Below are 1061222 nucleotides of genomic sequence, written 5' to 3'. Positions count from 1 at the left end.
TCTCACTGTGTGCAGTGGGTATTTCACTGGGTATCTCCGTGTGCGATGGGTATCTCACTGTGTGGAGTGGAATCCCACTGGGTATCTCACTGTGTGCAGTGGGTACCTCACTGGGTATCTCACTGTGTGCAGTGGGTATCTCACTGGGCATCTCACTCAGTGCAGTGGGTACGTCACGGGGTATCTTACTGTGTGCAGTGTACATCTCACTGGGTATCTCACTGTGTGCAGTGTGTACCTCACTGGGTATTTCACTGAGCGCAGTGTGTATCTCACTGTGTGCATAGAAACATAGAACATAGAAAATACAGCACATAACAGGCCCTTCGGCCCACGATGTTGTGCCGAAACTTTGTCCCAGATTAATCATAGATTATCATTGAATTTACAGTGCAGAAGGAGGCCACCCGGCCCCCCGAGTCCGCACCGGCCCCCGGAAAGAGCACCCTACCCAAACTCAACACCTCCACCCAACACCAAGGGCAATTTGGACATTAAGGGTAATTTATCATTGGCTAATTCACCTAACCTGCACATCTTTGGACTGTGGGAGGAAACCGGAGCACCCGGAGGAAACCCACGCAGACACGGGGAGGACGTGCAGACTCCGCACAGACAATGACCCAAGCCGGAATCGAACCTGGGACCCTGGAGCTGTGAAGCATTTGTGCTATCCACAATGCTACCGTGCTGCCCTTAAGAACAAATAAATCTACACTATATCATTTTACCGTAATCCATGTACCTATCCAATAGCTGCTTGAAGGTCCCTAATGTTTCCGACTCAACGACTTCCACAGGCAGTGCATTCCATGCCCCCACTACTCTCTGGGTAAAGAACCTACCTCTGATATCCCTCCTATATCTTCCACCTATCACCTTAAATTTATGTCCCCTTGTAATGGTTTGTTCCACCCGGGGAAAAAGTCTCTGACTGTCTACTCTATCTATTCCCCTGATCATCTTATAAACCTCTATCAAGTCGCCCCTCATCCTTCTCCGCTCTAATGAGAAAAGGCCTAGCACCCTCAACCTTTCCTCGTAAGACCTACTCTCCATTCCAGGCAACATCCTGGTAAATCTTCTTTGCACCTTTTCCAGAGCTTCCACATCCTTCCTAAAATGAGGCGACCAGAACTGTACACAGTACTCCAAATGTGGCCTTACCAAAGTTTTGTACAGCTGTATCATCACCTCACGGCTCTTAAATTCAATCCCTCTGTTAATTAACGCGAGCACACCATAGGCCTTCTTCACAGCTCTATCCACTTGAGTGGCAACTTTCAAAGATGTATGAACATAGACCCCAAGATCTCTCTGCTCCTCCACATTGCCAAGAACTCTACCGTTAACCCTGTATTCCGCATTCATATTTGTCCTTCCAAAATGGACAACCTCACACTTTTCAGGGTTAAACTCCATCTGCCACTTCTCAGCCCAGCTCTGCATCCTATCTATGTCTCTTTGCAGCCGACAGCAGCCCTCCTTACTATCCACAACTCCACCAATCTTTGTATCGTCTGCAAATTTACTGACCCACCCTTCAACTCGCTCATCCAAGTCATTAATGAAAATCACAAACAGCAGAGGACCCAGAACTGATCCCTGCTGTACGCCACTGGTAACTGGGATCCAGGCTGAATATTTGCCATCCACCACCACTCTCTGACTTCTATCGGTTAGCCAGTTTGTTATCCAACTGGCCAAATTTCCCACTATCCCATGCCTCCTTACTTTCTGCATAAGCCTACCATGGGGAACTTTATCAAATGCCTTACTAAAATCCATGTACACTACATCCACTGCTTTACCTTCATCCACATGCTTGGTCACCTCCTCAAAGAATTCAATAAGATTTGTTAGGCAAGACCTACCCCTCACAAATCCGTGCTGACTATCCCTAATCAAACAGTGTCTTTCCAGATGCTCAGAAATCTTATCCTTCAGTACCCTTTCCATTACTTTGCCTACAACCGAAGTAAGACTAACTGGCCTGTAATTCCCAGGGTTATCCCTAGTTCCTTTTTTGAACAGGCGCACGACATTCGCCGCTCTCCAATCCCCTGGTACCACCCCTGTTGACAGTGAGGATGAAAAGATAATTGCCAACGGCTCTGCAATTTCATCTCTTGCTTCCCATAGAATCCTTGGATATATCCCGTCAGGCCCGGGGGACTTGTCTGTCCTCAAGTTTTCCAAAATGCCCAACACATCTTCCTTCCTAACAAGTATTTCCTCGAGCTTACCAATCTGTTTCACACTGTCCTCTCCAACAATATCGCCCCTCATTTGTAAACACAGAAGAAAAGTACTCATTCAAGACCTCTCCTATCTCTTCAGACTCAATACATAATCTCCCGCTACTGTCCTTGATTGGACCTACTCTCGCTCTAGTCATTCTCATATTTCTCACATATGTGAAAAAGGCCTTGGGGTTTTCCTTGATCCTACCCGCCAAAGATTGTTCATGCCCTCTCTTAGCTCTCCTAATCCCTTTCTTCAGTTCCCTCCTGGCTATCTTGTATCCCTCCAATGCCCTGTCTGAACCTTGTTTCCTCAGCCTTACATAAGTCACCTTTTTCCTCTTAACAAGACATTCAACCTCTCTTGTCAACCATGGTTCCCTCACTCGACCATCTCTTCCCTGCCTGACAGGGACATACATATCAAGGACACGTAGCACCTGTTCCTTGAACAAGTTCCACATTTCACTTGTGTCCTTCCCTGCCAGCCTATGTTCCCAACTTATGCACTTCAATTCTTGTCTGACAACATCGTATTTACCCTTCCCCCAATTGTAAACCTTGCCCTGTTGCACGTACCTATCCCTCTCCATTACTAAAGTGAAAGTCACAGAATTGTGGTCACTATCTCCAAAATGCTCCCTCACTAACAAATCTATCACTTGCCCTGGTTCATTACCAAGTACTAAATCCAATATTGCCCCTCCTCTGGTCGGACAATCTACATACTGTGTTAGAAAAGCTTCCTGGACACACTGCACAAACACCACCCCATCCAAACTATTTGATCTAAAGAGTTTCCACTCAATATTTGGGAAGTTAAAGTCACCCATGACTACTACCCTGTGACTTCTGCACCTTTCCAAAATCTGTTTCCCAATCTGTTCCTCCACATCTCTGCTACTATTGGGGGGCCTATAGAAAACTCCTAACAAGGTGACTGCTCCTTTCCTATTTCTGACTTCAACCCATACTACCTCAATAGGGTGATACTCCTCGAACTGCCTTTCTGCAGCTGTTATACTATCTCTAATTAATAATGCCACCCCCCCCACCTCTTTTACCACCCTCCCTAATCTTATTGAAACATCTATAACCAGGGACCTCCAACAACCATTTCTGCCCCTCTTCTATCCAAGTTTCCGTGATGGCCACCACATCGTAGTCCCAAGTACCGATCCATGCCTTAAGTTCACCCACCTTATTCCTGATGCTTGTTGCGTTGAAGTATACACACTTCAACCCATCTCCGTGCCTGCAAATACTCTCCTTTGTCAGTGTTCCCTTCCCCACTGCCTCATTACACGCTTTGGTGTCCTGAATATCGGCTACCTTAGTTGCTGGGCTCTCACTGTGTATCTCACTGTGTGCAGTGGAATCTCACTGGGTATCTCACTGTGTGCGTCGGTATCTCACTGGGTATCTCACTGTGTGCAGTGGAATCTCACTGGGTATATCACTGTGTGCAGTGGAATCTCACTGGGTATCTCAGTGTGTGCCGTGGATACCTCACTGGGTATCTCAGTGTATGCAGTGGGTATCTCACTTGGTATCTCACTGTGTGCAGTGGAATCTCACTGCGTATCTCACTCTGTGCAGTGGGTACCTCACGGGGTATCTTACTGTGTGCAGTGTGTACCTCACTGGGTATTTCACTGTGTGCAGTGGGTATTTCATTGGGTATCTCAACGTGTGCAGTGGAATCTCACTGGGTATCTCCATGTGTGCAGTGGGTAACTCACTGTGTATCTCCGTGTGTGCAGTGGGTATCTCACTGGGTATTTCACTGTGTGCAGTGGAATCTCACTGGGTATCTCACTGTGTGCAGTGGAATCTCACTGTCTGCAGTGGAATCTCACTGGGTATCTCACTGTGTGCAGTGTATATCTCACTGGGTATCTCACTGTGTGCAGTGTATATCTCACTGGGTATCTCACTGTGTGCAGTGGAATCTCACTGGATATCTCACTGTTTGCAGTGGGTGTCTCACTGGCTATCTCACTGAGCATCTCACTGTGTGCAGTGGGTATCTCACTAGGTATCTCACTGTGTGCAGTGGGTATCACACTGAGTATCTCATTGTCTGCAATGGGTATCTCACTGTGTTCAGTGGAATCTCACTGGGTATCCCATTGTGTGCAGTGGCATCTCACTGGGTATCTCTCTGTCTGCAGTAGGTAACTCACTGGGTATCTCACTGTGTGCAGTGGGTATCTCACTTGGTATCTCACTGTGTGCAGTGGAATCTCACTGGGTATCTCACTGTGTGCAGTGTGTATCTCACTGGGTATCTCACTGTGTGCAGTGTGTATCTCACTGGGTATTCACTGTGTGCAGTGGGTATCTCACTGAGCGCAGTGTGTATCTCACTGGGCATCTCACTGTGTGCAGTGGATATCTCACTGGGTATCTCACTGTGCGCAGTGGAATCTCACTGGGCATCTCACTGGGTATCTCCCTGTGTGCAGTGGCATCTCACTGTGTATCTCCCTGTGTGCAGTTGGTATCTCACTGAGTATCTCACAGTGTACAGTGGAATCTCACTGGGTATCTCACTGTGTGCAGTGGCATCTCACTGGGTATCTCACTGTGTGCAGTGTATATCTCACTGGGTACCTCACTGTATGCAGTGTATATCTCACTGGGTACCTCACTGTGTGCAGTGTATATCTCACTGGGTTTCTCACTGTGTGCGGTGTGTATCTCATTGGGCATCTCACTGTTTGCGGTGGGTGTCTCCCTGTTTATCTCACTCTGTGCAGTGGAATCTCACTGGGTACCTCAGTGTGTGCAGTGGGTACCTCACTGTGTATCTCACGGTGTGCAGTGGGTATTTCACTGGGTATCTCACTTTTTGCAGTGGGTACCTCGCTGGGTATCTTACTGTGTGCAGTGGATATCACACTGGGTATCTCACTGTGTGCAGTGGGTATCACACTGGGTATCTCACTGTGTGAAGTGTGTACCTCACTGGGTATCTCAGTGTGTGCAGTGGGTATTTCACTGGGTATCTCACTTTTTGCAGTGGGTACCTCGCTGGGTATCTTACTGTGTGCAGTGGGTATCACACTGGGTATCTCACTGTGTGCAGTGTGTACCTCACTGGGTATCCCACAGGGGCATTGGGTATCTCATTGGGCATCTCACTGCTTGCAGTTTATATCTCACTGCGTATCTCACGGTGTGCAGTCGGTATCTCACTGTGTGCAGTGTATATTTCACTGGGTATCTCCTAGTGTGCAGTGGGTATTTCACTGGGTATCTCTCTGTGGGCAGTGGGTATCTCACTGGGTATCTCACTGTGTGCTGTGGATATCTCCCTGTGTATCTCACTGTGTGCAGTGGAATCTCACTGGGTATCTCACTGTGTGCAGTGGAATCTCACTGGGTATCTCTTTGGGTATCTCACTGTGTGCAGTTGGTATCTCACTGGGTATCTCACTGTGTGCATTTGGTATATCACTGGGTATCTCACTGTGTGCAGTTGGTATCTCACTGGGTATCTCACTGTGCAGTGGGTATCTCACTGGGTATCTCACTGTGCAGTGGGTATCTCACTGGGTATCTCACTGTGTGCATTTGGTATATCACTGGGTATCTCACTGTGTGCAGTGGGTATTACACTTGGTATCTCACTGTGTGCAGTGGGTATCTCACTGGGTATCTCACTGTGTGCAGTACGTATCTCACTGGGTATCTCATTGTGTGCACTGGGTATCTCACTGGGCATCTCATTGTGTGCAGTGGAATCTCACTGGGTGTCTCACTGTGTGCAGTGGGTATCTTACTGGTTATCTCACTGTGTGGAGTGGGTATCTCACTGGGTATCTCACTGTGTGCAGTGGGTATCTCACTGAGCGCAGTGTGTAACTCACTGAGCATCTCACTGTGTGGAGTGGGTATCTCACTGGGTATCTCACTTGTGTGCAGTGGGCACCTCACGGGGTATCTTACTGTGTGCAGTGGATATCACACTGGATCTCTCACTGTGTGCAGTGTGTATTTCACTGGTATCTCACTCTGCGCAGTGGATTCTCACTGGGTATCTCACTGTCTGCAGTGGAATCTCACTGGGTATCTCACTGTGTGCAGTCGGTATCTCACTGTGTATTCATTGTGTGTAGTGGGTTTCTCACTGGGTATCTCACTGTGCATCTCAATATGTGCAGTGGGTATCTCACTGGGTATATCTCTCTGTGTGCAGTTGGTACCTCACTGTGTATCTCACGGTGTGCAGTGGGTATCTCACTGTGTGCAGTGGAATCTCACTGGGTATCTCACTGTGTGCAGTGGAATCTCACTGGGTTTCTCACTGAGCGCAGTGTGTATCTCACTGTGTATCTCACTGTGAGCAGAGGCATCTCACTGTGTGCAGTGGGTATCTCACTGTGTATCGCACGGTGTGCAGTGGGTATCTCACTGGGTATTTCACTGTGTGCAGTGGAATCTCACTGGGTATCTCTCTGGGTATCTCACTGTGTGCAGTTGGTATCTCACTGGGTATCACACTGTGTGCAGTGGGTATCTCACTGGGTATCTCACTGTGTGCAGTGGGTACCTCACTGTGTATCTCACGGTGTGCAGTGGGTATCTCACTGTGTGCAGTGGAATCTCACTGGGTATCTCACTGTGTGCAGTGGAATCTCACTGGGTTTCTCACTGAGCGCAGTGTGTATCTCACTGTGTATCTCACTGTGAGCAGAGGCATCTCACTGTGTGCAGTGGGTATCTCACTGTGTATCGCACGGTGTGCAGTGGGTATCTCACTGGGTATTTCACTGTGTGCAGTGGAATCTCACTGGGTATCTCTCTGGGTTTCTCACTGTGTGCAGTTGGTATCTCACTGGGTATCACACTGTGTGCAGTGGGTATCTCACTGGGTATCTCACTGTGTGCAGTGGGTATCTCACTGGGTATCTCACTGTGTGCAGTGGGTATCTCACTGGGTATCTCACTGTGTGCAGTAGGTATCTCACTGGGTATCTCACTGTGTGCAGTGGGTATCTCACTGGGTATCTCACTGTGTGCATTTGGTATATCACTGGGTATCTCACTGTGTGCAGTGGGTATCACACTTGGTATCTCACTGTGTGCAGTATGTATCTCACTGGGTATCTCATTGTGTGCACTGGGTATCTCACTGGGCATCTCATTGTGTGCAATGGGTATCTCACTGGATATCTCACTGTGTGCAGTGGAATCTCACTGGGTATTCAGTGTGTGCACTGGGTATCTCACTGGGTATCTCACTGTGTGCAGTGGGTATCTCACTGGGTGTTTCACTGTGCAGTAGGTATCTCACTGGATATCTCACTGTGTGCAGTGGAATCTCACTGGGTATCTCACTGTGTGCAGTGGGTATCTCACTGTGTGGAGTGGGTATCTCACTGGGTATCTCACTGAGCGCAGTGTGTAACTCACTGAGCATCTCACTGTGTGGAGTGGGTATCTCACTGGGTATCTCACTGTGTGCAGTGGGTACCTCACGGGGTATCTTACTGTGTGCAGTGGATATCACACTGGGTATCTCACTGTGTGCAGTGTGTAACTCACTGGGCATCTCACTGTGTGGAGTGGGTATCTCACTGGGTATCTCAGTGTGCAGTGGGTACCTCACGGGGTATCTTACTGTGTGCAGTGTGTATTTCACTGGTATCTCACTCTGCGCAGTGGATTCTCACTGGGTATCTCACTGGGTATCTCACTGTCTGCGGTGGAATCTCACTGGGTATCTCACTGTGTGCAGTCGGTATCTCACTGTGCGGTGGGTATCTTCACTGGGTATCTCACTGTGTGCAGTGGAATCTCACTGGGTATTCATTGTGTGTAGTGGGTTTCTCACTGGGTATCTCACTTTGCATCTCACTATGTGCAGTGGGTATCTCACTGTGTATCTCACGGTGTGCAGTGGGTATCTCACTGTGTGAAGTGGAATCTCACTGGGTATCTCACTGTGTGCAGTGTATATCTCACTGGGTTTCTCACTGTGTGCAGTGTATATCTCACTGGGTTTCTCACTGTGTGCGGTGTGTATCTCACTGGGTATCTCACTGTGTGCAGTGTATATCTCACTGGGTATCTCACTGTGTGCGGTGTGTATCTCATTGGGCATCTCACTGTTTGCGGTGGGTGTCTCCCTGTTTATCTCACTCTGTGCAGTGGAATCTCACTGGGTATCTCAGTGTGTGCAGTGGGAATCTCACTGTGTGCAGTGGTTATTTCACTGGGTATCTCACTGTCTGCGGTGGGTGTCTCACTGGGTATCTCACTGTGTGCAGTGGGTATCTCACTGTGTGCAGTGGGTATCTCACTGTGTGCAGTGGGTATCTCACTGTGTGCAGTGGGTATCTCACTGTGTGCAGTGGGTATCTCACTGGGTATCTCTCTCTGTGCAGTGGGTACCTCACTGGGTATTCCACTGTGTGCAGTGGAATCTCACTGGGTACCTCACTGTGTGCAGTGGGTGTCTCACTGGGTACCTCACTGTGTGCAGTGGGTGTCTCACGGGGTATCTCACTGTGTGCAGTGTGTATTTCACTGGGTATCTCACTGTGTGCAGTGTGTTTTTCACTGGGTATCTCACTGTGTGCAGTGGGTACCTCACGGGGTATCTCACTGTGTGCAGTGTGTATTTCTCTGGGTATCTCACTGTGTGCAGTGGGTGTCTCACGGGGTATCTCACTGTGTGCAGTGGGTGTCTCACTGGGTATCTCACTGTGTGCAGTGGTTGTCTCACTGGGTATCTCACTGTGTGCAGTGTGTATTTCACTGGGTATCTCACTGTGTGCAGTGGGTACCTCACGGGGTATCTCACTGTGTGCAGTGTGTATTTCTCTGGGTATCTCACTGTGTGCAGTGGGTACCTCACGGGGTATCTCACTGTGTGCAGTGGGTGTCTCACTGGGTATCTCACTGTGTGCAGTGGGTGTCTCACGGGGTATCTCACTGTGTGCAGTGGGTGTCTCACTGGGTATCTCACTGTGTACACTGTTAGTTGGACATTGTCTCCCACCCTTCAACTCCAAACAGTTTTCCCTTTAATGTATCCTTGAAATGGGAGCTAATAAATGTGAAACAAGAGCATTTGGGACCTCAGAGACCAATAGTTGCAACAATCTAGCTCCTTAGCCAGTGAGATTCCGAAACTATGTTCCATGGTTCCACAGTCCCTGGCCAGGAAAAGCATCTTGGGCTGGATATTCCGATTCTGGGCCATGTCCCCACGCAGGCGTGGTAACGGCAGCGTTTTATGCCAAATAAACTGCCGCAAATGACCACCGATTCCCCGCGGGTTTTGGTGGGGGCTAGCATGCCGGCAGCGTAGAGCACCCGGCTCTGGGGAGTTGCCGGGTCCATGGCCGCGATGCACACGGCAGCGGCCTGCAGCGGCCAAGCCGTACTAGGAAGGGGGTGGAGTGGGGGGAGGAATGGGGTGGGGGGGGTGAGGGGGTGGAGTGGGGGGAGGAATGGGGTGGGGGGGGTGAGGGGGTGGAGTGGGGGGAGGAATGGGGTGGAGTGGGGGGTTGGGGTGAGTGGGTGGAGTGGGGGGAAGGAATGGGGTGACGGGGTGCAGTGCGGGGGGGGTTGGGGTGAGGGTGTGCAGTGCGGGGAGGGTTGGGGTGAGGGGGTAGAGACAGGCAGGGGAGTCTCACTTGCCATTGCGTCTCCGATCTGGCAAGGGGCAACCTCCCGGTCCTCGGCGCCGCCAACGAGGTCCAGTGCCCTCTGCGCGTGGACAGTGAGGGGTTGCAGTACGGGTGGACCCCCTCTGGTTCTCCCACGCTCTCTATGGTTGTGGGCAGTCTTATCCTCGAGGGGGGGGGGGGGGAAGAGGGGGGGGGGGGAGGGGGGGAGGGAAAGTATCAGAGTTAGGCGGTCCACTGCATGCCGCCCAGCTGTTGGCTAGATGATGGCATGGGAGCACGGGGCACCCGGCCAAAGCAGCTCTCTGGGGTGTGTGCAGCCCATGTGGGTGAGGTGAGGGGTTTGACCTCCTCCTAGGGAGGGGGGGTTACTGTCACGTGTGGGTGGTAGGGGTTGGGTGGTGCCAGGGGCCTGTCTCTGTACTCACCCTGGCTGCCCTCATCAGGTCGTGCATCTTTTTCCAGCACTGTTCGCCGGTCTGTGGGGTGTGCCCCACTGCGCTGACAGCATTGCCCATCTCCCTCCATGTTTGCCGGACTGTGCTGGTCGGGTGGCTGTGGCCACGCCTGGGGCACAGGATCACCAAACTCTCCTTCACCGTGTCCAGCAGCATGTCGAGGTCGTGGTCCCTGAACCTCGGGGCGGCACGGCGGACAGCGGCCATCTCGTGGGGCTCAGGACTGTGCGCCGCTTGCGCGCCTTAAGCGACACAGTGCCGCGTCATCGAGGCGTCGCGCATATCCGACGCCGGTCTGGCGCCACGCCCCCCCCCCCCCATGCTTCTCGCCGCACCCGTGCTGGCCCCATTTGCAGGCCAGAATCCGACCTCTGAGCGGCCCGTTCACGCCGTCGTAAAACACGACGCCGTTTTTGACAGCGTGAACGCTCTGCCGCGGGATTAGAGAATCCCGCCCTACATCTTCGTTTTCACGTCCTGTAAGAATTTTTTATGTCTCAATGAGATCACCTCTTATTCTTCAAAACTCTGGAGAATACAGGTGCAGTTTCCTCAATCACTCCTCATAAGACAATTCTGCCATCCCAAGGATTAGTCTGGTGCACTCCCTCTACGGCAAATGCATCCTTCCTTAGATAGAGACCAAACCTGTACACAATACTCCAGGTGCAACCTCAACAAGGCTCTATACACCTGCAGCAAGACACCTTGACTCCCGCACTCAAATCCCCTTGCGATGAAGGCCATTTGTCTTCCTCATTGTTGTTGCACCTGCAATGCCAGTTTTAGTGGCTCATGAACATAAACATAACTTCCCAATTTCTCAACATTTAAGAAATACTCAAGCTTTTGTTTTTTTCTACCAAAGTGGATAATTTCACACTTATTCACATTACTTTCCATGTCTATTGTCTTAGCCTATCCATGTCAGCTTGCAGCTTCCTTGTATTTTCCTCACAACATACATTCCCACCTAATTTGGTGTCATCAGCAAATTTGGAAATATTACATTTAGTCCCCACATCCAAATTAATTATATAGATTGTGAATTAGCCCCAGCAATGACCCTTGTGGTGCCCCACCAGTATTAGCCTGAATCCTGACAATGACCTGTTTATTCCTCTTGTTTTATGTCTGTTAATCAATTCTGAATCCATACCAGGACATTAGTCCTAATCCCGTGTGTGCTCTAATTTTGTTTACTAACCTCCTGTGTTGTTAGCTGTGGTTGATTCACCTTTTCTGTTGTTTATTTTCATCTTAGAGGAATGTATATCCGTTGGAGATCATGTAATATTTCTTTCAATATTAGCTTGTGCCTGTCCACTGTCAAATCGTTTTGTATATTTTCCCAATCCACCATACCCAACTCACCCCTCATGCCTTCATATTTTCCTTTGTCCAAATTTAAAACAGTTGTTTCAGAATGAATGATATCATTTTTAAACTTAATGTAAAACTCTATCATATTATCGTCACTATAAACAACAGAAAAGGTGAATCAACCACGGCTAACAAAAGAAGTTTCCACTAATGTTTGCTGTCCCTTGCTGTTTCCTCGATCCATCCAACCTCTTTCACTGATTTACAGTTCCTAATTAACACGGCTCACCCATCTCCTTTTCCTTTTCGCTTATCCTTCCTAAATGATGAATATCTTTGATATTCAGTTTTCAGTCCTGGTCACCTTGTAACCACATCTCTGTCATGGCAATTTAATCATCCCCATTTACCTCCATTTGTGCCTTCAAATCCTCTATACCTTCTTGTAAATGCTGTGTGCATTAACTTTGTCTTTTTGACATTAAGATTCTGATTCTATCCGTTGCCTTCACTTTGTCTGCCTTCTAATTGTGCTACTTTTCCACTTCCTGTTATCAGTTTTGCTTCCTGAATCTGAGTTCCCTCTCACGTTCTCATCACCCTGCCAAAAATCCCCTCCTCCCCCACCAACAGCACCAGCAAACCTTCCTGCATCGATAGTGTTAAGGTGCAACCCGTCCATCTTATACAGGTCCCACTTGCCCCAGAACCAGTTCCAATGTCTCCAAATTCTGATTCCTTTCCTCCCACAACAAATTTCCAGCCATGTGTTCAATCTCTCAGTCCTCCTATTCTTATGCTCACTCGCACATGGCACCTGGGAGTAGGCCTGCGATTATTGCTCTTCGGCCCTGCTTTTTAATTTGCTTCCTAACTCACTGAAATCTGCTGTCAGGACCTCATCTCCCTTTCAACCTAAGCCATTGATATCAATGTGTACCACGACCTCTGGCTGTTCACCCTCCCTCAGAAAGATGCCTTGCAACCATTGAGTGACATCCTTGACCCTGGCACACCTATCTGTTCCCCAAACTTCTTCTCCCCTCCTATGCAGCTGAGCTACCATTCCTCTGAGGAAGCATCTGGCTCACTAGTATCTAAAATGGAAAACCCGTTAGCAAACAAGATCGACTCAGGGGTCTCCTGCACGACCTGCCTGGTTCTCTTATACTGCCTGACATATTCCCTCTGTATCAACATACTCTTAACCTCTGATGTAACCACCTCCCTAAATGTACTATCATAGAATCATAGAATTTACAGTGCAGAAGGAGGCCATTTGACCTATCAGGTTTGCACAACCCTTGGAAAGAGCACCCTACCTAAGCCCACACCTCCACCCTATCCCTGTAACCCAGTAACCCACCTAACCTTTTTTGGACACTAAGGGCAATTTAGCATGGTCTCCACATCTTTGGACTGTGGGAGGAAACTGGAGCATCCGGAGGAAACCCACGCAGACACAGGGAGAACGTGCAGACTACGCACAGGCAGTGACCCAAGCGGGAATCAAACCTGGGACCCTGGTGCTGTGAAGCAACAGTACTAACCACTGACTACCGTGCCATGTAGTTTTCTGCCTCACGGATGCCCTGAAATAACCCCAGCAGCCGCTCAAGTTCTACAACCAGAACTAAAGCTTCTGCAACCAATGACACTTCCCACAGATGTGTTCATCTAAGACACATGGTGCATCCACCTTTTCCCATATACCACAGGAGGCACATTCCACTTGCTGTGCTGCCCCGCCACACTTTAACTTTGCAAACTATGTATTATCAGTAGAATAATTTACCAGTCACTCCCCAATCAGCTTCTTCTGATGCTCTGATATAAGAACCAAATACTGGTGAGTGAAAAAAGTTGAAGAAAAAGGAGCACTCCCTCCCCCCTCATCAAACTCCCTCATTCTTTCAAAATGAGCACTTCCTTCCCCCTCATCAAACTCGCTCATTCACTCTAAGGAGCACTCCCTTCCCCCCTCATCAAACTCCCTCATTCACTCAAGTGCCAATCAAGTGGGCTGCTTTGTCCTGGATGGTGTTGAGCTTCTTGAGTGTTGTTGGAGCTGCACTTATCCAGGCTAAGTGGAGAGTATTCCATCACAGTCCTGACTTGTGCCTTGTAGATGGTAGACAGGCTTTGGAGAGTCAGAATGGATGAGCTACTTTTCGAAGAATTCCTAGCCTCTGATCAGTCCTTGTAGCCACATGCTTTATATAGCTATTCCAGTTTAACTTCTGGTCATTGGTAACCCCCAGGATTTTGAAGACTTTCCACCGCTTTGCTGTTGATTGAGAGTAAGTGGAGTGGCAGTAATTAGCCAGGTTGGATTTGTCGTGTTTCTTGTGTACAGGACATACCTTGGCAATTTTCCACATTGCCAGGTAGATGCCAGCGTTGTAGCTGAACTGGAGCAGCTTGGCGAGCTGCGCAGCAAGTTCTGGAGCACAAGCCTTCAGTACTATTGCCGGAATATTGTCAGGACCCAGAGCCTTTGACCTTCTTTCAGCCCTTTCTTGATATCACATGGGGTGATTTGAACTGTGCTGAAGAATGGCATCTATGATGCTAGGGACCTCCAGAGAAGGCCGAGATGGATCATCCACTCGGCATCTCTGGCTAAAGATTGTTGCGAATGCTTCAGATTATCTTTTGCACTGATGTACTGAACTCCTCCATCATTGAGGGTGGGGATATTTGTGGAGCCGCCTCCTCCAGTGAGTTGTTTAATTGCCCACAACCATTGGGGTGACACAGTGGCACAGTGGTTAGCACTGCTGCCTCACAGTTCCAGGGTCCCGGGTTCAATTTCGGCCTTGGGTGACTGTCTGTTTGCACTTTGTCTGCGTGGGTTGCCTCCGGGTGCTCCGGTTTCTCCCAAAGTCCAAAGATGTGAAGGTTAGGTGGATTGGCCACGCTAAATTGCCCCTTAGTGTCCAAAAAGTTGGGAGGGATTGCTGGGTTACAAGGATAGGGTGGAGGCGTGGGCTTAAGTAGGGTGCTCTTTCCAAGGGCCGGTGCAGACTCGATAGGCCGAATAGCCTCCTTCTGCACTGTAAATTCTATGATTGCATGATTCATTCACAACTGGATGTGGCAGGACTGCAGAGCCGTAGGTTGTGGGATCGCTCAGCTCTGTCTATAACTTGCTGCTTATGCTGTTTGGCACACAAGTAGTCTTGTGTTGTAACTTCACCAGGTTGACACTTCATTTTTAGGTATGCTGATGTTGCTCCTGGAGTACCCTCCTGTACACTTCATTGAAGCAGGGTTGATCCCCTGGCTTGATGGTAATGGTAGAGTGGAGGATATGCTGGGCCATGAGGTTACGGATTGTGACCGAGTCCAATTCTGCTGTTGCTGATGGGAACCATGGATGCCCAGTTTTGAGTTGTTAGATCTGTTCAAACTTTATCCCATTTAGCATGAGGGTAGTGCCACACAACATGTTGGAGGGTATCCTCAGTGTGAAGATAGAAATTTGTCTCCAAAGGACTGCGTGATGGTCATTTCTACGAATGCTGTCATGAACATTGAAAATGCAGGATTAACTAAGAAGGTCTGGCAGGGTCTGTTTCCCTCTTGTTGGTTCCCTCACCACCTGCTGCAGTCCAGGTCTAGCAGCTGCGTCCTTCAGGACCCGGCCAGCTCGGTCAGTAGAGGTGCTACTGAGCCACTCTTGGTGATGGACATTGAAGTCCACCACCCAGAGCATATTTTGTGCCCTTGCCACCTTTAGTGCATCCTCGAAGTGGTGTTTAACATGGAGGAGTACTGATCATCAGCTGAGGGTGGATGGTACGTGATAATCATCAGGAGGCTTCCAGGCCCATGTTACGGGGATAAGGTAAGGGAGTGAGACACGGTAGAATGCTTCCAGAGAGCCAATGCTGATTCGATGTGCCAAATAGTCTCCTTCTGGACTGTAAAGATTCCATGATTCTCTGTGATTCTGTGACTTGAAGCCATGAGACTTCATGGGGTCCAGAGGACATGCTGAGGTCCCCCAGGGCAACTCCCTCCCAACTGTAGACCTCTAGTGGGTCTGTCCTGCCGGTGAGACAGGACATACCCAGGATGGTGATAGTGGTGCCTGGGACATTGTCTGTAAGGTATGATTCTGTGAGTACGACTTTGTCAAATGCAGTGTATCTCTCTATCCCATGGCCTCTTTGTACATTGCTGTGCGTTTTTAACACTTTTTATTTTTGCAGCCAGGTCTGCCCCTCATCTTCTTCATAACGAAGAAGTTAATTGTTTTAATTCACACATTTATTGCAATACCTTACTCAGGGTAAATCATCCTCGACTTCGTGGGGCAGCCTAATAAGAAGAAAAAGTTCACAAACACCTGGGGTAGGATTCTCCGATCCTGGGGCTAAGTGTTGACGCCGGAGCGTTTTACGACGGCGTCACCTGGCCCCTAGGATCAGCGATCCTTCACCGCACAGGAGGCCAGCACGGCACTGGAGCACTTCACGCAGCTCCAGCTGCCGATACGGGCGTCAGGACGGGCGCCGCGGGTCCGTGCATACGCACCATAGCCGGTGGGAGTACGCGCATGCACATGGGTTGCCATCTCCACGCCGGCCCCGACGCAACATGGCGTAGAGCTAGAGGGGCCCAGCATGGAGGAACATAGGCCCCCACCGGGATAAGCCTGCCCGCCGATCGGTAGGCCCCAATCGCAGGCCAGGCCACCGTGGAGGCCCCCCCCTGGAGTCGGATCATCCCTCCACCCCACCAGGCCACCCCCCCGCAACATGAACGTCAAGATCCCGCCGGGTAGGACATATGAGAACGGCACTGGCGGGACTCGGCCTAACTTGGCGGGCACTCTGCCCATCGCGTGGGGAGAATCGGCAGGGGGGTGGGGGGGCCGCGTTGAGAATCAGCGGACTGGCGTCGGAGCGGCGTCACGTGATTCGCGACCTCCCCCCCCGCCCCCCGCCGATTCTCTGACCCGGCGCGGGGTCGGAGAATCCCGCCCCTGATTATCTGAGAATTTCAGGTGTTACCCTGATGTGGCACAAATCAAAACAATAAAAAGCACAGAAAAATCCCAAAGGAAAAGATACAATAAAATAACCCTTAATCAGCGCAGGCAAACGGAGTGCCTGCCACTGACAGACCAAACACGAAGATTCATATTTGAGAAGAATACAGATATAGGCTGTCAAATTGCTGGAGCTGGATATTACACTGTGTAAGCTGAGCACTTTCAATTCCACCCCTGAAAATCAGCTGAGTGGAGGAGTTAAACAAAGTGAACTATAATAAGAGAATGCCACTCACCATCCAGTCCCCACTTCATATTCACCCTTCTCTGTCTGAACTTTGAAAACTTCCTGCTGAGGACTGAGCTCGGACTGATCACTACTTGCCACACCTCTCACCACAACACGCTGAAACTCTGGCAGCAGAACCTTTATATATCCGGTGGGTGTTACTGAACAGGCTGGTGTATACTCCCCAACCCAATTATTCAATTTTCAATGAAGGGGCAATTAACGTGGCCAATCCACCTAACCTGCACATCTTTGGGTTGTGGGGGTGAAACCCATGCAGACACGGGGAGAATGTGCAAACTCCACACAGTCAGTGACCCAGGGCCGGGATTCGAACCCAGATCCTCAGCGCTGTAGTCTCAGTGCTAACCTCTGTACTACGTGCAGCCCTACCCTCCGCCAGTTAGTCTAGAAATGTAAAGGCAGAGCAATCATGACAGCCTGGTGTCCTATCTAATACATGAGAGCATGAAACCAAGAGGTAGACAGAGGTTGTGTCCATTGCTGTTCAAATAGAAATCAAGAGGATCACAGAAGAAGGCCATTCAGCCTATCCTGTTTGTTCTGGCTCTTTGAATTTCTTGCTTTTGCCTAATCTTTCCCCATCAAAATATGAATATTATTCATTATTTATCAGGCTCCATTTGAAAAGTTACCACTAAGTTTGCTCCTACTATTCTTTCAGGCAATCCAGTCCAGACAATAAAAACTCACTGGTAAATACATTATGGCTTCTGGTTCTCTGTCAATCCCTATCCTTCTGTCACCGGCCCTTCTGTCACGGGCAACACTTTCTCCTTATTGATTCCGGGATGAAGGGGTTGATGTATGAGGAGAGATTAAACAGTTTGGCTTATACTTGCTGGAGTTTAGAAGGATGAGAGGGGATCTGATTGAGGTATATAAAATATTAAAAGGGATTGATAAAGTAAATGTAGACCAAATGTTCTCTCCTGTGGGGCAATCTAGAACAAGAGGTCACAGGTAGAGGTTGAGAGGCGGTAGATTTAAAACGGAGATGAGGAGGCACTACTTCTCGCAGTGGGTGGTGAATTCGTGTAACTCGCTGCCCCATAGTGTGATGGAGTCTGAATCATTAAATGGTTTCAGGAAAGAGATAGATTTATTTCTGATCAAAATAACGGGTCAAAGGAATATAGGCAACAGGTCAGGAGGTGGCTTTGAGACCAGGAAGAGATCGGCCATGATCTGATTGAATGGCGGAGCAGGCTCGAAGGGCTGAATTACCTACTGCTGCTCCTAATTCCTATGTTTCTATGTTATTTACTCTCTGTTCATCTAAGTACCTTTATTAATTTCCTCCTAACCTTCTCTACTCTCAAGAGAACAAGCTCAGTTTCTCCATGTAACATTTCCAGGCTGTGGGCTTCACCCGCAGCAACAGCATTTACTCCAATCTCTCCTGGCCCTCGAGGAGGTAATGGCGAACCACCATCTTTTTGAATACAACTGGGTGGTTTGCTGGGGCAGTTAAGAGTCAACCACATTGTTGTGGTTCTGGAGTCACATGTAGGCCAGACTAGGTAACGATGGCAGATTTCCTTCCCTCAAGGACATCAGTGAACCAGATGGGTTTTTCAGCAATCTGGTCATTTTGGGATCATCATTACTGAGACTAGGGCCTGAAGAACACACGTGATTGGCTGGTCCGCAAAGGAAAGTTTAAGTATTACTTAGAATGTTGTATTCTTTGGGGGTTGTATCTGAATTGATGGTTGCGAAGATGTTCACTGTATGTTTTAAAAAGGTGAACTGAGTTCATAGAATAGACATTGTTTTGCTTTAAAAAGTACTGTTAGATGTCTGCTGCACCACACCTGTAGAGTGGGCCGTGTGCTCCCCATACCACAATCCAGTAAAAGTCGTGGGTCAGGTGAACTCCATGATACACTTTGGGGTTAGGAGATGGTCACACGCAATACATTACGGACAGAGACTAAAAACAGACTGTTAGATTTGGCAACTACATTGCATTTAACATTATCTGCCAAGGTGCGAAATGATGAGGTAATTATGGTGGTGGCTAAGCATTTAAAGTTGCCTGCGATTACAGTCTGACTCATTGGAAATGGCAAAAATTCAGTTACAAATTAAACAAATGGAACATGAGAAAGAATTGAAGCAGCTTGAATATGAAAAAGAGGGAAAAGAAAGAGGGAGAATGGCAAAAGAAAGAGAGAGAGGAAAAAGAAAAAGAGAGAAGAAAGGAGAAAAGAAAGAATAGACCTCTAGCAGAATAAAAAGAAAGGGAAAGGGAGATACAGATCAGGGAAAAAGATAAAGAGAGAGAGTTTGAACTTCAGAAAATGGCCATGAAACATGACAGTCAGTTAAAATTGGCAGACGTAAAGGGAAACGTACAGTTGGATGATGTGATGAGGATAGTGAGAAAGAGCATCAAAGTCGAAGGCTTGGTGGGGATCTATTTAAATATGTCCAAGCATTGCCAAGGTTTGACGAGAAGGAGGTGGAAGCCTTTTTCATTTCATTTGAGGAGGTAGCTAAACAAATGAAATGGCCACAGGACATGTGGGTATTACTGATTCAAACAAAGCTGATAGGTAGGGCTAGTGAAGTGTTTGCATCACTACTGGAGGAGTATCTGGGACATGTGAGGAGGTGAAAAAATCCATCTTGGGTGCATATGAACTAGTGCCTGAAGCCAACAGACAAAGGTTTAGAAATTTAAGGAACGAATGCGGTCAAACGTACATGGAGTGTGAAAGGCTCAAACAGAGTAATTGTGATTGGTGGATAAGGGCTTTGAAAATAGACCAAACTTAGAGAAATTATACTTTTGGAGGAGTTTACAAATTCAATTCCTGATGTAGTGAGAACCCATGTGGAAGAGCAGAGGGTTAAAACTGCGAGATTAGCAGCAGAAATGGCAGCTGGTTATGAATTAGTTCATAAATCAAAGCTTGGTTTCCGACATCAGTTTCAGCCTGTGAGGGATAGAAACTGGGGACATGAGAAATACTCAAGTGGTAAAAGTAAAGGTGATCTGATGGGAGACAATAAAGAGAGTGTACCTCAGATTAAAAAAGAAATCCAGGAGGGGGAAAAGAAATGAAAAGTTCAAATGTTTTCACTGTAATAAACTAGGCCATGTAAAGTCACTGTGTTGGTGGTTGAAGAAAAGCACTGGAAAGGCTGATGTGGTAAAACAGGATAAGACAGTGGGGTTTGTGAAAGTGGTAAAGGAAAGCCCAAAAGACGCGAAGGAGGTGCAAAAGATTGTACAGCCTGATCAAGAGGTGATTGATAAGAAGGTGCCAGATCTCTTTAAAGAATTTACTTGTGTGGGTAAAGTTTGCTCGTGTATCAGGTGGAGCAGGTAAAGAAGTCACAATTTTAAGAGATACGTGAGCTAGTCAATCTTTAATGGTAAGAGATGAGGAGTTATGTAGTTTGGGAAGAATGTTGCCAGAAAAGGTGGTAATATGTGGAATTCAGGGTGAGAGGAGTAGTGTTCCATTGTATAAGGTAAGTTTGGAAAGACCAGTGAAGAGTGGTGAAGTGGTAGTAGGAGTAATAGAGAAACTATCTTGTCCAGGAATACAGTTTATCTTGGGTAATGATGTAGCTGGATCGCAGGTGGGAGTGGTGGTTGATAAGCCAGTGGAAAATCAGACAACTGAAATATTGAAGGACGAATATCCTGGGATATTTCCGGATTGTGTAGTAACAAGGTTAAGACAAGAGGAGAAATCAAAGAGTGAAGATGAAGTTGATGTGCAATTATCAGAAATGATATTTTATCAGATGGTTGAAAAAGAGCAAGAACAGGTGGAGGATGAGGCGGATATTTTTAGTTCAGGAAAATTGGCGGAGTTACAACAGAAAGATATAGAAATAAAATGGATGTATCAGAAAGCATACACGGAAGAGGAATCTGAGTGTATACCAGAGTGTGTTTACCGTAAAAGTAATGTCTTGATGAGAAAATGGAGACCTTTACATATGCAGGAGGATGAAAAGTGGGCAGAAGTTCATCAAGTAGTATTGCCGGTAGGGTATAGAAAGGAGGTGTTGCGAGTTGCACATGAGGTACCAGTGGGAGGTCATTTGGGAATAAGGAAAACTCAAGCTAAAATCGAGAAACATTTTTATTGGCCTGGACTACATAAAGATGTAGTTAAATTTTGTCAATCATGTCACACATGTCAATTGATAGGGAAACCTCAAGCAGTGATAAAACCAGCATGCTTAATACCCATTCCAGCATTTGGGGAACCTTTTACAAGGGTCCTAATTGATTGCGTAGGACCTCTTCCTAAAATGAAAAGTGGGAATCAATATCTTTTGACTATAATGGATGTGTCTACTAGGTTTCCAGAGGCCATTTCAGTACGTAATATTACAGCTATAAAGATTGTGGAGGAGTTACTTAAATTCTTTACCAGATATGGACTACCCACAGAAATACAATCGTATCAAGGATCAAATTTTACCTTGAGGTTATTTAAAGAAGTTATGGATAGCTTAGGAATAAAACAATTTAAATCAACTGCGTACCATCCAGAATCGCAGGGAGCGTTAGAAAGGTGGCTTCAGACATTAAAGACAATGTTGAGGGCTTATTTTCAAGATTATCAAGAGGATTGGGATAAAGGAATCCCATTCGTATTGTTTGCAATTAGCGATGCACCTAATGAGTCAACCAACTTTAGTCCTTTTGAACTAATTTTTGGTCATGAGGTAATTGATTAAGGAAAAATTGGTGAGTGAGAAATCGGAAATTACATTATTGGATTATGTGTCAAATTTTAGGGAACGATTAAATAGAGCAGGTGAATTGGCTAGACAACATTTAAAAGTTTCACAAAATGTGATGAACCGGGTAACGGACAAGAAATCCAAAGTTCGTAGTTTTGCCAGTGGAGATAAAGTTTTAGTGTTGTTACCAGTGGTAGGTGAATCTACCACTGATAGCATTGTGGCAGCACGGTAGCATTGTCGATAGCATAATTGCTTCACAGCTCCAGGGTCCCAGGTTCGATTCCGGCTTGGGTCACTGTCTGTGCGGAGTCTGCACATCCTCCCAGTGTGTGCGTGGGTTTCCTTCGGGTGCTCCGGTTTCCTCCCACAGCCCAAAGATGTGCAGGTTAGGTGGATTGGCCATGATAAATTGCCTTTAGTGTCCAAAATTGCCCTTAGTGTTGGGTGGGGTTACTGGGTTATGGGGATAGGGTGGAGGTGTTGACCTTGGGTAGGGTGCTCTTTCCAAGAGCCGGTGCAGATTTGATGGGCCGAATGGCCTCCTTCTGCACTGTAAATTCTATGATAATCTATGATAACCTTTAAAAGCAAGGTTTTGTGGGCCTTATCAGACTGAAAGGAAATTAAGTGAGGTGAATTATGTGGTAAAAGCACTGGATAGAAGGAAGAGTGTGTCATGTGAATATGCTTAAAAGGTACTTTGAAAGGGAAGGAGAGAAAAAGGAGAAGGTTTTAATGATTATAACTCAAAGTGACGAACATAATCCAGATGACTGTGAATTTGACATACCTCAAATTAAATTGGAAAACGAGGATGTTCTTAAAAATTGGGATAAATTGTTGAGTTGCCTTCCAGAGGAAAAACAAACTGCCCTGAAAGAGTTATTGATATCACATGGGCAAGTCTGTGGAGATAAATTGGAAAGTACTAAAATGGCTATACATGATGTAGATGTGGGAAATGCTGTTCCAATCAAACAACATCCATTTAGACTTAACCATTTAAAATTGGCACAGGTTAACAAAGAGATTTAGAATATGTTTAAAAATGGCATAATTGAAGTGGGTTGCAGCCAAACGAACTCACCCAGAGTGATGGTACCAAAACCAGACAGTACCCAACGGTTGTGTGTGGACTACAGAAAGGTTAATGCAGTTACAAGAATAGACTCTTATCCTATCCCACGTTTGGGGGATTGCATTGAGAAAGTGGGACAATCAGCTTTTATTTCTAAACTGGATTTACTTATCCGAAAGGGCGAAGGAGATTTCAGCTTATGTTCCTCCAGATGGTATATACCAATTCAAAGTTATGCCATTTGCATGAAAAACGCTCCAGCCACATTTCAATGGTTAACTAACAAAGTTGTTTCAGGATTACCCAATTGTGCGTTGTACATCGACGATCTGGTAATTTTCAGCCAGACATGGACAGAACATTTAAAACATCTGATGAAGTTATTCGATCGACTTCAGGAGGCAGGTTTGGTGATAAACCTATCCAAAAGTGAATTTGGGAAAGCCCAAGTCACTTTTCTTGGCCTTACAACCGGACAGGGTCGAATGGTCACACGGGATGTGAAAACAAAAGTTTTGAGGAGTTTCCGATACCCTCGAGACTAAACGAAATAATGTGATTTCTTGGCATGAGTGGATTTGATCGAACATTTGTGCCAAATCTTTGCAGCGTGGTTGCTCCACTGATGGACTTGCTGAAGAAACGTCGAAAATTTCAGTGGACAGCGGAGTTTCAACAGGCATTTGACTGCCTGAAAACTGTGATAACCAATGCTCATGTGTTGGAGAATTACAAGGGACTTTGTGATCAGATTGAACTAAAGTATCTGACTTTAAAGAGAAATGCTGAGGCGTAGAGAAATGGACGGATCGTGCAGAGACCTTCTTGTTCAATGAAGCCGGTGCAGTGGAGAAAAATAACTAAAATGGACTATTTTATTATACCTGTTTGCGTGTGTTGTTTTTTGAAACAAACAAGTATATTTACTGCCTGCCTTTCTTAAAGGACAGTGAAAAGATGTAAAATGAAACCATCCTGAAGTTGATGGGTTTTTTTTTCTTGGGGGGAGGTTTCACGGGAATGTCACTTTAAGAAATGTTTGTCTGCTCAAGTGGCTGCAGTGATGTCAGAGTGTGGGTGGAGCTGAGGTCTGGCTCTGCGTTTTAGTTTTACTTTGAGGAAAAGCTTGGGTGTGTCTGTTTTTGAGTTTTGTTTTAGTGTTGGAGCTGAAGCCAGCCAAAGAAGGTGTAATTTCGATCTCTCTGCAATCTAAAGACTATCTCTAGATCATTTGGTGAAGTCAGAGTGATAACTGTTCTCAGTAGTGAATTTAAACCTGATGTGTTTCTGTTAAAAGGTTTTTGGTCTTATGGATGTTAAAAGGAAAGTTTAAGGGTTACTTAGAATGTTGTATTCTTTGGGGGTTGTATTTGAATTAATGGTTGCTAAGATGTTCACTGTATGTTTTAAAAAGATGAACTAAGTTCATAGAATAAACATTGTTTTGCTTTAAAAAGTACTGTTCGATGTCTGCTGCACCACACCTGTAGAGTGCTCCCCATACCACAATCTAGTAAAAGTCATGGATCAGGTGAACTCCAAGATACACTTTGGGGTTCTCTAAACCCTGGCCCATAACAGTAGGGCATTAGGGGCCGACGCGGAAGAAAGGAGGCCGAGAGGCTGGCCCGCCGATCGGTGGGCCCCGATTGCGGGCCAGTCCACAGAGGAGACCCCCCCCCCCCACGGTCGAACCCCCCTCCCCTCACAGGCCTCCCCCAGACCCATCAATGCTGCGGTCCCCCTGGGTAAGACCAGGTTAGAACGGCGCCAGCGAGACTCGGGTTTTTTTTGTTATGGCTGCTCGGCCCATCCAGACCGGCGCCGCGGCGACCATGCCGGTGCCAAGGGCGGCGATTCTCCGCAGAGTCCCGGCGTCGGAGCCGTGTGCAGTGATTCGCGATGGTCGCGCCGATTCTCCGTCCCGGCCCCGGGCTGAGAGAATCCCACCCTGAGTGTCCAAAGAGGATGGACGGGATTCTCCATCGGCCGTTGCTGGAATTGGGAAACGCGATTTGGTAGAGAATCGTGCGTTAGCTAAAAATAGAGGCTGGTGCCGTGCCCAATAGAATACCACGCTCCCGTGTCTCGACAGCCGGATGAATGCATTTTACGCCACAGGTACCATAAACGCCTTTGGCATATCATTAACGAGCCCGTCCCAGTATTCTCTAGGGATACCGTGCTGCTCCGCCTCCTCCAGGAGGAATTACTGACGACGAGGTTAACTTGTGTTTTTAAAAATCGGGGGACAGTGGCTGCTGAGGGAGAGAGTGGAGGTAGGCCATGTTCGCAGGGGCGCGAGCGTGGGCTACCATTCCTGCCACTGGCATGGCTGTCTGGGGTGGGGGGGACATCAGCCAGGCCGGTAGGAGCAGTAGGGGGTGATGGGGGATAGGCCTTGGCATCTGGGTGACGCCCAGGACCAGGGTGTTCAGGCATGAACCGCCATTGCCGCAGCCTGCAAGGTAGCCACCTTACTGCACTCCCCATTGACAGGCCAGCATAGCCCATGGTTGCGGAGAGCAACTCCGACCATATTGGTTGCACTAATCCACCCCCCCCACCGTAGCCCCTTCTTCCACACCACTTTCCCTACACCAACCCACCTCCTCAACCCCACCTCCACCCCACCAACCCCTCCCTACAAACCCCAATTCCGCCCTGCACTTCACCAACCCACAATCAGGTGCCATACACCAGCGGGGAATCACGCGGCTCACCCAAGGTCCATGGTAGCCCTGACAGGAGGACGCCGGACGGGGGCCGCAGAGTGTACCTCCGGCATGGGTAGCACCAGCCACCGAAAACCCTGCCGACAGGGATGGGTGCTGGGGCCAGAGGCCAAGGGTGGTTGCGGAGGGCGAACAGCAAGTGGTGGCAGTGGGGAAGGCCGGGGCTATCATGTAGCCCGTTGAACCTGGTTAAGCACGGGGCTGTGCACCATGTTAACATGTATCCCTTTTGCCCCCTGCAGACAATGGATTTCGCAATCCAACCAGGGATGGTGCCTTCATCTTGGCTGCTGCAGCCCTGGCGGATGTACTGAGGCTGTACGAGCAGGAGCTGCTTGGGGAGGGCCCTGCAGCAGCGCAGCCTGCCCCAGAGGAACAGGAGCCAGCCGGTGAGGATGGAGAGCTAGCCACCCAACTGGCTGAGGGGGAGGTGGGAAGGAAACGCCACATTAAGGTCTCATGTGTACCGGCAGTTCCTGTCATTCGAGGACCTGCCGGACCGGGCATGTCGTCAAAAACTCCAGCTGAGCAGGGGGACCGTATGGCATATCTGCTGGATCATGGCGCATCAGGAACCATGGGGGTATGGGGCAGAACACCCGCTCCCAGTGGCCGTCAAGATGACAGTTACCCTGAACTTTTCGCCAGTGGGTCTGTGGTAGTCGGTATTAGGTGTATTACGGTACCCAAGTTGATGCTGTAAGACCATTGGTGTGGGAGGTGCCTGAGACAGCAATGTCATTGGTGAAGCCTGCCTGCTGGTTCCGCCCTGTAAGGCGGAGTATAAGAGCCTGTGTCTCCCTAGCAGCTGCATTCTGTACCTGCGCTGCTGGGGGAAATATTTAGTGCAATAAAGCCTTCAATTGTCTTCCAATCTCGCTTCTGGAGTTATTGATCGAGCATCAATTTATTTTACTAGATTTTAAAGAATGCAGCTCCGAATCAAGCCGGAGTGTCTGCAACTCAGCCCCCACGCGGCAAACTCAGCAGCAACCTTCAAACACTGGCTGGCGTGCTTCAAAGGGTATCTCAGGGTGGCCATGACTGAACCTACGGAGGACCAGAAACTGCAAGTTTTCCACTCGAGGGTGAGCCCAGAGATCTACACCCTCATCGAGGATGCAGACGATTTCAAGGCCGCAATGACCCTGCTGAAAGGACACTATATTCGCCCAGTAAACCAGATCTACGCCTGACATCTGCTAGCGACGAGGTGATAAATCCCCGGGGAATCGCTGGAGGAATTCTACCGTGCGCCCCTGGTGTTAGGCAGGAACTGTAACTGCCCACAAGTTTCAACCACGACCACACAGAACTTTTGATCCAGGCGCATTCGTTGCAAGTATGCTGTCCTCCCAAATCCGCCAGCGGCTGCTAGGAAAAGAGACACTAGGCCTCAAGGAAGCACGGGCCCTTGCTAGCTCCCTGGATGTGGCCACCCGAAACGCCCGCGCTTACGTACCCAACTTACGTACCCAATTTGCTATCCTCCAGTCCTCTGGCACTATTCCTGTAGCCAATGATGACATAAAAATCAAAGCCAAAGGTCCAGCAATCTCTTCCCTGGCTTCCCAGAAAATCCTAGGATAAATCCCATCAGGCCCCGGGGACTTATCTATTTTCAGCCTGTCTAGAATTGCCAACACCTCTTCCCGACGTACCTCGATGCCATCTATTCTAATAGCCTGGGTCTCCGCATTCTCCTCCACAACATCCAGCAAGGCTTTTGACAATATTCCACATGGGAGACTGATCAAGAAGGTAAGAGCCCATGGGGTCCAGGATAATTTGGCAAATTGGATCCAAAATTGGCTCATGGCAGGAGGCAGAGGGTAACGGTCAAAGGTTGTTGTTGTGACTGGAAGCCAGTGTCCAGCAGTGTACCACAGGGATCGGTGTAGGGTCCTTTCTGTTTGCAATATACACTAATGATCTCGACCTTCAGTTGTTCAGCGGTAGCAGCGAGAGCAGTAACCAGGGGGATGTCGGGAAGGTAAGTTTCCAGTTTTAAAAACTTACCTTACAGGAGCGGTGAGAGGGAGGAGCTGAGTGGGAGCGGTCGAATTGCGCTCTGGGAAGGTGAGTGAACTGACATATTTGGGCAGCGGCTGAACCCGAGACAGTGACACGTGTAGTGTCTCCCACCCGCCCTCCTCCTCTAACCAAAACAAAAGACTGTGGTGTGTTGATAAGGTAAGGTTTTTCTATTTCTATTTCTTCTTATCGTGTGATTGGTAACAATTTTTTTTTTTTTTTTTTCAATTTTCATTTATCTATTATTTGATATTATAGTTGGACTAAGTTAAGTTTAAGATAAAAAATGGCAGGAGATCTCAGACCCGTGTGATGCTCCTCTTGCTCAATGTGGGAGCTCAGGGACGTGGCTGATGTCCCTGGCTCCTTCACGTGCGGGAAATTTGTCCAGCTACAGCTATTGTTAGACCGCATGACGGCTCTGGAGCTGCGGATGGACTCACTTTGGAGCATCCGCGATTCTGAGGAGAGCGTGGATAGCACTTTAGCGAATTGGTCACACCACAGATTAGGATTGCTGAGGGAGAAAGGGAATGGGTGACCAAAAGGCAGAGAAAAAGCAGGAAGGCAGTGCAGGTGTCCTCTGCGGTCATCTCCATCCAAAACAGGTATACCGTTTTGGATACTGTTGGGGGAGATGACTCACCAGTGGAAGGCAGCAGTAGCCAGGTTCATGGCACCATGGCTGGCTCTGCTGCACAGAAGGGCGGGTAAAAGAGTGGAAGGGCTATAGCCATAGGGGATTCAATTGTAAGAGAAGTAGATAGGTGGTTCTGTGGTCGAAAACGAGACTCCCGAATGGTATGTTGCCTCCCAGGTGCACGGGTCAGGGATGTCTCAGATCGGCTGCCGAACATTCTGAAGGGGGAGGGTGAACAGCCAGTTGTCGTGGTGCATATAGGCACCAATGATATAGATAAAAAAACGGGATGAGGTCCTACAAGCAGAATTTAGGGAGTTAGGAGCCAAGTTTAAAAAGTCGGACCTCAGAGGTAGTAATCTCAGGATTGCTACCAGTGCCACGTGGTAGTCAGAGTAGAAATGAAAGAATAGGCAGGATGAAAGCGTGGCTTGAGAGATGGTGCAGGAGGGAGGGGTTCAGATTTTTGGGACATTGGGACTGGTTCTGGTGGACGTGGGACTACTACAGATTGGACGGTCTACACCTGGGCAGGATTGGAACCAATGCCCTTGGGGGTGCTTTTGCTAACGCTGTTGGGGAGGGTTTAAACTAAAGTGGCAGGAGGATGGGACCCAAATGAGGAGGTTAATGGACAGTAAGGAGGTAGTAACTAAAGCCTGTAAGGAACTAGATCATGAAGTCAGCGTGACTAAGGGGAAGAGTAGGTAGGGAGCAGATGATGAACGCAAAGGGACTGGTGGTCTGAGGTGCATTTGTTTTCATGCGAGAAGTGTAGTCGGTAAGGCAGAGGGAATTAGGGTTTGGATTAGTACCTGGGAGTATGATGATGTTGGTATTACTGAGACTTGATTGAGGGAAGGGCATGATTGGCAACTAGATATCCCAGGATATCGATGCTTCAGGCGGGATAGAGAGGGAGGTAAAAGGGGTGGAGGAGTTGCATTACTGGTCAGAGAGGATATCACAGCTGTGCTGAAGGAGGGCACTATGGAGGACTCGAGCAGTGGGGCGATATGGGCAGAGCTCAGAAATAGGAAGGGTGCGGTAACAATGTTGGGGCTGTACTACAGACCTCCCAACAGCGAGCGTGAGATAGAGGTACAAATATGTAAACAGATTATGGAAAGATGTAGGAGTGGTGGTGATAGGAGATTTTAATTTTCCCAACATTGACTGGGATACAGTGTCAGAGGTCTATATGGAGCAGAATTTGTAAGGAGCATCCAGGAGGGTTTTCTAGAGCAGTATGTAAATAGTCCAACTCGGGAAGGGGCCATACTGGACCTGGTGATGGGGAATGAGCCCGGCCAGGTGGTTGAAGTTTCAGTCGGGGATTACTTTGGGAATAGTGATCACAATTCCATAAGTTTTAGAATACTCATGGACAAAGACAAGAGTGGTCCTAAAGGAAGAGTGCTAAATTGGGAGAAGGCCAACTATACCAAAATTTGGCAGGAGCTGGGGAATGGGAGATGAGGAAATGGCTGAGGAACTGAACAGGCTTTTTGGGTCGGTCTTCACAGTGGAAGACACAAATAACATGCCAGTGACTGATGGAAATGAGGCTATGACAGGTGAGGACCTTGAGAGGATTGTTATCACCAAGGAGGCAGTGATGGGCAAGCTAATGGGGCTAAAGGTAGACAAGTCTCCTGGACCTGATGGAATGCATCCCAGAGTGCTAAAAGAGATGGCTAGGGAAATTGCAAATGCACTAGTGATAATTTACCAAAATTCACTAGACTCTGGGGTGGTCCCGGTGGATTGCAAATTAGCAAACGTGACACCACTATTTAGAAAAGGAGGTAGGCAGAAAGCGGGTAATTATAGGCCAGTGAGCTTAACTTCGGTAGTAGGGAAGATGCTGGAATCTATCATCAAGGAAGAAATAGCAAGGCATCTGGATGGAAATTGTCCCATTGGACAGACGCAGCATGGGTCCATAAAGGGCAGGTCGTGCCTAACTAATTTAGTGGAATTTTTTGAGGACATTAACAGTGCGGTAGATAACGGGGAGCCAATGGATGTGGTATATCTGGATTTCCAGAAAGCCTTTGACAAGGTGCCACACAAAAGGTTGTTGCATAAGATAAAGATGCATGGCATTAAGGGGAAAGTAGTAGCATGGATAGAGGATTGGTTAATTAATAGAAAGCAAAGAGTGTGGATTAATGGGTGTTTCTCTGGTTGGCAATCAGTAGCTAGTGGTGTCCCTCAGGGATCAGTGTTGGGCCTACAACTGTTCACAATTTACATAGATGATTTGGAGTTGGGGACCAAGGGCAATGTGTCCAAGTTTGCAGACGACACTAAGATAAGTGGTAAAGCAAAAAGTGCAGAGGATACTGGGAGTCTGCAGAGGGAATTGGATAGGCTAAGTGAATGGGCTAGGGTCTGGCAGATGGAATACAATGTTGACAAATGTGAGGTTATCCATTTTGGTAGGAATAACAGCAAAAGGGATTATTATTTAAATGATAAAATATTAAAACATGCTGCTGTGCAGAGAGACCTGGGTGTGCTTGTGCATGAGTCGCAAAAAGTTGTTTTTCAGGTGCAACAGGTGATTAAGAAGGCAAATGGAATTTTGTCCTTCATTGCTAGAGGGATGGAGTTTAAGACTAGGGAGGTTCTGCTGCAATTGTATAAGGTGTTAGTGAGGCCACACCTGGAGTACTGTGTTCAGTTTTGGTCTCCTTACTTGAGAAAGGACGTACCGGCACTGGAGGGTGTGCAGAGGAGATTCACTAGGTTAATCCCAGAGCTGAAGGGGTTGTATTACGAGGAGAGGTTGAGTAGACTGGGACTGTACTCATTGGAATTTAGAAGGATGAGGGGGGATCTTATAGAAACATATAAAATTATGAAGGGAATAGATAGGATAGATGCGGGCAGGTTGTTTCCACTGGCGGGTGAAAGCAGAACTAGGGGGCATAGCCTCAAAATAAGGGGAAGTAGATTTAGGACTGAGTTTAGGGGGAACTTCTTCACGCAAAGGGTTGTGAATCTATGGAATTCCTTGCCCAGTGAAGCAGTAGAGGCTCCTTCATTAAATGTTTTTAAGATAAAGATAGATCGTTTTTTGAAGAATAAAGGGATTAAGGGCTATGGTGTTTGGGCCAAAAAGTGGAGCTGAGTTCACAAAAGATCAGCCATGATCTCATTGAATGGTGGAGCAGGCTCGAGGGGCCAGATGGCCTACTCCTGCTCCTAGTTCTTATGTTCTTATGTGGCTTGGGAACAGCTGTTTGAAGGTAAACCCACATTTGATATGTGAGAGGCTTTTAAAGAGTGGTTGATTAGAGTGCAGGACAGACATGTACCTGTGAAAATGAGGGAAATGGCAAGGTTAGGGAACCATGGATGACAGGTGAAATTGTGAGACTAGCTAAGAGGAAAAAGGAAGCATACATAAGGTCTAGGCGACCGAAGACAAACAAAGAACAAAGAAATGTACAGCTCAGGAACAGGCCCTTCTGCCCTCCAAGCCCGTGCCGACCATGCTGCCCGACTAAACTACAATCTTCTACACTTCCTGGGTCCGTATCCTTCTATTCCCATCCTATTTATATATTTGTCAAGATGCCCCTTAAATGTCCCTATCGTCCCTGCTTCCACTACCTCCTCCGGTAGCGAGTTCCAAGCACCCACTACCCTCTGCGTAAAAAACTTGCCTCGTACATCTACTCTAAACCTTGCCCCTCTCACCTTAAACCTATGCCCCCTAGTAATTGACCCCTCTACCCTGGGGAAAAGCCTCTGACTATCCACTCTGTCTATGCCCCTCATAATTTTGTATACCTCTATCAGGTCTCCCCTCAACCTCCTTCGTTCCAGTGAGAACAAACCGAGTTTATTCAATCGCTCCTCATAGCTAATGCCCTCCATACCAGGCAACATTCTGGTAAATCTCTTCTGCACCCTCTCTAAAGCCTCCACATCCTTCTGGTAGTGTGGCGACCAGAATTGAACACTATACTCCAAGTGTGGCCTAACTAAGGTTCTATACAGCTGCAACATGACTTGCCAATTCTTATACTCAATGCCCGGCCAATGAAGGCAAGCATGCCGTATGCCTTCTTGACTACCTTCTCCACCTGTGTTGCCCCTTTCAATGACCTGTGGACCTGTACTCCTAGATCTCTTTGACTTTCAATACTCTTGAGGGTTCTACCATTCACTGTATATTCCCTACCTGCATTAGACCTTCCAAAATGCATTACCTCACATTTGTCCGGATTAAACTCCATCTGCCATCTCTCCGCCCAAGTCTCCAGACAATCTAAATCCTGCTGTATCCTCCGACAGTCCTCATCGCTATCCGCAATTCCACCAACCTTTGTGTCGTCTGCAAACTTACTAATCAGACCAGTTACATTTTCCTCCAAATCATTTATATATACTACAAAGAGCAAAGGTCCCAGCACTGATCCCTGTGGAACACCACTGGTCACAGCCCTCCAATTAGAAAAGCATCCCTCCATTGCTACTCTCTGCCTTCTATGGCCTAGCCAGTTCTGTATCCACCTTGCCAGCTCACCCCTGATCCCGTGTGACTTCACCTTTTGTACTAGTCTACCATGAGGGACCTTGTCAAAGGCCTTACAGAAGTCCATATAGACAACATCTACTGCCCTACCTGCATCAATCATCTTAGTGACCTCCTCGAAAAACTCTATCAAGTTAGTGAGACACGACCTCCCCTTCACAAAACCGTGCTGCCTCTCACTAATACGTCCATTTGCTTCCAAATGGGAGTAGATCCTGTCTCGAAGAATTCTCTCCAGTAATTTTCCTAACACCTAAGCCGGCCTGTAGTTCCCGGGATTATCCTTGCTACCCTTCTTAAACAGAGGAACAACATTGGCTATTCTCCAGTCCTCCGGGACATCCCCTGAAGACAGCGAGGATCCAAAGATTTCTGTCAAGGCCTCAGCAATTTCCTCTCCAGCCTCCTTCAGTATTCTGGGGTAGATCCCATCAGGCCCTGGGGACATATCAACCTTAATATTTTTTAAGACACCCAACACCTCGTCTTTTTGGATCACAATGTGACCCAGGCTATCTACACCCCTTTCTCCAGACTCAACATCTACCAATTCCTTCTCTTTGGTGAATACTGATGCAAAGTATTCATTTAGTACCTCGCCCATTTCCTCTGGCTCCACACATAGATTCCCTTGCCTATCCTTCAGTGGGCCAACCCTTTCCCTGGCTACCCTCTTGCTTTTTATGTACGTGTAAAAAGCCTTGGGATTTTCCTTAACCCTATTTGCCAATGACTTTTCGTGACCCCTTCTAGCCCTCCTGACTCCTTGCTTAAGTTCCTTCCTACTTTCCTTATATTCCCCGCAGGCTTCGTCTGTTCCCAGCCTTTTAGCCCTGACAAATGCCTCCTTTTTCTTTTTGACGAGGCCTACAATATCACTCGTCATCCAAGGTTCCCGAAAATTGCCGTATTTATCTTTCTTTATCACAGGAACATGCCGGTCCTGTATTCCTTTCAACTGTCATTTGAAAGCCTCCCACATGTCAGATGTTGATTTGCCCTCAAACATCCGCCCCCAATCTATGTTCTTCAGTTCCCGCCTAATATTGTTATAATTAGCCTTCCCCCAATTTAGCACATTCATCCTCGGACCACTCTTATCCTTGTCCACCAGTACTTTAAAACTTACTGAATTGTGGTCACTGTTACCGAAATGCTCCCCGACTGAAACATCTACCACCTGGCCGGGCTCATTCCCCAATACCAGGTCCAGTACCGCCCCTTCCCTAGTTGGACTGTCTACATATTGTTTTAAGAAGCCCTCCTGGATGCTCCTTACAAACTCCGCCCCATCTAAGCCCCTGGCACTAAGTGAGTCCCAGTCAATATTGGGGAAGTTGAAGTCTCCCATCACCACAACCCTGTTGTTTTTACTCTTTTCCAAAATCTGTCTACCTATCTGCTCCTCTATCTCCCGCTGGCTGTTGGGAGGCCTGTAGTATACCCCCAACATTGTGACTGCACCCTTCTTATTCCTGATCTCTACCCATATAGCCTCACTGCCCTCTGAGGTGTCCTCTCGCAGTACAGCTGTGATATTCTCCCGAACAAGTAGCGCAACTCCGCCTCCCCTTTTACATCCCCCTCTATCCCGCCTGAAACATCTAAATCCTGGAACGTTTAGCTGCCAATCCTGCCCTTCCCTCAACCAGGTCTCTGTAATGGCAACAACATCATAGTTCCAAGTACTAATCCAAGCTCTAAGTTCATCTGCCTTACCCGTAATGCTCCTTGCATTAAAACATATGCACTTCAGGCCACCAGACCCGCTGTGTTCAGCAACTTCTCCCCGTCTGCTCTGCCTCAGAGCCACACTGTCCCTATTCCCTAGTTCTCCCTCAATGCTCTCACCTTCTGACCTATTGCTCCCGTGCCCACCCCCCTGCCATACTAGTTTAAACCCTCCCGTGTGACACTAGCAAACCTCACGGCCAGGATATTCATCCAGACAGATGAAGCTTCGGAAGAATAACGGGAATGTAGGATCTGAAACGAAGAATCAAGAGGGCTAAAAGGGGTCATGAAATATCTTTAGCAAACAGGGTTAAGGAAAATCCCAAAGCCTTTTATTCATATATAAGGAGCAAGAGGGTAACTAGAGAAAGGGTTGGCCCACTCAAGGGCAAAGGAGGAAAGTTATGCGTGGAGTCAGAGAAAATGGGTGAGATTCTTAATGAGTACTTTCCATCGGTATTCACCAAGGAGAGGGACATGACGGATGTTGAGGTTAGGGATAGATGTTTGATTACTCTAGGTCAAGTCGGCATAAGGAGGGAGGATATGCTGGGTATTCTAAAAAGCATTAAGGTAGACAAGTCCCCAGGTCCGGATGGGATCTATCCCAGGTTATTGAGGGAAGTGAGATAGGAAATAGCTGGGGCCTTAACAGATATCTTTGCAGCATCCTTGAACACGGGTGAGGTACCGGAGGACTGGAGAATTGCTAATGTTGTCCCCTTGTTTAAGAAGGGTGGCAGGGATAATCCAGGTAATTATAGACCGATGTGCCTGACGTCAGTGGTAGGGAAGCTGCTGGAGAAGATACTGAGGGATAGGATCTGTTCCCATTTGGAAGAAAATGGGCTTATCAGTGATAGGCAACATGGTTTTGTGCAGGGAAGGTCATGTCTTATCAACTTAATAGAATTCTTTGAGGAAGTGACAAAGTTGATTGATGGGGGAAGGGCTGTGGATGTCATATACATGGACTTCAGTAAGGCGTTTGATAAGGTTCCCCATAGTAGGCTGATGGAGAAAGTGAAGTCTCACGGGGTCCAGGGTGTACTAGCTAGATGGATAAAGAACTGGCTGGGCAACAGGAGACAGAGTAGTAGTGGAAGGGAGTTTCTCAAAATGGAGAACTGTGACCGGTGGTGTTCCCCAGGGATCCGTGCTGGGACCACTGTTGTTTGTGATATACATAAATGATCTGGAGGAAAGTATAGGTGGTCTGATTAGCAAGTTTGCAGATGACACTAAGATTGGTGGAGTAGCAGATAGTGAAGGGGACTGTCAGAGAATACAGCAGAATATAGATAGATTGGAGAGTTGGGCGGAGAAATGGCAGATGGAGTTCAATCCGGGCAAATGAGAGGTGATGCATTTTGGAAGATCTAATTCAAGAGCGAACTATACAGTAAATGAAAAAGCCCTGGGGTAAATTGATGTACAGAGAGATCTGGGAGTTCAGGCCCATTGTACCCTGAAGGTGGCTGCGCAGGTCGATAGAGTGGTCAAGAAGGCATACGGCATGCTTTCCTTCATCGGAAACAGGTATTGAGTACAAGAGTTGGCAGCTCATGTTACAGTTGTATAAGACTTTGGTTTGGCCACATTTGGAATACTGCGTCCAGTTCTGGTCGCCACATTACCAAAAGGATGTGGATGCTTTGGAGAAGGTGCAGAGGAGGTTCACCAGGATGTTGCCTGGTATGGAGGGCGCTAGTTATGAAGAGAGGTTGAGTAGATTAGGATTATTTTCATTAGAAAGACGGAGGTTGAGGGGGGACCTCATTGAGGTCTACAAAATCATGAGAGGTATATACAGGGTGGATAGCAAGAAGCTTTTTTCCAGAGTGGGGGACTCAATTACTAGGGGTCACGAGTTCAAGGTGAGAGGACAAAAGTTTCAGGGAGATATACGTGGAAAGTTCTTTACGCAGAGGGTGGTGGGTGCCTGGAACGCATTGCCGGCAAAGGTGGTAGAGGCGGGCACGATAGCGTCATTTAAGATGTATCTAAACAGATACATGAATGGACAGGGAGCAGAGGGATACAGATCCTTAGAAAATAGGCGACAGTTTTAGATAGAGGATCTGGATCGGCGCAGGCTTGGAGGGCCGAAGGGGCTGTTCCTGTGCTGTAATTGTTCTTTGTTCTTTGTTCTCAATGTGGAAGGTAAGATCAGTAAGTTCACAGATGACATGAAAATTAGTCGTGTAGTGAACAGTGAAGGGGAAACCCTTAGATTACAGGATGATAGACTGGTTGGTCAGATGGGCAGCATGATTGCAAATGGAAGTGAACCGTGAAAGTTGCGAGGTGATGCATTTTGGGAGGACTAATAAAACAATGAACCGTAGGTCACTCAGAAGTACAGAGGACCAGAGGGACCTTTTGGGGGGCATGCCCATAGATCCCTGAAGACAGCAGCACAGGTAAATAAAGTGGTTAAGAAGGCATATGAGGACTTCCGGTGGGGGCCATGGAGTGAGTGGTCGCATATTTGGCATCTCCCGCTCATGGTGGCCTTTTTGTGGTCTTTACGCCAGTTTGTCGAAGGAATTTTGTTGGAAAAAGGTGCAGAAGTAAGAGCAGAAAAGGTGACCCCTAGTTTATGGAACTGCGGTCCAGAAGTGCCCAGAAAAAAGCGAACCATTTGGTTGAGGCGAGTGAGGAGTGGACAACCCACATGGAGATGGTGGACAGGCAGGGTCCTGCCCTGCTGGCTCAGTGATCAATGGACCAGTTGGTGAGCTTCCTGAACGAGAAGTTCTCCCAGCAGCGGAAGGAGAGTGCGGAGGACCTGGTCCGGGCGGTGGACTCGGTCAAGGCGGTGGGTGATCGTGTAGAGACGAGACTGGCAGCCCAGGGTCAGGCGATCCAGAGGTTGGAGGAGCTGGCGGGGCAGCATTAGGGACAGTCCACCTCAATGGCAGCAGAGATGGGACTGAGGCGAGACAGCAGATGCGACTGCTGGAGAAAGTGGAGGACTTGGAGAATCGTTCTCGGAGGCAGAACATCTGGATCGTGGGTGTGCCAGAGGGAATCGAAGGAATGTATGTGGGTGCGTATGTTGGGAAGGTGTTGGAGAAGCTGCTTGGGGAAGATGCATTTGACTGGCCGTTGGAGGTGGATCGGGCCCACAGGGCACTGATGCGCAAACCCTAGGGGGGTGAGCCGCCGAGGGCGTTGGTGGTGCGATTGCACCGGTTCCTGGATAAGGAACGCATCATGAGGTGGGGCAGGCACATGAGGCGATGCACTTGGGAAGATGCCGAGATTCGGGTGTACCAAAACCTGGGAGCAGAGATCGCGAAGAGGAGGGCGAGTTTTAATAAGGTCAAGTCGGCCCTGTACAAGACGGGTGTTAAGTCTAGTTTACTGTACCTGTCTCGCCTATGGGTGACCCATGAGGGCCAGGAGATGTACTTTGGCTTGGCGGAGGAGGCAGTGGACTTCATGAAGGAGAATGGACTGGCAGGAGAAGGAGGACCTTGAACTTTGATTGAGGAGAACTGAACTGTGCTGTGAAAAAAGTTGTTTTTTGTTGTTTGGGTTTCTTTCGTTTTTTCCGTTTATTCGGTTCTGTTTGGGGTTAGGTCCGTTCACAGTGTTTTGTTAAGAGATGAGGGGTGGGTCTCTGTGTTCGGATCTTGGGAGGGATTATTTGTTTGTATTTACTCCTTTCCTTTGTTTTGACTGTTTGCACTAAGTGAGGGGGGAGAGGAATCAGTGGGGGGTAGGATTCTAGGTGCCATGGGCGGAGGCTGCCAGGCTAGCTGGGTGGATTAGTTCACGGAAGCAATGTGGGGGTGAGCTGAAGATCGATGTGGGGAGGGAGTGGGGGGGGTGGGAGGGGGAGTGGGAGTGGGGGAGGGGGGGGATTACACTGCTGAAAGGGAGGGGACTTTCAAAGTGGAGGAGGAGGAGGGTTGATGACGGTAATTGCCCGAGGGCGGGCCAGGGGAGGTGCGGGACATGGGCCGCAGACTGGCCTAGGAGAGGTTCTGGTCGATTGGCAGGGGAGGGGGACGGGGTGCCCCCCGACCAGGCTGGTCATGTGGAACGTTCGGGACTGAATGGGCCAGTCAAAAAGGGCCCGTGTATTCGCGCACTTGAGGCAACTGAAGGCGGACGTGGCCATGTTGCAGGAGACACATCTGAAGGTGGGGGATCAGATTAGGTTAAGGTTGGGATGGGTTAGACAGATGTTCCATTCGGGGTTAGACTTTAAACGAGGGGGGTGCCGATCTTGGTTAATAAGCGGGTGGCATTTAAGGTGGGAAATATAGAAGCGGACATGGGGGTAGATATGTTATGGTCAGTGGGAAGCTGGAGGGAATGGCCGTGGTGTTGGTAAATATATATGCCCCGAACTGAGATGACGTTGAGTTTGTTAGACGGGTACTGGGGAAGACCCCAGACCTAGATTCACATCAACTGATTATGGGGGAGATTTCAATACGGTCCTGGATCCAAAGCTGCACCGGTTGAGTTCTAGGTCTGGGAAGGTATCAGCTATGGTGAAGGAGCTCCAGGGGTTCATGGACGCATGGGGGTGGGTCAATTCGTGGAGGTTTGGGAGACCGAGGAGAAAGGAGTTTTCATTCTACTCCCACGTGCATAAGGTGTGTTCCCGGATAGACTTCTTTAGTATGGACGAAACGCTGCTGGCTGAGGAGGTAAATGCTGAATTTTCAGCAATAGTGGTCTCAGACCCACACTGGGCGGACTTGCAAGTCAGCAAAGGGAAGGCTCAGTGTCCACAATGGAGGTTAGATGTGGGGCTATTAGCGGAGGAGGAGATGTGTGAACGGGTGGGGGAGGCCATTCGGGGATATATAAAGATCAATGACACGGGTGAGGTTTCGCCTGGGGTGGTGTGGGAGACACTGAAGGCAGTTATTAGGGGGGAACTCATCTCAATTCGGACCCATAAGGAGAAGGCTAAGCGGACGGACTTGGACTGATTGATAGGTGGAATTTTACAGGTGGATAGGTAGTACGCGGAGTCTCCGGATGACGGGCTTTTGAAGGGGCGTCAGAGACTGCAAATGGAATTTGGGCTCCTGTCCACAGGGTAAGGCGGAGGGACAGCTGAGGAGGGTAAAGGGGGGGGGGTCTATGAATATGGGGAAAAAGCCAGCAGGATGCTGGCATATCAGCTGAGGAAACAGGAGGCAGTGTGAGAGAGATTGGAAAAAAAAGTGAATTTTGGCGGGAGCAGAGTGCAGGGGCCTGTCGGGAGGTGAGTTTTTGATTTAAAAACACTTGCCCAGGAGCAGTCCTCAGAATTTCGGCGGGAGCAGAGTGCAGGGGCCTGTCGGGGGGTAAGTTTTTGATTTAAAAAAAAAAAACACTTACCTGGCCCCGATTCTGTTCTTCTTTTCTGTTTTATTTTTTATTTTTTTAATATAAGGCGGGAACCGGAAGTTCGACCTGCAGACTTCTGGGAAGGTCCACCCCCCCCCCCCCCCCCCCCCCCCAACCAATAAATTCTGGTGGAGAGGAAACCCGAGACACTACACGTGTAGTGTCTCCCACCCGCCCTCCTACTCTAACCTAATAATAAGACCCATTGGTGTGAGGTAAGTGCCATATTATATTATTAGTATTTAAAATGTTTTTATTTATTAACCAGAACTTGGTTGGAAGTTAGAGGGATGGCAGGGAAGGGAGTGCAATGTTCCTCCTGCAGGATGTTTGAGGTGTGGGATGCCGTTAGTGTCCCTGCTGATTTTACCTACAGGAAGTGCTGCCATCTCCAGCTCCTCCAAGACCGAGTTAGGGAACTGGAGCTGGAGTTGGATGAACTTCGGTTCATTCGGGAGGCAGAGAGTGTCATAGATAGCAGCTTCAGGGAATTAGTTACACCAAAGATTGGAGATAGGTGGGTAACTGTAAGAGGGACTGGGAAGAAGCAGTCAGTGCAGGGATACCCTGCGGTCGTTCCCCTGAGTAACAAGTATACCGCTTTGGATACTTGTGGGGGGGGGGGGGGACTTACCAGGGGTAAGCCATGGGATACGGGCCTCCGACACGGAGTCTGTCCCTGTTGCTCAGAAGGGAAGGGGGGAGAGGAGCAGAGCATTAGTAATTGGGGACTCGATAGTCAGGGGCACAGATCGGAGATTTTGTGGGAGCGAGAGAGACTCACGTTTGGTATGTTGCCTCCCAGGTGCAAGGGTACGTGATGTCTCGGATCGTGTTTTCCGGGTCCTTAAGGGGGAGGTGGAGCAGCCCCAAGTCGTGGTCCACATTGGCACTAATGACATAGGTAGGAAAGGGGACAACGATGTCAGGCAGGCTTTCAGGGAGCTAGGATGGAAGCTCAGAACGAGAACAAACAGAGTTGTTATCTCTGGGTTGTTGCCCGTGCCACGTGATAATGAAATGAGGAATAGGGAGAGAGAGCAATTAAACACGTGGCTACAGGGATGGTGCAGGCAGGAGGGATTCAGATTTCTGGATAACTGGGGCTCTTTCTGGGGAAGGTGGGACCTCTACAGACAGGATGGTCTACATCTGAACCTGAGGGGCACAAATATCCTGGGGGGCAGATTTGTTAGTGCTCTTTGGGGGGGTTTAAACTAATGCAGCAGGGGCATGGGAACCTGGATTGTAGTTTTAGGGTATGGGAGATTGAGAGTATAGAGGTCAGGAGCACAGATTTGACTTCGCAGGAGGGGGCCAGTGTTCAGGTAGGTGGTTTGAAGTTTGTTTACTTCAATGCCAGGAGTATACGAAACAAGGTAGGGGAACTGGCAGCATGGGTTGGTACCTGGTACTTCGATGTTGTGGCCATTTCGGAGACATGGATAGAGCAGGGACAGGAATGGTTGTTGCAGGTTCCGGGGTTTAGGTGTTTTAGTAAGCTCAGAGAAGGAGGCAAAAGAGGGGGAGGTGTGGCGCTGCTAGTCAAGAACAGTATTACGGTGGCGGAGAGGATGCTAGATGGGGACTCTTCTTCCGAGGTAGTATGGGCTGAGGTTAGAAACAGGAAAGGAGAGGTCACCCTGTTGGGAGTTTTCTATAGACCTCCAAATAGTTCTAGGGATGTAGAGGAAAGGATGGCGAAGATGATTCTGGATAAGAGCGAAAGTAACAGGGTAGTTATTATGGGAGACTTTAACTTTCCAAATATTGACTGGAAAAGATATAGTTTGAGTACATTAGATGGGTCGTTTTTTGTACAATGTGTGCAGGAGGGTTTCCTGACACAATATGTTGACAGGCCAACAAGAGGCGAGGCCACATTGGATTTGGTTTTGGGTAATGAACCAGGCCAGGTGTTAGATTTGGAGGTAGGTGAGCACCTTGGGGACAGTGACTACAATTCGGTGACGTTTACGTTAGTGATGGAAAGGGATAAGTATACCCCGCAGGGCAAGAGTTATAGCTGGGGGAAGGGCAATTATGATGCCATTAGACATGACTTGGGAGGGGTAGGTTGGAGAAGTAGGCTGCAAGTGTTGGGCACACTGGATATGTGGAGCTTGTTCAAGGAACAGCTACTGCGTGTTCTTGATAAGTACGTGCCGGTCAGGCAGGGAGGAAGGCGCCGAGAGAGGGAACCGTGGTTTACCAAAGAAGTGGAATCTCTTGTTAAGAGGAAGAAGGAGGCCAATGTGAAGATGAGGTGTGATGTTTCAGTTGGGGCGCTTGATAGTTACAAGGTAGCGAGGAAGGATCTAAAGAGAGAGCTAAGACGAGCAAGGAGGGGACATGAGAAGTATTTGGCAGGTAGGATCAAGGAAAACCCAAAAGCTTTCTATAGGTATGTCAGGAATAAAAGAATGACTAGGTTAAGAGTAGGGCCAGTCAAGGACAGTGATGGGAAGTTGTGTGTGGAGTCCGAAGAGATAGGCGAGATACTAAATGAATATTTTTCGTCAGTATTCACTCAGGAAAAAGATAATGTTGTGGAGGAGAATGCTGAGACCCAGGCTATTAGAATAGATGGCATTGAGGTACGTAGGGAAGAGGTGTTGGCAATTCTGGACAGGCTGAAAATAGATAAGTCTCCGGGGCCTAATGGGATTTATCCTAGGATTCTCTGGGAAGCCAGGGAAGAGATTGCTGAGCCTTTGGCTTTGATTTTTATGTCATCATTGGCTACAGGAATAGTGCCAGAGGACTGGAGGATAGCAAATGTGGTCCCTTTGTTCAAGAAGAGGAGTAGAGACAACCCCGGCAAATATAGACCGGTGAGCCTTACGTCTGTAGTGGGTAAAGTCTTGGAGGGGATTATAAGAGACAAGATTTATAATCATCTAGATAGGAATAATATGATTAGGGATAGTCAGCATGGCTTTGTGAAGGGTAGGTCATGCCTCACAAACCTTATCGAGTTCTTTGAGAAGGTGACTGAACAGGTAGACGAGGGTAGAGCAGTTGATGTGGTGTATATGGATTTCAGTAAAGCGTTTGATAAGGTTCCCCACGGTAGGCTTTTGCAGAAAATACGGAGGCTGGGGATTGAGGGTGATTTAGAGATGTGGATCAGAAATTGGCTAGCTGAAAGAAGACAGAGGGTGGTGGTTGATGGGAAATGTTCAGAATGGAGTTCAGTTACAAGTGGCGTACCACAAGGATCTGTTCTGGGGCCGTTGCTGTTTGTCATTTTTATAAATGACCTAGAGGAGGGCGCAAAAGGGTGGGTGAGTAAATTTGCAGACGACACTAAATTCGGTGGTGTTGTCGACAGTGCGGAAGGATGTTGCAGGTTACAGAGGGACATAGATAAGCTGCAGAGCTGGGCTGAGAGGTGGCAAATGGAGTTTAATGTAGAGAAGTGTGAGGTGATTCACTTTGGAAGGAATAACAGGAATGCGGAATATTTGGCTAATGGTAAAGTTCTTGAAAGTGTGGATGAGCAGAGGGATCTAGGTGTCCATGTACATAGATCCCTGAAAGTTGCCACCCAGGTTGATAGGGTTGTGAAGAAGGCCTATGGAGTGTTGGCCTTTATTGGTAGAGGGATTGAGTTCCGGAGTCGGAAGGTCATGTTGCAGCTGTACAAAACTCTGGTACGGCCGCATTTGGAGTATTGCGTACAGTTCTGGTCACCTCATTATAGGAAGGACGTGGAAGCTTTGGAACGGGTGCAGAGGAGATTTACCAGGATGTTGCCTGGTCTGGAGGGAAAATCTTATGAGGAAAGGCTGATGGACTTGAGGTTGTTTTCGTTAGAGAGAAGAAGGTTAAGAGGAGACTTAATAGAGGCATACAAAATGATCAGAGGGTTAGATAGGGTGGACAGTGAGAGCCTTCTTCCGCGGATGGAAATGGCTAGCACGAGGGGACATAGTCTAAAACTGAGGGGTAATAGATATAGGACAGAGGTCAGAGGTAGGTTCTTTACGCAATTCACCTGAGGAAGGAGCAGCGCTCCGAAAGCTAGTGACATCGAAACAAACCTGTTGGACTTTAACCTGGTGTTGTAAGACTTCGTACTGTGCTCACCCCAGTCCAACGCCGGCATCTCCACATCATGGCTTTACGCAATGAGTAGTGAGGCCGTGGAATGCCCTTCCCCCAACAGTAGTGAACTCGCCAACATTGAGGGCATTTAAAAGTTTATTGGATCAGCATAGGGATGATAATGGCATAGTGTAGGTTAGATGGCTTTTGTTTTTTGACTTCCCATGTCGGTGCAACATCGTGGGCCGAAGGGCCTGTACTGCGCTGTATCGTTCTATGTTCTATACAGGGGGGGAAGGTGATTCTGGACCCGGCGGGGGTCATTGATGTGTTTCAGGAGTTTTGTAGTAAATTGTACAAATCGGAACCCCCCAGCCGGGGAGGAGGGTATGAAGCGATTTATGGGGGGGGGGGGCTGGCGTTCCCGAGGATAGATGAGGAGTCTGGGATAGGTGGAGGGTCTGGGAGCCCCAAACGGGCTGGGGGAGGTTATAGACGGGTTGGGGGCGATGCAATTGGGCAAAGGCCCAGGACCAAACGGATAGCCGGTTGAATTTTATAAAAAGTTTTCCGGGCTGTTGGGCCGCTCTTGGTAAAGGCTTTTAACGAGTCAAGGGAGCTGGGATTGCTCCCCCCAACATTATCACAGGCATCGATCTCCCTTATTGTGAAGCGGGATAAGGATCTGGAGCGCTGTGGTTCGTATAGGCCAATCTCCATGTTAAATGTAGATGCGAAATTGCTGGCAAAGATCTTGGCCACACGTATAGAGGATCGTGTGCCAGGGGTAATAGGGGAGGACCAGATGGGATTTGTTAAGGGACGGCACCTGATGTCTAACATTACGCGGCTCCTAAATGTAATAATGATGCCTGCGGAGGGGCGTGAGGTGGTGGTGGCCATGGATGCAGAAAAGACCTTTGATTGGGTGGAATGAAAGTATTTGTGGGAGGTCCTGGGAAGGGTTGGGTTTGGGCAGGGATTTGTGGATTGGGTCCGGTTGCTGTATCAGGCACCGGTGACTGATGTAAGGACAAATCGGGTTCGATCAGAATATTTTAGTCTGTGCAGGGGGATGAGACAGGGGTGTCCACTCTCCCCACTACTGTTTGCCCTGGCCATAGAGCCTTTGGCAATGGTGCTGAGAGCATCGAACATTTGGCAGGGGATAATGAGGGGGGGGGGGAACATAAGGTTTCGCTCTACGCGGATGATTTGCCCCATTATACAACAGACCCGTTCGGGGTAATTGCAGGAATTATGGGGGTACTGGAGGAATTTGGCTAGTTCTCAGGTTACAAACTGAATAGGGTAAGAGTGAGATTTTTGCGATCCAGGCAAGGGGGCAGGAGAGGAGACTGAGGGAGCTGTTGTTTAAAGTGGCGGGAGCGAGATTTAGGTACCTGGAGATTCAGGTGGCAAGGGACTGGGGTCAGCTTCATAAACTAAATTTGGGAGGTTGATTGAGCAAATGAAAGGGGATTTCCGTAGGTGGGACGTGCTCCTGCTGTCATTGGCGGGGAGGGTACAGACTGTGAAAATGACAGTCCTCCCGAGATTGCTGTTCGTGTTTCAGTTTCTTCCAATCTTCATCCCCAAGGCACTTTTTAGAACATAGATCAGTACAGCACAGAACAGGCCCTTCGGCCCTCGATGTGCCGAGCTTTGTCCGAAACCAAGATCAAGCTATCCCACTCCTTGTCATTCTGGTGTGCTCCATGTGCCTATCCAATAACCGCTTGAAAGTTCCTAAAGTGTCCGACTCCACTATCACAGCAGGCAGTCCATTCCGCACCCTAACCACTCTCTGAGTAAAGAACCTACCTCGGACATCCCTCCTATATCGCCCACCCTGAATCTTATAGTTATGCCCCCTTGTAACAGCTACATCCACCCGAGGAAATAGTCTCTGAACGTCCACTCTATCTATCCCCCTCATTATCTTATAAACCTCTATTCAGTCGCCTCTCATCCTCCTCCGCTCCAAAGAGAAAAGCCCTAGCTCCCTCAACCTTTCTTCATAAGACCTCTCCTCCAAACCAGGCAGCACCCTCGTAAATCTCCTTTGTGCCCTTTCCAATGCTTCTACATCCTTCCCAGAGCGAGGTGATCAGAACTGCACACAATATTCCAAATGTGGTCTCACCAGGGTCATGTACAGTTGCAACATAACCCCACGGCTCTTAAACCCAAGCCCCCTGTTAATAAACGCTAACACACTATAAGCCTTCTTCACGGCTCTATCCACTTGAGTGGCAACCTTCAGAGATCTGTGGACATGAACCCCAAGATCTCTCTGTTCCTCCACATTCCTCAGAACCCTGTCGTTGACCCTGTAATCCGCATTCAAATTTGTCCTACCAAAATGAATCACCTCCCACTTATCAGGATTAAACTCCATCTGTCATTTTTCACCCAGCTCTGCATCCTATCAATGTGTCTTTGCAGCCTACAACAGCCCTCCACCTCATCCACTACACCACCAATCTTGGTGTCATCAGCAAATTTACTGCCCCACCCTTCAGCCCCCTCCTCCAAGTCGTTGATAAAAAGCACATCTTTAGGAAGATGAATGTGGCGATCTCGGGTTTTATCTGGGCCGGGAAAGCCCCGAGGGTCAAGAAGGTCCTTCTTGAGCGGGGGCGCAGGGAGGGGGGTTTGGCCCTTGCGAACTTTATTAACTACTACTGGGCGGCTAATATATCAATGATTAGGAAATGGGTAGTGGGGGAGAGGTGGGTGTGTGGGAGCGAGTAGAGGTGGCATCTTGCAAGGGCACGAGTCAGAAGGCTTTGTTAACGGCACCTCTGCTGTTCTCGCCAGCTTGGTACTCCACAAGCCCAGTTGTAGTGGCAGCCCTGAGAGTGTGGGGGCAATGGAGGCAGCACATGAGACTGGAGGGGGCAGCAGTGTGGTCAACGATTTGTGATAATCACCAGTTCGCTCCAGGGGTTCTAGACGGGGCTAGAGAAAATTAAGTTTGGCTTAAGGGGTTCATAGAATCATAGAATTTACAGTGCAGAAGGAGGCCAATCGGCCCATCGAGTCTGCACCGGCCCTTGGAAAGGGCACCCTACTTAAGCCCACACCTCCACCCTATCCCTGTAACCCAGTAACACCACCCCACCTTTTTGGACACTAAGGGCAATTTATCATGGCTAATCCACCTAACCTGCACATCTTTGGACTGTGGGAGGAAACCGGAGCACCCGGAGGAAACCCATGCAGACATGTGGAAAGCACATTCAGTGAGTTGGTCACACCGCAGATTAAAATTACTGAGGCAGATAGGGAAAGGGTGACCAACAGACAGAGGAAGAGTAGGAAGGCAGTGCAGGGATCCCCTGCGGTCATCTCCCTCCAAAACAGATTTACCGTTTTGGAAACTGTTGGGGGAGATGGCTCACCAGGGGAAGGTGGCAGCAGCCAGGTTCATGGCACCGTGGCTGGCTCTGCTGCACAGAAGGGCGGGAAAAAGAGTGGCAGAGCTATAGTGATAGGGGATTCAATCGTAAGGGGAATAGACAGGCGTTTCTGCGGACGCAAACGAGAATCCAGGTTGGTATGTTGCCTCCCTGGTGCAAGGGTCAAGGATGTCTCGGAGCGGCTGCAGGGCATTCTGGAGGGGGAGGGTGAACAGCCAGCTGTCGTGGTGCATATAGGCACCAACGATATAGGTAAAAAACGGGATGAGGTCCTACAAGCTGAATTTAGGGAGTTAGGAGTTAAACTAAAAAGTAGGACCTCAAAGGTAGTAATCTCAGGATTGCTACCAGTGCCACGTGATAGTCAGAGTAGGAATGACAGGATAGCTAGGATGAATACGTGGCTTGAGAGATGGTGCAAGAGGGAGGGTTTCAAATTCCTGGGACATTGGGACCGATTCTGGGGGAGGTGGGACCTGTACAAATCGGACGGTCTGCATCTGGGTGGGACCGGAACCAATGTTCTCGGGGGGGTGTTTGCTAGTGCAGTTGGGGAGGGTTTAAACTAATGTGCCAGGGGGATGGGAACCGATGTAGGAAGTCAGTGGGGACAGAAACAAAAGGCAGGAAGGGAGAGTGTGTAAAGCATGACCAGAGAAAGCAGGGCAGAGAGCAAGGAAGGTCTACATTAAACTGCATTTATTTCAATGCAAGGGGCCTGACGGGCAAAGCAGATGAACTCAGGGCATGGACGGGCACATGGGACTGGGATATTATAGCTATGACTGAAACATGGCTAAGGGAGGGGCAGGACTGGCAGCTCAATGTTCCGGGCTACAGATGCTACAGAAAGGATAGAACAGGAGGTAAGAGAGGAGGGGGAGTGGCGTTTTTGATTAGGGAGAACATCACGGCAGTACTTAGAGGGGATATATCCGAGGGTTCGCCCACTGAGTCTATATGGGTGGAACTGAAAAATAAGAAGGGAGAGATCACCTTGGTAGGACTGTACTACAGGCCCCCAAATAGTCAGCGGGAAATTGAGGAGCAAATATGTAAGGAGATTACAGATAGCTGCAAGAATAATAGGGTGGTAGTAGTAGGGGACTTTAACTTTCCCAACATTGACTGGGACAGCCATAGCATTAGGGGCTTGGATGGAGGGAAATTTGTTGAGTGTATTCAGGAGGAATTTCTCATTCAGTATGTGGATGGACCGACTAGAGAGGGGGCAAAACTTGACCTCGTCTTGGGAAATAAGGAAGGGCAAGTGATAGAAGTGCTAGTGAGGGATCACTTTGGGACAAGTGACCATAATTCCATTAGTTTTAAGATAGCTATGGAGAATGATAGGTCTGGCCCAAGAGTTAAAATTCTTAATTGGGGCAAGGCCAATTTTGATGGTATCAGACAGGAACTTGCAGAGGTAGATTGGGGGAGACTATTGGCAGACAAAGGGACGGCTGGTAAATGGGAGGCTTTTAAAAATGTGTTAACCAGGGTGCAGGGTAAGCACATTCCCTTTAGAGTGAAGGGCAAGGCTGGTAGAAGTAGGGAACCCTGGATGACTCGAGATATTGAGACTCTGGTCAAAAAGAAGAAGGAGGCATATGACGTACATAAGCAACTGGGATCAAGTAGATCCCTTGAAGAGTATAGAGATTGTCGAAATAGAGTTAAGAGGGAAATCAGGAGGGCAAAAAGGGGACATGAAATTGCTTTGGCAAATAATGCAAGGGAGAATCCAAAGAGATTCTACAGATACATAAAGGGGAAAAGAGTAACTAGGGACAGAGTAGGGCCTCTTAAGGATCAACAAGGGCATCTATGTACAGAGCCACAAGAGTTGGGTGAGATCCTGAATGAATATTTATCATCGGTATTCACGGTGGAGAAAGGCATGGATGTTAGGAAACTAAGGGAAATAAATAGTGATGTCTTGAGAAGTGTGCATATTACAGAGGAGGAGGTGCTGGAAGTCTTAAAGCGCATCAAGGTAGATAAATCCCCGGGACCTGATGAAATGTATCCCAGGATGTTGTGGGAGGCTAGGGAGGAAATTGCGGGTCCCCTAACCGAGATATTTGAATCATCGGCAGCCACAGGTGAGGTGCCTGAAGATTGGAGAGTGGCGAATGTTGTACCCTTGTTTAAGAAGGGCAGCAGGGAAAAGCCTGGGAACTACAGACCGGTGAGCCTAACGTCTGTAGTAGGTAAGTTGCTAGAAGGTATTCTGAGAGACAGGATCTACAAGCATTTAGAGAGGCAAGGACTGATTCGGGGCAGTCAGCATGGCTTTGTGCGTGGAAAATCATGTCTCACAAATTTGATTGAGTTTTTTGAGGGAGTGACCAAGAAGGTAGATGAGGGTAGTGCAGTAGACGTTGTCTACATGGACTTTAGCAAAGCCTTTGACAAGGTACCGCATGGTAGGTTGTTGCAGAAGGTTAAAGCTCACGGGATCCAGGGTGAGGTTGCCAATTGGATTCAAAATTGGCTGGACGACAGAAGGCAGAGGGTGGTTGTAGAGGGTTGTTTTTCAAACTGGAGGCCTGTGACCAGTGGTGTGCCTCAGGGATCGGTGCTGGGTCCACTGTTATTTGTGATTTATATTAATGATTTGGATGAGAATTTAGGAGGCATGGTTAGTAAGTTTGCAGATGACACCAAGATTGGTGGCATAGTGGATAGTGAAGAAGGTTATCTAGGATTGCAACGGGATCTTGATCAATTAGGCCAGTGGGCCGACGAATGGCAGATGGAGTTTAATTTAGATAAATGTGAGGTGATGCATTTTGGCAGATCGAATCAGGCCAGGACCTACTCAGTTAATGGTATGGCGTTGGGGAGAGTTATAGAACAAAGAGATCTAGGAGTACAGGTTCATAGCTCCTTGAAGGTGGAGTCGCAGGTGGACAGGGTGGTGAAGAAGGCATTCGGCATGCTTGGTTTCATTGGTCAGAACATTGAATATAGGAGTTGGGACGTCTTGTTGAAGTTGTACAAGACATTGGTACGGCCACACTTGGAATACTGTGTGCAGTTCTGGTCACCCTATTATAGAAAGGATATTATTAAACTAGAAAGAGTGCAGAAAAGATTTACTAGGATGTTGCCGGGACTTGATGGTTTGAGTTATAAGGAGAGGCTGGATAGACTGGGACTTTTTTCCCTGGAGCGTAGGAGGCTTAGGGGTGATCTTATAGAGGTCTATAAAATAATGAGGGGCATAGATAAGGTAGATAGTCAACATCTTTTCCCAAAGGTAGGGGAGTCTAAAACTAGAGGGCATAGGTTTAAGGTGAGAGGGGAGAGATTCAGAAGGGCCCAGAGGGTCAATTTCTTCACTCAGAGGGTAGTGAGTGTCTGGAATGGGCTGCCAGAGGTAGTAGTAGAAGCGAGTACAATTGTGTCTTTCAAAAAGCATTTAGATGGTTACATGGGTAAGATGGGTATGGAGGGTTATGGGCCAAGTGCGGGCAACTGGGACTAGCTTAATGGTAAAAACTGGGCGGCATGGACTGGTTGGGCCGAAGGGCCTGTTTCCATGCTGTAAACTTCTATGATTCTATGATTCTAAGGGGAGAACGTGCAGACTCCGCACAGTCAGTGACCCAAGCCGGGAATCGAACCTGGGACCCTGGAGCTGTGAAGCAACGATGCTAACCACTGTGCTACAGTGCTGCCCTTCATTACAGGGGTTCGTTTAGAGGTGACAGCCGTTCATTGACTTCTTCAAGGAGAATTGACCGTCTGCAGGAGTGAGGGTGGGGGAATGGGGGAGGCATAGAAGTGACGAATAAGGGCAGGGAATCTAATGTATGAGTAGTTAGAGTTTAGGGCTGGGGGGGAGTCTGGTATGTTATTGTTGTTTTTTTGCGTGTGGTGAATCTCTGTTGTTTAAAATGTTAAAATTATAAATGCCTCAATAAAATATTTTCTATAAAAAAAAGGCGAATGGGATACTTGCCTTTATTAGCCGAGGTATATAATATAAGAGCAGGAAGGTTATTGTGGAGCTGTATAAAATGCTCATTGGGCCACAGCTTGAGTACTCTGTGCAGTTCTTGTCTCCACACTACAGTAAGGATGTGATTGTAGTAGAGAGGATGCAGTAGAGAGACCTGCAGAGAGTCGTGAACACAGCCCAGACCACCACACAAACCTGCCTCCCATCCATTGATTCTGTTTACACCTTCCGCTGCCTTGGGAAAGCGGGTAGCATAATCAAAGGCCCCTCCCACCCGGAGTATTCACTCTTCCAACTTCTTCCATTGGGCAGGAGATACAAAAGTCTGTGAACACACACTAACAGAATAGATAGGAGCTTCATGGTTGGTGCAGACACGATGGGCCGAAGGGCATCTTTTTGTGCCGTAAAGCTTTTTGACCAATTGGGTTAGTTTCTGATTCGCCGTAAACAGGAAAGGAAATTCAGCCCAGAAACCACAAACTGGGGAGAGTTTTAACAGGAAGTCAGCACTGACCTGTAAAGAAATGAAACATAAAATAATTTGTTTCAATTCTGACTGAAGCCGTCACATTTACCAGAAACAGCACTGTCCAGATCAAAGGGATGGTGATTCTGAATTGCAGGGCTCGGGGCGATGGGTGCAGTGGGAGGGGGGGGCGATGGGTGCAGTGGGGGGGGGGGGTGAGTGCAGGGGGGTTGGTGTGGGTGCAGGGGGGTGTGGATGCAGTGGGGAGGGGAGTCGGGGGTGGTGTGGGTGCGAGGGGGGGTTGGTAGGAGTGTGGGGGGTGGGGGGTGGCGGGCGAGGCAGGATGTGACAGGGTAAAATGAAGAGAAGGAGATAGAATACCATCTAAAGTTAACTGAAATGGGAATTGGCTTAGGCCAGTGGTGTGTGGAGCAGGGGCTAAACTGGGAATATGAACAGGCATCTCAGAATCAGTGTTGAGAAAAGAGAACTGGAAATAGGATGAGATTTATACTGTTGTAGGGGGGTGCATGGTGGTGGGTATGGATCGAGGGCCAGTGAGAGGTGGAGATTGACAAAGATGCCGTGGACAAAAAAAAACAAAAGGAATATAAATGGTAGTGATCATGGCTGAACCCTTAATGTCCCACTATCAGCACCCTTTTTAGCTTTGACCAGCACCACTTACATTCCCTTTGTCTTTCTGTCAATGACATCTTTGTCAATCTCCACCTAATGCTGGCTCTCTATCCTACTCCACTGCTCCACCCAACACCCCTCCCCCCCACTTCCCCCCCACCCCCCACTACACGATAAATCTGGTCCTATTTCCAGTTCTCTCTAGCTTTGACAAAAAGTCATCCAAGACTAGAAACGTTAGCTCCCTTCTCTCTCCACAGATACTGTCAGACCTGCTGAGATTATCCAGTGTTTTCTGTTTTTCTACCAAAAGTCTTTGTTCAGTTGGCCTAAATGTTCTGGCCAGGCCCCAACAGGAGCACCTGTGTTCAGTTCTTGGCAGGAAGGATATATTTGGAACTCGGAGTAGGTTCAGATGCAGATTCACCAGAATGCTGCTGCAGTTAAAAGAGTTAAAATACAAGGAAAGATTGAATCGATTAGGCTTCAGAACAGATGACTAAGGGGCAATTTAGTTGAGTTGTTTGAATAGATAGAGGGATTCAATAGGATAGATTGAGAGAAACCATTTTCCCTGGTGGCTCACTCCAGAACAAAGGAGCAGAACCTTAAAAAGACTATTCAAGGGTAATACCAGGAAGCCCATGACAGACTAGTGGAAAGCTAGAACCTTCTCCCTAAAATCCCTCAAGCTGGTGGGGTGGTGTGGTTGGGGGTGATGGGGGGTTGGTTCGGGGGGTGACAATTAAACTTTTGAAAACTGAGATTGATAGATTTGTGTTTCTCTCTCTCTCTTCAGGTACCGTGCCCGAAGAGGGTGCTGGTGACCATGAATCTCCATGTTTACCTTCCTCTGGTGATGTGAATATCTTTATTGGTGATATATTCATCCAGTTTGCGAGGCTTTTTAGAAAGATTACTCTTTTTCTATCTCGATCTCTGTTACCATCAATCTTTCCCATCAGAATCAAACTTTCCAAATCATGATTTATTATTACGTGGCCAGGTAATTCAACACCTCTCTGCAGCTGTGCAAATAAGGTCACTCATATAATCCATTTGTGTGCTTGGGCTCTCCCGAGTTAGGTTGTTTGACATCTTTATGTGGTTACTTTTCAGTGATCTCTTTTGTCAATGTCTCAATGTTTGTTTGCTCAAGATTAAGAGGTCTGAAATGCTTAAAACCTGTTATTGATACTTAAATGGTCTGTTTGATTGGCACTTTCAAGTGCACTTATTTATTGTCAAAAACAATTATGAACGGGTGCTTTTTTAAAGCAGTTTCACTCATACCATTGTGGTTATAGAGTTCATTGGTTCTGTACGCTTTGTATACTGGGTTAATGGGCTTGGAAAGGCCATGAGCTGGCATGGAGGGTATGGGGAGCCTTTGTGGGTGAGTGAAGAGGGATAGTTTTGCATGCATTGGTATAAGGGAATGGAGGTGGCAAGGGTGGGGTAGGTGATGGGGTGTGAGAGATGAGGACTAAAATGTCTAAAGTACCAAACATCAGAGAGCTGAGGTGGGGTTCCCTACCTCAGCACTTGTGGCCACATCTGATCTGCTTCCAGACACAATCCTGCACCTGTGCATTGCCTCCCACCTTATCGCACTGGTTGGAGTCATGCCTGGCACAAAGCAAGGTGACAGTCAATCATCTCAGCCCCAGGACATCACTGCAGGAGTTCCTCAGGGTAGGGTCCTAGGTCCGACCATCTTCACTTCATCAATGACCTTCCTTCCATCATGAGGTCAGAAGTGGGGATATTTGCGGATGACTGCGCAATGCTTTACTTTAACTTTACTTTAACATTACAGCGCATTACAGGCCCTTTGGCCCTCGATGTTACGCCTACCTGTGAAACCACTCTAAAGCCCATCTACACTATTCCCTTATCATCCATATGTCTATCCAATGAACATTTGAATACCCTTAGTGTTGGCGAGTCCACTACTGTTGCAGGCAGGGCATTCTATGCCCTTACTACTCTCTGAGTAAAGAACCTACCTCTGACGTCTGTCTTATATCTATCTCCCCTCAATTTAAAGCTATGTCCCCTCGTGCTAGACGTCACCATCCGAGGAAAAAGGCTCTCACTGTCCACCCTATCCAATCCTCTGATCATCTTTTATGCCTCAATTAAGTCACCTCTAACGAAAACAGCCTCAAGTCCCTCAGCCTTTCCTCATAAGATCTTCCCTCCATACCAAGCAACATTCTGGTAAATCTCCTCTGCACCCTTTCCAATGCTTCCACATCCTTCCTATAATGCGGTGACCAGAATTGCACGCAATACTCTAAATGCGGCCGCACCAGAGTTTTGTACAGCTGCAACATGACCTCATGGCTCCGAAACTCAATCCCTCTACCAATAAAAGCTAACACACCGTACGCCTTCTTAGCAACCCTCTCAACCTGAGTGGCAACTTTCAGGGATCTATGTACATGGACACCGAGATCTCTCTGCTCATCCACACTGTCAAGAATCTTACCATTAGCCCAGTACCCTGTTGTCCTGTTATTCCTTCCAAAATGAATCACCTCATACTTTTCTGCATTAAACTCCATTTGCCACCTCTCAGCCCAGCGCTGCAGCTTATCTATGTCCCTCTGTAACTTGTAACATCCTTCCGCACTGTCCACAACTCCACCGAATTTAGTGTCATCTGCAAATTTACTCACCCATCCTTTTACGCCCTCCTCCAGGTCATTTATAAAAATGACAAACAGCTCAGCACCATTCACGACTCATCAGATAATGAAGCAGTCCATGCCCAAATGCAGCACGGTAGCATAGTGGTTAGCACAATTGCTTCACAGCTTCAGGGTCCCAGGTTTGATTCCCGGCTTGGATCACTGTCTGTGCGGAGTCTGCACGTTCTCCCCGTGTGTGCGTGGGTTTCCTCCGGGTGCTCCAGTTTCCTCCCACAGTCCAAAGATGTGCAGGTTTGGTGGATTGGCCATGCTAAATTGCCCTTAGTGTCCAAAATGCCCTTAGTGTTGGGTGGGGTTACTGGGTTATGGGGATAGGGTGGGGTGTGGGCTTGGGTAGGGTGCTCTTTCCAAGTTAATTCAAGGCAAGGAGGTATCAAACTACACCCCCCGACTTCACTATGAAAATTTCAGTGGGTCACAAAGGCTTCAGAACTTCACCCACACCTGCACCGACACCCATGCCCACATCTGCACCCACACCCATGGCCACACCTGCACCCATGCCCACACCTGCAACCTGTAACCACCCCATGGCCACACCCATGTCCACACCCACACCTGCCTCCACACCCACGCCTGCACCACACCCATGCCCACACCTGCACCCACGCCCACATCTGCATCCACACCAATGCCCACACCCACATCCACGTTCCCACACCTGCACCCACACCCACTCCTGCATCCACATCCACCGCCCACACTTGAACCCACACCAATGCCCACACCCATGGCCACACCTGCACCCAATGCCACACCTGTACCCACACCCATGGTCACACCTACACCCACACCAGTGCCCACATCCATGGCCACACTTGCACCCACAGCCATACCTGCACCCACACCCATGCCTACATCTGCAACCTGCAAGCACCCCCATGGCCCCACCAATGCCCACACCCACACCCATGGCCAAACCTGCACCATATCCACCTCCCATACTTGTACCCATACCAATGCCCGATTCTGTACTCATGCCCACACCGGCACCCACACCTGCACCGACACCAATGTCCACAACTGCACTCACACCCATACCTGCACCCACAAATATACCCACACCTGCACCCACACCCATACCCACACCCGCACCCATACCCACACCTGCACCCACACCCATACCCACATCTGCACCCACATCCATACCCACACCTGCACCCACACCCATACCTGCACCCACACCCATACCTGCACGCACACCCATACCCACACCTGCAACCACACTCATATCCACACCCAAACCCATACCCATACCTGCACCCACACCCATACCCACACCTGCACCCACACCCCTACCCACACCTGCACCCACATAATGCCCACACCTGCTCCCACACTAATGCCCACACCCACACCTGCAACCACACCCATGGTCATACCCACTCCCATTCCCACACATGCATCCATTTTTGGGGGTGGGAATTTGGGAGGATTTGGCGGTCGTGGTTTGAGGGCGTTTTGGTGGAGTTGGGATGAGGTTTATGCGGGTGTTCGGATTGGGTTTTGGAGGAGGTGGGCCGGATTTTGTCGTGGGTTTAGAAGGTGGGTTTTGGGGAGATTTTGCGGATGGCTTTAGGGAGGGTTTGGGGGTGCGGTTTTGGGCGTGGATTTTGGGATGGGATTTGGGATGGTTTTTGGATGTGGGTTTTGGGGGGGTCTGGGGTGGGATTTGGAGTAGGTTTTGGGATGGGTTTTGGATGTGGGTTTTGGGGAGGGGTTGGGGTGAGTTTGAGTGGATATTGGGTGTGGGTTTTGGTTGTGGGTTTTGGTTGTGGGTTTTGGGTGGCGGGTTTTGGGGTTGGTTTTGGGATGTGTTTTTTGGGTGTGGGTTTTGGGTGTGGGTTTTGGGGTGGGTTTTTGGGGTGGGTTTTTGGGGTGGGTTTTGGGGTGGGTTTTGGGGTGGGTTTTGGGGTGGGTTTTGGGGTGGGTTTTGGGGTGGGTTTTGGGGTGGGTTTTGGGGTGGGTTTTGGGGTGAGTTTTGGGGTGAGTTTTGGGAGCAGGTTTTGGGTGGGTTTTGGGGTGGGGTTTGGGTGTGAGGATTGGTTGCGGGTTTTGGGTGGTGGGTTTTGGGGTGGGTTTTGGGGTGTGTTTTGGGTGGGTTTTGGGGGGTGTATTGGGTGTGGGGATTGGGTGTGGGTTTTGTGTGGTAGGTTTTGGGTGGGTTTTGGGTGTGTTTTTTGGGGTGGGTGTTGGGGGGGGTTTTGGGGTGGGCTTTGGGTGGTGGGTTTGGGGTGTGAGTTTTGGGTGTGGGTTTTGGGGGTGGGGATTAGGTGTGGGTTTTGGGTGTGGGTTTTGGGTGTGGGTTTTGGGTGTGGGTTTTGGGTGTGGGTTTTGGGTGTGGGTTTTGGGTGTGGGTTTTGGGTGTGGGTTTTGGGGTGTGGGTTTTGGGGTGTGGGTTTTGGGGTGTGGGTTTTGGGGTGTGTTGTGGGTGTGGGTTTTGGGTGTGGGTTTTGGGTGTGGGTTTTGGGTGTGGGTTTTGGGTGTGGGTTTTGGGGTGTGGGTTTTGGGGTGTGGGTTTTGGGGTGTGTTGTGGGTGTGGGGATTGGGTGTGGGTTTTGGGGGTGGGGATTGGGTATGGGTTTTAGGGGTGGGTTTTGGGGTGGGTTTTGGGTGTGGGGATTGGTTGCGGGCTTTGGGGTGGGTTTTGGGTGGTGGGTTTTGGGGTGGGTTTTGGGGTGTGTTTTGGGTGGGTTTTGGGGGGTGTTTTGGGGGTGGGGATTGGGTGTGGGTTTTGTGGTGGGTTTTGTGTGGTAGGTTTTCGGGTGGGTATTGGGTGTGTTTTATGGGGTGGGTGTTGGAGTGGGTTTTGGGGTAGGCTTTGGGTGGTGGGTTTTGGGTGTGAGTTTTGGGTGTGAGTTTTGGGTGTGAGTTTTGGGTGTGAGTCTTGGGTGTGAGTCTTGGGTGTGAGTTTTGGGTGTGAGTTTTGGGTGTGAGTTTTGGGTGTGAGTTTTGGGGGTGGGTTTTGGGGGTGGGTTTTGCGGGTGTGGATTGGGTATGGGTTTTAGGGGTGGGTTTTGGGTGTGGGTTTTGGGTGTGGGTTTTGGGTGTGGGTTTTGGGTGTGGGTTTTGGGGGTGGGGATTGGGTGTGGGTTTTGGGGTGGGTTTTGGGGGTGGGTTTTGGGGGTAGGTTTTGGGGGTAGGTTTTGGGGGTGGGTTTTGGGGGTGGGTTTTGGGGGTGGGTTTTGGGGGTGGGTTTTGGGGGTGGGTTTTGGGGGTGGGTTTTGGGGGTGGGGATTGGGGGTGGGTTTTGGGGTGGGTTTTGGGGTGGGGATTGGGTGTGGGTTTTGGGGTGGGTTTTGGGTGTGGGTTTTGGGTGTGGGTTTTGGGGATGGGGATTGGGGGTGGGGATTGGGGGTGGGTTTTGGGGGTGGGTTTTGGGGGTGGGTTTTGGGGTGGGTTTTGGGGTGGGTTTTATGGTGGGTTTTATGGTGGGTTTTGGGGGATGGTTTTGGGGGATGGTTTTGTGGTGGGTTTTGTGGTGGGTTTTGGGGGTGGGTTTTGGGGTGGTTTTGGGTGTGGGTTTTGGGGGTGGGTTTTGGGGGTGGGTTTTGGGGGTGGGTTTTGGGTGCAGGATTTTGGGTGGGTTTTGGGGTGGGTTTTGGGGTGGGTTTTGGGTCCTTGTATGAAACTGAGCTGCTATAAGGGTGTGGTTAGTGAGAGCTGCCAGCTAATGTCCTGGACAAGCCTGCCGATTGATTAAAGACTGAATAGCATTTTCCTATTTGAGTGCAACTGTAGGGGCAGTGAGTTGGTTCTATCTGTTTATGATCCTGACTATCCACTTAGAAGTTTAAACAACAGCAGACCTTGAGCAATAATGAAGGTGATGAATTAGTGCTGTTTACAACCAGATTAGCAGATCTGTCAGTGTAGACACACTCGGACAGCAAACCAGGTTTACTCCGTCCTCTTTACAAATTGCTCCACATCTCAGTGAGGGCATAAGGGCTGGAGATGTAACTGTCGATTTCTTGGTAGATGTATTGATTTTGATAAGTGAGGGACCGTGAGCATCATACAAGACAAGAAGATGTGAATGTGGAGAAGCAAATGGTGCAGTCTCTCAGTGAACATAACCACAGGTTTTCAATGGAGAAACATCGGGGGAATTCGGGATTCCGGGCACAAATGGTTGGCTCCTGACATTCTTTGTATAGTAAATGAGACGTGTGTTACAGGCATATGGAGAGAGAGGCCATCAGTCCCATTTTTCGGACTCTTTGTCTCAACAGTGGGTTCTCTGAGCACCACAGTCTGAGTCCTTGCCTCCTCCATTAACTAAATCACAAAAGCACAGGCCATAGTGACCCACTGACTCATGTAGAGGGTTCACTTTGAGGCCAAATCCTGACTGGCTCAGGTCCCAGTCTCTATGAGCCAATGACCTGACATGTCACTGAGCCTCTGATTGGTGGAATCATTCATGGTTGTGATTGATGGGGGGCCATCATTACAGCCCCAGGATAAAGCTGCAGAAGTTCTTTCAGAACCATCTGTCCTATTGATGATCGTCAAGGTACACACATCGTAAGGTCAGCAACTCATAATATACATCTCCCCTGACAGCGACTTGACCGTGAAAAGGCACATGGCCAGGAGATAACAATCCTCAGAACTTTGGTGAACATGAGACAGGTACCATTCACATCACACAATTGTGACCATCTCCATCAATGGAAAGACTGAGCTTTGATCTGTGGCATTATCACTGAGCCTCCGAATGGAGACATCAGGGGTCACAAATTGACCTGGACAAGCAAAGAAACATCAGCTAGGACTCCAAGTGATTATCGACTGTTACAATCCTGGACCAGGCCCCAACAGTTGCTTAGATACAGGTCAGAAATCCCAATATTTAATTTAATTTGTAAGACTGAGAGGAAAGGACACTTTGCTCCAGGAATGATTCCACACACAAATAGGGATATGGAATGTTACAACAAATTTTATTATTAACACAGATTAAAATAACTGACATCATACAAGAAAATAACTTACAATTCCCTATTAAAAAATGCTGAGCAATGACAACAAAACACTAATTCCTAACTGCTAGCTTCAGAAAACCCCATCTCAGGACAAAATCCACCTTTAAGTTCAGTTAACCAACCCAGGACTACTTGCTGTGAGAGATGTCTTGGAAAAACCACTTTGAGAGAGCGATCCTTCAGGAACCAGCTGCAAATTCTTATCTGTGTCAAACTGTTATTTAACCTGCCAGCCTTTTCAAAAACTGCTGTTCTATTTTTCATGTGAGAGTACCTTTAAGAAATGGGTGTTTGTAAATGGGTGTGTATATAAATATCTGTAATGCGAGTACCTTTAAGAAATGGGTGTTTATTACTGCAGTTATGTCAGAGAGTGGGTGGAGCTGGACTGTCTGTCAGCTTTTTACTTTCGTTTTAGGCTGTTTGCCGCAGGGTGTGTTTTAGTTTCGTTTTCAGAGCTGGATAGCTGCAGTCACAGCCATAAGGGGTATTAGTCTCTCTCTCTGTAATCTAAAGAATGTAAATCGATCCTTTGGTGATTTAAAACTAATGACTGCTCTCAGTAGTGACTTTAACAGGATGTGCTTTTGTTTGAAGGTTTTTTAAAAGTCTTAAGGGTTACTTAGTGTTTTATACTTTGGGGGTTGTATTTGAGTTAATGGTTGCTCAGATGTTCACTGTATGTTTTTAAAAGATTAACTTGAGTTCATAGAATAAACATTGTTTTGCTTTAAAAAAGTACTTTTCCATTTCTGCTGTACCATACCTGTAGAGTGGGCCGTGTCCTCCCCACATCACAATCTATTAAAAGTTGTGGGTCAGGTGAACTCCATGATGCACTTTGGGGTTCTCTAAACCCTGGCCCATAACATGTTTAAGAGCAAAATCCTTTTAACTAAATTACTTTGAGAGAAGCTGTTGGGCTGTCCACAGACAAATCTTTAACTGTAAAGTGAACCAGAGGGGCACCAATATCCTGGGAGGGAGGTTTTCTAGTACTCTTCGGGAGGGTTTAAACTAATTTGGCAGGGGAATGGGAACCGGATTTGTAGTCCAGCAACTAAGGTAGCCGATATTCAGGACGCCAAAGCATGTAATGAGGCAGTGGGGAAGGGAACACTGACACAGGAGAGTACTTGCAGGCACGGAGATGGGTTGAAGTGTGTATACTTCAACGCAAGAAGCATCAGGAATAAGGTGGGTGAACTTAAGGCATGGACCGGTACTTGGGACTACGATGTGGTGGCCATCACGGAAACTTGGATAGAAGAGGGGCAGAAATAGTTGTTGGAGGTCCCTGGTTATAGATGTTTCAATAAGATTAGGGAGGGTGGTAAAAGAGGTGGGGGGGGGGGGGTGGCATTATTAATTAGAGATAGTATAACAGCTGCAGAAAGGCAGTTCGAGGAGTATCACCCTATTGAGGTAGTATGGGTTGAAGTCAGAAATAGGAAAGGAGCAGTCACCTTGTTAGGAGTTTTCTATAGGCCCCCCAATAGTAGCCGAGATGTGGAGGAACAGATTGGGAAACAGATTTTGGAAAGGTGCAGAGGTCACAGGGTAGTAGTCATGGGCGACTTTAACTTCCCAAATATTGAGTGGAAACTCTTTAGATCAAATAGTTTGGATGGGGTGGTGTTTGTGCAGTGTGACCAGGAAGCTTTTCTAACACAGTATGTAGATTGTCCGACCAGAGGAGGGGCAATATTGGATTTAGTACTGGGTAATGAACCAGGGCATGTGATAGATTTGTTAGTGGGGGAGCATTTTGGAGATAGTGACCACAATTCTGTGACTTTCACTTTAGTAATGGAGAGGGATAGGTACGTGCAACAGGGCAAGGTTTACAATTGGGGGAAGGGTAAATACGATGTTGTCAGACAAGAATTGAAGTGCATAAGTTGGGAACATAGGCTGTCAGGGAAGGACACCAGTGAAATGTGGAACTTGTTCAAGGAAAAGGTGCTACGTGTCCTTGATATGTATGTCCCTGTCAGGCAGGGAAGAGATGGTAGAGTGAGGGAACCATGGTTGACAAGAGAGGTTGAATGTCTTGTTAAGAGGAAAAAGGTGACTTATGTAAGGCTGAGGAAACAAGGTTCAGACAGGGCATTGGAGGGATACAAGATAGCCAGGAGGGAACTGAAGAAAGGGATTAGGAGAGCTAAGAAAGGGCATGAACAATCTTTGGCGGGTAGGATCAAGGAAAACCCCAAGGCCTTTTACACATATGAGAATGACTAGAGCGAGGGTAGGTCCGATCAAGGACAGTAGCGGGAGATTGTGTATTGAGTCTGAAGAGATAGGAGAGGTCTTGAACGAGTACTTTTTTTCTGTATTTACAAATGAGAGGGGCGATATTGTTGGAGAGGACAGTGTGAAACAGATTGGTAAGCTCGAGGAAATACTTGTTAGGAAGGAAGATGTGTTGGGCATTTTGAAAAACTTGAGGATAGACAAGTCCCCCGGGCCTGACGGGATATATTCAAGGATTCTATGGGAAGCAAGAGATGAAATTGCAGAGCCGTTGGCAATTATCTTTTCGTCCTCACTGTCAACAGGGGTGGTACCAGGGGATTGGAGAGTGGCGAATGTCGTGCCCGTGTTCAAAAAAGGGACTAGGGATAACCCTGGGAATTACAGGCCAGTTAGTCTTACTTCGGTGGTAGGCAAAGTAATGGAAAGGGTACTGAAGGATAGGATTTCTGAGCATCTGGAAAGACACTGCTCGATTAGGGATAGTCAGCACGGATTTGTGAGGGGTAGGTCTTGCCTTACAAGTCTTATTGAATTCTTTGAGGAGGTGACCAAGCATGTGGATGAAGGTAAAGCAGTGGATGTAGTGTACATGGATTTTAGTAAGGAATTTGATAAAGTTCCCCATGATAGGCTTATGCAGAAAGTAAGGAGGCATGGGATAGTGGGAAATTTGGCCAGTTGGATAACGAACTGGCTAACCGATAGAAGTCAGAGAGTGGTGGTGGATGGCAAATATTCAGCCTGGATCCCAGTTACCAGTGGCGTACCGCAGGGATCAGTTCTGGGTCCTCTGCTGTTTGTGATTTTCATTAATGACTTGGATGAGGGAGTTGAAGGGTGGGTCAGTAAATTTGCAGACGATACAAAGATTGGTGGAGTTGTGGATAGTAAGGAGGGCTGTTGCCGGCTGCAAAGAGACATAGATAGGATGCAGAGCTGGGCTGAGAAGTGACAGATGGAGTTTAACACTGAAAAGTGTGAGGTTGTCCATTTTGGAAGGACAAATAAGAATGCGGAATACAGGGTTAACGGTAGAGTTCTTGGCAATGTGGAGGAGCAGAGAGATCTTGGGGTCTATGTTCATACATCTTTGAAAGTTGCCACTCAAGTGGATAGAGCTGTGAAGAAGGCCTATGGTGTGCTCGCGTTCATTAACAGAGGGATTGAATTTAAGAGCCGTGAGGTGATGATGCAGCTGTACAAAACTTTGGTAAGGCCACATTTGGAGTACTGTGTACAGTTCTGGTCGCCTCATTTTAGGAAGGATGTGGAAGCTTTGGAAAAGGTGCAAAGAAGATTTACCAGGATGTTGCCTGGAATGGAGAGTAGGTCTTACGAGGAAAGGTTGAGGATGCTCGGCCTTTTCTCATTAGAACGGAGAAGGATGAGGGGCGACTTGATAGAGGTTTATAAGATGATCAGGGGAATAGATAAAGTAGACAGTCAGAGAATTTTTCCCCGGGTGGAACAAACCATTACAAGGGGACATAAATTTAAGGTGAAAGGTGGAAGATATAGGAGTGATATCAGAGGTAGGTTCTTTACCCAGAGAGTAGTGGGGGCATGGAATGCACTGCCTGTGGAAGTAGTTGAGTCGGAAACATTAGGGACCTTCAAGCAGCTATTGGATAGGTACATGGATTACGGTAAAATGATATAGTGTAGATTTATTTGTTCTTAAGGGCAGCACGGTAGCATTGTGGATAGCACAATTGCTTCACAGCTCCAGGGTCCCAGGTTCGATTCCGGCTTGGGTCACTGTCTGTGCGGAGTCTGCACGTCCTCCCCGTGTCTGCGTGGGTTTCATCCGGGTGCTCCGGTTTCCTCCCACAGTCCAAAGATGTGCGGGTTAGGTGAATTGGCCAATGATAAATTGCCCTTAATGTCCAAATTGCCCTTGGTGTTGGGTGGAGGTGTTGAGTTTGGGTAGGGTGCTCTTTCCAAGAGCCGGTGCAGACTCAAAGGGCCGAATGGCCTCTTTCTGCACTGTAAATTCAATGATAATCTATGATTAATCTAGGACAAAGGTTCGGCACAATATCGTGGGCCGAAGGGCCTGTTCTGTGCTGTATTTTTCTATGTTTTCTGTGTACTGAAACTCAACACCTGACTGCTTCAGCCCCTGGCTCCTCCCATTAATTACATCAACTTACTAAAAGTAAACACAATTGATGGGATTCTCCGTTTGAGAGACTAAGTGCTGATGCCGGGACTGAATTGTGGGTTTTCAATGGTCCTCATTGCGGTGCCGGTCCCAGAGCCATTCAGGACATGCTAATGGACCAGCGCCACGTGGAAATAATGCAATTCCAATGCATGCCGGCATGTGATTCGCCGGGGTCAGCATAAGCACTTGAGAGCCTGACAAGATGGGACAGCATAGAGGAACTCCACTACCTACACACTCTCATTCCAGCCAAGAAGATGCCATCCTGGAGAACGGCACCAAGGTTTGCTGATGCAGAGCTGGAGACACTGCTGGATGACCTCCTCAGGGTGACCAGGGTGAGTAACCATCTCCGTGCCCCTGGCACCACCCCCCCCCCCCCCCCCCAACACTCCCCATGCTCATTCCCACCCCATCCCCCCAATGCGGTCCCCACCAGATGGACCAACAGGCAGTGCTGGGTGAGGATGGGCAACCCCCCAGGCAAGCCCCGGTGAGTCCCCACCACCACCGTGCCCCTGGCACCAACCTGATTCCACACACCCATACCCCCCATCCTAGAGGAAAACCAAGCCCCACCCACCATCAGGCCCCTTGCACCCCACCCTGCATCACGTGCCAACACTAATACCACTCGGCATGGCTGGGTGCCCTGCACACACAGGCCACCAGCTTGTGCCACCCATGTCAGAGTGGATAGAAATGGATAGAAAACTGGTTGGCAGACAAGAAACAAAGAGCAGGAATTTTAATTAAAGGGCAATTTAGTGTGGCCAATTCATCTACCTGCACATATTTGGGTTGTGGGGCCATGCAGATACAGGGAGATTGTGCAAACTCCACATGGACAGTGACCCGGGGCCGGGATCGAACCCAGGTTCTCAGCATCATGAGGCTGCAGTGCTAACCACTACGCCACCATGCCGCCCCAAAGAATAGGAATTAATGAGTCTTTTTCAAATTGGCAGGCAGTGACCAATGGGGTACCGCAAGGATCAGTGCTAGTACCCCAGCTATTCACAATATATATTAATGATTTAGGTGAGGGAACAAAATGATATCTCCAGAGCGATCTGGCCCAGTCCCTGAGTGACATGGCACAGTCCCAGATTGGGGGTGAGGGGTGCATGGAGGGTGGACAGGGGAGGGGGTGACTGGCCGGGGCGGGGGGGGGGGGGGGGGGGGGGTGGGGGTAGAACGGGTAGTTAGTTTTCCATCAGCCAGACCCACTAGTTGGTGAAACTGGGGGGTGGTGGGTGCAGGGAGTGTGAACAGGGGAGGAAGTGTTTAGAGGAGGGTGGGGAGGGGAGATGTGGGGGTGTGGCATGGGACGGTAGGGCTGCCGGTGGCCAGGCCCACTAGTTGGTGAACCTGGAGGCGATTGGATTGTCACATGCTCGGCGGCCAGGCGCACACGTTGTCCGGTCTCCTGTGGCTGCCCGGGTCATATGCCCTTCCCATCTTTTCCCTCCTCTGCATCCTCCTCGCATGGCATCCGTCCTCTTCCTCCAAGATTTAAAAAAATAATAATTTTAGAATACCCAATTCATTTTTTCCAAATTAAGGGGCAATTTAGCGCGGCCAATCCACCTAGCCTACACATCTTTTGGGTTGTGGGGGCGAAACCCACTCAGACACAGGGGGAATGTGCAAACTACACACTGACAGTGACCCAGAGCAGGGATCGAACCTGGGACCTCGGCTCCGTGCTAACCACTGCGCCGCCGTGCTGCCCCTCCTCTTCCAACATTTCTCCCCTCTGCGGTGCGATGTTGTGGGGGAAAACAGCAGGCCACCGCAATGCGAGAAACTCTCCTCGGGATATACTGGAGGCCCCTTCCTGAGTGATCCAGGCCCCAGAACTGCATCTTCATGATGCTGATGCACTGCTCGATTACGCTGCTGGTCGCGGTATGGGCATTGGCCAGGCTCCCTCGTTGGAGAACCTGGAGGTGATTAATTGTCACATACTCGGCGGCTCAAGTTTGAGGTCACGTACCAACCAACTCAAGAACAGCTTCTTTCCTGCTGCCATCAGACTTTTGAATGGACCTACCTCGTATTAAGTTGAACTTTTCTCTACACCCTAGCTATGACTGTAACATGACATTCTGTAGCCTCTCCTTTGTTCCCTATGTACGGTATGCGTTGTCTGCAGCCAGGGGTCCAGCGGGTAACCCCTGTCATCCATGAGCCAACCCCGCACCTATGGGTTCACCTTGAAGATTTTGTGAGCCCTCAAGTTCACCAAGTTGAAAGCGTCCTGCACGCTGCCCGCTATCAGTTGCAGATGTGCACGATATGCAGCTGGTGGTCAGACACCCACTGCACATTGAGGGAGTGGAATGCCTTCCGATTGGTGAAGGGCAACCTCTCATGCCGGTGCTTGCAAAGGGACATGTGTTCCATCGATCACACCCTGCACCTGGGGGTATGCCAGCGATTGCAGCGACTTCCACTGCCTGGGAAACCTGGTGGATTCAGTCCATGTTGAAGGTGAATTATTGCACTGCCGGGGCAATAGAGCACAAAGAGGGAATCCGTCATGGTGTGGATTCACCTGTGCGCCGAGGTCTGGGAGATCCCAAACAAGGTCCCCGCTCACCGCTTGGAAGGACCCGGTGACAGAAATGTTCAGTGCGACTGTCACCTTGATAGCCACTGGAAGCAGGTGTCCTCAAAGAAAAAAGATCAAAGAAAAATTACAGCACAGGAACAGGCTATTCGGCCTTCCAAGCCTGCGCCGATCCAGATCCTCTATCTAAAACTGTTGTCTATTTTCTAAGGATCTGCATCCTTCTGCTCCCTGTCAATTCATGTATCTGTCTAGATACATCTTAAATGACGCTATCGTGCCCGCCTCTACCACCTTTGCCGGCAATGCGTTCCAGGCACCCACCACCCTCTGCGTAAAGAACTTTCCACGTATATCTCCCTGAAACTTTTGTCCTCTCACCTTGAACTCGTGACCCCTAGTAATTGAGTCCCCCACTCTGGAAAAAAGCTTCTTGCTATCCACCCTGTATATACCTCATGATTTTGTAGACCTCAATGAGGTCCCCCCTCAACCTCCGTCTTTCTAATGAAAATAATCCTAATCTACTCAACCTCTCTTCATAGCTAACGCTTTTCATACCAGGCAACATCCTGGTGAACCTCCTCTGCACCTTCTCCAAAGCATCCACATCCTTTTGGTAATGTGGCGACCAGAACTGGACGCAGTATTCCAAATTTGGCCGAACCAAAGTCTTATACAACTGTAACATGAGCTGCCAACTCTTGTACTCAATACCTGTTTCCGATGAAGGAAAGCATGCCGTATGCCTTCTTGACCACTCTATCGACCTGCGTAGCCACTTTCAGGGTACAATGGACCAGAACACCCAGATCTCTCTGTACATCAATTTACCCCAGGGCTTTTTCATTTACTGTATAGTTCGCTCTTGAATTAGATCTTCCAAAATGCATCACCTCTCATTTGCCCGGATTGAACTCCATCTGCCATTTCTCCGCCCAACTCTCCAATCTATCTATATTCTGCTGTATTCTCTGACAGTCCCCTTCACTACCTGCTACTCCACCAATCTTAGTGTCAAATGCAAACTTGCTAATCAGACCACCTATACCTTCCTCCAGATCATTTATGTATATCACAAACAACAGTGGTCCCAGCACGGATCCCTGGGGAACACCACTGGTCCCAGTTCTCCATTTTGAGAAACTCCCTTCCACTACTACTCTCTGTCTCCTGTTGCCCAGCCAGTTCTTTATCCATCTAGCTAGTACACCCTGGACCCCGTGAGACTTCACTTTCTCCATCAGCCTACTATGGGGAACCTTATCAAACGCCTTACTGAAGTCCATGTATATGACATCCACAGCCCTTCCCCCATCAATCAACTTTGTCACTTCCTCAAAGAATTCTATTAAGTTGGTAAGACATGACCTTCCCTGCACAAAACCATGTTGCCGATAACTGATGAGCCCATTTTCTTCCAAATGGGAATAGATCCTATCCCTCAGTATCTTCTCCAGCAGCTTCCCTACCACTGACGTCAGGCTCACCGGTCTATAATTACCTGGATTATCCCTGCTACCCTTCTTAAACAAGGGGACAATATTATCAATTCTCCAGTCCTCCGGTACCTTACCCATGTTCAAGGATGCTACAAAGATATCTGTTAAGGCCCCAGCAATTTCCTCTCTCACTTCCCTCAGAAACCTGGGATAGATCCCATCCAGACCTGGGGACTTGTCCACCTTGATGTCTTTTAGAATACCCAACACATCCTCCCTCCTTATGCCGACTTGACCTAGAGTAATCAAACATCTATCCCTAAACTCATGTCCCTCTCCTCGGTGAATATCGATGCAAAGTACTCGTTAAGAATCTCACCCATTTTCTCTGACTCCACGCATAACTTTCCTCCTTTGTCCTTGAGTGGGCCAACCCTTTCTCTAGTTACCCTCTTGCTCCTTAACCCTGTTTGCTAAAGATATTTCATGACCCCTTTTAGCCCTCTTGATTCCTCGTTTCAGATTGGTCCTACATTCCCAATATTCTTCCAAAGCTTCATCTGTCTTCAATCGCCTAGACCTTATGTATGCTTCCCTTTTTCCTCTTAGCTAGTTTCACAATTTCACCTGTCATCCATGGTTCCCTAATCTTGCCATTTCTATCCCTCCATTTCACAGGGACATGTCTGTCCTGTGCTCTAATCAACTTCTCTTTAAAAGCCTCCCACATATCAAATGTGGATTTACCTTCAAACAGCTGCTCCCAATCCACATTCCCCAGCTCCTGCCGAATTTTGGTACAGTTGGCCTTCCCGCAATTTAGCACTCTTCCTTTAGGACCACTCTCGTCTTTGTCCATGAGTATTCTAAAACTTACGGAATTGTGATCACTATTCCCAAAGTAATCCCCGACTGAAACTTCAACCACCTGGCTGGGCTCATTCCCCAACACCAGGTCCACTATAGCCCCTTCCCGAGTTGGACTATTTACATTCTGCTTTAGAAAACCCTCCTGGATGCTCCTTACAAATTTTGTTCCATCTAGACCCCTGACACTGTATCCCAGTCAATGTTGGGAAAATTAAAATCTCCTATCACCACCACCCTGTTGCTCCTATATCTTTCCATAATCTGTTTACATATTTGTACCTCTATCTCACGCTCACTGTTGGGAGGTCTGTAGTACAGCCCCAACATTGTTACTGCACCCTTCCTATTTCTGAGCTCTGCCCATATCGCCTCACTGCCCGAATCCGCCAGAGTGCCCTCCTTCAGCACAGCTGTGATAAGCTCTCTGACCAGTAATGCAACTCCTCCACCTCTTTTACCTCCCTCTCTATCGCGCCTGAAACACCGATATCCTGGGATATTTAGTTGCCAATCATGCCCTTCCCTCAACCAAGTCTCAGTAATAGCAATAACATCATACTCCCAGGTACTAATCCAAGCCCTAAGTTCATCTGCATTACCTACTACACTTCTGTTTAAGAAGGGTAGCAAGGATAATCCAGGGAACTACAGGCCGGTGAGCCTTACTTCAGTGGTAGGGAAATTACTGGAGAGAATTCTTCGAGACAGGATCTACTCCCATTTGGAAGCAAATGGACGTATTAGTGAGAGGCAGCGTGGTTTTGTGAAGGGGAGGTCGTGTCTCACTAACTTGATAGAGTTTTTCGAGGAGGTCACTAAGATGATTGATGCAGGTAGGGCAGTGGATGTTGTCTATATGGACTTCAGTAAGGCCTTTGACAAGGTCCCTCATGGTAGACTAGTACAAAAGGTGAAGTCACACGGGATCAGGGGTGAGCTGGCAAGGTGGATACAGAACCGGCTAGGTCATAGAAGGCAGAGAGTAGCAATGGAAGGATGCTTTTCTAATTGGAGGGCTGTGACCAGTGGTGTTCCACAGGGATCAGTGCTGGGACCTTTGCTCTTTGTAGTATATATAAATGATTTGGAGGAAAATGTAACTGGTCTGATTAGTAAGTTTGCAGACGACACAAAGGTTGGTGGAATTGCGGATAGCGATGAGGACTGTCAGAGGATACAGCAGGATTTAGATTGTTTGGAGACTTGGGCGGAGAGATGGCAGATGGAGTTTAATCCGGACAAATGTGAGGTAATGCATTTTGGAAGGTCTAATGCAGGTAGGGAATATACAGTGAATGGTAGAACCCTCAAGAGTATTGCAAGTCAGAGAGATCTAGGTGTACAGGTCCACAGGTCACTGAAAGGGGCAACACAGATGGAGAAGGTAGTGAATAAGGCATATGGCATGCTTGCCTTCATTGGCTGGGGCATTGAATATAAGAATTGGCAAGTCATGTTGCAGCTGTGTAGAACCTTAGATGGGCCACACTTGGAGTATAGTGCTCAATTCTGGTCGCCACACTACCAGAAGGATGTGGAGGCTTTAGAGAGGGTGCAGAAGAGATTTACCAGAATGTTGCCTGGTATGGAGGGCATTAGCTATGAGGAGCGGTTGAATAAACTTGGTTTGTTCTCACTGGAACGAAGGAGGTTGAGGGGAGACCTGATAGATGTCTACAAAATTATGAGGGGCATAGACAGAGTGGATAGTCAGAGGCTTTTCCCCAGGGTAGAGGGGTCAATTACTAGGGGGCATAGGTTTAAGGTGAGAGGGGCAATGTTTAGAGTAGATGTACGAGGCAAGTTTTTTACGCAGAGGGTAGTTGGTTCCTGGAACTCGCTACCGGAGGAGGTGGTGGAAGCAGGGACGATAGTGACATTTAAGGGGCATCTTGACAAATACATGAATAGGATGGGAATAGAGGGATACGGACCCAGGAAGTGTAGGAGATTGTAGTTTAGTCGGGCAGCATGGTCGGCACGGGCTTGGAGGGCCGAAGGGCCTGTTCCTGTGCTGTACATTTCTTTGTTCTTTGTTCCTGCATTAAAACAAATGCACCTCAGATCACCAGTCCCTTTGCGTTCATCATCTGCTCCCTGCCTACTCTTCTCCTTAGTCACGCTGACTTCATGATCTAGTTCCTTCAGGCTTTAGTTACTACCTCCTTACTGTCCTCTAACCTCCTCATTTGGTTCCCATCCCCCTGCCACATTAGTTTAAAACCTCCCAAACAGCGTTAGCAAAAGCACCCCCAAGGACATTGGTTCCAGTCCGGCCCAGGTGTAGACCATCCAATTTGTAGTAGTCCCACCTCCCCCAGAACCGGTCCCAATGTCCCAAAAATCTGAATCCCTCCCTACTGCACCATATCTCAAGCCACGCATTCATCCTGCCTATTCTTTCATTTCTACTCTGACTACCACGTGGCACTGGTAGCAATCCTGAGATTACTACCTCTGAGGTCCGACTTTTTAACTTGGCTCATAACTCCCTAAATTCTGCTTGTAGGACCTCATCCCATTTTTTAACTATATCATTGTTGCTTATATGCACCACGACAACTGGCAATTCACCCTCCCCCTTCAGAATGTTCTGCAGCCGATCTGAGACATCCCTGACCCGTGCACCTGGGAGGCAACATACCATTCGGGAGTCTCGTTTTCGACCACAGAACCGCCTATCCACTACCCTTACAATTGAATTCCCTATGACTATAGCCCTTCCACTCTTTTTCCCGCCCTTCTGCACAGCAGAGCCAGCCACGGTGCCATGAACCTGGCTAGTGCTGCCTTCCCCTGGTGAGCCATCACCCCTAACAGTATCCAAAACGGTATACCTGTTTTGGAGGGAGATGACCGCAGTGGACACCTGCACTGCGCCTTCCTGCTTTTTCTCTGCCTTTTGGTCACCGATTCCCTTTCTCCCTCAGCAATCTTAATTTGCGGTGTGACCAATTCGCTAAACGTGCTATTCACGACCCCCTCAGCATCACGGATGCTCCAAAGTGAGTCCATCCGCAGCTTCAGAGCTGTCATGCGGTCTAACAATAGCTGTAGCTGGACAAATTTCCCGCAGGTGAAGGAGCCAGGGACATCAGCCACGTACCTGAGCTCCCACATTGAGCAAGAGGAACATAACACGGGTCTGAGATCTCCTGTCTTAAGCTTAACTTAGTCCAACTATGGAGACTTCCGGGTGTGGCGATGACCAGCTAAGTCGCACGTTTCGGCACCTCCCATTTTAACGGACCTTTGGGCTCTTATCGGGAGCCCCAAAGGCAATTTTCAAAGGCTAAACCCACTGTGAGGCGATATAGAAAGGAGTCCCCCCGGATGTGAATGGACAGAAGAGATAATAGTGGCCAGATTGCGGAGGATCCTCTGGAGCAGCGGCAAAGAAGGGAAGTGAGAAGCAAGATGGCGGCGGAGGGAGGCCAGTTGGTATGGGGCCTGGAACAGCAGGAGTTCCTCCGGCGATGTGTGGAGGAGCTCAAGAAGGAGGTGCTGGCGCCGATGCTGCAGGCGATTGAGGGGTTAAAGGAGGCGCAGAAGACCCAAGAGATGGAGCTCCGTGGAGTGAAGGCAAAAGCTGCCGAAAATGAGGACGAGATACAGGGCTTGGTGGTGAAGACGGAGACGCACGAGGCACTGCATAAGAGGTGTATGGAGAGACTGGAAGCCCTGGAAAATAGCTCGAGGAGGAAGAACTTAAGAATCTTGGGTCTTCCCGAAGGGGCAGAGGGAGCGGACGTTGGGGTGTATGTGAGCACGATGCTCCATACCTTAATGGGAGCTGGGGCCCCCTGGAAGTGGAGGGAGCGTATCGAGTCCTCGTGAGAAGACCAAAGGCAGGAGAAATACCTCGAGCAATAGTGGTGAGGTTCCACCGCTACAAGGACAGGGAGATGGTCCCGAGATGGGCGCAAAAGACACGGAGCAGCAGGTGGGAGAACGCGGTGATCCGCGTGTATCAGGATTGGAGTGCGGAGGTGGCGAGAAGGAGGGCGAGAGGAAAGTGAAGTTCGGAATGTTGCAGCCGGCAAGACTGTGGGTTACACACCAGGGTAAACACCACTACTTCGAGACGGCAGAAGAGGCGTGGACATTTATCGAAGAGGAGAAGTTGGACTAGATTGGAGAAAGAGTGTTTGAAATGAAGTAGTGAGGTGGTGGCAAGGGACTGTGAATCAGATGGGATGGGGGGGGGAGAAATTTCTTTCCCCTCGAAGGGGGGACACACACACGAAGAAATGTGGGTGCCGGTGGGGAAGGGGAGGGGGGAGAGGGAGCTGCGCCATCGGGGCGGGGCCGAGAGGGAAGCGCGGGCTTTGTCCCCGCGCTATGGAAATTGTGGCGGGAAAAGGGGGCGCAGGAAGGAGGGGGCCTCACATAATGGGAGGCTAAGGATAAACGGGGGAAGCCGAGGTCAGCCAGAGTTTGCTGACTTCCGGAAGCAATATGGGGGGAGCAACTAAGCTAGAGAGGGATCTAGCGGAGGGGGGGGGGTTAACTGGGTTGCTGCTGCTAAGGGGAAGGGGGAGCTGTTACGGGATGGGATGGTCGGGACGGGAGGGCGCCATCGGGGGGAAAAGCGGGTGCGTGGGAACCGGGTGAGGAGCTGGTCTATAAAAGGGGGTGGCTAGTTGACGAGGGGGGGGGCGGTAAAGAGCCCCCCAACCCAGTTGATCACGTGGAACATGAGAGGGTTGAACGGGCTGATTAAGAGGGCAAGGGTACTTGCGCACCTAAAGAAGCTAAAGGCAGACGTGGTCATGCTTCAGGAGTCGCACCTGAAACTGGCGGATCAGGTCAGATTAAGGAAAGGATGGGTGGGACAGGTATTCCACTCGGGCCTGGATGCGAAAAATAGAGGGGTGGCTATACTGGTGGGGAAACGGGTATTGTTTGAGGCGAAGAACATAGTGGCGGACAGTGGGGGTAGATACGTGATGGTGAGTGGCAGACTGCAAGGTGAGGCGGTGGTGCTGGTGAATGTATATGCCCCGAACTGGGATAACGCGAACTTTATGAAGCGTATGTTGGGGCGCATCCCGGACCTGGAGATGGGAAAGTTGGTAATGGTGGGGGGACTTCAACACGGTGCTGGACCCAGGGCTGGACCGGTCCAGATCTAGGACCGGGAGGAGGCCGGCAGCGGCCAAGGTGTTAAGGACTTTTTGGAGCAGATGGGAGGAGTGGATCCCTGGAGATTTATTAGGCCAAGGAGTAAAGAGTTTTCCTTCTTCTCCCATGTCCACAAAGTGTACTTCCGGATAGACTTCTTTGTCCTGGGAAGGGCGCTGATCCCGAAGGTGGCAGGAACGGAGTATTCGGCTATAGCCATTTCAGATCATGCCCCACATTGGGTAGATCTGGAAGTAGGAGAGGAAAAGGAACAGCGCCCACTCTGGAGATTAGATATGGGACTGTTGGCGGACGAGGGGGTATGTGTAAGGGTGAGGGGATGTATTGAAAGGTACCGAGAGATTAATGATGACGGAGAGGTCCAGGTGGGAGTGGTCTGGGAGGCGCTGAAGGCGGTGGTTAGAGGGGAGCTGATCTCCATAAGGGCTCATAAGGGGAAACAAGAGGGTAAAGAAAGGGAGAGATTGTTGAGGGAGATTTTGAGGGTGGATAGGCAATATGCGGAGGCTCCAGATGAAGAGCTATACAGGGAAAGACGGAGATTGCTCACGGACTTTGACTTGTTGACCACGGGTAAGGTGGAGGCACAATGGAGGAAGGCACAGGGAGTGCAGTATGAATATGGAGAGAAGGCGAGCCGGCTGCTGGCCCAACAACTTAGGAAGAGGGGGGCGGCGAGAGAGGTCGGAGGGGTTAGAGACGAGGAGGGAAAGATGGAACGGGGAGCGGAGAGGGTGAACGGGGTGTTTAAGGTATTTTATGAGAGGCTATATAAGGCTCAACCCCCGGAAGGGAAAGAGGGAATGATGCGTTTCCTAGACCAGCTGGAGTTCCCGAAGGTTGAGGAACAGGAGATGACAGGACTGGGAGCGCAGATTGAGGTGGTAAAAGGAATTGGGAACATGCAGGCAGGGAAGGCCCCGGGTCCGGATGGGTTCCCGGTGGAGTTCTATCGGAAATACGTGGACCTGCTGGCCCCACTTCTGACGAGAACCTTTAATGAGGCTAGGGAAAGGGGGACGCTACCCCCGACGATGTCGGAGGCGACGATAGCGCTGATCCTGAAAGGAGACAAAGACCCGCTGCAGTGCGGGTCATACAGGCCTACTTCCCTCTTGAACGTAGATGCCAAGCTTTTGGCCAAGGTGATGGCGACGAGGATAGAGGACTGTGTCCCTGGGGTGGTGCATGATGATCAAACTGGGTTTGTTAAAGGGAGGCAATTGAATGCTAATATCCGGAGGCTGCTGGGGGTGATGATGATGCCCCCACCGGAGGGGGAGGCGGAGATAGTGGTGGCGATGGATGCAGAGAAAGCATTTGATCGAGTGGAGTGGGACTACCTGTGGGAAGTACTGAGGAGATTTGGATTTGGAGAGGGGTTCATTAGATGGGTTCAGCTCCTGTACAGGGCCCCGGAGGCAAGTGTGATTACAAATAGGCAACGATCCGACCACTTCCGACTATATAGGGGTACAAGACAGGGATGTCCCCTGTCCCCGTTACTGTTTGCGTTGGCAATTGAGTCACTGGCCATAGCGCTGAGGGGCTCCAGGAAGTGAAGGGGGGTACTTAGAGGAGGAGAAGAGCATCGGGTGTCATTATACGCGGATGATTTGTTGTTGTATGTCGCGGACCCAGTGGAGGGGATGCCTGAGATAATGCAGACACTCAGGGAGTTTGGAGAATTTTCAGGATATAAATTGAATATGGGGAAGAGTGAACTGTTATTGATGCATCCCAGGGAACAGGGCAGGGGAATAGACGATTTACCATTGAGGAGGGTAACAAGGGATTTCCGGTATTTGGGGATCCAGGTGGCCAGGAACTGGGGAACCTTGCATAAGCTTAACTTGGCACGACTGGTAGAGCAGATGGAAGAGGACTTTAGGAGGTGGGACATGGTGCCCCTGTCATTGGCGGGCAGGGTGCAGGCGGTTAAAATGGTGGTCCTTCCGAGGTTTCTTTTTGTGTTCCAGTGCCTCCCTGTACTGATTACAAAGGCCTTTTTTAAAAAGGTGGACAAGAGTATTATGAGCTTTGTGTGGGCTGGAAAGACCCCAAGAGTAAAGAGAGGGTTCCTGCAGCGCAGTAGGGACAGAGGGGGACTGGCACTGCCGAGTCTAAGTGATTATTATTGGGCCGCCAATGTGTCAATGATATGTAAGTGGATGAGGGAAGGGGAAGGAGCGGCGTGGAAAAGACTGGAGATGGCGTCCTGTAGGAGAACTAGCCTAAAAGCACTGGCGACGGCGCCGTTGCCGTTCTCCCCGAAAAAATACACCACAAACCCAGTGGTGGTGGCAACTCTGAAAATTTGGGGGCAGTGGAGATGACATAAGGGAGTGACGGGTGCCTCAGTGTGGTCCCCGATAAGGAACAATCATAGGTTCATCCTTGGAAGGATAGATGGGGGATTTAAATCTTGGCAGCGAGCAGGAATTGCGAAATTGAAGGACTTGTTCTTCGACGGGACGTTCGCGAGTCTGGGAGCACTGACAGAAAAATATGGGCTGCTACCTGAGAATGCATTTCGCTCTATGCAAGTGAGGGCATTTGTGAGGCAACAGGTGAGGGAATTTCCGCAGCTCCCGGCGCAAGAGATCCAGGACAGAGTGATTTTGGGGGCATGGGTGGGTGATGGCAGGGTGTCAGATATATGTAGGGAAATGAGAGACGAGGGGGAGACGATGGTGGAGGAGCTGAAGGGAAAATGGGAGGAGGAGCTGGGGGAAGAGATAGAGGAGGGGCTGTGGGCAGATGCCCTAAGTAGGGTAAACTCTTCGTCCTCGTGTGCCAGGCTCAGCCTGATACAATTCAAGGTTCTACACAGGGCGCATATGGCTGGAGCAAGGCTGAGTAGATTTTTTGGAGTGGAGGATAGGTGCGGGAGATGCGCGGGAAGCCCGGCGAACCACACCCACATGTTCTGGTCATGTCCGGTATTGCATGGGTTCTGGGTGGGTGTGGCAAAAGTGATTTCAAAGGTGGTGGGGGTCCGGGTCGAACCAGGCTGGGGGTTGGCTATATTTGGGGTTGCAGATGAGCCGGGAGCGCAGGAGGCGAGAGAGGCTGATGTTTTGGCCTTTGTGTCCCTAGTAGCCCGGCGAAGGATTCTACTTATGTGGAAAGAAGCTAAACCCCCGGGCGTGGAGGCCTGGATAAACGACATGGCAGGGTTCATAAAATTGGAGCGGATAAAGTACGCACTAAGAGGTTCGGCTCAAGGGTTCACCAGGCGGTGGCAATCGTTCCTCGACTACCTCGCAGAGCGATAAGGGAAAATAGGAAAGGTAGCAGCAGCAACCCAGGGGGGGGGGGGGGGGGGGGGAGGACTCATTTGGGTCCTCAGGGGTTTTATGTGTGTGTTTATATATTAGTTATTTATATTAGATTTTACGAAGTTACTATTTTAGTTACTATTTCTGTTGTTTCTTATTTTGTTGTTGGCAGTTGCTGTTAGTTAGCATATTATTTATTTAAAAAACGATCAATGTATATATTATTACAAAGTTGTAAAATGGGAAATTTTTGTTTTAGTTTGATCGAAAAACTTTAATAAAATATATTTTTTTAAAAACTTAGTCCAACTATAATATAAAATAATAGATAAATGAAAAAAAAAATAGAATTAGAAAAACCTTACCTTATCAACACACCTCAGGGAAAAGAAACACTACTTACCAGTCACCAGCCAATCACTTACCTGCTGGCTGTGACGTCACGGTTCAACTTCTTTCTACTTCTACCTGCCATCGAGTCTCCCTCTTTACCTTTACTCGGCTGGGATCCTTACAGTGATTGGTTTTTTTTGGCTAGAGGAGGAGGTAGGGAGGGAAACACTGAAGAAGTGTCTGGGGTTTAACTGTCACTTGACACAGCTCCTCCACAAACCACCTTCTGGATACAGTGACCGCAATGCACTGATGCACATTTTCCCTGCCACAGCCTATCAGTGGCTCCACTCTGCTGCCCTCTGCTGGATGCTTGCCTTCACTTGAACACCGAGGATGTCTTGCTCAGGTACACCTTCTGGATACAGTGACCGCAATGCACTGATGCAAATTTTCCCCACAACAGCCAATCAGCGGCTCCGCTCTGCTGCCCTCTGCTGGATTCCCTTGTGGTACCAGATAAACCTCCCTCATTCCCTTGCGGTACCAGATAAACCATGATCCAGTACAGATGCCACATAGTCTCTCTGCTCATCTGCAATCATCATAGGCACACCCGGTCCTCGAAGGACAGGCTGTGCCGATATATATGAGGTCTGATGCAACGCCTCCCGGCCTGTTGGGTGGGCGGCTCTCCATCGCCACCAGCTGGCTCCTGCTCCTCTGGGGCAGGCTCCTGTTCTGCTGGGTGCTCCCTGAGCAGCTCTTGCATGTGCAGCCCCAGTGCATCTGCCAGGACTGCGGCGGCAAGGCAGATGCCAACCTCACCCAACTGTACTCCAAACTCCATTTTCTGCAGTGGGGCAGCACCATGGGTGGGTGCACTGAGGGTGCCAACACCTGGTGGCTACTGGCTGTGTTGGGCCGCGCACGTCCCGTTAATGGGGCAGCTGTGGTCTAGGGGTTCCTGGGGGGTCGCCTGGGGGCACCCATATGGCCGGTGAAACTCTGCACATTCACGGAACATTGTTGGCAGTCAGTGGGGCGCGCAGCCAGATGACTGCCATGCAGGCCATGGCTATAGCGGTCTGTGCCTGTCCACCCCGGACCCGAGGGGGGGGGACACTGACATCTCAACCCTTCTCCTGTCGCCCCCCCCCTGCTACTCCCTCCAGCCCTGGCTGATGCCCCCCCATCCAGCGGCACAGTCTACCGTTGAGCCTTTGAAGACTTTACCTACCTCCTCTCACTCCCATGTCAGTCAAGGTGCCCAGTCTCCGTTTTTAAATACCACAAGTGAACCTCGCCATTGTCACTTCCGCCCGGTGGAGACCGAGAATCACGGGAGCTGGAGACAACTGGGCCGGGCCCGTTAATGAGATGCTAACGGCCGTTACTGTACAATTTGCATGCGTGGGGCATGTAACGCATTCATGTCACTGTCGAGGAACCAGAGCATGACGTTCCCCTGGTTCCCGGTGCCAACCATAATGTTCAGCTGATGCCGTATTCTCTGCCTGATTATGGTTCGTGATTGTGGCATTGACTGATGGAGAATCCAGTCCTCGGTTCCTTTGCACTCAGTCTCACACACATCCTGACTTAATGAATCAAATCACAAAAGCACAGGTCATAGCAACCCGCTGAGCCATGTAGGGGCTTCACTTTGAGGCCAAATCCTGCCTGGCTCAGGTCCCAGTCTCAATGAGTTGCCGTATCACTGAGCTTCTGATTGGTGATTCACGATGTTCTCGACAGCACTAACAGAAGCATTTATATATGTGATGTGCAGGCACAACATTACCCAGCACGATGGCACTGGGAGATCTTCCTACCGTGATGCCCTTTAGGGAGGGAAATCCAGCACCCTGACTTGATCCTGCCTACATGTGACTCCAGACCCACAGCAATGTGGCTGATTACTTACTGCCCTCTGAATTCGACCAGCAAACCACTTGGTTGTATCAAACTGTGACAGAAAAGGTGAAGCTGTTCGACTTGGTGAATCCGATGGACTACAACTGTTCAAGAAAGCAGCTTGTCACCTTCTCAAGGACGATTATGGATGGGCAGTAAATGACGGCCTAGCCAGAAATGTTCATATTCCATGAAAGAACAAAAAAAAGGTCTCACTATGCCCACCTTCCATGGAGATTTGTGGATTTGTGGTGCTGGCTAAGATGTAATTGAGAGAATCTAAGGTCAGAAGGAGCAAAGAGTCTGTGGACCATTACCAGAGATAGGCCATGTATAATCACAGCCTCATGACCCAGCAACCTCACTCTGCCATCAGTATTTAAACAGCTCACTAATCTTTGCTCAATGCCCCGTTATAGATGGTCATAGGTAATAAGATCACCACAAAGTCACACACCATCCTTGGGCGGGTAATATTACACACCGAAAGAACCATCGCCCTAGATTAATTTTCAATACTAGAAATTTGAGCACGTAATTCAGGTTGATTTTGAAGTTTGCTAGACTGAATTGCCTTGTTCAATAAACCTTCTAAAATTTCCCAACCTTGACGACCCAGGTTCTCATGAAATATAAGCTGGCTGATAAAATTTCACAGACCTGGAATGTTAACCCTGTTTTTCTGTCTACAGATACTTCCAACCTGCTAAGTATTTCTAGAATTTTTGTATTTTCCAAAATTCAGGCCTGAAATCTGCCCCCGTGGGACAGGTGCACCAGGTGGGTGCAAAACGCACATCCTCTGGCAATTGGGCCGGAACGTGATTTCACACTGCTCGGCCGATTAAATTGTGTCTAAATGAACAAAGAGAAGAACAATTTCCTCTGATGGGGTGGGGGGGGGGTTCAGATATAGGTTAGCTGTGATCTAATGATACTTAACTCAAAATGCTGAATAGGGTCCTCTTGTTCCTGTGGTCTGCATCCTGGGGGCGGCACGGTGGGACAGTGGTCGACTGGTTGGCATTGCTGCCTCACAGCGCCAGAGACCCAGGTTCAATTCTGGCCTTGGGTGACTGACTGCACTTTCTCCCCGTGTCTGCGTGGGTTTCCTTTGGGAGTTCCGATTTGTGGATTGGCTATGCTAAAATTTGCCGCTTAGTGTTTCGGGATGTGCAGGTTAGGTGGGGTTACGGAGATAGGGCGGGTGAGTAGGCCTAGGTAGGGTGCTCTTTCAGAGGGTCGATGCAGACTCAATGGGCCAAATGACCTCTTTCTGCACTGTAAGGATTCTATGGCCCTGTAAACGCAGCCCACGTATCATCACCAGGGGCTGCTTTAGCACAGTGGGCTAAACAACTGGCTTGTAATGCAAAACAAGGCCAGAAGCGCAGGTTCAATTCCCATACCGTCCTCCCTGCACAGGCGCCAGAATGTGGCAACTAGGGGCTTTTCACAGTAATTTCATTGAAACCTACTTGTGACAATAAGCTATTATTATCATCACCCAACATCGAGTTTCCTCATTCTCGTCAACACAAAAAATATTATTGCGTAAATCCTTTGGCATTGGACACCAGGAACCTGTGGAATATATGTATGTTGGCAACTGGCTGTTTTTTGCACAATTGATGCTGTCATTATATTAATAGACATGACTGGGAGCTAATACCTGTCACATATAAATGCCAAGCCCTGCACACACCCTCAGTCTGGCTGTGGATGTGCTTCACTCTCTGTGTCTCCAGTCTCGCTCAGTACAGCTCCTTCACTGTCAGACATGGCAACATATTCCCGTTATCTACTCACCCTCACCTGCCTCTTCCTCGATTCAACCTCCGCTTGTAAGTACACAGACATTTCTGTTACTCTTCAAAGTTTTTGAGAAAAAAGTTAACAAAACACTTGTATTGAGAAAAAATCATTTTGGAGTGCTTCTCTCACAGTCAATATGATAAAGATATTGGCCGGGATTCTCAGTCCAGCGAGGTCGGAATTGCGAAACGCGATCGGGCGGAGAATCGGGGGAGAGTGGAAAATGGTGGCCAGAGCTGGGCACCGATGGAATGCTACGCTGCTGTGCCCTGACAGTGCTGTCAATGCATTCTACTTTGCACGTACAGTAAATGCAGTTGACATATTATTAATGGGCCCGACCCCGGCATTCTCCGGGGCTCCCGCAATGCTCCACCTCTCCCAGGAGGAATTACTGACGGTGAGTTTCACTTGTCGTTTTAAAACTTGGGAAACAGGTGCCGTGGCTGCTGAGGGTGAGAGAGTTCCCAGAAGCACGACTGTGAGCTGTTGGTCCTGCCACTTGTGGGGTTGGCTGGGATATGCGTCTTCCAGGGCTGGGGGAAACGGGTGGGGGGGGGGGGGGCGCGGATCAGCAGGAGGTGACCAATGGGTGGGCCATGGTGTTGGGGTGAACCTCCCGGGACCGGTTTAGCATCATAGATATCATAGTATTTACAGTGCAGAAGGAGGTCATTCGGCCCATCGGGTCTGCACCGGCCATTTGAAAGATCACCCTACTTAAGTCCACACCTCCACTCTATCCCCATAGCCCAGTAACCCCACATAACACTTTTGGACACTAAGGGCAATTGAGCATGGCCTATCCACCTAACTTGCACATCTTTGGACTGTGGGTGAAAACCGGAGCACCCGGAGGAAACCCACGCAGACATGGGGAGAACATGCAGACTCCGCACAGACAGTGAACCAAGCCGGGAATCGAACCTGAGACCGTGGAGCTGTGAACCAATAGTGCTAGCCACTGTGCTACAGTGGTGCCCACTTGCAGGGCTGGCTGGGGAGCGTGTCCCAGGGTGTCCAGGCATGGACCCCCATTGCCGGGGCATGCACTGGCCACCACCCCCGCACTCCACACCCACTCTCCACCTTGTAGTGATCTGTACATCTGTACATACATCTGTACATACACCAGGGACTGCAGACAGATGGAACAGCCACAGCATCACTAGAGGGCATCAGAGACGGGTATAAAGGGTCCAGCCCAAGGTAGGATCCGCCTCTTTCAGAAGCACAGGGCTAGGGAGCAGCATCAGCAGACAGAGACAGCTCAGCATAGGCAGCGTAACTTAGCTTCACTGGTCATACCTCTTGACTGTATTAAATCTAGTTAAGCTCTGGAAACAGAACAAACCTACTGAATAAAGTATTTGTGTTAACTGGAAGTCTACAATCTTTATTCAGACTTAGAGAATAATATATGATACCAGGAGTGATTTCAGAAAGTTAGCTAGACACCAGCAAGAGAAGAAAAACTTAAATCGGATATTCGGCTGTGGAAGACTTCACAGCAAATGGACCCTTGACGACTAACTGATTCAATGGAACTTGTTGGAACTCCATGGCACCAGGAAACCACCGGTAATTTAAGTTATAACTGGAAAATGTTTGAACAGATGTTCCAAATATTTATCACAGCGAATGATTTAAGCCATGCCTCTGATGCAACAGAAATAGCCCTATTTCTCTCAACAGGAGGGCATGGAGCTAGAGAAATCGATAATTGCTTTAATTACTTAGAAGATGAAGACAAATCCAAAGTAGAAATCATACTCAAAAAATTTGCTAAATGCTGTAACAGTCAGGCTGGTGAGATGCTGGAAAGATTTAACTCTTGTCAGAGAAACGGAGGGCCCATCTCTGATTTTATTACAAATCTCAAGTTAATACCACAAGGCTGTGATTATGCTGATTTCAGAGACACTGTGATAATGCATCAATTAATTTTTGGACTATCTGATAAAAATTTGAGGGAATTTGAGATGCTTATTACAAAATAAGCATCTAACTCTAGAAATTGCTATACAAAAATGCCTTGCTCATGACCAAAAACAAAATCAATACTGTCAGTCGTTACAAACACAGAATCAGTGTCTAGAAAAGAAAATCGGAAAAAACGGCGCCACAACTTACCACGAGGCAGAGACAGGATTGAAGGAAGTTCTGAGCGGCAGCCATCTTGAGGAAGGAGACGCACATGCGTAGTTGTGCTAAGAGCGCACAGTAAAGGAAACTCGAATTGCACACGTGACGTCACTAGCGTCATGACGTCAGATGACCAGGACCACACCCACTTAAAAGGGAAATGCACGAAAATGAACAAAAATAAATTTAAAGCTGCAACACCCAATTTTCTTGCCTCAAAAGACAGAACAATGCCCGAACTTACGCCAGCAGTTAAAAATAACTTTCACAACACCCTGGAACAAGCAGTTAGCACCGCCCTAGAAGATGATATGGTCCTTGTAGACTATCACTCAGACGAAGATTTCATCTTGGGAGATGGCTACCCCAGTACCAAATCCGAACCGCTACTAGAGGTGTTGGACCGTGAAAACCCCGATGGTGAGTTCTTCGGATTGGAGAATCTTCAGCCCAGCATATATGACATCCCAACTCGTGAGTGCAGGATTATGCTGCGGCCTGATGCCAAGAAACAGAGAGTGGTCCACGCCCCATGAAGGGTCCCAGCCTCCACACAAGAAGATGATTTGTTCATTGAACATGAAGAGAACGATCACAACTCCGAAACAGAAAGCGATGATTTGTCCAACGAAACAATACACACAATACTGCTCAGACATGGCCGGGTTATTCGGAGATCCTGATCACAGCATCAGCAACACAGTTGAAAAGCTCAATACGACTCTTCTCATGTTAGATGAATCCAATACCATGATGCCATGGCAGATCGTCAGTACATTGGATGACAGCAATACCCAAGATGAAGACGACGCCACACTGAGAGCACAGAACGACTCCGTTGAGAGAGCACAGATCGACTCTACAGCGAGAACATTGCACGACTCCACAAAGAGAGCGATGACAGACTCCACAGAGAGAGCGATGACAGACTCCACAGAGAGAGCGATGACAAACTCCATAAACAGAGTGATGACAGACTTCACAGAGAGAGCGATGACAGACTCCACAGAGAGAGCGATGAAGGACTCCACAGAGAGAGCGATGAAGGACTCCACAAAGAGAGCGACAGAAGCCTCCACAAAGAGAGTGACGCAATCCTCCACAGACAGCTCAGTGACAGACTCACAAATGGAAGCAAGCAAACACTCCATTGCGAACGCCATGCATGTACAAGACCATGAAGATCTATCAAGCTTATTTGAGCCACCAGAAGAAGACACTGAATGTCTACCCACTGTATGTGAGACAAGTGTCGAAGAAATCACAATTCCTATTCAGGATGTGCAGGATCACAGCGAGACTACATATCTCAGCTCGTCTATACAGAAGCACTCAATAATCAGAGGACGGCCCCTCATGAGTCCAGAGAGACCACGTCGATAGAAATCTTGAAGATTTTGACTCCAAAAGAGGAGCACCAAGAGTCCAGAGAGACCACGTCGATAGAAATCTTGAAGACCACAACCCACAACAAAATGAAATCGTGAAGATTTTGACTCCAGAAGAGGAGCACAAAGAGATCACAGATGATTCAAATGAATCTGAAATGACAGCAAAAGAGGAGCACCAAGAAATCAATGATGATTCAAGTGAACCAGAAATGACTCTAGAAGAGGAGTACCAAGTAAGCAAAGAAGAGGAATCGAATCCACTACAAATGACTGATGTCACCAACATCAATGCAACATCAGATCATTCTCACAATTATCAAGAAAATATGCTCAATGTAGCAGAGACCACAAAGGACACTGACACCAATAACTGTGACAATGACTCAAATCATCCACATGGCACACTCATTGAGCGCAACAAGAACAACAAAAACCGCAAGAAGCACATCAGAAACAAGAACAACAACAGCAATAACAAAAACAACAGGCAGCGCAACAGGAACAACAAAAGCAACAAGAAGCATCCCAGAAACAACAAGCATGACAAGAAAAAGAGCAAGAATAAAAGCGAAAACAACGAACACAAAATCAACAAGCGTGACAAAAAGAACATCAAGAACGACAACAACAAGAACACCAATGAAAACAACAAAGACAGAAACGACACAAACAACAACAATGAAACAACGACCTGTACAACATGGTACAACTCTGCACATGAAGGACAATGCCACAGCACACTGCGAAACAATGACAAGACTACAAACATGCCATGGCATGATAAAGAATCTCACAAATTCACATCTGCTCCAGAACAAACAAGCAAAACAGCTTTCACGAACGATGACATACAGAATCAATACCACAAACACAGGAAAAAGTCGAGGTCAGACAACGGTGCGACACAGAATCGCTACCCGCAATCAAATGGAACAGGGGGAAAAGGTGTCCACATCATCAAAAGGCTCATCAGCAAAGCAGCCGAGTCATGTTCTGACATCAACCTAGCTCTGTTAGCGTACCGAGCAACCCCATTGAGCTCAGGACTGTCGCCAGCGCAAAGGCTCTTCGGCAGAGACATCCGGACAACCCTACCGGCAAAGCAATTCTGAGACCCCGGCAACGCACCGGTTCTCGATGACATGCGGGCACTATGCTCCAAACAAAAACTATACTATGATCAACATGCAATCCCACTCAAATCACTGACAATAGGTGATACCATCAGAATCAGGGACCCAGAAGGCGGATGGTCTGAGTCAGCCACGGTGATCAGGCAGGAGGCACCGCGGTCCTACATTGTCAAATCATCTGCGGGAGTACTTTATCGCCGTAATCGCCGGGATCTATTAGAGATTCGACCTACAACGCCAGTATTTCCCACACTGGACTTGACCGAGTCCATTTGTCCACAGGACGTTCCTCGCCACACAGCGCCAGTCAGTACTCTTGATGACATGAAAACATCATCCCCAACACCACCGTTACGACGCTCCAGCAGAAGCCGTAAGGCACCCGATCGGCTAGATTTGTGACAACACTTCAACACACGCACAAGACGAATATGGACATTTCTCACGATGGACTCACAACACAGTTAATTGTTTCTGTATTACTTTATCATTTTCACAGTGTGCAGATTTGCATATTCTCACCACTTGTTATGTACAGTTTTCTTGAGGCCAGTCTAGAAAACATGTCAAATAAAAGGGACGATGTAGTGATCTGATCATCTGTACATACATCTGCACATACACCAGGGACTGCAGACAGATGGAACAGCCACAACATCACTAGAGGGCATCAGAGACGGGTATAAAGGGTCCAGCCCAAGGTAGGATCCGCCTCTTTCAGAAGCACAGGGCTAGGGAGCAGCAGACAGAGACAGCTCAGCATAGGCAGCGTAACTTAGCTTCACTGGTCATACCTCTTGACTGTATTACATCTAGTTAAGCTCTGGAAACAGAACAAACACACTGAATAAAGTATTTGTGGCAACTGGAAGTCTACAATCTTTATTCAGACTTAGAGAATAATATACACCTCACCAACCCCACCCCCAAAACCAGTTTCCACCCGCCAGTGGGGCATCACGCAGCCAACCCAAGGGGGGTGCCCACTGTAGCCCCTACAGGAGGGCATCTAACAGCCACAGAGCGTACCAGTGGCATGGGTAGGGTCAGCCACTGGTACCCCTGGCAACAGGGATGGGCACCAGTGCCAGAGGCTCCCATGGTGCCGGGCACCGATGGGGCCAGGGGAGCGGTGTGGAGGACAGTGCCGGGTGAACAGCTGGGTGTGAGGATGGACGAGGGTAGGGGGGGAAGGGCACATGCAGGGACAGGGACTGCAGTGCAGGCCGGGTCCACTGTGTAGCCAATTGGACCTGGTTGGGCATGGGGTTACCATCATGCTAACATGTCTGACTTTCATCCCCTGCAGCCAACGGCTATCGGAATCCAACCAGGCATGGTTGCCATCGACCTGGCTGCAGCAGCTCTGGGGCATGCACTAAGGCTGTACGAGCAGGAGCTGCTCTCAGAGGACCACGCAGCAGCAGAGCTTCCCCAACGGAGCACGAAGCAGCCTGTCAGGATGGCGAGCCAGCCGCCCAACAGGCCAAGGAGGAGGTGGGAAGGAGGCACCGCATCAGGCCTCATGTTTACCACTGTAATGTTCCAGCACCTCCCCTGTGAGAGTCACTGGCACGGGCCCCACCATCTCCTCCACCATCAGGGTGCATGGTGGTCCTGGGCTACTAATGGGATGGAGGTGAGATTGGAGTGAACTACTGGGGCTCCCCCGCCTCCTGGCGCTGCCAGTCCTGTAGGTCCACTCTTGTCTTGACCAGGTCTCGAAGCTCACGGCCATGGAAAACAGTGATTGTGCCTCCTTCCTCTGGGACTGTGTCACATCACTCAGTGACTGTGCCTCCTCCCTGTGGGACTGTGCCACCTCCCTCTGGGACTGTGCTACATCACTCAGTGACTGTGCCACCTCCCTCTGGGACTGTCCCACCTCCCTCTGGGACTGTGCCACATCATTCAGTGACTGTGCCTCCTCCCTCTGGGACTGTGCCACATCACTCAGTGACTGTGCCTCCTCCCTCTGGGACTGTGCCACCTCCCTCTGGGACTGTGCCACATCACTCAGTGACTGTGCCTCCTCCCTCTGGGACTGTGCCACATCACTCAGTGACTGTGCCACCTCCGTCTGGGACTGTGCCACATCACTCAGTGACTGTGCCTCCTCCCTCTGGGACTGTGCCACATCACTCAGTGACTGTGCCTCCTCCCTCTGGGACTGTGCCACCTCCCTCTGGGACTGTGCCACATCACTCAGTGACTGTGCCTCCTCCCTCTGGGACTGTGCCACATCACTCAGTGACTGTGCCTCCTCCCTCTGGGATTGTGCCACATCACTGTGACTGTGCTCCCTCCCTCTGGGACTGTGCCACATCACTCAGTGACTGTGCCACCTCCCTCTGGGACTGTGTCACATCACTCAGTGACTGTGCCTCCTCCCTCTGGGATTGTGCCACATCACCGTGACTGTGCTCCCTTCCTCTGGGACTGTGCCACATCACTCAGCGACTGTGTCACCTCCCTCTGGGACTGTGCCACCTCCCTCTGGGACTGTGTCACATCACTCAGTGACTGTGCCACCTCCCTCTGGGACTGTGTCACATCACTCAGTGACTGTGCCACCTCCCTCTGGGACTGTGCCACCTGCCTCTGGGACTGTGCCACATCACTCAGTGACTGTGCCACCTCCCTCTGGGACTGTGCCTCCTTCCTCTGGGACTGTGTCACATCACTCAGTGACTGTGCCTCCTCCCTCTGGGACTGTGCCTCCTTCCTCTGGGACTGTGTCACATCACTCAGTGACTGTGCCACCTCCCTCTGGGACTGTGCCACATCACTCAGTGACTGTGCCTCCTTCCTCTGGGACTGTGCCTCCTTCCTCTGGGACTGTGCCACATCACTCAGTGACTGTGCCACCTCCCTCTGGGACTGTGCTTCCTCCCTCTGGGACTGTGTCACATCACTCAGTGACTGTGCCTCCTTACTCTGGGACTGTGCCACATCACTCAGTGACTGTGCCACCTCTCTCTGGGACTGTGCCTCCTTCCTCTGGGACTGTGTCACATCACTCAGTGACTGTGCCTCCTCCCTCTGGGACTGTGCCGCATCACTCAGTGACTGTGCCTCCTCCCTCTGGGACTGTCCCACATCACTCAGTGACTGTGCCTCCTCCCTCTGGGACTGTGTCACATCACTCAGTGACTGTGCCTCCTCCCTCTGGGACTGTGCCACTTCACTCAGTGACTGTGCCACCTCCCTCTGGGACTGTGCCTCCTCCCTCTGGGTCTGTGTCACATCACTCAGTGACTGTGCCTCCTTCCTCTGGGACTGTGCCTCCTCCCTCTGGGACTGTGCCACATCACTCAGTGACTGTGCCTCCTCCCTCTGGGACTGTGCCACATCACTCAGTGACTGTGCCTCCTTCCTCAGTGACTGTGCCACCTCCCTCTGGGACTGTGTCACATCACTCAGTGACTGTGCCTCCTCCCTCTGGGACTGTGCCACATCACTCAGTGACTGTGCCTCCTCCCTCTGGGACTGTGCCACATCACTCAGTGACTGTGCCTCCTCCCTCTGGGACTGTGCCACATCACTCAGTGACTGTGCCACCTCCCTCTGGGACTGTGCCACATAACTCTGGGACTGTGCCTCCTCCCTCTGGGACTGTGCCACATCACACAGTGACTGTGCCTCCTTCCTCTGGGACTGTGTCACATCACTCAGTGACTGTGCCGCCTCCCTCTGGGACTGTGCCTCCTCGCTCTGGGACTGTGTCACCTCCCTCTGGGACTGTGCCACCTCCCTCTGGGACTGTGCCACATCACTCAGTGACTGTGCCGCCTCCCTCTGGGACTGTGTCACATCACTCAGTGACTGTGCCGCCTCCCTCTGGGACTGTGCCTCCTCGCTCTGGGACTGTGCCACATCACTCAGTGACTGTGCCACCTCCCTCTGGGACTGTGCCACATCACTCAGTGACTGTGCCTCCTCCCTCTGGGACTGTGCCACATCACTCAGTGACTGTGCCTCCTTCCTCTGGGACTGTGCCTCCTTCCTCTGGGACTGTGTCACATCACTCAGTGACTGTGCCTCCTCCCTCTGGGACTGTGCCACATCACTCAGTGACTGTGCCTCCTCCCTCTGGGACTGTGTCACATCACTGTGACTGTGCTCCCTCCCTCTGGGACTGTGCCACATCACTCTGGGACTGTGCCTCCTCCCTCTGGGACTGTGCCACATCACTCAGTGACTGTGCCTCCTCCCTCTGGGACTGTGCCACATCACTCAGTGACTGTGCCTCCTCCCTCTGGGTCTGTGTCACATCACTCTCGGACTGTGCCTCCTCCCTCTGGGACTGTGCCACATCACTCAGTGACTGTGCCTCCTCCCTCTGGGACTGTGCCACATCACTCTCGGACTGTGCCTCCTCCCTCTGGGACTGTGCCACATCACTCAGTGACTGTGCCTCCTCCCTCTGGGACTGTGCCGCCTCCCTCTGGGACTGTGCCACATCACTCAGTGACTGTGCCTCCTCCCTCTGGGACTGTGTCACATCACTCAGTGACTGTGCCTCCTCCCTCTGGGACTGTGCCACTTCACTCAGTGACTGTGCCACCTCCCTCTGGGACTGTATCACATCACTCAGTGACTGTGCCTCCTCCCTCTGGGACTGTGCCACAGCACTCAGTGACTGTGCCTCCTCCCTCTGGGACTGTGTCACATCATTCAGTGACTGTGCCTCCTTCCTCTGGGACTGTGTCACATCCCTCAGTGACTGTGCCTCCTCCCTCTGGGACTGTGTCACCTCCCTCTGGGACTGTGTCACATCACTCAGTGACTGTGCCTCCTCCCTCTGGGACTGTGTCACCTCCCTCTGGGACTGTGTCACATCACTCAGTGACTGTGCCTCCTTCCTCTGGGACTGTGCCACCTTCCTCTGGGACTGTGTCACATCACTCAGTGACTGTGCCTCCTCCCTCTGGGACTGTGCCACATCACTCAGTGACTGTGCCTCCTTCCTCTGGGACTGTGCCACCTCCCTCTGGGACTGTGTCACATCACTCAGTGACTGTGCCTCCTTCCTCTGGGACTGTGCCACCTCCCTCTAGGACTGTGTCACATCACTCAGTGACTGTGCCACCTCCCTCTGGGACTGTGCCACCTCCCTCTGGGACTGTGCCACATCACTCAGTGACTGTGCCTCCTTCCTCTGGGACTGTGTCACATCACTCAGTGACTGTGGCTCCTCCCTCTGGGACTGTGTCACATCCCTCAGTGACTGTGCCTCCTCCCTCTGGGACTGTGTCACCTCCCTCTGGGACTGTGTCACATCACTCAGTGACTGTGCCTCCTTCCTCTGGGACTGTGCCACCTCCCTCTGGGACTGTGTCACATCACTCAGTGACTGTGCCTCCTCCCTCTGGGACTGTGCCACATCATTCAGTGACTGTGCCTCCTTCCTCTGGGACTGTGCCACCTCCCTCTAGGACTGTGTCACATCACTCAGTGACTGTGCCTCCTCCCTCTGGGACTGTGCCACATCATTCAGTGACTGTGCCTCCTTCCTCTGGGACTGTGCCACCTCCCTCTGGGACTGTGCCACATCACTCAGTGACTGTGCCTCCTCCTTCTGGGACTGTTCCACATCACTCAGTGACTGTGCCTCCTTCCTCTGGGTCTGTGTCACATCCCTCAGTGACTGTGCCTCCTCCCTCTGGGACTGTGCCGCCTCCCTCTGGGACTGTGTCACATCACTCAGTGACTGTGCCTCCTCCCTCTGGGACTGTGCCACATCATTCAGTGACTGTGCCTCCTTCCTCTGGGACTGTGCCACCTCCCTCTAGGACTGTGTCACATCACTCAGTGACTGTGCCTCCTCCCTCTGGGACTGTGCCACATCATTCAGTGACTGTGCCTCCTTCCTCTGGGACTGTGCCACCTCCCTCTGGGACTGTGCCACATCACTCAGTGACTGTGCCTCCTCCTTCTGGGACTGTTCCACATCACTCAGTGACTGTGCCTCCTTCCTCTGGGTCTGTGTCACATCCCTCAGTGACTGTGCCTCCTCCCTCTGGGACTGTGCCGCCTCCCTCTGGGACTGTGCCACATCACTCAGTGACTGTGCCTCCTCCCTCTGGGACTGTGTCACATCACTCAGTGACTGTGCCTCCTCCCTCTGGGACTGTGCCACTTCACTCAGTGACTGTGCCACCTCCCTCTGGGACTGTATCACATCACTCAGTGACTGTGCCTCCTCCCTCTGGGACTGTGCCACAGCACTCAGTGACTGTGCCTCCTCCCTCTGGGACTGTGTCACATCATTCAGTGACTGTGCCTCCTTCCTCTGGGACTGTGTCACATCCCTCAGTGACTGTGCCTCCTCCCTCTGGGACTGTGTCACCTCCCTCTGGGACTGTGTCACATCACTCAGTGACTGTGCCTCCTCCCTCTGGGACTGTGTCACCTCCCTCTGGGACTGTGTCACATCACTCAGTGACTGTGCCTCGTTCCTCTGGGACTGTGCCACCTTCCTCTGGGACTGTGTCACATCACTCAGTGACTGTGCCTCCTCCCTCTGGGACTGTGCCACATCACTCAGTGACTGTGCCTCCTTCCTCTGGGACTGTGCCACCTCCCTCTGGGACTGTGTCACATCACTCAGTGACTGTGCCTCCTTCCTTGGGACTGTGCCACCTCCCTCTAGGACTGTGTCACATCACTCAGTGACTGTGCCACCTCCCTCTGGGACTGTGCCACCTCCCTCTGGGACTGTGCCACATCACTCAGTGACTGTGCCTCCTTCCTCTGGGACTGTGTCACATCACTCAGTGACTGTGGCTCCTCCCTCTGGGACTGTGTCACATCCCTCAGTGACTGTGCCTCCTCCCTCTGGGACTGTGTCACCTCCCTCTGGGACTGTCACATCACTCAGTGACTGTGCCTCCTCCCTCTGGGACTGTGTCACCTCCCTCTGGGACTGTGTCACATCACTCAGTGACTGTGCCTCCTTCCTCTGGGACTGTGCCACCTCCCTCTGGGACTGTGTCACATCACTCAGTGACTGTGCCTCCTCCCTCTGGGACTGTGCCACATCATTCAGTGACTGTGCCTCCTTCCTCTGGGACTGTGCCACCTCCCTCTAGGACTGTGTCACATCACTCAGTGACTGTGCCACCTCCCTCTGGGACTGTGCCACCTCCCTCTGGGACTGTGCCACATCACTCAGTGACTGTGCCTCCTTCCTCTGGGACTGTGCCACATCACTCAGTGACTGTGGCTCCTCCCTCTTGGACTGTGTCACATCATTCAGCGACTGTGCCTCCTCCCTCTGGGACTGTGCCACATCACTCAGTGACTGTGCCTCCTCCTTCTGGGACTGTTCCACATCACTCAGTGACTGTGCCTCCTTCCTCTGGGTCTGTGTCACATCCCTCAGTGACTGTGCCTCCTCCCTCTGGGACTGTGTCACATCACTCAGTGACTGTGCCTCCTCCCTCTGGGACTGTGCCACATCACTCAGTGACTGTGCCTCCTCCCTCTGGGACTGTGCCACATCACTCAGTGACTGTGCCTCCTCCCTCTGGGACTGTGTCACATCACTCAGTGACTGTGCCACCTCCCTCTGGGACTGTGCCACATCACTCAGTGACTGTGCCTCCTTCCTCTGGGTCTGTGTCACATCACTCAGTGACTGTGCCTCCTTCCTCTGGGTCTGTGTCACATCACTCAGTGACTGTGCCTCCTCCCTCTGGGACTGTGCCACATCACCCAGTGACTGTGCCTCCTTCCTCAGTGACTGTGCCACCTCCCTCTGGGACTGTGTCACATCACTCAGTGACTGTGCCTCCTCCCTCTGGGACTGTGCCACATCACTCAGTGACTGTGCCTCCTCCCTCTGGGACTGTGCCACATCACTCAGTGACTGTGCCTCCTCCCTCTGGGACTGTGCCACATCACTCAGTGACTGTGCCACCTCCCTCTGGGACTGTGCCACCTCCCTCTGGGACTGTGCCACATAACTCTGGGACTGTGCCTCCTCCCTCTGGGACTGTGCCAAATCACACAGTGACTGTGCCTCCTTCCTGTGGGACTGTGTCACATCACTCAGTGACTGTGCCGCCTCCCTCTGGGACTGTGCCTCCTCGCTCTGGGACTGTGTCACCTCCCTCTGGGACTGTGCCACCTCCCTCTGGGACAGTGCCACATCATTCAGTGACTGTGCCTCCTTCCTCTGGGACTGTGCCACCTCCCTCTGGGACTGTGCCACATCACTCAGTGACTGTGCCTCCTCCTTCTGGGACTGTGCCACATCACTCAGTGACTGTGCCTCCTTCCTCTGGGTCTGTGTCACATCCCTCAGTGACTGTGCCTCCTCCCTCTGGGACTGTGCCGCCTCCCTCTGGGACTGTGTCACATCACTCAGTGACTGTGCCTCCTCCCTCTGGGACTGTGCCACATCATTCAGTGACTGTGCCTCCTTCCTCTGGGACTGTGCCACCTCCCTCTAGGACTGTGTCACATCACTCAGTGACTGTGCCTCCTCCCTCTGGGACTGTGCCACATCATTCAGTGACTGTGCCTCCTTCCTCTGGGACTGTGCCACCTCCCTCTGGGACTGTGCCACATCACTCAGTGACTGTGCCTCCTCCTTCTGGGACTGTTCCACATCACTCAGTGACTGTGCCTCCTTCCTCTGGGTCTGTGTCACATCCCTCAGTGACTGTGCCTCCTCCCTCTGGGACTGTGCCGCCTCCCTCTGGGACTGTGCCACATCACTCAGTGACTGTGCCTCCTCCCTCTGGGACTGTGTCACATCACTCAGTGACTGTGCCTCCTCCCTCTGGGACTGTGCCACTTCACTCAGTGACTGTGCCACCTCCCTCTGGGACTGTATCACATCACTCAGTGACTGTGCCTCCTCCCTCTGGGACTGTGCCACAGCACTCAGTGACTGTGCCTCCTCCCTCTGGGACTGTGTCACATCATTCAGTGACTGTGCCTCCTTCCTCTGGGACTGTGTCACATCCCTCAGTGACTGTGCCTCCTCCCTCTGGGACTGTGTCACCTCCCTCTGGGACTGTGTCACATCACTCAGTGACTGTGCCTCCTCCCTCTGGGACTGTGTCACCTCCCTCTGGGACTGTGTCACATCACTCAGTGACTGTGCCTCCTTCCTCTGGGACTGTGCCACCTTCCTCTGGGACTGTGTCACATCACTCAGTGACTGTGCCTCCTCCCTCTGGGACTGTGCCACATCACTCAGTGACTGTGCCTCCTTCCTCTGGGACTGTGCCACCTCCCTCTGGGACTGTGTCACATCACTCAGTGACTGTGCCTCCTTCCTTGGGACTGTGCCACCTCCCTCTAGGACTGTGTCACATCACTCAGTGACTGTGCCACCTCCCTCTGGGACTGTGCCACCTCCCTCTGGGACTGTGCCACATCACTCAGTGACTGTGCCTCCTTCCTCTGGGACTGTGTCACATCACTCAGTGACTGTGGCTCCTCCCTCTGGGACTGTGTCACATCCCTCAGTGACTGTGCCTCCTCCCTCTGGGACTGTGTCACCTCCCTCTGGGACTGTCACATCACTCAGTGACTGTGCCTCCTCCCTCTGGGACTGTGTCACCTCCCTCTGGGACTGTGTCACATCACTCAGTGACTGTGCCTCCTTCCTCTGGGACTGTGCCACCTCCCTCTGGGACTGTGTCACATCACTCAGTGACTGTGCCTCCTCCCTCTGGGACTGTGCCACATCATTCAGTGACTGTGCCTCCTCCCTCTGGGACTGTGCCACCTCCCTCTGGGACTGTGCCACATCACTCAGTGACTGTGCCTCCTTCCTCTGGGACTGTGCCACATCACTCAGTGACTGTGGCTCCTCCCTCTTGGACTGTGTCACATCATTCAGCGACTGTGCCTCCTCCCTCTGGGACTGTGCCACATCACTCAGTGACTGTGCCTCCTCCTTCTGGGACTGTTCCACATCACTCAGTGACTGTGCCTCCTTCCTCTGGGTCTGTGTCACATCCCTCAGTGACTGTGCCTCCTCCCTCTGGGACTGTGTCACATCACTCAGTGACTGTGCCTCCTCCCTCTGGGACTGTGCCACATCACTCAGTGACTGTGCCTCCTCCCTCTGGGACTGTGCCACATCACTCAGTGACTGTGCCTCCTCCCTCTGGGACTGTGTCACATCACTCAGTGACTGTGCCACCTCCCTCTGGGACTGTGCCACATCACTCAGTGACTGTGCCTCCTTCCTCTGGGTCTGTGTCACATCACTCAGTGACTGTGCCTCCTTCCTCTGGGTCTGTGTCACATCACTCAGTGACTGTGCCTCCTCCCTCTGGGACTGTGCCACATCACCCAGTGACTGTGCCTCCTTCCTCAGTGACTGTGCCACCTCCCTCTGGGACTGTGTCACATCACTCAGTGACTGTGCCTCCTCCCTCTGGGACTGTGCCACATCACTCAGTGACTGTGCCTCCTCCCTCTGGGACTGTGCCACATCACTCAGTGACTGTGCCTCCTCCCTCTGGGACTGTGCCACATCACTCAGTGACTGTGCCACCTCCCTCTGGGACTGTGCCACCTCCCTCTGGGACTGTGCCACATAACTCTGGGACTGTGCCTCCTCCCTCTGGGACTGTGCCACATCACACAGTGACTGTGCCTCCTTCCTGTGGGACTGTGTCACATCACTCAGTGACTGTGCCGCCTCCCTCTGGGACTGTGCCTCCTCGCTCTGGGACTGTGTCACCTCCCTCTGGGACTGTGCCACCTCCCTCTGGGACTGTGCCACATCACTCAGTGACTGTGCCGCCTCCCTCTGGGACTGTGTCACATCACTCAGTGACTGTGCCGCCTCCCTCTGGGACTGTGCCTCCTCGCTCTGGGACTGTGCCACATCACTCAGTGACTGTGCCACCTCCCTCTGGGACTGTGCCACATCACTCAGTGACTGTGCCTCCTCCCTCTGGGACTGTGCCACATCACTCAGTGACTGTGCCTCCTTCCTCTGGGACTGTGCCTCCTTCCTCTGGGACTGTGTCACATCACTCAGTGACTGTGCATCCTCCCTCTGGGACTGTGCCACATCACTCAGTGACTGTGCCTCCTCCCTCTGGGACTGTGTCACATCACTGTGACTGTGCTCCCTCCCTCTGGGACTGTGCCACATCACTCTGGGACTGTGCCTCCTCCCTCTGGGACTGTGCCACATCACTCAGTGACTGTGCCTCCTCCCTCTGGGACTGTGCCACATCACTCTGGGACTGTGCCTCCTCCCTCTGGGACTGTGCCACATCACTCAGTGACTGTGCCTCCTCCCTCTGGGACTGTGCCGCCTCCCTCTGGGACTGTGCCACATCACTCAGTGACTGTGCCTCCTCCCTCTGGGACTGTGTCACATCACTCAGTGACTGTGCCTCCTCCCTCTGGGACTGTGCCACTTCACTCAGTGACTGTGCCACCTCCCTCTGGGACTGTATCACATCACTCAGTGACTGTGCCTCCTCCCTCTGGGACTGTGCCACAGCACTCAGTGACTGTGCCTCCTCCCTCTGGGACTGTGTCACATCATTCAGTGACTGTGCCTCCTTCCTCTGGGACTGTGTCACATCCCTCAGTGACTGTGCCTCCTCCCTCTGGGACTGTGTCACCTCCCTCTGGGACTGTGTCACATCACTCAGTGACTGTGCCTCCTCCCTCTGGGACTGTGTCACCTTCCTCTGGGACTGTGTCACATCACTCAGTGACTGTGCCTCCTTCCTCTGGGACTGTGCCACCTTCCTCTGGGACTGTGTCACATCACTCAGTGACTGTGCCTCCTCCCTCTGGGACTGTGCCACATCACTCAGTGACTGTGCCTCCTTCCTCTGGGACTGTGCCACCTCCCTCTGGGACTGTGTCACATCACTCAGTGACTGTGCCTCCTTCCTCTGGGACTGTGCCACCTCCCTCTAGGACTGTGTCACATCACTCAGTGACTGTGCCACCTCCCTCTGGGACTGTGCCACCTCCCTCTGGGACTGTGCCACATCACTCAGTGACTGTGCCTCCTTCCTCTGGGACTGTGTCACATCACTCAGTGACTGTGGCTCCTCCCTCTGGGACTGTGTCACATCCCTCAGTGACTGTGCCTCCTCCCTCTGGGACTGTGTCACCTCCCTCTGGGACTGTGTCACATCACTCAGTGACTGTGCCTCCTCCCTCTGGGACTGTGTCACCTCCCTCTGGGACTGTGTCACATCACTCAGTGACTGTGCCTCCTTCCTCTGGGACTGTGCCACCTCCCTCTGGGACTGTGTCACATCACTCAGTGACTGTGCCTCCTCCCTCTGGGACTGTGCCACATCATTCAGTGACTGTGCCTCCTTCCTCTGGGACTGTGCCACCTCCCTCTAGGACTGTGTCACATCACTCAGTGACTGTGCCACCTCCCTCTGGGACTGTGCCACCTCCCTCTGGGACTGTGCCACATCACTCAGTGACTGTGCCTCCTTCCTCTGGGACTGTGCCACATCACTCAGTGACTGTGGCTCCTCCCTCTTGGACTGTGTCACATCATTCAGCGACTGTGACTCCTCCCTCTGGGACTGTGCCACATCACTCAGTGACTGTGCCTCCTCCTTCTGGGACTGTTCCACATCACTCAGTGACTGTGCCTCCTTCCTCTGGGTCTGTGTCACATCCCTCTGTGACTGTGCCTCCTCCCTCTGGGACTGTGTCACATCACTCAGTGACTGTGCCTCCTCCCTCTGGGACTGTGCCACATCACTCAGTGACTGTGCCTCCTCCCTCTGGGACTGTGCCACATCACTCAGTGACTGTGCCTCCTCCCTCTGGGACTGTGTCACATCACTCAGTGACTGTGCCACCTCCCTCTGGGACTGTGCCACATCACTCAGTGACTGTGCCTCCTTCCTCTGGGTCTGTGTCACATCACTCAGTGACTGTGCCTCCTTCCTCTGGGTCTGTGTCACATCACTCAGTGACTGTGCCACCTCCCTCTGTGTCTGTGTCACATCACTCAGTGACTGTGCCACCTCCCTCTGGACTGTGCCACCTCTCTCTGGGACTGTGTCACCTCCCTCTGGGACTGTGCCACATCACTCAGTGACTGTGCCACCTCCCTCTGGGATTGTGCCACCTCCTCTGGGACTGTGTCACATCACTCAGTGACTGTGCCTCCTCCCTTTGGGACTGGCTCAGGTGAGCCAGCGTCCGGGCAATGCCATCGACACCCTCAGCCATAACCTATTGTGACTGAGCTATGGGTCCTGTGAGTTAACACCGCACATTTATATCACCTCCAGTAAAGTCACAAGTGGCCAGCTTTAGAGGCAGAATGGGGTCAAGATTTGGGTTCTGAGTAACTGGGATTAGTATTGAGCTACAAAGAGAGTAAAATAGATTAGTATTCAGGTACACAGACATTAGCGGGGATTAGTATTTAGGTACACAGAGAGTAATAGGCATCAGTATTGATTTTCCCACAGAGTAATTGGGATCAGTGTTGAGGTACACAGGGAGTAACAGTGGTTAGTATTGAGTTACACAGGGTGTAACAGGGATTAGTATTGAGCTACACAGAGAGTAACAGGGATTAGCATTGAGGGTAACAGGAGTTCATATTGAGGTACACAGAGAGTAACAGGTATTAGCATTGAGGTAGACAGGGAGTAAAAGGGTCCTGTGTTGAGGTACACAGAGGGTAACAGGGATTAGCATTGAGGTACAGCCCCAGTGGCCTAATGGATAAAGCACTGACTTCTGGAGCCAGGGATTTTGCGTTCAAGTCCCAAGTGGGGTGAGGTGTTCGTATGCACAGTGCAGTGGCACAGTGGTCAGCACTGCTGCCTCACAGCTCCAGGGACCCGGGTGCAATTCCCACTTCGGGTGATTGCCTGTGTGGAGTTTGCACTTCCTCCCTGTGTGTGTGTGGGTGTCCTCCGGGTGCTCCGGTTTCCTCCCACAGTCCAATGATGTGCAGGTTAGGTGGCTTGGCCACAATCAATTGCCCCCTAATGTCCAAGAGGTTAGGTTAGGTATGGTTACTGGGTTACGGAGATAGAGTGGGGGCTTGACGCTAGGTAGGGTGCTCTTTCAACGGGTCAGTGCAGACTCGATTGGCCAAATGGCCTCCTTCTGCACAGTAGCGATTCTACGATTATCATAGAATTTACAGTGCAGAAGGAGGCCATTCAGCCCATCGAGTCTGCACCAGCTCTTGGAAAGAGCACCCCACCCAAGGTCAACACCTCCACCCTATCCCCATAACCCAGTAACCCCACCCAACACTAAGGGCAATTTTGGACACTAAGGGCAATTTAGCATGGCCAATCCACCTAACCTGCACATCTTTGGGCTGTGGGAGGAAACCGGAGCACCCGGAGGAAACCCACGCAGACACGGGGAGGATGTGCAGACTCCGCACAGACAGTGACCCAAACCGGAATCGAACCTGGGACCCTGGAGCTGTGAAGCAATTGTGCTATCCACAAGGCTACCGTGCTGCTACCGTTCTGATTATATACAGAAAGTAACAGGGATTCACATTGAGGTACACAAAGAACATAAGAACATAAGAACTAGGAGCAGGAGGAGGCCATCTGGCCCCTCGAGCCTGCTCCACCATTCAATGAGATCATGGCTGATCTTTTGTGGACTCAGCTCCACTTTCTGGCCCGAACACCATAACCCTTAATCTGTTTATTCTTCAAAGAATGATCTATCTTTATCTTAAAAACATTTAATGAAGGAGCCTCAACTGCTTCACTGTGCAAGGAATTCCATAGATTCACAACCCTTTGCGTGAAGAAGTTCCTCCTAAACTCAGTCCTAAATCTACTTCCCCTTATTTTGAGCCTATGCCCCCTAGTTCTGCTTTCACCCGCCAGTGGAAACAACACCCCCGCATCTATCCTATCTATTCCCTTCATAATTTTATATGTTTCTATAAGATCCCCCCGCATCCTTCTAAATTTCAACGAGTACAGTCCTAGTCTACTCAACCTCTCCTCGTAATCCAACCCCCTCAACTCTGGGATTAACCTAGTGAATCTCCTCTGCACACCCTCCAGCATCAGTACATCCTTTCTCAGGTAAGGAGACCAAAACTGAACACAATACTCCAGGTGTGGCCTCACTAACACCTTATACAATTGCAGCATAACCTCCCTAGTCTTAAACTCCACTCCTCTAGCAATGAAGGACAAAACTCCATTTGCCTTCTCAATCACCTATTGCACCTGTAAACCAATTCTTTGCGACTCATGCACTAGCACACCCAGGTCTCTCTGCACAGCAGCATGTTTTAATATTTTATCATATAAATAATAATCCCTTTTGCTGTTATTCCTACCAAAATGGATAACCTCACATTTGTCAACATTGTATTCCATCTGCCAGACCCTAGCCCATTCATTTAACCTATCCAAATCCCTCTGCAGACTTCCGGTATCCTCTGCACTTTTTGCTTTACCACTCATCTTAGTGTCGTCTGCAAACTTGGACACATTGCACTTGTTCCCCAACTCCAAATCATCTATGTAAATTGTGAACAATTGTGGGCCCAACACTGATCCCTGAGGGACACCACTAGCTACTGATTGCCAACCAGAGAAACACCCATTAATCCCCACTCTTTGCTTTCTATTAATGTACCAATCCTCTACCCATGCTACTACTTTACCCTTAATGCCATGCATCTTTATCTTATGCAGCAACCTTTTGTGTGGCACCTTGTCAAAAGCTTTCTGGAAATACAGATATACCACATCCATTGGCTCCCCGTTATCTACCGCACTGGTAAAGTACTCAAAACATTCCACTAAATTAGTTAGGCATGACCTGTCCTTTATGAATCCATGCTGTGTCTGCCCAATGGGACAATTTCCATCTAGATGCCTTGCTATTTCATTCCAGCATCTTCCCTACTACCGAAGTTAAGCTAACTGGCCTATAATTATCAGCTTTTTGCCTACCTCCTTTTTTAAACAGTGGTGTCACGTTTGCTAATTTCCAATCCGTCGGGACCATCCCAGAGTCTAGTGAATTTTGGTAAATTATCACTAGTGCATTTGCAATTTCCCTAGCCATCTCTTTTAGCACTCTGGGAAGCATTCCATCAGGGCCAGGACACCTGTCTACCTTCAGCCCCATTAACTTGCCCATCACTACCTCCTTAGTGATAACAATCATCTCAAGGTCCTCACCTGTCATAGCCTCATTTCCATCAGTCACTGGCATGTTATTTGTGTCTTCCACTGTGAAGACCGACCCAAAAAACCTGTTCAGTTCCTCAGCCATTTCCTCATCTCCCATTATTAAATCTCCCTTCTCATCCTCTAAAGGACCAATATTTACCTTAGCCACTCTTTTATGTTTTATATATTTGTAGAAACTTTTACTATCTGTTTTTATATTCTGAGCAAGTTTACTCTCATAATCTATCTTACTCTTCTTTATAGCTTTTTTAGTAGTTTTCTGTTGCCCCCTAAAGATTTCCCAGTCCTCTAGTCTCCCACTAATCTCTGCCACTTTGTATGCTTTTTCCTTCAATTCAATACTCTCCCTTATTTCCTTAGATATTTCAGGCTGTTTCAGGCCGGGTCCTCTCCTCGCTGTTTCAGGCTGGGTTCTCCCCTCGCTGTTTCAGTCCGGGTCCTCTCCTCGCTGTTTCAGGCCGGGTCCTCTCCTCGCTGTTTCAGGCTGGGTTCTCTCCTCGCTGTTTCAGGCTGGGTTCTCTCCTCGCTGTTTCAGGCTGGGTTCTCTCCTCGCTGTTTCAGGCCGGGTCCTCTCCTCGCTGTTTCAGGCCGGGTCCTCTCCTCGCTGTTTCAGGCCGGATCCTCTCCTCGCTGTTTCAGGCCGGGTCCTCTCCTCGCTGTTTCAGGCCGGGTCCTCTCCTCGCTGTTTCAGGCCGGGTCCTCTCCTCGCTGTTTCAGGCCGGGTTCTCTCTTCGCTGTTTCAGGCCCGATCCTCTCCTCGCTGTTTCAGGCCGGGTCCTCTCCTCACTGTTTCAGGCCGGGTCCTCTCTTCGCTGTTTCAGGCTGGGTCCTCTCCTCGCTGTTTCAGGCCAGGTTCTCTCCTCGCTGTTTCAGGCCGGGTCCTCTCCTCGCTGTTTCAGGCCGTGTCCTCTCCTTGCTGTTTCAGGCCAGGTCCTCTCCTCGCTGTTTCAGGCCCGATCCTCTCCTCGCTGTTTCAGGCCAGGTCCTCTCCTCGCTGTTTCAGGCCAGGTCCTCTCCTCGCTGTTTCAGGCCGGATCCTCTCCTCGCTGTTTCAGGCCGGGTCCTCTCCTCACTGTTTCAGGCCAGGTCCTCTCCTCGCTGTTTCAGGCCCGATCCTCTCCTCGCTGTTTCAGGCCGGGTCCTCTCCTCACTGTTTCAGGCCGGGTCCTCTCCTCGCTGTTTCAGGCCGGGTCCTCTCCTCGCTGTTTCAGGCCAGGTCCTCTCCTCGCTGTTTCAGGCCAGGTCCTCTCCTCGCTGTTTCAGGCCAGGTCCTCTCCTCGCTGTTTCAGGCTGGGTCCTCTCCTCGCTGTTTCAGGCCAGGTCCTCTCCTCGCTGTTTCAGTCCGGGTCCTCTCCTCACTGTTTCAGGCCAGGTCCTCTCCTCGCTGTTTCAGGCCCGAACCTCTCCTCGCTGTTTCAGTCCGGGTCCTCTCCTCACTGTTTCAGGCCGGGTTCTCTCCTCGCTGTTTCAGGCTGGGTTCTCTCCTCGCTGTTTCAGGCCGGGTTCTCTCCTCGCTGTTTCAGGCTGGGTTCTCTCCTCGCTGTTTCAGGCCGGGTCCTCTCCTCGCTGTTTCAGGCCAGGTTCTCTCCTCGCTGTTTCAGGCCCGATCCTCTCCTCGCTGTTTCAGGCCGGGTCCTCTCCTCGCTGTTTCAGGCCGGGTCCTCTCCTCGCTGTTTCAGGCCGGGTTCTCTCCTCGCTGTTTCAGGCCGGGTTCTCTCTTCGCTGTTTCAGGCCGGATCCTCTCCTCACTGTTTCAGGCCGGGTCCTCTCCTCGCTGTTTCAGGCCGGGTCCTCTCCTCGCTGTTTCAGGCCCGATCCTCTCCTCGCTGTTTCAGGCCAGGTTCTCTCCTCGCTGTTTCAGGCCGGGTCCCCTCCTCGCTGTTTCAGGCCGGGTCCTCTCCTCGCTGTTTCAGGCCGGGTCCTCTCCTCGCTGTTTCAGGCCCGATCCTCTCCTCGCTGTTTCAGGCCAGGTCCTCTCCTCGCTGTTTCAGGCCCGATCCTCTCCTCGCTGTTTCAGGCCGTGTCCTCTCCTCGCTGTTTCAGGCCGGATCCTCTCCTCGCTGTTTCACGCCGGGTCCTCTCCTCGCTGTTTCAGGCCGGGTCCTCTCCTCGCTGTTTCAGGCCGGGTCCTCTCTTCGCTGTTTCAGGCCGGGTTCTCTCTTCGCTGTTTCAGTCCGGGTCCTCTCCTCGCTGTTTCAGGCCGGGTTCTCTCTTCGCTGTTTCAGGCTGTGTCCTCTCCTCGCTGTTTCAGGCCGGGTCCTCTCCTCGCTGTTTCAGGCCCGATCCTCTCCTCGCTGTTTCAGGCCGGGTTCTCTCTTCGCTGTTTCAGGGTGGGTCCTCTCCTCGCTGTTTCAGGCCGGGTTATCTCCTCGCTGTTTCAGGCCCGATCCTCTCCTCACTGTTTCAGGCTGGGTTCTCTCCTCGCTGTTTCAGGCCGGGTTCTCTCCTCACTGTTTCAGGCCGGGTCCACTCCTCGCTGTTTCAGGCCGGGTCCTCTCCTCGCTGTTTCAGGCCCGATCCTCTCCTCGCTGTTTCAGGCCCGATCCTCTCCTCACTGTTTCAGGCTGGGTTCTCTCCTCGCTGTTTCAGGCCGGGTCCTCTCCTCGCTGTTTCAGGCCCGATCCTCTCCTCGCTGTTTCAGGCCCGATCCTCTCCTCACTGTTTCAGGCTGGGTTCTCTCCTCGCTGTATCAGGCCGGGTCCTCTCCTCGCTGTTTCAGGCCGGGTCCTCTCCTCACTGTTTCAGGCCGGGTCCTCTCCTCGCTGTTTCAGGCCCGATCCTCTCCTCGCTGTTTCAGGCCGGGTCCTCTCTTCGCTGTTTCAGGCCGGGTCCCCTCCTCGCAGTTTCAGGCCGGGTTCTCTCCTCGCTGTTTCAGGCCCGATCCTCTCCTCGCTGTTTCAGGCTGGGTCCTCTCCTCGCTGTTTCAGGCCGGGTTCTCTCCTCGCTGTTTCAGGCCGGGTCCCCTCCTCGCTGTTTCAGGCCCGATCCTCTCCTCGCTGTTTCAGGCCGGGTCCTCTCCTCGCTGTTTCAGGCCCGATCCTCTCCTCGCTGTTTCAGGCTGGGTTCTCTCCTCGCTGTTTCAGGCTGGGTCCTCTCCTCACTGTTTCAGGCTAGGTTCTCTCCTCGCTGTTTCAGGCCGGGTCCTCTCCTCGCTGTTTCAGGCCGGGTCCTCTCCTCGCTGTTTCAGGCCCGATCCTCTCCCCGCTGTTTCGGGCCCAATCCTCTCCTCACTGTTTCAGGCCGGGTCCTCTCCTCGCTGTTTCAGGCCGGGTCCTCTCCTCGCTGTTTCAGGCTGGGTTCTCTCCTCGCTGTTTCAGGCCGGGTTCTCTCCTCACTGTTTCAGGCCGGGTCCTCTCCTCGCTGTTTCAGGCCCGATCCTCTCCCCGCTGTTTCGGGCCCGATCCTCTCCTCACTGTTTCAGGCCGGGTCCTCTCCTCGCTGTTTCAGGCCGGGTCCTCTCCTCACTGTTTCAGGCCCGATCCTCTCCTCACTGTTTCAGGCTGGGTTCTCTCCTCGCTGTTTCAGGCCGGGTTCTCTCCTCACTGTTTCAGTCCGGGTCCTCTCCTCACTGTTTCAGGCTGGGTTCTCTCCTCGCTGTTTCAGGCCGGGTCCTCTCCTCGCTGTTTCAGGCCGGGTCCTCTCCTCGCTGTTTCAGGCCCGATCCTCTCCCCGCTGTTTCGGGCCCGATCCTCTCCTCACTGTTTCAGGCCGGGTCCTCTCCTCGCTGTTTCAGGCCGGGTCCTCTCCTCGCTGTTTCAGGCCCGATCCTCTCCCCGCTGTTTCGGGCCCGATCCTCTCCTCGCTGTTTCAGGCCGGGTTCTCTCCTCACTGTTTCAGGCCGGGTCCTCTCCTCGCTGTTTCAGGCCGGATCCTCTCCTCGCTGTTTCACGCCGGGTCCTCTCCTCGCTGTTTCAGGCCGGGTCCTCTCCTCGCTGTTTCAGGCCGGGTCCTCTCCTCGCTGTTTCAGGCCGGGTTCTCTCTTCGCTGTTTCAGTCCGGGTCCTCTCCTCGCTGTTTCAGGCCGGGTCCTCACCTCGCTGTTACAGGCCGGGTCCTCTCCTCGCTGTTTCACGCCGGGTCCTCTCCTCGCTGTTTCAGGCCCGATCCTCTCCTCGCTGTTTCAGGCCGGGTCCTCTCCTCGCTGTTTCAGGCCGGGTCCTCTCCTCGCTGTTTCAGGCCGGGTCCTCTCCTCGCTGTTTCAGGCCCGATCCTCTCCTCGCTGTTTCAGGCCGGGTTCTCTCTTCGCTGTTTCAGGCTGGGTCCTCTCCTCGCTGTTTCAGGCCGGGTCCTCTCCACGCTGTTTCAGGCCCGATCCTCTCCTCACTGTTTCAGGCTGGGTTCTCTCCTCGCTGTTTCAGGCCGGGTCCTCTCCTCGCTGTTTCACGCCGGGTCCTCTCCTCGCTGTTTCAGGCCCGATCCTCTCCTCGCTGTTTCAGGCCGGGTCCTCTCCTCGCTGTTTCAGGCCCGATCCTCTCTTCGCTGTTTCAGGCCGGGTCCCCTCCTCGCAGTTTCAGGCCGGGTTCTCTCCTCGCTGTTTCAGGCCCGATCCTCTCCTCGCTGTTTCAGGCTGGGTCCTCTCCTCGCTGTTTCAGGCCGGGTTCTCTCCTCGCTGTTTCAGGCCGGGTCCCCTCCTCGCTGTATCAGGCCCGATCCTCTCCTCGCTGTTTCAGGCTGGGTTCTCTCCTCGCTGTTTCAGGCTGGGTTCTCTCCTCGCTGTTTCAGGCCGGGTCCTCTCCTCGCTGTTTCAGACCCGATCCTCTCCTCGCTGTTTCAGGCCGGGTTCTCTCCTCGCTGTTTCAGGCCGGGTTCTCTCCTCGCTGTTTCAGTCCGGGTCCTCTCCTCGCTGTTTCAGGCCGGGTCCTCTCCTCGCTGTTTCAGGCCGTGTCCTCTCCTCGCTGTTTCAGGCCCGATCCCCTCCCCGCTGTTTCGGGCCCGATCCTCTCCTCACTGTTTCAGGCCGGGTCCTCTCCTCGCTGTTTCAGGCCGGGTCCTCTCCTCACTGTTTCAGGCCCGATCCTCTCCTCGCTGTTTCAGCCCCGATCCTCTCCTCACTGTTTCAGGCTGGGTTCTCTCCTCGCTGTTTCAGGCCGGGTTCTCTCCTCACTGTTTCAGGCCGGGTCCTCTCCTCGCTGTTACAGGCCGGGTCCTCTCCTCGCTGTTTCACGCCGGGTCCTCTCCTCGCTGTTTCAGGCCGGGTTCTCTCCTCGCTGTTTCAGGCCGGGTCCTCTCCTCGCTGTTTCAGGCCGGGTTCTCTCTTCGCTGTTTCAGGCTGGGTCCTCTCCTCGCTGTTTCAGGCCGGGTTCTCTCTTCGCTGTTTCAGGCTGGGTCCTCTCCTCGCTGTTTCAGGCCGGGTCCTCTCCTCGCTGTTTCAGGCCCGATCCTCTCCTCGCTGTTTCAGGCCGGGTTCTCTCTTCGCTGTTTCAGGCTGGGTCCTCTCCTCGCTGTTTCAGGCCGGGTCCTCTCCTCGCTGTTTCACGCCGGGTCCTCTCCTTGCTGTTTCAGGCTGGGTCCTCTCCTCGCTGTTTCAGGCCGGGTTCTCTCTTCGCTGTTTCAGGCCCGATTGTCTCCTCGCTGTTTCAGGCCGGGTTCTCTCTTCGCTGTTTCAGGCCGGGTTCTCTCTTCGCTGTTTCAGGCTGGGTCCTCTCCTCGCTGTTTCACGCCGGGTCCTCTCCTCGCTGTTTCAGGCCGGGTCCTCTCCTCGCTGTTTCAGGCCCGATCCTCTCCTCGCTGTTTCAGGCCCGATCCTCTCCTCGCTGTTTCAGGCCGGGTCCTCTCTTCGCTGTTTCAGGCCGGGTCCCCTCCTCGCTGTTTCAGGCTGGGTCCTCTCCTCGCTGTTTCAGGCCGGGTTCTCTCCTCGCTGTTTCAGGCCGGGTCCCCTCCTCGCTGTATCAGGCCCGATCCTCTCCTCGCTGTTTCAGGCTGGGTTCTCTCCTCGCTGTTTCAGGCTGGGTTCTCTCCTCGCTGTTTCAGGCCGGGTCCTCTCCTCGCTGTTTCAGACCCGATCCTCTCCTCGCTGTTTCAGGCCGGGTTCTCTCCTCGCTGTTTCAGGCTGGGTCCTCTCCTCACTGTTTCAGGCTGGGTTCTCTCCTCGCTGTTTCAGGCCGGGTCCTCTCCTCGCTGTTTCAGGCCGGGTCCTCTCCTCGCTGTTTCAGGCCGGGTCCTCTCCTCGCTGTTCAGGCCGGATCCTCTCCTCGCTGTTTCACGCCGGGTCCTCTCCTCGCTGTTTCAGGCCGGGTCCTCTCCTCGCTGTTTCAGGCCGGGTCCTCTCCTCGCTGTTTCAGGCCCGATCCTCTCCTCGCTGTTTCGGGCCCGATCCTCTCCTCGCTGTTTCAGGCTGGGTTCTCTCCTCGCTGTTTCAGGCTGGGTTCTCTCCTCGCTGTTTCAGGCCGGGTCCTCTCCTCGCTGTTTCAGGCCCGATCCTCTCCTCGCTGTTTCAGGCTGGGTTCTTTCCTCGCTGTTTCAGGCCGGGTCCTCTCTTCGCTGTTTCAGGCCGGGTCCTCTCCTCGCTGTTTCAGGCCGGGTCCTCTCCTCGCTGTTTCAGGCCAGGTCCTCTCCTCGCTGTTTCAGGCCGGGTCCTCTCCTCGCTGTTTCAGGCCGGGTCCTCTCCTCGATGTTTCAGGCCGGATCCTCTCCTCGCTGTTTCAGGCCGGGTTCTCTCTTCGCTGTTTCAGTCCGGGTCTTCTCCACGCTGTTTCAGGCCGGGTTCTCTCTTCGCTGTTTCAGGCTGTGTCCTCTCCTCGCTGTTTCAGGCCGGGTCCTCTCCTCGCTGTTTCAGGCCCGATCCTCTCCTCGCTGTTTCAGGCCGGGTTCTCTCTTCGCTGTTTCAGGGTGGGTCCTCTCCTCGCTGTTTCAGGCCGGGTTCTCTCCTCGCTGTTTCAGGCCCGATCCTCTCCTCACTGTTTCAGGCTGGGTTCTCTCCTCGCTGTTTCAGGCCGGGTTCTCTCCTCACTGTTTCAGGCCGGGTCCACTCCTCGCTGTTTCAGGCCGGGTCCTCTCCTCGCTGTTTCAGGCCCGATCCTCTCCTCGCTGTTTCAGGCCCGATCCTCTCCTCACTGTTTCAGGCTGGGTTCTCTCCTCGCTGTTTCAGGCCGGGTCCTCTCCTCGCTGTTTCAGGCCCGATCCTCTCCTCGCTGTTTCAGGCCCGATCCTCTCCTCACTGTTTCAGGCTGGGTTCTCTCCTCGCTGTATCAGGCCGGGTCCTCTCCTCGCTGTTTCAGGCCGGGTCCTCTCCTCACTGTTTCAGGCCGGGTCCTCTCCTCGCTGTTTCAGGCCCGATCCTCTCCTCGCTGTTTCAGGCCGGGTCCTCTCTTCGCTGTTTCAGGCCGGGTCCCCTCCTCGCAGTTTCAGGCCGGGTTCTCTCCTCGCTGTTTCAGGCCCGATCCTCTCCTCGCTGTTTCAGGCTGGGTCCTCTCCTCGCTGTTTCAGGCCGGGTTCTCTCCTCGCTGTTTCAGGCCGGGTCCCCTCCTCGCTGTTTCAGGCCCGATCCTCTCCTCGCTGTTTCAGGCCGGGTCCTCTCCTCGCTGTTTCAGGCCCGATCCTCTCCTCGCTGTTTCAGGCTGGGTTCTCTCCTCGCTGTTTCAGGCTGGGTCCTCTCCTCACTGTTTCAGGCTAGGTTCTCTCCTCGCTGTTTCAGGCCGGGTCCTCTCCTCGCTGTTTCAGGCCGGGTCCTCTCCTCGCTGTTTCAGGCCCGATCCTCTCCCCGCTGTTTCGGGCCCAATCCTCTCCTCACTGTTTCAGGCCGGGTCCTCTCCTCGCTGTTTCAGGCCGGGTCCTCTCCTCGCTGTTTCAGGCTGGGTTCTCTCCTCGCTGTTTCAGGCCGGGTTCTCTCCTCACTGTTTCAGGCCGGGTCCTCTCCTCGCTGTTTCAGGCCCGATCCTCTCCCCGCTGTTTCGGGCCCGATCCTCTCCTCACTGTTTCAGGCCGGGTCCTCTCCTCGCTGTTTCAGGCCGGGTCCTCTCCTCACTGTTTCAGGCCCGATCCTCTCCTCACTGTTTCAGGCTGGGTTCTCTCCTCGCTGTTTCAGGCCGGGTTCTCTCCTCACTGTTTCAGTCCGGGTCCTCTCCTCACTGTTTCAGGCTGGGTTCTCTCCTCGCTGTTTCAGGCCGGGTCCTCTCCTCGCTGTTTCAGGCCGGGTCCTCTCCTCGCTGTTTCAGGCCCGATCCTCTCCCCGCTGTTTCGGGCCCGATCCTCTCCTCACTGTTTCAGGCCGGGTCCTCTCCTCGCTGTTTCAGGCCGGGTCCTCTCCTCGCTGTTTCAGGCCCGATCCTCTCCCCGCTGTTTCGGGCCCGATCCTCTCCTCGCTGTTTCAGGCCGGGTTCTCTCCTCACTGTTTCAGGCCGGGTCCTCTCCTCGCTGTTTCAGGCCGGATCCTCTCCTCGCTGTTTCACGCCGGGTCCTCTCCTCGCTGTTTCAGGCCGGGTCCTCTCCTCGCTGTTTCAGGCCGGGTCCTCTCCTCGCTGTTTCAGGCCGGGTTCTCTCTTCGCTGTTTCAGTCCGGGTCCTCTCCTCGCTGTTTCAGGCCGGGTCCTCACCTCGCTGTTACAGGCCGGGTCCTCTCCTCGCTGTTTCACGCCGGGTCCTCTCCTCGCTGTTTCAGGCCCGATCCTCTCCTCGCTGTTTCAGGCCGGGTCCTCTCCTCGCTGTTTCAGGCCGGGTCCTCTCCTCGCTGTTTCAGGCCGGGTCCTCTCCTCGCTGTTTCAGGCCCGATCCTCTCCTCGCTGTTTCAGGCCGGGTTCTCTCTTCGCTGTTTCAGGCTGGGTCCTCTCCTCGCTGTTTCAGGCCGGGTCCTCTCCACGCTGTTTCAGGCCCGATCCTCTCCTCACTGTTTCAGGCTGGGTTCTCTCCTCGCTGTTTCAGGCCGGGTCCTCTCCTCGCTGTTTCACGCCGGGTCCTCTCCTCGCTGTTTCATGCCCGATCCTCTCCTCGCTGTTTCAGGCCGGGTCCTCTCCTCGCTGTTTCAGGCCCGATCCTCTCTTCGCTGTTTCAGGCCGGGTCCCCTCCTCGCAGTTTCAGGCCGGGTTCTCTCCTCGCTGTTTCAGGCCCGATCCTCTCCTCGCTGTTTCAGGCTGGGTCCTCTCCTCGCTGTTTCAGGCCGGGTTCTCTCCTCGCTGTTTCAGGCCGGGTACCCTCCTCGCTGTATCAGGCCCGATCCTCTCCTCGCTGTTTCAGGCTGGGTTCTCTCCTCGCTGTTTCAGGCTGGGTTCTCTCCTCGCTGTTTCAGGCCGGGTCCTCTCCTCGCTGTTTCAGACCCGATCCTCTCCTCGCTGTTTCAGGCCGGGTTCTCTCCTCGCTGTTTCAGGCCGGGTTCTCTCCTCGCTGTTTCAGTCCGGGTCCTCTCCTCGCTGTTTCAGGCCGGGTCCTCTCCTCGCTGTTTCAGGCCGTGTCCTCTCCTCGCTGTTTCAGGCCCGATCCCCTCCCCGCTGTTTCGGGCCCGATCCTCTCCTCACTGTTTCAGGCCGGGTCCTCTCCTCGCTGTTTCAGGCCGGGTCCTCTCCTCACTGTTTCAGGCCCGATCCTCTCCTCGCTGTTTCAGCCCCGATCCTCTCCTCACTGTTTCAGGCTGGGTTCTCTCCTCGCTGTTTCAGGCCGGGTTCTCTCCTCACTGTTTCAGGCCGGGTCCTCTCCTCGCTGTTACAGGCCGGGTCCTCTCCTCGCTGTTTCACGCCGGGTCCTCTCCTCGCTGTTTCAGGCCGGGTCCTCTCCTCGCTGTTTCAGGCCGGGTTCTCTCCTCGCTGTTTCAGGCCGGGTCCTCTCCTCGCTGTTTCAGGCCGGGTTCTCTCTTCGCTGTTTCAGGCTGGGTCCTCTCCTCGCTGTTTCAGGCCGGGTTCTCTCTTCGCTGTTTCAGGCTGGGTCCTCTCCTCGCTGTTTCAGGCCGGGTCCTCTCCTCGCTGTTTCAGGCCCGATCCTCTCCTCGCTGTTTCAGGCCGGGTTCTCTCTTCGCTGTTTCAGGCTGGGTCCTCTCCTCGCTGTTTCAGGCCGGGTCCTCTCCTCGCTGTTTCACGCCGGGTCCTCTCCTTGCTGTTTCAGGCTGGGTCCTCTCCTCGCTGTTTCAGGCCGGGTTCTCTCTTCGCTGTTTCAGGCCCGATTGTCTCCTCGCTGTTTCAGGCCGGGTTCTCTCTTCGCTGTTTCAGGCCGGGTTCTCTCTTCGCTGTTTCAGGCTGGGTCCTCTCCTCGCTGTTTCACGCCGGGTCCTCTCCTCGCTGTTTCAGGCCGGGTCCTCTCCTCGCTGTTTCAGGCCCGATCCTCTCCTCGCTGTTTCAGGCCCGATCCTCTCCTCGCTGTTTCAGGCCGGGTCCTCTCTTCGCTGTTTCAGGCCGGGTCCCCTCCTCGCTGTTTCAGGCTGGGTCCTCTCCTCGCTGTTTCAGGCCGGGTTCTCTCCTCGCTGTTTCAGGCCGGGTCCCCTCCTCGCTGTATCAGGCCCGATCCTCTCCTCGCTGTTTCAGGCTGGGTTCTCTCCTCGCTGTTTCAGGCTGGGTTCTCTCCTCGCTGTTTCAGGCCGGGTCCTCTCCTCGCTGTTTCAGACCCGATCCTCTCCTCGCTGTTTCAGGCCGGGTTCTCTCCTCGCTGTTTCAGGCTGGGTCCTCTCCTCACTGTTTCAGGCTGGGTTCTCTCCTCGCTGTTTCAGGCCGGGTCCTCTCCTCGCTGTTTCAGGCCGGGTCCTCTCCTCGCTGTTTCAGGCCGGGTCCTCTCCTCGCTGTTCAGGCCGGATCCTCTCCTCGCTGTTTCACGCCGGGTCCTCTCCTCGCTGTTTCAGGCCGGGTCCTCTCCTCGCTGTTTCAGGCCGGGTCCTCTCCTCGCTGTTTCAGGCCCGATCCTCTCCTCGCTGTTTCGGGCCCGATCCTCTCCTCGCTGTTTCAGGCTGGGTTCTCTCCTCGCTGTTTCAGGCTGGGTTCTCTCCTCGCTGTTTCAGGCCGGGTCCTCTCCTCGCTGTTTCAGGCCCGATCCTCTCCTCGCTGTTTCAGGCTGGGTTCTTTCCTCGCTGTTTCAGGCCGGGTCCTCTCTTCGCTGTTTCAGGCCGGGTCCTCTCCTCGCTGTTTCAGGCCGGGTCCTCTCCTCGCTGTTTCAGGCCAGGTCCTCTCCTCGCTGTTTCAGGCCGGGTCCTCTCCTCGCTGTTTCAGGCCGGGTCCTCTCCTCGCTGTTTCAGGCCGGATCCTCTCCTCGCTGTTTCAGGCCGGATCCTCTCCTCGCTGTTTCACGCCGGGTCCTTTGCTCGCTGTTTCACGCCGGGTCCTCTCCTCGCTGTTTCAGTCCGGGTCCTCTCCTCGCTGTTTCACGCCGGGTCCTCTCCTCGCTGTTTCACGCCGGGTGCTCTCCTCACTGTTTCAGGCCGGGTCCTCTCCTCGCTGTTTCACGCCGGGTCCTCTCCTCGCTGTTTCAGGCCCGATCCTCTCCTCGCTGTTTCAGGCCCGATCCTCTCCTCGCTGTTTCAGTCCGGGTCCTCTCCTCGCTGTTTCAGTCCGGGTCCTCTCCTCACTGTTTCAGGCTGGGTTCTCTCCTCGCTGTTTCAGGCCCGATCCTCTCCTCGCTGTTTCAGGCCCGATCCTCTCCTCGCTGTTTCAGGTCAGGTCCTCTCCTCACTGTTTCAGGCCGGGTCCTCTCCTCACTGTTTCAGTCTGGGTTCTCTCCTCGCTGTTTCAGTCCGGGTCCTCTCCTCACTGTTTCAGGCCGGATCCTCTCCTCGCTGTTTCAGGCCGAGGCCTCTCCTCGCTGTTTCAGGTCAGGTCCTCTCCTCACTGTTTCAGGCCGGGTCCTCTCCTCGCTGTTTCAGTCCGAGTCCTCTCCTCACTGTTTCAGGCCCGATCCTCTCCTCGCTGTTTCAGGCCCGATCCTCTCCTCGCTGTTTCAGGCCGGGTCCTCTCCTCGCTGTTTCAGGCCCGATCCTCTGCTCGCTGTTTCAGGCCGGGTCCTCTCCTCGCTGTTTCAGGCCGGGTCCTCTCCTCGCTGTTTCAGGCCGGGTCCTCTCCCCGCTGTTTCAGGCCGGATCCTCTCCTCGCTGTTTCAGGTCAGGTTCTCTCCTCGCTGTTTCAGGCCGGGTCCTCTCCTCGCTGTTTCAGGCCGGGTCCTCTCCCCGCTGTTTCAGGCCGGATCCTCTCCTCGCTGTTTCAGGCCGGGTCCTCTCCTCGCTGTTTCAGGCCGGGTCCTCTCCTCGCTGTTTCAGGTCAGGTTCTCTCCTCGCTGTTTCAGGCCGGGTCCTCTCCTCGCTGTTTCTGGCCGGGTCCTCTCCTCGCTGTTTCAGGCCGGATCCTCTCCTCGCTGTTTCAGGTCAGGTTCTCTCCTCGCTGTTTCAGGCTGGGTTCTCTCCTCGCTGTTTCACGCCCGATCCTCTCCTCGCTGTTTCACGCCGGGTCCTCTCCTCGCTGTTTCAGGCTGGGTTCTCTCCTCGCTGTTTCACGCCCGATCCTCTCCTCGCTGTTTCACGCCCGATCCTCTCCTCGCTGTTTCACGCCAGGTCCTCTCCTCGCTGTTTCAGGCCGAGTCCTCTCCTCGCTGTTTCACGCCGGGTCCTCTCCTCGCTGTTTCACGCCGGGTCCTCTCCTCACTGTTTCAGGCCCGATCCTCTCCTCACTGTTTCACGCCGGGTCCCCTCCACGCTGTTTCAGGCTGGGTCCTCTCCTCGCTGTTTCAGGCCAGGTTCTCTCCTCGCTGTTTCAGGCCGGGTTCTCTCCTCACTGTTTCAGGCCGGGTCCTCTCCTCGCTGTTTCAGGCTGGGTTCTCTCCTTGCTGTTTCAGGCCGGATCCTCTCCTCGCTGTTTCAGGCCAGGTTCTCTCCTCACTGTTTCAGGCCGGGTCCTCTCCTCGCTGTTTCAGGCTGGGTTCTCTCCTCGCTGTTTCAGGCCCGATCCTCTCCTCGCTGTTTCAGGCCGGGTCCTCTCCTCGCTGTTTCAGGCTGGGTCCTCTCCTCACTGTTTCAGGCTGGGTCCTCTCCTCACTGTTTCAGGCCGGATCCTCTCCTCGCTGTTTCAGGCAAGGTCCTCTCCTCGCTGTTTCAGGCTGGGTTCTCTCCTCGCTGTTTCAGGCCGGGTCCTCTCCTCGCTGTTTCAGGCCGGGTCCTCTCCTCGCTGTTTCAGGCCCGATCCTCTCCTCGCTGTTTCAGGCTGGGTTCTCTCCTCGCTGTTTCAGGCTGGGTTCTCTCCTCGCTGTTTCAGGCCGGGTCCTCTCCTCGCTGTTTCAGGCTGGGTCCTCTCCTCGCTGTTTCAGGCTGGGTCCTCTCCTCGCTGTTTCAGGCTGGGTTCTCTCCTCGCTGTTTCAGGCCGGGTTCTCTCCTCACTGTTTCACGCCGGGTCCTCTCCTCGCTGTTTCAGTCCGGGTCCTCTCCTCGCTGTTTCAGGCCCGATCCTCTCCTCGCTGTTTCAGGCTGGGTTCTCTCCTCGCTGTTTCAGGCCGGGTCCTCTCCTCGCTGTTTCAGGCCGGGTCCTCTCCTCGCTGTTTCAGGCCCGATCCTCTCCTCGCTGTTTCAGGCTGGGTCCTCTCCTCGCTGTTTCAGGCCGGGCTCTCTCCTCACTGTTTCACGCCGGGTCCTCTCCTCGCTGTTTCAGGCCGGATCCTCTCCTCGCTGTTTCACGCCGGGTCCTCTCCTCGCTGTTTCAGGCCGGGTCCTCTCCTCGCTGTTTCAGGCCGGGTCCTCTCTTCGCTGTTTCAGGCCGGGTCCTCTCCTCGCTGTTTCAGGCCGGGTTCTCTCTTCGCTGTTTCAGTCCGGGTCCTCTCCTCGCTGTTTCAGGCCGGGTCCTCACCTCGCTGTTACAGGCCGGGTCCTCTCCTCGCTGTTTCACGCCGGGTCCTCTCCTCGCTGTTTCAGGCCCGATCCTCTCCTCGCTGTTTCAGGCCGGGTCCTCTCCTCGCTGTTTCAGGCCGGGTCCTCTCCTCGCTGTTTCAGGCCGGGTCCTCTCCTCGCTGTTTCAGGCCCGATCCTCTCCTCGCTGTTTCAGGCCGGGTTCTCTCTTCGCTGTTTCAGGCTGGGTCCTCTCCTCGCTGTTTCAGGCCGGGTCCTCTCCACGCTGTTTCAGGCCCGATCCTCTCCTCACTGTTTCAGGCTGGGTTCTCTCCTCGCTGTTTCAGGCCGGGTCCTCTCCTCGCTGTTTCACGCCGGGTCCTCTCCTCGCTGTTTCAGGCCCGATCCTCTCCTCGCTGTTTCAGGCCGGGTCCTCTCCTCGCTGTTTCAGGCCCGATCCTCTCTTCGCTGTTTCTGGCCGGGTCCCCTCCTCGCAGTTTCAGGCCGGGTTCTCTCCTCGCTGTTTCAGGCCCGATCCTCTCCTCGCTGTTTCAGGCTGGGTTCTCTCCTCGCTGTTTCAGGCTGGGTTCTCTCCTCGCTGTTTCAGGCCGGGTCCTCTCCTCGCTGTTTCAGACCCGATCCTCTCCTCGCTGTTTCAGGCCGGGTTCTCTCCTCGCTGTTTCAGGCCGGGTTCTCTCCTCGCTGTTTCAGTCCGGGTCCTCTCCTCGCTGTTTCAGGCCGGGTCCTCTCCTCGCTGTTTCAGGCCGTGTCCTCTCCTCGCTGTTTCAGGCCCGATCCCCTCCCCGCTGTTTCGGGCCCGATCCTCTCCTCACTGTTTCAGGCCGGGTCCTCTCCTCGCTGTTTCAGGCCGGGTCCTCTCCTCACTGTTTCAGGCCCGATCCTCTCCTCGCTGTTTCAGCCCCGATCCTCTCCTCACTGTTTCAGGCTGGGTTCTCTCCTCGCTGTTTCAGGCCGGGTTCTCTCCTCACTGTTTCAGGCCGGGTCCTCTCCTCGCTGTTACAGGCCGGGTCCTCTCCTCGCTGTTTCACGCCGGGTCCTCTCCTCGCTGTTTCAGGCCGGGTTCTCTCCTCGCTGTTTCAGGCCGGGTCCTCTCCTCGCTGTTTCAGGCCGGGTTCTCTCTTCGCTGTTTCAGGCTGGGTCCTCTCCTCGCTGTTTCAGGCCGGGTTCTCTCTTCGCTGTTTCAGGCTGGGTCCTCTCCTCGCTGTTTCAGGCCGGGTCCTCTCCTCGCTGTTTCAGGCCCGATCCTCTCCTCGCTGTTTCAGGCCGGGTTCTCTCTTCGCTGTTTCAGGCTGGGTCCTCTCCTCGCTGTTTCAGGCCGGGTCCTCTCCTCGCTGTTTCACGCCGGGTCCTCTCCTTGCTGTTTCAGGCTGGGTCCTCTCCTCGCTGTTTCAGGCCGGGTTCTCTCTTCGCTGTTTCAGGCCCGATTGTCTCCTCGCTGTTTCAGGCCGGGTTCTCTCTTCGCTGTTTCAGGCCGGGTTCTCTCTTCGCTGTTTCAGGCTGGGTCCTCTCCTCGCTGTTTCACGCCGGGTCCTCTCCTCGCTGTTTCAGGCCGGGTCCTCTCCTCGCTGTTTCAGGCCCGATCCTCTCCTCGCTGTTTCAGGCCCGATCCTCTCCTCACTGTTTCAGGCTGGGTTCTCTCCTCGCTGTTTCAGGCCGGGTTCTCTCCTCACTGTTTCAGGCCGGGTCCTCTCCTCGCTGTTTCAGGCCGGGTCCTCTCCTCGCTGTTTCAGGCCCGATCCTCTCCTCGCTGTTTCAGGCCGGGTCCTCTCTTCGCTGTTTCAGGCCGGGTCCCCTCCTCGCTGTTTCAGGCTGGGGCATCTCCTCGCTGTTTCAGGCCGGGTTCTCTCCTCGCTGTTTCAGGCCGGGTCCCCTCCTCGCTGTATCAGGCCCGATCCTCTCCTCGCTGTTTCAGGCTGGGTTCTCTCCTCGCTGTTTCAGGCTGGGTTCTCTCCTCGCTGTTTCAGGCCGGGTCCTCTCCTCGCTGTTTCAGACCCGATCCTCTCCTCGCTGTTTCAGGCCGGGTTCTCTCCTCGCTGTTTCAGGCTGGGTCCTCTCCTCACTGTTTCAGGCTGGGTTCTCTCCTCGCTGTTTCAGGCCGGGTCCTCTCCTCGCTGTTTCAGGCCGGGTCCTCTCCTCGCTGTTTCAGGCCGGGTCCTCTACTCGCTGTTTCAGGCCGGATCCTCTCCTCGCTGTTTCACGCCGGGTCCTCTCCTCGCTGTTTCAGGCCGGGTCCTCTCCTCGCTGTTTCAGGCCGGGTCCTCTCCTCGCTGTTTCAGGCCCGATCCTCTCCTCGCTGTTTCGGGCCCGATCCTCTCCTCGCTGTTTCAGGCTGGGTTCTCTCCTCGCTGTTTCAGGCTGGGTTCTCTCCTCGCTGTTTCAGGCCGGGTCCTCTCCTCGCTGTTTCAGGCCCGATCCTCTCCTCGCTGTTTCAGGCTGGGTTCTTTCCTCGCTGTTTCAGGCCGGGTCCTCTCTTCGCTGTTTCAGGCCGGGTCCTCTCCTCGCTGTTTCAGGCCGGTCCTCTCCTCGCTGTTTCAGGCCAGGTCCTCTCCTCGCTGTTTCAGGCCGGGTCCTCTCCTCGCTGTTTCAGGCCGGGTCCTCTCCTCGCTGTTTCAGGCCGGATCCTCTCCTCGCTGTTTCAGGCCGGATCCTCTCCTCGCTGTTTCACGCCGGGTCCTTTGCTCGCTGTTTCACGCCGGGTCCTCTCCTCGCTGTTTCAGTCCGGGTCCTCTCCTCGCTGTTTCATGCCGGGTCCTCTCCTCGCTGTTTCACGCCGGGTGCTCTCCTCACTGTTTCAGGCCGGGTCCTCTCCTCGCTGTTTCACGCCGGGTCCTCTCCTCGCTGTTTCAGGCCCGATCCTCTCCTCGCTGTTTCAGGCCCGATCCTCTCCTCGCTGTTTCAGTCTGGGTCCTCTCCTCGCTGTTTCAGTCCGGGTCCTCTCCTCACTGTTTCAGGCTGGGTTCTCTCCTCGCTGTTTCAGGCCCGATCCTCTCCTCGCTGTTTCAGGCCCGATCCTCTCCTCGCTGTTTCAGGTCAGGTCCTCTCCTCACTGTTTCAGGCCGGGTCCTCTCCTCACTGTTTCAGTCTGGGTTCTCTCCTCGCTGTTTCAGTCCGGGTCCTCTCCTCACTGTTTCAGGCCGGATCCTCTCCTCGCTGTTTCAGGCCGAGGCCTCTCCTCGCTGTTTCAGGTCAGGTCCTCTCCTCACTGTTTCAGTCCGGGTCCTCTCCTCGCTGTTTCAGTCCGGGTCCTCTCCTCACTGTTTCAGGCCCGATCCTCTCCTCGCTGTTTCAGGCCCGATCCTCTCCTCGCTGTTTCAGGCCGGGTCCTCTCCTCGCTGTTTCAGGCCCGATCCTCTGCTCGCTGTTTCAGGCCGGGTCCTCTCCTCGCTGTTTCAGGCCGGGTCCTCTCCTCGCTGTTTCAGGCCGGGTCCTCTCCCCGCTGTTTCAGGCCGGATCCTCTCCTCGCTGTTTCAGGTCAGGTTCTCTCCTCGCTGTTTCAGGCCGGGTCCTCTCCTCGCTGTTTCAGGCCGGGTCCTCTCCCCGCTGTTTCAGGCCGGATCCTCTCTTCGCTGTTTCAGGCCGGGTCCTCTCCTCGCTGTTTCAGGCCGGGTCCTGTCCTCGCTGTTTCAGGTCAGGTTCTCTCCTCGCTGTTTCAGGCCGGGTCCTCTCCTCGCTGTTTCTGGCCGGGTCCACTCCTCGCTGTTTCAGGCCGGATCCTCTCCTCGCTGTTTCAGGTCAGGTTCTCTCCTCGCTGTTTCAGGCTGGGTTCTCTCCTCGCTGTTTCACGCCCGATCCTCTCCTCGCTGTTTCACGCCGGGTCCTCTCCTCGCTGTTTCAGGCTGGGTTCTCTCCTCGCTGTTTCACGCCCGATCCTCTCCTCGCTGTTTCACGCCCGATCCTCTCCTCGCTGTTTCACGCCAGGTCCTCTCCTCGCTGTTTCAGGCCGAGTCCTCTCCTCGCTGTTTCACGCCGGGTCCTCTCCTCGCTGTTTCACGCCGGGTCCTCTCCTCACTGTTTCAGGCCCGATCCTCTCCTCACTGTTTCACGCCGGGTCCCCTCCTCGCTGTTTCAGGCTGGGTCCTCTCCTCGCTGTTTCAGGCCAGGTTCTCTCCTCGCTGTTTCAGGCCGGGTTCTCTCCTCACTGTTTCAGGCCGGGTCCTCTCCTCGCTGTTTCAGGCTGGGTTCTCTCCTTGCTGTTTCAGGCCGGATCCTCTCCTCGCTGTTTCAGGCCAGGTTCTCTCCTCACTGTTTCAGGCCGGGTCCTCTCCTCGCTGTTTCAGGCTGGGTTCTCTCCTCGCTGTTTCAGGCCCGATCCTCTCCTCGCTGTTTCAGGCCGGGTCCTCTCCTCGCTGTTTCAGGCTGGGTCCTCTCCTCACTGTTTCAGGCTGGGTCCTCTCCTCACTGTTTCAGGCCGGATCCTCTCCTCGCTGTTTCAGGCAAGGTCCTCTCCTCGCTGTTTCAGGCTGGGTTCTCTCCTCGCTGTTTCAGGCCGGGTCCTCTCCTCGCTGTTTCAGGCCGGGTCCTCTCCTCGCTGTTTCAGGCCCGATCCTCTCCTCGCTGTTTCAGGCTGGGTTCTCTCCTCGCTGTTTCAGGCTGGGTTCTCTCCTCGCTGTTTCAGGCCGGGTCCTCTCCTCGCTGTTTCAGGCTGGGTCCTCTCCTCGCTGTTTCAGGCTGGGTCCTCTCCTCGCTGTTTCAGGCTGGGTTCTCTCCTCGCTGTTTCAGGCCGGGTTCTCTCCTCACTGTTTCACGCCGGGTCCTCTCCTCGCTGTTTCAGTCCGGGTCCTCTCCTCGCTGTTTCAGGCCCGATCCTCTCCTCGCTGTTTCAGGCTGGGTTCTCTCCTCGCTGTTTCAGGCCGGGTCCTCTCCTCGCTGTTTCAGGCCGGGTCCTCTCCTCGCTGTTTCAGGCCCGATCCTCTCCTCGCTGTTTCAGGCTGGGTCCTCTCCTCGCTGTTTCAGGCCGGGCTCTCTCCTCACTGTTTCACGCCGGGTCCTCTCCTCGCTGTTTCAGTCCGGGTCCTCTCCTCGCTGTTTCAGGCCCGATCCTCTCCTCGCTGTTTCAGGCTGGGTTCTCTCCTCGCTGTTTCAGGCCGGGTCCTCTCCTCGCTGTTTCAGGCTGGGTCCTCTCCTCGCTGTTTCAGGCTGGGTCCTCTCCTCGCTGTTTCAGGCTGGGTTCTCTCCTCGCTGTTTCAGGCCGGGTTCTCTCCTCACTGTTTCACGCCGGGTCCTCTCCTCGCTGTTTCAGTCTGGGTCCTCTCCTCGCTGTTTCAGGCAAGGTCCTCTCCTCACTGTTTCAGGCTGGGTTCTCTCCTCGCTGTTTCAGGCCGGGTCCTCTCCTCGCTGTTTCAGGCCGGGTCCTCTCCTCGCTGTTTCAGGCCCGATCCTCTCTTCGCTGTTTCGGGCCCGATCCTCTCCTCGCTGTTTCAGGCTGGGTTCTCTCCTCGCTGTTTCAGGCTGGGTTCTCTCCTCGCTGTTTCAGGCTGGGTTCTCTCCTCGCTGTTTCAGTCCGGGTCCTCTCCTCGCTGTTTCACGCCGGGTCCTCTCCTCGCTGTTTCAGTCCGGGTCCTCTCCTCGCTGTTTCAGTCCGTATCCTCTCCTCGCTGTTTCACGCCGGATCCTCTCCTCACTGTTTCAGGCCGGGTCCTCTCCTCGCTGTTTCAGGCCGGGTCCTCTCCTCGCTGTTTCAGGCCGGGTCCTCTCCTCACTGTTTCAGGCCAGGTTCTCTCCTCGCTGTTTCAGGCCGGGTCCTCTCCTCGCTGTTTCAGGCCGGGTCCTCTCCTCGCTGTTTCAGGCCGGATCCTCTCCTCTCTGTTTCAGGCCGGGTCCTCTCCTCGCTGTTTCAGGCCGGGTCCTCTCCTCGCTGTTTCAGGCCGGATCCTCTCCTCGCTGTTTCAGGCCGGATCCTCTCCTCGCTGTTTCAGGCCCGATCCTCTCCCCGCTGTTTCAGTCCGGGTCCTCTCCTCGCTGTTTCACGCCGGATCCTCTCCTCGCTGTTTCAGGCCGGGTCCTCTCCTCGCTGTTTCAGGCTGGGTCCTCTCCTCACTGTTTCAGGCCGGGTCCTCTCCTCGCTGTTTCAGGCCAGGTCCTCTCCTCGCTGTTTCAGGCCGGGTCCTCTCCTCGCTGTTTCAGGCCCGATCCTCTCCTCGCTGTTTCAGGCCGGGTCCTCTCCTCGCTGTTTCAGGCCCGATCCTCTCCTCGCTGTTTCAGGCCGGATCCTCTCCTCGCTGTTTCAGGCCGGGTCCTCTCCTCGCTGTTTCAGGCTGGGTCCTCTCCTCGCTGTTTCAGGCCGGGTCCCCTCCTCGCTGTTTCAGGCCGGGTCCTCTCTTCGCTGTTTCAGGCCGGGTCCTCTCCTCGCTGTTTCAGGCCGGGTCCTCTCCTCACTGTTTCAGGCCGGGATCTCTCCTCGCTGTTTCAGGCCGGGTCCTCTCCTCGCTGTTTCAGGCCGGGTCCTCTCCTCGCTGTTTCAGGCTGGGTCCTCTCCTCGCTGTTTCAGGCCGGGTTCTCTCCTCGCTGTTTCAGGCCGGGATCTCTCCTCGCTGTTTCAGGCCGGGTCCTCTCCTCGCTGTTTCAGGCCGGGTCCTCTCCTCGCTGTTTCAGGCTGGGTCCTCTCCTCGCTGTTTCAGGCCGGGTCCTCTCCTCACTGTTTCAGGCCGGGTCCCCTCCTCGCTGTTTCAGTCCGGGTCCTCTCCTCGCTGTTTCAGTCCGGATCCTCTCCTCGCTGTTTCAGGCCGGGTCCTCTCCTCACTGTTTCAGGCCGGGTCCCCTCCTCGCTGTTTCAGTCCGGGTCCTCTCCTCGCTGTTTCAGTCCGGATCCTCTCCTCGCTGTTTCAGGCCAGGTTCTCTCCTCGCTGTTTCAGTCCGGATCCTCTCCTCGCTGTTTCAGGCCAGGTTCTCTCCTCGCTGTTTCAGTCCAGATCCTCTCCTCGCTGTTTCAGGCCGGGTCCTCTCCTCACTGTTTCAGGCCGGATCCTCTCCTCGCTGTTTCAGGCCGGGTTCTCTCTTCGCTGTTTCAGGCCGGGTTCTCTCTTCGCTGTTTCAGGCCGGGTCCTCTCCTCGCTGTTTCAGGCCGGGTTCTCTCCTCGCTGTTTCATGCCGGATCCTCTCCTCGCTGTTTCAGGCCGGGTTCTCTCCTCGCTGTTTCATGCCGGATCCTCTCCTCGCTGTTTCAGGCCGGGTCCTCTCCTCGCTGTTTCAGGCCGGGTTCTCTCCTCGCTGTTTCATGCCGGATCCTCTCCTCGCTGTTTCAGGCCGGATCCTCTCCTCGCTGTTTCAGGCCGGGTTCTCTCCTCGCTGTTTCATGCCGGATCCTCTCCTCGCTGTTTCAGGCCGGGTTCTCTCCTCGCTGTTTCAGGCCGGGTTCTCTCCTCGCTGTTTCAGGCCGGGTCCTCTCCTCGCTGTTTCACGCCGGGTCCCCTCCTCGCTGTTTCAGGCTGGGTCCTCTCCTCGCTGTTTCAGGCCGGGTCCTCTCCTCGCTGTTTCAGGCCGGGATCTCTCCTCGCTGTTTCAGGCCGCGTCCTCTCCTCGCTGTTTCTCGCCGGGTCCCCTCCTCGCTGTTTAACGCCGGGTCCCCTCCTCGCTGTTTCAGGCCGGGTCCTCTCCTCGCTGTTTCAGGCCGGGTTCTCTCCTCGCTGTTTCACGCCGGGTCCCCTCCTCGCTGTTTCACGCCGGGTTCTCTCCTCGCTGTTTCAGGCTGGGTTCTCTCCTCGCTGTTTCAGGCCGGGTCCTCTCCTCACTGTTTCAGGCCAGGTTCTCTCCTCGCTGTTTCAGGCCGGGTCCGCTCCTCGCTGTTTCAGGCCAGTTTCTCTCCTCGCTGTTTCAGGCCGGGTCCCCTCCTCGCTGTTTCAGGCTGGGTTCTCTCCTCGCTGTTTCAGGCCGGATCCTCTCCTCGCTGTTTCAGGCCAGGTTCTCTCCTCGCTGTTTCAGGCCAGGTTCTCTCCTCGCTGTTTCAGGCCGGATCCTCTCCTCGCTGTTTCAGGCCAGGTTCTCTCCTCGCTGTTTCAGGCCAGGTTCTCTCCTCGCTGTTTCAGGCCGGGTCCCCTCCTCGCTGTTTCAGACTGGGTTCTCTCCTCGCTGTTTCAGTCCGGGTCCTCTCCTCGTTGTTTCAGGCCGGGTTCTCTCCTCGCTGTTTCAGTCCGGGTCCTCTCCTCGCTGTTTCAGGCCGGGTCCTCTCATAGAACATAGAACATAGAACAATACAGCGCAGTACAGGCCCTTCGGCCCACGATGTTGCACCGAAACAAAAGCCATCTAACCTACACTATGCCATTATCATCCATATGTTTATCCAATAAACTTTTAAATGCCCTCAATGTTGGCGAGTTCACTACTGTAGCAGGTAGGGCATTCCACGGCCTCACTACTCTTTGCGTAAAGAACCTACCTCTGACCTCTGTCCTATATCTATTACCCCTCAGTTTAAAGTTATGTCCCCTCGTGCCAGCCATATCCATCCGCGGGAGAAGGCTCTCACTGTCCACCCTATCCAACCCCCTGATCATTTTGTATGCCTCTATTAAGTCTCCTCTTAACCTTCTTCTCTCCAACGAAAACAACCTCAAGTCCGTCAGCCTTTCCTCATAAGATATTCCCTCCATACCAGGCAACATCCTGGTAAATCTCCTCTGCACCCGCTCCAAAGCCTCCACGTCCTTCCTATAATGCGGTGACCAGAACTGTACGCAATACTCCAAATGCGGCCGGACCAGAGTTCTGTACAGCTGCAACATGACCTCCCGACTCCGGAACTCAATCCCTCTACCAATAAAGGCCAACACTCCATAGGCCTTCTTCACAACCCTATCAACCTGGGTGACAACTTTCAGGGATCTATGTACATGGACACCTAGATCCCTCTGCTCAGCCACACTTTCAAGAACTTTACCATTAGCCAAATATTCCGCATTCCTGTTATTCCTTCCAAAGTGAATCACCTCACACTTCTCTACATTAAACTCCATTTGCCACCTCTCAGCCCAGCTCTGCAGCTTATCTATATCCCTCTGTAACCTGCTACATCCTTCCACACTATCGACAACACCACCGACTTTAGTATCATCTGCAAATTTACTCACCCACCCTTCTGTGCCTTCCTCTAGGTCATTGATAAAAATGACAAACAGCAACGGCCCCAGAACAGATCCTTGTGGTACTCCACTTGTGACTGTACTCCATTCTGAACATTTCCCATCAACCACCACCCTCTGTCTTCTTTCAGCTAGCCAATTTCTGATCCACATCTCTAAATCACCCTTAATCCCCAGCCTCCGTATTTTTTGCAATAGCCTACCGTGGGGAACCTTATCAAACGCTTTGCTGAAATCCATATACACCACATCAACTGCTCTACCCTCGTCTACCTGTTCAGTCACCTTCTCAAAGAACTCAATAAGGTTTGTGAGGCATGACCTACCCTTCACAAAGCCATGCTGACTATCCCTGATCATATCATTCCTATCTAGATGATTATAAATCTTGTCCCTTATAATCCCCTCCAAGACTTTACCCACTACAGACGTGAGGCTCAACGGTCTATAGTTGCCGGGGTTGTCTCTGCTCCCCTTTTTGAACAAAGGGACCACATTTGCTGTCCTCCAGTCCTCTGGCACTATTCCTGTAGCCAATGATGACATAAAAATCAAAGCCAAAGGTCCAGCAATCTCTTCCCTGGCCTCCCATAGAATCCTAGGATAAATCCCATCAGGTCCCGGGGACTTATCTATTTTCAGCCTGTCCAGAATTGCCAACACCTCTTCCCTACGTACCTCAATGCCATCTATTCTATTAGCCTGGGACTCAGCATTCTCCTCCACAACATTATCTTTTTCCTGAGTGAATACTGACGAAAAATATTAATTTAGTATCTCGCCTATCTCTTCAGACTCCACACACAATTTCCCATCCCTGTCCTTGACTGGTCCTACTCTTTCCCTAGTCATTCGCTTATTCCTGACATACCTATAGAAAGCTTTTGGGTTTTCCTTGATCCTTCCTGCCAAATACTTCTCATGTCCCCTCCTTGCTCGTCTTAGCTCTCTCTTTAGATCCTTCCTCGCTACCTTGTAACTATCCATCGCCCCAACCGAAACTTCACACTTCATCTTCACATAGGCCTCCTTCTTCCTCTTAACAAGAGATTCCACTTCCCTGGTAAACCACGGTTCCCTCGCTCGACGCCTTCCTCCCTGTCTGACCGGTACATACTTATCAAGAACACGCAGTAGCTGATCCTTGAACAAGCCCCACTTATCCAGTGTGCCCAACACTTGCAGCCTACTTCTCCACCTTATCCCCCCCAAGTCACGTCTAATGGCATCATAATTGCCCTTCCCCCAGCTATAACTCTTGCCCTGCGGTGTATACTTATCCCTTTCCATCATTAACGTAAACGTCACCGAATTGTGGTCACTGTCCCCAAAGTGCTCTCCTACCTCCAAATCCAACACCTGGCCTGGTTCATTACCCAAAACCAAATCCAACGTGGCCTCGCCTCTTGTTGGCCTGTCAACATATTGTTTCAGGAAACCCTCCTGCACACACTGTACAAAAAACAACCCATCTATTGTACTCGAACTATATCTTTTCCAGTCAATATTTGGAAAGTTAAAGTCTCCCATAATAACTACCCTGTTACTTTCGCTCATATCCAGAATCATCTTCGCCATCCTTTCCTCTACATCCCTAGAACTATTAGGAGGCCTATAAAAAACTCCCAACAGGGTGACCTCTCCTTTCCTGTTTCTAAATTCAGCCAATACTACCTCGGAAGAAGAGTCCCCATCTAGCATCCTCTCCGCCACCGTAATACTGCTCTTGACTAGCAGCGCCACACCTCCCCCTCTTTTGCCTCCTTCTCTGAGCTTACTAAAACACCTAAACCCCGGAACCTGCAACATCCATTCCTGTCCCTGCTCTATCCATGTCTCCGAAATGGCCACAACATCGAAGTCCCAGGTACCAACCCACGCTGCCAGTTCCCCTACCTTGTTTCGTATACTCCTGGCATTGAAGTAGACACACTTCAAACCACCTACCTGAACGCTGGCCCCCTCCTGCGACGTCAAATCTGTGCTCCTGACCTCTATACTCTCATTCTCCCTTACCCTAAAACTACAATCCAGCTTCCCATGCCCCTGCTGCATTAGTTTAAACCCCCCAAAGAGCACTAACAAATCTCCCCCCCAGGATATTTGTGCCCCTCAGGTTCAGATGTAGACCATCCTGTCTGTAGAGGTCCCACCTTCCCCAGAAAGAGCCCCAGTTATCTAAAAATCTGAAACCCTCCCGCCTGCACCATCCCTGTAGCCACGTGTTTAAATGCTCTCTCTCCCTATTCCTCATCTCACTATCACGTGGCACGGGCAACAACCCAGAGATAACAACTCTGTTTGTTCTAGTTCTGAGCTTCCATCCTAGCTCCCTGAAAGCCTGCCTGACATCCTTGTCCCCTTTCCTACCTATGTCGTTGGTGCCAATGTGGACCACGACTTGGGGCTGCTCCCCCTCCCCCCTAAGGACCCGGAAAACACGATCCGAGACATCACGTACCCTTGCACCTGGGAGGCAACATACCAAACGTGAGTCTCTCACGCTCCCACAAAATCTCCTATCTGTGCCCCTGACTATAGAGTCCCCAATTACTAATGCTCTGCTCCTCTCCCCCCTTCCCTTCTGAGCAACAGGGACAGACTCCGTGCCAGAGGCCCGTACCCCATGGCTTACCCCTGGTAAGTCGTCCCCCCCACAAGTATCCAAAGCGGTATACTTGTTTCTCAGGGGAACGACCGCAGGGGATCCCTGCACTGACTGTTTTTTCCCAGTCCCTCTTACAGTTACCCACCTATCTCCAATCTTTGGTGTAACTAATTCCCTGAAGCTGCTATCTATGACCCCTTCTGCCTCCCGAATGATCCGAAGTTCTTCCAACTCCAGCTCCAGTTCCCTAACTCGGTCTTGGAGGAGCTGGAGATGGCAGCACTTCCTGCAGGTAAAATCAGCAGGGGCACTAACTGCATCCCTCACCTCAAACATCCTGCAGGAGGAACATTGTACTCCCTTCCCTGCCATTCCTCTAACTTTCTACCAAGATCTAGCTAACAACTAAATTAAATTTTTATATAAAATAATAATAATATAATAAAAATATGGTACTTACCTCAGACCAATGGGTTTTATTATTAGGTTAGAGGAGGAGGGCGGGTGGGAGACACTACACGTGTAGTGTCTCGGGTTTCCTCTCCACCAGAATTTATTGGTGAGGGTCTTCCCAGACGTCCGCGGGTCGACTTCCTGATCCCACCTAAAAAACTAATTTAAAGAAAAGAGAAAAAGTCTCAGCTCCTGCTGAAACTGACTCACCACTCACCAGCTGCTCTCACGCCGCCGAAATCGACTGGCCTGCCCCTGCAAAGAGAAGTGCTTTTAAAGGTTGACTTACCTCCCAGCACCCTCCTTCCGCAATGCTCCCGCTGAAACTGACTAACCAGCTGCTCTCACGCCGCCGAAATCGACTGGCCTGCCCCTGCAAAGAGAAGTGCTTTTAAAGGTTGACTTACCTCCCAGCACCCTCCTTCCGCAATGCTCCCGCTGAAACTGACTAACCAGCTGCTCTCACGCCGCCGAAATCGACTGGCCTGCCCCTGCAAAGAGAAGTGCTTTTAAAGGTTGACTTACCTCCCAGCACCCTCCTTCCGCAATGCTCCCGCTGAAACTGACTAACCAGCTGCTCTCACGCCGCCGAAATCGACTGGCCTGCCCCTGCAAAGAGAAGTGCTTTTAAAGGTTGACTTACCTCCCAGCACCCTCCTTCCGCAATGCTCCCGCTGAAACTGACTAACCAGCTGCTCTCACGCTGCCGAAATCGACTGGCCTGCCCCTGCAAAGAGAAGTGCTTTTAAAGGTTGACTTACCTCCCAGCACCCTCCTTCCGCAATGCTCCCGCTGAAACTGACTAACCAGCTGCTCTCACGCCGCCGAAATCGACTGGCCTGCCCCTGCAAAGAGAGGTGCTTTTAAAGGTTGACTTACCTCCCAGCACCCTCCTTCCGCAATGCTCCCGCTGAAACTGACTAACCAGCTGCTCTCACGCCGCCGAAATCGACTGGCCTGCCCCTGCAAAGAGAAGTGCTTTTAAAGGTTGACTTACCTCCCAGCACCCTCCTTCCGCAATGCTCCCGCTGAAACTGACTAACCAGCTGCTCTCACGCCGCCGAAATCGACTGGCCTGCCCCTGCAAAGAGAAGTGCTTTTAAAGGTTGACTTACCTCCCAGCACCCTCCTTCCGCAATGCTCCCGCTGAAACTGACTAACCAGCTGCTCTCACGCCGCCGAAATCGACTGGCCTGCCCCTGCAAAGAGAAGTGCTTTTAAAGGTTGACTTACCTCCCAGCACCCTCCTTCCGCAATGCTCCCGCTGAAACTGACTAACCAGCTGCTCTCACGCCGCCGAAATCGACTGGCCTGCCCCTGCAAAGAGAGGTGCTTTTAAAGGTTGACTTACCTCCCAGCACCCTCCTTCCGCAATGCTCCCGCTGAAACTGACTAACCAGCTGCTCTCACGCCGCCGAAATCGACTGGCCTGCCCCTGCAAAGAGAAGTGCTTTTAAAGGTTGACTTACCTCCCAGCACCCTCCTTCCGCAATGCTCCCGCTGAAACTGACTATGTTTCAGGCCCGATCCTCTCCTCGCTGTTTCAGGCCGGATCCTCTCCTCGCTGTTTCAGGCCAGGTTCTCTCCTCGCTGTTTCAGGCCGGGTCCTCTCCTCGCTGTTTCAGGCCGGGTCCCCTCCTCGCTGTTTCAGGCCGGGTTCTCTCCTCGCTGTTTCAGCCCAAGTTCTCTCCTCGCTGTTTCAGGCCGGGTTCTCTCCTCGCTGTTTCAGGCCAGGTCCTCTCCTCGCTGTTTCAGGCCGGGTTCTCTCCTCGCTGTTTCAGGCCGGGTCCCCTCCTCGCTGTTTCAGGCCGGATCCTCTCCTCGCTGTTTCAGGCCGGGTCCTCTCCTCGCTGTTTCAGGCCAGGTTCTCTCCTCGCTGTTTCAGGCCAGGTTCTCTCCTCGCTGTTTCAGGCCGGATCCTCTCCTCGCTGTTTCAGGCCGGATCCTCTCCTCGCTGTTTCAGGCTGGGTCCTCTCCTCGCTGTTTCAGGCCGGGTCCTCTCCTCGCTGTTTCAGGCCGGGTCCCCTCCTCGCTGTTTCAGGCCGGGTTCTCTCCTCGCTGTTTCAGGCCAAGTTCTCTCCTCGCTGTTTCAGGCCGGGTTCTCTCCTCGCTGTTTCAGGCCAGGTCCTCTCCTCGCTGTTTCAGGCCGGGTTCTCTCCTCGCTGTTTCAGGCCGGGTCCCCTCCTCGCTGTTTCAGGCCGGATCCTCTCCTCGCTGTTTCAGGCCGGGTCCTCTCCTCGCTGTTTCAGGCCAGGTTCTCTCCTCGCTGTTTCAGGCCAGGTTCTCTCCTCGCTGTTTCAGTCCGGGTTCTCTCCTCGCTGTTTCAGGCCAGGTCCTCTCCTCGCTGTTTCAGGCCGGATCCTCTCCTCGCTGTTTCAGGCCGGATCCTCTCCTCGCTGTTTCAGGCTGGGTCCTCTCCTCGCTGTTTCAGGCCAGGTTCTCTCCTCGCTGTTTCAGTCCGGGTCCTCTCCTCGCTGTTTCAGGCCGGGTCCCCTCCTCGCTGCTTCAGGCCGGGTCCTCTCCTCGCTGTTTCAGGCCGGGTCCTCTCCTCGCTGATTCAGGCCAGGTTCTCTCCTCGCTGTTTCAGGCCAGGTCCTCTCCTCGCTGTTTCATAGTTCTGAAACTTCATAATTCCCGTGAGAAGTTCGGGACATTCCTTTTCGATCTGTGCAGATCTGCACTCTTGCAGTCATAGTCCTGGAAGCCTATGCAACTGGAACCCAATCAGATTGATCATTCTGTTGTAGAAGAACTGCACCAATCCCATCTTGACTGGCGTCAGTGGAGATTTTGGTAGTCCTAGTTGGGTCAAATAAGGTAAGAATTGGTGCTGTCATTAGTTGATGTTTGAGATCCACCCATTCATTATGGTGACGTTGTGTCCATTCAAAATCAGTGGCCTTCCTTATCAAATTACGTAAAGCATACGTCCTTGTAGACAGGTTCGAGACAAACTTGCCCAAGAAGTTCACAAAGCCCACAAATCTTAACACGGCCTTTTTATCCTGTGATGTTTTCATGTTCTGGATCGCAGAAAGTTTCTGGTGTGACACCTTGGTCAGGCACCTTGGGCAGGATTCTCTGAGCCTGCGCCGGATCGGAGAAGCACCAGGGAGCCGCGCGAATCCCGCCACGCCACTCCAACGCCGGGAAGCGATTCTCCGGAGAGTGGAGAATTGGCGCCATTGGTGCTGGCGCGCCCCCCCCCCCCCCCCCCCCCCCCCCGCGAATCTTGGTCTGGGATGGGCCGAGAAGCCGTACAAAAAAAACCCCGAGTCCCGCCAGTGGCATTCTACCTGGACTTACCCGGCGGGACCTTGGCGTGAAAGGATCAGGGGGTGGCTTGGTGGGGGGGGGGGGGTTTGGCTCCGGGGGGGGTTGCTCTGCTGTGGCCTGGCCCGCGATTGGGGCCTACCAATCGGCGGGCCTGCCTCTCGGGCTGGGGGCCTCCTTTGTTCCACGCCGGTTCCTGTAGCCCTACGCCATGTTGCGTCAGAGCCGGCGAAGAGAAGGGAGCCACCGCGCATGCGCGGCAATGGCGTCGGCCCCACTGCGCATGCGCAGACCCGTGGCACCCATCTGATGCCGAGATCAGCAGCTGGAGCGGCGTGGGTCGCTCCAGTGCCGTGCTGGCCCCCTGTAGGGGTCAGAATTGCTGCTCCTGAGGCCACGTTGTCGCCGTCGGGAAACGCAATGGCGTTTATGACGGCGTCAACACATAGCCTCAGGATCAGAGAATCCCATCACTGTCTGACATATTGCATCTCCCAAGAAATTTAAACATGTTTGCGCAAACGTGCACTTTGAGTAGTTTAGTTTCAGTCCATATGGATGGATTCTTTGAAACACCTTTTTCAAACGATGAATGTGGTATTCTTCTGTGTGGCCCATATAATTATGTCATCGACGTAGATTCTTACACCATCGATACCTTCAGTCATCTGCTCCATTATCCAATGGAAAATTTCTGAAGCTAAAATTATCCCAAAAGGCATGCGGTTAAAGCAGAAGCATCCAAATGGAGTATTGAATGTGCACAATAATCTGCTCATGTCATCAAGTTGCATCTGCCAGAAACCCTGAGGCGCGTCGAGTTTAGTGAAGATTCGAGCATTGGCCATTTTGCATGTAATCTCTTCACGCTTAGAGATAGGGTAATGTTCCCTGTGAATATTTTTGTTCAGATCCTATGGATCTATGCAGATTCGAAGGTCTCCAGATGGCTTCCTAACACATACTAGCGCACTGACCCAGTCAGTCGGCTGCGTGACTCGAGAGATGATTCCCTGTGCCTGTAACCTTTGAAGTTCTGTTTTCAACTTCTCGCGCAAGGGAACTGGAACCCTCCCAGGCGGATGAATTACAGGTTTTAAATCTTTTTTCAGCGAAATCTTGTACTGGTAAGGTAACGTGCCCATACCTTTAAAAACGGCAGGGTATATGCTGGATCTCATCTTCCATGTGTCATGTATCCTGAGTATTCATAAAAATTCTTTGAAGAAGCCGCAAGCCGTAGCGCCTAACAGTGATGATTTCTGGTTGTCCACGATCTCAAATCGTAGTGTCTTCTTGACCTTCTTATTTGCGACTTTGAGATGGCACGATCCTTTTGAAGGGATTTGGTTGCCATTGTAGTCTTTCAGCCTACATGCAGCAGGTATCATCTCGTGTTCCCTGGGATCGAGTTGAGATCTTTGCTTGTCAGTCGATTGGCTGAAGCCCCAAAGTCAAGCTTGAACAATACTGGAAAGTTGTGAACTTGCACTGTTGAGGTCCATTCAATATCAGAGTTGATCATGTTGATCTGCTGAGGAGCATTAGTTATTGCTTGAGACACCTGTCTTTTCAATTATCCCTACGAAAAACATATTCTCGAAGGAAGATTGATCCTCTTCGGTTGAAAAATTTTGTTCAGATTTGTTGTGCTCCGATGAACCCACGCTGCACACATTGATGTTCTTTTGTCTTGGTGTCGGAGATTGATATTGCGCTGTCGATCTGAACTGTGAGGCATAGTGATTGAGTTTTCCACACTAAACAACGTTTGCTTTGAGCTGGTGTTATGGGCCAGGGTTCAGAGAACCCCAAAGTGTATCATGGAGATCACCTGACCCACAACTTTTAATAGATTGTGGTATGGGGAGGACACGGGCTTACTCTGCAGGTGTGATGCAAATAGAAATCTACAGTACTTGTAAATTAAAACAATGTTTATTTGTGAAACCAGTTAACACTTTATAAACCCACAGTAAACATCTTAACAACTATCAACACCAATAAATCCCCAAAGAATACAGTGCTCGATAGATAACCCTTAATAAATCCCCAAACAACATCCGGAAGACAAAAGACCCTTTTCAACACAGAGATCAGGGGCGAAATTCTCTGGAAACGGCGCGATATCCGCCGACTGGCGCCCAAAACGGCGCAAATCAGACGGGCATCGCGCCGCACCAAAGTGGCGGAATGCTCCGCATCTTTGGGGGCCGAGCCCCAACCTTAAGGGGCTAGGTCGGCGCCGGACGAATTTCCGCCCCGCCAGCTGGCGGAAAAGGCCTTTGGTGCCCCGCCAGCTGGCGCGGAAATGACATCTCCGGGCGGCGCATGCGCAGGAGCGTCAGCGGCCGCTGACGGCATTCCCGCGCATGCGCAGTGGAGGGAGTCTCTTCCGCCTCTGCCATGGTGGAGACCCGCGCCCCCCCCAGGACCCCGGAGCCCGCCCGCGCCGTCTTGTCCCGCCGGTAAGGTAGGTGGTTTAATTTACGCCGGCGCGACAGGCATTTTAGCGGCGGGACTTCGGCCCATCCGGGCCGGAGAATCGAGCAGGGGGGCCTGCCAACCGGCGCGGCGCGATACCCACCCTCGCCGAATCTCAGGTGCCGGAGACTTCGGCAACCGACGGGGGCGGGATTCCATCCAGCCCCCGGCAATTCTCCGACCCAGCGGGGGGGTCGGAGAATCTCGCCCCAGGTTTAAATTCACTACTAAGAGCAGTCAGTACTTTGAAATCACCCAATTGATTTGGAGACAGTCCTTAGTTTGCAGAGAGAGATCCTTATGCAGCTCCTTGCTTTGCCTGCAGTTATCCAGCTCTCAAAGAGAAACTAACCACACCCTGTAGCCAACAGCCTAAAATGAAACTAAAGCAGGCAGACAGCCCAGCTCCACCCACTCTCTGACATCATTGCAGCTCTCTGATAAACACCCATTTCTTAAAGGTACATCCAATACAGCTATTTTATAAATACCCATTTCTTAAAGGTACTCTCACATGACACCTCCCCCAAGGAAAAAAAACCCATCAACTTCAAGATGGTTTCATTTTTCACCTTTTCACTTTCCTTTAAGAAATATGGACAATGAATATACATTTTTTTGAACAAAATAAAACACGCAAACATTTAATAATAACAGTCCATTTTTGTTCTTATTCCTCCAATTGGAACTGCTTCTGTTCATCACATTCGTGACAAAGCATTGGCTATCACGTTTTCTCGTCCTGCCACATGTACTATTTTTAAATGAAATGGCTGAAACAATAAACTCCATCGAAACAGTCTGGCATTGTTATTCCAGAATCACTCCAAAAATGTCAACGGATTATATATAATAGAGTATATATAATGGTGTCAGACGGATTATACATAAATGTGAAAATGTTGTAAAGCTAGCACCAAACTCAATGTCTCCTTCTCAATAGTTGAATACTTTTTCTGGTGAGAATTCAATTTCTTTGAAAAATAACCAATAGGCCGCTCTAGCCCTTCGTCGTCATCTTGTAGAAGCACCGCACCTACACCCACATCACTCACATCAACAGCCACTTTGAATGGTTTTGTGTATTTGGGATGGTGAACACAGGAGCAGTGGTTAACACAGCCTTCAGGCCCTCAAATGCCTGTTGACACTCCGCTGTCCACTGGAATTTGTTACGCTTCTTGAGCAAATCCGTCAATGGAGAGGCCACACTGCTAAAATTCGGGACAAATCTCCAGTAAAATCCACTCATACCAAGAAATCGCATGATTTCCCATCGTGTTGAGGGTATCGGAAACTCCCCAATAACTTTTGTTTTCACATCCCATGGGACCATTCGACCTTGTCCAATTGAATGGCCAAGGAAAGTGACTTGGGCTTTTCCAAATTCACTTTTGGCTAGGTTTCCCACCAAACCTGCCTCCTGAAGTCGATCGAATAACTCCATCAGATGCTTTAAGTGTTCTTTCCATGTCTGGCTGAAAATTAGAAGATCGGCGATGTATACCGCACAATTGGGTAATCCTGAAACAGCTTTGTTAGTTAACCATTGAAATGTGGCTGGGGCATTTTACATGCCAAATGGCATAACTTTGAATTGGTATATACCATCTGGAGTCTCAAAAGCTGAAATCTCCTTTGCCTTTTCGGATAAAGGTTTACCTTGAAGTAAATCCAGTTTGGAAATAAAAGCTGATTGTCCCACATTCTTAATGCAATCCTTCAAACGTGGAATAGGATAAGAGTCCGTTCTTGTAACTGCATTAACTTTTCTATAGTCCACAAACAACCATTGGGTATCGTTTGGTTTAGGTACCATCACTATTGGTTCCATTGGCTACAACCCACTTCAATTATGCGATTTTTAAGCATACTCTCAATTTCTTTGTCAACCTGTGCCAATTTTAAAGGGTTAAGTCTATATGGATGTTGTTTGATTGGAACAGCATTTCCCACATCTACATCATGAATAGTCATTTTAGTACTCCCCAATTTATCTCCACAAACTTGCCCATATAATATCAATAACTCTTTCAAGTCAGTTTGTTTTTCCTCTGGAAGGTAACTCGACAATTTATCCCAATTTTTAAGAACATCCTCATTTTCCAATTTAATTTGACGTATGTCAAATTCACAGCCTGTGGATTTGGTTCATCACTTTGAGTTAGAATCATTACAACCCTCTCCTTTTGCTCTCCTTCCCTTTCAAAGTACCTTTGTGCGTTTTCCTTCTATCTAGCGTTCTTACCACATAATTCACCTCACTTAATTTCCTTTCACTCTGATAAGGTCCACAAAACCTAGCTTCTAAAGGTTCACCTACCACTGGCAAAACTACGAACTTTGGATTTCTTGTCCGCGACCCGTTTCATCACATTTTGTGCACCTTTTAAGTGCTGTCCATCCAATTCACCTGCTCTATTTAATCATTGCCTAAAATTTGACACATAATCCAATAATGTAAATTCTGATTTCTCACTCACCAATTTTTCCTCAATCAATTTAAGTGGTCCCCATGACCAAAAATTAGTTAAAAAGGACTGAATTTGGTTGACTCATTAGGTGCATCCCTAAGTGCAAACAGTACGAATGGAATTCCTTTATCCCAATCCTCAGGATAATATTAACAATAATCCCTCAACATTGTCTTTCATGTCTGATGCCACCTTTCTAACACTCCCTGCAATGCTGGATGGTACGCAGTTGATTTAAATTGTTTTATTCCTAAGCTATCCATAACTTCTTTGAATAATTTTGAGGTAAAATTTTGATCCTTGATCCGATTGTATTTCTGTGGGTAGTCCATATCTAGTAAAGGATTTAAGTAACTCCACCATCTTTTTAGCTGTAATATTACATACTGGGATGGCCTCTGGAAACCTAATAGACACATCAATTATAGTCAAAAAATATTGATTCCCACTTTTCGTTTGAGGAAGCGGTCCTACACAATCAATTAGGACCCTTGTAAAATGTTCCTCAAATGCTGGAATGGGTATTAAGGGTGTTGGTTTTATCACTGCTTGAGGTTTCCCTATCACTTGACATGTGTGACATGATCAACAAAATGTAACTACATCTTTATGTAGTCCAGGCCAATAAAAATGTTTTTGGATTTTAGGTTGAGTTTTCCTTATTCCCAAATGACCTCCCACTGGTATCTCATGTGCAACTCGCAACACCTCCTTTCGAGACCCTACTGGCAATACTACTTGATGAACATCTGCCCACTTTTCATCCGTCTGCATATGTAAAGGTCTCCATTTTCTCATCAAGACATCATTTTTACGGTAATAACTCTCAGGTTTACACTCAGATTCCTCTTCCGTGTATGCTTTCTGATACATCCGGTTTATTTCTACATCTTTCTGTTGTATCTCCGCCAATTTTCCTGAACTAAAAATATCCGCCTCATCCTCCACCTGTTCTTATTCTTTTCCAACCATCTGATCAAAAATTGTTTCTGATAATTGCACTTCATCTTTATCTTCACTCTCTGATTTCTCCTCTTGTCTTAGCCTGTGACTTTGCGACCTTGTTACTACACAATCCGAAAAAAAAACAGGATATTTGTCCTTCAATACTTCAATTGTCTGATTTTCCACTGGCTTATCAACCACAGTAGGCATCACTCCCACCTGCGATCCAGCTATATCATTACCCAAGATAAACTGTATCCTGGACAAGATAGTTTCTCTATTACTCCTACTACCACTTCACCACTCTTCACTGGACTTTCCAACCTTACCTTATATAATGGAACACTACTCCTCTCACCCTGAATTCTACATATTACCACCTAACGTAACTCCTCATCTCTGACCATTAAAGATTGACTAGCTCCCGTACCGCTTAAAATTGTGACTTCTTTACCTGCTCCTCCTGATACACATGAGTAAACTTTACCCACACAAGTAAATTCTTTAAAGACATCTGGCACCTTCTTATCAATCACCTCTTGATCAGGCTGTACAATCTTTTGCACCTCCTTCGCTTCACTTGGGCTTTCCTTTGCCACTTTAATAAACCCCACTGTCTTATCCTGTTTTACCACATCAGCCTTCCCAGTGCTTTTCTTCAATCACCAACACTGTGAATTTACATGGCCTAGTTTATTCGTGAAAACATTTGAAACTTTTCATGTCTCTTCCACCCTCCTGGATTTTGTTTTTAGTCTGAGGAACACTCCCCTTATTATCTCCCATCAGATCACCTTTACTTTTACCACTTGAGTATTTCTCATGTCCCCAGTTTCTATCCCTCACAGGCTGAAACAGATGTCGGAAACCAAGCTTTGATTTATGAACTAATTCATAATCATCTGCCATTTCTGCTGCTAACCTCGCAATTTTAACCCTCTGCTCTTCCACATGAGTTCTCACTACATCAGGAATTGAATTTTTAAACTCCTCCAAAAATGTAATTTCTCTGAGAGCTTCATACGTTTGGTCTATTTTCAAAGCCCTTATCCACCTATCAAAATTACTCTGCTTGATCCTTTCAAACTCCATGTATGTTTGACCAGGTTCTTTCCTTAAATTTCTAAATGTTTGTCTGTAGGCTTCAGGCACGAGTTCATATGCACCTAAGATGGATTTTTTCACCTCCTCATACCACCCAGATACCTCCTCCGGCAGTGATGCAAACACTTCACTAGCCCTACCTACCAGCTTTGTTTGAATCAGTAATACCCACATGTCCGGTGGCCATTTCATTTGTTTAGCTACCTTCTCAAATGAAATGAAAAAGGCTTCTACCTTCTTTTCATCAAACCTTGGCAATGCTTGGACATATTTAAATAGATCCCCACCAAGCCTTCGACTATGAAGCTGTTTTGCTCTGTCCTGATCACTATCATCCAACTGTGCGTTTCCCTTTACGTCTGCCAATTTTAACTGACTGTCTTGTTTTATGCCCATTTTATGGAGTTGAAACTCTCTCTTTTTTCCCCTTTCCTCTCTCTCTCTTTCCCTTTCCTCTCTCTCTTTTTCTCTTTCCTATCTCTCTTTTTCTTTTTCCTTGATCTGTATCTCCCTTTCTCTTTCTTTTTCTCTCATTGCGTATTCAAGCTGCTTTAATTCTTTTTCATGTTCAAGTTGCTGAATCTGCAACTGGATCTTTGCCATTTCCAATGAGTCAGACTGTATCTCAGGCAATTTTAAATGCTCAGCTACCGCCATAAGTACCTCTATTTTCGTATTTTGTCAGGTCATGTTAACTGTAATGTTTTTGCCAAATCTAAAAGTCTGTTTTTAGTCTCTGTCCGTAAGGACAGATGTGACTATCTCAACCCAAAAAAACTTCAGAGCCTCTGAAAGAGCCATTGTCCACAACACACTCCCTACTTAAACTAGAATACCACACCTGAAAAGCAACCACAATATGCTCACCCCTCACTGTCTTTAAGTTCACTGAGCCAATCCAATAGATAGACTTTTATCCTCCTCGAGCCCCCAATTTGTTATGGGCCAGGGTTTAGAGAACCCCAAAGTGTATCATGGAGTTCACCTGGCCCAAAACGTTTAATAGATTGTGGTTATGGGGAGCACACGGGCGTACTCTGCAGGCGTGATGCAAACAGAAATCTACAGTACTTTTAAATTAAAACAATATTTACTTGTGAAGCCCCTTAACACTTTATAAACCCACAGTAAACATCTGAACAACTATCAACACCAATAAATCCCTAGAGAATACAGTACTCGATAGATAACCCTTAATAAATCCCAAAAAACATCCGGAAGACAAAAGACCCTTTTTAACACAGAGATCAGGTTTAAATTCAGCACTTTGAAATCACCCAATTGATCTGGAGACAGTCCTTAGTTTGCAGAGAAAGATCCTTATGCAGCTCCTTGCTTTGCCTGCAGCTATCCAGCTCTCAAAACTAAACTAACCACACCCTGTAACAAACAGCCTTAAAAGGAAAATAAAGCAGACAGACAGACCAGCTCCACCCACTCTCTGACATCACTGCAGCTCTCTAATAAACAACCATTTCTTAAAGGTACATCAAGTACAGCTATTTTATAAACACCCATTTCTTAAACACCCATTTCTTAAAGGTACTCTCATGGCATTGTGCACTTCCCCTTTAAATGGGCGTTGCCACATTGGTGCCACATCATGATGTTGTCTCTCTTGATGCATGAGAAACATTCGTGCATGCGCAGACTTCTTTTCTTCAGTCCCGCATTTTTGAGCAAAGTGCGCATGTCCCAGGCTGGAATGCGCGCATGCATGATAGCTGCCGTCTGAAATGTGCTTCTTTGCTGCCTGCCACACCATTTTAACACTCTCGATCTTGTTGTTAAGGTTCGCGCCCTTTTCCTGGCGATAAAATTCAAGCTATTGATTTTTACTCTGTTCGTGAGAGAAACATTTTTCAATTGCGATTTTTCGCATTAAATCTTGTTGCCGTAACAGTGCTTCCCTTAAACTCTCATTGCATAGTCCAAATACAATCTGATCCCTGATCAGCGTATCATGCAAATCTGCATAGTTATAAGTTTTTTAAGTAACTTTAAGTCGGTGACAAAGCTGGTGAACCATTCCCCATGTTGTTGCAAACTTTTGTGAAATCTAAATCTTTCAAAGATTTCATTTGTCTGTTTCGTAACGGTCGTCAAATTTTGCAATTTTTAAATTTAATTTGCTTTTGTCCTCCCCTTCGGAGTAAATGAAAGAGTTGTATATTTCAATAGCCTGCTGTCCTGCCATGCATAAAAGCAGTGCTGTTTCTCTAGCTTCAGAAGCGGTGGTCAAATCATGTGCCTCTAGATAAATTTGGAATTGCTGTTTGAAAAGTTCCAATTTGAGTTAAGATTGCCAGTAGTTTTTAGTTGACGAGGCGCTTGAACATGGTCCATTGAGTCGATTGTTCTTCGAGGGATCCGAATGCTGCGAGGCCTTTCAAAGTCAAATAGTCGGTACAAATTTTCTTTTTTTACTTGCTAATTCTTATCTAATCCTTTTAGTAAACTTTCTTGAAGTCAATATCCTGGTACCATGTTATAATAATTTGTATAATATATGTTACTCATTTGCTTCTTACCAAGATGATCTCTTACTTGATGTTGATTGGCACTCGTAGTCTTCCAATTAAAGCAAATAATTTATTGAGCAACTTTAACAAATAAACTGTGAGTTTGTTCTCTCTCCAATACTTATACCAGATATTAAATAAACAAGATTGAATAAGAATTAACTATGATTAACTACACCTTCACTCTGAGCTATCTCTCTCTACCTCTGGTCACTAGTCACTATGTACACGAAGAGGCGGGATCTCGGTTAGAGTCTGTCTTTTATACCCTTTTCTGGTGCTGCCATCTGGTGATCACTTAACTCTTATGTCAATACCCTCTTCAAACCTCACCCTCCCACCCAACTTTGTGTCATCTGCAAAATTGGAGATATTACATTTATGTCGCTAATCTAACTCATTAATTGTGAATAGCTGGGGTCTGTTGAAATCTACCATGCAGTTTAAGTGTAGTCTCGTATACACTTTTAACTCAGTAGAAATTTAAGCTACACGTCTCGGGTGCCAGACATCAAAGATGAGTCATAGCCACAGAAACCCAGGGAAATCGGGTGCCAGACATCGAATTCAACAACTTCAGATGATTAACTCCACCCCACCTCGACACATTTGTTTTCATCCCATTTCATTTTAACTGTCTTTTACCATTTCTTTCTTTCTTGTCTTTCTTAATGTATATTTACCCCCCCCCCCCCCCACCATCTTATCCCCCCCCCACCATCTTATCCACCTTTCCTTACCCTTTCTCCTCTTTGCTTCTCCTTCCCCTCCCCCCAAATCTATATCTGTCGCAGTTCACCCTCCGATGTTAGTTTCTCTGCTGTTTGACCTTTCACATCTTTTGTCCTCTCTGGGGACTGCCATTGGCACTCTTTCCCCTTGGTTTATGTGGCCATTAGCACCCGGTTTCCCTGGGTTTCTGTGGCTATGACTCATCTTTCATTCTCATTCCACAGTATAAATATTTCCCACTTTCACTGTCTGTTAGCTTTGACAAAGAGTCATCGGACTCGAAACGTTAGCTCTTTTCTCTCCCTACAGATGCTGTCAGACCTGCTGAGATTTTCCAGCGTTTTCTCTTCCATTTCTCTACTAATATTGATCTCGTTCAGTTCCTCCATCTCACTAAACCCTGTGATCCCAATATTTCTGATATATTATTTGTGTCCTGCTTTATGAAGACAGAACCAAAGTATGTATTTAGTTGCTCGGCCATTTCTTTGTCTCCTATTATAAATTCCTCTGTTTCTGACTGTAAGGAACCTACATTTGTCTTCATGAAACTTTTTCTCTTCACTCACCAATCAAAACTTTAAAAGTCATTTTTTATGCTCCCCATGATGGAAATTGGAGTAGGAAATGCAAGGATTAATTTTATTTTCACAATCTGATTCCCCATAAGATAAAGTTAGGTAAAGTCGCCATAGTGCCTGATGACCAGAGGCTGCTTTCCCTTTTGAGGGGGAGAGCTGATGGTGGTGGTTTAACCTGAGGATCACCACACCTCAGATAAGGGCCAAGGTTGAGAAGGTGGGGCCTTCATCTGATTCCACCCTCATTGTGATGCATCTTCTTTTCACAGATAAAACGGGATCCTGTCCGAAACCAAATGACATTGGACCTTGTGTCGATTATTGTACAGACGACAGTGCGTGTCCTGGGAGTGAGAAATGCTGCAGTAATGGATGTGGCCATTCTTGTTTCAACCCCTGGAAAGGTAGAACACAAGATCCAGACACACAGAGAATATCACTGCATTGATGTGATTGACACTGAGAGTAACACAGATTGGCCTTGTGATAGAGTGAGAGTAACAGTGAGTGGCAGTGAGTTAGAGTGACAGTAATTGTGTGTGTCACTGAGATAGAGAGAGTATAATGAGTGGCAGTGAGAATGAGAGTAGTAGGGAACTGCAGTGAGTGTAATTTTGATTGGCAGCGAGAGTGAGTGTAACAGTGATTGGCTGTGAGCTAGACTGAGATTAATAGTGAGTTGCAGCGAGATAAAGTGACAGTAATAGTGAGTGGCAGTGAGATATAGTGAAAGTAATAATGAGTGGTACTGAGATAGAGTAAGTGTAATCGTGAGCGGCAGTGTGATAAAGTGAGTGGCTTCATTCTGGATCACGTCTTCACCTTCGACAACAAATTCTTCATCCAGACACACGGAACAGCCATGGGGACCAAATTCGCACCTCAATATGCCAACATCTTCATGCACAAGTTAGAACAAGACCTCCTCATCGCACAGGACCTTCAACCGATGTTATACACTAGATACATCAATGACATTTTTTTCCTTTGGACCCACGGTGAAGAATCACTGAAACAACTACATGATGACATCAATAAGTTCCATCCCACCATCAGACTCACCGTGGACTACTCTCCAGAATCGGTTGCATTCTTGGACACACTCATCTTCATCAAGGACAGTCACCTCAGCATTTTGCTTTAAACTGTCCTGGCTTGAGACAATTCACACCTCTTTAACCTGTGATTGTCCCTCTCTCCAGTTGCTCCGTCTGGACCTGTAGACTTAATTACCTGCAAAGACTCGCATTCAAAGTATCGTATTGCATCTTTGACATTGTCTTTATATATATGTTTCTGGAACCCACCTCTTCATTCACCTGAGGAAGGAGCAGTGCACCGAAAGCTAGTGATTCTAAACAAACCTGTCAGACTTTAACCTGGTGTTGTAAGACTTCTTACTGTAACAATGATTGACAGTGAGATAGAGTGAGAGTAACAATGACTGGCAATGAGTTACAGCAAGAGGAATAGTGATTAGCAGTGGGAAACAGTGAGCGACAGCAAGGTATAATGGGAATAACTGCGAGTGTCAGTGATTTACAGTAACAGTGAGAGACAGTCAGATACAGTGAGAGTAATAGTAAACAGCATGGTTAGAAAGTGAGATAAAGGAAGCCCAAGAAAATGAGACAGTGAAAGCAACAGTGACTGACATGAGTTACTCAAGTGAATTAGCAGCTCATTACAACGACAGTGCTGGGGGGGCCGAGGGTATTAATAATTCAATGAAATGAGACTTCCGGTGGTGGCCATGAAGGAGTAGGTCGCACATTTGGTGGCTCCCGCTTGGGTCGGACCTTTGGACCTTTTCCACGATTTTCTCTTGGATTTTACTCAGAAAATTGATGGTGGACGTAATTGTGAGGAGGAATCCCAAACCAGTGCATGGAGAGGCGGACCAGGAGTGCTCACAAAGGATGAAATAGGTGAACAGAGAAGGCCTGGGTTGAAGCTGCAGTGGGAGAAAGCATGGCGGCTGATCGGAGTCCTTGCTTGAAGACCCAGCGGTCGACATAGCAGTTGATGCAGTTTATACAAGAGGACTTCGCCAAGCAGAAACAGGAATGCCTGGACCCGAATAGGGAATTGATTGCTCGACTGGAACATAGACTGGATGCTCAAGATCGGGCGGTCCAGAAAGCGGCAGAACTTGAGAATTGTTGGTCTCCCGGAGGGGTCCGAAGGAGCAGACGCAGGGGCATACATAGTGGGCATGTTCGAGAAGCTAATGGGGGAGGGGACGTTCACCCGACCCTTGGAGGTGGACAGGGCTCACAGAGCGCTAGCGAGGAAGCCACGTGTAGGTGACCCCACAAGGGTAATGGTGGTGAGATTCCACAGGTACCTGGACAAGGAGCGTATTTTACGGTGGGTCGGGCAGACACGTGCTGCAAGTGGGAGAACAGCATTCTGCGTATCTACCAAGACCTGAGCGCTGACGTAGCCAGGAGAAGAGCAGGGTTCAACCAAGCAAAGTCGACCCTTTTCAAGAAGAAGGTGAAGTTTGGACTGCTGTATCCAGCCCATCTTTGGGTCACTTATGAGGAGCACCATTTCTACTTTGAGTCGCCTGAGGAAGTGATGGACTTCGCTAGAAGGAAAGGGCTGGCAGAGGACTGAGGTGTTTGAACTTTGCTGCAGCGTTCACGTTAAAAAAGTTTTTGTTTTTGGACGATATCTGTAATGCCTTCTGTATTGATCCTGGGGCTGCCGCATATTTGTGTGAGTTAAAGTTTGCATTTGTACTGATGGGGGATGGAGGTGTGAATTTTTGAGGTGTGGTTTTTGGTTTTCTTTGTGTTTCTTTCGGTCAACTGGGCTGGAGTTGTTTTCTTTTGCATACGTGTGGCCGAGTGGGGGAGGGGGGAAAACAATAGGTGGGAAAATGCCTGGCACCATGGGCGGGGGCTACCAAGCTAGCTGGCTCGGCTGGCTCACGGAAGCGCAGTGGGGGGTGAGCAGATGTTATGCTTGTTGAAGGGGGCTGTTTGTACAGTGCTGGTATTGGGGAGGGGAGGGGGGGAACTGCTCTGCTGATAGGGGAGGGACTTTTGCTGGGGGACAAAAGGGAGGTCAGGGATGGAGGCTGCCTGGGGGCGGGCCTGCGGATGCTGCAAGTTGGAGACTGGCCCAAGAAAGGTGATTGCTGATCGGTGGAGGGGGGGGGGGGGCGGGCGAGAAGCCCCCCCACCAGGGCTGATCACATGGAACGTAAGAGGGCTAAATGGGCTGATTAAGAGGGCACGCGTGTTCGCGCATTTGAGGGGATTGAAGGCAGACGTGGCAATGTTAAAGGAGACGCATCTTAGGATAACCAATCAGATTAGATTAAGGAATGGGTGGGTCGGACAGGTATTTCACTCGGGGCTGGACTCGAAGACTAGAGGGGTCGCGATCCTGATTAATAAGCGAGTGTCACGCGGAAAGAATAGTTGCGGATGTGGGAGGCGGTTACATCATGGTTAGTGGGAAGCTGGAAGGGCTGCCGGTGGTACTTGTGAATGTGTACGCGCCAAATTGGGATGATGTGGAGTTCATAAGGAGGATGTTGGGGAAGATCCCGGACCTGGATTTGCATTAGTTGGTCCTGGGGGGGACTTCAACACAGTCATTGACCCAAGGCTAGACCAGTCGAGCTCAAGGTCAGGCAGGGTGCGAGCAATGGCAAAGGAGCTAAAGGGGTTTATGTAGCAGATGGGGGGAGTGGACCCATGGAGGTTTGGGCGGCCGAGAGTGAAGGAGTTCTCCTTTTACTCACACGTGCATAAAGTGTACTCCCGGATCGACTTTTTTTATCTTGAACAGGGCTTTACTGACGGGGGTAGTGGACACGGAGTACTCAGCGATCACGGTCTCGGATCATGCCCCGCACTATGTTGACCTACAGGTGAGAAAAGAGGGTGGCCAACGCCCGCATTGGAGATTGGATGTCGGACTGTTAGCGGATGAGGAGGTGTGCGGGCGGGTGAGGAGATGTATCCAGAACTATCTGGAAGTTAATGATACAGGGGAAGTCTCGGCTGTAATGGTCTGGGAGACGCTGAATGCGGTGGTTAGAGGGGAGCTGATCTCGATACGGGCCCACAGGGAGAAGGTAGACAGAGCAGAGGTGGACTGACTGATAAGAGAAATACTACAGGTCGACATGAGATATGCGGAGACTCCAGAGGTGGGGCTTTTAAGGGAACGACAGAGGCTATAGGCGGAGTTTGGCTTGCTAATGACAGGGAAGGCGGTGGAGCAGCTGAGGAGGGCGATATATGAATATGGAGAAAAGGCCAGCAGAATGCTTGCGCAGCAGCTCAGAAAGACGGAGGCAGCCAGGGAGATCGGGTAAATAAGGGACAGGGATGGGAACCTGGTCGGAGATTCCGCAGGGGTTAATAGGGCGTTTAAGGAGTTTTATAGCAGGCTGTATGAGTCGAAACCCTCAGCTGGGCCGGAGGGGATGAGGCAATTCGTAGGAGTGCTGAGGTTCCCGAAGGTGGACGAACGGTTGATAGAAGGGCTGGGGGCCCCAATCAGGATGGAAAAAATTGCAGAAGGTCTGAAGGTCATGCAGTCGGGTAAAGCCCCGGGACCGGACGGGTACCCAGTGGAGTTCTATAAAAAGTTCTCTGGGATATTGGGGTCGCTGCTGATGAGGACATTTAGTGAGGCAAGGGAGCGAGGGGTGCTTCCCCCCGACGATGTCACAGGCCATGATCTCATTGATCCTGAAGCGGGATAAGGACCCGGAGCTATGAGGGTCCTACAGACTGATCTCCTCATTAAATATGGATGCCAAACTGTTGCCTAAAATCTTGTCCTCTAGGATTGAAGACTGTACTCCAGATGTGATTGGGGAGTACCAGGAGGGATTCGTTAAGGGCAGGCAGTTGGCGGCCAACGTTAGAAGGTTGCTGAATAGGCAGCATGGTTTTGTGCAGGAAAGGTCATGTCTTACAAACCTAATAGAATTCTTTGAGGAAGTGACAAAGTTAATTGATGAGGGAAGGGCTGTAGATGTCATATACATGGACTTCAGTAAGGCGTTTGACAAAGTTTCCCGTGGCAGGTTGATGGAAAAAGTGAAGTTGCATGGGGTTCAGGGTGTACTAGCTAGATGGATAAAGAACTGGCTGGGCAACAGGAGACAGAGAGTCGTGGTGGAAGGGAGTGTCTCAAAATGGAGAAAGGTGACTAGTGGTGTTCCACAGGGATCCATGCTTGGACCACTGTTGTTTGTGATATGCATAAATGATCTGGTGGAAAATGTAACTGGTCTGATTAGAAAGTTTGCAGACGACACAAAGGTTGGTGGAATTGCGGATAGCGATGAGGACTGTCGGAGGATACAGCAGGATTTAGATTGTTTGGAGACTTGGGCGGAGAGATGGCAGATGGAGTTTAATCCGGACAAATATGAGGTAATGCATTTTGGAAGGTCTAATGCATGCAGGGAATATACAGTGAATGGTAGAACCCTCAAGAGTATTGAAAGTCAAAGAGATCTAGGAGTACAGGTCCACAGGTCATTGAAAGGGGCAACACAGGTGGAGAAGGTAGTCAAGAAGGCATACGGCATGCTTGCCTTCATTGGCCGGGGCATTGAGTATAAGAATTGGCAAGTCATGTTGCAGCTGTATAGAACCTTAGTTAGGCCACACTTGGAGTAAAGTGTTCAATTCTGGTCGCCACACTACCAGAAGGATGTGGAGGCTTTAGAGAGGGTGCAGAAGAGATTTACCAGAATGTTGCCTGGTATGGAGGGCATTAGCTATGAGGAACGGTTGAATAAACTCGGTTTGTTCTCACTGGAACGAAGGAGGTTGAGGGGAGACCTGACAGAGGTCTACAAAATTATGAGGGGCATAGACAGAGTGGATAGTCAGAGGCTTTTCCCCAGGGTAGAAGGGTCAATTACGAGGGGGCATAGGTTTAAGGTGAGAGGGGCAAGGTTTAGAGTAGATGTACGAGGCAAGTTTTTTACGCAGAGGGTAGTGGGTGCCTGGAACTCGCTGCCGGAGGAGGTGGTGGAAGCAGGGACGATAGTGACATTTAAGGGGCATCTTGACAAATACATGAATAGGATGGGAATAGAGGGATACGGACCCAGGAAGTGTAGAAGATTGTAGTTTAGTCGGGCAGCATGGTCGGCACGGGCTTGGAGGGCCGAAGGGCCTGTTCCTGTGCTGTACATTTCTTTGTTCTTTGTTCTTTGTTCTTTGATCTGGACGAAGGTATAGGTGGCCTGATTAGCAAGTTTGCAGATGACACTAAGATTGGTGGAGTTGCAGATAGCGAGGAGGACTGTCAGAGAATACAGCAAAATTTAGATAGACTGGAGAGTTGGGCAGAGAAATGGCAGATGGAGTTCAATCCACGCAAATGTGAGGTGATGCATTTTGAAAGATCTAATTCAAGAGCGGACTATACGGTCAATGAAAGAGTCCTGGGGAAAGTTGATGTACAGGGAGATCTGGGAATTCAGGTCCATTGTACCCTGAAGGTGGCAACGCAGGTCGATAGAGTGGTCAAGAAGGCATACAGCATGCTGGCCTTCATCGGACGGGATATTGAGTACAAGAGTCGGCAGGTCATGTTACAGTTGTATAGGACTTTGGTTAGGCCACATTTGGAATACTGCGTGCAGTTCTGGTTGCCACATTAACAGAAGGATGTGGATGCTTTAGAGAGAATGCAGCGGAGGTTCACCAAGATGTTGCCTGGTATGGAGGGTGCTAGCTATGAAGAAAGGTTGAGTAGATTAGGATTGTTTTTGTTGGAAAGACGGAGGTTGAGGGAGGACCTGATTGAGGTCTACAAAATTATGAGAGGTATGGACAGGGTGGATAGCAACAAGCTTTTTCCAAGAGTGGGGGTGCCAATTACAAGGGGTCACGATTTCAAGGTGAGAGGGGGAAAGTTTAAGGGAGATGTGCGTGGAAAGTTTTTTACGCAGAGGGTGGTGGGTGCCTGGAACACTTTGCCAGCGGAGGTAGTAGAGGCGGGCACGACAGGATCATTTAAGATGCATCTAGACAGATAGATGAATGGGTGGGGAACAGAGGGAAGTAGATCCTTGGAAAATAGAAGACAGATTTAGATAAAGGATCTGGATCGGCGCAGGCTGGGAGGGCCGAAGGGCCTGTTCCTGTGCTGTAATTTTCTTTGTTCTTGTTCTTTGAATGTGATTATGATGCCCCCAGAGGGAAGGGACGTAGAGGTAGTGGCCGCAATGGACGCAGAGAAGGCATTTGATCGGGTGAATTGGGCTTATCTGTGGGAGGTAGTGGGGCTGTTTGGATTTGGACGGGGTTTCATCGACCGGGTTAGACTGCTGTATCAGGCTCCTGTGGCAAGTGTACGGACGGACAGGTTGACATCGGGATATTTCAGGCTGCACCGGGGGACAAGGCAGGGATGCCCCCTCTCCCCACTGCTGTTTGCGCTGGCCATTGAGCCGCTGGCAATTGCGCTGAGAGCCTCAAGGGGCTGGAAGTGGCTGGTTCGGGGAGGGGTGGAACACAGAGTCTCGCTATACGCAGATTGAACATAGAACATAGAAAAATACAGCACAGAACAGGCCCTTCGGCCCACGATGTTGTGCCAAACCTTTGTCCCAGATTAATCATAGATTATCATCGAATTTACAGTGCAGAAGGAGGCCACCCGGCCCATCGAGTCTGCACCGGCTCCTGGAAAGAGCACCCTACCCAAGGTCAACACCTCTACCCTATCCCCACAACCCAGCAACCCCACCCAACACTAAGGGCAATTTTGGACACTAAGGGTAATTTATCATGGCCAATCCACCTAACCTGCACATCTTTGGACTGTGGGAGGAAACCGGAGCACCCGGAGGAAACCCACGCACACACGGGGAGGATGTGCAGACTCCGCACAGACAGTGACCCAAGCCGGAATCGAACCTGGGACCCTGGAGCTGTGAAGCAATTGTGCTATCCACAATGCTACCGTGCTGCCCTTAAGAACAAATTAATTTACACTATATTATTCTACCGTAATCCATGTACCTATGCAATAGCTGCTTGAAGGTCCCTAATGTTTCCGACTCAACTACTTCCACAGGCAGTGCATTCCATGCCCCCACTACTCTCTGGGTAAAGAACCTACCTCTGATATCCCTCCTATATCTTCCACCATTCACCTTAAATTTATGTCCCCTTGTAATGGTTTGTTCCACCCGGGGAAAAAGTCTCTGACTGTCTACTCTATCTATTCCCCTGATCATCGTATAAACCTCTATCAAGTCGCCCCTCATCCTTTTCCGTTCTAATGGGAAAAGGCCTAGCACCCTCAACCTTTCCTCGTAAGACCTACTCTCCATTTCAGGCAACATCCCGGTAAATCTCCTTTGCACCTTTTCCAAAGTTTCCACGTCCTTCCTAAAATGAGGCGACCAGAACTGTACACAGTACTCCAAATGTGGCCTTACCAAAGTTTTGTACAGCTGCATCATCACCACACGGCTCTTAAATTCAATCGCTCTGTTAATGAACGCTAGCACACCATAGGCCTTCTTCACAGCTCTATTCACTTGAGTGGCAACTTACAAAGATGTATGAACATAGACCCCAAGATCTCTCTGCACCTCCACATTGCCAAGAACCCTACCGTTAACCCTGTATTCCGCATTCATATTTGTCCTTCCAAAATGGACAACCTCACACTTTTCAGGGTTCAACACCATCTGCCACTTCTCAGCCCAGCTCTGCATCCTATCTCTGTCTCTTTGCAGCCGACAACAGCCCTCCTCACTATCCACAACTCCACCAATCTTCGTACCGTCTGCAAATTTACTGACCCACCCTTCAACTCCCTCATCCAAGTCATTAATGAAAATCACAAACAGCAGAGGATCCAGAACTGATCCCTGCGTACCGCTCCAGCTGAACATTTGCCATCCACCACCACTCTCTGACTTCTATCGGTTAGCCAGTTCGTTATCCAACTGGCCAAATTTCCCACTATCCCATGCCTCCTTACTTTCTGCATAAGCCTACCATGGGGAACCTTATCAAATGCCTTACTAAAATCCATGTACACTACATCCACTGCTTTACCTTCATCCACATGCTTGGTCACCTCCTCAAAGAATTCAATAAGACTTGTAAGGCAAGACCTACCCCTCACAAATCCGCGCTGACTATCCCGAATCAAGCAGTGTCTTTCCAGATGCTCAGAAATCCTATCCTTCAGTACCCTTTCCATTACTTTGCCTACCACCGAAGTAAGACTAACTGGCCTGTAATTCCCAGGGTTATCCCCAGTCCCTTTTTTGAACAGGGGCACGACATTCGCCACTCTCCAATCCCCTGGTACCACCTCTGTTGACAGTGAGGACGAAAAGATCATTGCCAACGGCTCTGCAATTTCATCTCTTGCTTCCCATAGAATCCTTGGATATATCCCGTCAGGATAGACTTGTCTATCCTCAAGTTTTTCAAAATGCCCAACACATCTTCCTTCCTAACAAGTATCTCCTCGAGCTTACCAGTCTGTTTCATACTGCCCTCTCCAACAATATGGCCCCTCTCATTTGTAAATACTGACGAAAAGTACTCATTCAAGACCTCTCCTATCTCTTCAGACTCAATACACAATCTCCCGCTACTGTCCTTGATCGGACCTACCCTCGCTCTAGTCATTCTGATATTTCTCACATCTGTGTAAAAGGCCTTGGGGTTTTCGTAGATCCTACCCGCCAAAGATTGTTCGTGCCCTCTCTTAGCTCTCCTAATTCCTTTCTTCAGTTCCCTCCTGGCTATCTTGTATCCCTCCAGCGCCCTGTCTGAACCTTGTTTCCTCCGGCTTACATAAGTCTCCTTCTTCCTCTTAACAAGACATTCAACCTCTCTTGTCAACCATGGTTCCCTCACTCGACCATCTCTTCCCTGCCTGACAGGGACATACTTATCAAAGATACCTAGTACCTGTTCCTTGAACAAGTTCCACATTTCACTTGTGTCCTTCCCTGACAGCCTATGTTCCCAACTTATGCACTTCAATTTTTATCTGACAACATCGTGTTTACCCTTCTCTCAATTGTAAACCTTGCCCTGTTGCACGCACCTATTCCTCTCCATTACTAAAGTGAAAGCCACAGAATTGTGGTCACTATCTCCAAAATGCTCCCCCACTAACAAATCTATCACTTGCCCTGGTTCATTACCAAGTACCAAATCCAATATGGCCTCCCCTCTGGTCGGACAATCTACATACTGTGTTAGAAAAGCTTCCTGGACACACTGCACAAACACCTCCCCATCCAAACTATTTGATCAAAAGAGTTTCCACTCAATGTTTGGGAAGTTGAAGTCACCCATGACGACTACCCTGTGACTTCTGCACCTTTCCAAAATCTGTTTCCCAATCTGTTCCTCCAGATCTCTTCTACTATTTGGGGGCCTATAGAAAACTCCTAACAAGGTGACTGCTCCTTTCCTATTTCTGACTTCAACCCATACTACCTCAGTAGGCTGATACTTCTCGAACTGCCTTTCTGCAGCTGTTATACTATCTCTAATTAACAATGCCACCCCCCACCTCTTTTACCACCCTCCCTAATCTTATTGAAACATCCATAACCAGGGACCTCCAACAACCATTTCTGCCCCTCTTCTATCCAAGTTTCCCTGATGGCCACCACATCATAGTCCCAAGTACCGATCCATGCCTTAAGTTCACCCACCTTATTCCTGGTGCTTCTTGCGTTGAAGTATACACACTTCAACCCATCTCCGTGCCTGCAAGTACTCTCCTTTGTCAGTGTTTCCTTCCCCACTTCCTCACTACACGCTTTGGCGTCCTGAATATCGGCTACCTTAGTTGCTGGACTACAAATTCGGTTCCCATTCCCCAGCCAAATTAGTTTAAACCCTCCCGAAGAATTCTAGAAAACCTCCCTCCCAGGATATTGGTGCCCCTCTGGTTCAGATGCAACCCGTCCTGCTTGAACAGGTCCCACCTTTCCCAGAATGCGCTCCAATTATCCAAATACCTGAAGCCCTCCCTCCTACACCATTCCTGCAGCCACGTGTTCAACAGCACTCTCTCCCTATTCCTAGCCTCGCTATCACGTGGCACCGGCAACAAACCAGAGATGACAACTCTGTCTGTCCTGGCTTTTAACTTCCAGCCTAACTCCCTAAACTCGTTTATTACCTCCACACCCCTTTTCCTACCTATGTCGTTGGTACCAATGTGCACCACGACTTCTGGCTGCTCCCCCTCCCCCTTAAGGATCCTGAAGACACGATCCGAGACATCCCTGGCCCTGGCACCCGGGAGGCAACATACATTCCGGGAGTCTCGCGACCACAGAATCTCCTATCTATTCCCCTAACCATTGAATCTCCTACTACTATTGCTTTTCTATTCTCCCCCCTTCCCTTCTGAGCCCCAGAGCCAGACTCAGTGCCAGAGACCTTGCCGCTAGGGCCTTCCCCCTCAATAGCATCCAAAACGGTATACTTGTCTTGAAGGGGAACGGCCACGAGGGATCCCTGCACTGTCTGCCTGTTTGTTTTCTTTCCCCTGACTGTAACCAAGCTACTCTTGTCCTGTACCTTGGGTGTGGTTACCTCCCTGTAACTCCTCTCTATCACTCCCTCTGCCTCCCGGATGATCCGAAGTTCATCCAGCTCCAGCTCCAGTTCCCTAACACGGTCTCTGAGGAGCTGGAGTTGGGTGCACTTCCCGCAGGTATAGTCAGCGGGGACACCGGTGGTATCCCTCACCACCCACATCCTCCAGGAGGAGCATGCAACTGGCCTAGCATCCATCCCCTCTTACCTTACAGAATATAACTGCCCTGTGAACCAACTGGACCTCCGCCCTCCGACTCTGCTCCCAGTCAGCTGCACTCTCTGTAAACTCCTGGCTCCCTTCTCGCTCTTTGCGGAAATGTAGGAAACAAAATGAAAGGAGTACCTTACTCCCTCCTCACCTTACTCCCTCAGTCACCAAACTCTCACTACAGCAATCAAATGCACCAAATTCAGCACTCCCTCAGTCACCAAACTCTCACTATCGCACTCAAATGCACCAAATTCAGCACTCAGTGCCAACAAAGTCTGCACTGTAGGGGATCACTTTCTCCTGTGAATCTAGCCTCTGAAAACTGGCCTAATCCAATTAACTAATTAACAAGCTCCAGCTGCAAGTACCTACAAGTAGACCCTTTGTTTGAAGCTCATTGAAAATACACCTTCTTCTAAACCAAACAGCAACTTTTAAGTTAGTTAACAAAATAAAAGACCGGCTCCTATATGTTTCATACCCACTTGAGGGGATTTGAGAAATTATGTGGATTCTGGGGGAATCTGGACGGTTTTCGGGTTATAGATTGAACAGTCGATTTCGGCGTGAGAACAGCTGGTGAGTCAGTTTCAGCGGGAGCATTGCGGAAGTGGTTGCTGGGAGGTAAGTCTGTCCTTTAAAAGCACTTGTCTTTGCAGGGGCAGGCCAGTCGATTTCGGCGTGAGAACAGCTGGTGAGTCAGTTTCAGCGGGAGCATTGCGGAAATGGTTGCTGGGAGGTAAGTCTGTCCTTTAAAAGCAATTGTCTTTGCAGGGGCAGGCCAGTTGATTTCGGCGTGAGAACAGCTGGTGAGTCAGTTTCAGCGGGAGCATTGCGGAATTGGCTGCTGGGAGGTAAGTCTGTCCTTTAAAAGCACTTGTCTTTGCAGGGGCAGGCCAGTCGACTTCGGCGTGAGAACAGCTGGTGAGTCAGTTTCAGCGGGAGCATTGTGGAAGTGGTTGCTGGGAGGTAAGTCTGTCCTTTAAAAGCAATTGTCTTTGCAGGGGCAGGCCAGTTGATTTCGGCGTGAGAACAGCTGGTGAGTCAGTTTCAGCGGGAGCATTGCGGAATTGGCTGCTGGGAGGTAAGTCAACCTTTAAAAGCACTTGTCTTTGCAGGGGCAGGCCAGTCGATTTCGGCGTGAGAACAACTGGTGAGTCAGTTTCAGCGGGAGCATTGCGGAAGTGGTTGCTGGGAGGTAAGTCAACCTTTAAAAGCACTTGTCTTTGCAGGGGCAGGCCAGTCGATTTCGGCGTGAGAATAGCTGGTGAGTCAGTTTCAGCGGGAGCATTGCGGAACTGGTTGCTGGGAGGTAAGTCTGTCCTTTAAAAGCACTTGTCTTTGCAGGGGCAGGCCAGTCGATTTCGGCGTGAGAACAGCTGGTGAGTCAGTTTAAGCGGGAGCATTGCGGAAGTGGTTACTGGTAGGTAAGTCTGTCCTTTAAAAGCACTTGTCTTTGCAGGGGCAGGCCAGTCGATTTCGGCGGGAGTGGAGCTGGCTGGTTAGTCAATTTCAGCAGGAGCTGAGAATTTTTCTTTTTTTTAAATTAGTTTTTTAGGCGAGAACAGGAAGTCGACCGTGGACGTCTGGGAAGACCCTCACCAATAAATTCTGGTGGAGAGGAAACCCGAGACACTCCACGTGTAGTGTCTCCCACCCGCCCTCCTCCTCTAACCTAATAATAAAACCCATTGGTCTGAGGTAAGTACCATATTTTATTATATTATTATTATTTTTTATAAAAATGTAATTTAGTTGTTAGCCAGATCTTGGTAGAAAGTTAGAGGAATGGCAGGGAAGGGAGTGCAATGTTCCTCCTGCAGGATGTTTGAGGTGAGGGATGCAGTTAGTGTCCCTGCTGATTTTACCTGCAGGAAGTGCTGCCATCTCCAGCTCCTCCAAGACCGAGTTAGGGAACTGGAGCTGGAGTTGGAAGAACTTCGGATCATTCGGGAGGCAGAAGGGGTCATAGATAGCAGCTTCAGGGAATTAGTTACACCAAAGATTGGAGATAGGTGGGTAACTGTAAGAGGGACTGGGAAAAAGCAGTCAGTGCAGGGATCCCCTGCGGTCGTTCCCCTGAGAAACAAGTATACCGCTTTGGATACTTGTGGGGGGGACGACTTACCAGGGGTAAGCCATGGGGTACGGGCCTCTGGCACGGAGTCTGTCCCTGTTGCTCAGAAGGGAAGGGGGGAGAGGAGCAGAGCATTAGTAATCTATAGTCAGGGGCACAGATAGGAGATTTTGTGGGAGCGTGAGAGACTCACGTTTGGTATGTTGCCTCCCAGGTGCAAGGGTACGTGATGTCTCGGATCGTGTTTTCCGGGTCCTTAGCGGGGAGGGGGAGCAGCCCCAAGTCGTGGTCCACATTGGCACTAACGACATAGGTAGGAAAGGGGACAAGGATGTCAGGCAGGCTTTCAGGGAGTTAGGATGGAAGCTCAGAACTAGAACAAACAGAGTTGTTATCTCTGGGTTGTTGCCCGTGCCACGTGATAGTGAGATGAGGAATAGGGAGAGAGAGCATTTAAACACGTGGCTACAGGGATGGTGCAGGCGGGAGGGATTCAGATTTCTGGATAACTGGGGCTCTTTCTGGGGAAGGTGGGACCTCTACAGACACGATGGTCTACATCTGAACCTGAGGGGCACAAATATCCTGGGTGGGAGATTTTTTAGTGCTCTTTGGGGGGGTTTAAACTAATGCAGCAGGGGCATGGGAACCTGGATTGTAGTTTTAGGGTAAGGGAGAATGAGAGTACAGAGGTCAGGAGCACAGATTTGACGTCGCAGGAGGGGGCCAGTGTTCAGGTAGGTGGTTTGAAGTGTGTCTACTTCAATGCCAGGAGTATACGAAACAAGGTAGGGGAACTGGCAGCATGGGTTGGTACCTGGGACTTCGATGTTGTGGCCATTTCAGAGACATGGATTGAGCAGGGACAGGAATGGATGTTGCAGGTTCCGGGGTTTAGGTGTTTTAGTAAGCTCAGAGAAGGAGGCAAAAGAGGGGGAGGTGTGGCGCTGCTAGTCAAGAGCAGTATTACGGTGGCGGAGAGGATGCTAGATGAGGACTCTTCTTCCGAGGTAGTATGGGCTGAAGTTAGAAACAGGAAAGGAGAGGTCACCCTGTTGGGAGTTTTTTATAGGCCTCCTAATAGTTCTAGGGATGTAGAGGAAAGGATGGCGAAGATGATTCTGGATATGAGCGAAAGTAACAGGGTAGTTATTATGGGAGACTTTAACTTTCCAAATATTGACTGGAAAAGATATAGTTCGAGTACAATAGATGGGTCGTTTTTTGTACAGTGTGTGCAGGAGGGTTTCCTGAAACAATATGTTGACAGGCCAACAAGAGGCGAGGCCACGTTGGATTTGGTTTTGGGTAATGAACCAGGCCAGGTGTTGGATTTGGAGGTAGGAGAGCACTTTGGGGACAGTGACCACAATTCGGTGACGTTTACGTTAATGATGGAAAGGGATACGTATACACCGCAGGGCAAGAGTTATAGCTGGGGGATGGGCAATTATGATGCCATTAGACGTGACTTGGGGGGGATAAGGTGGAGAAGTAGGCTGCAAGTGTTGGGCACACTGGATAAGTGGGGCTTGTTCAAGGATCAGCTACTGCGTGTTCTTGATAAGTATGTACCGGTCAGACAGGGAGGAAGGCGTCGAGCGAGGGAACCGTGGTTTACCAAGCAAGTGGAATCTCTTGTTAAGAGGAAGAAGGAGGCCTATGTGAAGATGAAGTGTGAAGTTTCGGTTGGGGCGATGGATAGTTACAAGGTAGCGAGGAAGGATCTAAAGAGAGAGCTAAGACGAGCAAGGAGGGGACATGAGAAGTATTTGGCAGGAAGGATCAAGGAAAACCCAAAAGCTTTCTATAGGTATGTCAGGAATAAGCGAATGACTAGGGAAAGAGTAGGACCAGTCAAGGACAGGGATGGGAAATTGTGTGTGGAGTCTGAAGAGATAGGCGAGATACTAAATTAATATTTTTCGTCAGTATTCACTCAGGAAAAAGATAATGTTGTGGAGGAGAATGCTGAGCCCCAGGCTAATAGAATAGATGGCATTGAGGTACGTAGGGAAGAGGTGTTGGCAATTCTGGACAGGCTGAAAATAGATAAGTCCCCGGGACCTGATGGGATTTATCCTAGGATTCTCTGGGAGGCCAGGGAAGAGATTGCTGGACCTTTGGCTTTGATTTTTATGTCATCATTGGCTACAGGAATAGTGCCAGAGGACTGGAGGACAGCAAATGTGGTCCCTTTGTTCAAAAAGGGGAGCAGAGACAACCCCGGAAACTATAGACCGGTGAGCCTCACGTCTGTAGTGGGTAAAGTCTTGGAGGGGATTATAAGAGACAAGATTTATAATCATCTGGATAGGAATGATATGATCAGGGATAGTCAGCATGGCTTTGTGAAGGGTACGTCATGCCTCACAAACCTTATTGAGTTCTTTGAGAAGGTGACTGAACAGGTAGACGAGGGTAGAGCAGTTGATGTGGTGTATATGGATTTCAGCAAAGCGTTTGATAAGGTTCCCCACGGTCGGCTATTGCAAAAAATACGGAGGCTGGGGATTGAGGGTGATTTAGAGATGTGGATCAGAAATTGGCTAGCTGAAAGAAGACAGAGGGTGGTGGTTGATGGGAAATGTTCAGAATGGAGTACAGTCACAAGTGGAGTACCACAAGGATCTGTTCTGGGGCCGTTGCTGTTTGTCATTTTTATCAATGACCTAGAGGAAGGCGCAGAAGGGTGGGTGAGTAAATTTGCAGACGATACTAAAGTCGGTGGTGTTGTCGATAGTGTGGAAGGATGTAGCAGGTTACAGAGGGATATAGATAAGCTGCAGAGCTGGGCTGAGAGGTGGCAAATGGAGTTTAATGTAGAGAAGTGTGAGGTGATTCACTTTGGAAGGAATAACAGGAATGCGGAATATTTGGCTAATGGTAAAGTTCTTGAAAGTGTGGATGAGCAGAGGGATCTAGGTGTCCATGTACATAGATCCCTGAAAGTTGCCACCCAGGTTGATAGGGTTGTGAAGAAGGCCTATGGAGTGTTGGCCTTTATTGGTAGAGGGATTGAGTTCCGGAGTCGGGAGGTCATGTTGCAGCTGTACAGAACTCTGGTACGGCCGCATTTGGAGTATTGCGTACAGTTCTGATCACCGCATTATAGGAAGGTCGTGGAGGCTTTGGAGCGGGTGCAGAGGAGATTTACCAGGATGTTGCCTGGTATGGAGGAAAAATCTTATGAGGAAAGGCTGATGGACTTGAGGTTGTTTTCGTTGGAGAGAAGAAGGTTAAGAGGAGACTTAATAGAGGCATACAAAATGATCAGGGGGTTGGATAGGGTGGACAGTGAGAGCCTTCTCCCGCGGATGGATATGGCTGGCACGAGGGTACATAACTTTAAACTGAGGGGTAATAGATATAGGACAGAGGTCAGAGGTAGGTTCTTTACGCAAAGAGTAGTGAGGCCGTGGAATGCCCTACCTGCTACAGTAGTGAACTCGCCAACATTGAGGGCATTTAAAAGTTTATTGGATAAACATATGGATGATAATGGCATAGTGTAGGTTAGATGGCTTTTGTTTCGGTGCAACATCGTGGGCCGAAGGGCCTGTACTGCGCTGTATTGTTCTATGTTCTATGTTCTATGGGAAAAGTGAGATGTTCGCGATCCAGGCAAGGGGGCAGGAGAGGTGACTGGGGGAGCTGCCGTCTAGAGTGGTAGGGGGAAGCTTTCGGTACCTAGGCATCCAGGTGGCACGGGAATGGGAACGGCTACATAAGTTAAATTTGACCCGACTAGTAGACCAAATGAAGGAAGACTTCCGAAGGTATGACATGCTCCCGTTATCACTGGCTGGGAGGGTACAGACAGTGAAAATGACGGTCTTCCCGAGATTCCTGTTTGTTTTTCAGTGTCTCCCCATCTTTATTCCATGGGCCTTTTTTAAACGGGTAAACAAGGTGATCTCTGGCTTTGTATGGGTGGGTAAGACCCGCGAGGAAAAAAGGGGATGCTGGGGCGTAGCTGGGGGGAGGGCGGGCTGGCGCTGCTGAACATTAGTAATTATTATTGGACAGCAAATATAGCCATGAATAGGAAGTGGGTGGTGGGGGGTGGTCGATGTGGGAGCGAGTAGAGGCGGCTTGATGTAAGTGCACGAGTCTGCCGTTCCCGCCGGCACGGTACTCCACCAGCCCCGTGGTGGTAGCGGCCCAGAGAGTCTGGGGGCAATGGAGGAGACATGTGGGAGCAGAGGGAGCATCGGTCTGGTCTCCAATCTGCAATAATCATCGGTTTGCCCCGGGGAGGCTGGATGGAGGGTTTCGGAGATGGCAAAGTGCAGGGTTCGAGAGGATGGGAGATCTGTTTATAGAGGGGAGCTTTCCCAGCCTGAGGGAGATGGAGGAGAAATTTGAATTGATGGGTGGGAATGAGTTTAGGTACCTACATGCGCAAGATTTCCTATGCAGGCAGGTCTCAACCTTCCCGCTCCTACCACCAAGGGCCATACAGGACAGGGTAGTTTACAGAATATGGGTGGGTGAAGGGAGTTATAAAGAACTCATGGGGTCAGAGGAAATGTAGACCGAGGAGCTGAAACACTAATGGAAACAGGAGTTAGGAGGAGAGATAGAGGATGGTCTCTGATGTGTTGGGAGGCTGGGTCGATGTGGACTGCACTTGATGCAGTGTAGCGCGAGACAGACCTCCAACACTTGATAAGATGCAACACGATTTTATTTAACATCTAAACTATTATACATGTTCAACTGTGGGTTGACACTATGCTGACTTGACTGGAGACCTGATACTAACCTAACCAGACTTACTAGCTACCACATGGTGTTTGCACTGGCCAGCTCACTAACTCTGACTGTCTCAGAGGCTGGATCCCGAGACAGTGGGAAAACTGGTGCCCTCTGACTTTATAGTGGTCGTGTCCTGTCTGGTGATTGGCTGCTCTGTTCTGTGTGCTTACTGGTCATCCTGTGTGTCAATTACTGCCTGTCTGCACTCCATTGTATACATAGATGTATATTATGACAGTCTCTGGGCGGATGCATTGAGTAGAATCAACAAGTCCACAACATGTGCCAGGCTCAGCCTGATACTGTTTAAGGTCGGTAACCGGGCACACATGACAGTGGCCTGGATGAGCAGGTTCTTTGGGGTAGAAGACAGGTGTGCAAGGTGTGCGGGAGGACCAGTGAACCATGTTCATATGTTCTGGGCATGCCCGAAGTTTAGGAGATTCTGGCAGGGGTTTGCGGATGTCATGTCCACGGTGTTAAAAACAAGGGTGGCACCGACTCCAGAGGTGGCGATTTTCAGAGTGTCGGAAGATCTGAGAATCCAGGAGGAGAAAGAGGCAGACGTTCTGGTCTTTGCCTCCCTGGTAGCCCGGAGATGACTACTATTAGCTTGGAGGGACTCAAAGCCCCCAAAGTCAGGGACCTGACTATCTGACATGGCTAGCTTTCTCTATCTGGAGAAAATCAAGTTCACCCTGAGAGGGTCAATGTCAGGGTTCGTCCGGAGGAGGCAGCCGTTCGTCGACTTCTTTGGGGAAAATTAACCGTCAGCAGAGAAGGGCGGGGGAGTAGGGGGGGCGGGGGGTTAGTTTAGTTTAGATTAGTGTGTAAGAAAAGTGGGACCTGTAAGGGAGGAAGACGGCCTTTGCACTACGTTTATATTTACATGTACACTGTTTCTTTGGTCATTGTTATAAAATCATAAATACCTCAATAAAAATGTTTATATATATATATATATTTTTTAATTAAACAAGATGTACCAAGAGAGTAACAGAGTAACAGTAAGAGAGTAACATGTATTGAGGTACATGTTGTATTATCATACATGATAACGGGTAGCACGGTAGCACAGTGTGTGCAGGTTAGGTGGATTGGCCATGCTAAATTGCCCTTCGTGTCCAAAAAGGTTAAGTGGGGTAATTGAGTTACGGAGTTAGGGTGGAAGCATGGGCTTGAGTAGGGTTCTCTTTCCAAGGGCCGGTGCAGACCCGATGAGCCGAATGGCCTCCTTCTGCACTGTAAATTCTATGATGGTAATGGAAGGGCTAATGATGGACTCATGGTAGCACAGTGTCCCAGGTTTGATTCCCGCTTGGGTCACTGTCTGTGCATTCTCCCTGTGTTTGCGTGGGTTTTCTCTGGGTTCTCCGGTTCCCTCCCACAAGTCCCGAAAGATATGCGTGTTAGGGGAATTTCACATTCTGAATTCTCCCTCTGTGTACCCGAACAGGCGCCGGAGTGTGGCGACTAGGGAATTTTCGCAATCACTTCATTGCAGTGGTAATGTAAGCCTACTTGTGACAATAATAGAGATTATTATTATGAAGTGTGTCCAGACAGCCACTAGAGGGAGGAATCCTAGAAGTATATAAGGGATGACGCTGAGCCTTATGGGTCAGAAAGTTGGAAGCGGTGGTAGGTGCAGGAGCTGGCTAGGAGTACTGAATTTAGTGAGAGAACATGAGAGTAGTTGATGAGTTAGTGAGTTTGATGTTAGATGAGTATAGTTTAATATGTGTTTAAACAACTGTTAGTTCTTTGGGATAAGTGTCGAATCCAATTGTAGTGTTAAATAAATAGTTTTGTTAGTTTACAAGACTCGTTGTTCTCTGATCAACTACACACCAAAACCATCTGGTTAGAGCAAGGCAGAGAACAAGACAGTGACACAGAGTGTAACAGTGATTAGTATTGAGGGACACAATCAGTAACAGATTATTATTGAGTGACACAGAGTGCAACAGTGATTAGTATTGAGGGACACAATCTGTAACAGATTATTGTTGAGTGACACCAAGTGTAACAGTGATTAGTATTGAGGGACACAATCAGTAACAGATTATTATTGAGTGACACAGAGTGTAACAGTGATTAGTATTGAGGGACACAATCAGTAACAGATTATTATTGAGTGACACAGAGTGCAACAGTGATTAGTATTGAGGGACACAATCAGTAACAGATTATTATTGAGTGACACAGAGTGTAACAGTGATTAGTATTGAGGGACACAATCAGTAACAGATTATTATTGAGTGACACAGAGTATAACAGTGATTAGTATTGAGGGACACAGAGTAACTGAGATGATTATTGAGGGTCACAGAGAGTAAGAGTGATTTGTATTGAGGGACACAGAATTCAACAGCTTTGACAAAGAGTCATTGGACTCGAAACATTAGCTCTTTTCTCTCCCTACAGATGCTGCCAGACTTGCTGAGATTTTCCAGCATTTTCTCTTTCGTTTCAGAATCCAACAATGATTAGTATTGAGATACAAAGTGAGTAACAGCGAGTAACTGAGATTGGTATTGAGGGATTCAGAGAGTAACAGTGATTAGTATTGAGTTAGTGGAGAGTAACAGGGATTGTTAATGAGTTATGGGGAGAGTAAAAAGGATCAGCCTGGGATAACACATATTTGAGCAAGTAATGTCAGGATGTTTTGAACTTTTTATAATCCGGTCCAGCCCTCATTGGGATGTGTTTTTTTTCCCCAGATAAGACGGGAACATGTCCTCCGAAATCGTCTGGAGGTGGAGTATGCGCAGAATTATGTACAGATGATTTTGACTGTCCTGGGAGTGAGAAATGCTGCAGTAATGGATGTGGCCATTCTTGTATCAGCCCCCGGAAAGGTAGAACACAAGATCCAGACACACAGAGAACATCACTGCATTGATGTGATTGACACAGAGTAACAATGATTGTCCATGAGAGAGTGAGAGTAATAATGAGAGGCAGTGAGATAGAATGGGAATAATAATGAATTACAGTGAGATAGAGTGAAAGTAATAATAAGTGACAGGGAGATAGAGTGGGAGTAACAGTGAGTGACAGTAAGATAGAGAGAGTAACCATGAGTCGCAGTTATTGAGTGTAATAGTGAGTGGCAGTGAGATAGAGTAAGAGTAATAATGAGTGGCAATGACATAGATTGAGAATAATAAAGTGGCATTGAGATAGAGTGAGAGTAACACTGAGTGTCAGTCAGATTGAGTGAGAGTAATAATGAGCAGCAATTAGATATAGTAAGAAAATAGTGAGTGGAAATGAGATAGAGTGAGATTAACAGCGAGATAGAGTAAGAGTAATAGCGATTGGCAGTGAGTTAGAGTGATAGTAATAGTGGGTGGCAGTTAGATAGAGTAAGAGTAATAGTGAGTGAGGACTTCTGCTTGTGACCATGGAGTGATTGGTCACATAAAGGGCTGTTCCTGTTCAAAGTCATAGAAAAGGGCTCTTTTTACCCAGATCCGGGTGGAATTTTGATGAAAGGCATAGGTGAATGTTAGAGGAGTAGTTTACCCCTGGAATGGTATGTCTTCTGATCACCAGACCCGGCAGAAAACAGTGAGAGGTTTGGCTGGAAAGTTGAAACAGTCTTGTGCTTCACAGACTGTCTCTTCCAGCATGCAGGTGGGGGAGGGGCAAGCTGTAAGGCCCAGATACAGGAACTGATGACTTTTATCAAGGAAGAATTCCATAAACAGAGGAAAGAAATGCATGAGGATCATGCAAAGGCCATTGCAGAAGCTGTGGCACCCCTGCAGAGTACTTTGGAGCAGATGGAGAGGTGTTTGAAGGTGCAGGGGTCACAGATTCGGGAGATTGATGGAGTGATCTCGGACCACAGCGATCGTGTGGTGGCTCTGGAGGCAGAGGTGGAGCTCCTAGGAGACCTTTGTAAAACGCTGAGGGCAAAGGTTGAGGAGCAGGAGAATACCTTGAGAAGACAGAACCTATGAATAGTGGGCCTGCCTGAAGGAGTGGAAAGTGTGAGTGCCACGAGGTACGTCTCGAGGATGCTGGCGGGACTGGTGGCAGAAGGGGTGCTAGATAAGGCACCTGAAGTGGACCGAGAGCATAGGTCTCTGAGGCAAAAGCCTAGAGCTGGGGAGCCGCCACGGGCGGTGATCGTGAGACTCCATAAATCTGTGGAGAAAGAGAAAATTCTACGGTGGGCCAGGGAGAAGCGTAGCTGCGACTGGGAGGGAAATAATGTCTGGATTTATCAGGACATCGGAATGAGTTGGCAAAACGGCGGGCAGGTTTCAACAAGGCCAAGGCGGTGCTGTGCCGGCGGCAGATCAGGTTTGGGGTGCTCTACCCGACGTTCGGAGGCCGGGAGCATTATTTTGAGACCCCAGAAGCGGCCGAAGACTTCATTAAGGAGCATAAACTGGGGGAGAACTGAGAGGACAATGCTTGGGAACCGGGGTGCTGGCACGATGTAATGGTCGGGAGCATGTTTGAAGTGGGTGTAGGGATTGGGGGATTTTTGCCTTTTTTGTGGGGGGTGGGTTTCTGTTCAATGTTGAGATTGTAAGGAGTTGTAGGGGTGAAACGTTTATGTGGGGATGGATGATCCCATCCCCACTCCTGTTTTATGGGACTGTTTGTGTTTAACATCTGTTTGTTTGCTTTTGGAGAAGGCTACCTGGAGTTCAGGAGAAGTCCTTGTTTGGGTGGGGGAGGGTAAGGCCAGCAGGAGGCCTTCTTCTTTGAGCTGAGGAGTGGGGGGTGAGAGGGAGAGGGAAGTCATTAGGCTGTGCCTTTGGGCAGGGGCAGCCGCTCTAGCAGGTAATGCTGGTGAATGGAAGTGAGGTGGTGGGGGAGAAGGCCAAGAGGGTGGCGAAGTGGGGGGGGAAGAAAGGGAAGGGGAAAAGTGGGGTGGGGGGGGGGGGGGTTTCTGCGACGTGGCAGGGGGTGAGAGATGATGTGGTCAAGGGCGAAGAAAGGGACCATCTGGGATGGGATAGGTACAGAGTGGAATTAAAGGGGCAGGAGTTAAGTGAGGAAGATGACGGACGGTAGAGGGGATTGGAGGCGAAAGCCTCCGGTAAGGTTGGTAACGTGGAACGTCCGGGGACTGAATGGGCCGGTTAAAAGGTCGCGGGTGTTCACGCACCTCAGGAGCTTGAAAGCAGGGGTTGTCTTTTTGCAGGAGACACACCTCCGTGTGAAGGACCAGGTTAGGTTAAGGGAGGGGTGGGTCAGGCAGGTTTTTCACTCGGGGTTTGATTTGAAATCGAGGGGTGTGGCAATTTTAATGAGCAAAAAATGGGATTCGTGAGTGCGAAGGAGGTGAGGGATCCAGGTGGGAGATATGTGATTGTGACTGGGGTATTGGAAGGGGCACCGGTAGTGTTGGTAAATGTGTATGCTCCAAATTGGGAGGATGTGGGTTTTATGAGGGGGTTGCTGGCAGCAATCCCGGATTTGGCCAAGTACCAGTTAATCATGGAGGAGATTTTAACTGCGTCCTGGAACCGAGGGTGGATAGATCGAGCCCCAGGTCGATGGGTAGGGTACAAATGGCAAGGGAGCTGGGGAAGTTTATGGAGAGGTTGGGTATGGTGGATCCATGGCGCTTTCAGAACCCAGGGGGAAGGGAGTATTCCTTCTTTTCACATGTCTATAAGGTGTATTCGAGGATTGATTACTTTGTAGTGAGTCGGGAGATTTTGGTTGGGGTGGAGGGGTCAGAGTATGTGGGGATAGTTATCTCGGACCATGCACCCCACTGGCTAGATATTCAGTTCAGTACGGGACGAGAGCAGAGGCCGGGGTGGAGGTTTGACTCGGGGCTGTTGGTGGATGGAGGTTTTTGTGATAAGGTGTGGTTGGCGATTAGGGATTATGTGGAGTTCAATCAGAATGGGGAGGTGTCAGCGGGCATTTTTTGGGAAGTACTGAAGGCAGTGGTCCGGGGAGAAATTATCTAATTTGCGGTCCGTGCGAATAAGGAAAGGAGGGCGGAACATGACCGTCTAGTGAGCGAGATAGTGGAGGTCAACAGAGAAAATTTGAGGGTGCCCACCGTGGAGGGCTTGGCGAGGAGGAAAAAGATGCAGGGGCAATTTGACAGGCTGACAACAGGAAGGGCGGTAGGGCAACTGTGTAGGGCAAGAGGGGTGCAGTACGAGTATGGGGAGAAGGCGAGCCGCATGCTGGCGCACCAGCTGCGGAGGCAGGCTGCGTCCTGGGAAATATTGAAGATCCGGACTGGGGCTGGGTTTGTGGTGTCAGAGCCAGGGAAGGTAAATGAGGCATTTACAGAGTATTACCAGGGACTTTATGAGGCAGACCCAGGAGGAGATGAGGGGGACATGGGGTGGTTTCTGGACGAGCTGGAATTTCCCCAGGTGGAGGAAGCAAAGAGGCAGGTGTTGGAGGAGCCCCAGGGGCTCAGGGAGGTGCTGGATAATATCAGGGGTAAGAAATCGGGGAAGGCCCCTGGGCCGGGTGGGTACCCGGCAGAATTTTCTAAGGAATTTGCGGCGGACCTGGCACCACATCTGTTGGGGGTGTTTAATGAAGCACTGGAGAAGGGTGAGTTGCCGGAGACGATGACGCAGGCAGTAATCACACTAATCCCCAAAAAAGGGAAGGATCCAGTGGAATGTGGGTCGTATAGACCCATATCACTATTGAACACGGATGTGAAAATATTGGCTAAGTTGTTGGTGGGGAGGATGGAGGATTGTGTCCCGGGGTGGTTGCAGAAGACCAAACAGGCTTCATGAAGGGTAGGCTGCTCGCGAGTAATATGAGACGGCTGTTGAATGTGGTGATGAATCCGTCGAGGGCTCTGGTACTGGAGATGGTGGTGTCCATGGACGCGGAGAAAGCATTTGATCGGGTGGGGTGGCGGTACTTGTTCGAAGTTTTGGGAAGGTTTGGGTTCGGGCCGAGATTTGTGGCATGGGTGCGGTTGCTGTATGTGGCGCCAAGAGCGAGGGTGAGGACGAATGATATGAGCTCACAAAGCTTTGACTTACACAGGGGTACGAGGCAGGGGTGCCTGCTGTCGCCACTGCTGTTTGCGCTGGCCATAGAGCCATTGGCGATGGCTCTCATGGGGTTGGCAGAGTGGCAGGGGATAATGAAGGGACAGAGGGAGAATTGGGTGTCGCTCTATGCCGATGACCTCTTGCTGTATGTTTCGGATCCGTTGGGGAGTATGGGAAGGATTATGGGCCTGTTGGGAGGTTTGGAGGGGTCTCGGGCTACAAGCTGAATGTAGGGAAAAGCGAGGTATTCCCGGTGAATGAGCTGGCACAGCGGGCTAATTTAGGGGGGATGCCATTTACGGTAGCGAGGGATAGGTTTAGGTACTTGGGGATTCAGGTAGCGAGGGAATGGATGGGACTCCATAAGTGGAACTTAACGAAGCTGGTGGAGGAGGCCAGGGAGGATCTTAAGAGGTGGGATACACTGCACTTAACATTGGTGAAAATGAATATTCTGCCGAGGTTCTTGTTTATCTTTCAGGCTCTCCCGATCTTTATACCAAAGGCCTTTTTTCGGAAAGTGGACACAATCATCTCTGACTTTGTATGGGCGGGGAAGGTGCCGCGGGTGGGGAGGACCCTGCTACAGAGGCAGCAAGGGGGGTTGGTGTTGCCAAACTTGCTTCATTATTATTGGGCGGCGAATGTGGACAAGGTGCGGCGGTGGTGGGAAGAAGGGGTTGTGTGGGTTAGGATGGAGGAGGAATTTTGTAAGGGGTCTAGTTTGAGGGCTATGGGTGATGGCAGCATTGCCAATGGCTCCGAGTAGGTATTCAGGGAGCCCAATGGTGCAGTCCATGGTGAATATATGGAATCAGCTGAGGAGGCATTTTAGGGTGGAAGGGATGTCGGTGCTAACACTGCTTTGCAAGAATCATGGGTTTGAGCCGGGGGGGATGGATAGTGTATACAAGAGGTGGAGGGAAGTGGGGCTGGTCAAGGTGAGGGATTTGTATTTGGAGAAAGGGTTCGTCAGTCTGGAGGAGCTAAGGTAGAGCTGCCAACGGGTGGTGAGTTCAGGTATCTACAGGTTAGGGACTTTGCACGAAAGGTCTGGAAGGGGTTCCCTAGATTGCCGGGATACACCCTGCTGGAGCGACTGCTGCTTCCAGATGTGGAAGGGGAGGGAAGAATTGGGGATATATATAAGTGGCTGTGGGAGCAGTGAGGCGGGAGGGTGGTGAAGATCAAGGAGAAATGGGAAGCAGAGTTGGGAATGGAGATCAATTGGGGAGTATGGAGTGAGGCACTGCGAAGGGTAAACGGGACCTCGTCTTGTGCAAGGATGAACCTGATACAGTTTAAGGTGGTGCACAGGGTGCATATGACTCGGGCGAGAATGAGTGGGTTCTTCCAGGGGGTAGCAGATGAGTGTGAGTGGTGTGGGCGGGGGCCAGCGAATCATGCGCACATGTTTTGGGGTTGTGAAAAATGGGAAGATTCTGGGCGGGTGTGTTCACGGTCTTCGCCAGGATAATGGAGGAGGGAGTGGACCCGGACCCTTTGGTGGCGATATTTGGGGTTTCAGAGAAGCCGGAGCTCATGGAGAGGAAGAAGGCCGGCGTCTTGGCCTTCGCCTCTCTGATTGCACTGTAGCGAATTTTGCTGGAGTGGCGGTCGGCATCGCCACCGGGGGTAGCAGCATGGTTGGGTGACCTTTACGACTTCCTGCGGTTAGAGAAGATAAAGTATGAGCTAAGGTGGGGGATGTTTGTGACCGTGTTTGAGGAGCTGTTCGTCGCGGGGAAGAATGTTTCCCGGGGTGTTTAGTGAGTGAGAGTGAGAGAGAATGAGAGTAACAGTTATTGGCAGAGTGTTAGAGTGAGAGTAACAGTGATTGGCAGTCAGATAGCGTTAGATTAATAGTGATTGGCAGCGAGATAGAGTGAGAGTAATAGTGATTGGCAGTGAGATAGAATGAGAGTAATAGTCATTGGCAGCGAGATAGAGTGAGAGTAATAGTGATTGGCAGTGAGACAGAATGAGAGTGACAGTGAGATAGCGTGAGATAAATAGTGAGTGATAGTGAGATAGAGAACGTATAGACAGATGAGATAGATAGAGTTATAGGGAGTGGCAGTGCGCTAGACTGAGAGTAACAGTGAGTGTAAAGAACAAAGAACAAAGAACAATACAGCACAGGAACAGGCCCTTCGGCCCTCCAAGCCTGTACCGGTCATGATACCACCATAGTGAGTGGCAGTGAGATACAATGAGAGAAGTAGAGATTGCAGTGAGATAGAGTGAGAGAGTAATAGCAAGTGGCAGTGCGATAGAGTGAGAATCATCATGAATGGCAGTGAGCTAGAATGAGAGTAATAATGAGTGGCAATGAGAGTAATAGTGAGCTGTGGTGAAATAGAGTGAGTGTAATAATTAGTGGCATTGACATAGAGTGAGAGCAATAGTCAGTGGCAGTGAGATGAAGTGAGAGAAACAGAGATTGGTAGTGTTCCCGTGAGAGTGACAGTGAGTGGCAGTGAGATAGAGTAATAATGAGTGCCAGTGGAATAGTCTGAGAGTAATAGTGAGTGGCATTGAGATGGACTGATAGTAAGAGTGAATTGCAGTGAGATAGACTGAGAGTAACCATAAGTGGCAGTGAGAGAGAGAGAGTAACCATGAGTGGCAGTGAGTGTGGCTAATAATGAGTGGCATCAGATGGAGTGAGAGTAACAGTGAGTGGTAGTGAGATAGAGTGAGAGTAACAATGAATGGCAGTGAGACTGAGTGGGAGTAATAGTGATAGGCAGTGATATAAAGTGGGAAAAATAATAAGTGCCAGTGAGATTCAGTGAGAGTAATATTGAATGGTAGTGAGGTAGATTGAGAGTATTAGTGAGTGGCAGTGAGACAGAGTGACAGTGGCCCTAGAGTGAAAGTAACAGAGAGTGACAGTGAGATAGTGAGGGTAATAGTGAGTGACAGTGCGATAGAGTGAGAGTTAGAGAATGGCAGTATAATAGAGTGAGAGTAACAGGGATTGTAGTAGTGAGTGGCAGTAAGATACAGTGAGAGAAGCAGAGATTGCCAGTGAGATATAGTGAGAGTACTAGCCAATGGCAGTAAGATAGCATGGAAATCATAGGAGTGACAGTGCGATAGAGTGAGAGTATTAGCGAGTGGCAGTAAGATAGAGAGAGTAACCGTGAGTGGCAGTGAATGGGCAGCATGGTGGCACAGTGGTTAGCACTGCTGCCTCACGGCACCGAGGCCCCATGTTTGATCCTGGCTCTGGGTCACTGTCCATGTGGAGTTTGTACATTCTCGTCGTGTTTGTGTGGGTTGCGCCCCCACAACCCAAAGGTGTCCAGAGTAGGTGGATTGGCCACGCTAAATTGCCCCTTAATTGGAAAAAATGAATTGGGAACTCTAAATATAATTTTAAAAGTGAGTGGCAGTGAGTGAGGGTAACAGTAAGTGGCATGGGATAGAGTGAGAGTATCAGTGAGATAGAGTAAGAGTAATAATGAGGTCCAGTAAGATTGGATGGGAGTAATAGTGAGTGGCAGTGAGATAGTGAGAGTATTAACTAATGGCAGTGAGAAAAAGAGTGAAAGTAATGAGTTGCAGTGAAGTAGAGTGAGAGTTGCAGTGATTGGTAGAGAGTTAGAGTAACAGTGATTGGCAGTGAGATAGAGTGGGAGTATTAGCGAGGGACAGTGAGGTAGAAATTAGAGTATTAGTGAGAGGCCGTGAACTAGAGTGAGTGTAATAGTGAGGAGCAGTGAGAGAAAGTGGGAGAAATAATGTGTCAGTAAGATTCAGTGAGAGTAATTGTGAGTGGCAGTGAGATAGAGTTAGAGTAACACTGATAGGCAGTGAGAGAGAGTAAGAGTAATAGTGATTGGCAGTGAGTCAGCATGAGAGTAATAATGAATGGCAGTGAGAGAGAGTGAGTGCAATAGAGAGTTGCAGTGAGATAGAGTGAGAATAATAGTGAATGGTAGTGAGATAGAGTAAGAGTAACCATTATTGTCAGAGGGTTAGAGTGAGAGTAACAGTGATTTTTTTTTGTTTTGTTTTTTATAAATTTAGAGTAACCAATTATTTTTTTCCAATTGAGGGGCAATTTAGCGTGGCCAATCCACCTAGCCTGCACATCTTTGGGTTGTGGGGGTGAGACCCACACAAACACGGGGAGAATGTGCAATTTCCACATGGAAAGTGATCGGGGCGGGGATCAAACCCGGGTCCTCAGTGCTGTGAGAGCCCAGTGCTAACCATTGCACCATTGTGCTGCCCCAAGTGTAACAGTGATTAGCAGTAATATAGTGTTAGATTAACAGTGATTGGCAGTGAGATAGAATGAGAGGAATAGTCAGTGACAGTGAGATAGAGTGAAAGTTGTAGAGAGTGGATGTGTGAAGGAGTGAGAGTAACAGTGAGTGTAGGAGTGAATGGTAATGAGTACAGTGAGAGAAGCAGAGATTGCAATGAAATACAGTGAGAGTAATAGCAAGTGGCAGTAAGATAAAGGTGAGTGTAATAGTGAAGGGCAGTGAGAGAAAGTTAGAGAAATAATAAGTGCCAGTGAGAGTACTTGTGAGTGGCAGTGAGATAGAGTGAGAGTAACAGTGATAGGTGGTGAGAGAGAGTAATAGTGATTGGCAGTGAGTTAGAGTGAGAGTAATAATGGGTGGCAGTTAGATAGACTGAGAGTAATAGTGAGTGGCAGTGAGAGAGTGAGTGGCAGTGAGAGAGTGAGTGCAATAGAGAGTTGCAGTGATGTAGAGTGAGTGTAATAGTAAGTTGTAGTGATATAGAGTGAGAGGAACAGTGATTGTCAGAGAGTTGGAGTGAGAGTAACAATGATAGGCAGTCATCTAGTGTTAGATTAACAATGATTGGCAGTGAGATAGAATGAGAGTAATAGTCAGTGACAGTGCGAGAGAGTGAGAGTTATCGAGAGTGGCAGTGCGATAGAGTGAGAGTAACAATGGGTGCGTAGTGAGTGGTGGTGAGATACAGTGAGAGAAGCAGAGATTGGCAATGAGATAGAGTGAGAGTAATAGCAAGTGGCAGTGAGATAGAGTGAGAATCATGGTGAGTGGCAGTGAGATGGAGTGAGAGTAATAGTTAGTGGCAGTGAGATAGAGTGAGAATTCTACTGAGTAGAAGTGAGAAAGAGGGACTTCCGGGTGCGGCGATGACCAGCTGAGTCGCACGTTTCGGCAGCTCCCGGTGAAACGGACTTTTGGGCTCTTGATAGGAGCCCCAACGGCAATTTTGACGGCTAAAAACACTGTGCGGTAAACCAGAAGGGAATCCCCCCTGGATACGGATGAAAAAAGGAGAAAGTGGCCGGATTGCAGTGGATCCTTTAGAACAGCGGCAAGGAAGGCAAGCAAAAACCAAGATGGCGTCGGAAGGTGGCAGTTTAACATGGGGCCCTGAACAACAAGAGTTCTTGAAATGCTGTGTGGAAGAGCTCAAAAAGGAAATGAAGAAAGAGCTGTTGGCCCCGATACTACAGGCGATCGAAGGGCTAAAGGAGGAACAAAAGACCCAGGAGCGGGAGCTTCGGGTCGTGAAGGCAAAGGCAGCCGAGAATGAGGACGACATAAAGGGCCTGGTGGTGAAGACGGAGACGCATGAGGCACATCAGAAACGATGTGTGGAAAGGTTGGAGGCACTGGAGAACAACGCAAGGAGGAACAACCTGAGGATTCTTGGTCTTCCTGAAGGTGCGGAGGGAGCGGACGTCGGGGCATATGTGAGCACGATGCTGCACTCGTTAATGGGAGCGGAGGCCCCGGCGGGTCCGTTGGAGGTGGAGGGAGCATACCAAGTGATGGCGCGAGGACCGAGAGCAGGAGAAATTCCCAGAGCCATAGTGGTGAGATTCCTCCGTTTTAAGGATAGAGAAATGGTCCTTAGATGGGCAAAGAAAACTCGGAGCAGTAAATGGGAGAACGCGGTGATCCACGTTTATCAAGACTGGAGTGCAGAGGTGGCGAGAAGGAGGGCGAGCTTTAATCGGGCCAAGGCGGTGCTTCATAAAAAGAAGATAAAATTTGGAATGCTGCAACCGGCAAGACTGTGGGTCACATATCGAGGGAGGCACCACTACTTTGAGACGGCGGATGAAGCGTGGACTTTTATTGTGGGAGAAAAACTGAAATGAGCGGGTTATTAAAAAGAAAGTTTGAACAAAGTGGTGGGGCGAATGTGGGGGGCGAAGAGGGGGGTTAAAAAGGGGGGAAAGAGGAGTTTTATGTACTAATCCTGCGATGTGGTAACTTTTCTCTCTTCCACAGGTGGTGATGGGGGGAGGAGGGGAGGTGGAGGAGATGGGGCGTTGGCCATTGGGGGCGGGGCCAAGGGAGAAGCGCGGGCTTGGTTCCCGCGCTATGATAATCATGGCGGGAATAGAGAAGCAGGAAGGAGGGGGCGTCGCACGGTGCGAGCCGAGGTCACGGGGGGAAGCCGAGGTCGGCCAGAGTTTGCTGACTTCTGGGAGCAACATGGGGGGAGTAATTACGCTAGCGGGGGATCTAGCGGGGGGGGGGGTGGGAGGGGTGAATTACTGGGTTGCTGCTGCTGGGGAGAGGGGGGAGCTGGTATGGGAGGGGATGGGCGGGGGGGCATCGCCTGGGGAGATACAGCTGCGTGGGAACCGGGTGAGTAGCTGGAAAAAGGGGGTGGCTAATCGACAAGGGGGAGGGGTAGGAAGCCCCCCAACCCGGCTGATCACGTGGAACGTGAGAGGGCTGAACGGGCCGATTAAAGAGGGCACGGGTACTCGCACACCTTAAGAAACTTAAGGCAGATGTGGTTATGTTACAGGAAACGCACCTGAAACTGATAGACCAGGTTAGGCTACGCAAAGGATGGGTGGGGCAGGTGTTCCATTCGGGGCTAGATGCGAAAAACAGGGGGGTGGCTATATTAGTGGGGAAGCGGGTAATGTTCGAGGCAAAGACTATAGTGGCGGATAACGGGGGCAGATACGTGATGGTGAGTGGCAAACTACAGGGGGAGACGGTGGTTTTGGTAAACGTATATGCCCCGAACTGGGATGATGCCAATTTTATGAGGCGGATGCTAGGACGCATTCCGGACCTAGAGATGGGAAAGCTGATAATGGGGGGTGATTTTAATACGGTGTTGGAACCAGGGCTGGATAGGTCGAAGTCCAGGACTGGAAGGAGGCCGGCAGCAGCCAAGGTACTTAAAGATTTTATGGAGCAGATGGGAGGTGTAGACCCGTGGAGATTTAGCAGACCGAGGAGTAAGGAGTTCTCGTTTTTCTCCTATGTCCATAAAGTCTACTCGCGAATAGACTTTTTTGTGCTGGGAAGGGCGTTGATCCCGAAGGTGAGGGGAACGGAGTATACGGCTATAGCCATTTCGGATCACGCTCCACACTGGGTAGACTTGGAGATAGGGGAGGAAACAGGAGGGCGCCCACCCTGGAGAATGGACATGGGACTAATGGCAGATGAGGGGGTGTGTCTAAGGGTAAGGGGGTGCATTGAAAAGTACTTGGAACTCAATGATAATGGGGAGGTCCAGGTGGGAGTGGTCTGGGAGGCGTTGAAGGCGGTGGTTAGAGGGGAGCTGATATCAATAAGGGCACATAAAGGGAAGCAGGAGAGTAAGGAACGGGAGCGGTTGCTGCAAGAACTTTTGAGGGTGGACAGACAATATGCGGAAGCACCGGAGGAGGGACTGTACAGGGAAAGGCAAAGGCTACATATAGAATTTGACTTGCTGACTACGGGCACTGCAGAGGTACAATGGAGGAAGGCACAGGGTGTACAGTACGAATATGGGGAGAAGGCGAGCAGGTTGCTGGCACACCAATTGAGGAAAAGGGGAGCAGCGAGGGAAATAGGGGGAGTGAGGGATGAGGAAGGAGAGATGGAGCGGGGAGCGGAGAGAGTGAATGGAGTGTTCAAGACATTTTATAAAAAATTATATGAAGCTCAACCCCCGGATGGGAGGGAGAGAATGATGGGCTTCTTGGATCGGCTGGAATTTCCCAAGGTGGAAGAGCAGGAAAGGGTGGGACTGGGAGCACAGATCGAGGTAGAAGAAGTGGTGAAAGGAATTAGGAGCATGCAGGCGGGAAAGGCCCCGGGACCGGATGGATTCCCAGTCGAATTCTATAGAAAATATGTGGACTTGCTCGCCCCGGTATTGACGAGGACCTTTGAGGCAATGAGGCAAAGGAAAGGGGACAACTGCCCCCGACTATGTCTGAAGCAACGATATCGCTTCCCTTAAAGAAGGAAAAGGACCCGCTACAATGCAGGTCCTATAGACCTATTTCCCTCCTAAATGTAGATGCCAAGATCCTGGCCAAGGTAATGGCAATGAGAATAGAGGAATGTGTCCCGGGGGTGGTCCACGAGGACCAAACTGGGTTTGTGAAGGGGAGACAGCTGAACACGAATATACGGAGGCTGTTAGGGGTAATGATGATGGTCCCACCAGAGGGGGAAACGGAGATAGTAGTGGCGATGGATGCCGAGAAAGCATTTGATAGAGTGGAGTGGGATTATTTGTGGGAGGTGTTGAGGAGATTTGGTTTTGTAGAGGGTATGTTAGATGGGTGCAGCTGTTGTATAGGGCCCCGATGGCGAGCGTGGTCACGAATGGACGGGGATCTGCATATTTTCGGCTCCATAGAGGGACAAGGCAGGGATGCCCTCTGTCCCCGTTATTGTTTGCACTGGCGATTGAGCCCCTGGCGATAGCGTTGAGGGGTTCCAAGAAGTGCAGGGGAGTACTTGGAGGAGGAGAAGAGCACCGGGTGTCTTTGTATGCGGACGATTTGCTACTATACGTGGCAGACCCGGCGGAGGGATGCCAGAAATAATGCGGATACATGGGGAGTTTGGGGATTTTTCAGGGTATAAATTGAACATGGGGAAAAGTGAGTTGTTTGTGGTGCATCCAGGGGAGCAGAGTAGAGAAATAGAGGACCTACCGTTGAGGAAGGTAACAAGGGACTTTCGTTACCTGGGGATCCAGATAGCCAAGAATTGGGGCACATTGCATTGGTTAAATTTAACGCGGTTGGTGGAACAAATGGAGGAGGATTTCAAGAGATGGGATATGGTATCCCTGTCACTGGCAGGGAGGGTGCAGGTGGTTAAGATGGTGGTCCTCCCGAGATTCCTCTTTGTGTTTCAGTGGCTCCCGGTGGTGATCACGAAGGCTTTTTTTAAAAGGATTGAAAAGAGCATCATGGGTTTTGTGTGGGCCGGGAAGACCCCGAGAGTGAGGAAGGGATTCTTACAGCGTAGCAGGGATAGGGGGGGCTGGCACTACCGAGCCTAAGTGAGTATTATTGGGCCGCTAATATTTCAATGGTGAGTAAGTGGATGGGAGAGGAGGAGGGAGCGGCGTGGAAGAGATTAGAGAGGGCGGCCTGTAGGGGGACTAGCCTACAGGCTATGGTGACAGCCCCATTGCCGTTCTCACCGAGGAACTACACCACAAGCCCGGTGGTGGTGGCTACACTGAAGATTTGGGGACAGTGGAGACGGCATAGGGGAAAGACTGGAGCCTGGGGGGGGGGGGTCCCCGATAAGAAACAACCATAGGTTTGCCCCGGGGGGAATGGATGGGGGATATGGAATGTGGCAAAGAGCAGGAATAACGCAACTGAAAGATCTGTTTGAGGATGGGAAGTTCGCGAGTCTGGGAGCTGACCGAGAAATATGGGTTGCCCCAAGGGAATGCATTCAGCTATATGCAACTGAGGGCTTTTGCGAGGCAACAGGTGAGGGAATTCCCGCAGCTCCCGACACAAGAGGTGCAGGACAGAGTGATCTCAAAGACATGGGTGGGGGTTGGTAAGGTGTCAGATATATATAGGGAAATGAGGGACGAAGGGGAGACTATGGTAGATGAACTAAAAGGGAAATGGGAAGAAGAGCTGGGGGAGGAGATCGAGGAGGGGCTGTGGGCAGATGCCCTAAGCAGGGTAAACTCGTCGTCCTCGTGTGCCAGGCTAAGTCTGATTGAGTTTAAGGTATTACACAGGGCGCATATGACTGGAGCACGGCTCAGTAAATTTTTTGGGGTGGAGGATAGGTGTGCGAAGTGCTCGAGAAGCCCAGCGAATCATACCCATATGTTTTGGTCATGCCCGGCACTACAGGGGTTTTGGATGGGGGTGACAAAGGTGCTTTCAAAAGTAGTGGGGGTCCGGGTCGAACCAAGCTGGGGGTTGGCTATATTTGGGGTTGCACAAGAGCCGGGAGTGCAGGAGGCGAGAGAGGCCGATGTTTTGGCCTTTGCGTCCCTAGTAGCCCGGCGCAGGATATTGTTAATGTGGAAAGAAGCCAAGCCCCCGGGGGTGGAGACCTGGATAAATGACATGGCAGGGTTTATAAAGCTAGAGCGGATTAAGTTCGTTCTAAGGGGGTCGGCTCAAGGGTTCACCAGGCGGTGGCAACCGTTCGTCGAATACCTCGCAGAAAGATAGATGGAATGGAAAAAAGAAGGCAGCAGCAGCAGCCCAGGATCGGGGAGGGGGGGGGGGAGGGAGGGCGTGGGGGGGAGGAGGAACCAGAAGGACTCTCAGGTTGTTAATATATACTGTATAATATGTATAGGTCGTTGCGACAGATAATTTTGATTTCGGCGTGAGAACAGCTGGTGAGTCAGTTTCAGCGGGAGCATTGCGGAAGTGGTTGCTGGGAGGTAAGTCTGTTCTTTAAAAGCACTTGTCTTTGCAGGGGCAGGCCAGTCGATTTCGGCAGGAGTGGAGCTGGCTGGTTAGTCAATTTCAGCAGGAGCTGAGAATTTTTCTTTTTTTTAAATTAGTTTTTTAGACGGGAACAGGAAGTCGACCCGCGGACGTCTGGGAAGACCCTCACCAATAAATTCTGGTGGAGAGGAAACCCGAGACACTACACGTGTAGTGTCTCCCACCCGCCCTCCTCCTCTAACCTAATAATAAAACGCATTGGTCTGAGGTAAGTACCATATTTTATTATATTATTATTATTTTTTATAAAAATTTAATTTAGTTGTTAGCCAGATCTTGGTAGAAAGTTAGAGGAATGGCAGGGAAGGGAGTGCAATGTTCCTCCTGCAGGATGTTTGAGGTGAGGGATGCAGTTAGTGTCCCTGCTGATTTTACCTGCAGGAAGTGCTGCCATCTCCAGCTCCTCCAAGACCGAGTTAGGGAACTGGAGCTGGAGTTGGAAGAACTTCGGATCATTCGGGAGGCAGAAGGGGTCATAGATAGCAGCTTCAGGGAATTAGTTACACCAAAGATTGGAGATAGGTGGGTAACTGTAAGAGGGACTGGGAAAAAGCAGTCAGTGCAGGGATCCCCTGCGGTCGTTCCCCTGAGAAACAAGTATACCGCTTTGGATACTTGTGGGGGGGGGGACTTACCAGGGGTAAGCCATGTGGTACGGGCCTCTGGCACAGAGTCTGTCCCTGTTGCTCAGAAGGGAAGGGGGGAGAGGAGCAGAGCATTAGTAATTGGGGACTCTATAGTCAGGGGCACAGATAGGAGATTTTGTGGGAGCGTGAGAGACTCACGTTTGGTATGTTGCCTCCCAGGTGCAAGGGTACGTGATGTCTCGGATCGTGTTTTCCGGGTCCTTAGGGGGGAGGGGGAGCAGCCCCAAGTCGTGGTCCACATTGGCACTAACGACATAGGTAGGAAAGGGGACAAGGATGTCAGGCAGGCTTTCAGGGAGCTAGGATGGAAGCTCAGAACTAGAACAAACAGAGTTGTTATCTCTGGGTTGTTGCCCGTGCCACGTGATAGTGAGATGAGGAATAGGGAGAGAGAGCATTTAAACACGTGGCTACAGGGATGGTGCAGGCGGGAGGGATTCAGATTTCTGGATAACTGGGGCTCTTTCTGGGGAAGGTGGGACCTCTACAGACAGGATGGTCTACATCTGAACCTGAGGGGCACAAATATCCTGGGGGGGAGATTTGTTAGTGCTCTTTGGGGGGGTTTAAACTAATGCAGCAGGGGCATGGGAACCTGGATTGTAGTTTTAGGGTAAGGGAGAATGAGAGTATAGAGGTCAGGAGCACAGATTTGACGTCGCAGGAGGGGGCCAGTGTTCAGGTAGGTGGTTTAAAGTGTGTCTACTTCAATGCCAGGAGTATACGAAACAAGGTAGGGGAACTGGCAGCATGGGTTGGTACCTGGGACTTCGATGTTGTGGCCATTTCGGAGACATGGATAGAGCAGGGACAGGAATGGATGTTGCAGGTTCCGGAGTTTAGGTGTTTTAGTAAGCTCAGAGAAGGAGGCAAAAGATGGGGAGGTGTGGCGCTGCTAGTCAAGAGCAGCATTACGGTGGCGGAGAGGATGCTAGATGGGGACTCTTCTTCCGAGGTAGTATGGGCTGAAGTTAGAAACAGGAAAGGAGAGGTCACCCTGTTGGGAGTTTTTTATAGGCCTCCTAATAGTTCTAGCGATGTAGAGGAAAGGATGGCGAAGATGATTCGGGATATGAGCGAAAGTAACAGGGTAGTTATTATGGGAGACTTTAACTTTCCAAATATTGACTGGAAAAGATATAGTTCGAGTACAATAGATGGGTCGTTTTTTGTACAGTGTGTGCAGGAGGGTTTCCTGAAACAATATGTTGACAGGCCAACAAGAGGCGAGGCCACGTTGGATTTGGTTTTGGGTAATGAACCAGGCCAGGTGTTGGATTTGGAGGTAGGAGAGCACTTTGGGGACAGTGACCACAATTCGGTGACGTTTACGTTAATGATGGAAAGGGATAAGTATACACCGCAGGGCAAGAGTTATAGCTGGGGTAAGGGCAATTATGATGCCATTAGACGTGACTTGGGGGGGATAAGGTGGAGAAGCAGGCTGCAAGTGTTGGGCACATTGGATAAGTGGGGCTTGTTCAATGATCAGCTACTGCGTGTTCTTGATAAGTATGTACCGGTCAGACAGGGAGGAAGGCGTGGAGCGAGGGTACCGTGGTTTACCAAGGAAGTGGAATCTCTTGTTAAGAGGAAGAAGGAGGCCTATGTGAAGATGAAGTGAGACGTTTCGGTTGGGGCGATGGATAGTTACAAGGTAGCGAGGAAGGATCTAAAGCGAGAGCTAAGACGAGCAAGGAGGGGACATGAGAAGTATTTGGCAGGAAGGGTCAAGGAAAACCCAAAAGCTTTCTATAGGTATGTCAGGAATAAGCGAATGACTAGGGAAAGAGTAGGACCAGTCAAGGACAGGGATGGGAAGTTGTGTGTAGAGTCTGTAGAGATAGGCGAGATACTAAATGAATATTTTTCGTCAGTATTCACTCAGGAAAAAGATAATGTTGTGGAGGAGAATGCTGAGCCCCAGGCTAATAGAATAGATGGCATTGAGGTACGTAGGGAAGAGGTGTTGGCAATTCTGGACAGGCTGAAAATCGATGGGTCCCCGGGACCTGATGGGATTTATCCTAGGATTCTCTGGGAGGCCAGGGAAGAGATTGCTGGACCTTTGGCTTTGATTTTTATGTCATCATTGGCTACAGGAATAGTGCCAGAGGACTGGAGGACAGCAAATGTGGTCCCTTTGTTCAAAAAGGGGAGCAGAGACAACCCCGGCAACTAGACCGGTGAGCCTCACGTCTGTAGTGGGTAAAATCTTGGAGGGGATTATAAGAGACAAGATTTATAATCATCCACATAGGAATAATATGATTAGGGATAGTCAGCATGGCTTTGTGAAGGGTAGGTCATGCCTCACAAACCTTATTGAGTTCTTTGAGAAGGTGACTGAACAGGTAGACGAGGGTAGAGCAGTTGATGTGGTGTATATGGATTTCAGCAAAGCGTTTGATAAGGTTCCCCACGGTAGGCTATTGCAAAAAATACGGAGGCTGGGGATTGAGGGTGATTTAGAGATGTGGATCAGAAATTGGCTAGCTGAAAGAAGACAGAGGGTGGTGGTTGATGGGAAATGTTCAGAATGGAGTACAGTCACAAGTGGAGTACCACAAGGATCTGTTCTGGGGCCGTTGCTGTTTGTCATTTTTATCAATGACCTAGAGGAAGGCGCAGAAGGGTGGGTGAGTAAATTTGCAGACGATACTAAAGTTGGTGGTGTTGTCGATAGTGTGGAAGGATGTAGCAGGTTACAGAGGGATATAGATAAGCTGCAGAGCTGGGCTGAGAGGTGGCAAATGGAGTTTAATGTAGAGAAGTGTGAGGTGATTCACTTTGGAAGGAATAACAGGAATGCGGAATATTTGGCTAATGGTAAAGTTCTTGAAAGTGTGGATGAGCAGAGGGATCTAGGTGTCCATGTACATAGATCCCTGAAAGTTGCCACCCAGGTTGATAGGGTTGTGAAGAAGGCCTATGGAGTGTTGGCCTTTATTGGTAGAGGGATTGAGTTCCGGAGTCAGGAGGTCATGTTGCAGCTGTACAGAACTCTGGTACGGCCGCATTTGGAGTATTGCGTACAGTTCTTGTCACCGCATTATAGGAAGGACGTGGAGGCTTTGGAGCGGGTGCAGAGGAGACTTATCAGGATGTTGCCTGGTATGGAGGGAAAATCTTATGAGGAAAGGCTGATGGACTTGAGGTTGTTTTCGTTGGAGAGGAGAAGGTTAAGAGGAGACTTAATAGAGGCATACAAAATGATCAGGGGGTTGGATAGGGTGGACAGTGAGAGCCTTCTCCCGCGGCTGGATATGGCTGGCACGAGGGGACATAACTTTAAACTGAGGGGTAATAGATATAGGACAGAGGTCAGAGGTAGGTTCTTTAGCAAAGAGTAGTGAGGCCGTGGAATGCCCTACCTGCTACAGTAGTGAACTCGCCAACATTGAGGGCATTTAAAAGTTTATTGGATAAACATATGGATGATAATGGCATAGTGTAGGTTAGATGGTTTTTGTTTCGGTGCAACATCGTGGGCCGAAGGGCCTGTACTGCGCTGTATTGTTCTATGTTCTATGTTCTATAATTATATATTGGACTGTTAAATTATATTTTTGGAGAGTGTTACTTGTGACAAGGCAGTTGCCAATTAGGGTTAGTTTTCATTTTTGTTATTTATTATTTATTCAATTTTTGTTTATAAAATAGGTCATTGTTATTTGTGTTGTTATAATATTGTGTAAAGGATGCACAATGTACTGTGTTGGTTGACCAAAAATTTTCAATAAAATATTTATTTAAAAAAAAGAAGTGAGAAAGAGTGAGAGTATTGGTGACATGCAGTCATATTTATAGAACAAGATTTGTAGAGAGTGGCAGTGAGATTGAGTGAGAGTAATAGTAGGCTGCAGTGAGATATAGTGAGAGTAATAATAAATGGCAGGGAGATAGAGTGAGAGTAATGGTGAGGGGCAGCGAGGTAAAGTGGGAGGAATAATAAGTGCCAGTGAGATTCAGTGAGAGTAATAGTTGAATGTCAGTGAGATAGACTGAGAGTAACAGTGACAGGCAGTTTGATAGAGTAAGAGTAATAGTGATTGGCAATGAGTTAGAGTGAGAGTAATAGTGAGTGGTAGTGAGATACAGTAAGAGTAATAGTCAGTGGCAGTGAGATCTAGTGAGAGTATTCGTGAATTAGTGACTGAGTGAGAGTAAAATTGAGTGAGTGAATTAGAGTGAGAGTAACGGTGAGATATAGTGAGGGTAATAGTGAGTAGTGATGAGATTGACTGAGTGTAACAGTGATTGACAGAGGGTTAGAGTGAGAGTAACAGTGAGTGGCAGTGAAATAGCTTGAGAGTAGTACTGAATGGCAGTGACTGAGTGAGAGCAATAATGAGTGACAGTGAGATATAGTGAGAGTAACAGTGATAGGCAGTGAGGTAGAGTGAATGTAATAGTGGGTTGCAGTGAGAGTAATAATGAATGGTAGTGAGATAGAGAGAGAGTAACCATAAATGGCAGTGATATAGAGAAAGAGAGTAATAATGAGTGGAAGTGAGGTAGAGTGAGAGTAACTGGGAGTGGCGTTGAGATAAAACAAGTGTAATAGTGTGTGGCAGTGAGAATGAATGAGAGTAATATTGAATGGCAATTCGTTAGAGTGAGAGTAATATTGAATGGAAGTGAGTTCGAGTGAGGGAAATAGTGAGGGACAGTGAGTAAGATTGAGATTAATAGTGAGTGGCAGTGAGATAAAGTGAGAATAGTAGTGGATGGAACTAAGATAGAGTCAGGGTAACACTACTTGTCAGTGGGATAGAGCGAGAGTAATAGATATTGGCAGTGAAAGAAAGATACAGAGAGATAGTAATAGTGAGCGGCAATAAGATAGAGTCACAGTAATACTGCTAGTTAGTGAGTTAGAGTGAGAGTAATGGTGAGTTTTTGAAAAACTCGTTCATTTTGCCCATCTCTAATTGCCCTTGACGAGGCAGTTAAGAGTCAACCACATTGTTGCGGATCTGGAGTTGTTGCCAGACCAAATAAGGACGGCAGATTTCCTTCCCTAAAAGTACGTCAGTGAACCAGATAGGTATTTATAACAATCGATAATGGTTTCATGGCCATCGGTCATCACTAGATTTTTGAATGCTGGGGCGAAATTCTCCAGAAACGGCGTGATGTCCGCCGACTGGCGCCCAAAACAGCGCAAATCAGTCGGGTATCGCGCCGCCCCGAAGGTGCGGAATGCTCCGCATCTTTGGGGGCCGAGCCCCAACCTTAAGGGGCTAGGCCCGCGCCGGACAAATTTCCGCCCCGCCAGCTGGCGGAAAAGGCCTTTGGTGCCCCGCCACCTGGCGCGGAAATGACATCTCCGGGCGGCGCATGCGTGGGAGCGTCAGAGGCCGCTGACGGCATTCCCGCGCATGCGCAGTGGAGGGAGTCTCTTCCGCCTCCGCCATGGTGGAGACCGTGGTGAAGGCGGAAGGGAAAGAGTGCCCCCACGGCACAGGCCTGCCTGCGGATCGGTGGGCCCCGATCGCGGGCCAGGCCACCGTGGGGGCACCCCCCGGGGCCAAATCGCCCCGCGCCCCCCCCAGGACTCCAGAACCTGCCGGCGCCACCTTGTCCCGCCGGTAAGGTAGGTGGTTTCATCTATGCCGGCGGGACAGGCATTTTAGCGGTGGGACTTCGGCCCATCCGGGCCGGAGAATCGTGGGGGGGCGGGGGGGGGGGGGGGGGCGACAACCGGCGCGGCGCGATTCCCGCCCCCGCCAAATATCCGGTGGTGGAGAATTCGGCAACCGGCGGGGGCGGGATTCACGCCAGCCCCCGGTGATTCTCCGACCCGGCGGGGGGTCGGAGAATCTCACCCCAGATTTTTATCGAATTCAAATTTCACCATCTTCAGTGGCAGAATTTGAACCTGGGCCCCCAGAGCATTACTGTGGGCATCTGGTTTACTAGTCAGACACAATACCACTACACCACCACCACCCCACATGGTACTGAGATAAAATGAGAGTAACAGTTGGTGGCATTGAGATAAGATTGAGAATAAGATTTAGACAGAGGGAGTGAAATAGTGTGTGGCAGTGAGATAGAGTAAGAGTAACTGTGAGTGGCGTTGAGATAAAAGTGTAATAGTGTGTGGCATTGAGTACAAGTGAGAGTAATATTGAATGGCAGTGCGTTAGAGTGAGAGAATTGGTGAGGGACAGAAAGTAAGATTGAGAGTAATAGTGAGTAGTAGTGAGATAAAGTGAGAATAGTAGTGAATGGAAGTGTGATAGAGTCAGAGTAACATTGCCTGTCAGTGGGATAGAGCGAGAGTAACAGATTTTGGCAGTGAGTTAGAGTGTGAGTAATACTGAGTGGAAGAGAGATACAGAGTGAAAGTAATAGTGAGTGGCAGTAAGATAGGGTCAGAGTAATACTGCTTTTCGGTGAGTAAGAGTGGGAGCCATGGTGAGTTTTGTTTTAATTCGTTCATGGAGTGTGGGCGTTGTAGGCTGTGTTAGCATTTTTTGCCCATCCGTAATTGCCCTTGAGGGGGCAGTTAAGAGTAAAGTACATTGCTGTCGATCTGGAGTCACATGTAGGCCGACAAAGTAAAAATGACAGATTTCCTCCCTTAAAGGTACATCAGTGAACCAGGTCTGTTTTTATGACAATCGACATACACAATCTGGTTTACTAATCAGAGACGATGCCACTATGCCACCACCTCCCCATGTGGCAGTGAGATAGAATGAGAGTAACAGTTAGTGGCATTGAGATAACATTGAGAGTAATAGTGAGAGGCAGTGGGATAGAGCAAGTGTAATAGTGAGCAGCAATGAGATAGAGTTAGAGTTATAATTCGTGGCAGTGTGAAAAAGTCAGAGTAACAGTGAGTGGCATTGAGATTGATTGAGAGTAATAATAAATGGCAGTGAGTTACAGTGACAGTAATAGTGAGTGACAGTAAGAGTGAACAAGAATAATAGTGAGTGGCAGTAGGATAGAGTGAGAATAATAGTGAGTGACAGTGAGATGGATTAAGAGTAGCAGTGAGTGCCAGTGAGATAGCATGAGAGTGATAATGAGTGGCAGTGGGATAGTGAAATAGTAATAGTGTGTGGCAGTGAGTTACAATGATAGTAATAATGAGTGGCATTGTGATCGACAGGGTAATATTGAATTATAATCGGATCGAGTGAGACTAACTGCGAACGCCAGTGATTTACAGGAACAGTGAGAGACAGTCCGATACAGTGAGAGTAACAGTAATCAGCATGGTTAGAGCAGGAAAAAAGTACAGCAGAAGCAACAATCCAGGAAAAAGAGACAGTGGACGTAACAGTGACTAACATTAATTATTCAAGTGAATTGGCAACTCGTTACAATGATAGTGCCAGAGTAACCGAGAGTATTAGCGATTCACACAGACATACTCAGAAAGTTATAGCAATTGGTAATGAATTACACAGTGTGCAATGGGGACTAATTTTGAGGGACACAGACAGTAACAGATTATTATTGACGTACACAGAGTGTAACAGGAGTTAATATTGAGGCACAAAGAGTAATAGGGATTAGTATTGAGCTACACAGTGAGTAACAGGGGTTAGTATTAAGGTAAACAGAAAGTAACAGGGGTTAGTATTGGGGTACATAGTGCAAACAGAGATTTGTATTGAGGTACACCGAGGGTAACAGAGATTATTATTGAGGTACACAGAGAGTAACAGGGATTATTATTGAGGTACACAGAGAGTAACAGGGATTATTATTGAGGTACACAGAGAGTAACAGGGATTATTACTGAGGTACACAGAGAGTAACAGGGATTATTATTGAGGTACACAGAGAGTAACAGGGATTATTATTGAGGTACACAGAGGGTAACAGGGATTATTATTAAGGTACACAGAGTGTAACAGGGATTATTATTGAGGTACACAGAGAGTAACAGGGATTATTATTGAGGTACACAGAGAGTAACAGGAATTATTAATGGATTAAGGGGAGAGTAACAAGGATCACATCGGCGATGACAGATATATGAGCAGGCAATGTCAGAGTGTGTGCATTTTCCATCTAATCCAGCCCTCATTGAGTTTTTTATTTGCCTCAGATAAAACTGGAACTTGTCCTCCGAAATCATCTGGAGTTGGACTGTGTGCTGAATTCTGTGCAGATGATTTTGACTGCCCTGGGAGTAAGAAATGCTGCAGTAACGGATGTGGCCATTCTTGTCTCAACCCCCGGAAAGGTAGAACACAAGTTCCAGACACAGAGAATATCACTGCATTGACATTGACAGTAACACAGATTGGTCTTGAGATAGAGTGATAGTAACAGTGAGTGGCAGTATTGAACTACACAGCGAGTAACAAGGATTAGTATTAAGGTAAACAGAAAGTAACAAGGATTAGTATTGGGGTACATAGTGCGTTACAGTGATTTGTATTGAGGTACATAGAGAGTAACAGGCATTAATACTGAGGCACACAGAGAGTAACAGAGATTATTTTTGAGGTACACACTGAGTAACATGATTGATATTGAGGGAAACAGACAGCAGCTGAGATTATTATTAATGGGCATAGAGTGTAAAAGGGATTAGTAGTGAGGTACAGAGAGAGTATTGAGGGACAATAAGTACCAGGAATCAGTATTTAGGGACACAGAGAGAAACAGGGATTAGTATTGAGGTACTCAGAGAGTAACAGGGATTAGTATTGAGGTACACAGATATAACAGTGATTAATATTGAGGTACATCGAGAGGAAAAGTGAATTGTATTGAGGTACGCAGAGAGCAATAGTTATTAGCATTGAGATGCGCAGAGGGTAACAAAGATCTTTGTTGAGGTTCACCGTTAGAACAGGGAATAGTATTGAGGTACACAGAGAATAACAGAGATTAGTATTGAGGTACACGGAGAGTAACAGTGATTAGTCTTGAGGGACACAGAGTAACTGGGATTATTAAGATGGAACACAGAGCAACAGTGATTAGTATTGAGTTACATGGCGAGTAACAGGGAATAATATTGAGGTACACGAGTAACAGGGATTATTATTTAGGTACACAGAGAGTAACAATGATTTGTATTGTGGTACACAGAAAGTAAATGGGATTAGTATTCAGGTACACAGAGGGTAAGAGGGATTAGTATTGAGGTACACAGTGCGTAATAGTGATTTGTACTGAGGTACACAGAGGGTAACAGTGATTAATACTGAGGGACACAGAGAGTGACATATATTATTATTGAAGCACACAGAGAGTAACAGTGATTGGTATTGAGGGAAACAGACAGTAACTGATGTTATCACTGGTAGGCACAGGGTGAAAAACGGATTAGTATTGAGGTACACAGCAAAGTAACAGGGATCAGTATTGAGGGACACAGAGTAACAGATTAGTATTGAGCCACACAGTGAATAACAGGGATTAGTATTAAGGTACACAATGAGTAACAGGGATTAGTATGGAGGTACACATTGAGTAACACAGATTAGTATTAAGGCACACAGTGAGTAACAGGGATTAGTATTGAAGTACACAGAGAGCAACAGGGATTGGTATTGCGGTGCACAGAGATTAACAGTGATTAGCATTGAGGTGTTGAGATGCACAGAGAGCAACATGGATTAGTATTGAGATATACAGAGAGTAATAGGGATTTGTATTGAGCTACACAGTGAGTAACATGGATTAGTATTGTGATACACAGAGAGTGATAGGGATTTGTATTGAGCTACACAGTGAGTAACAGGGGTTAGTATTGTGATATACAGAGAGTAATAGGGATTTGTATTGAGCTACACAGTGAGTAACATGGATTAGCATTGTGATACACAGAGTAATGGCAATTAGAATTGAGCTAGTCAGGGTATAACAGAGATTTTTGTTTAGGTACACAGAGTAACAGGAATTAGTATTGAAGTATAAAGAGAGTAATAGGGATTAGTATTCAGCTACGTAGTGAGTAACAGCGGTTAGTAATGAGATAAGCAGATAGTAACAGCAATTAGAATTGACGTACACAGGGTGTAACAGAGATTTTTGTTGAGGTACACAGTGGGACAGGCATTATATTGAGGTATACAGAGATTAACAGGATTAGTATTGAGCCCCTCAGAGAGTAACAGGGATTAGTATTGGGGTATCAAGCGAGTAATGAGGATTTGTATTGAGGAAGACAGAATAATAGAGATTAATGTTGATGTACACAGAGTGTAACAAGGATTAATCTTGAGGGACACAAGAGAGTAACAGAGATTAGTATTGACGTAAACAAGTAATAGGGGTTATTATTTAGATACACAGAGAGTAACAGTGATTTGTATTGTGATACTCAGAGAGTAACACATTAGTATTAAGGTACACAGTGAGTAACAGGGATTAGTATTGTGATACGCAGAGAGTAATGGCAATTAGAATTGAGCTAGTCAGGGTGTAACAGAGATTTTTGTTCAGGTACACAGAGTAACAGGAATTAGTATTGAAGTATAAAGAGAGTAACAGGGATTAGTATTGAGCTACACAGTGAGTAACAGGCATTAGTATTGAGTTTTATAGAGAGTAACAAGGATTTGTATTTCGGAACACAGAATAACAGATTAATGTTGATGTACACAGAGAGTAACAGGGATCAGTGTGAGGGGCACAAAGACTAACAGGGCTTTGTACTGAGGAACACCGAGAGTAATAGAGATTAGTACTGAGGTACACATAGAGTACCAGGGTTTAGTCTTGGTGGACAGAGAGAGTAACAGTGATTTGTATTGAGGTACATTGAGTGTAACAGGGATTATTGTGTGCGCAGAGAGTAACAGGGATTAGTATTGATGTATATAAAGATTAACTATGATTAGTATTGCGGTACATGGAGAGTAACAGGGATTAGTATTGAAATACGCAGGGAGTAACAGTGATTAGAATTGATGTGCGCAGAGTGTAACAGAGATTTTTGTTGAGGGAAACAGAGAGTAACAGGGATTAGTCTTGAGGGTCACAGTGGGTAACAGGGATTAGTATTGAGGAACACCAACAGTAACAATGATTAGCATTGAGGGAAACAGAGTAACAGGGATTATTATTGAGATACACAGAGAGTAACAGTGATTAGTATTGAGGTACACAGTGAGTAACATGGATCAGTATTGAGGTATACAGAGAGTTACAGGGATTAGTATTGAGGCACACAGAGAGTAACAATGTTGTGGTGGTTGGAGGTCAATCATCTCAGTACCGGGACATCACTGCCAGAGTTCCTCAGGGTAGCATCCTCGCCCCAACCATCTTCTGCTTCTTCATCAATCACCTTCCTTTCACCTTAAGGCCACAAGTGGGGATGTTCGCTGATGATTGCACAATGTTCAGCACCATTCGGGACTCCTCAGATAATGAAGCAGTCCATGTCCAAATGCTGCAGGTCCTGGAAAATATCCATCAGACCATAAGACATAGGAGCAGAATTAGGCCACTCGGCCCATCGAGTCTATTCCGCCATTCAATCATGGCTGATATTTTTCTCATCCCCATTCTCCTGCCTTGTCCCCATAGCATCTCTTAGACATTCCACAAATTCCTTTTCTTGGGATCTACTACCACCCTCATTTTCCCAGTCCACCTGCATATTGAAGTCCCCCATTATCATTGAAATATTGTCATTTTTACATCCCTTTTCTATCTCCTGATTTATTTTCTGCCCCACATCCTGCCTACTGCTAGGGGACCTGTACATAACTCCCATCAGGGTCTTTTTATCTTTGTGATTCCTCAATTCTACCCAGAGATTCTATGCCTCCTGATCCTATATTGGTCCTTGCTATCGATTTAACTTCATTCCTCACTAACAATGCAACATCTGCCTGTCCTTTCAATAGGACATATATCCTTGTATATTTAGATCCCAGCCCTGATCCCCTTGCAGCCACATCTCTGTGATGCCCACAACATCGTACCGGCCAATTTCAATGTGCTCAACAAGCTCATTTACCTTGTTCCGTATACTGCGCGTATTTAGGTACAACATCCTCAGTCCTACATTGACCACCTCCCTTCTCACACTTGTCAACTTTTGTGCTCTGCCTGAGGGTAATGTTCTCTTATTTTTGTTCTCTATTTCGCCTTCAGTTATGACACCTTCTAAGCTAACGCTCTAGTTCCCATCCCCCCTGCCATACTAGTTTAAATCCTCCCATGACCCTACCCAGCCTTGGCCTAACAAGTGGCAAGCAACATTCACGCCTCACAAGTGCCAGGCATTGTACATCTCTAGTAAGAGAGAATCCAACCATCACCCCTTGACATTCAATGGCATTACCATCACAGAATTCCCCACTATCAACATCCTTGGGTTATCACTAACCACAAACCTTTTTAAAAATAAATTTAATGTACCCAATTCATTTTTTCCAACTAAGGATCAATTTAGCATGGCCAATCCATCTACATGTTCTATGTTCTATGTACCCTGCACATCTTTAGGGTTATTGGGGCGAAATCCATGCAAACACAGGGAGAATGTGCAAACTCCACACGGACAGTGACCCAGAGCCGGGATCGAACCTGGGACCTCGGCACCATGAGGAAGCAGTGCTAACCCACTGCACCACCCTGCTGCCTTCACTTCACCAGTTACAAACTTAGAACCTTAGTTAGGCCACACTTGGAGTATAGTGTTCAATTCTGGTCGCCACACTACCAGAAGGATGTGGAGGCTTTAGAGAGGGTGCAGAAGAGATTTACCAGAATGTTGCCTGGTATGGAGGGCATAAGCTATGATGAGCGATTGAATAAACTCGGTTTGTTCTCACTGGAACGAAGGAGGTTGAGGGGCGACCTGATAGAGGTATACAAAATGATGAGGGGCATAGACAGAGTGGATAGTCAGAGGCTTTTCCCCAGGGTAGAGGGGTCAATTACTAGGGGGCATAGGTTTAAGGTGAGAGGGGCAAAGTTTAGAGTAGATGTACGAGGCAAGTTTTTTACGCAGAGGGTAGTGGGTGCCTGGAACTCACTACCGGAGGAGGTAGTGGAAGCAGGGACGATAGGGACATTTAAGGGGCATCTTGACAAATATATGAATAGGATGGGAATAGAGGGATACGGACCCAGGAAGTGTAGAGGATTGTAGTTTAGTCGGGCAGCATGGTCGGCACGGGCTTGGAGGGCCGAAGGGCCTGTTCCTGTGCTGTACATTTCTTTGTTCTTTGTTCTTTGGTCTAGCCATATAAATACCGTGGCTGCAAGAGCAGGTCAGAGGCTAGGAATCCTGCAGCAAGTAACTCACCTCCTCACTCCCCAAACTCTGTCCACAATCTACAAGGCACAATTCAAGAATGTGATGGAATAGTCTTCCTCTGCCTGGATGAGTGCAGCTCCAAGAACACTCAAGAAACTTGACACCATCCAGGACAAAGCAGCCTGCTTGATTAGCTCACTTTCCACAAGCATCCATGACATTCACCACCTAGCACAGTAACAGCAGTGTGTACCATCTACAAGATGCACTGCAGAAACTCATCAAGTGTTCTTAGGCAGCACCTTCCAAACCCACAACCCTATTATCTGGAAGGACAAGTGCAGCAGGTACGTGGAAAGATCGCCCCCTAGTGGTTCCCCTCCAAGCAACTCACGATCCTGATGTCACAGTCGCTGGGCCAAATACTGTAACTCCCTCCCCCATAGCACATTGAGTGTACCTACACCACATGGACTGCAGCGGTTCAAGAAGGCAGCTCAACACCACCTTCTCATGGGAAACCACTGATGGGTAATAAATGCTGGCCTAGCCAGTGATGCCCACATGCCGGAAAAATTAATTAAAAATAACAGGGATTAGTATCGGGATATTTTGAGTAACAGGTATTACGAAGTTACGGGGAGAGTCACAAAGGTCAGCCCGGGGATGACAGATATCAAAGCAAGTAATAGCAGGATGTGTTTTTTTTGCCTCAGGTGAGACTGGAATATGTCCTCCGAAACCGTCTGGAGTTGGTGGGTGTACAGAATTATGTTCAGATGATTTTGCCTGTCCTGGGAGTAGGAAATGCTGCAGTAATGTGGCCATTCTTGTATCAACCCCCAGAAAGGTACAAGACAAGACCCAGGCACACAGAGAGTATTACTACATTGATGTGATTGACACTGAGAGTAACAAAGATCATCCGTGAGATAGAGTGAGAGTTACAGTGAGTGGCAGTGAGATAGAGATGGAGTAAGTTAGAGAAAGAGTGAGAGTAAGAATGAGGGCAGAGTTATAGTGAGTGTAATAGTGAGAGGCAGTGTGAATTAGAGAGTGCAATCGTGAGTGGCAGTTGAAAGTAATAGTGAGAGGCAGTGTGAATGACTGAGTGTCAATGAACTAGAGTGAGTGTATTAGTGAGTGGCAATGAGATAGTGTGGGAGTAATAGTGAGAGGCAGTGTGATAAAGTGAGAGTAATAATGAGTGGACGATGGATAGAGTAAGAGTGATAGTCTGTGTCAGTGAGTTAGAGTGTGAGTAATAATGAGTAGCAGTGAGATGGTGTGAGTTTAATAGTGAGTGGCACTGAGATAGAGTGAGAGTAACAGTGAGATAAAGAGACATTGGAAACAACAGTCACTGACATGAATTTCTCAAGTGAATTGGCAACTTGTTACAACGATACTGCCAGAGTACCAAAAGATTAGTATTGAGGGGCTCTGAAAGTAACAAGGATTACTATTGAGGTATCCAGAGAGTAGCAGTGTTTATTAATGAGTTACGGGGAGAGTAACAAGGATGACCTCGGGGGTGACAAATATCTGAGCATGTGAATTTTTCATAATCTGATCCAGCCCTCATTGAGATTTGTTTTTGTTGCTTCAGATAAAACAGGAACTGGTCCTCCAAAACCTTCTGGAGTTGGAGTGTGTGCAGAATTATGTTCAGATGATTTTGACTGCCCTGGGAGTAAGAAATATTGCAGTAATGGTTGTGGCCATTCTTGTTTCAACCCTCAGAAAGTTATAACACAAGACCCTGACACACAGAGAATATCACTGTATTGATGTAAAACACTGAGAGTAACACAGATTGGCCTGGAGACAGAGTGATGTTACGAAGTTACTATTTTAGTTACTATTTCTGTTGTTTCTTATTTTGTTGTTGGCAGTTGCCGTTAGTTAGCATATTATTTATTTTAATAAACGATCAATGTATATATTATTACAAAGTTGTAAAATGGGAAATTTTTGTTTGATCGAAAAACTTTAATAAAATATATTTATAAAAAAAAGAAATAGCTCCAGGAAAATTCAATTACTTGTTACTGTTTTTAGTTATCTTTCCACGTGGTCATTTTGTTAATAAACTATCTTACTAGTCAAAGAACTAGATGTTCTGTGTGCATATTTACCACGGCCACAACACAGAACGTAAAGGTTCTCAGTGGAACGATGGAGGATGAGAGGCGACCTGGTAGAATTTTACAAAATTATGAGGGGCATGAACAGAATGGATAGTCGGAAGCTTTTTCCCAGGGTGGAAGAGTCAATTACTTGGGGACATAGGTTTAAGGTGCGAGAGGCAAGGTTTAGAGGAGATGAACGGGAACGTTTGTTTACACGGAGGGTAGTGGGTACCTGGAACCTGCTGCCAGAGGAAGTGGTGGAAGCAGGTACGATAGTGACGTTCAAGGGGCGTCTTGACAAATACATGAATAGAAATAGAGGAATATGCACTCCGGAAGTGTAGGAACTTATAGGTTAGATGGGCAGCATGGTCGGCGCAGGCTTAATGTTCCTGTGCTGTACGTTTCTTTGTTCTTTTCAATGTCAGAATGTGTGAATTTTCTCTCATTTAATCCAGCCCTCATTGACATTTGTTTTGTTTTTGCTTCAGATAAAACAGGAACTTGTCCTCCGAAATCATCTGGAGTTGGTGTGTGTGCAGAATTATGTAAAAATGATTTTAACTGTCCCGGGAGTAAAAAATGCTGCAGTAATGGATGTGGACATTCTTGTCTGATCCCCCGGAAAGGTAGAGCACAACACCCAGACACACTGAGAATACCACTGCATTGATGCGATTGACACTGAGAGTAACACAGATTGTCTCTCAGGTAGAGTGAGAGTAACAGTGAGTAGCAGTGAGACAGTGAAACAGAGTGAGTGTAATAGTGAGTGGTAGTGAGGTAGAGTGGGAGTAATACCGATTGGCATGAAATAGAGCGTGAATAATGGTGAATGGAAGTGAGATAGAGTGAGAATAAAAGTGGGTGGCATGTTCCTGTGCTGTAATTTTCTTTGTTCTAATACTGATTGTCATGAGATAGAGTAATATTGTGAGAGTAATAATGAGTGGCCGTCAGATAGAGCGAGAGAAGTAAGAGTGGCAGTGAGAGAGAGAGTAATAATGTGCGTCAGTGAGATAAAGTAAGAGAAACAGGGAGTGGCAATGAGTTAGAGTTTGAATAATAGTGAGTGGCAGTGAGATATAAAGAAAAAATCATATTGACTACCAGTGGGATACAGTGAGCGACAGTGAGGTAGAGTGAGAATAACTGAGCGCTAGTGATTTACAGTGGGAGACAGTCAGATACAGTGAGAGTAACCAGAAAGTTAGATAAAGGAAGTCCAGGAAATGAGACAGTGAAAGCAACAGTGACTGACATGAATTACTGAAGTGAATTGGCAAATCTATACAATGATAATATTAAAAGAAATAAAAATCACTTATTGTCACAAGAGGGCTTCAAATGAAGTTGCTGTGAAAAGCCCCTAGTCGCCACATTCCGGTGCCTGTTCGGGGAGGCTGGTACGGGAATTGAACCGTGCTGCTAGCCTGCCTTGGCCTACTTTAAAAGCCAGCTATTTAGCCCTGTGCTAAACCAGCCCCTGTGCTAATACCTGAATAACCAAGAGTATTAATAATCTACAGAGATGTACTCCGAGAGTTACTGTGATAGGTAATGAATCAAAGGAGTGTAAGGTGGATTGAGGGACACAGACAGTTACTGAGATAATTATTGATGTACAGAGAGTGTAACAGAGATTAGCATCATCAGGCACAGAGAATAACAGAAAATATTATTGAGGTACACAGAAAGTGCTTGGTATTGAGGGAAACAGACAGTAACTAATATTATTGGTGGACACAGAATGTACAAGGGTACTAGTGTTGAGGTACATAGAGAGTAACAGATTCTTATTGGGGTACACAAAGTAACGGATTGGTATTGAGCTAAACAGAGAGTAACAGGAATTAGCATTGAGGTACACAGAGTAACAGTGATTAGTATTCAAGTACAAAGAGAGTAACAGTGATTGATATTGAAGGCAACAGACAGTAACTGAGATTATTATTGGTGGACACATAACGCAAATGGGATTAGTACTGAGGTGGATTGTCAGAGGATACAGCAGGATATAAACTGGTTAGAATCTTGGGCGGAAAAAAGGCAGGTGGAGTTTATTCCGGCCAAGTATGAGGTAATGCACTTTGAAAGGTCCAATGCATGTAGGAATGACACAATAAATGGTAGAACTCTTGTGTGTACTGGCAGGTAGAGAGATCTGCATGTCCACCGATCACTGAAAGTGACAATGCATGTGGATAAGGTGGACAAGAAGGCCTACAGCATGCTGACCTTCATCGGTCGGGGCATTGAATATAAAAATTGGCAACTCATGTTGCAGCTGTACTGAAGCTTAGTTAGGCCTCATTTGGAATATTGTGTACAATTCTGGTCGCCACATTACCAGAAGGAGGTGGATGCTTTGGAGAGGGTACAGAAGGTTTACTCGGATGTTGCCTGGTATGGAGGGCATTAGCTATGAAGAGAGGTTAGATAAACTCGGTCTGTTCTCACTAGAATGATGGAGATTGAGAGGCGACTTGATTACGAGTGGCATGGGCAGAGTGGATAGTCAGATGCGTATTCCTAGGATAGGAGAGTCAAGTACAAGGGGACATTGGTTTAAAGTGCGTGGGGAAAAGTTTCGAACAGATGTGCGAGGCAGGTTTTTTACATGGTGAATATATAGAACACGTTGCCTGGGGAGGTGGTGGAGCAGGTACGATAGCGCCATTTAAGTGGCATCTAGACAAATATATGAATAGGGTGGGAATGGAAGGATATGGACTCCGTATGTGCATATGACTTTTGTTTAGGCCGGTACCATGGAGGGCCGAAGGGCCTGTTCCTGTGCTGTATTGTCCATTGTTCTACACAGGGAGTAACAGGGATTAGTACTGAGGTACACTAAGCGTAACAGTGATCAGTATTGTGAACACAGACAGGAACATAGATTAGTATTTAGGTACACAGCGAGTGCCAGTGATTAGTATCGAATTACACAGCGAATATCAGAGATTAGTATCAGGTTGCCTCTCAGCCTTCGTCTCTCTAGGGAGAACAATCCCAGTTTATTCAATCTCTCCTCATAGCTAATATCCTCCATACCAGGCAACATCCTTTTCTTTTAAAAAAACATATATTTATTCAAATTTTTCAACAAATTTTCAACAAAACCCCCCCCCCCAACAAGAAAAAAGAAACAAAAACGCAACAATCAGAAATTATACATTGGATTTCCCCCATATACAATAACCCCCCATATAACATTTAAAAGCACAAATAGGGAAAACCCCCCACCTTCACCCAAACGCCACCACAAAAGAAACCCCCCCTGACCCCCCCGCCCCTGGGCTGCTGCTGACCTCCTCCTAACGCTCAGCGAGATAGCCTAGGAACGGTTGCCACCACTTAGAGAACCCTTGCACAGACCCTCACAAGGCAAACTTTATCCTCTCCAGCTTGATGAACCCTGCCATGTCATTGATCCAAGCTTCCACACTAGGGGGCTTCGCATCTTTCCATAGTAGCTCGTCCGATACCCCAAATAATGCCAATCCCCAGCTCGGCTTGACCCGGGCGTTCACCACCTTGGACATAGTCCTTGCAAAACCCCTCCAAAACCCATCCAGCGCCGGGCACGACCAGAACATATGGACGTGATTTGCCAGGCTCCCCGAGCACCTCCCACATCTGTCCTCCAACCCAAAGAACCTACTCAACCTCGCCCCTGTCATATGCGCTCTGTGAGTAACCGAGAACTGTATTAGGTTGAGCCTGGCGCAAGAGGAGGAAGAATTAACCCTACTCAGGGCATCAGCCCACAGACCCTCATCTATCTCCTCCCCAAGCTCCTCCGCCCACTTGCCATTTAACTTGCAAAGCTGTTGGCGATGGTCTTTTCGTCCACACTGTCAACAGGGGTGGTACCAGGGGATTGGAGAGTGGCGAATGTCGTGCCCCTGTTCAAAAAAGGGACTAGGGATAACCCTGGGAATTACAGGCCAGTTAGTCTTACTTCGGTGGTAGGCAAAGTAATGGAAAGGGTACTGAAGGATAGGATTTCTAAGCATCTGGAAAGGCACTGCTTGATTAGGAATAGTCAGCACGGATTTGTGAGAGGTAGGTCTTGCCTCACAAGTCTTATTGAATTCTTTGAGGAGGTGACCAAGCATGTGGATGAAGATAAAGCAGTGGATGTAGTGTACATGGATTTTAGTAAGGCATTTGATAAGGTTCCCCATGGTTGGCTTATGCAGAAAGTAAGGAGGCATGGGATGGTGGGAAATTTGGCCAGTTGGATAACGAACTGGCTAACCGATAGAAGTCAGAGAGTGGTGGTGGATGGCAAATATTCAGCCTAGATCCCAGTTACCAGTAGCGTACCGCAGGGATCAGTTCTGGGTCCTCTGCTGTTTGTGATTTTCATTAATTACTTGGATGAGGGAGTTGAAGGGTGGGTTAGTAAATTTGCAGATGATACGAAGATTGGTGGAGTTGTAGATAGTGAGGAGGGCTGTTGTCGGCTGCAAATAGACATAGATAGGATGCAGAGCTGGGCTGAGAAGTGGCAGATGGAGTTTAACCCTGAAAAGTGTGAGGTTGTCCATTTTGGAAGGACAAATATGAATGCGTAATACAGGGTTAACGGTAGAGTTCTTGGCAATGTGGAGGAGCAGAGGGATCTTGGGGTCTATGTTCATACATCTTTGAAAGTTGCCACTCAAGTGGATAGAGCTGTGAAGAAGGCCTATGGTGTGCTAGCGTTCATTAACAGAGCGATTGAATTTAAGAGCCGTGAGGTGATGATGCAGCTGTACAAAACTTTGGTAAGGCCACATTTGGAGTACTGTGTACAGTTCTGGTTGCCTCATTTTAGGAAGGATGTGGAAGCTTTGGAAAAGGTGCAAAGGAGATTTACCAGGATGTTGCCTGGAATGGAGAGTAGGTCTTACGAGGAAAGGTTGAGGGTGCTAGGCCTTTTCTCATTAGAACGGAGAAGGATGAGGGGCGACTTGATAGAGGTTTATAAGATGATCAGGGGAATAGATAGAGTAGACAGTCAGAGACGTTTTCCCTGGGTGGAACAAACCATTATAAGGGGACATAAATTTAAGGTGAATGGTGGAAGATATAGGGGGGATGTCAGAGGGAGGTTCTTTACCCAGAGAGTAGTGGGGGCATGGAATGCACTGCCTGTGGAAGTAGTTGAGTCGGAAACATTAGGGATCTTCAAGCAGCTATTGGATAGGTACATGGATTAAAGTAGAATGATATAGTGTAGATTAATTTGTTCTTAAGGGCAGCACGGTAGCATTGTGGATACCAAAATTGCCTCACAGCTCCAGGGTCCCAGGTTCAATTCCGGCTTGGGTCACTGTCTGTGCGGAGTCTGCACATCCTCCCCGTGTGTGTGTGGGTTTCCTCCGGGTGCTCCGGTTTCCTCCCACAGTCCAAAGATGTGCAGGTTAGGTGGATTGGCCATGATAAATTGCCCTTAGTGTCCAAAATTGCCCTTAGTGTTAGGTGGAGGTGTTGACCTTGGGTAGGGTGCTCTTTCCAAGAGCCGGTGCAGACTCAATGGGCCGAATGACGACCTCCTGCCCTGTAAATTCAATGATAATCTATGATTAATCTAGGACAAGGTTCGATACAACATGGTGGGCCGAAGGGCCTGTTCTGTGCTGTATTTTTCTATGTTCTGTGTTCTATGTTCTCCACCGAGGCCGCCTCCTCTTCCTTCAGCTCCTGGTAAATCGCCAAAACCTTGCCTTCTCCAACCCATACACCCGAAATCACCCTGTCCTGAATCCCACGTGCCGTAAGCAGCGGGAATTCCCTCACCTGCCACCTCACAAACGCCCTCACTTGCATGTACCTGAAAGCGTTTCCCGGGGGTAGCCCAAACTTCACCTCCAGCGCCCCTAGGCTCGCAAACGTCCCATCGATGAACAGGTCCCCCATTCTTCTAATCCCTGCCCGATGCCAGCTCCGAAACCCCCCATACCTCCTTCCCGGGATGACCCGATGATTCTCCCGAATCAGTGACCAAACCGAGGCTCCCACCTCGTCCCTGTGTCGCCTCCACTGCCCCCAGATCTTCAGCGTCTCCGCCACCACCGGACTCGTGGTGTACCTTGTCGGCGAGAGCAGCAACGGTGCCGTCACCAGCGCCCTCAGACTCGTGCCCACACAGGACGCCATCTCTAGCCTCTTCCACGCCGCCCCCTCCCCCTCCATTACCCACTTACGGATCATCGCCACATTGGCTGCCCAATAATAGCCACACAAATTCATCAGCGCAAGCCCCCCCCTGTCCCTGCTACGTTCCAGAAACACTCTCTTTACCTTCGGGGTCTTATTCGCCCACACAAATCCCATGATGTTCCCGCTTACCCGTTTGAAAAAGGCCTTGGGGATCAAAATGAGAAGGCACTGGAACACAAAGAGAAACCTCGGGAGGACCGTCATTTTGACCGACTGCACCCTACCCACTAGTGAGAGTGGCAGCATATCCCATCTTTTAAAATCCTCCTCCATCTGCTCCACCAACCACGTCAAATTGAGCTTGTGCAGGGCCCCCCAACTCCTAGCTACTTGTATCCCTATGTACCGAAAGCTCCTTTCCGCTCTCTTCAGCAGTAGCTTGTCTATCCCCCTTTCCTGGTCCCCTGAATGCACCACAAAGAGCTCACTCTTCCCCACGTTGAGTTTATACCCCGAAAAGTCCCCAAACTCCCTCAGGATCCGCATGACCTCCGCCATCCCCTCCACTGGATCCGCAACATACAACAGGTCATCGGCATACAACGACACCCGGTGTTCGTCTCCCCCCCCGGACCAATCACCTCCATTTCCTGGAATCCCTCAGTGCCATGGCCAGCTGCTCAATTGCCAGTGCAAACAACAAGGGGAATAAAGGGTACCCCTGCTTCGTCCCCCGGTACAGCGGAAAGTAGTCCGACCTCCGCCGGTTCGTAGCCACACTCGCCACCGGGGCTCTATATAGCAGCCTGACCCAACTGATGAACCCCTCCCCGAACCCAAACCTCCTGAACACTTCCCAAAGATACTCCCACTCCACCCGATCAAAGGCCTTCTCCGCGTCCATAGCTGCCACTACCTCCGCTTCCCCCTCCACCGAGGGCATCATAATCACATTGAGGAGCCTCCGCACATTTGTATTTAGCTGCCTACCCTTCACAAATCCCGTCTGGTCCGCATGAATCACCCCCGGGACACAGTCCTCAATTCTCGTAGCCAGCACCTTCGCCAGCAACTTAGCATCAACATTGAGGAGCGAGATCGGTCTATACGACCCGCATTGCAATGGATCCTTATCCCGTTTCAAGATCAAAGAAATCAGCGCCCTGGACATTGTCGGGGGCAAGGTACCCCCCTCCCTCGCCTTATTAAAAGTCCTCACTAGCAACGGTCCCAGCAGGTCCACGTATTTCCTGTAAAACCCATCCGGCCCCAGGGCCTTCCCCGCCTGCATGCTCCCCAATCCTTTAACCAGCTCCTCCAGCCCAATCGGCGCCCCCAAACCAGCCACCTCCTCCTCCTCCATCCTCGGGAACCTGAGCTGATCCAGGAATCGTCGCATCCCCTCCTCCCCCATTGGGGGCTCAAGACCTGTACAGATCCCCATAGAAGTCCCTAAATACCTTGTTTATTCTCACCGCATTCTGCACCTTATTCCCCCCTCTATCCTTGACTCCACCAATCTCCCTCGCTGCCTCCCTCTTACGAAGCTGATGTGCCAGAATCCGACTCGCCTTCTCCCCATACTCATACGCCGCCCCCTGCGCTTTCCTCCACTGTGCCTCTGCTTTCCCTGTGGTCAACAGGTCGAATTCTGTCTGGAGGTTCCGTCGCTCCCTAAGTAGCCCCTCCGCGGGGGCCTCTGCATAACTCCTGTTCACCCTTAAAATCTCCCCCACCAACCTCTCCCTCTCCCTCCCCTCTCTCTTCTCCCTGTGGGCCCTAATGGAGATTAGCTCTCCCCTGACCACCACCTTCAACGCCTCCCAGACTACCCCCACCTGCACCTGCCCGTTGTCGTTGGCCTCCAAGTATCTTTCAATACACCCCCGCACCCGCCCGCACACCCCCTCATCCGCCAACAGTCCCACATTGAGGCGCCACAGCGGGTGCTGGTCCCTCTCCTCCCCCAACTCAAGCTCCACCCTATGCGGGGCGTGGTCCGAGATGGCTATGGCGGAATATTCCGTTCCCTCCACTTTCGGGATTAGCGCCCTACTCAAAATGAAAAAGTCTATCCGGGAGTAGGCTCTATGGACGTGGGAAAAGAAGGAAAATTCCCTGGCCTGCGGCCTGGCAAACCTCCATGGATCCACTCCCCCCATCTGGTCCATAAACCCCCTGAGCACCTTGGCCGCAGCAGCCTCTTACCCGTCCTGGACCTAGAACGGTCCAGTGCTGGGTCCAGCACCGTGTTCAAGTCCCCCTCATTATCAAGCTTCCTACCTCCAGATCCGGAATCCGACCCAGCATGCGTTTCATAAATCCGAGGCATATACGTTCACCAGTACCACCCGCACCCCCTGCAACCTACCACTCACCATCACATATCGACCTCCATTATCCACTACAATATTCAGTGCCTCGAACGACACCCGCTTCCCCACCAGTATTGCAACCCCTCTGTTCTTCGCATCCAGCCCTGAATGAAAGACCTGCCCTACCCATCCCTTTCTCAGCCTAACCTGATCTGCCACCTTCAGATGCGTCTCCTGGAGCATAACCACGTCTGCCTTCAGTCCCTTTAAGTGCGCGAACACCCGGGCCCTCTTGACCGGCCCGTTCAGGCCCCTCACATTCCAAGTTATCAGCCGGATCGGGGGGCTACTCACCCCCCCAGTCGACTAGCCATCTCCTTTTCTAGGCCAGCCACCTGCCCGCGCCTCCCGCACCCTCCAGTACCCCAGGCGGCGGTCTCCCGCCCCGACTACCTCTCCTACTTCCAGCTCCCCTTTGGCCAATGCAGCCGCAACCCAGTTCTCCCCCCCCCACTTCCCCCCCTCCCCCCCGCTAGGTCCTCATCTAGCCATTTTGCTCCCCCCATGACACTCCCGTAAGTCAGCTGACTCCTGCTGACCCTGACCTCTCCCGCCATTCCATCGACCCCCCAGTGTGAGAATCACCCACCCCTTGGCAGTCAGTGTGTGCTCCTCTCCAGCACTGCCCTTCCCCCCAGCCCCACCCCCATCCTTCCCTAATGCAGGAAAATATCCCGCGCTTTCCTGAGCCAGCCCCGCCCCCTCTGGCGCAGCTCCTTTTTGCGGCCTTACCCCAACTCCCCATCCCCGGGCCTCCACCCCCCCCCTTCCTCCGTGGGGCCCTGCCCCTCCAACACCGACGCCCACACTTTCCCACAACCCCCACATAAAATCCATTTACCCACCCCCACCCAGCACCGAAACAAAAAGAACTTTCCCCAAACGCAGTAAACACAGTAAACATCCCCTCACGACAAACCCTCAGTTTGAGTCCAACTTTTCAGTCTGGATAAAGTTCCATGCCTCATCAGGCATTTCAAAATAGTGGTGCCGATTTTGGAACGTGACCCACAATCGCGCTGGCTGCAGCATCCTGAACTTCACCCCCTTCCGATGGAGCACCGCCTTCGCCCGGTTAAAACCAGCCCTCTTCTTAGCCACCTCCGCACTCCAGTCCTGGTAAATTCGGATATCCGAGTTCTCCCACCTGCTGCTCCGCTCTTTTTTGGTCATTCTCAGGACACACTCTCTGTCCATGAAGCGGTGGAACCTCACCACTACAGCCCTTGGCGGCTCGTTGGCTTTGGGTCACTTAGCCAGGACCCGATGAGCCCCATCCAGCTCCAGGGGCCTCGGGAAAGCTCCCGCGCCCATCAGCGAATTGAGCATCGTGCTCATATATGCCCCGGCATCTCCTTCAGGGAGACCCAGAATCCAAAGATTCTTCCTCCTCGACCTATTCTCCAGGTCCTCAAATTTTTCCACCCACCTCTTGTGCAGCGCCTCGTGCGCCTCCACCTTCACCGCCAGGCCCAAGATCTTGTCCTTGTTCTCTGAGGCTTCTTGCCGCACCTCCCGGATCACCGCCCCTTGGGCCTTCTGGGTCTCCACAAGCTTCTCAATCGCCGCCTTCATTGGCGCCAGCATTTCTGTCCTCAGCTCCTCAAAGCAGCGTTTAAGAAACTCCTGCTGCTCCTGCGACCACTGCACCCACGCTGCTTGGTCTCCACCCGCCGCCATCTTGCTTTTCTTCCCTCGCACTTTTCGCTGCACCAGGATCACTTTTTTAACCGCTCCACTCCTGGTCCAATCCATATAATGTCGGGGGGACCTTGCTGTCACCTTCTCACACTGGAAGCCGTCGAACAATTGCCGTTGGGGCCCCACTGAAGAACCCAAAATTCCGTTCCCGGCGGGAGCTGCCGAACGTGTGACCTACCTAGGCATAGCCGTAACCGGAAGTCACTCCTGGTAATCCTTTTCTGTACTCTCTCCAAAGACTCCACATCCTTCTGGTAGTGCGATAATCAGAATTAGATACAATATTCCAAATGTGGCCTAACCAACGTTCTATATAATTGTAATATATCAAGGATGACAGATAGCTGAGCAGGCAATGGTGTGTGACTTTTTCATAATTGAGATGTGATTTTTTTGGGCCACAGGTAAAAAGAGAACTTGTCCTCCGAAATCGTCTGGAGTTGGAGTGTGTGGAGAATTATGTGCAGACGATTTTGACTGTCCTGGGAGTAAAAAATGCTGCAGTAATGGATGTGGCCATTCTTGTATCGCCCCCCGGAAAGGTAGAACACAACACCCAGACACGCAGAGAATATCACTGCATTGATGTGATTGGCACTAAGACTAACACAGATTGGCCTTGAGATAGAGTGAGCGTAACAGTGAGTAACAGTGAGGCAGTGTGAGATTAATTGTGTGTGTCACTGAGATAGGGTGGGAATAATACTAATCGGCATGAGATAGAGTGAGATTATAGTGAGTGGCAGTGAGACAAAATGAGTGTAATAGTGATTGGCGGTGAGCTGGATTGAGAGTAATAGTGATTGGCAGTGAGAGAGTGAGAACAATAGTGAGTGACAGTAAGATACAGTGACAGTAATAGTGTGTGGCAGTGAGATAGTGTGACGGTAAAAATGAGTGGCAGTGAGATAGAGTGAGAGTAATAGTGAGTGTCAGTAAGATATAGTGACAGTAATAGTGTGTGGCAGTGGGATAATGTGAGCGTAATATTGAGCGGCAGTGAGATAGAGTGACAGTAATAGTGTGTGGCAGGGAGATAGTGTGAGGGTAATAATGAGTGGCAGTCAGATGGAACGAGAGTAATAATGATTTGCAGAGAGATAGAATGAGAGTAACAGTGAGTTGCAATGAGTGAGAGTTTGAATATAGTGAGTGGCAGTGAGATAGAATGAGAGTAACATTGAGTTACAATGAGTTAGAGTTTGAATATAGTGAGTGGCAGTGAGATAGAATGAGAGTAACAGTGAGTTACATTAGTTAGTGTTTGCTTATAGTGAGTGGCAGTGAGATAGAATGAGAGTAACAGTGAGTTACAAAGAGTGAGAGTTTGAACATAGTGAGTGGCAGTGAGATAGAATGAGAGTAACAGTGAGTTACAAAGGGTGAGAGTTTGCTTATAGTGAGTGGCAGTGAGATAGAATGAGAGTAACAGTGAGTTACATTAGTTAGTGTTTGCTTATAGTGAGTGGCAGTGAGATAGAATGAGAGTAACAGTGAGTTACAAAGAGTGAGAGTTTGAACATAGTGAGTGGCAGTGAGATAGAATGAGAGTAACAGTGAGTTACAAAGGGTGAGAGTTTGCTTATAGTGAGTGGCTTTGAGATAGAATGAGAGTAACAGTGAGTTACAATGAGTGAGAGTTTGAACATAGTGAGTGGCAGTGAAATAGAATGAGAGTAACAGTGAGTTACATTAGTTAGTGTTTGCTTATAGTGAGTGGCAGTGAGATAGAATGAGAGTAACAGTGAGTTACAAAGAGTGAGAGTTTGAACATAGTGAGTGGCAGTGAGATAGAATGAGAGTAACAGTAAGTTACAAAGAGTGAGAGTTTGAATAATAATGAGTGGCAGTGAGACAAAGAGAAAATAATGTTGACTACGAGAGGGATACAGTGAATGACAGTGAGATATATGAAAATGAAAATCGCTTATTGTCACGAGTAGGCTTCAATGAAGTTACTGTGAAAAGCCCCTAGTCGCCACATTCCAGCGCCTGTTCGGGGAGGCTGGCAGTGGGAATAACTGAGCGGCAGTGATTTACAGTAACAGTGAGAGACAGTCAGATATAGTAAGAGTAACAGTAAACATCATGGTTAGAAGGTGAGATTAAAGGAAGACCATGAAAAAGGGACAGTGGAAGCAATAGTGAGTGACATGAATTACTGAAGAGAATTGGCAACTCATTACAATGATACTGCCGGAGTCACCGAGAGTATTAACAATCCACAGAGATGTACTCAGACAGGTAACGCAATTGGTAATGAATTACACGGATTGTAAGGGGGATTAGTGTTGAAGGACACAGTCAGTACCAGAGGTTAGCATTGAAGGACTCCGGGAGTAACAGGGATTTCTATTGAGGTGCACAGAGATAACAGTGATGATTAATGAGTTACTGGGAGAGTAACAAGGATCACCTTGGGTGAGAGAAATCTGAGTAGGCAATGCTGTTTGAATTTTTCTTAATCTGATCCAGCCCTCATTAAGATTTTTCTTTTTGCTTCAGCTAAAACAGGAACTTGTCCTCCGAAGTCATCAAGAGTTGGAGTGTGTGCAGAATTATGTTCAGATGATTTTGACTGTCCTGGGAGTAAGAAATGCTGCAGTAATGGATGTGGCCATTCTTGTATCGCCCCCCGGAAAGGTAGAACACAACACCCAGACACGCAGAGAATATCACTGCATTGATGTGATTGGCACTAAGACTAACACAGATTGGCCTTGAGATAGAGTGAGCGTAACAGTGAGTAACAGTGAGGCAGTGTGAGATTAATTGTGTGTGTCACTGAGATAGGGTGGGAATAATACTAATCGGCATGAGATAGAGTGAGATTATAGTGAGTGGCAGTGAGACAAAATGAGTGTAATAGTGATTGGCGGTGAGCTGGATTGAGAGTAATAGTGATTGGCAGTGAGAGAGTGAGAACAATAGTGAGTGACAGTAAGATACAGTGACAGTAATAGTGTGTGGCAGTGAGATAGTGTGAGGGTAAAAATGAGTGGCAGTGAGATAGAGTGAGAGTAATAGTGAGTGTCAGTAAGATATAGTGACAGTAATAGTGTGTGGCAGTGGGATAATGTGAGCGTAATATTGAGCGGCAGTGAGATAGAGTGACAGTAATAGTGTGTGGCAGGGAGATAGTGTGAGGGTAATAATGAGTGGCAGTCAGATGGAACGAGAGTAATAATGATTTGCAGAGAGATAGAATGAGAGTAACAGTGAGTTGCAATGAGTGAGAGTTTGAATATAGTGAGTGGCAGTGAGATAGAATGAGAGTAACAGTGAGTTACATTAGTTAGTGTTTGCTTATAGTGAGTGGCAGTGAGATAGAATGAGAGTAACAGTGAGTTACAAAGGGTGAGAGTTTGCTTATAGTGAGTGGCAGTGAGATAGAATGAGAGTAACAGTGAGTTACAATGAGTGAGAGTTTGAACATAGTGAGTGGCAGTGAGATAGAATGAGAGTAACAGTGAGTTACATTAGTTAGTGTTTGCTTATAGTGAGTGGCAGTGAGATAGAATGAGAGTAACAGTGAGTTACAAAGAGTGAGAGTTTGAACATAGTGAGTGGCAGTGAGATAGAATGAGAGTAACAGTGAGTTACATTAGTTAGTGTTTGCTTATAGTGAGTGGCAGTGAGATAGAATGAGAGTAACAGTGAGTTACAAAGAGTGAGAGTTTGAACATAGTGAGTGGCAGTGAGATAGAATGAGAGTAACAGTAAGTTACAAAGAGTGAGAGTTTGAATAATAATGAGTGGCAGTGAGACAAAGAGAAAATAATGTTGACTACGAGAGGGATACAGTGAATGACAGTGAGATATATGAAAATGAAAATCGCTTATTGTCACGAGTAGGCTTCAATGAAGTTACTGTGAAAAGCCCCTAGTCGCCACATTCCAGCGCCTGTTCGGGGAGGCTGGCAGTGGGAATAACTGAGCGGCAGTGATTTACAGTAACAGTGAGAGACAGTCAGATATAGTAAGAGTAACAGTAAACATCATGGTTAGAAGGTGAGATTAAAGGAAGACCATGAAAAAGGGACAGTGGAAGCAATAGTGAGTGACATGAATTACTGAAGAGAATTGGCAACTCATTACAATGATACTGCCGGAGTCACCGAGAGTATTAACAATCCACAGAGATGTACTCAGACAGGTAACGCAATTGGTAATGAATTACACGGATTGTAAGGGGGATTAGTGTTGAAGGACACAGTCAGTACCAGAGGTTAGCATTGAAGGACTCCGGGAGTAACAGGGATTTCTATTGAGGTGCACAGAGATAACAGTGATGATTAATGAGTTACTGGGAGAGTAACAAGGATCACCTTGGGTGAGAGAAATCTGAGTAGGCAATGCTGTGTGAATTTTTCTTAATCTGATCCAGCCCTCATTGAGATTTTTCTTTTTGCTTCAGCTAAAACAGGAACTTGTCCTCCGAAGTCATCAAGAGTTGGAGTGTGTGCAGAATTATGTTCAGATGATTTTGACTGTCCTGGGAGTAAGAAATGCTGCAGTAATGGATGTGGCCATTCTTGTATCACCAACCGGAAAGGTAGAGCACAATATCCAGACACACAGAGAATATCATTGTATTGATGTGATTGACACTGAGAGTAACACAGATTGTCCATGAGATAGATTGAGAGTAACAGTGAGTAGCAGTGAGATAGAGTGAGAGTAATAGGGAGTAACAGTGAGATAAACTATAAGACCATAAGACATAGGAGCAGAATTAGGCCACTTGGCCCATCGAGTCTGAACAACGAAGAACAAAGAACAAAGAAAATTACAGCACAGGAACAGGCCCTTCAGCCTCCCAGCCTGTGCCGATCCAGATCCTTTATCTAAACCTGTCGCCTATTTTCCAAGGATCTACTTCCCTCTGTTCCCAGCCCATTCATATATCTGTCTAAATGCATCTTAAATGATGCTATCGTGCCCGCCTCTACCACCTCCGCTGGCAAAGCGTTCCAGGCACCCACCACCCTCTGCGTAAAAAACTTTCCACGCACATCTCCCTTAAACTTTCCTCCTCTCACCTTGAAATTGTGATACTTTGTAATTGACACCCCCACTCTTGGAAAAAGCTTGTTGCTATCCACCCTGTCCATACATCTCATAATTTTGGAGACCTCAATCAGGTTCCCCCCTCAACCTCCGTCTTTCCAACGAAAACAATCCTAATCTATTGAACCTTTCTTCATAGCTAGCACCCTCCATACCAGGCAACATCCTGGTGAACCTCCTCTGCACCATCTCCAAAGCATCCACATCCTTCTGGTAATGTGGCGACCAGAACTGCACGCAGTATTCCAAATGTGGCCTAACCAAAGTCCTATACAACTGTCACATGACCTGCCGACTATTGTACTCAATACCCCGTCCGATGAAGGCCAGCATGTTGTATGCCTTCTTGACCACTCTATCGACCTGCGTTGCCACCTTCAGGGTACAATGGACCTGAACTCCCAGATCCCTCTGTACATCAATTTTCCCCAGGATTCTCCCATTGACCGTATAGTCCGCTCTTGAATTAGATCTTCCAAAATGCATCACCTCACATTTGCCTGGATTGAACTCCATCTGCCATTTCTCTGCCCAACTCTCCAATCTATCTATATTTTGCTGTATTCTCCGTCAGTCCCCCTCGCTATCTGCAACTCCACCAATCTTAGTATCATCTGCAAACTTGCTAATCAGACCACCTATACCTTCGTCCAGATCATTTATGTATATCACAAACAACATTGGTCCGAGCACGGATCCCTGTGGAACACCACTAGTCACCCTTCTCCATTTTGAGACACTCCCTTCCACCACTACTCTCTGTCTCCTGTTGCCCAGCCAGTTCTTTATCCATTTAGCTAGTACACCCTGAACCCCATGCGACTTCACTTTATCCATCAACCTGCCACAGGAAACGTTATCAAACGCCTTACTGAAGTCCATGTATATGACATCTATGCCCTTCCCTCATCAATTAACTTTGTCACTTCCTCAAAGAATTCTATTAGGTTTGTAAGACTTGACCTTCCCTGCACAAAACCATGCTGCCTATCACTGATAAGTCTATTTTCTTCCAAATATGAATAGATCCTATCCCTCAGTATCTTCTCCAACAGTTTGCCTACCACTGACGTCAAGCTCACAGGTCTATAATTCCCTGAATTATCCCTGCTACGCTTCTAAACAAAGAGCCAACACGAGAAATTCTCCAGTCCTCCGGGACCTCACTCGTGCTCAAGAATGCTGCAAAGATATCTGTTAAGGCCCCAGCTATTTCATCCCTCGCTTCCCTCAGTAACCTGGGATAGATCCCATCCGGACCTGGGGACTTGTCCACCTTAATGCCTTTTAGAATACCCAAAACTTCCCCCTTCCTTATGCCGGCTTGACCTAGAGTATTTAAACATCCATCCCTAATCTCAACATCCGTCATGTCCCTCTCCTTGGTGAATACCGATGCAATGTACTCATTTCCTCTGACTCCACGCATAAATTCCCTCTTTTGTCTTTGAGTGGGCCAATCCTTTCTCTAGTTACCTTCTTGCTCCTTATATACGAATAAAAGGCTTTGGGATTTTCCTTAACCCTGTTAGCCAAAGATATTTCATGACCCCTTTTAGCCCTCTTTATTGCGCGTTTGAGATTTGTCCTACTTTCCCGATATTCCTCCAAAGCTTCATCAGTTTGAAGTCGCCTAGATCTTATGTATGCTTCCTTTTTCATCTTAGCTAGTCTCACAATTCCACCCACCATCCATTGGTCCCTAATCTTGCCATTTCTATCCCTCATTTTCACAGAGACATATCTGTCCTGCACTCTAATCAACCTTTCCTTAAAAGACTCCCACATTTCAAATGTGGATTTACCCTTAAAGAGCTGCTCCCAATCCACATTCCCTAGCTCCTGACGAATTTTGTTAAACTTGACCTTTCCCCAATTTAGCACTCTTCCTTTAGGCCCACTCTTGTCTTTGTCCATGAGTATTCTAAAACTTACGGAATTGTGATCGCTATTCCCAAAGTAATCACTGACTGAAACTTCAACCACCTGGCCGGGATCATTCCCCAATACCAGGTCCAGATTGGCCCCTTCCCGAGTTGGACTATTTACAGACTGCTCTAAAAAACTCTCCTGGATGCTCCTTACAAATTCTGCTCCATCTACGCCTCCAACACTACCTGAGTCCCACTCAATGTTGGGGAAGTTAAAATCTCCCATCACGACCACCCTGTTGATCCTACATTTTTCTATAATCTGTCTACATATTTGTACCTCTACTTCACGCTCGCTTTTGGGAGGCCTGTAGTAAAGTCCCAACAATGTTACTGCACCCTTCCTATTTAGCTCTACCCATATTGCCTCAGTGCTTGAATCCTCCATAGTGCCCTCCTTAATCACAGCTGTGATATCATCTCTGAACAGTACTGCAACTCCTCCACCCCTTTTACCTCCCTCTCTATCCCGCCTGAAGCATCGATATCCTGGGATAGTTAGTTGCCCATCTAGCCCTTCCCTCAACAAAGTCTCAGTGATACCAATAACATCATATTCCCAGGTACTAATCCAAGCCCTAAGTTCATCTGCCTTACCTGCTACACTTCTCACATTAAAACAAATGCACCACAGACCACCTGTCCCTTTGTGTTCATCATCTCTTCCCTGTCTACTCTTCCCCTGAGTGTTGCTAATTGTGTTTCTCTTAATTTGGCTCTGAAGATGGCGGCCAATATGGTCGCCTTCCTTAATTCTAATTACATTTTGCTCTAAAGTCGCCAGGTATCTCTCGATACCGCCACAAGGTTCAAACCGAATACTGATCAAAGACTCGATACACCAGTTAGTAAGTTCAAACTCAATGCTCATTTATTTGCACACACAGTCAAATATACTCATGCATAAAACTCTACAAACTAAACTATCACTACTGCTAAAGCCTATACTTAGCTTTGGCCGCCCACTCAGTCAGAGGAACAATGGCCGTTGTTCGGTTCTGAGGCTGCTGGGGTTGAACTGGTATGGAATAACAGCGAGGAGCGTCTGTCTGGTAGCTTGCATTGACCTTGGACTGACTTGTTCTGATGTTGCTGTTGGGCAGGTCTCTACTTGGTGAGAGCCGGAGCCAAGAGAGCGATTCTCTCTTGGGGGATCCTTCTTATACCCAAAAGGGGCTTCGAGTGCTTTTTGGCGGGCCTTGAACTTTCCCCCAATTAATTGGGGCGATTCCCAATCGTTCCTATCGATTTCCTCCAATAGAGGGGTGGGTGCCCTGATGGATGGGCGTGTCCTAGGTTAGGGTTAGGGTTAGGCTGATGGCCTGCTTTGTTCTGGTCTCCTCTGGTGCCGGGGTGTCTGCCTTGATATCGTTTACTTAAATGTTACTATTTTGTCCCCGGGGATGGCTCATTAGTATGGTAATGGCTTTGCAGTTTTGGTCTTGTCTGGGAGCTGCGGCCCCAATCAACAGACAAACCCTGCACCTGCTTGCTTTCTCAGTATTGTCCATTTTCCCTGCAATCTTTGCAAAGTGTCCATTTTGTAATCGGGAAGTGGCCATCCCAGATCACCCTCCTTGTGATCCTCAACGCGAAGCGTGAAGGATCACATTACTGCGTCGCCTTCGTTCTCTGACCAAGCGGGGCACCCTTAAGCACTTCACGGGCTCTGCACTGCCCTATCCTATGAAACGCAATTTTTACCTAAAATCAGTTTACTTACATTCATCAGTATAAAACTCTACGGGGTGTTATGACATTCACGCATGCATTACAAAATAAAAAACTGGAACCTCTAACTATCCTCAATAAACTCTCCTCACTCAAACAATCAACAATAATTCTACAACATTTTAAATGTACAAATAGCAGCAACACAAGTTTCTCTAGCTTGGCATTCAAGCACAGAGGTTTACATTTCTTTATTGAATAAAACACACACAAAGAAAAATGGATGCACTTTAATTCACTCGAGGGGTTGGGGGGTTTGGTGAAGTCCTAAAATAGGGGACCTAAACGTGTATACCGAGGTGCGAGAGCTGTAGTCTCTCCTTCGCCATTTTCTAATTCTAAGTGGCTGCACGACACTGCAAAGTATCGCCAGTACTAAGAGGGCTTCTACTATGTAGGATAGTGAGTACCAGGTGATAAACCTGTCACACCAGGTCGGGGTGTTGTTAACTATCTTGGGGTTAACTATCTCGGAGTGTAGTGGGTGGGAATCATTCACGGCCTGTGTGGTAGGGGTCAGGGGGGTAGCGTCCGCGCGCAACTGAAGGGATCCCGCTAAGATCCAGGTGAACATGAAGGTTGTCTTCATCTTTCCGTCTTTCTGTCTTCTTCTTTTTCTTCCTCTGGGGTTCCTGAGGTTCTGGAGTTCTATGGACACAAGCATGATATCTGTTATTATCTTGCTTAAGATCTTGTCTGTCCTTTGTTGCCAATTACCCATTATGATTGGTCACCAGCTGTGACTCCCTCATTTTTAAAAATAAAACCAAATATTTGGGACAAGACATCTGGGAAAAATACTGACATAGTGCGAGCTGTCTCGCAGCCTGTGCGATCTACCATCCTAGTGTAGCATACGGAAGCAACCTAAGGGTCGCCAAAAACAAACAAAAGAATTTCGAACTGAAAGTGCCAAAATGGGGTGCGTATGGGCAAGAAATGGGTGGAATCCCCGGGTAGGACGGTGACCAGTGCTGTATGTGCTCTACCCGAGCGTAGCTGACCAGAGGGGTGTCCTCAGACAGAGTGGGGACCAATGCCATTTCTCCACTGCCTGAGCGACCGGCAAGAACGGGTAAGAATGTGGTCGTCGTGAGGGCTACCTCTCGTGATCGAATCAGGAGAGTAGCTATGAGTGGTATCTGTCGACAAACTAGTTACTCTGAATGGTTGTCTGTGGACAAACTTGTTCCATTAACAGTCATTAGGCGTCAAAAGGGTGGTGGCGTGGGGCCATGAAAAACTTTCAAATTCACAAACAACAAACATGTACATTAAACGAACAAACAGACAACAAACATGGTGCAGGTTCCATCAGAAAGGACACCGTATCTCTCCATCGGTCCCTTTTTTCCCATCATCTGCACACCTCATTGTTCAGTAGCAAAGGGTAGACAGGGTCGCAAAGGGATTTATTTGGTGGGAGTAAGACTCCATGTCATCATCTTCTCCCGGCTGCCATACTCTTGACTGGAGTAGTTTGGCTAAAGCTGCTTGGGGCGAATTGGGGTCCATCGCATCATTCCGGACGAGCCTGAACAAATTGTCTCGGTGCCAGAATCGTGTGTCGAGGTTGGAGCTACTAGGTTGTAATCTGTAATCGTCAGGCGGTGGGTCTGGGTCAGGGGATTTGATGTATGTGATTTCGAAGAGGTCACTGGAATCATGCTCGGATTTGCTGGGAGTGGGGTCTGGTGCAGGGGTGTAATCGTAACGTGGTGTGCTGTGGCTGTCGTCATTGCTGTCGCTATCACTGTCACTGTCGCTGCTGGTTGAAGGAAGGGAGAGGCGGAGTCGTGCCTCTGGGGGTGGAGTTGAGTCTGAGGACGGGCTGGAGGGTAGGAATACGTCATCTGTGGGCGGGACGTGCTCATCTGCTGCTGCAAGCAAGATGTGGTGTGAATGGTTGTTCTGCGAGCCATAAGCCTTAAGCTGGTTTATGTGAAACCACGCAGACTTGCCATTGGGATATGTGATCTTGTATTCCGAGGGGCTGACTTTGTCCGAAATGGAGTACGGTCCGAAGAATTTGGGGGAAAGGAATGAACTGGGGTTGTATAGGGAAAGCATCACTTGCTGCCCTACTACAAACTCGGTGGCGTGTACCTTTTTATCGAAACAAGCTTTGCTTTGTTTCCTCCTGGTCCCAAGTCTCACAGCTGCTGCGAGCTGGGCTGCCTTTATATTCTCAATTAGCTGCTGTCCAGCGTTTTCATGCGTGAGGGCGGTGACTGCGGGGCTGGCCAAATCCAGTCCTAATAAATACTCTGTCCCTTTCATGGGGCGTCCAGCCATGAGGGTGTGGGGGGTGTATCCTGTGGACGTGGATACCGTGTTTCTTAGGAACATTAAAGCAAATGGGAGAACTGAATCCCAGGTGCTGTTGTTCTGTTGCACCATTTTCCTGAGAGTGGCTTTTAAAGTCCTATTCATCCTCTCTACAATGCCGCTTGACTGGGGGTGGTAGGCTATGTGAAACTTCTGCCTAATTCTGAAAATTGTGAGGACGTTCTTCATTACTCGTCCTGTAAAATGGGAGCCTTGATCAGACTCTATATTGCGTGGGAGGCCCCATCTTGTCAAGATGTGCTGTGTTAGTATTTTAGCTGTTGTCTTGGCCGTATTCGTTCTCGATGGAAAAGCTTTCATCCATACAAAGGGATGAATCCTTGATCCTTGAAAAATAGAAGACAGGTTTAGATAAAGGATCTGGATCAGCGCAGGCTGGGAGGGCCGAAGGGCTTGTTCCTGAGCTGTAATTTTCTTTGTTCTTTGTTCATTTTGTGAAGGTGTCGATGACCACCAACACATACTTGTAACCATTTCTGCAGGGGGGTAGGGGTCCTATGTAGTCTATCTGCAAATTCATCCAGGGGCCATTAACGGGGTGGGTGTGAATAAGCTGAGCCTTTCTTGCATATCTGTCTGGATTGTTCTGGGCACAGATCAAGCAATTTTCAATGTAGTGAGTAACATCGGCTTTTAAATCAAGCCACCAGCAGAGAGGTCTGAGGTGGGTTAGGGTGGGTTCAATGCCTTGGTGTCCATGATTGTCATGGAACTGACAAATAATCTGGTTCCTGTCCTGGCTGGGAACTACATAAATGCCTTCTTTTAAAATCACACCGTCGTGTGTGGTGATTGTGTTTTTAAACTTGTCGTACGGGGCTGGGGAGGTTCCTTTTAAAACTTCTCTGTGTTTTTCATCTTCCTTCTGTGCCTTTGCTAGATCCTGAATGTTGGTCTGTGAGACCTGAACCGCGTGTACTGGGGTGCTCTCGGGGGAGGGGGGGAGGGGGGGTTCCAAAAGTAACCATGTCTGGAACATGCCTTCGCTAGGGCGTCTGCTTTAACGTTACCGGTGGGGGGGGGGGGGGGGGGGGAAGAACGGTGATGACTGCGAACATTAATTATGCCATATTTCCTATTTTTGGCTGTCTCTAGGATATGTCGGAATAATGGGGCTGAGGATAGGGGCTTTCCGTCTGCGGAAACAAATCCACTAGTTTCCCACAGGGGTAGGAATTCCATTAAACTGTTACAGACATACAAACTGTCCGAATATATGTCTGCTGGGGTCGGAAACGAGTCAGGGTGGTCTACAATGTAAGCTATGGCTGCCAGTTCTGCTGCCTGCGAGCCTAGATGTCCTGGCAACTTTAGTGAAATCTCATCTAGGGCGCGTCCCTGCGCGTCCTCTACATAAATGCCGCAACCGGTAGTTCTCTTTCCATTCAAAACTGTGGAGGAGGCATCCACATAGATTTTCAGGGGTGCGCACGTGTCTGGGGGCTGGGGTTTCTGGGGTGTACTACCTGTTTTCCTGGGAGATAACTTAGGTATAAATGGCCTGTGTTGTGTTTTGTGTTGATGATCTCACACTCATGTGGGGTACCTGCATATTGCAAATTATCGGCAAGGAAGGTGTGGGTCTTGGTTCTTTTGACTGTAATGTCCCGTCCCTGTAAAAGAAGGGTCCAACGGGCTGCGCGGATTTGGCTGACTGCCATCTTTAAGTCGACAGTCTAATAATAACTGTGTTGGGGTATGTTCTGTGAGGATGGTGATGGGGTTGAGTCCTGTAATGTCGGCAAAGTATTGTACTGCCCAAAAAACTGCGAGCAGGTGCCTTTCACAGGGAGAAAATCCTTGCTCTACGGGGTCTAACACGCGTGAGGCGTATGTCACGGGGTGTAATTGGTCATGGCGTTCCTGGAGGAGTACGGCCGAAAGGGTTCGGTCGGTGCTTGCAACTTTGATTGCGTACGGGGAGAGTGGATCTGGGACCTGTAATGCGGGCTGAGGGCTCTCTTTAAAGCATCCACGGCATCCGTGTGCTGTGGGAGCCATTCCCAAGGTGCCTGCTTCTTGAGAAGGTCAGATTGGGGCGCTGCTTTTGTGGCGAAACCGTCAATATGGTTTCTGCAGTAGCCAACCAGTCCTAAGAACGACCGGAGGGCTGTTACGTTATGGGGAAGGAGCAATTTGACGATCAAGTCAATTCTCCTTTGCTCGATCTTGCGTTTGCCATGTGTGATTACTGTACCCAAGTAAATCACTTTTTCCTGCAAAATCTGGGCCTTCTTGGGGGATGACTTTACATCCAATTTCTTTTAGGAGTGCTAGGAATTTGGCGAGAAGCTCTTCCTTTGTGTCTGTCTGTAGTAGCAAGTCATCTACATACTGGACTAGATAATCGGGGCGGGAAAATTTTGCCAGTCCATTTGCCAGCTGTCGGTGGAAAATGGAGGGGGAGTTGTGGAAGGCACGTCCACGTATACTGTTGTCCGTGGAATGTAAAGGCAAATTTGTACTGGCACGCTTTATCCAATGGGATGGACCAAAAGCCGTTGCTAATGTCCAAAACCGAAAAGAACTTTGACTGGAGTCCCTGTTTGAGCATGGTCTCGGGACTTGTGGCTACGGTGGGGGCTGCTGCTGGGGTTACTTTGTTCAGTTCCCGGTAATCAATGGTCAGTCGCCATGATCCATCCAGTTTCCTGACGGGCCAAATTGGTGCGTTGTTTGTGGAGGCTACTGATCTGAGTACGCCTTGATCCAACAAACTCTCTATTACTTTGGAGATTTCTCCCTCTGCCTCTTGGGGAAAACCATACTGCTTTTGGGGTCTGGGGTTGGGACCTGTACTGTTTACCAAGCCAGCTATTTTGCCACAGTTGTGCTTGTGCTGTGCAAATACTGCTTTGTGTTGCTTCAGGACTTCACTAACCTGTTTGTCCTGAATAATGGCTCGAGGGTCGAACCAGAAGTCTCCTACTGAGCTAATCCTGTTTTCATAGTCTACAACTGTGAGCCTGGCGGAGGCTCGTGCTGCCTTTGCCATTCTCCATACACATTTATTAACTGGATCAAAAGAGAGGTTGTGGGAGCTCATAAAACGATTCCTAGGATGTGTTCAACTGTCTGGGGTAGATCAACCAAAACTGCGGGGTGTTTAGTTGTAATGTTCCCTATTTGTATCGCTACAGGGGCTATGATGTGTTCTTGTTGTAAATGACCTGTAAAGCCGCTGAGTGTGATGGTGTCTGTTGTGGGCCACGTGTCTCGCTGAAACATCGTGGAGGAATTGAGTGTGGTGCAGGACCCTCCTGTGTTCCAAAGAAATTCTACGGGGTGTCCCCGGACTTTTCCTGCTACGACCGGTCTACCGGACTTGTCTCAAAGGGTGTCACAGACCCAAGTTGGGGAGCCCGAACACCGCCAGTCGGTGCCGTTCATGTCAATGTTCTCTGAACGGGCGTTAACGCTATGGATTGGCTTTGCCCTATTATTTAGGGTGCCTGTCTGTTGGTTTCTCTGCTGCTTTTGGGGCGTGTTGCACTCTCGTGCAAAGTGTCCTAATTGTCCACAGTTGTAACATTCCTGGGGTTTTGGCTGTGGTGGGCTGTTCCTGCCCTCATTTACCCATGCGGGGTTCTGGTGCGCTTTAACTGGATTCATGTCTGCCTGCTCTTCCTCGGGTTTTGCAAATGTGGTTTTGCCTTGGACTGGTTGCTCCCAAGCGCGGGACAATCTCTTCAAAACCCATTTCTCGTTGTGGGCCTCGTCTGAGGGGTAGTAATTTGCGCAAGCTCTCTGTCCTGCGTCTGTCGCGTGAGAGACTCGGATTCGAGTCCATTTGGCCATGTTATCTGTGGACAAATGGGCACAATATAACTCTCCGAATATTGCTGTAAATTGTATCCACAAGCGTCCAGCAAACGCTGTGGGGTGCTCTGTTTTCTTTTGTCTACACTTGTTTAGGCCTTCTACCAGGTCTCCTCTGTTATATCTGATCGCATCTAGGATCGCTGTGTGCATCTCTTGGAGTGTGCTTCCTCCTACATTCTGTGGGTCGGGAAGGGCTGCCACGACTGAAGGATCGAGGCTTAAAACTGTGAGCTTCACTTGCTCCTTTTCGTCCAGGCCGTACATGGTAGCCTGCTGTTTAACACTAGCGAAAAACTGGTGGGTGTCTGATGTGGGAAGGAACGGTGTAATTTTTCCACACGCATCCCGTAATTGGGTCACGGTTAACGGGGTTGTATACAGGAAATCTGTGTTTCCTTCTGCTGCGGCCCTGCGGTGTGTGGTTACAGGGTTCATGGGGGTGTGTTCTGCCTGTTCAGTCGGGGGTTGGGGTGCTTTTCTCTTTTGGGGTTTTTCTTGCGTACATGTCCCGTGTACGTATGTGTGGGCAGTTTCATTTAACTCCTGCCAATCGGGGCCGTTTTCCTGGTCTAACTGGGGTCCAAACGTACTTTGAAACCCATTCTGGACAGAAAGCAGGGATTGCAATTCTGCAATTTTCTTCCGGCACTTTGCGTGATCTACCGAGCTCTGCCTTTGTTTCATCGTGGAAGTTTGGAGCGCTCGTGGGGCTGCTTTCAAATCATTGCACTGTTTCTGCAATTTCTCTACCTGTTGCTCGGTTTCTTGTCTTACCGAGACCGCATGTTGCGTGTCCTGGTAGGCCTTATCGTATTGGATCTGAAAACAACTCAAATGGGCGAGACAAGACTGGTGTGCCCTCTTGGCATCATCCACCTCTCTGTCCCTCACTGCTAACTGTTCTCTCAAATCTTTATTCTCTTTCTCAAACTCGCTCACATCTCCCTCACTATTTCTGTCTCTCTCCTCTATCTCTCTACGGAGCGTCCTAACGACCTCCTCTGTGCCTCACAATTGTGCCAAGCAGGACACGATTGCCATCGGCTTGCGAGCTTTCCCTAAGCTCTTCTTGTGGATCTCTGACAGTTTCTCCCACCAAGTATGTCCTATACTCTTGGGACCTGTTTCATCATTCGCGCAGAATTCGCTCCAAAGGGGCCATCCTTTCCCTTTGAGGTACTTTCTGATTTCCTCTTCCCATACGGGACACTGTCCTACTCTACTGGTCGCTGCGACCTCGAATTCCTGAGGGTTCATAAGGCGTTCCATTGCCTTCATTGCCATTTTCTCTATCTGGGTTCTCTACTGAATTTGGAACAGGGGGTGATAAAGTGGTGATGTAAACACGGGTACGGCTTACGCTAATTTACGGCCTACAAAACTTCCGACAGTTTTACGCAACAAAATCTCTCAGGTTTACCTTATATCCCTGTTAGTACGCATGCATTAACACACTTCCAAACCTCGGAGGTTTGATCAGTATTGTTCTTACACTTGTGGTTTTTATGTTTCTAATTGGATTCCAATTCAAACCTGGGGTTCTCTTGGAGTGGTTAGGCCACTTCTCAGTCGAACCCGTCAGATGTCACCAGTAAATGTTGCTAATTGTGTTTCTCTTAATTTGGCTCTGAAGATGGCCAATATGGTCGCCTTCCTTAATTCTAATTACATTTTGCTCTAAAGTCGCCAGGTATCTCTCGATACTGCCACAAGGTTCAAAACCGAATACTGATCAAAGACTCGATACACCAGTTAGTAAGTTCAAACTCAATGCTCATTTATTTACACACAGTCAAATATACTCATGCATAAAACTCGACAAACTAAACTATCACTACTGCTAAAGCCTATACTTAGCTTCGGGCGCCCACTCAGTCAGAGGAACAATGGCCGTTGTTCGGTTCCGAGGTTGTTGGGGTCGAAGTGGTACGGAATAACAGCGAGGAGCGTCTGTCTGGTAGCGTGCGTTGACCTTGGACTTACTTGTTCTGATGTTGCTGTTGGGCAGGTCTCTACTTGGTGAGAGCCGGAGCCAAGAGAGCGATTCTCTCTTGGGGGATCCTTCTTATACCCAAAAGGGGCTTCGCTCGCTTTTGGGCGGGCCTTGAACTTGGCCCCAATTAATTGGGCCATTTCCCAATTATTCCTATCTATTCCCTCCAATAAAGGGGTGGGTGCCCTGGTGGCTGGGCGTGTCCTAGGTGGCCGTTGACCTGCTTTGTTCTGGTCTCCTCTGGCGCCGGGGTGTCTGCCTTGATATCATTTACTTAAATGTTACTCTTTTGTCCCCGGGGATGGCTCATTAGTATGGTAAGGGTTCTGCAGTTTCGGTCTTGTCTGGGAGCTGCGGCTCCAATCAACAGACAAACCCTGCACCTGCTTGCTTTCTCAGTATTGTCCATTTTCCCTGCAATCTTTGCAAAGTGGCCATTTTGTAATCGAGAAGTGGCCATCCCAGATGGCTACATTAGTCACAATGAGTTTATTATCTAGTACCTTACTGGCTTTAGTTGCTGCCTCTTTACTGACCTCTAACTTCCTAATCTGGTTCCCATCCCCCTGCCACATTAGTTTAAAACCTCCCCAATAGTGTTAGCAAAAGCACCCCCTAGGACATTGGTTCCAGTCCCGCCCAGGTGTAGACTATCCGATTTGTAATGGTCCCACCGCCCCCAGAACCGGTTCCAATGTCCCAAAAATCTGACCCCCCTCCCTCCTGCACCATCTCTCAAGCCATGTATTCATTTTGACTATTCTTGAATTTCTACTCTGACTGTCTCGTGGCACTTGTAGCAATCCTGAGATTACTACCTTTGAGGTCCTACTTTTTAACTTATCTCCTAACTCCCCAAATTCTGATTGTAGGACCTCATCCCATTTTTTACCTATATCGTTGGTGCCTATATGCACCATGACAACTGGCTGTTCACCCTCCCCCTTCAGTATGTCCTGCAGCCGATCTGAGACATCCCTGACCCGTGCACCCAGGAGGCAACATACCATTTGGGAGTCTCGTTTTCAACCACAGAAAAGCCTGTCTACTCCCCTTACGATTGAATCCCCTATGACTATAGCCCTGCCAGTCTTTTTCCCGCCCTTCTGTGCAGCAGAGCCAGCCTCGGTGCCATGAACCTGGCTACTACTGCCTTCCCCCGGTGAGTCATCTCCCCCAACAGTATCCAGAACGGTATACCTGTTTTGGAGGGAGATGACCGCAGGGGACACCTGCACTGTCTTCCTGCTCTTTCTCTGCCTTTTGGTCACCCATTCCCTTTCTCCCTCACCAATCCTAATCTGTGGTGTGACCAACTCACTGAACGTGCTATCCACGACCTCCTCAGCATCACGGATGATCTAAAGTGAATCCATCCGCAGCTCCAGAGCCGTCATGCAGTCTAACAGCAGCTGCAGCTGGACACACTTCCGGCACATGAAGGAGTCAGGGGCATCGTCCGCGTCCCTGAACTCCCACATTGAGCACGAGGAGCATAACACGGGTCTGGGATCTCCTGCCATTTTTACACTTTACCTTAACTGATTACAAATATAATATCAAATAATGAATAAGTGAAAGAAATAAAGATTTTACTTACCAATCACAATACTTACCAACACACGAAGAGTCAAATTTCTCCCAGCTACTGCTAATTGGAGCGCTTTCCTTACCAGCCAATCAGGTCACTGCTTTGCTGTGATGTCACTCTTCAAATTTATCCCCAAAGACCCTGTGGCCGCTGTTTAAGCAGCGAAGCAGCTAATTTAAATATTCACCGCTCGACTCTGTAGCTCCGCCCACTCCAACAGCTGAATCCGCGAAGCAGCTAGTTTAAATACTCACTGCTCGACTCTGTAGCTCCGCCCACTCCAACAGCTGAATCCGCGAAGCAGATAGTTTAAATATTCACTGCTCGACTCTGTAGCTCCGCCCACTCCAACAGCTGAATCCGCGAAGCAGCTAATTTAAATATTCACTGCTCGACTCTGTAGCTCCGCCCACTCCAACAGCTGAATCCGCGAAGCAGATAGTTTAAATACTCACTGCTCGACTCTGTAGCTCCGCCCACTCCAACAGCTGAATTCCCGCCGAAAAGACTTGAATGTCATGGCTGATATTTTTCTCGTCCCCATTCTCCTGCTGTCTCCCCATAACCCTTGATCTCCTTATTAATCAAGATAGAGTGAGTGTAATAGTCAGTAGCAGTGAGACAGAGTGAGAGTAATGCAAGGTGGCAGTGAGATTTACATAGAATTTACAGTGCAGAAGGAGGCCATTCGGCCCATCGAGTCTGCACCGGCTCTTGGAAAGAGCACCCTACCCAAGGTCAACGCCCTATCCCCATAACACTAAGGGCAATTTTGGACACTAAGGGCAATTTATCATGGTCAATCCACCTAACCTGCACATCTTTGGACTGTGGGAGGAAACCGGAGCACCCGGAGGAAACCCACGCACACACGGGGAGGATGTGCAGACTCCGCACAGACAGTGACCCAAGCCGGAATCGAACCTGGGACCCTGGAGCTGTGAAGCAATTCTGCTATTCACAATGCTACCGTGCTAGAGCGAGAGTAATGCTAAGTGACATAGAATGAGAGTAATACCAAATGGAAGGAGTTAGATTGAGAGTAATAGTGAATGGCAGTAAGATAGAGTGAGAGTAAAAAAGAGTGGTGGTTTTGTTATAGTGATTGTAATAGTGAGTGGCAGTGAGTAGAGTAAGAGTTTAGTGACTGGCAGTGAATTAGAGAGAGAGAGTAATCGTGAGTGGCATAAAGATAGAGTGAGTTTAACAGTGAGTGACAATGAGCGAGAGTGAGTGTATTAGTGAGTGGATATAGAACATAGAACATAGAAAAATACAGCACAGAACAGGCCCTTCGGCCCACGATGTTGTGCCGAACCTTGTCCTAGATTAATCATTGAATTTACAGTGCAGAAGGAGGCCATTCGGCCCATTGAGTCTGCACCAGCTCTTGGAAAGAGCACCCTACCCATAGTCAACACCTCCACCCAATACTAAGGGCAATTTTGGACACTAAGGGCAATTTATCATGGCCAATCCACCTAGCCTGCACATCTTTGGACTGTGGGAGGAAACCGGAGCACCCGGAGGAAACCCACGCAGACACGGGGAGGATGTGCAGACTCCACATGGGATATGTGATAGAGTGAGAGTAATACCGAGTGGGAGCGTGATAAAATGAGTAATACTGAGGGGCGGTAGACAGTGTGAGATTCATACACATCCTGCTGTGATTTCAGCTTCTCCAAAACTAAAACAAAATCAAACCCACCCTGCTGCAAAAAGCCTAAAGCGAAAGTAAAAAGCTGACAGACAGCCCAGCTCCACCCACTCGCTGATGTCACTCTCGAAATAAACACTCATTTCTTAAAGATGCTAACACTGTCGGGGAGGTTTTAAACTATTGTGGCAGGGGGATGGGAACCACATTAGGAAGTTAGAGGTCAGTAAGGAGGCAACAACTAAAGCCAGTAAGGTACTAGATAATAAACTCAATGTGACTAAGGGGAAGAGTAGACAGGGAAGAGGTGATAAACACAAAGGGACAGGTGGTCTGAGTGCATTTGTTTTAATGCGAGAAGTGTAGCAGGTAAGGCAGATGAATTTAGGGCTTGGATGAGTACCTGGGAATATGATGTTATTGGTATTACTGAGACTTGGTTGAGGGAAGGGCAAGACTGGCACCTAAATATCCCAGGGTATAGATGCTTCAGGAGGGATAGAGCAGGAGGTAAAAGGGGTGGAGGAGTTGCATTACTGGTCAGAGATTATATCACAGCTGTGATTAAGGAGGGCACGATGGAGGATTCGAGCACTGAAGCAATATAGAACATAGAACATACAGTGCAGAAGGAGGCCATTCGGCCCATCGAGTCTGCACCGACCCACATTAATCCCTCACTTCCACCTTATCCCCGCAACCCAATAACCCCTCCCAACCCTTATGGACACTACGGGTAATTTAGCATGGCCAATCCACCTAACCTGCACGTCTTTGGGCTGTGGGAGGAAACCGGAGCACCCGGAGGAAACCCACGCGGACACGGGGAGAATGTGCAAACTCCGCACAGACAGTGACCCAGCGGGGAATCGAACCTGGGACCCTGGCGCTGTGAAGCCACAGTGCTAATCACTTGTGCTACCGTGCTGCCCCATATGGTGGAGCTATGGGTGGAGCTAAGAAATAGGAAGGGTGCAGTAACATTGTTGGGACTTTACTACAGGCCTCCCAAAAGCGAGCGTGAAGTAGAGGTACAAATATGTAGACAGATTATAGAAAAATGTAGGAGCAATAGGGTGGTCGTGATGGGAGATTTTAACTTCCCCAACATTGAGTGGGACTCATGTAGTGTTGGAGGCGTGGATGGAGCAGAATTTGTAAGGAGCATCCAGCAGAGTATTTTAGAGCAGTATGTAAATAGTCCAACTCGGGAAGGGGCCATACTGGCCTGGTATTGGGGAATGATCCCGGCCAGGTGGTTGAAGTTTCAGTCGGTGATTACTTTGGGAATAGCGATCACAATTCCGTAAGTTTTAGAATACTCATGGACAAAAATGAGAGTGGTTCTAAAGGAAGAGTGCTAAATTGGGGAAAGGCCAAGTATTTGTTTTTTTTTGTAAAACAAATTCGTCAGGAGCTGGGGAATGTGGATTGAGAGCAGCTGTTTAAGGATAAATCCAGATTTGAAATGTGGGAGTCTTTTAAGGAAAGGTTGATTAGAGTGCAGGACAGACATGTCCCTGTGACAATGAGGGATAGAAATGGCAAGATTAGGGAACCATGGATGACGGGTGGAATTGTGAGACTAGCGAAGATGAAAAAGGAAGCATACATAAGATCTAGGCGACTTAAAACTGATGAAGCTTTGGAGGAATATCGGGAAAGTAAGACAAATCTCAAACGCGCAATAAAGAGGGCTAAAAGGGGTCATGAAATATCTTTGGCTAACAGGGTTAAGGAAAATCCCAAAGCCTTTTATTTGTATATAAGCAGCAAGAGGGTAACTAGAGAAAGAATTGGCCCACTCAAAGACAAAAGAGGGAATTTTGCGTGGAGTCAGAGGAAATGGGTGAGATTCTTAATGAGTACTTTGCATCGGTACTCACCAAGGAGAGGGACATGACGGATGTTGAGGCTGGGGATGGATGTTTAAATACTCTAGGTCACGTCGGCATAAGGAAGGGGGATGTTTTAGGTATTCTAAAAGGCATTAAGGTGGACAAGTCCCCAGGTCCGGATGGGATCTATCCCAGGTTACTGAGGGAAGCGGGGGACGAAATAGCTGGGGCCTTAACAGATATCTTTGCAGCATCGGGTGAGGTCCCGGTGGACTGGAGAATTGCTAATGTTGTCCCTTTGTTTAAGAAGGGTAGCAGGGATAATCCCTGTAAGCTTGACGTCAGTGGTAGGCAAACTGTTGGAGAAGATACTGAGGGATAGGATCTATTCATATTTGGAAGAAAATACACATATCAGTGATAGGCAGCATGGTTTTGTGCAGGGAAGGTCATGTCTTACAAACCTAATAGAATTCTTTGAGGAAGTGACAAAGTTAATTGATGAGGGAAGGGCTGTAGATGTCATATACATGGACTTCAGTAAGGCGTTTGATAAAGTTTCCCATGGTAGGTTGATGGAAAAAGTGACGTTGTATGGTGTTCAGGGTGTACTAGCTAGATGGATAAAGAACTGGCTGGGCAACAGGAGACAGAGTAGTGGAAGGGAGTGTCTTAAAATGGAGAAAGTTGACTAGTGGTGTTCCACAGGGATCCGTACTGGGACCACTGTTGTTTGTGATATACATAAATAATCTGGACGAAGGTATAGGTGGTCTGATTAGCAAGTTTGCAGATGATACTAAGATTGGTGGAGTTGCAGATAGTGAGGAGGACTGTCAGGGAATACAGTAAAATATAGATAGATTGGAGAGTTGGGCAGAGAAATGGCAGATGGAGTTCAATCCAGGCAAATGCGAGGTGATGCATTTTGGAAGATCTAATTGAAGAGCGGACTATACGGTCAATTGAAGAGTCCTGGGAAAATTGATGTACAGAGAGATCTGGGAGTTCAGATCCATTGTACCCTGAAGGTGGCAACGCAGGTCGATAGAGTGGTCAAGAAGGCATACAGCATGTTTGCCTTCATCGGAAGGGGTATTGAGTACAAGAGTCGGCAGGTCATGTGACAGTTGTATAGGACTTTGGTTAGGCCACATTTGGAATACTGCGTGCAGTTCTGGTTGCCACATTACCAGAAGGATGATGCTTTACAGAGGGTGCAGCGGAGGTTCACCAGGATGTTGCCTGGTATGGAGGGTGCTAGCTATGAAGAAAGTTTGAGTAGATTAGGATTGTTTTCGTTGGAAAGACGGAGGTTGAGGGGGGACCTGATTGAGGTCTACAAAATTATGAGAGGTATGGACAGGGTCGACAGCAACAAGTTTTTTCCAAGAGTGGGGGTGTCAATTACAAGGGGTCACGATTTTAAGGTGAGAGGGGGAATGTTTATGGGAGGTGTGCGTGGAAAGTTTTTTACGCAGAGGGTGGTGGGTGCCTGGAACGCTTTGCCAGCGGAGGTGGTAGAGGCGGGCACGATAGCATGATTCAAGATGCATTTAGACAGATATATGAACGGGCGGGGAACAGAGGGAAGTAGTTCTTTGGAAAGTAGGCAACAGGTTTAGACCTGGATCGGCGCAGGCTGGGAGGGCCAAAGGGCCTGTTCCTGTGCTGTAATTTTCTTTGTTCTTTGTTCTTTGTTCTTAAAGGTACTCCCCCCCCAAGAAAAAAAAATAAACCAACAACTTCAAGATGGTTTCATTTTTCACCTTTTCACTTTCCTTTAAGAAATATGGACAATGAAGATTTGTTTTGTTTTAACAAAACGAAACACACAAACATTGAATGTTGTCCATTTTTGTTCTTCTTCCTCCAAACTGGAATCCTTCTCAATTGACAGTCTCTTTGAACAAGAAGGTCTCTGCACGATCCGTCCATTTCTCTACGCCTCAGCATTTCTCTTTAAAGTCAGATACTTTAGTTCAATCTGATCACAGAGTCCCTTGTAATCACATGACAACACACACATACCACATACCACTACACACACAGTACCCCATTACACTAGACACACAGTAACCCATCACACACACACAGTACCACGTCCCACACACACACAGTACCCCATCCCACTACACACACAGTACCCCATCATGCTAGATACACAGTACCCCATCCCCTACACATACAGTACCCCATGACACACACACACACACAGTACCGCATCCCACTGCACACAATACCACATCCCACTACACACACACACAGTACCCCATCGCATACGCGCACACACGCAGTACCCCATCACACACACACATTACCCTATCACACACACACAGTACCCCTTCCCACTACAGACACACAGTAGCCAATCACACACACAGACAGTACCCCAGCCCCCCTCACACATAGTCCCCCATCACACACACAGTACCCCATCCCACTACACACACACAGTCCCCCATCACACACACACACAGTACCCCATCTCACTACACACACAATACCCTATCACACACACACAGTACTCCATCCCACTACACACACACAGTACCCCATCACACACATACAGTACCCCATCCCACCACACACACAATACCCTATCACACACACACAGTATCCCATCCCACTACACACACAGTACCCATCACACACATACGGTACCCCATCCCACCACACACACAGTACCCCATCACACACACACAGTACCCCATCCCACCACACACACAATACCCTATCCCACACACACAGTACCCCATCTCACTACACACACACAGTACCCTATCCCACACACACAGTATCCCATCCCACTACACACACACAGTACCCCATCACACACATACGGTACCCCATCCCACCACACACACACTACCCTATCCCACACACACAGTACCCCATCTCACTACACACACACAGTACCCTATCCCACACACACAGTATCCCATCCCACTACACACACACAGTACCCTATCACACACACAGTACCCCTTCCCACTACACACACACAGTACCCTATCCCCCATACACAGTATCCCATCCCACTACACACACACAGTACCCCATCCCACTACACACACACAATACCCTATCCCACACACACAGTATCCCATCCCACTACACACACATAGTCCCCCATCACACACACACAGTACCCCATCTCACTACACACACACAGTACCCCATCACACACACACAGTATCCCATCTCACTACACACACACAGTACCCCATCACACACACACAGTACCCCATCCCACCACACACACAATACCCTATCACACACACACAGTATCCCATCCCACTACACACACACAGTACCCTATCACACACACAGTACCCCATCCCACTACACACACACAGTACCCTAACCCCCATACACAGTATCCCATCCCACTACACACACACAGTACCCCATCCCACTACACACACACAATACCCTATCCCACACACACAGTATCCCATCCCACTACACACACATAGTCCCCCATCACACACACACAGTACCCCATCTCACTACACACACACAGTACCCCATCACACACACACAGTATCCCATCTCACTACACACACACAGTACCCCATCACACACATACAGTACCCCATCCCACCACACACACAATACCCTATCACACACACAGTATCCCATCCCACTACACATACAGTACTCCATCACACACATACGGTACCCCATCCCACCACACACACAGTACCCCATCACACACACACAGTACCCCATCCCACCACACACACAATACCCTATCCCACACACACAGTACCCCATCTCACTACACACACACAGTACCCTATCCCACACACACAGTATCCCATCCCACTACACACACACAGTACCCCATCACACAAATACGGTACCCCATCCCACCACACACACAATACCCTATCCCACACACACAGTACCCCATCTCACTACACACACACAGTACCCTATCCCACACACACAGTATCCCATCCCACTACACACACACAGTACCCCATCACACACATACAGTACCCCATCCCACCACACACACAATACCCTATCACACACACAGTACCCCATCCCACTACACACACACAGTACCCTATCCCCCACACACAGTATCCCATCCCACTACACACACATAGTCCCCCATCACACACACACAGTACCCCATCTCACTACACACACACAGTACCCTATCCCACACACACAGTACCCCATCCCACTACACACACACAGTACCCCATCACACACACACAGTACCCCATCTCACTACACACACACAGTACCCCATCACACACACACAGTATCCCATCCCACTGCACACACACAGTACCTCATCACACACACACAGTACCCCATCTCACTACACACACACAGTACCCCATCACACACACACAGTATCCCATCCCACTGCACACACACAGTACCTCATCACACACACACAGTACCCCATCTCACTACACACACACAGTACCCCATCACACACACACAGTACCCCATCTCACTACACACACACAGTACCCCATCACACACACACAGTATCCCATCCCACTGCACACACACAGTACCTCATCACACACACACAGTATCCCATCCCACTACACACACACAGTACCCTATCCCACACACACAGTATCCCTTCCCACTACACACACACAGTACCCTATCCCACACACACAGTATCCCATCCCACCACACACACAATACCCTATCACACACACACAGTATCCCATCCCACTACACACACAGTACCCCATCACACACATACGGTACCCCATCCCACCACACACACAGTACCCCATCACACACACACACAGTACCCCATCCCACCACACACACAATACCCTATCCCACACACACAGTACCCCATCTCACTACACACACACAGTACCCTATCCCACACACACAGTATCCCATCCCACTACACACACACAGTACCCCATCACACACATACGGTACCCCATCCCACCACACACACAATACCCTATCTCACACACACAGTACCCCATCTCACTACACACACACAGTACCCTATCCCACACACACAGTATCCCATCCCACTACACACACACAGTACCCCATCACACACATACAGTACCCCATCCCACCACACACACAATACCCTATCACACACACAGTACCCCATCCCACTACACACACACAGTACCCTATCCCCCACACACAGTATCCCATCCCACTACACACACATAGTCCCCCATCACACACACACAGTACCCCATCTCACTACACACACACAGTACCCCATCCCACACACACAGTACCCCATCCCACTACACACACACAGTACCCCATCACACACACACAGTACCCCATCTCACTACACACACACAGTACCCCATCACATACACACAGTACCCCATCACACTACTCACACACAGTACCCTATCCCACACTACACACACAGTACCCCATCACACACACACAGTACCCCATCACACACACAGTACTGTTATGGGTCAGGGTTTAGAGAACCCCAAAGTGTATCATGGAGTTCATCTGACCCACAACTTTTAATAAATTGTGGTATGGGGAGCACACAGCCCACTCTACAGGTGTGGTACAGCAGAAAAGGACAAGTATTTCTTTAAAACAAAACAATGTTTATTCTATGAACTCAAGTTAATCTTTTTTCAAAACAAACAGTGAACATCTAAGCAACCATTAATTCAAATACAACCCCAAAGACTACAACACTAAGTAACCCTGTAAGCTGTCCTTTTAACATCCAACAGACTTACAAACCTTCAAACAGGAGCACATTAGGTTTACATTCAATACTAGACCTTTAACAATTCTGGGCACCAAATAATCCATAGATAGTCTTTGGATGGCAGAGATCAACAGTACAGCTCTACTTCAGATGCAGCTCACTGCAAAACACATACTCACCCAAGCTTTTTCTCAAACTGAAACTAAAATTCAGAAGTAGAGCTCAGCTCCACCCATGCTCTGACATCACTGCAGTAACATGAGCAGCTCCATTTCTTCAAGGTACATTTCTTAAACACCCATTTCTTAAAGGTACTCTCCCATGACACCTCCCTCCAAGAAAAAAAATAAACCATCAACTTCAAGATGGTTTCATTTTTCACCTTTGCACTATCCTTTAAGAAATGCACACAGTAAATTGTTCGTTTCAAAAAACAACACACGCAAACAGGTATAATAATATAGTCCATTTTTCCTGTCCTTATTCCTCCAACTGAAATCCGTCTCGATTGACAGTCTCTTTGAACAAGAAGGTCTCTGCACGATCCGTCCATTTCTCTACGCCTCAGCATTTCTCTTTAAAGTGAGATACTTTAATTCAATCTGAACACAGAGTCCCTTGTAATTCTCCAACAAAGGAGCATTGGTTATCACAGCTTTCAGGCCATCAAATGCCTGTTGAAAGTCCGCTGTCCACTGAACGTTTTGACATTTCTTCAGCAAGTCCATCAGTGGAGAAACCACGCTACAAAATTTTAGCACCAATGTTCGATCAAATCCACTCATGCCAAGAAATCGCATTATTTCCTTTCATCTTGAGGGTATCGGAAACTACTCAAGGAAAGTGACTTGGGCTTTTCCAAATTCACTTTTGGCTAGGTTTATCACCAAACTCGCCTCCTGAAGTCGATCGAATAACTCCAACAGATGTTTTAAATGTTCTTTCCATGTCTGGCTGAAAATGACCAGATTGTCGATGTGTATCGCACCATTGGGTAATCCTGAAACAGCTTTGTTAGTTAACCGTTGAAATGTGGCTGGGGCGTTTTTCATGCGAAATGGCATAACTTTGAATTGATATATACCATCTGGAGTCACAAAAGCCAAAATATCCTTCGCCCTTTCGGATAAAGGTACCTGCCAGGCACCTATAAGTAAATCCAATTTAGAAATAAAAGCTGATTATCCCAATTTCTCAATGCAATCCTTCAAACGTGGGATAGGATAAGAGTCCATTCTTGTAACTGCATTAACCTTTCTATAGTCCACACACAACCGTTGGGTACCGCCTGGTTTAGATACCATCACTATGGGTGAGCTCCATTGGCTGCAACCCACTTCAATTATGCCATTTTTAAGCATACTCTCAATCTCTTTGTTAACCTATGCCAATTTTAAAGGGTTAAGTCTGTATGGATGTTGTTTCAATGGAACAGCATTTCCCACATCTACATCATGTATGGCCATTTTAGTACTTCCCAATTTATCTCCACAAACTTGCCCATGTGATATCAATAACTCTTTCAGGTCAGTTTGTTTTTCCTCTGGAAGGTAAGTCAACAATTTATCCCAATTTTTAAGAACATCCTCATTTTCCAATTTAATTTGAGGTAAGTCAAATTCACAGTCATCTGGATTTGGTTCGTCACTTTGAGTTAGAATCATTAAAATCTCATCCTTTTTCTCTCCTTCACTTTCAAAGTACATTTTAAGCATATTCACATGACACACTCGGTGAGTCTTCCTCCTGTCTGGTGTTTTTACAACATAATTCACCTCACTTAATTTCCTTTCAATTTGATACGATCTACAAAACCTTGCTTTTAAAGGCTCACCTACCACTGGTAACAACACTAAAACTTTATCTCCACAGGCAGAACTATGAACTTTGGTTTTCTTGTCCGCTACCCGTTTCATCACATTTCGTGCAACTTTTAAATGTTGTCCAGCCAATTCACCTGCTCTATTTAATCATTCCCTAAAATTTGACACGTAATCCAATAATGTAATATCCGATTTCTCACTCACCAATTTTCCTTAATCAATTTAAGTGGTCCTCTTACCTCATGATCAAAAATTAGTTCAAAAGGACTAAATTTGGTTGACTCATTAGGTGCATCCCTAATTGCAAACAGTACGAATGGAATTCCTTTATCCCAATCCTCTGGATAATCTTGACAATAAGCCCTCAACATTGTCTTTCCTGTCTGATGCCAACTTTCTAACGCTCCCTGTGATTCTGGATGGTACGCAGTTGATTTAAATTGTTTTATTCCTAATTTATCCATAACTTCTTTGAATAACTTTGAGGAAAATTTGATCCTTGATCCGTTGTTTTTCTGTGGGTAGTCCATATCTAGTAAAGAATTTAAGTAACTCCTCCACAATCTTTTTAGCTGTAATATTACGTACTGGAATGGCCTCTGGAAACCTAGTGGACACATCCATTATAGTCAAAAGATATTGATTCCCACTTTTCATTTTAGCAAGAGGTCCTACGCAATAAATTAGGACCCTTGTAAAATGTTCCTCAAATGCTGGAATGGGTATTAAGGGTGCTGGTATTATCACTGCTTGAGGTTTCCCTATCACTTGACATGTGTGACATGATTGACAAAATTTCACGACATCTTTATGTAGTCCAGGCCAATAAAAATGTTTCTGGATTTTAGCTTGAGTTTTCCTTATTCCCAAATGATCTCCCACTGATACCTCATGTGCAACTCGCAACACCTCCTTTCGAGACCCTACTGGCAATACCACTTGATGAACTTCTGCCCACTTTTCATCCGCTTGCATATGTACAGGTCTCCATTTTCTCATCAAGACATCACTTTTCCGGTAATAACACTCTGGTATACACTCAGATTCCTCTTCCGGAAATGCTTTCTTATACACCCGTTTTATTTCTATATCTTTCTGTTGTAACTCCGCCAATTTTCTTGAACTAAAAATATCCACATAATCCTCCACCTGTTCTTGTTCTTTTTCAACCACCTGATCAAAAGTCGTTTCTGATAATTGCACTTCAACTTCATCATCACTCTTTGATTTCTCCTCTTGTCTTAACCTGTGACTTTGCGACCTTGTTACTACACAATCTGGAAAAATCCCAGGATATTCGTCCTTCAACACTTCAGTTGTCTGATTTTCCACTGGCTTATCAACCACAGTAGGCATCACTCCCACTTGCGATCCAGCTATATCATTACCCAAGATAAACTGTATTCCTGGACAAGATAGTTTCTTCATTACTCCTACTACCACTTCATCACACTTCATTGGACTTTCTAACCTTACCTTATATAATGGAACGCTACTCCTCTCACACTGAATTCCACATATTACCACCTTTTCTGGCAACATTCTTCCCAAACTACATAACTCCTCATCTCTTACCATTAAAGATTGACTAGCTCCCGTATCTCTTAAAATTGTGACTTCTTCACCTACTCCTCCTGATACACATGAGTAAACTTTACCCACACAAGTAAATTCTTTAAAGACATCTGGCACCTTCTTATCAATCACCTCTTTATCAGGCTGTACAATCTTTCGCACCTCCTTTGATTCACTTGGGCTTTCCTTTACCACTTTAACAAACCCCACTGTCTTATCCTGTTTTACCACATCAGCCTTCCCAGTGCATTTCTTCAACCACCAACACTGTGACTTTTCATGGCTTAGTTTATTACAGTGAAAACATTTGAAACTTTTCATTTCTTTTCCATCCTCTTGGATTTCTTTTGTAATCTGAGGTACACTCTCCTATTATCTCCCATCAGATCGCCTTTACCTTTCCGACTTGAATATTTCTCATGTCCCCAGTTTCTATCCCTCACCGGCTGAAACTGATGTCGGAAACCAAGCTTTGATTTATGAATTCATTCATAATCATTTGCCATTTCTGCTGCTAACCTTGCAGTTTTAATCCTCTGCTCTTCCACATGAGTTCTCACTACATCAGGAATTGAATTTTTAAACTCCTCCAAAAGTATAATTTCTCTGAGAGCTTCATACGTTTGGTCTATTTTCAAAGCTCCTAACCACCTATCAAAATTACTCTGTTTGTTCCTTTCAAACTCCATGTATGTTTGACCAAATTCTTTCCTTACATGTCTGGAGGCTTGAGGCACTAGTTCATATGCACCTAAGATGGATTTTTGCATCTCCTCATACGTCTCAGATATCTCCTCCGATTGCGATGCAAACACTTCATTAGCCCTACCTATCAGCTTTGTTTGAATCAGTAATACCCACATGTCCTGTGGCCATTTCATTTGTTTAGCAACTTCGCAAATGAAATGAAAAAGGCTTCTACCTCCTTCTCGTAAAACCTTGGCAAATGCTTGGACATATTTAAATAGATTCCCACCAAGCCTTCGACTTTGACGCTCTTTGTCACGATCCTCATCACTATCATCCAACAGTACGTTTCCCTTTACGTCTGCCAATTTTAACTGACTGTTATATTTCATAGCCATATTCTGAAGTTCAAACTCTCTCTCTTTTTCCCTTTCCTCTCTATCTCTTTCTGTTTGTTCCGCGAGGGCTACTCTTTCTTTGTTTCTTTCTTCTCTCACCTTTTCTTTTTCTCCGATCTGTATCTCCCTCTCTCTTTCTTTTTCTCGCATTGCATATTCAAGCTGCTTTAATTCTTTTTCATGTTCAAGTTGCATAATCTGCAACTGGATCTTTGCCATTCCTAATGAGTCAGACTGTATCTCAGGCAACTTTAAATGCTTAGCCACCACCATAATTACCTCATCTTTTCACATTTTGTCAAGTAATGTTAACTGCAATGTTTTTGCCAAATCTAAAAGTCTGGTTTTAGTCTCTGTCCGTAAGGTACTGCGTATGACCGTCTCCAACCCCAAAAATTTCAGAGCCTCTGAAAGAGCCATTGTCCACAACACACTCCCCACTTAAACTAAAATACCACACCTGAAAAGCAACCACAATATGCTCACCCCTCACTGTCTTGAAGTTCAATAAGCCAATCCAATAGATAGACCTTTATCCCCCTCGAGGCCCCAATTGTTATGGGCCAGGGTTTAGAGACCACCAAAGTGTATCATGGAGTTCACCTGACCCACAATTTTTAATACATTGTTTTGCTTAAAAAAATATTTTTCCATTTCTGCTGTACCACACCTGTAGAGTGGGCCATGTGCTCCCCACACCACAATCTATTAAAAGCTGTATGTCAGGTGAAGTCATGACAAAAGATGAAGTCATTATGGCGGTGGTTATGCAGTTAAAGTTGCCTGAGATATAGTTTGACTCATTGGAAATGGCAAAAATTCAGTTAGAAATTAAACAAATGGAACATGAGAACGAATTAAAGCAGCTTGAGTACGAAAGAGAGAGAGAGGAAAAAGAAAGAAAAAGAGAGAGATGAAAGAGAGAGAAGAAAGGAAATCAGAAAGAATAGCCCTGGCAGAACAAAGAGAACGAGAAAGGAAGATACAGATCAGGGAAAAAGATAAAGAGAGAATAGATAGGATGAATGCGTGGCTCGAGAGATGGTGCAAGAGGGAGGGATTCAAAGTCCTGGGGCATTGGAACCGGTTCTGGGGAGGTGGGACCAGTACACACCGGACGGTCTGCACCTGGGCAGGACTGGAACCTGCTAGAGTTGTTGGGGAGGGTTTAAACTAATGTGGCAGGGGTATGGGAACCAATGCAGGAAGTCGGAAGGTAGTAAAACAGGGACAGAAACAAAAGGCAGTAAGGGGGAAAGTGTAAGGCAGAGAAGCCATAGTCTAAAATCAAAAAGGGTGACAGTACAAGGTACAGTGACTGAGGGGAGCTCAGTAAATAGGCCCAGTAATACTAAAAGGAATAAAATGGGAAGTAAAAGCATAAATGGTAAGCGACGCGGCAGGTTGTTGCATGAAGATATGGGTTCAACGACCAGGAAAATTAGGAGAAAAGTGAAGAGGAAATATAAGTTATGAGAGGTTACTGATCGAGGTGTTAAGATTCAAAACAGAGGTATAAAAGCCAGCATAAGTGTACTTTACCTGAATGCTCATAGTATTCGGAATAAGCTAAATGAGTTGATGGCGTAAATCATCATGAATGACAATGATTTAGTGGCCATTACTGAAACATGGTTAAAGGATGGTCATGACTGGGAGTTAAATATCCGAGGGTATCAAACTATTCGGAAGGACAGAGTGGATGGTAAGGGAGGTGGTGTAGCTCTGTTATTTAAGGATGACATCCGGGCAATAGTAAGGGATGACATTGGTGCTATGGAGGATAAGGTTGAATCCATTTGGGTGGAGATCAGGAATACTAAGGCGAAAAAGTCACTGATAGGAGTAGTCGAGAGGCCACCAAATAGTAACATTATGGTGGGGCAGACAATAAACAAAGAAATAACTGATGCATGTAGAAATGGTACAGCAGATATCATGGGGGATTGTAATCTACATGTCGATTGGTTTAACCAGGTCGGTCAAGGCAGCCTTGAGGAGGAGTTTATAGAATGTATCCGCGATAGTTTCCAAGAACAGTATGTAATGGTACCTATGAGGGAACAAGCGGTCCTAGATCTGGTCCTGTGTAATGAGACAGGATTGATTAATGATCTCATAGTTATGGATCCTCTTGGAACTAGCGATTGCAATATGGTGGAATTTAAAATACAGATGGAGGGTAAGAAGGTAAAATCAAGCACTAGTGTTTTGTGCTTAAACAAAGGAGATTACAATGGGATGAGAGAAGAACTAGCTAAGGTAGACTGGGAGCAAAAACTTGATGGTGAAACAGTTGAGGAACAGTGGAGAACGTTCCAAGCGATTTTTCAGTGCTCAGCAAAGGTTTATACCAGCAAAAAGGAAGGACGGTAGAAAGAGGGAAAATCGACTGTGGATATCTAAGGAAATAAGTGAGAGTATCAAATTGAAGGAAAAAGCATACAAAGTGGCAAAATATTAGTGGGAGACGAGGGGACTGGGAAATCTTTAGGGGGCAACAGAAAGCTACTAAAATAGCTATAAAGAAGAGTAAGATAGATTATGAGAGTAAACTTGCTCAGAATATAAAAACAGACAGTAAAAGTTTCTACAAATATATAAAACAAAAAAGAGTGGCTAAGGTAAATATTGGTCCTTTAGAGGATGAGAAGAGAGATTTAATAATGGGAGATGAGGAAATGGCTGAGGAACTGAACAGGTTTTTTGGATCGGTCTTCACAGTGGAAGACACAAATAACATGCCAGTGACTGATAGAAATGAGGCTATGACAGGTGAGGACCTTGAGAGGATTGTTATCACTAAGGAGGTAGTGATGGGCAAGCTAATGGGGCTAAAGGTAACAAGTCTCCTGGCCCTGATGGAATGCATCCCAGAGTGCTAAAAGAGATGGCTAGGGAAATTGCAAATGCACGAGTGATAATTTACCAAAATTCACTAGGCTCTGGGGTGGTCCCGGCGGATTGCAAATTAGCAAACGTGACACCACTGTTTAGAAAAGGAGGTAGGCAGAAAGCGGGTAATTATAGGCCAGTGAGCTTAACTTCGGTAGTAGGGAAGATGCTGGAATCTATCATCAAGGAAGAAATAGCAAGGCATCTGGATGGAAATTGTCCCATTGGACAGACGCAGCATGGGTCCATAAAGGGCAGGTCGTGTCTAACTAATTTAGTGGAATTTTTTGAGGACATTAACAGTGCGGTAGATAACGGGGAGCCAATGGATGTGGTATATCTGGATTTCCAGAAAGCCTTTGACAAGGTGCCACACAAAAAGATGCTGCATAAAATAATGATGCATGGCATTAAGGGGAAAGTAGTAGCATGGATAGAGGATTGGTTAATTAATAGAAAGCAAAGAGTTGGATTAATGGGTGTTTCTCTGGTTGGCAATCAGTAGCTAGTGGTGTCCCTCAGGAATCAGTGTTGGGCCCACAATTGTTCACAATTTACAGAGCTGATTTGGAGTTGGGGACCAAGGGCAATGTGTCCAAGTTTGCAGACAACACTAAGATGAGTGGTAAAGCAAAAAGTGTAGAGGATACTGGAAGTCTGCAGAGGGATTTGGATAGGTTAAGTGAATGGGCCAGGGTCTGGCAGATGGAATATAATGTTGACAAATGTGAGGTTATCCATTTTGGTAGGAATAACAGCAAAAGGGATTATTATTTAAATGATAAAATATTAAAACATGCTGCTGTGCAGAGAGACCTGGATGTGTTAGTGCATGAGTCGCAAAAAGTTGCTTCACAGGTGCAACAGGTGATTAAGAAGGCAAATGGAATTTTGTCCTTCATTGCTAGAGGGATGGAGTTTAAGACTAGGGACGTTCTGCTGCAATTGTATAAGGTGTTGGTGAGGCCACACCTGGAGTATTGTGTTCAGTTTTGGTCTCCTTACTTGAGAAAGGACGTACTGGCGCTGGAAGGTGTGCAGAGGAGATTCACTAGGTTAATCCCAGAGCTGAAGGGGTTGGATTACGAGGAGAGGTTGTGTAGACTGGGACTGTACTCATTGGAATTTAGAAGGATGAGGGGGGATCTTATAGAAACATATAAAATTATGAAGGGAATAGATAGGATAGATGCGGGCAGGTTGTTTCCACTGGCCGGTGAAAGCAGAACTAGGGGGCATAGCCTCAAAATAAAGGGAAGTAGATTTAGGACTGAATTTAGGAGGAACATCTGCACCCAAAGGGTTGTGAATCTATGGAATTCCTTGCCCAGTGAAGCAGCTGAGACTCCTTCATTAAATGTTTTTAAGATAAAGGTAGATAGTTTTTTGAAGAATAAAGGGATTAAGGGTTATGGTGTTCGGGCGGGAAAGTGGAGCTGAGTCCACAAAAGATCAGCCATGATCTCATTGAATGGCGGAGCAGGCTCGAGGGCCCAGATGGCCTACTCCTGCTCCTAGTTCTTATGTTCTTATGTTCTTAAGTCACAGGCTAAGACAAGAGGAGAAATCAAAGAGTGAAGATGATGTTGAAGTGCAATTATCAGAAATTATTTTTGATCAGATGGTTGAAAAAGAACAAGAACATGTGGAGGATGAGACGGATATTTTTAGTTCAGGAAAATTGGCAGAGTTACAACAAAAAGATGGAGAAATAAAACGGATGTATCAAAAAGCATATACAGAAGAGAAATCTGAGTGAATACCACAGTGTTATTACCGTAAAAGTGATGTCTTGATGAGAAAATGGAGACCTTTACATATGCAGGCGGATGAAAAATGGGCAGAAGTTCATCAAGTGGTATTGCCGGTAGGGTATAGAAAGGAGGTGTTGCGAGTTGCACATGAGGTATCAATGGGAGGTCATTTGGGAATAAGGAAAACTCAAGCTAAAATCCAGAAACATTTTTATTGGCCTGGACTACATAAAGATGTAGTTAAATTTTGTCAGTCATGTCAGACATGTCAAGTGATAGGGAAACCGCAAGCTGTAATAAAACCAGCACCCTTAATACCCATTCCAGCATTTGAGGAACATTTTACAAGGGTCCTAATTGATTGCGTCGGACTGCTTCCTAAAACGAAAAGTGGGAATCGATATCTTTTGACTATAATGGATGTGTCTACTAGGTTTCCAGAGGCCATTCCAGTACATAATATTACAGCTAAAAAGATTGTGGAGGAATTATTTAGATTCTTTACTAGATATGGACTATCCACAGAAATACAATCGGATCAAGGATCAAATTTTACCTCCAGGTTATTCAAAGAAGTTATGGATAGCTTAGGAATAAAACAATTTAAATCAACTGCGTACCATCCAGAATCGCAGGGGGCGTTAGAAAGGTGGCATCAGACATTAAAGACAATGTTGAGGGCTTATTGTCAAGATTATCCAGAGGATTGGGATAAAGGAATTCCATTCGTATTGTTTGTAACTAGGGATGCACCTAATGAATCAACCAAATTTAGTCCTTTTGAACTAATTTTTGGTCATGTGGTAAGAGTACAACTTAAATTGATTAAGGAAAAATTGGTGAGTGAGAAATCGGAAATTACATTATTGGATTACGTGTCAAATTTTAGGGTATGATTAAATAGAGCAGGTGAATTGGCTGGACAACATTTAAAAGTTGCACGAAATGTGATGAAACGGGTAGCGGACAAGAAAACCAAAGTTCATAGTTCTGCCTGTGGAGATAAAGTTTTAGTATCGTTGCCAGTGGTAGGTGAACCTTTAACAGCAAGGTTTTGTTGGCCTTATCAGGTTGAAAGGAAATTAAGTGAGGTGAATTATGCGGTAAAACCTCACCGAGTGTGTCATGTGACTATGCTTAAAAGATACTTTGAAAGGGAAGGAGAGAGAAAGGAAGAGGTTTTAATGGTTCTAACTCGAAGTGATGAACCAAATCCAGATGACTGCATTTGACATACCTCAAATTAAATTGGAAAACGAGGATGTTCTTAAAAATTGGGATAAATTGTTGAGTTACCTTCCAGAGGAAAAACAAACTGACCTGAAAGAGTTATTGATATCACGTGGGCAAGTTTGGAGAGATGAATTGGGAAGTACTAAAATGGCTATACATGATGTAGATGTGGGAAATGCTGTTCCAATCAAACAACATCTATACAGACTTAACCCTTTAAAATTGGCACAGGTTAACAAAGAGATTGAGAGTATGCTTAAAAATGGCATAATTGAAGTGGGTTGCAGCCAAATAGCTCACCCAGAATGATGGCACCTAAACCATAAGACCATAAGACCATAAGACATAGGAGCGGAAGTAAGGCCATTCGGCCCATCGAGTCCACTCCACCATTCAATCATGGCTGATTTCAACTCCATTGACCCGCTCTCTCTCTCCATAGCCCTTAATTCCTCGAGAAATCAAGAATTGATCAACTTCTGTCTTAAAGACACTCAACGTCCCGGCCTCCACCGCCCTCTGTGGCAATGAATTCCACAGACCCACCACTCTCTGGCTGAAGAAATTTCTCCTCATCTCTGTTCTAAAGTGACTCCCTTTTATTCTAAGGCTGTGCCCCCGGGTCCTAGTCTCCCCTGCTAATGGAAACAACTTCCCTACGTCCACCCTATCTAAGCCATTCATTATCTTGTAAGTTTCTATTAGATCTCCCCTCAACCTCCTAAACTCCAATGAATATAATCCCAGGATCCTCAGACGTTCACCGTATGTTAGGCCTACCATTCCTGGGATCATCCGTGTGAATCTCTGCTGGACCTGCTCCAGTGCCAGTATGTCCTTCCTGAGGTGTGGGGCCCAAAATTGCTCACAGTATTCTCAATGGGGCCTAACTAATGCTTTATAAAGCTTCAGAAGTACATCCCTGCTTTTATATTCCAAGCCTCTTGAGATAAATGACAACATTGCATTTGCTTTCTTAATTACGGACTCAACCTGCAAGTTTACCTTTAGAAAATCCTGGACAAGGACTCCCAAGTCCCTTTGCACTTCAGCATTATGAATTTTGTCACCGTTTAGAAAATAGTCCATGCCTCTATTCTTTTTTCCAAAGTGCAAGACCTCGCACTTGCCCACGTTGAATTTCATCAGCCATTTCTTGGACCAGTCTCCTAAACTGTCTAAATCTTTCTGCAGCCTCCCCACCTCCTCCATACTACCTGCCCCTCCACCTATCTTTGTATCATCGGCAAACTTAGCCAGAATGCCCCAAGTCCTGTCATCTAGATCGTTAATATATAAAGAGAACAGCTGTGGCCCCAACACTGAACCCTGCGGGACACCACTCGTCACCGGTTGCCATTCCGAAAAAGAACCTTTTATCCCAACTCTCTGCCTTCTGCCTGACAGCCAATCGTCAATCCATGTTAGTACCTTGCCTCGAATACCATGGGCCCTTATTTTACTCAGCAGTCTCCCGTGAGGCACCTTATCAAAGGCGTTTTGGAAGTCAAGATAGATAACATCCATTGGCTCTCCGTGGTCTAACCTATTTGTTATCTCTTCAAAGAACTCTAACAGGTTTGTCAGGCATGACCTCCCCTTACTAAATCCATGCTGACTTGTCCTAATCCGACCCTGCACTTCCAAGAATTTAGAAATCTCATCCTTAACAATGGATTCTAGAACTTTGCCAACAACCGAGGTTAGGCTAATTGGCCTATAATTTTCCATCTTTTTCCTAGTTCCCTTCTTGAACAGGGGGGTTACAACAGCGATTTTCCAATCCTCTGGGACTTTCCCTGACTCCAGTGACTTTTGAAAGATCATAACTAACGCCTCCACTATTTCTTCAGCTATCTCCTTTAGAACTCTAGGATGTAGCCCATCTGGGCCCGGAGATTTATCAATTTTTAGATCTCTTAGTTTCTCTAGCACTTTCTCCTTTGTGATGGCTACCATATTCAACTCTGCCCCCTGACTCTCCGGAATTGTTGGGATATTACTCATGTCTTCTACTGTGAAGGCTGACGCAAAGTACTTATTTAGTTCCTCAGCTATTTCCTTGTCTCCCATCACTAGATTACCAGCGTCATTTTGGAGCAGCCCAATGTCTACTTTTGCCTCCCGTTTGTTTTTAATGTATTTAAAGAAACTTTTACTATAATTCCTAATGTTACTGGCTAGCCTATAATTCATAATTGATCCTCTCTTTCCTTATTTCTCTCTTTGTTATCCTCTGTTTGTTTTTGTAGCCTTCCCAATCTTCTGACTTCCCACTACTCTTTGCCACATTATAGGCTTTCTCTTTTGCTTTGATGCATTCCCTAACTTCCTTTGTCAGCCATGGCTGCCTAATCCCCCGTCTGATAACCTTTCTTTTCTTTGGGATGAACCTCGGTACTGTGTCCTCAATTACTCCCAGAAACTCCTGCCATTGCTGTTCTACTGTCTTTCCCACTAGGCTCTGCTCCCAGGCGATTTTCGTCAGTTCCTCCCTCATGCCCCTGTAGTTACCTTTATTTAACTGTAACACCTTTACATCTGATTCTACCTTCTTTCTTTCAAATTGGAGGTTGAATTCTACCATATTATGATCACTGCCTCCTAAGTGTTCCCTTACTTTAAGATCTTTAATCAAGTCTGGCTCATTTCATAACACGAAGTCCAGAATGGCCTGTTCCCTCGTGGGCTCCATCACAAGCTGTTCCAAAAAGCCCTCCTGTAAGCATTCAATGAATTCCCTTTCCTTGGGTCCACTGGCAGCATTCTTTACCCAGCCCACCTGCATATTGAAGTCCCCCATGATCACTGTGATCTTGCCTTTCTGACATGCCCTTTCTATTTCGTGGTGCATTTTGTGCCCCCCGTCCTGACCACTGTTAGGAAGCCTGTACATAACTCCCATTATGGTTTTTTTGCCTTTGTGGTTCCTCAACTCTACCCACACAGACTCCACGTCATCTGACCCTATGTCGTTTTAGTGCTATTGATTTAATTTAATTCCTAATTAACAAGGCAACCCCGCCCCCTCTGCCCACCTCTCTGTCTTTTCGATAGGTTGTGAATCCCTGGATGTTTAAATGCCAGTCCTGTACCCCCTGCAACCACGTCTCTGTGATGCCTACCCCATCATACCTGCCAGTCACAATCTGGGCCACAAGCTCATCTACCTTGTTCCGTACACTGCGTGCATTTAAATATAGCACCTTTAATTCTCTATTGACCGTCCCTTTTTGTTTTCTTAGTGTGGTGGACCTTGGTTTACTGAGCCTTTCCATACACTGTGTCATATTTTGTGGGATGGGGACTATCGTAACCTCTCCTGAGTTTTGTCTTTTCGTGCTTTTTTGTATTCTAAGCAGCTACGCTTCCCACTGATTACTTCACCTTTTGGTTCCCTGACTTTCCCTTCCCCCCCAATCTCTAGTTTAAAGTCCTATTGACCACCCTATTTACTCTTTTCGCCAGAACACTGGTCCCAGCTCGGTTCAGGTGGAGACCATCCCAACGGTATAGGTCCCCCCTGTCCCAAAACTGATGCCAGTGTCCCATGAAAAGGAACCCCTCTTTCCCACACCACTCTTTCAGCCACATGTTAACTTCCCTTATTCTTGCCTCCCGATGCCAATTTGCACGTGGCTCGGGCAGTAATCCGGAGATTATGACCCTTGAGGACCTGTTTTTTAATTTGAATCCTAGCTCTTTATAATCTCTAAACAGGTCCTCTTTTCTAGACTTGCTTATGTTGTTGGTACCGACATGGACCACAGCAACTGGATCCTCCCCCTCCCTCTCCAGTATCCTTTCAAGCCGGTCAGAGATGTCCCGCACCCTAGAACCGGGCAGGCAACATACCATGCGGGACTCTTTATCCTGCTCACAAAGGATACTATCTATCCCCCTGATAATAGAATCCCCTACAACTACAACTTGCCTATTTACTTCCTCCCCTTGAATGGCCTGCTGAACCATGGTGCCTTGGTCAGCTGACTCATCCTTCCTGCAGCCCTGTTCGCCATCCACACAGGGAGCAAGTGCCTCATACCTGTTGGACAGAGTCAAGGGCTGAGGCTCCAGAGTTCCTGACTGCTGGTTCCCTTTACCTGCCTGACTTGCAGTCACACCCTGCTGTCCCTGGCCACTGGCAGGATTTAAACTACTTACTCTGACAGGTGTGACTGCCTCCTGAAACACAGTGTCCAGGTAAGTCTCCCCCTCCCGGATGTGCCTCAGTGTTTGAAGCTCAGACTCCAGCTCATCAACTCTGAGCCGGAGCTCTTCGAGCAGCCAACACTTACTGCAGATGTGGTTGCTGCAACTCGCAATGGGATCTGCCAGCTCCCACATCAAGCAGCTCAAGTACATACCTGACCAGCCATCACTAATTAATTAATTAGTTTAATTTAAGATTACGAGTTTAGCTGTGTTTTTTTTAATTTGGGGCAGATTTGCTATCAACCAATCAGATCACAGCTTCCCTCTGACGTCACTTTTGGGAACAAAAAACTGGAAAACGGAGTTACCGTTAGGTTTTTATACTCACAGAGACTGCTCCTCCTCCTCTTGTCCTATTGTCCACACAAAACCAACGCACTCTTATCCTATCCCACGTTTGGAGGATTGCATTGAGAAAGAGGGACAATCAGCTTTTATTTCCAAACTTAAAGGTTACTGACAGGTACCTTTATCCGAAAGGGCGAAGGATATTTTGGCTTTTGTGACTCCAGATGGTATATACCAATTCATAGTTATGCCTTTTGGTATGATAAACGCCACAGCCACGTTTCAACGGTTAAATAACAAAGTTGTTTCAGGAATAACCAATTGTGCGATATACATTGACGATCTGGTAATTTTCAGCCAGACATGGAAAAACATTTAAAACATCAGGGGCGGGATTCTCCGACCCCCCCGCCGGGTCGGAGAATCGCCGGGGGCTGGCGTGAATCCCACCCCGGCCGGTTGCCGAAATCTCAGGCACCGGATATTCGGCGGGGGCGGGAAACGCGTTGCGCCGGTCGGCGGGCCCCCCCAGGCGATCCTCCAGCCCGCGATGGGCCGAAGTCCCACTGCTGTCATGCCAGCCCTGCCAGCGTGAATCAAATCACCTACCTTACTGGCGGGTCTGGTGGGCTCCGGGATCCTGGGGGGGGCGCGGGGCGATCTGGCCCCGGGGGGTGCCCCACAGTGACCTAGCCCACGATCGGAGACCACCGATCCGCTGGCGGGTCTGTGCCGTGGGGGCACTCTTTTCCCTCCGCTTCGGCCACAGCCTCTGCGACGGCCGACGCGTAAGAGACACCCCCCCCCCCCCGCGCATGCACGGATTCTGTCGACTGGCGAAACCTTTCTGCCCCGACTGGCGTGGTGCCAAAGGCCTTTCCCACCGGCTGGCGGTGCGCCAACCACTCCGGCGCGGGGCTAGCCCCTCAAGGTGAGGGCTTGGCCTCTAAAGGTGCGGAGAAATCCGCACCTTTGTGGCGACCCGACGCCGGAGTGGTTCACACCACTCAATCTCGTCGGAACCCCCCGCCTCGCCGAGTAGGGGAGAATCCCACCTCTGGTGGAGTTATTTCATCGACTTCAGGAGGCAGGTTTGGTGATAAACCTTGCCAAACGTGAATTTGGAAAAGCCCAAGTCACTTTCCTGGGCCATACAATCGAACAGGGTGGAATGGTCACACGGGTTGTGAAACCAACAGTTCTTGAGGAGTTTCCGATACCCTCAGGACGAAGGGAAATAATGCAATTTCTTGGCATGAGTGGATTTGATCGTACATTTGTGAAAAGTTTTTGTAGCGTGGTTTCTCCACTGGTGGACTTGCTGAAGACACGTCGAAAATTTCACTGGGCAGCGGACTTTCAACAGGCATTTGACTGCCTGAAAGCTGAGATAACTATGCTCCTGTGTCGGAGAATTATAAGGGACTCTGATCAGATTGAACTAAAGTATCTGACTTTAAAGAGAAATGTCGAGGCGTAGAGAAATGGACGGATCGTGCAGAGATCTTCTTGTTCAAAGAGACTGTCAATCAAGAGTGATTCCAGTTGGAGGAAGAAGAAAAAAAGAAATGGACGATATTATTCAACCCGGTTGGCGTGTGTTGTTTTTTGAAACAATAAGTATATTTACTGTGTGAATTTCTTAAAGAATGGTGAAAAGGTGAAAAATGAAACCATCTTGAAGTTGATGGGTTTTTTTTTTTCCTTGGTGGGAGGTGTCATGTGAGAGTACCTTTAAGAAATGGTTGTTTATAAATGGGTGTGTATATAAATATCTCTAGTGAGAGTACCTTTAAAACACCTTTAATGGGTGTTTATTACTGCAGTGATGTCAGAGAGTGGCTGGAGCTGGGCTGTCTGTCAGCTTTTTTACTTTCATTTTAGGCTGCAGGGTGTGTTTTAGTTTCATTTTCAGAGCTGGATAGCTGCAGTCACAGCCAGAAGGTGTATTAGAGTCTCTCTCTTTAATCTAAAGACTGTAAATCGATCCTGGTGATTTAAAACTAATAACAGTAGTGACTTTAACCTGATGTGCTTCTGGTAAAAGGTGTTTTAAGTCTTCTGGATGTTGTTTGGGAAGTTATTAAGGATTACTTAGTGTTATATTCTTTGGGGGTTGTATTTGAATTGATGGTTGCTAAGATGTTCACTGTATGTTTTAAAAAGGTTAACTTGCGTTCATAGAATAAACATTGTTTTGCTTAAAAAAATACTTTTTCTGCTGTACCACACCTGTAGAGTGGGCCGTGTGCTCCCCACACCACAATCTATTACAAGTTGTGGGTCAGGTGAACTCCATGATACACTTTGTGGTTCTCTAAACCCTGGCCCATAACACTGTACCCCTTGCAGCTCCCCACCCTCACGCACACTGTACCCCATCACACTACATACCCTCACACACACTGTACCCCATCACACTACATACCCTCACACACACTGTACCCCATCACACTACATACCCTCACACACACTGTACCCCATCCAAATCCCCAATCTCACACACAGTGTATCCCTTCCAACTCCCCATCCTCACACACAGTGTATCCCATCCAACTCCCCAATCTCACACACACTGTATCCCATCCAACTCCCCAGCCTCACACACAGTGTATCCCATCCAACTCCCCATCCTCACACACATTGTATCCCATCCAATTCCTCACCGTCACACACACACACTCTACTTTATCGACCTCCCCATCGTCACACCGATTTTACACCATCCAACTACCCACGTTCACACACACTGTACCCCATCCACCTATCCACTCACACACACTGTGCCCCAGTCAACACCCAACCATTACATACACACCCTCTACCACATCCCACTCCCCACCTTCACACACTGCACCCATACAAATAGACACGCGCACACACACACTATACCCCATCCAATTCACCACTCTCACACACACTGTACCCCATCCAACTCCCTACACTCACACAAGCTGTACCCCATCCAACTCCCCACCCTCAGACACATACCGTACCCCATCCAACTCCGCACCCTCACACACACTATACCCCATCCAACTCCCCAGCCTCACACACACTGTACCCCATCCAACTCCGCACCCTCACACACACTATACCCCATCCAACTCCCCAGCCTCACACACACTGTACCCCATCCAACTCCGCACCCTCACACACACTATACCCCATTCAACTCCCCACCCTCACACACACTATACCCCATCCAACTCCGCACCCTCACACACACTATACCCCATCCAACTCCCCAGCCTCACACACACTGTACCCCATCCAACTCCGCACCCTCACACACACTATACCCCATCCAACTCCTCACCCTCACACACACTGTACCCCATCCAACTCCGCACCCTCACACACACTATACCCCATCCAACTCCCCAGCCTCACACACACTGTACCCCATCCAACTCCGCACCCTCACACACACTATACCCCATCCAACTCCCCACCCTCACACACTATACCCCATCCAACTCCGCACCCTCACACACACTATACCCCATCCAACTCCGCACCCTCACACACACTATACCCCATCCAACTCCCCACCCTCACACACACTATACCCCATCCAACTCCGCACCCTCACACACACTATACCCCATCCAACTCCCCATCCTCACACACACTGTACCCCATCCAACTCCCCACCCTCACACACACTTTACACCATCTAACTCCCCACCTTCAAACACACTGTACCCCATTGTTAGATCTACCATCCGGAGGACTTCCGGTTGCGGCAGGGATGAGCTAGCCGCACGTTTCGGCGGCTCCAGCTCCGACGGAACTTCAGGCTCTTTTAAGAGCCCCAACGGGGACTTGGACGGCCGTAAAACCCGATGCAAGGCGCGAGGGAAAGGAGTCCCCCCCGAACGACGGAGGGAAGAACCGGCGGCGGCGGCTGCAGCCCGAAGAATCTGCAGCCAGAAGGTCAGAGGGAGTGGAACAAAATGGCGGCGGAGAAAGCACAGGTGACATGGGGGCCTGAGCAGGACGAGGTGGTGAGACGGTGCGTGGACCTGCTGAAGAAGGAGGTAATGACCCCGTTGTTACAGGCAATTGAGGGGCTTAAGGAGACTTTAAAGACCCAGGAGACTGAACTTCGCGTGGTGGAGCAGAAGGTATAAGGTATTGAGGACGAGGTCCTGGGCCTGGCGGTCAAGACTCAGACGCACGAGGCACTTCATAAAAAGTGTGCTGATAGGATTGAGGCCTTTGAAAATGGAGTGCGAAGGAAGAACCTTAGGACACTAGGTCTCCCGGAGGGTGTGGAAGGAGTGGACTGTGGAGCGTACGCAAGTAAGATGCTGAGCTCACTGATGGGTGCTGAGGCCCCTGCGGGCCCCATGGAGGTGGAGTGGGCAAATCGGATCCCGGCGAGAAGACCAAAAGCGGGAGAACCACCGAGGGCGATAATCGTGCGATTCTACCGCCTTAAGGACAGAGAAGAGGTCCTGAGATGGGCTAAAAAGGTGCGGAGTAGCAGATGGGAGAATGCAGTGGTAAGGATCTACCAGGATTGGAGTGCGGAGGTGGCGAGAAGGAGGGCGAGCTTCAACCGAGCCAAAGAGGTTTTGCACAAAAGGAAGGTGAAGTTTGGGATGCTGCAGCCGGCAAGACTATGGGTCACGCATCAGGAGAGACACTATTATTTCGAGACGGCGGAGGAAGCATGGTCCTTCATCACTGGACCGGAACTGAGGGACTGATGCTGCAGGGGACTGTTATTGTTGTTATTATTGTTTTTGTTAATGGGATGGTGAAAGTTAATCGAGAAGTAAACAGGGAAGGGGGGGGACACTGGGGAAATGTGGGCGCCGGTGAGGGGGGAGAGGCGGGACATAGTCAGAGAATGGGGAAGGAGAGGGGGAGGGGAAAGGGAGCTGCGCCATAAGAGGCGGGACAGGTAAAGGGATGTTCCCGCGCCAGAAAGAATAAGGCGGGAAAACAGGCACAAGGCGGATGGGAGTTCCCTCACACCGGGGGGGCCGAGGAGCGAGCAGGAGTAGCCAGGGTCAGTTGAAGTCAGCTGACTTACGGAAGTGATATGGGGGGAGCAATCAAGCTAGATAGGGATCTAGCGGGGGGGGGGGGGGGGTGACAACTGGGTTGCTGCTGCGGAAATCCAAAAGGAAATGGCTAAAGAGAGGGTGGTCGGGGGCGGAATGCGACGCTGGGGGAGCGAGCGGGAGCGCGGAGGCGGGATATGGGACTGGCCTAGAGAAGGTAATGGCTAGTCGACACGGGAGGGGGGCAGGTAGCCCCCCAGTGAGGCTGATCACGTGGAACGTGAGAGGCCTGAATGGACCAATAAAAAGGGCCCGAGCGCTCGCGCGTTTGAAAGGACTAAGGGCAGACGTGGTTATGCTCCAAGAGACGCACCTAAAGGTGGCGGACCAAGTTAGGCTAAAGAAAGGATGGGTGGGACAGGTGTTCCACTCAGGACTGGACGCAAAGAACAGAGGGGTGGCCATTTTGGTGGGGAAACGGGGAGCATTTGAAGCAAAGAACATCGTAGCAGATAGTGGAGGTAGATATGTAATGGTGAGTGGTAGGCTGGAGGGAATGGAGGTCGTGTTGGTTAATGTGTATGCCCCAAATTGGGACGATGCGGGGTTCATGAGACGGATGCTGGGGCGTATTCCGGACCTGGAGGCAGGAAATTTGATTTTAGGAGGGGACTTCAATACGGTGCTGGACCCGGGGCTAGATAGATCCAGCTCAAGGACTGGAAGAAGGCCGGCAGCGGCCAAGGTACTTAAGGGGTTTATGGACCAAATGGGGGGAGTGGATCCATGGCGATTTCTTAGACCCAGGGCTAGGGAGTATTCCTTCTTCTCCCACGTCCATAAAGTGTACTCCCGGATAGATTTTTTTGTTTTAGGAAGGTCGTTGATCTCTAGGGTGGAAGAAGCTGAATACTCAGCCATAGCGGTTTCGGATCATGCCCCACACTGGGTGGACCTGGAACTAGGAGAGGAAAGGGAGCAGAGAACACTCTGGCGATTAGATGTGGGACTGATGGCGGATGAGGGAGTGTGTGCAAGAGTGAGGGGGTGTATCGAGAGATACCTGGAGGTCAATGACGACGGCGAGGTCCCTGTGGGAGTGGTCTGGGAAGCACTAAAAGCGGTGGTCAGAGGAGAGCTGATTTCTATTGGGGCCCACAAAAGGAAAACAGAGGCCAAGGAAAGGGATAGATTACTGGGGGAGATTTTAAGGGTGGACAGGGAATTTGCAGAGACCCCGGAGGAGGAGCTGTACAGGGAGAGGAGACGACTCCAGACCGAGTTTGACCTTCTGACCACCAGAAAGGCGGAGGTACTGTGGAGGAAGGCACAGGGGAGGAGGTATGAATATGGGGAAAAGGCTAGTCGCCTGTTGGCGCACCAACTGCGAAAGAGGGCAGCAGCGAGGGAGATAGGAGGAATTAGGGATGAAAGGGGAGACACCGTGCGAAGGGCAGGAAAGATAAATGAGGTGTTTAAGACCTTTTATGAAGAACTGTATAGGTCTCAGCCCCCAGAGGGAGAGGAGGGGATGCGGCAGTTCCTGGACCAGTTGAGGTTCCCGAAAGTGGAGGAGCAGGCGGTGGCAGGCCTGGGGGCGCCGATTGAGGTGGACGAGATTATTAAGGAACTGGGAAGCATGCAAGCAGGGAAGGCCCCGGGGCTGGACGGGTTCCTGGTGGAATTCTACAGAAAATATGAGGACTTGTTGGCCCCGTTGTTGGCGAGGACATTCAATGAGGCCAGGGAAGGGGGGACACTACCCCCGACAATGTCGGAGGTGACGATATCGCTAATTTTGAAGAGGGACAAAGAGCCGATGCAGCGTGGGTCATATAGACCTATTTCACTATTGAACGTGGACGCCAAACTGCTAGCAAAGGTGCTGGCATCGAGGATAGAGGACTGTGTCCCGGGGTGGTGCACGAAGACCAGACAGGGTTCGTAAAAGGGAGACAATTGAATGTTAACGTGCGACGGCTATTAGGGGTGATAATGATGCCCTCTGTGGAGGGGGAGGCAGAGATAGTGGCGGCAATGGACGCAGAGAAGGCATTTGATAGGGTGGAGTGGGAGTATTTATGGGAAGTGTTAAGGAGGTTTGGGTTTGGGAACGGATTTATTCGCTGGGTTAGACTACTTTATGGGGCACCGACGGCAAGCGTAGTTACAGGTCGACATAGATCGGAGTATTTCCGATTATATAGGGGAACAAGACAGGGATGCCCGCTGTCTCCATTGTTGTTTGCGCTGGCAATTGAACCTCTGGCCATGGCGCTGAGAGACTCCAGGAAATAGAGAGGGGTGACTAGAGGGGGAGAAGAACGCCGAGTCTCGTTATACGCGGATGACTTATTGCTGTACGTGTCGGACCCAGCGGGGGGGATGATAGAGGTTATGCGAATCTTGAGGAGGTTCGGGGAATTTTCGGGGTATAGGTTAAACATGGGGCAGAGTGAATTATATGTGATACATCCAGGGGACCAGAGTAGAGAGATAGAAGGCTTACCGCTAAGGAAAGTGGAAAGAAACTTCCGATACTTGGGGATTCAGATCGCTAGGAGCTGGGGAACCTTGCACAGACTTAATCTGACACGGCTGGTAGAACAAATGGAGGAGGACTTTAAGAGGTGGGACATGCAGCCTTTATCGCTGTCGGGCAGGGTGCAAACAATTAAGATGATGGTCCTCCCGAGGTTCTTATTTGTATTTCAATGTCTCCCTATTTTAATCACCAGGACCTTTTTTAATAAAATAGATAGGAGCATTACGAGCTTTGTGTGGGCAGGGAAAGTTCCGAGAGTAAGGAGGGGGTTCCTTCAGCGCAGTAGGGACAGAGGAGGACTGGCACTACCGAACTTGGGAGATTATTATTGGGCCGTCAATGTGGCAATGATACGTAGATGGATGATGGAGGGTGAGGGAGCGGCGTGGAAAAGGCTGGAGAGAAGGTCCTGTAAAGGGACGAGTCTAGAGGCGCTGGTGACGGCGCTGCTACCGTTCTCACCGAAAAAGTACACCACGAACCCGGTGGTGGCGGCAACACTGAACATATGGGGACAGTGGAGGCGACAGAGAGGGGTGCGGGGAGCCCTGGCGGGGTCCCCTATCAGGAACAACCATAGGTTCGCCCCAGGAAGAATGGATGGAGGATTTCAAAGCTGGTACCAGTTGGGAATTAGGAAGGTGGGAGATTTATTCATAGATGGGACTTTTGCGAGCTTGGGAGCACTGGAGGAAAAGTATAAGTTACCCCGGGGGAATTTCTTGAGATATATGCAGGTGAGGGCGTTTACTAGACAACAGGTGAGGGAATTTCCGCGGCTCCCGACACAGGGGATACAGGACAGGGTGCTTTCAGGGGTGTGGGTCGGAGAGGGCAAGGTGTCAGAGATTTATAGTGAGATGAGGGAAGAGGGGGAGGAGTCGGTGGGCGAACTAAAAAGAAAGTGGGAAGAAGAATTAGGGGAGGAGATAGAGGAGGGTATGTGGGCTGGTGCCCTAAGCAGGGTAAATTCCTCTTCCTCATGCGCCAGGCTTAGCCTGATTCAATTTAAGGTGCTACATAGAGCACACATAACGGGGGCAAGATTGAGCAGGTTCTTTGGATTGGAGGACAAATGTGGGAGGTGTGGCGGGAGCCCGGCATACCACGCACATATGTTTTGGGCGTGCCCGGCACTGGAAGGGTATTGGAAGGGAGTGACGGGAGTGATTTCGCAGGTGGTGAAGGCCCGGGTCAAACCAGGCTGGGGGTTGGCTCTATTTGGAGTTGCGGAAGAGCCGGGAGTGCAGGAGGCGAAAGAGGCCGATGTCGTGGCCTTTGCGTCCCTCGTAGCCCGGCGCAGGATCCTACTCATGTGGAAGGAGGCGAAACCCCCCGGACTGGAGGCCTGGGTAAATGATATGGCGGGGTTCATTAAACTGGAGCAGATAAAGTTTGCCCTGAGAGGATCGGCTCAAGGGTTCACCAGGCGGTGGCAGCCATTTCTCGACTACCTAGGGGAACGTTAGAGGGAAGACGAATGATCAGCAGCAGCAACCCAGGGGGGAGGGGGGGGGGGAGGGGGGGGGGAGGCTCAGTTGAGTATAGGTCAATAGAGTACGAGGTTTTGTTACTTGTATATTATTATTATTATTATTGTTAAAAAGTTTAAAAATTTCTGTTTTGTTACTGTTATCGTTTCGCTTGTTTTGTAAGCGGGAAAAATGTTGCTCAGGGAAAAAAATTTCAATAAACTATATTTTAAAAAAAAAGATCTACCATCTGGATTCTGTTGCACTTTGTGAATCACTGAATCTCAGTAGAAATTTAAGTTAAAACTTCTCAGGTGCAAATAAGAATTGTTTTATTTGTCTTCTATTGATTACAATTGAGAGTCATTTAAAAGGCAATTTGTAGACAATTGAAACCTTCAAAGAATCACAGAAATGATCTTCTTGCTTAGGCAAACAGCTCGCAATAACTTCAAAAGTCAAGTCAGGAAGTGAAATATGAAAGACAGCGAATAGTTAAGTCAAAGTATAGATTGATTCCGGAAAGAGAGAGAGAGCGAGAGAGTGATCCAGCTAACAATGGCCGAACAAAACTTTCACAGTTATACTGTATCATACTTTAACCATCGAATTACACCCCAATATAATCCGAATTGGTTTGGGTTAGATTCAAATACATTTGATTTGATGTTAAGCAGTCCATCTTTAATATGCAACATGGACCTAAAATGAATTCCTGTATAAGTTATGGAATGCTGTTATCGCTCATAACCTGAACTGGTTTGTTGCCGAGTACAATAGCACTTTTAGGTTCCTGTGGCATTGCCGTGGAGCGTGCCCTGTCCTTGGTCACTTTATCTTGCAAATGTATTTGCTAGCTGAGTAAGAATGCTGTTTTAATCTATCTGCTTCTGTGTTCTGTTGAAGTTATGTTTTGCATGCTGAATGTGTGTTTTGAAATGATCTGAGGTTATGAGTGAGTTTTAAAATGGTATTTAATAGACTAGGGACTTAATGTTAAATAGCTATCTTTTACCTATAGAAAACAGCTGGCTTCCACACCCATCCAACTCCCCACCATCACACACACTTTACACCATCCAACTCCCCACCCTCACACACACTTTACACCATCCAACTCCCCACCCTCACACACACTTTACACCATCCAACTCCCCACCTTCACACACACACAATACTTTCTCGACCTCCCCATCCTCACACAAATTTTACCATCCAACCTCCCACCCTCACACACTGCACCCATCCAAATACACATGTACACACACACACACTGTACCCCATCCCATCCCATTCCCCACCCTCACACACACTGTACCACATCCAACTCCCCACCCTCACACACATTGTATTCCATTAAACTCCCCAGCCTCACACACACTGTACCCCATCCAACTTCTCACCCTGACACACACTGTACCCCATCCATCTCCCCACCCTCACACACACTGTACCCCATCAAACTCCCTACCCGCACACACACTCTACCCCATCCGTCTCCCCACCTCTTGAACACTAAGTTGCGCATTGAACTCCCTGATGTCCAGGTTGGTCATGTGTGTTATGTGTGGGGGCACAGTTCGATGTTCTGTCATAATAGATTGTTAGGTTTGTGGCAGTCCCTAATTATGCAGCCAACTGTAGCTTTCGATCGCGTTTTCATTCCAATTACTCACTCTCTGTTCAAATTGTTTCCACAGGAAAACCCACCAAGTGGATTCTCCCATTCATCTACTAATTTACATCATGTGAATAGTGACCATGTAGTTCTGTTGGTGACCATGTGGTTCTGTTGGAATATCACTCAATCCTCTTAGATCTTTCTCCAATCCAGTGAGATTCCCACTCAGTCTTCTCAACTCTCACCCAATCCATTTAGATCCTTTTCCAATCCAGTTTAATATTCATGCAATCTTAATTCATTCCATTTGGATCCTTATTAAAATCAGTAACATCCTTATTCAATCCAGTTAGATCTCTATTCAGTGTAGTTTGTCCTCATTAAATCTAATTTATCCTTATTAAATCCAATTAGGTTTTCATTAAATCCCACTCGATCTTCGCTCAATCGTGTTAGATCCTCCCTCAATCGTGTTAGATCGCCATTCAATCCAGTTAGATGTTCTTTCATTACAGTTCGATATTCTTTCAATAGTTCCTCAATCAATCCAGTAAGATATTCATAAAATCCAGACAGATCTTCATAAAATCCAGTTAGGTCCTCATTCAATGCTGTGCGACCCACATTCAATCCCATAAAATCTTCATAAAATCCAATTAGATCCTCATTCACTCCCTTAAGATCCTCAAAAAATCCAATTAGATGCTCATTCATTCCCATAAAATTTTCATAAAATCCAGTATGATCCTCATTCAATCGTGTTCGATCCTCATTCAATCCAGTCAGATCTTTTTAAACTCCAGTTAGATCCTTACTGTCAATTTTGTTAGTAAAATTGGTTCCGCTTTTCTGAATGCTGTTGGAACCCTATTTGAGCGCAGTTGGATTCATGTTGAAGGATCTGTTGAAAACTATACTGAAACTCTGTTTAAAACTCTAATGGAAACTTCCTGCATGCCAGTTCAAGATCGCTGGAGCCCTGCTGAAACCTAGTTGGAGCTGGACTGAAGTTTTATCTCACACCCTCTCCAAAAGCAGTGGCTCCTGACGCTGTTGATACAACTTTTCAATCTCCTGCCACCTTGGATCTTCCTGATGGAACATGAATATTTCATAGAAGAGAAAGAGCCGATAATCTTCGGAACTTTATCAACAGCAATAAAAATAGATAATCTCCCTCCATGAATCCCTCTCTTACTGTGTGTACATTTTAAAGGTGTTGCTGCGGTCAGCTAACTACAAGATGCTGATGTCATGATCTGCTTCTGCACAGAAGATCAGGTGAAATATTACAATTTAATAAAAGAGACGAGAATCACAGGAAAAGCATGGAAAAAAATCTCAAAACTTGTGCTATGTGAGGATATGTCCAAAGCCAAAGGACGATTTAGAGAGGCAAGGACTGATTCGGGGCAGTCAGCATGGCTTTGTGCGTGGAAAATCATGTCTCACAAATTTGATTGAGTTTTTTGAGGGGGTGACCAAGAAGGTAGATGAGGGCAGTGCAGTAGACGTTGTCTACATGGACTTTAGCAAAGCCTTTGACAAGGTACCGCATGGTAGGTTGTTGCAGAAGGTTAAAGCTCACGGGATCCAGGGTGAGGTTGCCAATTGGATTCAAAATTGGCTGGACGACAGAAGACAGAGGGTGGTTGTAGAGGGTTGTTTTTCAAACTGGAGGCCTGTGACCAGTGTTGTGCCTCAGGGATCGGTGCTGGGTCCACTGTTATTTGTGATTTATATTAATGATTTGGATGAGAATTTAGGAGGCATGGTTAGTAAGTTTGCAGATGACACCAAGGTTGGTGGCACAGTGGATAGTGAAGAAGGTTATCTAGGATTGCAACGGGATCTTGATCAATTAGGCCAGTGGGCCGACGAATGGCAGATGGAGTTTAATTTAGATAAATGTGAGGTGATGCATTTTGGCAGATCGAATCAGGCCAGGACCTACTCAGTTAATGGTATGGCGTTGGGGAGAGTTATAGAACAAAGAGATCTAGGAGTACAGGTTCATAGCTCCTTGATGGTGGAGTCGCAGGTGGACAGGGTGGTGAAGAAGGCATTCGGCATGCTTGGTTTCATTGGTCAGAACATTGAATACAGGAGTTGGGATGTCTTGTTGAAGTTGTACAGGACATTGGTACGGCCACACTTGGAATACTGTGTGCAGTTCTGGTCACCCTATTATTGAAGGGATATTATTAAACTAGAAAGAGTGCAGAAAAGATTTACTAGGATGTTACCGGGACTTGATGGTTTGAGTTATAAGGAGAGGCTGGATAGACTGGGACTTTTTTCCCTGGAGCGTAGGAGGCTTAGGGGTAATCTTATAGAGGTCTATAAAATAATGAGGGGCATAGATAAGGTAGATAGTCAACATCTTTTCCCAAAGGTAGGGGAGTCTAAAACTAGAGGGCATAGGTTTAAGGTGAGAGGGGAGAGATTCAGAAGGGCCCAGAGGGGCAATTTCTTCACTCAGAGGGTAGTGAGTGTCTGGAATGTGCTGCCAGAGGTAGTAGTAGAGGTGGGTACAATTGTGTCTTTTAAAAAGCATTTAGATAGTTACATGGGTAAGATGGGTATAGAGGGTTATGGGCCAAGTGCGGGCAACTGGGATAGCTTAATGGTAAAAACTGGGCGGCATGGACTGGTTGGGCCGAATGGCCTGTTTCCATGCTGTAAACTTCTATGATTCTATGAGGCAGTCTGCAAATACAGGGTGCTGATGGAGAGATAGAAGGTGTGGAAAGGGAGATTGAGGGTGCAGATGGAGAGATTCAGGATGCTTAAGGGGAGATTAAGGGAGCCAAAGGAGGGATTCAGGGTGCTTAAGGAGAGATTGAGGGAGTTGATGGTGGATACAGGGCATTTATGGAGAGATAAAGGGTGCTGATGAAGACATAAAGACAGCTGATGGAGAGATAAAGAGAGCTGCCGTAGAGATAAAGAGAGCTGATGGAGATATACAGGGTGCGGATGGAGGGATACAGGGTGTGGATGGAGGGATACAGGGTGTGGATGGAAAGATACAGGACGCGGATGGAGAGATACAGAGTGCGGATGGAGAGATACAGGATGCGGATGGAGAGATACAGGTGCGGATGGAGAGATACAGGGTGTGGATGGAGGGATACAGGGTGAGGAAGGAGGGATACAGGGTGCGGATGGAGAGATACAGGGTGCGGATGGAGAGATACAGGGTGTGGATGGAGGGATACAGGGTGCGGATGGAGAGATACAGAGTCTGGATGGGGGATACTGGGTGTGGATGGAGGGATACAGGGTGCAGATGGAGGGATACTGGATGCGGATGGAGGGATAAAGGGTGTGGATGGAGTGATACAGGGTGCGGCTGGAGGGATTCCGGTTGCGGATGGAGAGATACAGGGTGTGGATGGAGAGATACAGGGTGCGGATGGAGGGATACAGGGTGCGGATGGAGGGAATCAAGGTGCGGATGGAGAGTTACAAGGTGTGGATGGAGGGCATCAGGGTGCGGATGGAGAGATACAGAGTGCGGATGGAGAGATACAGGATGCGGATGGAGGGATACAGGTGCGGATGGAGAGATACAGGGTGTGGATGGAGGGATACAGGGTGAGGAAGGAGGGATACAGGGTGCGGATGGATGGATACAGGGTGCGGAAGGAGGGATACAGGGTGGGGATGGAGAGATACAGGGTGCGGATAGAGAGATACAGGGTGCGGATGGAGAGATAAAGGGTGTGGTTGGAGGGATACAGGGTGCGGATGGAGAGATACAGGGTCTGGATGGAGAGATACAGGGTGTGGATGGAGAGATACAGGGTGCGGATGGAGGGATGCAGGTTGCGGATGGGAAGATACAGGGTGCGGATGGGAAGATACAGGGTGCGGATGGAGAGATACAGAGTGCGGATGGAGAGATAAAGGGTGTGGATGGAGGGATACAGGGTGCGTTTGGAGAGATACAGGGTCTGGATGGAGAGATACAGGGTGTGGATGGAGAGATACAGGGTGCGGATGGAGGGATGCAGGTTGCGGATGGGAAGATACAGGGTGCGGATGGAGAGATACAGAGTGCGGATGGAGGGATAAAGGGTGTGGATGGAGGGATACAGGGTGCGGATGGAGAGATACAGGGTCTGGATGGGGGATACTGAGTGTGGATGGAGGGATACAGGGTGCGGATGGAGGGATACTGGATGCGGATGGAGGGATAAAGGGTGTGGATGGAGTGATACAGGGTGCGGCTGGAGGGATTCCGGTTGCGGATGGAGAGATACAGGGGGTGGATGGAGAGATACAGGGTGCGGATGGAGGGATACAGGTTGCGGATGGGAAGATACACGGTGCGGATGGAGAGATACAGAGTGCGGATGGAGAGATAAAGGGTGTGGATGGAGGGACACACGGTGCGGATGGAGTGAATCTGGGTGCGTATGGAGGGATACAGTGTGTGGATGGAGAGATACAGGGTCTGGATGGGGGACACTGGGTGCGGAATGAGGGATGCAGGGTGCGGATGGAGGGATACTGGATGAGGATGGAGGGATAAAGGGTGCGGATGGAGAGATACAGGATGCGGATGGAGGGATAAAGGGTGTGGATGGAGTGATACAGAGTGCGGATGGAGAGATACAATGTTGAATGGAGGGATGCAGGGTGTGGATGGAGGGATAAAAGGTGCGGATGGAGGGATTCCGGTTGCAGATGGAGAGATATAGGGTGTGGATGGAGGGATACAGGGTGCGGATGGAGAGATACAATGTGGAATGGAGGAATGCAGGGTGTGGATGGAGGGATACAAGGTGCGGATGGAGAGATACAGGGTGTGGATGGAGGAAATCTGGGTGCGGATGGAGGGATACAGGGTGCGGATGTAGAGATACAGGGTGTGGATGGAGGGATACAGGGTACGGGTGGAGGGATACAGGGTGCGGGTGGAGGGATACAGGGTGCGGATGGAGAGATACAGGGTGTGGATGGAGAGATACAGGGTGCGGGTAGAGAGATCTAGGGTGTGGATGGAGAGATACAGTGTGTGGATTGAGAGATACAGGGTGTGAATAGAGAGATAGAGGGTGCGGATGGAGAGATACAGGGTGCTGATGAAGAGATACAGGGTGGGGATGGCGGGAATCAGGGTGCGGATGGAGAGATACCGGGTGTGGATGGAGAGATACAGGGTGTGGATGGAGGGATACAGGGTGCGGATGGAGCGATACAAGGTGTGGATGGAGGGATATAGGGTGCGGATGGAGGGACACAGGGTGCGGGCGGAGGTAATCAGGGTGTGGATGGAGGGATACAGGGTGCGGGTGTAGGGATACAGTGTGCGGATGGCGGGAATCACGGTGCGGTTGAATGGATACAGGGTGCGTATGGAGGGAATCAGGGTGGGCATGGAGGTATACAGGGTGCGGATGGAGGGGTACAAGATGCGGGTGGAGGGATACAGTGTGCGGATGGCGGGAATCAGGGTGCGGATGGAGGGATACAGGCTGCGGATGGAGGGATACAGTGTGCGGGTGGAGGGAATAAGGGTGTGGGTGGAGGGAATCAGGGTGTGGATGGAGGGATACAGGGTGTGGAAGGAGGGATAAAGGTTGTGGTTGGAGGGATACAGGGTGCGGATGGAGGGAATAAGGGTGCGAATGGAGGGATACAGGGTGCGGATGGAGGGATACAGGGTGCGGATGGAGGGATACAGGGTGCGGAAGGTGGGATAAAGGTTGTGGTTGGAGGGATACAGGGTGCGGATGGTGGAATACAGGGTACGGATGGAGGGATACAGAGTGCGGATGGAGAGACACAGGGTGTGGATGGAGGGATACAGGGTGCGGATGGGGGGGATACAGGGTGCGGATGGAGGTAATCAGGGTGCGGATGGACGGAATCACGGTGCGGATGAAGAGATACAAGGTGTGGATGGAGGGAATCAGCGTGCGGATGGAGGGATACAGGGTGCGGATGGAGGGAATCAGGGTGCGGATGAAGAGATACAAGGTGTGGATGGAGGGACTCAAGGTGCGGACGGAGAGATACAGGGTGCGAATGGAGGGATACAGGGTGTGGATGGAGGGACTCAGGGTGCGGATGGGGGGATACAGGGTGCGGATGGAGGGATACAGGGTGCGGATGGAGGGAATCAGGGTACGGGTGGAGGGATACAGGGTGCGGATGGAGGTATACAGGGTGCGGATGGGGGGATACAGGGTACGGGTGGAGGGATACAGGGTGCGGATGGAGGTATACAGGGTGCGGATGGAGGGAATCAGGGTGCGGATGAAGAGATACAAGGTGTGGATGGAGGGAATCAGGGTGCGGATGGAGGGATACAGGGTGCGGATGGAGGGATACAGGGTGCGGATGAAGAGATACAAGGTGTGGATGGAGGGACTCAGGGTGCGGATGGGGGGAATAAGGGTGCGGATGGAGGGATACAGGGTGCGGATGGAGGGATACAGGGTGCGGATGGAGGGATACAGGGTGCGGCTGGAGGGATACAGGGTGTGGATGGGGGATACAGGGTGCGGATGGGGGGATACAGGGTGCGGATGGAGACATACAGGGTGTGGGTGGAGGGATACAGGGAGTGGATGGAGGGAATCAGGGTGCGGATGGACGGATACAGCGTGTGGTTGGAGAGATACTGGGTCTGGATGGGGGATACTGGGTGCGGATGGAGGGATACAGGGTGCGGATGGAGGGATACAGGATGCGGATGGAGGGATAAAGGGTGTGGATGGAGTGATACAGGGGGCGGATGGAGGGATTCCGGTTGCGGATGGAGAGATATAGGGTGTGGATGGAGGGATACAGAGTGCTGATGGAGAGATACAATGTGGAATGGAGGAATACAGGGTGTAGATGGAGGGATACAGGGTGCGGATGGAGAGATACAGGGTGTGGATGGAGGGAATCTGGGTTGGGATGGAAGATTACAGGGTGCGGATGGAGAGATACAGGGTGTGGATGGAGGGATACTGGATGCGGATGGAGGGATAAAGGGTGTGGATGGAGTGATACAGGGTGCGGCTGGAGGGATTCCGGTTGCGGATGGAGAGATACAGGGGGTGGATGGAGAGATACAGGGTGCGGATGGAGGGATACAGGTTGCGGATGGGAAGATACACGGTGCGGATGGAGAGATACAGAGTGCGGATGGAGAGATAAAGGGTGTGGATGGAGGGACACACGGTGCGGATGGAGTGAATCTGGGTGCGTATGGAGGGATACAGTGTGTGGATGGAGAGATACAGGGTCTGGATGGGGGACACTGGGTGCGGAATGAGGGATGCAGGGTGCGGATGGAGGGATACTGGATGAGGATGGAGGGATAAAGGGTGCGGATGGAGAGATACAGGATGCGGATGGAGGGATAAAGGGTGTGGATGGAGTGATACAGAGTGCGGATGGAGAGATACAATGTGGAATGGAGGGATGCAGGGTGTGGATGGAGGGATACAAGGTGCGGATGGAGGGGTTCCGGTTGCAGATGGAGAGATATAGGGTGTGGATGGAGGGATACAGGGTGCGGATTGGGAGATACAATGTGGAATGGAGGAATGCAGGGTGTGGATGGAGGGATACAAGGTGCGGATGGAGAGATACAGGGTGTGGATGGAGGAAATCTGGGTGTGGATGGAGGGATACAGGGTGCGGATGTAGAGATACAGGGTGTGGATGGAGGGATACAGGGTACGGGTGGAGGGATACAGGGTGCGGGTGGAGGGATACAGGGTGCGGATGGAGAGATACAGGGTGTGGATGGAGAGATACAGGGTGCGGGTAGAGAGATCTAGGGTGTGGATGGAGAGATACAGTGTGTGGATTGAGAGATACAGGGTGTGAATGGAGAGATAGAGGGTGCGGATGGAGAGATACAGGGTGCTGATGAAGAGATACAGGGTGGGGATGGCGGGAATCAGGGTGCGGATGGAGAGATACCGGGTGTGGATGGAGAGATACAGGGTGTGGATGGAGGGATATAGGGTGCGGATGGAGGGACACAGGTTGCGGGTGGAGGTAATCAGGGTGTGGATGGAGGGATACAGGGTGCGGGTGTAGAGATACAGAGTGCGGATGGAGGGAATCAGGGTGCGGTTGAATGGATACAGGGTGCGTATGGAGGGAATCAGGGTGGGCATGGAGGTATACAGGGTGCGGATGGAGGGGTACAAGATGCGGGTGGAGGGATACAGTGTGCGGATGGCGGGAATCAGGGTGCGGATGGAGGGATACAGGCTGCGGATGGAGGGATACAGTGTGCGGGTGGAGGGAATAAGGGTGTGGGTGGAGGGAATCAGGGTGTGGATGGAGGGATACAGGGTGTGGAAGGAGGGATAAAGGTTGTGGTTGGAGGGATACAGGGTGCGGATGGAGGGAATAAGGGTGCAAATGGAGGGATACAGGGTGCGGATGGAGGGATACAGGGTGCGGATGGAGGGATACAGGGTGCGGAAGGAGGGATAAATGTTGTGGTTGGAGGGATACAGGGTGCGGATGGTGGAATACAGGGTACGGATGGAGGGATTCAGAGTGCGGATGGAGAGACACAGGGTGTGGATGGAGGGATACAGGGTGCGGATGGGTGGGATACAGGGTGCGGATGGAGGTAATCAGGGTGCGGATGGACGGAATCACGGTGCGGATGAAGAGATACAAGGTGTGGATGGTGGGAATCAGCGTGCGGATGGAGGGATACAGGGTGCGGATGGAGGGAATCAGGGTGCGGATGAAGAGATACAAGGTGTGGATGGAGGGACTCAAGGTGCGGACGGAGAGATACAGGGTGCGAATGGAGGGATACAGGGTGTGGATGGAGGGACTCAGGGTGCGGATGGGGGGATACAGGGTGCGGATGGAGGGATACAGGGTGCGGATGGAGGGAATCAGGGTACGGGTGGAGGGATACAGGGTGCGGATGGAGGTATACAGGGTGCGGATGGGGGGATACAGGGTACGGGTGGAGGGATACAGGGTGCGGATGGAGGTATACAGGGTGCGGAGGGAGGGAATCAGGGTGCGGATGAAGAGATACAAGGTGTGGATGGAGGGAATCAGCGTGCGGATGGAGGGATACAGGGTGCGGATGGAGGGATACAGGGTGCGGATGAAGAGATACAAGGTGTGGATGGAGGGACTCAGGGTGCGGATGGGGGGAATAAGGGTGCGGATGGAGGGATACAGGGTGCGGATGGAGGGATACAGGGTGCGGATGGAGGAATACAGGGTGCGGCTGGAGGGATACAGGGTGTGGATGGGGGGATACAGGGTGCGGATGGGGGGATACAGGGTGCGGATGGAGACATACAGGGTGTGGGTGGAGGGATACAGGGAGTGGATGGAGGGAATCAGGGTGCGGATGGACGGATACAGCGTGTGGTTGGAGAGATACTGGGTCTGGATGGGGGATACTGGGTGCGGATGGAGGGATACAGGGTGCGGATGGAGGGATACAGGATGCGGATGGAGGGATAAAGGGTGTGGATGGAGTGATACAGGGGGCGGATGGAGGGATTCCGGTTGCGGATGGAGAGATATAGGGTGTGGATGGAGGGATACAGAGTGCTGATGGAGAGATACAATGTGGAATGGAGGAATACAGGGTGTAGATGGAGGGATACAGGGTGCGGATGGAGAGATACAGGGTGTGGATGGAGGGAATCTGGGTTGGGATGGAAGATTACAGGGTGCGGATGGAGAGATACAGGGTGTGGATGGAGGGATACTGGATGCGGATGGAGGGATAAAGGGTGTGGATGGAGTGATACAGGGTGCGGCTGGAGGAATTCCGGTTGCGGATGGAGAGATACAGGGGGTGGATGGAGAGATACAGGGTGCGGATGGAGGGATACAGGTTGCGGATGGGAAGATACACGGTGCGGATGGAGAGATACAGAGTGCGGATGGAGAGATAAAGCGTGTGGATGGAGGGACACACGGTGCGGATGGAGTGAATCTGGGTGCGTATGGAGGGATACAGTGTGTGGGTGGAGAGATACAGGGTCTGGATGGGGGACACTGGGTGCGGAATGAGGGATGCAGGGTGCGGATGGAGGGATACTGGATGAGGATGGAGGGATAAAGGGTGCGGATGGAGAGATACAGGATGCGGATGGAGGGATAAAGGGTGTGGATGGAGTGATACAGAGTGCGGATGGAGAGATACAATGTGGAATGGAGGGATGCAGGGTGTGGATGGAGGGATACAAGGTGCGGATGGAGGGATTCCGGTTGCAGATGGAGAGATATAGGGTGTGGATGGAGGGATACAGGGTGCGGATGGAGAGATACAATGTGGAATGGAGGAATGCAGGGTGTGGATGGAGGGATACAAGGTGCGGATGGAGAGATACAGGGTGTGGATGGAGGAAATCTGGGTGTGGATGGAGGGATACAGGGTGCGGATGTAGAGATACAGGGAGTGGATGGAGGGATACAGGGTACGGGTGGAGGGATACAGGGTGCGGGTGGAGGGATACAGGGTGCGGATGGAGAGATACAGGGTGTGGATGGAGAGATACAGGGTGCGGGTAGAGAGATCTAGGGTGTGGATGGAGAGATACAGTGTGTGGATTGAGAGATACAGGGTGTGAATGGAGAGATAGAGGGTGCGGATGGAGAGATACAGGGTGCTGATGAAGAGATACAGGGTGGGGATGGCGGGAATCAGGGTGCGGATGGAGAGATACCGGGTGTGGATGGAGAGATACAGGGTGTGGATGGAGGGATACAGGGTGCGGATGGAGCGATACAAGGTGTGGATGGAGGGATATAGGGTGCGGATGGAGGGACACAGGGTGCGGGTGGAGGTAATCAGGGTGTGGATGGAGGGATACAGGGTGCGGGTGTAGAGATACAGAGTGCGGATGGAGGGAATCAGGGTGCGGTTGAATGGATACAGGGTGCGTATGGAGGGAATCAGGGTGGGCATGGAGGTATACAGGGTGCGGATGGAGGGGTACAAGATGCGGGTGGAGGGATACAGTGTGCGGATGACGGGAATCAGGGTGCGGATGGAGGGATACAGGCTACGGATGGAGGGATACAGTGTGCGGGTGGAGGGAATCAGGGTGTGGGTGGAGGGAATCAGGGTGTGGATGGAGGGATACAGGGTGTGGAAGGAGGGATAAAGGTTGTGGTTGGAGGGATACAGGGTGCGGATGGAGGGAATAAGGGTGCGAATGGAGGGATACAGGGTGCGGATGGAGGGATACAGGGTGCGGATGGAGGGATACAGGGTGCGGAAGGAGGGATAAAGGTTGTGGTTGGAGGGATACAGGGTGCGGATGGTGGAATACAGGGTACGGATGGAGGGATACAGAGTGCGGATGGAGAGACACAGGGTGTGGATGGAGGGATACAGGGTGCGGATGGGGGGGATACAGGGTGCGGATGGAGGTAATCAGGGTGCGGATGGACGGAATCACGGTGCGGATGAAGAGATACAAGGTGTGGATGGAGGGAATCAGCGTGCGGATGGAGGGATACAGGGTACGGATGGAGGGATCCAGAGTGCGGATGGAGAGACACAGGGTGTGGATGGAGGGATACAGGGTGCGGATGGGTGGGATACAGGGTGCGGATGGAGGTAATCAGGGTGCGGATGGACGGAATCACGGTGCGGATGAAGAGATACAAGGTGTGGATGGAGGGAATCAGCGTGCGGATGGAGGGATACAGGGTGCGGATGGAGGGAATCAGGGTGCGGATGAAGAGATACAAGGTGTGGATGGAGGGACTCAAGGTGCGGACGGAGAGATACAGGGTGCGAATGGAGGGATACAGGGTGTGGATGGAGGGACTCAGGGTGCGGATGGGGGGATACAGGGTGCGGATGGAGGGATACAGGGTGCGGATGGAGGGAATCAGGGTACGGGTGGAGGGATACAGGGTGCGGATGGAGGTATACAGGGTGCGGATGGGGGGATACAGGGTACGGGTGGAGGGATACAGGGTGCGGATGGAGGTATACAGGGTGCGGAGGGAGGGAATCAGGGTGCGGATGAAGAGATACAAGGTGTGGATGGAGGGAATCAGCGTGCGGATGGAGGGATACAGGGTGCGGATGGAGGGATACAGGGTGCGGATGAAGAGATACAAGGTGTGGATGGAGGGACTCAGGGTGCGGATGGGGGGAATAAGGGTGCGGATGGAGGGATACAGGGTGCGGATGGAGGGATACAGGGTGCGGATGGAGGAATAGAGGGTGCGGCTGGAGGGATACAGGGTGTGGATGGGGGGATACAGGGTGCGGATGGGGGGATACAGGGTGCGGATGGAGACATACAGGGTGTGGGTGGAGGGATACAGGGAGTGGATGGAGGGAATCAGGGTGCGGATGGACGGATACAGCGTGTGGTTGGAGAGATACTGGGTCTGGATGGGGGATACTGGGTGCGGATGGAGGGATACAGGGTGCGGATGGAGGGATACAGGATGCGGATGGAGGGATAAAGGGTGTGGATGGAGTGATACAGGGGGCGGATGGAGGGATTCCGGTTGCGGATGGAGAGATATAGGGTGTGGATGGAGGGATACAGAGTGCTGATGGAGAGATACAATGTGGAATGGAGGAATACAGGGTGTAGATGGAGGGATACAGGGTGCGGATGGAGAGATACAGGGTGTGGATGGAGGGAATCTGGGTTGGGATGGAAGATTACAGGGTGCGGATGGAGAGATACAGGGTGTGGATGGAGGGATACTGGATGCGGATGGAGGGATAAAGGGTGTGGATGGAGTGATACAGGGTGCGGCTGGAGGGATTCCGGTTGCGGATGGAGAGATACAGGGGGTGGATGGAGAGATACAGGGTGCGGATGGAGGGATACAGGTTGCGGATGGGAAGATACACGGTGCGGATGGAGAGATACAGAGTGCGGATGGAGAGATAAAGCGTGTGGATGGAGGGACACACGGTGCGGATGGAGTGAATCTGGGTGCGTATGGAGGGATACAGTGTGTGGGTGGAGAGATACAGGGTCTGGATGGGGGACACTGGGTGCGGAATGAGGGATGCAGGGTGCGGATGGAGGGATACTGGATGAGGATGGAGGGATAAAGGGTGCGGATGGAGAGATACAGGATGCGGATGGAGGGATAAAGGGTGTGGATGGAGTGATACAGAGTGCGGATGGAGAGATACAATGTGGAATGGAGGGATGCAGGGTGTGGATGGAGGGATACAAGGTGCGGATGGAGGGATTCCGGTTGCAGATGGAGAGATATAGGGTGTGGATGGAGGGATACAGGGTGCGGATGGAGAGATACAATGTGGAATGGAGGAATGCAGGGTGTGGATGGAGGGATACAAGGTGCGGATGGAGAGATACAGGGTGTGGATGGAGGAAATCTGGGTGTGGATGGAGGGATACAGGGTGCGGATGTAGAGATACAGGGTGTGGATGGAGGGATACAGGGTACGGGTGGAGGGATACAGGGTGCGGGTGGAGGGATACAGGGTGCGGATGGAGAGATACAGGGTGTGGATGGAGAGATACAGGGTGCGGGTAGAGAGATCTAGGGTGTGGATGGAGAGATACAGTGTGTGGATTGAGAGATACAGGATGTGAATGGAGAGATAGAGGGTGCGGATGGAGAGATACAGGGTGCTGATGAAGAGATACAGGGTGGGGATGGCGGGAATCAGGGTGCGGATGGAGAGATACCGGGTGTGGATGGAGAGATACAGGGTGTGGATGGAGGGATACAGGGTGCGGATGGAGCGATACAAGGTGTGGATGGAGGGATATAGGGTGCGGATGGAGGGACACAGGGTGCGGGTGGAGGTAATCAGGGTGTGGATGGAGGGATACAGGGTGCGGGTGTAGAGATACAGAGTGCGGATGGAGGGAATCAGGGTGCGGTTGAATGGATACAGGGTGCGTATGGAGGGAATCAGGGTGGGCATGGAGGTATACAGGGTGCGGATGGAGGGGTACAAGATGCGGGTGGAGGGATACAGTGTGCGGATGACGGGAATCAGGGTGCGGATGGAGGGATACAGGCTGCGGATGGAGGGATACAGTGTGCGGGTGGAGGGAATCAGGGTGTGGGTGGAGGGAATCAGGGTGTGGATGGAGGGATACAGGGTGTGGAAGGAGGGATAAAGGTTGTGGTTGGAGGGATACAGGGTGCGGATGGAGGGAATAAGGGTGCGAATGGAGGGATACAGGGTGCGGATGGAGGGATACAGGGTGCGGATGGAGGGATACAGGGTGCGGAAGGAGGGATAAAGGTTGTGGTTGGAGGGATACAGGGTGCGGATGGTGGAATACAGGGTACGGATGGAGGGATACAGAGTGCGGATGGAGAGACACAGGGTGTGGATGGAGGGATACAGGGTGCGGATGGGGGGGATACAGGGTGCGGATGGAGGTAATCAGGGTGCGGATGGACGGAATCACGGTGCGGATGAAGAGATACAAGGTGTGGATGGAGGGAATCAGCGTGCGGATGGAGGGATACAGGGTGCGGATGGAGGGAATCAGGGTGCGGATGAAGAGATACAAGGTGTGGATGGAGCGACTCAAGGAGCGGACGGAGAGATACAGGGTGCGAATGGAGGGATACAGGGTGTGGATGGAGGGAATCAGGGTACGGGTGGAGGGATACAGGGTGCGGATGGAGGTATACAGGGTGCGGATGGGGGGATACAGGGTGCGGATGGAGGGAATCAGGGAGTGGAAGGAAGGTTAAAGGGTGCAGATGGAGGGTTACAGGATGTGAATGGAGGGATACAGTGTGCGGATGGAGTGATATAGAGTGCGGATTGAGAGATACAGGGTGTGGGTGGAGGGAAACAGGCTGCGGATGGGTGGATACAGGGTGCGGATAGAGAGATACATGGTGTGGATTCAGTGATACTGGGTGTGGTTGGAGGGATACAGGCTGCGGACGGGTGGATACAGGGTGCTGATAGAGAGATACAGGGTGTGGATGCAGTGATACTGGGTGTGGATGGAGGGATACAGTGTGTGGATTGAGGGATACAGTGTGTGGATGGAGGGATACAGTGTGTGGATGGAGGGATACAGGGTGCGGATGGAGGGATACAGGGTGTGGATGGAGGGATACAGTGTGCGGCTGGAGGGAATTAGAGTGCGGATGGAGAGATACAGGGTGCGGATACCATGATACAATGTGCGGATGGAGTGATACAGGGTGCGGATGGAGAGATACAGTATGCGGATGGAGGGATACCGGGTGCGGATGGAGGGATACAGAGTGCGGATGGAAGGACACAGGGTGGGAATGGAGCGATAGATGTGCAGGTGGAGAGATACAGGGTGCGGATGGAGGGATACAGGGTGCGGATGGAGAGATACAGTGTGCGGATGGGGGATACAGGGTGCGGATGGAGGGATACAGGGTGCGGATGGGGGATACAGTGTGCGGATGGAGGGATACAGGGTGCGGATGGAGGGATACAGGGTGCGGATGGAGGGATAAAGTGTGTGGATGGAGGGGTAAAGGGTGCGGATGGAGAGACACAGTGTGCGGATAGGGGATACAGGGTGCGGATGGAGGGATACAGGGTGTGGATGGAGGGATACAGGGTGCGGATGGAGGGATAAAGGGTGTGGATGGAGAGATACAGGGTGCGGATGGGGGATACAGGGTGCGGTTGGAGGGATACAGGGTGCGGATGGGGGATACAGGGTGCGGATGGAGGGATACAGGGCGCAGATGGAGGGATAAAGGGAGTGGATGGAGGGATACAGGGAGCGGATGGCATGATATCGGTTGCGGATGGAGAGATACAGGGCGTGGATGAAGGGATAGAGGGTGCGGATGGAGAGATACAGGGTGCGGATGGGGGATACAGGGTGCGGATGGAGAGATACAGGGTGCGGATGGAGGGATTCAGGGTGCGGATGGAGGGATAAAGGGTGTGGATGGAGGGATGCAGGGAGCGGATGGCATGATATCGGTTGCGGATGGAGAGATACAGGGTGTGGATGAAGGCATACATGCTGCGGATGGCGAGATACTGGGTGGTATGGAGGGATACAGGGTGCGGTTGGAGGGATACAGTATGTGGATGGAGGGATACAGGGTGTGGATGGAGGGATACATGGTGCGGATGGAGGGATACAGCGTGTGGATGAAGGGAAGCATGGTGTGGATGGAGGGATACAGGGTGAGGATGGAGGGATACAGGGTGCGGATGGGGGGCTACAGGGTGTGGATGGAGGGATACAGAGTGCGGATGGAGGGAAACTGCTTGTGGATGGAGAGATACAGGGTGTGGATGGAGGGTATCAGCGTGTGGATGGAGGGATACAGGGTGCGAATGGAGGGAATCAGGGTGCGGGTGGAGAGATACAGGGTGCGGATGGAGAGATACTGGGTGCGGATCGAGAGATACAGGATGTGGATGGAGAGATACAGGGAGTGGAAGGAGGGTTAAAGGGTGCGGATGGAGGGTTACAGGATGTGAATGGAGGGATACAGTGTGCGGATGGAGTGATATAGGTTGCGGATGGAGGGAATCAGAGTGCGGATGGAGAGATACAGGGTGCGGATAGCATGATACAATGTGCGGATGGAGTGATACAGGGTGCGGATGGAGAGATACAGTGTGTGGATGGAGGGATACAGGGTGCGGATGGAGGGATACAGGGTGCGGATGGAAGGACACAGGGTGGGAATGGAGCGATAGATGTGCAGGTGGAGAGATACAGGGTGCGGATGGAGGGATACAGGGTGTGGATGGAGGGATACAGGGTGCGGATGGAGAGATACAGGGTGCGGATGGGGGATACAGGGTGCGGATGGAGGGATACAGGGTGCGGATGGAGGGATACAGGGTGCGAATGGAAGGACACAGGGTGTGGATGGAGAGAGACAGGGTGCGGATGAGGGATACAGGGTGCGGATGGAGGGATACAGGGAGCGAATGGAGGGATACAGGGTGCGGATGGAGGGATACAGGGTGCAGATGGGGGATACAGGGTGCGGATGGAGGGATTCAGGGTGCGGATGGAGGGATACAGGGTGCGGATCGAGGGATAAAGTGTGTGGATGGAGGGGTAAACGGTGCGGATGGAGAGATACAGTGTGCGGATAGGCGATACAGGGTGCGGATGGAGGGATACAGTGTGCGGATGGAGGGATACAGGCTGCGGATGGAGGGATAAAGGGTGTGGATGGAGAGATACAGGGTGCGGATGGGGGATACAGGGTGCGGATGGAGGGATACAGGGTGTGGATGGGAGATACAGGGTGTGGATGGAGGGATACAGGGTGCGGATGGAGGGATAAAGGGAGTGGATGGAGGGATACAGGGAGCGGATGGCATGATATCGGTTGCGGAAGGAGAGATACAGGGTGTGGATGAAGCGATACAGGGTGCGGATGGAGAGATACAGGGTGCGGATGGGGGATACAGGGTGCGGATGGAGGGAATCAGGGTGTGGATGGAGGGATACAGGGTGAGGATGGAGGGATACAGGGTGCGGATGGGGGGGATACAGGGTGTGGATGGAGGGGTACAGAGTGCGGATGGAGGGAAACTGGTTGTGGATGGAGAGATAAAGGGTGTGGATGGAGGGAATCAGCGTGTGGATGGAGGGATACAGGGTGCGGATGGAGGGAATCAGGGTGCGGGTGGAGAGATACAGGGTGCGGATGGAGAGATACTGCGTGCGGATGGAGAGATACAGGATGTGGATGGAGAGATACAGGGAGTGGAAGGAAGGTTAAAGGGTGCAGATGGAGGGTTACAGGATGTGAATGGAGGGATACAGTGTGCGGATGGAGTGATATATGGTGCCGATTGAGAGATAAAGGGTGTGGGTGGAGGGAAACAGGCTGCGGATGGGTGGATACAGGGTGCGGATAGAGAGATACATGGTGTGGATTCAGTGATACTGGGTGTGGTTGGAGGGATACAGGCTGCGGACGGGTGGATACAGGGTGCTGATAGAGAGATACAGGGTGTGGATGCAGTGATACTGGGTGTGGATGGAGGGATACAGCGTGTGGATTGAGGGATACAGTGTGTGGATGGAGGGATACAGTGTGTGGATGGAGGGATACAGGGTGCGGATGGAGGGATACAGGGTGTGGATGGAGGGATACAGTGTGCGGCTGGAGGGAATCAGAGTGCGGATGGAGAGATACAGGGTGCGGATACCATGATACAATGTGCGGATGGAGTGATACAGGGTGCGGATGGAGAGATACAATGTGCGGATGGAGAGATACAGGGTGTGGATGAAGGGATAGAGGGTGCGGATGGAGAGATACAGGGTGCGGATGGGGAATACAGCGTGCGGATGGAGAGATACAGCGTGGGATGGAGGGATACAGGGTGAGGATGGAGGGATACAGTGTGCGGATGGAAAAAATCAGAGTGCGGATGGAGAGATACAGGGTGCGGATAGCATGATACAATGTGCGGATGGAGTGATACAGCGTGCGGATGGAGAGATACAGTGGGCGGATTGAGGGATACAGGGTGCGGATGGAGGGATACAGGGTGCGGATGGAAGGACACAGGGTGTGAATGGAGCGATAGATGTGCAGGTGGAGGGATACAGGGTGCGGATGGAGGGATACAGGGTGCGGATGGAGGGATACAGGGTGCGGATGGAGAGATACAGTGTGCGGATGGGGGATACAGGGTGCGGATGGAGGGATACAGGGTGCGGATCGAGGGATACAGGGTGCGGATGGAAGGACACAGGCTGTGGATGGAGAGAGACAGGGTGCGGATGGGGGATACAGGGTGCGGATGGAGGGATACAGGGAGCGGATGGAGGGATACAGGGTGCGGATGGAGGGATACAGTGTGCAGATGGGGATACAGGGTGCGGATGGAGGGATTCAGGGTGCGGATGGGGGATACGGGGTGCGGATGGAGGGATACAGGGTGCGGATGGAGGGATACAGGGTGCGGATCGAGGGATAAAGTGTGTGGATGGAGGGGTAAAGGGTGCGGATGGAGAGATACAGTGTGCGGATAGGGGATACAGGGTGCGGATGGAGAGATACAGTGTGCGGATGGAGGGATACAGGGTGCGGATGGAGGGATAAAGTGTGTGAATGGAGAGATACAGGGTGCGGATGGGGGATACAGGGTGCGGATGGAGGGATACAGGGTGTGGATGGGGGATACAGGGTGCGGATGGAGGGATACAGGGTGCGGATGGAGGGATAAAGGGAGTGGATGGAGGGATACAGGGAGCGGATGGCATGATATCGGTTGCGGATGGAGAGATACAGGGCGTGGATGAAGGGATACAGGGTGCGGATGGAGAGATACAGGGTGCGGATGGGGGATACAGGGTGCGGATGGAGGGAAGCAGGGTGTGGATGGAGGGATACAGGGTGAGGATGGAGGGATACAGGGTGCGGATGGAGGGAAGCAGGGTGTGGATGGAGGGATACAGGGTGAGGATGGAGGGATACAGGGTGCGGATGGGGGGGATACAGGGTGTGGATGGAGGGGTACAGAGTGCGGATGGAGGGAAACTGGTTGTGGATGGAGAGATACAGGGTGTGGATGGAGGGAATCAGCGTGTGGATGGAGGGATACATGGTGCGGATGGAGGGAATCAGGGTGCGGGTGGAGAGATACAGGGTGCGGATGGAGAGATACTGCGTGCGGATGGCGAGATACAGGATGTGGATGGAGAGATACAGGGAGTGGAAGGAAGGTTAAAGGGTACGGATGGAGGGTTACAGGATATGAATGGAGGGATACAGTGTGCGGATGGAGTGATATAGGGTGCGGATTGAGAGATACAGGGTGTGGGTGGAGGGAAACAGGCTGCGGATGGGTGGATACAGGGTGCGGATAGAGAGATACATGGTGTGGATTCAGTGATACTGGGTGTGGGTGGAGGGATACAGGCTGCGGATGGGTGGATACAGGGTGCTGATAGAGAGATACAGGGTGTGGATGCAGTGATACTGGGTGTGGATGGAGGGATACAGTGTGTGGTTTGAGGGATAAAGTGTGTGGATGGAGGGATACAGGTTGTGGATGGAGGGATACAGGGTGCGGATGGAGGGATACAGGGTGTGGATGGAGGGATACAGTGTGCGGCTGGAGGGAATCAGAGTGCGGATGGAGAGATACAGGGTGCGGATACCATGATACAATGTGCGGATGGAGTGATACAGGGTGCGGATGGAGAGATACAGTGTGCGGATGGAGGGATACCGGGTGCGGATGGAGGGATACAGAGTGCGGATGGAAGGACACAGGGTGGGAATGGAGCGATAGATGTGCAGGTTGTCCCCCTCTCGAACAGATATACCCCTTTGGATACTGTCGGGGGGGATGGCCTATCAGGGGAAAACAGCAGCAGCCAGAGCAGTGGCACCACGGCTGGCTCTGATGTTCAGAAGGGAGGGTCAAAGCGCAGAAGAGTAATAGTTATAGGGGACTCTATAGTCAGGGGCACAGATAGGCGCTTCTGTGGACGTGAAAGAGACTCCAGGATGGTATGTTGCCTCCCTGGTGCCAGGGTCCAGGATGTCTCCGAACGGGTAGAGGGAATCCTGAAGGGGGAGGGCAAACAGGCAGAGGTCGTTGTACATATTGGTACTAACGACATAGGCAGGAAGGGGCATGAGGTCCTGCAGCAGGAGTTCAGGGAGCTAGGCAGAAAGTTAAAAGACAGGACCTCGAGGGTTGTAATCTCGGGATTACTCCCTGTGCCACGTGCCAGTGAGGCTAGAAATAGGAAGATAGAGCAGACAAACACGTGGCTAAACAGCTGGTGTAGGAGGGAGGGTTTCTGTTATCTGGACCACTGGGAGCTCTTCCGGGGCAGGTGTGACCTGTATAAGATGGACGGGTTGCATCTAAACCGGAGAGGCATAAATATCCTGGCCGCGAGGTTTGCTAGTGTCACACGGGAGGGTTTAAACTAGTATGGCAGGGGGGTGGGCACGGGAGCAATAGGTCAGAAGGTGAGAGCATTGAGGGAGAACTAGGGAATAGGGACAGTGTGGCTCTGAGGCAGCGCAGACGGGGAGAAGTTGCTGAACACAGCGGGTCTGGTGGCCTGAAGTGCATATGTTTTAATGCAAGGAGCATTACGGGTAAGGCAGATGAACTTAGAGCTTGGATTACTACTTGGAACTATGATGTTGTTGCCATTACAGAGACCTGGTTGAGGGAAGGGCAGGATTGGCAGCTAAACGTTCCAGGATTTAGATGTTTCAGGCGGGATAGAGGGGGATGTAAAAGGGGAGGCGGAGTTGCGCTACTTGTTCAGGAGAGTATCACAGCTATACAGCGAGAGGACACCTCAGAGGGCAGTGAGGCTATATGGGTAGAGATCAGGAATAAGAAGGGTGCAGTCACAATGTTGGGGGTATACTACAGGCCTCCCAACAGCCAGCGGGAGATAGAGGAGCAGATAGGTAGACAGATTTTGGAAAAGAGTAAAAACAACAGGGTTGTGGTGATGGGAGACTTCAACTTCCCCAATATTGACTGGGACTCACTTAGTGCCAGGGGCTTAGACGGGGCAGAGTTTGTAAGGAGCATCCAGGAGGGCTTCTTAAAACAATATGTAAACAGTCCAACTAGGGAAGGGGCGGTACTGGACCTGGTATTGGGGAATGAGCCCGGCCAGGTGGTAGATGTTTCAGTAGGGGAGCATTTCGGTAACAGTGACCACAATTCAGTAAGTTTTAAACTACTGGTGGACAAGGATAAGAGTGGTCCGAGGATGAATGTGCTAAATTGGGGGAAGGCTAATTATAACAATATTAGGCGGGAACTGAAGAACATAGATTGGGGGCGGATGTTTGAGGGCAAATCAACATCTGACATGTGGGAGGCTTTCAAGTGTCAGTTGAAAGGAATACAGGACAGGCATGTTCCTGTGAGGAAGAAAGATAAATACGGCAATTTTCGGGAACCTTGGATGACGAGTGATATTGTAGGCCTCGTCAAAAAGAAAAAGGAGGCATTTGTCAGGGCTAAAAGGCTGGGAACAGACGAAGCCTGTGTGGCATATAAGGAAAGTAGGAAGGAACTTAAGCAAGGAGTCAGGAGGGCTAGAAGGGGTCATGAAAAGGCATTGGCAAATAGGGTTAAGGAAAATCCCAAGGCTTTTTACACTTACATAAAAAGTAAGAGGGTAGCCAGGGAAAGGGTTGGCCCACTGAAGGATAGGCAAGGGAATCTATGTGTGGAGCCAGAGGAAATGGGCGAGGTACTAAATGAATACTTTGCATCAGTATTCACCAAAGAGAAGGAATTGGTAGATGTTGAGTCTGGAGAAGGGGGTGTAGATAGCCTGGGTCACATTGTGATCCAAAAAGACGAGGTGTTGGGTGTCTTAAAAAATATTAAGGTAGATAAGTCCCCAGGGCCGGATGGGATCTACCCCAGAATACTGAAGGAGGCTGGAGAGGAAATTGCTGAGGCCTTGACAGAAATCTTTGGATCCTCGCTGTCTTCAGGGGATGTCCCGGAGGACTGGAGAATAGCCAATGTTGTTCCTCTGTTTAAGAAGGGTGGCAGGGATAATCCCGGGAACTACAGGCCGGTGAGCCTTACTTCAGTGGTAGGGAAATTACTGGAGAGAATTCTTCGAGACAGGATCTACTCCCATTTGGAAGCAAATGGACGTATTAGTGAGAGGCAGCACGGTTTTGTGAAGGGGAGGTCGTGTCTCACTAACTTGATAGAGTTTTTCGAGGAGGTCACTAAGATGATTGATGCAGGTAGGGCAGTAGATGTTGTCTATATGGACTTCAGTAAGGCCTTTGACAAGGTCCCTCATGGTAGACTGGTACAAAAGGTGAAGTCACACGGGATCAGGGGTGAACTGGCAAGGTGGATACAGAACTGGCTAGGCCATAGAAGGCAGAGGGTAGCAATGGAGGGATGCTTTTCTAATTGGAGGGCTGTGACCAGTGGTGTTCCACAGGGATCAGTGCTGGGACCTTTGCTCTTTGTAGTATATATAAATGATTTGGAGGAAAATGTAACTGGTCTGATTAGTAAGTTTGCAGACGACACAAAGGTTGGTGGAATTGCGGATAGCGATGAGGACTGTCTGAGGATACAGCAGGATTTAGATTGTCTGGAGACTTGGGCGGAGAGATGGCAGATGGAGTTTAACCTGGACAAATGTGAGGTAATGCATTTTGGAAGGGCTAATGCAGGTAGGGAATATACAGTGAATGGTAGAACCCTCAAGAGTATTGAAAGTCAAAGAGATCTAGGAGTACAGGTCCACAGATCACTGAAAGGGGCTACACAGGTGGAGAAGGTAGTCAAGAAGGCATACGGCATGCTTGCCTTCATTGGCCGGGGCATTGAGTATAAGAATTGGCAAGTCATGTTGCAGCTGTATAGAACCTTAGTTAGGCCACACTTGGAGTATAGTGTTCAATTCTGGTCGCCACACTACCAGAAGGATGTGGAGGCTTTAGAGAGGGTGCAGAAGAGATTTACCAGAATGTTGCCTGGTATGGAGGGCATAAGCTATGAGGAGCGATTGAATAAACTCGGTTTGTTCTCACTGGAACGAAGGAGGTTGAGGGGCGACCTGATAGAGGTATACAAAATTATGAGGGGCATAGACAGAGTGGATAGTCAGAGGCTTTTCCCCAGGGTAGAGGGGTCAATTACTAGGGGGCATAGGTTTAAGGTGAGAGGGGCAAAGTTTAGAGTAGATGTACGAGGCAAGTTTTTTACGCAGAGGGTAGTGGGTGCCTGGAACTCACTACCGGAGGAGGTAGTGGAGGCAGGGACGATAGGGACATTTAAGGGGCATCTTGACAAATATATGAATAGGATGGGAATAGAAGGATACGGACCCAGGAAGTGTAGAAGATTGTAGTTTAGTCGGGCAGTATGGTCGGCACGGGCTTGGAGGGCCGAAGGGCCTGTTCCTGTGCTGTACATTTCTTTGTTCTTTGTTTTGTTCTTAGGTGGAGAGATACAGGGTGCGGATGGAGGGATACAGGGTGCGGATGGAGAGATACAGTGTGCGGATGGGGGATACAGGGTGCGGATGGAGGGATACAGGGTGCGGATGAAGGGATACAGGGTGAGGATGGAAGGACACAGGGTGTGGATGGAGAGAGACCGGGTGCAGATGGGGGATACAGGGTGCGGATGGAGGGATACAGGGTGCGGATGGAGGGATACAGGGAGCGGATGGAGGGATACAGGGTGCGGATGGAGGGATACAGGGTGCGGATGGGGGATACAGGGTACGGATGGAGGGATACAGGGTGCGGATGGAGGGATACAGGGTGCGGATGGAGGGATAAAGTGTGTGGATGCAGGGGTAAAGGGTGCGGATGGAGACATACAGTGTGCGGATCGGGGATACAGGGTGCGGATGGAGGGATACAGGGTGCGGATGGAGGGATACAGGGTGCGGATGGAGGGTTAAAGTGTGTGGATGGAGAGATACAGGGTGCGGATGGGGGATACAGGGTGCGGTTGGAGGGATACAGGGTGCGGATGGGGGATACAGGGTGCGGATGGAGGGATACAGGGTGCGGATGGAGGGATAAAGGGAGTGGATGGAGGGATACAGGGAGCGGATGGCATGATATCGGTTGCGGATGGTGAGATACAGGGTGTGGATGAAGGGATAGAGGGTGCGGATGGAGAGATACAGGGTGCGGATGGGGGATACAGGGTGCGGATGGAGAGATACAGGGTGCGGATGGAGGGATTCAGGGTGCGGATGGAGGGATAAAGGGTGTGGATGGAGGGATGCAGGGAGCGGATGGCATGATATCGGTTGCGGATGGAGAGATACAGGGTGCGGATGAAGGCATACATGCTGCGGATGGCGAGATACTGGGTGGGATGGAGGGATACAGGGTGCGGATACCATGATACAATGTGCGGATGGAGTGATACAGGGTGCGGATGGAGAGATACAATGTGCGGATGGAGGGATACAGGGTGCGGATGGAGGGATACAGAGTGCGGATGGAAGGACACAGGGTGGGAATGGAGCGATAGATGTGCAGGTGGAGAGATACAGGGTGCGGATGGAGGGATACAGGGTGCGGATGGAGAGATACAGTGTGCGGATGGAGGGATACAGGGTGCGGATGGAGGGACACAGGGTGAGGATGGAAGGACACGGTGTGGATGGAGAGAGACCGGGTGCAGATGGGGGATACAGGGTGCGGATGGAGGGATACAGGGTGCGGATGTAGGGATACAGGGAGCGGATGGAGGGATACAGGGTGCAGATGGGGGATACAGGGTGCGGATGGAGGGATACAGGGTGCGGATGGGGGATACAGGGTGCGGATGGAGGGATACAGGGTGCGGATGGAGGGATACAGGGTGCGGATGGAGGGATAAAGTGTGTGGATGGAGGGCTAAAGGGTGCGGATGGAGAGATACAGTGTGCGGATAGGGGATACAGGGTGCGGATGGAGGGATACAGGGTGCGGATGGAGGGATACAGGGTGCGGATGGAGGGATAAAGGGTGTGGATGGAGAGATACAGGGTGCGGATGGGGGATACAGGGTGCTGATGGAGGGATACAGGGTGCGGATGGGGGATACAGGGTGCGGATGGAGGGATACAGGGTGCGGATGGAGGGATAAAGGGAGTGGATGGAGGGATACAGGGAGCGGATGGCATGATATCGGTTGCGGATGGAGAGATACAGCGTGTGGATGAAGGGATAGAGGGTGCGGATGGAGAGATACAGGGTGCGGATGGGGGATACAGGGTGCGGATGGAGAGATACAGCGTGGGATGGAGGGATACAGGGTGAGGATGGAGGGATACAGTGTGCGGATGGAAAAAATCAGAGTGCGGATGGAGAGATACAGGGTGCGGATAGCATGATACAATGTGCGGATGGAGTGATACAGCGTGCGGATGGAGAGATACAGTGTGCGGATTGAGGGATACAGGGTGCGGATGGAGGGATACAGGGTGCGGATGGAAGGACACAGGGTGTGAATGGAGCGATAGATGTGCAGGTGGAGGGATACAGGGTGCGGATGGAGGGATACAGGGTGCGGATGGAGGGATACAGGGTGCGGATGGAGAGATACAGGGTGCGGATGGGGGATACAGGGTGCGGATGGAGGGATACAGGGTGCGGATGGAGGGATACAGGGTACGGATGGAAGGACACAGGCTGTGGATGGAGAGAGACAGGGTGCGGATGGGGGATACAGGGTGCGGATGGAGGGATACAGGGAGCGGATGGAGGGATACAGGGTGCGGATGGAGGGATACAGGATGCAGATGGGGATACAGGGTGCGGATGGAGGGATTCAGGGTGCGGATGGGGGATACGGGGTGCGGATGGAGGGATACAGGGTGCGGATGGAGGGATACAGGGTGCGGATCGAGGGATAAAGTGTGTGGATGGAGGGGTAAAGGGTGCGGATGGAGAGATACAGTGTGCGGATAGGGGATACAGGGTGCGGATGGAGAGATACAGTGTGCGGATGGAGGGATACAGGGTGCGGATGGAGGGATAAAGTGTATGGATGGAGAGATACAGGGTGCGGATGGGGGATACAGGGTGCGGATGGAGGGATACAGGGTGTGGATGGGGGATACAGGGTGCGGATGGAGGGATGCAGGGTGCGGATGGAGGGATAAAGGGAGTGGATGGAGGGATACAGGGAGCGGATGGCATGATATCGGTTGCGGATGGAGAGATACAGGGTGTGGATGAAGGGATACAGGGTGCGGATGGAGAGATACAGGGTGCGGATGGGGGATACAGGGTGCGGATGGAGGGAAGCAGGGTGTGGATGGAGGGATACAGGGTGAGGATGGAGGGATACAGGGTGCGGATGGGGGGGATACAGGGTGTGGATGGAGGGGTACAGAGTGCGGATGGAGGGAAACTGGTTGTGGATGGAGAGATACAGGGTGTGGATGGAGGGAATCAGCGTGTGGATGGAGGGATACATGGTGCGGATGGAGGGAATCAGGGTGCGGGTGGAGAGATACAGGGTGCGGATGGAGAGATACTGCGTGCGGATGGCGAGATACAGGATGTGGATGGAGAGATACAGGGAGTGGAAGGAAGGTTAAAGGGTGCGGATGGAGGGTTACAGGATATGAATGGAGGGATACAGTGTGCGGATGGAGTGATATAGGGTGCGGATTGAGAGATACAGGGTGTGGGTGGAGGGAAACAGGGTGCGGTTGGGTGGATACAGGGTGCGGATAGAGAGATACATGGTGTGGATTCAGTGATACTGGGTGTGGGTGGAGGGATACAGGCTGCGGATGGGTGGATACAGGGTGCTGATAGAGAGATACAGGGTGTGGATGCAGTGATACTGGGTGTGGATGGAGGGATACAGTGTGTGGATTGAGGGATAAAGTGTGTGGATGGAGGGATACAGGTTGTGGATGGAGGGATACAGGGTGCGGATGGAGGGATACAGGGTGTGGATGGAGGGATACAGTGTGCGGCTGGAGGGAATCAGAGTGCGGATGGAGAGATACAGGGTGCGGATACCATGATACAATGTGCGGATGGAGTGATACAGGGTGCGGATGGAGAGATACAGTGTGCGGATGGAGGGATACCGGGTGCGGATGGAGGGATACAGAGTGCGGATGGAAGGACACAGGGTGGGAATGAAGCGATAGATGTGCAGGTGGAGAGATACAGTGTGTGGATGGAGGGATACAGGGTGCGGATGGAGAGATACAGTGTGCGGATGGGGGATACAGGGTGCGGATGGAGGGATACAGGGTGCGGATGAAGGGATACAGGGTGAGGATGGAAGGACACAGGGTGTGGATGGAGAGAGACCGGGTGCAGATGGGGGATACAGGGTGCGGATGGAGGGATACAGGGTGCGGATGGAGGGATACAGGGAGCGGATGGAGGGATACAGGGTGCGGATGGAGGGATACAGGGTGCGGATGGGGGATACAGGGTGCGGATGGAGGGATACAGGGTGCGGATGGAGGGATACAGGGTGCGGATGGAGGGATAAAGTGTGTGGATGCAGGGGTAAAGGGTGCGGATGGAGACATACAGTGTGCGGATCGGGGATACAGGGTGCGGATGGAGGGATACAGGGTGCGGATGGAGGGATACAGGGTGCGGATGGAGGGATAAAGTGTGTGGATGGAGAGATACAGGGTGCGGATGGGGGATACAGGGTGCGGTTGGAGGGATACAGGGTGCGGATGGGGGATACAGGGTGCGGATGGAGGGATACAGGGTGCGGATGGAGGGATAAAGGGAGTGGATGGAGGGATACAGGGAGCGGATGGCATGATATCGGTTGCGGATGGTGAGATACAGGGTGTGGATGAAGGGATAGAGGGTGCGGATGGAGCGATACAGGGTGTGGATGAAGGGAAGCATGGTGTGGATGGAGGGATACAGGGTGAGGATGGAGGGATACAGGGTGCGGATGGGCGGCTACAGGGTGTGGATGGAGGGATACAGAGTGCGGATGGAGGGAAACTGTTTGTGGATGGAGGGATACAGGGTGTGGATGGAGGGATTCAGGGTGCGGATGGAGGGATAAAGGGTGTGGATGGAGGGATGCAGGGAGCGGATGGCATGATATCGGTTGCGGATGGAGAGATACAGGGTGTGGATGAAGGCATACATGCTGCGGATGGCGAGATACTGGGTGGGATGGAGGGATACAGGGTGCGGATGGAGGGATACAGTGTGTGGATGGAGGGATACAGGGTGTGGATGGAGGGATACATGGTGCGGATGGAGCGATACAGGGTGTGGATGGAGGGAATCAGCGTGTGGATGGAGGGATACATGGTGCGGATGGAGGGAATCAGGGTGCGGGTGGAGAGATACAGGGTGCGGAAGGAAGGTTAAAGGGTGCGGATGGAGGGTTACAGGATATGAATGGAGGGATACAATGTGCGGATGGAGTGATATAGGGTGCGGATTGAGAGATACAGGGTGTGGGTGGAGGGAAACAGGGTGCGGTTGGGTCGATACAGGGTGCGGATAGAGAGATACATGGTGTGGATTCAGTGATACTGGGTGTGGGTGGAGGGATACAGGCTGCGGATGGGTGGATACAGGGTGCTGATAGAGAGATACAGGGTGTGGATGCAGTGATACTGGGTGTGGATGGAGGGATACAGTGTGTGGATTGAGGGATAAAGTGTGTGGATGGAGGGATACAGGTTGTGGATGGAGGGATACAGGGTGCGGATGGAGGGATACAGGGTGTGGATGGAGGGATACAGTGTGCGGCTGGAGGGAATCAGAGTGCGGATGGAGAGATACAGGGTGCGGATACCATGATACAATGTGCGGATGGAGTGATACAGGGTGCGGATGGAGAGATACAGTGTGCGGATGGAGGGATACCGGGTGCGGATGGAGGGATACAGAGTGCGGATGGAAGGACACAGGGTGGGAATGGAGCGATAGATGTGCAGGTGGAGAGATACAGGGTGTGGATGGAGGGATACAGGGTGCGGATGGAGAGATACAGTGTGCGGATGGGGGATACAGGGTGCGGATGGAGGGATACAGGGTGCGGATGAAGGGATACAGGGTGAGGATGGAAGGACACAGGGTGTGGATGGGGAGAGACCGGGTGCAGATGGGGGATACAGGGTGCGGATGGAGGGATACAGGGTGCGGATGGAGGGATACAGGGAGCGGATGGAGGGATACAGGGTGCGGATGGAGGGATACAGGGTGCGGATGGGGGATACAGGGTGCGGATGGAGGGATACAGGGTGCGGATGGAGGGATACAGGGTGCGGATGGAGGGATAAAGTGTGTGGATGCAGGGGTAAAGGGTGCGGATGGAGACATACAGTGTGCGGATCGGGGATACAGGGTGCGGATGGGGGATACAGGGTGCGGTTGGAGGGATACAGGGTGCGGATGGGGGATACAGGGTGCGGATGGAGGGATACAGGGTGCGGATGGAGGGATAAAGGGAGTGGATGGAGGGATACAGGGAGCGGATGGCATGATATCGGTTGCGGATGGTGAGATACAGGGTGTGGATGAAGGGATAGAGGGTGCGGATGGAGCGATACAGGGTGTGGATGAAGGGAAGCATGGTGTGGATGGAGGGATACAGGGTGAGGATGGAGGGATACAGGGTGCGGATGGGCGGCTACAGGGTGTGGATGGAGGGATACAGAGTGCGGATGGAGGGAAACTGTTTGTGGATGGAGGGATACAGGGTGTGGATGGAGGGATTCAGGGTGCGGATGGAGGGATAAAGGGTGTGGATGGAGGGATGCAGGGAGCGGATGGCATGATATCGGTTGCGGATGGAGAGATACAGGGTGTGGATGAAGGCATACATGCTGCGGATGGCGAGATACTGGGTGGGATGGAGGGATACAGGGTGTGGATGGAGGATATCAGCGTGTGGATGGAGGGATACAGGGTGCGAATGGAGGGAATCAGGGTGCTGGTGGAGAGATACAGGGTGCGGATGGAGAGATACTGGGTGCGGATGGAGAGATACAGGATGTGGATGGAGAGATACAGGGAGTGGAAGGAGGGTTAAAGGGTGCGGATGGAGGGTTACAGGATGTGAATGGAGGGATACAGTGTGCGGATGGAGTGATATAGGGTGCGGATGGAGGGAATCAGAGTGCGGATGGAGAGATACAGGGTGCGGATAGCATGGTACAAGGTGCGGATGGAGTGATACAGGGTGCGGATGGAGAGATACAGTGTGCGGATGGAGGGATACAGGGTGCGGATGGAGGGATACAGGGTGCGGATGGAAGGACACAGGGTGTGGATGGAGCGATAGATGTGCAGGTGGAGAGATACAGGGTGCGGATGGAGGGATACAGGGTGTGGATGGAGGGATACAGGGTGCGGATGGAGAGATACAGGGTGCGGATGGGGGATACAGGGTGCGGATGGAGGGATACAGGGTGCGGATGGAGGGATACAGGTTGCGGATGGAAGGACACAGGGTGTGGATGGAGAGAGACAGGGTGCGGATGGGGGATACAGGGTGCGGATGGAGGGATACAGGGAGCGGATGGAGGGATACAGGGTGCGGATGGAGGGATACAGGGTGCAGATGGGGGATACAGGGTGCGGATGGAGGGATTCAGGGTGCGGATGGGGGATACAGGGTGCGGATGGAGGGATACAGGGTGCGGATGGAGGGATACAGGGTGCGGATCGAGGGATAAAGTGTGTGGATGGAGGGGTAAAGGGTGCGGATGGAGAGATACAGTGTGCGGATAGGCGATACAGGGTGCGGATGGAGGGATACAGTGTGCGGATGGAGTGATACAGGCTGCGGATGGAGGGATAAAGGGTGTGGATGGAGAGATACAGGGTGCGGATGGGGGATACAGGGTGCGGATGGAGGGATACAGGGTGTGGATGGGGGATACAGGGTGCGGATGGAGGGATACAGGGTGCGGTGGAGGGATAAAGGGAGTGGATGGAGGGATACAGGGAGCGGATGGCATGATATCGGCTGCGGATGGAGAGATACAGGGTGTGGATGAAGGGATACAGGGTGCGGATGGAGAGATACAGGGTGCGGATGGGGGATACAGGGTGCGGATGAGGGAAGCAGGGTGTGGATGTAGGGATACAGGGTGAGGATGGAGGGATACAGGGTGCGGATGGGGGGGATACAGGGTGTGGATGGAGGGGTACAGAGTGCGGATGGAGGGAAACTGGTTGTGGATGGAGAGATACAGGGTGTGGATGGAGGGAATCAGCGTGTGGATGGAGGGATACAGGGTGCGGATGGAGGGAATCAGGGTGCGGGTGGAGAGATACAGGGTGCGGATGGAGAGATACTGCGTGCGGATGGAGAGATACAGGGTGCAGATACCATGATACAATGTGCGGATGGAGTGATACAGGGTGCCAATGGAGAGATACAGTATGTGGATGGAGGGATACCGGGTGCGGATGGAGGGATACAGAGTGCGGATGGAAGGACACAGGGTGGGAATGGAGCGATAGATGTGCAGGTGGAGAGATACAGGGTGCGGATGGAGGGATACAGGGTGCGGATGGAGAGATACAGTGTGCGGATGGGGGATACAGGGTGCGGATGGAGGGATACAGGCTGCGGATGGGGGATACAGGGTGCGGATGGAGGGATACAGGGTGCGGATGGAGGGATACAGGGTGCGGATGGAGGGATAAAGTGTGTGGATGGAGGGGTAAAGGGTGCGGATGGAGAGATACAGTGTGCGGATGGAGGGAATCAGGGTTCGGGTGGAGAGATACAGGGTGCGGATGGAGAGATACTGCGTGCGGATGGAGAGATACAGGATGTGGATGGAGAGATACAGGGAGTGGAAGGAAGGTTAAAGGGTGCAGATGGAGGGTTACAGGATGTGAATGGAGGGATACAGTGTGAGGATGGAGTGATATAGGGTGCGGATTGAGAGATACAGGGTGTGGGTGGAGGGAAACAGGCTGCGGATGGGTGGATACAGGGGCGGATAGAGAGATACATGGTGTGGATTCAGTGATACTGGGTGTGGGTGGAGGGATACAGGCTGCGGATGGGTGGATACAGGGTGCTGATAGAGAGATACAGGGTGTGGATGCAGTGATACTGGGTGTGGATGGAGGGATTCAGTGTGTGGATTGAGGGATACAGTGTGTGGATGGAGGGATACAGTGTGTGGATGGAGGGATACAGGGTGCGGATGGAGGGATACAGGGTGTGGATGGAGGGATACAGTGTGCGGCTGGAGGGAATCAGAGTGCGGATGGAGAGATACAGGGTGCGGATACCATGATACAATGTGCGGATGGAGTGATACAGGGTGCGGATGGAGAGATACAGTGTGCGGATGGAGGGATACAGGGTGCGGATGGAGGGACACAGAGTGTGGATGGAAGGACACAGGGTGGGAATGGAACGATAGATGTGCAGGTGGAGAGATACAGGGTGCGGATGGAGGAATACAGGGCGCGGATGGAGAGATACAGTGTGCGGATGGGGGATACAGGGTGCGGATGGAGGGATACAGGGTGCGGATGGAGGGATACAGGGTGAGGATGGAAGGACACAGGGTGTGGATGGAGAGAGACCGGGTGCAGATGGGGGATACAGGGTGCGGATGGAGGGATACAGGGTGCGGATGGAGGGATACAGGGAGCGGATGGAGGGATACAGGGTGCGGCTGGAGGGAATCCGAGTGCGGATGGAGAGATACAGGGTGCGGATACCATGATACAATGTGCGGATGGAGTGATACAGGGTGCGGATGGAGAGATACAGTATGCGGATGGAGGGATACCGGGTGCGGATGGAGGGATACAGAGTGCGGATGGAAGGACACAGGGTGGGAATGGAGCGATAGATGTGCAGGTGGAGAGATACAGGGTGCGGATGGAGGGATACAGGGTGCGGATGGAGAGATACAGTGTGCGGATGGGGGATCCAGGGTGCGGATGGAGGGATACAGGGTGCGGATGGAGGGATACAGGGTGCGGATGGAGGGATACAGGGTGCGGATGGAGAGATACAGGGTGCGGATGGAGGGATAAAGTGTGTGGATGGAGGGGTAATGGGTGCGGATGGAGAGATACAGTGTGCGGATAGGGGATACAGGGTGCGGATGGAGGGGTACAGGGTGTGGATGGACGGATACAGGGTGCGGATGGAGGGATAAAGGGTGTGGATGGAGAGATACAGGGTGCGGATGGGGGATACAGGGTGCGGTTGGAGGGATACAGGGTGCGGATGGGGGATACAGGGTGCGGATGGAGGGATACAGGGCGCGGATGGAGGGATAAAGGGAGTGGATGGAGGGATACAGGGAGCGGATGGCATGATATTGGTTGCGGATGGAGAGATACAGGGTGTGGATGAAGGGATAGAGGGTGCGGATGGAGAGATACAGGGTGCGGATGGGGGATACAGGGTGCGGATGGAGAGATACAGGGTGCGGATGGAGGGATTCAGGGTGCGGATGGAGGGATAAAGGGTGTGGATGGAGGGATGCAGGGAGCGGATGGCATGATATCGGTTGCGGATGGAGAGATACAGGGTGTGGATGAAGGCATACATGCTGCGGATGGCGAGATACTGGGTGGTATGGAGGGATACAGGGTGCGGATGGAGGGATACAGTGTGTGGATGGAGGGATACAGGGTGTGGATGGAGGGATACATGGTGCGGATGGAGGGATACAGGGTGTGGATGAAGGGAAGCATGGTGTGGATGGAGGGATACAGGGTGAGGATGGAGGGATACAGGGTGCGGATGGGGGGCAACAGGGTGTGGATGGAGGTATACAGAGTGCGGATGGAGGGAAACTGCTTGTGGATGGAGAGATACAGGGTGCGGATGGAAGGACACAGGGTGTGGATGGAGAGAGACAGGGTGCGGATGGGGGATACAGGGTGCGGATGGAGGGATACAGGGAGCGGATGGAGGGATACAGGGTGCGGATGGAGGGATACAGGGTGCAGATGGGGGATACAGGGTGCGGATGGAGGGATTCAGGGTGCGAATGGGGGATACAGGGTGCGGATGGAGGAATACAGGGTGCGGATGGAGGGATACAGGGTGCGGATCGAGGGATAAAGTGTGTGGATGGAGGGGTAAAGGGTGCGGATGGAGAGATACAGTGTGCGGATAGGCGATACAGCGTGCGGATGGAGGGATACAGTGTGCGGATGGAGAGATACAGGGTGCGGATGGAGGGATAAAGGGTGTGGATGGAGAGATACAGGGTGCGGATGGGGGATACAGGGTGCGGATGGAGGGATACAGGGTGTGGATGGGGGATACAGCGTGTGGATGGAGGGATACAGGGTGCAGATGGAGGGATAATGGGAGTGGATGGAGGGATACAGGGAGCGGATGGCATGATATCGGTTGCGGATGGAGAGATACAGGGTGTGGATGAAGGGATACAGGGTGCGGATGGAGAGATACAGGGTGCGGATGGGGGATACAGGGTGCGGATGGAGGGAAGCAGGGTGTGGATGGAGGGATACAGGGTGAGGATGGAGGGATACAGGGTGCGGATGGGGGGGATACAGGGTGCGGATGGAGGGAAACTGGGTGCGGATGGAGAGATACAGTGTGCGGATGGGGGATACAGGGTGCGGATGGAGGGATACAGGTTGCGGATGGAGGGATACAGGGTGAGGATGGAAGGACACAGGGTGTGGATGGAGAGAGACCGGGTGCAGATGGGGGATACAGGGTGCGGATGGAGGGATACAGGGTGCGGATGGAGGGATACAGGGAGCGGATGGAGGGATAAAGTGTGTGGATGCAGGGGTAAAGGGTGCGGATGGAGAGATACAGTGTGCGGATGGAGGGATAAAGTGTGTGGATGCAGGGGTAAAGGGTGCGGATGGAGAGATACAGTGTGCGGATAGGGGATACAGGGTGCGGATGGAGGGATACAGGGTGCGGATGGAGGGATACAGGGTGCGGATGGAGGGATAAAGGGTGTGGATGGAGAGATACAGGGTGCGGATGGGGGATACAGGGTGCGGATGGAGGGATACAGGATGCGGATGGGGGATACAGGGTGCGGATGGAGGGATACAGGGTGCGGATGGAGGGATAAAGGGAGTGGATGGAGGGATAGAGGGAGCGGATGGCATGATATCGGTTGTGGATGGAGAGATACAGGGTGTGGATGAAGGGATAGAGGGTGCGGATGGAGAGATACAGGGTGCGGATGGGGGATACAGGGTGCGGATGGAGAGATACAGGGTGCGGATGGAGGGATTCAGGGTGCGGATGGAGGGATAAAGGGTGTGGATGGAGGGATGCAGGGAGCGGATGGCATGATATCGGTTGTGGATGGAGAGATACAGGGTGTGGATGAAGGGATACATGCTGCGGATGGCGAGATACAGGGTGGGATGGAGGGATACAAGGTGCGGATGGAGGGATACAGTGAGTGGATGCAGGGATACAGGGTGGGGATGGAGGGATACAGGGTGCGGATGGAGGGATACAGGGTGTGGATGGAGGGATACAGGGTGCGGATGGAGGGATACAGTGTGTGGATGGAGGGATACAGGGTGTGGATGGAGGGATACATGGTGCGGATGGAGGGATACAGGGTGTGGATGGAGGGATACAGGGTGTGGATGAAGGGAAGCATGGTGTGGATGGAGTGATACAGGGTGAGGATGGAGGGATACAGGGTGCGGATGGGGGGCTGCAGGGTGTGGATGGAGGGATACAGAGTGCGGATGGAGGGAAACTGTTTGTTCATGGAGAGATACAGGGTGTGGATGGAGGGTATCAGCGTGTGGATGGAGGGATACAGGGTGCGATGGAGGGAATCAGGGTGCGGGTGGAGAGAAACAGGGTGCGGATGGAGAGATACTGGGTGGGATGGAGGGATACAGGGTGCGGATGGAGGGATACAGTGTGTGGATGGAGGGATACAGGGTGTGGATGGAGGGATACATGGTGCGGATGGAGGGATACAGGGTGTGGATGAAGGGAAGCATGGTGTGGATGTAGGTATACAGGGCGAGGATGGAGGGATACAGGGTGCGGATGGGGGGCTACAGGGTGTGGATGGAGGGATACAGAGTGCGGATGGAGTGAAACTGTTTGTGGATGGAGAGATACAGGGTGTGGATGGAGGGTATCAGCGTGTGGATGGAGGGATACAGGGTGCGAATGGAGGGAATCAGGGTGCGGGTGGAGAGATACAGGGTGCGGATGGAGAGATACTGGGTGCGGATGGAGAGATACAGGATGTGGATAGAGAGATACAGGGAGTGGAAGGAGGGTTAAAGGGTACGGATGGAGGGTTACAGGATGTGAATGGAGGGATACAGTGTGCGGATGGAGTGATATAGGGTGCGGATGGAGGGAATCAGAGTGCGGATGGAGAGATACAGGGTGCGGATAGCATGATACAATGTGCGGATGGAGTGATACAGTGTGCGGATGGAGGGATACAGGGTGCGGATGGAGGGATACAGTGTGCGGATGGAGGGATACAGGGTGCGGATGGAAGGACACAGGGTGATGTTGGAGCGATAGATGTGCAGGTGGAGAGATACAGGGTGCGGATGGAGGGATACAGGGTGTGGATGGAGGGATACAGGGTGCGGATGGAGGGATACAGGGTGCGGATGGAAGGACACAGGGTGTGGATGGAGAGAGACAGGGTGCGGATGGGGGATACAGGGTGCAGATGGAGGGATACAGGGAGCGGATGGAGGGATACAGGGTGCGGATGGAGGGATACAGGGTGCAGATGGGGGATACAGGGTGCGGATGGAGGGATTCAGGGTGCGGATGGGGTATACAGGGTGCGGATGGAGGGATACAGGGTGCGGGTGGAGGGATACAGGGTGCGGATCGAGGAATAAAGTGTGTGGATGGAGGGGTAAAGGGTGCGGATGGAGAGATACAGTGTGCGGATAGGCGATACAGGGTGCGGATGGAGGGATACAGTGTGCGGATGGAGGGATACAGGCTGCGGATGGAGGGATAAAGGGTGTGGATGGAGAGATACAGGGTGCGGATGGGGGATACAGGGTGCGGATGGAGGGATACAGGGTGTGGATGGGGGATACAGGGTGCGGATGGAGGGATACAGGGTGCGGATGGAGGGATAAAGGGAGTGGATGGCATGATATCGGTTGCGGATGGAGAGATACAGGGTGTGGATGAAGGGATACAGGGTGCGGATGGAGAGATACAGGGTGCGGATGGGGGATACAGGGTGCGGATGGAGGGAAGCAGGGTGTGGATGGAGGGATACAGGGTGAGGATGGAGGGATACAGGGTGCGGATGGAGGGATACAGGGTGCGGATGGAGGGATACAGGGTGCGGATGGAAGGACACAGGGTGTGGATGGAGAGAGACAGGGTGCGGATGGGGGATACAGGGTGCGGATGGAGGGATACAGGGAGCGGATGGAGGGATACAGGGTGTGGATGGAGCGATAGATGTGCAGGTGGAGAGATACAGGGTGCGGATGGAGGGATACAGGGTGTGGATGGAGGGATACAGGGTGCGGATGGAGAGATACAGGGTGCGGATGGGGGATACAGGGTGCGGATGGAGGGATACAGGGTGCGGATGGAGGGATACAGGGTGCGGATGGAGGGATACAGGGTGCGGATGGAAGGACACAGGGTGTGGATGGAGAGAGACAGGGTGCGGATGGGGGATACAGGGTGGGGATGGAGGGATACAGGGTGCGGATGGAGGGATACAGGGTGTGGATGGAGGGATACAGGGTGCGGATGGAGGGATACAGTGTGTGGATGGAGGGATACAGGGTGTGGATGGAGGGATACATGGTGCGGATGGAGGGATACAGGGTGTGGATGGAGGGATACAGGGTGTGGATGAAGGGAAGCATGGTGTGGATGGAGTGATACAGGGTGAGGATGGAGGGATACAGGGTGCGGATGGGGGGCTGCAGGGTGTGGATGGAGGGATACAGAGTGCGGATGGAGGGAAACTGTTTGTTCATGGAGAGATACAGGGTGTGGATGGAGGGTATCAGAGTGTGGATGGAGGGATACAGGGTGCGATGGAGGGAATCAGGGTGCGGGTGGAGAGAAACAGGGTGCGGATGGAGAGATACTGGGTGGGATGGAGGGATACAGGGTGCGGATGGAGGGATACAGTGTGTGGATGGAGGGATACAGGGTGTGGATGGAGGGATACATGGTGCGGATGGAGGGATACAGGGTGTGGATGAAGGGAAGCATGGTGTGGATGGAGGTATACAGGGCGAGGATAGAGGGATACAGGGTGCGGATGGGGGGCTACAGGGTGTGGATGGAGGGATACAGAGTGCGGATGGAGGGAAACTGTTTGTGGATGGAGAGATACAGGGTGTGGATGGAGGTTATCAGCGTGTGGATGGAGGGATACAGGGTGCGAATGGAGGGAATCAGGGTGCGGGTGGAGAGATACAGGGTGCGGATGGAGAGATACTGGGTGCGGATGGAGAGATACAGGATGTGGATAGAGAGATACAGGGAGTGGAAGGAGGGTTAAAGGGTACGGATGGAGGGTTACAGGATGTGAATGGAGGGATACAGTGTGCGGATGGAGTGATATAGGGTGCGGATGGAGGGAATCAGAGTGCGGATGGAGAGATACAGGGTGCGGATAGCATGATACAATGTGCGGATGGAGTGATACAGTGTGCGGATGGAGGGATACAGGGTGCGGATGGAGGGATACAGGGTGCGGATGGAGGGATACAGGGTGCGGATGGAAGGACACAGGGTGATGTTGGAGCGATAGATGTGCAGGTGGAGAGATACAGGGTGCGGATGGAGGGATACAGGGTGTGGATGGAGGGATACAGGGTGCGGATGGAGGGATACAGGGTGCGGATGGAAGGACACACGGTGTGGATGGAGAGAGACAGGGTGCGGATGGGGGATACAGGGTGCGGATGGAGGGATACAGGGAGCGGATGGAGGGATACAGGGTGCGGATGGAGGGATACAGGGTGCAGATGGGGGATACAGGGTGCGGATGGAGGGATTCAGGGTGCGGATGGGGGATACAGGGTGCGCATGGAGGGATACAGGGTGCGGATGGAGGGATACAGGGTGCGGATCGAGGGATAAAGTGTGTGGATGGAGGGGTAAAGGGTGCGGATGGAGAGATACAGTGTGCGGATAGGCGATACAGGGTGCAGATGGAGGGATACAGTGTGCGGATGGAGGGATACAGGCTGCGGATGGAGGAATAAAGGGTGTGGATGGAGAGATACAGGGTGCGGATGGGGGATACAGGGTGCGGATGGAGGGATACAGGGTGTGGATGGGGGATACAGGGTGCGGATGGAGGGATACAGGGTGCGGATGGAGGGATAAAGGGAGTGGATGGAGGGATACAGGGAGTGGATGGCATGATATCGGTTGCGGATGGAGAGATACATTGTGTGGATGAAGGGATACAGGGTGCGGATGGAGAGATACAGGGTGCGGATGGGGGATATAGGGTGCGGATGGAGGGAAGCAGGGTGTGGATGGAGGGATACAGGGTGAGGATGGAGGGATACAGGTTGCGGATGGGGGGGATACAGGGTGTGGATGGAGGGAATCAGGGAGCGGGTGGAGAGATACAGGGTGCGGATGGAGAGATACTGCGTGCGGATGGAGAGATACAGGATGTGGATGGAGAGATACAGGGAGTGGATGGAAGGTTAAAGGGTGCAGATGGAGGGTTACAGGATGTGAATGGAGGGATACAGTGTGCGGATGGAGTGATATAGGGTGCTGATTGAGAGATACAGGGTGTGGGTGGAGGGAAACAGGCTGCGGATGGGTGGATACAGGGTGCGGATAGAGAGATACATGGTGTGGATTCAGTGATACTGGGTGTGGGTGGAGGGATACAGGCTGCGGATGGGTGGATACAGGGTGCTGATAGAGAGATACAGGGTGTGGATGCAGTGATACTGGGTGTGGATGGAGGGATACAGTGTGTGGATGGAGGGATACAGGTTGCGGATGGAGGGATACAGGGTGTGGATGGAGGGATACAGTGTGCGGCTGGAGGGAATCAGAGTGCGGATGGAGAGATACAGGGTGCGGATACCATGATACAATGTGCGGATGGAGTGATACAGGGTGCGGATGGAGAGATACAGTGTGCGGATGGAGGGATACAGGGTGCGGATGGAGGGATACAGAGTGCGGATGGAAGGACACTGTGTGGGAATGGAGCGATAGATGTGCAGGTGGAGAGATACAGGGTGCGGATGGAGGGATACAGGGTGCGGATGGAGAGATACAGTGTGCGGATGGGGGATACAGGGTGCGGATGGAGGGATACAGGGTGCGGATGGAGGGATACAGGGTGAGGATGGAAGGACACAGGGTGTGGATGGAGAGAGACCGGGTGCAGATGGGGGATACAGGGTGCGGATGGAGGGATACAGGGTGCGGATGGAGGGATACAGGGAGCGGATGGAGGGATACAGGGTGCAGATGGGGGATACAGGGTGCGGATGGAGGGATACAGGGTGCGGATGGGGGATACAGGGTGCGGATGGAGGGATACAGGGTGCGGATGGAGGGATACAGGGTGCGGATGGAGGGATAAAGTGTGTGGATGGAGGGGTAAAGGGTGCGGATGGAGAGATACAGTGTGCGGATAGGGGATACAGGGTGCGGATGGAGGGATACAGGGTGCGGATGGAGGGATACAGGGTGCGGATGGAGGGATAAAGGGTGTGGATGGAGAGATACAGGGTGCGGATGGGGGATACAGGGTGCGGATGGAGGGATACAGGGTGCTGATGGTGTGATACAAAAGTGCTGGTGGTGTGATACAAAGGTGCTGATGGTGTGATTCAGGGTGCTGGTGGTGTGGTTCAGGGTGCTGGTGGTGTGGTTCAGGGTGCTGGTGGTGTGATTCAGGGTGCTGGTGGTGTGATCCAGGGTGCTGGTGGTGTGATTCAGGGTGCTGGTGGTGTGATTCAGGGTGCTGCTGGTGTTGATTCAGGGTGCAAGTGATACAGGGTGAGGATGGAGGGATACAGGGTGCGGGTGGGGGGCTGCAGGGTGTGGATGGAGGGATACAGAGTGCGGATGGAGGGAAACTGTTTGTTCATGGAGAGATACAGGGTGTGGATGGAGGGTATCAGAGTGTGGATGGAGGGATACAGGGTGCGGATGGAGGGATACAGGGTGCTGATGGTGTGATACAAAAGTGCTGGTGGTGTGATACAAAGGTGCTGATGGTGTGATTCAGGGTGCTGGTGGTGTGGTTCAGGGTGCTGGTGGTGTGGTTCAGGGTGCTGGTGGTGTGATTCAGGGTGCTGGTGGTGTGATCCAGGGTGCTGGTGTTGTGGTTCAGGGTGCTGGTGGTGTGATTCAGCGTGCTGGTGGTGTGATTCAGAATGCTGGTGGTGTAATACATGGTGCTGGTGTTGTGATTCAGGGTGCTGGTGGTGTGATTGAGGGTGCGGGTGCTGTGATTCAGGCTGCTGGTGGTGTAATTCAGGGTGCTGGTGCTGTGATTCAGGGTGCTGGTGGTGTGATACAGGGTGCTGGTGGTGTTGTTCAGGGTGCTGGTGGTGTGATTCAGGGTGCTGGTAGTGTGGTCCAGGGTGCTGGTGTTGTGGTTCAGGGTGCTGGTGGTGTGATTCAGCGTGCTGGTGGTGTAATACATGGTGCTGGTGTTGTGATTCAGGGTGCTGGTGGTGTGATTGAGGGTGCGGGTGCTGTGATTCAGGCTGCTGGTGGTGTAATTCAGGGTGCTGGTGCTGTGATTCAGGGTGCTGGTGGTGTAATACATGGTGTTGGTGTTGTGGTTCAGGGTACTGGTGGTGTGATTCAGGGTGCTGGTGGTGTGATTCAGGGTGCTGGTGGTATGATTCAGCTTGCTGGTGGTGTGTATCAGGGTGCTGGTGGTGTGTTTCACGGTGCAGGTGGTGTGGTTCCCGGTGCTGCTGGTGTGATTCAGGGTGCTGGTGGTGTGATTCAGGGTGCTGGTGGTGTGATACAGGGTGCTGGTGGTGTGGTTCAGGGTGCTGGAGGTGTAATTCAGGGTGCTGGTGGTGTGATTCAGGGTGCTGGTGGTGTTGATTCAGGGTGCAGGTGGTGTTGTTCATGGTGTTGGTGTAGTTCAGGGTGCTAGTGTGATACAGGGTGCTGATGGTGTGATACAAAGGTGCTGGTGGTGTGAAACAAAGGTGCTGATTGTGTGATTCAGGGTGCTGGTGGTGTGGTTCAGGGTGCTGGTGGTCTGATTCAGGGTGCTGGTTGTGTGATGCAGGTTGCTAGTGGTGTGGTTCAGGGTGCTGGTGGTGTGGTCCAGGGTGCAGGTGGTGTGATACAGGGTGCTGGCGGTGTTGATTCAGGGTGCAGGTGGTGTTGTTCATGGTGTTGGTGTAGTTCAGGGTGCTAGTGTGATACAGGGTGCTGATGGTGTGATTCAAAGGTGCTGGTGGTGTGAAACAAAGGTGCTGATTGAGTGATTCAGGGTGCTGGTGGTGTGGTTCAGGGTGCTGGTGGTCTGATGCAGGGTGCTGGTGGTGGGATTCAGGGTGCTGGTGTTGTGGTTCAGCGTACTGGTGGTGTGATTCAGGGTGCTGGTGGTGTGATTCAGGGTGCTGGTGGTGTGATTCAGCTTGCTGGTGGTGTGGTTCAGGGTGCTGCAGGTGTGATACATGGTGCTGCTTGTGTGGTACAGGGTGCTGGTGCTGTGATTCAGAGTGCTGGTGGTGTGATTCAGGGTGCTGGTGGTGTTATACAGGGTGCTGGTGGTGTCATACAGGGTGCTGGTGGTGTGATTCAGGGTGCTGGTGGTGTGATACAGGGTGCTGGTGGTGTGATACAGAGTGCTGGTGGTGTGATTCAGGGTGCTGGTGGTGTTATACAGGGTGCTGGTGGTGTCATACAGGGTGCTGGTGGTGTGATTCAGGGTGCTAGTGGTGTGATTCAGGGTGTTGGTGGTGTGATTCAGGATGCTGGTGGTGTGATTCAGCGTGCTGGTTGTGTGATACAGGGTGCTGGTGTTGTGATTCACGGTGCTGGTGTTATGATTCAGGGTGCTGATGGTGTGGTTCAGGGTGCTCGTGTTGTGGTTCAGGATGCTGGTGTTGTGGTTCAGGATGCTGATGGTGTGATACAGGGTGCTGACGTTGTGATTCACGGTGCTGGTGTTGTGATTCAGGGTGCTGGTGGTGTGATACAGGGTGCTGGTGGTGTTGTTCAGGGTGCTGGTGGTGTGATTCAGGGTGCTGGTAGTGTGGTCCAGGGTGCTGGTGTTGTGGTTCAGGGTGCTGGTGGTGTGATTCAGCGTGCTGGTGCTGTGATTCAGAATGCTGGTGGTGTGATTCAGGGTGCTAGTGTTGTGATTCAGGGTGCTGGTGTTGTGATTGAGGGTGCGGGTGCAGTGATTCAGGGTGCTGGTGGTGTAATTCAGGGTGCTGGTGCTGTGATTCAGGGTGCTGGTGGTGTAATACATGGTGTTGGTGTTGTGGTTCAGGGTACTGGTGGTGTGATTCAGGGTGCTGGTGGTGTGATTCAGGGTGCTGGTGGTATGATTCAGCTTGCTGGTGGTGTGTATCAGGGTGCTGGTGGTGTGTTTCACGGTGCAGGTGGTGTGGTTCCCGGTGCTGCTGGTGTGATTCAGGGTGCTGGTGGTGTGATTCAGGGTGCTGGTGGTGTGATTCAGGGTGCTGGTGGTGTGATACAGGGTGCTGGTGGTGTGGTTCAGGGTGCTGGAGGTGTAATTCAGGGTGCTGGTGGTGTGATTCAGGGTGCTGGTGGTGTGTTTCAAGGTGCTGGTTGTGTGATTCAGGGTGCTGGTGGTGTGATTCAGGGTGCTGGTGGTGTGTTTCATGGTGCTGGTGGTGTGATTCAGGGTGCTGGTGGTGTGATTCAGGGTGCTGGTGGTGTGTTTCAAGGTGCTGGTTGTGTGATTCAGGGTGCTGGTGGTGTGATTCAGCGTGCTGGTGGTGTGCTTCACGGTGCTGGTGGTGTGATTCAGCGTGCTGGTGGTGTGATTCAGGGTGCTGGTGGTGTGATTCAGGGTACTGGTGGTGTGATTCAGCGTGCTGTTGGTGTGGTTCACGGTGCTGCTGGTGTGATTCTGGGTGCTGTTGGTGTGATTCAGGGTGCTGGTGGTGTGATACAGGGTGCTGGTGGTGTGGTTCAGGGTGCTGGAGGTGTAATTCAGGGTGCTGGTGGTGTGATTCAGGCTGCTTGTGGTGTGATTCAGGGTGCTGGTGGTGTGATTCAGTGTGCTGGTGTTGTGATTCAGGGTGCTGGTGGTGTGATACGTGCTGCTGGTGGTGAGATACAGGCGACTGGTGGTATGATACGGGGTACTGATGGTGTGGTTCACGGTGCTGGTGAACAAGAACAAAGAACAAAGTAAAATTACATCTCAGGAACAGGCCCTTCGGCCCTCCAAGCCTGCGCCGATCCAGATCTGTATCCCTTTGCTCCCTGCCCATTCATGTAACTGTCTGGTTAAATCTTAAATGACGCTTCGTGCCCGCCTGTACCACCTCCGCCGGCAATGCATTCCAGGCACCTACCACCCTCTCCGTAAAGAACTTTCCACGCATATAGAATTTTCATAGAATTTACAGTGCAGAAGGAGGCCATTTGGCCCATCGAGTCTGCACCGGCTCTTGGAAAGAGCACCCTACCCAAGATCCACACCTCCACCCTATCCCCATAACCCAGTAACCCCACCCTACACAAAGGGCAATTTTGGACACTATGGGCAATTTAGCATGGCCAATCCACCTAACCCGCACATCTTTGAACTGTGGGAGGAAACCGGAGCACCCGGAGGAAACCCACGCACACACGGGGAGGATGTGCAGACTCCGCACAGACAATGACCCAAGCCGGAATCGAACCTGGGACCCTGGAGCTGTGAAGTATTTGTGCTATCCACAATGCTACCGTGCTGCCCCAAACAATTTTTTTTTTTTCATATCTCCCTTAAACTTTTGCCCTCTCACCTTGAACTCATGACCCCTAGTAATTGAGTCCCCCACTCTGGGAAAAAGCTTATTGCTATCCACCCTGTATATACCTCTCATGATTTTGTAGACCTCAATGAGGTCCACCCTCAACCTGCGTCTTTCTAATGAAAATAATCCTAATCTACTCAACCTCTCTTTATAGCTAGCACCCTCCATACCAGGTAACATCCTGGTGAACCTCCTCTGCACCTTCTCAAAAGCATCCACATCCTTTTGGTAATGTGGCGACCAGAACTGCACGCAGTATTCCAAATGTGGCCGAACCAAAGTCTTATACAACTATAACATGACTTGCCAACTCTTGTACTCAATACCCCTTCCGATGAAGGAAAGCATGCCGTATGCCTTCTTGACCACTCTATCGACCTGCGCAGCCACCTTCAGGGTACAATGGACCTGAACACCCAGATCTCTCTGTACATCAATTTTCCGCAGGGCTTTTTCATTGACCGTATAGTTCGCTCTTGAATTGGACCTTCCAAAATGCATCACCTCGCATTTGCCCGGATTGAACTCCATCTGCCATTTATCTGCCCAACTCTCCAATCTATCTATATTCTGCTGTATTCTCTGACAGTCCCCTTCACTATCTGCTACTCCACCAATCTTAGTGTCATCTGCAAACTTGTTAATCAGACCACCTATACCTTCCTCCAGATCATTTATGTATATCACAAACAACAGTGGTCCCAGCACGGATCCCTGGGGAACACCACTGGTCACATTTTGAGAAACTCCCTTCCACTACTACTCTCTGTCTCCTGTTGCCCAGCCAGTTCTTTATCCATCTAGCTAGTACACCCTGGGCCCCATGAGACTTCACTTTCTCCATCAGCCTATCATGGGGAACCTTATCAAATGCCTTACTGAAGTACATGCATATGACATCTACAACCCTTCCCTCATCAATTAACTTTGTCACTTCCTCAAAGAATTCGATTAAGTTGGTAAAACATGACCTTCCCTGCACAAAACCATGTTGCCTATCACTGATAAGACCATTTTCTTCCAAATGGGAATAGATCCTATCCCTCAGTATCTTCTCCAGCAGCTTCCCTACCACTGACGTCAGGCTCACCGGTCTATGATTACCTGGATTATCCCTGCTACCCTTCTTAAACAAGGGGACAACATTAGCAATTCTCCAGTCCTCCAGTACCTCACCCGTGTTCAAGGATGCTGTAAAGATATCTGTTAAGGCCCCAACTATTTCCTCTCTCACTTCCCTCAGTAACCTGGGATAGATCCCATCCGGAACTCGGCACTTGTCCACCTTAATGCGTTTTAGACTACCCAACACTTATGCCAACTTGACCTAGAGTAATCAAACGTCTATCCCTAACCTCAACATCCGTCATGTTCCTCTCCTCGGTGAATACCGATGCAAAGTACTCGTTAAGAATCTCGCCCATTTTCTCTGACTCCACGCATAACTTTCCTCCTTTGTCCTTGAGTGGGCCAACCCTTTCTCTAGTTACCCTCTTGCTCCCTATATATGAATAAAAGGCTTTGGGATTTTCCTTAACCCTGCTTGCTAAAGATATTTCATGACTCCTTTTAGCCCTCTTGATTCCTCGTTTCAGATTGGTCCTACATTCCCGATATTCTTCCAAAGCTTCATCTGTCTTCAGTCACCTAGACCTTATGTATGCTTCCTTTTTCCTCTTAGCTAGTCTCACAATTTCACCTGTCATCCATGGTTCCCTAATCTTGCCATTTCTATCCCTCATTTTCACAGGGGCATGTCTGTCCTGCACTCTAATCAACCTCTCTTTAAAAGCCTCCCACATATCAAATGTGGATTTACCTTCAAACAGGTACTCCCAATCCACATTCCCCAGCTCCTGCTGAATTTTGATATAGTTGGCCTTCCCCCAATTTAGCACTCTTCCTTTAGGACCACTCTCGTCTTTGTCCATGAGTATTCTAAAACTTACGGAATTGTGATCACTACTCCCAAAGTAATCCCTGATTGAAACTTCAACCACCTGGCCGGGCTCATTCCCCAACACCAGGTCCAGTATGGGCCCTTCCCAAGTTGGACTTGACAACAGCTCCTCCACAAACTACCTTCTGGATACAGTGACCGCAATGCACTGATGCAAATTTTACCTGCAACAGCCAATCAGCAGCTCCGCTCTGCTGCCCTCTGCTGGATGGTGGTGTGATACGGGGTGCTGATGGTGTGATACAGGGTGCTGGTGGAGACATAGTGTGCTCATGGAGATATAAAGGTGGCAGATGGAGACATGCATGGTTTGCTGGAGATAAAGCATCGGGATGGAGATATGCAGTATGTGGCTGTAGAGATACAGGGTGCTGATCAAGTGATACAGGGTCCTGACGGAAAGATACAGTTTGCGAATTGAGTGACACAGTGGGTAGTTTTATAGATATAGGGGGCGGGATTCTCCACTCCCGCACCGAAGTGGCCGCGCCGTCGTGAACGCCGTCGATGTTAACGACGGTGCGAAACGGCCCCGATCCCGACCGATTCAGGCCCTGACAATGGGCTAGGATCAGGGCCGCGTCATCTACACGCGCTCGCGTAATGGCGGCCCCACATAGATGACGCGGCCGGCGCCGCATAACTGCCGTCATCCGCGCATGCGTGGTTGCCGTCCTCTCTAAGTCCGCCCCGCAAGAAGATGGCGGACGGATCTTGCGGGGCCGCGGAAGGAAGGAGGTCCTCCTTCAGAGAGGACAGCCCGACGATCAGTGGGCACCGATCGCGGGCCACCCCACATTTGAGGTACCCCCCCGGTGCAGGAAACCCCCTCGCCCCCCCGCAGGCCGCACCCCCAGCGTTCACGCACCGTTCACAACGGCAGCGACCAGGTGTGGACGGCGCTGGGGGGGAACCCGCCATTTTGGCCTGGCCGCTCGGCCCATCTGGGCCTGAGAATAGCGGGGGAATAGCATGGTCCTATCCGGCGGGACCTCTGCGTTCTGGCTGCGGGGACCGTCCTGGTCAGGGGGCGGGGGGAGCCGACTCCGGGGGGGCCTCCACAGTGGCCAGGCCCACGATCGGGGGCAACCCAACGGTGCACGGGCTCATTCCGGGGGGTCTTATGGTCCTTCGCTCCGGGCCCATGTAGGGTTCCACCATGTTGCCCACGGGCCGGTGCGGAGCAGCGCACAGCAGTCCATCGCCGTTCTAGCCCCCTAGGAAAGGGTGAATGCCTGGGTCTGGAGGCCCATTGAGGCCAGAGTCGCTCGCCCCGGTTTTGACGCTGGTTTTGACAGGATTTTAGAGAATCCCGGCGACTGTCTTCCACCTTCTTCCGTGAGGGAAAAGGTACAAAAGTTTGAGGTCACATACCAACCGACTCAAGAACAGCTTCTTCCCTGCTACCATCAGACTTTTGAATGAACCTACCTCGTAATAAGTTGATCTTTTCTCCACACCCTAGCTATGACTGCAACATTACATTCTGAAGTCTCTCATTCCTTCCCTATGTACGGTATGCGTTGTCTGCATAGCCTGCAAGAAACAATACTTTTCACTGTATACTAATACAGAATTGGATAATTGGAGCGCATTCTGGGGCAGGTGGGACCTGTACAAGCAGGACGGGTTGTATCTGAATCAGAGGGGCACCAATATCCTGGGAGGGAGGTTTTCTAGTACTCTTCGGGAGGGTTTCAACGAATTTGGCAGGGGAATGGGAACCGGATTTGTAGTCCAGCAACTAAGGTAGCCGATGTTCAGAGTGCCAAAGCGTGTAGTGAGGCAGTGGGGAAGGTAACACTGACAAAGGAGAGAACTTGCAGGCATGGAGATGGGTTGAAGTGTGTATACTTCAACGCAAGAAGCATCAGGAATAAGGTGGGTGAACTTAAGGCATGGACCGGTACTTGGGACTACAATGTGGTGGCCATCACGGAAACTTGGATAGAAGAGGGGTAGAAATTGTTGTTGGAGGTTCCTGGTTATAGGTGTTTCAATAAGATTAGGGAGGGTGGTAAAAGAGGTGGGGGGGGGGGGGTGGCATTGTCAATTAGAGATAGTATAACAGCTGCAGAAAGGCAGTTCGAGGAGAATCTGCCTACTGAGGTAGTATGGGTTGAAGTCAGAAATAGGAAAGGAGCAGTCAACTTTTTGGGAGTTTTCTATAAGCCCCCCAATAGCAGCAGAGATGTGGAGGAACAGATTGGGAAACAGATTTTTGGAAAGGTGCAGAAGTCACAGGGTAGTAGTCATGGGTGACTTCAACTTCCCAAACATTGAGTGGAAACTCTTTAGATCAAATAGTTTGGATGGGGTGGTGTTTGTGCAGTGTGTCCAGGAAGCTTTTCTAACACAGTATGTAGATTGTCTGACCAGAGGGGAGGCCATATCGGATTTGGTACTTGGTAATGAACCAGGGCAAGTGATAGATTTGTTAGTGGGGGAGGATTTTGAAGATAGTGACCACAATTCTGTGACTTTCACTTTAGTAATGGAGAGAGATAGGTGCGTGCAACAGGGCAAGGTTTACAATTGGGGGAGGGTAAATACGATGCTGTCAGTCAAGAACTGAAGTGCATAAGTTGGGAACATAGGCTGTCAGGGAAGGACACAATTGAAATGTGGAACTTGTTCAATGAACAGATACTACGTGTCCTTGATATATATGTCCCTGTCGGGCAGGGAAGAGATGGTCGAGTGAGGGAAACATGGTTGACAAGAGAGGTTGAATGTCTTGTTAAGAGGAAGAAGGATACTTATGTAAGGCTGAGGAAACAAGGTTCAGGCAGAGCGCTGGAGGGATACAAGATAGCCAGGAGGGAACTGAAGAACGGGATTAGGAAAGCTAAGAGAGGGCATGAACAATCTTTGGCGGGTAGGATCAAGGAAAACCCCAAGGCCTTTTACACAAATGTGAGAAATATGAGAATGACTAGAGCGAGGGTAGGTCCGATCAAGGACAGTAGCGGGAGATTGTGTATTGAGTCTGAAGAGATAGGAGAGGTTTGAACGAGTACTTTTCTTCAGTATTTACGAATGAGAGGGGCCGGAGGGGACAGTGTGAAACAGACTGGTAAGCTCGAGGAGATACTTGTTAGGAAGGAAGATGTGTTGGGCATTTTGAAAAACTTGAGGATAGACAAGTCCCCCGGGCCTGACGGGATATATCCAAGGATTCTATGGGAAGCAAGAGATGAAATTGCAGTACCGTTGGCAATGATATTTTTGTTCTCACTGTCAACAGGGGTGGTACCAGGGGATTGGAGAGTGGCGAACGTCGTGCCCCTGTTCAAAAAAGGGAATAGGGATAACCCTGGGAATTACAGGCTTACTTCGGTGGTAGGCAAAGTAATGGAAAGGGTACTGAGGGATAGGATTTCTGAGCATCTGGAAAGACACTGCTTGATTAGGGATAGTCAGCACGGATTTGTGAGGGGTAGGTCTTGCCTCACAAGTCTTATTGAATTCTTTGAGGAGGTGACCAAGCATGTGGATGAAGGTAAAGCAGTGGATGTAGTGTACATGGATTTGATAAGGTTCCCCATGGTAGGCGTATGCAGAAAGTAAGGAGGCATGGGGATTTGGCCAGTTAGATAACAAACTGGCTAACCGATAGAAGGATGAGGGAGTTGAAGGGTGGGTCAGTACATTTGCAGACGATACAAAGATTGGTGGAGTTGTGGATAGTGAGGAGGGCTGTTATCGGCTGCAAAGAGACATAGATAGGATGCAGAGCTGGGCTGAGAAGTGGCAGATGGAGTTGAACCCTGAAAAGTGTGAGGTTGTCCATTTTGGAAGGGCAAATATGAATGTGGAATACAGGGTGAATGGTAGGGTTCTTGGCAATGTAGAGGAGCAGAGAGATCTTGGGGTCTATGTTCATAAATCTTTGAAAGTTGCCACTCAAGTGGATAGAGCGGTGCAGAAGGCCTATGGTGTGTTAGAGTTCATTAGCAGAAGGATTGAATTTAAGAGCTGTGAGGTGATGATGCAGCTGTACAAAACCTTGGTAAGACCACATTTGGAGTATTGTGTGCAGTTCTGGTCGCCTCATTTTCGGAAGGATGTGGAAGCTTTGGAAAAGGTGCAAAGGAGATTTACCAGGATGTTGCCTGGAATGGAGAGTAGGTCTTACGAGGAATGGTCGAGGGTGCTAGGCCTTTTCTCATTAGAACGGAGAAGGATGAGGGGCGACTTGATAGAGGTTTATAAGATGATCAGGGGAATAGATAGAGTAGACAGTCAGAGACTTTTTCTCCAGGTGGAACAAACCATCACAAGGGGACATAAATTTAAGGTGAATGGTGGAAGATATAGGGGGATGTCAGAGGTAGGTTCTTTACTTAGAGAGTAGTGGGGGTATGGAATGCACTGCCTGTGGAAGTAGTTGAGTCGGAAACATTAGGGACCTTCAAGCAGCTATTGGATAGATACATGGATTACGGTAGAATGCTGGGGTGTTGATTGATTTGTTCTTAATCTAGGACAAAAGTTCGGCACAACATCGTGGGCCGAAGGGCCTGTTCTATGCTGTATTTTCTATGTTCTATGTGACAATAATAAATCAAATCAAATCAAAAGGAAAAATACAGCGGGTTACTGGAGAGATGCAGGCTACTGATGGACAGATACAGAGAGTGGCTGCAGAGATACAGGGTGCTCATGGTGGATACAGGGTGCCGATTGTGAGATACAGCATGCTGTCGCAGAGTCACAGGGTGCTGATAGAGGAAACATGGTGCAGATTCAGGGTGCCGATTGTGAGATACAGCATGCTGTCGCAGAGTCACAGGGTGCTGATAGAGGAAACATGGTGCAGATTCAGGGTGCCGATTGTGAGATACAGCATGCTGTCGCAGAGTCACAGGGTGCTGATAGAGGAAACATGGTGCAGATTCAGGGTGCTGATGAAGGGATACGGGGTGCAGATAGAGATAGAGGGTGCTAATAGAGAGTTAGAGGGTATGGATTGTGAGATAAAGGGTGCTTATGGAGAGACACAGGGTGCTGCTGGAGAAATACAGCATGGTGATGGAGAAATATAGGTTGCAGATGGAGAGATGCTGATGCTGCTGGAGAAATAAAGTATGGGGATGGAGAGATACAGAGAGTGGCTGCAGAGATACAGGGTACTCATGGTGGATACAGGGTACTGATGGTGAGACACAAGGTGCTGATGCAGGGTGTGGATGGAGAGGTACAGTGTGCAGATGAAGAGATGCTATGTGCAGAAGGAGAGAAACAGGGTGCTGGCAAAGAGATATAGAATGTAGTTGGAGAGAAACAGGGTGTTGATGGAAAGATACAGTGTGTGGGTGCAGAGGTACAGGGTGCTAGTGGAGAGATCCAGGCTGATGATAGAGAGATACATGCTGATAATAGAGAGATACAGGGTGATGATAGACAGATACAGGGTGCTGGCAGAGAGATACAGGATGTATTTGGAGAGATACAGTGTGCAAATGGAGAGATACAAGGAGTTAATGAACATGATGCTGATAGTGGACACAGCATGTGGATGGAGAGACACAGGGTGTGGATGGAGAAATATCTTGTGTTAAGCTGCCGATGGAGTGATACAAGGTGCTGCCTATAGATAAAGGCTGCTGATGATGGGTAACAGTGTATCAATGGAAAGATACATGTTGATGGTACATGCAGAACACGGAATTTGGATGCACAGTGCTAATGGTTGATACTTGGCACTGTTGGTAGTTACAGGGTGACGATAGCGACAGATATGGTGCTGGTGGAGAGTTACAGGATGCTTGGCGTCACTGGCTGGACCGGCATTTATTGTCCATCCCTAGTTGCTCTCGAGACATTGGTGGTGAGCTGCGTTCTTGAATCACTGCAGTCACTATCTGGAAGGTGCAGCCACTGTCCTGTAAGGGAGGGAATTACAGAATGTTTCTAGCAACAGTGAAGGAATGACAATATATTTCCAAATCAGGATGGTAAGTGACTTGGAGGGAAACCTCCAGGTGCTGGCGTTTCCAGGTATCTGCTGCTCTTGTCCTTCTATATAGTCGTGGTCGTGGGTTTGCAAGGTGCTGTCTAAGGAGTCTTGGTGAGTTCCCACAGAGCATCTTGTAGATGGTACACACGACTCCCACTCTGCGTCGATGGTGGAGGGATTGAATGTTTGTAGAAGGGGTGCAAATCAAGTTGGCTGCTTTGTCCTGGATGGTGTCAAGCTTCTTGAGTGTTGTTGGAGCTGCATTCATCCAGGCAAGCGGAGAGTATTCCATTGCACTCCTGACTTGTGCCTTGTAGATGTTGGACAAGCTTTGTGGATTCAGGAAGTGAGTTACTCGCCACAGAAGCTTCGACCTGCTCTTGTAGCCACAGTATTTATATGGCTCCAGTTCATATTCTAGGCAATGGTAACCTCCAGGCTGTTGATAGTGGGGGATTCAGCGACAGTAATGCCATGGAATGCCAAGGGACATGATTAGGTCATCTTTTGTTGGAAATGGTCTTTGTCTGACATTTGTGTGGCGTGAATGTAACTTGCCAGTTATCAACACAAGCCTTGATATTAGCGAGGAACTTGCTGCATTTGGACATGGACTGCTTCAATTTCTGAGGAGTCGCGAATGGTACTGAACGGTGTGCAGGTCATCAGCAAACATCCCCACTTCTGACTTTATGTTGGAAGCAACATTGATGAAGCAGTTGAAGATGGTTGGGCCTAGGACACTACCCTGAGAAACTCCTGCAGTGATGTCCTGGAGCTGAGATGATTGGCCTCCAACTACCACAATCATCTTCCTTTGTGCCAGGTATGACTCCAACCAGCGGAGAGTTTTCCCCCTTATTCCCACTGACTCCAGTTTTGTTAGGGCTCCTTGATGTCATACTTGGTCAAATGCTGCCTTGACGTCAAGGACCGTCACTCCCACTCACCTCAAGCATTCAACTCTTTTGTCCATGTTTGGACCAAGAACAAAGAACAAAGAAAAGTACAGCACAGGAACAGGCCCTTCGGCCCTCCAAGCCCGCGCAGACCATGCTGCCCGACTAAACTACAATCTTCTATACTTCCTGGGTCCGTATCCCTCTATTCCCATCCTATTCATGTATTTGTCAAGATGCCCCTTAAATGTCACTATCGTCCCTGCTTCCGCCACCCCCTCCGGTAGCGAGTTCCAGGCACCCACTATCCTCTGTGTAAAAAACTTGCCTCGTACATCTACTCTAAACCTTGCCCCTCTCACCTTAAACCTATGCCCACTAGTAATTGACCCCTCTACCCCGGGGAAAAGCCTCTGACTATCCACTCTGTCTATGCCCCTCATAATTTTGGAGACCTCTATCAGGTCGCCCCTCAACCTCCGTCGTTCCAGTGAGAACAAATCGAGTTTATTCAACCTCTCCTCATAGCTAATGCCCTCCATACCAGGCAACATCCTGGTAAATCTCTTCTGCACCCTCTCTAAAGCTTCTACATGCTTCTGGTAGTGTGGCGACCAGAATTGAACACTATACTCCAAGTGTGGCCTAACTAAGGTTCTATACAGCTGCAACATGACTTGCCAATTCTTATACTCAATGCCCCGACCAATGAAGGCAAGCATGCCGTATGCCTTCTTGACTACCTTCTCCACCTGTGTTGCCCCTTTCAGTGACCTGTGGACCTGTACACCTAGATCTCTCTGACTGTCAATACTCTTTTTTTTAACAAACAATTTAAAGAGGTATTTTTGGCATTACGAACAACAGTATAAAAACAATGTACAAAGAGCAATAAACATAGTGCAAACACCGACTCCCACCCCTCCAAGACCCGCCTCTTTAACTCTCTATTCTACGCTACCCTAGCCCCCACTCCCCCCCTCTCATTGCCACCCTTGTTTTCAATACTCTGGACATGACGTCAGCAAACCCCTGCCAATATCCCCTGAGCTTTGGACACGCCCAGAACATGTGGACATGGTTTGCTGGTTCGCCCGCACATTTTATACACCTGTCCTTCACCACAAAGAATCTGCTCATCCGGGCCACTGTCATATGGGCCTGGTGGACCACCTTGATTTGGATCAAGCTGAGCCTTGCATATGTAGCAGTAGCGTTGACTCTGCTCAACGCGTCTGCCCATAAACCGTCCTCCATCTCTCCCCCAAGCTCCTCCTCCCACTTATGCTTCAGCTCCTCGGTCTGTGTCTCCTCCGCCCCCATTAGTTCTTTGTAGATGTCTGAGCTGCTCCCCTCTCCCACCCATCCCCTAGACACTACCCTATCCTGGATGCCCCTTAGTGGCAGGAGTGGAAAGGATGATGCCTGCCTGCGCAGGAAGTCCCGCACCTGTAAATATCTGAAGTCGTTCCCCCTTGCCAACCCAAATTCCCCTCCAGCGCCCTCAAGCTAGGGAAGCTCCCTTCCAGGAACAGGTCCCCCATCCTCTCAATTCCCGCCCTTCGCCATACTCGAAACCCCCATCCAAGCTCCCTGGGGCAAACCGGTGGTTGTCGCATATTGGGGACCAAACCGATGCTCCCACTGCTCCAACGTACCTCCTCCACTGACCCCAGATCCTCAGGGCCGCCACCACCACGGGACTGGTGGAATATCTCACCGGCGGGAACGGCAGAGGTGCCGTTATCAACGCCCCCAAGTTGGTGCCCCTACATGAAGCTGCCTCCATCTCCTCCCAAACAGCCCACTTCCTTATCATAGCAATGTTGGCCGCCCAGTAATAATTGCTGAAGTTTGGCAGGGCAAACCCCCCCTCGCCCCCGATTCCTCTCGAGCATCGCCTTCTTCACCCGCGGGGACTTACCCGCCCAGACAAAGCCCAACATGATTTTATTAATCCTCTTAAAGAAGGACCGCGGGATGAAAATTGGGAGGTATTGGAATACAAATAAAAATCTCGGCAGGACCGTCATCTTAACCTTCTGCACCCTCCCAGCCAGTGACAGTGGTAGCGCATCCCATCTCCGAAACTCGCCCCTCATCTGCTCAACCAACCGGGACAAGTTCAACTTGAGTAACCGACCCCAGTCGCGCGCTACTTGTATCCCTAGGTACCTAAAACTGTCCCCCATTAACCTAAATGGTAGCTCCCCCAGCCGACCCTCCTGACTTCTTGCCTGGACTACAAACATTTCACTCTTTGTCATATTCAATTTATATCATGAAAACCGGCCAATTTCCCCCAAAGACGCCATGGTTTCACCCATCCCTGTCCCTGGATCTGCTACATATAAGAGCAGGTCGTCCGTGTACAGCGAGACCCTATGTTCCACCCCCCTCCGAACCAGCCCCTTCCAGCCCCTTGAAGGGCACAGAGCAATTGCTAGCGGCTCTATAGCTAACGCAAACAGCAGTGGGGAGAGGGGGCATCCCTGTCTTGTCCCCCAGTGCAGTCTAAAATAGTCCGACGGCGTCCTATTCGTCCTTACACTAGCCTCCGGTACAACAGCATAACCCAGTCGATAAAGCCCCTCCTGAACCCAAATCGTCCCAACACCTCCCATAGATAGTCCCACTCCAGCCGGTCAAACGCCTTCTCCGCATCCATGGCCACCACCACCTCAACCTCCCTACTCTCCGGGGGCATCATGGTCACATTGAGAAGCCTTCTTATATTGGACACCAACTGCCTGCCCTTAACAAACCCAGTTTGATCCTCCATAATCACATCTGGCACACAATCTTCAATCCTGGATGCCAAAGCTTTGGCCTGCAGCTTGGCGTCCACATTAAGCTGTGAAATCGGCCTACAAGACCCACATAGCTCCGGGTTCTTGCCCCGCTTCAATATTAACAAAATAGTGGCCTGTGACATCATCGGGGGCAGCACGCCTCTATCCCTCGCCTCATTGAACACCTTGACCAGCAACGGCCCTAATATCTCCGAGAATTTCTTGTAGAATTCCTCCGGATACCTGTCCGGCCCCGGGGTCTTACTCGACTGCATTGCCTTCAAGCCCTCAGCTATTTCCTCAGCCCTGATCGGGGCCCCCAGCTCATCAACCAGCTCCCTGCCCACCCTTGGGAAGGTCAGTCTGTCCAAAAAGCGTCCCAACCCCTCGGGCCCCGTGGGGGTTTCCGAACGATCGAGTCCGCTGTAAAAGTCCCTGAATGCCCTGTATAGCCCAGCTGAGTCCCCTACCAGCTTCCCATCCCCATCAACCACCCTCTCTATTTCCCTGGCCGCCTCCCTCTTCCAAAGCTGCTGTGCCAGCATTCTGCTGGCCTTCTCCCCATGTTCATAAAATGCACCCCTCGCCTTTCTAAGCTGCTCCACTGCCTTGCCTGTGGACAACACCCCGAACTCAGCCTGCAGCCTCCGACGTTCCCTTAACAGCTCCACCTCCGGGGTCGCCGCATGCCTATCCGTCCTGTCCCTATGAGCCCGGATCGAGATCAGCTCCCCTCTCACCACTGCTTTCAGCGCCTCCCAGACCACCGCTGCTGAGACTTCCCCCGTGCATACACTTCCTCAGCCTCTCGCACACCGCCTCATCCGCCAACAAGCCCACGACCAGTCTCCATTGCGGGCACTGGAAGCTCTCCTCACTGACCTGCAGTTCCACTCAATGTGGAGCATGATCCAAACTAGTGATGGCCGAATACCCTGTCTCCACCACCCCCGCCAGCAAATTCCTGCTCAAATTGAAAAAATCAATCCGGGATTAAACCTTAAAAAGAAAACTCCCTCCCCGTCAGCTGCCTAAACCTCCATGGGCTGACCCCACCCCATCTGCTCCAGGGGGTGTCCAGCCGTGAATGAAAGACCTGACTGACCCAACACTTCCCCAGCCTGACTTGATCCGCTACTTTCAGGTGTCTCTGCTGCAACATCACCACGTCCGCCTTCAGAGCCCTCAGATGCGTGAACACACGTGCCCTCTTGACTGGCCCATTCAACCTTCTAACATTCCAGGTGATCAGCCTGGTTGGGGGCCACCGTGCCCCCCCCCCCCTCCACCCCCGCCGATCAGCTGTCACCTTTCCTGGGTCCGCCTCCAGCCCATGCGCCGCGCCGCCATCGGCCTCCTGGCAGCCCCCACCCCCGACTTCCTCTCTGTCCCAAAACCTAATCCCCTCCCTCGTCGGCCGACGCCAAGAAGTCTCCCACCTATTGTTCCCTACTCCCCTCCTCCCCGCCCATCGAAACCACTTTCCTAATCAAACCAAGACCGACCAATCTCCCAATTACCATAGGAGACAGCCCAAAACTAACAAAAACCCACAAAGAACCCCCCCAATAGTGCAAATCAAAGTAATAAAAAGTAAAAAGCCCCCACCAGCCACCCCCACCAAAACACCGAAAACCCATGGAAACCGAATAACATTTACTTCCCCATCTTCACCCAAACTTAAAGGCAGAAGAAAAACGACAATCAAAACAAATACACATCACTCAGAAAAGTTACAACTTAAAACCAAAAAGTTCTCAGTTCAGCACCAGCCCCTTCTTCTTGGCACAGTCCATCGCGTCTTCGGGCGATTCGAAATAATGGTGCTGGTCCTCATGCGTAGCCCACAGACGCACCGGGTAAAGCAGCCCAAATTTCACCTTCTCCTTAAACAGGATCGCCTTCACTTGTCTGAAGCCTGCCCTCCTACTGGCCACCTCCACACTCAGGTCCTGATAGACACGCAATATGCTATTGTCCCATTTGCAGCTCCTAGTACGCTTGGCCCAATTATCCAAAAATCTGTAGAACCGGACCACCATCGCCCTTGGGGGGTCCCCCGGCCGTGGCTTCCTCGCCATCGCCCTGTACGCCCTGTCCGCCTCCAATGGTCGGGGAAAAGCCCCCTCCCCCAGAAGCTTCTGGAACATACTCCCACAAACGCGCCAGCATCAGCCCCCTCAGCCCCTTCAGGGAGACCGACAATTCTTAAGTTCTGCTGACAAGCTCTGTTCTCCAGATCTTCCACCTTCTCCAGCAGCCTCTTTTGCTGATCCTTCAGCATCCCCACCTCTAGCTCGCCCACCGTTTGGTGCTCCTCCTGGTCTGCCAGCGCTTTCTCCAGCTTCTGAATCGTCCGATCCTGGGCATCCAGCCTGCGCTCCAGCCGATCGATCGACTCCTTTACCGGGTCAAGACAGTCCCATTTCTGTCTGGCAAAGCCCTCTTGGATGACCTGCATCAGCTCCTCCGTCGATGGTTGGGCCGTCGCAGCACGGGTGCGAACATCAGCCATGTTCTCTTCAGCCGCCACCTCCACCTAGCCCTTGCTTATCTTTTTATTTCTTCCTTTTCAGTCCCTTGGGGTTCTCCGTTCCATGCACTAGTGTGCGGATCCAGTGCCAAATTGTCTGCGCCTTCAAAGCCAAAACTCAAAACCACAAAAAAGTCGGGGAAAAAGTTTCAAAAGTCCGGCCAGAGCGGGAGCCACCAAATGTGCGACTTACTCCCTCATATTATCCGGATTAAACTCCACCTGCCATCTCTCCGCCCAAATCCCCAAACGATCTAAATCCTGCTGTATCCTCTGACAGTCCTCATCGCTATCCGCAATTCCACCAACCTTTGTGTCGTCTGCAAACTTACTAGTCAGACCAGTTACATTTTCCTCCAAATCATTTATATATACTACGAACAGCAAAGGTCCCAGCACTGATCCCTGCGGAACACCACGAGTCACAGCCCTCCAATCAGAAAAGCACCCTTCCATTGCTACACTCTGCCTTCCATGACCTAGCCAGTTCTGCATCCATCTACCCAGCTCACCCCTGATCCCGTGTGACATCACCTTTTGTACCAGTCTGCCATGAGGGACCTTGTCAAAGGCCTTACTGAAGTCCATATAGACAACATCCACTGCCCTACCTGCATCAATCATCTTTGTGACCTCTTCGAAAAACTCTATCAAGTTAGTGAGACATGATCTCCCCTTCACAAAACCATGCTGCCTCTCACTAATACGTCCATTTGCTTCCAAATGGGAGTAGATCCTGTCACGAAGAATTCTCTCCAGTAATTTCCCTATCACTAATGTAAGGCTCACCGGCCTGTAGTTCCCTGGATTATCCTTGCTACTCTTCTTAAACAAAGGAACAACATTGGCTATTCTCCAGTCCCCTGGGACATCACCTGAAGACAGTGAGGATCCAAAGATTTCTGTCAAGGCCTCAGCAGTTTCCTTCCTAGCCTCCTTCAGTATTTTGGGGTAGATCCCATCAGGCCCTGGGGTCTTATCTACCTTAATATTTTTCAAGACGCCTAACACCTCGTCTTTTTGGATCTCAATGTGACCCACCCTTCTCCAGACTCAACATCCACCAATTCCTTCTCTTTGGGGAATACTGATGCAAAGTATTCATTTAGTACCTCGCCCATTTCCTCTGGTTCCACACATAGATTCCCTTGCCTATCCTTCAGTGGGCCAACCCTTTCCCTGGCTACCCTCTTGCTTTTTATGTACGTGCAAAAAGCCTTGGGATTTTCCTTAACTCTATTTGCCAATGACTTTTCGTGAACCCTTGTAGCCCTCCTGACTCCTTGCTTAAGTTCCTTCCTACTTTCCTTGTATTCCACACAGGCTTCGTCTGTTCCCAGCCTTCTAGCCCTGACAAATGCCTCCATTTTCTTTTTGACGAGGCCTACAATATATCTCGTTATCCAAGGTTCCCGAAATTTGCCATATTTATCCTTCTTCCGCACAGGAACATGCCGGTCTTGAATTCCTTTCAACTGAGATTTGAAAGCCTCCCACATGTCAGATGCTGATTTACCCTCAAACATCCTCCCCAATCTAGGTTCTTCAGTTCCCGCCTAATATTGTTATAATTAGCCTTCCTCCAATTTAGCACATTCACCCGAGGACCACTCTTATCCTTGTCCACCAGCACTTTAAAACTTACTGAATTGTGGTCACTGTTCCCAAAATGCTCCCCTACTGAAACTTCTACCACCTGACTGGACTCATTCCCCAATACCAGATCCAGTATAGCCCCTTCCCTAGTTGGACAATCTACTTTTTGTTTTAAGAACCCCTCCTTGATGCTCCTTACAAACTCTGCCCCGTCCAAGCCCCTCGCACTAAGTGAGTCCCAGTCAATATTGGGGAAGTTGAAGTCTCCCATCACAACAACCCCGTTGTTTTTACTCCTTTCCAAAATCTGTTTACCTATCTGCTCCTCTGTCTCCCGCTGGCTGTTGGGAGGCCTGTAGTAAACCCCCAACATTGTGACTGCACCCTTCTTATTCCTGATCTCTACCCATATAGCCTCGCTGCCCTCTGAGGTGTCCTCCCGGAGTACAGCTGTGATATTCTCCCTAACCAGTAGCGCAACTCCACCACTCCTTTTACACCCCCCTCTATCCCGCCTGAAACATCTAAATCCTGGAACGTTTAGCTGCCAATCCTGCCCTTCCGTCAACCAAGTCTCTGTAATGGCAACAACATCATAGTTCCAAGTACAAATCCAAGCTCTTGGTTCATCTGCCTTACCCGTTATACTTCCAGCATTAAAACATATGCACTTCAGGCCACCAGTCCCCCTGTTTTCAGCAACATCTCCCTGTCTGCTCTGCCTCAGAGCCACACTGGCCCTATTCCCTAGTTTTCCTTCAATGTTTTCACCTTCTGACCGATTTCTCTGACCCACCCCCTGCCATACTAGTTTAAACCCTCCTTGCTGTTCATGTTGTTTGACCCACAAGTAGTCCTGTGTTGTAGCTTCACCAGGTTGACACCTTGGGCTGGATTGTCCGTTCTGGAAGTCCCCACGCCGGCGTGAAAAGGGTGGTGTTTTACACCAGGGAAACTTGTGCAAAGCGACCACCGATTCCCTGTTCCGGAGGGGGCTAGCAGCCAGGCAGCGTAGAGCTCCCAGCTCTAGCTGCCGATATGGCCTGAAGAGTTGCTGGGTCCGTGGCCATGCATGCGCATGGCGGCGGCATGCAGCGACCGCGCCGTGCTTCATGACGGATGCCGCTCACGGACCCGGCCCACGAATTAGTCCCCTATTCGACAAGCTCGCACGCCCCAACCGGCTCACCAAAGTTCCCCCAGCCCTGAATATGTCCACCCCTGTCCGCAGATCGGCCCTCCCCTGACTCTTGTGGCACTCTTCAGGGGACGGAGAGTCGCAAAAGCGGCTCCGCCCCCGATTTCGGCATCAATCGGGAATTTTCCGCCCCATCGCCGAACGCAATTTTGGTGTCGGGGATCAGAGAATCCAGACCCTTATTTTTAGATATGCCTGCTGTTGCTCCTGGCATGCTCTCCAGGCTCTTCATTGAACCAGGGTTCATCCCCTGGCTTGGTGGTAATGGTAGATTGGGAGATATGCCAGGCCATGAGGTTGCAGATTTGGTTGAGTACAAGTCTGCTGCTGATGGCCCACAGCGCCTCAAGGATGCCCAGTCTTGAGTTGCTAAGATCTGTTCGAAGTCTACCCAGTTTAGCACGGTGGTAGTGCCACACAACACGATGGAGCATATCCTCAATGTGAAGACGAGTCTTTGTCTCCATAAAGACTGTGCAGTGGTCACTTCTACCGATACTGCCATGGACAGATGCATCTGCAGTAGGCAGGCTGGTGAGGTTGAGGTCTAGTATGTTTGTCCCTCTTGTGGGTTCCCTCACCACCTGTTGCAGACCCAGTCTGGCAGATATGTCCTTTCGGACATGACCAGCCAGTCAGTAGTGGTGCTACCGAACCATTCTTGGTGATGGGCATTGAAGCCCCCCACCCAGAGTGCAATCTGTGCCCTTGCCACACTCAGTGCTTCCTCCAAGTGGTGTTCAACATAGAAGAGTACTGATCATCAGCTGAGGGCGGCCGGTGCGTGGTAATCAGCAAGAAGTTTCCTTCCCCATGTTTGACCTGAAGTCATTAAATTTCTTGGGGTCTAGAGTTGATGTTGAGGACTCCCAGGGCAACTCCCTCCCGACTGTATACCACTGTAGGTTTGCCTTGCAGTGAGATATACCCAGGAATGGTGATAGTGGTATGTGGTACATTATCTGTAAGGTATGATTCTGTGAGTATGACTATGTCAGGCTGTTGCTTAACTAGTCTACCAATTTTGGCATTAGCCCCCAGATGTTAGTAAGGAGGAGTTTGCAGGGTTGACAGGGCTGGGTTTGCCATTGTTGTTTCCAGTGCCTAGGTAGATGTAATGTGGCCCGTAAGGTTGAAAAAAAAAAGTTTTGGAAAGAGTTATATTCAATAAGCATGTCTAGCTCCTGGGGTACCCGTCAATTCCTTTACAAATGATGTCTACAGGGTGGCAGAGGGATGTGAAAGGAGAATTAAAGTCTGAGCTCATCAGGGAAATGTCATAATATACACCATATATCATGGTGCAGACACACACACTGATGGACACGCAGCAAGACCAATCAACACACACAAAACCGCAGCCAATCACCAGTTCGAGCACACTCACTATATAGACAGTGGGCATCAGAGTTCCTGCTCATTCGGGATGCAGCCCCTCAGAAGGACAGAACTTCCAGTTTACAGCACAGATCACCATGTGCTGAGTGCATAGACTGGTTAGGACAGGCACAGGTCTTTAGTTTAATCTACCATCGTGTTAACCCACAGTGAAAGTATGTTCAACAGTTTCTAACTTAATAAAATAGTGTTGTGCTATTTTAAGTGTTGGTGGCCTGTATGTGTTCCACGGATCCAGAGCACCCAACACATCAGGACACAATCGTGGTGGCTGTTGCAGATGATTCACTCTTTGACCTCCTACAGGCCTCTCATGACGGCACGGTGGCACAGTGGGTAGCACTGCTGCCTCACAGTGCGAGGGATCCGGGCTCAATACCGGCCTTGGGCGACAGTCTGTGTGGAGTTTACATGTTCTTCCCGTATCTGCGTGGGTTTCCTTCGGGTGCTCTGGTTTCCTCACACAGTCCAAAAATGTGCAGGTTAGGTGGATTAGCCATGCTAAATTGCCCCTTTATGTCCAACAATGTGCAGATTAGGTAGGGATCTATGGATAGGCAGGAGAGTGGGCCGTGGTAGGATACTCTTTCAGAGATGTGGAGATGCCGGCGTTGGACTGGGGTGAGCACAGTACGAAGTCTTACAACACCAGGTTAAAGTCCAACAGGTTTGTTTCAAACACTAGCTTTCGGAGCACTGCTTCTTCCTCAGGTGAAGAAGAAACAGCGCTCCGAAAGCTAGTGTTTGAAACAAACCTGTTGGACTTTAACCTGGTGTTGTAAGACTTCTTACTGTACTCTTCCAGAGGACCGGTGCGGACTTTGGGCTGAATAACCTCCTTTATGCATTGTCAGGATTCTCTGGTTCTAAGCCAAAGATGATCTTCTCCTAGTCGAGGCAATCCAGCTAATTTGACTGTCTGAGCTACATGATCTACACAGGACCATTCTCAGGGGCGAGATTACAACATGGGGCAGGAGCCCATCCTAAATCCAGACTACCAGGTCACAAAGGTGCAGAGACAATCCAAGTCAGGGAAAACAATTTCGGAACCGCCCTGCAGAGCGACCTTGCCAGCAGTTCTTCAACAGACACGTTCCACAACAGACACGTTCCATAACCAACCCATGACAACAAATAGCATCCTGAACTCCTCATGTGAAAATGAAAAGGAGACCCCAAAAGCCAAAACCGTGTCCTCATCAAAAATAAGTTTTCATTATTAAAAAGAGCCCCCAAGAAAATGTATAATAACTTAAAACAGATAGTAAAAGTTTCTACAAATACATAAAACAAAAAAGAGTGGCTAAGGTAAATATTGGTCCTTTAGAGGATGAGAAGGGAGATTTAATAATGGGAGATGAGGAAATGGCTGAGCAACTGAACAGGTTTTTTGGGTCGGTCTTCACAGTGGAAGACACAAATAACATGCCAGTGACTGATGGAAATGAGGCTATGACAGGTGAGGACCTTGAGAGGATTGACATCACCAAGGAGGTAGTGATGGGCAAGCTAATGGGGCTAAAGGTAGACAAGTCTCCTGGCCCTGATGGAATGCATCCCAGAGTGCTAAAAGAGATGGCTAGGGAAATTGCAAATGCACTAGTGATAATTTACCAAAATTCACTAGACTCTGGGGTGGTCCCGGCGGATTGGAAATTAGCAAACGTGACACCACTGTTTAAAAAAGGAGGTAGGCAGAAAGTGGGTAATTATAGGCCAGTGAGCTTAACTTCGGTAGTAGGGAAGATGCCGGAATCTATCATCAAGGAAGAAATAGCGAGGCATCTGGATGGAAATTGTCCCATTGGACAGACGCAGCATGGGTTCATAAAGGGCAGGTCGTGCCTAACTAATTTAGTGGAATTTTTTGAGGACATTAACAGTGCGGTAGATAACGGGGAGCCAATGGATGTGGTATATCTGGATTTCCAGAAAGCCTTTGACAAGGTGCCACACAAAAGGTTGTTGCATAAGATAAAGATGCATGGCATTAAGGGGAAAGTAGGAGCATGGATAGAGGATTGGTTAATTAATAGAAAGCAAAGAGTGGGGATTAATGGGTGTTTCTCTGGTTGGCAATCAGTAGCTAGTGGTGTCCCTCAGGGATCACTGTTGGGCCCACAACTGTTCACAATTTACATAGATGATTTGGAGTTGGGGACCAAGGGCAATATGTCCAAGTTTGCAGACGACACTAAGATAAGTGGTAAAGCAAAAAGTGCAGAGGATACTGGAAGTCTGCAGAGGGATTTGGACAGGCTAAGTGAATGGGCTAGGGTCTGGCAGATGGAATACAATGTTGACAAATGTGAGGTTATCCATTTTGGTAAGAATAACGGCAAAAGGGATTATTATTTAAATGATAAAAAATTAAAACATGCTGCTGTGCAGAGAGATCTGGGTGTGCTAGTGCATGAGTCGCAGAAAGTTGGTTTTCAGGTGCAACAGGTGATTAAGAAGGCAAATGGAATTTTGTCCTTCATTGCTAGAGGGATGGAGTTTAAGACGAGGGAGGTTATGCTGCAATTGTATAAGGTGTTAGTGAGGCCACACCTGGAGTATTGTGTTCAGTTTTGGTCTCCTTACTTGAGAAAGGACGTACTGGCACTGGAGGGTGTGCAGAGGAGATTCACTAGGTTAATCCCAGAGCTGAAGGGGTTGGATTACGAGGAGAGGTTGAGTAGACTGGGACTGTACTCGTTGGAATTTAGAAGGATGAGGGGGGATCTTATTGAACCATATAAGATTATGAAGGGAATAGATAGGATAGATGCGGGCAGGTTGTTTCCACTGGCGGGTGAAAGCAGAACTAGGGGGCATAGCCTCAAAATAAGGGGAAGTAGATTTAGGACTGAGTTTAGGAGGAACTTCTTCACCCAAAGGGTTGTGAATCTATGGAATTCCTTGCCCAGTGAAGCAGTAGAGGCTCCTTCATTAAATGTTTTTAAGATAAAGATAGATAGTTTTTTGAAGAATAAAGGGATTAAGGGTGTAGATGTTCGGGCCGGAAGTGGAGCTGAGTCCACAAAAGATCAGCCATGATCTCATTGAATGGTGGAGCAGGCTCGATGGGCCAGATGGCCTACTCCTGCTCCTAGTTCTTATGTTCTTATGTTCTTAGAATCCACTGATCTTCTGTTTCTTCCCCCATGACCAGATCTGCACAGGCTACTGTAGACAGTCCCTGGCTTCTGACATTGAAATCAATCTGTCTAAATCTAGAATCTTAGTTGTTTCTCCCTTTCAAACGTTTCATTGAACTCGATCACCATTTTTTTTTTTTAAATTATTTTTTTTATTTTTGAAATTTTTTATTTAAAAAAGATTTGTAACATTTACAGAGAAAAAAGGCCACATACAAAAGCCTTAACATATTGAAAATGAACAGTGGGAAAGAATAAACATATTAATAAGGCACGTCCCCTATCAGCTCTGTTTGCCCATGCCCAAAGTGTTCAACTAAACTAATGTGGCTCTAACCGCACCCCCCCCCCGCCCCCCAGGTGCTGCTGCTGTCGGTTTCCTGCACTGTTCCCTGAGAGTCTGCAAGTGACTTTCTACCCCGGGGGATCCCTGGTCACCCCACCTTGCCCACTTAAGTCTTCTCTGCTCTCCTTCCCGGCTGCCCCCCCTCCCGCCCCCCCCCCTTCCCCCACCCCCCGAGGCTTGACCTGCCAGGTCCGCACTGCGCTTGGCCCTAGCCCGCCCCTTCACCTACTCTCCCTGGTGCCCCCTGACCTACGCTAGCTACGCTGACCCCTGCCCTTGGCACCTGACTGTCTCCCGCCCAAGTGCTCGGGCCCTCCCCCCACACACCAAGGACCCATTAACCTGATTGTATCTCCCCATGCCATTTCAAGTCCCTTAACCAGCCCCTAGCCCATCCCCCTATCAGAGGCCCCGATCTCCCGCCAAAAGATACCAAGTGCAGGGCCCCCCTTGCAGGGCCCCTCTCTCCCCCCCTCCCCCCTCGTTGCAATCTCCCCAAATCACCCTAAGCAGTGCGCCCTCCAGCCCCCGCTCTCTGTCCCGGCTGAAAACAATCTTAGATAAAACATTACAGTACAGGATAATTTAACAGACCGCCACCACATAAAAGCTCTGAGAGCCCAGAGTCCTTCAGTTCAAGTCCAGCTTCTTCTTTTAATAAACGTCCATTCCTAGTCAAAGCAAGTTAGGTTAACAGACCGCCCGCCACTGTAGAGCACTGATAAAACTAAGTGCCCGTTAGTTCAAGTCCAGCTTCTTCTCTTTAATGAAGGTCCAAACCTGTTCTGGTGTCTCGAAGTAGTGATGGAGTTCCTCAAACGTAACCCAAAGCTTTGCAGGATACAGCATTCCAAACCTCACCTCCTTTTTGTAGAGGACTGCCTTTACCTTGATGAATCCTGCACGCCTCTTGGCCAGCTCCGCTCCCAAGTCCTGGTAGATGCGCACCTCGCAGTTCTCCCATCTGCTGCTCCTCTCTGCCTTGGCCCATCGCAGCACACAATCCCTGTCAGCAAGCCGGTGAAAGCGAACCACCAAGGCCATCGGTCGGTCGCCCGTCCTGGGCTTCCTTGCGGGGGCTCTATGTGCCCCATCCAACTCCAGGGGTCGAGGGAAGGCCTCTGGTCCCATCAGCGCCCCGAGCATACCCATCACGTATGCACCCGCATCCGATCCCTCACAGCCCTCGGGGAGGCCAACGATGCTCAGGTTCTGCCTCCTGGCTCTATTCCCCAGCTCTTCAAGCTGTTCCTGCATCCTCCTCTGGTGGGAGTTCAGCTCCTCCACCTCGTGCTCCAGCTCCGTTACCGTGTCCGCCTGGCTGGAGAGCTTCACCTCAACCTCCCTGAGCGCCTTCTCTTGGACCGCCTGTGTCTCGACCATTCTGTCCATTACCGCCCTCATCAGGTCCAACGTGTCCCGCCTCAGTTCGGTGAAGCAGCTCCTAAAAAACTCCATCTGTTGCTCTCTTGGCCAGTGAGCCTCCGCTCCCTGGTCCCTGCCGTCCGCCATGCTTCGCCGCCCGGTCTGGGGTCCCCGCTGCTCCCGCTTTGATCTTTGCCGCTCCACTTGACCACTTCTGGTCCAACTGTCCATACCCCGGGGGGAAAACCTCTTCCCTTCATCTCCTCCACTGATTCAGGTCGTCAGGTCCCGAAAAAATCCTGTGAAACAGGTCCGTTTGCCCATCGCGGGCAGGAGCGATCCGACCTGCGACCTACTTCCTCGAGGGCGCCACCAGAAGTCCTCGATCACTATTTAATGAATGTTCATTCACAGTTTGGCTCTGAGCAAATTTGGCCTTTCCACCCGATATTTATTGTCCACAAGAGCCTCCTGCACTCCTACTTCAGCTAAAGTCAGTTCTACCTTACTATCCCTTCCTCCATCATTGATTTAATAACCTGTGAGGCAACTATTCAATCTGTGTCTTCTGCTCGCTGAATTAGATGATTCTCTTGAATTTACAATTGGTTTTATTCGCAACAATCTTATATTGATTACCCCTAGTTTTGAACTGATTAACAGATGGAATTAGTTCCATGTTATATTAATGATCTGGAAGAAGGAACTGAAAGCACTGTTGCTAAGTTTGCCGATGATTCAAAGATCTGTAGAGGGTCAGGTACTATTGAGGAAGCAAGGGGGCTGCAGAAGGATTTGGACAGGCTCGGAGAGTGGGCAAAGAAGTGGCAGATGGAATACAATGTGGAAATGTGTGAGATTATGCACTATGGAAGGAGGAATTTAGGCATAGACTATTTTCGAAATGGGGAAATGCTTAGGAAATCAGAAGCACAAAGGGACTTGGGATTCCTTGGGCAGAATTCTCTGATAATGGGGCTATGTCCCCATGCCCATGTGAAAACGGGCGCGAATCACTGGACTTTCCTAGCGAAAGTCCAGAGTGATTCTCCGTTTTGAAGGGGGCTAGCAGGGTCCCGGAGCGCTCCACGCAGCTCCGGCTGCCGATACAGGGCCCTGCACTTCCGTCCACTGGTCGCTGCTACATGGTGTACCCACACAGCGGGCCGGCCCCGACAATATAGGCCCCCCAAGATCGCACGCGCCCGCCGATCAGTGGCCCCCGGTCGCGAGCCTGGCCGTCCTGGAGGGCCCCCTGGTGACAGATCCCCCCGCTCCCCACCAGGGCAGCCGCGGACTGAGTACGCAGCTGCCACTCCGAACGACCGCCGGGTGGAACCATGTGTGAACCATGCCGCGGAAACGCGGCCAGTTGTAGGCAGAGAACCGCAGCGGCGGCCTCTTCCAATGGCCCCCCAACCGGCACCGCGTCGACCGTGCGCGCATGATTAGTGCTGATTGTCCGGTCCTTGGAGAACGCGGAAAGGCGTTGGGCCCGATTGCGGGTCTGATGCCCCATTCTCCGCCCCCGCACCGAATGCAATTGCGGTGGTGAGGCTCGGAGAATCCGGCCCTTGTTCACGATTCTCTGAAGGTTAACGTGCAGGTTCAATCAGCAGTTAAGAAGGCAAATGCAATGTTAGCATTCATGTCAAGAGGGCTAGAATACAAGACCAGGGATGTATTTCTGAGGCTGAACCTCTGGCCAGACCCCACTTGGAATATTGTGAGCAGTTTTGGGCCTCATATCTAAGGAAGGATGCGCTGGCCTTGGAAAGGGTCCGAAGGAGGTTCACAAGAATGATCCCTGGAATGGAGCGCTTGTCGTATGAGGAACGGTTGAGGACTCTGGGTCTGTGTTCTTTGGAGTTTAGAAGGATGAGAGGAGGATCTTATTAAACCTTACAGGATACTGAGAGGCCTGGGTAGAGTGGACGTGGAGAGGATGTTTCTACTTGTAGGAAAAACTAGAAGCAGAGGACACCATCTCAGACTAAAGGAAAGATCCTTTAAAACAGAGATGAGGAGGAATTTCTTCAGCCAGAGGGTGGTGAATCTGTGGAACTCTTTGCCGCAGAAGGCTGTGGAGGCCAAATCACTGAGTGCTTTTAATACAGAGATAGATAGGTTCTTGATTAATAAGGGGATTAGGGGTTAAGGGGAGAAGGCAGGAGAATGGGGATGAGAAAAATATCAGCCATGATTGAATGGTGGAGCAGACCCGATGGGCCGAGTGGCTAATTCTGCTCCTATGTCTTATAGTCTTATGGTCTATGTCTGTGCTATTAAACGTTTCATCATAGAACCATAGAATTCTTACAATGCAGAAGGAGGCCATTCAGCCCATCAAATATGCACCAACGTCTGAAAGAGCACCCCACCTCGGCCCAATCATATCTTGAAGCTCTTTGTCAACCTTCCCTTTTCCACCAAAAGCAGCCCGAACCTTTTCAATGTGTTTCCTGATAGGTATAACCTATCAGTTCCCAAATGTAAATCAATTTTGCTCCTTCTCCAGTTTCTCTGTGCTGAGAATGGGGGTTGGTAAACTTTCTGTAAAATGTTTAAAGAAAGCTCAACTGTTAAGAGATCCCTCCGAACTCTAAATTGTAGCACTAGGACCTCAGGGAGGCAAATAAATTGGAAACACATTTCTGCCTTAATTGGCATAAAGTTACTGCCGGGATTTTGTGTAATGACACACCCCAGTGTGAATATTTGAAATATTTGAGGTATTGGGACCTGCCCACAGTCTGGCTGTGGATGTGCTTCACTCTCTGTGTCTCCAGTCTCGCTCAGTACAGCTCCTTCACTGTCAGACATGGCAACATATTCCCGATATCTACTCACCCTCACGCTCAGCATCCTCTTCCTGTGGTTCAATGCGACCTCTGCAAGCAGACACAACTCCACCGGTGAGTTTAACCTTCTTTCTCTGAACCTCAAAAGTGAACTTCAGGTTGTTTAGTTAACACAAAGCAAAGAGTAAGGATAAACAGGATGTTTCCTGGCTGGTAAGCTGCAACCAGTGGAGTGCCACAGGGATCAGTGCTAAGGCGTCTACTACTCACAATCTACACTAATGACTTGGATGAAAGTAGTGAATGTATGGTAACTAACTTTACCGGTGACACCAAGTTGGCAGGAAAGAGGAGGTAAAGAGTCTGCAAAGGATTACAGGCCGGTTCGGTGACTGGGCAAAAACTTGGCAGATGGAGTATAATGTGGGTAAATGTGAACTTATCCACTTTGGCTGACAAAGGAGAATACAATGTGAATGGAGAGAGATTGCAGAGCTCTGCGGTAATGAGGGATCTGGGTGTCCTGGTACATGAATCACAAGGAGTTATTCTGCAGGAACAGTCAGTGAATAGGAAGGAAAATGGAATGTTGGTGTTTATTACACAGGGAATGGAAAATAAATCTCGGACGTTCTACTGCAGCTGTACAGGGTCTGGCTGAGACCACATCTGGAATACTGTGCACAGTTTTAGTTTCCTTATTTAAAGAAATATATAATTACATTAGAAGCAGTTCAGAGAAAATTCACTCCACTCATTCCATACAAATCCTACAGTGTGGAAGGAGGCCATTTGGCCCATTGGGTCTGCACGACCCTCCAAAAGAGCACCCTACCTAGGCCCCCTGCCCTGTCCTACTCCTGCAATCCCACCTAAACTGGACATTTTGGACTGTGGGAGTCAACCAGAGCGCCCGGAGGAAACCCATGCAAACACGGTGAGAATGTGCAAACTCCACACAAACAGTCACCCGATGCCGGAAATGTACCCAGGTCCCTGGTGCTGTGAGGCAGCTGTGCTAACCACTGTGATGAAGGGCTTAACCAATGAAGAAAGGTTGAACAGGTTGGGTCTCTACCCATTGGAGTTTAGAAGAATGAGAGGCGATCTTATTGAAACACAAGACCCTGAGGAGACTTAATAGGATGGATAACCGGAGAATGTTTCCTCCTGTGTTGGCAACAAGAAATAGGGCACATAGTTTAAAAATGAGAGGTCTCCCTTTTAAGACAGATTTTCTTCACCATGAGGATGGTTAGCCTCTGGCTTTCTCTTCCGCAAAATAGTAGATACTGTGGCCGGGATTTTCCAAAATCCCGGCTAAGTGTTGACGCCGGCGAAAACACCGGAGTGTTTCATGCTGGCATCAACGGGCCTCTTGGCCCAGCGATTCAGTGGCCCACAGAGGGCAAGCACAGCGCCGGAGTGCTCCACGCAGCTCCAGTGTCGATACGCGGCCCTGCACTGCCTGCACGGGTCTGCGCATGTGTTGAATCCCAAATTTCTTTACCCGTCAGTCTGGCCTCAATAAAAGTCGAGATGGATTTGCAGGTATAACATTAGTTATTTTATTCAGCTTGCAAGCTAAACCTAGTCCACAGTGATACAGATAACATGTTGCTCTCTGCAGCTCCGGGACTAAGTGGTGTGTCCCAGACAAAGAGCTCCGTACTGATACATTCAAATGGCATCAAGTTTCACATACTCGACGCCCATAGGTCATCCTATGTCCCTCCTGACCTGTTTGATCTATTCTGATTGTCTCACTTCCAATCCCTTTCTCCGGCCCCTATCAATTCAGCATCACTCTCATAGACACACCTCTTCCTGCTTTTTCCATGCGGTCTAAAATCCTTTGTCTCTACTTGCCAGAATCAAAGTGGCTTATTTCTACATTACATTAACTAATATCTCTAAAGTAACTATTTTATATCACATTCGTCACATGCACGCGGCGGCCGTTTCCATGCCGCCGCATGCACGTGGTGGCTGTTTCCGCGCCGATGCCGCACAACATGGTGTAGCGACACAGCGGGCTGGCACAGAAGAAGGTAGGCCCCCCCAGATTGCGCTCGCCCGACGATTGGTAGTCCCCGATCGCAGGCCTGGCCGTCGTGGAGCCCCCCCCCCATCCTCCCACCGAGACGGACACCGCGGACGCGGGTCCGAGCTCCCGCCGGGTGGTATCATATGTGAACCACGCCAGCGGAACTTGGTGGGAACTCGGCGGGTCGACCGCGGAGAATCGTCGCGGGGGCCTCTTTCAATGTCCCCCGACCGGCACCGCGTCTACTGCGTGCGCGTGACTGCCGCCGATTCTCCAGTCACCGGAGAATCATGTCCCGGCGTCGGAGCGGTGTGGCGGGAATTTTGGGCGTCAACGGCGATTCTCCGACCCGGCGCTGGCTCGGAGAATCCCGGCCCATTCCTTTGAATGTATTTGAGGCGGATTTCTATTTTTGTTATGCAACGGAGTCGAGGATTATGGGGGTCAGACAGGAAAGTGGAGCTGAGACCACAACCAGTTTCTTCCCCGGAGATAGCGGCGACCCCGCGGGACTTGCACACTGTCGCGTAGTGGCCCTTCTTCCCGCAGCTTTTGCAGGTAGCCGCGCGGGCCGGGCAGCGCTGCCGAGGGTGTTTCGGCTGGCCGCAAAAATAGCAGCGGGGCCCCCCCGGTTGGTCTAGTGTTTTGGCCGCGCAGGTTTGCGGGGGTGGGGGGGATGCGGAGAGTCGACCGCAGCGGGTGTCCACGGAGCCCAAGGGGCTGTAATGCGGTCGGGGGTGTAGGCGCGGGCGTTACGCGAGGCCACATCGAGGGATGCCGCCAGGGCCCGAGCTTCTGTAAGTCCCAGAAATTCTTTCTCCAGAAGCCTCTGGCGGATCTGGGAAGAGGCCAAAACTGACACATACGCATCGCGGACCAGGAGCTCTCTGTGTTCACTCGCTGTTACCGCCGGGCAGTTGCAGTTTCGACCCAGGATCTGCAGGGCGTTATAAAACTCGTCCAGCGATTCCCCCCGAAATTGCCGTTGTGTGGCGAGCTGGTAGCGAGCAAAAACCTGGTTGGCGGGTCGGATGTAGATATCCTTCAGCGCGGCGATGGCACCAGTGAAACCGTCCTCGTCCTCGATAAGGGAGTAGACGTCAGGACTCACCCTGGAATAGAGGACCTGCATCTTTTGTTCGTCTGTCGGTGTGCCGGGGGCCGTTCTAAGGTAGCCCTCAAAGCATGCCATCCAGTGCTTGAAGATAGAGGCCGAGTTAGCTGCTTAGGGTGCGATGCGCAGGCACTCCATGGTGATTCGGAGCTCCATGTTCCCACGTCGTTTTCTTCAATTTAAATTCTGCTTAATAAATTGTAGCACCATCAATATGACGCGAGGCAGGTTGAGGTAATGTCAATTGAAGGCTTTATTAAGCAGAACTTTATCCCCAGCAGCGTGGTTACAGAATGCAGCTGCTGAGGGAAATGGAGGGAAAAGCTGGGTTCTTATACCGGCATTTCTGGGTGGAGTCCAGTAGGTGGCAGATCCTATCAGGACCTGGCATCCCTCCACCAATAGCCTGTCGACACGTGGTGTACCGTATTACCCCTAATACATACCACCACAAAGTGTTACTCCAATGATTCTGCAACATTCACTTTCTCTCTCACTCCTGTCAGCAATACTCTCTCTCTCCCCTCTGCAAATTCTCTCTCACTTTCTCCTGTGTGCAATACTCTCTCTCTCCTGTCTGTGATTCTCTCTTGTCTGCGATTTTCTCCTTTCTGTGGCACTCGTCCTTTCTGCGGCACTCTTTCTCCTGTCTGCTGCACTCTCTCTCTCTCTCCTGCCTGTGACACTCTCTCTCTCTCTCCTGTCTGCTGCACTCTCTCTTGTCTGTGACAGTTTCTCTCTCTCCTGTCTGAGACTCTTCTTGCTCTCTCCTCCCTCCAACTTTCTTTCTCTCTCCTGTCTGTGACATGTTCTCTCTCGCTGGCTCTCTCTCACTCTCCTGTTTGCAACACTCTCTCACTCATGCCTGTGACTGTCTCTTCTACTGTCTGTGAGTCACTCTCTCTCTTGCCTACGACATTCTCTCTCTCCCTCTCCTATCTGCGACCCTCTTTCTCTCGACTATGTTATGACACCCTGAGCGGGTGCACAGTCAATTCCAGCCCACAGACGCTGGGGTCCTAAGGTAAAAAAATTTAATAATTTGTGTATTTTCATGACTGTGGTAAACCACGGAACATACATTACATGTATTATGGTACACTGCCATTGTACTCCAGTTATTACGGTAAATTCCGGCCTGCTGGCTCCACCCAGTAGGCTCTGTATAAAAGTGTGCACTCTCCTGCACTGCCCCCATTCTTGGGTCCAGCTGCAGGAGGCTTTACATCTAGCACAATAAAGCCACAATAGTTCACCATTCACCTCGTCGTCATTGATGGTGCATCAATTTATTGTGCTAGAATTTTGAAGATGAACGTCTTACTCAGGCCGGATCGCCTGGAGCTGAACCCACACGCAGCCGACGCCACAGCGACTTTCGAGCACTGGCTAGCCTGCTTTGAAGGATATCTCGGAGCATCTACCGAAGTCATCTCAGACCCACAGAAGCTTCAACTACTCTACGCATGGGTGAGCCCACAAGACTTCCTCCTCATTCGGGACGCTCCCACCTACACGGAGGCAATAGAACTACTGAAAGGACAGTATATCAGGACTGTACATCAGGTGTTCGCCAGGCACCTCCTGGCCACGAGACGGCAACTCCCGGGTGTAGCCATCTGGGATGGCCACTTCCCGATTACAAAATGGACACTTTGCAAAGATTGCAGGGAGAATGGACAATACTGAGAAAACAAGCAGGTTCAGGGTTTGTCTGTATATTGGAGCCGCAGCTCCCAGACAAGACCAAAACTGTAGGTCCATCTCCGGGAACAAAAGAGTAACATTTGAGTAACCGATACTAAGGCAGACACCCCGGCGCCAGAGGAGACCGAAACAAAGCAGGCCAACGGCCACCTAGGACATGCCCAGCCATCAGGGCACCCACCCCTTTATTGGACGAGATCAATATGAATTATCAAGAAACGGCCCAATTGATTGGGGCCAAGTTCAAGGCCCGCCCAAAAGAGCGTGAAGCCTCTTTGGGTATGAGAAAAAGCCCCCAAGAGAGAATCGTTCTCTTGGACCAGGCCCTCACCAAGGAGAGACCTGTCCACCAGCTACACCAGAAACCAAGTCCAGTCCAAGGTCAACGCACGCTACTAGACAGACGACCTCAGCTGTTCCCCTATACCAGTTCCACCCCAGCAGCCTCAGAACTGAACAACGGCCATTGTTCCTCTGACTGAGTGGGCGCCCGAAGCTAAGTATAGGCTTTAGCAGTAGTGATAGTTTAGTCTGTAGAGTTTCATGCATGAGTATATTTAACTGTGTGTGTAAATAAATAAGCATTGACTTTGAACTAACTAACTGGTGTATCGAGTCTTTGATCAGTATTCGGTTCGAAAGACACCTGGCGACTCTCGAGCAAATGTAATTAGAATTAAGGAAGATGACCATATTGACCGCCGTATTCAGAGCCAACCAAAGAGGGCAACATTCACGGCCTGTGTGGTAGGGGTCAGGGGGGTAGCATCCGCGCGCAACTGAAGAGATCCCGCTATGATCCAGGTGAAAAACATGAAGGTTGTCTTCATCTTTCCTTTTGTCAGTCGTCTTCTTTTTCTTCCTCTGGGGTTCCTGAGGTTCCGGAGTTCTGTGGACACAAGCATAATATCTGATATTATCTTGCTTAAGATCTCGTATGTCTGTCTGTCTGTCCTTTGTTGCCAATTACCCATTATGATTGGTCACCATCTGTGACTCCCTCATTTAAAAAAAAAACCGAATGTTTGGACAAGACGTCCGAGAAAAATACTGACACAGTGCGAGCCGTCTCGCAGCCTGTGCGATCTACCATCCTCGTGTTTGAGGATGTAAATAGCATACGGAAGCAACCTTAGGGTCGCCAGAAACAAACAAAAGAATTTTGAACTGAAAGTGCTAAAATGGGGTGCGCATGGGGTGCGGGTAGGAAATGGGTGGAATCCCCGGGTAGGACGGTGATCAGTGCCATTTGTAGTCTACCCGAGCGTAGCTGACCAGAGGGGGTCCTCAGGCAGGGCGGGGACCAGTGCCGTTTCCCCACTGTCTGTGAAACCGGCAAGAACGGGTAAGAATGTGGTCGTCGTGGGGGCTGCCTCTCGCGATTACCTTCAAATCAGGAGAGTAGTTATGATTGGTTGTTTGCCGACAAACTTGTTCCATTAACTGCCAGTGGGCGTTAAAAGAGTGGTGGCGTGGGGCCATGAAAACTTTTAAATTCACAAACAACATTTAACATGTACATTAAACGAGCAAACATACAACAAACATGGTGCAGGTTCCATCAGAAAGGACACCATAACTCTCCATCAGTTCCTTTTTTACCATCATCTGGACACCTCATTGCTCAGTAGCGAACAGGGTCGCAAAGGGATTCGTTTGGTGGGAGTCAGACTCCATGTCATCATCTTCTCCCGGCTGCCATACTCTTGACTGGAGTAGTTTGGCTAAAGCTGCTTGGGGTGAATTGGGGTCCATCGCATCATTCCGGATGAGCCTGAACAAATTGTCTCGATGCCAGAATCGTGTGTCGAGGTTGGAGCTACAACGTTTTAATCCGTAATCGTCAGGCGGTGGGTCTGGGTCAGGGGCTTTGATGTATGTGATTTTGAAGGGGTCGCTGGAATCATGCTCGGAGTCGCTGGGAGTGGGGCCTGGTGCAGGGGTGTAACGTGGTGTGCTGTGGCTCTCGTCATTGCTATCGCTATCACTGTCGCTGTCGCTGCTGGTTGAAGGAAGGGAGAGGCGGAGTCGTGCCTCTGGGGGTGGAGGTGAAGATGTGTCTGAGGACGGGCTGGACTGGCTGGGGGAGGGTAGGAATGCATCATCTGTGGGCGGGGCGTCCTCATCTGCTGCTGCGAGCGAGATGTGGCGTGCATGGTTGTTCTGCGAGCCATAAGCCTTAAGCTGGTTTATGTGGAACCACGCAGACTTGCCATTGGGATATGTGATCTTGTATACAGAGGGGCTGACTTTGTCCGAAATGGAGTACGGTCTGGAAAATTTGGGGGAGAGGAATGAACTGGGGTTGTATGGGGAAAGCATCACTTGCTGCCCTACTACAAACTCGGTGGCATGTACCGTTTTATCGAAACAAGCTTTGCTTTGTTTCCTCCTGGTCCCAAGTCTCACAGCAGCTGCGAGTTGGGCTGCCTTTATATTCTCAATAAGCTGCTGTACAGCATTTTCATGCGTGAGGGCGGTGACCGCGGGGCCGGCCAAATCCAGTCCTAATAAATACTCTGTCCCTTTCATGGGGCGTCCAGCCATGAGGGTGTGGGGGGTGTATCCTGTGGACGTGGATACCGTGTTTCGTAAGAACATTAAAGCAAATGGGAGAACTGAGTCCCAGGTGCTGTTGTTCTGTTGCACCATTTTCCTGAGAGTGGCTTTCAGAGTTCTGTTCATCCTCTCTACAATGCCGCTTGACTGGGGGTGGTAGGCTATGTGAAACTTCTGCCTAATTCCAAAAATTGTGAGGACGTTCTTCATTACTCGTCCTGTAAAATGGGAGCCTTGATCAGACTCTATACTGCGGATGTAATATTTCCATCTTGTGGAAATGTGCTGTGTTAGGATTTTAGCTGTCGTTTTGGCCGTGTTCATTCTGGATGGAAAAACGTTCACCCATTTTGTGAAGGTGTCGATGACCACCAACACATACTTAAAACCATTTCTGCAGCGGGGGTAAGGGTCCTATGAAATCTATCTGCAAATTCGTCCAGGGGCCATTAATGAGCCGGGTATGACTAAGCTGAGCCTTTCTTGCATATCTGTCCGGGTTGTTCTGGGCACAGATCAAGCAATTTTCAATGTAATGGGTTACATCAGCTTTTAAATCAGGCCACCAGCAGCGAGGTCTGAGGTGGGTTAGGGTGGGTTCAATGCCTTGGTGTCCATGATTGTCATGGAACTGACAAATAATCTGGTTCCTGTCCTGGCTGGGAACTACATGAATCACACCGTCATGTGTAGTTATTGCGTTCTTAAACTTATCGTACGGGGCTGGGAAAGATCCTTTTAAAACTTCCCTGAGATTTTCATCTTCCTTTTGGGCTTTCGCTAGATCCTGAATGTTGGTCTGTGAGACCTGAACCGTGTGTACTGGGGTGCTCTCGGGTCTATGAACTAGAAATTGTCCATGTCTAGAACCTGCCTTCGCTAGGGCGTCTGCTTTAACGTTACCAGTGGGAGGAAGAACAGTAATGACTGCGAACCTTAATGATGCTGTATTTCCTATCTTTAGCTGTCTCTGGGATATGCCGGAGTAATGGGGCTGAGGGTAGGGGCTTTCCGTCTGCGGAAACGAATCCTCTAGTTTCCCACAGGGGTAGGAATTCTGTTAAACTATTGCAGACATATAACCTGTCCGAATATATGTCCGCTGGGGTTGGAAACGAGTCAGGGTGATCAACAATGTAAGCTATGGCTGCCAGTTCTGCTGTCTGCGAGCCTAGATATCGTGGCAACTTTAATGAAATCTCGTCAAGGTCCCTGCGCCTCCTCTACATAAATGCCGCAACTGGTGACTCTCTTTCCATTTAAAACTGTGGAGGAGCCATCCACATACATTTTCAGGGGCGCATACGTGTCTGTGGGCTGGGCTCTCTGGGGTGTATTACCTGCTTTCCTGGGAGCTGACTTAGGTATAAATGGGCCTGTATTATGGTTCGTGGTGATGATCTCACACTCATGTGGGGTACCTGCATATTGCAAATTGTCGGCGAGGAAGGTATGGGTCTTGGTTCTTTTAACTGTAATTTCCCGTCCCTGTAAAAGAAGGGTCCAACGGGCTGCGCGGATTTGACTGACTGCCATCTTTAAGTCGACCGTCTAATAATAGCTGTGTCAGGGTGTGTTCAGTGAGAATGGTGATGGGGTTGAGTCCTGTAATGTAGGCGAAGTACTATATTGCCCAAAAAACTGCGAGCAGGTGCCTTTCGCAGGCAGAAAATCCTTGCTCAACAGGATCTAACACACGTGATGCGTATGCCATGGGCCTAATCGGTCATGGCGTTCCTGGAGGAACACGGCCGAAAGGGTTCGGTCGGTGCTTGCAACTTCGATTGCGTACGGGGAGAGTAGATCTGGGACCTGTAATGCGGGGCTGTGCTGAGGGCTCTCTTTAAACCATCCACGGCATCCGTGTGCTGTGGAAGCCATTCCCAAGGTGCCTGTTTCTCGAGTAGGTCGGATAGGGGCGCTGCTTTTGTGGCGAAACTGTCAATGTGGTTTCGGCAGTAGCCAACCAGTCCTAGAAATGACCGGAGGGCTGAGACATTATGGGGAAGGGGCAATTTGACGATCGAGTCAATTCTCTTTTGTTCGATCTCACGTTTACCATGAGTGATTACTGTACCCAAGTAAATCACTTTTTCCTGCAGAATCTAGGCCTTCTTGGGGTTGACTTTACATCCAACCTGTTTTAGGAGTCCTAGGAGTTCGGCGAGAATCAAAATGTGCTCTCCCTTTGTGTCTGTAGTAGCAAGTCATCTACCCACTGGACAATCGGGTCGAAAATTTTGCTCGTCCATTTGCCAGCTGTCGGTGGAAAATGGAGGGGGAGTTGTGGAAGCCTTGTGGAAGGCACGTCCACATGTATTGTTGTCCCTGGAATATAAAGGTGAATTTGTATTGGCACGCTTTATCCAATGGAATGGACCAAAAGCCGTTGCTAATGTCCAAAACCCAATTTTTTTTTGACTGGAGTCCCTGTTTGAGCATGGTCTCGGGACTCGTGGCTACGGTGGGGGCTGATACTGGGGTTACTTTGTTCAGTTCCCGGTAATCGATGGTCAGTCGCCATGATCCATCGGGTTTCCTGACGGGCCACATTGGTGCATTATTTGTGGAGGCTACTGATCGGAGAACGCCTTGATCAAGCAGACTCTCTATTACTTTGGAGATCTCTCCCTCTGCTTCTTGGGGAAAACCGTACTGCTTTAGGCGTCTGGGGTCGGGACCTGTAATGTTCACTAAGCCGGCGATCTTGCTTGTGCTGTGCAAATGCTGCTTTGTGTTGCTGCAGGACTTCCCTAACTTCTTTATTCTGACTAATGGCTCGGGGGTCGAACCAGAAGTCTCCTACTGGGCTGATTCTGTTTGCATACACTCCAACTGTGAGTGTGGCGGGGGCTCGTGCTGCCTTTGCCATTCTCCATACACATTTATTAACCGGATCAAAAGAGAGGTTGTGGGAGCTCATAAAATCGATTCCTAGAATGTGTTCAGCTGTCTGGGGTAGATCGACAAAAACTACGGGGTGTTTAGTCGTAATGTTCCCGATTTGTATTGCTACAGGGGCTGTGATGTGTCCTTGTTGTAAATGACCTGTACAGCCGCTGAGTGTGATGGTGTCTGTTGTGGACCACGTGTCTCGTTGAAACATCGTGGAGGAATTGAGCATGGTGCGGGACCCTCCTGTGTCCCAAAGAAATTCTATGGGGTGTCCCCGGACTTTGCCTGCTACTACCGGTCTACCGGACTTGTCCCAAAGGGTGTTGCAGACCCAATTTGGGGAGCCCGAACACCGTCTGTTGGTGCCGTTCATGTCTGCGTTATCTGAACGGGCGCTAACGCTATGGATTGGCTTTGCCCTATTCTTATTTAGGGTGCCTGTCTATTGGTTCTTCTGCTGCTTTTGGGACGTGTTGCACTCTCGTGCAGTGTCCTAATTGTCCACAATTGTAGCATTCCTGGGATTTTGGTTGCGATGGATTGTTCCTGCCCACATTTACCCATGCACATTTACCTGGTGCGTCCTAACTGGATTCATGTCAGCCTGCTCTTCCTCTGGTTTTGCAAGTGCGGTTTTGCCTTGGACGTATTGTTCCCAAGTGCGGGACAATCTTTTCAAAACCCATTTCTCGTTGTGGGCCTCGTCTGAGAGGTCGTAATTTGCGCAAGCTCTCTGACCTGCCTCTGTCGCATGAGAGACTCTGATTCGAGTCCATTTGGCCATATTATCCGCGGACAAATGGGCGCGGTCTAACTCTCCAAATACTGCTGTGAAATGTATCCACAAGCGTCCAGCAAATGCTGTGGGGTGCTCTGTTTTCTTTTGCCTACACTTGTTTAGGCCTTCTACAGGGTCTCCTCTGTTCTCGCCGATCGCATCAAGGATCGCTGTGTGCATCTCTTGGAGTGTGCCTCCTCCTACATTCTGTGGGTCAGGAAGGGCTACCACGACTGAAGGGTCGAGGCTTAAAACTGTGAGCTTCACTTGTTCCTTTTCATCCAGGCCGTACATGGTAGCCTGCTGTTTAACTCTAGCGAAAAACTGGTGGGAGTCTGATGTGGCAAAGAACGGTGTAATTTTTCCACACGCGTCCTGTAATTGGGTCACGGTTAACGGGGTTGTCTATAAGAAATCTGCGTTTCTTTCTGCTGTGGCCCTGCGGTGTGTGGTTACAGGGTTCATGGGGGTGTGTTCTGCCTGTTCAGTCGGGGTTGGGGTGCTTTCCTTTTTTGTGGTTTTTCTTGCGTACATGTCCCATGTACGTATCTATGGGCAGTCTCGTTTAATTCCTGCCAGTCGGGGCCGTTTACCTGATCTAACTGGGGTCCAAACGTACTTTGAAACCCATTCTGGACAGAAAGCAGAGATTGCAATTCTGCAATTTGCTTCCGGCACTTTGCATGATCTACGGAGATCTGCCTTTGTTCCGTCGTGGAAGTGTGGCGCACTCGTAGGGCTGCTTTTAAATCATTGCAATTGCTCTACCTGTTGCTTGGTTTCTTGTCTTACCAAGACCGCTCGTTGCATGTCCTGGTAGACCTTATCGTACTGGGTCTGCAAACTACTCAAATGGGCGAGGCAAGACTGGTGTGCCCACTTGGCATCATCCACCTCGTGTCCCTCGCTGCTAACTGTTCTCTTAACTCCTTATTCGCTCACATCTCCCTCACTATTTCGCTCACATCTCCCTCACTATTTCTGTCTCTCTCCGGAGCGTCCTAAAGACCTCCTCTGTGCCTCGCAATTGTGCCAAGCAGGACACGATTGCCATCGGCTTGCGAGCTTTCCCGAAGCTCTTCTTGTGGATCTCAGACAGGTTCTCCCACCAAGTATGTCCTATACTCCCGGGACCTGTTTCGTCATTGGCGCAGAATTCACTCCAAAGGGGCCATCCTTTCCCTTTGAGAAATTTCCTGATCTCTTCTTCCCATACGGGACACTGTCCTACTCTACTGGTCGCTGCAACTTCGAATTCTTGGGGGTTCATAAGGCGTTCCATTGCCTTCAATGCCATTTTCTCTCTATCTCTGGGTTCTCTACTGAATTTGGAACAGGGGATGATAAAGTGGTGATGTAAACACGGGTACGGCTTACGCTAATTTCCGTCCTACAAAACTCCCGACAATTTTACTCAACAAAATCTCTCAGATTTACCTTATATCCCTGTTAGTACGCATGCATTAACACACTTCCGAATCTCGGAGGTTTGATCAGTACCGTTCTCACACTTGTGGTTTTTCTGTTTCCAATTGGATTCCAATTCAAATTTGGGTTCTCTCGGAGTGACTAGGCCAATTCCAGGTCGAGTCCCGTCAGAGGTTGCCAGTAAATGTTGCTCTCTTTGGTTGGCTCTGAATATGGCGGTCAATATGGTCGCCTTCCTTAATTCTAATTATGTTTGCTCTAGAGTCATCAGGTATCTTTCGATACCGCCACAAGGTTCAAAACCGAATACTGATCAAAGACTCGATACACCAGTTAGTTAGTTCAAAGTCAATGCTTATTTATTTACACACACAGTTAAATATACTCATGCATGAAACTCTACAGACTAAACTATCACTACTGCTCAAGCCTATACTTAGCTTCGGGCGCCCACTCAGTCAGAGGAACAATGGCCGTTGTTCGGTTCTGAGGCTGCTGGGGTAGAACTGGTACAGGAGGACAGCTAAGGTCGTCTGTCTGGTAGCGAGCGTTGACCTTGGACTTACTTATTTCTGGTGTAGCTGGTGGACAGGTCTCTCCTCGGTGTGTGCCAGGTCCAAGAGAACGATTCTCTCTTGGGGCCTCCTTCTTATACCCAAAAGCGCTCTTTTGGGCGGGCCTTGAACTTGGCCCCAATCAATTGGGCCATTTCTTGATAATTCATATTGATCTCGTCCAATAAAGGGGTGGGTGCCCTGATGGCTGGGCGTGTCCTAGGTGGCTGTTGGCCTGATTTGTTCTGGTCTCCTCTGGCGCCGGGGTGTCTGCCTTAGTATCGGTTACTCAAATGTTACTCTTTTGTTCCCGGAGATGGGCCATTAGTATGCTAATGGGCCTACAGTTTTGGTCTTGTCTGGGAGCTGCGGCTCCAATATACAGACAAACCCTGAACCTGCTTGTTTTCTCAGTATTGTCCATTTACCCTGCAATCTTTGCAAAGTGTCCATTTTGTAATCGGGAAGTGGCCATCACAGATGGCTACACGGGGGAGTCTCAGGACGATTTCCTGCGTGCCTTGCGGCTACTTGGCAGAAACTGTAGTTGCCAGGCGGTGTCGGCAGTCCAACACATGGAGCTGCGGATCAGGGATGCCTATGTCACGGGCATTAAGTCCGACTACATCCACCAGCGCTTATTAGACACTCGGTACACTCGGCCTCACAGAGACAGTACAGCTCGCGAACTCCTTAGAAGTGGCCTCCCGCAACCTGGAGTCCTGCACCTCCGACAGTGCGGCACCCTCGTGGGCGTCATGGGCCCCGCCATCATCCGACACGGGTGCACGGCACGCCTGTGTCGCGCGGCAGCCAGCTAACTCCAGAAGCCCCAAATGCTACTTTTGTGGCCAGAACAAGCACCCCAGACAACACTGCCCAGCATGGAGAGCGACCTACGATGGGTGTGGCAAAAAGGGCCACTTCGTCTCCGTTTGCCAGGCCCGATCGGTCGCTGCCGCTTCTAGGCTCAACGTCGCTACCGCAACATCCCCCACGTGCGATCCAGGGATGCCGCCATCTTCGCTGCTGCCCGCCACGTGTGGCCCATGGGCGCCGCCATCTTGGATGTCGCCTGGGTCTCGACTTCCTGTGCTATCTCCAGAGCCTCACCCTAAAGTTCTGCGGACCCCTGCCCCCCCTCACCGTCTGTGGCCTCATGACCCTGAAGGTCGATCCACCCTCGCTCTTCGCGAATCTCACCCCGGACTGTAAGCCCATCGCCACGAGGTGCAGGCGGTACAGTGCCCAGGACAGGACCTTTATCAGGTCAGAGGTCCAACGACTTCTGCGGGAGGGGATCATTGAGGCCAATAACAGCCCCTGGAGAGCTCAAGTGGTCATCGACTACAGTCAGATGATCAACCAGTACACGCAGCTCGATGCGTACCCCCTCCCCCGCATATCTGACATGGTCAACCAGATTGCGCAGTATCGAGTCTTCACCGTTGACCTGAAATCCGCGTAGCACCAGATCCGCCCGGAGGACCGCTAATACACAGCATTCGAAGCAGATGACCGCCCCAACCATTTCCTTGGGGTTCCCTTCGGCGTCAGCAATGGGGTCTCGTCTTCCAGCGAGAGATGGACTGAATGGTTGACCAGTACGGGCTGCGGGCCACGTTCCCGTATCTGGATAACGTCACCATCTGCGGCCACGACCAGCAGGACCGCGATGCGAATCTCCAGAAATTCCACCACACCGCTAAACTCCTTAACCTTACCTATAAGGAGAAATGCGTTTTCCGCACAACCCGCCTAGCCATTCTTGGCTGCGTTGTGGAAAATGGAGTCCTAGTGTCTGACCCCGACCGCATGCGCCTCCTCCTGGAACTTCCCCTCCCTCACTGTCCCAAGGCTCTGAAGCGATGCCTGGGATTCTTCTCATATATATTATGCCCAGTGGGTCCCTAATTATGCGGACGAGGCCGGCCATTCATCAAGTCCACCATTTTCCCCCTGACGGCTGAGGCCCGCCGGGCCTTCAACCACATCAAGGCGGACATTGCCAAAGCCACGATGTACACAGTCGACGGGTCCCTCCCATTTCAGGTGGAGAGCGACGCATCGGACGTGGCTCTGGCCGCCACCCTCAACCAGGCGGGCAGACCCATGGCTTTCGTCTCCCGTACCATTCATGCCTCCAAAATTTGGCACTCTACTGTCAAAAAGAAAGCCTAAGCCATTGGAGGCATTACCTGGCCGGCAGGCGATTCACTCTCCTCACTGACCAACGGTCGGTTGCCTTCATGTTTAGTAACACACAACAGGGCAAGATTAAGAACGACACGATCTTGAGGTGGAAGATCGAACTCTCCACCTATAACTACGAGATCTTTTATTGCCCTGCGAAGCTCAATGAGCCCCCAGATGCCATATCCCGCGGTACATGTGCCAGCGCACAAGTAGACCGACTTCGGACTCTCCACAACGACCTCTGTCACCGGGCGTCACCCGGTTCTTCCACTTTATCAAGGCCCGCAACCTGCCTTACTCCATCGAGGAGATCAAGACCAGAACCATGATCACACCACCTCTCCATCACACATCCACCTGCGCCACAACGGGCAGGGCTCGCACACGGAAGGAACCAGCACTGGCGTCCCCACTGGAAGCGGGTCTATTGCATGGCATGGAGGATGATGACAACCCGCTCTGTGATGAGCTCCGGGCTCCACACCGTTAGACAATGTCTGACTCATGGCCACAGTAACACCCTCCACCTGGGTCGTCCCTGCATGCGGCCTGGACACTGCAGTGCACAGACCCGTTGTCTGCCCGGGGGCGGGATGGGGAGGGCGCCCCGGGGGGGGGGGGGGGGGGGGCACACTCACCTGAGCTCGACGTCCTATCACCTCTCACACACACTGGCGCCAACTTCCCACCCCACCCCCGCACCGGATCGGACAGAGCACAGAGGCAGCTTCAGTAGGTGTAAAAGTGTTTTTAATGACAAACAGTTCATACAGGTGCCCTAGCCCATATAACTAGTCTGTGGCCTGCACCCATGCCAACATACTCAGTGTCTAATTTTCTGGCCTTACGGACCCTATGACTACGCCTAGATGCTTCCCAGTCGATACAGCAGAACTGGAGACGGACTCATGTGACTAGGGTCCCCTTTGGCGGCCGTTTCCTGGGGCTGCCCGGCCTGGATGGGCCAGGCTGCGCCTTGGGCGAGTGGGATGGCAAGCAGCCAGCCTGATCTGTCCATTCTCCACCAGAAGGGGAACGGGGGGGTGGGGAAAGTGGGGGGGTGAGGGGGGGGGGAGGGGGGAAGGAGGGGTGGAGGGAGGGGGAGGTGGGGATGGGAGGAGGGCGGAAAGGGGGATGGGAGGCGGGGGAGGTGGGGATGGGAGGAGGGGGGGCAGGAGTGGGGTGGGCAGGCAGGGGGGATCTCACTTGGTGGTGCGCCCTTGATCACTGCATCCGCAACCTCCTGGTTCTCGGGTCCACGTGCGAGGTCCAGGGCCCTCTGTTCATGAACGGTGAAGGGGCGCAATTCAGGTGGACCCGGGGCGGGGGGGGGGTTAGGGTTAGAGAAAAAGATCATTGTTCAGTGGACATATACTTGCAGCCCAGCGGATGTGTGTATGTTGGCATAGGTTCAGAGGCCATCCTGCCAATGCAGCTTGCAAGGGTGGGTGCAGCCATGTGGGTCTCAGCTAGGGCTGTACCGCCCATCATGCGGAGGGGGGGGGGGGTGCCACATGTGTGGGGGGTTGGGGGATTGGTGCCATGGGCACAGTCGGGAGTACTCACCCTACCTGCCCTGACTAGTTCATTTACCTTCTTGTGGCACTGGCTGCCTGTTTTGGGGGTTGTGCCCATGGCGCTGACAACATCTCCCACCTCCCTCCACAGGCGCCAGCTGGTGTTGGCTGCGACCCTACGGCCGTGTCCGTGGTACAGGGCCTCCCTCCTCCACTCCACTGCGTCCAGAAGCACCTCGATATCCTGGTCCTGGAACCTCGGTGCTGCACGGTGGGCGGCCATCTTCCCGCGTTGCACTGTGTCTGTGCTGTTGCCGTCTATTTAACATTGACGCGGCGGGCGTCAGCGCATCTATGACGCCACTCTGGTTCGCGCCATCGCGCTTCCCGTGACGCCAGTGCTGGTCCCTTCCGTGGCGCATAATATGCGCACTTTTGCTGGTCTTGACGCCGGAGTCGCTCGCGCCTCTTTTGACGCCGGCGTCAGCACTTGGCCACGGGATCGGAGAGTCCCAGCAATGGTCTTTGAATATATCTATGGCTGAACTAGATAGATTCTTGATTAACCAGGGAGTGAAAGATTATCAGGGATAGACAGGAATGTGGGATTGAGATTACAATCAGATCAGCCATGATTTATTGAATGGAGGAGCAGGCTCGAAGGGCCACGTGACCTACTCCTGTTCCTAATTCGCATTCATAGGTCCGTCTGTAAACACTTATGCCTCTGTGGTGTAGGTACACCCATAGTGCTGCTAGAGAGGGAGTTCCAAAATTTTGACCCTGGGACAGTGAAGGAATGGCGATATATTTCCAAGTCGGGATGGTGAGTGACTTGGAGGGGAACCTCCAGGTGGTGGTGTTCCCAGGTAGCTGCTGCCTTGTTCTTCTAGATGGTTGTGGTCATCAGTTTGGCAGGTGCTGCTGAAGGAACCTTGGTGAGTTCCTTCAGTGCATCTTGTAGATGGTACACACGGTTACCACTGTTCATCAGCGGTGGAGGGATTTAATGTTTGTGGGAGAGGGAGAAATCATACGGGTTTCTTTATCTTGGTTGATGTCAAGCTTCTTGAGTGTTGGTGAAGCTGCACTTCCCCAGGCAAGTGGAGGGTATTCCATTACACTCCTGACTTGCGCCTTGTAGATGGTGGACAGGCTTTGGGGGATCCGGAGGTGAGTTACTCGCTGCAGCATTCCGAGCCTTTGACCTGCTCTTGTAGCCACAGTATTTATATGGCTAGTCCGCTTCAGTTTCTGGTCAATGGTAAACCCCTGGATGTGGAAAGTGAGGGATTCTGCGATGGTAATGCCATTTGAATGTCAAGGGTGGATGGTTAGATTCTCTCTTGTTGGAGATGGTTATTGCCTGGCACTTATGTGGCATGAATGTTGTTTGCCACTTGTCACCCCCAAGCCTATATATTGTCCAGGTCTTGCTGCATTTGGACATGGGCTGCTTCAGTATCCAAGGAGTTACAAATGGTCCTGAACATTATGCAATCATCAGTAAACATCCCCACCTCTGACCTTTTGTTGGAAGGAAGATCATTGATGAAGATGGTTGGACCTAGGACACACCCTGAGGAACTCCTGCAGTGATGTCCTGGAGCTGAGATGATTGACCTCCAACCACCACAACCATCTTCCTTTGTGTTAGGTATAAATAGGAATGTAACTCTTTCTATAATTCCCTCCCTTACAGCACACTGTTCAACCATTAACATTTTAAATGAAAGGTTCATTTTAATGAATATTTTAAACATTGTCTGATTTCTAGATGGCTATTTAATTACAATCACTGTTTTAATTAAACCTCTCTCGAATATATGTTTACATTCTGTAATTCTTTGTGATCTTTGTATCCTCATTGGCTCCAGGTGAGATCCCAGGGGACTGGAGAATAGCTAATGTGGAACTGCTGTTTAAGAAAGGGAGCGGGGCAGCACGGTGGCGCAGTGGTTAGCATTGCTGCCTCAAGGCACCAAGGTCCCAGGTTCGATCCCGGCTCTGGGTCACTGTCGGTGTGGAGTTTGCACATTCTCTCCGTGTCTGCGTGGGATTCGCCCCCACAACCCAAAGATGTGCAGGGTAGGTGAATTGGCCAGGCTAAATTGCCCCTTAATTGGAAAAAATTAATTGGGTACTCTAAATTTAGAAAAAAAGAGAAAAAAAAAGAAATGTAGCAGGGATAATCCTGGAAACTATAGGCCGGTCAGCCTCACATTGGTAATAGGTAAATTATTGGACAGAATTCTCAGGGACAGGATTTGTACCCATTTGGAAACAAATGGACTCATTAGCGCTAGACAGCATGGTTTTGTGAAGGGGAGGTCATGCCTCACTAACTTGATCGAGTTTTTTGAGGAGGTGACAAAGATGATTGAAGAGGGGAAAGCGGTGGATGTTGTTTAAATGGACTTCAGTAAAGCCTTTGACAAGGTCCCTCATGGCAGACTGGTACAAAAGTTGAAGTCACACGGAATCAGAGGTGAGGTGGTAAGATGCATACAGAACTGGCTAGGCCATAGAAGGCAAAGGGTAGCAGTAGAAGGGTGTTTTTCTGAATGGAAGGTTGTTGACTGGTGGTGTTCCACAGGGATCTGTCCTGGGGCCTCTGTTGTTTGTCGTGTACATAAACGATTTGGCGAAAAATATAGCCGGTCTGATTAGTAAGTTTGCGGATGACACCAAGGTTGGTGGAGTGGCAGATTGTTGAGGATTGTCAGAGGATACAGCAGGACATAGATAGGTTGGAGACTTGGCAAGAGAACTGGCAAATGGAGTATTAATTCGGATAAATGTGAGGTAATGCATTTTGGTAGGTCTAACATAGAGGGGAAATATATCGTAAATGGCAAAACTTAGGAATATCGAATGTCAGAGAGATCTGGACGTGCCGGTCAACAGATCTTTGAAGGTGGCAACACAAGTGGACAAGGTAGCCAAGAAAGCATATGGAATGCTTGCCTTCATTGGACGGGGCATCGAGTACAAAAACTGGCAAGTCATGCTACAGTTGTATAGAACCTTGGTAAGGCCGCACTTGGAATATTGCGCACAATTCTGGTCACCACACTACCAGAAGGATGTGGAGGCTTTGGGAAGAGTGCACAGGAGGTTTACCAGGATGTTGCCTGGTCTGGAGGGTGTTAGCTATGTGGAGAGGCTGAATAGGCTCAGACTGTTTTCATTAGAAAGACGGAGGTTGAGGGTGTCATGATATTCGAACACACACATCATGATAGACACACCAACAGACAAATCAGAACACACAACACCACAACCAATCACAGACAAAGACAGGAACCATATAAAAGGACAAACACGACACCTGGTGGACAGTAGATCTGGGGACAAGGACAAAGACAAGACCTGTTTCAACATCACAAACAGGGAATCCCCACGTGCAGAGTATCAAGACAAAACTGTAGATAGAAAGTTTAAATAAAACAGCGTTGTACCAAATACAACTCTGTTGGCTCATCTGTGTGTCAGAACGCCCAACACCACATGGTACAGGAGTGGACCGATACCTGCCGACTAACCTGCCATTCTGGACATGGACCGCACCGATAAACCGTAGCCGTTGCAAGTTGCGGGGAACCTTGGTACCAATTGGAAGCTCTTCAAGCAGCGATTTGACCTGTACATCCGAGCCAACGAGAAACAGAGTGCCTCGGATGAAACGAAGATTGCACTGCTCCTCTTCCACGCAGGGCAGCACGCCCTCGACGTCTTCAACTCACTGGTGTTCGAAGAAGGGGAAAACCAATCCAAGTATGACACAGTCATCCTCAAGCTAGACCAGCACTTTAATGTTGAAGTGAATGAAAGTTTTGAAAGATATCTCTTTCAGCAACGCCTGCAAGGTAAGGAGGAGCTTTTTCAACCCTTTTTGACGCACCTCCGAATTCTAGCGCAGTCCTGCGGTTACGGCAACACCACAGAGTCCATGATCAGGGACCAGATTGTTTTTGGCGTTGCCTCCAGTGGCCTACGCCAGCAGCTTCTTAAAATCAAAGGCCTCACCTGAGCGTCTGCTGTGGAAGCCTGTGTTCTCCACGAGAATGCAACCAGCCGTTTTGCCCGATTTCAGGCGTCCGAATTGGCACCGAGGGGGTCCCCAGCCGTCGAATCGGCAAGCCAGGCCGCCCACGACGCCGAACGCATCCAGGCCATCGATTATCTCCCGACCCGCGGCCTCGGCGAGAGCGGCTGCTTCCCGCGCTTTTCACGGTCTCCCGCGCTTGTGCGCACCAAAACTAACGGCAACATCGTGGGACGCACTGCGCAGACGTGCCCAATGCAAGATCGCACTGCGCATGCGCAGTGGTGCAACGAACGCCGTGACATCATGACGTGCGGCAACTGTGGAGCTGTACACTTAAAAGGGCAATGTCCTGCTAAAAACCGACAGTGCCTCCGATGTGGCAAGATGGGCCACTATGCTGCCCACTGTCGTGCGGCTCAACCCATGGATCCTACACATCTCCGACAACCTCGCAGACACGTCAGGACCGTCCATCCCACGCATCAAGACTTCCAGCTAAATGATGCAGATGACCAGGATGCCTTCCGGGTTTCCGTCATCGATGTTAACAGGGTCAATGCCATCAATCCAGCCGATGAGTGGAGTGCCGCCCTAACGGTCAACCGATCGCACGTCACCTTCCGTCTGGACACCGGCGCATCCGCCAACCTGATTGCATATTCTGAATTCCAGGCAATGAAGGTCAAACCACCCATCACGCCATCCCGGCTCAAGATGGTTGATTATAACGGGAGCGTCATCCCGTCCATGGGTTCTTGCCAGCTACAGATAACTCACAAAACGCACATGGCCACACTCCCCTTCGAAGTTGTCGGCTCATCAAAAGATTCGTTACTGGGCGCACAGGCGTGTAAGGTCCTTCACCTGGTACAGCGCATTATGTCTCTCTCTCCAGATGAGATATCCGACTTCCCGGATGCTGAGTTCCACGCAAATCTCCATTCCCTCCTTGCTCACAACCAGGAGGTTTTTGAAGGCATGGGGACATTGCCATACACTTACAAGATTCGACTCAAACCGGACGCCATCCCGGTCGTTCACGCACCTCACAGGGTTCCTGCGCCACTCAAAGACCGCCTCAAGTTGCAGCTGCAGGTTCTTCAGGACCAAGGGGTCCTATCCAGTGTCACGGAGCCCACGCCATGGGTCAGCTCCATGGCCTATGTAAAAAAGCCCTCTGGCGAGCTCCGCATATGCATAGATCCTAAAGATCTAAATAACAACATTATGCGGGAACACTATCCCATCCCGAAACGAGAGGAACTCACCAGCGAGATGGCGCAAGCCAAAATATTTACCAAATTGGATGCGTCCAAAGGATTTTGGCAGATCCAATTGGACCCGGCCAGCCGAAGGCTATGCACGTTCAACACCCCTTTCGGCAGATTCTGCTACAACCGGATGCCATTCGGCATCATCTCAGCATCTGAGGTTTTCCACCGAATCATGGAGCAGATGATGGAAGGCATCGAAGGGGTACGTGTATATGTGGACGATATCATCATTTGGTCCACCACTCCGCAGGAACACATGCATCGTCTACGATGCGTCTTTGCCCGCATACGACAAAATGGTCTGCGGCTCAACCGCGCCAAGTGTGCCTTCGGCCAGACTGAGCTGAAGTTCCTCGGGGACCACATCTCACGATCAGGGGTCCGCCCCGATGCAGACAAAGTTAGCGCCATCACAGCCATGCCACGGCCGGCTGACAAGAAGGCTGTCCTAAGATTCTTGGGCATGGTTAACTTCCTTGTTCATTCCCAACCTTGCTTCTCATACAACGAATATGCGCCATCTCGTGAAAAAATCAACAGAATTCCACTGGCAACAATCGCACCAGCTGGAATGGGAGGAGCTCAAGCACAAACTGGTCACGGCACCAGTGTTGGCGTTCTTTGACACGGCTCGCCTTACAAAGATCTCAACGGATGCCAGCCAATCTGGTATTGGAGCAGTACTCTTGCAAAAAGACAGCACGTCGTCATGGGCCCCGGTTGCATATGCCTCACGAGCCATGACCCCTACGGAACAGCGCTACGCGCAAATAGAAAAAGAATGCCTGGGCTTGTTAACTGGATTGGACAAGTTCCACGATTATGTATATGGTCTTCCACGATTCACGGTCGAAACTGACCACCGCCCCCTGGTCAACATAATAAACAAAGACCTGAACGACATGACCCCTCGCCTCCAGCGCATCTTACTTAAACTCAGGAGGTATGATTTCAAACTGATCTACACTCCGGGGAAGGATATCATCGTGGCGGACATGCTCTCCCGAGCAGTGAGCACACCACCAGATGCGGAGGGGTTCGTGCGTCAAATTGAGGCACACGTTACTCTGACAGCAGCAAATCTGCCAGCCGATGACCCAAGTCTGGCCCGCATACGCGCGGAGACGGCGACTGACCCCCTTCTACAGCGAGTGATGCGCCACATGGCGGAAGGGTGGCTCAAAGGGCAGTGCCCCCAGTTTTATAATGTGCGAGATGACCTTACCAACATTGACGGGGTCCTTATGAAGTTAGACAGGATTGTCATTCCGCACAGCATGCGCCAGATGATTCTTAATCAACTACACGAAGGCCACTTGGGAGTCGAGAAATGCAGACGAAGGGCCCGAGAGGCGGTATATTGGCCGGGTATTAATGAAGACATAGCCAACATGGTGCTCAATTGCACAACCTGTCAGAGGTTTCAGCCGGCGCAACCTCCGGAGACGCTTCTACCACACGAGATGGTGACGTCCCCCTGGGCGAAGGTGGGTGTTGACCTATTTCACGCGCTCGGCAGAGATTACATCATTATTATAGATTACTTCTCCAACTACCCGGAAGTCATGCCTCTACATGATCTGACGTCGTCCGCAGTCATTGGGGCCTGCAAGGAAACATTTGCTCGCCATGGCATTCCAATGACTGTCATGTCGGACAATGGACTCTGTTTCGCCAGCCGTGAATGGTCGTCCTTTGCCGCAGCATATGGTTTCACTCATGTGACGTCCAGCCCTCTACATCCACAGTCAAATGGGAAGGCAGAGAAGGGCGTTCACATTGCCAAGTGGCTCCTCTGCAAGGCTGCTGCTGCTGGATCGGACTTTAACCTCGCCTTGCTGGCCTATCGATCGGCCCCGCTAGCCACGGGTCTCTCACCAGCACAGCTCCTAATGGGTTGCTCCCTCAGGACGACGGTACCATCCATCCTGGCACCAACAACGGACCATGAGACGGTTCTTCGTAAGATGCAAATGCAGCATGATCGCCAGAAAAGTCCGTACGACACACGGACGACGGACCTCCCCCCCCCCTATCCTCCAGAGACAAAGTACGCATCCATCTACCGTATGGTGGCTAGTCAGCACCGGCCGAAGTTCTCCGACGTGTGGCTCCCCGCTCGTTCCTGATTCGCATGCCGGATGGTTCAGTGCGTCGCCGCAATCGGTGCGCCCTTGGCCGACTTCCACGCTCGCAGCCACACTGTACACACACGCCGGATTCTCACCAGGCTTCCGAGGATAACTTTGTGGAGCTGCCGCAGATCACGCCCTCTCCATCGCCACCCATGGCCAGGCTTGCACATCAGTCGATGGTTCTTGACCCACCCTTGAGGCGGTCAACCCGAACTCGTCGCACACCCATTAGACTGGACTTATAACACTGTTCATACGTTTAAAAAGTTAAACACTACTGTATTATAACCTGTTGTTGTTTATCGTTCCAGATATCGTCTGACCGGACCACTATTCAAGTTGTTTTTTTTCGCATTCATGTTTTGTTATGGTACAACCTTGTTAGTGTGACGCACCCGACATCGCCCCATGTAAATAGTTACGTCATATGCACATGCTGTACACAACACACACACACACTCTTAGATGCACTCATGACACGATTATATTTATAACCACGTAGGCACATATCTTTGTAAAAAGGGGGGATGTCATGATATTCGAACACACACATCATGATAGACACACCAACAGACAAATTAGAACACACAACACCACAACCAATCACAGACAAAGACAGGAACCATATAAAAGGACAAACACGACACCTGGTGGACAGTAGATCTGGGGACAAGGACAACGACAAGACCTGTTTCAACATCACAAACAGGGAATCCCCACGTGGAGAGTATCAAGACAAAACTGTAGATAGAATGTTTAAATAAAACAGCGTTGTACCAAATACAACTGTGTTGGCTCATCTGTGTGTCAGAACGCCCAACACCACAGAGGGGTGACCTGATAGAGGTCTATAAGATTATGAGGGGCATGGGATAGAGTGGATGGGTAGGCTCTCTTTCCCAGAGGGAGGGGTCAGTCACCAGGGGGCATAGGTTTAGGGTGCGTGGGGCAAAGTGTAGAGGAGATGTGTGAGGCAGGTATTTTACACTGAGGGTGGTGAGTGCCTGGAACGCGTTGCCAGTGGAGGTTGAGGAAGCAGATACATTAACGGTGTTCAAAAGGCATCTTGACAAACACATGGATAGGATGGGTATAGAGGGTTACGGCACTAGGCAGTGTTGAGGGTTTTTGCCAAGGGTGATATCATGACCAGGACAGGCTTGGAGGGCCGAAGGGCCTGTTCCTGTGCTGTACTGTTCTTTGTTCTTTGTGATTGTGCAAAATTACAGAGTATATCTTGTGTTTTGCAGTGGTTAAATTTGGAAAGTGTCCCCGGATATTGGTGGTTGCCGTGACGAAGCGAGGATGTACATGTGACGAGGACTGTCCTGGCTCTGATAAGTGCTGTGTGTTTGATTGTGGTGCTGTGTGTGTGCCCCCAGCATTCAGTAAGTATCATTCACTCTCAATTCTTGTTGCTTATCCAGGTAACTAAAAAATGTACCACAAACCAGTCTTCAACCATCTGAGAAATTACCTGTGATGCACGATCAATTACACAAAGGCGAGAGTAGGATGCAATCAAGACTTTATTACACTGAGATGTGTGGCCTCCTACAGCAGCTGACAAAGTGGTTGCTGTACTGGGAGCACACATATTTATACTCCGCCTACTGTATTTATGCTCCGCCTACTGCCCAGCAGGCAGGGATCTACCCCCGTACCTGTAGTACAGGGGCCTTACCATAAAGCACCTATATCAACATCCTATATATACAATATATACATCAGTGGTGACTACCACATTCACCCCCTGTTAAATAAATGAGTCCGGCGGGGGTGGTGGAGAACTATATACAGAAAGTTGTGTTTTAAAAGTACAGATAAGTTTACAAATTCAGGCGGTCCGGTGCCTTGATCTGTCGGTGAGAGCGCCGCAGTGCTGGTGGCGACTCCAGCGGCGGCTCGGTCTTCGGTGACTCCGGGAGCATGTCGAAATCCTCTTCATCCCCGGGTGTGAGCAAGGGGAGGACGGATTGTCCCGGAGCAAGGGCTGCGGTGGGGTGCGCCGGGGGGTGGGGGGGTTGAGCCAGCTGTTGCCAGGTCCCTGAGGGAGACTGTGTCTTGGCGGCCGTCGGGGAACGCTACGTAGGCGTACTGCGGGTTAGCGTGAAGTAGCTGTACCCTCTCCGCCTTGTGGAGTCGAACATGTCTACGGAGGAGAACGGTCCTGGAGCTGCCAGCCATGTCGGGAGCGACCGCCACCCCACCCCCCCCCCCCCGCCCCCCGGGGGTGGACTTCCTAGGGAAGGCAAAGAGCCGTTCATGGGGGGTTTCATTAGTCGCGGTGCACAGGAGCAACCGAATGGAGTGAGGTGCGTCAGGGAGGACCTCCTGCCAGCGGGTCGCCGGGACCGGGAGATTTCTGGACCGTAGGGCCAGCTGGACGGCCCTCCAGACCATCCCATTCTCCCTCTCCACCTGCCCGTTTCCCCTGGGATTGTAGCTGGTTGTCCTGCTCGATGCAATGCCCCTGTTGCGCAGGTACTGGAGTAGATTATCGCTCATGAATGAGGATCCCCTGTTGCTGTGGACGTAGGCGGGGAAGCCGAACAGAGCGAAGATGGTGTTGAGGGCTGTGTTGACGGTGGCAGACGTCATGTCAGGGCATGGGATGGCGAAGGGGAATCTGGAGCACTCATCGACCACACTGAGAATATACGTGTTGCAGTCGGTGGAGGGGAGAGGCCCTTTGAAGTCCACGCTGAGGCGTTCAAAGGGGCGGGAGGCCTTCACCAGGCATGCACGGTCTGGCTGGTAGAAGTGCGGTTTGCGCTCCGCGCAGACCTGGCAGTCTCTGGTGACAGCCCTGACTTCCTCGATGGAGTAGGGCAGGTTGCGGGCCTTGATGAAATGGTAAAAACGTGTGACCCCTGGGTGACAGAGATCGTCGTGCAGGGTCCGGAGTCGGTCCACTTGTGCGCTGACACATGTACCTCGGGATAGGGCATCGGGGGGCTCGTTGAGCTTACCGGGGCAATACAAAATCTCATAATTGTAGGTGGAGAGCTCAATCCTCCACCTCAAGATTTTATCGTTTTTGATCTTGCCCCGCTGTGTATTATTAAACATGAAGGAAACCGACCGTTGGTCAGTGAGGAGAGTGAATCTCCTGCCAGCCAGGTAATGCCTCCAATGCCGCACAGCTTCAGCGATGGCTTGGGCCTCTTTTTCTACGGAGGAATGCGGAATTTCGGAGGCATGGATGGTGCGGGAAAAGAAAGCCATGGGCCTGCCTGCCTGGTTGAGGGTGGCAGCCAGAGCGACATCTGATGCATCTACTGCGTGCATCCCGGCTTTGGCTATATCAGCTCTGATACAGGCGAAGGCCTGTTGTGCCTCGGCCGTCAGAGGAAAAACAGTGGATTGAATGAGTGGTCGGGCCTTGTCCTCCTAGTTTGGGACCCACTGGGCGTAATACGTAAAGCACCCCAGGAAACGTTTGAGGGCCTTGGGGCAGTGGGGGAGGGGGAGTTCCATGAGGGGGCGCATGCGATCGGGGTCGGTCCCCAGAACTCCATTCTGGACCACATAGCCGAGGATGGCTAAGCGGTTCGTGCTGAACACACACATCTCCTTGTGACACGTGAGGTTGAGGAGAGTGGCGGTGTGGAGAAATTTGGCAAGTTTGGCGTCATGGTGCTGCTGATCGTGGCCGCAGATAGTGACATTGTCCAGGTACGGGAAAGTGGCCCGCAGCCCATACCGGTCAACCATTCGGTCCATTTCCCGTTGGAAGACCGAGACCCTGTTGGTGATGCCGAAGGGAACCCTAAGAAAGTGATAAAGGCGGCCATCTGCCTCGAAGGCAGTGTATGGGCAGTGCGCCTTGCGGATGGGGAGCTGGTGGTAGGCAGATTTCAAGTCTACTGTTGAGAAGACCCGGTACTGTGCAATCTGATTGACCATATCAGATATGCGTGGGATATGCGTGGGAGGGGGTACGCGTCGAGCTGCGTGTACCGATTGATGGTCTGGCTGTAGTCAACGACCTTCCTGTTTTTCTCCCCAGTTTTGACCACTACCACTTGGGCTCTCCAGGGGCTGTTGCTGGCCTCGATGATGCCTTCCCGAAGCAGTCGCTGGACTTCGGACCTGATGAAGGTCCTGTCCTGGGCGCTGTACCGCCTGCTCCTGGTGGCGACGGGTTTGCAATCTGGGGTTAGGTTTGCAAACAGGGAAGGCGGGTCGACCTTAAGGATTGTGAAGCCGCATACAGTAAGGGGTGGTAAGGGCCTGCCGAATTTCAGGATTAGGCTCTGGAGGTTGCACTGGAAGTCCAGGCTGAGACGCAAGGCAACGCAGAGGTTGGGGAGGACGTAGAGGCGGAAGTCGCTGAACTCCATGCCCTGATGTGGAGATGCCGGCGTTGGAAGGAGCAGCGCTCCGAAAGCTAGTGACATCGAAACAAACCTGTTGGACTTTAACCTGGTGTTGTAAGACTTCTTTCCATGCCCTGGACAGTGAGAGTGGCGATGCAATATCCCCGGATCGCCACGGAGTGGGACCCGGAGGCCAGGGAGATTCTCTGGCTAGCGGGGTGTACCGCGAGGGAGCAGCGCCTTACCGTATCGGGGTGAATGAAGCCCTCAGTGCTCCCGGAGTCCAGCAGACAGGAGATCTCGTGCCCGTTGACCTTCACTTTAGTTGAAGCAGTCGCGAGGTTGTGTGGTCGAGTTTGGTCAATCGTGACCGAGGCGGGACGCGGCCGGTCGTTGGCGGTTGCAGGTGATGAGCGGCCGGATGAGGTGCCCGACGGGCACGGGTCCTGAGTCGGGTAAGATGGCGGCGCCCACGGGCCGCACGTGTCGTGGGGAAAGCAAGATGGCGGCACCCGTTGGTCCTGGGAGGAACAAGATGGCGGTGCCCACGGGCCGCCCGTGTTGCGAGTCGAGCAAGAAGGCGGCGTTGTCCACTGGCTGCACGTGGTCCTAGGAGGGGAAGATGGCGGCGCCCACTGGCTGCACGTGGTGGGTGCCGGGACAATAGCGGCGATTGAACGGGCCTGGCACACTGCAGCAAAATGTCCCTTCTTGCCACAGGCCTTGCAGAGGGCGCTCCGCGCCGGGCAGCGCTGTCGGGGGTGTTTTGACTGCCCACAGAAGTAGCATTTGGGCCCCCCCGGGGTTGGTTGGCTGCCGCGCAGCACAGGCGTGGGATTGGCTGAGGGCGGTCGCTGATGGGGTCCACAATGGGGCGGCCGTCTGTGGAGTCCACGATGCACAGTGGGGGGGGGGGGGGCGCGGTCGGGGGCATAGGCCTGAAGGTTGCGTGATGCGACCGTAAGTGAAAGTGCTAGTTTTTTGCTCGCCGCGAGGTCGAGCGTGGCCTCCTCTTTGAGGCGCTGGCGGATGTAGTCAGACCCTATGCCCGCAACAAATGCGTCTCTCATTAGCAAATTCGGGTGTTCCGTGGCCGAATCGGCCTGACAGTCACAGTCTCTAACTAGGGGGAGCAGGGCACGCCAGAAACCTTCCACCGACTCACCGGGAAGTTGACGCCGTTTGGAGAGAAGGTGCCTGGCGTAGAGTGTGTTAGTCCGCTGAGCGTAGTTTTCCTTCAGTAGCGCCATGGCCTCTGCGTAGGGCGGCGCGTCCTGGACAAGTGGAAAGACTTTGGAGCTCAGCCGCGTGTAAAGGATCTGGAGTTTCTGAGCTTCTGGGATTGGGTCTGGCGCAAACCCGATGTACGCTTCAAAACAGGCTGGCCAATGTTCAAAGTCCTTTTTGGCGTTGTCTGCTGGCGGATGCAACTGCAGACTTGATGAGGAGGACCATCTTCTGAAAAACTCAGTGTAATAAATAGATGCACGATCAATTACACAAAGACGAGAGTAGGATGTAATCGAGGCTTTATTACACTGAGATGTGTGGCCTCCTACAGCAGCTGATGAAATGGCTGCTGTACTGGGAGCACACATATTTATACTCTGCCTACTGGGCGGAGCCAGCTGGCCGGGATCTACTCCCTGATGCACGATCAATTGCACAAAGACTAAAGTTGGGTACAACTCACAGAATCATAGAATTTACAGTGCAGAAGGAGGCCATTCGGCCCATCGAGTCTGCACCGGCTCTTGGAAAAAGCACCCTAACCAAGGTCAGCAGCTCCACCCTATCCTCATAACCCAGTAACCCCACCCAACACTAAGGACAATTTTGGACACTAAGGGCAATTTATCATGGCCAATCCACCTAACCTGCACATCTTTTGGACTGTGGGAGGAAACCGGAGCACCCGGAGGAAACCCACGCACACACGGGGAGGATGTGCAGACTCCGCACAGTCAGTGACCCAAGCCGGAATCAAACCTGGGACCCTGGAGCTGTGAAGCAATTGTGCTATCCACAATGCTACCGTGCTGCCCGTGTGGCTATATTACAGTCAGATGCATAGCCTCCTGCTGCAGCTGGCGAAATGGCAGGGCATTGGAGGTCATGCATATTCATACAATTCTTCCTGGACGGAGCCAGCCGGCAGGAGCTACCGGTGAACCTGTAGTGCAGGTCCTACCTTACATCTCCTATTACAGTGGATCACCACATTCACCCCCTGTTAAAAATGAGTCCGAGGGTGACGTGAAACTATATACAATTAGTGTAATTATGTACAGTGGTAGGGAAAGAAAAATCCATGTTGATGGTCCGGAGTCCATCAAAGGTTCAGTCGGTTCGGTGCTTTGGTGCTTCGTTGGGAGCGGCGTAACGGTGGCGGCGAAGTCGGTGCTGGTGGTGGCCAGTCATCGGGGAACTCCGGGAGCGTGCAGAAGACCTCTTTGTCCTCTTGTGCGGAAAAGGGGAGGGGGGGGGGTGGTCTGGTGGGGTCAATATTGGTGGCGCGGTGGGAGGTGGGGGGGGGGGGGGCGCATTGGTGGGGGGGGGGTGTGTTGGGGTGGAACCTGACGGTGCCAGGTCTCTGAGTGAGACCGTATCTTGGCGGCCGTCGGGGAACTCAACGTAGGCATATTGAGGGTTGGCATGGAGCAGGTGAATCCTGTCCACCAAGGGGGCCGCCTTGTGGAATCGGACGTGCCTACGGAGAAGGACCGGTCCTGGAGCAGCGAGCCAAGTCGGGAGCGACACCCCGGATGTGGACTTCCTGGGGAAGGTAAAAACACGTTCATGGGGTGTGTTATTAGTGGCGGTGTGCAATAGTGACCGGATGGAGTATAGAGCGTCAGGGAGGACCTCCTGCCAGCGAGAGGCTGGAAAGCTCCTGGACCGTAGGGCCAGCTGGACAGCCCTCCAAACCATCACATTCTCCCGTTCTACTTGCCCGTTTCCCCGGCGGTTGTAGCTGGTCACCCTGCTGGAGACTATACCCCTGCTGAGCAGGAACTGACGCAGCTCATCGCTCACGAATGAGGATCCCCTGTCACTGTGGATGTAGGCGGGGAAATTGAACAGGGCGAAGATGGTGCTTAGGGCCTTGATGACGGTGGCAGACGGGATGGCGAAGGGGAATCTGGAGTACTCGTCGACCACACTGAGAATGTACGTGTTATGGTCGGTGGAGGGGAGGGGCCCTTTGAAATCCACGCCGAGGCGTTCAAAGGGGCGGGAAGCCTTCACCAGGCGCGCACGGTCCGGCCGGTAGAAGTGCGGCTTGCACTCCGCACAGACCTGGCAGTCCCTGGTGACTATCCTTACTTCCTCGACTGAGTAGGAAGTCGACCAGATGGTACAATCGAGTGACCCCTGGGTGACAAAGGCTGCCGTGTAGAGCCCGGAGTTAGTCCACTTGTGCGCTGGCACATGTACCTCGGTAGGCTCGTTGAGTTTACCGGGGCGATATAAGATCTCGTAATTATAGGTGGAGAGCTCGATTCTCCACCGCAAGATTTTATCATTTTTGATCTTGCCCCGCTGTGTGTTATTGAACATGAAGGCTACCGACCGTTGGCACGTAAGGAGAGTGAATCTCTTACCGGCCAGGTAATGCCTCCAATGCCGCACAGCTTCAACGATAGCTTGGGCCTCCTTTTCGACGGATGAGTGTTGAATTTCAGAGGCATGAAGGGTGCGGGAAAAGAATACCACGGGTCTGCCTGCCTGGTTTAGAGTGGCGGCAAGGGCGACGTCTGAAGCGTCGCTTTCTACTTGGAAAGGCAGTGACTCGTCCACTGCGCGCATCCCGGTCTTGGCGATGTCTGCTCTGATGCGGGCGAAAGCGTGTTGTGCCTCGGCCGCGAGGGGGAATTGGGTGGACTGGATGAGTGGACTGGATGCCTTGTCTGCATAGTTTGGGACCCACTGAGTGTAGTAGGAAAAGAGCCCCAGGCAACGTTTGAGGGCATTGGGGCAGTGGGGGAGGGGAAGTTCCATGAGGGGGCGCATGCGGTCGGGGTCGGGCCTGTTTTGGACTATATAGCCGAGAATGGCTAACCGAGTCGTGCTGAACACACACTTCTCTTTGTTGTAGGTCAGGTTGAGAAGGGTGGCAGTGCGGAGGAATTTATCGAGGTTGGCATCGTGGTCCTGCTGGTCATGGCCACAAATGGTGACATTATCTAAGTACGGAAAGGTTGCCTGCAAACGTGGTCGACCATTCAGTCCATCTCTCTTTGGAAGACCGAGACCCCATTTGTGACACCGAAAGGGACCCTAAGGAAGTGGTAGAGGCGACCGTCCGCCTCAAAGGCAGTGTATGGCCGGTCCGACTTCCGGATGGGGAGCTGGTGATTAAGAAGGCAAATGGAATTACGAGGAGAGGTTGAGTAGACTGGGACTGTACTCGTTGGAATTTAGAAGGATTAGGGGGGATCTTATAGAAACATATAAGATTATGAAGGGAATAGATAGGATAGATGCGGGCAGGTTGTTTCCACTGGGTAAAAGCAGAACTAGGGGGCATAGACTCAAAATAAGGGGAAGTAGATTTAGGACTGAGTTTAAGGAGGAACTTCTTCACCCAAAGGGTTGTGAATCTATGGAATTCCTTGCCCAGTGAAGCAGTAGAGGCTCCTTCATTAAATGTTTTTAAGATAAAGATAGATAGTTTTTTGAAGAATAAAGGGATTAAGGGTTATGGTGTTCGGGCCGGAAAGTGGAGCTGAGTCCACAAAAGATCAGCCATGATCTCATTGAATGGTGGAGCAGGCTCGAGGGGCCAGATGGCCTACTCCTGCTCCTAGTTCTTATGCTCTTATGTTCTTATTACTCCCTACACCGTGAGCTTTTATTTTCTGCAATAATCTTTGATGTGGCAGTTTATCAAATGCCTTCTGGAAATCTAAGTACAGTGCATCCTCCGGTTCCCCTTTATCTACAGCACATGTGACTCCTTCAAAAAACTCCAATGAATTGGTTGAACATGATTTCCCTTTCACAAACCCATGTTGCCACTTCCTTAATAACCTGCATTCTTCCAAGTGCCCTGCTGTAACATCTTTCACAATAGCTTCTAACATTTTCACGCTGACAGATGTTAGGCTAACTGGCCTGTAGTTTCCTGCTTTCTGTTTCCCTCCCTTTTTAAATAACGGAGTTACATTTACTATTTTCCAATCTAATGGAACCTTCCCTAAGTCAAAGGGATTTTGGAAAAATAAAAACAATGCATCAACTATCTCATTTGCCACTTCTTTCAGACCTTCAGGTGAAGTCCATCCGGACTATAGGATTTGTCAGCCCACAGACCCAACAATTCGCGAAGTATCACTTCCCTGGTGATTGTAATTTTCCCTTCCTTCCATTGCTTGATTAAAGAACAAAGAACAAAGAAATGTACAGCACAGGAACAGGCCCTTCGGCCCTCCAAGCCCGTGCCGACCATGCTGCCCGACTAAACTACAATCTTCTACACTTCCTGGGTCCGTATCCTTCTATTCCCATCCTATTCATATATTTGTCAAGATGCCCCTTAAATGTCCCTATCGTCCCTGCTTCCACTACCTCCTCCGGTAGCGAGTTCCAGGCACCCACTACCCTCTGCGTAAAAAACTTGCCTCGTACATCTACTCTAAACTTTGCCCCTCTCACCTTAAACCTATGCCCCCTAGTAATTGACCCCTCTACCCTGGGGAAAAGCCTCTGACTATCCACTCTGTCTATGCCCCTCATAATTTTGTATACCTCTATCAGGTCGCCCCTCAACCTCCTTCGTTCCAGTGAGAACAAACCGAGTTTATTCAATCGCTCCTCATAGCTTATGCCCTCCATACCAGGCAACATTCTGGTAAATCTCTTCTGCACCCTCTCTAAAGCCTCCACATCCTTCTGGTAGTGTGGCGACCAGAATTGAACACTATACTCCAAGTGTGGCCTAACTAAGGTTCTATACAGCTGCAACATGACTTGCCAATTCTTATACTCAATGCCCCGGCCAATGAAGGCAAGCATGCCGTATGCCTTCTTGACTACCTTCTCCACCTGTGTAGCCCCTTTCAGTGATCTGTGGACCTGTACTCCTAGATCTCTTTGACTTTCAATACTCTTGAGGGTTCTACCATTCACTGTATATTCCCTACCTGCATTAGCCCTTCCAAAATGCATTACCTCACATTTGTCCAGGTTAAACTCCATCTGCCATCTCTCCGCCCAAGTCTCCAGACAATCTAAATCCTGCTGTATCCTCAGACAGTCCTCATCGCTATCCGCAATTCCACCAACCTTTGTGTCGTCTGCAAACTTACTAATCAGACCAGTTACATTTTCCTCCAAATCATTTATATATACTACAAAGAGCAAAGGTCCCAGCACTGATCCCTGTGGAACACCACTGGTCACAGCCCTCCAATTAGAAAAGCATCCCTCCATTGCTACCCTCTGCCTTCTATGGCCTAGCCAGTTCTGTATCCACCTTGCCAGTTCACCCCTGATCCCGTGTGACTTCACCTTTTGTACTAGTCTACCATGAGGGACCTTGTCAAAGGCCTTACTGAAGTCCATATAGACAACATCTACTGCCCTACCTGCATCAATCATCTTAGTGACCTCCTCGAAAAACTCTATCAAGTTAGTGAGACACGACCTCCCCTTCACAAAACCGTGCTGCCTCTCACTAATACGTCCATTTGCTTCCAAATGGGAGTAGATCCTGTCTCGAAGAATTCTCTCCAGTAATTTCCCTACCACTGAAGTAAGGCTCACCGGCCTGTAGTTCCCGGGATTATCCCTGCCACCCTTCTTAAACAGAGGAACAACATTGGCTATTCTCCAGTCCTCCGGGACATCCCCTGAAGACAGCGAGGATCCAAAGATTTCTGTCAAGGCCTCAGCAATTTCCTCTCCAGCCTCCTTCAGTATTCTGGGGTAGATCCCATCCGGCCCTGGGGACTTATCTACCTTAATATTTTTTAAGACACCCAACACCTCGTCTTTTTGGATCACAATGTGACCCAGGCTATCTACACCCCCTTCTCCAGACTCAACATCTACCAATTCCTTCTCTTTGGTGAATACTGATGCAAAGTATTCATTTAGTACCTCGCCCATTTCCTCTGGCTCCACACATAGATTCCCTTGCCTATCCTTCAGTGGGCCAACCCTTTCCCTGGCTACCCTCTTGCTTTTTATGTAAGTGTAAAAAGCCTTGGGATTTTCCTTAACCCTATTTGCCAATTCTTATACTCAATGCCCCGGCCAATGAAGGCAAGCTTAACAGCTATCTTTGGGATGTAATTAACAGCTATCTTTGGGATGTAATCCGTGTCCTGTACAGTAAAGACCAATGCAATTCATCCACCCCTACTTCCCATTACCAATTCCCAGAATCACTTTCTATACGACCAATGTTTATATTTTAACTCTTCTTTTTTAAATATCTATAGATATTCTTGCTATCTCTATGTAAATTACCAGCTAGAAATAGCACGGTAGCACAGTGGTTAGTATTGTTGCTTCACAGCGCCAGGGTCCCAGGTTCGATTCCCGGCTTGGGTCACTGACTGTGAGGAGTTTGCATGTTCTCCCCGCCTCTGCGTGGGCTTTCTCCGGGTGCTTCGGTTTCCTCCCACAAGTCCCGAAAGATGTGCTGTTGGGAAAATTGGACATTCTGAATTCTCCCTCGGTGTACCAACTAGGGGATTTTCACAGTAGCTTCATTGCAGTGTTAATGTAAGCCGACCTGTGACAATAATAAGGATTATCATTATTATTATTATAGATCTCCCTCGTACTCTAGTTTTTCCCTCCTTATCAATCTTTTTGTCATTCTTTTGATCTTTTTCAATCATCTGACCTGCCACGCGTCTTTGCACAATAAATGGGGCAGGATTCTCCATCGGCCGATGACGGAATCGGGAAACACGATTGGGCAGAGAATCATTGCTGACGCTGAAATCGCCGTGGGCACCGATTTCAAGCCAAATCCGCCTCCAATGGGCCGAATTCCCAATGGTGAGGTTCACTCGTGCTTTTAAAAAGCGGAAAACCAGTGTCGTGGCTGATAAAGGAGAGAGTGGGAGAGCCGCGACCGTGGGCTGCCGAGCTGGCGGGGAGGGGTTACATTAACACTGCAATGAAGTTACTGTGAAAATCCCCTAGTCGGCACACTCCGGCCCCTATTCAGACACACTGAGGGAGAATTTAGAATGTCCAATTCACCTAACAAGCACTTTCGGAACTTTTGGGAGAAACTGGAGCATTCGGAGGAAACCCCCGCAGATACGAGGAGAACATGTAGCCAGTGACCCAAGACAGGAATTTAGCCTGGGACACTGGTGCTGTGAAGCAACAGTGCTAACCACTGTGCTACCGTGTAGTTTACATTGGTTCCAGCAAAGCCTTTAGCAAGGACCCACATGGGAGCCTTATAAAGAAGGCAGAAGGTGGATTCAAAATTGGCTTAGCTGAAGAAGACAGAGTGATGACAGACGGCTGCTTGAGTGACAGAAAGCCAGTGTCCAGTGGCGTACCTCAGGGATCTGTGCTGGGTCCCCTGTTGTTTGTCATTTATATAAACAACATAAATGATTATGTAGGGGGTAGGATCAGTAAGTTTGTGGATGACACAAATATTTGCCAGGTGGTTAACAGTGAGGTGGAGTATCTTGGGTTACAGGAACACACAGAACACAGAACATACAGTGCAGAAGGAGGCCATTCAGCCCATCGAGTCTGCACCAACCCACTTAAGCCCTCACTTCCACCCTATCCCCGGAACCCAATAACCCCTCCAAACATTTTTGGTCACTAAGGGCAATTTATCATGGCCAATCCACCGAACTTGCACGTCTTTGGACTGTGGGAGGAAACCGGAGCATCGGGAGGAAACCCACGCAGGCACGGGGAGAACATGCTGACTCTGCGCAGATAGTTGTTATGGGCCAGGGTGTAGAGAACCCCAAAGTGTATCATGGAGTTCACCTGACCCACAGCTTTTAATAGATTGTGGTATGGGGAGCACACGGCCCACTCTACAGGTGTGGTACAGCAGAAATTGAAAAATATGTGTTAAAGCAAAACAATGTTTATTCTATGAACTCAAGTTAACCTTTTTAAAACATACAGTGAACATCTCAGGAACCATCAATTCAAACACCCCCCCCAAAGAATAACACTCTAAGTAATCCTTAATCTTTCCTTGCAACATCCATAAGACAAAATGAACCCTTTGTACAGAACAACATCGGGTTTAACTTCAACACTGAGAACAGTTACCATGTTGAAATCAGCAAATGGACACTCATAAGCTTGCAGAGATTCACCCACATGCTGCTGTGATTACAGCTTCTCCAAAACTAAAATGAAACCAAACCCACCCAGCAGCAAAAAGCCTAAAGTAAAAGTAAAAATCTGACAGACAGCCCAGCTCCACCCACTCTCTGACACCACTGCAGTAATAAACAGCGATTTCTTAAGGGTACTCTCACTACAGATATTTATATACACAGCCATTTATAAACACCCAGTTCTTAAAGGTACTTTCACATGACACTTGTAGACCTCTACCAGGTCCTTCTGCACTGTAAATTCTATGATATTCTATGATTCTATGATATCCCTCAACCTCAAATGAAAACAGTCCGGATCTATTCAGCCTCTCCACATAGCTAACACCCTCCAGACCGGGCAACATCCCGGAAAACCGCCTCTGCACCCTCTCCAAAGCCTCCTTGTCCTTCTGCTTGTGCGGTGACCAGAATTGTGTGCAATATTCCAAGTTCAGCCTTACCAAGGTTCTACACAACTGTAGCATGCCAGTTTTTATACTCTATGCCCCGTCCAATGAAGGCAAGCATTCCATATACTTTCTTGACTACCTTGTCCACTTGTGTTGCCATCTTCAAAGATCTGTGGACCTGCATGTCCAGATCTCTCTGACTTTCTATATTCCTAAGAGTTTTGCCATTTACGATATATTCCCCCTCTATGTTAGACCTTCCAAATGCATTACTTCATATTTGTCTGGATTAAACTCCATTTGCCATTTCTCTGCCCAAGTATCTTCTGGCAATCCTCAACACTATCTACCATTCCACCAACCTTGGTGTAATCTGCGAACCTGCTAATCAGACTGGCTACATTTTCCTCCAAATCGTTTATGTATACTACAAACCACAGAGGCCCGAGCACAGATCCCTGTGGAACACTACTCGTCACAATCTTCCATGCAGAAAAACACCCTTCTACTGCTACCCTTTGCCTACTGTGACCGAGCCAGTTCTGTATCCATCTTACCATCTCACCTCTGATCCCGTGTGACTTCACCTTTTGTATAGTCTGCCATGAGGCACCCTGTCAAAGACTTTACTGAAGTCCATGTAAACAACATCCACCGCCTTCCCCTCATCAATCATCTTTGTCACCTCCTCAAAAAACTCGATCAAGTTAGTGAGGCACGACCTCCCCTTCACAAAAACCATGCTGTCTATCACTTATGAGTCCATTTGTTTCCAAATGGTTATAAATCCTGTCTCTGAGAATTCTCTCCAATAATTTACCTACTACTGCCGTGAAGTTCACCGGCCTAGTTCCCAGGATTATCCATGCTACCTTTCTTAAACAGCAGTACCACATTAGCTATTCTCCAGTCATCTAGGATCTCACATGGAGCCCATGAGGATACAAAGATGTCAATCAAGGCCCCAACAATTTCCTCCCTTGCTTCCCTCAGTATTCTGGGGTAAATCCCATCTGACTTATCTAACTTAATATCTTTAGGCAGACCCAATACCCTCTCCTTTTCCATGGTAACCTGATCCAGACTGTCCACACACCCTACCCAAGAAACATCTTCCACAAAGTCCTTTCTTTGGTGAACACTGATGCCAAGTACTTATATGGTACCTCGCCCATTTCCTTTGGCTCAACACATAGATTCACCCCACTGTCCTTAAGTGGTCCAATCCTTTCCCTGGCCACCCTCGTGCTTTCTACATATGAATAAAAAGCTTTGGGTTTCACCTTAATCCTACTTGCCAATAACTTTTCATGACCCCTCCTAGCCCTCTTAATTTCCCGCTTCAGTACCTTCTTACTTTCTTTCTACTCCTCAAGCGTTTCGACTGTCCCCACCCTTTTAGACCATACAAAAGTCTCCTTTTTCTTTATGAAGAGGTTCACAATATCCCTCGTTAAACGTCCGATTCTTTCAGGAACATGTCTTTCCTGAATCCTAATCAACTGTCGCTTGAAAAAACATGTCCGATGTTGATTTACTATCCAACAGCCGCACCCAATCCAAATTCTTCAATTCCTGTTGAATGTTATCATAACTTGCCTTTCCCCAGTTTAGCACCTTAACGCGATGGTTACCCTCATTCCTGTCCGAAAGTACCCTAAAACTTACGGAATTGTGGTCACTACTCCCAAAATGTTCCTTACAGAAACCTCAACCACCTGTCCAGGCTCATTCCCCAATACCAGGTCCGCACTGCCCCTTCCCCAGTTGGACTATCTACATATTACATCAAGAAGGCTACCTGAATACACCTTACAGACTGCCCCATCCAAACCCGAGCACTAATTGAGCCCCAGTCAATATAGGGGAAATTAAAATCCCCTACCACAACAACCCAGTTACTTTTGCACCTCTCCAAAATCTCTCTATCTATCTGCTCTTCTATCTCTCGCTGGCAGTTAGGGGGGCCTGTAATAAACGCCCAACATTGTGATTGCCCCTTCCTGTTCCTGAGCTCTACCCAGATTATCTCAGTGTATGAGCCCTCCAAGGTGTCCTCCCACAGTACGGCTATAACATTCTCCTTCACCAATAATGCTACTCCCCCATCCCTTTTACATCCCCCTCTATCTCTCCTGAAGCATCTATATCCTCCAACATTCAGCTGCCAATCTTGCCCTTCCTTCAACCATGTTTCTGGGATAGCCACAACATCATAATTCCAAGTACTAATAAGTGCTCTAAGTTCATCCTCCTTACCCGCTATACTTCTGGCATTGAAAGAAAGGCTTGGCTTGTTTTCACTGGAGCACAGAAGACTTAAGAGGTGACCTAATCAAAGTGTACAAGGTTATGAGGGGCATGGACAGGGTGGATAGGGAGCAGCTGTTTCCCTTCATTGAAGGATCAGTTATGAGAGGACACAAGTTCAAGGTGAGGTTTAGGGAGGAATTTAAGAAAAACCTTTTTACCCAGAGGGTGGTGACAGTCTGGAATGCACGGCCTGGGTGGGTGGCAGAGGTGGGTTGCCTCACATCCTTTATAAAGTGCCTGGATGAGCACTTGGCACTTCATAACATTCAAGGCTATGGCCAAGTGCTGGCAAATGGGATTAGGTAGTAGGTCAGGTGTCTTTCATCCGTCAGTGCAGACACGATGGGCCGAAGGGACTCTTTTGCACCGTATCATTCTGTGATTCTGAGACATTGTTGAAGAGCTCCAGGGGTAACAATTCCTGCCGTATTAGCCAACCACTCAGTATGATCTTGGCTGATCCTTGACATTAACTTCACTCTCCCGCCCACTCCCCATATCAATGAATTTCAATTAAAGAGATTAAATGCCTTTCAATCCAGCCTTGAACTGGTTCTGGAAAATTATTCTCGTTAACGTTTGCTGTACCAGCTTCAATGTAAGTTCATCCTTCCCTTGATATAGAGACCAAAACCCGACATGGTCTCACCAATGAGTTCTTGCATTCGTGCAACTCTTGTAATAAAGTCCAACATGGCATTTCAGATTGCTTGCTGGACCTGTATGCTAACTTGCTGTGTTCTTCGCACATGTACTCATGCATCTCTGAATATCAACATATTGAAGTTCCGCACCTTTTCTATTCTTACCACCAAAAGTGAACACCATCACACTTCCCCACATGATTCTCCGTCTTTCACCTTGTTTCAGATTCACTTCATATCTCTTTGCATCCTCATTATATCCTGCTCACAGCTTACACTCCCACTTGCTCTTTGTATTCTCCGAAAACATGGACACATTAGCCTCTGTCTCTTTGTCTAAGTCTACAGAGTTTAATTTCCAATGGTTTAAAGAGGGAAAGGATAACACTAAATATTTCTTAACATTTCTGAATGTTTCATGAAGGGCGTAGACTAAATTTAGACTGGTCTCTGAGAATGGCTATTCAGCAATTTGTACCTTCAACATTTATAGCACAAGAAAACAACTTTCTAATGGAAAGGCAACAGGCCTAAAGCCGATTGAATCAGACACAAGACAAAACCTTGTTGCCAAAGCCAGGCCAGTCAGCAAAGAAATTAGAAAATAATTCATCCTGTAAAGGATGGGTGAAGGATGGATCGCTCTCTCACAATAAGTCAATGTTTCTTCAAGCTGAGAAATTTAAATCAGACAGCAATAGGAATTTGCAAGCCGGGGTAGTAAACAATATGGAGCTGTGGATGGAATAAGGGCAGCAAACAGCCATGTTCAAATTTAATGCCTGAACCTGAACGACCCTCTTATGGACTGACTTGATTAATACTACACTCCTGTATGCTTCACCCGATGCCGGTGTCTACGTATTTACATTGTGCACCTTGTGTTGCCCTATTATGTATTTTCTTTTTATTTTATTTCCATGTACTTAATGATCTGTTTGAGCTGCTCGCAGAAAAATACTTTTCACTGTACCTTGGTGGACGTGACAATAAACAAATCCAATCCAATCCAAATAACTCCAGGCGCAGAATGGCTCGATACTGGTCCGAACAGCTGGGCATGAGACACAACAGCCAGGAATGGGAAGGAAAAGTTACGTTTAATAATCTGGTCCAAACTGACAGTGAAGTTTTTGTGTTTCACAGGAAAAGATGGGGTCTGTCCACAGACACACGGTGGAGTTGGAGTGTGTGCAGAATATTGTACAGACGACAGTGACTGTCCATTGGATGAGAAATGCTGCAGCAATGGATGTGGCCATTCATGTATCTCTGCCCATCAAGGTACAATTAAACACTCAGGCACAACTGAGCTGAGACCGAAGTACACACACAACTGAAACAAGGAGCAGATACACACAGATTAATAACACAGGTTAAAAACACCTTGACAGGTACAAGAAACACACTCACACGTCAGGCAGACAGAAAATGCAACCCACAACCCAGACAGGTACAGGATACACACTCACACCTCAGAAAGGTATAAGATACACACTCATGCCACAGAAATGTACAAGATACACACTCACAGATCCAACAGGTACAAGATACACACTCACAACTCAGTCAGGTACAAGATATAGACTCACACCTCAGACAGGTACAAGATGCAGACTCACACCTCAGACAGGTACAAGATATACACTCACACCTCAGACAAGTACAAGATATACACTCACACCTCCTATATACTATACTACAGCTATATCCTGTCCACTTAAAACACGAGCATTTTTATAACACATCCGTCCCCGCACATGCTAGCTTCCAAATCTTGTAGCACCTTGCTCAAACTTGCCCTGTTTCTTTAACCACTATTTCCTTTTTTTTCTCAACACTGCTATATTTTTCAGAAGTTGTTACTCTTCCCAAATTAAAGCTATATCCTGTCTATCTCAAACCCTCATGGCTTTCTTTCTGAACCTCTCTCATGTCTGTTGTTTTTCTCAAGCTTTTGACCTCCGCCATGGTGGAGACCGTGGCGGAGGCGGAAGGGAAAGAGTGCCCCCACGGCACAGGCCCGCCCGCGGATCGGTGGGCCCCGATCGCGGGCCAGGCCACCGTGGGGGCACCCCCGGGGCCAGATCGCCCCGCACCCCCCCCCCCACCCCAGGACCCTGGAGCCCGCCCATGCCGCCTTGTCCCGCCGTTCAAAAGGTGGTTTAATCCATGCCGGCGGGACAGGCAATTTATCGGCGGGACTTCGGCACATCCGGGCTGGAGAATCCAGCGGGGGGGCCCGCCAACCGGCGCTGCCCGATTCCCGCCCCCGCCAAATATCCGGTACCGGAGACTTCGGCAACCGGCGGGGGCGGGATTCACGGCGATTCTCCAACCGGCGGGGGGTCGGAGAATGACGCCCCTGGTTTCCAAGCACAATTCACAGTTCAACCGTTGCAGATACACAAAAGCATGAATTGGTTTGATAGTCTTGATCATCCAGTCATTATGTCATTGCAGTTTGTGGGAGTTTTCTGTGGACAAATTGGGTTTCTTTCATTGCAACATGACATCTCAATGTCCTTTTAAAAAATTCATCTATTGCCCATCCCCAATTTCCCTCCATTTCAGAGGAGCATTGCTGTGGGTCTGGAGTCACATGTAGGCCAGACAGGGTTGGGACGGCACATTTCCTCCCCTAAAGGACACTACTGAACCAGATGGGTTTTTACAACAATCGACAATGGTGTCATGGCCACCCTTTTAAAAAATAAATTTAGAGTACCCAATTTTTTTTTTCCAATTAAGGGGTAATTTTGCATGACCGGTCCACCTACCCTGCACATCTTTGGGTTGTGGGGGTGAAACCCATGCAGAGAATGTGCGAACTCCACACGGACAGTGACCCGGAGCCAGGATCGAACCCATGAGGTAACGGTGCTAACCACTGTGCCGCCATGCTGCCGTGTCATCATTAGACTTTTAATTCCAGATTTTTAAAAATTGAATTTAAATTTCATAATCTTCCGCTGTGGGGTTCAAACCAGGGTTCATCCGGGGCTGGTTTAGCACAGTGCTAAATCGCTGGCTTTGAAAGCAGAGCAAGGCAGGCCAGCAGCACGGTTCAATTCCCGTAACAGCATCCCCGAACAGGCGCTGGAATGTGGCGACTAGGGGCTTTTCACAGTAACTTCATTGAAACCTACTTGTGACAATAAGCGATTTCATTTCATTCATTTCAGCGTCCCCCAGATCTAACTCTGGGTCTCAGGATTACTAGTCCAGAGACAATACCACTATGCCGCCACCTGTATGTCTACTCAATTGCAGCTACACTTACAGCTGTACAAATCTCTGGTGCGGCCGCATTTGGAGTATTGCGTGCAATTCTGGTCGGCGCATTATAGGAAGGATGTGGAAGCATTGGAAAGGGTGCAGAGGAGATTTACCAGAATGTTGCCTGGTATGGAGGGAAGATCTTATGAGGAAAGGCTGAGGGACTTGAGGCTGTTTTCGTTAGAGAGAAGAAGGTTAAGAGGTGACTTAATTGAGGCATACAAGATGATCAGAGGATTGGATAGGGTGGACAGTGAGCGCCTTCTTCCTCGGGTGGTGATGTCTAGCATGAGGGGACATAGCTTTAAATTGAGGGGAGATAGATATAAGACAGATGTCAGAGGTAGGTTCTTTACTCAGAGAGTAGTAAGGGCGTGGAATGCCCTGCCTGCAACAGTAGTGGACTCGCCAACACTAAGGGCATTCAAATGGTCATTGGATAGACATATCGGCGATAAGGGAATAGTGCAGATGGGCTTTAGAGTGGTTTCACAGGTCGGCGCAACATTGAGGGCCGAAGGGCCTGTACTGTGCTGTAATGTTCTATGTTCTATGTTCTATGTTCTTCTGTGCTTGCCAGTTTCAAGCTTTTAAAATGTCTTGACATTCCCGCTTGTATGTTACTTTACCTATTTTCCACATGTTTCCTTTATTCTGTGTATTTTGTTCTAAACTGCATCTTTCCTATTTTCATTTACAACACTCACACCTCAGACAGGTATAAGATACACACTCACACCACAGAGAGGTACAAGTACACACTCACATGACAAGACTGTTACAAGATACAGACTCAACCCACAGGCAGGTCCAAGATGCACATTCAAACCTCAGACAGGTACATGATGCGGACTCACACCTCAGACAGGTACAAGATACACACTCACACCTCAGACAGGTACAAGATACACACTCACACCCCAGTCAGGTACAAGATACACACTCACACCTCAGACAGGTACAAGATACAGACTCACGCCTCAGACAGATACAAGATACACACTCACACCTCAGACAGTTACAATATACAGACTCACGCCGCAGACAGATACAAGATACACACTCACACCTCAGGCAGGTACAAGATACGCACTCACACATCAGACAGGTACAAAGTACACACTTACAGGACAGACTGTTACAAGATACACACTCACACCTGAGACAGATACAAGATACACACTCACACCACCGACAGATACAAGATACACACTCACACCTCAGACAGCTACAAGATGCACACTCACACCTCAGACAGATACAACATACTGACTTACACCTCAGACAGATACAAGATACACACTCACACCTCAGACAGCTACAAGATGCACACTCACACCTCAGACAGATACAACATACTGACTTACACCTCAGACAGGTATAAGATACACATTCACACCTCAGACAGGTACAAGATACACACTCACACCTCAGACAGGTCCAAGATAGAGACTTACACCTCAGACAGATACAAGATACATACTCACACCTCAGACAGGTACAAGATATATTCTCGGTAGCATTGTGATCACACTATTGCTTCACAACTCCAGAGCCCCAGGTTCAATTCCCGGCTTGGGACACTGACTGTGCGGAGTCTGCACGTTCTGCTCCGGTTTCTTCCCACAGTCCAAAGATGTGCAGGTTAGGTGGATTGGCTATGCTAAATTGCCCTTAGTGTGCAAAATTGCCCTGAGTGCTGGTTGGGGTTACTGGGTTCTGGGGATAGGGTGGAGGTGTGGGTTTGGGTAGGGTGCTCTTTCCAAGAGCTGGTGCAGGCTTGATGGGCCGAATGGCCTCCTTCTGCACTGTAAAGTCTATGAAATCTATGAAATATACACTAACAGCTCAGACAGGTAGAAGATACACGCTCACACACTCACACCTCAGACAGATACAAGATACACACTCACATAACAGACCGGTACAAGATACACACTCAAAACCCAGACAGGTACAAGAGACACACCCACGCCTCAGACAAGTATAAGATACACACTCACGCCTCAGTCATGTACAATAGACGAACGCACACCTCAGTCAGGTACAAGATACACACTCAGACCCCAGACATGTACAAGATACACACTCACATGAGAGACTGCTACAAGATACACACTCACACGTCAGACAGATACAAAATACAAATGAAATGAAAATCGCTTATTGTCACGAGTAGGCTTCAATGAAGTTACTGTGAAAAGGCCCTAGTCGCCACATTCCGGCGCCTGTTCAGGGAGGCTGGTACAGGAATTGAACCCGTGCTGCTGGCCTGCCTTGGTCTGCTTTAAAAGCCAGCGATTTAGCCCAGTGAGCTAAACCAGCCACACATTCCACAGCTCCAACAGGTACAAGATATACACTCACCTCAGACAGATACAAGATACACACTCACACCTAATACAGATACAAGATACACACTCACATCTCAGACAGGCACCAGATACACACTCACACCTCTGACAGATACACGATGCACACTCACAGCTCAGACAGATACAAGATACACACTCACACCTCAGACAGGTACAAGATACACACTCACACCTCAGACAGGTACAAGATACAGACTCACGTGACAGACTGTTACAACATTACACGCTCACACTTCAGACAGGTACAAGATACACACTTCCACCTCAGACAGGGACAAGATACACGCTCACACCTCAGACAGGTACAAGATACACACTCACACCTCAGACAGGTACAATATATACTTTCACACCTCAGACAGGTACAAGATACACACTCACACCTCAGACAGGTACAAGATACAGACTCACGCCTCAGACAGATACAAGATACACACTCACACCTCAGACAGTTACAATATACAGACTCACACCTCAGACAGGTACAAGGTACAGACTCACACCTCAGACAGGTACAAGATACAGACTCACACCTCAGACAGGTACAATATACAGACTCACGCCTCAGACAGATACAAGATACACACTCACACCTCAGGCAGGTACAAGATACGCACTCACACATCAGACAGGTACAAAGTACACACTTACAGGACAGACTGTCACAAGAGACACACTCACACCTGAGACAGATACAAGATACACACTCACACCACCGACAGATACAAGATACACACTCACACCTCAGACAGCTACAAGATGCACACTCACACCTCAGACAGATACAACATACTGACTTACACCTCAGACAGGTATAAGATACACATTCACACCTCAGACAGGTACAAGATACACACTCACACCTCAGACAGGTCCAAGATAGAGACTTACACCTCAGACAGATACAAGATACATACTCACACCTCAGACAGGTACAAGATATATTCTCGGTAGCATTGTGATCACACTATTGCTTCACAACTCCAGAGCCCCAGGTTCAATTCCCGGCTTGGGACACTGACTGTGCGGAGTCTGCACGTTCTGCTCCGGTTTCTTCCCACAGTCCAAAGATGTGCAGGTTAGGTGGATTGGCTATGCTAAATTGCCCTTAGTGTGCAAAATTGCCCTGAGTGCTGGTTGGGGTTACTGGGTTCTGGGGATAGGGTGGAGGTGTGGGTTTGGGTAGGGTGCTCTTTCCAAGAGCTGGTGCAGGCTTGATGGGCCGAATGGCCTCCTTCTGCACTGTAAAGTCTATGAAATCTATGAAATATACACTAACAGCTCAGACAGGTAGAAGATACACGCTCACACACTCACACCTCAGACAGATACAAGATACACACTCACATAACAGACCGGTACAAGATACACACTCAAAACCCAGACAGGTACAAGAGACACACCCACGCCTCAGACAAGTATAAGATACACACTCACGCCTCAGTCATGTACAATAGACGAACGCACACCTCAGTCAGGTACAAGATACACACTCAGACCCCAGACATGTACAAGATACACACTCACATGAGAGACTGCTACAAGATTCACACTCACACGTCAGACAGATACAAAATACAAATGAAATGAAAATTGCTTATCGTCACGAGTAGGCTTCAATGAAGTTACTGTGAAAAGGCCCTAGTTCGCCACATTCCGGCGCCTGTTCGGGGAGGCTGGTACGGGAATTGAACCCGCGCTGCTGGCCTGCCTTGGTCTGCTTTAAAAGCCAGCGATTTAGCCCAGTGAGCTAAACCAGCCACACATTCCACAGCTCCAACAGGTACAAGATATACACTCACCTCAGACAGATACAAGATACACACTCACACCTAATACAGATACAAGATACACACTCACATCTCAGACAGGCACCAGATACACACTCACACCTCTGACAGATACACGATGCACACTCACAGCTCAGACAGATACAAGATACACACTCACACCTCAGACAGGTACAAGATACAGACTCACGTGACAGACTGTTACAACATTACACGCTCACACTTCAGACAGGTACAAGATACACACTTCCACCTCAGACAGGGACAAGATACACGCTCACACCTCAGACAGGTACAAGATACACACTCACGTGACAGACTGTTACAACAATACACACTCACACGATAGACTGTTACAAGATACACACTCACACCTCAGACAGATACAAGATACAGACTCACACCTCAGACTGGTACAAGATATACACTCACGTGACAGACTGTTACAAGATGCACACTCACACCTCAGACAGATACAAGATACACACTCACACCTCAGACAGATACAAGATGCACACTCACACCTTAGACAGATACAACATACTGACTTCCACCTCAGACAGGTGCAAGATACACACTCACACCTCAGACAGGTATAAGATACACACTCACACCTCAGACAGATACAAGATACACACTCACACCTCAGACAGATACAAGATACACACTTACACCTCAGACAGGTACAAGATACACACTCACACCTCAGACTGGTACAAGATATACACTCACGTGACAGACTGTTACAAGATGCACACTCACACCTCAGACAGATACAAGATACACACTCACACCTCAGACAGATACAAGATGCACACTCACACCTCAGACAGGTATAAGATACACACTCACACCTCAGACAGATACAAGAAAAACACTCACACCTCAGACAGGTGCAAGATACACACTCACACCTCAGACAGGTATAAGATACACACTCACACCTCAGACAGATACAAGATGCACACTCACACCTCAGACAGATACAAGATACACACTCACACCTCAGACAGATACAAGATGCACACTCACACCTCAGACAGATACAAGATACACACTCACACCTCAGACAGATACAAGATACACACTCACACCTCAGACAGGTACAAGATACACACTCACACCTCAGACTGGTACAAGATACACACTCACGTGACAGACTGTTACAAGATGCACATTCACACCTTAGACAGATACAACATACTGACTCACACCTCAGACAGGTATAAGATACACACTCACACCTCAGGCAGATACAAGATGCACACTCACACCTCAGACAGATACAAGATACACACTCACACCTCAGACAGATACAAGATACACACTCACACCTCAGACAGGTACAAGATACACACTCACACCTCAGACTGGTACAAGATATACACTCACGTGACAGACTGTTACAAGATGCACACTCACACCTCAGACAGATACAAGATACACACTCACACCTCAGACAGATACAAGATACACACTCACACCTCAGACAGGTGCAAGATACACACTTACACCTCAGACAGGTACAAGATACACACTCACACCTCAGACAGGTACAAGATACACACTCACGTGACAGACTGTTACAACAATACACACTCACACGATAGACTGTTACAAGATACACACTCACACCTCAGACAGGTGCAAGATACACACTCACACCTCAGACAGGTACAAGATAGAGACTTACACCTCAGACAGATACAAGATACACACTCACACCTCAGACAGGTACAATATACACACTCACACCTCAGACAGGTACAAGATATATACTCGGTAGCATTGTGATCAGCACTATTGCTTCACAACTCCAGAGCCCCAGGTTCGATTCCCGGCTTGGGTCACTGACTGTGCGGAATCTGCACGTTATCCCCGTGTGTGCGTGTGTTTCCTCCGGGTGCTCAGGTTTCTTCCCACACTCCAAAGATGTGCAGGTTAGGTGGATTGGCTGTGCTAAATTGCCCTCAGTGTTGGTTGGGGTTACTGGGTTCTGGGGATAGGGTGGAGGTGTGGTCTTGGGTAGGGTCTCTTTCCAAGAGCCGGTGCAGGCTCGATGGGCCGAATGGCCTCCTTCTGCACTGTAAAGTCTATGAAATCTATGAAATATACACTAACAGCTCAGACAGATACAAGATACACCCTCAAAGAGGTACAAGATACACACTGACACCTCTGACAGGTACAAGGTACACACTGACTCCTGAGACAGGTACAAGATACACACTCACAACCCAGGCAGGCACAAGATGCAGACTTACACCTCAGACAGGTACAAGATACACACTCACATCTCAGACAGGTACAAGATACACACTCAAAACCCAGACAGATACAAGAGACACACCCACGCCTCAGACAGGTATAAGGTACACACTCACATCTCAGACAGGTACAAGATACACACTCACACCTCAGACAGGTACAAGATACACACTCACATCTCAGACAGGTACAAGATACACACACACAACAGACAGGTACAAGGTACACACTCAAAACCCAGACAGGTACAAGAGACACACCCATGCCTCAGACAGGTATAAGGTACACACTCACGCCTCAGTCAGGTACAATAGACACACGCACACCTCAGACAGGTACAAGATACACACTCAGACCCCAGACATGTACAAGATACACACTCACATGAGTGACTGCTACAAGATACACACTCACACGTCAGACAGATACAAAATACAAATGAAATGAAAATCGCTTATTGTCACGAGTAGGCTTCAAGAAGTTACTGTGAAAAGCCCCTAGTTGCCACATTCCGGCGCCTGTTCGGGGAGGCTGGTACGGGAATTAAATGGTGCTGCTGGCCTGCCTTGGTCTGCTTTAAAAGCCAGCGATTTAGCCCAGTGAGCTAAACCAGCCACACATTCCACAGCTCCAACAGGTACAAGATATACACTCACCTCAGACAGATACAAGATACACACTCATACCTAATACAGATACAAGATACACACTCACATCTCAGACAGGCACCAGATACACACTCACACCTCTGACAGATACACAATGCACACTCACAGCTCAGACAGATACAAGATACACACTCACACCTCAGACAGGTACAAGATACACACTCACACCTCAGACAGGTACAAGATACTCATACACCTCAGACAAGTCCAAGATACACACTCACATCTCAGACAGGTACAAGATACACACTTCCACCTCAGACAGGGACAAGATACACACTCACACCTCAGACAGGTACAAGATACACACACACCTCAGACAAGTCCAAGATAGACACTCACATCTCAGACAGATACAAGATACACACTCACATGACAGACTGTTACAAGATACACACTCACACCTAATACAGATACAAGATACACACTCACATGACAGACTGTTACAAGATACACATTCACACCTCTGACAGATACAAGATGCACACTCACACCTCAGACAGATACAATATACACACTCACACCTCAGACAGGTACAAGATACACACACACTTCAGACAAGTCCAAGATACACACTCACATCTCAGACAGATACAAGATACACACTCACACCTCAGACAGGTACAAGATACACACACACTTCAGACAAGTCCAAGATACACACTCACATCTCAGACAGATACAAGATACACACTCACACCTCAGACAGGTACACGATGCAGACTCACACCCCAGACAAATACAAGGTACAGATTCACACCTCAGACAGGTACAAGATACACACTCACACATCAGACAGGTACAAGATACACACTCACACCTCAGACAGGTACAAGATACACACTCACACCTCAGACAGGTACAAGATACACACACACCTCAGACAGGTACAAGATACACACACACCTCAGACAAGTCCAAGATACACACTCACATCTCAGACAGATACAAGATACACACTCACACCTCAGACAGGTACACGATGCAGACTCACACCCCAGACAGATACAAGGTACAGATTCACACCTCAGGCAGGTACAAGATACACACTCACACCTCAGACAAGTCCAAGATACACACTCACATCTCAGACAGATACAAGATACACACTCACACCCCAGACAGATACAAGATACATACTCAGACCTCAGACAGGTACAAGATACGCACACACACAACAGACAGGTACAAGATACACACTCACACCTCAGACAGGTACAAGATACAGACTTACACCTCAGACAGATACAAGATAGGGACTACGATGTGGTGGCCATCACGGAAACTTGGATAGAAGAGGGGCAGAAATGGTTGTTGGAGGTCCCTGTTTATAGATGTTTCAATAAGATTAGGGAGGGTGGTAAAAGAGCTGGGGGGTGGCATTGTTAATTAGAGATAGTATAACAGCTGCAGAAAGGCAGTTCGAGGAGTATCACCCTAATGAGGTAGTATGGGTTGAAGTCAGAAATAGGAAAGGAGCAGTCACCTTGTTAGGAGTTTTCTATAGGCCCCCCAATAGTAGCAGAGATGTGGAGGAACAGATTGGGAAACAGATTTTGGAAAGGTGCAGAAGTCACACGGTAGTAGTCATGGGTGACTTTAACTTCCCAAATATTGAGTGGAAACTCTTTAGATCAAATAGTTTGGATGGGGTGGTGTTCGTGCAGTGTGTCCAGGAAGCTTTTCTAACACAGTATGTAGATTGTCCGACCAGAGGAGGGGCAATATTGGATTTAGTACTTGGTAATGAACCAGGGCAAGTGATAGATTTGTTAGTGGGGGAGCATTTTGGAGATAGTGACCACAATTCTGTGACTTTCACTTTAATAATGGAGAGGGATAGGTGCGTGCAACAGGGCAAGGTTTACAATTGGGGGAAGGGTAAATACGATGTTGTCAGACAAGAATTGAAGTGCATAAGTTGGGAACATAGGCTGTCAGGAAGGACACAAGTGAAATGTGGAACTTGTTCAAGGAACAGGTACTACGTGTCCTTGATATGTATGTCCCTGTCAGGCAGGGAAGAGATGGTCGAGTGAGGGAACCATGGTTGACAAGAGAGGTTGAATGTCTTGTTAAGAGGAAAAAGGAGACTTATGTAAGGCTGAGGAAACAAGGTTCAGACAGGGCATTGGAGGGATACAAGATAGCCAGGAGGGAACTGAAGAAAGGGATTAGGAGAGCTACGAGAGGGCATGAACAATCTTTGGCGGGTAGGATCAAGGAAAATCCCAAGGCCTTTTACAGATATGTGAGAAATATGAGAATGACTAGAGCGAGGGTAGGTCCGATCAAGGACAGTAGCGGGAGATTGTGTATTGAGTCTGAAGAGATAGGAGAGGTCTTGAACGAGTACTTTTCTTCTGTATTTACAAATGAGAGGGGCAATATTGTTGGAGAGGACAGTGTGAAACAGACTGGTAAGCTCGAGGAAATACTTGTTAGGAAAGAAGATGTGTTGGACATTTTGAAAAACTTGAGGATAGACAAGTCCCCCGGGCCTGACGGGATATATCCAAGGATTCTATGGGAATCAAGAGATGAAATTGCAGAGCCGTTGGCAATGATCGTTTCGTCCTCACTGTCAACAGGGGTGGTACCAGGGGATTGGAGAATGGCGAATGTCGTGCCCCTGTTCAAAAAAGGGACTAGGGATAACCCTGGGAATTACAGGCCAGTTAGTCTTACTTTGGTGGTAGGCAAAGTAATGGAAAGGGTACTGAAGGATAGGATTTCTGAGCATCTGGAAAGACACTGCTTGATTAGGGATAGTCAGCACGGATTTGTGAGGGGTAGTTCTTGATTTACAAATGTTATTGAATTCTTTGAGGAGGTGACCAAGCATGTGGATGAAGGTAAAGCAGTGGATGTAGTGTACATGGATTTTAGTAAGGCATTTGATAAGGTTCCCCATGGTAGGCTTCTGCAGAAAGTAAGAAGGCATGGGACAGTGGGAAATTTGGCCAGTTGGATAACGAACTGGCTAACCGATAGAAGTCAGAGAATGGTGGTGGATGGCAAATATTCAGCCTGGATCCCAGTTACCAGTGGCGTACCGCAGGGATCAGTTCTGGGTCCTCTGCTGTTTGTGATTTTCATTAATGACTTGGATGAGGGAGTTGAAGGGTGGGTCAGTAAATTTGCAGCCGATACGAAGATTGGTGGAGTTGTGGATAGTAAGGAGGGCTGTTGTCGGCTGCAAAGAGACATAGATAGGATGCAGAGCTGGGCTGAGAAGTGGCAGATGGAGTTTAACCCTGAAAAGTGTGAGGTTGTCCATTTTGGAAGGACAAATATGAATGCGGAAAACAGGGTTAACGGTAGAGTTCTTGGCAATGTGGAGGAGCAGAAAGATCTTGGGGTCTATGTTCATACATCTTTGAATGTTGCCACTCAAGTGGATAGAGCTGTGAAGAAGGCCTATGGTGTGCTCGCGTTCATTAACAGAGGGATTGAATTTAAGAGCCGTGAGGTGATGATGCAGCTGTACAAAACTTTGGTAAGGCCACATTTGGAGTACTGTGTACAGTTCTGGTCACCTCATTTTAGGAAGGATGTGGAAGCTTTGGAAAAGGTGCAAAGAAGATTTACCAGGATGTTACCTGGAATGGAGAGTAGGTCTTACGAGGAAAGGTTGAGGGTGCTAGGCCTTTTCTCATTAGAACGGAGAAGGATGAGGGGCGACTTGATAGAGGTTTATAAGATAATCAGGGGAATAGATAGAGTAGACAGTCAGAGACTTTTTCCCCGGGTGGAACAAACCATTACAAGGGGACATAAATTTAAGGTGAAAAGTGGAAGATATAGGAGGGATATCAGAGGTAGGTTCTTTACCCAGAGAGTAGTGGGGGCATGGAATGCACTGCCTGTGGAAGTAGTTGAGTCGGAAACATTAGGGACCTTCAAGCAGCTATTGGATAGGTACATGGAAATGGTACAGCAGTTATCATGGGGGATTTTAATCTACATGTTGATTGGTTTAACCAGGTCGGTCAAGGCAGCCTTGAGGAGGAGTTTATAGAATGTATCCGCGATAGTTTCCTCGAAAGAGTATGTATTGGAACCAACGAGGGAACAAGCGGTCCAAGATCTGATCCTGTGTAATGAGACAGGATTGATTAATGATCTCATAGTTAGAGATCCTCTCGGAAGGAGCGATCACAATATGGTGGAATTTAAAATACAGATGGAGGGTGAGAAGGTAAAATCAAGCAATAGTGTTTTGTGCTTAAACAAAGGAGATTACAATGGGATGAGAGAAGAACTAGCTAAGGTAGACTGGGAGCAAAGACTTTATGGTGAAACAGTTGAGGAACAGTGGATAACCTTCCAAGTGATTTTTCACAGTGCCCAGCAAAGGTTTATACCAACAAAAAGGAAGGACGGTAAAAAGAGGGAAAATCGACCGTGGATATCTAAGGAAATAAGGGAGAGTATCAAATTGAAGGAAAAAACATACACAGTAGCAAAGATCAGTGGGAGACTAGAGGACTGGGAAATCTTTAGGGGGCAACAGAAAGCTACTAAAAAAGCTATAAAGAAGAGTAAGATAGATTATGAGAGTAAACTTGCTCAGAATATAAAAACAGATAGTAAAAGTTTCTACAAATACATAAAACAAAAAAGAGTGGCTAAGGTAAATATTGGTCCTTTAGAGGATGAGAAGGGAGATTTAATAATGGGAGATGAGGAAATGGCTGAGGAACTGAACAGGTTTTTTGGGTCGGTCTTCACAGTGGAAGACACAAATAACATGCCAGTGACTGATGGAAATGAGGCTATGAGAGGTGAGGACCTTGAGAGGATTGATATCATCAAGGAGGTAGTGATGGGCAAGCTAATGGGGCTAAAGGTAGACAAGTCTCCTGGACCTGATGGCATGCATCCCAGAGTGCTAAAAGAGATGGCTCGGGAAATTGCAAATGCACTAGTGATAATTTACAAAAATTCACTAGACTCGGGGGTGGTCCCGGCGGATTGGAAATTAGCAAACGTGACACCACTGTTTAAAAAAGGAGGTAGGCAGAAAGCGGGTAATTATAGGCCAGTGAGCTTAACTTCGGTAGTAGGGAAGATGCTGGAATCTATCATCAAGGAAGAAATAGCGAGGCATCTGGATGGAAATTGTCCCATTGGACAGACGCAGCATGGGTTCATAAAGGGCAGGTCGTGCCTAACTAATTTAGTGGAATTTTTTGAGGACATTAACAGTGCGGTAGATAACGGGGAGCCAATGGATGTGGTATATCTGGATTTCCAGAAAGCCTTTGACAAGGTGCCACACAAAAGGTTGTTGCATAAGATAAAGATGCATGGCATTAAGGGAAAAGTAGTAGCATGGATAGAGGATTGGTTAATTAATAGAAAGCAAAGAGTGGGGATTAATGGGTGTTTCTCTGGTTGGCAATCAGTAGCTAGTGGTGTCCCTCAGGGATCAGTGTTGGGCCCACAACTGTTCACAATTTACATAGATGATTTGGAGTTGGGGACCAAGGGCAATGTGTCCAAGTTTGCAGAGGACACTAAGATAAGTGGTAAAGCAAAAAGTGCAGAGGATACTGGAAGTCTGCAGAGGGATTTGGATAGGCTAAGTGAATGGGCTAGGGTCTGGCAGATGGAATACAATGTTGACAAATGTGAGGTTATCCATCTTGGTAGGAATAACAGAAAAAGGGATTATTATTTAAATGATAAAATATTAAAACATGCTGCTGTGCAGAGAGACCTGGGTGTGCTCGTGCATGAGTCGCAGAAGGTTGGTTTTCAGGTGCAACAGGTGATTAAGAAGGCAAATGGAATTTTGTCCTTCATTGCTAGAGGGATGGAGTTTAAGACTAGGGAGGTTATGCTGCAACTGTATAAGGTGTTAGTGAGGCCACACCTGGAGTATTGTGTTCAGTTTTGGTCTCCTTACTTGAGAAAGGACGTACTGGCACTGGAGGGTGTGCAGAGGAGATTCACTAGGTTAATCCCAGAGCTGAAGGGGTTGGATTACGAGGAGAGGTTGAGTAGACTGGGACTGTACTCGTTGGAATTTAGAAGGATGAGGGGGGATCTTATAGAAACATATAAGATTATGAAGGGAATAGATAGGATAGATGCGGGCAGGTTGTTTCCACTGGCGGGTGAAAGCAGAACTAGGGGGCATAGCCTCAAAATAAGGGGAAGTAGATTTAGGACTGAGTTTAGGAGGAACTTCTTCACCCAAAGGGTTGTGAATCTATGGAATTCCTTGCCCAGTGAAGCAGTTGAGGCTCCTTCATTAAATGTTTCTCAGATAAAGATAGATAGTTTTTTGAAGAATAAAGGGATTAAGGGTTATGGTGTTCGGGCCGGAAAGTGGAGCTGAGTCCACAAAAGATCAGCCATGATCTCATTGAATGGTGGAGCAGGCTCGAGGGGCCAGATGGCCTACTCCTGCTCCTAGTTCTTCTGTTCTTATGTTCTTATTACGGTAAAATGATATAGTGTAGATTTATTTGTTCTTAACGGCAGCACGGTAGCATTGTGGATCGCACAATTGCTTCACAGCTCCAGGGTCCCAGGTTCGATTCCGGCTTGGGTCACTGTCTGTGCGGAGTCTGCACGTCCTCCCCGTGTCTGCGTGGGATTCCTCCGGGTGCTCCGGTTTCCTCCCACAGTCCAAGGATGTGCAGGGTAGGTGGATTGGCCATGATAAATTGCCCTTAGTGTCCAAGATTGCCCTTGGTGTTGGGTGGAGGTGTTGAGTTTGGGTAGGGTGCTCTTTCCAAGAGCCGGTGCAGACTCAGGGGGCCGAATAGCCTCCTTCTGCACTGTAAATTCAATGATAATCTATGATTAATCTAGGACAAAGGTTCGGCACAACATCGTGGGCCGAAGGGCCTGTTCTGTGCTGTATTTTCTATGTTCTATGTTTTTAAGATACAGACTTACACCTCAGACAGGTACAAGATACAGACTTACACCTCAGACAGGTACAAGATACAGACTTACACCTCAGACAGGTACAAGATACACACTCACACCTCAGGCAGATACAAGACGATTATTGCCTGCAGTGAATTCCTCCACGTCTGTCAAGGAGTTGTGTGTATGTTTGCTTTTACTGTTGCTTTAAACAAAGTTCACTGTTCACAATCCCCATGTTAGTTTCTCTTGTGTCCACACAGTGAAACCAGGAAAGTGTCCTCTGCCCGGTGGAACAAAGATGTGTGCTGAATTTTGCCATCATGATGGAGACTGCCCAGAGGAACAGAAATGCTGCAAAACAACCTGTGGGCATGCCTGCTCTGAGCCCTGTTAAATGTCTTTTAGTGCCATGTTAAAGGCCTGTAAGCACCTCTTGAAATATTGCTATTGCTGTCCCATTATCCTGTTAAGTGTCTACTGGAGTCCTGTCAGTTTCTTTCTGGAGCTTTGCTGAAATGTGAGAGGATCTTACGAGAACTATGCTGGATTAGATTCAATGTCCTGCTCAAGCTCTGTAAGAGCCCTACTGGAGCCCTTTGGGAGACCTCCTGGAATCCTGTTTGAGCTCTGCTGGAGCTGGCCAAAGGTGGAATCACAACAAACATAGCAATTTGTGTATTTTGAAAATGTAGTTTGGCCATCACTTGATGAAGAACCTGACTCCACTAATAGCTACACTAACAACCAATTTCAGCTTATCAGTTGAGCTCCTATTATGGTTTATTTACACTTGCTAGAAGCAACATTTATTCATATTCAGAGACCATTCAATGCAAACAAAATGAATACGTTCAAGCCTTGTACCTTCAAAAATTACCCAGGAACCTGGGGAGCTTATTGATCCCCATTGGTTTCTCCTTGGCAATGCCTTTGCCAATCAGAGTTCACTTCCTAACCAATCAGCACCCGGACTGACATTCTCCTGCCACACAAAGCGTTGTGTTCATTTAAAATTTGGTGTTCTTGAATGTAAGATGAAAGTTTGAGCAACAGTTCTCTTTTCATCCTTAGCTTTGTGGATCATCAAACAAAGTTAGACCCATTACTCTCTGTCTCTTTATAGTGATAGCGTCACAGTTTTAGAGCACAGTGTTATGGGCCAGGGTTTAGAGAACCCCAAAGTGTATCATGGAGTTCACCTGACCCACAACTTTTAATAGATTGTGGTTATGGGGAGCACACGAGCTTACCTTACAGGTGTGATGCAACCAGAAATCTACAGTACCTTTAAATTAAAACAATGTTTATTTGTGAAACCAGTTAATACTTTATAAACCCACTGTGTACATCTTAACATCTATTAACACCAATAAATCCCCCAAAGAATGCAGTACTCTCTAAGTAACTCTTAATCATTCCTTGCAACATCCATAAGACAAAAATAACCCTTTGTATAGAAAGACATCAGGTTTAACTTCACTACTGAGAACAGTTACCATGTTGAAATCACCAAATGGGCATTCATAAGCTTGCAGAGATTCATACACATCTTGCTGTGACTACAGCGTCTCCAAAACTAAAACGAAACTAAACACACCCTGTAGCAAACAGCCTAAAGCAAAAGTAAAGCAGACACAGCCTTGCTCCACCCACACTCTGACATCACTGATAAATACCCTTTTCTTAAAGGTACATTCACTACAGATATTTTTATAGACTTCAGGAAGCAAAGTACTGTACACACCCCTGTCAGCATCAACGGGGCCGAGGTGGAGATGGTTAGCAGTTTCAAATTCCGAGGGGAGCACATCTCCAAAAATCTGTCCTGGTCCACCCATGTCAACGCTACCACAAAGAAAGCACAGCAGCGCCTATACTTCCTCAGGAAACTAAGGAAATTCGGCATGTCCACATTGACTCTTACCAACTTTTACAGATGCACCATAGAAAGCTTCCTATCAGGCTGCATCACAGCTGGTATGGCAACTGCTCGGCCCAGGACCGCAAGAAACTTCAGAGAGACGTGAACACCGCCCAGTCCATCACACGAACCTGCCTCCCATCCATTGACTCCATCTAAACCTCCCGCTGCCTTGGGAAAGCGGGCAGTGTAATCAAAGATCCCTCCCACCCGGCTTACTCACTCTTACAACTTCTTCCATCGGGCAGGAGATACAGAAGTCTGAAAACACGCACGAACAGACTCAAAAACAGCTTCTTCCCCACTGTCACCAGACTCCTAAATGATCCTCTTATGGACTGATTTCATTAACACTACACCCTGTATGCTTCATCCAATGCCAGTGCTTATGTAGTTACATTGTATATGTTGTGTTGCCCTATTATGTATTTTCTTTTATTCCCTTTTCTTCTCATGTACTTAATGATCTGTTGAGCTGCTCGCAGAAAAATACGTTTCACTGTACCTCGGTACATGTGACAATAAACAAATCCAATCCAATCCAATCCAATAAACACCCATTTCTTAAACACCCATTTCTTAAACACCCATTTCTTAAACACCCATTTCTTAAAGGTACTCTCACATGACAACAGAAAGAAGCTCTTCAGTCCATTGTGTCTGTTCCAGCCATCAAGCACCTATCTATTCTCATCCCATTTTTCAGTTCTTGGTCCAAAGCCTTGAAAGCAATGACATTTCAAACGCTCATCTAAATGCTTCTTAAATTTTATGAGGTTCTCTGCCTCCACCACCCTTTCATGAACGAGTTCCAGACTCCCACCACCCTCTGGATAAAAAAGTTTTTCCTCACATCTCCCCTAAACCTCTTGCCCCTTACCTTAAACCTATGTCCCCTGGTTATTGACCCCTCTACTAATGGGAAAACCTTCTTCATTGCTACCCTAACCAAGTCCCTCATAATTCTGTACATATTGATGAGGTCTCCACTGAGTCTTTTTTGCTCCAAGGAAAACAACTCCAGTCTAACCAACTTCTCTTCATAGCTGCAATGCTCCAGCCCAGGCAACATCTTGGTGAATCTCCTCTGCACCCTCTCTAGTCAATCACATCCTTCCAATAGTGTTGCGACCAGAACGACACACAGTACTCTATCTTTGGCCTAACGAGCATTTATACAGCTCCATCATAACATTCTTGCTCTTATATTCTATGTCTCAACTCATAAAGGCAAGTATCCCATACGCCTTCTGAAACACCTTATTTCCCTGTCCTGCTGCCCTCAGGGACCTTTGGTCCTCTGTACTTCCTCGGGTGCTATTTCATTGTGTATTTCCTAATCATTAATTCCCCCTAAGTCAGTAATATGGATTGTGAATAGCATTGATCCTTGTACACTCTGCCAGTCAAGCCTGGCAACTTGAGAATTCCCAATATTTGCCTGCTCTTTGTTTCCTGTCCATTAACCAATCCTCTATCTCTGCTAATATATTACCCTCAACTCATAAACTATTATCTTATGGAGAAATGTTTGGTGTGGCACCTTATTGAATGCCCTTTTTAAAAATATGCTTTCATTCGATTTTTTCATTTTTCACAAATATCACAACAAAGAATAAAAAGAAAATAATTAACAATGCAAAACGGGTACAGTACAGAAGAAGAATTATTGGAAATATAGGAACAAACAAGACAGGAACAGTATACTTAAGGAACTAGTGCCTCCAGTTTTGATACCAGATCAATCCAATAACAGGTTAATAATGGATTACAGATTAAGGCGGGGACGGGAATAAGGGCAGCTCTGAAAGAGCAACAGTTCAAAGCACGGCCTTCAGGTATTGCGGGATCAAGGCACAATATACCTTACAATATGGCCCATGGAAAGGCCAACAGGAGCAAGTCAATCAAGTTGGAGCCTAGAAATTTACGATAGGTGTCCCACACATTATGGAATGCACCAGATTTAGATCCGGGTCGAGATTCTCCGACCCCCCGCCGGGTCGGAGAATCGCCAGGGGCTGGTTTGAATCCCGCCCCCGCCGGTTGCCGAATTCTCCAGCACCGGAGATTCGGCGGGGGCGGGAATTGCGCTGCGCCGGTTGGCGGGCCCCCCCCCCCCCGCGATTCTCCAGCCCGGATGGGCCGAAGTCCCGCTGCTAAAATGCCTGTCCCGCCGGCGTAGATTAAACCACCTACCTTACCGGCGGGACAAGGCGGCGCGGGCGGGCTCCGGGGTCCTGGGGGGGGGGGGGCGCGCGGCGATCTGGCCCACCGATCCGCGGGCGGGCCTGTGCCGTGGGGGCACTCTTTCCCTTCCGACTCCGCCACGGTCTCCACCATGGCGGAGGCGGAAGAGACTCCCTCCACTGCGCATGCGCGGGAATGCTATCAGCAGCCGCTAACGCTCCCGCACATGCGCCGCCCGGAGATGTAATTTCCGCGCCAGCTGGCGGGGCAGAAATTCGTCCGGGGCGGGCCTAACCCCTTAGGTTTGGGGCTCGGCCCCCAAAGATGCGTAGCATTCCGCACCTTTGGGGCGGCCCGATGCCCGACTGATTTGCGCCATTTCCGGAGAATTTCGCCCTAGGAGTGATATGTAAGCAGTGTTGTATCTTAGATTGAACCCTCTTCATTTTATTGCAAACAGAACTTTTATTGGCGTAACCTCAGATACTACCCCAGGTTTTCTCATCGATGTTAGTTGACAAGTCTTTTTTCTAAGACTGGAAGGTACCCAATGGACTAATGCAAGATCTAGAACACAGGGTATCATAGAACTTGTTGATTAAGTGTTTAGGCTCCAAAGTGTTTTGGCATCGCGACCCAGGACACCACGATCCAGGACACCACGACCTAGGACACCATGACACAGGCACTGCGACCCAGGCACCGCGACCCAGGACACCACGACCCTGGACACCACGACCCAGGACACCGCGACCCAGGACACCACGATCCAGGACACCACGATCCAGGACACCATGACCCAGGCACCGCGACCCAGGTGACAACAACCCAGGCACCGTGACCCAGGACACCACGATCCAGGACACCATGACCCAAGCACCGCGACCCAGGAGACCACGACCCAGACACCGCGACCCAGGAGACCACGACCCAGGACACCACGACCCAGGACGCCACGACCCAGGAGACCATTACCCAGGCACCACGACCCAGGACACCATGACCCAGGCACCGCGACCCAGGTGACAACAACCCAGGCACCGTGACCCAGGACACCACGACCCAGGACACCGCGACCCAGGACACCGCGACCCAGGACACCACGATCCAGGACACCATGACCCAAGCACCGCGACCCAGGAGACCACGACCCAGACACCGCGACCCAGGAGAACACGACCCAGGACACCACGACCCAGGACGCCACGACCCAGGAGACCATTACCCAGGCACCACGACCCAGGACACCACGACCCAGGTTTTCTCATCGATGTTAGTTGACAAGTCTTTTTTCTAAGACTGGAAGGTACCCAATGGACTAATGCAAGATCTAGAACACAGGGTATCATAGAACTTGTTGATTAAGTGTTTAGGCTCCAAAGTGTTTTGGCATCGCGACCCAGGACACCACGATCCAGGACACCACGATCCAGGACACCATGACCCAGGCACCGCGACCCAGGTGACAACAACCCAGGCACCGTGACCCAGGACACCACGACCCAGGACACCGCGACCCAGGACACCACGATCCAGGACACCACGACCCAGGACACCGCGACCCAGGACACCACGATCCAGGACACCATGACCCAAGCACCGCGACCCAGGAGACCACGACCCAGACACCGCGACCCAGGAGACCACGACCCAGGACACCGCGACCCAGGACACCACGATCCAGGACACCACGACCCAGGACACCGCGACCCAGGACACCACGATCCAGGACACCATGACCCAAGCACCGCGACCCAGGAGACCACGACCCAGACACCGCGACCCAGGAGACCACGACCCAGGACACCACGACCCAGGAGACCATTACCCAGGCACCACGACCCAGGACACCACGACCCAGGTTTTCTCATCGATGTTAGTTGACAAGTCTTTTTTCTAAGACTGGAAGGTACCCAATGGACTAATGCAAGATCTAGAACACAGGGTATCATAGAACTTGTTGATTAAGTGTTTAGGCTCCAAAGTGTTTTGGCATCACGACCCAGGACACCACGACCCAGGACACCACGACCCAGGACACCACGACCCAGGACACCACGACCCAGGACACCACGACCCAGGCACCGCGACCCAGGACACCACGACCCTGGACACCACGACCCAGGACACCGCGACCCAGGACACCACGATCCAGGACACCACGATCCAGGAGACTACGACCCAGACATCGCGACCCAGGACACCATGACCCAGACACCGCGACCCAGGAGACAACAAACCAGGCACCGTGACCCAGGACACCACGACCCAGGACACCGCGACCCAGGACACCACGATCCAGGAGACTACGACCCAGACACCGCGACCCAGGACACCACGACCCAGACACCGCGACCCAGGACACCACGACCCAGGACACCACGACCGAGGACACCGCGACCCAGGACACCACGATGGAGGACACTACAACCCAAGACACCACGACCCAGGCACCGTGACCCAGGAGACCATTACCCAGGCACCACGACCCAGGACACCACGACCCAGGACACCACGATCCAGGACACCATGACCCAAGCACCGCGACCCAGGTGACAACAACCCAGGCACCGTGACCCAGGACACCACGACCCAGGACACCACGACCCAGGACACCGCGACCCAGGACACCACGATCCAGGACACCATGACCCAAGCACCGCGACCCAGGAGACCACGACCCAGACACCGCGACCCAGGAGACCACGACCCAGGACACCACGACCCAGGACGCCACGACCCAGGAGACCATTACCCAGGCACCACGACCCAGGACACCATGACCCAGGCACCGCGACCCAGGTGACAACAACCCAGACACCGCGACCCAGGACACCACGACCCAGGACACCACGACCCAGGACACCACGATCCAGGACACCATGACCCAAGCACCGCGACCCAGGAGACCACGACCCAGACACCGCGACCCAGGAGACCACGACCCAGGACACCACGACCCAGGACGCCACGACCCAGGAGACCATTACCCAGGCACCACGACCCAGGACACCATGACCCAGGCACCGCGACCCAGGTGACAACAACCCAGACACCGCGACCCAGGACACCACGACCCAGGACACCGCGACCCAGGACACCACGACCCAGGACACCACGACCCAGGAGACCATTACCCAGGTTTTCTCATCGATGTTAGTTGACAAGTCTTTTTTCTAAGACTGGAAGGTACCCAATGGACTAATGCAAGATCTAGAACACAGGGTATCATAGAACTTGTTGATTAAGTGTTTAGGCTCCAAAGTGTTTTGGCATCGCGACCCAGGACACCACGACCCAGGACACCACGACCCAGGACACCACGACCCAGGACACCGCGACCCAGGACACCACGATCCAGGAGACTACGACCCAGACACCGCGACCCAGGCCACCACGACCCAGACACCGCGACCCAGGACACCACGACCCAGGACACCACGACCGAGGACACCGCGACCCAGGACACCACGATGGAGGACACTACAACCCAAGACACCACGACCCAGGCACCGTGACCCAGGAGACCACGACCCAGGACACCACGACCCAGGATGCCACGACCCAGGAGACCATTACCCAGGCACCACGACCCAGGACACCACGACCTAGGACAGCATGACACAGGCACTGCGACCCAGGCACCGCGACCCAGGACACCACGACCCTGGACACCACGACCCAGGACACCGCGACCCAGGACACCACGATCCAGGACACCACGATCCAGGACACCATGACCCAGGCACCGCGACCCAGGTGACAACAACCCAGGCACCGTGACCCAGGACACCACGACCCAGGACACCACGACCCAGGACACCGCGACCCAGGACACCACGATCCAGGACACCACGACCCAGACACCGTGACCCAGGAGACCACGACCCAGGAGACCACGACCCAGACACCGCGACCCAGGAGACCACGACCCAGTACACCACAACCCAGGGCACCACGAACCAGGCACCACGACCCAGGTGACCACGACCCAGACACCGCGACCCAGGACACCACGACCGAGGACACCACGACCCAGGACACCACGACTCAGGCATCGCAACACCACGACCCGTGAGACCAGAACCCAGGACACCACGACTCAGGACACCACGACCCAGGTGACCGTGCCCCAGGACACCACGACTCAGGACACCATGACCAAGGCACCTCGACCCAGGCACCGCGAACCAGGAGACCACGACCCAGGACACCACACCCAGGACACCACGTCCCAGGCACCATGACCCAGGCACCGCGATCCAGGCGCCGCGTCCCAGGCACCATGACCCAGGAGACCACGACCCAGGCACCACGACCCAGGAGACCACGACCCAGGACACCGCGACCCAGGCACCACGACCCAGGCACCGCGACCCAGGCACCGCGACCCAGGCACCACGACCCAGGCACCGCGACCCAGGCACCACGACCCAGGACACCATGACCCAGGAACCGCGACCCATGAGACCACGACTCAGGACACCACGACCCAGGACACCGCGACCCAGGACACCACGATCCAGGACACCACGACCCAGACACCGCGACCCAGGTGACCACGACCCAGACACCGCGACCCAGGACACCACGATGGAGGACACTACAACCCAAGACACCATGACCCAGGCACCGTGACCCAGGAGACCACGACCCAGGAGACCACGACCCAGACACCGCGACCCAGGAGACCACGACCCAGGACACCGCGACCCAGGCACCACGACCCAGGCACCGCGACCCAGGCACCACGACCCAGGACACCATGACCCAGGAACCGCGACCCAGGAGACCACGACTCAGGACACCACGACCCAGGACACCGCGACCCAGGACACCACGATCCAGGACACCACGACCCAGACACCGCGACCCAGGTGACCACGACCCAGACACCGCGACCCAGGACACCACGATGGAGGACACTACTACCCAAGACACCATGACCCAGGCACCGTGACCCAGGAGACCACGACCCAGGAGACCACGACCCAGACACCGCGACCCAGGAGACCACGACCCAGGACACCACAACCCAGGGCACCACGAACCAGGCACCACGACCCAGGTGACCACGACCCAGACACCGCGACCCAGGACACCACGACCGAGGACACCACGACCCAGGACACCACGACTCAGGCATCGCAACACCACGACCCGTGAGACCAGAACCCAGGACACCACGACTCAGGTGACAGTGCCCCAGGACACCACGACTCAGGACACCATGACCAAGGCACCTCGACCCAGGCACCGCGAACCAGGAGACCACGACCCAGGACACCACACCCAGGACACCACGTCCCAGGCACCATGACCCAGGCACCGCGATCCAGGCACCACGACCCAGGCACCGCGTCCCAGGCACCATGACCCAGGAGACCACGACCCAGGCACCACGACCCAGGCACCGCGACCCAGGCACCGTGACCCAGGAACCGCGACCCAGGAGACCACGACTCAGGACACCACGACCCAGGACACCACGACCCAGGAGACCACGACCCAGGACACCACGACTCAGGCATCGCAACCCAGGAGACCACGACCCAGGAGACCACGACACAGGACATCACGACACAGGCACCGCGACCCAGGAGACCACGACCCAGGACACCACGACTCAGGCATCGCAACCCAGGACACCACGACCCAGGTGACCATGACCCAGGACACCACGACTCAGGACACCACGACCCAGGAGACCACGACACAGGAGACCGCGACCCAAGCACCACGGCCCAGGCACCGCGACCCAGGAAACCACGACCCAGGACACCGCGACCCAGGAGACCACGACCCAGGCACCGCGACACAGGAGACCACGACCCAGACACCACGACCCAGGACACCACGACCCAGGACACCACGACCCAGGACACCACGACCCAGGCACCGCGACCCAGGATACAATGACCCAGGAGACCACGACCCAGGACATCACGACCCAGGACACCACGACCCAGGACACCACGACCCAGGACACCACGACTCAGGACACCACGACCCAGGCACCGCCACCCAGGACACCACGACCCAGGTGACCACGACCCAGGAAACCACGACCCAGGACACCGCGACCCAGGAGACCACGACCCAGGACACCATGACCCAGGACACCGCGACCCAGGAGACCACGACCCAGGACACCATGACCCAGGCACCGCGACCCAGGTGACCGCGACCCAGGACACCACGACCCAGGACACCGCGACCCAGGAGACCACGACCCAGGACACCATGACCCAGGCACCGCGACCCAGGCACCGCGACCCAGGCACCGCGACCCAGGCACCGCGACCCAGGCACCGCGACCCAGGACACCACGACCCAGGACACCACGACCCAGGAGACCACGACCCAGGAAACCACGACTCAGGACACCATGGCCAAGGTACCGCGACCCAGGCACCGCGACCCAGGACACCACGACCCAGGAGACCATGATCCAAGACACAACGACCCAGGAGACCGGGACCCAGGCACCGCGACCCAGGCACCGCGACCCAGGAGACCACGACCCAGGACACCACGACCCAGGAGACCACGACCCAGGACACCACGACCCAGGAGACCGGGACCCAGGCACCGCGACCCAGGCACCGCGACCCAGGACACCACGGACAGGACACCACGACCCAGGCACCGCGACCCAGGCACCGCGACCCAGGAGACCATGATCCAGGACACCACGACCCAGGAGACCACGACCCAGGAGACCGCGACCCAGGCACCGCGACCCAGGCACCGCGACCCAGGAGACCACGACCCAGGACACCACGACCCGGGACACCACGACCCAGGACACCATGACCCAGGAGACCATGACCCAGGACACCACGACCCAGGACACCACAACCCAGGACACCATGAACCAGGACACCACGACTCCGGACACCACGACTCCGGACACCACGGCCCAGGCACCGCGACCCAGGCACCGCGACCCAGGACACCACGACCCAGGACACCACGACCCAGACACCGCGACCCAGGACACCACGATCCAGGTGACCACGACCCAGACACCGCGACCCAGGACACCACGATCCAGGACACCACAACCCAGGACACCACAACCCAGGGCACCACGAACTAGGCTCCACGACCCAGGTGACCACGACCCAGAAACCGCGACCGAGGACACCGCGACCGAGGACACCACGACCCAGGACACCACGACCCAGGAGACAATGACCCAGGAGACCACGACCCAGGACACCACGACCCAGGACACCACGACCCAGGACACCGCGACCCAGGCACCACGACCCAGGCACCGCGACCCAGGCACCGCGACCCAGGCACCACGACCCAGGAGACCACGACCCAGGACACCATGACCCAGGAACCGCGACCCAGGAGACCACGACTCAGGACACCACGACCCAGGACACCGCGACCCAGGACACCACGATCCAGGACACCACGACCCAGACACCGCGACCCAGGTGACCACGACCCAGACACCGCGACCCAGGACACCACGATGGAGGACACTACAACCCAAGACACCATGACCCAGGCACCGTGACCCAGGAGACCACAACCCAGGAGACCACGACCCAGACACCGCGACCCAGGAGACCACGACCCAGGACACCACAACCCAGGGCACCACGAACCAGGCACCACGACCCAGGTGACCACGACCCAGACACCGCGACCCAGGACACCACGACCGAGGACACCACGACCCAGGACACCACGACTCAGGCATCGCAACACCACGACCCGTGAGACCAGAACCCAGGACACCACGACTCAGGTGACCGTGCCCCAGGACACCACGACTCAGGACACCATGACCAAGGCACCTCGACCCAGGCACCGCGAACCAGGAGACCACGACCCAGGACACCACACCCAGGACACCACGTCCCAGGCACCATGACCCAGGCACCGCGATCCAGGCACCACGACCCAGGCACCGCGTCCCAGGCACCATGACCCAGGAGACCACGACCCAGGCACCACGACCCAGGCACCGCGACCCAGGCACCGTGACCCAGGCACCACGACCCAGGAGACCACGACCCAGGACACCATGACCCAGGAACCGCGACCCAGGAGACCACGACTCAGGACACCACGACCCAGGACACCACAACCCAGGAGACCACGACCCAGGACACCACGACTCAGGCATCGCAACCCAGGAGACCACGACCCAGGAGACCACGACACAGGACATCACGACACAGGCACCGCGACCCAGGAGACCGCGACCCAAGCACCACGGCCCAGGCACCGCGACCCAGGAAACCACGACCCAGGACACCACGACCCAGGACACCACGACCCAGGCACCGCGACCCAGGATACAATGACCCAGGAGACCACGACCCAGGACATCACGACCCAGGACACCACGACCCAGGACACCACGACCCAGGACACCACGACTCAGGACACCACGACCCAGGCACCGCCACCCAGGACACCACGACCCAGGTGACCACGACCCAGGAAACCACGACCCAGGACACCGCGACCCAGGAGACCACGACCCAGGACACCATGACCCAGGACACCGCGACCCAGGAGACCACGACCCAGGACACCATGACCCAGGCACCGCGACCCAGGTGACCGCGACCCAGGACACCACGACCCAGGACACCGCGACCCAGGAGACCACGACCCAGGACACCATGACCCAGGCACCGCGACCCAGGCACCGCGACCCAGGCACCGCGACCCAGGACACCACGACCCAGGACACCACGACCCAGGAGACCACGACCCAGGAAACCACGACTCAGGACACCATGGCCAAGGTACCGCGACCCAGGCACCGCGACCCAGGACACCACGACCCAGGAGACCATGATCCAAGACACAACGACCCAGGAGACCGGGACCCAGGCACCGCGACCCAGGCACCGCGACCCAGGAGACCACGACCCAGGACACCACGACCCAGGAGACCACGACCCAGGACACCACGACCCAGGAGACCGGGACCCAGGCACCGCGACCCAGGCACCGCGACCCAGGACACCACGACCCAGGACACCACGGACAGGACACCACGACCCAGGCACCGCGACCCAGGCACCGCGACCCAGGAGACCATGATCCAGGACACCACGACCCAGGAGACCACGACCCAGGAGACCGCGACCCAGGCACCGCGACCCAGGCACCGCGACCCAGGAGACCACGACCCAGGACACCACGACCCGGGACACCACGACCCAGGACACCATGAACCAGGACACCACGACTCTGGACACCACGACTCCGGACACCACGGCCCAGGCACCGCGACCCAGGCACCGCGACCCAGGACACCACGACCCAGGACACCACGACCCAGACACCGCGACCCAGGACACCACGATCCAGGTGACCACGACCCAGACACCGCGACCCAGGACACCACGATCCAGGACACCACAACCTAGGGCACCACGAACTAGGCTCCACGACCCAGGGGACCACGACCCAGAAACCGCGACCGAGGACACCGCGACCGAGGACACCACGACCCAGGACACCACGACCCAGGAGACAATGACCCAGGAGACCACGACCCAGGACACCACGACCCAGGACACCACGACTGAGGAGACAATGACCCAGGAGACCACGACCCAGGCACCGCGACCCAGGACACCACGACCCAGGACACCACGACCGAGGCCAACGCGACCCAAGCACCGTGACCCAGGCACCACGACCCAGGTGACCACGACCCAGACACCGCGACCCAGGACACCACGATCCAGGACACCACAACCCAGGGCACCACGAACTAGGCTCCACGACCCAGGTGACCACGACCCAGAAACCGCGACCGAGGACACCGCGACCGAGGACACCACGACCCAAGACACAACGACCCAGGAGACAACGACCCAGGCACCGCGACCCAGGAGACCACGACCCAGGAACCGCGACCCAGGACACCACGACCCAGGAGACAATGACCCAGGAGACCACGACCCAGGAGACCACGACCCAGGACATCACGACCCAGGACATCACAACCCAGGACACCACGACCCAGGACACCACGACACAGGCACCGCCACCCAGGACACCACGACCCAGGCACCACGACCCAGGCACCGCGACCCAGGTGACCACGACCCAGGAAACCACGACCCAGGACACCGCGACCCAGGAGACCACGACCCAGGACACCATGACCCAGGCACCGTGACCCAGGCACCGCGACCCAGGAGACCACGACCCAGGACACCATGACCGAGGCCAACGCGACCCAGGTGACCATGAACCAGGACACCACGACCCAGGACACCATGGCCAAGGTACCGCGACCCAGGCACCGCGACCCAGGACACCACGACACAGGACACCATGATCCAGGACACCACGACCCAGGAGACCACGACCCAGGAGACCGCGACCCAGGCACCGCGACCCAGGCACCGCGACCCAGGAGACCACGACCCAGGACACCATGACCCAGGAGACCATGACCCAGGAGACCATGACCCAGGACACCACGAACCAGGACACCATGAACCAGGACACCACGACTCCGGACACCACGGCCCAGGCACCGCGACCCAGGACACCACAACCCAGGACACCACAACCCAGGGCACCACGACCGAGGACACCTCGACCGAGGACACAACGACCCAGGACACCACGACCCAGGACACCACGACCCAGGACACCACAACCCAGGACACCACAACCCAGGGCACCACGAACCAGGCTCCACGTCCCAGGTGACCACGACCCAGACACCGCGACCGAGGACACCGCGACCGAGGACAGCACGACCGAGGACACCACGACCCAAGACACAACGACCCAGGCACCGCGACCCAGGAGACCACGACCCAGGAGACCATGACCAAGGACACCACAACCCAGGACACCACGACCCAGGACACCACGACCCAGGACACCACGACCCAGGACACCACGACCCAGGACACCACGACCCAGGACACTACGACTCAGGCATCGCAATACCACGACCCGTGAGACCAGTACCCAGGACACCACGACTCAGGACACCATGACCAAGGCACCGCGACTCAGGCACCGCGACCCAGGACACCACGACCCAGGACACCACGACCCAGCCACCACAACCCAGAACACCACGAACCAGGACACCACGACCCAGCCACCACGACCCAGGCATCGCGACCCAGGCACCACGACCCAGGACACCATGATGCAGGAACCGCGACCCAGGAGACCACGACTCAGGACACCACGACCCAGGACACCACGACCCAAGAGACCACGACCCAGGACACCACGACTCAGGCATCGCAACCTAGGACACCACGACCCAAGACACCACGACCCAGGCACCGCGACCCAGGAGACCACGACCCAGGACACCGCGACCCAGGAGACCACGACACAGGCACCGCGACCCAGGACACCACGACCCAGGACACCACGACCCAGGACACCACGACACAGGACACCACGACACAGGCACCGCGACCCAGGACACCACGACGCAGGACACCATGACCCAGGCACCGCGACCCAGGCACCGCGACCCAGGCATCGCAACCTAGGACACCACGACCCAGGCACCGCGACCCAGGACACCACGACCCAGGACATCACGACACAGGCACCGCGACCCAGGACACCACGCCCCAGGACACCACGACCCAGGACATCACGACACAGGCACCGCGACCCAGGACACCATGACCCATGACACCACGACCCAGGCACCGCGACCCAGGAGGCCACGACCCATGACACCACGACACAGGACACCACGACGCAGGACACCATGACCCAGGACACCACGACCCAGGAGACCATGACCCAGGAGACCATGACCCAGGACACCACGACTCAGGACACCACAACCCAGGTGACCATGAACCAGGCACCACGACGCAGGACACCATGACCCAGGCACTGCAACCCAGGCACCGCGACCCAGGACACCACGACCCAGGACACCACGATCCAGGACACCTCGACCCAGGAGACTACGACCCAGGACACCACGACCCAGGCATTGCGACCCAGGACACCACGACCCAGGAGACCACGACCAAGGCACCACGACACAGGCACCGCGACCCAGACACCGCAACCCAGGACAGCACGACCCAGGACACCACTACCCAGGACACCACGACCCAGGACACCACGACCCAGGACACCACGCCCCAGGCACCGCGACCCAGGACACCACGACCCAGGCACCGCGAGCCAGGTGACCACGACCCAGACACCGCGACACAGGAGACCACGACCCAGACACCATGACCCAGGACACCACGACCCAGGACACCACGACCCAGGACACCACGACACAGGCACTGCGACCCAGGACACCACGACCCAGGACACAACGACCCAGGATACCACGACCCAGGCACCGCGACCCAGGTGACCACGACCCAGGAAACCACGACCCAGGACACCGCGACCCAGGATACCACGACCCAGGACACCATGACCCAGGCACCGTGACCCAGGCACCGCGACCCAGACACCGCGACCCAGGACACCACGACCCAGGAGACCACGCCCCAAGCACCGCGACCCAGGACACCACGACCCAGGACACCGCGACCCAGGACACCATGCCCCAGGCACCGCGACCCAGGACACCACGACCCAGGCACCACGACCCAGACACCGCGACACAGCTGACCACGACCCAGACACCGCGACCCAGGAGACAACGACCCGGACACCATGACCCAGGACACCACGACCAAGGACACCACGACCCAGGAGACCATGACCCAGGACACCACGACTCAGGACACCATGGCCAAGGCACCGCGACGCAGGCACCGCGACCCAGGACACCACGACCCAGGAGACCACGACCCAGGAGACCACGACCCAGGCACCGCGACCCAGGCACCGTGACTAAGGAGACCACGACCCAGGACACCATGACCCAGGAGACCATGACCCAGGACACCACGACCCAGGACACCACAACCCAGGACACCACGAACCAGGACACCACGAACCAGGACACCACGGCCCAGGCACCGCGACCCAGGCACCGCGACCCAGGACACCACGACCCAGGACACCACGACTCCGGACACCACGGCCCAGGCACCACGACACAGGCACCATGACCCAGGACACCACGACCCAGGACACCACAACCCAGGACACCACGAACCAGGACACCACGGCCCAGGACACGACGACCCAGGCACCGCGACCCAGGTGACCACGAACCAGACACCGCGACCCAGGACACCACGACCCAGGCACCGCGACCAAGGCACTGCGACCCAGGAGACCATGACCCAGGACACCATGACCCAGGAAACAATGACCCAGGACACCACGACCCAGGACACCACGACCCAGGACACCACACACCAGGCACCGCGACCCAGGACACCACGACTCCGGACACCACGGCCCAGGCACCGCGACCCAGGCACCGCGACCCAGGACACCACGACCGAGGCCAACGCGACCCAAGCACCGTGACCCAGGCACCACGACCCAGGACACCACGACCCAGGACACCACGACCCAGGCACGGCGACCCAGGACAACACGACCCAGGACACCACGACCCAGGACACCACGACCCAGGTGACCATGACCCAGACACCACGACCCAGGACACCACGACCCAGGTGACCACGACCCAGACACCACAACCCAGGACACCACGACCCAGGTGACCACGACCCAGACACCGCGACCCAGGCACCACGACCCAGGACACCACGACCGAGGACACCGCGACCCAGGACAGCACGACCGAGGACACCACGACCCAAGACACAACCACCCAGGCACCGCGACCCAGGAGACCATTACCCGGGCACCATGACCCAGGACACCACGGCCCATGAGACCAGGACCCAGGATACCACGACTCAGGACACCACGACCCAGGTGACCATGACCCAGGACACCACGACTCAGGACACCATGACCAAGGCACCGCGACCCAGGCACCGCGAACCAGGACACCACGACCCAGGCACCACGACCCAGGCACCGCGACCCAGGCACCACGACACAGGCACCGCGACCCAGGACACCACGACCCAGGCACCGCGACCCAGGACACCATGAACCAGGACACCACGACCCAGGCACCATGACCCAGGCATCACGACCCAGGCACTGCAACCCGGGCACCGCGACCCAGGACACCACGACCCAGCACCGCGACCCAGGACACCACGTCACAGGCACCATGACCCAGGCACCGCGACCCAGGAGACCACGACCCAGGACACCACGACCCAGGACACCACGACCCAGGCACAGCGACCCAGGAGACCACGACCCAGGAGACCACGACCCAGGAGACCACGACCCAGGACACCGCGACCCAGGAGACCACGACCCAGGAGACCACGACCCAGGAGACCACGACCCAGGACACCACGACTCAGGACACCACGACCCAGAACACCACGACCCAGGAGACCACGACCCAGGACACGACGACTCAGGCATCGCAACCTAGGACACCACGACCCAGGACACCACGACCCAGGACACCACGACCCAGGAGACCACGACCTAGGACACCACGACACAGGCACCGCGACCCAGGACACCACGACCCAGGACACCACGACCCAGGACACCACGACCCAGGACACCACGACACAGGCACCGCGACCCAGGACACCACGACCCAGGCACCGCGACCCAGGACACCACGACCCAGGACACCACGACCCAGGCACCGCGACCCAGGAGACCACGACCCAGGAGACCACGACCCAGGACACCACGACTCAGGACACCACGACCCAGAACACCACGACCCAGGAGACCACGACCCAGGACACCACGACCCAGGACACCACGACCCAGGAGACCACGACCTAGGACACCACGACACAGGCACCGCGACCCAGGACACCACGACCCAGGACACCACGACCCAGGACACCACGACCCAGGACACCACGACACAGGCACCGCGACCCAGGACACCACGACCCAGGCACCGCGACCCAGGACACCACGACCCAGGACACCACGACCCAGGCACCGCGACCCAGGTGACCACGACCGAGACACCGAGACCAAGGAGACCACGACCCAGGACACCATGACCCAGGACACCACGACCCGGGACACCACGACCCAGGACACCACGACCCAGGAGACCATGAACCAGGCACCACGACGCAGGACACCATGACCCAGGCACCGCGACCCAGGCACCGCAACCCAGGACACCACGACCCAGGAGACCACGACCCAGGACACCATGACCCAGGCATTGCGACCAAGGACACCACGACCCAGGAGACCACGACCAAGGCACCACGACACAGGCACCGCGACCCAGACACTGCAACCCAGGACACCACGATCCAGGACACCACGCCCCAGGACACCACGACACAGGGCACCACGACCCAGGCACCACGACCCAGGACATCACGACCCAGGACACCACGACCCAGGACATCATGACCCAGGACACCACGACCCAGGAGACCACGACCCAGGACACCACGACTCAGTACACCACGACCCAGAACACCACGACCCAGGAGACCACGACCCAGGACACGACGACTCAGGCATCGCAACCTAGGACACCACGACCCAGGACACCACGACCCAGGAGACCACGACCTAGGACACCGCGACCCAGGACACCACGACCCAGGCACCGCGACCCAGGACACCACGACCCAGGACACCACGACCCAGGTGACCACGACCGAGACACCGAGACCAAGGAGACCACGACCCAGGACACCATGACCCAGGACACCACGACCCGGGACACCACGACCCAGGACACCACGACCCAGGAGACCATGACCCAGGACACCACGACTCAGGACACGACGACCCAGGTGACCATGAACCAGGCACCACGACGCAGGACACCATGACCCAGGACACCATGACCCAGGCACCGCGACCCAGGCACCGCAACCCAGGACACCACGACCCAGGAGACCATGACCCAGGACACCATGACCCAGGCATTGCGACCAAGGACACCACGACCCAGGAGACCACGACCAAGGCACCACGACCCAGACACTGCAACCCAGGACACCACGATCCAGGACTCCACTACCCAGGACACCACGACACAGGACACCACGCCCCAGGCACCGCGACCCAGGACACCACGACCCAGGCACCACGACCCAGGTGACCACGACCCAGACACCGCGACACAGGAGACCACGACCAAGACACCATGACCCAGTACACCACGACCCAGGACATCACGACCCAGGACACCACGACCCAGGACATCACGACCCAGGACACCACGACCCAGGAGACAATGACCCAGGACACCACGACCCAGGACACCACGACTCAGGCACCGCGACCCAGGTGACCACGACCCAGACACCGCGACACAGGAGACCACGACCCAGACAAAATGACCCAGTACACCACGACCCAGGACACCACGACCCAGAACACCACGAACCAGGACACCACGACCCAGCCACCACGACCCAGGGCACCACGACCCAGGAGACCACACCCAGGACACCACACCCAGGACACCACGTCCCAGGCACCATGACCCAGGCACCGCGACCCAGGCACCGCGTCCCAGGCACCGCGACCCAGGAACCGCGACCCAGGCACCACGACCCAGGACACCACGACTCAGGACATCACGACCCAGGAGACCACGACCCAGGAGACCGCGACTCAGGACACCACGACCCAGGACACCACGACCCAGTACACCACGACCCAGGGTACCACGCCCCAGGCACCACGACCCAGACACCGCGGCCCAGGCACCACGACCCAGGCACCACGACCCAGACACCGTGACCCAGGACACCACGACCCAGGCACCACGACCCAGACACCGCGACCCAGGCACCACGACCCAGGACACCACGACCCAGGCACCGCGACCCAGACACCACGACCCAGGCACCACGACCCAGACACCGCGACGCAGGTGACCACGACCCAGACACCGCGACCCAGGGTACCATGCCCCAGGCACCACGACCCAGACACCGCGACCCAGGAGACCACGACCCGGACACCATGACCCAGGACACCACGACCAAGGACACCATGACCCAGGACACCACGACCCAGACACCGCGACCCAGGAGACCACGACCCGGACACCATGACCCAGGACACCACGACTCAGGACACCACGACCCAGGTGACCATGACCCAGGACATCACGACCCAGGACACCATGACCCAGGTGACCATGAACCAGGACACCACGACTCAGGACACCATGGCCAAGGTACCGCGACCCAGGACACCACGACCCAGGACACCACGACCCAGGACACCACGACCCAGGGTACCACGCCCCAGGCACCACGACCCAGGCACCGCGGCCCAGGCACCACGACCCAGGCCCCACGACCCAGACACCGCGACCCAGGACACCACGACCCAGGCACCACGACCCAGACACCGCGACCCAGGTGACCACGACCCAGACACCGCGACCCAGGAGACCACGACCCGGACACCATGACCCAGGACACCACGACCAAGGACACCACGACCCAGGAGACCATGACCCAGGACACCTCGACTCAGGACACCACGACCCAGGTGACCATGACCCAGGACATCACGACCCAGGACACCATGACCCAGGTGACCATGAACCAGGACACCACGACCAAGGAGACCACGACCCAGGACACCACGACTCAGGCATCGCAACCCAGGACACCACGACCCAGGTGACCATGACCCAGGACACCACGACTCAGGACACCATGGCCAAGGCACCGCGACCCAGGCACCGCGACCCAGGACACCACGACCCAGGACACCACGACCCAGGAGACCACGACCCAGGAGACGGCGACCCAGGCACCACGACCCAGGCACCGCGACCCAGGTGACCACGACCCAGGAAACCACGACCCAGGACACCGCGACCCAGGAGACCACGACCCAGGACACCATGACCCAGGCACCGTGACCCAGGCACCGCGACCCAGGAGACCACGACCCAGGACACCACGACCGAGGCCAACGCGACCCAGGTGACCATGAACCAGGACACCACGACCCAGAACACCATGGCCAAGGTACCGCGACCCAGGCACCGCGACCCAGGACACCACGACCCAGGACACCATGACCCAGGAGACCATGACCCAGGAGACCATGACCCAGGACACCACGAACCAGGACACCACGACCCAGGACACCATGACCCAGGAGACCATGACCCAGGAGACCATGACCCAGGACACCATGATCCAGGACACCACGACCCAGGAGACCACGACCCAGGAGACCGCGACCCAGGCACCGCAACCCAGGCACCGCGACCCAGGAGACCACGACCCAGGACACCATGACCCAGGAGACCATGACCCAGGAGACCATGACCCAGGACACCACGAACCAGGACACCATGAACCAGGACACCACGACTCCGGACACCACGGCCCAGGCACCGCGACCCAGGCACCGCGACCCAGGACACCACGACCCAGGACACCACGACCCGAGGCCAACGCGACCCAAGCACCGTGACCCACGCACCACGACCCAGGACACCACGACCCAGGAGACCACGACACAGGCACCGCGACCCAGGTGACCACGACCCAGACACCGCGACCCAGGACACCACGACCCTGGACACCACGACCCAGGACACCACAACCCAGGACACCACAACCCAGGGCACCACGAACCAGGCTCCACGACCCAGGTGACCACGACCCAGACACCGCGACCGAGGACACCGCGACCGAGGACAGCACGACCGAGGACACCACGACCCAAGACACAACGACCCAGGCACCGCGACCCAGGAGACCACGACCCAGGACACCACAACCCAGGACACCACGACCCAGGACACCACGACCCAGAACACCACGACCCAGGACACCACGACCCAGGACACCACGACCCAGGACACTACGACTTAGGCATCGCAATACCACGACCCGTGAGACCAGTACCCAGGACACCACGACTCAGGACACCATGACCAAGGCACCGCGACCCAGGCACCGCGAACCAGGACACCACGACCCAGGACACCATGACCCAGGACACCACGACCCAGCCACCACGACCCAGGCATCGCGACCCAGGAGACCACGACCCAGGCACCATGACCCAGGCACCGCGTCCCAGGCACCGCGACCCAGGCACCGCGACCCAGGCACCACGACCCAGGAGACCACGAACCAGGACACCATGATGCAGGAACCGCGACCCAGGAGACCACGACTCAGGACACCACGACCCAGGACACCACGACCCAAGAGACCACGACCCAGGACACCACGACTCAGGCATCGCAACCTAGGACACCACGACCCAGGAGACCACGACACAGGACATCACGACACAGGCACCGCGACCCAAGACACCACGACCCAGGCACCGCGACCCAGGAGACCACGACCCAGGACACCACGACACAGGACACCACGACACAGGCACCGCGACCCAGGACACCACGACCCAGGACACCACGACCCAGGACACCACGACACAGGACACCACGACACAGGCACCGCGACCCAGGACACCACGACGCAGGACACCACGACCCAGGACACCACGACACAGGACACCATGACCCAGGCACCGCAACCCAGGCACCGCGACCCAGGACACCACGCCCCAGGACACCACGACCCAGGACATCACGACACAGGCACCGCGACCCAGGACACCATGACCCATGACACCACGACCCAGGCACCGCGACCCAGGAGGCCACGACCCATGACACCACGACACAGGACACCACGACCCAGGACACCATGACCCAGGACACCACGACCCAGGACACCACGACCCAGGAGACCATGACCCAGGACACCACGACTCAGGACACCACAACCCAGGTGACCATGAACCAGGACACCACGACGCAGGACACCATGACCCAGGCACTGCAACCCAGGCACCGCGACCCAGGACACCACGACCCAGGACACCACGATCCAGGAGACTACGACCCAGGACACCACGACCCAGGAATTGCGACCCAGGACACCACGACCCAGGAGACCACGACCAAGGCACCACGACACAGGCACCGCGACCCAGACACCGCAACCCAGGACAGCACGACCCAGGACACCACTACCCAGGACACCACGACCCAGGACACCACGACCCAGGACACCACGCCCCAGGCACCGCGACCCAGGACACCACGACCCAGGCACCGCGTGCCAGGTGACCACGACCCAGACACCGCGACACAGGAGACCACGACCCAGACACCATGACCCAGGACACCACGACCCAGGACATCACGACCCAGGACACCACGACCCAGGACACCACGACACAGGCACTGCGACCCAGGAGACCACGACTCAGGACACCACGACCCAGGACACCACGACCCAGGACACCACGACCCAGACACCACGACTCAGGACACCACGACCCAGGCACCGTGACCCAGGCACCGCGACCCAGGACACCACGACCCAGGAGACCACGCCCCAAGCACCGCGACCCAGGACACCACGACCCAGGCACCACGACCCAGACACCGCGATACAGCTGACCACGACCCAGACACCGCGACCCAGGAGACAACGACCCGGACACCATGACCCAGGACACCACGACACAGGAGACCATGACCCAGGAGACCATGACCCAGGACACCACGACTCAGGACACCACGACCCAGGTGACCATGACCCAGGACACCACGACTCAGGACACCATGGCCAAGGCACCGCGACGCAGGCACCGCGACCCAGGACACCACGACCCAGGACACCATGATCCAGGACACCACGACCCAGGAGACCACGACCCAGGAGACCACGACCCAGGCACCGCGACCCAGGCACCATGACCCAGGAGACCACGACCCAGGACACCATGACCCAGGAGACCATGACCCAGGACACCACGACCCAGGACACCACAACCCAGGACACCACGAACCAGGACACCACGAACCAGGACACCACGGCCCAGGCACCGCGACCCAGGCACCGCGACCCAGGACACCACGACCCAGGACACCACGACTCCGGACACCACGGCCCAGGCACCGCGACCCAGGCACCGCGACCCAGGACACCACGACCGAGGCCAACGCGACCCAAGAACCGTGACCCAGGCACCACGACCCAGGACACCTCGGCCCAGGACACGACGACCCAGGCACCGCGACCCAGGTGACCACGAACCAGACACCGCGACCCAGGACACCACGACCCAGGCACCGCGACCAAGGCACCGCGACCCAGGAGACCACGACACAGGACACCATGACCCAGGAAACCATGACCCAGGACACCACGACCCAGGACACCACAACCCAGGACACCACGAACCAGGCACCGCGACCCAGGACACCACGACTCCGGACACCACGGCCCAGGCACCGCGACCCAGGCACCGCGACCCAGGACACCACGACCGAGGCCAACGCGACCCAAGCACCGTGACCCAGGCACTACGACCCAGGACACCACGACCCAGGACACCACGACCCAGGACACCACGACCCAGGTGACCACGACCCAGACACCACGACCCAGGACACCACGACCCAGGTGACCACGACCCAGACACCACAACCCAGGACACCATGACCCAGGTGACCACGACCCAGACACCGCGACCCAGGCACCACGACCCAGGACACCACGACCGAGGACACCGCGACCCAGGACACCACGACCGAGGACACCACAACCCAAGACACAACCACCCAGGCACCGCGACCCAGGAGACCACGGCCCAGGACACCACGACGCAGACACCGCGACCCAGGAGACCACGACCCAGGACACCATGACCAAGGACACCACAACCCAGGACACCACGATCCAGGAGACCATTACCCGGGCACCATGACCCAGGACACCACGGCCCATGAGACCAGGACCCAGGATACCACGACTCAGGACACCACGACTCAGGTCACCATGACCAAGGCACCGCGACCCAGGACACCATGAACCAGGACACCACGACCCAGGCACCATGACCCAGGCATCGCGAACCAGGCACCGCGACCCAGGACACCACGACCCAGCACCGCGACCCAGGACACCACGACCCAGGCACCACGGCCCAGACACCGCGACCCAGGACACCACGACCCAGGCACCGCGACCCAGGACACCACGACCCAGGACACCACGACCCAGGACACCACGACCCAGGCACAGCGACCCAGGAGACCACGACCCAGGAGACCACGACCCAGGACACCACGACTCAGGACACCACGACCCAGAACACCACGACCCAGGAGACCACGACCCAGGACACCACGACTCAGGCATCGCAACCTAGGACACCACGACCCAGGAGACCACGACCCAGGACATCACGACCCAGGAGACCACGACACAGGACACCACGACACAGGCACCGCGACCCAGGACACCACGACCCAGGACACCACGACCCAGGCACCGCGACCCAGGACACCACGACCCAGGCACCGCGACCCAGGTGACCACGACCGAGACACCGAGACCAAGGAGACCACGACCCAGGACACCACGACTCAGGACACCACAACCCAGGTGACCATGACCCAGGCACCGCGACCCAGGCACCGCAACCCAGGACACCACGACCCAGGACACCACGACACAGGCACCGCAACCAAGGACACCACGACCCAGGACACCACGACAAAGGCACCACGACCCAGACACTGCAACCCAGGACACCACGACCCAGGACTCCACTACCCAGGACACCGCGACCCAGGACACCACGACCCAGGCACCACGACCCAGGCGCCGCGACCCAGGTGACCAGGACCCAGACACCGCGACACAGGAGACCACGACCCAGACACCATGACCCAGTACACCACGACCCAGGACATCACGACCCAGGACACCACGACCCAGGAGACAATGACCCAGGACACCACGACTCAGGCACTGCGACCCAGGCACCACGACCCAGGTGACCATGCCCCAGCACACCACGACTCAGGACACCATGACCAAGGCACCGCGACCCAGGCACCGCGAACCAGGACACCACGACCCAGAACACCACGAACCAGGACACCACGACCCAGCCACCACGACCCAGGCACCACGACCCAGGAGACCACGACCCAGGACACCACACCCAGGACACCACGTCCCAGGCACCACGACCCAGGACACCACGACCCAGGAACCGCGACCCAGGCACCACGACCCAGGACACCACGACCCAGGCACCGCGTTCCAGGCACCGCGTCCCAGGCACCGCGACCCAGGAACCGCGACCCAGGCACCACGACCCAGGAGACCACGACCCAGGAGACCACGACCCAGGACACCACGACCCAGGAGACCACGACCCAGGACACCACGACCCAGGAGACCACGACCCAGGACACCACGACCCAGGCACCGCGACCCAGGAGACCACGACCCAGGACACCACGACCCAGGACACCACGACCCAGGCACAGCGACCCAGGAGACCACGACCCAGGAGACCACGACCCAGGACACCACGACTCAGGACACCACGACCCAGAACACCACGACCCAGGAGACCACGACCCAGGACACCACGACTCAGGCATCGCAACCTAGGACACCACGACCCAGGAGACCATGACCCAGGACATCACGACCCAGGAGACCACGACACAGGACACCACGACACAGGCACCGCGACCCAGGACACCACGACCCAGGACACCACGACCCAGGCACCGCGACCCAGGACACCACGACCCAGGCACCGCGACCCAGGTGACCACGACCGAGACACCGAGACCAAGGAGACCACGACCCAGGACACCACGACCCGGGACACCACGACCCAGGACACCACGACTCAGGACACCACAACCCAGGTGACCATGACCCAGGCACCGCGACCCAGGCACCGCAACCCAGGACACCACGACCCAGGACACCACGACACAGGCACCGCAACCAAGGACACCACGACCCAGGACACCACGACAAAGGCACCACGACCCAGACACTGCAACCCAGGACACCACGACCCAGGACTCCACTACCCAGGACACCGCGACCCAGGACACCACGGCCCAGGCACCACGACCCAGGCGCCGCGACCCAGGTGACCACGACCCAGACACCGCGACACAGGAGACCACGACCCAGACACCATGACCCAGGACACCACGACCCAGGACATCACGACCCAGGACAGCACGACCCAGGAGACCACGACCCAGGACATCACGACCCAGGACACCACGACCCAGGACACCACGACACAGGCACTGCGACCCAGGCACCACGACCCAGGTGACCATGCCCCAGCACACCACGACTCAGGACACCATGACCAAGGCACCGCGACCCAGGCACCGCGAACCAGGACACCACGACCCAGTACACCACGAACCAGGACACCACGACCCAGCCACCACGACCCAGGCACCACGACCCAGGAGACCACGACCCAGGACACCACACCCAGGACACCACGTCCCAGGCACCACGACCCAGGACACCACGACCCAGGAACCGCGACCCAGGCACCACGACCCAGGACACCACGACCCAGGCACCGCGTTCCAGGCACCGCGTCCCAGGCACCGCGACCCAGGAACCGCGACCCAGGCACCACGACCAAGGAGACCACGACCCAGGAGACCACGACCCAGGACACCACGACCCAGGAGACCACGACCCAGGACACCACGACCCAGGAGACCACGACCCAGGACACCACGACCCAGGAGACCACGACTCAGGACACCACGACCCAGGACACCACGACCCAGGACACCACGACCCAGGGTACCACGCCCCAGGCACCACGACCCAGACACCGCGGCCCAGGCACCACGACCCAGGCACCACGACCCAGACACCGCGACCCAGGACACCACGACCCAGACACCGCGACCCAGGTGACCACGACCCAGACACCGCGACCCAGGGTACCACGCCCCAGGCACCACGACCCAGACACCGCGGCCCAGGCACCACGACCCAGACACCGCGACCCAGGATACCACGACCCAGGCACCACGACCCAGACACCGCGACCCAGGTGACCACGACCCAGACACCGCGACCCAGGAGACCACGACCCGGACACCATGACCCAGGACACCACGACCAAGGACACCACGACCCAGGAGACCATGACCCAGGACACCACGACTCAGGACACCACGACCCAGGTGACCATGACCCAGGACATCACGACCCAGGACACCATGACCCAGGTGACCATGAACCAGGACACCACGACTCAGGACACCATGGCCAAGGTACCGCGACCCAGGCACCGCGACCCAGGACACCACGACCCAGGACACCACGATCCAGACACCGCGACCCAGGACACCACGACCCAGGCACCACGACCCAGACACCGCGACCCAGGCACCACGACCCAGACACCGCGACCCAGGACACCACGACCCAGACACCGCGACCCAGGTGACCACGACCCAGACACCGCGACCCAGGACACCACGACCCAGGACACCACGACCCAGGCACCGCGACCCAGGACACCACGACCCAGGCACCGCGACCCAGGTGACCACGACCGAGACACCGAGACCAAGGAGACCACGACCCAGGACACCACGACCCGGGACACCACGACCCAGGACACCACGACTCAGGACACCACAACCCAGGTGACCATGACCCAGGCACCGCGACCCAGGCACCGCAACCCAGGACACCACGACCCAGGACACCACGACACAGGCACCGCAACCAAGGACACCACGACCCAGGACACCACGACAAAGGCACCACGACCCAGACACTGCAACCCAGGACACCACGACCCAGGACTCCACTACCCAGGACACCGCGACCCAGGACACCACGGCCCAGGCACCACGACCCAGGCGCCGCGACCCAGGTGACCACGACCCAGACACCGCGACACAGGAGACCACGACCCAGACACCATGACCCAGGACACCACGACCCAGGACATCACGACCCAGGACAGCACGACCCAGGAGACCACGACCCAGGACATCACGACCCAGGACACCACGACCCAGGACACCACGACACAGGCACTGCGACCCAGGCACCACGACCCAGGTGACCATGCCCCAGCACACCACGACTCAGGACACCATGACCAAGGCACCGCGACCCAGGCACCGCGAACCAGGACACCACGACCCAGTACACCACGAACCAGGACACCACGACCCAGCCACCACGACCCAGGCACCACGACCCAGGAGACCACGACCCAGGACACCACACCCAGGACACCACGTCCCAGGCACCACGACCCAGGACACCACGACCCAGGAACCGCGACCCAGGCACCACGACCCAGGACACCACGACCCAGGCACCGCGTTCCAGGCACCGCGTCCCAGGCACCGCGACCCAGGAACCGCGACCCAGGCACCACGACCAAGGAGACCACGACCCAGGAGACCACGACCCAGGACACCACGACCCAGGAGACCACGACCCAGGACACCACGACCCAGGAGACCACGACCCAGGACACCACGACCCAGGAGACCACGACTCAGGACACCACGACCCAGGACACCACGACCCAGGACACCACGACCCAGGGTACCACGCCCCAGGCACCACGACCCAGACACCGCGGCCCAGGCACCACGACCCAGGCACCACGACCCAGACACCGCGACCCAGGACACCACGACCCAGACACCGCGACCCAGGTGACCACGACCCAGACACCGCGACCCAGGGTACCACGCCCCAGGCACCACGACCCAGACACCGCGGCCCAGGCACCACGACCCAGACACCGCGACCCAGGATACCACGACCCAGGCACCACGACCCAGACACCGCGACCCAGGTGACCACGACCCAGACACCGCGACCCAGGAGACCACGACCCGGACACCATGACCCAGGACACCACGACCAAGGACACCACGACCCAGGAGACCATGACCCAGGACACCACGACTCAGGACACCACGACCCAGGTGACCATGACCCAGGACATCACGACCCAGGACACCATGACCCAGGTGACCATGAACCAGGACACCACGACTCAGGACACCATGGCCAAGGTACCGCGACCCAGGCACCGCGACCCAGGACACCACGACCCAGGACACCACGATCCAGACACCGCGACCCAGGACACCACGACCCAGGCACCACGACCCAGACACCGCGACCCAGGCACCACGACCCAGACACCGCGACCCAGGACACCACGACCCAGACACCGCGACCCAGGTGACCACGACCCAGACACCGCGACCCAGGACACCACGACCCAGGCACCACGACCCAGACACCGCGACCCAGGTGACCACGACCCAGACACCGCGACCCAGGAGACCACGACCCGGACACCATGACCCAGGACACCACGACCAAGGACACCACGACCCAGGAGACCATGCCCCAGGACACCACGACTCAGGACACCACGACCCAGGTGACCATGCCCCAGGACACCACGACTCAGGACACCATGACCAAGGCACCTCGACCCAGGCACCGCGAACCAGGACACCACGACCCAGAACACCACGAACCAGGATACCACGACCCAGCCACCACGACCCAGGCATCGCGACCCAGGAGACCATGACCCAGGCACCGCGACCCAGGAGACCACGACCCAGGACACCACACCCAGGACACCACGTCCCAGGCACCATGACCCAGGCACCGCGTTCCAGGCGCCGCGTCCCAGGCACCGCGACCCAGGCACTACGACCCAGGAGACCACGACCCAGGACACCATGACCCAGGAACCGCGACCCAGGAGACCACGACACAGGACACCACGACCCAGGAGACCACGACTCAGGACACCACGACCCAGGACACCACGACCCAGTAGACCACGACCCAGGACACCACGACACAGGACATCACGACACAGGCACCGCGACCCAGGAGACCACGACCCAGGACACCACGACTCAGGCATCGCAACCCAGGACACCACGACCCAGGTGACCATGACCCAGGACACCACGACTCAGGAGACCACGACCCAGGAGACCACGACCCAGGAGACCACGACCCAGGACACCACGACTCAGGCATCGCAACCCAGGACACCACGACCCAGGTGACCATGACCCAGGACACCACGACTCAGGAGACCACAACCCAGGACACCATGACCCAGGACACCACGACTCAGGACACCATGGCCAAGGCACCGTGACCCAAGCACCGCGACCCAGGACACCACGACCCAGGAGACCACGACCCAGACACCGCGACCCAGGCACCGCGACCCAGGAGACCACGACCCAGGACACCATGACCCAGGAGACCATGACCCAGGACACCATGATCCAGGACACCACGACCCAGGACACCACGAACCAGGACACCACGACCCAGGACACCACGACCCAGGACACCACGAACCAGGACACCACGACACAGGAGACCGCGACCCAGGCACCGCGACCCAGGCACCGCGACCCAGGAGACCACGACCCAGGACACCATGACCCAGGAGACCATGACCCAGGACACCACGACCCAGGACACCACAACCCAGGACACCACGAACCAGGACACCATGAACCAGGACACCACGACTCCGGACACCACGGCCCAGGCACCGCGACCCAGGCACCGCGACCCAGGACACCACGAACCAGGACACCACGACCGAGGCCAACGCGACCCAAGCACCGTGACCCAGGATACCACGACCCAGGAGACCACGACACAGGCACCGTGACCCAGGTGACCACGACCCAGACACCGCGACCCAGGACACCACGACCGAGGACCCCTCGACCGAGGACACCACGACCCAGGACACCACGACCCAGGACACCACAACCCAGGGCACCACGAACCAGGCTCCACGACCCAGGTGACCACGACCCAGGAGACCACGACCCAGGACACCACGACCCAGGACACCACGACCCAGGACACCACGACCCAGGCACCGCGACCCAGGTGACCACGACCCAGGAAACCACGACCCAGGACACCACGACCCAGGCACCGCGACCCAGGAGACAATGACCCAGGACACCACGACCCAGGCACCGCGACCCAGGAGACAATGACCCAGGACACCACGACCCAGGCACCGCGACCCAGGAGACCACGACCCAGGACACCACGACCCAGGACACCACGACCCAGGCACCGCGACCCAGGAGACAATGACCCAGGAGACCACGACCCAGGAGACCACGACCCAGGACATCACGACCCAGGACACCACGACCCAGGACACCACGACCCAGGACACCACGACCCAGGACACCACGACCCAGGCACCGCGACCCAGGTGACCACGACCCAGGAAACCACGACCCAGGACACCGCGACCCAGGAGACCACGACCCAGGACACCACGACCCAGGCACCGCGACCCAGGGACCGCGACCCAGGCACCGCGACCCAGGCACCGCGACCCAGGAGACCACGACCCAGGACACCATGACCCAGGAGACCATGACCCAGGACACCATGACCCAGGAGACCATGACCCAGGACACCACGACCCAGGACACCACAACCCAGGACACCACGAACCAGGACACCATGAACCAGGACACCACGACTCCGGACACCACGGCCCAGGCACCGCGACCCAGGCACCGCGACCCAGGACACCACGACCCAGGACACCACGACCGAGGCCAACGCGACCCAAGCACCGTGACCCAGGACACCACGACCGAGGACACCTCGACCGAGGACACCACGGCCCAGGACACCACGATCCAGGATACCACGACCCAGGACACCACGACCCAGGGCACCACAACCCAGGACACCACGACCCAGGACACCACGACCCAGGACACCACGACCCAGGACACCACGACTCAGAACACGATGACTCAGGCATCGCAATACCACGACCCGTGAGACCAGTACCCAGGACACCACAACTCAGGACACCACGACCCAGGTGACCATGACCCAGGACACCACAACTCAGGACACCACAACCCAGGTGACCATGACCAAGGCACCTCGACCCAGGCACCGCGAACCAGGACACCACGACCCAGAACACCACGAACCAGGACACCACGACCCAGGTGACCATGACCCAGGCACCACGACCCAGGACACCACGACCCAGGTGACCATGACCCAGGACACCACAACTCAGGACACCACAACCCAGGTGACCATGACCAAGGCACCTCGACCCAGGCACCGCTAACCAGGTGACCATGACCCAGGACACCACAACTCAGGACACCACAACCCAGGTGACCATGACCAAGGCACCTCGACCCAGGACACCACGACCCAGGTGACCATGACCCAGGACACCACGACCAAGGACACCACGACCCAGGTGACCATGACCCAGGACACCACAACTCAGGACACCATGACCAAGGCACCTCGACCCAGGCACCGCGAACCAGGACACCACGACCCAGAACACCACGAACCAGGACACCACGACCCAGCCACCACGACCCAGGCATCGCGACCCAGGTGACCATGACCAAGGCACCTCGACCCAGGCACCGCGAACCAGGACACCACGACCCAGAACACCACGAACCAGGACACCACGACCCAGCCACCATGACCCAGGCACCGCGACCCAGGAGACCACGACCCAGGACACCACGACCCAGGACACCACGACCCAGGACACCACGACCCAGGTGACCATGACCCAGGCACCACGACCCAGGACACCACGACCCAGGTGACCATGACCCAGGACACCACGACCCAGGACACCATGACCCAGGCACCACGAACCAGGACACCACGACCCAGGACACCACGACCCAGGTGACCATGACCCAGGCACCACGACCCAGGACACCACGACCCAGGTGACCATGACCCAGGACACCACGACCCAGGTGACCATGACCCAGGACACCACAACTCAGGACACCACGACCCAGGTGACCATGACCCAGGACACCACAACTCAGGACACCACAACTCTGGTGACCATGACCAAGGCACCTCGACCCAGGCACCGCGAACCAGGACACCACGACCCAGAACACCACGAACCAGGACACCACGACCCAGCCACCACGACCCAGGCATCGCGACCCAGGTGACCATGACCCAGGCACCACGACCCAGGACACCACACCCAGGACACCACGACCCAGGCACCGCGACCCAGGAGACCATGCCCCAGGCACCGCGACCCAGGCACCACGACCCAGGACACCACGACCCTGGACACCACGACCCAGGACACCACGACCCAGGACACCACGACCCAGGACACCATGACCCAGGACACCACGACCCAGGACACCACGACCCAGGACACCATGACCCAGGCACCACGACCCAGGACACCATGACCCAGGCACCACGACCCAGGCACCGCGACCCAGGCACCACGACCCAGGAGACCACGACCCAGGACACCACGACCCAGGACACCATGATGCAGGCACCGCGACCCAGGAGACCACGGCTCAGGACACCACGACCCAGGACACCACGACCCAGGAGACCACGACCCAGGACACCACGACTCAGGCATCGCAACCTAGGACACCACGACCCAGGACACCACGACCCAGGACACCACGACCCAGGCACCGCGATCCAGGAGACCACGACCCAGGACACCACGATACAGGCACCGCGACCCAAGACACCATGACCCAGGACACCACGACCCAGGCACCGCGACCCAGGAGACCACGACCCAGGACACCACGACCCAGGCACCGCGACCCAGGAGACCACGACACAGGACATCACGACACAGGCACCGCGACCCAAGACACCATGACCCAGGACACCACGACCCAGGCACCGCGACCCAGGAGACCACGACCCAGGTCACCACGACTCAGGACACCACAACCCAGGTGACCATGAACCAGGACACCACGACGCAGGACACCATGACCCAGGCACTGCAACCCAGGCACCGCGACCCAGGACACCACGACCCAGGACACCACGACCCAGGACACCACGACACAGGTGACCATGAACCAGGACACCACGACGCAGGACACCATGACCCAGGCACCGCAACCCAGGCACCGCGACCCAGGACACCACGACTCAGGCATCACAACCTAGGACACCACGACCCAGGAGACCACGACCCAGGACACCACGACCCAGGACACCACGACACAGGACATCACGACACAGGCACCGCGACCCAGGACACCATGACCCATGACACCACGACCCAGGCACCGCGACCCAGGAGGCCACGACCCATGACACCACGACACAGGACACCACGACCCAGGACACCATGACCCAGGACACCACGACCCAGGACACCACGACCCAGGACACCACGACCCAGGACACCACGACCCAGGCACCGCGACCCAGGACACCACGACCCTGGACACCACGACCCAGGACACCGCGACCCAGGACACCACGATCCAGGACACCACGATCCAGGAGACTACGACCCAGACATCGCGACCCAGGACACCATGACCCAGACACCGCGACCCAGGAGACAACAAACCAGGCACCGTGACCCAGGACACCACGACCCAGGACACCGCGACCCAGGACACCACGATCCAGGAGACTACGACCCAGACACCGCGACACAGGACACCACGACCCAGGACACCATGACCCAGGACACCACGACCCAGGACACCACGACCCAGGAGACCATGACCCAGGACACCACGACTCAGGACACCACAACCCAGGTGACCATGAACCAGGACACCACGACGCAGGACACCATGATTCAGGCACAGCGACCCAGGCACCGCGACCCAGGACACCACGACCCAGGACACCACGACCCAGGAGACTACGACCCAGGACACCACGACCCAGGCATTGCGACCCAGGACACCACGACCCAGGAGACCACGACCAAGGCACCACGACACAGGCACCGCGACCCAGACACCGCAACCCAGGACAGCACGACCCAGGACACCACGACCCAGGACACCACTACCCAGGACACCACGACCCAGGACACCACGACCCAGGACACCACTCCCCAGGCACCGCGACCCAGGACACCACGACCCAGACACCGCGACACAGGAGACCACGACCCAGACACCATGACCCAGGACACCACGACCCAGGACACCACGACCCAGGAGACCACGACACAGGTGACCATGAACCAGGACACCACGACGCAGGACACCATGACCCAGGCACCGCAACCCAGGCACCGCGACCCAGGACACCACGACCCAGGCACCGCGAGCCAGGTGACCACGACCCAGACACCGCGACCCAGGACACCACGACCCAGGACACCACGACCCAGGACACCACGACACAGGCACTGCGACCCAGGACACCACGACCCAGGACACCACGACCCAGGAGACCACGACCAAGGCACCACGACCCAGGCACCGCGACCCAGGCACCGCGACCCAGACACCGCAACCCAGGACACCACGACCCAGGACACCACGACCCAGGGCACCACGACCCAGGACACCACGACCCAGGGCACCACGACCCAGGGCACCACGACCCAGACACCACGACCCAGGCACCGCGACCCAGACACCGCAACCCAGGAAACAACGACCCGGACACCATGACCCAGGACACCACGACCAAGGACACCACGACCCAGGAGACCATGACCCAGGACACCACGACTCAGGACACCACGACCCAGGTGACCATGACCCAGGACACCACGACTCAGGACACCATGGCCAAGGCACCGCGACCCAGGACACCACGACCCAGGACACCACGACCCAGGACACCACGACCCAGGCACCGCGACCCAAGACACCACGACCCAGGACACCACGATCCAGGACACCACGACCCAGGAGACTACGACCCAGGACACCACGACCCAGGCATTGCGACCCAGGACACCACGACCCAGGAGACCACGACCAAGGCACCACGACACAGGCACCGCGACCCAGACACCGCAACCCAGGACAGCACGACCCAGGACACCACTACCCAGGACACCACGACCCAGGACACCACGACCCAGGACACCACTACCCAGGACACCACGACCCAGGACACCACGACCCAGGACACCACTCCCCAGGCACCGCGACCCAGGACACCACGACCCAGACACCGCGACACAGGAGACGACGACCCAGACACCATGACCCAGGACACCACGACCCAGGACACCACGACCCAGGACACCACGACCCAGGACACCACGACCCAGGACACCACGACACAGGTGACCATGACCCAGGCACCGCAACCCAGGCACCGCGACCCAGGACACCACGACCCAGGCACCGCGAGCCAGGTGACCACGACCCAGACACCGCGACCCAGGACACCACGACCCAGGACATCACGACCTAGGACACCACGACCCAGGACACCACGACACAGGACACCACGACCCAGGGCACCACGACCCAGGGCACCACGACCCAGGACACCATGCCCCAGGCACCGCGACCCAGGACACCACGACCCAGACACCACGACCCAGGCACCGCGACCCAGACACCGCAACCCAGGACACCGCGACCCAGGACACCACGACCCAGGACACCACGACCCAGACACCGCGACCCAGGAAACAACGACCCGGACACCATGACCCAGGAGACCATGACCCAGGACACCACGACTCAGGACACCTCGACCCAGGTGACCATGACCCAGGACACCACGACTCAGGACACCATGGCCAAGGCACCGTGACCCAGGACACCACGACCCAGGAGACCACGACCCAGGAGACCACGACCCAGGCACCGCGACCCAGGCACCGTGACCCAGGAGACCATGACCCAGGACACCACGACCCAGGACACGACAACCCAGGACACCACGAACCAGGACACCACGGCCCAGGCACCGCGACCCAGGCACCGCGACCCAGGACACCTTGACCCAGGACACCACGACTCCGGACACCACGGCCCAGGCACCGCGACCCAGGCACCGCGACCCAGGACACCACGACCGAGGCCAACGCGACCCAGGACACCACGACCGAGGCCAACGCGACCCAAGAACCGTGGCCCAGGCACCACGACCCAGGACACCACGACCCAGGACACGACGACCAAGCACCACGACCCAGGTGACCACGAACCAGACACCGCGACCCAGGACACCACGACCCAGGCACCGCGACCAAGGCACCGCGACCCAGGAGACCACGACCCAGGACACCACGACCCAGGACACCACAACCCAGGACACCACGAACCAGGCACCGCGACCCAGGACACCACGACTCCGGACACCACGGCCCAGGCACCGCGACCCAGGCACCGCGACCCAGGACACCACGACCGAGGCCAACGCGACCCAAGCACCGTGACCCAGGCACCATGACCCAGGACACCACGACCCAGGCACGGCGACCCAGGACAACACGACCCAGGACACCACGACCCAGGACACCACGACCCAGGTGACCACGACCCAGACACCACAACCCAGGACACCACGACCCAGGTGACCACGGCCCAGACACCGCGACCCAGGCACCACGACCCAGGACACCACGACCGAGGACACCGCGACCCAGGACAACACGACCGAGGACACCACGACCCAAGACACAACCACCCAGGCACCGCGACCCAGGAGACCACGGCCCAGGACACCACAACGCAGACACCGCGACCCAGGAGACCACGACCCAGGACACCATGACCAAGGACACCACAACCCAGGACACCACGATCCAGGAGACCATTACCCGGGCAGCATGACCCAGGACACCACGGCCCATGAGACCAGGACCCAGGATACCACGACCCAGGCACCATGACCCAGGCACCGCGTCCCAGGCACCGCGACCCAGGCACTGCAACCCAGGCACCGCGACCCAGGACACCACGACCCAGGACACCACGACCCAGGACACTACGTCCCAGGCACCATGACCCAGGCACCGCGACCCAGGACACCACGACCCAGGACACCACGACCCAGGACACCACGACCCAGGAGACCACAACCCAGGACACCACGACCCAGGCACAGCGACCCAGGAGACCACGACCCAGGAGACCACGACTCAGGACACCACGACCCAGGACACCACGACCCAGGAGACCACGACCCAGGACACCACGACCCAGGCACAGCGACCCAGGAGACCACGACCCAGGACACCACGACTCAGGACACCACGACCCAGAACACCACGACCCAGGAGACCACGACCCAGGACACGACGACTCAGGCATCGCAACCTAGGACACCACGACCCAGGAGACCACGACCTAGGACACCACGACACAGGCACCACGACACAGGCACCGCGACCCAGGACACCACGACCCAGGACACCACGACCCAGGACACCACGACCCAGGACACCACGACACAGGCACCGCGACCCAGGACACCACGACCCAGGACACCACGACCCAGGAGACCACGACCTAGGACACCACAACACAGGACACCACGACACAGGCACCGCGACCCAGGACACCACGACCCAGGACACCACGACCCAGGACACCACGACCCAGGACACCACGACCCAGGACACCACGACCCAGGACACCACGACCCAGGACACCACGACCCAGGCACCGCGACCCAGGTGACCACGACCGAGACACCGAGACCAAGGAGACCACGACCCAGGACACCATGACCCAGGACACCACGACCCGGGACACCACGACCCAGGGCACCACGACCCAGGACACCACGACCCAGGACACCATGACCCAGGACACCACGACCCAGGACACCATGACCCAGGACACCACGACTCAGGACACCACGACCCAGGCACCGCGACCCAGGACACCACGACCCAGGTGACCATGAACCAGGACACCATGACCCAGGCACCGCGACCCAGGCACCGCGACCCAGGACACCACGACCCAGGACACCACGACCCAGGAGACCATGACCCAGGACACCACGACCCAGGAGACCATGACCCAGGACACCACGACCCAGGAGACCATGACCCAGGACACCATGACCCAGGACACCACGACCCAGGAGACCATGACCCAGGACACCATGACCCAGGCACCGCGACCCAGGCACCGCGACCCAGGACACCACGACCCAGGACACCACGACCCAGGAGACCATGACCCAGGACACCATGACCCAGGACACCACGACCCAGGTGACCACGACCCAGGCACCACGACCCAGGCACCGCGACCCAGGTGACCACGACCCAGACACCGCGACACAGGACACCGCGGCCCAGGAGACCACGACCCAGGACACCACGACACAGGCACCGCCACCCAGGACACCACGACCCAGGCACCACGACCCAGGTGACCATGCCCCAGGACACCACGACTCAGGACACCATGGCCAAGGTACCGCGACCCAGGCACCGTGAACCAGGACACCATGACCAAGGCACCGCGACCCAGGCACCGCGTCCCAGGCACCGCGACCCAGGAACCGCGACCCAGGCACCACGACCCAGGAGACCACGACCCAGGCACAGCGACCCAGGAGACCACGATCCAGGCACCGCGACCCAGGAGACCGCGACCCAGGCACCGCGACCCAGGAGACCACGACCCAGGCACAGCGACCCAGGAGACCACGATACAGGCACCGCGACCCAGGAGACCGCGACCCAGGCACCGCGACCCAGGAACCGCGACCCAGGCACCGCGACCCAGGAGACCACGACCCAGGAGACCACGATCCAGGAGACCACGACCCAGGACACCATGACCCAGGCACCGCGACCCAGGACACCACGACCCAGGAGACCACGACCCAGGAGACCACGACCCAGGAGACCACGACCCAGGACACCATGACCCAGGACACCATGACCCAGGCACCGCGACCCAGGACACCATGACCCAGGACACCACGACCCAGGACACCATGACTCAGGACACCACGACCCAGGCACCGCGACCCAGGACACCATGACCCAGGCACCGCGACCCAGGACACCATGACCCAGGACACCATGACTCAGGCACCGCGACCCAGGACACCATGACTCAGGCACCGCGACCCAGGACACCATGACCCAGGACACCATGACTCAGGCATCGCAACCCAGGAGACCACGACCCAGGAGACCACGACTCAGGACACCACGACCCAGGAGACCACGACCCAGGACACCACGACCCAGGAGACCACGACCCAGGAGACCACGACTCAGGACACCACGACCCAGGACACCACGACCCAGGAGACCACGACCCAGGACACCACGACTCAGGCATCGCAACCCAGGACACCACGACCCAGGACACCACGACTCAGGACACCACGACCCAGGACACCACAACCCAGGAGACCACGACCCAGGACACCACGACTCAGGCATCGCAACCCAGGACACCACGACCCAGGACACCACGACTCAGGACACCATGGCCAAGGCACCGCGACCCAGGCACCGCGACCCAGGACACCACGACCCAGGAGACCATGATCCAGGACACCACGACCCAGGAGACCACGACCCAGGAGACCGCGACCCAAGCACCGCGACCCAGGCACCACGACCCAGGCACCGCGACCCACGTGACCACGACCCAGACACCGCTGTGGTGTTGGGTGCTCTGGTGCACAGATGAGCCAACACAGTTGTATGTGGTACAACTCTATTTTATTATAACTCTTATAATACAGTTCGTTCTGGATACTCTGCACGTGCTGTCTCCCTGAGTGTGTTTGGTAACAGATGTGTCCTGGTCCTCCTCTGCAGCTAAAACTGACCACCGGGGGTCGTGTCTGTGCTTTTATATCTTTCTGTCATTGGTTGTGGTGTTGTGTGTTCTGATTTGTCTGTTGGTGTGTCTATCATGATGTGTGTGTTTGAATATCATGACATCCCCCCTTTTCACAAAGATATGTGCCTACGTGGTTATAAATATAATTGTGTCGTGAGTGCATCTAAGAGTGTGTGTGTGTGTTGTGTACAGCGTGTGTATATGACGTAACTATTTACATGGGGCGATGTCGGGTGCGTCACACTAACAAGGTTGTACCATAACAAAACTTGGATGCGAGAGAAAAAAAAAACTTGAACATTGGTCCGGTCAGACGATATCTGGAACAATAAACAACAACAGGTTATAATACAGAAGTGTTTGACTTTTTGAACGTATGAACAGCGTTATAAGTCCAGTCTAATGGGTGACCGCCTCAAGAATGGGCTGGTCCTCAAGCCGGTTCAGCTGTGGAGATTTGGGGTCACACTGGTTCACCTTGGACTGTTGGAGGTGATGCTGTTGCCGAAGTCTCTACTTTACCATTTGTTGTACTTCGTGCAGTGCTTGGTTTTTTCATTCGTGCAAATATAACATTCAACATCTTTGTTAGTGGTGCCTTGGCTGTGGTTTGGTTCTGGTGGCGATGGAAGGGGCATGATCCGTGGCATCTCCACGAAGTCATCCTTGGGAACCAGTGGAGGATCCGGCGTGTGCGTACGGTTCAGTTGCGAGCATGGAAGGCGGCGCAAAGCTCGCTGATTGCGCCTACGCACCAATCCATCCGCCCTGCATGCCAGGAACAAGGTGGAGTCTTTTTCTTTTTATGTTTGTGGTGGACGGCATCTTGTAGCCGATGGGTCGTTGCCATCGAAGTAGCACCATCACTAATATCATGCAAGGCGATGACTGTGCCAGATGTGGAAGTTGGCCGAGACCGTGTACGCTGGTTCCGGCCACCTGCTGTGCCGGAAGGGCGACTCCGCAGAGAAACGTCGAAGCATGTCGCCTTGGAGAGAGAATTGTTGCTCGCATCAACGTCTGGCGATGGCGCGAATTGGTGTGTCCATCTTGGACCGCCGGTGCTGGTTGCCACTGCCGACCCAGTGGGACTGCCACGCGATCCATTCCCTGTCGCCGTGGCATCCGCCGTCACCCTGAGCGTGCCATCACCGAGGCCGCGACACCGCCCGTCCGGAGCAAGGTCTGGCGTGCGCGAATCAGAGTCGGCGCTTGGCTGCTCCCCATCTGGAGTCCGGTCTGCCTTCCGTCGATGCCCCCCGTCCGGAGTCCCAACAGGTTCACTGGAGGCAGCCGAGATTCCCTGAAGCTGCACTTCTGGAGTCGGAACATGCAGGAATGCACCAACCAGTGGAGAGGGTCGAGCCATCGAGGGTGGAAGCGGTGCGCCGCCACCGCAGTCGTCAGTGGTCCCACCGTGATCGTCGAGTGCCTCGGTACGCACTAGGCGAGGTCTGTCACCTTGCACCTTTTGCAGGGGAAGTGGGATGCTGTCGTCACTCGTCTCACATCCCGTGGATAGATCCTCATTAGCAGCTTGCTGTTCACTAGGGTTGGGTAATTGTCAGAGTTTCATCTGGTGGTGCACACTATGTCGGTGGACTGTCATTGTCTTGCCGTTGTCCTTCATTTGGGCTTTTCTTCTTTGGAATTTTAAATCTTCCCCCAGACATTGCAGAACCATGTTTATTACCCCCAAATTCTCCCATAGGTATGGTCTCGAATATAGGATCCAATGTTTCTATCGTCCCTGAAAAACTCATACCCAAAACCATCCAGCCCCGCGACATTGCCTAGTTGAAGCTTCCTAATAACTGCAGTCACCTGGGGCGAAATTCTCCGGAAACGGTGCGATGTCCGCCGACTGGCGCCCAAAACGGCGTAAATCAGTTGGGCATCGCGCCGCCCCAAAGGTGCGGAATGCTCCGCATCTTGGGGGGCCGGGCCCCAACCTTAAGGAGCTAGGCCCACGCCGGACGAATTTCTGCCCCGCCATGGTGGAGACCGTGGCGGAGGCGGAAGGGAAAGAGTGCCCCCATGGCACAGGCCAGCCCGCGGATCGGTGGGTCCCGATCGTGGGCCAGGCCACTGTGGGGGCACCCCCGGGGCCAGATCGCCCCGCGCCCCCCCCCAGGACCCCGGAGCCCGCCCGCGCCGCCTTGTCCCGCCGGTAAGGTAGGTGGTTTAATCTACGCCGGCGGGACAGGCATTTTAGCGGCGGGACTTCGGCCCATCAGGGCCGGAGAATCGCGGGGGAAGGCCCGCCAACCGGCGCGGCGCGATTCCCGCCCCCGCCGAATCTCCGGTGCCGGAGAATTCGGCAACCGGCGGGGGCGGGATTCACGCCAGCCCCCGGCGATTCTCCGACCCGGCGGGGGGTCAGAGAATCTCGCCCCTGATCTTCAGACAAGAACGTTAAAGGTCAAGCACTGGTCCTCCAAAGAAACAGGGAGCCGAAGGGAGGAGAAAATCGTTCCATACCTGACATCACGGGCGTCATTCTCCGACCCCCCGCCGGGTCGGAGAATGGCCGTTGGCCGCCGTGAATCCCGCCCCCGCCCCCGCCGAAGTCTCCGAAGGGAGAAAAGTCGGCGGGGCGTTAATGGCGCCGCTGCCGCGGAGAATGTCACGGGTCTGCGCAAGGCAGCCGATTTTCGGCCTGCCGATATTCTCCCTTCCGGATGGGCCGAAGTCCCGTCGATGTGATGACCGTTCACGTCGACGTGAATCAAACCTCCTTTTCATCGGCGTGACCCGGTGCTCCAGGCTCACGCCGACCAGCGAGGAGGTGAGTGACGGCCTGGGGGGTTGGCTCTGGGCAGGAAATGGCGTGGCCGCAGACTGATTGCGTGAGGAGAGGTGTGTCTCGGCTTGTGTGTGTGTGTGTGTGTGTGCGGCGGGGGGTGGTTAGAGTAGGCTGGGCTCCGGGGGAGTGCCGGGAGGGGGTCCGTGCTGGGGTGGAGGTTGGGGGTTGGGGGGGGATCCGTGCCGGGGTGGAGGTTGGGGGTTGGGGGGCGGTCCGTGCTGGGGTGGAGGTTGGGGAGGGGGTCCGTGCTGGGGTGGAGGTTGGGGGGGGTCCGTGCTGGGTTGGAGGTTGGGGGGGGGTCCGTGCCGGGGTGGAGGTTGGGGGTTGGGGGGGGGGTCCGTGCTGGGGTGGAGGTTGGGGAGGGGGTCCGTGCTGGGGTGGAGGTTGGGGGGGGTCCGTGCCGGGGTGGAGGTTGGGGGTTGGGGGGGGTCCGTGCTGGGGTGGAGGTTGGGGAGGGAGTCCGTGCTGGGGTGGAGTTTGGGGGGGGTCCGTGCCGAGGTGGAGGTTGGGGGTTGGTGGGGGGGTCCGTGCTGGGGTGGAGGTTGGGGAGGGGGTCCGTGCTGGGGTGGAGGTTGGGGGGGGTCCGTGCCGGGGTGGAGGTTGGGGGTTGGGGGGGGGTCCGTGCTGGGGTGGAGGTTGGGGGGGGGTCCGTGCCGGGGTAGAGGTTGGGGGTTGGGGGGGGTCCGTGCTGGGGTGGAGGTTGGGGAGGGGGTCCGTGCTGGGGTGGAGGTTGGGGGGGGGTCCGTGCCGGGGTGGAGGTTGGGGGTTGGGGGGGGGTCCGTGCTGGGGTGGACGTTGGGGAGGGTGTGCGTGCCGGGGTGGAGGTTGGGGGGGGGGGGGGTCCGTGCTGGGGTGGAGGTTGGGGAGGGGGTCCGTGTTGGGGTGGAGTTTGGGGGGGTCCGTGCCGGGGTGGAGGTTGGGGGGGGGTCCGTGCCGGGGTGGAGGTTGGGGGTTGGGGGGGGGGGGGGCCCGTGCTGGGGTGGAGGTTGGGGGGGGTCCGTGCTGGGGTGGAGGTTGGGGGTTGGGGGGGGGGTCCGTGCTGGGGTGGAGGTTGGGGAGGGGGTCCGTGCTGGGGTGGAGTTTGGGGGGGTCCGTGCCGGGGTGGAGGCTGGGGTTTGGGGGGGGGGTCCGTGCTCGGGTGGAGGTTGGGGAGGGGGTGCATGCCGGGGTGGAGGTTGGGGGGGGTCCGTGCTGGGGTGGAGGTTGGTGGTTGGGGGGGGTCTGTGCTGGGGTGGAGGTTGGGGGGGGGGTCCGTGCCGGGGTGGAGGTTGGGGGTTGGGGGGGGGGGGTCCGTGCTGGGGTGGAGGTTGGGGAGGGGGTCCGTGCCGGGGTGGAGGCTGGGGGGGGGTCCGTGCCGGGGTGGAGGTTGGGGGTTGGGGGGGGGGTCCGTGCTGGGGTGGAGGTTGGGGAGGGGGTCCGTGCCGGGGTGGAGGTTGGGGGGGGGGTCCGTGCTGGGGTGGAGGTTGGTGGTTGGGGGGGTCCGTGCTGGGGTGAAGGTTGGGGAGGGGGTCCGTGCCGGGGTGGAGGTTGGGGGGGGGGTCCGTGCCGGGGTGGAGGTTGGGGGTTGGGGAGCGGGTCTGTGCCGAGGAGGGTGATGGTAGGGCAAATGAGTTGGTCCACCTGGCCAGGTGCCAGCCTCCAACAGTTGGACCCATGCGGTCCATGCCACCTGGCTGGGGGGAGGAGGGGATATGGGCAATGATGACATGTCGTCGTTCCCCTCCACCCCACCAGGCCGTCATGTTTTCAGACCATCCAGCTATGTTGGCCGCCGTGGTGGCAGCCGCTCATGTCTATGTTGCCCTGGATGAGGAGGAGGAGGAGGACGAGCGTGCCAGAGAGGCGGCGCAGGCTGCCGCAGAGGGGCAGGCGGCAGCCGCCCAGGCTGGAGGGACACCTGACCGACAGGACGAGGAGGGGGAGGAGGACGTCGCGGCCCCACGGTTGCCCCCCCGTGGGCGCCCCGTGTGTACCGGCCCCGGCAGTCATACCAGGACCTCACGGACTGGGAATGCAGGAGGAGACTCCGGATGAGCCGGGAAACCGTGGCACACATCTGCCACCTGCTGGCAGGCCTGTCACCGCGTGGCACTGGCGGGGGACACCCTTTCCCCGTGTCCGTAAAGGTTACGGTGGCCCTGAACTTTTGTGGGGACCTGTCCGGCATATCGCAGACATCGGTGCATCGGTGCATCCGGGCAGTGACAGATGCCCTTTATGCCATGGCGCACCGCTACATCCGCTTCCCCGTGGACCGGGCCAGCCAAGATGCCCGGGCCGTGGGCTTCTCTGCCGTTGCCGGGTTCCCCATGGTCCAGGGCGCGATCGATGGGATGCACGTCACCGTGCGGCCACCTGCAGATAACAGGGCCGTGTTCACTAATAGGAAGGGGACCTATTCGATGAACGTACAGGTGGTCTGCGACCACCGCATGATGATCCTGCACGTCTGCGCCCGTCACCCAGGCAGTGTACACGACTCATTCGTGTTGTCGCGATCATCCATCCCCGGCATGTACGAGGGATGCCATCCCCGGCTGAGGGGCTGGTTGCTGGGCGACAGGGGCTACCCATTGCGATCGTGGCTGATGACGCCTATACGGAGGCCACGCAATGAGGCGGAGAACCGCTACAATGATGCCCATGTAGCGACAAGGGGAGTGATCGAGAGGTGCTTTGGCGTGCTGAAGATGCGTTTCAGGTGCCTGGACCTCTCTGGGGGCGCCCTCCAGTATCGGTCAGATAGGGTCGGCCGCATCATTGTGGTGTGCTGCGTCCTGCACAACATAGCCCAGCAGAGGGGCGATGTGCCGCAGGCAGAGGAGGGCGGAGTGGAGGAGCAGCAGGAAGAGGCGCAGTCCTCCCCAGATGAGGGGGATGGGGGCAATGGTCAGGGCAGACGGGGTAGACACAGGCGGGTGGCTGTCCACCGTTACCGGCTGGCCCAGCGGGCATGGGACAGACTGATAGCCGCCCGCTTCACTGACTAGATGGGCGTGGGAATTGGGTAGTATGGCCACAGACCGCACACCATGGCAACAGCCGACCACCCACACCCCCCACCCATCCACCCACCCAGCACCCTCACCCCCCTCCCCAACCCCACACACCCCACCCGCATGCACACCACCCCCCCCCCCCAATTGCCGATCCACCGGCGGCACAACGGGCCGAGCTCACCCAGTTGCGGGTGGACGCGTGTCTATCGCAGGCCATGGAGGATGATGACAACCCGCCCTGCGATGAGCTCCTGGCTCTACATCGTTGGACTATGTCTGACCCATGGCCACAGTACCACCATCCACCCGGACCATCCCTGCTTGCGGCTGTGACACTGCAGCGCACGGTCCCGTCCTCTGCCCGGGGGATGATGATGGCGGCCCAGGGGGAAGGGGGCAGACTCACCTGGGGCTGAGGTAAGACCACCCGTCACACACACACTTGCGCTCAACGTACATAACACGCCCGCACACTTTGGACAGAGCACAAAGGCAGCTTCGGTAGGTGTAACATTGACTTTAATAACCAAAGTAGTTCATGCACGTGCCCTAGCCCCTAAAACTCATCTGTGCCCTGCACCCATGCCAACTTACTCAGTGTCTAATTGTTTGGCCTTACGGGCCCTTTGACTACATCTACGTGGTTCCCCAGACGGTACAGCAGAACTGGAGGTGGACTCCTGTGATTCCTGCCCTCTGACACTGGATCCCTTTGGCGGGTCCGGGTAGGGGTGTCCTGGATAGTGGTGTCCTGGGTAGTGGTGTCCTGGCTCGGATGTGACGGGGGCCTGTGGCTGCCCCCCTCATCGCTGGGTGGTCGCTCCCGCACGTGACGGGGGTGTCGTCTCCCTGTTGCTCCAGGTCTCTCCGTCTCCCGTGGTGTGCGAGGGGCATCCTGCGGGCGTCGCATGCTGGAGGGTCCGGGTCTCTCCGTCTCCCGTGGTCTCCGAGGGGCATCCTGCGGGCGTCGCATGCTGGAGGGTCCGGGTCTCTCCGTCTCCCGTGGTCTCCGAGGGGCATCCTGCGGGCGTCGCATGCTGGAGGGTCCGGGTCTCTCCGTCTCCCGTGGTCTCCGAGGGGCATCCTGCAGGCGTTGCATGCTGGAGGGTCCGGGTCTCTCCGTCTCCCGTGGTCTCCGAGGGGCATCCTGCGGGCGTCGCATGTGGAGGGTCCGGGTCTCTCCGTCTCCCGTGGTCTCCGAGGGGCATCCTGCGGGCGTCGCATGCTGGAGGGTGCGGGTCTCTCCGTCTCCTGTGGTCTCCGAGGGGCATCCTGCGGGCGGTGTGCATCTGCGGGGATGGGTGCCTGGACGTTTGGTCCTGCGATACACAATGAAGCATGCATGGTTAGACATCAGGCAGTGATCAGGTGATACGGGGGAGGGGGATATAGGGGAGGGGGGATATGGGGACGGGCTGTTGGTGGCTCACTTGCTCGTGGGCCCCCGACCTCTGCATCAGCAACCTCCCGGTCCTCAGGTCCGCCAGCCAGTTCCAGGGCCCTTTCCTCGTGTACGGTCAGTGGCCTCTCATCAGCGGGCCCTCCTCCAGTCCTCACATGCTCCCTATTGTTATGTGCGCGCTTCTCCTGTGGGGGGGGGGGGTGGTGGCAGGGGTAAAAGGCAACAGTGTTAGGCAGGTATATGAATGCACGCCATCGGTTGCGCGTGCATTGCAGAGGTTAAGGTTAGGGCTGGATTCACTTGGGGATATGGGGGATATGGGGGAGGGGGGATATGGGGGAGGGGGGATATGGGGGAGGGGGGATATGGGGGGGGATATGGGGGAGGGGGATATGGGGGAGGGGGGGATATGGGGGAGGGGGGATATGGGGGAGGGGGGGATATGGGGAGGGGGGATATGGGGGAAGGGGGATATGGGGGAGGGGGCATATGGGGGAGGGGGGATATGGGGGAGGGAGGGATATGGGGGAGGGGGATATGGGGGAGGGGAATATGGGGGAGGGGGGATATGGGGGAGGGGGGATATGGGGAGGGGGGATATGGGGGAGGGGGGATATGGGGGAGGGGGGATATGGGGGAGGGGGGATATGGGGAGGGGGGGAGAGGGGATATGGGGGAGGGGGGATATGGGGGAGGGGGGATATGGGGAGGGGGATATGGGGAGGGGAGTATGGGGGAGGGGGGATATGGGGAGGGGGGATATGGGGAGGGGGGGATTTGGGGAGGGGGGATATGGGGGAGGGGGGATATGGGGGAGGGGATATGGGGGAGGGGGGATATGGGGGAGGGGGGATATGGGGGAGGGGGGGATATGGGGGAGGGGGGATATGGGGAGGGGGATATGGGGGAGGGGGGATATGGGGAGGGGGGATATGGGGGAGGGGGGATATGGGGGAGGGGGGATATGGGGGAGGGGGGATATGGGGGAGGGGGATATGGGGGAGGGGGGATATGGGGGAGGGGGGATATGGGGAGGGGGGATATGGGGGAGGGGGATATGGGGGAGGGGGGGATATGGGGAGGGGGGGATATGGGGGAGGGGGGATATGGGGGAGGAGGGATATGGGGGAGGGGGGATATGGGGGAGGGGGGATATGGGGGAGGGGGGAGGGGGGATATGGGGGGAGGGGGATATGGGGGAGGGGGTTATGGGGGAGGGGGGTATGGGGGAGGGGGGATATGGGGGAGGGGGGATATGGGGGAGGGGGGATATGGGGAGGGGGGATATGGGGGAGGGGGGATATGGGGGAGGGGGGGATATGGGGGAGGGGGATATGGGGGAGGGGGGATATGGGGAGGGGGGATATGGGGGAGGGGGGGTATGGGGGAGGGGGGATATGGGGGAGGGGGGATATGGGGGAGGGGGGATATGGGGGAGGGGGATATGGGGGAGGGGGGATATGGTGGAGGGGGCATATGGGGAGGGGGGATAGGGGGGAGGGGGGATATGGGGGAGGGGGATATGGGGGAGGGGGATATGGGGGAGGGGGGATATGGGGAGGGGGGGATATTGGGGGAGGGGGGATATGGGGGAGGGGGGATATGGGGGAGGGGGGATATGGGGGAGGGGGGATATGGGGGAGAAGGGGATATGGGGGAGGGGGGATATGGGGGAGGCTCACCCTGCCTGCTCTGACGAGGTCGTTCACCTTCTTGTGGCACTGGGTGCCTGTCCGTGGTGTCAGGGCCACAGCAGTGACGGCCTCTGCCACTTCCCTCCACAGACGCCGGCTGTGGCGTGGGGCAACTCTGCGGCCGTGCCCGGGATACAGGACGTCCCTCCTCTGCTCCACCGCGTCCAGGAGCGCCTCCACATCGCGTGACTCGAACCTCGGGGCTGAGCGACGGCCAGCCATCCAGTCGGGTGTTGCGGTCGGGTGTTCTGGTCGGGTGGGGGGGAGCTGCGCGGCCTTATGAGCCGTCACGCCGTGCAGCGCGTATGACGCTGCACGGCGTGAACCACTGCGCAAGCGCGGATCCCGTTACGTCGCTGCTAGCCCATTTCGGGCCGGAGACTATCGTCCCATTTTTATGACGTGACGCAAGTGGGATTTGCGCCGTTTTTTGCGCCGATCGGCGGACTTTCCGCCGATAACGGAGAATTTCGCCTCACATCACCAGATGGATCTGATCTGTAGACTCAGGTTTGAAATCTTAAAAAGCACCATTAATCTCCTCCGGCTTCATTAGCCTCCCACCCTCCGAGATCCACACAGAGGGGATAGCCCTGAAGTCTGCCTTCTTCTTAATCAGGCAGGCCAAGTACTTACTTGGCTGATTCCCAAACTCACTGGGCGCAATTCTCCCATCGGGAGTCTAAGTGCCGACGCCGGAGTGGTTGCCGTCCTTCCCGAGGCCGCCCCGCAAGAAGATGTTGGATGGATCTTGCGGGGCGCGGAGGAAAGGAGGTCCTCCTTCAGAGAGGCCGGCCCGCCGATCGGTGGGCACCAATCGCGAGCCAGACCCCATTTGAGGCCCCCCCCGGTGCAAGAACCCCCCCCCCCCCACAGACCGCCCCCCCAGCGTTCCCGCGCTGTTACCGCCGGCAGCGACCAGGTGTGGACGGCGCCAGGGGAACCCGTCGTATTGGGAAGGCCGCTCGGCCCATCCGGGCCGGAGAATCGCTGCTTGCCCATTGAAAACGGCGAGTGGCGATTCTCCCAGCGGCCAGCCGCGATTCGCGCCGCGCCAATTTGGGGGGTGGGAGAATCGCGTGCGGGCGTCGGTGCCCCGGCGATTCTCCCACCCGGCGTGGAGGGGAGAATTCCGCCCATTAGTTTCTGTCTTGCAAATGTTAAGCTTCTCTCATCCTGCAGCGTCAATAGTCAACAAGTCACCCTTACTACATTAACCTCCTTCAACAATTACTTGTTCGGGGGCACTCCTATACTTCTCCTCAGCAGCAGTCAAACAGACCTCCAGTGGATCTCCAGCATTCTACGCCTTTAATTGGCCGTGTACGAAATAACCAGTAAAAGATGCACCCCTAAGTAGAGAGGCTTCAAACTGCACTTCTGATCATGGTTGATGTGGTATTGGAGAGGGGCCCTCAAGGTAGCTAGCGCGGAGTTTGGATGTAAGGTTGCTATCAGACATGGGTTCTGCGTGAAGATGGTAAGTGCGATAGTTAAGTATGTGGAGTTTAATAAAAATGCGGGGGTCCCGCTGTTGGTGCTTTTGGAAGCTTTGATAACGGTGGAGAGAGGTGAGATAATCTTGCATAAGGTACAGGTTGAGAGGGGCGGCGGGGGGGCGGGGGGGGTGGGGGGGGGGTAGGGGAGCTGAAGCAAACCTTCCAGGAAGTGGGGGGGGCTGAAGCAAACATTCCAGAAAAATGGATGCATGATTGGAAATTACAATACTGCCGATAGAACAAGAGGAGACTAAATGTAGGATTGTCCGAGGCACAAAGAGAAGTCAATTTTATTCTGACAGACTTCCGGGTGCGGCGATGACCAGCTGAGTCGCACGTTTCGGCAGCTCCCGGTGGAACGGACTTTTGGGCTCTTAATAAGAGCCCCAACGGCAATTTTAATGGCTAAAAGTAGTGTGCGGTAAACCAGAAGGGAATCCCCCCTGGATACGGATGAAAAAAGGAGAGGAAGGTGGCCGGATTGCGGTGGATCCTTTAGAGCAGCGGCAAGGAAGGCAAGCAAAAACCAAGATGGCGTCGGAAGGTGGCAGTTTAATATGGGGCCCTGAACAACATGAGTTTTTGAAACGCTGCGTGGAAGAACTCAAAAAGGAAATGAAGAAGGAGCTGTTGGCCCCGATATTACAGGCGATCGAAGGGCTAAAGGAGGAGCAAAAGACCCAGGAGCGAGAGCTTCGGGTCGTGAAGGCAAAGGCTGCCGAGAATGAGGACGACATACAGGGCCTGGTGGTGAAGACGGAGATGCACGAGGCACACCATAAACGATGTGTGGAAAGGCTGGAGGCGCTGGAGAACAACGCGAGGAGGAACAACCTAAGGATTCTTGGTCTTCCTGAAGGTGTGGAGGGAGCGGACGTCGGGGCATATGTGAGCACGATGCTGCACTCGTTAATGGCCCCGGCGGGTCCACTGGAGGTGGAGGGAGCATACCGAGTGATGGCGCGAGGACCGAGAGCAGGAGAAATTCCTAGAGCCATAGTGGTGAGATTCCTCCGTTTTAAGGACAAAGAGATGGTCCTTAGATGGGCAAAGAAAACTCGGAGCAGTAAGTGGGAGAACGCGGTGATCCGCGTATACCAAGACTGGAGTGCGGAGGTGGCGAGAAGGAGGGCGAGCTTTAATCGGGCCAAGGCAGTGCTTCACAAAAAGAAGATAAAATTCGGAATGCTGCAACCGGCAAGACTGTGGGTCACATATCGAGGGAGGCACCACTACTTTGAGACGGCGGAGGAAGTGTGGACTTTTATTGTGGAAGAAAAATTGGAATGAGCGGGTTTTTAGAAAAAAAAAGAACGTTTGAAACAAAGTGGTGGGGCGAGTATGGGGGGCGAAGAGGGGGGTAAAAAGGGGGGAAAGAGGAGTTTTATGTTATTAATCCTGCGATGTGGTAACTTTTCTCTCTTCCACAGGAAGTGGTGGGGGGAGGAAAGGAGGTGGAGGAGATGGGGCGTTGACCATTGGGGGCGGGGCCAAGGGGGAGGCGCGGGCTCGGTTCCCGCACTATGATAATCATGGCGGGAATAGGGAAGCAGGAAGGAGGGGGCGTCGCCCGGTGCGAGCCGAGGTCACGGGGGGAAGCCGAGGTCGGCCAGAGTTTGCTGACTTCTGGGAGCAACATGGGGGGTGTAACTACGCTAGTGGGGGATCTAGTGGGGGGGGGTGGGTGGGAGGGGGGGGTGGGAGGGGGGAACTATTGGGCTGCTGCTGCTGGGGAGAGGGGGGAGCTGGTATGGGGTGGGATGGGCGGGGGGGCACCGCCTGTGGGGGACACAGCTGCGTGGGAACCGGGTGAGGAGCTGGAAAAAGGGGATGGCTAATCGACAAGGGGGGGGTAAAAAGCCCCCCAACCCGGCTGATCACGTGGAACGTGTGAGGGCTGAACGGGCCGATAAAGAGGGCACGGGTACTCGCTCACCTTAAGAAACTTAAGGCAGACGTGGTTATGTTACAGGAAACGCACTTGAAACTGATAGACCAGGTGAGACTACGCAAAGGTTGGGTGGGGCAGGTGTTCCATTCGGGGCTAGATGCGAAAAACAGGGGGGTGGCTATATTAGTGGGGAAGCGGGTAATGTTTGAGGCAAAGACTATAGTGGCGGATAGCGGGGGCAGATACGTGATGGTGAGTGGCAAACTACAGGGGGAGACGGTGGTTTTGGTAAACGTATATGCCCCGAACTGGGATGATGCCAATTTTATGAGGCGTATGCTAGGACGCATCCCGGACCTAGAGGTGGGAAAGTTGGTAATGGGGGGAGATTTCAATACGGTGTTGGAACCAGGGCTGGACAGGTCGAGGTCCAGGACTGGAAGGAGGCCGGCAGCAGCCAAGGTGCTTAAAGATTTTATGGAGCAGATGGGAGGAGTAGACCCGTGGAGATTTAGCAGACCTAGGAGTAAGGAGTTTTCGTTTTTCTCCTATGTCCACAAAGTCTATTCGCGAATAGACTTTTTTGTTTTGGGAAGGGCGTTGATCCCGAAGGTGAGGGGAATGGAGTATACGGCTACAGCCATTTCGGATCACGCTCCACATTGGGTGGACTTGTAGATAGGGGAGGAAACAGAAGGGCGCCCACCCTGGAGAATGGACATGGGACTAATGGCAGATGAGGGGGTGTATCTAAGGGTGAGGGGGTGCATTGAAAAGTACTTGGAACTCAATGATAATGGGGAGGTCCAGGTGGGAGTGGTCTGGGAGGCGCTGAAGGCAGTGGTTAGAGGGGAGCTGATATCAATAAGGGCACATAAAGGAAAGCAGGAGAGTAGGGAACGGGAGCGGTTGCTGCAAGAACTTCTGAGGGTGGACAGGCAATATGCGGAGGCACCGGAGGAGGGACTGTACAGGGAAAGGCAAAGGCTACACGTAGAATTTGACCTGCTGACAACGGGTACTGCAGAGGCACAGTGGAGGAAGGCACAGGGTGTACAGTACGAATATGGGGAGAAGGCGAGCAGGTTGCTGGCCCACCAATTGAGGAAAAGGGGAGCAGCAAGGGAAATAGGGGGAGTGAGGGATGAGGAAGGAGAGATGGAACGGGGAGCGGAGAGAGTGAATGGAGTGTTCAAGGCATTTTATAAAAAATTATACGAAGCTCAACCCACGGATGGGAGGGAGAGAATGATGGGCTTTCTGGACCGGCTGGAATTTCCCAAGGTGGAGAAGCAGGAAAGGGTGGGACTGGGAGCACAGATTGAAATAGAGGAAGTAGTGAAAGGAATTAGGAGCATGCAGAGGGGGAAGGCTCCGGGACCGGATGGATTCCCAGTTGAATTTTACAGGAAATATGTGGACTTGCTCGCCCCGCTACTGATGAGGACCTTTAATGAGGCAAAGGAAAGGGGACAGCTGCCCCCGACTATGTCTGAGGCAACGATATCGCTTCTCCTAAAGAAGGAAAAGGACCCGCTGCAATGCGGGTCCTATGGACCTATTTCCCTCCTAAATGTAGACGCTAGGATTCTGGCCAAGGTAATGGCAATGAGGATAGAGGATTGTGTCCCGAGGGTGGTCCATGAGGACCAAACTGGGTTTGTGAAGGGGAGACAGCTGAATACGAATATACGGAGGCTGCTAGGGGTAATGATGATGCCCCCACCAGAGGGGGAAGCGGAGATAGTGGTGGCGATGGATGCCGAGAAAGCATTTGATAGAGTGGAGTGGGATTATCTGTGGGAGGTGCTGAGGAGATTTGGTTTTGGAGATGAATATGTTGGATGGGTGCAGCTGTTGTATAGGGCCCCAGTGGCGAGTGTGGTCACGAATGGACGGGGGTCTGCATACTTTCGGCTCCATAGAGGGACAAGGCAGGGATGCCCTCTGTCCCCATTATTGTTTGCACTGGCGATTGAGCCCCTGGCAATAGCATTGAGGGGTTCCAAGAAGTGGAGGGGAGTACTTAGAGGAGGAGAAGAACACCGGGTATCTCTGTATGCGGATGATTTGTTGGTATATGTAGCGGACCCGGCGGAGAGGATGCCAGAGATAATGCGGACACTTCGGGAGTTTGGAGAATTCTCAGGATATAAACTGAACATGGGGAAAAGTGAGTTGTTGGTGGTGCATCCAGGGGAGCAGAGCATAGAAATAGAGGACTTTCCGCTGAGGAAGGTAACAAGGGACTTTCGTTATTTGGGGATCCAGATAGCCAAGAATTGGGGTACATTGCATAGGTTAAATTTAACGCGATTGGTGGAACAAATGGAGGAGGACTTCAAGAGATGGGACATGGTATCCCTGTCACTGGCAGGGAGGGTGCAGGCGGTTAAAATGGTAGTCCTCCCGAGATTTCTCTTTGTGTTTCAGTGCCTCCCGGTGGTGATCACGAAGGCTTTTTTCAAAAGGATCGAAAAGAGTATCATGAGTTTTGTGTGGGCCGGGAAGACCCCGAGAGTGAGGAAGGGATTCTTACAGCGTAGTAGGGATAGGGGGGGGCTGGCACTACTGAGCCTAAGTGAGTACTACTGGGCCGCCAATATCTCAATGGTGAGTAAGTGGATGGGAGAAGAGGAGGGAGCGGCGTGGAAGAGATTGGAGAGGGCGTCCTGTAGGGGGACTAGCCTACAAGCTATGGTGACGGCCCCATTGCCGTTCTCACCGAAGAAATACACCACAAGCCCGGTGGTGGTGGCGACTTTGAAAATTTGGGGACAGTGGAGACGGCATAGGGGAAAGACGGGAGCCTTGGTGGGGTCCCCGATAAGAAATAACCATAGGTTTGCCCCGGGGAGAATGGATGGGGGATTTGGAATATGGCAAAGAGCAGGAGTAACGCAACTGAAAGATCTGTTTGTGGATGGGAAGTTCGCGAGTCTGGGAGCGCTGACCGAGAAATATGGGTTGCCCCAAGGGAATGCATTCCGGTATATGCAACTGAGGGCTTTTGCGAGGCAACAGGTGAGGGAATTCCCACAGCTCCCGACGAATGAGGTGGAGGACAGAGTGATCTCAAAGACATGGGTGGGGCACGGTAAGGTGTCAGATATATATAGGGAAATGAGGGACGAGGGGGAGATTATGGTAGATGAGCTGAAAGGGAAATGGGAAGAAGAGCTGGGGGAGGAGATTGAGGAGGGGCTGTGGGCGGATGCCCTAAGTAGGGTAAACTCATCGTCCTCGTGTGCCAGGCTAAGCCTGATTCAATTTAAGGTGTTACACAGGGCGCATATGACTGGAGCACGGCTCAGTAAATTTTTTGGGGTAGAGGATAGGTGTGCAAGATGCTCGAGAAGCCCAGCGAATCACACCCACATGTTCTGGTCATGTCCGGCACTACAGGGGTTCTGGGTGGGGGTGACAAAGGTGCTTTCGAAAGTAGTGGGGGTCCAGGTCGAACCAAGCTGGGGGTTGGCTATATTTGGGGTTGCACAAGAGCCGGGAGTACAGGAGGCGAGAGAGGCCGATGTTTTGGCCTTTGCGTCCCTAGTAGCCCGGCGCAGGATACTGTTGATGTGGAAGGAAGCCAAGCCCCCGGGGGTGGAGACCTGGATAAATGACATGGCAGGGTTTATAAAGCTGGAACGGATTAAGTTTGTCCTAAGGGGATCGGCTCAAGGGTTCACCAGGCGGTGGCAACCGTTCGTCGAATACCTCACAGAAAGATAGAGGGAATGGAAAAGAAGAAGGCAGCAGCAGCAGCCCGGGGGGGGGGGGGGGGGGGAGGAACCAGAAGGACTCTCAGGGTTGTTAATATATATGTATAATATGTATAGGTCGTTGCTATAAATAATTGTATGTTGGACTGTTAAATCATATTTTTGGAGAGTGTTTATCTGAGACAAGGCAGTTGCCATTTAGTTTTAGTTTTAGTTTTTGTTATATATTATTTATTTTTTGTTTATAAAACAGGTCATTGTTATTTATACGGTTATATTATTGTGTAAAGGATACACAATGTACTGTGATGGTTGACCAAAAATTTTCAATAAAATATTTAAAAACAAAAAAAAAAATTTATTCTGACACTGGTGAAGGGCGGAGAAAAAGTGAAATCTCTATCCTTAAGATGCAAAGTGCTCAACACATCGAAATATCCCAGCTGCTCACACATCTAGGCCAGTTATCTAGCCTATCGGGTGGGGGGTCCTGGCAAACAAAAGCTTGTCCATCAAGGGGTTCAGATGACAATTGAAGTCACCAACCATAAATGAATTAGTCACAGCCAATTCTGCAAGGTCCAGAAAAGCCTTAGTGATAAACTCTGGAGTAATTTGGTGGGCCTTACACATTCATTACTGAGACAGTTTCCTGATGTACCAGCCCGTTTAATATCACGGGCCATATTCTCCGTTTCTGAGGCGAAGCACGGAGGATCTGTGGCGTTTTACATGGAAAGAATCGGTGGCGCCCCTCACCGATCCTGCAAGAGGGGCTAACAGCCGGGCCTCCACAAAATAAATGGTGGGAGAATGGCTGGGTCTGCGACCGCTCATGCGCATGGCGATGTCCTGCAGCTGTCGCGCCGTAAAACATGGCGCTGGCCATGCACGGACTCGACCTGCCAGATAGTGCCCCCTGACCACCCCCCACCAGTCCCCCCAGCCCTCGCGGAAACCATACCTACCACCGTTATCCTTAAAGTACTTCTCTACCTTCAAGGGGACACTCTTGTTGATCAGGATTTCTGCCTCTCCAACTCATTGAAAAAGAGGGGAAAAAATCTGTCCCTCAATTTTAAGTGCTCTTTGTCATCCAAGTGGGTCTCCTGTAACAAGGTTATGTCCACTTTCTCCTTCTTAAGAAAAGTGAGGATCTTTTTTCTTTTCCCCGTACATTCCATGAGCAAAGTTTAAAATTAGTTACAGCCATTGCATAGGATTTTCACAACCCATTTAGGCATGTGCCAAAATGCACTTCCCCATCTCAATTTTTTTTTTTTTAAAGTTCCAATTAAGAGGCAATTTAGCATGGCCAATCCACCTACGTTGTGGTTTGGGTTGTGGGGTGAGACCCACGTAGACATAGGGACAAAGTGCAAACTCCACACGAACAATGACCCAGGGCCGGGATCGAACCTGAATCCTCGGCGCCTTGAGGCAGCAGCGCTAACCACTGTGCCACTGTGCCACCCCCGGGCACTATATTTAAAGGCTACCTCTGTATACAGCTAGCACACTGTGCCACCATGCTACCCACCCCCACCATCGCAATTTATATAAGAGCCACCAAAATGTTTCCAACATGTTCCTTTCATGGATATAAGATCTGTCTGGACCGAAGCATGATTTAGGCACCAACATAGAGACTCCAGTATAATAATAATACAAAAGAATTGCAACCACAATAAGTTTTTTCTTGCGCAATATTTTAATTACGTTTTTAACATTTTGTACTTAAAAAAATAAGACACCCCCCCACCCCAAACTGAACTAGTACAAAAAGAAACACCCACAACACCCCCTCCCACACCCCAACCCACCCCCCAAACCCCACTCCCCCATTCCTAGAAGCTGACAGCGACCAACTGTTAGAAATATAGAATGAACAGGCGCCATCTTTTACAGAACCCCTCGATCTGCCCCTCTCAAGGTGAACTAAACATTTCAAAGTGTCGGAATTCCATTAAGTCCCCCAGCCATACTGAGACGCAGGGTGGAGAAACTGACCTGCACCCTAACAGGACCCACCTGTGAGCAACCAGCGAGGCGAAGGCTAAAACATCCCCCCACCCCCACCCCCGCCCCCCCCCCACCATCTGCAGCTCCAGCAGGTCCGACACCCTAAATTTGGCCCTTTGGGGATTGGCTCCAAATCCATTTGCAAGATTGCCGATATGGTGCCGAAGAACGAGCTCCAAAACCTCCCCAGCTCAGGGTAAGACATGTGATTATGATTGACCGGGCCCCTCCCACACCACTCACACTTTCCCTCCACTCCCTCAAACAGCCAACTCATCCTCAACCTCATTAAATGTACCCATTTGGCCTTCACTCCCTCCAGCGGTACCATATCTTCCACCAGAATCTTCCCGAAAACCCCTGAGGTACCTCCCTACTCCGTGCCCGCCACCGACAGCAGTCTCTCTAACAGCGAGGAGGGTGGCATCACCAGGAACATCGGAAAGACCTTCCTCGCAAAAGCCTGCACCTGCCACCCCCTGCCACCCCCTTGCCCTCCCAGCCCCGAAACCTAGCATCTCATCTAGCTGGTTCAAACAAGTGATTTTCACAGATTGATGCCTTATTCGACGCCACCCCTAATTTAAAATGCTGCCGAAACTGCCTCCAAGTCTTCAGAGTCACTACCACCACCGGATTGCCTGAATATTTCCCGGGGGAGAATGTAAATGGCGTCGCCACCAGCACCCGCAATCCCGACCCCTTACATGAACCCGCCTCCATCTTCACCCAAATTTCCTCTTGATCCCTGTACCATCCCACCATCTTCTTGGTGTTCGCTGCCCATTGTAATAAATCAAATTTGGCAGAGCCAAACCACCCGGCTGCCGACCCCTTCGAAGCACCGTTTTCCGAATTCTGGATGTCTTGCTCGTGCAAATAAGTGATTTGATCAACTGCTGCACCCCCTGAAAAATCACCTTTGGCAAAAAAATCGGCAGGCATTGGAATAAACATAGAAACTGTGGTAAAATATTCATCTTTATCAATTGAATCCAGCCGGCCAACGACAGAAGGAGGTGATCTCACCTCTGTAAATCCGCTTTGACTTTACCCACCAGGCTCGTGAAGTTCAATTTACGGAACCGGGCCCGATCTCAAACCTCCTGCACCCCCAGATACATGGGGCTGGATTCTCCGAGGCCCCGCCACTCCGACGGCGTTTCCCAATTCTCCACACCCAAAAGGATCGCGGCGTCCGCCGCACGGCCCGGAGAATGGCTGAAATTGGCCCGACAATGCTGCGCCCGGATAGGCCGAAGTCCCGACGGCGTGGTTCTCGCCACCTATAAAAAATCATCAACCAGTCGTGTTGGTTGATGAGGCGTCCGGAGGAGGTAGGGATCGGCATGGGTGGACCTGGGGCTCTCAAAACGGAGATGGTCTTGGCTGACGCAGGGCGGGGGGAAGCCATCCAGGCTTGGGGGAGTATGGCGGAAGGTGAGGGAGACAGGATGAGCGGCCAGAACCAGCCGCCCTGACAGGGCGATGCCCTCGCGACGGCCGCCATTATGACGGCCATGCCGATGGGCAACCACACCGGGCGCTGGCCCATCGCAGGCATCACAGCCATTTGGGTGTTTGCCGGGCCCTTCGCCAGTCACCCCACCCAGCCGGCTGCACCCATCAGGGGTGGTGACACAGGGCCACACCCACAGCAGACCCCAGTGAGGGCTCTGCCATGGAACAGTGGCCATGGCAGCAGGGATGGACGACAGGTGCAGAGGCACCGACGGGGCGGCAGTGGGGGGGCATGCATGGCTGGGGCACCCGGTGCCAACCGGGGCGACCATGTAGTCCATGGCACCTGGTTGTGGACGGCTGTATGCGCCATGATAACATTCCGTTTCCCCTCACCGCTGCAGATCATAATGTTTGGACACCACCTAGCGATGTTGGCCACCATGGCGGGGGCCATTGCCCTGCATGTCGCCCTCTGGTAGCTTGAGCGGGGGCGGCTCAGAGCGGAGGCTGAGGCCGCAGCAGAGGAGCGGGCCACAGAGGGGCATGTGCTAGCCGCTCAGGCTGCAGGTCCGCCTGCCCGACAGGCGGAGGAGGAGGAACCAGACGAGGGGGAGCCGCAGGACGAGGATGATGATGGGGAGGAGGAGGAGGGGGAGGAGGAGGTGGTGGTGACATGGAGGCACCTGATGAGGCCCTGTGTGTACCGGTGCCGCATGTCTTTCCTGGACCTCCCGGACAGGGCACAAGGAGACTGAGGATGAGCCGTGGCCCACATATGCCACATGATGGAACATCTGGCACCTTGTGGGACTGGAGGAGGACACCCCCTCCCAGTGGCCGTCAAGGTTACGGTCACCCTAAACATCTATGCGATGGGGTCATTCCAGTCGCCGAGTGGGGATCTGTCTGGCATCTCACAGGCGTAGGTGCATCCGTGCAGTGACTGATGCCGTGTATGACATTGCGGACCGGTACATCCAGTTCCCCGTGGACCTCGCCCACCAGGATGCCCGGGCAGCGGGGTTCGCTGCTGTCACCAGGATACCCATGGTCCAGGGGATCATCGATGGGGTGCACATCATCCTGCGACCACCAGCGGATAACAGGCCGGTGTTCATGAACAGGAAGAGCTACTACTCCATGAATGTGCAGATAGTCTGTGACCACCAGATGAAGATACTGCATGTCTGCGCCCGGTACCCGGGGCCGTGTGCATGACTCCTTCGTATTGGCACAATCTGTGATTCCCACCATGTTCGAGGGACACCCACTGCGGGGCTGGTTGCTGGGCAACAGGGGTTACCCGTTGCGATCTTGGCTGATGACGCCTATACGGAGGCCACAGACCGATACGGAGAGCCATTACAATGAGGCCCAATGTGTCACCAGGGGTGTGGTAGAGAGGTGCTTTGAGGTCCTGAAGATGCGCTTCAGGTGCCTGGACCGTTCTGGAGGGGCCTCCAGTATGACTCAAGGAGGATAGGCCACATCATTGTGGTCTGCTGCGTCCTCTACAATATAGCAGAGGGGCGATGTGCTGGAGGTACAGGAGGAGGAGGAGGATCAGGAGGAGGGGGAGGCTTCTCCAGGCTAGGAGGAGGGGGAGAGGTAGGACACGGAAGCAGGACATGGGTGGGAGGCAGCACGGCGCCAGCGGCAGGGCCAGCGAGCACCGGGCGGTTTAATAGCCGCATGTTTCACCACCGAGGGAGGGGGGTGGTTCTCTGATGCAAAGGGGTATGGTGCCACAACACGGCGTCACCTCATCACTGACCACACTCACCTCCCTCACCACCGACCACAACACGGCATCACCTCATCACCGACCACACTCACCTCCCTCACCACCGACCACAACACGGCATCACCTCATCACCGACCACACTCACCTCCCTCACCACCGACCACAACACGGCATCACCTCACCACCGACCACAACACGGCATCACCTCACCACCGACCACAACACGGCATCACCTCACCACCGACCACAACACGGCATCACCTCACCACCGACCACACTCCCCTCCCTCACCACCGACCACACTCCCCTCCCTCACCACCGACCACGCTCACCTCCCTCACCACCGACCACAACACGGCATCACCTCACCACCGACCACAACACGGCATCACCTCATCACCAACCACAACACGGCATCAGCTCATCACCAACCACAACACGGCATCACCTCACCACCGACCACACTCCCCTCCCTCACCACCGACCACACTCCCCTCCCTCACCACCGACCACGCTCCGCTCCCTCACCACCGACCACACTCACCTCCCTCACCACCGACCACACTCACCTCCCTCACCACCGACCACGCTCCGCTCCCTCACCACCGACCACGCTCCGCTCCCTCACCACCGACCACACTCCCCTCCCTCACCACCGACCACACTCCCCTCCCTCACCACCGACCACGCTCCGCTCCCTCACCACCGACCACACTCACCTCCCTCACCACCGACCACGCTCACCTCCATCACCACCGACCACAACACGGCATCACCTCACCACCAACCACAACACGGCATCACCTCATCACCGACCACAACACGGCATCACCTCATCACCGACCACAACACGGCATCACCTCATCACCGACCACAACACGGCATCACCTCATCACCGACCACAACACGGCATCACCTCACCACCGACCACACTCCCCTCCCTCACCACCGACCACACTCCCCTCCCTCACCACCGACCACACTCCCCTCCCTCACCACCGACCACACTCCCCTCCCTCACCACCGACCACGCTCCGCTCCCTCACCACCGACCACGCTCCGCTCCCTCACCACCGACCACGCTCCGCTCCCTCACCACCGACCACACTCCCCTCCCTCACCACCGACCACACTCCCCTCCCTCACCACCGACCACACTCACCTCCCTCACCACCGACCACACTCCCCTCCCTCACCACCGACCACACTCCCCTCCCTCACCACCGACCACACTCCCCTCCCTCACCACCGACCACGCTCCGCTCCCTCACCACCGACCACGCTCCGCTCCCTCACCACCGACCACGCTCCGCTCCCTCACCACCGACCACACTCACCTCCCTCACCACCGACCACGCTCACCTCCCTCACCACCGACCACAACACGGCATCACCTCACCACCAACCACAACACGGCATCACCTCATCACCGACCACAACACGGCATCACCTCATCACCGACCACATCACGGCATCACCTCACCACCGACCACACTCCCCTCCCTCACCACCGACCACACTCCCCTCCCTCACCACCGACCACACTCACCTCCCTCACCACCGACCACACTCACCTCTCTCACCAACGACCACACTTCCCTCCCTCACCAGCGACCACACTCCGCTCCCTCACCACCGACCACGCTCTGCTCCCTCACCACCGACCACGCTCCGCTCCCTCACCACCGACCACGCCCCGCTCCCTCACCACCGACCACGCTCCGCTCCCTCACCACCGACCACGCTCCGCTCCCTCACCACCGACCACACTCCCCTCCCTCACCACCGACCACACTCAACTCCCTCACCACCGACCACACTCCGCTCCCTCACCACCGACCACGCTCCGCTCCCTCACCACCGACCACACTCCCCTCTCACACCACCGACCACACTCACCTCCCTCACCACCGACCACACTCACCTCCCCCACCACCGACCAGAACACGGCATTACCTCACTACCATGATATCCATATTAACATATCATGGTGCAATCACACACACACACTGATGGACAGGTCGACGGACCAATCATCACACACACAACATCACAGCCAATCACCAGTGAGAGCACACGCACTGTAAAACAGGGAACACCACAGTTCCCGCTCATTCTACTAGGAGATAGCTCAGAGCACAGATCTCACAGCGCGCCACTCAGACATACACCATGTGCTGAGTGCCTCTCTAAGTTAGTGCTAGGGCTGGGTCCACAGGTTAGCTGGTGAAGTACGAACCACAGCCAGAAGTTAACAGTTGTTATTATACAGAATAATAAAACAGAGTTGTACCATCTACAACCGTGTTGGTTTGTTTGTGTATCGGAACACCCAACACGACAGCATGAAATGAAATTGAAAATCGCTTATTGATACCAGGACTGGAAACTCGCCAGCAACTGTGAGACCTACCTGCACATCTTCAGAGATCCGCCATCCTGCGCCATGGACACCATCAGCCCGCCGCAGCCGCTCCAAATCGCTGGAAATCTCGGCGTCAACTGGAAGCTGTTTAAACAGCACTTCCAGCTCTTCCTAGAAGCCACAGAAAGGGAGAATGCATCGGACACCAGGAAGATCGCCCTCCCCCTCTCTACGCGGGGCAACACACCATCCACCTCTACAACTCCCCGGCATTCACGGAAGGCGAGGACAAGACGAAATACAAGACGGTCCTTCTAAAACTTGAGCAACACTTCAGCGTCGAAGTGAATGAGAGCTTCGAGAGGTACCTCTTCCAGCAGCGCCTGCAGGGTAAGGATGAGCCTTTCCAATCTTTCCTGACATACCTCCGTATCCTCGCGCAGTCCTGCGGCTATGAGGCCACTTCCGATTCCATGATACGAGACCAGATAGTTTTTGGGGTCACCTCAGACACCCTACGCCAGCAGCTCCTCAAAATAAAGAGCCTCACCCTAGCCACCGCCATCGAAACCTGCGCCCTCCACGAAAATGCGACCAGCCGGTACTCCCAATTCCAGGAGGCCGAATCGGCGCGGCAGGGGTCCGACAAAGCTGGGCGGGTCCAGTCGATCGAGTTCCTCCTGACCTGCGGCCCGGACGAGGGCGGCCATTTTGCAGGCTTTCCGAGGCCTCCCGCGCTTGTACGCGCCAAAAGAGGGGACGTCGCGCAGAGGGACGTGTCGCGCAGGCGCGCTCTATGCAGGACCGAACTGCGTATGCGCGGTGGCGGCACGAACGCCATGGCGTCACGACGTGCAGCAACTGTGGATCCGCACACTTAAAGCGGCAATGTCCAGCCAAAACTCGACAATGCCTCCGCTGTGGCAAGATGGGCCACTACGCTGCCTGCTGTTGAGCAGCTCAACCTGCCAACGCTCCGCAATTCCTCACTCACCACCGACCACACTCACCTCCCCCACCACCGACCACACTCACCTCCCTCACCACCAACCACAACACGACATCACCTCACCACCGACCACAACACGGCATCACCTCATCACCGACCACAACACGACATCACCTCATCACCGACCACACTCACCTCCCTCACCACCAACCACAACACGGCATCACCTCATCACCGACCACAACACGGCATCACCTCATCACCGACCACAACATGACATCACCTCATCACCGACCACACTCACCTCCCTCACCACCGACCACAACACGACATCACCTCATCACCGACCACACTCCCCTCACTCACCGCCGACCACACTCACCTCCCTCACCACCGACCACAACACGGCATCACCTCATCACCGACCACACTCCCCTCACTCACCGCCGACCACACTCCCCTCCCTGACCACCAACCACACTCCCCTGCCCCACCACCGACCCCACTCCCCTCACTCACCATCGACCACATTCCCCTCCCTCACCACCGACCACACTCCCCTCCCTCACCACCGACCACAACACGGCATCACCTCATCACCGACCACACTCCCCTCACTCACCGCCGACCACACTCCCCTCCCTGACCACCAACCACACTCCCCTGCCCCACCACCGACCCCACTCCCCTCACTCACCACCGACCACCCTCCCCTCCCTCACCACCGACCACACTCCCCTCCCTCACCACCGACCACACTCCCCTCCCTCACCACCGACCACACTCCCCTGCCCCACCACCGACCACACTCCCCTCACTCACCACCGACCACACTCCCCTCCCTCACCACCGACCACACTCCCCTCCCTCACCACCGACCACACTCCCCTCCCTCACCACCGACCACACTCCCCTCCCTCACCACCGACCACACTCACCTCCCTCACCACCAACCACAACACGACATCACCTCATCACCGACCACACTCCCCTCACTCACCACCGACCACACTCCCCTCCCTCACCACCGACCACACTCCCCTCCCTCACCACCGACCACACTCCCCTCCCTCACCACCGACCACACTCCCCTCCCTCACCACCGACCACACTCCCCTCCCTCACCATCGACCACACTCCCCTCCCTCACCACTGACCACACTCGCCTCCCTCACCACCGACCACACTCCCCTCCCTCACCACTGACCACACTCCCCTCCCTCACCACCGACCACACTCCCCTCCCTCACCACTGACCACACTCCCCTCCCTCACCACTGACCACACTCCCCTCCCTCACCACCGACCACACTCCCCTTCCTCACCAACGACCACACTCCCCTCCCTCACCACTGACCACACTCCCCTGCCCCACCACCGACCACACTCCCCTCCCTCACCACTGACCACACTCCCCTCCCTCACCACCGACCACACTCCCCTCCCTCACCACCGACCACACTCCCCTCCCTCACCACCGACCACACTCCCCTCCCTCACCACGGACCACACTCCCCTCCCTCACCACCGACCACACTCCCCTCCCTCACCACCGACCACACTCCCCTCCCTCACCACCGACCACACTCCCCTCCCTCACCACCGACCACACTCCCCTCCCTCACCACCGACCACACCCCCCTCCCTCACCATCGACCACACTCCCCTCCCTCACCACCGACCACACTCCCCTCCCTCACCACCGACCACACTCCCCTCCCTCACCACTGACCACATTCGCCTCCCTCACCACCGACCACACTCCCCTCTCACACCACTGACCACACTCCCCTCCCTCACCACCGACCACACTCCCCTCACTCACCACCGACCACACTCCCCTCCCTCACCACCGACTGCACTCCCCACCCCCACCACCGACCACAGTCCCCACCCTCACCACCGACCACACTCTCCTCCCTCACCACCGACCACACTCCCCTCCCTCACCACCGACCGCTCTGCCCTCCCTCACCACCGACCACACTCCCCTCCCTCACCACCGACCACACTCTCCTCCCTCACCACCGACCACACTCCCCTCCCTCACCACCGACTGCACTCCCCACCCCCACCACCGACCACACTCCCCACCCTCACCACCGACCACACTCTCCTCCCTCACCACCGACCACACTCTCCTCCCTCACCACCGACCATACTCCCCTCCCTCACCACCGACCACACTCCCCTCCCTCACCACCGACCACAACACGGCATCACCTCACCACCGACCACACTCTCCTCCCTCACCACCGACCACACTCCCCTCCCTCACCACCGACTGCACTCCCCTCCCTCACCACCGACTGCACTCTCCACCCCCACCACCGACCACACTCTCCTCCCTCACCACCAACCACTCTCCCCTCCCTCACTACCGACCACACTCCCCCCTCACACCACCACAACACCCTCATGCACACCACCCCTCCATTACACATCCACCTGCAGCACATTGAGCTGGGGGCACATGGTTGCCCGTGACAGTGGGCCTGGTCCATGGCATGGAAGATGATGACAGCCTGATCTGCGATGAGGTCTGAGCTCCAAATCTTCAGACAATGTCTGACTCATGCACACACTGTGGTAAACCACTGTTGCACCTCTATTAGGTAATGTATGGTAGGACCTGTACTACAGGTACATTGGTTGTCCCTGCCTGCTGGCTCCGCCCAGTAGGCGGAGTATAAAAATGTGTGTCCTCTATGCTGCAGCCATTTTGCCAGCTGCTGTGGGAGGCCACACATCTTAGAGCAATAAAGCCTCAGTTGTACCCAACTCAAGTTATTGTGCAATTGATCGTGCATCAATTAATTGCTCTAAGATTTTCAAAAGATGGACCTTCGTATCAAACTGGTTCACCTGCAGCTGGATCTGCATTCAAGCGGCGCCAAAAAGGACTTTCAACACTGGCTAGCTTGTTTCGCGGCGTACATCAACTCGGCGCCCAGCCCTGTCTCGGAGGCTCAGACGATACAGATCCTGTACTCAAGATTGAGCTTCAGCGTCTTTCCGCTAATCCAGGACGCGCCGAACTACGCCGAAGCCATGACGCTTCTCAAGGACAAGTACACTCAGAAGACGAACACGGTCTTCGCCAGGCACGTATTCGCCACTCGCTCTCAACTCCCTGGTGAGTCCATAGAAGACTTCTGCCGGGCCCTAATCCCACTCGTCCGGGACTGTGACTGTCAGGCCACTACGGCCACTGAACATTCAAACCTCCTTATGCGGGACACGTTTGTTACGGGGATTGGGTCGGACCTCATACACCAGCGACTGTTAGAAGGGGCCACGCTCAACCTAGCAGAGACAAAGAAACTAGCACTCTCTATGACGGTCGCCTCGCACAACATTCAGGCCTACACCCCCAGCCCACCCCTCCTACGCATCGTGGACCCTACAGACGGCCACCCCAGTGGGGGCCTTAACCAACCAATACGCCTGTGCCACATGCCATACAGCGATCACCGGGGGTCCCCGATGTTACTTTTGCGGCCAGCAGAAACACCCCCGCCAACGCTGCCCGGCCCACGCTGTCCTTTGTAAGGATTGCGGCAAGAAGGGGCACTTTGCCGGTGTGCCAGGCCCGTGCAGTCGCCGCTATCGCCCCCACCCCCCCTCAATTACAGACAATGGGCGCCGCAATCTTCACCTCTCCGGACCATGCGCGGCCAGTGGGCGCTGCCATCATCTCCCCCTCAGACACGCGCGGCCAATGGGCGCCGCCTTCTTCTCCCCCTCAGACCACGCGCGGCCAGTGGGCGCCGCCATCATCTCCCCCTCAGACGCGCGCGGCCAGTGGCCGCTGCCTTCTTCTCCCCCTCAGACCAAGCGCGGCCAGTGGGCGCCGCCATCTTCCCCTCCGAGCAACACGTGCGGCCAATGGGCGCCGCGATTTTGTCCTCCTCAAGATCTTCAGGCGCCACCATCTTGTCTCCCCCATGGTACATGGGCACCGCCAGCGTTCCAAGACCTGTGCCCCTCGGGCTCCCCATCATCCGACACCAGCAATGACCGACCACCACTCGCCTCAGTGACCATCGACCAGTCTCGTCCGCACAACCTGGCCACCGCATCGACCAGCGTTAAAATCAACGGACACGTGACGTCTTGCCTGCTGGACTCCGGAAGCACCGAAAGCTTCATCCACCCGGATACGGGGAGGCGCTGCTCCCTTGCGGTACACCCCGCCAACCAAAGAATCTCCCTGGCCTCCGTATCCCATTCCGTGATGATCCGGGGGTACTGTACGGTCACACTCACGGTCCAGGGCATAGAATTCAGCGGAGAGCTCAAGTGGTAGTAGTTAAAATTGGGGAGAAACACAGAATGGTCGTGGACTACAGCCAGACCATCAATCGGCACACGCAGCTCGACGCGTACCCCCTCCCACGCATATCTGATATGGTCAATCAGATTGCACAGTACTGGGTCTTCTCAACGGTAGACCTCAAATCCGCCTACCATCAGCTCCCCATTCATAAATTGGACCGTCCATACACCGCCATAGAGTCAGACGGCCGCCTCTATCACTTCCTCAGGGTTCCCTTCAGCGTCACCAACGTGGTCTCGGTCATCCAAAGGGAGATGGACCGAATGGTCGACCGGTACAGTTTGCGGGCCACCTTTCCGTACCTAGACAATGTCACCATCTGCGGCCATGATCAGCAGGGCCACGACGCCAACCTTGCCAAATTGCTCCACACCGCCACTCTCCGAAACCTCACCTACAACAAGGAGAAGTGCGTGTTTTGCACGACACGCTTAACCATCCTCAGCTATGTGGTCCAGAACAAGTTCTGGGGCCCGATCCCGACCGAATGTGCCCCCTCATGGGGCCCCAAGGCCCTCAAACGCTGCCTGGGGCTCTTTTCGTACTACACTCAGTGGGTCCCAAACTATGCGGACAAGGCCCGTCCACTTATACAGTCAACCCATTTTCCCCTGACGGCCGAGGCACAATAGGCCTTCCCCCATATCAGAGCCGATATCGCCAAGGCCGGGATGCACGCAGTAGACGAGACACTGCCCTTTCAAGTAGAGAGCGACGCATCAGACGTCGCCCTAGCCGCCACCCTCAATCAGGCAGGTGTCATAATACACATCTATGTATACAATGGAGTGCAGACAGGCAGTGATTGACACACAGGATGACCAATAAGCTCACAGAACAGAGCAGCCAATCACCAGACAGGACACGACCACTATAAAACCAGAGGGCACCAGTTTTCCCGCTCTCTCGGGACCCAGCCTCTGAGACAGTCAGAGTTAGTGAGCTGGCCAGTGCAAACACCATGTGGTAGCTAGTAAGTCTGGTTAGGCTAGTATCAGGTCTCCAGTCAAGTCAGCATAGTGTCAACCCACAGTTGAACATGTATAATAGTTTAGATGTTAAATAAAATTGTGTTGCATCTTATCAAGTGTTGGAGGTCTGTCTCTCGCTGCACTGCATCAAGTGCAGTCCACATCGACCCAGCCTACCCAACACATCATGGTACCAGTGAGTGATGCTGAAAATTGACATACCTACCTTGAGTGAATCAGCGTTGACCAGCAAACAGCCATCCGGTGACATGGAAAACGTCTGTCCTCCTCCGCAGCTCCGCATCGCCGGCAACCTCGGTGCAAATTGAAAGATCTTCAAACAAAAGTTCCAACTTTATCTAGAAGCCACCGATCTTGAGGCCGCATCGGACGCCAGGAAGATCGCACTATTCCACTCCACAGCCGGGGACCACGCCATCCAAATCTACAACTCCCTTACATTCGCTGAAGGCGAAGACAAGACAAAATTTAAAACTGTCCAACTGAAGTTCGACAGCCACTGCGACATTGAGGTGAATGAGAGCTTTGAACGGTACGTTTTCCAGCAGAGGCTTCAGGGTAAGGATGAACCTTTTCAATACTTTCTGACCCATCTCTGCATCCTCGCGCAGTCACGTAACTATGATTCGACCACTGATTCCATGACCCGGGATCAGATCGTTTTTGGGGTCCACTCCGATTCCCTTCGTCAGCAGCTCCTGAAAGTCAAGCAGCTCACCCTCACCATCGCCATCGAAACGTGCGTTCTCCACGAACATGCTAACAATCGGTACTCCCACATCAGGGTGGCAGAAACGGCAAAGCTAACCTCCCACGAGGTGGAGCGGGTGCAGGCCATCGCACAAATGCAGGGCCTAAGTATCGACGAGAGTGGCCATTCCGCGCGCTTTTCCCGTGCCCTTGCGCATGCGCGCCACGACCGAGGGGACGGCGAGACCGACGACCAGACTGCGCAGGTGCGTACGTCGTTCGACCGCACTGTGCATGCGCGATAGCGCACGGAACGTGCTGACGTTGGCGTCATGACGTGTCCGAATTGTGACGCCGCCCATTTAAAGCGGCAATATCCGGCAAAATCACGACGGTGTCTACAGCGTGGCCACTACGCAGCCCTTTGCAGATCTGCTCCACTGCCCATCATCCAGCGATCCCAGCCGCGGCACAGAAGCGCCCATTCAATACAGCAGGCCATGCCAGACTCCGACCCCAACAGATCCTGATTCTGCGTGCCTCAAATCTCCATACCGGGTGGACATCATTACGAAGCATGCGCTGCCTTTCTCCAAGACAGCGACACACCTTCCGATCCTCAGCGTGGATCCCGACGATGAGTGGTGCTCACAGTCAACAAGGCTCGCATCCGGTTCAAACTAGACACCGGCGCATTGGCGAACCTCATCTCCAAACCCGATCTCGACACCATCCGCGTCAGACCAAGCATTCTTCCACCGGCCTGCCAGCTCCTTGACTACAATGGCAATGCTCACGCCAACTCGGAGTTTCCAATAAGTCATTTAAAGCGACACTGCGATTTGAGATTGTGGGACTTGACAGAGCATCCCTGCTCGGTGCTCGGACCTGCAAACCCCTGAACTTGGTTCAGCAAGTCCACACCATGTCATCCTCACAGGCGACGGCCCCACCTGATGAGAACTTCCAGGCTGAAATTGATGACATCATCACGCAGTACCACAGTGTGTTCGACGGAATGGGCACACTCCCATACCTATACAAAATCCTGCTCAAACCAAACGCCACCCCTGTGATCCACGCACCGCGTCGGGTGCCGGCACCCCTCAAGGACCGCCTCAAGCAGCAGTTACAGGACTTCCAGGACCAGGGCATCATTTCAAAGGTCACAGAACCCATGGACTGGGTCAGCTCCATGGTCTGCGTCAAGAAGCCGTCAGGGGAGCTTCGAATCTGCATCGAGCCCAAGGATTTAAACCGCAACATCATGAGGGAACATTACCCGATACCAAAACGAGAGGAGTTGACCAGCGACATGGCTCATGCCAAACTCTTTACGAAGCTGGACGCCTCCAAGGCGTTCTGGCAAATACAGCTGGATGCATCCAGTCGCAAGCTGTGCACATTCAATACCCCGTTCAGTCACTACTGCTACAACCAGATGCCTTTTGGCATCATCTCTGCCTCAGAGGTATTCATGAAACAGATGATGGAGGGTATCGAGGGGGTGTGCGTGTATGTTGACAATGTCATAATCTGGTCTACAACTCCTCAAGAACACATTGATCGCCTCAAGCAGGTATTCCACAGAATCCATGAGCATGGGCTCCGACTCAACAGAGCCAAGTGCTCGTTCGGTCAATCAGAAATCAAATTCCTTGATGACCACATCTCGCAGCAAGGCGTGCGGCCAGATGCTGACAAGGTTTCGCCGATCAACACCATGAAGACCCCAGAGGACAAGAAGGCGGTCCTCCGCTTTCTAGGGATGGTCAACTTCCTTGGGAAGTTTATTCTCAACATGGCGGCACACACCACAGCCCTCTGCCATCTCGTCAAAAAGTCGACGGAATTCCAGTGGCTGCCCGCTCATGAGAACGAATGGCGTGAGCTGAGGGCAAAACTCACCACAGCCCCGGTTCTGCCGTTCTTCAACCCTACCAAAGAGACCAAAATATCCACTGACGTGAGCCAGGATGGTATTGGGACGGTGCTCCTCCAACGGGATGACTCCTCCTCATGGGCCCCAGTTGCGTATGCCTCCAGAGCCATGACGCCCACTGAGCAACGGTACGCTCAGATCGAGAAGGAATGCCTGGGCCTCCTAACGGGTATCGACAAATTTCACGTCTATGTGTATGGCCTCCCAAAATTCACGGGGGAGACGGACCACAGGCCACTAGTCCACATAATCCAGAAGGACTTGAATGACATGACGCCTCGGTTACAACAAATCCTTCACAAGCTACGCCACTATGACATTGAACTTGTCTACACGCCAGGCAAAGAACTCATTGTTGCAGATGCCCTTTCCAGGTCTATCACCACACCGTGTGAACAAACTGACTTTGTCTGCCAAATCGATGCGCAGGTGCAATTGTGAACCTCCAACCTTCTGGCTACTGATGAGAAGGTCATCCAAATCTGTGAGGAAACGGCCAAGGATCCTCTGCTACAGCATGTGATGCAGCACCTCACAAATGGCTGGCAGAAGGGACAGTGTCCCCAGTTTTACAACGTCAAGGACGACCTGATGGTGGTGGACGGCATCCTCATGAAGCTCGATAGGATTGTGATTCCTCAGAGCACGCGAGCTGTGGTGTTCGGCCAACTCCATGAGGGTCACCTGGGGGGTCAAGAAATGTCGACGCAGAGCTCGATGGCGGTCTATTGGCCGGGCATCAGCCAGGACGTTGCCAACACGGTCCTCAACTGCCCCACATGTCAGAAATTTCAGCCAGCTCAACCCAAAGAAACTCTGCAGCAACATGAGATAGTGACCTCCCCATGGTCCAAAGTCGGTGTCGACCTTTTCCAAGCCAAGGGGCGTGACTATGTCCTCCTGGTCGACTACTTCTCCAATTACCCTGAAGTGGTGAAACTGTTCGACCTCACGTCGAAGGCGGTGATTAAAGCATGCAAAGAAACGTTTGCCAGGCATGGGATACGGCTCACGGTGATGAGTGACAACGGTCCCTATTTTTACAGCCAGGAATGGTCTGATTTTGCCCGCCTACACAACTTTCGTCACGTAACCTCCAGACTACCCGCAGTCAAACAGGAAGGCCGACAAAGGGGTCCATATCGTCAAGAGATTACTATGCAAGGCTGTAGACTCAGGCTCCGACTTCAACCTGGCGCTGTTGGTATACAGAGCATCCCCATTGTCCACTGGGTTGTCTCCCGCGCAGATGCTCATGAATCGCACTCTGCGAACCACGGTTCCAGCCATCCATGTTCCAGACCTTGACAACCTCACGGTCATACAAAAGGTGCAGCAGCCTCGGACCCAACAGAAATCAGCATACAACACTCATGCCACGGATCTCCCCGAGCTGGTCCCAACTGATCGTGTTCGTGTGCAGTTGCCTGACAGCGGCTGGTCCGCCACAGCTCTGGTGATCAAGCAAGTGGCCCCGAGATCGTTCCTCGTCTGCATGGCTGATGGCTCCTTCCTATGACGCAACAGATGAGCGCTGGACAGAGTTCCACGCCCGCCACCTAACCATGACGTCCCGCCTCACACAATGCTTCCTCCGGATGTGCCCTACCACGAGGGCACCGATCTACCAGCAATCCTGTCGACCCCTGCGACCACCGCATTGGCGGCGGTCCCACCTACCCAAGTGCAGGCGGCCCCTGATCCACCCTTGAGACAATCAACCAGAATTTGTCACCCGCCGCAGAGACTAAACTTATAGACTGAACTTTTGCACAACTGTGTTACCTTATCGTTTTGACCTCTGTAAATATCGTTGTTACCGTTTCATCTGCCCTATATCTGCACTAGCGACACCTACCTATGTACATAAGGTCATTTTAGCACATTCTGTCTATAGCCATGCACATATACAAATCCACACGCACATGCACCTTAATATTTATTATCTCAACACACACAATACAGAACAAAACAAAAAGGGGGGGAGATGTCATAATATACATCTATGTATACAATGGAGTGCAGACAGGCAGTGATTGACACACAGGATGACCAGTAAGCACACAGAACAGAGCAGCCAATCACCAGACAGGACATGACCACTATAAAGCCAGAGGGCACCAGTTTTCCCGCTCTCTCGGGACCCAGCCTCTGAGACAGTCAGAGTTAGTGAGCTAGCCAGTGCAAACACCATGTGGTAGCTAGTAAGTCTGGTTAGGCTAGTATCAGGTCTCCAGTCAAGTCAGCATAGTGTCAACCTACAGTTGAACATGTATAATAGTTTAGATGTTAAATAAAATTGTGTTGCATCTTATCAAGTGTTGGAGGTCTGTCTCTCGCTGCACTGCATCAAGTGCAGTCCACATCGACCCAGCCTACCCAATATATCAGCAGGCTGACCCGTGGCATTCTCTTCCCGCACCCTTCATGCCTCAGAAATTGACTCATCCGTCAAAAAGGAGGCCCAAGCCATTGTTGAAGCTGTGCGGCATTGGAGGCATTACCTGGCCAGCAGGAGATTCACTCTTCTCACTGACCAATGGTCGGTAGCCTTCATGTTCAACAACACACAGCGGGGCAAGATCAAGAATGATAAGATCTTGAGGTGGAGGATCGAGCTCTCCACCTATAATTACGAGATTATGTATCACCCCGGCAAACTCAACGAGCCCCCAGACGCCCTATCCTGAGGTACATGTGCGAGCGCACAAGTAGACCGACTCCGGACCCTGCACGACAGCCTTTGTCACCCGGGAGTCACACGGTTGTACCATTTCATAAAGGCCCGCAATCTGCCCTACTCCGTCGAGGAAGTCAGGGCGATCACCAGAGACTGCCAGGTCTGTGCGGAGTGCAAATTACCGACCGGACCGTGCGCACTTGGTGAAGGCCTCCCGCGCTTTTGAACGCCTCAGCGTCGATTTCAAAGGGCCCCTCCCCTCCACCAACCGTAACACGTATTTTCTCAGTGTGATCGATGAGTACTCCAGATTCCCCTTCGCCATCCCATGCCCCGACATGATGTCTGCCACCGTCATCAAAGCCCTCAACACAATCTTCGCTCTGTTCAGTTTCCCCGCCTACATCCACAGTGACAGGGGATCCTCCTTCATGAGTGATGAGCAGCGTCAGTTCCTGCTCTGCAGGGGTATTGCCTCCAGCAGAACGACAAGCTACAACCCCCGGGGAAACGGACAGGTAGAGAGGGAGAACAGGACGGTGTGGAGGGCCGTCCAACTGGCCCTACGTTCCAGGAATCTCCCGGCATCCCACTGGCAGGAGGTCCTCCTGCACTACACTCCATTCGGTCACTACTGTGTGTGGTAATACCAGGTATTGCAGTACCTGAGAGGTGAATGACCATTGGCTAGACCTAGCGGTCTACCATTGGATAATGTACATTACCCCGCCCTGAGAGGCGGGGTATAAGAACCAATGCCGTCCCAGCAGCCTTCACTTTCTGTATCATCGCTGCTGGATACAGTTCTAGCTGATTAAAGCCAATTAGATATGACTCCTCTTTGTCTCGAGAGTATTGATTGCGCATCAATTTAATCAGCTAGTACTTTTGAAGGATGGATCTCCGCATCAAGCCGGCGTGCCTTCAGCTCAGCCCCCACGCAGAAAACTCCGCTGCTATTTTTAAGCATTGGCTGACGTATTTTGAGAGCTACCTCGAAACGGCTGCCGACACCCCCACGGAAAGGCAGAAGATACACCTCCTACGCTCGCGGGTCAGCCCGGCGATCTACCCCCTGATCGAAGGGGCGGTGAACTATGCTGCAGCCATGGAGCTGCTAAAAGGACATTACATTCGTCCACTGAACCAGGTCTATGCCCGTCACCTGCTGGCAACGAGATGGCAGAGCCCAGATGAGACACTCGAAGACTTCTACTGGGCACTGATAGTGCTGGGCCAAAACTGCGGCTGCCCAGCAGTGACAGGGAACGAGCACACGGAACTTTTAATTCGGGACGCTTTCGTGGCAGGTATGGCTTCCCCCGACATCCGCCGAAGGCTCCTCGAAATGGACACACTGAGGCACGGGCCCTGGCAGGGTCCATGGACATTGCGTACAAGAACGCACTTGCTTACGCCCCCGTGCGCACGGCGCCCCCTTGGGCTGCGTGGCACCCCCGCAGCAGCCCACCAGCCTTACCCGCTAACCCCACAGGCCTGCGCAGCAAGACGGCCCGCTACCGCCGCCGGCCAACGCTGCTTCTTCTGCGGCCAGACGAATCAGCGCGCTGCCCGGCCCGCACCGTCACCTGCAAAGGGTGCGGCAAGAAAGGCCACTATGCCGCGGTCTGCCTGGCCCGCGCTGTGGCCGCGGTCTCCAGCGACTACCAACAGCCTTCCTTCCAGGTCCCGGCTGTCCAAGGCCCACCGCAGCCGTTCTTTCAGGTCCCAGCAGCCCAAGGCCCACCGCAGTCTTTTTTTCAGGTCCCGCCAGCCCAAGGCCCACCGCAGTCTTTCTGGCAGGTCCCGGCCGTCCAACGCCCACCGCAGCCTTTGTCTCTCCAGGCAGCGTGCGACCCGCGGCCGCGGCCACTTTACCCCCCGGCAACCACGTTGTATGGGTGGGCGCCGCCATTTTGTCCCTCGCCGCAGCCATCTTCGGAATCCCCGTCCCCGGACTCCATGTGCGACCCATGGCCGGCGCCATCTTGGATGGGGCCTCAAGTCCCCAGCACGGCTGACTACACGCTGCCCGACCAGAACTCCCCCTTGTTGCAGCTGGCCTCCGTTACCCTGGATCAGAGTCGGTCCCAGACGCTAGCGAAGGCCACCACAACGATTGCCATCAACGGCCACGTGACGTCGTGCCTGATCGTCTCCGGGAGCACGGAAAGCTTTATCCACCCCGACACGGTAAGGCGCTGTTCTCTGGTCACCCATCCGATCAAACAAAGGATCTCCCTGACCTCCGGGTCACACGCAGTGCAGATAAAGGGGTTCTGCCTCGCGAACCTCACCGTCCAAGGCAGGGAATTCCGCAATTTCCGCCTGTACGTGCTGCCGCACCTCTGCGCAGCCACCCTCCTTGGGCTGGATTTCCAGTGCCACCTACAAAGCTTGACTTTTAAATTTGGAGGCCCCAGACCCCCCCTTACTGTCTGCGGCCTCGCGACCCTTAAGGTCGACCCGCCTTCCCTGTTTGCGAACCTCACCCCGGATTGCAAACCCGTCGCCACCAGGAGCAGACGGTACAGTGCCCAGGACCAGAACTTCATCAGGTCCGAAGTCCAAAAGCTGCTGAAGGAAGGGGTCATCGAAGCAAGCAACAGCCCCTGGAGGGCTCAAGTAGTGGTGGTAAAGACCGGGGAGAAACATAGGATGGTCATCGACTATAGCCAGACCATCAACCGGTTTACGCAACTGGACGCGTACCCTCTTCCCCGTATTGCCGACCTGGTCAACGGGATTGCACAATACAAGGTCTTCTCCACGGTGGATCTCAAGTCTGCCTACCACCAGCTACCCCTCCGTACTAGTGACCGCAAGTACACTGCCTTTGAAGCAGATGGGCAGCTCTACCACTTTTTAAGGGTTCCCTTCGGTGTCACGAACGGGGGCTCGGTCTTCCAGCGTCAGATGGACCGAATGGTTGACCGGTACGGCTTACGCGCAACTTGCGCGTATCTTGATAACGTTACCATCTGCGGCCATGACCAGCAGGACCACGACATCAACCTCCGCAAATTCCTCCAGACCGCGAAAATCCTTAATCTGACCTACAATAAGGAGAAGTGCGTGTTTAGCACCGACCGTCTGGCCATTCTAGGCTACGTAGTGCAAAATGGAGTCATAGGCCCCGACCCTGAACGCATGCGCCCCCTCATGGAGTTCCCCCTCCCTCACTGCCCCAAGGCCCTAAAGCGCTGCCTCGGCTTCTTCAGCACAATGGGTCCTTAATTACGCCGACAAGGCTCGACCCCTGATCCAATCCACAACCTTCCCCCTGTCGACGGAGGCCCGCCAGACCTTCTGCCGCATCAAAGCGGACATCGCAAAAGCCACGATGCGCGACATCGACGAGTCCCTCCCCTTCCAGGTCGAGAGCGACGCGTCTGACGTAGCTCTGGCGGCCACCCTCAACCAAGCAGCAGGCCCGTGGCTTTCTTCTCCCGCACTCTCCATTCGCCACTCCTCGTTGGAAAAGGAGGCCCAGGCCATAGTAGAGGCTGTGCGACACTGGAGGCATTACCTGGCCGGCAGGAGATTCACTCTCCTCGCGGACCATCGGTTGGTGGCGTTCATGTTCGATAATGCACAGCGGGGCAAGATTAAGAACGACAAGATCTTGCGGTGGAGGATCGAACTCTCCACCTACAATTACGAGATCTTGTACCATCTCGGGAAGCTGAACGAGCCTCCTGATGCCCTGTCCCGCGGCACTTGTGCCACCGCACAAGTAGACCGCCTCCGAGCCCTCCACGAGGACCTCTGCCACCCGGGGGTCACTCGGTTCTTCCATTTCGTTAAGACCCAAAACCTGCCTTACTCCATCAAGAAGGTCAGGACAGTCACCAGGGACTGCCGAATCTGCGCGGAGTGCAAACCGCACTTCTACTGACCAGAGAGGGCACATCTGATAAAGGCGTCCCGTCCCTTTGAACGCCTCAGCATGGGCTTCAAAGACCCCCTCCCCTCCACCGACCGCAACACGTACTTCCTGAACGTGATTGACGAGTACTCCTGGTTCCTTTTCGCCACCCCCTGCCCAGTCATGATCACAACCACCGTCATCAAGGCCCTCCAAAGTATTTTTACACTGTTCGGTTTCCCCGCATACATCCACAGTGATAGGGGGCCCTCCCTTATGAGCGCCGAACTGCGTCAGTTCCTGCTCAGCAAAGGCATCGCCTCGACCAGGACGACCAGTTACAACCCCCGGGGAAACGGGCAGGTAGAAAGGGAGAACGGAACGGTCTGGAAGACTGTCCTGCTGGCCCTTCGGTCCAGGAATCTCCCAGTCTCCCGCTGGCAAGAAGTCCTCCCAGTGGCCCTTCACTCCATTCGGTCGCTGCTATGTACTACCACAAACCAGACACCTCACGAACGTCTCCTTGTTTTCCCCAGGAAGTCCTCCTCCGGGACCTCGCTCCCCACCTGGCTAGCAACACCCAGACCCGTCCTGCTGCAGAAACATGTGAGGGCGCACAAGTCGGACCCATTCGTCGAGAGGGTCCACCTGCTACATGCCAACCCCCAGTACGCCTACGTAGCGTTCCCCGACGGCCGCCAAGACAAGGTCTCCCTTCGGGACCTGGCGCCCGCCGGAGCCCCACGCGCACCCGCACCATTGCCCCCAACCCCACCCCCCCCCCGCAGCACCTGACCGGAGGGTCAGTATTGCCGCCGGAGCCCCTACCCACCGCCGAACAGGCACCGACGCCCCCTACAGGCGCCCCTCCCCCGCCCACTTTTCGCCCCAACAGCGCCGCCTAGGTGTGACGGAGCTGCCTGGGAGGAAGATACAACTTTCCCGGAGCCACAACCGCCGGGGCCCCCACCAGGATCGTCGCCGAAACTCAGACGCTCCAGAAGGATGACCAGGCCACCCGATCGTCTGATTGCTGCACCATAGACTCTTCTTCCGTGACCCTCGACATCACGGTACCTCCATACCTGGTCCTACCATGCACAAGGCGACAGTAATAGCTGGCATTCACCCCTCTGGGTTCTTTTTAACAGGGGGTGAATGTGGTAATACCAGGTATTGCAGTACCTGAGAGGTGAATGACCATTGGCTAGACCTAGGGGTCTACCATTGGATAATGTACATAGCCCCACCCTGAGAGGCGGGGTATAAGAACCGATGCCATCCCAGCAGCCTTCACTTTCTGTATCATCGCTGCTGGGTACAGTTCTAGCTGATTAAAGCCGATGAGATATGACTCCTCTTTGTCTCGAGAGTATTGATTGCTCATCACTGTGCACCGCCACTAACAACACCCCATGAACGTATTTTTGCCTACCCCAGGGAGTCCACATCCGGGTTGTCGCTCCCGACTTGGCTCGCAGCTACAGGACCCGTCCTACTCCGTAGCCGTGTCCGACTCCACAAGGCAGGCCCGTTGGTGGAAAGGGTGCAATTGCTCCATGCAAACCCCCAGTATGCCTACGTGGCATTCCCCGACGGCCGCCTGGACACTGTCTCTCTCAGGGACCTGGCACCAGCAGGTTCCGCACACACACCCGGCCCGGCATCACCCACCCCTCCCCGACGCTCCCAGCAGCAAGCTCCCCGGGACCATCCGTCCTCCCCCTGCCCACACCCGAGGATAAAGAGGATTTAGGCACGCTCCCGGAGGCACCGGACATCAGACCAGCATCGGCATCACCACCACCACTACGTGGCCACCACTCCCAGTGGCACATCAAGGCCCCGGACCGGTTAAACCTCCTACTGGTCCACTGGACTTCAAAATACATTTTTTTCTCTCTATCAAATATTGTAAATGTAAACGTAAAAAAAAAACCATTTGTTGTATATAGTTATCCACCACCCCCGCCGGACTCCATTTTAACAGGGGGTGAATGTGGTAAACCACTGTTGCACCTCTATTAGGTAATGTATGGCAGGACCTGTACGACAGGTATTTGGTAGTGCCTGCCTGCTGGCTCCGCCCAGCAGGCGGAGTATAAAAATGTGTGTCCTCCATGCTGCAGCCATTTTGCCAGCTGCTGTGGGAGGCCACAAATCTTAGAGCAATAAAGCCTCAGTTGTACCCAACTCAAGTCTTTGTGCAATTGATCGTGCATCACACACTAAGACCCAACACCTTTCAGCCGGGGGCGGGGTGGTGTGGACGTCCGGGAGGGGGGGGTTACTGGGGCTGCATGGCACACCCACCAGGGCTCAATGCTCCATCACCCCCTCAGCCACAGCGTCACTAACCTCCCTCCCCACCCCCGCACACATCGGACAGAGCACAGAGGCAGCTTCCATCAGTGATAACAAGCGTTTAATTGGTACAGTTATATAAATGTGCCCTAGCCCCTATACCTTAACTGTGCCCTGCACCCGTGCCAACTTACCCAGTGTCTAACCTTCTGGCCTTACGGGCCCTATCACTACGCCTAAGTGGTTCCCCAGACAGCTCAGCAGAGTGGAGGTGGACTGCTGAGACTCCTGCCCTGCGACAAGGCGCGCGTTTCCTGGGGCGGCCCGGCCTGAATGTGGCCGGCCACTCCTCGGGCATGCCGGCTGGCGTGCTGCTCTGCCCGCTGCCCACCAGATGCACCAGGGACGGTAGGGGGGGGGGATTCCGAGGTGTCGCGGTATTCTGGGACCTCCCCTGCAGGAGGCACCGGCACGGGCCCCAGCTCCTCCTCCTCCCTTGAGGTGCCCTGTGGCCCCCGGGCTTCTCCATGGGTCTGGGGTGCAAGCGGAGCCCTCCTACCGAGGCACCTCCGACACCTGGTGCTGCCAGTCCTGGAGACCCGCCGTGGCATCGACAAGGGTCTGGACGTTATCGGCTATGGAGCCATGGGAGTGGTCCATCCATGACTGGAATCGTGACACCTCCCACTGGGAATGTGCCACCTCCCTCTGGGACGGTGCCGCCTCCCTTTGGGCCATTTCCCTCTGGGTCTGTGCGGCCGGCCAGCACCTGGGCAATAGCGTGGATGCTCTCTGCCATGGCCTGCTGGGACTTTGTTTGCTTCACAAGCAGAGCAACCTCCTGTATTAACTTCCTTTCTTGTTTCTTTCTACATCCTGGTGGCTCCGAAAGAATTGGTAGCATTTACAACCATCTTGTAAAGTGACACATGCTCGGATGCTGCTGCATCCCTCAATCATTTTCTTTCCACCTGACAATTCTGCTACTTTATTCAGCTGTTGGTATCAGACACATTTTTCAGGCTGATTTTTTAAAAACTATTTTTATTCAGGACATTTTCATTTTATATGCAAAACAATCAATCCAACATTATACATTTCTCGTTAAGCTGACTTTTTTTTTAAGACATGAGGTAACGACATGCCGAACACAACACATTGTACAAAAATTATCAAACGTGCCATGGTATATGATGCACGATCAATTGCACAAAGGCTAAAGTTGGGTACAACTTTGGCTTTATTACAGTCAGATGTGTAGCCTCCTGCTGCAGCTGGCGAAATGGCAGGGCATTGGAGGTCATGCATATTTATATAGTTCTCCGTGGGCGGAACCAGCCGGCAGGAGCTACCGGCGAACCTGTAGTGCAGGTCTTACCGTACATCTCTTATTAAAGTGGTTCACCACATTCACCCCCTGTTAAAAATGAGTCCGGCGAGGGTGACGTGAAACTATATACATTAGTGCAATTATGTACAGTGGTAGGGAAAGAAAAATCCATGTTGATGGTCCGGAGTCCGTCAAAGGTTCAGCCGGTCCGGTGCTTTGGTGCTTCATAGGGAGCGGCGTAATGGTGGTGGCGAGGTCGGTGCTGGCGGTGGTGGAGGTGGCACCGATGGCGGTGCTGATGCTGGCCAGTCATCGGGGAACTCCAGGAGCGTGCAGAAGTCCTTTTCATCCTCTTGTGCGGAAAAGAGGAGGGAGGGGGGTGGTCTGGTGGGGTCAATATTGGTGGTGCGGTGGGAGGTGGGAAGGCATTAGTGGGGGTGTGTGTTGAGGTGGAACCTGACGGTGCCAGGTCCCTGAGTGAGACAGCATCTTGGCGGCCGTCGGGGAACTCAACGTAGGCATATTGAGGGTTGGCGTGAGCAGGTGAACCCTGTCCACCAAGGGGTCTGCCTTGTGGAGTCGGACGTGCCTACAGAGAACGACCGGTCCTGGAGCAGCGAGCCAAGTCGGGAGCGACACCCCGGATGTGGACTTCATGGTGAAGGTAAAAGCACGTTCGTGGGGTGTGTTATTAGTGGCGGTGCACAATAGTGACCGGATGGAGTGCAGAGTGTAAGGGAGGACATCCCGCCAACGAGAGGCTGGGAGGTTCCTGGACCGTAAGGCCAGCTGGACGGCCCTCCAAACCGTCTCATTCTCCCGTTCTACTTGCCCGTTTCCCCGGGGGTTGTAGCTGGTCGTCCTGCTGGAGGCTATACCCCTGCTGAGCAGGAACTGACGCAGCTCATCGCTCATGAATGAGGATCCCCTGTCACTGTGGATGTAGGCGGGGAAACCGAACAGAGCGAAGATGGTGCTGAGGGCCTTGATGACGGTGGCAGACATCATATTGGGGCATGGGATGGCGAAGGGGAATCTGGAGTACTTGTTGACCACACTAAGAATGTATGTGTTACGGTCGGTGGAGGGGTTCAAAGGGGCGGGAAGCCTTCACCAGGCATGCATGGTCTGGCCGGTAGAAGTGCGGCTTGCACTCCGCATAGACCTGGGAGTTCCTGGTGACTGTCCTTACTTCCTCAACGGAATAGGGCAGATTGCGAGCTTTGACCAGATGGTACAATCGAGTGACCCCCGGGTGACAAAGGCTGTCATGTAGGGCCCGGAGTTGGTCCACTTGTGCGCTGGTACATGTACCTCGGAAGAAGGCGTCTGGGGGCTCGTTGAGTTTAACGGGGCAATACAAGAGCTCGTAATTATAGATGGAGAGCTCGATTCTCCATCGCAAGATTTTATCATTTTTGATCTTGCCCCTGTAGCACCATCGATCACACACGAGGCGAGACGTAGAGAACTTCAATCGAGGCTTTATTGAGCAGACTTGTTCAGACTTGTTCCCCAGCAGCTCAGTCACAGAATGCAGCTGCGGGGAGTAAACCGGGTTCTTATACCCCGCCTAACTGGGTGGAGCCCAGTAGGCGGCAGATCCAATCGGGACCCAGCATCTGTCCTCCAATAGCTCCTCGGCATTCATGGTGTACCGTATTACCCCTAATACATACCACCACATTCTCCCCTTGTTAAAAAGGAACCCAGTGGGGTGGTGGGTGGTCGGGGTTTACAGGGTCGGTGCCTTAACCATTGAACTATAGACAACCATGTCGCTTTTACTGGGCCACCGAATTATTCACATTTTACCCGATTAGCAGCGTTAACTATTTACAACAATGCCGCCTTACTGGGCCACTGAATTATATACATCTTAAGTCGACTCGATGAGTCGAGATGGTGCTCTGGTCGCCCTCTCCGGTCGTCTCAGCCCGGGTGGTGGTGGTGCTGGCTCGGGTCCGGTCGACTCTGGGAGCATCACGCTGTCCCTCTCTGTTTCCTTACTCCTGGACGGGCCTGGGAGGAGAATCGATCCCCCCGGGAATGGGGTGGCTGTGGGGTGCACCGGCAGGAGTGAGGGGGTGGTGATTTGTGTTGGGGGGGTGCGGGGAGCTCCGGCGGGTGCCAGGTCCCGCAGAGAGACCGTGTCCTGTCAGCCGTCTGGGAACGCCACGTAGGCGTACTGCGGGTTGGCGTGGAGTAGATGTACCTTTTCCACCAGTGGGTCTGATTTGTGTGCCCGCACATGTTTCCGGAGCAGGATGGGTCCCGGGTCTGCCAGCCAGGTCGGAAGTGACGTTCCAGAAGCGGACTTCCTAGGGAAGACAAGGAGGCGCTCCTGCGGCATTTGGTTCGTGGTGGTGCACAGCAGGGACCGGATAGAATGAAGGGCATCCGGGAGGACTTCCTGCCAGCGGGAAGTTGGGAGATTCCTAGACCGTAGGGCCAGTAGGACGGTCTTCCAGACCGTTCCGTTCTTCCTCTCTACCTGCCCGTTCCCCGGGGGTTGTAGCTGGTCGTCCTGCTCGAGGCTATGCCCTTGCTGAGCAGGAATTGATGCAGCTCGTCACTCATGAAGGAGGACCCCCTGTCGCTATGGATGTAGGCAGGGAAACCGAACAGTGTAAAAATGGTACCGAGGGCTTTAATGACCGTGGCCGCGGTCATGTCGGGGCAGGGGATGACGAAGGGGAAATGGGAGTATTCGTCAACGTGTTGCGATCGGTGGAGGGGAGGGGGCCTTTGAAATCCAGACTGAGGCGTTCAAAGGGACGGGAAGCCTTTATCAGGTGCGCTCTATCTGGCCTGAAAAAATGCAGTTTGCATTCTGCGCAGATTTGGCAGTTCCTGGTGACTGTTCGGACGTCCTCGACGGAGTAAGGGAGGTTGCGGGCCTTTAATAAAGTGGTAGAAGCGAGTGACCCCCCGGGTGGCAGAGGTCCCCGTGGAGGGCTTGGAGGCGGTCCACTTGTGCGTTGGCACATGTGCCACGAGATAGGGCATCGGACGGCTTGTTCAGCTTTCCGGGACGGTACAAGATCTCATAGTTGTAGGTGGAGAGTTCGATCCTCCACCGCAGGATCTTGTCGTTCTTTATCTAGCCCCGCTGTGCATTATCGAACATGAAGGCTACCGACCGTTGGTCAGTGAGGAGAGTGAATCTCCTACCGGCCAGGTAATGCCTCCAATGTCGCACAGCTTCCACTTTGGCTTGGGCCTCCTTTTCTACTGAGGAGTGGCGAATTTCTGAAGCGTGGAGGGTCCGGGAGAAAAAGGCCACGGGTCTGCCCGCTTGGTTGAGGGTGGCCGCCAGAGCTACGTCGGCTGCGTCGCTCTCGACTTGGAAAGGGAGGGACTCGTCGATGACACACATCGATATCCGCTTTGATGTGGCTGAAGGCCTGGCGGGCCTCTGTCGACAGGGGTAAAGTAGTGGACTAGATTAGTGGGCGGGCCTTGTCTGCGTACTGGGGGACCCACTGGGCGTAATAAGAAAAGAAGCCCAGGCAGCGTTTCAGGGCTTTGGCACAGTGGGGAAGAGGGAACTCAATGAGGGGGCACATGCGTTCAGGGTCGGGGCCGATCACTCCATTACGCACTATGTAGCCCAGGATGGCTAGACAGTCGGTGCTAAACACGCATTTTTCCTCGTTGTAGGTGAGATTGAGGGCGTTAGCGGTCTGGAGGAATTTGTGGAGGTTGGCGTCGTGGTCCTGCTGGTCGTGGCCGCAGATGGTGACGTTGTCGAGGTACGGGAACGTGGCCCGTAAACCGTGCTGGTAAACCATTCGGTCCATCTCCCGTTGGAAGACCGAGGGTGCGATTCTCCACTCCCACGCCGGTTGGGAGAATCGCCTGGGCCGCCAAAATTTCCGGGGACGCCGGTCCGATGCCCTCCCGCGATTCTCCCAAACGGCGGGAACGGCCCGGTTGAGTTTCGCGGGCCGCAGGCCGGAGAATCGCCGGAGACACCGAAAGTGGCGATTCCAAGGCACCCCCGCGATTCTAAGGCCCGGATGGGCCGAGCGGCCAGGCCAAAACAGCGGGTTCCCCCCCGGCGCCGTCCACACCTGGTCGCTGCAGTCGTGGGTGGTGCGTAAACGCTGTGGGGGGGGCGAGGGGGGATCCTGCACCGGGCTTCACGTGGAATGTGGGGTGGCCCGCGATCGGTGCCCACCGATCGTCGGGCCGTCCTCTCTGAAGGAGGACCTCCTTCCTTCCACGGCCCCGCAAGATCTGTCCCCCATCTTCTTGCGGGGCGGACTTAGAGAGGACGGCAACCACGCATGCGCGGATGACGTCCGTTATGCTGCGACGGGCGCGTCATCTATGCGGCGCCGCTTTTACGCGGGCGACAAGGCCTGACGCGTGTAGATGACGCAGCCCCGATACTGGCCCATTGTCAGGGCCTGAATCGGTCGGGATCGGGGCCGTTCCACGCCGTCGTGAACCTCGACGGCGTTCACGACAGCGCGGCCACTTCGGCGTGGGAGTGGAGAATCCCGCCCCGAGACTCCGTTCGTGACGCCGAATGGAACCCTTAAGAAGTGGTATAGCCGCCCGTCTGCTTCGAAGGCGGTGTACTTGCGGTCACCGGGGCGAATGGGGAGCTGGTGGTAGGCGGACTTAAGGTCCACGGTGGAGAAGACCTTGTACTGTGCAATCCGATTGACCATGTCGGATATGCGGGGGAGAGGGTACGCATCAAGCTGCGTGTACCTGTTGACGGTCTGACTGTAGTCTACGACCACCCTCTGCTTCTCCCCTGTCTTCACTACTACCACCTGAGCTCTCCAGGGACTATTGCTGGCCTGGATTATGCCTTCCTTCAGCAGCCGCTGGACTTCGGACCTGATAAACGTCCGGTCCTGTGTGCTGTACCGTCTGCTCCTAGTGGCGACGGGTTTGCAATCCGGAGTGAGGTTCGCAAACAAGGAGGGCTGTTCGACCTTGAGTGTCGCGAGGCCGCAGATAATCAGTGGGGGTATAGGGCCACCAAATTTAAATGTTAAGCTCTGGAGGTTGCATTGGAAGTCCAACCCCAGGAGAGTGGGAGCGCAGAGATGGGGGAGGACATACAGCCGGTAATTTTTGAACTCTCTCCCCTGCACTGTTAGGTTTGCGATGGAGACGTCACCCTCGTCTGGAGCGTCCAGGGCCGCGACTGGTTGAGGGTCACCGATGCCAAACGTGGTTGGTGCATCAGATCGTTGTCTTCAGCCGTCCACGCTGGGGTCTTTGCCTGTCAGCCAAGATGGCGGCGTCCATGGATCACACGCTGCCGGGGGTGGACAAAATGTACGCTCCCATGGGTCGCAAGCGGCCGGGGGTCGACAAAATGGCCGCTCCCATGGATCGCACGCGGCCCGTGGGTAGGAAGATGGCGGGACGTCCCCCCCTCGTGGTGTCCGGGGTACAAAATGACGGCACCCGTTGGCTGCCCGTGGGTCGCTGGGGGGGTTGAGCCCGTGGTCCCATTTGTTCCCCGGAGATAGCGGCGACCCCACGGGACTGGCACACGGCTGCGTAGTGCCCCTTTTTACCGCAGCTTTTGCAGGTGGCCGAGCGGGCCGGGCAGCGCTGGCGGGGGTGTTTTGGCTGCCCGCAAAAATAGCAGCGGGGCCCCCCCGGGTGGTCTGGGATTCTGGCCGCGCACGCTTGCGGGGGGGTGGGGGGTGCCGGGGGGTCGGTCGCAGCGGGGGTCCACGGAGCCCAAGGGGCTGCAGCGCGGTCGGGGGCATAGGCGCGGGCGTTTTGGGAGGCCACGTCGAGGGAGGCTGCAAGGGCCCGTACCTCTGTGAGTCCGAGAGAGCCTTTCTCTAAAAGTCTCTGGTGAATTTGCGACGATGCCAAACCTGCTACGTAAGCGTCTCTGATCAGGAGGTCCGTATGTTCGTTCGCCGTAACCGCTGGGCAGTTGCAGTTTCATCCCAGGATCGTTAGAGCATTGAAGAATTTGTCCAGCGATTCCCCGGGGATTTGTCGTCTTGTTGCCAGCTGGTAGCGTGCGTAGACCTGGTTGACGGGCCTAATGTAGGTCTGTTTCAGCAAGTTGATCGCCGCTGGGAATTCTTCCGCGTCCTCGATGGGTGCGTAGATTGCGGGACTCACTCTGGAACGCAGGACCTGCATCTTCTGGTCTTCCATTGGTCTGCCGGGGGCCATTCGAAGGTACCCCTCAAAGCACGCCAGCCAGTGTTTAAGCACCGATGTTGCGTTAGCTGCTTGGGGGCCAATTCACAGGCACTCCAGGGCGATCCGGAGCTCCATATTCCTTTTTAAGTCTGCTCAATAAATTGTAGCACCATCGATCACACATGAGGCGAGACGTAGAGAACTTCAATCAAGGCTTTATTGAGCAGACTTGTTCAGACTTGTTCCCCCAGCAGCTCAGTCACAGAATGCAGCTGTGGGGAGTAAACCGGGTTCTTATACCCCGCCTATCTGGGTGGAGCCCAGTAGGCGGCAGATCCAATCGGGACCCAGCATCTGTCCTCCAATAGCTCCTCGGCATTCATGATGTACCGTATTACCCCTAATACATACCACCACAGCCCCGCTGTGTGTTACCGTTGGTCCGTAAGGAGAGTGAATCTCTTACCGGCCAGGTAATGCCTCCAATACCGCACGGCTTCAACGATAGCTTGGGCTATTTCCTTTTCGACGGATGAGTGTTGAATTTCCGAGGCATGAAGGGTGCGGGAAAAGAATGCCACGGGTCTGCCTGCCTGGTTTAGAGTGGCGGCAAGGGCGACGTCTGAAGCGCCGCTTTCTACTTGGAAAGGCAGTGACTCGTCCACTGCGCGCATCCCGGCCTTGGCAATGTCTGCTCTGATGCGGTGGGGCAGTGGGGGAGGGGAAGTTCCATGAGGGGACGCATGCGGTCGGGGTCGGGCCCGAGAAGTCCGTTTTGGACTATATAGCCGGGAATGGCTAACCGGGTCGTGCTGAACACACACTTCTCTTTGTTATAGGTCAGGTTGAGAAGAGTGGCAGTGCGGAGGAACTTATCGAGGTTGACATTGTGGTCCTGCTGGTCATGGCCGCAGATGGTGACATTATCTAGGTACGGAAGGGTGGCCCGCAAACCGTACTGGTCGACCATTCGGTCCATCTCTCTTTGGAAGACCGAGACCCCATTTGTGACACCGAAAGGGACCCTAAGGAAGTGGTAGAGGCGACCGTCCGCCTCGAAGGCAGTGTATGGCCGGTCCGACTTCCGGATGGAGAGCTGGTGGTAGGCGGATTTCAGGTCAATTGTTGAGAAGACCCGGTACTGCGCAATCTGATTGACCATATCAGATATGCGTGGGAGGGGGTACGCGTCGAGCTGCGTGTACCGATTGATGGTCTGGCTTTAGTCCACGACCATCCTGTGTTTCTCCCCAGTTTTAACCACTACCACTTGAGCTCTCCGGGGCTGTTGCTGGCCTCGATAATAACCTCCTTAAGCAGCTCCCAGCCGCTGGACTTCAGACCTGATGAAGGTCTTGTCCTGGGTGCTGTACCGTCTGCTCCTAGTGGCAACGGGCTTGCAATCTGCAGTTAGATTGGCAAAAAGGGAGGGGGGGGTCGACCTTGAGGGTCGCGAGGCTGCAAACGGTAAGGGGGGTAAGGGCCCGCTGAATTTGAGGGTGAGGCTCTGGAGGTTGCACTGCAAGTCCAGGCCCAACAGGAGTGCAGCGCAGAGATTAGGAAGGACATAGAGGCGGAAGTTACTAAATTCTACGCCCTGGACCGTGAGGGTGACTGTACAGAAGCCTCGGATCGGGACGGAGTGGGATCCGGAGGCTAGGGAGATCCTTTGATTGTTAGGGTGGACCGCGAGGGAGCAGCGCCTTACCGTATCTGGGTGAACGAAGCTTTCGGTGCTCCCGGAGTCCAGCAGGCATGAGGTCGCGTGGCCGTTGATTTTAACCGTCGTCGACGCGGTGACCAGGTTGTGCGGGTGAGATTGGTCCACTGTCATCGAAGCGAGCTGCGGGTAGCCATCGGATGCTTCGGGTGGCGAGCGTGTGCGGTTCCAATGTCGGGATGTCCGGAGACCCTGTGGGGGACAAGACGGCGGCACCCATGGTGCGCACATTGCGAGGTCGGGAGAAGATGGCGGCGCCCATTGGTCGCACATGGACCCGGGAGGAGAAGATGGCGGCTCCCATTGTGCGTCTGGCGTGGGGGAGGGGGCGATAGCGGGAGCGATCGCAGCGACTGCGCGGGCCTGGCACACAGCCGCGAAGTGGCCCTTTTTACTGCAGGCTTTACAAACTGCAGTGCGGGCCGGGCATTGTTGGCGGGGGTGCTTCTGCTGACCGCAGAAGTAACAGCGGGGACCCCCGGGGTGTGCGGATCGGCGTGCGGCGCAGGCGTATTGGGAAGGCAGGGCCCCGGCTGAGGAGGTCGTCGGCGGGGTCCCGGAGCGGTAGGAAAGAGTAGAAGGGTGGGCAGCGAGGCGGGAGGGGTACGACTGTACGTTACGGGATGCGACGTCATGGAGAGCACCAAGGTTTTCGTCTCCGCCAGTTCAAGCGTGGCCCCTTCCAGTAATCGTTCTCGGATGCGGTCCGACGCAATCCCCGTAACGAAGGCATCGCGCATGAGGAGATTTGCGTGTTCGTCGGCCGTAACGGCCTGACAGTCACAGTCCTGGATGAGTGGAATTAGGGCCCGCCAGATGTCTTCGATGGACTCACCAAGTAGTTGCGAGCGGGTGGCGAGTACATGCCTGGCGAAGAGCGTGTTCGCCTTCTGCGCGTAGTGTTCCTTTCGGAGTTCCATTGCTTTTACATAGATTACATAGATTACATAGAACATACAGTGCAGAAGGAGGCCATTCGGCCCATCGAGTCTGCACCGACCCACATTAATCCCTCACTTCCACCTTATCCCCGCAACCCAATAACCCCTCCCAACCCTTATGGACACTACGGGTAATTTTAGCATGGCCAATCCACCTAACCTGCACGTCTTTGGACGTGTGTAATTTGTGGCGTTTAGGATCAACGGGAACACGCTGCAGCTCAGTCTGCAGTACAGGACGTTTATCTTCTGAGCCTTCATTGGCTCGGGGTTCGCACCCTTGATGTAGGCCTCGAAACATGCTAGCCAGTGAGTAAAGTCTTTTCTGGCGTCGGGCGAGTGAAGATCCAGCTGCAGGCGATCGGGCTTAATTCGGATATCCATTCTGTGGAAAATCTGACAGTAATAAATTGATGCACGATCAATTGCACAAAGACTAAAGTTGGGTACAACTGTGGCTTTATTACAGTCAGATGCGATGCCTCCTGCTGCAGCTGGCAAAATGGCAGGGCACTGGAGGTCATGCATGTTTATACAGTTCTCCGTGGGCGGAGCCAGCTAACCTGTAGTGCAGGTCCTACCTTACATCCCCTAATACAGTGGATCACCACAGTATATGATCACAAAGAAAGGCCTGCTCATGTCTTTAATCAGTTTGCTGTTATGAAAAACATGTTATCATGGCTCTCAGGGAGTTGCTCTGAACTGCTGACATTCATCAACGATGGTTACATTGAATCAGTAATATTCCCAGCAAATGGTCCATCGACACTCCTAATAACCAATGGTTGGAGGCTGGTGGAACTTACAACAGGACTCAGAGCAACAGTCTATTTACAACAGTCTATTTACACAGCGGAGTCTTTTTAAACAGCACACTACAGCAGTCTACAGAGTCTATTGATACTACAGCAGTGTCACCCTATAAAACTGGGGATTTTTCCCAGCAAAACAAAAGTGCAGGATAGTTACATTCAAAGTGTGTGTGTAAACTCAATCCCAGCTATTTACAGCAGGGAGCTCCATAGGTGTGATTGGCAAGGGAATTTCCCAATCATTTTCATTTCATGGAGGGGCATGGTAGCACAGTGGTTAGCACAGTTGCTTGACGGCTCCAGGATCCCGGATTCAATTCCCAGCTTGGGTCACTGTCTGTGCGGAGTCTGCACGTTCTCCCCGTGTGTGCGTGGGTTTCCTCCGGGTGCTCCGGTTTCCTCCCACAGTCCAAAGACGTGCAGGTTAGGTGGATTGGCCATGATAAATTGCCCTTAGAGTCCAAAAAGGTTGGGTGGGGTTACTGGGTTATGGGGATAGGGTGGGGGTGTGGGCTTAGTTAGGGTGCTCTTTCCAAGGGCAGACTCGATGGGCCGAATAGCCTCCTTCTGCACTGTAAATTCTATGATTCTATGGCCTGCTGAGACTGGGCCACAGTGAGGAGCCCCGCCGCAATCTGCACATGTCTCCCGTCTGTGAGTGGGCAGCCATGTCCTGGGCCATGGCCCCCGCCTGCACAGAAAGCCCCAGGCCTTGCATAACGTGATCCATACCTGACTCCGTCGCCTCCATTGCCTCCACCACGGACGCCGGCGATTTTGGTCTGGGTGGCATGCATGACCGGCACCACCCCCTGTTCCTGCATATGGTTGGACTCCTCCACCTGCGTATGCAGGTGCTAGAAGCCAGCCGTCATCCCCTTGTCTGGTCCCGAGGTCCCTGACTGCATCGCATCTATGGGTGGGAGTAGAGATTCCAGGAACCCGGGACCCGTCTGTGTGGCAGCTGGTTGCTGGAACCGGGCTGCCCTCCGACCGTCCAGCGCCTTGGCTGCTCCTACCTCTGCCTGCTAAACTGGAGCGGCTGTGTGGCACTCACCAGTATGTCTCCTAGGGGCCTCCACACTAATGATCCCACCCGAGGGGATAGTCTCTGCGGTGGTGGAGGCTGTGGGTGATAGCAGTGCCGGAAAGTCTAACGCAGTGTCCTCTTCGGACCCGAAATCCGACGTCTCCTGTGTCCTTGTGTGCTGTCCGTTGGATCCCTGTGTGTCCATCCCCTGTGTGTCCACCCTCTGTGTGTCATTCCCCTGTGTGTCCGTCCCCTGTGTGTCAGTCCCCTGTGTGTCAGTCCCCTGTGTGTCCCTTCCCTGTGTGTCCGTCCCCTGTGTGTCAGTCCCCTGTGTGTCCATCCCCTGTGTGTCCGTCCCCTGTGTGTCCGTCCCCTGTGTGTCAGTCCCCTGTGTGTCAGTCCCCTGTGTGTCCGTTCCCTGTGTGTCCATCCCCTATGTATCCGTTCCCTGTGTGTCCGTTCCCTGTGTGTCAGTCCCCTGTGTGTCAGTCCCCTGTGTGTCCGTTCCCTGTGTGTCCGTCCCCTGTGTGTCCGTTCCCTGTGTGTCCGTCCCCTGTGTGTCCGTCCCCTGTGTGTCCGTTCCCTGTGTGTCAGTCCCCTGTGTGTCCGTCCCCTGTGTGCCCATCCCCTGTGTGTGCGTTCCCTGTGTGTCCGTCCCCTGTGTGTCCGTCCCCTGTGTGTCCGTCCCCTGTGTGTCAGTCCCCTGTGTGTCCATCCCCTGTGTGTCAGTCCCGTGTGTGTCAGTCCCGTGTGTCCGTCCCCTGTGTGTCCGTCCCCTGTGTGTCAGTCCCGTGTGTGTCAGTCCCCTGTGTGTCCGTTCCCTGTGTGTCAGTCCCCTGTGTGTCTGTTCCCTGTGTGTCCGTCCCCTGTGTGTCCGTTCCCTGTGTGTCCATCCCCTGTGTGTCAGCCCCCTGTGTGTCAGTCCCCTGTGTGTCCGTTCCCTGTGTCTCCGTCCCCTGTGTGTCCGTCCCCTGTGTGTCAGTCCCCTGTGTGTCCGTTCCCTGTGTGTCAGTCCCCTGTGTGTCAGTCCCCTGTGTGTCAGTCCCCTGTGTGTCAGTCCCCTGTGTGTCCGTTCCCTGTGTGTCCATCCCCTGTGTGTCAGCCCCCTGTGTGTCCGTTTCCTGTGTCTCCGTCCCCTGTGTGTCCGTCCCCTGTGTCTCCGTCCCCTGTGTGTCAGTCCCCTGTGTGTCCGTTCCCTGTGTGTCAGTCCCCTGTGTGTCCGTTCCCTGTGTGTCCGTCCCCTGTGTGTCCGTCCCCTGTGTGTCAGTCCCCTGTGTGTCCGTTCCCTGTGTGTCAGTCCGCTGTGTGTCCGTTCCCTGTGTTTCCGTCCCCTGTGTGTCCGTCCCCTGTGTGTCAGTCCCCTGTGTGTCCGTTCCCTGTGTGTCAGTCCCCTGTGTGTCCGTTCCCTGTGTGTCCGTCCCCTGTGTGTCAGTCCCCTGTGTGTCCGTTTCCTGTGTGTCCGTTCCCTGTGTCTCCATCCCCTGTGTGTCAGCCCCCTGTGTGTCAGTCCCCTGTGTGTCCGTTTCCTGTGTTTCCGTCCCCTGTGTGTCCGTCCCCTGTGTGTCAGTCCCCTGTGTGTCAGTCCCCTGTGTGTCCGTTCCCTGTGTCTCCATCCCCTGTGTGTCAGCCCCCTGTGTGTCAGTCCCCTGTGTGTCCGTTTCCTGTGTTTCCGTCCCCTGTGTGTCCGTCCCCTGTGTGTCAGTCCCCTGTGTGTCAGTCCCCTGTGTGTCCGTTCCCTGTGTGTCCGTCCCCTGTGTGTCAGTCCCCTGTGTGTCCGTTTCCTGTGTCTCCGTCCCCTGTGTGTCCGTCCCCTGTGTGTCAGTCCCCTGTGTGTCAGTCCCCTGTGTGTCCGTTCCCTGTGTGTCCGTCCCCTGTGTGTCAGTCCCCTGTGTGTCCGTTCCCTGTGTGTCCGTCCCCTGTGTGTCAGTCCGCTGTGTGTCCGTTCCCTGTGTGTCCGTCCCCTGTGTGTCCGTCCCCTGTGTGTCAGTCCCCTGTGTGTCAGTCCCCTGTGTAGATGTGTCCTGTGTCTCCGTCCCCTGTGTGTCAGTCCCCTGTGTGTCCGTTCCCTGTGTGTCAGTCCCCTGTGTGTCCGTTCCCTGTGTGTCCGCCCCCTGTGTGTCCGTTCCCTGTGTGTCCATCCCCTGTGTGTCAGTCCCCTGTGTGTCCGTTCCCTGTGTGTCCGTCCCCTGTGTGTCCATCCCCTGTGTGTCCGTCCCCTGTGTGTCAGTCCCCTGTGTGTCAGTCCCCTGTGTGTCCGTCCCCTGTGTGTCAGTCCCCTGTGTGTCCGTTCCCTGTGTGTCCGTTCCCTGTGTGTCCGTCCCCTGTGTGTCAGTCCCCTGTGTGTCAGTCCCCTGTGTGTCCGTCCCCTGTGTGTCAGTCCCCTGTGTGTCAGTCCCCTGTGTAGATGTGTCCTGTGTAGATGTGTCGGGCGCAGGGCCATTGAGATGGCTGGCCTCCTCGTTGGTGCTTGCGTTCCTGTGGGGTACCGGCCCTGGCAATGATTGGGGGCGGGGGGGGGCACCAGATGGGCCCGGAACATCGCCGGCTGGTCCTGCAAGACACAAGACAGCAGGTATGGTGAGACCGACGGGCGGGGGTACGGGGGTGGGATGGGGTGAAGGGGGTAGGGGCGAGGGAGATTGTGGTGAGGGGGATTGGGGTCGGGGCATTGTGGTGAGGGGTGTGGGGTGGGGGGTTTGTGGTGAGGGGTGTGGGGTGGGGGGGTTGTGGTGAGGGGTGTGGGGTGGGGGGGTTGTGGTGAGGGGCGTTGTGGTGGGGGGGGTTGTGGTGAGGGAGTTTGGCACAAATGTGTTGGGAGGGGCCACAGCCAGGCAGGGGTGTGTCGCACTTGGTGGCACACCTCCGACCTCGGCATCGGCAACCTCCCGAACCTCGGGTCGGCCAGCGCGATCAAGTGCCCTTTGCTCGGCCACGGTGAGGGGACGCAGTGCAGGTGCTCCCCACCCAGTCTTCTCCCGCTCCCTGCGGTTATGGCCGTTCTTCTCCTTGGTGGGTGGGGGGGCACACAAACATCACCAGTGTTAGACGGTCTGACACATGCTGCCCAGCGGTTGGGTCCGTGATGGCATTGGTGCACAGGGCACGAGGTCACTGCGGCTGCCATGGGTGGATGCAGCCATGTGGGTCAGGGCAGGAGTGGGACTGTTCCACTCGGGGGGCGGGGGCTCACATGTGTCGGGTCGAGGGGTTGGTGCCAGGGACACAGCGATGGGTACCCACCCTGGCTGCCCTGAGCAGGTCGTGCATCTTCTTGCGGCACTGCTTGCCAGTCCTGACAACCGTCCCGACGGCGCTGACGGCTTCGCCCACCTCCACCCACGAATGCTGGATGTCAGTGGCTGCTACCCTGTGGCCTGGTGTGGGGTACAGGACCCCCCTCCTCTCCTCCACAGCATCCAGGAAGGTGTCCAGCTCTCCCTCCTGAAATCTCAGTGCTGCACGGCGGGCAGCCATCTTCCATGCGATGGAAGTGTTTGCGCGATGTGGCTTTAAGGCGCAGCAGCGTCTCGTCAATGACGCAAGGCCGCCTATCGGTAACCGCACCCTCAGGCACTTCCCGTGGCGCCTGTGCTGGCCCCTTGTGGGCTGTTGAATCGGTGGGCACGATTGACGCCGTCGTAAAAACTCTACGGTGTTTACGACGGCATCAACACTTAGCCCCATTATCGGAGAATCCAGCCCATGAAGTGGGAGGTCGTCACAGGAAATAGTAACCCCCTAAATCCACACCCTTCCCCGCTGGAGAAACCGAAAGGCACTCGCTCTTCTCCAAGTTCAGTTTGTATCCCAAGAAAGCCCCAAATTAAGTCAGGAGCCCCATTATATCCCCCATTGTGGGGACCGGGTCCAAGATATACAAAAGAAAGTCATCGGCATATAGAGAAACCCAATGCTCCCCTCCTCCGCCCCATCGCCCCCCCCCCCCCCCTCCACTATCCCCCCTCCACTTATCTGACTGCCTCAGCACGATGGCCAAAGGCTCTATCGCCAATGTAATCAGGAGGGATGGACATAGGACATCCCTGCCTCATTCCCCTATGCAACTGGAAGAACCCGAATTCCGTCCATTCCGATGGACACTCGCCTTGGGCTCTATATGAAGCAACTTAACCCATGACAGAAACTTGGGCCCTATCCCAACAATTCCAACACCGCAAAGACGTAATTCCATTCCACCCTATCAGAGGCCTTCTCCGCATCCAGCGCCACAATAACCTCCTGCTCCCCTCTACTCGATGGGGAGTACACCATGTTCAACAAATGCTGCAAATTCGAGGACAACCACCTACCCTTTACAAACCCTGTTTGGTCCTCCCCAACCATCTGGGGAAGACACTCCTCCAACCTGAGCGGCAGCACCTTACCAAGAATATTGGCATCCACATTTAGTAGAGATATTGGCCGGTGTGACCTGCACAGATTTTTATCTTTCTTCAAAGAAGCGAGATGGATGCTTGCCTCATCGTCTCCGGGAGCACCTTTCCTTGCCACCGCATCCTCAAACATCTCCATCAACAGCGGAGCTCTTTTAAAATTCCACCGGGAACCAATCTGGTCCCGGTGCCTTGCATGCCCTGCATTTTCCTTGTAGTTGGCCAAACTTTCTTAACCCCCAGTGACTCATCGAACTCCACCCCATCCTCCTTCTCCACCATAGGGCACTCCAATCCCTCCAAAAACCTCCACCATATCCGACTCATCTTCTGGCGACTCCGTCCTGTACAGCTTTTGATAAATCTCCTCAAATGCTCTACTCACCTTCTCCAGTACGAAGTCTTACAACACCAGGTTAAAGTCCAACAGGTTTGTTTCGATGTCACTAGCTTTCGGAGCGCTGCTCCTTCCTCAGGTGAATGAAGAGGTCTGTTCCAGAAACACATATATAGACAAATTCAAAGATGCCAAACAATGCTTGGAATGCGAGCATTAGCAGGTGATTAAATCTTTACAGATCCAGAGATGGGGTAACCCCAGGTTACCTTCTCCAGAGCAGACACCAACGCCCCATTTGCCTCTCATATCTGAACAATCTCCCGGGAGGCCTCCTGCCACCTAAGCTGGTCAGCCAACAAGCGGCTGGCCTTCTCCCCATATTCTTACATTGTTTCTTTTGCCCACCTCAGCTGGCGCACCACCTTGCCTGGCGACAACAGATTGGGCTGTGACTGCAGTGCCTTCCTGCTGGCCAGATGCTCTGGGGTGGGATCTCCTGAATACTTGCCATCAGGCTCCAAGATTTCATTTATTAGTTTCTGGGGTCCTCCCTTGCTTCCCTCTCAACCTGCACTTTATGCAAGATTACCTCACCTCTCACCACCGCTTTCAAAGCCTCTGACCGCGCCAACTGTGACACCCTTTCATTTTTATTAAACTCCACATACTCATCAATCATCCTCGCCATCTTCACGCAGAACCCCTCCTCCGCTAGCAACCCAACTTCCAAACGTCACACCCCCTCTCCAATACCACATCCACCAGGTGTGAGCATGATCAGAAATGATGATCACTGCCCTCCTTACCCTTGCCAACAAGGACCTCCCCCTGATGAAAAAAATCAATCCGAGAGTGTACGTTGTGTACTAGAGAAAAGAAAGAGTGCCCTCTGCCCCCGGATTTAGAAACCCCCACAGGTCTACTCCCACAACCTCCTTCATAAACTCTGCAAACACCTTTGCACCCCCTGACAGAGCCGAAGACTTTGGCTTAGACCAATCCACTCTTAGGTTCAAGACCATATTCAAGTCCCCCCCCCCAGAATCAACTGATGTGCGTCCATATCGGTGATGACCGCGAATGGTGATCTAATCTTTATAATCAGACTGTTTCTGCTCCTTTCATATTGGCAGATTCACTGCCAGAATACTCCTCAACGATGGCATGGTGAGGCAGTGGTTAGCACTGCTACCTCACAGCGTGGAGGATCCGGGTTCCAGCCCAGCCCCTGGTCATTGTCCGTATGGAGATTGCACATTCTCCCCGTGTCTGCGTGGGTCTCACCTCCACAAACCAAAGATGTGCAGGGTAAGTGGATTGGCCACACTTAATTGCCTCTTACTTTAAAAAAAGAATACTCCTCAACCACCTCTTCCCAGTGGCTGAAGAGCTCCTCCCTGAGTCTCAGTGCGGCTTCCGCCCATCAAATGGCTCAATGGACATGATCTTCAGCGAGTGACAAATCCAGAAAAAAGTACAGGGAGCAGCATCAACCTCTACATGAGACCTTCTTCGATCTCACAAAGGCCTTCCACTCTGTCAACCCTGAGGGATTGTGGAACATCCTCCTCAAATTCGGCTGCCCAAAGAAATTGCTTGCCACTTTCCAGCTGCTCCGCGATGTCATGCAAGCTGTGATCCTCACCGACGGACCCAATACATGTTCAAACTGGGGTCAAACAAGGTTGCGTCATTGCACCAACGATCTTCTTTGCAGTAACACTCCACCCCATAACTCTGAAGCTCACCGTTGGAGCGGAGCTAACCTACCAGACAAGCGGGAAACTGTTCAACTTCCGACACCTTCAGACCAGAACCAAAATCAACCTCTGTTATCAAGCTGCAGTACACAGACGACGCCTGTGTGTGCGCACATTCAGAGGCTGAGATACAAACCATCACCAAGGCATTCACCGAGGCAAATGAGAGAATGAGCCTTGTCATGCGAGAGTGCCTTTAAGAACTGGATGTTTAAGCAATGTACCTTTAAGAAACAGTGATGATGTCATAGAGTGGGTGGAGCTCAGCTCAGGTCAGCCATTTTGCAGGTTTTTAGTTTCAGTTTTGAAAAGTGCCTGGCTGTTTTGCTGTGAGCTGATTAAAAGGAGAAAGCCAGTTGGAGACAGCAGCTTGAGAAGTTCTGGTTTGCTGTGAGTTGCTTGGAGGGAGAAAGCCAGTTGGAAAAAGCAGTTTTTGTGTGTCTGTGTGTGTCCAGAGAGCTGTAAGAAGAAAGCAAGGTGCTGGAGCTGAAATCAACCAAGCTAATATATCTCTGCCATTCTACAGAAAATATATATATCCTTTAAACTGATGTAATACTGTTTAAAGGTGTTAAGTCTCTTGGAAGTTTGAAGGAACAGTTTAAGGAGTTATTTACTGTTGCAATATTTTCTGAGTTATCTTTGAATTAAGGGGTGTTAAGAGATCCAATGTTTATTTAAGATGTTAAGTTGAGTTCATGGAATAAACAGAGTTTTGTGTTTAAAAACCCACTTGTCCAAATTGTAGTATCACACCTAGGAAAAAAGCCGTGTGCTCGGAAAAGCAACAAATCCATTAAAGGGAGAGATTGGTTGAACTCCATGATACATTTTGGGGTTCTGAAACGCTTCACCCACAACAGCCTTCGACTAAACATTCTAAAAACAAAGATTCTCTACAAGACAGTTCCCGCCACACAAAACTGCCCCTTGACCATCAAGATCCACGGTGAGTCCCAGGACAATGTGGGTAATTTTCCATACCTCGGGAGTTTCCTCTTGGTGTGAGCAGACATTGACAATGCAATCCAGCATCGGCTCCAATGCACCAATGCATTTCTCGCACACCTGAGGAACTGAAATCTCAAACCCAGCACCAAGCTCATGGTCTACAGAGCAGCTGTGGTCCCCGCCCTCCTGTCTGCATCAGATACACAGACGATATACAGCAGGCACCTCAAATCCTTAGATAGGCCACATTGCCCGCATGCCCAACACAAGACTCCCAAAACAAGTGCTCTACTCCGAGCTCCCACAATGGCAAGCAATCATTAGGAGGGCAGAGGAAACACTACAAAGACACTCTGAAAACCTCCCTAAATAAATGCAACATTCCCACTGACATTTTGGAATTGCTTGCCTTAGAATGCACAAGCTGGAGAAAAAGCATCCGCGAAGGTGTTAATCACCTCGAGTGTCATATTGTTGAGCAAGTGGAGGCCAAGCGTAAACAGCGGAAGGAGAGCGCAGAATCCAGAGCATCCACCTCATCAAACATCACCTGCCAAACCTGTGGCAGAGTCTGTGCCGATCCAAGATTGGGCTGTTCAGCGACTGCAGAAGACACCTACCCGGAGTGGCAGCAAGTCCCTCGATCCTGAGGGACTGCCCAAGGAGAAGAAGATTTATCCCTCAAAAATACCTGAGAGCAGATGATCTAATATTTATAATCAGGCAGTTTCTCTTCCTTTCATGTTAGCAGCTTCACTGCCATGACTGCTACAACATTCGTAATGCATTGCCCGTTAAATGTTTGGCACATCCTGAGGTCATTTTAGACTGCAAATCAATCAGTCTCTCTTTCTCCCGCAATTGAAATGAATTAAGAGTGTTTTGTTTCTTCATTTGCCATGCTGCAGGAATGTACTCGGCCATTTGGACAATGGGGGCATTCTCTGCAACATGAGAAATGGCACTGAAATACATGTGATCCAAAAATACCACCAAGACAATGAATCAAGTGTGGTCGGGGGGGCTCCTATTAATACATCTCCCAACCCTGAAGTCTACATGAAACTGAGAGGCAAATGTTTCCAACATGAAAGCACAGAATTCTTGCTCCAGCTGTTTCCAGCTTGACGGGAAAGCTGACTCCAATACTGTGGGCACTGTCGGCCAATTGGCACTCTTGTTGCATTTCTTCATTGTAAGGTCAAATCCCCTCTCCCCCGCCCCCTCCCCAAGGTGCCTGTAGTCAAGGAAGGAAACTATTCCGATTGCCACAAGGAAGGAGTCCACACAGAGTCACAAGGTTAAACAGTAGGTTTATTGAGTTGTACAGCAGAGCTCTAGCCTGGGCTATACATCAAAATAAGTGCCAGCGGGTTCTGAGCGGGCCGGCTTTATACCAGTAGTCCCAGATCACTCCACCCCCTTCAGCAGGGGAGCGCATATTCTCCTAGGGCTTCTGGGAAAACCAGATCCCTGCCACTTCAGCCGGGCCGAGGATATGACATCCTGCCCTCAAGGTCCGAAGGACCGTCCATCATTGTTGACAAAAGGGAGGAGGAGAGCAGCTGTACAAAACTTTGGTAAGGCCACATTTGGAGTACTGTGTACAGTTCTGGTCACCTCATTTTAGGAAGGATGTGGAAGCTTTGGAAAAGGTGCAAAGGAGATTTATCAGGATGTTGCCTGGAATGGAGAGTAGGTCTTACGAGGAAAGGTTGAGGGTGCTAGGTCTTTTCTCATTAGAACGGCGAAGGATGAGGGGCGACTTGATAGAGGTTTATAAGATGATCAGGGGAATAGATAGAGTAGACAGTCAGAGACTTTTTCCCTGGGTGGAACAAACCATTACAAGGGGACATAAATTTAAGGTGAAAGGTGGAAGATATAGGGGGGATGTCAGAGGTAGGTTCTTTACCCAGAGAGTAGTGGGGGCATGGAATGCACTGCCTGTGGAAGTAGTTGAGTCGGTAACATTAGGGACCTTCAAGCAGCTATTGGATAGGTACATGGATTACGGTAGAATGATATAGTGTAGATTAATTTGTTCTTATGGGCAGCATGGTAGCATTGTGGATAGCACAATTGCTTCACAGCTCCAGGGTCCCAGGTTCGATTCCGGCTTGGGTCACTGTCTGTGCGGAGTCTGCACATCCTCCCGATGTGTGCGTGGGTTTCCTCCGGGTGCTCCGGTTTCCTCCCACAGTCCAAAGGTGTGCAGGTTAGGTGGATTGGCCATGATAAATTGCCCTTAGTGTCCAAATTTGCCCTTAGTGTTGGGTGGAGGTGTTGACCTTGGGTAGGGCGCTCTTTCCAAGAGCTGGTGCAGACTCAATGGGCCGAATGGCCTCCTTCTGCACTGTAAATTCTATGATAATCTATGATTAATCTAGGACAAAGGTTCGGCACAACATCGTGGGCCGAAGGGCCTGTCCTGTGCTGCATTTTTCTATGTTCTATGTTCTATGTCCCTCCCCTGCCCTTCAGTGGACCAACTCTTTCCCTGGCTACCCCCTTGCATTTTATGTACGTGTAAAAAGCCTTAGGATTTTCCTTAACCCTATTTGCCAATGACTTTTCGTGACCCCTTCTAGCCCTCCTGACCCCTTGCTTAAGTTCCTTCCTACTTCCCTTCTGTTCCACACAGGCATTGTCTGTTCCCAACCAATGGGAACCGGATTTGTAGTCCAGCAACTAAGGTAGCCGATATTCAGGACGCCAAAGCGTGTAATGAGGCAGTGGGGAAGGGAACACTGACAAAGGAGAGTACTTGCAGGCACGGAGATGGGTTGAAGTGTGTATACTTCAACGCAAGAAGCATCAGGAATAAGGTGGGTGAACTTAAGGCATGGATCGGTACTTGGGACTACGATGTGGTGGCCATCACGGAAACTTGGATAGAAGAGGGGCAGAAATGGTTGTTGGAGGTCCCTGGTTATAGATGTTTCAATAAGATTAGGGAGGGTGGTAAAAGAGGTGGGGGGTGGCATTGTTAATTAGAGATAGTGTAACAGCTGCAGAAAGGCAGTTCGAGGAGTATCACCCTAATGAGGTAGTATGGGTTGAAGTCAGAAATAGGAAAGGAGCAGTCACCTTGTTAGGAGTTTTCTATAGGCCCCCCAATAGTAGCAGAGATGTGGAGGAACAGATTGGGAAACAGATTTTGGAAAGGTGCCGAAGTCACAGGGAAGTAGTCATGGGTGACTTTAACTTCCCAAATATTGAGTGGAAACTCTTTAGATCAAATAGTTTGGATGGGGTGGTGTTTGTGCAGTGTGTCCAGGAAGCTTTTCTAACACAGTATGTAGATTGTCCGACCAGAGGAGGGGCAATATTGGATTTAGTACTTGGTAATGAACCAGGGTAAGTGATAGATTTGTTAGTGGGGGAGCATTTTGGAGATAGTGACCACAATTCTGTGACTTTCACTTTAGTAATGGAGAGGGATAGGTGCGTGCAACAGGGCAAGGTTTACAATTGGGGGAAGGGTAAATACGATGTTGTCAGACAAGAATTGAAGTGCATAAGTTGGGAACATAGGCTGTCAGGGAAGGACACAAGTGAAATGTGGAACTTGTTCAAGGAACAGGTACTACGTGTCCTTGATATGTATGTCCCTGTCAGGCAGGGAAGAGATGGTCGAGTGAGGGAACCATGGTTGACAAGAGAGGTTGAATGTCTTGTTAAGAGGAAAAAGGAGACTTATGTAAGGCTGAGGAAACAAGGTTCAGACAGGGCATTGGAGGGATACAAGATAGCCAGGAGGGAACTGAAGAAAGGGATTAGGAGAGCTAAGAGAGGGCATGAACAATCTTTGGCGGGTAGGATCAAGGAAAACCCCAAGGCCTTTTACACATATGTGAGAAATATGAGAATGACTAGAGCGAGGGTAGGTCCGATCAAGGACAGTAGCGGGAGATTGTGTATTGAGTCTGAAGAGATAGGAGAGGTCTTGAACGAGTACTTTTCTTCTGTATTTACAAATGAGAGGAGCGATATTGTTGGAGAGGACAGTGTGAAACAGACTGGTAAGCTCAAGGAAATACTTGTTAGGAAGGAAAATGTGTTGGGCATTTTGAAAAACTTGAGGATAGACAAGTCCCCCGGGCCTGACGGGATATATCCAAGGATTCTATGGGAAGCAAGGGATGAAATTGCAGAGCCATTGGCAATGATCTTTTCGTCCTGACTGTCAACAGGGGTGGTACCAGGGGATTGGAGAGTGGCGAATGTCGTGCCCCTGTTCAAAAAAGGGACTAGGGATAACCCTGGGAATTACAGGCCAGTTAGTCTTACTTCGGTGGTAGGCAAAGTAATGGAAAGGGTACTGAAGGATAGGATTTCTGAGCATCTGGAAAGACACTGCTTGATTAGGGATAGTCAGCACGGATTTGTGAGGGGTAGGTCTTGCCTTACAAATCTTATTGAATTCTTTGAGGAGGTGACCAAGCATGTGGATGAAGGTAAAGCAGTGGATGTAGTGTACATGGATTTTAGTAAGACATTTGATAAGGTTCCCCATGGTAGGCTTCTGCAGAAAGTAAGGAGGCATGGGATAGTGGGAAATTTGGCCAGTTGGATAACAAACTGGCTAACCGATAGAAGTCAGAGAGTGGTGGTGGATGGCAAATATTCAGCCTGGATCCCAGTTACCAGTGGCGTACCGCAGGGATCAGTTCTGGGTCCTCTGCTGTTTGTGATTTTCATTAATGACTTGGATGAGGGAGTTGAAGGGTGGGTCAGTAAATTTGCAGACGATACGAAGATTGGTGGAGTTGTGGATAGTAAGGAGGGCTGTTGTCGGCTGCAAAGAGACATAGATAGGATGCAGAGCTGGGCTGAGAAGTGGCAGGTGGAGTTTAACCCTGAAAAGTGTGAGGTTGTCCATTTTGAAAGGACAAATATGATTGCGGAATACAGGGTTAACGGTAGAGTTCTTGGCAATAACAAAGAACAAAGAAATGTACAGCACAGGAACAGGCCCTTCGGCCCTCCAAGCCCGTGCCGACCATGCTGCCCAACTAAACTACAATCTTCTACACTTCCTGGGTCCGTATCCTTCTATTCCCATCCTATTCATATGTTTGTCAAGATGCCCCTTAAATGTCCCTATCGTCCCTGCTTCCACCACCTCCTCCGGTAGCGAGTTCCAGGCACCCACTACCCTCTGCGTAAAAAACTTGCCTCGTACATCTACTCTAAACCTTGCCCCTCTCACCTTAAACCTATGCCCCCTAGTAATTGACCCCTCTACCCTGGGGAAAAGCCTCTGGCTATCCACTCTGTCTATGCCCCTCATAATTTTGTATACCTCTATCAGGTCTCCCCTCAACTTCCTTCGTTCCAGTGAGAACAAACCGAGTTTATTCAATTGCTCCTCATAGCTAATGCCCTCCATACCAGGCAACATTCTGGTAAATCTCTTCTGCACCCTCTCTAAAGCCTGCACATCCTTCTGGTAGTATGGCGACCAGAATTGAACACTATACTCCAAGTGTGGCCTAACTAAGGTTCTATACAGCTGCAACATGACTTGCCAATTCTTATACTCAATGCCCCGGCCAATGAAGGCAAGCATGCCGTATGCCTTCTTGACTACCTTCTCCACCTGTGTTGCCCCTTTCAATGACCTGTGGACCTGTACTCCTAGATCTCTTTGACTTTCAATACTCTTGAGGGTTCTACCATTCACTGTATATTCCCTACCTGCATTAGACCTTCCAAAATGCATTACCTCACATTTGTCCGGATTAAACTCCATCTGCCATCTCTCCGCCCAAGTCTCCAGACAATCTAAATCCTGCTGTATCCTCCGACAGTCCTCATCGCTATCCGCAATTCCACCAACCTTTGTGTCGTCTGCAAACTTACTAATCAGACCAGTTACATTTTCCTCCAAATCATTTATATATACTACAAAGAGCAAAGGTCCCAGCACTGATCCCTGTGGAACACCACTGGTCACAGCCCTCCAATTAGAAAAGCATCCCTCCATTGCTACTCTCTGCCTTCTATGGCCTAGCCAGTTCTGTATCCACCTTGCCAGCTCACCCCTGATCCCGTGTGACTTCACCTTTTGTACTAGTCTACCATGAGGGACCTTGTCAAAGGCCTTACTGAAGTCCATATAGACAACATCTACTGCCCTACCTGCATCAATCATCTTAGTGACCTCCTCAAAAAACTCTATCAAGTTAGTGAGACACGATCTCCCCTTCACAAAACAGTGCTGCCTCTCGCTAATACATCCATTTGCTTCCAAATGGGAGTAGATCCTGCCTCGAAGAATTCTCTCCAGTAATTTCCCTACCACTGAAGTAAGGCTCACCGGCCTGTAGTTCCCGGGATTATCCTTGCTACCCTTCTTAAACAGAGGAACAACATTGGCTATTCTCCAGTCCTCCGGGACATCCACTGAAGACAGCGAGGATCCAAAGATTTCTGTCAAGGCCTCAGCAATTTCCTCTCCAGCCTCCTTCAGTATTCTGGGGTAGATTCCATCAGGCCCTGGGGACTTATCTACCTTAATATTTTTTAAGACACCCAACACCTCGTCTTTTTGGATCACAATGTGACCCAGGCTATCTACACCCCCTTCTCCAGACTCAACATCTACCAATTCCTTCTCTTTGGTGAATACTGATGCAAAGTATTCATTTAGTACCTCGCCCATTTCCTCTGGCTCCACACATAGATTCCCTTGCCTATCCTTCAGTGGGCCAACCCTTTCCCTGGCTACCCTCTTGCTTTTTATGTACGTGTAAAAAGCCTTGGGATTTTCCTTAACCCTATGTGGAGGAGCAGAGAGATCTTGGGGTCTATGTTCATACATCTTTGAAAGTTGCCACTCAAGTGGATAGAGCTGTGAAGAAGGCCTATGGTGTGCTCGCGTTCATTAACAGAGGGATTAAATTTAAGAGCCGTGAGGTGATGATGCAGCTGTACAAAACTTTGGTAAGGCCACATTTGGAGTACTGTGTACAGTTCTGGTCACCTCATTTTAGGAAGGATGTGGAAGCTTTGGAAAAGGTGCAAAGAAGATTTACCAGGATGTTACCTGGAATGGAGAGTAGGTCTTACGAGAAAAGGTTGAGGGTGCTCGGCCTTTTCTCATTAGAACGGAGAAGGATGAGGGGCGACTTGATAGAGGTTTACAAGATGATCAGGGGAATAGATAGAGTAGACAGTCAGAGACTTTTTCCCCGGGTGGAACAAACCATTACAAGGGGACATAAATTTAAGGTGAAAGGTGGAAGATATAGGAGGGATATCAGAGGTAGGTTCTTTACCCAGAGAGTAGTGGGGGCATGGAATGCACTGCCTGTGGAAGTAGTTGAGTCGGAAACATTAGGGACCTTCAAGCAGCTATTGGATAGGTACATAGATTACGGTAAAATGATATAGTGTAGATGTATTTGTTCTTAAGGGCAGCACGGTAGCATTGTGGATAGCACAATTGCTTCACAGCTCCAGGTTCCCAGGTTCGATTCTGGCTTGGGTCACTGTCTGTGCGGAGTCTGCACGTCCTCCCCGTGTCTGCGTGGGTTTCCTCCGGGTGCTCCGGTTTCCTCCCACAGTCCAAAGATGTGATGGGTAGGTGGATTGGCCATGATACATTGCCCTTAGTGTTCAAAATTGCCCTTGGTGTTGGGTGGAGGTGTTGAGTTTGGGTAGGGTGCTCTTTCCAAGAGCCGGTGCAGACTCAGGGGGCCGAATGGCCTCCTTCTGCACTGTAAATTCAATGATAATCTATGATTAATCTAGGACAAAGGTTCAACATCGTGGGCCGAAGGGCCTGTTCTGTGCTGTATTTTCTATGTTCTATGTTCTATGTTCTAGCCCTGACAAATGCCTCCTTTTTCTTTTTGACGAGGCCTGCAATATCTCTCCTTATCCAAGGTGAAGAAAGGGTGAGAGAGAGAGTGAGGAAGAGAGAGAGAGAGTGAGTGAGAGAGAAAAAATGCATAGGGCTGTCAGTTCTGAAACTGGAGGTTGTGTCACAAGCAGGTGTACTTTGAGGGGCAGTCTAAAGAGGCAGAATAATTGTGATATCTGGTCAGGTGAGGAGTCCAAACAGGAATCCTGAGCAGAATAGGAACCAGGAGGTTGATTTAAGGTTGCTCAGCAGAAAGAGCTGCCCAGGAAAACTATACTGAGTGTAAGAAAAAGGTTAAGAAAATAGAGGCAAAATTACAGAAACAAAGAAGAATTGTTTGTGTCATGACTACCTTACCCAGTGGGGCCAAGTAAGATGGCCTGACTCCCACTCAGTTGTATAAGGATCAGGGCCCAGCCTCTTGGGCAGATAATTGCTCCAGAGAATCTGTCTGGTCTGGCTACAAATGTTTAAACTAGGAACCGGTGGACTGTACGAGGTCATTGGCAAATACCCAGAGGTGTTTCAAGAAGGCCTTCGTTGAATAAAGAGAACAAAAGCAAAGATGTATGTGGACCCCACGCTCTGCCCAAATAGCTCAGGGCACATCCAGTTCCATACGCTTTACTTACTGAAGTTGAGTCCGAACTCAAGCAGTTAGAGAGCCTCGGGATAATACGACCAGTGCAGTTCTCAGAGTGAGCTGCATCAGTAGTCCCGTCCTTAAGGCCGGCAAGTCGGTCCGTCTTTGTAGGGGCTATAAACTAACGGTTAATAAAGCCTCACATTTAGATCGGTATCCCATGCCACGTGTAGAAGATCTATATGCCAAACTGGTAGAGGTCAAACCTTCACCACATTAGATCTGAGCCATGACTACCTCCTGGTAGAACTAGATGAGTCATGCAAGAAATATGTGGCGACCAACACTCATAAGGTTCATATGAATATGCAGGACTGTCCTTCGGAGACTCATCGGCATGCTTCATTTTTCTATGTGTAATGGAGAACATTCTCCAAGAGCTATATCAGGTGGCAGTATACTTAGCCAACATACTAATCACAGGAGCCATGGATAAAGAGCACCTAGCAAACCTGGAGGAGGTTTTGAGACAATTTTATGATGCAGGTGTCCATCTCAAATGAGAAAAATGCGGGTTCCAGGAAGGCGAAGTGATCTACCGAAGGTACCGAATCAATAAAAAGACCTCCACCTCATGGAGGATAACGTTAAGGCCATCAGAAAGGCACCAATCCCACAAAATATGACAGAATTAAAATATTCCTCAGTGAAGCAGCAGTTACTATCATCAAACACTCAGGCTCATTACAATTTGTGGTGAACCACTGTAATAGGAGATGTAAGGTAGGATCTGCACTACAGGTTCGCCGGTAGCTCCTGCCGGCTGGCTCCGCCCACGGAGGACTGTGTAAATATGCATGACCTCCAATGCCCTGCCATTTCGCCAGCTGCAGCAGGAGGCCACGCATCTGACTGTAATAAAGCCACAGTTGTACCCAACTTTAGTCTTTGTGCAATTGATCGTGCATCAATTTATTACTGTCAGATTTTCCACAGAATGGATATCCGAATTAAGCCCAACCGCCTGCAGCTGGATCCGCACTCGCCCGGCACCAGGAAAGACTTTACTCACTGGCTAGCATGTTTCGTGGCTTACATCAACGTGGCGGACCCCGCGCCAACGGAGGCTCCGAAGATAAATGGCCTGTACTCCATACTGAGCTGCAGCGTGTTCCCGTTGATCCAAGACGCCACGTATTACATAAAAGCAATGGAACTCCTTAAGGAACACAACGTGCAGAAGGCAAACACGCTCTTCGCCAGGCATGTACTTGCCACCCGCTCGCAACTACCTGGTGAGTCCATCGAAGTCTTCTGGCGGGTTCTAATCCCACTCGTCCGGGACTGTGACTATCAGGCCGTCACGGCTGCCGAACACTCGAATCTCCTCATGCGCGATGCCTTCGTGACGGGGATTGCTTCGGACCGCATCCGACAACGATTGCTGGAAGGGGCAATGCTCGAACTGGCGGAGACGAAAACCTTGGCGCTCTCCATGACGGTCGCATCTGGTAACGTACAATCGTACCCCTCCCGCCGCGCTGCCCACCCTTCTACTCCTTCCTACTCCTCCCGCCATCTTGTCCCGACACCACAATGTGCGCACCATGGGCACTGCCACCTTTTCCCCCCCCAGGGCCTCCGGACATCCCAACATCGGAACCGCACATGCTCGCCACCCGAAGCATCCGATGGCTACCCGCAGCTCACTTCGATGACACTGGACCAATCTCGCCCGCACAACTGGCCACCGCGTCGACGACGGTTAAAATCAACGGCCACGCGACCTCATGCCTGCTGGACTCCGGGAGCACCGAAAGCTTCGTTCACCCAGATACGGTAAGGCGTTGCTCCCTCGCGGTCCACCCTGACAATCAAAGGATCTCCCTCGCCTCCGGTTCCCACTCCGTCCTGATCTGAGGCTTTTGTACAGTCGCCCTTACGGTCCAGGGCGTAGAACTTAGTAGTTTCCACCTCTATGTCCTTCCTAATCTCTGCCCTGTTGCGCCTGGACTTCCAGTGCAACCTCCAGGGCCTCACCCTCAAATTCGGCAGGCCCTTACCCCCCTTACCGTTTGCGGCCTTGCGACCCTCAAGGTCGATCCCCTCTCCCTTTTTTACCAATCTAACTGTGAATTGCAAGCCCGTTGCCACTAGCAGCAGAAGGTACAGCACCCAGGACAAGACCTTCATCAGGTCCGAAGTCCAGCAGCTGCTTAAGGAGGGTATTATCGAGGCCAGCAACAGCCCCTGGAGAGCCCAAGTGGTAGTGTTTAAAACTGGGGAGAAACACAGAATGGTCGTGGACTACAGCCAGACCATCAATCGGTACACGCAGCTCGACGCGTACCCCCTCCCACGCATATCTGATATGGTCAATCAGATTGCGCAGTACAGGGTCTTCTCAACAATTGACCTGAAATCCGCCTACCACCAGCTTCCCATCCGGAAGTCAGACCGGCCATACACTGCCCTCGAGGCGGACGGTCGCCTCTACCACTTCCTTAGGGTCCCTTTCGGTGTCACAAATGGGGTTTCAGTCTTCCAAAGAGAGATGGACTGAATGGTCGACCAGTACGGTTTGCGGGCCACCTTTCCGAAATTAGATAATGTCACCATCTGCGGCCATGACCAGCAGGACCATGATGCCAACCTCGATAAATTCCTCCGCACTGCCACTCTTCTCAACCTGACCTATAACAAAGAGAAGTGTGTGTTCAGCACGACCCGGTTAGCCATTCTCAGCTATATAGTCCAAAACGGACTTCTCGGGCCCGACCCCGAGCGCATGCGCTCCCTCATGGAACTTCCCCTCCCCCACTGCCCCAAGGCCCTCAAACGCTGCCTGGGGTTCTTTTCCTACTACGCTCAGTGGGTCCCAAACTATGCAGACAAGGCCCCCCCCCACTCATCCAGTCCACCCAATTCCCCCTCGCGGCCGAGGCACAACATGCTTTCGCCCGGATCAGAGCAGACATCGCCAAGGCCGGGATGCGCGCAGTGGACGAGTCACTGCCTTTCCAAGTAGAAAGCGACGCTTCAGACGTCGCCCTTGCCGCCACTCTAAACCAGGCAGGCAGGCCCGTGGTATTCTTTTCCCGCACCCTTCATGCCTCTGAAATTGAACACTCACCCGTCTAGAAGGAGGCCCAAGCTATCGTTGAAGCTGTGCGGCATTGGAGGTATTATCTGGCCGGTAAGAGATTCACTCTCCTTACGGACCAACGGTCGGTAGCCTTCATATTCAATGTACTCCTCATCCACTTCATGTTCAATAACACACAGCGGGGCAAAATCACAAATGATAAAATCGTGCGGTGGAGAATCGAGCTCTCCACCTATAATTACGAGATCTTGTATCGCCCCGGTAAACTCTCGTTGATGCCCTCTCCCGAGGTACATGTGCCAGCGCACCAGTGGACCAACTCCGGGCCCTACACAACAGCCTGTGTCACCCGGGGGGTCACTCGATTGTACCATCTGGTCAAAGCTCGCAATCTGCCCTACTCCATTGAGGAAGTAAGGACAGTCACCAGGGACTGCCAGGTCTGTGCGGAGTGCAAGACGATGAAGAGGACTTCGGCACGCTCCCAGAGTTCCCCGATGACTGGCCAGCATCAGCACCGCCACCACTGCCATTGGTGCCACCTCCACCACTGCCAGCACCGACTTGCTGCCACCGCTACGCCGCTCCCAACGAAGCACCAAAGCATCGGACCGGCTGAACCTTTGATGGACTCCGGACCGTCAACATGGACTTTTTCTTTCCCTACCACTGTACATAATTACACTGATTGTATATAGTTTCACGTCACCCCCGCCAGACTCATTTTTAACAGGAGGTGAATGTGGTGAACCACTGTAATAGGAGATGTAAGGTAGGACCAGCACTACAGGTTCGCCAGTAGCTCCTGCCGGCTGGCTCCGCCCACGGAGAACTGTATAAATATGTGTTCCCTCCAGTGTCCTGCCCATGCACAGGAGGCCACACATCTGACTGTAATAAAGCCACATTTGTACCCAACTTTAGTCTTTGTGCAATTGATCGTGCATCACAATCCCAAGAGAGAGAACTGGTGTTAACATGTGATGCCTCGGTAGCATTGTGGATAGCACAATTGCTTCACAGCTCCAGGGTTCCAGGTTCGATTCCGGCTTGGGTCGCTGTCTGTGCGGAGTCTGCACATTCTCCCCGTGTGTGCGTGGGTTTCCTCCGGGTGCTCCGGTTTCCTCCCACAGTCCAAGGATGTGCAGGTTGGGTGGATTGGCCATGGTAAATTGCCCTTAGTGTCCAAAATTGCCCTTAGTGTTGGGTGGGGTTACTGGGCTGTGGGGATGGGGTGGAGGTGTGGACCTTAGGTGGGGTGCTCTTTCCAAGAGCCGGTGCAGACTCAATGGGCCGAATGGCCTCCTTCTGCACTGTAAATTCTATGATCCTCTACATATGCAGTAAGGGCAGTCCTTTCCCATTGTGGGACGATGGCACAGACAGACCTATGGCATATGCATCCAGAACCTTGGCAGACGCGGAAAGATGCTGTACTCAAGTCGAAAAGGAAGGATTGGCTGTTATTTCTGGGGTGAAGAAATTCCACCCAGATGCCTATGGCCAATATTTCATAATTGTAACAGACAATAAACCCCTGCTGGGTCCTTTCAAAGAGAATAAAGCGATTCCCCCATCGCCTCAGCTCGGATCCAACATTGGGCATTATTGTTAGTGGCCTACAAATACTCTCCCGAGCATCACACAGGAACACGCATTGCCAATGTGAATGCCCTGAATCGCCTCCCGCTGCCCAGAAGCTTGGCCCATCTTCCGTTATTGGAAGAAGTCATCTTGATCTTGAACTTCCTGGATACCGCGCCAGGATCCGCAAAGCAGAGTCAAGCATGGGCCTAGAAGGACCCCACACTGGCAAAATTCTGCCGTATGATCCTCAGTGGCTGAATCTGAGGCCAGCCCACAGACGAGATGAAGGCCTTCCTCATAAAGCGACAAGAGCGGAGTATAAAAGATGGCAACATCCTGTCGGGAACCCAAGTATAGTTGTCCCCACCCAGGTTGGCACCCAATCATGTTGGAATTACACAATGGACACCCCGGGGTGTCGAAGCTGAAAATGCTCACAAGGAGCTGCATCTGGTGGCCCGAGCTTGACACAGACACCAAGAACCTGATGAAGCAGTGCTCCTTCTGCCAGGAAAACCAGAAGCTCCCACCTTGAGCCTCTTTATACCCATGGGAATCATAGAATTTACAGTGCAGAAGGAGGCCATTTGGCCCATCTAGTCTGCACCGGCTCTTTGAAAGAGCACCCTACCCAAGCCCACACCTCCACCCCATCCCCACAGCCCAGTAACCCCACCCAAGGTCCACACCTCCACCCCATCCCCACAGCACAGTAACCCCACCCAATACTGAGGGCAATTTTGGACACTAAGGGCAATTTAGCATGGCCAGCCCACCTAACCTGCATATCTTTGGACTGTGGGAGGAAACCGGAGCATCCGGAGGAAACCCACGCACACACGGGGAGAACGTGCAGACTCCGCAAGCCAGGAATCGAACCTGGGACCCTGGAGCTTTGAAGCAATTGTGCTAACCACCATGCTACCCTGCTGCAGAATGACCAGGAAGGCCATGGGTATGGGTGGGTGAACATGGACTTTGCTGACCCGTTCTTGGATCGATGTTCCTTATTGTGTTTGGCGCCGACTTGAAATTGTTAGAAGTACATTCTATGTTCATCACGACTTCTCATGCAACAATAGAAAAACTCTGGCAAAGTTTCTGTACCCAAGGCATACCCGAGGTCCTCATATCTGACAACAGTACCCCCTTTAACAGTGGAGAATTTCAGGCATTCATGAAGTCACACAACCTGCTGTTTCTCTTGATATGAAATTGTCCCAGTTCCTCTTTGATTATAGAACTACGACAACGGGAGTCGCACCAGCTGAATAGTTAATGGATGATGACTGCGCTCCAGGCTCAGCCTATTGTTTCTCAACTTGGTGAGGAATGTGGAGGCAAATCAGGAGACCTAAAAAAGGATCTAAAGAAGACTCGAAAGGACCTTCATGGCAGGAAATGCCATCCATGTTCGGAATTTTGGAGATGGCTCAGGAGTCGGTTTCTCCCAAAGTCAAAGTTCAAAGGAAGGCTGTGAAAAAACACCTGGACCACCTGAGAAACAGGGAACCCACTCCAGCGGAGGTGATTTCAACAGAGATGACGTCCTTGACACCCATTGCGGCTACCTCCGGCAAGGTGACTCAGCCTATGGGGGACCCGAGGATTGTTCCCCCCCACCCGTCCCCCCCCCCCGCCCCCGATGATGAAGATTCAGAGTCCAAAATGGAGACTGACTAGATTGATCCTCTGCCAGAGGTCAGCACTGAAGACCAGCCTCTGTCCGTGGCCCTTCGACGCTCAGCAAGGAAGCGACAATGCCCAGTCCGCTTGATCTAGCTCCACCTGCCGCTGACGAAAGAGGCCTCAACGCTGTGGGAGTGAGGATGATGATTCGGACTTGAGGGGGAGGGGTGTGATAACCCTCACAGGGACCACGGGAAATCACTGAGTGATCTCATAGAATATGAGTTCCCATGCAGAGTGGGCAGAAGTCTGCCCAGCTGGGACCTTTCACTGTAGCTCCCAGAGCCGGACCGGCAGTTCCCGGTAGTCCTGGGCTGGGACGTTTGTTTTGTGAGCCGCGTAATGGATTTATTTTCAGTTTAAAATGAACCATTTTGGCCTTTCACTCTGCATCTCCTGGAATGAATAAAGTACCTTTGCAATTCATTCTACAGCAACTGGTTAGATGTGACAAGCAGCAAGCAAGGTTGCCTTCTTGCTGGATATCCACTGGAGCTGCATTTCTTTGTTGGCTCCCGGGACAGAAGACATTGATGTACTGAGATCAGGTGGTGATAGAGTGAGAGTAAAGGATGATGGCGAGGAGGTGACTGAGGGAGGGTGCAGGGTGATGGCTTCCAGCTCCAGGGCTAATATAAGTGTCCGGGAATATGGCTACAACAACAAGAAGAGTTCTCTGGGGTAATTCTCGAGGGGGAGCTGCCCACGGCAGGTGACTGGAGACCAGCGTGCAGCCAATACAGAGTATAAAGCTCCCCAATGGGCCAAATTTCTGCAGCCAGGAAGGAGGACCTCCCACTAACATCCCTGGGAGCAGGACCTGCTGACATTCCTGGATGGCCTGGGGGAGAACCTGCAAGGAAGGTTTTGCTAAACTGTGTAGCCACAAGTTGTCAGTCCATAGACATTGAATCAGAACAGCAGGTGGGAGGAGCAGTTAGTTATATCCATACTGGTGAACAATGAGCAGATGGTGGCAGGAGTTGAGGTTATCCAGGGTTGAGAGAAGAACAGATGGTCTCAAGGTATCGACTCACACAGCCGCACTGACGCTGCTGCTTTGCAGGGACTGATAGCCTGTACTGTCACCCATTAAATATGGTATTGGGACCTTTGACCCCATGTAGTAATGGTGGGGTCATTGGCACTTCCTCTCAACGCCAGTTGCCCTGAACTTTGACACCATGGGGTCCTTCCAGGTGCCGAGTGGTGACCTGTCTGAGATCTCAAAGACTTCGGTGCACAGGTGCATCCGTACCGTTATGGACGCCCTGTATGCCTGGTCAGCACAATATATCAAATTCAATGTGGACCGAGCCCGCCAGGATACCCGGCTAGCGGGGTTTGCCACCATCGTCAACATGCCCCAGGTCCAGGGGGTGCATGTCCCTCTACGAGCGCCAGCCCGTCATGTCTTCACACACTGAAAGGGGTTCCACTTAATGAACGTGCAGTTGGTATGTGACCTGAGATGCACATCATGCACGTCTGTGCCTGATACCTGGGCAGTGTACCTTTGAGGTGCACCTCCGGGGGTTTGGCTCCAGGGCGACAGGGGTTATCTGCTGCGGTCGTGGCTGATGACACCTACCCGGAAGGCCAGACCGACTCGGAGACCGTTGCAGCGGCAAGGGGCATGATCAAAACGTACAATGGCATCCTGAATCATAGAATCATAGAATTTACAGTGCAGAAGGAGGCCATTCGGCCCATCGAGTCTGCACTGGCCCTTGGAAAGAGCACTCGACCTAAGCCCACAGCCCCACCCCATCCCCGTAACCCCACCCAACCCAACTTTTATTTGGACACGAAGGACAATTTATCATGGCCAATCCACCTAACCTGCACATCTTTGGACTGTGGGAGGAAACCGGACACCCGGAGGAAACCCACGGAAACACGGGGAGAACGTGCAGACTTAGCACAGACAGTGACCCAAGCCTGGAATCGAACTTGGGACCCTGGAGCTGTGAAGCAACTGTGTTAACCACTGTGCTATCATGGCCACTGAAGATAAGGTTCAGGTGTCTGGAACGCTCTGGAGGGGCCTTCCAGAATAGCACTAGGAGGGTCTCTCACACCGTGGTGGCCTGCTGATCCTCCACAACATCACACAGAAGAGGGACGATGTGCTGGAGCAGGGGGATGAATGCTCGACCTCGTCCGACCAGGAGGGCGCGGGCATGGGCCAGGATGGGCAGGGCATAGGGCCTAGGCAGGCATGGGAGACCGCACAACGTGTGTGCCAGGGCCGGCGGGCACGGGATTCTCTAATCGCCTTCAGCTTCCCCAACTAGGAGGCCTGGCCAATGGCATGAACATCCAAATCTCCCCCCCCCCCCCCAACCCCCTCCTTCCCCCCACCCTGCCCTGGCCTATCTCCCCTCCCATGATCATCCTCCCATGACCACCGTCACCTCCATCCACTGTTCCCCTCACCTGCCTCACTACGGGTGCAGTCACTGGGTTGGCAGTAACAGCGGGACTTGTCCATTGGATGGAGGATGATGATGATCTGCTCTGTGATGAGCTCTGGTGCTCCTCATCATTTGACAACAGCTGACTCATGCCCATGGTAGCACTTTCCACCTGAATGATCCCTGCATGTAAGCTGGACAGTCCCACCAAATCCCTGAGGTGGCGGAAATTGGAACGGGGTGCAGGGGGGGTTGGGGTTGAGAGGGAGGGGGAGGGGCAGGGTACCGGGTGATATGCAATGTCCGACCTCAGGGCTACGGCCCGTACCCACCTACAACGTCTTCCCATCTCCCCCCCACCCCTACCCCCAGCGCTCCCTCTGCAGCCAGCCTAGCCCCGCCCAGCCCATCCCGCACACCTTTCTGGGAGAGCACCAAGGCAGTTTGGAACTTGTGTGCACAGGAGTTCATTTTGACCATAACAGGTGAACATCTCTGTAACAGTTTGTGCCCTAGCCACTGTGCCCTGCACCTGTGCCAAATTAACTGGTATTTACCTTTCTGGCCTTACAGGCCCTAACGCTATGTGTGAGGTGGATCCCCAGGTGATACATCAGAAGTGGAGGCAGCCTGCTGCGATTCTCACCCTGTGGCATGCATCCCCTTTGGTGGCATTCCTCTGGAGCGATCGGGCAGAATGCCTCGGTAATCACCCAGGTGTCCCTGGTTTCATGGTGTTCTGCCCGCTGCCCATTGAATGCAGATGGGGAGTGGGGGAGGGGATCGGGAGTCTGAGGAACTGAGGCCTTCCAGCACCTCCCTGGCGAGTCACCGACATGGGCCCCATCCCTTCCTCCTCCCTCGGGGTGCGCCATGGCCCCTAAGCTACTCCTTGCGAAAAGGGTGCGACCAGCACCACCAGCCCTGGAGGCCCGCTCTTATTTCAACCAGGGTCTCCATGCTCGCGGCCATGGAGCACAGGGACTGGGCCACCTCCCTCTGGGACTGGCTCAGATCAGCAATATCGACGACGCCCTCAGCCATAACCCGTTGTGACTGGGCCATGTTCTGGAGTGTGGTGATATGCATCACTATAAATACACAAGGGGTTAATGAAAATGCACTACAACTAAGTAAACACTAGAGGGAGCAGTACAGCTCAAGACAATGACAAGAGTACAGACATACCGTGGCATGACAACGCATCTTACAAATTCACTTTTGCTACACTACAAACAAGCAGACCAACTTTCAAGGCAGCTGACATACGGCATCAATACCGCAAACACAGACACCAGTCCAGGTCAGACAGGAAAAATGACATCAAGAATCGCTACCACAAGCATCAAACAAATAGAGTCCAAATCAGACAACAAAGTGATTTGACCATTTGCATACCTCCTGATGACTTCTTGGTTCCTTAAGCACAGGAACACTGACGGCGTTCACAAGGACATGACAACATCAACATCGCCACTTCCATAACAGCACAAGAAAGCCACTCGACCGTGTAAATTCATAAACCTTGGACTCATACATTTTATTTGGTATTGTATAATCATCACATTTTGGTATTGTATAATCTTGTACATGTCATCACTTATCTACCTATTTTGTTCAATTTTCTTTAACACTGTACAGAAAATATGTAACACGAAAAAAGGGGGGATGTGGTGATATGCATCACTGTAAATACACAAGGGGTTAATGTAAATACACTACAACTAAGTAAACACGAGAGGGAGCACCGGAGATTTCATTACATGCAGACATACAGCTAATGAACACACAGAATAGGACATGACCAATGGGCAGCCAAGACACCCAGAGGTGACACTACCACAAGGGGGCATTTACACAACCCATATAAAAGGACAGGGCACACATGTTCTTTCTCTTTCCACAGGCGACACTTAGGGAGGACAGGGCAGATCAGAAGCATCACACCCACCGGATGGCTTACAGCAGACTGGTTAGTTAGACTGAGTTACTATAGCAAGATTAGCAGGAGAGTCGAACTCAAGTAGGAGAATTGTTAACTGTTTAATAAATGTGTTAAACCTATCTCCAAGTCTGAACCTTCCTTTGTCAGAGTACACATCAAGGAAGCAGCTTATGTTGCATGAAGAAGCATAACACAACATGGAGCACCGCTGCAACGTCCAGGTGGCCTTGGTACATAGCTGCCTCGAGATTCTGATCCAAGGCTGACACCTTCTCCTCCAAGGCCTCCACAGCAGATGCCACCTGTGTGCTGTTGGCCGGCGTAACACGTATGATTGGTCCCTGCTTGCGGCTGGACTCGTCCAAACTGCACCTGCAGGCGCTGGATGGCTACTGACAGCAACTAGTATACACGGCCACTTTGTTTGGAGGGGGGCTAATTGAAACAGAAAAGGTTTTAAAATGCCCCATCGACCTAAACACCTATGAAACCTCCTAGGATATGGAAATTGGACAAGGCAGACAACATCAATGAAAAAGTGTGGACAATCGGACTTGATGTTCCAGTGTCCATCACAAAGTCTCCTCTTTCTCCTCTGTTACCTTAACCAATCATTCAGACTGAGTGGTCAAGGTACTCAGGTAGGGGTGGCTCCTTCATGCTTGTGGTTCCACATGATCTTTTTGCTAGCTATCTCTATACGGAATCCACTCCTGAAATTCCATCAGATGCTCTTTCACACATTTAGTAAACAATGTGATCATTTCTCCCAAAGTCAGTCAGCAGCTTCTAACTTTCCTTTCCTTCAAATCCAGCAGCAATATCTGACTCCTCCACAATTATAACAGCCCTAGCACTCCCTTTTTGGGATTGTCCCATCGTGATGGTGGGCAGGGTGTCATGGAGAGGGTATGTCAATGACCCCACCATTACTACATGGGGTCAAAGGCCCCAACACCATACTTAATGGGTAACAGTACAGGCAATCAGCCCCTGCAAAGCAGCAGCATCAGTGTAGCTGTGTGAGTCGGTGCTTTGAGACCCATCTGTTGGTTCCCTCGCCACCTGCTGCAGGCCAAGTCTCGCAGCTATGCCCTTTAGGGCCCAGTCTGTGGTGATGCTACCGAAAAACTCTTAGTGACAGAAGTCACCCAGAGTACATTCTGTGCCCTTGCCAACCTCACTGCTTCTTCCAAGTGGTATTCAACATGCAGGAGTACTGATTCATCAGTTGAGGAGGGATGGTACGTGGTAATCAGCAGGAGGTTTTCTTGCCCATGTTTGATCTGAAGACATGAGACTTCATGGATCTAAACTGATATTGAGAACTCCCAGGGGAACTCCCTCCCGACTGTATACCACTGTGCCACCAAGTCTGCTGGATCTGACCTCTCGGACGGATAGGACATTCCGAGAGATGCTAATACTGGTGTCTGGCGTAGTGATATGTATATATAAAGACATATAAAGGATTAATGATTATATCTCAGTGTAATACAACCACTAGAGGGCAACACTAGATGCCACTATAAATATGAGAACTCAAAGGATCTTGGGTCTCTTCCAACCAGGAGTGACTAGACAGCAGAGTGTTAGAGAGATAGATCACAGCATTTTTAGCATGTGTAGTTTAAATTAGTTAATACTTTAATATAGACTACTTGATTACTAGTTTAAGTTCTGTAGAGTGTGCAAACTCAATATTAATCCATTTGTTATTCATTAAATCTGCTTTACTTTAAGTTGAAGATTGGTGGTTTCCTCAGAATCACACCATCAGACCATTCTGGATATATAAAGCAAAGAGTAACGATATATTACGAAAGAGTAATATAACTTGGTACCAGATCATTGGCTACAGAAACTAACTAGCATAATCCAGTAAAATCAAAAAAAAGGAAAAAAACTAAGAAGCTATTCGACTTGAGAAGCATCATCAGCAAACAACAGACCTTTGAAGACTGCAGGATCAATAGATAAAGCTCAAGCTCCTCGACGCCTAAAGATAACCGGTAACTTAAATGTAAACTGGCGTTTATTCAAACAGCAATTTCAAATTTATCTAGAGGCTTCTGATTTGGCTAATGCAACCGATGCTCGCAAAATTGCTCTGCTATTAACTATGGCTGGTCAACATGCAATTGAGATCTACAATTCTTTTCAGTACACTGCGGGTCAAGACAAAACAAAGTTTGATGTACTTCTTGCAATATTCGATGACCATTGTAAAATCCAAACTAATGAAATGTTTGAGTGTTTCATATTTAACAAGAGATTGCAAAACATGGGTGAATCGTTTAATAGTTTTATTACTGATCTGAGACTGCTAGCACAATCCTGTAACTTCTCCGCACAAAATAATTCCATGATTAAGGACCAAATAGCCTTTAATGTTAATGATGAACAGCTTAGAGAAAGATTACTTAGGCAAAAGGATCTAATTCTAGAAATTGCGATTGAAATGTGTCTTGTTCATCAACAATCAAAAAGTCAAAATCAAGAGTATTATCTCCGTGAAAAGGGTGTGAAAATTTACCATGAGATAGTGGCAGTGTCGCAGATGAAGAAGATATGCGTTTCGGACAGCATCCATCTTGTGCTTGCGTATTCTGGCCAGTACACACATGAGACCAAAAAAGACGCAAACCGGCAAAATACTGTTCTGTGCATGTGCGAGAAGTTGCGCATGCGCAGTTGAAAAAAGAGCACACTCTGGAAGAAAATTGATTTGCGCATGCGCAATCGAAGATTACGCATGACGTCAGAACATTCTGGACACTCCCACATAAAGGGAAACTGCCTGAAAATTAAACTAACAATTTTAAAGGCACAAACCCCAAATTTTAGTTAACCTTACAAGGCAGAACATTGCCTGAATTTCAACAAACGGTTGAAGAAAACTTTTGCAGCACCATGGAACAAGAAGTTTGCAGCATTCAACATGAAGAAAATATTAACAAATCCAAAACTGAAGAAGATGATTTGTATATTGAAGATTACTACTTAGACACGGTAGAAATATTCGGATATGATGAACATAGCATTAGCAACACGGTTGAAATGCTAAATACCACTCTACCAATGGTAGATGAATCCAATACCTTGATGGAATGACAGATCATTGATACACTGGATGACAGTAACCTGTCAAATAATCAAGAAGAATACAACTCCACACAGAGAGCACTGAAAGACTCCACAGAGAGAGCATTGATAGACTCCAGATGGAAGCAATTAGACTCCAGGGTGACAACCATGCAAGAAGAAGACTATGAACGTCTATGCACCTTATTTGATCATCAACAAGAAGACTATGAATGTTTACTCACTGTCTTTGCAAATAGTGACAAACTGATCACAATTAGTATACAAGATGTGCAAGGCCACAGCGAGACTGACAGATCTCAGCTCGACTGTACAAAAGAATATCACAATCAAAGTAAAACAGAAAATGAATCAATTGAAACCACATCTATTTCAAACAACCTGCAAAAAAATGAAATCTTGAAGACGTCTACTCCAGAAGAAGAACACCAAGAAATCAAACGTACAGCAGATCAACCAGAAATGATTGATGTCACGAAGATCAATGAAACATCAGATCATTCACATAAACCTAAGATCAAAAAGCTCAATGAAACATCAAATACCACAAAGGACAATGATACTGAAAAGTTTGAAAATTACTCAAACTATCCTGAAAGAACAGTTATTGAGAACGACAACACAGAAATAACGAAACAACAAACTGTACACAATGGTATGTCTCTGAAACTGAAGGACAACTTAACAACATAGTCCAAAACAATGGCAAGAGTAGAAACATCACATGGACATTGTTCAGCCAAAACAAATGTCATGCCAATGTACTTCATGCATTCGTAGTTGCTCCAAGACAAAAAAGCAAACCAGTTTTTAAGGCAAATGACATACAAAATCGATACCACACGCACAGAGAAAAGATCAGGTCAGACAAAGAAAGTGGTTCAACCTTTGAATACCTGATGATGACTTGTTGGTCCTTCAATAGCATCATGTTCGTATATAGTTAAGACGGCTGAAGGAAACATACTTCGAGCAATCGTCGTGCACTTCAATAAATTAGGCTACACACTAAAATCTTTCTGGACTTACAACTTAATGAAACAATCCTTCAAGATACTTTAACCAACACTCAAAGTTTTGATGACACACAAAGAACTTTAAAAACTTCATTGTCACCTCCTCGTCAATTAAGAAGATCAATGAGCAGGAGAAAACCTAACAGACTGAAGTTGTAAATATTTACAGTAAATTGTGTGATCATTACTCATTTTGCCTTGTACAAAGATACACATATCAAGTTTTGTTATATTATTGTTATGCATTTTTTCTTTTGTTACACATAAGAAAGAAATGTTAAAAAAAGGCGATGTAGTGATATGTATATATAGAGACATGTAAACAGTTAATGACACAGCCAGAGTGAGACACAACCAAGAGGGAATTTGGGAATTTAAAGCTAGGTGACAATTCAAAGTTTGGGGGGGAGGAGGTGCTTTTTATCCCTGGTAAGTGACTGGTAAGTAGTTTTACTTTTCATTGTCTAATTTATTTATTTTTTCTTTTGTTTTTTGGAATTGTAGTTTACCTAAGGTTTAAGACATGGCAGGAGATCCCAGACCTGTGTCATGCTCCTCGTGTGCGATGTGGGAGCTCAGGGACACGTCCACTGTCCCTGGCTCCTTCACGTGCAAGAAGTGTCTCCAGTTGCAGCTCCTGTTAGACCGCTTGACGGCTCTGGAGCTGCGGATGGATTCACTTTGGAGCATCCGCGATGCTGAGGATGTCGTGGATAGCACGTTTAGCGAGTTGGTCACACCGCAAGTGAAAGTTACTGAGGGAGATAGAAAATGGGTGACCAAAAGACAGAGCAAGAGTAGGAAGGCAGTGCAGGTGTCCCCTGCGATCATCTCCCTGCAAAACAGATATACCGCTTTGGTTACTGTTGAGGGAGATGGCTCGCCAAGGAAAGGCAGCAGCAGCCAGGTTCATGGCCCATGGCTGGCTCTGCTGCGCAGCTGGGCAGGAAGAAAAATGGCAGGGCTATAGTGATAGGGGACTCAATTGTAAGGGGAATAGACAGGCGGTTCTGCGGACGCAATCGATGTCATGATATTCAAACATACATCATAACACATACATAATGATAGACAGACCAACGGACCAATTAGCACATATAACACGACAGCCAATCACAGACAAGAGCAGACACAGTATAAGACAAGAAACACGACACTTCCTGGGCAGTCCATCTGGAGACAGCACAGGGCCAGAACCTCAGAGCAAGACACTCACACCGTCACAACATGCTGAGTACCAAGTCTGATGTATAAATAGTTAAATGGAATAAAACTGCGTTGTACCAATCGCAACCGTGTTGGTTCGTCTGTACCTCAGAGCACCCAACACTTCATGATACCAGGAGTGAATCGATACCTACCGGCAAATCTGCCATCCTGAGCCATGGACACCCGCAACAAACCGCAGCCGTTGCAAGTCGCTGGGAACCTGGGTACAAATTGGAAGCTCTTCAAGCAGCACTTTGAACTCTTCATGCAAGCCAATGAAAAACAGGGCGCCTCGGACGAAACAAAGATTGCCATGCTCCTCACTACCGCAGGTCAGCACGCCATCGATGTATACAATCCCTTGGTGTTCGCGGAAGGCGAGAGCAAAGCGAAGTATGGCACGGTCCTCCTCAAGCTCGACAAGCACTTCAACGTTGAGGTCAACGAAAGCTTTGAGAGGTATGTCTTTCAGCAGCGCCTGCAAGGTAAGGATGAGCTCTTTCAGTCCTTCCTGACGCACCTCCGCATACTCGCGCAGTCCTGCGGTTACGAGACTACCTCCGAGTCCATGATCCGGGACCAGATCGTTTTTGGCATTGCCTCCAGTGGCCTACGCCAGCAGCTTCTAAAAATTAAGGGCCTGACCTTAGCATCTGCAGTTGAAGCCTGTGTCCTGCATGAGAATGCGACCAGCCGCTATGCCCAATTTCAGGCGACCGAATCGGCACGGAGGGGGTCCCACGCGATCGAATCGGCAAGCCAGGCCGCCCACGAGGCCGAACACGTCCAGGCAATCGAGTTTCTCCCGGCCCGCGGCCCGGACGACGGCGGACGTTTTGTGCGCTTTTTAAGGCCTCCCGCGTTTGTGCGCACCAAAACCTACGGCAACACTGAGGGACGTGCTGCGCAGGCGCGCCCGACGCAAGACCGAACTGCGCATGCGCAGTGGCGTAACGAACGCCATGACGTCATGACGTGCGGCAACTGTGGAGCTGCGCATTTAAAAGGGCAATGTCCTGTAAAAACCCGACAATGCCTACGCTGTGGCAAGATGGGCCACTACGCTGCCTACTGTCGAGCGGCTCAATCTGTTGATCTTCCACATCTCCGACAACCTCGCAGGAACGTGCGGACCATTCAGCTTCCACATCACGACATCCAAACCAACGACACAGATGACCAAGACGCCTTCCGGGTTGTGGTCATTGATGCGAACCGGGTCAACACCATCAATCCGGGCGATGAATGGAGTGCCACCCTAACGGTCAACCGATCGCCGATCACTCTCCGCCTGGACAATGGCGCCTCCGCCAACCTCATAGCATGGTCAACCTTCTACGCTATGAAGGTCAGACCACCAATCCAGCCATCCTGGTGCAAGATGGTCGACTACAATGCGAACGTTATCCCGGCCATGGGATCCTGCCAGCTCCAGGTGACACACAAAAAACACACGGCCACACTCTCGTTCGAGATAGTTGGCTCATCGAAGGACTCCCTGTTGGGTGCACAGGCATGCAAGGCTCTCCACCTTGTGCAACAAATTCTCTCTCTCTCTCCAGATGGCACGTCTGACTTCCCGGATGCAGAGTTTTGCGCACAGCTCCAATCGCTCCTCGCCCACAACCAGGAGGCATTCGAAGGCATGGGAACACTGCCATACACCTACCGAATTTGCCTCAAACCGGACGCCATCCCGGTCGTTCACGCACCTCGCAGGGTTCCTGCGCCACTTAAAGACCGCCTCAAGCAGCAGCTGCAGGATCTCCAGGACTTAGGTGGATTGGCCATGATAAATTGCCCTTAGTGTCCAAAATTGCCCTTAGTGTTGGGTGGGGTTACTGGGTATGGGGATAGGGTGGCGGTGTTGACCTTGGGTAGGGTGCTCTTTCCAAGAGCCAGTGCAGACTCGATGGGCCGAATGGCCTCCTTCTGCACTGTAAATTCTATGATATCTATGACCAAGGGGTCCTATCCAGGGTCACGGAGCCCACGCCATGGGTCAGCTCCATGGTGTGTGTCAAGAAGCCCTCTGGCGAGCTCCGCATCTGTATTGACCCCAAAGACCTCAATAATAATATTATGAGGGAACATTATCCCATACCCAAACGGGAGGAGATCACCAGTGAAATGGCCCAGCCAAAGATATTCACAAAACTGGATGCTTCTAAAGGATTTTGGCAGATCCAACTGGACCCGTCCAGCCGAAAGCTATGTACCGTCAACACCCCTTTCGGCAGGTTCTGCTACAACCGGATGCCATTTGGCATCATCTCGGCATCCGAGGTCTTCCATAGAATCATGGAGCAGATGATGGAAGGCATCGAAGGGGTGCGCGTATATGTGGACGATGTCATCATCTGGTCCACCACACCGCAGGAGCACATACATCGTCTCCAACGCGTTTTTGCCCGCATACAGGAAAACGGCCTGTGCCTCAACCGAGCCAAGTGCTCCTTTGGCCAGACCGAGTTGAAGTTCCTGGGGGACCATATCTCCCAGTCAGGGGTCCGTCCGGATGCAGACAAGGTGAGTGCCATCACAGCCATGCCGCAGCCGGCCGACAAGAAGCTGTCCTACGCTTCCTTGGCACGGTCAACTTCCTGGGGAAGTTCATTCCCAACCTTGCCTCCCACACGACAACTCTGCGCCACCTCGTCAGAAAATCCACAGAGTTCCAGTGGCAACACACACACCAGCTGGAATGGGAGGAGCTCAAACGCAAACTCACTGCGGCACCAGTGTTGGTGTTTTTTGACACGTCTCGTGCCACCAAAATCTCAACTGATGCCAGCCAATCCGGCATTGGAGCAGTGCTCCTGCAGAGGGATGACACGGCATCATGGGCCCCAGTGGCCTATGCATCGCGGGCCATGACCCCCACAGGGCAGCGCTACGCGCAAATCGAAAAAGAATGCCTGGGCTTGCTAACCGGTTTAGACAAGTTCCACGATTACGCCTATGGTCTTCCACGGTTCACGGTCAAAACTGACCACCGCCCCCTGGTCAGCATAATAAACAAGGACCTGAACGAGATGACCCCCTCGCCTCCAGCGCATCCTACTAAACTCAGGAGGTACGACTTCCAACTGGTCTACACTCCAGGGAAGGACCTCATCGTCGCGGATGCCCTATCCAGAGCAGTGAGCACGCCGCCAGATGCGGAGGGGTTCGTATGTCAGGTCGAGGCACAGGTGGCTTTTACAGCGGCAAATCTGCCAGCTGACGACTCCAGTCTGGCCCGTATCCGCCGAGAGACTGCGGCCGACCCCCTTCTGCAGCGAGTGATGCGCCACATGACGGGAGGGTGGCTCAAAGGGCAGTGCCCGCAGTTCTACAATGTCCGAGACGACCTAGCCATCATTGATGGTGTCCTTCTGAAGCTTGACCGGATTGTGATTCCGCACAGCATGCGCCAGCTGGTTCTTGACCAACTACACGAAGGCCACTTGGGGGTCGAGAAGTGCAGACAGAGGGCTCGAGGGGCGGTATACTGGCCGGGCATCAGTGACGATATTGCCAACATGGTGCTCAACTGTACAACCTGCCAAAGGTTTCAGCCGGCGCAACCTCCTGAGACGCTTCTGCCCCATGAGCTGGTGACGTCCCCCTGGGCGAAGGCGGGTGTCGACCTATTTCACGCGCTCGGCATGGACTATGTCATCATAGTTGACTACTTCTCAAACTACCCAGAAGTCATACGCCTGCACGATTTGACGTTGTCTGCTGTCATCAGGGCCTGCAAAGACACCTTTGCTCGCCACGGCATTCCGATGACTGTCATGTCGGACAATGGGCCCTGTTTTGCCAGCCATGAATGGTCGTCCTTTGCTGCTTCGTATGGCTTCACACACGTGACGTCCAGCCCTCTGCATCCCCAGTCCAATGGAAAGGCGGAGAAGGGCGTTCACATTGCCAAGCGGCTCCTCTGCAAGGCTGCTGCTGCCGGGTTGGACTTCTACCTCGCCCTGCTGGCCTATCGCTTGGCCCCACTAGCCACTGGTCTCTCACCAGCACAGCTGCTGATGGGTCGTGCCCTCAGGACCACTGTGCCTTCCATCCTGGCACCAACAATAGACCATGCTCCGGTACTGCATAGGATGCAACTGCAGCGCGGTCGCCAGAAGAGGTCGTACGACATACGGGCAACTGATCTTCCCTCCCTGGCCCCTGGAGACAACGTCCGCATCCACCTACCAGACGGTGGCTGGTCAGCACCTGTCGAAGTTCTGCGACGCGTGGCTCCCCGCTCGTTCCTGGTACGCATGCCGGATGGATCCGTGCGTAGGCGCAATCGCCGAGCCCTTCGCTTACTTCCACGCTCGCAACGGGACCCTACACAGACGCCGTGTCCTCCACTGGTTCCTGATACCGACTTTGTGGAGCTGCCATATACCATGCCCCCTCCATCGCCACCCGTGGCCAGGCTCGCACCTCAGCCGGTGGTTCTTGACCCACCCTTGAGGCGGTCAACCCGAATTCGTCGCCCACCTACTAGACTGGACTTATGAGACTGTTCACACGTCAAACTTTTGCAACAATTGTTTTATAACATGTCACTGTTTTATCGTTACAGGCCTCGTTTGATCGTTCCAAATTTCAACGTTGTTCTTCTTTTGTTATGGTACAAACTCGTTAGCATGTCACACCTGACATCGCCCCTTGTATATAGTTAAGCCCCATGTACATGATGTAAATATTACGCGCACACACACACCTTTAGCTGCACTCAGGACACATTTATATTTATAACCACGTAGGCACATAATCTTGTAAAAAATGGGGGATGTCATGATATTCAAACATACATCATGACACATACATAATGATAGACAGACCAACGGACCAATTAGCACACATAACACGACAGCCAATCACAGACAAGAGCAGACACAGTATAAGACAAGAAACACAACACTTCCTGGGCAGTCCATCTGGAGACAGCACAGGGCCAGGACCTCCTAGCAAGACACTCACACCATCACAACGTGCTGAGTACCAAGTCTGATGTCTAAATAGTTAAATGGAATAAAACTGCGTTGTACCAATCGCAACTGTGTTGGTTCGTCTGTACCTCAGAGCACCCAAAACTTCAATCGAGACTCCAGGATTGTATGTTGCCTCCTTGGTGCAAGGGTCAAGCATGTCTCGGAGCGGCTGCAGGACATTCTGGGGGAGGGAGGATGAACAGCCAGCTGTCGTGGTGCACATAGGCACCAACGATATAGGTAAAAAATGGGACGAGGTCCTACAAGCTGAATTCAGGGAGTTAGGAGTTAAACTAAAAAGTAGGACCTCAAAGGTAGTAATCTCAGGATTGCTACCAGTGCCACGAGCTAGTCAGAGTAGGAATGTCAGGATAGAGAGGATGAATGCGTGACTCGAGGGATGGTGCAAGAGGGAGGGATTTAAATTCCTGGGACATTGGAACCAGTTCTGGGGGAGGTGCGACCAGTACAAACCGGATGGTCTGCATCTGGGCAGGACTGGAACCAATGTCCTAGGGGGGGTGTTTCCTAGAGCTGTTGGGGAGTGTTTAAACTAATGCAGTAGGGGGATGGGAACCGATGCAGGAAGTTGGAAGGTAGTAAAAGAGGAACAGAAACAAAAGGCAGTAAGGGGGAAAGTGTAAGGCAGAGAAGCCACAGTCAAAAATCTAAAAGGGCGACAGTACAAGATACAGTGACTGAGGGGAGCTCAGTGAATAGGCCCAGTAATGCTAAAAGGAATAAAACGGGAAGTAAAAACATTAATGGTAAGCGACGCGGCAGGTTGTTACATGAAGATATGGGTTCAACGACAAGGAAAATTAGGAGCAAAGTTAAGAGGAAATATAACTTAGGACAGGATACTGATCGAGGTGGTAAGATTCAAAACAGAGGTAAAAAAGCCAACATAAGTGTACTTTACCTGAATGCTCGTAGTATTCGGAATAAGGTAAATGAGTCGATGGCGCAAATAATCGTGAATGACTATGATTTAGTGGCTATTACTGAAACATGATTTTTAAAAAATATATATATTTATTAAAGTTTTTAACACAATTTTTCACCCTTACAAACAAAACCCTCCCCCCTCGCAACAAAATAGAAAGAAAACGCACACAGCAAGATATAAACATGGTAAAACGATATGTTACAGAACTTTGTACATTGGATCCCTCCCGTACATGCCAGTTTTCCAGATCTTTCATGTATTATCTTGCTCAAATACCCCCAAAGCAGACCCCCCTTCCCCCTCCCTCCACCCCCCTTCACAAGGCATACCCCCCACCCCACCCCCCACCCCACCCCCCCCCACCCCCCCCCCCCCCGGGTTGCTGCTGCTGCTGACCGACCTTCATCTAACGGTCCGCGAGATAGTCTAGGAACGGTTACCACCGCCTGTAGAACCCCTGTGCAGACCCTCTCAAGGCAAACTTAATCCTCTCTAGCTCGATAAACCCTGCCATATCATTTATCCAGGCCTCCACGCTGGGGGCTTCGCCTCCTTCCACATTAGTAAGATCCTTCGCCGGGCTACTAGGGATGCAAAGGCCAGAATGCCGGCCTCTTTTGCCTCCTGCACTCCCGGCTCGTCCACTACTCCAAATATTGCTAGCCCCCAGCTTGGCTTGACCCGGGCTTTCACCACCTTAGATATTGTTCCCGCCACTCCCCTCCAGAACCCCTCCAGTGCCGGGCATGACCAAAACATATGGACATGGTTCGCCGGACTTCCTGAGCACCTCCCACATCTGTCCTCTACCCCAAAGAACCTACTCAACCTCGCCCCCGTCATGTGCGCTCTGTGAACCACCTTAAATTGTATCTGGCTAAGCCTGGCACACGAGGAGGAGGAATTAACCCTCCCTCGGGCATCAGCCCATAGCCCCTCCTCAATCTCCTCCCCCAGCTCCTCCTCCCATTTACCCTTCAGCTCCTCTACCAACGCCTCCCCCTCTTCTTTCATCTCCTGGTATATCGCCAACCCATACGCCCAAGATCATCCTGTCTTGAATTTCCTGTGCCGGGAGCAACGGGAATTCCCTCACCTGCCGCCTCACAAACGCCCTCACCTGCATGTATCTGGAAGCATTTCCCGTGTGTAGCCCAAATTTCTCCTCGAGTGCCCCTAGGCTCGCAAACGTCCCATCAATGAACAGGTCCCCCATTCTTCTAATCCCCGCCCGATGCCAGCTCTGAAACCCCCCGTCCATCCTCCCCGGGACAAACCACTGGTTACCCCTGATCGGGGACCACACCGAGGCTCCCATTGCACCCTTGTGCCGTCTCCACTGGCCCCAGATCTTTAGCGTTGCCGCCACCACCGGGCTCGTGGTGTACCTTGTCGGCGAGAGCGGCAGCGGTGCCGTCACCAGCGCCCTCAGGATCGTTCCTTTGCAGGACGCCATCTCCAACCTCTTCCATGCCACCCCCTCTCCCTCCATCACCCACTTACGGATCATCGCCACATTTGCTGCCCAGTAGTAGTTCCCCAGATTCGGCAGCGCCAACCCTCCTCGGTCCCTACCGCGTTCCAGAAACCCTCTCCTTACACTCGGGGTCTTATTTGCCCACACAAACCCCATAATGCTCCTGCCTACCCTCTTAAAAAAGGCCTTGGTGATCACGATTGGAAGGCACTGGAACACAAAAAGAAACCTCGGGAGGACCACCATTTTGACCGACTGCACTCTACCCGCTAGCGAGAGCGGTAACACGCCCCATCTTTTGAAGTCCTCCTCCATCTGCTCCACCAGTCTCATCAGATTCAGTTTATGTAGGGCCCCCCAACTCCTAGCTATTTGGATCCCCAGGTACCGAAAGCTCTTTTTCGCCCTCCTCAGCGGTAGATCGTCTATCCCCCTTTCTTGGTCTCCTGCCTGTACTACAAAGAGCTCACTCTTCCCTACATTGAGCTTATAGCCCGAGAAACCCCCAAACTCCCTTAGAGTCTGCATGACTTCCACCATCCCCTCCACTGGATCCGCCACATACGGCAACAGGTCATCTGCATAGAGCGACACTCGATGCTCCTCTCCGCCTCGGACCACCCCCTCCATCTCCTAGACTCCCTTAATGACATGGCCAAGGGTTCAATTGCTAATGCAAACAACAGGGGGGACAGGGGGCACCTCTGCCTCATCCCACGGTACAGACAAAAATACTCCGACTACCGCCGATTCGTAACCACACTCGCCACTGGGGCTCTGTAAAGGAGCTTAACCCAACCAATAAACCCTCCCCCAAACCCAAACCTACGCACTTCCCAGAGGTACTCCCACTCTACTCGGTCAAAGGCCTTCTCCGCGTCCATAGCTGCCACTATCTCCGCCTCTCCCTCCACCGATGGCATCATTATCACGTTTAGGAGCCGCCGCACATTGGTGTTTAGCTGCCTGCCCTTTACAAATCCCGTCTCGTCCTCGTGAATCACCCCCGGGACACAGTCCTTGATCCTCGTAGCCAGCACTTTTGCCAGCAACTTAGCATCCACGTTGAGGAGCGAAATCGGCCTGTACGACCCACATTGCAGTGGGTCCTTGTCCCGCTTCAGGATCAAAGAGATCGTCGCCTCCGACATTGTCGGGGGCAGGGTCCCTCCCTCCCTTGCCTCATTAAAAGTCCTCACTAGCAGCGGGGACAACAGGTCTACATACTTCCTGTAGAACTCAACCGGGAACCCGTCCGGTCCCGGGGCCTTCCCTGCCTGCATTCTCCCCAAACCTTTGCTCAGCTCCTCCAACCCAATTGGTGCCCCCAAACCAGCCACCTCCTGCTCCTCCACCCTCGGGAACCTCAGTTGGTCTAGGAATCGTCTCATCCCCTCTTCCCCCGCTGGGGGCTGGGATCTGTACAGCTCCTTATAGAAGGCCTTGAATGCCTCATTTACTTTCGTCGCACTCCGCACCGTAGCTCCCCTTCCATCCTTGACTTCACCTATTTCCCTCGCTGCCATCCTCTTACAGAGCTGGTGTGCCAGCATCTGACTAGCCTTTTCCCCATACTCGTACGTCGCCCCCTGCGCTTTCCTCCACTGTGCCTCTGCCTTCCCTGTGGTCAACAGGTCAAACTCCATCTGGAGACGTCGCCTTTCCCTAAGTAATCCCTCCTCAGGGGCCTCTGCGTATCTCCGGTCCACTCTTAAAATCTCCCCCACTAACCTCTCCCCTTCCATGCCCTCTATCTTCTCCCTATGAGCCCTGATGGAGATTAGCTCTCCCCTGATCACCGCCTTCAGCGCCTCCCATACCACACCCACCCGCACCTCCCCGTTGTCGTTGGCCTCCAAGTACCTTTCGATACACCCCCTCACCCTCCCACACACCGCCTCATCTGCCAGCAGTCCCACATCCAACCACCACAACAGGCGTTGGTCCCTCTCCTCTCCCAACTCCAGTTCCACCCAGTGCGGGGCGTGATCTGAAATGGCTATGGCCGAATACTCCGTTCCCTCCACTTTCGGGATCAGCGCCCTGCCCAGAACAAAAAAATCTATCCGAGAGTAGGCTTTGTGCACGTGGGAGAAAAAAGAAAATTCCCTGGCCTGTGGCCTGGCAAACCTCCACGGGTCCACTCCCCCCTTCTGATCCATAAACCCCCCCCTCCCCCCGCCGACTAGCCATCTCCTTTTCTAGGCCAGTCCCGTGCCTGCGCCGCCCTCACCCTCCAGCCCCCCAGACGGGAGACCCCCGCACCAACCATCTCTTCTGTGTCCCATTCCCCTTCGGCCAGTGCAGCAACAACCCTTTTTTCCCCCCCTTCCCCCCCTCCCCGCTAGACCCGTGTCTAGCCTTTTTGCTCCCCCCATAACACTCCCGTAAGTCAGCTGACACCTGCTGACCCCGGCTTCCCCCGCCGTCCCATTGACCCTCCCCGTGTGGGAATCTCCCAGTGTGCGTTCCTCCATTCCCTCCCCCGCCTTTCTTCCCTGGCGTGGGAAAAAACCCATGCTTTCCTAAGACTGCCCCGCCCCCTCTGGCGCAGCTCCGAGCCTCCTTTCCCTCCAGCAACAGCGCCTACCTTCTCGTACGGTCTTCTCACCGGGTCTCTTCCCCATCCCCATCTCTCCCCGAGCCCGTGGAACATTTCCTGCGCGTGATTAACACCCTATGGACAACAAACATCAAACATCCCCCCCACCCTCACAAACCCTCAGTTTGAGTCCAACTTTTCAGTTTGAATAAAGGTCCAAGCCTCTTCAGGCGTTTCAAAATAGTGGTGTTGATCCTTGTATGTGACCCACAATCGCGCTGGCTGCAGAATTCCGAATCTCACTCCTTTCCGGTGCAGCACCGCCTTGGCCCGGTTGAAACCCGCTCTCCTCTTTGCAACCTCCGTGCTCCAGTCCAGGTATATTCAGATCTCCACGTTCTCCCAGCTGCTGCTCCGCTCTTTCTTGGCCCATTTCAAGACACTCTCTCTGTCCGTGAAACGGTGAAACCTCACCACAATCGCCCTTGGCGGCTCGTTAGCCTTGGGCCTCCTCGCCAGCACCCGGTGTGCCCCATCCAGCTTCAAAGGCCTCGAAGGGGCCTCCGCGCCCATCATCGACTCGAGCATCGTGCTCGCATATGCCCCGGCATCGGCCCCCTCCACTCCTTCAGGGAGACCCAGGATCCGAAGATTCTTTCTCCTCGACCTGTTCTCCAGGTCTTCGAATCTTTCCGCCCACCTCTTGTGTAGCGCCTCGTGCACCTCCACCCTCACCGCCAGGCCCAAGATCTCATTCTCGTTCTCATTGACTTTTTTCTGCACCTTCTGGATCTTTACCTTGTGGACCTTCTGGGTCATCCCTAGTCCTTCAATCGCCGACAGCATAGGCGCCAGCATCTCCTTCCGCAGCTCCTCGAAACAGCGCTTGGTGAACTCTTGCAGCTCCGGCCCGCATTCCACTTGATCCCCGGCTGCCGCCATTTTGTTTTTCTTCCCTTACTTCTCCTGCTGCTCCAATGCCGCTTTTTTGGCCATTTCGCTTCTGGTCCGGTCCATAAACGGTGAAGGGGGACCTCACTCTTCCCTTCCCACATGGAACGTCTTCAAAAAATTCCCGTTGGGGCTCCTCTAGAGAGCCCGAAAGTACGTGATCGCGGGAGCTGCCGAATCGTGCGGCTTAGCTCCGCATCGCCGCAACCGGAAGTCCACTGAAACATGGTTAAAGGATGGTCACGACTGGGAGTTAAATATTCGAGGGTCTCAAACTATTCGGAAGGACAGAGTGGATGGTAAGGGAGGTGGTGTAGCTTGGTTATTCAAGGATGACATCTGGGCAGCAGTAAGGGATGACATCGGAGGATAAGGTTGAATCCATTTGGGTGGAAATCAGGAATACTAAGGCGAAAAAGTTACTGATAGGAGTAGTCTATAGGCCACCAAATAGTAACATTATGGTGGGGCAGGCAATAAACAAAGAAATAACAGATGCATGTAGAAATGGTACAGCAGTTATCATGGGGGATTTTAATCTACATGTCGATTGGTTTAACCAGGTCGGTCAAGGCAGCCTTGAGGAGGAGTTTATAGAATGTATCCGCGATAGTTTCCTGGAACAGTATGTAATGGAACCTACGAGGGAACAAGCGGTCCTAGATCTGGTCCTGTGTAATGAGACAGGATTGATTCAGGATCTCATAGTTAGGGATCCTCTCGGAAGGAGCGATCACAATATGGTGGAATTTAAAATACAGATGGAGTGTGAGAAGGTAAAATCAAACAATAGTGTTTTGTGCTGAAACAAAGGAGATCACAATGGGATGAGGGAAGAACTAGCTTCGGTTGACTGGGAGCAAAAACTTTATGGTGAAACAGTTGAGGAAAAGTGGAGAACCTTCCAAGCGATTTTTCACAGTGCTCAGCAAAGGTTTATACCAACAAAAAGGAAGAATGGTAGAAAGAGGGAAAATCGACCGTGGATATCTGAGGAAATAAGGGAGAGTATCAAATTGAAGGAAAAAACATACAAAGTGGCAAAGATAAGTGGGAGACTAGAGGACTGGGAAATATTTAGGGGGCAACAGAAAGCTACTAAAAAAACTATAAAGAGTAAGATAGATTATGAGAGTAAACTTGCTCAGAATATAAAAACCAATAGTAAAAGTTTCTACAAATATATAAAACAAAAAAAGAGTGGCTAAGGTAAATATTGGTCCTTTAGAGGATGAGAAGGGAGATTTAATAATGGGAGATGAGGAAATGGCTGAGGAACTGAACAGGTTTTTTGGGTCGGTCTTCACAGTGGAAGACACAAATAACATGCCAGTGACTGATAGAAATGAGACTATGACAGGTGAGGACCTTAAGAGGATTGTTATTACTAAGGAGGTAGTGATGGGCAAGCTAATGGGGTTCGAGGTAGACAAGTCTCCTGGACCTGATGGAATGCAACCCAGAGTGCTAAAAGAGATGGCTAGGGAAATTACAAATGCACTCGTGATAATTTACCAAAATTCACTAGACTCTGGGGTGGTCCCGGCAGATTGGAAATGAGCAAACATGGCACCTCTGTTTAAAAAAGGAGGTAGGCAGAAAGCGGGTAATTATAGGCCAGTGAGCTTAACTTCGGTAGTAGGGAAGATGCTGGGATCTATCATCAAGGAAGAAATAGCGAGGCATCTGGATGGAAATTGTCCCATTGGGCAGACGCAGCATGGGTTCATAAAGGGCAGGTCATGCCTAACTAATTTAGTGGAATTTTTTGAGGACATTACCTGTGCGGTAGATAACAGGGAGCCAATGGATGTGGTATATCTGGATTTCCAGAAAGCCTTTGACAAGGTGCCACACAAAAGTTTGCTGCATAAGATAAAGATGCATGGCATTAAGGGTAAAGTAGTAGCATGGATAGAGGATTGGTTAATTAATAGAAAGCAAAGAATGGGGATTAATGGGTGTTTCTCTGGTTGGCAACCAGTAGCTAGTGGTGTCCCTCAGGGATCAGTGTTGGGCCCACAATTGTTCACAATTTACATAGATGATCATGAGTTGGGGATCAAGAGTAATGTGTCCAAGTTTGCAGATGCCACTAAGATGAGTGGTAAAGCAAAAAGTGCAGAGGATACTGGAAGTCTGCAGAGGGATTTGGACCAGTTAAGTGAATGGGCTAGGGTCTGGCAGATGGAATACAATGTTGACAAATGTGAGGTTATCCATTTTAGTAGGAATAACAGCAAAAGGGATTATTATTTAAATGATATAATATTAAAACATGCTGCTATGCAGAGAGACCTGGGTGTATTAGTGCATGAGTTGCAAAAAGTTGGTTTACAGATGCAACAGGTGATTAAGAAGGCAAATGGAATTTTGTCCTTCATTGCGAGAGGGATGGAGTTTAAGACTAGGGAGGTTATGCTGCAATTGTATAAGGTGTTAGTGAGGCCACACCTGGAGTATTGTGTTCAGTTTTGGTCTCCTTACTTGAGAAAGGACGTACTGGCATTGGAGGGTGTGCAGAGGAGATTCACTAGGTTAATCCCAGAGCTGAAGGGGTTGGATTACGAGGAGAGGTTGAGTAGACTGGGACTGTACTTCTTGGAATTTAGAAGGATGAGGGGGGATCTTATAGAAACATATAAAATTTTGAAGGGAATAGATAGGATAGATGCGGGCAGGTTGTTTCCACTGGTGGGTGAAAGCAGAACTACGGGGCATAGCCTCAAAATAAGGGGACGTAGATTTAGGACTGAGTTTAGGAGGAACTTCTTCACCCAAAGGGTTGTGAATCTATGGAATTCCTTGCCCATTGAAGCAGTAGAGGCTCATTCATTAAATGTTTTTAGGATAAAGATAGATAGTTTTCTGAAGTATAAAGGGATTGGGTTATGGTGTTTGGGCCGGAAAGTGAAGTTGAGTCCACAAAAGATCAGCCATGATCTCATTGAATGGCGGAGCAGGCTCGAGGGGTCAGATGGCCTACTCCTGCTCCTAGTTCTTATGTTCTTATTACATCTTAGTGTAACACAACCACTAGAGGGCAACACTAGATTCCAATATAAATATGAGAACTCAAAGGATCTTGGGTCTCTTCCAACCAGGAGTGACTAGACAGCAGAGTGTTAGAGAGATAGATCACAGCATCACATTTGCATGTGTAGTTTCAATTAGTTAATACTTTAATATTGATTACTTGATTACTAATTTTAGCTCTGTAAAGTGTGCAAACTCAATATTATTCAATTTGTTCTTCATTAAATCTGTTTTGCTTTAAGTTGAAGATTGGTGGTTTCTTTAGAATCACACCATCAGACCATTCTGGATATATAAAGCAAAGAGTAACGATATATTACCAAAGAGTAACATAACAACCCTGCAAAGCAGCAGCATCACTGCGGCTGTGTGAGTCAATGTCTTGAGACCCATCTGTTGGTTCACTCGCCACCTGCCGTAGATCCAGCCTCGCAGCTATGTCCTTTAGGGCCCAGTCTGTGGTGATGCTACCGAAAAACTCTTCGTGACAGAAGTCACCCAGAGTGCATTCTATGCCCTTGCCAGTGCTTCTTCCAAGTGGTGTTCAACATGCAGGAGTTCTGATTCATCAGTTGAGGGGGGAAAGACATGTGATAACAGCAGGAGATTTTCTTGCCCATGTTTGACCTAAAGCCATGAGATTCATGGATCAAAACCAATATTGAGAAATCCCAGAGCAACTCCCTCCCAACTGTATACCACTGTGCCACCACCTCTGCTGGGTCTGCCCTCCTGGACAGACAGGACATTCTGAGGGATGCTGTTAGTGGTGTCTCGGACATTATCTGTAAGGTATGTTCTTCTGATTGAGAGAGAGAATAATGGAGAGAGGAATATTTGCGAGAGAGAGAGATTTAATGAGAGCAACAGGGAGACTGAATTTTGGAATACAAACAAAGAACAAAGAAAATTACAGCACAGGAACAGACCCTTCGGCCCTCCCAGCCTGCACCGATCCAGATCCTGTCACCTATTTTCCAAGGATCTACTTTCCTCTGTTCCCCGCCCATTCACGTATCTATCTAGATGCATCTTAAATGATGTTATTGTGACCACCTCTACCACCTCCGCTGGCAAAGCGTTCCAGGCACCCACCACCCTCTGCGTAAAAAACTTTCCACGCACATCTCCCTTAAACTTTCCCCCTCTCACCTTGAAATCGTGACCCCTTGTAATTGACACCCTCACTCTTGGAAAAAACTTGTTGCTATCCACACTGTCCATACCTCTCATAATTTTGTAGACCTCAAACAGGTCCCCCCTCAACCTCCGTCTTTCCAACGAAAACAATCCTAATCTACTCAGCCTTTCTTCATAGCTAGCACCCTCCATACCAGGCAACATCCTGGTGAACCTCCTCTGCACCGTCTCTAAAGCATCCACATCCTTCTGGTAATGTGGCGACCAGAACTGCATGCAGTATTCCAAATATGGCCTAACCAAAGTCCTATACAACTGTAACATGACCTGCCGACTCTTGTACTCAATACCCCGTCCGATGAAGGCAAGCATGCTGTATGCCTTCTTGACCACTCTATCGACCTGCATTGCCACCTTCAGGGTACAATGGACCTGAACTCCCAGATCTCTCTGTACATCAATTTTCCCCAGGACTCTTCCATTGACTGTATAGTCCGCTCTTGAATTGGATCTTCCAAAATGCATCACCTCACATTTGCCTGGATTGAACTCCATCTGCCATTTCTCTGCCTAACTCTCCAGTCTATCTATATTTTGCTGTATTCTCTGACAGTCCCCCTCGCTTTCTGCAACTCCACCAATCTTAGTATCATCTGAAAACTTGCTAATCAGACCACATATACCCTCGTCCAGATCATTTCTTTTTCTCACAAACAACAGTGGTCCGAGCACGGATCCCTGTGGAACACCACTCGTCACCCTTCTCCATTTTGAGACACTCCCTGCCACCACTACGCTCTGTCTCCTGTTGCCAGCCAGTTCTTTATCCATCTAGCTAGTACACCCTGAACCCCATGCGACTTCACTTTTTCCATCAACCTGCCATGGGAAACTTTATCAAACGCCTTACTGAAGTCCATGTATATGACATTTATAGCCCTTCCCTCATCAATTAACTTTTCACTTCCTCAAAGAATTCTATTAGGTTTGTAAGACACGACCTTCCCTGCACAAAACCATGCTGCCTATCACTGATAAGTCTATTTTCTTCCAAATGTGAATAGATCCTATCCCTCAGTATCTTCTCCAACAGTTTGCCTACCACTGACGTCAGGCTCACAGGTCTATAATTCCCTGGATTATCCCTGCTACCCTTCTTAAACAAAGGGACAACATTAGCAATTCTCCAGTTCTCCGAGACCTCACCCGTGCTCAAGAATGCTGCAAAGATATCTGTTAAGGCCCCAGCTATTTTGTCCCTCGCTTCCCTCAATAACCTGGGATAGATCCCATCCGGACCTGGGGACTTGTCCACCTTAATGCATTTTAGAATACCCAATACTTCCCCCTTCCTTATGCCGACTTGACCCAGAGTATTTAAACATCCATCCCTAAACTCAACATCCGTCATGTCCCGGGAGCCGGGACCTTGGAAACAGCGCGGGAGTTTGAAAAAGCGCGGGAGCTGCGAGCCAGAGGGGACAGTTTAAAAGGTCGCGGCGTGGGTGAGGTAAGTACTGCTTAACCACTTCCTTACCTTGCAGGTCAGCTGTTCGGGAGAGAGAGAGAGCCGGGACCTTGGAAACAGCGCGGGAGTTTGAAAAAGCGCGGGAGCTGCGAGCCAGAGGGGACAGTTTAAAAGGTCGCGGCGTGGGTGAGGTAAGTACTGCTTAACCACTTCCTTACCTTGCAGGTCAGCTGTTCGGGAGAGAGAGAGAGCCGGGACCTTGGAAACAGCGCGGGAGTTTGAAAAAGCGCGGGAGCTGCGAGCCAGAGGGGACAGTTTAAAAGGTCGTGGCGTGGGTGAGGTAAGTACTGCTTAACCACTTCCTTACCTTGCAGGTCAGCTGTTCGGGAGAGAGAGAGAGCCGGGACCTTGGAAACAGCGCGGGAGTTTGAAAAGGCGCGGGAGCTGCAAGCCAGAGGGGACAGTTTAAAAGGTCGCGGCGTGGGTGAGGTAAGTACTGCTTAACCACTTCCTTACCTTGCAGGTCAGCTGTTAGTTTCGGGAGATCATTTTCGGAGCAGGCCTATTGGCTGACTGTAAATCAGGAAGGATACAAAGGGTGTGGCTGAAGTGCCTAGAGAAAAGGAGTGCTGGAGGCAAACAGAGTGTATCTAAGTTTGGGTAAGGCTGAGTTCGGGTAAGAGGTGAGTGAGGGCTGTGTTTGTTTTTTGGAGTTTGGTGTTTGGGAGTTGAGTTTCCCCCCCCCCCCCAAAAAAAAATCCAATTAATTAAGTAAATTAATTAACTAGTTAAGGGAATTTGGTGCTCATCTTAAGGAGGTGCAGAGAAGCAGACCTGTGAGGGGGGAGCCTCGGGATCAATTACATCACAGCCAGCAGGTAAGTGATTGGCTTGTAACTGGTAAGTGATTTCTCTCTCTTTGACTTTCTCTTAGCTGTGTAGTGTAGTTCAAATTTAACTTCAGGTTTAAGTCATGGCAGGAGAGCTCAGACCCGTGTCATGCTCCTCTTGTGAGATGTGGCAAGTCAGGGACCCTTCTGGTGTCCCTGACTCCTTCATCTGCAAGAAGTGTGTCCAACTGCAGCTCCTGTTAGACCGCTTGACGGCTCTGGAGCTGCGGATGGACTCACTTTGGAGCATCCACGATGCTGAGGAAGTTGTGGATAGCACATTCAGTGAGTTGGTCACACTGCAGATTAAAATTACTGAGGCAGATAGGGAAAGGGTGACCAACAGACAGAGGAAGAGTAGGAAGGCAGTGCAGGGATCCCCTGCGGTCATCTCCCTCCAAAACAGATTTACCGTTTTGGAAACTGTTGGGGGAGATGGCTCACCAGGGGAAGGTGGCAGCAGCCAGGTTCATGGCACCGTGGCTGGCTCTGCTGCACAGAAGGGCGGGAAAAAGAGTGGCAGAGCTATAGTGATAGGGGATTCAATTGTAAGGGGAATAGACAGGCGTTTCTGTGGACGCAAACGAGAATCCAGGTTGGTATGTTGCCTCCCTGGTGCAAGGGTCAAGGATGTCTCGGAGCGGCTGCAGGGCATTCTGGAGGGTGAGGGTGAACAGCCAGCTGTCGTGGTGCATATAGGCACCAACGATATAGGTAAAAAACGGGATGAGGTCCTACAAGCTGAATTCAGGGAGTTAGGAGTTAAACTAAAAAGTAGGACCTCAAAGGTAGTAATCTCAGGATTGCTACCAGTGCCACGTGATAGTCAGAGTAGGAATGACAGAATAGCTAGGATGAATACGTGGCTTGAGAGATGGTGCAAGAGGGAGGGTTTCAAATTCCTGGGACATTGGGACCGGTTCTGGGGGAGGTGGGACCTGTACAAATCGGACGGTCTGCATCTGGGTGGGACCGGAACCAATGTTCTCGGGGGTGTGTTTGCTAGTGCAGTTGGGGAGGGTTTAAACTAATGTGGCAGGGGGATGGGAACCGATGTAGGAAGTCAGTGGGGACAGAAACAAAAGGCAGGAAGGGAGAGTGTGGAAAGCATGACCAGAGAAAGCAGGGCAGAGAGCAAGGAAGGTCTACATTAAACTGCATTTATTTCAATGCAAGGGGCCTGACGGGCAAAGTGGATGAACTCAGGGCATGGACGGGCACATGGGACTGGGATATTATAGCTATGACTGAAACATGGCTAAGGGAGGGGCAGGATTGGCAGCTCAGTTCCGGGGTACAGATGCTATAGAAAGGATAGAACAGGAGGTAAGAGAGGAGGGGGAGTGGCGTTTTTGATTAGGGAGAACATCACGGCAGTACTTAGAGGGGATATATCCGAGGGTTCGCCCACTGAGTCTATATGGGTGGGACTGAAAAATAAGAAGGGAGAGATCACCTTGGTAGGATTGTACTACAGGCCCCCAAATAGTCAGCGGGAAATTGAGGAGCAAATATGTAAGGAGATTACAGATAGCTGCAAGAATAATAGGGTGGTAGTAGTAGGGGACTTTAACTTTCCCAACATTGACTGGGACAGCCATAGCATTCGGGGCTTGGATGGAGGGAAATTTGTTGAGTGTATTCAGGAGGAATTTCTCATTCAGTATGTGGATGGACCGACTCGAGAGGGGGCAAAACTTGACCTCGTCTTGGGAAATAAGGAAGGGCAAGTGACAGAAGTGCTAGTGAGGGATCACTTTGGGACAAGTGACCATAACTCCATTAGTTTTAAGATAGCTATGGAGAATGATAGGTCTGGCCCAAGAGTTAAAATTCTTAATTGGGGCAAGGCCAATTTTGATGGTATCAGACAGGAACTTGCAGAGGTAGATTGGGGGAGACTGTTGGCAGGCAAAGGGACGGCTGGTAAATGGGAGGCTTTTAAAAATGTGTTAACCAGGGTGCAGGGTAAGCACATTCCCTTTAGAGTGAAGGGCAAGGCTGGTAGAAATAGGGAACCCTGGATGACTCGAGATGTTGAGACTCTGGTCAAAAAGAAGAAGGAGGCATATGACGTACATAAGCAACTGGGATCAAGTGGATCCCTTGAAGAGTATAGAGATTGTCGAAATAGAGTTAAGAGGGCAAAAAGGGGACATGAAATTGCTTTGGCAAATAATGCAAGGGAGAATCCAAAGAGATTCTACAGATACATAAAGGGGAAAAGAGTAACTAGGGACAGAGTAGGGCCTCTTAAGGATCAACAAGGGCATCTATGTGCAGAGCCACAAGAGTTGGGTGAGATCCTGAATGAATATTTCTCATCGGTATTCACGGTGGAGAAAGGCATGGATGTTAGGAAACTAAGGGAAATAAATAGTGATGTCTTGAGAAGTGTGCATATTACAGAGGAGGAGGTGCTGGAAGTCTTAAAGCGCATCAAGGTAGATAAATCCCCGGGACCTGATGAAATGTATCCCAGGATGTTGTGGGAGGCTAGAGAGGAAATTGCGAGTCCCCTAACAGAGATATTTGAATCATCGGCAGCCACAGGTGAGGTGCCTGAAGATTGGAGAGTGGCGAATGTTGTGCCCTTGTTTAAGAAGGGCAGCAGGGAAAAGCCTGGGAACTACAGACCGGTGAGCTTAACGTCTGTAGTAGGTAGGTTGCTTGAAGGTATTCTGAGAGACAGGATCTACAAGCATTTAGAGAGGCAAGGACTGATTCGGGGCAGTCAGCATGGCTTTGTGCGTGGAAAATCATGTCTCACAAATTTGATTGAGTTTTTTGAGGGGGTGACCAAGAAGGTAGATGAGGGCAGTGCAGTAGACGTTGTCTACATGGACTTTAGCAAAGCCTTTGACAAGGTACCGCATGGTAGGTTGTTGCAGAAGGTTAAAGCTCATGGGATCCAGGGTGAGGTTGCCAATTGGATTCAAAATTGGCTGGACGACAGAAGGCAGAGGGTGGTTGTAGAGGGTTGTTTTTCAAACTGGAGGCCTGTGACCAGTGGTGTGCCTCAGGGATCGGTGCTGGGTCCACTGTTATTTGTGATTCATATTAATGATTTGGATGAGAATTTAGGAGGCATGGTTAGTAAGTTTGCAGATGACACCAAGATTGGTGGCACAGTGGATAGTGAAGAAGGTTATCTAGGATTGCAACGGGATCTTGATCAATTAGGCCAGTGGGCCGACGAATGGCAGATGGAGTTTAATTTAGATAAATGTGAGGTGATGCATTTTGGCAGATCGAATCAGGCCAGGACCTACTCAGTTAATGGTATGGCATTGGGGAGAGTTATAGAACAAAGAGATCTAGGAGTACAGGTTCATAGCTCCTTGAAGGTGGAGTCGCAGGTGGACAGGGTGATGAAGAAGGCTTTCGGCATGCTTGGTTTCATTGGTCAGAACATTGAATACAGGAGTTGGGACGTCTTGTTGAAGTTGTACAAGACATTGGTACGGCCACACTTGGAATACTGTGTGCAGTTCTGGTCACCCTATTATAGAAAGGATATTATTAAACTGGAAAGAGTGCAGAAAAGATTTACTAGGACGTTGCCGGGACTTGATGGTTTGAGTTATAAGGAGAGGCTGGATAGACTGCGACTTTTTTCCCTGGAGCGTAGGAGGCTTAGGGGTGATCTTATAGAGGTCTATAAAATAATGAGGGGCATAGATAAGGTAAATAGTCAACATCTTTTCCCAAAGGTAGGGGAGTCTAAAACTAGAGGGCATAGGTTTAAGGTGAGAGGGGAGAGATTCAGAAGGGCCCAGAGAGGCAATTTCTTCACTCAGAGGGTAGTGAGTGTCTGGAATGGGCTGCCAGAGGTAGTAGTAGAGGCGGGTACAATTGTGTCTTTTAAAAAACATTTAGATAGTGACATGGGTAAGATGGGTATAGAGGGTTATGGGCCAAGTGCGGGCAACTGGGACTAGCTTAATGGTAAAAACTGGGCGGCATGGACTGGTTGGGCCGAAGGGCCTGTTTCCATGCTGTAAACTTCTATGATTCTATGATTCTCTCCTTGGTGAATACCAAAGTACTCATTAAGAATCTCACCCATTTCCTCTGACTCCACGCATAAATTCCCTCTTTTGTCTTTGAGTGGGCAATTCATTTCTCTAGTTACCCTCTTGTTCCTTGTATACGAATAAAATACTTTGGGATTTTCCTTAACCCTGTGAGCCAAAGATATTTCATGACCCCTTTTAGCCCTCTTTATTGCACGTTTGAGATTTGTCCTACTTTCCCAAGTATGTGTGAGTAAGAGAGTTGTGGAGTGAGAGTTAGAAATTGATAGTGTGTGACAGCGAGTGGAAGGAGAGTGTGAGACAATGATGGAGAGTGAATGTGAGAGAGAGAGGCAGAGTAAGTTTGTGTGAGAGTTTTGGAGTGATAGAGACTGCTGAAGTGAGGCAATGAGTGATGGGCAGAGGAAGAGAGTGAACGTGTGTGATTAATACAGATAGAAAGTGAGGGAGAATGAGAGAGAGGAAGAGAATGAGAAGGGCAGCAAGGAAGAGTGGAAGAGAGATACATTGAGGGAGAGTGAGTGAACCAAGGAAGGTTCACTGAATGAAAGGAAACTTTGGCCATCAGCTGCAACAAACTGAGATAGTAGTTATACTGGGACAGCAGTAGAAAGCATCATATGAGGCCAGTGCTTGCCGGCTGCATTAGTGCTCTGGCTCCCTCGCTCTTCCCTAGGATGTTGGCTCGAATTACTGGAACTCATTGTGGGAGTATGAAAACCTCTAACCTCAGAGGAACCACCTTTCAGATTGGGTATCACACACGGGTTCCCATCTGCCCTCTGGGGCGCTACTTTGATGAAGAACAGGAGAGTTAATTCTGGCGTCCTGGCCAATATTTATCCCTCAATCAACATCATTAAAACAGAATATTTGGTCATTGTTTCATTGTTGGGTGTGGGAGCTTACTGTGTACAAACTAGCTGTAATGTTGCCTACATTACAACAGTGACTGTGGGCTGGATTCTCAGCGAAATCGCGTTCTGCGACGGAACGGAGAATCCAGTTTCCCACATGAAATCAGGACCAGAGCCGGTTCCGCGATTCTCTGCACCCCCCCCCCCCCGAAAAGCGGCGTACTCGGGGAATACGCCACACCGATTATCCACTGCCTCAAGCCATTGCCTGAGGCCCGCCCCGCTTTTCCCGGCTGGTTGAATTCCCGACCGCGTGGACCAATCATGGTCCCACCGTCCATGGTACCCGCATGGCAGCTGTGGACTCAGTCCGGGACCGCCACATTCGGGTCCGGCTGATCGGAGGGCAGGGGGGGGGCCTCATTTGGGACTGTTTTTTTTGTGCAGGTGGCCCGGGCCGGGCAAGCAGCCGATCGGGGGCACTATTTCCGCGGTCTGGGTCCACAGTCTGAGTCCACCATGGAGCCTGGCGTGGCCGCTGGAGGCCGCCGCGGTGCGCATGCACAGCCTCTGACCTGGACTTGCAGCGGTCCGTATCGGCAGTTGGAGCTGCGAGCTTCCCGATGGATCCCTGCTCGCCCCCTGTGAATCTGTGGCCTTTTGACGCCGGTTTTTCTGGCATAAAAGACCACGGTTTTCATGATGGCGTGGGGACATAGTCCCAAAAATGGAGAATCCAGCCCTCAGCATTTCTTTGGATTTAAAGTGTTTTGAGATGTGGAAGGTGATTTGGAAATAATCTCCTCTCGATCACACACTGGCTCCTGATTCCAATTTACTGAGAGGTTTTGTTTTGTAACTTACTTTTCAATAATAGACCTTGTGTGTCCATGATCTGCTCTTCAGCTGTTCTTAAACCATAAATAATACAAATGTTACATTCTGTTCCGGAATCACCTCCCTGTGCTCCTGGCAGCTCTATGCGTTCTTTGATATGAGCCTCTCCAAGATCACGCCAACCTGTCACACTACTGACTGTGTGTGGCTGCTCAGAGGCCTGTATAGGCCTTAAACTGAGGACTGTGTTTTGACAAAGGTTTGGAGAAGATGAGAGTCAGAGCAAGAACCACTTTTTAATGCGATTGCCACAGACGCACACTCATGCAGACACAGTTGTTACTAACTGACAGCTAAATATCAGCCAGGGATTCTTCACTACAGGGAAGAATGTAACCTGCACATAATGGAACCAAATACAGGAGGATGGGAAGAGCTGTCGCACTATATTTGGAATTGAGTGCTTGATACAGTTGGAATGCGGCCTGGCTATTTTCTGCACCCTCTAGTTTGGTCACTGTGAAGTGCATTGAAACACTATCATTGAGGGAAGTCGGTGAACAACGCTGGGACATCCCGCTGTCTCAGAGGAACCATGGCGACAGTCAGGAAGCTGAGTGCGGCCCATGTCAGCAATTCACTCGGCAGCGATTTGAATGTGGTCAACATTAAACTAGATAGTGTGAACAAGAAGGTGGATAGATTGCTACTGGGGCAGGAGGGGCTCCTGAAGCAACTGAAGCAGCTGTCCCAGGACACCAGCACCCTGGAGAAAGAGGTGGCGGGGATAAAGTCCGGAGAGAGAGGACAGAGACCAGAGGGCAGTTGCTGCACATGTAAGAGTCTCCATCAGGACATATCTCAAATGCTGCTCACACTGTCCAAAATGTACCAGCAAAATGATGAGAGGATGGGATCTCTGGAGAGCGCATTAACACGGATGACTGAGAGGTTCCAGACATCAGAGAGCTCATCTGGTCTCAGTGACTCACAGCAAGTGGACAGGACAGAGACGAAACTGGAAACAGCTGCTCAGAGACTCAGTGAGGTACAGAATGGATTTGAGGTTTGGGATCAGGGATCAGGTATTGGTGTTCATTACAGTGTGTGTGACACAGCTCAAATCTGTTCCAACACGTTCAGCTGTCAAAGATGCTTTGGTTCCTGTTGGATAGAGCTTCAGAAAGTGAGGGAGGAAACTTTAGAGGAAAGTAACACAATATGGTAATGGAGAGATTTTTATTGTTGTTTTCAGAACTGAGATTCCCCCACGATCAAATACAACATTGACGACCCTCCAAAAACATGTCATTGGCTGTATAGGACTTTGGAATGGCCTGTTGTTGATAAAGGCACTATAGAAATTGAGCTAGTTGGTCAGTCTTTCTTTCTATACTCACAGCTGCAATACAGGACAGGTCCAGGGCCTGAGATGAACAGTCGTAAACCATTGATTTGGACATTGTCTCATGATAGAAATGGATAAACTGATCCTGGTAGATCACAGCAAGCAGGGACACCCAAATATCTGTCTTTTCCCTTTCTTTCCTTTCAAAGCTGTCCTCTTTCTCGATGCAACCCATCCAGAAGCTGTGTGAGTGATGGATATTGTTATTTGTTGGATAACAGGGTGAAGACAAGTATGAAGTCAGCCTGTGATCTGAGATATCTACACTCCTCGAATTCTGCCGTGGGCAGCATGGTAGCACAGTGGTTACCACTGTTGCTTCACAGCTCCAGGGTCCCAGGTTCGATTCCCGGCTTGGGTCACTGTCTGTTCGGAATCTGCACATCCTCCCCGTGTGTGTGTGGGTTTCCTCCGGGTGCTCCGGTTTCCTCCCACAAGTCCAAAGATGTGCAGGTTAGGTGGATTGGCCATGATAAATTGTCCTTAGTGTCCAAAAAAGGGTGAGGTGGGGTTGTGGGGTAGGGTGGAGGTGTGGGCTTAAGTAGGGTGCTCTTTCTAAGAGCCGGTGCAGACTCGATGGGCCAAATGGCCTCCTTCTGCACTGTAAATTCTATGATTATAATTGCTGCAACATTGGCGACCATGCCCTTCAGTTACCCAGACTCCAAGCTCCGGAAGCCCCTGTGCCTCACTGCCTCTCCCCTCGCTTTCCTCCTTTAAGACATTCCCTAAATCCTACCTCTTTAACCGGGATTTAGATAATCTGACCCAATATCTTCTTATATGACTTAGGGCAAAATCTAACAGCCTGAATTTACATGTCTTGCCACGCCTTCCGAGATCTAAAGGGATCTTGCGAGACATTGTGAAAGGGACCCTGGCCACAATGGGCGGGATTCATATTTGACAAATCTGCATATTGAAGTGCCACCCTTACATTACCAGGTTGGCAGGGGCACTCCCAGGGTGCCAGGCGAGCAGTGCCAAGGTGCCCATGTGGCAATTTGCCTGTGCTGGGGATTGGGGCCAGGGGTGCCCTGACTTTATTAGATGGGGTGCGGGGGGTTTGGGGGGATCTGGGGTCGTGCGGGGGTCTCGAGATTGGGGTGTCACGATCTCTTCCTGCACTGACAAGAAATTAGACTAACTACAGCCTCGACAGGGGTTCCCCACTGAGGCCCAAAAATAAAACAGAGTTCCATTAGATAGCGGGGTCTTTCTCGCGCTGCCAGCACCGGGAAACGCCTGGCCAAATGCGCTCGACAAGTGACTCTGTTTCATTTCTGTTAAATCGCCCCCTCGTTGTCATACTTTACTCCTGTGAGATGTTTCATTATGTTAAGGATGCTATCTAAATATAAGTTGTTGATGTTATTGGAGACTGCCCCTGTTTTCATAATGTCAGCCATATTGGGATTCCTTCACTGGCATCAAGAACAAAATTGCATTTCTACAGCACCTATCATGGCCACGAGCTATCTCAAAAGCCAATGAATAATTTCTGAAGTACAGTGACGATTGTAACATACAAACCACGCAGCAAGAATCCACCATCAGCAACATGATAACGGCCAGATAATTTGTTTTTGAGTGCAATAGGTTGAGGATAAATAATGGCCAAGATACTGGGAAGACCTCCCCTGCTTTCAGTCAAAGTTGTGACATGTTTACCCGAGTGGGCAGAGAATTGCGAAGTTGATGAATGACAGGATTGTAACTATTAAAACCATCCAGCTGTTCTGTTAGTCACACATGGAAAGACAGGAGTTCAGTGAAATCATTTTTTCCTCTGATTAAGATATTTAAGGCCATCAAAGATCATAATCAGAGAGATTAAATGTTTTCCAAACAATGGGCTTGAATGTGACAACTGAGACGGGGAATTAATATATTGGAACTTTCTGCCATATAGAAATATTCTATCTTCCAAAGTTTCACAAGAACTATTTTCAGATTCATTCACAGCATGTGGATATGTCAGCATGTGACTTACATAAATTCTTAATAGTTCTGACAATAGTTTTTGGAAGGCTTGCTCAGCCATTGTAGAGAGCATCATTTTTATTCATTCATGAGATATGGGCCGGGATTCTCCGCTAACCGGCGGGCGGGCCGTATCGGTGCCGAGGAGTGGCATGAACCAATCCGGCGTTGGGCCGCCCGGAAGTTGCGGAATCCTCTGCACTTCCGGGGGTTAGGCCGGCGCTGGAGTGGTTGGCACCGAAGAGCCTCCGCCGGCCGGTGCATGCGCGGGAGCACCAGCGTGTTCTGGCGCATGCGCAGAACCGCTGGCGTGATCCCTGCGCATGTGCAGGTGGTTTCTTCTCCGCGCCGGCAATGGCGGAGCTTTACAGAGGCCAGCGCGGAGGGAAAGAGTGCCCCCACGGCACAGGCCCGTCCGCAGATCGGTGGGCCCCAATCGTGGGCCAGGCAACCGTGGACAATCCCCCGGGGCCGGATCCCCCGCACCCCCCCGAGGACTCCGCAGGCCGCCCTCAGAGCCAGGTCCCGCCAGTAAGGACCTTGTGTATTTTACGCCGGTGGGACCGGCCAAAGACGGGCGGCCGCTCGGCCATCAGGGCCCAGAGAATCGCCGGAGGGGCCAGTGCCAACGGCCCCCGACCGGCGCGACGTGATCCCCACCCCCGTCAAAAAACTGCTGCCGGAGAATTCGGCAGCTTGCGTTGGAGCGGCGGGGCGGGATTCACTAGCTAGTCCAGTATTTATTGCCCATCCCTAATTGCCCGTTGAGAAGGTGGTGGTGAGCTGCCTTCTTCAAGTGCTGTTACGGAGGGAATTTCAGGATTTTAACCCAGCGACAGTGAACAAATGGCGATATATTTCTAAGTCAGAATGGTAAGTGACTGGAGGAGAACTTCCAGGTGGTGGTGTCAGAGCAACCACATTGCTGTGGGTCTGGAGTCACATGTAGGCCGGACCAGGTAGGGGACGGCAGATTTCCTTCCCTAAAGAGCATTAATGAAGCAGCTGGGTTTTTAAGACACTCCAACAGCTTTTCCTGGTCACATTTATTCCTCCAATTCTCTGTGATGGTTAGCTCACACACACTGACTCAAACACTGTGATCAGGATATCACATTGTGAAAGGGACCCAATCCCCAGCACAGGCAAATTGCCACATGGGCACCTTGGCACTGCTCGCCTGGCACCCTGGGAGTGCCCCTGCCAACCTGGCAATGTAAGGGTGGCACTTCAATATGCAGATTTGTCAAATATGAATCCCGCCCATTGTGGCCAGGGTCCCTTTCACAATGTGATATCCTGATCTCTCCTCCTGTAGCTTCCCGTCAAGTTTTGTTTGGTAACATGCTGTGAAGTGTCTTATGACCTTTTACTGTGTGAAAGGTTGTGTATAAATAGTCGTTTAGTTGCACAGAAGAGTATTGCTGAAAACATACATTTGGTTGAAACCGATCATCTTTCCCTCATCGGAACAATCAAAAGATTACCACAAATAAATTACACAGACAACCAATTTAAGGGTGTCAGCCGGACCTGCAGTGTGGCACATTTGCATGTACTGGAAACTGCATATATTAATACGCAAGGCCCTGTTCTTTGTAGACAGAAAGAATATGTACACACATTGGGCTGGATTTCCCAACTGCATGGGGCTGCCCACAATGGGAAGCCCCATTGGCCAGCTAGCAAGACGGAGAATCCCGCCCATTGCGTCTGCTTCAGCTAAACAAAATAAATGACACCCATCCACTAGTTTATTCCTCAAAGCAATGCATTGACCAGAGTCAAGCTGCCTGGTTCAAATTTTAAGACATTGCTTGGTAGTTAACTGTCAGTCATCATCAGCTGGTGCATTCTCCATAACAATGCCTCTATGACTCAGAGTCCACTTGCCAACCAATCAGCACTCTCTTCTCATACAGTACAGAGTTGTTGTTTCCCCTGACATTGGTATTTTTCTGATTGTCCGGATGAGTGCAAAATGAAAAACTTCGACAGAATGTCTTTTTTCAGAAATTCTCAATTCTATACAAGTTTAAGTTGCTGTTGTTTAAGCGGCACCCAGCAATTGTCAATGGGACTTATGGTTGTTCCCCCTCATCTGCTGCCACATAAATTGTTGAAGATATGGGTCAGTCAGGCTTAAATAACAATGAGGTTGTGATGGTTCACTGCAATAAACCTCAGTTTGGAGCCAGAGAACCAAAAGGGAAATTGAAATTTTGGAGCCTTTCAGCCTATCCTCTGTGAACTTCGTTCAGTTAAACAATGTCTCAGAAAATGGTTGCATTCCCCACAGCTCCCACAGCTGGGACAGGTGCGCAGTCAGAGAAAATTGCCTCCCCATCCGTCACCTTCACTTCACATCGCCAGGGTCGCAGGTTCGATTCTCCGCTGGGTCACTGTCTGTGCGGAGTCTGCACGTTCTCCCCGTGTCGGCATGGGTTTCCTCCGGGTGCTCCAGTTTCCTCCCACAGTCCAAAGACGTGCTGGTTAGGTGGATTGGCCAAGCTAAATTGCCCTTCGTGTCCAAAAAAGGTGAGGAGGGGTTATTGGGTTATGGGGATTGGGTGGAAGTGAGGGCTTAAGTGGGTCGGTGCAGACTCGATGGGCCGAATGGCCTCCTTCTGCACTGTATGTTCTATGTTCTATGTTCACCCAAACCCTCTCCCTCTTCTGAGACAGAACATTTAAATACGTCAGTTTGCTAACTCAGGGCTCCAGGTCTGGGTCAGATCAGGACAAGACCCACTCCATGCAGCAACTGCCAAGAGTTTGTGACATTTCACTCACACACGCATTCAATTTACACACTCGAACCACTCTTTCACTTTCTCTCACTCACTTGCACACATGCCCACTTTCTCACACTTACACGCATATACTTTCTCACACTCACACATATTAACTTTTTCACACTCACTCGCACTCATACTCATTTCTCACACTTGCACATGTTAATTTTCTCACTCACTCGCACTCATACTCACTTTCTCACACTCTCAGGTATTCTTTTCCTCACACTCACTCATACTCACCTTCTCACACTCCCACATATTAATTTTCTCACACTCACTTGCACTCATACTCACTTTCTTACACTCACACACACATACTCACTTTCTCACACTCGCGCATATTCATTTTCTCACACTGACTTGCACTCATACACACTTTCTCACAGTCGCACATATCCCTTTTCTCACACTCACTCACTCATACTCACTTTTTCACACTGACTCATGTGAGTCTGTCACAGTCTAACTCACAATATAAGATTTACATTGAGTACACTATTTGCTGTGATTATTGGGTTGTAATGAAACCACTACCTTATCAACTGAATGTGAGATTCCTGACCCCAGAAAATCTTGAGGAACTCCAAAGGGATTCCAAAGATTGGAGACCATAAAATCTCTCTTTGAAACAAGCAAGGTGCATATCAAATAAAGAGTAAACAAAGAACAAACAAAGAAAATTACAGCTTAGGAACAGGCCCTTCGGCCCTCTCAGCCTGCGCTGATCCAGATCCTTTATCTAAACCTGCCACCCATTTTGCAAGGATCTACTTCCCTCTGTTTCCCACCCGTTCATATATCTGTCTAGATGCATCTTAAATGATGCTATCATGCCCGCCTCTACCACCTCCGCTGGCAAAGAGTTCCAGGCACCCACCACCCTCTGCGTAAAAAACTTTCCACGCACATCTCCCTTAAACTTTCCCCCTCTCACCTTGAAATCGTGACCCCTTGTAATTGACACCCCCACTCTTGGAAAAGGCTTGTTGCTATCCACCCTGTAAATACCTCTCATAATTTTGTAGACCTCAATCAGGTCCCCCCTCAACCTCCGTCTTTCCAACAAAAACAATCCTAATCTACTCAAACTTTCTTCATAGCTAGCACCCTCCATACCAGGGAACATCCTGGTGAACCTCCTCTGCACCGTCTCCAAAGCATCCACATCCTTCTGGTAATGTGGTGACCAGAACTGCATGCAGTGTTCCAAATGTGGCCTAACCAAAGTCCTATACAACTGTAACATGACCTGCCGACTCTTGTACTCAATACCCCGTCCGATGAAGGCAAGCATGCTGTACGTCTTTTTGACCACTCTATCGACCTGCGTTGCCACCTTCAGGGTACAATGGACCTGAACTCCCATATCTCTCTGTACATCAATTTTCCCCAGGACTCTTCCATTGACCGTATAGTCCGCTCTTGAATTAAATCTTCCAAAATGCATCACCTTGCATTTGCCTGGATTGAACTCCATCTGCCATTTCTCTGCCTAACTCTCCAATCTATCTATATTTTGCTGTATTCTCTGACAGTCCCCCTCGCTATCTGCAACTCCACCAATCTTAGTATCATCTGCAAACTTACTAATCAGATCACCTATACCTTCGTCCAGCTCATTTATGTATATCACAAACAACAGTGGTCCGAGCATGGACCCCTGTGGAACACCACTAGTCACCCTTCTCCATTTTAAGACACTCCCTTCCACCACTACTCTCTGTCTCTTGTTGCCCAGCCAGTTCTTTATCCATCTAGCTAGTGCACCCTGAACCCCACACTTTTTCCATCAACCTGCCATGGGAAACTTTATCAAACGCCTTACTGAAGTCCATGTACATGACATCTACAGCCCTTCCCTCATCAATTAACTTTGTCACTTGCTCAAAGAATTCTATTAGGTTTGTAAGACATGACCTTCCCTGCACAAAACCATGCTGCCTATCACTGATAAGTCTATTTTATTCCAAATGTGAATAAATCCTATCCCTCAGTATCTTCTCCAACAGTTTGCCTACCACTGACGTCAAGCTCACAGGTCTATTACGGTAAAATGATATAGTGTAGATTTATTTGTTCTTAAGGGCAGCACGGTAGCATTGTGGATAGCACAATTGCTTCACAGCTCCAGGGTCCCAGGTTCGATTCCGGCTTGGGTCACTGTCTGTGCGGAGTCTGCACGTCCTCCCCGTGTCTGCGTGGGTTTCCTCCGGGTGCTCCGGTTTCCTCCCACAGTCCAAAGATGTGCAGGTTAGGTGAATTGGCCAATGATAAATTGCCCTTAATGTCCAAAATTGCCCTTGGTGTTGGGTGGAGGCGTTGAGTTTGGGTAGGGTGCTCTTTCCAGGAGCCGGTGCAGACTCAATGGGCCGAATGGCCTCCTGCACTGTAAATTCAATGATAATCTATGATTAATCTAGGACAAAGATTCGGCACAACATCGTGGGCCGAAGGGCCTGTTCTGTGCTGTATTTTCTATGTTCTATGTTCTATAATTCCCTGGATTATCCCTGCTACCCTTCTTAAACAAGGGGACAACATTGACAATTCTCCAGTCGCCCGGGACCTCACCCGTGCTCAAGGATGAGGTTCTTCATCCTCAAAGTTACTGAGAAGCGGAGAGAGAGCCAGAAACAAATATCCCGACTCCAGAAGAGCAGATTCTCTGCAGCTGCCGTTGATGGGGATTGATGTCGAGGAGGATCTCCAAGTGGTGAAGAACCAGCAAATCTCTCAAAATGGGTTTTGGAGAACAAATCCACAACTGGATCCAACTGCTCTTCACAGTTCCAATTAATGGGTGGGAATTAGAAATCTGGAGTCAGGAAGGGCTGTCCTCTCTTCTCATACAGTTGTATCAAACTTTCCCTCCATCCATCAGGAAGTGTATGTGAGAAGAGGAGTGGCAATCCCAGGCAGTGGAGGAACCAGGATCAAAATCCCAGATTGTTATGCTTCCCATTGTGTCGGATCAGAGGCAGGCAGCTTGGAATTCCAGGATCCTATGGCAAGATGGTGAAACTACAACACAGGATTACTTGCATGCCAAACAGTTAAGCAACAAGTAATCGACAAAGCTCAGCAATCCCACAACCAATGGATCAGATCTTTTTTTTAAATACATTTTAGAGTACCCAATTAATTTTTTCCAATTAAGGGGCAATTTAGCCAATCCACCTACCCTGCACATCTTTGGGTTGTGGGGGCGAAACCCACGGAGACACGGGAAGAGTGTGCAAACTCCACACGGACAGTGACCCAAAGCCAGGATCGAACCTGGGACCGTGGCGCCATGAGGCTGCAGTACTAACCACTGCGCCACCGTGCTGCCCCCAATGGATCAGATCTAATCTCTGTAGTTCTGCCACACATTCCAAAGATGTGCACGTTAGTTGGATTGGCCATGATCAATGTGCAGGATTACAGGGATAGGGTGGAGGAATGGGCATGGGTAGGGTGCACTTTCAGAGGGTTGGGGCAGACTCGATGGGCCAAATGGCCTCCTTCTGCACTGTAGGGATTCTATGAAACTGCTACAAACTCAAAACAAATGAAACTGGATCCAAGGAAGAAGCATACTGATTGGCCAAGGAAAATAATAACTCTGTGGATTGGGAGCAGTTTAGAATTCATCAAAGAAGGACGAAGATATTGATTAAGAAGGGGAAAGTACAGTACGAAAGGAAGCTTGGAGGAAACATAAAGACTGAAACTAAGAGTTTCTATAGATATGTGAAGCGAAAGAGATTGGTAAAGAGAAATGTAGGCCCCCTACAGACAGAAACAGGGGAATGCATAATAAGGGACAAAGAAATGGCTGAGAAATTTAATACATACTTTGGTTCTGTCTTCACAAAAGAGGACACAAAACATTTACCGGAATGCTGGAAAATGAAAGGTTTAGTGAGAGGGAAGATCTGAGGGAGTTCAACATTAGTAGAGAAATGGTGCTGGGAAAATTGATGGGATTAAAGGTGGATAAATCCCCAGGGCTGAGAATCTGCATCCCAGAGTTCTTAAGGAGGGGGCTCTGGAAATAGTGGACACATTGGTGGTCATCTTCCGGGATTATATAGACTCTGAAACTGTCCCTGCAGATTGAAGGGTAGCTCATGTCACACCGATATTCATAAAGGGAGATCGAGAGAAAGCAGGGAATTATAGACCAGTAAGCCTAACAACGGTAGTGGGGAAAATGCTTGAATCCATTATCAAGGACTTTATAGCGGAACATTTAGAAAGCAGTGGCAGGATCAGTCAGAATCAGCATGGATTTATGAAGGGAAAATCATGCTTGACAAATCTGTTGGAATTCTTTGAAGATGTAACCAGTACAGTTGACAAGGGGGAGCCAGTCGATGTGGTATGTTTGGACTTTCAGAAGGCGTTTGACAACGCATAAGAGATTATTGTGTAAAATTAAAGCGCATGGGATTGGGGAAATGTATTGAGGTGGATATAAAACTGGTTTGCAGAGAGGAAACCAAGAGTAGGGATTAATGGGTCCTTTTCAAATTGGCAGGCAGTAACGAGTGGGGTACCACAGGGACCGGTGCTGGGACCCCAGCTATTCACACTATATATTAATGATTTGGATGAGGGAACAAAATGTAACATCTCAAAGTTTGCAATGATACCAAATTAGGTGGGAGGGTGAATTGTGATGAGGATGCAGGGATCCTACAGCAAGATCTGGACAGGTTGGGCGAGTGGGCAAATCAATGGCAGATGCAGTATAATTTGGATAAGTGTGAGGTTATTCATTTTGGAAGCAAAAACGGGAAGGCAGATTACTACCTGAATGATTATAAATTGGGAGAGGGGAGTGTGCAGCAGGACCTGGGTGTCCTTGTGCACCAGTCACTGAAGGTAAGCATGCAGGTGCAGCAGGCGGTAAAGAAGGTATGTTGGCCTTCATTGCGACAGGTTTTGAGTACAGAAGCAGGGATGTGTTGCTGCAATTATACTTGGTGAGGGGCCTTGGTGAGGCCACACCTGGAGTATTGTGTGCAGTTTTGGTCTCCTTCGCTGAGGAAGGATGTTCTTGCTCTCGAGAGAGTGCAGCTATGGTTTACCAGACCGATTCCAGGAATTGCGGGACTTTCATATGAGGAGAGATGACTAGGCTGGGATTGTTCTCGCTGGAGTTCAGAAGAATGAGGGGGGTCTCATGGAGACTTATAAAATTTTAATAGGACTAGGCAGGGTAGATGCAGGGAAGATGTTACCAATGATGGGTGTGTCCAGAACCAGAGGTCACAGTCTGAGGATTCTGGGTAAACCATTTCGGACAGATATAAGGAGACATCTCTTCACACAAAGAATGGTGAGCCTGTGGAATTCATTATCACAGGAAGTAGTTGATGCTAAAACTTTGAATATATTCAAGAGGCTGATAGATATAGCACTTGGGGAGAATGAGATCAAAGGCTATGGGGAGAAAGCAGTCTTAGGCGACTGAGTTGGATGATCAGCCATGATCTGATGAATGGCAGAGCAGGCTCGAAGGGCCAAAAGGCCTCACCTGCTCCTATCTTCTCTGTATCAATGTATCTATGCATCTATGAAACCAGACACCTGAAACGACAACGGCACATCCAGCCTTGTCGACCCTGCAAAGCCTTCTCACTAACATCTGGGGGAATGTACGAGGGGAGCTGTCCACAGACTAATGTCCCAGACACCACCATCACCGTCCTTATGTATGTCCTGTCCAACCAGCAGGTTATATAAGAACATGCAAACAAGAAGCACAAATAGGCCATTTAGCCACTCAAGCAGGTGGTGAGGGAACCAACAAGAGGGAAAAACATATTTGACCCGATCCTCACCAATCTATCTGTCACAGATACATCTTTGGTATGAGTGACCACCATACAATCCTTGTGGAGACAAAGTCACATCTTCACATTGGGGATACCCTCCATTGTGTTCTGTGGCATAACCACTGTGCTAAATGGGATAGACATTTAACAAATCTAGCAACCTGAGACTTTTTTATTCAGGGGCAATTTAGCGTGGCCAATCCACCTACCCTGCAAATCTTTGGGTTGTGGAGGCGAAGCCCGCGCAAACATGGAGAGAATGTGCAAACTCCATAGCAACTCAAGACTGGGTACCCATGAGGTACTGTGGGCCATCAGCAGCAGAATTGTACTTAACCACAATCTTTAACCATGATGTGGAGATGCCGGCGTTGGACTGGGGTGAGCACAGTAAGAAGTCTTACAACACCTGGTTCAAGTTCAACAGGTTTAAAATCACTAGCTTTCGGAGCACTGCTCCTTCCTCAGGTGAATGAAGAGGTGGGTTCCAGAAACATATATATAGACAACGTCAGAGATGCAAGACGATACTTTGAATGTGAGCATTTGCAGGTAATTAAGTCTTTACAGACCCAGAGAGAGGGGTAACCCCAGGTTAAAGAGATGTGAATTGTCTCAAGCCAGGACAGTTGGTCGGATTTCACAAGCCCAGGCCAGATGGTGGGGGGTGAATGTAATGCGAGGTCCCAGTTGAGGCCGTACTCATGCATGCGGAACTTGGCTATCAGTTTCTGCTCGGTGATTCTGCATTGTCGCGCGTCCTTTAGGCCGCCTTGGAGAATGCTTGAAGAACCTCTCTGGCTACATCGAGGGCATTTTGAAACCCATCATACAAGGAACGCCTAGCTTCTGTCGCGTTACAACGGACTTCCTTTAGAAACACAGCACCCATGGACCAATTGAACCAGGAACATTCCTCGTCACAATAGATGTCTCGGCACTCTGCACCAGTATCCCCCATGACGACGGCATTACTGCATCAGCCTCAGTACTCAACACCGACAACTGCCAATCTCCAGACACAATTCTGAAACTCATCCGCTTCATTCTGGATCACGTCTTCGCCTTCGACAACAAGTTCTTCATCCAGACACACGGAACAGCCATGGGGACCAAATTCGCACCTCAATACGCCAACATCTTCATGCACAAGTTTGAACAAGACCTCACCGCACAGGACCGTCAACCGACGTTATACACCAGATACATCAATGACATTTTTTTCCTTTGGACCAACGGCGAAGAATCACTGAAATGACTACACAATGACATCAATAAGTTCCATCCCACCATCAAACTCACCATGGACAACTCTCCAAAATCGGTTGCATTCTTGGACACACTCATCTCCATCAAGGACGGTCACCTCAGCACTTCGCTTTACCGCAAGCCCACGGATAACCTCACGATGCTCCACTTCTCCAGCTTCCACCCAAAACACATTAAAGAAGCCATCCCTATGGACAAGCCCTCCGTATACACAGGATCTGCTCAGACGGGGAAGAGCGTAACAGAAATCTAAAGACGTCCTCGTATGAAAGATACCCTCGTACGAACGGGATATGGCGCTCGACTCATTGATCGACAGTTCCAACACACCACAGCGAAAAACCGCACCGACCTCCTCAGGAGACAAACACGGGACACAACCGACAGAGTAGCCTTCGTCGTCCAGTTCTTCCCCGGAGCGGAGATACTACGACATCTTCTTCAGAGCCTTCAACACGTCATCGATGAAGATGAACATCTTGTCAAGGTCATCCCCACACCCCACTAGTTGCCTTCAAACAATCGTGCAATCTCAAACAAACCATTGTTTGCAGCAAACTACCCAGCCTTCAGAACAGCGACCACGACACCACACAACCCTGCCATGGCAATCTCTGCAAGACGTGCCAGACCATCGACATGGGTACCACCATACACGTGAGAACACCACCCACGAGGTACGTGGTACATATTCATGCGACTCAGCCAACGTTGTCCACCTCATACGCTGCAAGAAAGGATGTCCCGAAGCGCGGTACATTGGCGAGATCATGCAGACGTTGCGACAACGGATGAACGGACATCGTACGACAATCGCCAGGCAGGAATGTTCCCTTCCGGTCAGCACTCAAGGGCATTCAGCCTCTGATCTTCGGGCAAGCGTTCTCCAAGGCAGCCTTCAGGACGCGCAGAATCGCCGAGCAGAAACTTATAGCCAAGTTCCGCACACATGAGTACGGCCTCAACCGGGACCTTGGATTCATGTCGCACTACATTCCCCCACCCCCCCCACCATCTGGCCTGTGCTTGCGAAATCCTACCAACTGTCCTGGTTTGAGACAATTCACACCTCTTTAACCTGGGATTACCCCTCTCTCTGGATCTGTAAAGACTTAATTACCTGCAAATGCTCATATTCAAAGTATCATCTTGCATCTTTGACTTTGTCTATATATATATATGGAACCTACCTCTTTATTCACCTGAAGAAGGAGCAGTGCTCTGAAAGCTAGTGATTTGAAACAAACCTATTGGACTTTAACCTGGCATTGTAAGACTTCTTACTACAATCTTTAACCTCATGGCCCGGCATTTCCACCACTCTGCCAGTACCACCAAGCCATAGGATCAATCCTGGTTCAATGAAGGGTGCAGGAGAGCATGCCAGGAGCAGCACTAGTCATACCTAAAATGAGGTGTCAACCTGATGAAGCTACAACACAAGACAACTTGTGTGCCAAACAGCATGAGCAGCATGTAATTGACTGAGCTGAGCGATCTCACAATGAGTGCATCAGATCAATGCTCTGCAGTCCTCCAACATCCAGCTATGAATGGTGGTGGACAATTAAACAACTCAGTTGAGGAGAAGGCTCCACAAATACCCCCATCCTCAATGATGGAGGAGCCCAGCAAATCTGTGCAAAAGACAAAGTTGAGGCATTTGCAGCCTTTAGCCCGAAGTGCCAAATGGATGATCCATCTTGGTCTCCTCCTCGGGTCCCCAGCATCACAGATGTCAGTCTTCAACCAATTCAATTCACTCCATGCGATATCAAGACATGGCTGAAGACACTGGATACTGCAAATGACAATATTCCGGCAATAGTACTGAAAACATGTGTTCCAGAACTTGCCGCACCCCTCGCCAAACTCTTCCAGCACAGCTACAAAACTGGCATCTACCTGGCAATGTGGAAACTTTCCCAAATATGCCCTGTACACAAATAGAAGCACAATCCAACCCAACCAATGACCGCCCTATCAGTCTACTCTCCATCTTCAGCAAAGTAATGGAAGGGGTCATCAACAGTGCTATCAAGCAGTATTTGCTCAACAATGGCCTACACACTGACACTCAGTGTGGGTTCCACCAGGGTCACTCAGCTCCTAACCTCATGGCAGCCTTGGTTCAGACATAGACAAAAGAGCTGAACTCCAAAGGTGGGGTGAGAGTGACTGTCCTTGACATCAAGGCAGCATTTGAGTGATTATGCCATCAAGGAGCCCAAGCAAAACTGGAGTCAATGGGAATCCGAGGAAAACTCTCCAGATGCTGAAGTGGTCAATATTCAAATTCAGCAAGACCTGGATAATATCCAGGCTTGGGCCATTAAGCGGCAAGTAACATTCATGCCACACAAGTGTTACAACATCCTGAGCTTGTGCACAGTCACTTCCAGCCCCACCTGTCCCAGAGTCATGACACAAGTGAGTTAACCAATAATTCTTCGAAAAATACCCAAAGTCTTTGGCCCTTGACTGTCCAATAATTAGTCACCAAGTTTGTAAATATAAACAGAAGTACTGTTTATTTATAACAAGAACTATAATGAAATATGCAGCAAATAAACTGCTTAACTATTTTTTTTAATTAATTTTTTTTTTAACAACTGGTTAACTATTAACTAACTCCAAACTCACCGCCTAAAATTTTCCCCCAGCCCCTACACACACACAAAACAGACAAGCACAGGGATGGAAAGGGGTAAAAATCAAAAGGAAAAGGAAAAGGAGTATTTGTTTCAGATGATGGACCTTTACACAAGTGCCAGGCAATGACCATCTCCAACAAGAGAGAATCTAAGCATCACCCTTTGATATTCAATGGCATTAATATCACTGATTCCCCCACTATCAACAGCCTCGGGTTTACCATTGATCAGAATGTGAACTGGACTGGTCATATGAATATTGTGGCTACAAGATGTTAAGTAATGGGTTAAGAGACATTGCAATTAGTTGTCTCATTTATGTTAAGTATCCATTAATTGACACTGATATGTAAAGGGGCTTCAGGTGGCCTCTGTCAGGTGGTGTGTTGTTAAGAGTTTTGTGCAGAGGCTGTGGAAGTGAAATAAATGGCGTTTGGTGAAAAGGAACAAGAACTTTAGACTCTTCATTTCACAGCAACTAAAATGTCTAACAATGGTAAATGTTGCCCACTTGTGTGGGAAATAAAGAAAATAAGGAGAGTGGTAAAAAGCACTTTGGCTGCTGAGACGTTAAGCCTTGTAGAGGCGGTGGATATGGCTTTTTATATAAGTATGATATTGACAGAAATTTTGGGATTAGGGGATTTGGGTAATATACCTATTGACTGTCACAATGACAATAAATCCCTGTGGGAAAATGTGCACTCTACAAAAAGTGTCAATGAAAAGAGGTTACGGATAGACATCGCAAGTTTGAAGCAGATGTTGGACAGAGGGGAAATAACAAAAATTAAATGGGTCGACAGGAGCTATCAACTGTCAGACTGTTTTACGAAAAGAGGGGCGAGTTCACAGAAACTTTTGGATATTGTTAATGAAGGGCGCTTGTTTCTGTGACTGTTTTTTTTTCTTTCCCGTCCAAACAAAAAAAAGGAGGGGGGGACATCATGTGTGTGTTTTTGAGTTTCCTGAAATTTTGTTTTCACCTAATTATTTTTTTTCTCCAAGGAAGGGGAGACTGTTAAGTAATGGGTTAAGAGACATTGCAATTAGTTGTCTCATTTATGTTAAGTATCCATTAATTGACACTGATATGTAAAGGGGCTTCAGGTAGCCTCTGTCAGGAGGTGTGTTGTTAAGAGTTTTGTGAAGAGGCTGTGGAAGTGAAATAAATGGTGTTTGGTGGGTGAAAAGGAACAAGAACTTTAGACTCTTCATTTCACAGCAACTAAAACATCTAACACAAGAGTAGGTGGGTAACTCTCCTTCTGGTTCCTCAAAGCCTGTACACCATCTACCAGGCACAAGTCAGAAGTGTGATGGAATACTGTCCACTTACCTGGATAAGTGCAACTCCCCTGACATTCAGGAAGGTCAACACCATTCTGGACAAAGCAGCCACTTGATTAACACCCCCTCCAGGACCTTAAACATTCAATGCCGCCATCACCAATAGACAGTGGCAGTCGTGTGTGCCATGTACAAGATACACTGCAGGAACTCACCAAGGTTCCTTACGCAGCACCTTCCAAAATCACAACCGCTACCATCCAAAAGGGCAAGGGCAGTAGATACCTGGGAACACTGTTATGGGCCAGGGTTCAGAGAACCCCAAAGTGAATCATGGAGTTCACCTGACCCACCACTTTTAATAGATTGTGGTATGGGGAGCACACTGCCCACTCTACAGGTGTGGTACATCAGAAATGGAAAAGTATTTTTTAAAGCAAAACAATGTTTATTCTATGAACTCAAGTTAACCTTTTTAAAACATACAGTGAACATCTTAGCAACCATTAATTCAAATACAACCCCCAAAGACTACAACACTTAGTAATCCTTTAAGCTTTCCTTTTAACATCCATAAGACTTTTTAAAAAATGTTAAACAGAAGCAAGAACGGACTCTTATCTTATCCCACGTTTGGAGGATTGCATTGAGAAAGTGGGACAATCCGCTTTTATTTCCAAATTGGATTTACTTAAAGGTGGAGGACTTAGTGGAGCTGAGTCCACAAAAGATCAGCCATGATCTCATTGAATGGTGGAGCAGACTCGAGGGGCCAGATGGCCTACTCCTGCTCCTAGTTCTTATATGTTCTTATGTTACTGGCAGGTACCTTTATCCGAAACGGCGAACGAGATTTCAGCTTTTGTGACCCCAGATGGTATATACCAATTCAAAGTTATGCCATTTGGCATGAAAAACGCTCCAGCCACATTTCAACGGTTAACTAACAAAGTTGTTTCAGGATTACCCAATTGTGCGGTGTACATCGACGATCTGGTAATTTTCAGCCAGACATGGAAAGAACATTTAAAACATCTGTTGGAGTTATTCTATCGACTTCAGGAGGCAGGTTTGGCGATAAACCTAGCCAAAAGTGAATTTGGAAAAGCCCAAGTCATTTTCCTTGGCCGTACGATCGGACAGGGTCGAATGGTCACACGGGATGTGAAACCAACAGTTATTGAGTTTTCAATACCCTCGACACAAAGGGAAATATTGCGATTTCTTGGCTTGAGTGGATTTGATCTAACATTTGTGAAAAAGATTTGTAGCGTGATTGCTCCACTGATGGACTTGCTGAAGAATTTCAAATATTTCAGTGGACAGAGGACTTTCAACCAGCATTTGACTGCCTGAAAGCTGTGATAACTAATGCTCCTGTGTTGGAGAAGTACAAGGGACTCTGCGATCAGATTGAACTAAAGTATCTGGCTTTAAAGGGAAATGCCGAGGCTCAGAGAAATGGACAGATCATGCAGAGACCGTCTTGTTTAAAGAGACTGTCAATCAAGAAGGATTTCAGTTGGAGGAAGAAGAACAAAAAAAAAATGGACTATATTATCATACCTGTTTGCGTGTGTTGTTTTTTGAAACGAAAAAGTATATTTACTGTGTGCATTTCTTAAAGGATAGTGAAAAGGTGAAAAATGAAACCATCCTGAAGTTGATAGTTTTTTTTTTCTTGGGGGAAGGTGTCATGTGAGAGCACCTTTAAGAAATGGGTGTTTAAGAAATGTACCTTTATGAAATGGGTGTTTAAGAAATGTACCTTTAAGAAATGGGTGTTTATCAATGATGTCAGAGTGTGGGTGGTGCTGGGCTGTCTGTCAGCTTTTTACTTTTGTTTTAGGCTGTTTGCTGCATAAAGGTGCCTGCCAGTAACCTTTAAGTAAATCCAGTTTGGAAATAAAAGCTGATTGTCCCACTTTCTCAATGCAAACGTGGGATAGGATAAGAGTCCATTCTTGTAACTGCATTAACCTTTCTATAGTCCACACACAACCGTTGGGTACCGTCTTGTTTAGGTACCAACACTATGGGTGAGCTCCATTGGCTGCAACCCAGTTCAATTATGCCATTTTTAAGCATACTCTCAATCGCTTTGTTAACCTGTGCCAATTTTAAAGGGTTAAGTCTGTATGAATGTTGTTTGATTGGAACAGCATTTCCCACATCTACATCATGTATAGCCATTTTAGTACTTCCCAATTTATCTCTACAAACTTGCCCACATGATATCAATAACTCTTTCAGGTCCGTCCGTTTTTCCTCTCGAAGGTAACTCAACAATTTATCCCAATTTTTAAGAACATCCTCATTTTCCAATTTAATTTGAGGTATGTCAAATTCACAGTCATCTGGATTTGGTTTGTCACTTTGAGTTAGAATCATTAAAACCTCCTCCTTTATCCCTCCTACCCTTTCAAAGTACCTTTTAAGCATATTCACATGACACACTCGGTGAGTCTTCCTTCTATCTGGTGTTTTTACCACATAATTCACCCCACTTAATTTACTTTCAATCTGATAAGGTCCACAAAACCTATCTTTTAAAGGTACACCTACCACTGGTGACAATACTAAAACTTTATATCCACAGGCAAAACTATGAACTTTGGATTTCTTGTCCGCTACCCGTTTCATGACATTTTGTGCAACTTTTAAATGTTGTCTAGCCAATTCACCTGCTCGATTTAATCATTCCCTAAGATTTGAGACGCAATAATGTATGTTCCGATTTCTCACTCACCAATTTTTCCTTCATCCATTTAAGTGGTCCTCTTACCTCATGACCAAAAATTAGTTCAAAAGGACTACATTTGGTTGACTCATTAGGTGCATCCCTAATTGCAAACAGTACGAATGGAATTCCTTTATCCCAATCCTCTGGATAATCTTGACAATACGCCCTCAACATTGTCTTTAATGTCTGATGCCACCATTCTAACGTTCCCTGCGATTCTGGATGGCACGCAGTTCATTTAAATTGTTTTATTCCTAAACCATCCCTAACTTCTTTGAATGAACTTGAGTAAAATTTGATCCTTGATCCGATTGTATTTCTGTGGGTAGTCCATATCTAGTAAAGAATTTAAGTAACTCCTCCACAATTTTTTTAGTTGTAATATTAAGTACTGGAATGGCCTCTGGAAACCTAGTAGACACGTCCATTATAGTCAAAAGATATTGATTCCAACCATTTGTTTTAGGAAGCGGTCCTACGCAATCAAGTAGGATCCTTGTAAACGGTTCCTCAAATGCTGGAATGGGTATTAAGGGTGCTGGTTTTATCACTGCTTGAGGTTTCTCTATCACATGACATGTGTTACATGATTGACAAAATTTAACTACATCTTTATGTAGTCCAGGCCAATAAAAATGTTTCTGGATTTTAGCTTGAGTTTTCCTTATTCACAAATGACCTCCCACTGGTACCTCATGTGCAACTCACAACACCTCCTTTCTATACCCAACCGGTAATAGTACTTGATGAACTTCTGCCCACTTTTCATCCGCCTGCATATGCAAAGGTCTCCATTTTCTCATCATGACATCACTTTTATGGTAATAACACTCTGGTACTGGTATGCACTCAAATTCCTCTTCCGTATATGCTTTCTGATACATCCGTTTTATTTCTATATCTTTCTGTTGTAACTCCGGCAATTTTCCTGAACTAAAAATATCCGCCTCATCCTCCACCTGTTCTTGTTCTTTTTCAACCATCTGATCAAAAATCATTTCTGAAAATTGCACTTCAACATCATCTTCACTCTTTGATTTCTCCTCTTGTCTTAACCTGTGGCTGTGTGATCTTGTTACTACACAATCCGGAAAAATCCCAGGATACTCGTCCTTCAACACTTCAGTTCTCTGATTTTCCACTGGCTTATCACCCACAGTAGGCATCACTCCCACCTGTGATCCAGCTATATCATTACCCATAATAAACTGTATTCCTGGACAAGATAATTTGTCTATTACTCCTACTACCACTTCACCACTCTTCACTGGACTTTCCAATCTTACCTTATATAATTGAACACTACTCCTCTCACCCTGAATTCCACATATTACCACCTTTTCTGGCAATATTCTTCCCAAACTACATAATTCCTCATCTCTTACCATTAAAGATTGACTAGCCCCTGTATCTCTCAAAATTGTGACTTCTTTACCTGCTCCTCCTGATACACATGAGTAAACTTTACCCACACAAGTAAATTCTTTAAAGACATCTGGCACCTTCTTATCAATCACCTCTTGATCAGGCTGTACAATCTTTTGCCCCTCCGTCGCTTCACTTGGGCTTTCCTTTAACAATTTAACAAACCCTACTGTCTTCGCCTGTTTTACGACATCAGCCTTCCCAGTGCTTTTCTTCAACCACCAACACTGTGACTTTACATGGCCTAGTTTATTACAGTGAAAACATTTGAAACTTTTCATGTATTTGGCAGGTAGGATCAAGGAAAACCCAAAAGCTTTCTATAGGTATGTCAGGAATAAGCGAATGACTAGGGTAAGAGTAGGACCAGTCAAGGACAGGGGTGGGAAGTTGTGTGTGGAGTCTGAAGAGATAGGCGAGATACTAAATGAATATTTTTCATCAGTATTCACTCAGGAAAAAGATAATGTTGTGGAGGAGAATGCTGAGACCCAGGCTAATAGAATAGATGGCATTCAGGTACGTAGGGAAGAGGTGTTGGCAATTCTGGACAGGCTGAAAATAGATAAGTCCCCGGGTCCTGATGGGATTTATCCTAGGATTCTCTGGGAGGCCAGGGAAGAGATTGCTGGACCTTTGGCTTTGATTTTTATGTCATCATTGGCTACAGGAATAGTGCCAGAGGACTGGAGGATAGCAAATGTGGTCTCTTTGTTCAAAAAGGGGAGCAGAGACAACCCCAGCAACTATAGACCGGTGAGCCTCACGTCTGTAGTGGGTAAAGTCTTGGAGGGGATTATAATAGACAAGATTTGTAATCATCTAGATAGGAATAGAATCATAGAATTTTTTTACAGTGCAGAAGGAGGCCATTCAGCCCATCGAGTCTGCACCGGCTCTTGGAAAGAGCACCCTATCGAGGCCCACACCACCCTATCCCCATAACCCAGTAACCCCACTCAACCAACCCTAAGGCCAATTTTGGACACTAAGGGCAATTTAGCATGGCCAATCCACCTAACCTGCACGTCTTTGGACTGTGGGAGGAAACCGGAGCACCCGGAGGAAACCCACGCACACACGGGGAGAACGTGCAGACTCCGCACAGACAGTGACCCAAGCCGGGAATCGAACCTGGGACCCTGGAGCTGTGAAGCAATTATGCTAACCACTATGCTACCGTGGTGCCCCACGGTATGATCAGGGTATGAATAATATGATCAGGGATAGTCAGCATGGCTTTGTGAAGGGTAGGTCATGCCTCACAAACCTTATCGAGTTCTTTGAGAAGGTGACTGAACAGGTAGACGAGGGTACAGCAGTTGATGTGGTGTATATGGATTTCAGCAAAGCGTTTGATAAGGTTCCCCACGGTAGGCTATTGCAGAAACTACGGAGGCTGGGGATTGAGGGTGATTTAGAGATGTGGATCAGAAATTGGCCAGCTGAAAGAAGATAGAGGGTGGTGGTTGATGGGAAATGTTCAGAATGGAGTTCAGTTACAAGTGGAGTACCACAAGGATCTGTTCTGGGGCCGTTGCTGTTTGTCATTTTTATCAATGACCTAGAGGAAGGCGCAGAAGGGTGGGTGAGTAAATTTGCAGACAATACTAAAGTCGGTGGTGTTGTCGATAGTGTGGAAGGATGTAGCAGGTTACAGAGGGATATAGATAAGCTGAAGAGCTGGGCTGAGAGGTGGCAAATGGAGTTTAATGTAGAGAAGTGTGAGGTGATTCACTTTGGAAGGAATAACAGGAATGCGGAATATTTGGCTCATGGTAAAGTTCTTGGAAGTGTGGATGAGCAGAGGGATCTAGGTGTCCATGTACATAGATCCCTGAAAGTTGCCACCCAGGTTGATAGAGTTGTGAAGAAGGCCTATGGAGTGTTGGCCTTTATTGGTAGAGGGATTGAGTTCCGGAGTCAGGAGGTCATGTTGCAGCTGTACAGAACTCTGGTACGGCCGCATTTGGAGTATTGCGTACAGTTCTGGTCACCGCATTATAGGAAGGACGTGGAGGCTTTGGAGCGGGTGCAGAGGAGATTTACCAGGTTGTTGCCTGGTATGGAGGGAAAATCTTATGAGGAAAGGCTGATGGACTTGAGGTTGTTTTCGTTGGAGAGAAGGAGGTTAAGAGGAGACTTAATAGAGGCATACAAAATGATCAGGGCGTTAGATAGGGTGGACAGTGAGAGCCTTCTCCCGCGGATGGAAATGGCTGGCACGAGGGGACATAGCTTTAAACTGAGGGGTAATAGATATAGGACAGAGGTCAGAGGTAGGTTCTTTACGCAAAGAGTAGTGAGGCCGTGGAATGCCCTACCTGCAACAGTAGTGAACTCGCCAACATTGAGGGCATTTAAAAGTTTATTGGATAAACATATGGATGATAATGGCATAGTGTAGGTTAGATGGCTTTTGTTTTGGTGCAACATCGTGGGCCGAAGGGCCTGTACTGCGCTGTATCGTTCTATGTTCTATGTTCTATGTTCTATGTCTCTTCCACCCTCCTAGATTTCCTTTTTAATCTGAGGTAGACTCTCCTTATCATCTCCCATCAGATCACTTTTACTTTTACCACTTGAGTATTTCTCATGTCCCCAGTTTCTATCCCTCACAGGCAGAAAATGATGTCAGAAACCAAGCTTTGAATTATGAACTAATTCATAATCATCTGCCATTTCCGCTGCTAATCTCACAGTTTTAACTATCTGCTCTTCCACATGAGTTCCCACTACATCAGGAATTGAATTTTTAAACTCCTCCAAAAGTATAATTTCTCTGAGAGATTCATATGTTTGGTCTATTTTCAAAGCCCTTATCCACCAATCAAAATTACTCTGTTTGAGCCTTTCAAACTCCATGTATGTTTGACCAAATTCTCTCCATAAATTTCGAAACCTTTGTCTGTAGGCTTCAGGCACTAGTTCATATGCAGCTAAGATGGATTTTTTCACCTCCTCATAGGTCCCAGATACCTCCTCCGGTAGTGATGCAAACACTTCACTAGCCCTACTAGCTTTGTTTGAATCAGTAATACCCACATGTCCTGTAGCCATTTAATTTGTTTAGCTACCTTCTCAAATGAAATGAAAAAGGCTTCTACCTCCTTCTCATCAAACCTTGGCAATGCTTGGACATATTTAAATGGATCCCCACTTTTAATAGATTGTGGTATGGGGAGCACATGGCCCACTCTACAGGTGTGGTATAGGAGAAATGGAAAAGTATTTTTTAAGGCAAAATAATGTTTATTCTATGAACTCAAGTTAACCTTTTTAAACCATAAAGTGAACATCTTAGCAACCATTAATTCAAATACAAGCCCCAAAGAATACAACACTAAGTAATCCTTCAGCTGTCCTTTTAACACCCATAAGACTTTTTTTTAAAACTTCAAACAGAAGCCTGAGCCTTACTTCTGTTGTGGGCAAAATCTTGGAAAGGTTTATAAGAGATAGGATGTATAATCATCTGGAAAGGAATAATTTGATTACAGATAGTCAACACACTTTTGTGAAGGGTAGGTCGTGCCTCACAAACCTTATTGAGTTCTTTGAGAAGGGGACCAAACAGGTGGATGAGGGTAAAGCAGTAAAGCAGGTGTATATGGATTTCAGTAAAGCATTTGATAAGGTTCCTCAAGGCTACTGCAGAAAATACGGAGGCATGGGATTCAGGGTGATTTAGCAGTTTAGATCAGAAATTGGCTAGCTGGAAGAAGACAAAGGGTGGTGGTTGATGGGAAATGTTCAGACTGGAGTCCAGTTACTAGTGGTGTACCACAAGGATCTGTTTTGGGGCCACTGCTGTTTGTCATTTTTATAAATGACCTGGAGGAGGGCGTAGAAGGATGGGTGAGTAAATTTGCAGATGACACTAAAGTCGGTGGAGTTGTGGACAGTGCAGAAGGATGTTACAAGTTACAGAGGGACATAGATAAGCTGCAGCGCTGGGCTGAGAGGTGGCAAATGGAGTTTAATGCAGAAAAGGCTAATGGTAAGATTCTTGGCAGTGTGGATGAGCAGAGAGATCTTGGTGTCCATGGACATAGATCCCTGAAAGTTGCCACCCAGGTTGAGAGGGTTGTTAAGAAGGCGTATGGTGTGTTAGCTTTTATTGGAAGAGGGATTGAGTTTCGGAGCCATAAGGTCATGTTGCAGCTGTACAAAACTCTGGTGCGGCCGCATTTGAAGTATTGCATTCAATTCTGGCCGCCGCATTATTGGAAGGATGTGGAAGCATTGGAAAAGGTGCAGATTTAGCAGAATGTTGCCTGGTATGGAGGGGAGACCTTATGAGGAAAGGCTGAGGGACTTGAGTCTGTTTTCGTTAGCGAGAAGGAGGTTAAGAGGTGACTTAATTGAGGCATACAAGATGATCAGAGGATTGGATAGGGTGGACAGTGAGAGCCTTTTTCCTCGGATGGTGATGTCTAGCATGAGGGGACATAGCTTTAAATTGAGGGGAGATAGATATAGGACAGATGACAGAGGTAGGTTCTTTACTCAGAGAGTAGTAAGGGCGTGGAATGTCCTGCCTGCAACAGTAGTGGACTCGCCAACACTAAGGGCATTCAAATGGTCATTGGATAGACATATGGACGATAAGGGAATAGTGTAGATGGGCTTTAAAGTGGTTTCACAGGTCGGCGCAACATCAAGGGCCAAAGGACCTGTACTGCGCTGTATTGTTCTATGTTCTATAAGCACATCAGGTTAAAGTCACTACTGAGAGCAGTTATTAGTTTTGAATCACCAAAGGACCAATTTACAGTCATTAGATTACAGAGAGAGAGACTAATACCCCTCTGGCTGTGACTGCAGCTATCCAGCTCTGAAAACGAAACTAAAACACACCCTGCAGCAAACAGCCGAAAACAATAGTAAAAAGCTGACAGACAGCCCAGCTCCACCCACACTCTGACATCACTGATAAACACCCATTTCTTAAACACCCATTTCTTAAAGGTACTCTCATATGACAACACCATCTGGAGGTTCTCTCCAAGTCAGGAACCACCCCAACTTGAAAATATACCGGCCTTTCCTTCACTGTCTTTGGGTTAAAATCTTGGAACTCCCTCCCGAACAACACTGTGGGTGTACCTGCACCTCAGGGACTGCAGAGGTTCAAGAGGGCAGCTCACCACCACCTCCTCAAAGGATTAGGGATGGAAAATAAATACTGGCCCAGTCAGCGACACCCAAAACCCATTAATGAATTTTTTATAAATGAATATTGTAAATGCAAGCTATAATTGTAAATGTGGTGAGGTCCCTCAGGGTGTCACATGCATAATGAAGGTAACTGGCATGGACATAGAAAGGTTGGAGACTTGGGCAGACAAATGGCAAACGGAGTTTAATCCGGACAAATGTGAGGTAATGCATTTTGGTAGGTCTAACATAGAGGGGAAATATACAGTAAATGGCAAATGGGAATATAGAAAGTCAGAGTGATCTGGGCGTACGGGTCCACATATCTTTGAAGGTGGCAACACAAGTGGACAAGGTAGTCAAGAAAGCATACGGAATGCTTGCCTTCATTGGACGGGGCACCGAGTACAAAAACTGGCAAGTCATGCTACAGTTGTATAGAACCTTGGTAAGGCCGCACTTGGAATATTGCGCACAATTCTGGTCACCACACTACCAGAAGGATGTGGAGGCTTTGGAGAAGGTGCAGAGGAGGTTTTCCAGGATGTTGCCTGGTCTGGAGGGTGTTAGCTATGTGGAGAGGCTGAATAGACTCGGACTGTTTCCATTAGAACGACGGAAGTTGAAGAGGCGACCTGATAGAGGTCTACAAGATTATGAGGGCATGGATAGAGTGGATGGGCAGGCACTCTTTCCCAGGGTGGAGGGGTCTGTCACCAGGGGGCATAGGTTTAAAGTCCGTGTGGCAAAGTTTAGAGGCGATGCGCGAGGCAGGTTTTTCACACAGAGGGTGGTGAGTGCCTGGAACGCTGGGGAGGTTGTGGAAGCAGGTACATTAATAGCGTTCAAATTGCATCTCAACAAATACATGGATAGGATGGGTATAGAGGGATACGGCACTAGGAAGTGCTGAGGGTTTGACCAAGGGTGGTATCATGACCGGTACAGGCTTGGAGGGCCGAAGGGCCTGTTCCTGTGCTGTATTGTTCTTTGCTCTTTGTTGATGTAGTTTTATTTTCTACAATGTTAAATTGGAACTGTTTGTAACATCACTTTTATGAATTTTATAAGTCAAATATATTTTTGGGGGAATTAACACCATCGGCTGGATTCTCCGCCGTCGGGATGCTCCGTTTTGCCGGCAGCCGGGGGGTTTCCCGACGGCGTGGGGCTGCCCCACAGTGGGAAACCCCATTGACCGGCCAGCGTAATGGAGCATCCCGCCGACGGGGTGACCCTGAACTGTGGCACAGCGAGGCGGAGAATCCAGCCCCATGTCTTGAACAAAAACTGACAGTTTGTCTTTCTCATTCCTCCTCAGCCAGCAGTAACTGAGGCCAGTGAGACAGCAGCAGCAAAGGAACTAACGGATGACAAAGGTAATCACAGATCCTGTAACCAAGGGCTGAGATTGATGCTGTGTCGTGCTACAAACCCAAAGGCACTGAACAGCTATCAACGTACATTAATACCTCGAGTGGAGCATGTGTCAGCCATCACCAAAACTGCTCTCTCCCCATCCTCTGCAAGTATGAGACCAGTCAGGGTGCAATACTGTAGAAGCATTGCACACGAAGCTCTTCAGCCCATTGTTTCTATGCTGATGCTTTGCTCGAGCGATCCAAACATAATCTCACTGCTCTGCACTTTAACTTCCAATAAATATTTCCCTTTTCCCATGAACAATCCAATAATGGTGCCTCGATTATTCCCCATTGCAAAGCATTCCGATTTCAAGCCAAACCACACTCTCTATAAAGACATATTTGCTCTCCTGTCTCCTCACTCTCTTAGTAATACCTGTAACTTCATCATCTCGTGTGACCGACCACCCAGCCAGAGCAAATGGGGCGGGATTCTCCAATAATGGGGCTATGTCCCCACGGCTGTGAAAAAACGCACGCGAATCACTCTGGACTTACCTGGAGTAAGTCCAGGGTGATTCTGCAATTTTCAGGGGGCTAGCAGGGCCCTGGAGTGCTGCTCGCAGCTCTGGCTGCCCATACGGGGCCCTGCATGCGCACGGCAGCGGCCTGTGTCGGCCGCCCCGCGCGACATGGCCGACCCACATCGTGGAGGGACAGCAAGAAGATAGGCCCCTCCCCCCAGATCACGCGCGCCTGCGGATCGGTGGCCCCCGGTCAATAGCCTGGCCGTCCTGGAGGCCGCCCCCCCCCCCCAGCCCCCCCCCGCCCCCCCCCCCCCCCCCCCGGTGAATGATTCGCCCTCCCCCCACCAGGGCGGCCGCAGCCAGGTGAAACCATGAGAGAGCCATGCCGGTGGGAACTCGGCCAGCTGCACTGGGAGAATCACCACGGTGGCCTTTTTCAATGGCCCCCGACTGGCGCCGCATCGACCGCGCGCGCCTGATTGGCGCCGAGTCTCTGGGGACCGGAGAATCGCGGGGGCGGTGTCAGACCCGCGATTTCGGCACGGAGGCTCAGAGAATCCCGCCCACAATCTTCCCTTATTCACGTCCATCATTTAAAACCCTGTGTATTTTCCATTGAAATCAGTTTATAGCCAGGTCGCATGCTCTGCCAATAGATTCAATTTTACCCCCTTTTAGCTTCAATTTAAAGAGGAGACAAAATGTATTTAAATGGTTACATTAGAGATTTGACTGTTTATCCATGGGAACAGGTATCAGCCATCGAATTCCACCACCTTGTTGAGCATTATCTCAGATTAAAAATTTACAATTGATGAAACATCTACTGTTGTCTCAAAGTTCTAAAACCTTGGGCGCGATTCTCCACTCCCACGCCGGTTGGGAGAATCGCCTGGGCCGCCAAAATTTTCTGCGACGCCGGTCCGACGCCCTCCCGCGATTCTCCCAAGCGGCGGGAACTGTCCGGTCGAGTTTCGCGGGCCGCAGGCCGGAGAATCGCCCGAGACACCCAAAACGGCGATTTTCCGGCACCCCTGCTATTCTCAGGTCCGGATGGGCCGAAGTCCCGACGGCGTGACCCCAGTGTGCAGGGGGGGGGGGAGAGGGTGCAGGTGGGAGGGGGGGTGGGAGAGCGTGCAGGTGGGAGGGGGGGGGGTGCGGGAGAGTGTGCAGGTGGGGGGGGGGGAGAGTGTGCATGTGGGGGAGGGGTGGGAGAGTGTGCAGGTGGGAGGGGGGGTGGGAGAGGGTGCAGGTGGGAGGGGGGGTGGGAGAGTGTGCAGGTGGGAGGGTGGAGGGTGGGAGAGTGTGCAGGTCCTTTAAAAATCACTTACCTTCACAGGAGCAGGCCTTTGGATTTTGGCGGGAGCGGTGCGCAAGTGATTTCTGGGAGGTAAGTTTTTCCTTTAAAAAACACTTACCTTCACAGGAGCAGGCCAGTGCCATCCTGACCTGCCCGTTCCCCACCAGATGCGCCAGTGACGGAACGGGGGGAGGCCGAGTGTACCGGGACGTCCCTTGGTGGAGCTACCGGACGGGCCCCAGAATCTCCTCCTCCCTCGGGGAGCTCGGTGGCCCCTGGGCCTCACTGTGGGACGGAGATGCGCTCGGAGACATGCCCCGTCGCACCCCCGACACCTGGCGCTGCCAGTCCTGGAGGCCTGCAGCGGTATTGACCACGGTCCGAATGTTCGCCGAGATGGGGCCCAGGGAGTGCCACATTCCTGCCAAGGTCTGTGCGATCTCGACCTGTGAGTGTGCGACACCATCCATCACGTGTGCCAGGCGGTCAATGCTCTCCGCGACCGACTGCTGGGACTGAGCCATCGCTTGCTGGGAACGGGCCATGGCATGGTGAGGCTCAGCCAGGGCCCGGAGAGCGGCGGCAATGTCGTGTTGGCTCTGTGAGATGGCTACCTGTGAGAGGGCAGCCCGCTCCTGGGCTATGGGTGACGCGTGCACGTGAAGCCCAATGGCTTGCAGAACCTGACCCATGGCCGAAACCCCTTCACCCATTGCCTCCACCGCGGACGCCACCCGTGCGGTGTCGGCCTGGGTGGCTGCGATGAGCGGCACCACTCCCTGCTGCTCGACGCGGATAGACTCCTCCAGCTGCATGTGCAAGTCCTGGAAGATGGCCCTCATCCCGTTACTCAGTCCCTGGGTGTCCACACGCATCGGTTGTCCGGGTGGGTCAATTACATCCAGGAACCCGGGAACCGTCTGGGTGGCAGCTGGTTGCTGGGCCTGGGCTGCCCTCCGACTGTCCAGCCCCTCGGCTGCTCCAAACTCCACCTGCTGTACCGGCTCGGCTGTGGGGTGCGCACCAGACAGTGACCCGGGAGCCTCATCACTTATATGCCCAACCGAGGTGAGTGTCTCTGCGATGGTGAACGGTGTGGGAGACAGCAGTGCCGCAAGCTCGAGGTCATCATCCGTCCAGACGTCTGGGGCGTCATTCTCCGACCCCCCGCCGGGTCGGAGAATGGCCGTTGGCCGCCGTGAATCCCGCCCCCCGCCCCCGCCGAAGTCTCCGAAGGGAGAAAAGTCGGCGGGGCGTTAATGGCGCTGCTGCCGCGGAGAATGTCACGGGTCTGCGCAAGGCAGCCGATTTTCGGCCTGCCGATATTCTCCCTTCCGGATGGGCCGAAGTCCCGTCGACGTGATGACCGTTCACGTCGACGTGGATCAAACCTCCTTTTCATCGGCGTGACCCGGTGCTCCAGGCTCACGCCGACCAGCGAGGAGGTGAGTGACGGCCTGGGGCGTTGGCTCTGGGCAGGAAATGGCGTGGCCGCAGACTGATTGCGTGAGGAGAGGTGTGTCTCGGCTTGTGTGTGTGTGTGTGCGGCGGGGGGGGGGGGGGGGGGTGGTTAGAGTAGGCTGGGCTCCGGGGGAGTGCCGGGAGGGAGTCCGTGCCGGGGTGGAGGTTGGGGAGGGGATCCGTGCTGGGGTGGAGGTTGGGGGTTGGGGGGGTCCGTGCTGGGGTGGAGGTTGGGGAGGGGGTCCGTGCTGGGGTGGAGGTAGGGGAGGGGGTCCGTGCTGGGGTGGAGGTTGGGGAGGGGGTCCGTGCTGGGGTGGAGGTTGGGGAGGGGGTCCGTGCCGGGGTGGAGGTTGGGGGTTGGGGGGGGGGGTCCGTGCTGGGGTGGAGGTTGGGGAGGGGGTCCGTGCCGGGGTGGAGGTTGGGGGTTGGGGGGGGTCCGTGCTGGGGTGGAGGTTGGGGAGGGGGTCCGTGCCGGGGTGGAGGTTGGGGGGGGGTCCGTGCCGGGGTGGAGATTGGGGAGGGGGTCCGTGCTGGGGTGGAGGTTGGGGGGGGTCCGTGCCGGGGTGGAGGTTGGGGGTTGGGGGGGGTCCGTGCTGGGGTGGAGGTTGGGGAGGGGGTCCGTGCTGGGGTGGAGGTTGGGGGGGGTCCGTGCCAGGGTGGAGGTTGGGGGTTGGGGAGGGGGTCCGTGCCGGGGTGGAGGTTGGGGATTGATGAGGGCGTCCGTGCCGGGGTGGAGGTGGGGGGGGGGGGGCGTCCGTGCTGGGGTGGAGGTTGGGGGTTGGGGGGGGTCCGTGCCGGGGTGGAGGTTGGGGAGGGGGTCCGTGCCGAGGAGGGTGATGGGAGGGCAAATGAGTTGGTCCACCTGGCCAGGTGCCAGCCTCCAACAGTTGGACCCATGCGGTCCATGCCACCTGGCTGGGGGGAGGAGGGGATATGGGCAATGATGACATGTCGTCATTCCCCTCCCCCCCACCAGGCCGTCATGTTTTCAGACCATCCAGCGATGTTGGCCGCCGTGGTGGCAGCCGCTCATGTCTATGTTGCCCTGGATGAGGAGGAGGAGGAGGAGGAGGAGGAGCGTGCCAGAGAGGCGGCGCATGCTGCCGCAGAGGGGCAGGCGGCAGCCGCCCAGGCTGGAGGGACACATGACCGACAGGACGAGGAGGGGGAGGAGGACGTCGCGGCCCCACGGCAACGGAGGCACCCGAGGGCGCCCCGTGTGTACCGGCCCCGGCAGTCATACCAGGACCTCACGGACCGGGAATGCAGGAGGAGACTCCGGATGAGCCGGGAAACCGTGGCACACATCTGCCACCTGCTGGCACACCTGTCACTGCGTGGCACTGGCGGGGGACACCCTCTCCCCGTGTCCGTCAAGGTTACGGTGGCCCTGAACTTTTATGCAACGGGGTCATTCCAGGCACCGAGTGGGGACCTGTCCGGCATATCGCAGACATCGGTGCACTGGTGCATCCGGGCAGTAACAGATGCCCTTTATGCCATGGCGCACCGCTACATCCGCTTCCCCGTGGACCGGGCCAGCCAAGATGCCCGGGCCGTGGGCTTCTCTGCCGTTGCCGGGTTCCCCATGGTCCAGGGTGCGATCGATGGGATGCACGTCGCCGTGCGGCCACCTGCAGATAACAGGGCCGTGTTCACTAATAGGAAGGGGACCTATTCGATGAACGTACAGGTGGTCTGCGACCACCGCATGATGATCCTGCACGTCTGCGCCCGTCACCCAGGCAGTGTACACGACTCATTCGTGTTGTCGCGGTCATCCATCCCCGGCATGTACGAGGGACGCCATCCCCGGCTGAGGGGCTGGTTGCTGGGCGACAGGGGCTACCCATTGCGATCGTGGCTGATGACGCCTATACGGAGGCCACGCAATGAGGCGGAGAACCGCTACAATGATGCCCATGTAGCGACAAGGGGAGTGATCGAGAGGTGCTTTGGCGTGCTGAAGATGCGTTTCAGGTGCCTGGACCTCTCTGGGGGCGCCCTCCAGTACCGGTCAGATAGGGTCGGCCGCATCATTGTGGTGTGCTGCGTCCTGCACAACATAGCCCAGCAGAGGGGCGATGTGCCGCAGGCAGAGGAGGGCGGAGTGGCGGAGTAGCAGGAAGAGGCGCAGTCCTCCCCAGATGAGGGGGATGGGGGCAATGGTCAGGGCAGACGGGGTAGACACAGGCGGGTGGCTGTCCACCGTTACCGGCTTGCCCAGCGGGCACGGGACAGACTGATAGCCGCCCGCTTCACTGACTAGATGGGCGTGGGAATCGGGTAGTATGGCCACAGACCGCACACCATGGCAACAGCCGACCACCCACACCCCCCACCCATCCACCCACCCAGCACCCTCACCCCCCTCCCCAACCCCACACACCCCACCCGCATGCACACCACCCCCCCCCCCAATTGCCGATCCACCGGCGGCACAACGGGCCGGGCTCACCCAGTTGCGGGTGGACGCGTGTCTATCGCAGGCCATGGAGGATGATGACAACCCGCCCTGCGATGAGCTCCTGGCTCTACATCGTTGGACTATGTCTGACCCATGGCCACAGTACCACCATCCACCCGGACCATCCCTGCATGCGGCTGTGACACTGCAGCGCACGGTCCCGTCCTCTGCCCAGGGGATGTTGATGGCGGCCCGGGGGAAGGGGGCAGACTCACCTGGGGCTGAGGTAAGACCACCCGTCACACACACACATGCGCTCAACGTACATGACACGCCCGCACACTTTGGACAGAGCACAAAGGCAGCTTCGGTAGGTGTAACATTGACTTTAATAACCAAAGGAGTTCATGCACGTGCCCTAGCCCCTAAAACTCATCTGTGCCCTGCACCCGTGCCAACTTACTCAGTGTCTAATTGTTTGGCCTTACGGGCCCTTTGACTACGTCTACGTGGTTCCCCAGACGGTACAGCAGAACTGGAGGTGGACTCCTGTGATTCCTGCCCTCTGACACTGGATCCCTTTGGCGGCCGTTTCCTGGGGCGTCCTGGCCTAGATGGGCCAGGCTGCGGCCCGGGCGACTGGGATGGCGAGCTGCCAGCCTGTCCTGCCCGTTGCCCACCCGATGCACCTGGGACGGAAGGGGGGGAGTCCGAGGTGTCGCGGTGTACAGGGACCTCCCCTACAGAGGGAGCCGGGACGGACCACACCACCTCCTCCTCCCTCGGGGTGCCCGATGGCCCCCAGGCCTCTACATGGGTGGGGGATGCGAATGGACTGGCCATCCGACGCGTCCCCGACATCTGGCGCTGCCAGTCCTGGAGGCCCGTGCTGGTATCGACAGGGGTCTGCAGGTTTGCAGCCATGGAGCCCAGGGATTGTCAAACCCTGTCTGTGACAGTGCGACGCCGGCTCGCACATGGCCACTGGCGCCGATGCCCTCAGCGATGGCCTGCTGAGACTGGGCCATGGCCTGCTGAGACTGGGCCATGGCCTGCTGAGACTGGGCCATGGCCTGCAGAGACTGGGCCATGGCCTGCAGAGACTGGGCTATGGCCTGCTGAGACTGGGCCATGGCCTGCTGAGACTGGGCTATGGCGTTGAGCGCCTCTGCCATCTGGCGCTGGCACTGGCTCATGGCCTCCTGTGAGAGGGCAGCCATTTCCTGGGCCACAGACGCCGCCTGCACGGAAGGCCCCAGGCCTCGCAAACCGTTCCCCATGTCTGACACCGTCGCACCCATTGCCTCCACCGCGGACGCCGCCCGTGCGGTGTCAGCCTGGGTGGCACGCATGACCGGGACCACTCCCAGCTCCTGGACGCGGGTGGACTCCTCCACCTGCGACCGCAGCCGCCGCAAGCCACCCGTCACCCTATTCGCTCGTCTCCGTGTCGGTGGTTGCATCGGATATATGTGTGGGTGTGGTAACTGCAGGAACCCGGGATCCATCTGGGCGGCAGATGTTCGCTTGGCCTGGGCTGCCCTCCGACCGCCCGGTCCCTCTGCTGCTCCTACCTCCACCTGCTGTACCGGGACAGCTGTGTTGTGCGCACCAGTGAGTGTACCAGACGCCTCATCACTAAAGTGCCCAACCGTGGTGAGTGGTTCTGCGATGGTGGAGGGTGTTGGTGACAGCAGTGGTGTTGTGTCGTGCTCTTCGTCCCACTTTGACTCCATGGCACTTTGGGGTGGGGGTTCGTCTCCACCCATCCACTCTGAGTCACTGTCCGGTATTTTGTCTTCCCGGGTAGGGGTGTCCTGGGTAGTGCTGTCCCGGGTAGTGCTGTCCCGGGTAGTGCTGTCCCGGGTAGGGGTGTCCTGGGTAGTGCTGTCCCGCGTAGTGCTGTCCCGGGTAGGGGTGTCCTGGGTAGTGGTGTCCCGGGTAGGGGTGTCCTGGATAGTGGTGTCCTGGGTAGTGGTGTCCTGGCTCGGATGTGACGGGGGCCTGTGGCTGCCCCCCTCATCGCTGTGTGGTCGCTCCCGCACGTGACGGGGGTGTCGTCTCCCTGTTGCTCCAGGTCTCTCTGTCTCCCGTGGTGTGCGAGGGGCATCCTGCGGGCGTCGCATGCTGGAGGATCCGGGTCTCTCCGTCTCCCGTGGTCTCCGAGGGGCATCCTGCGGGCATCGCATACTGGAGGGTCCGGGTCTCTCCGTCTCCCGTGGTCTCCGAGGGGCATCCTGCGGGCGTCGCATGCTGGAGGGTCCGGGTCTCTCCGTCTCCCGTGGTCTCCGAGGGGCATCCTGCGGGCGGTGTGCATCTGCGGGGATGGGTGCCTGGACGTTTGGTCCTGCGATACACAATGAAGCATGCATGGTTAGACATCAGGCAGTGATCAGGTGATACGGGGGAGGGGGATATAGGGGAGGGGGATATGGGGATGGGCTGTTGGTGGCTCACTTGCTCGTGGGCCCCCGACCTCTGCATAAGCAACCTCCCGGTCCTCAGGCCCGCCAGCCATTTCCAGGGCCCTTTCCTCGTATACGGTCAGTGGCCTCTCATCAGCGGGCCCTCCTCCAGTCCTCACATGCTCCCTATTGTTGTGTGCGCGCTTCTCCTGTGGGGGGGGGGGTTGTGGCAGGGGTAAAAGGCAACAGTGTTAGGCAGGTATATGAATGCACGCCATCGGTTGCGCGTGCATTGCAGAGGTTAAGGTTAGGGCTGGATTCACTTGGGGATATGGGGGATATGGGGGATATGGGGGAGGGGGGATATGGGGGATATGGGGGAGGGGGGATATGGGGGAGGGGGGATATGGGGGAGGGGGTTATGGGGGAGGGGGGATATGGGGGAGGGGGGGATATGGGGGAGGGGGGATATGGGGGAGGGGGGATATGGGGGATATGGGGGAGGGGGGATATGGGGGATATGGGGGAGGGGGGATATGGGGGAGGGGGGATATGGGGGATATGGGGGAGGGGGGATATGGGGGAGGGGGGGATATGGGGGAGGGGGGGATATGGGGGAGGGGGGGATATGGGGGAGGGGGGATATGGGGGAGGGGGGATATGGGGGATATGGGGGAGGGGGGATATGGGGGAGGGGGATATGGGGAAGGGGGGATATGGGGGAGGCTCACCCTGCCTGCTCTGACGAGGTCGTTCACCTTCTTGTGGCACTGGGTGCCTGTCCGTGGTGTCAGGGCCACAGCGGTGACGGCCTCTGCCACTTCCCTCCACAGACGCCGGCTGTGGCGTGGGGCAACTCTGCGGCCGTGCCCGGTATACAGGGCGTCCCTCCTCTGCTCCACCGCGTCCAGGAGCGCCCCCACATCGTGTGACTCGAACCTCGGGGCTGAGCGACGGCCAGCCATCAAGTCGGGTGTTGCGGTCGGGTGTTCTGGTCGGGTGGGGGGGAGCTGCGCGGCCTTATGAGCCGTCACGCCGTGCAGCGCATATGACGCTGCACGGCGTGAACCACTGCGCAAGCGCGGATCCCGTTACGTCGCTGCTAGCCCATTTCGGGCCGGAGACTATCGTCCCATTTTTATGACGTGACGCAAGTGGGATTTGCGCCGTTTTTTGCGCCGATCGGCGGACTTTCCGCCGATAACGGAGAATTTCGCCCCTGGTGTGTACTGGTCCCCCTCATGGCCCGGCGCAAGCTCCATGCGGGCCATGTCGTCTTGAGTTTGATCCAGCGGGTGTGTGGCCGTGATGTGGGCTTCGGCATTACTGTCCACCCTGTGCCCCTCACTAATGTCTGTCCCGGTGGTCTCAGCGTTCCGGTCCTGTGTCCCAGACTGTGAGGTCTGCCCTCCCGTCCGGCCAACTGCCAACCTCTGGCGTGCGTCCCTCGGTGCAGTTGCGGTGGGCGGCGTTGCGCTGCTTCCTGGGCGAGACGTCCCTGAAGGTTCGGCGGATGGCCCTGGGGAACATAAAAGATTCGGGGTTCGTTAGACACGGTTGTGGGGTGTATGGTGGTGGTGGGTGCACAGTGTGAGGGGGGATGGGATCGGGGGTGCAGTGACCAGAGTGTGAGGGGGGATGGGATCGGGGGTGCAGTGGCCAGAGTGTGAGGGGGGATGGGATCTGGGGTGCAGTGGCCAGAGTGTGAGGGGGGTGGGATCGGGGGTGCAGTGGCCAGAGTGTGAGGGGGGATGGGATCGGGGGTGCAGTGGCCAGAGTGTGAGGGGGGGTGGGATCGGGGGTGCAGTGGCCAGAGTGTGAGGGGGGATGGGATCGGGGTGCAGTGGCCAGAGTGTGAGGGGGGATGGGATCGGGGATGCAGTGGCCAGAGTGTGAGGGGGGGCGATGACGGGTTGGGGGTGGAGAGGACATGCAGGGTTCTCTCACTTGCTTCTGCGCCTCTGACCTGGCATGGCGGATCCCCCAGCGAGGTCCAGGGCCCTCTGCTCGTGAACACTTAGGGGGTGCAGGACCGGAGAACCTCCTCCAGTTCTCATGTGCTCCCGCTGGTTGTGCGCTGTCTTGTCCTGGGGGGGGGGGGATTTGGATCAAGCATCACCATTAGGCGGGTATCATCAGGGCATGCAGATATAGACAACATTGTTGCTGGTTCAGGAGACAGCACACCATGGCTTCGCTCCAGGGGGGTCCCGGGGCTCATGTGGGTCGAGTAGATAGTTGGGCACCGTGACCCCCCCCCCCCAAACCCCCCTGACCCCCCCCAACATTGCCCCTGATACCCCAGTCCCCCCCAACACTCCCAACTCTCCCCCTCCCCCCACTCCCCCCCCCCCCCTCCCCCCGTGCCGGGGGGGGGGAGCCTGGGGGCACCCTCATGGCACTTACCCTGGCAGCCCGGGTGAGGTCGTGCAGCTTCTTACGGCACTGCTCCCCCGTCCGGGGGGTCTGCCCCACAGCACTGACTGCGGTGCCCACCTCCCGCCAGCCGTGCCTCACCGCGCTGGATGGCTGGCGATGCCCACGTCTTGGGCAGAGTGCCAACTTCTCTGCTCCACCTCATCCACCAGCGTGTCCAGGTCCGTGTCCTGGAACCTCGACGCGGCTCTTCGGGGCTCAGCCATCTCCTCTGTCCTCCTCCGGGTCCTCTGTGCGCGGATCTCGCAATTTATGATGCAGCGCTGCGTCATTCGGGCGTCGCGCCGTGACGGCGCGGCCTTCGCGGAACGCCCCCCCCGAGGTTCTCGCGGCCCCGATCTTAGCCCATTTTCGGGCCCTGAATCGGTCGGGATAGGGGCCGTTTCGCGCTATCGTGAACCTCGACGCCGTTCACGACGGCGCGGACACTTCGGCGTGGGAATGGGGAATTGCGCCCTAGTGTGTAGAGATGTTTCCACATTTCACTCCTGAAAGGTCTGGCTCTAGTTTTTTAGACTTTCCCCCCTGGACTACCTGACTGGGTCAAATCATCTCTTAACCTCTGAAATTCCGAGGAGCTCAATATGAGTTGGTGCAATCCCTTTTTATAGCTGAACCTTCGAGTTTGACATTATTTATTCTTTCATGGGTTGTGTGCGCCGCTGGCTAGACCAACATTTATCACCCATCCCTAATTGTTCCTTCAGAAGGTGGTGGTGAGCTGCCTTCTTGCACCACTGAAATCCTGGGGTGTAGGTACACCCACTGTGCTGTTAGGGAGGGAGTTCCAGGATTTTGCCCCAGCGACAGTGAAGGAACGGCAATATATTTCCAAGTCAGGATGGTGATTGACTTGGAGGGGAATCTCCAGTGGTAGTGTTCCCAGGTATCTGCTGCTCTTGTTGTTCTTGTGGGTTGGCAAAGTACCATCTATGGAGCCTTGGTGAGTTGCTGCAATGCATCTTGTAGATGGTGCATAATGCAACCAATGTGCGTCGATGGTGGAGGGAATGATTGTTGAAGGTGGGGTTGGGTACCAATCAAGTGGGCCGCTTTGTCCTGGTTTAGTTTCTTGAGTGTTGTTGGAGCTGCACTCATCCAGGTATGTGGAGTGTATTCCATCACACTCCTGACTTGTACCTTGTAGATGGTGAACAGACTTTGGGGAGTCTGGAGGTGAGTTACACTGAACAGAATTCCCAGCTTCTGGGGTCTTGCAGAATTACAGTATTTATACTGGTCCAGGTCAATTGCAATGCCCAGGTGGTTGTTGGGGAATTCAGTGATGGTAGTTTTTATTTTTTTTCATTATTTATTGTGTTATGGGATATGGGTGTCGCCCACAGTATTTGTTGCCCATCTCTAATTGCCCTTGTGCTGTGTGGCCTGACACACCATTTCAGAGGAGCAGTTAAGAGTTAACCACATTGCGGTGGGTATGAAGTCACATGTAGGCAGAACAGGGAAGGACAGCAATTTTCCTTCCCTAAAGGACATAGGATTTCCACAACAACCAACACTAGCTTCATGGTCATCTTGAGACTAGCTTTTCAATTCCAGAATAATTATTGAATTCAAATTCCATCAGCTACCTAGGCGGGATTTGAACCCAAGACCATGATAACAATAAGAATTATGGTTTGATGTAGGCACTGACACAAGAGTCCCGGCTTTCCAGTCGTACACCGTGTAGATTAGGGCCAAGCAATCTACCTGGACAGAGCTCTTTCTGCTGCTAACTGCTCAATGGTAAAATGGACTGCCCGAGTTCCATTCCACACTGCAATATTACAGATTCTAGCAGCTTGGGGAGGTCATGTGACATACCTCCCACTTCCTCTCTTGAATTTTGAACAAAGGATGTATTTTTCCAGGTCTGGAATCTTGACAGGCTAAATAGAGGAGTAACGGTCCCTTTTGTCCCCGACAGATATATGTCTCCATGGCCAATGCTCTGCCTTAAAAATGTAAAGGGCGTTGGTGCATTTCTTCTGCAGTCACTGGGAGCATTAGTGCATCTTTAAAGATACGGAGTACCCTGATGGTTCCTGAAGGTTAGAAATTCCTTTAGTATGAGTCAGGGAAGTCAGGGTAAAGCCCTTGCCAATTTTAAATATAAAATAATTTTATAAAGTAGCCAGGTTGGCATAGATATGCGTTTTCCTTGCCACTGGTCAGCCCAGGCCTGGATATTGTCCAGGTCTTGTTGCATTTGGACATGGGCTGCTTTAGTATCTGAGGAATCGCAAATGGTGCTGAACATTGAGCAGTCATCAGCAAACTTCCCCAATTCTGACCTTATGATGGAAGGAAGGTCATTAATGAAGCAGCTGAAGATTGTTAGGCCTAGGACACTACCCTGAGGAACTCCTGCCCTAGAATTGAGATGATTCACCGCCAACCATCTTTCTTTGTGCCGGGTATGACACCAACCAGTGGAGACCCCCCACCCCGCAATTCCTATTGACTCCAGTTTAGCGAGGGCTCCTTGATGCCGTACTCAGTCAAATGCTGCCTTGATGTCGAGGGCAGTCGCTCACCTCGCCTCTGGCACTCAGCTCTTTTGTCCATGTCTGATCCAAGGTTGTAATGAGATCAGGAACTAAGTGACCCTGGCAGAACCCAAACTGAGCATCCATGAGCAGGTTATTGCTGAGTAAGTGCCACTTGATAGCACTGTTGATGACTCCCTCCATCACTTTACTGATGATTGAGTAGATTAATGGTATGATTATTAGATTGATTCGATTTGTGCTGCTTTTTGTGTACATTTCTGGGTAGATGCCAATATTGTAGATATACTGGAACAGCTTGGCTCGGGGCGCGGCAAGTTCTGTAGCACGTCTTCAGTACGACTGATGGAATATTTTCAGGGTCCATAGCCTTTGCAGTATCCAGTGCCTTCAGCCATTTCTTGATATCACATGGAGCGAAACAAATTGACTAAAGGCTGGCATCTGTGATTTTAAAAATATATATTTTATTGAGGCAATTTTATATTCAGACAACAACCATAATCACAAAATAAAACAAGCCAACAGGGCTGCAAATAACAAACTCAATAAAATACCTAACACCCCACCATCCTGCCCCGCACTTCCCAGCTCCCCTGCCTCCCCATTTTAACCCCCGCCCTTCATGGCTGACACCTTGGGCTGGATTCTACGGTCGCCGACACCAAAATCGCATTCGGCGATCAGCCAGAGAATCAAAGTTCCCGACCAAATCGGAGGCGGCGCTGCTTTCGTAATACTCAACCCCCTCCAAAGTGGCATATTCGGAGAGTACGCCACGCAACGTATCAACGCCCTCAGGACATTGCCTGAGCTCGCTCCCCGATGCACCGCCCCTGACCGGCCAAGTTCCCGTCGGCATCGGTCACGTGTGGTCTCATCCGTCGGGAACTCGGCGTGGCTACTGTGGACTCAGGCCAGCGCCGACACAGTCGGGGGAGGGCCGATCCGCGGGCTGTGGGGTATTTTGTCAGGGGCTAGGGGCTGGGTGGTGGGGGTGGTCCGGGGTGCACAAGCCGGCCAAAAGGGAAGCACTATCTTGTGGGCCGGGTCTGCGACCGGCCTCCGCCATGTAGCATGGTTCCGTCGCTGCAGGCCGCCGCCGTGCATGTGCGCGGTTACGGACCCGGCCATTCTCCGGGCCATATCAGCAGCGAGAGCCGGGTGCTCTACACTGACGGCATGCTAGCCCCCAGCCAAACAGAAGATTGGTGGCCATTTTACAGCATTTTGTCTGGCACCGTTCCCACGCCAGCGTGGGGTCATAGCCTCAGAATCGGAGAATCCAGCCCCTTAATTTTTCTCAAAGAAGTCGATAAATGGCTACCACCTCCAGGCAAACCCTTCCATGGACCCTCTCAAGGCGAACATTATTTTTTTTAGCCTGAGGAACTCTGCCAGGTTACTCACCCACACCCAGTCGCGGGGGCCTCGAGTCCCTCCATTCTAACAATATCCGTCTCCGGGCTACCAGGGAGGCAAAGGCCAAGACATCGGCCTCTCTCGCCGCCTGGATTCCCGGGTCCTCTGAAACTCCAATGATCGCCACTTATAGATTCGCGACTACATTCACCTTCAGGACCTCCGACATACCCCTGTTAGAATCCCCCAAGCTTCGGACATTCCCAAAACATGTGGGCATGATTCGCGGGCCCACCCGCACACTGCCCAAACCTATCCTCCACCACTTCAAAAAACCTGCTCATATGTGCCCTGTGGGCCACCTTAAACTGGACAAGGCTATGCCTATCGCACTACAAGGATGCATTCACCCTCCTCAAAGCCTCTTCCCACAACCCAGACTCCAGCTCCCTACCCAACTCCTCCTCCCACTTACACTTCACTACCCCTATCGGGGCTCCCTCCCAATCGATCAGCTCCTTGTACATTTCTGACACATTCCCGTCCCCTACCCTTGTTCTTGACACCACCTTGCCTTGTAAGCTGGCATCTGTGATGCTGGGTGTTATAACCTGCCTGCTTACCACTGGCTGGGGACTAATGGCAATCCCACAATCTTTTTGGAGTATGAGCTTCCCCAATGAGGGGGGTGTAGAAATCATTAGCAGAGTCCCTGTATAAATAGAGCTGGCCAGTGTGAGACCAGCTCGAGAGGAGTGAGCAGCAAAGGAGTTACTGCTGCTGTTGTATATATGTAATTGTAAATAAAGTTATGTGGTAAACACCACTAGTAACACATTGCATGTATTACGGTACTGCCCATGTATTACAGGTACCACGGTAAATCCCAGCTTGCTGGCTCCTCCCAGCAGGCGGTGTATAAAAGTGTCTGCTCTCCTGCGCTGCTCCCATTCTGGTTCCAGCTGCAGGAGGCACAACATCTTGTGCAATAAAGCCTCGATTGTTTCACCATTCTCGTCTCGTGGTAATTGATGGTACATCAATTTATTGCACAAGATTTTAAAAGATGGACTTCCTAATCAAGCCTGATCGCTTACAGCTTACGCAGCCAACGTCACGTCCACCTTCGAAGGCTACCTCAGAGCAGCCACTGAAGAACTCTCGGACCACAGAAGCTCCAAGTCCTCTACTCACGGGTGAGCCCAGAAAGTTTTCCCCTCATCCGGGATGTGCCCACCTACACAGAAGCGATGACGCTACGAAAGGGACATTACGTTAAGTCGGTGAATCAAGTGTACGCCAGGCACCTCCTGGCCACGAGACGGCAACTCCCGGGGGAGACACTGGACGATTTCATGCGGGCTCTACAGATTCACTGTGGGAACTGTGACTGCCAGGCAGTTTCGGCAATCCAACACACCGAACTATTAATCAGAGTCGCTTATGTCACGGCCATGAAGTCTACGTACGTTCGCCAGCGACTATTGGAAGGAGGTACACTCGATCTTACAGAGACTAGACAGCTTGCTCATTCACTAGAAATGGCCTCTTGTAATCTGGAGGCCTACACCTCCGACCGCGCAGCACCCCCGTGGGCATTGTGGGGCCCACCAGCTGCCGACTTGAGCTCACCGCAAGCCTACGCCACGTGGCAGCCAGCCAACTGCGGAGGGCCCAAGTGTTATTTCTGTGGCCAGAGCAGACATCCCAGGCAGCGCTGCCAGACTCCGAGCGTGACCTGCAACTGGTGCGGGAAGAAGGGCCACTTCGTTTCCATTTGCCAGGCCCGGTCGGTCGCCGCTGTTTCCAGGCCCAGCATTGCTACACTCCCCATGTGTGATCCAGGGGCGCTGCCATGTCCTCCACCACAAGCCACCCGCGGCCTGTGGGCGCCGCCATCTTTGATGCCGCCCGCCATGGGCGCCGTCATCTTGGACCACGCCTCAGGACCCCGGCTCGTCTGGCCGTTCGCTGCCTGCTGATGCCGCCGCTGATCAGCCCGGGACCTCCCAACATCTTCCGCAGCTCGCCTCCATCACTCTGGATCAGTCTCGGCCCCACAACCTCGCGACCTCTACGACAACAGGAAAGATCAACGGGCACGAGACAACCTGCCTCTTTGACTCCGGGAGCACAGAGAGTTTCATCCACCCTGCTACGGTAAGGCGCTGCTTCCTCCCGGTGCTCCCCGTCACCCAGAAAATCTCCCTGGCCTCCAGATCTCATTCCGTGGAAATCCGGGGGTACTGTGTAGTGACCCACACCGTTCAGGGCATAGAGTTCAGCAACTTCAGGCTCTACGTCCTCCCCCATCTCTGCGCTGCCCTGTTACTAGGTCTTGATTTTCAATGCCAAGTCCAAAGCCTTACTTTGAAATTCGGCGGACCCCTCACCGTCTGCGGCCTCACGACCATTAAGGTCGATCCACCTTCACTGTTTGCAAACCTCACCCCGGACTGCAAGCCAGCCGCCACTAGGAGCAGACGGTACAGTGCGCAGGACAGGGCCTTTATCAAGTCGGAGGTCCAACGGCTTCTGCGAGAGGGGATCATTGAGGCCAGTAACAGCCCCTGGAGAGCTCAAGTGCTGGTAGTGAAGACTGGGGAGAAGCACAGGATGGTCATTGACTACAGTGAGACCATCAACCGTGTCATGGCTGGTTTAGCACAGGGCTAAATAGCTGGCTTTGAAAGCAGACCAAGGTAGGCCAGCAGCACGGTTCAATTCCCGTACCAGCCTCCCCGAACAGGCGCCGGAATGTGGCGACTAGGGGATTTTCACAGTAACTTCATTTGAAGCCTACTTGTGACAATAAGCGATTTTCATTTCATTCATTTCATGTGAGAGTACCTTTAAGACATGGATGTTTAAGCAATGTACCTTTAAGAAAACAGTGATGTCAGAGAGTGGGTGGGGCTGAGCTCAGGGCAGCCATTTTGCAGTTTGGTTTTGCAGTTTGGAAAATGTCTGCCTGGTTTAGCTGAGAGCAGCTAAAAAGTGCCTGGCTGGTTTTGCTGAGAGCAGTTTAAAAGTAGAAAGCCAGTTTGAGACAGCAGCTTGAGAAGTTCTGGTTTGCTGTGATCTGCTTGAAGGGTGAAAGCCAGGTTTGAGAAAGCAGCTTGGGTGTGTCTGAAGATGCTGGAGCTGAAGTCACCCAAGCTAATATATCTCTGCCATTCTACAGAAAATATATATATCCTTTAACCTGATGTGATTTTGTTTAATGGTGTTAAGTCTCTTGGAAGTCTGAAGCAACATTTTAAGGAATTATTTAGTGTTGCAATATTTTCTGAGTTATCTTTGAAGTAAGGGGTTTTAAGAGATCCAATGTTTATTTAAGATGTTAAGTTGAGTTCATGGAATAAACAGTGTTTGTGTTTAAAAATCCACGTGTCCATAATTGTAATCCCACACCTAGGGAAAAAGCTGTGTGCTGGGAAAAGCAACAAGCCAATAAAGGGAGAGGTTGATTGAACTCCATGATACATTTTGGGGTTCTGAAAAAGCTTCGCCCATAACAATTGGGGGCTCGAGGGGGATAAAAGTCTATTTTTTGGATTGGCTTTTGTGAACTTAAAGACAGTGAAGGATTGTTGCTTTTCCGGTGTGGTATTTTAGTTTAAGTGGGGAGAGTGTCGTGAATAATGACTCTTTCAGAGGCTCAGAAATTTTTTGGGGTGGAGAATGTCACACGTAATACTTTACAGGCAGAAACGAAAAGCAGACTGTTAGATTTGGCAAGAACATTGCAGTTAACATTACCTGACAAAATGGGAAAAGATGAGGTAATTATGGCGGTGGTTAAGTTTTTAAAGTTGCCTGAGATAGAGATTGACTCATGGGAAATGGCAAAAATTCAGTTGCAAATTAAACAAATGGAACAGAAGAAAGAATTAAAGCGGCTTGAATATGAGAGTGAGCGAGAGGAAAAAGAAAGAGAAAGAGAGAGAGAGGAAAAAGAAAAGGAGAGAGAGGAAAGGAAAAAAGAAAGAATAGCCCTAGCAGAACAAAAAGAAAAAGAAAGGGAGATACAGATCAGGGAAAAAAATAAAGAGAGGGAGTTTGAACTTCAGAAAATGGCCATGAAACATGACAGTCAGTTAAAATTGGCAGACGTAAAGGGAAATGTACAGTTGAATGATAGTGATGAGGATAGTGAGAAAGAACGTCATAGTTGAAGGCTTGGTGGGAATCTATTTAAATATGTCCAAGCATTGCCAAGGTTTGAGGAGAAGGAAGTGGAAGCCTTTTTCATTTCATTTGAGAAGGTAGAGTAAACAAATGAAATGGCCACAGGACTTGTGGGTGTTACTGATTCAAACAAAGTTGGTAGGTAGAGCTAGTGAAATGTTTGCATCACTACCGGAGGAGGTATCTGGAACGTATGAGGAGGTGAAGAAATCCATCTTAAGTGCAGATGAGCTAGTGCCTGAAGCTTACAGACAAAGGTTTAGAAATTTAAGGAAAGAATTTGGTCAAACATACATGGAGTTTGAAAGGCTCAAACAGAGTAATTTTGATAGGTGGATAAGGGCGTTGAAAATAGACCAAACATATGAAGCTCTCAGAGAAATTATACTTTTGGAGGAGTTTAAAATTTTAATTCCTGATGTAGTGAGAACTCATGTGGAAGAACAGTGGATTAAAATTGCGAGATTAGCAGCGGAAATGGCAGATGATTATGAATTAGTTCATAAATCAAAAATTGGTTTCCGACATCAGTTTCAGCCGCTAAGGGATAGAAACTAGGGACATGAGAAATACTCAAGTGGTAAAGGTAAAGGTGATCTGATGGGAGACAATAAAGAGAGTGTACCTCAGATTAAAAACAAAATCCAGGGGGGTGGAAAAGAGATGAAAAGTTACAAATGTTTTCACTGTAATAAACTAGGCCATGTAAAGTCACAGTGTTGGTGATTGAAGAAAAGCACTGGGAAGGCTGATGTGGTAAAACAGGATAAGGTAGTGGGGTTTGTTAGAGTGGTAAAGGAAAGCCTAAGGGAAGCGAAGGAGGTGCAAACGATTGCACAGCCTGTTCAAGAAGTAATTGTTAAGAAGGTGCCAGAATTTACTTGCGTGGGTAAAGTTTACTCATGTGTATCAGGAGGAGCAGGTAAAGAAGTTACAATTTTAAGAGATACAGGGGCTAGTCAATCTTTAATGATAAGAGATGAGGAATTATGTAGTTTGGCAAGAATGTTGCCAGAAAAGGTGGTGATATGTGGAATTTAGGGTGAGAGGAGTAGTGTTTCATTATAAAAGGTAAGGTTGGAAAGGCCAGTGAAGAATGGTGAAGTGGTAGTAGGAGTAATAGATAAACTATCTTGTCCAGGAATATAGTTTATCTTGGGTAACGATAGAGCTGGATCGCAGGTGGGAGTGATGCCTACTGTGGTTGATAAGCCATTGGAAAATCAGACAACTGAAGGGTTGAAGGACGAATATCCTGGGATTTTTCCGGATTGTGTAGTAACAAGGTCGCAAAGTCGCAGGTTAAGACAAGAGGAGAAATCAAAGAATGAAGATGAAGTTGAAGTGCAATTATTAGAAACAATTTTTGATCAGATGGTTGAAAAAGAACAAGAACAGGTGGAGGATGAGGCGGATATTTTTAGATCAGGAAAATTGGCGGAGTTACAACAGAAAGATGTAGAAGTAAAACGGATATATCAGAAAGCATATACGGAAGAGGAATCTGAGAGTATACCAGAGTGTTATTACCGTAAAAATTATGTCTTGCTGAAAAAATGGAGACCTGTACACATGCAGGCGGAGGAAAAGTGGGCAGATGTTCATCAAGTAGTATTGCCGGTAGGGTATAGAAAGGAGGTGTTGCGGGTTCACATGAGGTACCAGTGGGAGGTCATTTGGGAATAAGGAAAACTCAAGCTAAAATCCAGAAACATTTTTATTGGCCTGGACTACATAAAGATGTAGTTAAATTTTGTCAATCATGTCACACATGTCAAGTGATAGGGAAACCTCAAGCACTGATAAAACCAACACCTTTAATACCCATGCCAGCATTTGAGGAACCTTTTACAAGGGTCCTAATCGATTGTGTAGGACCACTTCCTGAAACAAAAAGTGGGAATCAATATCTTTTGACTGTAATGGATGTGTCTACTAGGTTTCCAGAGGCCATTCCAGTACGTAATATTACAGCTAAAAGGACTGTGGAGGAGTTACTTAAATATGGACTACCCACAGAAATACAATCGGATCAAGGATCAAATTTTACCTCAAGTTTATTCAAAGAAGTTATGGATAGCTAAGGAATAAAACAATTTAAGTCAACTGCATACCATCCAGAATCGCAGGGAGCGTTAGAAAGTTGGCATCAGACATTAAAGACAATGTTGAGGGCGTATTGTCAATGTTATCCAGAGGATTGTGATAAAGGAATCTCATTCGTATTGTTTGCAATTAGGGATGCATCTAAATGAGTCAACCAAATTTAGTCCTTTTGAACTAATTTTTGGTCATGAGGTAAGAGGAGCACTTAAATTGATTAAGGAAAAATTGGTGGGTGAGAAATCGGAAATTACACTATTGGATTACGTGTCAAATTTTAGGGAACAATTAAATAGAATTGGCTGGACAACATTTGAAAGTTGCACAAAATGTGATGAAACGGGTAGTGGACAAGAAATCCAAAGTTCGTAGTTTTGCCAGTGGGGATAAAGTTTTACTGTTGTTACGAGTGGTAGGGGAGCCTTTAAAAGCTAGGTTTTGTGGACCGTATCAGATTGAAAGGAAATTAAGTGAGGTGAATTATGTGGTAAAAACACCAGATAGAAGGGAAACTCACCGAGTGTGTCATGTGAATATGCTTAAAAGGTACTTTGAAAGGGAAGGAGAGAAAAGGGAGGTTTTGATGATTCTAACTCAAAGTGACAAACCAAATCCAGATGACTGTGAATTTGACATACCTCAAATTAAATTGGAAAATGAGGATGTTCTTAAAAATTGGGATGAATTGTTAAGTTACCTTCCAGAGGAAAAACAAACTGACCTGAAAGAGTTATTGATAGCACATGGGCAAGTTTGTAGAGATAAATTGGGAAGTACTAAAATGGCTATACATGAATGAATGAATGAAATGAATGAATGAAATGAAATGAATGAATGGATACATGATGTAGATGTGGGAAATGCTGTTCCTTTCAAACAACATCCATATAGACTTAATCCTTTAAAATTGGCACAGGTTAACAGAGAGATTGAGAGTATGCTTACAAATGGCATAATTGAAGTGGGTTGCAGCCAATGGAGCTCACCCATAGTGATGGTACCTAAACCAGACGGTACCCAATGGTTGCGTGTGGACTGTCGAAAGGTGAATGCAGTTACAAGAACGGACTCTTATCCTATCCCACATTTGAAGGATTGCATTGAGAAAGTGGGACAATCTGCTTTTATTTCCAACTTTCAGACATGGAAAGAACATTTAAAACATCGTTTGGAGTTCTTCGATTGACTTCAGTAGGCGAGTTTGGTGATGAACCTAGCCGAAAGTGAATTTGGAGAAGCCCGAATCACTTTCCTTGTGGAGTTTCCGATATCCTCAAGATGAAGGGAAATATTGCGATTTCTTAGCATGAGTGGATTTGATCGAACAGCTGTGCGAATGTTTTGTGGCGTGATTACTCCACTGGTGGAATTGCTGAAGAAACATAAAAAAATTCAATGGACAGCGGACTTTCAACAGGCATTTGACTGCCTGAAAGCGGTGATCACCAAAGTTCCTGTATTGGAGAATTGTAAGGGACTCTGTGGTCAGATTGAACTAAATTATCTGATTCTGAAGAGAAATGCTGAGGAGTAGAGGAATGGATGGATCGTGCAGAGACTTTCTTCAAAGAGACTGTCAATCGAGAAGGTTTTCGGTTGGAGGAAGAAGAACAAAGAAAAATTGACTATATTATTGTACCTGTTTGCATGTGTTGTTTTTTTAAAAAAACAAAAAGGTATATTTACTGTGTACATTTCTTAGTGGATGGTGCAAAAGTGAAAAATGAAATCATCTTGAAGTTGATGGTTTATCTTTTTTCTTGGGGGGGGGGTGTCATGTGAGAGTTCCTTTAAGACATGGATGTTTAAGAAATGTACCTTTATGAAAAGAATGATGTCAGAGAGTGGGTGGGGCTGAGCTCAGATCAGCCATTTTGCAGTTTGGTTTTGCAGTTTGAAAAGTGCCTGCCTGGTTTTTCTGAGAGCAGCTAAAAAATGCTTGACTGGTTTTGTTGAGAGCAGTTTAAAAGTAGAAAGCCAGTTTGAGACAGCAGCTTGAGAAGTTCTGGTTTGCTGTGATCTGCTTGAAGGGAGAAAGCCAGGTTTGAGAAAGCAGCTTGGGTGTGTCTGTGTGTTTCCAGAGAGCTGCAGGAAGAAAGCAAGGTGCTGGAGCTGAAGTCACCCAAGCTAATATATCTCTGCCATTCTACAGAAAATATATATATCCTTTGACCTGATGTGATATTGCTTAAAGGTGTTAAGTCTCTTGGAAGTTTCAAGGAACATTTTAAGGACTTATTTACTGTTGCAATATTTTCTGAGTTATCTTTGAAGTAAGGGGTTTTAAGCGATCAAATGTTTATTTAAGATGTTAAGTTGAGTTCATGGAATAAACAGTGTTTTGTGTTTAAAAACCCACGTGTCTATAATTGTAATCCCACACCGAGGGAAACAGCCGTGTGCTAGGATAAGCAACAAATCCATTAAAGGAAGAGGTTGGTTGAACTCCATGATACATTTTGGGGTTCTGAAAACGCCTCGCCCATAACACCCGTACATGCAGCTTGACGCGTACCCCCTCCCACGCATATCTGACATGGTCAATCAGATTGCGCAGTATCGAGTTTTTTCCACAGTAGACTTGAAGTCCGCCTACCACCAGCTCACCATCCGCCTCGAGAACAGCCAATACACTGCCTTCGAAGCAGCTGGCCGCCTCTTTCATTTCCTGAGAGTTCTTTCGGCGTCACCAATGGGGCCTCGGTCTTCCAGCGAGAGATGGACCGAATGGTTGACCAGTACGGGCTGCGGGCCACCTTCCCGTACTTGGATAATGTCACCATCTGCGGCCACGATCAGCAGGACCACAACGCAAACCTCCAAAAATTCCTCTCTACCGCCAAACTCCTTGACCTCACCTACAATAAGGAGAAATGCGTTTTCCGCACCAACCGCTTAGCCATCCTTGGCTACGTAGTGGAAAATGGAGTCCGAGGGCCCGACCCCGACTGCATGCACAGTAGCATTGTGGATAGCACAATTGCTTCACAGCTCCAGGGTCCCAGGTTCGATTCCGGCTTGGGTCAATGTCTGTGCGGAGTCTGCACATCCTCCCCGTGTGTGCGTGGGTTTCCGCCGGGTGCTCGGGTTTCCTCCCACAGTCCAAAGATGTGCAGTTTAGGTGGGTTGGGTATGATAAATTGCCCTGAGTGTCCAAAATTACCCTTATTGTTGGTTGGGTGGGGTTACTGGGTTATGGGGACGGGGATAGGGTGGAGGTGTTGACCTTGGGTAGGGTGCTCTTTCCAAGAGCCGGTGCAGACTCGATGGGCCGAATGGCCTCCTTCTGCACTGTAAATTCTATGATTGCTATGATTGCTCCTAGAACTCCCTCTCCCCCACTGCTCCAAGGCCCTGAAACGATGCCAGGGGTTTTTCTCGTATTACGCCCAGTGGGTCCTTAATTATGCGGACAAGGCCCGCCCACTCATCACGTCCCCTGTTTTTGCAACTGCAACACATGCACTTCTCCCCCTGACGGCTGAAGCCTGCCAGGCCTTCAACCACATCAAGGCGGACATCACCAAAGCCACGATGTACACAGTCGACGAGACCCTCCTCTTTCAGGTGGAGTGCGATGCATCAGACGTAGCTCAGGCCGCCACCCTCAACCAGGTGGGCAGACCCGTGGCTTTCTTTTCCCGCACCTTCCATGCCTACGAAATTCGGCACTCCTCTGTCGAAAAGGAGGCTCAAGCCATTGTGGAAGCTGTGTGGCATTGGAGGCATTACCTGGCCGGCAGGAGATTCACTCTCCTCACTGACCAACGGTCGGTTGCCTTCATGTTTAACAATACGCAGTGGGGCAAGATCAAGAATGACAAGAACTTGAGGATGTACCTCGGGATAGGGCATCGGGGGGCTCGTTGAGCTCGTTGATACAAAATCTCGTAATTGTAGGTGGTGAGCTCTATCCTTCACTTCAAGTTCTTATCATTTTTGATCTTACCCCGCTGTGTGTTGTTAAACATGAAGGCAACCGACCGTTGGTCAGTGAGGAGAGTGAATCTCCTGCCGGCCAAGTAATGCCTCCAATGCCGCACAGCTTCTACTATGGCCTGGACCTCCTTCTCGACGGAGGAGTGCCGAATTTCAGAGGCATGGAGGGTGCGGGAAAAGAATGCCACGGGCCTGCCTGCCTGGTTGAGAGTGGCAGCCAGAGCGACATCTGATGCATCGTTCTCGATGCCAGAGCGACATCTGATGCATCGTTCTCGACTTAGAAGGGGAGCGTCTCTTCGACCGATTGCATTGCGGCCTTGGTGATGTCGGCCTTGATACGGTTGAAGGCCTGGTGAGCCTCAACCGTCAGTGGGAAAACGGTGGAGTGGATGAGTGGGCGGGCCTTGCCCACACAGTTAGGTACCCACTGGGCGTAGTACGAGAAGAACCCCAGGCATTGTTTGAGGGCCTTGGGGCAGTGGGGAAGGGGGAGTTCCATGAGGGGGCGCATGCGATTGGGGTCGGGTCCTAGGACTCCCGTTTTGAACCACATAGCCGAGGATGGCTAAACTTCTCCTTGTTGTAGGTTAGCTTGAGGAGTTTGGCGGTGTGGAGGAATTTGGAAAGGTTAGCGTCGTGGTCCTGCTGGTTGTGGCCGCAGATGGTGACGTTATCCAGGTACGGGAAGGTGGCCCGCAGACCGTACCGGTCAACCATTTGGTCCATCTCCCGTTGGAAGACCGAGACCCCGTTAGCGACGCCAAAGGGAATCCTAAGGAAATGGTGAAGGCGGACGTCCGCTTCAAACGCAGTGTATGGGCGGTCCGCCTTGCGAATGGGGAGCTGGTGGTAGGCAGATTTCAGGTCCAACATTCGAGAAGACCCGGTACTGTGCAATCTGATTGACCATATCAGATATGCGTGGGAGGGGGTACGTGTCGCGCTACATGTACCGATTGATGGTCTGACTGTCGTCAACAACCATCCTGTTTTTCTCCCCAGTTTTGACCACTACCAGTTGGGCTCCCCCGGGGCTGTTGCTGGCCTCGATGATACCTTCCCGCAGCAGCCGCTGGACCTGAGAACTGATGAAGGTCCTGTCCTGGGCGCTGTACCGTCTGCTCCTGGTGGCGACGGGTTTGCAATCCGAGGTGAGGTTTGCAAATAGAGAAGGCGGGTCGACCTTTAGGGTCGCGAGGCCGCAGACAGTAAGGGGTGGTAGCGGCCCGGCAAATTTCAGGGTTAGGTTCTGGACGTTGCACTGGAAGTCCAGGCCGAGTAGCAAGGCAGCGCAGAGGTTGGGGAGGACTTAGAGCTGGAAGCCGCTGAACTCTACACCCTGGATGGTGAGGGTGGCGGTGCAGTACTCCCAGATCGCCACGGAGTGGGATCCGGAGGCCAGGGAGATTTTTTGGTTAATGGGGTGGATGAAGCTCTCAGTGCTCCCGGAGTCCAGAAGGCAGGATGTCTCGTGCCCGTCGTCGACGCGGTCGGGAGGTTGTGCGGTCGGGACTGGTCGATCGTGATGGAGGCGAGATGCGGCTGGTCGGCGGCGATTGCAGGCGATGAGCGGCCCGATGAGGTTGGTTGACTGCCGCGCGGCGCAGGCCTGGGGTTGGCTGGGGGCGGTCGCTGGTGGGGTCCACGATGGGGTGTTCGCTGGCAGGGTCCACGACGGGGTGTTCGCTGGCGGGGTCCATGATGCCCAGGAGGGGTGTGCCGTACGGTCGGGGGCAAATGCCTGTACATTGCGTGAGGCGACTGTGAGGGAGATCGCTCGTTTCTTGGTCGCCGCGAGGTCGAGGGTAGCCCCTTCTAGGAGTCACTGGCGGATGTAGGCTGACCCTATGCCCGTACCGAACGCATCTCTAATTAGAAGTTCAGAATGTTCAACGGCCGAAACGGCCTGGCAATCGCAATCCCTTGCCAGGGCGTGCAGGGCACGCCAGATATCTTCCACAGACTCACCGGGGAGTTGGTGCCACGTGGAGAGAAAGTGCCTGGCGTAGATTTTGTTAGTCTGCTGAGTGTAGTTCTCCTTCAGTAGCGCCATGGCCTCAGCGTAGGTAGGCGCATCCGGATGAGGGGAAAGATATCGGAGCTCAGCTGTGTCTACAGGATCTGGGGCTTCTGTGCCTCTGAGGGTGGTTCTGTCGCTGATCCGATGTAGGCTTCAAAACAAGCTAGCCAATGTGCGAAGGCCGACTTGCCGTTGTCTGCTTGAGGATGCAGCTGCAGGCGATCCGGCTTGATGCGGAGATCCATCTTTGTAAAATCTCTGTGTAATAAATTGATGCACTATCAATTACGACGAGACGAGAGTAGAGAGTAATCGAGGCTTTATTACGCAGAGATGTGGAGCCTCCCGCAGCTGCTACCGAAATGGCTGCAGCTCGGAGAGCCCACACATTTATACTCCGCCTGCTGGGCGGAGCCAGCAGGCAGGGATCTACCCCCGTACCTGTAGTACAGGGGCCTTACCGTACTACACCTCATATACGGTACATACAATACACCAGTGGTGACTACCACAGACCTCTGCCACCCGGGGGTCACCCGGTTCTTCCATTTTGTCAAGGCCCACAACCTGCCCTCCCGCCCCTTTGAGCGCCTCAGCATGGACTTCAAAGGGCCCCTCCCCACCACCGACTGCAACGTGTACTTCCCCAACATAATTGATGAGTACTCCCGGTTCCCTTTCGCCATCCTATGCCCCAACATGACTTCTGCCACGGTCATCAAAGTCCTGCACAGCATCTTCACTCTGTTCGGTTTCCCCACCTATATCCACAGCGATTGGGGATCCTCCTTCATGAATGATGAGCTGCGTCAGTTCCTGCTCAGCAAGGGCATCACCTCAAGCAGGACGACAAGCTACAACCCCCGGGGAAACGGGCAGGTGGAGAGGGAGAACGGGACGGTCTGGAAGGCCTTCCTGCTGGCCCTTCAGTCGAGAAATCTCCCGGTTTCCTGCTGGCAGGAGGTCTTCCCCAACGCGCTCCACTCCATCCGGTCGCTCCTGTGCACCGTGACTAATGAGACCCCTCACAACGTGTGTTTGCCTTGCCCAGGAAATCCACCTCCGGGGTCTCGCTCCCAACCTGCCTGACAGTTCCGGGACTCGTCCTCCTCCGGAAGCATGTGCGGAGCCATAAATCGGATCCCTTGGTTGAGAAAGTCCACCTCCTCCATGCAAACCCGCAGTACGCCTACATGGCACACCCCAACAGGCGAGAGGACACAGTCACTCTCTGGGACCAGCACCTGCTGGGTCCTCACCCTCAACCCCCGACCTGACACCGCTCCTTCCCCTCCCGGTTGCCTCATTCACCCCTGCGCCACCCACCCTCCCACCGGCGAACCTCACCACAGCCCTCACCCAGCAGGATCCTTCCCCTCACTAAGGGGTGACAAAGTAGATGACAACACGCTCCCGGAGTCGCAGGTGACCACGTCGGCACCCACATCACCACCAGGACTGAGGCGATCGCAGCGGAGGGTCAGAGCCCCGACAGACTCAATCTGTAATGTCGTTCTTCACCCCCGCCGGACCCTTTTTGAAACAGGGGGTGAATGTGGTAAACACCACTAGTAACACATTGCATGTATTACGGTACTGCCCATGTATTACAGGTACCACGGTAAATCCCAGCTTGCTGCCTCCTCCCACTAGGCGGCGTATAAAAGTGTCTGCTCTCCTACGCTGCTCCCATTCTGGTTCCAGCTGCAGGAGGCACAACACCTTGTGCAATAAAGCCTCGATTGTTTCACCATTCTCACCTCGTGGTAATTGACGGTACATCAAGTTATTTCTTTCTATTCCACAAACTCGTGCTGGATTCTTCGTGGCCCTCACAAAAGTGGGCGCCCTCCAGAGATGGACAAGATGGATCATCCATTAAAACTCTTGGCTGTCGGCGGTTTAAATGTTTCAACCCTGTCTTTTGAACTAATGCGCTGCGTTCCTCCATCATTTGTGGAGCCTCCTCCTCCAGCAATTTGTTTAATTTAAAGGGATATGGGAAATATAAGAGCAATAGTCATAGGCGCTTCTGTGGTTGTGAAAAAGACTCCAGGATGGTGTGTTGCCTTTGTCATGTGCGAGTACCTTTAAGAAATGGATGTTTAAGCAATGTACCTTTAAGAAATGGAGCTGATCATATTACTTAAGTGATGTCCGAGGTTGGGGGAAGCTGAGCTCACTTCTGCTTTTGGTTTCAGTTTGAGGAGAAAGCTGTGAGTCTGTGTTTTGCTGAGAGCTGCAGGAAGAAAACACAGAGCTGGTCTGTTGATTTCTACAATCCAAAGACTATAAATATATTGAATGTAACCTCATGTCTGTTTTTGAAGGTTTTGAAGTCTTTTAGATGTTAAAAGAACAGTTTGAAGGATTATTTAGTGTTGTAGTCTTTTGAGGTTATCTTTGAAGTAATGGGTGTTAAGATATTCAATGTTTGTTTTTAAAAGGTTAAATTGAGTTCATAGAATAAACAATGTTTTGTTTTAAAAACCATTTGTCCATAATTGCTGTATCACACCTGGAGAGTACGCCGTGTGCTTCCCACACCACAATCTATTACAAGTTGTGGGTCGGTTGAACTCCATGAAACACTTTTGGGTTCTGTAAACCCGGACCCATAACAATTGGGAGCTCGAAAGAGGTACACTCTCCTTATTCCTGGAACGTTGAGACATTTTTGGGGGAAAGGTGGGCGCTGTACAAGTGGGATGGTCTACATCTAAACCAGAGTGGGACTAACATCCTTGTTGGCGGGTTTGCTAGTGCTGTGTGAAAGAGTTTAAACTAGTCTGACAGGGGGAGGGGACACAGACGAGGAACACAGTATAACAGAAAAGCAATCAGATCAAAGGGAATACATGTGTAGTAAGTTTCAAGGGAGTAAGACAAGGTTGGGCGGCCTCTACTTTAATGCTAATGTAATAATGATTGACATATTACATTATAATTATGATATAATAGCTATCTCAGAGACATCGTGAAGTGAGGGGCAAATTTGGCGGCTGAACATCCTGGGATATAGAGGGCGGGATTCTCTAAGGGAGTGTTCACGCCGTCGTAAACAGCGTGGCGTTTTACGATGGTGTGAACAGGCCGCTCCGAGGACGGATTCAGGTCCACAAATTGGGCCAGCATTGGCGCCGCGAGAAGCAGGGGGGGGACGTGGCGCCAGACCGTCATCGGGTATGTGGGACGCCTCGGCGACGTGTCGCTTAAGGTGCGTGAGTGGCGCACAGTCCCGAGCCCCGCGAGATGGCCGCTGTCCGCTGTGCCGCCCCGAGGTTCAGGGACTACAACCTCATCACGCTGCTGGTCGCGGTCGATGAGAGGAGGGTGATCCTGTGCCCCAGGCGTGGCCACCGCCACCCGACCAGCACAGTCCGGCGAACATGGAGGGAGGTGGGCAATGCTGTCAGCACAGTGGGGCACACCCCACAGACCGGCGAACAGTGCTGGAAAAAGATGCACGACCTGATGAGGGCAGCCAGGGTGAGTACACAGAGACAGGCCCCTGGCACCACCCAACCCCTACCACCCACACATGTGACAGTAACCCCCCCTCCCTAGGAGGAGGTCAAACCCCTCACCTGACCCACATGGGCTGCACACACCCCAGAGAGCTGCTTTGGCCGGGTGCCCCGTGCTCCCATGCCATCATCTAGCCAACAGCTGGGCGGCATGCGGTGGACCGCCTAACTCTGATGCTTTCACCCCCCCAGGATAAGACCGCCCACAACCTCAGGGAGCGTGGGAGAACCAGAGGGGGTCCCCCTGTACTGCAACCTCTCACTGTCCACGGGAAGAGAGCACTGGACCTCGTTGGCGGAGTCGAGGACCGGGAGGTTGCCCCTTGCCAGATCAGAGGTGCACCAGCAGGTGAGACTCCCCTGCCTGGCTCCACCGACTCGCCCCAACCTCCACCCCCTCACCCCAACCCCCACCCGCACTCCACCCCCTCACCCCATTTCTCCTCCCCACTCAACCCCTCACCCCAACCCCCCCATTCCATCCCCTCACCCCAACCCCTCACTCCACCCCCTCACCCCATTCCTCCCCCCACTCCACCCCTCACCTCAACCCCCCCATTCCACCCCCTCACCCCAACCCCCCCAACCCCCCACTCCACCCCCTCACCGCATTCCTCCCCCCCACTCCACCCCCTCACCGCATTCCTCCCCCCCACTCCACCCCCTCACCCCATTCCTCCCCCCCACTCCACCCCCTCACCCCATTCCTCCCCCCACTCCATCCCCTCGCCCCAACCCCCCACTCCACCCCCTCACCCCATTCCTCCCCCCACTCCACCCCTCACACCAACCCCCCATTCCACCCCCTCACCCCAACCCCCCAACCCCCCACTCCACCCCCTCACCGCATTCCTCCCCCCCACTCCATCCCCTCACCCCAACCCCCCACTCCACCCACTCATCCCATTCCTCCCCCCCCACTCCACCCCCTCACCCCATTCCTCCCCCCCACTCCATCCCCTCACCCCAACCCCCCACTCCACCCACTCATCCCATTCCTCCCCCCCCACTCCACCCCCACACCCCAACCCCCCAACCCCCCACTCCACCCTCTCACCCCATTCCTCCCCCCCCACTCCACCCCCTCACCCCAACCCCCCCAACCCCCCACTCCACCCCCACACCCCATTGCCCCCCACCCCACCCCCTCACCCCAGTCCGCGTGTCTCACGATACACGCTGTCTTGTGTCTTCCAGGACCTGCCGCCGGTCATCCCAGCCCATCTAGCGTACCTCGCCCACGACCAGTGCCAGGTCCAGATGCCCCCAGGGACGCACGCCACGGCGGGGAGGGCAGACGGCAAGGAAGCCCATCCACCGACACAGAGACCCAGGACACTGATGCACAGAGGACGGACACCCAGGACACCGACAGCCAGGACACAGAGACGCAGGACACAGATGCACACGACAGCCAGGACACTGACACATAGAAGTCGGCGACGCAGGACAGTGACACATAGAGGAGGGGGACACAGTTGACGGGCAGACTAGACAGTGACCCTAGATGGGGGCGAGACAAGGACCATCGGGTCAAGGGTCGACACAGGAGTCCCTATACTTTGGCTTCGATGAGGACCTGGACTTCGCGTCACTGTTTCTCCACCATCGCAGAGACTCTCACCTCGGTTGGGCACTTTAGTGATGAGGCTTCTGGGACACTCACTGGTGCGCACCACACAGCCGCACTGGTACAGCAGGTGGAGGTGGAAGCAGCTGAGAAGCCGGACGATCGGAGGGCAGACCGGCCCCAGCACCCAGCTGCCGCCCAGATGGTTCCCGGGTTCCTGGACTTTCCAGACACACCCACAGACCTGATGCATTTGGACACCTAGGGACTAGACAATGGGATGACGGCCGGTTTGCAGCAGCTGCAGACACAGGTGGAGGAGTCCATCCGCGTCCAGGAGCAGGGAGTGGTGCCGGTCATGGCTGCTACCCAGGCTGACACCGCACGGGTGGCGTCCGCGGTGGAGGCAGTGGGCGCAACAGTTTCGGCCATGGGTCAGGTCATGCAAGGTGTGGGGCTCCATGTGTACACATCATCTGTGGCCCAGGACAGGGCTGCCCTCTCACAGGCAATCATGTGCCAGAGCTAGCTGGACATTTCAGCCGGGCTCCGCAATCTGGCTGAGTCTCAGCAGGCCATGGCCCAGTCTCAGCAGGCCATCGCTGACAGCATGGGCACCATTGCCCAGATAATGGCCCAGTCTCAGCAGGCCATCGCTGAGAGCATGGGCACCATTGCCCAGATGCTGGATGGCGTCGCACAAGCCCATAGAGAGGTGGCGCAGTCCCAGACAGGGATGGGCCACTCCCTGGGCTCCATCGCAGCTGACGTTCGGACCCTGGTCGATACCACAGCGGGCATCCAGGACTGGCAGCGCCAGGTGTCGGTGGTGCCTCGGGGCTTGTCTCTGCTCGCACCCCCATCCCATAGAGAGGCCCAGGCGCCACCGAGCACACCGAGCAAGGGAGGTCCTGGAACAGCGTGGATCCTCGGACTCCCCCCGTTCCGTCCCTGGTGCATCTGATGGGCAGCGGGCAGAACAGGGCGGCACCATGCCATCCAGCACACCCGCAGAGCAGCCTGGCCCATCCAAGCTGGGCCGTCCCAGGAAACGCGTGCCAATGGGGAGCCAGGTCGCAGGGCAGGAGTCTCAGCAGTCCACCTCCACTCCTGATGTACCGTCTGGCGAAACACTGAGACGTAGTGATAGGGCCCGTAAAGTGCAGAAGTTTGACACCTAGTAAGTTGGCACGGGTGCAGGGCACAGTTTAGTTGTAGGGGCTGGGGCACTTGTATGTTACCGTTCCAATTAAACTCACTGTTACACCAATGCAAGATGCCTCTGTGCTATGTCCGGTGCCTGCGGGGTCATGTGCAAAGAACAAAGAACAAAGAAAGGGTGCAGCACAGGAACAGGCCCTTCGGCCCTCCAGGCCTGCGCCGACCATGTTGCCCGTCTAAACTAAAATCTTCTACACTTCCGGGGTCCGTATCCCTCTATTCCCATCCTATTCATGTATTTGTCAAGATGCTCCTTAAATGTCACTATCGTCCCTGCTTCCACCACCTCCTCCGGTAGCGAGTTCCAGGCACCCACTATCCTCTGCGTAAAAAACTTGCCTCGTACTCTAAACCTTGCCCCTCTCACCTTAAACCTATGCCCCCTAGTAATTGATCCCTCTACCCCGGGGAAAAGCCTCTGACTATCCACTCTGTCTATGCCCCTCATAATTTTGTAAACCTCTATCAGGTCGCCCCTCAACCTCCGTCGTTCCAGTGAGAACAAACCGAGTTTATTCAACCGCTCCTCACAGCTCAGTGTAGGGGACTGAGTGCCACTGTGGTCGAAGGGCGATGGAATGTTGAGCCCAGGTGGGTGTAAATCTTCCCCCCATCCCCCCTGGGCATCCCTGGAATACCGCCACCAGCTACTCAACATGGCCATGTGATGGAGTGTCCAGGACGCACACAGGGACCACCCAGGTGGAGGGTGTAGCTGTGGCCATGAGTCAGAAAATGGCTAACGATTTGGAGCTGACAGCTCATCATAGAGCGGGTTGTCATCATCCCCCATGGCATTGATCACACCCGCTTCCACAAGCAACCGTGTGAGACCAGCCTATTGTGCCGCAGGCGGATGTGTGGTGGAGCGGTATTGTGCATGTGGTGGTGTGGGAGCTGAGGTTGGTGGGAGGTGTGGGAGGTGCATCTCATGGGTGTTGTGGGTGGTGGGTGTGCTGGGTGGTGAGGTGGTGCCGAACGGTGGTGCCAGTGCCCCTGCTCAGTGAGCCCCTACAGTGAAACATGCGGCGATCAACGCCTCGCGTGCTTACTGGCCAAGCCGGTGGCGTCGTGCAGCCTCGCTTCCATATCCAGCCCCCATGTAGCGCCTATTGCCCCCCTCGCCCCATCCTTCTCATCTGGAGAGATATCCCCTCCCGCGGGCTCCCCCTCTGCCTCCTCCTCCTCCTCCAGCACATCGCCCCTCTGCTGGGCTATATTGTGGAGGACACAGCAGACCACAACGATGTGGCCGACCCTCTCCGACTGGTACGGGAGGGTCCAGAGCGGTCCAGGCACCTGAAGCGCATCTTCAACAGGCCGATGCACCTCTCGATCACACCCCTGGTTGCTGCATGGGCCTCATTGTATCGGTTCTCTGCGTCTGTCTGTGGCCACCATATAGGCGTCATCAGCCACGACCGCAACAGGTAACCCTTGTTGCCCAGCAACCAGCCCCTCAGCCGGGTGGGGGGGGGCATCCCTCGAACATGGCAGGGATGAACGATTGTGCCAGGATAAACACATCATGTACACTGCCCGAGTACTGTGCGCAGGCGTACGTGATCTTCATGCGGTGGTCACAGACCACCTGAATGTTCATGAAGTGGGTCCCCTTCCTGTTCATGAACACGTCCCTGTTCTCCGCTGGTGGCCGCATGACGACGTGCACCCCATCGATCGCCCCTGGACCATGGGTATCCTAGCAACGGCAGCGAATCCCGCTGCCTGGGCATTCTGGTGGGCCCGGTCCATTGAGAACTGTATGTACCGGTCCGCGATGTCATACAGGGCGTCAGTCACTGCACGGATGCACCAGTGCACTGATGACTGGGAGATGCCGGAGCGGTCCCCACTGGGCGACTGGAACAACCCCGTGGCATAGACGTTCAGGGCCCCCGTAACCTTGACGGCCACCGGGAGAGCATGTCCTCCCCCAGTGCCACGCGGTGCCAGGTATGCCATCAGATGGAAGATATGGGCGACCGCTTCCCGACTCATCCTGAGTCTCCTCCTGCAATCCCTGTCCGGTAGGTCCTCGAAGGACATGTGGCGCCGGTAGACACGTGGCCTCATCAGGCGCCTCCGCCGCCTTGGCACCACCACCACCTGCTCCTCCTCCTGCTCCTCATCCACATCGGTATCCTCATCCTGTGCCTCCCCCTCATTGTTGTGGTCGTCGTCCTCCTCCTGCACCCGTCGGGCGGGCGGCCCTGCAGCCTGATCGGGTGCCACCTGGCTCTCTGCAGCCGGTCCCTCTGCTGCAGCCGCCGCTGCCGCAGCCGCTATGAGCTGCCTGCGCCGACTCTGCAACAGGGCCACATGCAGGGCAGCGGCTCCCGCCATGGCGGCCAACATCGCTGGCTGATGCCCAAACATTATGATCTGCAGGGGGTTGGGGTATACAACATGTTTAGGGATGGCCCCCTCTACAGCCATGCACCATGAGCTACATGTCTTCCCCGGTTTGCTGATTGCGCCACAGACACACATGCACCCAGACCCCTGCCAACATCTTCCGTGCTCCGCCCAGTACTGTCCGTCCCTCCTGCTAGTGCCATCGTTGGATGGCTATGCCCTCACGGGGGGCTGCCAAGGGTGCGGCCCTGGACCTGCCTGCCGGTGGGTGCCGCCAGCTGGGACGACCGGTCCCTGGGGGGTCCGGCACCCATGGGCATGGCCGGGTGCCTTGCGAGCAGCCAGCGCCCGGGGTCGGCACATCAGCCTGGCCGCCGTGGCTTTGGCACCGCTCTACCATGGCGGGCCGTTCCAGGCCGGCTGGCATGTTGTCCCCACGCCCCCCTACCCGAATATGGAGGCCCTCCCCCCCAGCCCCCTCGCCCCCAGCCCCGGTCGTGCTCATCCCGACAGACTCAGGTACCCCCACATGTCGGCTGCTCACCTCCTCTCCCGCATCGTCAGCCAGCACGACTGGCTGACGATTTTTATTAGCAGGTTAGAATGGCGCCGGCGTGATGTGAGGTTGGGACTTCGGCCCTCCGGCCCGCAGAATCCACGGGAGCCTGGAGAATCGCTGAACTTGCCCCCTCGTGCGATTCTCCGGGCATCAAGGCGCCGATCACGATGACGTCATTCTCGCTGATTGAGAGAATGGCGAAACGACGTCGAACCGGCGTCACGTAATCCGATTGCCGATTGAACCGGCCCGGGGTGAGAGAATCCTGCCCAGAATCTTCAGGCAAGACAGAGGAGGGGGTGGAAGAAGAGGAGGTATGGCATTTAGTTAAGGAGCCAGTTACAGCAGTAAGGAGAGATGATATCTTGTAGGGGACATCAAATGAAGCTTTGTCGGTAGAGTTTAGGAATGAAAAAGCTAGGTCAGCACAGTGGTGCAGTAGGTTAGCCCTGCTACCTCATGGTGCTGAGGTCCCCGGTTCGATCCCGGCTCTGGAACACTGTCCGAGTGGAGTTTGCACATTCTCCCCGGGTTTGCGTGGATTTCGCCCCCACAACACAAAGATGTGCAGGGTAGGTGGATTGGCCACACTAAATTCCCCTTATTTGGAAAAAATGAATTGGGTACTCTAAATTTATTTTAAAAAGGGACAGCTACATTGTTCGATGTTTATTATAGACCCCCAGCGGGAAATTGAGGAGCAAATATGTGTGCAATTCGCAGAGGGGTGTAAAAATAATAAGAGGGTAATTATATGAGGTGATTTCAACTTTCTCAAAATTAATTGTTAAAATGTTTAGGGCTTAAATGGAGTAGAGTTCTTAAAATGTATACAGGAGAACTTTTTAGCTCAATATGTAGAGGATCCAACAAGGGATGGTGCAGTGCTGGACCGATTCTGGGGAATGAAGCCGGACAGGTGTTTGATGTGATAGTGGGGAAGCATTTTAGTGATTGCGACCACAACAATTTAAATTTGTTATGGACAAAGAAATAGACAAGTTGCAAAAAAAGGTTTTAGATTGGAGGAGAGTAGATTTTAATAAAATAAGGCAGGATCTGGCCAAGGTAGACTGGAAAGAGTTACTTGTGGGAAACCTACAGAAGAGCAGTGCGGGGCTTTCAAAGATGAATAGGGGGTACAGGCCCAATATGTTCCCTCTAAGATAATAAGACGGTGGAACAAACCCAGAGAAAATGGATGACCAGAGACAATCAGGATACGATAAGGAAGGAAAAAAGAGATGCTTTTAACAAGCATGTCTGCAGAGGTATTAGTGGGGTACAGCAAGTGCAGGATGGAGGTTAAGAAATCAAGTCAGAGAGCAAAGAGGGGCTATGAGAAAGAACAAAGAAAACTACAGCACAGGAACAGGCCCTTCGGCCCTCCAAGCCTGTGCAGACCATGTTGCCCGTCTAAACTAAAATCTTATACACTCCCACAATTCCCATCCTATTCATGTATTTGTCAAGATGCCCCTTAAACGTCACTATCGTCCCTGCTTCCACCACCTCCTCCGGCAGTGAGTTCCAGGCAACCACTACCCTCTGTGTAAAAAACTTGCCTCGTACATCTCCTCTAAACCTTGTCCCTCGCACCTTAAACCTAAGCCCCCTCTACCCTGGGATAAAGTCTCTGACTATCCACCCTATCTATGCCCCTCATAATTTTGTCGACCTCTATCAGGTCGCCCCTCAACCTCCGTTGTTCCAGTGAGAACAAACCAAGTTTATTCAACCTCTCCTCATAGCTAATGCCCTCCATACCAGGCAACATCCTGGTAAATCTCTTCTGCACTCTATCTAAAGCCTCCACATCCTTCTGGTAGTGTGGCGACCAGAATTGAACACTATACTCCAAGTGTGGCCTAACTAAGGTTCTATACAGCTGCAACATGACTTGCCAATTCTTATACTCAATGCCCTGGCCAATGAAGGCAAGCATGCTGTATGCCTTCTTGACTACCTTCTCCACCTGTGTTGCCCCTTTCAGTGACCTGTGGACCTGTACACCTAGATCTCTCTGACTGTCAATACTCTTGAGGGTTCTACCATTCACTGTATATTCTCTACCTGCATTAGACCTTCCAAAATGCATTACCTCACATTTGTCCGGATTAAACTCCATCTGCCATCTCTCCGCCAAGTCTTCAAACTATCTAAATCCTGCTGTATCCTCTGACAGTCACATCACTATCCGCAATTCCACCAACCTTTGTGTGATCAGCAAACTTACTAATCAGACCAGTTACATTTTCCTCCAAATCATTTATATATACTACAAACAGCAAAGATCCCAGCACTGATCCCTGCGGAACACCACTAGTCACAGCACTCCAATCAGAAAAGCACCCTTCCATTGCTACTCTCTGCCTTCTATGACCTAGCCAGTTCCGTATCCACCTTGCCAGCTCACCCGTGATCCCGTGTGACTTCACCTTTTGTACCAGTCTACCATGAGGGACCTTGTCAAAGGCCTTACTGAAGTCCATGTAGACAACATCCATTGCCCTACCTGCATCAATCATCTTTGTGACCTCCTCGAAAAACTCTATCAAGTTAGTGAGACACGATCTCCCCTTCACAAAACCGTGCTGCCTCTCGCTAATACATCCATTTGCTTCCAAATGGGAGTAGATCCTGCCTCGAAGAATTCTCTCCAGTAATTTCCCTACCACTGACGTAAGGCTCAAAAGCTTTGGCTGGTAAAAGTAGGGAAAATCCCAAGATATTCTATGAGTATATCCATGGGACGAGGATAACCAGGGAAAGGGTAGTGTCCAATAAGGACCAAGAGGGAAATATGTGGGCGGAGCCAGAGGCCATTGGTAGAGTGTTGAACAAATATTTCACACCTGTCTTTACCCAAGAGAATTAGAAGATAGTTATGGAACTCGGGGAGAGAGATTGTGAAGTTCTCAGCAAATGGTCACAGGGAATGACAAGGTATTGGAGGTATTGGCAGGCTTAAAAGTGGACAAATCTCCAGGTCCGGATGAATTGTGTCCCAGGCTGCTGGGGGGGGGGGGGGGGTTGGAGGGAGGAGATTGCCGGGGCTCTGACCTACATTTTTAATTCCTCTCTGGTCACGGGGGAAGTGATTGGAGAACAGCTAATGTGGTCCCACTATTTAAGAAACGTATCAGGGACAAGCTGGGGAACTACAGACCAGTGAATCTCCCGCCAGTGGTTGGGAAATTACTGCAGAAGACTCTGAAGGAGAGAATCTATCTCCACTTGGAGAGGCAAGGTTTGATCAGGGATAGTCAGCATGGCTTTATCAGAGGGAGGTCATGCCTAACAAATTTGATTGAATTTTTTGAACATGTAATCAAGTGCATAGATGAGGGTGTTCTCCACCCACAGATTTCCCTCTTGGTCCTTAATGGGCCCTTTCTTTTTTCTGGTTATCCTCATCTCCTTGATATACTCAATGACATATATGACTATGTGGGGGGAGGATCAGTAAGTTTGTCAATGACACAAAGATTGGCCGGGTGGCTAACAGTTAGGTTGAGTGCCTTGGGTTACAGGAAGACATGGACGGGATGGTCAAATGGGCGGATAGGTGGCAGATAGAATTTAACCCTGAAAAGTGAGAGGTGATACACTTTGGAAGGAGTAATTTAACAAGGAAGTATACGATGAAAGCTCTGACATTGGAAAGTTCCGAAGAACAAAGGGACTGTGGTAGTATGTATTGGGGGTCATGTGGGACTGGAAGCCCTAATGTCATTGGCTGACAGATCCCGGGTCCTGGTTGGCCGTTGACCTCTAGCTCCGCCCTGAAGGCGGAGTATAAGAAGCCGGAGTCTTCCCCCGCAGGCCAGTTTACTATCGAGCTGCGGGGGAACAGACACGCTTAATAAAGCCTCATCGACTTCACTCTATTCGTCTCACGGAGTCTTTGTGCGCTACAGGGACCTTGGCGTGTTTGTCCGTAGATCTCTGAAAGCAGAAGGGCAGGTTAATAGGGTAGTGAAAAAGGCATATAAGGCAATCGCTTTTAGCAATCGGGGCATAGATTACAAAAGCAGGGAGGTCATGATGGAGCTGTATAGAACCTTGTGAGACCACAGCTGGAGTACTGTGTGCAATTCTAGTTGCCACATTATCGGAAGACTCTAATTGCACTGGAGAGGGTGCAGAGAAGATTCACCAGAATGTGGCCTGGGATGGAACATTTAAGTTATAAAGAGAGGTTAGATAGGTCATTTTCTCTGGAGCAGAGAAGACTGAGGGGTGACCTGATTGAGGTGTACAAGATTATGAGGGGCATGGACAGGGTGGATATGGAGCAGCTGTTCCCCATACACAATCACTAAGTGACTAAGGGTCAGTTATGAGGAGACACAAGTTCAAAATGAGGGAGGTTTAGGGAGGATTTGAGGAAAAACTTTTTTACCCAGAGAGTGGTGCCGGTCCGGAATACACTGCCTGGGAGGGTGTAAGAGGCAGGATTCCTCACATCCTTTAAAACGTACCTGGATGAGTACTCAGCATGCCATAGCATTCAAGGTTATGGGCCATGTGCTGGCAAGTGGGTTTAGGTGGGCAGGTCAGGGCCTTTCATGCATCGGTGAGAACTAATGGGCCGAAGGGCCTCTTCTGCACTGTAGTATTCTGTGATTCTGTGAACAAATGAATTTGAGACCAGGAAGAGATCAGCCATGATCTAATTGAATGGCGGAGCAGGCTCGAAGGGTTGAATTGCCTACTGCTGCTCCTAATTCCTATGTTCCTAATCATCATTCATAACCTGATGTGGCAGGACTGCAGAGTTATATCTGACCCGTTGGTTGTGGATTTGCTTAACTCTGTCTATTACTTGCTGCTTATGCTGTTTGACACGCAAGTAGTCCTGTGTGTAGCTTCACCAAGTTGACATCTCATTTTTAAGGATGCCTGGTGCTGCTCCTGGAATGACCTCCTGCACACTTCATTGAACCAGGGTTGATCCCCTGGCTTGGTGGTATTGGTAGAGTAGGGGATATGCTGGGCCATGAGGTTACAGACTGCGACTGAGTATAATTCTGCTGCTGCTGATGTCCCCCAAATACCTCTTATTGTCCAACCTTGAGTTACTAGATCTGTTTGAAGTCTATCCCATTTAGCATATGGGTAATGTCACACAACACGATGGAGGGTATCCTCAATGTGAAGATGGAACTTTGTCTCTACAAGGACTGTGCGATTGTCACTCCTACTGATACTGTCATGGACAGTTGCATCTGTTGCAGGAAAATTGACGAGGATGAGGTCTAGTATGTTTTTCTCTCTTAGAGATGTGGAAGCAGGGACGATAGTAACATTTAAGGGACATCTTGACAAATACATGAATAGGATGGGAATAGAGGGATACGTACCCCGGAAGTGTAGAGGATTTTAGTTTAGATGGGCAGCATGGTCAGCGCAGGCTTGGAGGGCCGAAGGGCCTGTTCCTGTGCTGTACTTTTCTTTGTTCCTTGTTTGTCCTTCCCTCACCACCTGCCGCAGACCCAATCTGACATATATGTCCTCCTGGATTAGGGCAACTCAGTCAGTAGTGGTGCTACAGAGCCACTCTTGGTGATGGAAATTGAAGTCCCCCACTCAGAGCACATTCTGTCCCCTTGCCACCCTCAGTGTTTTCTTCAAGTGGTGTTCAATATTGAGGATACTGTTTCATCAGCTGAGGGGTGGTGGGGGTAGTAGGTGGTAATGAGCAGGAGGTTTCCTTGCCCACGTTTGATCTAACATCATATCACTTCACAGGTCCAGAGTTGAAGTTGAGCTTCCCAGATCCAGTCCTTCCTCATTGTATTACCTGGGTTGGCACCTCTGCGGGGTCTGTTCTGCCGATGGGACATACCCAGGGATGATGATAATGGTGACCCGGACATTGTCTGTGAGGAATGATACCGTGTGCATGAGTACATCAGACTGATTTGTGAGACAGCTCTCCCAATTCTGACACAAGCCCCCAGACGTTCATAAGGAGGAATTTGCAGGGTCGACAGGGCTGGGTTTGCCGTTGTATTTCCAGTGCCTCGGTCGATGAGACCGATTCATCCAATTCTTTTTTTAAATTTTCTGCAATAGTTTGATACTACTGAAATCATTCTGGCAAATCTTCACTGAACTCCTTCCAAGGCTGATATATCCTTCCCAAGGTGTGGCCTTCTCAGGGCTTCATTCAGGTGAAGCATGTCCTCTATCCTCTTCTGGGTGGCACAGTAGCACAGTGGTTAGCACTGTTGCTTCACAGCGCCAGGGATCCAGGTTTGATTTCTTGCTGAGTCATTGTCTGTGCGGAGTCTGCACATTCTTCCCACGTCTGCGTGGGCTTCCTTATGTCCCGAAAGACATGCTTGTTAGGTGTACTGGACATTCTGAATTCACCCTCAGTGTACCGGAATGTGGCGACTCGGGGATTTTCACAGTAGCTTCATTGCAGTGTTAATGTAAGCCTACTTGTGACACTAATAAAGATTATTATTATTGTAATCTAGTCTCCAGATAGAAAGGCCAGCATTCTATTAGCATTTTGAATGATTTTCTGTACCTATTCATGATATTTTTATGACCAGTCTATCTGAATTTGTTTTCAGCTTTTTATCTTTTAGTAAAAGCTCTGTTCTATCCTTTTGATCCAAAATTAATGACCTCACATTTACCTATATTAAAATCCATTTGCCACAGCTTTGTCCAATCACTCAGTCTATTAATATCTCTTTGCAACGGATGGTTCCCTCTACAATTATTACAATCCACCATCAGTAATCTTGGAAATATTTCTATCCCAGACATAAGTAAGGCCCAAACATAGATCCTCTGGCACACCACTAGTCACATCCTGTCACTTAGATATCTTTCTATTAACCTTATCCTCTATCCTGTCACCCAGCCAATTCCTAACCAGCTCAATCATATGTCTTCAATTTCATGAGCCTCCACTTCCAGTAACTGCCTCTTATGAAGGGCGTTATCAAATGTCTTTTGGACTCCATATGAATAAAACAGCATAGCCAAAAGACTATTTTATCTATTAAGTACCCACAGGCTGTTTTGAAGATCAACCTAGTTAATCCCACTCCACACACGCGCACTCACATAAACACAGACATAGGCACAAACACACGCACACATATGCACACAGGCACAAACATACACACATGCACACACACAGGCACAAGTTCATGGGTACAGGCACAAGTTCATGGGTACACACACACACACACTCATACGCACACCTACACAGACACGTTTTACAACTATGGGTAACAACAGTAAAAGAAGCACAGAAATAAATACTAGTTCACATGATTTCCAGAGTGTGATGAATATAGGATTTTAGATTTTTGGATGATAAGTATTTGGTGCAGTCAGGATTAAAAGCCTGGGCTAGAGTCTGTTTGACTGCCACAGTCATGTTTTTAAAAGACATCTTGGTTTGAAAGACAACAAAGGTTTTAGGAACCAGATTTACAATTAACCATTGTAAGAAGCATGGGCTAATGCAATTTTGTTTTGAATGTGGGGATTCCATGGGGAATTCATTTGTTTAAAGCTTGGTGAGATTATGTCATTGGTGGGTGGAGCTACGGTGTCAAGCATTTTGAGAAAGCATTTTCAGTTCCGTCCTGATCTGTCTGATGCTGTATGCACAGTGAAACAGTTCTGCACTCACTGTAAGTTAGTTGAAAGAGATTGGCCGTATTTAAAGCAGTGCTGACTTGTCTGAGGGCAGGGGGGGGGCTGAAACAAGCCAGTTGAAACAGCTTTTGAAGACATCCAGCCAGAGTTTCTGCATGGGTCTGACTGGAGTTGGATCTTTTCGGTAAAGCAGTGTCAAGAGATCTCTCTTTCTCAAAGAACATCTCTATAAAGCAAGTATTTCTCTGTGCCATTGGTGGATTGAGGGCTGAAATGGTTAATTGTCTCGTTGTTTAAGTGGGAATAAAGATAGAAATTAAGGGTATTGTATTCACTGCATTGATTAGTATTGTTCAAGGGATAATTTTGGGTGTGATGGTCAAGATTTTAATACTGTGTTAATAATAAAGTTTTGTTTTAAAATACCATTTTTCTATGTGCAATCAATCCTGGAGCGAAGTATCCTTTCCTCACAGTCTTACAAAATTAATATAAATTATGGGGGTTTCAGTCCAGCATCCTAGCCACTGTTGGGGTCTGGTCTGGGTTCCTAACAAGAGTCCAGATGGTGAAAGCCCAGGGAGAAATAACAGTTCAAAATTCATTTTGTAGTGATGATGATGATGTATGAGGGGATTTCTGTCCTAACACTGCTTGGCAGGTTTTGACCAGAGATCAGGGGCGGGATTCTCCACAGCCTCGCGCCGTAATCGCATTTGGTGCGGAGGCGGAGAATCGATCTTTATGCGGAAATCGTAGCCGGCGTTGCCTCCGTGATTCTTCGGTCCCCGGAAAATCTCTAGGGCGCGGATTACGCAGCATGGCTGGGGGGCCATTGACAGAGGCCCCACCAGCGATTCTCTGGGCAAAACTGGCCGAGTTCCCGATGGTGTGGTTCTTGTCATGATATACAGACACACACGTAATGATATACAGGCAGGCACAGACAAGCAGCTAATGGACACAGAGAACAGGACATGACCAATAAGCAGGCAGGGCACTGAGGGGTGGGATCTGACTATAAAAGACACGAGGCACTCACACTCCGCTTTTTCCACTGATGAACATCTAGAGAGTCAGTCAAGGGTGTTACAATCTCACACCTCCACCACGTGGCTAAGAGCTAGTCTGGTTCAGTCAGACAGAGTAACCACACTTAAGTTAACAGGGAGTCGAACTCACAGAGAACTGTGCTAACTGTGCTATTAGTTCAATAAACCTGATTGAACTAACTTCAAGGTCTGGAGTATCTTTTTGATCTAAGCTGCATCCAGTTGCAGCCAGTGTTATACCAGTGTACCTAGCACGGCAGTTCTAACCACGTATTGACAGTCGGAGACCCTAGGTGGTGGCTGCGGACTCAGTCTGCGGCCACCCTGGTGAGAGGTGGGGGGATCGAGCACTGGGGGGGGGGTCCTCAGGGCCAAACAGGACAACGATCGGGAGCGCACCATCTCGAGGTGGGGGGGGGGGCTACATTTTTGATGTCGGTCTGTGGTCTGAGTCCGCCATCGCACACGGCGCGGCCAGCACAGGCGCCTGCTATGCGCATGCACAGACTCCCGATCGGAAGTGCGGGGGCCAGTATCTGCAGCCAGAGCCGCGAGAAGCACTCCGGGGCCCTGCCAGCCCCCTGCAGGTAAGAGAATCGTTCCTGATTTTTTTAAGGAAAGGCAAGAGTGAAACGCCAGTGTGGGGACTAGTTGAATATGGCTGGACAGGTGATGTGCTGTTGCTGTATGATGATGGAACTGGTGGATCTCATTGAGACCGTCAGTGACCACATCTGCAGCAAGTGTTGGCTGCTCGAGGAACTTCGGCTCAGAATTGATGAGCTGGAGACCGAGCTGCACACACTGCGGCACATCAGGGTGGGGGAACCTGGATGCTTTGTTTCAGGAGGCAGTCACACCCGGTAGAATAAGTACTGTTAATTTGGTTAGTGGTCAGGGACAGAGTGGTGTGACTGCAAGGGAGGCAGGTAGGGGGATCCTGAGTTTAGGAGTTGAGGAGCCTCAGCCCTTGACCTTGTCCAACAGGTACTGTGTGGATGAGGAAGAGGGCTGTAGAGAGGATGCGTTGACTGACCACTGCACCGTGGTACAGGAAGCCATTCAAGAGGGGAGAGCAAAAAGACAAGTGGTAGTTGTAGGGGATTCTATAATTAGGGGGATTGATGGCATCCTTTGTAAGCCAAATCGTGAGTCCCGCATGGTATGTTGCCTGCCTGGTGCCAGGGTGAAGGACATCTCTGATCAGCTTGAAAGGATTTTGGAGAGGGAGGGGGAGGATCCAGTTGTTGTGGTCCACGTTGGGACTAACAACATAGGTAAGACTAGGAAAGAGGACCTGTTTGGGGATTATCAAACACTAGGGACTAAATTAAAGAACAGGTCCTCCAGGGTTATAATCTCTGGATTACTACCAGAGCCACTTGCCAATTGGCATAGGGTTGAGAAAATTAGGGAAGTTAACACGTGGCTAAAGGGGTGATGCGGGAAAGAGGGATTCCATTTCATGGGGCATTGGGATCAGTACTGGGGCAGGAGGGACCTGTACCGTTGGGACGGTCTTCACCTGAACCATTCTGGGACCAGTGTTCTAGCGAATAGGATAAATAGGTTGGTCACAAGGACTTTAAACTAGCAAGTTGGGGGGAAGGGTAAAGCTATGGACAGTACAATGGTTAATGGAGAGCAAGGCAGCAGGTTACGTGACAGGTTATTATGTAGAGATATGGGTTCAAAGACGAGGAAAATTAGAAGAAAGGGTAAGAGCAAAAATAATTTGCGAAAAGTTACTGATCAAGGTGTTAGGATTCATAACAAAGACATAAAAAACAGCATAAGTGTACTTTACCTGAATGCTCGTAGTATACGGAATAAGGGGCAGCACGGTAGCCTTGTGGATAGCATAATTGCTTCACAGCTCCAGGGTCCCAGGTTCGATTCCAGCTTGGGTCACTGTCTGTGCGGAGTCTGCACATCCTCCCCGTGTGTGCGTGGGTTTCCTCCGGGTGCTCCGGTTTCCTCCCACAGTCCAAAGATGTGCAGGTTAGGTGGATTGGCCATGATAAATTGCCCTTAGTGTCCAAAATTGCCCTTAGTGTTGGGTGGGGTTGCTGGATTATGGGGATAGGGTGGCGGTGTTGACTTTGGGTAGGGTGCTCTTTCCAAGAGCCGGTGCAGACTTGATGGGCCGAATGGCCTCCTTCTGCACTGTAAATTCTATGATAATTCTATGAAAGGTGAATGAGTTGGTGGCGCAAATCATCGTGAATGACTATGATTTAGTGGCAATTACTGAAGCATGATTAAAAGATGGTCACGACTGGGAGTTAAATATCCAAGGGTATCAGACGATACGAAAGGTTAGAATGGACGGTAAGGGCGGTGGTGTAGCTTTGTTGTTTAAGGATGGCATCCGGGCAATAGTAAGGGATGATATTGGTGCTATGGAGGACAAGGTTGAATCAATTTGGGTGGAAATCAGGAATAGTAAGGCGAAAAGGTCTTACCGTCCATTCTAACCTTTTAGTGGCGAAAAGGTCACTGATAGGAGTAGTCTATTGGCCACCAAATAGTAACAGGATGGTAGTGCAGGCAATAAGCAAAGAAATAACGGATGCATGTAGAAATGGTACAGCGGTTATCATGGGAGATTTTAATCTGCATGTCGATTGGTTTAACCAGGTTGGTAAAGGCAGCCTTGAGGAGGAGTTTATAGAATGTGTCTGGTATAATTTCCTGGAACAATATGTAATGGAACCTACAAGGGCCTAGATCTGGTCCTGTGTAATGAGGCAGGATTGATTAATGATCTGATTGTTCGGGATCCTCTTGGAAGGAGCGACCACAATATGGTGGAATTTAAAATACAGTTGGAGGATGACAAGGTAAAATCAAACACTAGTGTTTTGTGCTTAAACAAAGGCGATTACAATGGGATGAGAGAAGAACTAGCTAAGGTAGACTGGGAGCAAAGACTCCATGGTGAAGCAGTTGAGGAACAGTGGAGAACCTTCCGAGCGATCTTTCACAGTGTTCAGGAAAGGTTCATACCGACAAAAAAGAAAGACGGTAGAAAGGGGAAAAATCGACCATGGATATCTAAGGAGGTGAGGGAGAGTATCAAATTGAAGGAAAAAACATACAAAGTGGCAAAAATTAGTGGGAGACTAGAGGACTCGGAAGTCTTTAGGGAACAACAGAAAGCTGCTAAAAAAGCTATAAAGAAGAGTAAGGTAGACTATGAAAGTAAACTTGCTCAGAACATAAAAGCAGATAGTAAAAGCTTCTACAAATATATAAGACAACAAAGAGTGGCTAAGGTAAATATTGGTCCTTTGGAAGATGAGAAGGGAGATTTAATAATAGGAGACTGGGAAATGGCTGAGGAGCTGAACAGGTTTCTTGGGTCAGTCTTCACAGTGGAAGACACAAATAACATGCCAGTGACTGATGGAAATAAAGATATGATAGGTGAGGACCTTGAGATGATTGTAATCACTAAGGAGGCAGTATTGGGCAAGCTAATGGGACTAAAGGTAGACAAGTCTCCTGGCCCTGATGGGATGCATCCCAGAGTGTTAAAAGAGATGGCTAGGGAAATTGTAAACGCACTAGTGATAATTTATCGAAATTCACTAGACTCTGGGGTGGTCCCAGAGGATTGGAAAGTAGCAAACGTGACACCACTGTTTAAAAAAGGAGGTCGGCAGAAAGCGGGTAATTATAGGCCGGTAAGCTTAATTTCAGGGAAAATGCTGGAATCTATCATTAAGGAGGAAATAGCAGGGCACCTGGAGGGAAATTGTCCCATTGGGCAGACTCAGCATGGGTTCATAAAGGGTAGGTCGTGTCTGACTAATTTGGTAGAATTTTTTGAGGACGTTACCAGTGCAGTAGATAACGGGGAGCCAATGGATGTGGTATATCTGGATTTCCAGAAAGCTTTTGACAAGGTGCCACACAAAAGGTTGTTGCATAAACTAAAGATGCATGGCATTGAGGGTAAAGTGGTAGCATGGGTAGAGGATTGGTTAACTAACAGAAAGCAGAGAGTGGGGATAAATGGGTGTTTCTCTGGTTGGCAACCTGTAACTAGTTGGGTCCCTCAAGGATCAGTGTTGGGCCCGCAGTTGTTCACAATTTACATAGATGATTTGGAGTTGGGGACCAAGTGCAATGTGGCAAAGTTTGCAGACGACACTAAGATGAGTGGTAAAGTAAAAAGTGCAGAGGATACCAGAAGTCTGCAGAAGGATTTGGATAGGTTAGGTGAATAGGCTAGGGTCTGGCAGATGGAATTCAATGTTGCCAAGTGTGAGGCTATCCATTTTGGAAGGAATAACAGCAGAATGGATTATTATTTAAATGGTAAGATGTTAAAACATGCTGCTGTGCAGAGGGACCTGGGTGTGCTGGTGCACGAGTCGCAAAAAGTTGGTGTGCAGGTGCAACAGGTGATTAAGAAGGCTAATCGAGTTTTGTCTTTCATTGCTAGAGGGATGGAGTTCAAGACTAGGGAGGTTATGCTGCAATTGTATAAGGTGTTGGTGAGGCCACATCTGGAGTATTGTGTTCAGTTTTGGTCTCCTTACCTGAGAAAGGACATATTGACACTGGAGAGAGTGCAGAGAAGATTCACTAGGTTGATCCCAGAGTTGAGGGGATTAGATTATGACGAGAGGTTGAGTAGACTGGGACTGTACTCATTGGAGTTTAGAAGGATGCGGGGGGATCTTATTGAAACATATAAAATTATGAAGGGAACAGATAGGATAGATGCGGGCAGGTTGTTTCCACTGGTCGGGGAAAGCAGAACTAGGGGACATAGCCTCAAAATAAGGGGAAGTAGATTTAGGACCGAGGTGAGGAGGAACTTCTTCACCCAAAGGGTTGTGAATCTCTGGAATTCCTTGCCCAGTGAAGCAGTTGAGGCTCCTTCTTTAAACGTTTTTAAGAAAAAGATAGATACCTTTCTAAAGAATAAAGGGATTCGGGGATATGGTGTACGGGCCGGAGAGTGGAGCTGAGTCCACAAAGATCAGCCATGATCTCATTGAATGGCGGAGCAGGCTCGAGGGGCCAGATGGCCTACTCCTGTTCCTAGTTCTTATGTTCTTATGACATAGCCCCATTTTTGGAGAATCCAGCCCAAGGTTTGGGGAGTTGAAATACGCTGACCAGCTGAGGGTCTTGCTCTCTGGTGGTTCAATTAGTTGGTAATTTAACAGACTGAAGGTTTCTCAGCTCTCACAGGAAAATTGAGATTTCAAAATGGTCACTTGAATCACGTGGCCTTCTTTCTCCAGAATGATTTAAAAGGGATGTTTATCTACTGTCTGGTACTGGCTTTGGGTCCAAGACTGATAATGAATCAGTTATTAGTTTTTCAAAGAGTTACCCATGTTGAGGTTCTTATGTCAGGAAGCCATTGTCTAGGCAGACCCTCTGACTCTGCTAGAGGGGTAAGCTCATAGAGATGCCAATGACGTCCATTGTCCCTCATTGGTGCCCTTTTGAAATGGATCTGGACAGTCCCAGGTGTAAGATGGGTCTGCCTATAACTCTGCAGGAATAACGGGCGGGATTCTCCGAAATGGAGGCAGAGTGTTCGCGCTGTCGTGAACGCCGTCGAGGTTCACGACGGCGCGAAACGGCCCCTCTCCCGACCGATTCAGGGCCTGATCAGGGCTCGGAGTGGCGTTGCGTCATTTACGCGCGCCTGGCCTTGGAGTCGCGTCAAGGCGGCACTGCATACATGACTCGGCCGGCGCCGCATAACTGACGTCACCCACGCATGCGTGGGTTGGCCGGCGCCAACCCGCGCATGCGTGGTTGCAGTCCTCTCCGAGTCCGCCCCGCAAGAAGATGTCAGACGGATCTTGCGGGGCTGCGGAAGAAAGGAGGTCCTCCTTCAGAGAGGACGGCCTGACATCGGTGGGCACCGATCACGGGCCACACCCCATTTGAGGCGCCCCCCCCCCCCTGTGCAGGATCCACCCTCCCCCCCCTGCAGGCCACCCCCCAAGCGTTCCCGCGCTGTTCCCGCCGGCAGCGACCAGGTGTGGACGGCGCTGGGGGGAACCCACCGTTTTGGGCTGGCCGCTCGGCCCATCCGGGCCTGAGAATAGCAGGGGTGCCGGAGAATCGCCATTTTAGGTGTCTCGGGCGATTCGCCGGCCTGCGCCGCGCGGATCTCGACGGGGCCGTTCTCGCCATTTGGGAGAATCGCGGGAGGGTGTCGGACCGGTGTTGCGGGAAAATTTGGCGACCCAGGCGATTCTCCCAACCGGCACGGGAGCGGAGAATCGCACCCAACAAGTTTGGATCTGTGAGTCTCTTGGTTTCGTCATTAGAATATCCATACAATTTTGTGTGAGGTTCCAGAAAAAAGGGTGGGACTTGTGGTCATGTGACTTGCAGCAGCCATCTTGTTGAATTCAACATAAAGTCAATTTTAAAAACAAAAAACAAAAATGAGTAAAGTCTGAGATACACAGTTTGGATTTCTTTCATGTCTTATTGACTTAACATTTTTATAACTGCCCCAGTCATCAGGTTTTGTGTCTGATTTTGCCTTTTTGCAGGCTTTCCATTTTCAATTTAAGTTGTTCTTTATGTCTTTTATTATCCAAGATTGTTTTGGGCAAGTAAACCTCTTGCCCTTAAGCATATTACTGGATTCTGCATCATGTTCTTTTTTTGAACATCTTGAGAGCAAAAATAATAAAGTGCGTGATATGAAGTGCTCTTTAAGAATGAGATTTTATATACTCAGCTCTCCTTATCCCCTCAATGAGCTGTGGAATCTATTAGGCTTTGTGTCAAGTTTATATTTACTACATTTAGCATGAGTATCGGGCAGCTTAGACTTTTATATACTGCACCTGTTGTTAAAACTGGTTAGAGATTTACAGTCATTCAGAAAACAATGTGTCATATTTATAACAGAGATATAGAGCCTGTCACTTATAAATAACCCCAAAGCTTATATTTCGGACATTTCCTGCCATTCAACAAGCACCAATGATGCTCTCCCGGATATCCCGGTTGAGAGGCGGGAGATTTAGAACTGAGATGAGGAGGAACTACTTCTCACAGAGGTTGCTGAATTTGTGGGACTCGCTGTCCCATAGTGCGATGGAATCTGAGTCATTAAATGGTTTCAAGAAGGAGATAGATACATTTCTGCGAAGAAAACTTGTTAAATGGGCTATGGAGAGAGAGCGGGTAAATGGAGTTGAAATCAGCCATGATTGAATGGTGGAGTGGACTCGATGGGCCGAATGGCCTTACTTCCGCTCCTATGTCTTATGGTCTCATGGTCTAAATGGGTAACAGGTGGGGAGATGGATTTGAGGCCAGGAAGTATCAGCCATGATCTTATTGAATGGGAGAGCAGGCTCGAAGGGCTGAATTGCCTACTTCTGTTCCTAATTCCTATGTCCCCCACAATACTCAATCACAGACTCTAATAAACCACTGACTGTCTGTGACCGTGTGCCCCTTTAAGAGAGCAAGTTCTCTAAGGGTCATGTGACCCAACTGGCCAATGGGCTGGAGTGCACGAACCCTGGGGGCAGAGCGTGCGTTCCCAATCAGTTAGGAGTTTGAAGTCTTGGAACATGGTAGCTTTTATCTCATTCTCTGTACATAGTTTCTTACATTAATAAATTATTCATTTGTTCATCTATCTGGTGGTCACCTGTCTGTCAGGATATTGCATTGGTGGTGTCGATCAATCAGAGTGCCTTCCTGCTGTTACAACATTTCTCCATTGAAGCAAATGTCTTCCACAGTCCATGAGTGACAATGCCCCTTTTTGGTAAACTAGAACCATTCGGGGTGCCCCCCCAGATGGGGCAATGGGCGCTATATGTAGAGTGTTTCTGCTACTTTTTCAAGCCTATGAAATCGGGGGGAAGGAAAGCTGTGAGTAGTCCTACTAATGGCCTGTGGGGCTCCCACTTACAATCTGATTAGGAGTCTGACTTCTCCAGATGCCCCAGATTCCAAAACATTCAAGGAGCTGGGGTCCTCAACGCCAAGGACCCAAGTGGCGCAGGGTCATTACCACCTGCATAATGCATTGTTACAAATTAAATTAGATGACAAGGGCCCCAAGGGCGATGATCGCAGCATTTGTGGTACACCTAAAACGTGTAATGGCTCAACAAGGCGAGTTTGGGTCTGCACTAAACGACATGGTGAGGGGCAGGCTGGCCTGTGGTGTTAATGACATGGCCATACAAAAAAATTATCAGCTGAGACAGAGACTCAGGAACAGCTCCTTCCCTGCTGCCATCAGACGCTTGAATGGACCTACCTCGTAATAAGTTGATCTTTTCTCTACATCCCAGTTATGAATGTAACTTTACATTCTGTAGTCTCTCCTTCCTTTCCTATGTACCGTATGCATTGTCTAATGTATGTAGATGGCTGCTACATTATTATGCTGATGGTCGCTGGTATCGATGCTGTCTGGGCTTTTGCAGAGTTTTAATACACAGCAAACCTGCACCTGCTGGTTTCTGCCTGTGTTGGCTGAATTTCCCTTCAGCCTTTGCTGTTCTCCATTTTAAATCGGGAGTTGGCAAATTTAGGTGGCTACACCCCCTCCTTGTGATCCTAACGCGAAGCGTGAAGGATCACATAACTGCATTGTTTTTCCATTCCCTGACCCGGTGAGCACTTCTTTCATGGCCTCTACACTGACCATAACTATGCAAAAAGTTTTTAACTGACAATTCTAAGGGGCGCTATGTCAAACAGGGACATGCATTACAAAACAAGAAAATGGGAACCTCTAACTATCCTAATACACTACACTCACTTAAACATTTCATCATTCTACCTTCCTTAACCATACAAACAAAATCATAGCAGTTTATACACATTTTTCCTGGCTTGGCAGTCAAGCTCAGTACAATTTGCTCATGAACATTTCTTTATTTACAACAAAATTGCAAACGAATGCTCTTTATTATAGATCGCGGGGGTCGGGGGTCTGGTCCTATCCGAAAATAGGGGATCTGATCCTATATACCGGGGTGTGAGCGTTGTAGGCTCTCCGTCTCCATTTTCTCAGACGCATAGTCTGCACGATGCAGCAGAGTATCGCCAATACCAATAGGGATTCTATCAAGTAGGATAGGGAGTGCCAGGTTATAAACCTGTCACATCAAGATGGTGTGGTGTCGTTTGTGACTGGGCTCTGGGTACTGTGGGGACGTGAATCATTAACGGCTGGGGCGGGGGGGGGGGGGGGGGGTTGAGGTCAGGGGGTTCGCGTTCACGCGCAACCAAATGTCCATTATAACGATGAACCACGCGGAGGATGTCCTCATGGTTCTTCTTCTTTGACTTCTCTTCTCTTCTCTTCTCCTGTTCTGGAGCTTCTGGAGTTCTGTGGAAACAAGCATAGTGTCTGTTACTATCTTGGTTTAACATCTCGGATGATATCCTGTCTATCCTTTAGTGCCAATTACTCCCTTTATAATTGGTCACTATGTATGACTCCCTCTTTTTTTTTTCAAAAACAGGACAAGACACACGTACAAATAATGAACCAGTGCGAGCCGTCTCGCAGACTGTGTGATATACCATCCAAATGTTTCAGGATGTAAATAGCATTGGTTGGCAACCTAAGGGTTACCTGAAACAAACAAAACTTTTTGAACTAAAACTTTCCAAAATGAGGTGCGTATGGGCCGCGACGGGTAAGAATTGGATGGGGTCCCCGGGTAGGACGGCGACCAATGCCGTGTGTCCCCTACCCGAGCGTAGCTGACCAGAGGGGGTTCCCAGGCAGGGCGGGTCCCAAGCCGTTTCTCCACTGCCTGAGCAACCGACAAGAACGGGCAAAAAATGTAGTCATTGTGGGGGGGCTGCCGTATTGGTTCCTTCCTCGAATCAGAAGGGCAGTTACGAACAGGCGTCTGTCGACAGACGAGTTCCTCTGAACTGGCGTCTGGGACAGTAGCAAGTCTCTGTGGGCAAGTCCTCAGAGGTTTCTGCTGAAAGGGCATGGGGCTGTGGGAAAAAAAATTCCGGTCTGACATACAACATTTAACAGTACAAGTACAAACAACATCAAACATGCTGCAGGTTCCATCAGAAAGGACACTGTTTTCTCCCCAGCGGTTCCTTTTAAAACATCATCTGGACACCTCAGTTATCGGTTGCGAACAGGGTCGCAAAGGGGTTCTCGTTTTGGGAGTCAGACTCAAGGTCGTCATCTTCTCCTGGATGCCAAACTCTTGAGTGTGTCAGGGCTGATAGGGCTGCTTGGTACGATTTCGGATCGCTCTCGTCATTCCGGATGAGTCTGTATGAATTATCTCGGTGCCAAAAGAGGGTGTCTAGTTGTGTGGGGACGGAATCGGGGTCGTCATTGTAGGTCGGTGGTCGGTGGTGGGGTTTGTGTAGGAAAGCGATCGTGAAGGGATCACTCGAATCGTGGTCAGATTCGCTGGGTGTGGGTCCTGTTGCATGGGGATAGTAGGGAGGCGTGCTGTGGCAATCGTCCGAGTCACAGTCGTTGTCTCTGCTGCTGCAGTCTGTGGGCGTTCCGGGGCGGAGTGTATATTTTGGGGGTGGAGTCGAGGTTGAGTCCGTGGATGTGGTGGCCGTGTTGGGGGATGGTAGGGTTACGTTGGCTGTGGGCGAGGTGTGGTGTGCTGCGTCGAGCATGATGTGGTGTGCGTGGTTAGACTGTGTTCCATATGCCTTCAGCTGGTTGATATGGAACCACGCAGTCTTTCCATTGGGGTACTTTATTTTGTAGACGGAAGTGCTTACTTTGTCCGCAATGGAATACGGACCCGAGTACTTTGGTGACAGGAATATGCTGGGGTTGTATACGGAGAGCATAACTGGCTGTCCTACACTGAACTCAGTCGCATGCACTGTCTTATTGAAACAGGCCTTGCTCTGTTTCTTTTTTGTGCCCAATTTCACTGCGGCTGCTAGCTGAGCCGTTTTAACATGATCCACTAATTGTTTGACTGCGTCCTCGTATGTGAGGGCCGTCACTTCGGGGCTGGTCAAGTCTAAACCTAATAAAAGTTCTGTGCCTTTCATGGGGTGTCCGGTCATGAGGGTGTGTGGGGTGTAACCTGTAGAAGTTGAAACTGTATTGCGCAAAAGCATCAGCGCAAAAGGGAGGACTGAGTCCCAAGTGGTGTTGTTTTGCTGGACCATTTTTCTGAGGGTGGATTTTAGGGTCCGATTCATGCGCTCCACGATACCACTCGACTGGGGGTGGTATGCAATGTGGAATTTTTGGGTAATGCCAAATATCGTGAGGACGTTCTTCATGACACGTCCTGTAAAATGGGAACCTTGGTAGGATTCAATGCTGCGGGGGAGTCCCCATCTTGTAAAGATGTGGGGGGTCAAAATCTTGGCTGTGGTCTTTGCCGTGTTAGTTCTGGATGGGAATGCTTCCACCCATTTTGTAAACGTGTCTATCACCACGAGTACATATTTATAACCATTCCTGCAAGGGGGCAATGGTCCTATAAAATCAATCTGGAGGTTAGTTCAGGGGCTATTAACGGGTCGGGTGTGACTAAGCTCAGCCTTTTTGGCGCATCTGTCCAGGTTGTTCTGGGCACAGATAAGACAATTCTCGATGTAGTGATTTACATCGTCCTTTAAATTCGGCCACCAACAAAGCTGCCTGAGATGGGCTGTAGTGGGATCGATTCCCTGATGTCCATGACCGTCATGGAACAAACAAATCAGTTGATTCCTGTCCTGTTCAGGAATCATATAAAGGGTGTCTTTTAACACCACACCGTCATGTGTGGTCAGTGCATTTCTAAACCTATCATAGGGGGCTGGATAGTTTCCTTTAAAAATCTCCCTGACATTGTTGTCCTGCTTCTGGGCCTGCACTAAATCCTCGATCTTAGTCTGCGAGACCTGAACTGCATTCACCGGTGCGCTTTCGGGACGTGTCCAAATATATCCATGCCTGGAACCTGCTTTAGCCAGTGCATCAGCTTTTACATTTCCAGGGGGGAAGGAACGATGGTGACTTCGAACTTTGACTATCCCAAAAGTCCTGTTCTGTGCGCTCTCTAAGATGTGACGGAGCAATGGGGCTGAAGGGAGGGGTTTTCCGTCTGCGGAAACAAATCCTCTTGCTTTTCACAGGGGCAGGAATTCCGTAAGGTTGTTGCAGACATAGAGGCTGTCCGAGTATATGTCTGCTGGGCTGGGGAAGGAATCTGGGTGTTCCACTATATACGCGATAGCCGCAAGCTCTGCTGCCTGCGCGCCTAAGTGGCCTGGAAGTTTTATGATATTTCCTCTAGGGCGCGTCCCTGCGTGTCCTTGACATAAATACCGCATCCTGTTATGCGCTTCCCTTCTAATATTGTGGAAGATCCATCCACATATATCCTAATGGGTTCGCACAAGTCTGTGTGCTTGGGGCTCTGGGTTGAACTACCTATCTTTCTGGGGGGGGGGTTTAGCAATAAAGGGGCCTGTGTTGTGGTGTGGAGAGATAATTTCACATTCATGGGGCGTTCCGGGGTACTGTAGGTTGTCGGCTAAAAAGGTGTGGGTCTTTGTCCGCTTCACAGTGATGTCCCGTCCCTGCAAAAGAAGTGTCCATCTAGCTGCTCTAATCTGACTGACTACCGTCCTTTCGTCATCCATCCAGTAAAAGTTGGGTGGGGGTGTGTTCGGTGAGAATTGTAATGGGGTTCAGTCCGGTAATGTATAAAAAATACTGCACTGCCCAGAATACTGCGACCAGGTGCCTCTCACGGGCTGAAAATCCCTGCTCCACAGCATCTAAAATTCTGGCGGCCTTAACTGTTTGTGCTGTTCCTGGAGGAGCACGGCCGAAAGGGTGCAGTCTCTGGTTGCTACCTCTATAGCGTAAGGGGAAAGCGGGTCTGGAACTTGTAGTGCGGGGGCTGCTATGAGTGCCTGTTTTAAAGAGTCCACAGCATCCGTATGCTGCGGAAGCCATTCCCAGGGGGCTCCTTTCTTTAGGAGGTCTGAGAGGGGTGCTGCCTTGCTGGCGAAACCGTCAATGTGGTTTCGGCAGTAGCCAACCAGTCCTAAAACCGACCGGAGGGCTGAAACGTTCTGGGGAAGGGTCAATTTAGCAATCGAGTCAATCCTTTTATGCTCGATCTCGCGTTTACCATGTGTGATAATTGTTCCCAAATATATCACCTTGTCTTCCAAAAGCTGGGCCTTTTTGGGGTTAACTTTACAACCAATTGAGTGTAAGAGTTCCAGGAGTTCGGACAGAAGCTCGATGTGCTCTTCCTTGGTGTCTGTCTGCAGTAGTAGGTTGTCTACGTACTGGACCAGACATTCGGGGCGAGAGAATTTGGCTAAACCATTTGCCAGCTGTCGGTGGAAAATGGAGGGGGAGTTGTGGAATCCTTGTGGCAGGCATGTCCACGTGTACTGCTGATTTTTAAAAGTGAAGGCAAATTTGTACTGGCACGCCTTTGCCAATGGAATGGACCAAAATCCATTACTGACATCCAAAACCGTAAAGAATCGGGAATTGAGTCCCTGCTTGAGCATGGTCTTGGGACTTGTTGCTACTGTGGGGGCTGCTGCGGGGGTGATTTTGTTGAGTTCCCGGTAATCGATGGTCAGTCGCCATGATCCATCGGGCTTTCTCACTGGCCAAATCGGGGCATTATTAGTGGAGGCGACTGATCTAAGTACACCCTGCTCTAATAAGCTTTTGATTACTTTTGCGATTTCTCCCTCTGCCTCTTGGGGAAATCCATATTGTTTTTGGGGTCTAGGGTTAGGTCCTATGATTTGTACAGAGCTAGTCATCCGGCCACAGTCGTGTTTGTGGGTCGCAAATGCTGTCCTGTTCTTTTGCAGAACTGCCCTAACCTGCTTGTCCGTGCTAAGCGTGGTCGGGTTGAACCAAAATTTGCCTACTGCGCTAATTTTGTTGCCGTATTCTCCTATGTTGAGCGTTGCGGGGGCTCTTGCAGACGTTTGCCATTTTCCAGACACACTGGTTGACTGGATCAAATGAAAGATTGTGGGAATTCATGACGTCTATTCCTAGAATGTGTTCTGCTGTGTGGGGCAGGTCAACTAAAACTATGGGGTGCTTGGTGGTGATGTTGCCGATTTGAATGGGCACAGGGGCTGTGATGTGTCCCTGCTGTGAGTGGCCTGTAAAGCTGCTGAGGGTGATGGTGGCTGTAGTGGGCCACGTGTCTTTTTGAAACAGGGTGGAGGAATTTATTGTGGTGCGGGACCCTCCTGTGTCCCATAGAAATTCGATGGGCTGTCCCCAAATTTCCGCTGCAACTACCGGTCGTCCGGACCTATCCCAAAGGGTGTCGCAGACCCAACTGGGGGAGCCCGTACACCGTCGGTCCGTTCCGGTCAGGTCCGTCTGATCTGAACGGGTGCGAACACTATGAATGGGCTCTGTCTTCTTACTCAGAGTGCCCGTCTGCTGGGCTCTCTGTGACTTTCTAGGGGCATTGCACTCTCTTGCAAAGTGTCCCAACTGTCCACAGTTGTAACACTCCTGTGACTTGGGTGGGGGGCTGTTCTTTCCTTCATTCACCCATGCGGGGCTCTGGTGTGTTGTAACTGCCTGTATATCTGCGTCGGCCTGCTTTTCTTCGGGATTTTTAACTGCGGGTTTGCTTTGTACAGACTGCTCCCAGGCGCGGGACAATCTTTTTACTACCCATTTTTCATTATGAACCTCCTCTGAGGGATCATAATTTGCGCAAGCTTTTTGTCCTGTGTCTGTGGCATGGGAGATAATGGTGCGGGTACATTTGGCCATGTTGTCTGGGTACAAATGGGCGCAGTCTAAGTCTCCAAAGACTGCTGCAAAGTGGATCCACAGGCGTCCAGCGAACGATGTGGGGTGCTCGGTTTTCTTTTGACTGCATTTGTTGAGGCCATCTACGGGGTCACCCCGGTTATACCCGATCGCATCTAGGACCGCGGTATGCATTTCTGCAAGGGTGCCTCCTCCTACATTCTGTGGGTCGGGAAGGGCTGCTACGACTGCAGGGTCTAAATTTAAAACTGTGAGCTTTACATGCTCTCGCTCATCCAGGCCGTACATGGTCGCCTGCTGCTTTACTCTGGCAAAGAAATGGTGAGGGTCTGAGGGGGGGAGGAACAGTGTAATCTTATCGCACACGTCCCGTAATTGGGTCACTGTTAAGGGGGTGGTGTATAGAAATTCCGCGTCGTCTGATATGGCTGTGCGGTGGGTGGCTACTGGGTTCATTGGAGCCTGAACTATCTGCTTTGTGGGGGTTGGGGCGCTTTCCTCTTCTGTGGCTTTCCCTGCGCACATGTTCCCTGAACATATCTCTGCGCTGTTTCATTTAATTCTTCCCAATCAGTGCCGTCTTCCTTATCTAATTTTGCTCCAAAGGTTTCCTGGAATCCTTTTTGGACTGAAAGCAGCGATTGCAGCTCTGCAATCTGCTTCCGGCACTTTGCGTGGTCTAGTAAGCTGTGTCTTTGCTCCGTGGTGGCAGCATGGAGTGCTCTTAACGCTGCCTTCAGGTCACTACACTGCCTCTGCAATGCTTCTACCTGCTTCTCTGTTTCTTTTCGTACCAGGACTGCACGTTGCGTGTCCTGATAGGCCTTTTCATATTGAGACTAGAAGCTGCTTAAGTGCGCCAGACAAGACTGGTGTGCCCACTTGGCGTCATCCACCTCTCCGTCTTTTGCTGCCAACTTCCTTCTGAACTCTAAGTTCTCTCTTTCTACCTCGCTTACATCGACCTTGCTCATTCGATGTATGCCTTCTACCTCTTTCCGGAGCATCCTAACGACCTCCTCTGTGTCTCGCAATTGTGCCAAGCAGGATACGATTGCCATCGGCGTGTGAGCTTTTCCTAAGCTCTTCTTGTGAATCTCGCTCAGGTTCTCCCACCAAGTATGTCCTATACTCCCGGGGCCTGATTCCTCATTGTCACAGAATTCACTCCAAAGGGGCCATCCCTTCCCTTTGAGATATTGCCTGACCTCCTCTTCCCAAATGGGACATTGTCCCACTCTACTGCCGCTGGTCGCTGCTACCGCAAATTCCTCGGGGTTCATGAGGCGTTGCATTGCCTGCATTGCCATCTTTCCTATCTGAATGCTGCTCTTGAAATTTGGGACAGGAGTATTAAGGCGGTGCTGTAAATACGGGTACGGCTTTCGCTACATTCCGAAATACAAACTCCCGACAGTTTTGTCGCAACAAAAAATCAATCAGTTTTACCTTATCGCCTTGTTCGTTCCGCATGCATACACACACTTCCGAATTATGAGGATTGATCAGAACTGCTTGAACGCTTGTGGATTTCTGTTCCCAATTGGATCTCTAATTCAAATTCTGGGTTCTGCCGGAGTGGTTATGCCACTTCTAGATCGGGTCCCGGCGGAGTCGCCAAATAATGTTGCTAACTTTTCGGTTGGTTCAATTGCTCTCGAGTCGCCAGGTATCTTTATGATACCGCCACGAGGTTCAAGTCCAAGTAATGATCAATAACTCAATACACCAATTAGTAAGATTCAAATCAAAGCACATTTATTATACACAGTAATTGCTACTCATGCACAAATTCTACGTCTAAGCTACTTCTACAACTAACAGGCCTATACTTAACTTTGGACTGGTCCACCAGGTCAGGGGAACAAATGGCCTTTCGTTCGGGTTCTGAGTCTGCGGGATTCGAAGTTGGTACGGATTGGTAGCTCGGAGCGCCTATCTCGTAGCGAGCGTTGAAATAAGACTTACGGTCTTTCGGCGGTCACTGCACCGGTCACGGTCAAGGTTGGTTCGCGTTGCTGGGTGACCCGGGCAGGAAGAAGAGAGCAAGTTGAACTTGGGGGCTTAACTTTATAGTCCCCAGGGGCTTCCTGCCTTTCGGGGCGGGCCCTGTATCTGGTTCTAGGTGATTAGTCCAATCGCTTGGTTTGATTTCTCCAATACTGGAGTGGTTCCCTGATCGATGGGCGGTCTTGAGGTGTTCGTTAACCTCTTTTGTATTGGCTCCTGCTGGCGCCGGGGAGTCTGGCTTAGCTTTGTGTGTCCCAAATGTTGCTATTGTTCCCGGGGATTACATTGTATGTAAATGACTGCTACATTATTATGCTGATGGTCGCTGGTATCGATGCTGTCTGGGCTTTTGCAGAGTTTTAATACACAGCAAACCTGCACCTGTTGGTTTCTGCCTGTGTTGGCTGAATTTCCCTTCAGCCTTTGCTGTTCTCCATTTTAAATCGGGAGTTGGCCAATTTAGGTGGCTACACTGGCCAGTTTGGAACCAGCTAGGGGAGAGTGAGCAGCAAAGGAGTTGCTCCTGCTGTATATATATGTCATTGTAAATAAATGATATTTCTTTCTGTCCTTCAACTTGTGCTGGATTCTACGTGGCCCTCACAAAACTGGTGACAAGGGTTAAAGTGAATAGTTGTCTACACTGCTGAAGCCACCTCCCTGGATTTTTGTTGGATACAGGTTGGAAGTTTTTTTTCTGTTACACCATGCCTCTGTATGGACGTTTGGATGTCTTTGATGCTGCGCTGGAAAGCTGGAACCATTACCCACAGCGGATGCGTTACTATTTCCGGGCAAACAACATCACCGAAAACGAGCGCCAGGTGGTCATATTGCTCACCGCCTGCGGCCCGCATACGTTTGGGGTGATTAGGAGCCTTACGTACCCAGCTGTGCCGGACACCAAAACATTTGATAAACTTGTGAACTTAGTGGGGCAACATTTTAACCCAACCCAGTCCACGATAGTTCAGCGTTACCCGTTTAATACTGCTGAGGACCCCAGGAGAATCCCTTGCCGAGTTTCAATCCAGGCTACGCAGGATTGCGGAGTACTGTGACTATGGCGAGACCTTGTCAGGAATGTTACGCGACCATTTGGTTTGTGGTATTAACAATGCGGCCACCCAGAGAAAGTTGTTAGCTGAGCCAACATTGACTTTTCAACAGGCCATTCAAATAGTATTGTGCCGAGAGAGCGCAGAACGGGGAGTGCAGGAGCTACAGTGAATGGAGGTGCATGCCTTGGGGCGCAACCCCTTCCATCCGAAAACGTCCTCCTGCACCCCTGCGGTACCTTGGGCAAGGCAACGTCCGGATCGGCACCAGTGGCTGTCGGACATTCCTCCCCGAAGGGAGCCTTCTCCAGAACCAATGGATGAGGAGCCATGTCCGTGTCAGACTTGTGGGCGTCGACCCTGTCGCGGACGCCGGTCCTGGAGGCGCCAGAGGCGCCGTCATTCCGAGCGAAACTGGGGCCAGCCCAGGGGGCGTACCTTCCATGTGGATGAACCTGCGGTAACTACTCCCGAGGACGTGGAGACAGAGGACGACTGTCTGCAGCTGCATTGTGTGGCAGCTCCCCATGTGGCCCCCATTAAGGTGATAGTACGGGTCAATGGTCACCCGCTTGAGATGGAGTTGGACACTGGCGCAGCGGTCTCCGTGATCGCCCAGAGGACATTCGACCGCGTCAAGCAGGGTATACAGGCCCTTGCATTAACCGACACGCTGGCCAGGTTAGCCACCTACACGGGGGAACCACTGGACATTGCAGGAACTACGATGACCCTTGTTGTTTATGGACGCCAGGAGGGGCGTTTCCCACTTATCGTGGTGCGCGGCCATGGGCCCAGCCTGTTGGGTCGGGACTGGTTGCGCCATTTGCTGCTGCAGTGGCAGCACATCCTCCAAACAGGTTCTGGAGGGTTGACTGAGGTACCAGGACGGTACCCAGGGAAAAATAAAAGGGGCCATAGCCCGTATCCAAGTCGAACCAGGAGCCACGCCACGCTATTTCCGGGCGCGCCCGGTGCCTTCCGCCTTGCTCGAGAAGGTAGAAGGGGAGCCCACTCATTTGGAGAGTTTGGGTATCATCAGGCCCGTCCAATTCGCTGACTGGGCAGCACCAATTGTACCTGTAATGAAGCCAGAGCCACAGTTCGCCTGTGCGCCAACTATAAACTTACAGTGAATATGGCTTCCCGGCTCGGTCAATACCCAATGCCTCGCATAGAGGATCTCTACGAGAAGCTTGCAGGTGGACTCTCGTTCACAAAATTAGATATGAGTCACGCCTACCTACAGTTGGAGCTGGACCCTGCCTCCCGGCCATATGTAACTATTAATACACACCGGGGCCTGTCTGTATGAATATACATGGTTGCCCTTTGGGGTATCCTCTGCCTGTGCTATTTTTCAATGCTTCATGGAGGGCATTTTGAGAGATTTCCCGCGTGTCACTGTCTACTTGGATAACGTTTTGATTACAGGGACGTCGGAGCAGGAACATTTGGAAAATTTGGAGGCTGTCCTTAGACGCTTTTCGGAGGCTGGAGTCCGTTTACGTCGCACAAAGTGCGTCTTTCAGGTGAAGGAAGTAGTCTACCTGAGTTATCGGGTGGACCGCGAAGGATTGCACCTCGTCGCAGAGAAGGTGCGCGCAATTCAACAGGCCCCCGCCCCCACTGACACTTCGCATCTTTGTTCTTTTCTCGGCCTCGTAAACTATTGCGGGAAGTTCGTCCACAATCTGGCAACTACGCTGGCCCCGTTGCACCTTCTGTTAAAAAAGAATCACACCTGGGTTTTGGGTCAGCCTCAAGAAACTGCTTTCCGGCGGGTAAAACAACAATTGTCGTCGTCTGGGTTACTAACCCACTATGATCCTGGAAAGCCTTTGCTCATCACATGTGATGCACCCCCGTATGGTATTGGGGCCGTCCTGTCCCACAAGATGAAGAACGGGGCAGAGCGGTCGATAGCATTCGACTCCCGCACATTGACTAGTGGAAAACAAGTACACGCAGATCGAGAAGGAGGGCCTGGCGGTGGTCTTTGCGGTGAAATGCTTCCACCAGTACGTGAAAGGCCGCCACTTCACTCTCGTGACTGATCATAAGCCTCTGCTGGGACTTTTCCGAGAGGATAAGCCAATACCGCCCATTGCTTCCGCACGGATCCAGCGCTTGGCTTTGTTGCTCGCTGCCGACGAGTATTCTCTGGAGCACAAACCAGGAACCCAGATAGCAAATGCCGACGCACTGAGCCGATTGCCTTTATCGACCGGCCCCATGTCGACCTCCACGACCGGTGAGGTGGTTGCAACCCTAAATGTTATGGACACCTTGCCTGTCATGGCATCACAGATCCGTGAGTGGACCCAGACGGAGCCAGTCCTGTCTAAGGTTCGGCACATAGTCCTGTATGGTGGGCAGCATAGACAGCTCCCAGGCGAGTTGCGGGCTGATGCACAATCAATACTCTTGAGACCACGAGGAGTCATATCGATTCAGCTTTAATCAGATAGAACTGTACCCAGCAGCGATGTTACAGAAGTGAAGGCTGCTGGGACAGCATTGGTTCTTATACCCCGCCTCTCAGGGCGGGGCTATGTACATTACCCAATGGTAGACCCCGCGGTCTAGCCAATGGTCATTCACCTCTCAGGTACTGCAATACCTGGTATTACCACACGGGCATTTTCCTCCAAGCTGTCAGAATTTAGCGTGGAAGACGGTATCCTCTTGTGGGGAACATGGGTGATTGTCCCAGAAAAAGGACAGGAGCTGATACTGAGGGACTGCACAATGGGCATCCGGGTGTGACCAAAATTAAAATGTTGGCCCGGAGTTATTTCTGGTGGCCAGGCCTCGACACCGACATTGAGAAGGTGGCCCAAAACTGCTCCATTTGCCATTTGCGCTTGCATGCGGATTTCGCCGGCCCTTTTCAAGGATTCATGTTCCTTCTCTTAATCGATGCCCAGTCTAAATGGTTGGAGGTGCATAAGATGGTAGGCACAACGTCCTGCGCAACAATCGAGAAGATGCGTTTGTCTTTCAGTACGCATGGCCTCCCCGAGGTGCTGGTCACGGACAATGGCACTCCATTCACAAGCGAGGTGTTTGCAAGGTTCATGAAGATGAACGGCATATGCCATAGCCGCACCGCCCCATACCACCCGGCTTCAAATGGGTTGGCGGAGCGCGCAGTGCAGACATTCAAACGAGGTCTAAAAAAGCAATCTTCCGGGTCAATGGACACGAGACTGGATCATTTTTTGTTTTCATACCGGACCACTCCACATGCGGTGACAGGGGTAGCTCCCGCGGAACTCCTAATGGGCCTGAGACTTCGCACCCGCCTTAGCATGGTTTCCCCGGACATTGCCGCAAAAGTACGCCGCACACAAGAACGGCAGGGACATGTTTTTTCTCGGCATCGGCCGATTCGGCAGTTTGCGCCCGGTGACCCAGTGTTGGTTCGGGAATTTTGCTGGTGGTGCCCAGTGGGTCCCTGCCGTTATCTTTCGCCGAACGGGCCCTTTCTCTTACCAGGTGTAAGCCCAGAGTCGTCTCCAGCGCAAGCATGTAGACCACGTTCGGTCCAGAAGACCATCCCTTCCAAAGATTCCCTGCCCCCGGAGCTCATGTCTACAGCCACAGAGACCAGACACAGTGGAAAGTAGTCCTCACAATCTTCCTCTAGTGCCACACACAAAGCCTGCACAGGTTGTTACAGAATCGCATGGAGATAGAGACGCCGAGATGACGGAGGCAGCAGACTCCGACTCCGAGATAGAGACACAGGACGCCTCAGAGGGGGAGTTCTCAGGCTCACGGGCCGTGGATGTACAACCGTTACGCCGTTCATCACGGAAGCGCCGTTCTCTGTCTCGTTACACGCCACCTGATCCAGCACCTCGTACAAATGGTGTCCGGCCTGTGGCAAAATGAGTCCGACGCCCTCCTTCGCCAGGGTCTTCGGTGGATTCCTTGGACTTTGGGGGAAGGGATGTTATAACTTGCCTGCTTACCACTGGCTGTTGACTAATGGCAATCCCACAATCCTTTGGGACTCTGAGCTTCCCCGATGAGGGGGGGGGGGGGGGAGAAAATATTAGCAGAATCCCTGCATAAATAAAGCTGGCCAGTTTGGAACCAGCTAGGGGAGAGTGAGCAGCAAGGGAGTTGCTGCTGCTGTTGTGTGTATATATGTTATTGTAAATAAATGATATTTCTTTCTATCCTTCAGCTCGTGCTGGATTCTGTGTGGCCCTCACAAAAACTTAATTACCTGCAAATGCTCGCATTCTAAGCATTGTCTGGCATCTTTGAATTTGTCTATATATATGTTTCTGGAACATACCTCTTCATTCACCTGAGGAAGGAGCAGTGCTCCGAAAGCTAGTGTTTGAAACAAACCTGTTGGACTTTAACCTGGTTTTGTAAGACTTCTTATCAAGTTAATCATGTGGGGTAAAAATTAAGGAAAGGGTTCATGACCATTGCTTGCTTTATAGTTTGGGAATTATCCCGTCTGGCTGCTCTTCCATCAGTGAAAGAATGGCTGTGAGAAACACCGCTCACTTAATAAAAGATTTACACTTAGTCAAATTCTGAAGAAGTATTTATTATCGATCTTGCAAGAGCGGGTGCCTCCAGTAAGCAATAGCAGACACAAAGAATTCACACAGCATCACTTTGTTATATACAATCCATGAAAATACAATCCGTGGGAAACAATCCGTGAGAAACACATCCCACAAACTATAGAAAGGGCAGTTCCCTTATCAGTGATCCCTTATTTAGCCACCCCCTTGCATAGTGATTTCTGTCCGCTCCTGGTATATCCTTGGACCGGCAGTTAAAGATAAGAATGAGGCCCCCTGCTTGCACCTGCTATCTCCTCCTTGCATAGCAAGTTCTGTTATTGTATATCCCGTTCTTCCCCGAAGGTCATCCTGGTACATCGTTATAATAATTCACTCACTATAGCTTACTCAGAACTTGACATGTTAATTTTCCCATCATGCTTCATTGTTGACATAGTGGGCGTCATTCTCCGACCCCCCCAGCGGGTCCTTTCAATCGGCGTCAACCTGTGCTCAAGGTTTACGCCGACCAGCGTGGAGGTGGGTGACGGCCTGGGGGGTTGGCCGCTGGTCTGCGACCACTGCATGATGATCCTGCACGTCTGCGCCCGTTACCCAGGCAGTGTACACGACTCATACGTATTGTCGCGGTCATGCATCCCCGGCATGTACGAGGGACGCCATCCCCGGCTGAGGGGCTGGTTGCTGGGCGACAGGGGCTACCCATTGCGATCGTGGCTGATGACGCCTGTACGGAGGCCACGCAATGAGGCGGAAAACCGCTACAATGATGCCCATGTAGCGACAAGGGGAGTGATAGAGAGGTGCTTTGGCGTGCTGAAGATGCGTTTCAGGTGCCTGGACCTCTGGGCGCCCTCCAGTATCGGTCAGATAGGGTCGGCCGCATCATTGTGGTGTGCTGCGTCCTGCACAATATAGCCCAGCAGAGGGGCGATGTGCCGCAGGCAGAGGAGGGCGGAGTGGAGGAGCAGCAGGAAGAGGCGCAGTCCTCCCCAGATCCCAGATGAGGGGGATGGGGGCAATGGTCAGGGCAGACGGGCTAGACACGGGTGGATGGCTGTTCACCGTTACCGACTGGGCCAGCGGGCACGGGACAGGCTGATAGCCGCCCGCTTCACTGACTAGATGGGCGTGGGAATCGGGCAGACCGCACACCATGGCAACAGCCGACCACCCACACCCCCCACCCATCCACCCACCCAGCACCCTCACCCCCCTCCTCAACCCCACCCACCCCACCCGCATGCACACCACCCCCCCCATTGCCGATCCACCTGCGGCACAACGGCCGGGCTCACACAGTTGCCGGTGGACGCGTGTCTATTGCAGGCCATGGAGGATGATGACAACCCGCCCTGCGATGAGCTCCTGGTTTCACATCGTTGGACTATGTCTGACCCATGGCCACAGTACCACCATCCACCCGGACCATCCCTGCATGCGGCTGTGACACTGCAGCGCACGGTCCCGTCCTCTGCCCGGGGGGATGTTGATGGCGGCCCAGGGGGAAGGGGCAGACTCACCTGGAGCTGAGGTAAGACCTCCCCTCACACACACACACTTGCGCTCAACGTACATGATACCCCCGCACGCTTTGGGAAGAGCACAAAGGCAGCTTCTGTAGGTGTAACATTGACTTTAATAACCAAAGGAGTTCGTGTACGTGCCCTAGCCCCTAAAATTCATCTGTGCCCTGCATCTGTGCGAACTTACTCAGTGTCTAATTGTTTGGCCTTACGGGCCCTTTGACTACGTCTACGTTGTTCCCCAGACGGCACAGCAGAACTGGAGGTGGACTCCTGTGATTACTGCCCTCTGACACGGGATCCCTTTGGCGGCCGTTTCCTGGGGCGTCCTGGCCTAGATGGGCCAGGCTGCGGCCCGGGCGACTGGGATGGCGAGCTGCCAGCATGTCCTGCCCGTTGCCCACCTGATGCACCTGGGACGGAAGGCGGGGGGGGGGGGTGGGGGAGGAGTCCGAGGTGTCACGGTGTTCCGGGACCTCCCCTACAGGGGGACCCGGGACGGACCACAGCACCTCCTCCTCCCTTGGGGTGCCCGATGGCCCCCAGGCCTCTACATGGGTGGGGGTTGCGAACGGACTGGCCATCCGACGCCCCCCGACATCTGGCGTTGCCAGTCCTGGAGGCCCGTGCTGGTATCGACAGGGGTCTGCAGGTTTGCAGCCATGGAGCTCAGGGGATTGGCAAACCCTGTCTGTGACTGTGCGACGCCGGCTCGCACATGGCCAATGGCGCCGATGCCCTCAGCGATAGCCTGCTGAGACTGGGCCATGGCCTGCTGAGACTGCGCCATGGCCTGCTGAGACTGGGCCATGGCCTGCAGAGACTGGGCCATGGCCTGCAGAGACTGGGCTATGGACTGCTGAGACTGGGCCATGGCGTTGAGCGCCTCTGCCATCTGGCACTGGCTCATGGCCTCCTGTGAGGGGGCAGCCATGTCCTGGGCCACAGACGCCGCCTGCACGGAAAGCCCCAGGCCTCGCAAACCATTCCCCATGTCTGACACCGTCGCACCTATTGCCTCCACCGCGGACGCCACCCGTGCGGTGTCGGCCTGGGTGGCACGTATGACCAGCACCACTCCCAGCTCCTGGACGTGGGTGGACTCCTCCACCTGCGACTGCAGCCGCCGCAAGCCGGCCGTCACCCCCTTCGCTCGTCTCCGGTTCATAGAACATAGAACATAGAACAATACAGCGCAGTACAGGCCCTTCGGCCCACGATGTTGCACCGAAACAAAAGCCATCTAACCTACACTATGCCATTATCATCCATATGTTTATCCAATAAACTTTTAAATGCCCTCAATGTTGGCGAGTTCACTACTGTAGCAGGTAGGGCATTCCACGGCCTCACTACTCTTTGCGTAAAGAACCTACCTCTGACCTCTGTCCTATATCTATTACCCCTCAGTTTAAAGTTATGTCCCCTTGTGCCAGCCATATCCATCCGCGGGAGAAGGCTCTCACTGTCCACCCTATCCAACCCCCTGATCATTTTGCTCGGTGGTTGCATCGGATCTATGGGTGGGTGTGGTAACTCCAGGAACCCGGGATCCACCTGGGCGGCAGATGTTCGCTTGGGCTGGGCTGCCCTCCGACCGCCCGGCCCCTCTGCTGCTCCTACCTCCACCTGCTGTACCGGGACGGCTGTGTTGTGCGCACCAGTGAGTGTACCAGACGCCTCATCACTAAAGTGCCCAACCGTGGTGAGTGTTTCTGCGATGGTGGAGGGTGTTGGTGACAGCAGTGGCGTTGTGTCGTGCTCTTCGTCCCACTCTGAGTCCATGGCACTTTGGGGTGGGGGTTCCTCTCCACCCATCCACTCTGTGTCACTGTCCGGTATTTCGTTTTCCTGGGTAGTGCTGTCCCGGGTAGGGGTGTCCTGGGTAGTGGTGTCCTGGGTAGTGGTGTCCTGGCTCGGCTGTGACGGGGGCCTGTGGCTGCCCCTCTCATCGCTGGCTGGCACACGCCTGCGTCGTCGCACCCGCACGAGACGGGGGCGTCGTCTCCCTGTTGCTCCAGGTCTCTCCGTCTCCAGTGGTCTCCAAGGGACATCCTGCGGGCGTCACATGCCGGAGGGTCCGGGTCTCTCCGTCTCCCGTGGTCTCCGAGGGGCATCCTGCGGGCGTCGCATGCTGGAGGGTCCGGGTCTCTCCGTCTCCCGTGGTCTCCGAGGGGCATCCTGCGGGCGGGCTGCATCTGCGGGGATGGGTGCCTCGACGTTTGCTCCTGCGATACACAATGAAGCATGCATGGGTAGACACGCAGGCAGTGATCAGGTGATATGGGGAGGGGGATATAGGGGAGGGGGGATATGGGGACGGGCTGTCGGTGGCTCACTTGCTAGTACGCCCCCGACCTCTGCATCAGCAACCTCCCGGTCCTCAGGTCTGCCAGCCAGTTCCAGGGCCCTTTCCTCGTGTTCGGTCAGTGGCCTCTCATCAGCGGGGCCTCCTCCAGTCCTCACATGCTCCCTATTGTTGTGTGCGCGTTTCACCTGTGGGGGGGGGGGGGTGTGGCAGGGGTAAAAGGCAACAGTGTTAGACAGGTATATGAATGCACGCCATCGGTTGCGCGTGCATTGCAGAGGTTAAGGTTAGGGCTGGATTCACTTGGGGAAATGGGGGAAGGCGGATATGGGGGAGGAGGGATATGGGGGAGGGGGGATATGGGGAGGGGGATATGGGGAGGGGGGGATATGGGGGAGGGGATATGGATATCGGGCGGGGGGGGGCTCCCCCTGGCTGCTCTGACGAGGTTGTTCACCTTCTTGTGGCACTGGGTGCCTGTCCGTGGTGTCAGGGCCACAGCGGTGGCGGCCTCTGCCACCTCCGTCCACAGACTGTGGCGTGGGGCAACTCTGTGGCCGTGTCCGGGATACAGGGCCTCCCTCCTCTGCTCCACTGCGTCCACGAGCGCCTCCACATCCCGTGACTGGAACCTCGGGGCTGAGCGGCGGGTGGCCATCCTGTCGGGTGTTCCGGTCGGGTGGGGGAGCAGCGCGTCCTGATGAGCCGTCACGCCGTGCGGCATGTATGACGCCGCACGGCGTGAAACACGTGAGCAAGCGCGGATCCCGTCACGTCGCTGCTGGCCCATTCCGGGCCGGAGACTTTGCGACGTTTGGGGCGGCATGATGAAGGTCGGATTTGCGCCGTTTTTGGCGCCGATCGGTGGACTTTGCGCTGATAATGGAGAATTTCGCCCCTTAATTGTGAACCAGAGTTTATACATGTAAAAACAACACAAAATGTTCATTTCTCACATGGCTGAAATCCTGGAGCGAAGCTGAGGTTATGGCGGGTTTTCAAGAGAATTCCCAGCCAATATTCCTTAGCATAATTTCCAATCTGGAATTGGATGCCCAGGAAGACTTCTTCAGCGAAGATTCATAGAGTTGTATCAGAAGAGCTCCCTCACCTCTCCAGATTAGCGCTTCGAAGATGATAGGGCAGGATTCTCCCAAAATGGGTCTATGTCCCCACACTGGCGTAAAAACGCTTGCGTTTCACACCCGAATTTCCTGCAAAAAATAAACGGCTATTCACTTCCTGCAGAGGGTGAGCAGGGACCCGGGGTGCTTCATGCAGCTTTGGCTGCGGGAAAGGGCCCCCACACTGCCGGTTCCCAGTCCGTGCATGCGCACGGCAGCGGCCGAGCCGCGCGCCATGGCGGACTCAGACCAATCCTTCGCGCACCGCGACATCAGATCGGCCCGATCGCTATCCCGGGCGCCATCAGGGCAGCTGCGGACAGAGTTCCAGCCGGCCAGACCACATTAGTTCCAGGCCGTCGGGAACCCGGCCGGTCTGGAGCAGAGTGTCGCTGGGAGGGCCTCTGGCCCGCCAGCTGCACGGTGTATTTCGCGGTCGAGGAAAATCGCCGGAGCGCCACCGGGCCCGATTCAGTCGGGAACATCGATTCTCTGCCCCCGCGCTGAACGTGATTTCGACGCGGGGCTGTGGAGAATCCATCCCGATAGTCTTTAGCTTTCAACAAAGAACAAAGAACAAAGAAATGTACAGCACAGGAACAGGCCCTTCGGCCCTCCAAGCCCGTGCCGACCATACTGCCCGACTAAACTACAATCTTCTACACTTCCTGGGTCCGTATCCTTCTATTCCCATCCTATTCATATATTTGTCAAGATGCCCCTTAAATGTCCCTATCGTCCCTGCTTCCACTACCTCCTCCGGTAGTGAGTTCCAGGCACCCACTACCCTCTGCGTAAAAAACTTGCCTCGTACATCTACTCTAAACCTTGCCCCTCTCACCTTAAACCTATGCCCCCTAGTAATTGACCCCTCTACCCTGGGGAAAGGCCTCTGACTATCCACTCTGTCTATGCCCCTCATAATTTTGTATACCTCTATCAGGTCTCCCCTCAACCTCCTTCGTTCCAGTGAGAACAAACCAAGTTTATTCAATCGCTCCTCATAGCTTATGCCCTCCATACCAGGCAACATTCTGGTAAATCTCTTCTGCACCCTCTCTAAAGCCTCCACATCCTTCTGGTAGTGTGGCGACCAGAATTGAACACTATACTCCAAGTGTGGCCTAACTAAGGTTCTATACAGCTGCAACATGACTTGCCAATTCTTATACTCAATGCCCCGGCCAATGAAGGCAAGCATGCCGTATGCCTTCTTGACTACCTTCTCCACCTGTGTTGCCCCTTTCAATGACCTGTGGACCTGTACTCCTAGATCTCTTTGACTTTCAATACTCTTGAGGGTTCTACCATTCACTGTATATTCCCTACCTGCATTAGCCCTTCCAAAATGCATTACCTCACATTTGTCCGGATTAAACTCCATCTGCCATCTCTCCGCCCAAGTCTCCAGACAATCTAAATCCTGCTGTATCCTCAGACAGTCCTCATCGCTATCCGCAATTCCACCAACCTTTGTGTCGTCTGCAAACTTACTAATCAGACCAGTTACATTTTCCTCCAAATCATTTATATATACTACAAAGAGCAAAGGTCCCAGCACTGATCCCTGTGGAACACCACTGGTCACAGCCCTCCAATTAGAAAAGCATCCCTCCATTGCTACCCTCTGCCTTCTATGGCCCAGCCAGTTCTGTATCCACCTTGCCAGTTCACCCCTGATCCCGTGTGACTTCACCTTTTGTACTAGTCTACCATGAGGGACCTTGTCAAAGGCCTTACTGAAGTCCATATAGACAACATCTACTGCCCTACCTGCATCAATCATCTTAGTGACCTCCTCGAAAAACTCGATCAAGTTAGTGAGACACGACCTCCCCTTCACAAAACCGTGCTGCCTCTCACTAATACGTCCATTTGCTTCCAAATGGGAGTAGATCCTGTCTCGAAGAATTCTCTCCAGTAATTTCCCTACCACTGAAGTAAGGCTCACCGGCCTGTAGTTCCCGGGATTATCCTTGCTACCCTTCTTAAACAGAGGAACAACATTGGCTATTCTCCAGTCCTCCGGGACATCCCCTGAAGACAGCGAGGATCCAAAGATTTCTGTCAAGGCCTCAGCAATTTCCTCTCCAGCCTCCTTCAGTATTCTGGGGTAGATCCCATCAGGCCCTGGGGACTTATCTACCTTAATATTTTTTAATACACCCAATACCTCGTCTTTTTGGATCACAATGTGACCCAGGCTATCTACACCCCCTTCTCCAGACTCAACATCTACCAATTCCTTCTCTTTGGTGAATACTGATGCAAAGTATTCATTTAGTACCTCGCCCATTTCCTCTGGCTCCACACATAGATTCCCTTGCCTATCCTTCAGTGGGCCAACCCTTTCCCTGGCTACCCTCTTGCTTTTTATGTACGTGTAAAAAGCCTTGGGATTTTCCTTAACCCTATTTGCCAATGACTTTTCATGACCCCTTCTAGCCCTCCTGACTCCTTGCTTAAGTTCCTTCCTACTTTCCTTATATGCCACACAGGCTTCGTCTGTTCCCAGCCTTTTAGCCCTGACAAATGCCTCCTTTTTCTTTTTGACGAGGCCTACAATATCACTCGTCATCCAAGGTTCCCGAAAATTGCCGTATTTATCTTTCTTCCTCACAGGAACATGCCTGTCCTGTATTCCTTTAAACTGACACTTGAAAGCCTCCCACATGTCAGATGTTGATTTGCCCTCAAACATCCGCCCCCAATCTATGTTCTTCAGTTCCCGCCTAATATTGTCATAATTAGCCTTCCCCCAATTTAGCACATTCATCCTCGGACCACTCTTATCCTTGTCCACCAGTACTTTAAAACTTACTGAATTGTGGTCACTGTTACCGAAATGCTCCCCTACTGAAACATCTACCACCTGGCCGAGCTCATTCCCCAATACCAGGTCCAGTACTGCCCCTTCCCTAGTTGGACTGTTTACATATTGTTTTAAGAAGCCCTCCTGGATGCTCCTTACAAACTCCGCCCCGTCTAAGCCCCTGGCACTAAGTGAGTCCCAGTCAATATTGGGGAAGTTGAAGTCTCCCATCACCACAACCCTGTTGTTTTTACTCTTTTCCAAAATCTGTCTACCTATCTGCTCCTCTATCTCCCGCTGGCTGTTGGGAGGCCTGTAGTATACCCCCAACATTGTGACTGCACCCTTCTTATTCCTGATCTCTACCCATATAGCCTCACTTCCCTCTGAGGTGTCCTCTCGCAGTATAGCTGTGATATTCTCCCGAACAAGTAGCGCAACTCCGCCTCCCCTTTTACATCCCCCTCTATCCCGCCTGAAACATCTAAATCCTGGAACGTTTAGCTGCCAATCCTGCCCTTCCCTCAACCAGGTCTCTGTAATGGCAATAACATCATAGTTCCAAGTAGTAATCCAAGCTCTAAGTTTATCTGCCTTACCCGTAATGCTCCTTGCATTAAAACATATGCACTTCAGGCCACCAGACCCGTGTTCAGCAACTTTTCCCGGTCTGCTCTGCCTCAGAGCCACACTGTCTCTATTCCCTAGTTCTCCCTCAATGCTCTCACCTTCTGACCTATTGCTCCCGTACCCACCCCCCTGCCATACTAGTTTAAACCCTCCCGTGTGACACTAGCAAACCTCGCGGCCAGGATATTTATGCCGCTCCGGTTTAGATGCAACCCGTCCATCTTATACAGGTCACACCTGCCCCGGAAGAGCTCCCAGTGGTCCAGAAAACGGAAGCCCTCCCTCCTACACCAGCTGTTTAGCCACGTGTTTAGCTGCTCTATCTTCCTATTTCTAGCCTCACTGGCACGTGGCACAGGGAGTAATCCCGAGATTACAACCCTCGAGGTCCTGTCTTTTAACTTTCTGCCTAGCTCCCTGAACTCCTGCTGCAGGACCTCATGCCCCTTCCTGCCTATGTCGTTAGTACCAATATGTACAACGACCTCTGCCTGTTTGCCCTCCCCCTTCAGGATTCCCTCTACCCGTTCGGAGACATCCTGGACCCTGGCACCAGGGAGGCAACATACCATCCTGGAGTCTCTTTCACGTCCACAGAAGCGCCTATCTGTGCCCCTGACTATAGAGTCCCCTATTACTATTACTCTTCTGCGCTTTGAGCCTCCCTTCTAAACATCAGAGCCAGCCGTGGTGCCACTACTCTGGCTGCTGCTGTTTTCCCCTGATAGGCTATCCCCCCCCCGACAGTATCCAAAGGGGTATATCTGTTCGAGAGGGGGACAACCACAGGGGATTCCTGCACTGACTGCCTGCCCTTTCTGGTGGTCACCCATTTCTCTGCCTGCACCTTGGGTGTGACCACATTTACATAACTGCGATCTATGACGCTTTCCGCCACCTGCATGCTCCTAAGTGCATCCAATTGCTGCTCCAACCGAACCATGCGGTCTGTGAGGAGCTGCAGTTGGGTGCACTTTCTGCAGATGAAGCCATCCGGGACGCTGGAAGCCTCCCGGACCTGCCACATCTCACAGTCAGAGCACAGCACCCCTCTAACTGACATTGCGTCAATTAATTAAAATTAAAACTTGTCTTTTTTTTTTTAAATACTTTTTTTTTTTAATTGCAAAGTTACTGTCAACTATCTGTTTCCTAGCACTAGATTTCTAATAGAAATGCGATAGCTAACTATAATACTCTCCGATCTCTGGCTTAGATATCCTCTAAATTATAATTAAGTTATTATGTTTAATTAGTTCCCAAATACTCACATTTTTTAAAAAAAAATTTAGGTTAGAATCCCAACCAGCCACTCAGGTCACAGCTTTTCTGTCACTAAACCGGTGTAAAGGGCTGAACTCGGTGTGTGAGCATGTCCAGGCTAACATTGGCAATCTGTGAGTGAGCAATGTTTAATCTCTTTGTCTTTTTCCAATGTAGAAACATTGCCCGAAAAGGAGTCGTTAAATCTGGCCGATCGATCAAGAGAGAGTGACAGTGAAGTGAAAGATCATTTGGCAACGAAGAATCACATGATTGAAGTGGAGGGACTTTCTGGAAGTGAAGAGGCCTCACTTACACAGGGAGCAGAGCAGTGCCACTTTCTCCTGATGGATGCTGCACAGAGTCTTCATGTTCCAGAACACCCTGGAATGAGTGGTGCACAGAACCCCTCAGACCTGAAAATCACTCCCTCTGCGGATCTGGAGGAGGGACAGCTGGCCTCGCGCACACCCTGTGAGCAGCTTGAGGGAGTGGCTGAGGAATCTCATGCAGATGCAATGGCTCAGGGTGAAGATGGATATTGCACAGGCCCGGGGTCAAACTCAACTCGGGAAATATCACCAGCACCTTCCTTACAGCATGGGAACAGGTAATGCTGCACAGAATCAACCCCTACTGGGCAGCACAGGAAAGCGTGTGGAGGATGTTGGGTGCGGGGTGTGGTAGAGGGGGGTATTGATAAAGGAGCAGGAGAGTGCAGGCTGCGGAGGTTTTTGGGGTGTGGGGGAAGCCAAAGGAGGGTTTGGTGAGGACTGGGGCAAATGTTTTGCGGTCTACTGGGTTAGAGCAAGGGGGTGTTTGGGGGCTCAAAGAGTAAGGGTGAGGTCATTTTGGGTCTCGTAGAGAGGGGTGAGAGTTTAGGTGTCAAGACAGTGAGGGTGGGGTTTTGGAGAGAGTATCGGGAGTGTTTGGGCTCTGGTAGGGCAGGGGTGTTTGGGGCTGGGAGGGTGAGGGTAGATTGTTTGCCATCTAGGAGAGAGGATGGAGGTTGTTTTGTCTTTGTAGGGAGGATGAGAGGGTCTGGGGGAGGGATTGGGATTATTGGAAGGAGAAGGGTGATGAGGAATTTCTGAGGATTTGCACCTCAATGAGAATGTAAATAGAGAAAATATATCAAGAAATAAATATCTGATTCATATGTACATTCCACTGAAACTACAACTCAAATATAAACAGTCCAGTTTCAGTCAAATGAGACCATCAGCAATTAGCGCTTGTGGCCCCTACTCTTCCTTGTTTAAGTGCAGTATATCAACTGTCGATATTGTGCCAGCTTGCATCGAGTTACATCTTCTCCATTATCTCTTTAACCCTTTCACTGCTGCTGTGCAGTCACATCCAGTATCAGATGAACTGAAATTCCCTGACAGAACAGAAATCTGTGTATCCAAGTGTTAAATGTATTGAGCAATAAACCTAGAGAATCACAAACTTTCAGTGAAATAATTTCTCCTCATCTCAGTCGTAAATGATCGCCCCCCTTATCCTGAGACTCTGCCCCAGTGTTTTAGATTCCCCGCCCAGCAGACACAATCTCTGTGTGTCCACCCTGTCAAACTCCTTCACAACCCTGTGTGTTTTACTGGGATCACCTCTCATTCTTCTAAACCCCAGAGAACATAAACCCAATTTGCTCAGCCCATCATCCATACAATCCCTACAGTGCAGAAGGAAGCCATTCAGCCATTGAGTCTGCGCCAACCCTCTGAAAGAGCATTGTTCCTAGGTCCACTCCCCCACACCCCCACCAACCCCACTTAACCTGCACATCTTTGGATAATGAGGGCAATTTTAGCATGGCTAATCCACCTAACCTGCACATCTTTGGACTGTGGGAGGAAACCGGAGCACCCAGAGGAAATCCATGCAGATACGGGAGAAAGTACAAACTCCACATAGTCGCCAAGGTGGGAATCGAACCCGAGTCCCTGGCACTGTGAGGCAGCACTTGACATAGGGCAATCCCTTCATCCCAGGATGTAATGAACCCTGTTGTGAATCGTCGTTGAACTCGTGTTTCCGTTTTAATTCCTGTCCTTTTGGCTGTTATAATTCCTGCACATGGGCATTGCTGGGGCCAACACCTTTGATTTAAAAAATAGAGCCGGAGATGCTGACATTAGTCCTGACATATCTTTACAGACTTTGCTGACAGGCAATCGGCTACTTTCATTTCCTGGGACATGGCAGATTCTCCATGCGGATTGATCCGGATTATTGTAGACTGTCCTGCTGGTCTCGCTCTGTGTTTTTACTTTCAGTTTTTTGGGGGACCTGCAGAGCTAAGCTGAACTTTTTCGAGTTTCCCAGAAGAGAGGAATTCTCTCTCAAATCTTAGCGGGTACTTCCTTCAGGGACACAGAGCAGTTACTGAGTACTTAAAGCCTGATGACAGAGCTGGGGGAAGGGCAATTCTCCGGATTCCTCTCCCATTAAAAGTACCAGACCACTCAAAGGCCTCACGGAAACTGCTGCTCTGATATTCTGTTTAACTGAGACAAGCTGTTGGTGAGTCTGCTGAAGCTGACCACATCTCAGAAACTGAGCAGAACTGAAGTGCATCTTCCATGGGTAAGCCGAGCACAAGTTAAAGTGTGCCCCCAGAGTGGACCCCACAGCCTGAGGGTCCGGCCTGAGTGGCTCAGCTTGAAGATCCAAACCAACCGATGATTCAACATCCCTTCAACATCTGAAGGGATCACCACCCACAACGTCATCAACCCCAGCATCAAAGATCCTCAAATCTCTCATTCCTCCTAATCCCTATTATTTTTTCAACTCTTTCTATCCCCTTTATCCTGTGTGGTAGTCACCACTGTTGTATTATATTGTATATACTGCACTGCATACGAGGGTATTACGATAAGGCCCCTGTACTACAGGTACAGGGGTAGATCCCTGCCTGCTGGCTCCGCCCAGTAGACGGAGTATAAATGTGTGTGCTCTCCGAACTGCAGCCATTTCGGCAGCAGCTGTAGGAGGCCACACATGTCGGTGTAATAAAGCCTTGATTACTCTCTACTCTCGTCTCGCCGTAATTGATAGTGCATCATCCTGTTTCTGGGGGAAGGGTGGCATGGTGGTTTTGGGAGTAGGTAGATTAGAAGACCATCGTTCCATTATTTCCATTATATGTTCATCTTTTACTCTTGTTATAAATGAACAGTTTGTTAATGTTTTACTTTTCAACCTGATGCCTGAAACTCATTGGAACAGTCAAGGGTTAAAGATTTTAGAAAAACATACACATTATTGGTTAATTCACTTATGTTGGGACTCGGGGGGGAGGGGGTGGGGGGAACTGACTGCGCACTTGGCCAGGGTGTAATAGGAACCAATGTAGTGAACCTTCTTTGTGCCCTCTTCAATGTAAATATATCTTCCTTAAATGTGGAGACTAAAACTGCACACAGTATTCCAGATGTGGTGTCTCCAAAACCCTGTACAGCTAGAGCAAGATATCTTTAATCCCTATACGCCAATCCCCTGGCAATAAAGTATAACATATCATTGGCCTCCCTAATTGCTTAATATACCTGTATGATGACTTTCTGTGTTCCTTGTACGAGCACATTCAAATCTCATTGAACATCAACACTTCTTACAAGTTTCATACATTTAAAAACAATTCTGCTTTTCTATTCTTATGACCAAAGTGAATAACTTAACAGTTCCTCTCTTACTCCATCTGCACCCTGTTGCCCTCTCATTTATTTAACCTGTCTGTATCTCTTTGCAGCCTCTCAGTGTCCCACGGGCTTTCTTTCCCACCAAGCTGTGTATCATCAATAAACTTAGATACATTACTGTCTGTTTTCATTTAAGTAATTAATATAAACTGTAAATAGCTGAGGCCTCAGCACTGACCCTTGTGGCACTCCACTGTTCACTGAATGCCAACCTGAAGATGGGCGGCACAGTGACACAGTGGTTGGCACTGTTGCTTCACAGCTCCAGGGTCTCCGGTTCGATTCCCGGCTTGGATCACTGACTGTGCAGAGTCTGCACGTTCTCCCCGTGTCTGCGTGGGTTTCCTTCGGGTGCTCCAGTTTCCTCCCACAATCTAAAGATGTGCAGGTTAGGTGGATTGGCCATGCTAAATTGCCCTTAGTGTCCAATAAGTTAGGTGGGGCTGCTGGGTTGTGGGGATGAGGTGGAGGTGTGGGCTTAAGTGGGGTGCTCTTTCCAAGGGCTGGTGCGGACTCGATGGGCCGAATGGCCTCCTGCACTGTAAATTCTATGATTCTATGCCCCACTCTGTTTCCTGTCCATTTTGCAAACCTCTATCCATGCTAATACATCACCCAAAATTCCATGAGTCATTGTCTTGTATATCAACCCTTTACATGATACATTATTAATTACCTTTTCCAAACCCAGTTCATCTACTGGGAAACATCTACTGGTTACCCTTTATCTACCTTAATAGATATATCCTCAAAAAACTGTAACAACTTGTCAAACATGATTTCCCTTTCATAAAACCATGTTGTCTTTGCCTGATCATGTAACACATTTTAAAAATTAATTTACAGGATGTGGCCATCGCTGGCTAGGCTAGCATTTTATTGCCCATCTCTAGCTGCCCTTCAGAGAGTGGTGGTGAGCTGGCTTCTTGAACCAATGCAGTCCCTTTGGTGTAGGTCCACCCACAGAACTGTTGGGGAGGAAGTTCCAGGATTTTGACCCATCAACAGTGAAGGAACGGCAATACATTTCCCAAGTCGGGTGGTGAGTGACCTGGAGGGGAACCTCCAGGTAGTAGTATTCCAAGGTATCTGCTGCTCTTGTCCTTCTAGATGGTAATGGTAGTGGGTTTGCAAGGTGCTGCTGAAGGAACCTTGGCGAGTTCCTGTAGTGCATCTTCTAGATGGTATACATGGCTGCCACTGTTCGTCAGTGGTGGGGGGAATTCAATGTTTGTGGAAGGGATAGCAATCAAGTATGCTGCTTTGTCCTGGATGGTATTGAATGTTGTTAGAGCTGCACTCATCCAGGCAAGTGGAGAGTATTCCATCACACTCCTGACTTGTGCCTTGTAGATGGTGGACAGGCTTTGGGGGGGTCAGGAGTTAAGGTACTCGCCATAGGATTCCTAGCCTTTGACTTGCTCTGATAGTATTAATATAGAGTCACAGATGTTTGCAGCATGGAAACAGGCCCTTCGGCCCAGTTTGTCTATGCCGTCTAGTTTCTGTCACTCAGCTAGTCCCACTTGCCCGCATTTGGCCCATATCCCTCTCTGCCCATGTAACTGTCTGATACTTTTTAAAAGACAAAATCGTACCCGCCTCTACCACTGCCTCTGGCAGCCCGTTCCAGATGCTCATCACCCTCTGTGAAGAAATTTCCCTTCCGGTCTCTTTTGTATCTTTCCCCGCTCACCGTAAACCTATGCCCTCTAGTTCTAGACTCCTCTACCTTTGGGAAAAGAGATCGACTATCTACCTTATCTATACTTCTCATTATTTTCTAGATCTCTAAGATCACCCCTAAGCCTCCTACGCTCCTGGGAAAAAAGTCCCAGCCTATCCAGCCTCTGCTTATAACTCAGACCATCAAGTCCTGGTAGCATCCTCGTAATTCTCTTCTGCACTCGTTCTAGTTTAACAATATCCTTCCTATAATAGGGTGACCAAAACGGAACACACTATTCCATGTGTGGTCTTACCAATGTCTTGTACAACTTCAACAAGTCATCCCAACTCCTGTATTCAGTATTCTGACCAAGTAAATCTAGCATGACGAATGCCTTCTTCACAACCCTGTCCACTTGCGACTCCACCTTCAAGGAGCTATGAACCTGTATCCCTAGATCTCTTTGTTCTGTAACTCTCCCCAACTCCCTACCATTAACTGAGTCGGTCCTGCCCTGATTTGATCTACCAAAATGCATCATCTCACATTTATCCAAATTGAACTCCATCTGCCATTCATCGGCCCACTGGATGGCCCACTGGCCCAATTCATGGGCCCACTGGCCCAATTGGTCAAGATCCAGTTACAATTTTATACAACCTTCTTCACTGTCCACTGTGCCACCAATCTTGGTGTCATCTGCAAACTTACTAACCATGCCTCCTACATTCTCATCCAAATCATTAATATATACAACAAATAACAGTGAACCCAGCACTGATCCCTGAGGCACACCGCTGGTCACAGGCCTCCAGTTTGAAAAACAACCCTCCACAACCACCCTTTGGCTTCGGTCGCCCAGCCAATTGGCTACCTCAGCTTGGATTCTGTGAGATCTAACCTTTTGCAACAACCTACCATGCGGTACCTTGTCAAAGGCCTTGCTAAAGTCCATGGAGATAACATCAACCTCACTACCCTCATCTACTTTCTTGGTTATCCCTTTAAAAAACACAATCAGATTCGTGAAACATCACTTTCCCCTTACACAGCCATGCTAACTTTCTATCCCCTTTTTACTACCCTCAGTCTTCCTGCATTAGTTCCCACCCCCCGTCACATTAGTTTAAACCCTCCCCACAGCACTAGCAACAACCCCCCTCAGAAATTGGTTCCAGTCCTTCCCAGGTGTAGACTTGTAATGGTCACCAGAACCGGTGAAGATGGGACTTTGTCCCCAGAAGGACTGTGCAGTGGTCACTTCTACCTATACTGTAATGGACAGATGCATCTGCAGCAGGCAGATTGGTGAAGATGAGGTCAAGAATGTTTTTCCCCTCTTGTTGATTCCCTCGCCATCTGCTGCAGTCCCAGCCTAGCAACTATGTCCTTTCGGACCTGGCTACCTTCATCTGTCATGCTACTACCCAGCCACATTGATGGACATTGAATTCCCCCACCCAGATTATATTCTGCACCCTTGTTTCTTCCACGCGCTGTTCAACATGGAGGAGTACTGATTCATCTGCTGATGGTGGAAGGTGTATAATAATCGGCAGGAGGTTCACTTGCCCATGTATCAACTGAAGCCATGAGACTTTGTGAGGTCCAGAGTCGATGTAGAGGACTCCTAGGGCAACTCCCTTGAAACTGCAAAGCACTGTGCCACCACCTCTGCTGGGTCTGCCCTGCTGGTCAGATAAGACATACACGGGAATGGTGATAGTGGTATCTGGTATATTGTCTGTAGGTTATGGCTCTGTGAGTATGACTATGTCAGGCTGTTGCTTGATTAGTCTGTGAGACAGCTCTCCCAATTTTGGCACAAACCCCCAGAAGTTAATAAGCAGGACTTTGCAGGGTCGACAGGGCTGGGTTTGCCATTGTCATTTCTGGAGCCTGGTAGTCCATCTGGTTTCATTCCTTTTTTGTGTTTTCGTAGCATAGCAGTTGAATATAACTGGGTGGCTTGCTAGGCCATTTCAGAGGGCATTAAGAGTCAACCACATTGCCGTGGGTCTGGAGTCACATGTAGGCCAGACCAGGTGAGGATGGCAGATTTCCTTCCCTAAAGGGCATTAGTGAATCAGATGGGTTTTTACGACAATCTGCAATAGTTTCATGTCCATCATTAGACTTTTTATTCCTGATACTTTATTGAGTTGAAATTCCACCACCTGCTGTGGTGAGAGTTGAACCAGGGTCCCCAGATCATTATCCTGGGTCTCTGATCACAAGTCCAGCGACAATGCTACTACACCACCGTCTCACCCGAATAACAGATTCCAGCCTTTTCTCGGTGACTGATGTCAGATTAATTGGCCTGTTCTCTGTTTTCTCTCCATACACATTTGCTCACTTTCAATCTGCTGGAACTGTTCCAAAATTCATAATCAGTGCACCCAAGACCTCTGCAACAATTCCTTTTGGAAGCTTAAAATCAGACCATCAAGTCTTGGGGATTTTCAGATTTTATTCCCTCAAACTTTCTATAGTTTATTTTTTCTGTATATAGTAAGCAAGTTAATGTCCTTATTCTTATTAGCCGCCAGCTAGATTATCTTTTACATGAGGTGAGAGAATCTAAACATTGCTCCTTGGCATTCAGTGGAAATATCTTTGCTGAATCCCCAACTATCAATATTGTGGAGAATGACTATTCACCAGAAACTGAACTGAACCAGCCACATAAATACTGTGACTACAAAGAAATTCAAAACTGTGGCATCTATCACTGAAAACGATTAAGACAGCAGACACTTCAGAACACCACCTGAACCCGCTACACATTACTTAATTCGCTGTTGTATAATTTGCCAAATATTGTCAGATCCTCCATGGATTCCTAACATTCTTTTCTCTTCCATGCCAGCTGTGAGGAGACAGAAGCCAAGAGTGTAAAGTCACCCCCAGCCAGCACAGAAACACAGCCGGAGGATAGCAGTTTCTGCCCCAGTGAACCTGGACTGCATGCACAGACCTTCGAGACACTACCAGTGGGGGCTTCCCAGAGTCACAGCGTGAAGTGCTTGGATTTAAATGCCAAACTTACTAACACAATACAGGATGAACCTAGAGGTTTGGAGGACGGATCTCTTGAAGAGCTCAGAGATAGGACAAATAAGGAAATGCTGGAGGAAACCATCCCTGAGGGCAAAGGAGAAAGCTCAAATCATGGAGAGTGCACAGAGAGCGGGAGCAACGTATCGAGGGCAGGCTCAGCAACGTTGTTCCAGGGTGAACAGACAGTACTGCAGGGCCACACAGCCACAGAGAAAGCCACAGAGAACTTCGTCAAAGTGATTGGTAAAGATCAAAATTGTTGTTAGGTCTCAGATACATGATGCTGCTCACCATCCAGCAGCCAATGGGGTAATAAGGCAGAGTTCTCACACTGTCACATTCGGTTATCTAATGAAAGGATAATAAATGTTTATTTATGACCTTTCAGGACTTCAGAATGTCAGAAAAGACCTTCCAGCCAATTACCAGTTGGTATTTAGGGCGCGATTTAATGGGAAAGTTTAGAAGTGTCATTTGTAACGGATTTGGCTGGGAGTTTCTCCCCGGCTCTGTCAGAGAGTTCCCCACCACTATCTAACCACACTTCGTCACGTTTTTGGGCCCTGGGAAGTTTCTCTCCTGGCTAACCCCCACTTAGGACACAATTTAGTGGCTGCATTGCGCTTGCGCGAGAGCTTGACCTGGTGTTAGATCGCAGGAGAGGCCGAAATTGAGAACTGGTTTGTGATCTAACCGGCCCACTTCCGTTGGATCCCACTGTCCAAAGACGTGCAGATTAGGTGGATTGGCCATGCTAAATTGCCCGTAGTGTCCAGAAGGGTTGGGAGGGGTTATTGGGTTGCAGGGATGGGGTGGAAGTGAGGACTTAATGTGGGTCGTGCAGACTCGATGGGCCGAATGGCACTGTATGTTCTGTGTCTGTGTCTGTGGCATGGCGAGAAACCAATAATCATCACTTGAGGCCAATCTCCATACTATTAACGGGAGCGACCCCAATCTAATGGCGTCTCGTGATCCAACAGCCTCTTCAGCAAGTAGCCACGAGGGAGCCAATTAGAACACCTTTTTCAAAAATATGAAGTTGGCACAATGGTTGCTGTGGGGATTGGAGGAGGTGAGTAGTCATCTTCGCTCCCAGGCAATGAACCCGGGGACACGGGGCTGCTGCCCCCGTGATCGGGGAGGGCCCCCTGGGCGGACAGCCTTGGTTGGGGTGAGGCGCCATCGATGGGGAGGGGTGGGGGTGGGAGGCGCTTGACCCTGGACTGGGGGAGAAGTGTGTGTCTCAGCACCCGTGGGTCTTCCATGCCACCCCCTGCATTGTCTGTACCCATTACGGGGGCAACCCCAGCCACTGCCTGTCTGTCCCACTGGCCACCATTACCTCCCAGTACCTGTGGAAGCTTCTGGCAGCATGCTGAAGGCCATTGCTAATAGGGAATTGCCAATCATAGTTAAGTGAGCACTTCACAGCTCCCAAGTGAATTCCTGTGGGTAGGCATACCATGTAGCATGTGGAAATTATTGCCTAGCATCCCAATCAGACTGTGATGCCTGGACCCTGTGTCTGAACACTGTGGGAAGCAACACCATGGACACAGCAGCAACATCCAAAAATCCAGGGGCTGGGCCCCAGCACCGGGGAGATCTCCACAACTAAAGAGTGGGTGTGTGCAGCAGGGGGGGGGGGGGGGGGGGGGGGGTCAAGCGCCCGCTCCAGGTAATGTTACGTGTGGTTTTCTGAGATACCACTCGGGAGGGATTCAGATTTCTGGATAACTGGGGCTCTTTCTGGGGAAGGTGGGACCTCTACAGACAGGATGGTCTACATCTGAACCTGAGGGGCACAAATATCCTGGAGGGGAGATTTGTTAGTGCTCTTTGGGGGGGTTTAAACTAATGTAGCAGGGGCATGGGAACCTGGATTGTAGTTTTAGGGTAAGGGAGAATGAGTGTATAGAGGTCTGGAGCACAGATTTGACGTCGCAGGAGGGGGCCAGTGTTCAGGTAGGTGGTTAGAAGTGTGTCTACTTCAATGCCAGGAGTATACGAAATAAGGTAGGGGAACTGGCAGCATGGGTTGGTACCTGGGACTTCGATGTTGTGGCCATTTCGGAGACATGGATAGAGCAGGGACAGGAATGGATGTTGCAGGTTCTGGGGTTGAGGTGTTTTAGTAAGCTCAGAGAAGGAGGCAAAAGAGGGGGAGGTGTGGCGTTGCTAGTCAAAAACAGTATTACTGTGGCGGAGAGGATGCTAGATGGGGACTCTTCTTCCGAGGTAGTATGGGCTGAGGTTAGAAACAGGAAAGGAGAGGTCACCCTGTTGGGAGTTTTCTATAGGCCTCCAAATAGTTCGAGGGATGTAGAGGAAAGGATGGCGAAGATGATTCTGGATAAGAGTGAAAGTAACGGGGTAGTTATTATGGGAGACTTTAACTTTCCAAATATTGACTGGAAAAAGAGATAGTTCGAGTACATTAGATGGGTCGTTTTTTGTACAATGTGTGCAGGAGGGTTTCCTGACACAATATGTTGACAGCCCAACAAGAGGAGAGGCCACATTGGATTTGGTTTTGGGTAATGAACCAGGCCAGGTGTTAGATTTGGAGGTAGGTGAGCACTTTGGGGACAGTGACCACAATTCGGTGAAGTTTACGTTAGTGATGGAAAGGGATAAGTATACCCCGCAGGGCAAGAGTTATAGCTGGGGGAAGGACAATTATGATGCCATTAGACATGACTTGGGGGGGGGATAGGTTGGAGAAGTAGGCTGCAAGTGTTGGGCACACTGGATATGTGGAGCTTGTTCAAGGAACAGCTACTGCGTGTTCTTGATAAGTACGTACCGGTCAGGCAGGGAGGAAGGTGTCGAGCGAGGGAACCGTGGTTTACCAAAGAAGTGGAATCTCTTGTTAAGAGGAAGAGGAGGCCTATGTGAAGATGAGGTGTGAAGTTTCAGTTGGGGCGTTTGATAGTTACAAGGTAGCGAGGAAGGATCTAAAGAGAGAGCTAAGACGAGCAAGGAGGGGACATGAGAAGTGTTTGGCAGGTAGGATCAAGGAAAACCCAAAAGCTTTCTATAGGTATGTCAGGAATAAAGGAATGACTAGGGTAAGAGTAGGACCAGTCAGGGACAGGGATGGGAAGTTGTGTGTGGAGTCTGAAGAGATAGGCGAGATACTAAATGAATATTTTTCATCAGTATTCACTCAGGAAAAAGAGAATGTTGTGGAGGAGAATGCTGAGACCCAGGCTATTAGAATAGATGGCATTGAGGTACGAAGGGAAGAGGTGTTGGCAATTCTAGACAGGCTGAAAATAGATAAGTCCCCGGGGCCTGATGGGATTTATCCTAGGATTCTCTGGGAAGCCAGGGAAGAGATTGCTGAGCCTTTGGCCTTGATTTTTATGTCATCAATGGCTACAGGAATAGTGCCAGAGGACTGGAGGATAGCAAATGTGGTCCCTTTGTTCAAGAAGGGGAGTAGAGAAAACCCCGGCAACTATAGACCGGTGAGCCTCACGTCTGTTGTGGTAAAGTCTTGGAGGGGATTATAAGAGACAAGATTTATAATCATCTAGATAGGAATAATATGTTTAGGGATACTCAGCATGGCTTTGTGAAGGGTAGGTCATGCCTCACAAACATTATCGAGTTCTTTGAGAAGGTGACTGAACAGGTAGACGAGGGTAGAGCAGTTGATGTGGTGTATATGGATTTCAGTAAAGCATTTGATAAGGTTCCCCACGGTAGGCTATTGCAGAAAATACGGAGGCTGGGGATTGAGGGTGATTTCGAGAAGACAAAGGGTGGTGGTTGATGGGAAATGTTCAGAATGGAGTTCAGTTACAAGTGGCATACCACAAGGATCTGTTCTGGGGCCGTTGCTGTTTGTCATTTTTATAAATGACCTAGAGGAGGGCGCAGAAGGGTGGGTGAGTAAATTTGCAGACGATACTAAAGTCGGTGGTGTTGTCAACAGTGCGGAAGGATGTTGCAGGATACAGAGGGACATAGATAAGGTGGCAAATGAAGTTTAATGTGGAGAAGTGCGAGGTGATTCACTTTGGAAGGAATAACAGGAATGTGGAATATTTGGCGAATGGTAAAGTTCTTGGAAGTGTGGATGAGCAGAGGGATCTCGGTGTCCATGTACATATGATGTGGAGATGCCGGCGTTGGACTAGGGTGAGCACAGTAAGAAGTCTTACAACACCAGGTTAAAGTCCAACAGGTTTGTTTCGATGTCACTAGCTTTCGGAGCGCTGCTCCTTCCTCAGGTGAATGAAGAGGTATGTTCCAGAAACACATATATAGACAAATTCAAAGATGCCAAACAATGCTTGGAATGCGACCATTAGCAGGTGATTAAATCTTTACAGATCCAGAGATGGGGTGACCCCAGGTTAAAGAGGTGTGAATTGCATCAAGCCAGGACAGTTGGTAGGATTTTGCAGGCCAGATGGTGGGGGATGAATGTAATGCGACATGAATCCCAGGTCCCGGTTGAGGCCGCACTCATGTGTGCGGAACTTGGCTATAAGTTTCTGCTCGGCGATTCTGCGTTGTCGCGCGTCCTGAAGGCCCCACACCCCCACTACTTGCCTTCAAACAACCGCACAACCTCAAACAAACCATTGTTTGCAGCAAACTACCCAGTCTTCAGAACAGTGACCACGACACCACACAACCCTGCCATGGCAATCTCTGCAAGACGTGCCAGATCATCGACATGGATACCACTATTACACGTGAGAACACCACCCACCAGGTACGCGGTACATACTCGTGCGACTCGGCCAACGTTGTCTACCTCATACGCTGCAGGAAAGGATGTCCCGAAGCGTGGTACATTGGTGAGACCATGCAGACGCTGCGACAACGAATGAACGGACATCGCGCAACAATCACCAGGCAGGAATGTTCCCTTCCAGTCGGGGAACACTTCAGCAGTCAAGGGCATTCAGCCTCTGATCTCCGGGTAAGCGTTCTCCAAGGCTGCATGTAGGTGTGTCCCAGGATGCACATCAGAGGTGGAAGCAGCCAGCTGCATCCATGGTCTTCGATGCCACTGGTGGGCGCCCTCCGGGAATCTTGGAGCCGGAGGGTCCAGGCCCACTTGCCAGTGGCACATGCCCCGCCATGACACCCTGTTCCGAACGCACCAGACTCCAAGACGCGCCGTTTTCAAGGGGGTGGATCTCGGGGGAGCTGATGGCCTCCATCGCCAATCCATTCAGTGTTTCCGGGTTGGCACCCAGTGTCCCGTCCTCTCAGTCAGCGCCCATAGAGTCCTTGGCGTCACATCAGGACAGAGAGGCAGCTGATTCGAGCCCCGGCTGTCCTTCTGTCATCTGCCTCTGCCAGAGCTGGCAGCTCCACAATGAATGCAGCATGGTGACGACGCCCACGACAATGCTCCTCAGTAACTGCGACATACTGTGGAGACGCCCTCGACAATACTCCTCAGTAACTGAGACATACTGTGGAGACGCCCTCGACAATGCTCCTCAGTAACTGGGACATACTGTGGAGACGCCCTCGACAATACTCCTCAGTAACTGAGTCATGCTCTGGAGGACGCCCTCGACAATGCTCCTCAGTAACTGGGACATACTGTGGAGACGCCCTCGACAATGCTCCTCAGTAACTGGGACATACTGTGGAGACGCCCTCGACAATGCTCCTCAGTAACTGAGACATACTGTGGAGACGCCCTCGACAATACTCCTCAGTAACTGAGACATACTGTGGAGACGCCCTCGACAATACTCCTCAGTAACTGAGTCATGCTCTGGAGGACGCCCTCGACAATGCTCCTCAGTAACTGGGACATACTGTGGAGACGCCCTCGACAATGCTCCTCAGTAACTGGGACATACTGTGGAGACGCCCTCGACAATACTCCTCAGTAACTGCGACATACTGTGGAGACGCCCTCGACAATACTCCTCAGTAACTGAGTCATGCTCTGGAGGACGCCCTCGACAATGCTCCTCAGTAACTGGGACATACTGTGGAGACGCCCTCGACAATGCTCCTCAGTAACTGGGACATACTGTGGAGACGCCCTCGACAATACTCCTCAGTAACTGAGTCATGCTCTGGAGGACGCCCTCGACAATGCTCTTCAGTAACTGCGACATACTGTGGAGACGCCCTCGACAATACTCCTCAGTAACTGAGTCATGCTCTGGAGGACGCCCTCGACAATGCTCCTCAGTAACTGAGACATGCTCTGGAGGACGCCCTCGACAATGCTCTTCAGTAACTGCGACATACTGTGGAGACGCCCTCGACAATGCTCCTCAGTAACTGGGACATACTGTGGAGACGCCCTCGACAATGCTCCTCAGTAACTGGGACATACTGTGGAGACGCCCTCGACAATACTCCTCAGTAACTGAGTCATGCTCTGGAGGACGCCCTCGACAATGCTCTTCAGTAACTGCGACATACTGTGGAGACGCCCTCGACAATACTCCTCAGTAACTGAGTCATGCTCTGGAGGACGCCCTCGACAATGCTCCTCAGTAACTGAGACATGCTCTGGAGGACGCCCTCGACAATGCTCTTCAGTAACTGCGACATACTGTGGAGACGCCCTCGACAATGATCCTCAGTAACTGAGACATGCTCTGGAGGACGCCCTCGACAATGCTCCTCAGTAACTGAGACATGCTCTGGAGGACGCCCTCGACAATGCTCTTCAGTAACTGCGACATACTGTGGAGACGCCCTCGACAATACTCCTCAGTAACTGAGTCATGCTCTGGAGGACGCCCTCGACAATGCTCCTCAGTAACTGAGACATGCTCTGGAGGACGCCCTCGACAATGCTCCTCAGTAACTGGGACATGCTCTGGAGACGCCCTCGACAATGATCCTCAGTAACTGGGACATACTGTGGAGACGCCCTCGACAATACTCCTCAGTAACTGAGACATGCTCTGGAGGACGCCCTCGACAATGATCCTCAGTAACTGCGACATACTGTGGAGATGCCCTCGACAATGATCCTCAGTAACTGGGACATACTGTGGAGACGCCCTCGACAATACTCCTCAGTAACTGAGACATGCTCTGGAGGACGCCCTCGACAATGCTCCTCAGTAACTGAGACATGCTCTGGAGGACGCCCTCGACAGTACTCCTCAGTAACTGGGACATGCTCTGGAGGACGCCCTCGACAATGCTCCTCAGTAACTTGGACATACTGTGGAGACGCCCTCGACAATGATCCTCAGTAACTGGGACATACTGTGGAGACGCCCTCGACAATACTCCTCAGTAACTGAGACATGCTCTGGAGGACGCCCTCGACAATGCTCCTCAGTAACTGAGACATGCTCTGGAGGACGCCCTCGACAGTACTCCTCAGTAACTGGGACATGCTCTGGAGGACGCCCTCGACAACACTCCTCAGTAACTGAGACATGCTCTGGAGGACGCCCTCGACAACACTCCTCAGTAACTGCGACATGCTCTGGAGGATGCCCTCGACAATGCTCCTCAGTAACTGGGACATACTGTGGAGACGCCCTCGACAATGCTCTTCAGTAACTGAGACATGCTCTGGAGGACGCCCTCGACAACACTCCTCAGTAACTGAGACATGCTCTGGAGGACGCCCTCGACAACACTCCTCAGTAACTGCGACATGCTCTGGAGGATGCCCTCGACAATGCTCCTCAGTAACTGGGACATACTGTGGAGACGCCCTCGACAATACTCCTCAGTAACTGAGACATGCTCTGGAGGACGCCCTCGACAATGCTCCTCAGTAACTGCGACATACTGTGGAGACGCCCTCGACAATACTCCTCAGTAACTGAGACATGCTCTGGAGGACGCCCTCGACAATGCTCCTCAGTAACTGCGACATACTGTGGAGACGCCCTCGACAATGCTCCTCAGTAACTGGGACATGCTCTGGAGGATGCCCTCGACAATGCTCCTCAGTAACTGAGACATGCACTGGAGGATGCCCTCGACAGTACTCCTCAGTAACTGAGACATGCTCTGGAGGATGCCCTCGACAGTACTCCTCAGTAACTGAGACATGCTCTGGAGGACGCCCTCGACAATGCTCCTCAGTAACTGAGACATGCTCTGGAGGACGCCCTCGACAATGTTCCTCAGTAACTGAGACATGTTCTGGAGATGCCCTCGACAATGCACCTCAGTAACTGAGACATGCTCTGGAGGACGCCCTCGACAATACTCCTCAGTAACTGAGACATGCTCTGGAGGACACCCTCGACAATACTCCTCAGTAACTGGGACATGCTCTGGAGTGCCCCGGTAATGCCCACCTGGGACTAGGCCACATCCCCCAGACTGAGACATGCTACCGAGGCCCTCAGCCATCACCATCACAGACTAAGCCATGCCTTGGACGCCTCCACTCATGCTGCTGACTTTGTGCACCAGGCTCTGCACTGAGATCATCACCCTAACATCGTTGGCCTCGGTGCTACGGATTACCAGAGCTCTGGGACTCCTCCAATTAGCTATGGGCCTACTGGAGTGTCAGAGACATCCCCCTCTGAATCTCATGGCCACACCCTATCGACTGCATCAGCTCCGGGTAAACCTAGCCCAGAGGCTCAGCATCTGACTGGGACCCACCTGGGTCCTAGGATCCAACCTCCGCTTGCCTTTTTGCCTGGGCGGCCTTCTCGCCTGGGCGTCCCTGCCTGCACCTGATGAGCATCAGCAACTGTGTGGTGCTCACTAGAATGTGCCCCAGAAGCCTGACCACTACTGTCGTCCACCGTGGTGTGTGTCTCTGCGCTGGTGGATGGTGAGGATGACAGCTGTGCCGTGAATATGGTGTTCTCATGGAAGGCAGGGGTAGTGACCACCCTGGATGGGCCAGCTCCATCGCGTGGAGATCCTGTGGGAGAATGGACATGTTGTCAGTGGGAGGGATGGATCAGTCTTTATGGTATTAACAACTCATGTGTGACAGGTCTTCTGGATGGGGGCAGGTGGGTCCTCAGCTCTGCGACGTACACAAACCTCTACGTTGGTGTCTGATCTACCCACGACCTCCTTGTAGCGGATGAGTACTCTGATGTCCGGCGCCCCGGTGCCGGTCTGGGCCCTCTCCCGTCTGTTGTGGGAGAACTTCTCCTGTAGGGACTCAGAGAGGGCATCGATAGCCACACGCTTCATTCATCGTGGGGTGGGGGGGGGGGGGGGGGGGGGGGGGGCGTATTGGGCGGAGGGATAGGGAGATGTAAAGTATGGGGGGGATAGAGGGGGGAAAGGGAGTGGGAATGGGGGGAATGGGGGCGGCACTACTGGACATGGATGAACCGGGACAGAGTCGATGCTGCTAGGCACGTGGTCTTGGGGACACCCAGGGAGGACTGGCAGGCAGGGCCATCGCCAAACCACCCTTGCGGCCCGCGGGAGGTTGGTGATCTTCTTTAGGCACTAGTGACACTCCACGGGCTGATGGCCGCTGCCACTTCCTCCCAGGCGGCACTGGCTGCCCTGTAGCTGACCCTCCAAGCCCCTCAGGGGAACATGGCATCCCGTCTGGTCTCGACCACATCCAACAACCTGGCAAGATCAGCATCCCTGAATTGTGCGGCTGGTCTCCTCGGTGGCATGGCTGCGAGCTGTGTGAGGTCTGCTCTGCGGGATCGGTTTAAGTGCTGCTCCCTCGTGTTGACGGCGAGCTGGCAGGCACAGTCCGAGCAAATCCACCGGCAGGACCATAATTTGCAGCATGAAGCCCTGGGATCTCGTTAAGTGAACCAATTCACATTTGATACCAGTGACAGCCTCACCGGGTCGAACGTCGGGAAGCTTGCGGCAGTTCCCGCTTGCTGCCACACTGAGAAACCTTTTCATTGGATCATGCCCTTAGAATTATATTCATCACTGAGGAGCTGAATTCAAAGGCCAGGCTGGCTTCTCAGAGATCAGGCCACCATTTTGAAAGGGTGCCCCAATCTCCAAGTGAGCTTGAGGGCCCCCCGCACATGGGTACCACACCCCGCCAAGTGATGACACCCTGCTATGGGGTCTCTGGGAGCCCCTCCTTTCAGGACTTCCCCCACCTTCCAGGACCTCTACTCTTCACCCCCCCAAACCTTCTGGAGGCCACTTTATACCTGCCCTGCACCCCCCTACCCTTTGTAACCCCCATCCACCCTCCTTTCATGGGTATGGACCGCCTCAGGCCCTGATCCATGACAGTGCTCCTGGTGGCTTTGCAGTGCCACCCAGGCACCTTAGCAGTGCCAGGGTGCCAGTGGCAAGGTGCCAGCCTGGCAGTGCCAAGGGGCCCACGTTCAAGGGAAGGGCCAGGGGGCCACATGTCCTATCCCTGACCAACAAGGTGCCTCCGATGGCCCGGGAGAACCCACCTGAATACCGTTCCGCTGGTCCACAATTGTCTGGATCAATACTGAATGGTGCCCGGCTGGGATCACCCTGGGGAAGCTGGTCGATGTTGGGAGGCCGGTAGATCCTGCTTAAACCTACTTAGGCGGGTGAGCTTGGTCCCGCCATTGTGGGCAGGATTCTGAACGTGACGCCTTGCAGCATCTCGTTAGATCCCATGGGGTATACCAGTTGTCGGGAAACCTGCGGGAGGTCTCTCCCAGGATCTACTGGCCGCATTGCGCTCTCATTCGGGTGCAAGGCGGCCATTAGATCACGCCCTTAGCCACTCAGCTTCTTCAAAACTTTAATGGATTTCTGGGTTCTTAGCCAAGCCTTGTTATGTTTTCTTAGCTGTGAACCCAAATACCCATTAGAGTACTAAAACACCTGTGCCCAAAAAACATGACGTGGTTCACAGCTTTGGCTCTCTGATCTATTCTGTCAATTTTTCCATGTTTATTTGCACAAGATAAAGAATTTCCAAGTGCTTACAATTACTGATATTGAAACTTGAAAGATTGGATGATTGACACATTTATTGGCTGTATTTCCAAACAATTTTTAGAAATTAATTATTTTAAACCTTTTTTAACACATCCATTTGTCATTATAGTGTTCATTGGTTGTCTCCAGAGTATACAGTGAATTATTGAGCATGGAAGTGGCATAGCTTGGTGCAGATGTATGAAGGGCCCGGAGGGTGGGTGGTAGGGTATAGCTTGGCAGGCTTGGTACAGATGTGTGAGGGACTTAGCTTGGCAGGTAGGGATTGAGGGGCCATTGGAGGCATAACTTGGCAAGGGAGCATGGATATGATCTTTTAAGATGTGGAGATGCCGGTGTTGGACTGGGGTGAGCACAGTAAGAAGTCTTACAACACCAGGTTAAAGTCCAACAGGTTTGTTTCGATGTCACTAGCTTTCGGAGCGCTGCTCCTTCCTCAGGTGAATGAAGAGGTCTGTTCCAGAAACACATATATAGACAGATTCAAAGATGCCAGACAATGCTTGGAATGCGAGCATTAGCAGGTGATTAAATCTTTACAGATCCAGAGATGGGGTAACCCCAGGTTAAAGAGGTGTGAATTGTGTCAAGCCAGGACAGTTGGTAGGATTTTGCAAGCCAGATGGTGGGGGATGAATGTAATGCGACATGAATCCCAGGTCTCGTTTGAGGCCGCACTCGTGTGCTTCTGCTCGGCGATGCTGCGTTGTCGCGCGTCCTGAAGGCCACCTTGGAGAACGCTTACCCGGAGATCAGAGGCTGAATGCCCTTGACTGCTGAAGTGTTCCCCGACTGGAAGAAAACATTCCTGCCTGGTGATTGTCGCATGATGTCCGTTCATTCGTTGTCGCAGCGTCTGCATGGTCTCACCAACGTACCACGCTTCGGGACATCCTTTCCTGCAGCGTATGAGGTAGACAACGTTGGCCGAGTCGCACGAGTATGTACCGCGTACCTGATGGGTGGTGTTCTCACGTATAATGGTGGTATCCATGTCGATGCTCTGGCACGTCTTGCAGAGATTGCCATGGCAGGGTTGTGTGGTGTTGTGGTCACTGTTCTGAAGGCTGGGTAGTTTGCTGCAAACAATGGTTTGTTTGAGGTTGTGCGGTTGTTTGAAGGCAAGTAGTGGGGGTGTGGGGATGACCTTGGCAAGATGTTCATCTTCATTAATGTGCAGGGCCAAAGGTAGTGAGAATAGGACAAGTAAAGGAACAAAAGATGCATGTAGAAGAGGTGTGAACATCAGAATGAACAGCTGCTGTCCCAAGCAAAACATTACAAAGAGATTACAGTCTGAGATTGTGGAACTCAGTCTCGACCCCAGGGGCTTGTGGATGTCCCTTCATTGAGGATATTTGAGGCTCGGATAGACACATTTCTGGTTCCTCGGGTAATCCAGGGATATGGGGAGCGGGTGGGGCAGTGCATTTGAGGTCGTAGATGATTGGATTAAAAACTCGAGGGGGCAAATAAACTACTCCTATTCATTGTGTCGAGAGTTTTGAAAACCGGGTCAATACTTTTAAGATCCAGTACCGAAAATGGTCTCCGAGGTTTCTCTTTGTCTCCACATTGCTTCAGAGTTCAGGGATTGAGGAATTCTTGTTTGGATATTTATGCTTGATAATGGCTGTCTCTCCTGGTGAGATTCCTCACTGCTGAGGGAGGATTCAGCAGCTTCCTTGCACGTCAATAGAGCAGCAGCCGGCATCACCGAGGCCTTATAACAGGGATGGATCTGCCAATACCTCTGCCTCTCATTCCCCTCTGCAAGATTGATTCAGCCAATTCCTCTGACTTTATAATCATGCAAGCAATGACCTTGTAACCCTTCTCCGTTTAGATGACAGGCCGCCACAACCAGCTCCATTTGAGCATCGCTTTGTGTCATTTCAAACAGTGCCCATCAACAGCCTCTACCAGTTCAACCTCCAGGATGTGCTCGGAGGGTAAGAGAGGAGAAAAACGTCAAATATATTTACAAATTGTGCATTGCCAGTATTTAAAGAATGATTAATGTATACAATATTTGTGTAGTTTATCAGAATATTCTTGTGAGTGGATATTTTTAAATGTGACAGAGTGTGAAATATCAGTGTTGCAGAGAGGAGTTGGTGTGACTGTGACAGAGTGTGAAATATCAGTGTTGCAGAGAGGAGTTACTGTGAGTGTGACAGAGTGTGATATATCAGTGTTACAGGAGGAGTGAGTATGAGTAACAGAGTGTGATATATCAGTGTTACACAGAGGAGAGAGTGTGAGTAATATAGTATGAAATATCAGTGTTACACAGAAGAATTTGTGTGAGAAGCCGAGTGTGAAATATCAGTGTTACAGAACGGAGATAGTGTGAGTGACAGAGTGTGAAATAACAGTGTTGCACAGAGGAGTTATTGTGAGTGACAGGTGTGAAATATCAGTGCTGCACACAGAAGTTAGTGTGAGTGACAGGTGTGAAATATCAGTGTTGCACACAGAAGTTAGTGTGAGTGACAGAGTGTGAAATATCAGTGTTACACAGAGGAATTTGTGTGAGAAACAGAGTGTGATATATCAGTGTTGCAGAGAGGAGTTAGTGTGAGTAACAGAGTGTGAAATATCAGTGTTACAGGAGGAGTGAGTATGAGTAACAGAGTGTGATATATCAGTGTTGCAGAGAGGAGTTAGTGTGAGAGAGTGTGAAATATCAATGCTACACAGGGGAGTTTGTGTGAGTAACAGTGTGAAATATCAGTGTTGCAGAGAGAAGTTAGTGTGAGAAACAGTGTTAAATATCAATTTTGCAGAGAGGATTTAGTGTGAGTGACAGAGTGTGAAATATCAGTGTTACAGAGAGGAGATAGTGAGAGAAACAGTGAGTGAATTATCAGTGTTACAGTAAGGAGTTAGTCTGAGAAACAGAGTGTGAAATATCAGTGTTGCAGAGAGGAGTTAGTGTGCGTGGCAGAGTGTGAAATATCAGTGTTACACAGAGGAGTTAGTGTCAGTAACAGTGTGAAATATCAGTGTTGCAGAGAGGAGTTAGTGTGAGGAACAGACTGAAATATCAGTGTTACAGAAAGGAGTTAGTGTGAGTAACAGTGTGAAATATCAGTGTTGCAGAGAGGTGTTTGTGTGTGTGACAGAGTGTGAAATATCAGTGCAGCAGAGAAGAGTCAGTGTGATAGTGACAGTGTGAAATATCAGTGTTACACAGATGAGTTAGTGTGAGTGACAGTGTAAAATATCAGTGTTACATAGATGAGTTAGTGTGAGTGACAGAGTGTGAAATATCAGTGTTACACAGATGAGTTAGTGTCAGTAACAGTGTGAAATATCAGTGTTACAGAAAGGAGTTAGTCTGAGAATCAGAGTGTGAAATATCAGTGTTGCAGAGAGGAGTTAGTGTGAGGAACAGACTGAAATATCAGTGTTACAGAAGGAGTTACTGTGAGAAACACTGTGAAATATCAGTGTTGCAGAGAGAGGTTAGTGTGAGTGACGGTGTGTAAAATATCAGCGTTGCAGAGAGAAGTCAGTGTGAGAAACAGTGTGTGAAATATCAGTATTACACAGAGGAGTTAGTGTGAGTGAAAGAGTGTGAAATATCAGTGTTGCAGAGAGGAGTGAGTGTGACTGCGACAGTGTGTGAAATATCAGTGTTGCAGAGAGGAATTAGTGTGAGTGACAGATTGTGAAATATCAGTGTTACAGAAAGGAGTTAGTGTGCGAAGCAGAGTGTGAAATATCAGTGTTGCGGAGAAAGGTGAAGGTGAGAAACAGTGTGTGAAATATCAGTGTTACACAGGGGAGTTAGTGTGATTGTGACAGTGTGTGAAATACCAGTATTACAGAAAGGAGTTTGTGTGAGTAACAGAGTGTGAAATATCAGTGTTTGAGAAAGGAGTTAGTGTCAATGGCAGAGTGTGAAATATCAGTGTTGCACAGAGGAGGTAGTGTGAGGAACAGTTTGAAACATAGGTGTTGCAGAAAGGAGTTAGTGTGACTGCGACAGTGCGTGAAATATCAGTGTTACAGAGAGGAATTAGTGTGAGTGACAGAGTGTGAAATATCAGTGTTGCAGAGAGGAGTGAGTGTGACTGCGACAGTGTGTGAAATATCAGTGTTACACAGAGCAGTTAGTGTGAGAGAAAGAGTGTGAAATATCAGTGCTACACAGGGGAGTTAGTGTGAGTAACAGTGTGAAATATCAGTGTTACAGAGAGGAGTTAGTGTGATTGTGACAGATTGTGAAATATCAGTGTTACACAGATGAGTTAGTGTCAGTAACAGTGTGAAATATCAGTGTTACAGAAAGGAGTTAGTGTGAGTAACAGAGTGTGAAATATCAGTGTTGCAGAGAGGAGTTAGTGTGCGTGACAGAGTGTGAAATATCAGTGTTACAGAAAGGAGTTAGTGTGAGTAACAGTGTGAAATATCAGTGTTGCAGAGAGGTGATTGTGTGTGTGACAGAGTGTGAAATATCAGTGCAGCAGAGAGGAGTCAGTGTGATAGTGACAGTGTGAAATATCAGTGTTACACAGATGAGTTAGTGTGAGTGACAGTGTAAAATATCCGTGTTACATAGATGAGTTAGTGTGAGTAACAGAGTGTGAAATATCAGTGTTACAGAAAGGAGTTAGTGTGAGTGACAGAGTGTGAAATATCAGTGTTTGAGAAAGGAGTTAGAGTGAATGGCAGGGTGTGAAATATCAGTGTTCCACAGGGGAGTTAGTGTGATTGTGACAGTGTGTGAAATATCAGTGTTGCAGAGAGGAGTTAGTGTGAGTGACAGAGTGTGAAATATCAGTGTTACAGAAAGGAGTTTGTGTGAGAAACAGAGTGAGAAATATCACCGTTACACAGAGGAGTTAGTGTGATTGTGACAGTGTGTGAAATATCAGTGTTGCACAGAGGAGTTACTGTGATTGTGACTAATATGACATACCACTATTACAGAACGGAGTGAGTTTCACAGTGTTCCACAGAGGAGTTTGTCACTCACACTAACTCCATTGTGAAACACTGATATTTTACACTCTGTCACTCACACTAACTCCTCTCTGCAACAATGATATTTCACACACTGTCACAATCATACTAACTCCTCTCTGTAACACTGATATTTCACACTCGGTTTCTCACACTAACACATCACTGTAACACTGATATTTCGCACTCTGATACTTACACTAACCCTCTGTGTAACACTGATATTTCAAACTCTGCCACATTCACACTAACTCCTCTCTGTAACACTGATATTTCACACTGTTACTCACACTAACTCCCCTGTGTAGCACTGATATTTCACACTCTCACACTAACTCCTCCCTGTAACACTGATATTTCACACTCGGTTTCTCACACTAACACATCTCTGTAACACTGATATTTCGCACTCTGATACTTACACTAACCCTCTGTGTAACACTGATATTTCTAACTCTGCCACATTCACACTAACCCCTCTCTGCAACACTGAAATATCACACTCTGTCACTCACACTGAGTGTGATATATCAGTGTTGCAGAGAGGAGTGCGTGTGACTGCGACAGTGTGTGAAATATCAGTGTTACAGAGAGAAGTTAGTGTGAGTGACAGTGTGAAATATCAGTGTTACAGAAGGGGTTAGTGTGAGTAACAGTGTGAAATATCATTGTTGCAGAGAGGAGTTAGTGTGAGTGACAGAGTGTGAAATATCAGTGTTACAGAGAGGAGTGAGTGTGACTGTAACAGAGTGTGAAATATCAGTGTTACAGAAGGAGTTAGTGTGAGTGACAGTGTGAAATATCAGTGTTACAGAAGGGGTTAGTGTGAGAAACACTGTGAAATATCAGTGTTGCAGAGAGAGGTTAGTGTGAGGAACAGACTGTGAAACATCAGTATTACACAGAGGAGGTAGTGTGAGAAACAGTGTGAAATATCAGTGTTACAGAAAGGTGTTAGTGTGCGAAGCAGGGTGCGAAATATAAGTGTTGCACACAGGAGTTAGTGTGCGAAGCAGAGTGTGAAATATCAGTGTTGCGGAGAGAAGTTAGGGTGAGAAACATTGTGTGAAATATCAGAGTTACACAGAGGCATTAGTGTGAGTTACAGACTATGAAATATCAGTGTTACACAGGGGAGTTAGTATGAGAAACACAGTGTGAAATACCAGTGTTACAGAAAGGAGTTTGTGTGAGAAACGGAGTGAGAAATATCACCGTTACACAGAGGAGTTAGTGTGATTGTTACAGTGTGTGAAATATCAGTGTTTGAGAAAGGAGTTAGTGTCAATGGCAGAGTGTGAAATATCAGTGTTGCACAGAGGAGGTAGTGTGAGCGACAGAGTGTGATATATCAGTGTTGCAGAGAGGAGTGAGTGTGACTGCGACAGTGTGTGAAATATCAGTGTTACACAGAGCAGTTAGTGTGAGGGATAGAGTGTGAAATATCAGTGCTACACAGGGGAGTTAGTGTGAGTAACAGTGTGAAATATCAGTGTTACAGAGAGGAGTTAGTGTGAGTGACAGGTGTGAAATATCAGTGTTACACAGAGGAGCTAGTGTGAGTAACAGAGTGTGAAATATCAGTGTTTGAGAAAGGAGTTAGTGTGCGAAGCAGGGTGCGAAATATAAGTGTTGCACACAGGAGTTAGTGTGCGAAGCAGAGTGTGAAATATCAGTGTTGCGGAGAGAAGTTAGGGTGAGAAACATTGTGTGAAATATCAGAGTTACACAGAGGCATTAGTGTGAGTTACAGACTATGAAATATCAGTGTTACACAGGGGAGTTAGTGTGATTGTGACAGTGTGTGAAATATCAGTGTTACGGACGGGAGTTAGTATGAGAAACACAGTGTGAAATACCAGTGTTACAGAAAGGAGTTTGTGTGAGAAACGGAGTGAGAAATATCACCGTTACACAGAGGAGTTAGTGTGATTGTTACAGTGTGTGAAATATCAATGTTGCACAGAGGAGGTAGTGTGAGCGACAGAGTGTGATATATCAGTGTTGCAGAGAGGAGTGAGTGTGACTGCGACAGTGTGTGAAATATCAGTGTTACACAGAGCAGTTAGTGTGAGGGATAGAGTGTGAAATATCAGTGCTACACAGGGGAGTTAGTGTGAGTAACAGTGTGAATTATCAGTGTTACACAGAGGAGTTAGTGTGAGTGACAGGTGTGAAATATCAGTGTTACACAGAGGAGCTAGTGTGAGTAACAGAGTGTGAAATATCAGTGTTTGAGAAAGGAGTTAGTGTCAATGGCAGAGTGTGAAATATCAGTGTTGCACAGAGGAGGTAGTGTGAGAAACAGTTTGAAATATAGGTGTTGCAGAGAGGAGTTAGTGTGAGCGACAGAGTGTGATATATCAGTGTTGCAGAGAGGAGTGAGTGTGACTGCGACAGTGTGTGAAATATCAGTGTTACACAGAGCAGTTAGTGTGAGGGATAGAGTGTGAAATATCAGTGCTACACAGGGGAGTTAATGTGAGTAACAGTGTGAAATATCAGAGTTCCACAGAGGAGTTAGTGTGAGTGACAGGTGTGAAATATCAGTGTTACACAGAGGAATTTGTGTGAGTAACAGAGTGTGAAATATCAGTGTTGCAGAGAGGGGTGACTGTGACAGTGTGTGAAATATCAGTGTTGCAGAGAGGAGTGAGTGTGGCTGCGACAGTGTGTGAAATATCAGTGTTGCAGAGAGGAGTGAGTGTGGCTGTGGCAGTGTGTTAAATATCAGTGTTACACAGAGAAGTTAGTGTGAGAGAGAGTGTGAAATATCACTGTTACACACATGGGTTAGTGTGAGAAACAGAGTGTGATATATCAGTATTGCAGAGAGGAGTTAGTATGAGTATCAGAGTGTGATATATCAGTGTTACACAGAGGAGAGAGTGTGAGTTATAGAGTGTGAAATATCAGTTTGCGGAGAGGAGTTAGTGTGAGAAACAGTGAGTGAAATATCAGTGTAGCACAGAGGAGTTAGTGTGAGTGACAGAGTGTGAAATATCAGTGTTACTGAGAGGAGTTAGTGTGAGTGACAGAGCGTGAAATAACAGTGTTGCACACAGCAGTTAGTGTGAGTGACAGAGTGTGAAATATCAGTGTTACAGAGAGGAGTTAGTGTGAGTAACAGATGGTGAAATATAAGTGTTACACAGAGGAATTAGTGTGAGTCACAGAGTGTGAAATATCAGAGTTACACAGGAGCTAGTGTGAGTGACAGAGTGGGAAATATCACCGTTACACAGAGGAGTTAGTGTGATTGTGACAGTGTGTGAAATATCAGTGTTACAGAACGGAGTTAGTGTGAGTAACAGAGTGTGAAATATCAGTGTTTGAGAAAGGAGTTAGTGTCAATGGCAGAGTGTGAAATATCAGTGTTGCACAGAGGAGGTAGTGTGAGAAACAGTTTGAAATATAGATGTTGCAGAGAGGAGTTAGTGTGAGTGTCAGAGTGTGAAATATCAGTATTAAGAGAGGAGTTAGTGTGAGTGACAGTGTGTGAAATATCAGTGTTGCAGAGAGAAGTTAGTGTGAGTGACAGAGTGTGAAATATCAGTGTTAGAACATAGAACATAGAACAATACAGCGCAGTACAGGCCCTTCGGCCCACGATGTTGCACCGAAACAAAAGCCATCTAACCTACACTATATCATTATCATCCATATGTTTATCCAATAAACTTTTAAATGCCCTCAATGTTGGCGAGTTCACTACTGTAGCAGGTAGGGCATTCCACGGCCTCACTACTCTTTGCGTAAAGAACCTACCTCTGACCTCTGTCCTATATCTATTACCCCTCAGTTTAAAGCTATGTCCCCTCGTGCCAGCCATTTCCATCCGCGGGAGAAGGCTCTCACTGTCCACCCTATCCAACCCCCTAATCATTTTGTATGCCTCTATTAAGTCTCCTCTTACCTTCTTCTCTCCAACGAAAACAACCTCGAGTCCATCAGCCTTTCCTCATAAGATTTTCCCTCCGTACCAGGCAACATCCTGGTAAATCTCCTCTGCACCCGCTCCAAAGCCTCCACGTCCTTCCTATAATGCGGTGACCAGAACTGTACGCAATACTCCAAATGCGGCCGTACCAGAGTTCTGTACAGCTGCAACATGACCTCCTGACTCCGGAACTCAATCCCTCTACCAATAACGGCCAACACTCTATAGGCCTTCTTCACCACCCTATCAACCTGGGTGGCAACTTTCAGGGATCTATGTACATGGACACCTAGATCCCTCTGCTCATCCACACTTTCAAGAACTTTTCCATTAGCCAAATATTCCACATTCCTGTTATTCCTTCCAAAGTGAATCACCTCACACTTCTCTACATTAAACTCCATTTGCCACCTCTCAGCCCAGCTCTGCAGCTTATCTATATCCCTCTGTTACTTCCTTCCACCCTATCGACAACACCACCGACTTTAGTATCGTCTGCAAATTTACTCACCCACCCTTCTGCACCTTCCTCTAGGTCATTGATAAAAATGACAAACAGCAACGGCCCCAGAACAGATCCTTGTGGTACTCCACTTGTGACTGAACTCCATTCTGAACATTTCCCATCAACCACCACCCTCTGTCTTCTTTCAGCTAGCCAATTTCTGATCCACATCTCTAAATCACCCTCAATCCCCAGCCTCCGTATTTTCTGCAATAGCCTACCGTGGGGAACCTTATCAAACGCTTTGCTGAAATCCTTATACACCACATCAACTGCTCTACCCTCGTCTACCTGTTCAGTCACCTTCTCAAAGAACTCGATAAGGTTTGTGAGGCATGACCTACCCTTCACAAAGCCATGCTGACTATCCCTGATCATATTATTCCTATCTAGATGATTAAAAATCTTGTCTCTTAAAATCCCCTCCAAGACTTTACCCACTACAGACGTGAGGCTCACCGGTCTATAGTTGCCGGGGTTGTCTCTGCTCCCCTTTTTGAACAAAGGGTCAACCTTTAAAAGCACTTCTCTTTGCAGGGGCAGGCCAGTCGATTTCGGTGGCGTGAGAGCAGCTGGTTAGTCAGTTTCAGCGGGAGCATTGCGGAAGGAGGGTGCTGGGAGGTAAGTCAACCTTTAAAAGCACTTCTCTTTGCAGGGGCAGGCCAGTCGATTTCGGCGGGAGAACAGCTGGTTAGTCAGTTTCAGCGGGAGCATTGCGGAAGGAGGGTGCTGGGAGGTAAGTCAACCTTTAAAAGCACTTCTCTTTGCAGGGGCAGGCCAGTCGATTTCGGTGGCGTGAGAGCAGCTGGTTAGTCAGTTTCAGCGGGAGCATTGCGGAAGGAGGGTGCTGGGAGGTAAGTCAACCTTTAAAAGCACTTCTCTTTGCAGGGGCAGGCCAGGCGATTTCGGTGGCGTGAGAGCAGCTGGTTAGTCAGTTTCAGCGGGAGCATTGCGGAAGGAGGGTGCTGGGAGGTAAGTCAACCTTTAAAAGCACTTTTCTTTGCAGGGGCAGGCCAGTCGATTTCGGTGGCGTGAGAGCAGCTGGTTAGTCAGTTTCAGCGGGAGCATTGCGGAAGGAGGGTGCTGGGAGGTAAGTCAACCTTTAAAAGCACTTCTCTTTGCAGGGGCAGGCCAGTCGATTTCGGTGGCGTGAGAGCAGCTGGTTAGTCAGTTTCAGCGGGAGCATTGCGGAAGGAGGGTGCTGGGAGGTAAGTCAACCTTTAAAAGCACTTCTCTTTGCAGGGGCAGGCCAGTCGATTTCGGCGGGAGAGCAGCTGGTTAGTCAGTTTCAGCGGGAGCATTGCGGAAGGAGGGTGCTGGGAGGTAAGTCAACCTTTAAAAGCACTTCTCTTTGCAGGGGCAGGCCAGTCGATTTCGGTGGCGTGAGAGCAGCTGGTTAGTCAGTTTCAGCGGGAGCATTGCGGAAGGAGGGTGCTGGGAGGTAAGTCAACCTTTAAAAGCACTTCTCTTTGCAGGGGCAGGCCAGTCGATTTCGGCGGGAGAACAGCTGGTTAGTCAGTTTCAGCGGGAGCATTGCGGAAGGAGGGTGCTGGGAGGTAAGTCAACCTTTAAAAGCACTTCTCTTTGCAGGGGCAGGCCAGTCGATTTCGGTGGCGTGAGAGCAGCTGGTTAGTCAGTTTCAGCGGGAGCATTGCGGAAGGAGGGTGCTGGGAGGTAAGTCAACCTTTAAAAGCACTTCTCTTTGCAGGGGCAGGCCAGGCGATTTCGGCGGCGTGAGAGCATTCGTGAGTGGTGAGTCAGTTTCAGCAGGAGCTGAGACTTTTTCTCTTTTCCTTAAATTAGTTTTTTAGGCGGGATCAGGAAGTCGACCCGCGGACGTCTGGGAAGACCCTCACTAATAAATTCTGGTGGAGAGGAAACCCGAGACACTACACGTGTAGTGTCTCCCACCCGCCATCCTCCTCTAACCTAATAATAAAACCCATTGGTCTGAGGTAAGTACCATATTTTTATTATATTATTATTATTTTTTATAAAAATTTAATTTAGTTGTTAGCCAGATCTTGGAAGAAAGTTAGAGGAATGGCAGGGAAGGGAGTACAATGTTCCTCCTGCAGGATGTTTGAGGTGAGGGATGCAGTTAGTGTCCCTGCTGATTTTACCTGCAGGAAGTGCTGCCATCTCCAGCTCCTCCAAGACCGAGTTAGGGAACTGGAGCTGGAGTTGGAAGAACTTCGGATCATTCGGGAGGCAGAAGGGGTCATAGATAGCAGCTTCAGGGAATTAGTTACACCAAAGATTGGAGATAGGTGGGTAACTGTAAGAGGGACTGGGAAAAAACAGTCAGTGCAGGGATCCCCTGCGGTCGTTCCCCTGAGAAACAAGTATACCGCTTTGGATACTTGTGGGGGGGACGACTTACCAGGGGTAAGCCATGGGGTACGGGCCTCTGGCACGGAGTCTGTCCCTGTTGCTCAGAAGGGAAGGGGGGAGAGGAGCAGAGCATTAGTAATTGGGGACTCTATAGTCAGGGGCACAGATAGGAGATTTTGTGGGAGCGTGAGAGACTCACGTTTGGTATGTTGCCTCCCAGGTGCAAGGGTACGTGATGTCTCGGATCGTGTTTTCCGGGTCCTTAGGGGGGAGGGGGAGCAACCCCAAGTCGTGGTCCACATTGGCACCAATGACATAGGTAGGAAAGGGGACAAGGATGTCAGGCAGGCTTTCAGGGAGCTAGGATGGAAGCTCAGAACTAAAACAAACAGAGTTGTTATCTCTGGGTTGTTGCCCGTGCCACGTGATAGTGAGATGAGGAATAGGGAGAGAGAGCATTTAAACACGTGGCTACAGGGATGGTGCAGGCGGGAGGGTTTCAGATTTTTGGATAACTGGGGCTCTTTCTGGGGAAGGTGGGACCTCTACAGACAGGATGGTCTACATCTGAACCTGAGGGGCACAAATATCCTGGGGGGGAGATTTGTTAGTGCTCTTTGGGGGGGTTTAAACTAATGCAGCAGGGGCATGGGAACCTGGATTGTAGTTTTAGGGTAAGGGAGAATGAGAGTATAGAGGTCAGGAGCACAGATTTGACGTCGCAGGAGGGGGCCAGCGTTCAGGTAGGTGGTTTGAAGTGTGTCTACTTCAATGCCAGGAGTATACGAAACAAGGTAGGGGAACTGGCAGCGTGGGTTGGTACCTGGGACTTCGATGTTGTGGCCATTTCGGAGACATGGATAGAGCAGGGACAGGAATGGATGTTGCAGGTTCCGGGGTTTAGGTGTTTTAGTAAGCTCAGAGAAGGAGGCAAAAGAGGGGGAGGTGTGGCGCTGCTAGTCAAGAGCAGTATTACGGTGGCGGAGAGGATGCTAGATGGGGACTCTTCTTCCGAGGTAGTATTGGCTGAAGTTAGAAACAGGAAAGGAGAGGTCACCCTGTTGGGAGTTTTTTATAGGCCTCCTAATAGTTCTAGGGATGTAGAGGAAAGGATGGCGAAGATGATTCTGGATATGAGCGAAAGTAACAGGGTAGTTATTATGGGAGACTTTAACTTTCCAAATATTGACTGGAAAAGATATAGTTCGAGTACAATAGATGGGTCGTTTTTTGTACAGTGTGTGCAGGAGGGTTTCCTGAAACAATATGTTGACAGGCCAACAAGAGGCGAGGCCACGTTGGATTTGGTTTTGGGTGATGAACCAGGCCAGGTGTTGGATTTGGAGGTAGGAGAGCACTTTGGGGACAGTGACCACAATTCGGTGACGTTTACGTTAATGATGGAAAGGGATAAGTATACACCGCAGGGCAAGAGTTATAGCTGGGGGAAGGGCAATTATGATGCCATTAGACGTGACTTGGGGGGGATAAGGTGGAGAAGTAGGCTGCAAGTGTTGGGCACACTGGATAAGTGGGGCTTGTTCAAGGATCAGCTACTGCGTGTTCTTGATAAGTATGTACCGGTCAGACAGGGAGGAAGGCGTCGAGCGAGGGAACCGTGGTTTACCAGGGAAGTGGAATCTCTTGTTAAGAGGAAGAAGGAGGCCTATGTGAAGATGAAGTGTGAAGTTTCGGTTGGGGCGATGGATAGTTACAAGGTAGCGAGGAAGGATCTAAAGAGAGAGCTAAGACGAGCAAGGAGGGGACATGAGAAGTATTTGGCAGGAAGGATCAAGGAAAACCCAAAAGCTTTCTATAGGTATGTCAGGAATAAGCGAATGACTAGGGAAAGAGTAGGACCAGTCAAGGACAGGGATGGGAATTTGTGTGTGGAGTCTGAAGAGATAGGCGAGATACTAAATGAATATTTTTCGTCAGTATTCACTCAGGAAAAAGATAATGTTGTGGAGGAGAATGCTGAGTCCCAGGCTAATAGAATAGATGGCATTGAGGTACGTAGGGAAGAGGTGTTGGCAATTCTGGACAGGCTGAAAATAGATAAGTCCCCGGGACCTGATGGGATTTATCCTAGGATTCTATGGGAGGCCAGGGAAGAGATTGCTGGACCTTTGGCTTTGATTTTTATGTCACCATTGGCTACAGGAATAGTGCCAGAGGACTGGAGGACAGCAAATATGGTCCCTTTGTTCAAAAAGGGGAGCAGAGACAACCCCGGCAACTATAGACCGGTGAGCCTCACGTCTGTAGTGGGTAAAGTCTTGGAGGGGATTATAAGGGACAAGATTTATAATCATCTAGATAGGAATGATATGATCAGGGATAGTCAGCATGGCTTTGTGAAGGGTAGGTCATGCCTCACAAACCTTATTGAGTTCTTTGAGAAGGTGACTGAACAGGTAGACGAGGGTAGAGCAGTTGATGTGGTGTATATGGATTTCAGCAAAGCGTTTGATAAGGTTCCCCACGGTAGGCTATTGCAAAAAATACGGAGGCTGGGGATTGAGGGTGATTTAGAGATGTGGATCAGAAATTGGCTAGCTGAAAGAAGACAGAGGGTGGTGGTTGATGGGAAATGTTCAGAATGGAGTACAGTCACAAGTGGAGTACCACAAGGATCTGTTCTGGGGCCGTTGCTGTTTGTCATTTTTATCAATGACCTAGAGGAAGGCACAGAAGGGTGGGTGAGTAAATTTGCAGATGATACTAAAGTCGGTGGTGTTGTCGATAGTGTGGAAGGATGTAGCAGGTTACAGAGGGATATAGATAAGCTGCAGAGCTGGGCTGAGAGGTGGCAAATGGAGTTTAATGTAGAGAAGTGTGAGGTGATTCACTTTGGAAGGAATAACAGGAATGCGGAATATTTGGCTAATGGTAAAGTTCTTGAAAGTGTGGCTGAGCAGAGGGATCTAGGTGTCCATGTACATAGATCCCTAAAAGTTGCCACCCAGGTTGATAGGGTTGTGAAGAAGGCCTATGGAGTGTTGGCCTTTATTGGTAGAGGGATTGAGTTCCGGAGTCGAGAGGTCATGTTGCAGCTGTACAGAACTCTGGTCCGGCCGCATTTGGAGTATTGCGTACAGTTCTGGTCACCGCATTATAGGAAGGACGTGGAGGCTTTGGAGCGGGTGCAGAGGAGATTTACCAGGATGTTGCCTGGTATGGAGGGAAAATCTTATGAGGAAAGGCTGACGGACTTGAGGTTGTTTTCGTTGGAGAGAAGAAGGCTAAGAGGAGACTTAATAGAGGCATACAAAATGATCAGGGGGTTGGATAGGGTGGACAGTGAGAGCCTTCTCCCGCGGATGGATATGGCTGGCACGAGGGGACATAACTTTAAACTGAGGGGTAATAGATATAGGACAGAGGTCAGAGGTAGGTTCTTTACGCAAAGAGTAGTGAGGCCGTGGAATGCCCTACCTGCTACAGTAGTGAACTCGCCAACATTGAGGGCATTTAAAAGTTTATTGGATAAACATATGGATGATAATGGCATAGTGTAGGTTAGATGGCTTTTGTTTCGGTGCAACATCGTGGGCCGAAGGGCCTGTACTGCGCTGTATTGTTCTATGTTCTATGTTCTATTTGCTATCCTCCAGTCCTCTGGCACTATTCCTGTAGCCAATGATGACATAAAAATCAAAGCCAATGGTCCAGCAATCTCTTCCCTGGCCTCCCAGAGAATCCTAGGATAAATCCCATCAGGTCCCGGGGACTTATCTATTTTCAGCCTGTCCAGAATTGCCAACACCTCTTCCCTACGTACCTCAATGCCATCTAATCTATTTACCTGGAGCTCAGCATTCTCCTCCACAACATTATCTTTTTCCTGAGTGAATACTGACGAAACATATTCATTTAGTATCTCGCCTATCTCTTCAGACTCTACACACAACTTCCCATCCCTGTCCTTGACTGGTCCTACTCTTTCCCTAGTCATTCGCTTATTCCTGACATACCTATAGAAAGCTTTTGGGTTTTCCTTGATCCTTCCTGCCAAATACTTCTCATGTCCCCTCCTTGCTCGTCTTAGCTCTCTCTTTAGATCCTTCCTCGCTACCTTGTAACTATCCATCGCCCCAACTGAAACTTCACACCTCATCTTCACATAGGCCTCCTTCTTCCTCTTAACAAGAGATTCCACTTCTTTGGTAAACCATGGTTCCCTCGCTCGGCACCTTCCTCCCTGCCTGACCGGTACATACTTATCAAGAACACGCAGTAGCTGATCCTTGAACAAGCTCCACTTATCCAGTGTGTCCAACACTTGCAGCCTACTTCTCCACCTTATCCCCCCCAAGTCACGTCTAATGGCATCATAATTTCCCTTCCCCCAGCTATAACTCTTGCCCTGTGGTGTATACTTATCCCTTTCCATCCTTAACGTAAACGTCACTGAATTGTGGTCACTGTCCCCAAAGTGCTCACCTACCTCCAAATCCAACACCTGGCCTGGTTCATTACCCAAAACCAAATCCAATGTGGCCTCGCCTCTTGTTGGCCTGTCAACAAACTGTGTCAGGAAACCCTCCTGCACACACTGTACAAAAAACGACCCATCTAATGTACTGGAACTATATCTTTTCCAGTCAATATTTGGAAAGTTAAAGTATCCCATAATAACTACCATTACTTTCGCTCTTATCCCGGATCATCCTGTTACAGAAAGGAGTTAGTGTGCGAAGCATGGTGTGAAATATCAGTGCTGCAGAGAGGAGTCAGTGTGATAGTGACAGTGTGAAATTTCAGTATTACACAGATGAGTTACTGTGAGTGACAGTGTGAAATATCAGTGTTACAGAGAGGAGATAGTGTGAGAAACAGAGAGTGAAATATCAGTGTTGCAGAGAGAGGTTAGTGTGAGAAACAGAGTGTGAAATATTAGTGTGCCACAGAGAAGTTAGTGTGAGTAACAGAGTGAGAAATATCAGTGTTGCACACAGCAGTTAGTGTTAGAGAAAGAGTGTGAAATATCAGTGCTACACAGGAGGGTTTGTGTGAGTGACAGTGTGAAATATGAGTGTTGCAGAAAGGACTTAGTGTGAATGGCAGAGTGTGAAATATCAGTGTTGCAGAGAGGAGTGAGTATGAGTGACAGAGTGTGAAATATCAGTGCTACACGGGAGTTTGTGTGAATGACAGTGTGAAATATCAGTGTTGCAGAAAGGACTTAGTGTGAATGGCAGAGTGTGAAATATCAGTGTTGAAGAGAGGAGTTATTGTGAGTGACAGTATGTGATATATCAGTGTTAAAGAGAGGAGTGAGTGTGACTGCGACAGTGTGTGAAATATCAGTGTTGCAGAGAGAAGTTAGCGTGAGTTACAGAGTGTGAAATATCAGTGTTACAGAAAGGAGTTAGTGTGCGAAGCAGAGTGTGAGAAACAGTTTGAAATATAAGTGTTGCAGAGAGGAGTGAGTGTGACTGCGACAGTGTGTGAAATATCAGTGTTACACAGAGCAGTTCGTGTGAGGGATAGAGTGTGAAATATCAGTGCTACTCAGGGGAGTTAGTGTGATTAACAGTGTGAAATATCAGTGTTACACAGAGGAGAGAGTGTGAGAAATAGAGTGTGAAATATCAGTGTTATAGAGAGGAGTTAGTGTGAGTAACAGAATGTGAAATATCAGTGTTACAGAGAGGAGTTAGTGTGAGAAACAGAGAGTGAGATATCAGTGTTACAGAAGGAGTTAGTGTCAGAAACACTGTGAAATATCAGTGTTGCAGAGAGAGGTTAGTGTGAGAAACAGAGTGTGAAATATCAGTGTTGCAGAGAGAAGTTAGTGTGAGTAACAGAGTGAGAAATATCAGTGTTGCACACAGCAGTTAGTGTTAGAGAAAGAATGTGAAATATCAGTGTTGCAGAAAGGACTTAGTGTGAATGGCAGAGTGTGAAATATCAGTGTTGAAGAGAGGAGTTATTGTGAGTGACAGTATGTGATATATCAGTGTTAAAGAGAGGAGTGAGTGTGACTGCGACAGTGTGTGAAATATCAGTGTTGCAGAGAGAAGTTAGCATGAGTGACAGAGTGTGAAATATCAGTGTTACAGAGAGGAGTTAGTGTGCGAAGCAGGGTGTGAAATATAAGTGTTGCACACAGGAGTTAGTGTGCGAAGCAGAGTGTGAAATATCAGTGTTGCAGAGAGGAGTGAGTGTGACTGTGACAGTGTGTGAAATATCAGTGTTGCAGAGAGGAGTTAGTGTGAGAAACAGACTGAAATATCAGTGTTACAGAAAGGAGTTAGTGTGAGATACAGAGTGTGAAATATCAGTGTTACACAGAGGAGTTAGTGTGATTGTGACATTGTGTGAAATATCAGTGTTACAGAACGGAGTTAGTGTGAGTAACAGAGTGTGAAATATCAGTGTTTGAGAAAGGAGTTAGTGTCAATGGCAGAGTGTTAAATATCAGTGTTGCACAGAGGAGGTAGTGTGAGAAACAGTTTGAAATATAGGTGTTGCAGAGAGGAGTGAGTGTGACTGCGACAGTGTGTGAAATATCAGTGTTACACAGAGCAGTTCGTGTGAGGGATAGAGTGTGAAATATCAGTGCTACTCAGGGGAGTTAGTGTGATTAACAGTGTGAAATATCAGTGTTACACAGAGGAGAGAGTGTGAGAAATAGAGTGTGAAATATCAGTGTTACAGAGAGGAGTTAGTGTGAGTAACAGAGTGAGAAATTTCAGTGTTGCAGAGAGGAGTTAGTGTGAGAAACAGAGTGTGAAATATCAGTATTACACAGAGGAATTTGTGTGAGAAGCCGAGTGTGAAATATCAGAGTTACACAGAGGAGTTAGTGTGAGTGACAGGTGTGAAATATCAGTGTTGCACACAGGAGTTAGTGTGAGTGACAAAGTGTGAAATATCAGGGTTACAGAAAGGTGTTAGTGTGAGAAACAGAGTGTGAAATATCAGTGTTACACAGAGGAGAGAGTGTGAGTAACAGAGTGTGAAATATCAGTGTTTGAGAAAGGAGTTAGTGTCAATGGCAGAGTGTGAAATATCAGTGTTGCAGAGAGGAGTTAGTGTGAGACAGAGTGTGAAATATCAGTATTACACAGAGGAATTTGTGTGAGAGGCCGAGTGTGAAATATCCGAGTTACACAGAGGAGTTAGTGTGAGTGACAGGTGTGAAATATCAGTGTTGCACACAGCAGTTAGTGTGAGTGACAAAGTGTGAAATATCAGGGTTACAGAACGGAGTTAGTGTGAGTAACAGAGTGTGAAATATCAGTGTTGCAGAAAGGACTTAGTGTGAATGGCAGAGTGTGAAATATCAGTGTTGAAGAGAGGAGTTATTGTGAGTGACAGTATGTGATATATCAGTGTTAAAGAGAGGAGTGAGTGTGACTGCGACAGTGTGTGAAATATCAGTGTTGCAGAGAGAAGTTAGCGTGAGTGACAAAGTGTGAAATATCAGTGTTACAGAGAGGAGTTAGTGTGCGAAGCAGGGTGTGAAATATAAGTGTTGCACACAGGAGTTAGTGTGCGAAGCAGAGTGTGAAATATCAGTGTTGCAGAGAGAAGTTAGTGTGAGTAACAGAGTGGGAAATATCAGTGTTACAGAACGGAGTTAGTGTGAGTAACAGAGTGTGAAATATCAGTGTTTGAGAAAGGAGTTAGTGTGAGTGACGGTGTGATATATCAGTGTTACAGAACGGAGTGAGTGTGACTGCGACAGTGTGTGAAATATTAGTGTTACCCAGAGCAGTTAGTGTGAGATACAGAGTGTGAAATATCAGTGTTGCAGAAAGGAGTTAGTGTGAATGGCAGGGTGTGAAATATCAGTGTTGCAGTGAGGAGTGAGTGTGACTGTGACAGTGTGTGAAATATCAGTGTTACAGAGAGGAGTTAGTCTGAGTAACAGAGTGAGAAATATCAGTGTTGCACACAGCAGTTAGTGTGAGAGAGAGTGTGAAATATCAGTGCTGCAGAAAGGAGTTAGTGTGCGAAGCAGGGTGTGAAATATAAGTATTGCAGAGAGGTGTTTGTGTGTGACAGAGTGTGAAATATCAGTGCTGCAGAGAGGAGTCAGTGTGATTGTGACAGTGTGAAATATCAGTGTTAAAGAGATGAGTTAGTGTGAGTGACAGTGTGAAATATCAGTGTGCCAGAGAGAAGTTAGTGTGTGTAACAGAGTGAGAAATATCAGTGTTGCACACAGCAGTTCGTGTAAGAGAAAGAGTGTGAAATATCATTGTGCCAGAGAGAAGTTAGTGTGAGTAACAGAGTGAGAAATATCAGTGTTGCACACAGCAGTTAGTCTAAGAGAAAGAGTGTGAAATATCAGTGCCACACAGGGGGGTTTGTGTGAGTGACAGTGTGAAATATCAGTGTTGCAGAAAGGACTTAGTGTGAATGGCAGAGTGTGAAATATCAGAGTTGCAGAGAGGAGTTAGTGTGAGTGACAGAGTGTGAAATATCAGTGTTGAAGAGAGGAGTTAGTGTGAGTGACAGTGTGTGATACATCAGTGTTAAAGAGAGGAGTGAGTGTGACTGCGACAGTGTGCGAAATATCAGTGTTGCAGAGAGAAGTTAGTGTGAGTGACAGAGTGTGAAATATCAGTGTTACAGAAAGGAGTTAGTGTGCGAAGCAGGGTGTGAAATATAAGTGTTGCACACAGGAGTTAGTGTGCGAAGCAGAGTGTGAAATATCAGTGTTGCGGAAAGAAGTTAGGGTGAGAAACAGTGTGTGAAATATCAGTGTTACACAGGGGAGTTAGTGTGATTGTGACAGTGTGTGAAATATCAGTGTTGCAGAAAGGAGTGTGTGTGAGAAACGGAGTGAGAAATATCACCGTTACACAGAGGAGTTAGTGTGATTGTGACAGTGTGTGAAATATCAGTGTTACAGAAAGGAGTTAGTGTGCGAAGCAGGGTGTGAAATATAAGTGTTGCACACAGGAGTTAGTGTGCGAAGCAGAGTGTGAAATATCAGTGTTGCGGAAAGAAGTTAGGGTGAGAAACAGTGTGTGAAATATCAGTGTTAGCGAGAGGAGTGAGTGTGACTGTGACAGTGTGTGAAATATCAGTGTTGCAGAGAGGAGTGAGTGTGACTGACAGTGTGTGAAATATCAGTGTTGCAGAGAGGGGTTAGTGTGAGAGAAAGAGTGTGAAATATCAGTGTTACAGAGAGGAGTTAGTGTGAGTGACAGAGTGTGAAATATCAGTTTGCGGAGAGGAGTTAGTGTGAGAAACAGTGAGTGAAATATCAGTGTAGCACAGAGGAGTTCGTGTAAGTGACAGAGTGTGAAATATCAGAGCTACACAGAGGAGTTAGTGTGAGTGACAGAGTGTGAATTATCAGTGTTACAGAGAGGAGTTAGTGTGAGTAACAGATTGTGAAATATAAGTGTTACACAGAGGAGTTAGTGTGAGTGACAGAGTGTGAAATATCAGTGTTGCAGAGCGGAGTTAGTATGAGTAACAGACTGATATATCAGTGTTACACAGAGGAGAGAGTGTGTGTAACAGAGTGTGAAATATCAGTGTTACAGAGAGGAGTTAGTGTGAGAAACAGACTGATATATCAGTGTTACAGAAAGGAGTTAGTGTGAGATACAGAGTGTGAAATATCAGTGTTGCAGAAAGGACTTAGTGTGAATGGCAGAGTGTGAAATATCAGTGTTACACAGCTGAGTTAGCGTGCGTGACAGAGTGTGAAATATCAGTGTTACAGAGAGGAGTGAGTATGAGTAACAGAGTGTGAAATATCAGTGTTACAGAGAGGAGTTAGTATGAGTATCAGAGTGTGATATATCAGTGTTACACAGAGGAGAGAGTGTGAGTAACAGTGTGTGAAATATCAGTGTTACAGAGAGGAGTTTGTGTGAGAAACAGACTGAAATATCAGTGTTACAGAAAGGGATTAGTGTGAGATACAGTGTGTGAAATATCAGTGTTACACAGAGGAGTTATTGTGAGTGACAGAGCGTGAAATAACAGTGTTACAGAAAGGAGTAAGTGTGAATGGCAGAGTGTGAAATATCAGTGTTACACAGAGGAGTTAGTGTGAGTGAAAGAGTGTGAAATATCAGTGTTGCAGAGAGGAGTGAGTGTGACTGTGACAGTGTGTGAAATATCAGTGTTACACAGAGGAGTTAGTGTGGGAGGAAGAGTGGGAAATATCAGTGTTACACAGAGCAGTTAGTGTGAGAGAAAGTGTGTGAAATATCAGTGCTACAGAGAGGTGTGACTGTGACAGTGTGTGAAATATCAGTGTTGCAGAGAGGAGTTAGTGTGAATGATAGAGTGTGAAATATCAGTGTTACAGAGAGGTGTGACTGTGACAGTGTGTGAAATATCAATGTTGCAGAGAGAAGTTAGTGTGAGAGAAAGAGTGTGAAATATCAGTGTTTGAGAAGGAATTAGTATGAGTAACAGTGTGTGATATATCAGTGTTACAGGAAGAGTTAGTGTGAATGACAGAGTGTAAAATATCAATGTTGCACAGAGGAGTTAGTGTGAGTGACAGAGTGTGATATATCAGTGTTGCATCGAGGAGTTCGTGTGAGAAACAGTGTTAAATATCAGTGTTGCAGAGAGAGGTTAATGTGAGAAACAGAGTGTGAAATATCAGTGTTGCAGAGAGAAGTTAGTGTGAGAGAAAGAGTGTGAAATATCAGTGCTACACAGGGGAGTTAGTGTGAGTAACAGAGTGTGATATATCAGTGCTACAGAGAGGTGTTAGTGTGACTGACAGTGTGAAATATCAGTGTTACAGAGAGGAGATACTGAGAGAAACAGAGTGTGAAATATCAGTGTTGCAGAGAGGAGTTAGTGTGAGTGACAGAGTGTGAAATATCAGCGATACACAGAGGAGTTAGTGTGAGTGACAGTGTGATATATCAGTGTTACAGAACGGAGTTAGTGTGAGTGACAGAGTGTAAAATATCAATGTTGCACAGAGGAGTTAGTGTGAGTGACAGAGTGGGAAATAACACCGTTACACAGAGGAGTTAGTGTGATTGTGACAGTGTATGAAATATCAGTGTTACAGAACGGAGTTAGTGTGAGTAACAGAGTGTGAAATATCAGTGTTTGAGAAAGGAGTTAGTGTCAATGGCAGAGTGTGAAATATCAGTGTTGCACAGAGGAGGTAGTGTGAGAAACAGTTTGAAATATAGGTGTTGCAGAGAGGAGTTAGTGTGACTGCGACAGTGTGTGAAATATCAGTGTTACAGAGAGGAATTAGTGTGAGTGACAGAGTGTGAAATATCAGTGTTGCAGAACGGAGTTAGTGTGAGTAACAGCGTGAAATATCAGTGTTACACAGAGGAGAGAGTGTGAGTAACAGTGTGTGAAATATCAGTGTTGCAGAGAGGAGTTAGTGTGAGTGACAGAGTGTGAAATATCAGTGTTGCACACAGCAGTTAGTGTGAGTGACAAAGTGTGAAATATCAGGGTTACACAGAGGAATTTGTGTGAGTAACAGAGTGTGAAATATCAGTGTTATAGAAAGGAGTTAGTGTGAGTAACAGAGTGTGAAATATCAATGTTACACAGAGGAGCTAGTGTGCGTGACAGAGTGTGAAATATCAGTGTTTGAGAAAGGAGTTAGTGTGAATGGCAGGGTGTGAAATATCAGCGATACACAGAGGAGTTAGTGTGAGTGACAGTGTGTGAGTGACAGTGTGATATATCAGTGTTACAGAACGGAGTGAGTGTGACTGCGACAGTGTGTGAAATATTAGTGTTACCCAGAGCAGTTAGTGTGAGAGAAAGAGTGTGAAATATCAGTGCTACACAGGGGAGTTACTGTGAGTAACAGTATGATATATCAGTGTTACAGAGAGGAGTTAGTCTGAGTGACAGAGAGTGATATATCAGTGTTACAGGAGGAGTGAGTATGAGTAACAGACTATGATATATCAGTGTTGCAGAGAGGAGTTAGTGTGAGTAACAGAGTGAGAAATATCAGTGTTGCACACAGCAGTTAGTGTGAGAGAGACTGTGAAATATCAGTGCTACACAGGGGGGTTTGGGTCAGTAACAGTGTGAAATATCAGTGCTGCAGAGAGGAGTTAGTGTGAGAAACAGAGTGTGAAATATCAGTGTTACAGAGAGGAGTTACCGTGAGGAACAGACTGAAATATCAGTGTTACAGAAGGGGTTAGTGTGAGAAACACTGTGAAATACCAGTGTTGCAGAGAGAGGTCAGTGTGAGTAACGGTGTGTGAAATATCAGCGTTGCAGAGATAAGTCAGTGTGAGAAACAGTGTGTGAAACATCAGTATTACACAGAGGAGCTAGTGTGAGGAACAGTGTGATATATCAGTGTTACAGAAAGGTGTTAGTGTGAGCGACAGAGTGTGATATATCAGTGTTGCAGAGAGGAGTGAGTGTGACTGCGACAGTGTGTGAAATATCAGTGTTACAGAGAGGAGTTAGTGTGACTGCGACAGTGTGTGATATATCAGTGTTGCAGAGAGGAGTGAGTGTGACTGCGACAGTGTGTGAAATATCAGTGTTACAGAGAGGAGTTAGTGTGAGGAACAGACTGAAATATCAGTGTTACAGAAAGGAGTTAGTGTGAGTAACAGTGTGAAATATCAGTGTTGCAGAGAGGTGATTGTGTGTGTGACAGAGTGTGAAATATCAGTGCAGCAGAGAGGAGTCAGTGTGATAGTGACAGTGTGAAATATCAGTGTTACACAGATGAGTTAGTGTGAGTAACATTGTGTGAAATATCAGCGTTGCAGAGAGAAGTCAGTGTGAGAAACAGAGTGTGAAACATCAGTATTACACAGAGGAGTTTGTGTGAATGACAGTGTGAAATATCAGTGTTGCAGAAAGGACTGAGTGTGAATGGCAGAGTGTGAAATATCAGAGTTGCAGAGAGGAGTTAGTGTGAGTGACAGTGTGTGATATATTAGTGTTAAAGAGAGGAGTGAGTGTGACTGCGACAGTGTGTGAAATATCTGTGTTGCAGAGATAAGTTAGTGTGCGAAGCAGGGTGTGAAATATAAGTGTTGCACACAAGAGTTAGTGTGCGAAGCAGAGTGTGAAATATCAGTGTTGCGGAGAGATGTTAGGGTGAGAATCAGTGTGTGAAATATCAGAGTTACACAGAGGCGTTAGTGTGAGTTACAGACTGTGAAATATCAGTGTTGCACAGAGGAGTTAGTGTGATTGTGACAGTGTGTGAAATATCAGTGTTGCACAGAGGAGTTACTGTGATTGTGACTAATATGAAATATCACTGTTACAGAACGGAGTTAGTTTCACAGTGTTCCACAGAGGAGTTTGTCACTCACACTAACTCCTCTCTGCAACAATGATATTTCACACTCTGTTACTGACATAAACTCATTTCTGTAACAATGATATTTCACACTGTCACAATCATACTAACTCCTCTCTGTAACACTGATATTTCACACTCGGTTTCTCACACTAACACCTCTCTGAAACACTGATATTTCGCACTCTGATACTTACACTAACCCTCTGTGTAACACTGATATTTCAAACTCTGCCACATTCACACTAACCCCTCTCTGCAACACTGATATATCACACTCGGTTTCTCACACTAACACCTCTCTGTAACACTGATATTTCGCACTCTGATACTTACACTAACCCTCTGTGTAACACTGATATTTCAAACTCTGCCACATTCACACTAACCCCTCTCTGCAACACTGATATATCACACTCTGTTCCTCACACTGAGTGTGATATATCAGTGTTGCAGAGAGGAGTGTGTGAAATATCAGTGTTACACAGAGGAGTTAGTGTGAGTGAATGAGTGTGAAATATCAGTGTTACACAGAGGAGTTAGTGTGAGTGAATGAGTGTGAAATATCAGTGTTACTGAGAGGTGTGACTGTGACAGTGTGTGAAATATCAGTGTTGCAGAGAGGAGTGAGTGTGACTGACAGTGTGTGAAATATCAGTGTTACAGAGAGGAGTTTGTGTGAGAAACAGACTGAAATATCAGTGTTACAGAAAGGGATTAGTGTGAGATACAGTGTGTGAAATATCAGTGTTACACAGAGGAGTTATTGTGAGTGACAGAGCGTGAAATAACAGTGTTACAGAAAGGAGTAAGTGTGAATGGCAGAGTGTGAAATATCAGTGTTACACAGAGGAGTTAGTGTGAGTGAAAGAGTGTGAAATATCAGTGTTGCAGAGAGGAGTGAGTGTGACTGTGACAGTGTGTGAAATATCAGTGTTACACAGAGGAGTTAGTGTGGGAGGAAGAGTGGGAAATATCAGTGTTACACAGAGCAGTTAGTGTGAGAGAAAGTGTGTGAAATATCAGTGCTACAGAGAGGTGTGACTGTGACAGTGTGTGAAATATCAGTGTTGCAGAGAGGAGTTAGTGTGAATGATAGAGTGTGAAATATCAGTGTTACAGAGAGGTGTGACTGTGACAGTGTGTGAAATATCAATGTTGCAGAGAGAAGTTAGTGTGAGAGAAAGAGTGTGAAATATCAGTGTTTGAGAAGGAATTAGTATGAGTAACAGTGTGTGATATATCAGTGTTACAGGAAGAGTTAGTGTGAATGACAGAGTGTAAAATATCAATGTTGCACAGAGGAGTTAGTGTGAGTGACAGAGTGTGATATATCAGTGTTGCATCGAGGAGTTCGTGTGAGAAACAGTGTTAAATATCAGTGTTGCAGAGAGAGGTTAATGTGAGAAACAGAGTGTGAAATATCAGTGTTGCAGAGAGAAGTTAGTGTGAGAGAAAGAGTGTGAAATATCAGTGCTACACAGGGGAGTTAGTGTGAGTAACAGAGTGTGATATATCAGTGCTACAGAGAGGTGTTAGTGTGACTGACAGTGTGAAATATCAGTGTTACAGAGAGGAGATACTGAGAGAAACAGAGTGTGAAATATCAGTGTTGCAGAGAGGAGTTAGTGTGAGTGACAGAGTGTGAAATATCAGCGATACACAGAGGAGTTAGTGTGAGTGACAGTGTGATATATCAGTGTTACAGAACGGAGTTAGTGTGAGTGACAGAGTGTAAAATATCAATGTTGCACAGAGGAGTTAGTGTGAGTGACAGAGTGGGAAATAACACCGTTACACAGAGGAGTTAGTGTGATTGTGACAGTGTATGAAATATCAGTGTTACAGAACGGAGTTAGTGTGAGTAACAGAGTGTGAAATATCAGTGTTTGAGAAAGGAGTTAGTGTCAATGGCAGAGTGTGAAATATCAGTGTTGCACAGAGGAGGTAGTGTGAGAAACAGTTTGAAATATAGGTGTTGCAGAGAGGAGTTAGTGTGACTGCGACAGTGTGTGAAATATCAGTGTTACAGAGAGGAATTAGTGTGAGTGACAGAGTGTGAAATATCAGTGTTGCAGAACGGAGTTAGTGTGAGTAACAGCGTGAAATATCAGTGTTACACAGAGGAGAGAGTGTGAGTAACAGTGTGTGAAATATCAGTGTTGCAGAGAGGAGTTAGTGTGAGTGACAGAGTGTGAAATATCAGTGTTGCACACAGCAGTTAGTGTGAGTGACAAAGTGTGAAATATCAGGGTTACACAGAGGAATTTGTGTGAGTAACAGAGTGTGAAATATCAGTGTTATAGAAAGGAGTTAGTGTGAGTAACAGAGTGTGAAATATCAATGTTACACAGAGGAGCTAGTGTGCGTGACAGAGTGTGAAATATCAGTGTTTGAGAAAGGAGTTAGTGTGAATGGCAGGGTGTGAAATATCAGCGATACACAGAGGAGTTAGTGTGAGTGACAGTGTGTGAGTGACAGTGTGATATATCAGTGTTACAGAACGGAGTGAGTGTGACTGCGACAGTGTGTGAAATATTAGTGTTACCCAGAGCAGTTAGTGTGAGAGAAAGAGTGTGAAATATCAGTGCTACACAGGGGAGTTACTGTGAGTAACAGTATGATATATCAGTGTTACAGAGAGGAGTTAGTCTGAGTGACAGAGAGTGATATATCAGTGTTACAGGAGGAGTGAGTATGAGTAACAGACTATGATATATCAGTGTTGCAGAGAGGAGTTAGTGTGAGTAACAGAGTGAGAAATATCAGTGTTGCACACAGCAGTTAGTGTGAGAGAGACTGTGAAATATCAGTGCTACACAGGGGGGTTTGGGTCAGTAACAGTGTGAAATATCAGTGCTGCAGAGAGGAGTTAGTGTGAGAAACAGAGTGTGAAATATCAGTGTTACAGAGAGGAGTTACCGTGAGGAACAGACTGAAATATCAGTGTTACAGAAGGGGTTAGTGTGAGAAACACTGTGAAATACCAGTGTTGCAGAGAGAGGTCAGTGTGAGTAACGGTGTGTGAAATATCAGCGTTGCAGAGATAAGTCAGTGTGAGAAACAGTGTGTGAAACATCAGTATTACACAGAGGAGCTAGTGTGAGGAACAGTGTGATATATCAGTGTTACAGAAAGGTGTTAGTGTGAGCGACAGAGTGTGATATATCAGTGTTGCAGAGAGGAGTGAGTGTGACTGCGACAGTGTGTGAAATATCAGTGTTACAGAGAGGAGTTAGTGTGACTGCGACAGTGTGTGATATATCAGTGTTGCAGAGAGGAGTGAGTGTGACTGCGACAGTGTGTGAAATATCAGTGTTACAGAGAGGAGTTAGTGTGAGGAACAGACTGAAATATCAGTGTTACAGAAAGGAGTTAGTGTGAGTAACAGTGTGAAATATCAGTGTTGCAGAGAGGTGATTGTGTGTGTGACAGAGTGTGAAATATCAGTGCAGCAGAGAGGAGTCAGTGTGATAGTGACAGTGTGAAATATCAGTGTTACACAGATGAGTTAGTGTGAGTAACATTGTGTGAAATATCAGCGTTGCAGAGAGAAGTCAGTGTGAGAAACAGAGTGTGAAACATCAGTATTACACAGAGGAGTTTGTGTGAATGACAGTGTGAAATATCAGTGTTGCAGAAAGGACTGAGTGTGAATGGCAGAGTGTGAAATATCAGAGTTGCAGAGAGGAGTTAGTGTGAGTGACAGTGTGTGATATATTAGTGTTAAAGAGAGGAGTGAGTGTGACTGCGACAGTGTGTGAAATATCTGTGTTGCAGAGATAAGTTAGTGTGCGAAGCAGGGTGTGAAATATAAGTGTTGCACACAAGAGTTAGTGTGCGAAGCAGAGTGTGAAATATCAGTGTTGCGGAGAGATGTTAGGGTGAGAATCAGTGTGTGAAATATCAGAGTTACACAGAGGCGTTAGTGTGAGTTACAGACTGTGAAATATCAGTGTTGCACAGAGGAGTTAGTGTGATTGTGACAGTGTGTGAAATATCAGTGTTGCACAGAGGAGTTACTGTGATTGTGACTAATATGAAATATCACTGTTACAGAACGGAGTTAGTTTCACAGTGTTCCACAGAGGAGTTTGTCACTCACACTAACTCCTCTCTGCAACAATGATATTTCACACTCTGTTACTGACATAAACTCATTTCTGTAACAATGATATTTCACACTGTCACAATCATACTAACTCCTCTCTGTAACACTGATATTTCACACTCGGTTTCTCACACTAACACCTCTCTGAAACACTGATATTTCGCACTCTGATACTTACACTAACCCTCTGTGTAACACTGATATTTCAAACTCTGCCACATTCACACTAACCCCTCTCTGCAACACTGATATATCACACTCGGTTTCTCACACTAACACCTCTCTGTAACACTGATATTTTGCACTCTGATACTTACACTAACCCTCTGTGTAACACTGATATTTCAAACTCTGCCACATTCACACTAACCCCTCTCTGCAACACTGATATATCACACTCTGTTCCTCACACTGAGTGTGATATATCAGTGTTGCAGAGAGGAGTGTGTGAAATATCAGTGTTACACAGAGGAGTTAGTGTGAGTGAATGAGTGTGAAATATCAGTGTTACACAGAGGAGTTAGTGTGAGTGAATGAGTGTGAAATATCAGTGTTACTGAGAGGTGTGACTGTGACAGTGTGTGAAATATCAGTGTTGCAGAGAGGAGTGAGTGTGACTGACAGTGTGTGAAATATCAGTGTTGCAGAGAGGAGTTAGTGTGAGAGAAAGAGTGTGAAATATCAGTGTTACAGAGAGGAGTTAGTGTGAGTGACAGAGTGTGCAATATCAGTGTTGCAGAGAGGTGTGAATGTGACAGTGTGTGAAATATCAGTGTTGGCGAGAGGAGTTAGTGTGACTGTGACAGAGTGTGAAATATCAGTGTTGCAGAGAGGACTGAGTGCGAATGGCAGAGTGTGACATATCAGTGTTGGAGAGAGGAGTTATTGTGAGTGACAGTGTGTGATATATCAGTGTTAAAGAGAGGAGTGAGTGTGACTGCGACAGTGTGTGACATATCAGTGTTGCAGAAAGGACTGAGTGCGAATGGCAGAGTGTGACATATCAGTGTTGAAGAGAGGAGTTAGTGTGAGTGACAGTGTGTGATATATCAGTGTTAAAGAGAGGAGTGAGTGTGACTGCGACAGTGTGTGACATATCAGTGTTGCCAGAGAGAAGTTAGTGTGAGTGACAGAGTGTGAAATATCAGTGTTTGAGAAAGGAGTTAGTATGAGAGAAAGAGTGTGAAATATCAGTGTTACAGAGAGGAGTTAGTGTGAGTGACAGAGTGAAATATCAGTGTGCCAGAGAGAAGTTAGTGTGAGTAACAGAGTGAGAAATATCAGTGTTGCACACAGCAGTTCGTGTAAGAGAAAGAGTGTGAAATATCAGTGTGCCAGAGAGAAGTTAGTGTGAGTAACAGAGTGAGAAATATCAGTGTTGCACACAGCAGTTAGTGTAAGAGAAAGAGTGTGAAATATCAGTGCTACACAGGGGAATTTGTGTGAGTGACAGTGTGAAATATCAGTGTTTCAGAAAGGACTTAGTGTGAATGGCAGAGTGTGAAATATCAGTGTTGCAGAGAGGAGTTAGTGTGAGTGACAGTGTGAAATATCATTGTTTAAGAGAGGAGTTAGTGTGAGTGACAGTGTGTGATATATCAGTGTTAAAGAGAGGAGTGAGTGTGACTGCGACAGTGTGTGACATATCAGTGTTGCAGAAAGGACTGAGTGCGAATGGCAGAGTGTGACATATCAGTGTTGAAGAGAGGAGTTAGTGTGAGTGACAGTGTGTGATATATCAGTGTTAAAGAGAGGAGTGAGTGTGACTGCGACAGTGTGTGACATATCAGTGTTGCCAGAGAGAAGTTAGTGTGAGTGACAGAGTGTGAAATATCAGTGTTTGAGAAAGGAGTTAGTATGAGAGAAAGAGTGTGAAATATCAGTGTTACAGAGAGGAGTTAGTGTGAGTGACAGAGTGAAATATCAGTGTGCCAGAGAGAAGTTAGTGTGAGTAACAGAGTGAGAAATATCAGTGTTGCACACAGCAGTTCGTGTAAGAGAAAGAGTGTGAAATATCAGTGTGCCAGAGAGAAGTTAGTGTGAGTAACAGAGTGAGAAATATCAGTGTTGCACACAGCAGTTAGTGTAAGAGAAAGAGTGTGAAATATCAGTGCTACACAGGGGAATTTGTGTGAGTGACAGTGTGAAATATCAGTGTTTCAGAAAGGACTTAGTGTGAATGGCAGAGTGTGAAATATCAGTGTTGCAGAGAGGAGTTAGTGTGAGTGACAGTGTGTGATATATCAGTGTTAAAGAGAGGAGTGAGTGTGACTGCGACAGTGTGTGACATATCAGTGTTGCAGAGAGAAGTTAGTGTGAGTGACAGAGTGTGAAATATCAGTGTTTGAGAAAGGAGTTAGTATGAGAGAAAGAGTGTGAAATATCAGTGTTGCAGAGAGGAGTTAGTGTGAGTGACAGAATGTGAAATATCAGTGTTACAGAGAGGAGTTAGTGTGAGAAACAGACTGAAATATCAGTGTTACAGAAAGGAGTTAGTGTGAGATACAGAGTGCGAAATATCAGTGTTGCAGAAAGGACTTAGTGTGAATGGCAGAGTGTGAAATATCAGTGTTACACAGATGAGTTAGTGTGCGTGACAGAGTGTGAAATATCAGTGTTGCAGAGAGGAGTGAGTGTGACTGTGACAGTGTGTGAAATATCAGTCTTGCAGAGAGGAGTGAATGTTACTGTGACAGAGTGTGAAATATCAGTGTTACAGAGAGGAGTGAGTATGAGTAACAGAGTGTGATATATCAGTGTTACAGAGAGGAGTGAGTATGAGTAACAGAGTGTGATATATCAGTGTTACACAGAGGAGAGAGTGTGAGTAACAGAGTGTGAAATATCAGTGTTACAGAGAGGTGTTTGTGTGAGATACAGAGTGTGAAATGTCAGTGTTACACAGGAGTTATTGTGAGTGAAAGAGTGTGAAATATCAGTGTTGCAGAGAGGAGTGAGTGTGACTGTGACAGTGTGTGAAATATCAGTGTTACACAGAGGAGAGAGTGTGAGTAACAGAGTGTGAAATATCAGTGTTACAGAGAGGTGTGACTGTGACAGTGTGTGAAATATCAGTGTTGCAGAGAGGAGTTAGTGTGAATGATAGAGTGTGAAATAGCAGTGTTTGAGAAAGGAGTTAGTATGAGTAACAGAGTGTGATATATCAGTGTTGCAGAGAGGAGTTACTATGAGGAACAGAGTGTGAAATATCAGTGTTGTAGAGAGAGGTTAATGTGAGAAACAGAGTGTGAAATATCAGTGTTGCAGAGAGAAGTTAGTGTGAGAGAAAGAGTGTTAAATATCAGTGCTACACAGGGGAGTTAGTGTGATTGTGACAGTGTGTGAAATATCAATGTTACAGAACGGAGTTAGTGTGAGTAACAGAGTGTGAAATATCAGTGTTTGAGAAAGGAGTTAGTGTCAATGGCAGAGTGTGAAATATCAGTGTTGCACAGAGGAGGTAGTGTGAGAAACAGTTTGAAATATAGGTGTTGCAGAGAGGAGTGAGTGTGACTGCGACAGTGTGTGAAATATCAGTGTTACACAGAGCAGTTTGTGTGAGGGATAGAGTGTGATATATCAGTGTTACACAGAGGAGTTAGTGTGAGTGAATGAGTGTGAAATATCAGTGTTGCAGAGAGGAGTTAGTGTCAGTGACAGAGTGTGAAATATGAGTGTTGCAGAGAGGTGTGACTGTGACAGTGTGTGAAATATCAGTGTTGGCAAGAGGAGTGAGTGTGACTGTGACAGTGCGTGAAATATCAGTGTTGCAGAGAGAAGTTAGTGTGAGAGAAAGAGTGTGAAATATCAGTGTTGCAGAGAGGAGTGAGTGTGACTGACAGTGTGTGAAATATCAGTGTTGCAGAGAGAAGTTAGTGTGAGAGAAAGAGTGTGAAATATCAGTGTTACAGAGAGGAGTTAGTAGGAGTAACAGAGTGTGAAATATCAGTGTTGCAGAGAGGAGTGAGTGTGACTGTGACAGAGTGTGAAATATCAGTGCTGCAGAGAGGAGACAGCATGATTGTGACAGTGTGAAATATCAGTGTTACACAGATGAGTTAGTGTGAGTGACAGTGTGAAATATCAGTGTGCCAGAGAGAAGTTAGTGTGAGTAACAGAGTGAGAAATATCAGTGTTGCACACAGCAGTTCGTGGAAGAGAAAGAGTGTGAAATATCAGTGTGCCAGAGAGAAGTTAGTGTGAGTAACAGAGTGAGAAATATCAGTGTTGCACACAGCAGTTAGTGTAAGAGAAAGAGTGTGAAATATCAGTGCTACACAGGGGAATTTGTGTGAGTGACAGTGTGAAATATCAGTGTTGCAGGAAGGACTTAGTGTGAATGGCAGAGTGTGAAATATCAGTGTTGAAGAGAGGAGTTAGTGTGAGTGACAGTGTGTGATATATCAGTGTTAAAGAGAGGAGTGAGTGTGACTGCGACAGTGTGTGAAATATCAGTGTTGCAGAGAGAAGTTAGTGTGAGTGACAGAGTGTGAAATATCAGTGTTTGAGAAAGGAGTTAGTATGAGAGAAAGAGTGTGAAATATCAGTGTTGCAGAGAGGAGTTAGTGTGAGTGACAGAGTGTGAAATATCAGTGTTACAGAGAGGAGTTAGTGTGAGAAACAGACTGAAATATCAGTGTTACAGAAAGGAGTTAGTGTGAGATACAGAGTGCGAAATATCAGTGTTAGAGAAAGGAGTTAGTATGGGAGAAAGAGTGTGAAATATCAGTTTGCGGAGAGGAGTTAGTGTGAGAAACAGTGAGTGAAATATCAGTGTAGCACAGAGGAGTTAGTGTAAGTGACAGAGTGTGAAATATCAGAGCTACACAGAGGAGTTATTGTGAGTGACAGAGCGTGAAATAACAGTGTTGGACACTGGAGTTTGTGTGAGTGACAGAGTGTGAAATATCAGTGTTACAGAGATGAGTTAGTGTAAGTATCAGATTGTGAAATATATGTGTTACACAGAGGAGTGAGTGTGACTGCGACAGTGTGTGAAATATCAGTGTTGCAGAGAGGAGTTAGTGTGAGTGACAGTGTGTGAAATATCAGCGTTACAGAGAGGTGTGACTTTGACAGTGTGTGAAATATCAGTGTTACAGGAGGAGTTAGTGTGAGTGACAGAGTGTGAAATATCAGTGTTGAAGAGTGGAGTTAGTGTGAGTGACAGAGTGTGATATATCAGTGTTGCATAGAGGAGTTAGTGTGAGAAACAGTGTTAAATATCAGTGTTGCAGAGAGAGGTTAATGTGAGAAACAGAGTGTGAAATATCAGTGTTGCAGAGAGAAGTTAGTGTGAGAGAAAGAGTGTGAAATATCAGTGCTACACAGGGGAGTTAGTGTGAGTAACAGAGTGTGATATATCAGTGCTACAGAGAGGAATTAGTGTGACTGACAGTGTGAAATATCAGTGTTACAGAGAGGAGATACTGAGAGAAACAGAGTGTGAAATATCAGTGTTTGAGAAAGGAGTTAGTGTCAATGGCAGAGTGTGAAATATCAGTGTTGCACAGAGGAGGTAGTGTGAGAAACAGTTTGAAATATAGGTGTTGCAGAAAGGAGTTAGTGTGACTGCGACAGTGCGTGAAATATCAGTGTTACAGAGAGGAATTAGTGTGAGTGACAGAGTGTGAAATATCAGTGTTGCAGAACGGAGTTAGTGTGAGTAACAGAGTGTGAAATATCAGTGTTACACTGAGGAGAGAGTGTGAGTTACAGTGTGTGAAATATCAGTGTTGCAGAGAGGAGTTAGTGTGAGAAACAGAGTGTGAAATATCAGTGTTACAGAAAGGAGTTAGTGTGAGTGACAGGTGTGAAATATCAGTATTGCACACAGCAGTTAGTGTGAGTGACAAAGTGTGAAATATCAGGGTTACACAGAGGAATTTGTGTGAGTAACAGAGTGTGAAATATCAGCGATACACAGAGGGGTAAGTGTGAGTGACAGTGTGATGTATCAGTGTTACAGAACGGATGAGTGTGACTGCGACAGTGTGTGAAATATTAGTGTTACCCAGAGCAGTTAGTGTGAGAGAAAGAGTGTGAAATATCAGTGCTACACAGGGGAGTAACTGTGTGTAACAGAGTATGATATATCAGTGTTACAGAGAGGAGTTAGTCTGAGTGACAGAGAGTGATATATCAGTGTTACAGGAGGAGTGAGTATGAGTAACAGAGTATGATATATCAGTGTTGCACACAGCAGTTAGTGTGAGAGAGAGTGTGAAATATCAGTGCTACACAGGGGAGTTTGGGTCAGTAACAGTGTGAAATATCAGTGTTGAAGAGAGGAGTTAGTGTGAGAAAGAGACTGAAATATCAGTGTTACAGAAAGGAGTTCGTGTGAGTAACAGTGTGAAATATCAGTGTTACAGAAGGAGTTAGTGTCAGAAACACTGTGAAATATCAGTGTTGCAGAGAGAGGTTAATGTGAGAAACAGAGTGTGAAATATCAGTGTTGCAGAGAGAAGTTAGTGTGAGAGAAAGAGTGTGAAATATCAGTGCTACACAGGGGAGTTAGTGTCAGTAACAGAGTGTGATATATCAGTGTTACAGAGAGGAGTTAGTGCGACTGACAGTGTGAAATATCAGTGTTGCAGAGAAGAGTTAGTGTGATTGTGACAGATTGTGAAATATCAGTGTGCCAGAGAGAAGTTAGTGTGAGTAACAGAGTGAGAAATATCAGTGTTGCACACAGCAGTTCGTGTAAGAGAAAGAGTGTGAAATATCAGTGTGCCAGAGAGAAGTTAGTGTGAGTAACAGAGTGAGAAATATCAGTGTTGCACACAGCAGTTAGTGTAAGAGAAAGAGTGTGAAATATCAGTGCTACACAGGGGAATTTGTGTGAGTGACAGTGTGAAATATCAGTGTTGCAGAAAGGACTTAGTGTGAATGGCAGAGTGTGAAATATCAGTGTTACAGAGAGGAGTTAGTGTGAGTGACAGAGTGTGAAATATCAGTGTTACAGAGAGGAGTTAGTGTGAGTAACAGATTGTGAAATATAAGTGTTGCAGAAAGGAGTTAGTGTGAATGGCAGAGTGTGAAATATCAATGTTACACAGAGGAGTTAGTGTGAGTGAAAGAGTGTGAAATATCAGTGTTGCAGAGAGGAGTGAGTGTGACTGTGACAGTCTGTGAAATATCAGCGTTACACAGAGGAGTTAGTGTGAGAGAAAGAGTGTGAAATATCAGTGTTGCAGAAAGTTGTGACTGTGACAGTGTCTGAAATATCAGTGTTGCAGAGAGGAGTGAGTGTGGCTGCGACAGTGTGTTAAATATCAGTGTTACACAGAGAAGTTAGTGTGAGAGAGAGTGTGAAATATCAGTTTTACACACATGGGTTAGTGTGAGAAACAGAGTGTGATATATCAGTGTTGCAGAGAGGAGTTAGTATGAGTATCAGAGTGTGATATATCAGTGTTACACAGAGGAAAAGTGTGAGTAATAGAGTGTGAAATATCAGTTTGCGGAGAGGAGTTAGTGTGGGAAACAGTGAGTGAAATATCAGTGTCGCACAGAGGAGTTAGTGTAAGTGACAGAGTGTGAAATATCAGTGTTACAGAGAGGAGTTAGTGTGAGTAACAGATTGTGAAATAAAGTTGTTACACAGAGGAATTAGTGTGAGTCACAGAGTGTGAAATAACAGTGTTTGAGAAAGGAGTTAGTGTGAATGGCAGAGTGTGAAATATCAGTGTTACAGATAGGAGTGAGTGTGACTGTGACAGTGTGTGAAATATCAGTGTTGCAGAGAGGAGTTAGTATGAGTAACCGAGTGTGATATATCAGTGTTACACAGAGGAGAGAGTGTGAGTAACAGAGTGTGAAATATCAGTGTTACAGAGAGGAGTTAGTATGAGTAACAGAGAGTGATATGTCAGCGTTGCAGAGAGGAGTTAGTGTGAGAAACAGACTGAAATATCAGTGTTACAGAAAGGAGTTGGTGTGAGATACAGAGTGTGATATATCAGTGTTACACAGATGAGTTAGTGTGATTGTGACAGTGTGTGAAATATCAGTGTTGCACAGAGGAGGTAGTGTGAGAAACAGTTTGAAATATAGGTGTTGCAGAGAGGAGTTAGTGTGACTGCGACAGTGTGTGAAATATCAGTGTTACACAGAGCAGTTCGTGTGAGGGATAGAGTGTGAAATATCAGTGCTACACAGGGGAGTTAATGTGATTAACAGTGTGAAATATCAGTGTTACACAGAGGAGAGAGTGTGAGAAATAGAGTGTGAAATATCAGTGTTACAGAGAGGGGTTAGTGTGAGTAACAGAGTGAGAAATTTCAGTGTTGCAGAGAGGAGTTAGTGTGAGAAACAGAGTGTGAAATATCAGTATTACACAGAGGAATTTGTGTGAGAAGCCGAGTGTGAAATATCAGAGTTACACAGATGAGTTAGTGTGAGTGACAGGTGTGAAATATCAGTGTTGCACACAGGAGTTAGTGTGAGTGACAAAGTGTGAAATATCAGGGTTACAGAAAGGAGTTAGTGTGTGAAACAGAGTGTGAAATATCAGTGTTACACAGAGGAATTTGTGTGAGCAACAGAGTGTGAAATATCAGTGTTACAGAAAGGAGTTAGTGTGAGTAACAGAGTGTGAAATATCAGTGTTTGAGAAAGGAGTTAGAGTGAATGGCAGTGTGTGAAATATCAGCGATACACAGAGGAGTTAGTGTGAGTGACAGTGTGATATATCAGTGTTGCAGAGAGGAGTGAGTGTGACTGCGACAGTGTGTGAAATATCAGTGTTACACAGAGCAGTTAGTGTGAGAGAAAGAGTGTGAAATATCAGTGCTACACAGGGGAGTTACTGTGAGTAACAGAGTGTGATATATCAGTGTTACAGAGAGGAGTTAGTCTGAGTAACAGAGAGTGATATATCAGTGTTGCAGAGCGGAGTTAGTCTGAGTAACAGAGTGTGATATATCAGTGTTACACAGAGGAGTTAGTATGAGTAACAGAGTGTGAAATATCAGCGTTACAGAAAGGTGTTTGTGTGAGAAACAGAGTGAGAAATATCACCGTTACACAGAGGAGTTAGTGTGAATGGCAGAGTGTGAAATATCAGAGTTGCAGAGAGGAGTTAGTGTGAGTGACAGTGTGTGATATATCAGTGTTAAAGAGTGGAGTGAGTGTGACTGCGACAGTGTGTGAAATATCAGTGTTGCAGAGAGAAGTTAGTGTGAGTGACAGAGTGTGAAATAACAGTGTTACAGAAAGGAGGTAGTGTGCGAAGCAGGGTGTGAAATATAAGTGTTGCACACAGGAGTTAGTGTGAGTTTCAGACTGTGAAATATCAGTGTTGCACAGGGGAGCTAGTGTGATTGTGACAGTGTGTGAAATATCAGTGTTGCATAGAGGAGTTAGTGTGAGAAACAGTGTTAAATATCAGTTTTGCAGAGAGGATTTAGTGTGAGTGACAGAGTGTGAAATATCAGTGTTCCAGAGAGGAGTTAGTGTGAGAAACAGAGTGTGAAATATCAGTGTTACAGAGAGGAGTTAGTGTGAGTGACAGAGTGTGAAATATCAGTGTTGCAGAGAGAAGTTAGTGTGAGAGAAAGAGTGTGAAATATCAGTGCTACACAGGGGAGTTAGTGTGAGTAACAGAGTGTGATATATCAGTGTTACAGAGAGGAGTTAGTGTGACTGACAGTGTGAAATATCAGTGTTACAGAGAGGAGATGCTGAGAGAAACAGAGTGTGAAATATCAGTGTAACAGAGAGGAGTTAGTGTGCGTGACAGAGTGTGAAATGTCAGTGTTGCAGAGAAGAGTTAGTGTGATTGTGACAGATTGTGAAATATCAGTGTTACACAGATGAGTTAGTGTCAGTAACAGAGTGTGAAATATCAGTGTTACAGAAAGGAGTTAGTGTGAGAAACAGAGTGTGAAATATCAGTGTTACAGAGAGGAGTTAGTGTGAGAAAGAGACTGAAATATCAGCGTTGCAGAGAGGAGTTAGTGTGAGTAACAGAGTGTGAAATATCAGTGTTGCAGAGAAGAGTGAGTGTGACTGCGACAGTGTGTGAAATATCAGTGTTGCAGAGAGGAGTGTGTGTGACTGACAGTGTGTGAAATATCAGTTTTACAGAAAGGAGTTAGTGTGAGTAACAGACTGTGAAATATCAGTGTTACAGAAGGAGTTAGTGTCAGAAACACTGTGAAATATCAGTGTTGCAGAGAGAGGTTAATGTGAGAAACACAGTGTGAAATATCAGTGTTGCAGAGAGAGGTTAGTGTGAGAGAAAGAGTGTGAAATATCAGTGCTACACAGGGGAGTTAGTGTGAGTAACAGAGTGTGATATATCAGTGTTACAGAGAGGAGTTAGTGTGACTGACAGTGTGAAATATCAGTGTTACAGAGAGGAGATGCTGAGAGAAACAGAGTGTGAAATATCAGTGTAACAGAGAGGAGTTAGTGTGCGTGACAGAGTGTGAAATGTCAGTGTTGCAGAGAAGAGTTAGTGTGATTGTGACAGATTGTGAAATATCAGTGTTACACAGATGAGTTAGTGTCAGTAACAGAGTGTGAAATATCAGTGTTACAGAAAGGAGTTAGTGTGAGAAACAGAGTGTGAAATATCAGTGTTACAGAGAGGAGTTAGTGTGAGAAAGAGACTGAAATATCAGCGTTGCAGAGAGGAGTTAGTGTGAGTAACAGAGTGTGAAATATCAGTGTTGCAGAGAAGAGTGAGTGTGACTGCGACAGTGTGTTAAATATCAGTGTTGCAGAGAGGAGTGTGTGTGACTGACAGTGTGTGAAATATCAGTTTTACAGAAAGGAGTTAGTGTGAGTAACAGACTGTGAAATATCAGTGTTACAGAAGGAGTTAGTGTCAGAAACACTGTGAAATATCAGTGTTGCAGAGAGAGGTTAATGTGAGAAACACAGTGTGAAATATCAGTGTTGCAGAGAGAGGTTAGTGTGAGAGAAAGAGTGTGAAATATCAGTGCTACATAGGGGAGTTAGTGTGAGTAACAGAGTGTGATATATCAGTGTTACAGGAGGAGTGAGTATGAGTAAACGAGTGTGATATATCAGCGTTGCAGAGAGGAGTTAGTGTGAGTAACAGAGTGTGAAATATCAGTGTTGCAGAGAAGAGTGAGTGTGACTGCGACAGTATGTGAAATATTAGTGTTGCAGAGAGAAGTTAGTGTGAGTGACAGAGTGTAAAATATCAGTGTTACAGAAAGGAGTTAGTGTGAGAAGCCGAGTGTGAAATATCAGAGTTACACAGATGAGTTAGTGTGAGTGACAGGTGTGAAATATCAGTGTTGCACACAGGAGTTAGTGTGAGTGACAAAGTGTGAAATAACAGTGTTACAGAAACGAGTTAGTGTGAGTGAAAGAGTGGGAAATATCACCGTTACACAGAGGAGTTAGTGTGATTGTGACAGTGTGTGAAATATCAGTGTTTGAGAAAGGAGTTAGTGTCAATGGCAGAGTGTGAAATATCCGTGTTGCACAGAGGAGATAGTGTGAGAAACAGTTTGAAATATAGGTGTTGCAGAGAGGAGTTAGTGTGAGTGACAGTGTGAAATATCATTGTTTAAGAGAGGAGTTAGTGTGAGTGACAGTGTGTGATATATCAGTGTTGCAGAGAGGAGTGAGTGTGACTGCGACAGTGTGTGAAATATCAGTGTTGCAGAGAGAAGTTAGTGTAAGAGAAAGAGTGTGAAATATCAGTGTGCCAGAGAGAAGTTAGTGTGAGTAACAGAGTGAGAAATATCACTGTTGCACACAGCAGTTAGTGTTAGAGAAAGAGTGTGAAATATCAGTGCTACACAGGGGAGTTTATGTGAATGACAGTGTGAAATATCAGCGTTACAGAAAGGAGTTTGTGTGAGAAACAGAGTGAGAAATATCACCGTTACACAGAGGAGTTAGTGTGAATGGCAGAGTGTGAAATATCAGAGTTGCAGAGAGGAGTTAGTGTGAGTGACAGTGTGTGATATATCAGTGTTAAAGAGTGGAGTGAGTGTGACTGCGACAGTGTGTGAAATATCAGTGTTGCCAGAGAGAAGTTAGTGTGAGTGACAGAGTGTGAAATAACAGTGTTACAGAAAGGAGGTAGTGTGCGAAGCAGGGTGTGAAATATAAGTGTTGCACACAGGAGTTAGTGTGCGAAGCAGAGTGTGAAATATCAGTGTTGCGGGGAGAAGTTAGGGTGGGAATCAGTGTGTGAAATATCAGAGTTACACAGAGGCGTTAGTGTGAGTTACAGACTGTGAAATATCAGTGTTGCACAGGGGAGCTAGTGTGATTGTGACAGTGTGTGAAATATCAGTGTTGCAGAGAGGAGTTAGTGTGAGTGACAGAGTGTGAAATATCAGTGTTACAGAAAGGAGTTTGTGTGAGAAACAGAGTGAGAAATATCACCGTTACACAGAGGAGTTAGTGTGATTGTGACAGTGTGTGAAATATCAGTGTTGCACAGAGGAGTTACTGTGATTGTGACTAATATGAAATATCACTGTTACAGAACGGAGTGAGTTTCACAGTGTTCCACAGAGGAGTTTGTCACTCACACTATCTCCTCTCTGTAACAATGATATTTCACGCACTGTCACAATCACAGTAACTCCTCTCTGTCACAGTGATATTTCAGGCTGTTTCTCACACTAACTCCTCTTTGTAACACTGATATTTCACACTCTGTAACAATCACGCTAACTCCTTTCTGGAACACTGATATTTCACACTCTGTTATTGACATAAACTCATTTCTGTAACACTGATATTTCACACTCGGTTTCTCACACTAACACATCTCTGTAACACTGATATTTCGCACTCTGATACTTACACTAACCCTCTGTGTAACACTGATATTTCAAACTCTGCCACATTCACACTAACTCCTCTCTGTAACACTGATATTTCACACTGTTACTCACACTAACTCCCCTGTGTAGCACTGATATTTCACACTCTCACACTAACTCCTCTCTGTAACACTGATATTTCACACTCGGTTTCTCACACTAACACCTCTCTGTAACACTGATATTTCGCACTCTGATACTTACACTAACCCTCTGTGTAACACTGATATTTCAAACTCTGCCACATTCACACTAACCCCTCTCTGCAACACTGATATATCACACTCTGTTCCTCACACTGAGTGTGATATATCAGTGTTGCAGAGAGGAGTGTGTGAAATAGCAGTGTTACACAGAGGAGTTAGTGTGAGCGAAAGAGTGTGAAATATCAGTGTTGCAGAGAGGTGTGACTGTGACAGTGTGTGAAATATCAGTGTTGCAGAGAGGAGTGAGTGTTACTGCGACAGTGTGTGATATATCAGTGTTACACAGAGAAGTTAATGTGAGAGAGAGTGTGAAATATCAGTGTTACACACATGGGTTTGTGTGAGAAACAGAGTGTGAAATATCAGTTTGCGGAGAGGAGCTAGTGTGAGAAACAGTGAGTGAAATATCAGAGCTACACAGAGGAGTTATTGTGAGTGACAGATTGTGAAATATAAGTGTTACACAGAGGAGTTAGTGTGAGTGACAGAGTGTGAAATATCAGTGTTTGAGAAAGGAGTAAGTGTGAATGGCAGAGTGTGAAATATCAGTGTTGCAGAGAGGAGTGAGTGTTACTGTGACAGTGTGTGAAATATCAGTGTTGCAGAGCGGAGTTAGTATGAGTAACAGAGTGTGATATATCAGTGTTACAGAGAGGAGTTAGTGTGAGTAACAGAGCGTGAAATATCAATGTTACAGAAAGGAGTTAGTGTGAGTGACAGAGTGTGAAATATCAGTGTTACACAGAGGAGTTTGTGTGAGAGAAAGAGTGTGAAATATCAGTGTTGCAGAGAGGAGTTAGTGTGACTGACAGTGTGTGGAATATCAGTGTTACACAGAGGAGTTAGTGTGAGAGAAAGTGTATGAAATATCACTGTTACACACATGAGTTAGTGTGAGAAGCCGAGTGTGAAATATCAGTGTTGCAGAGAGGAGTGAGTGTGAATGTGACAGTGTGTGAAATATCAGTGTTGCAGAGAGGAGTTAGTGTGAGAGAAAGAGTGTGAAACATCAGTGTTACAGAGAGGTGTGACTGTGACAGTGTGTGAAATATCAGTGTTGCAGAGAGGAGTTAGTGTGAGAAACAGAGTGTGAAATATCAGAGTTTGAGAAAGGAGTTAGTGTGAGTGACAGAGTGTGAAATATCAGTGTTGCAGAGGAGTTAGTGTGAGTGAAAGGGTGTGAAATATCAGTGTTGCAGAGAGGAGTGAGTGTGACTGCGACAGTGTGTGAAATATCAGTGTTACACAGAGCAGTTAGTGTGAGAGAAAGAGTGTGAAATATCAGTGTTGCAGAGAGGAGTTAGTGTCAGTGACAGAGTGTGAAATATCAGTGTTGCAGAGAGGAGTGACTGTGACTGTGACGGTGTGTGAAATATCAGTGTTGCAGAGAGGAGTTAGTGTGAGAGAAAGAGTGTGAAATATCAGTGTTACACACATGAGTCAGTGTGAGAAGCCGAGTGTGAAATATCAGTGTTGCAGAGAGGAGTGAGTGTGACTGCGACAGTGTGTGAAATATCAGTGTTACAGAGAGGACTAAGTGTGACTGCGACAGTGTGTGAAATATCAGTGTTACACAAAGGAGTTAGTGTGAGTGACAGAGTGTGAAATATCAGTGCTACACCGGGGAGTTTGTGTAAGTGACAGTGTGAAATATCAGTGTTGCAGAGAGGAGTGAGTGTGAGGAACAGAGCGTGAAATATCATCGTTACACAGAGGAGATAGTGAGAGAAACAGAGAATGAAATATCAGTGTTGCAGAGAGGAGTTAGTGTGAGTGACAGTGTGTGAAATATCAGCGTTGCAAAGAGAATTTAGTGTGAGAAACAGTGTTAAATATCAGTTTTACAGAAAGGAGTTAGTGAGAGGAACAGACTGTGAAATATCATTATTACACAGGAGTGAGTGTGACAGTGTGTGAAATATCAGTGTTGCAGAGAGGAGTTAGTGTGAGAGAAAGAGTGTGAAATATCAATGTTACACAGAGGAGTTAGTGTGAGTAACAGATTGTGAAATATAAGTGTTACACAGAGGAGTTAGTGTGAGTGACAGAGTGTAAAATATCAGTGTTACACAGAGGAGTTAGTGTGAATGGCAGAGTGTGAAATATCAGTGTTGCAGAGAGGAGTTAGTGTGAGTGACAGAGTGTGAAATATCAATGTTACAGAAAGGAGTTAGTGTGAACGGCAGAGTGTGAAATATCAGTGTTACAGAGAGGAGTTAGTGTGAGTGACAGAGTTTTAAATATCAGTGTTGCAGAAAGGTGTGACTGTGACAGTGTGTGAAATATCAGTGTTGCAGAGAGGAGTGAGTGTGACTGCGACAGTGTGTGAAATATCAGTGTTACACAGAGGAGTTAGTGTGAGTGACAGAGTGTGAAATATCAGTGTTTGAGAAAGGAGTTAGTGTGAGAGAATGAGTGTGATATATCAGTGTTGCAGATAGGAGTGAGTGTGACTGTGACAGTGTGTGAAATTTCAGTGATACACAGAGGGGTTAGTGTGAGAGAAAGCGTGTGAAATATCAGTGCTACACCGGGGAGTTTGTGTGAGTGACAGTGTGAAATATCAGTGTTGCAGAGAGGAGTGAGTGTGAGGAAACAGACTGTGAAATATCAGCGTTACACAGAGGAGATTGTGAGAGAAACAGAGAATGAAATGTCTGTGTTGCAGAGAGGAGTTAGTGTGAGTGACAGTGTGTGAAATATCAGCGTTGCAAAGAGAATTTAGTGTGAGAAACAGTGCTAAATATCAGTTTTACAGAAAGGAGTTAGTGTGAGTAACAGACTGTGAAATATCAGTGTTGCAGAGAGAAGTTAGTGTGAGGAACAGACTGTGAAATATCATTATTACACAGAGGAGTGAGTGTGACTGCGACAGTATGTGAAATATCAGTGTTGCAGAGAGGAGTGTGTGTGACTGACAGTGTGTGAAATATCAGTTTTACAGAAAGGAGTTAGTGTGAGTAACAGACTGTGAAATATCAGTGTTACAGAAGGAGTTAGTGTCAGAAACACTGTGAAATATCAGTGTTGCAGAGAGAAGTTAGTGTGAGGAACAGACTGTGAAATATCATTATTAGACAGATGAGTGAGTGTGACTGCGACAGTGTGTGAAATATCAGTGCTACACAGGGGAGTTTGTGTGAGTGACAGTGTGAAATATCAGTGTTGCAGAGCGGAGTTAGTGTGAGTGACAGTGTGAAATATCAGTGTTACAGACGTAGTTAGTGTGATTCTGTCAGAATGTGAATTATCAGTGATGCACACATGAGTTAGTGTGAGAAACAGAGTGTGAAATATCAGTGTTACAGAAAGGAGTTAGTGTGTGTGACCGTGTGAAATATCAGCGATACACAGAGGAGGTAGTGCGAGAAACAGAGAGTGAAATATCAGTGTTGCAGAGAGAAGTTAGTTTGAGTGACAGTGTTAAATATCAGTGTTACAGAAAGTTGTTAGCGTGAGTGACAGTGTGAAATATCAGTGTTGCAGAGAGGAGTTAGTGCGAGAGAAAGAGTGTGAAATATCAGTGCTACACTGGGGAGTTTGTGTGAGTGACAGTGTTAAATATCAGTGTTACAGAGAGGAGATAGTGAGAAAAACAGAGAGTGAAATATCAGTGTTGCAGAGAGGAGTTAGTGTGAGTGACAGTGTTAAATTTCAGTGTTACAGAAAGTTGTTAGTGTGAGTGACAGTGTGAAATATCAGTGTTGCAGAGAGGAGTTAGTGTGTGTGACTGTGTGAAATATCAGCGATACACAGAAGAGGTAGTGCGAGAAACAGAGTGTGAAATATCAGTGTTGCAGAGAGAAGTTAGTGTGAGAGAAAGTGTGTGAAATATCAGTGCTACACAGGGGAGTTTGTGTGATTGACAGAGTGTGAAATATCAGTGCTGCAGAGAGGAGTTAGTGTGAGTAACGGTGTGTGAAATATCAGCGTTGCAGAGAGGAGTGAGTGCGAGAAACAGAGAGTGAAATATCAGTGCTGCAGAGAGGAGTTAGTGTGTGTGACAGTGTAATTTATCAGTGTTGCAGAGAGGAGTGAGTATGACTGTGACAGTGTGTGCAAGATCAGTGTTACACAGAGCAGTTGGTGTGAGAGAAAGAGTGTGAAATATCAGTGTTGCACAGAGGATTTAGTGTGAGTGACAGAGAGTTAAATATCAGTGTTACAGAGAGGAGGTAGTGTAAGAAACAGTGTGAAATATCAGTGTTCCACAGAGGAGTTAGTATGATTGTGGCAGAGTTTGAAATATCAATGTTACACAGAGGAGTTAGTGTGAGTATCAGAGTGCGAAATAACAGTGTTACATAGAGGAATATGTGTGATTGTGACAGTGTGTGAAATATCAGTGTTGCACAGAGGAGTTAATGTGATTGTGACTGGTATGAAATATCCCTGTTACAGAACGGAGTTAGTGCGAGTAACAGAGTGTGAAATATCAGTGTTTGAGATAGGAGTTAGTGTGAATGGCAGAGTGTGAAATATCAGAGTTACAGAAATGAGTTTATGTCAGTAACAAGTGTGAAATATCAGTGTTCCAGAAAGGAGTTAGCGTGATTGTTACAGAGTGTGAAATATCAGTGTTACGGAGAGGAGGTATTGTGAGTGACAGTGCGTGAAATATCAGTGTTACAGAGAGGAGGTATTGTGAGTGACAGTGCGTGAAATATCAGTGTTGCAGAGAGGTGTTAGTGTGAGAAACAGTTTGAAATATCAGTGTTGCAGAGAGGAGTTAATGTGAGTGACAGAGTGTGAAATATCAGTGTGACAGAAAGGAGTTAGTGTGATTGGAACAGCGTGTGAAATATCAGTGTTGCACAGAGGTGGAAGTGTGATTGTGACTAGTATGAAATATCACTGTTTCAGAACGGAGTTAGTGACAGTAACAGAGTGTGAAATATCAGTGTTTGAGAAAGGAGTTAGTGTGAATGGCAGAGTGTGAAATATCAGTGTTGCAGAGAGAAGGTAGTGTCAGAAACAGAGTGTGAAATATCAATGTTACACAGAGGAGCTAGTGTGAGTAAGAGGGTGTGAAATATCAGTGTTACACAGAGGAGTTAGTGTGAGAAACCGTGTGAAATATCAGTGTTACTGAGAGCAGTTAGTGTGATTGTGACTGTGTAAAATATCAGTGTTACAGAAAGGAGTTAGTGTGAGAAACAGAGTGAGAAATATCTCTGTTGCAAGGAGGAGTTAGTGTGATTGTGACTAGTATGAAATATCACTGTTACAGAACGGAGTTAGTGTGAGTAACAGCGTGTGAAATATCAGTGTTCCACAGAGGAGTTAGTATGATTGTGGCAGAGTGCGAAATATCAGTGTTACAGAGAGGAATTAGTGTGATTGTGACAGTGTGTGTGGAATATCCATGTTGCACAGAGGAGCTAGTGTGAGTAAGAGAGTGTGAAATATCAGTCTTACTGAGAGGAGTTCGTGTGACTGCGACAGTGTGTGAAATATCAGCATTGCAGAGAGGAGTTAGTGCGAGAAGCAGAATGTGAAATATCAGTGTTACACAGAGGAGTGAGTGTGACAACGACAGTGTGTGAAATATCAGTGTTACACAGAGCAGTTAGTGTGAGTGACAGTGTGCAATATCAGTGTTACACAGGAGTTCGTGTGAGTGACAGACTGTGAAATATTAATGTTACACAGAGCAGTTAGTGTGAGAGAAAGAGTGTGAAATATCAGTGCTACACAGGGGAGTTAGTGTGAGTAACAGAGTGTGATATATCAGTGTTACAGAGAGAGTTAGTCTGAGTGACAGAGAGTGATATATCAGTGTTACAGAAAGGAGTTAGTGTGAGAAACAGAGTGTGAAATATCAGTGTTCCAGAGAGGAGTTAGTGTGAGAAAGAGACTGAAATATCAGTGTTACAGAAAGGAGTTTGTGTGAGTAACAGTGTGAAATATCAGTGTTACAGAAGGAGTTAGTGTCAGAAACACTGTGAAATATCAGTGTTGCAGAGAGAGGTTAATGTGAGAAACAGAGTGTGAAATATCAGTGTTGCAGAGAGAAGTTAGTGTGAGAGAAAGAGTGTGAAATATCAGTGCTACACAGGGGAGTTAGTGTGAGTAACAGAGTGTGATATATCAGTGTTACAGAGAGGAGTTAGTATGAGTAACAGAGTGTGATACATCAGTGTTACAGGAGGAGTGAGTCTGAGTAACAGAGAGTGATATATCAGTGTTACAGAGAGGAGTTAGTGTGAGTAACAGAGTGTGATACATCAGTGTTACACAGAGGAGTTAGTATGAGTAACAGAGTATGATACATCAGTGTTACAGGAGGAGTGAGTCTGAGTAACAGAGAGTGATATATCAGTGTTACAGAGAGGAGTTAGTGTGAGTAACAGAGTGTGATATATCAGTGTTGGCTAGAGGATTGAGTGTGACTGTGACATTGTGTGAAATATCAGTGTTGCAGAGAGGAGTGAGTGTGACTGACAGTGTGTGAAATATCAGTGTTGCAGAGAGGAGTTAGTGTGAGAGAAAGAGAGTGAAATATCAGTGTTGCAGAGAGGTGTAACTATGACAGTGTGTGAAATATCAGTGTTGCAGAGAGGAGTGAGTGTGACTGTGACAGAGTGTGAAATATCAGTGTTGCACAGAGGAGTGAGTGTGACTGCGACAGTGTGTGAAATATCAGTGTTGCACAGAGGAGTGAGTGTGGCTACGACAGTGTGTTAAATATCAGTGTTACACAGAGAAGTTAGTGTGAGAGGGAGTGTGAAATATCAGTGTTACACACATGCGTTAGTGTGAGAAACAGAGTGTGATATATCAGTGTTGCAGATAGGAGTTAGTATGAGTATCAGAGTGTGATATATCAGTGTTACACAGAGGAGAGAGTGTGAGTAATAGAGTGTGAAATATCAGTTTGCGGAGAGGAGTTAGTGTGAGTAACAGATTGTGAAATATAAGTGTTACACAGAGGAATTAGTGTGAGTCACAGAGTGTGAAATAACAGTGTTTGAGAAAGGTGATACTGTGAATGGCAGAGTGTGAAATATCAGTGTTACAGAGAGGAGTTAGTGTGAGAAACAGACTGAAATATCAATGTTACAGAAAGGAGTTAGTGTGAGATACAGAGTGTGAAATATCAGTGTTGCAGAGAGGAGTTAGTATGAGTACCAGAGTGTGATATATCAGCGTTGCAGAGAGGAGTTACTGTGAGTGACGAGTGTGAAATAACAGTGTTACAGAAACGAGTTAGTGTGAGTGACAGAGTGGGAAATATCACCGTTACACAGAGGAGTTAGTGTGATTGTTACAGTGTGTGAAATATCAGTGTTTGAGAAAGGAGTTAGTGTCAATGGCAGAGTGTGAAATATCAGTGTTGCCCAGAGGAGGTAGTGTGAGAAACAGTTTGAAATATAGGTGTTGCAGAGAGGAGTTAGTGTGAGTGACAGTGTGAAATATCAGTGTTTAAGAGAGGAGTTAGTGTGAGTGACAGTGTGTGATATATCAGTGTTGCAGAGAGGAGTGAGTGTGACTGCGACAGTGTGTGAAATATCAGTGTTGCAGAGAGAAGTTAGTGTAAGAGAAAGAGTGTGAAATATCAGTGTGCCAGAGAGAAGTTAGTGTGAGTAACAGAGTGAGAAATATCAGTGTTGCACACAGCAGTTAGTGTGAGAGAAAGAGTGTGAAATATCAGTGCTACACAGGGGAGTTTATGTGAATGACAGTGTGAAATATCAGTGTTGCAGAAAGGACTTAGTGTGAATGGCAGAGTGTGAAATATCAGAGTTGCAGAGAGGAGTTAGTGTGAGTGACATTGTGTGATATATCAGTGTTAAAGAGAGGAGTGAGTGTGACTGCGACAGTGTGTGAAATATCAGTGTTGCAGAGAGAAGTTATTGTGAGTGACAGAGTGTGAAATAACAGTGTTACAGAAAGGAGTTAGTGTGCGAAGCAGGGTGTGAAATATAAGTGTTGCACACAGGAGTTAGTGTGCGAAGCAGAGTGTGAAATATCAGTGTTGCGGAGAGAAGTTAGGGTGGGAATCAGTGTGTGAAATATTAGAGTTACACAGAGGCGTTAGTGTGAGTTACAGACTGTGAAATATCAGTGTTGCACAGGGGAGTTAGTGTGATTGTGACAGTGTGTGAAATATCAGTGTTGTAGAGAGGAGTTAGTGTGAGTGACAGAGTGTGAAATATCAGTGTTGCACAGAGGAGTTACTGTGATTGTGACTAATATGAAATATCACTGTTACAGAACGGAGTGAGTTTCACAGTGTTCCACAGAGGAGTTTGTCACTCACACTAACTCCTCTGTGAAACACTGATATTTTACACTCTGTCACTCACACTAACTCCTCTCTGTAACACTGATATTTCGCACTCTGTTACTCACACTAACTCCTCTCTGCAACAATGATATTTCACACTCTGTAACAATCACGCTAACTCCTTTCTGGAACACTGATATTTCACACTCTGTTATTGACATAAACTCATTTCTGTAACAATGATATTTCACACTGTCACAATCATACTAACTCCTCTCTGTAAGACTGATATTTCACACTCGGTTTCTCACACTAACACATCTCTGTAACACTGATATTTCGCACTCTGATACTCACACTAACCCTCTGTGTAACACTGATATTTCAAACTCTGCCACATTCACACTAACTCCTCTCTGTAACACTGATATTTCACACTGTTACTCACACTAACTCCCCTGTGTAGCACTGATATTTCACACTATATCAGTGTTACACAGAGGAGCTAGTGTGAGTAAGGGAGTGTGAAATATCAGTGTTACACAGAGGAGTTAGTGTGAGAAACCGTGTGAAATATCAGTGTTACTGAGAGCAGTTAGTGTGATTGTGACTGTGTAAAATATCAGTGTTACAGAAAGGAGTTAGTGTGAGAAACAGAGTGAGAAATATCTCTGTTGCAAGGAGGAGTTAGTGTGATTGTGACTAGTATGAAATATCACTGTTACAGAACGGAGTTAGTGTGAGTAACAGAGTGTGAAATATCAGTGTTCCACAGAGGAGTTAGTATGATTGTGGCAGAGTGCGAAATATCAGTGTTACAGAGAGGAATTAGTGTGATTGTGACAGTGTGTGTGGAATATCCATGTTGCACAGAGGAGCTAGTGTGAGTAAGAGAGTGTGAAATATCAGTGTTACTGAGAGGAGTTAGTGTGACTGCGACAGTGTGTGAAATATCAGCGTTGCAGAGAGGAGTTAGTGCGAGAAGCAGAGTGTGAAATATCAGTGTTACACAGAGGAGTGAGTGTGACTGCGACAGTGTGTGAAATATCAGTGTTACACAGAGCAGTTAGTGTTAGTGACAGTGTGAAATATCAGTGTTGCAGAGAGGAGTTAGTGTGAGAAACAGTGTGAAATATCAGTGCTGCAGAGAGGAGTCAGTGTGAGTAACAGAGTGTGAAATGTCAGTTTTACAGAAAGGAGTTAGTGTGAGTAGCAGTGTGAAACATCAGTGTTACAGAATGGAGTTAGTGTGAGTAACAGAGTGTGAAATATCAGTGTTGCTGAGAGACATTAGTGTGAGTAACAGTGTGTGAAATATCAGTGTTACAGAAAGGAGTTAGTGTGAGATACAGAGTGTGAAATATCAGTGTTACACAGATGAGTTAGTGTGCGAAGCAAGGTGTGAAATATCAGTGTTGCACAGAGGAGTTCAAGTGTGAAGCAGATTGTGAAATATCAGTCACATAAAGGAGTTTGTGTGCGAAGCAGAGTGTGAAATATCATTGTTGCAGAGAGGAGTTAGTGTGAGTGACAGAGAGTTAAATATCAGTGTTACAGAGAGGAGGTAGTGTGAGAAACAGTGTGAAATATCAGAGTTCCAAAGAGAAGTTAGTATGATTGTGGCAGAGTTTGAAATATCAATGTTACACAGAGGAGTTAGTGTGAGTATTATAGTGCGAAATAACAGTGTTACAGAGAGGAATATGTGTGATTGTGACAGTGTGTGTGAAATATCAGTGTTGCACAGAGGAGTTAATGTGATTGTGATAGTATGAAATATCACTGTTACAGAACGGAGTTAGTGCGAGGAACAGAGTGTGATATATCAGTGTTTGAGAAAGGAGTTAGTGTGAATGGCAGAGTGTGAAATATCAGTGTTACACAGAGGAGTTAGTCTGATTGTGACTGTCTGAAATATCATTGTTACAGAAATGAGTTCATGTCAGTAACAAGTGTGAAATATCAGTGTTACGGAGAGGAGGTATTGTGAGTGACAGAGTGTGAAATAACAGTGTTGCAGAGAGGTGTTAGTGTGAGAAACAGTTTGAAATGTCAGTGTTGCAGAGAGGAGTTAGTGTGAGTGACAGTGAGAAATATCAATGTTACAGAGAGGAGCTAGTGTGAGTAAGAGAGTGTGAAATATCAGTGTGACAGAAAGGAGTTAGTGTGATTGTAACAGCGTGTGAAATATCAGTGTTGCACAGAGGAGTTAATGTGATTGTGACTAGTATGAAATATCACTGTTACAGTACGGAGTTAGTGAGAGTAATAGAGTGTGAAATATCAGTGTTTGAGAAAGGAGTTAGTGTGAATGGCAGAGTGTGAAATATCAGTGTTGCAGAGAGGATGAAGTGTCAGAAACAGAGTGTGAAATATCAGTGTTACACAGAGGAGTTAGTGTGAGTATCAGAGTGTGAAATATCTGTGTTACAGAAAGGAATGAGTGTGAGTGACAGAGTGACAAATATCAGTGTTACAGAAAGAGTTAATGTGATTGTGACAGAGTGCAAAATATCAGTGTTACACAGAGGAGTTAGTGTGAGAAACCGTGTGAAATATCAGTGTTGCAGAGAGGAGTTAGTGTGAGTGACAGTGAGAAATTTCAGTGTTACACAGAGGAGCTAGTGTGAGTAACAGAGTGTGAAATATCTGTGTTTCAGAGAGGAGTTAATGTGATTGTGACAGAGTGTGAAATATCAGTGTTACGGAAAGGAGATAGTGTGAGAAACAGAGGAGAAATATCAGTGTTGTACAGAGGAGTTAGCGTGAGTGACAGAGAGTGAAATATCTGTGTTGCACAGAGGAGTTAGTGTGATTGTGACTAGTATGAAATATCAGTGTTTGAGAAAGGAGTTAGTGTGAGAGAAAGAGTGTGATATATCAGTGTTCCACAGAGGAGTTAGTATGATTGTGGCAGAGTGCGAAATATCAGTGTTACAGAGAGGAATTAATGTGATTGTGACAGTGTGTGTGGAATATCCATGTTACACAGAGGAGCTAGTGTGAGTAAGAGAGTGTGAAATATCAGTGTTACTGAGAGGAGTTAGTGTGACTGCGACAGTGTGTGAAATATCAGCGTTGCAGGGAGGAGTTAGTGCGAGAAGCAGAGTGTGAAATATCAGTGTTACACAGAGGAGTGAGTGTGACTGCGACAGTGTGTGAAATATCAGTGTTACACAGAGCAGTTAGTGTGAGTGACAGTGTGAAATATCAGTGTTACAGAGAGGAGATCATGAGAGAAACAGAGAGTGAAATATCAGTGCTGCAGAGAGGAGTTACTATGATTGTGACAGTGTGTGAAATATCAGTGTTGCACAGAGGAGTTACTGTGATTGTGACTAATATGAAATATCACTGTTACAGAACGGAGTGAGTTTCACAGTGTTCCACAGAGGAGTTTGTCACTCACACTAACTCCTCTGTGAAACACTGATATTTTACACTCTGTCACTCACACTAACTCCTCTCTGTAACACTGATATTTCGCACTCTGTTACTCACACTAACTCCTCTCTGCAACAATGATATTTCACACTCTGTAACAATCACGCTAACTCCTTTCTGGAACACTGATATTTCACACTCTGTTATTGACATAAACTCATTTCTGTAACAATGATATTTCACACTGTCACAATCATACTAACTCCTCTCTGGAACACTGATATTTCACACTCGGTTTCTCACACTAACACATCTCTGTAACACTGATATTTCGCACTCTGATACTTACACTAACCCTCTGTGTAACACTGATATTTCAAACTCTGCCACATTCACACTAACTCCTCTCTGTAACACTGATATTTCACACTGTTACTCACACTAACTCCCCTGTGTAGCACTGATATTTCACACTCTCACACTAACTCCTCTCTGTAACATTGATATTTGACACTCGGTTTCTCACACTAACACCTCTCTGTAACACTGATATTTCGCACTCTGATACTTACACTAACCCTCTGTGTAACACTGATATTTCAAACTCTGCCACATTCACACTAACCCCTCTCTGCAACACTGATATATCACACTCTGTTCCTCACACTGAGTGTGATATATCAGTGTTGCAGAGAGGAGTGTGTGAAATATTAGTGTTACACAGAGGAGTTAGTGTGAGTGAAAGAGTGTGAAATATCAGTGTTGCAGAGAGGAGTTAGTGTCAGTGACAGAGTGTGAAATATCAGTGTTGGCGAGAGGAGTGAGTGTGACTGACAGAGTGCGAAATATCAGTGTTGCAGAGAGGAGTTAGTGTGAGAGAAAGAGTGTGAAATATCAGTGTTGCAGAGAGGTGTGACTGTGACAGTGTGTGAAATATCAGTGTTGCAGAGAGGAGTGAGTGTTACTGCGACAGTGTGTGAAATATCAGTGTTACACAGAGAAGTTAATGTGAGAGACAGTGTGAAATATCAGTGTTACACACATGGGTTTGTGTGAGAAACAGAGTGTGAAATATCAGTTTGCGGAGAGGAGCTAGTGTGAGAAACAGTGAGTGAAATATCAGAGCTACACAGAGGAGTTATTGTGAGTGACAGAGCGTGAAATAACAGTGTTGGTCACAGGAGTTAGTGTGAGTGACAGATTGTGAAATATAAGTGTTACACAGAGGAGTTAGTGTGAGTGACAGAGTGTGAAATATCAGTGTTGCAGAGAGGAGTGAGTGTTACTGTGACAGTGTGTGAAATATCAGTGTTGCAGAGCGGAGTTAGTATGAGGAACAGAGTGTGATATATCAGTGTTGCAGAGAGGAGTTAGTGTGAGTAACAGAGTGTGAAATTTCAGTGTTACAGAGAGGAGTTAGTGTGAGAAACAGACTGAAATATCAGTGTTACAGAAAGGAGTTAGTGTGAGATACAGAGTGTGAAATATCAGTGTTACACAGAGGAGTTATTGTGAGTGACAGAGCGTGAAATAACAGTGTTACAGAAAGGAGTTAGTGTGAGTGACAGAGTGTGAAATATCAATGTTACAGAAAGGAGTTAGTGTGAATGGCAGAGTGTGAAATATCAATGTTACACAGAGGAGTTAGTGTGAGTGAAAGAGTGTGAAATATCAGTGTTGCAGAGAGGAGTGAGTGTGACTGTGACAGTGTGTGAAATATCAGTGTTACACAGAGGAGTTTGTGTGAGAGAAAGAGTGTGAAATATCAGTGTTGCAGAGAGGAGTTAGTGTGACTGACAGTGTGTGAAATATCAGTGTTACACAGAGGAGTTAGTGTGAGTGAAAGAGTGTGAAATATCAGTGTTACACAGAGCAGTTGGTGTGAGAGAAAGTGTGTGAAATATCACTGTTACACACATGAGTTAGTGTGAGAAGCCGAGTGTGAAATATCAGTGTTGAAGAGGGGAGTGAGTGTGACTGTGACAGTGTGTGAAATATCAGTGTTGCAGAGAGGAGTTAGTGTGAGAGAAAGAGTGTGAAATATCAGTGTTACAGAGAGGTTTGACTGTTACAGTGTGTGAAATATCAGTGTTGCAGAGAGGAGTTAGTGTGAGAGAAAGATTGTGAAATATCAGTGTTACAGAGAGGTTTGACTGTTACAGTGTGTGAAATATCAGTGTTGCAGAGAGGAGTTAGTGTGAGAAACAGAGTGTGAAATATCAGAGTTTGAGAAAGGAGTTAGTGTGAGTGAAAGGGTGTGAAATATCAGTGTTGCAGAGGAGATAGTGTGAGAGAAAGAGTGTGAAATATCAGTGTTGCAGAGAGAAGGTAGTGTCAGAAACAGAGTGTGAAATATCAATGCTACACAGAGGAGTTAGTGTGAGTATCAGAGTGTGAAATATCAGTGTTACACAGAGGAGTTAGTGTGAGAAACCGTGTGAAATATCAGTGTTACTGAGAGCAGTTAGTGTGATTGTGACTGTGTAAAATATCAGTGTTACAGAAAGGAGTTAGTGTGAGAAACAGAGTGAGAAATATCTCTGTTGCAAGGAGGAGTTAGTGTGATTGTGACTAGTATGAAATATCACTGTTACAGAACGGAGTTAGTGTGAGTAACAGAGTGTGAAATATCAGTGTTCCACAGAGGAGTTAGTATGATTGTGGCAGAGTGCGAAATATCAGTGTTACAGAGAGGAATTAGTGTGATTGTGACAGTGTGTGTGGAATATCCATGTTGCACAGAGGAGCTAGTGTGAGTAAGAGAGTGTGAAATATCAGTGTTACTGAGAGGAGTGAGTGTGACTGCGACAGTGTGTGATATATCAGCATTGCAGAGAGGAGTTAGTGCGAGAAGCAGAGTGTGAAATATCAGTGTTACACAGAGGAGTGAGTGTGACTGCGACAGTGTGTGAAATATCAGTGTTACACAGAGCAGTTAGTGTTAGTGACAGTGTGTGAAATATCAGTGTTACAGAAAGGAGTTACTGTGAGATACAGAGTGTGAAATACCAGTGTTACACAGATGAGTTAGTGTGCGAAGCAAGGTGTGAAATATCAGTGTTGCACAGAGGAGATCATGAGAGAAACAGAGAGTGAAATATCAGTGCTGCAGAGAGGAGTTACTATGATTGTGACAGTGTGTGAAATATCAGTGTTACACAGAGGACTTAGTGTGAGTGACAGTGTGCAATATCAGTGTAACACAGGAGTTAGTGTGAGTGACAGAGTGAGAAATATCAGTGTTGCATAGAGGGGTTAGTGTGAGAAACAGTGTTAAATATCAGTTTTGCAGAGAGGAGTTAGTGTGAGAAACAGAGTGAAATATTAGTGTTACAGAGAGGAGTTAGTGTGAGAAACAGTGTGAAATATCAGTGTTGCAGAGAGGAGTTAGTGTGAGTGACAGTGTGAAATATCAGTGTTACAGAAAGGAGTTAATGTGAGTGACAGTGTGAAATATCAGTGTTACACAGAGGACTTAGTGTGAGTGACAGTGTGCAATATCAGTGTAACACAGGAGTTAGTGTGAGTGACAGAGTGAGAAATATCAGTGTTGCATAGAGGGGTTAGTGTGAGAAACAGTGTTAAATATCAGTTTTGCAGAGAGGAGTTAGTGTGAGAAACAGAGTGAAATATTAGTGTTACAGAGAGGAGTTAGTGTGAGAAACAGTGTGAAATATCAGTGTTGCAGAGAGGAGTTAGTGTGAGTGACAGTGTGAAATATCAGTGTTACAGAAAGGAGTTAATGTGAGTGACAGTGTGAAATATCAGTGTTACTGAGAGGAGTTAGTGTGAGTGACAGTGTGAAATATCAGTGTTACAGAAAGGACTTTGTGTGAGTAATAGTGTGAAATATCAGTGTTACACAGAGGAGATAGTGAAAGAAACAGAGAGTGAAATATCCGTGTTGTACAGAGGAGTTAGCGTGAGTGACAGGGAGTGAAATATCAGTGTTGCACAGAGGAGTTAGTGTGATTGTGACTAGTATGAAATATCAGTGTTACAGAACGGAGTTAGTGTGAGTAACAGAGTGTGAAATATCAGTGTTACAGAGAGGAATTAGTGTGATTGTGACATAGTGATAAATATCAGTGTTACACAGAGGAGCTAGTGTGAGTAAGAGAGTGTGAAATATCAGTGTTACTGAGAGGAGTTAGTGTGAGTGGCAGAGTGTGAAATATCAGTGTTGCAGAGAGGAGTGAGTGTGACTGTGACAGTGTGTGAAATATCAGTGTTGCAGAGAGGAGTTAGTGTGAGAGAAAGAGTGTGAAATATCAGTGTTACAGAGAGGGTTGACTGTTACAGTGTGTGAAATATCAGTGTTGCAGAGAGGAGTTAGTGTGAGAAACAGAGTGTGAAATATCAGAGTTTGAGAAAGGAGTTAGTGTGAGTGAAAGGGTGTGAAATATCAGTGTTGCAGAGGAGTTAGTGTGAGAGAAAGAGTGTGAAATATCAGTGTTGCAGAGAGAAGGTAGTGTCAGAAACAGAGTGTGAAATATCAATGCTACACAGAGGAGTTAGTGTGAGTATCAGAGTGTGAAATATCTGTGTTACAGAAAGGAATTAGTGTGAGAAACAGAGTGACAAATATCAGTGTTACACAGAGGAGCTAGTGTGAGTAAGGGAGTGTGAAATATCAGTGTTACACAGAGGAGTTAGTGTGAGAAACCGTGTGAAATATCAGTGTTACTGAGAGCAGTTAGTGTGATTGTGACTGTGTAAAATATCAGTGTTACAGAAAGGAGTTAGTGTGAGAAACAGAGTGAGAAATATCTCTGTTGCAAGGAGGAGTTAGTGTGATTGTGACTAGTATGAAATATCACTGTTACAGAACGGAGTTAGTGTGAGTAACAGAGTGTGAAATATCAGTGTTCCACAGAGGAGTTAGTATGATTGTGGCAGAGTGCGAAATATCAGTGTTACAGAGAGGAATTAGTGTGATTGTGACAGTGTGTGTGGAATATCCATGTTGCACAGAGGAGCTAGTGTGAGTAAGAGAGTGTGAAATATCAGTGTTACTGAGAGGAGTTAGTGTGACTGCGACAGTGTGTGAAATATCAGCGTTGCAGAGAGGAGTTAGTGCGAGAAGCAGAGTGTGAAATATCAGTGTTACACAGAGGAGTGAGTGTGACTGCGACAGTGTGTGAAATATCAGTGTTACACAGAGCAGTTAGTGTTAGTGACAGTGTGAAATATCAGTGTTGCAGAGAGGAGCTAGTGTGCGTGACAGAGTGTGAAATATCAGTGTTGCAGAGAGGAGGTAGTGCGAGAAACAGAGTGTGAAATATCTGTGTTACACAGAGCAGTTAGTGTGAGTGACAGTGTGCAATATCAGTGTTACACAGAGGACTTAGTGTGAGTGACAGTGTGCAATATCAGTGTAACACAGGAGTTAGTGTGAGTGACAGAGTGAGAAATATCAGTGTTGCATAGAGGGGTTAGTGTGAGAAACAGTGTTAAATATCAGTTTTGCAGAGAGGAGTTAGTGTGAGAAACAGAGTGAAATATTAGTGTTACAGAGAGGAGTTAGTGTGAGAAACAGTGTGAAATATCAGTGTTGCAGAGAGGAGTTAGTGTGAGTAACAGAGTGTGATATATCAGTGTTACAGAAAGGAGTTAGTGTGAGTAGCAGATTGTGAAATATCAGTGTTACAGAAAGGAGTTAATGTGAGTGACAGTGTGAAATATCAGTGTTACTGAGAGGAGTTAGTGTGAGTGACAGTGTGAAATATCAGTGTTACAGAAAGGACTTTGTGTGAGTAATAGTGTGAAATATCAGTGTTACACAGAGGAGATAGTGAAAGAAACAGAGAGTGAAATATCCGTGTTGTACAGAGGAGTTAGCGTGAGTGACAGAGAGTGAAATATCAGTGTTGCACAGAGGAGTTAGTGTGATTGTGACTAGTATGAAATATCAGTGTTACAGAACGGAGTTAGTGTGAGTAACAGAGTGTGAAATATCAGTGTTACAGAGAGGAATTAGTGTGATTGTGACATAGTGATAAATATCAGTGTTACACAGAGGAGCTAGTGTGAGTAAGAGAGTGTGAAATATCAGTGTTACTGAGAGGAGTTAGTGTGAGTGGCAGAGTGTGAAATATCAGTGTTGCAGAGAGGAGTGAGTGTGACTGTGACAGTGTGTGAAATATCAGTGTTGCAGAGAGGAGTTAGTGTGAGAGAAAGAGTGTGAAATATCAGTGTTACAGAGAGGTTTGACTGTTACAGTGTGTGAAATATCAGTGTTGCAGAGAGGAGTTAGTGTGAGAAACAGAGTGTGAAATATCAGAGTTTGAGAAAGGAGTTAGTGTGAGTGAAGGGGTGTGAAATATCAGTGTTGCAGAGGAGTTAGTGTGAGAGAAAGAGTGTGAAATATCAGTGTTGCAGAGAGAAGGTAGTGTCAGAAACAGAGTGTGAAATATCAATGCTACACAGAGGAGTTAGTGTGAGTATCAGAGTGTGAAATATCTGTGTTACAGAAAGGAATTAGTGTGAGAAACAGAGTGACACATATCAGTGTTACACAGAGGAGCTAGTGTGAGTAAGGGAGTGTGAAATATCAGTGTTACACAGAGGAGTTAGTGTGAGAAACCGTGTGAAATATCAGTGTTACTGAGAGCAGTTAGTGTGATTGTGACTGTGTAAAATATCAGTGTTACAGAAAGGAGTTAGTGTGAGAAACAGAGTGAGAAATATCTCTGTTGCAAGGAGGAGTTAGTGTGATTGTGACTAGTATGAAATATCACTGTTACAGAACGGAGTTAGTGTGAGTAACAGAGTGTGAAATATCAGTGTTCCACAGAGGAGTTAGTATGATTGTGGCAGAGTGCGAAATATCAGTGTTACAGAGAGGAATTAGTGTGATTGTGACAGTGTGTGTGGAATATCCATGTTGCACAGAGGAGCTAGTGTGAGTAAGAGAGTGTGAAATATCAGTGTTACTGAGAGGAGTTAGTGTGACTGCGACAGTGTGTGAAATATCAGCGTTGCAGAGAGGAGTTAGTGCGAGAAGCAGAGTGTGAAATATCAGTGTTACACAGAGGAGTGAGTGTGACTGCGACAGTGTGTGAAATATCAGTGTTACACAGAGCAGTTAGTGTTAGTGACAGTGTGAAATATCAGTGTTGCAGAGAGGAGCTAGTGTGCGTGACAGAGTGTGAAATATCAGTGTTGCAGAGAGGAGGTAGTGCGAGAAACAGAGTGTGAAATATCTGTGTTACACAGAGCAGTTAGTGTGAGTGACAGTGTGCAATATCAGTGTTACACAGAGGACTTAGTGTGAGTGACAGTGTGCAATATCAGTGTAACACAGGAGTTAGTGTGAGTGACAGAGTGAGAAATATCAGTGTTGCATAGAGGGGTTAGTGTGAGAAACAGTGTTAAATATCAGTTTTGCAGAGAGGAGTTAGTGTGAGAAACAGAGTGAAATATTAGTGTTACAGAGAGGAGTTAGTGTGAGAAACAGTGTGAAATATCAGTGTTGCAGAGAGGAGTTAGTGTGAGTAACAGTGTGAAATATCAGTGTTACAGAAAGGAGTTAATGTGAGTGACAGTGTGAAATATCAGTGTTACTGAGAGGAGTTAGTGTGAGTGACAGTGTGAAATATCAGTGTTACAGAAAGGACTTTGTGTGAGTAATAGTGTGAAATATCAGTGTTACACAGAGGAGATAGTGAAAGAAACAGAGAGTGAAATATCCGTGTTGTACAGAGGAGTTAGCGTGAGTGACAGAGAGTGAAATATCAGTGTTGCACAGAGGAGTTAGTGTGATTGTGACTAGTATGAAATATCAGTGTTACAGAACGGAGTTAGTGTGAGTAACAGAGTGTGAAATATCAGTGTTACAGAGAGGAATTAGTGTGATTGTGACATAGTGATAAATATCAGTGTTACACAGAGGAGCTAGTGTGAGTAAGAGAGTGTGAAATATCAGTGTTACTGAGAGGAGTTAGTGTGAGTGGCAGAGTGTGAAATATCAGTGTTGCAGAGAGGAGTGAGTGTGACTGTGACAGTGTGTGAAATATCAGTGTTGCAGAGAGGAGTTAGTGTGAGAGAAAGAGTGTGAAATATCAGTGTTACAGAGAGGTTTGACTGTTACAGTGTGTGAAATATCAGTGTTGCAGAGAGGAGTTAGTGTGAGAAACAGAGTGTGAAATATCAGAGTTTGAGAAAGGAGTTAGTGTGAGTGAAAGGGTGTGAAATATCAGTGTTGCAGAGAGGAGTTAGTGTGAGAGAAAGAGTGTGAAATATCAGTGTTACAGAGAGGTTTGACTGTTACAGTGTGTGAAATATCAGTGTTGCAGAGAGGAGTTAGTGTGAGAAACAGAGTGTGAAATATCAGAGTTTGAGAAAGGAGTTAGTGTGAGTGAAAGGGTGTGAAATATCAGTGTTGCAGAGGAGTTAGTGTGAGAGAAAGAGTGTGAAATATCAGTGTTGCAGAGAGAAGGTAGTGTCAGAAACAGAGTGTGAAATATCAATGCTACACAGAGGAGTTAGTGTGAGTATCAGAGTGTGAAATATCTGTGTTACAGAAAGGAATTAGTGTGAGAAACAGAGTGACAAATATCAGTGTTACACAGAGGAGCTAGTGTGAGTAAGGGAGTGTGAAATATCAGTGTTACACAGAGGAGTTAGTGTGAGAAACCGTGTGAAATATCAGTGTTACTGAGAGCAGTTAGTGTGATTGTGACTGTGTAAAATATCAGTGTTACAGAAAGGAGTTAGTGTGAGAAACAGAGTGAGAAATATCTCTGTTGCAAGGAGGAGTTAGTGTGATTGTGACTAGTATGAAATATCACTGTTACAGAACGGAGTTAGTGTGAGTAACAGAGTGTGAAATATCAGTGTTCCACAGAGGAGTTAGTATGATTGTGGCAGAGTGCGAAATATCAGTGTTACAGAGAGGAATTAGTGTGATTGTGACAGTGTGTGTGGAATATCCATGTTGCACAGAGGAGCTAGTGTGAGTAAGAGAGTGTGAAATATCAGTGTTACTGAGAGGAGTTAGTGTGACTGCGACAGTGTGTGAAATATCAGCGTTGCAGAGAGGAGTTAGTGCGAGAAGCAGAGTGTGAAATATCAGTGTTACACAGAGGAGTGAGTGTGACTGCGACAGTGTGTGAAATATCAGTGTTACACAGAGCAGTTAATGTTAGTGACAGTGTGAAATATCAGTGTTGCAGAGAGGAGCTAGTGTGCGTGACAGAGTGTGAAATATCAGTGTTGCAGAGAGGAGGTAGTGCGAGAAACAGAGTGTGAAATATCTGTGTTACACAGAGCAGTTAGTGTGAGTGACAGTGTGCAATATCAGTGTTACACAGGAGTTAGTGTGAGTGACAGAGTGAGAAATATCAGTGTTACAGAGAGGAGTTTGTGTGAGTGACAGACTGTGAAATATCAGTGTTGCAGAGAGAAGTTAGTGTGAGAAACAGTGTTAAATATCAGTGCTGCAGAGAGGAGTCAGTGTGAGTAACAGAGTGTGAAATGTCAGTTTTACAGAAAGGAGTTAGTGTGAGTAGCAGTGTGAAACATCAGTGTTACAGAATGGAGTTAGTGAGAGTAACAGAGTGTGAAATATCAGTGTTGCTGAGAGACGTTAGTGTGAGTAACAGTGTGTGAAATATCAGTGTTACAGAAAGGAGTTACTGTGAGATACAGAGTGTGAAATACCAGTGTTACACAGATGAGTTAGTGTGCGAAGCAAGGTGTGAAATATCAGTGTTGCACAGAGGAGATCATGAGAGAAACAGAGAGTGAAATATCAGTGCTGCAGAGAGGAGTTACTATGATTGTGACAGTGTGTGAAATATCAGTGTTACACAGAGGACTTAGTGTGAGTGACAGTGTGCAATATCAGTGTAACACAGGAGTTAGTGTGAGTGACAGAGTGAGAAATATCAGTGTTGCATAGAGGGGTTAGTGTGAGAAACAGAGTGAAATATTAGTGTTACAGAGAGGAGTTAGTGTGAGAAACAGAGTGAAATATCAGTGTTACAGAAAGGAGTTAATGTGAGTGACAGTGTGAAATATCAGTGTTACTGAGAGGAGTTAGTGTGAGTGACAGTGTGAAATATCAGTGTTACAGAAAGGACTTTGTGTGAGTAATAGTGTGAAATATCAGTGTTACACAGAGGAGATAGTGAAAGAAACAGAGAGTGAAATATCCGTGTTGTACAGAGGAGTTAGCGTGAGTGACAGAGAGTGAAATATCAGTGTTGCACAGAGGAGTTAGTGTGATTGTGACTAGTATGAAATATCAGTGTTACAGAACGGAGTTAGTGTGAGTAACAGAGTGTGAAATATCAGTGTTACAGAGAGGAATTAGTGTGATTGTGACATAGTGATAAATATCAGTGTTACACAGAGGAGCTAGTGTGAGTAAGAGAGTGTGAAATATCAGTGTTACTGAGAGGAGTTAGTGTGAGTGGCAGAGTGTGAAATATCAGTGTTGCAGAGAGGAGTGAGTGTGACTGTGACAGTGTGTGAAATATCAGTGTTGCAGAGAGGAGTTAGTGTGAGAGAAAGAGTGTGAAATATCAGTGTTACAGAGAGGTTTGACTGTTACAGTGTGTGAAATATCAGTGTTGCAGAGAGGAGTTAGTGTGAGAAACAGAGTGTGAAATATCAGAGTTTGAGAAAGGAGTTAGTGTGAGTGAAGGGGTGTGAAATATCAGTGTTGCAGAGGAGTTAGTGTGAGAGAAAGAGTGTGAAATATCAGTGTTGCAGAGAGAAGGTAGTGTCAGAAACAGAGTGTGAAATATCAATGCTACACAGAGGAGTTAGTGTGAGTATCAGAGTGTGAAATATCTGTGTTACAGAAAGGAATTAGTGTGAGAAACAGAGTGACACATATCAGTGTTACACAGAGGAGCTAGTGTGAGTAAGGGAGTGTGAAATATCAGTGTTACACAGAGGAGTTAGTGTGAGAAACCGTGTGAAATATCAGTGTTACTGAGAGCAGTTAGTGTGATTGTGACTGTGTAAAATATCAGTGTTACAGAAAGGAGTTAGTGTGAGAAACAGAGTGAGAAATATCTCTGTTGCAAGGAGGAGTTAGTGTGATTGTGACTAGTATGAAATATCACTGTTACAGAACGGAGTTAGTGTGAGTAACAGAGTGTGAAATATCAGTGTTCCACAGAGGAGTTAGTATGATTGTGGCAGAGTGCGAAATATCAGTGTTACAGAGAGGAATTAGTGTGATTGTGACAGTGTGTGTGGAATATCCATGTTGCACAGAGGAGCTAGTGTGAGTAAGAGAGTGTGAAATATCAGTGTTACTGAGAGGAGTTAGTGTGACTGCGACAGTGTGTGAAATATCAGCGTTGCAGAGAGGAGTTAGTGCGAGAAGCAGAGTGTGAAATATCAGTGTTACACAGAGGAGTGAGTGTGACTGCGACAGTGTGTGAAATATCAGTGTTACACAGAGCAGTTAGTGTTAGTGACAGTGTGAAATATCAGTGTTGCAGAGAGGAGCTAGTGTGCGTGACAGAGTGTGAAATATCAGTGTTGCAGAGAGGAGGTAGTGCGAGAAACAGAGTGTGAAATATCTGTGTTACACAGAGCAGTTAGTGTGAGTGACAGTGTGCAATATCAGTGTTACACAGAGGACTTAGTGTGAGTGACAGTGTGCAATATCAGTGTAACACAGGAGTTAGTGTGAGTGACAGAGTGAGAAATATCAGTGTTGCATAGAGGGGTTAGTGTGAGAAACAGTGTTAAATATCAGTTTTGCAGAGAGGAGTTAGTGTGAGAAACAGAGTGAAATATTAGTGTTACAGAGAGGAGTTAGTGTGAGAAACAGTGTGAAATATCAGTGTTGCAGAGAGGAGTTAGTGTGAGTAACAGTGTGAAATATCAGTGTTACAGAAAGGAGTTAATGTGAGTGACAGTGTGAAATATCAGTGTTACTGAGAGGAGTTAGTGTGAGTGACAGTGTGAAATATCAGTGTTACAGAAAGGACTTTGTGTGAGTAATAGTGTGAAATATCAGTGTTACACAGAGGAGATAGTGAAAGAAACAGAGAGTGAAATATCCGTGTTGTACAGAGGAGTTAGCGTGAGTGACAGAGAGTGAAATATCAGTGTTGCACAGAGGAGTTAGTGTGATTGTGACTAGTATGAAATATCAGTGTTACAGAACGGAGTTAGTGTGAGTAACAGAGTGTGAAATATCAGTGTTACAGAGAGGAATTAGTGTGATTGTGACATAGTGATAAATATCAGTGTTACACAGAGGAGCTAGTGTGAGTAAGAGAGTGTGAAATATCAGTGTTACTGAGAGGAGTTAGTGTGAGTGGCAGAGTGTGAAATATCAGTGTTGCAGAGAGGAGTGAGTGTGACTGTGACAGTGTGTGAAATATCAGTGTTGCAGAGAGGAGTTAGTGTGAGAGAAAGAGTGTGAAATATCAGTGTTACAGAGAGGTTTGACTGTTACAGTGTGTGAAATATCAGTGTTGCAGAGAGGAGTTAGTGTGAGAAACAGAGTGTGAAATATCAGAGTTTGAGAAAGGAGTTAGTGTGAGTGAAAGGGTGTGAAATATCAGTGTTGCAGAGAGGAGTTAGTGTGAGAGAAAGAGTGTGAAATATCAGTGTTACAGAGAGGTTTGACTGTTACAGTGTGTGAAATATCAGTGTTGCAGAGAGGAGTTAGTGTGAGAAACAGAGTGTGAAATATCAGAGTTTGAGAAAGGAGTTAGTGTGAGTGAAAGGGTGTGAAATATCAGTGTTGCAGAGGAGTTAGTGTGAGAGAAAGAGTGTGAAATATCAGTGTTGCAGAGAGAAGGTAGTGTCAGAAACAGAGTGTGAAATATCAATGCTACACAGAGGAGTTAGTGTGAGTATCAGAGTGTGAAATATCTGTGTTACAGAAAGGAATTAGTGTGAGAAACAGAGTGACAAATATCAGTGTTACACAGAGGAGCTAGTGTGAGTAAGGGAGTGTGAAATATCAGTGTTACACAGAGGAGTTAGTGTGAGAAACCGTGTGAAATATCAGTGTTACTGAGAGCAGTTAGTGTGATTGTGACTGTGTAAAATATCAGTGTTACAGAAAGGAGTTAGTGTGAGAAACAGAGTGAGAAATATCTCTGTTGCAAGGAGGAGTTAGTGTGATTGTGACTAGTATGAAATATCACTGTTACAGAACGGAGTTAGTGTGAGTAACAGAGTGTGAAATATCAGTGTTCCACAGAGGAGTTAGTATGATTGTGGCAGAGTGCGAAATATCAGTGTTACAGAGAGGAATTAGTGTGATTGTGACAGTGTGTGTGGAATATCCATGTTGCACAGAGGAGCTAGTGTGAGTAAGAGAGTGTGAAATATCAGTGTTACTGAGAGGAGTTAGTGTGACTGCGACAGTGTGTGAAATATCAGCGTTGCAGAGAGGAGTTAGTGCGAGAAGCAGAGTGTGAAATATCAGTGTTACACAGAGGAGTGAGTGTGACTGCGACAGTGTGTGAAATATCAGTGTTACACAGAGCAGTTAATGTTAGTGACAGTGTGAAATATCAGTGTTGCAGAGAGGAGCTAGTGTGCGTGACAGAGTGTGAAATATCAGTGTTGCAGAGAGGAGGTAGTGCGAGAAACAGAGTGTGAAATATCTGTGTTACACAGAGCAGTTAGTGTGAGTGACAGTGTGCAATATCAGTGTTACACAGGAGTTAGTGTGAGTGACAGAGTGAGAAATATCAGTGTTACAGAGAGGAGTTTGTGTGAGTGACAGACTGTGAAATATCAGTGTTGCAGAGAGAAGTTAGTGTGAGAAACAGTGTTAAATATCAGTGCTGCAGAGAGGAGTCAGTGTGAGTAACAGAGTGTGAAATGTCAGTTTTACAGAAAGGAGTTAGTGTGAGTAGCAGTGTGAAACATCAGTGTTACAGAATGGAGTTAGTGAGAGTAACAGAGTGTGAAATATCAGTGTTGCTGAGAGACGTTAGTGTGAGTAACAGTGTGTGAAATATCAGTGTTACAGAAAGGAGTTACTGTGAGATACAGAGTGTGAAATACCAGTGTTACACAGATGAGTTAGTGTGCGAAGCAAGGTGTGAAATATCAGTGTTGCACAGAGGAGATCATGAGAGAAACAGAGAGTGAAATATCAGTGCTGCAGAGAGGAGTTACTATGATTGTGACAGTGTGTGAAATATCAGTGTTACACAGAGGACTTAGTGTGAGTGACAGTGTGCAATATCAGTGTAACACAGGAGTTAGTGTGAGTGACAGAGTGAGAAATATCAGTGTTGCATAGAGGGGTTAGTGTGAGAAACAGAGTGAAATATTAGTGTTACAGAGAGGAGTTAGTGTGAGAAACAGAGTGAAATATCAGTGTTACAGAAAGGAGTTAATGTGAGTGACAGTGTGAAATATCAGTGTTACTGAGAGGAGTTAGTGTGAGTGACAGTGTGAAATATCAGTGTTACAGAAAGGACTTTGTGTGAGTAATAGTGTGAAATATCAGTGTTACACAGAGGAGATAGTGAAAGAAACAGAGAGTGAAATATCCGTGTTGTACAGAGGAGTTAGCGTGAGTGACAGAGAGTGAAATATCAGTGTTGCACAGAGGAGTTAGTGTGATTGTGACTAGTATGAAATATCAGTGTTACAGAACGGAGTTAGTGTGAGTAACAGAGTGTGAAATATCAGTGTTACAGAGAGGAATTAGTGTGATTGTGACATAGTGATAAATATCAGTGTTACACAGAGGAGCTAGTGTGAGTAAGAGAGTGTGAAATATCAGTGTTACTGAGAGGAGTTAGTGTGAGTGGCAGAGTGTGAAATATCAGTGTTACTGAGAGGAGTCCATGTGATTGTGACAGTGTGTGAAATATCAGTGTTACACAGAGGAGTTAGTATGATTGTGGCAGAGTGCGAGATATCAGTGTTACAGAGAGGAATTAATGTGATTGTGACATAGTGAGAAATATCAGTGTTACACAGAGGAGCTAGTGTGTGTAAGAGAGTGTGAAATACCAGTGTTACTGAGAGGAGTCCATGTGATTGTGACAGTGTGTGAAATATCAGTGTTACACAGAGGAGTTAGTGTCAGTGACAGTGTGTGAAGCATCAGTGTTACAGAAAGGAGTTAGTGTGATTGTGACAGAGTGTGAAATGCCAGTGTTTCAGAGAAGAGCGAGTGTTAGTGGGATAGAGTGTTAGCTATGTTTGCGGTTAGAGGAGTTACTGTGAGTGTGACAAAATGTGTTGTGGCAGTGTGAGATATCAGTGTTACATAGAGGATTTTGTGTAAGTATGAGAGTGTAAGATATCAATGTGACAGGGTTAGTGTGAGGGTGTGACAGAATGTGAGATATTAGTGTTACAGAGAGGAATTAGTGTGAGCGTGACAGAGTTTGCGTGTGACAGTGGGAGATCTCAGTGTTCGATAGAGGATTTCATAAGAACTAGGTGCAGGAGTAGACCAACTGGCCTCTTTTTGTACGCTCCTGTATTAACTTTTATTACACTTCTCTGTTTTGATCTTCTACGGAGTGTAATATGTGTTACTCAAACTTGATTACTGATGACGTCTTCTGAATCTCGGTGAAGAAGATTCGAACTCGTCCAGTCGTAACAAAAGGTTTATTGAGTCACTATAACAATGATTACGTGAGTTCTAGTGATAAGGTTAACAAGATCTAACTGCAGTAACTATGCCTGTCTACACTAACCATCTGAGCTAATCTGATACTCCTGTCCTGGTCACATTACACCCAAAAGAGAGAGAGAGACCCAATGTGGTTTCTTTTATACCCCTGTTGGTCCGGCCCTCTAGTGATCATCTGGTGCTACTGTTTACACATCAATCCCTTATGTACATGCACATACATAGATCACTACACCCCCCTTTTTTTCTTGTGTTCCATATTTTCTGTGTGTTATAAAGAAAATTGAACAAACATAATGGATGCAGTTTGCAAATTCATTACATAACATCAATGAGTTAATCAGTCAAACGTTAATACAGTTAGTCTTTTCGGGTTTTTTTGTTTGCTTGAAACAGGTAGATAAATGATATGTACAAGTTGTGATGATATTGATGATTATACAAAGCCAATTAATATTTATGAGTCCAATCATAATTTAAAACATTTATGAGTCCAAACTTTATGAACTTATTCGGTTGAGTTGTTTTCTTCTTCTATTGTTGAAGTGGTGATTATCTTCATAAACATAAAGAACAGAAGAACTAGGAGCAGGAGTAGGCCACCTGGCCCCTCGAGCCTGCTCCGCCATTCAATGAGATCATGGCTGATCTGTTGTGGACTCAGCTCCACTTTCTGGCCCGGACACCATAACCCTTAATCCCTTTATTCTTCAAAAAACTATCTACCTTTATCTTTAAAACATTTAATGAAGGAGCCTCTACTGCTTCACTGGGCAAGGAATTCCATAGATTCACAACCCTTTGGGTGAAGAAGTTCCTCCTAAACTCAGTCCTAAATCTACTTCCCCTTATTTTGAGGCTATGCCCCCTAGTTCTGCTTTCACCCGCCAGTGGAAACAACCTGCCCGCATCTATCCTATCTATTCCCTTCATAATATTATATGTTTCTATACGATCCCCCCTCATCCTTCTAAATTCCAATGAGTACAGTCCCAGTCTACTCAACCTCTCCTCGTAATCCAACCCCTTCAGCTCTGGGCTTAACCTAGTGAATCTCCTCTGCACACCCTCCAGTGCTAGTACGTCCTTTCTCAAGTAAGGAGACCAAAACTGAACACACTACTGCAGGTGTGGCCTCACTAACACCTTATACAATTGCAGCAGAACCTCCCTAGTCTTAAACTCCATCCCTCTAGCAATGAAGGACAAAATTCCATTTGCCATCTTTATCACCTGTTGCACCTGTAAACCAACTTTTTGCGACTCATGCACTAGCACACCCAGGTCTCACTGCACAACAGCATGTTTTAATATTTTATCATTTAAATAATAATCCCTTTTGCTGTTATTCCTACCAAAATGGATAACCTCACATTTGTCAACATTGTATTCCATCTGCCAGACCCTAGCCCATTCACTTAGCCTATCCAAATCCCTCTGCAGACTTCCAGCATCCTCTGCACTTTTTGCTTTACCACTTATCTTAGTGTCGTCTGCAAACTTGGACACATTGCCCTTGGTCCCCAACTCCAAATCATCTATGTAAATTGTGAACAGTTGTGGGCCCAACACTGATCCCTGAGGGACACCACTAGCTACTGATTGCCAACCAGAGAAACACCCATTAATCCCCACTCTTTGCTTTCTATTAATTCACCAATCCTCTATCCATGCTACTACTTTCCCCTTAATGCCATGCATCTTTATCTTATGCAACAACCTTTTGTGTGGCACCTTGTCAAAGGCTTTCTGGAAATCCAGACATACCACATCCATTGGCTCCCCGTTATCTACCGCACTGGTAATGTCCTCAAAAAAATTCCACTAAATTAGTTAGGCACAACCTGCCCTTTATGAACCCATGCTGCGTCTGCCCAATGGGACAATTTCCATCCAGATGCCTCGCTATTTCTTCCTTGATGATAGATTCCAGCATCTTCCCTACTACCGAAGTTAATCTCACTGGCCTATAATTACCCGCTTTCTGCTTACCTCCTTTTTTAAACAGTGGTGTCACGTTTGCTAATTTCCAATCCGCCGGGACCACCCCAGAGTCTAGTGAATTTTGGTAAATTATCACTAGTGCATTTGCAATTTCCCTAGCCATCTCTTTTAACACTCTGGGATGCATTCCATCAGGTCCAGGAGACTTGTCTACCTTTAGCCCCATTAGCTTGCCCATCACTACCTCCTTGGTGATAACAATCCTCTCAAGGTCCTCACCTGTCATAGCCTCATTTCCATCAGTCACTGGCATGTTATTTGTGTCTTCCACTGTGAAGACCGACCCAAAAAACCTGTTCAGTTCCTCAGCCATTTCCTCATCTCCCATTATTAAATCTCCCTTCTCATCCTCTAAAGGACCAATATTTACCTTAGCCACTCTTTTTTGTTTTATGTATTTGTAGAAACTTTTACTATCTGTTTTTATATTCTGAGCAAGTTTACTCTCATAATCTATCTTACTCTTCTTTATAGCTTTTTTAGTAGCTTTCTGTTGCCCCCTAAAGATTTCCCAGTCCTCTAGTCCCCCACTGAACTTTGCTACTTTGTATGTTTTTTCCTTCAATTTGATACTCTCCCTTATTTCCTTAGATATCCACGGTTGATTTTCCCTCTTTTTACCGTCCTTCCTTTTTGTTGGTATAAACCTTTGCTGAGCACTGTGAAAAATCACTTGGAAGGTTCTCCACTGTTCCTCAACTGTTTCACTATAAAGTATTTGCTCCCAGTCTACCTGAGCTAGTTCTTCTCTCATCCCATTGTAATCTCCTTTGTTTAAGCACAAAACACTAGTGCTTGATTTTACCTTCTCACCCTCCATCTGTATTTTAAATTCCACCATATTGTGATCGCTCCTTCCGAGAGGATCCCTAACTATGAGATCCTGAATCAATCCTGTCTCATTACACAGGACCAGATCTAGGACCGCTTGTTCCCTCGTAGATTCCATTACATACTGTTCTCGGAAACTATCGCGGTTACATTCTATAAACTCCTCCTCAAGGCTGCCTTGACCGACCTGGTTAATCCAATCAACATGTAGATTAAAATCCCCCATGATAACTGCTGTACCATTTCTACATGCACCTGTTATTTCTTTGTTTATTGCCTGCCCCACCATAAAGTTACTATTTGGTGGCCTAAAGATTACTCCTATCAGTGACTTTTTCACCTTACTATTTCTGATTTCCACCCAAATGGATTCAACCTTATCCTCCATAGCACCGATGTCATCCCTTACTGTTGCCCGGATGTTATCCTTAAATAACAAAGCTACACCACCTCCCTTACCATCCACTCTGTCCTTCCGAAAAGTTTGATACCCTCGGATATTTAACTCCCAGTCGTGACCATCCTTTAACCATGTTTCAGTCATGGCCACTAAATCATAGTCATTCACGATAATTTGCGCCATCAACTCATTTACCTTATTCCGAATACTACGAGCATTCAGGTAAAGTACACTTATGTTGGCTTTTTTACCTTTGTTCTGAATCTTAACACCTCGATCAGTAACCTCTCCGGAGTTGTTATATTTCCTCTTAACCTTTCTCCTAATTTTCCTTGTCGTTGAACCCATATCTTCATGTAACAACCTGCCGCGTCGCTTACCATTAATGTTTTCACTTCCCGTTTTATTTCTTTTAGTATTCCTGGTCCTATTCACTGAGCTCCCCTCAGTCACTGTACCTTGTACTGTCGCCCTTTTTGCTTTTTGACTATGGCTTCTCTCCCTTACACTTTCCCCCTTACTGCCTTTTATTTCTGTCCCTGTTTTACTACCTTCCAACTTCCTGCATCGGTTCCCATCCCCCTGCCACATTAGTTTAAACTCTCCCCAACAGCTCTAGCAAACAGTCCCCCTAGGACATCGGTTCCAGTCCTGCCCAGGTGCAGACCGTCCGGTTTGTACTGGTCCCACCTCCCCCAGAACCGGTTCCAATGTCCTAGGAATTTGAATCCCTCCCTCTTGCACCATCTCTCGAGCCACGCATTCATCCTCTCTATCCTGACATTCCTACTCTGACTAGCTCGTGGCACTGGTAGCAATCCTGAGATTACTACCTTTGAGGTCCTACTTTTTAGTTTAACTCCTAACTCCCTAAATTCAGCTTGTAGGACCTCGTCCCGTTTTTTACCTATATCGTTGGTGCCTATGTGCACCACGACAGCTGGCTGTTCACCACCCCTTCCCGCCCCCCGAATGTCCTGCAGCCGCTCCGAGACATCCTTGACCCTTGACCCGGGAGGCAACATACCATCCTGGAGTCTCGATTGCGTCCGCAGAACCGCCTGTCTATTCCCCTTACAATTGAATCCCCTATCACTATAGCCCTGCCATTCTTCTTGCTGCCCAGCTGCGCAGCAGAGCCAGCCACGGTGCCATGAACCTGGCTGCTGCTGCCTTCCCCTGGTGAGCCATCTCCCTCAACAGTATCCAAAGCGATATATCTGTTTTGCAGGGAGATGACCACAGAGGACACCTGCACTGCCTTCCTACTCTTGCTCTGTCTTTTTGTCACCCATTTTCTATCTCCCTCAGTACCTTTCACCTGCGGTGTGACCAACTCGCTAAACGTGCTATCCATTACGTCCTCAACATCGCGGATGCTCCAAAGTGAGTCCATCCGCAACTCCAGAGCCGCCAAGCGGTCTAACAGGAGCTGCAACTGGACACACGTCTTGCACGTGAAGGAACCAGGGACAGTGGACGTGTCCCTGAGCTCCCACATCGCACACGAGGAGCATGACACGGGTCTGAGATCTCCTGCCATGTCTTAAACCTTCGGTTAACTTCAACAACTACAATTTCAACAAAAAAAACAACAAAGAAAAAATAAATAAATATACCAATGAAAAGAAACAGAAAAACAGAAACACTACTTACCAGTCACTTACCAGGGATAAAAAACACTTCTCCCCACCCAGCTTCGAATTCCCACCTAGATTCAAATTCCCAAACTCACTCTTAGCTGTGTCTCATTCCTGGCTCTGTCTTCTCTGGCTCACTGGGAGTGAGTTTACAAGTTGCTCTTTTTAAACTGTCCTGAATTGACTCCCCTCCCCCACCTGCTTTTAGATCAAGGTAGATTTAAGTGACTGACACTTAACTGCCAACCAGTTATGTGAGTAGGTGGGGCAGCCCTTGTTAACCCACACTGCACAATACTAGCTTAATTTAAATTAATTTAAACTCCTGAAATTTAAAAGGAGCTGCCTTACTGATTTAATTCAATTCCCACCTAGATTCAAATTCCCAAACTCACTCTTAGCTGTGTCTCACTCCTGGCTCTGTCTTCAAGATTTCATTTTCTTGTGGGTAGTTCAGAGTAGATTAGATTTTAATTGATGTGGTCTCACTGGACTCAAGAGTAGTTTCACTTTGATTATTGAGTGCTTCTGTACATACGAGCTGCGATCTGTCAGTCTCGCTGTGATCTTGCACCTCTTGTATGCTGATTGTGATCACATTGTCGCTATTCTCACATACAGTGGGGAGACATTCATTGTTGTCTTCTGATTAAATGAGCTGGATGGACTTTCATAGTCTTTTTGTTGTTCACGTGAGTTTGGTAGAGTTTCATAGTCTGCTTCTGGTCGCTCAGAAAAGGTGGGTAGACCGTCATAGTCTTCTTCATGCGTGGTTGGCATTCTGGAGTCTTTAATTGCTTCCATTCTGGAGTCTGTCAACGAGCTCTCTGTGGGGGCATGTGTCGCTCTCTCTGTGGAGACTTTCATCGCTCTCTGTGTGGAGTCGTGCAGTATTCTCTCTTTGGAGTCGATCTCAGCTCTCTCAATGGAGTCGTTCTGTGCTCTCAGTGTGGCGTCGTTTTCTTCTTGGCTGATTGACAGGTTGCTGTCATCCAATGTTTCAACATCATTGCATCATGGTATTGGATTAATCTACCGTGAGTAGATTCGTATTGAGCTTTTCAACCGTATTGCTGATGCTATGATCATCATATCCGAAGAACTCAGTAGTATTCTTCAATGTACAAATCATCTCTTTTTGTTTTGGTTTTGTTATAATGCGCTTCATATTCAATGAACAAATCATCTTCTTTGGTTTCGGATTTGTCATTGTGCTCTTCACTTTGGGTGGTGCAAACTGCTTGCTCCAGGGTGCTGCGGAGGTTATTTTCAACTGCTGGTTGAAGTTCAGGCATTGTTCTGTCTTTTGAAGAAAGAAAATTGTGTTTTGTAGCTTTAAAATTCTTATTTTTAATTTTCGGTCATTTCCCCTTTAAGTGGGCATGGTCTGGGTCTTCTGACAACACAGAACAAAGAAATGTACAGCACAGGAACAGGCCCTTCGGCCCTCCAAGCCCGTGCCGACCATGCTGCCCGACTAAACTACAATCTTCTACACTTCCTGGGTCCGTATCCCTCTATTCCCATCCTATTCATGTATTTGTCAAGATGCCCCTTAAATGTCACTATCGTCCCTGCTTCCACCACCTCCGGTAGCGAGTTGCAGGCACCCACTACCCTCTGTGTAAAAACCTTGCCTCGTACATCTACTCTAAACCTTGCCCCTCTCACCTTAAACCTATGCCCCCTAGTAATTGACCCCTCTACCCTGGAGAAAAGCCTCTGACTATCCACTCTGTCTATGCCCCTCATAATTTTGTAGCCTCTATCAGGTCGCCCCTCAACCTCCTTCATTCCAGTGAGAACAAACCGAGTTTATTCAACTGCTCCTCATAGCTAATGCCCTCCATACCAGGCAACATTCTGGTAAATCTCTTCTGCACCCTCTCTAAAGCCTCCACATCGTTCTGGTAGTGTGGCAACCAGAATTGAACACCTAACTAAGCTGCAACATGACTTGCCAATTCTTATAGTCAATGCCCCGGCCAATGAAGGCAAGCATGCCGTATGCCTTCTTGACTACCTTCTCCACCTGTGTTGCCCCTTTCAGTGACCTGTGGACCTGTACTCCTAGATCTCTCTGACTTTCAATACTCTTGAGGGTTCCACCATTCACTGTATATTCCCTACCTGCATTAGACCTTCCAAAATGCATTACCTCACATTTGCCCGGATTAAACTCCATCTGCCATCTCTCCGCCCAAGTCTCCAAACAATCTAAATCCTGCTGTATCCTCTGACAGTCCTCATCGCTATCCGCAATTCCACCAACCTTTGTGTCGTCTGCAAACTTACTAATCAGACCAGTTACATTTTCCTCCAAATCATTTATATATACTACAAACAGCAAAGGTCCCAGAACTGATCCCTGCGGAACACCACTGGTCACAGCCCTCCAATTAGAGAAGCATCCTTCCATTGCTACTCTCTGCCTTCTATGACCTAGCCAGTTCTGTATCCACCTTGCCAGCTCACCCCTGATCCCGTGTGACTTCACCTTTTGTACTAGTCTACCATGAGGGACCTTGTCAAAGGCCTTACTGAAGTCCATATAGACAACATCCACTGCCCTACCTGCATCAATCATCTTTGTGACCTCCTCGAAAAACTCTTATCAAGTTAGTGAGACACGACCTCCCCTTTCAAATGGGAGTAGATCCTGTCTCGAAGAATTCTCTCCAGTAATTTCCCTACCACTGTAGTAAGGCTCACCGGCTTGTAGTTCCCTGGATTATCCTTGCTACCCTTCTCAAACAGAGGAACAACATTGGCTATTCTCCAATCCTCCGGGATATCACCTGAAGACAGTGAGTTCCAAAGATTTCTGTCAAGGCCTCAGCAATTTCCTCTCCAGCCTCCTTCAGTATTCTGGGGTAGATCCCATCAGGCCCTGGGGACTTATCTACCTTAATATTTTTTAAGACGCCCCACACCTCATCTTTTTGGATCTCAATGTGACCCAGGCTATCTACACACCCTTCTCCAGATTCAACATCTACCAATTCCTTCTCTTTGGTGAATACTGATGCAAAGTATTCATTTAGTACCTCTCCCATTTCCTCTGGCTCCACACATAGATTCCCTTGCCTATCCTTCAGTGGGCCAACCCTTTCCCTGGCTACTCTCTTGCTTTTTATGTACGTGTAAAAAGCCTTGGGATTTTCCTTAACCCTCTTTGCCAATGACTTTTCGTGACCCCTTCTAGCCCTCCTGACTCCTTGCTTAAGTTCCTTCCTACTTTCCTTACATTCCACACAGGCTTTGTCTGTACCCAGCCTTTTAGCCCGAACAAATGCCTCCTTTTTCTTTTTGACGAGGCCTACAATATCTCTCGTTATCCAAGGTTCCCGAAAATTGCCGTATTTATCCTTCTTCCTCACAGGAACATGCCGGTCCTGAATTCCTTTCAACTGACACTTGAAAGCCTCCCACATGTCAGATGTTGATTTGCCCTCAAACATCCGCCCCCAATCTATGTTCTTCAGTTCCCGCCTAATATTGTTATAATTAGCCTTCCCCCAATTTAGCACATTCACCCTAGGACCACTCTTATCCTTGTCCACCAGCACTTTAAAACTTACTGAATTGTGGTCACTGTTCCCGAAATGTTCCCCTACTGAAACTTCTACCACCTGGCCGGGCTCATTCCCCAATACCAGGTCCAGTACCGTCCCCTCCCTAGTTGGACTGTCTACATATTGTTTTAAGAAGCCCTCCTGGATGCTCCTTACAAACTCTGCCCCGTCTAAGCCCCTGGCACTAAGTGAGTCCCAGTCAATATTGGGGAAGTTGAAGTCTCTCATCACCACAACCCTGTTGTTTTTACTCTTTTCCAAAATCTGTCTACCTATCTGCTCCTCTATCTCCCGCTGGCTGTTGGGAGGCCTGTAGTAAACCCCCAACATTGTGACTGCACCCTTCTTATTCCTGATCTCTACCCATATAGCCTCACTGCCCTCTGAGGTGTCCTCCCGCAGCACAGTTGTGATATTCTCCCTAACCAGTAGTGCAACTCCGCCACCCCTTTTACATCCCCCTTTATCCCACCTGAAACATCTAAATCCTGGAATGTTTAGCTGCCAATCCTGCCCTTCCCTCAACCAGGTCTCTGTAATGGCAACAACATCATAGTTCCAAGTACTAATCCAAGCTCTAAGTTCATCTGCCTTACCCGTAATACTTCTTGCATTAAAACATATACACTTCAGGCCACCAGACCCGCTGTGTTCAGCAACTTCTCCCTGTCTGCTCTGCCTCAGAGCCACACTGTCCCTATTCCTAGTTCTCCCTCAATGCTCTCACCTTCTGACCTATTGCTCCCGTGCCCACCCCCCTGTCATGATGTAAAGCGTAGGAATCTCTCGCATGCGCAAAACACAGTTTTGTCAGTTTGCGTCTTTTAGGGAGGTGCGTACTGGTCAGCCTGCACACGCGCAAGATGGCTGCCATTCAGAACTTCCGTCTTCTGTTTCAACCCTGCCTCTGCCTCTTGGTGAGTATTCGTGTCATTTTTACGGAATTTGTTTTCTAGATACTGATTCTTTGTTTGTAAAGCTCAAAGTATTGAGTTGATTTTGTTCATAAACAAGGCATTTTTGTATCGCGATTTCTAGAGTTGTATACTTTTTTTGTGAAAATTCTTCCCTCAAATTTTTATTAGATCGTCCATAAATTAATTGATCCATTATCATAGCATCTCTGAAATCAGTATAATTACAGCCTTGTGCTATTAACTTGAGGTCTGTTATAAAATCAGTGATGGGCTCTCCATTTCTCTGGCACCTATGATGAAAGTTAAATCTTTCCAGCATCTCACCACACTGACTTTTACACTGTTCTTCAAATTTTGCGACAATCACTTTAAATTTAGTTTTGTCTTCACCTTCCAAGTAATTAAAGCAACTGTAGATGTCTCTAGCTTCATGCCCTGCTCTTGAGAGTAGCAGCGCTATTTTTGTTGCGTCAGAGGCCGTGCTCAAATCATTAGCTCCAGTTATAACTTAAATTACCGGTTGTTTCCAGCTGCCATGGAGCTCCAACGAGTTCCATCGAATCAGTTAGTGTTGAGGATCCATATGCTGCGAAGTCTTCCAGAGTCGAATATCCAGTTTGAATTTTCTTCTTTTTTTGTCTAACCTAATCTAACTAGTTCTTTTAAAGTCACCAGTCCGGGTACCATCTTTTATTACGCTCATGTATTATCTTTTATTACACTTCTCTGTGTGTTTTGATATACTACGGAGTGTAATATGTGTTACTCAAACCTTGTTTAGTGATGAGGTCTTCTGAATCTCGATGAAGAAGACTCGAACTCATCCAGTAGTAACAAAAAGTTTATTGAGTAACTATAATAATAATTGTGTGAGTTCTTTACTTTAACATTGATACTAGTGATAAGGTTAACAAGATCTAACTACAGTAACTATGGTTGACTACACTAACCATCTGAGTTAATCTGATCCTCCTGTCCTGGTCACAGTACACCCAAAAGAGAGAGAGAGAGACCCAATGTGGTGTCTTTTATACCCCTGTTGGTCCGGCCCTCTAGTGATCATCTGGTGCTACTGATTACACATTAACCCCTTATGTACATGCACATACATAGATCACTACGTGGCCCTTCGAGCCTGCTCTGCCATTCACTGAGATCATGGCTGATCTTAAGTAGACTCAGCTCCACTTTCCCGGCCGAACACCATAACCCTTTATTCTTTTATCCTTCAAAAAACTATCTATCTTTATCTTAAAAACATTTAATGAAGGAGCCTAAGCTGCTTCACTGGGCAGAGAATTCCATAGAGTCACAACCCTTTGGGTGAAGAAGTTCCTCCTAAACACAGGCCTAAATCTACTTCCCCTTATTTTGAGGATATGCCCCCTACTTCTGCTTTCACCCACCAGTGGAAACAACCTCCCCGCATCTATCCCATCTATTCCCTTCCCAATGGGACAATTTCCATCCAGATGCCTCACTATTTCTTCCTTGATGATAAATTCCAGCATCTTCACTACTACCGAATTTAAGCTAACTGGCCGATAATTACCCGTTTTCTGCCTACCTCCTTTTTTAAGCATAGAACATAGAAAAATACAGCACAGAACAGGCCCTTCGGCCCACGATGTTGTGCCGAACCTTTGTCCTAGATTAATCATAGATTATCATTGAATTTACAATGCAGAAGGAGGCCATTCGGCCCATTGAGTCTGCACCGGCTCTTGGAAAGAGCACCCTACCCAAAGTCAACACCTCCACCCAACACTAAGGGCAATTTTGGACACTAAGGGCAATTTATCATGGCCAATCCACCAAACCTGCACATCTTTGGACTGTGGGAGGAAACCGGAGCACCCGGAGGAAACCCACGCAGACACGGGGAGGATGTGCAGACTCCACACAGACAGTGACCCAAGCTGGAATCGAACCTGGGACCCTGGAGCTGTGAAGCAATTGTGCTATCCACAATGCTACCGTGCTGCCCTTAAGAACAAATAAATCTACACTATATCATTTTACCGCAATCCATGTACCTATCCAATAGCTGCTTGAAGGTCCCTAATGTTTCCGACTCAACTACTTCCACAGGCAGTGCATTCCATGCCCCCACTACTCTCTGGGTAAATAACCTACCTCTGACATCCCCCCTATACCTTCCACCATTCACCTTAAATTTATGTTCCCTTGTAATGGTTTGTTCCACCCGGGGAAAAAGTCTCTGACTGTCTATTCTATCTATTCCCCTGATCATCTTACAAACCTCTATCAAGCCACCCCTCATCCTTCTCCGTTCTAATGAGAAAAGGCCTAGCACCCTCAACCTTTCCTCGTAAGACCTACTCTCCATTCCAGATAACATCCTGGTAAATCTCCTTTGCACCTTTTCCAAAGCAGTGGTGTCACGTTTGCTAATTTCCAATCCATGAGGACCAGAATCTAGTGAATTTTGGTAAATTATTTCAAGTGAATTTGTAATATCCCTAGCCATCTCTTTTAGTTCCCTGGGATGCATTCCATTAGGGCCAGGAGACTTGTCTACCCTTAGCCCCATTACCTCCTTAGTGATAACAATCGTCTCAAGGTCCTCACCTGTCATAGCCTCATTTCCATCACTCACTGGCATCTTATTTGTGTCTTCCACTGTGAAGACCGACCCAAAATCCTGTTCAGTTGGTCAACCATTCCTTCATCTCCCATTATTAAATCTCCCTTCTCACCCTCTAAAGAACCAATATTTACTTTAGCCAGTCTTTTTTTGTTTTATATATTTGTAGAAACTTTTACTATCTGTTTTTATATTCTAAGCAAGTTTACTCTTCCCTCATAATCTATCTTACTCTTTATAGCTTTTTTAGTAGCTTTCTAGTAGCTTTAGTAGTAAGTGTGAGAGAGTGTGAGGTATCAATGTTCCAGAGAGCAGTTAGTGTGAATGTGAGAGTATGAAATACCAGTGTACAGAGATGAATTAGTGTGAGTGCAACAGAGTTTGATGTGACAGTGTATGAGATATCTGTGTTTCAGAGAGGAGTTGGTGTGAGTGGAACAGAATGTGAGCGTGAGCTATCAGTGTTCTAGAGAGGAGTGAGTGTCAGTGTGACAGAGTTTGAGTGTGACAGAGTGTGAGATATCAATATTACAGGGTTACTGTGAGTGTGACAGTGAAATATCAGTGTTACACAGAGAAGGTAGTGTGAGTGTGAGATATCAATATTACAGATTTAGGTTTAGATTCAGTGTGTGAGAGAGTGTGAGCCATCAGTGTTACACAGAGGAGTTAGTGTGAGTGTGACAGAGTTTGAGTGTGGTGTAGTGTGAGATATCAGTGTTAGGTTTAGATTCAGACTGTGATCTAATAAGCTCCTTTGTGTTCTGCAATTGGCTTTAGCACTGTGCTGGTTTTATTTTAGGGGTCGATTTGGAAGTGTGCATCCATGTACAGAACGATCATCAGATCTCCAACTTGCCATGAAAATCATCAAAGCTCGATCTGTCAAAGAAAAGGTCAGGGTGGAAATGTCTTTATTCTAAAACTATAACAGCCACTTATCGAGATCATTCTAATAGTGACTGTGTTTAACCCTGTAGATTTCCCCTCACACATACAGGGCTGAAAGGATTGTGGTCAGTGACTTAGCTGAGAGCCATGTAACTTTGGATGAAAGTCTCAATGAGGGTGGGGAATGTGTAAATTTACTCAGAGACTGAGTGATGCCATTCCGATAGGAGTCGTAACTTTGCATGTCCCTTCTCCACTGTTCCATCAATGATTGGGCAGCACGGTAGCACAAGTGGATAGCACTGTGGCTTCACAGCGCCAGGGTCCCAGGTTTGATTCCCCGCTGGGTCACTGTCTGTGCGGAGTCTGCATGTTCTCCCCGTGTCTGCGTGGGTTTCCTCCGGTTGCTCCGGTTTCCTCCCACAGTCCAAAGATGTGCAGATTAGGTGGATTGGCCATGATAAATTGGCCTTAGTGTCCAAAAAGGTTAGGAGTGGTTATTCGGTTACAGGGATAGGGTGGAAGTGAGGGCTTAAGTGGGTCAGTGCGAACTCGATGGGCCAAATGGCCTCCTTCTGCATAGTATGTTCTATGTTATTCAGGAATAGAACTTTGGTTCATAACATAGGGCAAATTTAATTTCCAAGCATTCGGAGAGAGGGAGAGCTGAAAAAGAAGCAGAAGGAGCTGACAAACAGAGAGCGAGGGGGAGAGCTGAAAGAGAAGTAGAAGGAGCTGACAAACAGAGAGCGAGGGGGAGAGCTGAAAGAGCCAGCTGAAAGTGTCGGGGCCGGCGCGTTGAAGGAAGCCGCTGCACATGCGCGCGTTGGTGCCACTGCGCATGTGCGTGTTGGCGCCAGCGCCATTGTGTATGCGCGGATCCTGTGGCGCCCATTTCATGCCGGGATCGGCAGCTGGAGCGGCGTGAATTAGGGGCCAGATTTAGTCCTGGGAGCGGCCCATTTACGACGGTGTTTACGTACGACGGCGTGGAAACTCTGCCACGGGATGAGAGAATCCCGCCCAATATTCCAAGTGTGGTCTAAGAGGGTTTTATAAAGCTGCAGCAAAACCTCGCGGCTCTTAAACTCAATCCTCCTGTTAATGAAAGCCAACACACCATACGCCTTCTTAACAACCCTATCAACCTGGGTGACAACTTTGAGGGATCTATGTACGTGGATGCCAAGATCCCTCTGTTCCTGCACACTTCCAAAAATCTTGCCTTTAACCATGTATTGAACATTCAGGACTTTGGGGGTGCGGGGTAATGATGCCGGCGTTGGGGGTGTCCCATTCTCCCCACCCTCCTTCCCCCTTTGCCCATCCCCATCACCATCACCCCAGGGATTACTAACCCACCCTTCCACTTGCTCATCCAAGTCATTTATAAAACCCACAAAGAGCAGAGATCCCAGAACAGATCTACTTTCCATCCACTACCACTCGCTGTCTTCTTTCGGGCAGCCAATTTTGTATCCAGACAGCCAAATTTCCCTGTATTGCATGCCCCCTAACTTTCTGAATGAGCCTACCATGGGGAACCTTATCAAATGCCTTACTGAAATCCATATACACCACATCCACTGCCCGACCTTCATCAGTATGTCTCGTCACATCCTCAAAGAATTCAATGAGGTTTGTGAGGCATGACCTGCCCTCACAAAGCCATGGTGACTATCTTTAATAAATGATCGGAGGTCGTGCATAATATGTACAAACTTACGTTATGCATATTGTTTGAGGTGAAAATATTCACACGTAGGCCTGTTCGAGTAAGTAAAGAAGCAGTTTATTATTTCAGATCTGGGAGAAAGATTTGGAGACTACGCAGTCTCACAATCCTCTTTCTCACTTGAGCTAAGGTTCGCATTGGGTTAATATACAGATTCAAGGGGTGGAATTAGTTGTATTCTCATTTACATATCATTTACATTTACAATCAACTATTCGCGTCACAATCCATTACATGCAGTCAATCAATTTTCTTAGCATCCCAGTTATCACATATATGGTTAAAGTGGGTGTTGTCTTACCCGCCCCATACTTCATACAGAAGTCATTCAAAACTAACACAAGGATATGTCCTGTCTACAGCGGGGGACCTTGAGCTTATACATTGCATTCCTTGCTCTGTGAAGCTGTTATCAATAGCTGTTGAGATACTCCCTAGGTTCTCATGAGGTAGTTTACACAGTTTGTAACTTATTTTTCAGGAAAGTGGATAGTTCAGCCATTTTGTGTCTTTAGTATTGCTTTAATAGCTAACAGCCATTTTGTGTCCTTTCTAATATTAACAAGCATTGTGTATGCACTATATAGTTCGACAAATTGCCTCTTCTAAACAGGCACCTAAGTCAGATTACCTTTTGTCTCAGCAGAACTATTCAAAAGTAATATAGGAGCAAAAATGTAGTTACAGGGCCACCTATAATTTGTATCATAGTCCAGTATCAGAAAATGTCCCCCAACACATATCATCACAGAGCTGACATAAAACAGAGAGAGAGAGGGAGCTGACAAACAGGGAGAGAGAAAGAGGAACTAACAAACAGACAGAGAGAGAGAGAGAGCGCTGACAAACAGACACAAGGAGAGGGAGAGCTGGCAAGCAGTCAGAGAGAGAGGGAGAGCTGACAAACAGACAGAGAGAGAGGGAAAGCTGACAAACAGACCGAGAGAGGGAGAGCTCATAAACAGACCGAAAGAGAGAGAGCTGACAAACAGACTGAGAGAGAGGGAGAGCGGACAAACGGTGAGAGAGGGGGAGCTGACAAACAGACAGAGAGAGAGGGGGAGAGCGGATAAACAGAGATAGAGAGAGAGCTGACAAATAGAGAGAGAGGGAGAGTGGACAAACAGAGAGAGAGAGCTGACAAACAGACAGAGAGAGAGGGAGAGCGGATAGACACAGAGAGAGAGGGAGAGCGGACAAACAGAGAGAGAGAGAGAGCTGACAAATAGACAGAGAGAGAGGGAGAGCGGACAAACAGAGAGAGAGCTGACAAACAGAGAGAGAGAGAGAGAGAGAGAGGGAGAGCGGACAAACAGACGGCGAGGGAGCAGGCAAACAGACAGAGCTGACAAACAGACAGAAAGAGAGGAAAAGCTGACAAACAGACAGAGAGAGAGGGAGAGCTGACAAACAGAGAGAGAGGGAGATGACAAACAGACAGAGCGAGAGAGGGAGAGCTGACAAACAGACTGAGAGAGAGGAAGAGCAGCCAAACAGAGAGAGAGAGAGAGAGAGAGGGAGAGAGAGCTGACAATTAGACTGAGAGAGAGGGAAAGTGGACAAACAGAGAGAGGGAGAGAGAGCTGACCAAACAGACAGAGAGAGGGAGAGCGGATAAACAGACAGAGAGAGAGAGAGAGCTGAAAAACAGACTGAGAGTGGGAGAGCGGACAAACAGACAGAGAGGGACCAGGCAAACAGACCGAGAAAGCTGACAAACAGAAATAGAGGAAAGGTTGACAAACAAACAGCGAGAGAGGGCGAGCTGAAAAACAGAGAGAGAGAGCTGACAAACAGACAGAGAGAGAGAGAGAGAGAGCTGACAAACAGTCAGAGAGAGAGGGAGAACTGAAAAACATACAGGGAGAGAGGGAGAGCTGACAAACAGACAGAGAGAGAGGGAGAGCTGACAAACAGAGAGAGAGAGAGGGAGAGCTGACAAACAGACAGAGAGAGAGGGAGAGCTGACAAACAGAGAGAAAGGGAGAGCTGACAAACAGACAGAGAGAGAGGTAGAGCTGACAGAGAGAGAGTGAGAGCTGACAAACAGAGAGAGAGAAAGGGAGAGCTGAAACAGTCAGAGAGAGAGAGGGAGAGCTGACAAACAGACAGAGAGAGGGAGAGCGGATAAACAGACAGAGAGAGAGAGAGAGCTGACAAACAGACTGAGAGTGGGAGAGCGGACAAACAGACAGAGAGGGAGCAGGCAAACAGACAGAGAGAGCTGACAAACAGAAATAGAGGAAAGGTTGACAAACAGCGAGAGAGGGCGAGCTGACAAACAGAGAGAGAGAAAGGGAGAGCTGACAAACAGACAGAGAGAGAGGGAGAACTGAAAAACAGACAGGGAGAGAGGGAGAGCTGACAAACAGACAGAGAGAAAGGGAGAGCTGACAAACAGAGAGAGAGAGAGAGGGAGAGCTGACAAACAGTCAGAGAGGGAGAGCTGACAAACAGACAGAGAGAGGGAGAGCGGATAAACAGACAGAGAGAGAGAGCTGACAAACAGACTGAGAGTGGGAGAGCGGACAAACAGACAGAGAGAGGGAGAGCAGATAAACAGACAGAGAGAGAGAGAGAGAGCTGACAAACAGACAGAGATAGGGAGAGCGGATAAACAGACAGAGAGAGAGAGAGAGAGAGCTGACAAACAGACTGAGAGTGGGAGAGCGGACAAACAGACAGAGAGGGAGCAGGCAAACAGACAGAGAGAGCTGACGAACAGAAATAGAGGAAAGGTTGACAAACAGCGAGAGAGGGCGAGCTGAAAAACAAAGAGAGAGAGCTGACAAACAGACAGAGAGAGAGGGAGAACTGAAAAACAGACAGGGAGAGAGGGAGAGCTAACAAACAGACAGAGAGAAAGGGAGAGCTGACAAACAGACAGAGAGAGAGAGGGAGAGCTGACAAACAGACAGAGAGAGAGAGGGAGAGCTGACAAACAGACAGAGAGAGAGAGGGAGAGCTGACAAACAGAGAGAGAGAAAGGGAGAGCTGACAAACAGACAGAGAGAGAGGGAGAGCTGACAAACAGAGAGAGAGAAAGGGAGAGCTTACAAACAGACAGAGAGAGAGGTAGAGCTGACAAACAGTCAGAGAGAGAGAGGGAGAGCTGACAAACAGACAGAGAAAGAGAGGGAGAGCTGACAAACAGAGAGAGAGAAAGAGAGAGCTGACAAACAGACAGAGAGAGAGGTAGAGCTGACAAACAGAGAGAGAGAGGGAGAGCTGACAAACAGACAGAGAGAGAGGGGGAGAGCTGACAAACAGTCAGAGAGAGAGGGAGAGCTGACAAACAGTCAGAGAGAGAGGGAGAGCTGACAAACAGTCAGAGAGAGAGGGAGAGCTGACAAACAGTCAGAGAGAGAGGGAGAGCTGACAAACAGACAGAGAGAGAGGGGGAGAGCTGACAAACAGTCAGAGAGAGAGGGAGAGCTGACAAACAGTCAAAGAGAAAGGGAGAGCTGACAAACAGTCAGAGAGAGAGGGAGAGCTGACAAACAGACAGAGAGAGAGGGAGAGCTGACAAACAGTCAGAGAGAGGGAGAGCTGACAAACAGACAGAGAGGGGGAGAGCTGACAAACAGTCAGAGAGAGGGAGAGCTGACAAACAGACAGAGAGAGAGGGGGAGAGCTGACAAACAGTCAGAGAGAGAGGGGGAGCTGACAAACAGACAGAGAGAGAGGGGGAGAGCTGACAAACAGTCAGAGAGAGAGGGAGAGCTGACAAACAGACAGAGAGAGAGGGAGAGCTGACAAACAGACAGAGAGAGAGGGGTAGCTGACAAACAGACAGAGAGAGAGGGGGAGAGCTGACAAACAGACAGAGAGAGGGAGAGCTGACAAACAGTCAGAGAGAGAGGGGTAGCTGACAAACAGACAGAGAGAGAGGGAGAGCTGACAAACAGACAGAGAGAGAGGGGGAGAGCTGACAAACAGACAGAGAGAGGGAGAGCTGACAAACAGTCAGAGAGAGGGAGAGCTGACAAACAGACAGAGAGAGAGGGAGAGCTGACAAACAGTCAGAGAGAGGGAGAGCTGACAAACAGACAGAGAGAGAGGGAGAGCTGACAAACAGTCAGAGAGAGGGAGAGCTGACAAACAGACAGAGAGAGAGGGAAAGCTGACAAACAGACCGAGAGAGGGAGAGCGGACAAACAGACAGAGAGGGAGGGAAAGCTGACAAACAGACAGAGAGAGGGAGAGCTCATAAACAGACCGAAAGAGAGAGAGAGCTGACAAACAGACAGAGAGAGAGGGGGAGAGCGGATAAACAGAGATAGAGAGAGAGCTGACAAATAGACAGAGAGAGAGGGAGAGTGGACAAACAGAGAGAGAGAGCTGACAAACAGACAGAGAGAGAGGGAGAGCGGATAAACATGCAGAGAGAGAGGGAGAGCGGACAAACAGAGAGAGAGGGAGAGCGGACAAACAGAGAGAGAGAGAGGGGGAGAGCGGATAAACAGAGAGAGAGGGAGAGCGGACAAACAGAGAGAGAGAGCTGACAAACAGACGGCGAGGGAGCAGGCAAACAGACAGAGCTGACAAACAGACAGAAAGAGAGGAAAAGCTGACAAACAGACAGAGAGACAGGGTGAGCTGACAAACAGAGAGAGAGGGAGATGACAAACAGACAGAGCGAGAGACGGAGAGCTGACAAACAGACTGAGAGGATGAGCAGCCAAACAGAGAGAGAGAGAGAGAGAGAGAGCTGACAATTAGACTGAGAGAGAGGGAAAGTGGACAAACAGAGAGAGGGAGAGAGAGCTGACAAACAGACAGAGAGAGGGAGAGCGGATAAACAGACAGAGAGAGAGAGAGAGCTGACAAACAGACTGAGAGTGGGAGAGCAGACAAACAGACAGAGAGGGAGCAGGCAAACAGACAGAGAGAGCTGACGAACAGAAATAGAGGAAAGGTTGACAAACAAACAGCGAGAGAGGGCGAGCTGAAAAACAGAGAGAGAGAGCTGACAAACAGACAGAGAGAGAGAGAGGGAGAACTGACAAACAGATAGGGAGAGAGGGAGAGCTGACAAACATACAGGGAGAGAGGGAGAGCTGACAAACAGACAGAGAGAGAGGGAGAGCTGACAAACAGAGAGAGAGAGGGAGAGCTGACAAACAGTCACAGAGAGAGGGAGAACTGACAAACAGACAGGGAGAGAGGGAGAGCTGACAAACAGAGAGAGAAAGGGAGAGCTGACAAACAGACAGAGAGCGAGGTAGAGCTGACAAACAGAGAGAGAGAAAGGGAGAGCTGACAAACAGTCAGAGAGAGAGAGGGAGAACTGACAAATTGTAGCGCACAAAGACTCCATGAGACGAATAGAGTGAAGTCGATGAGGCTTTATTAAGCGTGTCTGTTCCACGTGTCTGCTCGATAGTAAACTGGCCTGCAGGGGAAGACTCCGGCTTCTTATACTCCGCCTTCAGGGCAGAGCTTGAGGTCAACGGCCAACCAGGACCCGGGATCTGTCAGCCAATGACATTAGGGCTTCCAGTCCCACATGACCCCCAATACATACTACCACATTCCCCCCTTGTCAAAAATGAACCCAGCGGGGTGATGCTTCGTATGGTGGTAAGGGTTTACAGGGCTGGTCCTGGGAGGATAAAACATTCACATGGCAATACAGTATTGGACAATTTCGTCCCGTTGCAACTATTTACAGAGGGTATAGGAAGAAAAGCAAAATGTTCTTGTGAACAGTCCATCTTTGTTTTACATCGACGCCACGAGTCGGTCGGGCGGTCTGGTCGTCCGTGTCGATCGCCTCGGCCCCGGCGGTGGTGGTGGTGCTTGTACCAGTGTTGTCGCCTCCAGGAGCCGTACGGTTTCAGCTGTCGGTGCAAAAGGGAGGGGAACCGATCCTCCTGGGAAGGGGGCGGTCGCGGGGTGCGGTGGCAGGAAGGGGGGGGGTTGGGTTGATGGTGTCGGGGGGGGTGTGCGTGTTGCCGGCGGGCGCCAGATCCCGCAGGGAGACCGTGTCCTGTCGGCCGTCGGGGTACTCCACGTAGGCGTACTGGGGGTTTGCGTGGAGGAGGTGAACCCTTTCGACCAACGGGTCCGCCTTATGTGCCCGCACATGCTTTCGGAGCAGGATGGGTCCTGGGGCCGCCAGCCAGGTCGGCAGCGACGTTCCAGAGGAGGACCTCCTAGGGAAGACAAGGAGATGCTCGTGAGGCGTTTGATTAGTGCTCGTACTTAATAACGACCGGATGGAATGGAGAGCGTCCGGGAGGACCTCCTGCCACCGTGAAACTGGGAGATCCCTGGACCGTAGGGCCAGTAGGACGGCCTTCCAGACCGTGCCGTTCTCCCTTTCTACTTGCCCGTTCCCCCGGGGGTTGTAGCTGGTCGTCCTGCTTGAGGCTATGCCCTTGCTGAGCAGGAACTGGCGCAGCTCGTCACTCATGAAAGAGGACCCCCTACCGCTGTGGACGTATGCGGGGTAACCGAACAGTGTGAAGATGCTGTTCAGGGCTTTAATGACTGTGGCCGCGGTCATGTCAGAGCAGGGAATGGCAAAAGGGAAGCGGGAGTATTCGTCCACTACATTAAGAAAATATGCGTTGTGGTCGGTGGAGGGGAGGGGCCCTTTGAAATCGAGACTGAGGCGTTCAAAGGGGCGGGAAGCCTTAATCAGGTGCGCTCCATCTGGCCTGAAAAAATGCGGCTTGCATTCCGCGCAGATGTGGCGGTCCCTTGTGACTGTACGGACCTCCTCTAAAGAGTATGGGAGATTGCGGGACTTGATGAAGTGGTAAAACCGAGTGACCCCCGGGTGGCAGAGGTCCTCGTGGAGGGTTTGGAGGCGGTTAATTTGTGCGTTGGCACATGTGCCGCGGGATAGGGCATCGGACGGCTCGTTCAGCTTTCTGGGACGGTACAAGATCACATAGTTGAAGGTGGAGAGCTCGATCCTCCACCTTAAGATCTTGTCATTTTTAATTTTGCCCGGCTGTGCATTATCGAACATGAAAGCTACCGACCGTTGGTCAGTGAGGAGAGTGAATCTCCTGCCGGCCAGGTAATGCCTCCAATGTCGCACAGCTTCCACTATGGCTTGGGCTTCCTTTTCCACTGAGGAGTGGTGGATGTCTGAGGCGTGGAGGGTTCGGGAGAAAAAGGCCACGGGTCTGCCCGCTTGGTTAAGGGTGGCCGCTAGAGCTACGTCGGAGGCGTCGCTCTCGACCTGGAAGGGGAGGGACTCGTCGATGGCGCGCATCGTGGCCTTTGCGATATCCGCTTTGATGTGGCTGAAGGCCTGGCAAGCCTCTGTCGACAGAGGGAAGGTCGTGGTCTGTATTAGGGGGCGGGCCTTGTCTGCGTACTGGGGGACCCACTGGGCGTAGTACGAAAAGAACCCCAAGTAGCGTTTCAGGGCTTTTGGGCAGTGCGGGAGGGGAAATTCCATGAGTGCGCGCATACCTTCGGGGTCGGGGCCTATTATCCCATTGCGTACTATGTAGCCCAGAATGGCTAGCCGGTCGGTGCTAAAAACGCACTTGTCCTCGTTGTACGTGAGGTTCAAGGCTTTGGCGGTCTGGAGGAATTTCTGGAGGTTGGCGTCGTGGTCCTGCTGATCGTGGCCGCAGATGGTTACATTGTCGAGATACGGGAACGTGGCCCGCAACCCATGTTGATCAACCATTCGGTCCATCTCCCGTTGGAAGACCGAGACCCCGTTTGTGACGCCAAAAGGGACCCGTAGGAAATGGTATAATCGCCCGTCTGCCTCGAAGGCTGTGTACTTGCGGTCACTTGGGCGGATGGGGAGCTGATGGTAGGCGGACTTGAGGTCCACGGTGGAGAAGACTTTATATTGGGCAATCCGATTGACCATGTCGGATATGCGGGGGAGAGGGTACGCGTCTAGTTGTGTGTACCTGTTGATGGTCTGGCTGTAGTCAATGACCATCCTTTGTTTCTCCCCTGTCTTCACTACTACCACCTGCGCTCTCCAGGGACTATTGCTGGCCTGGATTATGCCCTCCTTTAGTAGCCGCTGGACTTCGGACCGAATGAAGGTCCGGTCCTGGGCGCTGTACCGTCTGCTCCTAGTGGCGACGGGTTTGCAATCAGGGGTGAGGTTCGCAAACAAGGACGGGGGTTGCACTTTGAGGGTTGCGAGGCCGCAGATAGTGAGTGGGGGTATGGGGCCGCCGAATTTGAACGTAAGGCTCTGTAGATTACATTGGAAATCTAATCCCAGCAAGGTGGGGGCACAGAGTTGGGGAAGGACGTTAAGTTTGTAGTTTTTGAACTCCCTCCCCTGCACCGTAAGGGTAACTATGCAGAATCCCTGGATCTGTACGGAGTGGGATCCTGCAGCTAGGCAAATCTTTTGTGCGCTGGGATAGGTGGACAAGGAACAGCGTCTTACCGTGTCGGGGTGTATAAAGCTTTCCATGCTCCCGGAGTCGACTAGGCATGGCGTCTCGTGGCCGTTTATTAGGACCGTTGTCGTCGTCGTCTGGAGTTTTCGGGGCCGAGCCTGATCGAGCGTAATCGAAGCGAGCCGTGGTTGTAGTAGTGGAGTGGGGTCCGTTGTTGCCGTCCAAGATGGCGTCGGGGATGAATAAAATGGCCGCCCCCATACATCACACGTGGCTGGGGGGGTCACAAGATGGCGGCGGGGGTGGACAAAATGGCCGCCCACATGCGTCGTACAGGTCTGGGGCGGTCCAAGATGGCGGCGCCCCTCCTCCCCTCGTGGTGGTCGGGACCCAAAATGGCGGCGTCTGCGGGTCGCACATCGGCGCCCCTCCTCCCCTCATGGTGGTCGGGACCCAAAATGGCGGTGTCTGCGGATCGCACATGGTGTGCTGGGGGACTGGGGAGTGCTAGGACCGTGAGCGCTAGGACCGCGTGGCGCTCCCTCACCGCGAGCGCTAGGACCGCGGGTGCTAGGACCGCGCAGAGCTCCTTCACCGGGGACAGCGGTGGTCGGGGCCCAAGTCGGCGGCGCCGGCGGGTCAGGCGTGGGGCCGCGAGCGCAAGGACCGCGCGGAGCTCCATCACCGGGGACAGCGGTGGTCGGGGTCCAAGTAGGTGGCGCCGGCAGGTCAGGCGTGGGGCGCGGGACGGGGGTTAGGGTGGCATTAGGGACGCGAAAAACTCCCTCCTCTCCGTGGAGAGTGTTGGCCGGGACCCAAAGCGGTAGCGCCGGCGGCGGGTCATACATGGGCTGCGGGGAGGGGGGTTGGGGAGCGTAGGCGGCGTGCAGGGCTCCCAGTTCTCCCGGGACCGCGTTGGTCGGGACCCAGAGCGGCTGCGCCTGCGGGTCGTACATGGCGTGCTGGGGGGGTTGGGGCGCATAGACTGCTTGCAGGGCTCCCTGTGCTCCTGGGACGGCGGCGACCTCGCGGGACCGGCACACAACCGCATAATGGCCCTTTTTCCCGCAGCTTTTGCAGATGGCTGCGCGGGCCGGACAGCGCTGTCGGGGGTGTTTCCTCTGGCCGCAGAAATAACAGTGGGCGCCCCCGGTGCGACTCGGCGTTTGGACCGCGCAAGCCTGTGGGGTGTCCGGTGGGGGGGGGGGGGGTAGGGGGTTTGCCGCGACGGGTACGTACGGGGCCCAATGGCCTGCCGCGCGGTCGGGGCCGTAGGTGCGGGTATTACGCGCGGCCACGTCTAGGGAGGCTGCTAAGGCCCGTGCCTCTGAGAGTCCTAGCGACTCTTTTTCTAGAAGTCTTTGGCGGATTTGGGAGGATTGCATACCTGCCACAAAAGCATCGCGCATTAACATGTCCGTGTGTTCGTTTGCGTTCACCGACGGGCAGCTGCAGGCTCGTCCCAAAATCAGCAGCGCGGCGTAGAATTCATCCATCGATTCTCCGGGAGCTTGCCGTCTCGTCGCGAGCTGGTAGCGAGCGTAGATTTGGTTAACTGGGCGAACGTAGAGACTTCTGAGTGCTGTGAACGCCGTCTGGAAATCGTCGGTGTCTTCAATGAGGGTGAAAATCTCCGTGCTCACCCTCGAGTGCAGGACCTGCAGTTTTTGTTCGTCTGAGACTCGGCCGGTGGTCGTTCTGATGTAGGCCCCGAAGCAAGTCTGCCAGTGTTTGAAGGCTGCTGCCGCGTTCACTGCGTGGGGGCTGATCCTCAGGCATTCTGGAATGATCCTGAGCTCCATAGTCCTTTTTAGGCACGCTTAATAAATTAGACTCCATGAGACGAATAGAGTGAAGTCGATGAGGCTTTATTAAGCGTGTCTGTTCCCCAGCAGCTCGATAGTAAACTGGCCTGTGGGGGAAGACTCCGGCTTCTCATACTCCGCCTTCAGGGCGGAGCTTGAGGTCAACGGCCAACCAGGACCCGGGATCTGTCAGCCAATGACATTAGGGCTTCCAGTCCCACATGACCCCCAATACATACGACCACACAAACAAACATAGAGAGAGAGAGGGAGAGCTGACAAACAGACAGAGAGAGAGAGGGAGAGCTGACAAACAGAGAGAGAGAGAGAGAACTGACAGACAGGGAGATATAGGCTGGGATTCACTTTTCCCGCCAGCAACACCCGCTCCCACACGTTTCCCGGCGATGTGGGATGGTTACATTGGGAAATCCCAAGTGGCGGGAAGATAGAATTCCTCCACCAGCAAATGGCGCACGGCCAAGTTACATGCAGCTGGGGTACTGAAGAATCCCACCCATTATCTCCACCAAGCTTTCTCTTTTCACTATCTCAGATTCCTCTCTATCTCTGTCATTCTCTCTATTCTGTATTCCTGATACTCTCCCTTGACTGTTCCACACGCTTGGACAGCAAGTAACTGAAACCTGTTGAATTTCCCTGTTTATCGCTTGTTATTTCTGTCCGTAGGACACTATCAGTAACGAGGTGCAGGTTATGAATCTGCTGAACCATGTGAATCTTATTCAACTTTACGATGCCTTTGAGACCAAGCATGAGATGATTCTTGTGATGGAATAGTAAGTATTAGCTACATTGATGATAATGTCATCCTGCAGTGTGCTTCAGTTTGTACTGTTTCTGAGTGTGACTGTGTACACAGCACTTCTCTGAGAGAATGTTGGGACGGTGTTTTTGATGATTGCTGAGAGGTAGTAATCTAGTAATCTTTAGGAGGACGTAATCCTCACATTATTTCATCTCCCAATATATTTAGGATCATGGAATAAATTTTAAGGAACAGGATATGGTCGTTTGGGCCATCTCTCATGTACCTTGGTACAATTATCCTATTAATCCCACCCCTGTGCTGAATTCCTATAGCCCTGTGAATAATTTAATTGTCTAATTCTGTTTTTAACATCATTTCAGGCATCCAGATCACAACTTCTCTCTGTGTAAAAAAGAAATCTCCTCATCTCTCTCTCTGTATCTGTTCAATTTGTGTGTCTGTTGTCTAACTCTCCTCTCTTGTTCCATATTTTACATTTCACCATTTGAACATCTTTTTCTTAATCTTCTATTTTAAAAAATATTTTTATTAAGGCATTTATATACATACATGAAACACAACCAAAAAGAGAACAAACAGGAAATCTTATAACAAATAAATAACACCCCACCGCCCACCCTTCTCACTGCTGCCGTCTTAACTATCCTTGAAGAAGTCAATAAATGGCTTCCATCTTCGGGCAAACTCCTCCACAGTCCCTCTCAAAGTGAACTTGATTTTTCCCAGTCTCAGGAATTCCGTGAGGTCGCTCGCACACACATTCCCGGCTTTGGCGACCCCAAGTCCCTCCATTCAAACAAAATCTGTCTCCGGGCTACCAGTGAGGCAAAGGTCAAGACATCGGCCTCTATCGCCCCTGGACTTCCGGGTCTTCCGACATGCCAAATGATGCGACCATCAATTCACTCGAGACAAGAGTAAAGTAAACCGTGGCTTTAATCAACTTAGAATAGTGCCTGCCTGCGACTGAAACAGTACTGTGCGCCACTTACAGGTCGACTGCTCTTTATACCCCCCCTCAAGGGGAGGAGCCATGGGCGGAGCCCATACGTGTCCCAACATGTTCCCCTCTGGATGATGCCATACAATGGCTCATAGGTCGAGCCCACAAGGGCAACAGCATAGCGTAGATGCAAATACAAAGGCCAAGCATGGTACTGATACAATGCTGGATTATTGGTATAATACATTCACCACATTCACCCCCTGTTAGAAAAAATGAAGTCCGGCAAGGGTGAGGGGTTCATAAGTTCAGCCGGTCCGGCGCACGGATTGTGCGCTGTGATCGCCGAAGCTCTGGCGTCGGTTCTGGCCTGATGTCGAGCTCATCCGTGCTGGCATCGGTAGTGGGGGCGCCGGTGCGGGTACAGACGTGGACTCCGGGAGCGTCTCTTCGGGAGCTTCATTCCTGTGGACCGGTGAAGGGGGAATGGTGGACGGGAGCCATAAAGGGGCGGGGGCGCTGGTCATGGTAGGTTGGGCGGGATATAGTGGAGGGGCGGTGGTGGTGGTAGTGGCAGTGGTGGTGGAACTGGCAGGCGCCAGGTCCCGGAGGGAGACTGTATCTTGTCGGCCATCGGGGTGTTCGATATAAGCGTACTGGGGGTTTGAGTGTAGAGCTGGACCCTCTCTACCAGAGGATCGGCCTTATGGCTCCTGACGTGTTTTCTGAGTAGGACTCAGATGTCTTCAGCCAGGACGGAAGCGAGGCCCCTGAGGTGGATCTCCCGGGGAAAACAAATAGGCGGTCATGAGAGGTCTCGTTTGTGGCTGTGCAAAGTAGGGACCTAATAGAGTGGAGCGCATCGGGGAGGACCTCCTGCCAGTAAGGAACTGGGAGATTCCTGGACCGCATGGTCAGTAGGACGGTCTTCCAAACCGTTGTGTTCTCCCTCTCCACCTGCCCGTTTCCCCTGAGGTTATAACTAGTAGGCCTGCTTGAGGCGATGCCCTTACTGAGCAGGTACTGACGCAGTTCGTCACTCATGAATGACGAGCCCCGGTCACTGTGGCCATAATTGGGAAAACCAAACAGGATGAAGACACTTTGTAGGGCTTTAATGACGGTGGACGTGGTCATATCGGGGCAAGAAATTGCAAAGGGGAAGCGGGAGAACTCATCAATAATATTGAGGAAATATGTATTGCGGTTATTGGAGGGGACGGGCCCTTTGAAATCGATACTGAGGCGCTCAAAGGGCCGGGATGCCTTTACCAGGTGGGCCTTATCTGGTCGATAGAAGTGTGGTTTACACTCCACACAGATCTGGCAGTCCCTGGTCATGGCTCTAACCTCCTCGGTGGAGTAGGGCAGGTTGTGGACCTTGATACGGTGGATAAGCCGGGTGACCCCCGAGTGGCAGAGGTCATCGTGGATAGCCCGTAGTCGGTCATCTTGCGCGCTGGCACATGTGCCGCGGGACAGGGCATCTGGGGGCTGTTCTCGGCTGTTTGGGGCAAGTCGTCTAAAACAACGGAGTGCCTGGTGTTTATGGTTCCTATCTGAATATCTAAGGGGACTGTAATGTATCCCTGCTGTACATGTCCTGTAAATCCACTGAGGGTGATGGTGTTTGTGATGGACCATTTGTCGCGCTGAAACATTGTGGAGGAGTTTAAAGTGGTGCGGGACCCTCCTGTGTCCCAAAGGAACTCTACTGGATGTCCCCGGACTGTGCCTGTGACTACTAGTCTGCCTGACTTGTCCCAGAGTGTGTCGCAGACCTAAGTTGGGGAGTCCGAACACCATCAATCTGTGATGTTGATGACTGCATTATCTTTTCGGGCGCTAATGCTATGTATGGGCCTCACATTGTTCCTAGGTGGCGCGTTTGATTGCTGGTGCCGTTGCTGGTTCAGGGGGTTTTGTCTGCATTCGCGGGCGTAATGTCCCATGTGTCCACAATTATAGCAACCTTGTGGTGCCTGTGCTCTGGGGTGCTGTCCTTCATGCCTGCCCTCATTTACCCATGCTAGGTCCTGATCAGTCCTGACTGGGTGCATATTTGCCTCTGATCTGCCTTCCTATGTAGGGATTGTTCCCAAGCTCTGGAGAGTCGCTTTACAACCCAAACTGATGTCTGCGGGGTGGTAATTTACACAAGCCTTTTGACCTACTTCTGTGGCTTGGGAGACTAAAATGCAGGCCCATTTAGTTGTGTCATCGTTATCTAAGTGTGCGCGGTTCAATTCCCCAAATACTGCTTTAAAATGGATCCAAAGGCGACCTGCAAATGCAGTCGGATGCTCTCCCTTCTTTTGCCGACAGCGGTTTAAACCTTCTACTGGTTCTCCCTTGTTGTACCCGATCGCATCTAAAATGGCCGTTTTCATCTCCTGTAGATTCCTCCTCCTACATTCTGGGGCTCTGGTAAAGCTGAGCTGACGGACTGGTCAAGGCTCATTACTATAAGTTTAACTTCCTCTCTTTCGTCTAGACCGTACATGACCTTTTGCTGGCGTACTCTCTCAAATAAATTATAGAACATAGAACATAGAACAATACAGCGCAGGATAGGCCCTTCGGCCCACGATGTTGCACCGAAACAAAAGACATCTAACCTACACTATGCCATTATCATCCATATGTTTATCCAATAAACTTTTCAATGCCCTCAATGTTGGCGAGTTCACTACTGTAGCAGGTAGGGCATTCCACGGCCTCACTACTCTTTGCGTAAAGAACCTACCTCTGACCTCTGTCCTATATCTATTACCCCTCAGTTTAAAGCTATGTCCCCTCATGCCAGCCATTTCCATCCGCGGGAGAAGGCTCTCACTGTCCACCCTATCTAACCCCCTGATCATTTTGTATGCCTCTATTAAGTCTCCTCTTAATCTTCTTCTCTCCAACGAAAACAACCTCAAGTCCATCAGCCTTTCCTCATAAGATTTTCCCTCCATACCAGGCAACATCCTGGTAAATCTCCTCTGCACCAGCTCCAAAGCCTCCACGTCCTTCCTATAATGCGGTGACCAGAACTGTACGCAATACTCCAAATGCGGCCGTACCAGAGTTCTGTACAGCTGCAACATGACCTCCCGACTCCGGAACTCAATCCCTCTACCAATAAAGGCCAACACTCCATAGGCCTTCTTCACAACCCTATCAACCTGGGTGGCAACTTTCAGGGATCTATGTACATGGACACCTAGATCCCTCTGCTCATCCACACTTTCAAGAACTTTACCATTAGCCAAATATTCCGCATTCCTGTTATTCCTTCCAAAGTGAATCACCTCACACTTCTCTACATTAAACTCCATTTGCCACCTCTCAGCCCAGCTCTGCAGCTTATCTATATCCCTCTGTAACCTGCTACATCCTTCCACACTATCGACAACACCACCGACTTTAGTATCGTCTGCAAATTTACTCACCCACCCTTCTGCGCCTTCCTCTAGGTCATTGATAAAAATGACAAACAGCAACGGCCCCAGAACAGATCCTTGTGGTACTCCACTTGTGACTGTACTCCATTCTGAACATTTCCCATCAACCACCACCCTCTGTCTTCTTTCAGCTAGCCAATTTCTGATCCACATCTCTAAATCACCCTCAATCCCCAGCCTCCGTATTTTCTGCAATAGCCTACCGTGGGGAACCTTATCAAACGCTTTGCTGAAATCCATATACACCACATCAACTGCTCTACCCTCATCTACCTGTTCAGTCACCTTCTCAAAGAACTCAATAAGGTTTGTGAGGCATGACCTACCCTTCACAAAGCCATGCTGACTATCCCTGATCATATTATTCCTATCTAGATGATTATAAATCTTGTCTCTTATAATCCCCTCCAAGACTTTACCCACTACAGACGTGAGGCTCACCGGTCTATAGTTGCCGGGGTTGTCTCTGCTCCCCTTTTTGAACAAAGGGACCACATTTGCTGTCCTCCAGTTCTCTGGCACTATTCCTGTAGCCAATGATGACATAAAAATCAAAGCCAAAGGTCCAGCAATCTCTTCCCTGGCCTCCCAGAGAATCCTAGGATAAATCCCATCAGGTCCCGGGGACTTATCTATTTTCAGCCTGTCCAGAATTGCCAACACCTCTTCCCTACGCACCTCAATGCCATCTATTCTATTAGCCTGCGGCTCAGCATTCTCCTCCACAACATTATCTTTTTCCTGAGTGAATACTGACGAAAAATATTCATTTAGTATCTCGCCTATCTCTTCAGACTCCACACACAATTTCCCATCCCTGTCCTTGACTGGTCCTACTCTTTCCCTAGTCATTCGCTTATTCCTGACATACCTATAGAAAGCTTTTGGGTTTTCCTTGATCCTTCCTGCCAAATACTTCTCATGTCCCCTCCTTGCTCGTCTTAGCTCTCTCTTTAGATCCTTCCTCGCTACCTTGTAACTATCCATCGCCCCAACTGAAACTTCACACCTCATCTTCACATAGGCCTCCTTCTTCCTCTTAACAAGAGATTCCACTTCCTTGGTAAACCACGGTTCCCTCACTCGACGCCTTCCTCCCTGCCTGACCGATACATACTTATCAAGAACACGCAGTAGCTGATCCTTGAACAAGCCCCACTTATCCAGTGTGCCCAACACTTGCAGCCTACTTCTCCACCTTATCCCCCCCAAGTCACGTCTAATGGCATCATAATTGCCCTTCCCCCAGCTATAACTCTTGCCCTGCGGTGTATACTTATCCCTTTCCATCATTAACGTAAACGTCACCGAATTGTGGTCACTGTCCCCAAAGTGCTTTCCTACCTCCAAATCCAACACCTGGCCTGGTTCATTACCCAAAACCAAATCCAACGTGGCCTCGCCTCTTGTTGGCCTGTCAACATATTGTTTCAGGAAACCCTCCTGCACACACTGTACAAAAAACGACCCGTCTATTGTACTCGAACGATATCTTTTCCAGTCAATATTTGGAAAGTTAAAGTCTCCCATAATACCTACCCTGTTACTTTCGCTCTTATCCAGAATCATCTTCGCCATCCTTTCCTCTACATCCCTAGAACTATTAGGAGGCCTATAAAAAAACTCCCAACAGGGTGACCTCTCCTTTCCTGTTTCTAACTTCAGCCCATACTACCTCGGAAGATGAGTCCCCATCTAGCATCCTCTCCGCCACCGTAATACTGCTCTTGACTAGCAGCGCCACACCTCCCCCTCTTTTGCCTCCTTCTCTGAGCTTACTAAAACACCTAAACCCCGGAACCTGCAACATCCATTCCTGTCCCTGCTCTATCCATGTCTCCGAAATGGCCACAACATCAAAGTCCCAGGTACCAACCCATGCTGCCAGTTCCCCTACCTTATTTCGTATACTCCTGGCATTGAAGTAGACACACTTCAAACCACCTACCTGAACACTGGCCCCCTCCTGCGACGTCAAATCTGTGTTCCTGACCTCTATACTCTCATTCTCCCTTACCCTAAAACTACAATCCAGGTTCCCATGCCCCTGCTGCATTAGTTTAAACCCCCCCAAAGAGCACTAACAAATCTCCCCCCCAGGATATTTGTGCCCCTCAGGTTCAGATGTAGACCATCCTGTCTGTAGAGGTCCCACCTTCCCCAGAAAGAGCCCCAGTTATCCAGAAATCTGAATCCCTCCCGCCTGCACCATCCCTGTAGCCACGTGTTTAAATGCTCTCTCTCCCTATTCCTCATCTCACTATCACGTGGCACGGGCAACAACCCAGAGATAACAACTCTGTTTGTTCTCGTTCTGAGCTTCCATCCTAGCACCCTGAAAGCCTGCCTGACATCCTTGTCCCCTTTCCTACCTATGTCGTTAGTGCCAATGTGGACCACGACTTGGGGCTGCTCCGCCTCCCCCTAAGGACCCGGAAAACACGATCCGAGACATCACGTACCCTTGCACCTGGGAGGCAACATACCAATCGTGAGTCTCTCACGCTCCCACAAAATCTCCTATCTGTGCCCCTGACTATAGAGTCCCCAATTACTAATGCTCTGCTCTTCTCCCCCCTTCCCTTCTGAGCAACAGGGACAGACTCCGTGCCAGAGGCCCGTACCCCATGGCTTACCCCTGGTAAGCCGTCCCCCCCACAAGTATCCAAAGCGGTATACTTGTTTCTCAGGGGAACGGCCGCAAGGGATCCCTGCACTGACTGCTTTTTCCCAGTCCCTCTTACAGTTACCCACCTATCTCCAATCTTTGGTGTAACTAATTCCCTGAAGCTGCTATCTATGACCCCTTCTGCCTCCCGAATGATCCGAAGTTCTTCCAACTCCAGCTCCAGTTCCCTAACTCGGTCTTGGAGGAGCTGGAGATGGCAGCACTTCCTGCAGGTAAAATCAGCAGGGTCACTAACTGCATCCCTCACCTCAAACATCCTGCAGGAGGAACATTGCACTCCCTTCCCTGCCATTCCTCTAACTTTCTACCAAGATCTGGCTAACAACTAAATTAAATTTTTTATAAAAAATAATAATAATATTATAAAATATGGTACTTACCTCACACCAATGGGTTTTATTATTAGGTTAGAGGAGGAGGGCGGGTGGGAGACACTACACGTGCAGTGTCTCGGGTTTCCTCTCCACCAGAATTTATTGGTGAGGGTCTTCCCAGACGTCCGCGGGTCGACTTCCTGTTCCCGCCTAAAACACTAATTTAAAAAAAAAAAAATTCTCAGCTCCTGCTGAAATTGACTAACCAGCCAGCTCCACTCCCGCCGAAATCGACTGGCCTGCCCCTGCAAAGACAAGTGCTTTTAAAGGACACACTTACCTCCCAGCAACCACTTCCGCACTGCTCCCGCTGAAACTGACTCACCAGCTGATTCTCCTGCCGAAATCGACTGGCCTGCCCCTGCAAAGACAAGTGCTTTTAAAGGACACACTTACCTCCCAGCAACCACTTCCGCACTGCTCCCGCTGAAACTGACTCACCAGCTGATTCTCCCGCCGAAATCGACTGGATTATGCGGGTCTGCGGTGGGTTCGAATGGATCAATTTTAGCGCAGGCACCTATGGATAATGGGGTGGTGTAAACGCAATTGGGCTCCTCCTGATCCAATGACTTGCGCTATGTGGTGACTGGATTCATGGGCGTGTGTGCTGCCTGTGCCGTCGGTGGTGCGGGGGCTTTCCTTTTCGGGGCCTGGGGGGCTCTATTGTGATTTTCTGTGTCCTCCACATATCTCTGGGCAGTTTCATTTAGTTCTTGCTCATCTAAAGTTTGTCCAAAAGTATACCTAAATCCATTTTGCACTGAAAGCAGTGACTGCAATTTCTCTATTTGTTGTCTACATTTCGCGTGGTCTACTGTGCTCTGTCTTTGTTCTGTAGAGGAGCTATGGAGCGCTCGAAAAGCTGCCTTTAAATCCGCGCATTGTCTCGTTAACTGTGCTACCTGCTGTTCTGTCTCTTCTCGTACCAAGACTGCGCGCTGTATATCTTGGTAGGCTTTATCGTACTGGGTCTGAAAGCTGCAACGGTGTGCTCGTTTGACATCAGCCATCTCTTTATCTTTAGCTGCCAACTGCTCATTAATCTTTTCACATTCACTGTAGCTTCCCTCATTCTTCTCCTCTTTCTCAACTAGCTGCCTGCGGAGCATCCTCACGACCTCCTCTGTGCCTCGCAACTGTGCCAAACAGGACACTATTGCCATCGGCTTACGAACTTTCGCTGCATTCTTCTTATGTACCTCGGTTACGTTGTCCCACCAGGTTTGTCCTATGCTTCCTGGACCTGACTCATCATTTGAACAAAACTCAGACCAACTCCTTTCCCCTTCAAATACTTCCTCAATTCCTCTTCCCATATGGGGCACTGCTCTGCTCTGTTGGTCACTGCGACCTCGGGTTCCTGCGGGTTCATGAGGCGTTCCATCGCTTTTGTGGCCATTACTACTATTATCTCTGATTTCCTACCGTTAAGTTCTCTGTTTTCCTACCTCTAAGTTCTCTTTTGCTCTGCTTCTAACTTCTCTTTTCCTCCCGTCAATTTGGGACAGGGAGAATAAGGCGGTGATAGGGTATGGCCCAGGCTATTTTTCGGTTTACAATAGTTTGACGCAAAATCTAACGAGTTTACCTTATATCCCTGTTAGTATGCATGCAGGTTAATACACACTTCCGAATCTTGGTGATTTGATTGATACGGGCCTTACACTTGTGGTTTCTTTCACTTTTTCTCAATTGGATTTCTAATGCAAAGTTTTGCGGGTTCTCTCGGAGTGACAAAATCACTTCTAGGTCGAGTCCCGTCAGATGTCGCCAACAATGTTGCCAATCGGCACCGGAGATGCCAATAATGTTGCTCTTTTTAATGAGTGGAATACTATCCCACCAGCGTCACCAATAATGTTGCTAAATTAACTAGATATGGCAGATATTAATGATAATATTGCTTTTCAGAGTCGCCAGGTATCAAATGATACCACCACAAGGCTTTACCGGATATCGATCAAAGACCAAACAACCAGTTAGTCAGTTCAAGTTCAAAGATAGTTTATTTACACACAAGAATTACTTCGGCATGCAGCATAAAACACTACAAGTTAAACTACACCTAACAACTACAGTACAGTTCTGGTCACCACATTATAGGAAGGACGTGGAGGCTTTGGAGCGGGTGCAGAGGAGATTTACCAGGATGTTGCCTGGTATGGAGGGAAAATCTTATAAGGAAAGGCTGATGGACTTGAGGTTGTTTTCGTTGGAGAGAAGAAGGTTAAGAGGAGACTTAATAGAGGCATACAAAATGATCAGGGGGTTAGATAGGGTGGACAGTGAGAGCCTTCTCCCGCGGATGGAAATGGCTGGCACGAGGGGACATAACTTTAAACAGAGGGGTAAAGATATAGGACAGAGGTCAGAGGTAGGTTCTTTACGCAAAGAGTAGTGAGGCCGTGGAATGCCCTACCTGCTACAGTAGTGAACTCGCCAACATTGAGAGCATTTAAAAGTTTATTGGATAAACATATGGATGATAATGGTATAGTGTAGGTTAGATGGCTTTTGTTTCGGTGCAACATCGTGGGCCGAAGGGCCTGTACTGCGCTGCATTGTTCTATGTTCTATGTTCTAATAACCTATACTTAACTTCAGGTCAACCGGCTTTTTGCAGATCAACAAGGCCTTAGTTTGGATCTTGCGTGGCTGGGTAGAACATAGAACATAGAACAGTACAGCACAGAACAGGCCCTTCGGCCCTCAATGTTGTGCCGAGCTTTGTCCAAAACCAAGATCAAGCTATCCCACTCCCTGTCATTCTGGTGTGCTCCATGTGCCTATCCAATAACCGCTTGAAAGTTCCGAAAGTGTCCAACTCGACTATCACAGCAGGCAGTCCATCCACACCCTAACCACTCTCTGAGTAAAGAACCTACCTCGGACATCCCTCCTATCTCCCACCCCGAACCTTATAGTTCTGCCCCCTTGTAACAGCTACATCCACCTGGGAAATAGTCTCTGAACGTCCACTCTATCTATCCCCCTCATCATCTTAGAAACCTTTATTAAGTCACCTCTCAACCTCCTTCGCTCCAATGAGAAAAGCTCTAGCTCCCTCAACCTTTCCTCATAAGACCTATCCTGCAAACCAGGCAGCATCCTGGTAAATCTCCCTTGCACCCTTTCCAATGTTTCCACATCCTTCCTATAATGAGGTGACCAGAACTGGACACAATACTCCAAATGTGGTCTCACCAGGGTCCTGTACAGTTGCAGCATAACCCCACGGCTCTTAAACTCAAGCCCCCTGTTAATAAACTCTAACACACTATAAGCCTTCTTCACGGCTCTATCCATTTAAGTGGAAACCTTCAGAGATCTGAGGACATGAACCCCAAGATCTCTCTGTTCCTCCACATTCCTCAGAACCCTGCCGTTGACCCTGTAATCCGCATTCAAATTTGTCCTACCAAAATGAATCATCTCGCACTTTTCAGGGTAAAACTCCATCTAACATTTTTCGGCCCAGCTCTGCATCATATCAATGTCTCTTTGCAGCCTACAACAGCCCTCCACCTCATCCACTACTCCACCAATCTTGGTGTCATCAGCAAATTTGCTGACCTACCCTTCAGCCCCCTCCTCCAATCATTGATAAGAATCGCAAACAGCACAGCACTGATCCCTGTGGTACACCGCTGGTAACTGGTCTCCAATCTGAAAATTTTCCATCCACCACCACCCTCTGTCTTCTATGTAATAGCCAGTTACTTATCCAATTGGCCAAATTTCCCTCTATCCCACACCTCCTTACTTTCTTCATGAGCTGACCATGGGGAAGAAGTGGCTTTGTTTCTGTTGGGCTCATCCGTCTGGTAGCGATCGTTGGTCTTGAACTTGTCTTCTGGTGGTAATGCTACACTTGGTTTTAGGCGTAGGCCGGGGCCAAGAGAGACCGAACACATGGCTGTGTCTCTTTTTATCCCTCTGGGAATTTTGGGGTGGTCCGTAGCTTTGGACCCAATAATTTGACAGGCTTCGATCACTGCCTTCGATTTTGCCCAATAAAGGCACGGGTGCCTTGATGGCTGGGCGTGTCCTGAGCGGTCATTGACCTTGGCTGTGATAACCAGCAATTCTGTCAAGTCGGTTGTTATCGAAAAACAGTGGTTTTAATCAAATAGAAATGTGCCAACCAGTAGCTCCTCCCGCACTGAGAGCCTGTCCCAGATCAGCGGGTTATATACCTCCTCAGAGGGGCGGAGCCACAGGCGGAGCCAACAGTAGCATAAATACAGCAACAGCAATAACTAGCAATAGAACAATGGTAACAGTGAGTATATACAATAATAGTGACAACTATAATAACAGCAATAGATCAACAGTGAATATATACAATAGCCATACGTGGCTCACCACATTCACACCCTGTTAAAAAAATGTCCTGCGGGGGTGAAGCGGACTCATAGATGCAGCCTCACTGGAGGGTGTATCGTCCGCTGTAAACACCTCAGCCCCGGCTGCAGTGTCGGCGCTGGCGTCGAGACCTTTGACTCCGGAAGCACGTCGTCCTCACAACAGGGTCCCGGACAGGGTGACGGCGCAGGGGCGGTGCTAATGCACCCGGGAAAGGACGATGGGGTAGATGGGGAGGTAGAAGGAAGGGGTGAGGTGATGGCGGTCACGGGGATACCCAAGGATGATGGGGTAGATGGGGAGGTAAAAGGAAGGGAAGAGGTGATGGCGGGCGCGGGGATACCCGCGGGGGCCAGGTCCCTGAGGGAGACTGTGTCCTGCTGTCCGTCGCGGTGTGCCATGTAGGCATACTGAGGGTTCGCGTGGAGAAGCTGAACCCTCTCGACCACGGGGTCGGCCTTATGGCTCCTCGCGTGTTTCCGGCGGAGTACCGGCGCAGGTAGGAAGCGAGATCCCGTGGATCGATGTGCTGGGAAAGACAAATAGACGGTCATGAGGGGTCTCGTTAGTGGCAGTACACAACAGTAGAGTGGAGCGCGACAGGGAGGACCTCCTGCCAGCAGGCGACTGGGAGACTTCTAGACCGTAGGGCCAGAAGGACAGCCTTCCAGACCGTAGCATTCTCCCTCTCCACCTGCCCGTTTCCCCGGGGGTTGTAGCTGGTGGTCCTGCTCGAGGCGATGCCCGAACTGAGCAGGTGCTGACGCAGCTCATCACTCATAAAAGAGGAGCCCCGATCGCTATGTATATAAGTGAGGAAACCGAACAGGGTGAAGATGCTGCGCAGGGCCTTGATGACTGTGGCAGAAGACATGTTGGGGCATGGGATGGCAAAGGGAAACAGGAGTACCCATCAACAACATTGAGAAAGTACACGTTATGGTCAGTGGAAGGGAGGGGCCCTTTGAAATCCATGCTGAGGCGCTCAAAAGGGCGGGAGGCCTTCACCAGGTGGGCCTTGTCTGGCTGATAGAAGTGCGGCTTGCACTCTGCGCAGACTTGGCAGTCCCTGGTTATGGCCCTGATCTCCTCTGTGGAATAGGGCAGATTGCGGGTCTTGACAAAGTGAAGGAGCCGGGTGACCCCCAGGTGACAGATGTTGTTGTGGATAGCCCATAACCGGTCAGCCTGCACATTGCCACAGGTGCCACGGGACAGGGCATCTGGGGGCTCATTGAGATTCCCAGGACGATATAAGATGTTGCAGTTATAGGTGGAGAGCTCGATCCTCCACCGCAAAATCTTGTCTTTCTTAATTTTGCGCCGCTGCGTGTTATTAAACATGAAGGCAACCGACCGTTGGTCTGTGAGGAGAGTGAATCTCCTGCCAGCCAGGTAATGCCTCCAGTGCTGCGCACACCTTGCACAATGGCTTGCGCCTCCTTTTCAACAGAGGAGTGTCGAATCTCGGAGGCATGGAGGGTACGGGAACAAAATGCGACAAGCCTCCCTGCCTGGTTGAGAGTGACTGCCAGGGCAAAGTCAGATGCATCGCTTTCTACCTGGAACGGGATGAATTCGTCCACAGCGTGTATCGTGGCCTTGGCAATCTCGGTTCTGATGCGATTGAAGGCCAGGCGGACCTCAGCCGTCAGGGAAAAAGTGGTGGACTTAATGAGTGGGCGGGCTTTGTCCGCATAGTTGGGGACCCACTGGGCTTAGTAAGAGAAGAACCCCAAGCACCTTTTCAGGGCCTTGGGACAGTGAGGAAGGGGGAGTTGCAGGACAGGACGCATGCAGTCGGGGTCAGGCCCTAGGACTCGGTGTTCCACGACATAGCCGAGGATGACTAGACTCGGGTTGTGCAGAACACGCATTTCTCCTTGTTGTATGTCAAATTAAGGAGTCGGGCGGTGCGGAGGAATTTTTGAAGATTGGCGTCGTGGTCCTGCAGGTCATGGCCGCAGGTGGTAACATTATCCAAGGACGGGAACGTGGCCCGCAGCCCGTACTGGTCGACCATTCGGTCCATCGTTCGTTGGAGGACCGAAACCCCCGTCGGTGACGCCGAAGGGAACCCTGAGCAAATGGAAGAGACGGCCACCTGCCTCAAAGGCAGTGTATTGGCGGTCCTCCCGCCGGATAGGGAGCTGGTGGTATGTGGACTTCAAGTCTACCGTAGAGGAGACTCGATACTGCGCAATCTGATTGACCATGTCAGATATGCGCGGGAGGGGGTCCGCATCGAGCAGCGTGTACCGGTTGATCGTCTGACTGTAGTCGACTACCATCCGGTTCATCTCCCCAGTCCTGACGACCACCACTTGTGCTCTCCGGGGCTATAACTAGCCTCAATGATCCCTTCCCTCAGGAGCCGCTGGACCTCTGACCTAATGAAGGTCTTGTCTTTAGCACTGTACCGTCTGCTCCTGGTGGCAACGGGTTTGCAATCCGGGGTGAGGTTTGCAAACAAGGAGGGTGGATCAACCTTAAGGGCCGTGAGGCCGCAGGCAGTGAGGTGGGGTAGGGGTCCATCGAATTTTAAAGTTAAGCTTTGGAGGTGGCATTGGAAGTCTAACCCTAGTAGGAAAGGGACGCTGAGATGAGGGAGGACGTAGAGGTTAAAATTGGCATGCTCGACGCCCTGTATCACTAGGTTGACGGTGCAATACCCCCGGATCTGCACAGAGTGTGATCCGGAAGCTAGGGATATGGTTTGTGAGATGGGGAGGACCCGGAGGGGACAGCGCCTTACCATGTCCGGGTGGATGAAGCTACCCGTGCTCCCGGAATCAAAGAGGCAGGACGTCTCCTTCCCATTGAGTCTGACGGCCATCATGGAGTTTTGAAGGTGGAACGGCCGGGACTGGTCGAGTTGGATCGAGCTGAGTTGATGACAATGAGCCTCGGCATTGTCGTGCTGGTTACGAAATGGTGGCGTCGACGAAGTCGGCCAAGGTGGCGGCCCCCACAGATCGCATGTGGCGGTATAGTTTATGATGTCAGACAAGATGGCGGCCCCCAAGGGTCGCACGTGGTGGGCGGTGTCGGCGACGTTGGCCAAGATGGCGGCCCCCACGGGTCGCACGAGGTGAGTGACGCGTCAGCAGGGGGCAATCCCGGCAGGCACGATGCCACGCTGTGGGGTCTGAGAGTCTCAGACCGGGCTTGGTAGGCTTTTGATTTTGGACTTGGACTTTAGGCCTGGCATAGTGTCCCTTCTTGCCACACTCATTGCAGGTAACGTTGCGAGAAGTAGCAGCACGGCCCTCCAGAGCTGGCAGACTGCCGCGCGGTGCAGGTATGAGACACACCCGGGTCAGGTGATGGCTGTGCCTCCGAAGTCCCCGACGATGCCGCGTGGTCGGATGGGAAGGCATCCAGGCTCTGGAAAGTCACGTCCAGCGAAGGAGCCAGTTTCACCGTCTCCTCGAGGTCGAGGGCCCCTTTCTCAAGCAGCCGTTGCTGGATGTAGCTGGACCGGACACCTGCCTCATAGGTGTCTCGGATCATCAGCTCTGCGTGCTGCACTGCCGTGATCGTCCTGCAGTTACAACTGCGGACGAGTACCCTCAGCTCGCGCAGATATTCTGCCAGCGATTCACCCTGGCGCTGCTGCCGTGTGGTCAGGAGGTGTCGAGCGAGTACCTCGTTTACTGGCCTCACAAACTGTCTTTTGAGCAGCTCCACTGCCTGTGTGTATGAGGCCACGTCCCTGATCAGCTGAAAAATCCTATGGCTCACCCGGGCGTTGAGGAGATGCTGTTTGATTTCCGGGGTGACCTCGGCAGCGAAGGAGCTGAGGTAGGACTCAAAGCAACTGAACCAATGCTCAAAGATGGCCGTAGCTTCAGGTGCCTGCGGGTCAAGTTGGATTTGTTCTGGTTTTAGACCGGCATTCTTTGTAAAAAAAACTATTTGATTAAATTGATAACCATCAATTCAGTCGAGTCGGTTGTTATCGAAGAACAGTGGTTTTAATCAAATAGAAATGTGCCAACCAGTAGCTCCTCCCGCACTGAGAGCCTGTCCCAGATCGGCCGGTTATATACCTCCTCAGAGGGGCGGAGCCAACAGCAGCATCAATATAACAACAGCAATAACTAGCAATGGAACAACGGTAACAGTGAGTATATACAATAATAATGACAACAATAATAACAGCAATAGACCAACAGTGAATATATACAATAGCCAGACGTGGCTCACCACAGGCTGTTTGGGCTTTCTTAGCAAAGGGAGTGGCGCCGGTTAGTCTGCATCTGTATCGGTTACCTGAGTACAGTCCTTTTGTTCTGGGGAAATTGGCCATTAGAATGCAAACGAGCGGGGGTTTCGATCGCGTCTAGCTATCTGGGTTGCAAATACACACACAGGCTTTGAGTGTGTCTGAGTCCGGGGTTGGCCATAATTCCCATGGTCCTTTGCACGTGGCCATCTGAGATGGCTACAGGCAGGATTGGCAGCTGGAGGATATATGCTTCAGAGAGAGATAGAGGGGGATGTAAAAGGGGTGAGGGAGTAGCATTACTGGTTAAGGAGAATATAATAGCTGTACTGCGGGAGGACACCTCTGAGGGCTCATACATTGAGGCAATCTGGATAGATTTCCGGAACAGGAAGGGGGCAATCACAAAGTTGGGGGTTTATTACAGGCTCCACAGCTGCCAGCGAGAGATAGAGGAACAGATCGGTAGAGAGATTTTGGACAGGTGCAAAAGTAACAGGGTTGTTTTGTAGGGGATTTTAATTTCCCCAATATTGACTGGGATTCACTTAGTGCTAGGGGCTTGGATGGGGCAGAGTTTCTAAGGTGTATCCAGGAAGGCTTCTTGATGCAACATGTAGATTGTCCAACCAGGGAAGGGGCAATACTGGACCTGATATTGGAGAATGAGCCTGGACAGGTGGTTGAGGTTTCAGTAGGAGACCATTTTAGGAGTAGTGACCACAATTCCATACGTTTTAGGGTACTTTGGACAGTGACGAGGGTAACCCTTGCACTAAGGTGCTAAACTGGGGAAAGGCAAATTACGATAACATTAGACAGGAATTGAAGAATTTGGATTGGGTGCAGATGTTGGAGGGTAAATCTACATCAGATATGTGGGAGTCTTTGAAGCGACAGTTGATTAGGATTCAGGAAAGTCATGTTCCTGAGAGAACGACGGGTAAGTATGGGAAGTTAAGGGAGCCTTGGATAGCGAGGGATATTGTGAACCTCGTCAAAAAGAAAATGGAGGCTTTTGTATGGTCTAGAAGGGTGGGGACAGTCGAAACCCTTGAGGAATGTAAAGAAAGTAGGCAGCTGCTTAAGCGGGAAATTAGGAGGGCTGGGAGGGGTCATGAAAAGTCCTTGGCAAGTAGGATTGAGGTGAATCCCAAAGTTTTTTATTCATATGTAAAAAGCAAGAGGGTGGCCAGGGAAAGTATTGGACCACTTAAGGCCAGTGGGGGGAAATATGTGTTGAGCCAGAGGAAATGGGCGAGGTACTAAATTAGTACTTTGCATCAGTGTTCACCAAAGAAAGGGACTCTGTGGAAGATGGTTCTTGGGTAGGGTGTGTGGACTGTCTGGATCATATTAACATCGAAAAGGAGGAGGTATTGTGTCTTTTAAAAGATATCAAGGTGGATACGTCTCCATGGCTGGATGGGATTTATCCCAAAATACTGAGAGAAGCAAGGGAGCAAATTGCTGGGGCCTTGATTGACATCTTCGTATCCTCATTGGCTACAGGTGAGATCACAGAGGACTGGAGAATAGCTAATGTGGTACCGCTGTTTACGAAAGGTAGCAGGGATAATCCTGGAAACCATAGGCCGGTGAGCCTCACGTCGGTAGTAGGTAAATTATTGGAAAGAATTCTCAGGACAGGATTTATACACATTTGGAATCAAATGGGCTCATAAGCGATAGACAGCATGGTTTTGTGAAGGGGAGTTCGTGTCTCACTAACTTGATCGAGTTTTTTGAGGTGACAAAGATGATTGATGAGAGGAGGGTGGTGGATGTTGTTTACACTGACTTCAGTACAACCTTTGACAAGGTGCTTCATGGCAGACTGGTACAAAAGGTGAAGTCACACGGGATCAGAGGTGAGGTGGTAAGATGGATACAGAACTGGCTCGGTCACAGAAGGCAAAGCGTAGCAGTGGAAGGGTGTTTTTCTGAATGTAAGGTTGTGACTAGTGGTGTTCCCCAGGGATCTGTGCTTGGGCCTCCGTTGTTTGTAGTATACATAAATGATTTGGAGGAAAATGTAGGTGGTATGATTGGTAAGTTCACAGATGACACCAAGGTTGGGGGAGTGGCAGATTGTTGAGGATTGTCAGAGGATACAGCAGGACATAGATAGGTTGTAGACTTGGGCAGAAAAATCGCAAATGGAGTTTAATCCAGACAGATGTGAGGTAATGCATTTTGGTAGGTTTAACATCGAGGGGAAATATACCGTGAATGGCAAAACTCTTCGGAATATAGAGAGTCAGAGAGATCTGGGCCTGCAGGTCCACAGATCTTTGAAAGTGGCAACACAAGTGGACAAGGTAGTCAAGAAGGCATACGAATGCTTCCCTACATTGGACGGGGCATCGAGTCATGCTACAGTTGTATAGAACCTTGGTAAAGCCACACTTGGAATATTGCGCACAATTCTGGTCGCCACACTACCAGAAGGATGTGAAGGATTTGGAGAGGGTGCAGGGAGGTTTACCAGGATTTTGCCTGGTCTGGAGTGTGCTAGCCATGCGGAGAGGCTGAATAGACTTGGACTGTTTTCATTAGAACGACAGAGGTTGAGGGGTGACCTGATAGAGGGCTACAAGATTATGAGGGCCATGGATAGAGTAGATGGGCAGGCACTCTTTCCCAGGGTGGAGGGGGCAGTCACCAGGGGGCATAGGTTTAAGGTCCGTGGGACAAAGTTGAGAGGAGATGCGCGAGGCAGGTTTTTTACACAGAAGGTGGTGAGTCCCTGGAACACATTGCCAGGGCAGGTTGTGGAAGCAGATACATTACCGGCGTTCAAAGGCATTTTGACAAATACATGGATAGGATGGGCATAGAGGGGCACTTCCGCTTGTGACCATGGAGTGATTGGCTGTTCCTGTTCAAAGTCACAGAAAAGGGCTCTTTTTACCCAGATCCGGGTGGAATTTTGATGAAAAGGTGTAGGTGAATGTTAGAGGAGTAGTTTACCCCTGGAATGGTATGTCTTCTGATTACCGGACTCGGAAGAAAACAGTGAGAGGTTTGGCTGGAAAGTTGAAACAGTCTTGTGCTGCACAGACAGTCTCTTCCAGCATGCAGGTGGGGGAGGGGCAAGCTGTAAGGCCCAGATACAGGAACTGATGACTTTTATCAAGGAAGAATTCCATAAACAGAGGAAAGAAATGCATGAGGATCATGCAAAGGCCATTGCAGAAGCTGTGGCACCCCTGAAGAGTACTTTGGAGTGGATGGAGAGGTGTTTGAAGGTGCAGGGGTCACAGATTCGGGAGATTGATGGAGTGATCTCGGACCACAGCGATCGTGTGGTGGCTCTGGAGGCGGAGGTGGGGCTCCTAGGAGACCTTTGTAAAACGCTGAGGGCAAAGGTTGAGGAGCAGGAGAATACCTTGAGAAGACAGAACCTATGAATAGTGGGCCTGCCTGAAGGAGTGGAAGGTGTGAGTGCCACGAGGTACGTCTCGAGGATGCTGGCGGGACTGGTGGCAGAAGGGGTGCTAGATAAGGCAGCTGAAGTGGACCGAGCACATAGGTCTCTGAGGCAGAAGCCTCGAGCTGGGGAGCCGCCGCGGGCGGTGATCGTGAGACTCCATAAATCTGTGGAGAAAGAGAAAATTCTACGGTGGGCCAGGGAGAAGCGTAGCTGCGACTGGGAGGGAAATAATGTCTGGATTTATCAGGACATCGGAGCGAAGTTGGCAAAATGGTGGGCTGGTTTCAACAAGGCCAAGGCGGTGCTGTACCGGCGGCAGATCAGGTTTGGGGTGCTCTACCCGACGTTCGGAGGCCGGGAGTATTATTTTGAGACCCCAGAAGCGGCCGAAGTCTTCATTAAGGAGCATAAACTGGGGGAGAAATGAGAGGACAATTCTTGGGAACCGGGGTGCTGGCACGATGTAATGGTCGGGAGCATGTTTGAAGTGGGTGCAGGGATTGGGGAATTTTCACCTTTTTTTGTTGGGGGGGCACCTGAAGTGGCACCTGTTCAATGTTGAGATTGTAAGGAGTTGTAGGGGTGAAAGGTTTATGTGGGGATGGATGTTCCCATCCCCCCTCCTGTTTTATGGGACATCTGTTTGTTAATCATGTTACCTGTTAATCATGGGAGGAGATTTTAACAGTGTCCTGGAGCCGAGGGTGGATAGATCGAGCCCAAGGTCGATGGGTAGGGTACGAATGGCAAGGAATCTGGGGGGGGGGTGGTTTATGGAGAGGATGGGAATGGTGGATCCATGGCGCTTTCAGAACCCAGGGGGGAGGGAGTATTCCTTCTTTTCACACGTCTATAAGGTGTATTTGAGGATTGATTACTTTGTAGTGAGTCGGGAGATTTTGGTTGGGGTGGAGGGGTCAGAGTATGTGGGGATAGTTATCTCGGACCATGCACCCCACTGGCTAGATATTCAGTTCAGTACGGGACGAGAGCAGAGGCCGGGGTGGAGGTTTGACTCGGGGGTTGTTGGCAGATGGAGGTTTTTGTGATAAGGTGCGGTTGGCGATTAGGGATTATGTGGAGTTCAATCAGAATGGGGAGGTGTCGACGGTCATTTTTTGGGAAGCACTGAAGGAAGTGGTCCGGGGAGAAATTATCTCATTTACATTCGTGAGAATAAGGAAAGGAGGGCGGAACATGACCGTCTAGTGAGCGAGATAGTGGAGGTGGACGGGGAATATTCGAGGCTGCCCACCGTGGAATGATTGACAAGGAGGAAAAAGTTGCAAGGGCATTTTGACAGGCTGACAACGGGGAGGGCAGTAGGGCAACTGCATAGGGCAAGAGGGGTGGAGCACGAGTATGGGGAGAAGGCGAGCCGCATGCTGGCGCACCAGCTGCGGAGGCAGGCTGCGTCCAGGGAACTATTGAAGATCCGGACTGGGGCTGGGGATGTGGTGTCATATCTAGGGAAGATAAATGAGGCATTTAGAGAGTATTACCAGGGACTTTATGAGGCAGACCCAGAAGGCGAGGAGGGGGAAATGGGGCGGTTTCTGGATGAGCTGGAATTTCCCCAGGTGGAGGAAGCAAAGAGGCAAGCGTTGGAGGAGCCCCTGGGGCTGAGGGAGGTGCTGGATAATATCAGGAGTATGAAGTCGGGGAATGCCCCTGGGCCGGGTGGGTACCCGGCAGAATTTTATAAGGAATTTGCGGCGGACCTGGCACCACATCCGTTGGGGGTGTTTAATGAAGCACTGGAGAAGGGGGAGTTGCCGAAGACGATGAAGCAGGCAGTAATCACACTAATCCCCAAAAAAGGGAAGGATCCGGTGGAATGTGGGTCGTACAGACCCATATCACTATTGAACATGGATGTGAAAGTATTGGCTACCTTGTTGGTGGGGAGGATGGAGGATTGTGTCCCGGGGGTGGTTGCAGAAGATCATACAGGCTTCGTGAAGGGCAGGCAGCTCACGAGTAATGTAAGATGGCTGTTGAATGTGGTGATGAATCCGTCAAGGGCACTGTTACTGGAGGTGGTGGTGTCCATGGATGCGGAGAAAGCATTTGATCGGGTGGAGTGGCCGTCCTTGTTCGAAGTTTTGGGAAGGTTTGGGTTCGGGCCGAGATTTGTGGCATGGGTGCGGTTGCTGTATATGGCACCAAGGCGAGGGTGAGGACGAATGATATGAGCTCACAAAGCTTTGACTTACACAGGGGTGCGAGGCAGGGGTGCCCGCTGTCGCCGCTGCTGTTTGCGCTGGCCATAGAGCCATTGGCGATGGCTCTCAGGGGGTCGGCAGAGTGGCAGGGGATAATGAGTGGGTGAGGTGTCGCTCTGTGCTGATGACCTCATGCTGTATGTTTTGATCCGTTGGAGAGTATGGGAAGGATTATGGGCCTGTTGGGGAGATTTGGAGGGTTCTCGGGAGACAAGTTGAATGTAAGGAAAAGCGAGTTCTTCCCGGTGAATGAGCTGGCACAGCGGGCTAATTTAGGGGGGATGCCATTTACAGTAGCGAGGGATAGGTTTAGATACTTGGGGATTCAGGTAGCGAGGGAATGGACGGGGCTCCATAAGTGGAACTTAACAAAGCTGGTGGAGGAGGCCATGGAGGATCTTTGCCAACAGCTTGGCATCCACATTCAATAGCAATATCGGGCGGTAGGTCCCACTCTGCTCCGGATCCTTGTCCTTCTTCAAAATTAAGGATATCAACCTAATGCGATAAATAGGGGGAAGCTGGCGCTGTGAAGTGACAATGCCACTGTGCTACCGTGCCCACCGTGCCATTGTATACCCTTACCAGCAAGGGCCCCAGATCCTCCAGAGGGAAGCCATTCGGACCCGAGGCCTTCCCTGCCTGCATTGCCCCCATGCCCTCCATCACCTCCACCACTCCAATGGGTGCCCCCAGCCCTACCAGATCATTCTCCAATTTGGAGAACTCCAACCCGTCCAGAAATCACTGCATTTCCTCTCCCCCGGCCGGGGGTCCGATTCATATAGCCTCTTATAGAATTCCTCAAACTCCCCATTCACCCCCAACTAGGGCCAATACCATCCTTCCCCTCCCATCCTTCACGTTTCCGCTGTCCCTCACCGCTTTCTGCTTCCTAAGTTGATGGGCCAGCATCCTGCTCGCCTTCTCCCCATACTCATACACTGCCCCCCAGCCCTCCATAACTGCCTCACTGCCTTCCCTGTGGACAACAACCCAAACTCCATCTGGAGCTTCTGCCACTTCTTCAACCCTGCCTCTGGGGCCTCCGAGTACTGCCTATCCACCTGCAAAATCTCCTTCACCAGCTTAGCAATCTCTGCCTGCTCCGTCCTATCCCTATGAACCCAGATCGATGTAATGTCCCCTTGACCACTGCTTTAAGAACCTCCCATAGTGTGGCAGCTGAAACCTTACCCGTGCCCACATACCCCTCCGAATGGCATCCTCACCCGCTCACACACCTCCTTGTCTGCTAGCAACCCCATGTCTAATCGCCAATGAGGACGCTGCCCACCCCCCAGTCCACTTGCAAGTCCAACCAGTTCAGCAGGTGGACAGAGACTGCAATCGCCGAGTACCCTGAGTCAACCACCCCCGCCAGCAGAGTCTTATCCAGCACAAAGTAATCAAATATGCAACCCCCCCCCCCCGCCATGATCAATCGGTGCAAGGCCAGGTTCGAGATCTTCCCCAACACCGGGTACGGGTACAGCATCCCAAACTTCATCCTCTTCTTAAAGAGGGCAGCCTTGACCTGATTGAATCCAGGTCTCCTCTTTGCCAGTTCCATGCCCAGACCCTGATATACCCAGAGCTCATCACCTTCCCAGGCACATCCCTTCATCCACCTGGCCCACCACAAGATCTTCTCTTTATCCAAAAACTAGTGTCGCCTCACCACCATTGCCCTTGCTGGCTCGTTCGCCTGCGGCTTCCTCATCAGCGCCCTATGCACCCGATCGACCTCCAGGGGCCATTTGCTGCTCCAACATCTTGGCCACATAAGAGCCAGCGTCTGCTTCCACAATGCCCTCCGGCAGCCCCACTATTCTCAAATTCTGCTTCCGGGAGTGGTTATCCAGATCCTCCACTTTCTCCTTGAGCCGCTTCTGGGTCTCTCTCAACATCCCAATTTCAGCCGCCAAGATAAGCTGCTCATCATGCTCCCCCCCGCCTCCTCCACTTTCTGGATCCCCTGGCTCTGGGCCTCCAGCCTCAGCCCCACACGATCGAACCCCGCTTTCAGCGGGTCTACCACCTTCGCCAGGTTCTCCTGAGCCTCCCTCCTCTGTTGGCTGAACTTTTCATTGTGAATTATTAACCAGAACCGCTTGAACACTTGTGGGTTTTTTTTGTTTCCAATTGGATTCTATTCAAATTTCTGGGGTTCTCCCGGAGTGGTTTTCCACTTCTATATCGGGTCCCGGCGGAGTCTCCAATTATGTTGCTCTTATTAGCCTTAGTTTTATTAGCTCTGATTATGTCACCTTTGCTCACGAGTCGCCAGGTATCTTTCGGATACCGCCACGTGGTTCAAGCTCAAGTTATGATTAATAAGTCAGCACACCGCTTAGTAAGATTGAAATCAACGGTCATTTATTATGTACAGCAATAAATACTTACACAATAATCCTACTTTCTATATCACTACCTACCACTACTGGCCAATACTTAACTTTTGGGGATGGCCCACCAGGTCAGGGAAACAAATGGTTTATCGAATTGGATCTGGCCTGCAGGATTCAAAAGGCTGATACGGGTCGATGGCTAGGAGTGTCTATCGGGTAGCGATCGCTGGAGTCAAACTTGCAGCTCTGGTCGATGTTCTTGCGAAGGTTGCGAGCAGGAGAAGAAGGGAGAGAGAGAGAGATCTGAACTTGGCCCCTTAATTTATAGGGCCCAGGGGCTTCCCGCCTCCTGGGGCGGTCCTTGACCCTGAGTCCCAAGTGATTGGACTTGTTCCCAATCACTGGGTTCGATATACTCCAATAATGGGGCGATTCCTCGATCGGGGGGTGGTCGTTCACCTGTCTTTGTTTTGGCCACGGCAGGCGCCGAGAGGTCTGGCCCGGCCTTCAATTGCTAATATGTTGCAATTGTTCCCGGGGATCGCCGATTAAACTGCAGATGTCTGTGTTGATGTGCTGCTAATGGTCGCAGGTATCGATCTGGGCCGACTTCCCCAGAGCCGAATACGCTATTCTGTCTGCAGCTGTCCATTTGTGCCCTGTTGGCTGCTTTTCCCATCAGCCTTTTCGGTTAGCCATTTTATATTGGATTTTCGCCAAATTAATCGGGAATCAGCCATTTTAGGTGGCTACACACTGAAGGCAGTGGTCTGGGGAGAAATTATCTCATTCATGGTTCGTGCGAATAAGGAAAGGAGGGCGGAACATGACCGTCTCGTGAGCGAGATAGTGGAGGTGGACAGGGAATATTCGAGGGTGCCCACCGTGGAGGGATTGGCGAAGTGAAAAAAGTTGCAAGGGCAATTTGATCGGCTGACAATGGGTAGGGCGGTAGGGCAACTGCTTGGGCAAGAGGGTTGCAGTACGAGTATGGGGAGAAGGCGAGCTGCATGCTGGCGCACCAGCTGCAGATGCAGGCTGCGTCCAGGGAAATAGTGAAGATCCGGACTGGGGCTGGGGATATGGCGCTCGATTCATCGATCAATAGTTACAACGCGCCACAGCAAAAAACCCCACCGACCTCCTCAGAAGACAAACACTGGACACAACCGACAGAGTATCCTTCGTCGCCCAGTACTTCCCCGGAGCGGAGAAACTACGACATCTTCCTTACAGTCTTCAACACATCATCGATGAAGACGAATATCTTGCCAAATTCATCCCCACACACACCACTACTTGCCTTCAAACAACCGCGCAACCTCAAACAAAGCATTGTTTGCACCAAACTACCCAGCCTTCAGGACAGAGCCCACGACACAACACAACCCTGCCATGGCAATCTCTGCAAGACCTGCCAGATTATCAACATAGGTTCCACCATTACGTGTAAGAACACCATACATACTTGTGATACTCGGCCAACGTTGTCTACCTCGTATGCTGCAGGAAAGGATGTCCCGAAGCGTGGTACATTGACGAGACCATGCAGACGCTACGACAACGAATGAACGGACATCGCGCGACAATTTCCAGGCAGGAATGTTCCCTTCCAGTCGGGGAACACTTCATCAGTCAAGGGCATTCAGCCTCTGATCTCCGGGTAAGCATTCTCCAAGGCGGCCTACAGGACCCGCAACAACACAGAATCGCCGAGCAGAAACTTGTAGCCAAGTTCCGCACACATGAGTGCGGCCTCAACCGGGACCTGGGATTCATGTCGCATTACATTCATCCCCCACCATCTGGCCTGGGCTTGCGAAATCCTACCAACTGTCCTGGCTTGACACAATTCACACCTCTTTAACCTGGGGTTACCCCATCTCTGGATCTGTAAAGATTTAATCACCTGCCAATGCTGGCATTCCAAGCATTGTCAGGCATCTTTCAATTTGTCTATATATATGTTTCTGGAACCTATCTCTTCATTCACCTGAGGAAGGAGCAGTGCTCCGAAAGCTAGTGTTTGAAACAAACCTGTTGGACTTTAACCTGGTGTTGTAAGACTTCTTACTGTGCTCACCCGAGTCCAACGCCGGCATCTCCACATCACAGGTGTCTACCGGTTAGGGACTTTGCACAAAAGGTCTGGAAGGGGTTCCCTAGATTTCCGGGATACACCCTGCTGGAGCGACTGCTGTTTCCGGATGTGGAAGGGGAGGGAAGAATTGGGGATATATATAAGTGGCTGGTGGAGAAGGGAGGCGAGCGGGTGGTGAAGATCAAGGAGAAATGGGAAGCAGAGTTGGGAATGGAGATCAATTGGGGAGTATGGAGTGAGGCACTGCGAAGGTTAAACGGGACCTCCTCTTGTGCAAGGATGAGCCTGATACAGTTTAAGTTGGTCCACAGGGTGCATATGACTCGGGCGAGAATGAGTGGGTTCTTTCAGGGGGTAGCAGATGAGTGTGAGAGGTGTGGGAGGGGGCCAGCGAATCATGCGCACATGTTTTGGGGTTGTGAAAAATGGGAAGATTCTGGGCGGGAGTGTTTGCGGTCTTAGCCAGGATAGTGGAGGAGGAGGTGGACCCGGACCCTTTGGTGGTGATATTTGGGGTTTCAGAGAAGCCGGCGCTCATGGAGAGGAGGAAGGCCGATAGAACACAGAACATAGAACGATACAGCGCAGTACAGGCCCTTCGGCCCACGATGTTGCACCGAAACAAAAGCCATCTAACCTACACTATGCCATTATCATTCATATGCTTATCCAATAAACATTTAAATGCCCTCAATGTTGGCGAGTTCACTACTGTTGCAGGTAGGGCATTCCACGGCCTCACCACTCTTTGCGTAAAGAACCTACCTCTGACCTCTGTCCTATATCTATTACCCCTCAGTCTAAAGCTATGTCCCCTCGTGCCAGCCATTTCCATCCGCGGGAGAAGGCTCTCACTGTCCACCCTATCTAACCCCCTGATCATTTTGTATGCCTCTATTAAGTCTCCTCTTAACCTTCTCCTCGCTAACGAAAACAACTTCAAGTCCATCAGCCTTTCCTCATAAGATTTTCCCTCCATACCAGGCAACATCCTGGTAAATCTGCTCTGCACCCGCTCCAAAGCCTCCACGTCCTTCCTATAATGCGGTGACAAGAACTGTACGCAATACTCCAAATGCGGCCGTACCAGAGTTTTGTACAGCAGCAACATGACCTCCTGACTCCGGAACTCAATCCCTTTACCAATAAAGGCCAACACTCCATAGGCCTTCTTCACAACCCTATCAACCTGGGTGGCAACTTTCAGGGATCTATGTACATGGACACCTAGATCCCTCTGCTCATCCACACTTCCAAGAACTTTACCATTAGCCAAATATTCCGCATTCCTGTTATTCCTTCCAAAGTGAATCACCTCACACTTCTCTACATTAAACTCCATTTGCCACCTCTCAGCCCAGCTCTGCAGCTTATCTATGTCCCTCTGTAACCTGCTACATCCTCCCGCACTGTCGACAACACCACCGACTTTAGTGTCGTCTGCAAATTTACTCACCCACCCTTCTGCGCCTTCCTCTAGGTCATTGATAAAAATGACAAACAGCAACGGCCCCAGAACAGATCCTTGTGGTACGCCACTTGTAACTGAACTCCATTCTGAACATTTCCCATCAACCACCACCCTCTGTCTTCTTTCAGCTAGCCAATTTCTGATCCACATCTCTAAATCACCCTCAATACCCAGCCTCCGTATTTTCTGCAATAGCCTACCGTGGGGAACTTTATCAAACGCTTTACATGAAATCCATATACACCACATCAACTGCTCTACCCTCGTCTACCTGTTCAGTCACCTTCTCAAAGAACTCGATAAGGTTTGTGAGTCATGACCTACCCTTCACAAAGCCATGCTGACGATGTCTTGGCCTTCGCCTCTCTGATTGCACGGATTTGGCTGGAGTGGCGGTCGGCATCGGACCGGGGGTAGCAGCATTGATAAGTGACCTGTACGACTTCCTGCAGTTAGAGAAGATAAAGTATGAGTTAAGGGGCTGATCAGGGAAGTTTGACAAAAGTTGGGGGATGTTTGTGACCGTGTTTGAAGAGCTGTTCATCGCAGGTGGGGAGGGGTGGGGAGGTGGGGGGGGAGCGGGGGGGATGATGGGGAGGGAGGGGTGAAAAAGGGGGAAAATCTGTACAAACTGTCTAGTTGATGATGTGTTGGAAGACTGTTTCCCGGGGTGTTTTCTTGCTGTAACCTGTTTTGATACAAGTTTGAATAAAATGTGTTTTAAAAAAAAGCTTTGAACATGCTGCATAGCTTTTAACATTCTGGGTAGCTTTGAGCGAGCTGGATAGAAACATCGAAAATAGGTGCAAGTTCGTCCATTCGGCCCTTGGAACCTGCACCACCGTTCAATATGATCAAGGCTGATCATACAAACTCAGTAACCCACTGCCCGCTTTCTCTCCGTACACTTTGACTCTTTTAGCTGCAAGGGCCACATCCAGCTCTCTCTTGCATCCAACAAACTGGCCCCAACAGCTTTCTATGGCTGAAATTCCACCAGTTCACAACTCTCTGAGAGAAGAAGTTCTTCCTCATCTCAGTCCTGACTGGCTTTACCCTTATTCTTAGGCTGTGACTCCTAATGTTCTGGACATCCACAACATCGGGAACATTCTTCCCGCATTTAGCCTGTCCAGTCCCATCAGGATTTTCTATGTTTCTATGAGATCCCCACTCATTCTTCTAAACTCCAGTGAGTATCAGCCCAGTCGATCCAGTCTTCCTTCATCCGTCAGTCCTGCCACCCCGGGAATTAGTCTGCTGAACCTTCGCTGGACACCCTCAATAGAAAGAATATCCTTCCTCAAACGAGGAGTGGATGTAGCTGTTACAAGGCGGCATGGCCATAAGATTCAGGGTGGGAGATATAGGAGGGATGTCTGAGGTAGGTTCTTTACTCAGATAGTGGTTAGGGTGTGGAATGGACTGCCTGCTGTGATAGTGGAGTCGGACACTTTAGGAACTTTCAAGCGGTTATTGGATAGGCACATGGAGCACACCAGAATGACAGGGAGTGGGATAGCTTGATCTTGGTTTCGGACAATGCTCGGCACAACATCAAGGGCCGAATGGCCTGTTCTGTGCTGTACTGTTCTATGTTCTATGAGACCAAAACTGCACACAATACTCAAGTTGTGGCCTCACCAAGGCCCTATGTAACTGCAGCAAGACATCCCTACTCCTATACTCAAATCTCCTCGCTATGAAGGCCAGTATGCCATTAGCTTTCCTCACCAACTGCTTACCTGCATGCCAAACTTCAGCGACTGTTTCACCATAACAACCAGGTCTCGTTGCACTTCCCCTTTCCCTAAACTGCCACCATTCAGATAATAATCTGCACCTTCCTGTTTTTACCAACAAAGTGGATAACCTCACATTTACCCACATTATATTGCATTTGCCAAGTATTTGCCCACTCAACCAGCCTTTCCAAGTCACCCTGCAGTCTCTTTGCATCCTCCTCACAGCACACACTGCCACCCAGCTTCATGTCATCTGCAAATTTGGATATATTGCATGCAATTGCTTCGTCCAAATCACTCATGTATATTGTGAACAGCTGGGACCCCAGCATTGAACCCTGCGGTACCCACTGTCTGCCACTCTGAAAAGGACCTGTTTGTTCCCACTCTCTGCTTCCTGTCTATTCCCACTCTCTGCTTCCTGTCTATTCCCACTCTCTGCTTCCTGTCTGCCAACCAGTTCTCTATCCACGTCAATACATTACCCTCAATACCATGAGCTTTAATTTTGCTCACTAATCTCTTGTGTGGGACATTGTCAAAAGTCTTTTGAAAGTCCAGATACACAACATCCACTAAACAAAGAACAAAGAGAAGAACAGCACAGGAACAGGTCCTTCGGCCCTCCAAGCCTGCGCCGACCATGCTGCCCATCTAAACTAAATTCTTCTACACTTCCGGAGTCCGTATCCCTCTATTCCCATCCTATTCATGTATTTGTTAAGATGCCCCTTAAACATCACTGTCGTCCCTGCTTCCACAACCTCCTCCGGCAGCCGGTTCCAGGCACTCACTACCGTCTGGTAAAACACTTGCCTCGTACATCTCCTCTAAACCTTGCCCATCGCACCTTAAACCTATGCCCCCTAGTAATTGACCCCTCTACCCTGGGAAAAAGTATCTGACTATCCACTCAGTCTATGCACCTCATAATTTTGTATACCTCAATCAGGTCGCCCCTCAACCTCCTTCATTCCAGTGAGAACAAACCAAGTTTATTCAACCTCTCCCCATAGCTAATGCCCTCCATACCAGGCAACATTCTGGTAAATCTCTTCTGCACCCTCTCTAATGCCACCACACCCTTCTGGTAGTGTGGCGACCAGAATTGAACACTATACTGCAAGTGTGGCCGAACTAAGGTTCTATACAGCTCCAACATGGCTTGCCAATTTTTATACTCAATGCCCTGGCCAATGAAGGCAAGCATGCCGTATGCCTTCTTGACTACCTTCTCCGTCTGTGTAGCCCCTTTCAGTGACCTGTGAACCTGTACACCAAGATCTCTCTGACTGTCAATACTCTTGAGGGTTTTACCATTCACTGTATATTCCCTACTTGTATTAGACCTTCCAAAATGCATGACCTCACATTTGTCCAGATTAAATTCCATCTGCCATCTCTCCGCCCACGTTTCCAAACTATCTAAATCCTGCTGTATCCTCTGACAGTCCTCATCGCTATCCACAATTCCATCAACTTTTGTGCCGCCCGCAAACCTACTAATCAGACCAGTTACATTTTCCTCCAAATCATTTATATATACTACGAACAGCAAAGGTCCCATCACTGACCCCTGATGAACACCACTAGTCGCAGCCCTCCAATCCAAAAAGCACCCTTCCATTGCTACTCTCTGCCTTCCATGACCCAGCCAGTTCTGTATCCATCTTGCCAGCTCACCTCTGATCCCATGTGACTTCACCTTTTGTACCAGTCTGCCATGAGGGACTTTGTCAAAAGCCTTACTGAAGGCCATATAGACAACATCCACTGCCCTACCTGCAGCAATTATCTTTGTGACCTCCTCCAAAAACTCTATCAAGTTAGTGAGACACAACCTCCCCTTCACAAAACCGTTCTGCCTCTCACTAATACGACCGCTTACTTCCAGATGGGAGTAGATCCCGTCTCGAAGAATTCTCTCCAGTAATATCCCTACCACTGATATAAGGCTCACCGGCCTGTAATTCCCTGGATTATCCTTGCTACCCTTTTTAAACAAAGGAACAACATTGGCTATTCTTCAGCCCTCCAGGATATCACCTGAAGACAGTGAGGATCCAAAGATTTCTGTCAAGGCCTCAGCAATTTCCTCTCTTGACTCCTTCAGTATTCTGGGGTAGATCCCATCAGGCCCTGGGGACTTATCCACCTTAATATTTCTCAAGGCGCCCAACACCTCGTCTTTTTGGATCTCAATGTGACCCAGGCTATCTACACCCCCTTCTCCAGACTCACCATCCACCAATTCCTTCCCTTTGGTGAATACTGATGCAAAGTATTCATTTAGTACCTCACCCATTTCCTCTGGCTCCACACATAGATTCCCTCCCCTGTCCTTCAGAGGGCCTACCCTTTCCCTGGCTACCCTCTTTCTTTTTATGTACATATATAAAGATTTTCCTTAACCCTATTTGCCATTGACTTTACTTGACCCTTTCTAGCCTTCCTGACTCCTTTCTTAAGTTCCTTCCTACTTTCCTTATATTCCACAGAGGCTTCATCTGTTCCCAGCCTTCTAGCCCTGACAAATGCCTCCTTTTTCTTTTTGACGCAGCCTACAATATCTCTCGTTATCCAAATATCGTGAAAATTGCCATGTTTATCCTTCTTCCTCACAGGTTCACGCTACTGATCACATCCTCAAAATATTCCAGAAGATTTGTCAAGTGTGATTTCCCTGAAGTGAATCCATACTGACTTGGCTCAATCCTGTCCCACTTTCCAAATGCTGTTATTTAATCCTTATTAATTGACATTTTCTCCACCACTGATGTCAGGCTAACCGGTTTATAGTCCCTGTTTTCTCTCTCCCTCCTTTTTTAAAAAGTGGGGTTACATTAGCTACTCTCCAATCCATTGGAACTCTTCCAGAATCTATAGAATGCTGGAAAATGATCACCAATGCATCCATTATTTCTAGGGGCACTTCCTTAAGTACTCTGGGGTGCAGTGCATCTGGCCCGGGGGCTTCTGGGACTTACAGAATTTACAGTGCAGATGGAGGCCATTCGGCCCATCGAGTCTGCCCCGACCCTCGGAAAGAGCAAGTTTTGAGCATGTTGGATAACTTTGACCACTCTGGAGAGCGTTGAGCATGCTGGATAAGTTTCAGCACTCTGGATAGCTTTGAGGTCTGGATACCTTTGAGCACTCTGGATAGTTTTGAGGTCTGGAAAGCTTTGAACACTCTGGGTACCTTTGTGCGCTCTGGATACCTTTGAGCACCCTGGATACCTTTGAGCAGTCTCGACAGTTTTCAGCACTCTGGATAGCTTCGAGGTCTGGGTGGCTTTGAGTGTTTGGATAGCTTGTAGGTCTGGATAGTTTTGAGCGTCTGGATAGCTTTGAGAGCTCTGGATATCTTTGAGCGTCTGGCTAGTTTTGCTTTGACTGTTCTGGATAGCTTTAAGTGCTCTGGATAGTTTTGAGCACTCTGGATAGCTTTTTGTAATTTTAGAGTACCAATTCGTTTTCTCAAATTAAGAGGCAATTTAGCATAGCCAATGCACTTACCCTGCACATCTTTTTGGGTTGTGGGGGTGAGACCCATGCAGACATGGTGAGAATGTGCAAACTCCACGCGGACAGGACCCAGGGCCAGGATCGATCCCGAGTCCACAGTGCCATGAAGCAGCAGTGCTAACCAATGCGCCACCATGTCATTCCACTTTGGATAGCTTTGAGCATGCTGGATAGCTTTGAGCATGCTGAACAGTTCTGCTTTGAGCGATCTAGAAAGCTATGAGCATTGTGGATAGCTTTGCGCGCTCTGCAAAGCTTTGAGGGCTCTGGAAAGTTCTGAGTGCTTTGAATGGCTTTGAGCGCTCTGGATGGCTTTGAGTGCTCTTGAGGGTTTTGCAAATGTTGGATAGCTTTGAGCTCTGTGGATAGTTTTGACGATGCTGGACAGTTTGAGCACACTGGACATCTTTGAGCGCATTGGATAGCTTTGGGCATGCTGCAGAGCTTACAGCATGCTGCATAGTTTTGGGCACTGTTGTTCGTTTTGCACACGCTGGATAGCTTTGAGCACGATGGATAGCTTTGAGCACACTGGATAACTTTGAGCACTCTGGATAGTCTTGAGCACGCAGGCTAGTTTTGAGCATGCTGGATAGCTTTGAGCTGTTGGATAGCATTGAGCACGATGGATGCTTGTGAGCACTTTGGATAGTATAGCCCTCTGGACAGTTTTGAGCATGCTGGATAGCTTTGAGCACGTTGGATAGCTTTGAGCACGATGGATAGCTTTGAGCAGGCTGGATAGCTTTGAGCACGCTGGATAGTTTTGAGCACACTGGATAGCTTGAGCACATTGGAGGGTTTTGAGCACGCTGGATACTTGTGAGCACTTTGGATAGTTTTGAGCCCTCTGGATAGTTTTGAGCATGCTGGATCGCTTTGAGCACGTTGTATACCTTTGAGCAGGCTGGATAGCTTTGACAATGCTGGATAACTTTGAGCACGCTGGATAGCTTTGAGCACAGTGAATAGCTTTGAGCATGCTGGACAGTTTTTAGCATGCTGAATAGCTTTGAGGACGCTGGATAGGTTTGAGAATGCTGGATAGATTTGAGCACTCTGGATATCTTTGAGCACATTGGATAGCTTTGAGAACGCTGGATAGTTTTGAGGATGTTGAATAGCTTTGAGCACATTGGACAGCTTTGAGCACACTGAATAGCTTTGGGCATGTTGGATGGCTTATAGCACGCTGTATAGTTTTGAGCACTCTGGATAGCATTGAGCACGCTGGATAGCTATGAGCACTCTGAATAGCTTTGAGCACTCTGGATAGCTTTGAGCACTCTGGATAGCTTTGAGCATGCTGGATAGGTTTGAGCACTCTGGATAGCTTTGAGGTCCGGTTAGCTTTGAGCACTCTGGATACCTTTGAACACTTTGGATACCTTTGAGCACTCTGGATAGCTTTGACCACTCTGGATAGCTTTGAGGTCTGGATATCTTGAGCACTCTGGATACCTTGAGGAATGTCGATGGCTTTGAGCACTCTGTTACAGCTGAGAGCATTCTCGGTAGCTTAGAGGTCCGGATGGCTTTCAGCGTTTGGATAGACTCCAGTTCTGGATAGTTTTGAGCGTCTGGATAGGGTTGAGAGCTCTGCATTGCGTTGAGCGTCTGGATAGTTTTGCTTTGACTGCTCTGGTTAGCTTTGAGCATGCGAGATAGCTTTGCTTTCAGTGTTCTGGATAGCTTTAAGCGCTCTGGATGGCTTTAAGCGCTCTGGATAGCTTTAAGCGCTCTGGATAGTTTTGGGCACTATGGATAGCTTTTTTAAATTTTAGAGTCCCAATTGTTTTTTTCAAATTAAGAGGCAATTTAGCATAGCCAATCCACTTACCCGGCACATCTTTTTAGGTTGTGGGGGTGAGACCAATGCAGACATGGGGAGACTGTGCAAACTCCACACGGACAGGAACCAGGGGCCAGGATCGAACCCGAGTCCCCAGTGCTATGAAGCAGCAGTGCTAACCAATGCGCCACCATGTCATCCCACTTTGGATATCTTTGAGCATGCTGAATAGCTTTGAGCATGTTGAACAGTTTTGCTTTGAGCGATCTGGATAGCTTTGGACATATTGGAAAGCTTTGAGCGCTCTGGAAAGCTTTGAGGGATCTGAATAGCTCTGAGTGCTCTGAATGGCTTTGGGCGCTCTGGAAGGCTTTGAGTGCTCTTGATGGTTTTGAGAACGCTGGATAGCTTTGAGCTGAGTGGGTAGTTTTGAGGATGCTGGACAGCTTTGAGCACACTGGACAGCTTTGTGCGCTTTGGATAGCTTTGGGCATGCTGGAGAGCTTACAGCATGCTGCATAGTTTTGGGCACTCTGGATTGCTTTGAGCACGCTGGACAGCTTTGAGCAGGCTGGACAGCTTTGAGCAGGCTGGACAGCTTTGAGCGGGCTGGATAGCTTTGAGCACGCTGGATAGCTTTGAGCACGCTGGATAGCTTTGAGCACGCTGGATAGCTTTGAGCACGCTGGATAGCTTTCAGCACGTTGGATAGCTTTCAGCACATTGGATAGCTTTGAACACGATCGATAGCTTTGAGCACACTGGATAGCTTTGAAATCGCTGGATAGGTTTGAGCACTCTGGATAGCTTTGAGCACTCTGGATAGCTTTGAGCACATTGGATGTTTTGTGCATGCTGGATAGCTTTGAACACGTTGGATAGCTTGGAGAATGCTGGATAGCTTTGAGCACCCTGGATAATTTTGAGCATGCTGGATAGCTTTAAGCACACTGGATAGCTTTGAGCATGTTGAACAGTTTTGTTTTGAGCGATCTGGTTAGCTTTGAACATATTGGAAAGCTTTGAGCGCTCTGGAAAGCTTACAGGGCTCTGGATAGCTCTGAGTGCTCTGAATGGCTTTGGGCGTCTGTAAGGCTTTGAGTGCTCTTGATGGTTTTGAGAACGCTGGATAGCTTTGAGCTCTGTGGGTAGTTTTGAGGATGCTGGACAGCTTTGAGCACACTGGACAGCTTTGTGCACTTTTGATAGCTTTGGGCATGTTGGAGAGCTTACAGCATGCTGCATAGTTTTGGGCACTCTGGATTGCTTTGAGCACACTGGACAGCTTTGAGCGCGCTGGATAGCTTTGAGCACGCTAGATAGCTTTCAGCACGTTGGATAGATTTCAGCACGTTGGATAGCTTTGAACACGTTGGATAGCTTGGAGAATGCTGGATAGCTTTGAGCACCATGGATTGTTTTGAGCGTGCTGGATAGCTTTAAGCACACTGGATAGCTTTGAGCACATTGGATAGCTTTGAGCGTGCTAGATAGGTTTGAGCATGCTGTATAGCTTGAGCACATTGGAGAGTTTTGAGCACGCTAGATAGTTGTGAGCACTTTAGATAGTTTTGAGCCCTCTGGATAGTTTTGAGCCTGCTGGATAGCTTTCAACAGGCTGGATAGCTTTGAGCATGCTGGATAGTGTTGAGCACACCGGATAGCTTTGAGCACATTGGATAGCTTTCAGCATATTGGATAGTTTTGAGCATGCTGGATAGCTTTGAGCACATTGGATACCTTTGAGCACGCTGGAAAGTTTTGAGCATGCTGGAAAGCTTTGAGCACTCTGGATAGTTTTGTGAATGTTGTATAGCTTTGAGCACTCTGGATATCTTTGAGCACACTAGGTAGCTTTGAGCACGCTGGATAGGTTTGAGGATGCTGGACAGCTTTGAGCACACTGGACAGCTTTCAACACACTGAATAGCTTTGGGCATGTTAGATGGCTTATAGCATGCTGAATAGATATGAGCACACTGGACAGCTCCCAGCACTCTGGGTAGCTTTGAGCACGCTGTATAGCTTTGAGCACTCTGGATAGTTTTGAGCCCGCTGGATAGCTTTGAGCACTCTGGATAGCTTTGAGCACGCTGGATAGCTTTGAGCACATTGGATAGTTTTGTGCATGCTGGATAGCTTTGAACACGTTGGATAGCTCGGAGCTGGTTGGACAGATTTGTGCACCCTGGATAGTTTTGAGCATGCTGGGTAGCTTTAAGCACACTGGATAGGTTTGAGCACTCTGGATAGCTTTGAGCACGCTGGATAGCTTTGAGCCCATTGGATAGTTTTGTGCATGCTGGATAGCTTAGAACACGTTGGATAGCTGGGAGCATGTTGGATAGCTTTGTGCACCCTGGATAGTTTTGAGCATGCTGGATAGCTTTAAGCACACTGGATAGCTTTGAGCACATTGGATAGCTTTGCGCATGCTGGATAGATGTGAGCATGTTGGATGCCTTTGAGCATGCTGGATAGCTTGAGCACATCGGAGAGTTTTGAGCACGATAGATAGTTGTGAGCACTTTGGATAGTTTTGAGCCCTCCTGATAGTTTTGAGCATGCTGGATGGCTTTCAGCAGGCTGGATAGCTTTGAGCATGCTGGATAGTATTAAGCACACTGGATATCTTTGAGCACATTGGATACCTTTGAGCGTGCTGGATAGTTTTGAGCATGCTGGATAGATTTGAGCACTCTGGACAGTTTTGAGAATGCTGTCTAGCTTTGAGCACTCTGGATATCTTTGAGCACTCTGGATATCTTTGAGCACTCTGGATATCTTTGAGCACACTGGATAGCTTTGAGCACGCTGGATAGTTTTGAGCATGCTGGATATCCTTGAGCACACTGGATAGCTTTGAGCACACTGGATAGTATTGAGGATGCTGGACAGCTTTGAGCACATTGGACAGCTTTGAGCGCACTGAATAGCTTTGGGCATGTTGGATGACTTATAGCACGCTTTATAGTTTTGAGCACTCTGGATAGCATTGAACCCTCTGGATAGCATTGAATCCTCTGGATAGCTTTGAGCACTCTGGATAATTTTGAGCACGCTGGATAGCTTTGAGCACTCTGGATAGCTTTGAAATCGCTGGATAGCTTTGAACACACTGGATAGCTTCGAGCATTCTGGCTAGCTTTGTGCGCTTTGGTTAGCTTTGGGCATTCTGGAGAGCTTACAGAATGCTGCATAGTTTTGGGCACTCTGGATTGCTTTGAGCACACTGGACAGCATTGAGCACGCTGGTTAGCTTTGAGCAGGCTGGATAGCTTTGAGCAGGCTGGATAGCTTTGAACAGATTGGATACTTTTCAGCACGCTGGATAGCTTTGAGCACTCGTGATAGTTTTGAGCACGCTGGATAGCTTTGAGCCCTCTGGATAGTTTTGAGCACGCTGGATAGCTTTGAGCACGTTGGATAGCTTTGAACACTATTGATAGCTTTCAGCACCCTGGATAGTTTTGAGCATGCTGGATAGATTTGAGCACTCTGGACAGTTTTGAGAATGCTGTCTAGCTTTGAGCACTCTGGATATCTTTGAGCACTCTGGATATCTTTGAGCACTCTGGATATCTTTGAGCACACTGGATAGCTTTGAGCGCGCTGGATAGTTTTGAGCATGCTGGATATCCTTGAGCACATTGGATAGCTTTGCGCATGCTGGATAGATGTGAGCATGTTGGATGCCTTTGAGCATGCTGGATAGCTTGAGCACATCGGAGAGTTTTGAGCACGATAGATAGTTGTGAGCACTTTGGATAGTTTTGAGCCCTCCTGATAGTTTTGAGCATGCTGGATGGCTTTCAGCAGGCTGGATAGCTTTGAGCATGCTGGATAGTATTAAGCACACTGGATATCTTTGAGCACATTGGATACCTTTGAGCGTGCTGGATAGTTTTGAGCATGCTGGATAGATTTGAGCACTCTGGACAGTTTTGAGAATGCTGTCTAGCTTTGAGCACTCTGGATATCTTTGAGCACTCTGGATATCTTTGAGCACTCTGGATATCTTTGAGCACACTGGATAGCTTTGAGCACGCTGGATAGTTTTGAGCATGCTGGATATCCTTGAGCACACTGGATAGCTTTGAGCACACTGGATAGTATTGAGGATGCTGGACAGCTTTGAGCACATTGGACAGCTTTGAGCGCACTGAATAGCTTTGGGCATGTTGGATGACTTATAGCACGCTTTATAGTTTTGAGCACTCTGGATAGCATTGAACCCTCTGGATAGCATTGAATCCTCTGGATAGCTTTGAGCACTCTGGATAATTTTGAGCACGCTGGATAGCTTTGAGCACTCTGGATAGCTTTGAAATCGCTGGATAGCTTTGAACACACTGGATAGCTTCGAGCATTCTGGCTAGCTTTGTGCGCTTTGGTTAGCTTTGGGCATTCTGGAGAGCTTACAGAATGCTGCATAGTTTTGGGCACTCTGGATTGCTTTGAGCACACTGGACAGCATTGAGCACGCTGGTTAGCTTTGAGCAGGCTGGATAGCTTTGAGCAGGCTGGATAGCTTTGAACAGATTGGATACTTTTCAGCACGCTGGATAGCTTTGAGCACTCGTGATAGTTTTGAGCACGCTGGATAGCTTTGAGCCCTCTGGATAGTTTTGAGCACGCTGGATAGCTTTGAGCACGTTGGATAGCTTTGAACACTATTGATAGCTTTCAGCACCCTGGATAGTTTTGAGCATGCTGGATAGATTTGAGCACTCTGGACAGTTTTGAGAATGCTGTCTAGCTTTGAGCACTCTGGATATCTTTGAGCACTCTGGATATCTTTGAGCACTCTGGATATCTTTGAGCACACTGGATAGCTTTGAGCGCGCTGGATAGTTTTGAGCATGCTGGATATCCTTGAGCACACTGGATAGCTTTGAGCACACTGGATAGTATTGAGGATGCTGGACAGCTTTGAGCACATTGGACAGCTTTGAGCGCACTGAATAGCTTTGGGCATGTTGGATGACTTATAGCACGCTTTATAGTTTTGAGCACTCTGGATAGCATTGAACCCTCTGGATAGCATTGAATCCTCTGGATAGCTTTGAGCACTCTGGATAGTTTTGAGCACGCTGGATAGCTTTGAGCACTCTGGATAGCTTTGAAATCGCTGGATAGCTTTGAACACACTGGATAGCTTCGAGCATTCTGGCTAGCTTCGTGCGCTTTGGTTAGCTTTGGGCATTCTGGAGAGCTTACAGAATGCTGCATAGTTTTGGGCACTCTGGATTGCTTTGAGCACACTGGACAGCATTGAGCACGCTGGTTAGCTTTGAGCAGTCTGGATAGCTTTGAGCAGGCTGGATAGTTTTGAACATGCTGGATATCCTTGAGCACACTGGATAGCTTTGAGCACACTGGATAGTATTGAGGATGCTGGACAGCTTTGAGCACATTGGACAGCTTTGAGCGCACTGAATAGCTTTGGGCATGTTGGATGACTTATAGCACGCTTTATAGTTTTGAGCACTCTGGATAGCATTGAACCCTCTGGATAGCATTGAATCCTCTGGATAGCTTTGAGCACTCTGGATAGTTTTGAGCACGCTGGATAGCTTTGAGCACTCTGGATAGCTTTGAAATCGCTGGATAGCTTTGAACACACTGGATAGCTTCGAGCATTCTGGCTAGCTTTGTGCGCTTTGGTTAGCTTTGGGCATTCTGGAGAGCTTACAGAATGCTGCATAGTTTTGGGCACGCTGGATAGCTTTGAGCACTCGTGATAGTTTTGAGCACGCTGGATAGCTTTGAGCCCTCTGGATAGTTTTGAGCACGCTGGATAGCTTTGAGCACGTTGGATAGCTTTGAACACTATTGATAGCTTTCAGCACCCTGGATAGTTTTGAGCAGGCTGGATAGCTTTGAGCACGCTGGATAGCTTTGTGCACTCAGGATAGCTTTGAGCACTCCAGATTGTCTTGATCACGCTGGATATCTTTGAGCACTCTCGATAGCTTTGAGAACTCTGCATAGCTTTTAGCACTCTGGGTAGCATTGAGCACCCTGGATAGTTTTGAGCACTCTGGCTGGCGTTGAGCACTCTGGATAACTTAGAGCACATTGGAAAGCTTTGAATACGCTGGCTAGCTTTGCTTTGAGCACACTGGATAGCTAAGTGCACACTATATAGATTATAGCACTCTGGATAGCTTTTAGCACGCTCGATAGCTTTGAGCACGCTGGATAGCTTTGAGAACTCAGGATAGCTTTGAGCACACTGGATAGCATTGAGCACGTAGGATAGCGTTCAGCACTTTGGATAGCGATGAGCACACTGGATAGCGTTGAGCATGCTGCATAGGTTTGCGCACTCTGGATAGTTTTGAGAACGCTGGATAGCTTTCAGCATTCTGGATAGCTTTCAGCATTCTGGATAGCTTTGAGCACTCTGGATAGTTTTGGGCACGCTGGATAGCTTTGAGCACTCTGGATAGTTTTGAGCAGGCTGAATAGCTTTGAGCACTCTGGATAGTTTGGAGCACTCTGGTTAGCTTTGAGTAAGCTGGATAGCTTTGAGCACGCTGGATAGCTTTGAGCCCTCTGGATAGTTTTGAGCACGCTGGATAGCTTTGAGCACGTTGGATAGCTTTGAACACTATTGATAGCTTTCAGCACCCTGGATAGTTTTGAGCAGGCTGGATAGCTTTGAGCACGCTGGATAGCTTTGTGCACTCAGGATAGCTTTGAGCACTCCAGATTGTCTTGATCACGCTGGATATCTTTGAGCACTCTCGATAGCTTTGAGAACTCTGCATAGCTTTTAGCACTCTGGGTAGCATTGAGCACCCTGGATAGTTTTGAGCACTCTGGCTAGCGTTGAGCACTCTGGATAACTTAGAGCACATTGGAAAGCTTTGAATACGCTGGCTAGCTTTGCTTTGAGCACACTGGATAGCTAAGTGCACACTATATAGATTATAGCACTCTGGATAGCTTTTAGCACGCTCGATAGCTTTGAGCACGCTGGATAGCTTTGAGAACTCAGGATAGCTTTGAGCACACTGGATAGCATTGAGCACGTAGGATAGCGTTCAGCACTTTGGATAGCGATGAGCACACTGGATAGCGTTGAGCATGCTGCATAGGTTTGCGCACTCTGGATAGTTTTGAGTATGCTGGATAGCTTTCAGCATTCTGGATAGCTTTGAGCACTCTGGATAGTTTTGGGCACGCTGGATAGCTTTGAGCACTCTGGATAGTTTTGAGCAGGCTGAATAGCTTTGAGCACTCTGGATAGTTTGGAGCACTCTGGTTAGCTTTGAGTAAGCTGGATAGCTTTGAGCACGCTGGATAGCTTTGAGCACGCTGGATAGCTTCGAACACGCTGGATAGCTTTGAGCACTCTGGATGGCTTTCAGCACGTTGGACAGCTGTGAGTATCTGGATAGTTTGGAACATGCTGGATCGTTCGGAACACGCTGGATAGCTTTCAGCACGCTGGATAGCTTTGAGCACGCTGGATACCTTTGTGCTCGCTGGATAGCTTTGAGAACTCTGAATTGCGTTGAGCACGCTGGATAGCTTTGAGCATATTGCATAGCTTTGAATACGCTGGCTAGATTTGCTTTGAGCACACTGGACAGCTAAGTGCACACTGGATACATTTGAGCACACTGGATAGCTTTGAGCACGCTGGGTAGCTTTAAGCATGCTGGATAGCTCTGAGCACTCTGGATAGCTTTGAGCACGTAGGAGAGCGTTGTTGACTCTGGATAGCGTTGAGCACACTGGATATCATTGAGCACGCTACATAGGTTTGAGCACCGTGGATAGTTTTGAGCACACTGGATAGCTTTCAGCACCCTGGCTAGCGTTCAGCACTCTGGATAGTTTTGAGCCCTCTGGATATCTTTAAGCACTCTGGATAGCTTTGAGCATATTGGATAGCTTTGAATACGCTGGCTAGCTTTGCTTTGAGCACACTGGGTAGCTAAGTGCACGCTGGATACATTTGAGCACTCTGGATAGCTTTGAGCACGCTGGATAGCTTTGAGCACGCTGGCTAGCATTGAGCACGCTGGATAGGTTTGAGCACGTACGATAGCGTTGAGCACTCTGGATAGTGTTGAGCACACTGGATAGCATTGAAAACGCTGCATAGGTTTGAGTACCGTGGATAGGTTTGAGCACGCTGGATATGTTTCAGCACTCTGGATAGCTTTGAGCACTCTGGATAGCATTGAAAACGCTACATAGGTTTGCGCATCGTGGATAGTTTTGGGCACACTGGATAGTTTTGAGCAGGCTGGATAGCTTTGAGCACTCTGGATAGTCTTGAGCACGCTGGATAGCTCTGAGCACTCTGGATAGTTTTGAGAACTCTTGATAGCTTTGAGCACTCTGGATACTTTTGAGCACTCTGGATAGTTTTGAGCAGGCTGGATAGCTTTGAGCACTCTGGATAGTTTTGAGCACACTGGATAGCATTGAGCACGCTACATAGGTTTGAGCACCGTGGATAGTTTTGAGCACGCTGGATAGGGTTGAGCACGCTGGATAGCGTTGAGCACACTGGATAGCATTGAGCACGCTACATAGGTTTGAGCACCGTGGATAGTTTTGAGCACGCTGGATAGCTTTCAGCACTCTGGATAGCTTTGAGCATATTGGATAGCTTTGAATACGCTGGCTAGCTTTGCTTTCAGCTCACTGGATTGCTAAGTGCACACTGGATAGATTTGAGCACTCTGGGTAGCTTTGAGCACGCTGGATAGTTTTTAAGGACGCTGGATAACTTTGAGCACGCTGGCTAGCATTGAGCACGCTGGATAGGTCTGAGCACTCTGGATAGTTTTGAGCCCTCTGGATAGCTTTGAGCACTCTGGATAGCTTTGAGTATATTCAATAGCTTTGAATAAGCTGGATAGCTAAGTGCACACTGGATACATTTGAGCACGCTGGGAAGCTTTGAGTACGCTGGATCGCTTTGAGAACTCTGGATAACTTTGAGCACGCTGGCTAGCATTGAGCACGCTGGATAGGTCTGAGCACTCTGGATAGCTTTGAGCACATACGATAGCGTTGAGCACTCTGGATAGCGTTGAGCACACTGGAGCACACTGGATAGCTTTGAGCACTCTGGATATTCTTGAGCACGCTGGATAGCTCTGAGCACTCTGGATAGTCTTGAGCACTCTGGATAGCTTTGAGCACTCTGGATAGCTTTGAGAAGGCTGGATAGCGTTGAGCACGCTGGATAGCGTTGAGCACACTGGATAGCTTTGAGCACGATGGGTAGCTTTAAGCATGCTGGATAGCTCTGAGCACTCTGGATAGCTTTGAGCACGTAGGAGAGCGTTGTGCACTCTGGATAGCGTTGAGCACACTGGATAGCATTGAGCACGCTACATAGGTTTGCGCATCGTGGATAGTTTTGAGCACACTGGATAGTTTTGAGCAGGCTGGATAGCTTTGAGCACTCTGGATAGTTTTGAGCACTCTGGATAGCTTTGAGCATATTGGATTGCCTTGAATACGCTGGCTTGCTTTGCTTTGAGCACACTGGATAGCTAAGTGCACACTGGATACATTTGAGCACTCTGGATAGTTTTGAGCACGCTACGTAGCTTTGAGCACGCTAGATAGCTTTGAGAACTCTGGATAACTTTGTGCACGCTGGCTAGCATTGAACACGCTGGATAGGTCTGAGCACTCTGGATAGCTTTGAGCGCGTATGATAGCGTTGAGCACGTACGATAGCGTTGAGTACTCTGGATAGCGTTCAGCACACTGGATAGCATTGAACACGCTGTATAGGTTTGAGTACCGTGGATAGGTTTGTGCACGCTGGATAGCTTTCAGCACGCTGGATAGCTCTGAGCACTCTGGATACTTGTAAGCACTCTGGATAGTTTTGAGCACACTGGATAGTTTTGAGCAGGCTGGATAGCTTTGAGCACTCTGGATAGTTTTGAGCACGCTGGATAGCTTTGAGCACTCTGGATAGTTTTGAGCTCTCTGGATATAGAACATAGAACATAGAACAATACAGCGCAGTACAGGCCCTTCGGCCCACGATGTTGCACCGAAACAAAAACCATCTAACCTACACTATGCCATTATCATCCATATGTTTATCCAATAAACTTTTAAATGCCCTCAATGTTGGCGAGTTCACTACTGGAGCAGGTAGGGCATTCCACGGCCTCACTACTCTTTGCGTAAAGAACCTACCTCTGACCTCTGTCCTATATCTATTACCCCTCAGTTTAAAGTTATGTCCCCTCGTGCCAGCCATATCCATCCGCGGGAGAAGGCTCTCACTGTCCACCCTATCCAACCCCCTGATCATTTTGTATGCCTCTATTAAGTCTCCTCTTAACCTTCTTCTCTCCAACGAAAACAACCTCAAGTCCGTCAGCCTTTCCTCATAAGATTTTCCCTCCATACCAGGCAACATCCTGGTAAATCTCCTCTGCACCCGCTCCAAAGCCTCCACGTCCTTCCTATGATGCGGTGACCAGAACTGTACGCAATACTCCAAATGCGGCCGGACCAGAGTTCTGTACAGCTGCAACATGACCTCCCGACTCCGGAACTCAATCCCTCTACCAATAAAGGCCAACACTCCATAGGCCTTCTTCACAACCCTATCAACCTGGGTGGCAACTTTCAGGGATCTATGTACATGGACACCTAGATCCCTCTGCTCAGCCACACTTTCAAGAACTTTACCATTAGCCAAATATTCCGCATTCCTGTTATTCCTTCCAAAGTGAATCACCTCACACTTCTCTACATTAAACTCCATTTGCCACCTCTCAGCCCAGCTCTGCAGCTTATCTATATCCCTCTGTAACCTGCTACATCCTTCCACACTATCGACAACACCACCGACTTTAGTATCATCTGCAAATTTACTCACCCACCCTTCTGTGCCTTCCTCTAGGTCATTGATAAAAATGACAAACAGCAACGGCCCCAGAACAGATCCTTGTGGTACTCCACTTGTGACTGTACTCCATTCTGAACATTTCCCATCAACCACCACCCTCTGTCTTCTTTCAGCTAGCCAATTTCTGATCCACATCTCTAAATCACCCTTAATCCCCAGCTTTGGATAGCTTTGAACATGCTGGATAGCATTGAGCACGCTGGATAACTTTGAGCACGCTGGATAGCTTTGAGCACTATAGATAGATTTGAGCACTCTGGATAGTTTTGAGCGCGTTGGATAGCTTTAAGCACACTGGATAGCTTTGAGCACTCTGGATACTTTTGAGCCTTCTGGATAGCTTTGGGCATGCTGTATAGCGTTGAGCAAGCTGGGCAGCTTTGAGCATGCTGGATAACTTTGAGCACATTGGTTAGCTTTGAGCATGTTGGAAGGTTTTGAGCACGCTGGATAGCTTTAGGCACATTGGATAGCTGTGAGCATGCTGGATAATTTTGAGCATGCTGGATAGCTTTCAGCGCTCTGGATAGATTTGAGCACTCTGGATAGTTTTGAGCAGTCTGGATAGTTTTGAACACTCTGGATAGCTTTGAGCACTCTGGATAGTTTTGAGCACTCTGGATAGTTTTGAGCACTCTGGATAGTTTTGAGCACTCTGGATAGCTTTGAGCACTCAGGATAGCTTTGAGCATATTGGATAGCCTTGAATACGCTGGCTTGCTTTGCTTTGAGCACACTGGATAGCTAAGTGCACACTGGATACATTTGAGCACTCTGGATAGCTTTGAGCACGCTGCGTAGCTTTGAGCACGCTAGATAGCTTTGAGAACTCTGGATTACTTTGTGCACGCTGGCTAGCATTGAACACGCTGGATAGGTCTGAGCACTCTGGATAGCTTTGAGCGCGTACGATAGCGTTGAGCACGTACGATAACGTTGAGTACTCTGGATAGCGTTGAGCACACTGGATAGCATTGAACACGCTGTATAGGATTGAGTACCGTGGATAGGTTTGTGCACGCTGGATAGCTTTCAGCACTCTGGATAGCTTTGAGCTCTCTGGATAGTCTTGAGCACGCTGGATAGCTCTGAGCACTCTGGATACTTTTGAGCACTCTGGATATGTTTGAGCACTCTGGATAGTTTTGAGCACACTGGATAGTTTTGAGCAGGCTGGATAGCTTTGAACACTCTGGATAGTTTTGAGCACGCTGGATAGCTTTGAACATGCTGGATAGCATTGAGCACGCTGGATAACTTTGAGCACGCTGGATAGCTTTGAGCACACTGGATAGCTTTGAGCACTCTGGATACTTTTGAGCCTTCTGGATACTTTTGAGCCTTCTGGATAGCTTTGGGCATGCTGTATAACGTTGAGCATGCTGGATAACTTTGAGCACATTGGTTAGCTTTGAGCATGTTGGAAGGTTTTGAGCACGCTGGATAGCTTTGAGCACATTGGATAGCTTTGAGCATGCTGGATAGTTTTGAGAATGCTGGATAGCTTTTAGCACTCTGCATAGCTTTGACACGCTGGATAGCTTTGAGGATAGCTTTGAGCAGACTGGATCGTTTTGAGCACGCTGGATAGCTTTGAGCACTCTGGATAGCTTTGAGCACGCTGGATAGCTTTGAGCACGCTGGATAGCTTTGAGCACGCTGGATAGCTTTGAGCACGCTGGATAGCTTTGAGCACGCTGGATAGCTTTGAGCACGCTGGATAGCTTTGAGCAGTCTGGATAGTTTTGATCACGCTGGATATCTTTGAGCACTCTGGATAGGTTTGAGTACGCTGGATAGCTTTGAGCTCGCTGGATATCTTTGAGCTCGATGGATTGCTTTAAGAACGCTGGCTGGGTTTGAGCTCGCTGGATAGCTTTGGGCACGCTCGATAGCTTTGAACTCACTGGATAGCTTTGAGCATTCTGGATAGCTTTGTGCACACTGGATAGCTTTAAGCACTCTGGATAGCGTTGAGCACGCTGGATAGCTTTCAGCACTCTCAATTCCTTTGAGCACACTCGATAGCTTTGAGCTCGCAGGATAGCTTTGAGGACGATGGATAGCTTGGAGCGTGTTGGATAGCTTTGAGCACTCTGGATAGCTTTGAGCCCACATGATAGCATTGAGCATGCTGGATAGCTTTGAGCACGCTGGCTAGCTTTGAGCACTCTGGATAGCTTTGAACACACTGCATGGTCTTGAGCACGCTGCATAGCTTTGAGCACTCTGGATAATTTTGAGCATGCTGGGTGGCATTGAGCCCTCTGGATAGCTTTGAGCACTCTGGATAATTTTGAGCTCACTGGATAGCTGTGAACACGCTCGGTATCTTTGAGTACGTTGGATAGCTTTGAGCATGATGGACATCGTTGAGCATTCTTGATAGCTTTGAGCACTCTGGATAGCTTTGAGCATGCTGGATAGTTTTCAGAACGCTGGATACCGTTGAGGCTGCTGGATAGCTTTGAGCAATCTGGATAGCTTTGAGAGCTCTTGATAGCTTTGAGCACTCTGAATAGTTTTCAGTACACTGGATAGCTTTGAGCAGGCTGGATAGCTTTGAACACTCTGGATAGTTTTGAGCACGCTGGATAGCTTTGAACATGCTGGATAGCATTGAGCACGCTGGATAACTTTGAGCACGCTGGATAGCTTTGAGCACACTGGATAGCTTTGAGCACTCTGGATACTTTTGAGCCTTCTGGATACTTTTGAGCCTTCTGGATAGCTTTGGGCATGCTGTATAACGTTGAGCATGCTGGATAACTTTGAGCACATTGGTTAGCTTTGAGCATGTTGGAAGGTTTTGAGCACGCTGGATAGCTTTGAGCACATTGGATAGCTTTGAGCATGCTGGATAGTTTTGAGAACGCTGGATAGCGTTGCTTTGAGCACACTGGATAGCTATGTGCATTCTGGATAGCGTTGAGCACTCTGGATAGCTTTGAGCATGCTGGATATCTTTGAGCACAGTGGCCAGCTTTTAATATGCTGGATAGCTTTGCTTTGAGCACACTGGATATCTAAGTGAACACTGCATAGCTTTGAGTACTCTGGATAGCTTTGTGCACCATGGATAGCTTTGAGCACTCTTGATAGCTTTGAGCACTCTGGATAGTTTTGAGTACTCTGGATAGATTTGCGCACTCTGGATAGTTTTGAGGACTCTGGATCGCTTTGAGCACTCAGGATAGCTTTGAGCACGCTGGATAGCTTTCAGTACGCTGGATAGCTTTGCTTTGAGCACACTGGATATCTAAGTGCACAGTGGATAGCTTTGAGCTCTCTAGATAGCTTTGCATATGCTGGATAGTTTTGAGCACTCTGGATAGCTTGGAGCACGTTGGATATCTTTGAGCACTCTTGATAGCTTGGAGCACTCTGGATAGTTTTGAGCACTCTGCATAGTTTTGAGCACGCTGGATCGCTTTGAGAACTCTTACAAAGAACAAAGAACAAAGAAATGTACAGCACAGGAACAGGCCCTTCGGCCCTCCAAGCCCGTGCCGACCATACTGCCCGACTAAACTACAATCTTCTACACTTCCTGGGTCCGTATCCGTCTATTCCCATCCTATTCATATATTTGTCAAGATGCCCCTTAAATGTCCCTATCGTCCCTGCTTCCACTACCCCCTCCGGTAGTGAGTTCCAGGCACCCACTACCCTCTGTGTAAAAAACTTGCCTCGTACATCTACTCTAAACTTTGCCCCTCTCACCTTAAACCTATGCCCCCTAGTAATTGACCCCTCTACCCTGGGGAAAAGCCTCTGACTATCCACTCTGTCTATGCCCCTCATAATTTTGTATACCTCTATCAGGTCGCCCCTCAACCTCCTTCGTTCCAGTGAGAACAAACCGAGTTTATTCAATCGCTCCTCATAGCTTATGCCTTCCATACCAGGCAACATTCTGGTAAATCTCTTCTGCACCCTCTCTAAAGCCTCCACATCCTTCTGGTAGTGTGGCGACCAGAATTGAACACTATACTCCAAGTGTGGCCTAACGAAGGTTCTATACAGCTGCAACATGACTTGCCAATTCTTATACTCAATGCCCCGGCCAATGAAGGCAAACATGCCGTATGCCTTCTTGACTACCTTCTCCACCTGTGTTGCCCCTTTCAATGACCTGTGGACCTGTACTCCTAGATCTCTTTGACTTTCAATACTCTTGAGGGTTCTACCATTCACTGTATATTCCCTACCTGCATTAGCCCTTCCAAAATGCATTACCTCACATTTGTCCGGATTAAACTCCATCTGCCATCTCTCCGCCCAAGTCTCCAGACAATCTAAATCCTGCTGTATCCTCAGACAGTCCTCATCGCTATCCGCAATTCCACCAACCTTTGTGTCGTCTGCAAACTTACTAATCAGACCAGTTACATTTTCCTCCAAATCATTTATATATATTACAAAGAGCAAAGGTCCCAGCACTGATCCCTGTGGAACACCACTGGTCACAGCCCTCCAATGAGAAAAGCATCCCTCCATTGCTACCCTCTGCCTTCTATGGCCTAGCCAGTTCTGTATCCACCTTGCCAGTTCACCCCTGATCCCGTGTGACTTCACCTTTTGTACTAGTCTACCATGAGGGACCTTGTCAAAGGCCTTACTGAAGTCCATATAGACAACATCTACTGCCCTACCTGCATCAATCATCTTAGTGACCTCCTCGAAAAACTCTATCAAGTTAGTGAGACACGACCTTCCCTTCACAAAACCGTGCTGCCTCTCACTAATACGTCCATTTGCTTCCAAATGGGAGTAGATCCTGTCTCGAAGAATTCTCTCCAGTAATTTCCCTACCACTGAAGTAAGGCTCACCTGCCTGTAGTTCCCGGGATTATCCTTGCTACCCTTCTTAAACAGAGGAACAACATTGGCTATTCTCCAGTCCTCCGGGACATCCCCTGAAGACAGCGAGGATCCAAAGATTTCTGTCAAGGCCTCAGCAATTTCCTCTCCAGCCTCCTTCAGTATTCTGGGGTAGATCCCATCCGGCCCTGGGGACTTATCTACCTTAATATTTTTTAAGACACCCAACACCTCGTCTTTTTGGATCACAATGTGACCCAGGCTATCTACACCCCCTTCTCCAGACTCAACATCTACCAATTCCTTGTCTTTGGTGAATACTGATGCAAAGTATTCATTTAGTACCTCGCCCATTTCCTCTGGCTCCACACATAGATTCCCTTGCCTATCCTTCAGTGGGCCAACCCTTTCCCTGGCTACTCTCTTGCTTTTAATGTACGTGTAAAAAGTCTTGGGATTTTCCTTAACCCTATTTGCCAATGACTTTTCATGACCCCTTCTAGCCCTCCTGACTCCTTGCTTAAGTTCCTTCCTACTTTCCTTATATGCCACACAGGCTTCGCCTGTTCCCAGCCTTTTAGCCCTGACAAATGCCTCCTTTTTCTTTTTGACGAGGCCTACAATATCACTCGTCATCCAAGGTTCCCGAAAATTGCCGTATTTATCTTTCTTCCTCACAGGAACATGCCTGTCCTGTATTCCTTTCAACTGACACTTGAAAGCCTCCCACATGTCAGATGTTGATTTGCCCTCAAACATCCGCCCCCAATCTATGTTCTTCAGTTCCCGCCTAATATTGTTATAATTAGCCTTCCCCCAATTTAGCACATTCATCCTCGGACCACTCTTATCCTTGTCCACCAGTACTTTAAAACTTACTGAATTGTGGTCACTGTTACCGAAATGCTCCCCTACTGAAACATCTACCACCTGGCCGGGCTCATTCCCCAATACCAGGTCCAGTACCTCCCCTTCCCTAGTTGGACTGTTTACATATTGTTTTAAGAAGCCCTCCTGGATGCTCCTTACAAACTCCGCCCCTTCTAAGCCCCTGGCACGAAGTGAGTCCCAGTCAATATTGGGGAAGTTGAAGTCTCCCATCACCACAACCCTGTTGTTTTTACTCTTTTCCAAAATCTGTCTACCTATCTGCTCCTCCATCTCCCGCTGGCTGTTGGGAGGCCTGTAGTATACCCCCAACATTGTGACTGCACCCTTCTTATTCCTGATTTCTACCCATATAGCCTCACTGCCCTCGGAGGTGTCCTCTCGCAGTATAGCTGTGATATTCTCCCGAACAAGTAGCGCAACTCCGCCTCCCCTTTTACATCCCCCTCTATCCCGCCTGAAACATCTAAATCCTGGAACGTTTAGCTGCCAATCCTGCCCTTCCCTCAACCAGGTCTCTGTAATGGCAACAACATCATAGTTCCAAGTAGTAATCCAAGCTCTAAGTTCATCTGCCTTACCCGTCATGCTCCTTGCATTAAAACATATGCACTTCAGGCCACCAGACCCGCTGTGTTCAGCAACTTCTCCCCGTCTGCTCTGCCTCAGAGCCACACTGTCCCTATTCCCTCGTTCTCCCTCAATGCTCTCACCTTCTGACCTATTGCTCCCGTGCCCACCCCCCTGCCATACTAGTTTAAACCCTCCCGTGTGACACTAGCAAACCTCGCGGCCAGGATATTTATGCCTCTCCGGTTTAGATGCAACCCGTCCATCTTATATAGGTCACACCTGCCCCGGAAGAGCTCCCAGTGGTCCAGATAACGGAAACCCTCCCTCCTACACCAGCTGTTTAGCCACGTGTTTGTCTGCTCTATCTTCCTATTTCTAGTCTCACTGGCACGTGGCACAGGGAGTAATCCCGAGATTACAACCCTCGAGGTCCTGTCTTTTAACTTTCTGCCTAACTCCCTGAACTCCTGCTGCAGGACCTCATGCCCCTTCCTGCCTATGTCGTTAGTACCAATATGTACAACGACCTCTGCCTGTTTGCCCTCCCCCTTGAGGATTCCCTCTACCCGTTCGGAGACATCCTGGACCCTGGCACCAGGGAGGCAACATACCATCCTGGAGTCTCTTTCACGTCCACAGAAGCGCCTATCTGTGCCCCTGACTATAGAGTCCCTTATTACTATTACTCTTCTGCGCTTTGACCCTCCCTTCTGAACATCAGAGCCAGCCGTGGTGCCACTGCTCTGGCTGCTGCTGTTTTCCCCTGATAGGCTATCCCCCCCGACAGTATCCAAAGGGGTATATCTGTTCGAGAGGGGGACAACCACAGGGGATTCCTGCACTGACTGCCTGCCCTTTCTGGTGGTCACCCATTTCTCTGCCTGCACCTTGGGTGTGACCACATTTACATAACTGCGATCTATGACGCTTTCCGCCACCTGCATGCTCCTAAGTGCATCCAATTGCTGCTCCAACCGAACCATGCAGTCTGTGAGGAGCTGCAGTTGGGTGCACTTTCTGCAGATGAAGCCATCCGGGAGGCTGGAAGCCGCCCGGACCTGCCACATCTCACAGTCAGAGCACAGCACCCCTCTAACTGACATTGCGTCAATTAATTAAAATTTAAATTTAAATTTTTTTATTTGAATATTTTTTTTTTAAATTTCAAAGTTACTGTTGACTATCTGTTTCCTAGCACTAGATTTCTAATAGAAATGCGAAAGCTAAATATAGTACTCTCCGATCTCTGGCTTAGATATCCCTCTAAATTATAATTAAGTAATTATGTTTAATTAGTTACCAATGCTCAGTTTTTTTAATTTAGTGTAGAATCCCAACCAGCCACTCAGGCCACAGCTTTTCTGTGATTTCACTTCAGTTTCCCCCCGACACACACACAATTTGAAAAAGGTATAAAAGTAAAAATCACTTACTTACCTTCTTACCTTCTGAGTGTCTGAGATGTTCTCAGGTTCTCTCGCTGACAGAGACTGCTCCTCCACCTCCGATCCTTGACCTGCACAATGCTAATAATATAATAATATAATATGGCACTTACCTTACACCAATGGGTCTTATTATTAGGTTAGAGGAGGAGGGCGGGTGGGAGACACTACACGTGTAGTGTCTCGGGTTTCCTCTCCACCAGAATTTATTGGTTGGGGGGCGTTTTAAAGTCGCTACTCACCTCACCAAGAGCTTTTAAACTCGCTACTCACCTCCCAGAAGGCCCCTGCGCACCGCTGCCGCCGAAATCCAAAGGGATCTTGGTAGCTTTGAGAACAAAGAACAAAGAAATGTACAGCACAGGAACAGGCCCTTCGGCCCTCCAAGCCCGTGCCAACCATGCTGCCCGACTAAACTACAATCTTCTACACTCTGGATAGTTTTGGGCACTCTGGATAGCTTTGAGCACGTTTGATAGCTTTGAGCACTCTTGATAGCTTTGAGCACTCTGTATAGTTTTGAGCACGCTGAATGGCTTTGAGCACTCTCGATAGCTTTGAGCACTGTGGATAGCTTTGAGGACTCTTGATAGCTTTGAGCATTCTGGATAGTTTTGAGCACTCTGAGTAGATTTGTGCAGTCTGGATAGTTTTGAGGACTCTGGATCGCTTTGAGCACTCAAGATCGCTTTGAACACGCTGGATAGCTTTGAGCACACCGGATAGCTTTGAATACGCTGGATAGCTTTGCTTTGAGCACTCTGGATATCTTTGAGCCCACTGGATAGCTTTGGATACGCTGGATAGCTTTGCTTTGAACACACTGATATCTAAGTGCACACTGGATTGCTTTGAGCTCTCTAGATAGCTTTCAGCATGCTGGATAGTTTTGAGCACATTGGATAGCTTTCAATACGCCGGCTAGCTTTGCTTTGAGCACTCTGGATAACTAAGTGCACACCAGATAGCTTTGAGCACTCTGGATAAATTTGAGCACTCTGGAAAGCGTTGAGCATGATGGATAGTTTTGAGCACTCTGGATAGTTTTGAGCACTCTGGAGAGTTTTGAGCACACTAGATAGCTTTCAATACGCTGGGTAGCTTTGAGCACACTGGATAGCTTTGAATACGCTGGGTAGCTTTGCCTTGAGCACACTGGATAGTTAAGTGCACACTGAATAGCTTTGTGCACACGCTGGATAACTTTGACCGTGCTCGATAGCTTTGAGCCCGCTATTAAATTTGATTTTAAATTTGGTCTGAATCAGAACTATTGATGTCAAATTGTAATTGCGATTATGTAGTACTCATGAAAGTAAAAATGGCGCGAACGCTTTCTGGTAGGGAAGCTCCTACAGTCTCCTTGATATCTTTGGTGTTCAAGACTGGTGCATAGTAACACCCACAACATGTGAGATAGTTCTTTCACATCTGTGAACAGCAGATCACACTGGACTCGAATGGAAACAGATTCATCCACTCATTCTGTGAAACATTGCTATAAATAGAGCAGCCAGCATATTAATAATTCCTTACATTATGCCGAATGAGGGAAATTCAATGCTTTCCAGAAAGATTCAGTTACTGGGATCTTGTAGCATTGGGGAATTTCAATCGTTCCTGTCAATGATGGAGCATTTACATCTCGGCACCTCAATGTACTGTGAGTTAACTGTGCATCTAAATAACCTGCCAGTGGCTCATCTGAGACTGAAGTAGACTTCTCTTAATGTTCAGCAATGTGTAATAAGTTGATCCTGGGCGTTTTTCTCCTGCAGTGTGGGAGGTGGCGAGCTGTTTGAAAAAATTGTTGATGAAAGTTACAGACTAACCGAGCTGGACGCAATGGTGTACGTGAAGCAGATTTGTCAGGGCATTCATTACATGCATCACATGTATGTACTTCACCTGGACCTGAAGGTAAATTCCTCACTTTAAATGATTGATGATAGATATGGAGAACAGGGTTGAGCGAGACATGATTCAAGCTGTTCCCTATCGTCCCCATAAACCTGACTCCCCAAGCCACAATGACTGACAGGAACATTTCTGCCTGCTGAAGGGGCGATATTGCGTCCACGATCAACATCAACGGGAACAGCGATGTGGGTGCAAAATCTCACAAAAATCAGGAAACAAGATTCTCACCAGCGAGCTTTCACGTCACAATTTTCCACACCCTCATCAGTAATGTAAGGGAACCTTATTTAAATATATTTTAATACATTAACTTGTGTGTAGAGGGCCTCCCCTCCACATTGTGCCTCTCACAAGGAATATTGAAAACACACAGCCGTGATGTCACATCGGCAAGGTTCACAGTAGGATTGCGAAGATGGTAAACAGTTGAGGGGATGCTGCTGGGGTGCCAAGGTAAGTATAACCCCTGGGGGGATAGGGACATGCCCGGGCGGTGCATGGGTGGGCCCTTTACATGCATGTCAATGTATTAAAATATATTTAACTGAGGTTCCCTTACATTACTGTTGAGGGGTGTGAAAAATTGTGATGTGAGAGCTCGCTGGTGAGAATCTTGGTTCCTGATTTTTGTGAGATTTCGCACCCACATCGCTGTTCCCACTGATGTTGATGTGTTGGGAGGGCTGATGCCTGTGAGGGGGGAAGTGCAGCTAAGACTGCGGTGAGGGGGGTAGGGGGAGAGTGCCCCCATGATTGTGGTGATGGGGGTGGAGGATTGCCCTTGCGACTGCGGTGGTGGGGGAGGGGTGTTAAGTAATGGGTTAAGAGACATTCCAATTAGTTGTCTCATTTATGTTAAGTATCCAATAATTGTCACTGATATGTAAAGGGACTTCAGGTGGCCTTTGGGTCAGGAGATGTGATGATAGAGTTTTGTGCAGAGTCTGTTAAAGTAAAATAAAGGTGTTTGTGAAAAGGGAGCAGAACCTTTGACTCTTTATACAACAGCAGCTAAACGTATAACAAATGGTAGCAGAAGATAGTTGCTGTGCAAATGTGAAGGGCTGAATGATACAACTTTTGTAGACCAAACCAAGGAGTGAATGAGAAGGACAAAAAAGATATATGGCTGAAACTAGGATAAAGATGACCGGATATGACTACCCCCCCTTATTTTCTGAAAGGGGATCGTACGACCAATGGAGAAGTGCAGTAGTTATGTGGACAAAGGTAACTGCCTTGGGAAAGAGAAAACAAGGTATGGCATTGGCTCTTTCTCTATCTTATGACCACAAAATCTGGAGAAAAGTGTTTTCTGAGCTGGAATTGGAAGAGTTAGACTCAGAACAAGACCTGGATACTCTATCACGTTATATGGATAAGATTTATAAAAAGGATCACTTGTTAAGTGTATATGAAGCATGGTCGGATTTTGATAGGTTCCGGAAAATAGAGGATTTCTCCATTGAAGACTATATAATGGAATTTGGCAGACGATATAAAAGGCTGTAGAAACACAACCTGGAATTTCCACAGTCTGTGTTGGCTTTTAAATTACTTGACTGTGCTAGAGTGAGCAACATGGATAGGCTCCTGGTTTTGACAGGAGTTCAGTTTGCGGATAAGGATGCCTTATTCGATCAGATGACAGAAGCTTTAAAAAAGTTTCTGGGGAAACATTCGATTCCGATGGCTCTGATGACCCAAATAGGGCAGCCTGCAATAAGGCAGAATATGGAAGATACACTAGTAACAGGATGGCGAAATCGTACGGCTACAAACAGGTTTCAAGACTATAGAAGGAAATCGGGACTCGGAAATTATGAAGACAGAAACCCGGTTGGAACCAACAATAGAAAGATGAACCCCAGAAATGCCCTGGGCATGATAAATCGATGTTTTTGATGTGACTCTCAATATCATTATGCTTTCAACTGTCCAACGTGTTATAATAGAGTGTTTGAAGCAACACATGACATGGAAGAGTCAGAAGAGGAAAAAGATAGTGACCAGAAAGAAGGCATTGTCCTATTAACAAGCAATTTTATGCTGGTAATGAGGGTGTTGGTTGCAGAATCTTTCAATTGCGCTGTATTGGACAGTGGCTGCACATCTACTGTGTGTGGAATTGACGGGTTAAAATGTTACCTGGACTCTTTGAATGCTGAAAATCGTAACAAGGTTAAGGAATTTGAAAGTTCCACAAGTTTCAGGTTTGGGGATGATAATACTCTGAAGTCGCTGAAAAGAGTGGTGATCCCTTGCAATATTGCCGGAGTGAATCATTTCATTAGCACGGATGTTGTATCAAATGTGATACCTTTGCTTCTGAGCAGACCATCGATGAAGAAAACATACATGAAACTGGATATGGAACAGGATAAGGCACCAGTTTTTGGAAAGACGGTGGACTTACAATTTACACAGTCGGGACACTATTGTATTCCATTACTGACAAATCATATTTCAAGTAGAGTGGTTAAGGATGTGTTAATGGCAGTTGAAAATGGGACTTTAGCTGACTTTAGCTTGTTGTATTAAAACTGCACAGGCAATTTGCGCATCCGTCTCCTTGGAGGCTGAAAAATGTATTAAAGGATGCAGGGGTAAGGGATGAAGACTATACTAAACTGATAGAACTGGTTAGTGATCGCTGTGAAGTGTGTAGGAAGTACAGAAGGACACCAGCATGACCGATAATCCCTTTGGCCAGGGATTTTAATTACATTGTGGCCATGGACCTTAAGATCTTGGATAAAGCCAATAATATATTTATTTTGCATTTTGTAGACGTGGCAACCAGATTTAGTCAATCAACAATTGTACGAAGTAAAGAAAAGAGAGTAATTCTGGATCAAATCGTGGAAAGATGGATAGGGACAGGAGTGGACCCATCGGTAAAATTCCTTACGGACAATGGGGAGAATTTGCTAATGATGAGTTTAGGGATATGTGTGAAAATGTGAATATCACAGTTATGAATCCGGCTGCGGAAAGCCCATTTAGTAATGGTGTCTGTGAAAGAAACCATGCTGTAATCGATGTCATGCTCTGGAAAATTTTTGTAGATGGACCAAATTTCAAGCTAAATTCAGCTATAGCATGGGCGGTACATGCAAAGAATTCATTGCAGATGGTTGGGGGCTATAGTCCTTATCAATTAGTATTTGGTAGAAATCCTAAAATTCCGTCCATTTTGGATGACCATCCTCCAACTTGGGAAGGTACTATAATTAGCTCTGCCTTTGCTGAGCATTTAATGCATTACATAGCAGTAGAAAAGTTTTTTTGGAAGCAGAAGTCTCTGAAAGAATTCTCAGAGCTTTAAGGCATTATATACGGCCATCAGATGCCGTTTCACAGCAAGGAAACATAGTATACTGTAAGAGAGACAATTCCAATGAATGGAAAGGCCCATGGAAGATCATAGGCATAGATGGCAAAACAATTATTTTGCAACGTGGCAATCAAACTGTTAAAGTACATTCATCAAGGATAATGGGTACAGACTACAAATTTTCATATTGAGACAGACGTGACGAGGAACCAGGGTCATCTGGTATGCACGTGTTACAGAACTATGAGGACCAGTTAATTGATATAGATAGGGTTTCTGGCGAGGAACACAACATTTCTGATGAATTAGAACAAGCCATTTTTTCAAAAGGACAACTGTTAAAAGTTGGTACAAAAGTGACATACTTGCCTGAAGGCAATGGAAGGTCAATGGAAGGATGCAACTGTAATTAGTAGAGCAGGGAAGGCCACTGGAAAGTATAAACATTGGTTGAATGTACAGCATTCAGGGGAGGGAGTCAAGACAATGGATTGGGAACACGAAGTTCAAAAATGGAGGGCACAGAAACGCAGTTCAGGTAGTACATCGGATAATGAACAGGTCCGCAGGAAAAGGTTGAGAACTATTGAAAGGACATCCCACAGCAGAAGGGAAAGATCAAGCAGTAGCAGTACAGAACGAGATACCAGGCGGGAGAGGGGACGTAGTTTGTCAAGATCTCGGAACATGAGTAAGACTACGAATACTAATAGGAGTAGAAGCCCACATGCACGTGAGATTTTGGTGGCTTCCAATAAATTAGATGAAAAAGTTATCGAAGGTGCCAAACAGCAAGAACTGCATAGTTGGAGTGAATTTGGGATATACATGGAAGTACCGGATAGGGGACAAAGAGCTCTATCCCACAGATGGATTTGCACGGAAAAGGTTCTTCCGGATGGAACTTATACAGCAAAGACCGGGCTTGTGGCAAGGGGATTTGAAGAAAACTTAGAAGATCAGGAATTAAGTGTAGATTAACCTACGGCAGGAAAGGTTATTTTAAAGATCTTGGCTCTATTAGCCACAAAGGCATGGGAATGCAAATCTATAGATATAAAAGCTGCGTTTTTGCAGGGGCATCAGCTCCAGAGAGACATTTTTCTCCATCCTCCTAAAGAAGCAGCTAACACAGTACTCTGGAAGTTGATCAAATGTGTATATGGATTAAATGATGCGTCTAGAGTCCGGTATTCTTCGGTAAGGGCAGTTTTGTTAAAGTTAGGCTGTTGCCAGTTGAAAGCAGATCCGGCAATGTTTTCCTGGCACTATAAAGGAAATCTTTCTAGCATCTTTATGATGCATGTCGATGATTTTTTGTGGGGTGGGTCTAGTGATTTCGATGCTATTGTAATCTCTGGTTTGAGGAAAGAATTCAGGGTTGGAAGTCAGGCTTCCGGTGCATTTAAATATATTGGACTCTAAATCGGACAGACTAAGTTAGGGGCAACTTTATGTCAGCAATCATATTTGGAAAGCATCAGCCCAATAGCAATTAGTCGGGTTTCACAAAAAAACGCAATGGTTTCAAAGATGGAAAAAGAAGAACTGCGAAGCTTAATTGGGCAACTGAATTGGTTAGGTAGACAGACTGGACCGGACGTTAGTTTTGATGTCTTAGAGTTGAGTACAAAAATGAATGATCCCAAAGTGGAAGACATAATAAGAGCAAATAACGTGTTGGTCAAACTAAAAATGCAGGAGTGTGTTTTGAGGTTCCCGGTTTTAGGTGACCTTAGGCACTTGAAACTCATAGTTTATAGTGATGCGTCCTATGCAAATTTATATGATGGGGTTTCAAACGCAGGAGGTTTTATAATTTCCCTTTTGGGGAACAATGGTAAATGTTGTCCTCTTGTGTGGGAAACAAAGAAAATAATGGGAGTGGTCAGAAGCACTTTGGCTGCTGAAACGTTAAGCCTTGTAGAGGAGGTGGATATGACCTTTTATATATCTCAGATATTGACAGAAATTTGGGGATTAGGGGATTTGGGTAATATACCTTTTGAATATCACATTGACAATAAATTCCTGTGGGGAAATGTGCACTCTACAAAAAGAGTCAATGAAAAAAGGGTAAGGATAGACATCGCAAGTTTGAAGCAGATGTTGGACAGAGGGGATATAGCAAAAATTAAATGGGTCGACAGTAGCTATCAATTGTCAGACTGTTTTACAAAAAGAGGGGCTAGCTCACAGAAACTTTTGGATATTGTTAATGAAGGGCGCCTGTTTCTGTGACTGTTTTTTGTTCCTTCCAAAAGTAAAAAATAAAAAGAAGGGCATAAATTGGTGTGTGTTTTTGAGTTTCTTGTAATTTTGTTTTCACCTAATTATTTTTTTTCTCCAAGGAAGGGGAGACTGTTCAGTAATGGGTTGAGAGACATTCCAATTAATTGTCTCATTTACGCTAAGTATCCAATAATTGACACTGATATGTAAAGGGGCTCCAGGTGGCCTTTGTGTCAGGTGATGTGATGATAGAGTTTTGTGCAGAGTCTGTTAAAGTAAAATAAAGGTGTTTGTGAAAAGGGAGCTTTATACAACAGCAGCTAAACGTCTTAACAGGGGAGGGAAAGAGTGTTGTGACGGGGTTAGAAATTTAAGGAAAGAATTTGGACAAACATACAAAGGCTCAAACAGAGTAATTTTGATAGGTGGATAAGGGCTTTGAAAATAGACCAAACGTATGAAGCTCTCAGAGAAATTATACTTTTGGAGGAGTTTAAAAATTCAATTCCTAATGTAGTGAGAACTCATGTGGAAGAGCAGAGGGTTAAAACTGCGAAATTGGCAGCAGAAATGGCAGATGATTATGAATTAGTTCATAAATCAAGGCTTGGTTTCCGACATCAGTTTCAGCCGGTGAGGGATAGAAACTGGGGACATGAGAAATACTCAAGTGGTAAAGGTAAAGGTGATCTGATGGGAGATAATAAAGAGAGTGTACCTCAGCTTAAAAAAGAAATCCGGAAGGGTGGAAGAGAAATGAAAAGTTTCAAATGTTTTCACTGTAATAAACTAGGCCATGTAAAGTCACAGTGTTAGTGGTTTAAGAAAAGCACTGGGAAGGCTGATGTGGTAAAACAGGATAAGACAGTGTAGTTTGTTAGAGTGGTAAAGGAAAGCCCAAGGGAAGTGAAGGAGGTGCAAACAATTGTACAGCCTGTTCAAGAAGTAATTGATAAGAAGATGCCAGATGTCTTTCAAGAATTTACTTGTGTGGGTAAAGTTTACTCATGTGTATCAGGAGGAGCAGGTAAAGAAGTCACAATTTTAAGAGATTCAGGAGCTAGTCAATCTTTAATGGTAAGAGAGGAGGAATTATGTAGTTTGGGAAGAATGTTGCCAGAAAAGGTGGTAATATGTGGAATTCAGGGTGAGAGGAGGAGCGTTCCATTATATAAGGTAAGGTTGGAAAGTCCAGTGAAGAGTGGTGAAATGGTAGTAGGAGTAATAGAGAAACTATCTTGTCCAGAAATACTGTTTATCTTGGGTAATGGTATCGCTGGATCGCAGGTGGGAGTGATGCCTACAGTGGTTGATAAACCAGTGGAAAATCAGACAACTGAAGTGTTGAGGGACGAATATCCTGGGATTTTTCCAGATTGTGTAGTAACAATGTCGCAAAGGCACAGGTTAAGACAAGAGGAGAAATCAAAGAGTGAAGATGAAGTTGAAGTGCAATTATCAGAAACGATTTTTGATCAGATTGTTGAAAAAGAATAAGAACAGGTGGAGGATGAGGGTGATATTTTTAGTTCAGGAAAATTGGCGGAGTTACAACCGAAAGATGCAGAAATAAAACGGATATATCAGAAAGCATATACGGAAGAGGAATCTGAGAATATGCCAGAATGTTATTACCGTAAAAGTGATGTCTTGATGAGAAAATGGAGACCTGTACATATGCAGGCAGATGAAAAGTGGGCAGAAGTTCATCAAGTAGTATTGACGGTAGGGTATAGAAAGGAGGTTTTGCGAGTGGCACATGAGGTACGAGGTCATTTGGGGATAAGGAAAACTCAAGCTAAAATCCAGAAACATTTTTATTGGCCTGGACTACATAAAGATGTAGTTAAATTTTGTCAATCATGTCACACATGTCAAGTGATAGGGGAACCTCAAGCAGTGATAAAACCAATGCCCTTAATACCCATTCCAGCATTTGAGGAACCTTTTACAAGGGTCCTAATTGATTGTGTAGGACCGCTTCCGAAAACAAAATGTGGGAATCAATATCTTTTGACTATAAGGATGTGTCTACTAGGTTTCTAGAGGCCATTCCAGTATGTAATATTACAGCGAAAAAGATTGTGGAGGAGTTACTTAAATTCTTTACTCGATATGGACGACCCACAGAAATTCAATCGGATCAAGGATCAAATTTTACCTCAAAGTTATCCAAAGAAGTTATGGATAGCTTAGGAATAAAACAATTTAAATCAACTGCGTACCATCCAAAATCGCAGGGAGCATTAGAAAGGTGGCATCAGACACTAAAGACAATGTTGAGGGCTTATTGTCAAGTTTATCCAGAGGATTGGGATAAAGGAATTCCATTCGTACCATTTGCAATTAGGGATGCACCTCATGAGTCAACCAAATTTAGTCCTTTTGAACTAATTTTTGGTCATGAGGTAAGAGGACCACTTAAATTGATTAAGGAAAAATTGGTGAGTGAGAAATCGGAAATTACACTTGGATTACGTGTCAAATTTTAGGGAATGATTAAATAGAGCAGGTGAATTGGCTCGACAACATTTGAAAGTTGCACAAAATGTGATGAAACGGGTAGCGGACAAGAAATCCAAAGTTCGTAGTTTTGCCATTGGAGATGAAGTTTGAGTGTTGTTACCAGTGGTAGGTGAGCCTTTAAAAGCTAGGTTTTGTGGACCTTATCAGATTGAAAGGAAATTAAGTGAGGTGAATTATGTGGTAAAAACACCAGATAGAAAGAAGACTCACCGAGTGTGTCATGTGAATATGCTTAAAAGGTACTTTGAAAGGGAAGGAGAGAAAAAGGAGTTTTTAATGATTCTAACTCAAAGTACAAACCAAATCCAGAGGACTGTGAATTTGACATACCTCAAATTAAATTGGAAAATGAGGATGTTCTTACAAATTGGGATGAATTGTTAAGTTACCTTCCAGAGGAAAAACAAACTGACCTGAAAGAGTTATTGATATCACATGGGCAAGTTTGTAGAGATAAATTGGGAAATACTAAAATGGCTATACATGATGTAGATGTGGGAAATGCTGTTCGTATTAAACAACATCCATACAGACTTAATCCTTTAAAATTGGCACAGGTTAACAAAGAGATTGAGAGTATGCTTAAAAATGGCATAATTGAAAAGGGTTGCAGCCAATGGAGCTCACCCATAGTGATGGTACCTAAACCAGACGGTACCCAATGGTTGTGTGTGGACTATAGAAAGGTGAATGCAGTTACAAGAACGGACTCTTATCCTATCCCATGTTTGGAGGATTGCATTGGAAAGTAGGACAATCCGCTTTTATTTCCAAATTGGATTTACTTAAAGGTTACTGGCAGGTACCTTTATCCGAAAGGGCGAAGGAGATTTCAGCTTTTCTGACGCCAGATGGTATATACCAATTCAAAGTTATGCCATTTGGCATATAAAACACCCCAGCCACATTTCAACGGTTAACTAATACAGTTGTTTCAGGATTACCCAATTGAGCAGTGTATATCGACAATCTGGTAGTTTTCAGCCACACATGGAAAGAACATTTACATCATCTAATGGAGTTATTTGATCGACTTCAGGTGGCGGGTTTGGGGATAAACCTAGCCAGAACTGAATTTGGAAAAGCCCAAATCACTTTCCTTGAGGAGTTTCCGATACCCTCAAGGCGAAGGGAAATAATGCGATTTCTTGGCATGAGTGGATTTGATCGAACATTTGTGCAAGAGTTTTGTAGCGTGATTGCTCCACTGATGGATATGCTGAAGAAACATAAAATTTTTTGAATGGACAGAGTAGTTTCAACATGCATTTGACTGCCTGAAAGCTGTGGTAACCGATGCTCCTGTATTGGAGAATTGCAAGGGACTCTGTGATCAGATTGAACTGAAGTATCTAACTTTCAAGAGAAATGCCGAGGCGTAGAGGAATGGATGGATTGTGCAGAGACTTTCTTGTTCAAAGAGACTGTCAATCGAGAAGGATTTTGGTTGGTGGAAGAAGAACGAAAAAAAAAAAGAATGGACTATATTATTATACCTGTTTGAGTGTTTTGTTTTTTTTGAACCGGTAATGTGTTTCTACTGTGTGCATTTCTTAAAAGATGGTGCAAAGGTGAAAAATGAAACCATCTTGAAGTTAATTTTTTTTTCTTGGGGAGGAGGTGTCATGTGAGAGTACCTTTAAGAAATGGATGTTTAAGCAATGTACCTTTAAGAAATGGAGCTGATCATATTACTGAAGTGATGTCAGAGGGTGGGGGGAGCTGAGCTCACTTCTGCTTTTTGAATTTCAGTTTGAGAAGGCAGCTGGGAGTGTCTGTGTGTTTTGCTGTGAGATGCAGGAAGAAACACAGAGCTGGCCTGTTGATTTCTGCAATCCAAAGACAATAAATATATTGAATGTAACCTAATGTGCTCCTATTTTTGAAGGTTTGAAGTATTTTGGATGTTTAAAGGAACAGTTTGAAGGATTATTTAGTGTTGTAGTCCTTTGGGGCTATCTTTGAAGTAATGGGCATTAAGATATTCAATGTTTGTTTTAAAAGGGTTAACTTGAGTTCATAGAATAAACATTGTTTTGTTTTAAAAAACACTTGTCCATTTCTGCTGTATCACGGCGTGTGCTTCCCACACCACAATCTATTAAACGTTGCGGGTCGGTTGAACTCCCTGAAACACTTTAGGGTTCTGTAAAGCCGGACCCATAACAGTGGTGTGTAGGAGATATCAGTTTATAATAATAATCGTAATTGTCACAAGTAGGCTTACATTAACACTGCAGTGAAGTTACTGTGAAAAGCCCCCAGTCACCACATTCCTGCGCCTGTTCGGATACACAGGGAGAGAATTCAAAATGTCCACATTACCTAATAGCACTTCTTTCGGGACTTGTGGGAGGAAACTGGGGCACCCGGAGGAAACCCAAGCAGACACAGGGAGAACATGCAGACTCCACACAGACAGTGACCCAAGGCGAGAATCGAACCAGAGACCCTGGTGTTGTGAAGCAACAGTGCTAACCACTGTGCTACCATGCCACCGTAATGATCGAGCCCTGGTCTCTGTGGAGCCAGCCTTGCCAGGTTTCTCATATCCCACCCTGCCTGAGCGACCGCTTCAAACACACTCACTCATTTCTTTTCAAAGATCCAGATAAACTGGTCTAAAAATTGGGATTTGCAGCTGGAGAGCGATGTGTCGGCTTTTGCTCAGTTCCTGACACTCTGGAAAAAATATGGGATAATTCCGCCTTTCTGTCCTCTGGGGATATCCTTCACTGTAAATCTCTGCTGTATACCACACCCCTCACTTTAAGGGCAGCACGGTACACAGTGGTTAGCGCTGTTGCTTCACAGCGCCAGGGTCCCAGGTTCGATTCCCGGAATGGGTCACTGCCTGTGTGGAGTCTGCACATTCTCCCTGCATTTGCTTGGGTTTCCTCTGGGTGCTCCGGTTTCCTCTCACAAATCCCGAAATACGTGCTGTTAGGTAATTTGGACATTCTGAATTCTCCCTCTGTGTATCCGAACAGGCGCCAGAATGTGGCGACTAGGGGCTTTTCACAGTAACTTCATTGCAGTTTTAATGTAAGCCTACTTGTGACAATAAAGATTATTATTATAAACTGATATCTCCTACACACCACACTGGAACACTGATATATCCAATACACCACACTGCAACATTCTCATGCCCCACAGCCTCACTATAACACTCTGATATATCCCACACCCCTCACTGTAACACTTTAATATATGCCTTATCCCTCACTGTGACATTCTGATATACCCCACACCACTCGCTGTAATACTCTGATATACCCCACAGCCCTCACTGCAACAATCTGATATATCACATACCCCTCACTGTAAACCTTTGATATACTCCCTACCCCTCACTGTGACATTCTGATATACCCCACACCACTCGCTATAATACTCTGATATACCTCACAGCCCTCACTGTAACAATCTGATACATCCCACACCCTCACTGTAACAATCTAATATACCCCACACACTTCACTGTAACACTTTAATATATGCCGTACCCCTCACTGTGACATTCTGATATACCCCACATCACTCACTGTAATACTTTAATATACCCCACAGCCCTCACTGTAACAATCTGATATACCACACACCCTTCGGACTAAAACCGTAATATAGTCCCGCACCCCTCACGGTAACACTCTGATATACCACACACCCTTCGGACTAAAACCGTAATATAGTCCCGCACCCCTCACGGTAACACTCTGATATACCCCACACCTGTCACTGAATCTTACATTAGTTGAAATTGCTGACCTTTTTTTTTTGCTTCTGGCAGCCTGAAAATATCTTGTGTGTGGCTCAAAATGGAAATCAAGTCAAGATCATCGACTTTGGACTGGCACGGAGGTAGTTTTCATACTGACTGCTGTTGGAATCATGTATGATATGTGATCTTCTCTCTCTGTCCGATTATTAATGGTCTCTGTCTACTTTTGTGATGAAATGGGACCCAGAAACAAAATACTGCAAAAATCAAAAATCAAAACAGAAAATGCAAGAAATATAGGCAGCAGTTTCTGCAGAGTTCACGTATCAGATAGATCATCATTCCTCAGCACAAGGTAAAGTGCAACAGGTTTGAGGCGGTGAAATGAAATTTAAATCGCTTATTGTCACAAGTAGGCTTCAAATGAAGTTACTGTGAAAAGCCCCTAGTCGCCACATTCCAGCGCCTGTTCGGGGAGGCTGTTATGGGAATTGAACCCGCGCTGCTGGCCTGCCTTGGTCTGCTTTAAAAGCCAGCGATTTAGCCCAGTGTGCTAAACCAGCCCACTGGAGGGCGGAACCAAATCAAAAGGGAAGAACTGTGATAGGCTGGGAGACAGGGGAAATTAAATAATAAAAGGGTTCATGGTTCAAGGCACAAAGGGCTGGGAACGGGACAAGTAAAAAATACAAGGATGTGCCCAGAGGAGGTGTGAATGGCAGAATGAAAAGCAGCTATCCAAAAGCAAAAATGAAACAAACAGATCAGTAAAATTGAAACCTGCGAAGAAAAGGAACAGATTAGAACAAAGAATAAAGAACAAAGAAAATAACAGCACAGGAACAGGCCCTTTGGCCCTCCAAGCCCGTGCCGACCATGCTACCCAACTAAACTACAATCTTCTACACTTCTTGGGTCCGTATCCCTCTATTCCCATCCTATTCATGTATTTGTCAAGATGCCCCTGAAATGTCACTATCGTCCCTGCTTCTATCACCTCCTCCGGCAGCGAGTTCCAGGCACCCACTACCCTCTGTGTAAAAAACTTGCCTCGTACATCTACTCTAAACCTTGCCCCTCGCATCTTAAACCTATGCCCCCTAGTAATTGACCCCTCTACCCTGGGGAAAAGCCTCTGACTATTAGAGGCAGAGATTACAGTCTGAAATGATGGGGGTGAGTAGCAGGAGAACATCCAAGTGGTGATGTTCCCAGGTTCCGTGGCCACAGAGGTGTAAAGAAAACCGGTTTATTGCAAAGTAAATTATTTACACAGTACACTGCAATCCCGGGCATGACTGTTCCTGCTTGCTCTCATCTGGGCTGGCTTTTATATTAAAGTCCATTTACGCCGCTGATGGGCCTCTGCCCCTCAGCCGGGGAGCTCATATTCAACGAGGTTCACAAGGAGACTAATTGGTCCACCCCTGTAGGTCTTGTGTGGGTTAGTCTAAAGTTTAAAGACCCGTCAGAGGAAGGTGGAACAGGAGAGTGCCTGCTATTTGTCGCCCGAGGTTGTACTTCTTATGCCTACGGGGCTGGGTCAGGAACCGTATATCTGGACGGCGAACGGCGTTTCTTGTCGGTCATCATGGGGAGGCCACCATTGGTGACTGCTCTCTGGCTAGTTAATCATCAGAAACGTCCGATGCCTGGGTCTCCATATTGAAGTCTGAGTCCTCGACTTCCCGCATCTTTGCATCGGGTCCCCCAAAGGGCAAAGCCCCTGGAATCACTGGTGCCATGGCTGTCTGATCTGAAATTGGTGCCTCCAGAGGAGCTTCGCATTGAGCCGGACTCCTGCCAATGAGGTGGTCTACATGCTTCTTCTTCACTCAGCCCTGAACACGATACTGGTATGAAACTTTCCATGTTTGTTCAACTACCGTTCCTGGGAACCATCTGGCGCAGTCTCCGAAGCTTCAATTGTAAACTGCATCACCTGGTCCAAACTGTCTGATCAGTGTCCACCTGTCTGGGCAACGACCCTGCTGCTCTTGACTGCAGCGGACTTTCCCGCCAATATCTGGGACACGAGGCTGAGGCAGGTCTGGAGCCTTTGGCCCATCAAAATCTCTGCTGCCGCTATGTCAGTCGTAGCATGTGGGGTGGTACGGTAACAAAATAAAGATCTGTCTGTGTGGAGTCTGCATGTTCTCCCCGTGTCTGCATGGGTTTCCTCTGGGTACTCCGGTTTCCTCCCACAGTCCAAAGATGTGCAGGTTAGTTAGATTGGCCATGATAAATTGCCCATAGTGTTCAAAAAGGTTAGGTGGGGCTACTGGTTACTGGGTTATGGGGATAAGGTGGAGGGTGTGGGCTTAGGTGGGTTGGTCTTTCCGGTGCGGATTCAATGGACCAAATGGCCTCCTTCTGCACAGTAAATTCTATGTCAATGTCACCTGGCCAGCCGTGTGCCATTGTCAGTGACCAATACCTTCTGGATACCCTGTGCACTGAACGAAAGTCACAGTTTTTCAATTGTCACCTTCAAAGTAGTGGACGACATCCTGTGGACCTCTAGCCACTTTGAATGGGCATCCACCACAATTAAAAACATGGAGCCCTGGAAAGGACCAGCAAACTCAGCATGAAGCCGCACCCAAAGCCGACCCAGCCATGCCCATGGGTGAAGAGGCATGGCAGGCGGGAGCTTCTGCTGCTCCTGGAAATCGCTGCACTGCTGAGCCAGTCGCTCTCTCTCCGCATCCAGGCCTGGTCAATAAATGTAACTTCGGGCAAGCATTTTCATTTCTGAACATTATGTAGATCTCGCAGTATAAAGTCCTGACCCTTGCGCGGACCATGATGCCACCTTCAATGCAGGACTCTGATATTTTTGTCGATAAAGCCTGAACACGTTGGGCAGTTTCCGGTGTTGACCACCGTATAGCACAATATGACGGACTTTGGACAAGAATGGATGTTTGTGTCCACTGACATATTTGGGCTTCCATGGCCGGCAACATATCCTTGAAGTTCAACATGCGACCAATTTGTCGGCTGTTAGGGGAGTCGGGGATTGTGTCGACAGCGGAAGCCCACTCAGTGCGTCTGTATTCACAATCTGTGTGCCTGTTGGTGCTCAAACGCGTATCATACACTGTCTACAATACGCCCATCTACGGATACAGGCTGACGTGATGGGCCAGATAGCCTTATCATCCTTGAAGAGTTCCAACAACAGTTTATGGTCTGTCACTATTGTAAAATGACGCCCAGACACATATTGATGGAACCTTTTGACGGCAAAAACTACAGCCAATCATTCCTTCTCAATTTGTGCATTGTTTCCCTCTGCCGCAGCCAGTGTCCTGGAGGCAGATGGAATCGGCCACTCTCTACCATCGTCCATCCGCTGTGACAACACACAGCGCCAATCCGTATGGTGGTTTGGCGGGATCATAGTGTGTCAGCAGACCGGATTAATTTACTCTTTTACTTGAGTGAACACCTCTTCCTATGGTGCTTCCATGCTCATTGCTGTTCTTTTCTTCAGCAGGATGTTCAGGGGAGCTAGCAAGGTTTCAAGTACAGGGATGAACTTTCTGTAATAATTCACGAGCCCCAGAAACGTGCACAGCACATTTGTGTTCTCTGGATGGGGGCTTGTATTATGGGCCAGGGTTTAGAGAACACCAAAGCATATCATGGAGTTCACCTGACCGACAACTTTTAATAGATTTTGGTTATGGGGAGCACAAGGGCTCACTTTACAGGTGTGTTGCAACAGAGATCTATTATTTTTCAACAAAAACAATATTTATTCTATGAATCCAGTTAACATTTTATAAATACACAGTAAACATCTTATCAACTATCCAATGCTGATAACCCCCCCCAAAGATACAGTACAAAGAACAAAGAAAAGTACAGCACAGGAACAGGCCCTTCGGCCCTCCAAGCCTGTGCTGACCATGCTGCCCGTCTAAACTAAAATCTTCTACACTTCCGGGGTCCGTATCCCTCTATTCCCATCCTATTCATGTATTTGTCTAGGTGCCCCTTAAATGTCACTATCATCCCTGCTTCCACTACATCCTCCGGCAGCAAGTTCCAGGCAGCCACTACCCTTTGTATGATTGATGCAGGTAGGGCAGTAGATGTTGTCTATATGGACTTCAGTAAGGCCTTTGACAAGGTCCCTCATGGTAGACTAGTACAAAAGGTGAAGTCACACGGGATCAGGGGTGAGCTGGCAAGGTGCATACAGAACTGGCTAGGCCATAGAAGGCAGAGAGTAGCAATGGAGGGATGCTTTTCTAATTGGAGGGCTGTGACCAGTGGTGTTCCACAGGGATTAGTGCTGGGACCTTTGCTCTTTGTAGTATATATAAATGATTTGGAGGAAAATGTAACTGGTCTGATTAGTAAGTTTGCAGACAACACAAAGGTTGGTGGAATTGCGGATAGCGATGAGGACTGTCGGAGGATACAGCAGGATTTAGATTGTCTGGAGACTTGGGCGGAGAGATGGCAGATGGAGTTTAATCCGGACAAATAGAACATAGAACATAGAACAATACAGCGCAGTACAGGCCCTTCGGCCCACGATGTTGCACCGAAACAAAAGCCATCTAACCTACACTATGCAATTATCATCCATATGTTTATCCAATAAACTTTTAAATGCCCTCAATGTTGGCGAGTTCACTACTGTAGCAGGTAGGGCATTCCACGGCCTCACTACTCTTTGCATAAAGAAATGTGAGGTAATGCATTTTGGAAGGTCTAATGCAGGTAGGGAATATACAGTGAATGGTAGAACCCTCAAGAGTATTGAAAGTCAAAGAGATCTAGGAGTACAGGTCCACAGGTCATTGAAAGGGGCAACACAGGTGGAGAAGGTAGTCAAGAAGGCATACGGCATGCTTGCCTTCATTGGCCGGGGCATTGAGTATAAGAATTGGCAAGTCATGTTGCAGCTGTATAGAACCTTAGTTAGGCCACACTTGGAGTATAGTGTTCAATTCTGGTCGCCACACTACCAGAAGGATGTGGAGGCTTTAGAGAGGGTGCAGAAGGGATTTACCAGAATGTTGCCTGGTATGGAGGGCATTAGCTATGAGGAGCGGTTGAATAAACTCGGTTTGTTCTCACTGGAACGAAGGAGGTTGAGGGGAGACCTGATAGAGGTATACAAAATTATGAGGGGCATAGACAGAGTGGATAGTCAGAGGCTTTTCCCCAGGGTAGAGGGGTCAATTACTAGGGGGCATAGGTTTAAGGTGAGAGGGGCAAGGTTTAGAGTAGATGTACGAGGCAAGTTTTTTACGCAGAGGGTAGTGGGTGCCTGGAACTCGCTACCGGAGGAGGTAGTGGAAGCAGGGACGATAGGGACATTTCAGGGGCATCTTGACAAATATATGAATAGGATGGGAATAGAAGGATACGGACCCAGGAAGTGTAGAAGATTGTAGTTTAGTCGGGCAGCATGGTCGGCACGGGCTTGGAGGGCCGAAGGGCCTGTTCCTGTGCTGTACATTTCTTTGTTCTTTGTTGTTTGTTTGTGTAAAACACTTGCCTCGTACATAGAACATAGAACATAGAACGATACAGCGCAGTACAGGCCCTTCGGCCCACGATGTTGCACCGAAACAAAAGCCATCTAACCTACACTATGCCATTATCATACATATGTTTATCCAATAAACTTTTAAATGCCCTCAATGTTGGCGAGTTCACTACTGTAGCAGGTAGGGCATTCCATGGCCTCACTACTCTTTGCGTAAAGAACCTACATCTGACCTCTGTCCTATATCTATTACCCCTCAGTTTAAAGCTATGCCCCCTCGTGCCAGCCATTTCCATCCGCGGGAGAAGGCTCTCACTGTCCACCCTATCCAACCCCCTGATCATTTTGTATGCCTCTATTAAGTCTCCTCTTAACCTTCTTCTCTCCAACGAAAACAACCTCAAGTCCATCAGCCTTTCCTCATAAGATTTTCCCTCCATACCAGGCAACATCCTGGTAAATCTCCTCTGCACCCGCTCCAAAGCCTATACGTCTTTCCTATAATGTGGTGACCAGAACTGTACGCAATACTCCAAATGCGGCCGTACCAGAGTTCTGTACAGCTGCAACATGACCTCCTGACTCCGGAACTCAATCCCTCTACCAATAAAGGCCAACACTCCACAGGCCTTCTTCACAACCCTATCAACCTGGGTGGCAACTTTCAGGGATCTATGTACATGGACGCCTAGATCCCTCTGCTCATCCACACTTCCAAGAACTTTACCATTAGCCAAATATTCCGCATTCCTGTTATTCCTTCCAAAGTGAATCACCTCACACTTCTCTACATTAAACTCCATTTGCCACCTCTCAGCCCAGCTCTGCAGCTTATCTATATCCCTCTGTAACCTGCTACATCCTTCCACACTATCGACAACACCACCGACTTTAGTATCGTCTGCAAATTTACTCACCCACCCTTCTGCGCCTTCCTCTAGGTCATTGATAAAAATGACAAACAGCAACGGCCCCAGAACAGATCCTTGTGGTACTCCACTTGTAACTGAACTCCATTCTGAACATTTCCCATCAACCACCACCCTCTGTCTTCTTTCAGCAAGCCAATTTCTGATCCACATCTCTAAATCACCCTCAATCCCCAGCCTCTGTATTTTCTGCAATAGCCTACCGTGGGGAACCTTATCAAACACTTTGCTGAAATCCATATACACCACATCAACTGCTCTACCCTCGTCTACCTGTTCAGTCACCTTCTCAAAGAACTCGATAAGGTTTGTGAGGCATGACTTACCCTTCACAAAGCCATGCTGACTATCCCTGATCATATTATTCCTATCTAGATGATTATAAATCTTGTCTCTTATAATCCCCGCCAAGACTTTCCCACTACAGACGTGAGGCTCACCAGTCTATAGTTGCCGGGGTTGTCTCTGCTCCCCTTTTTGAACAAAGGGACCACATTTGCTATCCTCCAGTCCTCTGGCACTAGTCCTGTAGCCAATGATGACATAAAAATCAAAGCAATAATAAAAATCTAGCAATCTCTTCCCTGGCCTCCCAGAGAATCCTAGGATAAATCCCATCAGGACCCGGGGACTTATCTATTTTCAGTCTGTCCAGAATTGCCAACACCTCTTCCCTACGTACCTCAATGCCATCTATTCTATTAGCCTGGGTCTCAGCATTCTCCTCCACAACATTATCTTTTTCCTGAGTGAATACTGACGAAAAATATTCATTTAGTATCTCGCCTATCTCTTCAGACTCCACACACAACTTCCCATCCCTGTCCTTGACTGGTCCTACTCTTTCCCTAGTCATTCGCTTATTCCTGACATACCTATAAAAAGCTTTTGGGTTTTCCTTGATCCTACCTGCCAAATGCTTTTCATGTCCCCTCCTTGCTCGTCTTAGCTCTCTCTTTAGATCCTTCCTCGCTACCTTGTAACTATCCATCGCCCCAACTGAAACTTCACACCTCATCTTCACATAGGCCTCCTTCTTCCTCTTAACAAGAGATTCCACTTATTTGGTAAACCACGGTTCCCTCGCTCTACGCCTTCCTTCCTGCCTGACCGGTACATACTTATCAAGAACACGCAGTAGCTGATCCTTGAACAAGCTCCATTTATCCAGTGTGCCCAACACTTGCAGCCTACTTCTCCACCTTATCCCCCCCAAGTCACGTCTAATGGCATCATAATTGCCCTTCCCCCAGCTATAACTCTTGCCCTGCGGTGTATACTTATCCCTTTCATTAACGTAAATGTCACCGAATTGTGGTCACTGTCCCTAAAGTGCTCTCCTACCTCCAAATCCAACACCTGGCCTGGTTCATTACCCAAAACCAAATCCAACGTGGCCTTGCCTCTTGTTGGCCTGTCAACATATTGTGTCAGGAAACCCTCCTGCACACACTGTACAAAAAACGACCCATCTAATGTACTCGAACTATATCTTTTCCAGTCAAAATTTGGAAAGTTAAAGTCTCCCATAATAACTACCCTGTTACTTTCGCTCTTATCCAGGATCATCCTCGCCATCCTTTCCTCTACATCCCGAGAACTATTTGGAGGCCTATAGAAGACTCCCAACAGTGTGACCTCTCCTTTCATGTTTCTAACCTCAGCCCATACTACCTCGGAAGATGAGTCCCCATCTAGCATCCTCACCGCCACCGTAATACTGCTCTTGACTAGCAGCGCCACACCTCCCCCTCTTTTGCCTCCTTCTCTGAGCTTACTAAAACACCTAAACCCCGGAACCTGCAACATCCATTCCTGTCCCTGCTCTATCCATGTCTCCGAAATGGCCACATCATCCAAGTCCCAGGTACCAACCCATGCTGCCAGTTCCCCTAACTTATTTCGTATACTCCTGGCATTGAAGTAAACACACTTCAAACCACCTACCTGAACACTGGCCCCCTCCTGTGACGTCAAATCTGTGCTCCTGACCTCTATACTCTCATTCTCCCTTACCCTAAAACTACAATCCAGGTTCCCATGCCCCTGCTGCATTAGTTTAAACCCCCCCAAAGAGCACTAACAAATCTCCCCCCCAGGATATTTGTGCCCCTCAGGTTCAGATGTAGACCATCCTGTCTGTAGAGGTCCCACCTTCCCCAGAAAGAGCCCCAGTTATCCAGAAATCTGAATCCCTCCCGCCTGCACCATCCCTGTAGCCGTGTGTTGAATTGCTCTCTATCCCTATTCCTCATCTCACTATCACGTGGCACGGGCAACAACCCAGAGATAACAACTCTGTTTGTTCTAGTTCTGAGCTTCCATCCTAGCTCCCTGAAAGCCTGCCTGACATCCTTGTCCCCTTTCCTACCTATGTCGTTAGTGCCAATGTGGACCACGACTTGGGGCTGCTCCCCCTCCCCCTAAGGACCCGGAAAACACGATCCGAGACATCACGTACCCTTGCACCTGGGAGGCAACATACCAAACGTGAGTCTCTCACGCTCCCACAAAATCTCCTATCTGTGCCCCTGACTATCGAGTCCCCAATTACTAATGCTCTGCTCCTCTCCCCCCTTCCCTTCTGAGCAACAGGGACAGACTCCGTGCCAGAGGCCCGTACCCCATGGCTTACCCCTGGTAAGTCCGTCCCCCCACAAGTATCCAAAGCGGTATACTTGTTTCTCAGGGGAATGACCGCAGGGGATCCCTGCACTGACTGCTTCTTCCCAGTCCCTCTTACAGTTACCCATCTATCTCCAATCTTTGGTGTAACTAATTCCCTGAAGCTGCTATCTATGACCCCCTCTGCCTCCCGAATGATCCGAAGTTCTTCCAACTCCAGCTCCAGTTCACTAACTCGGTCTTGGAGGAGCTGGAGATGGCAGCACTTCCTGCAGGTAAAATCAGCAGGGACACTAACAGCATCCCTCACCTCAAACATCCTGCAGGAGGAACATTGCACTCCCTTCCCTGCAATCCCTCTAACTTTCCACCAAGATCTGGCTAACAACTAAATTAAATTTTTTTTAAAATAATAATAATAATAAAATATTTTACTTACCTCACACCAATGGGTTTTATTATTAGGTTAGAGGAGGAGGGTGCGTGGGAGACACTACACGTGTAGTGTCTCGGGTTTCCTCTCCACCAGAATTTATTGGTGAGGGTCTTCCCAGAAGTCCGCGGGTCGAACTTCCTGTTCCCGCCTTAAACACTAAAATGAAAAAAAACAGCAAAGAGGGACCGAAAACGGGTCCAGTAAGTGTTTACCGCTGAAATTGACTAGCCTGCTCCTGTGAAGGTCTCCCAGAAATCACTAACGCACCGCTCCCGCTGAAATTGAATAACCTGCTCCGCTCCCGCTGAAATCGACTGGCCTGCTCCTGCAAAGACAAGTGTTTTTAAAGGAGAGACTTACCTCCCAGAAATCACTTGCGCACTGCTCCCGCTGAAATTGACTAACCTGCTCCGCTCCCGCTGAAATCGACTGGCCTGCTCCTGCAAAGACAAGTGTTTTTAAAGGAGAGACTTACCTCCCAGAAATCACTTGCGCACTGCTCCCGCTGAAATTGACTAACCTGCTCCGCTCCCGCTGAAATCGACTGGCCTGCTCCTGCAAAGACAAGTGTTTTTAAAGGAGAGACTTACCTCCCAGAAATCACTTGCGCACTGCTCCCGCTGAAATTGACTAATCTGCTCCGCTCCCGCTGAAATCGACTGGCCTGCTCCTGCAAAGACAAGTGTTTTTAAAGGAGAGACTTACCTCCCAGAAATCACTTGCGCACTGCTCCCGCTGAAATTGACTATCCTGCTCCGCTCCCGCTGACATCTCCTCTAAACCCTGCCCCTCACACCTTAAACCTATTCCCCCTCGTAATTTACCCCTCTACCCTGGGAAAAAGCCTCTGACTATCCACTCTGCCTGTGCCCCTCATAATTTTGTAGACCTCTATCAGGTCGCCCCTCAACCTCCTTCGCTCCAGTGAAAACAAACCAAGTTTATTCAACCTCTCCTCATAGCTAATGCCCTCCATACCAGGCAACACTCTGGTAAATCTCTTCTGCACCCTCTCTAAAGCCTCCACATCCTTCTGGTAGTGTGCTGACCAGAATTGAACACTATACTCCAAGTGTGGCCTAACTAAGGTTCTATACAGCTCAACATGACTTGCCAATTTTTATACTCAATGCCCCGGCCAATGAAGGCAAGCATGCCATTATGCCTTCTTGACTACCTTAGACCATAGCCCATAAGACATAGAATCAGAATTAGGCCACTTGGCCCATCGAGTCTGCTCCGCCATTCAATCATGGCTGATATTTTCTCATCCCCATTTTCCTACCTTCTCCCCATAACCCCTGATCCCCTTATTGATCAAGAACCTATCTATCTCTGTCTTAAAGACACTCAGTGAATTGGCCTCCACAGCCTTCTGCGGCAAAGAGTTCCACAGATTCACCACCCTCTGGCTGAAGAAATTCCTCCTCATCTCTGTTTTAAATCTGAGATGGTGTCCTCTGGTTCTAGTTTTTCCTACAAGTGGAAACATCCTCTCCACGTCCACTCTATCCAAGCCTCGCAGTATCTTGTACATTTCAATAAGATCCCCTCTCATCCTTCTAAACTCCAACAAGTACAGACCCAGAGTCCTCAAACGTTCATTATACGACAAGTTCTTCATTCTAGGGATCATTCTTGTGAACCTCCTCTGGACCCTTTCCAAGGCCAGCACATTCTTCCTTAGATATGGGGCCCCAAACTGCTCACAATACTCCAAATGAGGTTTAACTAGAGCCTTATACAGCCTCAGAAGTATAGCCCTGGTCTTCTATTCTAGCCCTCTTGACATGAATGCTAACATTGCAATTGCCTTCTTAACTGCCGACTGAACCTACACATTAACCTCAAGAGAATCGTGAACAAGGACTCCCAAGTCCCTCTGTGCTTCTGCTTTCCGAAGCATTTCTCCATTTAGAAAATAGTCTATGCCTAGATTCCTCCTTCCAAAGTGCATAACCTCACAATTTTCCACATTTTATTTCATTTGCCACTTCATTGCCCACTCTCCTAGCTTGTCCAAGTCCTTCTGCAGCCCCCTTGCTTCCTCAATAGTACCTGACCCTCTACAGATCTTTGTATCATCTGCAAACTTAGCAACAGTGCCTTCAGTACCTTCTTCCAGATCATTAATGTATATTGTAAAAAAGTTGAGGTCCCAGCACAGACCCCTGAGGCACACCACTAGTCACCGGCTGCCATCCTGAAAAAGACCCCTTTTTCCCCACTCTTTGCCTTCTGCCAGTCAGCCAATTCTCTATCCATGCCAGGATCTTACCCTGAAAATCATGAGCTCTTAACTTATTTAACAATCTCCTATGCGGCACCTTGTCAAAGGCCTTCTGGAAATCTAAATTAATCACGTCCACTGGTTCTCCTTTGTCTAACTTGCTTGTTATCTCCTGAAAGAACTCTAACAGATTTGTCAGACCAAACCTCCCTTTGACAAAGCCATGCTGACTTAGTCCTATTTTACCAAGCACTTCCAAGTGCTTCGCGATTTCATCTTTGATAAACTCTAAAATCTTACCAATGACCGAAGTCAGGCTAACCGGCCTATAATTTCCCGTCTTCTGCCTCCCTCCCTTCTTAAACAGTGATGTTACATTAACCATTTTCCAGTCCTCTGGGACCCTTCCTGCTTCCAGTGATTCCTGAAAGATCATCACTAATGCCGCCACAATTTCCTCAGCTATCTCTTTTAGTACCCGGGGGTGTAGTCCATCGGGTCCAGGTGACTTATCCACCTTCAGACCTTTCAGTTTCCCCAGAACCTTCTCCTTACTAATTGTCACTGCACTCACCTCTGCCCCCTGGTTCTCCTGGAGCTCTGGTATCCCACTGGTGACTTCCACCGTGAAGACTGATGCAAAGTAACTGTTCAGTTTGTCTTCCATTTCTTTGTTTCCTATTATTACTTCTCCAGCCACATTTTCTAGTGGTCCAATGTCTATTTTTGCCTCTCTCTTACCTTTTATATATTGAAAAAAATCTCTTCCAATCTTCCTTTATATTACTAGCTAGCTTGCACTTGTACTTCATCTTCTGCCCCCTTATTGCTTTTTTAGTTGTCCTCTGCTCGCTTTTAAAGACTTCCCAATCCTCAGGTTTCCCACTAAATGTTGCCACTTTGTATGCTTTTTCTTTAGCCTTTATGCTGTTCTTGACATCACTCGTCAGCCATGGATGCCTCATCCTCCCCTCAGCATGTTTCCTCCTCCTTGGGATGAATTTCTATTGTGCCTCCCTAATGACCCCCCAAAAACTCCTGCCATTGCCACTGTCTTCCCTGCTAGGCTCCTTCTCCAATCAACTCTGGCCAGCTCCTCCCTCATGTCTTTGTAGTTACCCTTATTTAATTGTAATACCATTACATCTGATTGCAGCTTCTCCCTCTCAAACTGCAGGGTAAATTCTATCATATTGTGGTCACTGCTCCCTCAGGGTTCCTTCACCTTTAGTTCCCTAATCAAGTCTGCCTCATTACACATCACCAAATCCAGAATTGCGTGTTCCTAGTGGGCTCTGTCACAAGCTGCTCCAAAAAAACATCTCTTAAACATTCCACAAATTCCTTTTCTTGGGATCCACTACCAACCTGATTTTCCCAGTCCACCTGCATATTGAAGTCCCCATGATTATTGTAATATTGCCTTTTTTACATGTCTTTTCTATCTCCTGATTTATCTTCTGCCCCACATCCTGACTACTGTCTAGTTTTGCTTTTATTTTGTTAATTAACTTAAAAGTTGCTGTTTGGTTTAGACCTTTTATATGGTCTTACTACTCTAATTTAACCAAGAAAAAATATTTTTGTTTGTGTTTTGCCTTTTTTGTTTGTTTTTGTTTTTTGTTTGCTTTTTTTCGTGAATTGATGACCTGTACGTTTATTTACACGTACAGGAGTTAAGGGCAAGGGGGCCGTGGAGGCAGCGGAAGGTCGAGAGGCTGCCTTCCCCGCATAGGTTCTTGGCCACCCTGCCCCCGACAGAGTGGAGGATGCCCCTGAGGTGCTGGCCATGCCCACCACTGGTACGGCACGGCCGTGTAACTGAGATCGGAGCAGTAGGGGGAAGGGTAGTGGGGGTGGGTGGGGTGATGGTGAGGCACCACAACAGCAGGTACCACAAGGGAAAGGTGCTGCAGGGCAACAGCAGAGCGGGGCAGTGTTCTTCAGCCCTGGAGGGGCTTAAAAGTAATGTCCCAAGCTGCCCCACACCCGCCACAGATGGTGAAAAGGCGGGAGGACGATGCTCTTCAGCCCTGTGGGGGCCCGAAACAAAGTCCTTTTCCTTCACGGCAGTCCCAGATGGTCCCACTCCCATCTCAGGCAGAGAGGTGGGAGGACAGAAGGCAGGCAGCAGGGTCTTCATCTCAGGAGGGGCACAGCACCAGGCCCCAGGTGGTCCCTCTCCCACCTCAGGCAGAGGGGAGGGAGGACAGAGGCAGGCAGCAGGGTCTTCACCCCAGGAGGGGGCCTGCAGCAATAGGCCCCAGGTGGTCCCACTCCCACCTCATGCAGAGGGGAGGGAGGACAGAGGCAGGCAGCAGGGTCTTCACCCCAGGAGGGGGCCTGCAGAAATAGGCCCCCGGTGGTCCCACTCCCACCTCGGGCAGACGTGTGGGAGGACAGAGGCAGGCAGCAGGGCCTTCACCCCAGGAAGGGGCCTACAGCAATAGGCCCCAGGTGGTCCCACTCCCACCAGAGACACAGGGTTGGGAGGACAGAAGGTGCGGCAGGTAAGGGTTGGGGATTGGAGAGGAGGCAGAACTCACAAGAAGCAGAGCAGCAGCTCCACTTCCTCACAGGCTCAATTCAGCAATTCTGTGTCCAAGCTGAAAGTTGCTGTTTGGGTTTTGAAGAAGGTGAATTTTAAATCAGCTTTAAACAAAGGTTCTACTTGCAGCTACTTGCAGCTGGAGCTTGTTAATTCGTTAATTGGATTAGGCCAGTTTTCAGAGGCTAGAATCACAGTATAAACATGAGCCAGCTACAGTGCAGACCTGAGGAGGGAGTAAGGTGCTCCTTTCATTTCCTACAGTTCCTCAAAGAGCGTGAAGGGAGCCGGGAGTTTACAGAGAATGCAGCTGACTCGGAGCAGAGTCGGAGGGCGGAGTTCCAGTTGGTCCACAGGGCAGCTATATTCTGTAAGATAAGAGGGGATGGAGGTTAGGGCAGTTTCATGCTCCTCCTGTAGGATGTGGGTGGTGAGGGATACCACCCGTATCCCCGCTGACTATACCTGCGGGAAGTGCACCCAACTCCAGCTCCTCAGAGACCGTGTTAGGGAACTGGAGCTGGAGCTGGATGAACTTCGGATCATCCGGGAGGCAGAGGGGGTAATAGAGAAGAGTTACAGGGAGGTAGCCACACCCAAGGTACAGGACAAGACTAGCTGGGTTACAGTCAGGGGAAAGAAAACGAATGGGCAGACAGTGCAGGGATCCCTCGTGGCCGTTGCCCTTCAAAACAAGTATACCGTTTTGGATGCTGTTGGGGGGGATGACCTACCGGGGAAGGCTCTAGCAGCCAGGTCTCTGGCACTGAGTCTGGCTCTGTGGCTCAAAAGGGAAGGGGGAGAATAGAAAAGCAATAGTGATAGGAGACTCAATGGTTAGGGGAATAGATAAGAGATTCTGTGGTCGCGAGCGAGACTCACAAAGGGTATGTTGCCTCCTGGGTGCCAGCGCCAGGGATCTCGGTTCGAGACTACAGGATTTTTAAGGGGGATGGGGAGCAACCAGAAGTCGTGGTGCACATAGGCACCAACGACATAGCTAAGAAAAGGGTTGAGGATCTAAAAAGTGATTTTAGGGAGTGAGGTTGGAAGCTAACGAGCAGGACAAGCAGAGTAGTGATCTCAGGATTGCTACCGGTGCCACATGCAAGTGAGGCAAGGAACAGAGAGCGAGTGCAGCTGAACACGTGGCTACAGGGCTGGTGCAGGAGGGAAGGGTTCAGGTATGTGAATCATTTGGATATCTTCTGGGAAAGGTGGGACCTGTACATGAAGGACGGGTTGCACCTAAACTGGAGGGACACCAATATCCTGGGTGGGAGGTTTGCTAGAGCTCTTCGGGAGGGTTTAAACTAGTTTGGCAGGGGGATGGGAACCAGAGCTATGGGTCAGAGGATAGGGTAGCTGTTGAACAGGCAGAAATAGTATGCAGCAAGTCTGTGAGGAAGGATAGACAGTTGATAGGGCAACGTTGCACTCAGTGGAATGGGTTAAAGTGTGTCTGTTTCAATGCAAGGAGTGTCAGAACTTCGAGCATGGATCAGTACTTGGAACTACGATGTTGTGGCCATTACAGAGACATGGATTTCACAGGGGCAGGAATGGTTGTTAGTTGTTTATCTTTATGTTTACTCCTTTAATTAGTTATATACTAAAAAGGTAGATTCTTTACTAAAAAGGTAGATTCTATCAGTCCCCCCTTTTTGATTATGCGAAAGGTGAACAAGACAAATCAAAAATGAAATAGAATCAAAGAAGGAAAGGAATAAATGCAATAGGACAGTGATAGGCGTAAAGAGAGACTCATTCACATTGCCTTTAATTGTTCACTTATTTGAGAACAGCCTTCAACAATAGAGTGGGAAAAGTCTTGCAAGCATTACAAACATCTTAATAATTCAATAAAACAATCAAATGATAATATAAAATATTAATACATTAATAATTGAACTTAATACAACATTGATTAAAGGACTTAGTAAAAATTGAAAAATTGCTTGGAACATTGATATACTGATTAAAAATGGATTACATGATTAAAAATTGATTACATGATTACATAATTCGTAATAAAAGATTAATAATAATTATTCCATGTTGACAAATAAAATGATTATACTGTAAAATAACTGAAGTTGAGTATATGATTTAGTAATAATTGGTATATGATTCAAAAATTGATTATATAATTCAGTAATGAAATTATTAATAATAATTGATTGATAAATGATTAAAATGCAGTAATAATGCAGTGCCACCTAACCATCCAAAGAGCCAACCCCAAGTAGTGGAATCAGAGGGGTGTTCAAGTTTCTTAACTTGGTTTTGGATGTGTATTGCCAAGTCTTTGACTTGGTCTGAGTTATTTGGAAAAATATACCATTCAGTGGTTTCTGAAATATTAAAAGGAATGGGTATAAAAGGGATACCTCCCTCTGAGTGGGTAGGAATTGCAGTACACACTCAGCACCCGGAGATATTAAATTTTTGAGCATAACTGTGAGACATTTGAAGAAAGGTATTGTCATGTTACTGTTTAGTAAAGCCTGCCAAGCAGACCAGGCAACTTAAAATTAATAATGTTGCAAACATTATAACTGATTATTATTATTCGGATGCGCGCTATTCACATGTGATGTGTGAATCCAGCGTTTCTTTCCTTGGAGTTTCACAGCGGACTGTGTAGTCAGCAGAATCTGGTACGGGCCTTCCCACTTGGCCCCCGAGAGGTTCTTTCTGTATTTTCTTGACGAACCTGCCTCATCGCGTATGAGGTCATGTCCACCTTCAGGGGGTTCACCCCAGGCTGCGGAAACCTGTTGAGAAGCAGAATTAACAGCATTTGTTAGATTTTGACAATAAGTCAGCAAAGTATCACTCATTAAATGACAGTCTGCTTTTCGTAAGTCGATAGTTCCTGGCAGGGACATGGGTCTGCCTGTAATGACCTCAAATGGGCTTAGGCCTGTTGTTCTGTTTGGGGTTGCTCTGATACTGCACAGTACTAAGGGCAAAGCTTGAATCCAGTTCATGGCTTCTTGGCTATATTTGGACAGTCTTTCTTTTAAGGTCCGGTTAATGCGTTCCACTAGTCTTTGCATAGGATTTTGAACGTATGGGTGGCTGTAGCCTTTCTGCCTGGAGTAGTTTCTATCCATCTAGAAAATTTATCTACTATCACAAGGACCTCAGTGTATCTTTGGCATGGTGATGTAATCGACCTGTATGCTCTGAAATGGTCCTGCAGGGGCAGGAGCTCTTAGCTGGGGCATTTTTGTGATAGGTCCCAAGTTGTTCTTTTGACATGTCACACAACGATCCGATACCAATTGTGAATGTTTTTTGAATCCTTTGCCACACCAACTTCTGTGGAATCGATCCATCATCTGTTGAGGGGCCAGATGTCCCCATGAATGGATCTGTTGTGCCAGGAATGGCATCGGTGCCTGTGGTGCCACTGGTTTATCAGTCTGAACTTGTCTCCAGATATCATCATCATACTGATCAATACCTGAATCTAGCCATGACCATTTTTCTTGTGTAGAGTTTTGTTGCATTTCATGTAGATCTTGTAATAACTTGGTCACTCCTAATTTGTAGATGTGTCTTGGTGGTGCTGAAGGATGCCTCTTAGAGGCAGCTGTCTTTGCTGCTTGGTCTGCAAAGGCATTTCCTTTAGCTTCCATGGTATCTTCTTGAGTACAAGCCTTGCATTTGAGAATAGATAGTTCTTTTGGTAAAGCCATTGCTTCCAGAAGGTTTTGTACTTCTTTCCCATTTTGTATAGGTGTCCCTGCTGTGGTAAGGTATCCTCTTTTCTTCCAGAAATGACCAAAATCATGGGCTACTCCAAAACCGTATCTGGAGTCCATATAGATGTTTACTGATTGATCTTTTGCAACATGACATGCTTCTGTTAGAGCCTTCAGTTCGGTTTGTTGAGCTGATGTTCCTTGGGGCAAACTTCCTTCCGCCATTACTTCATAGAGGCTTGTGACTGCCCATCCCGCTTTTCTGACATCTTTATCAATAAAGGAGGAACCATCTGTAAATATAATCAAATCTGGGTTCTGCAGTGGTTCTTCTTCTGCCAGGCGTGCCTCTTCCATTTCTTTTGTTACTTCCACACAATCATGTCCTTCGTCCTCTCCCCCCTTTTGCACCTCAGGAAGTGGGAGCAAAGTTGACGGATTGACTGGACGTGCTCGGTGGAAGTAAAGGTTAGCTGCTTCCAACACTGCTGTCCATTTGGCTGATGTGACTTGTGATACTCTGTTCGTGGAAAGTAGGGAATGGACTGCATGAGGACATTTAATAGTCAACTGCTGGTCTACCACAAGGCCTGCTGTAGTCATTACAGCTTGACAGGTTGCTTCCATGGCTCTGAGGCAGCTGCCATATGCCAGTGCTACATTGTTAAGTTTGGCAGAGTAATATTCTACAGATCTTAACTGATCACCATGTTCTTGGACTAGTACTGCTGTCATGTAGCCGTCTTTCTCATGAATAAACATAATGAAAGGCCTTCCATTGTGTGGAATGCCAAGTGCAGCTGCTGTGCACAATACACATTTCAGGTTCAAGAATGACTCTTTCTGTTCCAATGTGAGGTTAACTGAGTCTTTCGATTTTCAGTTGCCTATTAGGAGGTCATTTAATGGTTGAGCCAGCTGAGTAAAGGAATCAATTCAATTTCTGTTAAAATTGCAAAGTCCCAAAAATGACCGCACCTCCTGGACAGTTGTAGGTTCTTTGGCGTCTCTTATTGCTGCTGTCCTGTCCTGGGTAAGTTTTCTTTTACCTTTGGAGATTGTCTGACCTGGGTAATCAAAAAGCAACCGCCGACATCCATCCCTCCAAGGCCCGCCTATTTAACCCCCTACTCTATACTACCCTCACCCCCCCTTCCCTCCCCCCTCACCCTCCTGATGACGATTAATTCTCCGCAAAGAAGTCAATGAATGGTTGCCACCTCCGGGCGAACCCTGACACCGACCCTCTCAAGGCCAACTTGATCTTTTCCAGGCCGAGAAAGCTCGCCATGTCGGTTAACCAGGCCTCTGACTTCGGAGGCCTAGACTCCCTCCAAGCCAGTAATATCCGTCGCCGGGCTACCATGAAGGAAAAGGCCAGAACATCTGCCTCTTTCTCCTCCTGCACACCCGGGTCTTCCAACACCCCAAAGATCGCTACCCCAATCTCATTTCCACCCTTGTCTTCAATACTCTGGACATTTTCATAGAATTTACAGTGCAGAAGGAGGCCATTTGGCCCATCGAGTCTGCACCGGCTCTTGGAAAGAGCACCCGACACAAGGTCCACACCTCCACCCTATCCCCATAACCCAGTAACCCCACCCAACACTAAGGGCAATTTTGGACATTAAGGGCAATTTATCATGGCCAATCCACCTAACCTGCACATCTTTGGACTGTGGGAGGAAACCGGAGCACCCGGAGGAAACCCACGCACACACGGGGAGGATGTGCAGACTCCGCACAGACAGTGACCCAAGCCGGAATCGAACCTGGGACCCTGGAGCTGTGAAGCAATTGTGCTATCCACAATGCTACCGTGCTGCCCTTGACAAGACATCCGCGAACCCCTGCCAATATCCCCTAAGTTTTGGGCATGCCCAGAACATGTGGACATGGTTCGCTGGTCCACCCGCACACCTGACACGGTTGTCTTCCACCCCCAAAAATCTACCCCTCCGGGCCGCTGTCATGTGCACCCGGTGCACCACCTTTAATTGGATCAAGCTGAGCTTTGCGCATGTAGCGGTCACGTTGACCCTCCTCAACACTTCCGCCCATAGGCCGTCCTCCATCACACCCCCCAGTTCCTCCTCCCACTTACGCTTCATCTCCTCTATATGCGTCTCCTCCGCCCCCATTAATTGTTTGAAAATGTCCGAGCTGCTCACCTCCCCCACACATCCCCTAGACACTACCCTATCTTGAATCCCCCTTCGTGGCAGGAGTGGGAAGGATGGTACCTGCCTGCGCAGGAAGTCCCGCACCTGTAGATATGTAAAATCATTCCCTGCTGCCAGCCCGAACTTCTCCTCCAGCGCCCTCAAGCTAGGGAAGCTCCCTTCCAGAAACAGGTCCCCCATCTTCTCAATCCCCGCCCTTTGCCATACCCGAAATCCCCCATCTAGGCTCCCAGGAGTGAACCGATGGTTGTCACATATTGGGGACCAAAGCAATGCACTTACTGCACCAACGAATCTCCTCCACTGACCCCAGATCCTCAAGGCCGCCACCACCACAGAACTAGTGGGATATCTCACCGGCGGGAACAGCAATGGTGTCGTTATCAGCGCCCCCAAGCTGGTGCCCCTGCATGAACTAAGGTAGACTGGGAGCAAAGACTTTATAGTGAAACAGTTGAGGAACAGTGGAGAACCTTCCAAGTGATTTTTCACAGTGCTCAGCAAAGGTTTATACCAACAAAAAGGAAGTACGGTAAAAAGAGGGAAAATCGACCGTGGATATCTAAGGAAATAAGGGAGAGTATCAAATTGAAGGAAAAAACATACAAAGTAGCAAAGATCAGTGGGAGACTAGAGGACTGGGAAATCTTTAGGGGTCAACAGAAAGCTACTAAAAAAGCTATAAAGAAGAGTAAGATAGGTTATGAGAGTAAACTTGCTCAGAATATAAAAACAGATAATAAACGTTTCTACAAATACATAAAACAAAAAAGAGTGGCTAAAGTAAATAATTGTCCTTTAGAGGATGAGAAGGGAGATTTAATAATGGGAGATGAGGAAATGGCTGAGGAACTGAACAGGTTTTTTGGGTCGGTCTTCACAGTGGAAGACACAAATAACATGCCAGTGACTGATGGAAATGAGGCTATGACAGGTGAGGACCTTGAGAGGATTGTTATCACCAAGGAGGTAGTGATGGGCAAGCTAATGGGGCTAAAGGTAGACAAGTCTCCTGGACCTGATGGAATGCATCCCAGACTGCTAAAAGAGATGGCTAGGGAAATTGCAAATGCACTCGTGATAATTTACCAAAATTCACTAGACTCTGGGGTGGTCCCGGCGGATTGGAAATTAGAAAACGTGACACCACTGTTTAAAAAAGGAGGTAGGCAGAAAGCGGGTAATTATAGGCCAGTGAGCTTAACTTCGGTAGTAGGGAAGATGCTGGAATCTATCATCAAGGAAGAAATAGTGAGGCATCTGGATGGAAATTGTCCCATTGAGCAAACGCAGCATGGGTTCATAAAGGGCAGGTCGTGCCTAACTAATTTAGTGGAATTTTTTGAGGACATTAAAGTGCGGTAGATAACGGGGAGCCAATGGATGTGGTATATCTGGATTTCCAGAAAGCCTTTGACAAGGTGCCACACAAAAGGTTGTTGCATAAGATAAAGATGCATGGCATTAAGGGGAAAGTAGTAGCATGGATAGAGGATTGGTGAATTAATAGAAAGCAAAGAGTTGGGATTAATGGATGTTTCTCTGATTGGCAATCAGTAGCTAGTGGTGTCCCTCAGGGATCAGTGTTGGGCCCACAACTGTTCACAATTTACATAGATGATTTGGAGTTGGGGACCAAGGGCAATGTGTCCAAGTTTGCAGACGACACTAAGATAAGTGGTAAAGCAAAAAGTGCAGAGGATACTGGAAGTCTGCAGAGGGATTTGGATAGGCTAAGTGAATGGGCTAGTGTCTGGCAGATGAATACAATGTTGACAAATGTGAGGTTATCCATTTTGGTAGGAATAACAGCAAAAGGGATTATTATTTAAATGATAAAATATTAAAACATGCTGCTGTGCAGAGAGACCTGGGTGTGCTAGTGCATGAGTCGCAAAAAGTTGGTTTACAGGTGCAACAGGTGATTAAGAAGGCAAATGGAATTTTGTCCTTCATTGCTAGAGGGATGGAGTTTAAGACTAGGGAGGTTCTGCTGCAATTGTATAAGGTGTTAGTGAGGCCACACCTGGAGTATTGTGTTCAGTTTTGGTCTCCTTACTTGAGAAAGGACGTACTGGCACTGGAGGGTGTGCAGAGGAGATTCACTAGGTTAATCCCAGAGCTGAAGGGGTTGGATTACGAGGAGAGGTTGAGTAGACTGGGACTGTACTCATTGGAATTTAGAAGGATGAGGGGGGATCTTATAGAAACATATAAGATTATGAAGGGAATAGATAGGATAGATGCGGGCAGGTTGTTTCCACTGGTGGGTGAAAGCAGAACTAGGGGGCATAGCCTCAAAATAAGGGGAAGTAGATTTAGGACTGAGTTTATTTAGGAGGAACTTCTTCACCCAAAGGGTTGTGAATCTATGGAATTCCTTGCCCAGTGAAGCAGTAGAGGCTCCTTCATTAAATGTTTTTAAGATAAAGATAGATAGTTTTTTGAAGAATAAAGGGATTAAGGGTGTAGGTGTTCGGGCCGGAAGTGGAGCTGAGTCCACAAAAGATCAGCCATGATCTCATTGAATGGTGGAGCAGGCTCGAGGGGCCAGATGGCCTACTCCTGCTCCTAGTTCTTATGTTCTTATGAGGCCGCTTCCATCCGCTCCCAAGCCGTTCCTGTTCCCAGCACCTGCTTCCTTATCATTGCAATATTGGCCGCCCAGTAATAATTACTAAAATTTGGCAGGGCAAGCGCCCCCTCCCCCTGATTCCTCTCGAGCATCACCTTTTTCACCCGTAGGGACTTACCCGCCCAGACAAAGCCCAAAATGATTTAGTTGATCCTCTTTTTAAAAAAAGAATGAAAATGGTATGAAAATCAGGAGGCATTGGAACACAAATAAAAATCTCGGCAATATCGTCATCTTAACCGTCTGCACCCTCCCCGCAATGACAGCAGGAGCGCATCCCATCTCCGAAACTCGCCCCTCATCTGCTCAACCAGCCGGGACAAATTCAACTTGTGTAACCGGCCCCAGTCGCGCGCCACTTGTATCGCCAGATATCTAAAGCTGTCCCTCACTAAACTGAACGGTAACTCCCCAGCCAGCCCTCCTGACTCCTTGCCTGGGCTACAAACATCTCGCTCTTCGTCATATTCAGTTTGTATCCCGAAAACCGGCCAAATTCCCCCAGAATCGCCATAATCTCATTCATCCCTGCCCCTGGATCTGCTACATATAGGAGTAAGCCATCCACATACAGCGATACCCTATGCTCCACTCCCCCCCGAACCAGCCCTTTCCAGTCCCTAGAAGCTCTGCGCAATTGCCAGCAGCTCTATGGCTAGCGCAACCAGCAGTGGGGAGAGGGGACATCCCTGTCTTGTCCCCCGGTACAGCCTAAAATAGTCTGTGGTCGTCTTGTTCGTTCTTGCACTAGCTTCCGGGGCCTGGTACAACAGCCTGACCCAGTGGATGAAGCCCCTACCAAACCCAAACCATCCCAGCACCTCCCATAGATAGTCCCACTCTACCCGGTCAAATGCCTTCTCTGCATCCATGGCCACAACTACCTCAACTTCCCTTCTCTCCGGGGGCATCATAATCACATTAAGCAAACTTCTAATATTGGCCACGAACTGCCTACCCTTGACAAATCCGGTTTGGTCCTCCATAATCACCCCCGGCACACAATCTTCAATCCTGGAGGCCAGCACTTTGACCAGCAACTTAGCGTCCACATTAAGCAGTGAGATCAGCCTGTAAGACCCACATAGCTCCGGGTTCTTTGCCCCGCTTCAGTATTAACGAAATGGTGGCCTCTGATATCGTCGGGGACAGCACCCCTCTATCCCTCGCCTCGTTAAAAATCTTGACCAGCAACGGCCCTAATATCCCAAAAAAGTTATTGGAAAACTCTACCAGGAACCCATCCGGCCCCGGAACTTTACCCGACTGCATTGCCTTCAAGCCCTCAGCTATTTCTTCGGCCCTAATCGGAGCCCCAACTCACCCACCAGATCCCTGCCCACCCTTGGGAAAGTCAGCCCATCCAGAAAGCGTTTCATCTCCTCGGGCCCCGTGGGGGCTCCGAGCGATAAAGTCCTCTATAAAAATCCCTGAATGCCCTATTTAGCCCAGTCGAATCCCCTACTAGGTTCCCATCCCCAATGACCACCTTATCAATTCCCTTGGCCGCCTCCCTCTTCCTCAACTGCTGTGCCAGCATTCTACCTGGCCTTCTCCCCATATTCATACAGCGTCCCCCTCGTCTTTCTAAGCTGCTCCACTGCCTTGCCCATGGACAGTACCCCAAACTCAGCCTGCAGCCTCCGATGCTCCCTCAACAGTTCCACCCCTGGGGTCACCGCATGCCTTCTATCTATCCGTAGGATGTCCTTGATCAGTCGGTCCGTCTCTGCCCTATCCGTCCTGTCTCTATGAGCTCGGATTGAAATCAACTCCCCTCTCACCACTGCCTTCAGCGCCTCCCAGACCACCACTGCTGAGACTTCCCCCATGTCATTAACCTGCAGGTAGTCCAGCATACACTTCCTCAGCCTCTCGCACACTGCCTCATCCGCCAACAGGCCCACGTCCAATCGCCACTGCGGGCGCTGGAAGCTCTCCTCACTAACCTGCAGTTCCACCCGGTGTGGGGCATGGTCCGAGATAGTGATGGCCGAGTACCCCGTGTCCACCACCCCCGCCAGCAGATCCCTACTCAAAATGAAAAAATTGATCCGGGAATACACTTTATGTACATGCGAGTAGAAAGAAAACTCCTTAACCGTCGGCTGCCTAAACCTCCATGGGTCGATTTCCCCCCCCATCTGCTCCATGAACCCTATCAGCTCCTTTGCCATCGCTGGCACCCTCCCCGATCCAGGCTGGGGTCGATAACCGTATTAAAATCCCCTCCCATCACCAGCTTGTGCGAGTCCAGATCCAGTATCTTCCCCAGTACCCTCTTAATGAATTCAACATCGTCCCAGTTCGGCGCAGAGACATTAACCAATACCACCTTCCTCCCCTCCAGCTTACCGCTCACCATGACATAACGGCCCCCCCTGTCTGAAACTATACTGCCTGCCTGGAATTGCACCCGCTTATTAATTAAAATCACCACCCCTCCCGTCTTGGTATCCAGCCCCGAATGGAAGACCTGACTGACCCAACCCTTCCTCAGCCTAACTTGATCCGCCACTTTCAGGTGTGTCTCTTGCAACATCACCACATCCGCCTTCAGAACCCTCTGGTGCGCGAACACATGGGCCCTCTTGACAGGCCCATACAGCCCTCTAACGTTCCAGGTGATCAGCCTGGTCGGGAGCACTGCCCCCCCCCCCTGCCGATCAGCCATCCCCCTTTCTGGGCCCACCCCCACCCATGCGCGCGCCGCCAACTACCCGCCTACAGGCAGCCCCCACCCCCGACCTCTCCGTCCCCGTACGCAAGTCCCTCCCTCGTCAGCAGAGTAACTCCCCCCCCTCCTCCACCCCCCTAGCAACATCACCCTATATCCCAACCGCTGCCCTGTATACATCCCTCACTGTCCTTCTGTGGACTAGCTCACCCAGCTAGCCTCCGGCGCCACAAAGTCTCCCACCTATTGTTCCCTACTCCCCTCCCCCCCGCCCATCGAAACCACTTCCCTCATCAAACCGAGACTGAACAAACTCCTAATTACCATAGGAGACAGCCCAAGACAGACAGAGACCCCCACAAAACACCCCTCAATAGTACAAATTGAAGTAATACGAAATAAAAAATAAAAAGCCCCCACCAACCACCTCCATCAAAACACTGAAAAAACGAAAAACCCAACAAAAAACGAATATCTTTTACTCCCCCATCTTCACCCAAACTTCAAAGACAGAAAAAAGGCAACAATCAAACCATATGTACATCGTTCAAGAAAGGAGAAGGAGACTGCCGCTTAAGTCCACAAAGTTCTCAGTTCTGCCCCAGACCCTTCTTCTTGGCAAAGTCCATCGCCTCTTCGGGCGACTCGAAGTAGTGGTGCTGGTCCTCATGTGTGACCCAGAGGCACGCCGGGTAGAGGAGCCCGAATTTCACCTTCTTCTTAAACAGGATCTCCTTCACTTGTCTGAAGCCTGCCCTCCTTCTGGCCACCTCCACACTCAGGTCCTGATAGACGCGCAATATAGTATTGGCCCACAGGAGAACACGCTCTTTATCCAGAAATCTGTGGAACCGAACCACCATCGCCCTTGGGGGGTCCCCCTGCCGTGGCTACCTCGCCATCGCTCTGTATGCCCTGTCCACCTCCAACGGCCGGGGAAAAGCCCCCTCCCCCAGAAGCTTCTGGAACATACTCGCCACAAAAGCGCCAGCATCAGCCCCTTCAGGGAGACCGACAATTCTCAGATTCTGCCGGCGCGCGCTGTTCTCCAGCTCTTGCACCTTTTCTAACAGCCTTTTCTGCTGATCCTTCAGCATCCCCACCTCCAGCTCGACCACCGTTTGGTGCTCCTCCTGGTCCGCCAGCGCTTTCTCCAACTTCTGGATCGTCCGATCCTGGGCATCCAGCCTGCGCTCCAGCCGATCGATCGACTCCTTTATTGGGACGAGACAATCTTGTTTCTGTCTGGCAAAGCCCTCTTGGATGACCTGCATCAGCTCCTCCATCGATGGCTGGGGCGTTGCAGCAGGGGTCCGAACCTCGGCCATGTTAACTTCAGCAGCCGCTTCTACCCAGCCCTTGCTTATCTTTCTATTTCTTCCCTTACGGTCCCTTGGGGTTCTCCGTTCCATGCACCACAGTGTGGATCCAGTGCTTAAATGTCCACACTTTCCAAATCAAGACTCAAAGCCATGAAAAAGTTGGGGAAAAAGGTCCAAAAGCTCGGCCAGAGCGGGAGCCACCAAGCGACTTACTCCTTCATAGCTGCCACCGGAAGTCGAAGATCACTCCTTTTAAGGCGCCTGAGTGACCATGTAACTTTGCCATTATCAAAAGTAAGGGATGAATTTAATGTACATTCCCAAAAGAGCTTCTGTAATGGGACCAATCGAGGTTGAAGTAATGAGTTGATATGGGCCAAATTCAAGCAGTAAAGGTTGTGTCCGTTGAAGGGTTACTGGATCACCTCCCACTGCATATACTTCACTCGCCTTGTCTTTTAAAGGGAAAAATGGAGCATATTTATTCGGGACACAGGTTAATTGTGCCCCAGTATCAAAAAGAAAATCAATGTCTTGTTTTCCCACTCTCAATGATATATATAGTCCATCCAAATTGTTTTTAATTAAAGCGTGTAATGCTGTTTGAATGGACTCACTGAGAGTGAGGTCCACTAGTTTTTTGACCTCAAGTTGTGGTTGCCATTGTTATCTGTGAAACCTGTTGTTATCATCATCATGATCATGTCTAGGTGGTGTCCGTGCACGGGGTCTAGGTTGTTCCTTGTACGTATCATCATGATAAGTATTCCTGGGCGGATCCCTATAGTAGTCATAGAATCATAGAATTTACAGTGCAGAAGGCACTCCTTCTGCACTGTAAAGTCTATGATAAAGAAGGAGGCCATTCGGCCCATCGAGTCTGCACCGGCTCTTGGAAAGAGCACCCTACCCAAGGTCAACACCTCCAACCTATCCAAATAACCCAGTAACCCCACCCAACACTAAGGGCAATTTTGGACACTAAGGGCAATTTATCATGGCCAATCCACCTAACCTGCACATCTTTGGCCTGTGGGAGGAAACCGGAGCACCCGGAGGAAACCCACGCACACACGGGGAGGATGTGCAGACTCAGCACAGACAGTGGCCCAAGCCGGAATCGAACCTGGGACCCTGGAGCTGTGAAGCAATTGTGCTATCCACAATGCTACCGTGCTGCCCCTGGGGATGCCCTATCATGGGGTGGGTCCCGATAGTATGAGTCATGGGGCGGTTCCCTGTAGTAGTCATGGGGTGTCTCCCTGTGATGTGACTGACGGGATGTAACATTGGGTCTTTTCCCTGTAACTCCTCTCGTCTATGATACACCATCAATAATACACGACGAGTGATAAACGTAACTGAGGCTTTAATACGCTAAACAGCAAGCCCCCTGCCTCTGGACCTGAACTGTGTCCGGAGGCGGAGACTTGCCACTTTTATACAGAAGCCCGAGGGGAGGAGCCACAGGCGGAGCCAGCCTGGACAAGCCCAGGTATGTATGATACAGCACAATGCACATAATACAATAATGTGGTTTACCACATTCACCCCCTGTTTAACAAAGAGTCCGGCGGGGGCGAAGTGCTCTTAAAGGTCATGTCTGTCAGGGGCCTTGACCTTCCGCCATGATCGCCTCAGTCCCGGCTGTGGTGTGGGCGCCGGTGTCGAGACCTGCGCATCCGGGAGCGTGTTGTCATCTTCTTCACCCAGATGTTGAGTTGGCGAAAGGGGGGGGTGGTGTACGGGCGCGGATGGTGGTGCTTGTCGCCGGTGGGCCTGCGGGTGTCAGTTCGCGAGGGAGGTGGGCAGGAGTGGGGAAGATGGTGTAGGGTGGTGGTGGTCTCCGGGGAGCCTGCAGGAGCCAAATCCCGAAGGGAGACCGTGTTCTGCCGCCCGTCCTGGTGTGCCACGTAGTCATATTGGGGGTTTGCATGGAGCAGCAGGACCTTCTCGACGAGGGGGTCGGTATTATGGCTCCTCGCATGCTGCCGGAGAAGGACGGACCCTGGGACTGTCAGCCAGGACGGAAGCGAGACCCCGGAGATGGATCTCTTGAGGAAGGCAAACATACGTTCATGAGGAGTCTCGTTAGTAGCTGTACATAGGAGTGACCGGATGGAGTGAAGCGCATCGGGGAGGACCTCCTGCCAGCGGGAGACTGGGAGACTCTTCGACCGTAGGGCCAGAAGGACCACCTGTTTAGTATTATAGGTATTACGGTACCGGAGAGGCTAAAGTACAATTGGTAGAACCTGTATGCTTGCTATTGGCTAGAGTGTATAATAGCTCCGCCCTGATAGGCGGGGTATTAGAACCCGTGCCGCCCCAGCAGCGCTCATTCTGTACCTGAGCTGCTGGGGGAAACATCTAGCTTATTAAAGCCTTCAGTTGGACTACAACCTCGCTTTCGTGGTCATTGATCGTGCATCAATTTAATAAGCTAGGTTTTTAAGAAGAAAGGATGGAGCTCCGAATCAAGCCGGAGTGTCTGCAACTCAGCCCCCACGCAGTGAACTCAGCGGCAATCTTTAAGCACTGGCTGGCATGTTTTAAAGGGTATCTCGAGACGGCCTTAAATGCACCCACGGGAGAACAGAAACTGCATGTCCTGCGCTCAAGGGTGAGCCCGGAGATTTACACCCTCATCGAGGAAGCGGAAGACTTTGATGCAGCAATCGAGCTGCTAAAAGGACACTATATTCGTCCAGTAAACCAGGTCTATGCCCAGCACCTGCTTGCAACAAGACGGCAAACCCCTGGGGAATCATTGGAGGAATTCTACCGTGCACTCCTGGTGCTGGGAAGAAGCTGCGGCTGCCCGCAAGTTTCGGCGAGCGAACACACGGAACTCTTAGTCAGGGATGCTTTTGTGGCAGGTATGCTTTAATCACAAATCCGCCAGCGCCTGTTGGAGAAGGACACCCTGGGTCTCAGGGAGGCACAGACCCTTGCAGGCTCCCTGGACGTGGCCTCCAGTAACGCCTGCGCCTACGTTCCCGACCGCGCGGCAGCCCCCTGGGCAGCGTGGAACCCCGCAGTGGCCGACCCCGAGACTTGCCCCTTTCGCCGCAGGACTGCGCTACAAGGCGACCTGGCAACCCCGAGGGGCCCCGCTGCTACATTTGCGGGCAGGCCAAGCACCCCCGCCAGCGCTGCCCGGCCCGCGCATCGACCTGCAAGAGATGCGGCAAATAGGGCCATGTCATGGTGGTATGTCAGGCCCGAGCGGTGGCCGCGGTCTCCAGCGGCGAATCCGGACCGCCACCACAAACCTCTCCACGGGCCCCGTGTGGCCAGCGGTCACCGCCACCCCCATATCCCAGGGCCACGTGCGGACTCCGGGCGCCGCCATCTTGTTCAACGGATGCCATGCTTGAGGGATGGGCGGCGCCATTTTGTACAACCACCAATCAGACACCTCACGAACCTCTCCCTGTCTTCCTAGGAAGTCCTCCTCTGGGACCTCGTTCCCGACCTGGCTGGCAGCACCTGGACCCATCCTGCTCCGAAAACACGTGCAGGCGCACAAGTCGGACCTGTTAGTCGAGAGGGTCCATCTGCTCCATGCTAACCCCCAATACACCTATGTGGCGTACCCCGACGGCCGGCAAGATACGGTCTCCCTACGGGATCTGGCGCCCGCCGGAACTCACGCACATTCCAGCCACCAATCCCACCCTCCCCTCCACCGCTGCACCTTACAGGAGGATCGGTCCTTCCGCCGCCCCTGTCTAGGCCCCCCCACCCACGGATGCCTCCCACAGGTGCTCCCTTCCCAGGTCAGCCGTTTTCCCCACCAGCGCCGTCTAAGTGTGACGAAGATGCCATGGAGATCGAAGCCACGCTCCTGGAGTCACAGATGCCCAAGCCTCCACCGGACTCACCACCGGGGCTCCAACGATCACAGAGGACGACCAAGGCCCCCGATCGACTGATTGCTTCATTTTACCTGTAATCTGTAAATATAAAACACCAAATGTACATAGCTACCTGACTTGTAAATAGTTACTAAACACTGTACGTAGGTATTACGGTACCTCCATAACCAACTATACCATGTTGTTATGTTTTGTAGTTTCTGGCCACCACCTCCGCCGGACTTTTTTTTAACAGGGGGTGAATGTGGTATTATAGGTATTACGGTACCTGAGAGGCTAAAGTACCATTGGTAGAACCTGTATGCTTGCTATTGGCTAGACTGTATAATAGCTCCGCCCTGATAGGCGGGGTATTAGAACCCGTGCCGCCCCAGCAGCCCTCATTCTGTACCTGAGCAGCTGGGGGAAACATCTAGCTTATTAAAGCCTTCAGTTGGACTACAACCTCGCTTTCGTGGTCATTGCTCGTGCACCAACCTGTCCGTTTCCCCGGGGGTTGTAGCTGGTCGTCCTGCTGGAGGCTATGCCTCTGCTGAGCAGGAACTGACGCAACTCATTGCTCATAAAGGAGGAGCCCCGATCACTGTGGATGTAGGCGGGGAACCCGTGGCAGAGGTCATGTCAGAGCAGAGAATGGCAAAGGGGAATCTGGAGTACTCATCAACAATGTTGCGGAAGTACACGTTATGGTCAGTGGAGAGAAGGGGCCCTTTGAAGTCCATGCTGAGGCGCTCAAAAGGGCGGGAGGCCTTTACCAGATGTGCTCTGGCTGGCCGACAGAAGTGCGTTTTGCACTCAGCGCAGACCTAGCCGTCCCTGGTCATGGACCTGACCTCGATGGAATAGGGCTGGTTGCGAGCCTTGATGGAAGTGGATAAAGCGGGTGACAGAGGTCATTGTGGAGGGCCCAGAGCCGGTCTACTTGTGCGCTGGCACATGTACCGTGGGATAGGGCATCTGGGGGCTCATTGAGCTTCCCAGGATGATACAAGATATCGTCATTGTAGGTGGAGAGCTCGATCCTTCACCTCAGAATCTTGTCATTCTTAATCTTCCCCCGCTGTGTGCTTTTGAACATGAAGGCAACCAATCGTTGGTCAGTGAGGAGAGTGAATCGCCTGCCGGCCAGGTAATGCCTCCAATGTCTCACAGCTTTTACGATGGCTTGGGCCTCCTTTTCGACGGAGGTGTGTCGAATTTCGGAGGCATGGAGGGTACGGGAGAAGAAAGCGATGGGCCTGCCCGCTTGGTTGAGTGTAGCGGCCAGAGCAAAGTCCGACGCATCGCTCTCCACTTGGAATGGGATGGACTCAAAGAACAAAGAAGTCCGTGCCGACCATGCTGCCCGACTAAACTACAATCTTCTACACTTCCTGGGTCCATATCCCTCTATTCCCATCCTATTCATGTATTTGTCAAGATGCCCATTAAATGTCACCTCCGGCAGCGAGTTCCAGGCACCCACTACCCTCTGTGTAAAAAAAACTTGCCTCGTACATCCACTCTAAACCTTGCCCCTCACACCTTAAACCTATGCCCCCTAGTAATTGACCCCTCTACCCTGGGCAAAAGCCTCTGACTATCCACTCTGTCGAAGTCCCTCACAATTTTGTAGATCTCTATCAGGTCGCCCCTCAACCTCCGTCGTTCCAGTGAGAACAAACCGAGTTTATTCAACCGCTCCTCATAGCTAATGCCCTAAATACCAGGCAACATCCTGGTAAATCTCTTCTGCAACCTCTCCAAAGCCTCCCCATCCTTCTGGTAGTGTGACGACCAGAATTGAACACTATACTCCCAAGTGTGACCTAACTAAGGTTCTATACAGCTGCCACATGACTTGCCAATTCTTATACTCAATACCCCGGCCAATGAAGGCAAGCATGCCTTATGCCTTCTTGACTACCTTCTCCACCTGTGTTGCCCCTTTCAATGACCTGTGGACCTGTACTCCTAGATCTCTTTGACTTTCAATACTCTTGAGGGTTCTACCATTCACTGTATATTCCCTACCTGCATTAGACCTTCCAAAATGCATTACCTCACATTTGTTCGGATTAAACTCCATCTGCCATCTCTCCGCCCAAGTCTCCAAACAATCTAAATCCTACTGTATCCTCTGACAGTCCTCATTGCTATCCGCAATTCCACCAACCTTTGTGTCGTCTGCAAACTTACTAATCAGACCAGTTACATTTTCCTCCAAATCATTGATAGATATATTACAAACAGCAAAGGTCCCAGCACTGATCCTTGCGGAACACCAATACTCACAGCCCTCCAATTAGAAAAGCACCCTTTCATTGCTACTCTCTGCCTTCTATGACCTAGCCAGTTCTGTAGCCACCTTGCCAGCTCACCCCTGACCCCGTGTGACTTCACCTTTTGTACCAGTCTACCATGAGGGACCTTGTCAAAGGCCTTACTGAAGTCCATATAGACAACATCCACTGCCCTACCTGCATCAATCATCTTAGTGACCTCCTCGAAAAACTCTATCAAGTTAGTGAGACACGACCTCCCCTTCACAAAACCGTGCTGCCTCTCACTAATACGTCCATTTGCTTCCAAATGGTAATAGATCCTGTCTCGAAGAATTCTCTCCAGTAATTTCCCGACCACTGACGTAAGGCTCACCGGTCTGTAGTTCCCTGGATTATCCTTGCTACCCTTCTTAAACAAAGGAACAACATTGGCTATTCTCCATGAAGACAGTGAGGATCCAAAGATTTCTGTCAATGCCTCAGCAATTTCCTCTCTTGCCTCCTTCAGTATTCTGGGGTAGATCCCATCAGGCCCTGGGGACTTATCAACCTTAATATTTTTCAAGACGCCCAATACCTCGTCTTTTTAGATCTCAATGTGACCCAGACTCAACATCCACAAATTCCTTCTCTTTGGTGAATACTGATGCAAAGTATTCATTTCGTACCTCACCCATTTCCTCTGGTTCCACACATAGATTCCCTTGCCTATCCTTCAGTGGGCCAACCCTTTCCCTGGCTACCCTCTTGCTTTTTATGTACGTGTAAAAAGCCTTGGGATTTTCCTTAACCCTATTTGCCAATGACGTTTCGTGACGCCTTCTATCCCTCCTGACTCCTTGCTTAAGTTCTTTCCTACTTTCCTTCTATTCCACACAGGCTTCGTCTGTTCCCAGCCTTTTAGCCCTGACAAATGCCTCCTTTTTCTTTTTGACGAGGCCTACAATATCTCTCATTATCCAAAGTTCCCCAAATTTGCCGTATTTATCCTTCTTCCTCACAGGAACATGCCGGTCCTGAATTCCTTTCAACTGACATTTGATAGCCTCCCACATGTCAGATGTTGATTTACCCTCAAACATCCGCCCCCAATCTAGGTTCTTCAGTTCCCGCCTACTATTGTTATAATTAGCCTTCCCCCAATTTAGTATATTCACCCGAGGACCACTCTTATCCTTGTCCACCAGCACTTTAAAACTTACTGAATTGTGGTCACTGTTCCCGAAATGCTCACCTACTGAAACTTCTACCACCTGGCCGGGGACATTCCCCAATATCAGGTCCAGTACAGCCCCTTCCCTAGTTGGACTATCTACATGTTGTTTTAAGAAGCCCTCCTGGATGCTCCTTACAAACTCTGCCCCGTCCAAGCCCCTAGCACTAACTGAGTCCCAGTCTATATTGGGGTAGTTAAAGTCTCCCATCACAACAACCTTGTTGCTTTTACTCCTTTCCAAAATCTGTCTACCTATCTGCTCCTCTATCTCCCGCTGGCTGTTGGGAGGCCTGTAGTAAACCCCCAATATTGTGACTGCACCCTTTTTATTCCTGATCTCTACCCATATAGCCTCGCTGCCCTCTGAGGTGTCCTCCCGTAGTACAGCTGTGATATTCTCCCTAACCAGTAGCACAACTCCTCCACCCCTTTTACATCCCCCTCTATCCCGCCTGAAACATCTAAATCCTGGAACATTCAGCTGCCAATCCTGTCCTTCCCTCAACCAGGTCTCTGTAATGGCATCAATCTCATAGTTCCAAGTACGAATCCAAGCTCTAAGCTCATCTACCTTACCTGTTATACTTCTTGCATTAAAACATATGCACTTCAGGCCATCAGTCCCGCTGTTTTCATCAACATCTCCCTGTCTGCTCTTCCTCAGAGCCATACTGGCCCTATTCCCTAGTTCCCTAGTTCCCTCAGAATTTCGGCGGGAGCAGAGTGCAGGGGCCTGTCGGGAGGTAAGTTTTTGATTTAAAAAACACTTACCTGGTCCCGATTCTGTTCTTCTTTTCTGTTTTATTTTTTATTATTTTAATATACGGCGGGAACCGGAAGTTCGACCCGGAACCGGACGTTCGACCCGCGGACTTCTGGGAAGGTTTCACCCCCCCCCCCAACCAATAAATTCTGGTGGAGAGGAAACCCGAGACACTACACGTGTAGTGTCTCCCACCCGCCCTCCTCCTCTAACCTAATAATAAGACCTATTCGTGTGAGATAAATGCCATATTATATTCTTATTTTTTTTTAAATTTATTTATTAACCAGAACTTGGTTGGAAGTTAGAGGGATGGCAGGGAAGGTAGTGCAATGTTCCTCCTGCAGGATGTTTGAGGTGAGGGATGCCGTTAGTGTCCCTGCTGAGTTCACCTGCGGGAAGCGCACCCATCTCCAGCTCCTCAAAGACCGTGTTAGGGAACTGGAGCTGGAGCTGGATGGACTGAGGATCATTCAAGAGGCAGAGTTGGTTATAGATAGAAGCTACAGGGATGTAGTTACTCCTGAGAATGAAGATAGCTGTGTGACGTTTAAAAGGAGGGGGAAGAAGCAGTCAGTGCAGGGATCTTCTGCGGTTGTTCCGCTCAATAACAGGTATACCGTTTTGGATACTGTTGGGGGGGGGGGGGGGGTCTCTGGCACTGAGTCTGTCCCTGTGGCTCAGAAGTGAAGGGGGGAGAGCAGGAGAGCATTAGTTATTGGAGACTCTATAGTTAGAGGTACAGATAGGCGGTTCTGTGGCAATGATAGATGCTCACGGTTGGTGTGTTGCCTCCCGGGTGCCAAGGTCCGTGACGTCTCTGGTCGTGTTTTCAGGATCCTTAAGGGGGAGGGGGAGCAGCCACAAGTCGTGGTACACATTGGTACCAACGACATAGGTAGGAAAAAGGACAGGGATGTAAAACAGGAATTCAGGGAGCTAGGGTGGGAGCTGAGAGCCAGGACAGACCGTGTTGTCATCTCTGGTTTGTTGCCAGTGCCATGTGCTAGCAAGGTGAGGAACAGGGAGAGAGTGCAGTTAAACACGTGGCTACATGAATGGTGTAGGAGGGAGGGTATCAGTTACCTGGATAATTGGAGCACATTCTGGGAAAGGTGGGGCCTGTACAAACAGGACAGGTTACACCCGAACCAGAGGGGCACCAATATCCTGGGAGGGAAATTTGCTACAGCTCTTCGGGAGGGTTTAAACTAATTTGGCAGGGGGATGGGAAACTGATTTGTAGCCCAGGAGATAGCGTTGCTGGAGTTCAGGAAGTTGAGGGTAGTGCAGTACTGAGGAAGGTACCAAGGTCACAAGAGTGGACCTGCAGGCATGAAGGTGGTTTGAAGTGTGTCTACTTCAATGCGAGGAGCATCAGGAATAAGGTTGGTGAGCTTGAAGCATGGATTGGTACCTGGGACTACGATGTTGTGGCCATTATGGAGACGTGGATAAAACGGGCAGGAATGGTTATTGGAGGTTCCGGGGTTTAGATGTTTCAGTAAGATTGGGGAAGGTGGTAAAAGAGGTGGAGGAGTAGCATTGTTAATCAAGGATAGTATAATGGCTGCAGAAAGGCAGTTTGAGGAGGACCTATCGACTGAGGTAGTGTGGGCTGAAGTTAGACAGAGAAAAGGAGCGGTCACTTTGTTAGGAGTTTTCTATAGGCCCCCAAACAGTAACAGAGATGTGGAGGGAAAGATAGCAATGCATATTTTGGATAGGTGCAGTGGTCACAGGGTAGTTGTCATGGGTGACTTTAACTTTCCAAATATTGATTGGAACCACTATAATTCGAATAGTGGCTGTTTTTATCCAGTGTGTGCAGGATGGTTTCCTCACATAATATGTGGATAGACCGACAAGAGGCAGGGCCACATTGGATTTGGTACTGGGTAATGATCCGTGCCAAGTGTTAGATTTGTTTGTGGGAGAACACTTTGGAGATAGTGACCACAATTTTACTATAACAATGGAGAGGGATAGGAACATACGGCAGGGAAAGGTTTATAACTGGGGGAAGGGTAATTACCATGTGATTAGGCAAGAATTGGGAAGCATAAGATGGAAACAAGAACTGTCAGGGATAGGCACAATTGAGGTGGAGCTTGTTCAAGGAGCAAATACTGCGTGTCCTTGATATGTATGTCTCTTGTCAGGCAGGGAGGAAATGGTCAAGCGGCGGAACCATGGTTTACAAAAGAGGTTGAATGTCTTGTCAAGAGGAAGAAGGGGGCTTATGTAAGGATGAGAAAACAAGGTTCAGTTAGAGCACTTAAGGGATACAAGACAGCTAGAAAGGAGCTCAAGAAAGGGCTTAGGAGAGCTAGGAGGGGGCATGAGAAGTCCTTGGTGGGTAGGATCAAGGAAAACCCCAAGGCTTTTTACACTTGTGTGAGGAATTAAAGAATGACCAAGGTGAAGTTAGGGCCGGTCAAGGACAGTAGTGGGAACGTGTGCATGGAGTCTGAAGATATAGGAGAGGCCCTAAATGAATACTTTTCTTCAGTGTTCACAAAGTAAAGGGGCCATGTTGGTGAGGAGGATAGTGCGATTCAAGCTGGTAGGCTGGAGGAGGGAGATATTCGGAAGGAAGATGTGTTAGAAATTTTGAGAAGCCTGAGGATAGATAAGTCCCCTGGGCCTGATGGGATATATCCTAGGATTCTTTGGGAGGCGAGGGATGAGATTGCAGAGCCTTTGGCTTTGATGTTTATGTCCTCACTGTCTACAGGAATAGTGGCAGAAGACTGTCCCCTTGTTCAAGAAAGGAAATAGGTATAACCTTGGGAATTATAGGCTGGTTAGTCTCACTTCGGCCATCGGTAAATTATTGGAAAGTGTCCTGAGGGATAGGATTTATGATCATTTGGAAAGATACAGCTTAATCCAGGATAGTCAGCAAAGATTTGTGAGGGGTAAGTCTTGCCTCACAAGTTTGATTGTATTCTTTGAGGAGGTAACTAAGTACATAGATGAATGTAGAGCATTTGATGTCGTATACATGGATTTTAGTAAGGCGTTTGATAAGGTGCCCAATGGCCGGCTCATACAGAAAGTAAGGAGGCATGGCATAGAGGGAAATTTGGCCGATTGGATCAGTAACTGGCGATCACATAGAAGAATTTTCATCCTGGAGCCCAGTCACCAGCAGTGTACCACAGGGATCAGTGCTGGGTCCTCTGCTATTTGTGATTTTTATCAATGACTTGGATGATGGAGTTGAAGGTTGGATTAGTAAATTTGCTGATGACACCAAGATTGGTGGAGTAGTGGATAATGTGGAGGGCTGTTGTAGGCTGCAAAGAGACATTGATAGGATGCAGAGCTGGGCTGAAAAGTGGCAGATGGAGTTTTACCCTGATAAATGTGAGGTAATTCATTTTGATAGGGCAAATTTGAATACGGATTACAGGGTTAATGGCAGGGTTCTGAAGAATGTGGAGGAGCAGAGATCTCGGAGTTCATGTCCATAGATCTCTGAAAGTTGCCACCCAAGTGGATAGAGCCGTGAAGATGCTCTTCATTCACCTGAGGAAGGAGCAGCGCTCCGAAAGCTAGTGACATCGAAACAAACCTGTTGGACTTTAACCTGGTGTTGTAAGACTTATTACTGTGCTCACCCCAGTCTAACGCCGGCATCTCCACATCATGGCATGAGCAAGAGCAGGCATAGGGCTTCATGAACAGTGTCCTTACAGGGAACAGATCAGTCCGAGGGAGAATAGTCGTCGAGGAGTCTAGTAGCTGTGGGGAAGAGGCTGTTCCTAGATCTGGATGTGGTCTTTAGACTTCTGCATCTTCTGCCTGATGAAAGGGTCTGGAAGAGGGCAAAGCCTGGGTGTGAGGGGTCTCTGACAATACTGTCTGCCTTCCTGAGGCAGCGGGAGGTGTAGACAGAATCAATGGAAGGGTGGCAAGCTTGTGTGATTCATTGGACTGAGTTTACCACACTCTGCAGTTTCTTAGATCATAGATCATAGAATTTAGAGTGCTGAAGGAGGCCATATAGCCCATCGAGTCTGCACCGGCTCTTGGAAAGAGCACCCTACCCAAGATCAACACCTCCACCCTATCCCCATAACCCAGTAACCCCACCCAACACTAAGGGCAATTTTGGACACTAAGGGCAATTTATCATGGCCAATCCACCTAACCTGCACATCTTTGGACTGTGGGAGGAAACCGGAGCACCCGGAGGAAACCCACGCACACACAGGGAGGATGTGCAGACTCTGCACAGACAGTGACCCAAGCCGGAATCGAACCTGGGACCCTGGAACTGTGAAGCAATTGTGCTATCCACAATGCTACCGTGCTGCCCTTGCGATCTTGGGCTGAGCAGTTGCCATACCAGGCTTTGATGCAGTCAGATAGGATGCTCTCTATGGCACATCTGTCGAAGTTTGTGAGAGTCGATGCAGACATGCCGAATTTCATTAGCTTCCGTAAGAAGCAGAGATGTTGTTGGGCTTTCTTGACTGTTGCATCAACATGAGTGGACCAGGAGAGACTCTTGGTGATGGTGACCCCCCAGGAACTTAAAGCTATCGACCATCTCTACCTCAAAGCCATTGATGTAGATGGGGCATTGGGGGGGGGGGGGGGGGTTGTGCTACGCTTCCTGAAGTCGATGATCAGTTCCTTGGTTTTGCTGACATTTAGAGAGACATTGTTTTCGGTACACCATGCAACCAAGTGATCTGTCTCCTTCTGTAGTAGGACTCGTCGTTGTTTGAGATATGACCCATCACAGTCGTATCATCTCCAAATGTATAAATAGAATTGGAGTGAAATATTTCCACACAGTTGTGTGTGTATTGGGAGTAAGGTAGAGGACTGAGCACACATCCTTGTGGGCCCCGGTGTTGAGGACTATTGTGGAGGAGGTGCTGTTGTCTATCCTGACAAATTGCGGACTGTTGGTAAGGAAATCAAGGATACAGCTGTACAGGGAAGGTTAAGTCCAAGATTGCAGAGTTTGGTTATTAGTTTTGTCGGGATAATGTGTTGAAGGCAGAGCTGTAGTCTATGAACGGCAGTCTGACGTGGGTTGTTGTTGGAGTGTTGATTGTCGGGCAATATTTACCTCCAATTCTATCTATACATTTGGGGATGGTACGACTGTGGTGGGAGTGTTTGGTCGCGGAATCCTGGAAGATAGGCAGGAGAGTGAGGGGAAGAGGTGAGAGCAGAATTATGAGAAGGACACAATTTTGGAGGATCATTAGTGAAGAATTCTGTTTTTCTCCGAGCTGACTCACTTGTCACTTTCACTGACTCAGCTTTTTATTTCCAATTGATTTTTAAAACTGAAATGTTACGACACCCTGTGCGAGTGCACGGTCAATTCCAGCCCCACAGACTCCGGAGTCCCAACATAAGCGAATTAACCAATAATTTGTGTTTTCCTGAGATCTTTAACCTGCTCCAATGAGTTACAGGCATCAGATTCATAGATTTATAAGTAAAACATAAACTGCTTATTTATAGCAAGATTGGAAGATGAACATTTAAACAAAATAATTAGTATTATGGTCTACAGTCTATCTATTCCCCCCAAAACCGACCCCCCTCCACCCGGACACACACAAAACACACACACAGTGGAAGGCTACAAAAAGGGTTAAGATGAAACATCGTTGCTGCAGTTGTGGCTTCTGTAGGCGCCTGTCTTCTCTGAATTTGGGGTTCTGTGGCAGAGTCTGTGATTAGTCTGCCCGACCAGGGGTGTTTCATTCTGTCCAATTCAGTAATTTAAACAGAAATCCCAAATGGTGCAACAATGTTGTAGCAGCTAACCAGAAGACTATAGGTCAAAGACAGGTAGCAGGGCAAGGATAAAAAGGAAACACAGAACAGACAAAGGTTTTACAACAGTGTCCCAACAGAATGTTCTCAGACATGTTCTGGCACAATGTGAATTCACATTCTCTGCATTATTGGTCCAATAACAGCATTGAATTGAGACTGTTTACATATCATACATACATAGATACATAGAAGATAGGAGCAGGAGGAGGTATTTTGGCCCTTCGAGCCTGCTCTGCCATTCATCACTATCATGGCTGGTCATCCAACTCAATAGCCTAATCCTGTTTTCTCCCCATAGCCTTTGATCCCATTATCCCCAAGTGCTATATCCAGCCGCCTCTTGAATATATTCAAAGTTTTAGCATCAACTACTTCCTGGGGTAATGAATTCAACAGGCTCGCCACTCTTTGTGTGAAGAAATGTCTCCTTATCTCTGTCCGAAATGGCTGTGACCCCTGGTTCTGGACACACCCATCAATGGTAACTTCTCCCCTGTATCTACCCTGCCTAGTCCTGTTAGAATTTTATAAGTCTCTATGAGATCCCCCCCTCATTCTTCTGAACTCCAGCGAGAACAATCCCAACCTAGTCAATCTCTCCTCCTATGACAGTCCCGCCATCCCTGGAATCGGTCTGGTAAACCTTCGCTGCACTCCCTCGAGAGCAAGAACATCCTTCCTCAGAGAACGAGACCAAAACTGCACACAATACTCCCAAGTGTGGCTTCACCCAGGCCCTGTACAATTGCAGCAACACATCCCTGCTTCTGTACTCGAATCCTCTTGCAATGAAGGCCAACATACCATTAGCCTTCTTTACCGCCTACTGCACCTGCATGCTTACCTTCAGCGAATCGTGCACAAGGACACCCAGGTCCCGCTTGTACACTCTCCTCTCCCAATTTACAACCATTCAGGTGTAATCTGTCTTCCTGTTTTTGCTTCCAAAATGAATCACCTCACACTTATCCAAATTATACTGCATCTGTCATTGGTTTGCCCACTTGCAAACCTGTCTAGATCTTGTAGGATCCCTGCATCCTTGTCATAATTCACCCTCCCACCTAATTTGGTATCATCTGCAAACTTTGAGATGTTACATTTTGTGTTCTCATCCAAATCATTAATATATATTGTTCTATATATATTATATATATATTACCCTCCTTACTCTTTGAAAGGATAGACGGGCCTGTCTTTATACAGAAAGTTGGGGCAGCACGGTAGCATTGTGGATAGCACAATTGCTTCACAGCTCCAGGGTTCCAGGTTCGATTCCGGCTTGGGTCACTGTCTGTGCGGAGTCTGAACATCCTCCCCGTGTGTGCGTGGGTTTCCTCCGGGTGCTCCGGTTCCCTCCCACAGTCCAAAGATGTGCAGGTTAGGTGGATTGGCCATGATAAATTGCCCTTAGTGTCCAAAATTGCCCTGAGTGTTGGGTGGGGTTACTGGGTTATGGGGATAGGGTGGAGGTGTTGACCTTGGGTCGGGTGCTCTTTCCAAGAGCTGGTGCAGACTCGATGGGCCGAATGGCCTCCTTCTGCACTGTAAATTCTATGAAATTCTATGAAGTTGCTCAGAAATAAGGCCCATGACATCTCCAATGCCCACCTGAGTGAATCAATGAAACTTCAATGTCTCATTTGGAAGATTATATCACCAACAAGGTAGCACTCCCTCAGTATAGATGGAGTTTGTACGTTCTCCCAGTGTCTGAATGGGTTTTCTCAGGTGCTCCGGTTTCCTCCCACAGTCCAAAGATACATGGGTTAGGTGGATTGGCCATGATAAATTGCCTCCAAGTGTCCAGGGGTGTGCAGGTGAAGTTATGGGACTTATGGAGACAGGGTGGGGTGGATGGGTGAGTGAACATGGGTAGGGTGCTCTTTTCAAGGCCGGTGCAGACGCGATGGGCCTAATAACCAAAAAAAGGTTAGGTGGGGTTACTGGGTTACGGGGATAAAGGGGATAGGGTGGAGGTATGGGGCTCAAGTGGGGTGCTCTTTCTCAGGGCCGGTGCAGACTCGATGGGCCAAATGGCCTCCTTCTGCACTGTAAATTCTATGATTCTGCACTGTAGGGATTCTATGATTTTATTCTTCTATATTATACTACACTATCTATCAGCCTACATTATAGGCTTGACCGATAGAGTGAAACTTGAATATGTAACCTGATTCAGAAGCACTGATCCACAGCTTAATGTGTGAAGGTTCCTCTGCCTGTCTCCTTCCCACTGTTCAATCTTCATGTGCTCCCCCTCCCCTGCTCTCTCTCCCTTTCATTTACTGGTTAATGTATTGAATGACTGGGTCAGGCAATACTGAGAGTTGGTGATGGTGACATTCCGTCACCATTTGCTCTCTCTATGTAACACAAAGGAGGGATGTGTATTCTGTTTGCTGAGGGACTCTGGTGGGGTTTATTTACAGCGAAATGAGTACCAGGAGTAGAGCAATCTCTCGAGACATCCTGCTGTCCAGGGCACTATTCAGAGAGAGGCTATGGCACCAGGGAATATGATGACATCCAGGTACCTGGCTCATGTGCATGTTGAGCTTCTTAAAGGGACATCATTCTTAAAGCAATGTTACAACACTGACTTATAACTATGTTGCCATTCCTTAAAGCAATGTTACAACAAGCTTGTGATTCCTCCCTCAGGTTCAAACCCAGAGAGAAGCTGCGGGTGTCGTTTGGAACACCAGAATTTCTAGCTCCAGAAATCGTCAACTTTGAACATGTGTCCTTTCCGACGGACATGTGGAGTCTGGGTGTGGTCACCTACATGTTGTGAGTAATAGAATATAGTCCAAGCTCGGCATGTTAGGACAATGTGGTCTATAGAACATAGAACATAGAACAATACAGCACAGTACAGGCCCTTCGGCCCACGATGTTGCACCGAAACAAAAGCCATCTAACCGACACTATGCCATTATCATCCATATGTTTATCCAATAAACTTTTAAATGCCCTCAATGTTGGCGAGTTCACGACTGTAGCAGGTAGGGCATTCCACGGCCTCACTACTCTTTGCGTAAAGAACCTACCTCTGACCTCTGTCCTATATCTATTACCCCTCAGTTTAAAGTTATGTCCCCTCGTGCCAGCCATATCCATCCGTGGGAGAAGGCTCTCGCTGTCCACCCTATCCAACCCCCTGATCATTTTGTAGGATGTTTGAGGACTACTCACTGAACCCAGGGTCTGAGTAACTGGATCAGTGCAGGTATTGCCAATTAGTGAGGCAGTTAGACAGTACCAGATGGGAGAGTACGCTGTCTGGATGCAGTTCCAATTCATTCCTTGGAACTCCGACACACTGTTCAGGACACCTGAAATGCCAGGGAGTGGTTATCATAAGAGGAAGAGATGGATCTGATGTCAGTTCAGAATCCAGAGTGTCCTGCTTTAGCTCGTTTTGAAGAAGAATGAAGAAATGTGCTCCCTGAACACACCTAATCAGGTGGAATCACGACAAGTTCATTCTCCTGCTCCTGAAATAAAAACAGAAACTGCTGGATAAAATCAGCAGGTCTGGCAGTAACTGGAGAAACAGTTAACAGTACGATTCCCTACAACTTCTTCAGAGCTCCTTTTTCTCACCCTAAGCCATGGTGCAAGGTGAAATGGGACTCGGAGAACCATGCAGTGTCTTACTACAACCCTGTGAATTGGGGCAAGACAGGTGCCGAGGATCACTGGTTTCCAGTGTTATGTGCGAGGTGTTTCAGAACCCCAAAATGTATCATGGAGTTCAACCAACCTCTCCCTTTAATGGATTTGTTGCTTTTTCTAGCACACGGCTTTTTCCCTTGGTGTGGGATTACAATTATGGACACGTGGGTTTTTAAACACAAAACACTGTTTATTCCATGAACTCAACTTAACATCTTAAATAAACATTGGATCTCTTGACACCCCTTACTTCAAAGATAACTCAGAAAATATTGCAACAGTAAATAATTCCTTAAAATGTTCCTTCAAACTTCCAAGAGACTTAACACATTTAAATAGTATATCAGGTTAAAGGATATATATATTTTCTGTAGAATGGCAGAGATACATTAGCTTGGTTGACTTCAGCTCCAACACCTTGCTTTCTTCCTGCAAACACACAGACACACACACACTGCTTTTTAAACTGAAACTAAAAGTCCGTTGTCCATTGAAATTTTTGACGTTTCATTAGCAATTCCATCAGTGGAGTAATCACACCACAAAACTTTTGCACAACTGTTCGATCAAATTCATTCATGCTACGAGATCGCATTACTTCCCTTCGTCTTGAGGATATCGGAAACTCTGCAAGGAAAGCGATTCGGGTTTCTCCAAATTCACTTTCGGCTAGGTTCATCACCAAACCCGCCTCCTGAAGTCGATCGAAGTACTCCATACGATGTTTAAAATGCTCTTTCCATGTCTGGAAGTTGGAAATAAAAGCAGATTGTCCCACTTTCTCCATGCAATCCTTCAATGGTGGGACAGGATAAGAGTCCGTTCTTGTAACTGCATTCACCTTTCTATAGTCCACACACAACCGTTGGGTACCATCTGGTCTAGGTACCATCACATGGGTGAGCTCCATTGGCTGCAACCCACTTCAATTATGCCATTCTTCAACATACTCTCACTCTCTCTGTTAACCCGTGCCAATTTTAAAGGATTAAGTCTATATGGATGTTGTTTGAGAGGAACAGCATTTCCCACATCTACATCATGTATAGCCATTTTAGTACTTCCCAATTTATCTCTACAAACTTGCCCATGTGATATCAAGAACTCTTTCAGGTCAGTTTGTTTTTCCTCTGGAAGGTAACTTAACAATCCATCCCAATTTTTAAGAACATCCTTATTTTCCAATTTAATTTGAAGTTTGTCAAATTCACAGTCATCTGGATTTGGTTCGTCACTTTGAGTAAGAATCATTAAAACCTCCTCCTTCTTCTCTCCTTCCCTTTCAAAGTACCTTTTAAACATATTCAGATGACACACTCGGTGAGTCTTCCTTCTATCTGGTGTTTTTACCACATAATTCACCTCACTTAATTTCCTTTCAATCTGATAAGGTCCACAAAACCTAGCTTTTAAAGGTTCACCTACCACTGGTAACAATACGAAAACTCTATCTCCACTGGCAAAACTAGGAACTTTGGATTTCCTGTCCGCTACCCGTTTCATCACATTTTGTGCAACTTTCAAATGCTGTCGAGCCAATTCACCTGCTCTATTTAATCGATCCCTAAAATTTGACACGTAATCCAATCGTGTAATTTCTGATTTCTCACCCATCAATTTTTCCTTAATCAATTTAAGTGGTCCTCTTACCTCATGACCAAAAATTAGCTCAAAAGGACTAAATTTGGTAGACTCATTAGGTGCATCCCTAATTGCAAACAATACGAATGGGATTCCTTTATCCCAATCCTCTGGATAATCTTGACAATACGCCCTCAACATTGTTTTTAATGTCTGATGCCACCTTTCTAACGCTCCCTGCGATTCTGGATGGTGCGCAGTTGATTTAAATTGTTTTATTCCTAAGCTATCCATAACTTCTTTGAATAACTTTGAAGTAAAATGTGATCCTTGATCCGATTGAATTTCTGTGGGTAGTCCATATCTGGTAAAGAATTGAAGTAACTCCTCCACAATCCTTTTAGCTGTAATATTACGTACTGGAATGGCCTCTGGAAACCTAGTAGACACATCCATTGTAGTCAAAAGATATTGATTCCCACTTTTTGTTTTCGGAAGCGGTCCTACACAATCAATTAGGACCCTTGTAAAATGTTCCTCAAATGCTGGAATGGGTATTAAGGGCGCTGGTTTTATCACTGTTTGAGGTTTCCCTATCACTTGACATGTGTGACATGATTGACAAAATTTAACTACATCTTTATGTAGTCCAGGCCAATAAAAATGTTTCTGGATTTTAGCTTGAGATTTCCTTATTCCCAAATGACCTCCCACTGGTACCTCATGTGCAACTCGCAACACCTCCTTTCAATACCCTACCAGCAATACTACTTGATGAACTTCTGCCTACTTTTCATCCGCCTGCATATGTACAGGTCTCCATTTTCTCATCAAGACATCATTTTTATGGTAATAACACTCTGCTATACTCTCAGATTCCTCCTCCGTATATGCTTTCCGATATATCCGTTTTATTTCTACATCTTTCTGTTGTAACTCGGCCAATTTTCCTGAACTAAAAATATCCGCCTCATCCTCCACCTGTTCTTGTTCTTTTTCAACCATCTGATCAAAAATCGCTTCAGATAATTGCACTTCAACTTCATCTTCACTCTTTGATTTCTCCTCTTGTCTTAACCTGTGACTTTGCAACCTTGTTACTACACAATCCGGAAAAATCCCAGGATATTCGTCCTTCAAGCTTTCAATTGTCTGATTTTCCACTGGCTTATCAACCACAATAGGCATCACTCCCACCTGCGATCCAGCTATATCATTACCCAAGATAAACTGCATTCCTGGACAAGATAGTTTATCTATTACTCCTACTACCACTTCACCACTCTTCACTGGACTTTCCAACCTTACCTTATATAATGGAACGCTACTCCTCTCACCCTGAATTCCACATATCACCACCTTTTCTGGCAACATTCTTCCCAAACTACATAATTCCTCATCTCTTACCATTAAAGATTGACTAGCCCCTGTATCTCTTAAAATTGTGACTTCTGGACTTCCGGGTGCGGCTATGCAGAGCTAGGTCGCATATTCGGCAGCTCCCGCTTGGAACGGACTTTTGGGCTCTTTTACAGGGCCCCCACGGCATTTGTTTGACATTTCCCGGTGTGGGAAGAAGGCTGCAGCATTCCCCTGACAGTGTCCCCCAGGAGTGTTGTGTCTTTTGGCTACCAGACCCGGCAGAAACAATGAAAGATTTGGCTTGAGCTGCAGTAGTAGACAAAGGCCTCTTCCAGCATGCAGGCGGGGGAAGGGCAAGCTTAATGCTGCAATCTGGCTTGACTCTATCAAAGGTGAATTCTAGCAGCAGAGGGAACAACTGTGAAAAGATCTACCAGGGCCATTGAAGAAGCAGGGACGAGGCTTCTGGTGGCGGCCATGGAGGAGTAGGTCGCGCATTCGGCAGCTCCCGTCTGGAGCCGACTCTCAGACCTTTTTCAGGAGTTTCCATAGACTTTTTGGGGCAGACTGGTGAAGCAAACACTGCCAACTTCTATGAAACGGACCAGAAGTGTAACGGCCAAAGGAGCGGCACTGGAGCAACGGGAGAAGCGAGGGAAAGAAAACAAAATGGCGGCGGCCAGGGACAAATGGGAGCTGCAGGAGTTCATCAAGCGCTGCTTCGAGGAGCAGCGCGAGGAGATGCGCAAAGAGATGTTGGCGCCTATGCTTTTGGAAATTGAAGGACTCGGGATCACGCAGAAGGCCCACGAAGCTAAGATCCAGGAGGTACAGAAAAGAGTCAGTCAGAACGAGGACGAGCTCGTGGGCCTGGCGGTGAGAGTGGAGCAGAACGAGGCGCTACACAAGAGGTGGGCGGGAAGACTCGAAGACCTGGAGAACAGGTCGAGGAGAAAGAATCTGCGAATCCTGGGTCTCCCTGAGGGAGTGGAGGGGGCTGATGCCGGGGCATACGCGAGCACGATGCTTGAGGCGATGATGGGCACGAAGGCCCCTTCGAGGCCGCTGGAGTTGGACGGGGCACATTGGAGTTGCTGGCGAAGAAGCCCCCGGCAAATGAGCCGCCAAGGGCGATGGTGGTGAGGTTCCACTGGTTCACGGACAGAGAGTGGGTCCTGAGATGGGCCAAGAAGGAGCGGAGCAGTAAGTGGGACAATGCAGAGATCCGAATATACCCGGACTGGAGCACGGAGGTTGCAAAGCGGAGAGCGGGTTTCAACCGGGCCAAAGCGGCGTTGTACCGGAAAGAAGTGAAATTCGGAATGCTGCAGCCAGCGCGACTGTGGGTCACATACAAGGACCAACACTATTACTTCGAAACGCCTGAAGAGGCGTGGACCTTTGTACAAGCCGAAAAGTTGGACTCTAACTGAGGGTTTGTGAGGGTGGGGGGATGTTTTGGTGTTTGATGTGTGATGGTTGTTGTATATAGGAGGTCAATCACGCGCAGGAAATGTTACATGGGCTGGGGGAGAGAGAGAAGGCCGCGACAGGAGCTGCGCCAGAGGGGGCGGAGCGGGCTTTGGAAAGCGCGGGGTTTTTTCCCGCGCGCGGGAAGAAAGGCGGGAAGGGGAACGAAGGAATGCATATGGATTGGGAGACTCCCACGCGGGGAGGTCAATGGGACGGCGGGGGAAGCCGGGGTCAGCAGGCGTCAGCTGACTTACGGGAGTGACATGGGGGAGCAAAAAAGCTAGACAGGGGTCTAGCGGGGGGAGGGGAAGGGGGGGAAAAAGGGTTGCTGCTGCACTGGCCGAAAGGGAATGGGACACAGAAGAGGTGGTCGGGACGGGGGTCCCCCCTCTGGGGGACTGGAGGGTGAGGGAGGCGTGGACACGGGACTGGCCCAGAAAAGGAGATGGCTAGTTGGCCATCAGAGTGGAGAGTGGGGGGGGTGCGAGCCCCTCCAATCCGGCTGATAACGTGGAATGTGAGGGGCCTGAATGGGCCGGTGAAGAGGGCTCGAGTGTTCGCGCACTTAAAGGGACAGAAGGCGGACGTGGCCATGCTCCAAGAGACACATCAGAAGGTGGCGGACCAGGTCAGGTTAAGAAAGGGATGGGTAGGACAGGTATTCCACTCGGGACTGGACGCGAAGAATAGAGGGGTGGCAATATTGGTGGGAAAGCGAGTGTCATTTGAGGCCAAGTCTATTGTAGCGGACAATGGAGGGCGATATGTAATGGTGAGCGGTAGGCTGCAAGGGTCGTGGGTGGTGTTGGTAAACGTATACGCCCCGAACTGGGATGATGCAGGATTCATGAAGCGCATGTTGGGGCGCATTCCGGACCTGGAGATAGGAGGCCTGATAATGGGAGGGGACTTCAATACAGTGTTGGATCCAGCACTGGACCGCTCCAAATCAAGGACTGGAAAGAGGCCGGCGGCGGCCAAGGTACTTAGGGGGTTTATGGATCAGATGGGGGGAGTGGACCCATGGCGGTTTGCAAGGCTGCAGGCCAGGGAATTTTCTTTCTTCTCCCATGTATACAAAGCCTACTCCCGGATAGATTTCTTTGTTCTGGGTAGGGCGCTCATCCCGAGGGTGGAGGGGACGGAGTATTCGGCTATAGCCGTTTCGGACCATGCCCCGCACTGGGTGGAACTGGAGCTGGGAGAGATGAGGGACCAACGTCCGTTGTGGTGGCTGGATGTGGGACTGCTGGCAGACGAGGTGGTGTGTGGGAAGGTGAGGGGGTGTATCGAAAGGTACTTGGAGGCCAACGACAACGAGGAGGTGCGGGTGGGGGTGGTATGGGAGGCGGTGATCAGGGGAGAGCTAATTTCCATTAGGGCTCATAGGGAGAAGACAGAGGGTATGGAAAGGGAGATTTTGAGAGTGGACAGGAGATATGCAGAGGCCCCAGAGGAAAGATTACTTGGGGAAAGACAACGGCTCCAGACGGAGTTTGACCTGTTGACCACAGGGAAGGCGGAGGCACAGTGGAGGAAAGAGCAGGGGGCGACCTATGAGTTTGAGGAAAAGGCTAGTCGGATGCTGGCAGCGAGGGAAATAGGGGGAGTCAAAGATGGAAGGAGTCAGAGGATGGCAGCGAGGGAAATAGGGGGAGTCAAAGATGGAAGGGGAGCCACAGTTCGGAGTGCAACGAAAATAAATGAGGTATTCAAGGCCTTTTATGAAGAGCTGTACAGATCCCAGCCCCCAGCGGGGGAAGAGGGGATGAGACGATTCCTAGATCAGCTGAGATTCCCGAGGGTGGAGGAGCAAGAGGTGGCTGGTTTGGGGGCACCAATTGGGTTGGAGGAGCTGAGCAAGGGTTTGGGGAGCATGCAGGCGGGGAAGGCCCTGGGACCGGACGGATTCCCGGTGGAGTTCTACAGGAAATACGCAGACCTGTTGGCCCCGCTACTGGTGAGGACCTTTAATGAGGCAAGAGAGGAGGGGACCCTGCCCCCGACAATGTCGGAAGCGACAATTTCCCTGATCCTAAAGCGGGACAAGGACCCACTGCAATGTGGATCGTACAGGCCGATCTCGCTCCTCAATGTGGATGCAAAGTTGCTGGCAAAAGTGCTTGCCACGAGGATCGAGGACTGTGTCCCGGGGGTAATCCACGAGGACCAGACGGGATTTGTAAAGGGCAGGCAACTAAACACCAATGTGCGGCGGCTCTTAAAAGTGATAATGATGCCATCGGAGGAGGGAGAGGCGGAGATAGTTGCAGCTATGGACGCGGAGAAGGCCTTTGACCGAGTAGAGTGGGAGTACCTCTGGGAGGTGCTGCGTAGGTTTGGGTTCGGGGTAGGGTTTATCAATTGGGTTAAGCTCCTTTACAGAGCCCCGATGGCGAGTGTAGTGACGAACCTGCGGAGGTCAGAGTACTTTCGACTGTACCGAGGGACGAGGCAGGGGTGCCCCCTGTCTCCCCTGTTGTTCGCATTGGCGATCAAACCATTGGTCATGTCATTGAGGGAGTCTAATAAATGGAGGGGGGTGGTCCGAGGGGGAGAAGAGCATCGGGTGTCGCTATATGCGGATGACCTGTTGCTGTACGTGGCGGATCCAATGGAGGGGATGGTGGAGGTCATGCAGACTCTAAGGGAGTTTGGGGAGTTTTGGGGCTATAAGCTCAATGTAGGGAAGAGTGAGCTCTTTGTATTACAGGCGGGGGACCAAGAAAGAGGGAAAGGGGACCTACCGCTGAGGAGGGCGGAGGGGAGCTTTCGGTATGTGGGGATCCAGACAGCCAGGAGTTGGGGGACCCTACATAAACTGAATCTGACGAGGTTGGTGGAGCAAATGGAGGATTTCAAAAGATGGGACATGTTACCGCTCTCGCTGGCGGGTAGAGTGCAGTCGGTCAAAATGGTGGTCCTTCCGAGGTTTCTGTTTGTGTTTCAGTGCCTTCCCATCGTGATCACTAAGGCGTTTTTTAAGAGAGTAGGCAGGAGTATTATGGGGTTTGTGTGGGCGAATAAGACCCCGAGAGTAAGGAGAGGGTTCCTGGAACGCAGTAGGGACCGAGGAGGGATCGCGCTGCCAAACCTGGGGAGCTACTACTGGGCAGCAAATGTGGCGATGATCCGCAAGTGGGTTATGGAGGGAGAGGGGGCGGCATGGAAGAGGATGGAGATGGCGTCTTGTAAAGGAACGAGCCTGGGGGCGTTGGTGACGGCACCGCTGCCGCTCTCGCCGACAAAGTATACCACGAGCCCGGTGGTGGCGGCAACGCTAAGGATCTGGGGCCAGTGGAGACGGCACCGGGGTGCAATGGGAGCATCGGTGTGGTCCCCGATCAGGGGTAACCACCGGTTTGTCCCGGGGAAGATGGACAGGGGGTTCCAGAGCTGGCATCGGGCGGGGATTGGAAGAATGGGGGACCTGTTCATCGACGGGACGTTTGCAAGCCGAGGGGCACTGGAGGAGAAGTTCGAGTTACCCCCGGGAAATGCCTTTAGATATATGCAGGTGAGGGCTTTTATGAGGCGACAGGTGAGGGAATTCCCGTTGCTCACGGCACAAGAAGTTCAAGATAGGGTGATCTCGGGTGTATGGGTCGGGGAGGGCAAGGTGTCGGAAATACACCAGGAGTTGAAAGAAGAGGGGGAGGTGCTGGTAGAAGAGTTGAAGGGTAAATGGGAGGAGGAGCTGGGGGAGGAGATCGAGGAAGGTCTGTGGGCTGATGCCCTAGGTAGGGTTAATTCCTCCTCCTTGTGTGCCAGGCTCAGCCTGATACAATTTAAGGTGGTCCACAGAGCGCACTTGACGGGGGCGAGGTTGAGTAGGTTCTTTGGGGTAGAGGACAGATGTGGAAGGTGCTCAGGGAGCCCGGCGAACCATGTCCATATGTTTTGGTCATGCCCAGCACTGGTGGGGTTCTGGAGAGGAGTGGTGGGAGCAATATCTCAGGTGGTGAAAGTCCAGGTCAAGCCAAGCTGGGGGCTAGCAATATTTGGAGTAGTGGACGAACCGGGAGTGCAGGAGACGAAAGAGGCTGGCATTCTGGCCTTTGCGTCCCTAGTAGCCCAGCGAAGGATCTTGCTAATGTGGAAGGAGGCGAAGCCCCCCAGCCTGGAGGCCTGGATAAATGATATGGCTGGGTTCATAAAGTTGGAGAGGATTAAGTTCGCCTTGAGAGGGTCTGCGCAGGGGTTCTACAGGCGGTGGCAACCGTTCCTAGACTATAGAACATAGAACATAGAACGATACAGCGCAGTACAGGCCCTTCGGCCCACGGTGTTGCACCGAAACAAAAGCCATCTAACCTACACTATGCCATTATCATCCATATGCTTATCCAATAAACTTTTAAATGCCCTCAATGTTGGCGAGTTCACTACTGTAGCAGGTAGGGCATTCCACGGCCTCACCACTCTTTGCGTAAAGAACCTACATCTGACCTCTGTCCTATATCTATTACCCCTCAGTTTAAAGCTATGTCACCTCGTGCCAGCCATTTCCATCCGTGGGAGAAGGCTCTCACTGCCCACCCTATCTAACCCCCTGATCATTTTGTATGCCTCTATTAAGTCTCCTCTTAACATTCTTCTCTCCAACGAAAACAACCTCAAGTCCATCAGCCTTTCCTCATAAGATTTTCCCTCCATACCAGGCAACATCCTGGTAAATCTCCTCTGCACCCGCTCCAAAGCCTCCACGTCCTTCCTATAATGCGGTGACCAGAACTGTACGCAATACTCCAAATGCGGCCGTACCAGAGTTTTGTACAGCTGCAACACGACCTCATGACTCCGGAACTCAATCCCTCTACCAATAAAGGCCAACACTCCACAGGCCTTCTTCACAACCCTATCAACCTGGGTGGCAACTTTCAGGGATCTATGTACATGGACGCCTAGATCCCTCTGCTCATCCACACTTCCAAGAACTTTACCATTAGCCAAATATTCCGCATTCCTGTTATTCCTTCCAAAGTGAATCACCTCACACTTCTCTACATTAAACTCCATTTGCCACCTCTCAGCCCAGCTCTGCAGCTTATCTATGTCCCTCTGTAACCTGCTACATCCTTCCACACTGTCGACAACACCACCGACATTAGTGTCGTCTGCAAATTTACTCACCCACCCTTCTGCGCCTTCCTCTAGGTCATTGATAAAAATGACAAACAGCAACGGCCCCAGAACAGATCCTTGTGGTACGCCACTTGTAACTGAACTCCATTCTGAACATTTCCCATCAACCACCACCCTCTGTCTTCTTTCAGCTAGCCAATTTCTGATCCACATCTCTAAATCACCCTCAATCCCCAGCATCCGTATTTTCTGCAATAGCCTACCGTGGGGAACCTTATCAAACGCTTTACTGAAATCCAGAAACACCACATCAACTGCTCTACCCTCGTCTACCTGTTCGGTCACCTTCTCAAAGAACTCGATAAGGTTTGTGAGGCATGACCTACCCTTCACAAAGCCATGCTGACTATCCCTGATCATATTATTCCTATCTAGATGATTATAAATCTTGTCTCTTATAATCCCCTCCAAGACTTTACCCACTACAGACGTGAGGCTCACTGGTCTATAGTTGCCGGGGTTGTCTCTGCTCCCCTTTTTGAACAAAGGGACCACATTTGCTATCCTCCAGTCCTCTGGCACTATTCCTGTAGCCAATTATGACATCAAAATCAAAGCCAAAGGTCCAGCAATCTCTTCCCTGGCCTCCCAGAGAATCCTAGGATAAATCCCATCAGGCCCCGGGGACTTATCTATTTTCAGCCTGTCCAGAATTGCCAACACCTCTTCCCTACGTACCTCAATGCCATCTATTCTAATAGCCTGGGTCTCAGCATTCTCCTCCACAACATTATATTTTTCCTGAGTGAATACTGACGAAAAATATTCATTTAGTATCTCGCCTATCTCTTCAGACTCCACACACAACTTCCCATCCCTGTCCTTGACTGGTCCTACTCTTTCCCTAGTCATTCGCTTATTCCTGACATACCTATAGAAAGCTTTTGGGTTTTCCTTGATCCTTCCTGCCAAATACTTCTCATGTCCCCTCCTTGCTCGTCTTAGCTCTCTCTTTAGATCCTTCCTCGCTACCTTGTAACTATCCATCGCCCCAACTGAAACTTCACACCTCATCTTCACATAGGCCTCCTTCTTCCTCTTAACAAGAGATTCCACTTCTTTGGTAAACCACGGTTCCCTCGCTCTACGCCTTCCTCCCTGCCTGACCGGTACATACTTATCAAGAACACGCAGTAGCTGATCCTTGAACAAGCTCCACTTATCCAGTGTGCCCAACGCTTGCAGCCTACTTCTCCAACCTATCCCCCCCAAGTCACGTCTAATGGCATCATAATTGCCCTTCCCCCAGCTATAACTCTTGCCCTGCGGTGTATACTTATCCCTTTCCATCATTAACGTAAACATCACCGAATTGTGGTCACTATCCCCAAAGTGCTCTCCTACCTCCAAATCCAACACCTGGCCTGGTTCATTACCCAAAACCAAATCCAACGTGGCCTCGCCTCTTGTTGGCCTGTCAACATATTGTGTCAGGAAACCCTCCTGCACACACTGTACAAAAAACGACCCATCTAATGTACTCAAACTATATCTTTTCCAGTCAATATTTGGAAAGTTAAAGTCTCCCAAAATAACTACCCTGTTACTTTCGCTCTTATCCAGGATCATCCTCGCCATCCTTTCCTCTACATCCCTAGAACTATTTGGAGGCCTATAGAAAACTCCCAACAGGGTGACCTCTCCTTTCCTGTTTCTAACCTCGGCCCATACTACCTCGGAAGATGAGTCCCCATCGAGCATCCTCTCCGCCACCGTAATACTGCTCTTGATTAGCAGCGCCACACCTCCCCCTCTTTTGCCTCCTTCTCTGAGCTTACTAAAACACCTAAACCCCGGAACCTGCAACATCCATTCCTGTCCCTGCTCTATCCATGTCTCCGAAATGGCCACAACATCGAAGTCCCAGGTACCAACCCATGCTGCCAGTTCCCCTACCTTATTTCTTATACTCCTGGCATTGAAGTAGACACACTTCAAACCACTTACCTGAACACTCCTGCGACGTCAAATCTGTGCTCCTGACCTCTATACTCTCATTCTCCCGTACTCTAAAACTACAATCTAGGTTCCCATGCCCCTGCTGCATTAGTTTAAACCCCCCCAAAGAGCACTAAAAAATCTCCCCCCCAGGATATTTGTGCTCCTCAGGTTCAGATGTAGACCATCCTGTCTGTAGAGGTCCCACCTTCCCCAGAAAGAGCCCCAGTTATACAGAAATCTGAATCCCTCCCGCCTGCACCATCCCTGCAGCCACGTGTTTAATTGCTCTCTCTCCCTATTCCTCATCTCACTATCACGTGGCACGGGCAACAACCCAGAGATAACAACTCTGTTTGTTCTAGTTCTGAGCTTCCATCCTAGCTCCCTGAAAGCCTGCCTGACATCCTTGTCCCCTTTCCTACCTATGTCGTTAGTGCCAATGTGGACCACGACTTGGGGCTGCTCCCCCTCCCCCTTAAGGACCCTGAAAACACGATCCGAGACATCACGTACCCTTGCACCTGGGAGGCAACATACCAAACGTGAGTCTCTCACGCTCCCACAAAATCTCCTATCTGTGCCCCTGACTATCGAGTCCCCAATTACTAATGCTCTGCTCCTCTCCCCCCTTCCCTTCTGAGCAACAGGGACAGACTCCATGCCAGAGGCCCGTACCCCATGGCTTACTCCTGGTAAGTCCCCCCCCCCCCACAAGTATCCAAAGCGGTATACTTGTTTCTCAGGGGAACGACCGCAGGGGATCCCTGCACTGACTGCTTTTTCCCAGTCCCTCTTACAGTTACCCATCTATCTCCAATCTTTGGTGTTACTAATTCCCTGAAGCTGCTATCTATGACCCCCTCTGCCTCCCGAATGATCCGAAGTTCTTCCAACTCCAGCTCCAGTTCCCTAACTCGGTCTTGGAGGAGCTGGAGATGGCAGCACTTCCTGCAGGTAAAATCAGCAGGGACACTAACGGCATCCCTCACCTCAAACATCCTGCAGGAGGAACATTGCACTCCCTTCCCTGCCATCCCTCTAACTTTCTACCAAGATCTGGCTAACAACTAAATTTTAAAAAAAAATAATAATAATAATACAATATGGTACTTACTTCACACCAATGGGTTTTATTATTAGGTTAGAGGAGGAGGGCGGGTGGGAGACACTACACGTGTAGTGTCTCGGGTTTCCTCTCCACCAGAATTTATTGGTGAGGGTCTTCCCAGAAGTCCGCGGGTCGAACTTCCTGTTCCCGCCTTAAAAAAATAATTTTTTTAAAAAACAACAGCAAAGAGGGACAGAAACGGGACCAGGTAAGTGTTTACTTAAATACTCACCCAGCAGCAGCCCCCGCACTCCGCTCCCGCTGAAACTCCAAGAGATGCCCCTGCAAGGTAAGTTAGTTTAAACTACAGTACTCACCCACCAGCAGCCTCTGCAATCCGCTCCCGCTTAAACTCCAACTGATTCTCGCAGAGCTTTAGAGGAAGGTCGGTCAGCAGCAGCAGCAACCTTGGGGGGGGGGGGGGGGGGGGGCGTGGAGGGGACGTCCTGGGAGGGGGGGGGGGAAGGGGCACTGCCTGGGAGGGTGGATGAGCAAGGTATAACATGAAGGGTTGGGGAAACTGGCACGTACGGGTGAGGGCCAGTGTACAAAGCTGTGTAAATATATCATTTTGCCATGTATATATCTTGCTCTGCGCGATTTCTCGTTTTTTTTTGTTACGAGGGGGCGGGGGGGGTTATTGTTTTTAAGGGAGAAAAATTGTGTTAAAAAACTTTAATATATACATTTTTAAAAATTAAAAACAATTGTGACTTATTTACCTGCTCCTCCTGATACACATGAGTAAACTTTACCCACACAAGTAAATTCTTTAAATACATCTGGCACCTTCTTAACAATTACTTCTTGAACAGGCTGTACAATCGTTTGCACCTCCTTTGCTTCCCTTGGGCTTTCCTTTACCACTCTAACAAACCCCACTGTCTTATCCTGTTTTACCACATCAGCCTTCCCAGTGCTTTTCTTCAATCACCAACACTGTGACTTTACATGGTCTAGTATATTACAGTGAAAACATCTGAAACTTTTCATTTCTTTTCCACCCTCCTGGATTTCTTTTTTAATCTGAAGTACACTCTCTTTATTGTCTCCCATCAGATCACCTTTACCTTTACCACTTGAGTATTTCTCATGTCCCCAGTTTCTATCCCTCACCGGCTGAAACTGATGTTGGAAACCAATCTTTGATTTATGAACTAATTCATAATCATCTGCCATTTCCGCTGCTAATCTCGCAGTTTTAACCCTCTGTTCTTCCACATGAGTTCTCACGACATCAGGAATTGAATTTTTAAACTACTCCAAAAGTATAATTTCTCTGAGAGCTTCATACGTTTGGTCTATTTTCAAAGCCCTTATCCACCTACCAAAATTACTCTGTTTGAGCCTTTCAAACTCCATGTATGTTTGACCAAATTCTTTCCTTAAATTTCTAAACCTTTGTCTGTAAGCTTCAGGCACTAGCTCATATGCACTTAAGGTGTATTTCTTCACCTCCTCATACGTTCCAGATACCTCCTCCGGTAGTGATGCAAACACTTCACTAGCTCTACCTACCAGCTTTGTTTGAATCAGTAATACCCACATGCCCTGTGGCCATTTCATTTGTTTAGCTACCTTCTCAAATGAAATGAAAAAGGCTTTCACTTCCTTCTCGTCAAACCTTGGCAATGCTTGGACATATTTAAATAGATTCCCACCAAGCCTTCGACTATGACGCTTTTTCTCACTATCCTCATCACTATCATCCAACTGTACGTTTCCCTTTACGTCTGCCAATTTTAACTGATTGTCATGTTTCATGGCCATTTTCTGAAGTTCAAACTCCCTCCCTTTATCTTTTTATCCTGATCTGTATCTCCCTTTCTTTTTGTTCTTCTAGGGCTATTCTTTCTTTTCTCCTTTCTTCTCTCTCCTTTTCTTTTTCCTCTCTCTCTCTTTCTCTTTCTTTTTCCGCTCTCTCTCTCTCTCTCGTATTCAAGCCGCTTTAATTTTTTCTCATGTTCCATTTGTTCAATTTGCAAATGAATTTTGCCATTTCCAATGAGTCAAACTCTATCTCAGGCAACTTTAAATGCTTAATCACTGCCGTAATTACCTCAACTTTTCGCATTTTGTCAGGTAATGTTAACTGCAATGTTCTTGCCAAATCTAACAGTCTGCTTTTTGTTTCTATCCGTAAAGTACTACGAGTGACATTCTCCACCCCAAAAAACTTCTGAGCCTCTGAAAGAGCCATTGTTCACAACACTCTCCCCACTTAAACTAAAATACCACACCGGAAAAGCAACAATCCTTCACTGTCTTTAAGTTCACAAAAGCCAATCCAATAGATAGATTTTTATCCCCCTCGAGCCCCCAATTGTTATGGGCGAGGTGTTTCAGAACCCCAGAATGTATCATGGCGTTCAACCAACCTCTCCCTTTAATGGATTTGTTGCTTTTCCTAGCACATGGCTTTTTCCCTCGGTGTGGGCTTACAATTATGGACACGTGGGTTTTTAAACACAAAACATTGTTTATTCCATGAACTCAACTTAATGTCTTAAATAAACATTGGATCTCTTAACACCCCTTACTTCAAAGATAACTCAGAAAATATTGCAACAGTAAATAATTCCTTAAAATGTTCCTTCAAACTTCCAAGAGACTTAACACCTTTAAACAGTATCACATCAGGTTAAAGGATATTTGTTTTTTCTGGAGACTGGCAGAGATATATTAGCTTGGTTGACTTCAGCTCCAGCACCTTGCTTTCTTCCTGCAAACTCTCTGGGAACACACAGACACACACACACTGCTTTTTAAACTGAAACTAAAAACCTGCAAAATGGCTGACCTGAGCTCCGCCCCACCCACTCTCTGACATCACTGTTTTCTTAAAGGTATATTGCTTAAACATCCATGTCTTAAAGGTACCCTCACATCACACCAGGAATATGGAGCACAGGTCGGAGGAGGACCAATTTGGGGAAAACAGAGTGCAGGACTTCATAGGACATCAAAAGTAATATAGTGCAGTGATTAGCACTGCTGCCTACGGCAGTAAGGACTCTGGTTTGAATCCTGGCCCTGGGTCACTATCTTTGTGGAGCTTGCACATTCTCCCTGTGTCTGTGTAGGTTTCACCCCCATAACCCAAAGATGTGAAAAGTAGGTGGATTGGCCATGCTAATTGCCCCTTAATTGGAAAAAATAATTGGGTACTCTAAATTGAAAAAAAAATAATATAGTGCATGGACGAGGCAATAAAGAAACCACATGGCTTATATCCCACCGTCATTTTCTTGGCCGTAATTAAGGATGGGCAACAATTACTGGTGTCAAAACAAATGAACTCAGAATAACACACTGGGTACAAATCATCTCAAATAAGATTATCCAGCTGTCCAAATATTGTGTTCACTATGAGATACAATGGTATAGCAATGACCATAATCATTATTCAGAGACTGGGATCTGTCGGACTCTCCTCTATCCCTCAGACTGGGATCTGTCAGACTGTAATCCTCTCTCTCAAACTGGGATCCGTCAGACTGTATTCTTTCCCTCAAACTGGGTTCTGTCAGACAGGAATCCTCTCTCTCAGACTGGGATCTGTCAGACTGTATTCTTTCCCTCAGACTGGGATCTGTCAGACTGTAATCCTCTCTCTCACACAGGGATCTGTCAGACTGTAATCCTCCTTCTCAAACTGGGATCTGTCAGACTGTAATCCTCTCTCTCAGACTGGGATCTGTCAGACTGTAATCCTCCCTCTCATACTGGGATCTGTCAGGCTTTAATACTCTCTCAGACTGGTATCTGTCAGACTGCAATCCTCTCTCTCAGACAGGTATCTGTGGGACTGTAATCCTCTCTCTCAGACCGATGTCTGTCAGACTAATACTCTCCCTCAGACTGGTATCTGTGGACCGATGTCTGTTGGACTGTAATCCACTGTCACAAACTGGGATCTGTCAGACTATAATCCTCACTCCCAGGCTGCGATCAGTGAGATTGAAATCCACTGACTCGGACTTGTATCTGTCAGACTGTAATCCTCTCTCTCAGACTGGTATCTGTGGGACTGTAATCCTCTCTCTCAGACTGGTATCTGTGGGACTGTAATCCTCTCTCTCAGACCGGTGTCTGTCAGACTGTAATCCTCTCTCTCAGACCGGTGTCTGTCAGACTGTAATCCTCTCTCTCAGATTGGGATCTGTCAGACTGTAATCCTCTCTCTCAGACTGGGATCTGTCAGACTGTAATCCTCTCTCTCAAACTGGGATCTGTCAGACTGTAATCCGCTCTCTCAGATTGGTATCTGTGGGTCTTGTAATACTCTCTCAGACTGGGATCTTTGGGACTGCAATCATCTCTCTCAGCCTGGGACCTGTCAGACTGTAATCCTCTCTCTCAGACTGGGATCGTCAGACTGTAATCCTCTCTCTCAGACTGGGATCTGTCAGACTGTAATCCTCTCTCTCAAACTGGGATCTCTCAGACTGGGTTCTGTGGGGCTGTAATTCTCTCCCTCAGACTGGTATCTGTGGGACTGCAATCCTCTCTCTCAGACTGGTATCTGTGGGACTGTAATCCTCTCTCTCAGACTGGTATCTGTGGGACTGTAATCCTCTCTCTCAGCCTGGTATCTGTCAGACTGCAATCCTCTCTCTCAGACTGGGTTCTGTGGGACTGTAATCCTCCCTCTCAGACTGGTATCTGTGGGACTGTAATCCTCTCTCTCAGACTGGTATCTGTGGGACTGTGATCCTCTCTCTCAGACTGGTATCTGTGGGACTGTAATCCTCTCTCTCAGACAGTGTTCTGTCAGACTGCAATCCTTTCTCTCACACTGGTATCTGTGGGACTGTAATCCTCTCTCTTAGACTGGTATCTGTGGGACTGTAATCCTTTCTCACAGACTGGTATCTGTGGGACTGTGATCCCCTCTCTCAGACTGGTATCTGTGGGACTGTAATTCTCTCTCTCAGACTGGTATCAATGGGACTGCAATCATTTCTCTCAGACTGGTATCTGTCAGACTGCAATCCTCTCTCTCAGACAGGTATCTGTGGGACTGTAATCCTCTCTCTCAGACTGGGTTCTGTGGGGCTGTAATTATCTCCCTCAGACTGGTATCTGTGGGACTGCAATCCTCTCTCTCAGACTGGTATCTGTGGGACTGTAATCGTCTCTCTCAGACTGGTATCTGTGGGACTGCAATCCTCTGTCTCAGACTGGTATCTGTCAGACTGCATCCTCTCTCTCAGACTGGGATTTGTGGGACTGCAATCCTCTCTCTCAGACTGGGTTCTGTCCGACTGCAATCCTCTGTCTCAGACTGGTATCTGTGGGACTGTAATCGTCTCTCTCAGACTGGTATCTGTGGGACTGCAATCCTCTGTCTCAGACTGGTATCTGTGGGACTGTAATCGTCTCTCTCAGACTGGCATCTGTGGGACTGCAATCCTCTGTCTCAGACTGGTATCTGTCAGACTGCATCCTCTCTCTCAGCCTGGTATCTGTGGGACTGTAATCCTCTCTCTCAGACAGGTATCTGTGGGACTGTAATCCTCTCTCTCAGATTGGGTTCTGTCAGACAGTAATCCTCTCTCTCACATTGTTATCTGTCAGACTGCAATCCTCTCTCTCAGACTGGTATCTGTGGGACTGTAATCCTCTCTCTCAGACTGGGTTCTGTGGGGCTGTAATTCTCTCCCTCAGACTGGTATCTGTGGGACTGCAATCCTCTCTCTCAGACTGGTATCTGTGGGACTGTAATCGTCTCTCTCAGACTGGTATCTGTGGGACTGCAATCCTCTGTCTCAGACTGGTATCTGTCAGACTGCATCCTCTCTCTCAGACTGGGATTTGTGGGACTGCAATCCTCTCTCTCAGACTGTGTTCTGTCCGACTGCAATCCTCTGTCTCAAACTGGTATCTGTGGGACTGTAATCGTCTCTCTCAGACTGGTATCTGTGGGACTGCAATCCTCAGTCTCAGACTGGTATCTGTGGGACTGTAATCGTCTCTCTCAGACTGGTATCTGTGGGACTGCAATCCTCTGTCTCAGACTGGTATCTGTCAGACTGCATCCTCTCTCTCAGACTGGTATCTGTGGGACTGTAATCCTCTCTCTCAGACAGGTATCTGTGGGACTGAAATCCTCTCTCTCAGATTGGGTTCTGTCAGACTGTAATCCTCTCTCTCACATTGTTATCTGTCAGACTGCAATCCTCTCTCTCAGACTGGTATCTTTGGGACTGTGATCCTCTCTCTCAGACTGGTATCTGTCAGACTGCAATCCTTTCTCTCAGACTAGTATCTGTGGGACTGTAATCCTCTCTCTCAGACTGGGTTCTGTCAGACTGCAATCCTTTCTCTCACACCGGTATCTGTGGGACTGTAATCCCCTCTCTTCGACTGGTATCTGTGGGACTGTAATACTTTCTCACAGACTGGTATCTGTGGGACTTTGATCCTCTCTCTCAGACTGGTATCTTTGGGACTGTAATCCTCTCTCTCAAACTGGTATCTGTGGGACTGTAATCCTCTCTCTCAGACTGGTATCTGTGGGACTGTAATTCTCTCTCTCAGACTGGTATCTGTGGGACTGCAATCCTTTCTCTCAGACTGGTATCTGTGGGACTGTAATCCTGTCTCACAGACTGGTATCTGTAGGACTGCAATCCTCTATCTCAGACTGGCATCTGTGGGACTGTAATCCTCCCACTCAGACTGGTATCTGTCAGACTGCAATCCTCTCAGACTGGTACCTGTGGGACTGTAATCCTCTCTCTCAGACTGGTATCTGTCAGACTGCAATCCTCTCCGACTGGTACCTGTGGGACTGTAATCCTCTCTCTCAGACTGGTATCTGTCGGACTGTAATCCTCTCTCTCAGACTGGGTTCTGTCAGACTGTAATCCTCTCTCTCAGACTGGTTTCTGTGGGACTGCAATCCTCTATCTCAGACTGGTATCTGTGGGACTGTAATCCTCTCACTCAGACTGGTATCTGTCAGACTGCAATCCTCTCAGACTGGTACCTGTGGGGCTGTAATCCTCTCTCTCAGACTGGTATCTGTGGGACTGTAATCCTCTCTCTCAGACTGGGTTCTGTCAGACTGCAATCCTCTTTCTCAGACTGGTTTCTGTGGGACTGCAATCCTCTGTCTCAGACTGGTATCTGTCAGACTGCAATCCTCTCTCTCGGACTGGTATCTGTGGGACTGTGATCCTCTCTCTCAGACTGGTATCTGTCAGACTGCAATCCACTCACTCAGACTGGGTTCTGTGGGACTGTAATCCTCTCTCTCAGACTCGTATCTGTGGGACGCAATCCTCTCTCTCAGACTGGTATCTGTGGGACTGTAATCGTCTCTCTCAGACTGGTATCGGTGGGACTGCAGTCCTCTGTCTCAGACTGGTATCTGTCAGACTGCACCCTCTCTCTCAGACTGGGATTTGTGGGACTGCAATCCTCTCTCTCAGACTGGGTTCTGTCCGACTGCAATCCTTTCTCTCACACTGGTATCTGTGGGACTGTAATCCTCTCTCTCAGATTGGGTTCTGTCAGACTGTAAACCTCTCTCTCAGACTGGTATCTGTGGGTCTGTGATCCTCTCTCTCAGACTGGTATCTGTGGGACTGTAATCCTTTCTCACAGACTGGTATCTGTGGGACTGTGATCCTCTCTCTCAGACTGGTATCTGTGGGACTGTAATTCTCTCTCTCAGACTGGTATCTGTGGGACTGCAAGCATTTCTCTCAGACTGGTATATGTGGGACTGTAATCCTGTCTCACAGACTGGTATCTCTCAGACTGAAATCCTCTCTCTCAGACAGGTATCTGTGGGACTGTAATCCTCTCTCTCAGACTGGGTTCTGTAGGGCTGTAATTCTCTCCCTCAGACTGGTATCTGTGGGACTGCAATCCTCTCTCTCAGACTGGTATCTGTGGGACTGAAATCGTCTCTCTCAGACTGGTATCTGTGGGACTGCAATCCTCTGTCTCAGACTGGTATCTGTGGGACTGTAATCGTCCCTCTCAGACTGGTATCTGTGGGACTGCAATCCTCTCTCTCAGACTGGTATCTGTCAGACTGCATCCTCTCTCTCAGGCTGGGATTTGTGGGACTGCAATCCTCTCTCTCAAACTGGGTTCTGTCCGACTGCAATCCTCTCAGATTGGTATCTGTGGGACTGTAATCCTCTCTCTCAGATTGGGTTCTGTCAGACTGTAATCCTCTCTCTCAGATTGGTATCTGTCAGACTGCAATCCTCTCTCTCAGACTGGTATCTGTGGGACTGTGATCCTCTCTCTCAGACTGATATCTGTCAGAATGCAATCCTTTCTCTCACACTGGTATCTGTGGGACTGTAATCCTCTCTCTTAGACTGGTATCTGTGTGACTGTAATCCTTTCTCACAGACTGGTATCTGTGGGACTGTGATCCGCTCTCTCAGACTGGTATCCTCTCTCTCAGACTGGTATCTGTGGGACTGTAACTCTCTCTCACCGATGGTACCTGTGGGACTGTAATCCTCTCTCTCAAACTGTTATCTGTGGGACTGTAATCCTCTCTCTCAGACTGGTATCTGTGGGACTATTATTCTCTCTCTCAGACTGGTATCTGTGGGACTGTAATCCTTTCTCTCAGACTGGTATCTGTGGGACTGCAATCCGCTCTCTCAGACTGGCATGTGTCACAGTGCAATCCTTTCTCTCAGACTGGGATTTGTGGGACTGTAATCCTCTATCTCAGACTGGTATCTGTGGGACTGTAATCCTCTCTCTCAGAGTGGCATCTGTCAGACTGCAATCCTCTCAGACTGGTACCTGTGGGACTGTAATCCTCTCTCTCAGACAGGTATCTGTGGGAATGTAATCCTCTCTCTCAGACTGGGTTCTGTCAGACTGCAATCCTCTCTCTCAGACTGTTTTCTGTGGGACTGCAATCCTCTGTCTCAGACTGGTATCTGTGGGACTGCAATCCTTTCTCTCAGACTGGTATCTGTGGGACTGTAATCCTGTCTCACAGACTGGTATCTGTAGACTGCAATCCTCTATCTCAGACTGGCATCTGTGGGACTGTAATCCTCTCACTCAGACTGGTATCTGTCAGACTGCAATCCTCTCAGACTGGTACCTGTGGGACTGTAATCCTCTGTCTCAGACTGGTATCTGTCAGACTGCAATCCTCTCTCTCAGACTGGGTTCTGTGGGACTGTAATCCTCTCTCTCAGACTGGTATCTGTGGGACTGCAATCCTCTCTCTCAGACTGGTATCTGTGGGACTGTAATCCTCTCTCTCAGACTGTGTTCTGTCAGACTGCAATCCTCTCTCTCAAACTGGTTTCTGTGGGACTGCAATCCTCTCTCTCAGACTGGTATCTGTGGGACTGTGATCCTCTCTCTCAGACTGGGATCTGTGGGACTGGAATCCTCTCTCTCAGACTGGGATCTGTGGGACTGTAATTCTCACTCACACATTGTGGTCTATCCGACGCTGCAACTCTCTCGCTCAGAGAGAGATTTGTCAGACTGTAATCCCCTCTCCCTCCAGGATCTGATAGACTGTAATCCTCGCTCTCAGACTAGGATCTGTCAGCCTGTAATCCTCTCTTTCAGACTGGAATTCTCTCTTACATACTGGGACTGTCAGACTGCAATCCACTCTCTCAAACTGGGATATGTCAGACTGTAATCCTCTCTCTTCGATTTGGATCTTCTAGATTGTAATCCTATCTCATGCTGTGATCTGTCAGGCTGTAATCCTCTCTCACAAACTAGTATCTGTCAGACTGTAATCCTCTCATTCGGACTGGGATTTGTGGGACTGTGATCCACTCTCTCAGACTGGTATCTGTGGGACTGTAATCCTCGCTCTCAGACTGGGTTCTGTGGGACTGTAATCCTCTCTCTCAGACTGGTATCTGTCAGACTGCAATCCTCTCTCTCAGACTGGTATCTGTGGGACTGTAATCCTCTCTCTCAGACTGGTATCTGTCAGACTGCAATCCTCTCTCTCAGACTGGTAACTGTGGGACTGTAATCCTCTCTCTCAGACTGGGTTCTGTGGGACTGTAATCCTCTCTCTCAGACTGGTATCTGTCAGACTGCAATCCTCTCTCTCAGACTGGTATCTGTGGGACTGTGATCCTCTCTCTCAGGCTGGTATCTGTGGGACTGCAATCCTCTCTCTCAGACTGGTATCCGTGGGACTGTAATGCTCTCTCTCAACCTGGTATCTATCAGACTGCAATCCTCTCTCTCAGACTGGGTTCTGTGGGACTGTAATCCTCTCTCTCAGACTGGTATCTGTGGGACTGCAATCCTCTCTCTCAGACTGGTATCTGTGGGACTGTGATCCTCTCTCTCAGACTGGTATCTGTGGGACTGTAATCCTCTCTCTCAGACAGTGTTCTGTCAGACTGCAATCCTTTCTCTCACACTGGTATCTGTGGGACTGTAATCCTATCTCTTAGACTGGTATCTGTGGGACTGTAATCCTTTCTCACAGACTGGTATCTGTGGGACTGTGATCCTCTCTCTCAGACTGGTATCTGTGGGACTGTAATTCTCTCTCTCAGACTGGTATCTGTGGGACTGCAATCATTTCTCTCAGACTTGTATCTGTCGGACTGCAATCCTCTCTCTCAGACAGGTATCTGTGGGGCTGTGATCCTCTCTCTCAGACAGGTATCTGTGGGGCTGTAATTCTCTCCCTCAGACTGGTATCTGTGGGACTGCAATCCTCTCTCTCAGACTGGTATCTGTGGGACTGTAATCGTCTCTCTCAGACTGGTATCTGTGGGACTGCAATCCTCTGTCTCAGACTGGTATCTGTCAGACTGCATCCTCTCTCTCAGACTGGGATTTGTGGGACTGCAATCCTCTCTCTCAGACTGGGTTCTGTCCGACTGCAATCCTCTGTCTCAGACTGGTATCTGTGGGACTGTAATCGTCTCTCTCAGGCTGGTATCTGTGGGACTGCAATCCTCTGTCTCAGACTGGTATCTGTGGGACTGTAATCGTCTCTCTCAGACTGGTATCTGTGGGACTGTAATCGTCTCTCTCAGGCTGGTATCTGTGGGACTATAATCCTCTCTCTCAGACAGGTATCTGTGGGACTGTAATCCTCTCTCTCAGATTGGGTTCTGTCAGACTGTAATCCTCTCTCTCACATTGTTATCTGTCAGACTGCAATCCTCTCTCTCAGACTGGTATCTGTGGGACTGTAATCATCTCTCTCAGACTGGGTTCTGTGGGGCTGTAATTCTCTCCCTCAGACTGGTATCTGTGGGACTGCAATCCTCTCTCTCAGACTGGTATCTGTGGGACTGTAATCGTCTCTCTCAGACTGGTATCTGTGGGACTGCAATCCTCTGTCTCAGACTGGTATCTGTCAGACTGCATCCTCTCTCTCAGACTGGGATTTGTGGGACTGTAATCCTCTCTCTCAGACTGGTATCTGTGGGACTGCAATCCTCTCTCTCAGACTGGTATCTGTGGGACTGTGATCCTCTCTCTCAGACTGGAATCTGTGGGACTGCAATCATTTCTCTCAGACTGCTATCTGTCAGACTGCAATCCTCTCTCTCAGACAGGTATCTGTGGGACTGTAATCCTCTCTCTCAGACTGGGTTCTGTGGGGCTGTAATTCTCTCCCTCAGACTGGTATCTGTGGGACTGCAATCCTCTCTCTTAGACTGGTATCTGTGGGACTGTAATCCTCTCTCTCAGACTGGTATCTGTGGGACTGTAATCCTCTCTCTCAGCCTGGTATCTGTCAGACTGCAATCCTCTCTCTCAGACTGGGTTCTGTGGGACTGTAATCCTCCCTCTCAGACTGGTATCTGTGGGACTGTAATCCTCTCTCTCAGACTGGTATCTGTGGGACTGTGATCCTCTCTCTCAGACTGGTATCTGTGGGACTGTAATCCTCTCTCTCAGACAGTGTTCTGTCAGACTGCAATCCTTTCTCTCACACTGGTATCTGTGGGACTGTAATCCTCTCTCTTAGACTGGTATCTGTGGGACTGTAATCCTTTCTCACAGACTGGTATCTGTGGGACTGTGATCCCCTCTCTCAGACTGGTATCTGTGGGACAGTAATTCTCTCTCTCAGACTGGTATCAATGGGACTGCAATCATTTCTCTCAGACTGGTATCTGTCAGACTGCAATCCTCTCTCTCAGCCAGGTATCTGTGGGACTGTAATCCTCTCTCTCAGACTGGGTTCTGTGGGGCTGTAATTCTCTCCCTCAGACTGGTATCTGTGGGACTGCAATCCTCTCTCTCAGACTGGTATCTGTGGGACTGTAATCGTCTCTCTCAGACTGGTATCTGTGGGACTGCAATCCTCTGTCTCAGACTGGTATCTGTCAGACTGCATCCTCTCTCTCAGACTGGGATTTGTGGGACTGCAATCCTCTCTCTCAGACTGGGTTCTGTCCGACTGCAATCCTCTGTCTCAGACTGGTATCTGTGGGACTGTAATCGTCTCTCTCAGACTGGTATCTGTGGGACTGCAATCCTCTGTCTCAGACTGGTATCTGTGGGACTGTAATCGTCTCTCTCAGACTGGCATCTGTGGGACTGCAATCCTCTGTCTCAGACTGGTATCTGTCAGACTGCATCCTCTCTCTCAGCCTGGTATCTGTGGGACTGTAATCCTCTCTCTCAGACAGGTATCTGTGGGACTGTAATCCTCTCTCTCAGATTGGGTTCTGTCAGACTGTAATCCTCTCTCTCACATTGTTATCTGTCAGACTGCAATCCTCTCTCTCAGACTGGTATCTGTGGGACTGTAATCCTCTCTCTCAGACTGGGTTCTGTGGGGCTGTAATTCTCTCCCTCAGACTGGTATCTGTGGGACTGCAATCCTCTCTCTCAGACTGGTATCTGTGGGACTGTAATCGTCTCTCTCAGACTGGTATCTGTGGGACTGCAATCCTCTGTCTCAGACTGGTATCTGTCAGACTGCATCCTCTCTCTCAGACTGGGATTTCTGGGACTGCAATCCTCTCTCTCAGACTGGGTTCTGTCCGACTGCAATCCTCTGTCTCAAACTGGTATCTGTGGGACTGTAATCGTCTCTCTCAGACTGGTATCTGTGGGACTGCAATCCTCAGTCTCAGACTGGTATCTGTGGGACTGTAATCGTCTCTCTCAGACTGGTATCTGTGGGACTGCAATCCTCTGTCTCAGACTGGTATCTGTCAGACTGCATCCTCTCTCTCAGACTGGTATCTGTGGGACTGTAATCCTCTCTCTCAGACAGGTATCTGTGGGACTGAAATCCTCTCTCTCAGATTGGGTTCTGTCAGACTGTAATCCTCTCTCTCACATTGTTATCTGTCAGACTGCAATCCTCTCTCTCAGACTGGTATCTGTGGGACTGTGATCCTCTCTCTCAGACTGGTATCTGTCAGACTGCAATCCTTTCTCTCAGACTAGTATCTGTGGGACTGTAATCCTCTCTCTCAGACTGGGTTCTGTCAGACTGCAATCCTTTCTCTCACACCGGTATCTGTGGGACTGTAATCCTCTCTCTTCGACTGGTATCTGTGGGACTGTAATACTTTCTCACAGACTGGTATCTGTGGGACTTTGATCCTCTCTCTCAGACTGGTATCTTTGGGACTGTAATCCTCTCTCTCAAACTGGTATCTGTGGGACTGTAATCCTCTCTCTCAGACTGGTATCTGTGGGACTGTAATTCTCTCTCTCAGACTGGTATCTGTGGGACTGCAATCCTTTCTCTCAGACTGGTATCTGTGGGACTGTAATCCTGTCTCACAGACTGGTATCTGTAGGACTGCAATCCTCTATCTCAGACTGGCATCTGTGGGACTGTAATCCTCCCACTCAGACTGGTATCTGTCAGACTGCAATCCTCTCAGACTGGTACCTGTGGGACTGTAATCCTCTCTCTCAGACTGGTATCTGTCAGACTGCAATCCTCTCAGACTTGTACCTGTGGGACTGTAATCCTCTCTCTCAGACTGGTATCTGTCGGACTGTAATCCTCTCTCTCAGACTGGGTTCCGTCAGACTGTAATCCTCTCTCTCAGACTGGTTTCTGTGGGACTGCAATCCTCTATCTCAGACTGGTATCTGTGGGACTGTAATCCTCTCACTCAGACTGGTATCTGTCAGACTGCAATCCTCTCAGACTGGTACCTGTGGGGCTGTAATCCTCTCTCTCAGACTGGTATCTGTGGGACTGTAATCCTCTCTCTCAGACTGGGTTCTGTCAGACTGCAATCCTCTTTCTCAGACTGGTTTCTGTGGGACTGCAATCCTCTGTCTCAGACTGGTATCTGTCAGACTGCAATCCTCTCTCTCGGACTGGTATCTGTGGGACTGTGATCCTCTCTCTCAGACTGGTATCTGTCAGACTGCAATCCACTCACTCAGACTGGGTTCTGTGGGACTGTAATCCTCTCTCTCAGACTCGTATCTGTGGGACGCAATCCTCTCTCTCAGACTGGTATCTGTGGGACTGTAATCGTCTCTCTCAGACTGGGATTCGTGTGACTGTAATCCTCTCTCTCAGACTGGTATCTGTGGGACTGCAATCCTCTATCTCAGACTGGTATCTGTGGGACTGTAATCCTGTCTCTCACACTGGGTTCTGTCAGACTGCAATCCTCTCTCCCAGACGTGTATCTGTGGGACTGTGATCCACTCTCTCAGACTGGTATCTGTGGGACTGCAATCCTCTCTCTCAGACTGGTATCTGTGGGACTGTAATCCTCTCTCTCAGACTGGTATCTGCCAGACTGCAATCCTCTCTCTCAGACTGGGTTCTGTGGGACTGTAATCCTCTCTCTCAGACTGGTATCTGTGGGACTGTAATCCTCTCTATTAGACTGGTAGCTGTGGGACTGTAATCCTGTCTCACAGACTGGTATCTGTCAGACTGCAATCCTCTCTCAGACAGGTATCTGTGGGACTGTAATCCTCTCTCTCAGACTGGTATCTGTGGGACTGTAATCGTCTCTCTTAGACTGGTATCTGTGTGACTGTAATCCTTTCTCACAGACTGGTATCTGTGGGACTGTGATCCGCTCTCTCAGACTGGTATCTGTGGGACTGTAACTCTCTCTCACCGATGGTACCTGTGGGACTGTAATCCTCTCTCTCAAACTGTTATCTGTGGGACTGTAATCCTCTCTCTCAGACTGGTATCTGTGGGACTATTATTCTCTCTCTCAGACTGGTATCTGTGGGACTGTAATCCTTTCTCTCAGACTGGTATCTGTGGGACTGCAATCCGCTCTCTCAGACTGGCATGTGTCACAGTGCAATCCTTTCTCTCAGACTGGGATTTGTGGGACTGTAATCCTCTATCTCAGACTGGTATCTGTGGGACTGTAATCCTCTCTCTCAGAGTGGCATCTGTCAGACTGCAATCCTCTCAGACTGGTACCTGTGGGACTGTAATCCTCTCTCTCAGACAGGTATCTGTGGGAATGTAATCCTCTCTCTCAGACTGGGTTCTGTCAGACTGCAATCCTCTCTCTCAGACTGTTTTCTGTGGGACTGCAATCCTCTGTCTCAGACTGGTATCTGTGGGACTGCAATCCTTTCTCTCAGACTGGTATCTGTGGGACTGTAATCCTGTCTCACAGACTGGTATCTGTAGACTGCAATCCTCTATCTCAGACTGGCATCTGTGGGACTGTAATCCTCTCACTCAGACTGGTATCTGTCAGACTGCAATCCTCTCAGACTGGTACCTGTGGGACTGTAATCCTCTGTCTCAGACTGGTATCTGTCAGACTGCAATCCTCTCTCTCAGACTGGGTTCTGTGGGACTGTAATCCTCTCTCTCAGACTGGTATCTGTGGGACTGCAATCCTCTCTCTCAGACTGGTATCTGTGGGACTGTAATCCTCTCTCTCAGACTGTGTTCTGTCAGACTGCAATCCTCTCTCTCAAACTGGTTTCTGTGGGACTGCAATCCTCTCTCTCAGACTGGTATCTGTGGGACTGTGATCCTCTCTCTCAGACTGGGATCTGTGGGACTGGAATCCTCTCTCTCAGACTGGGATCTGTGGGACTGTAATTCTCACTCACACATTGTGGTCTATCCGACGCTGCAACTCTCTCGCTCAGAGAGAGATTTGTCAGACTGTAATCCCCTCTCCCTCCAGGATCTGATAGACTGTAATCCTCGCTCTCAGACTAGGATCTGTCAGCCTGTAATCCTCTCTTTCAGACTGGAATTCTCTCTTACATACTGGGACTGTCAGACTGCAATCCACTCTCTCAAACTGGGATATGTCAGACTGTAATCCTCTCTCTTCGATTTGGATCTTCTAGATTGTAATCCTATCTCATGCTGTGATCTGTCAGGCTGTAATCCTCTCTCACAAACTAGTATCTGTCAGACTGTAATCCTCTCATTCGGACTGGGATTTGTGGGACTGTGATCCACTCTCTCAGACTGGTATCTGTGGGACTGTAATCCTCGCTCTCAGACTGGGTTCTGTGGGACTGTAATCCTCTCTCTCAGACTGGTATCTGTCAGACTGCAATCCTCTCTCTCAGACTGGTATCTGTGGGACTGTAATCCTCTCTCTCAGACTGGTATCTGTCAGACTGCAATCCTCTCTCTCAGACTGGTAACTGTGGGACTGTAATCCTCTCTCTCAGACTGGGTTCTGTGGGACTGTAATCCTCTCTCTCAGACTGGTATCTGTCAGACTGCAATCCTCTCTCTCAGACTGGTATCTGTGGGACTGTGATCCTCTCTCTCAGGCTGGTATCTGTGGGACTGCAATCCTCTCTCTCAGACTGGTATCCGTGGGACTGTAATGCTCTCTCTCAACCTGGTATCTATCAGACTGCAATCCTCTCTCTCAGACTGGGTTCTGTGGGACTGTAATCCTCTCTCTCAGACTGGTATCTGTGGGACTGCAATCCTCTCTCTCAGACTGGTATCTGTGGGACTGTGATCCTCTCTCTCAGACTGGTATCTGTGGGACTGTAATCCTCTCTCTCAGACAGTGTTCTGTCAGACTGCAATCCTTTCTCTCACACTGGTATCTGTGGGACTGTAATCCTATCTCTTAGACTGGTATCTGTGGGACTGTAATCCTTTCTCACAGACTGGTATCTGTGGGACTGTGATCCTCTCTCTCAGACTGGTATCTGTGGGACTGTAATTCTCTCTCTCAGACTGGTATCTGTGGGACTGCAATCATTTCTCTCAGACTTGTATCTGTCGGACTGCAATCCTCTCTCTCAGACAGGTATCTGTGGGGCTGTGATCCTCTCTCTCAGACAGGTATCTGTGGGGCTGTAATTCTCTCCCTCAGACTGGTATCTGTGGGACTGCAATCCTCTCTCTCAGACTGGTATCTGTGGGACTGTAATCGTCTCTCTCAGACTGGTATCTGTGGGACTGCAATCCTCTGTCTCAGACTGGTATCTGTCAGACTGCATCCTCTCTCTCAGACTGGGATTTGTGGGACTGCAATCCTCTCTCTCAGACTGGGTTCTGTCCGACTGCAATCCTCTGTCTCAGACTGGTATCTGTGGGACTGTAATCGTCTCTCTCAGGCTGGTATCTGTGGGACTGCAATCCTCTGTCTCAGACTGGTATCTGTGGGACTGTAATCGTCTCTCTCAGACTGGTATCTGTGGGACTGTAATCGTCTCTCTCAGGCTGGTATCTGTGGGACTATAATCCTCTCTCTCAGACAGGTATCTGTGGGACTGTAATCCTCTCTCTCAGATTGGGTTCTGTCAGACTGTAATCCTCTCTCTCACATTGTTATCTGTCAGACTGCAATCCTCTCTCTCAGACTGGTATCTGTGGGACTGTAATCATCTCTCTCAGACTGGGTTCTGTGGGGCTGTAATTCTCTCCCTCAGACTGGTATCTGTGGGACTGCAATCCTCTCTCTCAGACTGGTATCTGTGGGACTGTAATCGTCTCTCTCAGACTGGTATCTGTGGGACTGCAATCCTCTGTCTCAGACTGGTATCTGTCAGACTGCATCCTCTCTCTCAGACTGGGATTTGTGGGACTGTAATCCTCTCTCTCAGACTGGTATCTGTGGGACTGCAATCCTCTCTCTCAGACTGGTATCTGTGGGACTGTGATCCTCTCTCTCAGACTGGAATCTGTGGGACTGCAATCATTTCTCTCAGACTGCTATCTGTCAGACTGCAATCCTCTCTCTCAGACAGGTATCTGTGGGACTGTAATCCTCTCTCTCAGACTGGGTTCTGTGGGGCTGTAATTCTCTCCCTCAGACTGGTATCTGTGGGACTGCAATCCTCTCTCTTAGACTGGTATCTGTGGGACTGTAATCCTCTCTCTCAGACTGGTATCTGTGGGACTGTAATCCTCTCTCTCAGCCTGGTATCTGTCAGACTGCAATCCTCTCTCTCAGACTGGGTTCTGTGGGACTGTAATCCTCCCTCTCAGACTGGTATCTGTGGGACTGTAATCCTCTCTCTCAGACTGGTATCTGTGGGACTGTGATCCTCTCTCTCAGACTGGTATCTGTGGGACTGTAATCCTCTCTCTCAGACAGTGTTCTGTCAGACTGCAATCCTTTCTCTCACACTGGTATCTGTGGGACTGTAATCCTCTCTCTTAGACTGGTATCTGTGGGACTGTAATCCTTTCTCACAGACTGGTATCTGTGGGACTGTGATCCCCTCTCTCAGACTGGTATCTGTGGGACAGTAATTCTCTCTCTCAGACTGGTATCAATGGGACTGCAATCATTTCTCTCAGACTGGTATCTGTCAGACTGCAATCCTCTCTCTCAGCCAGGTATCTGTGGGACTGTAATCCTCTCTCTCAGACTGGGTTCTGTGGGGCTGTAATTCTCTCCCTCAGACTGGTATCTGTGGGACTGCAATCCTCTCTCTCAGACTGGTATCTGTGGGACTGTAATCGTCTCTCTCAGACTGGTATCTGTGGGACTGCAATCCTCTGTCTCAGACTGGTATCTGTCAGACTGCATCCTCTCTCTCAGACTGGGATTTGTGGGACTGCAATCCTCTCTCTCAGACTGGGTTCTGTCCGACTGCAATCCTCTGTCTCAGACTGGTATCTGTGGGACTGTAATCGTCTCTCTCAGACTGGTATCTGTGGGACTGCAATCCTCTGTCTCAGACTGGTATCTGTGGGACTGTAATCGTCTCTCTCAGACTGGCATCTGTGGGACTGCAATCCTCTGTCTCAGACTGGTATCTGTCAGACTGCATCCTCTCTCTCAGCCTGGTATCTGTGGGACTGTAATCCTCTCTCTCAGACAGGTATCTGTGGGACTGTAATCCTCTCTCTCAGATTGGGTTCTGTCAGACTGTAATCCTCTCTCTCACATTGTTATCTGTCAGACTGCAATCCTCTCTCTCAGACTGGTATCTGTGGGACTGTAATCCTCTCTCTCAGACTGGGTTCTGTGGGGCTGTAATTCTCTCCCTCAGACTGGTATCTGTGGGACTGCAATCCTCTCTCTCAGACTGGTATCTGTGGGACTGTAATCGTCTCTCTCAGACTGGTATCTGTGGGACTGCAATCCTCTGTCTCAGACTGGTATCTGTCAGACTGCATCCTCTCTCTCAGACTGGGATTTCTGGGACTGCAATCCTCTCTCTCAGACTGGGTTCTGTCCGACTGCAATCCTCTGTCTCAAACTGGTATCTGTGGGACTGTAATCGTCTCTCTCAGACTGGTATCTGTGGGACTGCAATCCTCAGTCTCAGACTGGTATCTGTGGGACTGTAATCGTCTCTCTCAGACTGGTATCTGTGGGACTGCAATCCTCTGTCTCAGACTGGTATCTGTCAGACTGCATCCTCTCTCTCAGACTGGTATCTGTGGGACTGTAATCCTCTCTCTCAGACAGGTATCTGTGGGACTGAAATCCTCTCTCTCAGATTGGGTTCTGTCAGACTGTAATCCTCTCTCTCACATTGTTATCTGTCAGACTGCAATCCTCTCTCTCAGACTGGTATCTGTGGGACTGTGATCCTCTCTCTCAGACTGGTATCTGTCAGACTGCAATCCTTTCTCTCAGACTAGTATCTGTGGGACTGTAATCCTCTCTCTCAGACTGGGTTCTGTCAGACTGCAATCCTTTCTCTCACACCGGTATCTGTGGGACTGTAATCCTCTCTCTTCGACTGGTATCTGTGGGACTGTAATACTTTCTCACAGACTGGTATCTGTGGGACTTTGATCCTCTCTCTCAGACTGGTATCTTTGGGACTGTAATCCTCTCTCTCAAACTGGTATCTGTGGGACTGTAATCCTCTCTCTCAGACTGGTATCTGTGGGACTGTAATTCTCTCTCTCAGACTGGTATCTGTGGGACTGCAATCCTTTCTCTCAGACTGGTATCTGTGGGACTGTAATCCTGTCTCACAGACTGGTATCTGTAGGACTGCAATCCTCTATCTCAGACTGGCATCTGTGGGACTGTAATCCTCCCACTCAGACTGGTATCTGTCAGACTGCAATCCTCTCAGACTGGTATCTGTGGGACTGTAATCGTCTCTCTCAGACTGGTATCTGTGGGACTGCAATCCTCTGTCTCAGACTGGTATCTGTCAGACTGCATCCTCTCTCTCAGACTGGGATTTGTGGGACTGCAATCCTCTCTCTCAGACTGGGTTCTGTCCGACTGCAATCCTCTGTCTCAGACTGGTATCTGTGGGACTGTAATCGTCTCTCTCAGACTGGTATCTGTGGGACTGCAATCCTCTGTCTCAGACTGGTATCTGTGGGACTGTAATCGTCTCTCTCAGACTGGCATCTGTGGGACTGCAATCCTCTGTCTCAGACTGGTATCTGTCAGACTGCATCCTCTCTCTCAGCCTGGTATCTGTGGGACTGTAATCCTCTCTCTCAGACAGGTATCTGTGGGACTGTAATCCTCTCTCTCAGATTGGGTTCTGTCAGACTGTAATCCTCTCTCTCACATTGTTATCTGTCAGACTGCAATCCTCTCTCTCAGACTGGTATCTGTGGGACTGTAATCCTCTCTCTCAGACTGGGTTCTGTGGGGCTGTAATTCTCTCCCTCAGACTGGTATCTGTGGGACTGCAATCCTCTCTCTCAGACTGGTATCTGTGGGACTGTAATCGTCTCTCTCAGACTGGTATCTGTGGGACTGCAATCCTCTGTCTCAGACTGGTATCTGTCAGACTGCATCCTCTCTCTCAGACTGGGATTTCTGGGACTGCAATCCTCTCTCTCAGACTGGGTTCTGTCCGACTGCAATCCTCTGTCTCAAACTGGTATCTGTGGGACTGTAATCGTCTCTCTCAGACTGGTATCTGTGGGACTGCAATCCTCAGTCTCAGACTGGTATCTGTGGGACTGTAATCGTCTCTCTCAGACTGGTATCTGTGGGACTGCAATCCTCTGTCTCAGACTGGTATCTGTCAGACTGCATCCTCTCTCTCAGACTGGTATCTGTGGGACTGTAATCCTCTCTCTCAGACAGGTATCTGTGGGACTGAAATCCTCTCTCTCAGATTGGGTTCTGTCAGACTGTAATCCTCTCTCTCACATTGTTATCTGTCAGACTGCAATCCTCTCTCTCAGACTGGTATCTGTGGGACTGTGATCCTCTCTCTCAGACTGGTATCTGTCAGACTGCAATCCTTTCTCTCAGACTAGTATCTGTGGGACTGTAATCCTCTCTCTCAGACTGGGTTCTGTCAGACTGCAATCCTTTCTCTCACACCGGTATCTGTGGGACTGTAATCCTCTCTCTTCGACTGGTATCTGTGGGACTGTAATACTTTCTCACAGACTGGTATCTGTGGGACTTTGATCCTCTCTCTCAGACTGGTATCTTTGGGACTGTAATCCTCTCTCTCAAACTGGTATCTGTGGGACTGTAATCCTCTCTCTCAGACTGGTATCTGTGGGACTGTAATTCTCTCTCTCAGACTGGTATCTGTGGGACTGCAATCCTTTCTCTCAGACTGGTATCTGTGGGACTGTAATCCTGTCTCACAGACTGGTATCTGTCAGACTGCAATCCTCTCTCAGACAGGTATCTGTGGGACTGTAATCCTCTCTCTCAGACTGGTATCTGTGGGACTGTAATCGTCTCTCTTAGACTGGTATCTGTGTGACTGTAATCCTTTCTCACAGACTGGTATCTGTGGGACTGTGATCCGCTCTCTCAGACTGGTATCTGTGGGACTGTAACTCTCTCTCACCGATGGTACCTGTGGGACTGTAATCCTCTCTCTCAAACTGTTATCTGTGGGACTGTAATCCTCTCTCTCAGACTGGTATCTGTGGGACTATTATTCTCTCTCTCAGACTGGTATCTGTGGGACTGTAATCCTTTCTCTCAGACTGGTATCTGTGGGACTGCAATCCGCTCTCTCAGACTGGCATGTGTCACAGTGCAATCCTTTCTCTCAGACTGGGATTTGTGGGACTGTAATCCTCTATCTCAGACTGGTATCTGTGGGACTGTAATCCTCTCTCTCAGAGTGGCATCTGTCAGACTGCAATCCTCTCAGACTGGTACCTGTGGGACTGTAATCCTCTCTCTCAGACAGGTATCTGTGGGAATGTAATCCTCTCTCTCAGACTGGGTTCTGTCAGACTGCAATCCTCTCTCTCAGACTGTTTTCTGTGGGACTGCAATCCTCTGTCTCAGACTGGTATCTGTGGGACTGCAATCCTTTCTCTCAGACTGGTATCTGTGGGACTGTAATCCTGTCTCACAGACTGGTATCTGTAGACTGCAATCCTCTATCTCAGACTGGCATCTGTGGGACTGTAATCCTCTCACTCAGACTGGTATCTGTCAGACTGCAATCCTCTCAGACTGGTACCTGTGGGACTGTAATCCTCTGTCTCAGACTGGTATCTGTCAGACTGCAATCCTCTCTCTCAGACTGGGTTCTGTGGGACTGTAATCCTCTCTCTCAGACTGGTATCTGTGGGACTGCAATCCTCTCTCTCAGACTGGTATCTGTGGGACTGTAATCCTCTCTCTCAGACTGTGTTCTGTCAGACTGCAATCCTCTCTCTCAAACTGGTTTCTGTGGGACTGCAATCCTCTCTCTCAGACTGGTATCTGTGGGACTGTGATCCTCTCTCTCAGACTGGGATCTGTGGGACTGGAATCCTCTCTCTCAGACTGGGATCTGTGGGACTGTAATTCTCACTCACACATTGTGGTCTATCCGACGCTGCAACTCTCTCGCTCAGAGAGAGATTTGTCAGACTGTAATCCCCTCTCCCTCCAGGATCTGATAGACTGTAATCCTCGCTCTCAGACTAGGATCTGTCAGCCTGTAATCCTCTCTTTCAGACTGGAATTCTCTCTTACATACTGGGACTGTCAGACTGCAATCCACTCTCTCAAACTGGGATATGTCAGACTGTAATCCTCTCTCTTCGATTTGGATCTTCTAGATTGTAATCCTATCTCATGCTGTGATCTGTCAGGCTGTAATCCTCTCTCACAAACTAGTATCTGTCAGACTGTAATCCTCTCATTCGGACTGGGATTTGTGGGACTGTGATCCACTCTCTCAGACTGGTATCTGTGGGACTGTAATCCTCGCTCTCAGACTGGGTTCTGTGGGACTGTAATCCTCTCTCTCAGACTGGTATCTGTCAGACTGCAATCCTCTCTCTCAGACTGGTATCTGTGGGACTGTAATCCTCTCTCTCAGACTGGTATCTGTCAGACTGCAATCCTCTCTCTCAGACTGGTAACTGTGGGACTGTAATCCTCTCTCTCAGACTGGGTTCTGTGGGACTGTAATCCTCTCTCTCAGACTGGTATCTGTCAGACTGCAATCCTCTCTCTCAGACTGGTATCTGTGGGACTGTGATCCTCTCTCTCAGGCTGGTATCTGTGGGACTGCAATCCTCTCTCTCAGACTGGTATCCGTGGGACTGTAATGCTCTCTCTCAACCTGGTATCTATCAGACTGCAATCCTCTCTCTCAGACTGGGTTCTGTGGGACTGTAATCCTCTCTCTCAGACTGGTATCTGTGGGACTGCAATCCTCTCTCTCAGACTGGTATCTGTGGGACTGTGATCCTCTCTCTCAGACTGGTATCTGTGGGACTGTAATCCTCTCTCTCAGACAGTGTTCTGTCAGACTGCAATCCTTTCTCTCACACTGGTATCTGTGGGACTGTAATCCTATCTCTTAGACTGGTATCTGTGGGACTGTAATCCTTTCTCACAGACTGGTATCTGTGGGACTGTGATCCTCTCTCTCAGACTGGTATCTGTGGGACTGTAATTCTCTCTCTCAGACTGGTATCTGTGGGACTGCAATCATTTCTCTCAGACTTGTATCTGTCGGACTGCAATCCTCTCTCTCAGACAGGTATCTGTGGGGCTGTGATCCTCTCTCTCAGACAGGTATCTGTGGGGCTGTAATTCTCTCCCTCAGACTGGTATCTGTGGGACTGCAATCCTCTCTCTCAGACTGGTATCTGTGGGACTGTAATCGTCTCTCTCAGACTGGTATCTGTGGGACTGCAATCCTCTGTCTCAGACTGGTATCTGTCAGACTGCATCCTCTCTCTCAGACTGGGATTTGTGGGACTGCAATCCTCTCTCTCAGACTGGGTTCTGTCCGACTGCAATCCTCTGTCTCAGACTGGTATCTGTGGGACTGTAATCGTCTCTCTCAGGCTGGTATCTGTGGGACTGCAATCCTCTGTCTCAGACTGGTATCTGTGGGACTGTAATCGTCTCTCTCAGACTGGTATCTGTGGGACTGTAATCGTCTCTCTCAGGCTGGTATCTGTGGGACTATAATCCTCTCTCTCAGACAGGTATCTGTGGGACTGTAATCCTCTCTCTCAGATTGGGTTCTGTCAGACTGTAATCCTCTCTCTCACATTGTTATCTGTCAGACTGCAATCCTCTCTCTCAGACTGGTATCTGTGGGACTGTAATCATCTCTCTCAGACTGGGTTCTGTGGGGCTGTAATTCTCTCCCTCAGACTGGTATCTGTGGGACTGCAATCCTCTCTCTCAGACTGGTATCTGTGGGACTGTAATCGTCTCTCTCAGACTGGTATCTGTGGGACTGCAATCCTCTGTCTCAGACTGGTATCTGTCAGACTGCATCCTCTCTCTCAGACTGGGATTTGTGGGACTGTAATCCTCTCTCTCAGACTGGTATCTGTGGGACTGCAATCCTCTCTCTCAGACTGGTATCTGTGGGACTGTGATCCTCTCTCTCAGACTGGAATCTGTGGGACTGCAATCATTTCTCTCAGACTGCTATCTGTCAGACTGCAATCCTCTCTCTCAGACAGGTATCTGTGGGACTGTAATCCTCTCTCTCAGACTGGGTTCTGTGGGGCTGTAATTCTCTCCCTCAGACTGGTATCTGTGGGACTGCAATCCTCTCTCTTAGACTGGTATCTGTGGGACTGTAATCCTCTCTCTCAGACTGGTATCTGTGGGACTGTAATCCTCTCTCTCAGCCTGGTATCTGTCAGACTGCAATCCTCTCTCTCAGACTGGGTTCTGTGGGACTGTAATCCTCCCTCTCAGACTGGTATCTGTGGGACTGTAATCCTCTCTCTCAGACTGGTATCTGTGGGACTGTGATCCTCTCTCTCAGACTGGTATCTGTGGGACTGTAATCCTCTCTCTCAGACAGTGTTCTGTCAGACTGCAATCCTTTCTCTCACACTGGTATCTGTGGGACTGTAATCCTCTCTCTTAGACTGGTATCTGTGGGACTGTAATCCTTTCTCACAGACTGGTATCTGTGGGACTGTGATCCCCTCTCTCAGACTGGTATCTGTGGGACAGTAATTCTCTCTCTCAGACTGGTATCAATGGGACTGCAATCATTTCTCTCAGACTGGTATCTGTCAGACTGCAATCCTCTCTCTCAGCCAGGTATCTGTGGGACTGTAATCCTCTCTCTCAGACTGGGTTCTGTGGGGCTGTAATTCTCTCCCTCAGACTGGTATCTGTGGGACTGCAATCCTCTCTCTCAGACTGGTATCTGTGGGACTGTAATCGTCTCTCTCAGACTGGTATCTGTGGGACTGCAATCCTCTGTCTCAGACTGGTATCTGTCAGACTGCATCCTCTCTCTCAGACTGGGATTTGTGGGACTGCAATCCTCTCTCTCAGACTGGGTTCTGTCCGACTGCAATCCTCTGTCTCAGACTGGTATCTGTGGGACTGTAATCGTCTCTCTCAGACTGGTATCTGTGGGACTGCAATCCTCTGTCTCAGACTGGTATCTGTGGGACTGTAATCGTCTCTCTCAGACTGGCATCTGTGGGACTGCAATCCTCTGTCTCAGACTGGTATCTGTCAGACTGCATCCTCTCTCTCAGCCTGGTATCTGTGGGACTGTAATCCTCTCTCTCAGACAGGTATCTGTGGGACTGTAATCCTCTCTCTCAGATTGGGTTCTGTCAGACTGTAATCCTCTCTCTCACATTGTTATCTGTCAGACTGCAATCCTCTCTCTCAGACTGGTATCTGTGGGACTGTAATCCTCTCTCTCAGACTGGGTTCTGTGGGGCTGTAATTCTCTCCCTCAGACTGGTATCTGTGGGACTGCAATCCTCTCTCTCAGACTGGTATCTGTGGGACTGTAATCGTCTCTCTCAGACTGGTATCTGTGGGACTGCAATCCTCTGTCTCAGACTGGTATCTGTCAGACTGCATCCTCTCTCTCAGACTGGGATTTCTGGGACTGCAATCCTCTCTCTCAGACTGGGTTCTGTCCGACTGCAATCCTCTGTCTCAAACTGGTATCTGTGGGACTGTAATCGTCTCTCTCAGACTGGTATCTGTGGGACTGCAATCCTCAGTCTCAGACTGGTATCTGTGGGACTGTAATCGTCTCTCTCAGACTGGTATCTGTGGGACTGCAATCCTCTGTCTCAGACTGGTATCTGTCAGACTGCATCCTCTCTCTCAGACTGGTATCTGTGGGACTGTAATCCTCTCTCTCAGACAGGTATCTGTGGGACTGAAATCCTCTCTCTCAGATTGGGTTCTGTCAGACTGTAATCCTCTCTCTCACATTGTTATCTGTCAGACTGCAATCCTCTCTCTCAGACTGGTATCTGTGGGACTGTGATCCTCTCTCTCAGACTGGTATCTGTCAGACTGCAATCCTTTCTCTCAGACTAGTATCTGTGGGACTGTAATCCTCTCTCTCAGACTGGGTTCTGTCAGACTGCAATCCTTTCTCTCACACCGGTATCTGTGGGACTGTAATCCTCTCTCTTCGACTGGTATCTGTGGGACTGTAATACTTTCTCACAGACTGGTATCTGTGGGACTTTGATCCTCTCTCTCAGACTGGTATCTTTGGGACTGTAATCCTCTCTCTCAAACTGGTATCTGTGGGACTGTAATCCTCTCTCTCAGACTGGTATCTGTGGGACTGTAATTCTCTCTCTCAGACTGGTATCTGTGGGACTGCAATCCTTTCTCTCAGACTGGTATCTGTGGGACTGTAATCCTGTCTCACAGACTGGTATCTGTAGGACTGCAATCCTCTATCTCAGACTGGCATCTGTGGGACTGTAATCCTCCCACTCAGACTGGTATCTGTCAGACTGCAATCCTCTCAGACTGGTATCTGTGGGACTGTAATCGTCTCTCTCAGACTGGTATCTGTGGGACTGCAATCCTCTGTCTCAGACTGGTATCTGTCAGACTGCATCCTCTCTCTCAGACTGGGATTTGTGGGACTGCAATCCTCTCTCTCAGACTGGGTTCTGTCCGACTGCAATCCTCTGTCTCAGACTGGTATCTGTGGGACTGTAATCGTCTCTCTCAGACTGGTATCTGTGGGACTGCAATCCTCTGTCTCAGACTGGTATCTGTGGGACTGTAATCGTCTCTCTCAGACTGGCATCTGTGGGACTGCAATCCTCTGTCTCAGACTGGTATCTGTCAGACTGCATCCTCTCTCTCAGCCTGGTATCTGTGGGACTGTAATCCTCTCTCTCAGACAGGTATCTGTGGGACTGTAATCCTCTCTCTCAGATTGGGTTCTGTCAGACTGTAATCCTCTCTCTCACATTGTTATCTGTCAGACTGCAATCCTCTCTCTCAGACTGGTATCTGTGGGACTGTAATCCTCTCTCTCAGACTGGGTTCTGTGGGGCTGTAATTCTCTCCCTCAGACTGGTATCTGTGGGACTGCAATCCTCTCTCTCAGACTGGTATCTGTGGGACTGTAATCGTCTCTCTCAGACTGGTATCTGTGGGACTGCAATCCTCTGTCTCAGACTGGTATCTGTCAGACTGCATCCTCTCTCTCAGACTGGGATTTCTGGGACTGCAATCCTCTCTCTCAGACTGGGTTCTGTCCGACTGCAATCCTCTGTCTCAAACTGGTATCTGTGGGACTGTAATCGTCTCTCTCAGACTGGTATCTGTGGGACTGCAATCCTCAGTCTCAGACTGGTATCTGTGGGACTGTAATCGTCTCTCTCAGACTGGTATCTGTGGGACTGCAATCCTCTGTCTCAGACTGGTATCTGTCAGACTGCATCCTCTCTCTCAGACTGGTATCTGTGGGACTGTAATCCTCTCTCTCAGACAGGTATCTGTGGGACTGAAATCCTCTCTCTCAGATTGGGTTCTGTCAGACTGTAATCCTCTCTCTCACATTGTTATCTGTCAGACTGCAATCCTCTCTCTCAGACTGGTATCTGTGGGACTGTGATCCTCTCTCTCAGACTGGTATCTGTCAGACTGCAATCCTTTCTCTCAGACTAGTATCTGTGGGACTGTAATCCTCTCTCTCAGACTGGGTTCTGTCAGACTGCAATCCTTTCTCTCACACCGGTATCTGTGGGACTGTAATCCTCTCTCTTCGACTGGTATCTGTGGGACTGTAATACTTTCTCACAGACTGGTATCTGTGGGACTTTGATCCTCTCTCTCAGACTGGTATCTTTGGGACTGTAATCCTCTCTCTCAAACTGGTATCTGTGGGACTGTAATCCTCTCTCTCAGACTGGTATCTGTGGGACTGTAATTCTCTCTCTCAGACTGGTATCTGTGGGACTGCAATCCTTTCTCTCAGACTGGTATCTGTGGGACTGTAATCCTGTCTCACAGACTGGTATCTGTAGGACTGCAATCCTCTATCTCAGACTGGCATCTGTGGGACTGTAATCCTCCCACTCAGACTGGTATCTGTCAGACTGCAATCCTCTCAGACTGGTACCTGTGGGACTGTAATCCTCTCTCTCAGACTGGTATCTGTCAGACTGCAATCCTCTCAGACTTGTACCTGTGGGACTGTAATCCTCTCTCTCAGACTGGTATCTGTCGGACTGTAATCCTCTCTCTCAGACTGGGTTCCGTCAGACTGTAATCCTCTCTCTCAGACTGGTTTCTGTGGGACTGCAATCCTCTATCTCAGACTGGTATCTGTGGGACTGTAATCCTCTCACTCAGACTGGTATCTGTCAGACTGCAATCCTCTCAGACTGGTACCTGTGGGGCTGTAATCCTCTCTCTCAGACTGGTATCTGTGGGACTGTAATCCTCTCTCTCAGACTGGGTTCTGTCAGACTGCAATCCTCTTTCTCAGACTGGTTTCTGTGGGACTGCAATCCTCTGTCTCAGACTGGTATCTGTCAGACTGCAATCCTCTCTCTCGGACTGGTATCTGTGGGACTGTGATCCTCTCTCTCAGACTGGTATCTGTCAGACTGCAATCCACTCACTCAGACTGGGTTCTGTGGGACTGTAATCCTCTCTCTCAGACTCGTATCTGTGGGACGCAATCCTCTCTCTCAGACTGGTATCTGTGGGACTGTAATCGTCTCTCTCAGACTGGGATTCGTGTGACTGTAATCCTCTCTCTCAGACTGGTATCTGTGGGACTGCAATCCTCTATCTCAGACTGGTATCTGTGGGACTGTAATCCTGTCTCTCACACTGGGTTCTGTCAGACTGCAATCCTCTCTCCCAGACGTGTATCTGTGGGACTGTGATCCACTCTCTCAGACTGGTATCTGTGGGACTGCAATCCTCTCTCTCAGACTGGTATCTGTGGGACTGTAATCCTCTCTCTCAGACTGGTATCTGCCAGACTGCAATCCTCTCTCTCAGACTGGGTTCTGTGGGACTGTAATCCTCTCTCTCAGACTGGTATCTGTGGGACTGTAATCCTCTCTATTAGACTGGTAGCTGTGGGACTGTAATCCTGTCTCACAGACTGGTATCTGTCAGACTGCAATCCTCTCTCAGACAGGTATCTGTGGGACTGTAATCCTCTCTCTCAGACTGGTATCTGTGGGACTGTAATCGTCTCTCTCAGACTGGTATCTGTGGGACTGCAATCCTCTCTCTCAGACTGGGATTTGTGGGACTGCAATCCTCTCTCTCAGACTGGGTTCTGTCCGACTGCAATCCTCTCAGATTGGTATCTGTGGGACTGTAATCCTCTCTCTCAGATTGGCATCTGTCAGACTGCAATCCTCTCTCTCAGACTGGTATCTGTGGGACTGTGATCGTCTCTCTCAGACTGGTATCTGTGGGACTGTGATCCTCTCTCTCAGACTGGTTTCTGTGGGACTGCAATCCTCTCTCTCAGACTGGTTTCTGTGGGACTGCAATCCTCTCTCTCAGACTGGTACCTGTCAGACTGCAATCCTCTCTCTCAGACTGGTATCGGTCAGACTGCAGTCCTCTCTCTCAGACTGGTATCTGTGGGACTGTGATCCTCTCTCTCAGACTGGTATCTGTCAGACTGCAATCCTTTCTCTCAGACTGGTATCTGTGGGACTGTGATCCTCTCTCTCAGACTGGGATCTGTGGGACTGTAATTCTCTCTCTCAGACTGGGTTCTGTCAGACTGCAATCCTCTCTCTCAGACTAGTATCTGTGGGACTGCAATCCTCTGTCTCAGACGTGTATCTGTCAGACTGCATCCTCTCTCTCAGACTGGGATTTGTGGGACTGCAATCCTCTCTCTCAGACTGGGTTCTGTCCGACTGCAATCCTCTCTCTCAGACTGGTATCTGTGGGACTGTAATCCTCTCTCTCAGACTGGGTTCTGTCAGACTGTTATCCTCTCTCTCAGACTGGTATCTGTCAGACTGCAATCCTCTCTCTCAGACTGGGTTCTGTCCGACTGCAATCCTCTCTCTCAGACTGGTATCTGTGGGACTGTAATCCTTTCTCACAGACTGGTATCTGTGGGACTGTGATCCTCTCTCTCAGACTGGTATCTTTGGGACTGTAATCCTTTCTCACAGACTGGTATCTGTGGGACTGTAATCCTCTCTCTCAGACTGGTATCTGTGGGACTGTAATCCTTTCTCACAGACTGGTATCTGTGGGACTGTGATCCTCTCTCTCAGACTGGTATCTTTGGGACTGTAATCCTCTCTCTCAAACTGGTATCTGTGGGACTGTAATCCTCTCTCTCAGACTGGTATCTGTGGGACTGTAATTCTCTCTCTCAGACTGGTATCTGTGGGACTGCAATCCTTTCTCTCAGACTGGTATCTGTGGGACTGTAATCCTGTCTCACAGACTGGTATCTGTAGGACTGCAATCCTTTCTCTCAGACTGGGATTTGTGGGACTGTAATCCTCTCTCTCAGACTGGTATCTGTGGGACTGCAATCCTCTATCTCAGACTGGTATCTGTGGGACTGTAATCCTCTCACTCAGACTGGTATCTGTCAGACGGCAATCCTCTCAGACTGGTACCTGTGGGACTGTAATCCTCTCTCTCAGACTGGTATCTGTCAGACTGCAATCCTCTCAGACTGGTACCTGTGGGACTGTAATCCTCTCTCTCAGACTGGTATCTGTGGGACTGTAATCCTCTCTCTCAGACTGGGTTCTGTCAGACTGCAATCCTTTCACTCAGACTGGTTTCTGTGGGACTGCAATCCTCTATCTCAGGCTGGTATCTGTGGGACTGTAATCCTCTCACTCAGACTGGTATCTGTCAGACTGCAGTCCTCTCAGACTGGTACCTGTGGGACTGTAATCCTCTCTCTCAGACTGGTATCTGTGGGACTGTAATCCTCTCTCTCAGACTGGGTTCTGTCAGACTGCAATCCTCTCTCTCAGACTGGTTTCTGTGGGACTGCAATCCTCTGTCTCAGACTGATATCTGTCAGACAGCAATCCTCTCTCTCAGACTGGTATCTGTGGGACTGTGATCCTCTCTCTCAGACTGGTATCTGTCAGACTGCAATCCTCTCTCTCAGACTCGGTTCTGTGGGACTGTAATCCTCTCTCTCAGACTGGTATCTGTGGGACGCAATCCTCTCTCTCAGACTGGTATCTGTGGGACTGTAATCGTCTCTCTCAGACTGGTATCGGTGGGACTGCAGTCCTCTGTCTCAGACTGGTATCTGTCAGACTGCACCCTCTCTCTCAGACTGGGATTTGTGGGGCTGCAATCCTCTCTCTCAGACTGGGTTCTGTCCGACTGCAATCCTTTCTCTCACACTGGTATCTGTGGGACTGTAATCCTCTCTCTCAGATTGGGTTCTGTCAGACTGTAATCCTCTCTCTCAGATTGGTATCTGTGGGACTGTAATCCTCTCTCTCAGATTGGCATCTGTGGGACTGTAATCCTCTCTCTCAGACTGGTATCTGTGGGACTGTGATCCTCTCTCTCAGACTGGTATCTGTGGGACTGCAATCCTCTCTCTCAGACTGGTATCTGTCAGACTGCAATCCTCTCTCTCAGACTGGTATCTGTCAGACTGCAATCCTTTCTCTCAGGCTGGTATCTGTGGGACTGTAATCCTCTCTCTCAGACTGGTATCTGTGGGACTGCAATCCTCTATCTCAGACTGGTATCTGTGGGACTGTAATCCTCTCACTCAGACTGGTATCTGTCAGACTGCAATCCTCTCAGACTGGTACCTGTGGGACTGTAATCCTCTCTCTCAGACTGGTATCTGTCAGACTGCAATCCTCTCAGACTGGTACCTGTGGGACTGTAATCCTCTCTCTCAGACTGGTATCTGTGGGACTGTAATCCTCTCTCTCAGACTGGGTTCTGTCAGACTGCAATCCTCTCTCTCAGACTGGTTTCTGTGGGACTGCAATCCTCTATCTCAGACTGGTATCTGTGGGACTGTAATCCTCTCAATCAGACTGGTATCTGTCAGACTGCAGTCCTCTCAGACTGGTACCTGTGGGACTGTAATCCTCTCTCTCAGACTGGTATCTGTGGGACTGTAATCCTCTCTCTCAGACTGGGTTCTGTCAGACTGCAATCCTCTCTCTCAGACTGGTTTCTGTGGGACTGCAATCCTCTGTCTCAGACTGGTATCTGTGGGACTGTAATCCTCTCTCTCAGACTGGGATTTGTGGGGCTGCAATCCTCTCTCTCAGACTGGGTTCTGTCCGACTGCAATCCTTTCTCTCACACTGGTATCTGTGGGACTGTAATCCTCTCTCTCAGATTGGGTTCTGTCAGACTGTAATCCTTTCTCTCAGGCTGGTATCTGTGGGACTGTAATCCTCTCTCTCAGACTGGGTTCTGTGGGACTGTAATCCTCTCTCTCAGACTGGGTTCTGTCAGACTGTTATCCTCTCTCTCAGACTGGTATCTGTCAGACTGCAATCCTCTCTCTCAGACTGGGTTCTGTCCGACTGCAATCCTCTCTCTCAGACTGGTATCTGTGGGACTGTAATCCTTTCTCACAGACTGGTATCTGTGGGACTGTGATCCTCTCTCTCAGACTGGTATGTTTGGGACTGTAATCCTCTCTCTCAAACTGGTATCTGTGGGACTGTAATCCTTTCTCACAGACTGGTATCTGTGGGACTGTGATCCTCTCTCTCAGACTGGTATCTTTGGGACTGTAATCCTCTCTCTCAGACTTGGTTCTGTCCGACTGCAATCCTCTCTCTCAGACTGGTATCTGTGGGACTGTAATCCTTTCTCACAGACTGGTATCTGTGGGACTGTGATCCTCTCTCTCAGACTGGTATCTTTGGGACTGTAATCCTCTCTCTCAGACTGGTATCTGTGGGACTGCAATCCTCTATCTCAGACTGGTATCTGTCAGACTGTAATCCTCTCTCTCAGACTGTGTTCTGTCCGACTGCAATACTCTCTCTCAGACTGGTATCTGTGGGACTGTAATTCTTTCTCACAGACTGGTATCTGTGGGACTGTGATCCTCTCTCTCAGACTGGTATCTTTGGGACTGTAATCCTCTCTCTCAAACTGGTATCTGTGGGACTGCAATCCTCTCTCTCAGACTGGTATCTGTGGGACTGTAATTCTCTCTCTCAGACTGGTATCTGTGGGACTGCAATCCTTTCTCTCAGACTGGTATCTGTAGGACTGCAATCCTTTCTCTCAGACTGGGATTTGTGGGACTGTAATCCTCTCTCTCAGACTGGTATCTGTGGGACTGCAATCCTCTATCTCTGACTGGTATCTGTGGGACTGTAATCCTCTCACTCAGACTGGTATCTGTCAGACTGCAATCCTCTCAGACTGGGTTCTGTCAGACTGCAATCCTCTCTCTCAGACTGATTTCTGTGGGACTGCAATCCTCTGTCTCAGACTGGTATCTGTCAGACTGCAATCCTCTTTCTCAGACTGGTATCTGTGGGACTGTGATCCTCTCTCTCAGACTGGTATCTGTCAGACTGCAATCCTCTCTCTCAGACTGGGTTCTGTGGAACTGTAATCCACTCTCTCAGACTGGTATCTGTGGGACGCAATCCTCTCTCACAGACTGGTATCTGTCGGACTGTAATCGTCTCTCTCAGACTGGTATCGGTGGGACTGCAGTCCTCTGTCTCAGACTGGTATCTGTCAGACTGCACCCTCTCTCTCAGACTGGGATTTGTGGGGCTGCAATCTTCTCTCTCAGACTGGGTTCTGTCCGACTGCAATCCTTTCTCTCACACTGGTATCTGTGGGACTGTAATCCTCTCTCTCAGTTTGGGTTCTGTCAGACTGTAATCCTCTCTCTCAGATTGGTATCTGTGGGACTGTAATCCTCTCTCTCAGATTGGCATCTGTGGGACTGTAATCCTCTCTCTCAGACTGGTATCTGTGGGACTGTGATCCTCTCTCTCAGACTGGTATCTGTGGGACTGTGATCCTCTCTCTCAGACTGGTTTCTGTGGGACTGCAATCCTCTCTCTCAGACTGGTATCTGTCAGACTGCAATCCTCTCTCTCAGACTGGTATCTGTGGGACTGCAATCCGCTGTCTCAGACGTGTATCTGTCAGACTGCATCCTCTCTCAGACTTGGATTTGTGGGACTGCAATCCTCTCTCTCAGACTGGGTTCTGTCCGACTGCAATCCTCTCTCTCAGACTGGTATCTGTGGGACTGTAATCCTCTCTCTCAGACTGGGTTCTGTCAGACTGTTATCCTCTCTCTCAGACTGGTATCTGTCAGACTGCAATCCTCTCTCTCAGACTGGGTTCTGTCCGACTGCAATCCTCTCTCTCAGACAGGTATCTGTGGGACTGTAATCCTTTCTCACAGACTGGTATCTGTGGGACTGTGATCCTCTCTCTCAGACTGGTATCTTTGGGACTGTAATCCTCTCTCTCAAACTGGTATCTGTGGGACTGTAATCCTCTCTCTCAGACTGGTATCTGTGGGACTGTAATTCTCTCTCTCAGACTGGTATCTGTGGGACTGCAATCCTTTCTCTCAGACTGGTATCTGTGGGACTGTAATCCTGTCTCACAGACTGGTATCTGAAGGACTGCAATCCTTTCTCTCAGACTGGGATTTGTGGGACTGTAATCCTCTCTCTCAGACTGGTATCTGTGGGACTGCAATCCTCTATCTCAGACTGGTATCTGTGGGACTGTAATCCTCTCACTCAGACTGGTATCTGTCAGACTGCAATCCTCTCAGACTGGTACCTGTGGGACTGTAATCCTCTCTCTCAGACTGGTATCTGTCAGACTGCAATCCTCTCAGACTGGTACCTGTGGGACTGTAATCCCCTCTCTCAGATTGGTATCTGTGGGACTATAATCCTCTCTCTCAGACTGGGTTCTGTCAGACTGCAATCCTCTCTCTCAGACTGGTTTCTGTGGGACTGCAATCCTCTATCTCAGACTGGTATCTGTGGGACTGTAATCCTCTCACTCAGACTGGTATCTGTCAGACTGCAGTCCTCTCAGACTGGTACCTGTGGGACTGTAATCCTCTCTCTCAGACTGGTATCTGTGGGACTGTAATCCTCTCTCTCAGACTGGTATCTGTCAGACTGCAATCCTCTCTCTCAGACTGGGTTCTGTGGGACTGTAATCCACTCTCTCAGACTGGTATCTTTGGGACGCAATCCTCTCTCACAGACTGGTATCTGTGGGACGCAATCCTCTCTCACAGACTGGTATCTGTGGGACTGCAGTCCTCTGTCTCAGACTGGTATCTGTCAGACTGCACCCTCTCTCTCAGATTGGGATTTGTGGGCCTGCAATCCTCTCTCTCAGACTGGGTTCTCTCCGACTGCAATCCTTTCTCTCACACTGGTATCTGTGGGACTGTAATCCTCTCTCTCAGATTGGGTTCTGTCAGACTGTAATCCTCTCTCTCAAATTGGTATCTGTGGGACTGTAATCCTCTCTCTCAGATTGGCATCTGCGGGACTGTAATCCTCTCTCTCAGACTGGTATCTGTGGGACTGTGATCCTCTCTCTCAGACTGGTATCTGTGGGACTGTGATCCTCTCTCTCAGACTGGTTTCTGTGGGACTGCAATCCTCTCTCTCAGACTGGTATCTGTCAGACTGCAATCCTCTCTCTCAGACTGGTATCTGTGGGACTGTGATCCTCTCTCTCAGACTGGTATCTGTCAGACTGCAATCCTTTCTCTCAGGCTGGTATCTGTGGGACTGTAATCCTCTCTCTCAGACTGGGTTCTGTGGGACTGTAATCCTCTCTCTCAGACTGGGTTCTGTCAGACTGCAATCCTCTCTCTCAGACTGGTATCTGTGGGACTGCAATCCTCTGTCTCAGACGTGTATCTGTCAGACTGCAATCCTCTCTCTCAGACAGGTATCTGTGGGACTGTAATCCTCTCTCTCAGACTGGGTTCTGTGGGGCTGTAATTCTCTCCCTCAGACTGGTATCTGTGGGACTGCAATCCTCTCTCTCAGACTGGTATCTGTGGGACTGTAATCGTCTCTCTCAGACTGGTATCTGTGGGACTGCAATCCTCTGTCTCAGACTGGTCTCTGTCAGACTGCATCCTCTCTCTCAGACTGGGATTTGTGCGACTGCAATCCTCTCTCTCAGACTGGGTTCTGTCCGACTGCAATCCTCTGTCTCAGACTGGTATCTGTGGGACTGTAATCGTCTCTCTCAGACTGGTATCTGTGGGACTGCAATCCTCTGTCTCAGACTGGTATCTGTGGGACTGTAATCGTCTCTCATAGACTGGTATCTGTGGGACTGCAATCCTCTGTCTCAGACTGGTATCTGTCAGACTGCATCCTCTCTCTCAGACTGGTGTCTGTGGGACTGTAATCCTCTCTCTCAGACTGGTATCTGTCAGACTGCAATCCTCTCAGACTGGTACCTGTGGGACTGTAATCCTCGCTCTCAGATTGGTATCTGTGGGACTGTAATCCTCTCTCTCAGACTGGGTTCTGTCAGACTGCAATCCTCTCTCTCAGACTGGTCTCTGGGGGACTGCAATCCTCTATCTCAGACTGGTATCTGTGGGACTGTAATCCTCTCACTCAGACTGGTATCTGTCAGACTGCAATCCTCTCATACTGGTACCTGTGGGACTGTAATCCTCTCTCTCAGACTGGTGTCTGTGGGACTGTAATCCTCTCTCTCAGACTGGGTTCTGTCAGACTGCAATCCTCTCTCTCAGACTGGTTTCTGTGGGACTGCAATCCTCTGTCTCAGACTGGTATCTGTCAGACTGCAATCCTCTCTCTCAGACTGGTATCTGTGGGACTGTGATCCTCTCTCTCAGACTGGTATCTGTCAGACTGCAATCCTCTCTCTCAGACTGGGTTCTGTGGGACTGTAATCCTCTCTCTCAGACTGGTATCTGTGGGACGCAATCCTCTCTCTCAGACTGGTATCTGTGGGACTGTAATCGTCTCTCTCAGACTTATATCGGTGGGACTGCAGTCCTCTGTCTCAGACTGGTATCTGTCAGACTGCACCCTCTCTCTCAGACTGGGATTCGTGGGACTGCAATCCTTTCTCTCAGACTGGGTTCTGTCCGACTGCAATCCTTTCTCTCACACTGGTATCTGTGGGACTGTAATCCTCTCTCTCAGATTGGGTTCTGTCAGACTGTAATCCTCTCTCTCAGACTGGTATCTGTGCGTCTGTGATCCTCTCTCTCAGACAGGGTTCTGTCAGACTGCAATCCTTTCTCTCAGACTGGTATCTGTGGGACTGTAATCCTCTCTCTTAGACTGGTATCTGTGGGACTGTAATCCTTTCTCACAGACTGGTATCTGTGGGACTGTGATCCTCTCTCTCAGACTGGTATCTGTGGGACTGTAATTCTCTCTCTCAGACTGGTATCTGTGGGACTGCAATCATTTCTCTCAGACTGGTATCTGTGGGACTGTAATCCTGTCTCACAGACTGGTATCTGTCAGACTGCAATCCTCTCTCTCAGACAGGTATCTGTGGGACTGTAATCCTCTCTCTCAGACTGGGTTCTGTGGGGCTGTAATTCTCTCCCTCAGACTGGTATCTGTGGGACTGCAATCCTCTCTCTCAGACTGGTATCTGTTGGACTGTAATCGTCTCTCTCAGACTGGTATCTGTGGGACTGTAATCCTCTGTCTCAGACTGGTATCTGTCAGACTGCATCCTCTCTCTCAGACTGGGATTTGTGGGACTGCAATCCTCTCTCTCAAACTGGGTTCTGTCCGACTGCAATCCTCTCAGATTGGTATCTGTGGGACTGTAATCCTCTCTCTCAGATTGGGTTCTGTCAGACTGTAATCCTCTCTCTCAGATTGGTATCTGTCAGACTGGAATCCTCTCTCTCAGACTGGTATCTGTGGGACTGTAATCCTCTCTCTTAGACTGGTATCTGTGGGACTGTAATCCTTCCTCACAGACTGGTATCTGTGGGACTGTGATCCTCTCTCTCAGACGGGTATCCTCTCTCTCAGACTGGTATCTGTGGGACTGTAGTCCTCTCTCAGACTGGTATCTGTGGGACTGTAATCCTCTCTCTCAAACTGGTATCTGTGGGACTGTAATCCTCTCTCTCAGACTGGTATCTGTGGGACTGCAATCCTCTCATACTGGTACCTGTGGGACTGTAATCCTCTCTCTCAGACTGGTATCTGTGGGACTGTAATCCTCTCTCTCAGACTGGGTTCTGTCAGACTGCAATCCTCTCTCTCAGACTGGTTTCTGTGGGACTGCAATCCTCTGTCTCAGACTGGTATCTGTCTGACTGCAATCCTCTCTCTCAGACTGGTATCTGTGGGACTGTGATCCTCTCTCTCAGACTGGGTTCTGTGGGACTGTGATCCTCTCTCTCAGACTGGGTTCTGTCAGACTGCAATCCTCTCTCTCAGACTGGTTTCTGTGGGACTGCAATCCTCTGTCTCAGACTGGTATCTGTCAGACTGCAATCCTCTCTCTCAGACTGGTATCTGTGGGACTGTGATCCTCTCTCTCAGACTGGGATCTGTGGGACTGGAATCCTCTCTCTCAGACTGGGTTCTGTGGGACTGCAATCCTCTGTCTCAGACTGGTATCTGTCAGACTGCAATCCTCTCTCTCAGACTGGTATCTGTGGGACTGTGATCCTCTCTCTCAGACTGGGATCTGTGGGACTGGAATCCTCTCTCTCAGACTGGTATCTGTGGGACTGTGATCCTCTCTCTCAGACTGGGATCTGTGGGACTGGAATCCTCTCTCTCAGACTGGGATCTGTGGGACTGTAATCCTCACTCACACATTGTGGTCTATCCGACGCTGCAACTCTCTCACTCAGAGAGAGATTTGTCAGACTGTAATCCCCTCTCCCTCCAGGATCTGATAGACTGTAATCCTCGCTCTCAGACTAGGATCTGTCAGCCTGTAATCCTCTCTTTCAGACTGGAATTCTCTCTTCCATACTGGGACTGTCAGACTGCAATCCACTCTCTCAGACTGGGATATGTCAGACTGTAATCCTCTCTCTTCGATTTGGATCTTCTAGATTGTAATCCTATCTCATGCTGTGATCTGTCAGGCTGTAATCCTCCCTCACAAACTAGTATCTGTCAGACTGTAATCCTCTCATTCAGACTGGGATTTGTGGGACTGTGATCCACTCTCTCAGACTGGTATCTGTGGGACTGTAATCCTCGCACTCAGACTGGGTTCTGTGGGACTGTAATCCTCTCTCTCAGACTGGTATCTGTCAGACTGCAATCCTCTCTCTCAGACTGGTATCTGTGGGACTGTAATCCTCTCTCTCAGACTGGTATCTGTCAGACTGCAATCCTCTCTCTCAGACTGGTAACTGTGGGACTGTAATCCTCTCTCTCAGACTGGGTTCTGTGGGACTGTAATCCTCTCTCTCAGACTGGTATCTGTCAGACTGCAATCCTCTCTCTCAGACTGGTATCTGTGGGACTGTGATCCTCTCTCTCAGGCTGGTATCTGTGGGACTGCAATCCTCTCTCTCAGACTGGTATCTGTGGGACTGTAATCCTCTCTCTCAGCCTGGTATCTATCAGACTGCAATCCTCTCTCTCAGACTGGGTTCTGTGGGACTGTAATCCTCTCTCTCAGACTGGTATCTGTGGGACTGCAATCCTCTCTCTCAGACTGGTATCTGTGGGACTGTGATCCTCTCTATCAGACTGGTATCTGTGGGACTGTAATCCTCTCTCTCAGACAGGGTTCTGCCAGACTGCAATCCTTTCTCTCACACTGGTATCTGTGGGACTGTAATCCTCTCTCTTAGACTGGTATCTGTGGGACTGTAATCCTTTCTCACAGACTGGTATCTGTGGGACTGTGATCCTCTCTCTCAGACTGGTATCTGTGGGACTGTAATTCTCTCTCTCAGACTGGTATCTATGGGACTGCAATCATTTCTCTCAGACTGGTATCTGTCAGACTGCAATCCTCTCTCTCAGACAGGTATCTGTGGGACTGTAATCCTCTCTCTCAGACTGGATTCTGTCCGACTGCAATCCTCTGTCTCAGACTGGTATCTGTGGGACTGTAATCGTCTCTCTCAGACTGGTATCTGTGGGACTGCAATCCTCTGTCTCAGACTGGTATCTGTGGGACTGTAATCGTCTCTCATAGACTGGTATCTGTGGGACTGCAATCCTCTGTCTCAGACTGGTATCTGTCAGACTGCAATCCTTTCTCTCAGGCTGGTATCTGTGGGACTGTAATCCTCTCTCTCAGACTGGGTTCTGTGGGACTGTAATCCTCTCTCTCAGACTGGGTTCTGTCAGACTGCAATCCTCTCTCTCAGACTGGTATCTGTGGGACTGCAATCCTCTGTCTCAGACGTGTATCTGTCAGACTGCAATCCTCTCTCTCAGACAGGTATCTGTGGGACTGTAATCCTCTCTCTCAGACTGGGTTCTGTGGGGCTGTAATTCTCTCCCTCAGACTGGTATCTGTGGGACTGCAATCCTCTCTCTCAGACTGGTATCTGTGGGACTGTAATCGTCTCTCTCAGACTGGTATCTGTGGGACTGCAATCCTCTGTCTCAGACTGGTCTCTGTCAGACTGCATCCTCTCTCTCAGAATGGGATTTGTGGGACTGCAATCCTCTCTCTCAGACTGTGTTCTGTCCGACTGCAATCCTCTGTCTCAGACTGGTATCTGTGGGACTGTAATCGTCTCTCTCAGACTGGTATCTGTGGGACTGCAATCCTCTGTCTCAGACTGGTATCTGTGGGACTGTAATCGTCTCCCTCAGACTGGTATCTGTGGGACTGCAATCCTCTGTCTCAGAGTGGTATCTGTCAGACTGCATCCTCTCTCTCAGACTGGTGTCTGCGGGACTGTTATCCTCTCTCTCAGACTGGTATCTGTCAGAATGCAATCTTCTCTGACTGGTACCTATGGGACTGTAATCCTCGCTCTCAGACTGGTATCTGTGGGACTGTAATCCTCTCTCTCAGACTGGGTTCTGTCAGACTGCAATCCTCTCTCTCAGACTGGTTTCTGGGGGACTGCAATCCTCTATCTCAGACTGGTATCTGTGGGACTGTAATCCTCTCACTCAGACTGGTATCTGTCAGACTGCAATCCTCTCAGACTGGTACCTGTGGGACTGTAATCCTCTCTCTCAGACTGGTATCTGTGGGACTGTAATCCTCTCTCTCAGACGGGGTTCTGTCAGACTGCAATCCTCTCTCTCAGACTGGTTTCTGTGGGACTGCAATCCTCTGTCTCAGACTGGTATCTGTCAGACTGCAATCCTCTCTCTCAGACTGGTATCTGTGGGACTGTGATCCTCTCTCTCAGACTGGTATCTGTGGGACTGCAATCATTTCTCTCAGACTGGTATCTGTGGGACTGTGATCCTCTCTCTCAGACTGGTATCTGTGGGACTGTAATTCTCTCTCTCAGACTGGTATCTGTGGGACTGCAATCATTTCTCTCAGACTGGTATCTGTGGGACTGTAATCCTCTCTCTCAGACTGGTATCTGTCAGACTGCAATCCTCTCTCTCAGACTGGGTTCTGTGGGACTGTAAACCTCTCTCTCAGACTGGTATCTGTGGGACGCAATCCTCTCTCTCAGACTGGTATCTGTGGGACTGTAATCGTCTCTCTCAGACTTATATCGGTGGGACTGCAGTCCTCTGTCTCAGACTGGTATCTGTCAGACTGCACCCTCTCTCTCAGACTGGGATTTGTGGGACTGCAATCCTTTCTCTCAGACTGGGTTCTGTCCGACTGCAATCCTTTCTCTCACACTGGTATCTGTGGGACTGTAATCCTCTCTCTCAGATTGGGTTCTGTCAGACTGTAATCCTCTCTCTCAGACTGGTATCTGTGCGTCTGTGACCCTCTCTCTCAGACAGGGTTCTGTCAGACTGCAATCCTTTCTCTCAGACTGGTATCTGTGGGACTGTAATCCTCTCTCTTAGACTGGTATCTGTGGGACTGTAATCCTTTCTCACAGACTGGTATCTGTGGGACTGTGATCCTCTCTCTCAAACTGGTATCTGTGGGACTGTAATTCTCTCTCTCAGACTGGTATCTGTGGGACTGCAATCATTTCTCTCAGACTGGTATCTGTGGGACTGTAATCCTGTCTCACAGACTGGTATCTGTCAGACTGCAATCCTCTCTCTCAGACAGGTATCTGTGGGACTGTAATCCTCTCTCTCAGACTGGGTTCTGTGGGGCTGTAATTCTCTCCCTCAGACTGGTATCTGTGGGACTGCAATCCTCTCTCTCAGACTGGTATCTGTTGGACTGTAATCGTCTCTCTCAGACTGGTATCTGTGGGACTGCAATCCTCTGTCTCAGACTGGTATCTGTCAGACTGCATCCTCTCTCTCAGACTGGGATTTGTGGGACTGCAATCCTCTCTCTCAAACTGAGTTCTGTCCGACTGCAATCCTCTCAGATTGGTATCTGTGGGACTGTAATCCTCTCTCTCAGATTGGGTTCTGTCAGACTGTAATCCTCTCTCTCAGATTGGTATCTGTCAGACTGCAATCCTCTCTCTCAGACTGGTATCTGTGGGACTGTAATCCTCTCTCTTAGACTGGTATCTGTGGGACTGTAATCCTTTCTCACAGACTGGTATCTGTGGGACTGTGATCCTCTCTCTCAGACGGGTATCCTCTCTCTCAGACTGGTATCTGTGGGACTGTAGTCCTCTCTCAGACTGGTATCTGTGGGACTGTAATCCTCTCTCTCAAACTGGTATCTGTGGGACTGTAATCCTCTCTCTCAGACTGGTATCTGTGGGACTGCAATCCTTTCTCTCAGACTGGGATTTGTGGGACTGCAATCCTTTCTCTCAGACTGGTATCTGTGGGACTGTAATCCTGTCTCACAGACTGGTATCTGTGGGACTGCAATCCTTTCTCTCAGACTGGGATTTGCGCGACTGTAATCCTCTTTCTCAGACTGGTATCTGTGGGACTGCAATCCACTATCTCAGACTGGTATCTGTGGGACTGTGATCCTCTCACTCAGACTGGTATCTGTCAGACTGCAATCCTCTCATACTAGTACCTGTGGGACTGTAATCCTCTCTCTCAGACTGGTATCTGTGGGACTGTAATCCTCTCTCTCAGACTGGGTTCTGTCAGACTGCAATCCTCTCTCTCAGACTGGTTTCTGTGGGACTGCAATCCTCTGTCTCAGACTGGTATCTGTCTGACTGCAATCCTCTCTCTCAGACTGGTATCTGTGGGACTGTGATCCTCTCTCTCAGACTGGGTTCTGTGGGACTGTGATCCTCTCTCTCAGACTGGGTTCTGTCAGACTGCAATCCTCTCTCTCAGACTGGTTTCTGTGGGACTGCAATCCTCTGTCTCAGACTGGTACCTGTCAGACTGCAATCCTCTCTCTCAGACTGGTATCTGTGGGACTGTGATCCTCTCTCTCAGACTGGGATCTGTGGGACTGGAATCCTCTCTCTCAGACTGGGATCTGTGGGACTGTAATCCTCACTCACACATTGTGGTCTATCCGACGCTGCAACTCTCTCGCTCAGAGAGAGATTTGTCAGACTGTAATCCCCTCTCCCTCCAGGATCTGATAGACTGTAATCCTCGCTCTCAGACTAGGATCTGTCAGCCTGTAATCCTCTCTTTCAGACTGGAATTCTCTCTTCCATACTGGGACTGTCAGACTGCAATCCACTCTCTCAGACTGGGATATGTCAGACTGTAATCCTCTCTCTTCGATTTGGATCTTCTAGATTGTAATCCTATCTCATGCTGTGATCTGTCAGGCTGTAATCCTCCCTCACAAACTAGTATCTGTCAGACTGTAATCCTCTCATTCAGACTGGGATTTGTGGGACTGTGATCCACTCTCTCAGACTGGTATCTGTGGGACTGTAATCCTCGCTCTCAGACTGGGTTCTGTGGGACTGTAATCCTCTCTCTCAGACTGGTATCTGTCAGACTGCAATCCTCTCTCTCAGACTGGTATCTGTGGGACTGTAATCCTCTCTCTCAGACTGGTATCTGTCAGACTGCAATCCTCTCTCTCAGACTGGTAACTGTGGGACTGTAATCCTCTCTCTCAGACTGGGTTCTGTGGGACTGTAATCCTCTCTCTCAGACTGGTATCTGTCAGACTGCAATCCTCTCTCTCAGACTGGTATCTGTGGGACTGTGATCCTCTCTCTCAGGCTAGTATCTGTGGGACTGCAATCCTCACTCTCAGACTGGTATCTGTGGGACTGTAATCCTCTCTCTCAGCCTGGTATCTATCAGACTGCAATCCTCTCTCTCAGACTGGGTTCTGTGGGACTGTAATCCTCTCTCTCAGACTGGTATCTGTGGGACTGTAATCCTTTCTCACAGACTGGGTTCTGTCAGACTGCAATCCTTTCTCTCACACTGGTATCTGTGGGACTGTAATCCTCTCTCTTAGACTGGTATCTGTGGGACTGTAATCCTTTCTCACAGACTGGTATCTGTGGGACTGTGATCCTCTCTCTCAGACTGGTATCTGTGGGACTGTAATTCTTTCTCTATGACTGGTATCTGTGGGACTGCAATCATTTCTCTCAGACTGGTATCTGTCAGACTGCAATCCTCTCTCTCCAACAGGTATCTGTGGGACTGTAATCCTCTCTCTCAGACTGGGTTCTGTGGGGCTGTAATTCTCTCCCTCAGACTGGTATCTGTGGGACTGCAATCATCTCTCTCAGACTGGTATCTGTGGGACTGTAATCGTCTCTCTCAGACTGGTATCTGTGGGACTGCAATCCTCTGTCTCAGAGTGGTCTCTGTCAGACTGCATCCTCTCTCTCAGACTGGGATTTGTGGGACTGCAATCCTCTCTCTCAGACTGGGTTCTGTCCGACTGCAATCCTCTGTCTCAGACTGGTATCTGTGGGACTGTAATCGTCTCTCTCAGACTGGTATCTGTGGGACTGCAATCCTCTGTCTCAGACTGGTATCTGTGGGACTGTAATCGTCTCTCATAGACTGGTATCTGTGGGACTGCAATCCTCTGTCTCAGACTGGTATCTGTCAGACTGCATCCTCTCTCTCAGACAGGTGTCTGTGGGACTGTAATCCTCTCTCTCAGACAGGTATCTGTGGGACTGTAATCCTCTCTCTCAGATTGGGTTCTGTCAGACTGTAATCCTCTCTCTCACATTGTTATCTGTCAGACTGCAATCCTCTCTCTCAGACTGGTATCTGTGGGGCTGTGATCCTCTCTCTCAGACTGGTATCTGTCAGACTGCAATCCTTTCTCTCAGACTGGTATCTGTGGGACTGTAATCCTCTCTCTCAGACTGGGTTCTGTCAGACTGCAATCCTTTCTCTCACACTGGTATCTGTGGGACTGTAATTCTCTCTCTTAGACTGGTATCTGTGGGACTGTAATGCTTTCTCACAGACTGGTATCTGTGGGACTGTGATCCTCTCTCTCAGACTGGTATCTTTGGGACTGTAATCCTCTCTCTCAAACTGGTATCTGTGGGACTGTAATCCTCTCTCTCAGACTGGTATCTGTGGGACTGTAATTCTCTCTCTCAGACTGGTATCTGTGGGACTGCAATCCTTTCTCTCAGACTGGTATCTGTGGGACTGTAATCCTGTCTCACAGACTGGTATCTATAGGACTGCAATCCTCTATCTCAGACTGGTTTCTGTGGGACTGCAATCCTCTATCTCAGACTGGTATCTGTGGGGCTGTAATCCTCTCACTCAGACTGGTATCTGTCAGACTGCAATCCTCTCAGACTGGTACCTGTGGGATTGTAATCCTCTCTCTCAGACTGGTATCTGTCAGACTGCAATCCTCTCAGACAGGTACCTGTGGGACTGTAATCCTCTCTCTCAGACTGGTATCTGTGGGACTGTAATCCTCTCTCTTAGACTGGGTTCTGTCAGACTGCAATCCTCTCTCTCAGACTGGTTTCTGTGGGACTGCAATCCTCTATCTCAGACTGGTATCTGTGGGACTGTAATCCTCTCACTCAGACTGGTATCTGTCAGACTGCAATCCTCTCAGACTGGTACCTGTGGGACTGTAATCCTCTCTCTCAGACTGGTATCTGTGGGACTGTAATCCTCTCTCTCAGACTGGGTTCTGTCAGACAGCAATCCTCTCTCTCAGACTGGTTTCTGTGGGACTGCAATCCTCTGTCTCAGACATGTTTCTGTCAGACTGCAATCCTCTCTCTCAGACTGGTATCGGTCAGACTGCAATCCTCTCTCTCAGACTGGTATCTGTGGGACTGTGATCCTCTCTCTCAGACTGGTATCTGTCAGACTGCAATCCTTTCTCTCAGACTGGTATCTGTGGGACTGTGATCCTCTCTCTCAGACTGGGATCTGTGGGACTATAATTCTCTCTCTCAGACTGGGTTCTGTCAGACTGCAATCCTCTCTCTCAGACTAGTATCTGTGGGACTGCAATCCTCTGTCTCAGACGTGTATCTGTCAGACTGCATCCTCTCTCTCAGACTGAGATTTGTGGGACTGCAATCCTCTCTCTCAGACTGGGTTCTGTCCGACTGCAATCCTCTCTCTCAGACTGTTATCTGTGGGACTGTAATCGTCTCTCTCAGACTGGTATCTGTGGGACGCAATCCTCTCTCTCAGACTGGTATCTGTGGGACTGTAATCGTCTCTCTCAGACTGGTATCGGTGGGACTGCAGTCCTCCGTCTCAGACTGGTATCTGTCAGACTGCACCCTCTCTCTCAGACTGGGATTTGTGGGACTGCAATCCTCTCTCTCAGACTGGGTTCTGTCCGACTGCAATCCTTTCTCTCACACTGGTATCTGTGGGACTGTAATCCTCTCTCTCAGATTGGGTTCTGTCAGACTGTAATCCTCTCTCTCAGACTGGTATCTTTGGGTCTGTGATCCTCTCTCTCAGACTGGTATCTGTGGGACTGTAATCCTTTCTCACAGACTGGTATCTGTGGGACTGTGATCCTCTCTCTCAGACTGGTATCTGTGGGACTGTAATTCTCTCTCTCAGACTGGTATCTGTGGGACTGCAATCATTTCTCTCAGACTGGTATCTGTGGGACTGTAATCCTGTCTCACAGACTGGTATCTGTCAGACTGCAATCCTCTCTCTCAGACAGGTATCTGTGGGACTGTAATCCTCTCTCTCAGACTGGGTTCTGTAGGGCTGTAATTCTCTCCCTCAGACTGGTATCTGTGGGACTGCAATCCTCTCTCTCAGACTGGTATCTGTGGGACTGTAATCCTCTGTCTCAGACTGGTTTCTGTCAGACTGCAATCCTCTCTCTCAGACTGGTATCTGTGGGACTGTGATCCTCTCTCTCAGACTGGTATCTGTCAGACTACACTCCTCTCTCTCAGACTGGGTTCTGTGGGACTGTAATCCTCTCTCTCAGACTGGTATCTGTGGGACGCAATCCTCTCTCTCAGACTGGTATCTGTGGGACTGTAATCGTCTCTCTCAGACTGGTATCGGTGGGACTGCAGTCCTCTGTCTCAGACTGGTATCTGTCAGACTGCACCCTCTCTCTCAGACTGGGATTTGTGGGACTGCAATCCTCTCTCTCAGACTGGGTTCTGTCCGACTGCAATCCTTTCTCTCACACTGGTATCTGTGGGACTGTAATCCTCTCTCTCAGATTGGGTTCTGTCAGACTGTAATCCTCTCTCTCAGACTGGTATCTGTGGGTCTGTGATCCTCTCTGTCAGACTGGTATCTGTGGGACTGTAATCCTTTCTCACAGACTGGTATCTGTGGGAATGTGATCCTCTCTCTCAGACTGGTATCTGTGGGACTGTAATTCTCTCTCTCAGACTGGTATCTGTGGGACTGCAATCATTTCTCTCAGACTGGTATCTGTGGGACTGTAATCCTGTCTCACAGACTGGTATCTGTCAGACTGCAATCCTCTCTCTCAGACAGGTATCTGTGGGACTGTAATCCTCTCTCTCAGACTGGGTTCTGTAGGGCTGTAATTCTCTCCCTCAGACTGGTATCTGTGGGACTGCAATCCTCTCTCTCAGACTGGTATCTGTGGGACTGTAATCGTCTCGTTCAGACTGGTATCTGTGGGACTGCAATCCTCTGTCTCAGACTGGTATCTGTCAGACTGCATCCTCTCTCAGACTGGGATTTGTGGGACTGCAATCCTCTCGCTCAAACTGGGTTCTGTCCGACTGCAATCCTCTCAGATTGGTATCTGTGGGACTGTAATCCTCTCTCTCAGATTGGGTTCTGTCAGACTGTAATCCTCTCTCTCAGATTGGTATCTGTCAGACTGCAATCCTCTCTCTCAGACTGGTATCTGTGGGACTGTGATCCTCTCTCTCAGACTGATATCTGTCAGACTGCAATCCTTTCTCTCACACTGGTATCTGTGGGACTGTAATCCTCTCACTTAGACTGGTATCTGTGGGACTGTAATCCTTTCTCACAGACTGGTATCTGTGGGACTGTGATCCGCTCTCTCAGACTGGTATCCTCTCTCTCAGACTGGTATCTGTGGGACTGTAACTCTCTCTCACAGACTGGTATCTGTGGGACTGTAATCCTCTCTCTCAGACTGGTATCTGTGCGACTGTAATCCTCTCTCTCAAACTGGTATCTGTGGGACTGTAATCCTCTCTCACAGACTGGTATCTGTGGGACTGCAATCCGCTCTCTCAGACTGGCATGTGTCACAGTGCAATCCTTTCTCTCAGACTGGGATTTTTGGGACTGTATCCTCTATATCAGACTGGTATCTGTGGGACAGGAATCCTCTCTCTCAGACTGGTATCGGTCAGACTGCAATCCTCTCAGACTGGTACCTGTGGGACTGTAATCCTCTCTCTCAGACAGGTATCTGTGGGACTGTAATCCTCTCTCTCAGACTGGTATCTGTCAGACTGCATCCTCTCTCTCAGACTGGGATTTGTGGGACTGCAATCCTCTCTCTCAGACTGGGATCTGTGGGACTGCAATCCTCTCTCTCAGACTGGGTTCTGTCCGACTGCAATCCTCGCTCTCAGGCTGGTATCTGTGGGACTGTAATCCTCTCTCTCAGATTGAGTTCAGTCAGACTGTAATCCTCTCTCTCAGATTGGTATCTGTCAGACTGCAATCCTCTCTCTCAAACTGGTATCTGTGGGACTGTGATCCTCTCTCTCAGACTGGGTTCTGTCAGACTGCAATCCTTTCTCTCACACTGGTATCTGTGGGACTGTAATCCTCTCTCATAGACTGGTATCTGTGGGACTGTAATTCTTTCTCACAGACTGGTATCTGTGGGACTTTGATCCTCTGTCTCAGACTGGTATCTGTGGGACTGTAACTCTCTCTCACAGACTGGTATCTGTGGGACTGTAATCCTCTCTCTCAGACTGGTATCTGTGGGACTGTAATTCTCTCTCACAGACTGGTATCTGTGGGACTGCGATCCTCTCTCTCAGACTGTTATCTGTGGGACTGTAATCCTGTCTCACAGACTGGTATATGTGGGACTGCAATCCTTTCTCTCAGACTGGGATTTGTGGGACTGTAATCCTCTCTCTCAGACTGGGTTCTGTCAGACTGCAATCCTCTCTCTCAGACTGGTATCTGTGGGACTGTAATCCTCTCTCTCAGACTGGGTTCTGTCAGACTGCAATCTTCTCTCTCAGACTGGTATCTGTGGGACTGTGATCCACTCTCTCAGACTGGTATCTGTGGGACTGCAATCCTCTCTCTCAGACTGGGATCTGTGGGACTGTAATCCTCTCTCTCAGACTGGTATCTGTCAGACTGCAATCCTCTCTCTCAGACTGGGTTCTGTGGGACTGTAATCCTCTCTCTCAGACTGGTATCTGTGGGATTGTAATCCTCTCTCTTAGACTGGTAGCTGTGGGACTGTAATCCTTTCTCACAGACTGGTATCTGTGGTACTGTGATCCTCTCTCTCAGACTGGTGTCTGTGGGACTTTAATTCTCTCTCTCAGACTGGTATCTGTGGGACTGTAATCCTGTCTCACAGACTGGTATCTGTCAGACTGCAATCCTCTCTCTCAGACAGGTATCTGTGGGACTGTAATCCTCTCTCTCAGACTGGGTTCTGTGGGGCTGTAATTCTCTCCCTCAGACTGGTATCTGTGGGACTGCAATGCTCTCTCTCAGACTGGTATCTGTGGGACTGTAATCGTCTCTCTCAGACTGGTATCTGTGGGACTGCAATCCTCTCTCTCAGACTGGTCTCTGTCAGACTGCATCCTCTCTCTCAGACTGGGATTTGTGGGACTGTAATCGTCTCTCTCAGACTGGTATCTGTGGGACTGCAATCCTCTGTCTCAGACTGGTATCTGTGGGACTGTAATCGTCTCTCATAGACTGGTATCTGTGGGACTGCAATCCTCTGTCTCAGACTGGTATCTGTCAGACTGCATCCTCTCTCTCAGACTGGTGTCTGTGGGACTGTAATCCTCTCTCTCAGACTGGTATCTGTGGGACTGTGATCCTCTCTCTCAGACTGGGTTCTGTGGGACTGTGATCCTCTCTCTCAGACTGGGTTCTGTCAGACTGCAATCCTCTCTCTCAGACTGGTTTCTGTGGGACTGCAATCCTCTGTCTCAGACTGGTATCTGTCAGACTGCAATCCTCTCTCTCAGACTGGTATCTGTGGGACTGTGATCCTCTCTCTCAGACTGGGATCTGTGGGACTGGAATCCTCTCTCTCAGACTGGGATCTGTGGGACTGTAATCCTCACTCACACATTGTGGTCTATCCGACGCTGCAACTCTCTCGCTCAGAGAGAGATTTGTCAGACTGTAATCCCCTCTCCCTCCAGGATCTGATAGACTGTAATCCTCGCTCTCAGACTAGGATCTGTCAGCCTGTAATCCTCTCTTTCAGACTGGAATTCTCTCTTCCATACTGGGACTGTCAGACTGCAATCCTCTCTCACAAACTAGTATCTGTCAGACTGTAATCCTCTCATTCAGACTGGGATTTGTGGGACTGTGATCCACTCTCTCAGACTGGTATCTGTGGGACTGTAATCCTCGCTCTCAGACTGGGTTCTGTGGGACTGTAATCCTCTCTCTCAGACTGGTATCTGTCAGACTGCAATCCTCTCTCTCAGACTGGTATCTGTGGGACTGTAATCCTCTCTCTCAGACTGGTATCTGTCAGACTGCAACCCTCTCTCTCAGACTGGTAACTGTGGGACTGTAATCCTCTCTCTCAGACTGGGTTCTGTGGGACTGTAATCCTCTCTCTCAGACTGGTATCTGTCAGACTGCAATCCTCTCTCTCAGACTGGTATCTGTGGGACTGTGATCCTCTCTCAGGCTTGTATCTGTGGGACTGCAATCCTCTCTCTCAGACTGGTATCTGTGGGACTGTAATCCTCTCTCTCAGCCTGGTATCTATCAGACTGCAATCCTCTCTCTCAGACTGGGTTCTGTGGGACTGTAATCCTCTCTCTCAGACTGGTATCTGTGGGACTGCAATCCTCTCTCTCAGACTGGTATCTGTGGGACTGTGATCCTCTCTATCAGACTGGTATCTGTGGGACTGTAATCCTCTCTCTCAGACAGGGTTCTGTCAGACTGCAATCCTTTCTCTCACACTGGTATCTGTGGGACTGTAATCCTCTCTCTTAGACTGGTATCTGTGGGACTGTAATCCTTTCTCACAGACTGGTATCTGTGGGACTGTGATCCTCTCTCTCAGACTGGTATCTGTGGGACTGTAATTCTCTCTCTCAGACTGGTATCTGTGGGACTGCAATCATTTTTCTCAGACTGGTATCTGTCAGACTGCAATCCTCTCTCTCAGACAGGTATCTGTGGGACTGTAATCCTCTCTCTCAGACTGGGTTCTGTGGGGCTGTAATTCTCTCCCTCAGACTGGTATCTGTGGGACTGCAATCCTCTCTCTCAGACTGGTATCTGTGGGACTGTAATCGTCTCTCTCAGACTGGTATCTGTGGGACTGCAATCCTCTGTCTCAGACTGGTCTCTGTCAGACTGCATCCTCTCTCTCAGACTGGGATTTGTGGGACTGCAATCCTCTCTCTCAGACTGGGTTCTGTCCGACTGCAATCCTCTGTCTCAGACTGGTATCTGTGGGACTGTAATCGTCTCTCTCCGCCTGGTATCTGTGGGACTGCAATCCTCTGTCTCAGACTGGTATCTGTGGGACTGTAATCGTCTCTCATAGACTGGTATCTGTGGGACTGCAATCCTCTGTCTCAGACTGGTATCTGTCAGACTGCATCCTCTCTCTCAGACTGGTGTCTGTGGGACTGTAATCCTCTCTCTCAGACAGGTATCTGTGGGACTGTAATCCTCTCTCTCAGATTGGGTTCTGTCAGACTGTAATCCTCTCTCTCACATTGTTATCTGTCAGACTGCAATCCTCTCTCTCAGACTGGTATCTGTGGGACTGTGATCCTCTCTCTCAGACTGGTATCTGTCAGACTGCAATCCTTTCTCTCACACTGGTATCTGTGGGACTGTAATCCTCTCTCTCAGACTGGGTTCTGTCAGACTGCAATCCTCTCTCTCAGACTGGTATCTGTGGGACTGTAATCCTCTCTCTTAGACTGGTATCTGTGGGACTGTAATGCTTTCTCACAGACTGGTATCTGTGGGACTGTGATCCTCTCTCTCAGACTGGTATCTTTGGGACTGTAATCCTCTCTCTCAAACTGGTATCTGTGGGACTGTAATCCTCTCTCTCAGACTGGTATCTGTGGGACTGTAATTCTCTCTCTCAGACTGGTATCTGTGGGACTGTAATCCTGTCTCACAGACTGGTATCTGTAGGACTGCAATCCTCTATCTCAGACTGGTATCTGTGGGACTGTAATCCTCTCACTCAGACTGGTATCTGTCAGACTGCAATCCTCTCAGACTGGTACCTGTGGGACTGTAATCCTCTCTCTCAGACTGGTATCTGTCAGACTGCAATCCTCTCAGACAGGTACCTGTGGGACTGTAATCCTCTCTCTCAGACTGGTATCTGTGGGACTGTAATCCTCTTTCTCAGACTGGGTTCTGTCAGACTGCAATCCTCTCTCTCAGACTGGTTTCTGTGGGACTGCAATCCTCTATCTCAGACTGGTATCTGTGGGACTGTAATCCTCTCACTCAGACTGGTATCTGTCAGACTGCAATCCTCTCAGACTGGTACCTGTGGGACTGTAATCCTCTCTCTCAGACTGGTATCTGTGGGACTGTAATCCTCTCTCTGAGACTGGGTTCTGTCAGACAGCAATCCTCTCTCTCAGACTGGTTTCTGTGGGACTGCAATCCTCTGTCTCAGACTGGTTTCTGTCAGACTACACTCCTCTCTCTCAGACTGGTACCTGTGGGACTGTAATCCTCTCTCTCAGACTGGTATCTGTGGGACTGCAATCCTCTCTCTCAGACTGGTATCTGTGGGACTGTGATCCTCTCTCTCAGACTGGTATCTATCAGACTACACTCCTCTCTCTCAGACTGGGTTCTGTGGGACTGTAATCCTCTCTCTCAGACTGGTATCTGTGGGACGCAATCCTCTCTCTCAGACTGGTATCTGTGGGACTGTAATCGTCTCTCTCAGACTGGTATCGGTGGGACTGCAGTCCTCTGTCTCAGACTGGTATCTGTCAGACTGCACCCTCTCTCTCAGACTGGGATTTGTGGGACTGCAATCCTCTCTCTCAGACTGGGTTCTGTCCGACTGCAATCCTTTCTCTCACACTGGTATCTGTGGGACTGTAATCCTCTCTCTCAGATTGGGTTCTGTCAGACTGTAATCCTCTCTCTCAGACTGGTATCTGTGGGTCTGTGATCCTCTCTCTCAGACTGGTATCTGTGGGACTGTAATCCTTTCTCACAGACTGGTATCTGTGGGACTGTGATCCTCTCTCTCAGACTGGTATCTGTGGGACTGTAATTCTCTCTCTCAGACTGGTATCTGTGGGACTGCAATCATTTCTCTCAGACTGGTATCTGTGGGACTGTAATCCTGTCTCACAGACTGGTATCTGTCAGACTGCAATCCTCTCTCTCAGACAGGTATCTGTGGGACTGAAATCCTCTCTCTCAGACTGGGTTCTGTAGGGCTGTAATTCTCTCCCTCAGACTGGTATCTGTGGGACTGCAATCCTCTCTCTCAGACTGGTATCTGTGGGACTGTAATCGTCTCTTTCAGACTGGTATCTGTGGGACTGCAATCCTCTGTCTCAGACTGGTATCTGTCAGACTGCATCCTCTCTCTCAGACTGGTATCTGTGGGACTGCAATCCTCTCTCTCAGATTGGTATCTGTGGGACTGTAATCCTCTCTCTCAGATTGGGTTCTGTCAGTCTGTAATCCTCTCTCTCAGATTGGTATCTGTCAGACTGCAATCCTCTCTCTCAGACTGGTATCTGTGGGACTGTGATCCTCTCTCTCAGACTGAAATCTGTCAGACTGCAATCCTTTCTCTCACACTGGTATCTGTGGGACTGTAATCCTTTCTCACAGACTGGTATCTGTGGGACTGTGATCCACTCTCTCAGACTGGTATCCTCTCTCTCAGACTGGTATCTGTGGGACTGTAACTCTCTCTCACAGACTGGTATCTGTGGGACTGTAATCCTCTCTCTCAGACTGGTATCTGTGGGACTGTAATCCTCTCTCTCAAACTGGTATCTGTGGGACTGTTATCCTCTCTCACAGACTGGTATCTGTGGGACTGCAATCCGCTCTCTCAGACTGGCATGTGTCACAGTGCAATCCTTTCTCTCAGACTGGGATTTGTGGGACTGTATCCTCTATCTCAGACTGGTATCTGTGGGACAGGAATCCTCTCTCTCAGACTGGTATCGGTCAGACTGCAATCCTCTCAGACTGGTACCTGTGGGACTGTAATCCTCTCTCTCAGACTGGTATCTGTCAGACTGCATCCTCTCTCTCAGACTGGGATTTGTGGGACTGCAATCCTCTCTCTCAGACTGGGATCTGTGGGACTGCAATCCTCTCTCTCATACTGGGTTCTGTCCGACTGCAATCCTCGCTCTCAGGCTGGTATCTGTGGGACTGTAATCCTCTCTCTCAGATTGAGTTCAGTCAGACTGTAATCCTCTCTCTCAGATTGGTATCTGTCAGACTGCAATCCTCTCTCTCAAACTGGTATCTGTGGGACTGTGATCCTCTCTCTCAGACTGGGTTCTGTCAGACTGCAATCCTTTCTCTCACACTGGTATCTGTGGGACTGTAACTCGCTCTCTCAGACTGGTATCTGTGGGACGCAATCCTCTCTCTCAGACTGGTATCTGTCAGACTGCACCCTCTCTCTCAGACTGGGATTTGTGGGACTGCAATCCTTTCTCTCAGATTGGGTTCTGTCCGACTGCAATCCTTTCTCTCACACTGGTATCTGTGGGACTGTAATCCTCTCTCTCAGATTGGGTTCTGTCAGACTGTAATCCTCTCTCTCAGACTGGTATCTGTGCGTCTGTGATACTCTCTCTCAGACAGGGTTCTGTCAGACTGCAATCCTTTCTCTCAGACTGGTATCTGTGGGACTGTAATCCTCTCTCTTAGACTGGTATCTGTGGGACTGTAATCCTTTCTCACAGACTGGTATCTGTGGGACTGTGATCCTCTCTCTCAGACTGGTATCTGTGGGACTGTAATTCTCTCTCTCAGACTGGTATCTGTGGGACTGCAATCATTTCTCTCAGACTGGTATCTGTGGGACTGTAATCCTGTCTCACAGACTGGTATCTGTCAGACTGCAATCCTCTCTCTCAGACAGGTATCTGTGGGACTGAAATCCTCTCTCTCAGACTGGGTTCTGTGGGGCTGTAATTCTCTCCCTCAGACTGGTATCTGTGGGACTGCAATCCTCTCTCTCAGACTGGTATCTGTTGGACTGTAATCGTCTCTCTCAGACTGGTATCTGTGGGACTGCAATCCTCTGTCTCAGACTGGTATCTGTCAGACTGCATCCTCTCTCTCAGACTGGGATTTGTGGGACTGCAATCCTCTCTCTCAGACTGGGTTCTGTCCGACTGCAATCCTCTCAGATTGGTATCTGTGGGACTGTAATCCTCTCTCTCAGATTGGGTTCTGTCAGACTGTAATCCTCTCTCTCAGATTGGTATCTGTCAGACTGCAATCCTCTCTCTCAGACTGGTATCTGTGGGACTCTGATCTTCTCTCTCAGACTGATATCTGTCAGACTGCAATCCTTTCTCTGACACTGGTATCTGTGGGACTGTAATCCTCTCTCTTAGACTGGTATCTGTGGGACTGTAATCCTTTCTCACAGACTGGTATCTGTGGAACTGTGATCCTCTCTCTCAGACGGGTATCCTCTCTCTCAGACTGGTATCTGTGGGACTGTAGTCCTCTCTCTCAGACTGGTATCTGTGGGACTGTAATCCTCTCTCTCAAACTGGTATCTGTGGGACTGTAATCCTCTCTCTCAGACTGGTATCTGTGGGACTGTAATTCTCTCTCTCAGACTGGTATCTGTGGGACTGCAATCCTTTCTCTCAGACTGGTATCTTTGGGACTGGAATCCTGTCTCACAGACTGGTATCCGTGGGACTGCAATCCTTTCTCTCAGACTGGGATTTGTGCGATTGTAATCCTCTTTCTCAGACTGGTATCTGTGGGACTGCAATCCACTATCTCAGACTGGTATCTGTGGGACTGTAATCCTCTCACTCAGACTGGTATCTGTCAGACTGCAATCCTCTCATACTGGTACCTGTGGGACTGCAATCCTCTCTCTCAGACTGGTATCTGTGGGACTGTAATCCTCTCTCTCAGACTGGGTTCTGTCAGACTGCAATCCTCTCTCTCAGACTGGTTTCTGTGGGACTGCAATCCTCTGTCTCAGACTGGTATCTGTCTGACTGCAATCCTCTCTCTCAGACTGGTATCTGTGGGACTGTGATCCTCTCTCTCAGACTGGGTTCTGTGGGACTGTGATCCTCTCTCTCAGACTGGGTTCTGTCAGACTGCAATCCTCTCTCTCAGACTGGTTTCTGTGGGACTGCAATCCTCTGTCTCAGACTGGTATCTGTCAGACTGCAATCCTCTCTCTCAGACTGGTATCTGTGGGACTGTGATCCTCTCTCTCAGACTGGGATCTGTGGGACTGGAATCCTCTCTCTCAGACTGGGATCTGTGGGACTGGAATCCTCACTCACACATTGTGGTCTATCTGACGCTGCAACTCTCTCGCTCAGAGAGAGATTTGTCAGACTGTAATCCCCTCTCCCTCCAGGATCTGATAGACTGTAATCCTCGCTCTCAGACTAGGATCTGTCAGCCTGTAATCCTCTCTTTCAGACTGGAATTCTCTCTTCCATACTGGGACTGTCAGACTGCAATCCACTCTCTCAGACTGGGATATGTCAGACTGTAATCCTCTCTCTTCGATTTGGATCTTCTAGATTGTAATCCTATCTCATGCTGTGATCTGTCAGGCTGTAATCCTCTCTCACAAACTAGTATCTGTCAGACTGTAATCCTCTCATTCAGACTGGGATTTGTGGGACTGTGATCCACTCTCTCAGACTGGTATCTGTGGGACTGTAATCCTCGCTCTCAGACTGGGTTCTGTGGGACTGTAATCCTCTCTCTCAGACTGGTATCTGTCAGACTGCAATCCTCTCTCTCAGACTGGTATCTGTGGGACTGTAATCCTCTCTCTCAGACTGGTATCTGTCAGACTGCAATCCTCTCTCTCAGACTGGTAACTGTGGGACTGTAATGCTCTCTCTCAGACTGGGTTCTGTGGGACTGTAATCCTCTCTCTCAGACTGGTATCTGTCAGACTGCAATCCTCTCTCTCAGACTGGTATCTGTGGGACTGTGATCCTCTCTCTCAGGCTGGTATCTGTGGGACTGGAATCCTCTCTCTCAGACTGGTATCTGTGGGACTGTAATCCTCTCTCTCAGCCTGGTATCTATCAGACTGCAATCCTCTCTCTCAGACTGGGTTCTGTGGGACTGTAATCCTCTCTCTCAGACTGGTATCTGTGGGACTGCAATCCTCTCTCTCAGACTGGTATCTGTGGGACTGTGATCCTCTCTATCAGACTGGTATCTGTGGGACTGCAATCCTCTCTCTCAGACAGGGTTCTGTCAGACTACAATCCTTTCTCTCACACTGGTATCTGTGGGACTGTAATCCTCTCTCTTAGACTGGTATCTGTGGGACTGTAATCCTTTCTCACAGACTGGTATCTGTGGGACTGTGATCCTCTCTCTCAGACTGGTATCTGTGGGACTGTAATTCTCTCTCTCAGACTGGTATCTGTGGGACTGCAATCATTTCTCTCAGACTGGTATCTGTCAGACTGCAATCCTCTCTCTCAGACAGGTATCTGTGGGACTGTAATCCTCTCTCTCAGACTGGGTTCTGTGGGGCTGTAATTCTCTCTCTCAGACTGGTATCTGTGGGACTGTAATCGTCTCTCTCAGACTGGTATCTGTGGGACTGCAATCCTCTGTCTCAGACTGGTCTCTGTCAGACTGCATCCTCTCTCTCAGACTGGGATTTGTGGGACTGTAATCCTCTCTCTCAGACTGGGTTCTGTCAGACTGCAATCCTCTCTCTCAGACTGGTATCTGTGGGACTGTAATCGTCTCTCTCAGACTGGTATCTGTGGGACTGCAATGCTCTGTCTCAGACTGGTCTCTGTCAGACTGCATCCTCTCTCTCAGACTGGGATTTGTGGGACTGTAATCCTCTCACTCAGACTGGGTTCTGTCAGACTGCAATCCTCTCTCTCAGACTGGTATCTGTGGGACTGTGATCCACTCTCTCAGACTGGTATCTGTGGGACTGCAATCCTCTCTCTCAGACTGGTATCTGTGGGACTGTAATCCTCTCTCTCAGACTGGTATCTGTCAGACTGCAATCCTCTCTTTCAGACTGGGTTCTGTGGGACTGTAATCCTCTCTCTCAGACTGTTATCTGGGGGATTGTAATCCTCTCTCTCAGACTGGTATCTGTGGGACTGTGATCCTCTCTATCAGACTGGTATCTGTGGGACTGTAATCCTCTCTCTCAGACAGGGTTCTGTCAGACTACAATCCTTTCTCTCACACTGGTATCTGTGGGACTGTAATCCTCTCTCTTAGACTGGTATCTGTGGGACTGTAATCCTTTCTCACAGACTGGTATCTGTGGGACTGTGATCCTCTCTCTCAGACTGGTATCTGTGGGACTGTAATTCTCTCTCTCAGACTGGTATCTGTGGGACTGCAATCATTTCTCTCAGACTGGTATCTGTCAGACTGCAATCCTCTCTCTCAGACAGGTATCTGTGGGACTGTAATCCTCTCTCTCAGACTGGGTTCTGTGGGGCTGTAATTCTCTCTCTCAGACTGGTATCTGTGGGACTGTAATCGTCTCTCTCAGACTGGTATCTGTGGGACTGCAATCCTCTGTCTCAGACTGGTCTCTGTCAGACTGCATCCTCTCTCTCAGTCTGGGATTTGTGGGACTGTAATCCTCTCTCTCAGACTGGGTTCTGTCAGACTGCAATCCTCTCTCTCAGACTGGTATCTGTGGGACTGTAATCGTCTCTCTCAGACTGGTATCTGTGGGACTGCAATCCTCTGTCTCAGACTGGTCTCTGTCAGACTGCATCCTCTCTCTCAGACTGGGATTTGTGGGACTGTAATCCTCTCTCTCAGACTGGGTTCTGTCAGACTGCAATCCTCTCTCTCAGACTGGTATCTGTGGGACTGTGATCCACTCTCTCAGACTGGTATCTGTGGGACTGCAATCCTCTCTCTCAGACTGGTATCTGTGGGACTGTAATCCTCTCTCTCAGACTGGTATCTGTCAGACTGCAATCCTCTCTTTCAGACTGGGTTCTGTGGGACTGTAATCCTCTCTCTCAGACTGGTATCTGTGGGACTTTAATTCTCTCTCTCAGACTGGTATCTGTGGGACTGTAATCCTGTCTCACAGACTGGTATCTGTCAGACTGCAATCCTCTCTCTCAGACAGGTATCTGTGGGACTGTAATCCTCTCTCTCAGACTGGGTTCTGTGGGGCTGTAATTCTCTCCCTCAGACTGGTATCTGTGGGACTGCAATGCTCTCTCTCAGACTGGTATCTGTGGGACTGTAATCGTCTCTCTCAGACTGGTATCTGTTGGACTGCAATCCTCTCTCTCAGACTGGGATTTGTGGGACTGCAATCCTCTCTGTCAGACTGGGTTCTGTCTGACTGCAATCCTCTCAGGTTGGTATTTGTGGGACTGTAATCCTCTCTCTTAGATTGGGTTCTGTCAGACTGTAATCCTCTCTCTCAGATTGGCATCCGTCAGACTGCAATCCTCTCTCTCAGATTGGTATCTGTGGGACTGTAATCCTCTCTCTCAGATTGGCATCTGTGGGACTGTAATCCTCTCTCTCTGACTGGTATCTGTGGGACTGTGATCCTCTCTCTCAGACTGGTATCTGTGGGACTGTGATCCTCTCTCTCAGACTGGTTTCTGTGGGACTGCAATCCTCTCTCTCAGACTGGTATCTGTCAGACTGCAATCCTCTCTCTCAGACTGGTATCTGTGGGACTGTGATCCTCTCTCTCAGACTGGTATCTGTCAGACTGCAATCCTTTCTCTCAGGCTGGTATCTGTGGGACTGTAATCCGCTCTCTCAGACTGGGTTCTGTGGGACTGTAATCCTCTCTCTCAGACTGGGTTCTGTCAGACTGCAATCCTCTCTCTCAGACTGGTATCTGTGGGACTGCAATCCTCTGTCTCAGACGTGTATCTGTCAGACTGCATCCTCTCTCAGACTGGGATTTGTGGGACTGCAATCCTCTCTCTCAGACTGGGTTCTATCCGACTGCAATCCTCTCTCTCCGACTGGTATCTGTGGGACTGTAATCCTCTCTCTCAGACTGGGTTCTGTCAGACTGTTATCCTCTCTCTCAGACTGGTATCTGTCAGACTGCAATTCTCTCTCTCAGACTGGGTTCTGTCCGACTGCAATCATCTCTCTCAGACTGGGTTCTGTCCGACTGCAATCCTCTCTCTCAGACTGGTATCTGTGGGACTGTAATCCTTTCTTACAGACTGGTATCTGTGGGACTGTGATCCTCTCTCTCAGACTGGTATCTTTGGGACTGTAATCCTCTCTCCCAAACTGGTATCTGTGGGACTGTAATCCTCTCTCTCAGACTGGTATCTGTGGGACTGTAATTCTCTCTCTCAGACTGGTATCTGTCAGACTGCAATCCTCTCTCTCAGACTGGTATCTGTGGGACTGTAATCCTGTCTCACAGACTGGTATCTGTAGGACTGCAATCCTTTCTCTCAGACTGGGATTTGTGGGACTGTCATCCTCTCTCTCAGACAGGTATCTGTGGGACTGCAATCCTCTATCTCAGACTGGTATCTGTGGGACTGTAATCCTCTCACTCAGACTGGTATCTGTCAGACTGCTATCCTCTCAGACTGGTACCTGTGGGACTGTAAGCCTCTCTCTCAGGCTGGTATCTGTCAGACTGCAATCCTCTCAGACTGGTACCTGTGGGACTGTAATCCTCTCTCTCAGACTGGTATCTGTGGGACTGTAATCCTCTCTCCATGACTGGGTTCTGTCAGACTGCAATCCTCTCTCTCAGACTGGTTTCTGTGGGACTGCAATCCTCTATCTCAGACTGGTATCTGTGGGACTGTAATCCTCTCACTCAGACTGGTATCTGTCAGACTGCAGTCCTCTCAGACTGGTACCTGTGGGACTGTAATCCTCTCTCTCAGACTGGTATCTGTGGGACTGTAATCCTCTCTCCCAGACTGGGTTCTGTCAGACTGCAATCCTCTCTCTCAGACTGGTTTCTGTGGGACTGCAATCCTCTGTCTCAGACTGGTATCTGTCAGACTGCAATCCTCTCTCTCAGACTGGTATCTGTGGGACTGTGATCCTCTCTCTCAGACTGGTATCTGTCAGACTGCAATCCTCTCTCTCAGACTGGATTCTGTGGGACTGTAATCCTCTCTCTCAGACTGGTATCTGTGGGACGCAATCCTCTCTCTCAGACCGGTATCTGTGGGACTGTAATCGTCTCTCTCAGACTGGTATCGGTGGGACTGCAGTCCTCTGTCTCAGACTGGTATCTGTCAGACTGCACCCTCTCTCTCAGACTGGGATTTGTGGGGCTGAAATCCTCTCTCTCAGACTGGGTTCTGTCCGACTGCAATCCTTTCTCTCACACTGGTATCTGTGGGACTGTAATCCTCTCTCTCAGATTGGGTTCTGTCAGACTGTAATCCTCTCTCTCAGACTGGTATCTGTGGGTCTCTGTTCCTCTCTCTCAGACTGGTATCTGTGGGACTGTAATTCTCTCTCTCAGACTGGTATCTGTGGGACTGCAATCATTTCTCTCAGACTGGTATCAGTGGGACTGTAATCCTGTCTCACAGACTGGTATCTGTCAGACTGCAATCCTCTCTCTCAGACAGGTATCTGTGGGACTGTAATCCTCTCACTCAGACTGGGTTCAGTGGGGCTGTAATTCTCTCCCTCAGACTGGTATCTGTGGGACTGCAATCCTTTCTCTCAGACTGGTATCTGTGGGACTGTAATCGTCTCTCTCAGACTGGTATCTGTGGGCCTGCAATCCTCTGTCTCAGACTGGTATCTGTCAGACTGCATCCTCTCTCTCAGACTGGGATTTGTGGGACTGCAATCCTCTCTCTCAAACTGGGTTCTGTCCGACTGCAATCCTCTCAGATTGGTATCTGTGGGACTGTAATCCTCTCTCTCAGATTGGGTTCTGTCAGACTGTAATCCTCTCTCTCAGATTGGTATCTGTCAGACTGCAATCCTCTCTCTCAGACTGGTATCTGTCGGACTGTGATCCTCTCTCTCAGACTGATATCTGTCAGACTGCAATCATTTCTCTCACACTGGTATCTGTGGGACTGTAATCCTCTCTCTTAGACTGGTATCTGTGGGACTGTAATCCTTTCTCACAGACTGGTATCTGTGGGACTGTGATCCTCTCTCTCAGACTGGTATCCTCTCTCTCAGACTGGTATCTGTGGGACTGTAACTCTCTCTCACAGACTGGTATCTGTGGGACTGTAATCCTCTCTCTCAGACTGGTATCTGTGGGACTGTAATCCTCTCTCTCAAACTGGTATCTGTGGGACTGTAATCCTCTCTCTCAGACTGGTATCTGTGGGACTGCAATCCTTTCTCTGAGACTGGTATCTGTGGGACTGCAATCCGCCCTCTCAGACTGGCATGTGTCACAGTGCAATCCTTTCTCTCAGACTGCGTTTTGTGGGACTGTAATAGTCTATCTCAGACTGGTATCTGTGGGACTGTAATCCTCTCTCTCAGACTTGTATTTGTCAGACTGCAATCCTCTCAGACTGGTACCTGTGGGACTGTAATCCTCTCTTTCAGACAGGTATCTGTGGGACTGTAATCCTCTCTCTCAGACAGGGTTCTGTCAGACTGCAATCCTCTCTCTCAGACTGTTTTCTGTGGGACTGCAATCCTCTGTCTCAGACTGGTATCTGTGGGACTGTAATCCTGTCTCACAGACTGGTATCTGTGGGACTGCAATCCGCTCTCTCAGACTGGCATGTGTCACAGTGCAATCCTTTCTCTCAGACTGTTTTCTGTGGGACTGCAATCCTCTGTCTCAGACTGGTATCTGTGGGACTGTAATCCTGTCTCTCAGACGTGTATCTGTCAGACTGCATCCTCTCTCAGACTGGGATTTGTGGGACTGCAATCCTCTCTCTCAGACTGGGTTCTGTCCGACTGCAATCCTCTCTCTCAGACTGGTATCTGTGGGACTGTAATCCTCTCTCTCAGACTGGGTTCTGTCAGACTGTTATCCTCTCTCTCAGACTGGTATCTGTCAGACTGCAATCCTCTCTCTCAGACTGGGTTCTGTCCGACTGCAATCCTCTCTCTCCGACTGGTATCTGTGGGACTGTAATCCTGTCTCTCAGACTGGGTTCTGTCAGACTGCAATCCTTTCTCTCACACTGGTATCTGTGGGACTGTAATCCTCTCTCTTAGACTGGTATCTGTGGGACTGTAATCCTTTCTCACAGACTGGTACCTGTTGGACTGTGATCCTCTCTCTCAGACTGGTATCTTTGGGACTGTAATCCTCTCTCTCAAACTGCTATCTGTGGGACTGTAATCCTCTCTCTCAGACTGGTATCTGTGGGACTGTAACTCTCTCTCACAGAATGGTATCTGTGGTACTGTAATCCTCTCTCTCAGACTGGTATCTGTCGGACTGTAATTCTCTCTCACAGATTGGTATCTGTGGGACTGTGATCCTCTCTCTCAGACTGGTATCTGTGGGACTGTAATCCTTTCTCTCAGACTGGGATTTGTGGGACTGTAATCCTCTCTCTCAGACTGGTATCTGTGGGACTGCAATCCTCTATCTCAGACTGGTATCTGTGGGACTGTAATCCTCTCTCTCAGTCTGGGTTCTGTCAGACTGCAATCCTCTCTCTCAGACTGGTATCTGTGGCACAGCAATCCTCTCTCTCAGACTGGTATCTGTGGGACTGTAATCCTCTCTCTCAGACTGGTATCTGTGAGACTGCAATCCTCTCTCTCAGACTGGGTTCTGTGGGACTGTAATCCTCTCTCTCAGACTGGGTTCTGTCAGACTGCAATCCTCTCTCTCAGACTGGTATCTGTGGGACTGCAATCCTCTATCTCAGACGTGTATCTGTCAGACTGCATCCTCTCTCAGACTGGTATCTGTGGGACTGTAATCCTGTCTCTCAGGCTGGGTTCTGTCAGACTGCAATCCTTTCTCTCACACTGGTATCTGTGGGACTGTAATCCTCTCTCTCAGACTGGTATCTGTGGGACTGTAATTCTCTCTCACAGATTGGTATCTGTGGGACTGTGATCCTCTCTCTCAGACTGGTATCTGTGGGACTGCAATCCTTTCTCTCTGACTGGGATTTGTGGGACTGTAATCCTCTCTCTCAGACTGGTATCTGTGGGACTGCAATCCTCTATCTCAGACTGGTATCTGTGGGACTGTAATCCTCTCTCTCAGACTGGGTTCTGTCAGACTGCAATCCTCTCTCTCAGACTGGTATCTGTGGGACTGTGATCCACTCTCTCAGACTGGTATCTGTTGGACTGCAATCCTCTCTCTCAGACTGGTATCTGTGGGACTGTATTCCTCTCTCTCAGACTGGTATCTGTGAGACTGCAATCCTCTCTCTCAGACTGGGTTCTGTGGGACTGTAGTCCTCTCTCTCAGACTGGGTTCTGTCAGACTGCAATCCTCTCTCTCAGACTGGTATCTGTGGGACTGCAATCCTCTGTCTCAGACGTGTATCTGTCAGACTGCATCCTCTCTCAGACTGGGATTTGTGGGACTGCAATCCTCTCTCTCAGACTGGGTTCTGTCCGACTGCAATCCTCTCTCTCCGACTGGAATCTGTGGGACTGTAATCCTGTCTCTCAGACTGGGTTCTGTCAGACTGCAATCCTTTCTCTCACACTGGTATCTGTGGGACTGTAATCCTCTCTCTTAGACTGGTATCTGTGGGACTGTAATCCTTTCTCACAGACTGGTATCTGTGGGACTGTGATCCTCTCTCTCAGACTGGTATCTTTGGGACTGTAATCCTCTCTCTCAAACTGCTATCTGTGGGACTGTAATCCTCTCTCTCAGACTGGTATCTGTGGGACTGTAATTCTCTCTCTCAGACTGGTATCTGTGGGACTGCAATCCTTTCTCTCAGACTGGTATCTGTGGGACTGTAATCCTGTCTCACAGACTGGTATCTGTAGGACTGCAATCCTTTCTCTCAGACTGGGATTTGTGGGACTGTAATCCTCTCACTCAGACTGGTATCTGTCAGACTGCAATCCTCTCAGACTGGTACCTGTGGGACTGTAATCCTCTCTCTCAGACTGGTATCTGTCAGACTGCAATCCTCTGAGACTGGTACCTGTGGGACTGTAATCCTCTCTCTCAGACTGGTAACTGTGGGACTGTAATCCTCTCTCTCAGACTGGGTTCTGTCAGACTGCAATCCTCTCTCTCAGACTGGTTTCTGTGGGACTGCAATCCTCTATCTCAGACTGGTATCTGTGGGACTGTAATCCTCTCACTCAGACTGGTATCTGTCAGACTGCAATCCTCTCAGACTGGTACCTGTGGGACTGTAATCCTATCTCTATGACTGGTATCTGTGGGACTGTAATCCTCTCTCTCAGACTGGGTTCTGTGGGGCTGTAATTCTCTCCCTCAGACTGGTATCTGTGGGACTGCAATCCACTCTCTCAGACTGGTATCTGTCAGACTGCAATCCTCTCTCTCAGACTGGGTTCTGTGGGACTGTAATGCTCTGTCTCAGACTGGTATCTGTCAGACTGCAATCCTCTCTCTCAGACTGGTATCTGTGGGACTGTGATCCTCTCTCTCAGACTGGTATCTGTCAGACTGCAATCCTCTCTCTCAGACTGGGTTCTGTGGGACTGTAATGCTCTCTCTCAGACTGGTATCTGTGGGACGCAACCCTCTCCCTCAGACTGGTATCTGTGGGACTGTAATCGTCTCTCTCAGACTTATGTCGGTGGGACTGCAGTCCTCTGTCTCAGACTGGTATCTGTCAGACTGCACCCTCTCTCTCAGACTGGGATTTGTGGGACTGCAATCCTCTCTCTCAGACTGGGTTCTGTCCGACTGCAATCCTTTCTCTCACACTGGTATCTGTGGGACTGTAATCCTCTCTCTCAGATTGGGTTCTGTCAGACTGTAATCCTCTCTCTCAGACTGGTATCTGTGGGTCTGTGATCCTCTCTCTCAGACTGGTATCTGTGGGACTGTAATCCTCTCGCTCAGACAGGGTTCTGTCAGACTGCAATCCTTTCTCTCAGACTGGTATCTGTGGGACTGTAATCCTCTCTCTTAGACTGGTATCTGTGGGACTGTAATCCTTTCTCACAGACTGGTATCTGTGGGACTGTGATCCTCTCTCTCAGACTGGTATCTGTGGGACTGTAATTCTCTCTCTCAGACTGGTATCTGTGGGACTGCAATCATTTCTGTCAGACTGGTATCTGTGGGACTGTAATCCTGTCTCCCAGAATGGTATCTGTCAGATTGCAATCCTCTCTCTCAGACAGGTATCTGTGGGACTGTAATCCTCTCTCTCAGACTGGGTTCTGTGGGGCTGTAATTCTCTCCCTCAGACTGGTATCTGTGGGACTGCAATCCACTCTCTCAGACTGGTATCTGTGGGACTGTAATCGTCTCTCTCAGACTGGTATCTGTGGGACTGCAATCCTCTGTCTCAGACTGGTATCTGTCAGACTGCATCCTCTCTCTCAGACTGGGATTTGTGGGACTGCAATCCTCTCTCTCAAACTGGGATCTGTCCGACTGCAATCCTCTCAGATTGGTATCTGTGAGACTGTAATCCTCTCTCTCAGATTGGGTTCTGTCAGACTGTAATCCTCTCTCTCAGATTGGTATCTGTCAGACTGCAATCCTCTCTCTCAGACTGGTATCTGTGGGACTCTGATCCTCTCTCTCAGACTGATATCTGTCAGACTGCAATCCTTTCTCTCACACTGGTATCTGTGGGACTGTAATCCTCTCTCTTAGACTGGTATCTGTGGGACTGTAATCCTTACTCACAGACTGGTATCTGTGGGACTGTGATCCTCTCTCTCAGACTGGTATCCTCTCTCTCAGACTGGTATCTGTGGGACTGTAACTCTCTCTCACAGACTGGTATCTGTAGGACTGTAATCCTCTCTCTCAGACTGGTATCTGTGGGACTGTAATCCTCTCTCTCAAACTGGTATCTGTGGGACTGCAATCCTTTCTCTCAGACTGGTATCTGTGGGACTGCAATCCGCTCTCTAAGACTGGCATGTGTCACAGTGCAATCCTTTCTCTCAGACTGGGATTTGTGGGACTGTAATCCTCTATCTCAGACTGGTATCTGTGGGACTGTAATCCTCTCTCTCAGACTGGTATCTGTCAGACTGCAATCCTCTCAGACTGGTACCTGTGGGACTGTAATCCTCTCTCTCAGACAGGTATCTGTGGGACTGTAATCCTCTCTCTCAGACTGGGTTCTGTCAGCCTGCAATCCTCTCTCTCAGACTGTTTTCTGTGGGACTGCAATCCTCTGTCTCAGACTGGTATCTGTGGGACTGTAATCCTGTCTCACAGACTGGTATCTGTGGGACTGCAATCCGCTCTCTCAGACTGGCATGTGTCACAGTGCAATCCTTTCTCTCAGACTGGGATTTGTGGGACTGTAATCCTCTATCTCAGACTGGTATCTGTGGGACAGGAATCCTCTCTCTCAGACTGGTATCGGTCAGACTGCAATCCTCTCAGACTGGTACCTGTGGGACTGTAATCCTCTCTCGAAGACAGGTATCTGTGGGACTGTAATCCTCTCTCTCAGACTGGTATCTGTCAGACTGCATCCTCTCTCTCAGACTGGGTTCTGTCCGACTGCAATCCTCGCTCTCAGGCTGGTATCTGTGGGACTGTAATCCTCTCTCTCAGATTGAGTTCAGTCAGACAGCAATCCTCTCTCTCAAACTGGTATCTGTGTGATTGTGATCCTCTCTCTCAGACTGGGTTCTGTCAGACTGCAATCCTTTCTCTCACACTGGTATCTGTGGGACTGGAATCCTCTCTCATAGACTGGTATCTGTGGGACTGTAATCCTTTCTCACAGACTGGTATCTGTGGGACTGTGATCCTCTGTCTCAGACTATTATCTGTGGGACTGTAACTCTCTCTCACAGACTGGTATCTGTGGGACTGTAATCCTCTCTCTCAGACTGGTATCTGTGGGACTGTAATTCTCTCTCACAGATTGGTATCTGTGGGACTGTGATCCTCTCTCTCAGACTGGTATCTGTGGGACTGTAATCCTGTCTCACAGACTGGTATCTGTGGGACTGCAATCCTTTCTCTCAGACTGGGATTTGTGGGACTGTAATCCTCTCTCTCAGACTGGTATCTGTGGGACTGCAATCCTCTATCTCAGACTGGTATCTGTGGGACTGTAATCCTCTCTCTCAGACTGGGTTCTGTCAGACTGCAATCCTCTCTCTCAGACTGGTATCTGTGGGACTGTGATCCACTCTCTCAGACTGGTATCTGTGGGACTGCAATCCTCTCTCTCAGACTGGTATCTGTGGGACTGTAATCCTCTCTCTCAGACTGGTATCTGTCAGACTGCAATCCTCTCTCTCAGACTGGGTTCTGTGGGACTGTAATCCTCTCTCTCAGACTGGTATCTGTGGGACTGTAATCCTCTCTCTTAGACTGGTAGCTGTGGGACTGTAATCCTTTCTCACAGACTGGTATCAGTGGGACTGTGATCCTCTCTCTCAGACTGGTGTCTGTGGGACTTTAATTCTCTCTCTCAGACTGGTATCTGTGGGACTGTAATCCTGTCTCACAGACTGGTATCTGTCAGACTGCAATCCTCTCTCTCAGACAGGTATCTGTGGGACTGTAATCCTCTCTCTCAGACTGGGTTCTGTGGGGCTGTAATTCTCTCCCTCAGACTGGTATCTGTGGGACTGCAATGCTCTCTCTCAGACTGGTATCTGTGGGACTGTAATCGTCTCTTTCAGACTGGTATCTGTGGGACTGCAATCCTCTCTCTCAGACTGGGATTTGTGGGACTGCAATCCTCTCTCTCAGACTGGGTTCTGTCCGACTGCAATCCTCTCAGATTGGTACCTGTGGGACTGTAATCCTCTCTCTCAGACAGGTATCTGTGGGACTGTAATCCTCTCTCTCAGACTGGGTTCTGTCAGCCTGCAATCCTCTCTCTCAGACTGTTTTCTGTGGGACTGCAATCCTCTGTCTCAGACTGGTATCTGTGGGACTGTAATTCTGTCTCACAGACTGGTATCTGTGGGACTGCAATCCGCTCTCTCAGACTGGCATGTGTCACAGTGCAATCCTTTCTCTCAGACTGGGGTTTGTGGGACTGTAATCCTCTATCTCAGACTGGTATCTGTGGGACAGGAATCCTCTCTCTCAGACTGGTATCGGTCAGACTGCAATCCTCTCAGACTGGTACCTGTGGGACTGTAATCCTCTCTCGAAGACAGGTATCTGTGGGACTGTAATCCTCTCTCTCAGACTGGTATCTGTCAGACTGCATCCTCTCTCTCAGACTGGGTTCTGTCCGACTGCAATCCTCGCTCTCAGGCTGGTATCTTTGGGACTGTAATCCTCTCTCTCAGATTGAGTTCAGTCAGACTGTAATCCTCTCTCTCAGATTGGTATCTGTCAGACTGCAATCCTCTCTCTCAAACTGGTATCTGTGTGATTGTGATCCTCTCTCTCAGACTGGGTTCTGTCAGACTGCAATCCTTTCTCTCACACTGGTATCTGTGGGACTGGAATCCTCTCTCATAGACTGGTATCTGTGGGACTGTAATCCTTTCTCACAGACTGGTATCTGTGGGACTGTGATCCTCTGTCTCAGACTAGTATCTGTGGGACTGTAACTCTCTCTCACAGACTGGTATCTGTGGGACTGTAATCCTCTCTCTCAGACTGGTATCTGTGGGACTGTAATTCTCTCTCACAGATTGGTATCTGTGGGACTGTGATCCTCTCTCTCAGACTGGTATCTGTGGGACTGTAATCCTGTCTCACAGACTGGTATCTGTGGGACTGCAATCCTTTCTCTCAGACTGGGATTTGTGGGACTGTAATCCTCTCTCTCAGACTGGTATCTGTGGGACTGCAATCCTCTATCTCAGACTGGTATCTGTGGGACTGTAATCCTCTCTCTCAGACTGGGTTCTGTCAGACTGCAATCCTCTCTCTCAGACTGGTATCTGTGGGACTGTGATCCACTCTCTCAGACTGGTATCTGTGGGACTGCAATCCTCTCTCTCAGACTGGTATCTGTGGGACTGTAATCCTCTCTCTCAGACTCTGTATCTGTCAGACTGCAATCCTCTCTCTCAGACTGGGTTCTGTGGGACTGTAATCCTCTCTCTCAGACTGGTATCTGTGGGACTGTAATCCTCTCTCTTAGACTGGTAGCTGTGGGACTGTAATCCTTTCTCACAGACTGGTATCAGTGGGACTGTGATCCTCTCTCTCAGACTGGTGTCTGTGGGACTTTAATTCTCTCTCTCAGACTGGTATCTGTGGGACTGTAATCCTGTCTCACAGACTGGTATCTGTCAGACTGCAATCCTCTCTCTCAGACAGGTATCTGTGGGACTGTAATCCTCTCTCTCAGACTGGGTTCTGTGGGGCTGTAATTCTCTCCCTCAGACTGGTATCTGTGGGACTGCAATGCTCTCTCTCAGACTGGTATCTGTGGGACTGTAATCGTCTCTTTCACACTGGTATCTGTGGGACTGCAATCCTCTCTCTCAGACTGGGATTTGTGGGACTGCAATCCTCTCTCTCAGACTGGGTTCTGTCCGACTGCAATCCTCCCAGATTGGTATCTGTGGGACTGTAATCCTCTCTCTCAGATTGGGTTCTGTCAGACTGTAATCCTCTCTCTCAGATTGGCATCTGTCAGACTGCAATCCTCTCTCTCAGATTGGTATCTGTGGGACTGTAATCCTCTCTCTCAGATTGGCATCTGTGGGACTGTAATCCTCCCTCTCAGACTGGTATCTGTGGGACTGTGATCCTCTCTCTCAGACTGTTTTCTGTGGGACTGCAATCCTCTCTCTCAGACTGGTATCTGTCAGACTGCAATCCTCTCTCTCAGACTGGTATCTGTGGGACTGTGATCCTCTCTCTCAGACTGGTATCTGTCAGACTGCAATCCTTTCTCTCAGGCTGGTATCTGTGGGACTGTAATCCTCTCTCTCAGACTGGGTTCTGTGGGACTGTAATCCTCTCTCTCAGACTGGGTTCTGTCAGACTGCAATCCTCTCTCTCAGACTGGTATCTGTGGGACTGCAATCCTCTGTCTCAGACTGGTATCTGTCAGACTGCATCCTCTCTCTCAGACTGGGATTTGTGGGACTGCAATCCTCTCTCTCAGACTGGGTTCTGTCAGACTGTTATCCTCTCTCTCAGACTGGTATCTGTCAGACTGCAATCCTCTCTCTCAGACTGGTATCTGTGGGACTGTGATCCTCTCTCTCAGACTGGTATCTGTCAGACTGCAATCCTTTCTCGCAGGCTGGTATCTGTGGGACTGTAATCCTCTCTCTCAGACTGGTATCTGTGGGACTGCAATCCTTTCTCACAGACTGGTATCTGTGGGACTGTGATCCTCTCTCTCAGACTGGTATCTGTGGGACTGTAATCCTCTCTCTCAGACTGGTATCTGTGGGACGGTAATCCATCTCTCTCAGACTGGTATCTGTTTGACTGTAATCCTCTCTCTCAGACTGGGATCTGTCAGACTGTAATCCTCCCTCTCAAGATGGGATCTGTCAGGCTGTAATTATCTCTCTCATACTGGGATCTGTCAGGCTGCAATCCTCTCGCTCAGACAGGTATCTGTGGGACTGTAATCCTCTCTCTCAGACTCGGTTCTGTAGGGCTGTAATTCTCTCCCTCAGACTGGTATCTGTGGGACTGTAATGCTGTCTCTCAGACTGGTATCTGTGGGACTGTAATCCTCGCTCTCAGACTGGTACCTGTGGGACTGCAATCCTCTGTCTCAGACTGGTATCTGTCAGACTGCATCCTCTCTCTCAGACTGGGATTTGTGGGACTGCAATCCTCTCTCAGACTGGGTTCTGTCCGACTGCAATCCTCTCAGATTGGTATCTGTGGTACTGTGATCCTCTCTCTCAGACTGGTATCTGTGGGACTGTAATCCTCTCTCTCAGACTGGTATCTGTCAGACTGCAATCCTCTCTCTCAGACTGGGTAGTGTCCGACTGCAATCCTCTCAGATTGGTATCTGTGGGACTGTAATCCTGTCTCTCAGACTGGTTTCTGTGGGACTGCAATCCTCGCTCTCAGACTGGTATCTGTGGGACTGTAATCCTCTCTCTCAGATTGAGTTCAGTCAGACTGTAATCCTCTCTCTCAAATTGGTATCTGTCAGACAGCAATCCTCTCTCTCAAACTGGTATCTGTGGGACTGTGATCCTCTCTCTCAGACTGGGTTCTGTCAGACTGCAATCCTTTCTCTCACACTGGTATCTCTGGGACTGTAATCCTCTCTCTTAGACTGGTATCTGTGGGACTGTAATCCTTTCTCACAGACTGGTATCTGTGCGACTGTGATCCTCTCTCTCAGACTGGTATCTGTGGGACTGTAATTCTCTCTCACAGACTGGTATCTGTGGGACTGTAATCCTCTCTCTCAGACTGGTATCTGTGTGTGGTAGTATGCATTAGGGGTCATGTGGGACTGTGAAGCCGTGATGCTATTGGCTGACAGATCCCGGGTTCTGGGTGGCTGTTGATCCCTAGCTCCGCCCTGAAGGTGGAGTATAATAACCTGGGCTTCTCCCCGCAGCTCCAGTCTGTTTCTGAACTGCTGGGAACAAGTCACGCTTAATGAAGCCTCATCGACTTCACCTCTATTCGTCTCTCTCGTAAGTCATTGTGCGTTACACTGTGGGACTATAATCCTCTCTCTCAGACTGGTATCTGTGGGACTGTAATCCTGTCTCACAGGCTGGTATCTGTCAGACTGCAATCCTCTCTCTCAGACAGGTATCTGTGGGACTGTAATCCTCTCTCTCAGACTGGGTTCTGTGGGGCTGTAATTCTCTCTCTCAGACTGGTATCTGTGGGACTGCAATCCTCTGTCTCAGACTGGTATCTGTCAGACTGCATCCTCTCTCTCAGACTGGGTTCTGTCCGACTGCAATCCTTTCTCTCACACTGGTATCTGTGGGACTGTAATCCTCTCTCTCAGATTGGGTTCTGTCAGACTGTAATCCTCTCTCTCAGACTGGTATCTGTGGGTCTGTGATCCTGTCTCTCAGACTGGTATCTGTGGGACTGTAATCCTCTCTCTCAGACAGGGTTCTGTCAGACTGCAATCCTTTCTCTCAGACTGGTATCTGTGGGACTGTAATCCTTTCTCACAGACTGGTATCTGTGGGACTGTGATCCTCTCTCTCAGACTGGTATCTGTGGGACTGTAATTCTCTCTCTCAGACTGGTATCTGTGGGACTGTAATCCTCTCCCTCAGACTGGTATCTGTGGGACTGCAATCCTCTCTCTCAGACTGGTATCTGTGGGACTGTAATCGTCTCTCTCAGACTGGTATCTGTGGGACTGCAATCCTCTGTCTCAGACTGGTATCTGTCAGACTGCATGCTCTCAGATTGGTATCTGTGGGACTGTAATCCTCTCTCTCAGATTGGGTTCTGTCAGACTGTAATCCTCTCTCTCAGATTGGTAGCTGTCAGACTGCAATCCTCTCTCTCAGACTGGTATCTGTGGAACTCTGATCCTCTCTCTCAGACTGATATTTGTCAGACTGCAATCCTTTCTCTCACACAAAGTATCTGTGGGACTGTAATCCTCTCTCTTAGACTGGTATCTGTGGGACTGTTATCCTTTCTCACAGACTGGTATCTGTGGCACTGTGATCCTCTCTCTCAGACTGGGATCCTCTCTCTCAGACTGGTATCTGTGGGACTGTAACTCTCTCTCACAGACTGGTATCTGTGGGACTGTAATCCTCTCTCTCAGACTGGTATCTGTGGGACTGTAATCCTCTCTCTCAGACTGGTATCTGTGGGACTGTAATCCTCTCTCTCAGACTGGTATCTGTGGGACTGTAATCCTCTCTCTCAGACTGGTATCTGTGGGACTGTTATTCTCTCTCTCAGACTGGTATCTGTGGGACTGCAATCCTTTCTCTCAGACTGGTATCTGTGGGACTGCAATCCGCTCTCTCAGACTGGCATGTGTCATAGTGCAATCCTTTCTCTCAGACTGGGATTTGTGGGACTGTAATCCTCTATCTCAGACTGGTATCTGTGGGACTGTAATCCTCTCTCTCAGACTGGTGTCTGTCAGACTGCAATCCTCTCAGACTGGTACCTGTGGGACTGTAATCCTCTCTCTCAGACAGGTATCTGTGGGACTGTAATCCTCTCTCTCAGACTGGGTTCTGTCAGACTGCAATCCTCTCTCTCAGACTGATATCTGTGGGACTGTGATCCACTCTCTCAGACTGGTATCTGTCAGACTGCTATCCTTTCTCTCAGGCTGGTATCTGTGGGACTGTAATCCTCTCTCTCAGACTGGTATCTGTGGGACTGTAATCCTCTCTCTCAGACTGGTATCTGTGGGACTGTAATCCTCTCTCTCAGACTGGTATCTGTGGGACTCTAATCCTCTCTCTCAGACTGGTATCTGTGGGACTCTAATCCTCTCTCTCAGACTGGTATCTGTGGGACTGTAATTCTCTCTCTCAGACTGGTATCTGTGGGACTGCAATCCTTTCTCTCAGACTGGTATGTGTGGGACTGTAATCCTGTCTCACGGACTGGTATCTGTGGGACTGCAATCCTTTCTCTCAGACTGGGATTTGTGGTACTGTAATCCTCTCTCTCAGACTGGTATCTGTGGGACTGCAATGCTCTATCTCAGACTGGTATCTGTGGGACTGTTATCCTCTCTCTCAGACTGGTATCTGTGGGACTGCAATCCTCTCTCTCAGACTGGTATCTGTGGGACTGTGATCCTCTCTCTCAGACTGGTATCTGTGGGACTGCAATCCTCTCTCACAGACTGGTATCTGTGGGACTGTAATCCTCTCTCTCAGACTGGTATCGGTCAGACTGCAATCCTCTCTCTCAGACTGGGTTCTGTGGGACTGTAATCCTCTCTCTCAGACTGGTATCTGTGGGACTGTAATCCTCTCTCTTAGACTGGTAGCTGTGGGACTGTATTCCTTTCTCACAGACTGGTATCTGTGGGACTGTGATCCTCTCTCTCAGACTGGTGTCTGTGGGACTGTAATCCTCTCTCTCAGACTGGTGTCTGTGGGACTGTAATCCTCTCTCTCAGACTGGTGTCTGTGGGACTTTAATTCTCTCTCTCAGACTGGTATCTGTGGGACTGTAATCCTGTCTCACAGACTGGTATCTGTCAGACTGCAATCCTCTCTGTCAGACAGGTATCTGTGGGACTGTAATCCTCTCTCTCAGACTGGGTTCTGTGGGGCTGTAATCCTCTCTCTCAGACTGGTATCTGTGGGACTGTAATCGTCTCTCTCAGACTGGTATCTGTGGGACTGCAATCCTCTGTCTCAGACTGGTATCTGTCAGACTGCATCCTCTCTCTCAGACTGGGATTTGTGGGACTGCAATCCTCTCTCTCAGCCTGGATTCTGTCCGACTGCAATCCTCTCAGATTGGTATCTGTGGGACTGTAATACTCTCTCTCAGATTGGGTTCTGTCAGACTGTAATCCTCTCTCTCAGATTGGCATCTGTCAGACTGCACCCTCTCTCTCAGACTGGGATTTGTGGGACTGCAATCCTCTCTCTCAGACTGGGTTCTGTCCGACTGCAATCCTTTCTCTCACACTGGTATCTGTGGGACTGTAATCCTCTCTCTCATATTGGGTTCTGTCAGACTGTAATCCTCTCTCTCTGACTGGTATCTGTTGGTCTGTGATCCTCTCTCTCAGACTGGTATCTGTGGGACTGTAATCCTCTCTCTCAGACAGGGTTCTGTCAGACTGCAATCCTTTCTCTCAGACTGGTATCTGTGGGACTGTAATCCTCTCTCTTAGACTGGTATCTGTGGGACTGTAATCCTTTCTCACAGACTGGTATCTGTGGGACTGTGATCCTCTCTCTCAGACTGGTATCTGTTGGACTGTAATTCTCTCTCTCAGACTGGTATCTGTGGGACTGCAATCATTTCTCTCAGACTGGTATCTGTGGGACTGTAATCCTGTCTCCCAGACTGGTATCTGTGGGATTGTAATCCTCTCTCTCAGACTGGGTTCTGTGGGGCTGTAATTCTCTCCCTCAGACTGGTATCTGTGGGACTGCAATCCACTCTCTCAGACTGGTATCTGTGGGACTGTAATCGTCTCTCTCAGACTGGTATCTGTGGGACTGCAATCCTCTGTCTCAGACTGGTATCTGTCAGACTGCATCCTCTCTCTCAGACTGGGATTTGTGGGACTGCAATCCTCTCTCTCAAACTGGGTTCTGTCCGACTGCAATCCTCTCAGATTGGTATCTGTGAGACTGTAATCCTCTCTCTCAGATTGGGTTCTGTCAGACTGTAATCCTCTCTCTCAGATTGGTATCTGTCAGACTGCAATCCTCTCTCTCAGACTGGTATCTGTGGGACTCTGATCCTCTCTCTCAGACTGATATCTGTCAGACTGCAATCCTTTCTCTCGCACTGGTATCTGTGGGACTGTAATCCTCTCTCTTAGACTGGTATCTGTGGGACTGTAATCCTTTCTCACAGACTGGTATCTGTGGGACTGTGATCCACTCTCTCAGACTGGTATCTGTGGGACTGCAATCCTCTCTCTCAGACTGGTATCTGTGGGACTGTAATCCTCTCTCTCAGACTGGTATCTGTCAGACTGCAATCCTCTCTCTCAGACTGGGTTCTGTGGGACTGTAATCCTCTCTCTCAGACTGGTATCTGTGGGACTGTAATCCTCTCTCTTAGACTGGTAGCTGTGGGACTGTAATCCTTTCTCACAGACTGGTATCAGTGGGACTGTGATCCTCTCTCTCAGACTGGTGTCTGTGGGACTTTAATTCTCTCTCTCAGACTGGTATCTGTGGGACTGTAATCCTGTCTCACAGACTGGTATCTGTCAGACTGCAATCCTCTCTCTCAGACAGGTATCTGTGGGACTGTAATCCTCTCTCTCAGACTGGGTTCTGTGGGGCTGTAATTCTCTCCCTCAGACTGGTATCTGTGGGACTGCAATGCTCTCTCTCAGACTGGTATCTGTGGGACTGTAATCGTCTCTTTCAGACTGGTATCTGTGGGACTGCAATCCTCTCTCTCAGACTGGGATTTGTGGGACTGCAATCCTCTCTCTCAGACTGGGTTCTGTCCGACTGCAATCCTCTCAGATTGGTACCTGTGGGACTGTAATCCTCTCTCTCAGACAGGTATCTGTGGGACTGTAATCCTCTCTCTCAGACTGGGTTCTGTCAGCCTGCAATCCTCTCTCTCAGACTGTTTTCTGTGGGACTGCAATCCTCTGTCTCAGACTGGTATCTGTGGGACTGCAATCCTCTCTCTCAGACTGGTATCTGTGGGACTGTGATCCTCTCTCTCAGACTGGTATCTGTGGGACTGCAATCCTCTCTCACAGACTGGTATCTGTGGGACTGTAATCCTCTCTCTCAGACTGGTATCTGTCAGACTGCAATCCTCTCTCTCAGACTGGGTTCTGTGGGACTGTAATCCTCTCTCTCAGACTGGTATCTGTGGGACTGTAATCCTCTCTCTTAGACTGGTAGCTGTGGGACTGTATTCCTTTCTCACAGACTGGTATCTGTGGGACTGTGATCCTCTCTCTCAGACTGGTGTCTGTGGGACTGTAATCCTCTCTCTCAGACTGGTGTCTGTGGGACTGTAATCCTCTCTCTCAGACTGGTGTCTGTGGGACTTTAATTCTCTCTCTCAGACTGGTATCTGTGGGACTGTAATCCTGTCTCACAGACTGGTATCTGTCAGACTGCAATCCTCTCTGTCAGACAGGTATCTGTGGGACTGTAATCCTCTCTCTCAGACTGGGTTCTGTGGGGCTGTAATCCTCTCTCTCAGACTGGTATCTGTGGGACTGTAATCGTCTCTCTCAGACTGGTATCTGTGGGACTGCAATCCTCTGTCTCAGACTGGTATCTGTCAGACTGCATCCTCTCTCTCAGACTGGGATTTGTGGGACTGCAATCCTCTCTCTCAGCCTGGATTCTGTCCGACTGCAATCCTCTCAGATTGGTATCTGTGGGACTGTAATACTCTCTCTCAGATTGGGTTCTGTCAGACTGTAATCCTCTCTCTCAGATTGGCATCTGTCAGACTGCACCCTCTCTCTCAGACTGGGATTTGTGGGACTGCAATCCTCTCTCTCAGACTGGGTTCTGTCCGACTGCAATCCTTTCTCTCACACTGGTATCTGTGGGACTGTAATCCTCTCTCTCATATTGGGTTCTGTCAGACTGTAATCCTCTCTCTCTGACTGGTATCTGTTGGTCTGTGATCCTCTCTCTCAGACTGGTATCTGTGGGACTGTAATCCTCTCTCTCAGACAGGGTTCTGTCAGACTGCAATCCTTTCTCTCAGACTGGTATCTGTGGGACTGTAATCCTCTCTCTTAGACTGGTATCTGTGGGACTGTAATCCTTTCTCACAGACTGGTATCTGTGGGACTGTGATCCTCTCTCTCAGACTGGTATCTGTGGGACTGTAATTCTCTCTCTCAGACTGGTATCTGTGGGACTGCAATCATTTCTCTCAGACTGGTATCTGTGGGACTGTAATCCTGTCTCCCAGACTGGTATCTGTGGGATTGTAATCCTCTCTCTCAGACTGGGTTCTGTGGGGCTGTAATTCTCTCCCTCAGACTGGTATCTGTGGGACTGCAATCCACTCTCTCAGACTGGTATCTGTGGGACTGTAATCGTCTCTCTCAGACTGGTATCTGTGGGACTGCAATCCTCTGTCTCAGACTGGTATCTGTCAGACTGCATCCTCTCTCTCAGACTGGGATTTGTGGGACTGCAATCCTCTCTCTCAAACTGGGTTCTGTCCGACTGCAATCCTCTCAGATTGGTATCTGTGAGACTGTAATCCTCTCTCTCAGATTGGGTTCTGTCAGACTGTAATCCTCTCTCTCAGATTGGTATCTGTCAGACTTCAATCCTCTCTCTCAGACTGGTATCTGTGGGACTCTGATCCTCTCTCTCAGACTGATATCTGTCAGACTGCAATCCTTTCTCTCGCACTGGTATCTGTGGGACTGTAATCCTCTCTCTTAGACTGGTATCTGTGGGACTGTAATCCTTTCTCACAGACTGGTATCTGTGGGACTGTGATCCACTCTCTCAGACTGGTGTCTGTGGGACTGCAATCCTCTCTCTCAGACTGGTATCTGTGGGACTGTAATCCTCTCTCTCAGACTGGTATCTGTCAGACTGCAATCCTCTCTCTCAGACTGGGTTCTGTGGGACTGTAATCCTCTCTCTCAGACTGGTATCTGTGGGACTGTAATCCTCTCTCTTAGACTGGTAGCTGTGGGACTGTAATCCTTTCTCACAGACTGGTATCAGTGGGACTGTGATCCTCTCTCTCAGACTGGTGTCTGTGGGACTTTAATTCTCTCTCTCAGACTGGTATCTGTGGGACTGTAATCCTGTCTCACAGACTGGTATCTGTCAGACTGCAATCCTCTCTCTCAGACAGGTATCTGTGGGACTGTAATCCTCTCTCTCAGACTGGGTTCTGTGGGGCTGTAATTCTCTCCCTCAGACTGGTATCTGTGGGACTGCAATGCTCTCTCTCAGACTGGTATCTGTGGGACTGTAATCGTCTCTTTAAGACTGGTATCTGTGGGACTGCAATCCTCTCTCTCAGACTGGGATTTGTGGGACTGCAATCCTCTCTCTCAGACTGGGTTCTGTCCGACTGCAATCCTCTCAGATTGGTACCTGTGGGACTGTAATCCTCTCTCTCAGACAGGTATCTGTGGGACTGTAATCCTCTCTCTCAGACTGGGTTCTGTCAGCCTGCAATCCTCTCTCTCAGACTGTTTTCTGTGGGACTGCAATCCTCTGTCTCAGACTGGTATCTGTGGGACTGTAATTCTGTCTCACAGACTGGTATCTGTGGGACTGCAATCCGCTCTCTCAGACTGGCATGTGTCACAGTGCAATCCTTTCTCTCAGACTGGGGTTTGTGGGACTGTAATCCTCTATCTCAGACTGGTATCTGTGGGACAGGAATCCTCTCTCTCAGACTGGTATCGGTCAGACTGCAATCCTCTCAGACTGGTACCTGTGGGACTGTAATCCTCTCTCGAAGACAGGTATCTGTGGGACTGTAATCCTCTCTCTCAGACTGGTATCTGTCAGACTGCATCCTCTCTCTCAGACTGGGTTCTGTCCGACTGCAATCCTCGCTCTCAGGCTGGTATCTTTGGGACTGTAATCCTCTCTCTCAGATTGAGTTCAGTCAGACTGTAATCCTCTCTCTCAGATTGGTATCTGTCAGACTGCAATCCTCTCTCTCAAACTGGTATCTGTGTGATTGTGATCCTCTCTCTCAGACTGGGTTCTGTCAGACTGCAATCCTTTCTCTCACACTGGTATCTGTGGGACTGGAATCCTCTCTCATAGACTGGTATCTGTGGGACTGTAATCCTTTCTCACAGACTGGTATCTGTGGGACTGTGATCCTCTGTCTCAGACTAGTATCTGTGGGACTGTAACTCTCTCTCACAGACTGGTATCTGTGGGACTGTAATCCTCTCTCTCAGACTGGTATCTGTGGGACTGTAATTCTCTCTTACAGATTGGTATCTGTGGGACTGTGATCCTCTCTCTCAGACTGGTATCTGTGGGACTGTAATCCTGTCTCACAGACTGGTATCTGTGGGACTGCAATCCTTTCTCTCAGACTGGGATTTGTGGGACTGTAATCCTCTCTCTCAGACTGGTATCTGTGGGACTGCAATCCTCTATCTCAGACTGGTATCTGTGGGACTGTAATCCTCTCTCTCAGACTGGGTTCTGTCAGACTGCAATCCTCTCTCTCAGACTGGTATCTGTGGGACTGTGATCCACTCTCTCAGACTGGTATCTGTGGGACTGCAATCCTCTCTCTCAGACTGGTATCTGTGGGACTGTAATCCTCTCTCTCAGACTGGTATCTGTCAGACTGCAATCCTCTCTCTCAGACTGGGTTCTGTGGGACTGTAATCCTCTCTCTCAGACTGGTATCTGTGGGACTGTAATCCTCTCTCTTAGACTGGTAGCTGTGGGACTGTAATCCTTTCTCACAGACTGGTATCAGTGGGACTGTGATCCTCTCTCTCAGACTGGTGTCTGTGGGACTTTAATTCTCTCTCTCAGACTGGTATCTGTGGGACTGTAATCCTGTCTCACAGACTGGTATCTGTCAGACTGCAATCCTCTCTCTCAGACAGGTATCTGTGGGACTGTAATCCTCTCTCTCAGACTGGGTTCTGTGGGGCTGTAATTCTCTCCCTCAGACTGGTATCTGTGGGACTGCAATGCTCTCTCTCAGACTGGTATCTGTGGGACTGTAATCGTCTCTTTCACACTGGTATCTGTGGGACTGCAATCCTCTCTCTCAGACTGGGATTTGTGGGACTGCAATCCTCTCTCTCAGACTGGGTTCTGTCCGACTGCAATCCTCCCAGATTGGTATCTGTGGGACTGTAATCCTCTCTCTCAGATTGGGTTCTGTCAGACTGTAATCCTCTCTCTCAGATTGGCATCTGTCAGACTGCAATCCTCTCTCTCAGATTGGTATCTGTGGGACTGTAATCCTCTCTCTCAGATTGGCATCTGTGGGACTGTAATCCTCCCTCTCAGACTGGTATCTGTGGGACTGTGATCCTCTCTCTCAGACTGTTTTCTGTGGGACTGCAATCCTCTCTCTCAGACTGGTATCTGTCAGACTGCAATCCTCTCTCTCAGACTGGTATCTGTGGGACTGTGATCCTCTCTCTCAGACTGGTATCTGTCAGACTGCAATCCTTTCTCTCAGGCTGGTATCTGTGGGACTGTAATCCTCTCTCTCAGACTGGGTTCTGTGGGACTGTAATCCTCTCTCTCAGACTGGGTTCTGTCAGACTGCAATCCTCTCTCTCAGACTGGTATCTGTGGGACTGCAATCCTCTGTCTCAGACTGGTATCTGTCAGACTGCATCCTCTCTCTCAGACTGGGATTTGTGGGACTGCAATCCTCTCTCTCAGACTGGGTTCTGTCAGACTGTTATCCTCTCTCTCAGACTGGTATCTGTCAGACTGCAATCCTCTCTCTCAGACTGGTATCTGTGGGACTGTGATCCTCTCTCTCAGACTGGTATCTGTCAGACTGCAATCCTTTCTCGCAGGCTGGTATCTGTGGGACTGTAATCCTCTCTCTCAGACTGGTATCTGTGGGACTGCAATCCTTTCTCACAGACTGGTATCTGTGGGACTGTGATCCTCTCTCTCAGACTGGTATCTGTGGGACTGTAATCCTCTCTCTCAGACTGGTATCTGTGGGACGGTAATCCATCTCTCTCAGACTGGTATCTGTTTGACTGTAATCCTCTCTCTCAGACTGGGATCTGTCAGACTGTAATCCTCCCTCTCAAGATGGGATCTGTCAGGCTGTAATTATCTCTCTCATACTGGGATCTGTCAGGCTGCAATCCTCTCTCTCAGACAGGTATCTGTGGGACTGTAATCCTCTCTCTCAGACTCGGTTCTGTAGGGCTGTAATTCTCTCCCTCAGACTGGTATCTGTGGGACTGCAATGCTGTCTCTCAGACTGGTATCTGTGGGACTGTAATCCTCGCTCTCAGACTGGTACCTGTGGGACTGCAATCCTCTGTCTCAGACTGGTATCTGTCAGACTGCATCCTCTCTCTCAGACTGGGATTTGTGGGACTGCAATCCTCTCTCAGACTGGGTTCTGTCCGACTGCAATCCTCTCAGATTGGTATCTGTGGTACTGTGATCCTCTCTCTCAGACTGGTATCTGTGGGACTGTAATCCTCTCTCTCAGACTGGTATCTGTCAGACTGCAATCCTCTCTCTCAGACTGGGTTCTGTCCGACTGCAATCCTCTCAGATTGGTATCTGTGGGACTGTAATCCTGTCTCTCAGACTGGTTTCTGTGGGACTGCAATCCTCGCTCTCAGACTGGTATCTGTGGGACTGTAATCCTCTCTCTCAGACTGGGTTCAGTCAGACTGTAATCCTCTCTCTCAAATTGGTATCTGTCAGACAGCAATCCTCTCTCTCAAACTGGTATCTGTGGGACTGTGATCCTCTCTCTCAGACTGGGTTCTGTCAGACTGCAATCCTTTCTCTCACACTGGTATCTCTGGGACTGTAATCCTCTCTCTTAGACTGGTATCTGTGGGACTGTAATCCTTTCTCACAGACTGGTATCTGTGCGACTGTGATCCTCTCTCTCAGACTGGTATCTGTGGGACTGTAATTCTCTCTCACAGACTGGTATCTGTGGGACTGTAATCCTCTCTCTCAGACTGGTATCTGTGTGTGGTAGTATGCATTAGGGGTCATGTGGGACTGTGAAGCCGTGATGCTATTGGCTGACAGATCCCGGGTTCTGGGTGGCTGTTGATCCCTAGCTCCGCCCTGAAGGTGGAGTATAATAACCTGGGCTTCTCCCCGCAGCTCCAGTCTGTTTCTGAACTGCTGGGAACAAGTCACGCTTAATGAAGCCTCATCGACTTCACCTCTATTCGTCTCTCTCGTAAGTCATTGTGCGTTACACTGTGGGACTATAATCCTCTCTCTCAGACTGGTATCTGTGGGACTGTAATCCTGTCTCACAGGCTGGTATCTGTCAGACTGCAATCCTCTCTCTCAGACAGGTATCTGTGGGACTGTAATCCTCTCTCTCAGACTGGGTTCTGTGGGGCTGTAATTCTCTCTCTCAGACTGGTATCTGTGGGACTGCAATCCTCTGTCTCAGACTGGTATCTGTCAGACTGCATCCTCTCTCTCAGACTGGGTTCTGTCCGACTGCAATCCTTTCTCTCACACTGGTATCTGTGGGACTGTAATCCTCTCTCTCAGATTGGGTTCTGTCAGACTGTAATCCTCTCTCTCAGACTGGTATCTGTGGGTCTGTGATCCTGTCTCTCAGACTGGTATCTGTGGGACTGTAATCCTCTCTCTCAGACAGGGTTCTGTCAGACTGCAATCCTTTCTCTCAGACTGGTATCTGTGGGACTGTAATCCTTTCTCACAGACTGGTATCTGTGGGACTGTAATCCTCTCCCTCAGACTGGTATCTGTGGGACTGCAATCCTCTCTCTCAGACTGGTATCTGTGGGACTGTAATCGTCTCTCTCAGACTGGTATCTGTGGGACTGCAATCCTCTGTCTCAGACTGGTATCTGTCAGACTGCATGCTCTCAGATTGGTATCTGTGGGACTGTAATCCTCTCTCTCAGATTGGGTTCTGTCAGACTGTAATCCTCTCTCTCAGATTGGTAGCTGTCAGACTGCAATCCTCTCTCTCAGACTGGTATCTGTGGGACTCTGATCCTCTCTCTCAGACTGATATTTGTCAGACTGCAATCCTTTCTCTCACACAAAGTATCTGTGGGACTGTAATCCTCTCTCTTAGACTGGTATCTGTGGGACTGTTATCCTTTCTCACAGACTGGTATCTGTGGCACTGTGATCCTCTCTCTCAGACTGGTATCCTCTCTCTCAGACTGGTATCTGTGGGACTGTAACTCTCTCTCACAGACTGGTATCTGTGGGACTGTAATCCTCTCTCTCAGACTGGTATCTGTGGGACTGTAATCCTCTCTCTCAGACTGGTATCTGTGGGACTGTAATCCTCTCTCTCAGACTGGTATCTGTGGGACTGTAATCCTCTCTCTCAGACTGGTATCTGTGGGACTGTTATTCTCTCTCTCAGACTGGTATCTGTGGGACTGCAATCCTTTCTCTCAGACTGGTATCTGTGGGACTGCAATCCGCTCTCTCAGACTGGCATGTGTCATAGTGCAATCCTTTCTCTCAGACTGGGATTTGTGGGACTGTAATCCTCTATCTCAGACTGGTATCTGTGGGACTGTAATCCTCTCTCTCAGACTGGTGTCTGTCAGACTGCAATCCTCTCAGACTGGTACCTGTGGGACTGTAATCCTCTCTCTCAGACAGGTATCTGTGGGACTGTAATCCTCTCTCTCAGACTGGGTTCTGTCAGACTGCAATCCTCTCTCTCAGACTGATATCTGTGGGACTGTGATCCACTCTCTCAGACTGGTATCTGTCAGACTGCTATCCTTTCTCTCAGGCTGGTATCTGTGGGACTGTAATCCTCTCTCTCAGACTGGTATCTGTGGGACTGTAATCCTCTCTCTCAGACTGGTATCTGTGGGACTGTAATCCTCTCTCTCAGACTGGTATCTGTGGGACTCTAATCCTCTCTCTCAGACTGGTATCTGTGGGACTCTAATCCTCTCTCTCAGACTGGTATCTGTGGGACTGTAATTCTCTCTCTCAGACTGGTATCTGTGGGACTGCAATCCTTTCTCTCAGACTGGTATGTGTGGGACTGTAATCCTGTCTCACGGACTGGTATCTGTGGGACTGCAATCCTTTCTCTCAGACTGGGATTTGTGGTACTGTAATCCTCTCTCTCAGACTGGTATCTGTGGGACTGCAATCCTCTATCTCAGACTGGTATCTGTGGGACTGTTATCCTCTCTCTCAGACTGGTATCTGTGGGACTGCAATCCTCTCTCTCAGACTGGTATCTGTGGGACTGTGATCCTCTCTCTCAGACTGGTATCTGTGGGACTGCAATCCTCTCTCACAGACTGGTATCTGTGGGACTGTAATCCTCTCTCTCAGACTGGTATCTGTCAGACTGCAATCCTCTCTCTCAGACTGGGTTCTGTGGGACTGTAATCCTCTCTCTCAGACTGGTATCTGTGGGACTGTAATCCTCTCTCTTAGACTGGTAGCTGTGGGACTGTATTCCTTTCTCACAGACTGGTATCTGTGGGACTGTGATCCTCTCTCTCAGACTGGTGTCTGTGGGACTGTAATCCTCTCTCTCAGACTGGTGTCTGTGGGACTGTAATCCTCTCTCTCAGACTGGTGTCTGTGGGACTTTAATTCTCTCTCTCAGACTGGTATCTGTGGGACTGTAATCCTGTCTCACAGACTGGTATCTGTCAGACTGCAATCCTCTCTGTCAGACAGGTATCTGTGGGACTGTAATCCTCTCTCTCAGACTGGGTTCTGTGGGGCTGTAATCCTCTCTCTCAGACTGGTATCTGTGGGACTGTAATCGTCTCTCTCAGACTGGTATCTGTGGGACTGCAATCCTCTGTCTCAGACTGGTATCTGTCAGACTGCATCCTCTCTCTCAGACTGGGATTTGTGGGACTGCAATCCTCTCTCTCAGCCTGGATTCTGTCCGACTGCAATCCTCTCAGATTGGTATCTGTGGGACTGTAATACTCTCTCTCAGATTGGGTTCTGTCAGACTGTAATCCTCTCTCTCAGATTGGCATCTGTCAGACTGCACCCTCTCTCTCAGACTGGGATTTGTGGGACTGCAATCCTCTCTCTCAGACTGGGTTCTGTCCGACTGCAATCCTTTCTCTCACACTGGTATCTGTGGGACTGTAATCCTCTCTCTCATATTGGGTTCTGTCAGACTGTAATCCTCTCTCTCTGACTGGTATCTGTTGGTCTGTGATCCTCTCTCTCAGACTGGTATCTGTGGGACTGTAATCCTCTCTCTCAGACAGGGTTCTGTCAGACTGCAATCCTTTCTCTCAGACTGGTATCTGTGGGACTGTAATCCTCTCTCTTAGACTGGTATCTGTGGGACTGTAATCCTTTCTCACAGACTGGTATCTGTGGGACTGTGATCCTCTCTCTCAGACTGGTATCTGTGGGACTGTAATTCTCTCTCTCAGACTGGTATCTGTGGGACTGCAATCATTTCTCTCAGACTGGTATCTGTGGGACTGTAATCCTGTCTCCCAGACTGGTATCTGTGGGATTGTAATCCTCTCTCTCAGACTGGGTTCTGTGGGGCTGTAATTCTCTCCCTCAGACTGGTATCTGTGGGACTGCAATCCACTCTCTCAGACTGGTATCTGTGGGACTGTAATCGTCTCTCTCAGACTGGTATCTGTGGGACTGCAATCCTCTGTCTCAGACTGGTATCTGTCAGACTGCATCCTCTCTCTCAGACTGGGATTTGTGGGACTGCAATCCTCTCTCTCAAACTGGGTTCTGTCCGACTGCAATCCTCTCAGATTGGTATCTGTGAGACTGTAATCCTCTCTCTCAGATTGGGTTCTGTCAGACTGTAATCCTCTCTCTCAGATTGGTATCTGTCAGACTGCAATCCTCTCTCTCAGACTGGTATCTGTGGGACTCTGATCCTCTCTCTCAGACTGATATCTGTCAGACTGCAATCCTTTCTCTCGCACTGGTATCTGTGGGACTGTAATCCTCTCTCTTAGACTGGTATCTGTGGGACTGTAATCCTTTCTCACAGACTGGTATCTGTGGGACTGTAATCCTCTCTCTCAGACTGGTATCTGTGGGACTGTAATCCTCTCTCTCAAACTGGTATCTGTGGGACTGTAATCCTCTATCTCAGACTGGTATCTGTGGGACTGTTATTCTCTCTCTCAGACTGGTATCTGTGGGACTGCAATCCTTTCTCTCAGACTGGTATCTGTGTGACTGCAATCCGCTCTCTCAGACTGGCATGTGTCACAGTGCAATCCTTTCTCTCAGACTGGGATTTGTGGGACTGTAATCCTCTATCTCAGACTGGTATCTGTGGGACTGTAATCCTCTCTCTCAGACTGGTATCTGTCAGACTGCAATCCTCTCAGACTGGTACCTGTGGGACTGTAATCCTCTCTCTCAGACAGGTATCTGTGGGACTGTAATTCTCTCTCAAACTGGTATCTGTGTGACTGTGATCCTCTCTCTCAGACTGGGTTCTGTCAGACTGCAATCCTTTCTCTCACACTGGTATCTGTGGGACTGGAATCCTCTCTCATAGACTGGTATCTGTGGGACTGTAATCCTTTCTCACAGACTGGTATCTGTGGGACTGTGATCCTCTGTCTCAGACTAGTATCTGTGGGACTGTAACTCTCTCTCACAGACTGGTATCTGTGGGACTGTAATCCTCTCTCTCAGACTGGTATCTGTGGGACTGTAATTCTCTCTCACAGATTGGTATCTGTGGGACTGATCCTCTCTCTCAGACTGGTATCTGTGGGACTGTAATCCTGTCTCACAGACTGGTATCTGTGGGACTGCAATCCTTTCTCTCAGACTGGGATTTGTGGGACTGTAATCCTCTCTCTCAGACTGGTATCTGTGGGACTGCAATCCTCTATCTCAGACTGGTATCTGTGGGACTGTAATCCTCTCTCTCAGACTGGGTTCTGTCAGACTGCAATCCTCTCTCTCAGACTGGTATCTGTGGGACTGTGATCCACTCTCTCAGACTGGTATCTGTGGGACTGCAATCCTCTCTCTCAGACTGGTATCTGTGGGACTGTAATCCTCTCTCTCAGACTGGTATCTGTCAGACTGCAATCCTCTCTCTCAGACTGGGTTCTGTGGGACTGTAATCCTCTCTCTCAGACTGGTATCTGTGGGACTGTAATCCTCTCTCTTAGACTGGTAGCTGTGGGACTGTAATCCTTTCTCACAGACTGGTATCTGTGGGACTGTGATCCTCTCTCTCAGACTGGTGTCTGTGGGACTTTAATTCTCTCTCTCAGACTGGTATCTGTGGGACTGTAATCCTGTCTCACAGACTGGTATCTGTCAGACTGCAATCCTCTCTCTCAGACAGGTATCTGTGGGACTGTAATCCTCTCTCTCAGACTGGGTTCTGTGGGGCTGTAATTCTCTCCCTCAGACTGGTATCTGTGGGACTGCAATGCTCTCTCTCAGACTGGTATCTGTGGGACTGTAATCGTCTCTTTCAGACTGGTATCTGTGGGACTGCAATCCTCTCTCTCAGACTGGGATTTGTGGGACTGCAATCCTCTCTCTCAGACTGGGTTCTGTCCGACTGCAATCCTCTCAGATTGGTATCTGTGGGACTGTAATCCTCTCTCTCAGATTGGGTTCTGTCAGACTGTAATCCTCTCTCTCAGATTGGCATCTGTCAGACTGCAATCCTCTCTCTCAGATTGGTATCTGTGGGACTGTAATCCTCTCTCTCAGATTGGCATCTGTGGGACTGTAATCCTCCCTCTCAGACTGGTATCTGTGGGACTGTGATCCTCTCTCTCAGACTGGTATCTGTGGGACTGTAATCCTCTCTCTCAGACTGGGTTCTGTGGGGCTGTAATTCTCTCCCTCAGACTGGTATCTGTGGGACTGCAATCCACTCTCTCAGACTGGTATCTGTGGGACTGTAATCGTCTCTCTCAGACTGGTATCTGTGGGACTGCAATCCTCTGTCTCAGACTGGTATCTGTCAGACTGCATCCTCTCTCTCAGACTGGGATTTGTGGGACTGCAATCCTCTCTCTCAAACTGGGTTCTGTCCGACTGCAATCCTCTCAGATTGGTATCTGTGAGGCTGTAATCCTCTCTCTCAGATTGGTTTCTGTCAGACTGTAATCCTCTCTCTCAGATTGGTATCTGTCAGACTGCAATCCTCTCTCTCAGACTGGTATCTGTGGGACTCTGATCCTCTCTCTCAGACTGATATCTGTCAGACTGCAATCCTTTCTCTCACACTGGTATCTGTGGGACTGTAATCCTCTCTCTTAGACTGGTATCTGTGGGACTGTAATCCTTTCTCACAGACTGGTATCTGTGGGACTGTGATCCTCTCTCTCAGACTGGTATCTGTGGGACTATAACTCTCTCTCACAGACTGGTATCTGTAGGACTGTAATCCTCTCTCTCAGACTGGTATCTGTGGGACTGTAATCCTCTCTCTCAAACTGGTATCTGTGGGACTTTAATCCTCTCTCTCAGACTGGTATCTGTGGGACTGTTATTCTCTCTCTCAGACTGGCATCTGTGGGACTGCAATCCTTTCTCTCAGACTGGTATCTGTGGGACTGCAATCCGCTCTCTCAGACTGGCATGTGTCACAGTGCAATCCTTTCTCTCAGAATGGGATTTGTGGGACTGTAATCCTCTATCTCAGACTGGTACCTGTGGGACTGTAATCCTCTCTCTCAGACAGGTATCTGTGGGACTGTAATCCTCTCTCTCAGACTGGGTTCTGTCAGCCTGCAATCCTCTCTCTCAGACTGTTTTCTGTGGGACTGCAATCCTCTGTCTCAGACTGGTATCTGTGGGACTGTAATCCTGTCTCACAGACTGGTATCTGTGGGACTGCAATCCGCTCTCTCAGACTGGCATGTGTCACAGTGCAATCCTTTCTCTCAGACTGGGATTTGTGGGACTGTAATCCTCTATCTCAGACTGGTATCTGTGGGACAGGAATCCTCTCTCTCAGACTGGTATCGGTCAGACTGCAATCCTCTCAGACTGGTACCTGTGGGACTGTAATCCTCTCTCGAAGACAGGTATCTGTGGGACTGTAATCCTCTCTCTCAGACTGGTATCTGTCAGACTGCATCCTCTCTCTCAGACTGGGTTCTGTCCGACTGCAATCCTCGCTCTCAGGCTGGTATCTGTGGGACTGTAATCCTCTCTCTCAGATTGAGTTCAGTCAGACTGTAATCCTCTCTCTCAGATTGGTATCTGTCAGACTGCAATCCTCTCTCTCAAACTGGTATCTGTGTGATTGTGATCCTCTCTCTCAGACTGGGTTCTGTCAGACTGCAATCCTTTCTCTCACACTGGTATCTGTGGGACTGGAATCCTCTCTCATAGACTGGTATCTGTGGGACTGTAATCCTTTCTCACAGACTGGTATCTGTGGGACTGTGATCCTCTGTCTCAGACTAGTATCTGTGGGACTGTAACTCTCTCTCACAGACTGGTATCTGTGGGACTGTAATCCTCTCTCTCAGACTGGTATCTGTGGGACTGTAATTCTCTCTCACAGATTGGTATCTGTGGGACTGTGATCCTCTCTCTCAGACTGGTATCTGTGGGACTGTAATCCTGTCTCACAGACTGGTATCTGTGGGACTGCAATCCTTTCTCTCAGACTGGGATTTGTGGGACTGTAATCCTCTCTCTCAGACTGGTATCTGTGGGACTGCAATCCTCTATCCCAGACTGGTATCTGTGGGACTGTAATCCTCTCTCTCAGACTGGTATCTGTCAGACTGCAATCCTCTCTCTCAGACTGGGTTCTGTGGGACTGTAATCCTCTCTCTCAGACTGGTATCTGTGGGACTGTAATCCTCTCTCTTAGACTGGTAGATGTGGGACTGTGATCCTCTCTCTCAGACTGGTGTCTGTGGGACTTTAATTCTCTCTCTCAGACTGGTATCTATGGGACTGTAATCCTGTCTCACAGACTGGTATCTGTCAGACTGCAATCCTCTCTCTCAGACAGGTATCTGTGGGACTGTAATCCTCTCTCTCAGACTGGGTTCTGTGGGGCTGTAATTCTCTCCCTCAGACTGGTATCTGTGGGACTGCAATGCTCTCTCTCAGACTGGTATCTGTGGGACTGTAATCGTCTCTTTCAGACTGGTATCTGTGGGACTGCAATCCTCTCTCTCAGACTGGGATTTGTGGGACTGCAATCCTCTCTCTCAGACTGGGTTCTGTCCGACTGCAATCCTCTCAGATTGGTATCTGTGGGACTGTAATCCTCTCTCTCAGATTGGGTTCTGTCAGACTGTAATCCTCTCTCTCAGATTGGCATCTGTCAGACTGCAATCCTCTCTCTCAGATTGGTATCTGTGGGACTGTAATCCTCTCTCTCAGATTGGCATCTGTGGGACTGTAATCCTCCCTCTCAGACTGGTATCTGTGGGACTGTGATCCTCTCTCTCAGACTGTTTTCTGTGGGACTGCAATCCTCTCTCTCAGACTGGTATCTGTCAGACTGCAATCCTCTCTCTCAGACTGGTATCTGTGGGACTGTGATCCTCTCTCTCAGACTGGTATCTGTCAGACTGCAATCCTTTCTCTCAGGCTGGTATCTGTGGGACTGTAATCCTCTCTCTCAGACTGGGTTCTGTGGGACTGTAATCCTCTCTCTCAGACTGGGTTCTGTCAGACTGCAATCCTCTCTCTCAGACTGGTATCTGTGGGACTGCAATCCTCTGTCTCAGACTGGTATCTGTCAGACTGCATCCTCTCTCTCAGACTGGGATTTGTGGGACTGCAATCCTCTCTCTCAGACTGGGTTCTGTCAGACTGTTATCCTCTCTCTCAGACTGGTATCTGTCAGACTGCAATCCTCTCTCTCAGACTGGTATCTGTGGGACTGTGTTCCTCTCTCTCAGACTGGTATCTGTCAGACTGCAATCCTTTCTCGCAGGCTGGTATCTGTGGGACTGTAATCCTCTCTCTCAGACTGGTATCTGTGGGACTGTAATCCTTTCTCACAGACTGGTATCTGTGGGACTGTGATCCTCTCTCTCAGACTGGTATCTGTGGGACTGTAATCCTCTCTCTCAGACTGGTATCTGTGGGACGGTAATCCATCTCTCTCAGACTGGTATCTGTTTGACTGTAATCCTCTCTCTCAGACTGGGTTCTGTGGGGCTGTAATTCTCTCTCTCAGACAGGTATCTGTGGGACTGTAATCCTCTCTCTCAGAGTGGGTTCTGTCAGACTGCAATCCTCTCTCTCAGACTGGTATCTGTGGGACTGCAATCCTCTGTCTCAGACTGGTATCTGTCAGACTGCATCCTCTCTCTCAGACTGGTATCTGTGGGACTGTGATCCTCTCTCTCAGACTGGTATCTGTCAGACTGCATCCTCTCTCTCAGACTTGGATTTGTGGGACTGCAATCCTCTCTCTCAGACTGGGTTCTGTCCGAGTGCAATCCATTCTCTCAGACTTATATCGGTGGGACTGCAGTCCTCTGTCTCAGACTGGTATCTGTCAGACTGCACCCTCTCTCTCAGACTGGGATTTGTGGGACTGCAATCCTCTCTCTCAGACTGGGTTCTGTCCGACTGCAATCCTTTCTCTCACACTGGTATCTGTGGTACTGTAATCCTCTCTCTCAGATTGGGTTCTGTCAGACTGTAATCCTCTCTCTCAGACTGGTATCTGTGGGTCTGTGATCCTCTCTCTCAGACTGGTATCTGTGGGACTGTAATCCTCTCTCTCAGACAGGGTTCTGTGGGACAAGTGATCCTCTCTCTCAGACTGGTATCTGTGGGACTGTAATTCTCTCTCTCAGACTGGTATCTGTGGGACTGTAATCCTCTCCCTCAGACTGGTATCTGTGGGACTGCAATCCTCTCTCTCAGACTGGTATCTGTGGGACTGTAATCGTCTCCCTCAGACTGGTATCTGTGGGACTGCAATCCTCTGTCTCAGACTGGTATCTGTCAGACTGCATCCTCTCAGATTGGTATCTGTGGGACTGTAATCCTATCTCTCAGATTGGGTTCTGTCAGACTGTAATCCTCTCTCTCAGATTGGTAGCTGTCAGACTGCAATCCTCTCTCTCAGACTGGTATCTGTGGGACTCTGATCCTCTCTCTCAGACTGATATTTGTCAGACTGCAATCCTTTCTCTCACACTGGTATCTGTGGGACTGTAATCCTCTCTCTTAGACTGGTATCTGTGGGACTGTAACCCTTTCTCACAGACTGGTATCTGTGGGACTGTGATCCTCTCACTCAGACTGGTATCTGTGGGACTGTAATTCTCTCTCACAGACTGGTATCTGTGGGACTGTAATCCTCTCTCTCAGACTGGTATCTGTGGGACTGTAATTCTCTCTCTCAGACTGGTATCTGTGGGACTGTAATCCTCTCTCTCAGACTGGTATCTGTGTGTGATAGTATGCATTAGGTGTCATGTGGGACTGTGAAGCCGTGATGCTATTGGCTGACAGATCCCGGGTTCTGGGTGGCTGTTGATCCCTAGCTCCACCCTGAAGGTGGAGTATAAGAACCTGGGCTTCTCCCCGCAGCTCCAGTCTGTTTCTGAACTGCTGGGAACAAGTCACGCTTAATGAAGCCTCATCGACTTCACCTCTATTCGTCTCTCTCGTAAGTCATTGTGCGTTACACTGTGGGACTATAATCCTCTCTCTCAGACTGGTATCTGTGGAACTGTAATCCTGTCTCACAGGCTGGTATCTGTGGGGCTGTAATTCTCTCTCTCAGACTGGTATCTGTGGGACTGCAATCCTCTGTCTCAGACTGGTATCTGTCAGACTGCATCCTCTCTCTCAGACTGGTATCTGTGGGACTGTGATCCTCTCTCTCAGACTGGTATCTGTCAGACTGCATCCTCTCTCTCAGACTGGGATTTGTGGGACTGCAATCCTCTCTCTAAGACTGGGTTCTGTCCGACTGCAATCCACTCTCTCAGACTGGTATCTGTGGGACTGCAGTCCTCTGTCTCAGACTGGTATCTGTCAGACTGCACCCTCTCTCTCTGACTGGGATTTGTGGGACTGTAATCGTCTCTCTCAGACTTATATCGGTGGGACTGCAGTCCTCTGTCTCAGACTGGTATCTGTCAGACTGCACCCTCTCTCTCAGACTGGGATTTGTGGGACTGCAATCCTCTCTCTCAGACTGGGTTCTGTCCGACTGCAATCCTTTCTCTCACACTGGTATCTGTGGTACTGTAATCCTCTATCTCAGATTGGGTTCTGTCAGACTGTAATCCTCTCTCTCAGACTGGTATCTGTGGGTCTGTGATCCTCTCTCTCAGACTGGTATCTGTGGGACTGTAATCCTCTCTCTCAGACAGGGTTCTGTCAGACTGCAATCCTTTCTCTCAGACTTGTATCTGTGGGACTGTAATCCTTTCTCACAGACTGGTATCTGTGGGACCGTGATCCTCTCTCTCAGACTGGTATCTGTGGGACTGTAATTCTCTCTCTCAGACTGGTATCTGTGGGACTGTAATCCTCTCCCTCAGACTGGTATCTGTGGGACTGCAATCCTCTCTCTCAGACTGGTATCTGTGGGACTGTAATCGTCTCTCTCAGACTGGTATCTGTGGGACTGCAATCCTCTGTCTCAGACTGGTATCTGTCAGACTGCATCCTCTCAGATTGGTATCTGTGGGACTGTAATCCTCTCTCTCAGATTGGGTTCTGTCAGGCTGTAATCCTCTCTCTCAGATTGGGAGCTGTCAGACTGCAATCCTCTCTCTCAGACTGGTATCTGTGGGACTCTGATCCTCTCTCTCAGACTGATATTTGTCAGACTGCAATCCTTTCTCTCACACTGGTATCTGTGGGACTGTAATCCTCTCTTAGACTGGTATCTGTGGGACTGTAATCCTTTCTCACAGACTGGTATCTGTGGGACTGTGATCCTCTCACTCAGACTGGTATCCTCTCTCTCAGACTGGTATCTGTGGGACTGTAACTCTCTCTCACAGACTGGTATCTGTGGGACTGTAATCCTCTCTCTCAGACTGGTATCTGTGGGACTGTAATCCACTCTCTCAGACTGGTATCTGTGGGACTGTAATCGTCTCTCTCAGACTGGTATCTGTGGGACTGCAATCCTCTGTCTCAGACTGGTATCTGTCAGACTGCATCCTCTCTCTCAGACTGGGATTTGTGGGACTGCAATCCTCTCTCTCAAACTGGGTTTTGTCCGACTGCAATCCTCTCAGATTGGTATCTGTGAGACTGTAATCCTCTCTCTCAGATTGGGTTCTGTCAGACTGTAATCCTCTCTCTCAGATTGGTATCTGTCAGACTGCAATCCTCTCTCTCAGACTGGTATCTGTAGGACTGTAATCCTCTCTCTCAGACTGGTATCTGTGGGACTGTAATCCTCTCTCTCAAACTGGTATCTGTGGGACTGTAATCCTCTATCTCAGACTGGTATCTGTGGGACTGTTCTCTCTCTCAGACTGGTATCTGTGGGACTGCAATCCTTTCTCTCAGACTGGTATCTGTGGGACTGCAATCCGCTCTCTCAGACTGGCATGTGTCACAGTGCAATCCTTTCTCTCAGACTGGGATTTGTGGGACTGTAATCCTCTATCTCAGACTGGTATCTGTGGGACTGTAATCCTCTCTCTCAGACTGGTATCTGTCAGACTGCAATCCTCTCAGACTGGTACCTGTGGGACTGTAATCCTCTCTCTCAGACAGGTATCTGTGGGACTGTAATCCTCTCTCTCAGACTGGGTTCTGTCAGCCTGCGATCCTCTCTCTCAGACTGTTTTCTGTGGGACTGCAATCCTCTGTCTCAGACTGGTATCTGTGGGACTGTAATCCTGTCTCACAGACTGGTATATGTGGGACTGCAATCCGCTCTCTCAGACTGGCATGTGTCACAGTGCAATCCTTTCTCTCAGACTGGGATTTGTGGGACTGTAATCCTCTATCTCAGACTGGTATCTGTGGGACAGGAATCCTCTCTCTCAGACTGGTATCGGTCAGACTGCAATCCTCTCAGACTGGTACCTGTGGGACTGTAATCCGCTCTCTCAGACTGGGATCTGTCAGACTGCATCCTCTCTCTCAGACTGGGATTTGTGGGACTGCAATCCTCTCTCTCAGACTGGGATTTGTGGGACTGCAATCCTCTCTCTCAGACTGGGTTCTGTCCGACTGCAATCCTCGCTCTCAGGCTGGTATCTGTGGGACTGTAATCCTCTCTCTCAAACTGGTATCTGTGTGACTGTGATCCTCTCTCTCAGACTGGGTTCTGTCAGACTGCAATCCTTTCTCTCATACTGGTATCTGTGGGACTGGAATCCTCTCTCATAGACTGGTATCTGTGGGACTGTAATCCTCTCTCTCAGACTGGTATCTGTGGGACTGTAATTCTCTCTCACAGATTGGTATCTGTGGGACTGTGATCCTCTCTCTCAGACTGGTATCTGTGGGACTGTAATCCTGTCTCACAGACTGGTATCTGTGGGACTGCAATCCTTTCTCTCAGACTGGGATTTGTGGGACTGTAATCCTCTCTCTCAGACTGGTATCTGTGGGACTGCAATCCTCTATCTCAGACTGGTATCTGTGGGACTGTAATCCTCTCTCTCAGACTGGGTTCTGTCAGACTGCAATCCTCTCTCTCAGACTGGGTTCTGTGGGACTGTAATCCTCTCTCTCAGACTGTTATCTGTGGGACTGTAATCCTCTCTCTTAGACTGGTAGCTGTGGGACTGTAATCCTTTCTCACAGACTGGTATCTGTCAGACTGCAATCCTCTCTCTCAGACAGGTATCTGTGGGACTGTAATCCTCTCTCTCAGACTGGGTTCTGTGGGGCTGTAATTCTCTCTCTCAGACTGGTATCTGTGGGACTGTAATCGTCTCTTTCAGACTGGTATCTGTGGGACTGCAATCCTCTCTCTCAGACTGGGATTTGTGGGACTGCAATCCTCTCTCTCAGACTGGGTTCTGTCCGACTGCAATCCTCTCAGATTGGTATCTGTGGGACTGTAATCCTCTCTCTCAGATTGGGTTCTGTCAGACTGTAATCCTCTCTCTCAGATTGGCATCTGTCAGACTGCAATCCTCTCTCTCAGATTGGTATCTGTGGGACTGTAATCCTCTCTCTCAGATTGGCATCTGTGGGACTGTAATCCTCCATCTCAGACTGTTTTCTGTGGGACTGCAATCCTCTCTCTCAGACTGGTATCTGTCAGACTGCAATCCTCTCTCTCAGACTGGTATCTGTGGGACTGTGATCCTCTCTCTCAGACTGGTATCTGTCAGACTGCAATCCTTTCTCTCAGGCTGGTATCTGTGGGACTGTAATCCTCTCTCTCAGACTGAGTTCTGTGGGACTGTAATCCTCTCTATCAGACTGGGTTCTGTCAGACTGCAATCCTCTCTCTCAGACTGGTATCTGTGGGACTGCAATCCTCTGTCTCAGACTGGTATCTGTCAGACTGCATCCTCTCTCTCAGACTGGGATTTGTGGGATTGCAATCCTCTCTCTCAGACTGGTATCTGTCAGACTGCAATCCTTTCTCGCAGGCTGGTATCTGTGGGACTGTAATCCTCTCTCTCAGACTGGTATCTGTGGGACTGTAATCCTTTCTCACAGACTGGTATCTGTGGGACGGTAATCCATCTCTCTCAGACTGGTATCTGTTTGACTGTAATCCTCTCTCTCAGACTGGGATCTGTCAGACTGTAATCCTCCCTCTCAAGATGGGATCTGTCAGGCTGTAATTATCTCTCTCATACTGGGATCTGTCAGGCTGCAATCCTCTAACTCAGACAGGTATCTGTGGGACTGTAATCCTCTCTCTCAGACTCGGTTCTGTAGGGCTGTAATTCTCTCTCTCAGACTGGGATTTGTGGGACTGCAATCCGCTCTCAGACTGGGTTCTGTCCGACTGCAATCCTCTCAGATTGGTATCTGTGGTACTGTGATCCTCTCTCTCAGACTGGTATCTGTGGGACTGTAATCCTCTCTCTCAGACTGGTATCTGTCAGACTGCAATCCTCTCTCTCAGACTGGGTTCTGTCCGACTGCAATCCTCTCAGATTGGTATCTGTGGGACTGTAATCCTGTCTCTCAGACTGGTTTCTGTGGGACTGCAATCCTCGCTCTCAGACTGGTATCTGTGGGACTGTAATCCTCTCTCTCAGATTGAGTTCAGTCAGACTGTAATCCTCTCTCTCAGATTGGTATCTGTCAGACTGCAATCCTCTCTCTCAAACTGGTATCTGTGGGACTGTGATCCTCTCTCTCAGACTGGGTTCTGTCAGACTGCAATCCTTTCTCTCACACTGGTATCTCTGGGACTGTAATCCTCTCTCTTAGACTGGTGTCTGTGGGACTGTAATCCTTTCTACAGACTGGTATCTGTGCGACTGTGATCCTCTCTCTCAGACTGGTATCTGTGGGACTGTAATTCTCTCTCACAAACTGGTATCTGTGGGACTGTAATCCTCTCTCTCAGACTGGTATCTGTGTGTGGTAGTATGCATTAGGGGTCATGTGGGACTGTGAAGCCGTGATGCTATTGGCTGACAGATCCCGGGTTCTGGGTGGCTGTTGATCCCTAGCTCCGCCCTGAAGGTGGAGTATAAGAACCTGGGCTTCTCCCCGCAGCTCCAGTCTGTTTCTGAACTGCTGGGAACAAGTCACGCTTAATGAAGCCTCATCGACTTCACCTCTATTCGTCTCTCTCGTAAGTCATTGTGCGTTACACTGTGGGACTATAATCCTCTCTCTCAGACTGGTATCTGTGGGACTGTAATCCTGTCTCACAGGCTGGTATCTGTCAGACTGCAATCCTCTCTCTCAGACAGGTATCTGTGGGACTGTAATCCTCTCTCTCAGACTGGGTTCTGTGGGGCTGTAATTCTCTCTCTCAGACTGGTATCTGTGGGACTGCAATCCTCTGTCTCAGACTGGTATCTGTCAGACTGCATCCTCTCTCTCAGACTGGTATCTGTGGGACTGTGATCCTCTCTCTCAGACTGGTATCTGTCCGACTGCATCCTCTCTCTCAGACTGGGATTTGTGGGACTGCAATCCTCTCTCTCAGACTGGGTTCTGTCCGACTGTAATCCTCTCTCTCAGACTGGTATCTGTGGGACTGTAATCCTCTCTCTCAGACAGGGTTCTGTGGGACTGTGATCCTCTCTCTCAGACTGGTATCTGTGGGACTGTAATTCTCTCTCTCAGACTGGTATCTGTGGGACTGTAATCCTCTCCCTCAGACTGGTATCTGTGGGACTGCAATCCTCTCTCTCAGACTGGTATCTGTGGGACTGTAATCGTCTCCCTCAGACTGGTATCTGTGGGACTGCAATCCTCTATCTCAGACTGGTATCTGTCAGACTGCATCCTCTCAGATTGGTATCTGTGGGACTGTAATCCTCTCTCTCAGATTGGGTTCTGTCAGACTGTAATCCTCTCTCTCAGATTGGTAGCTGTCAGACTGCAATCCTCTCTCTCAGACTGGTATCTGTGGGACTCTGATCCTCTCTCTCAGACTGATATTTGTCAGACTGCAATCCTTTCTCTCACACTGGTATCTGTGGGACTGTAATCCTCTCTCTTAGACTGGTATCTGTGGGACTGTAATCCTTTCTCACAGACTGGTATCTGTGGGACTGTGATCCTCTCACTCAGACTGGTATCTGTGGGACTGTAATTCTCTCTCACAGACTGGTATCTGTGGGACTGTAATCCTCTCTCTCAGACTGGTATCTGTGGGACTGTAATTCTCTCTCACAGACTGGTATCTGTGGGACTGTAATCCTCTCTCTCAGACTGGTATCTGTGTGTGGTAGTATGCATTAGGGGTCATGTGGGACTGTGAAGCCATGATGCTATTGGCTGACAGATCCCGGGTTCTGGGTGGCTGTTGATCCCTAGCTCCACCCTGAAGGTGGAGTATAAGAACCTGGGCTTCTCCCCGCAGCTCCAGTCTGTTTCTGAACTGCTGGGAACAAGTCACGCTTAATGAAGCCTCATCGACTTCACCTCTATTCGTCTCTCTCGTAAGTCATTGTGCGTTACACTGTGGGACTATAATCCTCTCTCTCAGACTGGTATCTGTGGGACTGTAATCCTGTCTCACAGGCTGGTATCTGTCAGACTGCAATCCTCTCTCTCAGACAGGTATCTGTGGGACTGTAATCCTCTCTCTCAGACTGGGTTCTGTGGGGCTGTAATTCTCTCTCTCAGGCTGGTATCTGTGGGACTGCAATCCTCTGTCTCAGACTGGTATCTGTCAGACTGCATCCTCTCTCTCAGACTGGGTTCTGTGGGGCTGTAATTCTCTCTCTCAGGCTGGTATCTGTGGGACTGCAATCCTCTCTCTCAGACTGGGTTCTGTGGGGCTGTAATTCTCTCTCTCTCAGGCTGGTATCTGTGGGACTGCAATCCTCTCTCTCAGACTGGTATCTGTCAGACTGCATCCTCTCTCTCAGACTGGTATCTGTGGGACTGTGATCCTCTCTCTCAGACTGGTATCTGTCCGACTGCATCCTCTCTCTCAGACTGGGATTTGTGGGACTGCAATCCTCTCTCTCAGACTGGGTTCTGTCCGACTGCAATCCACTCTCTCAGACTTATATCGGTGGGACTGCAGTCCTCTGTCTCAGACTGGTATCTGTCAGACTGCACCCTCTCTCTCTGACTGGGATTTGTGGGACTGTAATCGTCTCTCTCAGACTTATATCGGCGGGACTGCAGTCCTCTGTCTCAGACTGGTATCTGTCAGACTGCACCCTCTCTCTCAGACTGGGATTTGTGGGACTGCAATCCTCTCTCTCAGACTGGGTTCTGTCAGACTGTAATCCTTTCTCTCACACTGGTATCTGTGGTACTGTAATCCTCTCTCTCAGACTGGTACCTGTGGGTCTGTGATCCTCTCTCTCAGACTGGTATCTGTGGGACTGTGATCCTCTCTCTCAGACTGGTATCTGTGGGACTGTAATCCTCTCCCTCAGACTGGTATCTGTGGAACTGCAATCCTCTCTCTCAGACTGGTATCTGTGGGACTGTAATCGTCTCTCTCAGACTGGTATCTGTGGGACTGCAATCCTCTGTCTCAGACTGGTATCTGTCAGACTGCATCCTCTCAGATTGGTATCTGTGGGACTGTAATCCTCTCTCTCAGATTGGGTTCTGTCCGACTGTAATCCTCTCTCTCAGATTGGTAGCTGTCAGACTGCAATCCTCTCTCTCAGACTGGTATCTGTGGGACTCTGATCCTCTCTCTCAGACTGATATTTGTCAGACTGCAATCCTTTCTCTCACACTGGTATCTGTGGGACTGTAATCCTCTCTCTTAGACTGGTATCTGTGGGACTGTAATCCTTTCTCACAGACTGGTATCTGTGGGACTGTGATCCTCTCACTCAGACTGGTATCCTCTCTCTCAGACTGGTATCCTCTCTCTCAGACTGGTATCCTCTCTCTCAGACTGGTATCTGTGGGACTGTAACTCTCTCTCACAGACTGGTATCTGTAGGACTGTAATCCTCTCTCTCAGACTGGTATCTGTGGGACTGTAATCCTCTATCTCAGACTGGCATGTGTCACAGTGCAATCCTTTCTCTCAGACTGGTATCTGTGGGACTGTAATCCTCTATCTCAGACTGGTATCTGTGGGACTGTAATCCTCTCTCTAAGACTGGTATCTGTCAGACAGCAATCCTCTCAGACTGGTACCTGTGGGACTGTAATCCTCTCTCTCAGACAGGTATATGTGCGACTGTAATCCTCTCTCTCAGACTTGGTTCTGTCAGCCTGCGATCCTCTCTCTCAGACTGTTTTCTGTGGGACTGCAATCCTCTGTCTCAGACTGGTATCTGTGGGACTGTAATCCTGTCTCACAGACTGGTATCTGTGGGACTGCAATCCGCTCTCTCAGACTGGCATGTGTCACAGTGCAATCCTTTCTCTCAGACTGGGATTTGTGGGACTGTAATCCTCTATCTCAGACTGGTATCTGTGGGACAGGAATCCTCTCTCTCAGACTGGTATCGGTCAGACTGCAATCCTCTCAGACTGGTACCTGTGGGACTGTAATCCTCTCTCTCAGACAGGTATCTGTGGGACTGTAATCCTCTCTCTCAGACTGGTATCTGTCAGACTGCATCCTCTCTCTCAGACTGGGATTTGTGGGACTGCAATCCTCTCTCTCAGACTGGGATTTGTGGGACTGCAATCCTCTCTCTCAGACTGGGTTCTGTCTGACTGCAATCCTCGCTCTCAGGCTGGTATCTGTGGGACTGTAATCCTCTCTCTCAAACTGGTATCTGTGTGACTGTGATCCTCTCTCTCAGACTGGGTTCTGTCAGACTGCAATCCTTTCTCTCACACTGGTATCTGTGGGACTGGAATCCTCTCTCATAGACTGGTATCTGTGGGACTGTAATCCTTTCTCACAGACTGGTATCTGTGGGACTGTGATCCTCTGTCTCAGACTAGTATCTGTGGGACTGTAACTCTCTCTCACAGACTGGTATCTGTGGGACTGCAATCCTTTCTCTCAGACTGGGATTTGTGGGACTGTAATCCTCTCTCTCAGACTGGTATCTGTGGGACTGAAATCCTCTATCTCAGACTGGTATCTGTGGGACTGTAATCCTCTCTCTCAGACTGGGTTCTGTCAGACTGCAATCCTCTCTCTCAGACTGGTATCTGTGGGACTGTGATCCACTCTCTCAGACTGGTATCTGTGGGACTGCAATCCTCTCTCTCAGACTGGTATCTGTGGGACTGTAATCCTCTCTCTCAGACTGGTATCTGTCAGACTGCAATCCTCTCTCTCAGACTGGGTTCTGTGGGACTGTAATCCTCTCTCTCAGACTGGTATCTGTGGGACTGTAATCCTCTCTCTTAGACTGGTAGCTGTGGGACTGTAATCCTTTCTCACAGACTGGTATCTGTGGGACTGTGATCCTCTCTCTCAGACTGGTGTCTGTGGGACTTTAATTCTCTCTCTCAGACTGGTATCTGTGGGACTGTAATCCTGTCTCACAGACTGGTATCTGTCAGACTGCAATCCTCTCTCTCAGACAGGTATCTGTGGGACTGTAATCCTCTCTCTCAGACTGGGTTCTGTGGGGCTGTAATTCTCTCCCTCAGACTGGTATCTGTGGGACTGCAATGCTCTCTCTCAGACTGGTATCTGTGGGACTGTAATCGTCTCTTTCAGACTGGTATCTGTGGGACTGCAATCCTCTCTCTCAGACTGGGATTTGTGGGACTGCAATCCTCTCTCTCAGACTGGGTTCTGTCCGACTGCAATCCTCTCAGATTGGTATCTGTGGGACTGTAATCCTCTCTCTCAGATTGGGTTCTGTCAGACTGTAATCCTCTCTCTCAGATTGGTATCTGTGGGACTGTAATCCTCTCTCTCAGATTGGTATCTGTGGGACTGTAATCCTCTCTCTCAGATTGGCATCTGTGGGACTGTAATCCTCTCTCTCAGACTGGTATCTGTGGGACTGTGATCCTCTCTCTCAGACTGTTTTCTGTGGGACTGCAATCCTCTCTCTCAGACTGGTATCTGTCAGACTGCAATCCTCTCCATCAGACTGGTATCTGTGGGACTGTGATCCTCTCTCTCAGACTGGTATCTGTCAGACTGCAATCCTTTCTCTCAGGCTGGTATCTGTGGGACTGTAATCCTCTCTCTCAGACTGGGATTTGTGGGACTGCAATCCTCTCTCTCAGACTGGGTTCTGTCAGACTGTTATCCTCTCTCTCAGACTGGTATCTGTCAGACTGCAATCCTCTCTCTCAGACTGGTATCTGTGGGACTGTGATCCTCTCTCTCAGACTGGTATCTGTCAGACTGCAATCCTTTCTCGCAGGCTGGTATCTGTGGGACTGTAATCCTCTCTCTCAGACTGGTATCTGTGGGACTGTAATCCTTTCTCACAGACTGGTATCTGTGGGACGGTAATCCATCTCCCTCAGACTGGTATCTGTTTGACTGTAATCCTCTCTCTCAGACTGGGATCTGTCAGACTGTAATCCTCCCTCTCAAGATGGGATCTGTCAGGCTGTAATTATCTCTCTCATACTGGGATCTGTCAGGCTGCAATCCTCTCTCTCAGACAGGTATCTGTGGGACTGTAATCCTCTCTCTCAGACTCGGTTCTGTAGGGCTGTAATTCTCTCCCTCAGACTGGTATCTGTGGGACTGCAATGCTGTCTCTCAGACTGGTATCTGTGGGACTGTAATCCTCGCTCTCAGACTGGTACCTGTGGGACTGCAATCCTGTCTCAGACTGGGTTCTGTCCGACTGCAATCCTCTCAGATTGGTATCTGTGGTACTGTGATCCTCTCTCTCAGACTGGTATCTGTCAGACTGCAATCCTCTCTCTCAGACTGGGTTCTGTCCGACTGCAATCCTCTCAGATTGGTATCTGTGGGACTGTAATCCTGTCTCTCAGACTGGTTTCTGTGGGACTGCAATCCTCGCTCTCAGACTGGTATCTGTGGGACTGTAATCCTCTCTCTCAGATTGAGTTCAGTCAGACTGTAATCCTCTCTCTCAGATTGGTATCTGTCAGACTGCAATCCTCTCTCTCAAACTGGTATCTGTGGGACTGTGATCCTCTCTCTCAGACTGGGTTCTGTCAGACTGCAATCCTTTCTCTCACACTGGTATCTCTGGGACTGTAATCCTCTCTCTTAGACTGGTATCTGTGGGACTGTAATCCTTTCTCACAGACTGGTATCTGTGCGACTGTGATCCTCTCTCTCAGACTGGTATCTGTCAGACTGCAATCCTCTGTCTCAGACTGGTATCTGTCAGACTGCATCCTCTCTCTCAGACTGGTATCTGTGGGACTGTGATCCTCTCTCTCAGACTGGTATCTGTCAGACTGCACCCTCTCTCTCTGACTGGGATTTGTGGGACTGTAATCGTCTCTCTCAGACTTATATCGGTGGGACTGCAGTCCTCTGTCTCAGACTGGTATCTGTCAGACTGCAATCCTCTCTCTCAGACTGGTATCTGTCAGACTGCACCCTCTCTCTCAGACTGGGATTTGTGGGACTGCAATCCTCTCTCTCAGACTGGGTTCTGTCCGACTGCAATCCTTTCTCTCACACTGGTATCTGTGGGACTGCAATCCTCTATCTCAGACTGGTATCTGTGGGACTGCAATCCTCTCTCTCAGACTGGTATCTGTGGGACTGCAATCCTCTCTCTCAGACTGGTATCTGTGGGACGGTGATCCTCTCTCTCAGACTGGTATCTGTGGGACTGCAATCCTCTCTCAGACTGGTATCTGTGGGACTGTAATCCTCTCTCTCAGACTGGTATCTGTCAGACTGCAATCCTCTCTCTCAGACTGGGTTCTGTGGGACTGTAATCCTCTCTCTCAGACTGGTATCTGTGGGACTGTAATCCTCTCTCTCAGACTGGTATCTGTGGGACTGTAATCGTCTCTCTCAGACTGGTATCTGTGGGACTGTGATCCTCTCTCTCAGACTGGTATCTGTCAGACTGCATCCTCTCTCTCAGACTGGGATTTGTGGGACTGCAATCCTCTCTCTCAGACTGGGATCTGTCCGACTGCAATCCTCTCAGATTGGTATCTGTGGGACTGTAATCCTCTCTCTCAGATTGGGTTCTGTCAGACTGTAATCCTCTCTCTCAGATTGGCATCTGTCAGACTGCAATCCTCTCTCTCAGACTGGTATCTGTGGGACTGTGATCCTCTCTCTCAGACAGGTATCTGTGGGACTGTAATCCTTTCTTTCAGGCTGGTATCTGTGGGACTGTAATCCTCTCTCTCAGACTGGTATCTATGGGACTGTAATCCTCTCTCTCAGACTGGGTTCTGTGGGGCTGTAATTCTTTCTCTCAGACAGGTATCTGTGGGACTGTAATCCTCTCTCTCAGACTGGTATCTGTGGGACTGTGATCCTCTCTCTCAGACTGGTATCTGTGGGACTGTAATTCTCTCTCTCAGACTGGTACCTGTGGGACTGTAATCCTCTCTCTCAGACTGGGTTCTGTCAGACTGCAATCCTCTCTCTCAGACTGGTATCTGTGGGACTGCATCCTCTCTCTCAGACTGGGATTTGTGGGACTGCAATCCTCTCTCTCAGACTGGGTTCTGTCAGACTGCAATCCTCTCTCTCAGACTGGGTTCTGTGGGACGGTAATCCTCTCTCTCAGACTGGGATCTGTCAGACTGTAATCCTCCCTCTCAAGATGGGATCTGTCAGGCTGTAATTCTCTCTTTCATACTGGGATCTCAGGCTGCAATCCTCTCTCTCAGACAGGTATCTGTGGGACTGTCATCCTCTCTCTCAGACTGGGTTCTGTGGGGCTGTAATTCTCTCCCTCAGACTGGTATCTGTGGGACTGCAATGCTCTCTCTCAGACTGGTATCTGTTGGACTGTAATCCTCTCTCTCAGATTGGGTTCTGTCAGACTGTAATCCTCTCTCTCAGACTGGTATCTGTGGGTCTGTGATCCTCTCTCTCAGACTGGTATCTGTGGGACTGTAATCCTCTCTCTCAGACAGGGTTCTGTCAGACTGCAATCCTTTCTCTCAGACTGGTATCTGTGGGACTGTAATCCTTTCTCACAGACTGGTATCTGTGGGACTGTAGAGGGTGTCATCTCCGCTACTCCACTACTGGGTCGATATCTGGGGTTTGAATATCTGTGTGTGTCTCTCTCCAGCTGGCACTGAAACTTCAGAGGCCAGGGGATGTCGCACTGGGACACTTCCGCTGAAGAGAGCACTGATTCAAGCCTGCCGTTTATTCCTAACCGACAGCCTGAGACTTATATCACACAGATCTCCAGACCCCTACCAATACCCAGGTGATTCTCTCTCTTGCCGGTGGTGCAACAGCCACCCGGTTCCTACTCCACTAGAGTAGCTTTCCCAAGAGAGAGAATAGGACACTGCTGTTTATTCCCTAACCAGCAGTCTGTCCTGAGTGAATCGCTCAAGATGACCCTCGATTCCTGAACCCGGAATTAAGGTGAGGAGTATTTTAACAATGACTTGGTCAGAGGTCGCTGGTGAAAGATTGAAGAATTTAAACGACTCCAATTGTCATCAAATCAAGGTTTATTGTAAAACCCAGGTCAAAATCATCAACAGAAGAAACACAATACAATCTTATGCTCTAATATACACTATGTCTATTCAAAAGTAATATAGCGGACACAACGAAAATTCTTATGCTTACACAGGTTTTAGTAATATCACAAGGCACAAAAACAAGTTCCCTTCCCCAAAGCCTCAACCACTATTAAAGTCAAGGGAGTTTCGTAAGCTGCTGCGGAGTACTTACGGTCACAGGCTGCAGAGGTCAAGTCAGGGGTGCAGAGGTCGAGCCACGAACGAAGAGCCCCCTACTCGAAAACACGGCCCCTTTTATATAGTTATACCTGGCTTTGTTCTGTGATCGGCCAGCCCCTTTTGCATTGAAAAGGTAAGTTTTTAAAGTTCCCGCTGGTCCCGCCCCCTTTTGAGCCGGTCAGAGCTGTATGTTTCCGGGTATTCCTTGCCGGTCCGCTTCTTCCAGCTAGGCAGACCTGCGCGATTTGAATTTGGCGCTGGCTCCGCCCCCTTCTTTCAGTGAGTTTCTGCCGGCAGCTTCTGTCAAGCTTGGAGTACCTCCCCCAGGTCCGCCTCCAACTTGGTTTTTCTGCCGGCAGCTTCTGTCAAGCTTGGAGTACCTCCCCCAGGTCCGCCTCCAACTTGGTTTTTTTCAGACCTGCGCGATTTGAATTTGGCGCTGGCTCCGCCCCCCTCCTCCCAGTGAGTTTCTGCCGGTAGCTCCTGTCAAGATTGGAGTACCTCCCCCAGGTCCGCCTCCAACTTGGTTTTTTCAGACCTGCTGATTTTCTAGGGGCTTTTCCAGCGCAATATGCTGGACTCAGACAGTCTGCTTTCTAGTTTAACGAGGTTAGGCTCTTCTGTGGAGAATTTCAGTGTCTTCCAGCTGCTCCGGAGATGGCTGCTATTCTCACCTCGCTATGTTGATGGGGTGTTAATTGGATTCTGCACTGGTGGAGGCCAGGTCATTTACATTTGCATGGGGCTATGACCATCCCATTGTCCTGCTTGCATGCAAGCCTCCTGTGTATTCCCGTGCCCCTTTGTCTGTGTTTTGATGTTATCTTGTTGTCTGGCTCCTTCTTCCTTGTAGCTCCTAGGGGGGTGTTTTGTAAATATTTATGTATTTATGTCCCTACTCAGCTCAGCGGGCCAAGCCTGCTGGGAAAACTGGTTCTGTTCCCTTGGCTGGAAAGTCGGTTTACAGTCTCTGAGTTTCTCCAAAAGGGCCGAATTGCCCGAAAACCTTACAGGACTGTGATCCTCTCTCTCAGACTGGTATCTGTGGGACTGTAATTCTCTCTCTCAGACTGGTATCTGTGGGACTGTAATCGTCTCTCTCAGACTGATATCTGTGGGACTGCAATCCTCTGTCTCAGACTGGTATCTGTCAGACTGCATCCTCTCAGATTGGTTTCTGTGGGACTGTAATCCTCTCTCTCAGATTGGGTTCTGTCAGACTGTAATCCTCTCTCTCAGATTGGTAGCTGTCAGACTGCAATCCTCTCTCTCAGACTGGTATCTGTGGGACTCTGATCCTCTCTCTCAGACTGATATTTGTCAGACTGCAATCCTTTCTCTCACACTGGTATCTGTGGGACTGTAATCCTCTCTCATAGACTGGTATCTGTGGGACTGTAATCCTTTCTCACAGACTGGTATCTGTGGGACTGTGATCCTCTCACTCAGACTGGTATCCTCTCTCTCAGACTGGTATCTGTGGGACTGTAACTCTCTCTCACAGACTGGTATCTGTGGGACTGTAATCCTCTCTCTCAGACTGGTATCTGTGGGACTGTTATTCTCTCTCTCAGACTGGTATCTGTGGGACTGCAATCCTTTCTCTCAGACTGGTATCTGTGGGACTGCAATCCGCTCTCTCAGACTGGCATGTGTCACAGTGCAATCCTTTCTCTCAGACTGGGATTTGTGGGACTGTAATCCTCTATCTCAGACTGGTATCTGTGGGACTGTAATCCTCTCTCTCAGACTGGTGTCTGTCAGACTGCAATCCTCTCAGACTGGTACCTGTGGGACTGTAATCCTCTCTCTCAGACAGGTATCTGTGGGACTGTAATCCTCTCTCTCAGACTGGGTTCTGTCAGACTGCAATCCTCTCTCTCAGACTGATATCTGTGGGACTGTGATCCTCTCTCTCAGACTGATATCTGTGGGACTGTGATCCACTCTCTCAGACTGGTATCTGTCAGACTGCTATCCTTTCTCTCAGGCTGGTATCTGTGGGACTGTAATCCTCTCTCTCAGACTGGTATCTGTGGGACTGTAATCCTCTCTCTCAGACTGGTATCTGTGGGACTGTAATCCTCTCTCTCAGACTGGTATCTGTGGGACTCTAATCCTCTCTCTCAGACTGGTATCTGTGGGACTGTAATTCTCTCTCTCAGACTGGTATCTGTGGGACTGCAATCCTTTCTCTCAGACTGGTATGTGTGGGACTGTAATCCTGTCTCACAGACTGGTATCTGTGGGACTGCAATCCTTTCTCTCAGACTGGGATTTGTGGTACTGTAATCCTCTCTCTCAGACTGGTATCTGTGGGACTGCAATCCTCTATCTCAGACTGGTATCTGTGGGACTGCAATCCTCTCTCTCAGACTGGTATCTGTGGGACTGCAATCCTCTCTCTCAGACTGGTATCTGTGGGACGGTGATCCTCTCTCTCAGACTGGTATCTGTGGGACTGCAATCCTCTCTCAGACTGGTATCTGTGGGACTGTAATCCTCTCTCTCAGACTGGTATCTGTCAGACTGCAATCCTCTCTCTCAGACTGGGTTCTGTGGGACTGTAATCCTCTCTCTCAGACTGGTATCTGTGGGACTGTAATCCTCTCTCTCAGACTGGTATCTGTGGGACTGTAATCGTCTCTCTCAGACTGGTATCTGTGGGACTGTGATCCTCTCTCTCAGACTGGTATCTGTCAGACTGCATCCTCTCTCTCAGACTGGGATTTGTGGGACTGCAATCCTCTCTCTCAGACTGGGATCTGTCCGACTGCAATCCTCTCAGATTGGTATCTGTGGGACTGTAATCCTCTCTCTCAGATTGGGTTCTGTCAGACTGTAATCCTCTCTCTCAGATTGGCATCTGTCAGACTGCAATCCTCTCTCTCAGACTGGTATCTGTGGGACTGTGATCCTCTCTCTCAGACAGGTATCTGTGGGACTGTAATCCTTTCTTTCAGGCTGGTATCTGTGGGACTGTAATCCTCTCTCTCAGACTGGTATCTATGGGACTGTAATCCTCTCTCTCAGACTGGGTTCTGTGGGGCTGTAATTCTTTCTCTCAGACAGGTATCTGTGGGACTGTAATCCTCTCTCTCAGACTGGTATCTGTGGGACTGTGATCCTCTCTCTCAGACTGGTATCTGTGGGACTGTAATTCTCTCTCTCAGACTGGTACCTGTGGGACTGTAATCCTCTCTCTCAGACTGGGTTCTGTCAGACTGCAATCCTCTCTCTCAGACTGGTATCTGTGGGACTGCATCCTCTCTCTCAGACTGGGATTTGTGGGACTGCAATCCTCTCTCTCAGACTGGGTTCTGTCAGACTGCAATCCTCTCTCTCAGACTGGGTTCTGTGGGACGGTAATCCTCTCTCTCAGACTGGGATCTGTCAGACTGTAATCCTCCCTCTCAAGATGGGATCTGTCAGGCTGTAATTCTCTCTTTCATACTGGGATCTCAGGCTGCAATCCTCTCTCTCAGACAGGTATCTGTGGGACTGTCATCCTCTCTCTCAGACTGGGTTCTGTGGGGCTGTAATTCTCTCCCTCAGACTGGTATCTGTGGGACTGCAATGCTCTCTCTCAGACTGGTATCTGTTGGACTGTAATCCTCTCTCTCAGATTGGGTTCTGTCAGACTGTAATCCTCTCTCTCAGACTGGTATCTGTGGGTCTGTGATCCTCTCTCTCAGACTGGTATCTGTGGGACTGTAATCCTCTCTCTCAGACAGGGTTCTGTCAGACTGCAATCCTTTCTCTCAGACTGGTATCTGTGGGACTGTAATCCTTTCTCACAGACTGGTATCTGTGGGACTGTAGAGGGTGTCATCTCCGCTACTCCACTACTGGGTCGATATCTGGGGTTTGAATATCTGTGTGTGTCTCTCTCCAGCTGGCACTGAAACTTCAGAGGCCAGGGGATGTCGCACTGGGACACTTCCGCTGAAGAGAGCACTGATTCAAGCCTGCCGTTTATTCCTAACCGACAGCCTGAGACTTATATCACACAGATCTCCAGACCCCTACCAATACCCAGGTGATTCTCTCTCTTGCCGGTGGTGCAACAGCCACCCGGTTCCTACTCCACTAGAGTAGCTTTCCCAAGAGAGAGAATAGGACACTGCTGTTTATTCCCTAACCAGCAGTCTGTCCTGAGTGAATCGCTCAAGATGACCCTCGATTCCTGAACCCGGAATTAAGGTGAGGAGTATTTTAACAATGACTTGGTCAGAGGTCGCTGGTGAAAGATTGAAGAATTTAAACGACTCCAATTGTCATCAAATCAAGGTTTATTGTAAAACCCAGGTCAAAATCATCAACAGAAGAAACACAATACAATCTTATGCTCTAATATACACTATGTCTATTCAAAAGTAATATAGCGGACACAACGAAAATTCTTATGCTTACACAGGTTTTAGTAATATCACAAGGCACAAAAACAAGTTCCCTTCCCCAAAGCCTCAACCACTATTAAAGTCAAGGGAGTTTCGTAAGCTGCTGCGGAGTACTTACGGTCACAGGCTGCAGAGGTCAAGTCAGGGGTGCAGAGGTCGAGCCACGAACGAAGAGCCCCCTACTCGAAAACACGGCCCCTTTTATATAGTTATACCTGGCTTTGTTCTGTGATCGGCCAGCCCCTTTTGCATTGAAAAGGTAAGTTTTTAAAGTTCCCGCTGGTCCCGCCCCCTTTTGAGCCGGTCAGAGCTGTATGTTTCCGGGTATTCCTTGCCGGTCCGCTTCTTCCAGCTAGGCAGACCTGCGCGATTTGAATTTGGCGCTGGCTCCGCCCCCTTCTTTCAGTGAGTTTCTGCCGGCAGCTTCTGTCAAGCTTGGAGTACCTCCCCCAGGTCCGCCTCCAACTTGGTTTTTCTGCCGGCAGCTTCTGTCAAGCTTGGAGTACCTCCCCCAGGTCCGCCTCCAACTTGGTTTTTTTCAGACCTGCGCGATTTGAATTTGGCGCTGGCTCCGCCCCCCTCCTCCCAGTGAGTTTCTGCCGGTAGCTCCTGTCAAGATTGGAGTACCTCCCCCAGGTCCGCCTCCAACTTGGTTTTTTCAGACCTGCTGATTTTCTAGGGGCTTTTCCAGCGCAATATGCTGGACTCAGACAGTCTGCTTTCTAGTTTAACGAGGTTAGGCTCTTCTGTGGAGAATTTCAGTGTCTTCCAGCTGCTCCGGAGATGGCTGCTATTCTCACCTCGCTATGTTGATGGGGTGTTAATTGGATTCTGCACTGGTGGAGGCCAGGTCATTTACATTTGCATGGGGCTATGACCATCCCATTGTCCTGCTTGCATGCAAGCCTCCTGTGTATTCCCGTGCCCCTTTGTCTGTGTTTTGATGTTATCTTGTTGTCTGGCTCCTTCTTCCTTGTAGCTCCTAGGGGGGTGTTTTGTAAATATTTATGTATTTATGTCCCTACTCAGCTCAGCGGGCCAAGCCTGCTGGGAAAACTGGTTCTGTTCCCTTGGCTGGAAAGTCGGTTTACAGTCTCTGAGTTTCTCCAAAAGGGCCGAATTGCCCGAAAACCTTACAGGACTGTGATCCTCTCTCTCAGACTGGTATCTGTGGGACTGTAATTCTCTCTCTCAGACTGGTATCTGTGGGACTGTAATCGTCTCTCTCAGACTGATATCTGTGGGACTGCAATCCTCTGTCTCAGACTGGTATCTGTCAGACTGCATCCTCTCAGATTGGTTTCTGTGGGACTGTAATCCTCTCTCTCAGATTGGGTTCTGTCAGACTGTAATCCTCTCTCTCAGATTGGTAGCTGTCAGACTGCAATCCTCTCTCTCAGACTGGTATCTGTGGGACTCTGATCCTCTCTCTCAGACTGATATTTGTCAGACTGCAATCCTTTCTCTCACACTGGTATCTGTGGGACTGTAATCCTCTCTCATAGACTGGTATCTGTGGGACTGTAATCCTTTCTCACAGACTGGTATCTGTGGGACTGTGATCCTCTCACTCAGACTGGTATCCTCTCTCTCAGACTGGTATCTGTGGGACTGTAACTCTCTCTCACAGACTGGTATCTGTGGGACTGTAATCCTCTCTCTCAGACTGGTATCTGTGGGACTGTTATTCTCTCTCTCAGACTGGTATCTGTGGGACTGCAATCCTTTCTCTCAGACTGGTATCTGTGGGACTGCAATCCGCTCTCTCAGACTGGCATGTGTCACAGTGCAATCCTTTCTCTCAGACTGGGATTTGTGGGACTGTAATCCTCTATCTCAGACTGGTATCTGTGGGACTGTAATCCTCTCTCTCAGACTGGTGTCTGTCAGACTGCAATCCTCTCAGACTGGTACCTGTGGGACTGTAATCCTCTCTCTCAGACAGGTATCTGTGGGACTGTAATCCTCTCTCTCAGACTGGGTTCTGTCAGACTGCAATCCTCTCTCTCAGACTGATATCTGTGGGACTGTGATCCTCTCTCTCAGACTGATATCTGTGGGACTGTGATCCACTCTCTCAGACTGGTATCTGTCAGACTGCTATCCTTTCTCTCAGGCTGGTATCTGTGGGACTGTAATCCTCTCTCTCAGACTGGTATCTGTGGGACTGTAATCCTCTCTCTCAGACTGGTATCTGTGGGACTGTAATCCTCTCTCTCAGACTGGTATCTGTGGGACTGTAATTCTCTCTCTCAGACTGGTATCTGTGGGACTGCAATCCTTTCTCTCAGACTGGTATGTGTGGGACTGTAATCCTGTCTCACAGACTGGTATCTGTGGGACTGCAATCCTTTCTCTCAGACTGGGATTTGTGGTACTGTAATCCTCTCTCTCAGACTGGTATCTGTGGGACTGCAATCCTCTATCTCAGACTGGTATCTGTGGGACTGCAATCCTCTCTCTCAGACTGGTATCTGTGGGACTGCAATCCTCTCTCTCAGACTGGTATCTGTGGGACGGTGATCCTCTCTCTCAGACTGGTATCTGTGGGACTGCAATCCTCTCTCAGACTGGTATCTGTGGGACTGTAATCCTCTCTCTCAGACTGGTATCTGTCAGACTGCAATCCTCTCTCTCAGACTGGGTTCTGTGGGACTGTAATCCTCTCTCTCAGACTGGTATCTGTGGGACTGTAATCCTCTCTCTCAGACTGGTATCTGTGGGACTGTAATCGTCTCTCTCAGACTGGTATCTGTGGGACTGTGATCCTCTCTCTCAGACTGGTATCTGTCAGACTGCATCCTCTCTCTCAGACTGGGATTTGTGGGACTGCAATCCTCTCTCTCAGACTGGGATCTGTCCGACTGCAATCCTCTCAGATTGGTATCTGTGGGACTGTAATCCTCTCTCTCAGATTGGGTTCTGTCAGACTGTAATCCTCTCTCTCAGATTGGCATCTGTCAGACTGCAATCCTCTCTCTCAGACTGGTATCTGTGGGACTGTAATCCTTTCTTTCAGGCTGGTATCTGTGGGACTGTAATCCTCTCTCTCAGACTGGTATCTATGGGACTGTAATCCTCTCTCTCAGACTGGGTTCTGTGGGGCTGTAATTCTTTCTCTCAGACAGGTATCTGTGGGACTGTAATCCTCTCTCTCAGACTGGTATCTGTGGGACTGTGATCCTCTCTCTCAGACTGGTATCTGTGGGACTGTAATTCTCTCTCTCAGACTGGTACCTGTGGGACTGTAATCCTCTCTCTCAGACTGGGTTCTGTCAGACTGCAATCCTCTCTCTCAGACTGGTATCTGTGGGACTGCATCCTCTCTCTCAGACTGGGATTTGTGGGACTGCAATCCTCTCTCTCAGACTGGGTTCTGTCAGACTGCAATCCTCTCTCTCAGACTGGGTTCTGTGGGACGGTAATCCTCTCTCTCAGACTGGGATCTGTCAGACTGTAATCCTCCCTCTCAAGATGGGATCTGTCAGGCTGTAATTCTCTCTTTCATACTGGGATCTCAGGCTGCAATCCTCTCTCTCAGACAGGTATCTGTGGGACTGTCATCCTCTCTCTCAGACTGGGTTCTGTGGGGCTGTAATTCTCTCCCTCAGACTGGTATCTGTGGGACTGCAATGCTCTCTCTCAGACTGGTATCTGTTGGACTGTAATCCTCTCTCTCAGATTGGATTCTGTCAGACTGTAATCCTCTCTCTCAGATTGGTATCTGTCAGACTGCAATCCTCTCTCTCAGACTGGTATCTGTGGGACTGTAATCGTCTCTCTCAGACTGGGTTCTGTGGGACTAATCCTCTCTCTCAGACTGGTATCTGTGGGACTGCATCCTCTCTCTCAGACTGGGATTTGTGGGACTGCAATCCTCTCTCTCAGACTGGGTTCTGTCCAACTGCAATCCTCTCTCTCAGACTGGGTTCTGTGGGACAGTAATCCATCTCTCTCAGACTGGTATCTGTGGGACTGTAATCCTCTCTCTCAGACTGGGATCTGTCAGACTGTAATCCTCCCTCTCAAGATGGGATCTGTCAGGCTGTAATTCTCTCTCTCATACTGGGATCTGTCAGGCTGCAATCCTGTATGGGATTTGTGGGACTGCAATCCTCTCTCTCAGACTGGGTTCTGTCCGACTGCAATCCTCTCAGATTGGTATCTGTGGGACTGTAACCCTTTCTTTCAGGCTGGTATCTGTGGGACTGTAATCCTCTCTCTCAGACTGGTATCTATGGGACTGTAATCCTCTCTCTCAGACTGGGTTCTGTGGGGCTGTAATTCTCTCTCTCAGACAGCTATCTGTGGGACTGTAATCCTCTCTCTCAGACTGGTATCTGTGGGACTGTGATCCTCTCTCTCAGACTGGTATCTGTGGGACTGTAATTCTCTCTCTCAGACTGGTACCTGTGGGACTGTAATCCTCTCTCTCAGACTGGGTTCTGTCAGACTGCAATCCTCTCTCTCAGACTGGGTTCTGTGGGGCTGTAATTCTCTCTCTCAGACAGGTATCTGTGGGACTGTAATCCTTTCTTTCAGGCTGGTATCTGTGGGACTGTAATCCTCTCTCTCAGACTGGTATCTATGGGACTGTAATCCTCTCTCAGACTGGGTTCTGTGGGGCTGTAATTCTCTCTCTCAGACAGGTATCTGTGGGACTGTAATCCTCTCTCTCAGACTGGTATCTGTGGGACTGTGATCCTCTCTCTCAGACTGGTATCTGTGGGACTGTAATTCTCTCTCTCAGACTGGTACCTGTGGGACTGTAATCCTCTCTCTCAGACTTGGTTCTGTCAGACTGCAATCCTCTCTCAGACTGGTATCTGTGGGACTGCATCCTCTCTCTCAGACTGGGATTTGTGGGACTGCAATCCTCTCTCTCAGACTGGGTTCTGTCCGACTGCAATCCTCTCTCTCAGACTGGGTTCTGTGGGACGGTAATCCTCTCTCTCAGACTGGGATCTGTCAGACTGTAATCCTCCCTCTCAAGATGGGATCTGTCAGGCTGTAATTCTCTCTTTCATACTGGGATCTCAGGCTGCAATCCTCTCTCTCAGACAGGTATCTGTGGGACTGTCATCCTCTCTCTCAGACTGGGTTCTGTGGGGCTGTAATTCTCTCCCTCAGACTGGTATCTGTGGGACTGCAATGCTCTCTCTCAGACTAGTATCTGTGGGACTGTAATCCTCTCTCTCAGATTGGATTCTGTCAGACTGCAATCCTCTCTCTCAGATTGGTATCTGTCAGACTGCAATCCTCTCTCTCAGACTGGTATCTGTGGGACTGTAATCGTCTCTCTCAGACTGGGTTCTGTGGGACTAATCCTCTCTCTCAGACTGGCTTCTGTCAGACTGCAATCCTCTCTCTCAGACTGGTATCTGTGGGACTGCAATCCTCTGTCTCAGACGTGTATCTGTCAGACTGCATCCTCTCTCTCAGACTGGTATCTGTGGGAATGTGATCCTCTCTCTCAGACTGGTACCTGTGGGACTGTAATCCTCTCTCTCAGACTGGGTTCTGTCCAACTGCAATCCTCTCTCTCAGACTGGGTTCTGTGGGACAGTAATCCATCTCTCTCAGACTGGTATCTGTGGGACTGTAATCCTCTCTCTCAGACTGGGATCTGTCAGACTGTAATCCTCCCTCTCAAGATGGGATCTGTCAGGCTGTAATTCTCTCTCTCATACTGGGATCTGTCAGGCTGCAATCCTGTATGGGATTTGTGGGACTGCAATCCTCTCTCTCAGACTGGGTTCTGTCCGACTGCAATCCTCTCAGATTGGTATCTGTGGGACTGTAACCCTTTCTTTCAGGCTGGTATCTGTGGGACTGTGATCCTCTCTCTCAGACTGGTATCTGTGGGACTGTAATTCTCTCTCTCAGACTGGTATCTGTGGGACTGTGATCCTCTCTCTCAGACTGGTATCTGTGGGACTGTAATTCTCTCTCTCAGACTGGTACCTGTGGGACTGTAATCCTCTCTCTCAGACTGGGTTCTGTCAGACTGCAATCCTCTCTCTCAGACTGGGTTCTGTGGGACGGTAATCCTCTCTCTCAGGCTGGGATCTGTCAGACTGTAATCCTCCCTCTCAAGATGGGATCTGTCAGGCTGTAATTCTCTCTTTCATACTGGGATCTCTCAGGCTGCAGTCCTCTCTCTCAGACAGGTATCTGTGGGACTGTCATCCTCTCTCTCAGACTGGGTTCTGTGGGGCTGTAATTCTCTCCCTCAGACTGGTATCTGTGGGACTGCAATGCTCTCTCTCAGACTGGTATCTGTGGGACTGTAATCGTCTCTCTCAGACTGGTATCTGTGGGACTGCAATCCTCTGTCTCAGACTGGTATCTGTTGTCATGATATTCAAACACACACATCATGATAGACACACCAACAGACAAATCAGAACACACAACACCACAACCAATGACAGAAAGATATAAAAGCACAGACACGACCCCCGGTGGTCAGTATTAGCTGCAGAGGAGAACCAGGACACATCTATTGCCAAACACACTCAGGGAGACAGCACGTGCAGAGTATCCAGAACGAACTGTATTATAAGAGTTATAATAAAATAGAGTTGTACCACATACAACTGTGTTGGCTCATCTGTGCACCAGAGCACCCAACACCACATCTGTCAGACTGCATCCTCTCCCTCAGACTGGGATTTGTGGGACTGCAATCCTCTCAGACTGGGTTCTGTCCGACTGCAATCCTCTCAGATTGGATTCTGTCAGACTGTAATCCTCTCTCTCAGATTGGTATCTGTCAGACTGCAATCCTCTCTCTCAGACTGGTATCTGTGGGACTCTAACATCTCTCTCAGACTGGGTTCTGTGGGACTAATCCTCTCTCTCAGACTGGTATCTGTGGGACTGCAATCCTCTGTCTCAGACGTGTATCTGTCAGACTGCATCCTCTCTCTCAGACTGGGATTTGTGGGACTGCAATCCTCTCTCTCAGACTGGTATCTGTGGGACTGTAATCCTCTCTCTCTCTGACTGTGTTCTGTCAGACTGTAATCCTCTCTCTCAGACTGGTATCTGTCAGACTGCAATCCTCTCAGACTGGTATCTGTGGGACTGTGATCCTCTCTCTCAGACAGGTATCTGTGGGACTGTAATCCTTTCTTTCAGGCTGGTATCTGTGGGACTGTAATCCTCTCTCTCAGACTGGGTTCTGTGGGGCTGTAATTCTCTCTCTCAGACTGGTATGTGTGGGACTGTAATCCTCTCTCTCAGACTGGTATCTGTGGGACTGTGATCCTCTCAGACTGGTACCTGTGGGACTGTAATTCTCATCTCTCAGACTGGTACCTGTGGGACTGTAATCCTCTCTCTCAGATTGGTATCTGTGAGACTCTAATCCATCTCTCTCAGACTGGGATCTGTCAGACTGTAATCCTCCCTCTCAAGATGGGATCTGTCAGACTGAAATCCTCTCGCTCAGACTGGGACCTGTCAGACTGTAATCCTCTCGCTCAGACTGGGTTCTTTCAGACTGTAATTCTCTCTCTCATTCTGAGATCTGTCAGATTGTAATCCTCTCGATCACATGGAGATCTGTCAGACTGTAATCCTCTCTCTCTCAATGAGATCTGTCAGACTGTAATCCTCTCTCTCACACTGAGATCGGTCAGACTGTAATCCTCTCCCGAACTGGGATATGTCAGACTGTAATCCTCCCTCTCACACTGGGATACCAGACTGTAATCCTCCCTCTCACACTGGGTTCTGTCAAACTGTAATCCTCCCCCTCACACTGGGATCTGTTAGACTGTAATCCTCCCTCTCACACTGGGAACTGTCAGATGTAATTCTCTCACTCTCAGACGGCGATATGTCAGACTGTAATAAAATCATAAAATATAGGAGCAGAATTAGGCAACTTGGCCATCGAGTCTGCTTTGCCATTCGATCTTGTCTGATCCCATCCTAGCCTCAACTCCACATTCCTGCCCATTCTCCACAGATAGCGTTCTGTGATGCTGTAATGTGTCTCTTACAGATAGCGTTCTGTGATGCTGTTGTTCTTTCTCATGGGATTAATTTTCTGCATCTTCCACTCCATGCCTCTGTTTTCATTCCTGTGTTCAGATTGAGTGGGCTATCACCATTTCTGGGAGACACCGATGCAGAGACCCTCAGTAACATCCTAACCACCAACTGCAGCTTTGATGATGAGGCTTTTGAAAATATCTCTGAGGATGCTAAAGATTTTATTGCAAACTTGCTGATCAGGGAGAAAAGGTAAAGTTCAGAACATGGCTGGACCTTGAGCTTGTCTGTAACCATAAAAAAGTGTTCCAGTTTCTGTATCTGTGCTGTCGTTTTTCCAGTTCATGTGTTAGTACTTGTGTCAGAGTGTAATTAGACTGTGTTGAAGTTGTTTAAGCAAGTGAATTGGCATTGGTGGCGGGGGGGCGGGGGGGGGGGGGGGGGGGGGGGGGCCGGGTCGTCAGTGTGGGGGAGTCGTCAGTGTGGGGGAGTGAGTCTGTTTGGGGGTGTCGGTATGCGGGGTCTGGGTGAGCAATGTCAGCTCGCTAATTTTGGATTCTTGTATTTCAGTGGACGGTTCAGTGCTGCTCAATGCCTGAAGCATCCTTGGGTCAACAATGTCTCTGTGAAATCCAGGCAGAGCGGAATTCAACTCAAGTCCCAGCTGCTGTTGAAGAAATATGTAATGAAGCGATTGTGGAAGGTAACAGTTCACTGCCCAATTTACACTCACTCCATCCCTGCAGGGCACCCTCCGTCCACTGATCAGACAGATGTTGACATTTTGATAAGGCAATGCAAACCATTATTCCAAGCCTTTCATTTTCTGTCTCCCCACATCAGTGATTAGCTCGTGCTCACACAGGGACTACAGTCCCTGCCTCAAACAATCCCTGCTGTCAACCCAATGCTTAAACGGCCTCCTTAGTAATAAAGTTCTCTGAACTCTTCTGTCTCCTTGTGACAATAATAATGTCACACCCTCATTTAATAACTCCATATTAAGTGTTATGGGCCAGGGTTCAGAGAACCCCAAAGTGTATCATGGGAGTTCACCTGACCCACAACTTTTAATAGATTGTGGTATGGGGAGCACAATGTCCACTCTACAGGTGTGGTACAGCAGAAATGGAAAAGTATTTTTAAAGCAAAACAATGTTTATTACATGGAATTTACAGTACAGAAGGAGGCCATTCGGCCCATCGAGTCTGAGTTGTTTGATTGGAACAGCATTTCCCAAATCTACATGTATAGCCATTTTAGTACTTCCCAATTTATCTCGACAACCTTGCCCATGTGCTATCAATAACTCTTTCAGGTCAGTTCCTTTTTCCTCTGGAAGGTAACTCAGCAATTTATCCCCATTTTTTAAGAACATCCTCGTTTTCCAATTTAATTTGAGGTATGTCAAATTCACAGTCATCTGGATTTGGTTCATCACTTTGAGTTAGAATCATTAAAACGTCCTCCTTTTTCTCTCCTTCCCTTTCAAATTACCTTTTAAGCATATTCACATGACACACTCAGTGAGTCTTCCTTCTATCTGGTGTTTTTACCACATAATTCACCTCACTTAATTTCCTTTCAATCTGATAAGGTACACAAAACCTTGCTTTTAAAGGTTGACCTACCACTGGTAACAATACTAAAACATTATCTCCATTGACAAAACTATGAACTTTGGATTTCTTTGTGCAACTTTTAACTGTTGTCTAGCCAATTCACCTGCTGTACTTAATCATTCCCTAAAATTTGACATGTTATCCAAAAATGTAAGTTCTGATTTCTCACTCACCAATTTTTCTTGAATCAATTTAAGTGGTCCTCTTATCTCATGGCCAAAAATTAGTTCAAAGGACTGAATTTGGTTGACTCATTTGGTGCATCCCTAATTGCAAACAGTACGAATGGAATTCCTTTATCCCAAACCTCTGGATAATCTTGACAATAAGCCCTCAACGTTGTCTTTAATGTCTGATGCCACCTTTCTAACGCTCCCTGCGATTCTGGATGGTATGCAAGTGATTTAAATTGTTTTATTCCTAAGCTATCAATAACTTCTTTGAATAACCTTGAGGCAAAATTTGATCCTTGATCCGATTGTATTTCTGTGGGTCATCCATATCGAGTAAAGAATTCAAGTAACTCCTCCACAATCTTTTCAGCTGTAATATTACGTACTTGAATGGCCTCTGGAAACCTAGTAGACACATCCATTATCGTCAAAAGATATTGATTCTCACTTTGTTTTAGGAAGCGGTCCTACGCAATCAATTAGCACCCTTGTAAAAGGTTCCTTAAATGCTGGAATAGGTATTCAGGGTGCTGGTTTTATCACTGCATGAGGTTTCCCTATCACTTGACATGTGTGACATGACTGGCAAAATTTAACTACATCTTTATGTAGTCCAGGCCAATAAAAATGTTTCTGGATTTTAACTTGAGTTTTCCTTATGCCCAAATGACCTCTCACTGGTACCTCATGTGCAACTCGCAACTCTTCCTTTCTATACCCTACCAGCAATCCTACTTGATGAACTTCTGTCCACTTTTCATCCGCCTGCATATGTAAAGGTCTCCATTTTCTCATCAAGACATTACTTTTACGGTAATAACACTCTGGTATACACGCAGATTCCTCTTCCGTGTATGCCTTCTGTTACATCCGTTTTATTTCTTCATCTTTTTGTTGTAACTCGGCCAATTTTCCTGAACTAAAAATATCCGCCTCATCCTCCACCTGTTCTTGTTCTTTTTCAACCATCTGATCAAAAATCGTTTCTGATAATTGCACTTCAACGTCATCTTCACTCTTTGATTTCTCCTCTTGTCTTAACCTGTGACTTTGCGACCTTGTTACTACACAATCCGGAAAAATCCCAGATATTCGCCCTTCAGTTGTCTCATTGTCCACTGGCTTATCAACCACTGTAGGCATCACTCCCACCTGTGATCCAGCTATATCATTACCCAAGATAAACTGTATTCCTGGACAAGATAGTTTATCTATTACTCCTGCTACCACTTCACCACTCTTCACTGGACTTTCCAACCTTACCTTATATAATGGAACACTGCTCCTCTCACCCTGAATTCCACATATTACCACCTTTTCTGGCAACATTCTTCCCAAACTACACAACTCCTCATCTCTTACCATTAAAGATCGACTAGCTGGGCACTTCCGGTGGCGGCTTTGAGGGAGTAAGTCGCACACTTGGTGGCTACCGCTCCGGTCGGACTTTTGGACCTTTTCCCCCAACCTTTTTGCGCTTTTAAGCGCTGGATTGGAAAGTAATAGCACTCAGGCACTGAATCCATACAGAGCTGTATCGAACTAAGAAGTAGGAAGGACCGCAAACAGCTGAAGTGGGCAAGCAAGGGCAAAGGGGAGGCTATGAGTGGAACCAATATGGCCGATGTCCAGACCCGGGCACTGCCAGCTCAGCCGACAATGGAGCACCTGTTGCAGGTTATGCAGGAGAACTTCCTAGCACTGAAAAGTGATCATTTGCAACCGTTCCAGAAATCGTTTGACCGAATGGAGAAAAGGCTGAGAAGATCCAGGAGCTGGAGAAGACGGGGGGAGGAGCAGGTGGACTTTCAAACGGTGGCAGACGGGGAGATTCGAAGGTTGAGAGACCAACGCAAAATGCTCCTGGAAAAGCTAGAGGACCTGGAGAACAGGTCTCGCCGGCAGAATTTAAGAATCGTTGGCCTCCCGGAGGGGGCCGAGGGGCTGGATGCTGCCGCGTATGTGGCAGATATGTTCCAGAAGCTGCTGGGTAACGAGGTGTTCCCTCGCCCGCCGGAGGTGGACAGGGCACATAGAGCGCAGGTGAGGCAGCTGCGGCGATGGGGTCCCTCACGAGTGATGGTGGTCCGGTTCAAAAAGGTTCCTGGATAAGGAGCGGGTTCTTCAATGGGCCAAGAGCACGCGGAGCTGCAACTGGGACAATAGCACCCTGCGTGTTTACCAAGAACTGAGCGCAGAGGTGGCCAGAAGGAGGGCAGGCTACAGACAAGTTAAAGAGATTTTATACAAGAAGCAGGTGAAATTTGGGCTGCTCTATCTGGCGCGACTGGGTTACGCATGAGGGCCAGCACCATTATTTCGAGGAACCCGAGGAGGCGATGGACTTTGCAAAGAGGCACGGGCTGGTCCCAAGCTGAGGACTCTTGGACTCGTGTTGGAACTTTTAATTCTTTCTCTCGTTTCTGAGAGATGCCTGCGTGTTTTTTCATGCTTTTGTATCTTGGTTTTTATGTGTTTTTTGTCTTTTTTCTCTTCTTGGTTCTTTTTCGCTTTTGTGTTTTGAGTTTTGTTGGAAAAAGAGAATAGTTAGAATGGTTCGGATATGGGGGGGGGTTTCCGGAGAATATTTGCCATCTCTTTCTGCGTTCAGATAGGAATGGGTGACAGTGCCTGCTATTTCGTTTTGTATGACTTAAATTGCACTATTGTTGGGGCTGTCTCTGTCCTGTTTCGAGTATTTGTTCAAGCAGGACTGATTTGGGAAAGTGGTGTGGATGGGCCAGGAGGAGGGGAGCCTCGGGAACAATATATGAGAGACTCGCTGGCGCCGGAGTTGGGAGCCACCAGGCTAGCTGGGTGGGCTAGTCAACGGAAGCCGGGGGGGTGGGGGGGTTCATTTAGCTAGTTTATGTCAGGGGTTAAGTTATAGGGTGGTGTTGCTAGGGGGGAGGGGGGAGTAGGTCTGCTGACTATGTTGGAAATTGGGCATGGTAACAGTGAGGAGGTCAGGGGTGGAGGCGGCCAGGAGGCGGGCCAGAGGAAGCGCGACACATGGCTTGGGGGCTGGCCAAAGAAAGGAGATGGCTGATCGGCAAAGGGGGGGTGGGACGAGGTGCTCCCCGACCAGGCTGATCACCTGGAATGTTAGAGGGCTAAACGGGCCAGTCAAGAGGGCGCGTGTGTTCGCGTATTTACGGGTTTTGAAGGCGGACGTAGTCGTGTTGCAGGAAACTCACCTGAAAGTGGCTGACCAGGTCAGATTAAGGAAGGGCTGGGTTAGCCAGGTCTTCCATTCGGGGCTCGACACTAAGACCAGGGGATTGGGATCTTGATCAACAAGCGGGTCCAGTTTGAGGTGGTCACAGTTGCGGACGGGGGTGGCAGATTTGTTATGGTTAGGGGTAAGCTTGAGGGGGTGAGAGTAGTCCTGGTCAACGTATGTGCCCCTAATTGGGATGTCGTAGATTTTTTAAAGAGGTTGCTGGGGAAGATCCCTGACTTGGATTCACACAAACTGATCATGGGTGGGGACTTTAACACCGTTCTTGATCTTGGCCTGGATTGGTCGTGTTCAAAAACGGGTCGGGTGCCAGCGATGGTAAAGGAACTGAGAGGGTTCATGAAGCAAATGGGGGGAGCTGACCCATGGAGATTTAGTCAGCCGTCGGCAAAGGAGTTTTTGTTCTATTCTCTCGTCCACAAGTTGTATTCCCGAATCGATTTCTTTATCATGAGCAGGGACTTGCTGACAGGGATGACGGGTGCAGAATATTCGGCAATTACCATCTCGGACCATGGTCCGCACTGGGTTGATCTGCAGATTTGCAAAGATAGCTTTCAGCGCCCACAATGGAGGCTGGAAGTTGGGCTGCTGGCGGACGAGGCGGTGTGTGAGAGGCTGAGGAAATGCATGCAGAATTACCTGCAGGTAAATGATACCGGAGAAGTCTCAGCAGCGGTGCTCTGGGAGGCACTGAAGACAGTGGTGAGAGGGGAGCTGATCTCAATCCGAGCCCATAGGGACAGGACAGACAGGGCAGAAACGGACCGACTGGTTAAGGAAATTTTATGGACGGACAGGAGTTATGTGGAGTCCCCGAGGCCAGAGTTACTTAGGAAACGACAGAGGCTGCAGACCGAGTTTGGGGTGTTGTCTACAGGGAAGGCCGTAGAGCAGCTTAGAAGGGCAAAGGGCGCAATATACGAGCATGGGGAGAAGGCCAGCAGAATGCTCGTGACTCTGGAAATAGGAAAGGTAGTCAACGGGGAGGGGAACCTGGTGGGGGGCCCAGTAGGACTGAACAAGGTGTTTAGGGACTTCTATAGCAAGCTGTACACCTCGGAACCCCCCAAGAGTGGGGTGGGGGTTGGTAGACAGGCTGGGGGCCCCGATCAGGACCAAAGAAGTACTGGGGGGCCTAAAGATCATGCAGTCGGGTAAAGCCCCAGGGCCGGACGGATACCCCGTGGAGTTTTATAAAAGGTTCTCTGAGATAGTGGGGCCGGTGCTGGTCAGGGTGTTCAACAAGGCAAGAGACAGAGGGGCCTTATCCCCGACGATGTCACAGGCCACTATTTTGCTTATACTGAAATGGGATAAAGACTCGGAGGCATGTGGGTCTTATAGACCAATCTCTTTGATTAACACAGACGCTAAGTTACTGGCCAAGATCTTGGCATCTAGAATTGAGGACTGTGTACCGGACGTGATTGCGGAGGACCAAACAGGGTTTGTAAAGGGCAGGCAACTGGTGGCCAATCTAAGGAGGCTGCTCAATGTGATTATGATGCCGCCGAGAGCAGGGAGGCAGAGGTAGTGGTAGCAATGGATGCCGAAAAGGCTTTCGACCGGGTTGAGTGGGACTATTTATGGGAGGTGCTGGGACGGTTGGGGTTCGGGGTGGGATTCATTGACTGGGTTAGGCTGCAAGATCAGGCCCCAGAGGCTAGTGAGGCCGAACAGGACGACATCTGACTACTTCAGACTGCACCGCGGCACTAGACAGGGATGCCCCCTCTCCCCACTGCTGTTTGCAGTGGCTAATAGAGCCGCTGGCAATTGCTCAGAGCTTCAAGGGATTGGAAAGCGCTGGTCCGGGGGGGGGGGGGGGGGGGGGGGGGGAAGTGGAACATAAAGTCTCGTTATACGCAGGTGATCTGCTGTTATACGTGTCCGACCCAATGGCGGGGATGGACGGAATCATGGAAACCCTGAGGGAATTTGGTCGGTTCTCAGGATATAAATTGAACATGGCAAAGAGCGAGATGTGGGTAGTGCAGGTGAGGGGTCAGGAGAGTAGGCTGAGGGGACTGCCGTTCAGGCTGGTAGGGGAAAGCTTCAGATATCTAGGGATACAAGTAGCGCGAGACTGGGGTAAGTTGCATAAGCGAAACTTGTCCCGGTTAGTGGAGCAACTGAGGGACGATTTCCGGAGATGGGATGCGCTCCTGCTGTCATTGGCGGGGAGATTGCAGACAGTGAAGATGCCAATTCTCCCGAGGTTCTTGTTCATATTTCAGTCTCCCCATTTTCATCCCGCGGTCCTTCTTTAAGAGGCTAGATAAAATTATCCTGGGATTTGTTTGGGCGGGAAAGTCCCCACGGGTGAGGAAGGTGATGCTCGAGAGGAACCAAGGGGATGGCGTTGCCGAACTTTAGCAACTACTACTGGGCAGCTAACATAGCCATGGTAAGGTAATGGATGGTGGGTATGGGGTCGGTTTGGGAGCGGATGGAGGCTGCTTCGTGTAGGGGCACCAGTTTGGCAGCCTATGGCAGCCGTTCCGGCCGGCACGATACTCCAAGCAGCCCTATAGTGGTTGCGGCTCTACGGATCTGGGGCCAGTGGAGGAGGCATATAGGGGTAGTGAGAGCATCGGTTTGTCCCCAATCTTGGGTAACCACCAATTTGCCCCGGGGAATATGGACGGTGGGTTCCAATTATGGTGGAGGGCGTGGATTGCGAGGATGGGCGATCTGTTCCTGGAAGGGAGCCTCCCGAGCATGAAGGTGATGGAGGAGAAGTTTGGGCTGGTGAGACGGAATGATTTCAGGTACTTGCAGGTGCGGGATTTCGAACGCAGATTGGTACCATCCTTCCCACGCCTCCCACCAAGGGGGAGCCAGGACAGGGTAGTTTCCAGAGGGGAGAGTCTCCGACATTTAATTAATGGGAGCAGAGGAGACACGGACCGAAGAACTGAAGCTTAAGTGGGAGGAGGACCTCGGGGGGGAGATAGAGGATGGCATATGGGCAGCCGCTTTGAGTAGAGTAAACATGACCGTAACATGCGCCAGGCTCAGTCTGATCCAGTTCAAGGTCGTACATCGGGCCCACATGACAGTGGCCCAGATGAGCAAATTCTTTGGGCTGGAGGACAAATGTGCTAGATGTGCCGGAGGATGAGCAAACCATGTACACATGTTCTGGGCATGTCCTAAACAAAGTGGGTACTGGCAGGGATTCGCAGACGTTATGTCCCGGGTACTGAAAACTAGGGTAGTCCGGAGATGGCAATTTTTGGAGTTTCGGAGGACCCGGGAGTCTAGGAGGAGAATGAGGCCGACGTCTTGGCCTTTGCTTCCCTGGTAGCCTGGCGACGAATACAGTTGGCATGGAAGGACTCCAAGCCCCCGAAGTCTGAAGTATGGCTTTCGGACATGGCGAGCTTTCTTGGGCTGGAGAAAATTAAGTTCACCTTGAGAGGATCGTTGTCAGGGTTCGCCCGGAGGTGGCAGCCATTGTCAACTTCTTCGCGGAGAATTAATCGTCAGCAGGGGAGGGGGGGGGGGTTAGGGTAGCGTAGAGTAGGGGGTTGCTTAGGCAGGTTCTTGTGAGAGGGGAGCCGATGCTTGCATTATGTCTTATTTGCTTTTTGTACACTACGATATAATGATGCTCTCTCTCTTTCTTTTTCTTCTCTTTCGTATTCAATATGCCAAAAATACCTCAATAAAATTGTTTATTAAAAAAAAAAAGATTGACTAGCTCCCATATCTCTTAAAATTGTGACTTCTTTACCTGGTCCTCCTGATACACGAGTAAACATTACCCACACGAGTAAATTCTTTAAAGAGATCTGGCACCTTCTTATCAATCACCTCTTGATCAGGCGGTACAATCATTTGCCCCTCCTTCACTTCACTTGGCCTTTCCTTGACCACTTTAACAAACCCCACTGTCTTATCCTGTTTTATCACATCAGCCTTCCCAGTGCTTTTCTCCAACCACCAACTGACTTTACATGGCCTAGTCTATTACAGCGAAAACATTTGAAACTTTTCATTTCTTTTCCACCTTCCTGGATTTCTTTTTTAATCTGAGGTACACTCTCCTTATTGTCTACCATCAGATCACCTTTACCTTTACCACAAGTATTTCTCATGTCCCCAGTTTCTATTCCTCACAGGCTGAAACTGATGTCGGAAACCAAGCTTTGATTTATGAACTAATTCATAATAATCTGCCATTTCTGCTGCTAATCTTGCAGTTTTAACCCTCTGTTCTTCCACATGAGTTCTCACTACATCAGGAATTGAATTTTTAAACTCCTCCAAGTATAATTTCTCTGAGAGCTTCATACGCTTGGTCTATTTTCAAAGCCCTTATCCACCTATCAAAATTACTCTGTTTGAGCCTTTCAAACTCCAAGTATGTTTGACCAAATTCTTTCCTTAAATTTCTAAACCTTTGCCTGTAGGCTTCAGGCACTAGTTCATATGTACCTAAGATGGATGTTTTTCACCTCCTCGTACGTCCCTCCGGTATTGATGCAAACACTTCATTAGCCCTACCTATCAGCTTGGTTTGAATCAGTAATACCCACATGTCTTGTGGCCATTTTATTTGTTTAGCTACCTTGTCAAATGAAATGAAAGAGGCTTCAACCTCCTTCTCATCAAACATTGGCAATGCTTGGACATATTTAAATAGATCGCCACCATGCCTTTGACGCTCTTTCTCACTACCCTCATCACTATCATCCAACTGTACGTTTCCCTTAACGTCTGCCAATTTTAACTGACTGTCATGTTTCATGGCCATTTTCTGAAGTTGAAACTCTCTCTCTATCGTTTTCCCTGATCTGTATCTCCCTTTCTCTTTCTTTTTGTTCTGCTTGGGCGATTCTTTCTTTTCTCTTCTTCTCTCTCCTTTTCTTTTTCCTCTCTATCTCTTTCTCTTTCTTTTTCCACTCTCTCTTTCTTTTTCTTCTCTTTCGTATTCAAGCTGCTTTAATTCTTTCTCATGTTCCATTTGTTTAATTTGTAACTGAATTTTTGCCATTTCCAACGAGTCAAACTGTATCGCAGACAACTTTAAATGCTTAGCCACCGCCGTAATTACCTTGTCTTTTCAAATTTTGTCAGCTAATGTTAACTGCAATGTTTTTGCCAAATCTAACAGTCTGCTTTTAGTCTCTGTCTGTAAGGTACTGCGTGTGACCGTCTCCACCCCCAAAAACTTCAGAGCCTCTGAAAGAGCCATTGTCCACAACACACTCCCTACTTAACTGAGGTACCACACCTGAAAAGCAACCACCGTATGCTCACCCCTCACTGTCCTTAAGTTCACTAAGCCAATCCAATAGATAGACCTTTATCCCGGACGAGCCCCCAATTTGTTATGGGCCAGGGTTTAGAGAACCCCAAAGTGTATCATGAAGTTCATCTGACCACTCTACAGATGTGGTACAGCAGAAATGGAAAAGTATTTTTAAAGCAAAATAGTGTTTATTCTATGAACTCAAGTTAACCTTTTTAAAACATCAGTGAATATCTTAACAGCCATCAATTCAAATATAACCCCCAAAGAATACAAACCTAAGTAATCCTTAAGCTGTCCTTTTAACATCCATAAGACTTTGTTTAAAAAAAACCTTTAAACAGAAGCACATCAGGTTAAAGTCACTACTGAGGGCAGTTATTAGTTTTAAATCACCAAAGGATCGATTTGTCTTTAGATTACAGAGAGAGACTCTAATACACCTTCTGGCTGTGACTGCAGCTATCCAGCTCTGAAAGCGAAACTAAAATAAAAGTAAAAAGCTGACAGACAGCCCAGCTCCTCTCACACTCTGACATCACTGCAGTAATAAACACCCATTTCTTAAAGGTACTCTCACATGACATAAGGATAAGTATTCATTGCACATGCATCCTACCAAAGCACATCAACATTTCAAATCTGCTTCACTCAGCACATTTTCACCTCGTGCCAGAATGTTATAGATTCCAGTCCCTTTTCCAGAGAACTGGTCAGAAACTCCAGGCTTCCATTCCAGTACAGTACAGAGTGTTACGACACCCTGGGCTGGTACGCGGTAAACTCCAACCCCCATAGGCCCCGGAGTCCCAACACAGTGAATTAATTAATAATTCGTAGGTTTTCCTGAGATCTTTGATCCTTGACTGCTTCAATTACTTAAGGCACCAGATTTGTAAGTAAAGCATTAAAAAACTGTTTGGTTATAACAAGAGAAGAGATAAATATACAATAGTAATAATAAAGAACAACAGTCTGCAAGCCTAATTATTCTCCTGACACCATCCCACCCTCCATCCAGTCACACAGATAAGGAAGGACCAAAATAACAGGAGTTAAACTGGAATGAGAGATTTGAGTGTTTTCGCTTCTGAGGTTGAGGACTTTGTAGGTGGTCTTTTCGGGGCGCAAAGCGTTGAAATCCACTGGTTGGCTCGGGCCCTCTAGTCTGTGCCTTCATTTACAACCCACAGGCTGTAGAATTTTCTCTGGGGAGTCACTTTCACCTGGCTGACCTCAGCCTCACTGAGGCTGTTCTGCCTGAGAAATTAAAAGAGGATTTTTCGTCCACTTTGCCTCTAGAATGCTTCTCTGCTCTTTCTACAGATCAAGATTAACTGTAGTGAAAAGAGAGGGAAAAAGTGTCTTCCTTCCAGACATCTGGAGATCTCAGGAGAGAACTACAAGAGCTGTGCCTTGCTTAGCCTTTTAACCAGAAGTTAAATTTTCACAGGCCTGGCTGGATAGAGTGTTTTAATTTGCCAGCCTTAGTTGACAGTGAGTGTTTTCAAGTTTTCAAGTTGCTTCGAGCTGCTCTTGAGATCTAAGCAGAACTGATTTAAAATAGAATCTGCTCCCCTTCTTCCAGAAGCTTTTGAAGGGCTCTAACAATCCAAATCGAGAATTGGTTAAGTCCCGGGATTCCAGAAGAGTTGATTGGCTGCTGACCAGGTCCATCAAAATGACATTTCTAGACCCTGCCACACTGCTCCCTGCACTGCGCTGAGGGGAGTCCTCCTGGACCAGTTCAAATAGCACATTAGACCAGCGGTGTTTTCAGTAATCGTCCAGATACAAAAGCTCAAAGCACAGTCTGCAAAGTGAAGCAACATGCTGAACAGAAGTTAAAAAGGGAAACAAGTGTCAGAAAAGGATTTAAAAGTGGTTCCTTACAAGAGGGAGTGCAACACTGTCAGAGGATCAGTGCTGAGCAAATGCTGCACTGTCAGACGGTCAGTACTGAGGGAGCACTGCACTGTCCGAGTCAGTGCTGAGTGAGTGCTGCACTGTCAGACGGTCAGTACTGAGGAAATGCTGCACTGTCAGAGGGTCGGTACTGAGGGAATGCTGCACTGTTGGAGGGTCAGTGCTGAGGGAGTGCTGCTCTGTCAGAGGGTCCATACTGAGAGGTGCTGCACTGTCAGAGGGTCAGTACTGAGGGAATGCTGCACTGTTGGAGAGTGTTGCTCTGTTTCTTTGGTTATGAATATGGCAGTCAATATGGTCGCCTTCCTTAATCCTAATTATGTTTACTTTAGAGTCGCCCCGATACCACCCCAAGGTTCAAACACGAATACTGACCAAAGAGCCAATACACCAGTTAGTTCAAAGTCAATACTATTTATTTGCACACAGTAAGATCTACTCATGCACAAAGTACTACAAACTAAACTATCTCTAACGCCTATACTTAGCTTCTGGTGCCCACTCAGTCAGAGAAACAATGGCCGTTGTTCGGATCTGAGGTTGCAGGGTTCGAAGTGGTACAGGAGAACAGCTAAGGTCGTCTGTCTGGTTGCGAGCGTTGACCTTGGACTTACTTGCTTCTGGTGCAGCTGGCGGATGGGTCTCGCCGCTTTGAGAGCCAAGTCCAAGAGAGTGATTCTCTCGTGGGGGTTCCTTCTTATACCTGGAGGGGCTTTGCGCGCTTTTAGGCGGGCCTTAAACTTGGCCCCAATTAATTGGGCCGCTTCTCGATCACTGGTATTGATCTTGACCAATAAAGGGGTGGGTGCCCTGATGGCTGGGCGTGTCCTAGGTGGCCGTTGGCCTGGCTTTGTTTGTGCTTTCGGTTTGGGGAACTGGTGCCGGGATGTCTGGAGCAGTATCGGTTGCTTGAGTGTCTTTCCTTTGTTCCTGGAGATGGGCCATCAATATGTTAATTGACCTATAGTTTCAGCTCTGTCTGGGAGCTGTCTTTCCAATATGCATACGGGCTCTGTGCCTGCTTGCTTTCCTAACATTGTCCACAGTTCCCTACAGTCTTTGCGAGTGTCCATTTTGCATTCTGGCAGTGGCCATCCCAGATGGCTACACTCCCTTCTTGTGATCCTCAACGCGAAGCGTGAAGGATCATATTACTGCGTCTTTTTTGTTCTCCTCCTAAGTCGGGCACCCATAAGCAAGGACAGGCTCTACACGACTCTCTCCTATGGATTGGAACTTTTACCTAAATTACTTTATGTCCACTCATCATTATAAAATTCTACGGGGATGTTATAACCTGCCTACTTACCATTGGCTGGGGACTAATGACAAACCCACAATCCTGTGGGAGTATGAGCTTCCCCAATGAGGGGGGCGGAGAAACCATTAGTAAACTCCTAGTATAAATATAGCTGGCCAGTTTAGGAACCAGGAGGAAGGAGTGTGCAGCAAGGGAAGTTGCTGCTGCTGTTATATATATTTATGTTATTGTAAATAAATGTTATTACTTTGTATCCCTAAAACTCGTGCTGGATTCTTCGTGGCCCTCACAAAACTGGCGACGAAGGTTAAAGTGAATAGCTGTCTACACTGCTGAGGCCACCTCCCTGGATTTTTGTTGGACGCAGGTTGGAAGTTGTTTTCTATTATACCATGCCTCTGTACGGACGTTTGGATGTTTTTGATGCTGCGCTGGAAAGCTGGAACCAGTACACACAACGGATGCGTTACTATTTCCGGGCAAACAATATCACCGAAAACGAGCGCCAGGTGGTCATATTGCTCACCGCCTGCGGCCCGCATACGTTTGGGGTGATTAGGAGCCTTACGTACCCAACTGCACCGGACACCAAAACGTTTGAACTTGTGAATATAGTGGGGCAACATTTTAACCCAACCCCGTCCAGAATAGTCCAGCGTTACCGGTTTAATACCCTGAGAGGACCCCTGGAGAATCCCTTGCCGATTTTCTATCCAGGCTACGCAGGATTGCGGAGTACTGTGACTATGGTGAGACCTTGTCAGAAATGTTACGCGACCATTTGGTTTGCAGTATTAACAATGCGGCCACCCAGAGAAAGTTGTTAGCTGAGCCAACATTGACTTTTCAACAGGCCATTCAAATAGTATTGTCCTGAGAGTGCGCAGAACGAGGAGTGCAGGAGCTCCAGGGAATGGAAGTGCATGCCTTGGGGCGCAACCCCTTCCGTCCGAAAACATCCCCCCGCACTCCTGCGGTACCTTGGGTGAGGCAACGTCCGGACCGACGCCAGTGGCCGTCGGACATTCCTCCCCGAAGGGAGCCTTCTCCAGAACCAATGGATGAGGAGCCATGTCCGTGTCAGACTTGTAGGCGCCGACCCCGTCGCGGACGGTGGTCCTGGGGGCGCCAGAGGCGCCGTCGTTCTGACCGAAACTGGGACCAGCCCAGGGGCCGTAACTGGGACCAGCCCAGGGGTGGTACCTTCCATGTGGATTAACCTGCGGCGACTACTCCTGAGGACATTGAGACAGAGGACGACTGCCTGCAGTTGCATTGTGTGGCAGCTCCCCGTGTGGCCCCCATTAAGGTGACAGTACGGTTCAATGGCCACCCGCTTGAGATGGAGTTGGACACTGGCGCAGCGGTCTCCGTGATCGCCCAGAGGACATTCGACCGCATCAAGCAGGGTATACAGACCCTTACATTAACCGACTCACAGGCCAGGTTGGCCACCTACACGGGGGAACCACTGGACATTGCAGGAACTACAATGACCCCTGTTGTTTATGGACGCCAGGAGGGGCGATTCCCACTTATCGTGGGGCGCGGCCATGGGCCCAGCCTGTTGGGTCGGGACTGGTTGCGCCATTTGCGGTTGCAATGGCAGTACATCCTCAACAGTTTCTGAAGGGTTGACTGAGGTGCTAGGACGATACCCAGATGTATTCCAGCCTGGTTTGGGGAAAATAAAAGGGGCCGTAGCCCGTATCCAAGTCGAACCAGGAGCCACGCCGCGCTATATCCGGGCGCGCCCGGTGCCTTACGCCTTGCTCGAGAAGGTAGAAGGGGCGCTCACTCGTTTGGAGAGTTTGGGTATTATCAGGCCCGTCCGTTTTGCTGACTGGGCAGCACCAATTGTACCTGTAATGAAGCCAGATGCCACAGTTCGCTTGTGTGGCGACTATAAACTTACAGTGAATACGGCTTCCCGACCCGACCGATATCCAATGCCTTCCATAGAGGATCTCTACGCGAAGCTTGCAGGTGGACTCTCGTTCACAAAATTAGATATGAGTCACGCCTACCTGCAGTTGGAGCTGGACCCTGCCTCCCGACCATATGTAACGATTAATACACACCGTGGCCTGTATGAATATACACGGTTGCCCTTTGGAGTATCCTCTGCCTGCGCAATTTTTCAACGTGTTATGGAGGGCATTTTGAGAGGTTTACGACATGTTGCTGTCTACTTTGATGACGTTTTGATTACAGGGACGTCGGAGCAGGAACATTTGGAAAATCTGGAGGCTGTCCTTAGATGCCTTTCGGAGGCTGGAGTCCGTTTACGTTGCACAGTGCGTATTTCAAGCAAAGGAAGTAGTCTACCTAGGTTATCGGGTGGACCGCGAAGGTTTGCACCCCGTTGCAGAGAAGGCCCCCGCCCCGACTGACACTTCGCATCTTCGTTCTTTTCTCGGTCTCGTAAACTATTACGGGAAGTTCCTCCCCAATTTGGCAACTACGCTGGCCCCTTTGCACCTTCTGCTAAAGAAACATCACACCTGGGTTTGGGGTCAGCCGCAAGAAACCGCTTTCCGGCGGGTAAAGCAACAATTGTCGTCGTCTGGGTTACTAACCCACTATGATCCTGGAAAGCCTTTGCTCGTCACATGTGATGCATCCCCGTATGGTATTGGGGCCGTCCTGTTCCACAAGATGGAGAACGGGGCCGAGCGACCGATAGCTTTCGCCTCCCGCACATTGACTGCAGCGGAGAAAAAGTACGCGCAGATCGAGAAGGAGGGCCTGGCAGTGGTTTTCGCGGTGAAACGCTTCCACCAGTACGTGTACGGCCGCCATTTCACTATCGTGACTGATCATAAGCCTCTGCTGGGACTTTTCAGAGAGGATAAGCCAATACCGCCATTGCTTCCCCACGGATCTAGCGCTGGGCTTTGTTGCTTGCTGCATACGAGTATTCTCTGGAGCACAAACCAGGTACGCAGATAGCAAATGCCGACGCACTGAGCCGATTGCCTTTATCGACCGGCCCCATGTCGACCCCCACGACCGGTGAGGTGGTTGCAACCCTAAATTTTATGGACACCTTGCCTGTCACGGCATCACAGATCCGTGAGTGGACCTAGGACTGAGCCAGTCCTGTCAAAGGTTCGACATATAGTCCTGTATGGTGGGCAGCATAGACAGCTCCCAGACGAGTTGCGGGCATTTTCCTCCAAGCTGTCAGAATTCAGCGTGGAAGACGGCATCCTATTGTGGGGGACGCGTGTGATTGTCCCGGAAAAAGGCCAGGAGCTGATACTAACAGACTTGCACAATGGGCATCCGGGCGTGACCAAGATGAAAATGTTGGCCCGGAGTTATGTCTGGTGGCCAGGCCTCGACACCGACATTGACAAGGTGGCCCAAAACTGCTCCATTTGCCAGGAGCATCAGAAGCCTCCGCCAGCCGTGCCCCTACATCACTGGGAATGGCCAGGGCGGCCTTGGGCACGCTTGTATGTAGATTTCGCAGGCCCTTTTCAAGGATCCATGTTCCTTCTATTAATTGACGTCCAGTCCAAATGGCTAGAGGTGCATAAGCTGCAGGGGACAATGTCCTGCGCAACAATTGAAAAGATGCGTTTGTCGTTTAGTGCGCATGGCCTCCCCGAGGTGCTGGTCACGGATAACGGCACTCCATTCACGAGTGAGGAGTTTGCGAGGTTCACGAAGGTGAACGGCATACGCCATATCCGCACTGCCCCTTACCACCCGGCTTCAAATGGGTTGGCAGAGAGCGCAGTGCAGATATTCAAAAGCGGCCTAAAGAAGCAGTCATTCAGGATCAATGGACACGAGACTGGCTCGCTTTTTGTTTACGTACAGGACCACCCCCCATGCGGTGACTGGGGTAGCTCCTGCAGAACTCCTAATGGGCCGGATACTTCGCACCCGCCTTAGTATGGTTTTCCCGGACATTGGCGCAAAAGTACGCCGCACACAAGAATGGCAGGGACAGGGATTTTCTCGGCATCGGCCGATTCGACAGTTTGCGCCCGGTGACCCAGTGTTCGTTCGGGATTTTGCTGGTGGTGCCCAGTGGGTTCCTGGTGTAATCTTTCGCCAAACGGGCCCTATATCTTACCAGGTGCAAGCCCAGAGTCGTCTCCAGCGCAAACATGTAGACCACGTTCGGTCCAGAAGACTATCCCCTCAAAAGATTCCCCGCCCCCGGAGCTCATTTCTACAGCCGCAGAGACCAGAGACAAGGGAAGGTAGTCCTCACAATCTTCCACTGGTGCCTCACTCGAAGCCTGCGCAGGTCGTTACATGACGGAGGCAGCAGACTCTGACTCCGAGATGGAGACACAGGATGTATCAGTGGGGGAATCCTCGGGTCCACGGGCCGTGGATGTACAACCGTTGCGCCGTTCATTACGGAAGCGCCGGTCTCCGTCTCATTACACGCCGCCTGATCCAGCGCCTGCGGCAAAACGAGTCCGACGCCCTCCTTCGCCAGGGTCTTTGGTGGATTCCTTGGACTTTGGGGGGGGAGGCATGTTATAACCTGCCTACTTACCATTGGCTGGGGACTAATGACAATTCCACAATCCTGTGGGAGTATGAGCTTCCCCAATGAGGGGAGCGGAGAAACCATTAGTAAACTCCTAGTATAAATAAAGCTGGCCAGTTTAGCAACCAGGAGGAAGGAGTGTGCAGCAAGGGAAGTTGCTGCTGCTGTTATATATATTTATGTTATTGTAAATAAATGTTATTACTTTGTATCCCTAAAACTCGTGCTGGATTCTTCGTGGCCCTCACAAAAGGGGTGCTATGTCATTCAGGCATGCATGACAAAATAAAAACACGGGAACCTCTAACTATCCTTAACTAAACTATCCTTAATCAATGAAAAGCATGTACAACATTTTAAACTATACAGTAGCAGCAACACATGGTTCTGTGGTTTGGCAGTCAAGCATAGAGTTTTACAATTTTATTAGAACAAACAAACACAAAAAACAGGTTGATGCACTTTAATTCACTTAAGAGAGTGGGGGGTTTGTTGAAGTCCGAACATAGGGGATCTGAATGTGTATACCGGAGTCCGGGAGGCTTTCCTCCGCCATCTCCTAAGCCTTAGTGTCTGAACGACACTGCAGAGTATTGCAAGTACTAATAGTGCTTCTACAATGTAGGACAGGGAATACCAAGTAATGAACTTGTCACATCAGGTTGGTGTATCGGTTGCTATCTCTGGGTATAGTGTATGGCAGGGATGGGAAACATTTACGGCCTGTGTGGTAGGGGTCAGGGGGGTCGCATCCACGCGCAACTGTAGGGATCCCGCGAAGATCCAAATGTAGACCATGATGTTTGCCTTCATGTTCTTTTCTTTCTTTTGTAGTCCTCTTGAGGCTTCTGTGGTTCCGGATTTCTGTGGACACAAGCATAATTCCTGTTATTATCTTGTTTAAGATCTCGTATGTCTGTCTGTCTGTCCGTTTATTGCCAATTACCCATTATAATTGGTCACCATCTGTGACTCCCTTTTATTTTATTTTTTTCAACCAAATATTTTTGGACAAGACATCCGAGAAACAAATACTGACACAGCGCGAGCAGTCTCGCAGCCTGTGTGGGCAATGCGGTGAATGTACCATCCCAGTGTTTGAGGATGTAAATAGCATATGGAAAGCAACCCAAGGGTCGCCGTAAAACAAACCAGTTTTGAATTAAAAGTTCCAAATGGGGTGCGTATGGGCCGCGGTGGGTGAGAATGGGTGAAATCCCCGGGCAGGACGGTGCCCAGTGCAGTATGTGCTCTACCCGAGCGTAGCTGACCAGATAGGGACCAGTGCCATTTATCCACTGCCTGAATGACCGGGCAAGAACAGTAAGAATTGTGTCGTCGTGGGGGTTGCCTTTTGTGGCTCTCATCTACCTTCAGATAGATGCCTTTCTAAAGAATAAAGGGATTCGGGAATATGGTGTAAGGGCCGGAGAGTGGAGCTGAGTCCACAAAGATCAGCCATGATCTCATTAAATGGCGGAGCAGGCTCGAGGGGCCAGATGGCCTACTCCTGTTCCTAGTTCTTATGTTCTTATGTTCAAAGCAGAAGAGTAGCTATGATCAGTTGTCTGCAGACAACTTGTTCCTTTAACTGCCAGTAGGTGTTAAAAGAGTGGTGGCGTGGGGCCATGAAATACTTTAAATGAACAAACAACATTCAACATTCACAACAACAAACATTTAATGTAACACACAAACATAACAAAAATCGTGCAGGTTCCATCAGAAAGGACACTGTAACTCTCCATCGGTTCCTTTTTACCATCATCTGGACACCTCATTGCTCTATAGCGAACAAAGTCACAAAGGGGTTCATCTGGTGGGAGTCAGACTCTGTCATCTTCTCCCGGTTGCCATACTCGTGACTGGAGTAGTTGTGCCAAAGCTGCTTGGGGCGAATTGGGGTCCATCTCATCGGTGCCAGTGCTTTGTGTCGAGGTTGGAGATGCTAGGGGGCAATCCGTAATCATCGGGCGGTGGGTCTGGATCAGGGGCTTTAATGTATGTGATCTCAAAGGGGTCGCTGGAATCTTGTTCGGAGTCGCTGGGAGTGGGACCTGGTGCAGGGGTGTAATCGTAGTGTGGTGTGCTGTCGCTGTCGCTGTCGCTATCGCTGTCTATGCTGGTTAGAGGAAGGGAGAGGCAGAGTCGTGCTTCTGGGGGTGAACACAGAACAAAAATGTACAGCACAGGAACAGGCCCTTCGGCCCTCCAAGCCCGTGCCGACCATGCTGCCCAACTAAACTACAATCTTCTACACTTCCCGGGTCCGTATCCTTCTATTCCCATCCTATTCATATATTTGTCAAGATGCCCCTTGAATGTCACTATCGTCCCTGCTTCCACCACCTCCTCCGGTAGCGAGTTCCAGGCAACTAACTACCCTCTGCGTAAAAAACTTGCCTCGTACATCTACTCTAAAACTTGCCCCTCTCACCTTTAAACCTATGCCCCCTAGTAATTGACCCCTCTACCCTGGGGAAAAGCCTCTGACTATCCACTCTGTCTATGCCCCTCATAATTTTGTATACCTCTATCAGGTCACCCCTCAACCTCCTTTGTTCCAGCTAATGCCCTCCATACCAGGCAACATTCTGGTAAATCTCTTCTGCACCCTCTCTAAAACCTCCACATCCTTCTGGTAGTGTGGCGACCAGAATTGAACACTATACTCCAAGTGTGGCCTAACTAAGGTTCTATACAGCTGCAACATGACTTGCCAATTCTTATACTCAATGCCCCGGCCAATGAAGGCAAGCATGCCGTATGCCTTCTTGACTACCTTCTCCACCTGTGTTGCCCCTTTCAATGACCTGTGCACCTGTACACTTAGATCTCTCTGACTTTCAATACTCTTGAGGGTCCTGCCATTCGCCGTATATTCCCTACCTGCATTCGACCTTCCAAAATGCATTACCTCACATTTGTCCGGATTAAACTCCATCTGCCATCTCTCCGCCCAAGTCTCCAAACAATCTAAATCCTGCTGTATCCTCCGACAGTCCTCATCGCTATCCGCAATTCCACCAACCTTTGTGTCGTCTGCAAACTTACTAATCAGACCAGTTACATTTTCCTCAATCATTTATATATACTACAAAGAGCAAAGGCCCCAGCACTGATCCCTGTGGAACACCACTGGTCACAGCCCTCCAATTAGAAAAGCATCCTTCCATTGCTACTCTCTGCCTTCTATGGCCTAGCCAGTTCTGTATCCACCTTGCCAGCTCACCCCTGATCCCGTGTGACTTCACCTTTTGTACTAGCCTACCATGAGGGACCTTGTCAAAGGCCTTACTGAAGTCCATATAGACAACATCCACTGCCCTACCTGCATCAATCATCTTAGTGACCTCCTCAAAACTCTATCAAGTTAGTGAGACACGACCTCCCCTTCACAAAACCGTGCTGTCTCTCTCTAATACGTCCATTTGCTTCCAAATGGGAGTAGATCCTGTCTCGAAGAATTCTCTCCAGTAATTTCCCTACCACTGAAGTAAGGCTCACCGGCCTGTAGTTCCCGGGATTATCCTTGCTACCCTTCTTAAACCGAGGAACAACATTGGCTATTCTCCAGTCCTCCGGGACATCCCCCGAAGTCAGTGAGGATCCAAAGATTTCCGTCAAGGCCTCAGCAATTTCCTCTCCAGCCTCCTTCAGTATTCTGGGGTAGATCCCATCAGGCCCTGGGGACTTATCTACCTTAATATTTTTTAAGACACCCAACACCTCTTCTTTTTGGATCTCAATGTGACCCAGGCTATCTACACACCCTTCTCCAGACTCAACATCTACCAATTCCTTCTCTTTGGTGAATACTGATGCAAAGTATTCATTTAGTACCTCGCCCATTTCCTCTGGCTCCACACATAGATTCCCTTGCCTATCCTTCAGTGGGCCAACCCTTTCCCTGGCTACCCTTTTGCTTTTTATGTACATGTAAAAAGCCTTGGGATTTTCCTTAACCCTATTTGCCAATGACTTTTCGTGACCCCTTCTAGCCCTCCTGAGTCCTTGCTTAAATTCCTTCCTACTTTCCTTATATTCCACGCAGGCTTCGTTCCCAGCCTTTTAGCCCTGATAAATGCCTCCTTTTTCTTTTTGACGAGGCCTACAATATCTCTCGTCATCCAAGGTTCCCGAAAATTGCCGTATTTATCATTTTTCCTCACAGGAACGTGCCGGTCCTGAATTGCTTTCAACTGCCACTTGAAAGCCTCCCACATGTCAGATGTTGATTTGCCCTCAAACATCCGCCCCCAATCTATGTTCTTCAGTTCCCGCCTAATATTGTTATAATTAGCCTTCCCCCAATTTAGCACATTCATCCTAGGACCAGTCTTATCCTTGTCCACCAGTACTCTAAAACTTACTGAATTGTGGTCACTGTTACCGAAATGCTCCCCTACTGAAACATCTACCACCTGGCCGGGCTCATTCCCCAATACCAGGTCCAGTACCGCCTCTTCCCTAGTTGGACTGTCTACATATTGTTTTAAGAAGCCCTCCTGGATGCTCCTTACAAACTCCGCCCCGTCTAAGCCCCTGGCACTAAGTGAGTCCCAGTCAATATTGGGGAAGTTGAAGTCTCCCATCACCACAACCCTGTTGTTTTTACTCTTTTCCAAAATCTGTCTACCTATCTGCTCCTCTATCTCCCGCTGGCTGTTGGGAGGCCTGTAGTAAACCCCCAACATTGTGACTGCACCCTTCTTATTCCTGATCTCAACCCATATAGCCTCACTGCCCTCTGAGGTGTCCTCTCGCAGTACAGCTGTGATATTCTCCCGAACCAGTAGCGCAACTCCGCCTCCCCTTTTACATCCCCCTCTATCCCGCCTGAAACATCTAAATCCTGGAACGTTTAGCTGCCAATCCTGCCCTTCCCTCAACCAGGTCTCTGTAATGGCAACAATATCATAGTTCCAAGTACTAATCCAAGCTCTAAGTTCATCTGCCTTACCCGTAATACTTCTTGCATTAAAACATACGCACTTCAGGCCACCAGACCCGCTGTGTTCAGCAACTTCTCCCGGTCTGCTCTGCCTCAGAGCCACACTGTCCCTATTCCCTTGTTCTCCCTCAATGCTCTCACGTTCTGACCTATTGCTCCCGTGCCCACCCCCCTGCCATACTAGTTTAAACCCTCCCGTGTGACACTAGCAAACTTCGCGGCCAGGATACTTATGCCTCTCCGGTTTAGATGCAACCCGCCCTTCTTATACAGGTCACACCTGCCCCAGAAGAGCTCCCAGTGGTCCAGATAATGGAAACCCTCCCTCCTACACCAGCTGTTTAGCTGCTCTATCTTCCTATTTCTAGCCTCACTGGCACGTGGCACAGGGAGTAATCCCGAGATTACAACCCTCGAGGTCCTGTCTTTTAACTTTCTGCCTAGCTCCCTGAACTCCTGCTGCAGGACCTCATGCCCCTTCCTGCCTATGTCGTTAGTACCAATATGTACAACGACCTCTGCCTGTTTGCCCTCCCCCTTCAGGATGCCCTCTACCCGTTCGGAGACATCCTGGACCCTTGCACCAGGGAGGCAACATACCATCCTGGAGTCTCTTTCACGTCCACAGAAGCGCCTATCTGTGCCCGTGACTATAGAGTCTCCTATTACTATTACTCTTCTGCGCTTTGACCCTCCCTTCTGAACATCAGAGCCAGCCGTGGTGCCACTGCTCTGGCTGCTGCTGTTTTCCCCGATAGGCTATCCCCCCCGACAGTATCCAAAGGGGTATATCTGTTCGAGAGGGGGACAACCACAGGGGATTTCTGCACTGACTGCCTGCCCTTTCTGGTGGTCACCCATTTCTCTGCCTGCACCTTGGGTGTGACCACATCTACATAACTGCGATCTATGACGCTTTCCGCCACCTGCATGCTCCTAAGTGCATCCAATTGCCGCTCCAACCGAACCATGCGGTCTGTGAGGAGCACCAGTTGGGTGCACTTTCTGCAGATGAAGCCATCCGGGACGCTGGAAGCCTCCCGGACCTGCCACATCTCACAGTCAGAGCACAGCACCCCTCTAACTGACATTGCGTCAATTAATTAAAATTAAAATGTAAATTTTTTTATTTGAATATATATTTTTTTTAATTTCAAAGTTACTGTTGACTATCTGTTTCCTAGCACTAGATTTCTAATAGAAATGCGAAAGCTAAATATAGTACTCTCCGATCTCTGGCTTAGATGTCCCTCTAAATTATAATTAAGTAATTATGTTTAATTAGTTACCAATGCTCAGTTTTTTTAATTTAGTGTCGAATCCCAACCAGCCACTCAGGCCACAGCTTTTCTGTGATTTCACTTCAGTTTCCCCCCCGACACACACACAATTTGAAAAAGGTACAAAAGTAAAAATGCGTAAAAATCACTTACTTACCTTCTTAGTGTTAATAATAAAATATGGTACTTGCCTCACTTATTAGGTTAGAGGAGGAAGGCGGGTGGGAGACACTACACGTGTAGTGTCTCGGGTTTCCTCTCCACCAGAATTTATTGGTGAGGGTCTTCCCAGAGGTCCGCGGGTCGAACTTCCTGTTCCCGCCTTAAATACTAAAATATTTTTAAAAAACAGAAAAGAGGGACCGAAAACGGGACCAGGTAAGTGTTTTTAAAGCACAGACTTACCTCCCAGCAATCACTTCCGCACTGCCCCCGCTGAAATTGACAAACCAGCTGTTCTCCCGCCGAAATCGACTGGCAATGTGACCCAGGCTATCTACGGGTGGAGTCGTAGTCATGTCTGAGGATGTGCTGGACTGGTTGGGGGAGGGTAGGAATAGGTCATTCGTGGGTGGGGCATGTTCATCTGCTGCTGCAAGCGAGATGTGGTGTGAATAGTTGTTCTGCGAGCCGTAAGCCTTAAGCTGGTTGATGTGGAACCACGCAGACTTGCCATTAGGATAGGTGATTTTGTATACAGAGGGGCTGACTTCATCAGAGATGGAGTACGGTCCGGCATATTTGCGGGAAAGGAATGAACTGGGGTTGTGTAGGGATAGCATGACTTGCTGCACTACTACAAACTCTGTTGTGTGTACTGTCTTATCAAAGCAAACTTTTATTTGCTTTTTGCGTGTCCCAAGCCTAACAGCTGCTGCAAGCTGGGCTGCTTTCACATTCTCTAAAATCTGTTGAACTGCTTTCTCATGCGTGAGGGCGGTGACTGTGGGGCCGGCCAAATCCAGTCCTAACAAATACTCTGTCCCGTTCATGGGGCGTCCGGTCATGAGTGTATGGGGGGGGTGTCCTGTTGACGTGGATACCGTGTTTCTTATGAACATCAGTGCAAAGGGGTGTGTCCCAGGTGCTGTTGTGTTGTTGCACCATTTTTCTTAGGGTCACTTTTAAAGTCCTGTTCATTCTTTCTACTATGCCGCTTGACTGGGGGTGGTACGCAATGTGGAATTTTTGTTTGATTCCGAAAATTGTAAGGACGTTTTTCATCACTCGTCCTGTAAAATGGGAGCCTTGGTCGGACTCTATGCTGCGTGCAAGTCCCCATCTTGTAAAGATGTGCTGAGTGAGGATTTTGGCTGTCGTTTTAACTATGTTTGTTCTGGATGGAAAGACTTCCACCCATTTTGTGAAGGTGTCGATGACCACCAACACATATTTAAAACCATTCCTGCAGGGGGTAGGGGTCCTATATAATCAATTTGCAAGTTCGTCCAGGGGCCATTAACAGGGCGGGTGTGGCTAAGCTAACCTTTTCTTGCATATCTGTCTGGATTGTTCTGGGCACAGATTAAGCAGTTCTCAATGTAATGTGTCACATTGTCTTTTAAATCGGGCCACCAGCAGAGAGGTCTGAGGTGGGCGAGGGTCGCTTCTATGCCTTGATGTCCATGGTTGTCATGGAATTGACAAATAATCTGATTCCTGTCCTGGCTGGGGACTACATAAATTCCATCTTTTAAAATAACACCGTCATGTGTTGTCAACGCATTTTTGTACTTATCGTAGGGGGCTGGGAAGTTGCCTTTTAAAACTTCCCTGAGCTGTGCGTCTTTTTGGGCCTTTGCTAAATCTTGAATGTTGGTCTGTGAGACCTGAACCGCGTGTACTGGGGCACTCAGGTGGGGGGGGGGGGGGGGTTCCAAAGGTGACCGTGTCTCGAACCTGCCTTTGCTAGGGCGCCTGCCTTAACGTTACCGGGGGGGGGGGGGAGAACAATGGTGGCTACAAACTTTAATAATGCCATATTTCCGATCTCTTGCTGTCTTTAGGATATGCTGGAGTAATGGGGCTGAGGGTAGAGGTTTTCCATCTGCGGAAATGAATCCTCTCGATTCCCACAGGGGTAGGAATTCGGTCAAACTGTTACAGACATATAAACTGTCAGAATATATGTTGGCTGGGGTCGAGAACGAGTCGGGGTGCTCTACAATATAAGCTACGGCTGCTAATTCTGCTGCCTGTGAGCCTAAATGTCCTGGCAATTTCAACGATATTTCTTCTAGGGCGCGTCCCTGCGCGTCATCTACATATATACCGCAACCGGTAATCCTTTTTCCGTTTAAAACTGTGGAGGAGCCATCCACATAGATCCTAAGGGGCGTGCATATGTCTGTGGGCTGGTGTCTCTGGGTGTAGTACCTGGTTTCGGGGGAGCTGACTTTGGTACAAAGGGTCCTGTATTGTGTCCAGTGGATATCATTTCACACTCATGTGGGGTACCTGCATAGTGTAAATTATCTGCGAGGAAAGTGTGTGTCTTTGTCCTCTTTACTGTAATGTCCCGTCCCTGTAAGAGAAGGGTCCAATGGGCTGCGCGAATCTGGCTGACTGTGCCATCCTTAAGTCTACCATCAAGTAGGAGTTGTGTTGGGGGGTGCTCAGGTAAAATGGTGATGGGGTTGATCCTGTAATGTAGGCAAAGTATTGTACTGTCCAAAAAATTGCGAGCAGGTGCCTTTCGCAGGTAGAAAATCCTTGCTCGACTGGATCTAATACTCGTGAGGCGTATGCCACGGGGCCTACTCGGTCATGGCGTTCTTGGAGGAGCACGGCCGAAAGGGTTCGGTCGGTGGTTGCAACTTCAATTGCGTATGGGGAGAGTGGATCTGGGACCTGTAATGCAGGCGCTGTGCTGAGGGCTCGTTTTAAACCATCCAAGGCATCCGTGTGCTGTGGAAGCCATTCCCAAGGTGCCTGCTTCTTGAGAAGTTCGGATAGGGGCGCTGCCTTTGTGGCGAAACCGTCGATGTGGTTTCTACAGTAGCCAACCAGTATTAGAAATGACCGGAGGGCTGTGACATTATGGGGCAGGGGTAATTTGATGATCGAGTCGATTTGTTTCTGCCCGATCTTGAGTTTGCCATGTGTGATTACTGTTCCTAAGTAAATCACTTTTTCCCGTAAAATCTGGGCCTTTTTGGGGTTCACTTTACAGCCAATTTGTTGAAGGAGTCCTAATAGTTCGGCGAGAAGCGAAATGTGCTCTCCCTTTGTGTCCGTCTGTAAAAGCAGATCGTCTACGTACTGGACCAGACAATCGGGTCGGGAAAGTTTTGCTGAACCATTTGCCAGCTGTCGGTGGAAAATGGAGGGGGAATTTTGGAAGGCACGTCCATGTATATTGCTGTCCCTGGAAGGTGAAAGCAAATTTATATTGGCACGCTTTATCCAATGGAATGGACCAAAAGCCATTGCTAATGTCCAAAACCGAAAAAAAATTTGACTGTAGTCCCTGGTTGAGCATGGTCTCATGACTCGTGGCTACGGTGGGGGCTGCTACTGGGGTTACTTTGTTTAGTTCCCGATAATCAATGGTCAGTCGCCATGATCCATCGGGTTTCCTGACGGGCCAAATTGGGGCATTGTTTGTTGAGACTACTTGAATGGAGTACGCCTTGGTCAAGCAGACTCTGAATCACTTTTGAGATTTCTCCCTCTGCTTCATGGGGAAAACCATACTGCTTTGGGGGTCTGGGGTCAGGACCTGTAATGTGCACCAAGCCAGCGATCTTGCCACAGTCGTGCTTGTGCTGTGCAAATGCTGCTTCGTGTTGCTGCAGGACTTCAATAACTTCTTTATTCTGACTAATGGCTCGAGGCTCGAACCAGAAGTCTCCTACTGCGCTGATTCTGTTTACATAGTCTCCAACTGTGAGCGAGGTGGGGGCTCATGCAGCCTTTGCCATTCTCCACACACATTTGTTTAATGGATCGAATGATAGATTGTGGGAGCTCATAAAATCATATCTAAAATGTGTTCGGCTGTCTGGGGTAGATCGACCAGAACTACGGGGTGTTTAGTCTTAATGTTCCCTATCTGGATTGCTGCAGGGGATGTAATGTGTCCCTGCTGTAAATGCCCTGTGAAACTGCTGAGTGTGATGGTGTCCGTGGTGGGCCATGTGTCTCGCTGAAACATCGTGGAGGAATTGAGCGTGGTGCAGGGCCCTCCTGTGTCCCAAAGAAATTCTACGGAGTGTCCCCGGACTGTGCCTGTCACTACCAGTCTACTGGACTTGTCCCAAAGGGTGTTGCAGACCCAAGTTGGGGAGCCCGAACACCGTCAGTCAGTGCCGTTCATATCTGCGTTATCAGAACGGGCGCTAACAGTGTGAATTGGGTTTGCACTATTCTTATTTAGGGTGCCAGTCTGCTGATTTCTCTGCTGTTTCTGGGGTGCATTGCATTCTCATGCATAGTGTCCTAATTGGCCGCAATTATAACACACCTGGGATTTGGTTTGCTTTGGGCTGTTTCTTCCCTCATTTACCCATACGGGGTTCTGGTGCGTCCTAACTGGATGCATGTTCGCATCTGCCTGCTCTTCCTCTGCTCTACCATCAGCTGATTTACCTTGAACGGACTGTTCCCAAGGGCGGGACAACCTTTTCAAACCCAATTTCTCATTGTGGACCTCGTCTGAGGGGTTGTAATTTGCGCAAGCTCTCTGTCCTGCCTCTGTTACATAGAACATAGAACGATACAGCGCAGTACAGGCCCTTCGGCCCACGATGTTGCACCGAAACAAAAGCCATCTAACCTACACTATGCCATTATCATCCATATGCTTATCCAATAAACTTTTAAATGCCCTCAATGTTGGCGAGTTCACTACTATTGCAGGTAGGGCATTCCACGGCCTCACCACTCTTTGCGTAAATAACCTACCTCTGACCTCTGTCCTATATCTATTACCCCTCAGTTTAAGGCTATGTCCCCTCGTGCCAGCCATTTCCATCCGCGGGAGAAGGCTCTCACTGTCCACCGTATCTAACCACCTGATCATTTTGTATGCCTCTATTAAGTCTCCTCTTAACCTTCTTCTCTCCAACGAAAACAACCTCAAGTCCATCAGCCTTTCCTCATAAGATTTTCCCTCCATACCAGGCAACATCCTGATAAATCTCCTCTGCACCCGTTCCAAAGATTCCACGTCCTTCCTATAATGAGGTGACCAGAACTGTACGCAATACTCCAAATGCGGCCGTACCAGAGTTTTGTACAGCTGCAACATGACCTCATGACTCCAGAACTCAATCCCTCTACCAATAAAGGCCAACACACCATAGGCCTTCTTCACAACCCTATCAACCTGGGTGGCAACTTTCAGGGATCTATGTACATGGACACCAAGATCCCTCTGCTCATCCACACTTCCAAGAATTTTACCATTAGCCAAATATTCTGCATTCCTGTTATTCCTTCCAAAGTGAATCACCTCACACTTCTCTACATTAAACTCCATTTGTCACCTCTCAGCCCAGCTCTGCAGCTTATCTATGTCCCTCTGCAACCTGCAACATCCTTCCGCACTGTCGACAACACCACCGACTTTAGTGTCGTCTGCAACTTTACTCACCCACCCTTCTGCGCCCTCCTCTGGGTCATTTATAAAAATGACAAACCGCAACGGCCCCAGAACAGATCCTTGTGGTACGCCACTTGTAACTGAACTCCATTCTGAACATTTCCCATCAACCACCACCCTCTGTCTTCTTTCAGCTAGCCAATTTCTGATCCACATCTCTAAATCTCCCTCAATCCCCAGCCTCCGTATTTTCTGCAAAAGCCTACCGTGGGGAACCTTATCAAACGCTTTACTGAAATCCATATACACCACATCAACTGCTCTACCCTCGTCTACCTGTTCAGTCACCTTCTCAAAGAAATCGATAAGGTTTGTGAGGCATGACCTACCCTTCACAAAGCCATGCTGACTATCCCTAATCATATTATTCCGATCTAGATGATTATAAATCTTGTCTCTTATAATCCCCTCCAAGACTTTACCCACAACAGACGTGAGGCTCACCGGTCTATAGTTGCCGGGGTTTCCTCTACTCCCCATCTTGAACAAAGGGACCACATTTGCTATCCTCCAGTCCTCTGGCACTATTCCTGTAGCCAATGATGACATAAAAATCAAAGCCAAAGGCTCAGCAATCTCTTCCCTGGCTTCCCAGAGAATCCTAGGATAAATCCCATCAGGCCCCGGGGACTTATCTATTTTCAGCCTGTCCAGAATTGCCAACACCTCTTCCCTACGTACCTCAATGCCATCTATTCTAATAGCCTGGGTCTCAGCATTCTCCTCCACAACATTATCTTTTTCCTGAATGAATACTGACGAAAAATATTCATTTAGTATCTCGCCTATCTCTTCAGACTCCACACACAACTTCCCATCCCTGTCCTTGACTGGCCCTACTCTTACCCTAGTCATTCTTTTATTCCTGACATACCTATAGAAAGCTTTTGGGTTTTCCTTGATCCTACCTGCCAAATACTTCTCCTGTCCCCTCCTTAGCTCTCTCTTTAGATCCTTCCTCGCTACCTTGTAACTATCAAGCGCCCCAACTGAAACTTCACACCTCAGCTTCACATAGGCCTCCTTCTTCTTCTTAACAAGAGATTCCACTTCTTTGGTAAACCACGGTTCTCTCGCTCAACGCCTTCCTCCCTGCCTGACGGGTACGTACTTATCAAGAACACGCAGTAGCTGTTCCTTGAACAAGCTCCACATATCCAGTGTGCCCAACACTTGCAGCCTACTTCTCCAACCTACCCCTCCCAAGTCATGTTTAATGGCATCATAATTGCCGTTCCCCCAGCTATAACTCTTGCCCTGCGGGGTATAGTTATCCCTTTCCATCACTAACGTAAATGTCACCGAATTGTGGTCACTGTCCCCAAAGTGCTCACCTACCTCCAAATCTAACACCTGGCCTGGTTCATTACCCAAAACCAAATCCAAAGCGGCCTCGCCTCTTGGTGGCCTGTCAACATATTGTGTCAGGAAACCCTCCTGCACACATTGTACAAAAAACGACCCATCTAATGTACTCGAACTATATCTTTTCCAGTCAATATTTGGAAAGTTCAAGTCTCCCATAATAACTACCCTATTACTCTCGCTCATATCCAGAATCATCTTCGCCATCCTTTCCTCTACATCCCTAGAACTATTAGGAGGCCTATAGAAAACTCCCAACAGGGTGACCTCTCCTTTCCTGTTTCTAACCTCAGCCCATACTACCTCGGAAGAAGAGTCCCCATCTAGCATCCTCTCCGCCACCGTAATACTGTTCTTGACTAGTAGCGCCACACCTCCCCCTCTTTTGCCTCCTTCTCTGAGCTTACTAAAACACCTAAACCCCGGAACCTGCAACAACCATTCCTGTCCCTGCTCTATCCATGTCTCCGAAATGGCCACAACATCGAAGTCCCAGGTACCAACCCATGCTGCCAGTTCCCCTACCTTATTTCGTATACTCCTGGCATTGAAGTAGACACACTCCAAACCACCTACCTGAACACTGGCCCCCTCCTGCGAAGTCAAATCTGTGCTCCTGACCTCTATACTCTCAATCTCCCGTACCCTAAAACTACAATCCAGGTTCCCATGCCCCTGCTGCATTAGTTTAAACCCCCCCAAAGAGCACTAACAAATCTCCCCCCCCCCCCCCCCCCCCCCCAGGATATTTGTGCCCGTCAGGTTCAGATGTAGACCATCCTGTCTGTAGAGGTCCCACCTTCCCATGAAAGAGCCCCAGTTATCCAGAAATCTGAATCCCTCCCGCCTGCACCATCCCTGTAGTCACGTGTTTAATTGCTCTCTCTCCCTATTCCTCATCTCATTATCACGTGGCACGGGCAACAACCCAGAGATAACAACTCTGTTTGTTCTCGTTCTGAGCTTCCATCCTAGCTCCCTGAAAGCCTGCCTGACATCCTTGTCCCCTTTCCTACCTATGTCGTTAGTGCCAATGTGGACCACGACTTGGGGCTGCTCCCCCTCCCCCTTAAGGACCCGGAAAACACGATCCGAGACATCACGCACCCTTGCACCTGGGAGGCAACATACCAAACGTGAGTCTCTCTCGCTCCCACAATCTCCTATCTGTGCCCCTGACTATCGAATCCCCAATTACTAATGCTCTGCTCCTCTCCCCCCTTCCCTTCTGAGCAACAGGGACAGACTCCGTGCCAGAGGCCCGTACCCCATGGCTTACCCCTGGTAAGTCCCCCCCCCCCCCCACAAGTATCCAAAGCGGTATACTTGTTTCTCAGGGGAACGACCGCAGGGGATCCCTGCACTGACTGCTTCTTCCCAGTCCCTCTTACAGTTACCCATCTATCTCCAATCTTTGGTGTAACTAATTCCCTGAAGCTGCTATCTATGACCCGCTCTGCCTCCCGAATGATCCGAAGTTCATCCAACTCCAGCTCCAGTTCCCTAACTCGGTCTTGGAGGAGCTGGAGATGGCTGCACTTCCTGCAGGTAAAATCAGCAGGGACACTAACTGCATCCCTCACCTCAAACATTCTGCAGGAGGACTTCCGGGTGCGGCGATGACCAGCTAAGTCGCACGTTTCGGCAGCTCCCGGTGGAACGGACTTTTGGGCTCTTAATAGGAGCCCCCTCGGCAATTTTAACGACAAATAACACTGTGCGGTAATCCAGAAGGGAATCCCCCCTGGACACGGATGGAAAAAAGAGAGGAAAGTAGCCGGATTGCGGTGGATCCTCAAGAGCAGCGGCCAAGAAGGCAGGCACAAAGCAAGATGGCGTCGGAAGGAGGCAGTTTAATATGGGGCCCTGACCAACAAGAGTTCCTGCGGCGTTGTGTAGATGAACTCAAAAAGGAGATGAAGAAGGAGCTGTTGGCCCCGATATTACAAGCGATTTGAGGGGCTAAAGGAGGAGCAAAAGACCCAGGAACAGGAGCTTCGGGTCGTGAAGGCAAAGGCTGCTGAGAATGAGGGCGACATACAGGGCCTGGTGGTGAAGACAGATGCATGAGGCACAACACAAAAGGTGTGTGGAAAGGCTGGAGGTGCTGGAGAATAATGCGAGGAGGAAGAACTTAAGGATTCTTGGCCTTCCCGAAGGTGTAGAAGGGGCGGACGTCGGGGCATATATGAGCACAATGCTGCATTCGTTAATGGGATCGGAGGCCCCGACGGGTCCGCTGGAGGTGGAGGGAGCCTATCGAGTTATGGCGTGAAGACCGAGGGCTGGAGAAATTCCTCGAGCAATAGTTGAGATTTCTCTGATACAAGGACAGAGAGATGGTCCTCAGATGGGCAAAGAAAACTCGGAACAGTAGGTGGGAGAATGCGGTGATTCGCGTATATCAAGATTGGAGTGCGGAGGTGGCGAGAAGGAGGGCAAGCTTTAATCGGGCCAAGGCGGTGTTGCATAAAAGGAAGGTCAAATTCGGAATGCTGCAACCGGCAAGACTGTGGGTCACACATCTAGGGAAACACCACTACTTCGAAACGGCAGACGAGGCGTGGACATTTATTGTCGAGGAGAAGCTGGAGTGAGCAGGCCAGAAAAAGAACGTTTGGGACAAAAGTGGGGGGGTGAATTTGTGGGATGAACGGGGGAAGAGATGACTTCCCAAGTTGTTAAACCTGCGACCCTGTAACTTCTCTCTCTTCCCCATGTCGTGGGGGAGGGGGTGAGGGAGGATAAGGAGCTGAGGGCGCTGGCCATTGGGGGCGGGGCCAAAAGGGGAAGCGCGGGCTTTGTTCCCGCGCTATGGTAATCATGGCGGGAACAAGGAAGCAGGAAGGAGGAGGCCTCGCACAGTGTGAGCCGAGGTCACTGGGGGAAGCAGAGGGCGGCCAGAGTTTGCTGACTTCTGGGAGTAACATGGGGGGTGCAATTATGCTAGCTTGGGATCTAGCGGGGGGGGCGGTTAACTGGGTTGCTGCTGCTGGGGAGAAGGGGGAGCTGGTATGGGAGGGGGCGTGTCGGGGCAGGGGGGCGCCGCCTGGGGGGGATACAGCTACGTGGGAACCGGGGGAGGAGCTGGATTGAAAAAGGAAATGGCTAGTCGTCAGGGGGGGGGGTAAAGAGCCCCCCAACCCGGCTGATCACGTGGAACGTGAGGGCTGAACGGGCCGATAAAGAGGGCACGGGTACTCGCACACCTAAAGAAACTTAAGGCAGATGTGGTTATGCTTCAGGAGACGCATCTGAAGCTGATAGACCAGGTTAGACTTCGCAAAGGATGGGTGGGGCAGGTATTTCATTCGGGGCTAGATGCAAAAAACAGGGGGGTGGCCATACTAGTGGGGAAGCGGGTAATGTTTGAGGCAAAGACTATAGTGGCGGATAGTGGGGGCAGATACGTGATGGTGAGTGGCAAACTGCAAGGGGAGGCGGTGGTATTAGTGAACGTGTATGCCCCGAACTGGGATGATGCCAATTTTATGAGGCGTATGTTAGGACGAAACCCGGACCTAGAAGTGGGGAAGTTGGTAATGGGTGGAGACTTTAATACGGTGCTGGACCCAGGGCTGGACAGATTGAGGTCCAGGACCGGAAGGAGGCCGGCTGCAGCTAGGGTGCTTAAGGATTTTATGGTGCAGATGGGAGGAGTAGATCCCTGGAGATTTAGTAGACCTAGGAGTAAGGAGTTTTCGTTTTTCTCCTATGTACATAAAGTATTTTCACGAATAGATTTTTTTGTTTTGGGAAGGGCACTGATCCCAAAGGTGACGGGGACAGAGTACACGGCTATAGCCATCTCGGATCATGCTCCACACTGGGTGGACCTGGAGATAGGGGAAGAAAAACAACAGCTTCCACCCTGGAGAATGGACATGGGATTATTGGCAGATGAGGGGGGGTGTTTAAGGGTGAGGGGGTGTATTGAAAGGTACTTGGAACTTAATGATAATGGGGAGGTACAGGTGGGAGTGGTCTGGGAGGCACTGAAGGCAGTGGTTAGAGGGGAGCTGATATCTATTGGGGCACATAAAGGAAAGCAGGAGGGTAGGGAAAGGGAGCGGTTGTTGATAGAACTTCTGAGGGTGGACAGACAATATGCGGAGGCACCGGAGGAGGGACTGTACAGGGAAAGGCAAAGGCTACATGTAGAATTTGACTTGTTGACGACGGGTAATGCAGAGGCACAATGGAGGAAGGCACAGGGTGTACAGTACGAATATGGGGAGAAGGCGAGCAGGTTGCTGGCCCACCAACTGAGGAAAAGGGGAGCAGCGAGGGAGATAGGGGGGGTGAGAGATGAGGCGGGAGAGATGGAGCGGGGAGCGGAGAGAGTGAATGGAGTGTTCAAGGCATTTTATGAAAGATTATATGAAGCGCTGCCCCCTGACGGGAAGGAGAGAATGATGTGCTTTCTGGATCAGCTGGAATTTCCTAAGGTGGAGGAGCAGGAGAGAGTGGGGCTGGGAGCACAGCTTGAGACGGAGGAAGTAGTGAAAGGGATTGGAAGCATGCAGGCGGGGAAGGCCCCGGGACCAGACGGATTCCCAGTTGAATTCTATAAGAAATATTTGGACTTGCTGGCCCCGCTACTGATGAGAACCTTTAATGAGGCGAGGGAAAGGGGGCAGCTGCCCCCGACTATGTCAGAGGCAACGATATCGCTCCTCCTAAAGAAGGAAAAAGACCCGCTGCAATGCGGGTCATACAGGCCCATTTCCCTCCTGAATGTGGATGCTAAGATTCTGGCCAAGGTAATGGCAATGAGGATAGAGGATCGTGTCCCGGGGGTGGTCCATGAGGACCAAACTGGGTTTGTGAAGGGGAGACAGCTAAATACAAATATACGGAGGCTGCTAGGGATAATGATGATGCCCCCACCAGTGGGGAAAGCGGAGATAGTGGTGGCGATGGATGCCGAGAAAGCATTTGATAGAGTGGAGTGGGATTATTTGTGGGAGGTGCTGAGGAGATTTGGCTTTGGGGACGGGTATATCAGGTGGGTACAGTTGCTGTATAGGGCCCCGATGGCGAGCGTGGTCACGAATGGACGGGGGTCTGACTATTTTCGGCTCAATAGAGGGACGAGGCAGGGATGTCCTCTGTCCCCGTTATTGTTTGCATTGGTGATTGAACCCCTGGCCATAGCACTGAGGGGTTCCAGGAAGTGGAGGGGAGTACTTAGGGGGGGAGAAGAACACCGGGTATCTCTGTATGCGGATGATTTGTTGCTATATGTGGCGGACCCGGCGGAGGGGATGCCAGAGATAATGCGGATGTTTGGAGAGTTTTCAGGGTATAAACTGAACATGGGGAAAAGTGAGTTATTTGTGGTGCATCCGGGGGAGCAGAGCAGAGAGATAGAGGATTTACCGTTGAGGAAGGTAACAAGGGACTTCTGGTACCTGGGGATACTGATAGCCAAGAATTGGGGTACGTTACATAGGCTTAATTTAACACGGTTGGTGGAACAGATGGAGGAGGATTTCAAGAGATGGGACATGGTGTCCCTGTCATTGGCAGGTAGGGTGCAGGCAGTTAAAATGGTGGTCCTCCCGAGATTCCTTTTTGTGTTCCAGTGCATTCCGGTGATCACGAAGGCTTTTTTCAAAAGAATTGAGAAGAGCATTATGAGTTGTGTGGGCTGGGAAGACCCCGAGAGTGAGGCGGGGATTCTTGCAGTGTAGTAGGGACAGGGGGGGGCTGGCACTACCGAGCCTAAGTGAGTACTACTGAGCCGCCAATGTTTCAATGGTGTGTAAGTGGATGGGAGAAGGGGAGGGAGCGGCGTGGAAGAGATTGGAGAGGGCGTCCTGCAGGGGGACTAGCCTGCAAGCAATGGTGACGGCGCCGTTGCCGTTCTCACCAAAGAAATACACCACAAGCCCGGTGGTGGTGGCTACATTGAAAATTTGGGGGCAGTGGAGACGGCATAGGGGAGGGACGGGAGCTTCGGTGCGGTCCCCGATAAGAAACAATCATGGGTTCGTTCCGGGGAGAATGGATGGGGGATTTGGAGCATGGCAAAGAGCTGGGGTAGTACAATTAAGAGATCTATTTGTAGATGGGACGTTTGCGAGTCTGGGAGCGCTGATGGAGAAATATGGGTTGCCCCAAGGGAATGCATTTCGGTATATGCGAGGCAACAGGTGAGGGAATTCCCACAGCTCCCGACGCAGGAAGTGCAGGATAGAGTGATCTCAGAGACATGGGTGGGGGACGGTAAGGTGGTGGACATATACAGGGAGATGAGGGACGAGGGGGAGATCATGGTAGATGAGCTGAAAGGGAAATGGGAAGAAGAACTGGGGGAGGAGATTGAGGAGGGGCTGTGGGCTGATGCCCTACATAGGGTAAACTCATCGTCCTTGTGTGCCAGGCTAAGCCTGATACAATTTAAGGTGCTACACAGGGCGCATATGACTGGAGCACGGCTTAGTAAATTTTTTGGAGTAGAGGATAGGTGTGCGAGATGCTCGAGAGGCCCAGCGAATCACACCCACATGTTCTGGTCATGCCCGGCACTACAGGGGTTCTGGGTGGGGGGTGGCAAAGGTGCTTTTGAAGGTGGTGGGGGTCCGGGTCAAACCAAGCTGGGGGTTGACTATATTTGGGGTTGCAGAAGAGCCGGGAGTGCAGGAGGCGAGAGAGGCTGACGTGTTGGCCTTTGCGTCCCTTGTAGCCCGGGGAGGAATCGGACGGACTCTCAGGGATGTTATTGTATATGTATAGGTATTTGGTATATGTTATTGTTTGTTGGATTGTATTTTTGTAGAGTATTTATTTTGGACAAGGCAATTGGACAAGGCACATTTTGGACAAGGCAATTCTCACACACACACATTCTCTCACACACACATTCTCACACACACACATTCTCACACACACATTCTCACGAGCACACACACACATTCTCACGAGCACACACACATTCTCACGAGCACACACACATTCTCACGAGCACACACACATTCTCACGAGCACACACACATTCTCACGAGCACACACACATTCTCACGAGCACACACACATTCTCACGAGCACACACACATTCTCACGAACACACACACATTCTCACGAACACACACACATTCTCTCACACACACACATTCTCTCACACACACACATTCTCACACACACACACATTCTCACACACACATATTCTCTCTCACACACACACATTCTCACACACACACATTCTCACGAGCACATACACATTCTCAGACACACATTCTCTCACACATTCTCACACAAGCACACACCCATATTCTCTCACACACACACATTCTCTCACACACACATTCTCTCACACACACATTCTCTCACACACACATTCTCTCACTCACACACATTCTCTCACACACACGTTCTCTCACACATTCTCACACACATTCTGACACACACACTCACCGACACACATTCTCAGACACATTCTGACACACACACACACACATTCTCTCACACACACAAACACATTCTCAGACACTCACACATTCTCACGCACACATTCTCTCTCTCATTCTCACACACACGCACCTTCTCACTCACATTCTCACACACACATTCACACACACACACATTCACACACACACACATTCTCACACACATTCTTTCTCACGCACACACATTCTCTCACACACACACACACATTCTCACACACATTCTCACACACACACATACACCGACACACATTCTCAGACACATTGTGACACACACACACATTCTCACACACAAACACATTCTTAGACCCACACACTCTCACACACACATTCTCTCTCACACACACATTCTCTCACACACACACATTCTCACACACACATTCTCACACACACATTCTCTCACACACACATTCTCTCACACTCTCTCTCTCACACACACTCTCTCTCACACACACTCTCTCTCACACACACTCTCTCTCACACACTCATTCTCTCTCTCACACTCATTCTCTCTCTCACACACTCATTCTCTCTCACACACTCATTCTCTCTCACACACTCATTCTCTCTCACACACACATTCTCTCTCACACACACTCTCTCACACGCGCTCACACAGTCTCACACACATTCTCACACGCGCACACACATTCTCACACGCGCGCACACATTCTCACGCACACATTCTCACACAAGCACACACCCATATTCTCTCACACACACATTCTCACACACACATTCACATAAATATTCTCTCACACACACACATGCGCACAGACATACATTCTTCTACAAACAAATAGAAACTTTGGCACACGGACAAATGTGGTGGCGCACCTGTTCTCTCACAACCCAACATTTTGTGTCTCCACACTATCTGTTTAATGTGAACAATCATTCTCTTTAGCTCTATTAAATAAAATCCATTTGTGTTGTTTTATAGAAGAATTATTATGCGATTGCGGCAGCAAACAGACTTAAAAAAATCAGCAGTTGTGGATCACTTCCAGCTCTGGCGATGTGAGATGATCTTGCTGACACAAACTATCACTGGATGCAGAAAAACACTGTAGCTCCAATATCATGTTTCATAGATTAATGCACCGGAGAGATGACTATAGGCTGTAGTGTATTACTGCATAGTGTGCCAGCATGTAGCATATTACTGTGCCGTATTGCAGTGTGTTACTGTACAGCGTATTACTAAAGTATTTCGCACAATGTGTTATTGTACAATGTATTACTGCAGTCAACCTCAGTGTATTACTGTACAATATATTATAGTAATGTATCAATGTTATGACCACAACTGATGTGAATTGCAGAGCAAACCAAATCCCTATGGGAAACCTGGCTACCCCTTATTTTTGTATTCTGAAATTGAGAAGAAACATGCTAATCTCAGCAGAAAGAAGTCCAGTAACACTTTTGGGGGGAATGTTTAGAAAATCTAATTTTAACTGTGTAAATGTAATATTGTATGCTTATGTTTTCTTTTCTTCTTGTTAATAAACCTTTTAATTTTATTTTTTTTATCTCACAAGACTCCCTTCTTGGTCAGACTCACAAATAAACACTTTAAGGCATCACGTCTTTATAAAGTTGGGAGACCTGTCTCACAGACTAGTTAAGCAACAGCCTGACATAGTCATACTCACAGAATCATACCTTACAGACAATGTCCCAGACACCACGATCAACATTTTTGTGTATGTCCCGTCTCACTGGCAGGACAGACCCAGCAGAGATGGTGGCACAGTGGTGTACAGTCAGGAGGGAGTTGCCCTGGGAATCCTCAAACATGATGTCTCGGCTTCAATTTAAATATGGGCAAGGAAACCTCCTACTGATTACCATGTACCGGCCACCGTCAGCTGATGAATCAGCACTCCTCCATGTTGAACACCGCTTGGAGGAAGCACTGAGTGGCAAGGGCGAAAAATATGCTCTGGGTGGGGGACTTCAATCCCCACCAGGAATGGCTCGGTAGCACCACTGCAACTGAACTGGCTGGGTCCTAAAGGACATAGCTGCTAGACTGGGACTGCAGCAGGTGGTGAGGGAACCAACATACTTGACCTCATCTGTCCATGACAGTATCGATAGAAGTGACCACCGCACAGTCCTTGTGGAGACAAAGACCCATCTTCACATTGAGGATACCCTCCATCGTGTTGTGTGTCACTACCACTGTGCTAAATGGGATAGACTTCGAACGGATCTAGCAACTCAAGATTGGGCATCTATGAGGCGCTGTGGGCCATCAGCAGCAGCAGCAGAATAGTATTCAACCACAATCAGTTACCTCATGGCCCAGCATGTCCCGCACTCTACCATTGCCACCAAGCCAGGGGATCAATCCAGGTTCAATGAAGAGTGCAGGAGAGCATGCCAAAAGCAACATCAGGCATATCAAAAAATGAGGTGTCGACTTGCTGAAGCTACAACACAAGACTCCTGGGGTGGGATTCTCCGAGAATCGGCGCGATGGCCGGAACCCAGTGCCAAAAACGACGTGAATCACTCCGGCGTCGGTCCCCCCGAAACGGCACAAATTCTCCGGCCTGGAATGGGTTAGCAGCAGCGTGACGCCATTCACGTCGCAGCACCAAAGACTGCCCCCCCCCCCCCCGGAGACCCATCAAGATGGCCGCCCGCAGCGCTGAGGTTCCAGGAGCGGGACATCGAGCTGCTCCTGGACGCAGTGGAGCAGAGGAGGGAGGCCCTGTACCCCGGACACGGCTGCAGGGTCGCTCCATGCCTCAGCCGGCACCTGTGAAGGGAGGTGGCAGAGGCTGTCAGCGCTGTGGCAGTAACACCAAGGACAGGCACCCAGTGCCTCTAGAAGGTCAATGACCTTGTCAGGGCAGCCAGGGTGAGTGCCCCGCCCCCTCCGATGTGCGGCACAGCCCCAGATGCAACTGACATGGCTGCACCCACCCATGCAGCCTGCAGTGGCAGGATGGGTTGCGCACCTCTGCCAATAATCGCACAACCGCTGGTCCGCATGTATATCCCTTCCTAACACTGTTGCCCTTTATCCCTGCCCCCCACCCGCCCCCCACAGGAGATGCGCGCACACAACAACCGGGAACGTGAGAGGACCGGAGAGAGTCCAGCTGATGTGCAACCACTAAGCGTACATGAAGAGAGTGCCCTGGAACTCGCAGGCGGACCCAAGAACCGGGAGGTTGCAGATGCAGAGGTCGGGGGCGCATCACCAAGTGAGACCCCCCTTGGCCTGCCCCCCTTCCCCCATATCCCCCTTCCCCCATATCCCCCTTCCCCCATATCCCCCTTCCCCCATATCCCCTTTGCCCCCGATCCCCGTCTGCGTGTCTAACCATGCATGCTGTATTGTGTATTGCAGGACCAAACGCGAGGCACCCATCCCCGCGGATGCCGACCGCCCCCAGGGCGATCCAGGGTGGCCATGGGACAGGGACAGACCCGGCCCATCAGGCTATCCACGCCCCCAGGATGTTCCAGGGTGGCCACGAGCCTGGGACAGACCTGGAGCACCAGGAAAATGACACCCCGTCTCGTGCGAATGCGGCGACGCCGGCGGGCCACACCCAGCGACGAGGGGGGCAGCCACAGGCCCCCGTCCCAGCCGAGCCAGGACACCCCTACCCAGGACACCCCTACCCAGGACATCCCTACCCAGGACATCCCTACCCAGGACACCGCTACCCAGGACACTGACACACAGGACACTGACACACAGGGGACCGGTGGACAAGAACCACCACCCCAGGGGACCATGGACTTTGGGTCGGATGAGGAGCACGACACAACGCCAATGCTATCTCATACACCCTCCACCATCGCAGAGACACTCCCCTCGGTTGGGCACTTTAGCGATGAGGCTTCTGGCACATTCACTGGTGCGCACAACACAGCTGTCCCGGTACAGCAGGTGGAGGCAGGAGCAGCTGAGGGGCCGAGCGGTCGGAGGGCAGCCCGGTGCGAGCAACCATCTGCCGCCCAGACAGGTCCCGGGTTCCTGGAGCTGCCACACCCACCATAGACCCGATGCAGTCACGGACCCAGGGACGATCGAAGGGGGTGACGGACGGCTTGCGGCAGCTGCAGAAGCAGGTGGAGGAGTCCACCCGCGTCCAGGAGCAGGGTGTGGTGCCGGTCATGTGTGCCAACCAGGCCGAAACCGCAAGGGTGGCGTCCGCGGTGGAAGCAATGGGGGTTACGGTGTCAGACATTGGGAGTAGAATGCAAGGCCTGGGGCTTTCCGTGCAGGCGGCGTCTGTGGCCCAGGACATGGCTGCTGTAATGACCTCCAATTGGCATTATTGGTTGGCCAATTGGAGTATGAGCTCCCTCATTGATAGCTCATTGAGGGGGCCCATATAAGCACCTGTGTAGGCTTTGTGAGGCAGTCTTAAGTTGACTGGGATGCTAGCAGCACTGTTTGGAGCTGCTCGTGTATATAAGTTTATTACAGCTGCCGTCTCACAGGAAGCCATGAGCCAGAGCCAGCGGCAGATGGCAGAGGTGCTCAATGCCGTGGCCCAGTCCCAGCAGGCCATGGCCCAGTCCCAGCAGGCCATGGCCCAGTCCCAGCAGGCCATGGCCCAGTCTCAGCAGGCCATCGCTGAGGGTATCGGCTCCATTGCCCAGGTGCTGGCTGGCGTTGCCCAGACACAGACAGGGATGGCCAACTCCCTGAGCTCCATGGCTGCAAACTTGCAGACCCTTGTTGATACCAGGGCGGGCCTCAAAGACTGGCAGCGCCAGGTGTCGGGGGTCGTCGGATGGTCGGTCCGTTCGCAACCCCGACCCATGTAGAGGCCCGGGGCCCATCGTGCACCCCGAAGGAGGAGGAGGTGCTGGGGTCCGTTCCGGGTCCCCCTGTAGGGAGGTCCCGGAACACCGCGACACCTCGGACCCCCCCCCCCCCCACACCCTTCCGTCCCAGGTGCATCTGGTGGGCAACGGGAAGGACAGGCTGGCAGCTCGCCATCCCAGTTGTCCGAGCTGCAGTCTGGCCCATCTAGACCAGGACGCCCCAGGAAACGGCTGCCAAAGGGATCCCGAGTCACAGGGCAGGAATCACAGGAGTTCACCTCCAGTTCTGCTGTACCGTCTGGGGAACCACCTAAACGTAGTCAAAGGGCCCGTAAGGCCAAACAATTAGACACTGAGTAAGTTGGCACGGGTGCAGGGCACAGATTAGTTATAGGGGCTAGGGCACATGTATGAATTGCTTTAAAATCACTTTCACACCTACAGAAGCTGCCTTTGTGGTCTGCCCGATGCGTGCGGGGGTGTGGTGTGAGGTGAGCGGCAGTGAGTGTGTGAGGGGTAACACACGGGTCGCCCTCACCATCCCCCCGGGCAGACGACGGGACCGTGCGCTGCAGTGTCACGGCCGCATGCTGGGACAATCCGGATGGAGGGTGGTACTGTGGCCATGAATCAGACATTGTCGAAAGATGTAGAACCCGGAGATCATCGCAGAGCGGGTTGTCATCATCCTCCATGGCCTGCAATAGACACGCTTCCACCGGCGACCGTGTGAGCCCGGCCCGCATCGCCAGCAGCCAATAGCACCTCTCTATCACCCCCCTGGTCGCTGCATGGGCATCGTTGCAGCGGTTCTCCGCGTCAGTCTGTGGCCTCCGTATAGGCGTCATCAGCCACGACCGCAACGGGTAACCCCTGTCGCCGAGCAACCAACCCCTCAGCCGGGAGAGGCGTCCCGCGAACATGGTGGGGATGAAAGAATGCGCCAATACGAATGAGTCATGTACACTGCCCGGGTACCGGGCGTAGACGTGCAGGATCATCATGCAGTGGTCGCAGACCACCTGCACGTTCATGGAATAGGTCCCTTCCTATTCGTGAACACGGCCCTGTTACCTGCAGGTGGCCGCATGGCGAGGTGCATCCCATCGATTGCGCCCTGGACCATGGGCATCCCGGCCGCCGCAGCGAAGCCCGCTGCCCAGGCATCTTGGCTGGCCCGGCCCACAGGGAACTGGATGTAGTGGTCCGCAATGGCATATCGGGCGTCTGTCATTGCACGGGTGCACTGCTGCACCGATGCCTGCGAGATGCCGGACAGGTCCCCACTCGGCGCATGGAATGACCCCGTGGCATAGAAGTTCACGGCCACCGTAACCTTGACGGCCACGGGGAGAGGGTGTCCTCCCCCAGTGCCACGCAGATATGGACGACGGTTCCTGGCTCATTCGGAGTCTCCTCCTGCATGCCCGGTCCGTGAGGTCCTGGTACGACGAACGGGGCCAGTACACATGCGGCCTGATTGGGCGTCTCCGTCGCCGTGGCACCACCGCCTCCTCCTCCTCCCCCTCCTCATGCTCCTCCTCCTCGTCCTGTCGGGCGGGTGTCCCTCCAGCCTGGGCGGCTGCCACCTGCCTCCCTGCGGCATGCTCCTCTGCAGCAGCCTCCGTCGCCTCCCTGGCACGCTCCTCCTCCTGCTCCCCCAGGGCACCATGTAGAAATGCGGCTCACGCCACGGCGGCCAACATCGCTGGCTGATCACCAAACATAACGGCCTGCAGGGGTGGGGGTGGGGATTTTTATGTCATCATTGGCTACAGGAATAGTGCCAGAGGACTGGAGGATAGCAAATGTGGTCCCTTTGTTCAAAAAGGGGAGCAGAGACAACCCCGGCAACTATAGACCGGTGAGCCTCACGTCTGTAGTGGGTAAAGTCTTGGAGGGGATTATAAGAGACAAGATTTATAATCATCTAGATAGGAATAATATGATCAGGGATAGTCAGCATGGCTTTGTGAAGGGTAGGTCATGCCTCACAAACCTTATTGAGTTCTTTGAGAAGGTGACTGAACAGGTAGATGAGGGTAGAGCAGTTGATGTGGTGTATATGGATTTCAGCAAAGCGTTTGATAAGGTTCCCCACGGTAGGCTATTGCAGAAAATACGGAGGCTGGGGATTGAGGGTGATTTAGAGATGTGGATCAGAAATTGGCTAGCTGAAAGAAGACAGAGGGTGGTGGTTGATGGGAAATGTTCAGAATGGAGTACAGTCACAAGTGGAGTACCACAAGGATCTGTTCTGGGGCCGTTGCTGTTTGTCATTTTTATCAATGACCTAGAGGAAGGCGCAGAAGGGTGGGTGAGTAAATTTGCAGACGATACTAAAGTCGGTGGTGTTGTCGATAGTGTGGAAGGATGTAGCAGGTTACAGAGGGATATAGATAAGCTGCAGAGCTGGGCTGAGAGTTGGCAAATGGAGTTTAATGTAGAGAAGTCTGAGGTGATTCACTTTGGAAGGAATAACAGGAATGCGGAATATTTGGCTAATGGTAAAGTTATTGAAAGTGTGGATGAGCAGAGGGATCTAGGTGTCCATGTACATAGATCCCTGAAAGTTGCCACCCAGGTTGATAGGGCTGTGAAGAAGGCCTATGGAGTGTTGGCCTTTATTGGTAGAGGGATTGAGTTCCGGAGTCAGGAGGTCATGTTGCAGCTGTACAGAACTCTGGTTCGGCCGCATTTGGAGTATTGCGTACAGTTCTGGTCACCGTATTATAGGAAGGACGTGGAGGCTTTGGAGCGGGTGCAGAGGAGATTTACCAGGATGTTGCCTGGTATGGAGGGAAAATCTTATAAGTAAAGGCTGATGGACTTGAGGTTGTTTCATTGGAGAGAAGAAGGTTGAGAGGAGACTTAATAGAGGCATACAAAATGATCAGGGGGTTGGATAGGGTGGACAGTGAGAGCCTTCTCCCGCGGATGGAAATGGCTGGCACGAGGGGACATAACTTTAAACTGAGGGGTAATAGATATAGGACAGAGGTCAGAGGTAGGTTCTTTACGCAAAGAGTAGTGAGGCCGTGGAATGCCCTACCTGCTACAGTAGTGAACTCGCCAACATAAGAACATAAGAACTAGGAGCAGGAGTAGGCCATCTGGCCCCTCGAGCCTGCTCCACCATTCAATGAGATCATGGCTGATCTTTTGTGGACTCAGCTCCACTTTCCGGCCCGAACACCATAACCCTTAATCCCTTTATTCTTCAAAAAACTATCTATCTTTATCTTAAAAACATTTAATGAAGGGGCCTCTACTGCTTCACTGGGCAAGGAATTCCATAGATTCACAACCCTTTGGGTGAAGAAGTTCCTCCTAAACTCAGTCCTAAATCTACTTCCCCTTATTTTGAGGCTATGCGCCCTAGTTCTGCTTTCACCCGCCAGTGGAAACAACCTGCCCGCATCTATCCTATCTATTCCCTTCATAATCTTATATGTTTCTATAAGATCCCCCCTCATCCTTCTAAATTCCAACGAGTACAGTCCCAGACTACTCAACCTCTCCTCGTAATCCAACCCCTTCAGCTCTGGGATTAACCTAGTGAATCTCCTCTGCACACCCTCCAGTGCCAGTACGTCCTTTCTCAAGTAAGGAGACCAAAACTGAACACAATACTCCAGGTGTGGCCTCACTAACACCTTATACAATTGCAGCATAACCTCCCTAGTCTTAAACTTCATTCCTCTAGCAATGAAGGACAAAATTCCATTTGCCTTCTTAATCACCTGTTGCACCTGAAAACCAACTTTCTGCGACTCATGCACTAGCACACCCAGGTCTCTCTGCACAGCAGCATGTTTTAATATTTTATCATTTAAATAATAATCCCTTTTGCTGTTATTCCTACCAAAATGGATAACCTCACATTTGTCAACATTGTATCCCATCTGCCAGACCCTAGCCCATTCACTTAGCCTATCCAAATCCCTCTGCAGACTTCCAGTATCCTCTGCACTTTTTGCTTTACCACTTATCTTAGCGTCGTCTGCAAACTTGGACACATTGCCCTTGGTCCCCAACTCCAAATCATCTATGTAAATTGTGAACAGTTGTGGGCCCAACACTGATCCCTGAGGGACACCACTAGCTACTGATTGCCAACCAGAGAAACACCCATTAATCCCCACTCTTTGCTTTCTATTAATTAACCAATCCTCTATCCATGCTACTACTTTCCCCTTAATGCCATGCATCTTTATCTGATGCAACAACCTTTTGTGTGGCACCTTGTCAAAGGCTTTCTGGAATTCCAGATATACCACATCCATTGGCTCCCCGTTATCTACCGCACTGTTAATGTTCTCAAAAAATTCCACTAAATTAGTTAGGCACGACCTGCCCTTTATGAACCCATGCTGCGTCTGTCCAATGGGACAATTTCCATCCAGATGCCTCGCTATTTCTTCCTTGATGATAGATTCCAGCATCTTCCCTACAACCGAAGTTAAGCTCACTGGCCTATAATTACCCACTTTCTGCCTACCTCCTTTTTTAAACAGTGGTGTCACGTTTGCTAATTTCCAATCCGTCGGGACCACCCCAGAGTCTAGTGAATTTTGGTAAATTATCACTAGTGCATTTGCAATTTCCCTAGCCATCTCTTTTAGCACTCTGGGATGCATCCCATCAGGGCCAGGGGACTTGTCTACCTTTAGCCCCATTAGCTTGCCCATGACTACCTCCTTGGTCATGATGTGGAGATGCCGGCATTGGACTGGGGTGAGCACAGTACGAAGTCTTACAACACCAGGTTAAAGTCCAACAGGTTTGTTTCGATGTCACTAGCTTTCGGAGCGCTGCTCCTTCCTCAGGTGAATGAAGAGGTCTGTTCCAGAAACACATATATAGACAAATTCAAAGATGCCAAACAATGCTTGCAATGCGAGCATGGTAAGCGTTCTCCAAGGCGGCCTTCAGGACCCGCGACATCGCAGAATCGCCGAGCAGAAACTTATAGCCAAGCTCCGCACACATGAGTGCGGCCTCAACCGGGACCTGGGATTCATGTCACATTATATTCATCCCCCACCATCTGGCCTGCAAAATCCTACCAACTGTCCTGGCTTGAGACAATTCACACCTCTTTAACCTGGGGTTACCCCATCTCTGGATCTGTAAAGATTTAATCACCTGCTAATGCTCGCATTCCAAGCATTGTTTGGCATCTTTGAATTTGTCTATATATGTGTTTCTGGAACAGACCTCTTCATTCACCTGAGGAAGGAGCAGCGCTCCGAAAGCTAGTGACATCGAAACAAACCTGTTGGACTTTAACCTGGTGTTGTAAGACTTCGTACTGTACCTCCTTGGTGATATCAATCCTCTCAAGGTCCTCACCTGTCATAGCCTCATTTCCATCAGTCACTGGCATGTTATTTGTGTCTTCCACTGTGAAGACCGACCCAAAAAACCTGTTCAGTTCCTCAGCCATTTCCTCATCTCCCATTATTAAATCTCCCTTCTCATCCTCCTCTAAAGGACCAATATTTACCTTAGCCACTCTTTTTTGTTTTATGTATTTGTAGAAACTTTTACTATCTGATTTTATATTCTGAGCAAGTTTACTCTCATAATCTATCTTACTCTTCTTTATAGCTTTTTTAGTAGCTTTCTGTTGCCCCCTAAAGATTTCCCAGTCCTCTAGTCTCCCACTGATCTTTGCTACTTTGTATGTTTTTTCCTTCAATTTGATACTCTCCCTTATTTCCTTAGATATCCACGGTCGATTTTCCCTCTTTTTACCGTCCTTCCTTTTTGTTGGTATAAACCTTTGCTGGCACTGTGAAAAATCACTTGGAAGGTTCTCCACTGTTCCTCAACTGTTTCACCATAAAGTCTTTGCTCCCAGTCTACTTTAGCTAGTTCTTCTCTCATCCCATTGTAATCTCCTTTGTTTAAGCACAAAACACTCGTGCTTGATTTTACCTTCTCACCCTCCATCTGTATTTTAAATTCCACCATATTGTGATCGCTCCTTCCGAGAGGATCCCTAACTATGAGATCCTGAATCAATCCTGTCTCATTACACAGGACCAGATCTAGGACCGCTTGTTCCCTCGTAGGTTCCATTACATACTGTTCGAGGAAACTATCGTGGATACATTCTATAAACTCCTCCTCAAGGCTGCCTTGACCGACCTGGTTAAACCCCCATTAAAATCCCCCATGATAACTGCTGTACCATTTCTACATGCATCTGTTATTTCTTTGTTTATTGCCTGCCCCACCATAATGTTACTATTTGGTGGCCTATAGATTACTCCTATCAGTGACTTTTTCGCCTTACTATTCCTGATTTCCACCCAAATGGATTCAACCTTATCCTCCATAGCACCGATGTCATCCCTTACTGTTGCCCGGATGTCACCCTTAAATAACAGAGCTACACCACCTCCCTTACCATCCACTCTGTCCTTCCAAAAAGTTTGATACCCTCGGATATTTAACTCCCAGTCGTGACCATCCTTTAACCATGTTTCAGTAATGGCCACTAAATCATAGTCATTCACGATGATTTGCGCCATCAACTCATTTACCTTATTCCGAATACTACGAGCATTCAGGTAAAGTACACTTATGTTGGCTTTTTTACCTCTGTTCTTAATCTTAACACCTCGATCAGTAACCTCTCCTAAGTTATATTTCCTCTTAACAAGGGACTTTCGTTACCTGGGGATCCAGATAGCTAAGAATTGGGGCACATTGCATAGGTTAAATTTAACGCGGTTGGTGGAACAGATGGAGGAGGATTTCAAGAGATGGGATATGGTATCCCTGTCAATGGCAGGGAGGGTGCAGGCGGTTAAGATGGTGGTCCTCCCGAGATTCCTCTTTGTGTTTCAGTGCCTCCCGGTGGTGATCACAAAGGCTTTTTTTAAAAGGATTGAAAAGAGCATCATGGGTTTTGTGTGGGCCGGGAAGACCCCGAGAGTGAGGAAGGGATTCTTACAGCGTAGCAGGGATGGGGGGGGCTGGCACTACCGAGCCTAAGTGAGTATTATTGGGCCGCTAATATTTCAATGGTGAGTAAGTGGATGGGAGAGGAGGAGGGAGCGGCGTGGAAGAGATTAGAGAGGGCGTCCTGTAGGGGGACTAGCCTACAGGCTATGGTGACAGCCCATTGCCGTTCTCACCGAGGAACTACACCACAAGCCCGGTGGTGGTGGCTACACTGAAGATTTGGGGACAGTGGAGACGGCATAGGGGAAAGACTGGAGCCTTGGGGGGGTCCCCGATAAGAAACAACCATAGGTTTGCCCCGCGGGGAATGGATGGGGATATGGAATGTGGCAAAGAGCAGGAATAACGCAACTGAAAGATCTGTTTGTGGATGGGAAGTTCGCGAGTCTAGGAGCGCTGACCGAGAAATATGGGTTGCCCCAAGGGAATGCATTCAGGTATATGCAACTGAGGGCTTTTGCGAGGCAACAGGTGAGGGAATTCCCGCAGCTCCCGACACAAGAGGTGCAGGACAGAGTGATCTCAAAGACATGGGTGGGGGATGGTAAGGTGTCAGATATATATAGGGAAATGAGGGACGAAGGGGAGACTATGGTAGATGAACTAAAAGGGAAATGGGAAGAAGAGCTGGGGGAGGAGATCGAGGAGGGGCTGTGGGCAGATGCCCTAAGCAGGGTAAACTCGTCGTCCTCGTGTGCCAGGCTAAGCCTGATTCAGTTTAAGGTATTACACAGGGCACATATGACTGGAGCACGGCTCAGTAAATTTTTTGGGGTGGAGGATAGGTGTGCGAGGTGCTCGAGAAGCCCAGCGAATCATACCCATATGTTTTGGTCATGCCGGCACTACAGGGGTTTTGGATGGGGGTGACAAAGGTGCTTTCAAAAGTAGGATGAGTCCGGGTCGAACCAAGCTGGGGGTTGGCTATATTTGGGGTTGCACAAGAGCCGGGAGTGCAGGAGGCGAGAGAGGCCGATGTTTTGGCCTTTGTGTCCCTAATAGCCCGGCGCAGGATATTGCTAATGTGGAAAAAAGCCAAGCCCCCGGGGGTGGAGACCTGGATAAATGACATGGCGGGGTTTATAATGCTAGAGCGGATTAAGTTCGTCCTAAGGGGGTCGGCTCAAGGGTTCACCAGGCGGTGACAACCGTTCGTCGAATACCTCGCAGAAAGATAGACGGAATGGGAAAAAGAAGGCAGCAGCAGCAGCCCAGGATCGGGGGGGGGGGGGGGGGGGGGGGGGGGGGGGTGGGGGCGGGGGGAGGAGGAACCAGAAGTCTCTCAGGGTTGTTAATATATACTGTATAGTATGTATAGGTCGTTGCTACAGATAATTATATATTGGACTGTTAAATTATATTTTTGGAGAGTGTTACTTGTGACAAGGCAGTTGCCAATTAGGGCTAGTTTTCATTTTTGTTATTTATTATTTATTCATTTTTTGTTTATAAAATAGGTCATTGTTATTTGTGTTGTTATAATATTGTGTAAAGGATGCATAATGTACTGTGTTGGTTGACCAAAAATTTTCAATAAAATATTTAATTTAAAAAAAGTTATATTTCCTCTTAACCTTTCTCCTAATTTTCCTTGTCGTCGAACCCATATCTTCCTGTAACAACCTGCCGCGTCGCTTACCATTAATGTTTTCACTTCCCGTTTTATTTCTTTTAGTATTCCTGGTCCTATTCACTGAGCTCCCCTCAGTCACTGTACCTTGTACTGTCGCCCTTTTTGATTTTTGACTATGGCTTCTCTGCCTTACACTTTCCCCCTTACTGCCTTTTATTTCTGTCCCTGTTTTACTACCTTCCAACTTCCTGCATTGGTTCCCATCTCCCTGCCACATTAGTTTAAACTCTCCTCAACAGCTCTAGCAAACACCCCCCCTAGGACATCGGTTCCAGTCCTGCCCAGGTGCAGGCCGTCCGGTTTGTACTGGTCCCACCTCCCCCAGAATCGGTTCCAATGTCCCAGGAATTTGAATCCCTCCCTCTTGCACCATCTCTCGAGCCACGTATTCATCCTCTCTATCCTGACATTCCTACTCTGACTAGCTCGTGGCACTGGTAGCAATCCTGAGATTACTACCTTTGAGGTCCTACTTTTTAGTTTAACTCCTTGCTCCCTAAATTCAGCTTGTAGGACCTCGTCCCGTTTTTTACCTATATCGTTGGTGCCTATGTGCACCACGACAGCTGGCTGTTCACCCTCCCCCCCCAGAATGTCCTGCAGCCGCTCCGAGACATCCTTGACCCTTGCACCAGGGAGGCAACGTACCATCCTGGAGTCTCGATTGCGTCCGCAGAACCGCCTGTCTATTCCCCTTACGATTGAGTCCCCTGTCACTGTAGCCCTGCCATTCTTCTTCCTGCCCTGCTGCACAGCAGAGCCAGCCACGGTGCCATGAACCTGGCTGCTGCTGTCTTCCCCTGGTGAGCCATCTCCCTCAACAGTATCCAAAGCGGTATATCTGTTTTGCAGGGAGATGACCGCAGAGGACACCTGCACTGCCTTCCTACTCTTAACCTGTCTTTTGGTCACCCATTTACTATCTGCCTCAGTACCTTTCACCTGCGGTGTGACCAACTCGCTAAACGTGCTATCCACGACGTCCTCAGCATCGCGGACGCTCCAAAGTGAGTCCATCCGCAGCTCCAGAGCCGTCAAGCGGTCAAACAGGAGCTGCAACTGGACACACTTCATGCACGTGAAGGAGCCAGGGACAGTGGACGTGTCCCTCAGCTCCCACATCGCACACGAGGAGCATGACACGGGTCTGAGATCTCCTGCCATGTCTTGAACCTTTGGTTAACTTCAACAATTTCAATTTCCCCCCCAAAAAATTTAAATAAATAACCAATGAAGAAAAAAATAAATAAATATACCAATGAAAAGAAACAGAAAAACAGAAACACTACTTACCAGTCACAAAAAGCACTTCCTCCCCACCCAGCTTCGAATTCCCACCTCGATTCAAATTCCCAAACTCACTCTTTGCTGTCTAAACATTGAGGGCATTTAAAAGTTTATTGGATAAACATATGGATGATAATGGCATAGTGTAGGTTAGATGGCTTTTGTTTCGGTGCAACATCGTGGGCCGAAGGGCCTGTACTGCGCTGTATTCTATGTTCTATAGACGACATGTCATCATTGCCCGTACCCCACCCCCACAGCCAGGTGCGATGGGCTGCATGGTCGCAACTGTTGGAAGCTGGCACCTGGCCAGGCGGACAACCTCCCCAACACCCCCTCCCTTCCCCGGCACTCGCCCCCTCCTCCCAGGCACTCGCCCCCTCCGCCCCCCTCCTCCCCGGCACTCGCCCCCCTCCGCCCCGGCACTCGCCCCCTCCGCCCCCTCCTCCCCGGCACTCGCCCCCTTCTCCCCGGCACTCGACCCCTCTTCCCCGGCACTCGACCTCCCCCGTCCCCGGCACTCACCCCCTCCTCCTCGGCACTCGCCCTCTCCTCCCCAGCACTCGCCCCCTCCTCCCCCTCCTCCCCGGCACTCGCCCCCACCTCCCCGGCACTCGCCCCCACCTCCCCGGCACTCGCCCCCTCCGCCCCCTCCTCCCCGGCACTCGCCCCCACCTCCCCGGCACTCGCCCCCTTCTCCCGGCACTCGCCCCCTCTTCCCCGGCACTCGCCCTCCCCCATCCCCAGCACTCGCCCTCTCCTCCCCGGCACTCGCCCCCCTCCTCCCCGGCACTCACCCCCTCCTCCCGGCACTCGCCCTCTCCTCCCTGGCACTCGCCCCCCCCCTCCTCCCCTCCTCCCCGGCACTCGCCCCCTCCTCCCCGGCAATCGCCCTCCCCCATCCCCGGCACTCGCCCTCCCCCCCTCCCCGGCACACGTCCTCTCCTCCCCCACCTCTCCGCACCCCCCTCCACATCCCCCACTCCACAACCCCCCCTACTGCACAACCCCCCCCCCCCACTGCACACACACCCACTCCACTCACCCCCACCCCACACCCCCCCACTCCACACACACACCTCCACTCCACACGCACACACCCACTCCACAGACACACACGCCCACTCCACACACCCCTACTCCACACACATCCCCCTCCACATCCCCCACTCCACAACCCCCCCTACTGCACCCCCCCCCCACTCCGCACACACACACACCCCCACTCCACACACACCCCACTCCACACACCCCCACTCCACACACCCCCACTCCACAACCCCCCCCACTCCACACACACCCCCCACTCCACACACACCCCCACTCCACCCCCCCCCCACTCCACACACCTCTACTCCACCCCCCCAGTCCACACACACACACACACACTCCACAGACACACACACCCTCTCCACACACACACACACCCCTACTCCACACCCCCCCCTCCACATCCCCCACTCCACAACCCCCCCTACTGCACAACCCCCCCCCACTCCACACACCCCCACTCCACACACACCCCACTCCACACACCCCCACTCCATACACCCCTACTCCACCCCCCCACGCCTCACACACACACCCACTCCACAGACACACACCCCCACTCCACACACACACACACACCCCTACTCCACACCCCCCCTCCACATCCCCACTCCACAACCCCCCCCTACTGCACAACCCCCCCACTCCACACACACACACACCCCCACTCCACCCCCCCACTCCACATCCCCCCACTCCACACACACACACACACTCCACACACACACCCCTACTCCACACCCCCCTCCACATCCCCCACTCCACAACCCCCCCTACTGCACAACCCCCCCCACTCCACACCCCCCCAACTCCACACACACCCCACTCCACCCCCCCCCACTCCACACACACCCCACTCCACACACCCCCAACTCCACACACACCCCACTCCACACCCCCCCCAACTCCACACACACCCCACTCCACCCCCCCCCACTCCACACACACACACCCTCCCCACAGACACACACCCCCACTCCGCACACACACACCCCTACACCACACCCCCCCTCCACATCCCCCACTTCACACACACCCCCACTCCACCTCCCCCCCACTCCACACACACACACCCCCTCTCCACCCCCCCACCCCCACTCCACACACCCACTCTACACACACACACACCACCCCTACTCCACACACACACACACGCACACACTCCACACACACACCACCCTCCCCACCAACTGCGGCCGCGCCGTCACTTCTCCTGTGGCAACTCCACGCCGAGACTTACCTCCGCGCTGGCTGGCGTCAACCATCACAACTGGTTGACGCCGTTAAATAGGTGGTTTAATTTACGCCGGCGTGACCCGTGCTCACGTCGGCGGGTCTTCGGCCCATCCGGCCGGGAGAACTCGAGCAGCCCCGGCGCCCATAGCGTCGCGCCGGTCCTCGCTATTCTCCGAGGCGGGTAGCGCGATTCACACCGGGGCAATTTCTGGGGTTCGTAGAATTCGGAGGACGGCGGGGGCGGGATTCAAGCCGACCCCCAGCAATTCTCCGACCCGGCGGGGGGTCGGAGAATCCCGCCCCTGATGTGCCAAACAGCATAAGCATCAAGTAATAGACAAGCTAAGCAATTCTACAACTAATGCATCAGATCTAAGCTCTGCAGTCCTGCCACATCCAGCCGTGAATGGTGGAGGACAATTAAACAACTCACTGGAGGAGGAGGCTCCACAAATATCCCCATCCTCAATGATGGATGAGGACAGCACATCTTTGCAAAAGACAAGGCTGAGGCATTCGTGACAATCTTCAGCCAGAAGTGCCGAGTGGATGATCCAGTTCGGCCTCCTCCAGAGGTCCCCAGCATCACAGATGTCAGTCTTCAGCCAATACTATTCACTCCAAGTGATATCAAGAAATGGCTGAAGGCACTGGATACTGTAATAGCATTGGACCCTGACAATATCCCAGCAATAGTACTGAAGACATATGTTCCAGAACTTGCCGTGCCCCTAGCCAAGCTGTTCCAGCACAGCTACAACACTGGCATCTGCCCAGCAACGTGGAAAATTGCCCAGGTGTGTCCTGTACACAAGAAACAGAACAAATCCAACCCAGCCACATCAATCTACTCCCCAGTGATGCCTTCAAGCAGCACTTACTCAGCAATAACCTGCTCAGACACTCCGTTTGGGTTCCGCCAGGGTCACTCAGCTACTGGCCTTATTACAGCCTTGGTTCAAAAAGGACAAAAGAGCTGAATGCCAAAGGTGAGTTGAGAGGGCTGTCCTTGACATCAAGGCAGCATTTGACCAAGTATGGTATCAAGGAACCCTAGCTAAACTGGAG

At 50.1% G+C, this 1061222-nt stretch overlaps 2 protein-coding genes across 2 annotated transcripts; both read left to right on the top strand.

Moving 5' to 3' along the window:
- Positions 1-81847: 81847 nt before the first annotated feature.
- LOC140428893 (uncharacterized) lies at positions 81848-259735 on the top strand. Its single transcript, XM_072515540.1, has 9 exons — positions 81848-81929; positions 143003-143137; positions 164106-164243; positions 187855-187992; positions 195605-195742; positions 205747-205884; positions 207848-207985; positions 209760-209897; positions 258641-259735. The coding sequence occupies exons 1-9, from the start codon at positions 81866-81868 to the stop codon at positions 258676-258678; spliced, it is 1065 nt and encodes a 354-aa protein (XP_072371641.1). The 5' UTR covers positions 81848-81865; the 3' UTR covers positions 258679-259735.
- A 280441-nt stretch (positions 259736-540176) lies between these two features.
- Positions 540177-1044690, top strand: LOC140428237 (uncharacterized). Its single transcript, XM_072514486.1, has 13 exons — positions 540177-540673; positions 567502-567559; positions 644368-644800; positions 652442-652875; positions 665351-665456; positions 745652-745745; positions 758313-758422; positions 813539-813680; positions 825569-825639; positions 868921-869049; positions 1004606-1004758; positions 1005077-1005209; positions 1044108-1044690. Exons 1-13 carry the CDS (start codon positions 540221-540223, stop codon positions 1044186-1044188), a joined length of 2397 nt encoding a protein of 798 aa, XP_072370587.1. The 5' UTR covers positions 540177-540220; the 3' UTR covers positions 1044189-1044690.
- The last annotated feature ends 16532 nt before the right edge of the window (positions 1044691-1061222 follow it).

Source organism: Scyliorhinus torazame, chromosome 8, assembly GCF_047496885.1.
Source record: "Scyliorhinus torazame isolate Kashiwa2021f chromosome 8, sScyTor2.1, whole genome shotgun sequence".
In the NCBI taxonomy this organism is placed as follows: domain Eukaryota; kingdom Metazoa; phylum Chordata; class Chondrichthyes; order Carcharhiniformes; family Scyliorhinidae; genus Scyliorhinus; species Scyliorhinus torazame.
The sequence above is the reverse complement of the archived record's forward strand: the minus strand, read 5'-3'. Positions and strand labels throughout refer to the sequence as shown.

Excerpts from the sequence above, each read along its gene's own strand:
- LOC140428237 (XM_072514486.1), top strand. The coding sequence starts at position 540,221 with ATGGCGACAGTCAGGAAGCTGAGTGCGGCCCATGTCAGCAATTCACTC. Across the intron at positions 540,674-567,501 it reads CTGCTCAGAGACTCAGTGAG|CCAGCAGTAACTGAGGCCAG; the intron begins GTACAGAATGGA and ends ATTCCTCCTCAG. Across the intron at positions 869,050-1,004,605 it reads GGTGTGGTCACCTACATGTT|ATTGAGTGGGCTATCACCAT; the intron begins GTGAGTAATAGA and ends TCCTGTGTTCAG.
- LOC140428893 (XM_072515540.1), top strand. The coding sequence starts at position 81,866 with ATGGCAACATATTCCCGTTATCTACTCACCCTCACCTGCCTCTTCCTC. Across the intron at positions 195,743-205,746 it reads TTGTCTGATCCCCCGGAAAG|GTAAAAAGAGAACTTGTCCT; the intron begins GTAGAGCACAAC and ends TTTGGGCCACAG. Across the intron at positions 209,898-258,640 it reads TTGTATCACCAACCGGAAAG|GAAAACCCACCAAGTGGATT; the intron begins GTAGAGCACAAT and ends TTGTTTCCACAG.